The 1,095,683-nt window shown below is 41.8% G+C and overlaps 10 protein-coding genes, 1 long non-coding RNA gene, 2 other non-coding genes and 2 pseudogenes across 32 annotated transcripts; 8 read left to right on the top strand and 7 right to left on the bottom strand.

Annotated features, from left to right (window-relative positions):
• Nucleotides 1-61,164: 61,164 nt before the first annotated feature.
• LOC129647665 (tubulin-specific chaperone A-like) lies at nt 61,165-61,688 on the top strand. The gene has a single exon (XM_055574710.1). The coding sequence runs from the start codon at nt 61,165-61,167 to the stop codon at nt 61,489-61,491; it is 327 nt and encodes a 108-aa protein (XP_055430685.1). The 3' UTR covers nt 61,492-61,688.
• A 56,095-nt stretch (nt 61,689-117,783) lies between these two features.
• Nucleotides 117,784-117,896, top strand: LOC129648037 (uncharacterized; annotated as a pseudogene).
• Nucleotides 117,897-188,497: 70,601 nt separating this feature from the next.
• On the bottom strand, nt 188,498-188,604 carry LOC129648150 (U6 spliceosomal RNA). The gene has a single exon (XR_008712732.1). It is a non-coding gene; the product is annotated as a U6 spliceosomal RNA (small nuclear RNA).
• Nucleotides 188,605-190,982: 2,378 nt separating this feature from the next.
• Nucleotides 190,983-228,490, top strand: LOC129647664 (uncharacterized). Its single transcript, XR_008712420.1, has 4 exons — nt 190,983-191,128; nt 218,368-218,442; nt 227,582-227,665; nt 228,001-228,490. It is a non-coding gene; the product is annotated as an uncharacterized LOC129647664 (long non-coding RNA).
• An 80,024-nt stretch (nt 228,491-308,514) lies between these two features.
• Nucleotides 308,515-358,049, bottom strand: PLEKHB2 (pleckstrin homology domain containing B2). 5 transcript variants are annotated; one of them, XM_055571866.1, is made up of 9 exons: nt 357,935-358,049; nt 342,661-342,705; nt 340,848-341,000; nt 339,442-339,544; nt 330,972-331,011; nt 329,672-329,761; nt 316,819-316,924; nt 312,278-312,324; nt 311,176-311,315 (listed from the first exon to the last, which is right to left on the bottom strand). In XM_055571866.1, the coding sequence occupies exons 2-8, from the start codon at nt 342,695-342,697 to the stop codon at nt 312,311-312,313; spliced, it is 543 nt and encodes a 180-aa protein (XP_055427841.1). In that variant the 5' UTR covers nt 342,698-342,705; nt 357,935-358,049; the 3' UTR covers nt 311,176-311,315; nt 312,278-312,310. The 5 variants fall into 5 exon arrangements, with proteins under 5 accessions (XP_055427836.1, XP_055427837.1, XP_055427838.1 ...); XM_055571865.1 differs by having other exon boundaries at nt 316,819-316,927; nt 357,935-358,046; XM_055571861.1 differs by lacking the exon at nt 312,278-312,324 and having other exon boundaries at nt 308,515-311,315; nt 316,819-316,927; nt 357,935-358,045.
• Nucleotides 314,690-315,195, top strand: LOC129646122 (60S ribosomal protein L27a-like). Its single transcript, XM_055571867.1, has one exon. The coding sequence runs from the start codon at nt 314,707-314,709 to the stop codon at nt 315,151-315,153; it is 447 nt and encodes a 148-aa protein (XP_055427842.1). The 5' UTR covers nt 314,690-314,706; the 3' UTR covers nt 315,154-315,195.
• A 13,975-nt stretch (nt 358,050-372,024) lies between the features above and the next one.
• FAM168B (family with sequence similarity 168 member B) lies at nt 372,025-412,324 on the top strand. 5 transcript variants are annotated; one of them, XM_055571851.1, is made up of 8 exons: nt 372,028-372,292; nt 382,370-382,450; nt 390,391-390,474; nt 405,011-405,153; nt 405,282-405,459; nt 406,728-406,787; nt 407,195-407,320; nt 407,767-412,324. In XM_055571851.1, exons 2-7 carry the CDS (start codon nt 382,381-382,383, stop codon nt 407,305-407,307), a joined length of 648 nt encoding a protein of 215 aa, XP_055427826.1. In that variant the 5' UTR covers nt 372,028-372,292; nt 382,370-382,380; the 3' UTR covers nt 407,308-407,320; nt 407,767-412,324. The 5 variants fall into 5 exon arrangements, with proteins under 5 accessions (XP_055427829.1, XP_055427828.1, XP_055427826.1 ...); XM_055571854.1 differs by lacking the exon at nt 390,391-390,474 and having other exon boundaries at nt 372,025-372,292; XM_055571853.1 differs by lacking the exon at nt 382,370-382,450 and having other exon boundaries at nt 372,027-372,292.
• Nucleotides 412,325-413,877: 1,553 nt separating this feature from the next.
• Nucleotides 413,878-757,803, bottom strand: ARHGEF4 (Rho guanine nucleotide exchange factor 4). The gene is made up of 14 exons (XM_055571840.1): nt 757,764-757,803; nt 598,701-602,372; nt 564,052-564,348; nt 544,239-544,365; nt 432,982-433,121; nt 421,476-421,655; nt 420,337-420,516; nt 420,083-420,262; nt 418,525-418,757; nt 418,037-418,166; nt 416,282-416,413; nt 415,241-415,484; nt 414,490-414,567; nt 413,878-414,032 (listed from the first exon to the last, which is right to left on the bottom strand). The coding sequence occupies exons 1-14, from the start codon at nt 757,800-757,802 to the stop codon at nt 413,881-413,883; spliced, it is 5,784 nt and encodes a 1,927-aa protein (XP_055427815.1). The 5' UTR covers nt 757,803; the 3' UTR covers nt 413,878-413,880.
• On the top strand, nt 750,084-1,044,257 carry TUBGCP5 (tubulin gamma complex component 5). Of its 3 annotated transcripts, XM_055571843.1 has the most exons (24): nt 750,084-750,087; nt 994,016-994,188; nt 996,379-996,432; nt 996,556-996,664; nt 1,007,781-1,007,877; nt 1,008,255-1,008,334; nt 1,008,723-1,008,858; nt 1,013,103-1,013,217; nt 1,021,794-1,021,883; nt 1,022,338-1,022,431; nt 1,022,915-1,023,161; nt 1,024,868-1,025,070; nt 1,026,241-1,026,356; nt 1,028,172-1,028,440; nt 1,029,438-1,029,636; nt 1,030,757-1,030,945; nt 1,031,746-1,031,928; nt 1,036,530-1,036,614; nt 1,036,729-1,036,849; nt 1,037,339-1,037,517; nt 1,038,753-1,038,878; nt 1,039,674-1,039,762; nt 1,042,347-1,042,447; nt 1,043,878-1,044,257. In XM_055571843.1, exons 2-24 carry the CDS (start codon nt 994,043-994,045, stop codon nt 1,043,922-1,043,924), a joined length of 3,075 nt encoding a protein of 1,024 aa, XP_055427818.1. In that variant the 5' UTR covers nt 750,084-750,087; nt 994,016-994,042; the 3' UTR covers nt 1,043,925-1,044,257. The 3 variants fall into 3 exon arrangements, with proteins under 3 accessions (XP_055427818.1, XP_055427816.1, XP_055427819.1); XM_055571841.1 differs by lacking the exon at nt 750,084-750,087 and having other exon boundaries at nt 993,745-994,188; XM_055571844.1 differs by lacking the exons at nt 750,084-750,087; nt 994,016-994,188; nt 996,379-996,432; nt 1,007,781-1,007,877.
• AMER3 (APC membrane recruitment protein 3) lies at nt 811,511-813,934 on the bottom strand. Its single transcript, XM_055574428.1, has one exon. The coding sequence runs from the start codon at nt 813,932-813,934 to the stop codon at nt 811,511-811,513; it is 2,424 nt and encodes an 807-aa protein (XP_055430403.1).
• On the bottom strand, nt 913,928-914,162 carry LOC129646120 (COMM domain-containing protein 6-like; annotated as a pseudogene).
• On the bottom strand, nt 938,394-957,470 carry PTPN18 (protein tyrosine phosphatase non-receptor type 18). 6 transcript variants are annotated; one of them, XM_055571845.1, is made up of 16 exons: nt 957,334-957,470; nt 955,168-955,276; nt 954,826-954,902; nt 954,651-954,746; nt 954,500-954,538; nt 942,987-943,055; nt 942,224-942,286; nt 941,865-942,007; nt 941,396-941,462; nt 941,240-941,317; nt 941,008-941,145; nt 940,709-940,797; nt 939,827-940,035; nt 939,334-939,408; nt 939,063-939,126; nt 938,394-938,672 (listed from the first exon to the last, which is right to left on the bottom strand). In XM_055571845.1, exons 1-16 carry the CDS (start codon nt 957,424-957,426, stop codon nt 938,651-938,653), a joined length of 1,431 nt encoding a protein of 476 aa, XP_055427820.1. In that variant the 5' UTR covers nt 957,427-957,470; the 3' UTR covers nt 938,394-938,650. The 6 variants fall into 6 exon arrangements, 4 of the variants coding, with proteins under 4 accessions (XP_055427820.1, XP_055427821.1, XP_055427822.1 ...); XM_055571846.1 differs by having other exon boundaries at nt 941,056-941,145; XM_055571847.1 differs by having other exon boundaries at nt 938,394-939,126; nt 941,056-941,145.
• Nucleotides 968,039-973,086, bottom strand: IMP4 (IMP U3 small nucleolar ribonucleoprotein 4). Its single transcript, XM_055571849.1, has 10 exons — nt 972,957-973,086; nt 972,425-972,559; nt 972,171-972,279; nt 970,281-970,364; nt 969,466-969,575; nt 969,258-969,390; nt 969,018-969,172; nt 968,840-968,934; nt 968,647-968,720; nt 968,039-968,566 (listed from the first exon to the last, which is right to left on the bottom strand). Exons 2-10 carry the CDS (start codon nt 972,425-972,427, stop codon nt 968,454-968,456), a joined length of 876 nt encoding a protein of 291 aa, XP_055427824.1. The 5' UTR covers nt 972,428-972,559; nt 972,957-973,086; the 3' UTR covers nt 968,039-968,453.
• On the top strand, nt 972,634-977,284 carry CCDC115 (coiled-coil domain containing 115). 5 transcript variants are annotated; one of them, XM_055571857.1, is made up of 6 exons: nt 972,680-972,759; nt 973,026-973,314; nt 973,390-973,493; nt 973,590-973,672; nt 974,272-974,418; nt 975,931-977,284. In XM_055571857.1, the coding sequence occupies exons 2-6, from the start codon at nt 973,204-973,206 to the stop codon at nt 976,041-976,043; spliced, it is 558 nt and encodes a 185-aa protein (XP_055427832.1). In that variant the 5' UTR covers nt 972,680-972,759; nt 973,026-973,203; the 3' UTR covers nt 976,044-977,284. The 5 variants fall into 5 exon arrangements, with proteins under 5 accessions (XP_055427835.1, XP_055427832.1, XP_055427834.1 ...); XM_055571860.1 differs by lacking the exon at nt 973,026-973,314 and having other exon boundaries at nt 972,634-972,759; XM_055571859.1 differs by lacking the exon at nt 972,680-972,759 and having other exon boundaries at nt 972,767-973,230.
• On the top strand, nt 978,053-978,124 carry TRNAE-UUC (transfer RNA glutamic acid (anticodon UUC)). The gene has a single exon. It is a non-coding gene; the product is annotated as a tRNA-Glu (tRNA).
• Nucleotides 1,044,258-1,095,683: the final 51,426 nt, after the last annotated feature.

The raw sequence follows: 1,095,683 nt of genomic DNA, 5'->3' as shown, positions 1-1,095,683 counted from the left end.
TAGCTTGAAAGATTTTGAGCATTACCTAGCTAGCATGTGAAATGAGTGTAATTTTGTGGTAGTTTGAACATTCCTTGGCATTTCCCTTCTTTGGGATTGGAATGAAAACCAACTTTTCCAGTCCTGTGGCCACTGTTGAGTTTTCCAAATTTGCTGGCATATAGAGTACAGCACTTTCAGAGCATCATCTTTTAGGATTTGAAATAGCTCAGCAGGAATTCCAACACCACCAGTAGCTTTGTTCATAGTAATTGTTCAAGTAAAGTTTGTAGCTTCGTTCAAGTAAGACCCACTTGAATTTACACTCCAGGATGTTTGGTTCTAAGTGAGTGATCACACCATCATGGTTATCTGGGTCATTAAGACTTTGATTGTATACTTCTGTGTATTCTTGCAACCTCTTAATATCTTCTGCTTCTGTTAGGCCCATAACTATTGCTGTCCTCTATTGTGCTCATCTTTCCATGAAATATTCCCTTGGTATCTCTAATTTTCTTGAAGAGATCTCTAGTCTTCCTCATTCTATTGTTTTCCTCTATTGCTTTGCACTGTTTACTTTGGAAGGCTTTCTTATCTCTCCTTGCTATTCTTTGGAACTCTGCATTCAGATGGGGTTATCTTTCCTTTTCTTTTTTGCCTTTCTCTTCACTTCTTTTCTCTGCCATTTGTAAGGCCTCCTCAGGCAACCATTTTGCCTTCTTGCATGATTTTCTTGGGGATGGTCTTGATCACTTCCTCCTGTATGATGTTATAAGCCTCCTTCTATAGTTTTCTGGCACTTTATCAGATCTAATCCCTTGAATATATTTGTCACTTTCATTATATAATCATAATTCAGTTCAGTTTAGTCACTCAGTCATGTCCGACTCTCTGACCCCATGGACTGCAAGCACACCAGGCCTCCCTGTCCATCACCAACTCCCAGACCTTGCTCAAACTCATGTCCATCGAGTCAATGATGCCATCTAACCATCTCATCCTCTGTCATCTCCTTCTCCTCCCGCCTTCAATCTTTCCCAGCATCAGGGTCTTTTCCAATGAGTCAGTTCTTTGCATCAGGTGGCCAAAGTATTGGAGTTTCAGCTTCAGCATCAGTCCTTCTAATGAATATTCAGGACTGATTTCTTTTAGGATGGACTGGTTGGATCTCTTTGCTGTCCAAGGGACTCTCAAGAGTCTTCTCCAACATCACAGTTCAAAAGCATTAATTCTTCGGCTCTCAGCTTTCTTTATAGTCCAACTCTCTCATCCACACATGACTACTGGAAAAACTATAGCTTTGACTAGATGGATTTTTGTTGACAAAGGAATGTCTTTGCTTTTTAATATGCTGTCTAGGTTCGTCATAGCTTTTCTTCCAAGGAGCAAGTGTCTTTTAATTTCATGGTTGCAGTCATCATCTGCAGTGATTTTGGAGCCCGAGAAAATAAAGTCTCTGTTTCCGTTGTTTCTCCATCTATTTGCCATGAAATGAGGGGACTGGATGTCATGATGTTAATTTTCTGAATGCTGAGTTTTAAACCAACTTTTTCACTTTCCTGTTTCACTTTCATCAAGAGTCTCTTTAGTTCTTCTTCACTTTCTGCCATAAGGATGATGTCCTTAAAAAACTGGAACTAGAACTGCCTTATGACCCAGCAACCCCACTGCTGGGCATACACATCGAGGAAACCAGAATTGAAAGAGATATGTGTACCCCAATTTTCATCGCAGCACTGTTTATAATAGCCAAGACATGGAAGCAACCTAGATGTCCATCAGCAGATGAATGGATAAGAAAGCTCTGGTACATATACACAATGGAGTATTACTCAGCCATTAAAAAGAATACATTTGAATCAATTCTAATGAGGTGAATGAAACTGGAGCCTATTATACAGAGTGAAGTAAGCCAGAAAGAAAAACACCAATACAGTATACCAATGCATATATATGGAATTTAGAAAGATGGTAACAATAACCCTGTATGCGAGACAGCAAAAGAGACACAGATGTATAGAACAGTCCTTTGGACTCTGTGGGAGAGGGGGAGGTGGGGATGATTTGGGAGAATGGCATTGAAACATGTATAATATCATATAAAAAAATGAATCGCCAGTCCAGGTTCAATGCAGGATACAGGATGCTTGGGGCTGGTGCACTGGGATGACCCAGAGGGATTGTACGGGGAATGAGGTGGGAAAGGGGTTCACGATGGGGAGCACGTGTACACCCGTAGTGGATTCATGTTGATGTATGGCAAAACCAATACAATATTGTAAAGTAATTAGCCTCCGATTAAAATAAATAAATTTAAATTTAAAAAAAAAGGATGGTGTCATCTGCATATCTGAGGTTACTGATATTTCTCTGGCAATCTTGACTCCAGCTTGTGCTTCATCCAGCTCAGCATTTCACATGATATACTCTGCATATAAGCTAAATAAGCACGGTGACAGTATACAGCCTTGACGTACTTCTTTCCCAATTTTGAACCAGTCTGTTATTCCATGTACAGTTCTAACTGTTGTTTCTTGACCCGCATAGGTATTTGATTTAGGTCACACCTGAATGATCTAGTGGTTTTCCCTACTTTCTTCAATTTAAGTCTGAATTCTACAATAAGGAATTCATGATTGAGCCACAGTCAGCTCCTGATCTTGTTTTTGCTGACTGTTTAGGGCTTCTCCATGTTCAGCTGCAAAGAATATAATCAATCTGATTTCAGTATTGACCAATGTTGATGGTCAACACTATCGGTAATGACCTTCACAAGGTGATGTCCATGTGTAGAATCATCTCTTGTGTTGTTGGCAGAGGGTGTTTGCTATGACCAGTGTGTTCTCTTTGCAAAGCTCTGTTAGCCTTTGCCCTGCTTCATTTTGGGCTTCCCTTGTGGCTCAAGTGGTAAATAATCCAGCTGCAATGCAGGAGACCTGCTTTCAATCCCTGGGTTGAGAAGATCCCCTGAAGAAGAGAAAGGCTACCCACTCCAGTATTCTGGCCTGGAGAATTCCAAGGACTGCAAAGTCCATGAGGTCACAGGAGTTGGACACAAGTGACTTACTGTCACTTTCTTTCTGCTTCATTTTGTACTCCAAGTCCAAACTTGCCTGTTAGTTATTCCAGGTATCTCTTGACTTTCTACTTTTGCATTTCAGTCCCATGTGATGTAAAGATATCTTTTCTTGTGTTAGTTCTAGAAAGTCTTGTAGGTCTTTATAAGACCATTCAATTTCAACTTCTTTGGCAGTAGTGGTTGGGGCACAGACTTGGATTGCTGTGATATTGAATGGTTTGCCTTGGAAACGAATGAAGAGTCTGTCATTTTTGAGAATCAACCCAAGTACTGCATTTCAGACTCTTTTGTTAACTATGAGGGCTACTCCATTTCTTCTAAAGGGTTCTCACCCACAGTAGTAAATATAATTGTCATCTGAATTAGATTCACCCACTCCCATCCATTTTAGTTCACTGATTCCTAATATGTTCACTCTTGCCATCTTCTGTTTGACCATTTCCAATTTCCCTTGATTCATGGACTTAATGGGCTTCTGTGATAGCTCAGTTGGTAAAGAATTCACTGCAATGCAGCACACCATGGTTTGATTCCTGGGCTGGGAAAATCTGCTGCAGAAGGGACAGACTACCCATCCCACTATTCTGGGGCTTCCCTTGTGGCTCAACTGGTTAAAAAAAAAATCTGCCTGCAATGCAGGAGAATTGGGTTTGATCCCTAGGTTGGGAAGAGCCCCTGGAGAAGGGAAAGGCTACCCACTCCAGTATTCTGGCCTGGAGAATTCCATGAACCGTAACCATGGGGTTACAAAGAATCAAACACGACTGAGCAACTTTCACTTTCAAGGACTTAATATTCTAGGTTCTTATGCAATATTGTTCTTACAGCATCAGACTTTACTTTCACCACCAGACACATCCACAACTGGGTATCATTTCTGCTTTGGCTCAGCTTCTTCATTCCTTCTAGAGTTATTTCTCTGCTTTTCTCCAGTAACACATTGGACACCTACAGACCTGGGGAGTTCATCTTTCAGTGTCATATCTTTTTGCCTTTTCATACTGTTCATGGGGTTCTCAAGGCATGAATGCTGAAGTGTTTTGCCATTCCCTTCACCAGTGGGCCATGTTTTATGAGAACTCTCCACCATGACCTGTCCATCTTGGGTGACCCTACATGCCATGGCTCATAGTTTCATTAAGTTACACAAAGCTGTGATCCATGTGATCATTTTGGTTAGTTTTCTTTGATTTTGGTTTTCATTCTGTCTGCCCTCTGATGAATGAGGGTGAGAGGCATATGCAAGCTTCCTGATGGGAGGGACTTGTTGTGGGAATACTGGGTCTTGCTCTGGTGGTAAAGGCCATACTCAGTAAATTGTTAATCCAATTTTCAGCTGATGGGTTGGGCTGTGATCCCTCTCTGTAGTTTGGTCTGAGGCCAAACTATGGTAGGGGTAATGTTGGCCTCCTCCAGAAGGACTTATGCCAGCACACTGTGCCTCCCCAGATTGCTGAAGTCAGTGTCCCTTGACCCTGCAGCAGGCTACTGTGAACCCACACCTCCACTGGAGACTCCCAAACACTTCAGGCAAGTCTGCTTCTTGTAAGGTCACTGCTCCTTTCTCCTGGGTCCTGGTACACACAAAGTATTGTTTGTGCCCTCCAAGAGTTTCTGCTTCCCCAGTTCTATGGAAATTCTGAAATTAAATCCTGCTGACCTTCAAAGTCAGATTCCTTGGGGATTCTTGCACCCCTTTGCAGGATCCCCAGGTTGGGAAGTCTGTTGTGGGAGGTAGAACTTTCACAACAGTGCAAGAACTTCTTTGGTATATTTGTTCTCCAGTTTGAGTATCATCCACCCAGTGGCTTTATAGTGGGGCTCATGGCAATCTCCTCTACAAGGATTTATGCCACACACTGAGCCCCCCAGGACTGCTGCTGCCAGATCCCCTGTCCCTGAAGCAGGCCAGTGCTGCTCAATGCCTCTGAAGGAGACCCTCAAACAGCTACAGGCATGTCTGAGGCAATCTCTTGTTGGGGGGGGGGGGGTGGTCACTACTCCCTTCCCTGGGTCCTGGTGCACACAAGGTTTTGTTTGTGCCTTCCAAGCATCTCCTGAGAGTATGAGGTTTGATTTAAACATGACTGCACTCCTTCTACCATCTTGCCACAGTTTCTCCTTTGCCCTTGGATTCGGGGTACCTTTTTTTGGTGTGTTCCAACATTCTCCTATTGATGTTTGTTCAGCAGCTAGTTGTGATTTTGGTGTTCTTGCAGGATGAGATGATTGCACATCCTTCTACTCTGCCATCTTGGACTGTAGCCTCCCAGTCTCTTCTGCACATGGAATTCTCCAGGCAAGAATACTGGAGTGTGTAGTCATTCTCTTCTCCAGGGGATCTTTCAACCTAGGGACCAAACCTGGGTCTCCGGCATCGCAGGCATATTGTTTTACCATCTGAGCCACCAGGGAAGTTCTTCCAATGAGATGGTTGAATATTAATATTTTATTTGGTTCAACATAAAAAATTAATCAATGTAATATATTAGATTAATAAAATGAGGAGGGAAACACATGATCATCTCAATGAAAAAAGAAAAAAAAACTTTTGACAAAATTATGCCTCCATGATAAATGTGTCAGAAAACTAGGACTAGAAAAAACTTTGCTAAAGTAATAAAGAGCATATGTAAAAACTCATAGCTATTCAATGGTTAAAGACTGAAAACTTTCTCCCTAAAATCAGGAACAAGTCAAGAATGACCACTTTCATCATTGCTATTCAACATTGTGCTGGCTGCTGCTGCTAAGTTGCTTCAGTCATGTCCGACTCTTCATGACCCCATAGACTGCAGCCCACCAGGCTCCTCCATCCATGGGATTTCCCAAGCAAGAGTACTGGAGTGGGGTGCCATCGCCTTCTCCAACATTGTGCTGATGTACCAGCAAAAGAAATTAAGCAAGAAAAATAAAAAGAAATGAAATACTGACACATACAAGAACATGTGGTGGTTTAGTCACTCTCATGTCTGACTCCTGCGACCCCATTGATTTTAGCCCACCAGGCTCCTCTGTCCCTAGGATTTTTCCAGGCAAGAATACTGGAGTGGGTTGCCATTCCCTTCTCCAGGGGATCTTCCTGACTCAGCGATCAAACTCAGGTCTCCTGCACCTCAGGAAGATTCTTTATCTGCTGAGCCAGATAAAAGGAAACCCAAGAATAGTGGAGTGGGCAGCCTATCCCTTCTCCAGAGAATCTTCCCAACCTAGGAATCAAACCAGGGTCTCCTGCATTGCAGATGGATTCTTTACCAACTGAGTGATCAGGGAAGCCCTACAGAAAGGTCCCTCCGAGACTTGAACTTGGATCACTGGATTCAGAGTCCAGAGTGCTAACCATTATTCCAGAAACTAACCACAAACGGGCTTCAGCACACTTTCTGGGATGCTATAAATGCTCCATCCCTGGAGAAGGGCATGGCAACCCACTCCAGTATTCTTGTCTGGAGAATCCCATGGACAGAGATGCCTGATGGGCTATGGTCCATAGGGTCACAAAGACCCGGATATGACTGAAGTGACTTAGCTTGCATTAATGCATAAATGCTCCATACTACAATATAGATGTAGGTTACATGAACGTGTACATTTGTCAAACTCTATACTTATGTGCATTTCACTTATGTAAATTATATCTCAATATAATTATTTCTAAATTATATCTCAATATAAATATATTGGAGAAGGCAATGGCACCCCACTCCAGTACTCTTGCCTGGAAAATCCCATGGGCAGAGGAGCCTGGTAGGCTGCAGTCCATGGGGTCGCGAAGAGTTGGACACGACTGAGCGACTTCACTTTCACTTTTCACTTTCATGCATTGGAGAAGGAAATGGCAACCCACTCCAGTGTTCTTGCCTGGAGAATCCCAGGGACGGGGGAGCCTGGTGGGTTGCCGTCTATGGGGTCGCACAGAGTTGGACATGACTGAAGCGACGCAGAAGCAGCAGCAGCAGCAGCATAATTATTTCATGCATATAAAACAATTGGCACTTTCTAAAGGGGTGTTTGACATTGTGCTTAATGGTTTTAATTTTCTTAAGTCAGGGAATTCTATTTTCAACTAATACAGCCTGTATTTAACAGAGTATCTAGAATATAGAGGCTATCAATAATTAATTGTTGTTGAATGAGTGACTGGGTGGGTATGCTCTAAGGTATCCTTTAAATTATCTTCAGTTCTCTGGATTCCATTCCACTTGCTAAATGAATTTAATGATTTATTTACTAAATAAAATAATAATTTATTCTCTACATAGGTATTCTGAAGAGTAAATGAGATTCTGTTACACAAACTGCTCTATGAATGTTGGTAGTAGTTGTTGTGATGGTCACAGCTGTGGTTATATTGCATTATATATTGTTGATGCTGTTGAAAGTACACTCTCACAGGAAATGTTGCCTTCATTTTCCTGGGGGAAGGTAAATGGGTCTATATATAAAACTTTCAGAGGCTAAAGGAAATGATAAGACTATTCTGAAAGTTCTATTGGGTGATAAACAGTCATCCTTGGTCCCCATCCCCTTAAAGCCTCACTCTACAGTGAAATTAAAAGACACTTACACCGTGGAAGGAAAGTTACAACCAACCTAGACAGCATATTAAGAAGCAGAGACATCACTTTGTCAACAAAGATCTGTCTAGTCAAGGCTATGATTTTTCCAGTAGTCGTGTATGGATGTGAGAGTTGGACTATAAAGAAAGCTGAGTACCAAAGAATTGATGCTTTTGAACTGTGGTGTTGGAGAAGACTCTTGAGGGTCCCTTGGACTGCAAGGAGATCCAGCCAGTCCATCCTAAAGGAGATCGGTCCCGGGTGTTCATTGGAAGAACTGATGTTAAAGCTGAAAGTCCAATACTTTGGCCACCTGATGCGAAGAGCTGACTCATTTGAAAAGACCCTGAAGCTGGGAAAGATTGAGGGCAGGAGGAGAAGGGGACCACAGAGGATGAGATGGTGTTATGGTATCACCGACTCAATGGACATGAGTTTGGGTGAACTTGAGGAGTTGGTGATGGACAGGGAGGCCTGGCATACTGTGGTTCATGGGGTTGCAAAGAGTAGGACACAACTGAGTGACTGAACTGAACAGTGAAGGAAGAGGACCCCTCAAATATTTATATTGTCTCTTCAGGGCTCCTGCATGACCAAGATGATTAACAATGTACCTCAATTTATACAATATATAAATTAATGTGATACAGTCCTTAAAAATCTGTATCACATTAATAAGGAGCTGGATATTTATGAATAATCTTCCTTGTTTCTTTTAGGAAAGTTCTTTTTCTTTTTTAATTTTATTTTATTTTTAAACTTTACATAATTGTATTGGTTTTGCCAAATATCAAAATGAATCCACCACAGGTATACATGTGTTCCCCATCCTGAACCCTCCTCCCTCCTCCCTCCCCATTCCATCCCTCTGGGTCGTCCCAGTGCACCAGCCCCAAGCATCCAGTATCGTGCATCGAACCTGGACTGGCAAGTCGTTTCATACATGATATTTTACATGTTTCAATTTTCCCCTAATGGGTTTGCTTAAAGGCAAGGGCAACCTATCTTCAGGAATCATTTCTACAAACTGCACAGCCCTGGAATGAGCTCCAGAGAGTAGCAGCCAAGTGAGAAGCACAGCCAGCTCCTAACCCTCTGGAGTCCCAGGAACCATCCTCAGTAGTTCTAGAGTTTTCATTGATGTTTTTGTCCTTTCCAAGGAATTCCTCTTTTGCTATCAGTGAAAGTTCATAGGGGGTTGGTCCTGATGAAAAAGGCCAGTAACCCAGATATTCCTGAACCCAAAATGAGAGTCTCATCTGTTTTTACTTACACGGGCCTACTTGGGACTCACAAAAAGTCCTTAGGGTACACAGGTCGGGGACTGTTGGGATGATGATGAAATGATGACCACCATTCTATAAGAGCAAAGAGTTGAAGACCTGATCCCAGAACCCAAGGCTGGTGGGCTTTCACCCACCCCACCCCAAGTTGCTTTCCGAGCCATATTCACCATCTCTGGAGGTAACAAATGATACCACCACTGTTACCCTAAAGCATCAGAGATGTGATCTCACCCAAAGAGCCTGAATAAGAGAGGAGAAATGTTTCTTTTTCTCCAGTGTTTAAGAGAAGCATTAGACAAAATAAACTCCAAACTTAAAGAATACTGAGTTCAGTTCAATTGAGCAACATTTAGAGAGCAACCTGTACTAAGCACTGAAGTTACAGCAATGTCTCAAAGAGTCCAGAGTCCAGAAGACAGAGAAGAGCAGGCCAGCTGCCCCTCACGCTATGAGCAGTTTTGGGGTCAGCACCCCACCTCCAAAGCCCATCCTGGTGGGGAGAGGTCTGTGCCATCTATGGCCTGGAGGCAGGGATGTAGCATTTGTGTAGGGAGTTAGGGGCAAACAGGGCTTAGCCAGAGACACAGCAGGTAATGAGCCATCCACAAACCTGAGCAGCCCCTGGGAGATGACTTCCCTAAGAAGATTTGCTATTCTGACAATGACTTGACCTGGCTCAGCTTACAGTGGACAGCTCATGATTCCTCTCCCTCGCATCAGCCCTACCTCAGCAACCCCTGAAAATCCTTGACTCTTTGGCCCTGGGAGTCAACCCCTGCCCTCCTAGAGGACAGTACTCACTGAGAGGAGGGAGTAAAGCAGGTGCCCATGCATGCTCCAGTCCCAGGACACAGGGCTTCAGCCCTGGACACAGGCCAGTAGCAGGGTCTCAGCACATCAGAGTCCTGGAGGAGAGCCACCCTCCATGCTGAGAGCCCAAGGTGCCACCCCTGTCCCTGAGCACATCTATGCCTGCATTCCCATCTCAGTCACTGCCCAGGCTCCACCCTTACAGCCTAGGCCTTTCCTGGGCAGCATGGGAAGCTCCAGGCTCTCTGGCGACTGTCTGGTACAGCCTTTGTAAGACAGACTCTCCCACAAGTCTGCAGGGCCAGCTCTACACCACCTCCCCAGAAAGCCTCAGAACAGATCTTCAGCTCAAACTCTGTCAGAGCCACTCCATGGGCCCAAAACCTCCACTGACACCCTCCCAGCTAAGATGTCTGAGTCTTGCCACTTGTCCTTCAAGACACTCACTTACATTCACTTTTCCCTGTGAGCTACAAGCCAGGGTGTGTCCTGGGATGTTGATGTGGGCAGAAGACCTGATTCAGTCGCTCCTGAGAACAGAACTTCTCAGCCTTTTGTGATCATCACCATCAACAGATTACACTCCGCCCCCACCTCGAACCCCCACCCACCACCAAGGAGAAACATTGCACTTAATTTTATGAGAGAAATAAATGAGGGAAAAAAAAAAAAAAAAACAGAAAAAAGTGGGGTAGGAAGAGCAGGTCACAGGGAAGAGAAATGATATTTAATGATTATTCTATGTCAAATGTACACTAATTTATTAAGAGAGAAATTAGATATTAAGGAATATGAGTTTGTCATATAGACTTGAGCTATGGAGAACAATTAACCAATGTAATAGTTAAGATTTTTGTCTCCCCCAAAAACCAATGTTTTGTTCCTTTGGGGATGATATCACCCTACTGAGAATCATGCCATAAAAGAAAAATCCTCAAGTGAACAATTACATTAAAATGCAGCCTGAGGCCAGCCCTTTCCTCCAGCTCCATGTTCCCCATGGGTCCACAGAAGTAGGCCAGGCACCCCCTCCACAGTACATCTCCAAGTTCTGCAGGCCCCACCTCCTCCTGGCTTTGGCTGGGCATTCTTTCCAATGTTTCTACATTAAAGTCAATTCTCTCCAAATTGTGAAAGAGCTCTACGTGGGCAGACAAGAGATGCTTCCAGAAGCCCACAGGTTTGCTCCCTTTGTCAAGGAAGAATTCTGCCATCCCCAGGACTCTGGCCTCCCCAAGAAAGAGCCATGGTCACTTGGTAGCTTTGCTACAACCCTATCCTACACAGACATAGGCCAGCCCAGTTCCTATGGAACAGAGGAGGTTAATTGAATTGTGAAAGTAGGTACAGCTCACTGTTTCACAGTCTTTCTAATTATTTACTTATTAAAAAGAACCATAACTGTTTATCAAGGGACTGAGTATGTATTAATGGTAGACAGGGCTATTTGTGTGATGCCTTTGATGGAGAAACTAAATATTACTTGATACCTTACCACAGAGCTTTCTGACAGGGCTTTAAACATCAATCAATTATTTAAAGTCCCACATACATTGACTTTTTTTAATTACAGGCTTTCCAGAGCAAAGGGAGTGTAAAGGAAGAAAGAATGAGGTTGCCGCGAAGAACATTCCATTTGTCTTAGGGTTTGACCCATTTCCCTTATGCTTTATTAAGACCTCACTTTGTTTTATAGATCCTATGACCAGTTGCCAATTTGTTTTCAAGACACAGAGTTTGCTTATTTTTTCTCAGGGCAGGAGCCTTTCCACTTAATTGGGCCTGTCTGGAATGGATGGAGCCTTCAGGAGAGGACATGGATTCTGAGCGAACTGAAGTTGCATCTGGGAGCTTGAGGCCTATGGGTAACCCTTCCCCACTCAAACACCCACTCTGGTTGTTTTGGGAAAGAAGTAAGGAGATTGTGCAAAATCTTTCCCCAAGGAGGAAAATGAAACCACACATTAGAAAATAGACCTACCTTTATGGAAGCCCTCATACATGATATGTTATTTTTTTAAACAATAAGGGTTAGTGTTTCTTCATTCCAGAACACTCCACAGTCCAGAAGTCAGGCAAATTTATGCTTTATGAGCATCAAGTCTAGCCTTGTGCTGGGCACTGGAAACAGTATAAATATGGCAGAATAGCTGCCTTCAGAGATTTTGCTGCAGTCTTCCAGTAAAGACAGCCAGTAAAATACTTAAGTAAACAAGGTAACTTCAGGTATGGAGAAGTGTGATGGAAAAAATAAAAGATGCATCATAAAGAGCTGTTTATGATGACCCAGGACAGCTCACTGAGATGGTAGCATTTGACATGAGACCTGAGGAATGAGAAATAGGCAGTTATGTGTGGGTGTGAGGGAGAGGCATCCTGAGAGGAAGGAGCAGCAGATGCAAAGGCTCTGGAGCAGGGCAGAAATGAGACTAAGAAGACATATGGATTGGTTCCCCTGGTGGCTCAGATGGTAAAGAATCTGCCTGCAATGCGGGAGACCTGGGTTCAGTCCCTGGGTTGGGAAGATCCCCTGGAGGAGGTCATGGCAACCCGCTCCAGTGTTCTTGCCTGGAGAATCCCCAAGGACAGAGGAGCCTGGCAGGCTATAGTCCATGGGGTCACAAAGAGTTGGACATGACTGAGCGACTAAGCATAGCACATGGATGGGAATGAGGCCAGAGTGTGGGGAGGTCATGGTGAGGAGGTCCCAGAAGGTTTCCAGGTCTCCAAGAAAGGGCTAGCATTGCAGGGTGACCCCAAAGCCACACTGGCTCATCTCTGTGCCACATGGTAGGTTTCCTCAGGGACACCCCAGTGCCATCTTCTGGGAAGATGACCTCTATGTAGGTATAAGAGTTCATTGCAAGCCATATCATCTTTATAACCAAGATCAGAGATAGGTTCTCCCCAGGATGCTCATCTTCTGGTTGGCCAGACACGGCGACGTGTTTAGTCTAAAGACCATGGGGGTTCTCCTCAACCCTTTTTCACACTCCTTAAAGACACCCCCACCTCTACTAGTCGCCCATCCCTCATTCACCTATTTGTCCCTTCCAATAGCACTTGGGCCAGACAGCCAGACCACCCCAGGCTCTTGGGAGACCCCAGTCTCAACAGAGAAGGACATAAGTAGTGCCATGCCACAGGGCAGTGTAGGACTGGATGCGGGGACAAAGCACACAAGTGTACCCCACGAAGACCACTGGACACTGCCTGAGGCAGCCAGGGGGCTTCCTGCTGTGGGTGATTCTGCTGAGGTTCAGTCACTAGGATTTCTTCCTTTTTTTTTTAACTGGATGAATGTTTTATTTTGACTCAATCTTTAGAAACACAAGGCATCAGATAGAAATGCAGAAACTGACAAGCTCATCATAAGATATAGGGAAACGTAGTAGACTAGAAGGACCATAACAATCTTAAAGACTTCCAAGAATGTCAGAAAAGTAATAATACCACATTTACCAATCTTAAGGTTATAATGTTCAAGATTGTGTCACAGTGGCATATGGTTAGACAAATGGAACAATGGAACAGAATTGTGTGCTATTTATACATTAAGTCCAATGCTAAGGACATCAGCTATTCCTCAGGATACATAAAATTCAAGTTGTAGAACAAAATTGTAAATCTAAGTACTATACATAGTAGATTGGCAAAATATATCAACTGACTTATTTCTTATGAATTTTCCTCCTGAAGGATGAAACTGCTTACATACTTGTGGAGGTACATCAAATGGAATATTAAACTGTTGTTAGAATTTGAAGGGGCCTCAAAACCACAGTGGACATTGCAGTCATCATTGGGCATCCACTAAACAAAGTTTCCCCTTCCTTCTTTCCAACAGACTTCAGTCTGTTCAGCTTTCCATCCTCCACTATGTATCTGTGTGCTCCAGAGGAAAGGGCCAATCCCTGAACAGGGAGTGGGATGGGGCCCAAAGCGTTTCTCATGCCATCAATTAATCTAGGCATGGACCTGTGACATATTAATAATCTTTGCAATGGAGACACAAAGAGTCTTCTCAGGATCATTTTGGGAAAGTTTTCCACATTGATAAAAGAGACCTAGGAGAAGAAACACCCCTCTTCTTCCACTGGAGGGGGAGTCAGCACATGACACCTGGCACTCTGGCAGCTATATTGGGAACATGAGGATGCCATCTCTGGCAGACTGAGAATAATGGAGTGGGAATGTGGACAAGGACATGAGCCACTGTTGAAAGGCTGGATTCACTAAAGCCAGAGCCATCCAACCTCAGCTGACATGCCTGGAAAATTGCCTTCTGAGGCTCCAGCATCTCTGACAGGCCAAGGGATGATCAAGTGTAACTGCAGACCCACTCAAGACCCTCCACTTATACTTGAGTGTAGACTGTTAGCAGTTTAACATCCTAGGGTACATTTTGCTTGTGCTTTTACATCTGACTTATGAGTAAAGTTTTAGATTAAAGAGGTGAAGCTCTAAGTGTCTAGTCTCAGACTGCCGGGAGTCTAGGGATCCCCTGGGAGGGAACAGAACACAGATTCATGGAATATCTCAGCTAGTAGCAGCGAAGTTTGGGAAATGACCTAGTGCCTTGATCTAGTCCTCAGTTTATCACAAGGACATACATCCCACTGAGTGTGAGACAGCCCAGCACAGAGCCCGAGTGCCCAGCTTCAGCCAGCAAAACTTCATTCACGCTGATTCTAAGAAAAAGCAGGGACTTTAGACCAGAGACTTGCATTAGGTCAAGGCCTTGCTCCTCACCTCACCCAGTGGGGAACCTCAGCCTCCCTGACCTCCCAGGGTCTTCCCTGCCTCCCTGTGAATAGCAGCTGTCCTCACTGCCATCATGAGGACTAGAGGAGATGACGTGGCAAAAGTGGCCAGTGCTCCCCAAACCCCTCTCCCCTTCTAGACACAGGAAGGCCACATTCCCCAGCCTCTCCAGAGTTTGGTGAGGCCAGTGGCAAGTGGCACACAGCACCTGCAGGCTAGACCCACCCATGCTGAACAGCAAGCCCTCTTTCTCTCCTGAATGTTGGCTGCTGGATCCAGAGCAACCAGTGGAGGATGCTGAGGAAGCCCTAGCAGATAGCAACACTTACACACTGAAGAGCCTGGATTCACGAATTGCCAAGCCGAAAGCTGCCTGCTGAATGCCTACTCAGGATTTAATGTCAACAAAACTAAACCTCTATTATGTTGGGTTGTTCGTTACATCAGCTAGCATTAATAGACTAACACAAATGTCATGTAAGGCATAATAGTAACACAGATGCTTTTAAAAATCATGATTTCCTTTTCTACATCTTGCTTTCTTCTCTCTTCCTAGAATTTGCTCTGCCCTTTAAAATTCAAGGAGCAGGCGTTCATACTGAGACGATGAGCAGGAGGCTCCTTTAAAACCCTTCCAGTGGACTCTACCCGCTCAGCTCCTGTTGGTCAACTCTGAAACTCATAGAAGTTTAGGATCTGTGCCATCTGCAAGAGGCTTGTACCTCCAGGCACTTCCTCTGATCCCCACTGCTGGCCCAAAATGTGTGCCAATGTGCCTGGGACCTGGAAAGCAAGGCTCTCTCCTGTCTATTTTGACCTCATTAAATTTCCCTGTTTTCAGGAGGCTGGAGGAAACAGGGTAAAGCAGGTGAGGACAGTCTCCAAAACTAGCCTTGAGGCTTCTGCTTCCTGCAGGGCAGTGGGACTGAGCATGCCCAGGGACATCTCTGAAAGGCGGTTTCCACCCTTGAACAACCTCAGAAAAGAGACAGTGTGTGGCCTCACATGAGATAGGATGATGATTCTGAATCTCTGTTCTTAACAGTCTTTGTTCTGGGGACATAAAATGGTTTGGTTTGTTTGCAGTTTATCTATGCGTCCAGTTCTATGACCCTTATGTTCCACACATAGTCTCTGTTTTCTTTCAAAACACAGCATCTCTTCAAGGTTCCAGGAAAAATCATCTCTCATAAAAAAGCCAGGAAGCATCCATCCTTTTGCTGCTGAACTCAAGATAGATAGACAGGGAGGGAATTAAATCACACACAACTTTGCCAAATCTTTTGAATTCTTGTTAGACTTTTAGTCTTCCAAAAAACAATCCCCACCCAGGACACATCACCACTGTTTCCTCTTTCCTCAGTGTTGCAAGGGACTCAGGTCTTTCACAGTGACTGCCCCCAAGTCTACATAATAAGCCCCCAGTGTCCACCAGAACAAAGGCCTCCTTAGAAGGTAACTGAGCTGCATCTGTTCTTTGTCAAGTTCTTCCCTCAGGAGCCAGAACTCTCCCCAAAGAAGGACCCCATCCCCCATCAGCCACGCTTTGTCATCCTCCTGCAGCTACAGAGCCAAGCCTGCCTGGCCAGTGAGGTCGGGGAGAGCAGCGCTCTCCTGAAGTAACACTGGGTCAAACTGAGAGGAAGTACAGACAGGTGAGAGTTCAGGTGACTGAGCTGACTGATGCGCTGGTTATCAGGGTGGAAGAGAGAGGGCTAGAAGTGGCCTTGTTATATCAAGGAGAAGCTGAGACTCAGAGGAGGCAGCCCCTTTCCCTGGGTCACAGTCAAGTTCCTGACCTTTAAGAAGAAGACCCAAGTCCCCCCCTGGCTCTAGTGCGTCTCCTAGCGTGTTCCCTCTGAAACTCAGAGCCACACAGTCCAGGAGATTTCCAGACAGAGGGTTGCAGTGGGGCTGCGGAGGGATTGGGGAGGGTAGGTTGGTCCTTAGTGCCCCCTGGCAGATGCCAAATGGAGCAGCCCAATCCTACAGTCACAGGCTCTAGGCCAGGGGAACACGGGCTTGCCTGGGGTGCTTCAGATGGGAGCAGCCCATAAGAGCCCTGGGTGCAAGGAACACACTCAGCCAAAAACCAGGAAGGACTGTGTGGCTGCCCTTGGGGAAGGGAAGGAGGGAGTGACACCCAGTGTGTCTGAGGAAGAGGGGGTAACCTCGATGTGGGCTCTAGTGTGCCACAACCATGACTTTTGTTTTAACTGAAGGAGGGTTTTAAGCCAAGCAGTGACTTGGTTTGTAAAGACCAAATAGGCAGAAAACTTGCATTCATCCAAATGAAAGAGGTGAAGGGTGTTTGGTGATGGCCATGAAGAGTTGTCTGCATTCAATTATAATCCGAAGGTGGACTCAGGAAGAGAGCCCAAGGGAGCAGAAGGTGACATCCAGAATGACCCTGAATTCACTGCCTGCGAGGCCATGAGGGGACCATTGAGATAGGTGGTCGAGGGAAACAACCCACTGGGTGGGGAAGATCAGGACCCAGGACAGGAAGGTCCACTGAGGTAGCTGGATATGTCCAGAGCCACAGAGGAAGTGACCTGGAGTGACAGCCTTGAGTGACAGTGGTGATAGTAACAGGAGTGTGGCACAGGCAGGATGACAAGCATGTGTGCCTGGAAAAGAGAGCTACAGGCTGCAGAGGCTAAGTGTGGCACCTGCCGGGCAAGGCTGAGTGAAGGGCAGCAGCAGTGTAACTATGGGGAGGCCAGGCCCCTGGGGCCCAGCTCAGAGCCTGCTCCATGCTCTCCAGGGGATCATCACCCTATCAGTCTGGCTCAGAGCCGCTGTCAGGTGGGGAGACAGGCACAGACCCGCCCCCGATGGATTAGTCAACAGGGGTCAAGAAAATGCAGGATGCGGCTCTTGGCAGCTCCCACACCCACAGCATCCCCACCAGTCACAGACTGTGCTCCTCTGTGCCTCTCAGGCTTGTATCTGTGAATGAGGAGCTGTACTAGTTCCACCTCTGTGCACAATCAGGAGAAGCGACTTCAGGACACAGTCATTAGAATGACACAAAACAAAACGTGTGGACACTAAGAGGAGAAAGGGGGGGATGAATTGGGAGACTGGGACTGACATGTGTATATACTATTGATACTATGTATAAAATAGATAACTAATGAAAACCTGCTGTACAGCACAAGGAACTCTACTCAGTACTCTGTGGTGACCTAAATGGGAAGGAAATCCGAAAAAGAGGGGATATATGTATACATATGACTGAATCACTTTGCTATGCAGTAGAAACTAACTCAACATTGTAAAGCAACTATACTCAGATAAAACATTCGTTAAATAGGAAAAAAGAACACAGTTATGCATGTCGATTGTTGTTGTTTAGTTGCTCAGTCATGTCCAACTCTTTCACGACCCCTTGGACTGTAGCCCACCAGGCTCCTCTGTCCATGCAATTTTCCAGGTGGGAATACTTGAGTGTGTTCCCATGCCCTCCTCCAGGGGATCTAATCCACCCAGGAATCAAACCTGCATCTCCTGCATCGCAGGTGGATTCTTTACCCACTGAGCCACCTGGGAAGCCACCTGATGAGTAAATGGAATCAATCATCAAAAGCAATTAGCAGATTCTTGGTCAATGAAATTGATTACGGAAAATGAATGAATTAGGACCACCCAAAAAAATACTGAATTTAAAACAATTTTCAGCCCAACAATGTTTGGCAGATCAGCCAGCATAATCTCTGTGTGCAGTGTATTCCATAAGCAACTAAACCTTGTAAGTTTCTCAGGAAAATGCACTGATTTTGATAATGATGTCAAGATGCAACTATTCCACTGGAAAGACACCCAGTGTGATACAGCAGTTACCCCTGCTCCCCACTTCAAAGTTCTCCTCTAGAAGTTTCTTGCCAATACTTTTTACATAGGTCTTCATTACGTCCCGACATGGACCCACTAACCATTTTTTCTACATTCAGGAGAGAACTGATTTAATTGATGGAACAGTAAGAATTTATTGGACTATTTTTCATAGCTCAAATCTGCTGAAAAAATACAAAATGTTAATTTAGGAAAGTATTAATATGTTCTCTATAGATAATACACTTCCCGTTGCCTGATACATTTTAAAGCGATTTGAGACAAACACTAGACATATGCAATTATGGGTCTCATGAGATATATCAACAGCATCTTTTTCTTAAAAACAACCTGGGCAGCCTAAGAGTATTAGCAAGTGATATAAAAGAAGTTAATTATCACAGCAGACTGGGACAGCAATCTTTAGCACATAGATAATACAGCCTTCCTTCAAACAAACAGGTGAGAAAGGATTTTTTTTGCCAAGAACCATCTGTACAGAAGAAACAGATATAAATAAGATCATTGTTTATATGTGCAGAGGATGACACCAAAGGCCTTTCTTGGCACGTTGGTGACCATAGTCCAGCTTCACCATCTTAAACCCATCCCCGACCTTGCAGCCCTTCCTAAAGAGCAGCTTGTCCACATCACAGCTTCAAACATCTCCGTGCTTTGATGGCCCCGAGGTGCAGTCCAGATGCTCACAAGGTTTGCACAACCTGGGCCAAGTTACCCGTCAGTCTCTGGGGCCCCTATTCTGGCTCTAGCAGACTCTGTGCTCCAGTCTCTGCCACACTCCCCTACCCACTTTTAGACTTTCAAGGACCAGCTCAGGTGCACTCTCCAGAACTCACCTGCCAAGGACTCCACAGCATCTCGTTAGCTGTGTCTCACCTACAGTAGGCTCTCAGAAATATTCTGTTGAATAAATGAATAATGAGCAAATGGGGGAGCGGTTGACAGACCATCCCAAATCCCTGACCAGTTCCCACCAAGATGAGGTAAGCCTGTGAGCACGATGACTAAACAGTGTCCCCTTAGAGAAAAAGGGGGCTGCCTGGGGCTTGGGTCTTCTGACAGGCCCAGGGCTCTGTCACGCTACCTCTCCAGATTGGGACGAAGGCACAGCCTGAACCAGCAAAGTGAGTGACCCTATGTTAAGCCCAGGAAGGCTGATGGCAGCTTTTCTGTTCTAAGCAGTGTGTTTCCTTGTGCTCCAGCAAGCAAATAAACTCTCCTGTGTGGCAGTGCAGCTCAGTGGAGAGATGGCAAGAAGGACTGTCCCAGAACAGCAGCTGGGTGTGTTCCTGAGCTAGAAGGTAGCTGTCTGCAGAGGGAGGGAGCCAAAGCACCCTGCTCCAACCTACCACAACCACCCTCCCTTCCCTGCCCTGCACAGGAGCAGGTTTCCTGAAAGGAGAACAGAATCCTGGAGGTTCCAATGCTGCACAGGATTCAGTGGTCAACTTTGATTGGATGATAGATAGATAATATGTGAGGGCGCCAGTGGGTGGGGTCTCCCCAGGTAAAGCTGTCTGGAAACAAGGTTCACTCTGCAGAGCTGCCAACTACAAACCATACAAAGTGACCTGGTGTTCATCCCCAGGAAATCACGGCTTAGAAGGACAACTTGTCTGTAGGTAAAAGTTGGTGTCCCCCAAAGCATACTCTAGGACCCTCTACATACATTTCCAGAGCTAAAATCACCACTCATATGCCAACAGCTCCCAAAGCTGGGACCCCAGCACAGACTCTCAACCTAACATCTCACAGCCTGTCACATAGATGTCCCACAAGAACTTGAACTCAGAACTGAGCTCGGCATTGTTCTCTGTGCCCAGATCCAATGAATTAGACTAACAGTTAACCAGTTTTCAAAATCTAATGCGGGAAATTCATCCTTGATTTCTCCTTCTCCCTCTTCCTCCACTACTCTAGCTATTCCCCAAATAGCAAGGACTCTAATTTCCAAATAACTCTCTAGCTGACCTTGTATCTGCAGGCCAGTTCTCATAGCTTTTCTCCAAAACTATTGCTATACCTTCTTTAAAGTTCCCTGAAACTCCATCCTTTTCATTCCATCCTCCACATGGGCCACCAAGGTGGCTGTATCACCTTTGCTGCTTAAAATCCTGTCTTTCAGCCCCAACCCTGTCTTTCCCTACTCTATTCTGTGATAGCAAGCCTGAAAACCTGCACACAGCCATTCCCAGACTTCAGAACCATCTGGTTCTGGTTAAGATGCACCACTGGAAGGCACTGGTGGCAGGAAGGGAGAATGGGCTCCTGTTGGCACCAACATCACTAGCTTTCCTGTAGAGGAGTAAAACATGTTAGCTCCAGCGTTCTGTGGCACTCCCAGCCCTGGCCCAGCAGCACACCCCTCAGGATTATGACAACTGCTCTTGAAGTACCCCAGCAGCCCAGCAAAGATGCTGCGCCCTCAGAAGTCCAGCCACAAGCCAGCTCCCTGAAGATCTCAGTGGCTCCATCTCTGAATTTCTAAGACCTGGGGAAATCCATTTGTTTCTACAGCCTTAAGCATAATAGCTTTTCCATGCTGTTCCTCATACCAGAGTTACTACAGGGCTCCCTTCACTCTGCCCCCTTCACTCTGCTCCAACACCAGTGTGCTAAGTCACTTCGTCATGCCCAACTCTTGGCAACCCTGTGGACCATAGCCTGCCAAGTTCCTCTGTCCATGGGATTCTCGAGGCAAGAATACTGGAGTGGGTTGTCATGTCCTCTTCCATGGGAATCTTCCTGACCCAGGAAATCAAACCCACATCTCATGCATTGGCAGGTGGGTTCTTTACCACTAGCGCCACCTGGGAAGCCCCCAACACCAATACCTTGTGCTAAATCTTCTCTAATTGAAATGTCTTACTTGGTTTCTGTCATCCTCACCATACCTCATTTGATACAGATAAACTGAAAACACAAGTCTGTGTCTATTCCTTCATAAAATACCACTAAAGTAACAGTTTCAAAAAATTGAAAGGTATAAATCTTCAAGTATAATGAAAAAACATGAAAAGATAACAGCAGATGAGAGATATCAGCCACATTTTGCAGAAGGGAGAGCAGCTAAGAAAGTGGCAACTAATTTGGCAGACCAGAGAAAGCAGAAACCTGGGTACCTACAGTTGCTTGGAGAAATTAGGAAGAAAGGCAACTTAAATAGAAGAATTCTAGAAAAGCCCAGAGCTGGGGACTACAGACACTCCTGGTGAGCTTAAAGGGTGAGGCTAAAAAGGGAAAAGAGTTGTTGTTGTTCAGTTGCTAAGTCGTATCCAATTCTCTGAGACCCCATGAACTGCAACACTCAAGACTTTCCTGTCCTTCACAAATTCCCAGCATTTGCTCAAACTCATATCCATTGAGTCAGTGATGCCATCCAACAAACTCATCCTCTGTCACCCTCTTCTTCCCTTACCCTCAATCTTTCCTAGCATCAGGGTCTTTTCCCATGACTCAGCTCTTCCCTACACAAACCTATAATCTACTTACCAAGACAAATCCTTTCCTTCAGCCATAACAGCAGAAGCTGTTCCTCCCCATGAGTGAAGGATCACTGAGTAAAGGATCACTACTGAAGAGGGAGGAGTTGTTAGGAACACAGGGAGTGGGGTGGGGGAATCAGCAACAATCTGCAGCACAAATCAGTTAGCTTCTTGTTTCCCCTCTCTCTGCTTCCTGGGAGCTACCAGAGCACATGCACCAGCAAAAGGAAGACATGAATAGGCTTTTAGACACCACGCCAAAAACACAGGCGACAAAATGTAAAAAATAGACGGATATCATTCAGAAAGTAAAAAGATAACTTTTTTTTTTACCTTTTATAGAATAGAATGTGGAGAAAAGGGAACATTATTGTACTGTTGGTGGGGATATAAATTGGTGCAACCACTGTGGAAAACAGTATGGAGGTTTCTTTTTAAAAAATTGAAAATAGAACTACTGTATGACCCAGCAATTCCTGAATATACATCTGGAAAAGATGAAGACTCTAATTTTATTTTATGTTTTTTGTAATAATATATTTATTTTATTGTATTTTTTAACTTTACAATATTGTATTGGTTAACCCTCCTCCCTCCTCCCTCCCCATATCATCCCTCTGGGTCATCCCAATGCACCAGCCCCAAGCATCAAGTATCGTGCATTGAACCTGGACTGGCTCAAATCTTAAAAGTTCATGTACTCAAATGTTGATAGTAGCACTATTTACAATAGCCAAGACATGGAAGCAACCTAAATGTCCATCAATAGATGAAGGAATAAAGATGATGTGGTGTATATATATATATATATAAATACTAGTCATCCATAAGAAAGAATGAAATTTTGCCATTTGCAACAACATGCATGGACATGGAGGGGATTATGCTAAGTAAAATAAGCCAAGCAGAGGAAGACAAATACATATTTGGAATCTAACAAATAGAGCAAACTAGTGAATATAACAAAAAAGAAGCAGACTCACAGATATAGAGAATAAACTAGTGGTTACCAATGGAAAGAGGGAAGGTGGTGGTAATATAGGGGTGGAGAATTAAGAGGTACAAACTAATTAGGTATAAAATAAGTTACAAAGGTATGTTATAAAACACAGAGAACATAGACAAAATATTACATATTTCACTCTAAGTGAAATATAATCTTAAAAATAGGATGGAGAGAATATTTGTGCATCATGTATTCCATGAAGGACTTGTATCTAAATATATAAATAATTCATAAAAATCAATGAGAAAAATTTAAATAACCTAATTAACAAATGGACAAAGGATCAAAAAATGGACAAAGGATCAAAATGGATATTTCTCCAAAGAAGATACACAAATGGCCAATAATCACATTAAAAAATGCTCAACATTATTAGGAAATACAAATCAAAACCACAATAAGATTCCATTTCACACCCCTTAGGATTACTATAATCAGAAAGGCAAAATAAAAAGAGTTACTGAACATGTAGAGAAATTAGACCCCTCATACATTAGTGGTGGGAAAGTAAAACTGTTCAGCCTCTGTGGAAAACTGTCTGGTGGCTCTTCAAAAAGTTAAATACAGTTTCACCATATAACCCAGCAATTCCACTCTTAGATATACACGCAAGAGAAGTGAAAACAGGTCCTCAAACAAATGCATGCACACCCCTGTTCATAGCAGCACTGTTCATGATTTTCAAAAGGTGGAAACAGCCCAAGTGTCAGTATATCAATTGATTATTTTAAATGTGGTATATACACAGAATGGAATACTGTCCATTCATAAAAGAATGAAGTGCTGATAAACACTGTGTGGATGAACCTCAAAAACATTATACTAAGTGAAATGCCAGAAGCAAAAGGCCACATATTATATGATTCTATTCATACAAAATATTCAGAATAGGCAAATCTATAGAGACAGAAAGTAGATTAGTAATTGCCAGAGGCTTGGAGAAAGGGTATTGGGGAATAACTGCTAGTGAGTATTAGACGTCTTTGGGGTGTGATGAAATACTCTAAAATTACAGTAATTGCATAACTCTTATTACACACACACACATACAAAAACAAAATATTGAATTGCCCACTTTTAATGGCTGAAATGTATGGAATGTAAATTTTATTTCACCTGACTAAACAAAATTGTCTGTGTGAGGTGTTTCAGATAATTAACATATTCCATACTAGCCTTGCCTGGGCAGGACATAACCATAGCCACAGGGCAGGAATCATGCCTTCATTGCAGAAAATCTATGCAGCAATTTATGAAGGATTATGGCTCCAAATGATGATCTAACTAACTGGAACACTCCTGAGATAACAGAAATAACTTTTGTACAATATTTTCCATTTTGAAATGTGCTTTATAATTGATCTGAAGGCTCTCAGCCTAAGTCATTTCTTCATGAGTGTCCAGCAATCAGTTCAGTTCAGTCGCTCAGTTGTGTCCAACTCTTTGTGACCACATGAACCACAGAACACCAGGCCTCCCTGTCCATCACCAACTCCCGGAGTCCACCCAAACCCACGTCCATTGAGTTGGTGATGTCATCCAACCATCTCATCCTCTGTCTCCCCTTCTCCTCCTGCCCTCAATCTTTCCCAGCATCAGGGTCTTTTCCAATGAGTCAGCTGTTCGAATCAGGTGGCCAAAGTATTGAAGTTTCAGCTTCAACATCAGTCCTACCAATGAATATTCAGGACTGATCTCCTTTAGGATGGACTGGTTGGATCTCCTTGCAGTCCAAGGGACTCTCAAGAGTCTTCTCCAACACCACAGTTCAAAAGCATCAATTCTTCGGCGCTCAGCCTTCTTCACAGTCCAACTCTCACATCCATACATGACCACTGGAAAAACCATAGCTTTGACTAGATGGACCTTTGTTGACAAAGTAATGTCTCTGCTTTTGAATATGCTATTTAGGTTGATCATAACTTTTCTTCCAAGGAGTAAATGTCTTTTAATTTCATGGCTGCAGTCACCATCTGCAGTGATTTTGGAGCCCAGCAAAATAAAGTCAGCCACTGTTTCCACTGTTTCCCCATCTATTTCCCATGAAGTGATGGGACCGGATGCCATGATCTTAGTTTTCTGAATGTTGAGCTTTAAGCCAACTTTTTCACTCTTCTCTTTCACTTTTATCAAGAGGTCCTTTAGTTCTTCTTCACTTTCTACCATAAGAGTGGTGTCATCTGCATATCTGAGGTTATTGATATTTCTCCCAGCAATCTAGAGCCCAGCTTGTGCTTCCTCCAGCCCAGCATTTCTCATGATGTACTCTGCATATAAGTTAAATAAGCAGGGTGACAATATACAGCCTTGACGTACTCCTTTTCCTATTTGGAACCAGTCTGTTGTTCCATGTCCAGTTCTAACTGTTGCTTCCTGACCTGCATACACGTTTCTCAAGAGGCAGGTCACGTGGTCTGGGATTCCCATCTCTTTCAGAATTTTCCACAGTTAATTGTGATCCACACAGTCAAAGGGTTTGGCATAATCAATAAAGCAGAAATAGATGTTTCTCCAGCAATCAGACACACACACAAACATGAACCCTCATACACACATACCTTACAAACATGTGACAGAGTTATGTTTAGGGCAGATTAAGATGTCAATCTCTTTGCAGTGTCTGATTTCCTTTTAGAAACATGTTAGCAAAAAGAAGGTTTCCCAGGTGGTGCTAGTGGTAAAGAACTCACCTGCCAATGTAGGAGATGCAAGAGACGCAGGTTTGATCCCAGAGTTGGGAACATCCCCTGGAGGAAGGCACTGGCAACCCACTCCAGTATTCTTGCCTGGAGAATCCCATGTACAGAGGAGCCTGGCGGGCTATGGTTGATAGGGTCACAAATAGCTGGACATGACTGAAGCAACTTAGCACACAGCACACACACACACACACACACACACACACAGCAAAAAGGACAGCTTTGAGTTGATGAATTCGATATGAGGATGATCTGGTTGTGACGACAGTGTCACATCAGTTTGGTCAGTCTCAGAAGACTGGGAAGGTCCAGGCAAGCACTGTCCTTAGCAGGTATAGAGGAGGGAGAAGAGCAAAGGGAGTCAAGCAGATGTGGCATCATTTGACTATTCTCAAGGAAAGCTGTCACCAAGAGTTTGTGCAAACTATTGCCACAAAGAAAGGCAAAAAAGACACCATGGCAAGGAAGACAGAACTTCCAATCAGGGAGCCAGGCTCAGATTTGCAGGACCCAGGTAGGAGGATGGCGGGGGTATGAGGCACCTGTGCAAGGGGAGGCCGGGTGGTCAGAGGAGCAGGCCTGTGAGCACCTGCTGTTTATCTGCACGTCTTCTTTCCCCTCCCATCCTTTCCCTCAGCACCTCAGCCACTGCCCTCCTGAGACCAACCAGTGAGGAAGACCACCCCCATGCCTGTAGATGGTTTGTGAGTTGCTCCATCAACATGCAAGCCTACTGTGAAACTAGCTTCAGCCCCTCTGCCACTAGATTCGACAGGAAAAGGTCATTTTTCAACTCAAACACAGAACAGTCCACCAGCATGTGTTCAAGATTGTAAAGCACCCTCTCCTGCAAACTCTTTTCCCACAAATCTTCTTTACCAGCCCCCACACACCACAAGCCAGTGGCTCTCACACTTCAGCCAGCATCAGAAACACCCAGAGGGTTGTTAAGGCATGGGGTACTGGGACCCTAAATGGAGACACCACACGCTGAAACCCATCTTCCAAAAATTCTGCCCAAGCCTTCAGGTGTGCTTGATAGCCATGTGACCTCAGAGAAGTTCTTGAACTTGCCAAGCCTCAGTTTCCTTATCTGTACAATGGGGGTGAGAGTACCTCCCAGCTCACAGGATTGTTGTGAGGATGAGTAAGCTAATGGGTATGTGGTTTGGGACAGTGCCTGATACTCATTAGGTGCTGCACCCGTTTCCAAGCTTGTGACCATCCCTCGGTGACTCACCACTGCAAGGATCAGGTGTTTGATGCATTCAGTCTCTGGTGAAGAACCCTGTTCATTTTCTCATGAGAAGCGGATCTGGTGCAATTGTTTCTGCCTATATCATAGTTGACATTTCAATTTAGATGCCAGCTGTATGCATCTCTTCACAGGTGTGTCAATTAGTCTGGTAGCTTTGATTGAGAACTTTCTTTCCAGATGTGATGTGCTGGCATCCACCCCGACTTCTCAGCTCATTGCAACCCTCCCTGCCCAGGCCAGGTTGGGGAGAATGCAGAGGTTGGCCTGCCCAGCTCAGTTCAATTTAGGGGTAACAACTACTTGACTTGTGTTCTAGTTTTGTACCTTTAATTAAACTACAAGTTAGATATAGACAGATGGATACATAGATAGATATGTAACTGAATCACTATGCTATACATCTGAAACTAGCACAACATTGTAAATCAACTCTGCTGCTGCTGCTTAGTCACTTCAGTAGTGTTCGACTCTGTGCGACCCCATAGACGGCATCCCACCAGGCCCCGCCGTCCCTGGGATTCTCCAGGCAAGAACACTGGAGTGGGTTGCCATTTCCTCCTCCAATGCATGAAAGTGAAAAGTGAAAGTGAAGTCACTCAGTCGTGTCTGACTCTTAGCGAACCCATGGACTACAGCCTACCAGGCTCCTCCATCCATGGGATTTTCTACCTCGATTTAAAAAATAAGCCACAAGTTCTTTGTAGGCAGTGAGTCCTTCTTTTATGCTGACAAGACATGGGGGTGCCCTGGGGAGAAACAAAGGTGCCCGTGCCTGAGTGAGGCCATTTGTGAAATAAGGGGTCAGGTGAGCAAAGCCAACACAGGGTCCCATGGAGAGACAGCTACTTGGAAAACCAGAAGGGACTGAGGCTTGGACAACCTTCTGGGACTCAGCTCACAGCAGGCACTCACTAGAAGTTGTGATCCATCATCCACCACATGGGCAGTCTTTACTGGCCTCTCCGTAGGCACAGTGGAAAGACCAGGCTGCCCCATGTGGGATCCCAGCACCCAGCACAGCCTGGCTCATTGAGGGTCTCAGCTGGCATGGACAGAATGCGTGGCTGGGCTTGTGGCTGAACTCTGTGCCGCCAGGGGGCTGGGCCCCCACTTGTGACAGCAAGTCAGGCATTCACCCCTACTCACTATCTACTGTAGCCTATCAATTGCTACATGCTTGTTTCTGCTCTCCCAAGCAGTTGCAAATTGATCATTTGATGATCTATTCCAGCAGCTTCTCACCCTTCCTTTCAAGCTGATAGATGCCTAATTGTAGGCCCAGCCTTCCTGAGAGTATATTGTGACCAGAGCTCCTTAGGGGCAGCAGAGAGGCCAGGCTGTGAGCTGAGAAGTTCTTTCTACAAGTCTTTGATCCGCATCTCTGCAGAGATTGTTCTCAAAGTGTGGTCCCAGGCCAGCACCATTAGCATTACCTGGAATCTGTTAGAACTCCACATTCACAGGATCCAGCTGAGATCAGCTGGCTCTGACTCCGGGGGGGTTGCAGCCCATCACTTTGCGCTTTATGAGCCTTCCAGGTGATTTCAGTAGTACAGTAAAATTTGAAAGCCACCATTCTGAGGACCCCAGGAGAAGGTTAGGATTGAGGCAGTAACCCCATATTAAAGGTGAAGAAATGCAAAGCCAAATGCACATGATTTGTTCAGAGCAACTCATTTGTGTGTTCTTCTATTCTCTCGTTAATTTGTCAAACACTTACCAGTTGCCTGCTCTTTGCACAGCACTGAAATAGACACATTGGCTACAAGCCCCATATTCAAGAGTTCACAGTTTGGTGACAGGACTCAGCTCTGTGGAAGACGGGATTAACATCTGCCAACGCAGTCAGCAAGCACTCTTGTGGCCTAGAAGTGCTGGGCAGCTGCCTCTGGACGTGATGGTGAACCACGTGTCCAGGAACGTGGAGGCTGTGCTGAGGAGGGTGCCAGATTCCCAGAGAAACACTCAATGCTACAGAGGTTCCCAGGGCAATGTGGGCAATGACGCAGCAGATGAGTAGACTGGTCTGCAGGGTCCAAACAGCCTATGGGCATGAAAGCTGCACTGACAGGGGAGAATGGACAGGGATGGGAGGAAGGGAGAGGCATCCGCATGTGCCAGGCTGCAATTCGGCACATCCAAGGGTCCAAGCATTGTCGGTCCAAGTGAGATGTCAAGAGATCAAGAGAATATTTGGATCTGGGACTCTGGTGAGAGACCAGGCTGAAGATGAGCAGGTGACAGTCTGCATGTTTGGGATGTGTGAATCCTGACACTGCATGGGGAGGGAGTGCAGGCAACCCACCTGATGGATAGGGGTGGAGGGGTAAGGGACAGGGTGAGACTGGCAAAGATGAGAAGTTCCACTGTGAGGACATGACTTCCTAGCTGGTTCTCTTGTGTGCTCAGTTGGTTTTTTCTCCATACCATAGGAGACATGAGAGTTGGAGGGGAGGTCTCATGGACAAAGAAAGATCCCAAAGCAGAAAGGAAGGGCAGAATCCAGAGCATGGGAGGCTGTTGTCCTCAGAAAGAGAAGCTCACAGCTCCTCTGCTATGACAGGAGGGGGAGGAAAAGAATGGCTATAGATGCAAGATGACAGATGGCCTTGGAAATGGAAGCTACAGGTATCCCTGGATGGCTTCCACCTTCCTGGAAAAATATGTAGGTGTCCCCTGCTAAATGAGAGGGAGGAGCTAGAGGTGGGAGGACAGTCTAGATATATTGTTGCAGGCAGTGAAAGTGCAAGCTAGCCAGGCAGATATACTGATGCTATTGTTGTTCAGTCGCCCAGTCATGTCCTACTCTTTGCAACCCCATGGAACAGCAGCATGCCAGGCTTCCCTGTCCCTCACCATCTCCCGAGGTTTGCCCAAGTTCATGTTCATTGCATCGGTGATGCCATCCAGCCATCTCATCCTCTGACACTTTCTTCTCTTTCTACCCTCAATCTTTCTTAGCATCTTTTACAGAAAGATCTACCAACACTGCCAGGCTAATGGAGGGCTGGGCAGGATGGGCAACACAGATGTACATCCTCCACAACAGCCAGCCCTCTGATTCCTCTGCCTGACAGACCCAGAGAGATGCCTGTCTCCAAGCTAAGGGGAAAGACGGGAGGGCAGGCAAAAATTTTATGAAAATGGCCATGCCTTATATGGGCCTGGGGCATGTTTCAAGCCTTGGTTCTGATCAGGATTTAGTGGTGGCCTCTGGAGCAGCCTAGGTGGCTTCACAGAGCCTCACCTTCTTCCTTAGCAAAGAGGGATAATCACACAGTCTGCATGGCACTGTGCTGGTCCACAACAGTGGTGCAGTCACTGGCAAGAGGTAGAGCCATCTCACAGGCTTCCCCAAGTCAGACCTTCATGTAGCCACACAGCTCTTCATAAAAGTGTTCAGCGAAGGTCCCCGGGGAGAGCACCTCAGCTTAATCATTTTTTCTCACCCTAATCCAAAATAACTTAGCCATGAACAGCCACAATGTTTGTCACCCTAGGCCTTAAGTGGTCATTCCTTCAAAAGTAAATCTCTGGATTTTCTAAAGCTCTGAAATCAGCTAAGCTGGTCTTCACTAAAGAGGCTTAAATGCACTTTACCTGTGTAATGCTCAGTGAGGCCCAGTGTGAACGGAGCAGCTGCTTCCTGAGGCACTTGCCTGGGGCTACACAAGTGCTGCAGGGACCCCTTTCCCTCCCCACTGTGGTTGTCCCTGGGTTTGCAAGAAGAAAGAGGGGCATAATCTTGCTTGCAAACAACAGAAGGAAGAAAGATTCCAGTAAAGGATAAATTATATAGGAAGTGGCATTCAAAATGTGAGGCTGCTCCTTTAGGAAGTGTATCTGCTTAGGGAGCTTCAAAGACTGGCCTCCACAGCTTACTTCAAGGCTGAACGCTAATGAAACCTGCACATCTAAAACTATACAAATTAACTCTCTCATTAGGGCCCCAGCTACAGACACTATGCAAAACAGGCCCATTTAAATGTAAATCTTGACATTCAACCCAGGACTAGAAAAGAAATAGTTTCCACACCTAAGCACTGGTTAAAAGGATGAGGATTAAATATTAATTCTTTATGAAGGAAGATTTTTTAATCATGTTTACTTTTAGGCTATCATGATTCTGAGTCTCCTTTCCTTCTTGGAGAATATTGGATTTTTAATTACCTGAAACTCAGAGACAGCATCCACACACTTCTTGGGTCTCCCTCTAGGCCACAGATAGTATGATCAAGTGTAATTTTGTTAAAAGTGGAGCTCCCAGCACTGTTAATTGGCAGGGGTCCAGGGGACACTGAAAATTTTCAATCAGAAATGAAAACGTGATTCTGGCCAAAAATGAAAAGAGAAGCCTGCTCTGTATAATAAAGCACGCTACTGATAAAGTTTCTTTTCTTCATAAGACAGCAGAAAAGCTAACATCCCCTATGTGTTATGCTCTGCTAAAACAATCTTGGCAGAAATGTAGTCATTTCAGCTATCTAAGAGCAGTGTGATTTCCCTGTCTGCTTTTGCATCAGACAGCCTGGGCTCAAATCCCTACACTCCCCTAACGAGCTGGGTGAAAGGAGTCTTGTAACTCATCTGAGCCTGTTTGATCAGTAGGGTGAAAACACCCTCCTGGCAGGATGTTATAAAGGTCAGTGTGATGGCCCAAGCCAGCACCTCCCCAACCACCCACTGGGGTGGCCACACAGAGATCACAGCAGAACAGTGGGGACCAGGTTCTAGCTTTTCTTAATTGTGGCCATGCAATCCTGAGAATACAGCCCAGAGTCCTCATTGGCAAGACAGGGAGCACCTCACTTTCCTGGACAGCTGTGAGAACACACCCAGCATCAAGTCAGTGTTGTTTCACTATCACCTCCATTTGCCCACAAGAACAACATGTGCCTGGATCATCCTGGAAAATGTGAAATAGCAGAGTATGAATTTCCCCTCTTGAACCTACTTAGAACACATATCTCTATACACAGGAAAGGCAACCGGGTGGTACCAACCCAGGACATCCACTGAGGCTCCATGGTGGCAATGAACAAATCCTCAGGGCATCTGCTACATCTCAGAGCTCCAGAATTGACCTGGCTGGGTGCCCATGAGCCCTGGGCATTGCATGCACAGCTACAACTGCTGATCCCGCTGCCCCTCCCTCAGGACCCCTGCTTGTCCTTGAAGTTCTGCCCTCACACTCCAACCACATGAGAATGAGTGTATCCTCCACTGTATGCATATTTTGATTTCTTGCCCGTGGACCTTGCTGCCCCACCAGCCATTCAGATGTGCACTGTGGAGTCTATGTCCTTCTCAGTACCAGGCACTGGCAGAAAACAGTAGTGGTCCTAAGTGGAGCCTTGAAGACATTTAGAACCTCAGATCTCCATAGGCTTTAAACCACTCTAAATTATCATTTGGTCTAAGCAAAAGCAGTTTTCCTATTCAAATGCAGTATTCCAAGAGTCACCTAGCACCCTCACCCATTCTGAGTCCCTCCACTACAGAAATTCTGGAGTTTCCACTGGGCTACAATCTTAATAAAACTAACTCTTGCTTTTAAGAGCCTCAAAGTCCAGTTAGAAGCAGGGTGGTCACGAGTCAAAAGAACACCCCAGCACCAGCAAGCCCAGAGTGACACAAGCCCCTGTGCTCCTGAAGGCCAGCACCCAGAGCCTGTGTGGCTTAAGGAAAGATGGGCTGGAGAAATGGGCAGGAATGAAAATGGAATGGGCCCCATGCCCCAGGACAAGGAGCATAACCATCATCAGGGCAGCTTGAATCTGGGGAGTGACTGGTCTCCTTGAGAACCACTCAGTACAGATGTTGGATGCAGGAGACCCAAGAGACAGGTAGACCTCTTAGTGGAGAGACTGCTTCTTGGGTCTAGGAAGACAGAGGGTGGCAATGGAGAGGATGCATGTGAGGCAGAGATAGCTTAGAGACCAGGATTGGGGCTTTGTTCATTCATAGGAGGCTATTGCAAGATGGATTAAGGGGAAGCAGATGCCGTGATGTCTGGGTGTGAGATGTCTGCACTGGATACAAGAAAGGCATCAAGAGCCTGTGAAAAGAAGTAGAGATGGTAGGACCAGGCAACACAGTGCAGGTTGGAGAGGGCTTGGCCAGGCAGGAAGCCCTTTGGGGCATGTGTTGCCATCAGGATGATCCTTCACCAGGTTGAGGTGGCAGAGCCTTTGCATACCCATCTCACAAAGACCACAAAAGAGAACCTGAAGGAGCTGACAGTTTGATGCTGTCCACTGCCCTTGAAGGGGGTCAGTGGTTGACTCCATGCTCACCACTGGCACCTGCAAGAGAAGGGTGGTTGGAGGTGACACCTCTGGCTTCTGTCACTGTTTGAGGAAGCAGATATGGGGATGATGGAGGCAGGAATGGGGCTGAGTACAGTGTGGGGGGAGAGAGGACTTAGGGGCCTGCTAAAGCTGCTGGGATTTCTGTGTCCTCTTCGCAGAGTCCGAAGATGTGCTCTGTTCATTTGAGAAAGCACAAGAAAGTTCCCATCAGGCACTGCAAAGAAAATAAAACACTCTAGAACAAGAATTCAAAGAAAGCAAGTTCTGCTTTGCATATTTGTAGTAAAGGTAACTGCTCCCCATGAAATTATATAGACTCCTCCTTTGATAGTCCAATGTGAGAGCAAGTTGTGAAATACAGGAAATTTCAAGATTTAATTAAAACCCAGTTCACCATACTGAGTTCACTTACAAAATATAGCAAAGATTAATGAGAGATATCAAACCAAACTATTTGTGCATGACATGTTGGGTCATAATTTATGGGCATGAGAGGGAAAGAACAAGATCATAGCCTTAAAATAAATTTACTGCTTTTCTAGCTTAAGTAAAATGGAAGTAATAAAAACCCTAGGGTCAGTTAAACTGCACCAGAATGAAATAGTAGGTGGGCCAAGTAGGAGACAATCAATCAGCAGGTATCTCTCAGTCTGTTAAATGCACCACTACATTCGCTGGGAAGGGCACAGGGAGAGAGAAGGGGACCCCACCTTACTCCATTTACTCCTCACATGACTACAGTGGTGATTAGCCCTGCTTTCCAGAGGAGGAAACTGAGGCTGAGGGAGACCAAGTCACTTGCCCACAGCTGAAGTGCCAGAGGGCCTCCAGGTAGCTCAGTGGTAAAGAATCTCTCTGCCAATGCAGAGATACAGAGACTTAAGTTCAGTTCCTGGGTGGGAAGATCCCCTAAAGTAAGAAATGACAACCCACTCCTGTCTTTTTGCCTGGGAAAGCCCACGGACAGAGGAGCCTGGTGGGCTACAGTCCATGGGTTGCAAAGAGCCAGACTCAACAGAGCACGCACACATGCAGTGCCTGAAGGTGGTGGAGCTGGGACTGGACCAGCCATCTGGCTCAGTCCATGCTCTCCCACCGTAACCTGCAGCCACCCTTACACTCCATCATTCCAGGGCCCTGACCATCTAAGTGAGCAGATGTGGGTGGAACATGCCAAGTACCAGACCCAGACAGAGACACCCAACTTAGGACAGGAGTAGCTGGACAATGAATGCTCCAAAAATGCCCATGTCCTGATCCCTGGTACCGTGTTCCCCTATGTGAAGGTTAATTTCAATGTGTCAACTTGGCTGGGCCACAGAACCAGCTATTTGGTCAAATATTATTGTAGATGTTTCTGTGAGGGTGTTTTTAGAAGAGATTAACACTCAAATCAGTAGACTTTTAGTAAAACAGTTGACCCTCCATAAGGTGAGTGGATTTCAGCCAATCAGTTGAAGGCCTTGAAAGCAGAGACTGAGGTTATCCAGGGAAGAGGGAATTCTGCCAGCTTTTGGACTTGAGCTGCAACACTTCTTCCTGGGCCCTCACTGCTGGCCCTCCCTGCTGGCCCATCCTGTAGAGTTCAGTCTCACGGGGTCAGTTCCTTAAAATGAATCTAAGTGGCTAGACAGACAAATAGACAAAAGAGATAATATTGCAGAAGGTGGGAGAGTGATGGATATCAGCATGTATGTATATATATTCTAACTCTCTGGAAAACCTGTTGTTCAGTCACTCAGCCATGTCTGACTCTTTGCAACCCCATGGACTGCAACATGCCAGGCTTCCCTGTCCTTCACAATCTCCCAGAGCTTGCTCAAACTTATGTCCATTAAGTCGGTGATGCCATCCAACCATCTCATCCTCTGTCACCGCCTTCTCCTCCCTTCAATCTTTCCCAGCATCAGGGTCTTTTCTAATGAGTCACCTCTTCACACAGGTGGCCAAAGTACTCCAGTACATTGACAATACATACTACGTGATGAAAGAAGGATTTTGCAGATGTGAATGTTAATGATGTTAAGATGGAGGGGATCATTCTGGGTTTTTCCAGGCAGGCCCAGTGCAATCACAAATACCTTTATAAAAGGGAGGCAGAGGAATTTCCCTTGTGATCCAGTGGTTAGGAATCAATACAGAGGACACAGATTTGATCTCTGGTTAGAGAACTAAGATCCTGTATGACATGGGGCAAAACTCACATGCCACAACTACAGAGCTCACATGCTCTGGAGCCCATGCACCAGAACTAGAGAGAAGCTCACATACCACAGTGAAGATCCCATGTGCTACAACTAAGATCAAATGCAGCTGTTAAAAATAAATAAATAAATATTATAAGAAAGAAGAGGAGGGAGGCAGAGAGTGGAAGGATGCAGTCAGAGGCCAAGGAAGGCCAGCAGCCCCAGAAGCTGGAAGCAGCAAGACACAGATTCTCCCCAGAGGCTCTGGAGGCTGGAGCAGGGCTAACACCCTCATTTCAGACTTCTGACACCCAGAGCTCTAAGAGAATAAATTTCTATTGTCTTAAGCCATCCAGTTTGTGGCAGTTCATTATACTATCCCCAGGAAACTAACAGGGGGCAACTTTCAGAAGAAAGCAGGGGGACTTCCTGGTGGGTGGAGTGCCTATCATTGAACAAAGCCTCAAGGGGCACTGCTTAATGTGCTCCCTCTCACCCACCCCAGTCCCCAAAATATCCTCTCTGGCAAATCTCCTCAACTGCACCTTTTTTCCTTTCCTGGAAGGGGCTGGCATTGCAAACAGTTTGACCACACTGCAGACCATTGAGTGTCTTTGGGGCTGCCACACTCCTTCCCCCCAAGCCACAAGCACAGCCCAACTAGGCTGAGGAATCAAGATATTTGCAGGGGTATTAGGAAGATCATGGAGCTCAGGAGCTGAGTGGGAGTTCTTTGTAACACAGGCTGGGAGGGGAAAGGGAACCTTCTTCACATATTCCGCTTAACAACTGTGCACCAGGTCCCAGCCTGCTGTTAATTGCTCTGCCTTCAACCACTTTTCCAGTCTTAACAAAGCTAAGCTCCTTCTCACCACACTTAAGGACTCAAGAGGAGCGAGACTCTGAGTCAAGAGCAGGACCACAGGGCATCCCACCCATTCTGCCCTCAGTTCATATGTCAGGGAAGTCCAGCCACAGCTGAGTCCAGGGCCCAACCCTAGGGTCTGCTCAGGACTCCCAACTCAGACTCAAGTGCAAGCTCTCAGAGCAGAGGGTGGGGAAAATGAGGGCACTGAGGGGAAAGTACTGTGGGCTGATGCACAGCAGTTTCCAGGATGATAAGTACAATGTCCACCACCACAGTCCATGAACACCCCCTCCTACACTCAAGAGCAGCTCAGTCCTTCCCTCCCTCTGGGGTCACTTGCCCAGCATCAGTGATAACACATGTAACAATCATCCCTTGTTCTGCATGGTGTTCTGAGGTGGCAGCCCATGCTCAGCTCTTGCCTTTGGACTGTACCAAGTATTGCAATCAACCTGGGAGCCACCCACATGAGGTTGTAGAGACAAGGAGAGGAGCAGGGCAGTGCCGGACACAAGCCACATCCACCTGACCTCAGAGGAATCATCTCAACAGCCTTACTGCCTGTCCCAACACACGTCTGAACTCATGTGATCTTCAGAGAATCCCATGACTTTAGGCAACAGCAAGACATGAGGGTGAAAGCAAGACAGAGGCCAGCCAAGTAGGAATTGTATACCAACTACATCCAAACAGGACACCAAACAGAAATGAGATGCCATAAAAAAGCATTCAACTCAGTAGGGTCATGGTGCAGCAGGCTGTGTACTGATCTGTGGTCACAGTGATGCCCATCAGTGGAGGGCAGCTGCAAGTTGTGCCCACAAGGAGAGGCTCCCAGGGCCAGCACTTCTCTTACTTGGAACTGTCACCCCATCCAAACTGATGTCCTTAGAGATGTGCACAGAATGTTCATCAAAGTTTCACTTGTAAGAACTAAGAAGTACAAACAACCCAAAGTCTACCAATAATGGAATGGATACATAGATGATAGCAGACCATGGAATAATACAGAGTAACAAAAATGAGTAAATTACAGCTACACAAAACCACATACAAATCTCAAAGTAATCCTTCATTAACTAAATAAAATCTTTGATGTGCTTTTATTTAAAAAAAAAAAAGAAAAAAGAAAGCAGACACAAAAAAGAACATACTATCTATACAATAGGGATCATGGTTACTGTTGAGGAAAAGAGTGCATAATGATGGGAAGAGGCTTGAGAACACAGAATGATTTTGGAAATTAAAAGCATGATAGGTGAGAAGCAATCTACAGATGTATTGCAATCCCTGTCAAAATACTCAGGACATTTTCCACAGAACTAGAACAAATAACCCTAAAATTTGTATGAAACCACAAAAGATCCAGAATCATCAAAGAAATCCAAGAAAAAAAAAGAGCAAAGCTTGAGGCATAATCTTCCAGACTTCAGTTGCAAAGCTACAGTAATCAAAGCAGCATGGTATTGGCACAAAAACAGACATATAGATCAATTAATCTTTGACAAAGGAGGCAAGAATATCCAATGGATAAAAAATAGTCTCTTCAGTAAAAGGTGTCGGAAAAACTTAACAGATACATACAAATGAATGAAGTTAGAACATACCTTTACACCATACATGAAAATAAACTCAAAATGACTTAAAGGCCTAAATATAATACATGATATCATAAAATTCTTAGAATAAAATGTAGGCAGAACATCCTCTGACCCAAATCTTAGTAATATTTGCTTAAGTCAATCTTCCAAGGCAAAAGAAATAAAAGCAAAAAATAGACAAATGAGAGCTAATTAAACTTTAAAAAGCTTTTGTACAGCAAAGAATAGCATCATCAACCACACACACACACACACACACACAAAAATGACTACAGAATGGGAGAAGATATTTACAAATAATGTGGCCAACAAGGAGTTAGTTAACATTCAAAATGTACAAAAATCTCATATAACTCAATTCAAGGGAAAAAAAAATTCCATTAAAAAAAATAGGCAGAAGACCTAAATAGACATTTCTACAAAGAAGACATACAGATGGCTAAGAGACACATGAAAAGATGCTCAAATGTTGTATGGCAGAAACCAATACAACATTGTAAAGCAATTGTCCTCCAATTAAAAATAAAATAAAAAGATGCTCAACATTGCTAATGCAAATCAAAACTGCAACCAAGAATCACCTCACACCCATCAGAATGGTCATTATCAAAAAGTCTACAAACAACAAATGGGGAGGATACGGAGAAAAGGGAACCCTCCTACATCATTTGTAAGAACATAAATTGGTACAGTCACTGTGGAAAAAAGTATGGATATTATTTTTTAAACTAAAAAGAAAAATATAATCTGATCCAGCAATTCCACCCTTGGTTATACACTTGAAAAGACAAAAACTCTAATTTGTACCCAATGTCCAGAGCATCTCTATTTATAATCGTCAAGACATGGGTGCAAACCAAGTGCCCATAGACAAACAACTGGATTAAAAAGACGTGGAATGTGTATACAATGGAATAGTATGAATCCATAAAATGAATGAAATACTCCATTTGCTGCAACATGGATGGACCTAGAGAATGTTATGTTTAGTTAATTAAGTCAGACAGAGAAAGACAAATACTATTTATCACTTATATGTGGAAGCTAAAAAATACAAACACAAATGAGTCTATGTACAAAAAAGAAACACTCACAGAGAGAAAACAAACTTATGGCTAACAAAGGAGAAGGGAAGGGAGGGATAAATTATGATTATGTGATTAGGAAGCACAAACTATTATACATAAAATAGATAAACAACAAGGATTTGTCATATAGCACAGAGAATTATAACCTATTATCTTGTAATAATCTATAATGAAGTATTATGTGCAAAAATACTGGGTCATTACTGTTCTGTACACAACTAACACAATGTTGTAAATTAACTATACTTCAATTTAAAAAAAGATAGGTGAAATTTTAAAAGTCCTAGAAAAGTTAGAAAATAAAGTTAAAATCTCCAAGAATTCAAGATAAGTATAAGAAACCATAAGAAAACTGAAGGTCCAATGTAGAAGATTTAATAATAGGAGTTGCAGAAAGAGTGAAGACAGGTGATGCCAGGCCAGGGGTGCAGTTTCTTTTTTTTTTTTTTAATTAAAATTTATTTATTTTAATTAGATGCTAATTACTTTACAATATTGTATTGGTTTTGCCATACATCAACACGAATCCGCCACGGGTGTACGCGTATTCCCAATCCTGAACCCCTCTCCCACCTCCCTCAGCAGATGAATGGATAAGAAAGCTTATATATATGTATATTATTATATATACAATGTTCCATTGCGTATATGTGGTACATATACGCAATGGAATATTACTCAGCCATTAAAAAGAATACATTTGAATCAGTTTTAATGAGGTGGATGAAACTGGAGCCAATTATACAGAGTGAAGTAAGCCAGAAAGAAAAACACCAATACAGTATACTAACGCATATATATGGAATTTAGAAAGATGGTAACGATAACCCTGTATGCGAGAAGCAAAAGAGACACAGATGTATAGAACACTTTTTGGACTCTGTGGGAGGCGGGGGCAGATAATTTGGGAGAATGGCATTGAAACATGTATAATATCATATAAGAAACGAATCACCAGTCCAAGTTCAATGCAGGATACAGGAAGCTTGTGGCTGGTGCACTAGGATGACCCAGAGAGGTGCAGTTTTAACACAGCCCAGTTTTCTCCTTGCAGAGAGAAACAAGTAAGGCCACCTCCCAAGCTCTACATCACAGTCATCACGTCCCCCAGAGAGACTAGCTCCCTCCACAAGCCCTATGCTCAGAAATCTGAGAAAAGGAGACAAGTGGACTAGCTTGAATAAACAGGCCATTGTGAGTGCTGGTCAACTACAGCCAGGGCTAGAGAAGCCTGCCAGTACAGAGCCAAATGTTGATCCTTGGGGAAAAGGTCCACTGACCAACAGGCCAGCCTCACACATCCATTCATTCACTCACCCATTCATCAGGCTCTTGTTGCAAGGGCCAGCCCTGGGCTGGGAACTCAGTAGTGCTCCTGACCTGTGAAGATGATGGTTTAGCAATGTTCTGTGGCCACAACTGCCAGTGTGTGGACAGCATTGCTGTAGGAAAGGTCTATTGAGCAGCCTACAGGATGTAACTAGGAATTTAACAATGCAGTGAAATCTTGAGCTCTGGAATGTCTTGCTTCACTATCACTTTTGCACAGCTGATTCTCTTTGGTCAATGTCTTTGGGGGAAAAGGAAACTTAATGCTTCTTTAGCTTCTACTGGGTTTTACATGTAATTAACCACACATCTCAGAGCACTTGCACTGGAGGCGGCTAAAATGGCAGCAGGGATGTGCACAAATGGGATACTGAGGGGAAGAAGAAGAAAGAAAAAAAAAAAAACACGTGAAAAAATCTGTCATTTTTATGAGGCTGGAACCTCTCAATTGCCTTATGTTGCAGGGAAAACTACTCTCCAGTCTTTGTGGAGGGAGCCATGCCAAGCACTTGCCCCAAGGGAGAGAGAGGCTTATCCTATGGAGTGGTTAGGAGAAGGGGCCTCTTGGCCCCCTCTCCCCCCTCTCACCTGGGGTTCTCCTCTTATGGGGCTCACCCACAGAGGGTGGGATGGGTCTAACCCAACAAGGAGCCTCTCATACACTGCAAGTCTGTCAAAAGTTGGAGACTGGTATTAGAAAACCCAGTTTCTATCAGGAAAATAGTTCACTGCTTGCCTTTCCCTTAACTGATTCAGACAGAAATTAGAAGAAAAAAAAATGTATCGAGTTCCTTCAAACCCCCCAAAGTTGACCAGCAGAGAAATCACCCTGAATTTCTCTAGGTTTCATGGGTCTGTGGAATGTTTAGCTCTACCCCAGTATCTGCAATGATTCTCACATCATCCATACCTCAGGCCTCATCAGCCCCTCTACTCTCTGTCCTGCAGCAAGTCCCGAGCAGGCCTGGCTGCCTCACACACAACCCAACTTACCTCTTCCTCAAGAGGGGCTCACATGTTCCTGGTCTCCCTGGAACCCACCACCCCCACCCTCACAGCCTGAGGCTCAGTAACACACACTCAACAAACAAGTGAGCCAGACCTCACTCACTTCCCACAGCAAGTCTGGGCTTCTCTAACTCTCTGTGGAGAAGGGCCTATTTAATTAAACTCCCATATGTTGCAGACTGATTATTTAGCACAATGCAATAAAAATAAAATACTATAAAAATGAAATGAAAAAACAATGACACACAGAATACAAGCCCCCCACACCCTTGTGATTAGACCTAACAGACATGAATTACTCAGAATAACTACAGTTTCTACAACAGTTTCTAGCTACATGCCTCTATTCTGCCTTTATCTTCTTGTGTATAGGTGGTTCATGATGTGAGCACACTTGCACAGGGTCCCCTCCTTGCCACCTCTCTGCCTGTGCATAGCTCTGGAAGCTCAGCACAAGCCAGGAGGTTTGACCAAGCAGCCTATGTTCCTGAAACAAATTGCTTTTCTGGAGCCATAAAATTAACTTCTGGAGTAAAATATTAAACTTCACTCTGAAAACAGAATGATTTATGCTCTTTACTGAAGAAAAATATCAGTGCAGCTTTTAGCTTCCCAAAGTAATTTAAATCTCAACTTAGTTTCAACTTAGAGAAAAAAATAAATAAAAACAACAAAAAGCACCACTAAAGAAAGTCTTCCTTACTCAGGGAAATGTATGGCATGGGGATTTCAGCCCTTCTCAGTGCAAAGCCAGGCCCCTGTGGGACACTTCAGGGAACTTGCTGGAGGCCTATCTGCTGCCCATCTATCTATTGCCCTCACCATGCTGGTCCACCACTTCTGCCTCTGACAGCCACAGCTCCCTGCAAACAGGATTAACCTGCAAGGCAGCAGCTAGTTAAAAGAGCAATTAGAGGCACTGCCTTAGGGCTCTGTTCCTCTTTTCTACCAGGAAGGCACAGTCTGAGAGAGACTACAGGACAAATGCAGAACTGCCACCATACTGGCCAGCGTCTGGATTCCTGCAGTCCCTGTCTGTCCTAGCAATATACTGTGTACACTTTCTCCATCTCCCTCTGTCCTCAAGGACTGAGGGCACCTTCGCACTTCCAAGTCAAACAAGCAGGCAACTTCTAAGGGCTGAGAGGCAAACAAAGCTTTGGGCAGCCTTTCAGGACTGTGCAGTGGGAGTTAAGTCTTGCCCAATGAGGAAGAGGTGATCTGGTGAGCACAGTCATGTCTCCCAGAAGGCTCACCTCACAAACACTAAGACCCAGCTTCAACTAGAGCAGGTTAAGGAGATTTCTTCATGTTAAAAGCCTGCCAGAAACACATAAATCCTCTCTGGAGAAGCAGAACCCTCATCTAGAGCTTTGAATTGTATCCATGATTTTATTACAAACAATTCTGGTCTTCAGCTTTAGAAAAAAAAAAAAAAAGCTGTGCAAAAAGTCAAGAACTGACCAAAACAAAAAGGAACAAGAGACATGAGAAACAGACCACTGGAAATCTGAGTTATCAGAAATTTGTATTAAATAGCTGTGATTACTATGTTCCATAAGTTAAATGATACAAGGTTTTAGCAAAAAAATCAAATGAAATTTCTAAATTAAAAACAGAAGTGAGAATTCAATAAACAGCAGTTTAAATATAATAAAGAGATAATTAATGAAATAAAAAAAATGATTCACAAGAACATATGTAGACTGAGGCACAGAAGTTGAGAAATAAAGAAACAAGCAAGAAACACAGGGACATGGTGGAAATATCTTTAATATGGTAACTGTGGTCCCAGAAGAGGAGAAGAAGGATGGAGCAACAACCAAAACATGATGCAGGGAATATTCTCCCAAAGGATGAAAGATATCAAACCACAGATTCAAAGAGGTTGTAACCTGGTAGAAAACAACACTGAGTGTATCAAAAAGCCAAAAGAGGGAGAGATTTTTTAATGCAGCCAGAAGAAAAAATTACCTGTAACAGAGTAATAAGACTGAAATAAAATCCCTCTCAGAAGTAATGGAAGCCAGAAGAAAATGGAACAGCATCTTTAAAGTGCAGAAGAAACAAAGTAATTGTCAATCTGGGTACTCTATACCCAGAAAAATATATCCTTGAAACAAAGGCAAAATAAAACATTTCAAACAAACAAAACACAGAATTCATCATCAGGAAATTCACTTTAAAAAATACCACACACACACACACACACACACAAAAATACCACAGTAATTTTTTTGAGCAAAAAATATGGAAGTATAGGAAGAAATTAAAAATGCAAAAGATAAAAATATGGAAAAATCTAAATGAATGCTAACTATACAAACAAAAATAATAATAATGCCATGTGTGGTTTAAAAATATATGTAGAATTTGTATACATGACAAAAATATCACAAAAGTTGGAAAGGAATAAATAAAGTTATTTATTAAATAAATAAATAAAATAAATAAAGGTCCAAGCATTCCTGGAAAATAGTAAAAATGCTACTTTAAATTAGACTGTTTTGTCTAATTAGTCTAATTAGTGTAACCTTAAGTGTAAGCCCTTAAAAAATAAACAAATGTATACCTAAAATGGTATTGTTGTTGTTCAGTTGCTCAATCATGTCCAACTTTTTGCAACCCCCTGAACACAGCACACCAGGCCTCCCTGTCCTTCACTGTCTCCCTGAGTTTGCTCAAACTCACATCCATTGATTCCATGATACCATCCAACCATCTCATCCTCTATCATCCCCTTCTCCTTCTGCCTTCAGTCTTTCCCTGAATCAGGGTCTTTTCCAATGAGTTAGCCCTTTGCATCAGGTTGCCAAAGTATTAGAGCTTCAGCTTCATCATCAGTCCTTCCAATTAATATTCAGGGTTGATTTCCTTTAGGATTGACTGGTTTGATCTCTTTGCTGTCCAAAGGACTCTCAAGAGTCTTTTAATTAAGAGGTTAAAAAAAATGAATAATAAAAATACACCTGACTACTCCAAAAAAAGATAAGAAAGGAAACATAGTTTAGATGAGAAAGAGAAACTGAAAAAGAAAATGATCAATTTAAGCCCAAAACATTGCAGCTATTGAATTAAATGTAAATGGATTTAATACTCCAAAAATTGAGACTTCAGAAAAACTTTCATGTTGCTTGTAAGTTGTTGTTGTTTAATTACTAGGTCATGTCTGACTCTTTGCAATCCTATGGACTATAACCCACCAGGCTTCTCTGTCCATAGGATGTCCTAGGCAATAATAACACATCCCTGGTGGCTCAGACAGTAAAGCGTCTGCCTGCAATTTCAGGAGACCTGGATTCAATCCCTGAGGCAGGAAGATCCCCTGGAGAAGAAAATGGCAATCCACTCCAGTACTCTTGCCTAGAAAATTCCATGGACGGAGGAGCATGGTGGGCTACAGTCCATGGGGTTGCAAAGAGTCAGACACGACTGAATGACTTCACTTTCACTTTTAATAATACTGGAGTGGAGTACCATTTCCTTCTCTAGGAGAGTTTTCCAGCCCAGAGATCGAACCTGAGTCTCCTGTATTGGCAGGTGGATTATTTACTGCTGAGCCACCAGGGAAACCATTGCATATAAGAGCTACATCTTAAACATAAGAACAAAAAGATTGAGAGAATGAAAAAGATATACATGAAAAAACTGATGAGAAGAAAGCTGATATGAAGCAACTTAAATATAAGAACAAAAAGATTGAGAGAGAATGAAAAAGATATATATGAAAAAACTAATCAGAAGAAAGCTGATATATCAGCCAAAGTAGATTAAGTCAAAAATTTTGAAAACACATTACTAGATAGAAACAGGAATATCTTCATGTGATAAAAGTATCAATCCATGAGGAAGAATTAGCATTTCTAAACATGGATGCACCTGATAAAATAAATTTAATATATATAAACCAAAAACAGATGAAACTAAAAGGAAAATCAGACAAATACACAATCATAGTGACTGACCTGAACAATTAATAAGGCAAGTAGACAAAAAAGTATTGAGAATACAGGTGCTTTGAACAGCACCATCAACAAATCCACCTAGCAGACACGTACAGAAGACAGTCTCCCTCTGCAGAATGCATGCTCCTTCCAAGCCCACATGAAATAATTATCAAACAGTCCATAATATTGAGCCTTAAAGTAAGTCTCAAGTCTTAGAATCACTCAGAGTATGTTCCTTGAGCATTCTAGATCAGTAGTCAATAACAAAAGGTAAATATAAAATCCTCACATTTGGAAATTTAAGCAAAATACTTGAAAAAAAAAATTCATGTGTGTTCAGTTGCAAAGTCGTGTCCAACTGTACAAGGCCATGGACTGCAGCCCACCAGGCTCCTCTGTCCATAGGATTTTCCAGGCAAGTATACTGGAGTGGGTGGTCATTTCCTCCTCCAGGGGATTTCCCCAACCCAGGATCAAATCTGGGTCTCCTGCATCTCTTGCATTGCTAGGCAGACTCTTAACCACCTGAGCCACCAGGGAAGCCCAATAAATTCAAAAGTCAAACAAAAAAGTCACAGTGGAAATTTTAAAATACTTTTAACTGATGATGAAAATATGACACATAAAAGTTTGTGGGATATAGCTAGATTCAAAATTAGTGAGAATTGTATAGCCATAAATGTAGATATTAGAAGAAGGGAGGCTAAAAAATAATCTCAGAAAAAGCAAAGAAAATAAAAACAAAGAAAATAAAGACTTCCCTTGTGACCTAGTGGCTAAGGCTTCATGTTCCCAATGCAGGGGGCCCAGGTTCAATCCCTGGTCAAGGAACTAGATCCCACGTGCCACAACTAAGACCTAGCACAGCCAAATAAATAAGTAAATATTTTTAGAGAAACAAAAAAGTATTAGGAACAATAATATTAAGAATAGAAATTAAAGAAACAGGAAACATATAATACAAAAAATCAGCATCACCAATTCTTTTTTTAATTCTAAGATATCCAGCCAAGAAATAAGGAGAAAAGTCACAGTCAACTAATATCAGAAACAAAAAGGGGCTCACCAGTATAGATTATACAGAGATTTAAAAGATAGAAAAAGAATTTTACAAAAAGTTTATGGTAATACATATGAAAATTTAAATAAAATGGATAAATTCCTTGAAAAACACAACCTACCAAGACTGACCAAAAAGAAAATCTAAATAAGTAGATATATTTTAAAAATTGAATTATTAACTAAAATTCTTCCCACATAGACATCTTCAGGTCCAACTAGCTTTAATAATAAATTCTATTAAATATTAAAAAGAAATAACACAAATTCTTCCAGATAGTGAGGAAAAAAGGAACATTTTCCAGCTCATTTTAATCTTGCTACCTAGATAGCATATTCAAAAGCAGAGACATTACTTTGCCAACAAAGGTTCGTCTAGTCAAGGCTATGGTTTTTCCTGTGGTCATGTATGGATGTGAGAGTTGGACTGTGAAGAAGGCTGAGCTCTGAAGATTTGATGCTTTTGAACTGTGCTGTTGGAGAAGACTCTTGAGAGTCCCTTGGACTGCAAGGAGATCCAACCAGTCCATTCTGAAGGAGATCAGCCCTGGGATTTCTTTGGAAGGACTGATGCTAAAGCTGAAACTCCAGTACTTTGGCCACCTCATGCGAAGAGTTGACTCATTGGAAAGGACTCTGATGCTGGGAGGGATTGGGGGCAGGAGGAGAAGGGTACGACAGAGGATGAGATGGCTGGATGGCATCACTGACTCGATGGACGTGAGTCTGAGTGAACTCCGGGAGTTGGTGATGGACAGGGAGGCCTGGCGTGCTGCGATTCATGGGGTCGCAAAGAGTCGGACATGACTGAGCGATTGAACTGACTGAACTGAATCAAAAGTTGACAAGGGCATTACAAGAAAGAAAAACCACATACCAATATCTCTCATGAACATGGTTGCAAAAGTCATAAACAAAATACTATCAAATTAAATCCAGTGACATATACAAAGAAACAAGCTATATTTATTTTAGGAAAGCAAAATTAGTTTACAAATAAATTCAACTAATGTAATTCAACAGAGTATCCAATAAGGGAGTAAAATCAACTGAGCATCTAAATAGATACAGAAAAAGCATTTGATAAAATTCAACATCCATTTACGAAAAAAAAAAAAAGATTTTAGCAAACTAGGAACAGAGGCAACTTCCTTAATCTAATAAATAGTATCTACTACGGAGAAGGCAATGGTACCCTACTCCAGTACTTTTGCCTGGAAAATCCCATGGATGACGGAGGAGCCTGGTAGGCTGCAGTCCATGGGGTCGCTAGAGTCGGACACGACTGAGCGACTTCACTTTCACTTTTCACTTTCCTGCATTGGAGAAGGAAATGGCAACCCACTCCAGGGTTCTTGCCTGGAGAATCCCAGGGATGGCAGAGCCTGGCTGGCTGCCGTCTATGGGGTCGCACAGAGTCCGACACGACTGAAGCGACTTAGCAGCAGCATAAACAATCCCTGCAGAAAATATTTCCCCTAAGCAGTAAAATATTGAAGACCTACTCTCTGAATTCAGGGCCAAGAAGGGATGACCCATGATTATCACTTCTATTTAACACTTTATTGGAGATACTGGCCAATGCCTAAGGCACGCAAAATCTAATAAAAGAATTGGAAAGGAAGAGATAAAACTATAATTTATATTTCTATATTCCAGCACCAAAAAGAAAGAAAGAAAGAAAGAAATTTGAGAAAGGATATCCACTTATAACAACCAGGAAACATGAAATACCTAGGATTAAATCTGACAAAGGAGGGGGGCACATCCTCTACACAGAAACACAATATTATAGAGGGAAATCTTAAGACACATAAACGCATACATTGTAAGTTTCTGTGATGCAAACATGTCAGTTCTCCCCAGGTTCAGCGACAAACTCAAAGCCATCCAATACAGCTCCTGCCTCATCTTGGTCAGTCCCGGTCCTGAGCCGAGCACAGGCCCCGCCCCCAGGGCTACCTACTCCAAGCCTGGGAGCTTCACTTGCTTCCCCAAACAGCCACAGCCTGACTGGAGGCTTTGGAACCCCCCTATGTCCCCAGTCAAGGCCAGTCTATGAGTCCTCAAGTGTCACCTGCCATTAGCAGACCTGCCTGCCAGCGTCCTGCACTCTGGAATGGCTCCTCACATCATCCGCTTCCCTGTCCTGCTCTGAAGATGCTCTGCTGACTGCATACATCTGCCTCACCCCACTGGGCATGCTCACTTTCCTCTGAAATAGGCAACCTGGAGTCAGGCCAATGTGAGTTTTCATCCCAGCGTGGTCAACCTGCTGAAGCTTGTGTGTTCCCCCCCGAGCTTGCATGTCCACACACACAATCCTGACGTTGTAGTGCTGATGTGAGAAGTACAATATAATGCAGATAGTACCTGGTCAGGTGAGGGCCTGACATACAATAAATGTTTCAAAATGAAAACAGATAGGAGATGTCAGGAAAACACGCTTTTCTGTGAGAGTGTTCACATCTTCCTAAACAGTGGTGGGTCTAAAGCCAAACTTAATGGGTTTTTCCTGTCCTTCTTGAAATAAACTCAGCCCTTCTGTGCTTGTCTTTGCAAGTTTCCTCATAGCACAGGTATTCTAAATATCCTGCTCTATCTACTCCAGCCACCATAAAGTAAAATGGAGCCTTCACAGTACAAATTAATAGTAGGTCTTACTTAATTAAGACTGATTTTATGTGAGATCTTGGGAGCCTAATCACTTCATATGATCCATCCTTATTCTTGATCCCAAAACCTCCTTTGGAAACATGCTTAGTTAGGTATAATTTAAGTTTTCTAGTTTAATTATTTATTGAGCTTCCACTATGTGATACTCACTTTGTATGCCTTATCTCTAAACCTCATAACAACCTTACAAAATTAGGTATTAATACCCCCATTTTACAGATGAAGAAAATGATGCTTGCAGAAGGAAGATGACCCTGCCTGGGGTCACAAGTGAAACACTCCTGGAGTGGAGTTTACCATGAGTCTCTAACCCTAAATCATGCAGCCTCCCAGGGCCAACAGCTGGGAATGAGTTTCCAGGCTCTCCTTCTGATCCCTGGGGATTTCTCTTATCCCAGTAAGTATCACTGGTCCATAGAAGTATTAACAGGAGAGAAGGAGATGCATCGTTTCGACAAAAGTGTCATGACACTATGAATTCAGAAGTTACTTCTCTACTTGGTCTTATGAATACCAACAGGCCAGTACTCACCTTGATTTGGTGTCAAGATTGATTTTCACTACTGATGATTATGTGTTGAGAGTAGGATCCAGAGAAGCTGCAGAAAGTGACACTTCAGACATCTCACTCTCAAGGTTCTGGGCACTCAGTGAGAGGAAGCAGAGTCCCCTCAAGCACACTTCACCCAGATGTCACTCAGAGTTGTGCACCATCCTGGCTATGAGACCCTCTCTTGTGAATTAAGCACTTAGCTAAAAAGCAGGAAGGAATTGACAAAAAGTGAACAATGCCTCTGAGTCAGCCTGGCTGCTGTACATACAAATCTCATCATTGCATCATTTTTCTAAGAAAATTTAAAGAAAAAAAACTGAAATTTAAAGATTTTATGTAGTTAGTTCAAGATCACATAGCATGGTATACTGGAAAAAGCATGGGGCTTGAATCTTGGTTCCAACATCTATTAGCTTGGACAAACTACTTAAAATCTTTGAGTCTCAACTCTCTAACCTGTAAAATGAGATAACAAGAGGTTCTTGCCTCTGGCCAAGATGGAGTGACAAGACCAGATTCTCCCTCCTATTTGAAACAGTTGAAAAATTAGACAAAATACATGAAAAAACAGTTTTTAAGATACTCTACATCAAGCAACAAAGGACAGGGGCCACTGAGAGATGGTCAACAAGTGAGAACAGCCTTATGATGGTTCCAGCTTACTGCTCAGAAAAAAGTTCCAGGCCACAGCCAAAGGAGAGAGTTCTCTAGGACCCACAGTCTCTCTGAATTGAGGTTCTAGGGAGACTGGCTAGTTTCCAGAACAGAGTATCTGAGAAAGAGAAAAAAGAGAGAGAAAACTGCAGACTAGCAGAGGACCCTTCTTGAGTATTCATAGAGTCCTGATATATGCATAATCATGCAAGGTAACATAATCATGCAAGGAAACTATGGTCAATCAGGGAAAAGCTACCTTAAAAAAATGGAAGGTAGCAGTTCCGAGAACTCACATGGGGATGGAAATATTGCCTATCTCCAACACTCAGACTGGAAAATCTCAAGGTTAAAGGACACTGGGTGGAGTATACCGAAGGGTCTTGCCTCAGGAGTGTGGAAAAATTAACCTTAGGGTGAGTAAAACAGTAAAACATCCAGTTATATCGAAAAGAATTTTAAATCCAAAAAGGATCAAAGTTGACCTAAATAATTTAACTGAATCTCACAACAAAATTCAAGGAAACTAATGGCACTACAAGGTAAATATACAAAGGCTGTTGTTGTTGTTGTTCAGTCACTAAGTCATGTCTGACTCTTTCCAAACCCATGGAATGCAGCACACCAGCCTTCCCTGTCCATCACCAACTCCTGGAGCTTGTTCAAACTCACGTCCATTGAGTCAGTGATGCCAACCAACCATTTCATCCTCTGCCATCCCCTTCTCCTTCTGTCTTCAATCTTTCCCAGCATCAGGGTCTTTTCCAGTAAGTCAGTTCTTCGCATTGGGTGGCCAAAGTATTAGAGCTTCAGCTTCAGCATCAGTCCTTCCAATGAATATACAGGGTTGATTACCATTAGGGTTGACTGGTTTGATCTCCTTGCAGTCCAAGGGACTCTCAAGAGTCTTCTCCAATATGACAATTTGAAAGCATCCATTCTTCAGTGCTCAGGCTCCTTTATGGCCCAACTCTCACATCCATACATGACTACTAGAAAAACCATAGCTTTGAATAGATGGATCTTTGTCAGCGAAGTGATGTCTCAGCTTTTTAATATGCTGTCTGAGTTTGCCATAGCTTTTCTTCCAAGAAGCAACTGTCTCTTAATTTAATGGCTGAAGTCACCATCCACAGTGATTTTTGGAGTCCAAGAAAATAAATTTGCCACCATTTCCACATTTTCACTATTTACCAGGAAGTGATGGAACCAGATGCCATGATCTTAGTTTTTTCAATGTTGTTTTAAGTCAGTTTTTTCATTCTCCTCTTTCACCCTCATCATGAGGCTCTTTAGTCCCTCTTTCTGCCATTACAGTGGTATTATCTGCATATTCAAGGTTGTTGATATGTCTCCTGGCAATCTTGATTCCAGCTTGTGATTCATCCAGTTTGGCATTTCACATGATGTATTCTGCATAGAAGTTAAATAAGCAGGATGACAATATGCAGCACTGAGGTACTCCTTTCCCAATTTGGAACCAGTCCATTGTTTCACGTCTAGTTCTAGCTCTTGCTTCTTGACCTGCATACAGATTTGTCAGGAGGCAGGTATGGTGGCCTGGTATTCCCATCTCTTTCAGAATTTTCTAGTTTGTTGTGATCCACATAGTCAAAGGCTTTCATGTAGCCAATGAAGCAGAGACTGATGTTTTGCTGGAATTGGCTTGCTTTTCCTATGATCCAGCAGATGTTGGTATTTGATCTCTGGTTCTTCTGCCTTTTCTAAATCCAGCTTGTACATCTGGAATTTCTCAGTTCATATACTGTTGAAGCCTAGCTTGAATGATTTTGAGCATTACCTTGGTAGCATGTGAAATGAATGCAATAGTATGGTAGTTTGAACATTCTTTGGCCTTGCCTTTCTTTGGGATTGGAATGAAAACTTACCTTTTCCAGTCCTGGGGCCATTGCTGAGTTTTCTAGATTTGCTGGCATATTGAGCACAACATTTTAACAGCATCATCTTTTAGAATTTGAAATAGCTCATCCAATCAAAAATTACCAGACAGGTAAAGACACAGAGAAATGCAACTCATATTTCTGACTGCAGGCTCTTAAGAAAAAGAAATTGGCAAGACAGGAAATGATGTTTCATTTAACTTTGGGTTATTTGTCTTGCCCCAAATCTTCATTAAAAAAAAAAATGTTAATCTTCTTAGAGAATAATAGAAAAGAGATCATCTGAAATTTATAAAGTCTCTCGGCTAATAGGCTCATTCTAATAATAGCTGATCCGAGGGGAGGTTATTCTGCCAGCTCAGCAAGTCTCCTCGAGGACCTTCCAGGGTGATATTTACTGCTAAAACATAATAAAAATACAGAGAGTGGTTGCCATTCTTGGAGAACAGTAACACCCTGTTCTAAAATCTTACAAGTCATTTGATTCATTTTATTAACTAATTTTTATAAATGTCCAGCCAATGCTGAGCCAGAATTAGTGAACACAGTTCCCAGTCCACACAGGAAGGACTTTACCAAGGTAAAGAATAAATTGGTGAATAAATTGTCAGCCCCTACAGACGTAGGACCTGGCCCAGACCTGGCCAAGAAGTCTTGCTTCTGCCAAGATGGACCCTTCAAACTGCTCCCAGACCCCATAGCTGGGCCTCTTGTGTGGCCAGCCAGAACCTGTAGCCTCTGCCTGCCTTGCCCACTGTCATGAGCCCCTGTAGCCTGTCTGCCTGGATGACAGCATGTGTCCAGCAGTTTTGGCTCACTGATCCTTGAAATGCTCCAGGCTGAAATCCCTCTAAGATTATTTCTTGCCAGGCTTCCCACCCTCAGCCCCCAAAGCCTACATTCTGGACCCTGGGCTGGCTTGTTTCTGACTCTGTTGTTCCCATCAGTATTCACATGGCACTTTATCCCTGGAGTTCAGTCGCCACCTTCAGCTGCCCTGACTTGGGCCCTAGGGATGCAGAGGTGAATGGAAAAACACCCTCCCGCCACCACTGAGCAGTACCCAGGCCAGCAGACCAGAGCTACTTCCATTACTCCTAAGGTTGGGAAGGGCTTGTGAGCAACTGAATGCCAGATTCTCTTTGGGGGAAATGTCCTCAAGAAAACAGTTGTTTTTGTTCTCAGAAGATCAAAATGCAACACAAAAAGTTCTTAGAAAATATAAAACACTAAACAAGTGTGTTCATTATTGGCCACAACTTTGCTTTCCACAAAACCACCCAGATGTCCATGCCCCTAGCAGATGTTCAATAACCACAGACCACCAGGTCACACCCAGAATCTCACACCAGACCCTGCATGAAAGGTTTTATTGCTCCTTTAATTCTCACAACAATCCTACAAAAAAGGCCTATAGTTGCCCCAGTTTATAGAAGAGAAACTGACATGCAGAGTCAAAGTGACCTGCCCAGGAAGGTCATGCAACTGAGAAGTGCAGAGCAAGAATGGAGCCGAGCACATAGCTCCAGTGTCTGAGTACCTAACCACTCTACAACACTGCCCTCTACAAATGCAGCCTGCAAGATACTGCAGAGGACTGCTCCTGCAAGAAAACATATATTGGGCAAACACTAAGTAGTCCTGCTACATGCCAGGTCCAGAAATGAGAATATCCAGCCCAGGCATCAAGGAGTCCTCATCACAAAGACCAGTCAGATTTGCAACAAGCCAGGATGACTTGGATTGTTAGTGGACTGGCAGTGCTTATCTGCACAAGGTCCAGGTGCTTCCTCGCAGTTCACATGTGGAGCTTGGCTCATTAATCTACACACATCAAACCTGATCATTTTAATAGAGTTATCTCCCTTCTCCATGGTCACACCAGCAGCCTCCAATTTCCTGTGGCCACTGGGAAGCTGCCCCTGCCCACCTCAGGCCCTGCAGACAGACACAGAAACATAGCGTGCGGGGAGCGAGCTCCGCCCCTGGCAAAGGTCATGAGGAAGGAGGCTTGGCATACGCAAAGGCAGGATCAAGCCTCAGGAGTCTCCCTGGAAATTCTCGAGCATCTACCCCCAAAACCAGAATCTGCCTACTTTCTGCTTTGTGCTTTCACCTACACCTCTGATTTTACGGGGGGCTGTCCCCCACTGCCTCTCTCTGAAAAAAGAGTTAGTTTACAGCTCCAGTTAATAATTCCTGGGTGTGACAGTGTTTCAACCTACAAAATCCTTTGGAAGTCCTCTAGCCTGCCTGAATAGGTTTTTCCGGCCACATGTGATTGCTCAGAGCCTCCCAACTGTGAGAGGCATGAGATGTTCTAAACTGTCTAAACACAGATTCCTTTGAGTAGTTAAAAGATTGATTAGAAATTGTATTAGTGAAGGGTTTTTCACTTGTTGGGCCAATGTTTGCTGCTAAGTCTCCGTATCCCTTACCTGCTGTGTCCCTGGCAGTGTATTGATTAATATAATTGGTGTAAATAGTAGCTTTAATGTTTGTAACCTGGGACCCTTGAGTTAATTCTTTTTCTTGTTATAGCCCACCACACCTTTGCTCTGTAGGAATGCAACTTTATCTAATGCTTTTGGAGGGTGGCGCTTGACGTATCACCTTTAGAGAAAAATAAGTTTTCTGAAGAACGGGTCTTAAAATGTTAACAGGCCTCCAGGCCAGAAGATGATGCAAATCACCTAAACTTTTGCATATGATAAGTTTGCAGGAAGAAAGCCTGGCTTACTGCATGACTCTACCCCTTCCCTCATTATCCTCTATGCATAACTTAAGGTATAAAAACCACTTTGGAAAATAAAGTGCGGGCCTTGTTCATCGAAACTTGGTCTCCCCATGTCGTTCTTTCTCTCACCTTCTGGCTGAATTATTCAGCCTCTTTTCTCCACTGAATTTCCTCACTGAGCTATCCTTATTCTATTACTCTTTATATCCTTAATTAAAGTTTAATTAAGCAGTTGTTTTCTGATCTCACCAATGCCGTCCCCACTTCAAATTCCCTGGATCCACCAGGACTGGACCCCTGCAATAGAGTATTAGGATGTCTCCCCCTATTCCTGGTCTGAAAATCTATGCTTTTTACAATTTATTGTTTTTAATATTACCCCAAAAGTGGCAAAATCGCTTCTTTACTCAGTCTGCAAACAGGAGTTAAATACTCATGAAGTTGTAAGAAAGAATAAATATGTTATAAAATTGATTCTAATAAGCTTCTTTCCTCAAAAAACCAATTTAATGAATACAGTTTGACTTCTATTTCATTAATAATATGCCAAATCACTCTGCTTTGTAAGAAGTGACTATATGCAGAGGATATTACTGTAGGACTACATTTTTTTCTGTACAATTAGCTGCACACATTTTCTGACAGACTAATTTATGCACTAATGCTTTTTAAAAGCAAAGGCATTTTGCATAGAACTGTACTTCTTGGAATCCATCTGTTGACAAATGTGTGTGTTTCTCACTTTATTTGTTAATGTTGTCCCCTGCTCTGGGATGATCTGGCAGAGGAGTCAGCCTGTTTCCTGGATGAAATAAATACTAAAGGGTAATTAAACACCAGCTGTTAGAAGGTAGGAAAGTGCCCAAAAGGTGTGGTGAGTTCTTCGATTGAACTTTTTGCTGCTATTAAGTGGGAATTGAAATAAAACGTGATTAAAATTTCTACTTTGGATTTCCTTGTTTGCCTATCACCTTCTCTACCAGGTGGAGGTCATTGCAAGTTTGTTAAACTAGCTCAAGAAAGCATCAAACCACAGTCCATCAATTTGGAATATGCTGGACTTCATCAGGCTGGTTTGATATACAGGCAGAACTTGCCATCATCCACAGGGCACAGCTGAAGCGGTCCTCAGGGATTCAATCCTTTGTCCCAGGAGAGGAATAAGCCTGCCTCCTCACTTGCGGAGGGCTTTGAAAATTATAAAACACTTTGATTTCCAATATTTTATTTTGTCCCAATCTTAACTGTTGATGCTCACCAGCCAAAGACCACCAGGAAGAGAAATAGAATTGGGTGCTTTACTTGATGGAACAAGGGAGGCGGCATACACAGGTGACATGAGGTGCTTTGATGCAAGGGAATCCAGAGAGCCTGACTATAGGATTGGGGCTTATGTCCGTGGCTTTGGAAAACGTTCAAGGCAGCAGCAGTGTATTGTAGGTTGAGTGCTGCAGGACAGGGAAACAATTCAAAAAGCAGATGTCTTGGTAAATTTTATCTGGGAGACAAGGAGAACAGATCAAGGCTGGAGTTGTTGTGGGAGGAGAGTCAGGAGCCAATGGAGTTACCAGGTCATTGTGTGGCTGCCTAGTGTTGTTTGTCTGTCTGTTCTGGCAGGACTGGGAGGTAAGATCTTGTTCTAGCATGTTCACAGAGTGTTCAATTGTGTGTGCAGCTGGGAGCTGTGGGCTGCTGCCTATGGTCTCATAGCAATCCCCTGGGCAAGGTACAGTTCCTGGGATGGAGCAGCCAACAAATGTCAGTCAGATGACAGTAGGGCAGGTAGGGGGGAATAAATGAATGGGTACCTACGATCAACATCATCAGCATTTTACCAATGAGGAAATTCAGGCTCTGAAGGGGGTTGGAGGTCACTTTCCCTATTAGGCTTGGGAGGCAGAGAGAAGACCCACTCAGTGCCGACCTCTGGAACCTTACCTTAGTAAGCTCTTCACAGCACTATTAGCACCAACCTACCTTACAGGCCTGGAAACTATGGACGAAGTGATCGACTCACAATCATCAAATGATTAGATACATAATTAACAAAAAGTGGCCTGTGGCTAACTCAAATACTCTGGTCTTTCTACCACTCCAGCTTGCTCAGGTCAGCTCCTATCTAGAGAGAGCTGGAAATTGAACCTCAGGTCACAAAGTTGGTGGGTTTCCAGCATCAGTGGAGGTGAGGTTGGGTGTGCCTCCTGTCTGACTCTGCTCCTGTCACACTTTGGAAGCCCAGCCAACCCTGGCCCTGTTGTCTGCAGAGGCAGAGACACAGAGAAGGAAACAGGATCCCTTGATCCTGTGGAACGCCAGGGCCAGATGGCTATGGAAGGAGCCTGAGCTCAACCAGGCAGCTCCCTAGAGGAGGTGTCCGTGAGCCAAAGGACAGGAAGAGAGCAGCTGCCCCAAGAGGGCACAGAGCAGCATGATGTTCATGATGTTTATGAAACAGCTGCAGTGGGGTGGTCATTCCTGTCCCTGTCACAATGTGAAAAACCTGAACTCTACAGAGGCACGAGTTAGCAAGTTAGTGCAGCCAATGCTCAAAGTCAGGCCCACCGTGCTCCACAGTGCCATCTGGCACATGACAGATGGACAATGACTAACCTTTACAATGGGAGTTAGAGAATACAAAAGGACCCATCCCTAGCTCTGCCATCTGCCTCCAACTCTCTCTGAGTTCTGAGGCATCTCTATGTCTGAAATGGAGCCCTGCCCAAATGAGCACTCCCCAGGCCAGGTTCATGGAGCCCAGGGACACACAGAAACTCGGAGACTAGTGAAGCTTCTTCACCAGCTTCTCCTCCTCTCCAGAACTGCTGCCCTCCAGGCTGGTTTCCAGGTGGGAGTGAACTTTGGGTTGCATTTAGACAAAGGTTCTGTTCAGATGCCATCACTCTAGGATGTTCCTATTCAGATGAGATGCCTCTGGACTCGCTTCCCCACCCCCCAGTCAGGCTCCCCAAGTCTGCAAGGCTTGCCAGTGGGGCTTGTGGAGCCACCCACAGGTTCACCCAGGCTCCTTGGCAGCACTGTGGGCACTAAGGAAACACAATCTCCCCTGGCAGCTTTCCTGCCCACCCCACTGCTGCTCTCCACCCCAATCTGGGGAGGGATTTGAAGGAGCAGCTCTTCCAAGCAAGTTCAAATACCCAATTTCTTTGCCTGCTCACCTAATACTTGCCCTGCAACCCAGATGGGGAAAATGCACCTTCAGCCAATGACATGAGCATCCTCCCACCCTGCACTGATAAGCAGTCACTGCTTTCTGAATCGCTGTCATCTTGACATCCTGGGACATAGGCACACCCTGTCAGTTTTCCTCTGCTTGCTTTGAGACTGAACTTAATCTTATAATTACATGAGGTAAACTGATAAACTATTACTGATTTTGGGTAAAAGACCACAGTTAACTTAGAATCCTGTTCCCTCTCACTGAAAGATAGTGCATTTTGATTTGTTTGTGGTTGTTTAGTTTTTTTGTTTGTTTGTTTTAAGCAATTGAATTACAACTTCACAGAGCAGCTGGCAACTGTGAAGCAGAAGGGAAAGTGTGCATGTATGAGAAATCACCCTTCCTTTTCCTTCCAAATGATTGAAAGTATAAATTTGCTTGAGATAGCATCTTGCAAATAACAGGACAGCAAAAGGGAAGGAAGTGAATCTTAGCAGCAAAATCCTGGTGATTCCAAGACATGAATTTACCAAATGGTTCTGGTGAACTCGTCCAAACACAGGTTCCTCCATCTTCTTGAAGATCCACCAGCAGAGGCCAACTCAGAGGAGGAGGAGCAAAGCAATGCTTCCAGGGAGAGAAAAGCTAGCCTGTGTCCAGCAGCTCCTGCACCAATCACACATCCCACCAGTACAGGCTCTGGAGGATTAATCCCCAGATTGTCTACCAGTTTGCTTGCTCCTCCCACAATACGACCACTCCCAACAAAAGTTATTGGATGAGAACAGATCAAACCAAGTGATCCATTGGCTAATCATCCATCAATCACCTCTACCTCAAAGGTTGGAAATGAGAGACAGAGAAAGCATGTGCAATTGGTGAGAGAATTTTAGTTAATGGGGTTGCATTGAATTCAGGTTTCATGATCATATTAGACAGAGGCACAGATAAAAGGTGGCAGAAACAGAGAAGGAAAGAGACAGTGCAAACAAGCTCATACATGGAGGGGGAAATAAAAGCCATGGAAGGGAAGTTGTCACTAAAGGACAAATAGGAGTGTTCCAGCTCCCAGCCCTGTACCTATGGTTCTAATGTGTCTCCTCCTGCAGCCTGTTCAATCTTCCTAACAGGCCTGCAGTGCAGTAATGAGGAAGCTGAGGTGTCAAAATTTTAAGTTATTTACCAAAGTTATGCAAAGAATTGTTATTGTTGCTGTTGTTCAATCACTAAGTCATGTACAGTTGTTTGTGACCCCCATGGACTGTAGCACACCAGGCTCCTCTGTCCTCCACTATGTCCCAGAGTTTTCTCAAATTAATGTCCATTGTGTTGGTAATGTTATCTAACCATCTCATCCTCTGCCTCCCCCTCTCTTTTTGCCTTCAATCTTTCCCAGCATCAGGGTCTTTTCCAATGAATTGGCTGTTCATGTCAGGTGGCCAAAGTAGAATACCTGATCCCAAGGACATTCTCGATTTTTGAAGCCCCAGTCATCCAACCTCAAAAATGAAATTTGTAGGAAGACCCTCTTGGCCTCGATCATATGAGTCTTTTTTTTTTTTTTTTTTTACTCACTCATGCATCCACTCATCAATCTTTGAAAGCACCACCAAGCTCCAGGTCCTTCCAAAGCACTGGGATACTCAGACCCTGACTCTGCCCACTATGTTTCATGAGGAGCTTGTGTCCTGACTGCTAAGTCCCACCAGAGCACTCTGCAGGCATTCATCCTTCAGCCCAGCTTGTGTCCTAGTGTGGCCTGTCTGGGTCCTGGTCATATATAACTTGGTACTCTTTGTTCTGGCTCATTTTTTAAAAAATTTGAGATTGTACCCATGTACCATCTTGTGCACTTTACACACTCTCTGTCTTTGGCATGCTCATTCACACACTCACACCTGACTGGAGAGAGACTGGGTAGGTAACACATGAACCTCTGTCTTTGAACGGAGATGTCCTGTTTCCCAGTTCTGCACTCATTAGGACCACAGCTCTTGTGTGGTTGGCGTGGTTTCCACCTGGACTGATCTCATCTGAAAACAAGCCCCTGGGGGCCTGCTCAGTCCCTGAGGGCCATGCTTCCTCCCCACCTCCTCTGTAATGAGGGATGCAGAATTCATCTGTGAGGTTACCTACACAGATTAAATGGCTCCCCAGTTTCAATTACAAGATTTGGGACAAGTTAAACCACTCCATCTAGGGCTTCCCAGGTGGCTCCATAATAAAGAATCTGCCAACCAATGCAGGAAGCATGGGCTCAATCCCTGAGTCAGGAAGACCACTTGGAGAAGGAAATAGCAACCCACTTCAGTATTCTTGCCTGGAAAATTCCATGAACACAGGAGCCTGGCAGTCTACAGTCCGTGGGTTGGCCAAAGAGCTGGACATGACTTAACAATTAAACAACAACAAACCAACCAACCTTTAAACTTTAATTTTCTCACTTTCAAAACAAGGTAATAAGAAGGACCATCTCCTAAAACTAATGAAATAAAAGGGACTAAGCTCGCACCCTCACTCTCCTCAGTCTGGCCTCATCGACATCACCCTGGGCTCTCTCCCCACAGCCTTCTGCTGAAGCTTGATACTGGGAAGGCACTTAACCCCTTTGTGAGGGGAGATACCTCCTCCCTCTCCCTTCACCAGCAAACAGTCCAGCAGAGTCCAGACATTGTGTCCATCCTAAACCTGCATGCAGGTGTTGGGTGTGTGCATGTGAAGTCCTGGAGGAGCTCCTCAACCTTTGGCTCGTGAAGATGAGAAAAGTGCTTATAGCAAGGAAGACCCCACTTGGAGAACTGAGCTCAATGTATGTCACATACTTAAAATAGAAAAGCTACAGTGTGGGCTCTGATCTGTTTTTACTTTCATCCATCAGTGAACAAAAACAATATAGGTCTTAATATAGGGAATTCACTGTAGTTTGTCACAAAAGAAAAATCACACCAAAGGGTCACAGCTGCATTGTTTTCAGCCTACATATATATCACACACACATACATACATACATATATACACACATTCACACTCAAAGTCCAGGTGAAAAATCAGGCAGAAAACTCTCAATTCACTTAAAGAATTTTTGACAGTTAACCAAAGGTGTTATGAAATTAAAATTAGCATAAGCACACAGTTTTCTCTTAATTTAAAAATAAAATATTGAAAGACTTTGGGCAGAGAGTAGTCAAGATGGCACAGTAAGAAGGTCCTGAGCTCACCTTCTCCTACAGGCACAAGAACATTACAACTATTTGAGCCCCTCCTTTCTGCAGCACTCGAGGGACCATGGCCAATCCTCACGTGAGGCAGATCAAGATTAAAACCAGCGTGGTGAAGAGATTGGTCAAAGAAAAAATGATGTATGAAAAAGAAGCAAAACAACAAGAAGAAAAGACTGAAAAAATGAAAGCCAAAGATGGTGAAAATTATGCTATTAAAAAACAGGCTGAGATCCTACAGGAGTCCTGGACGGTGATTCCAGACTGCCAGCGCAGGTTGGAAGCTGCACACACTGATCTTCTGCAATTATTAGAGAGCAAAAAAGACTTGGAAGAAGCTGAGAAATATAAGGAGGCACGTTTAGTACTGGATTCAGTGAATTTAGAAGCCTGAATTTTTCTGTACAGGGTATTTTTTGCATTAAATCCTGGGATCCATTCCACAATTCATTATTTTTGACCACTGCTATGTGTTCAAGTAGTATGAAAATGTGATTCTTTTTATGAAGTGCATATATTTTTCTTTGCCTAATTTAATGTGTCAAATAAATGAGTTCATCTAATAAAATTGCTTCTTTCATACAAAAAAAATTACAACTATTTACAGAGTAACTATCTATGAGAACAACCTGAAGGCTAGCAGAAAAGATCTCCTACAAATAAAGATATAAAGAGGGAACCACAAAGAGGCATGTAGGAGGGGTGGATTCATGGTACAGTCAAAGCCCAAACTCCAGGTGGGCGACTTCCATAAAGAAAGATAATCACAACTGCAGAGGTTTTCTCCAAGGAGTGAGGGGTAGAAACACCCCAGCCAAAGATCCTGCATTGAGAAGATAAGCCCCCAGAAGATCTGGTCTTGAAGGCCAGGGGTTTGCTTTAGGAGAGTCAGAAGCTGTAGGAAATAGAGACTCCACTCTTGAAGGGCAAAATCTCACACTCCAAGACCCAGTGCAGAGGCAGTAATTTTTAAAAAAGCCTGGATCAGATCCACCTGCTGATCTTGGAGAGTCTCCAGGAGGCAGCTAACACTCTCCCTAGAGACATAGACAGTGGTGAAGCCATTTTGGGGATTTTGCTCCCCCACAAAAACACTGGTGCTGACAAATATCAGATCGGAATCTTCCCTCTAGCCTCTTGTCTGGGGCTCACTGCCCACCAGCCAGCTGGAGTCAGTCCTGAAACCAAGTCTCAAGCAGCCAGCTATGAGAAGAACCACATAGAGCCACAAATGGCACCAGCCCCAGGACTCCCTGGAACCCCCAACTAGCCACTCCTCTGGGACTAGCCCTTCATACAGTGACTGGCAACCTTCACATGAAGAAAGACCTGACAGCCAGTAGGGCCAGGAGCCAGCTCTGTGATTGTCCGATCACATCACCCAGACCCATGCAGCACAAACAAGACGCACCCCTAGAACACGGAGCTCCAGGAACAGAGGGGAGTGCTCTGCTGGGACACACACATCTCCCACATAAGGTGATTCTCCAGGACTGGAAAATGTAACTGATATACCAATGATGTTGTTGTTTAGTTGCTAGTTTGTGTCTGACTCTTTTGTAACCCCATGGACTGTAGCCTGCCAGGCTCCTTTGTTCATGGGATTTCTCAGGCAAGAATACTGAAGTGAGTTACCATTTCCTTCTCCAGAGGATCTCCCCAACCCAGGGAGTGAATCAATATCTCCTGAGTCTCCTGCATTGGCAGGCAGATGCTTTACCACCTGGGAAACCTGATATACCCAATATGTAGAACTAAAAAGAGAGTCAGGCAAAATGAAAATACAGAGGAATGTAGTCCAAACAAAAGAATAAGACGAAAACTCAGAAGAAGAACTGAGCAAAGTGAAAATAAGTGATATGCCTAATAAAGAGTTCAAGGTAGGGGGCTAGGAGCTAAGATGGCAGAGGAGTAGGACGGGGAGAACACTTTCTCCCCCACAAATTCAAAAGAACATTTAAACGCCGAGTAAATTCCACAAAACAACTTCTGAATGCTGACAGAGGACATCAGGCACCCAGAAAAGCAACCCAAGTCTTCGAAAGGAGGTAGGAAAAAATATAAAAGACAAAAAAAGAGACAAAAGAGGGAGGGACGGAGTTCTGCCCCGGGAAAGGAGTCTTAAAAAGAGAGAAGTTTCCAAACACCAGGAAACATTCTCACTGCCAAATCTGTGCCGAGCCTTGGAAGCACAGAGGGCAACATAACAGGGAGGAAAAATAAATAAACAATTAAAACCCGGTAACTCCCCCAGTGGAGAAGCAGCGCAGACGCCTGCACACGCCATTAGCAAGCGGGGGCTGGGCAGGGAGGCGCGGCACGGGCTGCATCGCTTAGAGTAAGAATCTGGCCTAAATACCCTGAGCGCTATCTGAGCAAAATAATCTGGGCTAGCAAACCAGACTGTGGGATATCTACCATGCGAAAAGCCAGCCCTAACCTAAGACACTGCTAGGCCCGTGCATGGAACAAAGGACTGAACAGAGATAGCAGGCTGCAGACCATCCCCCTCTGGTGACAGGCAGCCAGAGCCAGAAGGGGGCAATTGCAGCCCCAGAGAGACATTATCTATAAACTGTAAGCAGGCTTCTTCGCTAACTAAAACTTCTTGGGGGTCTGGACGGTCAACATCTGCCTGAGAAGGTGCACTGGTTGTACACCTAGATAACTGAGCAGCGGGGAGGCGATAAGTCGCAGCAATCACGATCGCCAAACACCTCATCACCTGAGCTGCTCGGACCTGGGAAGGGCACAAAACGCAGGCCCAACTGAGTCTGCGCCTCTGAGGACTACCTGAGTGCCTGAACCTGAGCGGCTTGGACCTGGGAGGTGCAAGCAGCCCAGGGCCAGCCACCGATGGTTCCCGGAGGAGCAGCCTAGAGCCTGAGCAGTGTGGGCAGGGAGGCTACACGCACCGTGAGCAGAGGCAGACCAAGTGTGGCTGAGGCACTGTGAGCACACTCCAGTGTTATTTGTTTGCAGCGTTCCTCCCTCCCCACAGCATGACTGAACAAGTGAGCCTAAAAAAAAAAAAAAAAAGTGTCCTCCACTGTCCCCTTTGTGTCAGGGCGGAAACCAGACACTGAAGAGACCAGCAAACAGAAAAAGCTATAACAGAGGGAACCGCCTTAGAAGCTACAGGCAATAGATTAAAACCCTGTGATGTTTTATCAATGGTGCTGTATAGAAGGAGAAGTTTTGAAACTACTGTAAAAATAAGACGATAACTGGAAGCAGGAGGCTTAAGTCCAAACCCTGACTCCAGGGAACTCCTGACTCCAGGGAACATTAATTGACAGGAGCTCATCAAACGCCTCCATACCTACACTGAAACCAAGCACCACCCAAGGGCCAACAAGTTCTGACATGCCAAACAAATTCTCCAGCAACAAAGGAACACAGCCCTGAGTTCCAAGATACAGCCTGCCCAAAGTCACCCCAAAACCATAGACATCTCATAACTCATTACTGGACACTTCATTGCACTCCAGAGAGAAGAAATACAGCTCCACCCACCAGAACACCGACACAAGCTTCCCTAACCAAGAAACCTTGACAAGCCACCTGTACAAACCCACACACAGTGAGGAAATGCCACAATAAAGAGAACTCCACAAACTGCCAGAATACAGAAAGGACACCCCAAACTCAGCAATTTAAACAAGATGAAGAGACAGAGGAATAGCCAGCAGATAAAGGAACAGGATAAATGCCCACCAAACCAAACCAAACCAAAGAGGAAGAGATAGGGAATCTACTTGATAAAGAATTCCGAATAATGATAGTGAAAGTGATCCAAAATCTTGAAATTAAAATGGAATCACAAATAAATAGCCTGGAGGCAAGGATTGAGAAGATGCAAGAAAGGTTTAACAAGGACTTAGAAGAAATAAAAAAGAGTCAATATATAATGAATAATGCAATAAGTGAAATTAAAAACACTCTGGAGGCAACAAATAGTAGAATAACATAGGCAGAAGATAGGATTAGCGAATTAGAAGATAGAATGGTAGAAATAAATGAATCAGAGAGGAAAAAAGAAAAACGAATTAAAAGAAATGAGGACAATCTCAGAGACCTCCAGGACAATATTAAACACTACAACATTCGAATCATAGGGGTCCCAGAAGAAGAAGACAAAAAGAAAGACCATGAGAAAATACTTGAGGAGATAATAGTTGAAAACTTCCCTAAAATGGGGAAGGAAATAATCACTCAAGTCCAAGAAACCCAGAGAGTCCCAGACAGGATAAACCCAAGGCAAAACACCCCAAGACGCATATTAATCAAATTAACAAAGATCAAACCCAAAGAACAAATATTAAAACCAGCAAGGGAAAAACAACAAATAACACAAGGGAATTCCCATAAGGATAACAGCTGATCTTTCAATAGAAACTCTTCAAGCCAGGAGGGAATGGCAAGACATACTTAAAGTGAGGAAGGAAAATAACCTAAAACCCAGATTATTGTACCCAGCAAGGATCTCATTCAAATATGAAGGAGAAATCAAAAGCTTTTCAGACAAGCAAAAGCTGAGAGAATTCAGCACCACCAAACCAGCTCTCCAACAAATACTAAACGATATTCTCTAGACAGAAAACACAAAAATGAACCCCAAACAATAAAGTAAATGGCAACAGGATCATACTTATCAGTAATTACCTTAAATGTAAATGGGTTGAATGCCCCAACCAAAAGACAAAGACTGGCTGAACGGATACAAAAACAAGGCCCCTACATATGTTGTCTACAAGAGACCCACCTCAAAACAGGGGACACATACAGACTGAAAGTGAAGGGCTGGACAAAGATTTTCCATGCAAATAGGGACCAAAAGAAAGCAGGAGTAGCAATACTCATATCAGATAAAATAGACTTTAAAACAAAGGCTGTGAAAAGAGACAAAGATGGTCACTACATAATGATCAAAGGATCAATCCAAGAAGAAGATATAACAATTGTAAATATATATGCACCCAACATGGGAGCACCGCAATATGTAAGACAAATGCTAACAAGTATGAAAGGAGAAATTAACAATAACACAATAATAGTGGGAGACTTTAATACCCCACTCACACCTATGGATAGATCAACTAAACAGAAATTAACAAGGAAACACAAACTTTAATGATACAATAGACCAGTTAGACCTAATTGATATCTATAGGACATTTCATCCCAAAACAATGAATTTCACCTTTTTCTCAAGAGCACACGGAACCTTCTCCAGGATAGATCATATCCTGGGCCATAAATCTAGCCTTGGTAAATTCAAAAAAATAGAAATCATTCCAAGTATCTTTTCTGACCACAATGCAGTAAGATTAGATATCAATTACAGAAGAAAAACTATTAAAAATTCCAACATATGGATGCTGAACAACACGCTGCTGAAAAACCAACAAATCACAGAAGAAATCAAGAAAGAAATCAAAATTTGCATAGAAATGAATGAAAATGAAAACACAACAACCCAAAACCTGTGGGACACTGTAAAAGCAGTCCTAAGGGGAAAGTTCATAGCAATACAGGCATACCTCAAGAAACAAGAAAAAAGTCAAATAAATAACCTAACTCTACACCTAAAGCAACTAAAAAAGGAAGAAATGAAGAACCCCAGGGTTAGTAGAAGGAAAGAAATCTTAAAAATTAGGGCAGAAATAAATGCAAAAGAAACAAAAGAGACCATAGCAAAAATCAACAAAGCCAAAAGCTGGTTCTTTGAAAGGATAAATAAAATTGACAAACCATTAGCCAGATTCATCAAGAAACAAAGGGAGAAAAATCAAATCAATAAAATTAGAAATGAAAATGAAGAGATCACAACAGACAACACAGAAATACAAAGGATCATAAGAGACTACTATCAACAATTATATGCCAATAAAATGGACAACGTGGAAGAAATGGACAAATTCTTAGAAAAGTACAACTTTCCAAAACTGGACCAGGAAGAAATAGAAAATCTTAACAGACGCATCACAAGCACGGAAATTGAAACTGTAATCAAAAATCTTCCAGCAAACAAAAGCCCAGGTCCAGACGGCTTCACAGCTGAATTCTACCGAAAATTTAGAGAAGAGCTAACACCTATCCTGCTCAAACTCTTCCAGAAAATTGCAGAGGAAGGTAAACTTCCAAATGCATTCTATAAGGCCACCATCACCCTAATACCAAAACCTGACAAAGATCCCACAAAAAAAGAAAACTACAGGCCAATATCACTGATGAACATAGATGCAAAAATCCTTAACAAAATTCTAGCAATCAGAATCCAACAACATATTAAAAAGATCATACACCATGACCAAGTGGGCTTTATCCCAGGGATGCAAGGATTCTTCAATATCTGCAAATCAATCAATGTAATACACCACATTAACAAATTGAAAAATAAAAACCATATGATTATCTCAATAGATGCAGAGAAAGCCTTTGACAAAATTCAACATCCATTTATGATTAAAAAAAAAAAAAAAAACTCTCCAGAAAACAGGAATAGAAGGAGCATACCTCAACATAATAAAAACCCACAAACCCACAGCAAACAGTATCCTCAATGGTGAAAAACTGAAAGCATTTCCTCTAAAGTCAGGAACAAGACAAGGGTGCCCACTTTCACCAGTACTATTCAACATAGTTTTGGAAGTTTTGGCTACAGCAATCAGAGCAGAAAAAGAAATCAAAGGAATCCAAATTGGAAAAGAAGAATTAAAACTCCCATGATTTGCAGATGACATGATCCTCTACATAGAAAACCCTAAAGACTCCACCAGAAAATTACTAGAACTAATCAATGATTATAGTAAAGTTGCAGGATATAAAATCAACACACAGAAATCCCTTGCATTCCTATACACTAATAATGAGAAAACAGAAAGAGAAATTAAGGAAACAATTCCATTCACCATTGCAATGGAAAGAATAAAATACTTAGGAATATATCTACCTAAAGAAACTAAAGACCTATATATAGAAAACTATAAAACACTGGTGAAAGAAATCAAAGAGGACACTAATAGATGGAGAAATATACCATGTTCATGGATTGGAAGAATCAATATAGTGAAAATGAGTATACTACCCAAAGCAATTTACAGATTCAATGCAATCCCTATCAAGCTACCAACGGTATTCTTCACAGAGCTAGAACAAATTATTTCACAATTTGTATGGAAATGCAAAAAACCTCAAATATCCAAAGCTATCTTTAGAAAGAAGAATGGAACTGGAGGAATCAACCTACCTGACTTCAGGCTCTACTACAAAGCCACAGTCATCAAGACAGTATGGTACTGGCACAAAAACAGAAATGTAGATCAATGGAACAAAATAGAAAGCCCAGAGATAAATCCACGCACATATGGACACCTTATCTTTGACAAAGGAGGCAAGAATATACAATGGATTAAAGACAATATCTTTAACAAGTGGTGCTGGGAAAACTGGTCAACCACTTGTAAAAGAATGAAACTAGAACACTTTCTAACACCATACACAAAAATAAACTCAAAATGGATTAAAGATCTAAACGTAAGACCAGAAACTATAAAACTCCTAGAGGAGAACATAGGCAAAACACTCTCCGACATACATCACAACAGGATCCTCTATGACCCACTTCCCAGAATATTGGAAATAAAAGCAAAAATAAACAAACGGAACCTAATTAAACTTGAAAGCTTCTGCACAACAAAGAAAACTATTAGCAAGGTGAAAAGACAGCCTTCAGAATGGGAGAAAACAATAGCAAATGAAGCAACTGACAAACAACTAATCTTGAGAATATACAAGCAACTCCTACAGCTCAACTCCAGAAAAATAAATGACCCAATCAAAAAATGGGCCAAAGAACTAAATAGACATTTCTCCAAAGAAGACATACAGATGGCTAACAAACACATGAAAAGATGCTCAACATCACTCATTATCAGAGAAATGCAAATCAAAACCACTATGAGGTACCATTTCATGCCAGTCAGAATGGCTGCAATCCAAAAGTCGACAAGCAATAAATGCTGGAGAGGGTGTGGAGAAAAGGGAGCCCTCTTACACTGTTGGTGGGAATGCAAACTAGTACAGCCACTATGGAGAATAGTGTGGAGATTCCTTTAAAAACTGGAAATAGAACTGCCTTATGATCTAGCAATCCCACTGCTGGGCATACACACTGAGGAAACCAGAAGGGAAAGAGACATGTGTACCCCCAATGTTCATTGCAGCACTGTTTATAATAGCCAGGACATGGAAGCAACCTAGATGCCCATCAGCAGATGAATGGATGAGAAAGCAGTGGTACATATACACAATGAAGTATTACTCGGCCATTAAAAAGAATACATTTGAATCAGTTCTAATGAGGTGGATGAAACTGGAGCCTATTATACAGAGTGAAGTAAGCCAGAAAGAAAAACACCAATACAGTATACTAACACATATATATGGAATTTAGAAAGATGGTAACAATAACCCTGTATACGAGACAGCAAAAGAGACACTGATGTATAGAACAGTCTTATGGACTCTGTGGGAGAGGGAGAGGGTGGGAAGATTTGGGAGAATGGCATTGAAACATGTATATTATCATGTATGAAACGAGTTGCCAGTCCAGGTTCGATGCACAATACTGGATGCTTGGGGCTGGTGCACTGGGACGACCCAAAGGGATGGTATGGGGAGGGAGGAGGGAGGAGGGTTCAGGATGGGGAACATGTATACCTGTGGTGGATTCATTTCAATATTTGGCAAACCAATACAATATTGTAAAGTTTAAAAATAAAATAAAATTTAAAAAATAAAAAGCAAAAAAAATAAAATAAAATTTATATGAAAAGGCAAAAAAAAAAAAAAAAAGAGTTCAAGGTAATGATCATAAGGATGCCCAATGAACTCAGAAGAACTGTGAAAAGTTTAACAAGTTAGAAAATGTAAAGAAGAACCAAATATAACTGAAGAGACTAAAATAAAATATATATTAGTAAGAATCAACAATAGATTAGATGATACAGAAGAATGGATGAGAAGGCAGAATAGTGGAAACTACCCAAGCTGAAAATTTAAAAAAAATCCAAAGAAGGAATTTTAAGAGAACTCTGGAACAACATCAAGTATACTAACATTTGCATTATTAGGGGTCCAAAAAGAAGAGAAAGGGAGTGGTTGTGGTGGTTTAGTTGCTAAGTCCTGTCTGAATCCTACAACCTCATGGACTGTAGCCCACCAGGCTCCTCTATCCATGGAATTCTCCAGGCAAGAATACTGGGGTGGGTTGCCATTTCCTTCTCCAGAGGATCTTCCCAACCCAGGAATTAAACCCAGGTTTCCTGTATTACAGTCAGATTCTTTACCAACGGGACTATGAGGGAAACTCCAGAGAGAGGGGGAGGGGCAGGGAAATATTTGAAGAAATAATAACTGAAAACTTCCCTAACCTGGGAAAAGAAACAGATATCCAGGTCCAGGCAGCACAGAGAGTCCCACACAAGATGATCCCAAAGAGATCCTCATCAAGACGCACTGTAATTAAAAGGGCAAATATTAAAGATGGTGAGAGAATATTAAAAGTAGAAAGGGAAAAACAATTAGTTACATATGCAAGTGAAAGTCACTCAGTTGTGTCTGACTCTTGGCAACCCCATGGACTGTACAGTCCATGGACTTCTCCAGAATACTGAAGTGGGTAGCTGTTCCCTTCTCCCAGGGACCAAACCCAGGTCTCCCACATGGCAGGTGGATTCTTTACCATCTGAGCCACCAGGGAAGTTACATATGAGGGAACTCCGTATGATGAACAACTGATTTTTCAGCAGAAATTTTGCAGATGAGAAGGGAATGGGTGCAAGATATACAAAGTGATTAAATGAAAAATCTACAACCAAGAATATACTACTCATTGAAGCTATTATTCAGATTTGAAGAAGACAAAAAGTTTTAAAGGCAAGCAAAAGCTCAAAGAGTTCAGCTCCTCTAAGCCAGCTTTAAAAGAATGTTAAAGGGACTCTTCTAAGCCTGGGGAAAAAAGAGACCACAAATATAAATATAAAAATTATGAAAGGAAAAATCTCACTGCTGAAGGTAACGTACACTAAAGGTAGTAGAACAATCACTTATAAGGCTAGAGGAAGGTTAAAAGACAAAAGTAGTAAAAACCATTTATATCTACAATCAAATAGTTAAGACATACACAAAACAAAAACATACACAAAACAAATAGTTAAGACATACACATACAAAAAACATGTAAAATATGATGTTAAAAACTTTAACTGTAAGGGTGGGGGGTAGAAATGCTGGATTATCAGAATGAGTTCAAAATTAAGATATTAGCAACTTGAAATAGCTATTCAATCCCTGGTTCAGAAAGATCCCCTGGAGAAGGAAACGACAACCCACTCCTTGCCATTCTTGCCTGGATAATTCCATTGGTAGAGGAGCCTAGTGAAGTAAGTCAGAAAGAGAAAAACAAGTGAAAAGATATCATTTATCAAAATGGCTAAAATAAAATATAGTAATAAAACCTGGTGAGTATGCTAAGAAACTGGACCACTCGTACATTGCTAATAGTGATGTGAAACAGAACAACCATTCTAGAAAATAGTTTAGCAGTTTCTTTTAAAATTAAACATGTGCTTACCAATTGCACTTTTGGATATCTATCCCAGAGAAATGAAAACTTACATTCAAGGACTATTCTTAGCAACTCTAATCATTATAGACAAAAAATGAGACAATGCAAATTTCCTTCAATAAATGAGTGGCAAGAATGGTCCATCCGTGGTGCAGAGTAAGACTCAGCAATAAAAATTGAATGAACTAGTGATACATGCAGTAACTTGGATCAATATTAGGAAAATATGCTGAGTGAAAAAGATAATCTCAAAATTCTCCATCCTGTATGATTCCATTTATATAACAGTCTTGAAATAACAAAATTACAGAAATGTTGAACAGATTGTTACAAAAAGTGGGGTTCAGCTGCTTGCCACTCAAAAGCCAAAAAGAGGCCTGACTGGTGAAAAGAAGTTTGCTTTATTTTGGATGCCAGCAACTTGAGGGTAAGGGTGTTGTCTGTCCAAAGGCTGACTCCCACTACTAACAATCAATGGGTGAGAGCTATTGTAGACAGAAGGAGAAGGCTCCATGCAAAAACAACACAGTCAGCTCTGACAGTCATCTTCAAATTGGTTATCAGTGGACTGATCAGTGTCATGTTGGTTGTTCTAGGTACAGTTAATCTTCTGTTACAGGATCAATTTGTTTCCATTTCTTTGAGGCCAGTTCTCAAGGAATTGTGGCAGCTTATGTCATGCGGGCTGCTTAGGTGGCTCAGTGCTAAAGAATCTACCTGCCAGTGCAGGAGACAAGGGTTAGATCCCTTTGTCAGGGAGATCCCTAGAGAATGAAATGGCAACCCACTCCAGTATTCTTGCCTTGGAAATACCATGGACAGAGGAGCCTGGTGGGCTACAGTCCATGGGGTCGCAAAAAATCAGACATGACTGAGAGACTTCACTTTCACTTTTCACTTTCAGACTTGACTAATTCAACTCTGATTAAATCTAGATGGAAACCCTCACAGCTCCAAAGATAGAATAAAAAGTAAACTCTGCCAGCTTAACAACTCTGCCCAAATATGTCTGTTCCAGTTTGAACCAAATGTTCTCAGCAGACACTTTCTCATACCTGGATGGGGAGACAAATGCCATTAGTCCAGGTAACATCAAGGTCATTTTGCTCTAAGCTGACTTTGAATCTTTAGGTAAACAGGAATTTGAGTCCTATTTTCCATCGCTAGAAATAATGATAGCCAAAGTCTATGGAGTGTCTTATGTGTGGCACCATCACCATTATTATCCCTGTTTCACCTGTGAAGATACCTAGATTCACAGCGATTAAGCAATCTTCCTAAGGTCACAAGCCAAGAGGTGCCAGAGCTAGGTCTAACCCCAGGATAACCTATGTCCAAAGTACATACTCTTTCTACCCCACCCACACCACTGCCCTGTGCCCAGCATCCTAAACATTGTGCAAATGAAAACAAAATTAAGTCCTTGCTCTTAAAATCCCCTGGTGGCTCAGATGATAATGAACCCACCTGCCAATGCAGGAGATGCAGGTTCTATCCCTGCATCAGGAAGATACCCTGGAGAAGGAAATAGCTACCCACTCCAGTGTTCTTACCATGGGATTCCCCGTGGACAGAAGAGCCTGGCAGGCTACAGTCCATGGAATGGCAAAGAGTCAAACATGACCGAGTGACTACCACTTCACTTTCTTTCTTTCTTAGGGAGTGCAGCTCTGCATATGCATACAACACAAGAGGAGTTGTTGCATTTAGTTACAGTGTGTTCATCAGATCATGAGAGCAGGAGAGCGTCTAAGAAGGGAGTGGTCCATAGCCTAGAGGGCCAGAGGGGAGAGACGTTGGGGGGAACAGCCCCTGTGAGGACAGGCAGCATTTGGGCAGGAATAGGTAAGTTATTGTTATTGTGCTTTGTAACAAAATATATGCATTTTTTCATTTTATTTCCTAACCATCTTATTTTGACTTCCCAAAGCTAGTGTCTCAGTGTATGGGGACATAGGTCATTATATCAGAAAAAAGTGGTTTTCATTGTATTGTTTAATGTATTTGTATATTTATTTTTGAGGAAAAGTGAAACTGATTTCCCACCCTGGACCCAAAGCAGCTGATCCTCCAGGCAAGAGAGCCAGGCAGCATCTCAATAAGAACAAGCACTATTTGTTGAAAGAGTATGTGATCTTCATTCTCATTTATTTGCATCCTTTTTTTCCAGAAAGTACATCAGGGGCTGGGTACCTACCTGATGTTTTTATAAGTCTTGTTTCTCAACACCATGCCCTCAACATTCCTCGGAACTGTTCTAGTTATCAACATGGAGAGGACCAAAACATTATGGTGCCCCCAAACCCTGACACCATAGGATCAAGGACTCCTCCTGGAGATCAGCTGTATAATACACAGTTAGACCAACACAAAGAAAGCAAACACCACCCTACAGATGCAGATGATTCCCTGAACAAGATAAGATTATCTTACTAAAGACAGTAAATTACCTAAAGGTTACAGTTTATGTTCCTATAGTACTTTCAGCAGTGTTGTATCTAGCCCAGGAACTACTTTCTTTATTAAATTACCTATAATACCTAACTCCTCAAGTGTTCTTCAGGCTGGCTTTGATGTTTTATTTGTTCCCTCATTAACTGGTGAGTTGAATAAGCTCTTTGATGTATGTTTGTTTTATATTTGCATCAGTCATGATTTGTAACCTTAGGAAAATTATACTTTAACAGTTTAAACACACACACAAAATAAGATATCTCCCTGAAAGAAACAAGAGCTTTGTAGCCAAGCAAATGTAGGATCAAACTGAAGCCTTTCTACTCATGTCTTGGGACAGAGGTTACTTCACTCTTAAATCTCCAGCTTTCACGCTTGTAAAATAAGGATAATATCTACCTTGCTAACGTTATGAAAATTAAATGAGATAATACATGCAGGCATTTAACACATTACATAATCCCATAAATGGCATCTACTACTACTGTAAATATTGATAATATTATGAATAATCCTTGGGGTATCTGCTCATAGTGTCACCTTGTCCTTGCCTATAACTGACTAGAACAAAGATGAACACACCAGGGCCCATAAAAATTCCATCTCTCTCTCTCTCTATCAGGAATTTAGAATAGGGATTCAAAGATATTAGTTTTCCTTTGTTCATTATTTAAACTAAAGATATGTCAGCTTGGACCTGAGGCTACTTCTGTGGGGTAACCACGTTCAGCCACATGCCTGAAGTTGGTTTTTAAAGAGATTAAATGCAAACAATGAAAGCAATAAACACTGAGGCTAAAGAAAAAGAGCAGGAAAAAAAGAAAAAAAGGAAGGAAGGAAGAGAGAAAGAGAAAAGGGGGCCCAGCTCAGAGAGGGTTTCAACTCAGGCAGCCCTAGGCTCTGCCTTCAGTAGCACAAATTGCCCCTGGGTACTTAACAAATAAGTATCTCTTTATGATTGAAGCTGAAGCTATGATGAAATTGTATCACACACAGTCAGGTGAACTTTGACTAACACTAATGTTATTGTAACTACTATTATTACTACTATTACTATCATTATTGTTGTTTAGTCACTAAGTCGTGTCCACATCTTTTTTTTTCTTTTTCCTTTATTTATTTATTTAAAGTGGAGGCTAATCACTTTACAATATTGTGCTGGTTTTTGCCATACATTCACATGAATCAGCCATGGGTGTACGAGTGTCCCCCATCCTGAAATTCCCTCCCATTTCGCTCCCCATCCCATTCCTCAGGGTCATCCCCATGCCCCAGCCATGAGCACGTGACTCATGCATCGAACCTGGGCTGGTGATCTATTTCACATATGACAATAAACATGTTTCAATGCTCTTCTCGCAAATCATTGCACCCTCGCCTTCTGCGACAGAGTCCAAAAGTCTGTTCTTTATATCTGTGTCTTTTTTTCTGGCTCATGTACAGGGTCATTGTTACCATCTTTCTAAATTCCATATATATGTGTTAATATACTAAATTGGTGTTTTTCTTTCTGACTTACTTCACTCTATAAGCTCCAGTTTCGTCCACTTCAATAGAACTGATTCAAATGAATTCATTTTAATAGCTAAGGCAGAAAGTGAAGAGGAACTAAAAAGCCTCTTGATAAAAGTAAAAGTGGAGAGTGAAAATGTTGGCTTAAAGCTCAACATTCAGAAAACGAAAATCATGGCATCCCATCCCATCAGTTCATTGGAAATAGATGGGGAAACAGTGGAAATAGATGGGGAAACAGTGGAAACAGTGTCAGACTTTATTTTGGGGGGCTCCAAAATCACTACAGATGGTGACTGCAGCCATGAAATTAAAAGACGCTTACTCATTGGTACAAAAGTTATGACCAACCTAGACAGCATATTGAAAAGCAGAGGCATTACTTTGCCAAAAAAGGTCCGTCTAGTCAAGGCTATGGTTTTTACTGTGGTCACATATGGATGTGAGAGTTGAACTGTGAAGAAGGCTGAGCGCCAAAGAATTCATGCTTTTGAACTGTGGTGTTGGAGAAGACTCTTGGGAGTCCCTCGGACTGCAAGGAGATCCAACCAGTCCATTCTGAAGGAGATCAGCCCTGGGATTTCTTTGGAAGGACTGATGCTAAAGCTGAAACTCCAGTACTTTGGCCACTTCATGAGAAGTGTTGACCCATTGGAAAAGACTCTGATGCTGGGAGGGATTGGGGACAGGAGGAGAAGGGGACAACAGAGGATGAGATGGCTGGATGGCATCACTGACTCGATGGACGTGAGTCTGAGTGAACTCTGGGAGTTGGTGATGGACAGGGAGGCCTGGCGTGCTGTGATTCATGGGGTCGGAAAGAGTTCGACGCGACTGAGCGGCTGAACTGAACTGACTGAACTGACACACACTATTAAAGTAAAGCTTAAAATTCTCCATGTCAGGCTTCAGCAATACGTGAACTGTGAACTACCAGATGTTCAACCTGGTTTTAGAAAAGGCAGAGGAACTAGAGATCAAATTGCCAACATCCGCTGGATCATAGAAAAAGCAAGAGAGTTCCAGAAAAAGATCTATTTCTGCTTTATTGACTATGCCAAAGCCTTTGACTGTGTGAATCACAATCAACTGTGGAAAATTATGAAAGAGATGGGAATACCAAACCACCTGACCTGCCTCTTGAGAAATCTGTATACAGGTCAGGAAGCAGCAGTTAGAACTGGACATGGCATAACAGACTGGTTCCAAATTTGAAAAGGAGTACATCAAGGCTGTATATTGTCACCCTGCTTATATAACTTATATGCAGAGTACATCATGAGAAATGCTGGGCTGGAAGAAGCACAAGCTGGAAGCAAGATTGCCAGGAGAAATCTCAATAACCTCAGATATGCAGATGACACCACCCTTATGGTAGAAAGTGAAGATCTAAAGACCTCTTGATGAAAGTGAAAGAGGAGAGTGAAAAGTTGGCTTAAAGCTCAATATTCAGAAAACTAAGATCATGGCATCCGGTCCCAACACATCATGGCAAATAGATGGGGAAACAGAGGAAACAGTGGCTGACTTTATTTTTCTGGGCTCCAAAATCACTGTAGGTGGTGATCACAGCCATGAAATTAAAAGACACTTACTCCTTGGAAGAAAAGTTATGACCAACCTAGACAGCATATTAAAAAGCAGAGACATTACTTTGTCAACAAAGGTCCATCTAGTCAAGGCTATGGTTTTCCAGTGGTCATGTATAGATGTGAGAGTTGCACTATAAAGAAAGCTGAGCCCTGAAGAATTGAAGCCTTTGAACTGTGGTGTTGGAGAAGACTCCTGAAAGTCACTTGAATTGCAAGGAGATCCAACCAGTCCATCCTAAAGAAGATCAGTCCTGGGTGTTCTTTGGAAGGACTGATGCTAAAGCTGAAACTCCAGTATTTTGGCCACCTGATGTGAAGAGCTGACTCATTGGAAAAGGCCCTGATGCTGGGAAAGATTGAGGGCAGGAGGAGAAGGGTACAACAGAAGATGAGATGGTTGGATGGCATCACCGACTCAATGGACATGGGTTTGGGTGGACTCTGGGAGTTGGTGATGGACAGGGAGACCTGGAGTGCTGTGATTCATGGGGTCGCAGAGTCGGACACAACTGAGTGACTGAACTGAAACTGAATTTTCCATTGTGTATATGTACCACAGCTTTCTTATCCATTCATCTGCCGATGGACATTTAGGTTGCTTCCATGTCCTGGCTATTTTACACAGTGCTGCGATGAACATTGGGGTACACGTGTCTCTTTCAATTCTGGTTTCCTCCGTGTGTATGCCCAGTAGTGGGATTGCTGGGTCTTACGGCAGTTCTATTTCCAGTTTTTTAAGGATTCGCCACACTGTTCTCCGTAGTGGCTGTACTAATTTGCATTCCCACCAACAGTGTAAGACGGTGTCTTTTTCTCCACACCCTCTCCAGCAATTTTTGTTTGTAGACTTTTTGATAGCCATTCTGATTGTTGTGAGATGATACCTCATTGGGGTTTTCATTTGCATTTCTCTGATAATAAGTGATATTGAGCATCTTTTCATGTGTTTGTTAGCCATCTGTATGTCTTCTTTGAGAAATGTCTGTTTAGTTCTTTGACCTATTTTTTTTATTGGGTCACTTATTTTTCTGGAATTGAGATGCAGGAGTTCGTTGTGTATATTTGTGATTAATTCTTTGTCAGTTGTTAATTTTCTATTATTTTCTCCCATTCTGAAGCCTGTCTTTTCACCTTGGATATAGTTCACTTCGTTGTGCAAAGGCCTTTAAGTTTAATTATGTCCCATTTGTTTATTTTTGCTTTTACTTCCATTACTCTGGGCAGTGTGTCATAGACGATCCTGCTATGATTAGGTCAAAGAGTGTTTTGCCTATGTTTTCCTCTAGGAGTTTTGTAGCTCTAGTGCTGTGTTTAGATCTTTAGTCCATTTTGAATTTATTTTTGTGTTTGGTGTTGGAAAGTGTTCTAGTTTAATTCTTTCACAAGTGATTGACCAGTTTTCCCAGCACCACTTGTTAAAGAGATTGCTTTTTCTCCCTTGTATATTCTTTTTTTTTTATTTTTTTTATTTATTTATTTTTTTAATTTTATTTTATTTTTAAACTTTACATAATTGTATTAGTTTTGCCATATATCAAAATGAATCCCTTGTATATTCTTGCCCCATTTGTCAAAAATGCAGTGTCCATAGGTGTGTGGATTTATCTCTGGGCTTTCTATTTTGTTCCATTGATCTATATTTCTGTCCTTGTGCTGGTACCATACTGTCTTGATGACTGTAGTTTTGTAGTATAGTCTGAAGTCAGGCAGGTTGATTTCTCCAGTTCCATTCTTCTTTCTCACGATTGCTTTGGCTCTTCAAGATTTTTTTTATATTTCCATACAAATTGTGAAATTATTTTTCCTAGTTCTCTGAAAAATACCATAGGTAGCTTGATAGGGATTGCATTGAATCTATAGATTGCTTTGGTTAGTATACTCATTTTCACTATATTAATTCTTCAGATCCATGAACATGGTATATTTTTCCATCTAACTGTGTCCTCTGTGATTTCTTTCATCAGTGTTTTATAGTTTTCTATATATAGGTCTTTTGTTTCTTTAGCTAGATTTATTCCTAAGTATTTTATTTTTTTCATTGCAATGGTGAATAGATTGTTTCCTTAATTTCTCTTTCTGTTTTCTCATTATTAGTGTATAGGAATGCAAGGGATTTCCGTGTGTTCATTTTGTATCCTGAAACTTTCCTATATTCATTGATTCAGTTCAGTTCAGTTCAGTCACTCAGTCATGTCCGACTCTTTGTGGCCCCATGAATTGCAGCATGCCAGGCCTCCCTGTCCATCACCAACTCCCGGAGTTCACCCAGACTCACGTCCATCAAGTCAGTGATGCCATCCAGCCATCTCATCCTCCATCATCCACTTCTCCTCTTGCCCCCAATCCCTCCCAGCATCAGAGTCTTTTCCAATGAGTCAACTCTTCACATGAGGTGGCCAAAGTACTGGAGTTTCAGCTTTAGCATCAGTCCTTACAAAGAAATCCCAGGGCTGATCTCCTTCAGAATGGACTGGTTGGATCTCCTTGCAGTCCAAGGGACTCTCAAGAGTCTTCTCAAACACCACAGTTCAAAAGCATCAATTCTTCGGTGCTCAGAACACTTAGGGAACCGATTACTGGCTAGATTAGTCTTTCCCCTTTTGAACCCCTCTTCTCCTCCTGGTCATCTCTATCTCTCTCCTCCCTCTTCTCTTCTCTTCTCTATGTAACTTCATGAACCTCTCTGGGTGCTCCAAACTCTGGTGAACACATAGGGAATTGATTACTGGCTGGATTGCTCTCTCCCCTTTTGACTCCCCCTCTTCTCCTGGTGGCTCAGATGGCAAAGCATCTGCCTACAATGCAGGACACCCGGGTACAATCCTTGGGTCAGGAAGATCTCTAGCAGAAGGAAATGGCAACCCACTCCAGTATTCTTACCTGGAAAATCCCATGGACGAAGGAACCAGGTAGGCTAGAGTCCATGGAGTAGCAAAGAGTTGGACATGACTGAACGAATTCACTCACTTACTCTTCTTCTCCTGATCACCTCTATCTCCCTCCTCCCTCTTCTTTTCTCCATGTAATTCTGTGAACCTCTCTGGGTGTCCCTCACTGTGGAGAATCTTTTCATCATTAATCTAGATGTTTTATCATCAGTGCTGTATGGATGGAGAAGTCTTGAGGCTACTGTAAGAATAAGATGGAAAACCAGAAGCAGGAGGCTTAAATCCAAAACTTGAGAACTCCAGAAAACTCCTGACTCCAGGGAACATTAATCAACAAGAGCTCATCCAAAAACCTCCATACCTACATGGAAACCAAGCTCCACCCAAGAGCCAACAAGTTTCAGAGCAAGACATATGAAACTAATTCCCCAACAAAGCAGGAACATAACCCTGAGCATTAAAATACAAGTGGCCAAAAGTCACACCAAACCCATAGACACCTCAAAACCCACTACTGGACACTTCATTGCACTCCAGAGAGAAGAGATCTAGCTCCACCCACCAGAACACAGACACAAGCTTCCCTAACCAGGAAATCTTGACAAGCCACTTGTCCAACCCCACCCACAGTGAGAAACCTCCACAGTAAAGAGGAACCACAGACTTCCAGCCTACAGAATGGCCACCCCAAACCCAGCAACTTAAACAAGATGAAAAGGCAGAGAAATATTCAGCAGGTAAACGAACACGATAAATGCCCACCAAAACAAATAAACAGGAGGAGATAGGGAGTTTACCTGAAAAAGAATTCAGATTAATCATAGTAAAGATGATCCAAAATCTTGAAAACAAAATGGAATTACAAATAGACTAGAGACAAGGATTGAGAAGATGCAAGAAATGTTTAACAAGGACTCAGAAGAAATAAAAAAGAGTCAATCAGTGATGAATAATGCAAAAACTGAGACCAAAAGCAATCTGGAAGGAATGAACAGTAGAATAACGGAGGCAGAAGATAGGATAAGTGAGTTGGAAGATAGAATGGCTGAAATAAATGAAGCAGAGAGGAAAAAAAGAATTAAAAGAAATGAAGACAACCTCAGATACCTCTGGGACAATGTTAAACACCCCAACATTCAAATCACAGGAGTCCCAGAAGAAGAAGATGAAAATAAAGGCCATGAGAAAATACTTGAGGAGATAATAGTTGAAAACTTCCCTAAAATGGGGAAGGAAATAGCCATCCAAGTCCAAGAAACCCAGAGAGTCCCTACAGGATGAACCCAACGTGAAGCACCCCAAGATACATATTAATCAAATAAATGAAGATCAAATACAAAGAGCAAATATTAAAAGCAGCAAGGGAAAGCAACAAATAATACACAAGGGGATTCACATTAGGATAACAGCTAGTCTTTCAATAGAAACTCTCAGGCCAGAAGGGAATGGCAGGACATACTTAAAGTGATGAAAGAGAAAAACCTACAACCCAGATTACTATACCAGCAAGGATCTCATTCAAATATGAAGGAGAAATCAAAAGCTTTACAGACAAGCAAAACCTGAGAGAATTAAGCACCACCAAACCAGCTCTTCAACAAATGCTAAAGGATCTACTCTAGACAGGAAACACAGAAAAGGTGTATAAACTCAAACCCACAACAACAAAGTAAATAGCAACAGGATCATACTTATCAATAATTACCTTAAATGTAAATGGGTTGAATGCCCCAACTAAAAGACAAAGACTGGCTGAATGGATACAAACACAAGATCCCTATATATGCTGTCTACAAGAGACCCACCTCAAAACAGGGGACACATACAGACTGAAAGTGAAGGGCTGGAAAAAGACATTTCACACAAATGGAGACCAAAAGAAAGCAGGAGTAGCAATACTCATATCAGATAAAATAGACTTTAAAATAAAGCCTGTAAAAAGAGACAAAGAAGGACACTACATAATGATCAAAGGATCAATCCAAGAATATATAACAATTATAAATATATATGCACCTAACAAGGAGGTACTGCAATATGTATGGCAAATGCTAACAAGTACAAAAGGGGAAATTAACAGTAACATAATAATAGTGGGAGACTTTAATACCCCACTCACACCTATGGATAGATCAACTAAACAGAAAATTAACAAAAAAAGGCAAACTTTAAATGATACAAGGCCCAGTTAGACCTAATTGATATCTATAGGACATTTCAACCCATAACAATAAATTTCACCTTTTTCTTGAGTGCACATGCAACCTTCTTCATTATAGATCACATCCTGGGCCATAAATCTAGCCTTGGTAAATTAAAAAAAAAAAAAATTGAAATCGTTTCAAGCATCTTTCTGATAACAATGTAATAGGATTAGATGGCAACTACAGGAAAAAAAAAAAAAAACAATTAAAACTATAAACATATACAGCCTAAACAACACACTTCTGAATAACCAAGAAATCACATAAAAAATCAAAATATGTATGGAAACAAATGAAAACACAACAACCCAAAACCTATGAATTCAGTAAAAGTGGTGCTAAGGGGAAAGTTCATAGCAATATAAGCTTACCTCAAGAAATAAGAGAAAAATCAGTAAATAACCTAACTTTACACTAAAAGCAACTAGAAAAAGAAGAAATGAAGAACCCCAGGGTTAGTAGAAGGAAAGAAATCATATAAATTAGGGCAAAAATAAATGAAAAAGAAACAAAGGATACTATTGCAAAAATCAACAAAACTAAAAGCTGGTTTTTTGAGAAGATAAATAAAATAGACAAACCATTAGCCAGACTCATCAAGAGAAAAGGGAGAAGAACCAAATCAACAAAATTAGAAATGCAAATGGAGAAATCACAACAGATAACACAGAAATACAAAGGATCATGAGTCTACTATCAGCAACTATATGCCAATAAAATGAACAATTTGGAAGAAATGGACGAATTCCTGGAAAAGTATAACCTTCCAAAACTGAAGCAGGAAGAAATAGAAAATATTAACGGACCGATCAAAAGCCCAAAAATCAAAACTATAATCAAAAATCTTCCAACAAACAAAAGCCCAGGAACAGATGGCTTCACGGGTGAATTCTACCAAAAATTTAGAGAAGAGCTAATACTTATCTTACTCAAACTCTTCCAGAAAATTGCAGAGGAAAGTAACTGGCAAACTCATTCTATGAGGCCACCATCACCCTAATACTAAAACCAAACAAAGATTACACAGACACACACACACACACAAACTACAGGTCAATATCACTGATGAACATAGATGCAAAAATCCTTAACAAAATTATAACAAACAGAATCAAACAACATATTAAAAAGATCATATATCATGACCAACCGGGCTTTATCCCAGGGATGCAAAAATTCTTCAATATTCACAAATTAATTCACATGATACACCACATTAACAAATTGAAAGATAAAAACCATATGATTATCTCAATAGATGCAGAAAAAGCCTTTGACAAAATTCAACATCCATTTATGATTAAAAAAAAAAAAACCTCCAGAAAGCAGGCATAGAAGGAACATCAGATCAGATCAGTCGCTCAGTCATGTCCGACTCTTTGTGACCCCATGAATCGCAGCACGCCAGGCCTCCCTGTCCATCACCAACTCCCGGAGTTCACCCAGACTCACTTACATAGAGTCAGTGATGCCATCCAGCCATCTCATCCTCTGTTGTCCCCTTCTCCTCCTGCCCCCAATCCCTCCCAGCATCAAAGTCTTTTCCAATGAGTCAACTCATCGCATGAGGTGGCCAAAGTACTGGAGTATACCTCAACATAATAAAAACCATATATGATAAACCCACAGCAAACATTATCCTCAATGGTGAAAAATTGAAAACATTTCCCCTAAAGTCAGGAACAAGACAAGGGTGTCCACTCTCATCACTACTATTCAACATAGTTTTGGAAGTTTTAGCCACAACAATCAGAGAAGAGAAAGAAATAAAAGGAATCCAGTTTGGAAAAGAAGAAGTAAAAGTCTCTCACTGCTTGCAGATTACATGATCCTCTACATAGAAAACCCTAAAGACACCACCAGAAAATTACTAGAGCTAGTCAATGAATATAGTAAAGTTGCAAGATACAAAATTAATACACAGAAACCCTTTGCATTCCTATGCACTAATAATGAGAAAACAGAAAGAGAAATTAAGGAAATAATTCCATTAATCATTGCAACAAAAAGAATAAAATACTTAGGGATAAATCTATCCTAAGAAAAAAAGACCTATATATAGAAAACTATAAAACTGATGAAAGAAATCAAAGAAGACACAATTAGATGGAGAAATATACCATGTTCATGGATCCGAAGAATCAATATAGTGAAAATGAGTATACTACCCAAAGCAATCTATAGATTCAATGCAATCCCTATCAAGCTACCAACAGTATTTTTCAGAGAACTAGAAGAAATAATTTCACAATTTGTATGGAAATACAAAAAAAAAAAAAAAAAAAAAAACACCTCGAATAGCCAAAGTAATTGAGAAAGAATAATGGGACTAGAGCAATCAACCTGCCTGACTTCAGACTATACTACAAAACTACAGTCATCAAGACAGTATGGTACCAGCACAAAGACAGAAATATAGATCAATGGAACAAAATAGAAAGCCCAGAGATAAATCCACACACTATATAGACACCTTATCTTTGACAAAGGAGACAAGAATATACAAGGGAGAAAAGATAATCTCTTTAACAAGTGGGGCTGGGAGAACTGGTCAACCACTTGTAAAAGAATGAAACTAGAACACTTTCTAACATTATGAACAGAAATAAACTCAAAATGGATTAAAGATCTAAATGTAAGACCAGATACTATAAAACTCCTAGAGAAAAACATAGGCAAAACACTCTATGACATAAATCACAGCAGGATCCTCTATGACCCACATCCCAGAGTAATGGAAATAAAAGCAAAAATAAACAAACAGGACCTAATTAAACTTAAAAGCTTTGCACAACGAAGAAAACTATAAGTAAGGTGAAAAGACAGCCTTCAGAACGGGAGAAAATAAGAGCAAATGAAGCAACTGACAAAGAATTAATCTCAAAAATATACAAGCAGCTCATGCACCTCAATTCGAGAAAAATAAACAATCCAATCAAAAAATAGGTCAAAAAACTAAATAGACATTTCTCCAAAGAAGACATACAGATGGCTAACAAACACATGAAAAGATGCTCAACATCACTCATTATCAGAGAAGTGCAAATCAAAATGACAATTAAGTACCATCCCACACCAGTCAGAATGGCTGCTATCAAAAAGCCTACAGACAATAAATGCTGGAGAGGGTGTGAAGAAAAGGGAACCCTCTTACACTGTTGGTGGGGATGCAAATTAGTACAGCCACTATGGAGAACAGTGTGGAGATTCCTTAAAAAACTGGAAATAGGACTGCCATACGACCCAGCAATCCCTCTGCTGGGCATACACACCAAGAAAACCGGAATTGAAAAAGACACATGTATCCCATTATTCATCGCAGGACTGTTTACAACAGCTAGGACATTGAAGCAATCTAGATGTCCATCGACAGACGAGTGGATAAGAAAGCTGTGGTACATATACATAATAGAATATTACTCAGCTATTAGAAAGAATGCATTTGAATCGGTTCTAATGAGGTGGATGAAACTGGAGCCTATTATACAGAGTGAAGTAAGTCAGAAAGAAAAACACCAATACAGTATATTAACACATAATGCTAAATTTAGAAAGATGGTAATGATGATCCTATATGCGAGACAGCAAAAGAGACACAGATATAAAGAACAGACTTTTGGACTCTGTGGGAGAAGGCAAGGGCGGGATGATCTGAAAGAATAGCTTTGAAATATGCATATTACCATATACGAAATAGGTCGCCAGTCCAGGTTCAATGCATGAGACAGGGCACTCAGGACCGGTGAACTAGGACAACCCTGAAGGATGGGATGGAGAGGGAGGTGGGAGGGGTGTTCAGGGTGGTGAACACATGTACACCCATGGCTGATTCATGTGAATGCATGGCAAAAACCACCACAATACAGTAAAGTAGTTAGCCTCCAATTAAAATAAATAAATTAATTTTTTAATGTAACTAATACAAAAAGAATATTGGAATTGGTGGCCATACCCTCTTACAGGGGATCTTCCCAACCCAGTGATCGAACCCATGTCTCTTAGATTGCCTACATTGGCAAGCAGGTTTTTCACCACTAGTGCCACCTGGGAAACCCATCTAAGTCCTTGTGTGGACGTATGTATATTTGCATTTATCTTGGGTAAGTACTCTATTAGAGAAACATCCCAAAGTGCACCCATTGCTCATGAAGGGCCACCTGAACCCACAGAGCTTAGGTTCATCTGGCTTCCCGGGCATGCTTTGCTCTTGTCCTCATATCCTGCTTTCTGGCTGGCAATTATAATCCCTTCCCCAGGGACCAGTATCTTGCTCAAGGCCTTGTCCCTTCTGTATTTGCTGGAAGCTTACTCAAGGAGGACTAATGAAAATTATAGCTATTTATCCACCAGCTATAAAATCATAAATTATGGCTCCCAAAGCCCCAGATCATTGTACTGTGATAAATAAGATTGTTTCCTTGATTGCCCAGAGTGAGAACGACACAGAAGGAAAGGCATTGCACATCTTTCTCTCTGCTATCTGATTATCAAGAGAATAAGCTAGGATATTTTATCAGGAGAATTCAGCATAGAATATTTTAAAAGTATTAATCAGGTGCTTGTTAGGCATTTCAGTGAAAAGAGGCCTCTGCATCAACATACAGCCTGCCAAATTTAACACAGAATTCAAAAGTAAACAATACTTTACAGAGAGGCCACCATGGAGAGGTAGAAACACTTTCTCCCAAACCAGGAGACCCTGGGTTGTCATTTCAAGCTCCTAGAGCTCTCCCTATTGACAGGTTTAGGGGCTGTCGCGAGAAAAATGCAGTCACCAACCATGCAGGGGATGAAGAGCCCAGAAGGTGGGGTACAACTGGGCACTCATGGATGAGGGAATCAGGTGATGGAGGAAACTCACAGAGCATGGGAGGGGTCTGTCATCCCAACTTCTCCGAAGGAGGCTTCTCAGAGAAGCCAGCTTTTGAGCAGAGCTTTAACATGTGAGAAAACAATTTTATATGTCAACCATATCTCAAAAAAGCTGGGGGGAAAAAGACATGAGAACCCCATGAGAAAGAGAGATTCGGGTGAAAAAGAGTAGAAAGATCTTTCTGGTAGGAGAAGTGTCTTATGCAAAACCACAGAATCCTGAGAGACCTATTATTCAGAAACTTCCCAAATAATGGTGATTGGAGGACAGATGTTGGAGCGGGGATGGTGCACAGGAGCCAAGCCAGGTGGGGATGTATGATCCATGATGACACAGAGAGCCTAGAATATAGGCCAGGTGACACCCAGGCAAGAGGGTGTGCTGTGTGTGTGAGGGAGTATGTGAGAGCATATGTGTGTTTCACCATGTGTCAGTTTGTACAAGTCCATGAGTCTGTGTGAATGTATGTGTGAGAGTGTCTGTGTGTTGTGTGTGTCTGTATGTGTGTGCATGCATTTGTAGGGTCTCACCCCTGCTTCTGGCTAATTTTTCTGCTGCTTGCTCAGTTTTTAAGATGGAACTGGAGCCAGTTTGTACTCGTGGGGTCCCTGGAGAGCCAGAGCTCATGGGTTACATTCCACCCAGCAGCATTGCTAACACTTCTTACACAATGTACACATTTCTCATTAACCCTCAGAGACAACTATACATTTTCACTCTCAGTTCAGTTCAGTCGCTCAGTCATGTCCGACTCTGCGACCCCACTAATCGCAGCACTCCAGGCCTCCCTGTCCATCATCAACTCCCGGAGTTCACTCAGACTCACGTCCATCCAGTCAGTGATGCCATCCAGCCATCTCATCCTCTGTCATCCCCTTCTCCTCCTACCCCCAATCCCTCCCAGCATCAGTCTTTTCCAGTGAGTCAACTCTTCACATGAGGTGGCCAAAATACTGGAGTTTCAGCTTTAGCATCATTCCTTCCAAAGAAATCCCAGGGCTGATCTCCTTCAGAATGGACTGGTTGGATCTCCTTGCAGTCCAAGGGACTCTCAAGAGTCTTCTCCAACACCACAGTTCAAAAGCACGAATTCTTCAGTGCTCAGCCTTCTTCACAGTCCAACTCTCACATCCATACATGACCACAGGAAAAACCATAGCCTTGACTAGACGGACCTTTGTTGGCAAAGTAATGTCTCTGCTTTTCAATATGCTATCTATGTTAGAGGAGCAAACTGAGGCCCAGGGGTGGTGCCAGTCAGGGAAAGAGCTCCATGCTCATTTCTGTCCCATTTCTGACCATTGGCTTCTTAACACAGCCACTGCATGAAACAAGGACCTTAGCCATCTCTAAAAGCCCTGCTGAAAGAGGAGGGTCAGCTAGGTGCTGGCCAGCAAGTATTGTGCTGAAATGGAAAGAAGCAGAAAGTGGAGGGGAGGCCAGAGTAGAGGAGAGGCTCTACAGCTCCCTTTCTAGCTTCTCACCCTCTAACAGACAATGGGTCAGGAGCCTACATTCTGAGTCAGCCAGGACAGCTGACACTAAGTTTATGATCCTGAGATGGCTCAGCACAAGTGGCATGAGGTGTGAGGTTGCTGTGTATCCTCAGCCTCTTTGGAGCCACATTCAGTACATCATCCAAGAACAGACATCTTCTATTTGTGGGGGCCAGGGAGGCTCTGGATTTCTGATCTAGGAGTGGTTGCCCATGCTTGGAGGAAGCCTCATGCTACCCAGATACAGAGAAAACCAGGGCTCTTGCCCAAAATTTCAACCTCAGTCACTGTTTTCTTCTGCCTCTGCCTTTTTTTGTGCTTTGGAGATTTCCATTTAAAAACAATTTTCACTGTTTTCAGCCCTGGCTTAATGAATTATTTATTGGAAGTCTTCCAGGTAACCAGGAGGCATGCATGTAGATAGAGGAGGCTTGTCACCTCATGGAGTTTTCTCTGGTCTCTGAGGTTCACTGTCAGTTTCCATGGAATGATTTCAAATTCTTTGCTTCTGTGATGAAAACTCTCTGTGGAAGGAGGGCAAACAGTGTCAGTGGGGCCCAGGAGCCACTAAGAGCCATGAGATAGTATAAACCCACAAGTCACAGCTATATCAATTCCTCCACAGGGAATAAGGTAGAAGTTAATTGACTTGAGATTGGCTGAGAAAAAAGTAATGTAATGAGTCACACACTCTCCTGAAAAAAATTTTTTTTAATTTTTAAAAACACAGCAATCATTAACCTGCCCCAGGAAAAACCTGTCAGCTCCATCCTAAGGAACCAAAGCTTAGAAGTCAGGTCTCAGCCTCCTTACAGGACAGGATACTAAGCAGGCACCCTGTCATTCAGTCTTTCAGATTTGGCTCAGCTCATCAATTACTGGAGCCATCTGGGCTGCCAGCACAGAGAGGTACCAAACATGCAACCGAGCCTTCACATCTAGTCTTGGGAAGTGACCTGAGACAGAGAGCTTCCTTCATGCCATTCATCAGTGAATTTAATCTATTCAACTGATATTTATTGAGCACTTTCTGTATACTTGAGACTATTCAATCAACAGACTATTCTGCCCCCATAGAACTTATGTTGAGTGAGAGGAGGCAAAGAATAAACAATAAAGAAGATAAACCAGTGGTACAACAAAGGGTGGTGAGTACTAATTGGAAAAGTTAAAACAGGGAAGCAGTAAGGAGTGCCAAGGAGGGGTGGGTGTCACACATTTAAACATTTTATTTTTTATTTTATCTTCTTTTTATTTTTGCTGGATTATGGTTGATTCACAATGTTGTGTTTGTTTCAGGTAATCAGCAAAGTGAATCAGTTATATACATACATATATCCACTCTTGATTAGATTCTTCTCCCATATGGGTCATTACAGAGTATTGAGTAGAGTTCCCTGTGCTATATAGTAGGTTCTTGTTAGTTGTCTATTTTATATATAGCAGTGTTTAGACATTTTATTTAGAAGGATGGCAAAGTTTCAGTTGATAAACAATATCTGCCAAGCCATGCAAACTGTTTGACCCAAGCCCTTACCAAGATTTGCTCACTATTGGGAAATATCCCATCGCCACAGCAGACACCTCCATTTCTGCTGCCAGTGCTGAGACCCGACATTGGTAAGCAAGGCCATGTGATGCTCTGGCAGCCCCCAAACTCTTCTGTCATCTAGTAAAGACATACTGGCCATTGTACTGACATGCCCCTTATTCTATTAAAATTGCCTTCATGCCATTTCTCTTTTATGGCACCCAGAGCATAATACTGTGCTTTGAAACTGTGAGTGTAGGGGGGTGGGTTTCATTTTTGGACAAAGAGGAGGATTACCGAGCACTGGCAGGGCGAGATCCACTGCCTTAGAGCCTCTGGGCAGAGCAGTAATGCTCGGGTTTGAGCAAAGTTACTACAGGCTGTTCCATGGGTTGGGCACATGGCCAGGAATAGTGAGAGGTTGGTGCTGAACGTACTGACAGGAGGTGGTGGCCTGGGTGTGAGCAGTGACTGAAAAGGTGGACAGCAGTGGTCACATTTTGGTCATATCTTAGAGGTAAAACTTATGGATTTGCTGATGGATCAAATATAAGTGTATGAGGGGAAAAAAGGAGTCAAAGATAACTCCAAAGATTTTTTCCTGAGCAATATGAAAGAATTGTCCTGAACTGAGATGGGGAGAATTAAAGAAACATAGGGTGGGACTGAGGATGGGGTCAGATTAGATTTGGATTATGAAGTTGGGGTTGCCTTTCATGGAAATGGCAAATGGGCAAATGGAACTATTGCAGAGGAGGCTGTAAGAGCAGAGAAGGGAGGCACATAACTCAGCCTGGAAGACAAGTGACCTCCTAGAGAAGGAGACACTTGGACTGGGCCTTTAAAGAGTCAATAAGAGTTTGCTACAGTAAAACATCCCAAGCAGGGGAAATAAGCAACAAGACCAAAGGAGGTAACAAAGCAGGTATGCAGAACCTTCACACCATTCAGGTAGGCAAAGGTCTGTGGGTTCAGGATGCAAGGGCGGGAGTGGGAGCTGGAACTGGAGGGCCACAGGGCTCAGGTGTTCGTCCCACAGTCAAGGGGAGCCACTAGAAGTCTGGGCAGCTTGTGCAGCTGCAGAGCTGGGCCACAAGCATGGGGTGGAGCAGCTTCTGCAGGGGAACGACAAGGCCTGCAGGATCCCATCTGAGGGGGAGGGGGAGGAGGGCTGTGTCCACTCAGAGCATTCCTGCTCCCTCATTCAGCCTTCCTGTTGGAGATGCTGAGGCAGTGCCTGGCTGCAATGAAGGTTGACTGGGTGCAGGGGCACCTGGGCCTGGTTGCTGCCCTGGGAGCTGACTCTGCAGCTGGTGCCTGTGCCCTTCCAGAAAAGAGGAAGCAAGGTGGAGTCAGCCTGACTTGGGTGCCCTGGGAGTGAACCTTGAAGGCTGAGCAGTAATGATTCGGCTCAACAGTAGGAGTATGGTGGTTGCATATGAAGGTCAAGGAGTGAAGGCAGAGATGCCACCCCCATCCCTGCCTGCCAAGCATCCCTCCCTCGTGCATTCCCTGGGCATGAGCTGAGGGCTGAGCGCCCCATGGACCAGGCTCTGAGCCGACTCCAGGGACCCTGGTGATGAGCAGTCCTGCCCACACAATATCCCAGCCATCAGAGCTACTTACCTGGAACAATCTCCCTGGGAGGAGCCTTTCTAGACCTGGTTATCCCAATCACCCCCATTACATTTTAACATGACAGACATACTTCATTCTGTCTACAAACCATGGGTGTCTGTGCTTCATACCTGAAAGGGTACAAGTCTCTCCCACTCAGTGTCCAGCGTTCACATGGGGAATGCATCCTGGAGCCCAAGGAACTCAGGGATGAAGAGAGAGGCACCTGGCTTCTGGGTATCATGGGAGCCTTAAGTGCTGTACAAAGGGGTTAAAGTTAGCCCTTTGACCTGGAGAACTGGGGGCAAAGGGTGGGGAGGGTGGGCAAAGGGAGGCTGGGAAGAAAGGACATTGGAGCTTCAGTGACTGGGAGAATGGAAATGGAATGAAAGGAAGAAGCCAACTTCGATCACAAGCTGATGCCATGACAGACATTCCTCCCTGAATTCTGTCAATGGGCCTAGAAGTCAGACTGTCACTGTCCTCCTTCTGCCGAGAAGGTAACTGGGTTCAAAAGGCCTGAGCAACTGGTCCCTGTAGAAGATAGCCTAAGGCTGAGCCCTCGAGTCCCAGCCCTTGACTGTGAAGTTGCAGAACAGAGTCAAACTCTAGCCCCAGAGCACACTGCCTCAAGGGCAAATAGGCAGTAAACAGATAAATCAGGGACCACTGAGCCCAGGACACAAGGAGAGGGCAGGCTGAAGGCAGCTCTGTGAGGACACAAAGACATGTCCAAACTCCTCTGGAAGGAAAAGACTATGTGGGTGCTGGGGGAGCAGAGCGAGCAGCAGATTTCCAAGCCAGAGGTCACAGTGGTTATGAGCTGTGGTCTGGGGATATCCAGGGCTCAGCCAGCATACCAAGAAGAGGACTGAAAAGGCAGACTTTGCAGGGCCACTGTGGCCAGGCCCAGAGGACCAACACAGGAAGGACATCCTGCTTCCAGGATGCAGGCATCATAGAAGACACTTGGGGTACAGGAGGGAACTCCTGGAGCCTCCCAGTAGCTCTGGGATTCTGCAGTGATTCAGGAAACCAAACTCATACAGAGATGCTGAATAGTATCTGGGGCTGAGTTCCCTTTGGCTCAAAAAACAGACTCATGCATTACGGATTACAAATGTGATGCAAACTTTAGCAGCCCAGGCAACAGAACTTATACAGGTGGGCTCACAAAGTAATAATCCACTGAAAAAAAAATTTCTGCCTCTTACCTCTTTGTCATTGCAATGGATGCCCATGCTATGTGATGCCAGGAGCCAGCATGGGAGTTCCCACCCATGACAAAGGTCATGCGGAAAGGCCTGATATGCAAAGGCGAGTCAGGGCTCGAGGGGCCCCCTGGATCTGCCTGAGCATCTACCCCAGAACCAGAATCTGTCTGTTTTACTATTTTATGACTTTCACCAACTCCTCTGACATTAACGGAGGGCTATCCCCGATCATCTTTCTCTGAAGGAAATCAACTTAGAGCTCTAGTTAATTAGTCTCCTGGGCATATTAGGAGTGTGTCAATCCAAACCCCTCAGATGGCTCTCTAACTTGCCTGACAGGTTTATCTGAACTCCTACAGCTACGCATACGATGGTTTACAGCCTCCCAACCTCAAGAGGCACGGGAATCTTCAGATCAGATCAGTCGCTCAGTCGTGTCCATCTCTTTCGACCCCATGAATAACAGCACGCCAGGCCTCCCTGTCCATCACCAACTCCCGGAGTTCACTGAGACTCATGTCCATCGAGTCAGTAATGCCATCCAGCCATCTCATCCTCTGTCGTCCCCTTCTCCTCCTGTTCCCCAATCCCTCCCAGCATCAGAGTCCTTTCCAATGAGTCAACCCTTCACATGAGGTGGCCAAAGTACTGGAGTTTCAGCTTTAGCATCATTCCTTCCAAAGAAATTCCAGGGCTGATCTCCTTTAGAATGGACTGGTTGGATCTCCTTGCAGTCCAAGGGACTCTCAAGAGTCTTCTCCAACACCACAGTTCAAAAGCATCAATTCTTCGGCGCTCAGCCTTCTTCACAGTCCAACTCTCACATCCATACATGACCACAGGAAAAACGTTAGCCTTGACTAGACGAACCTTTGTTGGCAAAGTAATGTCTCTGCTTTTGAATATGCTATCTAGGTTGATCATAACTTTCCTTCCAAGGAGTAAGTGTCTTTTAATTTCATGGCTGCAGTCACTATCTGCAGTGATTTTGGAGCCCAGAAAAATAAAGTCTGACACTGTTTCCACTGTTTCCCCATCTATTTCTCATGATGTGATGGGACCGGATGCCATGATCTTCGTTTTCTGAATGTTGAGCTTTAAGCCAACTTTTTCACTCTCCACTTTCACTTTCATCAAGAGGCTTTTTAGTTCCTCTTCACTTTCTGCCATAAGGATGGTGTCATCTGCATATCTGAGGTTATTGATATTTCTCCCAGCAATCTTGATTCCAGCTTGTGTTTCTTCCAGTCCAGCATTTCTCATGATGTACTCTTCATATAAGTTAAATAAACAGGGTGACAATATACAGCCTTGACGAACTCCTTTTCCTATTTGGAACCAGTCTGTTGTTCCATGTCTAGTTCTAACTGTTGCTTCCTGACCTGCATACAAATTTCTCAAGAGGCAGGTCAGGTGGTCTGGTATTCTCATCTCTTGAAGAATTTCCCATAGTTTATTGTGATCCACACAGTCAAAGGCTTTGGCATAGTCAATAAAGCAGAAATAGATGCTTTTCTGGAACTCTCTTGTTTTTTCCATGATCCAGTGGATGTTGGCAATTTGATCTCTGGCTCCTCTGCCTTTTCTAAAACCATCTTGAACATCAGGAAGTTCATGGTTCACATATTGCTGAAGCCTGGCTTGGAGAATTTTGAGCATTACTTTACTAGCGTGTGAGATGAGTGCATTTGTGCTGTAGTTTGAGCATTCTGAGCATCCAAGTCTATGCCCCAACCAATAATGCTGAAGAAGCTGAAGTTGAACGGTTCTATGAAGACCTACAAGACCTTTTAGAACTAACACCCAAAAAAGATGTCCTTTTCATTATAGGGGACTGGAATGCAAAAGTAGGAAGTCAAGAAACACCTGGAGTAACAGGCAAATTTGGCCTTGGAATACAGAATGAAGCAGGGCAAAGACTAATAGAGTTTTGCGAAGAAAATTAATGGGAAGCTTAAGATATTCAAATAGTATAGAGCCTCTCGGGGAGTTAGAAACTATTAGAATAGAACTAGTAGAGGATTTTATTGTTGAGCCAATCCTTGCTGCCAAGTTTCCACATCCCCTGTATTGTGTCCTTGGGAGTGTATTAATATAGTTGGTATATAGAAAAAATAAGTAGTGGCCTTGGTGTTAACAACTTTAGACCCTTAAGGTAATAAATTCTTCCCTTGTTATAAGCCCACTTCACTTTTGCCCTATAGGAATGCAACTTTAACACTTTCAGAGGATGGCGCCAAACTTTAAAATAATTACTCTTAGAAAAAACAAGTTTTCTGGTTAACTAACCTTTATTGGAACAAAGAGTCATAAAATGTTAATGGGCCTTCTGGCCAGAAGATGATGTAAATCGCCTAAAGCATTTGTATATGATAAGTTTGCAGAAAAGAAAGCCTGGTCTCGATAAGGATCAAAGACTGCTGACTTTGCATGATTTTACATCCCCTATTATCCTCTATGCACAACTTAAGGTATATAAGCTCCCTTTGAAAATAAAGCTACGGGCCTTACTCATCAGGCTTGGTCTCCCCGTGTCATTCTTGCTTCCTTTTCTCTCCTTTTCTTCTCTGTTCTTCCTTCAGGATGACTGATTTGGAGCGTGGGGGCTCTCTGAGACCACTTACCTGCCTGGGCTTCTAAGACCCACTCGAGAAGGTGCCTAAGGTGGGGCACCTTCAGCTATTCGAGAAGGTGCCTGCAGCCTGCATGGTCAGAGCAAGTTCGGGTGTCACAAACTTTATTGGTTTCCCACGTAAACCAGTCAGGTCAAGCCTCTGTCTCTCCCCGTTGCTGTCTTTTCGCCAACGTCGTCCTCCTGAGGATATCCCTGGATCCAACCGAGGCTGGACCCCAGTAAGTGGCACCTGGAACAGGCTATCCAAAGGTAGGTCTCCCCCATTGTGCAGTTTTCGGACGGCTAGGACCCCACTCAGGGTGTCATGGACCACCTGCATAAGAAAGGTAGGGTGAGTAGGAGTGGGAAGTGTTGAAGTGTTGAATCTTGCAACATAAGACAAGATTTCAGTGTTGAAGTGTTGAATCTTGCAATATAAGACAAGATAAAAATTTTCTGACATGGGTAACAGTGAGTCAAAAGAATGACAACTTTTTATAGGAGTAATTTTGCAATTGTTAAGCAAAAAAAGAATTAAATTCAAGGAAGCTAATGTTCAACCCTTTTTCACATTCGTACAAGAGCAGTGTCCTTGGTTTCCAGAAGAGGGCATTGTTAACTTAAATACTTGGGAAAAGGTAGGAAAACAGATAAAAACTTGTTATAGTCAACACGGTCCGGAAAAGGTGCCCACTGATGTCTTTTCCTTATGGAATATAATTAGAGATGCTCTAGACCCTGCTCCTGATTCTGAAAAGGTTCATGTTAAAGAGGAAAGTGAGGAAAAAGAGGTGCATGTCCGAGAGGAAAGTGAAGAAAAGAAAGCTATACCTAGCTATCAGCAGCTAAATGAATGGCTAGCCACTATGACTGCCAATGAGCATGTAAAAGATACGGATGAGAAGAAAGATCAACTCTCCCCTCAGGATGAGGAAGATTTAGAGGAAATGGCAGCTGGATACCATTCTGGTGAGGATTGGTCTTTTTTAGCTAAAGACGCTCCTAAAAGTCTAAGAGAAACATCTCCAATCAGACCATCCACTCCTAGGAGCTTGACGGAAATATCTCCAATCACACCATCTGCTCCTATGAGCCTAAGGGAAACATCCCCAATCAGACCATCCATAAGATTTAAATATGAAACAGGCAGAGGATCCCCAGAGCAGGAGAGGAAAAACAGGGAATGCTTCGGTCCCCACTTGCCCCTTCCACCCTATAGGGGTGAGGGGCCTCCACTAGAACTTCCCTGGAGAAGGGTCCTCTCTAGCCCAGAGGATGAATTTGATCCCCACCTTGAGGCTTGTTTTCCAGTAGTGTTTCAGAAAAGGGGTGGGGAAGAGGTCCCTTTCTGGGAATGTCTTCCAATGAAATTATTTAAAGAACTCAAACAGGCTTGTGCCTTATATGGAGCTACAGCCCCGTACACTTTAACATTGTTAGAAGCCTTGGCAGTTAGATGTCTGACACCTCATGACTGGAAAACAATTGATAACCTCAAACAGGGCAGAAACAACATTGTAAAAGAAAAGTTGGTAGGAATTGGTGATTATGCAACACTCAGGGATCAGATGGATCTAGACAAAGAAACTTTAGAACAGGTATCAGCCTGCGCCCTTGGGGCCTGGCGATTATTGTCTCAAGAAAAGGAATCAACCTCTTCCTTTTCAAACATTAAACAAAGGCCAGAAGAGCCATATGAGGACTTTGTATCATGACTTATAGAGGGAATCAACAGAGTAATTTCTAGTACTGAGGCATCTGAAATACTGATAAAACAACTGGCATTTGAAAATGCTAATTCTACCTGCCAGGCTATTCTACGTTCTATAAAAAAAAATCTGGGGGAGTAGGAGATTACATCAGGCAATGTGCAGATGTAGGACCTGCAATGATGCAGGGCGTTGCTATAGCTATGGTCATAAAAGGAAATTCTTATCAACAGACCGTTCAACCCTTTTTTACAAACAAGAATAACCCGCCAAAGAGTCGTTTCGGTAATCAAGACCGGAATGCTGGCTTGTCCAAAGCCTGCGTTTCTTGTGGCCAGGAGGGGCACTTGACGCACGCCTGCCCCCAAAGAACAGCTTACTCTTATCTGCCAAATCCTGCCTCCACGGCTATGACTCTTAATCTCCCTAAGACTCCTGTCCTCATTGTCAGAAGGGATATCACTGGGTAAAAGACTAGATCAAAATTCCATAAAAATGGAACCTTGCTAGTTCCTGACCAGCAGTCAGGAAACTGGTTGAGGGGCCAGGATCAGACCCCGACAGCAATTGGGGCTACATCTTTGAACCCATTCGTACCCTTCGTCCCATCACAGAGCTCATCAGAGCAACCCCAGGCAGCGCAGGACTGGACCTCAGTTCCACCACCTCAACAATATTAACACCAGATAGTCCTACTATAAAAATCCCTACAGGAGTTAAAGGCCCATTACCGACAGGTTTGGTAGGATTTATACTGGGCAGAAGCTCCTTAGCCATGCAAGGACTCACAATTGTTCCTGGAGTGATTGATTCAGATTACACAGGAGAAATTCAGATTATGATCTCACCCCCAATTAAAACTATACAAATTCATAAAGGACAGCGAATAGCTCAACTTTTACTTTTGCCTTATCACACTGCCTGACAAGAGAGAGGGTTCGGATCCAGTGATATGGTCTTTTGGGTGACAGAGATTACTCAGAAGCACCTCATGAAAACTATCTTGGTTAGTGGCAAGTCTATTGTGGGGCTGTTAGATACAGGAGCAGATGTTTCCTGCATTTCTGGGAAAGACTGGCCCAGTTTCTGGCCAACACATATGACTGAAAACGACTTGGTGGGAATAGGGAGAGCCACCACAGTAGTTAAGAGTGCAAAAATGTTAGATTGGCGGTTTGAGGACACCTGTGGAACTTTCCAACCCTATGTAGTTCCTTCAATCCCCTTTACTCTATGTGGGAGGGGCATGCTGTCTCAAATGGGATTGCTACTTTTTAGTCCTGATGAAAAAGTGACCTCCCAAATGCTCCATATGGGCTATGATCCATCAAAAGGATTAGGTAATCAACAGGAAGGAATAATTGAGCCGATCTGCCCAACCCCTCAACAGCAACATACAGGATTGGGGTATCCAAATTTATAATGGAGGCCATTGTTTTTGCTGCTGACCCCATTACATGGAAATACAAGACCCAGTGTGGGTAGAACAATGGCCTCTGCCTAAAGAAAATTAACTGGCAGCTAGCAGTAGCTGCACGGGCACAGGAGGGCCTAAAGGAGCTATCCTACATTGAAGGTCAGGAAGGGAGGTGGTGAGGAGACACCTTTCGTCCAAGGTAAATAGCACCGGCTGCGCTTTGCTGGAGCAGCAGTGAAGAGATACCCCATGCCCAAGGTAAGAGAAACCCAAGTAAGACGGTGTTGCAAGAGGGCATCAGAGGGAAGACACACTGAAACCATATTCACAGAAAACTAGTCAATCTAATCACACTAGGACCACAGCCTTGTCTAACTCAATGAAACTAAGCCATGCCCTTGGGGCAACACAAGACAGGCGGGTCATGGTGGAGAGATCTGACAGAATGTGGTCCACTGGAGAAGGAAATGGCAAACCACTTCAGTATTCTTGCCTTGAGAACCCCATGAACAGTATGAAAAGGCAAAATGATAGGATACTGAAAGAGGAACTCCCCATGTCAGTAGGTGCCAAATATGCTACTGGAGATCAGTGGAGAAATAACTCCAGAAAGAATGAAGGGATGGAACCAAAGCAAAAACAATACCCAGTTGTGGATGTGACTGGTGATAGAAGCAAGGTCTTATGCCATAAAGAGCAATATTGCATAGGAACCTGGAATGTCAGGTCCATGAATCAAGGCAAATTGGAAGTGGTCAAACAGGAGAAGGCAAGAGTGAACATCGACATTTTAGTAATCAGCAAACTAAAATGGACTGGAATGGGTGAATTTAAATCAGATGACCACTATATCTACTACTGCAGGCAGGAATCCCTCAGAAGAAATGGAGTACCCATCATGGTCAACAAAAGAGTCCGAATGCAGTACTTGCATACAACCTCAAAAACGACAGAATGATCTCTATTCGTTTCCAAGGCAAACCATTCAATATCACAGTAATCCAAGTCTATACCCCAACCAGTAATGCTGAAGAAACTGAAGTTGAATGGTTCTATGAAGACCTACAAGACATTTTAGAACTAACACCCCAAAAAAATGTCCTTTTCATTATAGGGGACTGGAAAGCAAAAGTAGGAAGTCAAGAAACACCTGGAGTAACAGGCAAATTTGGCCTTAGAATACGTAATGATGGACGGCAAAGACTAATAGAGTTTTGCCAAAAAAATGCACTGGTCATAACAAACACCCTCTTCCAACAACATAAGAGAAGACTATACACATGGACATCACCAGATGGTCAACACCGAAATCAGATTGATTATATTTTTGCAGCCAGAGATGGAGAAGATCTATACAGTCAACAAAAACAAGACCAGGAGCTGACTGTGGCTCAGATCATGAACTCCTTATTACCAAATTCAGACTTATATTGAAGAAAGTAGGGAAAACCACTAGACCATTCAGGTATGACCTAAATCAAATCCCTTATGATTATACAGTGGAAGTGAGAAATAGATTTAAGGGCCTAGATCTGCTGGATAGAGTGCCTGAGGAACTATGGATGGAGGTTCATGACACTGTACAGAAGACAGGGAACAAGACCATTCCCATGGAAAAGAAATGGAAAAAAGCAAAATGGCTGTCTGGGGAGGCCTTACAAATAGCTGAGAAAAGAAGAGAAGCAAAAAACAAAGGAGAAAAGGAAAGATATAAGCATCTGAATGCAAAGTTCCAAAGAATAGCAAGAAGAGATAAGAAAGCCTTCTTCAGCAATCAATGCAAAGAAATAGAGGAAAACAACAGAATGGAAAAGACTAGAGATCTCTTCAAGAAAATTAGAGATACCAAGGGAACATTTCATACAAAGATGGGCTCAATAAAGGACAGAAATGGTATGGACCTAACAGAAGCAGAAGGTATTAAGAAGAGGTGGCAAGAATACACAGAAGAACTGTACAAAAAAAGATCTTCACAACCCAGATAATCACGATGGTGTGATCACTAACCTAGAGCCAGATATCCTGGAATGTGAAGTCAAGTGGGCCTTAGAAAGCATCACTATGAACAAAGCTAGTGGAGGTGATGGCATTCCAGTTGAGCTATTTCAAATCCTGAAAGATGATGCTGTGAAAGTGCTGCACTCAATATGCCAGAAAATTTGTAAAACTCAGCAGTGGCCACAGGACTGGAAAAGGTCAGTTTTCATTCCAACACCAAAGAAAGGCAATGCCAAAGAATGCTCACACTACTACACAATTGCACTCATCTCACATGCTAGTAAGGTAATGCTCAAAATTCTCAAAACCAGGCTTCAGCAATACGTGAACCGTGAACTTCCTGATGTTCAAGCTGGCTTTTGAAAAGGCAGAGGAACCAGAGATCAAATTGCCAACATTTGCTGGATCATGGAAAAAGCAAGAGAGTTCCAGAAAAACATCTATTTCTGCTTTATTGACTATGCCAAAGCCTTTGACTGTGTGGATCACAATAAACTTTGGAAAATTCTGAAAGAGATGGGAATACCAGACCACCTGACCTGCCTCTTGAGAAATCTGTATGCAGGTCGGAAAGCAACAGTTAGAACTAGACATGGAACAACAGACTGGTTTCAAATAGGAAAAGGAGTTCGTCAAGGCTGTATATTGTCACCCTGTTTATTTAACTTATATGAAGAGTACATCATGAGAAATGCTGGACTGGAAGAAACACAAGCTGGAATCAAGATTGCTGGGAGAAATATCAATAACCTCAGATATGCAGATGACACCATCCTTATGGCAGAAAGTGAAGAGGAACTAAAAAGTCTCTTGATGAAAGTGAAAGCGGAGAGTGAAAAATTTGCCTTAAAGCTCAACATTCAGAAAATGAAGATCATGGCATCCGGTCCCATCACTTAATGGGAAATAGATGGGGAAACAGTGGAAACAGTGTCAGACTTTATTTTTCTGGGCTCCAAAATCACTGCAGATGGTGACTGCAGCCATGAAATTAAACACGCTTACTCCTTGGAAGGCAAGTTATTACCAACCTAGATAGCATATTTAAAAGTAGAGACATTACTTTGCCAACAAAGGTCCATCTAGTCAAGGCTATGGTTTTTCCTGTGGTCATGTATGGATGTGAGAGTTGGACTGTGAAGAAGGCTGAGCACCGAAGAATTGATGCTTTTGAACTGTGGTGTTGGAGAAGACTCTTGAGAGTCCCTTGGACTGCAAGGAGATCCAACCAGTCCATTCTGAAAGAGATCAGCCCTGGGATTTCTTTGGAAGGAATGATGCTAAAGCTGAAACTCCAGTACTTTGGCCACTTCATGCGAAGTGTTGACTCATTGGAAAAGACTCTGATGCTGGGAGGGATTGGGGGCAGGAGGAGAAGGGGACGACAGAGGATGAGATGGCTGGATGGCATCACTGACTCGATGAACGTGAGTCTGGGTGAACTCCGGGAGTTGGTGATGGATAGGGAGGCCTGGCATGCTGCGATTCATGGGTTCTCAAAGAGTCGGACAGGACTGAGCAACTGAACTGACTGAACTGAACTGAAGATATTAATCTCTGAACAGCTGCAACTGGGACATATTTAACCCTCTAATAGCCCCTGGAACACTCCTATTTTTGTCATTAAAATCTGGCAAGTGGTGACTTTCAGAAGATCTAAGAGCTATTAATGCCACTATGGAAGACATGGGGGCCTTAGAACCTGGGCTCTCTTCCCCGGTAGCCATTCCAGAGGGATATAATATTATTATAAGTGATTTACAAGACTGTTTTTTCATATTCCCTTAAGTGCTGAAGATAAAAAGCGATTTGCTTTTAGTCTGCCTTCAGAAAATTTTAAACAGCCTTATTTAAGGTTTCAATGGAACGTGTTACCCCAGGAAATGAAAAATAGCCCTACCTTATGTCAAAAATTTGTCAATGCTACTATAGAAGATATTAGGGCTAAATATGAACAAGTATATATGATTCATCACATGGATGATATTTTAATAGCTCATCCAGATAGAGCTCATTTGCAAACTGCTCTCCAAGATTTGACTCAGGCACTGTCAGCTAGAGGCTTAAAAATTGCCCCAGAGAAAACTCAAACCAATCCACCTATAACTTATTTAGGAAGGGTTATAAATTCTGAAACAGTGACTCATGCCCCTTTACAATTGAGAAAAGACCATCTTGTTATTTTAAATGATTATCAGAAACTTTTAGGTGATATTAATTGGATAAGGCCCTATTTAAAATTAACCACTGCTGAGCTAAAACCTCTTTTTAACATTCTGTGCAGTGATCCTGATCCAACTTCAAAAAGGCAATTAACTGTTGAGGCTCAGAAAGCCCTAGACAAAGTAGAAAAGGCTTTATCTGATAGTTATGTAAAAAGAATTGAATTAGCAACCTCCTGGCAATTCTTTTGCCTGGCTACCCCAACTGCACCTATGGGAAATTTATGTCAAAACGCCTCCCTAGAGTGGGTCCATCTTCCCGCTCAAGCTAAAAAGGTAGTGGCTTCCTATCTAGGTTTAGTCGCTACTTTAATATTAAAGGGGAGAAAGCGGAGCATTGAGTTATTTGGTAAAGAGCCATCAGAAATTGTAATTCCATATAATAAAGAACAGCTTGATGCTCTTCTAATGTTTGATGAAACTGGCAGATTGCTATAGGAAATTATTTTGGTCAAATTCTGCATCATTTACCTTCACATGTTTTGCTAAACTTTATATCTAAACATCTAGTTATTTTCCCTGTTAGGTGCAAACACCCCCATTCCAGGCCCTCAAATGGCCTTTACTGACGGGTCAGCTAATGGCAGAGCTTCTATAGTTACAAGAGATAAGCATAAGGTTTTACAAAAACAGGAAACTTCAGCTCAAAGAGCTGAACTCACAGCTGTTATAGAGGCTTTTGTTATGTTTGCAGAGGAGAAATTTAACCTTTACTCTGACTCTCAGTATGTGGTCAGGCTGTTTCTATACATTGAGACTGCAGTTCTGCTCGAGAACAAAACTGCTATATTTCAGTTGTTAACTAAACTACAGCAGCATTTGAGAACGAAACCGAGAGCATATTTTATTGGCCACATTCGAGCTCATTCTGGATTGCCTGGACCTTTAAGTGCCTTAAATGACTTGGCAGATTCACTAACTAAAGTTACAGTGGCTCCTGCCTTTGAAGAGGCTCAAGCCTCTCACTCACTCCATCATCAAAATGCTAATGTCTTAAGATATCAATTTCAGATTCCCCGTGAATCTATGCGAGAGATTGTTCACTCCTGTTCACGTTGTCCCACTACTGTAAATAATTTACCTATGGGAGTTTACCCTCGCGGTCTCAGACCTAATGTACCCTGGCAGATGAATGAAACTCATGTCTCTTCATTTGGAAAATTGTCTTTTGTTCACATAACTGTAGATACTTTTTTTCATGTCATTATTGCAACTGCTCGTACTGGAGAGGCCTATAAGGATGTAGTCCAACATCTCTTTACTTGTTTTTCATATTTAGGCCTGCCAAAGTGTTTAAAAACTGATAATGCCCCTACTTATACTTCTAAGCCTTTCCAAGATTTTTGTATAAAGTTTCATATAAAACACAATACAGGCATCCCTATAATCCACAAGGACAAGCTATAGTAGAAAGGGCACATCAAACTTTAAAAATTCAAATTCAAAAATTACAGGAAGGGGAATTTAAATATAGTTCCCCCCATCAGATCCTGCAGCATGCTCTCTTTGTAATAAACAACCTGAATGTTGATTCATCCGGAGCCACTGCAATGCTTCGTCACTGGTGTCTGGAGCAACAAAATAAAAAGCCATTGGTGAAGTGGAAGGACCTCCTCTCTGGACAATGGAAGGGTCCCGACCCATTATTAACTAGCGGCCAAGGATATGCTTGTGTTTTTCCACAGGACACAGATTCTCCAATTTGGATCCCAGACAGACTGATTCGTCATGTCACAGCCCCCCAGGCATCTGGTCCTTCCACTGCTGCGACCACAAAAAAGGAAGGGACCTCCTCTACCTCCACTCCCTCTGCCAACATGGGAAGCCCAGCTGATCTTGAGACGAATGACACAAGACGTCCCGGATGAACAGGAAGAGGAACCACCCACCAGACAGATGTCACAACTCCGTATAAGAGATACTATTCCCCCTAATTCTTTACCCCACAGGAAATCACTGGGATGTCCTACACAGGCCACTCAACAAGCCTCTATACCTAACTGGGGACAGATTAAGACGCTCTGTCACCAGGAACAAGGGATAGCTTCCCCGCAGGTCTCTCCAGCCTCTCTGGAGAGAGTGTTTATTACTATGCTTGCCTTGCTATCTTGCCAGGTAACCGCCTCCTCCCCCACTCCAGAAAAGTATTGTGCATACTTACCAGATCCTCCGATCTTTCAAGTAGTTACTTGGAACAGTGACCCTATACGGGTCCACACAAACGAGCCTCGTTTATTGGGAGGATCATATGCTTCCTATACAAAGAATGAATACCCTATTAATTTGAATTATACCTTTAGGGGATTAACAGATGATCTTCCTATTTGTTTTAACTTCCCTTCTCATACAGGAAACTTTATTACTCCTACCAAAGCAGGATGTATTGGAGCCTCTAAAAAAGCAATTATAACAGATTCTCCATTCTTAACATTTCGGTCAGTTTGGGTATTACTGGCTCGTATGCCCGGGGTCCTTGACCCTTATGAATCCCTGCATATTCATGCTCCACCAGAATATCCAAATTGTCGTCGTGTTGCCCCTTTAGATGCCATATGGAACACTATAGATCGTCATTCAGGGTATCCGATTTGGAAATATTGTATTTATAATTCTAGAATTGACTACAGAATACCAGGAGGAGGAAATTCCATTCAGGACTGGAGCAACCCGGATCCAGGTCAGGATCCAAGGATTCATCATGAATTTACAAGGAGATTTGAAAATTGGAAAGTACATTTAATTCCTTGGCCATTATACGCCACTAGATGGCATCGTAATCAATTCGTTCCTCCTATGCTGTCTTATACAGCTAAGGGCAGAACTTATTGGCAACCAGAAATTTGGAGGGCCGTTACCGCTACTGCCCCTATTACCTTAACCCGGCCAGAAAATATTTCTACTTATTCTATTTTAGCTTGTCTACCCTCGCCTTATGTTTTTCTCTTCGCTAATGACTCCAAGAGACTTAATATACATATGAATTATACGGGTGGACCTAATATAGTAACTTGTGAACAATGTATGCTCTCATCTTGTTTGACCCCTCAATATAATGTTCGCTCTTTTGTGGTGTTGCAACGCCACACATTAGTATGATAATTATGGTCTTGCTGTATTACAACAACTACAAGATTTAATGCGATCACAACAGTTTGTGAGCTTACTTATCATGGGAATAACAGCTTTAATAACCACAATTACTTCTGTTACTGTGGCAGCAATATCATTGACTCAACAAGTACATACTGCTCAATATGTTGATACTATGTCCAAAAATGTCTCTTTAACATTGGCAACACAGGAAGCTAGAGATGAGGATAGATGCCCTAGAGGAAGCAATAATGCATATTCGAACTGAATTGCAGGCTTTAAAAGTGAGATTGGCACTGTCCTGTCATGCCGACTACCTGTGGATTTGTGTAACACCCCTGAAAGTAAAAGAGACAGATTATAACTGGGAAAAAATTAAAAATCATATTTCAGGTGTCTGGAACAGCTCTGACATTAGTTTAGATTTAGGAAAACTTCACAATCAAATAACAACCATGGAACACTCCCAATTAGATTTTACTGCCACAGAAGTAGCAAGTGACTTCTTCCACACATTCTCTAACTTCATTTCAGGAAAGAACATTCTATCTACTATTTTTAGCTATGCTGCTGTGGTTGTTTTAATTCTGCTTCTCATAATTATTCTTCCTTGTATTGTCAGAACTCTTTGACAGAGCACTCAGAAGCTCGCAAATTGCATCTGGCTGTCTTAAGGAATAAAAAGGGGGGAGATGCCGGGAGCCAGCATGGGAGTTCCCACCCATGACAAAGGTCATGCGGAAAGGCCTGATATGCAAAGGCGAGTCAGGGCTCGAGGGGCCCCCTGGATCTGCCTGAGCGTCTACCACAAAACCAGAGTCTGCCTATTTTACTATTTTATGACTTTCACCAACTCCTCTGACATTAATGGGGGGCTATCCCCTATCACCTTTCTCTGAAGGAAATCAACTTAGAGCTCTAGTTAATTAACCTCCTGGGCATATTAGGAGTGTTTCAATCTAAACCCCTCAGATGGCTCTCTAACTTGCCTGACAGGTTTATCTGGACTCTTACAGCTACGCATACAATTGTTTACAGCCTCCCAACCACTATAGGCACAGGAAGCTTAAGATATTCAAATAGTATAGAGCCTCTCGGGGAGTTAGAAACTATTAGAATAGAACTAGTAGAGGATTTTATTGTTGAGCCAATCCTTGCTGCCAAGTTTCCACATCCCCTGTATTGTGTCCTTGGGAGTATATTAATTAATACAGTTGGTATATAGAAAAAATAAGTAGTGGCCTTGGTGTTGACAACTTTAGACCCTTAAGGTAATAAATTCTTCCCTTGTTGTAAGCCCACTTCACCTTTGCCCTATAGGAATGCAACTTTATCTAACACTTTCAGGGGATGGCGCCAAACTTTAAAATAATTACTCTTAGAAAAAACAAGTTTTCTGGTTAACTAACCTTTATTGGAACAAAGAGTCATAAAATGTTAATAGGCCTTCTGGCCAGAAGATGATGTAAATCGCCTAAAGCATTTGTATACGATAAGTTTGCAGAAAAGAAAGCCTGGTCTCGATAAGGATCAAAGACTGCTGACTTTGCATGATTTTACATCCCCTATTATCCTCTATGCACAACTTAAGGTATATAAGCTCCCTTTGAAAATAAAGCTATGGGCCTTGCTCATCAGGCTTGGTCTCCCTGTGTCGTTCTTGCTTCCTTTTCTCTCCTTTTCTTCTCTGTTCTTCCTTCAGGATGACTGATTTGGAGCGTGGGGGCTCTCTGAGACCACTTACCTGCCTGGGCTTCTAAGACCCACTCGAGAAGGTGCCTAAGGTGGGGCACCTTCAGCTATTTGAGAAGGTGCCTGCAGCCTCCACGGTCAGAGCAAGTTCAGGTGTCACGAACTTTATTGGTTTCCCACGTAAACCAGTCAGGTCAAGCCTCTGTCTCTCCCCTTTGCTGTCCTTTCGCCAACACTGTCCTCCTGAGGATATCCTTGGATCCAACAGGGGCTGGACCCCGGGAATGTGAGGTCACACCATTTGTTATTCTGTCACTCAGTTGTGTCCTAATGTTTGCAACATGGACTGCGTCATGCCAGGCTTCTCTGTCCTTCACCATCCCAGAGTTTGCTCAAACTCATGTCCATTGAGTCAGTAATGCCATCCAACAGTCTCATCCTCTGTCATCCCCTTCTTTTCCTGCCTTCAATCTTTCCCAGCATCAGGATCTTTTCCAATAAGTCAGCTCCTTGCATTAGGTAGCCAAAGTACTGGAGCTTCAGCTTCAGCATCAGCCCTTTCAATGAGTATTCAGGGTTGATTTCCTTTAGGATTGACTGTTTTGATCTCTTTGCTGTCCAAGGGACTCTAAAGGGTCTTCTCCAGCACCACAGAACCTGGAGGTTTGCATATTTCACAGTCCTTAGAGATAAAAGATTGGTGTGATTCCAGTGCCGGAAATAAATACCAAAGGAACTGGGTAGGGGGTCAGACATTTCTCCAGCAAAGTCAGCAGATCCCAGCCCTAAACCCCCCCACCCCCCAACCCTGAGTCCCAGGTATAACCTGTACTTCTACCATTTCATTTTGCATTTTAAAATACTGCTTTCAAAATGACAGTTGTAAGTCACAAGTCATTTTGTCTAATTCTATGGTCTTTCTTTAACTAAACCTCAAATCTCACTGTGGCTGGAGAGACCTTCCACACAGATGGCATGATTCATACACACCCAGTGTGTTTCCTCTTGGACTGGAAATGATGGGGCTGATTTCTTGAGAGAGAACATGTGGATTTTGAATGCTGGTGAGTATATGAGTATGTGTACATGTGTATGAGCAGGTGTGAATGCCTAAGATAGAGTGTGAGTGTGTTTTTGTAAGCAGCGTTTGGCAGAAAATGAGGTAGGAGGTAGAAGGGCCCCTGGGCAGAGCAGTTGGAGTTTTTCAAACAGAGTAAATTGGAGTTCTATTCTCCCTGACACTCTAAGGACAGAGTTAATGGCAGGGACTGAGAGATAGGACCACATATATCAATCCTGAGGTCAAGGAAGCCTCCCTATCTGCACATGTGCAGTAAAGCTCCTTGTAGCTCAAAAAGGGAGGGGTGCCACCCCATAATAAGTGTGGACATGTTCCCACAGGCCTCCGCACTGGAATCCATCTTGGCATAAAGTTTCACACGCATGTTGGGGAGGGCCCTAGGTCAGGTCAGGTGTGGAAAAAGAAACCAGATAATTGTCCAAAGGTAAACAAAGACCCAGAAGGACTGCCCTATATAAATTATTTAACCACCTCTTCATTGCACTCTTCCTCTTCAAGGAAGACGCCCAAACCCTTTCTTTCCTGGTCTGTATCTCTGACTTGCTTCTGTCTTAAACAAACTGTGTCTCTGTGTGCCCTCAGGTTGTGCAGTGTCTCTGATAATAAATTTTGTACCTGTTTTTGCAGGTTTTGCCTCTTTGAGAAATTTATTTTTCAAGCAGAGCAAGAGCCCAGGCTACTTTGCTTCCACACTCTAGACCCCGGTATTCCTGACTTTCCTCCATGCCTTGTGCATGCGTGTATGTGTGTGATAAGTTGCTTCAGTTGTGTCCAGCTCTTTGCAACCCCATGGGCTGTGGCCCACCAGGCTTTTCTGTCCATGGGATTCTCCAGGCTAGAATACTGGATTGGGTTTCTGTGCCCTCCTCCAGGGGATCTTCCCAACCCAGGGTTTGAACCTGAGTCAAGACCACCCTCTGCCATCTCTCTAAGAGCAGAAGGTGGTCTTTGCAGGAAAGAGCTATCTGCAGGAGATACCTTTGGTCTGGTCACTAACCTTTAACCAGGCACCCTCTCTCCATGCTCTACTCATATCCTGCTCTACCACACTTTTCAAATCTTTTGATCATACAATATCTTGCCTATATTCTTGGTTCTTTTCTTAGATCAATGAAGTAGAAATGAAGAATAAGTAACTAACAGATGACCAGATCTGTTCCTTTGCCTCCCCTTCAGTAATATCTAGAACAAACTGTGTGAACAAGATAACTTTGAAAGGAAGATCACAAGAAGTCCACATGCCTGAACACAATGGGGAATGGTGACCACTCTGACCCCCATCTCAATGATTAACTTACTTCCTTTTTGCCTTTAAAAACTTTCATGGCCTAAGAGAATAATTTGGGGGGGGGGGCGGAATACTGAGTCCACCATCTCCCCAGATAGCTGGCATCATGATTAAAAGCATTCTTCCTTTCTATCAACATTTGTCTCTCTCTTGGGTATTGATTTTCCAGCAGTAAGGAGTCAGACCTGAGTTGGGTAACATTTTCTCTTCCATGCTTAGGAATTCAGGCAGGCCTTCCATCTCCCCCTCTACCCATAGACACTAATAACTCCACAGCTGGAGAAGTCACTCCTCAGCTGAGCACTGTGAATAACTCATTGATGGAAAGAAGAACAAATGGGCAGTGGAGTTCCTTCCTTGGGTGCTGGGGCAGAGCCAGATGGTCAGGCCCTGCAGGGGCTGGGGAAGGATCATCATGGGCTCAAAGCCAAAGGCCTGAATCCAGATGTTCCCTCACAGGCCTGTGCAATCCTTACAATTCCTCTAAAAGTGAGAGTCACCACATTCTGAAAAGCAGAAAATGTGCCAGTGATCCATCTCCTTAACTTCACAGTAACCCAGGTAGCAGGAAGAGGAACCTCAGGGAAGTCACTGATTTAATTATTGCTTTGTTTGTTCTGGGAAGGCTTTCTGCATTCATTGCAAAGAAAGAAACTAAATATAGGTGGGGGAAGAGGCAATAGGAAAATGACTGACGGTAAAAAAGTGAAATGGAGATAGGAGCGTATGAAGAAACATTACTGTCTTGTTGAAAGATAACCATGGCCAGCAGGCTCAACAGAGAGATGACCCGCTAGTGCTGCCTGAAGTGAAGGTAAAGCTTATGGCCCATGCTGACAGAGGCTCTTGGTGGCAGTCCAGAGGCAAGATGATGGATTTTCTCTACTTGAGCTTCAGGAAACACCTTCTGCCCCATGGCTCCTCTCTGCACACAGACCCTGCAAGATGCCCCAGTGAGCCTACACTGCAGAAGACATGAAATGGGTCAGTAGACTTTTGGGTGGGACAGCAGTTTGAGCACTACCTTAGTCCGGGCTTGGTCTCCTGGCCGGTGGCCTCACAATGTGCAAGGGCTGGGGAATATCACATGAACTTCAAGATGAAGCCCAAGCTAAACTTCTTCAGTCATGTCTGACTTATTGCAACCCCATGGACTGTAGGCCGCCTGGTTACTCTGTCCATAGGATTCTCCATGCAAGAATACTGGTGTGGGTTGCCATTCCTTTCTCCAGGGGATCTTCTGAACCCAAGAATTGAACCCACAACTCCTGTGAGTTCTGCATTGCAGGCAGATTCTTTACCACTGAGCCACCACAGACCTGGGCTGAACCCCAGCTCCAGTGCTGTTGATGGAAAAGGATTCAACCTAGAACCTCTGCTCCACATCTCTAGGATACAACAGTAGTTTTGCCTGTGATGTCTTCCAGTAGCTCAAAAAATAGTCCTTTCCATCTGCATTTTCCATTATAAAGAGGCAAGTTTCCACGAGGGAATGGCATGTGGGGCTAGGGGAGCCCCATGCCTGTTAGGAAATCTGTCTGGCTGGTAAAAACACTGAGAGAAAATGGGGCATGTTGTTGGGGCATATTCAGGCCCCCTAGGCATATCTTGTTCATCTCTTCCACCTCCCTGAAGCCGATGATTCAGACGACTCCCCCACTCCTTCATTTATTCAACAAGGATTTTTGAGCTTCTACCCCATGCCAGGTGCTAGGAACACAGCAGTGAAGAAGGCCCTGAAGTCCTGTCCTGTGAGCTCTATAGCATGGTCTTATCCCCACTTCCCAGCCCACCTCCCCATTTGTGTTAGCCCATCTCCTGAACTGCCTTCTCCCATCACTACAAATCAAAAACCCACCTTTCCCTCAAGACCAACTTCAAATGGACCAGCTTCTGTGCAAAGTCCTTTCTGACTGTCCCATTGGAAGGGATCTCTCACCCTGCCATCTCAAAAAGACATTTTTTTCTGCCCCTTTTTCATGGCTTTTAGCATTGGGGCATTTTCTTTTTTTTAATTTAAAATGAGTCACCTTCTCCCATGATAGCACCTTATAAAATTATTTGTCCATCTCATCCCTTGCTCACATCTCAGTCTCCCTCTATCTAGTAAACTACTGCTTCCAGAGGACTCCAGGGATTGATCAACAAGTTTGATGTGAAGAAAAGATAAGTGGAAGTCCCTGTCCCAATACACAGCCCACAGTGGGCCACCTTGTATTGGGGGCTGGAGAACAGATATATTAACATAGAAATATGTTTCCCCAAAAGAACCCATTAAGATGGGAATATTAATTTACAGCCTTCTGATCCCTCATCACAACTTTAGTTAAATAATTCTTGGTGATGACTTTGCTAAGTTTTCAAAGATTCTATTTTGGTGGTGGGTGCACATCAGGGGCAGAGCTGAGCTAGCATTCCATAATCCACAGAACATATCTATATCTTTATTAGTATTTATTTATATTTATATTTCTAGGTGTTACATATAACATGTACATAGTTGTATACAACATGTCTATAGACATGTATATAACATGTCTATATCTATATTCACATTTATTTATATTTCTAGGTGTTCCTTAAAAATATAGGAAATATAGATAGCTCCCACTTATCTCTTACTCCCATTCTCATTCCTCAAATGCACTCAATGAATTTTGATATATGTCCTTAAATATGCACAAATCTTTATAAAAGATATAGTACTGTTTTATATCTGTATATACATATATCTATGTAAATTACATGAGTTATATTAGCCTTTAAACTTCATTCTGTTTCTTCTTATATTTTCACTTGACCGTAAGTTTTGAATTTACATCATTTCACTCTATGCAGGCAATGGCACCCCACTCCAGTACTCTTGCTTGGAAAATCCCATGGACGGAGGAGCCTGGAAAGCTGCAGTCCATGGGGCACTGAGGGTCAGACACGACTGAGCGACTTCACTTTCACTTTTCACTTTCATGCATTGGAGAAGGAAATGGCAACCCACTCCAGTGTTCTTGCCTGGAGAATCCCAGGGACAGCGGAGCCTGGTGGGCTGCCGTCTATGGGGTCGCACAGAGTCGGACACAACTGGAGTGACTTAGCAGCAGCATTCTATGCACATCTAGATTACAGCTTCTCAATGCTGTTGTTGACTGTTATTTCACAGCTATCTTCCTATTTATTTTATTTCCAGCACCATATAGTGGACACCAAGTTGCCCCTATTTCATTCCATCATAAATGAAAAGACACATGATCTCCCAACAGGCCATCAAAGATTCTCTGAGGCACTTATCAAGAGTTGGGTTGCTATTCTTAGGGCACATGCTCTAAATTTCGCCAAGTCCTGTGGGATGCTCACACACTCCACACTCCAGAGTTCCTGTCTACCCACATCCTTATCAACACTTGATCTTGCCTCTTATCTAATTGTAGCTATTCTGTTAGATGTGAAGTAGTTTCTTGTATTGATTCTAACTTGCACTATGAACATCTCTTCATGGGTTTGTTAGTCTTTGGTGCTTCCATGTGTATGAATTGCCTGCTCACTTCTTTCACCTATTTTTCTACTGGAATGTCCCTTCTTTTCCTTGTACTTTGAAGGAATTCCTATTGTCTTTTCCCACACCTATTGGCTTTCACTGCTATTACTCTCATTGAACAGAAACCCCTAATTTAGAGGTAATGAAAAGTTCATTTGCTTTATGGTTATTATTTGACAACTTCATTCAAGAAGTTATTTGCTTCACCCTGCTGGCCTCCAAGCATTAGAGCCATGGCAGCTTTGTGTTCCCAGTATGTATAACAGTGCTTGTTACACCAGTTCATGAATAAATGTTTGGGAATGAATGAGGCCAGCACCTGGCTCAGTGTAAGTATTTGATAAATAGAAGATATTATTTTTAACAAATGAGGTGTTTCCCAAGCAAAGATTCTAAAGAAATATAATGAAGCAATCTTCTTCAGAGAGAAAATCAAAACAAGACAAACAAAAGCTAAATTACCAGTGAAGCTCAGCAAATAGGAAGGGTTTCCTCTTTTACTTAAGAGCTTTGAATGATTTTCTTTAGTGTAGGAAGGCTCTGTGAGGAGTAGATGAAGATTTCTGATTTGGAAACAGCATTGTCACAAAAGAGTTTTGATTTTAGTTGGTTTTGCTTTCATTTTAGTTGGTTTTGCTTGTTTGTTTTGACTTGGTTTGATTTGAAACAGAAGTGTTACAGTTATGCTTGAGTAATGTGGAAATTCAGGATAATGTTTTATGTCCCAGTGATTTCATCACTATGGATTCTTGTTGGAATCCACTTAGAATATATGATTAGCCCCCCTAATTTGATAATGGCATCCCATGGATATAGCATTGCCTTCTCTAGATTCTTTGGGAGTCACCTGTGAGGTCTCATGCATTACAGCTGAATTGCCACATGTCTAAAGTTTTATAGCAGGAAAAAGAATTGCATCTATAACAGCTTCAAGGAGTACAGCCCTGTACACAAGTTCTCCTAACCGGGTGGGACACCCACAGCTTTTCTCCCTATTATCTGGAAACTGTCTGAAGTCAAAAATGGACATAAATGTGGGACACTGGTCAAGTCAGTGAAGATAATGATTCTCAAGGTCAGTTCCAGTACAACAATGTGAGGCACTCCACTGAACTGCTCCCTAGTAAAAATAATGCAGATTATTTTTTAAATATATTCATGTAAAGCCTCTAAAAATGGTCTTAAGGACAAAAAGCAAATGAAGAATTATATATTCAAGAAAATCTACACAAGTTTGGTTAGGAGGTCTGTGGTGTTTCAACCTAGACAGTTCCTTTCCTCCCTTTTCCAAGTTCAGCAAAACAAAGACTCCACTCCAGACTACTTGCAGCCAAGAACCCAGGGCTCCCTCTCCCCAGCTCTCTGCTAGAGGCCTTTCTTCCTTGGAGGAGCTGAACATCAATATTTCTTATCTTGCCCCCAACTACCTGTTGCTGAATGACTGCAGTTACGGGGCGGACCTCCATTTTTCCAACCAGTTCCCACTCATGGAATCGAGGCTTTATTGTGGGGGCAGTGAACTGAGATTACCAGGCCTGTGACGGCTCTTCCTCCAGCTCATAAGATGGTGTTTCCACGTCAGGAGAGGAAACCAAAAGGAACTCAGTTCACCACCTCAGCTCCACCAAGAATTCAGATCCTAGAGCATATGTGTCACTTAGAAGCTTGACATTGTCCCCACCTCCAGCCCAAAGCTTTAATTGAGAGATTTTCCCTGGTGGGAAATTAACAGGCATTAAACATACAACTCTTAATTTCTTCCCAAAGGAACTATTTGCAACAGAGTATGGAGAAGTTCAAGCTTAAAAGTGCTCACAAGAATGATGGAAGTTATGGTGACAGGCAATTTTGGAAAAAATGCATGAATTTAATGAAGATACAGCTGAGACTATAGGCTGGCTAGTTTGCAGGAGTAAACTAAGCACTAAGTTAGCTGAGAGAAACCCTCTTGGTACAGAACAGACATCAACAGAAACTAGGTCTTAAAAGAAGCCACAAATTCATCCACCTCATTAGAACTGATTCAAATGGATTCTTTTTAATGGCTGAGTAGTACTCCATTGTGTATATGTACCACAGCTTTCTTATCCATTCATCTGCCCATGGACATCTAGATTGCTTCCATGTTCTGGCTATTATAAACAGTGCTGCGATGAACATTGGGGTACACATGTTTCTTTCAATTCTGGTTTCTTCGGTGTGTATGCCCAGCAGTGGGATTGCTGGGTTGTATGGCAGTTCTATTTCCAGTTTTTTAAGGAATCTCCACACTGTTCTCCATAGAGGCTGTACTAGTTTGCATTCCCACCAACAGTGTAAAAGGGTTCCCTTTTCTCCACATCCTCTCCAGCATTTATTGCTTGTAGACTTTTGAATTGCAGCCATTCTGACTGGTGTGAAATGGTACCTCATAGTGGTTTTGATTTGCATTTCTCTGATAATGAGTGATGTTGAGCATCTTTTCATGTGTTTGTTAGCCATCTGTATGGAGCCTATTATACAGAGTTAAGTAAGCCAGAAAGAAAAACACCAATACAGTATACTAACGCATATATATGGAATTTAGAAAGATGGTAACGACAACCCTGTATGCAAGACAGCAAAAGAGACACAGATGTATAGAACAGTATTTTGGACTCTGTGTGGGGGGTGGGGATGATTTGGGAGAATGGCATTAAAACATGTGTAATATCATATAAGAAACGAATCACCAGTCCAGGTTCGATGCAGGATACAGGAAGCTTGGGGCTGGTGCACTGGGATGACCCAGAGGGATGCTATGGGGAGGGAGGTGGGAGGGGGGTTTGGGATGAGGAACACGTGTACAGCCATGGCAGATGTATGTTGATGTATGGCAAAACCAATACAATATTGTAAAGTAAAATAATAATAATAATAAAATAATAAATTAAAAATAAATTAATTTAAAAAAATCAATGCAAGACTAAAAAAAAAAAAAAAAAGAAACCACAGAGAATAGACTTATGGACATGGAGAGAGGGGAGGAGAGGGTGAGATATATGGAAAGAGTAACATGGAAACTTACATTACCATATGTAAAATAGATAGCCAAAGGGAATTTGCTGTATGCCTCACGAAACTCAAACAGGGGCTCTGTATCAACCTAGGGTGGTAGGATGGGAAGGGAGATGAGATGGAGGTTCAAAAGGGAAGGGATATATGTATATCTATGGCTGATTCGTGTTGAGGTTTGCCAGAAAACAGCAAAATTCTGTAAAGCAATTATCTTTCAATTAATTTTTTTTTTAATTTTTAAAAAAAGGAGCCACAGTTTGATTGGTTTAGTTTCAAGGTTAATTTATGCCCTAGGGAATTGTTGAAATGAAGACATACAAATGACCAATAAGCACATGAAAAGATGCTTAGCATCATTAGTCATCAGGAAAATGTAAGTGAAGACAATAATAAATATCACTTCACACCCACTAGGTGGCTAGAATATAACAGTCAGATAATAACAAGTGTTGGTGAAGGTGTGAAGAAATTTAATATTCATACACTGGTGGTGGGAATGTAAGATAATCCAGCTGTCTTAGAAAACAGTGTGAAAGTTCCTCAAACAATTAAACCTGGAGCTACCCAATGACTGAGAAATTCCACTATTTCAAAATTCACTAATTTTGAGTAGGTGTATACTCAAAAAAGGAGAAAATGAATGTTCACATAAAAACTTGTACCCAAATGTTTACAGCAGCGTTATCTATAATAACCAAAATGTATAAACAACTCAAATATATATTACCTGATGACGGATAACAAAATATGGTCTAATCTGAAACCATAAAGCTTTTAGAAGAAAACATGAAAAATACACTCTTTGGTATCAGTCTTAGTAATATTTTTTCTGGATATGTCTCCTCAGGCAAGGGTGGTGGTGGTTTAGTCACTAAGTCCTATCCAACTCTTGCAAACACGTGTGACTCTAGCCTGCCAGGCTCCTCTGTCCATAGGATTCTCCAAGCAAGAATACTGGAATAGGTTGCTTTTAACAAATGAAAAAATAAACAAATGAGCACTCACTTCGGCAGCACATATACCAATAAATTGGAACGATACAGAAAAGATTAGCATGGCCCCTGTGCAAAGAGGACATGCAAATTCATGAAGCATTCTATATATTTCATTACTATTCACAATAGTCAGGACGTGGGGGCAACCTAGATGCCCATCAACAGATGAATGCATAAAGAAGTTGTAGTGCATATACACAGTGGAATAATACTCAGCTGTAAAAAAGGAGTAAGTGTGAATCAGTTGAACTGAGGTGGATGAACCTACAGCCTGTCATACAGAGTAAGAAAGAGAAACACAAGTATCATATAATAAGGCATATGTATGGAATATAGAAAAATGGTACTGATGAACCTATTTGCAAGGAAGAAATGGAGATACAGGTGTAGAGAACAGACTTATGGGCACAGTAGGGGAAGGGGAGAGTTGGACAAATTGAGAAAGTATCATTAACATATATGTGTATAATAGATAGCTAGCTAGTGGGAAGCTGCTATATCACACAGGGAGCCTGGCCTGGTGCTCTGTGATGACCTAGAGGGATGGGATAGGGGGTGGACAAGAGGCTCAGAAGGGAGTGCATATATATATATATATATATATATATATATATTTACAACTGATTCATGTTATTGTATGGCAGAAACCAACCCAACATTATAAAGCAATTATCCTCCAATTAAAAAATAAATTGAAAAGGAAGTAAATAAGACTACATCAACTAGAGAGCTTTTGCACAGCGAAGAAAACTATCACCAAAATGAAAAGGGAGCCTAGTCAATGGGAGAAGATATTTGCAAATGATATATCTGATAAGGGATAAATATCCAAAATATATTTTTAAAAGCTAGTACAACTCAACATCAAAACACACACACACACATCTTGATTTTAAGAATGAGCAAAGAATGTGAATAGACCTTTTCCAAAGAAAAGACATAAAGATGGCCAACAAGCACATGAAATGTTCAACAGCACTACTTATTAAGGGAAATGCAAATCAAAACCACAATGAGATATCACCTCATACCTGTCAGAATGGCTATTTTTGGAAAAACCAGCATATAATAAATGTTGGTAAGGATGGTGAGAGAAGGGAGCCCTCATACACTATCCATGGGAATATAAATTGGAGCAGTCACTATAGTAAACAGTATAATTTTTCCTTGAAAAATTAAAAATAGAACTACCATAGGAACCAGCCATTCCACTGACTCCTTTGCCCAAAGAAAGTGAAAACAATTTGAAAAGAATATGCATCCTTATGTCCATTACAACATTTTTTACAAGAGCCAAAATATGGAAGTAGTTTAAGTGCCCATCAATAGATGAATGGATAAAGAATATTACTCAGCCACAAAGAATGAAATCTTGGCATTTGTGACAACATGGATAGACCTAGAGGATGTGCAAAGTGAAATGAGTCAAGCAAAGAAAAAGTACCATATGATTTCATTTCTATGTGGAATCTAAAAAAAATTAGCAAATATAACAAATCAGAAACAGACTTATAGATACAGAGAACAAACAGGTGGTTGCCAGAGCAGGGGGTGGGGGGAGGGAAGTGAATGGATGACAGAAATATGTGAGTGGGATTAGGAGGTACAGACTTCAAGTTACAAAATAAATGAGTCACACGGATGAAATATGCAGCATGGGCAATAGTCATTAATGATGCAATATCTTTGTATGGTAGCAGATGGTAACTAGACTTACCATGGTGAACATTTTGTAATATTTAAAAATACTGAATCACCATGTGTTCTAGGAACTAACATTGTATTGTAGGCCAATTATACTTCAAAAATAAGCAAACTCATAGAAAAAGAGATCCGATTTGTGGTTTCAGAAACAGAGGCAGGACAATTGGATAGTGAAGTGAAAGTCGCTCAGTCATGTCCAACTCTTTGTGACCCCACGGACTATACAGTACATGGAATTCTCCGGGCCAGAATACTGACATGGGTAACCTTTCCCTTCTCCAGGGGATCTTCCCAACCCAGGGATTGAACCCAGGTCTCCCGCATTGCAGACAGATTCTTTACCAGCTAAGCCACAAGGGAAGCCCAAGAATACTGGAGTGGGTAGCCTATCCCTTCTCCAGGGGATCTTCCCAACCCAGCAATTAAACCGGGGTCTCCTGCATTGCAGGAGAATTGGATGAAGGTGGTCAAAAGGTAAGAATAGTTATAAGATGAATAAGTACTGGGGGTATAATATACAACATGATTAAAATAATTAACACAGTGTAGTTTTCATGTTATATATGAAAGTTATGATAGCAAATCCTGAGAGCTCTTTTCACAAGGAAAAAAGCAGTTTTTTCTTTTTCTTTTCTTTTATATGTATATGAGATGATGGATGTTCACTAAGCTTATTGTGATACTCATTTCATGATGTATGTAAGTCAAATCATTATGCTATTCACCTTAAACTTATAAAGTGTTATATATCAATTATATCTCAATAAAACTGGAATAAAAAATAAAAATACATTTTTAAAATACTTTAATGTGGTCTATCCATAAAATGGTATATTTTTTGGCCATAAATAGAAATGTAGTACCAATAGATGCTATATCATAGATAAACCTTGAAAGCATGCTAAGTTAAACAGTCACAAAAGACTACATATTATGTGATTTCATTCATATGAATAGCCCAGAATACAGAAATCTGAAGAGATCAAAAGTAAAATAGTAGTTGTTTAGGGCTGGGAGATGGGAATGGGAAGATAGGAGTATGGTAGCTAACAGGTAGAGGGTTTCTTTCTAAGGTGATGGAAATACTCTAAAGTTAACCAGGGTAATGGTTTGCACATCTATGAATGTACCAAAAACCAATGAATTGTACTTAAATGGGTGAATTTTAAGGCATGTGAATTATATCTCAATAAAACTCTCAAAAAGAAAGCCTTGAGGTGTTTCTACAAGTACACACACAGAGCAGAACCTGGTAAGGTTGAGTTCAGAAGATTTCTACCATCACTTTCAAGTAATAAACTGAGGTATGGCTGAGTCTACAGCATGTTACCACTGTGTTCAAATATGAGGATGTGCTTGCATTTGTTTGTTTAGAGTATCTCCACATGGATGTATAACAAAGACACTGGCAACACACATGTCTCTGAACGGGGAGTTTCATGTTTGCAGACCAGAATGAGAAGAGGTACTCATTTTTCAGTCTACCCTTTGCATATTTGTATATGAAAGTGCATATTCAAAAGAGTGGTAGCTCAGATGGTAAAAACCTGCCTGTAATGCAGGAGACTCTGATTTGATTCCTGGGTCAGGAAGATCCCCTGGAGAAATGATAGGCTACCCACTCCAGTAGTCTTGGGCTTCCCTGGTGGCTCAGATGGTAAAGAATCGCTTACAATGCAGGAGACCTGAGTTCAATCTCTGGGTGGGAAGATCCCCCTGGAGGAGAGCATGGCAACCCACTCCAGTATTCTTGCCTGGAGAATCTTATGGACAGAGGAGACTGGTGGGCTACAGTCCATGGGGTCACAAAGAGTGGGACACGACTAAGCAACTGAGCACAGCACAGCACAACACATTCAAAAGAGTAATGAAATTATAATAAATAAAATTCAGTGGCTCCTTGTGGTATTCACAGTGAAACCACATTTGTAAACTGGCATAAAAGTCCTTTCATGATCTTGATTCTACCCTGTCTTCAACTTCTCCCCAGCACATCTTCTCTTCCGTTCCCAGCCTTGGACACCTCTGAGCTTTGTCTTCGGAATATGCCCACTCCTTCAATCTCATCTCCCCTTGGCCTTAAAGGAACTACACAAGCACTCTGAGAAGACTCCCCTGACCTGCCAGACTGTCTATCTCTGAGCTCTAACATCTCTCTGTGCCCTAACATTCATCAAAACTGGCTGGGGGCAACCAGGTTTAGAGCTCCTGGCACAGGGCCTGGAGCACAGGAAACAATTCATTACTGTGTGTCAATGAACGAGTGAGTGAGAGAATGATTAAGTGAGTGAGTGAATAAGTGAGTGAAGGGAGAGGAGTGGAAACCTCTTAGGACCCACTCCCACAGAAATAACCAGCAGACACAGCAGATACATTGAACTGAACAGTCCCCATGTGTCTAGCAATGTATTAATACCAGCTTCTGAATGAGCATACCTTAATCGGTGTCCATGTTGAGGGTTAGCAAATTCACAGAAACAACCCAAACGACACAGCATCAGCATTTCATCATGAACACGTGTTCTTACACACTTTGCTAGCAGGCCCATGAAGGTATCATTCAACTCTACTAACATACCCACGAAGGTACCATTCAACAGGTGAGGATCACACAGAGAGGTGAAATGACCTACCCAAAGAGGTGTATCTGGGACTCAGAGCTGACTCCAAAGCTCAGACTCTTTCTACTCTACCACGCTGCCTTCCAAAAGCTCCTCAACCCCCTAAAGAAGGAAATTAGCAGCTTTTAAGGGATTTTCCTTTGTTTTCTTGGGTCCTCTTCACCAAATTTTTGAATCCTCTTTCAAAACATCTGTGTACATCTTTTATCATTTGGACTGACAGAGGTTTAGAATTTTATTTCCTTGATTATTTCAGTCCTTTAAAATTCTAGATGGAGAATTTTCTGATAAAAATATCAAAAAATGAAAAAACTCTACTAACCAAGTTGTCAGGTAGTCAGTTCAGTCACTCAGTCATGTCCAACTCATTGCGACTCCATGGACTGCAGCATGCCAGGCTATCCTGTCCATCATCAACTCCCGGAGGCTGCTTAAACTCATTTTCACTGAGTTGGTGATGCCATCCAACCATCTTGTCCTCTGTCATCCCCTTCTCCTCCTGCCTTCAATCTTCCCCAGCATCAGGATCTTTTCTGGTGAGTCAGTTCTTCCCATCAGGTGGCCAAAGTATTGGCGCTTCAGCTTCAGCATCAGTCCTTCCAATGAATATTCAGGACTGATTTCCTTTAGAATGAACTGGTTTGATTTCCTTGCAGTCCAAGGGATTCTCAAGAGTCTTCTCCAGCATCACAGTTCAAAAGCATCAGCTATTTGGTGCTCAGCCTTCTTTATGATTCAAATTTCACATCCAAACATGACTACTGAAAAAACTGTAGCTTTAACTAGACAGATCTTTGTTGGCAAAGTAATGTTTCTGCTTTTTAATATGATGTCTAGGTATGTCATAACTTTTCTTCCAAGGAGCAAGCGTCTTTTAATTTCATGGCTGCAGTCACCATCTGCAGTGATTTTGGAACCCAAGGAAATAAAGTCTGTCACAGTTTCCATTGTTTCCTCATCTATTTGCCATGAAGTGATGGGACCAGATGCCATGATCTTTGTTTTCTGAATGTTGAGTTTTAAAACAGCCTTTTCACTCTCCTTTTTCACTTTCATCAAGAGACTCTTTAGTTCTTCTTTGCTTTTTGCCATAAGGGTGATGTCATCTGCTTATCTGAGGTTACAGATGTTTCTCCCTGCAATCTTGATTACAGCTTGTGCTTCATCCAGCCCAGCATTTCGCATGATGTACTCTGCATATAAGTTAAATAAGCAGGGTGACAATATACAGCTTCGACGTACTCCTTTCCCACTTTGGAACCAATCCATTGTTCCATGTGCAGTTCGAACTGTTGCTTCTTGATCTGCATCAGCTTTCTCAGGAGGCACATAAGGCGGCCTGGTATTCCCACCTCTTGAAGAATTTTCCACACTTTGTTGTGGTCCACACAGTCAAAAGCTTTGGCATAGTCAATGAAGAAGATGTTTTTCTGGAACTGTCTTGCTTTTTCTTTGATCCAACAGATGTTGGCAATTTGCTCTCTGGTTCCTCTGCCTTTTCTAAATCCAGCTTGAACATCGGGAAGTTCTTGGTTCACATACTGTTGAAGCCTGGCTTGAAGAATTTTGAGCATTACTTTGCTAGTGTGTGAGATGAGTGCAATTGTGTGGTAGTTTGAACATTCTTTGGCATTGCCTTTCTTTGGGATTGGAACGAAAAGTGAGCTTTTCCAGCCCTGAGGCCACTGTTGAGTTTTTTAAATCTGCTGACATGTCAGTGCAGCACAACCAAGTTGTATAATATGATATTTATTCCAAAAATAGTGCTGATATATTTTGGTTGTTATCATTTACTGTGGCTTTCTTATGGGGTGTTCCACCTCCTGATAGTTCCTAGGAAAAAAGATGCTCACCTGGTCACTTCTAAGTCATGGTCCCAGCCGTATGAAAGCACCCTGTGATCTGGCACAGAACAAGAAACAGTGGATGAATATGTTAGAATGCAGTAAGTGATATCAGTGATACTCAGAGAATGTGAAGGCCAAGCATCTCAGTCTAATTGGGATGCCTCTGAATGCCACTCAAACCCCAGCACTGCCTGAGCCAGCAGAGGCTGTCAGCAGCCTGCACAGCACTGGATTTGTTCCCTTCCCACTCTTCAGTTCAGTTCAGTCTCTCAGTCATGTCCAACTCTACAACTCCGTAGACTGCAGCACGCTAGGCTTCCCTTTCCATCACCAGCTCTGAAACTTGCTCAAACTCATGTCCATTGAGTCGCTGGTGCCATTCAACCATTTCATCCTCTGTCATCCCCTTCTCTTCCTGCCTTCAATCTTTTTCAGTATCAGAGTCTTTTCCAGCAAGTCAGCTCTTCAATTCAGGTGGCTAAAGTTGGAGCTTCAGTTTCAGCATCAGTCTTTCCAATGAATATTCAGGATTAATTACCTATAGGATTGACTGATTTGATCTCCTTGCTGTCCAAGGGACTATAGAGAGTCTTCTCAAGTACCATAATTTGAAAGCATCAATTCTTTGGCACTCAGCCTTCTTTATGGTCCAACTCTCACATCCATACATGACTACTGGAAAAACCATAGCTTTGACTAGACAGACCTTTGTCAGCAAAGTAATGTCTCTGCTTTCAAATACACTGTCTAGGTCTGTCAAAGCTTTTCTTCCAAGGAGCAAGCATCTTTTAATTTCATGGATGCAGTCACCATCTGCAGTGATTCTGTAGCCCAAGAAAATAAAATCTGCCACTGTTTCCATTTTTCCCCCATCTATTTATTTGCCATAAAGTGATGGAACCAGATGCCATGATCTTAGTTTTTTGAATGTTGAGTTTTAAAGCAGCTTTTTCACTCTCCTCTTTCATCTTCATCTAAAGGCTCTTTCATTACATGAAAGTGAAAGTGAAGTCGCTCAGTCATGTCCGACTCTTTGTAATCCCATGGACTGTAGCCCACCAGGCTCCTCTGTCCATAGGATTTTCCAGGCAAGAGTACTGGAGTGGGTTGCCATTTCCTTCTCCAGGAGATCTTCCCAACCCAGGGATTGAACCCAGGTCTACCGCACTGCAGGCAGATGCTTTACTGTTTGAGCCACCAGGGAGTATTTTCATTACATGAATATGTCTCAAAAAGAATATCCAGTTGTTGCAGGAACTTTCTCTCTATATTGTCTCTGTGTTTTTGTCAAAATAATCTTGGTCTATTTCTTAATTTTTAATGGATCCAATTCCATTAACCTATTCTTCTGTGTTTATTGTTTATTACTGTAGTTGTATAATAAGTCTTAAAACCACGGAGTGTTAGCTTTTCTATTCTCTAAGTTGTTTAGGCTATTCTAGATAATTTGAATTTTAATATAAACTTTAGGATTACTTTGTCATTTTCTATCAAAGAAATTCTGATACTGTTTTCTTTGGGATATCTTAGAATCCTAAGAATCTATTTGGGGAGAATTGGCTTTTAAGAACATTGAACCTTTCAACCTCTAAACATGGTATATCGCTACACTTATTTGCTAATGCTATGCTATGCTAAGTCACGTCAGTCGTGTCTGACTCTGTGCGACCCCATAGACGGCAGCCCCCCAGGCTCCTCCATCCCTGGGATTCTCCAGGCAAGAACACTGGAGTGGGTTGCCATTTCCTTCTCCAATGCACGTAAGTGGAAAGTGAAAGGGAAGTCGCTCAGTCGTGTCCAACTCCTAGCGACCCCATGGACTGCAGCCTACTAGGCTCCTACTTCCATGGGATTTTCCAGGCAAGAGTACTGGAGTGGGGTGCCATTGATTTAGGTCATTTTTATTTCTTTCAGCAATATCTGGTAGCTGTGAATGTACACAGGCCTTGCATATCTTTTATTTTGTTTATGTCTGAGCATTTCATAAGTTTTATATTATGTCAATAATATTTTTCAATTTCAACATCTGATTAGTTATTACTAGTATATAAAAGTACCATTGATTTTTCTATGTAGATCTTTTATCTTGCAACCTTGCTAAACTCATTTATTAGTTCTGCTAGCTTTTTTTGTTGATTCCATTGGATTTTCTTCCTATTCAGGTACATGCCTTCTGTAAAAATAACTTCACTTATTTATTTCCAAACTGGAAGCCATTTATTTATTTCTCACAACATAGTAGATGGGCTAGAAATTTTAGTACAACTTGAAATGAAGATACAAAATCAGATGTCCTTGGTTTTTAGCTCATCTTTGAGAGAAAGCATTCAGAATTTCAAAATTAATTATGCTGTCACATTTTATTAAATGCCCTTTATCAGATGAGGGAGTTGCATTTTTATTTTTATCAAAAATGGATATTAAAGATATCAAATGTTTAGTGATATATATTTACATATGTAACACACACTTCATATATATAATGCATATATTATCCATACATTCATCGGTGGATACTTAGTTTGTTTCCATATCTTGGTGACTGTAAACAATGCTGCAATGAACACAGGGGTACATATGTCTTCTTGATTTAGTACATATGTCTTCTTTTCATTTCCTTTGGATAAATATCCAGAAGTGGAGGAGCTGGAACCTATAGTGGTTCTATTTTTTACTTTTTGAGGACTCTACACATTGTTTACGATAGTGCCTGCACCAATGTACATTCCCACCAACAGTATACAAGTACAACTTCACTAGCTCTTGCTATACTTTTTCTAAATTTATTTATTTTTTAATCAAAGGATAATTGCTTTACAAAATATTGTTGTTTTCTGTCAAACATAAGCGTGAATCAGTCATAGGTATGCATATGACTTCCCTCCCTCTTGAACCTTCCTTGCATCACCCTCCCCATCCCACCCCTCTAGGTCTGTACAGAGCTCCTATTTGAGTTCCCTGTGCCATACAGCAAGTTCCCATTTTGCTGTACTTAGTCATTCATTCGTGTCTGACTCTTTCTGACCCCATGGACTGGGGCGCACCAGGCTCCTCTGTCCATGGGGATTCTCCAGGCAAAAAAACTGGAGTGTGTTGTCATGACCTCCTCCAGGGGACCTTCCCAACACAGGGATGGAACCCACATCTCCCACATTGCAGGAGGATTCTTTACTCTCTGAGCCAACAGGGAAGCCCGGTTCCCATTGGCTATCTATTTTATATATGGTAATGTAAGTTTCCATGCTACTCTCTCCATACATCTCACCCTCTCCATCTCTCTCTCCCATGTCCATAAGTCTGTTTTCTGTGTCTGTTTCTCCATTGCTGACTGCAAATAAATTCATCAGTACTATATTTCTAGATTCCATACATATATGCTGCTGTTGTTCATTTTCTCAGTCGAGTCTGACTATTTGCAACCCCATGGACAAGCCAAGCTCCTCTGTCCTTCACCATCTCCCAGAGCTTGCACAAATTCATGTCTATTGAGTCAGTGATGCCATCCAACCATATCATCCTCTGTCATCCCTTTCTCCTCCTGCCTTCAATCTTTCCCAGAATCAGGGATTTTTCAAATGAGTCAGCTCTTCACATCAGGTGGCCAAGTAGTGGAGCTTCAACATCAGTCTTTCCGATGAATATTCAGGACTGATTTCCTTTAGGATTGACTGGTTTGATCTCCTTGCAGTCCAAGGGACTCTCAAGAGTCTTCTCCAACACACAGTTCAAAAGCATCAATTCTTTGGCTCTCAGCTTACTTTATGGTCCAAATCTCACATCCAGACATGACTACTGGAAAAACCATAGCTTTGACTAGACAGACGTTTGTCGGCAAAGTAATGTCTCTGCTTTTTAGTATGCTGTCATGGTGTGTCACAACTTTTCTTCCAAGGAGCAAGTGTCTTTTAATTTCATGGCTGCAATCACCATCTGCAGTGATTTTGGAACCCAATAAAATAAAGTCTGTCACTGTGTCCATTGTTTCCTCATCTATTTGCCATGAAGTGATGGGACCAGATGCCATGATCTTCGTTTTCTGAATGTTGAGTTTTAAAAGAGCTTTTTCACTCTCCTCTTTAACTTTCATCAAGAGACTCTTAGTTCTTAGCTTTCTGCCATAAGGGTGGTACAATCTGCAAATCTGAGGTTACTGATGTTTCTCCCAGCAATCTTGATTCCAGCTGTGCTTCATCCAGCCCAGCACTTGGCATGATGTACTCTGCATATAAGTTAAATAAGCAAGATGACAATATACAGCTTTGATGTACTCCTTTCCCAATTTGGAGCCAGTCTATCGTCCCATGTGCAGTTATAACTGCTGCTTCTTGACAGGCATACAGGCTTCTCAGGGGGCACGAAAGGTGCCCCCTATCTCTTGAAGAATTTTTCACACTTTGTTGAGATACACACACTCAAAGCTTTCACACAGTCAATGAAGCAGTATTAAATTTTTTTTCTGGAATTCTCTTGCTTTTTCTATGATCCAATGGATGCTGACAATTTGATCACTGGTTCTTCTGTCTTTTCTAAATCTAGATTGAACATTTGGAGCTTCTTGGTTCATGTACTGTTGAAGCCTAGCTTGCAGAATTTTGAACACTACTTTGCCAGCATGTGAAATAAGTACAATTGTGCAGTAGTTTGAGCATTCTTTGGCATTGCCTTTCTTTGGGATTGGACTGAAAACTGACCTTTTCCAATCCTCTGGCCACTGTTGAGTTTTCCAAATTTGCTGACGTTAACAGCATCATCTTTTAGGATTTGAACTGGCGCAGCTAGAATTCCATCACCTCCACTAGCTTTGCTTCTAGTGATGCTTCCAAAGGCCCACTTGACTTCACACTCCAGGATGTCTGTCTAGGTGAGTGATCACACTATTATGGTTATATGGCTTATTAAGTTCTACAGTGTAAGACTTTATTTTGGGGGGCTCCAAAATCACAGTCCAAGGAGATCCAACCAGTCCATTCTGAAGGAGATCAGCCCTGGGATTTCTTTGGAAGGAATGATGCTAAAGCTGAAACTCCAGTACTTTGGCCACCTCATACGAAGAGTTGACTCATTGGAAAAGACTCTGATGCTGGGAGGGATTGGGGGCAGGAGGAGAAGGGGATGACAGAGGATGAGATGGCTGGATGGCATCACTGACTCGATGGACGTGAGTCTGAGTGAACTCTGGGACTTGGTGATGGACAGGGAGGCCTGGCGTGCTGCGATTCATGGGGTCACAAAGAGTCGGACACGACTGAGCGACTGATCTGATCTGAAAATCACTGCAGATGGTTATTGCAACCATGAAATTAAAAGACGCTTACTCCTTGGAAGGAAAGTTATGACCAACCCAGATAGCATATTCAAAATCAGAGACATTACTTTGCCAACAAAGGTCCGTCTAGTCAAGGCTATGGTTTTTCCAGTAGTCATGTATGGATGTGAGAGTTGGACTATGAAGAAGGCTGAGCGCCGAAGAATTGATACTTTTGAACTGTGGTGTTGCAGAAGACTCTTGAGAGTCCTTGGACTGCAAGGAGATCCAACCAGTCCATTCTAAAGGAGATCAGTCCTGGGTGTTCATTGGAAGGACTGATGCTGAAGCTGAAACTCCAATACTTTGGCCATCTCATGCGAAGAGTTGACTCACTGGAAAAGACTCTGATGCTGGGAGGGATTGGGGGCAGGAGGAGAAGGGGACGACAGAGGATGAGATGGCTGGATGGCATCACCGACTCGATGGACATGAGTTAGGGTTAACTCCAGGAGTTGGTGATGGACAGGGAGGCCTGGCGTGCTGTGATTCATGGGGTCACAAAGAGTAGGACACGACTGAGTGACTGGATTGAAATGAACTGAACTGAACTGAAATGAACTGAAGATCTTTTTTGTATAGTTCTTCTGTGTATTCTTGTCACCTCTTCTTAATATCTTCTGCTTCTCTTAGGTCCATACCATTTCTGTTTTTATTATGCTCATCTATGCAGCTCATCTATGGAGAAGGAAATGGCAACCTACTCCAGTGTTCTTGCCTAGAGAATTCTAGGGACGGGGAAGCCTGGTGGGCTGCCTTCTATGGGGTTGCACAGAGTCGGACATGACTGAAGTGACTTAGCAGCTTAGCAGCATGCATGAAATATTCCCCTGATGCTCTAATTTTTGAGGTGATCTCTTGTCTTTCCCATTCTATGGTTTTCCTCTATTTCTTTGCATTGTTCAGTTAGAAAGGCTTTCTTATCTCTCCTTGTTATTCTTTGGAATTCTGCATTCATATGGGAATATCTTTCCTTTCCTCCTTTGCCTTTTGCTTCTCTTCTTTTCTCAGCTATTTGTCAGGCCTCCTCAGACAATCATTTTGATTTTTTACATTTCTTCTTCTTCTTGGAGATGGTTTTGATCACCATCTCCTGTACAATATTCATGAACAATGTTCATTTGATCATGAAACTCTGTCCATAGTTCTTCAGGAACTCTGTCAGATATAATCCTTTAATTCTCTTTTTCACTTCCCTGTATAATCACAAGGTATTTGATTTAGGTCATACATGAATGGCCTAGTGGTTTTCCCTACTGTTTTAATTTTAAGTCTGAATTTGGCAATAAGAATTTTGTGATCTGAGCCACAGTCATCTCCTGGTCTCGTGTTATATATAATATTTATCTTTCTTTTTCTCACTTACTTCACTCTGAATAATAGGTTCTAGGTTCATCCACCTTGTTAGAACTGACTCAAATGTTTCCCTTTTCATGGCTGTGTAATAGTCCATTTGTACGTGTACAACAGCTTCTTTACTCTTTCATTTGTCAGTGGACATCTAGGTTGCTTCCATGTTCTAGATATTATAAATATTTCTGCAATAAACACTAGGGTATATGTGTCTTTTTCAATTTTGGTTTCCTCAGGGTATATGCCTAGGGGTGAGATTGCTGGGTCATATGGTGGCTTTTTCCCTGTTTTTTTAAGGACTCTCTGTACCGTCTTCCATAGTGGCTATATCAATTTACATTGCAACCAACAGTGCAAGAGGGTTCCCTTTTCTCCACACCCTCTCCAGCATTTATTGTTTGTAGACTTTTTGATGATGGCCATTCTGACTGATGTGAGGTGATACCTCATTGTAGTTTTGATTTGCATATCTCTGCTGCTGCTGCTAAGTCACTTCAGTCGTGTCTGACTCTGTGTGACCCCATGGACGGCAGCCTACCAGGCTCCCCCATCCCTGGGATTCTCCAGGCAAGAACACTGGAGTGTGTTGCCATTTCCTTCTCCAATGCATGAAAGTGAAAAGTGAAAGTGAAGTCACTCAGTCATGTCTGACTCTCAGCGACCCCATAGACTGCAGCCCACCAGGCTCCTCCATCCATGGGATTTTCCAAGGAAAAGTACTGGAGTGGGGTGCCATTGCCTTCAGAGCTTTTGAACTGTGACGTTGGAGAAGACTCTTGAGAGTCCCTTAGACTGCAAGGAGATCCAACCAGTCCATCCTAAAGGAGATCAGTCCTGGGTGTTCATTGGAAGGACAGATGCTGAAGCTGAAACTCCAATACTCTGGCCACCTCATGTGAAGAGTTGATTCATCGGAAAAGACTTTGATGCTGGGAGGGATTGGGGACAGGAGGAAAAGGGGACGACAGAGGATGAGATGACTGGATGGCATCAGCGACTTGATGGACATGAGATTGAGTGAACTTCGGGAGTTGGTGACAGACAGGGAGGCCTGGCGTGCTGTGATTCATGGGGTCGCAAAGAGTCAGACACGACTGAGCAACTGAACTGAACTCAATAATGAGCAATATTGAGCATCTTTTCTTGTGTTTGTTAGCCATCTTCTTATATGTCTTCTTTGGAGAAATGTCTGTTTCAGTCTTTTTCCCACTTTTTGATTAGGTTGTTTGTTTTTCTGGTGTCAATTTGTATGAGTTGCTTGTATATTTTGATAAAAAATCCTTTGTCGGTTTTTTCATTTGTTACTATTTTCTCCCATTCTGAGGATTGTCTTTTCACTTTCCTTATAGTTTCCTGTGCTGTGCAAAAGCTTTTAAGTTTAATGAGGTCCCACTTGTTTATTTTTGTTTTTATTTCTATTACTCTAAGAGGAGGGTCATAGAGAATCTTATTTTGATTTATGTCACCAAGTGTTCTGCCTATGTTTTCCTCTAAGAGTTTTATAGTTTCTGGTCTTATATATAGGTCTTTAATCCATTTTGAGTGTATATTTGTGTATGGTGTTAGGAAGTTTTCTAATTTCATTCTTTAACATGTAGCTGTCCAGTTTTCCCAGCACCACTTATTGAAGAGGCCTTTTCCCATTATATATTTTTGCTTCCTTTGTCAAAAATAAGGTACCCATAGGTGTGTGGGTTTATTTCTGGGCTTTCTATCTTGTTCCATTGGTTTATATTTCTCTTTTTGTGCCAGTACCTTACTGTATGATGACTGAAGCTTTATAGTATAATCTGAGGTCAGGAAGGTTGATCCCTCCAGCTCCATTCTTCTTTCTCAAGACTGCTTTGCTATTTGGGGTCTTTTGTGTTTCCATATGAACTGTGAAATTTTTTGCTCTAGTTCTGTGAAAAATGTCATTGGTAATTTGATAGGGATCACATTAAATCTGTATATTGCATTTGGTAGTATAGTAATCTTCACAGTGTTGATTCTTCCTACCCGGGAACACAGAATAGCTTTCCATCTGTTTATGTCATCTTTAATTTCTTACATCAGTGTCTTGTAATTTTCTATATACAATTCTTTTGTCTCCTAAGGTAGGATTATTCCTAGATATTTTATTCCTTTTCCTGCAAAGGTGAATGGGATTGATTCCTTAATTTCACTTTCTGATTTTTCATTGTTAGAATATAGGAGTGTAGGTGGTTTCTGGGTATTGATTTTGTATCCTGTGACTTTGCTAAATTCATTGATTAGTTCTAGTAATTTTCTGATGGTGTCTTTAGGGTTTTCTATCTATACTATCAGTAGTGTAGGAGCTACCCCACTTCCGAGGTCAGGGGCGGCAGACGAGAGTGACAGGCTGCAATGGCACAGGAGCGGCCAAGAAAAGTTACCCAACATTCCAAGTCAGGGGCGGTGGCTGGGAGGAGCTATCCCACGTCTGAGGTCAGGGGCAGTGGCCGAGAGTGCCAGGCTGCAATGGCACAGGAGCAGCCAAGAGGAGCTACCCCACATCTGAGGCCAGGGGCAGCGGCCGGGAGGAGCTACCCCACGCACAAGGCCAGGGACAGCGGCTGAGAGGAGAAACCCCAGTCAAAGGAGCGGTGGCTGTGCAGGCACAGGAGGGCCGAGAGGAGCTATTCCACGTTCAAGGTCAGGAGGGGCCACAGTGAGCAGATACCCCTCGTCCACGGTAAGGAGCAGCAGCTGCACCTTGCTAGACCAGCCAAAAAGAGATACCCCACGTCCAAGGTAAGAGAAATCCAAGTAAGACAGTAGGTGTTGCAAGAGGGCATCAGAGGGCAGACACACTGAAACCATAATCACAGAAAAGTAGTCCATTTAATCACACTAGGACAACAGCCTTTTCTAACTCAATGAAACTAAGCCATGTCGTGTGGGGCCACCCAAGATGGCCAGGTCATTGTGAGGAGGTCTGACAGAATGTGGCCCACTGGAGAAGGCAATGGCAAACCACTTCAGTATTCTTGCCTTGAGAACCCCATGAACAGTATGAAAAGGCAAAATGATAGGATACTGAAAGAGTAATTCCCCAGGTCTGTAGTTGCCCAATATGCTACTAGAGTTCAGTGGGGAAATAACTCCAGAAAGAATGAAAGGATGGAGGCAAAGCAAAATCAATGCACAGTTGTGAATGTGACTGGTGATAGAGGCAAGGTCTGATGCTGTAAAGAGCAATACTGCATAGGAACCTGGAATGTTAGGTCCATAAATCAAGGCAAATTGGAAGTGGCCAAACAGGAGATGGCAAGAGCAAACATTGACATTCTAAGAATCAGCAAACTAAAATGGACTGGAATGGGTGAATTTATCTACTACTGTGGGCAGGAATCCCTTAGAAGAAATGGAGTAGCCATCATGGTTAACAAAAGAGTCCAAAATGCAGTACTTGAATGCAATCTCAAAAACAACAGAATGATCTCTGATCGTGTCCAAGGCAAACCATTTAATATCACAGTAATCCAAGTCTATGCCCCAACCAGTAATGCTGAAGAAGCTGAAGTTGAAAGGCTCTATGAAGACCTACAAGACTTTTTAGAACTAACACACCAAAAAGATGTCCTTTTCATTGTAGGGGACTGGACTGAAAAAGTAAGAAGTCAAGAAACACCTGGAGTAACAGGCAAATTTGGCCTTGGAATACGGAATGAAGCACGACAAAGACTAATAGAGTTTTGCCAAGAAAATGCACTGGTCATAACAAACACCCTCTTCCAACAACACAAGAGAAGGCTCTACACATGGACATCACCAGATGGTCAACACCGAAATCAGATTGTTTATATTATTTTCAGCCAAAGATGAAGAAAGTTCTATACAGTCAGCAAAAACAAGATCAGGAGCTGACCGTGGCTCAGAACATGAACTACTTATTGCCAAATTCAGACTGAAATTGAAGAAAGTAGGGAAAACCACTAGACCATTCAGGTATGACCTAAGTCAATTCCCTTATGATTATACAGTGGAAATGAGAAATAGATTTAAGGGCCTAGATCTGATAGATAGAGTGCCTGATGAACTATAGAATGAGGTTCGTGACATTGTACAGGAGACAGGGATCAAGACCATCCCCATGGAAAAGAAATGCAAAAAAGCAAAATGGCTGTCTGGGGAGGCCTTACAAATAGCTGTGAAAAGAAGAGAAGCGAAAAGCAAAGGAGAAAAGGAAAGATATAAGCATCTGAATGCAGAGTTCCAAAGAACAGCAAGAAGAGATAAGAAAGCCTTCTTCAGCGATCAACGCAAAGAAATAGAGGAAAACAACAGAATAGGAAAGACTAGAGATCTCTTCAAGAAAATTAGAGATACCAAGGGAACATTTCATGCAAAGATGGGCTCAATAAAGGACAGAAATGGTATGGGCCTAACAGAAGCAGAAGATATTAAGAAGAGATGGCAAGAATACATAGAAGATCTGTACAAAAAAGATCTTCACGACCTAGATAATCACGATGGTGTGATCACTGACCTAGAGCCAGACATCCTAGAATGTGAAGTCAAGTGGGCCTTAGAAAGCATCACTACGAACAAAGCTAGTGGAGGTGATAGAATTCCAGTTGAGCTATTTCAAATCCTGAAAGATGATGCTGTGAAAGTGCTGCACTCAATATGCCAGAAAATTTGGAAAACTCAGCAGTGGCCACAGGACTGGAAAAGGGCAGTTTTCATTCCAATCCCAAAGAAAGGCAATGCCAGAGAAGGCCCAAACTACCGCACAATTGCACTCATCTCGCATGCTAGTAAAGTAATGCTCAAAATTCTTCAAGCAAGGCTTCAGCAATACGTGAACTGTGAACTTCCTGATGTTCAAGCTGGTTTTAGAAAAGGCAGAGGAACCAGAGATCAAGTTGCCAACATCTGCTGGATCATGGAAAAAGCAAGAGAGTTCCAGAAAAATATCTATTTCTGCTTTATTGACTATGCCAAAGCCTTTGACTGTGTGGATCACAATAAACTGTGGAAAATTCTGAAAGAGATGGGAATCCCAGACCACCTGATCTGTCTCTTGAGAAATTTGTATGCAGGTCAGGAAGCAACAGTTAGAACTGGACATGGAACAACAGACTGGTTCCAAATAGGAAAAGGAGTACGTCAAGGCTGTATATTGTCACCCTGCTTATTTAACTTATATGCAGAGTACATCATGAGAAACGCTGGACTGGAAGAAACACAAGCTGGAATCAAGATTGCCAGGAGAAATATCAATAACCTCAGATATGCAGATGACACCACCCTTATGGCAGAAAGTGAAGAGGAAGTAAAAAGCCTCTTGATGAAAGTAAAGTGGAGAGTGAAAAAGTTGGCTTAAAGCTCAACATTCAGAAAAGGAAGATCATGGCATCTGGTCCCATCACTTCATGGGAAATAGATGGGGAAACAGTGGAAACAGTGTCAGACTTTATTTTGGGGGGCTCCAAAATCACTGCAGATGGTGATAGCAGCCATGAAATTAAAAGACGCTTACTCCTTGGAAGGAAAGTTATGACCAACCTAAATAGCATATTCAAAAGCAGAGACATTACTTTGCCAACAAAGGTCCATCTAGTCAAGGATATTGTTTTTCCTGTGGTTATGTATGGATGTGAGAGTTGGACTGTGAAGAAGGCTAAGCGCCGAAGAATTGATGCTTTTGAACTGTGGTGTTTGAGAAGACTCTTGAGAGTCCCTTGGACTGCAAGGAGATCCAACCAGTCCATTCTAAAGAAGATCAGCTCTGGGTGTTCTTTGGAGGGACTGATGCTAAAGCTGAAACTCCAGTACTTTGACCACCTCATGCGAAGAGTTTACTCATTGGAAAAGACTCTGATGCTGGGAGGGATTGGGGGCAAAAGGAGAAGGGGACGACAGAGGATGAGATGGCTGGATGGCATCACTGACTCGATGGACGTGAGTCTGAGTGAACTCTGGGACTTGGTGATGGACAGGGAGGCCTGGCGTGCTGCGATTCATGGGGTCACAAAGAGTCGGACACGACTGAGCGACTGAACTGAACTGAACTTAGTTTACTTGTAAACAATTTAATCTTTTGAATATTTCATTAGTGCTTTGTTAAGTGGGACCAAAAAAAAAAAAAAACATTTAGTCTGAAGCTAATTTTGCCTCCACTAAACAAAACTCCTAAATATTATGTCCAATGCCATGTGATTTATTCTTCTTCACTCTGTTGGTGAGAACAGGCACAATCCTAGCCTGGTTTGATCTATGGAGAATGGGTCCTCTAATTCATCTATGTCCCAACCAGTTTCTTCACACACATGCACTAATCAGTACTCAGCTGAATACTTGGTGGTAACCCCCTGCAGATTTCTTTAGGTCTTTTGCATCCAGTCTCTCCTTTGGTACTCTTCCTTGTACATCGTAGCTGCCTTGGACACTGTAAACTTTAGCTCTGCTTTGTTCATCTCAGTGAGTCTGCTGAGCTTTGCCTGGTTTCCCTTTTCCTGCTCAATGGCCTAGGAACGTTTTGCAAGTAATGTTCTGAAGTGCTTCAGGAGAAATATCAATATTTCCCTGTTTACTTCATTTATTTCCCTGTTCTCGTGGATCACTCTGCCACATTGCCTTGTGCCCAAAGTCTTGAAAACTATTTTTTCAATCATTTGTCCTATTTTTTTAATTGGGCAAGAAGATAAACCCACTCTATTTTTGCCTGATATGCTTTTGAATTGTGGTGCTGGAGAAGACTCTTGAGAGTACCTTGGACTGCAAGGAGATCAAACCAGTCAATTCTAAAGGAAATCAACCCTGAATAGTCATTGGAAGGACTGATACTGAGCTGAAGCTCCAATACTTTGGCCACCTGATACGAAGAGCTGACTCATTGGAAAAGACCCTGATGCTGAGAAAGCTTGAGGGTGGGAGGAGTAGGTGGCAAAGAATGAGATGGTTAGATAGCATCACTGACTCATCAGACATGAGTTTGAGCAAACTCCAGGAGATAGTGGAGGACAGAGGAACCTGGCAGGCTGCAGTCCATGGGTTCACAAAGAATCAGATATGATTTAGCAACTGAACAGTAACAACATCTTTGCCTGTAGTGGAAGCTATAGATATTTTCATGCCAGTCACAAAATGAATTTTGGCTGTGTTCATTCACACACAGTCTCTAGAAGGTGATACTCTGTCAGAGGACAATTGCATCTGGTTTGACAGATAACCTCAGCCCTGATATGCAGATAAAAGCCTTATGCTGTCTGAGCTTAATGCTCTTTGGAAACTTGCCTTAACAGCAAGGAGAGAATGTGCAAACCAGATGAATGTGAGCATCTGGTACTTGCATTCCTCGTAGGCATTAGTAAATTGGCACCTTTGTGATTCCAGTTTCTCCTAGGAGCTCTATTATCCCAAGTCAACCTCAGGACATCAGGATGTGAGGATGGTCATGCATTATAATTGCAAGGGGTCTGGGACAGTGTAAGCAATTGACAAGGTCAGTTTCTTCCACTTCTGAGAGCACTAAATGGTTGTGTGACTGAGGCTGAGTCTGTGGCTCTTCTGGTTCTGCTTCTTCACCTGAAATGGTGACAACAGTAGCTTCTCTGCCTGTGGCTCAAATTCTGTGGTAGCTTTCAGTCTTTTGAGAAGCATAAACTGTAATTCAAATATGTGATGACTCCAAAAGCTCTTGTCTTTGTTAAATGTCACATTCATCATGCCACAGTCAGCAAAATCAGTCAAGTCATAAGATTCTACCATATCAAATAAAACACTTCCCAGTGGAGACCTTTGCCCCTACTAATAGTGTGTTTTCTTAATGGAAATATCCTGTTAAATGGTAAAGCATATGGCTTAGAAAAGCAGCCCCTCAATGCTGTTGTTTATTTTTCCATACAGGTTATCCCCAAAGGAATAATCTGGGATTTTATGAAATGTGACTAACCAAATAAGTATTAGGTATTTACAAAGAGAATTGGGCAAAGGCCTCAGCAACATCCCTACTTGAGTGGAAGACAAGTTGCCTTGAAGTAACTTGGGGAACTCATTGCATCAAAATGAAAAATTGAGTTTGTGTTTATCCCTCAGAAAACTAAAATCTATCAGCTCCCCATCCAACCCCAACCATCATCTCCTCCTCCTGTAGCCCACCTCTTCCAAAGAATGGCCCCACTTGTTCCAGTGGAAGACTGAGAGCCATCCTGAATATAGCGCCACAGGAAGTGAGTCTGATCCACATCATCTCCCTGCACTATAAATCCCCCCTCACATCCAGACACCACAGTCTACCATCATCCTTCACCACCACTCTGCCACCTCCTTCTGTCCTACTTGTTTACCAGTCTATCTCCCTCATCACCTGAGCTTCTCCCTATTACCATCACACTACCGATAACCTCATAGTGTTTGAAGAACACTCACCATCCAAGACAAGTTCAATAAAACCTATCTGACTCCCCTTCTGCCCCTCAAATTCATACTCCTGTGGTTCTAAGAGTGACAATCTGACAACATCCCTCCTGCTTACCCCCTTCTATGAATCACTCAGGCCTTTGGGTGATACTAAAATCTGCTATGCCTGGTCTCTGCCTTTCACCCCAATTGCATCTCTTCCTATGGCCTCCTTGAGGTTCCTTCACTTCCAATCACATGCAGCTTTTCAAAAATGGCAGAGCCATGGTGAAGGGAGAGATAGCCCACACTGAATAGATGAAAGTGGGTAGAGAAAAGGCTTAAAGGTAGAAAGGAGCACACGTCTTTCTATTTGCAATCAGATCCCATTTACTGAGCACCTACTGTGTGCCAGGACAGGTGCTAGGAGGTAAGTGATAAGCTGTGACTTCCAATCTAAGGGATCAATTTGGGATAGACATTAAGTTGAAAGCAATAACACAGTAATGTGACTCATGTTGGGGACTTAGATGAGGGGAAATTAAGTCTGCCTTGGAGTTGGAGAGGTGCTCAAGGAGGTCTTCCCTTAAGAACTGTGTTTGAGAGGATGAGGAGGCAGAGGATGGTGGAAGCCCTATGGAGCTTGAAAACAAAGGATGTTGTTTGTGGCACATTCAGGAAACAGTGAGCATAGGACAAGAAGAAAACTCCTCCTTGTCAAACACTTTCTTTGGCTCAGTTTCCTCTGCTTGCTTCAAGAAGCTTCCATGAAAAAGACATATGAAATTTTGTGGGAAAAGAAGTCCTACATATGAGATTCCAAATAACAGCACTTACAGACATGAAAATATCCACCATACAAGGGAGCAAGGTCCAGTTTTTTAAATGAAAATACAGCAGGCTTCAAATCCTGCCAAGGTGTCTTCTTTGTCCTCTGCTTAGTCACTCAGTCATGTCCAACTCTTCGCGACTCTGTCCATGGGGATTCTCCAGGCAAGATTACTGGATTGGGTTGCTATGCCATCCTCCAGGGGAACTTCACAACCCAGGGATTGAATCCAGGTCTCCTGCATTGCAGGCGGATTCTTTACTGTCTGAGCCACCAGGGAATCCCAATGTCTTCTTTAATGGTCCCCAAGCTTTGCAATGTGAGCCACTTCCAATATGGCCCACAAACTCCTCTCTATCCCCCACCGCTCCCTCCACATGGTCAGCTGATGTCAATCCCCAGTTGACCTTGGAAGCCTCATTTTGATAACAAGTTCCTGAATAACTCCATGGAGGAGGCCTCCCCTTTATTGCCCTGTCATTAATTAGACCTTCTATAAGGCAGAACGGAGAAGGCAATGGCACCCCACTCCAGTACTGTTGCCTGGAAAATCCCATGGATGGAGGAGCCTGCTAGGCTGCAGTCCATGGGGTCGTTAAGAGTCAGACACGACTGAGCGACTTCACTTTCACTTTCCACTTTCATGCACTGGAGAAGGAAATGGCAACCCACTCCAGTGTTCTTGCCTGGAGAATCCCAGGGACGGCGGAGCTTGGTGGGCTGCCGTCTATGGGGTCGCACAGAGTCGGACACGACTGAAGCGACTTAACAGTAACAGTAACATGAGGCAGAAATAAATGTTGATTTTGTTAAGCCATTAGGGCTTCCCAGGTGGCACTATTGGTAAAGAACTTGCTTGCCAATGCAGAAGATTTAAGTGACTGGGATTCGATCCCTGGGTGGGTAAGATCCCCTGGAGAAGGGCATGGCAACCCACTCAAGTGTTCTTGCCTGGAGAATCTCATGCACAGAGGAGCTGAGAGGGCTGCAGTCCAGAGTTTCAAAAAGTTGGACACAACTGAAGCAACTTAGTGCACACACATGTGCTAAGCCACTGAGAGTACAGGGCTTTATCTGTATCTACTATCATTATTTTTAAAAGACAGACAAAAAAAGTCCAGAAGAGCATAGGGAAAAGGTAAAATCCATGCAGAGACTATGGGGGAATATTCATACAACTTTCAACAGCATACATAACTGCTGCTGTTCAAACATGTGTTTTTCTAAAAAGAGAGTCTATGACATTTACTAGATTTTCCAATGGGGTCAGCGATTCACTGTCTTAAATTATCTCACTTAACCATGTGAGTTAAGCATTGTTGAGGCTCGGTGGTCTACGTTTACTGAGCCAGTTCATTCTTCAATTCACTCAGCACACATCTACTTAGCTCCCTTTCTGCCCCCATCACCCTCTGTGCTCTTGGAATGCACTGGAAAGCAAGAGAATCTAGTCCTCGTGGAAGTATGCAGGAGAGATGGTAGTGCTGGAGGGCCCATGGCCTGGGGGTGTGCCCACTCTCAGGGTGATGGAGGGAACTCTAGAAAGGAAGATGTAGCTCTGACCCATTCATGCCTGGGCTAGAAGGATGTTGCCTCCTGTGGGAGGGGCCCATGTGGAGGCTTAGCAACAGGAAGGCAGTCAGGGCCATCATGAAGCCAGAAGGCTCTGTGCAGGAGCCTGGAGCTCTAGGGAAGGGGAGGAGCCAAGGAAGTGGCAGGGCTGTGTCAGGGAGGGCCCTGTGGGCCACATAACAGCCCAAGATCACTCAGAAGGAGAGACCGTGAAAGAGAGTCCTCTGACCCAAAGTCAGTGCCATCACTTCTATAACTCATTCAACAAACCAGCTGTGAGCTCCTCAAACCCCAATGAGTATTCAGTGGAGGCATTCTCCATGTGATTCTGTCACCTGACCTGAGTCCACATGGACACACTGTCATCTCCCACCCTAGGGCCAGCCTGTCTCAGGGGAAAGCTCCAAAGTGACTTAGCACATCTTAGGTGCACCAGGTGTGGGTGAAACAGCCAGAACTTAATTCATAATTGGCACCTTTTATCTACATTTTCCTGATCATCAAGAATGAGCAATAGCAGCCTTTTGGACTGTATCTATCTCAGCTGCTTTGATGTCTCAGTGCCTAACAGTTTGAAATGGAAAACTGTCACATTAATAAGATTATGCAGAATTCATTTGTCACCAGCATTTTCCCATGGCAGAGATGTCTACTTACCACCTGCTGTTAAAGTCATACTGTAAAAGACAAAAGTAAGGGAAACAAGTTAAGGTGCCAGGAGCATTGTATGGTTATAGGAAATTTAAAGAAGGGATCAAAGTCCAGTTGTTTTTTTTTTTTTTTTTTTTAATGTAAATACAGCAGGCTTCAAATCCTGCTGTGACGTCTCCCCAACAACAAAGGCTCTGGAGAGAGGGCCACTTCATTTGAACTCCAACCCCCTCACCGGTTACTGTTTGGCCAACCCAGCTTGCCTGCTATACAGTGAACTGACAAAAAGGCACTGTGATAGCAGAGATTATCAGCCAACCCGAATCTGAATTAATGCAATGAAGCTGTCATGTGAAACTATCTAGTGATACTGATAAAAAGCAAATTTGAAAGCTCTCCTCAAAGAGCCAATAAATAAGCAGTTCAGGTCATAGTTGGTGAGGCAAGAACCTGGACCCAGTCGTGTGGTCATATCATGCTTTCCCAGAGAGCTAAGCCCAACACTAACATGTGGTTGTCCCAGAGCCAGGACAACTGGTTATCCATATGAAAAAATTAGCTTGGGTTGCTATTGAACAGTCTACTGAAGTTTCTATGCCAGGTGGATTAAAGATGTAAACATGAGCAGAGACTACACAGCACTTAAACGATAACATAGAAGAATGTCTTAAGACTTTGGGATAGGAAAGGATTTCTTTGTTTTTATTTTTTTTTTAATTGAAGTATAGTTGAGTTATAATGCTGTTATTACAATTTCTGCTATACAGAAAAGTGATTCAGATATAGATATAGATATATATAGATATATACACACACACATACATACCAGGAGCTGACCGTGGCTCAGACCATGAACTCCTTATTGCCAAATTCAGATGTAAATTGAAGAAAGTAGGGAAAACCACTAGACCATTCAGGTATGACCTAAGTCAATTCCCTTATGATTATACAGTGGAAGTGAGAAATAGATTTAAGGGACTAGATCTGATAGATAGAGTGCCTGATGAACTATGGAATGAGGTTCTGACACTGTACAGGAGACAGGGATCAAGACCATCCCCATGGAAAAGAAATGCAAAAAAGCAAAATGGCTGTCTGGGGAGGCCTTACAAATAGCTGTGAAAAGAAGAGAAGCGAAAAGCAAAAGAGAAAAGGAAAGATATAAACATTTGAATGCAGAATTCCAAAGAATAGCAAGAAGAGATAAGAAAGCCTTCTTCAGTGATCAATGCAAAGAAATAGAGGAAAACAACAGAATGGGAAAGACTAGAGATCTCTTCAAGAAAATCAGAGATACCAAAGGAACATTTCATGCAAAGATGGGCTCGATAAAGGACAGAAATGGTATGGGCCTAACAGAAGCAGAAGATATTAAGAAGAGATGGCAAGAATACACAGCAGAACTGTACAAAAAAGAGCTTCACGACCCAGATGATCACAATGATGTGATCACTGACCTAGAGCCAGACACCCTGGAATGTGAAGTCAAGTGGATCTTAGAAAGCATCACTACGAACAAAGCTAGTGGAGGTGATAGAATTCCAGTTGAGCTATTCCAAATCCTGAAAGATGATGCTGTGAAAGTGCTGCACTCAATATGCCAGAAAATTTGGAAAACTCAGCAGTGGCCACAGGACTGGAAAAGGGCAGTTTTCATTCCAATCCCAAAGAAAGGCAATGCCAAAGAATGCTCAAACTACCACACAATTGCACTCATTTCACACGCTAGTAAAGTAATGATCAAAATTCTCCAAGCCAGGCTTCAGCAATACGTGAACCGTGAACTTCCTGATGTTCAAGCTGGTTTTAGAAAAGGCAGAGGAACCAGAGATCAAATTGCCAACATCTGCTGGATCATGGAAAAAGCAAGAGAGTTCCAGAAAAACATCTATTTCTGCTTTATTGACTATGCCAAAGCCTTTGACTGTGTGGATCACAATAAACTGTGGAAAATTCTGAAAGAGATGGGAATCCCAGACCACCTGATCTGCCTCTTGAGAAATCTGTATGCAGGTCAGGAAGCAACAGTTAGAACTGGACATGGAACAACAGACTGGTTCCAAATAGGAAAAGGAGTACGTCAAGGCTGTATATTGTCACCCTGCTTATTTAACTTATATGCAGAGTACATCATGAGAAACGCTGGACTGGAAGAAACACAAGCTGGAATCAAGATTGCCAGGAGAAATATCAATAACCTCAGATATGCAGAAGACACTACCCTTATGGCAGAAAGTGAAGAGGAAGTAAAAAGCCTCTTGATGAAAGTAAAGTGGAGAGTGAAAAAGTTGGCTTAAAGCTCAACATTCAGAAAAGGAAGATCATGGCATCTGGTCCCATCACTTCATGGGAAATAGATGGGGAAACAGTGTCAGACTTTATTTTTGGGGGCTCCAAAATCACTGCAGATGGTGACTGCAGCCATGAAATTGAAAGACACTTACTCCTTGGAAGGAAAGTTATAACCAACCTAGATAGCATATTCAAAAGCAGAGACATTACTTTGCCAACAAAGGTTCATCTAGTCAAGGCTATGGTTTTTCCTGTGGTCATGTATGGATGTGAGAGTTGGACTGTGAAGAAGGCTAAGCACCGAAGAATTGATGCTTTTGAACTGTGGTGTTTGAGAAGACTCTTGAGAGTCCCGTGGACTGCAAGGAGATCCAACCAGTCCATTCTGAAGGAGATCAGCCCTGGGATTTCTTTGGAAGGAATGATGCTAAAGCTGAAACTCCAGTACTTTGGCCACCTCATGCGAAGAGTTGACTCATTGGAAAAGACTCTGATGCTGGGAGGGATTGGGGGCAAGAGGAGAAGTGGACGACAGAGGATGAGATGGCTGGATGGCATCACTGACTCGATGGACGTGAGTCTGAGTGAACTCCGGGAGTTGGTGATGGACAGGGAGGCCTGGAGTGCTGCAATTCATAGGGTGGCAAAGAGTCGGACACAATTGAGTGACTGATCTGATCTGATATATATATATTCTTATGTTCTTTTTCATTATGGTTTATCACAGCATATTGAATATCATTCCCTATGCTATACAGTAGGACCTTTTTGTTTATCCATTCTATACATAAAAGCTTACATCTGCTAACAATAACATCCCACCCATTTTCCCCCAACCCCATGCCAACCAACGGTCTGTTCTCTATGTCCATGATTTGTTTCCATTTCCTATATAGGTTCGTTTGTGTCATATTTTATATTCCACATATAAGTGATATCACATGGTATTTGTCTTTCTCTTTAGGAGAGCACTCTTTAAACAAGATATTAAAAGCACAAATCATAAAAGAAAGATGAATAATTTTAACTATGTTGAAGCTAAGAACATCTGCACATCAAATGACATCACAGAGAGAAAAAGCAAATCATAAACTAAGAAATATGTTCACAATATGTATAACTGAATTATCATGGAGTACATACAAAGAATTCTTCTGACTTAATAAAGAAAGGCTAAGAAGTCTTCCCAAAAAATGGGCAAAAATACATGAACAGGCGTTTGCCAGGAAAAAGACAACCAGGACTCCAAAACACATGAAAATTTGCTTAGTCTCATTTGTAAATGAATATTGGTATAATGGAGCCATAAGAAAAGACCATTTCACATTCACAACTTTGGACAAATTAAGGAGCTAAAACTTTCAAGGATGTGGGTTTGCAGGAAGTCTTTACATTGCTTCTGGGTATCATTGGTCCAGTCAAGGAAGAAGTAAGTTAAAGATACAAAAGTCTCTTTTTCAAAATATACCAAGAGCAGCAGTGCTCACACACTTTGTACTCTTACACCATTTACATGTTTGGAAATGATTGAGGAAACTAAAGAAATTTATGTGGATTCTACCTATAGGTAATATACCTACCTATACTTACACCACATCAAAAATTGAAACTAAGATAGTTTTAAATATGTATTAGTTTGTTTTAAAATAGCAATAATAGAACCGTTTTATGTGAGATAACATTTTATCTGTTTTCCAAAAATATTTGACTTCATAGAAACCTGACATAGCTGGATTCTCATGTCACATTCTGTTGTGATATATTGTTTTTGTTGGACTATAAGAAGAAAATCCAGCCTTGTACAGCTAAGGATTCAGTAAAGGAAGGAGTTATTATATCTTTCAGATAACTATGGATATTTTTCTTATTTTTATATCAAAACTTGATCAATGACTGTTCCTCAAAGATTAGCAGTAATGTGGAATCAGAAACTGCACCAGTGAAATTTTCGTACTCAGTTACTTTTAAATCCACTGGCCTAGCTTGACTTCCAATGGCTCTCTTAGCCACATATCAGTTTTGTAACAACGTGCAGCAGTCATTTGGAAAGTACTGAGTCTCTGAGTTGTGCAGACCGTCCAAATGAATACTTATGAGAGAATGGCAGTGAAAAGGGCAAACGATTTTTTAGCCTTATTATGAAAATGGTTTTGACCTCAGGAAACCCTCTGAAACTGTCTTGGGAACCGCAGGTGTCCCCAGACCAACTCTGAGAACCATGCTATCCAGAAACTGTTGCAGGTCTGCAAGCAGGCAATATCAGGTATTAGAATGTTCACAGAAGCAGTGTTATGATAGGAAAATATGGCAATGAACCAAATGCTCACCAAGATAGCAACATAAAAATGAATTGTGGTAAGTGCACCCAAAAGAACACTGCACAAAGGCAAAGTGAACAGCTACAGCTGTATCCATCCGTGGGTCTCCAAAGTGTAAAAATGAGCAGAAGAAGGGAATCACAAGAGAATACATAGTGAGAGGACTATCCCAGGCCCTCGGAGTTCAAAAACAGACAAAAATTAAGCAATGTAGAGTGGGGATGCACACATGAGTATACAAAGTACTGGATCACAGGCATCTTTTCTGGGGAGGAAGGGGACAGCAAGTTTTAGTAATCTCCTATCTCTTAACCTCTAAGGGTAGGTACATAAGCATCTGTTTTAGCATTAGTCTTTAGATTGTGAATCCATTTTTTCACTCTTCTGTATAAATGGTACGTTTCATAATAAAAAATAAACTGTTAAGGATAAGAGAAGAAAAGAATAAAAAATGAGAGAAGACAAATGAAGGTAGTTTGCTGAGAATTGCTCTCTCTGAGCCTGTTTCACTATGTGAACTTTGTCTTCACGGACAGTTCTCCCCTTTATCTGGGTCATCTTCCTAAGTAAGCCATTAGCAAACCTGTAAACCTTGCTGTTTCCAAGGTAATAGAATTTTTGACAAATGGACCCTTTCTCAGAAATCCTGCTGTGACCTGGCTCTGGTCCTCTCATCACAGCCCACCCACTGGTGCAGGGCATCTGAGTCTTCCCTGCCTTCCTGTGAGCTCCCCAGTGCAGGACTCATGCCTCACCCAGTGTTCCTGAAGAACAGAACTGCTATTGCTGTGCCTGGATGCCAGTGTCAAATGCCAGCCAATGAATGGTGATGAGATTTCAGAGGAGAGGTGATGCTGCTGCAGGGCAGTATGTACACACCCTCACCCCACAGCACCTCTACACTCAGCTTCACTCTGTCCTGCTCCCTGAGGCAGGGCCTAAGAGACCCCCTCCCTTCCCCAGCATCTCTCCGCTATCTCCCTCCACAAAGGACATTGGAAGTTTCCCAGCCTTGTCTTCACCTGAGCAGGCCATCAACCTGGGCCTGGAAGCCCTCTCTTTCCTCCCATCTCCTCTAGATCTGGCCATCTTCAGTTCTCAGTCATTTGTCATCTCTTCCAGGCAGCCCTCCTTGTGCTCCACCTCCCCGCACTTCTCCCCACACTAAGTTACAGACCATGAGAAAATATCCTCATCTGTTCCCTCGGTGCCCTGAGTTCCCCATACCTCCAGTGCTAAGCATAGGATCTGGCAGGAGTAGATATGAAATCATTTTTGAATGCCACAAGGAAGGGAAGGGACCCTTATCTCTTCTGGTCTTGTTGCAGAGAAGTCAATTCTGACTCCATGTTGGAAACTGTTTCTTTGACTTGCTTTTTGTTGCTTTTGTTATTATAATCATACATAATAACCTGCCTCAGAGGATCCTGTCCCTCTGCCTGACTGTAAACTAAAGTGTCTGTGTTCAGTTTATAGAGAGATAATCTGACCCTGCCCATCTGTGAATAGCTACAACAAAAAAGAAGTGATCAACACACCCCTTCCAGAGGCTGGCCATTCCTGGAGATGTTTCAAAAGACTGAAGACCCTTTCACTTTACTTCCCCACTGCCTCTCCCTCTCTATTCTGCCTTTTGACTTTAGCTCCTCATTGCCCCTCCCTCTGGCTCTGTGAAAGAACTTGGAATCAAGGCCCTGAGAAGATGGTTACTCTGAGACATTAGTCTGCCATCTGCTCTATCAACCGGCTTTCTGAATACAGTGGTATTCCTTGCCTCAACACCTCATCTCTCTGATTTATTGGCCTGTTGTGCAGTGTGCAGAGTGAGCCTGGACTCAATAAGTCTTCCCTGGCCCAACCTTGGCAGAAGGACCTGTGACCTGCTCATCCCCCAGAGGATTGGAAGCCCAGCCAGCAGCTCTGTGGGAAGGTGCTGAGAAGACCAAAAGCCACCCATGCTGTCTGTGCCTAAGTTATGTGGCCCTAAACTACAGAACCCCCAGGCCTATAATCTGAGATCAAATCCCACAAACACACACACAACTGCCCAGAGCAGCCAGAATCCTAGCTCATCTACCCCAAGCACACCAAGCATGCATCAGGAAGACAGCCACATCCTTGCCTTCCCCACACTCTTGTGCCACTCCGGGGACACAGACACAGGATCAGCCCTTGGGGCAGGGCAAAGACACCCCAGGGGACCTCACCACCATTCTCCTCCTCTCGTGTGGTTTAAAATGCAGGCAGCAGGGTCTCAGATGCAGATACTGGGATGGTTAATTCTATGTGTCACCTTGGCTGGACCAAACAGTATTCTGGATGTTTCTGTGAGAGTATTTTTGGATAAGATTATCATTTAAATCAGTGGGCTTAAGTAAAGCAGATTGCCCCCCACCATATGAGTGGGCCCCATCCAACTGTCAACTACAAATTGGCACTTATCAAGAGCATTGCCAAAGACTGAACAACAAAAGAATTTGCCATCTGCCTCTACGGAGATTGAGCCCCATGCTGCAATAGCTTTGACCTTCAACAAACCCTGAGGGAGTTCAGGGTGGAGTGAGGCACTCTGTGCTCCAGGGAATCTGATGAGACAGGTCTTTAGATAGTTGGATGTTTTCAGGGACAGATTTTATGATCTCAATCCTTGCATCTCCTCATATCTAGAGAAGCACTAAACCCCCTCATGGTGACATCAGATCCTCACGACTAACAAAAAAAACTTTTGTAAAATGAATGCTTAATTATTGAACTCCCCCTTCACCAAAACCTTATATATTGACCTTTTCCCCCCACCCACCTCTGCTGCTTTGGAGCAGTCTCTCAGAGCTATCTGAGATGCTGCCTCCCAGGCTGCAGTCCTCATGTTGCCCCCAAATAAAGCTTAACTTGAAGCTCTCAAGTTGTGCATTTTTTTAGTTGACAGTGACCTGCAAGCCCAAATAGAACAAAAGATTGCCCTCCCCCAGAAGAGAGAGGATTTCTAAGCGGGCAGTCTTCAGACTTGAACTGCAGCACTCACTCTCCCTGATCTCCAGCATGCTGGCCTGCTCTGCATGCTTTGGACTTACGGGCCTCAGTAAGCACGGGAGCCAATTCCTCAAAATAAGTCTCTATTATATGCATACATAAACACCTTGTTTGCTCTATTGATCTGGAGAACCCTGATCAGTTTGCTAGGATCTCAGGGCCAGGAGCAGCCTCTTTAGGCCTGAATTGCTTACCTGAAGTGAGAATCACCTCATGGGGGTTCCTAAAAATTAAATGAGCAAGCAGGGATAGCCAGCATTGATAAGAGGGGCATACAGTGAATGCTGGGGCACTGGTGAAGAGTGGAAGAAAAGTGTGAGAAAGAGGAGTTCAGTTCAGTTTAGTTCAGTCGCTTATTTGTATTTGACTCTTTGCGACCCCAAGAACTGCAGCACGCCAGGCCTCCCTGTCCATCACCAACTCCCGGAGCCCACCCAAACTCATGTCCATCAAATCGGTGATGCCATCCAACCATCTCATCCTCTGTCATCCCCTCCTCCTCCTGCCCCCAATCGCTCCCAGCATCAGGGTCTTTTCAAATGAGTCAGTTCTTCACATCAGGTGGCCAAAGTATTGGAATGTCAACTTCAACATCAGTCCTTTCAATGAATATTCAGGACTGATTTCCTTTAAGATGAACTGGTTTGATTTCCTTGTAGTCCAAGGGACTCTCAAAAGTCTTCTCCAACACCACAGTTCAAAAGCATCAATTCTTCGGCGCTCAGCTTTCTTTATAGTCCAACTCTCACATCCATACATGACTACTGAAAAAACTATAGCCTTGACTAGATGGACCTTTGTTGGCAAAGTAATGTCTCTGCTTTTGAACATGCTATCTAGGTTGGTCATAACTTTCCTTTCAAGGAGTAAGTGTCTCTTAATTTCATGGCTGCAATCACCATCTGCAGTGATTTTGGAGCCCAAAAAAATAAAGTCCGACACTGTTTCCACTGTTTCCCCATCTATTTCCCATGAAGTGATGGGACTGGATGCCATGATCTTCGTTTTCTGAATGTTGAGCTTTAAGCCAGCTTCTTCACTCTCCTCTTTCACTTTCATCAAGAGGCTTTTTAGTTCCTCTTCACTTTCTGCCATAAGGGTGCTATCATCTGCATATCTGAGTTTATTGATATTTCTCCTGGCGATCTTGATTCCAGCTTGTGCTTCTTCCAGCCCAACGTTTCTCATGATGTACTCTGCATATAAGTTAAATAAGCAGGGTGACAATATACAGCCTTGATGTACTCCTTTTCCTATTTAGAACCAGTCTGTTGTTCCATGTCCAGTTCTAACTGTTGCTTCCTGACCTGCATATAGATTTCTCAAGAAGGCAAGTCAGGTGGTCTGGTATTCCCACCAGTTTCAGAATTTTCCACAGTTTATTGTGATCCACACAGTCAAAGGCTTTGTCATATTCAGTAAAGCAGAAATAGATGTTTTTTTCTGGAACTCTCTTGCTTTTTTGATAACCCACTGGATATTGGCAATTTGATCTCTAATTCCTCTGCCTTTTCTAAAACCAGCTTGAACATCTGGAAGTTCATGGTTCACGTATTGCTGAAGCCTGGCTTGGAGAATTTTAAGCATTACCTTACTAACGTGTGAGATGAGTGCAATTGTGCAGGAGTTTGAGCATTCTTTGGCATTGCCTTTCTTTGGGATTAGAATGAAAACTGACCTTTCTCAGTCCTGTGGCCACTGCTGAGTTTTCCAAATTTGCTGGCATATTGAGTGAAGCACTTTCACAGCATCATCTTTCAGGATTTGAAATAGCTCCACTGGAATTCCATTGCCTTCACTAGCTTTGTTTGTAGTGATGCTTTCTAAGGCCCACTTGACTTCACATTCCAAGATGTCTGGCTGTAGGTGAGTGATCACACCATCATGATTATCTGGGTTGTGAAGATCTTTTTTGTACAGATCTTCTGTGTATTCTTGCCACCTCTTCTTAATATCTTCTGCTTCTGTTAGGTCCATACCATTTCTGCCCTTTATCGAGCCCATCTTTGCATGAAATATTGCCTTGGTATCTCTAATTTTCTTGAAGAGATCTCTAGTCTTTCCCATTCTGTTGTTTTCCTCTATTTCTTTGCACTGATCACTGAGGAAGGCTTTCTTATCTCTCCTTGCTATTCTTTGGAACTCTGCATTCAGATGCTTATATCTCTCCTTTTCTCCGTTGCTTTTTACTTCTCTTCTTTTCACAGCTATTTGTAAGGTCTCCTCAGACAACCGTTTTGCTTTTTTGCATTTCTTTTTCTTGGGAGTGAGGAGGGGAAGGTAGAAAGGAAGGAGATGAGAAACCCTTCCCAGAACTTACCCTTTGCGTATAGTAACCCTCTCCCCTTCCCTCTGCCCAGTGGCTTTCCAGGTAGATCAATGGTAAACAATCTGTCAATTCAGGAGAAACAGAAGATGCAGGTTCGATCCCTGGGTTGGAAAGATACCCTGGAAAAGGAACCCATTCCAATATTCTTGCCTGGGAGATCCCATGCACAGAGGAACCTAGAGTCCATGGGGTCACTAAAGAGTTGGATATGTCTTAAGCTACTACACAACAACAACTCTGCCACCTGGACAATGACCCTTCTTCTCAAGAACAAAGCTATCTGGCTTTGCTGGGAGAGCAAAGGAGAAATTCTCATACTGCAACAGTAAGTGGAAGACTCAGGCCCCTATTAATGTCCAATTAGCTCGCTGTCTTACACCCAAAGTGAAAGGTGAAGTGTCCCTCATTCAACCCCTAAGTGGTGCCTTTAGAGGGCACTGGAAATGATTTCAATGTGAAGTGATGTTCCTAGAAAACAAGGTGGGTTGAGAGGCCAGTGGGAGGCTAGGATTGAGGACACAGCGTAGCAGCCTGCATAGGCGATGTCATATGTGGACATGGCCACCTCAGCACAGGTATTATCAACTGCCTGTGTAAGCCCCCTGATCTGAGCATTCACTGTCATACAATTCTATATTTTCCAATTAACTTATTAGCATGGTCACTTTCTATGTCATTAAATATTCCTGAAAAACTTGATTATAATGGCTGCAAAATTCATCACCATCTAAATGTCAGTTTAGTTCAGTACAGTTGCTCAGTAATGTCTAACTCTTTGTAACCCCATGGACTCCAGCACGACAGGATTCCCTGTCCATCACCAACTCCTGGAGTTTACTCAAACTCATGTCCATCAAGTCGGTAATGCCAACCAACCATCTCTGTCATACACTTCTACTCCCGCCCTCAATCTTTTCCAGCATCAGGGTCTTTTCAGATGAGTCAGTTCTTCACATCAGGTGGCCAAAGTATTGGAGTTTCAACTTCGACATCAGTCCTTTCAATGAATATTCAGGACTGATCTCCTTTAGGATGGACTGGTTAGATTTCCTTGCAGTCCAAGGAACTCTCAAGAGTCTTATTCAATACCACAGTTCAAAAGCATCAATTCTTCAGCGCTCAGCTTTCCTTGTAGTCCAACTCTCACATTCACACATGACTACTGGAAAAACCATAGCCCTGACTAGACGAAACTTTGTCGGCAAAGTAATGTCTCTGCTTTTCAATATGCTGTCTAGGTTGGTGATACTTCTCTTCCAAGGAGCAGCTGTTTTTTTAATTTCATGGCTTCAGTCACCATCTGCAGTGATTTTAGAGCCCCAAAATAATTAAATCTGCCACTATTTCCACTGTTTCCCCATCTGTTTCCCAGGAAGGATGGGACTGGATGCCATGATTTTAGTTTTCTGAATGTTCACCTTTAAGCCAACATTTTCACTCTCCTCTTTCACTTTCATCAAGAGGTTCTTTAGTTCTTCTTCATTTTCTGTCATAAGGGTGGTGTCATCTGCATATCTGAGGTTATTGATATTTCTCCTGGCAATCTTGATTCCAGCTTGTGCTTCACCCAGCCCAGCATTCCTCGTGATGTACTCTGCATAGAAGTTAAATAAGCAGGGTGACAATATACAGCCTTGACGTACTCCTTTTCCTATTTAGAACCAATCCGTTGTTCTAAGTCCAGTTCTAACTGTTGCTTCCTGACCTGTATACAGGTTTCTCAAGACATAGGTTAGGTGGTCTGGTATTCTTATCTCTTTCAGAATTTTCCACAGTTTATTGTGATCCACACAGCAAAGGCTTTGGCATAGTCAATAAAGCAGAAATACATGTTTTTCTGGAACTCTTGCTTTTTTGGTGATCCATTGGATACTGGCAATTTGGTCTGGTTCCTCTGCCTTTTCTAAAACCAGCTTGAACATCTGGAAGTTCACGGTTCATGTATTGCTGAAGCCTGGCTTGGAGAATTTTGAGCATTACTTTACTAGCATGTGAGATGAGTGCAATTGTGCAGGAGTTTGAGCATTCTTTGACATTGCCTTTCTTTGGGATTGGAATAAAAATTGACCTTTTCCAGTCCTATGGCCACTGCTGAGTTTTCTAAATTTTCTGGCATACTGAGTGCAGCACTTTCACAACATCATCCTTAAAGATTTGAAATAGCTCAATTGGAATTCCATCACCTCTACTAGCTTTGTTCGTAGTAATGCTTCCTAAGGCCCACTTGACTTCACATTCCAGGATGTCTGGCTCTAAGTGAGTGATCACAATATCATGATTATCTGGGTCATGAAGATCTTTTTTGTATAGTTCTTCTGTGTATTCTTGCCACTTCTTCCTAATATCTTCTGCTTCTGTTAGGTCCATACCATTTCTGTCCTTTATCGAGCCCATCTTTGCATGAAATGTTCCCTTGGTATCTCTAATTTTCTTGAAGGGATCTCTAGTCTTTCCCATTCTATTGTTTTCATCTATTTCTTTGCATTGATCACTGAAGAGGGCTTTCTTATCTCTCCTTGCTATTCTTTAAAACTCTGCATTCAAATGGATATATCTTTCCTTATCTCCTTTGCTTTCACTTCTCTTTTCACAGTTATTTGTAAGGCCTTCTCAGACAACCATTTTGCTTTTTTGCATTTCTTTTTCTTGGAAAAAGAAAATAAGGTCTTGATCCTTATTTCCTGTACAATGTCAGGAACCTACATCCATAGTTCTTCAGGCGCTCGTCTATCAGATCTAGTCCCTTAAATCTATTTCTCATTTCCACTGTATAATCATAAGGGATTTGATTTAGGCAATATCTTAATGGTCTAGTGGTTTTCCATACTTTCTTCAATTTAAATCTGAATTTGGCAATAAGGGGTTCATAATCTGAGCCACAGTCAACTCCCAGGCTTTTTTTTTTTTTGCTCACTGTATAGAGCTTCTCCACCTTTGGCTGCAAAGAATATAATCAATCTGATTTTGGTGTTGACCATCTGGTGATGTCCATGTGTAGATTATTCTCTTGTGTTGTTGGAAGAGGGTGTTTGTTATGACCATCTTGGCAAAACTCTGTTAGCCTTTGCCCTGCTTCATTCTGTTCTCCAATGCCAAATTTGCCTGTTACTCCAGGTATTTCTTGACTTCCTACTTTTGCATTCCAGTCCCCTATAATGAAAAGGACATCTTTTATGGGTATTAGTTCTAGAAGATCTTGTAGGTCTTCATAGAACCATTCACCTTCGGCTACTTCAGCATTACCTGTTGGGGCATAGACTTGGATTACTGTGATATTGAATGGTTTGCCTTGGATACGAACAGAAATCATTCTGTCATTTTTGAGATTGCATCCAAATACTGCATTTCTGGCTCTTTTGTTGACTATGATGGCTACTCCATTTTTTCTAAGGGATTCTTGCCCACAGTAGTAGATATAATGGTCATCTGAGTTAAATTCACCCATTTCAGTCCATTATAGTTCACTGGTTCCTAAAATATCAACACTCATGCCATCTCCTAGTTGACCACTTCCAATTTGCCTTGATCATGGACCTAACATTCCAGGTTCCTATGCAAATTTGCTCTTTATGGCATCAGATATAGTAGAATTAATATACCCATTTCTCTATTGTGGGACTGTTTCACCATTTCCAATTATTTTTTCTATTATAAATGATGCTGCATCGAAAATCAACATACATAAATATTTGATTATATCTTCGAGTATTTCTTTAAGATAGAGTCTGAATCAAGGATTATTGAGTCCAAAAATAATCATATGAATTTTTTGTTATATAATTCCAAGCAGCTTAAAAGAAAAGATTATTATCAATTTACGCTCTCACAGTTGTGTTTGAAAATAAACTTTCTATTCATCATAATGGTTTCTCTGTTGCAGTAACAGCATTTTGGTTTTTGTAGTTTTGTCCTCATAAAATAGTTTCTCAACCTTGTCATAACTGTTTTCAATTTCAATTTTCTTTACAAATTTAAAAAATCTCAATATGTTTTAAATTGTGTTAAAAGTGTGTATTAAATTCCATTCTCCACAATATTCATACTGTTCATTGAGAAATATTACTCTTAAGGAACATGAATTTTCTCAAATCTTGTTTGTGTTCATTGGTCAAGTTTATAGTTTTCTTCAATTAGTTTCCTCTAACTTGTTTAAGCCACTATTTGGGGGATTTTCTGTTATTATCAGCCATATTTAACTGTACCTAACAATACTACAATACCTAACAATAACAAACACTTCATTGAAGGTCATTTTTATTTCTATAAGTTGTTCTATTGTAGCTCTTGGACTCTCTCAGTAGACAAACATGTTGCCTGCAAATGATTAACAGCTCACAGAGCTGTCTGTGCTCTGGTTGATAGAGATGTACCTGGTATCCATCAGGTTGCTCACAGTTATTAGTGACTTTGATTCCATTGGAATTTAAGATCCAACACAGAGAAGGCAGGTCAGGCCCTTCTAGTGACTATCCTTTGAAGGCAGAAGCCAGCCACCTCATTATTCTGATTGACTATTTTCTTGTCTACATTTTATACTAGATTATAACTATTTTGAGAACAAAAACCATTTCCTATGTCACTGACATATATTAGGTACTTAATAAATATTTGGTAAAGGCAGGAAGGGATGAGGGAAAGAAGAAAAGGAGGGAAGGGGACAGGAGAGCTCTGCATAGAATTCATGCTCAGAATCCCTCATCTTCACTTGTAAAAATCATAGAGAATACATTTTCCTTAGGGGTGCTAGCCAAGGCTATGGTTTTTCCAGTGGTCATGTATGGATGTGAGAGTTGGACTGTGAAGAAAGCTGAGCACTGAAGAATTGATGCTTTTGAACTATGGTGTTGGAGAAGACTCTTGAGAATCCCTTGGACTGCAAGGAGATCCAACCAGTCCATTCTGAAGGAGATCAGCCCTGGGATTTCTTTGGAAGGAACGATGCTAAAGCTGAAACTCCAGTACTTTGGCCACCTCATGCGAAGAGTTGACTCATTGGAAATGAGTCAAATCCTTCCCTCATGCTGGGAGGGATTGGGGGCAAGAGGAGAAGGGGACGACAGAGGATGAGATGGCTGGATGACATCACTGACTCGATGGACGTGAGTCTGAGTGAACTCCGGGAGTTGGTGGACAGGGCGGCCTGGCATGCTGTGATTCATGGGGTCACAAAGAGTCGGACAAGACTGGGTGACTGAACTGAACTGAACTGAACTAGGAGTGCTATTCACTTAGTAAAATAGATACTATTTTCCTGATATAAACTTGCTCATAAATGAATGTTTTAACCAGTGCCTACTTTTAGTATCTTCAAAGACCCTTGCTTTTAAAGAACTCTATTGGGCACACGCTGGGTCCAAAATGGGTCAAAAGACAATTCTGGGTCTTCACAGGACATGTTTTCAACAGGGACTTCTGCCCAGAATGATGAGATTGGAGGAGAAAGCAAGAATGATATAGAAAATTGTGGTTGGAGGTAATGAGCAATGTTTCTGTTGGTGTCTTCTTTCCTGGATTTGACTTGTTGGTGGAGAGGGCTCTAGAATGTGGTATGAGAGACCCCAACTCTGGCCCATGAAATGAAATATGTAAAAGACCTAGGATAGGGCCTAACATCTAAACAGTACCTAGTGATTAGGGGTCCTGATCACTAGTGGAAAACTTTGATTCCATGGGAATTTAAGATCCAACATGGAGAAGGCAGGTCAGGCCCTTCTAGAGACTATCCTTTGAAGACAGAAGTCAGCCACCCACTATTCTGACTGTTTATTTTCTTATCTATATGAAATACTAGATTATAACTTTTTGGTTGCACATGGGCAATCAGTATGCTCTCTGTTGATGTTATTTCAAAATTCTTTGGACTATTTCAAAATATTTCTGTATGAGAAGAAAATACCCTTCCATACTCATAGTGAATTAAGCAAATTCTTTCTTTCTGTCTGTCTGTCACGTGTTGGCAAGTCAGTGGTTGCTCTATGACCACTCCAGCTGCTCAGCACCTCTCCTCCAGGGAGTAGGCCTCCATGGAATCATGCTCACTGGGCACTGTCCTGCTGGTAATCCTGTTTTCTTTAAATGTCTCACTGATAATCAAGCTAGTCTTTAAAGCTTAATATTAAGCAAATTAGGCTTACAAAGATGATTTCATTCAAAAATATATTTATATGGCAATCAGATATCCTTGAATTCCTTGATATAATAAGTTTCTACCTTACCTGTCACAGGAGCGGGGTTGAGTTGCATGTTTAAAGCTCATCTTACTGACTCCCTGCAGGCTCTGACTTTCCCATGCCCATCACATAGGCAGTTCTGGGCCTGACTATTCAACAACTAGGTGTAAGTCTGTGGTCTGAGCCAGGGGCTGAGCTTCACACTGAAGGTGGAGAAGCATGTGCAGATGGTACCCAGCCACAGGGAGCATCCACTCTGCTAAGGGAAATGAGTGGCCACAGACCATGGTGGGAGCATAGTGGGAAACAAACACTGGAGTTTGACTGAGTGGGTGATCAGGAGACCACCTGGGAAGATGACTGAAGAACAAAAAGAGATTCCCTCGCAAACAGCCAAGGGAAAGTGTCCAGTAAAGGCAACCACAGAGTTCCCAGGGAAGAATGAGATCACATTCAGGCACAGGTCAGGTGGAGATGTGGCAGGAAGGGCTGCCAGGCAGACATGAACAGGGTCTGAGTTATATCTGTCACAAAAGTTGGAGCATTGATGAACATTTTTAAGCCTATAAGTTGCACAATTTGATTTATATTTTCCAAAGATGACTTAGACAGCTGTGTGGAGGTGGATTGAAGTAGAGCATGAGGACAGGGAGTGAGAATAACAGGTTTATTGGCTTAGAACAGCGAGAAATGACAATGTTTTCAAACCATAAGTTTACAAGAACAAGATTTTACACTTACAGTAATGTAGCAGATGAGATATACCTCCCTCCCACCACAAACAAAAAGAAATAGTAGGTGATATACAGAAAAGTGGGGCTTTCCCAGTGAATCAGTGGTAAAGAATCCACCTACAATGCAGGAGCTGCAGGAGACACGAGTTTGATCCCTGGTTTGGGAAGATTCCCCTGGAGAAGGGCATGGCAACCCACTCCAATATTCTTGCCTGGAGAATTCCAAGGAAAGAGGAGCCTGGGAGCTACAGTCCATGAGGTCGCAAAAAGCTGGACACAACTGAAGCAACTTGACATACACACATACATACAGTAAAACGTATTTTTAAAGCAGTGTTGAATATAAACCAAAAAGTATAGAAAATCTTCAGGAAAAAAAGCAAATGGTAACTGAAAATTAAATTGACAAGTAGGTAGTGAGCTAATTCTATGGCTACCAGGGCCAGGTGGATGGAGATGATTGCTCATGTTGGTAACCTAGGAGACTGGGTTTTAACAATCATTAAGAAATAAGAGGCAAAACTTTGGGCATTAACTAGATGAAGAGTTGGGACTTAGAACCTCTATATAGAGTTAGAAACTTAGAATGGCTGTAACCTCGGAGAAGGGGGTTGGGGGAGAGGGGGGAGGGAAATGAGAAAATACATCTTCAAAGCATAAAAAGACAAGAAATTTTGTTATCTTAGACTAAACACTCCCCTGAGAACTTCTAATAATTTCCCTGTCTTTATGCATGTTTAAGCTTCAAATTATTATACTTATGTAGTCTGAGGACCTCTAAGACAAGAAATGAACATAAAAGTGGTCTTCAGAATATCATATCCCTGGTAACCACCAGAACAACCAGTGAAAAGTTTATCTGGGAGAATACACCATCAAACCAGGCTTCACAGAGCCCCTGCAGAAGACAGAATTCTGAGATGCCCCAAGACTGCTATCTGTAGTGTATACACACAGCTTCTCCCAGCTATTCATTCATATGTAAACCTATGTGCTGCTGGGAAGAGATGCAACTGTAACCAAGACCTAACTTAATGACTTAGTTGACATTAAGAAAGGGCTATTATCCTAGGTGGACCCTTAGTCAGGGGAGCCCTTACTTATCAAGGGATAAGGCTCTTACTGGCCAAAAGGACTTAAAGGCAAGGAAATTCAATGCACAAGAAATGCTCCATTGCTGATTTTGAAGGTGAAGGGGGCCACATGGCAAGGAAAGTGGGCAGCCTCTAAATGCTGATAGCCAGCAAGGAAACAGGGACTCAGATCTTCAAAGAAGTGTGTTGCACCAACAAGCTGGAGGAACTTGTAAGTATGTTCTTTCCCAGAGCCTCAGATGAAAACTTGGCCCAGACAACACTTTGATTTCAAGCTGGTGAGACTGAGCAGAAAAACCAAACATGCTTTTCCAGGCTTCTAACCTTCAGAACGATGCTCCAATTTAATGATTTACAGATTTAACTAAGTAAAAGATAATAAATAGTATTGTTTTGAGCCTCTAAGTTGGTGGTAATGTGTTATGCATAAATAGAGAACTAATACTGGTTTTGTTACCTGGAAGTGGCATGCTGTTGTAATTAATACCTAAAAAGGTGATAGTGGCTTCAGAATTGGACAGCAAGAAGATGGAAGAATGTTGAGAAGCATAACCCAAAAAAGCCTCAGTTGCAGTGACCAGTGGTAGAAATCTGTATTTGGAGTGTAATATAGGTGAGGTTGAGAAGGAAGTGACAAACATGTTATTGAAACTAATGGATGGGGGATCCTTATTATTTATTGGCAGAACTTTAGCAAAATTGAGTTCAGCAGTTAGGTGGAAAGCAAAACTCATAAGCAATAATCTTGGATGTACAGTTAAGCAGATTTTTAAGCAATGTTTAAGATGCAGCCAGGTTTTTTATTGCTGCTTGTGAGAAAAGAGATGTATTGAGAGAACTGTCAACCAAAAAGGAAACAGGAGTGGATGATTTGGGAGATTCTCAGCCTATCCAGGTGGCAAAAGCTGATAAAATTAAGAGATTGCTTTCAAAAGCATGGCATAGAGAAAAAGTCAAAGGTGCAACTGTATATCTTTTGCTAAAAAAGATCAAAAGGGCACACTGAGGAAACCAGGATTGAAAGAAACATGTGTACCCCAGTGTTCATCACAGCACTGTTTACAATAGCTAGGACGTGGAAGCAACCTAAATGTCCTTTTGCAGATGAATGGATAAGAAAGCTGTGGCACATATACACAATGGAATATTACTCAGCTGTTAGACATAACGCACTTGAATCAGTTCTAATGAGGTGGACGAAACTGGAACCTATTATACAGACTGAAGTAAGTCAGAAAAAAAAAAAAAAACCAATACAGTATATTAATGTATATATATGGAATTTAGAAAGATGGTAATGATGACCCTATATCAGTTCAGTTTAGTTCAGTCACTCAGTCATGTCCGACTCTTTGCAACCCCATGAACCGCAACACACTAGGCCTCCCTGTTCATCACCAACTCCCAGAGTCCACCCAGACCCATGTCCATCGAGTCAGTGATGCCATCCAACCATCTCATCCTCTGTCATCCCCTTTTCCTCCTGCCCTCAATCTTTCCCAGCATCAGGGTCTTTTTCAATGAGTCAGATCTTCGCATGAGGTGGCCAAAGTATTGGAGTTTCAGCTTTAGCATCAGTCCTTCCAATGAACACCCAGGACTGATCTCCTTTAGGATGGGCTGGTTGGATCTCCTTGCAGTACAAGGCAGTACAAGGGACTCTGAAGAGTCTTCTCCAGCACCACAGTTCAAAAGCACCAATTCTTCAGTGCTCAGCTTTCTTTACACTCCAAGTCTCACATCCACACATGACTATTGGAAAAACCTTAGCTTTGACAAGATGGACCTTTGTAGGCAAAGTACTGTCTTTGCTTTTTAATATGCTGTCTAGGTTGGTCATAACTTTTCTTCCAATGAGCAAACATCGTTTAATTTCATGGCTGCAGTCACCATCTGCAGTGATTTTGGAGCCCAAAATATAAAGTCTGTCACTGTTTCCACTGTTTCCCCATCTATTTGCCATGAACTGATGGGACCAGATGCCATAAAATTAGTTTTATGAATGTTGAGCTTTAGAAAGCCAACTTTTGGGGGGCGGTCCTAAGACGGCAGAGGAATAGGACGGGGAGACTACTTTCTCCCCCAAAAATTCATCAAAAGAACATTTGAGTGCCAAGCAAATTCCACAAAACAACTTCTGAATGCTGGCAGAGGACATCAGGCTCCCAGAAAGGCAGCCCATCGTCTTTGAAAGGAGGTAGGATTAAAGATAAAAAGAGAGACAAAAGAGGTAGAGATGGGGATCCATCCTGGGAAGGGAGTCTTAAACAAGAGAGAAGTTTCCAAACACCAGGAAACACTCTCTCCGGTGGGTCTTTGTTGAGCCTTGGAATCTCAGAGGGCAAAATAACCAGGAGGAAAAATAAATAAATAATTAAAACCCACATATTACGTGCCTAACAGCAACTCCCAGTGGAGCAGCAGCCCAGACGCTCGCATCCCCCACTAGCAAGTGGGGGCTGGACAGGGAGGTGCGGGCTGCATTGCTTAGGGTAAGGACCTGGCCTGAATGCCCTGAGGGCAATCTGGGGGAACTAGCTTGAGCTAGCAACCCAGACTGTGGGATAGCTATCCCGTGAAAAGCCCTAACCTAAGACACTGCCAGGCCCACTCACAGAACAAAGGACTGAGCAGAGCTAGCCGGCTGTGGACCAGCCCATCCCCCACTGAAGACAGGCAGGGGAGGGCAGCCAGAAGAGGGCAATCGCGGCCCCCAGAGAAGCATCCTATACCAAACTGAAGCAGATTTCGTTGCTAACCAAGACTTCTTGGAATTCTGGACCATCGACATCTGCCCGGAGGGTCGCAGCCAGAGATCAGCTCCCCAGAAGAGACACATGGCACACCTGAGAAAGTGCGCCTGTTGTACACCCAGAAAACCAGGCAGCTGGGATGGGGGAAGCGATAAGTTGCAGCCTTCAACTGGGGGCGACTGTGCTCACCAAGCACCTGGTCACCTGAGCTGGACCTGGGACGGGCACAAAACGCAGGCCCAACCAATTCTGCACCTTTGTGGAGTACCCAAGAACCTGAACCTGAGCGGCTTAGACCTAGGGTGTACACAAAACCCAGGGCCAGCATCAGACAGTTCCCAGCAGAGCAACCTACAGTCTGAGCAGTGTAGACTGGGAAAGCACACACGCCATGAGCAGGGGCAAATCCAGTGTGGCTGAATCACTGTGAGCACATGCCAGTGATATTTGTTTGCAGTGTTCCTCCCTCCTCACAGCACGACTGAACAAGTGAGCTTAAAAAAAGTGACCACCACCGCCCCCATTGTGTCAGGGCAGAAATTAGACACTAAAGAGACCAGTAAACAGAAGAAGCTAAAATAAACAGAGGGAACAGCTTTGGAAGTGACAGATGCAATAGATTAAAACCCTGTAGTTAGCACCGACTACATAGGAAGGGGCCTATAGACCTTGAGAAGTACAAGCTGGACCAAGAAACTATCTGAAAATGAACTGACCCCACACTGTCTGCAACAGCTCCAGAGAAAGCCCTAGATATATTTCTACTATTCTCATTTTTTAAATTAAAATTTTTTTTTATTTTTAAGTCCCCTATTACTCCTTTAAGTTTCATTTTTATAACCTATTATTACCTTGGGGGGGGACTCTATTTTTAATGCAAACTTTATATATATATATGTGTGTGTGTGTGTGTGTGTGTGTGTGACTTTTTTTTAATATTGTATTTTTGAGAATCTCACCTCTACTCTAGATTTTTAATCTTTGCTTTTTGGTATTTGTTATCAACTTTGTACCTTTAAGAACCCAATCTTCAATACCTATTTTTACTTGGGAGCAAGATCACTGGGCTGATTGCTCTCTTCCCCTTTTGACTCTCCTTTTTCTCCACCCAGTCACCTCTATCTCCCTCCTCCCCCTTTTCTTCTCTACCCAACTTGGTGAGTTTCTTTGTGTGTTCTGGGCTGTGGGGAACACTTAGGGAACTGATTACTGGCTGGATCTGTCTCTCTCCTTTTGAGTCTCCCTTTTATCCTCCTGGCTACTCTCTCTCTCTTTCCTCCCTCTTCTCTTCTCTGTGTAACTCTGTGAACATTTCTGAGTGACCCAGACTGTGGAGAACACATAGGGAAGTGATTACTGCCTAGCTTGCTCTGTCCCCTTTTGATTCCCCCTCTTCTCCTCCCAGTCACCTCTATCTCCTCTCTCCATCTTCTCTTCTCTATGCAACTCCATGAACCTCTCTAAGGGTTCCAGACTGTGGAGAAGACATAGGGAATTGATTACTGGCTAGCTTGCTCTCATCTCTTTTGATTCCCCCTCTTCTCCTCCTGGTCACCCCTATCTCCCTCCTCCCTCTTCACTTCTCCATGTAACTCTGTGAACCTCTCTGGGTGTCCCTCACTGTGGAGAAACTTTTCATCTTTAACCTAGATGTTTTATCATTGGTGCTGTATAGATGGAGAAGTCTTGAGGCTACTGTGAGTAAGACTGAAAATCAGAGGCAGGAGGCTTAAGTCCAAATCCTGAGAACACCTGAGAATTCCTGAATCCAGGAAACATTAATCAATAGGAGCTCATCAAATGCCTCCATATCTACGCTGAAACCAAGCACCACCCAAGGGCCAACAAGTTCCAGAGCAAACCATACCATGCAAATTCTCCAGCAACACAGGAACGTACCCCTGAACTTCAATATACAGGCTGCCCAAAGTCACACCAAACCCACTGACATCTCAAAACTCATTACTGGACACTTCATTGCACTCCAGAGAGAAGAAATCCAACTCCACCCACCAGAACACCGACACAAGCTTCCCTAACCAGGACACCTTAACAAGCCACCTGTCCAACCCCACCCACAGCGAGGAACCTCCACAATAAAGAGGGACCACAAACTGCCAGAACAGAAAGGCCACCCCAAACACAACAATATAAACAAGATGAAAAGGCAGAGAAATACCCAGCAAGTAAAGGAACAAGATAAATGCCCATCAAGCCAAATAAAAAAGGAAGAGACAGGGAATCTACCTAATAAAGAATTCCAAATAATAATAGTGAAAATGATCCAAAACCTTGAAAGCAAATTGGAGTTACAGATAAATAGCCTGGAGACAAAAATCGAGAAGATGCAAGAAAGGCTTAACAAGGACATAGAAGAAATAAAAAAAGAGTTACTATATAATGAATAATGCAATAAATGAGATCAAAAACACTCTGGAGGGAACAAATAGTAGAATAACAGAGGCAGAAGATAGGATAAGTGAGGTGGAAGACAGAATGGTGGAAATAAATGAAGCAGAGAGGAAAAAAGAAAAAAGAATTAGAAGAAATGAGGACAACCTCAGAGACCTCTGGGACAATGTTAAATTCCCCAACATTCAAATCGTAGGAGTTCCACAAAAAGAAGACCATGAGAAAATACTTGAGGAGATAATAGTTGAAAACTTCCCTAAAGTGGAGAAGGAAATAATCATCCATGTCCAAGAAACCCAGAGGGTCCCAAACAGGATAAATCCAAGGTGAAACACCCCAAGACACATATTAATCAAATTAACAAAGATAAATACAAAGAACAAATATTAAAAGCAGCAAAGGAAAAACAACAAATAACACACAGGGGGATCCCCATAAGGATAACAGCTGATCTTTCCATAGAAATTCTTCAGGCCAGGAGGGAATGGCAGAACATACTTAAAGTGATGAAAGAAAATAACCTACAGCCCAGATTACTGCACCCAGTAATGATCTCATTCAAATATGAAGAAGAAATCAAAAGCTTTACAGACAAGCAAAAGCTGAGAGAATTCAGCACCATCAAATCAGCTCTCCAACAAATGCTAAAGGATCTTCTCTAGATAGGTAACAGAGAGAGGGTGTATAAACTTGAACCCAAAACAAAAAAATAAATGGCAATGGGATCATACTTATCAATAATTACCTTAAATGTAAATGGGTTGAATGCCCCCAACCAAAAGACAAAGACTGGCTGAATGGATACAAAAACAAGACCCCTATATATGTTGTTTACAAGAGACCCACCTTGAAACAAGGGACACATACAGACTGAAAGTGAAGGGCTGGAAAAAGATATTCCACGCAAATAGAGATCAAAAGAAAGCAGGAGTAGCAATACTCATATCAGACAAAATAGACTTTCAAATAAAGGCTGTGAAAAGAGACAAAGATGGACAATACATAATGATGAAAGGATCAATACGAGAAGAAGATATAACAATTATAAATATATATGCACCCAACATAGGAGCACTGCAATATGTAAGACAAATGCTAACAAGTATGAAAGGGGAAATTAAAATTAACACAATAATAGTGAGAGACTTTAAATACCACACTCACACCTATGGATAGATCAACTAAACAGAAATTAACAAGGAAACACAAACTTTAAATGATGTAATAGACCAGTTAGATCTAATTGATATCTATAGGACATTTCACCCCAAAACAATGAATTTCACCTTTTTCTCAAGTGCTCATGGAACCTTCTCCATGATAGTTCACATCCTGGGCCATAAATCTAGCCTTGGTAAATTCAAAAAAATTTAAATCATTCCAAGTATCTTTTCTGACCACAATGCAGTAAGATTAGATCACATTGTGGTCAGAAAAGATACTTGGAATGATTTAAATTTTTTTGAATTTACCAAGGCTAGATTTATGGCCCAGGATGTGAACTATCATGGAGAAGGTTCCATGAGCACTTGAGAAAATATGGAGGCTGAACAACAAGCTGCTGAATAATCAACAAATCACAGAAGAAATCAAAAAAGAAATTAAAATATGCATAGAAATGAATGCAAATGAAAACACAACAACCCAAAACCTATAAAGTGAAAGTGAAGTCACTCAGTCATGTCCGACTCTTAGCGACCCCATGAACTGCAGCCCACCAGGCTCCTGTAAAAGAAGTGCTAAGGGGAAGGTTCATAGCAATACAGGCTTACCTCAAGAAACAAGAAAAAGTCAAATAAATAACCTAATTCTACACCTAAAGCAACTAGAACAGAAAGAAATAAAGAACCCCAGGGTTAGTAGAAGGAAAGAAAACTTAAAAATTAGGGCAGAAATAAATGCAAAAGAAACAAAAGAGACCATGGCCAAAATCAACAAAGCCAAAAGCTGGTTCTTTTGAGAAGATAAATAAAATTGGCAAACCATTAGCCAGATTCATCAAGAAACAAAGGGAGAAAAATCAAATCAATAAAATTTGAAATGAAAATGAGGAGATCACAACAGAAAACACAGAAATACAAAGGATCATAAGAGACTACTATCAGCAACTATATGCCAATAAAATGGACAACTTGGAAGAAATGGACAAATTCTTAGAAAAGTACAACTTTCCAAAACTGGACCAGGAAGAAACAGAAAATCTTAACAGACCCATCACAAGCACAGAAATTGAAACTGTAATCAGAAATCTTCTGACAAACAAAAGCCCAGGACCAGACGGCTTCACAGCTGAATTCTACCAAAAATTTAGAGAACTGCTAACACCTATCCTCATTGGCAACCCACTCCAGTACTCTTGCCTGGAAAACCCCATGGGTGGAGGAGCCTGGTAGGCTGCAGTCCATGGGGTCGTGAAGAGTTGGACACTGCTGAGCGACTTCACTTTTGCTTTTCATGTTCATGCATTGGAGAAGGAAATGGCAACCCACTCCAGTGTTCTTGCCTGGAGAATCCCAGAGACAGGGAAGCCTGGTGGGCTGCCGTCTATGGGGTCGCACAGAGTCAGACACGACTGAAGTGACTTAGCAGCAGCAACAGCAGCAACACCTATCCTACTCAAACTCTTCCAGAAAATTGCAGAGGAAGGTAAACTTCCAAACTCATTCTATGAGGCCACCATGACCCTAATACCAAAACCTGACAGAGATGCCACAAAAAAAAAAAAAAAAAACTACAGGCCAATATCACTGATGAACATAGATGCAAAAATCCTTAACAAAATTCTAACAAACAGAATCCAACAACATATTAAAAAGATCATACATCATGACCAAATAGGCTTTATCCCAGTGATGCAAGGATTCTTCAGTATCCGCAAATCTATCAATGTAATACTCTACATTAACAAATTGAAAGATAAAAACCATATGATTATCTCAATAGATGCAGAGAAAGCCTTTGACAAAATTCAACATCCATTTATGATAAAAAAAAAAAGTCTCCAGAAAGCAGGAATAGAAGGAACGTACCTCAACATAATAAAAGCTATATATGACAAACTCACAGCAAACATTATCCTCAATGGTGAAAAATTGAAAGCATTTCCCATAAAGTCAGGAACAAGACAAGGTGGCCCACTCTCACCACTACTATTCAACATAGTTTTGGAAGCTTTGGCCACAGCAATCAGAGCAGAAAAAGAAGTACAAGGAATCCAGACTGGAAAAGAAGTAAAACGCTCACTGCAGATGACATGATCCTCTACGTAGAAAGCCCTAACGACTCCACCAGAAAATTACTAGAGCTAATCAATGAATTAGTAAAGTTGCAGGATATAAAATCAACACACAGAAATCCCTTGCATTCCTATACACTAACAATGAGAAAATAGAGAAATTAAGGAAACAATTCCATTCACCATTACAACAAAAAGAATAGAATACTTAGGCATATAACTACCTAAAGAAACTAAAGACCTATATATAGAAAACTATAAAACACTGGTGAAAGAAATCAAAGATGATACAAACAGATGGAGAAATATACCATGTTCATGAATCAGAAGAATCAATATGGTGAAAATGAATATACTACCCAAAGCAATTTATAGATTCAATGCAATCCTATCGAGCTAGCAACAGTATTTTTCACAGAACTAGAACAAATAATTTCAAAATTTGTATGGAAATACAAAAAACCTCAAATAGCCAAAGCAATCTTGTGAAAGAAGAAAGGAACTGGAGGAATCAACCTGCCTGACTTCAGACTATACCACAAAACTATAGTCATCAAGACAGTGTGGTACTGGCACAAAGACAGAAATATAGATCAATGAAAAAATTAGAAAGCCCAGAGATAAATCTATGCACCTATGGACACCTTATCTTTGACAAAGGAGGCAAGAATATATGATGGAGAAAAGACAATCTCTTTAACAAGTGGTGCTGGGAAAACTGGACAAACACTTGTAAAAGAATGAAACTAGATCACTTTCTAACACCATACACAAAAATAAACTCAAAATGGATTAAAGATCTAAACGTAAGACCAGAAACTATAAAACTCCTAGAGGAAAACATAGGCAAAAAAGCCACTATGGAGAACAGTGTGGAGATTCCTTAGAAAACTGGAAATAGAACAGCCATGCTGCTGCTGCTCCTGCTAAGTCACTTCAGTCGTGTCCGACTCTGTGCAACCCCATAGACGGCAGCCCACCAGGCTCCCCCATCCCTGGGATTCTCCAGGCAAGAACACTGGAGTGGGTTGCCATTTCCTTCTCCAATGCATGAAAGCGAAAAGTGAAAGTGAAGTCGCTCAGTCGTGTCCGACTCTTAGTGACCTCATGGACTGCAGCCTACCAGGCTCCTCTGCCCATGGGATTTTCCAGGCAAGAGTACTGGAGTGGGGTGCCATTTCCTTCTCTGAGAACTGCCATATGACCCAGCAATCCCACTGCCTGGCATACACACTGAGGAAGCCAGAATTGAAAGAGACACATGTACCCCAGTGTTCATCACAGCACTGTTTATAATAGCCAGGACATGGAAGCAACCTAGATGTCCATCAGCAGATGAACGGATAAGAAAGCTGTGGTACATATACACAATGGAATATTACTCAGCCATTAAAAAGAATACATTTGAATCAGTTCTAATGAGATGGGTGAAACTGGAGCCTATTATACAGAGTGAAGTAAGCCAGAAAGAAAAACACCAATACAGTATACTAAGGCATATATATGGAATTTAGAAAGTTGGTAACAATAACCCTGTATGCGAGACAGGAAAAGAGACAGATGTATAGAACAGTCTTTTGGACTCAGTGGGAGAGGGCGAGGGTGGGATGATATGGGGAAATGGCATTGAAACATGTAAATTATCACATGTGAAATGAATTGGCAGTCCAGGTTCGATGCAGGATACAGGAAGCTTGGGGCTGGTGCACTGGGATGATCCAGAATGATGGGATGGGGAGGGAGGTGGGAAGTAGGTTCAGGATGTGGAACACATGTACACCCATGGTGGATTCATGTCAATGTATGGTAAAAACAATACAATATTGTGAAGTAAAAATAAATAAATAAATAAATAAAACTGAGGTGTTTTTTTTTTTTAAGCCAACTTTTCACTCTCCTCTTTCACTTTCATCAAGAGGCTCTTTAGTTCTTCTTTGCTTTCTGTCGAAAGGGTGATGTCATCTGCATGTCTGAAGTTATTGATATTTCTCCTGGCAGTCTTGATTCCAGCTTGTGCTTCATCCAGCCCAGCTTTTCTCATGATGTACTCTGCATATAAGTTAAATAAGCAGGGTGACAACATACAGCCTTGACATACTCTTTTACCTATTTGGAACCAGTCTGTTGTTCCATCCCCAGTTCTAACTGTTGCTTCCTGACCTGCATACAGATTACTCAAGAGGCAGGTCAGGTGGTCTAGTATTCCCTCTTTTAGCAGAATTCTTAAGCTTACATGTCCTCTCTCCATCCTTCAGAGCCAGATTGGGTGTGTTGTCTTCCCTAAGACAGTACTGAATGCTCAATTTTGTTATTTTCCCCAAGCTGAAAGACAGGTTGGCTTTCTGCGTGTGCTCACTAAAAGTGAAGTCGCTCAGTCGTGTCTGACTCTTTGCGACCCTATGGACTGTAGCCCACAAGGTTCTCTGTCCATAGGATTTCCCAGGCAAGAATACTGGACTGGGTTGCCATTTCCTTATCCAGGGGATTTTCCTGACCCAGGGATCAAACCCGGGTCTCCAGCACTGTGGGCAGACGTTTTACTGTCTGAGCCACCAGGAAATACTAGCCATCTGCAAAGGTTTCCTCCTGCACTGTTGAGAGCATACACAGGAGCTTGACACAAATTGGGAATGGAGTAGGGTTTGGACGAAATGCTCACAGCAGTGGACCAGTTGGGAGGATTTGCAGACAAGGCACCCTTACTGGCTCATAGGTGGAACTCCTGATGGTGTTTGTGATACAGCTAGTACTACTAGTAGTTTTTTTGATACTTTCTTTTCTGAGCCCTGCCTGCTATTCTTCAAGCCACTCACTGGGTCCCCAGCTATACAGTTTATGACTCAGTCCTCTAATTGGGGCAAGAGAGAAATGGGACTCTTTGGCAGCACCCCATAAAGCTGAGGAAGCCAGCCATTCAGTCCTATTGTTACTGAGTCCAAGCTTGCTCTGATCACCACACAACAGGCCAATGAATTAGAGACAAGGTGTTGAGACAAAGAATACAACTTTATTTAAAAACCCAGCAGGTCAAGAAGATAGCAGACTAATGTCTCAAAATAAACAGCTCATCAAGGTCTAGATACCAGGTTCTTTTATAAAACATAGAGGGGAAGGAGGTGACAAAGTAAATTTAAAATGCCATTAATCTTACAAATATCTTTTGGAAAGGCCAGCCTCACAGAGGGGGTGTGTTAATTTCTTCTATTCTGCAACTATGCGCGCAGGGTCAGATTTTCTCTGTGTGAGCTGAAAAAAAAAAGACACTTTATTAAAACAATCAGACATAAAACCAGGGTTCTCTGAGGCAGACCATTATGTAACCTCACAATAACAAAAGCAAAGGTTAAAGTCAGGGAAGCAGATCCAACACAGAGTTAATATTGGCTCTTCCCTGTAAAATTCCCCACTATCAGTATCCATTCCACAATCTTGTGGAAAGAGGTGAAAACAATTCTAACTACTTGTCACATGGATCCTTCTGGAAATGTCTGCCATCAGTGCCAGTGTTCCAAATACTGAGATATGCCTTTTTTTTTTTTTTTTTTTGTCTTTGGAAAGTGTCCACTTTATACTGTAGACTTAAAAATATTCACAACCTAACAGTTGAGACTTGTGTTTTATTTCACAGGAATTTTTTTGGACTCATGAGGCAGCATCTCAAGTTTATAAATATTGAGGTTTTCTGTGTGTGAGAAGATGCAAGAGACTGGGCTCACTGAAATCATTCCTTTGCTATGTGTCTCAGCTATCTGCAGACTGTAATACTAATTCTCATATCCTAAGTTCAGAGCTCACCATAAGGAGTGGCCACAGTCTGATGGCTATATGGCAAGTATTTGCCTTCCTGCATTTCCTCAGGGTTCACCAGCTTATGTTGGAGGACTACAATCACTGATGACTGAGATGTCAGCATTTCTCAGATCTTCTACTCTTTGTCAGGAATTTGACCAATATTTGGGATATGTTTCATGATCCCACAGCACTCTGAGGCTCACCTCAGATCAGGTGAAAATTCTTGATATGCAATTCTCGGTGCTAAATTTTCAATTCTTATTTTTTTTTTTTTAGATGCTAAGTCATGTCAGACTCTGCAGCCACTTGGATTATAGCCCACCAAGCTTCTCTTTTTCGCTGGGATTTCCCAGGCAAGAAAACTGGAGTGAGTTGTCATTTCCTTCTCCAGGGTATCTTCCTAACACAGGAATTGAACCTGCATCTCCTGCAAGTCTCCTGAATGGCAGGTGGATTTTTTATCACTGAGCCATTAGAGAAGACCTTAAATTTTAGATTAGATCACCATTAATAATAAAAGATTATATGGATTTTTCATATTATGATCCAGGAGACATTTTCCCTTGCTGCCTCTTCCCATAGGTAGAATCACCCTAGATAAGTGTATCATGTTATAAATGTGATCTGTTCCCTCAAAATGTTTACCCATAGAAATTTCGTTTGAGACCTGGTTACACATTGGGTACTGTAAGAGACTGAAGAGGGCAATGGCAAACCACTTCAGTATCCTTGCCTTGAGAACCCCATGAAGAGTATGAAAAGGCAAAGAGATAGGACACTAAAAGGTGAACTCCCCAGGTCAGTAGGTGCCCAATATGCTACTGGAGATCAGGGGAGAAATAAGTCCAGAAAGCTTGAAGAGAGGAGCCAAAGCAAAAACAACCACTAGTCGTAGGTATGACTTTTGTGTAATAAAGTTTTGTTAAAGTATAAAAGACATAAAGAAAGCTTCTGACATAGACATCAGAAGGGGGCAGATTGAGTGCCCGCCCCTGCTAGTCTTTAGCAGGAAGTTATATACTTATTAGCAGGCTGCTAATTAGAGAAAGGAAATGTCTCAAAACTCAGAGAGTGGCACCAGGCCCCTCACCTACAACATCCATTTTGAGATAATATTGGCATAAGGTGAGTCATCCCGGGCCATAAAACGATTGATATGAATTTCCAAGCAAATACATAGTCTCATTAACATAGCTTAAGAGAACATTTGCATGAGTAAAACCTACTGGTTTGTTGAGTAAAACCTACTAGTTTGTCAAGTTGTTTCTGAGTCTTAGGTGGAACCGATTTGAAGAAGGGCAGAGTCTAGAGTAAATACATAGTTTATTAACATAGCTTAAGAAAAACATTTCCCTGTAGAAAAAATGCATCAGTTAGCTCAAGGTTAAGTTCACATGGAACCAGGTGTAGTCAAACCTCCTTTTAATTTTGTATAGAGAAGGGGGAAAAAAATCTGACACTTACAATTTGCTTCCTCCTGCCGCTTAAGAGAGAGATAAAAAACATCTTATACTCTTTCATCCCCTTCTCTTCCTGCCCTCAATATTTCCCAGCATCAGGGTCTTTTCCAATGAGTCAGTTCTTTGCATCAGGTGGCCAAAGTATTGGAGTTTTAACTTCAGCATCAGTCCTTCCAATATTCAGGTTGATGCTGTCCATGGGGCTCTCAAGAGTCTTCTCTAGCACAAAAATTCAAAAGCATCAAACCTTTGGTGCTCAGCCTTCTCTATGGTCCAACTCTCAGGTCCATACATGACTACTGGAAAAACCATAGCTTTGACTAGATGGACGTTTGTTGACAGAGTCATGTCTCTGTTTTTTGATATGCTGTCCAGGTTTGTCATAACTTTTCCTCCAAGCGGCAAGTGTCTTCTAATTTCATGGCTGCAGTCATCATCCACAGTGATTTTGGAGCCCATGAAAATAAATTTACCACTGTTTCCACTTTTTCCCCATCTATTTACCATGAAGTGATGATACTGGCTTCCATAATCTTAATTTTTTGAATGCTGAGTTTTAAAACCAGCTTTTTCACTCTGCTCTTTCACTTTCATCAAGAAGCTCTTTAGTTCCTCTTCACTTTCTGCCATTAAGGTGGTATCATCTGCATATCTGATGTTGTTGATATTTTTCTCTGCAATCTTGATTCCAGCTTGTGCTTCATCCAGCCCAGCATTTTGCATGATGTAATCTGCATATGTTAAATAAGCAGGGTGACAATATATAGCTTTGATGTACTTCTTTCCCAGTTTTGAATTAGTCCATTGTTCCATGTCTGGTTCTAACTGTTGCTTCTTGACAGCATACGGGTTTCTCAGGAAACAGATAAGGTGGTCTTGAATTCCCATCTCTTCAAGAATTTTCCACAGTTTGTTCCAATCCACATAAAGGCTTTGGTGTAGTCAATGAAGCAGAAATAGGTGTTTTTCTGGGATTTCCATGCATCCTCTGATTCAACAGATGTTGGAAATTTGATCTCTAGTACCTCTGACTTTTTTAATCCATCATGTACATCTGGAAGTTCTCAGTTCATACACTGTTGAGACATAGCTTGAAGGATTTTGACCATTACCTTGCTAGCATGTGAAATGAGTGCAATTGTATGATAGTTTGAACATTCTTTGGCATTGCCCTTCTTTGGGTTTGGGATGAAGTCTGACCTTTCCCAGTCTTGTGGCCACTGCTGAGTATTCCAAATTTGCTGATATATTGAGTGTAGCACTTTAACAGTATCATCCTTTAGGATTTTAAATAGCTAGGTTGGAATTCCTTCACTTCCACTAGATTTGTTTGTAGTGATGCTTCCTAAGGCCCACTTGACTTCACACTCCAGGATGTCTGACTCTTGGTGAGTGACCATACCATCATAGCTATTCAAGTCATTAAGATCTTTTTTATACAGTTATTCTGTATATATTTACCTTATGGGATATGGTCTTTTTCAAAATTCCTATTAAACTCTTGAGCATTTAATTTACAAAGGAAAGTGATGTCTGCTAGAGAATCAATCAACTTGTTCCCACTGTCAAAGTTTCCCAGGGCTCCTGTGGGAAAATTAGAATCAGATGCCTCAAGTCTAAGGGAATACACTTTTTCTTCCTGATATAATGGCATAAATGCTTCTACATATGGAATTTCATCTCTTTTCCCTGCTCTTTTGCAAAACATTTTTAAGTGAAGTGAAGTCACTCAGTCGTGTCCTACTTTTTGTGACCCCATGGACTGTAGCCTACCAGGCTCCTCTGTCCATGGGATTTTCCAGGCAAGAGTACTGGAGTGGTTTGCCATTTCCTTCTCCAAAGGATCTTCCCAACCCAGGGATCGAACCTGGGTCTCCCGCATTGTAGGCAGACGCTTTATCATCTGAGCCACCAGGGAAGTCAAAACATTTTTAACTGCAAGATATATAATAATTGAGTGAGACATTTAGAGACCATCACACTTTTGATCTTAACATATATAATATATGCCCCAAAGAGCTTTGCTTCAGGATAAATGAAATATTTCTCATATTTATAAGTCCAATAACTTATAACCAAAACACAGAAGATGTAGACAAATTCCAACACAAACAGCACAAACACATTCTAGCATCAGTGCACACAAAACCAATGAACAGGTTCCCAAATAGGGTAAACTTGCCCTATGAAAACAATGAACCAATTCCCAAAAAAAATGGTTCCAACTCAGGTAAATCCAACAATAATTTCCCTCACCAACAGGGTACCGCCAACCAAAGTGATCTGTCCCATAAAGAAAAAGCCTAGACTGAGGGGGGAATATATTTTTGGTGTGCATACTGTGGTTGCTTACCCTACAAAATCCAGTTGATCAGCTCACAACATAAAAGAATACACAAAACCAAGACAAATGAACTGGCTACTGAATTAGGTAGATTTACCCTACAAAATTCACTTTTTCACATTTCTTTTTCTTGGGCATGGTCTTGATCCCTGTCTCCTGTGCAGTGTCATGAACCTCTGTCTATAGTTCTTCAGGCACTCAGTCTATAAGATCTAATTCCTTGAATCTATTTCTCACGTCCACTGTACAATCATATGGATTTGATTTAGGTCATATCTGAATCGTCTAGTGGTTGTCCTACTTTCTTCAATTTAAGTCTGAATTTGGCAATAAGGAGTTCATGATCTGAGCCACAGTCAGCTCCCAGGCATGTTTTTGCTCAGTGTATAGAGCTTCCCCATCTTTGGCTGAAAAGAATATAATCAATCTGATTTCGGTATTTACCATCTGGTGATGTCCATGTGTAGAGTTTTCTCTTGTGTTGTTGGAAGAGGCTGTTTGCTATGACCAGTGCATTCTCTTAGCAAAACTCTATTAGCCTATGCCCCACTTCATTCTGTACTCCAAGGCCAAATTTGCCTGTTACTCCAGGTGTTTCTTGACTTTCTACTTTTGCATTCCAGGCTCCTATAATGAGAAGGACATCTTTTATGGGTGTTAGTTCTAGAAGTTCTTGTAGGTCTTCATATAACCATTCAACTTCAGCTTCTTCAGCATTACTAGACTTGGATTACTCTGATATTGCATGGTTTGCCTTGGAAATGAACAGAGATCATTCTTTCATTTTTGAGACTGCATCCAAGTACTGCATTTCAGACTATTTTGTTGATCATGATGGCTACTCCATTTCTTCTAAGAGATTCTTGCCTACAGTAGTAGATATAATGGTCTTCTGAGTTAAATTCACCCAATTCAGTCCATTTTAGTTTGCTTATTCCTAAAATGTTGATGCTCACTCTTGCCATATCCTGTTGGACCACTTCCAGTTTGACTTGATTCATGGACCTAACATTCCAGGTTCCTATGTAGTATTGCTCTTTACAGCATCAGACTTTGCTTCAATTACCAGTGATATCCATGACTGGCTGTTGTTTTTGCCTTGGCTACATCTCTTCATTCTTTCTGGAATTATTTCTCCACTAATCTCCAGTAACATATTGGGCACCTACAGACCTGGAGAGTTCATCTTTCAGTGTCCTATCTTTTTGCCTTTTCATACTGTTCATAGGGATTTCAAGGCAAGAGTAATGAAGAGGCTTGACATTCCCTTCTCCAGTGGACCACATTATGTCATAAAATGGCTATCTCAGGAGGCCTTACAAATAGCTGTTAAAAGAAGAGAAGTGAAAAGCAAGGGAGAAAAGGAAAGATACCCATTTGAATGCAGAGTTCCTAAGAATAGCAAGGAGAGATAAGAAAGCCTTCCTCAGTGATCAGAGCAAAGAAATAGAAGAAAACAATAGAATGGGAAATACTAGAGATCTCTTCAAGAAAATTAGAGATACCAAGGGAACATTTCATGCAAAAATGGTCACAATGAAGTACAAAAATTGTATGGGTCTAAGAGAAGCAGAAGATATTAAGAAAAGGTGGCAAGAACACACAGAAGAACTATACAAAAAAGATCTTCATGACCCATGATGGTATGATCATTCACCTAGAGCCAGACATTCTGGAAGGTAAAGTCAAGTGGGCCATAGGAAGCATCACTATGAACAAAGCTAGTGAAGGTGATGGAATTCCAGTTGAGCTATTTCCAAGATGATGCTGTGGAAGTGCTGCACTCAATATGCTAGCAAATTTGGAAAACTCAGCAGTGGCCACAGGACTGGAAAAGGTCAGTTTTCATTTCAATCCTAAAGAAAAGAAATGTCAAAGAATGCCCAAACTACCACACAATTTCACTCATCTCACATGCTAGTAAAATAGCGCTCAAAATTCTCTAACCCAGGCTTCACTAATACATGAACTGTGAACTTCCAGATGTTCAAGCTGGATTTAGAAAATCAGAGGAACCAGAAATCAAATTGCCAACTTCTGCTGGATCATAGAAAAATCAAGGGAATTCCAGAAAAACACTTTCTTCTGCTTTACTGACTATGCCAAAGGCTTTGACTGTGTGGATCACCACAAACTGTGGAAAGTTCTTTAAAAGATGGGAATACCAGACCACCTGACCTGCCCTTTGAGTAATCTGTATGCAGGTCAGGAAGCAACAGTTAGAACTGGACATGGAACAACAGGCTGGTTCCAAATAGGGAAAGGATTACGTCAAGGCTGTATATTGTCACCTTGCTTATTTAACTTATATGCAGAGTACATCATGAGAAAAACTGGGCTGGACAAACACAAGCTGGAATCAAGATTGCCAGAGAAATATCAGTAACCTCAGATATGCAGATGACACCACCCTTATGGCAAAAAGTGAAGAAGAACTAAAGAGCCTCTTCATGAAAGTGAAAGAGGAGAGTGAAAAGGTTGGCTTAAAACTCAACATTCTGAAAACTAAGATCATGGCATTACGTGCCATCACTTCATGGCAAATATATGGAGAAACAGTGGAAACAGTGGCATACTATTTTGGGGGCCTCCAAAATCACTGCAGATGGTGACTGCATTCGTGAAATTAAAAGATGCTTACTCCTTGTAAGAAAAGTTTTGACCAACCTAGACAGCATATTAAAAAGGAGAGACAGTACTTTGCCTATAAAGGTCCATCTAGTCAAAGCTATGGTTTTTCCAGTAGTTTTGAATGGATGTGAGTGTTGGACTATAAAGAAAGCTGAGCACCAAAGAATTAATGCTTTTGAACTATGGTGTTGGAGAAGACTCTTGAGAGTCTATTGGACTCCAGCAATCCTCAAGGAAACCAGTCCTGAATATTCATTGGAAGGACTGCCACCTGATGCGAAGAACTGACTCATTTGAAAAGACCCTGATGCTGGGAAAGGCTTAAGGCGGGAGGAGAAGAGGAAGACAGAAGATGGGAAGGTTGGATAGCATCACTGACTCAATGGGCCTGAGTTAGAGTAAACTCTGGCAGTTGCTTATGGACAGGGAAGCCTGGCGTGCTGCAGTCCATGGCGTCACAAAGAGTTGCACACGACTGAGTGACTGAACTGTACTGAACCTTACAAAAGTGAGCCCATCAACCTGCAGAACTTTGTCAGTTCCTTGCTTCATCTGCCAAGTGCTGGGGCAGTCAATGCCACTTCAGGGAATTTTGAAGGGAAGATCCTCAGGACAAACAGTCCCAGTAGCTGCTAGGGCATTGCCCCAATATTCCCTGACCAGGGCCATGTAGCCATGAGCAGCATGGCTCCTGGCTGGCTCACCAAATTTTTTACTGAGTCCAAACTCACTCTGCTCGCCACATGACAGGCCAATGAATTGGAGATGAGGTGGAGAGACAAGGAATACAACTTTATTCAAAAAGCCAGCAGTCTGAGAAGATGGCAGACTAATGTCTCAAAATAACTGTCTTGTCAGTGTCTGGATGTTGGTTCTTTTGTAGAACAGAGAGGGAGAGGAGGTGAGGAAGTAAAGTAAAAAGGACATTAATCTTGTAAGTATCCCCTGGGATGGCCAGACTTGAGAACAGGGTGCATTAATTTTTTCTTTTCTGCAGTCATTCACAGGTGGACAGGGTCAGACTGTCTCTTTGTGAACTGAACAAAGGCACTTCAGATTAAGTTAGGCAGAGGGGCAGGGTTCTCTGAGGCAGGCCATTATGTATGATTACAATAACAAAAGCAACAAAATGCAAAGGTTAAAGTCAAAGAAACAGATGCAACATCGATTCAGCATTGACTCTTCCCTATAACAATATGCTCTCTTTCTCACACAGAGGAAATCACAGGGTTTTCCTGGCACTGAGCTGTGCCATTCCTGAATGGCACAGTAAGATACAAATGTTACACTTACCCTTATCAGTGTATCAATGTTGCACTAGTTAGAATGTTCAGAGCAATACTGAGTAGAAGTAGTGATAGTAGGCATTCCTTTCTGGTTGCCAATTTCAGGTAGAAAGCTTTCAATATTTCATTATTAAATATGATTTTGCTTTAGTCATTTAAGATATTTTTCATCATAGTAAGGAATTACCCATATACTCCTGGTTAGTTAAGAACTCTTGATATGATCTTATTTATATGTGGAATCTGAAGAAAATTTATAGAAATAAATAACAGATTTATGGTGGGAGTGAGGTGTGGCTGGAGAGGTAGGGGTGAGAGAAAGGGTGAAGGTGGACAAAAAGTTTAAACTTCTAGTTTAAAAAATAGAACTTTTGTCATGAAACCCCATGAAATGATTTTTCCAACTGTTTACATAATCATATGATTATTCTCTTTATTCTGATAATATAATTAATTGCATTGTTTAGTGTTATTCCAATCTTACAACTCTTATGCAAACCTAAATTAATGTGGTATATTTTCCTTTGTTGAAAATACTTTTTTGGATACTTTGCAACTATGTTTCTCACTAAAATTACCTTGTAATTTTCCTTTCTTTAAATGTCTTTATTTGTCTTTTATTTGTATGATGTTTATTCCAAGCTCATGATACTAATTGAGAATATTTTTAATTTTTCTGTTCTCTGGAGGAGTTTGTATAATACCTGTATTATTTCTTTTTAAAATATTTTCAAGAAGTCACAAAAAAAGCTATCTGAACTTGTGTATTTATTTATGATAAAGGTTTTAAGGAAAGGCTAAAATTTTTAAGAACTATGAGAAAATATATAATTTTGATTTTTCCATGTCATTTTCCGTAAGCTGTGATTTTTTTTTTTCTCTTGGAAATTTATTTCATTTAATTTCCCATGTTTATTGACATTAAATTTTTACAATCTTTCTTATGATCTTTTCAATGACTTTAGATTCTATAGTGATATTCTATTTCTCATTCCTGTTATTGGTAATTTTCATTCCTGATGTTGGCCAAATCAATCACGTGACTATGCCCAGCTTCAAGGAACCTGAGAAGTACCATTGTCCCATGTGCCCAGAAGTAGACAGAGTCAGGTATCAGTGAACATAAATATGTTTATCACTACTTCCAAGAATATGGAGGCTATTAGAAGGAGAAACCAGGATTCAATCTCCTGAGCCATGCTTGCACACAGAGCACTCACTCTTCTGGGAAAAAAAAAGCAGTGTCCCCAGCCAGACATGATCCCTGCCCTTCCATCCTCTAGAAACAAGTCCCATGGGTTGCTTTCCAGTGATCTTTTGGGCCTTGACCTGGAACCACAGACACAATTGCTTTTGGGGTAGACAACTCTTAGAATATGCTATATCTTTATTTTGTTTCAAAGGTAGCAATCTTCCCTGGCAAAGTTTTACAGTGAGTGAGCTAGTGTTAAGCGTACTATAAGAAAATTACTCTTGTTAATGATCAGAACTTTCAAAAATCCATTTTCTATTACTGAAATGAGATATCTCAGTCTCTTTCCACATATTATTTATTTCATAGCACAAATTGGGAATAGTATAAATTTTCTACCAGCATATTAAAATGTGTTTTAGTTAACTAATAATTGAAATGAGACTTGGAAATCAGCAACAAAATGCTTTTGGAGAATTGAATATGTATCCTTCTAATTTCATTAATAAAAATTATAACTCTATAGTTAGTTACTGTAGTTTTTTATGTTCATCCTTCCTGGTACAGCAGTGCATGGCAGGAATTTTCTCAACCTTTTCCCAACACATTAATATTGAGAAGCTCAAGGTTATAGAAAAGTCTAAAGATCATAAATTAGCCTTACTGTAAGTACACTAACTTTTGCATAATTTCATAAATATAGCTGATGGCATGGAATGACATTGATTTATTGAAACATAATCCAAACATCTCAACCTGGGAGACACAGTGGAAAAGTAGAAAGGGCTAGATGTGAAAGTATGACACACCAAACCCAAATACCAGAGAAACTTAGGTGTTACCTAAGAAAAGTTCAATCTCACTGAGCATTTGTTTCCTTATCTGTATAGACAGAAGACTGAGCTGAGCTTGCAATTTGCCATGAAAATCATCTGTGACATATGTAAGTCAAATTAGCATAACGGTTTCTAGACCACAGTACACAACATAATGAAAGTGATAATGACTATTATCATTTCCCTTACAGGACCTTCTCCAGGACTGGTTGATGTCTTTGATAGGACAGCCTAAATACTTGGTGTTAGGTACTAGAGACAGGAGAGGTTTATCAGTGTTAGCTGATAAATAAGTGTCTGATAAATAAAGTGTCCACACTCCAACTTCAGATTTGAGCCCAATCAAGAAGTGATGTTGACTGCTAAATGGATTTCCCAGGGAAACAGAGGGTGAGGCAGTTCTAGGCATGTCCAGTGGAGGAGAGGACATTAACCAGATGAAGTCATAAATGCCGATTTCTTCTGAAGAATCTATGGGAAAGAAACCAAACATCTTTAATGAAAGTAAAGCTCATTTATGGTGAGCTTAGGAAAGATGTACAAGCAAAGACATCTGAAGATTTTTCTGAGAGTACTAATAAGGCCTTGGATAAAAGGTGGGATATGTCAGCAGAGGGCACTTACAAGGGATCTGAGGAGAAGATACTGGCTGACCATTACAGAACTGGGATTCTCTCTGCTGAAGGCTTTCCCCAAGTCCAGTAAAGAGGAGGAACTAAAGCTTCCTTTATAGCTTACTGAAGAGGTGTTGGATTTTCACTCTGCTGGGTTATTCACAAATGCTTTTTGGTTCTTAATACAACTTACAGGTGTATGAGTCACTCCAAGTATGGACTCAAATAAGTGTCTGGGGTGGTCTAATGCCATATGGCTGCTGTGAATACAAGTGTCAAAATTGCTAGAGGCAAGGGCTTCATCCAGAAACAGCACATGTCCCAGAACCAGACAGCTGTGTTGGAACCTGGCTCTGCTCACCACCAGCAATGGAACTGCAGGCAACATCATTAGATGCCAAATCTACATGGAAATTTCTAAGAAGTGGGATATTTGCATGGTCTTAGGTTGGTCTCTATAGATTGCTTAAAAGAGGAAAAATTGTTAGTGAAGAATGGAAAAACTGGACAACACCATGACCAAATGATTAAAATCAATATCAGAACTGAGGAATAGATGGATTCTGTATGCTTTTAGATGTAATGTCTTAAGAAGCACATAATATTGCTTTTCTAGTATCCTGACCTAAAATATGCAACCCAAATTCAGCCATGAGAAAATATTTATGCAACCCAAAATAATTATTGTATTTTAAAAGCTGAAAGAGACAGAGAAAGAGAAAAGAGACAGAGGGAAAAGATTTATTATGAAAATTTGGCATATGTGATTATGCAATCTACCATCTGAAAACTGTTCTAGGTTAAAGGACACTAAAGGGATGCTGAAACTAAATTAAATACATGATCCTAAACAGGAGAAGACTTTTGAGAGTCCCTTGGACTGAAAGGAGATCCAACCAGTCCATCCTAAAGGAGATCAGTCCTGGGTGTTCATTAGAGGGACTGATGTTGAAGCTGAAACTCCAGTACTTTGGCCACCTGATGCAGAGAGCTGACTCATTTGAAAAGACCCTGATGTTGGGAAAGATTGAGGGCGGGAGGAGAAGGAGACGACAGAGGATGAGATGGTTGGATGGCATCACCGACACAATGGACATGGGTTTGGGTGGACTCTGGGAGTTGGTGATAGACAGGGAGGCCTGGCGAACTGCGGTTCATGGGGTCGCAAAGAGTCGGACACGACTGAGCGACTAAACTGAACTGAAACTGTAATGCTGCAAGAAAAATGCTATACAGAACATTATTTGGTCAATTGACAAAACTGAAATATGATCAATACATTAGAAAAAAAAGTTTAATTAAGTGAATAATTGTACTGAAGATTATATGAGAACACCATCTCTTAGGAAACACATACTTAAGTATTTAGAGATAACTAAATGGCTTAGAAATTTTGTATAGAGAAATAGAGAAAGCAAATGGGTGAAAATGTTAACAGATGAATCCAGATATATGAATGGTCTATGTTATATTCCAATCTTGCAACTTTCCGTAAGTGTGAAAAACAAAGCACAGAGTCGGACACGACTGAAGTGACTTAGCAGCAGCAGACTTAGCAGCAGCAGCAAGTGACTTTTATTATCACCAGACTCACTTTAAAATCATTTTTTCTGACCTATTTGGTTATATCTAAATAGAGAGTTTCAAAGACAAATTTGACCAAGCAAAAGAAAAAAAAAAAAAGAAAAGTGATTTAAAATTATCTAGTTAGGGGACCAAAGAATAGCTGAGGAAGTTAAGCACCACTAGACCCACCATATAAGGAATTCCAAAGTGTGTCATTCAAGAAGAAATAAATATGCTATTTAACATCATGCTGCTGCTAAGTCGCATCAGTCGTGTCCGACTCTGTGTGACCCCATAGATGACAGCCCACCAGGCTCCCCCATACCTGGGATTCTCCAGGCAAGAACACTGGAATGGGTTGCCATTTCCTTCTCCAATGCATGAAAGTGAGAAGTGAAAGTGAAGTCGCTCAGTCCTGTCAGACTCTTAGTGACCTCATGGACTGCAGCCTACCAGGCTCCTCCATCCATGGGATTTTCCAGGCAAGAGTACTGGAGTGGGGTGCCATTGCCTTCTCCTATTTAACATCATAGAAACATACAAATATGTAAAACTCATCAGTAAGTGTAAATATATAATCAAAGTCAGGTTATCTAATATTGCATTGGTACATAAATTCCTTACGACTCTACTTCAAAAATTTGAAAAGAAATATATAAAAAATAACTAACTATAGTAATTTATTGTTGTACACACAAAATAAAAAATATGCAAATTGTAATATCAAACCCCTAAAATCTGAGGGGATGTGAGAAATATAAAGTTTATGTTAATTATTCAAGTTAAATTGCTATCAGCTTAAAAGAGGATGTAATAACTATAAAATAATTTATGTATAAGAGTAGCCAGAAAAGTAAAATCTCCACTATGTATGAAAAAACTTATAATAAAGTCAAAACATATTGCTAAAAAAAATTCATCAAATTACAAGCATGAGAAGAAGCAAGGAACAAAGGATCTACAAAATAGTGAGAAAGCAATAAAATGGCAATAGCAAATCCTTATCAATAGTTACTTTAAAGTAAATGAATTAAATTCTCTGATCAGAAGACATAATAGCCAAATGGATTTTTTAAAATAGATTGAAAAAGAAAAATCAGGAGAACAAGATGGCAGGGGAGTAGGTGGCCGTGGAGCATGTCTATCTCCATGGATACATCAGGAATATAACTTCAGACACAGAAGTGCATGCAGAACACCAGCTGAGAGTGGACAGGAGTACCTGACTAGTGGAAAGAAATATAAAAACCACACAAAACTCAGTAAGACAAAGGAACTAGGGAGAAAAATAGGAGTGTTAGTGGGATTGAATCTGGATGTCTTGATCCAACATCAAGGTCATAAGCCCTATTGTCGATATGGACTCTTGAATAGTATTGCGTTGTTATCCCTAGGATAACTTGTTCCATTGATCAGATTTTTGGATCAATAAGTGATAGTGTGATTTGACTTGTGGGTCTAGTCTTTAAAATCGCTCGGAGGATTTTTTTGTTCTCTGAGGTCACCCCAGCCAAAACTGTTAGTGCATAAAGAGTGTTATTACCCACTGGTGGTTGAGTTTTTTTTGTTGTTTTTTTGTTTTTTGTTTTTTGTTTTTTGTTTTGGACTAGTTAGTTAAAGCTCCATAGGGTCTTCTCGTCTTAGTCTATTCCCGCCTCTTCACGGGGAGGTCAATTTCACTGATTGGAAATAAGAGACAGTAAAACCCTCATGTGGCCATTCATACAAGTCCTTATTTAGAGAACAAATGATCATGCTACCTTTGCACGGTCAGGATACCGCGGCCGTTTAATGATTGTCACTGGGCAGGCAGTGCCTCCAATACTGGGAATGCTGGTGGTGATGTTTTTGGTAAACATGCGGGGTTTATGTTTCCGAGTTCCTTCTACTTCTTTTAATCTTTCCTTAAGTGCATTCCTGTGTTGGATTAACAGTATAGTTAATAAATTGCTTATTATTGGGTTATCTTTATTCACTGTTAATAGAATATTATCAGATACTGACTTAAACTTATGCAAGGAGAAGGTGTTTCTTGTTACTCATATTAACATTATTACTTCTATTTTCCAATAGATTAGTCCAGTATTAGGGCTAGGAGTTGGTTATTTATTGTTGGGATTAGTGCCATTTTTATTGTTGAGCTTTAACGCTTTCTTAATAGGTGGCTGCTTTTAGGCTTTCTATGGTGTTGTTGGATCTTACTTTCTAGTTAAGGTTGTATCCATTTCTAAAAGGCTGTACTTTTTTAGACTAACTTTTTAAAATACAGTGGGATCTATTTGGATTTTTTGGTATTTTTAAAGCTGATCTAAGATTCATTTTCTGGACACCAGCTATCACCAGGTTCGTTAGGCGTGTCACCTCTACTTACAAATCTTCTCACTATTTTGCCACATAGATGAGTTGGTTCTTGATAAACTGTTCATAAGTATCTCGTCTGGTTTCAGGTCACTTAGCTAAAATTTGTTTTATTAAGTCTTATGCTAGTTAATTCATTATGCAAAAGGTACAAGGGATAATCTTTGCTTTTTTGTACTTTAATGTTTTTCTTTCATAGTTTCCTTGCAGTAGGTACTTTATAGCACCATGTTTAAAATTTATATCTCCTATACTTTAAATCAGAGGGTAAATGTTTTATTTTATCTTATTTTGATCATTTAATTAGGAATAGCATTATAGGTTAGGTTTAGTTCAAGATATTCATAATACGTGAAATCTTCTAGGTGTAAACTAGGTGCTTTGTTTAAGCTATATCTTGGTTTGTCCAAGCACACTTTCCAGTATGCTTACCTTGTTACGATTTGTCTCCTCTCATATAGTTGATACATGTGAATAGGCTTAAGTGCATCATTTTTATTTGAGGAGGGTGGTGAGCAGTGTGTGCATGCTTCATGGCCTAATTCAACTAAGCACTCTATTCTTAGTTTACTACTAAATCCTCCTTTGGTTATTAGTTTCATAATTTTCATATTGGGTTTTCTTTTTTTTTTTTTTTAAACTTTACAAAATTGTATTAGTTTGGCCAAATATCGAAATGAATCCACCACAGGTATACATGTGTTCCCCATCCTGAATCCTCCTCCCTCCTCCCTCCCCATACCATCCCTCTGGGTCGTCCCAGTGCACCAGCCCCAAGCATCCAGTATTGTGCATCGAACCTGGACTGGCGACTCATTTCATACATGATATTATACATGTTTCAATGCCATTCTCCCAAATCTTCCCACCCTCTCCCTCTCCAACAGAGTCCATAAGACTGATCTATACATCAGTGTCTCTTTTGCTGTCTCATACACAGGGTTATTGTTACCATCTTTCTAAATTCCATATATATGCGTTAGTGTACTGTATTGGTGTTTTTCTTTCTGGCTTACTTCACTCTGTATAATAGGCTCCAGTTTCATCCACCTCATTAGAACTGATTCAAATGTATTCTTTTTAATGGCTGAGTAATACTCCATTGTGTATATGTACCACAGCTTTCTTATCCATTCATCTGCTGATGGACATCTAGCCAGGACATGTCCTGGCTATTATAAACAGTGCTGCGATGAACATTGGGGTACTCGTGTCTCTTTCCCTTCTGGTTTCCTCAGTGTGTATGCCCAGCAGTGGGATTGCTGGATCATAAGGCAGTTCTATTTTCAGTTTTTTAAGGAATCTCCACACTGTTCTCCATAGTGGCTGTACTAGTTTGCATTCCCACCAACAGTGTAAGAGGGTTCCCTTTTCTCCACACCCTCTCCAGCATTTATTACTTGTAGACTTTTGGATCACAGCCATTCTGACTGGCGTGAAATGGTACCTCATAGTGGTTTTGATTTGCATTTCTCTGATAATGAGTGATGTTGAGCATCTTTTCATGTGTTTGTTAGCCACCTGTATGTCTTCTTTGGAAAAATGTCTATTTAGTTCTTTGGCCCATTTTTTGATTGGGTCATTTATTTTTCTGGAGTTGAGCTGTAGGTGTTGCTTGTATATTTTTGAGATTAGTTGTTTGTCAGTTGCTTCATTTGCTATTATTTTCTCCCATTCTGAAGGCTGCCTTTTCACCTTGCTAATAGTTTCCTTTGATGTGCAGAAGCTTTTAAGTTTAATTAGGTCCCATTTGTTTATTTTTGCTTTTATTTCCAGTATTCTGGGAGGTGGGTCATAGAGGATCCTGCTGTGATGTATGTCAGAGAGTGTTTTGCCTATGTTCTCCTCTAGGAGTTTTATAGTTTCTGGTCTTACGTTTAGATCTTTAATCCATTTTGAGTTTATTTTTGTGTATGGTGTTAGAAAGTGTTCTAGTTTCATTCTTTTACAAGTGGTTGACCAGATTTCCCAGCACCACTTGTTAAAGAGATTGTCTTTAATCCATTGTATATTCTTGCCTCCTTTGTCAAAGATAAAAAATATGGAACGCTTCATGAATTTGCGTGTCATCCTTGCGCAGGGGCCATGCTAATCTTCTCTGTATCATTCCAATTTTAGTATATGTGCTGCCAAAGCAAGCACTCAGGTTTTCTTAAAATAGAAAATGTAGCCCATTTCTTCCTATTCCATAGGTTACACCTTGACCTAACATTTTCATGTACTGTGATTGTGCTTACTTTTATTCCTTTTTAGGGTTTGCTGAAGATGGTGGTATATAGACTGTATTAGCAAGGATTGGTGATGTTTATCAGGGTTTATCAATTATAGAACAGGCTCCTCTAGAAGGGTATAAAGCACCACCAAGTCCTTTGAGTTTTAAGCTGTTGCTGGTAGTACTCTGGCGAATAATTTTGTTTGTACAGTTATTTGTGTTTAGGGTTAAGCATAGTGGAGTATCTAATCCCAGTTTGGGCCTTAGCTATAGTGTATCAGCTATTGTAGAGTTACTTTCATCATTTATTTTTGTTATAATTATGGCTTTTTACAGCTTAATTAGAATTTAACTCTATTTGGTGTAATGCTTTAGCATGCTTTATGCTGTATTCTTGTTAACTTGGGTTAATCATATGACCGTGGTGGCTGGCACGAGATTTACCAACCCTAATCAATATAACTTAGTCAAACTTTCATTTATGGCTTCATTTTTATTACTGCTGTCTCCCGTGGGGGTGTGGTTAAGCAAGGTGTCGTGAGCTACAGGTGTGCGCTTAATACCAGCTCCTCTTAGCATTATTGACCCAGAGGGCATTCTCACCGGGATGTGGATACTTGCATGTGTAAGTTTATTAAAAGTCAACAGGAAGGCTGGGACCAAACCTATGTGTTTATGAAGTTGATACACTCATCTAGGCATTTTCAGTGCCTTGCTTTAGCATTTAAGCTACATTAACTACGCATCATGGCACAGACCCAGGCACTTATGTACTTACTTTATTTGGAGTGCCAATTTTGAGTTTTGAAAGTGCAATGAATTTAAATAAGTATCTAGGGGGGAGAGTGTTAAAAATGGTGGTAGATATTTAAGTGGGGAGGAGAATGGATGGAGGGAAATGGTTGATGTGTGTAATGTAATGTTTATGTCCTGTGACCATTGACTGTGATGTTCGTGCCTACCATTACAGTGATGCTCAAGATGCAGTTAAGTCCAGCTACAGTACATGCTCTGGGTCAGGGCCTCAGATGGCCATAGCTGAGTCCAAGCATCCCCAAAAATTAAAAAAAAAAAAAAAAAGGCATGACATCACAGTTATGTGTGAGCATGGGCTGATTAGCCATTAGTCCATCAAGATGTCTTATTTAAGGGGAAAGAATGGACGATTCCAGATGAGATGGCCCTGAAGAAAGAACCAGATGTCTGACAAAGTTCATTAAATAGCGACCCCCACAATCATCGGCCCGGAGCGAGAAGAGGGATCCCTGCCAAGCGGGTGCTGGTTTCACGTGGCATGGTGATCAAGCTCGTGATCTAAGGAGCAGGATATGCATGTTGACGAGGATGGATTTGACTTAATGCGCTATGCACTATCAATGACTACATGTACTATGTACTATTAATAATATAATGTACTTGCTTATACACATGGGGCATATAACATTATGTACTATATACATAATTATGTACTATTACATTAATATTATGTATGTACCCATGTGCAAAGTAGTGTTTCATGCACTAACATGCATGAAAATATGTACGTACTATTAATGGTAGCAGGACTATAACATATGTGGTTGTGAAGTGCAAACTTTGTGTTAGGTTGTTGAAGGTTTTGGAAAATTTAATACTAATGAGATTCTTGGTGTTTGTGGGGCTATATTAATAGTATTTCTGGGACTAGTTTAAATAGAACTTCAGCTTTGGGTGTTGATAGTGGGGCTATAGCTTCTTCCTTGAGTCTTAGGGAGGTTGGTTGTTCTCCTTTTCTGGTTTACAAGACCAATGTATTTAGTATACTACAAAGACTTGACTTCATTTTAAGAGATTGTTTTCAATTATGCTAGCTACTGGTATTAGTACTAGGATAAGAAGGGAATATATAATAGAAGCTAGTTGTCCAATGATGATGTATGGGTGTTCGACTAGCTGTCCTCACAATTCCAGTTGTGAGTGTTAGTAGGTCTGCTACTAAAATTCAGAATAGACATTGACTGAATGGTCAGAATATCATACTTCATTGCTTAGATGCGTGGATTAGGGTTATAAGGATTAGGATTAGGATGGAAAGAACTAAGGCTAAGTCTCCTCTAGTTTGTTAGGGATTGATTGTAGAATTGCATATGCCAATAGGAAGTACCACTTGGGTTTGATGTGAGGAGGGTGTGTTGAGTGAATTTTCTGGGGTGTAATTGTCTGGGTCTCCAAGTAAGTAGGGCGTGAATAATACTAATAGTATTAAGGCCAAGACTAGTAGTAAGGCGCCTAGGATGTCTTTAATGGAATAGTAGGGTGGAATGGGATTTTGTCTGCATCTGACGATGGGCCTAGAGGAGCTATTCCACGTTCAAGGTCAGGAGGGGCAGCAGTGAGGAGATACCACTCATCAAAGGTAAGGGGCAGTGGCTGCGCTTTGCTGGAGCAGCCGTGGAGAGATACCTCATGTCCAAGGTAAGAGAAACCCAAGAAAGATGGTAGGTGTTGCAAGAGGGCATCAGAGGGCAGACACGCTGCAACCATAATCACAGAAAATTAGTCAATCTGATCACACTAGGACCACAACCTTGTCAAACTCAATGAAACTAAGCCATGCCCGTGGGGCCACCCAAGACAGGCAGGTCATGGTGGAGAGGTCTGACAGAATGTGGTCCACTGGAGAGAGGAATGGCAAGACACTTCATTATTCTTTCCTTAAGAACCCCATGAACAGTATGAAAGGCACAATGATAGGATACTGAAAGGGGAACTCCCCAGGTCAGTAGGTTCCCAATATGCTACTGGAGATCAGTGGAGAAATAACTCCAGAAAGAATGAGGGATGGAGCCAAAGCAAAAACAATACCCAGCTGTGGATGTGACTGCTGATAGAAGCGAGGTCCAATGCTGTAAAGAGAAATATTACACAGGAACCTGGAATGTCAGGTCCATGAATCAACGCAAATTGGAAGTGGTCAAACAGGAGATAGCAAGAGTGAACGTCGACATTCTAGGAATCAGCAAACTAAAATCGATTGGAATGGGTGAATTTAACTCAGATGACCATTATATCTATTACTGCGGGCAGGAATCCCTCAGAAGAAATGGAGTAGCCATCATGGTTAACAAAAGAGTCAGAAATGCAGTACTTGGATACAATCTCAAAAACGACAGAATGATCTCTGTTCGTTTCCAAGGCAAACCATTCAATATCACAGTAATCCAAGCCTATGCCACAACCAGTAATGCTGAAGAAGCTGAAGCTGAATGGTTCTATGAAGATCTACAAGACCTTTTAGAGCTAACACCCAAAAAAGATGTCCTTTTCATTATAGGGGACTGGAATGCAAAAGTAGGAAGTCAAGAAACACCTGGAGTAACAGGCAAATTTGGCCTTGGAATACGGAATGAAGCAGGGCAAAGACCCGTACAGTTTTACCAAGAAAATGCACTGGTCATAGCAAACACCCTCTTCCAACAAAACAAGAGAAGACTCTACATATGGACATCACCAGATGATCAACACTGAAATCAGATTGATTATATTCTTTGCAGCCAAAGATGGAGAAGCTCTATACAGTCAACAAAAACAAGACCAGGAGCTGACTGTGGCTCATACCATGAAATCCTTATTGCCAAATTCAGACTGAAATTGAAGAAAGTAGGGAAAACCACTAGACCATTCAGGTATGACCTAAATCAAAACCGTTATGATTTTACAGTGGAAGTGAGAAATAGATTTAAGGGACTAGATCTGATAGATAGAGTGCCTGATGAACTATGGAATGAGTTTCATGACACTGTACAGGGGACATGGATCAAGACCATCCCCATGGAAAAGAAATGAAAAAAACAAAATGGCTGTCTGAGGAGGCCTTACAAATAGCTGTGAAAAGAAGAGAAGCAAAAAGCAAAGGAGAAAAGGAAAGATATAAGCATCTGAATGCAGAGTTCCAAAGAATAGCAAGAAGAGATAAGAAAGCCTTCTTCAGTGATGAATGCAAAGAAATAGAGGAAAACAACAGAATGGGAAAGACTAGAGATCTCTTCAAGAAAATCAGAGATACCAAGGGAACATTTCATGCAAAGATGGGCTCGATAAAGGACAGGAATGCTATGGACCTAACAGAAGCAGAAGATATTAAGAAGAGGTGGCAAGAATACACAGAAGAACTGTAGAAAAAAGATCTTCACGACCAAGATAATCATGATGGTGTGATCACTCACCTAGAGCCAGACATCCTGGAATGTGAAGTCAAGTGGGCCTTAGAAAGCATCACTACAAACAAAGCTAGTAGAGGTGATGGAATTCCAGTGGAGCTATTTCAAATCCTGAAAGATTATGCTGTGAAAGTGCTGCACTCAATATGCCAGCAAATTTGGAAAACCCAGCAGTGGCCACAGGACTGGAAAAGGTCCGTTTTCATTCCAATCCCAAAGAAAGGCAATGCCAAAGAATGCTCAAACTACCACACAATTGCACTCATCTCGCATGCTAGTAAAGTAATGCTCAAAATTCTCCAAAGCAGACTTCAGCAATACATGAACCGTGAGCTTCCTGTTGTTCAAGCTGGTTTTAGAAAAGGCAGAGGAACCAGAGATCAAATTGCCAACATCCACTGCACCATAGAAAAAGCAATAGAGTTTCAGAAAAACATCTATTTCTGCTTTATTGACTGTGTGGATCACAATAAACTGTGGAAAATTCTTCAAGAGATGGGAATACCAGACCACCTGACCTGCCTCTTGAGAAACCTATATGCAGGTCAGGAAGCAGCAGTTAGAACTGGACATGGAACAACGGACTGGTTCCAAATAGGAAAAGGAGTACCTCGAGGCTGTATATTGTCACCTTGCTTATTTAACTTATATGCAGAGGACATCATGAGAAACGCTGGGCTGGAAGAAGCACAAGCTGGAATCAAGATTGCTGGGAGAAATATCAATAACCTCAGATATGCATATGACACCCCCCCTTATGGCAGAAAGTGAAGAGGAACTAAAAAGCCCCTTGATGAAAGTGAAAGTGGAGAGTGAAAAAGTTGGTTTAAAGCTCAACATTCAGAAAATGAAGATCATGGCCTCTGGTCCCAACACTTCATGGGAAATAGATGGGGAAACAGTGGAAACAGTGTCAGACTTTATTTTTTGGGGCTCCAAAATCACTGCTGATGGTGACTGCAGCCATGAAATTAAAAGACACTTACTCCTTGGAAGAAAAGTTATGACCAACCTTAATATCATATTGAAAAGCAGAGACATTACTTTGCCAACAAAAGTCTGTCTAGTCAAGGCTATGGTTTTTCCAGTGGTCATGTATGGATGTGAGAGTTGGACTGTGAAGAAAGCTGAGAGCTGAGGAATTGATATTTTTGAACTGTGGTGTTGGAGAAGACTCTTGAGAGTCCCTTGGACTGCAAGGAGATCCAACCAGCCCATTCTGAAGGAGATCAGCCCTGGGATTTCTTTGGAAGGAATGATGCTAAAGCTGAAACTCCAATACTTTGGCCACCTCATGTGAAGAGTTGACTCATTGGAAAAGACTCTGATGCTGGGAGGGATTGGGGGCAGGAGGAGAAGGGGACGACAGAGGATGAGATGGCTAGATGGCATCACTGACTCGATGGACATGAGCCTGAGTAAACTCTGGGAGTTGGTGATGGACAGGGTGGCCTGGCGTGCTGCGATTCATGGGGTCGCAACAAGTCGGACACGACTGAGCAATTGAACTGAACTGAACTGGTGAAATTCCTGTTGGGTTGTTAGATCCTATTTCGTAGAGAAAGAGTAGGTGGACTATGGCGAGTGCTGCGAGATGAATGGGAGGATGAAGTGGAAGGCAAAGAATCAGGTAAGGGTTGCTTTGTGTACTGAAAATACCCCTCAGATCCATTCGACTAAGCTTGTATGGATATATGGAATTGCTGAGTTATGGTAATGACTGTTGCTCCTCAAAATGATTATTTTCCTCACGGTAGGATGTATCCTATAAATGCTGTGGCTATCCCTGAGAATAGAATTACTCCGATGTCTCATGTTTCTAGGAAGGTGTATGATCCGTAGTATAGGCTTCGTCCTACATGTATAAATAGGCAGGTGAAAAACATTGATGCTCCATTTGCATGTATATATCGGATAATTCAGCTGTAGTTGACCTCTTGGCAAATGTGGGTGACAGAAGAGAATGCTGTTATTCTGTTGGATGTGTAGTGCATTGCTAGGAATAAGCCTGTTAGGATTTGTAGAACTAGGCAGATACCTAGTAGGGAGCCAGAATTTCATCATGATGAGATGTTTGATGGTGCTAGGAGATCAACAAATGCATTGTTTACAATTTTTATTAATGGGTGGGATTTTCAAATGTTGGTCATTAGTGTTCTTGCAGTCGAATAACAACGATGGTTTTTCATATCATTAGTCATGGTTAGATTCCATGCAAAATAATGATAACATACATTGTATTTATTTTAAGTATTATTTTTGTGATTGGCTTTGTAGGGTTTTCTTCAAAACCTTCACCTATTTATGGGGGGCAGGGTTGATTGTGAGTGGTGGAGTTGGTTGTGGCATTGTATTAAATTTTGGTGGGTCTTTCTTGGGCTTAATGGTTTTCTTAATTTATTTGGGGGGTATAATAGTGGTTTTTGGTTATACAACGGCTATGGCTACAGAACAGTATCCTGAGATTTGGGTCTCTAATAAGACTGTTTTAGGGACATTTATTACTGGTTTGTTAATGGAATTTTTGATAGTTTATTATGTGTTGAAAGATGAAGAGGTGGAAATTGTATTCAAATTTAACGGTTTAGGGGATTGAGTAATTTATGATACACGAGACTCTGGGTTTTTTAGTAAGGAAGCCATGGGAATTGCAGCCTTGTATAGTTATGGTACTTGGCTAGTTATTGTAACTGGTTGATCTTTGTTAATTGGTGTTGTGGTTATTATGGAGATTACTCGTGGAAATTAAATAGGATTATGCTGATGAGGACTGTAACTAGGAAGGAGAGGAAATACAGTTTGATTAGGCCCTTTTGGCTTGTAAACATGGTGGATGTTTTTATTTGAATTAGCGAGGTAGTTTTTGGTAAGATTTTTTTAATCAGATTAGGTCTAGAAGAGAAGACTCCAATTTTTGGCTTATCGTTAGGTTTATGTAAGGGATCAGGCAGTGTATGATTGTGGGAAAATATCCCAATAGGTTGGAGAATTTGAAGGCACTTGATGGATACTTAAATTTTAGGTTTTGGGTTGTGTTGCTAATTTATATTGCTAGAATAAAGCCTAGGGTTGTTACTGCTAGAGCTATTATTTTTAGATAGTAAGGTATGGTTATCTGGGGGACTGTTGTTGGAGGAATATTGTTAGAGATAATAAATCCTGTGAAAAGGCTTCCAATTAGTAGGCATTTGATGGAGTTACTTAGAAGGGGATTGTTTTCATTGATAATGACTAAGGTTGGGAATTGGTGTTGTCCTAGAAGTGCAAAGAAGATAATACAAGTACTGTAGATGGCTGTGAAAGAGGTGGCAACTAGGGTTATTAAAAGGGCTCAGGCATTGGTATATGATGTGTTGGCAGCTTTGATGATCAAATCTTTGGAGTAAACTCCAGTAAGGGAAGGTATTCCTGTTAGTGTGAGACTGCCAATGATGAGGGCTGTTGTGGTGAATGGTATAGCTTTGAATAGGCCTCCTATTTTTCGGATATCCTGTTTGTCATTTAGAATGTGAATAATAGAACCAGAGCATATGAATAACATGGCTTTGAAGAAGGCGTAGGTGCAAATATAGAGGAATGCTAGGTAGGTTAATGCCACCTGTTACTATTATAAGGCCTAGTTGGCTGGATGTAGAGAAAGCAACAATTTTCTTGATGTCATTTTGGGTGAGGGCACATATTGCTGTGAATAGCGTGGTGATAGCCCCTAGGCATAGTATAATGGACTGGGCCAATTTATTGTTCTCTGTTAGTGGGTAAAAGCGGAATAGGAAGAAAATGCCTGCTACTACTATTGTGCTTGAGTGGAGTAGTGCTGAGATGGGGGTGCCGCCTTCTATTGGGGAGGGTAATCATGGATGTAAGCCAAATTGGGTGGATTTTCTGGTCGCAGCCAATACGAGGCCTATTAGAGACAGGTTGGAGTTGTCTGGGTTTAATATGAAAATTTGTTGGAGGTCCCAGGTGTTAAGGTTAGTTAGAAAGTATGCTATTGCTAGAATAAAACCGATGTCACGGATGCGATTATACAGGGTTGCTTGTAGGGCTGCTGTGTTTGCATCTGCTCATCCGTATCATCATCTGATGAGCAAGAATGATATAATTCCGATGCCTTCTCAGCCAATGAATAATTGAAATAAGGTTGTTTGTGGTAACAAGGATAAGTATGGTGATAAGAAATAAGAGTAGGTATTTAAAGAATTGGTTGATGTTGAGGTCTGAGTGTATGTATCATATTGAGAACTCTATAATAGATCATGTAATGAATAATGCTACTGGACAAATATTATTGAAAAATAATCTATTTTGAAGCTAAGTGATAGTTTAAGGGTTTGAATAGTTAGTCAGTGTCAGTTTGAAATGATTATCTCTTGGCCTGTGTGGATAAATATTATTGTGGGAATTATACTAATAATGAAGGCGTATGAGATGGTTGTTTTTACCTAAAGTGGATAATTGGAGGTTTTGTAGATGTTGGAGCCTGTTATTATAATGGGTATGGTTAGTAAGAATAGGGTGGTCAATGTGAAGGAAGAGAGTAGGTTTATTACTTTTATTTGGAGTTGCACCGATTTTTTGGTTCCTAAGACCAACGGATAACTACCATCCTTTAAAAGTTCTAAAAAGCCATGTTGTTAGACATGAGGGCATAGAATTAGCAGTTCTTGCATACTTTTTCTGTACATAAGAAGGTAGTAAACTTCTATTACTAGATTCACAATCTAATGTTTTTTTTTAAACTATAGTACAAGGGTCCTAGAATAATTTTGGGGTTTAGGGATAGTAGTAATAAGGGTAAAATGTGTAATGACATAAGAGCTTTTTCTTGCATGAAGGAGGGCGTAATATTGTTGATATGGTGGGTGTGTTTGCCTCGTTGTGTTGTGATTAGCATGTATAGGGAGTATAAGGCAGTAATTACCATATTTGCTCCTATTAGAATAATTTTGATGTTGGATCATGAAAAAGTTGATATTACTACAAATAGCTCCCTGATCAGGTTAATTGTTGGGGGTAGAGCCAGATTAGTTAAGCTTGCTAAGAGTCATCAGGTGGCCACTGGTGGGAGGAATGTCTGTAGGCCTTGGGCTAGGATTATTGTTCGGCTGTGAATTCGTTCGTAGCTAGAATTTGCTAGGCAGAAAAGTATGGAGGATGTAAGACCATGGCCAATTATTAGGGCTGTAGCTCCTATGTAGCTTCAAGGTGTTTGGATAAGAATGGCTACAATAATAAGTGCTATGTGGCTGACAGAGGAGCATGCGATGAATGACTTTAGGTCCGTTTGGTGAAGACAAATTGAGCTAGTCATGATTATACCCCATAAGGATAGTATGATAAATGGATACGCTATAAAGTCGGTTATTGGGTTTAGGAGTAATGTAATTCATAGCATGCCATATCCCCTTAGTTTCAGTAGGACTGCTGCAAGAACTATAGAGCCTGCAATGGGGGCTTCTACATGGGCTTTGGGTAGTCAAAGGTGGAGGCCATATACATCAGTGAGCTGGAAGATAAAATTGTGGAAACAACTTCTGAAGAGTATAATAAAGTAAAAATAATGAAAAGAATTGATGATAGTCTCAGAGACCTCTGGGACAATATCAAATGTACCAAACATTCTAATTATTGGCATCACAGGAAAAGAGAAAAAGAAAGGGTATGAGAACATTTTTGAAGAAATTATATTTGAAAATTTCCCCAACATGGAAAAGGAAATAGTCAACCAAGTCCAAGAGGCACAAACAGTCTCATACAGGATAAACTTAAGGAGAAATATGCCAAGACACATATTAATCTAACTAAAAAAAAAGACTAAATACAAAGAAAGAATATTAAAAGCAGCAAGAGAGAATCAATAAGTAACTTACAAGAGAAACCCCATAGGTTTAACAGCTGATCTTTTAGCAGAAACTCTGCAGGCCAGAAGGGACTGGCAGGATATATTTAAAGCATTGAAAGGGGAAAATCTACAACCAAGGATCTCATTCAAAATTAATGGAGAAATAAAAAGCTTTTCAGACAACAGAAGTTCAGAGAATTCAATACCACCAAAACAGCTTTACAACAAATGTTAAATGGACTTATATGGTCAGGAAATACAAGAGAAGAAAAAAGATCCACAAAATAAACCCCCCAAAATTAAGAAAATGGCAATAGGAACATATATATCAATCGGTTCAGTTCAGTTCAGTTCAGTCGCTCAGTCGTGTCCGACTCTTTGCAACCCCATGAATCACAGAACGCCAGGCCTCCCTGTTATATATATGAGTATATATCAATAATTACTTTAAATGTAAATGGATTAAATGCCCCAACCAAAACACACAGACTGGATGAATGGATACAAAAAGAAGAAACATATATATGCTGTCTAAAAGAAACCCACTTCACACCTAAAGACACATATAGACTGAAAGTGAGAGGACGGGAAAATATATTCCATGCAAACAGGAAGCAAAAGAAAGCTGGAGTAGCAATCCTCATATCAGACAAAATAGACCTTAAAATAAAAAAGATTACAAGAGATAAGGAAGGACACTACATAATGATCAAGGGATCAGTCCAGAAGGAAGACATAACAATTGTATAAATCTATGCACCCAACATAGAAGCACCCCAATACATAAGACAAACACTCACAGACATAAAAGGAGAAATTGACAGTAATACAATAATAGTAGGAAATTTTAGCACCCTACTCACACCAATGGACAGATCATCAAAACATAAAATTAATAAGGAAATACGAGTCTTAAATAATACATTACATGAGATGGGTCTCATTGATATCTTCAGGACATTGCATCCAAATGCAGAAGAATATACCTTCTTCTCAAATGCACGTGGAACATTCTCCAGGGTAGACCACACCTGGGTCATAAATCAAATCTCAGTAAATTTTAGAAAATTGAAATTGTATCAGGTATCTTTTCTGACCACTAGGCTATGAGACTAGATATCAATTACAAGAGGAAAAAAAAACTATAAGAAACACAAACACATGGAGACTAAACAAAACATTTCTAAATAACCAACAGGTTGCTGCAGAAATCAAAAGGGAAATCAAAACTTTCTAGAAACAAATGACAATGAAAACATGACAACTCAAAACCTATGGGATGCAGCAAAAGCAGTTCTAAGAGGGAGGTTGATAGCAATTCGATCCTACCTCAAGAAACAAGAAAAACATCGAATAGACAACCTAACTTTATATCTAGAACAACTGGAAAAAGAAGAAGAACAACAAAAAAAATAGTAGAAGGAAAGAAATCATAAAGATCCAAGCAGAAATGAGCGAAAAAGAAATAAAAGACACAATGGTAAAGATTAATAAAACTAAAAGCTGGTTCTTTGAGAAGATAAACAAAATTGACAAGCCTTTAGCCAGACTCATCAAGAAAAAAAGAGAGAAGAATCAAAAATCAACAAAATTTTAAAAAATCAACAAAATCAGAAATGAAAAAGAAGAGGTTACAATAGACAATGCAGAAATACAAAGGATTGTAAAAGATATTATGAACAATAAATATGACAATAAAATGAAATGGACAGATTGTTGCTGCTGCTGCTGCTAAGTCGCTTCAGTTGTGTCCAACTCTGTGAGACCCCATAGATGGCGGCCCACCAGGCTCCCCTGTCCCTGGGATTCTCCAGGCAAGAACACTGGAGTGGGTTGCCATTTCCTTCTCCAATGCATGAAAGGGAAAAATGAAAGTGAAGTCGTTCAGTCGTGTCTGACTCTTCGCGACCCCATGGTCTGCAGCCTACCAGGCTCCTCTGTCCATAGGATTTTCCAGGCAAGAGTACTGGAGTGGGGTGCCATTGCCTTCTCCAGGACAGATTGTTATAAAAGTTCAATCTTCCAGGACTGAACCAGGAAGAAATAGAAACTATGAACAACCTGACTAAAAGCACTGAAGTTGAAGCTATGATCAAAAATCTCAAAAAAAAAAAAAAAAAAAAAACCAGGAACAGATGGCTTCACAGGAGAATTCTATCAAACATTTAGAGAAGATCTAAGGCCTATCCTCCTAAAAGCTCTTTCAAAAAATTGCAGAGGAAGGAACCCTTCCAAAACTCGTTCTATAAAGCCATCATCACCCTGATACCAAACCAGACAAAGACAACACAAAAAAAGAAGACTACAGGCCAATATCACTGATGAACATAGATGCAAAAATCCTCAACAAAATTTTAGCAAACAGAATTCAGCAACACATCGAAAAGCTCATACACCATGATCAAGTTAGGGTATTCTAGGTATACAAGGATTCTTCAATATACAGAAATCAATCAGTGTGATACACCATATTAACAAATTGAAAGATAAAAATCATATGATCATCTCAATAATGCAGAAAGCACTTTTGACAAAATTCAACACCCATATATGATTTAAAAACTCTTCAAAAATGAGCATAGAAGGAACCTACCTCAACATAGTAAAAGCCATATATGATAAGCCTACAACAAACATTATCCTCATCAGTGGAAAACTTAAAGCATTCCTCCTAAGATCAGGAACAAGAAAAGGGTATCCACTTTCACCACTATTATTCAACATAGTTCTGAAAGTCCTAGCTACAGTGATCAGAGAAGAAAAAGAAATAAAAGGAATCAAGATCAGAAAAGAAGAAGTAAAGCTCTCACTGTGTACATAGAAAACACTAAAGATACTATCAGAAAATTACTAAAGCTAATCAGTGAATTTAGCATAGTTGCAGGATACAAAATCAATACACAGAAATCACTCACATTTCTATATACTAACAATGAAAAATCAGAAAGAGAAATTAAGGAATCAATCCCACTCACCATTGAAACAAAAAGAATTAAATACCTAGGAATAAACTTACCTAAGGAGACAAAATAACTGTACACAGAAAATTATAAGACACTAGTGAAAGAAATCAAAGATGATATAAACAGATGGAGAGAAAATTCCACGTTCCTAGGAAGGAAGAATCAATACTGTGAAAGTGACTGTACTACCAAATGCAATCTACAGATTCCTATCAAATTACCAATGGCATTTTTCACAGAACCAGAGCAAAAAATTTCACAATGCATTTCACAATGCTTTTGGAAACACAAAAGACCCCAAATAACCAAAGCACTCTTGAGAAAGAAGATGGAGCTGGAGGACTCAACCTTCCTGACTTCAGATTATGCTACAAAGCTACAATTTCAAGACAGTATGGTACTGGCACAAAAATATAAATATAGACCCATGGAACAAAATAGAAAGCTCAGAGATAAACCCATGAACCTATGGGTACCTTAATTTTGACAAAGGAGGCAAAAAGCAGAATGGAGCAAAGACAGCCTGGTGCTGGGAAAACTGGACAGCTACATGTAAAAGAATGAAATTAGAACACTTCCTAACACATACACAAAGATAAACTCAAAATGGATTAAAGACCTTAATATAAGACCAGAAACTATAAAACTCTTAGAGAAGAACATTGGCAGAACACTCAGTGGCATAAATCAAAGCAAGATCCTCTATGACCAACCTCCTAGAGTAATAGAAATAAAAACAAAAATAAACAATTGGGAACTGATTAAACTTAAAAGCTTTTGCACAGCAAAGAAAACTATAAGCATGGTGAAAAGACACCCCTAAGAATGGGAGAAAATAATAGCAAATGAAACAACTGACAAAGGATTAATTTCCAAAATATACAAGCAGCTCATACAACTCATTACCAGAAAAACAAACAACCCAATCAAATAGTGGGGAAAAGACATTAACAGACATCTCCAAATAAGACATACAGATAGCTAACAAACACATGAAAAGATGCAACACTCCTTAAAGAACTGCAAATCAAAACTACAATTAGATATCACCTCACACCGGTCAGAATGACCATCACCAAAAAGTCTACAAATAATAAATGCTGGAGAGGGTGTGGAGAAAATGGAATGCTTTTGCACTGTTGGTGGGAATGTAAATTGATACAGCCATTATGGAAGACAGTATGGAGATTTCTTGAAAAAATAGGAATGAAATGACCATATGACCCAGCAATCCCACTCCTAGGCATATACCCTGAGGAAAGCAAAATTGAAAAAGACACATGTATCCCAGTGTTCATTGCAGCACTATTTACAATAGCTAGAACATGAAAGCAACCTAGATGTCCATCAACAGATGACTGGATAAAGTTGTAATACATATACACAATGGAGTATTCAGTTCAGTTCAGTCCTTCAGTCATGTCCAACTCTTTGCGACCCCATGAATCACAGAACTCCAGGCCTCCCTGTCCATCACCAACTCCCGGAGTTTATCCAAACTCATGTCCATCGAGTCGGTGATACCATCCAGCCATCTCATCCTCTGTCGTCCCCTTCTCCTCCTGCCCCCAATCCCTCCCAGCATCAGAGTCTTTTCCAATGAGTCAACTCTTCACATGAGGTGGCCAAAGTACTGGAGTTTCAGCTTTAGCATCAGTCCTTCCAATGAACAACCAGGACTGATCTCCTTTAGCATAGACTGGTTGGATCTCCTTGCAGTCCAAGGGACTCTCAAGAGTCTTCTCCAACACCACAGTTCAAATGCATCAATTCTTCAGCATTCAGCTTTCTTCACAGTCCAACTCTCACATCCATACATGACTGCTAGAACAACCATAGCCTTGACTAGATGGACCTTTGTTGGCAAAGTAATGTCTCTGCTTTTGAATATGCTATCTAGGTTGGTCATAACTTTCCTTCCAAGGAGTAAGCATCTTTGAATTTTATGGCTGCAATCACCATCTGCAGTGATTTTCAAGTCCCCAAAACATAAAGTCTGACACTGTTTCTACTGTTTCCCCATCTATTTGTCATTAAATGATGGGACCAGATACCATAATCTTCATTTTCTGAATATTTCTCAGCCATAAAAAAGGAACATATTTGAGTCAGTTCTAATGAGGTGGATGAACCTAAAACCTATTATACAGAGTGAAATAAGTCAGAAAGAGAGAGATAAGTATCATATTCTAATGCATATATATGGAATCTAGAAAAATGGTACTGAAAAATTTATTTACAGGGAAGAAATGGAGAAACAGACATAGAGAATAGACTTATGGACATTGGGAGAGGGGAAGAGAGGGTGAGATCTATGAAACGAGTAACATGGAAACTTATATTACCATATGTAAAATAGATAGCCAACGGGAATGGGCTGTATGGCTCAGGAAACTCAAACAGGGGCTCTGTATCAACCTAGAAGGGTGGGAGGGGGAGGGAGATGGGAGGGAGGCTCAAAAGGGAGAGGATATATGTAGATAGCATATTGAAAAGCAGAGATATTACTTTGCCAACAAAGGTCCGTCTAGTCAAGGCTATGGTTTTTCCAGTGGTCATGTGTGGATGTGAGAGTTGGACTGTGAAGAAAGCTGAGCACCAAAGAATTGATGCTTTTGAACTGTGGTGTTGGAGAAGACTCTTGAGAGTCCCTTGGACTGCAAGGAGATGCAACCTGTCCATCCTAAAGGAGATCAGTCCTGGGTGTTCTTTGGAAGAAATGATGCTAAAGCTGAAACTCCAGTACTTTGGCCACCTCATGCGAAGAGTTGACTCATTGGAAAAGACTCTGATGCTGGGAGGGATTGGGGGCAGGAGGAGAAGGGGATGACAGAGGATGAAATGGCTGGATGGCATCACTGACTCGATGGACATGAGTTTGAGTGAACTCCAGGAGTTGGTGATGGACAGGGAGGCCTGGCGTTTGTGATTCATGGGGTCGCAAAGAGTCGGACATGACTGAGCGACTGAACTGAACTGATATGTATACCTGTGGCTGATTCACGTTGAGGTTTGTTAGAAAACTACAAAATTCTGTAATGTAATTTCCTTCAAAAAAAAATAAATTTTAAAAAAAGTCAAATGACATGCTGCCCATAAAAGACTTGTATTAACTTTAAGGACTCACATAGACTAAAAATGAAGGGGTGGGAAAAGATATTTCAGGGAATTTGAAGCTAAAATAAAGCAGGAGAAGTATATACATAAATCATGCAAAATAGACATAGATAAAAAATGGTCAAAAAATAAAAATGGTCACAAGACACAAAGAAAGTCATTATATAATAATAAAGAGTAAATTCATCAAGTGTATAAAACAATCATAAGCATTTATGTACTCAACATCAGACCACCTAATTTAGAAATAAAATACAACAAAACTGAAAGAAAAAATAAACAGCAACATAGTAACAATTGAGGACTTTAAAATTTTATGCTCAACAATGAATAAATTATCCATACAGAGAAAAAAGGAAACAATAGATCTAAACAATGCCATAGAACAAATGAACTTAATAGACATATACTGCTGTTTCAACAGCAGTAGAAAAAACATTCTTCTCAAATGTATGTGAAATGTTTCCTAGAATATATTGTATCTTAGGCCACAAAATAAGTGTCATCTGCCGGGAGATCCCACCCATGACAAGGTCATGCAGAAGAGATCTGACAGGCAAGGCAGATCAGGACTCGAGGGATCCCCTGGACCTGCTCGAGCATCTACCCCATAACTGGAATCTCTCAGTCTTACGATTTTATGACTTTCACCAACTCCTCTGACATTAACGAGGGGCTATGCCCGACCACCTTTCCCTGAACTAACTTAGAGGTCTAGTTAATAAGTCTCCTGGGCATAATAGGAGTGTTTCCATTCAAACCCCTCAGATGGCTTTCTAACTTGCCTGACAGATTTATCCAGACTCTTACGACTACGCATGTGATTGTTTACAGCCTCCCAACCATGAGAGGCATGGGAAGCTTAAAACATTCTAAAAATATACAGCCTTTCAAGGAGTTAAAAATTATTAGAATAGAACTGGTGACGGATTTCATTGTTGAACCAATGCTTGCTGCCAAGTTTTCCAGAACTAGATATTTCTCCAAGGAAGACATACAGATGGCTAACAAAAACATGAAAAGATGCTCAACATCACATCAATATCCCCTACCCATTGTGTCCTTGAAGTATATTAGTTGATATAGTTGGTTTATAGAAAAAATAAGTAGTAGCCTTGGTGTTAACAACTTTAGACCCTTGAGTTAATAAATTCTTTCCTTGTTATACCCCACTGCACCTTTGCCCTATAGGAATGCAACTTTATCTAGTGCTTTCAAAGAGTGGCACCAAACTTTAGAAAAAGCACTTTTAGAGAAAATAAGTTTTCTGGTTAACTAACTTTTATCAGAAGAAAGAGTCATAAAATGTTAACAGGCCTCCTGGCCAGAAGATGATGTAAATCATCTAAAGCCTTTGTATATGATAGGTTTGCAGAAAGAAAGCCTGGTCTCGATAAAGGTCAGAACTGCTGACCCTGCATGACTCTGCATCCTCCATTATCCTCTATGTACAACTGAGGGTATAAAAGCTCCTTTTAAAAATAAAGTTACGGGCCTCACTCACTGAAGCTTGGTCTCCCTGTGTCATTTTCTTTCTTTCTTTCTTTCTTTCTTTCTTTCTTTCTTTCTTTCTTTCTTTCTTTCTTTCTTTCTTTCTTTCTTTCTTTCTTTCTTTCTTTCTTTCTTTCTTTCTTTCTTTCTTTCTTTCTCTTTCTCTCTTTCTTTCAGGCTGACTCCTTGGAGCACAGAGGCTCTCTGAGTTCACTTTTTTGCCCGGGCTTCTAAGACCCAATCGGGAAGGTGCCCCTCATCTTCACTCAGGGGAGAAAGCGCCCTACATCTTCACCCCAACAAGAGGGCGCCTGTGGCCTCCGTGAACAGAGCAAGTCCCATGTCAGGGACTTTATTGGCTTTCTGTGTAAACCAAGGAATATCAGCCTCTTTCTCTCCCCTTTACTCTCTCTTTTGCTGATGCCGTTCATACTGAGGGTATCCCTGGATCCTCCTAGGGCTGGACCCTGGTAGTCATCAAATCCAAGTAGATAGAAATTATATCAGATATCTTTTCTGAACACAAAGTTATGAAACTACATATCAAAAAGAGTAAGAAAGAGGAAAATTTCACAAATACCTTGAAATTTAAGAATACACTCCTAAACAATTGTACAGAGAAGGCAATGGTACCCCACTCCAGTACTCTTGCCTGGAAAATACCATGGATGGAGGAGCCTGGTAGGTTGCATTCCATGGGGTCGCTAAGAGTCAGGTTCGACTGAATGACTTCACTTTCACTTTCATGCATTGGAGAAAGAAATGGCAACCCACTCCAGTGTTCTTGCCTGGAAAATCCCAGGGATGGGAGAGCCTGATGGGCTGCCATCTATAGGGTCGCACAGAGTCAGACATGACTAAAGTGACTTAGCAGCAGCAAACAATTGTAAAATTAACTAAATAAGAAGGTCATACTACAAAACCACAGTCATCAAGACAGTATGGTACTGTCACAAAGACAGAAATATAGATCAGTGGAACAAAATAGAAAGCCCAGAGATAAATTCACACACCTATGGACAGCTTATCTTTGACAAAGGGGGCAAGAATATACAATGGAGAAAAGACAATCTCTTTAACAAGTAGTGCTAGGGGAAATGATCAACCACTTGTACAAGAATGAAACTAGAACACTTTCTAGCACCATACACAAAAATAAACTCAAACTGGATTAAAGATCTAAACGTAAGACTAGAAACTATAAAACTCCTAGAGGAGAACATAGGCAAAACACTCTCTGACATAAATCACAACAGGATATTCTATGACCCAACTCCCAGAATATTGGAAATAAAAGCAAAAATAAACAAATGGAACCTAATTAAAATTAAAAGCTTCTGCACAACAACAGAAATTATAAGCAAGGTGAAAAGAAAGACTTCAGAATGGGAGAAAAAAATAACAAATGAAGCAACTGACAAAGAATTAATCTCAAAAATATACAAGCAACTCCTGCAGCTCAATTCCAGAAAAATAAACAACCCAATCAAAAAATGGGCCAAAGAACTAGACATTTCTCCAAGGAAGACATACAGATGGCTAACAAACACATGAAAGGATGCTCAACATCACTCATTATCAGAGAAATGCAAATCAAAACCACAATGAGGTACCATTTCACGCCAGTCAGAATGGCTGCTATCCAAAAGTCTACAAGCAATAAATGCTGGAGAGGGTGTGGAGAAAAGGGAACCCTCTTACATTGTCAGTGGGAATGCAAACTAGTACAGCCACTATGGAGAACAGTATGGAGATTCCTTTAAAAAAAACTGGAAATAGAACTGCCTTATGACCCAGCAATCCCACTGCTGGGCATACACACCGAGGAAACCAGAATTGAAAGAGACACATGTACCCCAATGTTCATTGCAACACTGTTTATAATAGCCAGGACATGAAAACAACCTAGATGTCCATCGACAGACGAATGGATAAGAAAGCTGTAGTACATATACACAATGGAGTATTACTCAGCCATTAAAAAGAATACATTTGAATCAGTTCTAATGAGATGGATGAAACTGGAGCCTATTATACAGAGTGAAGTAAGCCAGAAAGAAAAACACCAATACAGTATACTAAGGCATATATATGGAATTTAGAAAGATGGTAACAATAACCCTGTATGCGAGACAGCAAAAGAGACATAGATGTATAGAACAGTCTTTTGGACTCTGTGGGAGAGGACGAGGGTGGTATGATTTGGGAGAATGGCATTGAAACATGTGTAATATCATATGAGAAATGAATCACCAGACCAGGTTCGATACATGATACAGGATACTAGGGGCTGATACTCTGGGATGACCCAGAGGGATGGTATGGGGAGGGACGTGGAAGAGGAGTTCAGGATGAGGAACACGTGTACACCCGTGGCAGATTCATGTTGATGTATGGCAAAACCAATACATAAATGTAAAGTAATTAGCCTCCAGTTAAAATAAATAAATTTATATTTAAAAATAAATAAATAAATGTGACTGAGGGGGGAAAAAAAAGCTTAAAAGCTTAATTGGATTTCATAGTGCCAGTAAAATCGACAACTACAACAGAGGGGGAATAATGGGGGGTGGGGAATGCAAAAGAATATACAGAACAAGCCAAAACTTAAGAATATTAAAGGTTTTTTTTTTAGTCCAAAAAAAATAAATAAATAAGAAGGTCATTAGACTGAGATGGTCAGAAGTAAACCTATGATTCTATAGTAATCCATGACAAAGGAGGCAAGAGTCTACAATAGGGAAAAGACAACCTCTTTAATAAATAACATTGGGAAAATTGGACAGCTACAGGAAAAAGAATCAAACTGGACTACTTTCTCACATGGTATGCAAAGGTAAACTCAAAAGGATATAAGGACTTAAGTGTAAGACCGGAAACCTTAAAACTCGACAAGAAAACACAAGCAGTACATTCTTTGCCATTAGTCTTACTGATATTTTACTGTATCTGTCACCTCAGGCAAGAGAAACAGATGCAAAAATAAACAAATTTGATTATATCAAACTAAAATCTCTTGCACAGTGAAGGAAACTACAAAATGCAAAAGCCACCTATCAAATAGAAGAAGATATTTGCAAATTATATGTCTGATAAAAGGTTCACATCCAAAATATATAAAGAATTCATACAACAGCATCAAGATAAGCCAAACCTAATTAAAAAGTAGGCAGGATATTTGAATAGGCAGTTTTCCAAAGAAGACTTGCTGCTACTGCTGCTGCTAAGCCGCTTCAGTCGTGTCCAACTCTGTGCAGCCCCATAGACGGCAGCTCAGCAGGCTCTCCTGTCCCTGGGATTCTCCAGGCAAGAACACTGGAGTGGGTTTCCATTTCCTTCTCCAATGCATGAAAGTGAAAAGTGAAAGTGAAGTTGCTCAGTCGTGTCCGACTCTTAGCGACCCCATGGACTGCAGCCTACCAGGCTCCTCCATCCATGGGATTTTCCAGGCAAGAGTACTAGAGTGGGGTGCCATTGCCTTCTCCAAAAGAAGACTTAGAGGTGACCAAAAAGCATATGAAAAAAGTCACAATATCAATCGTTAGCAGTTCAGTTCAGTTGAGTCATTCAGTCGTGTCTGACACTTTGCAAACCCATGAACCGCAGTACGCCAGGCCTCCCTGTCCATCACCAACTCCTACAGCTTGCTCACACTCATGTCCATCGAGTCAGTGATCCCTTCCAACCATCTCATCCTCTGTCATCCCCTTCTCCTCCTGCCTTCACACTTTCCCAGCATCAGGGTCTTTTCCAATGAGTCAGTTCTTCGCATCAGGTGGCCAAAGTACTGCAGTTTAACGTCATCATCAGTCCATCCAATGAATATTCAGGACTGATATCCTTTAGGATTTACTAGTTTGATCTCCTTGTAGTCCAAGGGACTCTCAAAAGCCTTCTCCAACACCACAGTTCAAAAGCATCAATTCTTCAGTGTTCAGCTTTGTTTATAGTCCAACTCTCACATCTATACATGACTACTGGAAAAACCATAGCTTTGAATAGATGGACCTTTGTAGGCAAAGTAATGTCTCTGCTTTTTACTATGCTTTCTAGGTTTGTTATAGATTTTCTTTTTCCCAAGGAGCAAGTGTCTTTTAATTTCATGGCTGCAGCCATCATCTGCAATGATTTTGGACCCCAAGAAAATAAAGTCTGTCATTGTTTCCATTGTTTCCCCATCTATTTGCCATGAAGTGAATGAAAATTTGCCTTAAAGCTCAACATTCAGAAAACTAAGATCATGGCATCTGGTCCCATCATTTCATGGCAAATCGATGGAGAAACAGTGGAAACACTGTCAGACTATTTTTTGGGGTTCCAAAATCACTGCAGATGGTGGCTGCAGCCATGAAATTAAAAGACACTTACTCCTTGGAAGGAAAGTCATGACCATCCTAGATAGCATATTCAAAAGCAGAGACATTACTTTGACAACAAAGGTCCGTTTAGTCAAGGCTATGGTTTTTCCAGTGGTCATGTATGGATGTGAGAGTTGGACTGTAAAGAAAGCTGAGTGCCAAAGAATTGATGCTTTTGAACTGTGGTGTTGGAGAAGACTCTTGAGAGTCCCTTGGACTGCAAGGAGATCCAACCAGTCCATTCTGCAGGACATCAGTCCTGGGTGTTCTTTGGAAGGAATGATGCTAAAGCTGAAACTCCAGTACTTTGGCCACCTCATGCAAAGAGTTGACTCATTGGAAAAGACTCTGATGCTGGGAGGGATTGGGGGCAGGAGGAAAAGGAGATGACAGAGGATGAGATGGCTGGATGGCATCACTGACTCGATGGACATGAGTTTGAGTTAACTCCAGGAGTTAGTGATGGACAGGGAGGCCTGGCGTGCTGCAATTCATGGGGTCACAAAGAGTTGGACACGACTGAGTGACTGAACTGAACTGAACTGAATGGGACCAGATGCCATGATCTTAGTTTTCTGAATGTTGAATTTTAACCCAGCTTTTTCACTCTCCTCTTTCACTTTCATTAAGAGGCTCTTCAGTTCCTCTTTGCTTTCTGCCATAAGGGTGATGTCATCTGCGTATCTGACGTTATTGATATTTCTCCCAACAACCTTGACTCCAGGTTGTGCTTCATCCATCCCAGTGTTTCTCATGATGTACTCTGCATAGAAGTTAAATAAGCAAGGTGATGAAGCACAGCTTTGAAATACTCCTTTCCCAATTTGAAACTAGTCTGTTGTTTTATGTCTGGTTCTAACTGTTGCTTCTTGACCTGCATACAGATTTCTCAAGAGGCAGGTCAGGTGGTCTGGTATTTCCATCTCTTTCAGAATTTTCCACAGTTTTTTTTTTTGATCCACACAGTCAAAGGCTTTGGCATAGTCATTAAGCAGAAGTGGATGTTTTTCTGGAACTTTCTTGCTTTTTCAATGATCCAGTGGATGTTGGCAATTTGATCTCTGGCTCCTCTGCCTTTTCTAAATCCAGCTTAAACATCTGGAAGTTCATGGTTCATGTCCTGTTGTAGCCTGGCTTGGAGAATTTTGAGCATTACTTTACTAGTGTGTGAGATGACAGCAATTGTGTGGTAGTTTGAACATTCTTTTGCATTGCCCTTCTTTGGGATTGGAATGAAAACTGACCTTTTCCAGTCGTGTGGCCAGTGATGAGTTTTCCAAATTTGCTAGCATAATGAGTGCAGCACTTTCACAGCATCATCTTTCAGGATTTGAAATAGCTCAACTGGAATTCCATCACCTCCAATAGCTTTTTTCATAGTGATTCTTCCTAAGGCCAATTTGACTTTGTATTCCAGGTTTTCTGGTTCTAGTTGAGTGATCATACCATCGTGGTTATCTGGGTCATGAAGACCTTTTTTGTATAGTTCTTCTGTGTATTCTTGCTATCTCTTAGTATCTTCTGCTTCTGTTATGTCTTGACCATTTCTGCCCTTTATTGTGCCCATTTTTGCATGAAATGTTCCCTTGGTATCTCTAATTTTCTTGAAGAGATCTCTAGTCTTTCCCATTATATTGTTTTCCTCTATTTCTTTGCACTGATCACTGAGGAGGGCTTTCTTATCTCTCCTTGCTATTCTTTGGAACTCTACATTCAGATGTATATATCTTTACTTTTCTCCTTTGCCTTTCACTTCCTTTCTCTTCTCAGCTATTTGAAAGGCCTCCTCAGATAACCATTTTGCCTTTTTGCATTTCTTTTTCTTGGGGATGGCCTTGATCACTGCCTCCTGTATAATGTCATGAATGTCCATCCATAGTTCTTCAGGCACTCTGTCTATCAGATCTAAGCCTTGAATCTATTTGTCATTTCCACTGTATAATCATAAGGGATTTGATTTAGGTCATACCTGAATGGCCTAGTGGTTTTCCCTACTTTCTTCATTTTAAGTCTGAATTTTCCAATAAGGAATTTATGATCTGAGCCGCAGTTAGCTCCTAGTCTTGTTTTTGCTGACTGTATGGAGCTTCTCCATCTTCAACTGCAAAGAACATAATGTAATCATTCTGATTTCTGTATTGACTATCTGGTGATGTCCATGTGTAGAACTCTCTCTTGTGTTGTTAGAAGAGGGTGCTTGCTACGACCAGTGTGTTCTTTTGGCAAAACTATGTTAGCCTTTGCTCTGGTTCATTTTAAACTCCAAGGCCAAACTTGCCTGTTAAACCAGATATCTCTTGACTTCCTACCTTTGCATTTCAGTCCCCTATGATAAAAAGGACATCTGTTTTTTGTTTTGTGTGTGTGTGTGTGTGTGTGTGTGTGTGTGTGTGTGTGTGTGTGTTAGTTCTAAAAGGTCTTGTAGGTCTTCATAGAACCATTCAACTTCAGCTTCTTCAGCATAACTGGCTGGGGCACAGACTTGGATTACTGTTATATCAAATGGTTTGCCTTAGAAATTAACAGAGATCATTTTGTCGCTTTTGAGACTGCACCCAAGTACTGCATTTTGGACTCTTCTGTTGACTATGAGGGCTAGCCTATTTCTTCTAAGAGATTTTTGCCCACAGTATAGATATAATGGTCATCTAAATTAAATTCACCCATTCTGGTCCATGTTAGTTCACTGATTCTTAAACTGTCGATGTTCACTCTTGCCATCTCCTGTTTGACCACTTTCAATTTACCTTGATTCATGGACCTAACTTTCCAGGTTCCTATGCAATATTGTTCTTTACAGCATCAGATACTTCCATCACCAATCACCTCCACAACTGGGCATTGTTTATGGTTTGGCTCATTCTTTCAGGAGTTATTTCTCCACTCTTCTCCAGTAGCATATCGGACACCTACCAACCTGGGGAGTTCTTCTTTCAGTGTCATATCTTTTTGCCTTTTCATACTGTTCATGGGGTTCTCAAGGCAAGAATGCTGAAGTGGTTTGCCATTCCCTTCTCCAGTGGGCCACGTTTTGTCAGAACTCTCCGCAATGACCCATCCATCTTGGGTGGCCCTATACAGCATGGCTTACAGTTTCATTGAGTTAGACAAGGCTGGTGGCTCAGTGGTAAGGGACCCGCCTGCCAATGCAGGAGATATGGGTTTGATCCCTGGGTCAGGAAGATCCCCTGAAGAAGGAAATGGCAACCTGCTACAGTATTCTTGCCTGGGAAATCCCATGGACTAAGGAGCATGTTGGGCCACAATCCATGGGATCACAAAAGAATTGGACACCCTACTGGAGAAGACAATGGCACCCTACTCCAGTAGTCTTGCCTGGAAGATCTCATAGACGGAGGAGCCTGGTAGGCTGCAGTCCATGGGGTCGCAAAGAGTCAGACACGATTGAGCGACTTCACTTTCAGTTTTCACTTTCATGCACTGGAGAAGGAAATGGCAACCCACTCCAGTGTTCTTGCATGGAGAATCCCAGGAATGGGGGAGCCTGGTGGGCTGCCGTCTATGGGGTTGCACAGAGTCAGACACAACTGAAGCGACTTAGCAGTAGCAACTAAACAACAACAATAATTAGCAATGTTGAGCATCTTTTCATGTACCTGTTGGCCATTGAATCTCTTCTTTGATGAAATGTTTATTTAGGTCTTTGCCCATTTTTTGAATAGGTTTTTTTTTTTATATTGAGCTGTATGAGTTGTTTGCATACTTTAGAAATTAATTCCTGTTTGTCACATGATTTGCAAAGTTTGTCTCTCACTCCATAGATTGTCTTTTTGTTTTGTTTATGGTTTCCTGTGTTGTGCAAAACTTATAAGTTTGATTAAGTCCTATTTGTTTATTTTTGCTTTTATTTCTTTTGCCTTGAGTGATTGACCTAAGAAAGCATTGGTACAATTTATGTCAGAAAATGTTTTGCCTATATTCACCTTTTAAAATAGTATGATGTTATGTCTTATGTTTAAGTCTCTAAGCCAGTTCCAGTTTATTTTTGTGCATGGTGTGAGGGAGTGTTCTAATTCACTGATTTACATGCAGCTGTCCAGCTTTCCCAACACCACTTGTTAAAAAGACTGTGTTTTCTCCATTGTATATTCTTGCCTCCTTTGTTGAAGATTAATTGATCATAGGTGTGCTTGAGGACACTCTGTTTGTTTTGCTGCATTGGGTCTTAGTTGCAGTACATGAGATCTTTGTTGTGTCATGTGGTATCTTTCATTGCAGCATACAGACTCTCTAGTTGTGGCACCTGGGCTCCAGAGCATGTGGGCTCAGTAGTGGCAGTGTGATCTTAGTTGCTATGTGAGATCTTAGTTCCCTGACCACTATGTGCTTAGTTGCTATGTAAGATTTTAGTTCCCTGAACAGGGATCAAACCCACATTCCCTGCATTGCTAGACAGATTCTTAACCACTAGACTACCAGGGAAGTCCTAAGGAAACTCTTATAAACTGAAGCAAGTGTCTAAAAATCTGATCTTCATCAAAAATACTGAGTCAGCATCTCCTTGTACTAAAAAAAAGAAAGAAAGAAAAAAAAAAAAAAAAACCTGGGCATGGAGTTTTGTCAGTGCCCTTCAGCTCAGCTCACAGCCCTGACCTGAGAGTAAGATTTAAACGGATGTAGAGAATACCTTGCTGATGTCTCTAGACATCACGTTATTCACCACTGGAGAGAAAGATCTCATTTCATGCAAGCTGGAAATTTGGGCTCTGCCCTGAGAAAGACTATCCCTTTGATTCAGTTGGTAGAGAAAAGACAGATGTTCTGTCTAGGTAGGAGCATGAGCTGAAGGAAAATCTACTTCACTGCAGTCAGGACACCTTACATTGTGAAAACCAAGTGCCATCATGCATTTGATCCCTCATTTCTCATAGCAACACTATGGTGGATGCCAGTGAGCTGTTTACCAAACCCTTTCCCTTCCCTCCTGAGCACAAATAAGAAATACATTTCCCAGAAGCCTTTGTAGTTTATGTTGTGTGACATGGAATGTAAAAGAAGGCAACATGTGCTCTTCTCCACTGTCTGCAGCCAGATGTCAATGCCAAGGTCATCCCAGGAGCTGAGTCCAGCCTGGGTCAGCGGAAAATGACAGACAGTACCATCCACCCCAACCCTCCATGAATTGACTGAACTTTATGTTAGCAAAGAACACAGTGCCAAAGTGTTTAGCAAAGCCACCCAGAAGCTGAGGTTTACCTATTGTAACAGCAGACTTTATCTTAACTGATAAAAACTGAGTGACACCCAGGATCACATTCAGCCATAAGCCAAAGAAAACTCAAATCACAGTAGCTTAAACATAAAGGGGTACTTATCTCTAACAATAAATCCCAAAGGAGGAAGTCCAAAGAAGGCACATGCCCCCACTTCTGGCCACAAATAGCTATTCCTCTGGCCACATCTTTGTCTGCTAACAAGAGGGAAGCAGAGAAAGAATATCCCCAGGTCATAAAAGCAAAAGCTTTACTGGAAACCATCAGCTTGTAACTCATTAGCAAGACTGCATTGCTTGGCAGTAGGAGTTGCACAAGAGGCAGAGAAGTGAGGGTTTTATTCAGGCATGTTAACAAAACCAAGATTCTGTTACAAAGAAAGAAGGGCAACAGATACTAGAAAGACAAATAGCTACACGTGCCACCTTAGACAACATAAAGAAAAATTGCTCTTGAAGAGCAGCCCAGGCCTGGTGTTGACACCCTGTGTCATGGTTGCCATTTGTAAAGACTGAGCATGTGCCAGATCTGTGGGGGCCTGGCCTGAAAGGGCATGCATGTGGGTTTTTTGAATGCATGAAACATCACAATTTCATTCCATCCTCAAGTTTCCATCTACAGGTGCTGCATGCCCACCACAGAGCATGGAAACAAAGTTTGTGGTCACCTCTACACGTTCAAAATACCCCAATAATTACCAGGGTACCAAGCACTTGGCCATACCTCTTGGGGGCCCTCTTTCCCTGTGAGTTTTCTAAGAGGCCCCACAGGCCATGAACAACTCAGCTGGTACCACAAATTCTAAAGCTTTCTGGACCACATTTATGTTCAGATTACCTAACTGGTTTCCAAGTATTAATCATGCAAGCCAACACCAAGAGTAAGGCTGAGAGCAAGGTAGCCATCAAGGAGTCCCTGTGGGAAGAATTGTGGGCATGCAGGGGCACTACCCCAGTGGACACAAGAGCCATGCCACCTCTTCACTAGATACCAGGTAGAGAGGTTATGAAGAAAACCACTCAGAGGTCACGCCAAGACCTCCAGGAGTGTGCAAGATGCAGGAACATCTCTGACTCAGCCAAGTCTAAAGGCAAAGGGTAAGTTCAGGACATCTAAAACACAGAACAGAAAGATGAGTGCAGCATCAGGAGAGGGCCAAACTTCTTCTAAAAGTGGGGAAAAGTCACAGGCCTCCCCAACATCACAGAAAGGAACAAATCTGTAACACTCTCAAAAGGAAACACACCTAAGAAGTCATGAGGTAGAGGGAAGATGGAAAATCCTCTAATGAGGAGTGGTCCAAGGACCCCATTGAGAGATGGAAAGAAGATCTCATGAAGCCTCCAAGGTACCCATGAGACAAAGTCAGAAACTGTGCATGACTGATGTCCAGTGCTAGGTGACAACCACACCAGCCAGGTGAGACATCCCTGCCTCTTCTGTCTCACACCAGCCCTGCAGGACCAGAAATAAAAGCTAGCAGGCAAGGTGAAGTAAAGCAGGATAATAGTGAAGATGGCCTCCTAGGCTCTGTCCCCATTTCAGGCTTCCAAACCTGGTTGAAGTTCCAGGGTATGGGGAAACAAGGGAGGAAAGAAGATTCAAATTGGATGTATTAGGAGTTTACTATTACAGAGGAATTAAGAGGTATTTTGAAGGCTATCCAAAATATTCAGAGAGGGTATTGAAGGGGGCAGTGGGAAAATGAATAAATGTGATGTTTGCTTTGATTTTATGAAGTACGCTAAGACAATGAAGATTGCAGCCATGAAATTAAAAGACGCTTACTCCTTGGAAGGAAAGTCATGACCAACTTAGATATTCAAAAGCAGAGACATTACTTTGTCAACAAAGGTCTGTCTAGTCAAGGCTATGGTTTTCCCAGTGATCATGTATGGATGTGAGAGTTGGACTGTGAAGAAAGCCGAAGAATTGATGCTTTTGAACTGTGGTGTTGGAGAAGACTCCTGAGAGTCCCTTGGACTGCAAGGAGATCCAAACAGTCCATTCTACAGGAGATCAGTCCTGGGTGTTCTTTGGAAGGAATGATGCTAAAGCTGCAACTCCAGTACTTTGGCCACCTCATGCAAAGAGTTGATTCATTGGAAAAGACTCTGATGCTGGGAGGGATTGGGGGCAGGAGGAGAAGGGGACAACAAAGGATGAGATGGCTGGATGGTATCACTGACTCGATGGACATGAGTTTGGGTGAACTCCAGGAGTTGGTGATGGACAGGGAGGCCTGACATGCTGTGATTCATGGGGTCTCAAAGAGTCGGACACGACTGAATGACTGAACTGAATTGAACTGAAGACAATGAAATAGCTAAACTGAATTTACTTATAAATATCTTTCTAGAATCAAAGTAAGGTTATTAGGTTAAAAAAAAATTCTCAAACCAAAAAATATAACCAATAGAATTATATGACTCCTTCTTCATTTATATTCTGAAATCCATCCTTTAATTTTAAATGTTTCACTTCCACAGAGTTCAAAAGCTAGAAGAAACTCCACTAAAAGGAGAGTTTTTCCAAAATATCTCTACTGGGAAAATTCCAATGAGGTGCGATGCCCATATCTCATCCTTTACAACAGAACAGAGGAATTCCCAAGAAAGATGTCTCTTAAGATTTCAGTTCATTCTTTTATTTTTTAATTTAAATTTATTTATTTTAATTGGAGGCTAATTACTTTACAATATTGTATTGGTTCTGCCACACATCAGCATGAATCTGCCACGGGATTGATTACACGTGTTCCCCATCCTAAACTCCCCTCCCACTCCCTCCCCGTACCATCCCTCCAGGTCATCCCAGTGCACCCCAAACATCTTTTATCGAACCTGGACTGGTGATTTGTTTCTTATATGATATTATACATGTTTCAATGCCATTCCCCCAAATCATCCCACCCTCTCCCTCTCCCACAGAGTCCAAAAGACTGTTCTATACATCTGTGTCTCTTTTGCTGTCTCGCATACAAGGTTGTCATTACCATCTTTCTAAATTCCATATATATGCATTAGTATACTGTATTGGTGTTTTTCTTTCTGGCTTACTTCACTCTGTATAATAGGCTCCAGTTTCTTCCACCTCATTAGAACTGATTCAAATATATTCTTTTTAATGGCTGAGTAATACTCCATTGTGTATATGTACTACAGCTTTCTTATCCATTCGTCTGTCGATGGACATCTAGGTTGTTTTCATGTCCTGGCTATTATAAACAGTGTTGCAATGAACATTGGGGTACATGTGTCTCTTTCAATTCTGGTTTCCTCGGTGTGTATGCCCAGCAGTGGGATTGCTGGATCATAAGGCAGTTCTATTTCCAGTTTTTTAAGGAATCTCCACACTATTCTCCATAGTGGCTGTACTAGTTTGCATTCCCACCAACAGTGTAAGAGGGTTCCCTTTTCTCCACATCCTCTCCAATATTTATTGCTTGTAGACTTTTGGATAGCAGCCATTCTGACTGGCATAAAATGGTACCTCACTGTGGTTTTGATTTGCATTTCTCTGATAATGAGTGATGTTGAGCATCTTTTCATGTGTTTGTTAGCAATCTGTATGTCTTCCTTGGAGAAATGTCTGTTTAGTTCTTTGGCCCATTTTTTGATTGGGTCGTTTATTTTTCTGGAATTGAGCTGCAGGAGTTGCTTGTATATTTTTGAGATTAGTTTTTTGTCAGTTGCTTCATTTGCTATTATTTTCTCCCATTCTGAAGGCTGTCTTTTCACCTTGCTTATAGTTTCCTTTGTTGTGCAGAAGCTTTTAATTTTAATTAGGTCCCATTTGTTTATTTTTTTTTCTTTTTTTATTCGAATTTATTACTTTTTTTTAATTTTATTTTATTTTTAAACTTTACAAAATTGTATTAGTTTTGCCAAATATCAAAATGAATCCACCACAGGTATACATGTGTTCCCCACCCTGAACCCTCCTCCCTCCTCCCTCCCCATACCATCCTTCTGGGTTGTCCCAGTGCACTAGCCCCAAGCATCCAGTATCATGCATCAAACCTGGACTAGCAACTCGTTTCATACGTGATATTATACATGTTTCAATGCCATTCTCCCAAATCTTCCCACCCTCTCCCTCTTCCACAGAGTCCATAAGACTGTTCTACCATTTGTTTATTTTTGCTTTTATTTCCAATATTCTGGGAGTTGGGTCATAGAGGATCCTGCTGTGATTCATGTTGGAGAGTGTTTTGCCCATGTACTCCTCTAAGAGTTTTATAGTTTCTGGTCTTGCATTTACCTCTTTAATCCAAGATATGTGCAACCTCCAAGTATGTGAAGTGAGCATTCAGGCTTCTTTTGTACTAAAAGGGGAGGGGATGTGGTTGGTTGTTTCAACTTCTTGGTGTCAGAATCCTTTGTCCTTGCTGCTGTCCATGTGGGTCAGGTCATGAATGCTCCTGTGAACCTCCAACAAGACAAGTGCTATTCTCTGTTCTGTAACTTTTTATCCCCATATGAATGAAAAAGTCTAACACCTTTAAAGGCCAGAGCCTTAAGAATGAGCTATCCTGTATATTTCAGGCTATAGACAACATTCTTAATTTGTAGCAAAAACAATAGCATACAAAGGTTAGAGTAAAAGAAACATGCTGTACGGAATTGGATTTGTTTTTCCCTATTACATGGGCTACCCAAGTGGCACTAGAGATAAAGAATCCACTTGCCAATGGAGGAGAAAAGAGACACAAGTTCGATCCCTGGGTCAGGATGGTCCCCTGGAGTAGGAAATGGCACCCCACTCCAGTTTTCCTTGATAGCTCAGCTGGTAAAGAATCTGCCTGCAATGCAGGAGACCTGGGTTCAATCCCTGGGTTGGGAAGATCCCCAGGAGAAGGGAAAGTCTACCCATTCCAGTACTCTGGCCTGGAGAGTTCCATGGACTATGTAGTCCATGGGGTCGCAAAGAGTCAAACATGACTGAGCAACTTTCACTTTCCAGTATTCTTACCTAAAAAATTTCATGGGCAGAGGAGCCTGGCGGGCTACAGTCCTTGGGGCTGCAAAGAATCAAACACAACTGAGCACATTACATGTATACATGAGCGCACACACACATGTGTGCATATGTGCTCACACACACACACACACACACACATCTCTCAGTTAATTCAAATATTACACTAAAATTACCAGAGTATTAAGCACTGTCTATTTACCTAGCTGTTATGGTAAGCAGTCCCCCTCATTTCACCACATATTAAGTATTATCAGTTATCTCCAAGCTGTCTCTTTTACCAAGTAAGTTTAATACCAACTGGAAAAGGGAAAGCTACACACATACACAGAATTTCTTTAAGAATGTTGTTACAATTATCTCACTTTGGGAAAAGAGAATGAGACTCAAGAGAAAGCTGAAAATATTAAGATTGGATTTATTGTTTTGTGGAAAGGGAGTAGCTAAAACACCAAAGTGATGAGCAGAATCTTCTTTTTCTGGTTTGTGTTATTAAACTATATTTCACTGCATAAGATAAAGCCAATAAAATGAAAATCCGACTTCTTCTGTTGTCATTCTGGGAGCACTGGAGCTTAACCTTGTGCCTGACCATAGCGATGCACACAGGGCAGAAGGAAAGCCATGGCCTCAGACAGGCCCCCTTGGCCAGACTGCTGAGGCCCAGTCTGGCCACCTCACCAGGGGTGAAGGCACCAGCAGCTGGAGATTAGGGGATAAGTGATTGGTGCCTCCTTTGTTCCCTGTGTGCCTAACAACTAGGTCTCTACTTTGAAGACCCAGATCTTAGAGGCTTAATAAACTCAGCCCACATGCAGGAGTTTAGAAAGGGCTGTGTCCAGACATGAACATGCAGATAACACCTGCACAGCACAGACACACCTAAAGCAACAATAAGAGTTCTCCTCCTGCTCTCCCCAAGGCCATGACTTGTAGTACACCACCCTTTGGGACAGAGGGCCCCAGAGCATCAAAAAGGAAAGTCATCCACTGTCTTCTGCCCCCACAAAGATGATCCTCACCCTCCTCCTAAAAAGAGATGTATCTCTGGAGCATCCATCCCATAGGATTCTACCCTTTGCATTCTTCTATGCTCAAGTCCCTGACATTTGCATATCTGTTTCCAAATTGCTTAAATACAAGACCTCTCTTATTTTCCCTTTCTTATTATCTTCCACACCCAGAGAAACTACAGTGAATGACTGATGCGTTAAAGGCTTTTTGCCTCCAAACCTCACTTTGTTCCCTAGAAATCTTATTTCTCCTCTCACAAGGTTTATGTGTTACAACCAGCACCGCACCCCTAGACCTTGCTAATTTCTGTAGTTTACTGCCATGTGTCACACTGCGATTTATACAGACTTCCCTAGAATTTGAAAAAGAATTCATTTTTACACTGATGAACCCAAGAAAAAAAAAATTATCCATTCTGGAAAAAAGTGCCAAACCCACTGAAGGCAGCCACCAACTGGCCAGTTCCTTCTCAGCAAATTGGCATCTGCCACCCAGGGAGGGTAACACTGTAATAGGGAAGAACAAATCTGAATCCATATTAGATCTTTTCCTTTTACTTTAAACTTCATGCTCTGTTGCCTGTGCTTAGTCATGGCTCTGCACTGTTTGTAAAACAATGTTACCTCTAGCCTGAAATATACAGAGTAGCCTAATCTCAAGAATCTGAACTTTAACAGAGTCCATTCATATGAGATTTTGAAAAGTTACAGAACAGAGAATAACATTTGTCTTATTGGAGGTTTATAGGAACATTGTGACTGACCTACTGTAGACAGCTGAAAGAACAAAGGATTCCTATGCCAAGAAGTTTGCAATAACTTAACCACACCCCTCACTCATGTTGCCTTTAAAATGCTTTACCCTTCAAGAAGTTCAGGCTTGTTGGGCACAAGCCAGATTTCTTCTTGCATGGCCTTGCAATAAACCTTTCTCTTCTCCAAACTGTGATGTTTCAGCTTGCTTGGCCTCACTGTGTGTCAGGCATGTGAATTTGCATTCAGCAACAAAATCAGTGACTGTTATTCTGCACAGTTCACCTTGGCCAAGAGGTGCCAGTCTTCTGGCAGACAACAAACATAGCTTACTTGCTGCACCCAAGTGGTTGCATCTTTCAATATAAACAGTTTCCTCGGGGAACAGGATCCCCACGAATGCTAAGGGATACCCAACTTCACAACTGAGTTTATAATTTACGTGTTTTTTTTGTTTTTTTTTTTCTTTTTTTCTTAATTTTATTTTATTTTTAAACTTTACAAAATTGTATTAGTTTTACCAAATATCAAAATGAATCCGCCACAGGTGAAAATAACTTAAATAGAAAAGAAGATAAAACACACATTTCAGTTAAGTTCAGTTCAGTCGCTCAGTTGTGTCTGACTCTTTGAAACCCCATGAATTGCAGCACACCAGGCCTCCCTGTCAATCACCAACTCCCGGAGTTTACTCAAACTCATGTCCATCAAGTTGGTGATGCCATCCAGCCATCTCATCCTCTGTCGTCCCCTTCTCCTCCTGCCCCCAATCCCTCCCAGCATCAGAGTCTTTTCCAATGAGTCAACTCTTCGCATGAGGTGGCCAAAGTATTGGCGTTTCAGCTTCAGCATCAGTCCTTTCAATGAACACCCAGGACTGATCTCCTTTAGAATGGGCTGCAAAGATCTCCTTGCAGTCCAAGGGACTATCAAGAGTCTTCTCCAACACCACAGTTCAAAAGCATCAATTCTTCGGCGTTCAGCTTTCTTCACAGTCCAACTCTCACATCCATACATGACCACTGGAAAAACCATAGCCTTGACTAGATGGACCTTTGTTGGCAAAGTAATGTCCCCGCTTTTCAATATGCTGTCTACGTTGGTCATAATTTTCTTTCCAAGGAGTAAGTGTCTTTCAATTTCATGGCTGCAATCACCAGCTGCAGTGATTTTGGAGCCCAGAAAAATAAAGTCTGACACTGTTTCTACTGTTTCCCCATCTATCTGCCATGAACTGATGGGACTAGATACCATGATCTTCGTTTTCTGAATGTTGAGCTTTAAGCCAAATTTTTCACTCTCCACTTTCACTTTCATCAAGAGGCTTTTTAGTTCCTCTTCACTTTCTGCCATAAGCGTGCTGTCATCTGCATATCTGAGGTTATTGATATTTCTCCCAGCAATCTTGATTCCAGCTTGTGCTTCTTCCAGCCCAGCGTTTCTCATGATGTACTCTGCATAGAAGTTAAATAAGCAGGATGACAACATACAGACTTGACGTACTCCTTTTCCTATTTGGAACCAGTCTGTTGTTCCATGTCCAGTTCTAACTGTTGCTTCCTGACCTGCATATAGGTTTCTCAAGAAACAGGTCAGGTGGTCTGGTATTCCCATCTCTTGAAGAATTTTCCACAGTTTATTGTGATCCACACAATCAAAGACTATGCCAAAGATTTGGCAAATATTTGGCATAGTCAATAAAGCAGAAATAGATGTTTTTCTGGAACTCTCTTGCTTTTTCCATGATCCAGAAGATGTTGGCAATTTGATCTCTGGTTCCTCTGCCTTTTCTAAAACCAGCTTGAGCATCTAGAAGTTCACGGTTCACATATTGCTGAAGCCTGTCTTGGAGAATTTTGAGCATTACTTTACTAGTGTGTGAGATGAGTACAATTGTGTGGTAGTTTGAGCATTCTTTGGCATTGCCTTTCTTTGGGATTGGAATGAAAACTGACCTTTTCCAGTCCTGTGGCCACTGCTGAGTTTTCCAAATTTGCTGGCATATTGAGTGCAGCACTTTCACAGCATCATTTTCCAGGATTTGAAATAGCTCAACTGGAATTCCATCACCTCCACTAGCTTTGTTAGTAGTGATGCTTTCTAAGGCCCACTTCACTTCACATTCCAGGATGTCTGGCTCTAGGTGAGTGATCACACCATCATGATTATCTTGGTCGTGATGATCTTTTTTGTACAGTTCTTCTGTGTATTCTTGCCACCTCTTCTTAATATCTTCTGCTTCTGTTAGGTCCATACCTTTTCTGTCCTTTATCAAGCCCATGTTTACATGAAATGTTCCCTTGGTATCTCTAGTTTTCTTGAAGAGATCTCTAGTCTTTCCGATTCTGTTATTTTCCTCTATTTCTTTGCATTGATCACTGAGGAAGGCTTTCTTATCTCTTCTTGCTCTTCTTTGGAACTCTGCATTCAGATGCTTATATATTTCCTTTTACATTACTTACCAGAGTGATCCAAAGAAAATAATTTGCTTTTGTTTGAGTATGGAGGTAAGTTACAACTGTCCCACAATTTAAATCCATGAAGAGGTTTAATTACCTCAAATAGACACTTAAGAGAAGTTGAATTGGGCCCTGGTGGATGATCAATTTAAGAACAGCACTAATAACTGAGAAAGGAAAATAACATTTGCCCATATGCTTGTCTTTCAAAGATCTATCAAAAGATCATGTTTTCCATAAGACTGTTCTATACATCAGTGTCTCTTTTGCTGTCTCGTACACAGGGTTATTGTTACCATCTTTCTAAATTCCATATATATGCGGATTCATTTTGATATTTGGCAAAACTAATACAGTTATGTAAAGTCTAAAAATAAAATAAAATTTTTAAAAAATAAATAAATAAATAAAAAGATCATGTTTTATGACCTTTAAAGTAACTTTGCAATGGGAGCAAGAGTGTCTAACACAGAAATCAATTGGTCTCCATCCCTTTTTAATGTATAAATTAACAGGGAGTCAGCAAGCACTGACCAAACAAAGTGAATTATCCACAAAAGAACTGTAGCAATGGCCAAGGAGAAGTTTCTACAAAAGGTCCCCACTAGTGGATGGAGCCCAGAGTAGAGTACACCCAAATGCTTTCTGGCCAACTGTGATTCCTTGATGCTTCACAGTGTGAGGATAAACAGAAACACAAGGCAGCAATTTTAAATACAATTGTGTCTCAATTACCACCCTTGACTTGAGGGGTCTGCCACTCTGAAGCCTCTTAGGAATCATTTTTGCTTTCTGCCACGATGGAGTTCAGAACAGCAAGAGAATCAGACAGAAAAAAATGCTATCGCTGCACAACCTGTCAGGATGATTGTGAGGACACTCTAGACAGGAGGCATCCCAAGATGTGGTTGCAATGATAGTGTGGCCAAGTTACCTTGCTGATTCTGGAAGAGACTCAAGGGTGCCACCATAACCAGTGTTCCATTTCAGCTGATCAGGCCCTACGTTCAGCCCTGCTCAAGAAGGAAATATTGGACTGCTTGTTGCCTGGGGGTAGTTGTTTTGTGTACCTGAATGCACATTCCCACAAAGGCAGCCCATCAATAAGTTATCAGCTACTCCCCAGCTGGACTGCTCGTAAAGATCTGACACACAAAGAATGAGTTTACTTACGAAAGTGATCACAACAGTTCCTTCTGGAATTTGGTCTGAGAGGTCAGTTCAAAAGCAAGAGAACAGGAAGAAGTTACTGTGAGAAGGCAAGAGAGGCTTTTCCTAAATGATACTCCAGCTCCAGTTCATAAACATCCCTGCCATAATTCCTCCTGAAATTAGGTTCTTTGCCCACATATAAGCTCAATTTTCACCAAGGCCACTGGAGCCATGTTTCTAGGAGTGAGAAATGAACTCTTGGCTTGGACTTTAGACAAGATGGACATTTCCTTGCCTCAAATCCCACTCCCATGGCACAGAGGGAGAGATAAAGAGCTTACCATTCCTAGTTACTCTAAATCCTAATAGATAGACCCAGCATCCAGTGCACAAAGAATGGTAGGAAAGCAAACCCACCGTGGCAATCAGGTGATTAGGTCTGAGCCCTAAGTGGCCAGGCCAGAGGCATGTGCAGAAGAAAACCAAGATCTAGCTCTGATGTCCCAGAAGGAAGATGTTGGCATCCAGCACCTCCAAACCATGTAGGGCATATATGGAATATGAGAAAACCTCAGGAGAATTCCAACATGCCACAAGTATTCCTTATGTTCTATATGCCCTGACTTGCCAGGGATGGTCCAACTTTATGTCTGTCATTCCAGCATAATTTTATTCTCAGAATTGTTCCAAATAAGGTGGTTAATTACATGGTCCCCCTACTTAAAGCAGATTTACAGGTTATTGGTAGGAGTAGGAAACAATAATTGCTTATTGCTGCCTAACAAATTATCCCAAAACTTATCTACTTAAAACAACAAGCAAGGAATCCTGTGGCTTCCCAGTGGTTAGAACTCTGAATTCCATCCCTGATCAGGGAACTAATCCTGCATGCAGTATGGTACAGACAAAAACAAACAAACAAAAAGGCGAATATGAACTCACAGTTTTTGCAGGTCAAGAATTCAGGTATGGCTTATCTGGGCATCTCAGACTCAAGGTCTCTCTTAAGGACACCGTTAAGCTATTGGTTTCATCTTGTAGTCTCATCTGAATGCTCAGCTGTGGTAATGGGGTAGGGATAGTGGAGCAACCCAGTTCCAAGGTAATTCACAAGGTTGTTAGTGAGCTTCACGTCCTTTCAGACTACTGGACTGAAGCCTCAGTTCCTTCCTGTGGTCTCTCCACAGGGCTGCTTACAAGGAAGCTGGCTTCCCCACTGCAAGTGAGCTAAGACTAAGAAAGAGAAGGGCAGAGAGAGAGAAAAGAGAGCCTATGACAGCCACAGTTTTCTTATAACCTTATCTTGGGAGTGACTTCCTAACATTCTGCCATATTCTATTCTTTAGGAGTGGATTGCTAGGTCCAGCTGACACACAAGGGGAGGAGATTCCATGAGGGCCCAGCACCAGGAAGCAAGTTATGGAGGCCAGGTAAGAAGCTGCAGGCTTCCCAGGTGGCGCAGTGGTACAGAATCTGCCTGCTAATGCCAGAGAGGCTGGAAATGTGGATCCAATCGCTGGGCTGGGAAGATCCCCTGGAGGAGGAAATGGCAACCCACTCCAGAATTCATGCTTGGAGAATTCTATGGACAGAAGACCTTGGTGGGATGAAATCCACGGGGTCACAAAGAGTCAGACACAACTTAATGACTAAATGACAACAAGAAGCTGCCAACCACGGTGGGTATAAGTCCTCTGTGGTCTTGCATTGTCCCCAGCAATTGTTCTCACATATTTCTGTTCCACCTCATTGCTATCACTTCCAGAACTGTGGATTGAACTCTCTGGAGACCACTACTGATGTAAGGCACAACTGGTGGACACCATCTGGCTATTGGAGAGACAGAGGTACTGTGGCATCACCCTAGAGTGGAAACCGAAATTGGACTACTAGGTTCAAACCCCAGCTCCTCACCATTACCTGTGTGACTTGACCTTGAGCACAGTATCTTTTCTCTGCCCGTCTGCCCATCTTGGTGGTTGCTGCTGCTGCTGCTAAGTCGCTGCAGTTGTGTCCGACTCTGTGCGACCCCATCCCACCAGGCTGCCCCATCCCTGGGATTCTCCAGGCAAGAACACTGGAGTGGGTTGCCATTTCCTTCTCCAATGCATGAAAGTGAAAAGTGAAAGTGAAGTCGCTCAGTCATGTCTGACTCTTAGCGACACCATGGACTGCAGCCTACCAGGCTCCTCCGTCCATGGGATTTTCCAGGCGAAAGTACTGGAGTGAGGTGCCATTGCTTTCTCCTCTTGGTGGTTAATAGTGCCTATTTTTCAGAACCATTTGGAAAATTAATGGACCTACCGCACATAAGATGTTTAGTGGACTTTCTTGGTGGTCCAGTGGTTAAGAATCTGCCTGCCAGTGAAGGCGATATGGGTTCCATCCCTGATATGGAACAATTCCACATTCTGCAGAGTAACTAAGCCCACACACCACAACTACTGAAACCTGCACACCTAGAGACTGTACTTTGCAACAAGAGAAGCCACTTCAAAGAGAGCCCCGCTCACCACAACTAGAGAAAGCCCATGCGCAGCAATGAAGATCCAGTGTAGCCAAAAATAAATACATAAAATTTTTTTTAATGCATAGGATTATCAGCTCATAGGAAATGCTCAGAGGATGGTTGTCATCCCATCCTCATCTTTATGGAGAACTGTGCCCCTCGAGTTAGAAAAGCAGTGATCTGCACCCCTAACACATGAGTCTCAGCAAGGCCAATTTCCAAGTGAATATCCGCACTGCTCACAGTGGCTCCATATTTCCTCCCCAACCAGATGACCCATTCTCTGAGCCTTCATCTCCAGGGACATGGTCCTGGAAGCTAGCCCTCTGTCCAGGCCGCAATCCCTCTGCCGAGTTTCCTGAGATAAGCTTCCAGCTTCCTCCCACCCAGCCTCTTTCTCCCCTTTCCTCCTCCCCTGCTCTCTCTAAACCCATAGTTCCCAGACCTGCAGTTTTTCTCAGCTCTCTCACTATGTCTCTCCCAACCACAAAGATGTACACTCCTGACACCCAGCTCTGAGCTGACATCCCTTTCCAGTGTAGCATGCAAACATCACAAACGATCATCCAATCCTGAGAAGGCCCTTTCTCTGGCAACAGTGACTCACTTCAAGTCATTTGCCTGCATTTTATCAGTAGAGGGGTAGTTGCCACATGAGTTCAAACTGACAGATAAGAAAACTGAGTCAATATGTGAGGGGAATTTGTAAAGCAAAGAAACACATGTTCCTAACCCAGAAAACCACTCAAATCCTCGCCCTTCCTTTTATAGCCATGCAAGCTGGAGCCCCGACCTCCCCTACCTTTGCCCCGCGGGAGACACTCTTCACAGCTCTGTGGGAGGATTAACTAAGGCCATGTCACCAACACACACATAAGCTCAGGAAGGTCCTAAGTGCTTCAACAGAGCCCCAGAGCAAGGGAAGACACACAAACCTGGACAATGGATACCTTGAGTTCCCTTGCAGGGAACATGGGATTTCCAGCATTAGCTATCTTGCTAGCATTAGAGCAGAGGCCAGAGGACCAAGAGCTGCCCAGCCCCAAGGCTGTGACCCTTGCCTGCTGGTAGTCTCTGATGAGCCCCCAGGGGAACGGCAGCTACCTGCCCTTGTGACCTCTGCAAGCCTCTCCTAGGCACAGGGCCAGTGTGCTTCCTGTTGTTTTTTGCTTTTAGTTTCATTTGGCATTTTATTATAATAATAACCTGTTTGGATATACAAAATCTAATTTTCCTCTCATTCTGGTCACTCTCCAGTAGTGCAGTGGGCCTGGTTGAGCAATAAAATCCATTAGAGGGACCAAGACTGACCCCTGTGTGCTGGTGGCCAGGGAAGCTCCCTCAGTTTCAGGAAACAGGACTTCTGGGCTTTCACTCCTCAGGAACCAGTATGGGTGGGCTGCTTGGCCACCTGTGACACCTCTTATGGACAGGGGCAGCCCCCACCAGCAAACACATGGACAGGGGCAGCCTGTGCCATTAGATTCTTGGACAAGGCAGGCCCTCACCACCAGGCAGCCAACAAGTTAGAAAAATAGGAGTTGGAGTAAGGGAAGGTAAAGCCCACCAGTTCCAGGTTGATTGCACAACACCACCTTTTCATCCGGCAGACTGTTTTGAGCTGTGTGGATTGTCCCTCTTTGTTTCAAGGAGGCTGGGGAGCTGGGGGCCATGACATGTCCAGAGCTATACAGCTGGTATGTGGCAGATCTCACTTAGTCTGGTCTGAACTCCAAGCCCATGCTATGATGACCAGGCTTTCTTCAGCTGGGTCCAGAGTGGCATTTTCTAAATCCATCCAGAAGTCCTCATTCTGGATGTGGGGGAAAGCATTAAACTGAATCCAGTGGTTTGTAGCCCACACACAACACCAGCCTCCTGAAGGTTCAAAATGCACAGCCGTACACTAGCCCCTTGGCCCTCCAGGACTGAAGTCTGCGCAGACAGCAGTGCTTGACAACCAGGGCTGCAGGGACAAACCCCAGCTCTGCCTTGTCACCTATGGGATCCTGGACATTTCATTTTCCCTTCTTATGCTTTAGTTTCATCCTCTATAAAGTGAGGTAAGAACTGCACCTCTTCCAAGGAGAAAGTGAGCAAATTAGGTGAACAAAATCTACACAACCCTGGCAGCTGTGTCCATGCTGTACAGCATTTGGAGGCTGGAGAATGGAAATTTATAAGAGTAAGCTCGAAGCTTTGAATACATGCTTGAAAATATCCACAGTGTTAAAAGAGAGCCTTCAAAATGGTAATACCATACTTCTCATACAAATATAAAATAAACACTTCCCAAAGATTTCATTTAACTTATTAATTAATGAGAGACTCAGATGTTCAAATGGTACAAACAAAACTGACATAGAGATTTATATGCACTCAGGTCAGTTCAGTTCAGTCGCTCAGCAGTGTCTGACTCTTTGTGACCCCATGGACTGCAGCACGCCAGTCTTCCCTGTCCATCACCAACTCCTGGAGCCTACTCAGACTCAAGTCCATCAAGTCGGTGATGTCATCCAACCATCTCATCCTCTGTCATCCCCTTTCCTTCCACCTTCAATCTTCTCCAGCATCAGGGTGCTTTCCAATGAGTCAGTTCTTAGCATCAGGTGGCCAAAGTACTGGAGTTTCAGCTTCAGCATCTGTCTTTCCAATGAATATTCAGGACTGATTTTCTTGAGGACTGGCTAGTTTGATCTCCTTGCAGTCCAGGGGACTCTCAAGAGTCTTCTCCAAAACCACAGATCAAAAGCATCAGTTATTTGGTGCTCAGCTTTCTTTATAGTCCAACTCACACATCCATACATGACTACTGGAAAAACCATAGCCTTGACTAGATGGACCTTTATTGGCAAAGTAATGTCTCTGCTTTTGAATATGCTGTCTAGGTTGGCCATAGCTTTTCTTCCAAGGAGCAAGTGTCTTTTAATTTCATGGCTGCAGTCACCATCTGCAGTGATTTTGGAGCCCCAAAAAATAAAGTCTGACACTGTTTCCACTGTTTCCCCATCTATTTCCCATGAAGCAATGGGACCAGATGCCATGATCTTAGTTTTCTGAACATTGAGCTTTAAACCAGCTTTTTCAGTCTTCTCTTTCACCTTCATCAGCAGGCTTTTTAATTCCTCTTCACTTTCTGCCAAAAGGATGGTGTCATCTGCACATCTGAGGTTATCGATATTTCTCCCTGCAGTCTTGATTCTGGCTTGGGTTTCATCCAGCTTGGCATTGTCTATCTGGGCCTAATATTTTTCTCTTTTCCCCAGACAAGAATTCCTGACAGGGCAGCAAGGAGACACAGCAAGTGTGAGATATAACATTTCCTGGCCTCTGTCAGCTGTAGAATCATCATTGCCATAGGCCAAGACCCCAGCTGTCAGCCAGGGCAGGGGTCTGCCTAAAGAAGCAGCAAGGAGAAAGGAAAAAGCAAGGGCTTCATGTTCAAATAAATCCAGGTACAAATCCCCTCCTCAGCACAAACGAACTGAAAGATTGTGCCACTGTCATGGAATCATATTCCAAGACTCTAAATGAGGCTTTATTCCTCAGATTTCTCTGTACCCCTGGGCCACTCTCAGCCTGACAACTGAGGGAAGCATCCCACAGGTAACAGGAGTTTAATTCTTGAGTTGGGCATTTCAAATACTCAGGCTCAGGGGAGGAACAAGAGGTTCAGAAGAATATGAGAAAAGTCAGAGCAAATCCTCCCCCCACAATAGATATTGTTTCCTAAATTGAGGGAAGAGAGGAAACCAGAGGGAAAGGAGAGAGTTTGTTGTGGCATCTGTGAGAAGGGCCACCTGACTGCTCACCAAGTCTGAGGGCTGAGCCCTGCATAGAGGGAGATGGATAGGCCTTCTAGTCCCATACCAACTTCCAGAGAGCAGAGAGGGGCACTCAATTCATTCTATGAGTCAGTGAGAACCTGGATGTCCAAACCAGGCAAGAACAGTACAGAGAAAAAAGGAAACTTACAGAATGATTTCACCTATGAACATAGATTATCTTAAAATGATCATTCATTTTGACCAAATGGGTCTATGCCAGAAACACAAGGTTAGCATAACAGCAGAAAATCAAAACAAAATCTACATAATAGATTAAAGGAGAAAAACTATTATCTTGTTAAAGTCAGGGGAGAAGTATTTTATAGAATCCCTAAACCTATTTAGTATAAAAGTCTTATAATAATTGGAACAGAAGGGAACTTCTTTGGCCCAAAGAGCTCATCCACCAAAAACCCCACAGCAAACATTATTCATCAGTGTGATACAGTCATAGCATCCCCTTTAAAGTTAGGAATAAGACCAGGTTGCCATTATCCCCATTTCATATTTGATTTTATACTCTAGTCAAGGCAGAAAGGCAAGAAAATGAAATTTAAAACTATCCAAAATGAAAAAGAAATGGGAAAAATCTCTTTGACGGCTGACATAACTGCCTTTATTTTTAAAAAGACACCTTCAGATAAAATTTTAGAAATATTGAGACTTTTTCAAAGTAGTGGTGAAAATAAAATCAGTTATACTTCATATCAGCAACAACCTGTTCAAAAATGTAATTTTTTAAAATACATGCCATTTCCAACAGATATAAAACATATGAGGTACATAAAGATAAATATAACAAAAGGTATTTCAAACTTATATAAAGAAAATCATACAGCTATTAAAAGAAAGTAAAGAAGAGATGTCTAAATGGAGAGATATACCGTGCTCCTGATCAGGAAGACTCAGTATTAAAAAGAGGCTGGTTTTCTCTAAACTGAGCTGTAGATTCAATAAATTCCAATCAAAATCCCAATAGGGTTTTGAAGGAACTTGACAAGTTGATTCTAAAGTTTTCAGAAGAAGGTCAGCAAAGACCAGGGAATTCATGAAGAATTGGGAAGGGGAGTTTGCCCATCAGTTATCAGTTCAGGGACATAGAAAATGACCAGTGGAACACAATAGAGAGTTCAGAGAGAGGCAAACTGTCACACAGCCTTCATAACTGATGTTAGTGAAATCGTAGATCGTCAGGGACCATTCAAAACATGGAATAAACAATTCTAGGTTGATCTGTATGGGGGAAAAAACTGACATCTCTTCACTCCAAGTGACTTAATTATTTAGATTTTAAAACTTTTCATTAAAAAATCATAGAAGACTCTTTTCATGATTCTGGAGTAGGAAAGACTTTCTTAAACCAGGACAACAAAACACAATATATAAAGGGAATGACTGGTAAATATTGTTGCATTAATACTAAAATCATCTGACATCAAAAGATACCATAACAAAGGTGAAAAGACAAGACACAAGTTTGGAAAAGATATTTGTGACACATACACCTGACTGATGATGAGTATGCAAAATATGCATAAAAAGAATTTCATTAAATCAAAAAGAAAAACAACCCATAAAAAATAAACAAAAGACATAATAAGCATTTCATAACATAAGAAACACAAATGGCAAATAAACATATAACCTTTATATATGTTCATACAGATATAAACGTATATATATATATATATATAGCCTCTTTAATCATAAGGTAAATAAAAATTAAGATCACACTGAGATATTACTCTACTCCCACTAGATTGGTAAAGAGTTAGAAATCTGATAATTCTATGCGCTAAGATGTGGAGCAAGCAACAGTTCCATATGCCACCAGAGGGCGAGTACATTAGTTCAACCACTTGGCAAACAATTTAGCACCATCTGATAATGCTAAGAGCACCTTTAAAAAGCAAAATAAAATGACATTGTTTAGTGATAATATATATTTAATAAAACTGTTTTAAATAAGGAAATAATAAACAGATTTCAGAATGATGTTACCTCTGGGGAGGCTGAGGGTTAAGAAGAAAGACATGTGACCCTGGGAACATTTTAGGACTAGCTACAAAGGGCTTCAAGGAAAGTGATATATTGTCATTGTACTCCACAAATTACAGGTATGTTGCATGTTTTGTTTTGTGTACTAAATAGTACACAGTAAATACCCTTTTCTTTTAAGAAAGAAAAACACATCAGCCAGGACTACTGGCTAACCCTCACTTTCTAGCTCTGAGGGACACCATCCCCATCACCCCACTGCAGAGTCTGCACCAGACCCCCAGACATGATGCCTGCTATCCTTCTGCCTCTCCTCCCCTGGTCTCGCTTGCTAGTTCCTCCCAGTGTCTCACTTCCAGAAGACAAACTTGGCCCCCCTCCTCTCTGGCCGCTCTCAGACCTTTCTGGGGCTCATCCAATCTCCTCGCAACCACACTCACTGAAAACCCCCAAGGCATGAGTCTAGCAGGTGGCTCTCCCTTAATCCATCCCCCTGTCCCCTGAGTCCTGCTGTCTACTCTCCACCCATGGGCATCGCAGCCCCACACCCGGAATGGCCTTCCCTGTCCATCCTGGCCATCACCACTCCAGGCAGCCAGCTGCTCAGCCACAAACCACGGTGTTTCAGCTTCAGTCCCACTGGACCCTATACAACCCGACAAGGCATCAGCGGTCTCTGTGTTCAAATAGACTCGGGTTTCAAATGCTTCTCACCACCCCTCTGCTAACCCCTGGCCCGAGGCGCCCACTATCCTGCTGTGTTCCTGCTCACCACCCTGTTCCTCCCCCTACCCTTGCCCTTTAGTTTCCTCTTTAAATGAAAGTCAGCTCATATCCATCCTTCCTGCTCTCTGGTGACTTCCCATTGCACTGACAGAGAGAGATGAAGCCTCTGAACTGGCCCAGCAAGCCTGGTTAATTCAAGCCTTGCCCTCCCACACACTCACCATAGGGCCTTTGCATGTCTCTTTGCCTGGAACACTCCTCCCAGACTTCACACGGCTTCCTTCCTCATCTTCTTCAGGCTTCTACTCAAACAACTTGTAGTCAGGTCACCTACTTGTAGTCACAAACCTCCTACTTGACACTCCACTCCCTCCACCTTTCCTTCTCTTCTTAGCATTGCTGCTAAGTCGCTGTTAAATCACTTCAGTCATGTCTGACTCTGTGCAACCCCATAGAGGGCAGCCCACAAGGCTTCCCCGTCCCTGGGATTTTCCAGGCAAGAAAACTGGAGTGGGTTGCCATTTCCTTCTCCAATGCATGAAAGTGAAAAGTGAAAGTGAAGTCGCTCAGTTGTGCCTGACTCTAGCCACTCCATGGACTGCAGACTACCAGCCTCCTCCGTCCATGGGATTTTCTAGGCAAAAGTACTGGAGTGGGGTGCCATTGCCTTCTCCATCTCTTCTTAGCATTGGGTTGGCCCAAAAGTGTGTTCAGGTTTTTCCATAAGATGTTACAGAAAACACGAGTCAACTTTTGGGCCAACATAATATTATTTTCCATGTCACCTGTTCTACCTTTTATTGACTTGTTTGTTTCTGCACAATATGTAGGCTTCTGGAGGGCAAAGGTGTCTGTTTTGATCACTGCTGAATCTCTAGCCCTTAAAGTGGAGACCTACACCTGGGAGGCCCTTAGTGTGTATTTGCTGGACATGGAACAGCAGCTAAATTGAGCTTTGGGAATGTGATGCAACATCAGTGCAAGCCCCACCCTGGAATCCAGGGAGAACAGGCACCCAGGGTGGCCATTCCCTTCCATACTCCCCTCAGAAGACACAGAACTATGAGAGGGCCAAGTGAAACAATGGAGGGGAGGGGAAGGACAGGTATCTCAACAGCCCTGCTGAGAAGCAGAGGTCATAGTCAGAACTTTGCAAAGTGAGAAAACCAAGGCTTTGGAAAGGCAGGACTACTCAGACAGCCCACGGACAGGTCAGCTTTGCCCCAAACTCTGTCAACAGCAGAGTCCATCAAAATGCATTCATCACACTCTGCGCATTGATGTTTGGGAAGCTGGTCATCTGTAAGGGAATATTGAGTCTTTTTATACAATCTTAAGCAGACAGCTGACCTTGGTTCAGAACCAGAAAGTCTATTGGAGGGAGCATACTGATGGAGAGAAAGCCACAGATTGGGAGACACGTGGCCTCCTTGGACCTGAAAGTCCCTGTAAGACAGGGTGTATGTGTACACCTCACAGGACTTCCCTGAGGACTCAGTGGGGCTGTGTATGGGAAGGGAGGCCAGTCAGCCTCTTGGGTTCCACAGGCCCGGCCTCATCTCTTCAGCTGAGGTATCCCCTGGGAGTCAGGAGTCCAAACTCCTGACAGTCTTCATTCAGCCCATAATATTCCACTGGTGCCTCAGTTCATGTCCATCTTGCAGACAAAGTTCATTCATACTATTTCAACAGCCCCAGAATGGAACTCCAGCATCAATGCTAAAGGCCAGAGTCTCAACTAAACATCACCTAAATCAGACATGAGTGAGAGAGCTTGATAAAAATGGTTGGATTTTCCACATCTCAGAGGCAGGGGAACCTGATTTCATAAGAGAAGAAAGCTGAAGCAAAACTCCTCTCCAGCTTGATATGCTTCCAAAATACAATGGTAGGACAGGCAGAGGATAGACAATCCCATTCCAAAAAGGTGAGGGGGGTAATGGGAGAGAAGGAAGGGGTGGTGGGTCCCAAAGAAGTACAAAACCTAGCAAGGAATTTCCACCAGATCTCAAGGCTGGAGAACAGCCTCCTTGGTTTGATACTCTGCCCTCCAGGCTCACTGGGTGGCAGTCCCTTCCACAGTGCTGCCCTGCAGGTCTTGTGGTCCCAAGGCTGGGACCACCTCTCCCCTAGGGTTCCACACAATGGTCCCACAGCTTCAGCCAGACACCCTCTGACCTGTTGAAATGAAGCCATGGCCCTGATGATCTCTGAAAACCTACAGTTTCTTTGCTGCCCTTGAATTGCTCACATCTGCATCCTAATAGGGCTTCCCTGGTAGCTCAGCTGCTAAAGAATCCTCCTGCAATTCAGGAGACCTCAGTTCGATTCCTGGGTCAGGAAGTTGCCCTAGAGAAGCGATAGATTACCAACTCCAGTGTTCTTTGGCTTTCTTGGTGGCTCAGACGGTAAAGAATCTGCCTGCAATGCAGGAGACCTGGGTTCAATCCCTGGGTTGGGAAGATCCCCTGGAGAAGGGCATGGCAACCCACTCCAGTATTCTTGCCAGGAGAATCCCCATAGCAGGCTACAGTCCATTGGGTCGCAAAGAGTCAGACAAGACTGAGCGACTAAGCAGAGCACAGAAGCCTAATAGCTCTAGGTCAGTTCCCCTGAGATACGACTCGTAGTTACATGGCTTACGAAGAAGAAAGAAAGCTTGATAAAAAGACTGGATTTTCTGCCACTCTGGAGGAGGGAAAACTGACTTCATAAGAGAAGAGTCATCAACTTTCTGTATTCCAATGCTTTTAAAGTGTGTTTCATAAAAACAGAGGCAATTTAAATAAATTCATGTTAAGAAAGAAGGATTTGGGAGAAACTTAGCCACATCTCCATGGGAAGGCTCAATCCAATAACAGGCTCCACTCGCAGAAGAGATGTTTATGGCATTCGTGAAACATTTCATTTCAGGGAACTCAATCCCAGAAATATCTAACATTATAACTATAGGAAATTGGAAAGGTCTATTTTAAAAGATCAATAGTGAGACAGGACATGAAATTAGCAGAGAGAAGAAGTATCCCAGAAGCCACAATATGATCACCTAAGAAAATGGTTATCAGGGAAGTTAAGTTAAAATGAGCTCATCCTCTGGGTCTGGTGGTTGTTATCACCTGGATTCTCCACAATCTCATCAGTGTCATTTCTCTGCAGTTCACTGAAGGACAGCCCAGGCAGGACGGGCTTCAGTGGAGCATGTGGGTGGGACATGGCAGGTTAAACTCTCCCACCGTCGATTTCACTGCATGTGTATCTCATTTTAGTTTTGAAAATGCAGCTAGGCTTTTAGAATCTGCAGACATGTACACAATATTCATAAAGACTAAAAACTGTATGCCCTGAGTAACATTCTCTGGCAAACGTAGGCCTGGTTGTGAGAGCATATACAGAGATAGAGACTTGACTATTCTCACACCAGACCCCAGACTCACGCCTCACAGAGGCAAGACGTCTCTGGGACATCGAGTCCCTTGCACAGTGACTGGGGAATCTTAAAGCAGGACTGAATGAAGACCACACAGGGATTTGTTGAAATGGCTGAGCCCAAGTTCTGGAATGAAAACTATATCATGCTGAGTCTCACAAACTTAAGCCAGTTAAGCTCTAAGATGCCCAGTGCACACCTGGGGCAGTCTCAGTTAAAGTGACTTCATCAGGAAGACGCAGCAAACCCAAGGCATTGCTAACAGTAAGTGTGGGTAATCTCCCATTCCCAGGCATCCAGCCCCCTCCTGCAACTGACCTCACCCCCTACCCTTGCATCCTTGGCAGTACCCTATGCCAAGTGTGGCATCACCAGCAGGCTGAGAACAGGCCACATCCAGATGTGGAAACACCTTGAAGCAGAGAGGGGCTTCCTTGCTTCCCTTGCAAGGAAGGGGCCCTGACTCAGAGCTAAGACACTTTCCCAGAGTCCCAGCATCTGCCTCTCCTGCCCAACCCCACTGAGCCTAAACAGCAAGCAGCGGGACGGCAGCCCCCACATGGGTGCTGCCATAAGTGACAGTGACAGCAAGGTTTCTGCTCACACAGGAAGCAGGTCAGGGGGATGGGAGCTGAGTGAGCAGAGTCTAGTGCTGGAGAGCCAGGAGTCGGCTGGGGGCTGGCACCGCCTGTGCCGCTGACTAGTTTTGGGATCTCACATAGGCTAGTTGTCTGAAGGTTTGTGAGATAATGTAGAAGAAGTGCTGGTTTATTGTAAACACTCAAGAATGCATGGCTTAATATTGTTATTTTTGTCACAAAAAGATCTCATTAAAAAAAATATTTATTATTGTTCAGATCCTCCAATTATTCTCCTACCTGCTGGCTGACTCCTCAGAGTTTTCCATAATCTAATCAGGCATGAGACTGTAAATAGAAATCCTGCAGTGAGCACACGATGGCCAACACACGCTCAGAGGGAGGAGTAAACCAAAGTGATGGCAGTAACCTGTAACTGGTCAAAGCAAACCCCACATGAGCCCAGCCCTGCTCCACAAACAAGCCCAGCTGGCTCCCAGACAGGATGTTGTCAAACCCTTGCCTGAACAGATTTCTACCTGGGGTTGGGAATGAGACCATCAGAGAAAGGAGGACTCCTGAAAGGGAAGGACAGTGACAGGGACAGTGGTTCTGGTACAAACCTGACGTGCCCCTATTTCTGCTGTTTGTGCATTGGGTGGACCGTGGGCTTGCCTCTACCCCAGGTTCTCCATCTCTGAGGCTGGACTTAGCCTGTCCTCTTCCTCCTGCCCTAGTGACTATAAGTTGATAGGTTAGAGGGTCCCTGGAGAAAGAAAACCAAGCATGGCTTTCTTGACATAAGAGAAGCCATTTTGGCCTAAGTCATTTGGGAATGGAATCTAAGCCTGGCCGTAATATTTGCCCTTAAATAGGTCTCAGTAGTAAAGAATCTTTAAGGCAATGCAGGAACAAAGGGAAAGCAGACAAGAAACAATTGTTCAGTCATAAAACAGAGTCCTAGTTCCTCCTTAAGTTCTATGTGCTATTCAGGTAGCCACTGCCTTTTTCAGGTGCTAAGTTGCTTCAGTCATGTCTGTCTCTTTGCAAACCCATAGACTGTAGCCTGCCAGGCGCTTCTGTCCAAGGGATTCTCCAGGCAAGAATACTGGAGTGGGTTGCCATTTCCTTTTCTAGGGGATCTTCCCAACCCAGGGATCAAACCCTCATCTCGTATGTCTTCAGCATTGGCAGGTGGGTTCTTTACCACTAGCACCTCCTCTTTGTGGTAGAACCAAGGCCCTGACCCAGTGGAGGAGGCAATGATGATGTTGACCCTCCTGATGTCAATCAACTAAAGCTTGGACTCCAGAATTTTGCCGCAATTTTACGCTGAATTCTCTGCTCAAGCCCCATTCATGAATATGCATGCACCCTTAGCTTAAAACTTCCCCAGTTTTGGTGTTCAGTAGATGCTGCTTTAGGAAAGATCCCCAGTATTTTCCTTACTTGCTGCAAGTCATAATAAATCTTTACTTCTCACAATTTTTGGCTTGATTTTATCTTTTGGCTTGACACTCACCAAAAAGAAAACCCAGTTTGTGGGGTAACATAACTTGACTGCTGTTTTCTGTCTACCTGAGCAGTGGGGTCCACTGGCTTCAGTCCAGGGAGGTCCTGCTTTCCTCTGGTTACCCATGGAGCAGCTCTGAGTCAGGAGCCCAGCCCTGAACTCCTGCTGCCACCTCCAGGGTCCTTATCTCTAGAAACTTCCCTGCTGTTCCTGGAGAAGGGTGTGTACCTTGCCAGGGCCCACAGAGTGAGAGCAGGGAACTGCAGTCTGATGCTCTGGGCCAGACACCCAGCCAGCCCTGTGTCCTGGGCCCCACACCTGCCCCTAAATCCTTAACCCTTCTGCTTGTGTAAGACAGAAAGAGGCAGTCTCTTTCTGGTGGATCTGGTATGAGATTTACCCTCTGGCTGTGAGCTGCTTCTGACTCACTGGAAATGCCCCAGCTCACCTTCCATCCACCGTTGCCTGATTCTGGGCTCTACCTGGAGGGCTCACACATCTAGGCAAGTGTAGGGAGAGAGCAAATTAGCCAAAATGGTGTGTTCAGTCTCTCTCACCCCACGTTTTGTAAATAATGACTATGTAACAGCTGAGATCATTTGCGGCACTGTGCGTGTACCTCACGAGGAAGTCGTTTGGTCATGAGATACTTTGTGCTATACAGATATGTGAGCTCCACCTTAAAAAGTAGCAGCAATTACTGCTGCATCATGGCCATGGCCATTGTGTCAGCCAGGAGAGAGGTTGTGTGGTGGTGTTATGGCTGCTGCTATGGCCGCTGAGTCAGCCAGGAGAGAATAACTGTGTCTGCAGTTCCTATGGCTCTTTGCATCTTCTTCTAGCCTCTGAGCTTGCACCTTGCCTACCCTGGGTTCAGTGAACAGAGTGCACAGTGTGAACAGTGAGACAACTGGCCTCACAAACAGGATGAGAAACAACACAACTGGAGTAGTTGGCAGGATATCCAGTGGATGGAGGGACCTGAGGCTCCACAGAAGAAGAGCCAGCAGGATGCCCAACATAGGGGAGCCTGAGGCTCCACTGGATGTAGGAAGCCAGTGACCACCATGTAGCAAGTGGTACCATTTGGCCACGATCCTCAGTGTGGGCTCCAGTTGAAGACTGGGAGGAGGTGGGTGGGTCACTGGATAGTACTGGAAAGGCCTTACAGGCAGTGAGTTCCCATTTGCTGAACAAGGCAGCATGGACTGCCACTGGCACCGTGGGTTGGATTTTCCTGACTGTCCTGCATGCGAATATGGATGGTGCCCTACGCAATGCCACGCCAGTGCTCCATGTGCAGTGACACTTGGAAGAACGAGAGCAACATATACTGGTGTTAGAGCACGAACCCCGCGGCCCTGAGGAACCCAGTACGTCTGACAGTGACTGTGATGATGAACGTTATGAGACTGCGGGTCCCCATTTGTCAGTGAGACCCATTGTACATCAAAAAGTGAGGCATGAGCAGCCTATGGCCCAGGGACAGGCATCCTCAAGGGGCCCCCAGTGTGACTGAGTTCATAACGTATCGACCATATATACAAGCAGAGCTGGTCGACTTGGGTAAGCAGTTTTGGCAAAAGCAAGGGAAAACTTGGCAGCTTGGCTTCTGCGATTCTGGGACACAGGGGTGGACCCAGAAACTGTGGCAGGGTTTGCAGGTTCTTATTGAGAGAAGCAGAGGAACGGCATGAGAGACACCATTTTGAAAGTATGAAGACCCTGAAGGGGACCCAAGTTGGCAGGGGTCCCATCCAGGTTGCTGCTGCTGCTACTGCTAAGTCGCTTCAGTCATGTCCGACTCTGTGCGACCCCAGAGACAGCAGCCACCAGGCTCCCCTGTCCCTGGGATTCTTCAGGCAAGAACACTGGAGTAGGTTGCCATTTCCTTCTCCAGTGCATGAAAGTGAAAAGTGAAAGTGAAGTCGCTCAGTCGTGTCCGATTCCTAGCAACCCCATGGACTGCAGCCTACCAGGCTCCTCCGTCCATGGGATTTTCCAGGCAAGAGTACCCATCCAGGTTATGCAGATACAAATGTGGGCTGATTTGTGAGGGGGTATACTATAAAGGCTGTGTCCTATATAGAACATTGTACTGTAAATGCCGTGTCCTCTCTTGCAGATTTAGAACAGAGTACTGTAAAGTCTGTGTCCTGTGATGTAGATTTAGTAAAACAGTGTATAAAGGCTGCGTCCTATGGTATGCTACTACCCTCTGATTCTCTTGCAGATTTAGAACAGTGTGAAAACATTTTTAATCACTTCCTTGAAGGGGTGGGCCAGCACCTGTGGGGGTGTTTTCAGGTCCTTAATAAAAACCCTAACCCTAACCCCTACAGGGTTGGAGTTGCCCCTGTGGGGCTTTCCTGCAATTTCACAAGGACAGATGGTGAAATGGACTTGGCCATGGAAGATAAAGGCACTCCACATGTAGTGATTGGCTCTTCTAGTCCCACGAGGGCGAGGATTGCAGCATGAGTTCAGGTGATACCTGGAACTAGGTTTTGTTATATATTGGGGATGTGTTTGTTGTTGTATCACTGCTGTAGCAAGATGTAAATCCAAGGGTCAGTTGTCACTTGCCAAGGAAATATCACAGAAGATGAACTGTGCATAGAATGTGAGGTGAGAGACCCTGAAGGGGTGGAGTGTGGAGAGAGCAAATTAGCCAAAATGGTGTGTTCAGGCTCTCTCAACCCATGTTTTGTAAATAATGACTATGAAATAACTGAAATCATTTATAGCATTGCACATGTGTGTCATAAGGTACTTGCTTGGTCATGGGTTGTGTGCAGTACGCTTGTACAAGCTCCACCTAAAAAGTGGCAGCAATTACTGCTGAGTCACAGCCAGGTCCATTGGGTCAGCCAAGAGAGAGGTTGTTGTGTTAGGTTATGTTATGGCTGCTGCTACAGCTACTTCATCAGCCAGAAGAGAATAAACGTGTCTGCAGTTCTTATGGCTCTTCGAGTCTTCTTAGCCCGTGCCTCTTAGCTTCTGAGCCTCTTAGCTCGTGCCATGCCTACCCAGGGTTCAATGAACCATGTGTACAGTGTGAACAGTGAGACAGTTGGTGTCACAAGCAGGATGAGAAGCAGTACAGCAAGTCTACCAGACCCCTGGGTGTTAATCCTTCTACCTCCAGGCTACACTACTGGACCTGCTTCCAACAGAGAAGTGCCTCCAAACCCACTTGACACAAGTCAGGATTTCCACCCTGACAGCTCAGGCCACAGGAGACAGAATTGTCTTCTTCAAGCTCATTCCTCAGGAAAACAAAAGCTCATGAGTTTCTACCAACTCAGTAAGAGCAAAGCAGACATTCCCCAGGGCTATGCAAGCAGGCACCTCTTTGCATCCATTCTCAACCAGTCATGGCTGCATGCTTTCCCCTCTGCCACTGCCTTCTCATTTGTTGGATGAGCAAACACAATTTCAGAGCTTGTCTCTGGGGTAAGTAGGTCATGCAGTCAAAGTGTGGGGAGCATGCTCTCTCCACAACCCTCCCAGCGCAGCAAGAGCACCCTGATGCCAAGGCAGGGTCTGTGTGGGTCAGAGTCCCTTGGCACCTGCCCCTCATCTTTCTCCAAAAGCCTGGGGTTGCAGTTCCAGCCCACGCTCTGCTTTGTGAGAATCAGAGGAGAAAAAAAGTAGATCCTCCATAGAAAAGAAAGTCAAGGAGAGTGATGGAGGAGGCCCATGTCTCCTGCTGGCTTTGCCAGGCCAGCGGCTGATTTAGTTCCATCAGATTGCAGCAGGCCTCCCAAGTCAGCCAAAATCAGTCAACACAGACCATGTCAGAAGAGGGGAGGAGGGCCTCCTTGTAAATTACAGCATGTAATTTTGTAACATTTTTTTCTGATTGTAAATCTGTGTTCATTGCCGAAAATTAGAAAATGAGGGGGAAGAGGGAAGGTGAAGAAGAAATAAAAGCTATTCATAATTCTTCTGCCCAGAGAAAACTGCTGTTAATAATTCAGTATTTTTCCTACTGGTCTATATGTTTCAAAGGTGAGCTATTGAATATTCAGCTGAGTACCCTGCTTTTTTCAGTTAATACTTTATACTATCATTTTCTTACTTCCTTAAATATTCCCTAAAACAAGACCTTTAATAGCAGTGCTACATTATACTAAGTAGATATTTTTGCTAATATCTCACTGCTAAACACCAGTTCTTCACCATTGTAAATAGCAGTACAATGCCAGTTCATGTTCACAGACAGTTTCTGCCATCTCTAAAGCATCCTTTGTAATTGTAGCAGTGGCTAGCTGGTCATCCCTATCCGCCAGTTGCTAGCTAGTCATCCTCTTTACTACACAGTCAGGCTACACTCAGCCTCTATGCCTGTGCCTGCACCCTGGCCACCCTCAAAACCCCCACACTCCTCCCCTTGGAAGTCACATGTTCAAATGGCAGAACCACTCTCAGTTCTGCCCCTGAGTAACTACATGAAAAAGAATGACCCTAGAGATCTGCTGAGCAGCCCAGGAGAGCCATATGAACAACAATTCAATTTCTGTTGTATTGACCCGTTTGGGTCTTGTGAACCATTTAGCTAAGCTACTGCATGGTGCTGCTGCCTTGATAGCCACTTTGCTTGACCAAGGGGGGTGATGGGGCCTTAAATTGGCTTCAGTTCAGTTCAGTTGAGTTGCTCAGTTGTGTCCGACCCTTTGTGACCCCATGGACCACAGCACGCCAGGCCTCTCTATCCATCACCAACTCCCGGAGTTTATCCAAACTCATGTCCATTGAGTCAGTGATGCCATCAAACCATCTCATCCTCTGTCATCCCTTTCTCCCCTGCCCTCAATCTTTCCCAGCATCAGGGTCTTTTCAAATGAGTCAGCTCTTAAAATCAGGTGGCCAAAGTACTGGAGTTTTACCTTCAACATCAGTCCTTCCAATGAACACCCAGGACTGATCTTTAGGATGGACTGGTTGGATCTCCTTGCAGTCCAAGGGACTATCAAGAGTCTTCTCCAACACCACAGTTCAAAAGCATCAATTCTTCAGTGCTCAGCTTTCTTTATAGTCCAAATCTCACATCCACACTTAACTACTGGAAAAACCATAGCCTTGACTAGACAGACTTTTGTTGGCAAAGTAATGTCTCTGCTTTTGAATATGCTGTCTAGGTTGGTCAAAACTTTGCTTTCAAGGAGTAGGTGTCTTTTCATTTCATGGCTGCAGTCACCATCTCCAATGATTTTGGAGCCAAAAAAAATAAAGTCAGCCACTGTTTCAACTGTTTCCCCATCTATGGAGAAGTGATGGGAACCAGTATGTGAACCGTGAACTTCCTGATGTTCAAGCTGGTTTTAGAAAAGGCAGAGGAACCAGAGATCAAATTGCCAACATCCACTGGATCATAGAAAAAGCAAGAGAGTTCCAGAAAAACATCTATTTCTGCTTTATTGACTATGCCAAAGACTTTGACTGTGTGGATCACAATAAACTGTGGAAAATTCTGAAAGAGATGGGAATACCAGACCACCTGCTTTGCCTCTTGAGAAACTTGTATGCAGGTCAGGAAGCAACAGTTAGAACTGGACATGGAACAATAGACTGGTTCCAAATAGGAAAAGGAGTAGGTCAAGGCTGTATATTGTCACCCTGTTTATTTAACTTATATGAAGAGTACATCATGAGAAATCCTGGACTGGAAGAAACACAAGCTGGAATCAAGATTGCTGGGAGAAATATCAATAACCTCAGATATGCAGATGACACCACCCTTATGGCAGAAAGTGAAGAGGAACTAAAAAGCCTCTTGATGAAAGTGAAAGTGGAGAGTGAAAAAGTTGGCTTTTCACTCAACATTCAGAAAACGAAGATCACGGCATCCAGTCCCACCACTTCATGGGAAATAGATGGGGAAACAGTGGAAACAGTGTCAGACTTTATTTTTCTGGGCTCCAAAATCACTGCAGATGGTGACTGCAGCCATGAAATTAAGATGCTTACTCCTTGGAAGGAAAGTTATGACCAACCTAGATAGCATGTTCAAAAGCAGAGACATTACTTTGACAACAAAGGTTCATCTAGTCAAGGCTATGGTTTTTCCTGTGGTCATGTATGGATGTGAGAATTGGACTGTGAAGAAGGCTGAGTGCCGAAGAATTGATGCTTTTGAACTGTGGTGTTGGAGAAGACTCTTGAGAGTCCCTTGGACTGCAAGGAGATCCAACCAGTCCATTCTGCAGGACATCAGTCCTGGGTGTTCTTTGGAAGGAATGATGCTAAAGCTGAAACTCCAGTACTTTGGCCACCTTATGCAAAGAGTTGACTCATTGGAAAAGACTCTGATGCTGGGAGGGATTGGGGGCAGGAGGAGAAGAGGACGACAGAGGATGAGATGGCTGGATGGCATCACTGACTCAATGGATGTGAGTCTCAGTGAACTCCGGGAGTTGGTGATGGACAGGGAGGCCTGGCGTGCTGCAATTTATGGGGTCGCAAAGAGTCGGACACGACTGAGTGACTGATCTGATCTGATCTGATCTGAATGCCATGATCTTCATTTTTTAAATGCTGATCTTTAAACCAACATTTTCACTCTCCTCTTTCACTTTCATATAGAGGCTCTTTAGTTCTTCGCTTTCTTCCATAAGGGTGGTGTCATCTGCATTCCTGACGTTATTGATATTTCTCCCGGAAATTTTGATTCCAGCTTGTGCTTCCTCCAGCCCAGCATTTCTCATGATGTACTCTGCATATAAGTTAAATAAGCAGGGTGACAATATACAGCATTGATGTAATCTTTTTCCTATTTGGAACGAGTCTTTTGTTCCATGTCCAGTTCTAACTGTTGCTTCTTGACCTGCATACAGATTTCTCAAGAGGTAGGTCTGCTGCTGCTGCTGCTAAGTCGCTTCAGTCGTGTCCGACTCTGTGCGACCCCATAGACGGTAGCCCACCAGGTTTCCCCGTCCCTGGGATTCTCCAAGCAAGAACACTGGAGTGGGTTGCCAGTTCCTTCTCCAATGGGTGAAAGTGAAGTCGCTCAGTCATGTCCGACTCTAGCGACCCCACAGACTGCAGCCCACCAGTCTCCTCCATCCATGGGATTTTCCAGGCAAAAGTACTGGAGTGGGGTGCCTTTGACTTCTCCACAAGAGGCAGGTCAGGTGGTCTGGTATTCTCATCTCTTTCAGAATTTTCCACAGTTTATTGTGATCCACACAGTCAAAGGCTTTTGCATAGTCAATAAAGCAGAAATAGATGTTTTTCTGGAACTCTCTGGCTTTTTCTATGATCCAGAGGATGTTGGCAGTTTCTAAAAGCAGCTTGAACATATGCCAGTTCACTGTTCACATACTGTTGAAGCCTGGCTTGGAGAATTTTGAGAATTACTTTACTAGCGTGTGAGATGAGTGCAACTGTGTGGTAGTTTGAGCATTCTTTGGCATTGCCTTTCTTTGGAATTGGAACGAAAACTGACCTTTTCCAGTCCTGTGGCCACTGCTGAGTTTTCCAAATTTGCTGGCATGTTGAGGGCTGCACCTTCACAGTACCATCTTTTAGGATTTTAAATAGCTCAACTGGAATTCCATCACCTCCACTAGCTTTGTTTGTAGTGATGCTTCCTAAGGCCCGCTTGACTTCACATTCCAGGATGTCTGGCTCTAGGTGAGTGATCACACATCGTGATTATCTGGATCATGAAGATCTTTTTTGTATAGTTCTTCTGTGTATTCTTGCCACCTCTTCTTAATATCTTCTGCTTCTGTTAGGCCCATACAATTGTTCTCCTTTATTGAGCCCATCTTTGCATGAAATATTCCCTTGGTATCTCTCATTTTCTTGAAGAGATCTCTAGTCTTTCCCATTCTATTGTTTTCCTCAATTTCTTTGCACTGATCACTGAGGAAGGCTTTCTTATCTATCCTTGCTATTGCTTGGAACTCTGCATTCAAATGGGTATATCTTTCCTTTTGTCCTTTGCTTTTTGCTTCTCTTCTTTTCACAGCTATTTGTAAGGCCTCCTCAGACAGCCATTTTGCTTTTTTGCTTTTCTTTTTCTTGGGGATGGTCTTGATCCCTGTCTCCTATACAATACCACACACCTCCATCCATAGTTCATCAGGCATTCTGTCTATCAGATCTAGTCCCTTCCACTGTATAATTGTAAGAGATTTGATTTAGATCACACCTAAATTGGCTTGGCCTCTCACATAAGCTCTTATCTCAGACAGCAGCCCACAGGGTCACAAGTAAATATAAGTTACTTGCAGGACTGCCCCTAGGGCAGGAGACTGAGCAGGTGGAGTCTGTCCCCTGTGGACAGATACTCCAAGATGGAGATAATGGCAAGAATGAGAAGGAGCTGAGTCCTGCCCAGGTCAGATATAAAGAGAACACATATTTCTCATTCTCAAGTTCAAGGAGACCTTCCTGATTACACTAGTACAGAAAGTTTCCTCTGGGATCAAAAATGGAGGATGCACCACCGCCTAGTAGGTGGTGTCAGTCCACTCACAGGCCTCTTACCTAGGATCCGTCTTGGCTAACAGATACGTGCACACATCGGAGGACCCTGAGATAAACCAAATATGGGCTCAGAACAAGGCAAAGAAAGCAAGACGACTGGCCAGAGGAAACTTGGAAGAAACGCCCCATATAAGTGATTTAAACTACTGCAAGGGTGCCACTCTCTCTCTGGGCCTGCCCATTTATGCCTATTCACATGTACTCTTTTCTTCCTAATAACCATTTTTACTTGTTTCACTACTTTCTGTTTCTTTGTTGAAATTCATTTCTGTGAACAGACAAGCCAGGGCCTTGTCACTGGCCACTGGCCCTCGTGGTCTAGTGGCTAGGATTCAGTGCTCTTGCTGTAGAAGCCTGATTTCAATCTCTGGCTGGAGTACTGAGATCCTGCTTCAAGTCACTGCAGACCAAGGTCACCCAAGATCATATCAATGACCCTTGGATCAACAGTCTCCCCCCACCTCCCAGGGCTTCCCTTTGTCAGCCCCTTGGCATAAGACCCAGTAGAGCTTTACCAAAACTCCACTCTGGTTCAGACTAAGCAATCAGATTTAGCCCAGAAACAACAAAACACACTGCCACAGACTCGAACAAAGGCATGTGCCCGAGGCCCAATCTCACTCTCTGTCTGCACTCTGTCTGGACCTCCCTGTGTACCCACTCCCAACGCAGGCCTGCTATGAACATCCTCCAGGACTGGAAGTAACAACTTTCTATTGCACTTCCTCTGCTGCTCTATTGATGAATCTCAGCTTGTCCTCCAGCAGCCTGTGCTCCACTTAAGGAAATGTAATCTAACATTGTCATCACAAACAGGAGGATGCCTCATGAAGACCTCCCATATTATTATTCAGGAGGCCATGGAGGGTCTAACACAATGGCCTCCTGAGAAGGAACCATTCATCCAGACTCCCAGGTTTTACAGCTTCAAAGCAGCTCACAACCCCAAGGACAGTCCTCAGGGGGCAGGCCACACAACCCACCTCACAGAGCAGACTCTTAGCTCCTGGTCCTAGAGCCCTCATGTCAACATGGTTAGGAGAAAGCACCTGGGGTGATTCTAAACAGTGGAGGGCCTTATGCTGGCACCTCTGCCAATCGGGATCCCCAACACTCTTATATCTGGGCAGTCCTGGTGCAAGCTCCTCTCCTTAAAATAAGCCATTGCTTCACCCCAGACTCCAGTCTCAAAGGCCCAGACAGACATCTCAAAAGGCATGTATTAGAGGCCTTCAGAGAGTCATGCAGGCCCCTCTGCTGCAAGCACTTCCCAATCTGCAGCCCCCCCATAGCATTCCCCTGGGAATGCCAGGGATGGTCACTCATTTATTATTTTTTAATTAAATTTATTTATTTTAATTAGAGGCCAATTACTTTACAATATTGTATTGGTTTTGCCATACATCAACATGAATCTGCCACGGGTGTACACATGTTCCCAATCCTGAACACCCCTCCCACCTCCCTCCCCATACTATCCCTCTGGGTCATCCCAGTGCACGAGCCCCAAGCTTCCTGTATCCTGCATCGAACCTGGACTGGCGATTCATTTCTTATATGATATTATACACGTTTCAATGTCATTTTCCCAAATCGTTCCCCTCCCCTCTCCCACAGAGTCCAAAAGACTGTTCTATACATCTGTGTCTCTTTTGCTGTCTCCCATACAGGGTTATCGTTACCATCTTTCTAAATGGTCACTCATTTAGAACTCTGGTGGTCCACTGGGAATGCCGGGAATGGTCACTCATTTAGAACTCTGATGGTCCACTGGGACAAAGGCCATCATCACCAGACTATTCTGGCTCAGTCACAATGATTTCATAGTGACTCTAAATCCCCCAAGAGAGCCTCATACAGCCTAGAAGGCATAGCAGGTAAAACTGGAAAGGAAGTGCCAATGAAGCTGGGTGTTTCTATTGGCACCATATTTCTAAAATAGTTTCAAGTGATGGTAGCCACCTCTGGCTCTCTTTTCCTATTAACTCAGCCAGAGACATACTCAGAATAAACCTAAATCCCTGGACTTCTTCATAGGAGCTGCCAAACGGGAGCCTTTCCAACAGCCTCCTCCAGTACAAACGGTAAATGCATCACAATATAGGCTAAAATAAGGTGCAGACAACCTTGGCCTATCATTAGAGATAAGTTTGATATTAGGTCAAAAGGCCATCATCTCACCCTGTAAAGGCCTATCTTGCCAGAGTCAAAACTGACCATCAGTGAAGGAGATTAATAATTGATTAATGATACTTAAATGCACAAGTTCCCACCATTAAGGTCCTCATGCCCAGCATCTTAGAGATAGTAGATGTTGTCCAGAAGATTCTAGGCTCCAACTTTCCTGCCCTAGATCTAGCCAACATGATCTACTTGGTCTTGATAACTGAAGGCTCACAGCCTCAAATTGCGTTCAATTTCAAGGGTGTCCACCATACCTTACTTGGGTGCCCATGGTTTTCTTGGTCTGAATTCACTTATAATAACCCACTCCTCCTTTTGGCATTATATAGACAGCATTCTACCATAGGGGCCCCTTTAGGATGCCATCTGAGAAGGCTTGTACATAATTACACAACATTTACAGCAGAGAAGATGAACCATTACTGCCATAAGATCCAAAGACCACCACTTTATTTGTCAAGCTTCTGGGCATAGAGTCATCAGCAGGCTGTAAAATTCCTCTTGTTAAAAAATGCCAGCCCTTCACAATCAAGGCTCCAGCACACTATAACAGATATGGCATGTATTAGAGGAAACACCTCTCCACACCTACCCATTCAACTTAGGTTGTTTGTGCCATGACACAAAAATTAGCTTCTTTCCACCAGAACTCGGCTAACTGCTTTATGATGGGCCAGCCAGCCACACAGCAGACCCTGGATAGTCCCTCTGGCCCAGACGGCTGAGCTGAATCACTGGTGACATCGGACTACTCCTCTTAGAGTCTAGCTAAGCACAGTTTCACGGAGCTGTGCATGGGGCTCTGGATGAAATGTCCAGCCAGAGAGCAGCCACTTCGGTGACAAATCTCAGAGCCTCCTGAGCTTCACGCACAACTCCCGACTCAAACAAGACTCTGGAAGGCTCCCACGTGGGGATGCGTGTCTCAGGGTGACAAACCGAATCATGATGGCAGATTGACTTTGTTGGGCCGCTGCTGCCCTCTGCTGGAACTAGAAGGTGTGCACCCGCTATCAGAGACACCTTGCCTGGACTTCTGCTGGCTACACCAAGTCACCTTCTTAATCAGGTATGTGCTCACCCTCTTTGGCCCACCAGACATGATAGATTCACATCAATGTACCCATTTCACCAAGTTGTTCAGCCAGAGGCTCTAGATTGTGGAATCTTGTGAAATTTCCACCTGGCTGACCAGCCCCAAGCAGCTGAACTTACAGAAAGGCACAGTGTCCTCCTCAAACGTGTGCTCCTCACGCTTTCAGACAATAGATCATCCCTCATATGGACAGAAATTTTACCCTAGACTCTAATCTGGCTCAGTGTGTGGGCCTCAGGTCTCCAAACTTCCAACCAACCACCAGTCTCCTACAAAGACTCTTCTACTATTATTTACAGGGACCTCCACCTCTTTGACATCAGAGAGGATGTCATTTATATTTGCTCACCAGATGAATACTCCCCTCATATCATGATTTTTCTATTGTCTTACCATCTTCTATGAGCTGGCAACCCAACTGAACTTGGATTATGTGATACGATCCCCTTGTAATAGAAAGCCAAGGGGACAAACCCTACCAACTTGCTTAGAGACCGTGATTATACAGATTTCCTTGGCCCACACAGTTGGCCTAGCGCCAGCCGCAAAGCAGGCTAAGGCCACCAGCTTTGCCTCACCATTTGGGTTATAAGTGAAAGTGAAAGTCATTCAGTTGTGTCTGACTCTTTGCGAATTCTCCAGGCCAGAATACTGGATTGGGTAGCCTATCCCTTCTTCCCAGTACAGGAATTGAACTGGGGTCTCCTGCATTGCAGGCAGATTCTTTACCAACTACGCTATCAGGGAAGCCCTGGATTATAAAGCCTGGCTAATTAAACCAAATTCATCACAAATTTTGCAGGATGGTGATATTATGGCTTAACGACAAACAGCAGAATTGTGTGGGTCTCAGAACATGGGAAAAAGTTTCTCCATCCAGTGGATGGCAATCACACTAGAAAATGAAACCCAAACCCAAACCCTGGAATCGAGCAACTTCTGCCCTGCCCTAGATGAAGAGGGAAGAAACCTCTTGCCCCAGAGCAACAGCACTTGGCCTTTGCTGTTCACTCCCAAAAGGAGGTCTCCTGGACACTAACCCAATTCAGATGTTCTCCTTGGGTGGCTCCTACCATTACCATGTACAACCTGGATAACAGGGATGCCAGTAGACTCCTCTGGCCTAACCCTGTCTCAGGTAATGTGCTGGAACAAAATAGGGTGACTACTGGGCATGGACGCTGACCCAGAAAACACCACCCTCTACATTTAGAGGTGCCAATGGAAGTGATGCTTGAAAGAGTTGCTCCCTCCTTATCAGATCAGATCAGATCAGTCGCTCAGTCGTGTCTGACTCTTTGCGACCCCATGAATCGCAGCACGCCAGGCCTCCCTGTCCATCACCAACCCCCGGAGTTCACTCAGACTCACGTCCATGGAGTCAGGGATGCCATCCAGCCATCTCATCCTCTGTCATCCCCTTCTCCTCCTGCCCCCAATCCCTCCCAGCATCAGAGTCCTTTCAGATGAGTCAACTCTTCGCATGAGGTGGCCAAAGTACTGGAGTTTCAGCTTTAGCATCATTCCTTCCAAAGAAATCCCAGGGCTGATCTCCTTCAGAATGGACTGGTTGGATCTCCTTGCAGTCCAAAGGACTCTCAAGAGTCTTCTCCAACACCACAGTTCAAAAGCATCAATTCTTCGGCGCTCAGCTTCCTTCATGGTCCAACTCTCACATCCATACATGACCACAGGGAAAACCATAGCCTTGACTAGATGAACCTTTGTTGGCAAAGTAATGTCTCTGCTTTTGAATATGCTATCTATCCCTCCTTATACCAAGCCTCAAATTATATCTCAGACAGGATGGCCCTCCCAGGGTAACTGAGTCGGATCCATCTGGATGACAGGTTTGTGCTTTAATGGTTTTATGGTTTGAACAGGGTTAACTGAATTGTGAATCTGTCATCCACAAAATGTCACTACAGTTAGCCCGGAATCTATATGCATTGTGGGTGGAGTCCCCACAAAGCTTGGTCATGGACATCACGTGCTGTTTTGTAAGGGGCACCCCTGAAGACCTGCTGAAGGAGCAAGAGAGCCTGCACTTGTGGGGCTTCCTGACCCAGGCCTCCAGCACTCACATGCAGTCACCCTGACCTTTCATGACTCTCCACCTGGGAAGACTCCTCCCCAGTCAGCTCTGATTACCCCCAAGCAGACCAGTGCCCCAGATGACTTGACCTGGCCCTGGCCCAAGAGCTCGCTGTGTAAGGTAGCTGTACCAAGGCTTTCCAGAAGGGACCCTCCATTCTCCTCAACATCCCTGTGTGCTGGCCTCTTCCCTGGATGACTGGGCCTTCCTCAATTTTACAGATAGCCTTTTTTGTGGACATGATGTTGGTCTGGTTGTGTTCATCATCTTTAGCCAGCGCCCTTCCCTGGCCTCTTCCTAGGCAGAGGTAAACTCACACCAATCAGCACCACACACCTAGAATGTGCCACTCGGACTTGCACAGACACTGCTTATAAGGGCCAGCCAGGCACTAGCGCTCTAGTCACCACCAGAAGCTGTGGGAAGAAAGTGTGGCCCCCAGCAAACTATGGAGTCGCCCAGGAGGTTCCTGTACCACCAGTGAACTTGGTAAGCTGCTGTGGGAGACACCGCATCACTCCAGGGCCCTCACCAGGTTCTGAGAGTTCTGGGGTCCTCAGATGTCCGCCTCCATGTGCAGTTCAGATCCGCCCACCCCTGCTCCTCCACTGCTGTCTGAGGCATTTAGTCAGATTTCCATAGAAACAGTGGCCAGATTCTAGCCTTGGACTTCTGTCTGCATCTGAATCAAACTTCCAGTCACTGGATTAATCTTTTCATGTGCTGAACCATTTTTGCCTTTTCATTCTGGTTGTTTCCACTCCTGCTCCTTGTTTTCTGTCAAGTGGAGGAGGGTGTCTTATTAGTGACTCATCCAACTTTGACTAAGAAATTTGGGGGAAGATAAGAAGGGCAAAGAAAGACTCACCCTTAAATCTACTGTGTGCCCTGCAGATTCTTGGGAGGGAACATGAATTACATGTAGAAGCGAGCATGCTACAGATGCTACAGGCCTCTGGGCTCCATCCCTCAGACCTACATTCAGTGCATCATGCTCCTCCGCCTCGTGACTGGGCCATTGCTTTGACAGATGCGGTTCCAGAAGATGCATCACCCATGTTGACATGGTCAGGCACCCAAATACACTTCTGCCAGGACTTTGCATCTCTGCTGCCTACCAGCCTTGGAGCTTAGCCATCCTACCAACCCACAGACCTGAGAGTAAGAAATACATGCTGGTGGCTGTAAAAACACAGAGGTATTGTCAAAGCATGTTACAGAGCAAAACCTGACTGGGGCAGAGAGCAGTTTCTCCAGGACATGAGTTCATCATCATGTCCCAGGGTGGTGACCACAAGTCCCCATATGGCCTGAGGCTAGCAGTGACCTCAGAAATTCCCACCTCTCCTCATGGACAGAGGGGGTGATACAAGATTCCCTGGAGGAAACCTACTACCATCAACCAGACCACTTTCTCTCCAGAAATTTTTAAAAATGCTTTTTAATAGGTAAGTTTAATGTTTGGTGGTGGTTTAGTCACTAAGTCATGTCCAACTCTTGTGACACAGTAGACTGTAGCCTGCCGGGCTCCTCTGTCCATGGGATTCTCTAGGCAAGAATATTTCAGTGGGTTGCCATTTCCTTCTCCGGGGTATCTTCCTGACCCGGAATCCCAAGATTTAATGTTTAAGAAGTTATATATTTTTAATGTCAATATGGAGAAGTTTAAAAGATACAAAAGGCCTTACATAGAAAATGCCCCCCCCATCCTGAATTGAATGTCCTGGGCCCCCCTCCAAACACAGGCTGCACTCCACACTGACACGCAGCACTCTCTCCTCATCTCACACTTCCTACTTTGGAAACCAGTGCTCATCAGCAGTTAGGGAGCTTCCTCACTCTTAGTTAGCTGCATCATACCCCATGCCTGAATATATCATAGTCAGTGCCTTGTTGATGGACAGTGAGGTGTTCAAATATACTGCATCTGCTGACTCATTGCAGTGCATGTCCTTAGACAAAGTCACTTCCCATGAGCAACTATAAGGCTGCAGGACAATTTCCCTGCGACCTGTCAGGGTTTAAGCTGCACTCAGGACTTCACTGGGCAGGAGGATGACTCATCAGAGAAAAACCTGTGGGTGTTGCTGACGGCACCACCTGACAAACACCCCAGAGCCAAGTGTCTGGAGGTCAACGTGTTCTGCCCCAGGAAACGGAGAGCTCTCGGCTGATGTCAGCCACAGAAACCAGGCCGGCAACCATGCTCAGGGTAGGACTGGACAGTCCAACTCCATGGCCTCCTTCTCCAAGGCTCTGTCTCGGCAGCACACCAGCAGCCCAGGCAGCTCTCTTACTTCAGAGAACACACACCTCCCTTTCCCAAGCACTACTCTGGATTTCCCCCACCAGCGGCCCCTCTGCCTCTCTGGGCAGTTCCTGCCCAAGCTGGAGCCACTCTACAAAGCGTTCCTGGCCCTTCAAACTACCCAGATGCCTGCCCTCGTGCCCCTGCAGCCCAGGCACTTCTCTCTACCCCAGTTACCATGCCCTAGCTTCACCGGCTGACTATGTGGGCCTCCTCACCCCCACACCTGTGCTCCATGGACACCCAATGCAGGAGTGCACACACAGTGAGGTAAACAAGCGGGCTCCCAGCCAGGAACATTGCACCCTGGGTGCATCTCAAATGGAGAGTACATGAATGAACCCATATGAGGGGGTCATAGAGCCTTGTCAACTGGTCATAGGAAGAACAGAAACCATTCTTGTTTCCAAGAAACAGCCCCCAAGATGGCTGTCCTCCCCACTGCACACTGGCCTTGCTACTCTGAGGCTATGACAGTCCTGTGGGCCTTTCAAGACATCAACACTAAAAGGAACACGAGTTTCTGAAGAACTATAAAAGCTAATCACCTCTTCTAATAGCTTAAAGCATGAAGAGCACAAAATAGATGTGGACGTTACATGTCTGCAGCCTCAGCTGAGTGCAGCTCAGAACCACAGCTGGCATCTGGGACAGTAGAATACAGGCGGCTGGAACCCCACGAGCTCTCCATGTGAATACTTCTACCCACCCCTCCCATTTCCAGCCTCACCCCTTCTCCCACAGTGAGCAGCAAAATACCCCTGCCTTCTTCAGCTTGAGTGCTGAAGGCAGCAAGGCTACTGGGTTCTGGGGACACGGTGTCTCCACAAAGCCAGGCTTACCAAGGGGCCCTGGTGGCAGAACGAGCAGGTGACAGGCAGGTGACAGAGGGCTGTGGGTAGAGGCCAAGACCAAGTTTAAAACTGAGGGAGACGTTTGTGTTAATACAGTTAGAAATCAAGTCTTGCACGATGAAAGACATGAGATGCAAGGTAAAAAATAGAAGGTCAAATAAAAAACCTGTCATGTGAAATTGGAATTTAAAATATTAATAAGAATTCATGATTTACCTCTATCCACTGAAAGGGCCTAGAAACTGACACACCAGTAGGAATGAGAACACCTGAAGTGTAATTCTTGGTTTCCAAAATCCCCTCACCAGAAAAGACCAGGGCTCCTTGAAGAAATGAGCAGTTCTAAGGCCAAGCCAGGAAAAAGACAAGATGATCCCAGGACATTTTGTGAGGCCAAAACCAAGGAAATCCATGGATCAAAAGGACTCAGAAGGCACCTTGAAGGGGCTTCTGTTAGACAGATATGGTGTAATGTGAGCATCAGACAAAATAATGATTATAATTTATATATAAATTATATAATATAAATTAATAGGTATATAATTTAATGTATTATGAAACAGAAAATAAATTAAAATCTGAATCTATAATGGTGTGAGAAAAAGGGAAAGATAAGAGGGAAATTTCAGGGGGGGATTAGAAATAAACTTTCAAAGGCTCTGGCAAAAATAATAATTAGTATCATTGGCAGATGTGACAACATGTTAATAATTGTTGAAGCCAGGTAGTAGGTAGGTGACATTCATTGTAATCTTCCTTTTATATTTCTGTACACTGGAGAATACTCGTTCTAGAAAGTTTGGGGGGAAATAAAAGACAATAAGAGGCTGTGACTTAACACATGAGGAGACTCAGAGTTAGGCAGACACTTGTTCTTGGGGAGAATGGGAGAGTGTGTGTGTGCGTGTATGTGTCCATATGTGCATGTGTGAAAGACAGAGAGTGTATGTATTGTGAGATTTGTGAGTATGAGCAATATTGTTCATGAGTGTGACAGTATGTGTGAATGTGCTCTTAGTCTGTGAAAGAGAGAGACACCATGTATAAGGGTTTTCCAGAATATGAATGTGTGTGTGTGTGTATACATACATACACATGTATATATACAGAAAGAGATTTATTTTTAGAAATTGGTTCATAAAATAGTAGGAGTTAGCAAGTCCAAAATCTGCAGGAGAGAGTTGCCATTGCAATCTTGAGTCCAGTGACAGTCTGGAGGCAGAATTCCTTCCTTCTCAGGCAACCTTATAGTATTTTCTCTTAAGGCCTTCAACTGATTAGATGAGGCCTACCCATAATAGATAGCATATTCAAAAACAGAGACATTACTTTGCCAACAAAGGTCCATCTAGTCAAGGCTATGGTTTTTCCTGTGGTCATGTATGGATGTGAGAGTTGGACCGTGAAGAAAGCTAAGCACTGAAGAATTGATGCTTTTGAACTGTGGTGTTGGAGAAAACTCTTGAGAGTCCCTTGGACTGCAAGGAGAGCCAACCAGTCCATCCTAAAGGAGATCAGTCCTGGGTGTTCTTTGGAAGGACTGATGCTAAAGCTGAAAGTCCAGTACTTTGGCCACCTCATGAGAAGTGTTAACTCATTGGAAAAGACACTGATGCTGGGAGGGATTGGGGGCAGGAGGAGAAGGGGATGACAGAGGATGAGATGGCTGGATGGCATCACCAACTCGATAGACATGAGTTTGGGTGAACTCCAGGAGTTGGTGATGGACAAGGATACCTGGCGTGCTGTGATTCATGGGGTCGCAAAGAGTCGGACACGACTGAGCAACTGAACCAAACCCACATTATGGAGGATTCTGCTGATGTCTACCGATTTAAATGCCAGTCACATCTAAAAAATATCTGCAGGGACTTCCCTGGTGGTCCAGTAGTTAAGAATTTCCCTTGCAATGCAGAGTACTTGGGTTCTATCCTTAGTCACAGAACTAAGATTCCAAATGCTGCAGAGCAACTAAGTCTACATACCCTGCAACTACTGAAACTGTACACTCTGGAGCCCTTGTGCCAGGCCACAAGTACTGAGCCTCTATACCACAACTAGAGTCCGTGCACTGCGGTGAAAGATCCTCGTGTCAGAACTAAGACCTGACACTGCCAAATAAATAAATATATGATTTTTAATAAATAAAAAATACCTGCAAAGACATATCTAGACTTGAGTTTAATCAAATACTGGAACTCTTGCAAAGGTGACACATACAATTAATGACCATACACCATCTGACTGCAAACACATGAGGGACTCTGAGAGTGAGACCCACTGAGCTGAGTCCATTCAACTCCCAGAACCATCACTGATAACAATCAGCTGATTGTTGTTAAGTTACATTTTGGGGATATTTGTTATGCAGCCATAGCTAACTAGAACACTTACTAAGCTTCATCCCAACAACCTGCTTCCCAGAACATTTTCTGCAATAAGATGTGCCCTGAATCTGCCTTCATGCAATGGTCTGCCTTCATGCCATGTCTTGGGGCAAGGACGAGCTCACTCACATGCAAGGCATATGTTTTCACAAAAACTTTGGCTTAGAGTTGGGGCCCAGTGTCAAACAGTGGGGAGGGAACAGCTCCCTTCCTGACTTTGTTCTCCTCCTTCTCATTGTCCTACCAATTCCTGTTCACCCTTCCTGACAACAGTGGATCTGCTCCATATGTGTGTGCCCAGCTGCTGGCCCTCGGCATTTACTGAGTAAATAAATGAGATGCCAGGAGGCCCCAGCCTGCAGGAGGTAAGGCTGGGAGTGCAGGGTGCTGCCTCACCTGTGCTGCACACCCCTCCACCGGGGCCCAACCAAGGGGAGCAGGGGGTGGTGAGGAGGTGCCCAAGAGGACCTGTAGCTCTCAGACCCCTTGGGAAGATGGTGGAAGTCCACGGCCTGTGAAGGACCAACCTGGAGTGGGCTCCAGGGAAACAGCAGGGCTACCTCAAGCTGATGAGCTGTCCCACTTCCTGTGTGTTCATCTCTCCATCTGGTGCAGGGCACAGAACCAAAGACTTAGCCCTCATGAGAGATGTGCTCTTTCAGGGTCTCCTTGGTTAACTGTCTCTTCTCCTGGGTTCCTTGTCTGTGTTCCTCCAACAGCAGCATCCCCAGCACAAGCCAGGTCCCCAACTGCCCAGGTAGGAGGAACTTCAGAGGGGGAAGAGCAGTCAGGCTTACTGGAGAGACAGATGGTAAACAAGCAAGTGAATCATCTTCCGCCTGGTGGTAATAAACAATGCAGGGATGTGCAGTGACAGCTTTAACAAGGGAACGTTGAGTGGAGGACTGAGCAGGAGTGTGAGCAGGTGGGTGGGGTGGGGAGCAGTGACCCCAAGACAGGAGGTGTGTGCATGCATGTGAAGGACACGGGAGAAGGGCCAGGGTGACAGCAGGAGGCAGGGGAAAACCACCAGGAGTAGATCCAGAGGTGCCTTAGGAAGCCCCTGGAGGGCAAGGAGTGTCAGAGATTCCAAGGGTCTCCCCACAGACAGGCGGGAGGCAATAGCAGGACCCAAGGAGAACCCAGTGCCCTGGGCCAGGCCAGTGGTAGGGAAGCGGGTGCAGCTAGGTCTAGAATCCATCTTGAAGACAGAGGCAAATGCCTTTGCTGCAAGGCAAAGAGGGTTGGACAGGAAAGAGAGGGATGAAAGGTGCCAAGGTCTGAAGAGGGGTGTGAAAGAGAGCCAAGCCGCCTTCCACCAGAGGACCCAAGCCTTCCCTTGGAGAAGACAGTGGGATTCAGTGTTCCCTCACTGGGCAGTGACTGAGAGAGCACCCCGCAAACCACTGCCACCCTCAGGTGCTTGCCGACACTGCCCGGGCTAATGCAGATGCACGTGTGTCCCCAGGCCCGAGAATGTTAATCTACTCCATCTTCCTGGAAAGCTGCTGGATTCTGCTTACACAGAAAGAAGGACAGCCCAGGAGGATGTGGCCCAAGTCACTTTCTTTTCTCATAATCATCAGGGCTCATTCCCTCCAGGCAAATACGAGCCAGAAACACCAGTACATGCCCCTGGGAGATCCTGAAAATCAGTCTCTATCACCCAAAACACCGTAGTGTGTTTATTGTGTGCCCCTAACTTTGTCTTTCATTCCACATCCAACATTCCAGAAGCTTGTATATTATCTGGACAGGTACATAAAAATGGGACCTCAGGTCACATCAATTCAAAAAGGTCCTAACTCATGTTGTGCACAGAGAAGGCCATACAGTGCAGCATGATACAGCACAAGAAAATGCTGTAAATACAGGGCCTTTGAAGAAAACTAGGACACACACTCAAATTCTGTGGCTTTGACAAGCTACTTAATCTCTCTGTTCCTCAGGTTATTCATGTGGGAAAAACATAAGAAAACCCATTTCACAGGTACTGGTGAAATTTGATGAACTCGTATGTGAAACTCCAGCCCATCCCATTCACCACCAGTCCCCACCATATAAAAGCCTTCACAGAGTTGTCAGGACATATGATGACAGTCAGAGAGGAAAGGATGGGGCCAGAGGATGGCGTGAATGAGCCAGATGCTCCAGGACATCTGCAAGGCCCAAAGGACATCACAATAACATAGTAGGGTCTCTTCACTAACCACAGACAGCAGAAAAGCTGGTGACCACAGCAAGTTGCTCCTATTCACAATTACTTTCTAAGTATGCATCAATCACATCCTTTATTCCTCCAGCAACTTCAGGAGGAAAGTGCAGGTGATCACAGCTGCAAAACTCATGGCTGTGGCTCAGCCTCATGGCCTCACATTCAGGCAACAGAGGGCCCATGGTGCAGCTCGGTGTCCCCATACTCTACAGCCAAGCTCCCCACTTCCTGGGCAAACTCTCAGACAGCACCAAGACCCAAGGCACTGATTGGACCCCTAGCTAACTCTCACCTGGGTCATCAGTGACTGACACTTGACCTCTTCTAGACCTGGGTCCTCTGTAAGAGGAAGAGAATCATAGCCTGGCACTGCCAAAGTGTCCTAGAGGAAGGGTCAATGCATGGAGAAGGTGCCAAAAGCCTCCAGATAATCCTGGGCCCCTCTGTTCAGAATGTACCATGGGCCTTCCAGCTGCTGTGATTTAGCACTGGCACAGCCTGGCCCCTCCATCTCCACCTGGCTCCCACCTCCACCCCCAGGGAGCATTCCTCCCCACCAGCCACAGTGGGCCCCTCCTCAGGAGTGAGTGCCTGAGGCCCACTCTCCCTCTGCTGTCTCATGCTTGTCAGGGAAGGCCTATTTACCATGGTGGGAAGAATTCTTTAGTCAAGCTGCCATCCTTAAACAATATTTATGAGGTTGTCACAAGGTGAAACAGAATATTCACAAATATAAGAGGGCCTGCCTCCTGATACCTATATATTATAGTAAGCTATGGATGCAGACAGTTTTGGCTACACAGAAAAAAAAAAAAATGACTCTGGCATGATTATTAAACTCATGAAGCAAATCTTTCCACCTTTATCCACAGATGGAGCCTCAAAGTTACTCCAACAAAAGGTTGTCTACAGTGTCTGAATCCACCCCATGGTATCTACCCTACGTGTCATACAAGGTCCTCCCATGTTCCCAGCAGCCAGCTCCACTGGGACCAGCAGGGCAGGAAGGGGGAGGAGAAGAGGATGAACACAGGGAATGCCAATGTGGGCCAGCCAAGGGCACTGACTTTCCACCCCAAATCAATGCTGTCTGTTCTGATGCTCAATAAAAGGTTGCTGCTGTGAGCCATGTGTTACACCACGATTCATGACCTCCAGAGGAGAGGATTTTGATCCAGGGTCAGAGGTGAGGCTTGAACACTTGGAGCTTTTTGCGTAGCAAAGTTTTATTAAAGTATAATAGAGATAGGGAAAGCTTCTGACATAGACATTAAAAGAAGACAGAAAGAGTGCCCCCTTGCTAGTTTTTAGCAAGGCATTTTATGTCTGTTAGCAAGCTGCTAATCAGATAAGAGAGACTCCTCAAGGCTGAGGGAGTTTCACCAGGCCCCTCTCCCGAGGTGTGTCATCCCCGGCCATAAGATGATTGACATGAATACTGGTTTGTTGAGCCACTCTCAGTCCAAGGTTTGAGAAAAGGAAAAAAAAGGTTAGTCTTAGGCAGAACTAGTTTCATCAACAGAGAACAGGGCGGGGGGAAAAATGTCTGCCACTTACGGTTTATTTCCTCCTGCCAGTTGGGGACCTCTGGCCTTCCTACCTGTTACCCTCTCATTTCCCCCTTTTCTTCTAGGAGAATTATGTTGTCTAGGGGAAGGGGCAGCATTCTCATTCCATAACTGCTCTGAGCTGATAAGGGGCATCATCCCTAAATGGGTGAGGCAACATATTCCCCTCACCCTCATATTGAGAGTCTCTGGTCCAAAGGCCCCAGGTAGTAGTTGGAGGAAGCTCTGGCACTCAGGCGGAGTTTAGACAGCCATTTGTAACTTAAAAGCCTTCATGCAGCTATAAGCAAAGCAAGCTACGCAGTTACAGATGCAGGGAGCAAACAGCAAGAACAGAACAATCAGAATTATTACAATTATGATACTTTTCCACCATGGGGAATAGTTAACATCTCCCAAAGTGAAGGGACTGAGACTTCAGGAGTATCCATAGCCTGAATCGTCATGTCCATGTGTTTAGTAAAGTGAGTAACATTAGTGCTCATATCTGGTATATATGTACCACATTGGGTATGAATAATGGCACAAGTTTCTTCTTGTGCAGCTGTTAGAATATCTAAGGCCAATCTGTTTTGTAAAACCACCTTTCTAATTTGTATTTGTTCAGCATTAAGGGCTGAAATAGCTTTTTGAGAATCGTGTAAGGTTTGTTGAGTAAAGGTAGTCAGCGGATCAACTCGTAGCATAACGTTTGTAGTTCCCAGAGAGGGAATGAATATTGCAGCCAAACAATCACACCAGTGAAATACAGACCTTATCCAATGAGTTCCAAGGTGAGGCAAATTAGCAGGCTTCTCTGGAAGCTCTGAAAATATGAAGACATGAGTAAAAGCTGGACTTGGGGTGCATCTCCCTATCCAGATAGGGTGAAGCCACACCCATAGGCAAGAGTCACATATCCAGTAGGCCCAGTTTGAAGCAAGCCAGCATGACTAAGGGATCCAGTCCCAATCAGTGCCTGGCCAGGCAAAAGTAGGACCTGTACTAGAGTTAGAAAACACAGGAATTATTATATTGCATATTTCATATGAAGCAAAAACCCCAATTGTTTCCAATCATTATAATTAAGTTGTCAGCTAACTTCTGGAAATGACTCTTTGTTCCCAGCATATAGGGTCACTAGACATTAGGCACCCCTTTTCAGGAGTTAACCATATGACCTCATCCCATATTTGATAAACATTAGGTAAAAAACCATCAAACCCATTTATCTTCTTATGTGCAGCAAAATAGTCATTAAACCAAGACAAAGTATAATCAAAATTATAAGTTATAATATGTCCAGTTAAGGTACAAAGTGTTACATCAGTCCATTTTAGGATTATTAAATGTGATCAGATTAAGAAGAAGCACCACATATGATGATTGTTGGCAAAGGTAGTTACAGACTTGAAGAAAGTCCTTTCCCTGCAGTGGAGATGCCCACCATGGGAAGCCTTCCACTGAGGATGGGGAAGTGCTCTGCAGACCCAGCAAGCAGACTGATTGTGGAATGCAGCATAGGAGTGAGCCCCGGACAGGAAGGCATTGCCTTGAGGGTCAAATGACAGGCTCAGGATTTTTGGAGTTAGCAGAAGCAGGCCCACACAGATTACCAGGAACATCTAAAAGGTGAAGAGTAAAACCAAAGAGAATAAAGACATTAAAATGACATGGCTTAGCCTGAGGGGTCAGGATGACACTTTTTAATTCGAGTGTGGTGCACCCACGAATTAATTCCTGGCACCTTGACAGTTGTGGGAGAAGAAAGAATTACATCATAAGGGCCTTCCCAGAGGGGCTCTAGAGATTCCCGCCCCCCAGGTCCCGATGTCTTTATTAGGACCTCTGTTCCTGGTTCAAACAACAGATTGTTTGATTCAAAGGCTGAATCAGGAGTCACCTCCCAGAGTTCCCATAAAGTCTATTGAAAAGCTGAAATTTGAGTTATATAACAACAACTGATATTTAAGAAGCCAACTGTCTGTCATCCAAATATTAACTCTAGAGTTTAAGATTCCACTCACATCATGAGAAGTCAGTACAGGAAGATTTCACCCATTAGTAAACTAAAGAGCTTTAGGCACTATTAAAGCAATAAAAGCAATTACTCTTAGACAATGTGGCATCTAATTTTCACTCAGGTATCCTATACTTTCTGGTGAGGCCCTAGGGGTTGTGTCATAACTCCTAAAGCCATACTTTTTCTTTCAGTGACAAACAAATTAGGCTCTGACCCTGTGGGCAAGCTCAAAGCAGGAGCTTGCAAGAGAACAGTTTGAAGAGCCTAAGTGCCTTTTGAGTATCTCAAGACCAAACCAGATTGTCGGTTTGGGCTTGTTGAGTTTCCGTTATAAGTTTATATAAAGGCCAGGCAAGTTCCACATAACCCGGAATCCAAATGCAGCCGTAGCCTGTGATGCCCAAAAATCTTCTCAATTGTCTTAAAGTAATAGGTAAGGGATGAATTAGCATAGGCTTACTTCTCTGGGGACTATGGCCCTCATCCCTTTGGCTATGATTAGACCTTCAAATCAATGACTGAAAAATATTTGGCGCATTCAGAATTTCAGACAATAGAGTATAAGGGTTAGACATCATGGGGTGTAAAGGAATCACGGCCTCATTTATTATCCATAAATCTTAAACTAGTCTCCATTTATCATTTGAGTTTTTCACACTCATAATAGGAGTGCTGCATGGATGGTTACAGGGAATTAATAGCCCCCACTCCTTTAAAGCCAAAGGGCTTCCCTGGTGGCTCAGAGGTTAAAGCGTCTGCCTGAAATGCGGGAGACCTGGGTTTGATCCCTGGGTCGGGAAGATCCCCTGGAGAAGGAAATGGCAACCCACTCCAGTATTCTTGCCTGGAGAATCCCATGGATGGAGGAGCCTGGTGGGCTATATAGTCCACGGGGTTGCAAAGAGTCGGACACGACTGAGCCACTTCACTTCACTTTACTCCACTCCTTCAAATTCTCAATGGGTTTTAACCCTTCCTTAAACTTGGGTTTTAACCCTTCCTTAACCTTGGGTTTTAGAGGATACTACTTTTGATATGGAAATATGTGCAGGTCTTTGAACTTGACAACAACAGGAATAGCATTTTGTGCTCGACCCGCAGTTTTTTCATCAACCCACACTCTAGGATTTACATTGTTCAATTAATGGGAGAGAAATAGAGGTCTCCATATCATGAAAACAGAGGCATGGACTTTGTTCAGTGTGCTGCTAAGTCACTTCAGTCGTGTCGGACTCTGTGCGACCCCATAGACGGCAGCCCACCAGGATCCCCCGTAGCTTCTGAAGGTTTCACACCCAAATCTATACCCTTAGGACAGAAGTCTGACATGTCTCACAGAGAATGAAAAAAGGTAACACATATGCTATTTCTACCCATTTCCCTTATTTTCTACAGAACTGGTCTAATTGTAATTAATTATATTTATTATATTTATATATATAAATTAGACTATATATATAGTCTAATTATAATTAATAGACCCTCCAACTGGCCATTGTTTGCCATCCTCCAATGGATACTGTGGCCATGCAGTATCACATAGGAAGTTCAGGTGTGTCTTCTTTAAGCTCTGGGGGTCAAATCTATCCCAGTTTCTCAGGATACAGTTCAAAGGAGTGAGGCTTGAATTGTTAGCTCCCATCAGTAAGAGAGAAAAAGCAGCATGCAGCAGCCCTTTCTACCGGAGGCATCCCTCCCTGCTCTAGATGGGGGTGGAGACAGATCTTCCACCTAAGCTTCCTTCCCTGACCAGAGTTAACCTATCTCTTACCAAAGCAGATGTCCACTACTGTCCCTTCCCGTTCTATCACCTAGGTGGGGTGGAGATGCACCAGGGGTTAGACCTGGTGGCCTCCCAGATTGATGTCTTGTTCCTCACCATTACAACTTAGCCTGATTTCTGCTCCTCCTCTGATGCCACCCCGGGTGCAACAGAGTAGCCTTCCAGAATGCCTCCCAAGCTAAGACCACCAGGGGAAACATCTGTATCCTGCATGGCTGTGCACAGTCCTGAGTATATTCCTGACCACAATAGAACTATATAGTGAAGTCGCTCAGTCGTGTCCGACTCTTTGCAACCCCATGGACTGTAGCCTACCAGGCTCCTCTGTCCATGGGATTTTCCAGGCAATAGTCCTGGAGTGGATTGCCATTTCCTTCTCCAGGGGATATTCCCAACCCAGGGATCGAACTCAGGTCTCCCGCATTGTAGACAGACGCTTTACCGTCTGAGCCACCAGGGAAGTCCGATAGAACTGGCAAATCATAAAAGGATGAACATAAAACCCAAGATGTTCCTTTTGAGTGTCACCACACCAGTATATGTGATAGCAAAAGAGGTAGTGAAGGGATGGCCAGCAAGGAAAAAGTGATTTTTGTCCTCGAGCTATTAGGGCCAATTCTTCCAAAGCCACCAGAGAGCTTCCTCTGGTCCACTAAGAGCTAGTTTTGCCAAAGGAAGCATTACCATTGCGCCTCCAATCTGACCAGATCCTGGGATTCCCGATCTGTGTCCTCAAAACCTCTGTGTCCTCAAAAGCACTAGTCACCAGCAGTGCTTCTATCCGCATAGATCAGAGGCACAGCCATAATAAAGACTCACTTTCAGGTCGCTACTCCCTGAGGCAGGCAGCTAAGAGAGCACCTTCTAGCCTGAGAGATGTTCTTGGAACTAGAGCTCCACCTAGCTACCAAACGTGCTCTTGTCTGTTGCTGCTGCTGCTAAGTCGCTTCTTCAGTCATGTCTGACTCTGTGCGACCTCATAGATGGCAGCCCACCAGGCTCCCCTGTCCCTGGGATTCTCCAGGCAAGAACACTGGAGTGGGTTGCCATTTCCTTCTCCAATGCATGAAAGTGAAAAGTGAAAGTGAAGTCGCTCAGTCGTGTCCGACTCTTCATGACCCCATGGACCGCAGCCTTCCAGGCTCCTCTGTCCATGGGATTTTCCAGGCAAGAGCACTGGAGTGGGGTAGTGCACAATAAAGCAACCAACAGCATAGAATTGCAGGTCCCTTGAAAGTCTGTGATCCAACAGGTTTGGTTAGTAGTTCTAATTCCTCAGGCAGTTACAAAATGGCCAAAGAGACCAGAAAAAGGTGACCGAGAAAGTAATGTTTGGTCCACATAACTCACTCATGTCTGAGCACTCCCCTCTCAGGGACGTTGGGTGCCTCTTGGTATTGGCAGGTTGGTATAACCCCCCAACAAGTCTCTCCTCGAGGGCTGCCTTCAGTCGCTAAGAGGCATCGCAAAACCGCAGAGCAGGGTTCAACACTCACTTCGTGGCCAATTACATGTGTCTTTCATGCTGTTTTCACACACACAGGCACACTGTAGGGTTAGTAAAGTACAGCAGAAACATGCTTACTAGGAGAGCAAAGAGCTAGAGCTCCAAGCATCCTTACATTGTCTTGAAGATCCTGGATGAGCCCCCAAGATGAAAGGTTGCTGCTGTGAGCCATGTGTTACATGGCAATTCGTGACCTCCAGAGGAGAGGATTTCGATCCTGGGTCAGAGATGAGGCTTAACTACTTGGAGCTTTTTGTGTAGCAAAGTTTTATTAAAGTATAATAGAGATAGGGAAAGCTTCTGACACAGACATCAGAAGGGGACAGAAAGAGTGCCCCCTTGCTAGTTTTTAGCAAGGCATTTTATGTCTTTTAGCGAGCTGCTAATCAGATAGGAGGGACTCCTCAAGGCTAAGGGAGTTTCACCAGGCCCCTCTCCCACAATATGCATTTTTGAGATAGGATGGCACAAGGTGTGTCATCCCCGGCCATAAGACGATTGACATGAATCCTGGTTTGTTGAGCCATTATCAGCCCAAAATTTGAGAAAAGAAAAAAAAAAGTTTAGTCTCACGCAGAACTGGTTTCCTCAACAGAGAAGGGCGGGGGCCGGGGGGAACGTCTGCCACTTGCAGTTTATCTCCTCTGGCCACTTGGGGACCTCTGGCCTTCTTACCTGTTAGCCTCTCACTAAACAGTGCCCAGAGGCCCAGACAGAAGTGATGCAGGGGACTGGCTGGCAGCCTGCTTGTGAAGCCCACAGTGCTCCAGGCACTTTGAGTGGTGGACTTCTTTTCCAAACCAAGATTTAAAAGGAAGTACCACATATGAAACAGGAATGAGTGACACAGATCTGGATACAGTAGGTGAGGGGACTCAAGAGTCCAGCCCCCTCTGCTTTCCCTGCCCTCCTCCAGCCAGCACAGGGACCCCAAGGCAGAAATCCGCAGAGAAAACACTGCTCCTGTCCCTTGCCTCAAGCCCACTGTCAGTTGCAGTGCAAGTCTGGGGCTCTGTGAACTGCACAGCCTAAGGCTGGTCCCAGGAAACCAGCTGCATCTCTTGTGGAAGGCGGTAGCCTGAGCCCTGTCCACACAGCACACAGGGTGCCTGCTCAGCCTTTATTACTGAGACCCTGTGACCCGTGCCCAGGGCCCCCCAGGGAGGTAGACATCAGTCCAGCCCATCTCTACCTGAAGCCTTCTGGCCCCATAGCGACAGACCAGGTTTCCCATCTCTCAAAGAGGTCTATTTTTACTAAAGACATAAAAGCAGAAATGTAATCTCCCATCACAATATTTTTATAATCTCTGATTTGAGTTCAACTCCTTTGTCTCTCCCACCTGACCCATAAAGAAAAGCGGTGGTCAAGGCCACACTGCCAGTACAGCGTGGAGGTCCCAAGACAGCACTCCTGCACTGGGCGAGCAGCAACCCCATGCCAGGCTCCCACCTGACCTCAGGACCGCCCCCAGCCTTGGCCTCAGTTATAACAAATGAACGCCTGCAAACAAGCCTTGTGCAAGGATGAAAGGGAACCATATGGAGGCTGAAGGAGCCTTGGTCTTGCAGAGATTCTGATTCTCAGCAGACAAGGAAATATGAAGGCCACTATCTCAGACTAAGCCCTGCATAGATGTCAGCTCAAGACACTGCACACCAGGCCCCACTGCAGATACAAATTCCAGACATTTTTCCTTTTTTCTTTGACCAGAAGGAAGCCCCTGGACAGGCCTCATTGTGTGTGTTCTGTGTGTGGAGGCCCTCATCCTGGCCCATCTTATTTCCTGCACCAACAGGTCTTATTAGCTTGTTTGTTGTTACCATTGGGCTCTCAGTAAGGAGCCCTGGATCTTCCCAGCATGTGAAGACGGGCAAAGCCCAGTGGCAGAGTGACATGTGAGGCTGGGTACTGGGAGAATGGGCTACAGCCTTCATGTGGCCCAGGAATGTGTGCAGGCTGCCCCTGTCAAAGCAGGAGCAGCCACGGGAAGACCACATAGACAAGGGGTCAGCTCCCAGGTCTCCCATGCAGGACTGGACTCCCTTGGGTGAGGCGGCCCAGCAGGGGCATGGCTTCTCCACGTCTCACCACATGCTGCCTGGTGACCCAGTGGCCCAGTGTGGGATCTGGGCCCAGGTAAGAGCTGGGACATCACTCATTTCTCATGCCACCACCACTTCATGCAAGAGAAGTACAATAATACCAATTCCCAGGGTTGGCTCCTCCCCTCTGGCCCCCTGCTGCAGCCCTCTACACCTCAGACCACCCCATCCCAGCCCCAGTTGCCTCCAGGGCTCCTGCTTTCCCCATTCCAACAGGAACACAGTCCTTCCCATCTGTGGGCCTGAGGACACGACACGACCCTGGAGGCCACCACACCAGCTGCAGGACCAGGTACCCAATCTCAGTGGGAGGGGATTAGCCCTGCTCAGCTTCCTGTCAGGCTGCCGTTTCCAGGTCCTGGGCAGCTCCTGTCAACAGCTGGCACCCCAGCCCAGACCACCCAGTGCTGAGCATGTCTGCTGCTCACACGCACAGAGAAGGCTGCTCTCACTCTCACCCTAAAGGATGGCCATCAGTAGGGCAGGGCTCCCTCCACTGGAATACAACACCCCCTACCCCAGTGGAGAAATGAGAAAATCAGAGGACTCAGGCTTCCTCTTTTCTGGCTTCTCTTTTCTTCTCTTCTCTCCAGGGTCTATGTGAATGCTCCCTGCCAGGCATATTCCTTGATCCCTATGTAGTGACATCACAAACTGGCCAAGACAGGCAAGCAGCCTCTGCAGTGAGAGTAGAACAGGCCAAGCCCAGGCATCAGTGGACAGGGCAGTCCTCACAGCAGGGGCTCTGCCCTGCCAGTCAGTCAGGAAATACTCAGGCTGCTTCTGTGACGAGCCAGGCCTACCTAGGGCAGGTGGAGGGCAGGGCAGTAAACAGAAAAACCCTTGGCCTTCAGGGAGCTTACCTTCTAGTGAGACTGAACAGGCAGTAAAAAAAGATTAAGTGTGTTAGATGGTCTTCCTTTAGGAGAAAAAATACAGCAGGGAACACTGGGACAGGGAGGGGTGCAGATGCAGACACTCTTTTATCATTGAGGCTTTCTGTGGACTCATCTCAATGAAATAATATTTGGGGGAGTCCTCTATTTGCCACTGGTATACATGTCCAACCAGCTGGCCAGAGCATAGCCTCCCATAGTCTCAGATCAAGAGAACTGGGAAAAACAGGAACTCAGTTTATTCTATACTCAGACAAATGCCAAAGAATGACTCTTGTCATAGGAATCTTCTAACTCCTTTTCCATTTGTAAATCAGCATCCTAAACAGCACTGCTTTAGTGAGCTGGTGACAGATGCACTAGAAATGCATTCTCCCACATGCCCATAAATTGATTTACTGTTTCAATTAATCTTGACTCTTCCTCTTCCACAATTCATGTGGCTGCTTTTTAAGTAAGTCATCTTTGGAGCTTAAATGAGCACAAGCATAAACACCAGCTAATTTATGTTTTCACTGTAGATGATTCCACATCCCTGAAGTATCTCTCAGTCCCCTCGATGGGCCAGCAGAGGGGTTCCCCCAACCAGCCATGGAGTGACTGTAGTCCCTTAACCACTTGGCCAGTGAGAGTACCCAACATATTGTGTCTTGTCTACTTGGAGAGACCATAATTTCAGATGCCCATATGAAATAAAAACACTCATTTCCCCCACAGAAAAGAGTGCCAAGCCTGGGCAGCCCAGAAATGGAGATAGGAGGAGGTCAAGGGAGACTTGTGGAAGGAGCAGGGAGCAAGTGGCCAGCAGCCTTGCCAGCATAGAAGGTGTGTCAGCCAGCATTGCTGACATAAGTCAGCTCAAAGACTTGTTCTGTTCTCCACAGAGAAAACACTGGAAAGCCCCACTGTAACCCCTCTCTAGATCCTGGCAAGGAGATTTCATGTAGGTTAAAGAAGAAACTCACATGGCCTGTTCCCAGCCTGGCAGGAGAGCTGGGAGAACACTGCAGAATGGATGGGAAACCAGACTACATGTGACCAGACTACAGTGTGGAGATGCTGAGTGAAAGAGCAGGGCATCCCAGGAGCTGAGTTGGAGAGATCACTCAGGCACAAACCCGCAGTCTCTGGGCTTTGTCCCTCCCTTGCCAACCCTTCCCTGCCTCCTCTGGCACTATTGCCCACCCCCAGAGGACCCAGCCTCCTGGACCTTCTTCAGTCAGCCTCTCCCTTCCCTTCACACCCTTCAGTGACTCGCAGGGCCTCAGGATAAAGTCCCAAGTCCTCTGATGGCATTCCATGGCCTTCATGATATTCCTCTTGAATCTCACTCCCTATCCCCACCTGGATATTCATCCTCATTCAGGGCCTGCAGTCCCCAGGACAGTCCAAGCCTCCAGGTACCTGCAGGCCAAGGCTCAGGTGAGAAAACTCTTCCCATCGCTCCTGTGCCTGACAACTCAGACTTGGGTCTGACCTCAATCATGACCAGGTTTTCCACCCATCTCCTGATCCTGATGATCCCCTGGTGCTCAGCTCTCCCTTGGGCTTTACCCATCAGAACCTTTCTCATCCAGTCCTGGACTTTGCTTATTTCTCTCCACTACCAGACTGTGAACTCCCTGAGTAGAGGAATGGTGCCTCCTTACTGACTCAGTCAGACATGCAGCCACAGACGCCTGTGTAAGGCAAGACTGGATGGATGGAGGGATGGATGGAAAGTATATTATAAACCATAAACACTTAAAGAGAGGGAACTAACCACTTTCAGGAAACTAAGTCTTTGAGTCTCAAAGAGCCATAAAGTGAAATACCACTTTGTGTGTGGTATATTAGGAGACAGCGTGTTCTTTTTTAAATACCTATTTATTTAGCTTTGGCTGTGTTGGGTCTCAGTTGTGGCCATGGGCTCTTCATTGCAGCCTGTGGGCTTTGTGGTTGCAACATGCTGGCTTAGTTGCCCCCACAGCATGTAGGATCTTAGTTCTCATAAAAAGTGTGTTAGTCATTCAGTCATGTCCAACTCTTTGTGACCCCATAGACTGTAGCCCACCAGGCTCCTCTGTCTATGGAATTCTCCAGGCAAGAATACTGGAATGGTAACCATTCCCTTCTCCAGAGGATCTTCTTGACCCTGGCATTGAAACAGTGTCTTCTGCATTGCAAGGAAATTCTTTACTGTCTGAGCCACCAGGGAAGCCCAGACCAGGGATCAGACCTATGTCTATTGGAAGGCAGATTCTTAACCACTGAACCACTAGGGAAGTCCCAGGAGATAATGAATTCTTTTTCAAACTCTGCCATGGACTTGCTGGCTGATTTTGGCCAAAACACTTCCCCACTGTGGACTCAGTCTCCCCATATAAACAAAATATTCTGATTTCCAGGTCCTATAAGATGGTGGACTAAAATAACCTCAAAACCCTTCTAATACAAAAATCAAGAAATACTCAACTGAGTACTCAACCAAGAAATACTGAGTATAATAATTTTTAAATGCATAACTGGGCTCATAAGATATAAATGAAGGGACTTCCCTGGTGGTTCAGTGGCTGAGACTCTGTGCTCCCAATGCAGGGGGCCCAGGTTCAACACTTGCTCAGGGAACTAGATCCCGCATGCTGCAACTAAACATGTAAACCTGTGGCGGATTCATTTTGATATTTGGCAAATCTAATACAGTTATGTAAAGTTTAAAAATAAAATAAAATTAAAAAAAAAAAAAAAAAAATTATGCCACAGCTAATGATTCCACATGCTACAACAAAGATCAAAAATCCTAAGTGTTGTAACTAGGGCCAGATACAGCCAAATAAATAAAGACATAGAAATAAATGCACATCTTTACATGTCAAAAACAAAAGGAACACTAAAATCTGCACCCTGAAATATATAAGCTGATGCTGTGACTGTCCAATTAGTTGCTTGAGAGAGTTTTGGATCCAGTTGATTATAGCCTAAAGTATTTATACCTACCCAAGACTCATGAAGATGACATAATTCTTCTAAAGCACAGAATTTTGAAAGTTACACAAATAAAACCTCCTGAAATGAAAAATATATTAATTCAAATTAAAAATCCAAAGGGATGGATTCAGTAGCAAATTTGAAGAGAAAAATAGTAAACTAGAAGAAAGAACTGAAAAAGTTAGAATAAAGATCAAAAGATGGCAAGTATGACAATAAGGTTAAGAAACATGGGGTAGAGAAGGTGAAGGTACAACATCCACTGAACAGATGCTCCAGAGGAGAGAATAGATAGAATGGAAGAGATGTAATTTTTAAAACGAAAATGGCTGAGAATTTTCTCAAAATTTTATTAAAATATGAATCTTCAGGACTTGACTGGTGGCCCAGTGGTTAAGAATCTGCCTGCCAATGCAGGGGACATGGGTTCGCTCCCTGGTTGAAGAGGATCTCACATGCCACAAGGCAAATAAGTCCTTGCGCCGCCATTACTGACGTCAGTACAGCTAGAGACTGTGCTCCGTGACGAGAGAAGCCACTGCAATGAGAAGCCCTTACACCTCTGCACCACAATTAGAGAAAGCCCACAGGCAGCAATGAAGACCCAGCACAGCCATAAATAAAAAATAAATAAAATAAAATTAATAATAATATATGTGAGATATATACTGTATTATAATTATTTTTAAAAATGAATCTTCAAAAAGGAACCCTCCTTACACTAATGGTGGGAATGTAATTTGGTGCAGCCACTATGGAGAACAGTATGGAGAGTCCTTGAAAACCTAAAAATAGAGTTTCCATGAGATCCTATATAGTCACCCCTGGATATATCTGAGGAAAACTCTAATTTGTAAAGATGTGTGCACCCCAGTGTTCATTGCAGCAGTATTTATAACAGTCAAGACATGGAAGCAACTGAAATATCCATCAACAGATAAATGGATAAAGAAGCTCTGGTGTATATATTTGCAATGGAATGCTGTTGTTGTTTTTCAGTCACTAAGTCATGTCTGACTCTTTGTGACCCCATGGACTATAGCACACAAGACTCCTCTCTCCTCCACTATCTACCGGAGTTTGCTCAAATTCATGTCCATTGAGTCTGTGATGTTATCTAACCATCTCATCCTCTGCTGCCCCCTTCTCCTTTTGTCTTCAATCTTTCCCAGCATCAGGGTCTTATCCAATGAGTTGACCCTTGCATCATGTGGCCAGAGTATTAGAGCTTCAGCTTCAACAACAGTCCTTCCAATGCATATTCAGGGTTGCTTTCCTTTAGAATTGACTAGTTTGATCTCCTTGCAGTCCAAGGAACTCTCAAGAGTCTTCTTCATCACCACAATTTTAAAGTATCAATTCTTCAGGACTCAGCCTTCTTTATGGTTCAGCTCTCATATCTCCACATGACTACTGGAAAAACCAGTTTTGACTATATGGGCCTTTGTTGGCAAAATGATGTCTCAGCTGTCTAGGTTTGTCATAGCTTTCCTTCCAAGGAGCAAGCGTCTTCTAATATCGTTTAACAGTAGTCAATGTCCACAGTGATTTTGGAGCCCAAGAAAAGAAAATCTAAACTGCCTCCACACTGCCACCCTTCTACTTGCCATGAAGAAATGGGACTGGATGCCATGATCTTAGTTTTTTTAATGTTGAATTTTAATTCATCTTTTTCACTCTCCTCTTTGACCCCCATCAAGAGGCTCTTTAGTTCCCCTTCACTTTCTGCAATTAGAATGGTATTATCTGCATATCTAAGGTTGTTGATACTTCTCCCAGCAATCTTGATTCTAGCTTGTAATTCACCCAGCCCAGAATTTCACATGATGTACTCTGCATAGAAATTGAACAAGCAGGGTGACAATATTCAGCCTTGTCATATTCCTTTCCCGATTTTGAACCAGTCAGATGTCTTATGTCTGGTTCTAAGTGTTGCTTCTTGACCCTCATACAGGTCTCTAAGGAGACAGGTGAGGTGGTCTGTTATTCCTATCTCTTTAAGAATTTTCCCTTAGAAGAAATGGGGTAGCTCTCATAGTCAACAAAAGTGTCTGAAATGGGTGCTGGCTCTGCAGCAGGGAACAGACGCTTACACTGAAAATGTATGATCAACTTTTATTATTTTATTAAACATTCAGTAAGCACACTTGTTTACAACATACCAGATACTAGAGATTGTATAAATTTTTTGAAAGTGTCTGAAATGCAGTACTTGGGTATAATCTCAAAATGAAGTATTACTCAGCCATAAAAAAGAATGAAATAATGCCATCTGTCACAACATGGACAGACCTAGAAGTTATCACACTAAGTGAAGTAAGCCAGACCAAAAAAATATCACTTATATATGACATCTTAAAAAAAAGTGATACAGATGAACTTATGTATAAAACATAATCAGACTCACAGACATAGGAAAAAAACTTATGTTTACCAAAGGGGAAAGGAGAGGAGAGACAAATTGAGAGTTTAGGGTTAACATACACATACTAATATATATAAAATATGTAACAAACAAGGACTTACTGTATAGCACAGGGAACTATACTCAATATTTTGTAATAACCTAACAGAAAAGAATCTGAAAAAAAATAAATATATATGTATGTATAACAATCATTTTGCTGTACACCTGAAACCAACACCAACACATTGTAAATTAACTATATTTCAATTAAAATAAATAAATATAAATAAATATGGCAAAACCAATACAATATTGTAAAGTAATTAGCCTCCAATTAAAATAAATAAATTTAAATTTTAAATAAATAAACAAAGGAAATCTTCAGATGCTTAAATCATGACTTTTAAAATAAATTAAAATATGTTTAAACTATACATGGTTGTAATGAAACTGATAAAAAGCAAAGACAAAGAAAAAACAAAGAAGTAACTAGAGAGAAAAGATACGTTACTAACAAAATGAAGAGAAATTATATTGAAAGCAAGCCCCAAAAACACTAACTTTCACAAAAGATTGTGAAATACCTTAAATGTTGATCCAAAAGAAAAAGAATAACTGTCAACATAGTCTTCTAAGTTGCAAACATTCATTCAAGAGTGATAGGCAAATAAAGATATTTGCAGACAAAAACAGGGAAAGTTTATCATTTGCATACCCAACAAAATGACTACTAAAGGAAAGAGACTGCACATAGAAGAAAGGAGAAGGGGATACAAGAAGTCAGGATGAGCAAAGAAATAGCAAATGTAGAAAATATAAATATCTGTTCACCATAAAAATAATAATGAAAAAAAAGATGGAACTAAAATACTAGACAATAACAGAGAAGAATGGCTGGAGATGATAGGAGTTAAAACATTCTAAGGATCCAGCATCATTGAGGAGGAAAATTTAACTTTATCAAGTCTGTTGCGCATATTGAAGAATAAGCACTAGAATGTACAACCTCCAAGTCATGGAGGGGAGAAAGTTAAAAAAAATTTTTTTTGATGGAGAATTCCCTGGTGCCCCAGTGATTAGGACCCTGCGCTGTCACTGCCAAAGACACAGGTTCAATCCCTGGTTGGGAAACTAAGATCTCACAACCTGCACAGTGTGGTCAAAAAAAAATTTTTTTTTCTTTATCACTCAAATAGAAAGAGCAAAAGAGAAAAGTGTACTTTTAAATGAAAAAAAAAAAAAAAAAGCCAGAGAGAACTACCAGTCTGCACAGGATGGCACAGACCCAATTCTCCCTGCTTCTCTCCACCAAGTGTAATTATAAACCCTGGAAATAACACAAAAAAGCAGCAAAGGAGAATTCTGAAATGTAGTAAGAAGGAGGAAAACTATCTTAGGACCCCAATTAGGACTGGAAGAGCATACTTATATCTTACATCCCTCCACCCAAGAGAAGGTGCCCCAGACCTGATGTTTCCCAACCAAATCAGAACAGGTGACACAGGAAGGGTCAGGCCTCTTCTAGATGTAACAGGAGTCCCTCTAATCAAGTCAGCACCCCAGGTAAGGTGGCTGATCAAGAAACAGCCCAACTGACAATTAGCGGCAAGGTAGGCCCACTTCTTCCTGGCCAGGCCTGAGACTCTTCAACCCTAGTGGCCAGGTACAACAAGCAGCCCAGGCCAGGGCGCCTCTTCACTGCTGGGGCCTGAGACTGCCCTGGCCACTAATAACCCAGGGGCAGCAGGGAGGCGTTGGGAAGCACAGGGGAGAGGGCTTCCACTACAATGAGTGAGCTGAGCAAAGATAGGCAAAGAGGCTTTTTTATGCCCTTGAACCAGAGAGGCCCTTTCATGACTGGGAGACACTGAGACAGCAGAAGGGAAACACTGCACTAAGCCGGGGACCCAAAACTCATCTTTGTGCTGGTGGGCCTGAGATGCCAAGATGAGCTGAGAAATTACAAGAAGATCCAGTGTTTAGGACTCATCACTTTTACTGGGTTCCATCCCTGGTCAAGGAACTAAAATTCCACAAGCTTCACAGTGTGGCCAAATAAACAAATAACAATAAATTACAAATTATCTTGAAACAAGTAAAAAATAGAAAATTATAGTAAAAGCTATTTTGAAAAGCAAGTAGAAATTATAAAGTTGAAAATTTAAATAACAGAGATAAGAAACTCACTGAATTGGCTCAGTAATATAAAGATGACAGAAGATAGAATCTGTGAAGCTGAAGACAGATCAATAGAACTTACAAAAGAGAGAATACAGAAAATAAATCAAACTAATAGAGCCTCAGAGTCCTGTGGGAAAAGATCAAAAGAGCTAACAACATTCATATCTTCAAAGTCACTGAGAGGAGAAAGAAAGTGGGTTTGAAAGAATATTCAAATCAATAATGGCTAAAAACTTGCCAAATTTGATAAACAACACATACTCACAGATTAAGAAGCTGAGAAAATCCCAAACAAGATAAACCCAAATAAGTCCATTCCAAGATATGTCATAATTAAACTTCTGAAAACTACAGACAGAAAAGAATCTTGAAAGCACTAAAGAAAAACAACATGATAGCTATAGAGGAACAACAATTAGAATGACAGGGGACATGTCAACTGAAACCATAATGGACAAAGGAAGTGGCACAATATCTAACAAGTGCTGAAACAAAAAACTGTCAAGCGTGACTTTTTTCTGAAAGGACAATTTATTTTTTATTGAGGCCACATTGATTTATAACAGTATATAAATTTTATGTGTACAATATTATATTTCTATTTCTGGATCGCCTACAACATGCATGCATACATGCTCAGTCACTTAGTCATGTCCAACTCTTTGTGACCCTCTGGACTATAGTCCACCAGGCTCTTTTGTCCATGGGATTTTCCAGACAAGAATACTGGTGTGGGTTGCCATGCCCTCCTCAGTCCACAACACGCTAACCACCAAAAATTTACTTTCTATCTATCACCAAATAGTCAATCCCATTTAACCATTTTACCCTGTTTGCCCTACCCCTTCACCTCTGGTAACCACTACTCTGTTCTCTATATCTACATGCCTGTTTTTGTTTGGTTTGGTACGTTCATTTATTAATAGTTCAGTTTTTCATTTGTATTTATACTCCACATTTGAATGAAACCATACATCATCTATCTTTCTCATTTCATTTAGCATAACACCCCCAAGATTCATTTATGTTGTATCAAAGTATAATATTTAATCTTTTATGGATGAGTAATATTCCATTGTACTTAAATACCACATTTTCTTTATCCATTCATCCATTGATTGATACCTAAGTTGCTTCCATATCTTGGCTATTGTAAATAATGTTTTCAATTTAATGTTTTCGTATTCTTCACATGAACTCCCAGAAGTGGGATAGCTAGATCATCTAGTAGCTGTGTTTTTAATTTTTTGAGGAACCTCCATACTGTTTTTCTTTTTTTTTTTTCCAGAAACATATCCATTTCTGCCCTACTGACCATGCCAAAGCCCTTGACTGTGTGGATCACAACAAACCGTGGAAACTCTTTCTTGACCTGGGAGACTATTAAAAAAAAAGATAGAAAAGGAAATGAATAAAACAACCATTTTAGGATGAAGAAAGGAAACATTCCACTCAATGGAAGTGTATTTTAAATAACCACTCACCTGAATGAGGAACATCCTTTGTTAACCAGAAGGCTTTCTAAGAAGCTGATTATTTCCTCTCTATAGTCTTCATATCCCTATGGATACTGAATAAAGGAGAGGAATTTGAACAAAAGCAAAGGGCAAAAACATCCCTTCAGGTTGTGAGAAGCTATGAAGACTGTCTCAGAGGGGGCGTGGGACATGACCTTCCATCAGTTCCCATGGAGCCCACTAGGCGGCGCTGGTGCACATATAAATGCTACTGTATGAAACTTGAATGGACACAGATCTTCTGTTCTCTTCTTTTTCAAGTAAAATCCCATTAATATCCGTATAAAACCCTCAGGTAGAACTACTAAGCCCTCATTAGTAACAGATGGGACAGTCTCAGGCTATAAAATGAAGATAGGTGCTATCCAAAAGCCTGGAATGTGGGAAACCTGGGTTTGATCCCTGGGTTGGGAAGATCCCCTGGAGAAGGGAACGGCCACCCACTCCAGCACTCCTGCCTGGAGAATTCCATGGACTGTATAGTTCATGGGGTCACAAAGAGTCAGACAAGACCAAGCGGCTTTCGCTTTCACTATCCAAAAAAGGTCATCTCCAGATGCAATTTTGGGTCTTTCTAGACCCAGTTTCTTTTGGTTACAGAAAAAAAAAAGTGAGATTTTCCTTCCATATTTATTCCAGAGATCATCTTGGATGCAGAGTCAGACTTTGATGAATATTGTAGTTTACATTGTAATTTTTGTGCCTTAAAAATATGCATTGCTCATCTACCACTGGCACTAAGATTTCATGATCATTATTTTTAATATATTAGCATAGCTTTATATTACATGTGATAAGTTCAGTGTACTTTTTTGTGTGAACTTATCACTTTAGTTTGAATGATGAATCAGTCTCCTCCCATCATTGTGAGACTCTTTCTGGCACCGTTAATGAGGGAAGCAAGCTTCTTAAATGATTAATGCCTTCTTACATGCACAGCTGTGGTGACCTCTGAGAGGATGTGTGTGTGCTCAGTCGCTAAGTCCTGTCCGACTCCTTGTGACCCCATGGATTTGTAGCCTGTCAGGCTCCTCTGCCCATGGGATTTTCCAGGCAAGAAAACTGGATCAGGTTGCCATTCCCTCCTCCAGGACATCTCCCTTTTTAAGATTCCCTCAGATCAGTCGCTCAGTCGTGTCCGACTCTTTGAGACCCCATGAATCACAGCACGCCAGGCCTCCCTGTCCATCACCAACTCCCGGAGTTCACTCAGACTCACGTCCATCGAGTCGGTGATGCCATCCAGCCATCTCATCCTCTTTTGTCCCCTTCTCCTCTTGCCCCCAGTCCCTCCCAGCATCAGAGTCCTTTCCAATGAGTCAACTCTTCGCATGAGGTGGCCAAAGTACTGGAGTTTCAGCTTTAGCATCATTCCTTCCAAAGAAATCCCAGGGCTGATCTCCTTCAGAATGGACTGGTTGGATCTCCTTGCAGTCCAAGGGACTCTCAAGAGTCTTCTCCAACACTACAGTTCAAAAGCATCAATTCTTCGGTGCTCAGCCTTCTTCACAGTCCAACTCTCACATCCATACATGACCACGGGAAAAACCATAGCCTTGACTAGATGAACCTTTGTTGGCAAAGTAATGTCTCTGCTGTTGAATATGCTATGTAGATTGGTCATAACTTTCCTTCCACGGAGTAAGCATCTTTTAATTTCATGGCTGCAGTCACCATCTGCAGTGATTTTGGAGCCCAGAAAAATAAAGTCTGACACTGTTTCCACTGTTTCCCCATCTATTTCCCATGAAGTGATAGGACCAGATGCCATGATCTTTGTGTTCTGAATGTTGATCTTTAAGCCAACTTTTTCACTCTCCACTTTCACTTTTATCAAGAGGCTCTTGAGTTCCTCTTTACTTTCTGCCATAAGGGTGGTGTCATCTGCATATCTGAGGTTATTGATATTTCTCCCGGCAATCTTGATTCCAGCTTGTGTTTCTTCCAGTCCAGCATTTCTCATGATGTACTCTGCATATAAGTTAAATAAACAGGGTGACAATATACAGCCTTGACGAACTCCTTTTCCTATTTGGAACCAGTCTGTTGTTCCATGTCCAGTTCTAACTGTTGCTTCCTGACCTGCGTACATATTACTCAAGAGGCAGATCAGGTGGTCTGGTATTCCCATCTCTTTCAGAATTTTCCACAGTTTATTGTGATCCACACAGTCAAAGGCTTTGGCATAGTCAATAAAGCAGAAATAGATGCTTTTCTGGAACTCTCTTGCTTTTTCCATGATCCAGAAGATGTCGGCAATTTGATCTCTGGTTCCTCTGCCTTTTCTAAAACCAGCTTGAACATCAGGAAGTTCACGGTTCACATATTGCTGAAGCCTGGCTTGGAGAATTTTGAGCATTACTTTACTAGCATGTGAGATGAGTGCAATTTTGTGGTAGTTTGAGCATTCTTTGGCATTGCCTTTCTTTGGGATTGGAATGAAAACTGACCTTTTCCAGTCCTGTGGCCACTGCTGAGTTTTCCAAATTTGCTGGCATATTGAGTGCAGCACTTTCATAGCATCATCTTTCAGGATTTGGAATAGCTCAACTGGAATTCCATCACCTCCACTAGCTTTGTTCGTAGTGATGCTTTCTAACGCCCACTTGACTTCACATTCCAGGATGTCTAGCTCTAGGTCAGTGATCACACCAATAGCCGCATGTATTTACATTCCCACCAATAGTGTACAAATGTTCCCTTTTCTCCACATCCTGACAGACCCTTTTTATTTATCTTTTTGATAATAGCCATTCAAACAGAAGTAAGAAGATATTGCATTGTGGTTTGATTTCCATCTCCCCAAAATCACTGTAGATGGTGACTGCAGCCATGAAATTAAAAGATGCTTACTCCTTGGAAGGAAAGTTATGACCAACCTACATAGCATATTCAAAAGCAGAGACATTACTTTGCCAACAAAGGTCCATCTAGTCAAGGCTATGGTTTTTCCAGTAGTCATGTATGGATGTGAGAGTTGGACTTGGAAGAAAGCTGAGCACCGAAGAATCAATGCTTTTGAACTGCGGTGTTGGAGAAGACTCTCGAGAGTCCTTTGGACTGCAAGGAGATCCAACCAGTCCATTCTGAAGGAGATCAGTCCTGGGTGTTTTTTGGAAGGAATGATGCTAAAGCTGAAACTCCAGTACTTTGGCCACCTCATGCGAAGGGTTGACTCATTGGATAAGACTCTGATGCTGGGAGGGATTGGGGGCAGGAGAAGAACGTAACGACAGAGGATGAGATGGCTGGATGGCATCACCAACTCGATGGACGTGAGTTTGAGTGAACTCTGGGAGTTGGTGATGGATAAGGAGGCCTGGCGTGCTGCGATTCATGGGGTCGCAAAGAGTCGGACACAACTGAGCAACTGAACTGAACTGAACTGAACTGAACTGAATAATTAGTGATGTTGAACATCTTTTCCTGTGCCTGTTGGCCATCTGTATGTCTTCTTTGGAAAAACATCTATTCAGCTCCTCTGCCTATTGCTTAATCAAATTATTTGGGGGTTTTGTTGTTGTTGAGTTGCATGAATTCTTTGTACTATTGCTTAATCAAATTGTTTTGGTTTTCTGTTGCTGCTGAGTAGTAAGAACTATTTATATATATATATCACATATATGGTTTGCAAATAGTGTCTCCCATGCAATAGCCAGCCTTTTATTTTGTTTATGGTTTCCTTTGCAGTGCAGAAGCTTTTAGTTTGATTTAGTTTAATTTGTTTATTTCTGTTTTTGTTTCCTGTGTCTAAGGAGATATACCTAGAAATATTTTGCTATCACCTATGTCAAAGAGCATACTGCCTATATTTTCTTCTAGGAATTTTATAGTTTCAGGTCTTACATTATTTAAACCATTTTGAGTTGATTTTTGTGTATAGTGTATAATAGTTGTCTAGCTTCATTTTTTTTACATCTGGTTGTTCAGTTTTCCCAACACTATTTATTGAAAAGACTGTCCTTTCTCCACTGTAGGTTCCTTACTCATAAGTTAGCCGTTCCTACATGTATGGGTTTATTTCTGGGCTCTCAGTTCTGTTCCATTGATCTATGTATCTCTTTTTTCTGCCAACACCATGTTGTTGCTGTTGTTCAGTCGTTCAGTCGTGTCCAACTCTTTGTAGACTCCTGTGGACTGTAGCATGCCAGGCCTCCCTGTACCTCACTACCTCCCAGACTTTGCTCAAGTTCATGTCTATTGAGTCGGTGATGCCATCCAATCATCTCATCCTCTTTCATCCCCTTCTCCTCCTGCCTTCAATCTTTCTCAACATAAGGGTCTTTTTCAATGGGTCAGTTCTTTGCATCAGGTGACCAAAGTATTAGAGTTCAACTTCAGCATCAATCCTTCCAATGAATATTCAGTGCTGATTTCCTTTAGGATTGAAACGTTATAAGTTAGTTGTTCCTATATGTATGGGTTTGTTTCTGGGCTCTCAATTCTGTTCCATTGATCTATGTACCTCTTTTTTCTACCAATAAACACCATACTGCTTTGATTATAGTAGCTTTGTAATATTGCTTAATATTAGGACATGGGATACTTTCAGCTTTGTTCTTTTTTCTCAGAACTGCTTTGGCTATTCAGGGTCTGCTGTGGTTCTGTATAAATTTTAGAATTTTTCTTTTATGTGAAAAAATGTCCTTGGGATTTTGATAGGGATTACATTTAATCTGTAGATTACTTTTGGAATAAAGGACACTTTTAACAATGTTAATTCTTCTAATCCATGAACATGGGATATCTTTTCATTTATTTGTGTCTTCCTCAATTTCCTTCAACAATGTATAACAATTTTAAGTGTATGAGTCTTTCACCCCCTTGGTTAAATTTACTCCTAAGTATTTTATTTGTCTGTTATAATTATGTGAAATTGTTTTCTTTTTTTAATATAAATTTATTTATTTTAATTGGAGGTTAATTACTTTACAATATTATATTGGTTTTGCCATGAATCTGCCACAGGTATACACATGTTCCCCATCCTGAACCCCCCTCCCTCCTCCGTCCCCATACAATCCCTCTGGGTCATCCCAGTGCACCAGCCCCAAGCATCTAGTTTCTGCTGGCTCATTGTTAGCATATAAAAATGCAACAGATTTTTTTATGCTTATTTTATAGCCTGAAACTTTACTGTATTCATATATTTCTAATAGTTTTCTGGTTGAAATCTTTAGGGTTTTCTATATATAAAACCATGTCAAGGTGCTGGTGAGGGACCTCTGACAACCAGACAGACAGGAGGAACCCCCAAGTGACTGGGGAGGATGTGGGAGGAAGCAAGGAAGGGAGAAGAAATAGGCCAGACAAGACCAGTGCACATGATGGGTAGCTGGGGGAGGGAAGAGGAGAGGTTTACAAGCCAGAAGAGGCATGCTTGCCAAAGGGGGACCCTTGGGACTTGGAGGACTGGGGAAGGTGCTTGGCATTCCCTGCCCCACCCACTTGATCCCAGGGGGTCTGCTGAGACCCCAGGACTAGTCCTCCACGCCCTAAGGCCAGAGGCACTCCAGAGGCCCCGCCAGGAGGGGCTGAGCCTGGTCCTTGCCCTCCAACTCACCCAAGGCCTTTCCAGTGGAACGGGTCCTGACCCTAGACCTTGCCCCCACCTAAACCCCACCTTCACCTAAGCCCTTCCCTGGCTAAGGCCTCTCCCCTGGCTTTTTTCTTTTTTTCTTATTGTTGTTCTTTGCTATTGGAATTCAGTTTTACCCTCAGGTGATTGTTTCACATATAGTCTAATTTTTTTCTATTATACCTGTTAGTTTCATAAATATATTTTATTTTTATTCTTGGTCATTGTTCTCTTCCTTTTTCTTTTTTTTTTTTCTGCTGCAACCTGTGGCTTGCAGGATCTCACTCCATGGGCCAAAGATTGAGTCTGAGTTCCTGTGATGGGAGTGCCAAATCCAAACCACTGGACTAACAGAGAATCTCAGGCTCCAGAGAATATGAATTGCAGTGAGGTATTCCAGAGGTCCATATCTCAACACCAAGACCCAGCTCTACCAAACTGCCTAAAAACTCCACTGCTGGAAACCTCAGGCCAAACAACTAGTAAAACAGGAACACAGTCCCAAAAATCACAAAGAGAGAGAGACAACAGAAAAATATGTTACAGATGAAGGAGTAAGGTAAAAACCTGCCAGACCAAATAAATGTAGAGTAAATAGGCAACCTATCTGAAAAAGAATTCAGAGTAATGATAGTAAAGATGTTCCAAAATCTCAAAAATAGGATGAAGAAAATACAACAAATATTTAATAAGGAACTAAAAGAACTAAAAAATAAACAAACAGTAATGAACAACACAATAACTGAAATTAAAAATACTTTAGAAGGAATCATTAGCAGAATAATTGAGGCAGAAGAATGAATAAGTGAGCTGGAAAATAGACTAATAGAAATAACTGCAGAGGAGTAAAATAAAGAAAAAAGAATGAAAAAAATTGAGGATAGACTCAGAGACGTATGGGAAATATTAATGCAACATTTGAATCATAAGGGTTTCAGAAGAAGAGAAAAAGAAAAGAATCTGAGAAAATATTTGAAGAGATTATAGTTAAAAACTTCTCTAACGTGGGAAAGGAAATAGCCACTCAAGTACAGGAAGCACAGAGCCTCATACAGGATAAGCCCTAGGAGAAACACATCAAGACACATATAAATCAAATGTTTAAAAAAATTAAGACAAGAAAAATGTTTAAAAAAGCAGAAAGGGGAAAGGAAAACGTAACATACAAGGGAATCTCCATAAGGCTATCAGCTGATTTTTCACCAGAAACTCTGCAGGCCAGAGGGAGTGGATATCTTTAAAGTAATAAAAGGGGAAAACCCACAACCAATATTACTCTACTCAGCAAAGATCTCATTTAGATTTAATAGGGAAATCAAAAGCTTTCAGTTCAGTCGCTCAGTCATGTCCAACTCTTTGTGACCCCATGAATCACAGCACGCCACGCCTCCCTGTCCATCACCAACTCCCAGAGTTCACTCAAACTCATGTCCATCAAGTCAGTGATGCCATCCAGCCACCTCATCCTCTGTTGTCCCCTTCTCCTCCTGCCCCCAATCCCTCCCAGCATCAAAAGCTTTACAGACAAGCAAAAGCTAAAAGAGTTCAGCATCACCAAATCAGTTTTACAACAAATGCTAAAGAAACTTCTCCAGGCAGGACACACAGGAAAAGAAAAACACCCACAAAAACAAACACAAAACAATTGATAAGCAAACATGTTGATAATTACATTAAATGTAAATGGATTAAATGACCCAACAAAAAAGACACAGACTGGCTGAATGGATACAAAAACAAGGCCTGTATATATGCTCCCTGCAAGAGACCCACTTCATACCTAGGGATATATACAGACTGAAAGTGAGAGAATGGAAAAGATATTCCATGCAAATGGAGATCAAAAGAAAGCTGAAGTAGCAATACTCCTATCAGACAAAATAGACTTTAAAAACTGTTACAAGAGATATGGAAGGACAATACATGATGATCAAGAAGCTATAATAATTATAAATATTTATGCACCCAACATATGAATGCCTCAATACATAAGGCAAATGCTACCAACCAACCTTAAAAGGAGAAATCAACAGTAACACAATGATTGTGGGGAATTTTAACATCCTACTTACACCAATGGACAGATCATCTGGACAGAAAATAAATAAGGAAACACAAACTTTAGCTGACACAACAGACCAGATAGATTTAATTGATATTTACAGGACATTTCACCTGAAAGCAGCAGAATAAACTTTCTTCTCAAGTGCACATGGAACATTCTCCAGGACAGACCACATCTTGGGTCAGAAATCAAGCCTAGAAAAATTTAAGAAAGTGGAAATTGTATCAAGCATCTTTTCTGACCACAACACTATGATATTAGAAATCAATTATAGGGAAAAAAACTTCAAAAAACACAAACACATGGAGGCTAAATGATATGCCACTAAATAACCAAGTGATATTTGCAGAAATCAAAGGGAAATTAAAACAATACATGGAAACAAAAGACAATGAAAACACGATGACCCAAAACCCATCATGTCTTTTTTTTTTTTTTCTTTTTTTGCTTAGTCACTAAATTGTATCCAACTTTTTGTGACCCCCATGGACTATAGCCTACCAGGTTCCTCTGTTCATGGGATTTTGCAGGCAAGAATACTGTAATGGGTATCCATTCCCTTCTCATGACTGCAGTCACCGTCTGCAGTGATTTGGAGCCCAAGAAAAAAAACTCTATCACTGTTTCCATCGTTTCCTCATCTACTTACCATGAAGTGATGGGACCAGATGCCATGATCTTCATTTTTTGAACGCTGAGTTTTAAGACAGCTTTTTCACTCTCTTCTTTGACCTTCAATGAGAGGCTCTTTAGTTCCTCTTTGCTTTCTGCGATTAGGGTGATGTCATACTGCATGTCTGTTGTTGCTCAGTCACTCAATTGTGTCCGACTGTTTGCAACCCATGGACTGCAGCATGCCAGGCTTCCCTGTGCTTCACCATCTCCTGGAGTTTGCTCAAACTCATATCCATCAAGTTGGTGATGCCATCCAACCATTTCATCCTCTGTCATCCCCTTCTCTTCCTGCCTTCAATCTTTCCCAACATCAAGGTCTTTTCCAATGAGTCAGTTCTTTGCATCATGTGACCAAAGTATTGGACCTTCAGCTTCAGCTTCAGCATCAGTCTTTCCAATGAATATTGACGGTTGATTTCCTTTAGGATTGACTGGTTTGATCTCCTTGCAGTCCAATGGACTCTCAAGAGTCTTCTCCAACACCACAGTTCAAAGCATCAGTTCTTTGGTGCTCAGCCTTCATTATGGTCCAACTCTCACATCCACACTTAACTACTGGAAAAATCATCATTTTGACAAGATGGACCTTTGTTGGCAAAGTAATGTCTCTGCTTTTTAATATACTGCCTAGGTTTGTCATAGCTTATCTTCCAAGGAGCAAGCATCTTTTAATTTCAAGTCTGCAGTCACCATCTGCAGTGATTTTGGAGCCCAAGAAAATAAAGTCTGTCACTGTTTCCATTCCTTCTCCATCTATTTGCCATGAAGTGATGGAACCAGATGTCATGATCTTCGTGGTTTGAATGTTTAACTTTAGGCCAGCTTTTTCACTCTCCTCTTTCACCTTCGTCAATAGTCTCTTTGGTTCCTCTTCACTTTCTTTCTCCCAGCAATCTTTTTTTTTTTTTTTTTTTTAAACCTGAAACACTGTATTAGTTTTGCCAAACATCAAAACGAATCCGCCACAGGTATACATGTGCTCCCCATCCTGAACCCTCCTCCCTCCTCCCTCCCCACACCATCCCTCTGGGTTGTCCCAGTGCACCAGCCCCAAGCATCCAGTATCGTGCATTGAACCTGGACTGGCAACTCGTTTCATACATGATATTACACATGTTTCAATGCCATTCTCCCAAATCTTCCCACCCTCTCCCTCTCCCACAGAGTCCATAAGACTGTTCTATACATCAGTGTCTCTTTTGCTGTCTCGTACACAGGATTATTGTTACCATCTTTCTAAATTCCATATATATGTGCTAGTATACTGTATTGGTGTTTTTCTTTCTGGCTTACTTCACTCTGTATAATAGGCTCCAGTTTCATCCACCTCATTAGAACTGATTCAAATGTGTTCTTTTTAATGGCTGAGTAGTACTCCATTGTGTATATGTACCACAGCTTTCTTATCCATTCATCTGCTGATGGACATCTAGGTTGTTTCCATGTCCTGGCTATTATAAACAGTGCTGCGATGAACATTGGGGTACACGTGTCTCTTTCCCTTCTGGTTTCCTCAGTGTGTATGCCCAGCAGTGGGATTGCTGGATCATAAGGCAGTTCTATTTTCAGTTTTTTAAGGAATCTCCACACTGTTCTCCATAGTGGCTGTACTAGTTTGCATTCCCACCAACAGTGTAAGAGGTTCCTATCTTGATTCCAGCTTGAGCTTCATCCAGCCTGGCATTTCACATGATGTACTCTGCATAGAAGTTAAATAAGCAAAATGACAATATACAGCCTTAACTTACCCCTTTCCCAATTTTGAACCAGTCCCCTTTTCTATGTGTTCTAACTGTTGCTTTTTTCTCAGAAGGCAGGTCAGGTGATCTGGTATTCCCATCTCTTGAAGAATTTTCCACAGTTTGCTGTGATCCACACAGTCGAAGGCTTTAGCATAGTCAGTGAAAGAAAAGTAGATGTTTTTCTAGAATTCCCTTGCTTTTTCAATGATCCAACGGATGTTGGCAATTTGATCTCTTGTTCCTCTGCCTTTTGTAAATCCAGGTTGTACTTCTGGAAGGCTTTGGTTCACATATTGTTGCAGCCGAGTTTGAAGGATTTTGAGCATTACCTTGCTAGCATGTGAAATGAAGAGAATAATATGAAGGTTCTTTAAAAAGCTAAACATAGAACTACCATATAACCAAGCAAGCAATTCCAGTGTTGGGCATATACCCTGAGAAAATCATAACTCAAAAAGACACATGTACCCCAATGTTCATTCCAGTACTATTTACAATAGCCAAGACATGGAAGCAACCTAGATGTCCATTGAAAGATGAATGGATAAAAAGATGTGATACATATATACAATAGAATATTTACCATAAAAAGGATTGAAAATGAGTCAATTGTAGTGATGTGGATGAATCCAGAGCCTGTTATACAGAATGAATTAAGTCAGAAAGAGAATAACAAATATTGTATGTCAACACATACATATGGAATCTAGAAAAAATGGCACTGAGGAACCTATTTTCAGGGCAGAAATAGAAATGCAGACATAGACAATGGACTTGTGGATACAGAGGGAAGGAGTGGGTGGGATGAATCGAGAGACTAGCATTGACACACATACACTACCATGTGTAAAACAGATTGCCAGCAGGAAGCTGCTGTATAGCAGAGGGAGCTCAGCTTGTTGCTCTGTGATGACCTAGAGGGATGGAAAGGAGGAGGGGGTGGGAGGGAGAATCAAGAGGGAAGGAATATATGTATACTTATGCCTGATTCATGTTGTTCTACAGCAGAAACTAATACAACATTATAAAGCAATTATATTCCAAAAAATAAAAATAAATAAAATAAATATTTTAAAGCATGTCATCTGATTTCTCCAGACATATGGATGGATAATAAACACGTGAAGAAATGCTCAACATCACTCATTATTAGAGAAACACAAATCAAAACTACAATGAGATGTCATCTCACATTGGTCAGAATGGCCATAATCAAAAAATGCACAAACAACATGTACTGGAGAGGGTGTGGAGAAAAGGGAACCATCTTGTACTGCTGGTGGGAATGTAAATTGATACAGCCACTATGGAAGACTATATGGAGATTCCTTTTAAAATTAGGAATAAAGCCACCATATGACCCAGCAATACCACTTCTAGGCTTATATCCTGAAAAAACTGAAAACGACACCTGTATCCCACTGTTCATTGCAGCACTACTTACAACAGCTAGGACATGGAAGAAACCTAAATGTCCATTGACAGATGAGTGGATAAAGAGGCTGTCGTACATATACACAATGCAATACTACTCAGCCATAAAAAGGAATGCATTTGAGTCAATTCTAATGAGGTAGATGAACTTAGAGCCTATGATACAGAGTGAAGTAAGTCAGAAAGAGAAAAACAAATATCATATATTAACACATATGCATGGAATCCAGGAGGATGGTACTGATGAAGTTGTTTGCAGATCAGCAATGGAGATGCAGACATAGAGATAGACTTATGGACAAGGGTCGGGGAGAAGAGAGAGAGAGTGAGATAAATTGAGACAGTAGCATGGAAACATATATACCAACATATGTAAATAGATAGCCAATGAGAATTTGCTGTATGACTCAGGGAATTCAAACTGGGTTCTCTGTAATAACCTAAAGAGGTGGGAACCTAGGGAGGTGGGAGAGAGATTCAAGGGGGAAGAGACATATGTACACCTATGTTAATTCATGAAGCAACTGACAAAGAATTAATCTCAAAAATATACAAGCAACTCCTGCAGCTCAATTCCAGAAAAATAAACAACCCAATCAAAAATGGACCAAAGAACTAAACAGACATTTCTCCAAAGAAGACATACAGATGGCTAACAAACACATGAAAAGATGTTCAATATCACTCATTATCAGAGAAATGCAAATCAAAACCACAATGAGGTACCATCTCATGCCAGTCAGAATGACTGCTATCCAAAAGTCTACAAGCAATAAATGCTGGAGACAGTGTGGAGAAAAGGGAACCCTCTTACACTGTTGGTGGGAATGCAAACTAGTACAGCCACTATGGAGAACAGTGTGGAGATTCCTTAAAAAACTGGAAATAAAACTGCCATACGACCCAGCAATCCCACTGCTGGGCATACACACTGAGGAAACCAGAATTGAAAGAGACACATATACCCCCAATGTTCATCACAGCACTGTTTATAATAGCTAGGACATGGAAGCAACCTAGATGTCCATCAGCAGATGAATGGATAAGAAAGCTGTGGTACATATACACAATGGAGTATTATTCAGCCATTAAAAAGAATACATTTGAATCAGTTCTAATGAGGTGGATGAAACTGGAGCCTATTATACAGAGTGAAGTAAGCCAGAAAGAAAAACACCAAATACAGTATATTAACACATATATATGGAATTTAGAAAGATAGTAACAATAACCCTGTATGCGAGACAGTAAAAGAGACACAGATGTATAGAACAGTCTTTTGGACTCTGTGGGAGAGGGCGAGGGTGGGATGATTTGGGAGAATGCATTGAAACATGTATAATATCATATGCAAAATGAATCGCCAGTCCAGGTTTGATGCATGATACAGGGTGCTTGGGGCTGGTGCACTGGGATGACCCAGAGGGATGGTATGGAGAGGGAGGTGGGAGGGGGGTTCAGGATGGGGAACACATGTATACCTGTGGCTGGTTCATGTTGATGTATGGCAAAACCAATACAATATTGTATAGTAATTAGCCTCCAATTAAAATATGTAAATTTATATTAAAAATAATAATTCATGTTGATGTATGACAGAAATCAAATCAATATTGTAAAGCAATCATAAATCAATTTAAAATAAATATTTTTTAAAAACATGTCATCTGCAAACAGTGACAGTTTTACTTCTTTCTTTCCAGATTTGATAACTTTTATTTCTTTTTCTTGCCTTTTCACTCTGGCTGAGACTTCCAATACAATTGTGAATACAAGTGGTGAAAGTCAGCATCCTGGCCTTCCTCCTGACTTTAGAGGGATTGCTTTCAATTTTTCAACATTAAGTATAATGTTAGCTATGGATTTGTCACACATGACCTTAATTATGTAGAGGTACATTCCTCTATGGGTTTCCCAGGTGACACAGTGGTAAAGAATCCACCTGCCAATAAAGGAGATGCAAGAGATGTGGGTTCACTTCTTGGGTTGGTAAGATAAGATCCCCTGGAGTAGGAAATGGCAACCTGATCCAGCATTCTTGCCTGGAAAATTCCATAGACAGCAGAGCCTGCTGGGCTACAGTACACGGGGTCACAAAAAGTCAGGCCTGACTAAGCAACTGAGTGCACACACAGACACACATTCTTCTATGCCATTTCATTGAGAACTTTTTTTAATGATAAATGGGTTTCAAATTTTGTCAGATGCTTTTTTCTGTATGTATTGAGATGATCATATAATTTTTATCCTTCATTTTGTTAGTGTGATGTAGCATGTAGATTCATTTGTGGATGTTGAACCATCCTTGCATCCCTGGAATAAATCCTACTTGATTTTGGGATCCTTTTAGTGTATTGTCGAATTTACTTTGCTAATATTTTGTTGAGGATTTTTACATCTATGTTCATTAGAGATACTGATCTGTAATTTTATTTTTTGTCTGATTTTGGTATTAGGCTTAATAAGATGAATTAGGAAGCATTCACTCTAATTTTTTTTGTTATTTTGAGACATATAGATCTTAAATCTTCTTTGACTGGTAGAATTCAACTGTAAAGCCGTCTTGTTTGGGGGAAGTTTTTTGATTACCATTTCAATCTCTTTACTAGTGATTGGTCTATTCAGATTTTATATTTATGATTAATCTATAAGGTTGTATGATTCTAAGAATTTTTCCATTTCTTCTAGGGTGTTCAATTTGTTGGCATATAGTTGTTCATAATATTCTCTTATAATCATTTATATTTCTATGAATGTTATTTCTCCTCTTTCATTTCTGATGTTATTTTTCAGTCTTCTCTCTTTTTTAGTCAAAGGTTTGTCAATTCTCTTTTTCTTTTCAAAGAACCAATTCTTAGTTACACTGATCTTTTTTATTTTATCTTTAGTCTGAATTTCATTTATTACTGCAATGATCTGTATTTTTCCTACCTTCTACTGACTTTGGGTTTTGTCTGGCCTTCTTTTTCTAGTTTCTTTAGGTGTAAGGTTGTATCTGTGTGTGTGTTTGTGTCCAGCCATATGTGAGTCCTTGCAACCCCATGGACTGTAGCCCACCAGGCTCCTTTGTCCATGGAATTTTCCAGGCAAGAAGACTGGAATTGCCATTTCCTACTCTAGGGATCTTCCTAACTTCAGGGATCAAATCTCTTGCATCTCCTGAATTGCAGGTGGATTCTTTGCCACTGAGCCACCTGAGAAGTTCTGAGGTGAGTGTAGGGATGTTGTTGTTGTTGCTAAGTCGCTTCAGTCGTGTCCGACTCTGTGTGACCCCACAGATGGCAGCCCACCAGGCTCCCCCGTCCCTGGGATTCTCCAGGCAAGAACACTGGAGTGAGCTGCCATTTCCTTCTCCAATGCATGAAAGTGAAAATGAAAGGGATGTCGCTCAGTAGTGTCCGACTCTTCGTAACCCCATGGACTGCAGCCTACCAGGCTCCTCCGTCTGTGGGATTTTCGAGGCAAGAGTACTGCAGTGGAGTGGCATTTCCTTCTCCAGTGCATGAAAATGAAAAGCGAAAGGGAAGTCACTCAGTCCTGTCCGACTCTTCGCAACCTCATGGACTGCAGCCTACCAGGCTCCTCCGTCCGTGGGATTTTCCAGGCAAGAGTACTGATTGTTTATTTAAAATTTTGCTTATTTCTTATTGTAGGCCTAGACTGTTATAAACTTGCCTCCTAGTACCATTTTTTGCTGCATCCCATAGATTTTTTTCCTATGTTGTATTTTCATTTTCACTTGTCTTCAGGAAATGTAGATTTAGCCTTTGATTTTTTACTCAATAGCTGTTCAGTAGCATGGTGTTCAGTCTCCATATATTTGTGATTTTTCCAGCTTGTAGTTGATTATTTTTCCCCTTATAGTCTATTTCTAGTTTCATAACACTGTGAACAGAAAAGATTGATATGATTTCAATCTTCTTAAATTTAATTAGACTAGTTTTGTGTTGCAAGATAGGAATTGTTCTTGAGCATGTTCCATAGGCACTTGAGAAGAATGTGTATTAGGGTGCATTTAGATGGAATGTTCTGTATAAACCTATTAAACTCATCTCATCTAATGTTTCATTTAAGGCTGTTGTTTCCCTGTTGACTTTCTGTCCGAATGAGCAATCCATTGATGTAACTAGAGTGTTAAAGTCTCCTAGTGTTATTGTGCTGCTGTAAATTTCTCTTTAAATGTGTTAAAAATTTTTGTATATATTTTGGTGCTTTTATGTTAGGTGCATATATATTAATCACTGTTATGTCTTCTTATTGAATTTTCTCCTTTATTTTTATATACTGTTCATTTTCATCTCTTCTTACCTTTTTTGGTGTGAAGTCTGTTTTGCCTGATACAAGAATGACTAAACCTGGTATTTTTAGCCTGCCATTTGCTTGGAGTATCATCTTTCATCCCTCCACTTTGAGCCTACATTTGTCTTTAGAACTGAGGTGAGTTTCCTGGAGGCAGCATTAATTAGGTCTAATGCTGTGTCTTCTGATTTGTTAATTCATTTCATTTACATAGAGTAATTATTGCTATGTGAGGGATCAGTACTGCCATTTTATGTTTTTTGGTTGCTCTGTATCTCCATTGCTTCTTTTCTTTTTCTGTCTGCTATTTCGGTTTGGTCTTTTTCTGTGATTCTCTTTTTAGTTTCCTCTTTTTCTGTATTTCATGTCTCTGCTCTAAGTTATGCTCTGTCGTTACCATAAAGTGAAAAAGTGAAGTCACTAAGTCGTGTCTGACTCTTTGCTATCCCATGGACTGTAGTCCACCAGGCTCCTCTGTCCATGGGATTTTCCAGGCAAGAATACTGGGGTGGGTTGCCATTTCCTTCTCCAGGGATCTTCCCAACCCAGGGATTGAACCCAGGTCTCCCGCATTGCAGGCATAAGGTTTGTATAAAACGTCTCACAGATGAAACAGTTCTTTTGCTGCTGACAGCAATTTGTCTTCATTTGCCTATTTGGGTTTCATCATTTTCCTTTTCCCCTTTGGCTTTTTTGTTGTCTCAAATTACTCCTTTTTATGTTGTGAGTTTGTTACCAAATTTAAGTAGCTATAGTTATTTTTTCTGCCTTTCTTCCTTTAGCTTTTTTTTTTCCTGTTGATATTTTATTTTTTTTTATTTATTTATTTTTTTAAATTTTATTTTTAGACTTTACATAACTGTATTAGTTTTGCCAAATATCAAAATGAATCCACCACAGGTATACATGTGTTCCCCATCCCAAACCCCCCTCCCTCCTCCCTCCCCATTCCATCCCTCTGGGTCGTCCCAGTGCACCAGCCCCAAGCATCCAGTATCGTGCATCGAACCTGGACTGGCAACTCGTTTCATTTATGCTCTGATAAAGTGTTTAAAAAACCTATTCTGAGGAAGAGTTGAAATTTTCTGATTCTATCTATCACCTTACTCAAGGTTTGGGTACTTTTGCCTTTTCATCACTCATAGGAAAGTTCCTTTCAATTTTTCTTACAAATCTAGTTTTGATGAACTCTCAGTTTCTATTCATCTCTGAATGCCCTAATTTCTCTTTCACATCTAAAGGAAAATTTTCTGAAGTAGGATATTTTTGGATGACAGTTTTAGTCTTTCAATATTTTGAGAATGTCATTTCACTCCCTCCTGGCCTGTAGAGTTCCTGCTGAGTAATCTGCTGATGGTCTAATGGAGGTTCCTCTGTAGGCTACCATCCTTTGGTCCCTGGCTGCCTTCAAAATTTCTTTGTAATTTATATTGATAATTGTAATATAATGTGTCTTGGAAAAAGTCTTTTTGCACTGAGGTAATTAGGTATTATCTTAGCTTCATGGACTATTCAATTCCTTCCCCAAGTTTGGGAGTCAGTCAGTTCAGTCACTCAGTCATGTCCGACTCTTTGAGACCCCATGAATCGCAGAACGCCAGGCCTCCCTGTCCATCACCAATTCCCGGAGATCACCCAAACTCATGTCCATCGAGTCGGTGATGACATCCAGCCATCTCATCCTCTGTCGTCCCCTTCTCCTCCTGCCTCCAATCCCTCCCAGCATCAGGGTCTTTTCCAATGAGTCAACTCTTCGCATGAGGTGGCCAAAGTACTGGAGTTTCAGCTTCAGCCATCAGTCCTTCCAAAGAACACCCAGGACTGATCTCCTTCAGAATGGACTGGTTGGATCTCCTTGCAGTCCAAGGGACTCTCAAGAGTCTTCTCCAACACCACAGTTCAAAAGCATCAATTCTTCGGCACTCAGCTTTCTTCACAGTCCAACTCTCACATCCATACATGACCACAGGAAAAACCATAGCCTTGACTAGACGGACCTTTGTTGGCAAAGTAATGTCTCTGCTTTTCAATATGCTATGTAGGTTGGTTATAACTTTCCTTCCAAGGAGTAAACATCTTTTAATTTCATGGCTGCAATCACCATCTGCAGTGATTTTGGAGTCCAAAAAATAAAGTCTGATACTGTTTCCCCATCTATTTCCCATGAAGTGATAGGACCAGATGCCATGATCTTCATTTTCTGAATGTTGAGCTTTAAGCCAACTTTTTCACTCTCCTCTTTCACTTTCATCAAGAGGCTTTTTAGTTCTTCTTCACTTTCTGCCATAAGGGTGGTGTCATCTGCATATCTGAGGTTATTGATATTTCTCCCGGCAATCTTGATTCCAGTTTGTGTTTCTTCCAGTCCAGCATTTCTGATGATGTACTCTGCATAGAAGTTAAATAAGCAGGGTGACAACATACAGCCTTGACGTACTCCTTTTCCTATTTGGAACCAGTCTGTTGTTCCATGTTCAGTTCTAACTATTGCTTCCTGAACTGCATACAGGATTCTCAAGAGGCAGGTCAAGAGTTCTGCTTTCCCATCTCTTTCAGAATTTTCCACAGTTTATTGTGATTCACACAGTCAAAGGCTTTCGCATAGTCAATAAAGCAGAAATAGATGTTTTTCTGGAACTCTCTTGCTTTTTCCATGATCCAGCAGATGTTGGCAATTTGAACTCTGGTTCCTCTGCCTTTTCTAAAACCAGCTTGAACATCTGGAAGTTCACGGTTCATGTATTGCTGAAGCATGGCTTGCAGAATTTTGAGCATTACTTTACTAGCATGAGAGATGAGTGCAATTGTGCAGTAGTTTGAGCATTCTTTGGCATTGCCTTTCTTTGGGATTGGAATGAAAACTGACCTTTTCCAGTCCTGTGGCCACTGCTGAGTTTTCCAAATTTGCTGGCATATTGAGTGCAGCACTTTCACAGCATCATTTTCCAGGATTTGAAATAGCTCAACTGGAATTCCATCACCTCCACTAGCTTTGTTTGTAGTGATGCTTTCTAAGGCCCACTTGACTTCACATTCCACAATGTCTGGCTCTAGGTGAGTGATCACACCATAGTGATTATCTTGGACATGAAGATCTTTTTTATACAGTTCTTCTGTGTATTCTTGCCACCTCTTCTTAATATCTTCTGCTTCTGTTAGGTCCATACCATTTCTGTCCTTTATCGAGCCCATCTTTGCATGAAACATTCCCTTGGTAGCTCTAATTTTCTTGAAGAGATCTCTAGTCTTTCCCATTCTGTTGTTTTCCTCTATTTCTTTGCATTGATCACTGAGGAAGGCTTTCTTATCTCTCCTTGCTATTCTTTGGAACTCTGCATTCAGATGCTTATAGTTTTTGTTTTCCCTTTGCTTTTTGCTTCTCTTCTTTTCACAGCTATTTGTAAGGCCTCCTCAGACAGCCATTTTGCTTTTTTGCATTTCTTTTCAAAGGGGATGGTCTTGACCCCTGTCTCTTGTACAATGTCATGAACCTCCATCCATAGTTCATCAGGCATACTATCAGATCTAGTCCCTTAAATCTATTTCTCACTTCCACTGTATAATCATAAGGAATTTGATTTAGGTCATACCTGAATGGTCTAGTGGTTTTCCCTACTTTCTTCAATTTCAGTCTGAATTTGGCAATAAGGAGTTCATGATCTGAGCCACAGTCAGCTCCTAGTCTTGTTTTTGCTGACTGTATAGAGCTTCTCCATCTTTGGCTGCAAAGAATATAATCAGTCTGATTTTGGTGTTGACCATCTGGTGATGTCCATGTGTAGAGTCTTCTCTTGTGTTGTTGGAAGAGGGTGTTTGCTATGACCAGTGTGTTCTCTTGGCAAAACTCTATTAGCCTTTGCCCTGCTTCATTCCATATTCCAAGGCCAAATTTGCCTGTTACTCCAGGTGTTTCTTGACTTCCTACTTTTGCATTCCAGTCCCCTATAATGAAACGGGCATCTTTTTTCAGTGTAGTTCTAAAAGGTCTTGTAGGTCTTCATAGAACCATTCAACTTCAGCTTCTTCAGTGTTACTGGTTGGGGCATAGACTTGGATTACTGTGATATTGAATGGTTTGCCTTGGAAATGAACAGAGTTCATTCTGTCGTTTTTGAGATTGCATCCAAGTACTGCATTTCAGACTCTTTTGTTGACCATGATGGCTACTCCATTTCTTCTAAGGGATTACTGCCCACAGTAGTAGATATAATGGTCATCTGAGTTAAATTCACCTATTCCAGTCCATTTCAGTTCTCTGATTCCTAGCATGTTGATATTCACTCTTGCCATCTCCTGTTTGACCACTTCCAGTTTGCCTTGATTCATGGACCTGACATTCCAGGTTCCTATGCAATATTGCCCTTTACAGCATTGGACCTTGCTTTTATCACCAGTTACATCCACAAATGGGTATTGTTTTTGCTTTGGCACCATCCCTTCATTCTTTCTGGAGTTATTTCTCCACTTATCTCCAGTAGCATATTGGGCACCTCCCAACCTGGGGAGTTTCTCTTTCAGTATCCTATCATTTTGCCTTTTCATACTGTTCATGGGGTTATCAAAGCAAGAATACTGAAGTGGTTTGCCATTCACTTCTCCAGTGGACCACATTCTGTCAGACCTCTCCCCCATGACCCGCCTTGTCTTGGGTGGCCCCACATGGCATGGCTTAGTTTCACTGAGTTAGACAAGGCTGTGGTCCGTGTGATTAGACTGACTTAGTTTTCTGTGATTATGGTTTGTGTGTCTGCCCTCTGATGCCTCTCACAACACCTACTGTCTTACCTGGGTTTCTCTTACCTTGGACGTGGGGTATCTCTTCCCGGCTGCTCCAGCAAAGCACAACCACTGCTCCTTTACCTTGGACGAGGGGTATCTCCTCACAGCCGCCCCTCCTGACCTTTAACGTGGAGTTGCTCCTCTCGGCCCTCCTGCAAGTTTGGGAAGGTCTCAGCTATTATTTCTTGGAACTCTTTCCTCTCTCTCTTTTCTCTTTCTGGGATGCCCGTTACCATGATATTTTCTTTCCTAAAAGAGTTTTCTAGCTCTTGTAGAATTTCCTATCTTTTTAGGCCTTAAATCTCTTTCCTATTGTGCTTGCATCATTTGTAGATTTCTATCTTCAAGCTCAGCTAATTCTCTCTTCCATTAGGTTTGCTCTGTTTTAATGATTTTAAGGCATTCTTCATCTCATTTATTGAGTTCTTCAGCTCTAGAATTTGTTTTTGTTTTTTTTTAAAGTTTCAGTCTCTTTGGTAAAGCAAAGAGAATTTGTTCCTCACCAGCATATCCAAAGTACTGAATATCTTTCTACTTTAGATAAAACTTTTTTAAAAAACATGATTCTAAGTATTCAACAGGTTAGAAATTATGGGCCTTTCTTTTCCTTTCCAGTAGCTGAACATATGTTCTTGGTTTTCTTACCTGAGAAGCCTCTGCTTAACTGCGAGTCACACTTTCCAACTCTCCACCGTCTCAGTCAGAGGCATCACCCAGAGTCATTATCACTGTTCGCTGCTTTGGGGTGATTGGTGCTTGGCTGCTGCCAGCTTGCTGACATGCTGCCTGGGGCGCCAAGATGGTGGGCTCTACCACCATGTCCATGATCTCCTGGGTCACAGGCTTCACCTCCACAAGGGGAGAGGGAGGGTGGGAGGGTCTCAGGAGCCTCTGCTGTGTCAGGTATTGTCAGGTTTGCAGATTCTACCACTGTGAGGGATGGGAGTCCCAGGCCCAACTGCTGCTATTACCTAATTACCAAGGCTACAGGCAGCCAGGAGGCCAGAGTCCTGTGCACCACCTCCCCTACTCCTACCAGGTTCCCTGGGGCTGGGGCTCAGTAGCCTCAGCCAGGGTACCAGGACTGCAGGCAAACTCCACTGTTCCACACACCCACCTCCTCTATGTATCCAGTCCATCTACCTATTCTCTGGCATCATGGTGTGTTGGTCAGAGGTACCTTTGCTGAGTTATGTATGTTTTGCTGGCTATAGATTGAAAGAGAGAGACAAAGAGAGCATCTTCCTCTGCCATAATGCTGATATAATTCCAAATATAATTTTCTATATTTAGTGAAATTATCTTTCAGGAACAAAGAGGATATAAAGGTATTTGGAAATTAAAGAAAGTTAAAATAATTTGTCATAAACAGACTTAAAGATAGACTAAGGCTGCTGCTGCTGCTGCTGCTACTAAGTCGCTTCAGTCATGTCCGACTCTGTGCGACCCCATAGACGGCAGCCCGCCAGGCTCCCCATCCCTGTGATTCTCCAGGCAAGAACACTGGAGTGGGTTGCCATTTCCTTCTCCAATGCATGAAAGTGAAAAGTGAAAGTGAAGTCGCTCAGTCATGTCTGACTCTTTGCGACCCCATGGACTGCAGCCTACCAGGCTCCTCCATCCATGGGATTTCCCAGGCAAGAGTACTGGAGTGGGGTGCCATAGTACTTGCAATACTTCAAACATTAAGGAAATGATCAAAGAAGAAATAAAAAAGAAAAACAGTAAGAGAAGACATATAAATATATACAATAGATTATACTTCTCTCTAAAGAACTTATAAATTATACTTGGTGACTAAAACAGAAATCATCTTATATCAAAAACAGTAACATTTTAAAATAGGAGAGGTAAATAGAACTAAAAGGAAGGATGTACAATTATGATTTATAGTTATCAACATTTTCTTCTGCCTACTCAAATTTGCTGTTGAATGACTCTAGTGATTTTCATTTCAGCTATTGTGCTTTTCACTTCCAGAACATTGGTTTTATTCTTTTATAATTTTATGTTAACTGCTATTCTCATTTTGGGAGAAATATATTTCCTTACTTACATTTAGTGTCATCTATCTTCATATATATGTGTATATATACACATGTTTGTGTGTATTTAGAAAAGTCACTAAATGATGATCAGCCCTCAAGAACTAAACTCAGCAGTCTTTAAAGAGGGAAGAAACAAATTTCCAGAGTAAACACATTATAATATTCAGAATGCCCAGCTCTCACAAATGCCAACAACAAAATTACAAATCATACAAAGGAAAAGTTAATTCACAGGAAAGTAAGTATTTGACAGAAACCATTCCTGAGGAAGCCCAGACAATGGAAGGAAATATTAGTCAAAAACATTAAATAAACTATATTAAATATGCTCAATGACTTAAAGGAAACCATGGGAAAGAACCAAAGGAAATCAAATACTATTATATGAGCAAATTCAGAATATCAACAGATACAATTATTAAAAAGGAGTCAAAACAAAATTCTGGAATTGAAAAGCACAACGGCTGAAACAAAAATCACTAGAGGTCTTCAACAGAAGATGTGAGCAGGCAGAAGAAAGAACTAATGAACCTGGAGATATGGCAACTGAATTGAACCCATCTAAGGAACAGAAGAAATATACAAAAAAAGATCTACAAGACCCAGATAATCACAATGGTGTGATCACTGACCTAGAGCCAGACATCCTGGAATGTGAAGTCAAATGGACTTTAGGAAGCATCACTACAAACAAAGCTAGTGGAGATGATGGAATTCCAGTTGAGCTATTTCAAACCCTAAAAGATGATGCTGTGAAAGTGCTGTACTCAATATGCCAGCAAATTTGGAAAACTCAGCAGTGGCCACAGAACTGGAAAAAGTCAGTTTTCACTCCAATCCCAAAGAAAAGCAATGCCAAAGAATGTTCAAACTACCGTACAACTGCACTCATCTCACACGCTAGCAAAGTAATGCTCAAAGTTCTCCAAGCCAGGCTTCACTAGTACATGAACCATGAACTTCCAGATGTTCAAGCTGGATTTAAAAAAGGCAGAGAACCAAAAATCAAATTGCCAACATCTGTTGGATCATCAAAAAAGCAAGAGTTCCAGAAAAACATCTACTTCTGTTTTATTGACTAAGCCAAAGCATTTGACTGTGTGGATTGCAACAAAACGTGGAAAATTCTTCAAGAGATGGGAATACCAGACCACCTGACCTGCCTCCTGAGAAACCTGTATGCAGGTCAAGAAGCAAGAGTTAGAACTGGACATGGAACAAAAGACTGATTCCAAACTGGGAAAGGAGTACATCAAGGCTGTATTTTGTTATCCTGCTTATTTAACTTATATGCAGAGTAAATCATGAGAAAACCTGGGCTGGATGAAGCACAAGCTGGAATAAAGACTGCTGGGAGAAATATCAATAACCTCAGATATGCAGATGACACCACCCTTATGGCAGAAAGCAAAGAAGAACTATCTAGGTTGGTCATAACTTTCCTTCTTATTAACCAGTAAATGCTGTACAAATGAGGGTTAATAGAAATCTGACTTCCACTGAGTGCTAAGGATAGTTGACCATCAGTAATTACCATTTACTCTGGCTCATCAGCAGCTGCAGCCAGGGCAACTTCTTCCTGAGCTCAGATTTACACCTCCCCAAGGCAATGGCACCCCACTCCAGTACTCTTGCCTGGAAAATCCCATAGATGGAGGAGCCTGGTAGGCTGCAGTCCATGGGGTCGCTAAGAGCCGGATACAACTGAGCGACTTCACTTTCACTTTTCATTTTCATGCATTGGAGAAGGAAATGGCAACCCACTCCAGTGTTCTTGCCTGGAGAATCCCAGGGACGGGGGAGCCTAGTGGGCTGCCATGTATGGGGTTGCGCAGAGTCAGACACGACTAAAGTGACTTAGCATTAGCATTAGCATTAGCCCCCTTGCAGAAGGCAATGGCAACCCACTCCAGTGCTCTTGCCTGGAAAATCCCATGGACGGAGGAGCTTGGTAGGCTGCAGTCCAGGGGGTCGCAAAGAGTTGGACATGACTGACTTCACTCTCACTCTTCACTTTCCTGCAATGGAGAAGGAAATGGCAACCCACTCCAGTGTTCTTGCCTGGAGAATCCCAGGGACAGGGGAGCCTGGTGGGCTACTGTCTATGGGGTCACACAGAGTCAGACACGACTGAAGCTACTTAGCAGCAGCAGCAGTAAACCCCTTGCATGGCATTAGGGCCATGTGACTAGCTCTCACCACTGCAGTGAGAGAAGATTGAGCACCACTGCCAAGCTGAGAAGGGCTCCTCCCCATTGTCTTCCAGCAGGATGCAGAAGCTCCCTGAGGACTCCAAGGTACCAGACGGAAGCAGCCCTTATCTCCACATGACTACCAGGAGCAAAAGTCTTGCTCCCACACAGGCCTCACGGATGCAGACTTGAGCAACAGAGATTTTGGCCTTCAGCCCCTGAGGTGGCTTATCACAGCAGGCAGCCTCTGTGCACACCATTCTCCAACTCCCAGTCTCAGGTGTTGGTATGATCCTGGAGGCACCAACCAATGGAGAAGTTCCAGATATGCTCCAAATAACCTTGTCATCCACTAGTTCCACAAGGTCAAGAAAAACACAATACCTCCACGAGCCCCACACTGAGATAAGTCACTTTTGAACAATATACTTCATTCCTTGTTAGTGAAAGTACTGGGCTGGTCAAAACCTTTGTTCAGGTTTTTCGTAGCATTTTAGGGAAAAACCCAAACGAACTTTTTGGCCAACCCAATAAATGGGTATGAATGGGCAAATTCCTTATGTGCTGATATGGAAATACCTCAGATATGTTAAGTGAAAAAAACGGATAAAACAGCATATATCAGCAGTTTTCAAGGTATGATACAAGGATCCCTGAGGGTGCAGAAGACCCTTTCAGAGGGTCTGCAAGGTTCTCCAACTCTGTGTCTACATGAGGCCTTATTTCCTTCTATCCTTCAATCAAAAACAAAAAACCAGGGAGAATGGCATTGAAACATGTAAAATATCATGTATGAAACGAGTGGCCAGTCCAGGTTCGATGCACGATACTGGATGCTTGGGGCTGGTGCACTGGGACGACCCAGAGGGATGGAATGGGGAGGGAGGAGGGAGGAGGGTTCAGGATGGGGAACACATGTATACCTGTGGCGGATTCATTTTGATATTTGGCAAAACTAATACAATTATGTAAAGTTTAAAAATAAAATTAAAAACAAAAAAAACAGACTGAATGCATAAGCAGATAAACAAATCCAGCTATTAAGCCAGATGCTAAAATCTTTCAAATATAAAAAACTTGGCCTCACTGATTTTGTATTGGGAAATATTTTTTATAAAGTCTATTTCTCAAATACAGTGGGTTTACCATTTTGTAAAGTTTTTAAATTTTTCAACTTTATTATTTAATATAGTAAATAATGATAGATATAACTCACCTTAAAGAGTTCTCGGGAGGCCTCAAAACTTTAATCCTATAGAAGGATCCTGAGACTAAAAAGTCTGACTACCACTGGTGTATATACTATCTGTTTTCATTAAAAAAAAAAAAAAGCATGAAAATAAGAATTTATCTTTGTACTAGTTTATATATGCATGAAGAAAAACTCACAAAGGATAAATAAACCAGTATGAGTAGTTAAGCAGAGAAGGTAGGAAATGGGCAGACAGAAGACCCTTTAGTGAATCTTTTTCATTCTGAATCTATGTATGTATGTATGTGCGTGTATATATACACACACATATATATGTGTGTGTGTATATATATATCACCTATTCAAAAACAACTAAAATATTTAAAAAAAAAAAAAGCCAGAGACAGCATGACAGAAGATGAGAATGAAGTCCAGCTGAAAAGTAAAACAGCTTACAAAGTCTGTGTGGAGTGTCACCCCTCCCCCATACCCAGAAATAACTGTCCCCAGGCAAAATACTAGAGAATTATTCTCTGAAGAAATGAAACCAAGAGACTCAGAGCTTTCAGATGAAGACTCCTCATCTTAAACTATGACAGGCAACCACACATCACAACTTAATGGAGGTTGTGCAACAGAGGAGATAGACCTAAAAGCCCAGAGGAGAGTAATTCAGAAATGAAAGAAAATTTTAAATAATTTTTTAAAACAAAACAACAAAAACACAGTCGTACCCAAAGATACCTGAAAAGTTACTGAACCCACACTGCCAAGTTGAGGAAGGTAACTGTGCTCTCAAGAAAAGAATTTTAACTTCTGAGCCTCAGTTTTACTCAGTGTAACCAGGATAAATACCTCCTTTACAGAGTTAAGACAGGAATTTAACGAGTTATTGTTTTCTGATGTGACAATACATTCCCTAACACTTAGGGAAAGCTCAATAAATGGCATTCCTATTGCCTGCGATGCAGCAGAAAAAGCTGTGTTACTACAAAATAATTTTTTTAAAAAACAGATCGGTGTTTGCCAGAGGAGATAGTGGGGAATGGGAGAAATGCATGAACTGTTTTTATCTTTATAGTTTAAATAAACTGAATTTAAAAAAACAATAGAAGTCAGCGAAATATGCTTTAAGGTTAACAATCATTTAATGTATTAACATTTCACTTATAAACATACAATTTGCATATACAGGGAAAAACTGGTTCAGAGGACACAACAGAATACTGGAGACAGGCAAGCAATCAGAAGAGAAAAGAAAAGATCAACCCGAGGGGGAAAAAAATGGAACTGCATTCCATGCCGGTGTCTATAAACTTGGGAAGGAGAAAAAGATCGCACAGAATCACAATTAATGTAGAAAACAAACGTGGGTCATTCTGTATCAATGGCAGGAACTTCTCCCATGATCCAGATCTTGCATCCCGGTCCGGCCCATTTCATGAATGTTGATCTGAAACACAGTCACTCATCTCTCCCTTCTCTTTAAATCTAACCTTGAAGTTAACTCAAGAAATTAAATGCACAGAGCTAAGAAACAAGCAGACTGGCATGTGTGCAACATCAACGGCCAACTATTTAAAAGTGCACATGGAAATAAAATGCTGACTAAACATTTTACTTCAGTTAAAGTGAACAAGTTCCTTCCAACTCACCTAACTTCTTGATTTAGGACTACCTAAGCAAGGTGACCAAAAGATTGGCATCTATGAGAACTGGAGCCAGGGAAATGAAGCATCTCAGCCCGTCTTTATGCTGAGCACGCATTTCCTCTCAGGATGAAGTCACTAGGGACAGTGAACTTCCAGACTCAACTACAGTTGCCCAGCATGGCTTGCCCAGCTAGGGACAGGGACTGGAGATGGGGGAGCACATGTATGTCAGGACTTCAGTCCACAGCTCCCCCGACTCTGTCAGGGGGCAGAACATAGGGACACCATCTCCTTCAAGGGCATTTCAGTGACATAACTCAGTATCTGTGGTTCCAGTAATTCCTATTTCAAAATTAACACTCCAGTGCAACATTAAAAACTGAGTTTAGTATTTTGCTTGTAAAGGATACAGCTTGAATAATGATTACCATCTGAACAAAGCTATTCTTATTACATATGATGTAAAATAAGTAACATTTTTAACCATCAAAACCAGTATTGTCGTACATCACATGTGGCAACTTTCCACCACATAACACATCCAAAGACACGACAGCCAGGTATACTTCTTTTCAGCTGGAAACAGACTCTCCAGTGTCAACAAGTACAGTAGAACTGGCTAGGGAGACAGACCTGTGGTCACCACAACGCTCATTTGGCATCTAGTTTCCATACGGAGATAGATCTACTTAAGTCTGCCTTAGAGGTGGAGTGGACTGGTAAGTGAAACGAAAGACTGTGTCTGTAACTGGCCACATAAAATAAAAACAGAATTTGTGCTACCAGGAGTGTATTTTATGGAAACATGGCCACATGGAGTATAGGTGCAGAGACCTTCAATGTGCCTTTGTAAATGTACATTTTTTTTAAACATGTGGGACAGAAAACTGGAACAACTGAAGTTTTAAAATTTACATAGCTAAAAAAATAAGAAAATTACAGAAATGCAGGACCCTTGGTTTTTCAGAGCTTCACATATAAATTGGGGCCCAAAATTAAATGGTTCAAGCTTCTCTGTGACACTAAAGTCAGAAATAAAAGCAAGGCCAGTGTCCTGGTCAGGTGGAAAGGTATCTTGAGCAGGTCATTCATGTCTCTGGGCCGAAATTCCCATCTATAACCTGAGTTTCCCCCACCATGCAGCACAGAGCTCAGGGGCAGCAACAGTGCCCAGTCCTACACAAGACAGGAGATGGGCTCATCAACAGCCTTCAGAAGGACATGAAACACATCCTCCGTGCAGCCCAATCCCCTGGAACAGGAACACTGCAACTATGGCTCTCATTTCACTTTCCTCACCATTCTCTTAATAATACTTTCTCAACAAGTAGAAAAATAAACTATAAGTAGGCTGAAGTGGCAATAAAAAATGCCCAAAACAAACACTAAAACCATGATGCCTCTGAAAAAGATAAATCTACCTCCACACACCTTTTTGTAGTTGTTGTGCCTTCTTCAAGTTTTAAATGATAAAGCCCTAAAATGTTGACACTCAAGTCTACTCCTAATTTGGGATGCTTTCCAAGTATCACTACCAAAAACAAACAAATAAGAATAAAATGAAAAAGCATCATTTTCAAGGGGAGAAATGGCCATCCCATCCATCGTCCTGAGCAGTTAGCTTTGCTGGAGCCCCAGAGGCTGTGGGATATCACACCGCTGCCTAAGGAAGGTTCCAGCCTATAACTCCTGAAGTAACATGCAGCCAGTTCTGGTCTGAGGTTTGAAAGTCTGACATTAAACCAAAAAAACTGCAGTTTTTCTTGCCACGGCCATTCACTCATTCATACATCACCATGTTACCAGCAAAACACTAAAATTATCCCTTAAGAAGTAAGGCCTAACTCTAAAAACAAAATGGCCTTTCAAAACAGGTGTGTTTAAATAAAGTATTGTGAGAGTTTTATAAGGAAACCCCTAGAATGAGCCAGTGCCGCCATGAAGTCCACATTTTAGCTAAACAGCAGTCCAAAGCTTTCTCTGCAGTACTTCTATGTACTTATAAGCATTTTGTCACTACTTTCAAAAGAACTATTAAACCTATTACTAAAAACATTTATAACAAACAGAAATGCCCTGCAAATCATATTATTGCACACGGGGTATCAGAAGCTATGCACGCCGAGGTTCCACAGACTCTAGAAGACCCAGAACAGAGACCCCAGGGCCATGCCTGTGGCTGCTCCAGCCAGCATGCCCAGCGCCAGGTCGCTGTCGTTGTCTCGGTACCGCTCACGAATGATGACTTGGTTGGCAGGCTGCTGTCCATAAAGCCCTGGAAAAGAAGGAAAGAACAGAGGAGCAGTTTGTGAAGCTCAACATTCACTCAAAAAGACAGCTCACTTGCCTGGGACCCTTCCTGAGGTTTCTCCATGCACAGCACTCCTCCTACAGACTCGTCTCCCTCAGAGAGCTGGGCGTGGGGGGTGACTTTGGTGAGTGCTCCCCAGCTCTCCTTCACCACAGGTGAAGGGGACTCAGCTTGGCCGAGTGAGGGGGATACCCCATATTTAAGATGGAACTAAGAGAAAATCAAGATGCTCAGTTTCCCAAGGTCCACAGTCCCGGACACTACAGACAGCAGAATCCTAATGAAGTTGCAAACCCCAGCCCACAGTGTCCGCTTCAGGCCCCACAGTGTTCATCAGGATGGCAGGCAGACCAGGAACAGAGGAGACACACAAAGCCTAGAGACTGGGAGAGCCAAGGATCCCCATCCAGAAGTTAATGAATTTAAATTAAGCCTTAAATCTGCTAACATAATCTGCTCTCCATTTTTAATGTTATGCCTTTATGGAGAAAAATATTTGTCAGAGGGAAAACATCTCAAAAACTAACTTTAAACAAATTTAAAGTTATTTGCACAATTAAAGTTCTCAATTGGAAATGTTTGTTTTCGTCTATATTTCACAATATGTTGTCCAAAAGCTAGTTAGCTTTAAAATTGTTCCCACAGGACTTCCCTGGTGGTGCAGTGGATAAGAATCCACCTGCCAATGCAGTGGACACAGGTTCGATCCCCAGACCAGGAGGACTCCACATACTGCAAAGCAACTAAGCCTGTGCGCCACCACTGCTGAGCCCACACTCCAGAGCCCACGAGCTACAACCGCTGAGCCCGCAGGCCCTAGAGCCTGTGCTCCAAACAAGAGAAGAGCCCCCAGTCTCTGCAACCAGAAAAAGCCCACATGCAACCACGAAGACCCAGCACAACTGTAAATAAATTTCCTCACATACAGTGTTAGCTTTCCTCCTTGACCCATTATTCTCTTAACAGTTCAACCCTAGGAAAGTGAGAAATTGATCCAATAGTGTTATGTCCATGAAGAATGAAGATACTAAATGATAAGTGCTTACCAGCCTAAGCACTTACAGTGTTACAAGCATTTATATGTATAGACTCACTTAGTCCTCACAACAATCCTAGGAGTTGAGCTCACTGTTATCCCTATTCTATAAACAAAGAGGGAGGTACGTGGGGCCTGAGCGCAGTGAGTGCACGCCAACTCAGGCACTCTGGCTACAGTGTGCACTCAGACCCCAATGCCCCTGATATGATGAAGGAAAGAGAAGCATCAAAGCCACAGAGTAGGAAAATGAGACCATTATAAACCTAAAGGCTTATCAAGGTCAGGCAATAACACTAGAAGCAAAGATTTTCTTTTTTTAATGTAATATTTAAACTACATAACTGGTGAACTGTAGCATTCATAATCACAGCCTTGAAATTTTAAAAATTTCAATTAGGCAACTCCAACTAGTAACATGTAATACAGCAGGACCCTATAGCTGACCTAATTTAAAGACCCCTGGAAAATCTAAATCTGCATTCCAGCTTTAGCTCCACAGAAGGACCCCCTCACTCCATGACCAGGAGCCAACTTCTCCTGCAGCTCATCTCTGTTCCTACCAAAAGCTAAGTCTTTACCAAAGTCAGCTGGGGAACATTTCCAAACTGTACTTATTTTAATTATCTAATTTAATCTTTACATAAATGATCCAAACATGAATGTAGAAAAGGAAGACACTGTTAGATATTTTAAGAACAACTAAGTCAGATACTTTTTGGCCTCCCTGGTGGCTCATATAGTAAAGAATCCACCTGCAATGCAGGAGACCTTGGTTCGATTCCTGGGTTGGGAAGATCCTGGAAAGACTAAATAAAGGCAGATAACTTTTACAAATTACTATCAAACCAAGAAATTGAGAATTACAAAAATCTAGAGGTGTGTTCTCTCAGACTTGGCCCCGGAAACCTCAGAGCAATTACGTGTCATGAGTACCATCTCGACAAGACAGAAACAGAGGACTCCAACCAAAGGAGCCAATTCAAACCAAAGACCTCAAGCCCACATCAAAATACAACTGAACAAATGTCTACTAGTGTGGGAAAATTAAAACAGAATACTTACAGTGTGTACACAGCACTTTTTAAATTGGTTGACTGACCACCAGTTCCAGTAATATTAAAGAGAGGCCTTTAACCTTCTCTGCACAACGGCCTCTATGGACACTGCAAGGCAGTGCGTCATGAAGCTGACAAAGCACCAGAGTCCTAGAAAGGCCGACTGAAGAGCTCCTGTCTGGTTACCAGCGTGATGCTGCTGTGGGACGACCGCAACTGAGCAGCCCTTTCATAGCAAGCACACTTACAGTGTGTACACGGCACTTTTTAAATTGGTTGGTAGGCATTTGGCTGTCATGAAGCAAATGCCAAATGCCTACCAAATGCACTCAGCCCTCAGCAGCAAGTTATCTGAGGTTGCACCGAGAATGCTGTCTCGTTCTTCATGATGAAAGTCAAAGGCAGGGATGGAATCCTGTGTGTAAAAATTCCCTTCACAAGCACAAAACTTCTGCTCTTCTACAGAGTAAGAAACAGCTAGGATTATCCCAATCTATGGCCTAGGGGTTGAATAAAAGTCTGGCTCTCATCGGACAAATAGGCTAGGACTTAAAAACTGAACACAAATCGCAAAATAAATGGGAAAAAATAATTTATACGAGAAGATTTAATTTGTAAACAATTATACAATATTTATCTTTGCCAGTAATCAGAAATGCAAACTAAGGCAACCTGGTTCCATGTTAAGACCTAATGAGGTTATCAAAACTTTCAGAGCATGACAAAAACAGCAGGCAGTCTTGATGCAACTGCAGAGAAACCAGCACATCAGTAACTCCTGGGGCACTATAAACTGGTGGCCTACTCTGGGAAATAACTTAGTAAATGCATAGCATCAAGAGTTACTGTAATACTGTCAGATGAAATGAAATAAATATAAACTTCCCTCAAAACAATCCAGAGCTGGGGGAAAAAAGTACAGATGAAACAAGATGCTGTAACTGTTAAAGCTGGTAACAGGCAAATTTAACAGCTCATTTACTGTCCTTACTGTAAACTTTTATAATTTTAAAATGTATCAAAACAAAATGTTTATGCCCTCTGACATATTAATATAGAGAAATCAAAAATGTATTCTAAGACATACTTAACAGGAATAAAAAACAAACTGATTAGAAACAGTCAAAGCTATATCTGTGACAGAAAAATTGAAAAGAAAAAGTAAACAGCCAGTACGTACTAGAAGACTTCCTATTACCCCATATGATAGGATGCAATCATTAAAAAATACTCATGAAGCTCTTTCCCTTAAGCCGCCGACATGCCATCCAGACTAAGGAAGACCCGGAAACTTAGGGGCCACGTGAGCCATGGCCACGGCCGCATCGGCAAACACCGGAAACACCCGGGAGGCCGAGGTAATGCTGGTGGCATGCATCATCACAGGATCAACTTCGACAAATATCACCCAGGATACTTTGGGAAAGTTGGTATGAGGCATTACCACTTAAAGAGGAACCAGAGTTTCTGCCCGACTGTCAACCTTGATAAATTGTGGACCTTGGTTAGTGAGCAGACACGAGTAAATGTTGCCAAGAACAAGACAGGAGCTGCTCCTATCATTGATGTGGTGCGATCAGGTTACTACAAAGTTCTGGGGAAAGGAAAGCTCCCAAAGCAGCCTGTCATCGTGAAGGCCAAATTCTTCAGCAGAAGAGCTGAGGAGAAGATTAAGGGTGTAGGTGGGGCTTGTGTCCTGGTGGCTTGAAGCCACATGCTGGGAAATTCATTAAATGTTAAGTGCTTTTCTCTTCTGAAAAAAAAAAAAAAAATACTCATGAAGATTATGTAGCACTCTGGACAAAATATATAAAATTTTTAAATGAGAAGGGAATGTAAAAAGTAATGTAATGCCATTAACAAAACAAAACATAATAAAGCAAACACACTCCAAAAAAGTAATGTAAGATAACAAAGATGAAACTATTATTTTACAAGAAGAAAATAATTAAACAAAAATAGCTGTGCTAGGATCAGAGGATAGACAAATAGCTCATTTTTTAGTATCATTATTTCACTGGTTTTCAACTTGAAAAAAAAAAAAAAACATCAAGCAAGGCAAAACTCTTCAGAGTCTACACTACCTTAATGATCAGCATCAGATTCCCAAAACAGGTAACTGGAGAAACTCTCCTCTATTAGGTGCTAACGCATCACTAACTGTGAGTCTGGGGAAATCCAGACTCTGTGGCAACCCCACTGGCTTCTTTGTGGCATTAATATCAGTGACCACTCACTATTCTGGTAACACTGTCCTTCCACTGCTTCTGCGATAAGGCACCGTGCTAGACTCCTGATCTCTCAGCAACCTCTGGGCTCCCATTCCAATCCATTCATCAGTTCACTCTCATGTGTGTCGCTCTGACATGCCGTACTGAGAACTGCACCTGCCTGACTTCACCTGCTCCCTGGGGTCTGGGTATGGCCTCACTCTTCAGGCCATCAGCCACATAGCTCAGGTCACCCTTGCCCTGGCTGTAGGCTCTAGCACCATTGCCAGCATATTCCTGACCTCCACCCTACAGACGTCCCCCTGCCCAGGCTGCACCTAGGACTTGACGCTATCTCAGTTCAGTTCAGATGCTCAGTCATGTCTGACTCTGAGACCCCATGGACTGCAGCAGCCAGGCTTCCCTGTCCATCACCAACTCCCACAGCTTGCTCAAACTCATGTCCATCAAATCGGTGATGCCATCCAACCACCTCATCCTCTATCGTCCCCTTCTCCTCCTTCCTTCAATCTTTCCCAGCATCAGGGTCTTTTCCAATGAGTCAGTTCTTCGCATCAGGTGGCTAAAGTATTGGAGTTTCAGCTTCAGTATCAGTCCTTCCAATGAATATTCAGGACAGATTTTCTTTGTTGCTATCTACACAGGTCAATCGCTCACACCTAACACTTAGTTTCAGGTGAGATGAAAATGAAAGGAGTAAATATAAGCCTTCCCCAGGGTAAATATAAGCCTTTCCATGCCCCTACTTCATCTGCAAAATGAAACATCACCTCCATAATGAAAATTTTTGAAAGCTACAACCAGAAGGAAAAAAACAGGAGAAAGATTACCTCTTATTACTTAAAATCTCTTAGGTTATTTGTTAATGTAAGTGTATTTCAGTAAGTACAAATTCTCATCTTGGGAATGAATCTGAATACAACAGTGAAGTTTTAAAAATCAAGCCTAATCTAACTTTGTAAAGTAGTGTGAAAATATATAATGCTTGCTTTTTTTTTTTTAATAGCACAGTGACCTGTCATCTATAACCAGAAAAATTACAGTTCACTTACCCCTAAACTGAGAAATAAAAATTCCTCAGGCTTCACTGATCTACAAACTAAATGACAAGAAACTAGGAATGAAAAGCTGGCATGAGTTACCTGCATACGGGTACTGATAGGGTACAGCATATGCCTGTCCGTTTGCAGCATAGACAACTTGAGTTCCTGGTGGGTATGCACCACTGTATGGACCATAGCCATATGCCTGCTGGAAAAGATATAAGCCCATTAGAAATGCAATTTTAAAATTCAATATCCATTTACAATAAAACTCTCAACCAAATGGTTATAAAGAGAACATACCTCAACATAAGAAAAACTACATATGACAAGCCCATAGCTAGCATCAACACTCAATGGATGATGAAAAGCTAAATGATTTCTCTATGATCAGGAACAAGACAATGATGCCTACGGTACCCACTTTTATTCAACATACTATCAGAAGGCCAAGTCAGAGCCATTTAGACAAGAAAAGGAAATAAAAGGCATCCAAACTAGAAAGGAAAAAGTACTGAGTTAGCCAAGAAGTTTGCTGGGGCTTTTCTGTAAGATGGTATGGAAAAAAACCAAATGAACTTTTTGGCCAACCCAATAAAACTGTCACTATTTGCAGATGACAGAATAGTATATAAAGAAAACCCTAAAGACTCTACAAAAAATCTAAGAATAAATGAATTCAGTAAAGTTCCAGGATACAAAATTAATACACAGAAATCTGTTGAATTTCAATACACTAGGAACAAACTTTCAGAAAGAGCAATTAAGAAAATCATACTATGTACAATTGCATCAAAACAATAAATTATGATCTTCCCAACCCAGGGAGCAAATCAGGGTCTCCTGCACTGCAGGCAGATTCTTTACCATCTAATATACCACGGAAGCCCATGATAAACATACTACTATATATAAAATAGATAATCAACAAGGACCTGCTGTATAGCACTGGGAACTCTACCCCAAACTCTGTAATAACCTATAAGGGAAAAGAACCTGAAAAATAATAGACATACATATATGTACAGATGAATCAGTTTGCTGTACACTTCAAACTAATACAATATTGTAAACCAAGTATGTTGTTGTTCAGTCGCTCAATCATGTCCAACTCTTTGTCATCGCATGGACTGCAGCACGCCAGGCTTCCCTGTCCTATCTCTGGGAGTTTGCTCAGATTCGTGTCCACTGAGTCGGTGATGCAGCCCAATCAGCTCATCCTCTGTTGCCTCCTTCCGCTACCCTCAATCTTTCCCAGCATCAGTGTTTTCCAATGAGTCAGCTCTTCTCATCAGGTGGCCGAAGTATTGGAACTTCAGCTTCTGTCCTTCCAATGAATATTCAGGGTTAATTTCCTTTAGGACTGACTAGTTTGATCTCCTTGCTGTGCAAGACACTCTCAAGAGTCTTCTCCAACATCACAGTGCAAAAGCATCAATTATTCAGCACTCAGCCTTCTTTGTGGTCCAACTCTCACACCCTACATAACTACTTGAAAAACCATAGCTTTGACTATACAGACCTTTGTCTACAAAGTGATGTCTCTGCTTTTTAATACACTGTCTAGGTTTGTCATAGCTTTTCTTCCAAGGAGCAACCGTCTTTTGTGGCTGCTGCCACCATCCACAGTGATTTTGGAGCCCAAGAATATAAAATCTATAACTGTTTCCACTTTTTCCCCTTCTGTTTCCCATAAAGTGATGGGACCAAATGCCATGACCATATTCTTAGTTTTTTGAATGTCAAGTTTTAAGCCGGGTTTTCACTCTCCTCTTTCACAAAGAGGCTCTTTAGTTCCTCTTTGCTTTCTGCCATTAGAGTGGTATTATCTGCATATCTGAGGCTGTTGATACTTCTCACAGCAATCTTAACTCCAGCTTGGGATTCATCCAGCCTACATTTTGCATGATACACTGTGCACATAAGTTAAATAAGCAGGGTGACAATATACAGCCTTGACATACTCCTTTTACCAATTCTGAACCAATCCACTGTTCCATGTCTGGTTCTAACTTCCTTCTTAAGCTACTTACACGTTTCTCAGGAAGACAGGTAAAGTGGTCTGGTATTCCCATCTCTTTAAGAATTTTCAACAGTTTGTTGTGATCCACACAGTCAAAGGATTTAGCATAGTCAGTGAAGCAAAAGTATATGTTTTTCTCGAATTCCCTTCCTTTTTCTATGATCCAACAGATGTTGGCAATTTGATCTCTGGTACCTGCCTCTTCAAAACCCAACTTGTTTATCTGCAAATTCTTGGTTCATGTACTCCTAAAGCCTAGATTGAAGGATTTTGAGCATAACCTTGCTAGCATGTGAAATGAGCGCAACTGTATAGTCTGAACAGTCTTTAGTGTTGCCTTTCTTTGGAATTGGAATGAAAACACCTTCTCCAGTCCTATGGCCAAGGCTGAGTTTTCTCAATTTGCTGACATAATGTGTGCAGCACTTTTAACAGCATCATCTTTTAGGATTTGAAATAGCTCAGCTGGAATTCCATCACCTCCATTAGCTTTGTGTGTAGTAATTAATTCTTCCTAAGACCCACTTGACTTCACACTCCAGGATGTCTGGCTCTAGGTGAATGACCACACCATCGTGGTTATCCGGGTCATTAAAATCTTATTTGTATAGTTCTGTATATTCTTACCACTTTCTTAATTTCTTCTGCTTCTGTGAGGTCCCTGCTGTTTCTGTCCTTTATTGTGCCCATCTCTGCATGAAATTGGTATCTTCCAATTTTCTTGAAGAAATCTCTAGTCTTCCCCATTCTGTTGTTTTCCTCTATTTCTTTGCACTGTTTACTTAAAAAGGCCTTTTTATCTCTCTTGCTGCTCTTTGGAACTCTACATTCAGTTGGGAATATCTTTCCCTTTGTCATTTGCCTTTGGCTTGTCTTTGTTCTCAGCTGTTTTATAAGGCGTCCTCAGACCACCACTTTGCCTTCTTGCATTTCTTCTTCTTTGGGATGGTTTTGGTCACCAACTCCTATTCAATGTTACAAACCTCCATCCACAGTTCTTCAGGCACCTTATTTACCAGATCTAATCCCTTGAATCTATTCGTCACCTCCACTGTATAATCACAAGGGCTTTGATTCAGATCATACTTGAATGGTCTAGTGGTTTTCCCTACTTTCCAATTTAAGTCTGAATTCTTCAGTAAGGAACTCAATCTGAGCCACAGTCAGCTCCAGGTCTTGTTTTTGCTGACTAAAAACTTCTCCATCTTTGGCTGCAAAGAACGTTATCAATCTAATTTCAGTATTGACCATCTGGTGATGTCCACATGTAGAGTTGTCTCTTGTGTTGTTGGAAGAGGGTGTTTGCTATGACTAGTGCATTCTCTTGGCAAAACTCAACCTTTGTCCTGCTTCTTTTTGTACTCCAAGCTAAACTTGCCTGTAACAGCTTATCTCTTGACTTCCTACTTTTGCATCCCAATCCTCTATGATGAAAAGAACACTTTTCTAGTGTTAGTTCTAGAAGGTCTTGTAGGTCTTCATAAAACCGGTCAACTTCAGCTTCTTTGGCTTTAGTGGCTGGGGCACAGATTGGATTACTGTGGTGTTGAATGGTTTGCCTTGGAAACAGATGGAGATCATTCTATCATTTTTGAGATTGCAACCAAGTATTTCACTCTGAACTCTTTTGTTGACTATAAGGGCTAGTCCATTTCTTCTAAGGGATTCTTGACCACAGTAGTAGATACAATGGTCATCTGAATTAAATTCGCCCATTCCCATCCATTTTAGTTCACTGATTCCTAAAATATTGATGTTCACTCTTGGCATCTCCTTCTTGACCATGTCCAATTTACCTTGATTCATGGACCTAACATTCCAGGTTCCTATTCAATACTGCTCTTTACAGCACTGGACTTTATTTTTGCCACCAGATACATCCACAGCTGAGCCTCATTTCCTCTTTGGCCAAGCTACTTCATTCTTTCAGACCTATTTCTCCACTCTTCCCCAGTATCATATTGGATACCTACTGACTTGGGAGGCTCATCTTCCAGTGTCATATCTTTTTGCCTTTTCATTCTGTTCATGGGGTTCTCAAGACAAGAATACTTCAGGGGTTTGCCATTCTCTTCTCCAGTACCTCATGTTTTATCAGAACTCACCACCATGACCCATCTATCCATCACAGCATGGCTCACAATTTCACCAAGTTACACAAGGCTGTGATCCCTGTGATCATTTTGGTTAGCTTTCTGTGACTGCGGTTTTCATTCTAGAGGTGGTGGGATTATAGTCAAGTATACGCTAATATAAGTACACTTGATATCTAAGTATATCAAGTATACTCTAATATAAAATGAAAATTATAAAACAAAACAAAAAAGCAATAAAATGGCTAGGATAAATTTAACCAAAGACGTGAAGGGCCTATACACTGAAAACTATACGACAGTGATGAAAGATATTGAAAATACAAATAAATTAAAATATATTCCAAGCTAATGGATTGGAAGAATCCATACTATCCAAAATAATCTATAGATTCAATGTAATTCCTATCAAATTTCCAATGGCATTTTTTGTAGAAATATGGAACTACAAAAGACCCAACATAGCCAAAGAAAGAAGAATAAAGCTGAAGGTATCATGCTCCCAGATTTCAAACTAAACTACAAAGTAATCACAACAGTATGGTATTGGCATAAAAACAGACACAGAATCAATGGAACAGGAGAGCCCAGATACAAACCTACATATACATGGTAAATTAACTTACCACAAAGGAGCCAAAAATATACAAAACAATGGGGAAAGGAGAGTCTCTTCAATAAATGGTGCTGAGAAAGTTAAGATAGTCATATGCAAAAGAATGAAATTTGACCATACATGGTATCTTATACCATACACAAAAATTGACTCAAAGTGGACTAAAGATGTAAAATCTGAAACCCTAAAACTCCTAGAAAAAAATCATAGGTGATAAGCTCAACAGTGGTTACAGTGATGATTTTTTTGGATCTGATTCCTAAATCAAAGGCAACAAAAGCAAAAATAAATGTGAGACTACATCAAACTAAAAAGCTCCTGAACAACAAAGGAAATCGTCAACAAAATGAAAAGGCAAGCTATCAAATGGGAGAAAATATTCACAAATCATGTTATCTGATAAGAAGTTAATATCTAAAGTATCAACATATAAGGAATTCATGCAACTCAAAGGCAAAAAACAATCTGATTAAAAAACAGACCAAAGAACTAAATAGACATCTTCCCAAAGAAGAAATACAGATGGCCAACAGGCACATGAAACGATATTCAATGTCATTAATCATTAGGGAAATGCAAATCAAAACCACAAGGAGTATCACCTCGCACTTGTTAGAATGACTATTATTAAAAAGACAAAAAATAACAACTGCTGACAAGGATGTGAAGAAAAGGGAACCCTCATACACAATTATTAAAATGATACTAAAATAATAAAATTAAAATGCTTAAAATGGTAAGATTTTATCTTATCTGGTGCCTCCTGTATCTAAAACAATAATAGAAGGGAGTTTCTCTAAAAATTAAGAATAGAATTACCAGTTGATTCGGCAATTCCACTTCTGAGTATTTATTCAAAGGAAACAAAAACACTAACACAAAAAGGTATCTGTATCCCCAAGTTCAATGCAGCATTATTTACAATAGCTAAGATACGGAAACAATGTAAAGTGTCCATCAATTAACAAACATATAAAGAAAATGTGGTCCAAATATGCAATGGAATATTATTCTACCATTAAAAAAGGACATCTTGCCTTTTTTTGTCTGCATGGATAGACCCTGAGTTTTTGAAAGAAGTCAAAGACAAATACCATACGATCTCATCTGTATGTGGAATCTATCTTTAAAACAAAAACAAAAAAAAAGTTCACAGATACAGAGAACAGACTGGTAGTTGCCAAAGAGGAGGGGGAACCAGAGAGGTGGGGTGGCGGGGTGGGCAGGGGATGAACAAATTGGGTAAGGGAATCAAAACGTACAAACTTCCAGTCATAAAATAAATAAGCCATGGGGATATAATGCACACCACGGTGGCTATAGTTTATACTACTATATTGCATATTTGAAAGTTGCTAAGACAGTGTATCTTAAAAGTTCTCAGCATTTAAGAAAACAATTCTTTACATATGGTGACATGTTAAACAGACCTACTGCAGTGATTATTTTGCAATATATACCAATACAGATTATGCTGTACACTGGAAACTAACATAGTGTTGCATGTCAAATATACCTCAGTTTTTTTAAACACAATTTGAAACCACTGGCAATGTATTAAAATTGGTTCTCCAAGTTCCAGTCTATAAAGTATGACTGCTGCTGCTGCTGCTGCTGCTGCTAAGTCACTTCGGTCATGTCCAACTCTGTGCGACCCCATAGACGGCAGCCCACCAGGCTCTGCCGTCCCTGGGATTCTCCAGGCAAGAACACTGGAGTGGGTTGCCATTTCCTTCTCCAATGCATGAAAGTGAAAAGTGAAAGTGAAGTCGCTCAGTCGTGTCCGACCCTCAGCGACCCCATGGACTGCAGCCCACCAGGCTCCTCTGTCCATGGGGTTTTCTAGGCAAGAGTACTGGAGTAGGGTGCCATCGCCTTCTCCGTAAAGTATGACAGTCTATTAAAAAAGTAAAGAATATGAGACAGTGTGCTTATATACTTTAAGGTTCTAAAAATACAAACCCATAACTGAAATCTACTTTCAGGCTGTAAAATAAAGAAGGCAGAAAAACACAACAAAAAAGAGAACTGGACTTGCCAGTGATTCTAATTTCAATTCAGCTCTGCCATTAACCTGACCTTCAGTAAGTCATCTATCTATAGGCCTTATTTTGTTCATCTTGAAAATGATCAGTTTGGACTAAGTGATAAAGGAGATTCATCCAACGTCAGTTTTCTCTTGGTAAAACCAACCTAGTAGCAAAACCCTTCCCACAAAACCCTCCCCAGTCCAATTTCCAGAAGTTCCTGCGTGGAGAATATAAAAGACTATGGCTATTGAGGAGTCTGAAGACAGAGGCCTGGACAGGTGACCGGCAGTTTTCCAACAGAACATGCCTATGAAAGAACACAGCCAGAAATGAGCAGTGGACTGCTTCCATTGACCAAGTAAAGGACTGGAAAGCATGGAGATAAAAGGCCTGGCCTCCCTTAGGAGCTCACAGCTGGTGGGAAGGTAGATGTGTTTACAGACAATTACAATTATTGTTACTATGTGACAAAGGCTACCACACAGGGAGCAGCTGCAGCCTGGCAAATACACAGGTAGATCTGAATCTGTTATCTTACAAAAGCAGGAGATAGGATTTATGCTTTTGGAGGATAAAATAGATGCAGATTTTTCCCTATTCTTCCTGATACATACAACTGAAAACCCTGGACATTACACATACAACAAATGTAAGGAGACTATGAAAGGTGGAGAGAAGGCGGTCAACTGTCTGCAGACTTCATGACCCTAAGAAGGACATGCAGTGAGTCCCCTGGGTTTTCTTTTTGCCTCCTACATCCTAGACTGGATAAAGTAGAAGTGGCAACACAGAAATGCCAGTATGTGCAGACCTTTCTTTGTCTTCCTCGAAGAAAGCCTGCTGTCTCTACCCAAAGAACCTGGGAAGGTAATCTAGCAAGAGAGACCATTTTTAGGCAATACCTGCTCCACTCCAACCAAACAACACAAAAACAGCTGTGGCTATTACTTCCACCAGCAAAGTTAAGTCTGGAGAAAGGCTCTCGCCCACCCCATCCTGAACAGTGTCAGAGAAGGTCAAGTGGGAAGCTGGAAATATCATCCCTGTCGGATAGAAACATGGCAGCCCCAGTCCCATGCCAGTGTCAGTGGAGACCATGCAGGGAGCCAGAACTTTCATCTCTGCCCAGCGGAAACAAGGTGCCCCTTCCCATCCTGCTGGGGTAGGATCAACAGGGACCGAGTGGAGAACAAGTACGTTTACAACCTCTTACCAGTAACCATAGTTATATAGTTACAGAGAGGCTTATGGGAAACAGCTGAAAATGTCCCTCCATCTCCCAGGCAGGCTGGTGTGAGCAGAGACCTAGAGAAGGGCCTGAATTCCCAGCCCTCGAGAAGTGACAATGAACCACAGTCAATTGGGATCCAGTGGAAGACCTGGACTTCCACCCTTTACATGGAAGAAACAAAGCAAGCATCACCCACCTGAGAAGCATTAGAAGGAACTCTGCTAAAATGCAGGACTTGAATAGATTCAGTCTTATAATATTTAAAATTTCCAGGTTTTGATAAAAAATAATGTCATACCCAAGAACCAGGAAGATCTCAAACTGAAATGAGAAAAGACAAAAGAGACGAACACCAAGATAACAAAGATGTTGGAATTACCTAGGAACGACTTTACAGCAGCTACCATTAAGAGAAATTACAGACAGGTAGTAATGACCTTGGCTTTCCAGGTGACACAGTGGTAAAGAATCTGCCCATCATTGCAGGAGATGCGTGAGGGTTCAATCTCTGAGTCAGGAAGACCCCTGGAATAGAAAATAGCAACCCACTCCAATATCCTTGCCTGGAAAACTCCATGGACAGAGAAGCCTGGCAGGCTATCATCCATGGGGTCACAAAGAGTCAGACATGACTAAGAGACTGAGTAAGCATGCGCCATTAAAGTATTTCAATAAGTAAGAACACATTTGAGATACATTTAAAACAAAAACAGGGTCTTCACAAAACCAGAAAAATCTCTGTAAAAACTATATAAAGATATAGATCAAGAATAACCAAACAAAAATTTTGGAAATAAAAAAATAATAAATTGTTCAATGAAGAGACTCAACAACAGAGATGACGAATAAGCAATGAACATGAATATAAGGAGTAGAAATTACCCATTTAGAACAGAGAAAAAACAGATTAAAGAAAAAAAAAAAGATCAAAAACTTTTAAACATGTGGGACATCCAATATCTGCGTCATTAGTTTTAGAAGAGAAAGAGGGTGGGGCTAAAAAAAAATTCCAGAAATAATAGCTTAAAATTTCCCAAATTTAACAAGAAACATAAACCTGTGTGAAAATGAATGAACACCAATAAGACTAACCCCAAATGTACACTTCACAGGCAAACCTCTGAAAACCAAAGACAAAGAGAGCAGCCAGAAACTATGCACTGCCTTTAAGGGGGAAGAAAATTCAAATGATAGCAAATGTCTCATCAGAAATCAGGAGGACCAAAGGAAAAAGCACTCATTTCCCCAGTGCTGAAAGAAATGTCAACTCAGAATTCTGTACTAGTGAAAACATTCTTCAGAGAAAAAGATGAAATTGAGACATTCTCAAATGAAGGAAAATGGAAAATGTGTTGCTAGCAGATCTGTCCTAAGAAAATGACAAGAGAAAGTTCACTAAACAGTAAATAATAAAAAAAGAAATCTGGAAACATCAGGAGGTAATAAAGTATGGTTACACCAGAATACATGTAAATATAATAAAAATCACATACTGATTTTTCTAAGTTTGACAGCCATATTTTTTTATACACCATCTGATTCTCAATACATGTAAAAGAAATACGTAAAACAATGATACCATAAAACAAGAGAGAAAAACGGAATTTAGAGGTAATGGTTTGGGCTTCCTTGGTGGCTCAGTGGTAAAGAATCCGTCTGCCAGTGCAGAAAAGACAGGTTCAATACCTGATGTGGGAAGGTCCCATGCGCCACAGAGCTGCACCACAACTCCTGAGCCTGTGCTCTAGAGCCCAGGAGCCTCAATTACTGAGCCCACGTGCTGCAGCTCAAGATGCCCCCACACCCTAGAGCTACTGCTCCACAACAACAGAAGCCACTGCAATGAGAAGCCTGCGCATCGCAACTACAGAGCAGCCCCCACTTGCCACAACTAGAGAAAAGCCTGTGCAGCAACGAAGACCCAGCACAGCCAACAATAAATAAATACATACAATCATAGAGGCAATGGTTTGACACTTCACTGCACTTGATAAAATGCGATCATTTGACTGAAAAACATGTATATATGCATAATAACTAGAACAACCACTAAAATATTAATAGCAATACAAAGAGATACTCAAAACATTACAGATAAATCAAAATGTAATTCTAAAACATGTTCTATGGGAATTCCCTGGTGATCCAGTGGTTAGGACTCCATGCTTTAACTGCTAAGGGCCCAGGTTACATCCCTGGTCCAGGAAATAAGGTCCCACAAGCCGTGTGGTACAGCCCAAAAAAATAAAAATAAGTAAAATAAAATAAGACATGTTCCAATAATCCACAAAAGGCTTAAGACAAAGAACAGAGACATGAAAAATAGAGCCAAAAACACAAACACTAAAACAGCACGCTTAATGTATCAAAATCACATTATATGTAAATGATCTACAGGAAAGGATGACTGATGTGTTTTAATACAAACTTGAAACAAGTATTATATAAGCTTTGAGATCCAATTCACCATATAATGACTAGAGACAATAATATTATATTGTAATTATGTAAAGTAATAAATATTGCCACAATGGCACTCATTTACACTATAGAAAGGTCTCAAAGTAACATGGTACACCTTAAACTTACACAATAAAAACGTAAATGTCTTAAATATACCAACTACAAGTTAGAAATTTGTCAGATGAGGGGGTGAGGGCCTGACCCAACTACATGTTGCCTACAAGAAACTACATGCTGTCTATAAGAAACACGCTTCCATGTAATATGTACATTGAAAGAAAAAAGACTAAGCCCATGCACCACAACTACTGAGCTGTAAAGAATCCACCTGCAATGCAGGAGACACAGGAAACACAGGTTCGATCCCTGGGTCAGGAAGATCCCCTGGAGAAGGAATTGGCCATCCACTCCAGTATTCTTGCCTGGGAATTCCCATGGACAGAGGAGCCTGGAGGGCTACAGTCCATGAGTTGCAGAAGAGTTGGACACGACTGAGCACGTAAGCGCAAGCTTTACTTGCGTGCCTGCTATGTGTGTGTGCATGCCAGAGCCTGGGAGCTGCCACTACTGAGCCCACGTGCTCGACTACTGAAGCCAGCGTGCCCTAGAGCCCAGGCTCCACAAGAGAAGCCACCACAATGAGAAGCCCACGCACTGCAACTGGAGAGTAGCCTTCGCCTGCCACAGAGAAAAGCGCAAGCACAGCCATGAAGGCCCAGCACAGCCAAAAATAAATATAAATAAGTAAACAAACACATAAACTTAAAAAATTAACTGCTAATGGAAATGACGTGTACGTAAACGCCAGGACTATGAACTACCAGAAGGTAACATAGGAGAAAACCTTGGGAAACGTCTAGGTGAAGTGTTAAACGTGACAACAAACACGATCCATACAAGGAAAGACCAATAAATTAGACTGTATAAAAAACTGTGAAAGGCACTGTCAAGAGAATAAAAAGATACGTTACAGATCACATATCTGACAAAGGATTATTCCTATCTCAAACATATACATAAGAACTCTCAAAACTCAACAATAAAAAAATAATTAAAACAATTAGAAAATGAGCAAAAGACAAGAAAACACAGCTTACTTGAACAGCATACACAGATGGCAAATAAGCACATAAAGATGTTCAGCATCACAGGCTACTAGGGAAATGCAATTAAGATCACAATGAAATATCACTACACACTTATTGAACAGTTAAAATAAAAAAGTGACAATACCAAAAGCTGGTAGGATACAGAGAAAATGAATCCTTCACACACTAATGATGGAAAAGTAAAATGGTAGAAAAATTCTGGAAAGTAGTTTGCCAGTTTTTTAAAAAACTAATCATGTACTTTAATATATTCACCTTAGCAACTGCATTTTTGGGCATTTATTCCAGAGAAATAAAACTTTATGTCTGCACAACAACCTGTACGTGAGGGTTCACAGTAGGTTTACTGTTAACAGCCAAAATCTAGAACCACCAAAATGTCCCCCAACAGGTAAATGTCTCTCAATACAAAATGTGGTACACTCCTATCATGGCATACCATTCAGCAATAAAAAGGAACAGACCACCGACACACGCAATTTGGATGTTGCGATTTAACAATGCAACAAGGGCACTGTGCTGAGTAAAAACATCAAACTCAAAAGATCACAAGCTGTATGATTGTTTACACACACTGTGGAAATGACACAAGTATACAGATGGCCAACAAATCAGTGATTGACAGCAGTTAAGGAAGGGGAAGAAGGGTGTGACTATAAGAGGGTGTAGTAGGAAGAGGATATTATAAACAGTTTTACATCTTGATTGAGGTAGTAGATACACATATCTACATGCATGATAAAATGACAGAACCAGATATAAACACTATACCAATTTCAAACTTCTGGTTTTGATTTCATTTACCATGTAACAGCTAGGGAACAGGGTAAAGAGTACATGAGATTTTTCCATATTATCTTTGCAATTTCTTGTAAGTCTACAATTATTTAAAAGTGAAAAAAAGAAAAAAAAAAAAAAAAAAGCAGAAGTGCCTCCCGCAACAGAGGCTTTCCATATGCAGCACTGAACCCCTGGCCCTCTAATTAGGGCGCACCCAGAGGGGTTTGGCGTGTGACTTTCAGGTTCTGGTTTTGTTTCTTCAAATTAAAAAAGCATTTTTTTCTGATTATAAAGAGTATTCAAGTAAAAAAATTAAGTATAAACTTAAACCATCAGAATCATATTATTAATACCATGATTCATTTTTGGGTCTATCTTGAAAATATGAACATGAAAATTATATAAAGCAGGTGCTTTATGAAAGCAAAAGACAATAGATAATCTGTTTAAGAGAGAAAAAATTTTAAAGAAGGAAAGGGTTTCAAGTACATTTCTAATTTCTCTAATACTGTTTGGCTCAAAGTTTTCTTTTAGTTAAAAGGATGGTAGCACAGAGACCCCAAGTTTCCCTCAGATGGATTCTGTAGTGTGAAGATCTGCGCCCTACCTCAGGGGTCGGTGCAGCATACGCTGTGTAAGGAGGTGGGGAGGAAGCCACAGCTGTCTCATCATACATGACTTCTGAGCCAACATAAGCCTTGACAGGAGAGATATTGTGAAAAAAAAAAAAAAAAATTAAAGGCCAAAAAGTTTAATCTTTGAAAGGCAAATATAACAACTTTCTGAGAAGCAATGACTAGCAAGATGACCTTCTCCTTGCCCCCCACCCTGCATTTAGTGTCCTTTGAATTAAAGAGGAGTTGGTCCTCCTCAGTCACCAGTAGAGGGTAAAAGAGTTCTCACTGCCCAAGAAAGCCACAGAGCCTCCAGTGTTACCCAGGACCTTTAAAAGATGTTATACCACTCTCAACAAGACTTTTGTTCCCAAATAAAAATCCTACAGTCTAAAATGTAGCAGGCAGGGATATGTCCTGCACTCACAATCTGGTTTCTACATTAAAAACTTTTTAAATCTTTCTTTAAATTACCCCTCAGTGGAAAACAAAAATACATGTGCTCCTTTAAAAAAAATACACATAGAGAATCACCTTGGCTCTTGTCCTTAACTATATGAATCATCAATACTAAATAACTTCATTCAGTAGAGGATTTTCATCAAAGAAAAGGTAATTGGAGTTTTAGAGTAAGCTTAGGAGGAAGAATAGATCTGAGCTAAAAAAACTAGTAAAAAATAGCATTTGAATATTAAGTCTTTTTACTTTCTTTTCCCACCTGTACAATTCATTTTAAAAGCTCCATCTATCTGTTTCTTTTCCTCCTAGAGAAATAAAGGAAAAAATAAAATCCTATCTGAAGAATGAAAGAAAATGTTGACAATAGGGAACTGCCTTTTACTCCCTGACAGACACAAAGATGGTACCACTAGCCTCTACAAATGGGGTTTACTGTCTCAGTTACCTCCTAAAGTCAAAAGAAACTAGAGACAAGTACAAGATTCAAAAATGTCTATTTCACAGGCTGAGACGCTATACATGGAAAGGGCCCTTAATCCCCTTTGTGCCTTCTCTGCAAACCACAGCACAATTCAAAGTGCTGTAAATCTTTGTGAGATACAGACATTTCTAAAAAATAACACTGGAATTAATGTGCCTGTGTTAGACTGGCTCCTGCCAAAATGTCTTCCAAAATCCAGCTGTCAGTGAAACTCAGCCTGTCTATCTCTGCTTGCTCATCCAGGACCGAGTGGCAAAAAACATTGCCATTTTCCTTCTTACCCTCCTACTCTCCCATTTTTTTACAGCAAGACCATGAGAAAACATTGTAAGTGACTGCCATTAGCAACTTACTGTGTTTGTCCTGGAATCCTGGAGTGTAAACTTCCAGGCCCTGAAGAAAAGAAAAAGAAAGAGGTACTTTATTTGAGGCAATCCAACATCCATCTCAATGGTTCTCAAAACCTGCAGTGGCATCAGAACTTTTTAAAAACCTTGTTTTAATAACAGACTTTTAGCTCTTTTCATACTGTTCGTGGGGTTCTCAGCCACCTTACCTGCCTCCTGAGAAATCTGTATGCAGGTCAAGAAGCAATAGTTAGAACTGGACATGGAACAACAGACTGGTTCCAAATCGGGAAAGGAATACATCAAGGCTGTATACTGTCACCCTGCTTATTTAACTTATATGCAGAGTACATCATGCGAAAGGCTGGGCTAGATGAGGCACAAGCTGGAATCAAGACTGCCAGGATAAATATCAATAACCTCAGATACGCAGATAATACCACCCTTATGGAAGAAAGTGAAGAAGAACTAGAGCCTCTTGATGAAAGTGAAAGAGGAGAGTGAAAAAGTTGGCTTAAAGCTTAACATTCAGAAAACTAAAATCATGACATCTGGTCCCATCTCTTCATGGCAAATAGATAGGGAAACAATGGAAACCGTGACAGACTTTATTTTGGGGGGTCCAAAACCACCACAGATGCTGACTGCAGCCATGAAATTAAAAGACACTTGCTCCTTAGAAGAAAAGCTATAACAAACCTAGACAGCATATTAAAAAGCAGAGACATTACTTTGCCAACAAAGGTCCATCCGGTCAAAGCTATGGTTTTTCCAGTAGTCATGTATGGATGTGAGAGTTGGACTATAAAGAAAGCTAAGCACCAAAGAGTTGATGCTTTTCAGAGTGGTGTTGGAGAAGACTCTTGAGAGTCCCGTGGACTCCAAGGAGATCCAACCAGTCCATCCCAAAGGAAATCAGTCCTGCATATTCATTGGAGGGACCGATGCTGAAACTGAAACTCCAGTACTTTGGCCACCTGATGCGAAGAACTGACTAATATGAAAAGACCCTGATGCTGGGAAAGATTGAGGGCAGGAGGAGAAGGGGACAACAGAGGATGAGATGGTTGGATGGCATCACTGACTCAATGGACATAAGTTTGAATAGGCTCTGAGAATTGGTGACAGACAGGGAAGCCTAGTGTGCTGCAGTCCATGGGGTCGCAAGAGTCAGACACGACTGAGCAAATGAACTTAGCCCTTACCTCAAGACTTACTCAGTCAACTCACTTGAGACATGCACTAGGAATATATAATATGTAAAGAAAAAAAATCTACAGTATTGATACATACATAATATTTAAACCATAATCTATATTATAGTTTTTCCTTTTTTAATTTTTGGCTGAGCTGCAGGTATATGGGGGATCTTAGTTCCCTGACCAGGGATTAACCCATGCTCCATGTAGTGGAGGCACTGAGTCTTAACCACTGGACCACCAGGGAAGTCCTTCACTTTTTAATAAATATAAAATGCACCATGCTTAATTAACTGCACTAAACCTATACTTTATCAGGTCATGTTATACACACAGATCTATTAATATTTGATTTTTTAAATGGCTACATAAAGTTCCACATATGAGATACAAAAGGTCAGCAGTATTTTGCACTTAAAAATAATGCTGGTATTTGAGAAGCTGATATATAATAAATTAGGTTTAAGGTGTACAATATGATGATCTGAATCACATATAATATAAATTGATTGCTGCAATAAGGGACCTCAACCCCTACACACCTGATTAATTTTTTACTTCTTTGGTGATAACATTTAAGATCTACTCTCTTAATTTTCAAGTATATGAAACAGAACTATTAATTATAATCACTGTGTACAAGAGATGCCGAGAACTTACTTATCTTACAGCTGGAAGCTTATACCCTTTGTCCAACATCTCACCATTTCCCTCAACCACTGGTAAACACTATTCTACTCTCCACTTCTATGAAAATGAAAGTGTTAGCTGTTCAGTCATGTCCAGCTTTTTTAGATTCTTCACATAAGTGAGAAATACAGTCATTTTTCTTTCTCTGTCTGACTTACTTCACTTAGCATAAGGCCCTCAGGATCCATTTATATTGTTGTGAAAGCAGGGTTTCTTTTTCTATAGTTGATTAACAGTCCATTGCCCACACATGTGCAAGTGTGTGTGTGTGTGTGTGTGTATGTGTGTGTGTGTGTGTGTGTGTATCATTTTATTTATCAATTCATTCATTCTTCAGACACTTAAGTTGCTTCCATGTGTTGGCTACTATAAATAATGCAAGAAACACAAGGTTGCAGCTATCTCATCAACACAACCATTTAATCCCCTTCAAATATATGTTGAAAAGTGGCATTTCAGAATCATATCTTACTTCTATTTTTGTTTTTTTGAGGAACCTCCATACTGTTTTCCATAGTAGCTTCATAAATTTACATTCCCACCAAAAGTGCACAGGATTCCCTTTTCTCCACATCCTCACCCAACAACTTATGTTTTGTCTTTTTGGTAACAGCCATTCTAAGGTAGCCATACAATTGCACTCATTTCACATGCTAGCAAGATAATGCTCTAAACCTTTCAGGCTAGGCTTCAACAGTATATGAACTGAGAACTTCCAGATGTACAAGCTGGATTTAGAAAAGGCAGAGGAATCAGTGATCAAACTGCCAATATCCACTGGATCATAAAAAGCAAATGAATCGCAGAAAACATCTACTTTTGCTTCATTGACTACACTAAAACCTTTGTGTCAATCACAGTAAACTGTGGAAAATTCTTAAAGAGAGGGGACTACTAGACCACCTTATCTGTCTCCTGAGAAACCTACAGCCAGACCAAGAAGCAACAGTTAGAACTGGACATGGAACAATGGACTGGTTTAAAATTGGGAACGGAGTACGTCAAGGCTGTATGTTGTCACCCGTGCTTGTTTGACTCATACACAGAGTACATCATGCAAAATGCTGGTGTGGATGAATCCAAAGATTGCTGGGAGAGGGTGTCCCTGGTGGTCCGGTGGTTGACAATCTGTCTGCCAATACAGGGGATATGGGTTCAATCCCTGCTCCAGGAAGATCCCACATGCCACGGATGGAGTGACTAAGTCCGTGTGCCACGCGACTGAGCCAGCACTCTAGAACACATGCTTCACAACAGGAGAAGCCACTGCGGTGAGAAGCCTGTGCACCACAGCCAGACAGTAACCTGCACTCTCCACAACTAGAGAAAGCCCCAGAGCGGCAACAAAGACCCCGTACAGCCACAAATAAATAAATCTTTAAAAAAAAAAAAAGATTGCTGGGAGAAATATCAACAACTTCAGATATGCAGCTGATACCAACCTAATGCCAGAAAGTGAACAGAAACTAAAGAGCTTCTTGGTGAAGGTCAAACAGAAGAGTGAAAAAACTGTTTTAAAAACAGGGTTCTGTAACAACCTAGAGGGGTGGAATGGGGAGGGAGGTGGCGGGGGGGTTCAACAGGCAGGGGACATAAGTATACCTATGGTTGATTCATGTTGATAATTGGCAGAAAACAACACAATATTGTAAAACAAGTATCCTTCAATTAAAATAAATTTAATTTTTTAAAAATTCAGCATTCAAAAAACTAATAAGCTCATGGTTTCCAGTCCCATCACTTCATGGCAAATAGATGGGGGAAAAATGAAAACAGTGACAGACTTTATTTTCTTGGGCTTCAAAATCACTATGGATGGTGACTGCAGCCATGAAATTAAAAAACACTTGCTCCTTGGAAGAAAAGCTATGACAAACCTAGACAGCATACTAAAAAGCAGATAAGACATCATTTAGCTGACAAAGGGTCCATCTAGTCAAAGCTATGGTTCTTCCAGTAGTCATGTATGGATGTGAATTACCATAAAGAAGGTTGAGTGCTGAAGAACTGATGCTTAAAATCAACACATAAATAAACCTCTATTTTCCCATACAGGTTTAAGAAACAGCATCCTCTGACTCACCTAGCTCTTCAAAGCTAAACAAGGCAAGTCTTTTAGTGTATTTTGAACTCTTCTCCCTCCTCTATGACAACTCTTCTCCCTCCTCTATGTTTCATTATTAAACTATTCTAAAATTTTAGTTCTAGATGTTTTTTTCCACCATTACTTAAAGGAACAGTCCACATATGACATCTCAGCATACAGTAGAGTAGAGCAGTTAAGAACAAAGGGCTATAAAGACAACACCTTCTTCCAACAACACAAGAGATGACTCTACACATGGATATCACCAGATGGTCAATACCGAAATGAGACTGATTGAAATCTTTAGAGTCAAAGAATGAGAAGCTCTATACAGTCAGCAAAAACAAGACCGGGAGCTGACTGTGGCTCAGATCATGAGCTCCTTATTGCAAAATTCAGGCTTAAATTGAAGAAAGTGGGGAAAACTATTTTCTTCCACTCAGGTATGACCTAAATCAAACCACTTATGATTATACAGTAGAGGTGATGAATAGATTTCAAGGGATTAGATCTGGTAGACAGGGTGCGTGAAGAACTATGGATGGAGGTTCACAGTACTGCACAGGAGACAGTGACCAAAACTATTCCATAGGAAAAGAAATGCAAGAAGAAAAAGTGGTTGTTCCAAGAAGCCTTGCAAATAGCTGAGAAAAGAAGACAAGGAAAAGGAAAAAGCGAAAGATATATACCCAACTTAATGCAGAGTTCCAGAAAATAACAAGGAGAGATAAGAAAGCCTTCTTAAGTGACCAATGCAAAGAAATAGAGGAAAATCAATAGAATGGGAAAGACTAGAGATCTCTTCAAGAAAATTAGAGATACCAAGGGAACATTTCATGCAAAGATAGGCACAATAAAGTACAGAAACAGTATGGACCTAACAGAAGCAGAAGATATTAAGAAAAGGTGGCAAGAATCCACAGAAGAACTGTACAAGAAAGGTCTTAATGACCCAGATAATCACAATAGTGTGGTTACTCACCTAGAGCCAGACATCCTGGAGTGTGAAGTCAAGTGGGCCTTAGGAAGCATTACTATGAACAAAAGCTAGAAGAGGTATGGAATTCCAGTTGAGCTATTTAAAATCCTAAAAGATGATGCTGTTAAAGGGCTGCACTCAATATGTCAGCAAATCGCAATAACTCAGCAGTGGCCACAGGACTCGAAAAATGTCAATTTTCATTTCAATCCCAAAGAAAGGCAATGACAAAGAATGTTCAAACTACCAAACAATTGTGCTCATTTCACATGCTAGCAAGGTAATGCTCAAAAATCCTTCAAAGTATGCTTCAACAGTATGTAAACCCAGAATTTCCAGATGTACAACCTAGATTTAGAAAAGGCAGAGGAACCAGAGATCAAATTGCCAATATCTGTTGGTTCACAGAAAAAGCAAGGGAATTCCAGAAAAACATCTACTTCTGCTTCATTGACTACACTAAAGTTTTTGACTGTGTGGATCACAACAAACCCTGGGAAATTCTAAAAGTGATGGGACTACCAGGCCACCTTTTCCGTCTACTGAGAAACCTGTATGCAAGTCAAGAAGCAACAATTAGAATCAGACATGGAACAACAGACTGGTTCAAAATTGGGAAAGAAGTATGGCAAGGCTGTATTTTGTTACCCTGCTTATTTAACTTGTATACAGAGTACATCATGCAAAATGCCAGTCTGGATGAACCCCAAGCTGGAATTAAGGTTGCTGGGAGAAATATCAACAACCTCAGATATGCAAATGATACCACTATAATGGCAGAAAGTGAAGAGGAACTAAAGAGCCTCTTGAATTTTTTTAAATTAATTTTTTATTGAAGGATAATTGCTTTACAGAATTTGGTTGTTTTCAGTCAAACCTCAAAATGAATCAGCCATTGGTAAACCTATGTGCCCTCCCTTTTGAAACTCCCTCCCATCTCTCTCCCCATCCCACCCCTCTAGGTTGACACACAGCCCCTGTCTGAGTCTCTTGTTAAGTGTGAAAGAGGACAGCGAAAAAGCTGGCTTAAAACTCAATATTCAAAAAACTAAGATCATGGCATCCAGTCCCATTCTGTTCAGTTCACTTCAGTCGCTCAGTCGAGTCCGACTCTTTGCCACCCCATGAATCGCAGCACGTCAGGCCTCCCTGTCCATCACCAACTCCCAGAGTTCACTCAAACTCATGGTCCATCAAGTCGGTCATGCCATCCAGCCATCTCATCCTCTGTCGTCCCCTTCTCCTCCTGCCCCCAATCCCTCCCAGCATCAGGGTCTTTTTCAATGAGTCAACTCTTCACATGAGGTGGCCAAAGTATTGGAGTTTCAGCTTTAGCATCAGTCCTTCCAATGAACACCCAGGACTGATCTCCTTTAGGATGGACTGGTTGGATCTCCTTGCAGTCCAGGGGACTCTCAAGAGTCTTCTCCAACACCACAGTTCAAAAGCATCAATTCTTCGGCGCTCAGCCTTCTTCCCAGTCCAACTCTCACATCCATACATAACCACTGGAAAAACCATAGCCTTGACTAGAAGGTGGAGAAGGAAATGGCAACCCACTCCAGTACTCTTGCCTGGAGAATACCATGGACTGAGGAGCATGGTAGGCTACAGTCCATGGAGTCACAAAGAGTCAGACATGACAGAGCGACTTCCCTTTCACTTTGATTAGAAGGACCTTTGTTGGCAAAGTAATGTCTCTGCTTTTGAAAACGCTCTCTAGGTTGGTCATAACTTTGCTTCCAAGAAGTAAGTCCCATTACTTCATGGCAAATAAATGGGAAAAAGTAAAATGGTATCAGATTTCATTTTCTTGGGCTCCAAAATCACTGCAGACAGTGACTGCAGCCATGAAATTAAAAGATGCTTGGTCTTTGGACGGAAAGCTATGACAAATCTAGACAGCGTACTAAAAAGCACAGACCTCACTTTGTCAACAAAGGTCCATCTAGTCAAAGGTATGGTTTTTTCAGTACTCATGTACAGACATGAGAGTTGGACCATAAAGAAGGCTGAGCACAGAAGAATTGTTGCTTCAAACTGCGGTGCTGGAGAAGAATCTTGAGTGTCTTGGACACCAGGGAGATCAAACCAGTTAATCCTAAAGGAAATCAATATCATGGAATATTCATTGGAAGGACCAATGCCGAAGCTCCAATACTTTGTCCACCTGATGCAAAGAGGTGACTCCTTGGAACAGACTCTGATGCTGGGAAAGACATGGCAGGAGTAAAAGGGGATGACAGATGAGATGGTTGGATGGCATCATCGACTCAACGGACATGAGTTTGAGCAAACTCTGGGTGACAGTGAAGGCCTGGTGTGCTGCCGTCCATGGGGTCACAGAGTCAGACACAACTGAGCAACTGAACAACAACAACCCACGTTATAAAGTGAGGATTAAACAATATATATGAAGCAGTCAGCACAGAGCCCAGTTCAAAGGAAGTGTTCAATGTACACAAGCTTAAATTACTGACTAGTAAAAACACACAGAGATCCAATTTATAAAACAGTAGCTAACTGGCTTGATGAGTTCATGTCTCCATTCATCTGTATGAAAGCTACACTTCTTCCAGAAAGTGACATTTATGATTCACTAATATAAATAAGAATGTAAAAAAGAAATTATATCTGGCATTTAAAATAAACCCTAAACTTTAGCATGCCTATATTGAGGATAAGCATATATGTAAAATGCAGGGTCAGGTACTCTAACAAACTGGCCACCTGGATTTTATAAAAATGTCATATACATATGAATATTTTAATATACAGGAATATTATTATAATCTCTGTTAATGAATTCTCAAAATGTCCAGAGTTAACCTATGGTAGTGGTAGAGTGTGGACAGGAAAAAAAAACAATTCAGAGTTTTCAAGATTCTCGTCCTACATTAATCCTATGTATGGGATGTTATGGGATGAGAATTAATAAAGTTGGGCTTTCCTTCTTGTATTTCTATACTCTTTCTTCAGAGATAGCAAATGGGAGTGAGAACCATCAAAAGAGGGAAAAGGCTATATAATACAGATGTCACTGCTATTTAAAAAGATATTTACATTAAAATAACAAGATTTAATGGTAATTCCTTGCTAGTCCACAGGTTAGGATTCTGCATTCTCACTGCTGTGGGCCCAGGTCTGATAACTGGTTAGGGAACTGATATCCCACAAGCCAGGCAGCACAGCCTAAAAAATCAAAAGGTTTCAGAACCCACTTAGCCATGCCCATCGTCCAGTGCACATCTAGTAATGAGGAAAGAACGCAAAGCGACTGTATCTCATACTTCCTGCCACAGTCACTGTATCAGGACACTGCACGAGCAGCTCTGCAGAGGCAGAAACCAGCATCAGGGCATCAGACATGGACTAAGACACTGTTAACATTCCTTTCACACACCTCTAAGTCACTTACTCTGCTGTCTAAAGGAAAACTTAACTCCCATGCTTTTTCCTTCCTGCAACTGGAAATTAAAACAGAAAGTACTTGTTAAGTTAAACACATCAGAAAAAACTTACAAACAATCATCTGTGCTTTCTGCACAAAGACTGATGGTTTTTCCATCTCGGCAAACAATCTGCAGCATACAGTCTTTTGGCTTCCCATCTGGTGGTTGAATATCTATAAAAAATATACAGAAATATTAATACCCCTTTTTTTTCCCCAAGGATTTCTTCTTAATAGCTCAGATAAGCAAAGGACCAGTACTTCAGAACACTGTAATTATAAAACACCTTTATTCTGCCCTACAGAACCAAACACATGAATCATTACTCCGTACTAATTAGACTTCCTGCAGGATAAATGAGTAAGCCTCTTCAAGAGGGCATCCTCATATGGTGACACACAGAACAGCCCAGACATCAGAACACTAAGCACAATGAAAAGCGTGGCAAAGCATCAGTCACTAGAATACTTACTTCTGTTAATTCACAGGAAGCATCAAACTACATCGCTGCTTTAGAAGTGAAAATCAGATGTTCAAAGTATCTCTGGGACTTCTCTGGTGGTCCATGGTTAAGAATCTGTCTTCCAATGCAGGGAATGGGGGTTTGATTCCTGGTTAGGGAACTAAGATCCCACATGCCACAGGGCAACTAAGCCCGAGCAAAAGCCCATGTGGCACAACCAGAGATTGTATGCCACAACTGCTAAGCCCACACACTCTATAGCTCATACACCACAACTAGAGAGAAGTTTGCATGCTGCAACAAAATACCCGGCAACAAAGATCCCACGTGCGGCAGCTAAGACTCGACACAGCCAAAATAAATATTTTTTTAAAACAAACAAAAAAACTCATAAGAAGAAATAAAGTATATCTGTGTACCAAGAGGTATAAGACCTATAATATCTGAGCCTGGTTCAAGTAAGAATTTCAACAACTAGTCCATAGAAACTTGTGTTTCAAGAACTTATATGGGCAGGATGTTATTAACACCAATGGTTACTACAGCGGACTCTGTACTCCAGAGTTAATAAAACAGAGAAGTCCACATATGCCATTAATTAGAAACAGAAAAGTCTGTGCTTATTAAAAAACTACTCCTTCAAAATTTATATAAGAGGTAACTCCAGGAAAGACATCAGATTTTAAGAAACTGACTGGAGCTGCTATCAATAAGCCAGTTTCTGAGTCACAAAATCTAAACTACCCAGAGAAGCTCCATCCTTCTTGGGGTTCCCAGCACTCTGATTCCTTAGTTCTCAACCACTTTCTTCATGACAGAGAACAGAAATGTGGAGTGATGGGAGAAAATTAACCTGCTGACCCATATGGATCTGGTTTCATCTGGCTACCTCTTCCTACATGAAACCCTTCTTGATCTGTAAATGAAAGCAAAGTGGCTAAGAAAGAGGAATCACTCCCACCAAGAATGGTGAACAGTAGGTGACAGAAGCTGGACACGGCAAACCCACTTACCCCGACACTCATGCCCCATGCGGATGTTGATGCAGTCCACTGGCATGTGGACCTTATCTTCTACATTCTGCCGAGTCTGGTCATCATAATAGATCAGGTGACCATCTGACCACAGGTCAAACCAATTCTTCTTCCAGCGCTTCAAAATAGTACCTGAAAAAAAGTGGAAATGTTGGCTTTGAGTGGAAAAGCAACGACTTTGTCCTCTGACTCACAGGTAACAGAAACAAAAGAAACTTTCCTCTTGCCCCAAAAGGATCCCTGCATATGCCTGCCCAGGGCAGTCTATCAAAACGGAAGTGAAAGCAGACCCAGACTGCACGAACACTCGTGCTGCACCAGGGATGCAGGCAGCATACATTAAGATGAGAATGTCATTCCTACTGAGAACGCTGCCAACTTAAGTTTCAAAACATAAAAGGAAAAAAAAAAAGCTGAATAAATTTTGAGCTAATGAAACATGCCTAGCATGTAACTCTGCCATGTGGTATATCTAAATCTTCCAAGTAGTATCTAACTGCTAGATTGATCAGAAAATGTTGGACTATAAACTCTCTATTTAAAAATAACAGTAATACCTTCCTCTTCTGGAAAATATCTTTCTCTTTTTCTTGAAAGGCCTTCATGTGTACTTTTCTCTAACATTCACCTTCCCTTACAGCCCACAGTGTGGGAGAGTCTCCCCGCCTGAGGCTATGCAGAGGCAGGCTCAGATACTGGACACATCCACTCCCAGGGCCTGGCTCCCATCCAGCATGCATCCATCACAGTCTATCAGTTTGAGAGAATGCATCCTTTCATTTGTAATCTTGGACTAGGCATTTAACTTCACAAAACTCTAATTTCCTTGTCAACCAAAAAGGAAAACTAAAAGTCATCCCTGCACCGTATCTATACCTAACAGCTACATCTTTTGTTCCTACAGATCCCAATTCTAGGCCAATGTGCACAAAGTCCATTGCATGTGCCTCTCCGTATCTCCCATGTCCACTGCAGGTACCAAAAGAATACTCATCACAGCAGCCTTCCGAATTTCTCTTACCACTATCAAGCACCCACCTTGCTGAGAGGGGCAACCACAGCATTTGCCCAAACTGATAAACAATTGGCATCCAGTATCTATTTGATTGGCAGCGCCTGAGCTGTGCAAAAACTACTGAAGAGAGCCACCCAAATACAGACAGGTGTGATCACGAGGCTGGGGAGTGCCAGCCAAGCACCACACCTGCCGTCAAAAGCCCCAAATGCAGAATCCTAAACCAGACTGTCAGGCCCACAGACAAGAGTCCAAGAAAATGAACTCAATCTCGCAGGGAAAGAACTGAGTCTCTTCTCCAGAGTCCTTTATGAGATGAAAAAGATTTGGTTTTACGTAAACGCACTCCCTCAGAGCAAATCTTAATCTATAATTGAAGACCAGTATTTCAGAATCTCATCACTGTTCAATTCCTAGGATGAGATAGCTATTTCCTACAAAGTAAGCAGTACCTTCATAGTAATATACCAGCTCAGTTTGGGTAGACTTAAGAACCTCAGGTCAGCCATTAATAATAGAGAATGCTAGTAAGAAAAACCAGCAGGGACTACTATCCCCTGGTTTCTGTCAAGGCAGCAAGCAAGAAGAAGCTTCATGTGTGCAGAAAAACAGTTCACAGAAATCTAAAAATCTGCAAGAGGAAATCCAGAGCAACAGCATTAATAAGACTTTGTTATTTGTTTATATATGTCAGCAGTATCAGCCACAGAAATAAAAGATGAGTCCTAAGGCAACTCTAAACCCAGACCAAGGGGCTCACTCGCGAACTATACTCACTCTGTCGCAGCAACCATCCACTCTTCACAAATGCCATTTTCTCACCTACAGAAAAAAAAACAGGCAGGTTCGAAATCATATTCAGAAAACAGAATGATCCGTATGAGCTGTTTTTACTCACTTCTGACACCAAATATGTGTGGTTTTTCCATACCAGTAACCAATTCTCCAATTCTCAGGACACCAACTGGATGTCTACTGATTCAGGTGGATTCCAACACTAACCATGTGGAGTTAGCATCAGACCTCACAGCTTAAAGGTTCAGTTCCACAAGAGTGCTCCCACTTTAGAGAAAAGTCCTAGGCCTATTGTATTTCTGATGTATAAATTGGGAGACTGATACATATAAATTGATTTACTTATACATACAAATTCATATAAATATATACTGACTCCCTCCTGAGATTCAATAATCTGCTATGGTTCACAGAACTCAGGAAAACACTTTACAATTTTCTCTTTATTATAAAAGGATTCAACTCAGGAACAGCCAAATGGATGAGATGAAGAGCGCAAAGTGTGCAAGCAGAGCTTCCATTGCCTCTCCTGGCACCACTTCCCAGCATCTCCATGTGACCATTCAAACTCCGTCATTTATGGGTTCCTAAGGAGATTCCTGGCACCCGACTCCAGCATACTCTTGCCTGGAAAATCCCATGGACAGAGGAGCCTGGTAGGCTGCAGTCCATGGAGTCACTAAGAGTCGGACACGACTAAGCGACTTCACTTTCACTTTTCACTTTCATGCATCGGAGAAGGGGGTGGCAACCCACTCCAGTGTTCTTGCCTGAAGAATCCTAGGGACGGGGGAGCCTGCTGGGCTGCCGTCTGTGGGGTCGCAGAGAGTCAGACACGACTAAAGCGATTTAGCAGCAGTAGCAGCAGCAGCAGCAGTAAGGAGATTCCATTAGGTAGCCATGATTACATCACTGGACACTGGTGATTAAGCGGCAGTCTCTCTGCCATCTCTGGAGGTCCAGGAATGGGGCTGAAAGTTCTAAACTTCTCATCACAAGCTTGGTACCTCTGGCAACCAGCCCCATCCTGAAGTCACTTAGGTGCACCCCACACCAAGAGTCATCTCATTAGTATAAACTCAGGTATGGTTGGAAGGGATTTATTATGAATTAAAAAAAAAACAAACTCCTAATACCTCTAATCTCTCAGAAAATGCCAACGTTTTAGAAGTTCATGTTTCTTATCATATCACAAAATCACAGTCCTTTGGTCTCTCTGTCTTTACTCCTTTCAGCTGGGTAAAGGACCAAAGTCATTTTATCTCACTGGCCATCTGGAATTTACCTAATACCTTGTTAATGGAGCCAATACAAACCCCCACACATACATTCTAGTTTTTAGCCTCAGCACTCTGTCCATCTTTTTAAAAGTAAGACTGATGCTGAAATTCCAATACTTTGGCCACCTGATGCAAACAGCCAACTCACTGGAAAAGACCCTGAAGCTGGGAAAGACTGAAGACAGAAGAAGAGGGCAACAGAGCCTGAGGTGGTGGGATGGCATCACCGATTCAATGGACAGGAACTTGGGCAAATTCCAGAAGATGGTGAGAGACAGAGAGGCCTGGAATGCTGCAGTCCATGGGGTCGCAAAGAGTCAGACAGAACCTGGCGACTGAAAAACACAATCCTGCCCACCTTACTAAGTCTAACTCCACTTAGGTTTAACAGACATAAAGCAGCCCCAGAACACAAAGATTCAGCTTTGTCAAGGACTTGTGACTTCTCCTACATGCCTGGAATCGTGGGGCTCTGGGGTCCAGCTGCCTAAGCCCTACCCTGGGTGTGCCCTGCTGCCGCTGCTGCTAAGTCGCTTCAGTCGTGTCCAACTCTGTGCGACCCCATAGACGGAGGCCCACTAGGCTCTTCTGTCCCTGGGATTCTCCAGGCAAGAACACTGGAGTGGGTTGATTCTCCAGGCAAGAACACTAGAGTGGGTTGCCACCCCCTTCTCTGATGCATGAAAGTGAAAAGTGAAAGTGAAGTCGCTCAGTCGTCCCCTACTCTTAGCCACCCCATGGACTGCAGCCCACCAGGCTCTTCTGTCCATGGGATTTTCCAGGCAAGAGTACTGGAGTGGGTTGCCATTGCCTTCTCTAGGTGTGCCCTAATGACTTTACATAGCCCAGTTACAGTTGGGCGTGCATGGGTGTCAGCAGGTGGAGTGGCCAGGTCAGAGCAGAACAAAAAACTCAAAGAGCAGAACTCACACACACAAAAAAAGTCTAATAACTTTAACTCCATAAAAAAAAAACGTGAGTGGCAAAAGAAGACCAATAAAAAACTAAGAAAAATACATTTTACAACCATATACATGGCAGCAGTGAGTTACTTTCCTTCACTTACAAAGCCGACTTACAACAGAAATAGCAATTATTTGGCAGTTCAGAGAAAAAGAAACATGAATGGGCAAAAAACTCATAAGCTACTCCATTTCTCTCTCAATTCAAATAACAAAATTCAAATCACAAGTTAACAACATTACCTATTATAGGGCCCCAGAAAGGAGAAAGCATAATGGCAGGAATGAAAACTGCTGTAATCTTTTGGGAGGAGAATTTGACAATATCCATCCAAATTTTAAAGATTCATACACTCTGACCTAGCAACCTCACCATTACTAGGAATATGCCTCCTTGATACACACACACAGTTTCACCCACATATGCCCAACACTATCCCCAACCAGAGGCCCCTCCACACACGGCAGATAATCATACAGATGTGAAAAGGACTGAAGCAGAACAGTGTGTGCTAATGAACACATAGAGCTGATATCAACCAGCACAACTGTCTTCTGGAAGGTATCATAAAACTGCTAATAATGTGCACCTCTGAGCAGAGGAATGAGGCAATGCTGAGTGTCAGAAAAGAGGGTGAATGCTCAGGCCTATTACAACTTTCTGTAATATTTAAGTTTTTAAAAACAACTTGCAAATGTATCATTTTATTTATTTATCTGTTTAATTCTTGGCTGCACTGGGTTCACTGCTGTCTGAGTGTGTCTCTGCGTGTGGTGAGCAGGGGCTACCGTCCTCTCGAGGAGCACGGGTTCTGGGGCGTGCACGCTGCAGCGCTCCTGGCACACAGGCCCCGTAGTTGCAGCCTGCAGGCTCAGAGCATGGCCTCAGTAGTCGTGGCACACAGGCTTGAGCTCCCCGCGGCACGTGGGATCTTTCCAGACCAGGGACTGAACACATCAACAGATACTATTTGGAGGCTGAAATTATGAGCTACTTTTGTTTTCTACTTTAGCATTTTTAGGTATTCTCTTAAGACACAGAAGTTTTGGAAGGTTGGCAAAACGGAGCACAAGCCCAAGTAGCCACCTCAAAAGGACAACTGAGTTCTCCCTCGTTTAATGTTTCCCATGCCCAAGTACGGCTCACGAGTCATCCTACATTTCAGCATCTTCAAAATGAATGTTCTTAGCCTCCCTGAAGTTTTTGCCAATTCATGCTGTTTGTCCTCACCAAGAAAGAAAAGATGTTTTTTCATCTTTCTCTCCCACATTTAGGTACTCAAAACATACAGTCCCAGATGAACTAGATACACAAAGTCAGTCTCTTCTTTCTCCCAGAGGATGTGCGTGCTGCTTTCTGCTGCTGATAGTGAGGGTACACGCCTGAGACAGCTGACTGTTGAGAAGGCAGTGCTAACTGCTGAGCCACTGACTCACCCGACCAGGAAAATTCCCACTAATGCAAGGCTTTCCATTAAGCAAAATGATGGGTTTCGTCATTACTTAAACCGAGTTGAACTAGTTTTCTGCAACTTGCAGCCTATAATAAGGGTCCCCAACCCCCAAGAAGCAGACTGGTGTGGTCTGTGACACAGCAGGAGGTGGGTGGCAGACAAGCAGAGCCTGCTACCCATAGCCCACTGGCCCCTACTCCACGAAAACAGTCCCTGGTGCCAAAAGAATGTTACGGGTGGCCTGTAATGTCCCTAAAACTATCATTTACTTCCAAAAGGATTTGAGGCAGAGAAATAATACTATTATATTTTCATTCAACAAATATTCTTTGAACATCTGATGTGTGCTCAGCCTTACAGCAGACACTAAGGATAAAACAGTGACCAAGCCAAAAGCCCAGCTTTCATGTTAGTTGACACTCTAATGGAAGAAAAAGATTAAACTTGTTAAAAGTTAAAAAGACAGGGGATGGATGTTATAGATGCCATCACATCTCTGCAGTGGTATTATTACCCCAAAACATAAAACTGAAGGGTATTCACTCATGGCAAATCCTGGATATTTATCCTAAAACTTCCTACAATCATTAACAGAAACTCGTTTATTTTCCTTTTCATGTGAAAAGGAAAATGGTTGGGATTAGGCCAAAAATTACCTGTAGGTACTGGGAGCCACCTAGTTTACAACACATACATAAAGCCTGACCGAAATGCTGCCACACAACTTTGCTGGTGGATGTGGAACCAAGTGAACAGTGGAAAAATGTGGAGCAATAGGAAGGAGTTTCCCAAACTTCTGTGGCAAATTTTTTACAATCTCTAATGATTGATATTCCTTTGGCTATATTTGTTGACATTCATACTGGCCAAAATGGCAGCTCAGTCTAACACTGAAATTAACAGCAGCTTCATTTATTCACGGGTCTTCAAGAATCCGAGACCAACAACTTTATATACCTGTAAGATTAACACCCCAAGTTTGAGCAAGCTCCAGGGGTTGGTGGTGGACAGGGAAGCCTGGCATGCTGCAGTCCACAGGGTTGCAAAGAGTCGGACACAACTGAGTGACTGAACTGAACTGAAAATTAATATCCAGATTAATCCAGAACTGACCATTCACATCCTGGATCCACTAGCATCCAGGAAGATAAAGACTTAAAAAGAGAGTTCCTTAAGGATCGAGAACTTTCCAGTTATTTACTAACTGTATGCATCAACATTTGAGTTGCCAGATATCGTGCCTACGTTTTCTTTGGCATTTGCGTGGGCGTGAGGCTGGGGTTCTTTCACTTTTCAGGTAGATGTGACTCAAGGGGATGTCAACAAGAGAAAACTGAAAACCCAACTTGGAAATCAATTTCAGGCCACTTGAGGCAAGATTTAAAACAGGAATAAAATGGAAAAAAAAAAAAAAAAATTCTACATAGGTAGGACAGCATTATAAATGTACCTCTGGCATGGCTAAATAGTTCAAAACTAATGAAGAAAGGGAAAGGTAGATTATTACAAGGTAGAGAGAAACTTAAACAGAAATTAGCAACAGAAACTCATGACTTTTTGAAAAAGGGTAATTGTTCTGCAGACTCAGGTAGCTTCTTATCTGGTATCATCCTGTCTACCCTTAGTCCTTATATGGAACAATCTTACATGCCCAGATATTTATCTCTAATACTGGTCTCCTCTAAAAGGAGCCTGTATTCCTTGAAAATGAGCTGGTTACAATTCAGGGACAAGATATCTCAAGATGTGCCTAAGATGTCTTACTGTCAAAAAACAAAGGTGCTCTCGAGGAAAGAAGTCAACCAGCTAAAGAAAGGGTATTTAATGGCCAAACTGTGACAACACAACTGCCAATGTGAGAACAGTAATTACAGTTCATTAGAACCAACTGAGGCTAAAAGGCATCCTAAGTATAAAAATGATTAAAACCATACAGCCACATCACTGTAGAATATGCTTGAGAAAACATACACTGTGACTTCAATTTCACAATGAAAGGGGTGGTGGTTAAAAAAAAAAAAACAGGTCAAACAAGTTGATTTGTGTAACTCCTTCCCCTTACTAAATAACTCAAAGTTACAGCATTAACAGTAAGAGATATTTGTTATTTACAGTCTAAGATGTTAGAATTTCTTTTTTAAGACAAAAAGTCTAGAGTTCTGAATTAAGGACTCAAATGTACTGAAACACAGGCAGCAGAGAAGATTGTAGGAACAGGCTACAAACCATCCAAAAACTTAAAAAACAAGCTCTTTATCTCCATTAAAGAGGCGTGCTTCCTCTGTGTCTGCTAGCCTCTTCTGTCAGGTACCATGTTGGATATCACATGTTGGATATCACACCACTACCTGGAGCTATTGCCTCATCAGCAGGAGAATCCTCAGCCTCTGGCTCCCAACCCATAAGTGAGACATAACACAACACAGACCCCAACAATGGGCCACATAAATAAGAGACAACAAGGGTAACAAGTACATAAACAAGAGCAGCTGCCTCATCTGCTCCTAAATGACCCACCTTACCAATGCTGGACCACAGCTACATCTTTTTATCTATAGTCTGTCCCCTGCCAAGCTCCTCCAGTATATCCTGAGCCCTGATCACACAGCGGAGGAGGAGGGATACTGCCTATCACTCAGCCTACTTGCCCTCAGCCTTGCAGAGCCCAAAACAGGTTTATCATCAGCCTAGACCAATTTCTGGTCCTGGATCCTGCTAGCCTGCCCTGCCTTGAGGTTACCTAGGATAGGATAACTCAGTGCTCAGAAGGGAAAAAGAAAAAAAGGCAGACTTTAAATATCCATCTTCCCATTTTTCCATCTACAGTATTTAGAAATATTACATATTTCTAGAAATCCACATTTCTTGGCACTAAACAATTCACATGAAAATTACTTTCAAAGACAGAAAACGCAACAGTGACATTAAAATGAGAATCCAAGACAAACGATCTATTAATAATGTAAAGAACACCCCTCCTGGTGACTGCTTTGCTATTTTCAACATTAATGACAAATTAAACACCTAATCTGCTTTCTCATGAAGTGAATTTTAGTTGCATAAATCCACAAAGGCAACAGAATGGCAACAGAAACAAAAGCAGATGAGTTGCTAAGAACATTGTGAAGGGTCTAAAGTAAATGAACAAGTAGCAACTAATAAACATAAAATTTAGCTTTCTCTGTTTTTCATGTGCTAACAATCAAAACATAGCAAGCGAACCCTAGTCACAGAACACTGTGAAGATTCAGGGTTTAGAAGTATGAGACAATTCTAAAGGTGGGGGAGATTATCAGAATTTACTGAAAGTCTTTAAGAAGAGTCACTAAGCCCTCTGACACATCCAGGCTACTATCCTCCCCAATCCTGAGGATTTCCCTTCTGGAAAGGCTGAAACACAGAGGATTTATCTACTCTTGGTGACATCAGGGATAGCTCAGAGTGGAAGTGAGATGCCACACTTAGAGGAGTAACAGAGTAAGTGAACATCCTGAACTTCCTCTTCTCTTCCTTTACTTAACTCCCAGACTCTTCAGGTGTGGGCAAAGGCCACAGCCCAAGGCTCATTAATACTGATAAATTTTTTTTTTTCTATAAAACAACTGACCTCTGCCTTAAAACCCTTGAAGAAAGCTCACCAAGTAGTAAACTTTAAACAAACATACAAACCTCCAGTCAGTATTTTTAACATCTTAAGTAGAAACAGCATGTATGTTCAGGCTTCTCAGGTAATGCCAGTGGTAAAGAATCCGCCTGCCAATGCAGGAGATATAAGAGACACGGGTTTGATCCCTGGGTTGGAAAGACACTCTGGAGTAGGAATATCCTCTGGAGTGGCACCCTACTTCAGTATTCTTGTCAGGAGAATCTTTTGAACAGAGGTGCCTGGTGGGCTACCATCAATACGGCTACAGAGAGTAGGATCTGACTGAGAGTCTGAGCACAGCACATATGTTCAGGCCATCTGAGGAAGCCTCGAGATAAGAGACTAAAAAATGTAAGATTAAAAAAAAAAAAAAAAACCTGAAACTTCACAAGAATTAGAAACAACTGCAGGGCGCAAAGGAAAACTTTTAAGAAAGTTTTTAGGTTTTTGAAAAAGTAACTGCAGTTTTTCACTGTTGAACTTTGCCATTTGATATTGAAATACATTCTTAAATAAAAATGGTTATGTTATACATCATCTTAATGTGCATTTCTCAATTTATGTTTTTTGGCTAATGACTTATTCAGTTCAGTTCAGTCGCTCAGTCGTGTCCGACTCTTTGAGACCCCATGAATCGCAGCACGCCAGGCCTCCCTGTCCATCACCAACTCCTGGAGTTCACTCAAACTCACATCCATCGAGTCAGTGATACCATCCAGGCATCTCATCCTCTGTCGTCCCCTTTTCCTCCTACCCCCAATCCCTCCCAGCATCAGAGTCTTTTCCAATGAGTCAACTCTTTGCATGAGGTGGCCAAAGTACTGGAGTTTCAGCTTTAGCATCATTCCTTCCAAAGAACACCCAGGACTGATCTCCTTTAGGATGGACTGGTTGGATCTCCTTTCAGTCCAAGGGACTTGCAAGAGTCTTCTCCAGCACCACAGTTCAAAAGCATCAATTCTTCGGCACTCAGCTCTCTTCACAGTCCAACTCTCACATCCATACATGACTACTGGAAAAACTATAGCCTTGACTAGACGGACCTTTGTTGGCAAAGTAATGTCTCTGCTTCTGAATATGCTACCTAGGTTGGTCATAATTTTCCTTCCAAGGAGTAAGTATCTTTTAATTTCATGGCTGCAATCACCATTACTTGCTGTTTATTTTATATTTATTTTAGACCATGCAAATTATGTTAGACAAAAAGCAAATTTGAGCTATTTTCTTTCTCGAGTTCAAAATAGGTCATAAAAACTGTGGAGACAACTCAAAACATCAACAACCCATTTGGCCCAGGAACTGCTAATGAATATACAGTGCAATGCTGGTTCAAGAAATTTTGCAAAAGAGATGAGAGTCTTGAAGATGAGGAATGCAGTGGCTAGCCATGAGAAGTTGATAATGACCAACTGCGAGCCATTACTGAAGCTGATCCTCTTAAAACTACAGAATAAGTAGCCAAAGAACTCAACATCAACCACTCGATGGTCATTAGGCATTTGAAGCAAAATGGAAAGGTAAAAAAGCTCGATAAGTGGGTGCCTCATAAGCTGACCGCAAATCAAAAAAACAGTTGATTTGAAGTGTTTGCCTTCTCTTACTGTACACAGCAACAACAATTTCACAACCTGATTGTGACATGTGACAAAAAGTGGATTTTATACAACTGGTGAAGACCTGCTCAGTTGGTGGACCGAGAAGCAGTTTCAAAGCACACCCAAAGCCAAACTTACACCAAAAAAACGTCATGGTCACTGTTTGGCAATCTGCTGCCAGTATGATCCACTACAGCTATCTGAATTCTGGCGAAACCATTACATCTGAGAAGTATACTCAGCAAATCAGTGAGGTGCACTGAACTGTCCCACAGTGGTCAACAGAAAGGGCCCAACTCTTCATGACAACACCCAACTGCATGTCACACAACCAATGCTTCAAAAGTTGAATGAATTGGGCTACAAAGTTTTGCCCCTTACGCCATATTCACCCGACCTCTTGCCAACCAACTACCATTCTTCATGCATCTCAACAGTTTTTTGCAGGGAAAACGCTTCCACAACCAGGAGGAGGCAGAAAATGCTTTCCAAGAGTTCATCGAATCCTGAAGCATGGATTTTTATGCCACAGGAATGAACAAACTTATTTTTCATTGACAAAAATGTGCTGATTGCAATGGTTTCTATTTTGATTAATAAAGATGTATTTGAGCCTAGTTATAATGATTTAAAATTCATCGTCTGAAACCACAACTACATTTGCACCAACCTAATACTGTTATAAGAGAAATGACACACAATATTGTAGCAAAAAAACAAAATGTTCTAAAATAGAAACACTCAGAGCTCTCAGTTTAAAATGATTAATCAAATCTAATATACAAGAGCATAAAAGCTCATGATGGAAGAACTCTCTCTGAAAGGGGGACGGGGGAGAAGGCCAAGAAATGAAAAAAAATAAATAAAGGATAACCCTGGATATAAAGCATTCTGCTTACAGGACAGTTTCATAAATGAACCACCAGAAAAAAGTAGAAAAAACACTATACAACATTTTCCAGAAGATGACAATGCATTTCTAGACACAAAAGCTTCACTGAGTGTCCAGCAAGATGAATTTTAAAAGATCCTCAGTAAGGTTTAATTGAAATTGCAGACTCTACAGACAAAAAATAGAACTTAAAACTTCCCAGGGGGTGGGGGGGGGAGGGCAGAGTCACATAAAGGATAAACAAAGCATAAGGGCATTTTTATCAACAATACTGGAAGCTGGAAGGCAATGAATTAGTATCTTCAAAATGCTGAGAGAAAATTATTTTCAAGCCAGAATTCCATACCAAATTATTAATCAAATAGGTAAAATAAGGACATTTACACACATGCTCAAAGACTTAAGATTTACCTTCCACGCACCCGACTCTGTTTCCAGAACCTAGTGAAGAATGTATTCCACCATAATGAGAAAGGAACTAGGGAGCCAATAATGAACAAAGGGAAAGCTCAGGATGAAGGTGAAGGAAGGTCACAGGAAGATAACTGTGCCACAGGCCTAGAAAAGAAACCAGTCCAGATTGGAGGACAGTGGAAAGGGACAGAAACTGACATTATCTAAGAGACTCTGGTAAACTCAATAAGTGTGTTTACAGGAGGCAAAAGTCTTCCATGGCAGGAAGTCAAAGATTACATCTAAATCAATAGCAATGTTATTGTATCTCAAATATAAAAAAAGGCAGCTAAAAAAACTAGTTGTCTCTAGTTGATGGAAAGGGAGTGGGTTTTTGACTCCCTTTTTAGGTTTAAAGTGCTCTTTGGATTTTCAATTTATGTATATACATTATTTTGATAAATGTGAACATGTAGGCAATAATTTTAATTATTCTTAAATATATTTTTTAAAAATCCCTAAAAGAACACCATTTACCTGAACCTTCCTTCTAATAGTTCTTTGTTTTCAAAATGGAGGGAGAAACTTGTTATATTTTTAGGAATCAAAAATCATAAAGTATTCTGATAAAATGCTTTTAAAAATTCATAGAATCTAATGCTTCAGAGTACAGGCTTTGAAGTCATAAGAACTGCTTTTAAATCCTGGCTCAATCACTTATAAATCACCTTGGGCAAGTTACTTAGCTTTTCCAAGCCTTAGTTTCTTCACCTATAAAGTGAGAATACTAGTACCTACTTGCATAAGATATTTGGAAAACTGGGTAAAATAGCTTGTGCTTGCATAGTGCGTGAGTTACTAAAACCAACAAATGGTAGCTGCTCCCACAGCAATTATTTCTACTATTTTTGCTATTATTTCCCCACCATCCACCTAAAATTTGCCGAAAACATTCTGGAAGACAGAAGCACATAAGGCTGTTTCTCAAATGGCTTAGAAGACTTATTAAGATGCCCCTGGCTGTCAAAATTTGAACACATAGTAAAAGGAAAGGGAAAAAAAAACATAAACCAAAAAACCCTTCCCAGAATACCTAATTAAATTAGTCTCTGAAGAAACAGTAATAGCTTTCTGACATACCTTGCTGAATTTCACTTTCCGTGTGTGTTTGTGTGTGTGTGCACACGCACACAAGCACTTAATCACTCAATCGTGTAGCCTGCCAGGCTCCTCTGTCCATGGGATTCTCCAGGAAAGAATACTGGAGGGGGTTGCCATTCTCTTCTCCAGGGGATCTTCCCCACCCAGGACTCAAATCCAGGTCTCCTGCACAGCAAGCCGATTCTTTACCTTCTGAGCCACCAGGGAAGCTATTATTTATACCCTGGAGTAGGATCTAATGCATCAACTAAAACTCGTTGGTTCTGCTGCTGCTGCTGCTGCTGCTGCGTCACTTCAGTCCTGTCTGACTCTGTGCGACCCCATAGACAGCAGCCCACCAGGCTCCGCCGTCCCTGGGATTCTCCAGGCAAGAACACTGGAGTGGGTTGCCATTTCCTTCTCCAATGCATGAAAATGAAAAGTGACTGTCAAGTCGCTCAGTCATGTCCGACTCTTCATGACCCCATGGACTGCAGCCTACCAGGCTCCTCCGTCCATGGGACTTTCCAGGCAAGAGTACTGGAGTCGGGTGTCGTTGGTTCTACAGGACAGAATACCAGCAAACTAGCTGCATAATAGCCACATTACTCACATACCAATAAAACCTACAGGAAGTTTTAAAAATACAAATCATATTCAACATTTCATTTTTCGGGGGTGCACCTCTTAGCTTATGGGATCTTAGTTCCCCACCTAGAGATCAAACCCAGAACACACATCCTGCCCTCCCCACAACCTTGGGGCAGTGAGAGCACCCAGCCCTAACTGGTCCCTGGACTGCCAGGGAATTCCTCAAGTCAAGTTACTTTGAATATGAACTCAAATCACTTTAAAAATAATTGAATCCTAAAGAGGACCAATTTAAAAGATGGAAAGAATACTGCCTTTGGAATCTGACAGTTCTGAACTAAAAGCCCACTTTACCTGGCTCATTTAGTTAGCACAGTCTACCTGTCTACCTTTCCAAGGAATATGACTACCTCAAGAGTGGTATCTGGAGACTTCTCTCACAGTCCAGTGGTTAAGACTTCAAGCTCTCACTGCCAAGAGCAGTTCAATCCCTGGCTGGGGAACTAATACCCCATAGTCGCACAGCTGGGCAAAATTTTTTAAAAAGTGTTATCTGTTCTTTCTGTACCTACACATTTCACAAATTCACTCCCTGAGATTATCAGGTAATTTACTTACTAGGGGCTTCCCTCAGAGAAGGCAATGGCAACCCACTCCAGTACTCTTGCCTGGAAAATCCAATGGACAGAGGAGACAATCCATGGGATCCCATAAGAGTTGGACACGACTGAGTGATTAACACTTTCACTTTCAGAGGAACTAGTATTTTAGCTATAAAATTACTGCCTTATCAAAGGAAGGAAAACTGTTCTTCAAGGACTCCAAAACAACACAGGCGACAAGGACTGGGTAATCTATTATCATTCAGAGGTCAGTTCATATTTGGTGTTGGCCATTTCACATACCAATCAATTTTTAATAACAAACCCAATACAAGCACTCACCAAAGGACAGACAGACTAAAACAAAGAGGCAAGAAAGTTCAATACTCTGTACTCAGGATCAAATTCAGAAGCAAATATACAGCCAATAAAATACAACTGATTCAACTAGCCCACTTTTTGTAACTTTTTAAAGAATATTTATTTGGCTGCGCCAGTCTTAGCTGTGACATGCAGGATCTTCCATCTTCATTTTTATTGCAGCATGCAGGATCTTTAGTTGCAGCATGTGGATCTAGTTCTTTGACCAGGGACTGAACCCCAACCCCGTGCATTGGGAGTGCAGAGTCTTAGCCACTGGACCACTAGGGAAGTCCTTTTGTAACATTTTTAATAGTTTATTTTACTCAGCAGTTTTTGGTAGTTACTGACATTAATACAGTAATTCTTTAATTTCTTTAGACATCCGGTAAGAAACAAAAAAGAGGACAGGAGAAAGAAACCAAATATTAATGTAGGATAGCAACCTTGTAAGTACAGCAAACCTTCTAGAGTGAATCAAGAACAACCTCTGTTTTCCCAAGAAGTAATATGACTACCTCAAGAAGGTATCTGTTCTTTCTACACCACTTACGTACACATTTCACAAATTCAGTGCCTGAGATTATCAGGTTATTTACTTACAGAATATGTTAACACCATTAAAAACATGCTAGTAAAGAAACGGCGTTAGGTTCTGAGTTCTTTTCTGCAATCTCCTTCAGTAAGCATTTACTGACCACCTATATTGTGCCAGACACTCTCACCCGCCAGGATAATCCTGCAACATATGTTTGATTCCTGCTCTCAAGAGATTTGAGGGGGAGTGGGGGGAAGGGCCGGGGCTTTAGTTGAGTCATCACTAGCACACAAGAGTAAACACGAATCACAGGGAGACCAGACAAGCCCAGCTCTCTCCCCAACAACCACCTTCTATCAATAACCATCAGACCAGTCCAACCCAGCCCAGGGTTAAGAACTTCCTGGGCCCAGGGGACATGCTGAGCACAAGAGAACCAGCTGCAGGAGCAGTCTTGCTGCACATGCACATAAACACATCTATTGTACTTTGGTCATTATTTGTCAAACATTAAGGGTCGTAAACAAACAAGTAGTTAACACGTAATTAGCTCGGGGCCCTAATTCCCCCTCCCCTCGTGACTGAGACAAGTCACTTCCTGCACTTTTGAGGAACTGGTCTCCTCAAAGTCCATCAAGACCCGGGAACTTCCTTTCCTTTAGACAAAAGCGCTGCTCCCTCTTGGCAGTGGCTCTACCCGGTTCTATTCAGAAAAGACATTTAAAAAAACGAAAGCTTCTCAAGAGTCAATTCCAACATGGTTTAAAATTAACCATGTCCCCCTAGATTTTTTTGATACTGTGACCGTCTCACCTCATTCCTTTCCCCCGCTCACCCTGGAAACCTGGAATTTTACTATTCGGTCATTTATAAACACGTTCCTGTGTAAGTCACTCTACTTTTGAGTTAAAAGAACAAAAAACACTACTCGGACGCGAAATGAAAACCCCTGAGCTCTGAGATTCCTAATGTAATTAGCAGGTGAGACAATCAACTGTCAAAAAAAGACATAATACAATTAGGAGCACGTAAAACTTAAGACACTGCAAAACCGAGAGTAGATGAAACCAAGCGGAGAAGGGCCCCACACGGGAGCGCAAAGCTTCAATGCCATTCCAGATTCCTTCTTAAGGAGGGTCATGAGACCTCCCGGTGGGAGGAGAACCAAAGAGTCCAAATCCCCTAGGCCGGCGGGACAGCAGGGCCGGAGTTCTGCGCCCACACTGCAGATGGGCACCGGGCCGGCGGGGGGCACCTGCAGGAAGCGGGGCAGCAGCAGGAGCTCTCCAGCTGGCCGGGCGGCTCCAGGGGAGGCTCTAGAGAGGGAGGGAAGGAGTCGCTGGGGGGTCAGCTCGGATGGGGCGCGGCCGCGCAGCTCCAAGGGAGGCTCCAGGAGAGAAAAAAGGGACGAAGGGAGGGGGGTTTCCTCTGGAGAAGATCCAGGCGGACGGCTACAGGAGAAGATCGAAGGGGCGGAGCGCGGCGGTCTGGAAGGGGGGTCCGCTTGGAAGAGGCGAAGGCGGCGGCTCTCGGACAGGCTTGGGAGGGCCCGGGGGAAGGAGGGAAGCAGAGAAGGAGGGTGACACGGAGGGGAAAGGAAGGGGACACGGAGGAGAAAGGAATGGGAGGGGAAGGGCTCGGGCGGGGCTGGGGCGGATGGGCCTCTCCAAAGGAGGCTCCGGGGGGACCGCCGCCGGGGTGGGGAACGGAGGTCGCGGGCCTGGGGCCTCCTCGGATGGGTGCAGGGTGGATGGGCCCGGCCTGAGGAGGTCTGGGTCACCGAAATCGGACAAGAATATTCACCTGGAAAGCCTCCGGCCACCACCGCGCACGGAAACAGGTCCGAAGCGAAAGGACACTGCCGGGTTACTCGGCGCCGGCGGCCTCACGCTGGCGTCCCGGCCGCCGTCAGACGTCACGCCTCCCCGGCGCGCATGCGCAGGGCACGCAAGGCAGGGGGGCGTGCGGCGGGGTCCAAAGAAGCCTGATTAATGGGGGTGGCGTGGGCAGGGTCAGGCTTAAGTTTCAACTGAAAAGGAACAGTAGACTCCCCTGACATTGCTTGTAAATACCACTTTCTCGCAAAAGGAGCTGGGCAGGGCTCTTGAGAGATACCGGTGACTCTAGAACTGGGGCAGGGAAAGTACGACTGAGCCTGCAGCATCCCACAGCGCCGTAAGTCAGGAATGCTCAAAAATACGTGTAGGTGTGTCAAGGGACAAAGGACTCAACCTGCAAGAGCTCCCAGTGCCCAAACCTGGCACAGTTATAATTTAGAATATAAAGTAAGTATACCAGAGTCTATTCTGCTGTAAATAAATAAATAAATAAATATATTATTTGGGAAGGGAGCTAATTCTTCCTTATAGAAGAATTCTATTGACTCACACTCCATCCAGAGGATTTAGTAATCGCCACCCACCCACCCCTGAGCATGAGCTGTGCATAGTCATTTCCTCCCAGGGTAAGTGTTGGCAAAAGGAAAAATTACTTCACGCTGAAGAAATCTGTCAAACACTACTCAATCACATGATCAAGGTTAACATAAACAGCAATGTCTTTTTGGTAGTATTTACCCTTGATATGACATAATGACAAGGTCACTTTTCCTACAGTCTTACTCCCCCGAAAAAGCATAGCCCTAGTCTAACTATGAGAAGAACATCAGACAAATCTCACTTGAGGGATAATCCACAAAACGCTTCACCAGTATTCCTCAAAACTCATGTAGTGAAAAACAAAGAAAAACTGAGAAACTCACATGCAATGTAGTGCGCTGGATGGGATCCTGTAACAGAATAAAAAAAAGATGTTAGTGAAAGAATTCATAAATTCCAAATTCTTATTTTAGTTAACAGTAATTATTAGCCATTTTTAGTTCTGACAATTGTACCATGGTTATGTAAGATAATACCTTACCTTAGGGGAAACTGAGTGACAGAAATACTCTTTCAGTATCCTGGGCATGCTGACCGTCTCAGTAGAGCTACAGGTCTAACTCTGACTACCTTCAGTGTTAGATATCTTTCAGAGCTTGGATTTGGAGGGTCCAAAAATACACTAGCATATTGTCTTTGAGTGACAGGACTCCGGATGACTTATTTCTTCTCCCTGCTTTTCTGTACTTTCGAAATTTTCTTTAATGAATCAGTGAAACAACTTAAAAACCACTTTTAACAAATTAACAAGAAAAAGTAGTAGTTGAGTCCAGATATAGGTAGATAGATGTTCTGGGAACTGGAGCAGGTACACCTGTTAGTAAGTTTTCTGCTTTAGTAAAATTGGCTTTTTGTCCAAGCTTGCTGACAAGAAAAGTACAGTAGGGAGAAAGCTAACCTCGGGTGAAAGTGAAGTCACTCAGTCATGTCCAACTCTTTGTGAACCCATGGACTGTAGCCTACCAGGCTCCTCTGTCCATGAGATTTTCCAGGCAAGGGTACTGGAGTGGGTTGCCATTTCAAGTCACACATTTCCCAATACTGAATATGTAGCCAATACTGAAAGCTGTGCTTCAGGGAACCACACTGGAACTGTTTCCATCAGTTGCTTGGCTCCTTGGCTCCAATAATTGTGTGGCACTCAACTCAAGCAAACCAAACTATGACCTGATTAGCCCCACTTCCCAATTACTAGTACTGCTTTATATTGAAACTGAAAGTGATAAGTTCTTGTGGTTAAAAAAGAATGTCTAGATAACACATGGAACTTGCCTGGTGGTCCAGTGGTTAAGAATCCACCTGCCAGTGCAAGGGACACGGGTTTGATCACTCATCTGAGAAGATTCTACATGCTGCAGGGCAACGAAGCCCATTCTCCACAACCACAGAGCCCACGCTCTAGAGCCAGAGAGCTGCAAGTACTGAGACCCGAGCCCAGAGAGCCAGTCCTCCTCAGCGTGAGAAGCCACTACAATGAGAGACCCGCACACCACAAAGAAGAGTAGCCCCTAATCGCTGAAACTAGAGACCAGCAAGGAAAACCCAGCACAGCCAAAAATAAATTTTAAAAAATTTAAAAATAGGACATGAAGTAAAATGTCATCTCCCTGCCACACCCCACATAATCTGGAATGAGAATCTTCCAAGCAACAGGAGGTAATAGACATATAGACGTTCTTTTATTTCCCACTTCCTTTACCTGTTCTAAATGAATCACAACTGCTCCTGTTCTATTTATGGATTACTGTCCCCCCTGCCCGCCCCGCGCAGTATCTGTCTATCTAAAGCAGAGGTACCACTTGGGGTAGAGCAGTGGAACTTCACCAGCTTCACAGTTTTCATCAGTACCCCAAATCCCTCCCAATTGACATACAATTCTAGTGAGAACTGACTGTGGGGCAAGTCAAAGCGAAGTCCAACCCAGAACAGAAAGCTCTTCCACCAAACTTGATACACTTTTGCTCCTACTATGAGGAAGTGCTGGAACTGCCTCTATTGATAGGAAACAAGTTTTTGTACACTTAGATTTGACTTTATTTCGCCCTCAGCATCTACTGAGAAGCCTCGGCTTTCTTCAGTTGAGTTCATTTCTTCTGAGGAGATCAGTTGGGTTTTCGCTCACTATCAACATGAAACTAACATCATACAAGAATGGGGAAGACAGATGAGGTCCAGCTGTGGCACTGGCAGCCTTGCAGTTACTATTCCTGTTTCCAGGTTCATTTCTCACCACCTTTCCCCTCTGCCCTCATCACACCTGCTCTGGGTTGCAGCTTTTTCTGCGTATTTGAATTATCCACTTGAAAGTGAGTCCCTTCCCTCCCCAACTGCATGCACTACTGCATGCCTCTACTGATGCTTCAGTTTTCTCTGATGTCTATTATTTTTTAAACATTTATCATCTATTTCATAAAAGTCTAAGGAGAAATGGAGAAGTATGTTCTTGATCTGCCATCTTGAATCAGAAGCCTCCAACCCCAATTGCTTTCTTTCGTGATCAGTTATCTCAAATTTTCAGCGAACTGATAGTGTCCTTTAACTTGTTTTCTGAAACTATTAGGGACTTCTAAAAATACCTTCTTGGGGGACTTCCCTGGTGGTCCAGTGGTTAAGAAGCCACCTGCTAATGCAGGGACACCGGTCTGGTCCCTGGTCAGGGGAGCTTCCACATGCCGCGAGGCAACTAAGCCCGTCAGTGCGCCAGTGGCAGCACACCTCGGGCCTCAGCAGTGGCCGCAGTGCATGGAGGAGCTTGTGCACCACGCACTGCCGCTAGAGAGCAGCCCCCGCTTGCCCCCACTAGAAAAAATCCACACGCAGGACCAAAGACCCAGTGCAGCCAAAAAAAAGTTGGGGGACTTCCCTGGTGATCCAGTGGCTAAGACTCTGAGCTCCCAAAGCAGGGGGCCTGAGTTTGATTCTAGTCAGAGAACTAGACCCCACATGCCACAGCTAAGACCCAGTGCAGTCAAATAAATAAATAAATATTGAAAAATAATTTTTAAAATACCTTTTCTTTTACCTTAACAGGGCCTTGGAAGGGAAGTGACATAGATCTCTGTGTTCATCCCAACGTGCAAAACCAGAACAGAGTTATACGTTGCCTCCAAAAATGTTGCCTCCAGCTACTGAACAGAAAGCAATATTTTCCTACTAAACCCTCAATTATTTTCTTGTCAATATCAGATCAGATCAGTCGCTCAGTCATGTCCGACTCTTTGCGACCCCATGAATCGCAGCACGCCAGGCCTCCCTGTCCATCACCAACTCCTGGAGTTCACTGAGACTCAAGTCCATCAAGTCAGCGATGCCACCCAGCCATCTCATCCTCTGTCGTCCCCTTCTCCTTCTGCCCCCAATCCCTCCCATCATCAGAGTCCTTTCAGATGAGTCAACTCTTCGCATGAGGTGGCCAAAGTACTGGAGTTTCAGCTTTAGCATCATTCCTTCCAAAGAAATCCCAGGGCTGATCTCCTTCAGAATGGACTCGTTGGATCTCCTTGCAGTCCAAGGGACTCTCAAGAGTCTTCTCCAACACCACAGTTCAAAAGCATCAATTCTTCGGCGCTCAGCCTTCTTCACAGTCCAACTCTCACATCCATACATGACCACAGGAAAAACCATAGCCTTGACTAGACAGACCTTTGTTGGCAAAGTAATGTCTCTGCTTTTGAATATGCTATCTAGGTTGGTCATAACTTTCCTTCCAAGGAGTAAGTGTCTTTTAATTTCATGGCTGCAGTCACCATATAGTTGACAAGAAAAAACACTGACTCCAATAAAAAAACAGGCAAAGGTATATGAATAAATCATTCCTATAAGAAAACATGCAAATATAACAAATATTTTTAAATGACTCCTGGCTGGAATCTAACAAATGCAAATTAAAACAAATGAAATATCGATTTTCAGTGGTAATTTTAAAAAGATTTTTAGTGAAATACTCAATAGAAGTGATAGGGACAGAGTAAAGGGACAAAGCAGGTGATTAAGTAGTTAATCCCACTTGGAGATTAAAGTATAAAAAAGTATGAGACACCCCTGTAAGTTAATGATTATTCAAGAAAACAAGTATACTTAAGTACAAAACCAAGCAGGCTTGCTTAGCAATAAAACCATGCATCAGAAGCATGAGACATGACCCAAAACAGTAAAACAATGGTGGTAAGATCCATAGCCTGCTCACAGAGCTCAGTGTTAATGACCCCTAGCACATGCTCTCTGTGTATATAAAAAATAATTTATGGGAAGCTGACATTTTAAAGTGAAAGACCCTCATTGTACTGAGACCTGAAATTATTTTTTCATAGTGCCATGACAGTCCTGGCTTGACAATGTAGGGAAAATAAAACTCTCCTGCCCAACCTGGAAGAGGAACTGATGATGGAAACCTGATGTCCTTCTACTCATGGTTGAGGAAGAAGGTGGTTTTTCTCCCTCCCTACTTTTCCTTTGATTATAAAATTGTAGCCCACTAAATTCTCCCTCCCACACCACTGCTTGTAAGCCTCACAAGCATCCCACTCTAATAAATCACTTCTTTCCTAGTTGGAGCTTCAAGTAACTTATTTGTTGAATCAGATAGTAATAGTTTTTGAATATTAGAAGAATAGTTTTGTGCTATACAAGATATGACACCTACATATACTATCCCTTTAAATTCTTCATCTTTATTAACAATAAATAGTATTAACAATACTATTTCAATCATGTTCATAAATCCATAAAATTAACAAAGCAAGAAATCAAGCCCTGATCACTACTATCCCATGAGTTGCATTCCTGGGTGTGTTTCAGGCTCTAGAGGCAGTACTGTGAAAGGGACAGAGGAAGGGAGCCCACAGCCAAATATTAATATAATAGCTCAGAGTTTCCACCTGGCAAAGCCCAGAGCTCCCCAAAACCTTAGGGAACAGGCAACAAAAAAGTAATTAGAAAAGTTTGAATTGTATTTATTCCTTTTGTTTTTACATCAAGTTCCTATAATTCAATGTTTAACAAAGTCTGGCTTGCCAAATTCCTGAAAACATACTCTTGGATTCCCAGAGATGGTGCAAGCACTGAAAGCAACCTGCACACCACTGAGCCTGAATAGCCATCATTCTTCTAAGGAGTGCCATGTTGTCTTATCCCAAGTTTTGGTTGTTATCGATAAAGCTGCTATGAACATTTCTGTACAACTCTTTTCATGGAAGAATGCTTTCATTTTTCTTTGGTGGATACCTTCAATTTCCTGGCTGATAGGATAGGTGTATAGGTGTGTGTTTTTCTAATGAAATGACCAGAGCTTTTTCCAAAATGATTATACCATTTTATATTCTTCAAAATATGAAAATTTTATTTCTTTTAAATTGTATAACATGTGATACATTCTGTTGTTGTTGTTCAGTCGCTAAGTTGCATATGACTATGACCCCACAGACGCCAGGTTCTACAGTCCTCCACTATCTCCCAGAGTTTACTCAAATTCATGTCCATCAAGTCGGTGATGCTACTTTACTATCTCATCCTCTGCCACCCTGTTCTCCTTTTGCCTTCAATCTTTCCCAGCATCAGGGTCTTTACTGATGAGTTGGCTCTTCACATCAGATGACCAAAATACTGGAGCTTCAGCTTCAGCATCAGTCCTTCCAAAGAATATTCAGGGTTGATTTTCTTTAGGATTGACTGGTTTGATCTCCTTGCAGTCCAGGGGAGTCTCAGGAGTCTTCTCCAGCACCACAATTCAAAAGCATTTATTCTTCAGCACTCAGCCTTCTTTATGGTCCAACACTCACATTTGTACATGACTACAAGGAAAACCATAGTTTTGACTAGACAGAACTTTGTTGGCAAAGTGATGTCACTGCTTTTTAATATGCTGTCTAGGTTTGTCATAGCTTTCCTTCCAAGGAACACGCGTCTTTTAATTTCATGGCTGCAGTCACCATCTACAGTAATTATGGAGCCCAGGAAAATAAAATATGTCATTGCTTCCATTCTTTCCCCTTCTATTTGCTGTGAAGTGATGGGGCTGGATACCATAATATTAGTTATTTTTGATGTCGAGTTTCAAGCCAGTTTTTGGACTCTCTTTCACCCTCATCATGAGGCTCGTTAGTTCCTCTTCACTTTTTGCCATTAGAATGGTATCATCCACATATCTGAGGTTCTTGATATTTCTCCTGGTAATCTTGATTCCAGCTTGTGATTCATCGCTGAATCACAAGCTGGGTTGCTGGCATTTCACATGATGTACTCTGCATATAAGTTAAATAAGCAGGGTGACAATATGTAGTTTTGTCATACTCCTTCCTCAATTTTGAACCAGTCAACTATTCCATATCTGGTTCTAACTCTTGCTTCTTAATGCACATACCAATTTCTCAGAAGACAGGTAAGGTGGTCTTGTACTCCCATCTGTTTAAGAATTTTCCACAGGTTGTTATGATTCACATAGTCAAAGGCATTAGCCTAGATAATGAAGCAGCAGCAGATGTTTTTCTGGAACTCCTTTGCTTTCTGCATGATCCAATGAATGTTGACAATTCAATCTCTGGTTCCTCTGCCTCTTCAAAACCCAGCTTGTACATCTGAGAGTTCTTGGTTCACATACTGCTGAATCCTAGCCTGAAGGATTTTAAGCATAACCTTGCTAGCATGTGAAGTAAGTGCAATTGTATGGTAGGTTGAACATTCTTTGGCATTGCCCTTCGGGATTGGAATGAAAACTGACCTTTTCCAGTCCTGTGGCCACTGCTGAGTTTTCCAAATTTGCTGGCGTATTGAGTGCAGCACTTTAACAGCACCATCTCTTAGGATTTGAAATAGCTCAGCTGGAATTCCATCACCTCCACTAGATTTGCTCACAGAAATGCTTCTTAAGGCCTACTTGACTTCAGACTCCACAATATATGGCTCTAGGTGAGTGACCACACCATCGTGGTTATGTGGGTCATTAAGACCTTTCTTGGTATAGTTCTGTATATTCTTGCCACCTCTTCTTAATCTCTACTGTTTCTAGTAGGTCTTACCTTTTCTGTCCTTTTTCATTCCCATCCTTGCATGAAATGTTCCCTGATATCTCCAATTTTCTTGAAAGGATCTCTAGTCTTTCCCATTCTATTATTTTCTTCTATCTCTTTGCATTGTTCATTTGAGAAGGCCTTTTTGTCTCCCTTGCTCTTCTCTGGAAGTCTGAATTCATTTGAGTATATCTTTCCCTTTCTCCCTGCCTTTTTTTTCTCTTCTTTCCTTAGCTATTTGTAAAACCTCCTCAAACAGTTTGCCTTTTTGCATTTCTTTTTCTGTGGGATGGTTTTGGTCACTACCAATGTGGGAGACCTGGATTCGATCCCTGAGTTGGGAAGATCCCCTGCAGAAAGGAATGGCTACCCACTCCAGTATTCTGGCCTGGAGAATTCCATGGACTGTATAGTCCATGGGGTCGCAAAAAGTCAGACACGACTGAGTGACTTTCACTTTCAGTTTTCTTGTACAATGTTACAAACTTCCATCCGTATTTCTTCAGACACTCTGTCTACCAGATCGAATCCCTTGAATCTATTAGTCACCTCCAGTGTATAATCATAGGGAATTGACCTAATAATAGGTCATACTTGAATGGCCTAGTGGTTTTCCATGTGCTCACTCAGTCATGTATGACTATTTGTGACCTTGTGGACTGAAGACTACCAGGCTCCTCTGTCCATGGGATTATCCAGGCAAGAATATTGGAGTGAGTTGCCATTTCCTCATCCAAGGGATTTTCCCAACCCAGGGATCAAACCCATGTCTGCTGTGTCTCCTACATTGGTAGGCAGATTCTTTACCGCTGAGCCACCTGGGAAGCCCAGTGATTCTCCCTGCTTTCTTCAGTTTCAGCCTGAATTTTGCAATAAGGAGTTCATGATATGAGCCTCAGTCATCTCCCAGTCTTGTTTTTACTGACTGTAGAGAGCTTCTCAGGCTTCCAGTGCAAAGAACATGATCAACCTGATTTCATTATTGACCACGTTGTAATGTAGATATGCAGAGTCATCTCTTGGGTTGTGGGAAATGAGTGTTTGCTATGACCAGTGTGTTATTTGACAAAACTTTGTTAGCCTTTGCCCTGCTTCAATTTGTACTCCAAGGCCAAACTTGCCTGTTATTCCAGGTGTCTCTTGACTTCCTACTTTTGCATTCCAATTCCCTATGACAAAAATTACATCTTTTGGAGGAGGGGGGCGGTTGTTAACTCTAGAAGGTGTTGTATGTCTTCATAGAACTGGTCAACTTTAGCCTCTTTGGCATCAGTGGTTGCGGCATAGACTTGGATTACTGTGATGTTGAGTGGTTTGCCTTGGAAAAAAAAATAGATCATTCTGTCATTTTTGGGGTTGTACCCAAGTACTGCATTTCAGACTCTCTCATTGACTGTGAGAACTTCTCCATCTCTTCTAAGGGATTCTTGCACACAGTAGTAGATATAATGGGCATCTGAATTAAATTCACCCATTCCTGTCCCTTTTAGTTCACTTGTTCTTAAAATGTCAAACCAAAGCTTTTCTTACCCAAGGTGTCTAGATTTTGATAGACAGCTTTGTCCATTTAACAGTTTACCTTGAAGATATTTCCATTTTAGTATATAGATAATCTGCTCATTTCTACCTTGAGTTATGGAGTCAATTATTCAGTCAGTCCCATTGTGACAAACACTGGGGTTGTTTCAGATACTTTGCTACTCCTAGGAAAGCTGCAGTGAATAAGCTTGAACCTATTTCATTTTACACTTCAGAGAGTATCTCTGTAGACAAACTCCCAGAAGTGGAATTGTAGAATGAAAATTTTTCTTCTGTATACTTTTCTTGATTTGTTGTTGTTGTATAGCTGCTAAATTGTGCCTGACTCTTTTTCAACCCATGGACTGTAGCCTACCAGGCCCATCTTCCTGGGTTCTTGTCTCATTGCAACAAAAATTTGGAGCAATGGGCTAAACGGTGTAAAACAACTGACAAGTTACAGCTTAGTTCAGCTCAAGCAGACAGATCTTTTATTAGACACTCGAATGACATGAGAGCAGGCCCACCCCAAAGGAATCCTCCTCATTCTTCCTGTTGATCCCTCTTGGCTTCCTCCTTTCATACTTCCAGTCTTCTCCTTTTCGTTATAGTCTGTATAAAGTAACGCTTGTACTCACCTCCAATCAATGAAAGGGATGCAAATGGACATATGCTATATAACAGTAGACTATGCTGTTTATCGGAGAAGGCAATGGCAACCCACTCCAGTGCTCTTGCCTGGAGAATCCCATGGATGGAGGAGCCTGGTGGGCTGCAGTCCATGGGGTTGCTAAGAGTTGAATACGACTGAGCGTCTTCACTTTCACTTTTCATTTTCATGCATTGGAGAAGGAAATGGCAACCCACTCCAGTGTTCTTGCCTGGAGAATCCCAGGGACGGCGGAGCCTGGTGGGCTGCCGTCTCTGGGGTGGCACAGAGTTAGACACGACTGAAGCAACTTAGCAGCAGCAGCCGCATGCCGTTTATGTCGTCCCATAATTCAGTCTGTTTTAATTAGATGTAGAATATTCATGCTCCCTTACTGGGCTCCTAACTGCCTAAGGTTACTTGGAGAAGCCCTTGTGGTCATTTTGTGGTGCCTAGGACTCTTGAGAGTCCCTTGGACTGCAAGGAGATCCAACCAGTCCTTTCTAAAGGAGATCAGCCCTGGGTGTTCTTTGGAAGGAATGATGCTAAAGCTGAAACTCCAGTACTTTGGCCACCTCATGTGAAGAGTTGACTCATTGGAAAAGACTCTGATGCTGGGAGGGATCGGGGGCGGGAGGAGAAAGGGAGGACAGAGGATGAGATGGCTGGATGGCATCACTGACTCGATGGACATGAGTTTGAGTGAACTCTGGAGTTGGTGATGGACAGGGAGGCCTGGTGTGCTGCAATTCATGGGGTTGCAAAGAGTCGGACATGACTGAGCGACTGAACTGAACTGAACTGAGGACACATATGCAGAAGTTGAAAAGTCTCTGTGTTTATCTTGCAGCCTATGCGTGAGCTCTCCTGGGTGTGTCTAAGATGGAGTTCAGAGATCAGCTTGCATCCCTTTCAGCCAGGCCTCCCCTTGTTGCTTTTGTCTAACTTCCTACCTAATAGATACATGTATACTTGAGGCTAAGTCCCTTGGCTGTTCACCTGAAACTACCACAACATTTTTAATCGGCTGTACCCAAATAGAAAATAAAAAGTTTAAAGTTTGATTTTTTAAAAAAGGCTTTTCTACTCCAAGATTAAAAAAATTATTTTTTGTTTATTTCTTGTTCTTTTATAATTCCATTGCTGTACATTTGTATCTTTTTTGATTTGGATTTTATTCTAGTATGGTAAGCTATAGATTCAATTTTATATTTTTTCGGATGGCTGTTTCTGTCCCAGTACCATTTATTAAATAGTCCATCTTTTTTCGCAGTGACTTGAGATGCTACCTTTATCAGATATCACTTCTGAAAATAATCTGAGTGTATTTCTGAATGTTCTGTTTCATTGATCTGTCTATTCATGCATCCGTGACACACTGCTTTGTTGATTGAGGCTTTTAAATATGTTTTCTTATTTCGATAGGTCTAGTAGCACCCTTACTATTACTCTTTGCCCTCAATGTTTTCTTGGCAAATATTCTTTTGTTTTTTGGCTTGAAGGATCTTAGTTCCCCAGTCAGGAACTGAGCGTGGGTCCTGGGCAATGAAAGCTGATTCCTAACTGCCAGGGAATTCTCCAGATACTCTTGCTTTTGATTTTTCTGGTTGATCTTTTCATGTGTAAATCAGAATCACTTTACCTGATTAAAAGTAATTATTGGTGTTTGATAGGAATTGTATTAAATTCATAAATTTAGAAAAATTATCTAAGAATAATATGTTTTTCTCCATGTATTTAAGAGGTTTTTTGGTGTGATTTGGTGGGTATTTTAAATTTTATTCATATAGACCTTTCACAACTATTATGCAAGTCTTATTTCTGGGTATTATTGTTATTTTTAGATATTGTTTTATTTTGTCTATAAGTAATCAACCTTGTATAAAATGGATCTTCTCTTCCATCATATTTTCTAATTCATTGTTAATTTAGATACCTTATATTTTTTCTCATTTTGATAATCACTGGTTGCTCTTATTGTTAGTATAGTTTTTTAGATGATTCCACTTGCTTCAGATCTGATGTTTAAGTGAGAAATAAACTTCTCTACTGTGTAAAAACACTGAGATCTGGGGCTTGTTACTGCAGCATTTCCTAGCTATCCTGACAGATACAAGTGATTTAAAAAAATAAAGAGACTCAATACACAAATATATTAATGCTACTGCTGCTAAGTCACTTCAGTCATGTCCAACTCTGTGTAATCCCACAGACGGCAGCCACCAGGCTCCCCCGTCCCTGGGATTCTCCAGGCAAGAACACTGGAGTGGGTTGCCATTTCCTTCTCCAATGCAGGAAAGTGAAAAGTGAAAGGGAAGTCGCTCAGTCGTGTCTGACTTTTAGCGACCCCATGGACTACAGCCTACCAGGCTCCTCCATCCATGGCATTTTCCAGGCAAAGTACTGGAGTAGGGTGCCATTGCCTTCTCCGCAAATATATTAATATTAGGGTTAAATTCTGTGCAGTGGTATGCAAGCAGGAGTTTAAGAAGAAAAAGCACAATGGAATTCTGTACTGTTACAGAACTTATTTATGTATTTCTAAATTTTTATCGTTGGCTTATTGGGTCTTCCTTAAACTGCAAGGACTTTTTCTAGTTTCCCTGAGCAACGGCTACTCTTCCTTAGGGTACATGGGCTTCTCATTGCAGTGGCTTCTCTTAAGGTGGAGCACAGGATCTAGGGCCGGCAGGCTCAGTAGTTGTGTTGCTCTGGCTTAGTTGCTCTTCTGCATGTGGGATTTTCCCAGATCAGGGATCTAACTGCATCCCTTGCATCAGCAGGTCAATTCTTAACCATTAAACCACCAGGAAAGCCCTTTATTCATGTACTTTTAAAATGGTAACTAAGGAAATGGCAACCCATTCCAGTGTTCTTGCCTGGAAAATTCCGTGGATGGAGGAGCCTGGTGGGCTACAGTCCATGGGGTTGGTTGCAAAGAGTAGGACACGACTGAGCGACTTCACTTTAGCTTTTCAGTGGGACTCAAATCACCAGTGTCTATATTACAACGGTTAAGAGTAACATCTAGTTGTATTTAAAACCACCCACCGTCTTCTATAGTGACAAAAATCAAGTCCTTTGCAACTATTTTAGTGAATGTGGCTCAGTCATGTCCAGCTGTTTGCGACCCTATGGACTATGCAGTTCATGGATTCTCTGGGCCAGAATACTGGAGTAGCCTTTCCCTTCTCCAAGGCAGTTTTCCAACCCAGGGATTGAACCCAGGTCTCCCACATTGCACGCTGATTCTTTACCAACTGTGGCACAAGGGAAGCACAAGATACTGGAGTGGGTAGCATTTTAACGTGCATTTATATCTTAGAAATGCGAACCAGTCTTTAGGAACTGTAGTAGATGTTCGCGGCTTGGTCAGGGAAAGATAGACTGCCTGGACCCTCCCAGCTGAGCAGAGACCACAGGATTCCTCCACCTTTCTCCAAGGCAGAACCATTGACTGTCACATCACGCAGGGAACCTGTGGGCCCTCGTAATGTTACAGAAATAGTTGAGAGCAGCTCTGGGAAAGTGCAAACCCCAAAGTCCCCCTTTAAGAGCAAGTGCCCTTAAGTCAGACATTCGGGTTTCAACCTGGTCGGCTTCCAAGAAATTGTCTGCTCTCGAAGGAACTTATCAGCCTCTTCGTGCCTTAACTGCTTCATTTGTAAAACGACTTTATTGTATTAAGTGACTTAATGAATGCAAAGCACTCAGAACGGCGAACGCGAAGAGCGCCGAGCGCGCGAGCTCGGAAGGTCCCAGCGCCTGGGCCCTGGCCGTTAAGCCGACAGCCGACCACACAGGCCTGGGGACCGGAGCCTGGCATTGGGGAAGAGCGCGCCCCCGCCGCCGCGCCTGCATTTACACAAGGGTTCCTGTAGTGCGGGGCTATTTAAAAACACGAAATTGAATACATTTGTTTTCCCTTAAGAAGTTAATAATTATGTTCCACTATAATTATGTTCCATTGTGCCCTTTCCATACCATGAGAGTAGGAGCCCAAAGATGGCGTAAGGAAAAATATTCCACATGAGCGTTTATTCGAATGAGTCAACAGATATCCTCCGGGCGCCATTTGACTTCTGTTTGAACCCCCCAACCCCACCCTCCCCGCCCTGTACGCTCCAGACGCAGAGACCACAGAAATTCGGCCCGACGGTCTCTTTACGCAACAGCTCCGGAAGGCCTCCCGGTCCCGTCCCCTCTCGGACGTCGGCGGGAGCGCGCACGCCGACCGGTAGCCCGGAAGGCGCCGGCGGGTCACGTGTCTGCGCGCCCCCGCCAAGGCGGGCTTCAGGCGGAAGTGAGGTTTGGGTTAGGCGGCCGCGCAGCGTCGGCGAGGAGCGCGGGCTGCGCAGAGGCGGGCCGGGCAGAGCGGGGCGAGCGGGAGCGCGGGCCGGGTAAGCGGCGGTGGCGGCGACCCGGGCCTCGCGGCTCAGCCCCGCAACGGAGCAGGCCTGCGCAGCGCGCGCCTCTCACCGAGCCCGACCGCTGAGCCCGCCCTGGACCGGCGAGCTCTGATCACTGAGGCCCAGTCTGCCCTCGCGGCGCGGTGAGTGCGGGCGGGGCGGGCGGCCGACTTGGCGGCGGCGTGCGCGGCCGGAAGTGCGGCGCTTTGTGCGGCCGATTTGGGCGGCGCCAAGGTCGGGCCCGCGGCGGCGCTTTGTCCCGCGGGGCCAGGCAGGCGGGTGCTGCCCGAGGGAGGCGGGGCTGGGCTGCGGGGCGCGCGGGCAGGTGCGGCGTGGGCGGCGGGGAAGCTGCCCCTGGGCCGGCGAGAGCGGCGTTTGTTGCACAACGGTGTTCTCTGGGTCTTTTTTTTAAGGTTCAGGTGATCAGATCAGGGAAATGCAAAAAATGGGGAAGCAATGGGGTGGTGTTTCTGTTCGTAGGATTTTCATCGTTTCCAGTGTGTAAACTATCCACTTCTCTCGCAAAGTAAACATTATTCCATTTTCCTGGCAGAAGCCTTAGCTTGAAAGGCTTTCAGTGTTGTAACCAGAAAGGACGTATCATGGCCCAGCCTTGGTCAACTTTGAAAGAGAGGTGCGCCTTTACAGCGTCCACGAATAGGGTCTTCCTCATTTATAGTGTATATAAGCGTGCGTCTAATGGATTGTATGAGTTAATGCTTCATTAAAGTCATACATAAAAGTATTTTGAAGTGTTTTACCAAGCAAGACTTCCTTGAAGTGAAAAGGTTTGTCTCCTTCCCCCTCCTTAAATTCTCAAGTCACCCTTGTGTAATTTTTAAGATTATTTTCTCGAATAGTATATGAAAAACTTAGCAATAATAGTAGGGACACATTTTAGAACTTGGGTTAAGTAAACAAGGATTGGGTTATTTTTGCTTTGACAGGAAATAATTAGACTAATTGTTCTGTTGTTGAAGGTACTATGGTGCACTTTGTGAAGTTTTTTTGTTTCTTTTGAGGTTTATAGGGTGGGCTTGCTTTTTAGAATGCGTTTGCATAATTACTTCCGTTTAGTCGTATTTGTGACTAAATGGACAAGCTGAGGTGTGCCAACAAAGGTGCCTCTAGTCAAAGCTGTTTTTCCAATAATCATGTATGGATGTGAAAGCTGAGCACCGAAGAATTGATGCTTTTGAACTGTGGTGTTGGAGAAGACTCTTGAGAGTCCCTTGGACTGCAAGGAGATCCAACCAGTCCATCCTAAAGGAGATCAGTCCTGGGTGTTCATTGGAAGGACTGATGTTGAAGCTGAAACTCCAATACTTTGGCCACCTGATGTGAAGAACATTGGAAAAGACCCTGATCCTAGGCAAGACTGAAGGCGGGAGGAGAAGGGGACTACAGAGGATGAGACGGTTGGATGGCATCACCGACAAGGATGGACATGAGTTTGAGCAAGCTCTGGGGATTGACCATGGACAGGGAAGCCTGGCTTACTGCAGCCCATGGGGTCGCAAAGAATTGGACACGACTGAGCAACTGAACTGAACTGAAGGTATGGTAGAGGTCCCTGCAGGCTTTAAGAGTTGGAAACTGCAGCCTTCCTCTAGGTTCTGTGTAGCAGTCACTATAGACACGCGGAGCAGGTAGCATCCCCTCTTCCTGCCTTCTGCTCTTCGGAATAGTGGAAGGATCCTACAAGCCAGATGGGCGGAGGAAGCTGCTGTTGGTATTACTGCCCCTGCCCTCTTATCCAGGCCTGATAGATTTGTTAGATTTTTACTTAGTATTCTACTCTACAGCTGCCATTCAGCTCATTTCTGTTTTAAGGCTAGACAGAATTGTGATGTCAAAATTATTTGAATTTTCAAATGAGAAAATGAGGAGTGTAATGCCACAGAGGTAGAGGATTAGAATTGGGAAAAACAAGCTTAAGGGCATATAAAGAATATTATTTTAAGTTTTTTTTTTATAGGTTCTGTAGCTTAAAGGCAAATTTTTGCCTCCCAAACTTGTCTTATTTAAACAGCTTCTTTTCACTGATCAATTGAGAGCAATTTTAAAACAACAGCACACCAGCCTAATAGAGGTATGGTTACTTTTCTTATGCCTGTGTTCCACTTTATGTCTATATCTTTCAAGTTCTGTGCAGAAATATGTGAATGTCTCCCAATAGATTGGAAACCTTGATAGTGAAGCTCGAGTTTGGATGCGTTCAGAGTCTATCTTATGTGCTGTTCTTGATGTTATCAGGTGTTACCCAGACTTAACAGTGTTGATTGTGTTGTTCGGGTTTTATCTTGTGTATTGCTGTCTGAGAGAGAGACTTTAAGCCCCTTGACCTTAGTTTTCTTGGTATGAAGAAAAATAATATACAAGGCCTCTACAGTCCACAGGGTAGCAAAGAGTCGGACACAACTGATTGACTTCACTTTCTTTTTTTCTTTTTTAAAGTTTTAGAATTACTGTTTAGTGTGGGAACTTTGTTTAGGTCATGGTATATTTTGAGACTAGAGAAACTAGTACAGTGATGGATGTTAAATATACTTTCCCTCTGAGGATTATTAGATTTCAAGTTGAGAAATTTTTGCTGTTATCTTTTTTAAACCCTAATCTACTGCTACCAAGTCACTTCAGTTCTGTCTGATTCTGTGCGACCCCATAGATGGCAGCCCATCAGGCCCCCCTGTCCCTGTGATTCTCCAGGCAAGAACACTGGAGTGGGTTGCCATTTCCTTCTCCAATGCAGGAAAATGAAAAGTGAAAGTGAAGTCGCTCAGTCGTGTCCGGCTCCTAGCAATCCCATGGACTGCAGCCTACCAGGCTCCTCTGTCCATGGGATTTTCCAGGCAAGAGTACTGGAGTGGGTTGCCATTGCCTTCTCTGAAACCCTAATCTGAGACTTACCTGTTTTGCTGCAGGTGTCAAACCACCCATAAGAATTCTGACATTTTCATCATTACAAATGAGAAACTTAAAAAAAAAAAAAAAGTGATACTAGCTTCCCTGGTGGCTCAGAGGGTAACGCATCTGCCTGCAATGTGGGAGACCAGCATTTGATCCCTGGGTCAGGAAAATCCCCTGGAGAAGGAAATGGCAATCCACTCCAGTATTCTTGCCTGGAGAATCCCATGGACGGAGGAGCCTGGTAGGCTATAGTTCATGGGGTTGCAAAGAGTTGGACAGGACTGAGCGACTTTTCTTTCTTTCTTTCTCTCTCTCTCTCTCTCTCTCTCTCTGTCTCTCTTGCCTTGAAATTGGGATTCTTGGCCAATACCAAATCAGACTGGCAAATCTGTGGTTTCTGGGTGACCGTAGGCACTAGAATCCCAGGCAGAGTGGTGATGGTGGTTTTTTACCTTTAATTTTTCATTACTTAAAAAGTATGCAAATACAATATACAGCCATATACCCAACATATCAATCCCATTATATAGCGTGCTCAGGGCTGGTGCATTGGGATGACCTTGAGAGATGGGATGGAGGGGGGAGGTGGGAGGGAGGGTCAGGATGGAGAACACATGTGCACCCATGGCTGATTGATGTGAATGTATGGCAGAACCACCACAATATTGTAATTCAGTTCAGTTCAGTTCAGTCGCTGAGTCGTGTCCGACTCTTTGCAACCCCATGAATCGCAGCACACCAGGCCTCCCTGTCCATCACTAACTACCTGTCCATCACTCACACTCACGTCCATCGAGTCAGTGATGCCATCCAGCCATCTCATTCTCTGTCGTCCCCTTCTCCTCCTGCCCCCAATCCCTCCCAGCATCAGAGTCTTTTCCAATGAGTATGTTGTAATTAGCCTCCAATTAAAATTAAAAAAAAAATGTTTTAGATTACAGACATCGTGTCATTTTTACCCTTGAATAGTTTAATACTAAAAACCAACGCATCTTTACATAACAAAATGCTATTCTCACATATAACAAAATTAATGATTGTTTAATGCCATTTGATATCTAGCCCATGTTTGTTTGTACCTCTCAATCCTTAAAATACCTTTTTATAATTTTTTCCATCTTAAAATCAGGATTCAAACAAAAACCTCCTGTGGCCTTTATTAAATCTATGTTAATCTAGAACCATCCTTCTCCCTACTCTCGGCCTTTTCCCAGACCATTGACTAACTGCAGAAATGACCCCTTGCCCTCTAGATTCCCTCCTTTTGACTTTGTCTGATTGCTTTATGGTGTTCAGTATTTTTCTCTAACTCCTGCCTTTTTCTGTCACCTGGGAGGTAGATGTGTAGGGTACATTGGATTCAGATTTTAGTATTTTTGTAGCAGTACACCTCAGATGATGCAGAGTGATTCCATTGTATGAGGATGCATGTAATAAGTAGCTCGGGGGGCTTCCCTGGTGGCTTAGTGGTAAAGAATTCACCAGCCAATGCAGGAGACATGGATTCAATCTGTGATCTAAGAAGATCCCACTTGCCTGTGTGCCGCAACTATTGAGCCTGTGCTCTAGAGCCCAGGAGTGGCAGCTATGAAGCCCACACGCTCTGGATCCTATGCTCTGTAATAAGAGGCTGCCAAATGAGAAGCCGGAGCAGCAACTGGAGAGTAGCCACCTCCCAGCACAACTAAAGGAAAGCTCGAGCAGCAGTGAAGACCGAGCACAGCCAAAATAAATAAAAATTTTAAAAAATAAGTAGTTTGCTCTTAGTGATGTTAAGATTGGTCAGTGGGTTCAGCATTCATGTCCACTAATCAATAAACTGAGCACAATTGTATGGTAGTTTGAACATTCTTTGACGTTGGAGTGAAAATTGTCCATTTCCAGTCCTGTGGCCACTGCTGAGTTTTCCAAATTTGCTGGCATATTGTGTGCAGCATTTTAACAGCATCATCTTTTAGGATTTGAAATAACTCCGCTGGAATTCCATCACCTCCACTAATTATTTGTAGTAATGCTTCCTAAGGCCCACTTGACTTCACACTCCACGATGTTTGGCTCTTGGCGAGTGCCATCGTGGTTATGTGTGTCATTAAGGCCTTTTTTTGGTACAGTTCTTCTATGTACTCTTGCCACCTCTTTTTAATCTCTTTGTCCTTTGTTAGGTCCTTAACATTTCTGTCCTTTATAGTGTCCATCCTTGCATGAAATGTTCGCTTAGTATCTACCATTTTCTTGACGTGATCTCTAGTCTTTCCCATTCTATCTTTTTCCTCTATTTCTTTGCACTGTTCACTTAAGAAGGTCCGAGTTTAGAAAAGGCAGAGGAACCAGAGATCAAATTGCCAGCATTCACTGGATCATAGAGAAAGCAAGGGAATTCCAGGAAAACATCTACTTTTGCTTCATTGACAGTGCTAAAGACCCACTTCGACGGTGTGAGTCACAACAAATTGTGGAAAATTCTTAAAGAGATGGGAATATCAGAACACCTTACCAGTCTCCTAAGAAATCTATGTGGATCAAGAAGCAACATTTAGAACCAGACACGGAACAACAGACTGGTTCAAAATTGGGAAAGGAGTATGTCAAGGCTGTGATATTGTCATCCTGCTTATTTGATTTCTGTGCAGAGTACATTATTTGAAGTGCTGGCTTGGATGAAGCACAAGCTGGAATCAAGATTGCTGGGAGAAATGTCAATAACTGCAGATATGCAGATGATATCGCCCTAATGGCAGGAAGTGAAGAGAAACTAAAGAGCTTCTTGATGAGGGTGAAAGAAGAGAGTGAAAAGGCTGGCTTAAAACTCAACATTAAAAAAAACGAAGATTGTGGCATCTGGTCCCATCATGTCATGTCAAATAGAAGGGGAAAGGGTAAGCAGTGACAGATTTTACTTTCTTGGGCTCCAGAATCACTGCAGACAGTGACTGCAGCCATGAAAGTAAAAGATGCTTCCTTTTTGGAAGGAAGCTAAGACAAACCTAGACAGTGTATTAAAAAGCAGAGATAGCAGTTTGCAACAAAGGTCTGTATAGTCAAAGCTATGGTTTTTCCAGTAGTCATGTACGGATGTGAGAGTTGGACCATAAAGAAGACTGAGTGCCAGAGAATTGATGCTTTCAAATTGTGGTGCTGGAGAAGACTCTTGAGAGTCCCTTGGACTGCAAGGCTATCAGACCAGTCAATCCTAAAGAAACTCCACCCTGAATATTCATTGGAAGAATTTTAGCTGAAGCTCCAGTACGTCGTTGGTCATCTGATGCGAAGAGCTGACTCATTGAAAAAGACCCTGATGCTGGGGCAGATTGAAGGCAAAAGTAACTTGAGAAGCTGTTACGTTGTTCATAGACCTTGTGCAAACCTTTTTGTTGAAGTGGGAACTGCAGCTTTTTCTTTCATTAATCCTGTTATTTTTTTTTTACCTGTAAGTTTTAATTATAACTTCTTAATCACTTTAGGAAATAGTTATTAGTCTCTTGGGAAGCATAAATGCTTTTAGGAACTTCTGGGTAGTTTGGATGTATGGTATTTAGTATTCAAGTGTAATTCTGTACATTTTTTTAGTGGTAAATGTAGAGTAAGATTTTATTAGTGGTTTAGACTGTAAGATTGTATAAGGAAAGCCTTTGTGGTATTCAGTGCTTTGAGTTGTCTACACTTCTTGGCTGTAATGAATAATTTTGTTACAAACATTCAGGTACAAATTTTTGTGTGGATATGTGTTTTCGCTTCTCTTGGGTATATACCTAGGGTGGAGTTGCCAGGTCAAATGGTAACTCCTGTCTTTAACTGCTATGCTGTTCATCAGCTTCACTGCCTACCAGATGACATCTCCTGTGCAGCCCCACAGTTAAGAGTCTCCATGTGATAGCTCCAACCTAACCTATGTCTCGGAGAAGGCAATGGCACCCCACTCCAGTACTCTTGCCTGGAAAATCCCATGGATGGAGGAGCCTGGTAGGCTGCAGTCCATGGGGTCGCTAAGAGTTGGACACGACTGAGCGACTTCACTTTCACTTTTCACTTTCCTGCATTGGAGAAGGAAATGGCAACCTACTCCAGTGTTCTTGCCTGGAGAATCCCAGGGACGGGGGAGCCTGGTGGGCTGCCGTCTATGGGGTTGCACAGAGTCGGACACGACTGAATCGACTTAGCAGTAGCAGCCTATGTCTTTGTAATCATCTTCATTGATTCACATGTAGCCCAAGCTCCAAACAAGCCCAGTTGCAAAGTGTCCCTAAAGTGCATCTTGCATTTTCTAATTTCTGTGGCTTTTCAAGATCCTGCCTGTTGAGAGCTTCTACCACCTGTGTAATCCAAGTTATTCCTGACCATTCCTCTCCTCCTGCATTAAATTTTTGCTCTTCCCACTCAACCCTCACAACACTTTATTCCTTTATGGCCCTTAACACTCTGACCCCGAGTCATCCATTGTTTATGTCTTCTGACTTGCAGACCTGCCTGTTGAGTACAGTACCCACCACCTACATGTTCCTATTCAGAGTTCAGCTAACGTGTAGGTCCTTGGTCTAGCCACATTTCAAGTGTTCAGGTAGTGACTACTGTATGTGGACAGAGCAGATGTACATTTTCATCTTCACAGAAAGTTCTCTGGGGCAGCACTTTTCTAGATGGTAAACTCAGAACAGGGACTGTGACTTGTCTTTTTCCCCCCTCTGTGGCCTTTGTGTAGTGCTTTACTTATTCAATTAAGAAAATGAAATTAGATCCTGGCACAGAATAGAGAAATAGAGTATTGAAAAGTATTCACTTCTCCAGAAATGATAGTTGAACCAGAGAAGTAGATGAAATATATGAAAAAATCTCTACATTTTATGTTGTAGATCCGCCAAGAATGGGTTAAAAGTGCAAGCTAATGCGGATTGACAAGTTACCAATTTGTTTCTTCTTAAACTGTGATGTAAAATACAGTTGGTTTTCCTCTCTACTTCTTATGCTTTGCTCTCCTTGTTTCTTTCTAATCTGTTCTGTAGATTTGCATCGTCCAGTATGGTAGCTTACAGCCAAACACGACTATTTAAATTCAGACTGAAGTTAAATAAAAAATCGGATCCTATCCTAGCCACATTTTTCAGGTGCTCATTGTTTACTTGTATTAATAGCTAATGGATGCTCTCTCAGACAGCACAGATAGGGAGCATCTTCATCCTTGTTCTTTTGGATAGCACCGATCTAGATTTCTGTCTTAGTTGTGGTTGTGGATGTCATGTCAGATTTTGTTCTGCCTTTTGGTTTGGAAGTTAAAGAAATAAGAGTTATTTAGGTAATGAATGTCCCAATCACTGATATCTCCAATTAATTTCTACTTTAGAATTTACTGCACAGGCTAAGGACTTGACCAGGTATACTTTTGTGTGTACTGAACTGCTTGGTTGGAAATACTCTAAGTCAGTAAGCTGAGGTAGAAATTTGAAGTGGTGTGTTTTTGTATTTTGTCTTTGTAATGGAATTTGATGCCAAGAGTGTTTTGAAGTACATGTGTCTTTTAGAAAGTCAGCAGGTAGTGGCCCCTTTGTGTGTGTGTCATTGTCTTTGGTGCTAACAGTGGAAACAGTGTCAGACTTTATTTTTGGGGGCTCCAAAATCACTGCAGATGGTGACTGCAGCCATGAAATTAAAAGACGCTTACTCCTTGGAAGAAAAGTTATGACCAACCTAGATAGCATATTGAAAAGTAGAGACATTACTTTGCCAACAAAGGTCCGTCTAGTCAAGGCTATGGTTTTTCTGTGGTCATGTGTGGATGTGAGAGTTGGACTGTGAAGAAAGCTGAGCAACGAAGAATTGATGCTTTTGAACTGTGGTGCTGGAGAAGACTCCTGAGAGTCCCTTGGACTCCAAGGAGATCGAACCAGTCCATTCTGAAGGAGATCAGCCCTGGGTGTTCTTTGGAGGAAATGATGCTGAAGCTGAAGCTCCAGTACTTTGGCCACCTCATGCGAAGAGTTGACTCATTGGAAATGACTCTGATGCTGGGAGGGATTAGGGGCAGGAGGAGAAGGGGACGATAGAGGGTGAGATGGCTGGATGGCATCACTGACTCAATGGATGTGAGTTTGAGTGAACTCTGGGAGTTGGTGATGGACAGGGAGGCCTGGCGTGCTGCTATTCATGGGATCGCAAAGAGTCGGACACGACTGAGCAACTGAACTGAACATAGCTAGTGGAATATCAGTTCCTCAGCCGGGGATTGAACCTGGGTCATGGCAGTGAAAGCCCAGAATTCTAATGGCGAGGTCACCAGAGAACTGCCTGTTTTTCTTTTTAAATAGACTTAACTTTTTTAGAGCAGTTTTCGGTTCAGAGCAAAACTGAGCAGAAAGTGCAGAGTTTCCATATGCCTGTTGCCCCCTCCCCTATTGCTGTTTTTATTTTTAAATTTAAGATCCCTTTAATCCTTACTACCAAGTAAGTCAGTGATTGACTTACTGGATAAGGAATACTGAATAGTCTTAAATAAGCTCACACTTTAAGAATGCATTGGGTGATAAAATTCAGAGGAAGGTATAAAACCATGGTTGTAGCTGTGCAAATTCTTGACCTTGTCAGACAAAGAAGATTGTGAATTATAGAACATTGACTCAGTTAGTACAGTTGCTGTAGCTAATTTGTCTCTTTTAGGAAATACACATGTATTTTATTTATTTTTAGGAAATATATAATTTAATGTGTTTCAGAAATAGAGAAAGGTGCAAAAAGAACATTAAACCGCTCCATCTAGAGGCAGTCACGGTTCATGCTTTATTCTCCTCCCAGATAGTGTTCTGTCTGAGCTGGAGGTGCGCATGCCCAGTGTGTAGGTGCACATTTGGGATCACACTGCGTTACAGTATTGTACTGCCTCCCCTTTTACCCCAGTTATCATTATAGCATCCTGTGTTTTTAAACACTTACAAGAAAAAAGCAGCTGCACGGTATTTCATGCTCTGGATAGATCTGGTTAAGACTGTTCTCTGTAATAAGGACATTTAGATTATTTATAGTTTGTTTTTTTTTTTTTTAACTGTTTTGAAAAACAGGGGCACAGAGAACACTTTTTTCCCTTAGCGTCTGATGGACTCAGGAGAGTTATAAAGCAAAGCATACAGTGTCCTGGTGGGCATCCGTTAGGGCTTTGGCATTCCTTTTCTGTTCTCTGTTGGTTAGCAGCAGCATGGAGTGCCTTGTTTCTGCATTTCAGAATAGATTAGAGAAAGGCCTCTTGCTACCTGCTTTTTTGAGACTGATGATGGAGAAAAACCTGAGAACAAAAATGCTTGGCTAAATCACTTTTTTTCCCTTTTTAGTTCTTGAAATCATGAATCCTGTTTATAGCCCGGGTTCTTCTGGGGTACCCTATGCAAATGCCAAAGGAATTGGTTATCCAGGTAAGCATGTAAAATTTTGTTTCCATTATTAAACTTTGAATACATGGTCCATTTCTATGTCATTAAGAATGCTTTTGATGGACAGACCCAGCTCAAGTGGCTTAGATAAGGAAGAAAATGTGTCAGCTCATGGAATTGAAAAATCAGGAGCTTGGGCTGGCTTCAGTCAGAGCCTGATCTAGTGGTTCCAAGGGTAGGGACTACGTCTGGTTTCTTTACTTCCTGTGCTCAGCTTCACTTCCTCAGTATTGCTGCAATGTGGGTCACAGGTCACACTTCTCCCCGTTGTGGTTGTGTGGTGCTCAGCCCCTCCCTTGGCTGTGAGTCTCTTCATCTGGCTTTATAGGAAAGCCCCGGGGGACTTCTTGTTCTCTTCATGCCTGCACCCTGGATCAGGAAGGGGAGTCCACTGATGAATTTATGGTTGAGCCACATTCTCCACCTTAATGAAGCCTGCTAGTCAAACATGGGCTGAAATAAGGTGAAGTGAAATTTGTGAGAATAGGAGTTGATGGTCAAAAATAGCAAATGGTTGCCCTAATTGAAAGGAATAGTTGTCTGTAACATTACAATTTTGGGTTTAGATAATATGGTGGGACAGATACTCTTAAAACCCTGTTGCTCAAAACCCCTGAAAAATTGAAGAAACATTTCAAAAATGTTTAACTGAACTTTTGCAAGAAAGCCATTTCTACAGCTAAGTATGAAGGTGACATAAAAACCAGAGTATTTGGCCATTGAGTTGATGTGCCTGCCCTAGGGGCATTTGTTCTTTGTGGGTTTTAGCAACCCTTTTGGGGACGAAGTGAAGTGTCTGCTCTTGTAAGGCTGGGATTTGGAGTGGGACCCCTCATCACTCTGATTCCTCCTGAGGGTGGTACTCCTATAAGAGAGGTAAGTAAATCAGTCCATACTGGTTCCATGGAGAAATTCATTTCAGCTTTGGCTCTGGGAAGGAAGAAGTCTTTTCTAAGACTTGGTAACCATTCAAGGATGTTTTGGGTTCTGCTTTGAATTACTTGTCCTTCCAAGGGGTCCATAAATTGAGAAACTAACAAAAAACGTAGTCTCTGGGCTGCATTACCCCTGAAGCACCTGACAGCAACGAACGCAGAACTGTGTGAAGGCAAGCGTTCCCAGTCTAGGTCGTGTGGGTGGCCCAAAGTCAGAGTCATTATAAAACACGGTGCTGTTGCTCATCATGTCTGAGTCACCAGTCGTGATAGATAGCAGGAATAAAACATCAGGTAGAAACCACATCAGACAAGCATGCTGATAATAATTGAAGATGCAAAAGAAAGAATCATAGCAAAAAGAATCAACTGGAACTTAAATGGAAAAAAAAAAAAAGCATTTGAACAGAATTCCAGTTAAACCGCAGGCAAAACACTGCTTAAGGAGGGACCAGCGTGCAGCAGAAGGAAGGGGGAAGTAGATTGGTTACGAAATAGAGGTGTTAGGATGAGAAGTTCTGAAGAGAATTAAAAGCTCCAGAAGGACTAAGTAGAGAGACTAGAGAAAAACAGTGACAGGATTTTCTAGAATTGGTAAAAAATAATTTAGTGGTGAGACCTCCTATCTTTAATGTATTTGCACTAGTTTAAACAGAGTTCCAGGTAATCTACTGAAGAGAATCCTGTGTAGCTCTGAAATCAGGAAATAGGTTAAACTTGATGGTGTTAGCATTACCTGATAGACTATATAATGAAATATTGGTTGCTTGTCATATACCAGGTCTGTGTACTTTTTAGGGTTTTTTTTTTGGTCTTTAAAAGGAAATTTCTAAAACTTTAAGTCTTTAAAATTTTTAAATGATCCTTATTTTATTCATTTCTTTATACCTTGGAGAAGGCAATGGCATCCCACTCCAGTACTCTTGCCTGGAGAATCCCATGGATGGAGGAACCTGGTGGGCTGCAGTCCATGGGGTCGCGAAGAGTCAGACACGACTGAGCGACTTCCCTTTCACTTTGCACTTTCACGCATTGAAGAAGGAAATGGCAACCCACTCCATTGTTCTTGCCTGGAGAATTCCAGGGACGGGGGAGCCTGATAGGCTGCCGTCTATAGGGTCGCACAGAGTCGGACACGACTGCGGTGACTTAGCAGTTACACCTATCCCTTGCCTTGCTTTTAGTATTTTGGTCTCCTTGACTTTGATAAAACTCTCTGATCAGCAAAAGTTCAGTATAGAAACTTGTAGCCACTCTAGGTATTTTGAATGGAAATTGGGGTTAAACATAGCGAAATAATGTGCCTACAGGATTTTAAGGCTAGGATAACTTTAGTACCAAAACAAGACATCACAAAGAAAGAAAATGCCTTTATACCATTTTATGCTTACCATTCTATACTTTAATACAAGCAGATGGAGAAGCTTGTCCATAATTTTCTAAAATTTACACTTAATGGGAAAAAAGGAACATCTTCTAATTGTAGTTACATGAGAGCTGACATACAGTCATTCATACCTGTGGATTTGGGGTATCATGTCCTGGAACCTGGGATACTGAGGGATGACAATAATTGGGTTCGTATGTACCATCTTACTATTGTTTTCTAATTCATAGCTCCTATATCTGTTTTGTTCACTTTCTTTTTCTTCTTTTGGATTAACCAAATATTTTACATTAAATTTTTCTTTTAATTTTTGAAAAAATTACTGTCTAGTGATGACTCTGACGATTACAACACATTTTGCCCCCTCTCTTCTTTTGTGTATCAGAGTCGGACACGACTGAGCGACTGGACTGACTGAACTGACCATGCCTTAAGCCATTACTGTTTTTGTTTTGTGCAGTCAAACATTATTTTCATTGCTTTCTGTATCTATGTGTTTTTTGTTTAGGATCATTTTCCTTTTACTAGGATAAATCCCTTTAGTTACCCTTCCTTCCCCACTCTTTACTGCATGTCTGCTAGCAGTGAATTTTCTTTGTGAAAATGCTTTTATTTTTGAGCCTATTTTTGATGAGTGTACTGGTTTTCTGTGACCGCTGTGACAAATTGCTACAAGGATGGTGTCTTAAAAACCATAGGAATTGATTCTCTCATAGTTGTGGGGCCAAATTGATTCTCTCATAGTTGTGGGGCCAGAAGCCAAAATCCAGGCGTGGCAGGGCCTCACACCCTGTGGAAGGTGGAGGGGAGAATCCTTGCTTGCTTCTTGAAATTTCTGGAGCTTTCAGCGTTCCTTGACGTAGATTGCTTTGTGGACACATCATCCCGGCTTCTGTTTTCATGGTTACATCATTTCCTTCTCATCTGTGTTTCACAGTGTGGACACTTGGATTTAGGCCCCCACCACCTGTAATCTATGATGAGTATCTTGAGATCCTTAACTTACGTCGACAAAGAACCTTTTCCCAAATAAGGTAACATTTATAGGTTCCAGGGATTTGATGATATTTCTTCTGAGGAGTTCCTTTTTTTTTTGCCTGCCACACTGAGTGTACAGTTTTAGGTTGGCAGTTATTTTCTCTCAGCACTTTAAAGGTAGTTGTGTTGTCCTCTGGTTTTTGTCTTTTTTGTTTCTTTGAAATTAGTATTTCCCTGCTCCCTCCTTGCTGCTTTTAACCTATCTATGTTTCTCCTGTGGAATGACAAGACGTGACTATGTTTTGTGTTTATTCTGCTTAGTGCTCACAGAGCTGTTTGACTGGCTTGATTTTTTAAAAATTTATTTAGGTTATGTCAGGTCTTAGTTGCAGCATGTGGGATCTAGTTCCCTCACCAGGGATAGAACCTGGGCCCCCTGAATGGGGAGCGCAGAGTCTTAGCCGTTGGACCATCAGGGAAGGGAGGAATGGGAAGAAAAGAATATCTCCTCTGAAGTGAAGGTAGTTTTTCCAAAAGAGTAGGGTTTAGTCTCAATTTAAGGAGAACACTTTTAAATAGCTTGGACAGCTCAAAACTGCTATTTAGGGAACTGAAAACCAAGTAAGCCAAGAACGACATTAAAAAAAAAATTCTGGCAAAGCAGCAAGAGGATGAAAAGTTGGGTTTGTATACTTTTCAACACAGAAGTAAGGGAAGAGGCATCTCTTCTCAAAAGGCTCTGAAAAACCTATGGCATCAATGGATAGTTGCAGGGGATTGGGGTTTCTTTCTCAAAGGCTCCTAGGGCACTCACCCCTGTCTACCCTACCCCGTTACTACATTCACCCTTTTCCCCTCCACTTCCGCACTGAAGGGGCAGCACTTTTTAGACTTGAACCTCCAGGTACCATCTCTGCAGCCTAGATGGAGCCTGGGGAGTTTTGCAACTGGAAGCGAGACTTGCAAGGCTGCCAGAGGTGCGTTGGACCTGGAAAGAGCTGGGTGTGGGTGACTGGAGCCTTAAAGCTCACGCACCAAGGGGAAGAAGGAGCACATCTTTTTAGGGAGCAGGATCAGCCTGCTCCCTACCCCTTTGGTGATCAATATTCACTTGATGAGACAGAGACCACCTCCTGACTGTCCCCCTGGACTCTGCCCTAAGAGGCCTCTGGCATCTGTGACAGTGTGGGTCCCGACCTCCTTAGTCAGCTGAGGCCAGCACTTCAGGGGTCCCTCCAGTCCCATCTCAGACTCCTCCTCCCTGGTACTTGATCTAAGAGAGGAAGGAGCACAGAGGGACTTGGCTGAATCAAGGGTTCCACAAGCCTATGGACCAGTTTTAATCCCTAGAGCCTGAGATTCAGTTAAATATTACTGGAACCTACTGTAAGGTAGGTAGTCTTCCCTGTAGCCCAGATGGTAAAGAATCTGCTTGCAGTGCAGGAGACCAGCTGGGTTGGATTCCTGGGTTGGAAAGATCCTTTGGAGAAGGGAATGGCAGTCCACTCCAGTATTCTTGCCTGGAGAATCCCATGGGCAGAGAAGCCTGGCAGGCTACAGTCTGTGCCACAAAGAGTTGGACATGACTGAGCGAGTAATACTACTGCTACTACTGTAAGGTTAGGAGACTGAGTCTCAGCACCGTGGGTGCAGCCCTGGGACCTTGCACAGGGCACCCCTCTCAACCTCAGGAGGAGGGTCGCTGCAACTCCAGGTCCTCTGCAGCTCCTGCTCCCAGATTCCCCCTGGACTTGTAGGTACTGGTGGAGCAAGCCTGGCTGGTGGAGGGCAGGGGCAAGATGAGGGACCAAAGACTTAGACACTGTGCACAGGTCTCCTAAACAGCTGCAGCAGCTTAGAGCGAACCTGAGGTCTACTTTTCAGAGTAAGAAATACAGAGTTATTTTAAAGACCACGTTGCAGTCTCTGGATCTGTGGTCTGTTATCAGTTTATCTTTTTTTTTTCTTTTTCACTCATATATGGTCCTATGCCTTAACATTCCTAGTATTTTTTTCATGGAATGTAATACGTGGTGTATTAAAAAGTATAGGTGGTCCAGTTGATGTCTTCCCTCCCCATTTGAGGTATGATTGATAAGAACAAAAATTGTATGTATTTAGTTTGTACAGCACTTTTTTAAAAGTGTATGTGATGATTTAATGTATGTATATGTTGTAAAATGACTACCACAATTGAGTTTCCCCAAATACCACCACACTGCGGATTAGAGTTTCAAAAAATAAATTTTGGAGGGCACTTTGACATTCAGTCATATCATGCCCCCAGGCCAACTGTGTCCATATATTCTAATTTGTCCTTTGTTACATAAAGGGTGTTGTACACTGAGATGGAATTAGGAATGCGGACGTCACTGTGGTGGATGACACTTGTGAAGGACCTGGTGGGTGGAAGCAGCACTGGGGAGGGGCCTCAGGGCTGTGGTGCCTGTGTGCAGCGTCAGCTGGCTCGGTGAGGAGCCCTGCGGTAGCTTCGGCAGGGGAGGTCTCAGCAGGCAGAAGTGGCCGAGAGTGTGCTGCTGCTGAACGCTGTCAGCCTCCTTCCTCCTTGAGGCTGAGTAGGCTCCTGGAATAGAGGTGCAGGTGCTGGTGTTCGCTTTGCTTTGTCAACTTAATCATTGTTCCCTGTCAGCTCACAAAGGTTTGCCTTGTTCTTTGTGTTTTACGTAATACTGCTGCAGAAGCCTGCAAGTTGTGGGGTTTTCATAATTTAATTCAACCAGTTCTTTGGATGGATATGTTGTTTGAAGGATTTTGCTATTCCAGTAATACTGTAGTAGATTGTGTTGGAGGAAATTATCTTCAGGGTGGATTCCTTGAGGTGAAATGGTCAGGGGAGCGAGTGCATGCAGATGTAATTTTTTTCCTGTTATTCTTAAAAAAATTTTTTTTTAATTTTATATTGGAGTATAGTTGATTAGCATTGTTGTGTTAGTTTCAGGTCTACAGTAGAGTGATTCAGTTATACATGTACGTGTATCCTTTTTCCAATTCTTTTCCCATTTAGGTTATGACAGAATATTGAGCTGAGTTCCCTGTGCTGTATATAGTAGGTTCTTCTTGGTTATCTGTTTTAAATATAACACCAACTTTACTCTTGTTTACCATAAGTTCTTTTCTAAGTCTGTGAGTCTGTTTCTGTTCTGTAAATAAGTTCATTTATATCATTTTTTTTTTAAGATTCCACATATACTTGTCCATGATACTTGTCTTTGTCTTGCTTCACTTAGTATGATGACTTCTGGGTCCGTCCATGTTGCTGCAAATGGCATTATTTCATTCTTTTAGTGGCTAAGTAATATTTCATAGTATATATACTACATCTTCTAATGTAAATGTAATTTTAAAGGTACTAGGAAAAAATCCTACTGCTTTGTATTCCTACCAGAAGTGTGTGAGTCTGTTGTTCCCCATAGCCTTGCCAGCAGAGTGTGTTGTCTCCTTTTGGATTTTCTCCAGTCTGAAGTTAGAAATGTGGTTGGCAGTTCTCTCTGTTCATGTCTTCTGTTGGTTGTTTTTTTCTATTTTTTTTTAACTTTAAAAATTATTTACATTTTAAGTGTATTTGCCCATTGTCTAAATAATTTGCAAGTGTGTTTCTTGTGAAAAGCTGTCTTTTTTACTCAGCTAATGGTATTTTTTGCTATTCTGAAGGTTTGTTTTCCTGAAGTAATTAGGATTTGAGATCACTTCCAATTTCTTGCAAGAGAGGACTGCAGTATTTAGCTTTCCAGCCCCTGTGTGCCAGAAGGGAGGTAGAGTAAGATGTTGGAGACAGTTTATGGTGCTTGCCAAGGGGCATTTTCAGGAGGACAGTTCTGTGGCCAGCACCGTGGGCAGGAACAGGAAGGGACAGTGGTTCTCAACCTTGTTGATTGGAGCCCTGCAAATCAGAATCTCCTGGGGGGATTATAGCTCCTCACAGCTAGTTGTGTCGTTAGTGAAGTCTAGCAGACCTTGGCTCTGTGCCCTGTAGTGCCCCAGTGACTCGTAACTGGGTCCAGCTGAACTGTGAGGGCCCTAGAGCAGATAACTGAGGCCCCTCTGGTTTTGACTGAAATTTCTTTTGTGTTCACATGATTGATAAGTGGTTGTAATTTAGTCATATTAAGGATCCCTCATTTGTGTTAATAAAAGTCAGGTTGCTTGCAAATGGATTGTGAGGTTGGATTTTTCCCAGTTCCATGTGTATATACACTTGTATATGGTTAGAGCCTCTTTAGTGCAAGAAGCTCTTAGCACTCTTACTAATCTTGCTAAGTAATGAATTATGTGAATAAACTTTAGAGTAAAGCTGCCAGAAATATTGAGTTTTCTGACTTCATTTTGGGTTTTTGTTTTTCCTTCTTCATTTAATTCCATTTCTGTCAAATGTTTTCAGTTATAGAAAGTTGTAAGCATTTACTCATAGGTTTAAATGACATGTTTATGATCGTGACCCATCACAACTCTGAGGAAAGGAGACGACTAGAGGCAGCCTGCTGGGTACCCACGTGCTGTTGGGCTCCCGAGCTCAGTCTGGGAGTTGTGGTGAAGAAGGTGAGGACAGTCAGGTCTTTGGGAGCCCTGGTTTTAAAATCACACTGTTCTTTATTTTTCTCCAGCTGGTTTCCCAATGGGCTATGCAGCAGCAGCTCCTGCCTACTCCCCCAACATGTACCCTGGAGCGAATCCTACCTTCCAAGCAGGTATGCAAGGCCACATGTGCTGGGTGGCAAAAAGTGTTTTGTTAATGTGACTGTGGGAGAATGCAATGGGAATGAATTTCAAGAAGAGTGGTTATAGAATTGGAATTTGGGGTTTGTATTGATTTCCTGGTTCATAGGATTAGGCTTCTTGATAAGTAGAATAAAAACTTAATTCTTTATGCATTTAAAGCTTTGTATATTACATTTCGGATATCCTTCCACAACACAGAACTTCATTCCAGTCATAGCTTGGTACAAGTAACTGTTTATGCCAGACTTTGTATGAATTTATGAAATAGTGTTGATTACTAGAAACTAAAGATCATCTTGCCATGTTAATGGGTAGAATTTCCATGTTGCTAATGTTTCTAGAGATAACTGATCTCTCTCTAGTACTTTAGCACTTTGATTATGGTTTTAAAAGAAAGTCTTATTTTCTGTGTAAGGTCCATAAGAATATTTTCAGATTTTAGAAATCAGTGGTACAGCTGAAAGTGGAATTTGTTTGAGTTTAGACCTCGTAAAGATAGTTTTTCTGAAATGGGACTTGCCTCCGTGAGCCTTCATTTTGGTGTTGGCTCATCCCAGGCTTTATTCACCCGGAATGGACTTCGTGATTCTGCTGCAGCTGTGGTGGCCTGCACTCCGGCCCCAGGCTCAGCCTCCTGAGCCTGCTGGGGTGCGCCTTTGTCCCTCAGAACTGTAGCCTCACGTAGTTAACTTGACAGAAGAGGAGACAGCAGCAGTGTCCTTGTCCTGAGTTCTTGTGTTGATAATCATAAAATTCTTCCTTCCTTCTGCCCATGTGTCCCATTCCAGTCCCACCCTTACTGCCTTTGTTCGCCTTGTAGCTCACACCCAAAGAAAGACCTTCTTGGCTTGGTCTTCTTGCTTCCAAGGTTTCTCTCCTTGACTTTGTGTTCCTTGGCTTTATACCAGAGTAATGTTTGCAGGTCGATTTCCCATGACTCTTAAGACACAGTGAAGCCTAGTCTCCAACTTAAAATTCCTAGGTCTTTGCCACATTGACCTGTTCTTTCCAAAACAATATTTTTCTTTTGTTTTTGCATGGCTTTTATTCGCACTCTTTCTCTTACACCTGGACTAGAATACCTGCTACTTCATGCCATCTTTTGGGATCTGTAAGGGAACATCCCTTCCCTGGGATTAAGCAGTGTTTTTCCCTGTTACTACTCACTGGATTCTTTAACCACTGAACGGTACTACCATCTCCTTTTGTACGCCATCTTATCTGGTTTACCTTTCTAAGCACAGCTGTCTGCAGGTGTGACTGCCTCTCAGTAACTACATGCATTTGCAGGGCGTTCCATGCGGCACGTGGCATCCTTTCAGTTTCGTGTGTTCACTCACTGCTCATCCCCAGAAGTTTCCTCCTGCCCCTTCGTGACCTTGCCTAGGCTCCGGGAAATAGCTCTTCTGTTTTCCCTCACTGCAGATCACTTGTAGTTAATCTAAAATTTTGTATAAGTGAATCATATAAAATGTATTTTGGAGGGTGCTGGCTTTCATTCAGCACAATTTTTGACATCCACGTTGTAGTTTATATCAGTAGTTCATTTCATACTATTGTTCCATTGTACAGAAATACCACTAAGTGCTTATTTGTTCACCAGTTGATGAACATTTGGCTTGTTTGCAGTTTGGGGCTGTCACAAATGAAACTGCTATGAATATTTGTGTACATTCTTTATATGAACATAAACTTTCATTTCTCTTAATAAATAAACTTCAGGCAGGTAGGTATACGTTTAACTTTATAAGAAACTGCCGAACTGTCTTCCAAAGGGCTTGTGGCATTGTATGCTGCCACCAGCAGGAGGAGCGTGCAAATGCCTTTATGTCTTTGCCAATACTTGGTAGTCATTCTTTTTAATTTTAGACATGCTAGTGAATATTTAGTGATATGTTAATGTAGTTTTAACTTGCACTTATCTAATGACTAATAATATCAAACCTTGTTTCATGTGCCTGTTTGCCATTTGACTTTGGTTAACTGTGTACATCTTTTTCTGCCTGTCTGTTTTTGTTTGTTTTCTTATTGGGTTTGAGAGTTCTTTATCAGATACATGATTTGCGAATATTTTTTCATAGTCTGTGGCTCTTTTCAGTCTCAACATCATCTTTAAAAGAGCAGGAGGTTTAAAATTTAATGAAGTTCAGTTTATCATTTTGTTCTTTTATGGATCATGATTTTGGTATCATTTCTAAGACATCTTTGCCTAACCCAACATCACAACAGTTTTCTTCCAGAAGTTTTACAGTTTTAGATTTTACTTTTAGATATATGATCCATTTTAGGCTAATTTTTCTATATGGTGGTAGGAATGAATTGAAGTTATGTTTTGCATAAGTACTAGTTTTTCTACTATATGTGATCATGCTGGAGACCTTCAGAAAATGTCATTGTTCTAGAATTCTCCATTGTAGCTCACTTGTACTCATTTTCTCTGTGGTACAAGTTAATGTAAAAATGTACTAAAAGCTTCCAATTTTTTCTTACTCTTTTACAAAAAGAGCCTCAGGTTTATTTGCAGCTGGTCAGGCTGCTTTGCTTGGCCTGCAGGTATGAAGTGCTCCGCTGAGGAGAAGGTTTGGTGTGTAGAGGGCGGGTACTGCTGTCTGATAGCTTTCTCCTCTTGCCAACCTGTAGAACAGCTGCCATTCCTCTTCCTTCTTGTAGAGAACTGGGTCCTTTCTTTCCAAGACTGCTCTCAAGCTGTTCCTCTAACCCAGAAGCTGGGGCCTGCAGGGGGGAGTAGTGGGCGTGATGGGCATGGTGGCTGCCAAGAGGACCTGCCTTGTTTGAATGGGTGTCCCCTGTTGAGTGCTAGATGGTTGTCATCTGCCACACTGCTGGCCCAGCATTGCCAGATCTTCAGATTGTTAGATGCTGGGAATAAAGATGTGTGTAAAATTTGCAAAAAAAATAAATGGTACTTTGAAAGTCCCACCAGTGTCCTGTTGAGTGCTTTTAGCCACCTGACTAGAGTCTGGACTACACCTGTATCCCTTCTTTTTCTGAGATCCTCTCAGTATTTTAATAACTTGAATTTTTAAATTTCCTTTTTTAGTGAGCCTTTTTTCTTATCTGTTGATTAAGTAAAAATTTGTCACTGTAAAAAAATTAAAAATTTTCTCCATTTCTGCTACTTTCTCAGTCTTCTGGTTCTCTCTCCACCAGATTTTCAGACAAAGCTGATGTGTAGTATATGGAGTGTGTATGTGTATGTGGCCTTTAAAGCACTTTTGCAGCCCTAACACTGTTTATGTCTTAGTTCTTAGAAGTGTGACATAGGGAGGGTTTAGAGAACCTTAACGATGAGATGATGTGTCTTTTGCTGAAAGATTCCATTACTCAGAATCTGGAGATGAGGGTGATATTAATTGCATTCTCATGAATAAGCATAGTAAGCTGACTACATGTGCATCTGGAGGAGAATGTCCGGTTTTGGAATCAGAACAATATTGGAAAGCATTCAGGCTGTTGTGTTAGCAAGATGTGGCGCAAATCCTGACTGTGTCACTCCTGGGAAAGACGTTTCATTTTTGGCATTTATTTAATGACTCATTATATCTCCTCAGCTATGTTATTTGAGGATTCTAGCAGTAAGCATGCAGTCATACTCCCAAGGCACATTCAGGCACACGTTCAGGATTCTTTTCTACTCCCATTTACAGCCAGCAGTATCTGTAACTAACATCATATTTGCATTGATCATCAAGAAAACATTCAGTTTTTTGTAGTACGCTCTGTGTAAGAGGTGATTTAGATATTACATTGGCAATGTCTTTTTACAAGATGAAAATATTGCTAAGAGTGATGCAAAGGCTTCTGTGATTGCTTCCATGCATGGCTTGGTGGTGGATAAATTAGGGAAACATGTTTGGAGGACAGTTTGGCAGTATAATAGAAAGAAGCTTAAAATTGAGATCAGTATGCAAATAGTTATGTGTAAGTGCAGATCTACCTAGTAAAGTAATGGTTTGATTAAACTGTTGGTTTATTTCAGTGTTTAACTGGTCTTACTATTTGTTTGAGAGGGATATTAAATAAGTGAAAATGCTTTATGATATGCTGCTTTTTTTCTTTTTAAACTCAGAATTATGTCCATGAAGTAAGATCCCAGATTTGTTTAAAAATTAAGCTTCACTTTGAACTTATGGTTGATGTGGGGAAGGGATAGTTAAGGAGTTTGGGACGGACATGTACACATTACTGTATTTTAAATGGATAGGGCTTCCCTGGTGAGGAATCCACCTACCAGTGTAGGAGAATATGGGTTTGGTCCCTGATCTGGGAACACCCTACATGCTGTGAAGCAACTAAGCCTGTGCGCCGCAACTGTTGAGCCTGTGCTCTAAGCCTGGGAGCAGTAACTGCTGAGCCCACGTGTTGTAACTGCTGAAGCCCAAGCGCCCTAGAGCCTGTGCCCTGTGACAGGAGAAGCCCCTGCAATGAGAAGCCTGTGCACTGCAACTGGAGAGTAGCTCCCACCCTCTCTCTGTTGCTGTGACCATGTCAGCATTGCACACTGCTGCAAACGTCTGGCTGTTTTCTTCTGCAGTTACTTTTTTCTTCCCTAGATTTCTATAACTACATAGTTAATTAAACCCTTAGCTTCAGCCCAGGTGTGGAATCTCTTCTCAGCTTTTTAGGCCATATAAGGTGTTTGTGTTTTCCCCTCTTGGTGATGTCTTTTTGAAACCTTCTCTCATCTTCTGGCCTTGGCCGCTTGTCCTTGGGGGCTTACCCTGGGTCTTTCTCCTCCATCATCTCAGGGAGTTCGCGCCTCTTTCCTTCCACTTGATTCTTTGTTTACTTTTTTAGTTTATTCCTTGGTGTTAGTGGAGGATCTTTGTTCAGTAATCTCTCAAGAGAATATCAGAAAATCATAGTTTTGAGATTTTTCATGTCTGAAAACGATTTATTCTGCACTCACAGTTCATGGTTAGTATGTCTGGATATAGAATTCTAGGCTAACAGTTATTTCCCCTTAGAATTTTGGGAATGTTGCTGAATTATTTGCCAGTTTTGTTGTTGCCATTGAGAATGTCATTATCTTTTTAAGAACATGCGGTGTCTTTATTGGCTGTGCTAGGTCTTGGTTGGTGCGCACGGGCATCTCTGGTTGCAGCGAGCGGGGCTGCTCTTCACGGTGGTGCCTGGGGCCCTCATCTCGGTGGCTGCTCCTGTGGAGCACAGGCTGTAGGGCGCGGCTTCAGCAGTTGCAGCCTAGGCGCTATAGGTGCTCTGCATGTGGGATCTTCCTGGACCAGGGATTGAACCCCTGACCCCTGCATCGGCAGGTGGATTCTTAACCACTGGACCCCCAGGAAGACCCAGTGTCTTTCTGATGCTTGGTTGACTGAGCTGGGCTTATCTTTGGTGCTCTGTCTCTGGGTTCTGAAATTTCATGATGCTGTGTTTGGTGCAGGTTTTTCCTCTTCACATGTTCTGTATATTTCTGAATTTCCATATTTCCTAAGTAAATGTCTTATACTTGGAAAGTTATTATATGAAATCTGTGTGGTATGCAGTACTTTGGGGGGGGGGGAATGATCTGTTTCCAAGTAAAAAGCTTCTGCCCCTCAGAGTTCACAGTTGGAGAGCTGTGGCCCTGTCTGTGCATGAGTTCTGCCCAGAGACGTCAGCCCGTGGCAGTGTGTGTCTCCTGAGAGTGAGGAGGGGCAAGGCTCTGATTAGTGTGTGGTCTGTGTGGCATCCTTATGAATGATCTCTAGGAAAGGAGCATGTGGAAAGCTGTTAACTGTTTTTGAAAGACCAAGCAATAAATGTATTTGGTTTTGTATTATGAATCATTGGCACATCTAAAAATTATTTCACAAAGGCTTTGTCTGTTTTTGATATTATGAGATGTATATGTGTTTATTTGTATTTTTTAATTTTAAGTTTGTAAGACTCCTATTGAGGTTGTTTGTTGTGACACAATGAATCTAGTGCTATATGAAAGAAAAAGGAATGTGTCTACAGACATTTGGTTTTTGACTGAGAGACTTGTTTGCATCCCTTGAAATTGATTTGTCTTCAGTGTTGGATAGAAAGTGATGTAATATTTGTGCCCATACGAAAAGCCAAAATCAATTTCTAAGTTTAGGACATAGTTCACAGTTATAAGAATAAGCAGTAGGATAATATATATATTAGAAATTGTTGTTATAATTAGCAGAAAGAGTGGGTAACTGTTTTTCCAGTATACAGAGAAGCTGGAAAAAACTCAGTGAACATCGATAAATGGACTGTCAGGGTTCTACAGTTAAACTTTAAAATCAACTTTTAAAATTAGACATTTTACTCCATCCATCCTGAAGTGTGCCTTGTTTTTTCATGTGTTTTGAACTAAGCTGTGGATGTTGATACACTTTCCCCATGTATTTCAGTGTGCATATTGTTTGTATTTGTTTACAGTTCTTTTAGGTTTTGATTTTAGGTGAAATATACACATATGAGATGTGCACATTTTAAGTACATCATTAGTCATCTTTTTATCTTCAGAAAAATGTACATATGAGGCAGGTGTAAAAAGGACATTTCAGGTGATTAAGAGACCTCAGGCCAGCTGATGGACCTCTGCCACAGTAGGCCTCTAGCGTCTCTTAAAAAACACTTGACATCTTATGTTGGCCTGTTGTTGATTCAGTGGGTGTGGTGGGGCGAAAGAGTGCTGCTGAGTCAGAGGGCTCAGGCTCTGGAGGGGTGTGTACTTAGATCTTCCTAGCTTTGCTTTATACTGTGTCCTTGAGGCTTATTTAGGTGGACAGCTTCTTTTTTCTATTTAGTTCAAGCTTCAGGCTCTTGCTGAAGTTAGAATAGTGACAAAATGGTCATGGACTTTCTTATTAGGAATCTTGAACTTTGAATATTCAGTATTGAATAGTTTCTTAGAGGCTCTTTTCTCCTAATCTTTCTTTCAGGTCATGGACGTGTTGCTTGTGTTTTCACTTCCTCAGACGGTTTCTCCATTTTCTATTCTGTTTATGAAATAGTTTGTCCTGTAGAGCTATGCCTTTCTATAGGACGTTGGCTGTGTGTATTGACCTTTATTTGCTTGTGTAGCTAATCAGATCAGGTTATTTTTCAGATCAGATTGCTAAAGACCATGCTGTCCTAAATCATGCCTTAGTAAAGGCTCAGCAGCCTTTTGTGTTCATTTCTTAGTAGTGGTGGACCTCTGCTTGCTTCCTTCCTTGTCCCTTTAGCTCCTGCATGACTGTTGTTTCCTGGGCATTTTCTTAGATCCTCTCTCAGCTGTGCGCCACAATCTGAAGGCATTATTTTTTTCACTTTATTTTCCTACAGAACATTTTCAAATATACAGAATAATGGAGTGAACGATACAGTGAATCCGTAATACCCAGCACTGAGACTCAGCAGTCACCACTGCGCCACGCGAGCTTTATCTACCGTATGAGAGAGTGTGTGTGTTCCAAACCAGCTCAGAGTTACAGTCTTTTAGGCTTTTGTCCTTCGGTACGGCCCTTAACATAATGAAGACATTCCACTGCATGACCACGATAGTTACCATGCTTAGAAGCTGTAATTCTTTCAGTTATTTGATAGCTCATTTAAATTTGCCCAGTTGTCCCAAAAATTAAAAAAAAATTGGAAACAAGATCTATTCAAAACTTACACGTTGGATTTGTTTAAAAAGTTGAATTCATTATGTTTCGTCTGTTTTAATCCATAAGTTTACTTCACCTTTGTAAAACACTTTGAAAAACCTTTTATTGTGAAAATTTTCTAATACAAAAATACATAAGTACACAGCAGTATGATGTCCACTTACCCACACCCTAACCTCAGCAGTTACAATATAGCTAAGTACACAACAGTATGGGGTCCACCTGCCCATGCCCTGGCCTTAGCAGTTAATAGCTTCTAGGTGCTTTTTTTTTTCCCCATCTGTATTCCCATCAGTTTCCCTATGTTATTTGAAGCCAGTCTCAAGACAGCATATTCATCAGTTTTACAATATTATCTTTAAATGATGAGTTTAAAATACGTATCACCACACCTAAAAAATAACAGTAATTCTTGAATAGTATCAAATACTACAGTCCGTATTTATATTTCCAGTTGTTACATCTATGTCATAGATATTTTTTAATTGTACAATGAAGAAGAGGGGGCCTTGTTGGTTCTTTTCAACCTATGAAAACTGGCTAGCCCCAGAGGTTCTGAATGTGATTTTCAAGTTTGAAGTCTTAGCACTTGTTCTCAAAATATGCAATTCTGTGACTGTTTTGATTGTCTGACATTTTTATAAAAAACTGGTATCCTTTTGGTCAGATATAAGTTCAGTGACTCCTGTGAGAATCTCTTAATTCAGGCCATTGGGACCACGTTTAGCAGTGTTCTGTGAGTTAATAACTCAAGGATGCCACTGCTGCATGGTTTTGAGAAATGGGAAGGAGAGGTTAGTTCTGGGAAGAGGAAGCTGTCCAGACATACTTTGCCTTCATTCGCAGCCTTCCATTGTGACCGCCTGCTCCTGCTTTTGTCTGCCAGGACTGTGTCAGTGCTGCTCTGGCAGTGTTCTCTTTCCCTGTGCTTTTCCCCTGAAGACGGCACCTTGTCAAGAGGGCTGGACCTTCTCTGATGGGCTCTGTTGGCCCTGAGCATGGCAGCTGGTGTTGGCGATGCATAGCCCCTCTGCCCTGATACAGCGCTTCCGTCATGTGACTGATCATGAATGTGTCCACCAGCCACCACCGTCTCATTTCCTTCTCTGATTAGGAGCTGTTATTGAGCCGTCTTCTGGGAGTGTCAGTGCATGGTTAGAAGTTGGTGGCTTTTGTAGTCACCTTTTTGTCTTTATATTTAAAGAAAATGTTTTGCTACGTTATTGTGGTATAATTGGTGTACAGTTAAGTACACATATTTAAAGGTTCAATGTGATGGATTTTTACATGTCTATACTGGCAATCCACTCCAGTATTCTTGCCGGGAAAATCCCATGGACAGGGGAGCCCTACAGGCTACAATCCACGGGGTTGCAAGAGCCGGACACGACTTAGCAACTAAACCATCACCATACCTGTGAAACCATCACTTTCCTTTTCTGTCTCTCTTAAATACTGGTAGATGAGCAGCTAGAGAGAGGGACTTAACTGCTCTTGTCTTTAAAGTTGCATTTCCAAATCCTGAAAGTCTGTTTATTCTACTCTCTTTTAGCCCAGAATTGTTATTAAATTTTGGTGTCTTCAAATTTTGGCATTGTTTTTACTTACATATTTAGTGAATTTCAAAATACTGGGTTAGCCAAAAAGCTCCCCCCCCCACCCCTGCCCATAAGGCAAGTTCTAGGAGCACTTAGTTGTTTTTAACTTCATTCAGAACTGTTTTGTTAGATTGTATTGTGACAGCTATCATATGAGCATACATTTTTTTAAGAATCTAATCAAAATCGGTGAATTTTTCTGTAGCCATTTTATTATTGAAGATGGTAGAAAAAAAGCAACATTTTTGGCATATCATGCTTGATTATTTCAAGAAAGGTAAAAACGCAACTGAAGTGCAAGAAAAGACTTGTGCAGTATGTGCCGTGACTGATCGAATGTGTCAGAAGTGGTTTGTGAGATTTCAGGGTGATTTCTTGCTGGACAGTGCTCCACGGCCGGGTTTAACACTTGAAGTTGATAGCAGTCAAATTGAGACATTGAGAACAATGAACACTGTACTACTCAGGAGACAGCCAACATGTTTGAAGCAAGCATTGACAATCATTGCACCAGCTTGGTTATGTTCATCTCTATGGCGTTTGGGTCCCACATAACTTAGGATAAAAAACCTCTTGACTGTATTTCCACATGTGATTCTCTACTTACACATAATGAAAACATTCTGTCTTTTGTTTTAAAAACAACTGTGATGGGCGATAAAAAGTAGATACTGTACAATAATGTGGAACGGAAGAGACTGTGGGGCAAGTGAAATGAACCATCACCAACCCTATACCAAAGGCCGGTCTTCATCCAAAGAAGGTGATGTTGGGTGTATGGTGGGATTGGAAGGGAGTCCTCTGTTATGGACTCCTTTTGGAAAACCAAACAATTCCAGCAAGTACTGCTGCTCCCAGTTAGACTAACTGAAAGCGGCACTTGACAAAAAGTGTCCAGAATTAGGCAGGGAAAATGCATAATCCTCCATCAGGATAATGCAAGACCATGTTTCTCTGATGACCAGGCACAAATTGTTACAGCTTGACTGGGAAGTGCTGGATCATCTGCCGTATTCACCAGACATTACACCTTTGGATTTCCATTTATTTTGGTCTTTACAAAATTCTCTTACTTGAAAAACTTTCAGTTCCCTGAAAGACTGTAAAAGGTACCTGGGACAGTTCTTTGCTGAGAAAGATAAAAGGCTTTGGGAAAATGGAATTATGACGTTGCCTGAAAAACAGCAGAAGGTAGTGGAACAAAACAGTGGCTATATTTTAGTGAAGGAGAAATGGTTTCTCAGACTTTTTTGAAAGCACTTTTATTGAGATATAATTTGCAGATGAGCCATCCTTAAAAGTGCACAGTTTGGTGTGTTTAGACACGTATACAGATTGTATACAGATGTGTAACACCACCGCAGTTGAGTGACTTTGTTCCCATGAAAGATGCCCTCATGCCCTCTGATCCCTGGGTACCTCTAATTGGTTTTCTGTGTAGATTATGTTGGTCTTTCTTGGAGTATCATGTCATGTGTTACTGTGTCTGACTGCTTTTGTGTATTTTCTTTTTTTGAGATCTATCCCATGTAATTAATATGTGTACCAGCACTTATACCTTTTTTATTGTCGAGTAGTATTTTGTTGTTTGGTTGTACCACAGTTTGCTGATGGGCTTCAGTTCAGTTCAGTCGCTCAGTCGTGTCCGACTCTTTGTGACCCATGGACTGCAGCACGCCAGGCTTCCCTATCCATCACCAACCCCCGGAGCTTGCTCAGGTTCATGTCCATTGAGTCGGTGATGCCATCCAACCATCTAATTCTCTGTCATCCCCTTCTCCTCCTGCCTTCAATCTTTCCCAGCATCAGGGTCTTTTCCAGTGAGTCAGTTCTTCACATCAGGTGGCCAAAGTATTGGAGCTTCAGCATCAGCATCAGTCCTTCCAGTGAATATTCAGGGCTGATTTCCTTTAGGATGGACTGGTTGGATTTCCTTGCAGTCCAAGGGACTCTCAAGAGGCTTCTCCAGCACCACACTTCAAAAGCATCAGTTCTTCAGCACTCAGCTTTCTTTATAGTCCATCTCTCACATCCATACACGACCACAGGAAAAACCATAGCTTTGCCTAGACGGACCTTTGATGGCAAAGTAATGTCTCTGCTTTTTAATATGCAGTCTAGGTTGGTCATAAATTTTCTTCCAAAGGAGCAAGTGTCTTTTAATTTCATGGCTACAGTCACCATCTGCAGTGATTTTGGAGCCCCCAAAAATAAAGTCTGACACTTTTCTGTTTCCATTTTTTCCCCATCGATTTGTCATGAAGTGATGGGACCAGATGCCTTGATCTTAGTTTTCTGAATGTTGAGTTTTAAGCCAACTTTTTCACTCTCCTCTTTCACTTTCATCAGGAGGCTCTTTAGTTCTTCTTTGCTTTCTGCCATAAGGGTGGTGTCATCTGCATGTCTGAGGTATTTCTCCTGGTAATCTTGATTCCAGCTTGCGTTTCATCCAGTCCAGCATTTCTCATGATGTACTCTGCATATAAGTTAAATAAGCAGGGTACAATATATAGCCTTGACATACTCCTTTTCTGATTTAGAACCATTCTGTTGTTCCATGTCCAGTTATAACTGTTGCTTCTTGACCTGCACACAGATTTCTTAGGAGGCAGGTTTGGTGGTCTGGTATTCCCTTTTCTAAAAATTTTCCACAGTTTGTGGTGATCCACACAGTCAAAGGCTTTGGCGTAGTCAATAAAGCAGAAGTAGATGTTTTCCTGGAACTCTCTTGCTTTTTTGATGATCCAGCGGATATTGGCAATTTGATCTGTGGTTCCTCTGCCTTTTCTAAATCCAGCTTGAACATCTGGAAGTTCACGGTTCACGTGCTGTTGAAGCCTGGCTTGGATAATTTTGAGCATTACTTTGCCAGCGTGTGAGATGAGTGCAATTGTGCAGTAGTTTGGGCAGTCTTTGGCATTGCCTTTCTTTGGGATTGGAATGAAAACTGACCTTTTCCAGTCCTGTGGCCACTGCTGAGTTTCCCAAATTTGCTGGCATATTGAGTGCAGCACTTTCATAGCATCATCTTTTAGGATTGGAATTAGCTCAACTGGAATTCCATCACCTCTACTAGCTTTGTTGGGCTTAGTCTGTAGGAATAAATTTGCTGTGAATGTAAAAGCTCAGAGACCCTTCCTGGAGAAAAACTGTTCTCTTGGGATGGGGAGTTAGGAAGGGGAGCCAGGCAGCTTTCAGCTTACTAGATAGATTCTCAACCACTCTTCCAGATTGTGGTCCTTCATCACTTCCTGGAAACAGGTACTGACAGTTTTTAGGTCTTGTGTGTGTGTGTGTGTGTACGCTTAGTCGGTCAGTTGTGTCTGATTCTTTGCAACCCCATGGACTGTAGCCCACCTGGCTCCTCAACCCATGGGGATTCTCCAGGCAAGAATACTGGAGTGGGTTGCCATGCCCTCCTCCAGGGGATCTAGGTATTGGGGAAGGGGCTTTTCTGTTGTCAGGCTGCTGTTTGACCCTCTTCACTGCTGGCTTAAAAGTGTAGCTTTTTTGAGTTTGCTAAGTCATTTTCCATTTCTGCTTCTTAAAGGTTCTAAGATTTTTAGGTTCCAAAATGTCTTTTCTTCCCTTCTTATCTTCGTGGCTTTATGTCTTTTTATTTATTAATCTGCTTTATTGTAATTTTGGGTGCGGACAAAGGCAAGTGTGTGTGTTCAACTGCTACCTTAGACCCAGGAGTCTTTACCATAACCCTACTGTTTGACAACTTTTTCCTTTTATTTTTGCTGCAATTAACAACACTGGGGATGAGCACGCTTACCATTGAGACTTTGTTTAAATCTATGCTTATTTCCTTTTTAATTGAAAATTAATTCACCATTTTTAAAGGTTATATTCCATTTCTAATTACTGTGAAATATTGGCTATATTCTCTGTGTGTTTCCTTGTAGATTATTTTATACAAAATAGTTTTTACCTCTGAAATCCCCTTCTGCTAGGTTGTTCCCTCCTTCCTTTCCTCTCCAGTGAACCACTGGTTCTGTATCTGTGAGTCTGGTTTTATCAGTTATATTCGCTAGTTTGTATTTTTTAAGATTCCACATATAAATGATATCATGCAGTTTTTCTTTCTGTCTTATTTCATTAAACATTATACCCTCCACGTCCATCTGTGCTGTTGCAAATGACAACATTTTGTCCTTTTTTTAATGGCTGAGTAATACTTCCTTGTGTGCCTGTGTGTGTGTGTGTGTGCGCATTTAATACATCTTCATCTGTTGATGGACACTTAGGTTGCTTTCATATCTTGACAGTTGTAAATAATTCTGCTATGAAAATTGGGATCCATGTATCTTTTCAAATTAGTGTTTCATTTTCTTTGTCACAATACCCAGCAGTGAAATTGTTGGTTTATTTGGTAGTTCTGTTTTTAGTTTTTTAAGACACTTCCATACTGTTTTCCTAGTGGCTGCACCAGTTTTCATTCTTACCAACTGTGTACCAGGATTCCCTTTCCTCCACATCTTCACCAACATTTGTTATTTATGTTTTTAATTTATTAATAGCCATTCTCACAGGTGTGAGGCAGTACCTCATTGCGGTTTTGATTTGCATTTCCCTGGACAGAGGAGCCTCGCGGGCTACAGTCCGTGGGGTCTCAGAGTCTGACACAACTTGGCGATTGAACAGCAATGACAGTTGCGGTTATAGGGCTTCTCAGGTGGCTCAGTGGTAAACATTCTGCCTGCCAAGCAGGAGACGTGGGTTCCCGCCCTGAGTTGGGAAGATCCCCTGGAGAAGGGAATGGCAACCCACTCCAGTATACTTGCCTAGGAAATTCCATGGGCAGAGAAGCCTGGCAGGCTACAGTCTATGGGGTCATAAAGAGTCGGACATGACTTAGCGACTAAACATCAACAGTAACAACAAAGACTAGCTATGTTGAGCATCTTTTCATGTGCTTATTTCTTTAAACAAATTTCTAGAAATAGATGGTGGGCCTAAAAGAAATACATACTTTTAATGCCAAATTGCGCTCCAGGAATGGCATGCTAATACATATTCTGACAAGATGGGTGTTTCTTTCCTGTTCTATATGAAGATATACTCAGAATGTTCTCCCTTGCCGCCACCCCACCCCCCACATACATACTTGCACCTCAAGTTTAAGAAATGAAGCCAGATTGTGGTGGCGGTGTCCAGTATGACTGTGGTCGGGACTGGAATACCACCTTGTTCCTTGCGGCACACTTGCTCCCTCCCTCGGTCTGGTCATGTGTGGGTTTGAACTTAGGCTTTGGACTTCTTTGTTTCAGGTTACACTCCTGGCACTCCTTACAAAGTGTCCTGTTCCCCCACCAGCGGGGCAGTGCCACCGTATTCCTCCTCCCCCAACCCTTACCAGACTGCTGTGTACCCCGTGCGAAGTGCCTACCCCCAGCAGAGCCCGTATGCACAGGTAGGCCTGGGGTGCGCTGTGGGTGTCATGAGGGTCTCCTGGGCACTGTGTGTGGGGATGGGTCGGCCCCTTGGGGCTCTGACCCAGCGTGTGTGCCCCTGTGGCATCTGTCTCTCTTCTTTCCCCAGCAAGGCACGTACTACACCCAGCCCCTGTATGCAGCACCCCCTCATGTCATCCACCACACCACGGTGGTGCAGCCCAACGGCATGCCGGCGACGGTGTACCCTGCTCCCATCCCTCCGCCGAGAGGCAACGGGGTCACCATGGGTATGGTGGCGGGCACCACTATGGCCATGTCAGCGGGTGAGTCCTTGGCCCCGGGGTGCCTCCTCTGCGATGGCCTGAGGGCTGGGGGAAGGGAGAGTTCACCAGAACTCTGACCCTTGGCTTTGACTTTTCATTGCTAGAGTTGTGTGAAAGGACATCTGATCCTTTGGGAGGAATGGCATGTTATCTTTTTCTTTACTTCCTCTCCTTTCTTTTCCCTTCTCCTTCAATTGAGTTTGAGTGTGGGGTTTAGAACCATGAGCCAGGTACCTTTTCCGTAGACATGACTGGCTAGCCCTCTCCAAATTTGATGAACTGAGTTACCTGGCTGTAGGGACAAGGAGTGACTAGATCCCTGTGGTGAGCACGTTAAAGCTGGAGCAGAAGGGGGGGTATTCTGTGATCTGGGGGGCTGACCCTCTGGTCCTTCCCTTTAGTGTGGGCTACCAGCACAGGCCAGCTTATCTTAATGGGGATGTTCTCATGAATTGCAGAAAGCAAGTCTTGGGTTCACAGAGCTAAGAGCTGCTTATAGAAATCCTTTGGCATGCACGTAGACTATTTCCCAAGGCTGCTTAGTCTAGGTCAGGAAAAGAAACCAGAGAGAGAAGAGATCCGTGGCTTGGACCAGCCTGTCTCCATGGAACCTTGGAGCATTTGAGGGCTTGGTTAAATGTCTAGGAGTGAGGTCACCTCCTGTGGGAATGTAACTTATCTGTGCAGGGGGGCCAGGTACACATAGTGACTGGATTGCCCATGGCTTTGACTTTTAAAGAAATACATTATTTCCTCTTGGTTTTGTAGACTTTACTTCAGCATAAGAGAAATGTCAGAGAGGAAGGTGGTTCAGGATACCGTGTGTTTTTCTGCTCAGTCTCTGATTTTATTTGGTTTTCCCACACTTACCCCAGAGGCAAAGGAGAGTCTGGCACAGATAGAAACTCAGTGTTTGAGGCACATGGAGGGAGGGCTTGGCAGGCCCTGGTGTGGGTGCACTCAGGGCGCAGGGGTCCAGGTGAGGCTGTGAGGTTTGAGGTGGTTCTTGGCTATAAGTGGACACAAATGGCTGCTGAGTTTCCTGTATTTATAGGGAAAATAAGCTTAGCTTAAGGTACTCAGAAGCTTGCACAGTCGGGAACCTCCCTGCTTCCCTCCCTTCTTCCCAGTTAGTTATTACCATCTTAGCCATTTCCAAGTGTAGAGGTCGCTGGTGGTATCACACTGTTGTGTCACATCTCTGGAGCGTTTCGTCTTGCAGAACTGAAGCTCTGTGTAACAAACACCTCCCCCTCCCTCTGTTCCAGACCCTGGCAACCACCACGCTCCTTTCCATACCATCCATTTGCCTCCACTAGGGACCTCATGTACGTGGACTCAGGCAGTGTTTGTCTTTTGTGACTGGTTTATTTCACTGAGCATAATGTCCTCAAGGTTCATCCATATTGTAGGATGTGACAAATTTCCTTCCTTTTTAAGACTAAATAACATTTTTGTTTTGTTTTTGTCATCTCACCTGCAGAAGTAATTCAGTACGTTTGTGTGAAGGGGAAGCACACAGGCTTCTACACACATGCCGTCACTGTGAGCCTGCTGTGTTTATACAGCCTTGGCTTGCATATAATCGGGTTCTGAGAGCACTGTGGGTCACGGCCACCCCTCTTCCTCTCTGCCTCTCTCCTTGCCACAAGGGTCGGGCAGGAGCTCTCTTTGTTGGAGGTACTGGGGCAAGGGGAGTGCTGCCCTCCACTGAGATGCTTGCTCTTCCCTCTAGGTACCCTGCTGACTGCCCACTCCCCAACTCCTGTTGCTCCCCACCCTGTCACTGTGCCCACGTATCGGGCCCCAGGAACGCCCACCTACAGCTATGTGCCCCCTCAGTGGTGATCACCCTGCAAACGTAAGTGACCAATGAAGCCCAGGCCTAGCTTTGTGACGAAAGTGTATTTTTTTAAAGTGGAGAATGGGAGATCTATGACAATTTAAACAGTGACAAGGAAAATGATACCTGATGATTTGAAGGCGATGCCACATTTAACTTCTTGTCTTTCCTGGGACCCTACAAAGGAAGGAAGGAAGAGGAAGCTGTTTGAGTTCTTGCTGTGCACCCCTGCACAGTGCTCCTTACCTGGGCTCTGCTCTGGTCTCCTGCCCGCCTCCTGGAGGAAGGAGGATTCCAGTTGTAATTGGAAGTTCTCAGAAACCAGGCACAGTCGCCTCTTTTGCTGTTGCCCGTTCTTGTCTTAGTGGATTTCCTCCTCCTCCAGTTGAAATGGCTCCTTTTCAGAGCAGTGGTGCCAGAGGAGCTGTGTGTGACTGTGTGCCCCGCTTTCTCCCCACCCTCAGGTTTGTGGATGGAGCTGTGCAGTCACATCATGGAGGTTCCACAGCTGGTGCTGCAGGCCTTCTGCCTCCAACCAGGACTTTCTTCGTAATGCTCTCGACACTTAGCTAAACACTACTGCAGCCAGCCTAGCAGGTCCCAGCGCCCTCAGTCTCCAGTGGACTCTTTGGGTTCGTCTTACAGCAGATCCTGTTTGGTGGGCTGCCAGGCAACTTTTTAGCTAACTGTAATGATAAAAGGGAGTATTAATCTATTCTGAATCATATCTAGTTGAATGCATGTTAAAAAAAACACACACACACACACAAAAAGCTTGCTCAATCTACCTGCAGTGACTGATGCAGAACCATCATATGCAAAATCCAAAGGAATGGAAAAGTATTTTACAACTTGTATCACTAATGCACTGTTGTAATGTATGCAGAGTCTTAAAGTTATAAGTGTTAAAGTGAATTTCTTCATAGAGCATCTGAGATCTCTTCGATGATTCTTCAGCCTTTTGGGGTTGAGGTGGGTTGCCAGTTGGATACGTGGACTTTGACTTTCCAGCCATCTGTTCCTTTCACGCTGACCACAGTGAGAGAGAGTTGCAGGCACGGGGAGAGTGTGGGGAGGCCCAGCACTGCTTGGGGTGCAGCCAGGTTAATGGCTTTCTTTCCATTTAGGCTTGTGGGGTCTGTGTGCTGTGGATGTTCTTAGGGATTACCATGAAAGATTAGAGTAGGGTGCCAGTACAGTGAGGTGATATAACAGCAAAACAGTTTTCTCTAAACGCTGTCTAAATTTTTGTTACAAATCACTTACAGATGGATACAATGTTTTCTATATCTTTATTGGAAAAGTCCTTTGTAAAGCTTAAATTTTTTTCCTGGGATGGAAGAGAAACAGCCACACTTGGAGGAGGTATTGGCCTCTCCTTTATTTAGCTTAGGAAAAGTCATCCCTATTTTTTTTCCCCTGAGAAATGTTTTAGTCTCCTGAAAACGTGTAGGAATTGCTGTTCTCCCTCCCACAAGGAAGGGCAACGATACCAGCTGTGTTACGAAGAAAGCTGTACATTGAAGAACTGTTAAACGGGAACAAAGCTTTGACACTGATGGTTTCTTGCAGAGAGGCAGGGCTGTGGCTGTCCTTAGGCCCCCCGCTTGATGGGGACTTGTCCTGCGGACACTTGGAGGGGCTTGTGGAGATGGGAGTGGGAGGGTGAGGCAGTGGCTGGCCTGTTGTCTGTGTCCCCTTCGACCATCTCTCCTGTGGCTGAGGAGACTTGGCACAAAGCGGTGGACAGCACAGGGCCAGGCAGCATCGAAACAGGGATGCCAGTCAGAGCGTGTTTGCCTGTCATTACAGAAAGGAGTTTGTGTCTAAAATCTGAGTATTGTACATAAGAAGCCAAGAGGATTTTTTTTTTTTTTTTTTTTTTTTTTGCTTAAATGTCCCCAGCCTGTATCAATGGTTGTATGTGTCTGCCTGTCCTCAGATGGAGTCAGAGGGGCTGGGGGTGGTGAGGGTTTGTGGCCCTTCAGCCTGTTGGGGGTGGGGGTGCCCCACTCCACCCTGTCATCGTTTCGAGTGCTGTGGGCCTTGGCTGGGGAGGGGACCCTAACTCTTCTTACAGCTCTGGCAGCTGATCAGGGCTCTGGCACTGGGATGGCATTCAGCCCTGGTTGGTGAGTGGGACAACTGACCGCTGAGCCTTTGGTAACCGTATTTTCTATAGTAAGTATTCGTCATAGTTTTCTTTTTCACATTTTATTTTATAAAAAGTTTAGGGATATTTTTGCATGGATCATTGTAAACAGAAGATTTATTTCTACTGTCTGTAACATAGTATGTTTACTTATAAGTACTTTAAATTGGAGAGCACTTAACCCACCTGTGTATGTATGTGTTTGTGTGTGTCTGTGTGTGTAGCAGTTATTTACCCCAGGCACACCATGTCCACTTCAACTCATTGTTGGTTATTCTATCTGTTTAGTGGGTGGTTGGTAATGTTCTGATGGTTCCGGGGCAGAACTGATCGGTAGCAGAGAAGTAGGTTTCCCCAGTTTAGTGTAGTAAGTGAGTTTTGTATAACTCTTTAAAAGTCCCAGTCTCTCTCTGTCACACACACACACACACACACACACACACACACACACACACACACACACACCCCTGTAAGGGTTACAAGTCATTGAGTTTTGTATAACTCTTTAAAAAGTCCCAGTCTTTCTCTGTCACACACACACACACACACACACACACACACACACACACACACACACACACACACCTGTAAGGGTTACAGTCATTTGAATTCAGGAGGAAGTTATGAGGCTGTTTCTTCAGTATTGTCTGAGACACAACACACAGGGTGAGTGTTTTCACGAGCACTGAATTAAATGGTGTTTTTAAGAGAAAAAAAAGAGTGGGTTGTGTTTTCTCCCCATTTACATCAACTTATAAATACTTAGCCCCCTTTAATTTCTAAAAAATCTTACTTCCCTTTTGTGAGGTTGAGCTGGGAAGCTTCATCAAATACTGCTGCATTATGGAATACCTATGTGTGGAAGTCTTTTTCAACTTTGAAACTATCAGGGCATCAGTTATCAAGTATGAAAGGTAGAGCGTGTCTAGCAGGTGAGAATCTGGACATAATGAATAGTATAACAAAACTATCATATGTTGTAATTTTAGCAGCATTTAGTTCCAGTAAAATTAAGGAATAGAGCTTCTGTAATAAAATGCATAATTTGATATCCTAAGCACAATAGTAGAATATTCAGAGAAATTTTGCATTTTTCGTATGTGACATTCTTAATTTGAGAGTCTTTTAGCTAAATTACAGTTATTTTAGAAATTGAGACAGGCGAGTAAAGGAATTAATTCTGTAACAGATACCATCATGGGTATTTTTTAAAAATTCTGTTCTATAGCCCTCCTCTAAGGTTTAGGAGATATGTTTCTCTTGTTTGGATCTGGGCCAGGTGACTGAACATTTTCCGATGAGTGATGGTCCCATCAGCTTGCTATCTTTGAGGGGTGCAGCCAGCATCAGGACCAGGGCCACTCATGGTAACAAGCACAGAGGCACTTCAGGATCTTTTATGTCTCTTGTGTTCAGTCTTCTCTGAACATTTTCGTTGGTTTGGTTACTAGGCCTCCCAGTTACATTACGTGACTCTGTTTCTTGAGTGCTATGCAAATGCGGTGTTTATAGGAGCCAGGGGCGGTCCTGAGCCTCGGGCTGGGAACCTGGTCAGTGTGTGCCCCCTCCCAGACCGGGCTCGTAGTGCCTCTCCCTCTGCTGGCGTTGGCACTGCACACACAGGAAGAGGATCTGGGGGCTCGGGGTGTGCCCGTCTCGCAGTGCTGTCCTGTCACAGAGGGGCGAGAGCATAGCTGACACTGGATGCATCCATGTTGGGCCTGCTGTTTAAGAAGGAGACCCAGACTTCTTCACCTGAACTTGGTAGACATATGGAAACAGTATTACTCTGACCAGTTGGGCCGCCTTCTCCCTATCTGGCAGCTAACGGCTGGACGCCCCAGTTCTTGCCAGCCTGGGCATCTCCCAGACAGGATAGGACACCTGTCTGACATCCTCTGGCCATGCAAGGGCAGGCTTGAGGATGTGGGGCTTGAGGTGGGGGACAGCTTCTGGCTCTTCTCTTGGTGCTTTCTAAGGAGGGGGTGTGTCTTTAGAGCGGAGTGGTTGGCATAGGGGAAGGGCGGCCTGCGTGACTCCCTCTCTACATTTCAAATGTTGGCATGTTTTTTTCTCCTGAGCTGTTTAACACTCAGCCTGAGCTTTCTGAAAGGAGCCTGCAGATGACATGCTACAGAGAAGGGTCTGATCTTTTCAGGTAGAAAGTTGCAGAGTTGATGTTTCAGAGGATTTGTCTTTCCCTACCCTATTGACTTGAAGAATAGAAAACCTCTGGTGTAATCTTATTTGAATCCCCAGGACCAACCTCCAGTCACTTGGGACAGAGACGGGAGAGCCTGGCACCTCTGCGCAGGGAACGTGCAGTGAGCACTGGGAGGCTGTGCTTCCAGGACGCGGGTGTTGAGAGATGATGAGTGTCTTACTTGGCCTCCTGAGCCCTGCTGGTCTCCTGTAGGTCCTTGTGCAGACCAGTGGTTAGCAGAAGGCCAGCTCTCCTGTGTTCCTGGGGGATTGCTGTGATGATGGCCACTCAAGAGAGACCTAAGGGAGCCCCTGTTACTGACTAGGAAACGGTTGTTTTTTTTTTTGTTTTGTTTTGTTTTTTTAATGGTTTTTGAAGACTGTTTTTTTAGACCATTCTCTTAGTACTCTTTAAAAACTTAAGTCAACATTGTCTTCCAGTGTTAAAGGCACTCCCCGCCTTTGCATTGAACTAAGGTGTCAGTCGATACAAAGGAATGGAACATCCATCCTGAGCCAATTCCATAATGTGTAAATTCTTACTATTTTAATTTTTTATGCAATCTGATGAGTAGATGAGCTCAGATTTAAAATTCTTAAAAGCACGTTTATTGTAAATTGTTATGTATTAATACTGCAGTTTTCAATAAAGATTGACTTGTGTTGCATATTGTGATTTTCATGCTTTTTCCCTATAGGTTTTGCCTCCAGGTGACTTGGCCTGGATGGGAGGTGGTGTAGCATCTCTCACCTTAGAAAATCCAGGGGGTTCCAGCTCAGCCCCTGTGACCTTGGCAGTGTGTACAAGTGTGAAGGCAGCGGGTTGTGGGGAAGGGGAGGGAAGCCACCCTCTCCTGGGCCTGTGGCCTCAGTCCTCCTGGAAAGAAGACACACCCTTCCCCATTTCACCGAAGGGGAAGCTCAGACCCCAAAAGATTACGGACTGCCTGTCCCCCAAACTCACATTGCTGATAAGTTCAGCTCGACAGAGACTCTAGAAGCAGCTGGGGACAGAGGTGCTGAGACAGCTCCTAGTTTTCCCTGAGCCTCTGAACCCTGAGCTGCTCTCCACCAAAGCCTTGGCGGCCTGGCTTATTCCTTTAGTCTAAAGAAAGGCTTGAGGTGGAAAGGTAAGGGGAGGGGAGGAGAAAATGGATAGACACCAACAGAAAACAAGGGCTGGCAGCCAGGTTATTTTTCACAGGTTTCTTTATGAAATTAAATGTGGTTTCTGCTTGGAGAAGGTATAGTGCAAGAGTGACTGTACATGCTGCTGAATTCCCATGGGCCACAGGGGCGGCTCTGTGCTCTGCCCCATGCCAGGCCCTGGCCACCCTCTTCGGTGCCCCTCCTCCATGGGATGTGGGCTTCCTTCCAACCTACGTGCCCACCAGCTTCTGGGTGGGTCAGTCCTGGGTGCTGGGCCACAGAATTCAGTCCTTATGGCTTCTCACACTCACTTAGGGTAAGGCAATCTTTCTGTGTCACTAACAATTCTCTATTGTTGGAATTGAACAACAAAATCCAAACTGGAACCAGGTAATGGAATCATCCCACAGCTGCAGGTGGATTGGTTACAAATCCTGACAGAAGTTTTCAGTTGACTATGGTTCTGTTTTCTTTCTACTATAAACAAACACATCACAAGTAAAGAGAGGGTGTCCAGCAGCCAGGAGTGTCTACAGAGGGACTGGGAGGAAGTAACAGGTGGGCTCCGGATGTTCTTGTGCCCAGAATTCCTGGTTCCTGCCCACCAGGGATGCAGGTTGCCTGGCCCACCAGCTGGGGGCCTGTGAAGAGGGCAGGAGGGCAGAGAGGTACACAGCCTGGCTCTGCAGGTGACTGAAGGCAGAGGCTGTCTCCTGCCCAGAGGAAACAGGAGCAGGAGGGATGATTAGATGTGCAAAGAAGAGGGTCCAAAGCGGCCATCCTCACACGCGCTGGCCTGTTGGGTGGTTCTGAGCTGTGGCTCCCAGGGAGCCATGCACAGGCCTGGAGGGTGTGGGAGGTTCACGTGCCGGGGGCCTGCCTCTCCAGCCAACTTCTTCAGCACCCCAGTACTGGGGAGGAAACTGAGAATGCAGGCACTGAGTGGACCCCACACTCAGCCCTGCTAACTTGCAGTTTGCAGAACAGAGGGCCGGATGCGGTGAGCCTCGGGTAGGAAGAGCTGGAGGCCCACCGGCAAGGCAGGTCCAGATGGTGCCACTGGTGGGGCACGGGCTCACTTGCGGAAGGGTGCCAGCCGGCTGATGCTGTGCCAGAAGGTGGATGGCTTTCGCTTGGGCTCGGCCAGCACCAGGACCTGTTGCTGAGGCAGGCTGGTGGGGAGGGCCGGATGCTTCTGGCGTGCCAGGTAGTAGGGTCGGCCGAGGGCTGGCAGGGGAAGAGTCGGGGTCAGAGATGCCTCAGGAGTTAGGCAGTACAGGGCAGAGCCTGTAGGGGTGGACTGGGCCATCCCCAGGCTGCTTCACACATCCCCCTTTGCTTCCCCTGGGGTTGTCCACATCCAAGGGCCTGCGCTGCCCTCCATGGCCTGCAAGGGGTGTAACCAGGGGGGGACTGGAAGGTGTGGGGTGTGGAGTTGCTCTCATGGTGATGTCTGTAGGAATGGGCTGTCAGCTCCTTGGCTAGGCTGGCTGCCAAGCAGCAGTCCTGCCTGGGAAAGAGCACTGGCACTGACGCTGCTGCTCAGGGGGTCTGAGGGCTGGAAAGTGGGGGCGCCCACCAGGTGCCTGCAGTGCAGGCTTCCTCCTCAGGGGGCCCTCACAACCCACCTGTGAAGGGCAGTGGGCACCTCCGAAGACCCGGGTGCTGGCCATCACCCGCTTACCTTTGGGCTTCCCGATGGCCTGCTGCTTGCTGGCGTTCAGCATGGCCTGCTTCCTCTGCAGCTGGGTAATGGAGAAGCCTGGGAGGGGGCCACAAATGAGACACCCGCTTCCCGGTGAGAATGCAAGCCTTCCCATCTCCCCTGCCCACGGTCCTCTGGTTCTGGCACCAGCACAATTTGTGTGTGCCTGAGGGCCCAGCAGACCGCAGAGTCTCACCCACCTGCCCCACCAGCCAGCTCTGTCCACCCAGGCAGAGGAGATGCTCTGAGGAGCTTCTCTGGGGCCTCCCTGGCCCTCCCCCATGACTCAGCCTGACCCGTTGGTGGCTACTGTCCTTTCTTGGCACTCTAGGGGAGGCTCTTGACCAAATCAAGGACTGACCTGGTCACTGCCTACTGTGATGGCCGGGGGACCACGGACAGGAGGGAAATGCAGTGGGGGGATGCCGTGCTCATGTGGGATGGGGGTGGCTTCTGGAGGCCAGTGTCCATCTCCCTCTCCAACTGAGCAGAGGCCCCGCCCTCTAGAGTGTGTGCATGTGAGCGAGTCGGGGGAGCAACCCTCAGGCATGCAGACCCACAGCGAGGGTCGAAACCAAGACATGCCCCAGAGCCTCACCAAACCCCGAGATTTTCCTGATGTGAGACCTGCCTCTCACAGTTGCAAGGTCATGTAGACTTCCTTGCACCCAGGATGCAAAAAGCGCCGGGCGGGCCCTCACGTGGAGCAAGGCCAAGTGGGGTCTCGCACCTGTCTCCTGGTCCAGCCGCACCTGCTCCCGCTCCCTGGCAAAGGCCTTGAGCCAGCGCTGCTTCTGCTCGGGCTTCTTGGCACACAGCAGGTGGCTCTCGCCTGAGGGGCCACAACGCAGCCGGAAGGCGTTTCTGACGCTCACGTGGAGCTCTCTGTCCTTCCCATCCTCCAAGTCCACCACCTGCAGGCTGTCCATGTCCACTCGGCCCTTATAGTAGAGCACATCCCGGCGGAGAAGGTCCTGCCAGAGACAGCATGAGCCCCTGGCCCGCCTACTTGCCCAGCGCCTCGGCCTAAACCACTCTCCTGACCACATCTAAGGCCCTGCCTCATTTTCTGCCCTGAGACTGGAAGGGCCGGTGGGCTATCACCCACCTCCTTGTCGTCTCTCTCAGGAGATGACAAGCCTGACTCAGCCTACAACTGCATGCTGAAACCATGGCTAGGAGCTGTTTCAGTTAACAGTTACTCAGCGGCGTGGTGGGGGTCTCTGAACACTCATAGTCTCGCGGGGGAGGCAGCCATGGAAACAGATCGCAAGCAGGACCCGTGCTGTGCAGCAGAGAAAAGCAGCAGTCTGCCAGGGCCGGGCAGAGCCCGCACTCAGGAGGGCTGCCCGGCCACATGGGCCCGTTTTCAAGAGGGAGTAGAGGCCAGCAGCAAAGGGAGGCCTGAAGGCGGCTGGAACAGAAGATCCCAGAGTTGGGGAGGGGAAGCTGAGCTTCGCAGGGAGAGAAGAGTTGGCTTGAGGCCCAAACGGATTTATCAGCACGGAGGATGTTCTTACCAACACTGGGCCCTGGTCAGACTGTGAGGGTCACCCTCTGGTCCCTGGGGCAGTAGGCTCCCTCTTAGATGCCTCCCTCCCCCGACTTTGGCCCAAAGCGCCTGACCAGGGAAGGGCCTCCTGTACACACGGCCCCAGGGAGAGGAATCGCATGTGTGCGGCTCGTTTTCTCAGGGCAGCTGCTTCCAGCCCTCAGCCTCACTCCCGCCACAGCTGCTCTTAACAGGCCCATCCAGCAGTGACTCTGGTACCTTCTTACAGTAGATGAGCTGGTGGTCAAAGAGAAAAAACATTCTCTGCTGGCTCTTGGCTTGTGGCTGTGTGACACGGGTCAGCTCCCCCGAGTGGATGAGTTCCGAGCTCCTGACCAGGAGATCTTCCCCCTGCGGAACCCAAGGGAAGCCGTGAGCTGAGTGCCCCCACCCTGGGGCTTAGAGCAAGGCTCTGCTGGGCTCTGTGTCCTGCCTCCTGCTGAGTTGGTGTGGTCATTGTCAGCCTTGTCTGCCGTGGCCCCTACTGGGCCAGGGCCTGGAGCAGACCACAGAAATTGGAGGGAAAAAAAATAGCGGTGGTTTGGCCTGTAAGTGTTGTCTGTGCTAAGTGAGGCCCTACAGCAGCCAGTGGCATATTTGCATTGTAGCTGATCCCTATCGAGATATCATCAAACTAAAAGATACTCTGATTTCGAAGACTTAGTATGAAATAAAGACCGTGGCTATTTCACCAATGACATTTTATATGTTGATTACATGTTGAATTGATACTTTAGATATGTTGATTTAAAACACTGTTAAAGTTTGTTTCACCTGTTTTTTTTGTTTTTGTTTTTCACTTTTAAGATGGCTGTATGTGCACACATGCTCTCAGTCATGTCTGACTCTTTGCGACCCCATAGACTGTAGCCCACCAGGCTCCTCTTTGTCCATGGAATTTTCCAGGCGAGAATACTGGAGTGGGTTGCCACTTCCTCCTCCAGGGGATCTTCCCAACCCAGGGATCGAACCCACATCTCTTGTGTCTCCTGCACTGGCAAGCAGATTCTTTACCAACTACGCCACTTGCACATATAAAATTCCCTGTTGTGATTCACATGGTACTTTGATTGGACAGCGCTCCTCTTAGAGAATAATTAAACTTGGCTGAAAGTTACTTCCAAGGCCAGTCTTTTAAAAGAGGTTAAGGAGGTCGTCTTCCAGCTCATTGTACCTGAAGTCCCATCATCAGACATTATAATTTCAGATGAAGCTGTACCATGTCTGGTTCCTCCAGGAAAATGCAAATCATAGCCAGGTGTTTGTTTGGGATAAGTGAGCTTGTGGGGACCCTTAGCCAGGGCTGGGCCTCAGAACCCATCATCAGGAAAGCAAAACCCAAACACTGAAAACAAAACATAAACCATAGCACTCAGCCCCACTCCCAGGGATTCTAATTGCGTATTTCTAGGGTGGGGCCCATGAATCTGTTTTTTCATTGATGTTTTGGTTGGTGAGTGAGAGTGGAGAGAACAGGCCACGAACCTCATCATTAGTTCAGGCCTCCATGCTGCCCTAAAAGGTGAGACTGGCCTACATGAGGGGATTGTGTGTGCCCAGAAAACAGAACCGAGAGGCTCTGACTGGTGGCAATCTGTTTCTGGTCATGCTGTGGCAAACCTGACCACTTCTGTTGAGAACCCCAGTAGTTAACTCAAACTTGGGGGCCCAGCGTGTCCCTGGAGGCTGGTTGGTTGCACCCTGGGAGGAGCATGTGGCGTATTATACGTGTCCTGAGCCCTTCACCAGGAAGGAGGCCAGCAAGCCTTCTCTGGGAGCAGCGCCTGAGGCTTGGTGCTTGGAGAAGGGCCGGGCTGGCCCAGCAGAAGCCCAGCTCTCCCTCCTGACACTGTTTGCTGGTTCCCAGGAGTGTGGCGCCCTGCTTCAGCTCACTCTTACGATTTCTCAGGGGCAAGCATGGTTTTAATGCCAGGGCCAAGCCCTTTGGTATTTTCTGAGGTATTGGATCCTCACCTCCCAATCCTCTATAGAGCTTTGCCACTGAGCAATCTTGTCGATGTTTTCAAGTCTCCGTTTCCGTTCATTGATGAGCTGGGCCACATTCTTCATGGCATGTAAGGCAGCTTCCACGTCCTTGAAATCCCTGGGGCCAAACAGAGACAGCAGAGGGCTTACTGGATCAAGAGCACAGAAGGGCTGGGAACATCCTGGAGCCCCCTGTGGAGCTGCTTCCCTCGAAGGCTCTGCCCCGGGCCATTTCTCCACTTGTCAAGTGCACACTCCCATCTTCTCCATAAAGGAGGCACAGAGCAGAACTTTATATCCTACTCATGCCCTCTTCCTTCACATCAAGGATAGCTTATGAAGGCAGGGACTGTTAGATATTTTAAGCCTGTGCTGTTGCCCCAATCCCTGCAGCATTGCCCAGCACACTATGGGCCTCAACAAAGGGGCAGACCCAAGGCCTGGAGAGCCACCCCTCTCCCCCAGCACCCTCCTACCTGTGCTGGGGGTGTGTGTACTTGAGCAGCTCTGCCAGTTGCAGAGGGTACTTGCAGATCTTCTGCACGGGCGTCAGCAAGAAGCCATCCAGGGAGATGTCAATCATCTTCTGTAGCAGCCGGCAGGCCTCGAAGAAGTACACATACTTGCTGAGCTTGGCGAGGCGTGAGAGCTCCACGCAGGCATTAGGGTGGTTGTTGCAGTACTCTGAGTAGATCTGGAAGTCTGCTTGCTGCAGGCAGAGCTCAGGGTGAGAAGACAGTCTCCTGCTCCCCCAGGCCATGGGCAGTGTTGGGAAAGGGGTGGGAGAGAGTGCAGGGGATTCAGGCTCTGTCTACCTGCCTCTTTGGGCACAAGCTATGCAGAATCATGCCCAAGGACATGAAAGACCCCAGAAAACTCAGGTACAGAGTGCCTGTTGCTAGTTGGCTTTATCTCCTGGGCTCTCAGCAGATATTCTGACAGTATGCCAGGTACTGGGGTGAAATCAATGATACTAATACGAAAGGTCAAAAAGGAGAGAGAGGGAGATTGAGATGAAATGGGTGCCGGGCCAATGGCTGTGCCTCCTAGGCTGTCTTTCTTCTCAGCCCAGTATTTTGTTTCTTCCTTACAAAGCTCTGGCTTCACATCTGAAGACAGCCACTGTCAACTTCTTTTTTCAACACCACGTGACACAGACATATCCATGTTGCACATGTGTCCTACGGGAGACTCATTGTGTCTGTTTTTGTGTGTATCTTTCATCTACCTGGAGTCAGAAGGAGACCAGGGCTGGCATTTAGCAGCCTAGGACTTCATGAACTCAGGTGGGAAAGGAAGGTGGCAGCAGCTGGCTGCCTGACAGGCCGCTGTGACGGTCACACTGGGTAATGCTGATAGCGTGCCTTGTTAGACCTGCCCTAGTTCCCACTTCCCATCACAACTCTGCCTGTTGATAAATGGACCCAGATCCACAGCCGCTCAGGTGCCCAGATGCACCACCTGCTCCTGAGGTCTCCCTCCTCAGCTGTCCACCTGCCACTGGCAAGAGGTGGCAGGGCCTCCCCACCCCACACTGCTAGTAGCCAGAAAGGAACACAGGTTGTCCTTGATGGGCTGGCCAAGGCATCTTCTGCTCAACCTTGTGTGACTGCCACAGGAGAGGGATAAAAATGAGTCCATCTACCCCGGACCAGTCCAATGAACCTTGGCTAAATGTCAACCAGCGTTTAGAGTGGAAATAAGAATTACTTCAACCCAAATTTCAGTGCACTTACTGTGTGAGGAACCCCAGAATTTGCTAGGAATGTCCTTAGGGTGCCCAGCCCGCCTCTGCCCCAGGCAGTTCCTTTCAGGGCTGAAGCCTAGGCCCTCCTGCTCCAAGGAGCGTTCTCTTCCTTGGGCCTCACCCCACGCTGACCCCCAGAAGTGGTGACACTTGTGAAACAGTAGAAGGGAGAGGAAAGTTGGGGCCAGGGCTGGTGGGGTAGGGCGAGCCCCCGGCAGAGAGGGGCAGAGCAGGGGCTGCTGCCCGGGGAGGGCTTGCGGCCCGGGGCCTGGGGCCAGTGTGCTCACGTGCTCCAGGAAGCAGGCACCCAGCTCGCTCAGGTGCGGCCGCTCCCGGTTGAACTTCTGCTCCAGCGCCTTCACAAAGGCCTTCTGGCACCTGTATATGTCCTCGATGTTCCCGAAGATGGTGCGCAGCTGCTCCTCGCTGAACATGTCTGCCCGCTTGCGGCACTGCCTGAGGTACCCCTGGGGGTGCGGGTGGTCAGGCTCCCCCTGTGGGCCCCCACCCCACCAGCCCGCCCACCTGCCAGCAGCCTCACCTCGCAGATGTCCCGCAGGTGCTTGATGTAGTCTCGCTCCGTGCTGAGGATCTCATTGATGACATTGGTCCGCATCTGGTCCCTGCTGCCCTGCGCCTCGGTGCCCCCGCCATCCCCAGTCCCTTGGTGCCCAGGCCCCAGCGCCTCATCGTCTGCAGGCTCGTCCTGGTTCACCCGCAGCTGCAGGCAACACAGCCAGTCAGAGTCCCCCCAGCATCCCACACGCTGATGGCAGGGAACTGACACTCAGAGGACTCACAGCATCACAGGGGCAGGAAGCTCCCGCATCACCTGAGTAGTGCCCAGAGGGACAGGGGAGGGCAGGTCCGAAGGCGGGTACCCAGTCCCCATTTTCTCCCTTACGTTCGGCTCTGCCAGCACAGAGGCTAGAACGGTGCAGATGCTCACTACAGGGGTTCTGCCAGCACCTGCTCACACTGGGCCTACTGGGGGCTGTGAAGCAAGTGGACAGGTGATGTGGCCTTGCTGGCTCTGAGACTGTAACTAGGAAAGGCTCAGGGGGCAGAGAGGGCTGTTAACCCAGGAAGTCTGGGGCAAGAGAAGCAATGAACCTAAGGGCCTGGGGCCTCCCCTCCCCACTGCCCTCTGCCTGACCTTTCGGACGCTGCACCAGGATTCCTTCCCTGGAGACCAAACGCTGCCTTAGGTCTGGGTTTGCTCCCTGTGATCTCCCGGGTTAAAGACTGAGCTTGTTCTTGCCTCAGTTCCCTAGGTGTAGTGACAGTTCCCAGAGTCCAGGCTGAGGGTCTGCGCAGATGGTCTGCACAGCTTCTGGAAATCGGGGAGGCCCAGCTGCCTGTGGCAGTGGTATTCTAACATGCAGACCCTCTGCCCCCAGAGGGACCCATCATTTCTGACCCATTCTTCTCTGGCCACTGAGGACTCCTGGAGAGAGGGCAGGGGTTAGGTGCAGTTGGTGGTGGCGCAGGAGGAAGGCTGTGTCTCAATTCCCAGGCTGGGCTTCCTGGGAAGCTCACCCAGCCCTGAGCTTGCAGTCCCACCCATGGGTGAGACATCCACATCCAGCACCTAAGACCCCAGAGCAGATGCAGGCTTGTGTTTCAGAGCCCGCTGCTGGCTCTTCTCAGGTCTAGGAAAAGCCAGGGCCAGTGCCATACCCGCACAAAGTTCGCTGGAAACCAGCCCTCGCCGTCAGCGACACGGCCCCACCACCACTCTCTGTTGGTGGCGTCCATCACTTCGATGACATCTCCAGCTTTGAAGCCCAGTTCCTGGTCATCCATGGTGACATGGTCCCAGAGCGCTTCGGCACAGACCACACTGCCATCGCTGATGAGCTGTGGAGAGAGACAGGGAGGGCATGTCAGGGGGTAGAGGTGCTCCTTTACCCTCTGCCCTCTGTCCACCAACTCTGGAAAGAGGGAATCCTGGCTTGTTCACAGAGGAGTGGACTGATGGAGGCTCCCCTGAGCTCCTCAGGGGGACAGGGCTGTGCCTAGGGCATATGCCCAGACATGTACTATGTCTAGACTGGCACTGAGCTTATCACTGGAATCTGGTGAGCCATCAAATCTGAGTGCAAGCATGCTGCTGCCCCTGCACAGGGCACACATTCCTCCAGTCCCCACTGGGCCGGGATGCAACTACTGGCTCCCAGCTCCCGCTGTGTCTCTGCTGCGCTCTGGTGCTGGGCCAGGGCACTGCCAACTGCATCTCTGCTGTACCCCCTGGCCCCCATCAGGGGCTCCTACTGTGGCCTTGGAGGGGACCTCAGAGCTGGAGAGAGGGGCCTCACTCCTTCCTAGTGGCTTCTTGTGGACACGCAGTACCCGTGAAGCCACCTGACAAGCAGCAACGCCTCTTTCCTCGGGTCTGGCAGTGCCCAGCCATTGCAGTAGCTGGATCTGGTCCGCAGTGTTTTTTAAACGCTTGCAGAACCAGTCTCATGGCACCCCTGGCACCAGGTGAGCAGTAACTCTCCTCAGAGTTCTAGATCTCCAGCCCACAGGATTCTCACTCTTACTGATTCCAGCAGTTTCCCTTTATTCCCCAGCTCTAAAGAAGGTCCATCTTAAAACTGCCATCTCTGTAACAGAAACCTCAGGGCTGTTCTTGAGCACATGGTGACTGAGTCAGCTACTTTATACCTGCTGAACAATTCTCAACATTAATTTCTCTCTGTGGAAATGACTGGTGTGGTTCCTCTTTCCCATACGATCAGAAATCACATCAGGAGGGATGCTCCCCTCCCAGGCAGTCCTTGTGCTCAGAGCTCTGTTTCACACTGGGCTTGAGGCAGGAGGTAGACCCCCCACCACCCCCACCCAGAGTGAGCAATTAAGAGTTTATTCCCTGTGGACAGGAACTCCGAAATATCAATAAGCAGGATAAAGAGAGAAGGCTGAGCCCTGCCCATGTAAAGATAAGATACTACACATTTCTCATTCTTGAAGTTAAGGAGACCTTCCTGACTAGAAAGCTCCTTGGAGGTCAAAAGGGGAGTGATGCTAAGTCTACCCATAGGCCTCTGCAGTGGAATCCATCTTGACTGAGATGCACAGGCACATGGGAGAGTCCCGAGATATACCAAATACATATTCAGAACCAGGCAAATCAAAATGACTGGCCAAAGGAAACTTCGAGCAAATGCCCCATAAAAGTGATTCCAGCTCCCATGAGGGTGTGCCTCTGAGTGTGCCCATGAGTCTATCCACACGTACCGTACGCTTCTTCCTACTAGTACACCTTTGACTTATTTCATTACTCTCATTACTCTCTTTGTGGGAAATCTTTTCTGCAAAGCTGAAGGGCCAGGGCCTTGTCACCAACCACTGCTCTAGTGGTCAGGATTTGGGTCTCTAACTGTTGTGACCCAACTCAGTCTCTGGCAGGGAACTGAAGTCCTGCTTCAAGCCGCTGCAGGCCGAGGCCACCTGAGATCAGGCTGAGTCCTGCTTTCATGTCATGGGGGCTCAGTATCTGCTCTGTGAATGACAAGCGGCTCTTTGGGCTTTGGGCAGGAGGAGGAGCGGACTGGGGCTGCCCAGGAGGTGAGGGCCGTGCCCCTCTACTAGGGCCAAGTGTTGGCTCTCATTGTCACAGACCTGGGCCGGCTCTTTGGCCAAGTGGTCAAGGCCTTGGGGCATCACCAGACAGGCCCTCTGTGCTGTTTCCTCTTCTGAGCTGCTGCTCAGCGGGGGCCTTCTCTGGGCATTCCTAGGGTGGTATGCATGGTAATCCTCCCACCAAAACAGGAATTAGCAAGACTGGCTGGTCTCCACCTCAGTTCCACTTGCTGTCTCCACAGTGTCCCAAAGGGACAGGGTAGGAGGTGGGAGGGGGTGCTTAGGTACTGGCGCCCATTCCAGCTGGGGCTTGCCTCCAGGTAGGGCCTGAGAAAGCATGTTCAGAGACTACCATGAGGTGCTTTATGTTTTGGTGGGTGGGGTTTAAGCCTGTTCCAAACCCCAGTGAAACCACTTTTCAGAATAATCTACAGCTTATATGTACACCCACTCTCATGGCAGCAGCTCTTCATGGGCTGCACATTTCTGTGGTCCACCCAGGGACCCTGGGCTCAGAGCACTGGGCGAATCCTGACAGACCTCCTCAAGACACCACTGTACTCATCCAGCTAAGAAGACCTACTATGGATTTGTCCTTTCCTGCTGGGAGAAACCTCCTGGCTGCAGTGAGGCCAGGATGAGACAAGTGGACTTGGTGAGGCCAAACAAGAGGAACTGGCCAGCTGCAGCCTGGGAGCAGGCATCAGCCTGGGCAGTTAGCATAAGCAGGCTGCCATCCAGGTCTTGGTGGGTCTGGCCCCAGACCAGGAGGAAGCAGAGTGGCTCAAAGGTGGTATGGGTGAGCCAGTGTGGACATAGCTTCAGGTGAACATCCCTGTGCAGGGACAGTGACCAAGGGTGAGTGTGCCCATCAGGATGGAGACTATTTGGGAAGATTTGTATGTTTTGAGTGATGAGTTACAGAGACTGGGGAGGATTCACTCCTGGAGCTGCTTAGGTAACCTGAAGTTAGGATCTGGCAGGGAACAAAGCTTCTTGTTTATTAAGCTTTGTAGATTTGATCCTGGAGAAGTGAGTGTTCTGAGACTCCCTGTTCCTGCAAGTCCCCCAGCGCAAATCTGCCAGTGCACTTTCACAGGCTGGCTAATGGGATGCTACACTCTGATCTGAGAACAATCTGCTAGATGGCAGGCGGATGCTGTCCATCCGCAGGTCGCACGCTGCACACAGTGGTCCCCACACAGGAAAGGAGTACTGCAGACACACCAGGTTATTCCCCCAGAGGAGCCAGGTCAGGCGTCTCCCTTCGTCTCATATTCCCTCAAATGAGCCCCAAGCAACAGCCCCTCCTGAATGGCCAGTGCTTCCTGCTCTTGCCAGTCTTTGCAGAGAGGTGCGGATCCTCCACAGGTGGTTTTCTGCTCAGCTGGAAGGGCTCCAGCTGTGGGGCAAAGAGGCACAGCTTCCTGGAGAGACCAAGATTCCTGACACCTTTATGGACAACCCCATACTCATCCTGATCAGTCACCTAGAGGCCCATGGTGGTCAGTTTCGAGTCCCAGCACCTCGCTGGGAACAGGGGAGCCATGAGCAACTTCCACAGTTTCCCTGTGCCTTGGTCCCTCCCCATCAGCTCAGAGTTACAGGGAGCTGGATCACCAAGCTCCCCTGTATATCTACAAATGGGAGGTGCTTAGATGAGTTACAGCTATGACATTAACCATTTGTGTGATATCACCAACACAGAATGTAGCTCCAAGGGGTCAGAGATGCAGTCTACCTCCAGGACAGCCCAGCGGCCACCAGAGCCAACACTGGTGTGCTTCTGGACAGGGGCCCTTCCTGGCACTCTGAAGTGCAGCTGCACTGAAGCCAAAATTCAACCTAGGCAGGCCCAGTGGCGAGGGTTCTGGGCTCACCCTTGGCCTGGTAATGGAGAGCACAAGCTGCCTCTGAGGTGTGCGGTTTTTATGTGGGGGCAGGTGGGGGACTGCACCAGTGAAGGGGGAGTCAACTTCAAGACTAGGACAAGCCAGGGACAGGGGGCAGGATACCTTTTCGTGCTTCTGAGATTTTGACAGGCCTGGGAAAGCCAGGCTGTGCCTCAAAGTGCCCCCTGATAATCACCCATCACCCTCCCCACCCTGCCCCACCTCCTCTCTGTCTCACACATGCGGGTTGTTGGAGGATTCCACTCCGACAGTCTTGGGAACAGGGCTTGGCTCCCACGGCCCCCTGCGCAAGCATCCTGGGCGTAGGTATGTTCAGAATGCCCACCGGCAAGAGGCAGGGTGGTGGGTGGCCGTGCCTTTGGTGGAGGGCATGCTGACTGAGACCACTTAAGACCTAAAATGGTAAAAGCAACTGCAGATAACATGAACAGAGGAAACCACTCATCCTCAGACATCTCAACACATACAGAAAAGCATGTCCAGATCTGCTCACACAGCGGTCACGTGTGCAAGGTTCCCTGACAACCAGATAGCTGCGGCCACAGCTGCATCTGCATCCTCAGTTACACACACAGACGCGCCATTTTACACACACACGCGCGCGACAGGAGTGGCACATGTGTTACCTAGTCCCTGAGTCACCCACCTGGCCGCACCCCAGGGGATACACACACAGACGGGCCCTACCACCCGGGGCTTGCGGCGGAGGCCTCTCCTCGGCGGCCGGCAGTGCGGGGCTACCCCGGCCGCACCTCGGGCTGTTGGCGACTGCGGGCTGGGGGTGGCAGGAAAGATGCGCACCGGCGCCACTCACCCCGGCGGTCAGCGGAAGGCCAGCAGAAATATCAGCACGACGTTGATGAGCACAAGCAATGCCAGCACGGCGAAGACCACCACGCGTTGGGCGCCGGGGGGCAGATTGCAGCGCAGGAGGGCGCGCAGGACGCTCCCGGGCGGCGCGGGGCGGCGCCGGGACTGCGGGGCCCTAGCCATGGCGCCCGGCCTCTTGGCCCCGCGCGCCCCGAGATCCCGCCGCGATAGGGCGGCTGTGGGGCTGCCGGGGCGCCCGGAGTGGGGCGGAGCCGCCGCACTCTCCAGGCCCCGGCTTGTCTCTAGCCGCGCGCGCCGAGTTCCCCCCCGGTCCCAGCCCAACTACCGGGCCACAGACGTGGGCGGGGCAGGGGGTGGGGCCGGGCGATCCGGCGTGCTCCCAGCTCCGCCCGGAGCGCCTCCTCGCTGGTGGTCTCAGTGGTCCGGGTTCCTTAGGGGCCGGACGCACAGAAGACCAGGGTTGCGCTCGGGGCGCCGGAGGCCAAGGGTTCTGAGTCCTAACACCAAGGACTCTCCTTGACCCTGACTTCACAGACTAGTGAGTGCGGCTCTGAAAAGTCAATTTGCTGTCAGAAGCTCGCCCAGGAATTTGAATTCTGGATAGACAGCGTTCCATGCAGAGGTGCCCCAGGAAGGCCCTGACTCAGCTTACCGACCTTGCCTATCAGCTCAGCATTTTGTTCCTATGAGAAAGGATCTGGCTTCTTCAGCTGCCGACCCTCCTCCCCAGTTTCATTGAGGTATAACTGATAAAGATTGTGCATATTTAAGGCGCACGACTGGATATTAGACATACACTATAATATTACCCCCACAACCAAATTAACTACCATTTCCATCACCTCAAAGAGGTACCATTTTGTCTGTGTGGTGAGAACACTTAAGAGCTAATTACTTAGCAAATTTTAAGTACAATATTGTTAATTATACTCATCATGCTGTACATTAGATCCCCAGAACTTATTCATCTTGTATAATTAAAACTTTGTACTCATTGACCAACGTTTTCCCATTTCTTCCCCCGCCCCTCAGCCCTTAGCAACCATTCTACTCTGATTGTATGAGTTTGACTTTTAGATTACAGATATAAGTGAAATTATGCAGTATTTGTCTTTCCGTGTCACTTAGCATAGGGGTCATTCACATTGTTGCAAAGGGCAGGATTTCCTTCTTTTTTAAGGTTGAATAATATATATACCACATTTTCCTTCATCCATTCATCTGGATATTAAGTATAATACCTAATACTTAGGTATTAGATTTCCATGTCTTGACTATTGTGAATAATGCTGCAATGAACATGGGAGTGTAAATATCTCTTGAGAGATCCTGATTTCATTTCCTTTGGATATACATCCAGAAATGGGATTGTTGGATCATATAATAGTTCTGTTTTAAATTTTTTGAGGAATCTCCATACTGTTTTCCAAAGTAGCTGTACCAGTTTACATTCCCATCATTAGTGTGTAAGGGTTTTCTATTCTCCACCCTCACTAATACTATCTTTTGTCTTTAATAACAGCCATTCTAATTGTGAGGTGATGCTTCATTATGGTTTTGATTTGCCTTTCCAATGTTGAGTGACATTGAGTATTTTCTTTCAAGAAATGTCTATTCAGGTCCCTTTGCCCATTTTTAAATTGGGTTATTTGTTTTTGTTTGTTTTGTTATTAAGTTGTGAGTCCCTTAAGAGATTTTGCCTATTAACCCTTTATCAGCTACATGGTTTACAAATATATTCTCCTACTCCATAGGCTGCCTTTTCAGTCTGTTGAGGGTTTCCTTTTATTGTGCAAAAGCTTTCTAGTTTGATGCAATCCAATCACACCTATTTTTGCTTTTGCTGCCTGTGTTTTTCAAATGTGTCATACCCAAAAATCATCGCCCAGACCAATGCCAAGATTTCCCTTTGTTTTCTTCTAGGAGGTTAATGGTCTCAGGTCTTACATTTAAGTCTTTAATCCATTTTGAGTTGACTTTTGAGGGAACAATTTTATTCAGCAGCTTAAAAAAAAAAAAGCCCTATGTCCAGTACCTAGGGATTTCTATTGCCTCCCAGTCAGAGCCTGCAGTCTTAACCTTGTAGGGCTCAGAGCTCACATGCAAGCCTCTTGTTCCTTCCACGTGAGGAGCTCTGTCACAGTCACTGTGCCCCTCCAATGGGTCAGAAGGCTGCAGCTGAGGGGGCCAAGGAAACTGAAGAGCATCTCAGATGTGGGCAGAGGTTTCCAGGCTCCATGCTCAGCTCTGTGGCTCCTGGAGTAGGAGGAACCCATGGTGGGATTATGTGCAGAGGCGGGGTGTTCCCTTGTGGGTGACTGTATGTTCAGGTTCCGTGTGTGTGCCAGCTCTATATGCATGTGAGAGATGAGGTTACCTGAAGACATTACCATCCTGCTGAATAGTGCAGGTGAAATACCTGTAGGTGTGGCAGAGAAGGGTCGGGATATGTCCAGATGGCCTGTCTGCTCCCTGCAGATCTGAAGGTTTAGCCTGGCTCTACCTATCTGTCTAGTAGGGGAAAACAGTCTTCTGCTCCTGCCCAGTTCTTCAAAAAACTGGTTCAAGATTTTCTCTCTCAACCTCTTAAAAGGATTGTAGGGGCTCCCTGCGCCCCAAATCCGCCTCTGGTGGGGTATGGCTCAGACCTCTGACCTGGGTCATTTTACCCCTAGTGCCATCAGACACCCAGGAAAGAGGGCACAGATGGCTGTGTGTCTTCAGGCCACTGGTCAGGGCAGTGCTGACTGCTGTGGGTCTACAAGACCTATACCTGGCATCAGGGGGCGTGCTTTAGGACTTCAGTCATGGCCCAGTTCTGGGATGAGGTTTCTCTCCTCTCTACAGCTGAGCAGCCCAACAGAGTTTCAGTGGGAGAGGAACCTCTGAACTTGGGCCAGGACAGAGAGCTGAGAGGTGGCCTCTGTCCAACCTTGGGCACCCAGGCTTCAGATTCTGGTGTCTGGGTACATGGAAGGAAAGACAATAGCAATAGGCTTTCAGTATTTCATGACCAAAAGCAAAGCCAAAAAAAGCTTGAAGGCAAAGGCCTAGGCCCCCGAGGGGTTCAGGCTCGAAGGATCCAAGCCAGGGAGAGGAAGGTAGGTGGAGGAGGCAGCAGGGCCTGGCCCACCAGGGTGGTGGCGTGGATTGGTGTGCAGGTCTGTAAGCGGGCAGGACTGCTGTGGAGATGGGGGCAAGGCTTTGGGAGTTGAAGGAAGAGGAAGGCTGCCCTGGGCTGCTAGCCATGGACACTGACCAGCACTGGGCTCCTCCCTGGGGCTGGGGAGTGGGTGCAAGAACCATGTAAGGTCTGGGGACAGATATCCAGAGTCCCAGGCACTGGGAAAGACAGAAACTCCTGGAGAGAGGGGGGCAGACCCCCTCCTTGGAGGGGTGGTCACAAGTCGGCCTTGCGTCCTGTGGTGTTCTCTAAATGTTCCACCAATAAGTGCTAGGAGCAACAGGAAGGCCACACTACCTTCTACCCTTGGTGACTCTGTGGCCCTGTGGGCCAGGCCAGTCCTGCTTCCTACCTGCTGTGCTGCTTGTGTGTGTGAGTCAGTCACTCAGTTATGCCTGACTCTTTTCAACCTCAGGGACGGAGCCCATCAGGCTCCTCTGTCCATGGGATTTTCCAGGCAAGAATACTGGAGTGGGTTGCGAGTTCCTTCTCCAGGAGATCTTCCCAATCCAGGGATCAAACCTGGGTCTCCCACATTGCAGGCAGATTCTTTACTGTCTGAGTCATCTCAGGGAAGCTGTGCTGGCTTACTTATTGGCAAAACTCCTTAAAAACGTTTTAAGCCCCAGGTTGGAGTACAAGCTTTATGTCTGTCTGCCCTCTAGTCTGGGTGTCATCTTCTCTTGGCAGGATGATCCACGAGCTGCCCCCAGTCTACCTTGCCCTCCTGGAGCAGGGCCATCAGAGCAGCTTGATACACAAGTGCTTAGAGGGGAGCCAGACACACGAAGGCCCTTAGCTCCATGCAGGCAGTGGGCAGAGCTGGAGGCAAGCCCGACTCCCCACGCGTGCCGTCCTGCAGTGCAGCTTGGCCTGGCCCAGAAGGGAGACACTGTTGTCTGCAAGGAAGTGAGTGGCCACCAGGAGATCCCAGGCCTCCTGGCTGGGAGCTGTGCCTACCATCCTCTGGTTCTATCTCACAACTTGGTGTGGGGGTTAAAATGAAAACGGAACCATGTCTTCCAAAGACATTGCCTACTTTCAGCCTTCAACTCTTGAGGAAAAAAAAAAAAAATCCCTGGGGTAAGAATGTCCTCAAGCCTGACCTCAGGGATGTCGCTGGCTCAGCAGGGCATGGCAGAAGCCATAGAGGCAGGGAGAGAATTGGAAGGAGGGTAGAAATTGGGCAGACAAGCAGGCCCAGGCCTGGGCCTGGTCACAGGCATCTGGAGGGGACAATGATGAGAGGGGACACTTCTGGGCCCTGACACTAACTCATCCTGCAGGAACTGGACCATCACGAGCTGTGAGGCACAAGTTAGGTGCAGGAAATACAGGGAAAAGACACCGCTGTGCCCCCTTCTCTTTCCATTAGGGCACATGCAGTAAAAGCCAGGGACCCTATACAGACGGGCACTGTCTGCCCCCACCCCTGCCGTCAGCTCCCTGAAAGCAGGACTAGATCCTGTGCACAGCTCTGTCCCAAGGCTGGGACACTGCCTGACATACACACAGTAAATGAGTGTCTCATGCATACCACACACAGGCGTACACTCCACATCCAGACCCTCACATGGTCACACACACGCGCTCCTAACACACTCAGAACACAAAAGGGCTTCAATGTGCCCCTGTGATGTGCCTGCTCTTCAGCCCAGGTGGTTTCCATTTCCTCCTGCTTAGGAGACTGAGGAGTGATCGCTCCTTCTTAGGTTACCAGGAATAAGAAAGTGTCCCAATTTAGAGCATGACACTCATATGTTCTTAGAAAATACAAGTGATGTTATTTAGTATGGACTTTTCTCTGACACCTGTGGCTTCTGTTATTTCCAAGCCTGAAACCCACACTGAGCCCCAGCAAGCCTTCTTGCCACACATGTGAGAGCCATGAGCATGAGAGGGGCCGGGGACACAGAGGAGGACGCGCTGCCCTCACAAGTCTGGGTGAACCAGCCTGTCACTGGAGACTCAACTCTTACGTCTCTTTGGAGTTCCCGATAAGGTGAATCTCGTGAATGCTGCCAACAAATCATAACAAATACTGCCTTTCCTGAGTATCCAGTACACCTGGGCACAGTGATTCTGACATGCCACTGGGCACAGGTGCAACATCTACCCCACATCGGGGAAACAGGCTGAGACGGAATAACCTGCAGCAGCTCCTCCACTAGCCAGTGTCAGGAAGGGGGTCAGACCCATGCCCTGCTCTGCGCTGTGCTGCCTGCTTCAGGACATTGTACATTGGGGTCTGGAAGTGCCGGTGGGTCTCATGGGGAGAGCAGCCCAGTCTCTGCCCCGAGTCAGCTCACTGCGTCACCGGAGGGGCTCTGCAGCCGGCCCTGGCCCTCCTCTGCGGTGCGCTTTGCCTTCCCCCTCCATCCCGGGGGCTCTCACAGGGTCCGGGGAAGGCCAGAACCTTGGAAGCACTGAGGGTTCTAAACATAAATACAACATCACCACCCTGTCCACTCAGTAACCTCAAACACCAGGCAGGACCTTTGACCCAAACAGGAAACAAATTCTCTAAGCAGTCAAAATAGGTCCTATACAATTCATAGTCCTAATTGCCTTCATTTCCATCAAAATGTGGCCCCTCCTGCCCCACATCAGAGATTATTTGTTCTTCTAGAGCACTCCTGGCTCTTAGCTTTCCTCATCCAAAGCATCTGAGAGTGGACAATTTGTCAAGGGTCGAAAAGGCACATCCCCAACTAGCAGCACAACGTGACCGGCCAGATTCCACCATCAGGTAGAAGGCTATAAAAAGCAGACACGAAAGCTGTAACAAGGCTGCACTGATGGCCAATCAGATAACCCCACACCTTTTCCGAGTCCTGGAAAGCTTTACGTTACTGTTTCTTCCTCATTATCATCCTCATCATTGGAGACCAAGAACCTACCGCATGCCACGTTACTCACGTTTGTTATTTCAGTCTGTCCTCCTGCAACCACATGGTCATCCTATTTTACAGTTCAGTAAACCAGTGCTCACAGGGCTACCTGCTCAGATCTGTGTGTCTAGCCACTGCAGGGAGGAGTTCTGATCCAGGGGTGGGAGGCTCTCCCCCGCCTTACACGGCCTCCCACCAGGGTTGGGCCCCAAGACTGGGAAGGGCAGCTGAGTCATCAAGGAAAAGCAAGATATTTTCTGTGAATTATGCTTAAAGACGACATCATTTTGGAGCCCCTTCTACTCAAAACAGCTTATTAGAAGCACTTAAAGAAAGGCTTCAAATATTGGAAAAATCAACTTATTTGGATGCTTAATCCTTATGAATAATGGATTTTGAAGAAATCATTACTTCATGGCTATTTTAAATCATTTAAGGGGCTAACCCCTGTCCTCCTTCCTCCCAAGCAGATCTTCCATTGAGGATGATATTACAGGGGTTATATCATAGGTGCTGGGGACAACACCTACTATTCTGGATTCCCTGAAGGCCCCATGAAGGCAGAGAGGAGGGACCTTGGATTTGACAATCTCTGCTTGTGGACACCACATTCCAAAGTGAGAGCCACAGGCTGAAACCGTGCCAAGTGCACACCGTGCCACTGTCATCTGCTTGGAACGCAGTCTGTGGCTGTCCGGGCCTGCATGAATGTGCTGAAGTTGCTCCCCTGGCCGGGCCATGCGTCCCAGCCCTGTCCACCCACGCAGCCCCGACTGTACCTCGTTGATGGCCAGCTGCTCGCCGCCCCCTCCAGTGTGGCTGTAGTGGTGGCTGGAGCTGTGCACATCCTCATACAGGTCCTCCTCACTGCCCGCCTCATCTCCACGGAGGGCCGTGTCCAGAGCTCCATCGGGGAGGGCTGGAAGGAGAGAGAGAAGCTGCCAAAGAGGACTGAGGGAGGGGACACATGGAAAAGGAGACAGGTCTTTCAGGGATAAACAGTCCTTCTTTGAGAGGAGAGAGGGGATCAGGGAACCAGATTCTCAAACCATTCTTGCTGCAAAAACATAATCTGGTTGAAAGAGTGCTCTGGTTGACTTCACACCATCACTATACATCACCTACCATTCAGTCCCCACCAGTTCCATAAACAAGGACACACAATTATGTCCAGTGGCAAGACACCCAAGACCCCTCCAGTTGAATTAGATTCAAAATCACTTACCAATGTATCAGATATAGATGGTATACCTTACCATACTTTACACATGGTATAAAGCCCTTAAAAATGCTAATGACTGATTATTAAATATATGTATCTCCAAAGAAATATAAAGTATATAGATGCAAATATTGTTTGAAAGTTAATAAAATAAACACATTTTTATCATCCTGATATTTATCATCCTGTTTAAGAAAATACAGACTCTTAGAATTCAAACTCCTGCATATCCCACTTCAATCCCACTCCCTACTCTCTCCTTTAGAGTTATCTAGTATTTCAAGCTTTTTATAAATTATACCCAGGCTGTCTTTGCTTTAGCATGTATTTCTGTTGAGTTTTGCATGGTTTGACCTCATATAAAAGGAACCATCCAGTAGCTTTTCTTCTCTGATTGGCTTTTTTACCCAACAGCTCATGTAGCTGGGATTGATTCAGTCTCCCTGATGCACAGTCTTGATTTTGTGAGTATCTTCAGTTTTGCAGGCAGGCTGCACTGCTGCAGAACAGCCAGTGTTTCCCAGTCTGTCGCTGGTACAAAGGATGGTGATGCAGACCCACATGCCTCCAGGGCACACATCCCAGACTTTCTCCCAGTGTTTCCCAACTCTTTTTCAAGGGACTGTCCCCATCCAAAAAGCCTCTTATACATTGTTTTCCTATTCACCCCAATGAAAACTTAATACCACAAATATACTGTATATTTTAAACTTCTGTGGCTCTTTGGAGGATCACAAACTATTTTAATAGCTAAGATTTTCACCCCCTTTGGATGAAATCATTACCTGTGGTGTGAATTCATGCTCCTAGGTATAGACAGCTAGGGGTGACATCCCTAGGTCCTGGGTATACCACACTCTTCCCTAAACTATCCTACCAATTCAGACTTCAGACAGTGTGTATGAATGTTCTCACCACTCTACATCCTCCCAACTCTTGGGATGGGCATTGTCGGACATTTTCATTTTTGACAGGCTGATGGGTATGAGATGGGATCTTAATTTTTATTTAAAATTTTAATTAAAAAATTTTAAATTTAAAATTCTTAAATTTTAAGAATTTTAAGATCTTAAATTTTAATTTAAAATTCTCTGCTTACTCATGAGTTGAATATCTATGTTTATGGATTATTTGTATTTCCTTTAATGTAAAGTGTCTGTTGTTTTATCTTTAATATAATCATTAATGTAAAAAATATATTTCTATGTGAGTGTACTTTTATATACATATACTTTCCTCCCTCTATTCTGGATTCTAAATCTTTGTCACTCATCTGTGCTACAACTATCATTTCCCTGTTTGTAATGTCTCGTCTCTTTAAGGTATTTTTGATGAACAGAAGTTCTTAACTTAATTTATTTATTTACTTATTTTTTAGCCATGCCATATGGCTTGTGGGATCTTAGTTCCCCAATCAGGGATCCAACCTAGGCCCTCTGCAGTGAAAGCTCAGAGTCCTCACCACTGGACTTCCAGGGAATTCACAAGGAGTTCTCAATTTTAATATAGACAAATTTGCCAACGTTATCATGTATAGTTTATATTTTTTCAGAATGTTTTTATCCCTAGTACATGGAAACACTATTGCTTATCTGTCTCCGGGGGCTCTGGGTCTTCGTTGCCACGTGAGGGCTTCTCTCCAGTTGCGGTGCACGTGCTCCTCACTGCGGTGGCTTCTCCTGTTGCAGAGCACAGGCTCTAGGGCGCACAAGCTTCAGTAGCTACATGACATGGGCTTAGCAGTTATGGCGCTCAGGCTCCAGAGCACAGGGCCCATGGGCTTAGTTGCCCCACAGCATGTGGAATCTTCCTGGACCAGGGATCGAACTTGTGTCACCTGCATTGGTAGGTGGGTTCTTATCTACTGGACCATCAGGGAAACCCTGGTTTATTTTTTGTGTTTAGGAAATTCTTTTCTACCTCAAGGTTATAAAGATATTCTCCTTTCATGTTTTATATTTTTCTTTAGACATTTAGGCTTCCCAGGTGGCTCAGATGGTAAAGTGTCTGTCTGCCTGCAATGCAGGAGACTTGGGTTCGATCCCTGGGTCGGGACAATCCCCTGGAGAAGGAAATGGCAACCTACTCCAGTACTCTTGCCTGGAAAATTCCATGGACAGAGGAGCCTGGCAGGCTCCAGTCCATGGGGTCGCAAAGAGTCACACACGACTGAGTGACTTCACTTTCACTTAAGACATTTAAGTTTTTAACACACTTGGAAATGATTTTTGTGTTATTGTATGTGGCTGGAATCTGTAATACTGTGATTTATAAAAAGAAATAGATTCTTGATGTTCAACCTGTTCCTGGCACAGAGCTCCTACAACCCTTGAAACGTCCTATATGTGACAAAGGTGTCTTATGTTATGTTAATGATGGGGTCCTGAACTGACCTGAGCAAACCCAGGTCTGTGCCTGGAGACCAAATGTTCTGAGCCCATCTTGGGAACAGGAGCCTTTTACTGACATACACAGTCAGGAATCCCAAGGAACTCTCATAACTTGTATTTATTTACATTTGAAAACTGTTTTATTATGGAAACTTTCAAATGTGTACAAAGGGAGACATGATAGTATAAGGAACCTTGTACACCCATCACCCAGCTTCGATAATTCTCAACATGTGGGCAGTTTTGTTTCATCACCTGCATAGCTTCCTCACTAGATCCAAGACAAGACATAGTTTCATCTGTAAACACTATAATATATATTTCTAAACAAGATGAAGACTATTTTTTTTTAACTACAATACATATCTAAAACAGACTATAGTCTATCCAAGGTTGTCTGTCATACCTTCTCTACAGCATGAAAAAATCTTTTTATTTTGAAATAAATGTAAAGTATAGGCTGTTGAGACCCTAGTGCAGAGTGATCCTGTGTCCTCTTTACCCAGATTCCCCCAGTGATTATATTTCATATGACTCCAGGAAACTGCCCTTGGTAGAAGGCCTGTAAATTGTTCTGTCATTTTATAGCTGTGTAGATTTGTGTAACAACCACAACAACCATTATATAAGCTTGGGAGGTTGACTTTTTTCACTCAGGCAAATGTCCTTGGGATTTATCCAAGTGGTTGCTTCTATTTTTACTTCATTCCTTTTTATTGCTTACTAGTACTCCATGCAATAGATGTAAAATTTGTTTAAACATTCACCCATTGAAAGACATCCAGGTAGTTTTCAATTTTCAGGTTCAGTTCAGTTCAGTTGCTCAGTCGTGTCCAACTCTTTGGGACCCCATGGACTACAGCACTCCAGACCTCCCTGTCCATCACCAATTTCCGAAGTTTACTCAAACTCATGTCCACTGAGTCAGTGATGCCATCCAGCCATCTCATCCTCTGTTATCCCCTTCTCCTCCTGCCTTCAATCTTTCCCAGCATCTGAGTCTTTTCAAATGAGTCAGTTCTTCACATCAGGTGGCCAAAGTATTGGAGCTTCACCTTCAGCATCATCCCCTCCAATGAACACCCAGGACTGATCTCCTTTAGGATGGACTGGTTGGATCTCCTTGCAGTCCAAGGGACTCTCAAGAGTCTTCTCCAACACCACAGTTCAAAAGCATCAATTCTTCAGCACTCAGCTTTCTGTATAGTCCAACTTTCACATCCATACATTTCAATTTTAGGCTCTTACAAAAAAGCTACTGGGAACTCTCATGTACAGGTTTTGGGGTGGACATAAGTTTTCCTTTTTCTGAGATAAATGTGATTGCCCAGGAGTACAACTGCTGAGTCATACTAATGTAGGAAATAGATGAGCTCCAGGTTAGATGTTACAACTGGTCTCCTGTTCACATTTTATGAGGGATAAAAGTGGGCTTCAAGCTGGATACTAACTGTTAGCATTTCTTGAGATAAGAGATAGGTGAGCTCCAATTAAGGCATTTACAATCAGCTTCCTATTTGCCCTCCGAAATGGAAGTAACAACAGAAACAGGGTAAATAGCCAGTGTTGGTCTCTTGTAAACACTTTAGTGTAATAGTCATAGCAAGGACAAAGAGGGGAAAAACCCTATTTGAGTAAAGGATTAAGGGATCGCCACGCCCCCTTCTCTTGGGACAAGGGAGAGACTACATGTGCACAGAAAGGCTCCTAGTAGGTCAAAAGTGAAAATTGCTCGGTTGTGTCTGACTTTTTGCGACCCCATGGACTATACAGTCCGTGGAATTCTCCAGGCCAGAATACTGGAGTGGGTAGCCTTTCTTTTCTCCAGGGGATCTTCCCAACGCAGGGATTGAACCCAGGTCTCCTGCATTGCAGGTGGATTCTTTACCAACTGAGCTATCAGATTATGTGGGTCAAAAGTTAAGAGAAAATGCCAGGCCATAATGAATCTTGCTCCTCCCAGAAGCCTTCAAGACCTATCTTGGCTGAGGGGTGTGTGCATACCCCAGGGGAGGGTGCCAGGGTAGGTCAGGTGTGGAAAAAGAATCCAGATAATTGGCCTGAAGGAAGACAACAACCCGGAAGAACTGGCCTATATAAATAACCACCTCTTTACTGCTCTCCTCATAAGCGGAGATGTCCACACCCTTTCTCTCTGGATGTGCATCTCTACATTGCTTCTGTCTTAACTAAAAAGACAGAAGCCCCTGTGCTCTCCCACTTGTTGTGCTATGACTCTAATAATAAGCTTTGTACCTGCATTTACAGTTTCTGCCTCCGTGATAAATGCATTTTTCACTGGGGGCAAAGATCCAGGGAAAAATAGCTTCTACCTTCTAGCCTCTAGCCCTTGTTGGTCTGATGGCTAGGATTCCTGGTTCTCATCCAGGCTACCCAGGTTCAACTCCTGGGCAGGGAATTAATATCTTGCTGCACACCACCACTTGCTGCTGCATTGCTGAGATCAATAGAACAGTTGATTTTTTTTTTTTAAAGAAACTGTTGAACTATTTTCCAGATTGTACCATTTTACATTCCCACTACAATGGATGAAAGATCCAGTTTCTCAGCATCCTTACCAGCATTTGGTATTGTCTGTATTTTATACTTTAGAAATTCAGATAGGTGTATAATAATATTGCTTGTTGTTCTGTCACTAAGTTGCATCATACTCTGCAACCACATGGACTGTGGCAAGCCAGGCTCCTCTGTCTTCCACTATCTCTCCGAGTTTGCTCACATTCATATCCATTGAGTTGAATATCTTTTCATGTGCCTATTTGCCATTCACACATCTTTTCCAATGAAGTATTTCTTCATGTTTCTGCACATTTTCTATTTGTATTGTTTATTGTTTTATGTTGAGATTTGAAAGTTCTGTATATGTTCTAGGGATGAATCCTTTGTCAGACATATGGTTTGCAGGTATTTTCTCTCACTGTCTGTTGCTTATCTTTTCACCCTCTTAACAAGGATTTTTACAGAGCAAAAGTTTTAAATTTTGACAAAGTTCAATTTATCAATATTTCCTTTTATGGGTGATACTCTTGGAGTCACATCTAAGAACTTCACCAAATCTTAGTACCAAAAGATGTTCACTTATGTTTTCTTCTAAAACGTTTATAGTTTTACCTTTTACACTTGAACCTATGATTCATTTTAGCTTTTTTTTTGTATAAAATGTGAGATTTAGGTGAAATTTCATTTTTATTGCCTATGGATGTCCAACTGTTCCAGCACTATTTCTGAAAAAAAAAAAAAAAAATCTTTCCTCTACTGAATTGCTTCTGCACTTTTGTCAAAATTCTGTTAGCCAAGTGGGGATAATACTATCAATTAAAAAAAAATAAAAAGAACCATAAGATAATACTATCAACCGACAAATTAGATAAACTAGGCTATATGAGTAAATTCTTAGAAAAACACATTACTAAAATTGACTTAAGAAGAAATAGAAAATCTGAATAGACCTATAATTAGCAGGGAAATTGTCACAAACTTCCCAACAGAGAAAAGCTCAAGATTTGACAGTTTCACTAGTGAATTCTACCAAACATTTAAACAACAATTAGTATTAATCTTTCTCAAACTCTTCTGAAAAAAGATTATATATTAAAAGAGTTACATATCTTGACCAATTGGGATTTATTTCTGGAAATTCAAGAATGGCTTAACATATTAAAATACTTCAATATAATATAAGACAGTAATAGAATGAAGGGAAAAAACCCCCACATGGTCATCTCAATTGATGAGAGAGCACTGACAAAGTTCAACACTATTTCATGATCCTATTCAAAGCAGGATGGGAAGAGAAGGTCCCCAACATGATAAAGGCCGTATGTGAAAAATCCATAGCTAACATCATGCTTAACAGTGAGAAACTGAAGGCTTTTCCTTAAGATCAGGAGCAAGACAAGGCTGCCTGCTTTCACTGCTTATATTCAACACAGTGTTGGAAGCTGTGCCCAACTAGGCATGAAAAAGAAATAAAAATCATCCAAATTGGAAATGACAAAGTAAAATTATTTATGTTCATAGATGATACAATCTTAAATATAGAAAACTCTAAAGATCCACATCAGATTTTAGAGCTAATACATAAATTCAACAAACTTACAGGATATAAATCAACACACAAAAATAAGTTTTATTTTTATTTACTTGCAGTGAACAATTTGAAAAGAAAAAAAATTTTCAAATTTCACTATAGTAGCATTGAAAATAATAAAATACTTAGGAATAATTTTAACCAAGAAGGTAACCAAGAAGGTAAAAGACTTGTACAATGAAAATTGTAACATTGCTGAAAACCATGAAAAGAAAACCTAAATAAATGGAAAGACAGCCCATATTTATGGATTAAGAGATTTAATACTGTTAAGATGACAGTACTACTCAAAGCAAGCTACAGATTCAAGGCAATCTCTATAAAATCCTAATGGCATTTTTACAGAAGTAGAAAAACTCATTCCAAAATTCATATGGAATGTCAAGGGACCCTAAATAACCAAAAATATCTTGAAAAAATTAAGCTGGAGGGCTTACAATACTTGATTTCAAAACTTACTACAAAGACACAGTGATCCAACAGCGTGGTACTGGTATAAGGACAGACATATATTCTATTGGTCTAACGGAATAGAATAAAGATCTCAGAAATAAACCATCACCTAAATGGTCAATTGATTTTCGACAAAGGTGCCAAGATAAGTCAGTGAGGAAAAAGACAGTCTTTTCAATAAATTGTTTTGGGAAACTGGATAAACACATGCAAAATAATGAAGTTAGATCTTTATCTAACACCATATACAAAAATTAACTCAAAATGAATCAAAGACCTAAACATAAGAGCTAAAACTGTAAGACTCTGAAGAAAACAGAGGAAAGGTCTTATGATATTGGATGTGGAAATTATTTCTTGTATATGACACCAAAAGCACAGGGAACAACAACAAAACATAGATAAACTGGATGTCAAAAATTTGAAGTTCTGTACAAGATAGGATACTTTTAAGAAAGTGAAAAGGTGGCCTATTGAATGGGAGAAAATATTTGCAAATTATCCATCTGATAAGAAAATAATATCCAGAAATACACAGAAGAACTCCTACAATTCAAGAACCACAACAGAAACAACAACAAATTGATTTAAAAATGGGCATTAAAAACAGCCATACCACCCTGAATGTGCCTGATTTTATCTGATCTTGGAAAAATGGGCAAATATCTTGAGTAGACATTTCTTCAAAAAAGATACAGGGCAGTTGCTGTAGAAATGAGTTCAGCAGGTCCTCAAAAAAAGCAAAACATAAAATTATCATATGATCTAGCAATCCCACCTCTAGGTATGTACCCAAAAGAATGAAAACCAGTTACTCAGATTCTAGTATAGCAATGTTCATGGCAGCATTATTCATAATAGTCAAAAGGTGAAAACAACCCAAATGTCCATCAACAAATAAATGGATAAATAAAATGTGGTATTTACATATAACGAAATATTATTCAGCCATAAAAAGAAATGATGTTCTGATAATACTACAACATGGATGAACCTGGAAAATACTCTGTTAAGTGAAATCAGCCAGACACAAAAGGACACATATATGATCCCGTTTATATAAGGTACCTAGAACAGGCAAATTCTTAGCCACAGAAAATAGGTTAGTGGTTACCAGGGGCCAAAGGTAGACGGGAACAGGGAGTTGCTTACAGTTGCTTTCGGAGTGATGAAAAAATTTTGCAATACATAGTGATCATGGTTACACATATTGTGAAAATAATGCCACATGGCAAATTTTAAAATATATATGTATCACAATTTTAAAAAATTAATAACTTATAGCAAAAAAACACTGAATTTTATACTTTACATAGGTGAGTGGTATGGTATATGGCTTATATCTCAATAAAGCTGTTTTAAGAATTGGTCAGTTATTCTTGTTTGGCACTATTTCTGGATTCTCGATTCTGATCCATTAATTTACTTGTTTGTTCTCCAATATCACACAGTCTTGTTTTCTGTAGTTGTATGTATAATAATTCTTGAAATCTGGTAGAGTGGCTCCTCTTACTTTATTTCTCTTTTTAGAACTATTTTAACTATTTCTGTTCCTTTGCCTTTCAATATAAATATTAGAATAATCTTGTCTATATTTATAAAAAAATCTTGCTGGGATTTTGATAGGAACAGTTTTCAAACCCCCGTATCAGTTTGGAGATGACTGGTCAGGAAGATCTCCTGGAGAAGCAAATGGCTGCCCTGTCTAGTATTTTTGCCTGGAGAGTTCCATGGACAGAGGAACCAGGTTGGCCATACAGTCCATGGGGACACGCCTGAGCGACTAACAATTTCATTTTCACTTTATTCTCTTGAATTCTCCAATCTGTGGAATCTCTCTCCATACTTAGATCTTTGATTTCTTTCAGTGCTGCATTATTTTAAAGCAAATCCTAGACACCATATAATTTAATCTGTAAATACTATAGTATACATCTTAAAAGATACAAAGTTTGTTTCTCTCACTGCCACACCTTCTTCTAAGAGAATTTAAAAATCAATCATCCCTTTGAGGGAACAGAACAGATTCCTTGTAAGAGTTACTACTTTTCTTGGCTCTTTCCTAGCCAGTCCTAGCTGGAGTCTCAGCAGCTCACAAAATGATTGCTTATTTAGCAAGTTTGCAGCCTGAGAGAAAAAGAAAGCAGTTTCAACATGAGTCTCCCCATGTTTTTATCATCATCTAATGTCCAGCTTTCAGGATAGGGTCTGGGGCAAAGTGGGTGTTTGCGTGAAGAAAGAAAGTAGGCAGCTCACAGGGGTACGAGTGGAGGCGGCAGTGGGAGACCACCCCAGGACGGCAGTCAGGACACCCAGGCCCTGTGCTGGTCTGCAAGCAGCCAGGGGACACAGACAGTCATCTGTCCTCTGAGATGCATTCAAACTCCTTTTGTACAAGCAAGGCTTCATGGAAGGTTCATGTGCAGTTAATGTACATGAAGGCATTAAAACGTGTCGCCTTGTGCTCTGCAAGCATCTTCGGGTGAACAAATTAATGGCCAAAACACAAGTTGACTGTGGCATGGTCAACACAAAATCAGTCTTGATTTTGGATTTTTAATTTTTATGTAGGAAGACAGGCCAGCTGTCTGATCCATTATGGGATTCTAATACTTTAAAACATTTAGACAGCAACACAGCTAAGAACCCTGGTATGCATGTGTGTGCTCAGTTGCTCAGTCGTGCCCGACTCTTTGTGACCCTGTAGGTTGTAGCACCCAAACAATCCTCTGTCTCCACTTATAAGGAAAAGCTGTGGTTCTTCCAAAGAGGGAAGTCTACTGTGTGCTGCCCTAGAGAAGAGTAGTTCTCAAAGTTCTCCCAGAGCATCAGCATCCATTGGGAACTTATCAGAGATACATTTTCTTGCCCCTCCCCAGAAAGTTTGGATTGGGTCCCTGCAGGCTCAACTGGTGCAGACTCAAACAGAGGTGCAGACCACTGTTCTCACATAGTTCTTAACAAAGTGATTTACTAACTCTCAGGAAATTCTGCTCCAGCAGAGTCAGGGCAGACAGTCTTTGGGGTGGCTGCAAGGGCCCTTTAGGAAACCCTAAAGGCCCTGGCACACACTCTTAGAGTAGAAACAGGAATGCCAGAATGCTGGGGGTGTCTGAAGGGGTGTGGCAGCCTTCATGGCTCCCCCAGAACCCGCTGGTTAGGGGCTTCCACTTATCACATCTTGGCCCTTGCTTGTTTCTGAATTCACCGAAAAGTGTTCGGTGCCAATGGTGTTTGTGTCACCAGACACACAAGGGGTTCTGAGGACTTCGTGTGAAGAAGACAGACACACACCCTGCTTTCCTAGAGATCAGAGTCCAGCAGAAACAGGGGAGAAAGGGTGATGAAGTAATGAAGCAGCAAGCTCAGGAGCCCCTGCCCAAGTGTGGGAGGTCCTGGCCACCCCGTGTTGGGGGTGACCTGGGGGTGTGAGGGGCTGGGAAAGTGTGAAGAGTGTTCTAGGTGACAGTGACAACCTCAGGCCCCAGAAGCAAGTGGGGGGTTGTTCAAGGACATGGAAGAGTTCCAGAATCCCAGGAACAGGGAAGGGAAGGGAAGGGACAGCAGCAGGAGGACTGTTGGTGCAAGCAGTGTTGCTCTAGGCAGTCCCATGCTGAGCAACAAGAATAAATACTCATACTTCAGCGGCTTGGGCTTCTCACCACATCCCAGTGACACAAAGAAGGTTACACCGTGCACCCAGTTCTGTACATGAGGAAGCTGGGGCCCAGGGAGGTAATGTTCCTTTCTCCAAATCACCCAGATCTCTGGGCTGTTTTCACCAGACTGAGTCTGTTTAAATCCTATATGAAGGGTTCTTGCAGATGGTGATTCAGACGAGGGCACAAAGGTCTGTGTTTGCTGCTTGGGGAGCAAGCAGACTGGGATTTGTCCATTCACTCATTCCTAAAAGGAGTACGTCAAGGCAGTATATTGTCACCCTGCTTATTTAACTTATATGCAGAGTACATGATGAGAAATGCTGGGTTGGAAGAAGCACAAGCTGGAATCAAGATTGCCAGGAGAAATATCAATAACCTCAGATATGCAGATGACACCACCCTTATGGCAGAAAGTGAAGAGGAACTAAAAAGCCTCTTGATGAAGGTGAAAGAGGAGGGTGAAAAACTTGGCTTAAAGCTCAACATTCAGAAAACAAAGATCATGGCATCTGGTCCTATCACTTCATGGGAAATAGATGGGGAAACAATGGAAACACTGTCAGACTTTATTTTGGGGGGCTCCAAAATCACTGCAGATGGTGACTGCAGCGTGAAATTAAAAGATGCTTACTCCTTGGTGTTGGGGTCCTTTAATGGACCGGAACCTGGTGGTCCAGAGTCAACGATAGGAAAGTGAAAGAGAGAGCCGGAGGGAGGGAGGGGGAGAGAGAGAGAGAGGGAGAGAGAAAGCAAGAGAGAAAGAAAGAAAGAAGGACATGGGGACCCAAGCTCTGATGGAGCAAAGGTATTTTATTAGCAGAAATGCAGGCTTATATATCTTTAGTAAGATGATTACTCAGCCATTACACAGGATGAAATTTTATCAGTAGCCACAATATGGATAGTCTAATACATACAAGGTTGCTGACACTGAAAAGCATCACTAAAGGGAGTTACTGTAAGGAATACAAGGAGATACCATTTCTCATGATCTCAGTCCTGAGAGCTGCGTGCAGCTCTACTTGTTCTCAGAATAGGAACTGATAAGGAACAGAGAATTTGTAAGAAACAGCACGTAGGAATCCTCCTATTAAACATTCCCTGACAAGGAAAGTTATGACTCACCTAGATAGCATATTTAAAAGCAGAGACATTACTTTGCCAACAAAGGTCCGTCTAGTCAAGGCTATGGTTTTTCCAGTGGTCATGTATGGATGTGAGAGTTGGACTGTGAAGAAAGCTGAGAGCTGAAGAATTGATGCTTTTGAACTGTGGTGTTGGAGAAGACTCTTGAGAGTCCCTTGGACTGCAGGGAGATCTAATCAGTCCATCCTAAAGGAGATCAGTCCTGGGTGTTCATCGGAAAGACTGATGCTGAAGCTGAAACTCCAGTACTTTGGGCCACCTCATGCGAAGAGTTGACTCATTGGAAAAGACCCTAATGCTGGGAGGGATTGGGGGCAGGAGGAGAAGGGGACGACAGAGGATGAGATGGCTGGATGGCATCACCGACTCAATGGACATGAGTTTGGGTGAACTCCGGGAGTTGGTGATGGACAGGGAGGTCTGGTGTGCTGTGATTCATGGGGTTGCAAAGAGTTGGATACAACTGAGTGACTTTCACTTCATTTCATACTTTCCTCGGTTTTTCCCTTAATACACTTTCTGTTCCAGGATCCCATATCATATTCAGAGATCCCCTTAACTCAAGATTTGGGATTTAGGTTGCACAAAGTCTGCTTTATTAAGCTCCTCAGTACTTTTTCGTTCAGCAAAGAAAACTTTCCAACATCTATGGCATCAAATCTGAACCCTCTCAGCACTTCAAGGCTTATTTCTCAGGGTTTTCTCACAGGAAAGACTGTGACCTTCTTTTGTCCTCCCCAGCCTCCCCGTTCTCTACAAGTGAGAGTAAAATAACTTTTACTGAGAATTTATAATGTATTGCCTACTAACCTATCAGCTTCAAGTCTACCTGTGAAACAGGTATTATTAGACACGTTACATGGATCATTCTTGAGGCTCACAGAGGTTGACATTTGCTGAGGTCTCACAGGCAGTCAACAGCAGAAGCAGGATTAAAATCCGGCCAAGTGCCCACACTCTTGCCTGCACCTCTCCAGGGCCTCTGAGCTTCTGGCTTCCGTGAGCACACAGCCCCTTGCTTCCCTGTGGCCTTTTCTCCCATGAACCATCCTGCTACATGTGGCTGTTTGCTGCCCCAATCCCCTATTATTCAAAGAATTAAGTTCCAGGGAAATCAGTCAACTACAGGTCTTCATGTATAAAAGATGCCGTTTGGTTACAATTACTTCAAAAGCAATTACATTTAAAATGTGTTATGTCATGCTTTAGCTGTAAGTGAAACATGATTTTTGATACCTGGCTATTTTATGCTCAACAAATGTGAAGTGGAAAATTTAGGTAATGACTTTGATTTTTTAATTTAACATAATGAGCCTACAATATAATATTTTAGATCACAGACTTTTGGAATACAAATCCAAAGAAGGCAAATTACAAATTTTGGTAAATCAATATAATAATCTATAATATAATGAAATTATGTCACATAACACTTTAATGAAAAATTTCATTTTAGTTTAATATTCTGCAATGCAATAAAATCACATTATGCATTACTTTAATAATAATTTTCAGTGCAAAAAATTAAACATCATGATTGTTCATGGTATATTTAGCTGAGCAGTTATTTTATTTTTTTTCAAGTGTGCCAGTACATTTTATAAGTGGGATATTGTTGATTTCTAATATTAATTTAGTTTCAGGTATATCATATGTAGATTCAAACTTTTACAGATTATACTCCATTTAAAGTTATTATAAAATATTGGCTATATTCCCTGTGCTGTACAATATATCCCTGCAGCTTATTTATTTTATACATAATAGTTTGTACCTCATAAGTCTCTGCCCCTGTCTTGCTTCCCCATCCTCTCTCACCCTGGTAACCACTAGTTTGTTCTCTATATCTGTGTGTCTGCTTCTATTTTATTATATTCATTTGTTTGTTTTATTTTTTAGACTCCACATACAAGTGGTAACATATAGTTTTGTCTTTGACTTTATTTCACTAAGCATAATACCTACCAGGTCTATCTGTCTTACTGCAAATGGCATTCTAACATTCTTTTTTATGAGTAATATTCCATATGTGTGTATATATATATATATATATATATATATATATATACATACACACACACACACACACACACGCATGCATATATACCACATCTTCTTTATCTATTCATGGACACTTAGGTTGGTTCTGCTGCTGCTGCTGCTAAGTCGCTTCAGTCGTGTCTGACTTTGTGCGACCCCATAGATGGCAGCCCACCAGGCTCCCCCATCCCTGGGATTCTCCAGGCAAGAACACTGGAGTGGGTTGCTATTTCCTTCTCCAATGCATGAAAGTGAAAAGTGAAAGTGAAGTCGGTCAGCCATGTCTGACTCTTAGTGACCCCATGGACTGTAGCCCACCAGGCTCCTCCATCCATGGGATTTTCCAGGCAAGAGTACTGGAGTGGGGTGCCATTGTCTTCTCAGAGATTGGTTCTACATCTTGCCTATTACAAATAATGCCGCTATGAACACTGAAGTGCATATATCTTTTTGAATTAGTGTTTTCATTTTCTTCAGATATATACCTAGCAGTGGAATTGATCATATGGTAAGTCTAATTTTAGTTTTTTGAGGAACCGCCATAATGCTTTCCACAGTGGCTACACGAATTTGCATTCCATCAATAGTATAAGAGGTTTCTTTTCCACATTCTCACCAACATTTGTTATCTGTGGTCTTTTTCATGCTAGCCATTCTGACAGGTAGGAGGTGATATCTCATTGTGGTTTTGATTTGCATTTCCCTGATGATTAATGACGTTGAGCATTCTTCCATGTGCCTGCTGGCCATCTGTGTGTTTTCTTTAGGAAAAAATGTCTATTCAGGTCTTCTGCCCATGTTTAAAAAATAGTTTCCTTTCAGGCTCTCCAGTTTCTTTTATCTCTTCCTTCCTTCCTTTCTTTACTTTTGGCAGCACTGGGTCTTTGCTGCTGTTCGTAGACTTTCTCTAGTTGCAGCAAGTGGGGCTACTCTCTAGTCACAGTGCGCAGGCTTCTCGTTGTGGTGGCTTTTCTTGTTGCAGAGCACAGGCTCTAGGGCATGTGGGCTTAGTTGTGGTGCATGGGCTTAGTTGCCCCACAGCATGCAAAATCTTCCCAGACCAGGGATAAAATCCATGTCCCCTGCATTAGAAGGTGGATTCTTTTTTTTTTTTTTAATTTTTTCCTCTTTCTTTTTTAATTTTTAAATGATTAAAGTATGATAACACATTTACAGGAGACTTGTAAAATACAGAACGGAGGTACATGTAGTTCCACAATATCTTACATTATTTTTTAAGCAGATAAATTAAGATTTTTAGTTGGAGTTTCAGTGTCAAGTTCTCAAAAATTAATAAAATGAATACACAGGAAAGTAGAAGGATATAGTAGACCTGAAAAGCACTATGAACCAATTCAACATAATTACAAGTTTCACACAACAGTAGGATACAAATCCTATTCAAGTTCCATAGACTATAAACTTGGAGACACTGGACAGGGACATAAAACAAGGTGCAAAAATTTCACGGTCTAAAGGTACGGAACTCATACAGAGTCTGTTCTCTGATCACTGTGGAATTATGTTAGACATCAATATCAAAAGATATTTGAAAATAACCCACATATTTTCAAGTGCAATGTGACATAAGTTAGAAAAATGAAAAAACACAACGGGTGATTGCAGAGAAGAAAGCATTTAAGTGAGATATTAATATCAAAATAGGAAATTAGTATCAAAGATACTTAAAATAACCCAGATATTTGGAAATTAAATGTCGACTTTTAAATGATGAGTGTATCTAAGAAGCAATGGCAAGGAAAATTAGAAAATACTTGAAACAGAATAAAACTGAAAAGAAAATTTACCAGAATTTGTTGCATGCAGCTCAATGCAACTAAATATAGTGTGGAATCTTGAATAAGGTATGAAAACAAATAATGGACACTAGCATGAAATTCTGTGAAATTTGAACAAAATCTGTAGTTAATAATACTATATCACATGTTAATTTCCTTTTTTTTTTTTACAATAGTACCTCTTTATATTTGCAGAATTTGATTAGAAGTTTCAAGCCTAAAATTTATTTTTAAAAACAAATCACTAAGATGATAAGCTTTCTAGACTTTTAGTAGTAATATTAGATGCCAAAATACATGGAAAGAAACCAAACATTTGAGAGGGTATAAATTAGAAATCTAGCATTCTATTCATATTAATTCAAATAAGTGGAATCAAAATGTCATAAATTTTTTAGATAGGTAAAAATTCATACATGTTCTAAAATATGTATATTATACATACTATTTATATGCATATAAAATGTATACAAAAGCTCTTCTACTACACTTGATAAAGGCTTGAGAAAGAACAACAACAAAAAGAAGAGATGGAGGTACTGGAAAACATAGACTAAATAAAATGGGAGAACATGAAATAGAAAACTTGAAATAAACTGGATAAAAGTAAAAGATCATCATGTAGTCCAGTTGTGTTTAAAAATGGCTGCTCACTAGAAACACATCTGGAGATTCAGAGACTGAAAAAGCAAGACCTGGGCATCTGACTTTTCAGAAAATTTCAAGATAATTCTGGTATGCATCTCGATTTTGGAAAATGATTACAGTTTTTTCTATTAATGGTAGTTTCAGTGATATAGAATTCTATTATTTTTCAATTGACCAATCATGATACAATGGTATTAAGAGAATAATAGTTACATGATCACAATACTAAGAGATATTTATCAGTTTTCACAATCAAGAGCCAGACAAAAAATAAAAGATAATTACAACTGCAAGTCATAATGGAAACATGATTAACTTAACAATATAAAATAATTACATACAATTTTGGGGGTTAAGCAGAGTGATGTGGTAAGTTGAAGTGCATACATGCATATGTTTTCATCCACCAGCCAATCTATGTCTTTTGGTTGGTGCATTTAATCTATTTACATTTAAAGTAATTATCCATATGTATGATCCTATTACCGTTTTCTTGATTGTTTGGGGTTTATTTTGTGTAGGTCTTTTCCTTCTCTTATGTTTTCCTGCCTAGAGAAATTCCTTTAGCATTTGTTTTAAAGCTGGTTTGGTGGTGCTGAATTCTCTTAACTTTTGCTTGTCTGGGAAAGCTTTTGATTTCTCCATCAAATTTAAAGAGAGTCTTGTTGGGTAGAGTATTCTTGGTTGTAGGTTCTTTCCTTTCATCACTTTAAATATATCATGCCATTCCTTCTGGTTTGTAGTTTCTCAAAGAATCAGCTGATAACCTTATGGGAGTTCCCTTGTATGTTATTTGTCATTTTCCCCTTGTTGCTTTTAGTATTTTATCTTTGTCTTTAATTTTTGTCAGTTTGATTACTATGTGTCTCGGTTGTATTCCTCCTTGGGTTTATCTTGCCTGGGACACTCTGTGCTTCTTGGTTGACTTAGTTGACTATTTCTTTTTCCATGTTAGGGAAGTTTTCAGCTATTATCTTGTCAAATCTTTTTTTGGGTCCTTTCTCTCTCTCTTCTCCTTCTAGGGCCCTGGTAATGAAAATATTAGTGCATATAAAGTTGTCCCAGAGGCCTCTTAGGCTGTCTTCATTTTTGTTTCATTCTTTTTTCTACATTCTGTTTTGTGGCAATGATTTTCACCATTCTGTCTTCCAAGTCACTTATCCATTCTTCTACCTCAGTTATTCTGCTACTGATTCCTGATATGTTATTCATCTCTGTTTATTTGTTCTTTAGTTCTACTAGGTCTTTGGTAAACATTTTTGCATCTTCTCCATTGTTTTTCTGAGATCCTGGATCATCTTCACTATCATTATTTCGAATTCTTTTTCTGGAAAGTTGCCTATCTCCACTTCATTTAGTTGTTTCTCTGGGATTTTATCCTATCGCTTCATCTGGGACATAACCTTCTGCTTTTTCATTCTGATTAACTTTCTGTGATGCAGTTTTCATTTTAGCTGCTGTGGGACTGTGGCTTTTCTTGCTTCTTCTGTCTGCTCTCTGATGGATAAGGCTAAGAGGCTTGTGTAAGCTTCCTGATGGGAGGGCCTGGCAGTAGGAAAACTGGGTCTTGCTCTGTTTTGCTGTGGGCAGGGCTGTGCTCAGTAAAATTTTAATTCAATTATCCTCTGATGGGTGGGGTTGCGCTCCCTCCCCTGTTGTTTGGTCTGAGGTGCCTAGCTCGGGGCTCTATGGTAGGGTTAACGGTGACCTCCAAGGGGCACCTTCCAGGATTGTTGCTGCCTTTGTCCGTGTCCCTGCTGCAAGCCACAGCCAACTCACACCTCTACAAGAGACCCTCTAACACTAACAGGTAGGTCTAGTTCAGACTCCTGTGGGGTCATTCTGAGCAATTATTTTAAACAAATTAAACTTCTAAAAGCTTTCTTAAAATGATACAATTTCCTTTTAGCATGTAAACTGCTAAAGTTAAATGCAATAGGACAATCTTATGTATATAAAAGGTGCCTTTGCCCCCAAGAGAACTGATGCTAATCCTTCTCAAAATATCCCAAAAAATGAAAGAAAGAACACTTCCAAACTCACTTTATGAGGCCATAACTACCCTGATTCCAAAACCAGGCAAAGACATATTTTTCTGACAAGAAAACTACAGACTAATATCCCTGATGAATATCGATGCAAAAATCTTCAACAAAATACAACACATTAAAAGAATCATGGATCATAATAAACTGTGGAAGACTCTTACAGAGATGGGAATATCAGACCATTTTACCTGTCTCCTGAGAAACCTGTATGCAGGTCAAGAAACAACAGTTAGAACCTTATATGGAACAACTGACTGGTTCAAATTTGAGAAAGGAGTATGACAAGGCTGTTAATTGTTACCCTGTTTATTTAACTTGGACATCAAGTGAAATTCCAGGGTGGATGGGTTACAAGCTGGAGTCAAGACTGTCAGGAGAAATATCAACAACCTCAGATATTCAGATGATACCCACTTTAATGGCAGAAAGAGAAGAGGAACTGAAGAGCCTCTTGATGAGGGTGAAAGAAGAGAGTGAAAACGCCAGCTTAAAACTCAATATTAAAAAAACATGTGGTCCCATCACGTCATAGCAAATAGAAGGGGAAAAGGTGGAAGCAGTGACAGATTTCCTCTTCTTGGGCTCTAAAATCATTGTGGATGGTGATTGCAGCCATGAAATTAGAAGATAATTACTTCTTTGCAGGAAAGCTATGACAAACCTAGACAGTGTATTAAAAGATAGAGACATTACTTTGTCAACAAAGGTCCATATAGTCAAGGTTATGGTCTTTCCAGTAGTCATGCATGGATGTAAGAGCTGGACCATAAGGAAGGCAGAGCACTGAAGAATTGATGCTTTTGAACTATGGTGCTGGAGAAGACTCTTCAGAGTCCCTTGGCCAGCAAGGAGATTAAACCAGTCAATTCTAAAGGAACTCAAACCTGAATATTCATTGGAAGGACTGATGCTAAAGCTGAAGCTCTAGTACTTTGGCCACATCATGCGAACTGCCGACTCATTGGAAAAAACCCCAGTGATGGAAAAGACTGAGGGCAGAAGGAGAAGAGGGTATAGAGGATGAGATGGTTGCATGGCATCACTGATTCAAAGGACATGAACTTGGGCAAACTCCAGGAGATGGTGAGGGTTAGGGAAGCCTGGCATGCTGCAGTCCGTGGGGTTGCAAAGAGCTGGACACGACTTGGCAACTGAACAATAACAATACCATGACCAAGTAGGATTTATCCCTGGGATGCAAAGATGATTCAACATTTGATAATCAATTAATGTGAAAACACATAAACATAATAAAGGATAAAAATCACATGATCGAGGGAGATGGAAGAAGATGGCAGAGGAGTTCCGATGGGGAGATTGCCAGCCTCCCCCTAAATACATCAAAAACTCATCAAGATATGGAACAACTCCTACAAAGCAACCTCTACAAGACAGCAGAAGACCCCAGGCCTCCAGGTAGCGCGCATATAAACCCAGCTGAGTTTGACACAGCAGACAAACCCAACCAGTGCACACAACCTTTGCAGCACAGAGGGCAAGCCCAGGTAGCTGCGTGTGACAGGGCAGACAAACAGCTGGCACAAAGGGAGGGACTGGGGTGCCGACAGAGGGGAGGCATACAAACTTGGGCAGTACACACAACCCTCCTGGGACAGCTGAAAGAACAAATAACCCCCGCGACAAAGAGTGCAGGCAGTGAGATGAAACAAGTGCACATAAAGCCCATGACGCGGAGGGTAGGCACAGGGAGCCGAAACAATTCCACACTAGCCCCGTGACACTGGGGCCAGCTCGGAGAGCTGAAACAAGTGCACACAAGCCCGGCGATGCAGAATGTGTGCCCTGGAAGCCAAGACAAGTGCACACAAGGCTGCGACACAGAGGGTGGACCTCGGGAACTGGGTCAAATGCACACAAGTCCCGCAACACGGAGGGTGAGCTTAGGGGGCTGAGGGAAGCCCACATAAGTTGTTGCAATGCAAAAGGATCCACACAAGCACCTACCTAGCAAGCTTCCGCCAGCAGCGCAGGGTGGGACAGGGGAACAGAAGCACCGGCAATGGTCCTAGGGACAAGTAGGGAGCTGGCGACCCTGCATTTATGCTGAGAGGGCCACTTTGAAGGAGCTGCGGAAATAGACGCGCCTAACACCACAAAAGCTAGAATGACTGCCCAAAGGCATACTCAACCCGTAGATACTCCAAAACTTACTATTGGACACTGCACTGCCCCTCAGTGAGAAGAGATCCAGCTCCATCAACCAGAACACAGGAACAAGCTCCACCAGCCAGGACACTAACCCAACCCCATCCACAGGGGCAAACTCCACAACCAAGAACTATGACCTTGAGAAACTTTTAAAATTTTTTTTCTTTTTTCTTTCTCTTATAAATCACAGTTTATTCCCCCAACATATCTCCACCTTCACACCAGCCTTTAGTGGTGCTGTGGAGTTTTCCTTGTTAAAAGAAATTCATTTTAAGATTTCTTTTTCTTTTTTTTCTTATAAATCACATGGTTTATTCCCCTTACATATTTCCACCTCCATATTAGCCTTTTGTAGTGATGTGGCATTTTTCCTCTTTGTGTTTCTTGTCAAAAAAAAAAGAGAGAAAAAAATTCATTTTAAGTTTTTTTCTTTTTTTTCTTGTTTTATTTTTTCTTGATGAATTTTTTTTGATTTTGTTTTTGATATATTCAACAGCTTTTCCTACTGTTTTTTACTGGCTGTAGCTATTCCTGAATATATACAAATCTTTTCCACACACGTCTATTCACCTTTGCTTTTCTATTTCTACTTTTCCCTCTCTTTTTAAAATTTTAAAAAATCTCTTCTCGACCCCTTCCTTTTCTCTCTTCCCTCCCTTCTCCTCTTTATTTTCTCTCTCTCTTTTTTAATTCTCCCTTTTTCCTTCACTCTTTCTTCTTTCCCCAAGTAAGTTAAATTGCTGAGCTCTCTATGCTAGTTGGTAAAGAATCTGCCTTCAATGCAGGAGACCTGGGCTCAATCCCTGGGTTGGGAAGATCCCCGAAGAAAGGAAAGGCTACCCACTTCAGTATTCTGGACTGGAGAATTCCATAGACTGTGTAGCCCATGAAGTTGCAAACACTCAGACATGACTGAGCAACTTTCACTTCACTTCACATGCTATATTCCCCACTTGGCCCTCTGCTCATGCTCAGATTTCCAGATTGAACATTAGCTAACTCTGCTTTCAACTGGTTGATATCACCTCTGGTTTCCCTTGCTCACCAAGTCAATCTCTTGTACTGTTTTCTTTAGAACACTTTGGTTATAACTGTATGTGTGGAAGTGTGTGTGTGTGTGAAAGTGAAGTCACTCAGTTGTGTCCGACTCTTTGCGACCCCGTGGACTGTAGCCCACCAGGCTCCTCCATCCATGAGATTCTTCAGGCAAGAATACTGGAGTGGGTTGCCATTTCCTTCTCCAGAGGATCTTCCCGACCCAGGGATCAAACCCAGGTCTCCCGCATTGCAGGCAGACGCTTTAACCTCTGAGCCACCAGGGAAGCCCGTGTGTGTGTGTATGTCCCAGTATTTCTGTAATTACCGACTTGATCTCCTCCCACTAGAACACAGGCACATGTCACCCCTAACAAGAAATCAACACAAACCACCAAGCAAAATTTCCCTCCAAGGGGAAAAATCAAAAAGAAGTAATATAACCCTAAAGCTTGGGAAAAGGAGACCTCAAGTGGAGCAAGCTAGGAAAAAAAAAAAAAAAAGATGAAAAGACAGAGAAATACAGCACAAATGAAAGAGCAAGGTACAAACTCACAAGACCAAATAAACAAAGAGGAATAAGTAATCTCTCTGAAAGAGAATTCAGAATAATGATAGTAAAGATGCTCTGAAGACTTAAAAATAGAATGGAGAAAATGCAAGAAGCATTTAACATAGTTAATACAATCACAAAGGACATAGAAGAAATAAAGAATAAGCAAACAGAGATGAATAACACAATTACTGAAATTAAAAATACTCTAGAAGGAACCAAAAGCAGAATAACTGAGGCAGAGGAATGGATAAGTAAGCTGGAGGATAGAATGGTGGAAATAACTGCTGAAGAGCAGAACAAAGAGAAAGGAATGAAAAGAATTGAGGAAAGCCTCAGAGACCTTTGGGACAATATTAAATGCACCAACATTTGAGTTATAACGGTCCCAGAGGAAGAAGAATTTAAAAAAAAAAGCATTGAGAAAATTTTTGAAGAAATTATAGTTGAAAACTTCCCCAACATGGGAAAGGAAATAGTCAATTAAGTCCAAGAAGGGCAGAGAGTCCCCTACAGGTTAAACACAAGGAGAAACACATTGAGACACATATTAATCAAGCTAACAGAGATTAAGAACAAAGAAAGAATATTAAAAGCAGTAAGGGAAAAGCAACAAGTAACACACAAGGGAAAATCCATACGATTAACAGCGGATCTTTCAGCAGAAACTCGGCAGGCCAGAAGGGAATGGCAGGATATGTTTAAAGTACTGAAAGAGAAAAACCTACAACCATGATTACTGTACCTGGAAAAGATCTCATTCATAATTGATGGAGAAATCAAAAGCTTTATGGACAAGCAGAAGTTAAGAGAATTCAGCACCACCAAACCAACCTTGCAAAAAATACTAAAGGGACTTACATAGCCAGTAAACACAAGAGAAAGGAAAGACTTACAAAAACAAACCCAAAACAATCAAGAAAATGCCAGTAGGAACATATGTATCAATAATTACCTTAAATGTAAATTGATTAAATGCACCAACCAAAAGATACAGACTGACTGAATGGATACAAAAACAAGACCCATACATATGTTGCTTACAGGAGACCCAGTTCAGACCTAGAGACACATAACGACTAAAAGTAAAAGGATGGAAAAAGATATTCTATGAGAATGGAAACCAAAAGAAAGCTGGAGTGGCAATCCTTATTTCAGACAAAAAAGACTTTAAAATAAAAATATCATAAGAGACAAAGAAGGGCACTACATAATGATCACGGAATCAATCCAAGAAGACATAACAATTGTAAATGTCTATGCACCCAACATAGGAGCACCTCAATACATAAGACAAACACTAACAGGCATAAGAGGAGAAATCGACAGCAACGCAATAGTAGGGGACTTTAACACCCCACTTTCAACAATGGATAGATCATCAAAACAGAATCAATAAGGAAACACAAACCTTAAATGAAACTTTAGACCAAATGGACCTAATTGATATCTTCAGAACTTTCCCTCCAAATGCAGAAGAATACACATTCTTCTCAAGTGCACATGGAACATGCTCCAGGATAGACCACATCTTGGGCCACAAACCAAGCCTCAGTAAATTTAAGAAAACTGAAATTGTATCAAGTATCTTCTCTGATCACAACACTATGATACTAGATATCAACTACAGGAAAATAATTGCAAAAAACACAAACTTTGAGATTAAACAATACATTACTAAATAACAAAGAGGTTACTGAAGAAATAAGAAAAGAAATAAAAAGATTCCTAGAAACAAATGACAATGAAAACACGAGGAACCAAAACCCGTGGGACTCAGCCAAAGCAGTTCTATATGCTAATAAAACAGACAACCTAGAGGAAATGGACAGATACTTAGAAAAGATCAGCCTCCCAAGACTGAACCAGGAAGAAACAGAAATTATGAACAACCCAATTACAAACACTGCAATTGAAACAGTGATCAAAAATCTCCCCCAAAATAAAAGCCCAGGGCCACATGGCTTCACAGGTGAATTCTAGCAAACATTTAGAGAAGCGCTAAGGCCTATTTTTCTGAAACTCTTCCAAAAAATTGCAGAGGAAGGAACATTTCCAAACTCATTCTATGAGGCCACAATCACCCTGATTGCAAAACCAGGAAAAGACAACACACAGAAAAGAAAACTACAGGCCAGTATCACTGATGAACATAGATGCAAAAATCCTCAACAAAATTCTAGCAAACAGGACCCAACAACACACTAAAAAGTTCATGCACCATGATCAGGTCAGGTTTATTCCAGGGATGCAAGAATTCTTCAATATATGCAAATGAATCAATGTGATACAATATATCAACAAATTGAAAGATAAAAACCATATGATCATCTCAATAGATGCAGAAAAAGCCCTTGACAAAATCCAGCTTCAATTTATGGTAAAAATGCTTCCAAAAACAGGCACAGAAGGAACCTACCTCAACATTGTAAAGGTCATATATGAAAAGCCCACAGCAAACATTATTCTCAATGGTGTAAAACTAAGCTTTCCCTCTAAGATCAGGAACAAGACAAGGGTGTCCACTCTCACCACTGTTATTCAACATAGTTTTGGAAGTCCTAGCTATGGCAATTAGAGAAAATAAATAAATAAAAGGAATCCAAATTGGAAAAGAAGAGCAACTCTCACTGTTTGCAGATGGCATGATACTATACATAGAAAACCCAAAAGAAACTATCAGAAAAGTACTAGAGCTAATCAGTGAATTCAGCAAAGTCATGGGGTACAAGGTCAATACAGATATCACTTGCACTCCTATACACTAACAATGAAAAATCAGAAAGAGAAATTAAGGAATCAATACCATTCACCACTGCAACAAAAAGAACTAAATATCTAGGAATAAACCTACCTAAGGAAACAAAAGACCTGTATACAGAAAACTATAAGACACTGATGAAAGAAATCAAAGATGGCATAAACAGATGGAGAGATATTCCATGTTCCTGGGTAAGAAGACTCAATATTGTGAAAATAACTATACTACCAAAAGCAATCTACAGATTCAATGTGATCCCTATCAAATTACCAATGGATTTTTTCACAGAACTAGGACAAAAAATTTCACAGTTCATACAGAAACACAAAAGATCCTGAATAGCCAAAGCAGTCTTGAGAAAGAATGGAGCTGGAGGAATCAACCTTCCTGGCTTCAGACTATACTACAAAGCTACAGTCATCAAGACAGTATGGTACTGGCACAAAAACAGAAATATAGACCAATGGAACAAGACAGAGAACCCAGAGGTAAACCCACACCACCTATAAGTACCTTATTTTTAACAAAGGAGGCAAGAATATACAATGGGGCAAAGATAGCCTCTTCAGTAAGTGGTGCTTGGAAAACTGGACAGCTATGTGCAAAAGAATGAAATTAGATCACTACCTAATGCCATACACAAAGATAAAGTCAAAATGGATTAAAGACCTAAATGTAAGACTGGAAACTATTAAACTCTTAGACGAGAACATAGGCAGAACACTCGATGACATAAATCAAAACAAGATCTTCTATGATCCACCTCCCACAGTAACAGAAATAAAAACAAAAATAAACAAGTGGGACCTAATTAAACTTAAAAGCTTTTTGCACAGCATTACAAACAAGGTGAAAAGACAACCCTCAGAATGGGAGAAAATAATACTAAGGGAAACAACTGATAGAGAATTAATTTCCAAAATATACAAGCAGCTTATACAATTCAATACTAGAAAAGCAAACAACCCAATCAAAAAGTGGGAAAGGGACCTGAAGAGACATTTCTCCAAAGAAGACATAAGATGGCTAATAAGCACATGAAAAGATGCTCAACATCACTCATTATCAGAGAAATGCAAATCAAAAGTACAATGAGATACCACATCACACCAGTCAGAATGGCCATCATCAAAATGTCTACAAACAATAAATGCTGGAGAGGGTGGGGAGAAAAGGGAACACTCTTGCATTGCTGGTGGGAATGTAAACTAATACAGCCACTATGGAAGATGGTATGGAGACTCCTTAAAAAGCTAGGAATAAAACCACCATATGACCCAGAAATCCCACTCCTAGGCATATACCCTGAGGAAATCAAAACTTAAAAAGACACATGTACCCCAATGTTCACTGCAGGACTATTTACAGTAGCTAGAACATGGAAGCAACCTAGATGTCCATCGACAGATGAATGGATAAAGAAGCTGTGGTACATATATACAATGGAACACTACTCAGCCATAAAAAGAATGCATTTGATTCTGTTCTCTTGAGGTGGATGAAACTATAGCCCATTATACAGAGTGAAGTAAGTCAGAAAGAGAAATATAAATATTGTATGCTGCTGCTGCTGCTAAGTTGCTTCAGTCGTGTCCGACTCTGTGCGACCCCATAGACGGCAGCCCACTAGGCTCCCCCGTCCCTGGGATTCTCCAGGCAAGAACACTGGAGTGGGTTGCCATTTTCTCCTCCAATGCACGAAAGTGAAAAGTGAAAGTGAAGTTGCTCAGTCATGTCCGACTCTTCGCGACCCCATGGACTGCAGCCTACCAGGCTCCTCCGTCCATGGGATTTTCCAGGCAAGAGTACTGGAGTGGGGTGCCATTGCCTTCTCCCATTAAATAAGCAGGATGACATTATACAGCTTTGTTGTACTCTTTTCCCAATTTTGAGCCAGTCAGTTATTCCATGTACAGTTCTAACTGCTGCTTCTTTTTTAAAAAATTAATTAACTCATTTTAATTGGAGGATAACTGCTCTACAATATTGATGGTTTTAACCATACATTAACATGAATCGGCCACAGGTGTACATGCGTCCCAGCCATCGTGAACCCCCTCGCACCTCCCTCCCCACCCTCTAACTGTTGCTTCTTGACCTGCACAAAAGTTTCTCAGGAAGCAGGTAAGGTAGTCTGGTATTCCCATCTCTTTAAGAATTTTCCACAGTTTATTGTGATCCACATAGTCAAAGGCTTTAGCGTAGTCAATGAAGCAGAAGTAGATGTTTTTCTGGAACTCCTTTGCTTTCTCTATGATCCAATGAATGTTGGCAATTTTATCTTTGGCTCCACTGCCTTTTCTAAACCCAGCTTGTATATCTAGAAATTCTCAGTTCATGTACTGCTGAAGTCTAGCTTGAAGGATTTTGAGCATAACCTTGCTAGCATGTGAAATGAGTGCAACTGTATGGTAGTTCGAGCATTCTTTGGCATTGCTCTTCTTCAGGATTGGAATGAAAGCTGACCTTTTCCAGTCCTGTGGCCACTGCTGAGTTTTCCAAATATGCTGGCATACTGAGTGCAGCTCTTTAACAGAATTGTATTTTATGATTTAAAATAAGCTCATCTGGAATTCCATCACCTACACTAGCTTTGTCGTAGCAATACTTCCTAAGGCCCATTTGACTTCACACTCCAGGATGTCTGGCTCTAGGTGAGTGACCACACTATCATTTTTATCCAGGTCATTAAGACCTTTTTTTGTATAGTTCATCTGTGTATTCTTGCCACTTCTTCATTTCTTCTGCTTCTGTTAGGTCCTTACCATTTCTGTTCTTTATTGTGCCCATCCATGTATGAAATGTTCCCTTGATATTCCTAATTTTCTTGGAGATTTCTAGTCTTTCCCATTCTATTGTTTTCCTCTATATCTTTGCATTTTTCATTTAAGAAGGCCTTTTTATCTCTCCTTGCTATTCTCTGGAATTCTGCATTCAGTTGGATATATTGTCCCCTTTCTTCCTTGCCTTTTGCTTCTCTTCTTTTCTCAGCTATTTGTAATGCCTTCTTCCATTTCTTTTTCTTAGGGATGGTTTTGGTCACTGCCTTCTGTACAATGTTGTGAACTTCCATCCATAGTTCTTAGGCACTCTGTTTACCAGACCTAATCCTTTGAATTTATTCATCACCTCCACCATATAATCATAAGGAATTTGATTTAGGTCAAACCTGAATGGCTTAGTGGTTTTCCCTACTTTCTTCAATTTAAGCCTGAATTTTGCATTAAGGAGCTCATGATCTGATTTCATGTTAAATGTTCTTAACCATGATAAAATAAAAATTAAAAATAAAACTGGCTCTGTTTCATTGTGAGTTGTCCTTAAACAATGTAAGCATGTGAAGCTTTAATGCTTAACTCACGGAGGTTGAGCTTGCCAGCATCATTTCAAGTAGAGGTAACTTTTCAAAAGTTGCTACATCTTCCCATGCACAGTGGACCCCTAAATGTTTGCTGGTCTTCACATCTAACCTCATTCTATTGGACCTTTTTCTTTAGAAGATCTAAACTTCTCTTTAGCATAGACTGAACATTCATCTGGCTTTTCTTTAGCCTGTTATTAAAAAATCCTGCCTAATGTATATTCACACTGTTTAAATAGCAAATATAAATACATATATTGCTAGATTGGAGAGACCTGAGGAAATTTGTGGTTTACACTAATTGGATGATGATTTCTCTATAATTGCTGTTGTGGGTGTCTTTAGGCTCCTTCCTTCAGAGGTTAATTCTTCAGTTTCAACTCAGTTCAGTTACTCAGTTGTGTCCAACTCTTTGTGACCCCATGAACCGCAGCACGCCAGGCCTCCCTGTCCATCACCAACTCCCAGAGTTTACCCAAACTCATGTCCATTGAGTCGGTGATGCCATCTAACCATCTCATCCTCTGTTGTCCCCTTCTCCTCCTGCCCTCAATCTTGCCCAGCATCAGGGTCTTTTCAAATGAGTCAGCTCTTCGTATCAGGTGGCCAAAGTATTGGAGCTTCAGCTTCAACATCAGTCCTTCCAATGAACACCAAGGACGGATCTCCTTTAGGATGGACTGGTTGGATCTCCTTGCAGTCCAAGGGACTCTCAAGAGTCTTCTCCAACACCACAGTTCAAAAGCATCAATTCATCTGTGCTCAGCTTTCTTCACAGTCCAACTTTCACATCCATACATGACCACTGGAAAAACCATAGCCTTGACGAGATGGACCTTTGTTGGCAAAGTAAGTCTCTGCTTTTTAATATGCTGTCTAGGTTGGTCATAACTTTCCTTCCAAGGAGTAAGCGTCTTTTAATTTCATAGCTGCAATCACCATGTGCAGTGATTTTGGAGCCCCCCCCCCAAAATAAAGTCAGTTTGGCATGTAATATTTGAAACATTATATTTAGTCATAAGTCCCAAGTAATTGCTGAGGTAATTCTTTTCACAGTGATTACAGTTTCTTGAATCAGAATAGTTTTTCCTGGATTTTGAGAATGTAGTAGGTTTATAAATAAGCCTCTCATATTCTACATGTAAACGAAACATTGGTAGGTTTCATTTCCATTGTTCTGTCTATAGAATCAACTAAAGTGTGTTCTTGCAATAAGTCTTGATTTATGCTGTATGAATATGTGACTTCGCAGTGTAAGGTGTTTCCACCTCTGTGCTCTGAAGCCTATGAGTGTGTAAGTGTCAGTGTGAGCCAGCTGCTGTTGGCCACAGTCACTCTGGGTTCACATTTGCACATTTGCATATTTGGACATTCCGGTGCTGCAGTCATTGTAACAGCTTCCCTTAGGTGGTTGAAGATGTGCTCTGGAGCCAGTGACCCACTCTGCCAGGTGATATGAAGCAGTGCCTGCCCTGCCCCAGTCTTTAGTCCTGGTGCTGAAGACTCACTCGAGTTCTCCAACCTGGAGCTTTCTCTGCAACTCCTGCCTCACAGTTCCAACCAGCTGCTTGCTCTTCTGCTTGAAGGCCTGAAAGGTATCTCAAAGTTAATATTCCCAGAGCTGCCCACCCACCAACACCTGCCCGGCTCACAGGCATCCATATCTCAACAGCCCACAACCACATTATTTCAGTTGCTCAGAAAAAATACCTTGGAAGAGAACTCAAACAATACAAAAGGAAACTACCAAACCACAAAAGGAAAAAGTAAGGAACAAAGAAGAAACACAAAATCAACTGGAAAACAAGGTTTAAAATGGCAATAAAAATATACCTATCAATAATTACCTTAAATATCAATGGCCCAAATGCTCTGTCTGATCAAAATACATAGAGTGGCAAATGGTATAGTAAATAAGAACCTACAATATGCTGCCTACAGGAAACCCACTTTATGGTGAAGGACACATACAGAGTGAAGGTGAGGGAATGGAAAAAGATATGTTATGCAAATGGAAATGATAAAAAAGGAGGGGTAGCAAAACTCACATCAGACAAGATAGACTTTAAAACAAAGGCCATAAAGAAAGATAAAAAAGGACACTCTATAGTGACAAAAAGATCAACATATGAGGAGGATATTATACTCATTAACAAATATACACCCAATATAAATGATACAAATGAACTTATTTACAAAACAGAAACAGACTCACAGACATAGAAAACAAACTTATAGTTACCAAAGGGGAAATGAGAGAGGGACAAATTAGGAGTTTGAGATTAGCAGATACAAACTACTCTACATAAAACAGATTTTTTAAAAAGGTCCTCTTGACTAGCACAGGGAATTATATTCACTGTCTTGTAATAAACTGCAATGGAAAAGAAAATTAAATATATATTATATATATATATATAAAACTGAATCACTTTGCTGTATGCTAGAAACTAATACAATACTGTAAATAAACTACACTTCAATAAAAATAAATATATGCACCCAATATAAGAGGACTTAAATACATAAGACAAATACTAACAAACATAAAAGGAGAACTTGATGAAAATACAATAATAATAGAAGATTGTAACACCCAACTGACATCAATGGACAGTTCTTCCAGATAGAAAATCAATAAGGAAAGAGACACCCTGAACAACACAATAGAACAATTCGATTTAATTAATATCTTCAGGAGTCACCCCTCCCTCCCCCCAAAAAAACAGAATACACATTTTTCTAGCACACATGGAACATTCTCTAGGATAGATGACATACAAGAACATAAACAAGGCTAAACATATACAATGGCATGAAACTAGTAATTGACCTCAGAAAGAAAAATGAGAAAAAAATGATTACATGGAGACTAAACAACATGCTATTAAAAGCCAATAGATCAATGATGAAATCAAAGAGGAAATTAAAAAATAACTTGAGACAAATGACAATGAAAACACAACCATATAAAGTCTATGGGATGCAACAAAAGCAGTTCTAAAAGGGAAGTTCATAGTGATACAGGCCCTTCTTAAAAAACAAGAAAAACATCAAGTAAACAACTAAGGTACCACATAAAAGAGTTAGAAAAAGAAGAACAAACAAAACTCAAAGTCAGCAGAAGGACTAAAAAAGATCAGAGAGAAAATAAAATAAACAAAATAGATATTTAAAGATAATAGAAGAAAATCAATAAAACCAAGAACTGTGCTTTTGAAAGTATAAACAAAATCAACAAACTTTTGGCTAGGCTCACCAAGAAGAAAAGAGAGGGGACCCAAATAAAATAATAGATAAAAGAGGAGAAATAACAACAGAGACCGCAAAGATACAAAAAACATAAGAGAATAAATAATCATAAGCCAACAGACTGGACAATCTAGAGGAATGAGACAAGTTTCTAGAAACATCAGTCAGTTCAGTTCAGTCGCTCAGCTGTGTCTGACTCTTTGTGACCCCATGAATTGCAGCACGCCAGGCCTCCCTGTCCATCACCAACTCCCGGAGTTCACCCAAACTCATGTCCATCGAGTAAGTGATGCCATCCAGCCATCTCATCCTCTGTTGTCCTCTTCTCCTTCTGCCCCTAATCCCTCCCAGCATCAGGGTCTTTCCCAATGAGTCAACTCTTCACATCATGTAGCCAAAGTATTGGAGTTTCAGCTTCAGCATCAGTCCTTCCAATGAACACCCAGGACTGATCTCCTTTAGGATGGACTGGTTGCATCTTCTTGCAGTCCAAGGGACTCTCAAGAGTCTTCTCCAACACCACAGTTCAAAAGCATCAATTCTTCGGTGCTCAGCTTTCTTCACAGTCCAACTCTCACATCCATACATGACCACTGGAAAAACCATAGCCTTGACTAGATGGACTCTTGTTGGCAAAGTAATGTCTCTGCTTTTGAATATGCTATCTAGGTTGGTCATAACTTTCCTTCCAAGGAGTAAGCATCTTTTAATTTCATGGCTGTAGTCACCATCTGGGGTGATTTTGGAGCCCAGAAAAGTAAACTCTGACACTGTTTCCCCCTCTATTTCCCATGAAGTGATAGGACCAGATGCCATGATCTTCATTTTCTGAATGTTGAGCTTTAAGCCAACTTTTTCACTTTCCTCTTTCACTTTCATCAAGAGGCTTTTTAGTTCCTCTTCACTTTCTGCCATAAGGGTGGTGTCGTCTGCATATCTGAGGTTATTGATATATCTCCCAGCAATCTTGATTTCAGCTTGTGCTTCTTCCAGCCCAGTGTTTCTCATGATGTACTCTGCATAGAAGTTAAATAAGCAGGGTGACAATATACAGCCTTGATGTATTCCTTTTTCTATTTGGAACCAGTCTGTTGTTCCATGTCCAGTTCTAACTGTTGCTTCCTGACCTGCATATAAGTTTCTCAAGAAGCAGGTCAGGTGGTCTGGTATTCCCATCTCTTTCAGATTTTTCCATAGTTGATACTATATATGTGTGTTTTAATCAGTCAGTCATGTCTGCTCTTTGTAACCCCATGGACTGTAGCCCACCAGGCTCCTCTGTCCATGGAATTCTCCTAGCAAGAATCCTGGAGTGAGTTGTCATTTCCTTTTCAGGGGCTCTTCCTGACCCAGGGATTGAGCCCATATCTCCCACAGTTCAGGCAGAGTCTTTACTGACTAAGCCACCTAAAGACCACACAGAAACTACTAGAACTGATAAATTAATTCAGAAAAGTAGCAGGATATAAGATTAACATATGGAAATCTGTTGTAATTTCTTGACACTAACATGAGAAACGCTGGACTGGAAGAAGCACAAGCTGGAATCAAGATTGCCGGGAGAAATATCAATAACCTCAGATATGCAGATAACACCACCCTTATGGCAGAAAGTGAAGAGGAACTAAAAAGCCTCTTGATGAAAGTGAAAGTGGAGAGTGAAGAAGTTGGCCTAAAGCTCAACATTCAGAAAAGGAAGATCATGGCATCCGGTCCCACCACGTTATGGGAAATAGATGGGGAAACAGTGGCAACAGTGTCAGACTTTACTTTTTTGGACTCCAAAATCACTGCAGATGGTGACTGCAGCCATGAAATTAAAAGATGCTTACTCCTTGGAAGGAAAGTTTTGACCAACCTAGATAGCATATTCAAAAGCAGAGACATTATTTTGCCAACAAAGGTCCATCTAGTCAAGACTATGGTTTTTTCAGTGGTCATGTATGGATGTGAGAGTTGGACTGTGAAGAAAGCTGAGCACCGAAGAATTGATGCTTTTGAACTGTGGTGTTGGAGAAGACTCTTGAGAGTCCCTTGGACTGCAAGGAGATCCAACGAGTCCATTCTGAAGGAGATCAGCCCTGGAATTTCTTTGGAAGGAATGATGCTAAAGCTGAAACTCCAGTACTTTGGCCACCTCATGTGAAGAGTTGACTCATTGGAAAAGACACTGATGCTGGGAGGGATTGGGGGCAGGAGGAGAAGGGGACGACAGAGGATGAGATGGCTGGATGGCACCACTGACTCGATGGATGTGAGTCTGAGTGAACTCCAGGAGTTGGTGATGGACAGTGTGGCCTGGCGTGCTGCGATTCATGGGGTCGCAAGGAGTCGGACACGACTGAGCGACTGAACTGAACTGAACTGAACAATGAAATACAAGAAAGGGAAATTTTTTTAATTGTATAAAATTCCTTTTACAACTGTATAAAAAGTACTTTAGGATATATCTGACTAAGGAGGTGAAAAGTATAAAACATGCTGAGAAGTATAAAACATTGATAAAGCAAACTGAGGATGATTCAAAGAAATGGAAAGATATCTCATGCTCCTGGATTAGAAGTATTAATACTGTTAAAATGTCCATACTACCTAAAGTAATCTACATATTTAATGTGATCCCTATCAGATTACCCAGGACATTTTTAAAAGAACTAGAGCAAATAATCCTAAAGTTTACCTGAAATTTACAGAAGACCTAGAATTGTCAAAGCAATCCTAAGGAAAAATAACAAGCTAGAGGCATAACCCTCTCAGACTTCAGACAATATTACAAAGTTATAGTAATCAAAACAGCATTGTATTAAGAGAAAAACAGAAACATGGATCAATGGAACTGAATAGAAAACCCAGAAATAAACCCACATGCCTACGATCAATTAATCTTTGACAAACGAAGAAGGAATATACAATGGAGAGAATTCTCTCTGGCCAATGGTGTTGGAAAAGCTGGAAAGCCACATATAAATCAATGAAATCAGGACACTCCCTTATACCATATGCAAAAATAAACTCAGAATGTCTTAAAGACTTAAATAAAAGACATGACACCATAAACTTCCTAAAAGAGCACATAGGCAAAACATTCTCTGACATAAATCACAGTGATTTTTTTTAGGTCAGTCTCCCAAGGCAAAAGAAATAAAAACAAAAATAAACAAATAGGACCTAATAAAATTTATAAGCTTCTGCACAGCAAAGGATACCATAAGCAAAACAAAAAGACAGCCCTCGGAATGGGAAAATATTTGCAAATGATGCGACTGACAAGTGTTTAATTTCCAAAGTATACAAATAGCTCATACAACCCAATAACAAAAAACCCAAACAACACAATCAAAAAATGGGTAGAAGACCTAAATGGACATTTCTCTAAAGAAGACATCTAGATGGCCAGGCACATGAAAAGATGCTCAACATCTCTAATTATTGTGTGTGCTCAGTCTCTCAGTCATGTCCAACTGTTTGCAACCCCTTGGACCTTTGCCCGCTAGGCTCCTCTGTCCATGGGATTCTCCAGACAAGAATACTGGCATGGGTTGCCATGCCATCTTCCAGGAGATCTTGACCCAGGGATTAAACCCATGTCTCTTCCATCTCCTGCATTGGCAGGCGGATTCTTTACCACTAGCGCCACTTGGGAAGCCCAATATATATGTATACATACACACAATTGAATAATTTTGCTGTACTCCTGAAAACACAATATTGTAAATCAACTATACTTTAATAAAAAAACTCTTGGAGTTCGCCTGGACTCTTCTCTTTTTCTCACAACTCACATCCTAATCTATCAGCTCTGCGTTCACGTTGTTATTCAGAACTCAACCATTTTTCTTACTTCTGTCCCTGGTGCAGGTCACATCAACTGCCCCCTCCTCCATGGATGACCCAACAGCCTCCCGGCCGGCCTCACTATTTGAGTCCATCATTCTCTACACAATAACCAAAGTGACCCTTGGTAAAATACAATCAGATCACATCACTCCTCTGCCTAAAACCTTCAAAGGCTGCCATTCAGTTCAGAGGAAGAGTCAGAATCCCCACCATGGCACCCAAAGCATATGCCTTATCTGGCCTCACTTTTTCTCTCCACTCCCACCCACTCCAGCTTCCATGGGCTCCTGACCCATCTGAGACATCAGTTTGGGCACTGAAGTTACTAAGAACTGCGTGGACATTAATAGCATGCAATGCTAGTCAGAGTTGTTAATATAGAGGCACATGTCTAAAGTCTTGACCTTCAGGGCTCAAGTCCTGAAATATTGCTAAAAACATCTAGACTTTCCAGAAATTGCATTTTGTTTCTTATCTGCTATCATCCCTCCTATCAACACTGACACTGTCTATTCAAATGAACATATCCTTTCAGATAGATGAAATGAATTTGCCAAAGGCTTCTTTCCTACCCTTGTCAAAATATTTCCCATACAAGTCCTGTCTGTATGGGTTTTCACACTGCTGAAACGTAGAATAAAATGGGAGAGGGGAAGTGGAGTTCAAGTTGGGATAAACAGGGCTGAAAAGACCAGGTGGGCTAAAATGCCTGGCCTATTTTGTTTTTACTATCAAGGGAATATAATCGAAAACCTTCAGGTTCACCTTCAAAAAATATTTTTATTTACTCCTCTGTCATGTGAACTATGTTATTTGTCTTCATTTTACATGAGAGAAATGCTGTGTTCTGGAGAGCTTCACCAGGTTACAGAGAAAATGGCAACAGAATTGAGACACAGGCTGAGTCCTATGGCTTCAAGTTTCTAACACACACACATGCACACACACACACACACACACACACACACGCACATGTCTGATCTACTGATTTGTCCATGTCCCTTTTCTTTTCCTTCTGGAAGATCCGTCTTCAATTAACTTTTTAAAAAAGAACTGTTCATTTTGGATCTGCTTTTAACACACAAACATGAATTTGATTTTGAAGGTGAAAAGATGTAGGGCTCTGTAAAGATGATAACTTCCTTTCACTATATTCTAAACATACAAATCAATTAATCTTTTACAACAGTAACACTCAACTCTGACTTAACCATCCTCGATTATTCTTAGATAGAGGTGTTTAAGGCCAATTAAAACTTAATTTCCCATGACAGGGACTGTCAAAATATCTCCCTCAACCACTCCATAAATTAAATACTTATTTTGTGTCAAGAACTTTGTAATGGTGAACAACTGCTACCAGACAAATTCTTCCATAGATAACTGTAGCCACTAAAAAATATAAACACTGCTATCAGATGACACTGGGGAACGGCCTAAAACAGCCTCTCCCACTACTCTTGCCGGAGGTTTATCAATTACAGACTTAAAAAATAACTAGACTTTGCACAGGAACAATTTTTATTTTTTTATCCTATCATGTATTTGCTTTTCATTTAATTAATTTCTTCTCTCACATTTAATATTCCCTCCTTTCTACCTAATTTTGAATTTAACTTGCTGCCCTTTCCCTAACTTCTTTAGATGGATACTCAGATCTTTGATTTAATACTTGGTGATGAGAGAGTCAGTTCCTAGGCAGGTTGATAAGGAGTCTAGGGGTCCCCAAGGAGAGAGGGGTCTGGAATTCTCAAGGAGGAAGAAAGGACAAACTTTTTTTCTTTCTCCACATTCCTTAGGATTATATAACAATAATGTATCCTGCCTAAGGACAGTCTCTGGATCAAACCTTCTGGATAATTCTGTTATCTTAAAATGTAAATTATGGGAGTAGGTCTGATGAGGTCTTTACAACCTCCAGACATTCTTTGGATTATATAACTTCTTTGTTAACACTAGCAAGCGGGTACTCTTTCTGCCCCCTTCTGATGCCTATGTCAGAAGCTTTCTCTATCTCCTTTATACTTCTTTAATAAAACTTTATTACACAAAAGCTCTGAGCGATCAAGCCTCGTCTCTGGCCCCGGATTGAATTCTTCTCCTCCGGGGACCAAGAATCCCAGTGTCTTCACGTGATTCAACAACAACCTTTCAGTGATCCACTGAGGTGTTGGTTCCACTGTGCTCGACAGAACACATTTGGAATACTGTTGGCTACAAACTTCCAAGAGGAACTCTGACAAATATGACCACGCCTAGTTGAGGGAAGCTAGAATAATGACACGTCTCTGAACATCAGGAAATACTGATGGTTACCCTGGCAAAGGGAAGAGTTGGAAGCAGTGGAGGTGAGAACAGTGGATGTGTGAGACTGGCACATTTAAGAAGAATAAAATTTTACTTGAATTACTTCAAAGAATGAATAACAGAAAAAAGCTATAGGAAGGTTGATTTTGCATCAGGAAAAAGCCTTTCTCAAAGTTGTAAAGTTTTCCAAAATTTAGACTAAGAGGACTTCCCTGGTGGTTTAGTGGTTGAGACTTCGCCTTCCAATGCAGGTGGTGCAGGTTTGATCCCTGATCAGGGAGCTAAGATCCCACGTGCCTTGTGGCCAAAATACCAAAACATAAAACAGAAGCAATATTGTAGCAAATAAAGACTTTAAAAATGGCCCACATAAAAATATATTAAAAGAAAAACTTAAGTGTTCAATTAGGGATGAGGGGAGTGGCATCTGATGGGAGTAATAATGAAGGGGTTCTTGACTGCCGTTAATGTTAAATGAGAATAGCTTTAACTTTCTTGGCGATACTCTTCTCCTAAGTCAGAGACCAGCCTTAGTTCTTGAACAGAACTACCATAGCCTACTTATCTCAGGAGTATAAACATAAACAGTGTCACGGAGGAGGGGACCCCTGGACTGGATGACACAGCCAGGGCCTTCCTAGCAGAGCCCAATACATGCTATGCTCTTAGAAGAAAGTGGGGAGGTCAAGGTGGGGTCAGCCAAGGGGAGCCCTGAGGACAGATTTTTAAAATCAGTTTCTGTTCTCCCATCCTGCCTAGTCCGATTACCAATCAGAATCTAGGGCACTTTACTAAAAAAATTCTACATATAAAGTCTTGATTACAGATGATTAGAAGAAGGAAAGGATTTAGAAAAAGATTCATTGCAAGATTTCTTTCAATAGCAGGCAACCCCTTCCCATCTCTAGTACATTTAAAAGACAGTTCAGCTTTTCTTTCTTTTCTCTTATATGAAACAAATCAGTTTTTCACTGTGAAAATTTTTAAACAGTGAGTACATAAAATGAATAGTGGAAGACTGCCCACCACAGTCCCTGTATAAAACACTATCAATAATTTGGCATGTATCTTTCTAATCCATATTCTGAATATATACATAGACATACATGTCAAGATTCAACTTTTCAAAATTTAACTTATATACATATCTGTATATATATGATTCATGACATTAATCTAAGAAGAAATGAAACAACTGAGTATTGTTTATTAAATGGCAGGCATTAAGCTATGTATTTTACTTCATTTATCTCCTAACAACTCAGTAAACAAGTTTCATTCAATCTCATTTGAAAGTTGAGAAGTGGAGGCAACGAAAAGTGCTTTTCCTAGTAAGTGCTTGAGGTCAGATTTTGAACACAGGACTGTCTGGATTAAATTCTCTTGCACTCTCTTCTGTTCCAATTCTCTCTCTTGAGGCTTGCAGGTGGCACTGCTCCTTCATTGTGCCTTCACAGTCAATCTGCTGATGAAGAAATTTGACCCCCATAATAAAAAGAGGTTGGAGTTGTATAAACCAGACAAAACAGTCTCAACAAAATGATATTTGCTTAACTTTTTTTAAAGAAATGTATTTATTTATTTTTGGCTGTGCTAGTCTTCGTTGCTGCACGTGGGCTTTCTCTAGTTGTGGTGAGTAGGGGCTGCTCTTTGTGGTGGTGCCCGGGCTTCTCACTGTGGCAGCTGTTTTGTTATGGAGCATGGGCTCTCAGTGTGTGGGCTTCAGCAGCTGCAGCCCTCAGGTTCAGTAGTTGGGGTTCTTGGGCTCTAGATCGTGGATTCAGCTTAGTTACTCTGCAGCATGTGGAATCTTCCCAGACCAGGGATCAGACCCAGACCACTGGCAGGCAGATTCTTACCCACTGCACCACCAGGGAAGTCCAATATTTGCTTAATGTTTTATTAGACAGATCCTAGAACTCCTTCCTAATGCATGTGACCATGACTCATGAAATACAACTTTTCAATCCTTCAAATGCTAAACTGCTAACCTATGGATATGTAGTTTTCCTTCCTCCTCAGTATCACAAGCTCCCCAGCCCAGCACAACCCACAGCCTCTGGGACACAAATCTTCCTAATTGCTAACAAGGCAGTTAGTTCTAAGAAGGGATCTGGCGTCTTAGGTTATAGCTGTATAAAAAGAGATCTTGCCACATTTGCTTTGTCTCCCTAGCTGTTGTTTTTTTTTTTTTTTTAACTGAGATATAATTGACACATAATATTGTGAAAGTTTAAGGTTATAACATGTTGATTTGCTATTAATACATTTATATATTGCAATATGATGACCACACTGTAGAGTTACCTAACACCTACATGCAATTACATAACTATAATTTTTTGTGGTAAGAATAATTAAGATTATTATAATTATTAAATAATCTTGGCAATAAAGCAACTGTTAAGTTTATAACAGTATTGTTATCATAATTACTAATTCTGTGCATTAGATCTCCAGGACTTATTTATCTCCTTGTGGCAAGTCTGTACCTTAAATGATACCCTTCTAGTTCTCTCTCCAACACATTCTCTCCCCACACATATGTGACATCTGTCACACACTTTGTTTTTTGCTGAACCATTTAAAGGTAAGATGTGGTCATGATAACAGTCACCCCAGTACTCAGCATGCATCTACAGGTATGACATTCTGCTAGATGAGCACAGTACCATGATCAAATGTAAGAAAATGAACATCAGTTCAATAATACCTAGACTAGGGCTCACATTAAAGTTCCCAGTTATTTCTCAAAGAAGTGTTTATAACTGGTTTGTTGCAAAAACTCCTATATATCCTACCCCTGACCCCTTGCCTCTCAGGAACACTCTTTCAGAGCCATCTGAAATGCTGTGCTCTGGGCTTAAGTCCTCAGTTTTGTCCACCAAATACAACATAACTCACCCCTTGCCTCTTAGGAACACTCTTTCAGAGCCATCTGAAATGCTGTGTTCTGGGCTTAAGTCCTCAGTTTTGTCCACCAAATACAACATAACTCACCCCTTGCCTCTTAGGAACACTCTTTCAGAGCCATCTGAAATGCTGTGTTCTGGGCTTAAGTCCTCAGTTTTGTCCACCAAATGCAACATAACTCTTAATTTTAAGCTTGTGCATGTTTTGTTCAATTGACAACATCTACACCAGGTTTGGGGGCAGGTTGCGAGGGGGTTGATCTTGCCCTTTCTAGAAGGTCTTAACTGAAATGTCCCTGGATACAGACCATTCTTCATTCTCGATTTAGCACAGAGATCTGGACCTGGGCTCTGAAAGGACATGGGTGAGACAGAGACCACCCGTGTGCACTGGGGTGGGAGGGAGGGCTGGCAAGTGCATATAGCCCCAAACACACAGCAGGGAGCAGGACCTGGGATGTGGCCCTGGAAGGACTATGGATACCAGCTCTCAGGGTGTGATGAGGAGGGATCAGCTTTGACACTGGGTGAGCTTCCTCACCCCCTTCCCTTCCTGGGCCTTCATTTTTACTCTGAGGGGAAGGCAATCATAAAATGGAAATAGTTTAGAATGTGGTTTTAAAATGAACAGATATACAATAATTCCAAAGATGTACCAGAAGCTGGCCGCACGCTTGCCCAGCCTCCTCGATTTTTTATTCTCTGCCCCTTGTCCATCCCAGGCAGGTCTGGCCCCCTGGGGGCTTTGGGAGCCCCTATGTGAAGCTCCCTTCCATTGATGGCCCTATTTGTCCACTGAACAAAAAAATCACAACCTAAAAGTTGAGAATTATATTTTATTCATTGGATATACTGAGAACTTAAGCCTGGGAGACAGCCTTTCTGATCACTCTGAGGGACTGCTCCTAAGAGGTATGGGAAAAGCCAGGATACACAGGAATTATGGCAATAAAAAAGCAGACAGGAACATCAAAAGATTACTGTTAGTGAAAGAAAACTAGATATCTCAAGTTAAGGAATTTAGCACTTTTCTATGTATGGGAATATGCAAGAGTCTGGGATTACGGAGATGCACTCCTTTGATATGCACCTCAGCTATCAGGGGCCAGCACCCTGCTTCCCTCCAGCATGAACCCCCTCAAGGTGCACAGTTGGGGTGTCTGTGGGGGCTGCTGGCTTCAAGGCTGAAACATCCTCTCTTCACTGATATGGCAGGCAACTTCCACGGCCCCTGCCAAAAGTGTTCCTTTGTTGAAAGCTTTCAGATGTAAAAAGTCCTATTTCGACAAAAAACTCCTTATAATGGATCCCTACATGAACATTTCTAAATCATTATTGTCCGGTTACTTTAGTTCTTTCTAATGAAGCCCATCGATTTCACAGCAGTCAATTTCCCAGAAGATGGATCTGAAAACTCTCAGCTAATGCATATATAACTATGCTTAGGTTTGAATTTCAGGCTAGGTTGTCAGATATTATTTTCTCTTCAATGTTTCTGCATTTCAGTAGCATTCTAGCAACTGCTGTCACATCCTATCCAAAGCAAGGCAATGCTGGCTGAATCCGAGCTCAGAAGCGATTATTCCAATTTTACCATCAGTGTCACCAGAGGCTCTGGGACACGGCAGACCCTGGCAGGCTGCTGTCTCTTTCACTGACGCAGCAATCTGGACAGAGTGCTTTTTAGACATTTTTTTCACCCACCTGCCCACAGGCAACTCATCCTAGTGCTTCTGGGGACTCAATGAACCATGCAATCTCATCAATCAGTGTCTATGAGTGTCTCACCAATGACCAGAACTCTGCTTAGAGCAGTTGCAGAGCATACTAGAGAAATTTCAAGAGATGGTTCTCATGCTCAAGAAGGAAGACACTAAACTAACATTCACTGAGAAGTTACAATGCTGCGGGAATTTTAACATATATTATTTTACCTCACACACAGTATAAGACAGGAATCACCACTGTTTTATAAATAAAGAACTGAGTGAAAGTTGGAGAGGTTGTGTCTTAGAATAAGTGGGAGGAGGGTGTGAAGTCTAGCCACAACCAGAGCAAGCTATTTCCACTGAGAAACCAAGATGAATATGTAAGACAGTAGAACCAAATGACAAGGGATTACAGATATGCCCTTGTACTAGAAACCAAGGCAGAGATGTTGTGGGCGGGAGGGTGTTTCCAAGAATGAGAGACACTGGAGCTGTACCTTAAATTCAGCTGGGATTTTGGATGGTCAAAGGGAGAGGAAAGGCTTTTGGGCAGGATCAGGAGTGGGAGGAGCTCTGAACTCTCAGGAAGATCCAGAGGGCCCCACCCCACTAGAGAAGAAAGATTTATTTGGAGAATTTTGGAAAGACAAAGAGAAGGTGGCTACAAATACAAAAGACTCCAAAGCCTTGTGGAATTAACCTGTTTGATGAGAAATATTTTTGGCTCCTGATTTCAACACAGGTTTTGGATTCACACAACCTCATTTCCAGATAAAAGAGTCAGTGGAACGAAGCATTCTTGAACTAATTGTGTACTTCATATTCCTATTATGATCTATGGAGGTGGAGCAGTCTGCCTAGTGAAACAACCAATGCATGAGAAACAGTGAAGCAACAACTCAAACAACACTAACCAAGCTGGAAATGAGGAAAAACAGGTCCTGGCCTTTTCATCACTACCCAAGACCCACGGCACTGACTGACTCACCTCTGTCCCAGAAGCTGTCTAGGCCTTGTGGGAGTGTTATGATTGATCTGTGAGAAACCCAGAGAAAGAGATGAGGGCTGGTACTGCCAGGGGACAGTTCTTGGAGGAAGGGGAGGGCCTCACTGAGCAGGGAAGTGTAGGTACAATTTGGAGACACAGAAAAGAATGGGGAAGGAACTCAAAATGAGGTTACCAAGTACATGAGTGGAGACACGCAAGTAGGGACAAGCATGCTGATTCTTTAGAGTCTATTTTGGACAGAGCATAGCTATATGTCAGGGATTAGAGAAATTGACCTGATATGGAAAGGTCAACTCAGACTTCCCTCAGGAACACATGGTAGGCCCTTGGCCACAGATGGTAGCCAAAGTGCCTCTTAATCTTGCTCACCTCATGGTATGCAGAGAACTGGTTATGTCTGTATCTGTCTACTTCCTAGGGAAAGAGACAGCACTCCTATATACGCACAGGGAACAGATCTCAAAGGTGGCATGGATCTGGCTGAGTGAGCACAGTCACTCTTCTGAACACACTTCATCCAGGCTGTTCTGCCTTTCAGACACTGTATCAATAGTATACACATCAGCAATGTCCTAGCTATGGCCTGACCAATCGCTCAATTATCAGACTTCAAATAGCTCAGTCCAACATGGGGAAGAGTATCCTCATTTGCTCAGCCCCTCCATCCTATTGCTGAGCCCTTCAGATGTCAACTAAAGTCTTTTAGCAGCTTTTCTCCTATGCTACTGTTATGAGCTATATCTCCTATATCTCATCCTGTGCAGTGAGGGTTTTGAAGTTTTAGTTCTTATATTAGGTCTATGATGCATTTGAGCTAATTTTTGAATATGGTGTGAGGTAGGGCCTAATTACATTCTTTTGCATGTCCATATCCAATTGTCTCAATCCCATTTGTGGAAAGACTATTTCTTCATCCAGCGAAGGACCTCAACACCCTTGCTGAAAATTAATTGAGAATAGATATATGGAGCTACATCTGGACTCTCTATTGGATTCCTTTAACCTGTATGTCTATCTATGCCAGTGCTATGCTGTCTTCATTCTTGTAGCTTTGTAGTATGTTTCGAAATTGGAAAGTATGAGTCCTCCAACTTTGTTCTTATTCGAGGTTATTTGCCTATTCTGGTTCCCTCGAAATTCTATATGAATTAATTTCAGGATCAGCTTGTAAATTTCTGCAGCTGAGATTTTTGACAGGGGTGATATTAAATCTGTTGATCACGGGGTGTCTTTCCATTTAGTTAGGTCTTATTTCAGTTATGTTTTATAGTTTTCAGTGTACAAGTACTGCATGATTTTTGTTAAATTTATTCCTAAAATTTTAATTTTTTGATGTAGTTTTCAGTGTACAAGTCTTACACTATTTTTATTAAATTCATTTCTAAAATTTTAATTTTTCATGCTATTATAAATGGAATTCTCAATATGCCAGCAAATTTGGAAAACTCAGCAGTGGCCACAGGACTGGAAAAGGTCAGTTTTCATTCCAATCCCAAAGAAAGGCAATGCCAAAAAATGCTCAAACTACTGCATAATTGCACTCATCTCACATGCTAGTAAAGTAATGCTCAAAATTCTCCAAGCCAGGCTTCAGCAATACATGAACCGTGAGCTTCCTGATGTTCAAGCTGGTTTTAGAAAAGGCAGAGGAACCACAGATCAAATTGCCAATATCCAATGGGTCATCAAAAAAGCAAGAGTTCCAGAAAAACATCTATTTCTGCTTTATTGACTATGCCAAAGCCTTGGACTGTGTGGATCACAATAAACTGTGGAAAATTCTGAAAGAGATGGGAATACCAGACCACCTGACCTGCCTCTTGAGAAATCTATATGCAGGTCAGGAAGCAACAGTTAGAATTGGACATGGAACAACAGACTGGTTCCAAATAGGAAAAGGAGTATGTCAAGGCTGTATATTGTCACCCTACTTATTTAACTTATATGCAGAGTACATCATGAGAAACACTGGGCTGGAAGAAGCACAAGCTGGAATCAAGATTGCCAGGAGAAATATCAATAACCTCAGATATGCAGATGACACCACCCTTATGGCAGAAAGTGAAGAGGAACTAAAAAGCCTCTTGATGAAAGTGAAAGAGGAGGGTGAAAAAGCTGGCTTAAAGCTCAACATTCAGAAAATGAAGATCATGGCATCTGGTCCCATCACTTTATGGGAAATAGATGGGGAAACAGTGGAAACAGTGTCAGACTTTATTTTTGGGGGGCTTGAAAATCACTGCAGATGGTGAGTGCAGCTATGAAATTAAAAGATGCTTACTCCTTGGAAGAAAAGTTATGACCAACCTAGATAGCATATTGAAAAGCAGAGACATTACTTTGCCAACAAAGGTCCGTCTAGTCAAGGCTATGGTTTTTCCAGTGGTCATGTTTGGAAGTGAGAGTTGGACTGTGAAGAAAGCTGAGCACTGAAGAATTGATGCTTTTGGACTGTGGTGTTGGAGAAGACTCTTGAGAGTCCCTTGGACTGCAAGGAGATCCAACCAGTCCATTCTAAAAGAGATCAGCCCTGGGATTTCTTTGGAAGGAATGATGCTAAAGCTGAAACTCCAGTACTTTGGCCACCTGATGTGAAGAGTTGACTCATTGGAAAAGAGCCTGATGCTGGGAGGAATTGGGGGCAGGAGGAGAAGGGGACGACAGAGGATGAGATGGCTGGATGGCATTACTGACTCGATGGACATGAGTTTGAGTGAACTCCAGGAGATGGTGATGGACAGGGAGGCCTGGCGTGCTGCAATTCATGGGGTTGCAAAGAGTCAGACACAACTGAGAGACTGAACTGGACTGATAAATGGAATTGTCTTAATTTCATTTTCAGACTATACAGTGCTAGTGTGCAGAAATACTCATTTCTATGTGTTGATCTTATATCCTGGAATTCATTTATTAGCTTTAAGTGTGTGTGTATTGTATGTATATTCTTTAAAATTTCACAGATGTCAACTGTGAATATCGTTTTACTTCTTCCTTTTCAATCTATATGCCTTTTGTATCTTTTTCTTGCCTAACTGCTCTGGCTAGAACCTCTAGGAGTGTTGAACAGAAATGGTGAGTGTAAATGTCCTTGCCTTGTTCCTGATTTTAAGGGGAAAGTTTCAGGCTCTCACCATTAAGTATGATGTTTGCTGTGGCTTTTCATATATTCTCTGGGACATTTTCTGGGACACCCAGACTGGTTAGATTTCTCCTTCCCTGATGTACACAGCATCCCATACTTCTCTCTACAGAAATACTAACAATATCACCCTCTGCAATTACTCTTGGTAATGTGTTTTTACACTCCCTCTTGCTGGTCTTTCCCCAACTAGGGCAAACTTTCTGTGAAGGAACAACTTCTTGTTTCCAACTGTATTCCAACAGCTCACACAAAGCCTGACACATGCTGGGCATGCACGTGCATTTGGCAAGTGTCTGACACTAGATTCCAGCTCTCAGCTGTGGATCCTGCCCCCCTTGGCAGGGGTCCTTCAGGCCTGTGGCTTCCCATGAATGAAGGCCCATCTCCAGCCCTTTCTTCTTGTCACACACAGTTGCCATTAGTGGTCTCTCTGTTTGCTCTGGGCCATCCTCAGACACTGTGTACAAGAGAAGAAGACAGACTAACCAGGTCCTGAGGAATAAGCCTTCCACCCAAGGAAGGTCCAGGATGCAGGATGCGATCAAGGATGACAATACCTGAGAGCTTGAGGAAGGGTGCAGTGAGGACATCTGGATGGAACCTGGCCGGGGTCAAATCCCACGGAACCATTAGCACCATGACCTGACGTGTCCATGTGTTTGATGTGTCAGTATCTGTGCTGAGATGTCTGCACACGTGGTGTCTGCCAAGTCGAAGGGTGAGAGGGGGTCCTCCTGTTGACTCTCTTGTCATCAGTGAGGCTGGGCATGTGTACTGACTACTTAGGTGCTCTGTTAAGCACTGTGTATTCATACCATATGCCCACTATCATGGTGACTCCCGGCTTCCTCTTATCCACTCTCAGAAGTTCTTCATACATTCTTTACACCAATCTTTTGCCATCTACAAGATACTGTAAGTAGCTTTACTAGTCTGTGACTTGCTGTACTTCCTAGTCTGTGAAAAGTCCACTGTCTAGAAAGTCTTTTGAGGTAGTGTTATATTTTAATGTTATCAAAGTTATCTGTCTTTCGCTATATACAAGGGTTTCTTTTTTGGCTTTGACTTTCCTGACCATTTAAAGGCATATATCTTTTCCCTCTAGTTACGGTTGTATTTAGTTTTGGTTTCTCATTCAATTCTAAATCTGAACACCTAAGTAAAATGGATAAATTCCTAAAAATGTAAATAAAATGGTAAAATGTACACAAAACGGCATGGGAAAATGTGAACAAGCCATTTGAGAAGCAAGATTTAAGAAATTAAAATGGTTAAAAAAAAAACCAACAAAACTTTTCTGTCCCAAATCTCTTGGCCTGGATGGTTTTATACAGGAGGCTATCAATCTTTTAAAGAACAGTTAATTCAGGGAATTCCTTGGTGGTCCAGAGGTTAAGACTCTGCTTCAACTGCCCAGGGTCCAGGTTCAAGCCCTATTGGGGGAACTAAGATCCCACAAACCACAAGGCACAGCCAAAAATAAGTTAATTCATATCTTATACGAGTTGTCCTAGGAAATAGAAGAAGAACAAAAACTTCTCAATTGAGGCTAGTATACTATGATTCAAAACCAAATAAAGGAATACATGATAATAAAAAAAATCAGGTTCAGATCTCCTTTATAAAAGTAGATGTAAAAATCCTAAACAAAATATTAACTTACCAATATAATGGTGCATTAAAAATAATGCATAATGCTTAAATAATGGTTTATCCAGAAGGGTAAGGATGTTTCCACATTAGATAATTGATCAGTGAAGTTCAGCACAATAGTAGACAAAAAGAGGAACAAACCAAAAGATATTTCAATCAATTCTGTAAAAGTATATTAAAGGCATTAAGTTTAATGCCTACTTATAAAAAAATCTTTTTGAAAAACTGGAATAATAGAGAATTTCTTTCTTTTTACATATTAATTTAAAAAGTAAAAAGAACCCATTTTATTATGAAAATGTCCAAATACAGGTAGTTCTACTATAATGCAACATACATAAAATCACCATGCTATGTAAAAATCGTGCAATAAAAGCTACAGGATTTGGGGAAAAGTGAGGCTAGGGGAATAACTCTCAAAAGACTGGTTGGTAACACACTAATAAAAGACAGAAGTCCATTAAAAATGAAAATCAAATGAAAAGAAATCAAAAAAGAAGGAAAGAGCAGAATGTCAATAGCTAGTGTTGGGAAAACTGGATACTACATGGAGAAAAATCAAACTGGATTCCCAGCAGCATATTATACAAAAGTGGACTCCAGGTGATTTAAAGACAAATGAATGTATGGCAAAACCAACACAATATTGTAAAGTAATTAGCCTCTAATTAAAATAAATAGATTAAAAAAAATTTAAAAAATAAAGACAAACGGATGGTAAAAATATGAAATTAAATGCTTATAATATAAGAAAAATAAGGCACTTCTTAATAGGACAAAGCACAAGCCATAGTTCAGTTCAGTCGCTCAGTCATGTGGACTCTTTGCAACCCCAAGAACCGCAGCACACCAGGCCTCCCTGTCCATCACCAACTCCCAGAGTTTACCCAAACTCATGTCCATTGAGTTGGTGATGCCATCCAACCATCTCATCCTCTGTCGTCCCCTTCTCCTCCTGCCCTCAATCTTTCCCAGCATCAGGGTCTTTCAAATGAGTCAGCTCTTCGCATCAGGTGGCCAAAGTATTGGAGTTTCAGCTTCAACATCAGTCCTTCCAATGAACACCCGGGACTGATCTCCTTTAGGATGGAATGGTTGGATCTCCTTGCAGTCCAAGGGACTCTCAAGTCTTCTACAACACCACAGTTCAAAACTATCAATTCTTTGGCGAGCCAACAATATTGATCAATTAAGACATTATGAATAAGATTGCAGTAAGATGACAGATTGAGACTATATTTGCAATATTTGTATCCAACAAAGGGTGGTATTTAAATACAAAAGTAACTCTTGCAATCAATAAGAAAAATGTAGAAACTCAAATTGAAAAATTAGAATCAGATAAATACAAATTAAAGTCATGAGATCACTTTATTTCCATTAGACCTGAGGTGAATTAGAAAGCTGGTATTTTCCAGATTTTGGTGGTGGTGTGGGGATATGGTACTCTCATACTCCTGGTGGAGGGATGCAATAATCCTGGCAGCACTTAATTAATACAGATTAAGATAAATACAGATACTCCATGGTCCAACAATTTCACCCTGGATATATGTTCTCCCAAATGCCACAGTTTATAAAGAAACATTTCAATGTTATATTTTTTGTCCAACCAATTGTGGCAGTAGCCAGTTGAAGGCAATCTGGGTATTCATCAATGGAATACTTGGTAAAATGTGACAAAAAAATCGTAGACAAAATCATAGACAATGGTGAGAACAAAACAGCAGCACAGGTAGACCTCAAAAATATAATGATATGGTGTTTCTGCTCTGGAGGTGGTGACTGTAATCCACACAAGCCACTTATGGAGAACAGTTAGAAAAATTAGACAAAATATAAAATACAGGCTTTAAGACACGTGAGAGCTATCCAACGAGGTCAGGATCCAGAGAATAGGCTCAAGCAAATAAACCAAGTATTTATGGGTGTCCTTCCCTTGGAAAGGGGGTGCTGAATCACACATGACAAAGCAGAGGGATGGCTAGAGGGTGGGACAATACTTTTGATGACCCCAGGAGGTTAGAGGGAGAAAAAATGGGTGCAATAGGTCTCCAAAGAGGGTGAGGGTGGGGACTTTCTCTGCTGGGATTTCAAAAGATTACATGCCTAGAGTGGGGATAAATTAGGTAGGCAGGCCCTTGTAGGACTTGGCTCAGCTTTGAATAATTTGAAACTGGACTAAGGTAAGGCAAAGTACTACTGCCCAGAGTTACTTGGCAGAAGAAAATATGAATCCCCTTTGGGGTAAGATATATCATCCTAAGCCCAAAATTATTTCTATAAACAATTCTGCAAATAGTCTGTTCATCATAAACATAGCCAGGCACATGTAAAGGAAAGGCAATATAAATAAAAGAATAACTTCAATAGAAACAAATCCACAGGCAATCCAGAAACTGGTTATTTTCTGGTTATAACCAGAAACTGGTTATAAGACACAGATCTCAAAATTAATATATAGGTTCAAGGAGATAAAAGGCAAGATTGACTATGTCAGCAGGGAGTGAAGATCATAAAAAAAAAAAAAGAAACAAATGGTACCTTTAATTCAATAACTGAAATCAAGGGCTCAATAAATGAGTTTAACAGAAAGTTAGATACAACTGAATAGTGAAACTAGGTCAGACAAAAATATTGTGAATAAAATAGGGATAAAATGATGGAAAGCAGAGAGAGAGTAACAGACACAGTAAATTCACTTCTCACTAAGGTCCACATGTAATTGAAGTTCCAGAATATGAGAGAGAGAACATGCTAGAAGCAATCAATGTTTGAAAAGAATGGCTGAGAATGTTCCAAAATAAGTGACAAACTACAAATCACAAGTTCAAGACGTCCTATGAACTCTAAGCTGAATAAATGAAAAAAATAAAACAACAACAAACTATATGCAGGCATATCAGTAACACTGTTGAAAACCAAAGGCAAAGAGAAAATCTTATAAGGAGCCAGGGAGGAGATAGATTGGCTTTTAAATGTGCAGAAATTAGGGAATTCCCTAGAAGTTCAGTGGTTTAGGACTTGGTACTGCTGCTGTGGGCCCAGGTTCGATACCTGGTTGGGGAACTAAAATCCCACAAGCCTCACAGTGCAGCAAAAAATTAAGAAACAAAATAAAACAAAACTGTAAATGTGCAGAAATTAGACCAACAGTTGATGTTCAACAAAAACAATGAGAACTAGAACACAATGTGATGATATCTTCGAAGTATCAATTTCTACATGCAGAAAAAAGGAATGAAAGTAAAAGGAAGGCATTTTCCAATAAAGAAGAACAGTCTTATGGACTCGGTGAGAGAGGGAGAGGGTGGGAAGATTTGGGAGAATGGCATTGAAACATGTAAAATATCATGTATGAAACGAGTTGCCAGTCCAGGTTCGATGCACGATACTGGATGCTTGGGGCTGGTGCACTGGGACGACCCAGAGGGATGGAATGGGGAGGGAGGAGGGAGAGGGGTTCGGGATGGGGAACACATGTATACCTGTGGCGGATTCATTTTGATATTTGGCAAAACTAATACAGTTATGTAAAGTCTAAAAATAAAATAAAATTTAAAAAATTAAAAAAAAAAACAAAACTGAAAGAGTCTCAAGCAGATATACTTTAAAGAAAATACTCGGCATGTTTATTCTGGCAGAAGGAAAAGGATCCTAAGTAGGAAACTGGAGGTTCAGGAAGAAATGAAGAGCAACGAAAAATGTAAATATATGGGAAAATAAAAACAAACACTAACTCTACAAAACAGTGATGTTTTGTTGAGTTAAAAATACATAGATTAAAAATATACAATTAAAGTAAAATTAAAATACGTGACAATGATGGCCTACAAGTTAGGAGAGGATTATTCCAGTGTCCTTGTATTGTCTATGAGGATGTTAAGAGTATTAATTTTACTTATTAGACTTTTATAAGAGAGTGGTAATCATAATCTCTAGGGTAACCACTAAAAAATAATAATGTTTATAACTATCAAGCTAACGGAAGATTAAAAAAGGGAAAAATAAAAAATAGTTATTCCAAAAAAGAAATGAAAAGCAAACCAAAATAGACAGAATAAATGAAGCATACTAATTAAGATGGAAGATCCAAATCCAGATATATCACTAATCACATTGAATTAAATATTCCAGTTAAAAAAGAGAAATTTTCATATTGGATTTTTTTTTCATTTTTTTTTTCATATTGGATTTAAAAAAAAATCCAATTACTTGCTATTTATAAGAGACACATCTAAAGTCATATAAAGGTTAACAGAATGATGTGTCATGCAAACACTAGCCAAAAGAAAGCTAATGCACCTGTATGTATATCAAAGTAGACATTAAGTCAGTATACATTATTAGAGATGAAGAACGTTTAATAATGCCAAAAAGGTATTATTTGAGGAAGAGAAAATCAAACCTAAATTTGTATGCTTTAAAAAACACAGCCTCTAAGTATACAAAGCAAATAGAAAAATTAAAAATTCTAGTGGAAGATTTTGGCACACTTTTCTCTGCAACTAAAAAAAGCAAGCAAATAAATACAGCAAGAAGACTTAAATGACACATCTTGAATTCAATAAAGACAGACTATACATTCTTTTCAAGTACATATGAAACACTGAAAATGCTGTGAAAATCAACAAAATTTCAGTAAATTTCAAATGGTTGAAATTATGCAGATCTTTTCTCTGCCAATGCAAGTCAGAAGTTAAGAATAAAAACCTAATTAGAAAAGCCATATATATATATTTAGAAATTAATAATATACTTCTCAATAACACACAGGCCAATGAAGAAATTTCAACAGAAATTAGAATATATTTTGAACTGAAAATTAAAATATGAAAATCTCTAGAATGCAACTTAATCTGCTTAGAGGAAAGTATACTGCCTTAATCTTGTATTAGAAAAGAGGATGGGCCTTAAAGTCTTTATTTTAATCTCACTCTTGAATGATGCTTCATTGAGGTAAGAATTTTTGGCACTTTGAAGTGCTCTGAAGTTATTATTGAGGTTATTATGTTCCTGGCTTCCACTGTTACTAAGTGAAAGTGAAAGTCACTCAGGTGTGTTCAACTCTTTGCAACCCCATGGACTATACAGTCCGTGGAATTCTCCAGGCCAGAATACTGGAGTGGGTAGCCTTTCCCTTCTCCAGGGGATCTTCCCAACCCAGGGATCAAACCCAGGTATCCCGCATTGCAGGTGGGTTGTTTACTGGTTGAGCCACAAGGGAAGTTCAAGAATACTGGCGTGGGTAGCCTATACCCTCTCCAGCGGATTTTCCCAACCCAGGAATCAACCAGAGAGTCTCCTGCATTGCAGGCAGATTCTTTACCAACTGAACTATCAGGGAAGCCATTACTAACTAGGCTTTCAGTCTAATATGGTTCCTTGGTGGATAATCTGGCTTCTCTCTCTCTCTTTCTAGTTGCTTTTAGTATCCTACTGTCTTTAGAGTTGAGTGAAAAAGCTGGCTTAAAACTCAACATTCAAAAAACTAAGATCATGGAATCTAGTCCCATCACTTCATAGCATATAGATGGGGAAACAATGGAAACAGTGAAAGACCTTATTTTCTTGGGCTCCAAAATCACTGCAGATGATGACGGCAGCCATACAGACTGAAAGTGAAGGGCTGGAAAAAGATATTCCACACAAATAGAGACCAAAAGAAAGCAGGAGTAGCAATACTCATATCAGATAAAATAGACTTTAAAATAAAGGCTGTGAAAAGAGACAAAGAAGGACACTACACAATGATCAAAGGATCAATACAAGAAGAAGATATAAAAATTATAAGTATATATGCACCCAACATAGGAGCACTGCAATATGTAAGATAAAGGTTAACAAGTATGAAAGGGGAAATTAGCATTAACACAATAATAGTGGGAGACTCTAATACCCCACTCACACCTATGGATAGATCAATTAAACAGAAAATAAACATGAAAACACAAACTTTAAATGATACAACAGACCAGTTAGACCTAATTGATACCTATAAGACATTTCACCCCAAAACAATGAATTTCACCTTTTTCTCAAGTGCACATGGAACCTTCTCCAGGATAGATCACATCCTGGGCCATAAATCTACCCTTGGTAAATTCAAAAAAAACTGAAATCATTCCAAGCATCTTTTCTGACCATAATTCGGTAAGATTAGATGTCAATTATAGGAGACAAACTATTAAAAATTCCAACATATGAAGACTGAACAACATGCTTCTGAATAACCAACAAATCACAGAAGAAATCAAAATATGCATAGAAAAGAATGAAAATGAAAACACAACAACCCAAAACCTATGGGACACTGTAAAAGCAGTCCTAATAGGAAAGTTCAAAGCAATACAGGCATACCTCAAGAAACAAGAAAAAAGTCAAATAAATAACCTAACTCTATACCTAAAGCAACTAGAAAAGAAAGAAATGAAGAATCCCAGGGTTAGTAGAAGGAAAGAAATCTTAAAAATTAGGGCATAAATAAATGCAAAAGAAACAAAAGAGACCATAGCAAAAATCAACAATGCTAAAAGCTGGTTCTTTGAGAAAATAAATAAAATTGACAAACCATTAGCCAGACTCATCAAGAAACAAAGGGAGAAGAATCAAATCAACAAAATTAGAAATGAAAATGGAGAAATCACAACAGACAATACAGAAATACAAAGGATATAAGAGACTACTATCAGCAACTATATGCCAATAAATTGGACAATTTGGAAGAAATGGACAAATTCTTAGAAAAGTATAACTTTCCAAAACCGAACCAGGAAGAAATAGAAAATCTTAACAGACCCATCACAAGCATGCAAGTCAAAACTGTAATACGAAATCTTCCAGCAAACAAAAGCACTGGATGCTTGGGGCTGGTGCACTGGGACGACCCAGAGGGATGGAATGGGGAGGGAGGAGGGAGGAGGGTTCAGGATGGGGAACACATGTATACCTGTGGCGGATTCATTTTGATATTTGGCAAAACTAATACAGTTATGTAAAGTTTAAAAATAAAATAAAATTTAAAAAATCAAATCAAAAAAAAAAAAAAAGCCCAGGACCAAATGGCTTCACAGCTGAATTCTACCAAAAATTTAGAAAAGAGCTAACATCTATCCTACTCAAACTCTTCCAGAAAATTGCAGAGGAAAGTAAAGTTCCAAACTCATTTTATGAGGCCACTGTCACCCTAATACCAAAACCAGACAAAGATTAAAAAAAAAAAAAACAACTATAGGCCAATATAACTGATGAACATAGATGCAAAAATACTTAACAAAATTCTAGCAAACAGAATCCAACAACATATTTAAAATGTCATACATCATGACCAAGTGGGCTTTATCCCAGGGATGCAAGGATTCTTCAACATCTGCAAATCAATGTAATACTCTACATTAACAAATTGAAAGATAAAAATCATATGATTATCTCAATAGATGCAGAGAAAGCCTTTGACAAAATTCAACACCCATTTATGATAAAAATCCTCCAGAAAGCAGAAATAGAAGGAACATACCTCAACATAATAAAAGCTATATATGACAAACCCACAGCAAACATTATCCTCAATGGTGAAAAATTGAAAGCATTTCCCCTAAAGTCAGGAACAAGACAAGGGTGCCCACTCTCACCACTACTATTCAACATAGTTTTGGAAGTTTTGGCCACAGCAATTAGAGCAGAAAAAGAAGTAAAAGGAATCCAGACTGGGAAAGAAGAAGTAAAACACTCACTGCTTGCAGATGATATGATCCTCTACATAGAAAACCCTAAAGATCGCCAGGAGAAATATTAATAACCTCAGACATGCAGATGACACCACTGTTATGGCAGAAAGTGGAGAGGAACTAAAAAGTCTCTTGATGAAAGTGAAAGAAGAGAGTGAAAAAATTGGCTTAAAGCTCAACATTCAGAAAACTAAAATCATGGCATCTGGTCCCATCACTTCATGGGAAATAGATGGGGAAACAGTGGAAACAGTGTCAGACTTTATTTTGGGGGGCTCCAAAATCACTGTAGATGGTGATTGCAGCCATGAAATTAAAAGACGCTTACTCCTTGGAAGGAAAGTTATGACCAACCTAGATAGCATATTGAAAAGCAGAGACATTACTTTGCCAACGAAGGTCTGTGTAGTCAAGGCTGTGGTTTTTCCAGTGGTCATATATGCATGTGAGAATTGGACTGTGAAGAAAGCCGAGCACCAAAGAATTGATGCTTTTGAGCTGTGGTGTTGGAGAAGACTCTTGAAAGTCCCCTGGACTGCAAGGAGATCCAACTAGTCCATTCTAAAGGAGATCAGCCCTGGGTGTTCTTTGGAAGGAGTGATGCTAAAGCTGAAACTCCAGTACTTTGGCCACCTCATGCGAAGAGTTGACTCATTGGAAAAGACTCTGATGCTGGGAGGGATTGGGGACAGGAGGAGAAGGGGATGACAGAGGATGAGATGGCTGGATGGCATCACCAACTTGATGGACATGAGTTTGGGTGGACTCCGGGAGTTGGTGATGGACAGGGAGGCCTGGCGTGCTGAAATTCATGGGGTTGCAAAGAGTCAGACACGACTGAGCAACTGAACTGAACTGAATCAATGACTATAGTAAAGTTGCAGGATGTAAAATCAACACATAGAAATCCCTTGCATTCCTATATACTAACAATGAGAAAACAGAAAGAGAAATTAAGGAAACAATTCCATTCACCATTACAATGAAATGAATAAAATACTTAGGAATATATCTACCTAAAGAAACAAAAGACCTATATATAGAAAACTATAAAACACTGATGAAAGAAATCAAAGAGGACACAAATAGATGGAGAAATATACCATGTTCATAGATTGGAAGAATCAATATAGTGAAAATGAGCATACTACCCAAAGCAATCTATAGATTCAATGAATTCCCTATCAAGCTACCAACGGTATTTTTCAGAGAACTAGAACAAATAATTTCACAATTTGTATGGAAATACAAAAAACCTCGAATAGCCAAAGCGATCTTGAGAAAGAAGAATGGAACTGGAGGAATCAACCTGCCTGACTTCAGGCTACACTGCAAAGCCACAGTCATCAAGACAGTATGGTACTGCCACAAAGACAGAAATATAGATCAATAGAACAAAATAGAATGCCCAGAGATAAATCAACCCACCTATGAACACCTTATCTTTGACAAAGGAGACAAGAATATACAATGGAGAAAAGACAATTTCTTTAACAAGTGGTGCTGGGAAAACTGGTCAACCACTTGTAAAAGAAGGAAACTAGAACACGTTCTAACACCATACACAAAAATAAACTCAAAATGGATTAAACATCTAAACGTAAGACCAGAAACTATAAAACTCCTAGAGGCAAACATAGGCAAAACACTCTCCAACATAAACCACAGCAGGATCCTTTATGACCCACCTCCCAGAGTAATGGAAATATAAGCAAAAATAAGCAAATGGGACCTAATTAAAATTAAGGGCTTCTGCACACAAAGGAAACTATAAGCAAGGTGAAAAGACAGCCTTCAGAATGGGAGAAAATAACGGCAAACGAAGCAACTGACAAAGAATTATCTCAAAAATATACAAGCAACTCCTGCAGTTCAATTGCAGAAAAATAAACGATGCAATAAAAAAATGGGCCAAAGAACTAAACATATTTCTTCAAAGATATACAGATGGCTAACAAACACATGAAAAGATGCTCAACATCACTCATTATCAGAGAAATGCAAATCAAAACCACAATGAGGTACCATCTCATGCCAGTCAGAACGGCTGCTATCCAAAAGTCTACAAACAATAAATGCTGGAGAGGGTACGGAAAAAAGGGAACCCTCTTACACTGTTGGTGGGAACGCAAACTAGTACAGCCACTATGGAGAACAGTGTGGAGATTCCTTAAAAAACTGGAAATAGAACTACCCTATGACCCAGCAATCCCACTGCTGGGCATACACACCGAGGAAACCAGAATTGAAAGAGACACATGTACCCCAATGTTCATTGCAGCACTGTTATAATAGCCAGGACATGGAAGCAACCTAGATGTCCATCAGCAGACGAATGGATAAGAAGGCTGTGGTACATATACACAATGGAATATTACTCAGCTATTAAAAAGAATACATTTGAATCAGTTCTAATGAGGTGGATGAAACTGGAGCCTATTATACAGAGTGAAGCCATAAAGAAAAACACCAATACAGTATACGAATGCATATATATGGAATTTAGAAAGATGGTAACGATGACCCTATATGCGAGACAGCAAAAGAGACACAGATGTATAGAACAGTCTTTTGGACTCTGTGGGAGATGGCAAGGGTGGGATGATTTTTGAGAATAGCTTTGAAACATGTATATTACCATATGTGAAACAGATTGCCAGTCCAGGTTCGATGCATGAGACAGGGAGTTTAGGGCTGGTGCACTGGGATGATCCAGAGGGATGGGATGGGGAGGGAGGTAGGAGGGGGATTCAGGATGGGGAACACATGTACACCCATGGCTGATTCATGTCAGTGTATGACAAAACTACTACAATACTGTAAATAAATTAGCCTCCAATTAAAATAAATACCTTAAAAAAAATAAAAGACACTTGCTCCTTGGAAGAAAACCTATGAGAAACCTAGACAGCATATTAAAAAGCAGAGACATTATGCTGTGACAAAGGTCTGCATGGTCAAAGTTATGATTTTTCCAGTAGTCATGTATGGATGTGAGAGTTGGACCATAAAGAAGGCTGAGCGCCGAAGAATTGATGCTTTTGGACTGTGGTGTTGGAGAAGACTCTTGAAAGTCCCTTGGACTTTAAGGAGATCAAACCAGTCAATCCTAAAGGAAATAAACCTTGAATATTCACTGGAAGGACTGATGCTGAAGCAGAAGCTCCAATAATTTGGCCACCTGATGCAAAGAGCTGACTCTTTGGAAAAGACCCTGATGATGGGAAAGATTGAAGGCAGGAGGAGAATGGGAAGACAGAGGATGAGATGGTTGGATGGCATCACTGACTTAATGGACATGAGTCTGAGCAAGCTCTGGGAGATAGTGAAGGACAGGGAAGCCTGGTGTGCTGCAGTCCATCAGGTCATAAAGAGTTGGACACGACTGAGTGAGTGAACAACAATTGTTTTTAGGGGTTTCCCTGGTGGCTCAGCAGTGAAGAATCTGCCTGCCAATGCAGGAAACTTGGGTTCAATCTCTGGGTTGGGAAGATCCTCTGGAGAAGGAAATGGCAAACCACTCCAGTATTCTTGCCTGGGAAATCCCATGGACAGAGAACTCTGGCAGGCTACAGTCCATGGGGTCTCAAAAGAGTCAGAGGGATGGTACGGGGAGGGAGGAGGGAGGAGGGTTCAGGATGGGGAACACATGTATACCTGTGGTGGATTCATGTTGATATATGGCAAAAGCAATACAATATTGTAAAGTTAAAAAAAAAAGAGTCAGAACTAAACTCAGTCACTAGACTAGACTAAGAGACTAAATAGCAACAACAATGTCTTTAGAGTTCTGCAGTTTCACTATGAGTAGTGTGTTGTCATTATTGAATTAAAGATTTATAACTTTAATGAATTTTGGAAAATTTATAGCTATGCATCTTTGAAATATTTCTCTTATTCTATTTTCTCCTATTTGGACATTCATTAAATATATGAATGTTTCTCAAATGCCCTGAGTTATCACTAAACAGAGACTAACTTTTAGGTGATTTCCCAACGTGTAGGGTCTCAGCAATGAACTGAGGGAAATTTGGAGTCATGTATGCTACAGGCCCAAGATTTCACATTCTCAAAAATAGGTTTTTTTCCCCCTCACTCAGAACCTAAACAGAGATAGCAAGAGCTGAGTATAATAAAAAATCCACTCTTCCACCCTGATGTACACCTCTTAGTGGGTCTCAGTTTTGGATAAGGTTTTTAGTTCCATCTCCCAGCCTCACATCAGTCTAAGACTGATCTGTACCCAAGTAAATGACACCAACTCTAGCTGCTACATTTTCCCATTAAATGCACTGCTCTTCCCCATTAGCTGCAGTGTCAGGGAAAAAACAGAAGAAGGCTACGCTCAGTTGTGTCTAACTCTTTGTGGCCCCATGACTGGGGCCTGCCATTTCCTACTCCAGGGTATCTTCCCCACCCTGGGATCAGAACCCACATCTCCTGCATTGGCAGGTGGATTCTTTACCACCAGCACCACCTGGGAAGCCCCAGTGTCAGAAAATATGACTATTAACTCTTGTCTTTAGAGCCTCCTAGTGCTGGCACCTGAGACTTCTCTTTCATTCCTATGTGTTGAGCTGTGCCGTTAATTTTTGTTGCATTTTATCCAGTATATCGAAAGGTTTATAGAAGGAGTTTTTCAAGTTATCTCAGCTCATCATCTTGCAAAACTGGAAGCTGTAATTTAAATTTTACCAGCATAAAAAATGCTAGCTGAACTGTGACCTCAAAGCTGTAAACTCATCAGGAAACTAGTAAGAAATTAAGTATTTATTTTAACAAAGAATCATGGAATCTTGCTCTGTAAAATGTCAGACTGGTGATTTTTTTTTTTTAATTAAAACAATACCCAAAATACTACCCATAAATCTTTTACATACCTCTTTAAATTGTTTACAAATCATACTCTCCCTCCCAGCCACAGAGATTGAAGAAAAAAGAAGCAGAATTGAGCTAAGCAGAAAGAAGTCTAAATTTCAAATATAGTCAATTTTTATTAGGGAAAAAAAAACAAAACTAACTGCTATTAAGAATTTGTTCAAGAACTTAACCAGTTAATACCTGAAGATCATTATTTATGTGGATTAGCTGCCTATGTTTTTCCCACCCACAGCTCTTGGTCACAGTTGGTGTTTCCAGGATGATGGCCTCAGTCTTAGATCATAACCACTGACAATGGTCCTTAGGGAAAGCAGAAGGAAAGTTAAATGCTGATTAAGCATTTAATATGTTCCAAATACTGCTGGGAACTTTACATTCAATATTTCAGTTAATTAAGTGTCATTAATCTTGTTCTAGAGATAAGAAAATTCAGGCTCCAGATTAGACAATGCACCTGAGCCAAAGAGTTCACAAAGGCTGGAGACAGGACTTGACCTCAAACAGGTATGACTTTGAAGCCTGTGCTAGGTCTACTCCATTAGAAAACCTTCTTTATTATCTGCTGATAAGCAAAGAAGTTTAATCAGCATCTCTAGATTCAACTAAATAAGAAGAAATGGATTCAAAGAGTTTAGGCTGAAAATACAAAAATGTTAAAGCAAAACAGGCTTGCTGTTTAATCCTTGGCTAGTCAGTATATTTTTCTCAATAGAGGAAAATCTAGAGACGCTGATTTAATTTTTATTTGCTTATTAAGTATCAGCAGATACTGAAGATGGCTGAACTAGGTCTGTATGATATCAATTCATTTTATATATAATTTTTTTCTTCTGAATCTGTCAAACTCTAAAAGCTCACTTCAAAATTTAATATCTCTAGACTTCAAAGCTGCAAATCTGACTGGATCCCAACACATTGCAGAGGTTAGGAAGTCCCAGGTAAAGGTGAACATCTGCAGGGGAAATGATTCACTGTGCATGCTATTTATTTGCATGAGGATCTGCCTGGTGCTCATGACAATGCTGCGTGGTATCAGGAACAAGGAGTTTAGAACATGTGTCCTGGGAGCAGAAAGCTGATGGAGACAAGTCTAGCATATTTCACTGCACACAAGTCACACCAACACAAGTACCAAATGGGGCTATAGGATGATCTCAGCCTGTGTAAGTGCACAGAAAAAAATCTAGAAGAAAAAATACTAAAATGTTAAGAATGGATCTAATTGGGAAGAGAGGTTATGGGAAATTTTGTTCTATTCCTTTACATTTATTCTTCTCAGATTTTTAAAAATCACACTGATGCTCACTGCTATTTTACAAAAAATATTATTTATAATACAGCATATTTCCCTAACACAAACATACCAGGTCTAATATATTACTGCGGAGAAGGCAATGGCACCCCACTCCAGTACTTTTGCCTAGAAAATCCCATCGACGGAGGAGCCTGGTAGGCTGCAGTCCATGGGGTCGCTAGGGTCGGACATGACTGAGCGACTTCACTTTCACTTTTCACTTTCATGCATTGGAGAAGGAAATGGCAACCCACTCCAGTGTTCTTGTCTAGAGAATCCCAGGGACGGGGAAGCCTGGTGGGCTGCCATCTATGGGGTTGCACAGAGTCGGACATGACTGAAGTGACTTAGCAATATATTACTGAAATTATAGAAGATAATCCTGTTCTAGGGATTCACACAAAATGGCAAATAACATCACAATCAAGGGACTTCCCTGCGGTCCAGCAGTTGAGAATCTGCTTGCCGGTGCAGGGGACACAGGTTTGATCCCTGGTCTGGAAATATTCCACATATCTTGGAGCAAATAAGCCCGTGCACCACGAAGTACTGAGGCCCACACGCCTAGAGCCTGTGCTCTGCAACAGGAGAGGCCACTGCAATGAGAAGCCCACACACCATAACCAGAGATTAGCCCCCACTCACTGCAAATAGAGAAAGCCCATGCACAGCAACGAAGACCAAGCACAGCCATAAAAATTTTGTTTTCCAAGATCCACAAAATTTGATTCAAGCATATCAGAAACCTTCAAATTTTACATGTTTTGCTCAGAAAATACAAGTTTATCTAGAAGTTTATCTTAAGAAAATAATGATGAAAGGCTACAAAGATACCCAGTAAAGAGTTTAAAATACTAAAAAGTTGTAAACAACCTAAATGCTCAACAACAATGTATTAACTAAAAATACCATGACATGTCTATAAAATGGACTAACATGTAGCCATGAAAATAATATTGTTGAGAAATATTTAATAATCTAGAGAAGCCCACGGCACGTTATAGTGTGTGTGTGTGTGTGTGTGCGCGTGTGTGTGTGTGGCAGGGGCGGGGGCAGGGGACAGATCATGAAACAATACTGAGTTTCATCTTGTTAATGAAAGGTTTATACACAAAATACAGATTGGCCAGTATATATCATAATGTTAATAGAAATGTTATCTGGGTTGGGAGATTTCAAGTGATTTCTTTCTAAAATTTCTATAATGATTATATATTAATTTTTTAATACTAAAAATCAATAAAAATTAATTCTTTAAATCTGAGCTCCAGATCCAATTTCATTTCTTTGAGTCCACGTATCACAACTTCATGTGTGATACTAATTTCCAGCCCAAGATGCTTCCAGATATGAAACACAGTCTACTCAGATTTAGCCTGAACTGGGAGTTCTGACCTCCAAGGCCAACAGGAAGCCTCCAACCTAAGGAAGTCTCTTCCGGTGCCCCTGGGGTGGACTTCAGGGGTATGGAGTTAGAGGAGCCTCGCTTGCCTCTGGTCTCTCTTGGCTGAGTCTGTTGCCAGTGGCCAGCCAGCCTCCCTGGGTACTCACTGGGGCATAGACTGACCTACTCATCCACAGAAGATGTACTCAGCTTGTTTTTCTACCAAGAATTAAATCATTTATTCCATGAATTTATTGAGCATCTACTCCCTCTGTGCTAGGCAATAAATTAAGAACTTTTGCACACAATACTTCCTTTAATTCTCATGAAAATCCTCAGAATCATGTTATGGTTCTGATTTTACAGATGAGAAGCCTGAGGGCAGAGAATCAGGTTGCTTGCTTGCTCTTCACAGTAAGAGACACAGTTGGGATCCAAGCTCCCAAGCCCAGTGCTTCCTACAGGTTCTTTCTTTTTTTTTTTTTTTAATTTTATTTTATTTTTAAACTTTACATAATTGTATTAGTTTTGCCAAATATCAAAATGAATCCACCACAGGTATACATGTGTTCCCCACCCTGAACCCTCCTCCCTCCTCCCTCCCCATACCATCCCTCTGGGTCGTCCCAGTGCACCAGCCCCAAGCATCCAGTATCGTGCATCGAATCTGGACTGGCAACTCGTTTCATACATGATATTTTACATGTTTCAATGCCATTCTCCCAAATCTTCCCACCCTCTCCCTCTCCCACAGAGTCCATAAGACTGTTCTATACATCAGTGTCTCTTTTGCTGTCTTGTACACAGGGTTATTGTTACCATCTTTCTAAATTCCATATATATGCGTTAGTATACTGTATTGGTGTTTTTCTTTCTGGCTTACTTCACTCTGTATAATAGGCTCCAGTTTCATCCACCTCATTAGAACTGATTCAAATGTATTCTTTTTAATGGCCGAGTAATACTCCATTGTGTATATGTACCACTGCTTTCTTATCCATTCATCTGCTGATGGACATCTAGGTTGCTTCCATGTCCTGGCTATTATAAACAGTGCTGCGATGAACATTGGGGTACACGTGTCTCTTTCCCTTCTGGTTTCCTCAGTGTGTATGCCCAGCAGTGGGATTGCTGGATCATAAGGCGGTTCTATTTCCAGTTTTTTAAGGAATCTCCACACTGTTCTCCATAGTGGCTGTACTAGTTTGCATTCCCACCAACAGTGTAAGAGGGTTCCCTTTTCTCCACACCCTCTCCAGCATTTATTACTTGTAGACTTTTGGATCGCAGCCATTCTGACTGGTGTGAAATGGTACCTCATAGTGGTTTTGATTTGCATTTCTCTTTAACAAGTGGTGCTGGGAAATCTGGTCAACCACTTGTAAAAGAAGGAAACTAGAAAACTTTCTAGCACAAAAATAAACTCAAAATGGATTAAATATCTAAACGTAAGACCAGAAACTATAAAACTCCTAGAGGAGAACATAGGCAAAACACTCTCTGACATACATCACAGCAGGATCCTCTATAACCCACCTCCCAGAATATTGGAAATAAAAGCAAAAATAAATAAATGGGACCTAATTAACCTTAAAAGCTTCTGCACATCAAAGGAAACTATTAGCAAGGTGAAAAGACAGCCTTCAGAATGGGAGAAAATAATAGCAAATGAAGCAACTGACAAACAACTAATCTCAAAAATATACAAGCAACTCCTACAGCTCAACTCCAGAAAAATAAATGACCCAATCAAAAAATGGGCCAAAGACCTAAATAGACATTTCTCCAAAGAAGACAAACAGATGGCTAACAAACACATGAAAAGATGCTCAACATTACAGGTTATTTCTTTAAAAATAAACTAAAAGATCAATTTTGATGCTTTGAACATTAATCCACATCTATTAGTACATTCATAAGCTGCTTTTCCATTAAAACCCAAGTCAATGTGGCCTTGACATAGCTAATGCCCACTGCTGAGGGTGTGCAGGCTCTGCCAGGAACCCAGTGAGGAGCAGCATCAAAATGTGGAGGTCTGCAAATAAAAACTACAGTGAGGTTATCACCTCACACTGGTAAGAATGGCCATCATAAAAAAATCCACAAACAAGTGCTGGAGAGGGTGTAGAGAAAAGGGAACCCTCTGGCACTGTTGGTAGGAATGTAAATTGATACAACCACTATGGAAGACAGTACGGAGATTCCTTAAAAAAACTAGGAATGAAACCACCATATGACCCAGAAATCCCACTACTAGGCACACACCCTGAGGAAACTAAAATTGAAAAAGACACATGTACCGCAGTGTTCACTGCAGCACTATTTACAATAGCTAGGATATGGAAGCAACCTAGATATCCATCAACAGATGAATGGATACAGAAGCTGTGGTACATGGAATATACAATGGAATGTTGTGCTGTGCTGTGCTTAGTCATTCAGTTGTGTCTAACTCTTTTCGACCCCATAGGCTGTGGCCCTCCCCCTCCAGGCTTCTTTGTCCGTGGGGATTCTTCAGGCAAGAATACTCAGGTGGGTTGCCCTGCTCTCCTCCAGGGGATCTTCCCAACCCAGGAATCAAACCCACGTTTCCCACATTGCAGGCAGATTCTTCACCATCTGAGCCACCAGGAAAGCCCCAATGGAATATTACTCATCCACAAAAAGGAACGCTTATTAGAACATCATTTCTAATAAGGTGGATGAATCTAGACACTGTTATACAGAGTGAAATAAGTCAGAAAAAGAAAAACAAGTATCATATATTAACACATATACATGGAATCTAGAAAGATGGTTCTGGTGAACCTATTTTCAGGGCAGCAATGCAGATGCAGACATAGAGAACAAACTTATGGACAAATGAGCCAGGGAGGAAGGAGAGGGTGAGACGAATGGAGAGAGTAGCATGGAAACATATATACTACCATATGTAAAAGAGATAGCCAATGGGAGTTTGCTGTATGACTCAGGGAACTTAAAACAGGGCTCTGTAACAACCTAGAGGGGTGGGAAGGGGTGGAAGGTGGGAGGAAAGTTCAAGAGGGAGGGGAAATATCTGTACCTATGACTGATTCATGTTGATGTATGGCAGAAGCCAAAGCAATATTGTAAAGCAATTATCCTTCAATTAAAAATAAATTAAAAAAACGTGGAGGTCATTCCAGTGGAAGGAGCTTCACCATCAACTGGGTTCTTTGAGGAGCCTCTTCCGGAAGCCAGAGATGCTGGGCTACCTTCTAACTTCCCAGAGCTGCCTCCCTGTGCTCCCACCCAGGTGAATCTGGGTCCAGGACAGTGAAGCACGGCTCACAGACCCCCTGCTGGCCTGGGACGGCCTGGGCACGGGCCTGTAGCAGCACAAGGCATACTCAGTGCTCAGGCTGGCCCAGCCCTTTACTGCCCGGCCACATGCGGGCAGCTGTGCCCTTGTCACAGGTCATGGGACTGCTGGAACTGTGGCAGATACATCAGAAGGAAGACATGCAGAAAGTACAGAAAAGTCTGCTTGCTGTGTGAGATGGGTGACACGAGGCTAAAAGAAGCTCCTTCTCCCTGGTGCTTGTGCAGGGAAGTGCTCTTCCCACTGAACTGCCCAAAGCAGGAGAGGCTCTGGGAGAGACAGCAGGTGCGGACACTTATTAAACACCTCTTGCCAATTATTTTCCCCCAATTTCACCTGGGTCTCCCTTTACAATCCTGTTTTCTTAGGGACATGGCTGCAGCCTGAACCTGAAGCAGAGGCACTGCTGAAAGGGACTGTGTGGCTAAGATCATCTCACAGTTGGTTGTGCTGGGCCCCAAATTAGTCTGGCTCTATTGCAGGGGGTGGTCCCGAGATTTGTCCTATAGTCCAGGCCAGCCCTTCTGATGTCTGAGCACAGAATAGCTGCATCTCCACACTGCTGCAGCCAGACCCCACTGAGCCCATCTCACCAGCTTTCAAGGAGCCTCTACACTTCAACTGGCTTAGCAGTCCTGTCTGAGCTGTGCTTTCTAGCAATCAGTATCTTCACGGCTTCCTGTGTATAAATAGCATCTTTTTAATGAGACTACAAAGTCCCTTGCAGTAGATCCCTCTTTGAACATCTGTCTGCCCAGCACATAGAGGCAATTATGATTGTGCTGGCTTCCTGGGAAGACACCGCTTTCCACAGCAGACAGAGAAGGAAGCTGGCATGGAGGAGAGCGGCAGCAAGTGCCCTCACAGACCCCCACTACTGCCTGATCCCCAGGCTCTTGCTGGGCCAGGTTGCATCTCGGCTTTCTTATACCATATCTCTTCTTTTGCTTAAGCTTACATCACTCATTTTATATTACTTGCCTCTAGTCTATGGGTCCCAACTTTTTTTTTTCACTGTATCTTACACAATTCAGGTTCTTAGTTAAGACTAATGAATTCAGAGAGTTGTCCAGATTACTTTCTGAAACTTGCTGAAATGTTTCCACATCTGCCTTCATCTGCCTTCTCCCCTCAAAATGAATTATTTGCTGGCACTACTATCGGCTAATATCAGTGAGTGTAATTCAGAAGGCTCTTTTATAACCTCTCACCTGACTATCTAACCATCCTGGCAATAAACCTGGAGCCCAGGGGAGGCTTGCAGCATCCTAAGGTACAGGTGGAGCAGAAAAATGTGAGCACGAGGTCAGCATCTCCCAAATGTGTCCGTCAGATGTACATGTGTGGTGTGTGTATACACACACACACACACAAATTCTGGAGTCAAATGAACTTTGAAAGCGCTACAATGCAGATAAAAAAATCATAGGCTCTGAGATGGTTGACCTGCCTTCCCCAAAGTTATCTGATTGTGGATCCCCTTTTTCACTTAATATTGCTCACAACTAGGGCTGTAGTCTAGGCCACACTCTGGGATGTGTGTTTCTAGTTTCGCTTTCACAGTAATTGCCTTAAACAACCTCGTCACACAGCAATTTCCTCACTGCTCAAGAGATCAAATAAGCATTTCAGATGAGACGCAGATGGAATGGAAGAAACATGGTAAACTGATAGACCAGAGGTCAATTTCAAGCTACCTAATCAATCATCTGTGTGATATGATCACCACTGAGTACACTCTGTGGACTCTCATTTTTCTCCTTTATAAAATAGAACTGTTATGAGGATTAAATAGAACAATTCTTATTTAAAATGGCATTTCTTCTTTCCCTTCCTCATTTGTATTCTTTCAGCAGTGTTCTTTGAGCTACTGACAAACCGAGGGTGGGTAGAGAGATGCTTAGATGACAGATCTGGAAGCCTAGATCACTCAGATTCAGGATTTAAAATGCACCCAGAATTTGTTTTAATCAAGTACAGTAACACATGCAGACACAGAAATGACTGCTATGAAGGAAGAAGTTTATACTCAGTCCCTAGAAATATGAAGCATGGCACACCTTGGCAGGGACAATGGGGAACCATTAGGGTCAGTCAGGAGGCACAGGGAGGGGGAAGTGTGGGCCAGTCTTTGCTGTGGCTTCAGGAAGGCAAGGTAAGGCAGGGTACACAGGCTGGACTGCCCCATCTGAATCACTTCAGTGGGTTCTGGGGTGTAGAGGCTGGCCTAGTGGTCTGGCCCCTGACCCTAGAGAGGTTAAGACAGGGCAGAGAGGCACTGAGTGTGACAGTGTGATAAAGGAGGTGGGGCACTAGACTGGGGATGTGGGCACTAGATTGCTAGATTGCATTTGAAGAACATGGACTCTAGATATTAGCTAGACCTTCGAGGGGTAGTCTCTCTAGTGTTAGCAAGGCCCCAAGACATCAAAGCATTCAGTTCAGTTCAGTCGCTCAGTCGTGTCCGACTCTTTGCGACCCCATGAATTGCAGCACCCCAGGCCTCCCTGTCCATCACTAACTCCCGGAGTTCACTGAGACTCACATCCATCGAGTCAGTGATGCCATCCAGCCATCTCATCCTCTGTCGTCCCCTTCTCCTCCTGCCCCCAATCCCTCCCAGCATCAGAGTCTTTTCTAATGAGTCAACTCTTCACATGAGGTGGCCAAAGTACTGGAGTTTCAGCTTCAGCATCATTCCTTCCAAAGAAATCCCAGGGCTGATCTCCTTCAGAATGGACTGGTTGGATCTCCTTGCAGTCCAAGGGACTCTCAAGAGTCTTCTCCAACACCACAGTTCAAAAGCATCAATTCTTCAGCACTCAGCTTTCTTCACAGTCCAACTCTCACATCCATACATGACCACTGGAAAAAGCATAGCCTTAACTAGACGGACCTTTGTTGGCAAAGTAATGTCTCTGCTTTTCAATATGCTATCTAGGTTGGTCATAACTTTTCTTCCAAGGAGTAAGCATCTTTTAATTTCATGGCTGCAGTCACCATCTGCAGTGATTTTGGAGCCCCCCAAAATAAAGTCTGGCACTGTTTCCACTGTTTCCCCATCTATTTCCCATGAAGTGATGGGACCAGATGCCATGATTTTAGTTTTCTGAATGTTGAGCTTTAAGCCAACTTTTTCACTCTCCTCTTTTACTTTCATCAAAAGGCTTTTTAGTTCCTCTTCATTTTCTGCCATAAGGGTGGTGTCATCTGCATATCTGAGGTTATTGATATTTCTCCTGGCAATCTTGATTCCAGCTTGTGCTTCTTCCAGCCCAGCATTTCTCATCAAAGCATTAGGTAATACATAAAGTGAAAACATGATAACCCAACTGATTCTTTGTACAACTTGGGGAAAGGGTACCTGATCCTGTTTATTGATACCCAAGTTGTCAACATGTCCAGAACGTAACCCAGCATCTTCCTACAACCTATTGGTCCTGGACTACTTACCTCAGCAAGAACATCTCCACCCCTCTGGGCACCCAAGTCAAATGCCTGGGAGGTGCAGGTGCCTCTCTCTTGCTCTCTGTGGGCAGTTGCCCCAGTGCTGGAAATGGATGACAAGTAGCCTTCAGTGACAGTGCCCTCAGAGACTGCTGCAGCTTCAGAGAGCCATCATAGCCAAGGCTCTGCCCCTTCCTGGAGTGGTCCACAATAAATTTATATGGAAAGATAAAGTCCTCACCATCTCAGCCCAAGCTAAGACAACTGTGAAGGACCATTCTAGCTCCTGTGTAACAGGGAAGTTGGCCATGGCAGTTGATGGATCTGCATCATAGCTGATTCCTTCCTTTGCCAAATACCCTCTCTTTTCTCTCCTTTCATGCATGTTGATCCCCAGAGACACTTGATAAACATCATGTGTTCTAAATTCTGTCTGAGGTTGCTTCCCAGGAAATCCAACCTATGACACCAATCTACTACCAAGTCTGGGCAATACCTCCTACTAAACCTTTTGAAGTTTACTTTCAAGTCTTTCCCTACTGTTAGTGTTTCAGTTCAGGGCCACCATTACACCTAGCTTAGACAACCACAGGAAATCTCAGTGGCTCAGTGGGTGAAGAACTGCCTGCAATGCAGGAGACACAGAAGATGTGGGTTCTATCCCTGGGTCAGGAGAAGGAAACTCTAGTATTCTTGCCTGGAAATCCCAGGACAGAGGAGCCTGGTGGGCTACAGTCCATGGGGTCACAAAGAGTTGGACACGACTGAACACAAATGCAATATCAATGTAGACAACCACAAAAGACTTTAAGGAGTCTAACTCCTGGTCAAAAACCTACAGTGATCTTTCAGGTCTGACCAAAGGGAGTTACACAGACTTTTACCTGGGAAAGGTACCCTATTCACAGCAGAATTGGTGCACAGCAGTCTCTGAGGGGGGTTACAGTCAGGACTCAGGCCTCTTGGCTGGCCATGCTCCACACATAGCTGCATCCTTAGCCTGGGAGCTTCTATATTCAGATTTGGGGAAACCTTGAAGACACTTTTCTCCAGTCTCATCCAGTACTCCTATCCTTTCCCTGCTGCCTATCCTGGTGCCCTGTCTATAAAATGAGTCCTCTGTTCTGGGGTCTCTCCGCAGTGAGACATTCTTTCCATCTGTGCAGATATGCAGGAAAAGGGAACATTATGGGATCCAGTGCTTTCTCCTCTTGCTTACACTATCGTAGTGAGTGGTTAAAGGCTAGACTGTTACTCTCATTTTGGTGTCTCAATCAATTTTGTCAAAGCCTGGCCACCCAGCACTCTCTAGCTCAGTACAATTCTTGATGGACTCTACTTGTTCTCTGTACCAAAATGACCTTTCAAAGTGAAATTTGCGCCTAACATTAACCATGATAGACCATATTTTGAGCCATAAAATAAAGCTTAAAATTTTTTAAAGAAATTAATCAAACAAAATATATTTTCTAACCAAATCAAACTTGAAATCAATAAAAGATATTTGGGAAAATCTAAAGTTTGGAAGTTAAAAACACATTCTAAGTAATCTATAGACAAAAGAGGCACTCACAAGGGAATCTAGAAAATATTTTTAATTGAATAAAAATTAAAATCTGACATCAAAATTTGTGAGATATAGCTAAAGCAGTGCTTAGAGGAGGATTCATAGGTTTAAATGATTCTATTAGAAAAGAAGAAAGGTCTTGAATCAACTGTCTATACTTACACCTTAGGGAACTAGAAAGAGAACAACAGAATAAACCCAAAGAAAGAAAAGACAGGAAATAAAGACAAAAGAGGAAGTCAATTAAATTAAAAACTGAAAAACAACAGAGAAAAATAAGTGAAACAAAATCGGTTCTTTGTAAAGTCAACACAATTGATAAACCTCTTGTCAGACTGACTTAAAAATAAAAGAAAGTACAAATTACCAATTACAGAAATAAAAGAAAACAGACTGTAAATGCATTAAAAACACAATAGGGAATATTAGGAATACCCTATGCCCAACATTCAACAACTTAGTTAAAATGAACCAATTCCTTGAAATATCTTAAACCATCAAAGGTTTGTGCCCTGAATAAGCCTGTATCTATGAAGAGAACTGAGTTCATAGTAAAACAAACAAAACAAACAAAAACCTTCTAACAACAACAGCAAAGTCCTCCAGGCTCAGACAGCCTCACTTTGAATTCTACTACACATTAACAAAACAAAAAATAATCCCAAGTCTACACAATCTCTTTCTGAAAACAGACAAGGAGGCAACAGTTCTGACAATGTTCAAGCTGATCCCTCTGCCCACAGAAAACGGAGAAACTGCCTCCTTTGGTGAGCTTTCCATGTTCTTTGAAAGGGCGAGTCACCAAGGACCACCCTACTCTCCCACATCCTGAGATAAGACCCCGAATGCCCTTCTTTAGTGACTCCCTTGTTCTATAAAACCCCAAATTGTCCCCTTTTTTCTTTGAGACTTTCCTCACTAAAGTGCATTATCCCTATTACAACAGATTGAGTAAAACCGTTGCCCAGTGCATCCTGTTGCTGGCGCTTTTGGGGCTGTGACTTGTATAGGGCCAGACCCTGCCTTGATCCCTGCTTACTCCACACAGGTGATGAGCCTCTCCTTCCTGGTCAGTGATGGGGGAAAATGATGTGTTTCACTCCTGATCTCCAGACTTGCATCCATCAGTAGCATGATAAGGATTTGATTCTGATACCTTTTCAGTAATCCCTTGACTTCTGGTGCTGAATTCTTTGGGTTTCATAGTCTGACCATTTGGTGATCTCTGTCAATAGATGAAGATGAAGTTCTCTATAGTTTTATAGAGAACTTGTTTCTGTTCAGTGGAAGATAGCAGGCAATCTGGTTAGTTTTCCACCTTAAGTTCAAATCAAGAATTCCATGCCCAGCCAGAAGTGGGTATCTGGACAGGTGAGTTTTATATTTCTGGATCACGAGTGACTCATAGTTGACATTGTATAATTGAAGTTTTTGTCTCTGTATATCTGCATATTTACATGTTTATAATTCAGAAAAGCCTTTCCCTCTCACTGCGTGAATATTTTCCTAACTCCAGATAGTATAACCAAATTAGATTATAAGATCTCTTAAAAATTGTTTTATTTTTGGCTGTGCTCAGTCTTTGTTGCTGCTTGCGAGCTTACTCTAGGTGCAGGGAGTAGGGACTAACCTCTAGTTGCAGTGCCCGGGCTGCTCATTAAGGTGACTTCTCTCATTGTGGAATACAGGCTCTGTGTGTGTAGGCTCAGTAGCTGCAATGGGCTTAGTTGTCCCATGGCATGTGGAATCTTCCTGGACCAGGGACTGAGTTCATGTTCCCTGCATTGGCAGATGGATTTTTAACCACTGGCTGCGGCTAAGTCGCTTCAGTCGTGTCTGACTCTCTGTGACCCCATAGACAGCAGCCCACCAGGCTCCCCCATCCCCAGGTTTCTCTAGGCAAGAATACTGGAGTGGGTTGTCATTTCCTTCTCCAATACACGAAAGTGAAAAGTCAAACTGAAGTCGCTCAGTCGTGTCTGACTCTTCGCAACCCCATGGACTGCAGCCTACTGGACAACCAGGGAAATTGAGATTATAAGATCTCTTAAAGAAGCTTTATTCTGATTGGCCTAGAAATAAATATCTATATAAGTTGAATATTCCAAATATTACCAGAAGTTAAGGAAATTGAATCTCAAATATTTTCAATGTGAAAAACAGAGGTATTCTCATAGAAACTAAGAAACACTTCAAGTAAATTTAGGTAAATCTTTTGACAAATAAGACTAGCTTAATATTTGGTTTAATAAACAGAGCTATGTCTTCTTTGTGTTAAATAACTATCCATGTTAAATAATATATTTGTAAATTTTAATTTTGCTTGGGTATGTTCTTCCTAAACTTATATGAGCTTACTGATTGTATAAGCTAGCATCATATATACTAAATGTTTAAGATTATAAAAAATGTACATTTGTACCTAACCAAATTGAGTCATTATTCTGACAAACTTTCAACAGGAAGTATGTCAGCTTGAAGATAATTTCTAAGAGCTTTAAGTAACTCAACCTTGGAGTTAACTGTTGAATGGGAAAGGTATCTAGGTAATTTCAGTAAAATAGAATACTGCATCATTGATATTAAATAGAAGTTAAGTTTATGTACTCTTGCTTTTTATTTTTATATGCTACAGAGAGACTGTATATAGTTAGGTCTGTTAATCAATGTGTTCACTTTTTCCACTTTGAGAAGCTCTGCTATAAGAGACGGAGAAGGCACTGGTGACCCACTCCAGTGCTCTTGCCTGGAAAATCCCATGGACGGAGGAGCCTGGTGGGCTGCAGTCCATGGGGCCGCGAAGAGTCAGACACGACTGAGCGACTTCACTTTCACTTTTCATTTTCATACATTGAAGGAAATGGCAACCCACTTCAGTGTTCTTGCCTGGAGAATCCCAGGGACGGGGAAGCCTGGTGGGCTGCTGTCTCTGGGGTCACACAGAGTCGGACACGACTGAAGCAACTTAGCAGCAGCAGCTATAAGAAATATAGCAGAATGCAAACTAGTACAGCCACTATGGAGAACAGTGTGGAGATTCCTTAAAAAACTGGAAATAGAACCGCCTTATGATCCAGCAATCCCACTGCTGGGCATACACACTGAGGAAACCAGAAGGGAAAGAGACACTTGTACCCCAATGTTCATCGCAGCACTGTTTATAATAGCCAGGACATGGAAGCAACCTAGATGTCCATCAGCAGATGAATGGATAAGAAAGCAGTGGTACATATACACAATGGAGTATTACTCAGCCATTAAAAAGAATACATTTGAATCAGTTCTAATGAGGTGGATGAAACTGGAGCCTATTATACAGAGTGAAGTAAGCCAGAAAGAAAAACACCAATACAGTATACTAATGCATATATATGGAATTTAGAAAGATGGTAACAATAACCCTGTGTACGAGACAGCAAAAGAGACACTGATGTATAGAACAGTCTTATGGACTCTGTGGGAGAGAGGGTGGGAAGATTTGGGAGAATGGCATTGAAACATGTAAAATATCATGTATGAAACGAGTTGCCAGTCCAGGTTCGATGCACGATACTGGATGCTTGGGGCTGGTGCACTGGGACGACCCAGAGGGATGGTATGGGGAGGGAGGAGGGAGGAGGGGGAACACATGTATACCTGTGGTGGATTCATTTTGATATTTGGCAAAACTAATACAATTATGTAAAGTTTAAAAATAAAATCAAAAACAGGTAAAAAAAAAAAAAAGAAAAGAAAAGAAATAAAAAGAAAAAAAAAAAGAAATATAGCAGAGCTACATCTGTATCTATAGATACACAAAGTCTATGTCATGGTCAAAGCTGACTAGGAGTTGATGGGTTTTTAAGTAAGATTTTCAAAAGGAAATTTAGTATATAATATTATACTGATAGAAAAAGATTTTGATGCTCTATTAAAAGGAAAACATTTTCTTAGATTATTGGTCAGCTATTTTTTTTCGGGCCACACCACATGGCCTGCAGAATCTTGGTTCCCTGATCAGAGATCTAACCCAGGTCCCTAGCAATGGAAGCATGGAGTCCTAACCATTGGACTACGTGAATTCCCTACTGGTCTGCTCTTAGTAAGAGGTTGTAGAAGGTTATTAATTGTTTTCTGTGTAATCTGCCTACATAGTAGAGATTCTATGTATTATCAAAATCATTCCTTTGTGCTTGATGCTGACTTTGTTATGACTTTGATTATTTAAGAAAACAAAAGTTTCTTAGTTACGAAATAGATAAGGCTCTTTACAATAATGTTTATTTTAGAAATATTTCATAAGTTAGCCAAGTACTGTTCTCAGTAACCCAGATCCAACTTAATCAGTGTTCAAATCTTGTGACAATTTTTGATATTTTACGTTTCCAAAATTAAATCCTAAATGATGACTTTTCCACCTAAAACTGTCTTTGTGATTTCCCAGAGGGCTCCTGGAAAATCATAATGCATTTGTTCTCTCACCTTATAAAAAAGTCAAGTGCTAGATATATTTAGGCATATTTGATACTGATGAGTCAAATGGGAAGAGCTGTCAAGCCAGAAGAGTTGCATGGCTTTCCCTTTGTTGTTGTTCAGTCGCTAAGTCATATCCAACTCTTAGCAACTCCATGGATTGTAGCATACCAGGCTTTCCTGTCCTTCACTATCTCCTGGAGTTTGCTCAGATTCATGTCCATTGAGTCGGTGATGTTATCTAACCATCTCATTCTATGCCGATCCCTTCTCATTTTGCTTTCAATCTTTCCCAGCATCAGGATCTTTTCCAATCAGGTGGCCAAAGTATTGAAGCTTCAGCATCAGTCCTTCCAACGACTATTCAGGTTGTTTTCCTTTAGGATTGCCTGGTTTGATTTCTTGAGGTCCAAGGGACTCTCAAGAGTCTTCTCCAGCACCACAAATCAAAAGCATCAATTCTTCAGTGCTCAATCTTCTTTATGGTAACTCTCACACCCACACATAACTACTGGAAAAACCACAGCTTTGACTATATGGACCTTTGTCAGTAAAGTGATGTCTCTGCTTTTTAATATGCTATCCAGATTTGTCATCCATTTCCTTTCAAGGAGCAAGCATCTTAAGTTGTGGCTTCAGTCACTGTCCACAGTGATTTTGGAGCACAATAAAATAGTCTGTCACTGCTTTCACTTTTTCTCCTTCTGTTTGCCATGAAGTGATGAGACCAGATGCTGTGATCTCAGTTTTTTGAACGTTGAGTTTTAAGCCAGTTTTTTTCACTTTCCTCTTTCACCCTCATCAAGAGGCTCTTTAGTTCTTTGCTTTATTGATGTTTATTAATATACAGATGCTAGTATACAGAGCTGATTCAGACTTATTAAATCTATATATAGATATTTTTGTCATATTCTAACTGTATACTTGCCATATTCATAACATAATTTGGTTAGGATTTTTACATCCTGAAGATTTGTCCTCTGCAAAGATCATCCTCTGTACAGATTCCCTGCAAATGTTCATCCATTTTAATAAATTAGATGTGATGTTAATGGCCTTCTTTAAGAACAGAGTTAGTCATTATGTTTATAGTTATGAAGTCTCAGGTTTTTTTAACTGAATTTATTATCTTGCTTTGTACACTGCAGAAACAACTAAATTTCCTTGTCCATTACATTATTATTATGAATTCTCATCAGATCTTTCATTTTAATGTTCTATGTCTTAGATGTACAAGAACCCTCTTTTGTTCTTCTCACATTATCTTTAACTCATAAATTGCTACTTAGTAGACTATACTTTGTAAAGTTAAGTGAAACATTTGTAAATGATATCTTTTTATCCCTGTCTGGCCCCTCCAGAATTTAAAAATTCTTACTGAGTATTCTTATTTTCAAAGCAATGTAATTATTTGTGTAGGTTCAATAAAAATCTATCCTCCTTGTCAATGGAAGGAATACCTGGAACACTGGCTATGCAATCAAACCCTTGCCTAGAATGACGTATTTGGGAATGATTTGATCTAGTTAAATGTAACCAGTCACTGTAAGTAGTTAAGGCTGACTTCATGGAGTCAATGTTTACAAAGCTCTCTTGGAAAAGTGGCCCTGATGTCAGGTTAATAGGGCTCCCAGAACAGAATTAGGTGATTTACATACCTGATTTTAACAGATACTAGAAAGCTACAACAATCAAGAATCATGTGGTATGGGCAAAAGAACAAACCCTTAGATCAGTGGGAAAAAATAGGGAGTTCAGACACAAACAGATTTTGCTGAAAACACAGGTTTTCAGCAAAGGTATAAAGGCAATTCAGTGGAGAAAGAAGTTTTTGAACTAAATGGTGCTACAACGTTTGCACATGCACACACAAAAAAAAGAACTTTCACCTTCATGTCAAACCTTAAAAAGCTAACTCAAAATGGATCAAAGATCTAAGTATAAAATGTAAAACTATAAAACGTTCCTGAAGAAAACACAGGAAAAACTCTTTGCATCCTCAGGTTCAGTCAAGATTTCTTGACTATAACACTAAATGTATGATACATAAAAGAAAAACTATAAATTAAATTCCATTAAAATTAAAATTTTTTTTCTCTGCAAAAGAAACTATCAGAGAATTAAAATACAAGCCACAACTGGAAACAATATTTGCAAATCATATATCTGACAAAGTACTTGTACTCAGGACATAGTATACAGAACTCTCAAAACCCAATAATAAGAAAAACTGGCAAAAGATTCAGGTACTTCCACCAAAGAAGATATAAATATAGAAAATAAGCATATGAAAAATGTTCAACATCAATAGTCTTTAGGAAACGACAAATTAAAACCAAATGAAACATTACATACCTAACAGAATGAGTTAAAAAACTGGCAATACCAAGCATGGACAAGATTCTGAGCAATGGTAACTGTCATACTTCAATGGTAGCTACTTTGAAAAAAAGTTTGGGGTTTCTTATAAATGACAAAATGATCTCTGTTCAAAAATGAAAAATGATCTCTGTTTGTTTCCATTTAATATCACAGTAATCCAAGTCTATGCCCCAACCAGTAATGCTGAAGAAGCTGAATGATTCTGTGATGACCTACAAGATCTTCTAGCTACTGCTACTGCTAAGTCACTTCAGTCGTGTCCAACTCTGTGCGACCCCATAGACAGCAGCCCACCAGGCGCCCCCGTCCCTGGGATTCTCCAGGCAAGAACACTGGAGTGGGTTGCCATTTCTTTCTCCAATGCATGAAAGTGAAAAGTGAAAGTGAAAGTGAAGTCATTCAGTTGTATCCGACTATTTGCGACCCCATGGACTGCAGCCTACCAGGCTCCTCCATCCATGGGATTTTCCAGGCAAGACTACTGGAGTGGGGTGCCATTGCCTTCTCCACAAGATCTTCTAGAACTAACACCAAAAAAAGATGTCCTTTTCATAATAGGGGACTGGAATGCAAAAGTAGGAAGTCAAGGGATACCTGGAGTAACAGCCAAGTTTGACCTTGGAGTAGAAAATGAAGCAGGGCAAAGGCTAACAAGAGTTTTGCCAAGAGAACACACTAATCATAACAAACACCCTCTTCCAACAACACAAGAGATGAGTCTACACGTACACATCACCAGATGGTCAATATCAAAATCAGACTGACTATATTCTTTGCAACCAAAGATGGAGAAGCTCTATATAGTTAGCCAAAACAAGACCGGGAGCTGACTGTGGCTCAGATCATCAACTCCTTATTGCAAAATTCAGACTTAAATTGAAGAAAGTAGGGAAAAACACTAGACCATTCAGGTATGACCTAAATCAAATCCCTTACAATTATACAGTGGAAGCGACAAACAGATTCAAGGGATTAGACCTGACAGAGTGCCTGAAGAACTATGGACGGAGGTTCGTGACATTGTACAGGAGGTAGTGATGAAAACCATCCCCAAGAAAAGAAATGCAAAAAGGCAAAATGGCTGTCTGAGGAGACCTTACAAACAGCTGAGAAGAAAAAGAGAAGCCAAAGGCAAAAGAGAAAAGGAAAGATATATCCATCTGAATGCAAGGAGAGAGAAGAAAGCCTTCTTAAGTGAACAATGCAAACAAACACAGGAAAACAATAGAATGGGAAAGACTAGAGATTCTTCAAGAAAAATAGAGATAGCAAGGGAACATTTCATGCAAAAATGGGCACAATAAAGAACAGAAATGATATGGACCTAATAGAAACAGAGATATTAAGAAGTGATGGCAAGAATACACAGGAGAACTATACAAAAAAGATCTTAATGACTCAGATAACCACAATGGTGTGATGACTCACCTAGAGCCAGGCATCCTGGAATTCGAAGTCAAGTGGGCCTTAGGAAGCATCCAGCAACTATGAACAAAGCCAGTGGAGGTGATAGAATTTCAGCTGAGCTACTTCAAATCCTGAAAGATGATGCTGTGAAAGTGTTGCACTCAATATGCCTGCAAATTTGGAAAATTCAGCAGTGGCCACAGGACTGGAAAAGGTCAGTTTTCATTCCAATCCCAAAGAAAGGCAATGTCCAAAAATGTTCAAACTACCACACAATTGCACTCATCTCACATGCTAGCAAAGTAATGCTCAAAATTCTCCAAGCGAGACTTCAACAGTACATGAACCGAGAACTTCCAGATGTTCCAGCTGGATTCAGAAAAGGCAGAAGAATCAGAGATCAAATTGCCATCATCATCAAATTGCTGGATCACAGAAAAAGCAAGAGAGTTTCAGAAAAACATCTACTTCTTCTTTATTGACTATGCCAAAGCCTTTGACTGTGTGGATCACAATAAACTGGAAAATTCTTAAAGACATGGGAATATCAGACCACCTTAACTGCCTCCTGTGAAATCTGTATGCAGGTCAAGAAGCAACAATTAGAACTGGACATGGAACAACAGACTGGTTCCAAATTAGGAAAGGATTACATCAAGGCTTTATATTGTCACCCTGCTTATTTATCTTATATGCAGAATTCATCATGTGAAATACTGGGCTGGATGAGGCACAAGCTGGAATCAAGATTGCTGGGAGAAATATCAATAACCTCAGATATGCAGATGACACCACCATTATGGCAGAAAGTGAAGAAGAACTAAAGAGTCTCTTGATGAAAGTGAAAGAGGAGAGTAAAAAAGCTGGGTTAAAACTCGACATTCAAACACTAAGATCAGGGCATCCAGTCCCATCACTTCATGGCAAACAGATCAGGAAACAATGGAAACAGTGACAGACTTTATTTTGGGGGGTTCCAAAATCTACTGTGGATGGTGACTGCAGCCATGAAATTAAAATATGACCGCTTCTTGGAAGAAAAGCTCTAACCAATCTAGATAGCATATTAAAAAGCAGAGACATTATCTGGCTGACAAAAGTCTGCCTAGTCAAAGCTATGGTTTTTCCAGTAGTTAGGTACGGATGTGAGAGTTGGACTGTAAAGAAAGCTGAGTGCTGAAGAATTAATGCTTTTGAACTGTGGTGTTGGAGAAGACTCTTGAGAGTGCCTTGGACAGCAAGGAGATCAAACCAGTCAATCCTAAAGGAAATCAGTCCTGAATATTCATTGGAAGGACTGATGCTAAAGCTGAAGCTCCAATACTTTAGCCACCTGATGCAAAGAACTAACTCCTTAGAAAAGACCCTGATTCTCAGAAAGACTGAAGGCAGGGGGAGAAGGGGATGACAGAGGATGAGATGGTTGAATGGCATCACTGACTCAATGGACACGAGTTGAGCAAGCTCTGGGAGTTGGTGATGGACAGGGAAGCCGGGCCTGCTGCAGTCCATGCAGTTGCAAAGAGTTGGACACAACTGTGCAACTGAACTGAACTGAGTTTCTTATAAAGTTAAATATTCATTTACCAAATGATCTAACAATTCACTCCAATGTATGTATCCAAGAGAAACATAACTTACATCCATAGAGAGACTCATACACTAATGTTCACAGAAGTTTTATTTGTTATAGACAAAAACTGGAAATAACCCAAATGTCAATCAGTTAGTGAACTAATAAGCAAATTGTGGTACATCCTTTCAGTGGAATATTATTTGGCAATTAAAAGGAGAAAATCAATTATTGATGCAGGCAAAAACATATGCATTATGCATTATGTCAGGGAGAATAGCCAAACTAAAAAGAAAATATGATATAACTCCATTTATATGACATTCTGGAATAGGCAAAGCCATCTGTATAGAGAGTAGCCTAGTCAGCAACTAGAGGTGGGTGAAGGGGTTGACTGCAAAGAGGCAGCTTTAGTTTTTTAGAGAGATGAAAGTTCTATATTTTGATTATGGTGGTGGTTATACAGGTGCTTAAATGTATCAAAACTCACAGCATTATACACCAAAGAGAGTAACTTTTACTGTGTATAACTTTAAGAAAAATACAGAAAGATGGAAAAAAGTATGCAAGCAATTTGGTCACATCAACCTTCTGCTTGAAACCTTTCCATGGCTCCAACTGTCAGTCCACATTTTCTAGCACACGGCCACAGTCTGGTCTTCTTGTTTCCAGCCTCATCTCTTGCTATGCTCCTCATTCAATACTATTTGCAGTTCCTGCATATTGAGGCACAGTACCCAGCACAGGTGCTCAGTTAGCATAGGTTCCATTCCTTCATACACCGTTCTGCATTTGCTTATGTTAGCCCTTTCCCCTCAAAGCTCTTTCTACTCCTCACCACACTTAACTTGCAGGCAGTAAGTCTCAGGCAACACCTCCTCCTGACATGTCTCTCTAAACCACTTCCTCCCTGTCTCTGCCCCCCCATAATAAGTTGGGTCTGACACACTGCTTCTGCGCTTCCTTATCTATAAAGACAAAGATGTTCAAGCCTTGCATATTCTGAAGAAAGGACTGATTTTCAGTTGGCTCCTGGAAGACTGACCCTTAAGTCCTTAAAATATTCCTGTCCACTAACAGAGTCTTTCATACCTGGGACCTTGGAACATGCCAGATAGTTTATACTAATTATATGATTTGTGCTAGGGCCCTTGAGCTACACTGTATTAGTGTCCTCTGGACAGACTGAAGATTAAATAAGTAAGGTTGGTCTTATGTATGCTGCATGCCTAAGTAACTGACTGCGAATGAAAACCCTAGACTTCAAGGCTTGGGTGAACTTCCCTGGTCGTCAATACTTCCTACATGTTGTCACTATGTTGCTGGGAGAATGGAGCATTGTCCATGGGATTCTACGAAAGGGCATATTTGGAAGCCTGTGCCTGATTTCTCCTGAACTTTGTCCTATGTACCTTTTGCCTAGGTTTTAATTTGAATCCTGTCACTGTAATATATTGGAACTATGAGTATGACCACTTTTAGAGAATTATCTACTGAGAGTGGTTCTGGCACATCAAACCATTGTGTTGACTTCAATCAGAGCACTTATCATAATGAGCTGACACTGCCTGTCTCTCTCTGTGCTGTGATTCCTTCAAGGGCAATGACCTTGGATGATTTGTCTGCCATCTCTGGTGCCTAGTGCTGTGCCCGGAAAATGATGTGTTAAATAAATGTCTGATTGCAAGAGAGGCACAGTCTCTTCATGAGTCTGATTCCCTCCTGAGCCAGGAAACCACCTCCAGGGCTTGAAGAGGAATGCAGATGTAGCATGGGTTCTCTCCCAAGAAATCATGCATAAGGACAGGTAGTAAGAACTGTCAACCCCAGAAGCCTGAATTAAGAATTAAGCCTGTGAGACAACACATCCAGAATAGGAATTTTAAAAACCTCAGCCAAGTAACAGCAGTGTGATAGCATAGCAGAGGGCTCAGGGGCTATTGGCACTTAAAGGGAGATGAGAACAGGGAGCACAAAGAAGAGCCATGGAAATTTTACTCTGTCAACTACGTTTTATTTTCAAAATTTGCCTTCTCCAAATCAGGATAAGTAACATTACAGTGTAAAATGTCAAAATTGGATATTTAAAATTCAAGAAGTCTTTGGAAACAAGGAACGTCTATACAGTTCTCTGCTGGATTCCCTGCTAATGTTCTGCCCTGCAGGTTAGCTGCAATTCCAGTCTCAAGTATTAGCCTTTCTGGCTCTTGCTGACAGCTTTTAAAGTGTTTAGCAATATTTTCTATCACAAAAATCACAACACCAATACTTAGGTTTTGCTAAGGCTCTTTTACTGGTAATTCTTAACCTTAAGCAATAAACACAGCTCAATTCAACACACCTGTACTTTGTCTTAGAGTCACCATTCAAAAAGAAATACAATATGCAATAAATGTGAACTCACTAGCAGGAAAGTGAAAGTCGCTCAATTGTGTCTGACTCTTTGTGACCCCGTGGACTATATAGTCCATGGAATTCTCCAGGCCAGAAGACTGGCGTGGGTAGCCTTTCCCTTCTCCAGGGGATCTTCCCAACCCAGGGATCGAACCCAAGTCTCCCATATTGCAGGCAGATTCTTTACCAGCTGAGCCACAAGGGAAGCCACTAGCAGGAACCCACCTTAAATCAACATCTCTGACTAGAGTCATGGAGTTGATTAGAAAAAAGGTCAGACGTTAGATTTCCATCTCCTCATTTTGAAAATGGGAGTACCTGGGACCCAGAAAAATAGCCCTGGCTGTTGAATTAAGACAACAGTGACCAGGCAAGTAGCCAAGACATTATTCCAATATGTGAATTGCCCCAGGATTCTGCTTTTCTCTGATGGGGCTGGCATAGGCTTCACTCCAAACCTAGCAGAGTCCCCTGATAAGACACACTAATCCAGGCCTGAAAGTGAAAGTCGCTCAGTTATGTCCAATTCTTTGCGACTCCATGGACTATACAGTCCGTGAGATTCTCTAGGCCAGAATGCTGGAGTGGGTAGCCTTTCCCTTCTCCAGGGGACCTTCCCAACCCAGGGACTGAATCCAGGTCTCCCGCATTGCAGGCGGATTCTTTACCAGCTGAGCCACAAGGGAAGCCCAACAGTACTGGAGTGAGTAGCCTTTTCCTTCAACAGGGGATCTTCCTGACCCAGGAACTGAACCAGGGTCTCCTGCATTGCAGGTGGATTCTTTACCAACCGAGCTATTCTAGTCAAACATGACCTAGCTGGGAAACTTTGAGTATGTTATTGCATCTCTCTGACCCTATTTTCGTATCTGGATTGTAGGACAGCAATGGATTTTTATGTGGTTAATGAAATAACATGGAGCCTTATGCCTGGCGTATGTAGAAGTTACTCAAGAAATGTACCTTCCCTTTCTTTTTTCCATCAAGTTCTCCTCTATGGCAGCCTTTCCAATGAGATTTCCTCAACTGAACTACAGACACCCCCAAAATTATTTGAATGCTACCAAGGATGTTATATCCATTTCAAAAGAATATAATTTATTCATTGCATACAATCGGTGCCTCTGGACATCAGGACTTAATTTTCTTCAGGAGTTCAGTTAAAAGATGATTCCACGGACTCCCACAGCTATACAGGGTTCATGTACCCTTTCATACTTCTAGTACAGAACATGTACTACAAGTATGTCAACTCTCATGTCAACTCTTCCAGTATCATGTTGCTTTAAACCCTCCCCTGCCACTGCAGGGGCAACTCTGAGCCCCTTGAGGAGACGCTTTCTGGGCCTTAGCTTTTACCTCGTCTCCCCTCACCCCACCTTTCTCCAACATCCACCCACCCTACATCTTCATGCACATACAGCTGTTATCTCTCAACTCATCTGTGCTGCGTCAGTTCTCCCAGCCTAGTCCAGACAGTACATGGATCTCAGGAAGTGTCTAATAAACCTAGGCTTCTGCCATATTCATCTGCCTTCTGCCTGCCCTGGGGGCCACCAGGGCTACACTCCACACAAACCTCCCCCCTCCCCAGGGGTTCTTTGTGACGGTCTGCCATTGCTGAGGAGGAGCAGTAATTCACTTGACTGTAGAAGTGGAAGGAAAGTTATCTGGGCAAAGAGAAGAAAGGGTTCATTTGCCAATTTGCTTAAAGTTCCCCTTTGGTATTTGTCTAGTTTGGTTTTCTTAAACTGAGGGCCATTTAAGCACTCCGGAGAGGAGGGAAAGGAAAGTTTCAAGGGAACTGGGATGGGAGGGAGGAAGAGCTGCAGAATTCTGAAATTGGAGGGTACACCAACAGCTGAGTCATTTAACTTTTCTGAGTTTCCCCTGTTTGTTCTGAGACAAGACAGATTAGAGTCATGGAGTGCTCAGTGCAGGTGAGTGGGCATCCTTCTTCAAGTCTACTGAGTTCAAACCCTTTATCTGTCATTCTTGGTCGTCTTACACTCAAGCCAACCTGAACTCCTCCTCAACCTGGCCTGTGCTCCATCCAGGAATGGTGGGGACACTAACGGCACAACGAAGGGGGAGGGGATGCCACAAGACAACCCTGTGTATTTGGAGCCCTGCAGCTTTCACAGGCTGCACCCCAACCCCCATCCAGAAGCATAATGGGTGCACTACCTCTGTTTCCCCGGCAGCACCTGTCTTCCTTTATAGCTCTCACTGCAAAGGCTCAAAACTAACTTGAATGTTTCTAAGAAGTAAAATATAAAGATTATAGTTTAACAGCTAATCAAGGGTCACCACTCTGGGCTTCCTTGCTTAATTAATATTTAGGGTCAATGTCTTCCTATCAATTTGTACCCAGAACTCGGTCTCTAGGATATGAAAGGGAGCCCTAAGAGGAGCCCACTAGTCCCAGAGGACACCACAGCAATCCCATCTCCGGCAAACGCAGTTGCAGCGGGTCCAGGAGGAGAGCCCTTCCTCTGGCAGAGTGACTCAGTCCTGGAGCCAGGACCACACACACTGAATCCAGTCCATCCTTAGCCAGAGAGCCTTCTCCTCTCTCCTATTTTACAGAACCCAGGAGCTGCAGTTCGGAAAGCCAGACCTGTACCATCGGTCAAGAACGTTTAGAGATGGGAAACAGCCCATCAAGGGATCACATTCTATTCTCACCGTAAACACTCAATTTCCGAGTTGAGGACGCGCCTGGCTAAGAAGGGGGAGAGGGCCGACTAGGCTCAGCTCTAACAGAAGTGGTTAAAAGAAGGGACGAGCGTGGTGGGCGGTGGTGGTGGTAAATCAGAAGAAAACCCGATAAAACAAAGATTCGGAAGAGCGAAGCAATAGGAACCAAGGAAGCGGAAGATGGAAACGAGCAACAGAAAAAGTGCAGGAGGAAAGGGCGGGCGGAGACACCATCTCGAGGGGGATGGACAGAAGGCGCTCTAGACGGACTGACGCGGGGAACCGAAGGGGTGCGGCGGCGCGAGGGGCGGCGGCGGCGGCACCCTTACCGGCGGTGGCCGAGCGCAGGCTCTCCAGGCTCCAGGAGCGGGACAGGGCGCCGCGCATGCCCCCGCTGCCGCCGCGGCCCCCGCACACCACGCCGCTGCTGTCCGAGTCGGAGCCCGGGGACAGCCCGGCGCTACTGCCGCCGCCGCTGCTGCTGCTGGTGCCGAGGTCCCCGCTCGTCTGCCCGCTCGACTCGCTCGGGCATTGCTGCGCTGTCGTGCAGGCGGGTCCGAACTCCAGCCACAGGTTCGCGGGCGGCTGGGCCGCGGCGGCTCCGGGGCTGCCGGGCGACGGGGCCAGCGAGCCGGGGCCCGGGCCGGGCGAGGGGCGTGCAGACGGCCGCGCGGCGTCCTCGGCCCCATCCCCGCCGCCGCACGGCCGCCGCTCCGGGCCAGCTGACATCATGGGGCTCCGCTAAGGAGGCTCCCGGCCGCCGCCAACCGCGGGGGCTCTGCGGCCGCGGCGGCGGGGACCCTCAGCGGGCGCGGGGCGCGCGCGGCTCGGGCGAGGCCGGGTGTCCACTGGGCAGGATGCGCGCATGTGCTTGTCGCCCGTTCCCGGCCGCCCGGCGGGCGCTGAGCCGCGGCGCCGACCCCGGTGCGGGTCGCGGGCTCGGTCAGCACGCGCTCACGCAGGCGCGCACGCAGACTTGGGGCGGCCGCGGCGGCGGCGGCGGGCGCGTCGCGCTGGGCCCCGGGCAGTTCTCGGTCCCCGCAGGGACGTGCCCTGCCGCCGGCATTCGCGTGCGTGGGTTAGGACTGGGACATCCTTGGAAGGAGACGTCCCAGACACCCCGCATCCATGGCAGTGAGGAGAGCTGGCGGGCGCTGGCTTTCCCCCTACAGGATGCAACGCGTCCTTGCCCGTCTGGGGCAGGAGCGTAGGCAGGAGGCCACGCTCAGCCCTGCAAGCCGGGTCGGGGAGCGCGCTTGGTGGCGTCGCGTCCCTCCTCTCCGGGTCTGCCACGCAGCGGTGCGCGGGGAACTTTCGGCACTGACGCCCCTCGGGCCAGCGGGCCAGCAGGAGTATGGCGGTGGTGCTCTGCCATCAACAGTAGAGGCACGGTCCACGCCAAATAATTTTAGAAAGTGTCTGGGAAAGTCCAGTGACAGGTACAATCGAAAATAGGAGTCACAAAGCACATGACATAGAGCCAAGAGCCAAGGATTCTAGGGTTTTTCAAATTTTGTTGTTGCGGAGGCAGGGATTAGAGAACGGAGCGTTTCCTCCAACTCTCCCACACACCCGTGAGCATTCTGTAGGTTCTTGGAGTGTGCCTAGAGGGAGGGTGAGGTACCTCTACTGCTCCAAACACGCGCGACGATCAGTGAGAAGTGTGAGAGGACGTCCCAGTATCTACTGACAAGGGCTAAGCAGGGCTGCCGACAGCCCCATTCCCAGGCTCAGCACTCCTGCAAGCTCTAGGGAGCTGGTTGTAAAGCAGAATAAGTATTAACGACGGTGAGGATGAAATGAGAGGTCCTTGCCATGCCCTAGCATACTAGCTGGTGTAGGGTGAATGCTGGAAAAGTGGTCATTCTCTCCGCTTTCCTCCACTTGGGATCGATTTCCTGTAGCCCATCTCCTTCCCTAAGCAATATGTGTGCCTAGCTCTGTATCATAAGGGATCCTGCCTCTTCATAGATGTCATCTCCTCTTCTTACAGGCCCTGGGTTATCTCTTCATATGATACCCGCCCTAACAACTCAGGGGGCTGGGACAATGGCATGGCAGCGTTTATGTACAAAGTACAGAACTCTGCACAAACAGAAGGCAATACTAGTGTTTTGGAAGTTCAATCGATGGGCATTGCAGGGCAACTCAGCTAAATCTGCACCTTGAAGGCCCCCTCCCCCACCCCTTAACTTCTCTGGGAATCCTTCTTGATCATTCCATACCTTATATGCACACTTCCCACCCATGCCTCCATTCTTTGCTGTCCTTGGGAAGGGCAGCCCTCCTCTGACTCCCCCTTGCTCTTTAGTGCAGGCTTTCTGCAAGGAGGGTCACCATCTGTGTTCTTGTCTGGTTGTCCTGTTGAGGCCTGTGAACCTAGCCCTTGTAGGTAGGAAGAACTGCTGTGGGAGGGATGAGTCACAGATCAGGAGACACCCTCCCAGTCTGTCTGTGGGTTCTCCCTCGAAAATAAGTGTCCAAGTCCAGCAAGACCCCACTTTCTGTCATCACTTTCTTTCCCTTGCTCTTTGCACTCCAGCTACGGTGGCTTCCTTGCTGTCTCTCACTCCTGCCTGAGGGCCTTTGCACTTACTGTTCAGGAAAGAGTAGAGTGTCTTCATTGAGTTCTGGTATGCAAAAGGGATCCACATTTCTTAAGACCACAGTGGTGATGGCAGCTGAAATTAAGGCTTACTACCTGAGGTTCAGGGCATATCAGGGGACAAAAGTTGTGCAGTGAGATGTAGCTGCCCTGCCCCCACCATGGGAAATATTCCACTGTGTATATACCACATACATACTACTGAATCAAGACAAAGAATGAAATAATGCCACTTGCAGCAACATGGATGAATCTAGAGAATATCATACTAAATGAAGTAGGTCAGAAAGAGGAAGACAAATACTTATATGTGGACTCTAAAATACAACACAAATGAACTTATTTACAAAACAGAAACAAACTTACGGTTACCAAAGGGGAAAGGGATAAATTAGGAGTTTGGGATTAATGGATACAAACTGCTGCTGCTGCTGTTGCTAAGTCGCTTCAGTCATGTCCGACACTGTGCGACCCCATAGACGGAAGCCCACCAGGCTCCCCTGTCCCTGGGATTCTCCAGGCAAGAACACTGGAGTGGGTTGCCATTTCTTTCTCCAATGCATGAAAGTGAAAAGTCAAAGCGAAGTTGCTCAGTCGTGTCTGACTCTCAGCAACCTCATGGACTGCAGCCTACCAGGCTCCTCCGTCCATGGGATTTTCCAGGCAAGAGTACTGGGGTGGGGTGCCATTGCCTTCTCCAAATGGATACAAACTACTATATATAAAATAGATAAACAACAAGCTTTTACCATATAACACAGAATAGTCAATATCCTGTAATAAAATAATGGAAAACTTAAAAAAATTTAAAAATATATAACTTTATTTTCATGGAATAATAAATATAGTTGCAAAAGAAGGAGTGAGAAAGTCACAAGGAATATTAGTTCCATCCCATAGAAATTCTGTGAGAGTCAACTAAAAACTGGTAGAACAAGTGCATCTTTAAAATCCATACAAAAATAATCAAGTATAGGATAGATATTATAACAGATTTTTTATATCAATTATGTAATTTAACTCGGGTCTTTTATTTGTCTTTTACTTCATTTTTTTCAACTTAAGCAATTATACTACATGATTTCCATATGATGGTTATTCTAACACTTTATATACTTCCCTTTTAGCCATGGATTCTAGCTGTTAATATCTCTCACACCTGTTTAAAAAATCATAAAATATAATCCTAACGGCCTGTAAAAAAAAGTAAAGAGTTCCTATATCAAGCAGAATGGGATAACCTATTTTAATTGGTTTGCAGAAACCTCCAAAAGCTTCAAAATTAAAAAGTAGCTTCATTAAATATCTATTGCAAAATGCAAATGAAAAATTAAAGACACAAGAGGTACAAGATCGAATCTGGGCTCTTGGCAGTGAGAGCATGGAGTCCTAGCCACTGGACCGCTAGGGGTTCCCAAGACTGACGTGATTTCTACCGCTCCCCTCTATCCTCTTTTATTTGAGTGCTCATCCTGGTAATCCTTGTCTGTAGTGCCCAGTTGAGAAAGGAAAGTAAAATTTCATGTGCCCTCCTGTCCAAGTCCAGACATACTGGTTATTGATTCTCTCCCAGGGACAACTGTTATCTTCTTGTTCGTCATTATCTAAAGTCTTCCTTTTGGCTATCTTTGGAAGTGGCTCTAAGATCTTGTAAGGATAATATCTTCTGCATTGTCTTTGAGAACACCTTTAAATCTAGTTCAAACTACCAGAAATACTTAGTTTGTCTCAGCTGAAATCTGACAAGACGTTTGAAAGGATTTAATAACTCTATGATCAGAAATTTGGCCAAAATGGAAGCCAAGGTTCACAGCCTTTCAAGACTTTTCTAAGGCCTTTTCCCCTAAGTTAATTGTACAGCGAGAGAAAAAGAAATTCCAAAATAGGTGGATGGGTTATTAAATCCTTTCAAATGTCTTCTCAGGTTTCATTTGGACAAACAATAATTATAAACCACAAACTTCAGAGAGGTAATTCTAATCTGGAGAATAAAAGAGGGGAAAGGTCATTTGAATTTAGAGAAATGAAAAATAATGTGTCTTCTCCACAAATATTAGCCAAGAAAGTTTTAGCTATCTGAAACAGATGAACTTATTCCAATTGTTCTTTTATAAATAGTGATTTTTACATCATTCTATATGTCTGGTAACTAAAATTTTAAAACGAAGCTATGAGGTCTCTGTTTGCATTTGTATGTTTCTCTGTCTGTATTAGGTTGGTGAAAAGTAATTTCAGTTTTGCATTGTTGAGCTTTGCCATTTGATATTGGAATACATTCCTAAATAAATTGTGGTTATGGTATATATCATTTTAATGTACATTTCTTGATTTATTTATTTTTTGCTAATAATTTATTATTTGCTATTTATTTTATATTTATTTTAGACAATGGAACTGATGTTAGACAAAAAGCAAATATGAATCATTTTCTTATTTGAGTTCAAAATGGTTCATAAAGCAGCAGAGACAGCTTGCAACCTCAACAACACATTTGGCTCAGGAACTACTAATGAACACACAGTGCAATGGTGGTTTAAGAAGTTTTGCAAACGAGTAGAGAGCCTTGACATTTGGAAATTGATAATGCCAACTGCAAGTCATCATTGACACTGATCCTCATAACTACACACGAAGTTGCTGAAGAACTCAATATCGACCATTCTATGGTCATTTGGCATTTGAAGCAAATTAGAAAGGTGAAAAAGCTTGATAAGTGGATGCCTCATGTGTGCTAAGTTGCTACCGTCATGTCCAACTTTTTGCAACCCTATGGACTGTAGCCTGCCAGGCTCCTCCTCTGTGCATGGGATTTCCCAGGCAAGAATACTGAAGTGGGTTGCCATTTCCTCCTTCAGGGATCTTCCCTGATCCAGGGATTGAACTGTCATCTATTATGTCTCCTGCATTGTCAGGTGGGTTCTTTACCACTACCACCACCTGGGAAGCCTCACAAGCTGACTGCAAATTAAAAAAAACTATCATTTGAAATGTCATCTTCTCTTATTATTTGCAACAACAACGAACCATTTCTTAATCGGATTGTGACATGTTATGAAGAGTGGATTTTATACAACAACTGGGAATGACCAGCTCAGTGGTTGGACCGAGAAGAAGCTCCAAAGCACTTCCAAAAGCCAAACTTGCACCAAAAAGAGGTCATGGTCACTGTTTTGTTGTCCGCTGCTGGTCTGATCCACTATACCTTTTTGAATCTCGGCGAAACCATTACATCTGAGAAGAATGCTCAGCAAATCAATGAGATACACCTAAAACTGCAACATCTGCAGCCGGTGTTGGTCAACAGAAAGGGGTCAACTCTTCTCCACGATAATGCCTGACCACATATCACACAACCAACACTTCAAAAACTGAACAAATGGGGCACCGAAGCTTTGCCTTAGATGCCAGATTCACCTAATCTTACACACTGACTACCACTTCTTCAAGCATCTCAAAAACTTTTTGCAGTGAAAACACTTCCACAACCAGGAAGAGGCAGAAAATGCTTTCCAAGAGTTCATCAAAATTCGTAAAAAGTTCGTAAAAATCCAAAGCATAGATTTTTATGCCTCAGGAATAAACAAATTTATTTCTCATTGGCAAAAATATGTTGATTTTAATGGTTCCTATTTTGATTAATAAACATGTGGTTAAACCTAGTTATAATGACTTGAAATTTACAGTCCAAAACTGCAATTATGTTTTCACCAACCTAATATATATGTGGTTGATGTGTGGTATTTCCTACCTCTGGATGATATTACTAAAATTAATTTGTAAAAAGAGCTCCATTTAATTGCCTTAAAAACAAACAAGCACTTACAAACAAGCACAAATTAAGGGTTTGAGAATTATAAGCTCTGAGAATTATAAACTAACTCAAACGCTTTTGAGGTTCATGAGATCTGAGAAAATATTCAGTATTAAAACTAGTTTAAGTTCATTGGCTTTGAGTCTGAGCAAACTCAAGTTCAGTTCAGTTGCACGGTAATGTCCGACTCTTTGTGACCCCATAGACTCAGCATGCCAGGCTTCCTTGTCCATCACCAACTCCCAGAGCTTATTCAAACTCATGTCCATCGAGTCAGTGATGCCATCCAACCATCTCATCCTCTGTTGTCCCCTTCTCCTCCTGTCTTCAAATCATCAGGGTCTTTTCCAGTGAGTCAGTTCCTCACATCAGGTGGCCAAAGTATTGGAGCTTTAGCTTCAGCATCAGTCCTTCCAATGAATATTCAAACTGATTTCCTGGTTGGATCTCCTTGCAGTCCAAGGGACTCTCAAGAGTCTTCTCCAACACCACAGTTCAAAGGCATCAATTCAGGGTTCAGCTTTCGTTACAGTCCAACTCTCACATCCATCCATGACTACTGGAAAAACCATAGCTTTGACTAGACAGACCTTTGTTGGCAAAGTAATGTCTCTGCTTTTTAATATGCTGTCTAATTTCATGGCTGCAGTCACCATCTGCAATGATTTTGGAGCCTCCCAAAATAAAGTCTGTCACTGTTTCCACTGTTTCCTGATTTATTTGCCATGAAGTGATGGGACCAGAAGCCATGATCTTAGTTTTCTGAATGTCGAGTTTTAACCCAACTTTTTTACTCTCCTCTTTCACTTTCATCAAGAGACTCTTTATTTCTTCACTTTCTGCCATAAGGGTGGTGTCATCTGAATATCTGATGTTACTGATATTTCTCCTGGCAGTCTTGATTCTAGCTTGTGCTTTGTCCAGCCCAGCATTTTGCATGACGTATTCTGCATATAAGTTAAATAAGCAGAGTGACAGTATAAAGCCTTGATGTACTCCTTTCCTGATTTGGAACCATTCCATTGTTCCATGTCTGGTTCTAACTGTTGCTTCTTGATGTGCATACAGATTTCTCAGGATGCAGTTAAGGTGGTCTGATATTCCCATGTCTTTAAGAATTTTCTAGTTTGTTGTGATCCACATAGTCAAAGGCTTTGGCACAGTCAATATAGAAGTAGATGTTTTTATGAAACTCTCTTGCTTTTTTGATGATCCAGGACATGTTGGCAATTTGATCTCTGATTCCTCTGCCTTTTCTAAATTCAGCTTGAACATCTGGAAGTTCATAGTTCACATACTGTTGATGCCATGCTTGGAGAATTTTGAGCATTACTTTGCTATTGTGTGAGATGAGTACAACTGTGTGGTAGTTTGAGCATTCTTTGGCATCGCTTTTCTTTGGGGTTGAAATGAAAACTGACCTTTTCCAGTCCTGTGGCCACTGCTGAGTTTTCCAAATTTTCTGGCATACTGAGTGCAGCACTTTCACAGCATCATCTTTTAGGATTTGAAATAGCTTAACTGGAATTCCATCACCTCCACTAGCTTTGTTCGTAGTGATGCTTCCTAAGGCCCACTTAACTTCAAATTCCAGGATGTGTGGCTCTAGGTGAGTGATCACACCATCGTGGTTATCTGGGTCATTAAGATCTTTTTTGTATAGTCCTTCTGTGTATTCTTGCTTCCTCTTCTTAGTATCTTCTGCTTCTCTTAGGTCTTGATCGTTTCTGTTCTTTATTGTGCCCATCTTTCCATGAAATATTCCCTTGGTATCTCTAATTTCCATGAAGAGATCTCTAGTCTTTCCTATTCTATTGTTCTCCTCTATTTCTTTGCATTGATCACTGAGGAAGTCTTTCTTATCTCTCCTTGCTATTCTTTGGAACTCTGCATTTAAATGGGTATATCTTCCCTTTTCTACTTTGCCTTTTGCTTCCAGGTTTGCAAGATGGCAGAGTAGAAGGACGTGTGTTAATCTTCTCCTGGGAGAACTCCAGAATTACAACTTGCTACTGAACAACTGTTGACAGGAAAGACACTCCCACCAAAAAGATATCCACATCCAAGGGCAAAGGAGAAGCCCCAGCAAGATGGTAGAAGTGGTGAAATTGAGTTTAAAATCAAATCCCATACCTGGCAGAGACACTCGGATAGCTCAAACAAAACTTTGTGCACACCAGAGGACCCCACAGAGACTGAACCAGTCCTGCCTTTGAATGTTTGAGTGTCTCCTGTGGTGGTATAGGTCAGCTGTGGCCTGCCACAGGGGCAAGGGCTCTGGGTGCAGCAGACCTGGGTATGGCATAAGCCGTCTTGGAGGAGGTCGCCATTAACCACACCACAGAGCCACCAGAACTTACACAGGACTGGGGAAACAGACTCTTGGAGGGCACAGACAACACCTCGTGTGCACCAGGACCCAGGAGAAAGGAGCAGTGACCCCACAAGAGACTGACCCAGACTGCCTCTGAGTGTCCAGGAATCTCTGGTGGAGGTTAGGGTCATCAGTGGCCTGCTGCAGGGTTGGGGACACTGAGTGCAGCAGTGTGCATGGGACCTTTTGAAGGAGGTCACCATTATTTTCCTTACCTCCACCATTAGTTTGGCCTCAGGTCAAACAACAGGGATGGAACACAGCCCCACCCATCAATGGAAAATTGGATTAAAGATTTACTGAGCATGGACCTGCCCATCAGAACAAGACCCAGTTTCCCCCTGAGTCAGTCTCTGCCATCAGGAAGCTTCCATAAGCCTCTTATCCTTATCAATCAGAAGGCAGATAGAATGAAAACCACAATCACAGAAAAACTAATCAAAGTGATCACATGGACCACAGCCTTGTCTAACTCGATGAAACTATGACCCATGCCATGTAGGGCCACCCAACATGGATGGGTCATTGTGGAGAGTTCTTACAAAACATGGTCTACTGGGGAAGTGAATGGCAAACCACTTCAGTATTCTTGCCTTGAGAACCCCATGAACAGTATGAGAAGGCAAAAAGATAGGACACTGAAAGATGAACTCCCCAGGTCGATGGGTGCCCAATATGCTATTGGAGAAGAGTGGAGAAATAATTCCAGAAGGAATGAAGAGACAGAGCCAAAGCAAAAACAACACTCAGTTGTGGATGTGACTGGTGATGGAAGTAGTACGATGCTGTAAAGAACAGTATTGCATAGGAACCTGGAACGTTAGGTCCATGAATCAAGGTAAACTGGAAATGGCCAAACAGGAGATGGCGAGAGTGAACATCAAATTTTAGGAGTCAGTGAACTAAAATGGACTGGAATGGGTGAATTTAACTCGGATGACCATTATATCTACTACTGTGGGCAAGAATCCCTTAGAAGAAATGGACTAGACCTCATCGTCAACAAAAGAATCTGAAATGCAGTACTTGGATGCAATCTCACAAATGACAGAATGATCAATGTTCATTTCCAAGGCAAACCATTCAATATGACAGTGATCCAAGTCTATGCCCCAACCAGTAATGCTGAAAAAGCTGAAGTTGAATGGTTCTATGAAGACCTACAAGATGTTCTAGAACTAACACCCAAAAAAGATGTCCTTTTCATTATAGGCGACTGGAAGGCAAAAGTAGAAAGTCAAGAAACACCTGGAGTAACAGGCAAATTTGGCCTTGGAGTACAAAATGAAGTAAGGAAAAGGCTAATAGTTTTGCCAAGAGAACACACTGGTCATAGCAAACACCCTCTTCCAGCAATACAAGAGAAGACTCTACACATGGACATCACCAGACGGTCAACACAAAAATCAGACTGAATATATTCTTTGCAGCTGAAGATGGAGAAGCTCTATACAGTCAGCAAAAACAAGCCTGGGAGCTGACTGTGGCTCAGATCATGAATTCCTTATTGCCAATCAGACTTATATTGAAGAAAGTAGGAAAAACCACTAGACCATTGAGGTATGACCTAAATCAAATCCCTTAAGATTATCCAGTGGAAGTGACAAATAGATTCAAGGAATTAGATCTGATAGACAGAGTGCCTGAAACGATCTATTCTTTTAACTTCTTTGTCTTACCCTCTTTCTACCTATAAAAACTTTCCAACTTGTGAAATTCCTCAGAAACTCCTTTCTACTTGTTTGGTGGGATGCTATTCTGATTCATGAATTATTGTTGCTGTTCAGTTGCTAAGTTTTGTCCAGCTCTTTCCAACCCCATGGACTGCAGCACGCCAGGCTTCCACATCCTTCACTATCCTCCTAGAGTTTGCTTAAACTCATGTCCATTGAGTTGGTGATGCCATCCAACCATCTCAAACCTCCATCACCCGCTTCTCCTTCTGACCTCAATCTTTCCCAAAATCTGGGTCTTTTACAATGAGTCGGCTCTTTGCATCAGGTGGCCAAAGTACTGGAACTTCAGCTTCAGTATTGATTTCTTTTAGGATTGACTGGTTTGAGCACCTTGCTGTCTGACAGACTCTCAAGAGTCTTCTCCAGCACCACAATTTGAAAGCATCAGTTCTTTGGCACTCAGCCTTCTTTATGGTTCAGTTCTCACATCTATACATTACTAGTGGAAAATCCATAGTTTTGGCTATAGAGGCCTTTGTTATCAAAGTGATGTCTCTGCTTTTTGATATGCTGTCTAGGTTTGTCATAGCTTTCCTTCCAAGGAGCGAGCATCTTTTAGTTTCATGACTTCAGTAGCATCCACAGTGATTTTGGAGCCCAAGAAAATAAAATCTGCACTGTTTCCACTTTTTCCCCTTCTACCAATAATTGAATAAAGGCAAATAGATCTTCAAATTTACTCAGTTGAAATACGTTTCTTAAACACAAGTTTCAGCAAATAGAGAATATCAATAGATAAATAGCAATTATTTTTTGAAAATGGATATTCTAGGGTTGAAGAGTACAATAACAAAAATTAAAAATTCACCAGAGGGTCTCAATAGTAGGTTTGAATCACAGAAAAAAGAAGTAGCATACTTGAAGAGATAAATAGGGATTATGCAAACTGAAGAACACAGAGAAAAAAGAGTGAAAAAAGAATACAGTCTCAGAGAAATAAGGAACAATCCCCTAGCACTGTCACTGTTAGGTGGAAGGATTTCTTAAAGGTGGGTACCAGGCAGGGCCCTCCTTTCCCAGCCACGAGTAGATGGAGGAACCCCATTAACCACACCAACATAATAGGAGTCCTAGAAAGAGAAGAGAGAGAAAGCAGAAAAAACTCAAAGAAATAATAGTTGAAAACTTCCAAAATTTACTGAGAAACAAAAAACAAACATGTCTAGGAAGCACAACAAATTTTAAGTAGGATAAATGGAAAGGCAGCCCAAAACAGACACATCATCCTAAATATGCTGAAAGCAAAAGACAAGGAGAAAAATCTTGAAAACAGAAAGAGAAAAATGATATATAACTTACAAGGGAACCCCAGAAAGATTAACAGCTGACTTCCCAGCAGAAACTGTGGAGGCCAGAGGCAGTGGTATAATAACAAAATTACTAAGAGGAAAAAAAAAAAAAGCCTCTCAATCAAAAGTTCTATATTCAGCAAAGATTTCTTTCAAAAACAAAGGCAAATAGACTTTCTCAGATAAACTCTGAGAAAATTTGTTTGAGGAGATCCAACTTACAAGAAATACCCAAGTTCTTCAGACTGAAAACAAGTTACCCTAGATGGCAGTTCAAATGCACATGAACAAAAACAGAGCACTAGTAAAGGTAATTATGTATTTATAAAATATACTATAAATTCTTTTTCCCCCTTTTTGCTTTAACTGATTTAAAAAGTAATTGTATAAAGTAATATGTATCTAAAGTATTGTGAAGTAAAGTGGGCATTACAAAGCATCACTACGAACAAAGCTAGTGGAGGTGATGGAATTCCAGTTGAGCTATTTCAAATCCTGAAAGATGATGCTGTGAAAGTGCTGCACTCAATATGCCAGCAAATTTGGAAAACTCAACAGTGGCCACAGGACTGGAAAAGGTCAGTTTTCATTCCAATCCCAAAGAAAGGCAATGCCAAAGATTGCTCAAACTACCGCACAATTGCACTCATCTCACACGCTAGTAAAGTAATGCTCAAAATTCTCCAAGCCAGGCTTCAGCAATACATGAACCATGAACTTCCTGATGTTCAAGCTGGTTTTAAAAAAGGCAGAGGAACCAGAGACCAAATTGCCAACATCTGCTAGATCATCGAAAAAGCAAGAGAGTTCCAGAAAAGCATCTATTTCTGCTTTATTGACTATGCCAAAGCCTTTGACTGTGTGGATCACAATCAACTGTGGAAAATTCTGAAAGAGATGGGAATACCAGACCATTTGACCTACCTCTTGAGAAATTTGTATGCAGTTCAAGAAGCAACAGTTAGAACTGGACATGGAACAACAGTCTGGTTCCAAATAGGAAAAGGAGTACGTCAAGGCTGTATATTGTCACCCTGCTTATTTAACTTCTATGCAGAGTACATCATGAAAAACGCTGGACTGGAAGAAGCACAAGCTGGAATCAAGATTGCCAGGAGAAATATCAATAACGTCACATATGCAGATGACACCACCCTTATGGCAGAAAGTGAAGAGGAAGTAAAAAGCCTCTTGATGAAGGTGAAAGAAGAGAGTGAAAAAGTTGGCTTAAAGCTCAACATTCAGAAAACGAAGATCATGGCATCTGGTCCCATCACTTTATGGGAAATAGATGGGGAAACAGTGGAAACAGTGTCAGACTTTATTTTTTTGGGCTCCAAAATCACTGCAGATGGTGACTGCAGCCATGAAATTAAAAGACGCTTACTCCTTGGAAGAAAAGTTATGACCAACCTAGATAGCATATTGAAAAGCAGAGACATTACTTTGCCAACAAAGGTCCATCTAGTCAAGGCTATGGTTTTTCCAGTGGTCACGTATGGATGTGAGAGTTGGACTGTGAAGAAAGCTGAGCGCCAAAGAACTGATGCTTTTGAACTGTGGTGTTGGAGAAGACTCTTGAGAGTCCCTTGGACTGCAAGGAGATCAGTCCTGGGTGTTCTTTGGAAGGAATGATGCTAAAGCTGAAACTCCAGTACTTGGCCACCTCATGCGAAGAGTTGACTCATTGGAAAAGACTCTGATGCTGGGAGGGATTGGGGGCAGGAGAAGAAGGGGACGACAGAGGATGAGATGGCTGGATGGCATCACTGACTCGATGGACATGAGTTTGAGTGAACTCCGGGAGATGGTGATGGACAAGAGGCCTGGTGTGCTGCGATTCATGGGGTTGCAAAGAATCGGACATGACTGAGCAACTAAACTGAACTGAACTGAAAGTATTGTTCATCCTACAACAAATAGAAATGTAAGAAATGTAGATTATATCTGCTAATACTAGCACAAAGGAGGTATGTGGGAACAAAGCTGTAATAGCTAGGAAAATAATGACAGATGGTAGAGTAATAATTTTAACAATGCATTGTTGGGTTTATAACGTTAACAGATATAATATGTGTAACAATAATTCCACAAAGAGAAGAAAAGGAGTAGAGCTATATAGGACAAATATTTAATTATCTTAATAGATTAAGCTAATATACATCTGAAATTTATTCTAATAAGGTGTATATGATAAACAACAATGTCTTCCTACATAGAGAACTATATTCAATATCTTGTGATGTATGCATATGTATCCATATGTATAACTGAACCACTTTGCAGTAGAAATTAACACAGCATTGTAAATCAGCTACGCATCAATAAAATAAATTTTAAAAGATATATATGTTAAACCCTAGACCAGCCATTAAAATACTCAAAAATATAGAAAACAAAAAGTAAAAAGGCAGATGTACCTCCAATTATAGCAATAACAACACTAAATGTAAATGAACTAAACAGTGCAATCAAAAGATAGAGTGTTCAGTGGATAAAAAAATCTGATCCACATATTTGTTGTCTATAGGAGACACATTTTAGATTCAAAGACACAAATAAATTGAAAGTAAAAAGATGGAAAAAGATATATCATGTAAATAGCAACTGCAAGAAAGCTGGAGTGGCTCTGTTGACATCAGATAAAATAGACTTTAAAACAAAAGATGCTGGAGACAAAGAAGGGCATTTTATTACAATAAGAGAGTTAATCCCTCAAGAAGATATAAGTATAAACATATATACACCTACCTAAGATCAGAGCACTAAAATACATAAGGCAAAACTGACAGAAATGAAGGGAGAAATAGATAATTCAATAATAATAGTTGGAGATATACACCCAACTTTCAATGATGGATAGAGCAACTATACAGGAGATCAAGGAAAGAGAAGACTTGAACTACACCATAAACCATTTAAGCATAATAATCATACTTAGAACACATCACCCAACAATAATAGAGTACACTTTCTTCTTAAGTGCCCTTGAAACATTAGATCACACGTTAGCCCACAAAACAAACTTCCCCAAATTTAAAAAAAATGGAAATAATACAAAATGTGTTCTCTGACCACATGGAATGAAATTAGAAATAAAAAATAAGGGAAATTTGAGAAACTCACAAATATGTAGAAATTAAATAACAAACTCCTAAATAATTAATGGGTCCAAGACAAAATCAAAATAAAGTAAGAAAATACCTTGAGATAAGTGAAAATGAAGATAAAATAGGCCAAAGTTATGAAGACAGCTAAAGCAGTGCTCAGAGGGAAATTTATAGCTGCAAATACCTATATTAAGAAAAATCATAAATCAACAACTGGATCTGCATCTAATGACACTGGAAAAAGAAGTGCAAAACTAAATCTAAAACAAACTAAACCTAAAACAAGCAGAAGAAAGAAGGCAATATGGATTAGAACAGGAGTTAATAGAGACACAATGGAGAACAGAAATATTGAGAAACAGAAATAAAGACAAGAGAAAAAACATAGAAAAATAAAAGAAACCCAATGCAGGTTTTCAGGGAAGAGGAAAAAAGTCGACAGACCTTTAGCTGGTTTGACCAAGAGAAAGAAGACAACTCACTACTATAATCAGAAATGAAAGAAGGAACGTTACTTCTGACCTTGCAGAAATAAAATAATTATAAAAGAAGACTATGAACAATGGTACACCAACCAGTTAGATGACTTAGATGAAATATACAAATTCCTAAAATGACACAAGATGCCAAAGCTTATTCAAGAAAAATAGACAATCTGATTAGCTCTATAACAAATGAAGGGATTGAGTCAGTAATAAGACTGCCTACAAAGAAAAGCCCACACCCCCAAGTGGCTTCACCCTTGAATTCTACCAAATATTGAAAAAAGAATTAATATCAATTCTTCACTATTGAAGAAGATTGAGGGAAGATTCCTCAACTTATTTTATGAGGTCCAAACCAGACAAAGACATTGAAAGAAAAGAAAATTACAGACCAGTATCTTTTATGAATATAGACACAAAAATCTTCAACAAAATACTAGCAAACCAAATTCAGCAAACTATAATGAGAATGACATATCTTGACCAAGTGAGATTAATCTCAGAAATGCAGGGGTGGTTTAACATCTGAAAATTAATGTAATATACCATATCAACAGAATTAAGAACAAAAGGTGCACGATTATCTCAACAGAAGGGTAAATGTTTAAAAAAACCCAACACTGTCTCATGATAAAAAACTTGACATACTAGGAATACGAAAACTTTATTTACTCAATAAAGGGCATCTGTGAAAAACCTATAGCCAACATCTTATTCAAGGGTGAAGATGGGATGCTTTCCCCTAAAATCAGGAAAAAAACAAGGATATGTATTCTTGCCACTTTTATTCAACTGTGCTACAGGCTCTAATCAAGGCAATTAGGCAAGAAAAAAGCCTTCAGATGTGAAAGGAAGAAATAAAACTGTCTCTGCTTATAGATAACATGATCTTGTATGTAGAAAATCCTAAGGAATCCATTAAAAATCTAGAACTAATAAAGAGGTTCAGCAAGGTTGCAGGATATAAGATCAGTATAACAGGATGAAACTAAGCCATGCCCGTGGGGCAACCCAAGATGGGCAGATCATGGTGGAGAGATCTGACAGAATGTGGTCCACTGGAGAAGGGAATGGCAAACCACTCCAGTATTCTTGCCTTGAGAACCCCATGAACAGTATGAAAAGGCAAAATGATAGGATACTGAAAGAGGAACTCCCCAGGTCAGTAGGTGCCCAATATGCTACTGGAGATCAGTGGAGAAATAACTCCAGAAAGAATGAAGGGATGGAGCCAAAGCAAAAACAATACCCAGTTGTGGATGTCACTGGGGATAGAAGCAAGGTCCAATGCTGTAAAAAGCAGTATTGCACAGGAACCTGGAATGTCAGGTCCATGAATCAAGGCAAATTGGAAGTGGTCAAACAAAAGATGGCAAGCATGAATGTCGACATTCTAGGAATCAGCGAACTCAAATGGACTGGAATGGGTGAATTTAACTCAGATGACCATTATATCTACTACTGCGGGCAGGAATCCCTCAGAAGAAATGGAGTAGCCATCATGGTCAACAAAAGAGTCCGAAATGCAGACTTGGACTCAATCTCAAAAACGACAGAATGATCTCTGTTCATTTCCAAGGCAAACCATTCAATATCACAGTAATCCAAGTCTATGCCCCAACCAGTAATGCTGAAGAAGCTGAAGTTGAACGGTTCTATGAAGACCTACAAGATCTTTTAGAACTAACATCCAAAAAAGAGGTCCTTTTCGTTATAGGGGATTGGAATGCAAAAATAGGAAGTTAAGAAACAACTGGAGTAACAGGCAAATTTGGCCTTGGAATACAGAAGGAAGCAGGGCAAAGGCTAATAGAGTTATGCCAAGAGAACACACTGGTCATAGCAAGCACCCTCTTCCAACAACACAAGAGGAGACTCTACACATGGACATCACCAGATGGTCAACACTGAAATCAGATTGATTATATTCTTTGCAGCCAAAGATGGAGAAGCTCTATACAGTCAACAAAAACAAGACCAGGAGCTGACTGTGGCTCAGATCATGAACTCCTTATTGCCAAATTCAGACTGAAATTGAAGAAAGTAGGGAAAACCACTAGACCATCCAGGTATGACCTAAATCAAATCCCTTATGATTATACAGTGGAAGTGAGAAATAGATTTAAGGGCCTAGATCTGATAGATAGAATGCCTGATGAACTATGAACAGAGGTTCGTGACATTGTACAGGAGACAGGGTCAAGACCATCCCCATGGAAAAGAAATGCAAAAAAGCAAAATGGCTATCTGGGGAGGCCTTACAAATAGCTGTGAAAAGAAGAGAAGCAAAAAGCAAAGGAGAAAAGGAAAGATATAAGCATCTGAATGCAGAGTTCCAAAGAATAGCAAGAAGAGATAAGAAAGCCTTCCTCAGAGATCAATGCAAAGAAATAGAGGAAAACAACAGAATGGGAAAGACTAGAGATCTCTTCAAGAAAATTAGAGATAACAAGGGAACATTTCATGCAAAGATGGGCTCGATAAAGGACAGAAATGGTATGGACCTAACAGAAGCAGAAGATATTAAGAAGAGATGGCAAGAATACACAGAAGAATTGTACAAAAAAGATCTTTACGACCCAGATAATCACGATGGTGTGATCGCTCATCTAGAGCCAGACATCCTGGAATGTGAAGTCAAGTGGGCCTTAGAAAGCATCACTATGAACAAAGCTAGTGGAGGTGATAGAATTCCAGTTGAGCTATTTCAAATCTTGAAAGATGATGCTGTGAAAGTGCTGCATTCAATATGCCAGCAAATTTGGAAGACTCAGCAGTGGCCACAGAAAAGGTCTGTTTTCACTCCAATGCCAAAGAATGCTCAAACTACCGCACAATTGCACTCATCTCACATGCTAGTAAAGTAATGCTCAAAATTCTCCAAGCCGGTCTTCAGCAATACATGAACCGTGAACTTCCTGATGTTCAAGCTGGTTTTAGAAACGGCAGAGGAACCACAGATCAAATTGCCAACATCTGCTGGATCATGGAAAAAGCAAGAGAGTTCCAGAAAAACATCTATTTCTGCTTTATTGACTATGCCAAAGCCTTTGACTGTGTGGATCACAATCAACTGTGGAAAATTCTGAAAGAGATGGGAATACCAGACCACCTGACCTGCCTCTTGAGAAACCTGTATGCAGGTCAGGAAGCAACAGTTAGAACTGGACATGGAACAACAGACTGGTTCCAAATAGGAAAAGGAGTACATCAAGGCTGTATATTGTCACCCTGCTTATTTAACTTCTATGCAGAGTACATCATGAGAAACACTGGACTGGAAGAAGCACAAGCTGGAATCAAGATTGCCGGGAGAAATATCAATAACGTCACATATGCAGATGACACCACCCTTATGGCAGAAAGTGAAGAGGAACTAAAAAGCCTCTTGATGAAAGTGAAAGAGGAGAGTGAAAAAGTTGGCTTAAAGCTCAACATTCAGAAAACGAAGATCATGGCATCTGGTCCCATCACTTTATGGGAAATAGATGGGGAAACAGTGGAAACAGTGTCAGACTTTATTTTTTTGGGCTCCAAAATCACTGCAGATGGTGACTGCAGCCATGAAATTAAAAGACGCTTACTCCTTGGAAGGAAAGATATGACCAACCTAGATAGCATATTCAAAAGCAGAGACATTACTCTGCCAACAAAGGTCCGTCTAGTCAAGGCTATGGTTTTCCCTGTGGTCATGTATGGATGTGAGAGTTGGACTGTGAAGAAGGCTGAGCACTGAAGAATTGATGCTTTTGAACTGTGGTGTTGGAGAAGACTCTTGAGAGTCTGCTGGACTGCAAGGAGTTCCAACCAGTCCATTCTGAAAGAGATCAGCCCTGGGATTTCTTTGGAAGGAATGATGCTAAAGCTGAAACTCCAGTACTTTGGCCACCTCATGCGAAGAGTTGACTCATTGGAAAAGACTGATGCTGGGAGGGATTGGGGGCAGGAGGAGAAGGGGACAACAGAGGATGAGATGGCTGGATGGCATCATTGACTCGATGGACGTGAGTCTGAGTGAACTCCGGGAGTTGGTGATGGACAGGGAGGCCTGGCGTGCTGTGATTCATGGGGTCACAAAGAGTCGGACACAAATGAGTGGCTGAACTGAACTGACTGATACAAAAGTCAATTGTATTTTTATGCACTTTTAGTGACTGTTCTGAAAATGAAATTAAGAAGATAGTTTCATTTAAAAGCATCAAATATTATATAAAATACTTAGGAATTAATTTTCAAAGGAAGTACAAACTTGTATTCTGAAAATGACACCCTGTCACTGAAAGAAACAAAAGATCTAAATAAATGGGAAAAAATCCTATGTTCATGGATCAGAAAACTCAACACCGTTAAGATGACAATGCTCCCCAAAGTCATTTACAGATTCAGTGCAATCCTCATCAGAATCCCAAATAATATCTTTGCAGAAATTGACAACCTGATTCTAAACATTGAGGACTTCCAGATGTTCAAGCTGGATTTAGAAAAGGCAGAGGAACAGAGATCAAAATGCCAAAATCCGTTGGATCATAGAAAAAGCAAGAGAGTTATAGAAAAGCACCTATTTCTGCTTTATTGATTACACCAAAGCCTTTGTCTGTGTGGATCACAACAAACTGTGGAAAATTCTTAAAGAGATGGGAATACTAGATCACCTGACCTGCCTCCTGAGAAGTCTGTATGCACATCAAGAAACAACAGTTAGAACTGGACATGGTAAAATGGATTGGTTCCAAATTGGGAAAGGAGTACGTCAAGGCTGTATACTGTCACAGTGCTTATTTAACTTATATGCAGAGCACATCATGCAAAATGCTGGGCTGAATGTAGCATAAGCTGGAATCAAGATCCAGGAGAACTATCAATAACCTCAGATACACAGATGACACCACCCTGATGGCAGAAAGTGAAGAGGAACTGAAGAGCCTCTTGATGAAAGTGAAAGAGGAGAGTGAAAAAGCTGGCTTAAAATTCAACATTCAAAAAACTAAGATCATGGCATCCGGTCCCACCACTTCATGGCAGATAGATGGGAAAACAATGGAAACAGTGGGCTCCAAAATCACTGCAGATGGTGACTGCAGCAATGAAAGAAAAGATGCTTGCTCCTTGGAGGAAAAGCTATGACCAACCTAGACAGCATATTAAAAGGCAGAGACATTACTTTGCTGACAAAGGTCCATCTAGTCAAAGCTATGGTTTTTGCAGTAGTCATGTAAAGACGTGAGTGTTGAACCATAAAGACAGCTGAGCCCCAAAGAATTGATGCTTTTGAACTGTGGTGTTGGAGAAGACTTTTGAGAGTCCCTTGGACTGCAAGGAGATCAAACCAGTCAGTCCTAAAGGAAATCAGCCCTGAATATTCATTGGAAGGACTGATGTTGAAGCTGAAACTCCAATACTTTGGCTACCTGATGTGAAGAACTGACTCACTGGAAAAGACTCTGATGCTCGGAATAATTGAAGGCGGGAGGAGAAGGGGACAACAGAGGATGAGATGGTTGGATGGCATCACCAACTCGATGGACATGAGTTTGAGCAAGCTCTGAAAGTTGGTGATGAATAGGGAAGCCTGGCATGCTGTAGTCCATAGGATCACAAAGAGTTGGACACGACTGAACGACTGAACTGATTCTAAAAGTCATATGGAACTGGAAGGGATTCAAAGAGCCACGACATTCTTGAAAAAGAAGGGGAAAGTAGGGAGATTCCACTTCCTGATTTCAAACCTTACTACAGAGTAATGTAAAGAAGACAGTGTGGTTACTAGTACAAGAATGGACATAGATCATGGAATACGATTGATAGTCCTGGAATAAATCCATACATCTATGATCAACTACAGGGGCCATGACCATTCAAAGTGGAAAAATAGTCTTTTCAACAAATGTTCTGCAGGTGCAGAGGGCTTTATGTGATGCTGTGTGCGGTCATCATGTTGGGGCTCACAGAGTCATATCTGGACCTGCTGATTCCACTCAGAGAGGAGTGGGTGTAGTAGACGTTATCTTGGGCACCAGTCTGTGGGGCAGAAGGTGGCATGCTCGCACATCATGCTAATTCTTGACTACTCTATGAAACATAGCTAAGTTCTGAAAAGAGGCAAAGATCTCACTGGGACTGCTTAAAGCTCCCTCACCCCAGGTGATGGAACCTGTGATACACATTATAGGGAAGCTTAACTTCCTGCTTCAGCTGTGCTTGAATTTTAAGAGGAACCTATAACAATCTCTGAAAGGATGTCTCCAGTGCTACTTGTCAACCAGCCATTGTTGGGGAAGAGCCGATGTCTATAAAGATAAGCAAATAGAGAAATTTCACCTATAAAAAAGTTACCAGTTAAAAGAAAAGCATAGAACTTGGAAATGGATTTATAAAACATCAACAGAAAATTTTACAAAATTCCCAACTTTCTGTTTTTTAAGAAGCTTCAAGAGGACATTGGAAAGATTGCATGGAGATTAAAAACATCACTGAATCACAAATATTAATGGAGGCAATGAACAGTAGATGAGGTAAACCAGAAAAATAAGGTTGAAGATAAAACTGAGATATCGCCCAGAACCGAGAGGAAAAGGATAAAACAATAAAAATAATGAGAGATTCTAGGGATAGAATCTGGGGTAGAAAGAAATCCCAGAAGTTTGGAATAGAAAAGTTGGAGAAGAAATAATTAAAGAAATGAAAGCTTTCCTAAGCTAAATATTTACAGAGACCCAAGCTACTCCTCATATTAATCTGGTGAATACAGGATTTATACTTTTTTATGTAAAAAGAAGTATGAGATAGAGAAATGGAGGGGTGTGCCCAATTTCTCACCCCTATATGATAGACAGCTAAAGCCAGAGCCGTGACTTCTGACTTTCAGAGCAGTGTCCTTGGCATGGGTATGCTGTGCAACTTGTCACGGAGGCTTTTAAAAATCTCTTATTCTCCAATAAATTCATCTGCTAATTAATTCAAATGAGACCCCAAAATAATAGGAATATGATTATTAAGAATGAATTTGTAATAATGTTCTCATTTCAAGAGCCAAAATGAGGATTATCCCAGGAAAAATGCTATGCTTACCTGTTACTGTCCCTTCCATGAGCCTCTAAACTCTTCTGAGACTTAATGAAGAGTTTATGTTAGAACTAGCTTTTTCTTTGACAGCAGCTGTCAAATCCGTTTTCATGACTTTGCTTATGGTGAATTTGAGATTATAATCTTATCTGGGGAGGAATAAAAGCCCACTGCACAATGTAGCATAAGCACAGACATTTGGTAATGGAAAACAATCATGGTAGCTAAACATCTGAGTAGCCTGCTCCTGTAGGACCAGCACCCAGTATGCACTTAGTCAGATTCAGAGATCAGGTCTCATGTCTGCATCAGAGCTGACTCATCAGCACAGCATAGTCCATGCTTTAATGATCAGGACTCACTCACTACTCTGCCATATCATCTTTTGCTAACCCCACTGGCTTTCTACAGGGTCTTTAGCTCCAATAGGATCAAACTACAGACATCCTTGAATACCCGCCCTGTCCCCATCCCCAAGTCTAGAAAAGTACATGTTTGATATGTATAGCCATTTTGTTTTTCCAAACCTGTCTAAGGCTTTTATTCTTATTTATCCTTTTTAAGCACCATATTTGGGCTTCCCAGGTGGCACTAGTGGTAAAGAACCTGCCTGCCAATGCAGCAGACATAAGAGAACCAAGTTTGATCCCTGCATCAGAAAAATACCCTGGAGAAGAGCACGGCAACCCTCTCCAGTATTCTTGCCTGGAGAACCCCATGAACACAGGAGCCTGGCAGGCTATATCCATAGGGTCACATAGAGTCGGACATGACTGAAGCGACTTAGCATGCATGCACCATATTTGGCCTCTTCCTTCAGTAAGCTGGATGCCTCTAAACCATAAGGTTTCCATCTAATGTAATCTGTACCTGAGATCTAATATCTGTCCTTGTACTCAGAGCTTTGAGCATTTTCATCATGTCCAGCTGTTCCTGGATTAAGTTCAGGAAGGGTGGTGGCTGTACATGAAGAGGCTGCATCCTGGCTCTCAGTTCAGTTCAGTTCAGTTGCTCAGTTGTGTCTGACTCTTTGCAACCCTGTGGACTGCAGCACATGAAGCCTTCCTGTCCATCACCAACTTCTGGCTCTCACTGGGGCCCAGTTTCCTTCTGGCACAAAAATCAGCCCTTTTATGGACAAATATGTGATATGATGATATGATGCCTTTGCCATAGTTTTTGGGAAAGGGCAGTTGGTAAAGAATTCGCCAACAATGCAGGAGACCTGGGTTCCATTCCTGGGTTGGGAAGATCCCCTGGAGAAGAGCATGGCAACCCACTCCAGTATTCTTGCCTGGAGAATTCCAAGGACAGAGGAGCCTGGAAGGCTACAGTCCATGGGTTGCAAAGAGTTGGACATGACTGAGCGACTTTCACTTCACTTGGGAAAGGGATTCAGAAAGACTGCCACAAAATTCAAGAGCCTTGTCCCCGAGAAGGGGAAACACCCAAGCCTCGTCACTGGATTAGACAACTCTCTCTGTAATTATTTCTTCTGTAAGTTATACCCTATTATAAGTCTCAAGGAATGGTCAGTAGTTCTGCTCAAAATAAATGAATGGAGCCAGGTCTAGGAATTCAATAACGAAATCTTCCTCAAGCCAAGAATTCCTTTATGTGGGTACTAGGGACCTCTTCCTAATTGAAAGTATTAAAGACAGTGATCTATTTCTCACACTCAAGTTACTTCTGCCAGACAAGCAAACACAGCTGTCAACAACATGCTCTCACGTCTTGTTCTTTTTGTCAGGACACTGGAGTGTGAAAAAGAAAAGAGAGAGTCATATAACTCACCAATGTCAGGTGTGGGCTCTGGCCAGCCCATGTGGTTCAATTCTGTCGGGGCACTCTGTGAGAATGGATGGCTTCTTCCAGGGAGGTTCAAAGACTTTGGCGAGGTAATGATCATCTTCCTCCAACACTGGGAGAAAAGGAAAAGAGGCAGAGAGTAAATGAAAAAAAGAGAGAGCATGCTATCATTGCCACATTCTGATTTTCCTAATTGCCCAGGACTTTGCTGTGAGCAGAGCAAGCAGCCAAAATGCACACAGCTCGGGGAGGGGCCATTCACTTCAAAATCCATGAAAAAAGAAAAGTTTCTCTTGGAATCAGTAGTCTGCAATCTGTACAGCCATATGTGGCAACCATGGCAGAATAGGTTGTCATTCAACAATGTGAAATGAGGACTGTCAGCAGGTCTCCAAACCCCAAATTATACCAGCTGGTCAGCCCACACAGCCTGACATTTCTCCAAAGCAAGACTTTGTTTTAGCTATATTCTTGCAGGGGTGCTTAATTAAAATGCAACCCATGAAGTCTCCGACACCTCATAGCTCTACCCTTCAGACAGTAAGGACCAGTGTTGCATGGGGGCTTGATAGGGCAAAAATATTGTCCCTTTCTTTATCACCCCATTATCCAGAAATACACTTGGTCCCTCCAGATTTTGTCTACTTTATAAAGTTATCAAATTTACTTAAAATTTGGGTATTAATCATATAAATGTTCCATTTTCTTTTGTATTCCACACAAAGTAAGCAAACAGTGCTTAGAAAATTCTCTTAGTGATTTATGGAAACATAAATATAGAAACAAGGATTAGGGAGTACAATACTTCATTCCATCTCCTCATTTTGACTGCAACTAATAACATTGGGAGGATGTATAAGTCAGTTTCCCAAGGGCTATAAATAAATAATAGCATGTGGGTTGGAGTAGAAAGCCAGTATTTGAAACTAAGCTAATCCTGTGCTGAGTTACCTTTTTTTGTTTGTGGTTCTTGACCTCAATAGCAGCTTAAGACTGAGTATGGACCAAACGTACTCCAAAAAGTCTTCTCTAGTCTGAAGAAAGGGGAAAGGGACCCTGAGGATATGAATAAATGGGGAAATCTTCTATGTTATCATTTACTTCCACCCTAGACTCCCAGGAAATCTTATTATATCAGTATGTATGGCAGTGATGGCCAGGAAGGCCCCTAAAATTCTGAGGAAGGGGATTCTTTATGACCAGGAGAAATGTAGCCCCAAGAGCATGTGGGAAGAAGCCCTATTCCTTTTTTCCCGCTCTGCCCTCCTGCCACTTGGCTCCAGAGGCAGACACAGTTACAGGAAGCATAAGGCAGAGTGGGAAAATGAAAGCCACTAAGTGCAGGCAAAAAGTGCAGGCAAAGGGAGGCTACTGGAAGCCAAGAAGTGTCTGGAAGAATACAGAAAGAAAAAGATCAAGAAATGATACCACAAAGTTGTTTATGAACTCCTGGACTTACGCCCAAACTGTGCTTGTGTGGATACTAAAATCACTGAGAACCAAAATTTGAGAACCAAATTATGGAGTAGACCATTTTATAAATCTCAGACTAGCCACAGAGTGATCCACATTATCGAAATAACACTGAAAACACCTTGAAAATTTTAACTGACATAAGAAATAGAGCTCTGAAGGGCAGTAAGAACTTTTACCCTAAACTGGATCAGTTACTTGAAAAACTTTATTATTCTTCATAGAAACTAAGGCTAATAATGTAATATCCAAAATGTCCAAGATACAACCCAGAGTTATTTGATATACAGAGAACTATGAAAATTTCAATAGCTTATAAGGGGAAGACAATCAACAGATCCCAGCACCAAGATGACACAGTGTTGGAATTATAAAAGATTTTAAAGAAGCTCATATAACTGTGTGCTAAGAAGTGCATGTGAACACTCTTGAAATGAATTGAAAATAATGGTAGGAAAATAGATACAAAATAGAATACAATGGAAACATTAGACCTGAAAGAGAAAATAGCTAAAATTAAAATTTTACATGGATGGACCTTGAGTGCATTATGCTAAGTGAAATAAATCAGACAAGAAAGAAAAAGACTGTATGATCTTACTTGTATTGAATATGTGAAATCTTAGAAAAGAAAAGTCAAGCTAATAGAGGCAAAATAGCCAAAGGCAGGGAGTAGGTGGTAGGCAAACTGGATGAGGGAGCCAAAAGATACAAGCGTCCAGTTATAAAATAAGTCCTGTAAGGTGCGGCATGGCAACTACAGTTAACAACACTGCACTGTATAACAGACACAAAGGAAACAAATTGACAGCAATACAATAATAGTGGGAGACTCTAACACCTCACATCAACGGACACATCATCAAGCAGAAAATCAACAAGGAAACAGTGACATTAAATAACACATTAGACCAACTGGACTTCATTCAAAAACAGAAGAACACATGCTTTTCACACACACATGTAATGTTCTCATGCTGGTCCACAAAACAAGTCTCAACACATTAGAGGACAGAAATTATACCAAGTATCTTTTCAGATCACAATGCTATGAAACTAGAAACCTATTACAGGAAGAAAAGTGGGAAAAATGCAAATATGTAGAGGCTAAGCAACATGGTACTAAAACTCCAATAAGTCAACCAAAAAAAATTAAAAAGGAAATCAGAAAACACCCTGAGACGAATGAAAAATAAAAACACAACTTTCCAAAGGCTATGGGAAGCAGCAAAAGCTGTTCCCAAGAGGGAAGTTTATATCAATACAGCCTTACCTCAAGAAACAAGAGAAATCTCAAATAGATAACCAAACCTACCATGTAAAGGAATTAGAAATATAAGATTAAACAAAATCCAAAGTCAGCAGAAGAATGGAAATAATAAAGATCAGAGTAGAGATTAAAAAAATAAACAAACCCATAATAGAAAAGACTAATGAAAACAAGAGCTGGTTTTTTAAAAAGATAAACAAAATTGATAAGCCTTTAGCCAGGCTCATTAAGAGAAAGAGAGGGGCCCTCGCTAGTGGTCCAGTGGCTAAGACTCTGTGTTCCCCATGCAGGGAGTTTGGGTTTAATCCCTGATCAGGGAACTAGGTCCCACATGCCACAACTAAAGATTCCATATGCCACAACTAAGCCCTGGCACAATAAAAATAAATAGATAGATAGATATTTAAAAAAAGAAAAAAGAGAGAGGATCCAAATGCACTAACTTAGAAATTAAACATGACAAGTTGCAACCAGTATCAGAGAAGTATGAACAATCATAAAAGAATACTATGAAGTTACATACCAACAAACTGGACAACCTAGAAGGAATGGAAAAATTCCTAGAAACATATAACCTTCATAGATTGAATCAGGAAGAAATAGATAATCTCAACAGACTGATTATTTGTATTGAAACTGAACTGGTAATCAAAAACTCCCAACAAACAAAAGTCCAAAGCTAGAAGGCTTCACAGGGGAATTCTGTGTGTGTGTGCTTAGTCACTCAGTCATGTCCAACTCTTTGCGACCCTTTGGACTGTAGCCCCCCAGGCTTCTCTGTACATGGGAATTTTCAGGCAAGAATATTGGAGTGGGTTGCCATTCCTTCCTCCAAGGGATCTTCCCGACCCAGGGATTGAACTCGCACCCCTGGTGTCTCCTGCATTGCAGGCAGAATCTTTATTTGCTGAGCCATTGGGGAATTCTACCAAACATTTCAGTTCAGTTCAGTTCAGTTGCTCAGTCATGTCCGACTCTGTGACCCTATGGATTGCAGCACGCCAGGCCTCCCTGTCCATCACCAACTCCCAGAGTTCACTCAAACTCTTGTCCATTGAGTTGGTGATGCCATCCAACCATCTCATCCTCTGACATCCCCTTCTCCACCTGCCTTCAATCTTTCCCAGCATCAGGGTCTTTTCAAATGAGTCAGCTCTTTGCATCAGGTGGCCAAAGTATTGGAGTTTCAGCTTCAACATCTAAAGAAGACTTAATATCTATCCTCAAACTATGCTTTGTTTTAAATTTTTTAATATAAATTTATTTTAATTGGAGGCTAATTACTTTACAATATTGTATTGGTTTTGCCATACATCAACAAGAATCTGCCACGGGTGTACATGTGTTCCCCATCCTGAACCCCCCTCTCACCTCCATCCCCATACCATCCCTCTGGGTCATCCCAGTGCACCAGCCCCGAGCATCCTGTATCATGCATCGAACCTGGACTGGCAACTCGTTTCATACATGATATTATACATGTTTCAGTGCCATTCTCCCAAATCATCCCACCCTCTCCCTCTCCCACAGAGTCCATAAGACTGTTCTATACATCTGTGTCTCTTTTGCTGTCTTGCATACACAGTTATAGTTACCATCTTTCTAAATTCCATATATATGCGTTAGTATACTCTATTGGTGTTTTTCTTTCTGGCTTACTTCACTCTGTATAATAGGCTCCAGTTTCATCCACCTCATTAGAACTGATTCAAATGTATTCTTTTTAATGGCTGAGTAATACTCCATTGTGTATGTGTACCACTGCTTTCTTATCCATTCATCTGCTGATGGACATCTAGGTTGCTTCCATGTCCTGGCTATTATAAACAGTGTTGCAATGAACATTGGGGTACACGTGTCTCTTTCAATTCTGGTTTCCTCAGTGTGTATGCCCAGCAGTGGGATTGCTGGGTCATAAGGCAGTTCTATTTCCAGTTTTTTAAGGAATCTCCACAGTGTTCTCCATAGTGGCTGTACTAGTTTGCATTCCCACCAACAGTGGAAGAGGATTCCCTTTTCTCCACACCCTCTCCAGCATTTATTGCTTGTAGACTTTTGAATAGCAGTCATTCTGACTGGCGTGAAATGGTACCTCATAGTGGTTTTGATTTGCATTTCTCTGATAATGAGTGATGTTGAGCATCTTTTCATGTGTTTGTTAGCCATCTGTATGTCTTCTTTGGAGAAATGTCTGTTTAGTTCTTTGGCCCATTTTTTGATTGGGTCATTTATTTTTCTGCAGTTGAGCTGCAGGAGTTGCATGTATATTTTTGAGATTAGTTGTTTGTCAGTTGCTTCATTTGCTATTATTTTCTCCCATTTTGAAGGCTGTCTTTTCACCTTGCTTAGAGTTTCCTTTGTTGTGCAGAAGCTTTTAATTTTAATTAGGTCCCATTTGTTTATTTTTGCTTTTATTTCCAATATTCTGGGAGGTGAGTCATAGAGGATTCTGCTGTGATTTATGTTGGAGAGTGTTTTGCCTATGTTCTCCTCTAGGAATTTTATAGTTTCTGGTCTTAGGTTTAGATCTTTAATCCATTTTGAGTTTATTTTTGTGTATGGTGTTAGAAAGTGTTCTAGTTTCATTCTTTTACAAGTGGTTGACCAGTTTTCCAAGCACCACTTGTTAAAGAGATTGTCTTTTCTCCATTGATATTCTTGCCTCCTTTGTCAAAGATAAGGTGTCCATAGGTGCATTGATTTATCTCTGGGCTTTCTATTTTGTTCCATTGATCTATATTTCTGTCTTTAAGCCAGTACCATACTGTCTTGATAACTGTGGCTTTGTAGTAGAGCCTGAAGTCAGGCAGGTTGATTCCTCCAGTTCCATTCTTCTTTCTCAAGACTGCTTTCTCCTCAAACTATTCTAAAATATTGAAGAGGATAAAACATTCCCAAACTTATTCCATGAGACCAGCATTACACTGATACCAAAACCAGACAAAGACACTACAAAAATTGGAAATTACAGACCAGCATCTCTGATGAACACAGATGGAAAAATCCTCAACAGAATATTAGCAAATTAAATTCAAAAGTACATAACAAAAGATCATATTGATACACCATGATCAAGTGGGATTTATCCTAGGGATGCAAGGATGATTCAATATCTACAAATCAACCAATGTTATACACCATGTTAATAAAATGAAGGATAAGGGAATTGATCAAGATGGCAGAGTAGGAGGAAATAGAACTCATCTACCCCCACAAACACATCAAAAATACCTCTACATGTGCAACAATTGCCACTGAAAACTAACTGTAAATTGGCAGAAAGCCTCCTGTACAAACAAGGCTATAAGAAAAGACAAAGTATAAAAGTCACATGATATCCCAATAGATGGAGAAAAAGCATTAACAAAAATTCAGTATCCATTCATGATAAAAATTTATCAAAGTTGGTATAGAGGTAAATTTCTTGAGATAATAAAGGCCATTTATGAGAAACACACCTAACATCATACTGAATGGGGAAAACCTGAAATCTTTTCCTTCAGGATCAAGAACAAGACAAGAACGCCCACTCTCACCATTTTTACTTAACACAGTATAGGAAGTCCTAGCTATAGCAAACAGATAAGAAAAAAAAAAAAAACCACCAAAATTAGAAGGAAAGAAGTAGAACTGTCATATTTGCAGATGACATGATATTATATATAGAAAACTTTAAAATCTCCACCAAAAAACTTATAGAATAGATGAATTCAATAAAGATGCAGTATATAAGATTAATATACAGAAACTCACTCCTTTTCTATTATATGCTAATAATTAATTATGAAAAAGAGAAGCAAGAAAACACTACCATTTACAATTGCATCAAAAGAATCAAATGTCTAAGAATAAATTTACTAAGGAGGATAAAGATATATATTTTGGAAACTATAAGACAATGATGAAAGAAACTGGAGATGATACAAATATATGGAAAGGCATTGTGTGTATATACATATATATAATTACTGGAAGAAGTAATATTGTTAAAATATCTATACTACCCAAAGGAGTCTGAAGATTTAATGAAATGCCTATCAAAATACCCATAACATTTTTCACAGAAGAAAAATGAATAAATAATCCTAAATTTGTATGGAACCACAAAAGTCCCCAAATAGACTTGATAGAAAAGAACACAGTTGGAAGTATTATGCTGTCTGACTTCATACTAATCTTCAAAGCTACAGTAAAAAAAAAAAAAAAAAACAAAAAACAAAAAAACAGCAGCATGGTATTGACAAAAACAGACACGTGGATCAATGAAATATCACAGAGAGCGCACAAATAAACCCATGTACATATGGTCAATCAGTCTACGACAAAGGAGGTAAGAATATGCAATGGAGAAAAAGTCTCTTCAACAAGCACTTCTGGGAAAACTGGACAGCTACATATAAAAGAATGAGATTGGCACATTTCCTCACATCATATAAAGAATAAGCTAAAAATGGATAAAGACCTATATATAAGATCAGAAAGTATAAAACTCCTAGAAAAAAATGTAGACTGTATACTCTTTGACATAGGCCTTAGCAAGAATGGGAAAGACTAGAGATCTCTCAAGAAAATTAGAGATATCAAGGGAACATTTCATGCAAAGATGGGCACAAAAAAGGACGAACGGTATGAACCTAACAGAAGCTGAAGATATTAAGAAGCTATAGCAAGAATACACAGAACTATCCAAAAAAGATCTTAATGACCCAGATAACCACAATGGCATGATCACTCACCTAGAGCCAGACATCCTGGAGTTCGAAGTCAAGTGGGCCTTAGGAAGCATCACTACCAACAAAGCTAGTGGAGGTGATGGAATTCCAGTTGAGCTATTTCAAATCCTAAAAGATGAGGCTATGAAAGTGCTGCACTCAGTATGCCAGAAAATTTGGAAAACTTAGCAGTGGCCATAGGACTGGAAAAGGTCAGTTTTCATTCCAATCCCAAAGAAAGGCAATGCCAAAAAAATGTTCAAACTACTGCACAATTGCACTCATCTCACCAACAGCAAAGTAATGCTCAAAATTCTCCAAGTGAGGCTTCAACAGTACATGAACCAAGAACTTCCAGATGGATTCCAAGCTGGATTTAGAAAAGGCAGAGGAACCAGAGAGCAAATTGCCAACATGTTTGATCATAGAAAAAGCAAGGGAGTTCCAGAAAAAATCTACTCCTGCTTTATTGACTATGCCAAAGCCTTTGACTGTGTGGATCACAACAAACTGGAAAATTCTTCAAGAGATAGGAATACCAGACCATCTTATCTGTCTCCTGAGAAATATGTATGCAGGTCAAGAAACAACAGTTAGAACTGGACATGGAACAATGGACTGGTTCCAAATCAGGACAGGAGTACGTTAAAGCTGTATATTGTCACCCTGCTTATTTAACTTCTATGCAGAGTACATCATGTGAAATGATGGGCTGGATGAAGCACAAGCTGGAATCAAGATTTCTGGGAGAAATATCAATAACTTCAGATATGCAGATGACACCGCCCTTATGGTAGAAAGTGAAGAAGGACTGAAGATCCTCTTGATGAAAGTGAAACAGGAGAGTGAAAAACCTGGCTTAAAACTCAGCATTCAAAAAGCTAAGATCACGACATCTGGTCCCATCACTTCATGGCAAATAGATCAGGAAATAATGGAAACAGTGACAGACTTTATTTTCTTGGGCTCCAAAATCACTGCAGATGGTGACTGTAGCCATGAAATTAAAATACACCTGCTTCTTGGAAGAAGAGCTATGACCAATCTAGACAGCATATTAAAAAGTAGAGATATTACTTTTCTGACAAAGGTTCATCTAGTCAAAGCTTTTTCCAGTTTTTCCAGTAGTCATGTATGGATGTGAGAGTTGGACTGTAAAAAAAGTACCGAAAATTTGATACTTTTGAACTGTGGTGTTGGATAAGACTCTTGGGAGTCCCTTGGAGTGCTAGGAGATCAAACCAGTCAATCCTAAAGTAAATAAGTCCTGAGTATTCATTGGAAGGACTGTTGCTGAAGCGCCAATGCTTTGGCCACCTGATGCAAAGAACTGGCTCATTGGAAAAGACCCTGTTGCTGGAAAAGATTGAAGGCTGCAGGAGAAGGGGACGACAGAGGTTGAGATGGTTGGATGGCATCACCACCTTGATGGACATGAGTTTGAGTGAGCTCTAGGAGGTGGTGATGGGCAAGAAGCCTGGCATGCTACAGTCCATGGGGTTGCAAAGAGTCAGACATGACTGAATGACTGAGTGACTGAACTGAAAATTTATATATATATATATATACACACATACATATATATGTATGTGTATATATATATATATATATATATATATATATATATATATATATATATGATTTGCCTCCTCAGGCAAGAATTTGTAGGTGTGTGAATCATCAGTCATGTCTGATTCTTTGCAACCTCATGGATGTAGCCCACCGGGCTCCTCTGTCCATGAAGCTTTCCAGGCAAAAATACTGGAGTATGTTGCCATTTCCTACTTGAGGGGATCTTCCTGACCTAGGGATTGAATCTGCATCTCCTCTGTCTCCTGCATTGCAGGTGGATACTTTACCCACAAACCATCAGGGAAGGCAAAATAAGCAAATGGAACTTCATCAAACTTAGAAGTTTTGCACAGTGAAGGAAACCAATAAAACAATGAATGGGAGAAAATGTTTCCAGATGATATGTCTGATAAGCAGTTTATATAAGAAATATAAACATCTCATATAACTCTGTATCAAAAAACTCCAAAACACCCAATTAAAAAAAGGGCAGAGGACCTGAATAACCATTTTCCCAGAGATGACATATAGATGACCAAAAGGAGCCTGAAAATATGCTCAACATGGCTAACCACTAGTGAAATGTAACTCAAAACCACAGTGACCTCCTACACTGTTGGTGGGACATAAATTAGTACAGCCACTATGAACAACAGTATGGCGATACCATAAAAAAAAAAAAAAAAACCTAAAAATCAGTTCAGTTCAGTCATTCAGTCATGTCCAACTCTTTGCGTCCCCACGGACTGCAGCACGCCAGGCTTTCCTGTCCATCACCAACACCCAGAATTTACTCAAACACATGCCCATTGAGTCGGTGATGCCATCAAACCATCTCATCCTCTGTCGTCCCCTTCTCCTCTTACCTTCAAACTTTCCCCAAATCAGGGTCTTTTCTAATGAGTCAGTTTGCACATCAGGTGGCCAAAGTATTGGAGTTTCAGCTTCAACATTGGTCCTTCCAATGAATCTTCAGGACTGATCTCCTTTAGGATGGATTGGTTGGATTTCCTTGCAGACCAAGGAACTCTCAAGAGTCTTCCCCATCACCACAGTTCAAAAGCATCAATTATTTGGTGCTCAGCTTTCTTTATAGTCCAACTCTCACATCCATACATACTACTGGAAAAACCATAGCCTTAACTAGATGGACCTTAGTTGACAAAGTAATGTCTCTGCTTTTTAATATGCTATCTAGGTTGGTCATAACTTTCTTTCCAAGGAGTAAGCGTCTTTTAATTTCATGGGTACAGTCACCAGCTGCAGTGATTTTGGAACCCCAAAAAACAAAGTCTGCTACTGTTTCCCCTGTGTCTCCATCTATTTGCCATGAAGAGATGGGACCAGATGCCGTGATCTTAGTTTTCTGAATGCTGAGCTTTAAGCCAACTTCTTCACTCTCATCTTTCACTTTCACCAAGAGACTCTTTAGTTCTTCTTCACTTTCTGTCATAAGGGGATTTCTGCGTATCTGAGGTTTTTGATATTTCTCCTGGCAATCTTGATTCCAGCTTGTGCTTCATCCAGCCCAGCATTTCTCATGACGTACTCTGCATATAGGTTAAATAAGCAGGGTGACAATATACAGCCTTGACGTACTCCTTTTCCTATTTGGAACCAGTTCTAATTGTTGCTTCCTGATCTGCATACAGATTTCTCAAGAGGCAGGTCGGGTGGTCTGGTATTCCCATCTCTTTCAGAATTTTCCACAGTTGATTGTGATCCACACAGTCAAAGGCTTTGGCATAGTCAATAAAGAAGAAACAGATATTTTCCTGAAACTCTCTTGCTGTTTCTATGATCTAACTTGTTGGCAATTTGCTCTCTGGTTCTTCTGCCTTTTCTAAATCCAGCTTGAACATCTGGAAGTTCATAGTTCATGTATTGTTGAAGCCTGGCTTGGAGAATTTTGAGCATTACTTCACTAGTGTGCGAGATGAGTGCAATTGTGCGGTAGTTTGAGCAATCTTTGGCATTGCCTTTCTTTGGGATTGGAATGAAAACTGACCTTTTCCAGTCCTGTGGCCACTGCTGAGTTTTCCAAATTTGCTGGCATATTGAGTGCAGCATTTTCACAGCATCATCTTTTAGGATTTGAAATAGCTCAGCTGGAATTCCATCACCTCCACTAGCTTTGTTGGTAGTGATGCTTCCTAAAGCCCACTTGACTTCGCATTTCAGGATGTCTGGCTCTTGGTGAGTGATCACACCATCACGATTATCTGAGTCGTGAAGATCTTTTTTGAATAGTTCAACTGAGTATTCTTGCCACCTCTTCTTAATATCCTCTGCTTCTGTTAGGTACATACCATTTCTTTACTTTATCGAGCCCATCTTTGCATGAAATGTTCCCTTGGTATCTCTAAATTTCTTAAAGAGATCTCTAGTCTTTCCCATTCTATTGTTTTCCTTTAATTCTCTGCACTGATTACTGAAGAAGGCTTTCTTATCTCTCCTTGCTATTCTTTGGAACTCTGCATTCAGATGCTTATATCTTTCCTTTTCTCCTTTGCTTTTTGCTTCTCTTCTTTTCACAGCTATTTGTAAGGCCTCCCCAGACATACATTTTGCTTTTTTGCATTTCTTTTTCTTGGGATGGTCTTGCTCCCTGTCTCCTGTACAATGTCAGAAACCTCCATCCATAGTTCATCAAGCACTCTTTCTATCAGATCTAGTCCCTTAAATCTATTTCTCACTTCCACTGTATGGTCATACCTGAATGGTCTAGTGGTTTTCCCTACTTTTTCAATATAAGTCTGAATTTGGCAATAAGGAGTTCATGATCTGAGCCACAGTCAGCTCCCGGGCTTGTTTTTGCTGACTGTATTGAGTTTCTCCATCTTTGGCTGCAAAGAATATAATCAATCTGATTTCAGTGTTGACTATCTGGTGATGTCCATGTGTAGAGTCTTCTCTTGTCTTGTTGGAAGAGAATGTTTGCTATGACCAGTGTGTTCTCTTGGCAAAACTCTATTAGCCTTTGCCCTGCTACATTCTGTACTCCAAGGCCAAATTTGCCTGTTACTCCAGGTGTTTCTTGACTTCCTACTTTTGCATTCCAGTGCCCTATAATGAAAAGACATCTTTTTTGGATCTTAGTTCTAGAAGATCTTGTAGGTCTTCATAGAACCATTCAACTTCAGCTTCTTCAGCATTATTGGTCAGGACATAGACTTGGATTACCGTGATAGTGAATGGTTTGCCTTGGAAATAAACAGAGATCATTCTGTTCTTTTTGTGATTGCATCCAAGTAATGCATCTCAGACTCTCTTATTGACTATGATGGCTAGTCTATTTCTTCTAAGGGATTCTTGCCAACAGTAGTGGATATAATGGTCATCTGAGTTAAATTCATCCATTCCAGTCCATTTTGGTTCACTGATTCCTAAAATGTTGATGTTCACTCTTGCCATCTCCTGGTTGACCACTTCCAATTTGCCTTGATTCATGGACCTAACTTTCCAGGTTCCTATGCAATATTGCTCTTTATAGCATCAGACCTTGCTTCCATCACCAGTCACATGCACACTGAGTGTTGTTTTTGCTTTGGCTCCGTCTCCTCATTTTTTTGGATTATTTCTCCACTGATCTCCAGTAGCACACTGGGCACCTACCTACCTGGGGAGTTCATCTTTATGTGTCCTATATTTTTGCCTTTTCATACTGTTTATGGGGTTCTCAAGGAAAGAATACTGAAGTGGTTTGCCATTCCCTTCTTCAGTGGACCACATTTTGCCACATTTTGTCAGTATCTGATCCAGCAATCCCACTCCTGGGCATATATCTGGAGAAAATCATAATTCAAAATGATACATGCACCCCAATGTTTACTGAAGCACCATTTACAATAGCCAGGACATGGAAGCAACCTAAATGTCCATTGGCTGAGAAATGGATAAAGAAGATGTGGTACATATATACAATGGAATATTATTCAGCCATAAAAGAACTAAAAAATGCCACTTGCTTCAACATGGATGGACCCAGAGCTTGTCATACTGTGTGAAGTAAGTCAGACAAAGACAAGTACCATATGATATTGCTTATACATAGAATCTAAATAAATGGTATGAATGAGCCTATTTACAAAACAGAAGTTGAGTCAGAGATGTAGAAAACAATCTTGTGGTTATCAGGGGGAAGAAGAGAGAGGGATAAATGGGGAGACTGGGGCTGACATATACACACTACTAATATAGAATGGGCAAGAGAAATGGATTCGATCCCTAGGTCAGGAAAATCCCCTGCAATATGAAATGGAAATCCGCTCCAGTATTCTTGCCTGGAAAACTCTATGAGCACAGGAGCCTGGTTGGCTACAGTCCATGGGGTCACAAAGAGTCAGACATGACTGAGCATAAGCAAACACATATATAGAATAGAGAGCTAATAAGAACCTACTGAATAGCACAGGGAACGTTACTGAATACACTGCAATGACCTACTTGGGAACAGAATCTAAAAAAGAGTGGATACATGTGTATGTATAACTGACTCACTTGTCTGCACAGCATAAACACAACATTGTAAATCAACTATACACCAATAAAAATTAATTAAAAAACCACAGTGAGATATCCCCTCACATCTGTCAGAATGGCTGTTGTCAAAAAGACAGCAAATAACAAATGTCAGTGAGGATGCGGAGAAAAGGCCACTGTAATACAGGTTTGGTGGCAATGTAAACTGGTACCATCATTATGGAAAACCACACAGAAGTGAGAGAGTCAATTCCGAGGTAGGCTGATAAGACGTCCAGGGGTCCCCAAGGAGAGAGGGGTCTGGAATTCTCAAGGAGGAGGAAAGGACAAATGTTTGTTTTTCCTCTACATTCCTTAGGATTATATAACAATAATGTATCCTGCTTGAGCACAGTCTCTGGAAAAAACCTTCTGGCTAATCCTGTCATCTTAAAATGTAAATTATGGGAGTGTGTCTAAGTAAGGTCTTTACAACCTCCAGACATACTTTTTATTCACTGCAATAACTAATTAAAATTATATAATTTAATTATTTAAACTAATTAAAAGTATATAACTCCATTGCTAACACTAGTGAGGGGGTACTCTTTCTGCCCCCTTATGATGTCTGTGTCAGATGCTTTCTCTATCCCTTTTACACTTTAATAAAACTGTATTGCACAAAAGCTCTGAGTGATCAAGCCTCGTCTCTGGCCCCAGATTGAGTTCTCTCTTCCGGAAGCCAAGAATCCTGGCGTCTTTTCATGGGTCAGCAACAACCTTTCAGAAGTTCCTTAAAAAATTAAAAATAAAACTACCCTATGATCCAGCAACTCCACTACTGGGTGTATATCTAAAGAAAACAAACAAACAAAAATCAAAAAAATATATGCACCCCAATGTTCATATCAGTACTGTTTAAAATTGGCAAGGTATGAAAGCAAACTGAGTGTTCATCAACAGATGAATAAAGAAGATGTGGTAAATATATATATTAGAATAATAGCCATAAAAAGAATGAAATTTTTCCATTTGCAACAATGGGGATGGGCCTGGAGGGTATTATGCTTAGTGAAATAAGTCAGAAACAGAAAGATAGATACTGTATATTTTCACTTAGATATGGAATCTAAAACAAAAAACTCAAAGATACAGAAAACACATCAGTAGTTAACAGTGGGGAGGGGATGAATGGAGGGGAAAGAGGGAAAAAAGGGTTAAGAGGTACCAAAATACTATGTATAAAATAATAAGCAACAAAGATATATTATACAGTACAGAGAAATATAGTCATTACTTTATAATAACTAAATATGGAGTGTAATCTATAAAACCATTGAATCACTGTGTTGTGTACTTGATGCTAACATAATATTGGACGTAAATCAATCGTACTTCAAAAAAAATGTATGTAGAGAAAACACAAGAGAATTATATTTTAATAGTGGGTAGCTCAGCAATGGCACCCCACTCCAGTACTCTTTCCTGGAAAATCCCATGGATGAAGGAGCCTGGTGGGCTACAGTCCATGGGGTCGCTGAGAGTCAGACACGACTGAGCGACTTCACTTTCACTTTTCACTTTCATGCATTGGAGAAGTAAGTGGCAACCCACTCCAGTGTTCTTGCCTGGAGAATCCTAGGGACAGGGGAGCCTGGTGGGCTGCCCTCTATGGGGTCGCACAGAGTCGGACATGACTGAAGCGACTTAGCAGCAGCAGCAGCTCAGCTGGTAAATCCCCTTGCAATGCAGGAGACCCTGGTTTGATTTCTGGGTTAAAAAGATTCTCTGGAGAAAGGATAGGCTACCCACTCTAGTATTCATGGGCTACCCTCATGGTTAGGTATTAAAGAATCCACCTGCAATGCAGGAGACCTGGGTTCGATCCCGGGGTTGGGAAGATCTCCTGGAGAAGATTTTGGAGGAGGGCATGGCAACCCACTCCAGTACTCTTGCCTGGAGAATCCCTATGGACAGAGGAACGTGGTGGGCTACAGTCCATGGGGTCGCAAAGAGTTGGACATGACTGAGCGACTAAGCACAGCACAGTGGGGATAGTAAATGAACCTCAGTGGAACTAAGATTACTAAAGGTCAATGGAAGTGGTAAAATGTTGATAACAGTAGACTGTGATAGGCTCTGTATGTATATAATGTTTTTAATGTAGTAGTGTTAGTTGCTCAGTTTTGTCCGATTCTTTGCGACCCCATGGACTGGAGCCCGGCAGGCTCCTCTGTTCATGGAATTCTCCAGGCAAGGATACTGGAGGGGTGGTCATTTTCTTCTAGCAACCAGTATGAAAACCATACAGAACAAGATATCCAAAAATACTACAAATAAATTATGATGGAATCCTAAAAACTGTTCATGTAACTGACAGAAAAGAATATTGAGAAACAGAAGAAACAGAAAACAAGTAATAAATTGGCAGACTTAGGCCCTTATATAATAATTATTTCACATGTTAACTGTCAAAATATACCGATTAAAAAACAAACATAAGCAGAATGGGTAAAATAAAAAGATCCAACAATGCTGCCTACAAGAAATTCAAATCAATGACAGGTTGGAAGTAAAAAGATGAAAAAAGACATGTGTAAACACTAACCAAAAAAGAAGTGGTCATATTAATATCAGTGTAGAATTCAGAGCAAAGAAAACCAATTTTACACAATCTATTTAAGAATACAGGGAAAGAGAATTACTTTCCAACTCATTTTGTGAGGTTCATATTATCCTGATACCCAAACTATAGGAAAATAGTACAAAAGTGAAAACTCCAGCTCAATATCTTTTATGAGCTTAGATACAGAAGATCTGGATGAAATATCAACAAATTAATATATGACTTTATAAAAATTATACATTCTATATATACTACATGACCAAGTGGGATTTATTCCAAGAAGAGATGGCTGATTCAACATACAAAAAAATTAATATAATCTACCACATCAAGAGGTTAAAGGTAAAAGCATAAAATGATCATATCAGTAGACACAGAAAAAGCTTTTAAAAAAGTTAACACATTCATGATTTTAAAAAAAAGTCTCAGCAAACTAGGAATAGAGAGGAAATTTCTCAACAAAATTCTATAAAAGTTCTATAGCTAACATCACACTTAAGAGTGAAAAAATGGAAATTTATCCTATTACAACAGGGAATAAGGCAAGGATATCCTCTTTTCCCACTTCTTCAACACAATATTGGAATTCCTAAGCACTGCAATAAGTCAATGGAAAAAAATCATACAAATTAGGAAATGAAAGATAAAATTGTCCCCACCCATAGACGATATTACTCTTTACATAGAAAATCCCAAGGAGTCTTTAAAAAATTTTTTTCTAGAACCAATCAATGAATTCTTCAAGGTCACAGGCTATAGTACAAACACACAAAAGTCAGTAATGTTTTAATATACTAAGAATCAATTTGTGAAAAATAAAATTAAGAACACAATGCTGCTTACAACTCCCTAAGAAAATTAAATGCAAAGATATAAATTCTAAAAAATGTATAGGATCTGTATCTTAAACTTATATATAGAAATTTCTAAATAATACACAAAGATACTCAGAGTTAATAAACAAAGTCAGCAAATCTGCATGTACAAGATCAATACACAAATATCCATTGTATTTCTATACACTAGCAATGAACAAATCCCAAAGTGAAATTAAGAAAGCAATTCTATTTGCAGTATCATAAAAAGAATAAAATACATAGGAAATATTTCAACCAAGGATGTGCAAGACTTGTACAGTGAAAATTATAAAACATTGTGAAAAGCAACTAAATAATACGTAAAAAATAAAACAACACCCTGTGTTCATAGATTTGAAAATTTGATATATATATATAAGAAGGTGATACTCTCCAGAGTAGTCTACAGATTCAATTTAAACTTACCAAAATCTCAATGGCCTTCATTTTTTTTATCCCCAAGAAATGAAACAGCTGATCCTAAGATTCGTTTGGAATTGCAAGGGACAGCAAACAGGCAACATAATCTTAAAAAATAACAAAGAGGATTCACACACCCCAACTTCAAAACTTAATAGAAAGTTATGGTAAATAGTGTGATACTGGCAAAAAGACAGATACAAGGACCAATAGAATAGAATTGAGAGTCTGGGAATAAACCTATATATCTAAGGTCATTTGATTTTTTACAAGAGCGTCAAGATCATTTTGGAGAAAGCAATGGCAACCCACTCCAGTACTCTTGCCTGGAAAATCCCATGGACAGAGGAGCCTGGTAGGCTGCAGTCCATGGGGTCGCTATGAGTCAGACACGACTGAGCTACTTCACTTTCACTTTTCACTTTCATGCATTGGAGAAGGAAATGGCAACCCACTCCAGTGTTCTTGCCTGGAGAATTCCAGGGATGGGGGAGCCTGGTGAGCTGCCGTCTACGGGGTCACACAGAGTCGGACACAACTGAAGCGACTTAGCAGCAGTAGCAGTAAGATCATTTAATGAGGAAAAGAATAGTCTGTTCAACAAATGGTGCTAAGACAACAAGATATCCACATGGAAAAGTTTGAAGTTGGAACCTTACCTCACATAAACCACAAAAATTAATTCAAAATTAATAGAAAACCTAAATGTAAGAGCAAAAGGTATAAAAGCTCTTAAAAGAAAGCATAAAAATAAGCTTTCATGATCTTGGATTTGGCAATGGATTCTTAGGCATTACACTAAATTCACAAGCAACAAAAGACAAGCTAGACAAACTGGATTACATCAGAATTAAATACTTTCATGCAACAGTAGACACTATCAAGAAAATGAAAGGCAATCTACAGATGGGAGAAAATATTTGCAAATCATTTATTTCATGGGGTCTAGTATCTGTATACATAAAGAGCTCTGACAGTTGAACAACAAAGAAAAATAACCCAGTTAAAAAATGATCAAAGGACTTGAATAGACATTTCTCCAAAAAAAGACATACAAATGGCCAATAAATACATGAAAATATACTCAACATTAGTCACTAGGAAAATGCAAATCAAACCACAATTAGGTACCATTCAGACCCATTAGGATGGTATAATTTAAACAAAATAACACAACACGAAGCAACAAGTGTTGGGAAGAATGTAGAGAACTTGCAACCCTCTACACTGTTTATAGAAATATAAAATTGTGTGGAAAAGTCTAGCAGTTCCTCAGAAAGTTAATCATGGGATTACCACATGTCCCAATAATTCCACTCCTATGTATATATCCAAAAGAATAGAAAACATGTATACAAGCAAAAGCTTATACACAGATGTTCCTGACAGCACTATTTAAAACAGTCAAAAAGTGCAGACAACCTAATGCCAATCAATGGATGAATGAATAACAAAAACAAGCATATCCACATGATGCTGTATGCTACAACAGAGAAGAACTTCAGAAAGATTATGCTAAGTGAAAGAAGTCAGGTACAAAAGATGACATATTATAATTCCATTTACATGAAATATCTGTAGGTAATACATAAATCCATAGGAATGAAAATCAGATTAGTGCTTTCCAGGGTCTAGGGAGGGGAAATTGGTTGTGACTGTTTAATAGTTAGGAAGTTTCTTTCTGAGATGATGAGAATGTCTTGGAACCAGATAAAGGTAAGTCCTGCAAAATCTTGTGAATCTACTAAATGCCACTGAATTGTACATTTTAATATGGTTCATTTTATGTTATGTAAATTTCACCTCAATTTTTAAAAAAGTGGATATCAGGGATGATGTGAGACTCAGGGATGTGTACTTCACAAATACTTGATAATAAAAAAGACTGCTATTTTATAAAGGGAAAGAATAAGAAACAGAGTCAGGGATTGTGTAAAAGGTATGCTTTATAAACTATTAAGTCATTTTTAAATAGCTGACAATTTCATGTAAAAATCATGGTGTCACTCTAGAGAAAAAATCTAATTCTCTTTATATGATTTTCTTTAACTGAGACTGTTGTATCAGAATGTCATGCACCTTTGCGGGTATTAGAATTAATGCTGTCCAGCATCTAACACAATGTTTGACACAGAGTGGGTCCTCACTGAATGGTCATTACTATGGGAGGGGCTTCAGGGCAGGCCTCCCCCTCTCCAGTTCTGCTCCATCACCTGCACAGGGGTGGACACTGCAGAGCGGGAAGGGGGAGCCACAGCCTCTATGGCTCTCAGACACATCACTGCACAGTGTTTCTCCTGCAGACTGTATAGGGCAGAGGTGCAAAGGGGGCAAGAAAGGCAAGCTGCTGCATTGGAAGAGGAGGTACCAGGTCAGGTCCAATGACTATGGCATGTGAGCAGCTTACCTGGACTCCATCTTTGTGTGCATGAAACTTCCTTTCAAACTGGGCCTGCTTCTTCAACTTCCTCCTCTGCGTCTTCTCCAGCCACAGGTCATCTAAACTGATGTGTGAGTGCTGAGGGATTCTCCTGGGTTGTGAAGGAGTCTCCCGGGGGACGTCTTCTGCAGAAATGAAGGGAAGAATCCATGTCCCCACCTCAGCGGTAGAGAATGGCCCCGGAGCTGGCTCAGTGTGAAAAGCTTTCAGACCCTGGAAGCAACTGGGCTTCTTGCCTGGTTGTTCTTCCCACAGCATGTGGCTCTAGAGAACAGAGAGCAGAACATATCAAGTGAGCACAGTGTTCTTTCTCTGTTCACTTTCTTTCTATGTTTTGGTTAATCCCCAAAATACAGATTCCAGTGAAGGACTTTGTTCACAGTAATTTTGGAAAATGTGAAGACTGGAAACAAAAGAAACCTTGTTTCTGTTGAAATGTTCTATTTTCAAGACTATTTCAAAGAATCAAGTCTTCCACCTTGATCAAAGAATTAGGTCTTGAAAGTTGTCTTGAAAGTAATTCATTAGAAATATTTTTTAAGGGTCAGTGGTTGCGGCAGAAAGCTCTTGCCTAAACAATGCCCCCTGAGAACAGAATTTGAGTGGAGACACACAGGCATTTGCTACTCCTTACTTAGCACAGACATTAACTAGACGTGTGCACACTTCACCTTCCTCAGGCACCTATGCTGCCATCACTTTGTCTGGGTTGCCGTCATCCACTCAGGAACCCTAACTGAATTGCAGAGTAACATCTGTCCACACTAACAGAATACTTTGGCTTCATATTGCACAACCATCTCTCTGTGCTTTCAAATCAAAGGAGCAGAAACTTTTCTCCGACCATCCCCAGTCCCACTCTAGTGGACACCTCCTTCACATCCCCTCTTTGGAATGTCACCACCAAGTACTTTGTGTATTCTATTTGGTGGAAACAAAGGTGAAATTACTCTTAACTATTTCAAGAGGCTTTGTATATTCACACATACACACAGACACAGACACACACATGGAGAAAGAAGGGGAAGGGGAGGCATAATTACTACAGAATGGCTTTGGTGTACAGCCTGGGAATTGGGACTTTTCAAAGCTTGGCAAGTGATTCTAATATGCATCCAAGGTAAAGAATCACTGTGTATTTTTGGTACCAATTTAAAAAGTGCTTTACTTAGTTCCCTCTCCTCAACTTCACTCTAGCTAGAAGCCACAGGCATATTATCCATATCCTGTAAATAAGGTAATAGAAACTCAGCAAACTTAAGTGATAACCCAAGTGCACACAATTCTGTGTGTCATTAGACAGTTGATTCTTGGACAACATGAGTTTGAACTGCATGGATCTACTCGTGGATTATTTTCAATAGTAAATACTACAGCACTATAGGATCCATGGACGGCTGAATCCCTGGACGTGGAACTGTGAGTATGGAGGGCTGACTGTTAAGTTATACTTGGATGTTCCACTATGCAGAGGGTAGGTGCTATTAACCCTGGCATTGTTAAGTGTCAGCTGTATTCTTCTGATTCTAAATCCCATATCCTTTTCACAATTCTACATGGTAAAAATTCCTGTTGTTTTACAGGTGGAAATAACATCTCCTTAACTAAGCAATGGCAACCCACTCCAGTACTCTTGCTTGGAAAATCCCATGGATGGAGGAACCTGTTAGGCTGCAGTCCATGGGGTCGCGAAGAGTCAGACACAACTGAGCGACTTCACTTTCACTTTTCACTTTCATGCATTGGAGAAGGAAATGGCAACCCACTCCAGTGTTCTTGCCTGGAGAATCCCAGGGACGGGGGAGCCTGGTGGGCTGCCATCTATGGGGTCACACAGAGTTGGACACGACTGAAGCTACTTAGCAGCAGCAGCAGCAGTAACTAAGCAAGGACCACACCTTATGCTCTTTTATAATTCTCAAAGTTCTTGCAAAGAGAATGGAAGTTAATGAGCACATCTTTATGCAAGACTCTCTGTTGTGCATTTTATGTACAGTACATGAAGAAGCTGTTCTCCTAAGGCTTTCAGCGAGCAAATGACACAAAGCTGCCTGAAAGGAAGCCAAGCTACCCTCATGCTGAGGCTTCCACAGGAACGCGGTTACTGACACTAGATATGAGCTCACTTATTTTCAAACAAAAGAAACTCGGATTTTTCCAATGCACCATCCCCTAAGCTTCTACCAGCTTGTACAAGAGTTATTGGCTGGGACCTCCTGATGCTGTCAATGATAGATTGATCCTCAACTTTTGCTTTATCAGAATTTTAGAACATTACCATTTTCATAGCTTGGCTATAGGCCTTTAGAGGGAGTCCTGGCTGGAGAATGGTGCTCTAAGTTCAAAATTTCACCTTTATTTTTTGCATTAGCTTAATGGAAAACAGCCTCCCTCCCTCCCCATTTCCCCACCTTGAGGGTGCTACGAGGTCCATATATCCATTCACTTACCAAGGAATTTTTATTTTCTCAGTAAAAAAGGTCTTTGTTTTGAGGTTATTAATTAGAGCAGTATTTGTAAAACCACCAGCATCACCCAGTATGGTGGGCAGCTTCTAAGATGGCCCCAAAGACCTCATCACCTTGATGAAGGCCCTTGTATGAGCCCTTCCCCTTGAATATAGGCTGGACTTAGTGACTTACTTCTAATGAATGACTTTGGCAGAATGGAATGTCATTTCCAAGATTAGGTGATAAAAAGGTTGTCACTTCCATTTGAGGGTGCCTCTCATGGACCCCTTGCTCTGGAAGAAGTCAGATGATATACTGTGAATAGGGCCATGGAGAAGTTCATGTGGCAAGAAACTGACGTCTCCAAGTCAACAGCCAGCATGGATCTGAGGCCTATCAACAGCTGCCTTAGTGAGTGTGGAAGCAAGACATCTTGCAGTCTGGCCTTGAGCTGAACACAGCCCCTTGCAAGAGACCATGAACTCAAGCTTAATCAGCTGATTTTACAGCAATAGGTAGAAACTTGCTAGACCTGCAGACTTTTAAGCCCCATATTATCCAGCAATTCCACTACTGGGCATATATCCTGAGGAAACAATTCAAAAAGACACATGTATCCTAATGTTCATTGCAGAGCTATTTACAATAGCCAGGACATGGAAGCAATGTAGATGTTCACTGACTGATGAATGGATAAAAAAGTTGTGAGATATATATATATATATATATATATATATATATATATATACACACACACACACACACACACACACACACACTGCTGCTGCTGCTGCTAAGTTGCTTCAGTCATGTCCGACTCTGTGCGACCCCATAGATGGCAGCCCACCAGGCTCCCCCATCCCTGGGATTCTCCAGGCAAGAACACTGGAGTGGGTTGCCATTTCCTTCTCCAATGCATGAAAATGAAAAGTGAAAGTGAAGTTGCTCAGTCGTGTCCGACTCTTTGCGACCCCATGGACTGCAGCCTACCAGGCTCCTCTGTGGGATTTTCCAGGCAAGAGTACTGGAGTGGGGTGCCACTGCCTTCTCCAATACACACACACACACACACACACATATATGCAATGGAATATTATGCAGCCATTAAGAGGAACAAATCTGACTCAGTTCTAGTGAGGTGGATGAACCCAAAGCGTGTTATACAGATTGAAGTAAGTCAGAAAAAGAAAAACAAATATTGTATATTAATGTGTATATATGGAATCTAGAAAAATTGTACTGATGAACTTACTTTCAAGGAAGGAATAGAGACCCAGATGTAGAGAATGGATTTGTGGACACAGTCAGGGAAGGAGAGGGTGGAACAAATTTAGAGAATAGCATTGACATATATACACTACCATATGCAAAATAGATAGGTAGTGGGAAGCTGCTGTATAACACAGGGAGATCAGCCTAGTGCTCTATGATGACCTAGAGGGGTAAGATGGATGGGGTGTGAGGAAGGGAGATAAATGTATACTTATTTCTGATTCACATTGCTGTACAGCAGAAACCAATACAAGCAATTATCCTCCAATTAAAAATACATTATAATATAACTAAGGAGATAAAATACTTGTTCACTGAAAACTATAAGACTTTGATGAACAAAATCAAAGAAGATAAATGTCACAAGTAAATGTTAAGATGCTTTATGATCATGGATTAGAAGAACTAGTATTGTTAAAATGGCCATACCATTTACAGCAATCTAGTTTCAATGCAATACCTATCAAAATTCCAATAACATTTTCCACAGAAATAGCACAAACAATCCTAAACTTTGTATGGAGTCCCAAAAGATCCCAAATAGGCAAAGCAATTCTTTGTGAATGAAGAACAAAGCTGGAGGTATTGTGCTTCCTAATTTCAAACTATATAATGAAGTACTCTAATCAAAACAGTAGTGACATAAACATAGACATATAGATCAGTGTAACAGAAAAAAAACCCAGAAATAAACTCACTCATATATAATCAACTAATTTATGACAGAGAGGCCAAGAATATATGATGAAGAGGACAGTTTTCAACAAAGGGCTGGGAACTAGACATCCACATGCAAAAGATTATCTTTTACCATACACAAAAATCAACCCTAAATGGATTAAAGGCTTGAATGTGCAACCTGAAACCATAAAATTCCTAGAAGAAAACACAGGCAGTAAACTCCTTACATTGGGTATAGTGAAGAATTTTTTGGATTTGACACCAAAAACAAAGGAACAAAAGCAAAAATTTACAAAAGAGATTACATCAAACAGTAAAGTTTCTGCACAACAAAGGAAACCTTCAATAATATGAAAAGGCAACAGTACTCAATGTGAGAAAGTATTTGCAAATAATATAGCCAATAAGGGGTTAATATCTAAAGTATATTAATATATAGAGCTTACACAGCTCAAAAACAAACAAACAAACAAAAAATCAGAATTCAATTAAAAAGTGGACAGGGGTGGGTGTGTGTGAATACACACTTTTCCAAAGAAGCCATAGAAATGGCCAATAGGTACATGAAAAGACACTCAACAGGCCTAATCATCAGGGAAATGCACATCCACACCACAATGAGATATCATCTCACACCTGCTAGAATCATCAAAAAGACAAGAAATACCAAGTGTTGGTGAGTATGAGGAGAAAAGAGAACCCATGTGCAATGTTGCTAGAAACGTAAACTTGTACAGCCACTATAGAAAACAGTATAGAAGTTCCTCAAAATATTAAAAGTAGAACTACCATCTGATCCAGAAATTCCACCTTTGGGTCTTCAAAGAAAGTGGAATCAGTAACTTGAAAAGATACATGCACCTCTGTGTTCAACTGCAGAGTTATTTGCAATAGCTAAGATACAGAAACAATCAAGTGTTATTGATAGATGAATGGATAAAGGAAATGTGGTATGTATACAATGGAGTGTTATTCAGCCTTAAGATAGAATGAAATCTTGCCACTTGTGACCACATAGATGGTCCTTGAGTACATTAGGCTGTTTTCAAAGTAAGTCAGACGTAGAAAGATTTATGATTTATTTTATGATCTCACTTATATGTGGAATCTAAAAATAAAAGCTCATAGATACAGAGAAAAGACTGGTGGTAGCCAGAAGTAGGGGATGAGAAGGTGTATGAAAGGAGTGAAGGGAGTTAGAAGGTACAAACTTCAAGTTATAAAATAGTTAAGTCTTGTGGATGTAATATGGTGTCCTTGTTGTTCAGTCAGTAAGTCGTGTCTGACTCTATACCACTTGATGGACTGTAGCACACAAGGCTCCTCTTTACTTCACTATCTTCCAGAGTTTGCTCAAATTTATGTCCATTGAGTTGGTGATGCTATCTAAGCATTTCATCCTCTGCCACATCCTTCTCCTTTTGTCGTCAATCCTTCCCAGCAACAAGGTCTTTTCCAATGAGTTGACTCTTTGCATCAGGTGTTCTAAGTATTGGAGCTTCAAGTTCAGCAACAGACCTTCCAATGAATATTCAGGATTGATTTCCTTTAGGATTACTGGTTTGATATCCTTGCAGTCTGAGGGACTCTCAGTAGTCTTCCCCAGTATCACAATTTGAGAACATCCCTTCTTTGGCACTCAGCCTTCTTTATTGTCCAACTCTCACATCTGCACATGACTACTGAAAAAAAAATCATACCTTTGACTATGTGCACATTTGTTAGCAAAGCGATGTCTCTGCTTTTTAATATGCTGTCTTAGGTTTGTCATAGCTTCCCTTCCAAGGAGCAAGCATCTTTTAATTTCATGGCTGCAGTCACAATCTGCAGTGATTTCAGAACCCAGGAAAAGAAAATCTGTCACTGTTTCCACTATCCCCCCTTCTATTTGTCATGAAATGATGGGACCAGATGACATGATCTTAGTATTTTTAGTAATGAATTTCAAGCTAGCTTTTTAACTTTCCTCTGTCATTCTCATCAAGATGCTCCTTAGTTTCTCTTCACTTTTTGCCCTTAGAGTGGTATCATATACATATTTGATGCTGTTTATATTTCTCCTGGCAATCTTGATTCCATCTTGTGATTCATCCAACCCAGCATTTTGCATGATGCACTCTGCATAGAAGTTAAACTAGCAGGTTGACAATATACTCATTGTAGTCCTTTCCAAATTTTGAACCAGTTATTTGTACCATGTCTGGTTCTAACTGTTGCTACTTGATCCACATACAGGTTTTTCAGAAGGTAGGTAAGGTGGACTGGTATTCCCATTTCTTTATGAACTTTCCAGTTTTTGTGATCCACACAGCTGCAGTAGACATTTTCCTTGAACTGTCTTCCTTTCTCCAGATCCAACCAATGTCAGCAATTTAATCTCTGGTTCCTCTGCCTCTTTCGAACAGAGCTTATAAATCTTGAAGTTCTCAAATATGTACTGCTGAAGTCTAGCTTGAAGGATTTTGAGCATGGCCTTCCTATAATAGCATGTGAAATGAGTACAAATGTATGGTAGTTTGAACATTCTTTGACATTGACCTTCTTTGGTATTGCAATGAAAACTGACATTGCCCAATCCTGTGGCCATCACTGAATTTCCAAATTTGCTGACCTATTGAGTGCAGCACTTTAACAGCATCATCTTTTAGGATTTTAAATAAGTCAGCTGGAATTCTGTCACTTCCACTAGCTTAGTTTGAAGTAATGCTTCCAATGGCCCACTTGACTTCCTGAGGCCACTTGACTTCATACTCTAGGATGTCCAGCTCTAGGAGTGACTATAAGTGACTACACCATTTTTGTTATCTGAGTCATTAAGACCTTTCTTGCATAGTTCTTCTGTGTATTATTACCACTGCTTCTTAATCTCTTTTGCTTTTGTTAGGTCCTTACCATTTCTGTCCTTTATAATATCAATCTTTGCATGAAATGTTCCCTTGATAGCTCCAATTTTCTTGAAGAGCTCTCTAGTCTTTCCCATTCTACGTTTTCATCTATCTCTTTGCATCGTTCATTTAAGAAGGCCTTATTATCTCTCCTTGCTATTCTCTGGAACTCTGCATTCAGTTGGGTATATCTTTCCCTTTCTTCCTTGCCTTTCACTTCTCTTCTTTTCTCAGGTATTTGTAAAGCCTCCTGAGACAATCGTTTTGCCTTGTTGCATTTCATTTTCTTTGGGAAGGTTTTGGTCACTGCCTCCGGTACAAGTTACAAACCTTTGTCCATAGTTCTTCAGGCACTCTGTCTACAAGATCTAATCCCTTGAATCTATTCATCATCTCCACTGTATCAAATAAGAGATTTGATTTAGGTCATACCTGAATGGCACAGTGGTTTTCCCTACGTTCTTCAGTTTAAGTCTGAATTTTACAATAAGGAGCTCATGTACTGAGCTACAGTCAGTTACAGGTCTTGTTTTTACTGACTGTATAGAGCTGCTCCATCTTTGGCTGTAAAGAATATAATCAATCTGATTTTGGTATTGTCCATCTGGTGATGACCATGTGTAGAGTCGTTTCTTAGGTTGTTGGAAAAGGGTGTTTGCTATGACCAGCGTGTTCTTTTGACAAAACTCTGTTAGCCTTTGCCCTGCTTCATTTTGTACTCTAATGCCAAACTTGCCTGTTTTTCTGGATATCTCTTGACTTCCTGCTTTTGCATTCCAATCCCCTATGATGGAAAGGACATCTTTTTTTTGTTTGTTTTAGTTCTAGAAGATGTTGTACTTCATAGAACCTGTCAATTTCAGCTTTTTCAGCATCAGTGATTGGGGCATAGACTTAGATTACTGTGATGTTTAATGGTTTGCCTTAGAAATGAACTGAGATCATTCTGTCATTTTTGAGATTGCACCTAAGTACTGCACTTTGAATTCTTTTGTTGATTATGAGGTCTATTCAATTTATTCTAAATGATTCTTGCTCACAGTAATAGATATAATGATCATCTGATTTAAATTCACCCATTCCTGTCCATTTTAGTTTACTGATTCCTAAGATGTTGATGTTCAATCTTGCTATCTCCTGATTGACCAGGTTTAATTTACCTTGTTTCATGGAATATTTGTTTCTTATGCAATATTGTTCTTAACAGCACTGGACTTTTACCACCAGACATATCCACAGCTGAGCATCATTTTCCCTTTGGCCCAGCCACTTCATTCTTACTGGAGCTTTTGGTAATTTCCCTCTGCTCTTCCCCAGTAGCATACTGGACACCTTCCAACTTGGGGGACTCATCTTTCTGTGTCATTTTTTTCTTTTGCATTTTCATACTGTTCAAAAGGTTTTCCGGGAAAGAATATTTGAGTGGGTAGCCATTTCCTTCTCCAGTGGACCCTGTTTTGTCAGAACTATTCACTATGACCCATTCATCTTGGGTGGCTCTGCATGGCATAGCTTATCGCTTCATTGAGTTATGCAAGCCCCTTCACCATGAGAAGGCTGTGATCCATGGGAGGGAGGCATGTACTATACACCATGGCAATTACAGTTAACACTGTATTGCATATTTGAAAGTTGCTAAGAGAGTAAATTTTAAAAGTTCTAATGACAAGAAAAAGAATTCTGCTGGGACTTCCCTGGTGGTCCAGTAGTTAAGAATCTTCCTTGCCATGCAGGAGACATGGATTGATTTCTTGTTGAGGAACTAAGATCCCACATGCTGCAGAGCAATTAAATTTGTGTACTGCAACTACTGACCCACGCACCACAAATAGAGTCTGTGTGCCTCAATGAAAAAGATCCTGCATGATGCAACAAAGATACTATATGCTGCAACTAAGTCCAGATGCAGCCAAATAAATAAATAATATTAAAAAATAAAATATGTAATGGCTTAGAATTTCCCAGACGTGAGGAGAGATTTTGATACCCTAATTCATGAAACTTACAGGTTACCAAACAAAATCTAGTTAAACAGAACCTCTCCAAGACACATTATAATACAACTGTCAAAAATCAAACACAAAGAGAGAATCTTAAAATAATCAAAAGAAAATAAGGTTGTAACTTACAAGGGAATCTCATAGGGCTACTAGTGGCTTTCTCAGCAGAATCTTTGAAGGCCAGAAAAGAGTGGGATGATATATTCAAAGTGTTGAGAGTAAAAATCTGCCAACCAAGAATACTCTATCCAGTAAAGTTATCCTTCAGAAATAAAGGAGAGATAAAGACTTCAGAAAAACAAAAGCTGAGGGAATTGATCACTACTAGACCTACTTTACAAGAAATGTAGAAAGGAATTTCACAAGCTTAAATGAAAGTATACTAATTACTAACATGAAAACATGAAAATGTACAACACACTAGTACATTTTAACTGCTAAAGTTATAGTCAAATTAAGAATACTCTAATACTGGAATACGGTGGTGTATTAATCATTTAAATCAAATATAAAAGTTAAAGGACAAGAGTATTAAAAAAACTAGTTACAATAATTTGTTAATAAAAGTACAGTATAGAAAGAAGTAAATTATGGCATCAAAAACATAAAGAGGCAGGGAATGAAAGGGTAGAGGTTTTGTATATGATTTAAGCTGTTATTAGCACAGAGGAAAATCTAAGCCTCTTGTTAACCTCAGAGCAAAAATTTACAGTAGATGTAAAAAAGGTAAAGAGAAGGGAATCAAAGCATACCATTATGGAAAATCATCCATTCACAAAGAAAGGCAGAAAGTAACAAAGGAACTACCAAGCATCCAGGAAGCAATTAAAAAAATAGGATTAATAAGTATCAGTAAATACTCTAAATATAAATAGATTAAAATCTCTAATCAAGAGTCAGAAAGTGGTTGAACAGATCAAAAAAGAAAGAAATTTTTGCTGCTTATAAGAGACCCAATCAGATTTAGGGTCACATAGGCTCAGAGAAAAGGGATGAAAAAATATGTTCCATGTATATAGAAATCAGAAGACAGCAGAGTAGCTATACTTATATCAGACAAAATAAAGTTAAAAATTGTAATAAGGTAAAGATAATTTTATAATGATAAAGAGCTCAGTTCATGAAGAAGATATAATACTCATAAATATAAATACACCAACACTGGAGTATCTAAGTATATTAAAGCAATATCAGAAAAACATATCAGAGGGCAAAGCAGACAATAATACAATAATTGTAGAAGATTCCAATATCCCACTTAAAACAATGGATAGGACATCCAGAAAATCAATAAGAAAATTTTGGATCTGAACTATACTTTTAGACCAAATGGACCAAACAAACATGTTCATAACATTTCATATAACAGCGGCAGAATACACATTGCTCTCAAGTACACACAGAACATTCTCCAGGATAGATCATATGATAAATCAAAGAAAAAAAAATCTTAGCAAATTTAAGAAAATTGAAATAGTACCAGATATATTTCTAGACAGTAGTATGACTAGAAATCAATAACAGAAGAAAAACTGGAAAGTTCACAAATATGTGGAAATTGAATGACACAGTCCTGAACAATCAGTGAATCAAAGAAGAAATAAAAAATGAAATAAAGATATATTGAATGAAATGAAAATGGAAACATAATACTCCAAAACCTAGGGGGTGCAGCAAGAGCAGTTCTTAGAGGGAAATTTACAATTATAAATGCCTACAATAAGAAAAAAAATCTCAAATAAGCAACTTAATTTCATATTTTAAGGAACCAGAAAAAGAAGAACAACGAATTGAGCCTGAATTATCAGAAGGAAAGAAACAACAAAAATCAGAGCAGAAACAAATGAAATGGAGACCAGAAAAACAATAGAAAAGACAAGGAAACTAAGTGTTGATTTTTAGAAAACATAAACAAAATTGACAATCCTTTAGCTAGACTAACTAGGATAAAAAGAGCAAAGGCTTAAGTAAAATCAGAAATGAAAGAGTTGACACTACAGGTGATACCATAGAAATAAAAAGGATCATCAGAGACTACTATTAACAGCTATATGCAACTGAATTGAATATACCTAGAGAAAATGGATAAATTCCTAGAATCAGACAACCCACCAACACTGAATCATAAAGAAATAAGAAAATCTGAGCAGACCAAATCATGTATTTCACAACATAAAAGAGCTCAGAACCAGATGGTCTCAGCAGTGAATTCTCAGTTCAGTTCAGTGGCTCAGTTGTGTCTGACTCTTTGTGACCCCCCTGGACTGCAGCAAGCCAAACTTCCTTGTCCACTATTAACTCCTGGAGTTTGCTCAAACTCACATTCATTGAGTTGGTGAATTCGACCAAACATTTAAAGAAGAACTAATGCAAATTCTTCTTAAACTTTTCAAAAAATTGAAGAGAGAACACTTACAAATTCACTTTACAAGACCAGCATTACCCTGATACACTTCAACAAAGAAATTTATCTAAATAACTGCATGCAGAAAAATGAAATTGAACCCCATCTTACACTACTCACAAAATTAACTTGAAATGAATTAAGCACATAAACATGAGACTGAATACAGTAAAGCCTCTAGAAAAAAGGGAAGAAGCTCCTTGACATTGGTCTTGGCAATGATTTTTGGACATAACACCAAAAGGATAAGCAACAAAAGTAAAAGTCAGCAAGTGGGCTACATCAAATGAAAAAGCTTTTCACAGTAAAAACAAATAAAAAACCCAATCAACTAAATGATAAGGCAATCCACAAAATAGTAGAAAATATTTGCAAACCATATATTGGAAAAGACATTAATATCCAAAATATTAAAGAACTCATACAACTCAGTAACAAAAGAACCAAACAATTTAATTGAAAAATGGGCAAAGAAACTGAATTCATATTTTTTTCCAAAGAAGACATACAAGTGGACAACAGGTACATGAAAAGATGCTCAACATTACTAATCATCAGGGAACTATAAATCAAAACCACAATGAGATATAACCTCACACCTATTAGAATAGCTCTCATCAGGAAGATAAGTATTGGTGAGGATGTGAAGAAAAGGGAATCCTTGTGCACTACTGATGGGAACGTAAATTTGTTCAGCTACTATGAAATATAATACAAAGGTTGCTTACAGAATTAAAAATAAAACTACTCCAAGATTCATCAATCCCATTTCTGGTTATAGGCAATGGTAATAGGATACCAATGAGTTGTCTGCACTCCCATATTCAAGACAGCATTATTCATAATAGCCTATTTAGGCATCCCTCACTCCAGTACTCTTGCCTAGAAAATCCCATGGATGGAGGAGCCTGGAAGGCTGCAGTCCATGGGGTCGCGAAGAGTCGGACACGACTGAGCGACTTCACTTTCACTTTTCACTTTCATGCATTGGAGAAGGCAATGGCAACACACTCCAGTGTTCTTGCCTGGAGAATCCCAGGGACGGGGGAGCCTGGTGGGCTGCCGTCTATGGGGTCGCACAGAGTCGGACACGACTGAAGTGAAACTACTTAGCAGCAGTAGCAGCAGCAATGAATGAATGAATGAAGAAGATGTGGTATATATTTCAGTTATGATAAAGGACATCCTGCCATTTCCAACAACACAGGTGGACCTTGAATGCAATATGTTGAAATAAATGGGACAGAGAAAGACAAACACTGTACGATATCATTCATATGTGAAATCTAAAAAGCTGAATTTGTAGAATCAGAGAGTAGAATAGTGGTTATCAGGGGCTGAGGGGCAGGGTAATTTTGGAGATTTTGTGTAAGGATATAAACTTGCAACTAGAAGATGAACAAGTCCTGGAGATCTAATACACAGCATAGTGATTGTAGTCAGCAATACTGTATTATAAATTGCAAAGTTGCTAAGGGATTAGATCTTAAATGTTATCACAACAAAAAGAAATGAAAATTAGGTGACATGATAGAGATGCTAGTTAACAGTGGTAATCATATTACAATATAAAATGCAATCTATAGTATATAATTCTATCAAACCAACATGTTGTACACATTAAACTTATACATGTTATAAGTCCAATATATTTCATAAAAAGAACTCTCAAAACTCCACTGTAAAAATCAACAATTCAGTTAGAGAATGAGCAAAAATATGGAGAGACATTTCACCTAAGAAGATACATAGGTATGGCAAATTCTGTAGACTGAATATTTGTGTCCCCCCAAAATAATATGTTGAAATCCTAACCTCCTAAGGTGACGGTATAAGCCATATGGGGCCTTTGGAGGTAATTCGGCCATGAGGGCAGAGCCCTCTTGAGTGGGATTAGTGCTCATTGAAGTCCCAGAGAGCTCCCCTCCTCCTGCCCTGTGCTGTTACAGTGAAAAGGGCCACCTAGGAAGACAGCTCTCAGCAGACACTGAATCTGCTAACACCTCGATCTTGGATTTCCTGGCCTCCAGGACTGTGAGAAATAAATTTCTGTCACTTTTTAAGCTGGAGCCTATGGTGTTTTGTTATAGCAGCCTGAGCTATATGAAAAAAGCATATGAAAAAAGCTCAACAGCACTGGCCCTAGTGGAATGTTGTGTCAGAGTCACGAGCTCACTACATGATTATCAGTACAGGTAAAGTGAAAAACATTTAAAATGTTAGCAAGAATGCAGAAAACCAGGCCTCTCACGAATATGGTAAAATGGTACAGCCACGCTGGAAAAAAAATTGACACCTAAAAAAAAAAAACAAAACAAAACACTAAACATATGCATATCATGCAACTCAGCAGTCACACTGATGGGGCATTTATCCCAGAGGAATGAAAACCTTTGCTCACCAAAAAACCTCTTCAAAAATCTTCATGGGAGCTTCATTTGTGACAGCCTCAAGCTGGAAGTGACCCAAATGTCCTTCAACAGGTAATTGATTAAGGAAAATATGGTAAAGTCATTCAATGGAATAATAATCAGCAGTAAAAAGGAATGGATACACACAACTCAACAGAAATCACTGGATTTATGCTGAGTGAAAAAAGCAAATCTCAGATGGTAATATTTTTGAAATGACAAAATCAGAGAATGGAGATCAGATTAGTGGTTGAAAGTGGTTATGGAAAGGGAGGGAAGTTTTGACTGCAAAGGAGTGCAGTCTGAGGCTGGTGGAATAGTATATGGCTGGTGGTAGTTGTCACTTAAATCTACACATGTGATAAAATGGTACAGAGGTACATACACACATGTTCTTTCAGTGTCAGTTCCTGGCTTTGATGTTGTTCTATAGTGATATAGCATATTACTTTTGGGGAACTGGGTAAAGGGAACACTGAGCCTCTCTGTATTAAATTTCAGTTTCCTGTGATCTATAAATATTTAAAAATGAAAGTTTAAAAAAGAACAAGAGGGAGTAAGAAAAAGCAATTGTAGTTAAATGTATTAACAAAACTGAATCAAAATAAGAATATAAAACATCAGCAACAATATCAAACCAAAACCAAGAATTATAAGATTATAATGCTCATTATTTATGGAGATTAGGAGAAATATAAAAAGCCACCAAAAATATTGTAGTCTTTTTGGAAGGCAACCTGGAATCTATTAAAATTCTTATAATCATCAGCAATCCCACTACTAAGCTTCTGTTTACTAAAATGTATCAATCTGTATGGTTATACATAAAATGGGGTTTTCTAAATCAGTATTTGTAATTGCCAGTAATTGGAAACAAAGTGTGTCATTATCCACAGGTGAAATGAGCAAATTTTGATATACATATCATGGAATAGTAAAGTCACTCAGTCTTGTCTGATTCTTTGCGACCCCATGGACTGTAGCCTACCAGGCTCCTCTATCCATAGGATTTTCCAGGCAAGAATACTGGAGTGGGTTGCCATTTCCTTCTCCAGGGGATCTTCCTGACCCAGGGATCGAACCCAGGTCTCCAGCATTGCAGATAGACACCTTACCGTCTGAGCCACCAGGGAAAGTGAGATTACACCATGGAATATTATGCAGCTATTACTTAGAATTACAAGTACTGTGGAGATACTTCCATGAATGTGAATGTTATTAGGTGGTAAACGTAAGACACAGGAAAGGCACCTAAGGTGTTTGTATAGGTGTGTATGTATGTACACACATGTATGCATCTGTTTGTGATTATAATACCTTGGAGAAAATATAGAGTGCCATTCACTAGCTTGTAAGCTCATGTTAATGGAGGCCACTGTGCAGTGATGCTGAGGTGGGAGGACAGCAGGGAGGTCATCTGTGATAACACAACACAAATGAGATACTGTTTATATCAAATTGTATTTGTGGCCTTGTTAGAGCATGTTTGTATGAAAGGAAGAACAAAATGATGGCCACCAAAATGTTAGGATGACTACCAGAAAAGTGTACGATTACAGGGCTTTAAAAAAATTATTATTGAGGAGTGAGCAAAGGGTAGGGACTGCATGGGGTGGACAAGAATGGGAACTGGACCTCTGGCGTGTTTACAATACAGCTGTGCATTCTTGATGGCTCGGCCACTGCCACCAATGCAGCTGTCTGTTTCGGGAAGTGAGGGCAACAAGAGCAAGGAGAATCTTTAAGAGCTGCCTCGCATTGTGATATGTCTGATCCCTGCAGTCCCTACAGCATGAACAAGAGGTCAAACACTGAGCCTTTGGAGTGGGAGCACTGACTCCAAGACCCTAGACTAACAGAGAACTAACCCTAGGGCGTATCAAATACTGAGAACTCACACAAAGGAAACCACTTGAATACAAGACCAGGCATCACCCAACCACCAATGGCACCCTGTGCAGGACACCTCATCTAAACAACAAACTAAATAAAAATACAAACCCAATCATCAGCAGACAGGTGTGCCACCTCACTCAGCCTTGTGCATTAGAGGAAAAACAAACAAACAAAAACTCAGCACAAATCTCACTGTATGCAAAGCTCACCCAAACTACTGGACCAACCTTAGGAAGGCAGAAACCAAAAGGAAGAAAGAATTCAACCTTCTTCAAGGAAAGAATTCAACTTTCCTTGAAGCCTGGGAAAAGGAGACCTCAAACACTTAACTTAAAAAAAAAAAAAGAAAAGGCCGAGAAATACTGCACAAATGAAGGAACAAACTAGAAACACAGAAGTCCAAATAAATGAAAAGCAAAAAGGAAAATTACCTGAAAAAGAATTCTGAATAATGACAGTAAAGATGATCAAAAACCTTGAAAACAAAATGGAGAAAATGCAAGAATGAATTAACAAAGACATAAAAGAATTAAAGAACAAGCATACAGAGACAAACAACACAATTACTGAAATAAAAAATACTCTAGAAGGAATCAAGAGCAGCATATCTGAAGCAGAAGAATGAATCAGTAAGCTGGAAGATAAAATGGTGGAAATAACTTTTGAAGAGCAGCATAAACTAAAAAGAATGAAAAAAGCTAAGGACAATCTCAGAGACCTGTGGGACCATATCAAAGGCATCAACATTTGAATTATAGGGGTCTCAGAAGAAGAAGAGAAAAAGAAATGGATGAGAAATTTTTTGAAGAGATTATAGTTGAAAATTTCCTCAACATGGAAAAGGAAATAGTCGGTCAAGTCCAAGAGGCACAAAGAGTCCCATACAGGATAAAGCCAAGGAGAAACACACCAAGACACATACTAATCAAACTAACAAAGATCAAACACAAATAAAGAATATTAAAAGCAGCAAGGGAGAAGCAACAAGTACCATATAAGGGAAACCCCATACACTTAACATCAGATCTTTCAGCAGAAACTCTGCAGGCCAGAAGGGAATGGCAGGATATATTTAAAGTACTGAAAGGGAAAAATCTACAACCAAGATTACTGTACCCAGCATGGATCTCATTCAAAATTGATGGAGAGATAAAAAGCTTTTCGAACAAGCAAAAGTTAAGATAATTCAGTACCACCAAACCAGCTTTACAACAAATGTTGAAGGGAAACATTTAGTCAAGAAATACAACAGAAGAAAAATGATCTAGAAAATCAACCCCAAGCAATTAGAAAATAGCAATAGGAACATATCTATCAATAATTAATTTAAATGTAAATGGACTAAATGCTCCAACCAAAAGACACAGACCGTATATATGCTGTCTATAAGAAACCCACTTCAGACCTAAAGACAAACATAGACTGAAAGTGAGAGGATGGAAAAATATATTCCATGCAAATGGGAAGCAAAAGAAAGCTGGAGTAGCAATCCTCATATTAGACAAAATTTTGATATTTGGCAAAACTAATACAATTATGTAAAGTTTAAAAATAAAATAAAATTTAAAAAAAATAAAATAAAATAAAGAAGACTACAAAAAATAAAGAAGGACACTACATAATGATCAAGGGATCAATCCAAGAGGAAAACATAACAATTGCAAATACCTATGCACCCAACATAGGAGCACCCCAACACATAAGACAAACACAGACATAAAAGGAGATATTGACAGTAACACAATAAGAGTAGGAGACTTTAACACCCCACTCACACCAATGGACAGATCATCAAAACAGAAAATTAATAAGGAAACACAAGTCTTAAATGATACATTAGACAAGATGAAGCTCATTGATATCTTCATGACATTCCATCCAAATGCAGAAGAATACACCTTCCTCTCAAGTGTACATGGAACATTCTCCAGGATAGACCACATCTTGGGTCACAAATCAAACCTCAGTACATTTAAGAAAATTGAAATTGTATCAAGCATTTTCTCTGACCACAATGCTAAGAGACTAGATATCAATTATAAGAAAAAAACTATAACAAACAGAAACACATGGAGATTAAACAGTACATTTCTAAATAACCAACAGATTACTGAAGAAAAAGGGAAATAAAAAAATTCTAGAAACAAATGACAATGAAAACACGACAACTCAAAAGCTATGGGATACAGCAAAAGCAGGTCTAAGAGGGAAGTCTATAGCAATACAATCCTAGAGTTGCCAGTCCAGGTTCGATGCATGATACTGGATGCTTGGGGCTGGTGCTCTGGGACGACCCAGAGGGATGGTATGGGGAGGGAGGAGGGAGGAGGGTTCAGGATGGGGAACACATGTATACCTGTGGCGGATTCATTTTGATATCTGGCAAAACTAATACAATTATGTAAAGTTTAAAAATAAAATAAAATTAAAAAAAAAAAGAAACAAGAAAAGCATCAAATAGACAACCTAACCTTACACCTAAAGCAACTGGAAAACGAAGAAGAAAAAAAAAAAAACAAAATTAGAAGAAGGAAAGAAATCATAAAGATCTGAGCAGAAAAAAATGAAAAAGAAATGAAAGAAACAATAGTAAAGATTAATAAAACTAAAAGCTGGTTCTTTGAGAAGATAAACAAAATTAAAAAACTCTTAGCCAGACTCATCAAGAAAAAAAGAGAGAAGAATCAAATAAACAAAATTAGAAATGGAAAAGGAGAGGTTACAAAAGGCAATGCAGAAATACAAAGGAATATGAGACTATTATGAACAACTATACAGCAATAAAATAGATAACCTGGAAGAAATGGACAGATTCTTAGAAAAGTTCCCAGAGGGATGGTACGGGGAGGGAGGAGGGAGGAGGGTTCAGGATGGGGAACACATGTATACCTGTGGCGGATTCATTTTGATATTTGGCAAAACTAATACAATTTTGTAAAGTTTAAAAATAAAATAAAATTGTAGTTGAAAAAAAAAAAAAAGAAAAGTTCAATCTTCCAAGAATGAACCAGGAAGAAATAGAAATTATGAAAAACCCAATTAGAAGCACTGAAATTGAAGCTGTGATCAAAAATCTCCCAAAAAAACAAAAGCCCAGAACCAGATGGCTTCACAGGAGAATTCTATCAATTTAGAGAAGTGCTAATGCCTATCCTTCTAAAACTCTTTCAAAAAATTGCAGAGGAAGGAACACTTCCAAATTCATTCTATGAGGCCACCATCACCCTGATACCAAAACCAGACAAACACAACACAAAAAAGAGAACTACAGGCCAGTATTACTGATGAATATATGCAAAAATCCTCAACAAAATTTTAGCAAACAGAATTCAGCAACACACCAAACACCATGATCAAGTTGGGTTTATTCCAGGGATGCAAGGATTCTTCAATATACATAAATCAAACAATGTGATACACCATATTAACAAATTGAAAGATAAAAACCATATGATCATCTCAATAGATGCAGAAAAAGGTTTTGACAAAATCAGCCCTTATTTATTATTAAAACTCTTCAAAAAATGGGCATATAAGTAACCTACCTCAACATAGTAAAGGCCATATATGATAAGCCTACAGCAAACATTAGTCTCAATGGTGAAAAACTGAAAGCATTCCCCCTAAGATCAGGAACAAGGCAAGGGTGTCCACTTTCGCCACTATGATTCAACATAGTTCTGGAAGTCCTAGCCACAGCAATCAGAGAAGGAAAAGAAATAAAAGAATCCAGATCAGAAAAGAAGTAAAGCTCTCACTGTTTGCAGATGACATGATAGTGTACATGAAGTGAAGTGAAGTGAAGTTGCTCAGTCATGTCTGACTCTTTGCAACCCCATGGACTGTAGCCTACCAGGCTCCTTAGTTCACAGAATTTTCCAGGCAAGAGTACTGGAGTGGGTTGCCATTTCCTTCTCCAGGGAATCTTCCCAACCCAAGGATTGAACCCAGGTCTCCCGCACTGCAGGCAGACGCTTTACCATCTGAGCCACCAGGGAAGCCATAAAAAGCAAAAATATAAAGTCTGTCACTGTTTCCACTGTTTCTCCATCTATTTGCCATGAAGATCTTTGCAACCCCGTGGACAGTATAGTCCATGGAGTTCTCCAGGTCAGAATACCAGAGTGGGTAGCCTTTCCCTTCTCCAGGGGATCTTCCCAACCCAGGGATCAAACCCAGGTCTCCTGCATTGCAGGTGGATTCTTTTTCAGCTGAGTCACAAGGGTAGCCCATAGTGTACACAGAAAACCCTAAAAATAGTATCAGAAAATTACTAGAGCTAATCAGTGAATTTAGCAAAGTTGCAGGACACAAAATCAATATACAGAAATCACTTGCATTTCTATATACTAACAATGAAAAGCCAGAAAGAACAACTAATGAATCAATCCTATTCAGCATTGCAAGAAAAAGAATTAAACATCTAGGAATAATCTTACCTAAGGAGATGAGAGAAATGTACAAAGAAAATTAAAATACATTAATGAAAGAAATCAAAGATGACATAAATAGATGGAGAGATATTCCATGTTCCTGAGTAGGAAGAATCAATATTGTGAAAATGACTATACAATCAAATGCAGTCTATAGATTCAATGCAATCCCTATCAAATTATCAATGGCATTTTTCACAGAACTAGAACAAAAAATTTTACAATTCATATGGAAACACAAAAGATCCTGACTAGCCAAAGCAGTCTTGAGAAAGAAGAATGGAGCTGGAGGAATCAACATTCCTGGCTTCAGGTTATTCTACAAAGCTACAGTCAACAAGACAGTATGGTACTGGTACAAAAACAGAAATACAGACCAATAGGACAAGATAGAGAGCCCAGAGAGAAACCCATGAACCTATGGGTACCTTATTTTTGACAAAGGAGGCAAGAATATACAATGGGGGCAAAGATAACCTCTTCAATAAGTGGTGCTGGGAAAACCGGACAGCGACATGCAAAAGAATGAAATTAGGACACTTCCTAACACCATACACAAAGATAAACTCAAAATGGATTAAAGACCTAAAGGTAAGACCAGAAACTATAAAACTCTTAGAGAAAAACATAGGCAGAACACCTGATGACATAAATCAAAGCAAGATGCTCTATGACCCACCTCCCACAGTAATGGAAATAAAAACAAAAGTAAACAAGTGGGACCTGATTAAACGTAAAAGTGTTTGCACAGCAAAGGAAACTATAAGTAAGGTGAAAAGACACCCTCAGAATGGGAGAAAATAATAGCAACAATTGAGAAAGGATTAATTTCCAAAATATACAAGCAGCTCATACAACTCAATACCAGAAAAACAAACAACCCAATCAAAAAGTGGGAAAAAGACCTAAATAGACATTTCTCCAAAGAAGACATATAGATGGATAACAAACACATTAAAAGATCAACATCGCTCATTATTAGAGAAATGCAAATCAAAACTACAATGAGATATCACCTCACACTGGTCAGAATGGCCCTCATCAAAAAGTCTACAAACAATAAACGCTGGACAGGGTGTGGACAAAGACACACTTGCACTGTTGCTGGAAATGTAAATTGATAGAGCCAGTACGGAAGACGGTATAGAGATTCCTTAAAAAACTAGGAATAATGTGACCATATGACCCAGCAATTCCACTCCTAGGCATACACCTTGAGAAAACCAAAATTGAAAGAGACACATGCATCCCAATGTTCATTGCAGCACTATTTACAATAGCTAGAACATGGAAGCAACCTAGATGTCCACTGACAGATGAATGGATAAAGAAGTTGTGGTATATATATACAATGGAATATTACTGAGCCATAAAAAGGAACACATTTGAGTCAGTTCTGTTGAGGTGGATGAACCTAGAACCTATTATACAGAGTGAAGGGAGTTAGAAACAGAAAGATAAATACCATATTCACCACAGGACTGGAAAAGGTCAGTTTTCATTCCAATCCCAAAGAAAGGCAATGCCAAAGAATGCTCAAACTACCGCACAATTGCACTCATCTCACTTGCTAGTAAAGTAATGCTCAAAATTCTTCAAGCCAGGCTTCAGCAATACGTGAGCCGTGAACTTCCTGATGTTCAAGCTGGTTTTAGAAAAGGCAGAGGAACCACAGATCAAATTGCCAACATCTGCTGGATCATCGAAAAAGCAAGAGAGTTCCAGAAAAACATCTATTTCTGCTTTATTGACTATGCCAAAGCCTTTGACTGTGTGGATCACAATCAACTGTGGAAAATTTTGAAAGAGATGGGAATACCAGACCACCTGACCTGGCTCCTGAGAAAACTATATGTAAGTCAGGAAGCAACAGTTAGAACTGGACATGGAACAACAGACTAGTTCCAAATAGGAAAAGGAGTATGTCAAGGCTGTATATTGTCACCCTGCTTATTTAACTTCTATGCAGAGTATATCATGAGAAACGCTGGGCTGGAAGAAGCACAAGCTGGAATCAAGACTGCTGGGAGAAATATCAATAACCTCAGATATGCAGATGACACCACCCTTATGGCGGAAAGTGAAGAGGAACTAAAAAGCCTCTTGATGAAAGTGAAAGTGAAGAGTGAAAAAGTTGGCTTAAACCTCAACATTCAGAAAACGAAGATCATGGCATCCGGTCCCATCACTTCATGGGAAATAGATGGGGAAACAGTGGCAACAGTGTCAGACTTTACTTTTTTGGACTCCGAAATCACTGCAGATGGTGACTGCAGCCATGAAATTAAAAGACGCTTACTCCTTGGAAGGAAAGTTATGACTAACCTAGATAGCATATTCAAAAGCAGAGACATTACTTTGCCAACAAAGGTCCATCTAGTCAAGGCTATGGTTTTACCTGTGGTCATGTATGGATGTGAGAGTTGGACTGTGAAGAAAGCTGAGCGCCAAAGAACTGATGTTTTTGAACTGTGGTGTTGGAGAAGACTCTTGAGAGTCCCTTACTGCAAGGAGATCCAACCAGTCCATTATAAAGGAGATAAGTCCTGGGTGTTCTTTGGAAGGACTGATGCTAAAGCTGAAACTCCAATACTTTGGCCACCTCATGTGAAGAGTTGACTCATTGAAAAAGACTCTGATGATGGGTCAGATTGGGGGCAGGAGGAGATGGGGACAACAGATGGCTAGATGGCATCACCGACTCGATGGACAAGAGTTTGGGTGAATTCTTGGAGTTGGTGATGGACAGGGAGGCCTGGCATGCTGCGATTCATGGGGTTGCAAAGAGTCGGACACAACTGAGTGAATGAACTGAACTGAACTGAACTGATCACATATATACAGAATCTAGAAAAATGGTACTGAATTTATTTACAGGGCAGCAATGGAGAAACAGACATAGAGAATAGACTTATGGACATGGGGAGAGAGGAGGAGAGGGTGAGATGTATGGAAAGAGTAACATGGAATCTTACATTACCATACATAAAATAGATAGCCAACAGGAATTTGCTGTATGGCTCAGGAAACCCAAACAAGGGCTCTGTATCAACCTAGAGGGGTGGGATGGGTAGAGAGATGGGAGAAAGATGGGTAAGAGTTTCAAAAGGGAGGGGATATATGTATACCTATGGCTGATTCATGTTGGGGTTTGACAGAAAACAGCAAAACTCTGTAAAGAATTATCCTTCGATAAAAAATTAATAAATTAAAAAAATTATTACTGAAGTATAGTTGGTTTACAATATTGTGTTAATTTCAGCAAAGTGATTCAGTTATATATATATATATATATATACTCAGATTATTTGTATTATGGGTTATTACAAGATAGTGAATATAGTTCCCTGTGCTACAGAGTAAATCCTTGTTGTTTATTTTATGCACTGTAGTTTGTATCTGTTAATCTCAAGCTCCTAGTTTATCCTTCCCCAAATCCCTTTCCACTTTGGTAATCATAAATCTGTTTTCCATGTCTGTTTTATGCATAATCATTTGTATCATTTTGAGATTATACATGTAAGTGACCATATAGTACTTTCCTTTCTCTGACTTACTTCAGTTAGTATGATATTCTCAAGGTCCATTCATGTCCATCCATCAAATGGCAATATTTCATTTCTTATGGCTGAGTAATATTCCATTGTATATCTGTACCACATCTTTTTAAAACAATCATCTGTTGATGGGCCCTTGGGCTGTTTTCATGTTTTGGCTGTTATAAATAGTGCTGCTATGAACACAGGAGTTCATGTATCTTTTCAAATTAGAGTTTTCTCCAGATACGTGCCCAAGAATAGGGTTGCTATATTGTATGACAGCTCTGTTTTTGTTTTTTTTTAAGGAATCTCCTTACTGTTCTTCACAGTGGCTATACCAATTTACATTACCACCAATAGTATACAGAGGTTCCCCTTTTCCCACACCCCTCCAGCCTTTATTATTGATGATGACCATTCTGACTGGTGTGAAGTGATACCTCATTGTGGTTTTGATCTGCATTTCTCAATAATTAGTGATGTTGAGCATTTTTCATGTGTCTGTTGGCCATCTGTATGTCTTCTTGCGAGGAATATCTGTTTAGGTCTTCTGCCCATTTTTGGATTGGATTGTTTGTTTCTTTGATTTTAAGTTGTATGAGCTGTTTGTATATTCTAACTATTAACCTACAGGGAATTTTTTATGTTCTCTATATTTTTATGTATTGCTGCAATTCTTTATAAGGAGCATGTGTAATTAATATGATCAAAAAAGCTTTTTTTAACCACAAAATAAAATTAGAGAACAATGGAAAAATTCAATAGGAGTGCTGGCAATAAACGAGTAAAATCTCTCCAAAAAATTAATAAAACAAAGATGAAGAGAGAATGTAGAAATATGAAGACTATTAGAGCCCTATCAAGAAGTTACAATGTCTAACAGGAGTTCCAGGGGAAAAGGAGAGAAGGAAATTATCAATTGAATAATACATATCTTTTTTCCCAACAGTAAAGGTTGAGCTCAAGCTCAGTGGATAAAAAGAAACTCACATCCAGGATTATCACTAAGATATTTCTGAACAACAGGGATAAAAGAAGAACTCTTAAAAACTTCTAAGTTAAAAATAAAAACCCAAGCCATACACAAATGCCATGGTCCTTCTCACCAGCAACATTCGATGGTAGTGAAGAAATGTCTTCAAGGTTTTTTTACTTTTTAAAAAAATTTAGTTCTTACTCCCTTTTTATTTTATCTTTTGGCTTGCCACATGGCATGTGGGATCTTAGTTCCTCAACCAAGAACTGAGCCCACAGCCTCTGCATTGGAAGCTCTTAACCAATGGACTTCCAGAGAAGTTTTTGAAGGGTAATTTCAACCCAGAATTCTATATAAAGCCTCAGCATCCATCAAGTATGAAAGTTAAAAAAGGAGTTTTTCTTCAGACGTTCAAAAAACTCTATGTCTATACCTCTTATGTACTTTTTCTTAAGGAAGATATTTTTGAGCATAATAAAGAAGTAAAGGTAGATGTAGGATTCAAGAAACAGGAAATCAGAGAGGAAAATTATGCAGGATTCCTGGAGAACAATTCGTCTGAATTATAGCAGGAGGTCAGCGGAAGGCCCCTAGGAGAAAGGAGAGACTTGATAGAATACTGACATGTTTGAACATTTAGAAAATGGTTTGTAGATGACCTGATGGAGAGTTAAATTGAAGGACAGACATAGAAAATCACACATACAAAAAATGCAATCATTATTAACTCCAGGAAAAGAAATGTGACTATGATCCACTACTTGGCTCTACATTGAATAATATTTTCATGTCCATGGTAATATAAGCACTTGTTACTGATTTAGCTGTATACTGGGAAATGATATTAGTTGAATAGGAATGGAGAGGAGACAAAAATTTGAGATGCTGATTCTTCATGATGACCACAACTGCAGGTTAATAGATAACATTTTAAATAATAAATCAAAATAGCAGTTTAACATTATTATTAAAATCTAACTTGATTGTCTCTGGGTGAGGGAGGGACAAGCAGATGGCTGTCTTGTTTTCAGAGGCAGTCTTCTAACTCCTCACTATTCTCGAGTCAGGCTGTGGTGAGGGGATCGGCAGCGTCCTGTCACACGCGAGCTGGTGAGCACTGCATCCTCAGGTCCCACCTGCACATCGAGTCAGAACCTGTATCCCAGCAGAGCTCAGGCAATCTAAATGAACCTTTAACTTTGAGAAACACAATGTTAGTACCATTTTACTTTATAACTATGTGCATGCAGAATTTTGATAACTTTTCTTAAAGTAAAAGGAAAAAAAACCCACCCTAAAAAATAGGGAGAATAAAGCATTTTCTAAAGCTTATGCTGAAGCTGAAACCCCAATACTTTGGCCACCTGATATGAAGAAGTGACTCATTTGAAAAGATCCTGATGCTGGCAACGATTGAAGGAGGGAGGAGAAGGGGATGACAGAGGATAAGATACTTGGATGGCATCACTGACTCAATGCACATGAGTTTGAGTAAGCTCTGTGAGTTGGTGATGGACAGGGAAGCCTGGCATACTGCAGTCCATGGGGTCACAAAGAATCAGACACGACTGAGCTACTTAACTGAACTGAAAGCTTATTTACAAGGATGTTCACTGTGGCATTATTTAAAAAGTTGTGAACAACCTAACTGTTCAAAACAGTAGAAAACTGATTAAGAATTGGATGCATACATACAAATGAATACCATGTAGTCATTAAACAAATGATATAAATGTTTTCCTCTAATTAAACTTTTAATTTTGATATAATAATTGTAGATACTCATGCAGATGTAAGGAATACTACTGAGAGGTCCAGGGTCCTCTGTACGCAGACTCTCACAATGGTACAGCACAGTATCACCACCAGGAAGAGAAACTGAGACAACCAAGACCTCACTGAGACTCTGTTTCCCTCCAGTCATTTGTATGTGCGCTTGTGTGCACATACGTGTGCGTGGTATTATATAGTTAGTTCTATGTGGTTTTATCACATATGTAGATTCGACTACGCACCACCACATCCAGATACAGAACAGCGTCATCACTTCAGGATCTTTGGGCTGCCCTTTTATAACCTCACCCAACTCCTCCCCTCCAACCTCTGGTAATGACTAGTATATTCTTCATTGCTATATTTTTTCATTTTAAGAATGTTTTGTGGATGGATTCTTATAGTATATAACTTTTTGCTATTGGTTTTTTTCCCACTCACAATAATTCTCTGGAGAACCATTGAAGTTGTATTTCACTATTATTCATACTGTGGAATATTACTACTGTGCTATAATACTACTATGACTGTATAATATTATAATACTATTCCATGGTATGGATGTACCACACTTGGTTAACCATCTACCTATAGAAAGATATCTGGCTTGTTTCCAGCTTAGGGCTACTATGAATACTTATGTATTAAGTTTATGTGTAAACTAAGTTTCATTTTCCTGAGATAAAGACACAAGTGCAATTGCTGGGTCATACAATTAACCCACGTTCAGTTTCATAAGAAACTGCCAGCCCTTTTCCAAAGTAACTGTACTGTTTCACATTTCCTACCAGAAATGTGCAAGATACTCAGTTTCTTCACATCCTTACCAGTATTGGGGGTTCTCATATATTTTTATTTTATTCATTCTGATTGTGTTTTTAATTTGCATTTCCTTTTTGGTTAATGGTCTTTTCATGTGCACATTTGCCATCTGTATATACTCTCTGGTTAAATGTCTTTTGTTCATTTTCTAGTTGGATTGTTTGTATTTTTACTGTTGAATTTTGAGATTTTATATTCTAGAACTACTTTTTTGTTGGATATGTGGTTTGCAAATAAAGTCTCCCCAACATGTGGTTTAGCTGTTCATCTTCCTACCAGAGTGTTTCTTTGTACAGCAAAAGGTTTTGATTTTGATGAAGTTCAATTTATTATTTTTTTACATTATGGATGTACCTTTGGTATTGTGACTAAGAACTCTTTATTATCTTTTAGATCTCAAAGATTTCTTCCTAAAAATCTTATAGTGTTATGTTTTACATTTAAATGTGTGATTAATTAATTTTAAATTGTTTTTGAATAAAGTGTGAGGTTTAGGTTTACTTTTTTCCCCTATGGATGTCCAAATACCTTAGCCCTGTTTGTTGAAAAGACTACTGTTCTTCCACTAAATTGCTTTTGCATCAGAAACCAGTTGAGTGTATGTGTATGCATCTGTTTGGGGGTTCTCTACTCTTTTCTTGTATATGTCTAGTCCTACCCCAATACCACAATTGGTTAAGTAGCCCTAACTAATATTGGGTAGCTGGATTCCTCTCACTTTATTACTTTTACAAAACCGTTTTAGCTATTTTAGGGCCTGTGCCTCTCCTTATAAATTTTAGAATACAAAAGATTTTTCAAGATTAGAAAATGTTCACATTGTACTCCCCCACCCTCACTTAAAATCTCTAAGTAGAAACAGCACTGTGGACCCTTGCTGTCCAAGTCAGGGAAGAGGATGGAAGAAGGTCAGGTAAACCACTCAGCATTCACTAAGCTAATGCTCCCACAGCCATTTCTTTTCTTGCTCCCTCTTGATCTTGGTCTCCTTCCAAGCCCCCTTAGCCAGGAGCACAAACCCATCTATGTACAAATAAGATTATAAATAAGATGCTAAAATTTGCTTTCCCTGGAATCCTAAGTCCTCTGTCCCTCTACCTGAAATTAAAAATCTCTACATGCAAACAGCACCTTTTTACTCCCAAGGATTGCCTCCTCCTGTTCTCCATCATACACACGAATACGCTAGAATATCCCAGGTGTAAGGTGACACTGTGGAGGGCCAAATTACATGGCTGTCTATAGTTAAGGAAATTCTTCATCACTGAGAAGTTGGACTGGACCTGAGAGGGCCACCTGAAAGGCTCTTTTAGACTTCAAACTTCCAAGCCAAGGGAGCCCCATCCCATTAACCTTTTTGATTTCTTAATTACATTTCAATGTTAATAGTCTTTTCAATATCTGAAATAATCCTATTTTCTCAATTATTTACTCACTCTCACCTCCTGCCCCTCCCTTGAGGACAGAGATCTTTTTATACGCTCTTCAATACTATATTCATAGTGCCTAGGATATTGTCTTGTCCACAGCTGGTGTTCAGTAAATATTTATTAAATTGAAGAAGAACATGGTGAGAGGATGTGGTCACCTGGACAGCAACAGTACATACATCTACAGCAATAAAGACTCTGAACTGGAACAAGGGTGGACAGAGGCCAATGGAACACAAAAGTCAGCTGTAGACATCTCAGAGACCTACATGTAAACAGTAAGTCCATGAAAGTTTTAAAAAGGTAATTTAGGGAATTCTAGTCATGACCTGGGGGTAAAGAATAGATGGATACTCTTGAAAACAATGAAATATAGAATTTCTGTTCATTAAAAGATATCACCAAAGAAGAAAAGAGACAAACCATGGAGTGGGAAATCATGTTGATGGCACATTTAACCAACAACGCGATTGTAGCCAGAATGTGTACAATCAGTAAGTAAATGACAACTTCATTGACAAATGGACAAGGTATTAGGTCAGACACATCCCCAAAGAGAATATCCAAATTGTCAAAAAGCATTAAAAGGGTGTATAGAAGCTCTATACAGTCAGCAAAAACAAGACGGGGAGCTGACTGTAACCCAGATCATGAACTTCTCATCACAAAATTCAGACTTAAACTGAAGAAAGTAGGGAAAAACACTAGACCATTCAGGTATGACCTAAATAAAATTCCTTACGATTATACAGTGGAAGTGACAAATAGATTCACGTGATTAACTCTGGTAAACAGAGTATCTGAAGAACTATGGAAGGAGATTTGTGACACTGTACAGGAGGTGGTGATAAAACCTATCCCCAAGAAAGAGAATTGCAAAAAAGCAAAATGGTTGTCTGAGGAGGCCTTACAAAGAGTTAAGAAAAGAAGAGAAGTGAAAGGCAAAGGAGAAAAGGGAAGACATATCCATCTGAATTCAGAGTTCTGAAGAATAGCAAGGAGAGATAAGAAGGCCTTCTAAAGTGAACAATGCAAAGAAAAAGAAAAACAATAAAACAGGAAAGACTAGACATCTCCTTATGAAAATTAGAGATACTGAGGGAACATTTCATGCAAAGATGGGCACAATAAAGGACAGAAACAGTATGGACCTAACAGAAACAGAAGATATTAAAAAGAGGTGGCAAGAATACACAGAAGAACTATCCAAAAAAGATCTTAATGACCCAGACAACCACGATAGTGTGATCACTCACCTAGAGCCAGACATCCTGGAGTGTGAAGTCAAGTGAGCCTTAGGAAGCATCACTATGAACAAAGCTAGTGGAGGTGATGAATTCCAGCTGAGCTATATCAAATCCTAAAAGATGATGCTGTTAACTCAATATGCCAGCAAATCTGGAAAACTCAGCAGTGTCCACAGGACTGGAAAAGATCAGTTTTCATTCCAATCCCAAAGAAAGACAATGCCAAGGAATGTTCAAACTACCACACAATTGCACTCATCTTACATGATAGCAAAGTAATGCTCAAAATTCTCCAAGTGTGGCTTCAACAGTATGTGAACCAAGAACTTCCAGATGTTCAAGCCAGATTTAGAAAAGGCAGAAGAACCAGAGATCAAATTGCCAACACCCACTGGATCATCAAAAAAGCAAGAGTCAAAAGCTTTAGCCTTTGACTGTGTGGATCACAACAAACTGGAAAATTCTTAAAGACATGGAACTACCAGACCACCTTACTTGCCTCCTGAGAAATCTGTATGCAGGTCAAAAAGGAACAGTTAGAACTGGACATGAACAATGAACTGATTCCAAATTGGGAAAGGAGTACATCAAGGCTGTATATTGTTACCCTGCTTGTTTAACTTATATGCACAGTACACCATGCAAAATGCTGGGCTGGATTAAATCAAGCCAAAATCAAGATTGCTGGGAGATAACCTCAGATATGCAGATGACTCCACCCTTATTCAGAGAGCGAGGAGGACCTAAAGAACCTCTTGATGAAGGTGAAAGAGGAGAGTGAAAAACTTGGCTTAAAACTCAACATTCAAAAAACTAAGATCATGGCATCCAGTCCCATCATTTCATGGCTTATAGTTTGGGAAATAATAGAAACAGTGACAGACTTTATTTTGGGGGGCTCCAAATTCACTGCAGATGGTGATTGCAGCCATGAAATTAAAAGATGCTTGCTCCTTGGAAGAAAAGCTATTACAAACCTAGACAGCATATTACAAAGCAGAGACATTACTTTTCTGACCAAGGTTTGTGTAGTTAAAGCTATGCTTTTTCCCGTAGTCATGTATGGATGTGAGAGTTGAATCATAAAGAAAGCTGAGCATCAAAGAATTGATGCTTTTGAACTGTGGTGTTGGAGAAGACTCTTGAGAGTCCCTTGGACTGCAAGGAGATCCAACCAGTCCATCGTAAAGGAGATCAGTCCTGGGTGTTCATTGGAAGGACTGATGTTGAAGCTGAAACTCCAATACTTTGACCACCTGATGCGAAGAGCTGACTCACCCTGATTCTGGGAAAGATTGAAGGCAGGAAGAGAAGGGGACAACAGAGGATGAGATAGTTGGATGGCATCACTGACTCGATGGACACAATTTGAGCAAGCCCCAGAAGTTGGTGATGGACAGGGAAGCCTGGCATGCTGCAGTCCATGGGAATGCAGCGTTGGACACGACTGAGCGACTGAACTGCACTGAGCCTCTTTAGACATTAGCCAGTGCAGCGCTCAGTTGTGTCTGACTCTTTGCAACCCCATGGACTGTAGCCCGCCAGGCTCTTCTGTCCATGAGATTTCCCAGGAAGAATACTGAGTGGTTTTCCACTTCCTTCTCCAGGGGATCTTACTGACCCAGGAATGGAACCTGCATCTCTTGTGTCTCTTGCATTGGCAGATGGGTTCTTTATCATTTGTGTCACCTGGGAAGCCCTCGTCAGACATTGAGGAAATGCAGATTACCTCTACCTGCCTAGCAGAATGGTTAAAATTGGTTAACAATATCAAGCAAAGGCTAATGAGATTATGGGGAAAAGGAAAGTCTTATGGAGTGAGTGTAAATTGGCACAATCACTTTGGAATGATATCTGGCAGTATCTAGTAAAGCTGGTAAAGCTGAAGATAAGCAACCCCAATGACCCAGCCATTTCACTCTAGGAGGCACATCCAACAGAAAGGCATATGCTCATGCAGTAGGCACCTGGGCACAAAGTTTCCTGGCAGCAACAGCCGACTGATACATATGCCGTGGGATGCTGATTCAAAGTCATTGTACATAATGATGAAAATGAAAGAACTTTCGATGCACAGCACAAGGATGAGTCTTAACAAAATCAGAGTAAACCAAATGGATAAGGAATAAAAGAACACATAAGGTTCTATGCACATAAAGTTCAAAAACAGGCAAAAATAAACTACATTGTTTGGAGACACAAAGGTAAGCAGTAAAACTATAGAAGACAAGGAAGTGAATACCATAGAAGTTGGCACAGAGCCTATGGCCAGCTAGGAGGAAGGACTCTTGGACAAGGAAGGGCTGTAGTGTTCTGACTCAAGTACAGGTTACTCAGTGTTTGTTTCACAGCAATATATCATCTACACATTTATGCACTAGGCTTTTCTGTATCATGCTGCGTATCTCAAATTAAAAGAGCTCTAAAGGAACAAACTGCAGGATGTGAAATCACAGGAAGTTAAAGCCTCTATAGATTACATGGAAGAAAAGTTATGACAAATCTAGACAGTGCATTAAGAAGCAGAGGCATTACTTTACCAACAAATGTCCATCTAGTCAAAGCTATGGTTTTTCCAGTAGTCATGTATGGATGTGAGAGTTGGACCATAAAGAAGGCTGAGCACTGAAGAAGTGATGCTTTCAAACTGTGGTGTAGGAGAAGACTCTAGAGAGTCCCTTGGACTGCAAAGAGATCCAACCAGTCCATCCTAAAGGAGATCAGTCCTGAACATTCATTGACAGGATTGATATTGAAGCTGAAGCTCCAATACTTTGGCCACCTGATGCGAAGAGCCGACTCATTGGAAAAGACCCTGATTCTGGGAAACATTGAGGGCAGAAGGAGAAGGGGGTGATAGAGGTTTGAGATGGTTGGATGGCATCATCGACTTGATGGACATGAGTTTGAACAAGCTCCAGGAGATGGTGAAGGGGAGGGAAGCCTGGCGTGCTGCAGTCAATGGGGTTGCAGAGTCAGGCATGACTGAGCAACATAACATAGATGACATGATCATGACCATGTTAAATATATGGTTCCAGAATAAAATCTGGAAGAAAATTTAACAGTGGTAGTTTTGGAATAAAAGAACGCTTGCTACTTAAGAGCACTGTGGAATGAAGAAATGGGAACACCCCTGGATTCCTTGCAAATTTCTCCTGCAATTACAGCCTGCTCTCCCAGGAGCAACCACTAGATGGAGCCTCACCTCTAGCTCTAAGTTCAGTAGAGAGAGCAAACTTTTCAGAGCTTTTCTCTCCTCTCCTTCCCATGTACATGTATTTGCCACTCTCTTGTATTGGTATTAACACATGTTCTGATGCACAAGGGTGTGAGTACTCATTCCTCCTGTGAGGTTTGAAATAAAAAGAAGAATATGAACTAACATTTATCCAGCATCCACTTAATGCCTGACTCATTCTTGCATCCTTTACCATCACAGCGTGCAGGCTGTCGGTGTTTGCTGAGGCTCCCTGCACTTGGGGGCTTCCCAGGTGGCACAGTGGTAAAGAATCCACCTGTCAGTGGAGGAGATGCAAGAGACTTGGGTTCAATCCCTGGGTTGGAGAATCCCTTGGAGGAGGAAATGGCAACCCACGCCAATATTATTGCCTGGAGAATTTCATGGGCAGTGGAGCTTTGTGGGCTACAGTCCATGGGGTCGCACAGAGTCAGACACGACTGAGCACACAGCACGCACACACGCCCCCGTGCCTGCTCCTCCCATAAACACAGGGACAGTCTGAAGGGAATGCTATTTCCCATTGTGTACAGATATACACATTAATATGTATGCTGCTGCTAAGTCGCTTCAGTTGTGTCCAACTCTGTGTGACCCCACAGACGGCAGCCCACCAGGCTCCCCCGTCCCTGGGATTCTCCAGGCAAGAACAATGGAGTGGGTTGCCATTTCCTTCTCCAATGCATGAAAGTGAAAAGTGAAAGTGAAGTCACTGTCATGTCTGACTCTTAGTGACCGCATGGACTGCAGCCTACCAGGCTCCTCTGTCCATGGGATTTTCCAGGCAAGAGTACTGGAGTGGGGTGCCATTGCCTTCTCCCTACATCAACCACTGGATACAAAATAACCAGACTATGAACAGGCCACTGATACAAAGGGGAATTCAGATAGCTTGAATTACATAGGGAAAATAGAGACCACACAGAATTAGACAAAATGCAGTTCCCACTTGTTAGTTTGGCAAATTTCAAGAGATCAGTCTGGCTGTGTTGATTCTGGTGGGACCCTCATGTGTGTGAAGTGGGGCAATCTCCATGGAAGGCAGACTGGCCTTCCTACTCCTCCCCTCCACACACTTATGAAAATATCCTGTGTGGTCCCCTAATTAAGAGGTAAAAAAATGTGAGTTGATTGATGTGAGTCACAGATAACTCACCTCACTTCCAAGAAGGTCCTTAAGTGAGGGTGCTGCGCTTACGCCACAGGGACGCTCGCCTCTTTTCCTGCTCTCTTCCTTCTGCTCACCCTGGTCTAATGCCTGCAGAGACAGTAGGAGGCTTATCCAGGCCTGGGACATCTTGGGGTTTCCAGGAGGCTCTGAGCTGTTGTCCACATGGCTGTAGCTTCCAAGAGAAACCACTGAGATGGCCCTACCCTTTTCAGGGTAGTGGAAATCTGCCCCCTGGGCACCAGGCCTGAGACTCTGGGGCTTGGGGCTCAGGGGCTTAGAGGGCACGTTTTGGCTTCCCTGTGCCAGGCAACAGGTGGAGCTTGAGGGAAGGGTGTGGCTAATCCCAGCCTGCTGCCTCCCAGGACTGGTGGGGGACAAAGGCCAAGACTTTTCTGGAAAGGTACTCGGAGGTATGTATTCACCACTTTCCTGGGTACTTGTACATTTGATAGTTGGTTCACTTTTTCTCCTGTTATCTGAAGAAGACAAATTGCTGGATGACAAAGGTATGGGGGAATGTGTGGGTGTCCAATGATCTCTAAAAACATAGCTCTCCTTGTGTTCCGCCTGCTTCTCACAGTGGCTATTGGTCTCTGGTGGGAAACGGCTGGGGGTATTCAAGATTTCTGGTCCTGGAATCAGACTTACTAAGGAGGGCCTTTTGGAGCCTTGGGCATCTTTGCTTTTCAGGAATGTGCGCCAGGAACTCTGGCGCAACCTGCTCTTTTCCTTCTGGTCCTTCAAAGAATATGAAGAACATTCGCCAGCGTTCTCTTTTTCTAAAACTCTTGACTCAAAAAAATTTGCAAAGGTCTTATGAGCTGAGGCCAACCTCGCCCTGAGTCTTTTCTCTGGAGTTTTGAGTCTCTTGGCGTCGCAGCTTTCTGAGGACTGTCTTCTGCTACCGAGGTCCCCAGGCGTGTCCACCCGGCCCCCTTCCATCTGCCCCGGGGCTCCTTGGCTGGATCCCTGGAGGGCGATCATCGGAAGGGTGCTGGCGTGCGCGTTGCAAGGAGTTCCGGCCTGGCCGGAGGCGCTCTGCGCGCTGCCCGTTGGGGGTTGCCTGTCGGAGCACAGTTCCTTGAGGCCAGAGGAATCCCCAGGGTGGCCCCCTCTCGGGCCCTCAGCGGCCAAGGGCTTGCTTTTTCGGAAGGAGATTACCTTGGGAAACACCAGGCGCTTTCCAGGCTCCCGCGATGCTTGGCGGAGCTGGTGAGGCGGTCTGGGCTGTTGGAGTGCACCCTTTCGGGCACGGGCCTGGGCGCCGGGCCGCTTGTCCGTGTCTGCATCGCCCTCTGCTGTGCACACCCCTCGCGTGTCCTCTGGGCTCGGTGGCCCTCGGCTGCCCGAGGGGTGAGGGCCACAGGCCTCGGGCTTCCCAGTAGCTTCCTCCCTGGCTGCTGGAATCCTGGAGCTCTGGCTGGCCTCAGGTTGGTTTTCTTCCATAGGCACCCCTGTGCTCAGCATGTCCCCCGCGTGCTCCTGGGAAGGAGTTTTTCTCCTCCCGGGGGGCCAATCTTCCGAAGCAGCCTGGGGGATCAGAACTATCCCAGACTCTGAGGCTTGGGCCACCTGCCGAAGAGCCCCATCGTTACCTCGAAGGCTGCAGGCTTCTGGCAGCTCACACTCATTGCCGCAAGTTTTTGGTTTCCCAGCCAGAGGAGACTCGCAGGGGGTCGCTCCAGCACTGTGGGGAGACCCTGGTCTTTCCTCTAGAAACTCACAGGACTGTGTTCTTAGCAGAGGACCCATTTTCTTCCTCGTGGCCTGCAGCCCTTTCTGCTCAACAGCTATAATGATGAGCGTGCCCCTAGAAGATGTGTCTGCTTTGGGCTCTGTCTGGAGGCCCTCTGCAAAGGATATGGTATCATCCTTGTGCCCCTGCTCACACTCCTCATCCCCACAGCTGCAGTGAGACATGGTGGCTCCTGCGACTCCTGAAAAGCCCTGCAAGGCATTTTTTGTGAAGCTGGGATCTGGAACCATCACGTCTTCTGCTTTCTTTAAAGTGTCTACTGTGCTTGATTTCAGGGTCGTCTCTGGAGCATATGAATTATTGCTCACTCTGGAGCAAACTCCCGAGTCTCTTTTCCACACCAGTGACCCGCTCTTGCTGGGATGATGTGGGAACTTGGCCCTAGCGGATGGCTTTCTTTTTTCACTGAGGATATACTTTGATGTGTAATTGCTGGTTTGGTTTCCTGGCTCAGCAGAAATGTCCTGAAGGTGCTTCTGTGCATCACTCACGTCCTCAGCATCTGGTGCCTGGCCAGGGCCTTGGGGCTCCTCTGGTCTGCTTTCTGGGCCGTGTCCGGACTTGCACTCTGCTGGCACTGGCACTTCCTCTGTGGTGAGGCTCACCAGCTCTGCAGTAAGACATGAAGAGACTGGGCAGGACCTAGAATCCTGTCCTAACTGGTTTTCCAGCCAGAGACCTTCAGAGGGCGTGTCCTGAGAGGCCCTTTTCCAGTTTAGAGCCCTGAGTTTGTACTGATCCTTCAAAGGAAGAGTCTTCCTTTGGGAAGTAGGAGGTAAGTGAGACAGCTGGGTGGGAACAGGGTGAAGAGGGGTTTGTGTTATTGGAGCCCGTTCTGCTTCTGTCCCTTCCTTCAGATGGGTCCCAAACTTCACAAAGTTCTGCCCTAAAGGATCCTCAGAGTTTCTTAAGGGAAATTCTGCTATGGAGTGGGCCCTGTTCAGAGTCCTTGTGAGCCAACGGCAGTGCCTTGGGAGTGCCCTGCCTTCATCATAAGTATTTTCTGGGACACTATGGTAAAACTTGGCATGTAGGAGGCAGGATGTCCCTAAAGGAAGCCAGCAGGTAGTATCAAAGCTGTACTGGGAGCAGAGCAAGCCTGTTTTCGATGTGGAGTCTGGAGGACATTTTTTCCCTGCCCTGGCTCCCAGAGGGGCTGTGCTATTCAGCGGGCTCCTGAGGGACAGCTGGCATCCCCTCTGCCTGTTGTGGATATTCGGCCAGCTCTGGCTCTGTTCAGTGCACCAGAGAAGAAGGGGCCAGACCAGTGGGGTGCCCAGATGACTCTCAGACCTGGATTTCTGAGGAGAAAAAACAGAGAATCCTGTGATGTCTTGGACAGTCACCACCTTTGCTGGTGGGGGGCCGTAACTGCCTGTAAGCCCCCGTGCACAGTCCTGTGTGAGGAGAGCAGCCCTTCCTGGTGGCAGCTCTAGCTCTGTGCCAGCCACATCCTCCTGAAGGATGGCACTCACTTCTCCAGCAACTGTAGCAAGGGTTTGTAACCCCGTTTCGTGAGACTCTTCCTTGAAGTCAAGGCACAGATCTAGTTCCTCCTTTGGGTCAAGCCCAGGGACATCTGTCAAATATTGCTCCTGAGGGTTCCCAGATGCTGGGGTGTCAGAGCATCCCTTGTGTGCTTCCCTGTCCTCAAAGGTACCATGTGGAGGGAGGCAGATTCCCTCTAGGAGGTCACCAGGCAGGGACTCAGTGTCAGAAGCACTTTCAAAGAGATCAGTTTTGGTGTCTGATGGACTTTCACTCTGGCAGGACAGTGTCTCACAATCACTGTGGTCTGTGTTCTGGCTCCACGCCTGTTCCTCTGGTTCTGCAGGAGAAGAGGGGAGCTGCTGACCTTCAGTGTCGCCGTGGCCTGGCAGGTGTGCACTGGGCTCTGGAGTCTGGAAGGGCAAGAAGACAAGACTCAGAGACAAGGTCTGAGGACATCTGTACACACGCACACTGTCCCTGCCTTCGTCAGAAGGAAGAAGGCTCAAAGGTGTCTCATTAGTTCCCCATGTACCCTTGAAAGAGAGGTAAATATAAAAGCTACTTTTTATTAACACAGAAAAGAAGGGATGGAGTCAAACCCACACAATAGGGAGAAAGTGTAGCACATGGTTAAAGCAACCCTAATTAAAATAAGTGGAATGAGCATGGGCAGTTTACTTAATAAAATGTGTGAGTCATGGTGAGGAGCATATCTCTGCCTCATGATTTCAGCAAGAAAGAGCAAACAAATATATGTTTGTTTTGTGTTCTGTTCCTTCTTATGCAACCAGCTGGATTAAAGTCAAAGTTCATTCACTTAGAAGTGTTTTCTGAGTTAGGTTTGCTGCTGCCAAAGGAAAAAGAGAACACACACACACAAGAATTATTGAAATTGCAATCATGTATCAAGATGTTATAAATGCCCAAGATAGCTTTGAGAGCAGGAGGAAAAGTAGGTGCTAGTATTTTCATACTTTCCTTCTCTCATTACACATGTTTCAATCAACTTGTTATAACATCATTTATATGCATCTCCTTAAAAGTATACAGACCTGAGCTTTTTGACAAATGTATATGCCCATGTACTGGATTGGCCAAAAACTTCATTTTTCCATAACCTGAAAACCTGAACAAACTTTTTTGGAAAACCCAGTGACTACCAATATGATAAAAATCCTGAGTATTTCCTTTTCCCAGAAATGTCCCTGCTCTTCTCCAATCACTCTTCATCTCCCCTCTTCCTCTCTGTGACCTGTTTCTGCCACACAATCTAGATTTGCTTTTTCTAAAAGTTTCAGATGATCAGAATATGCAGAATGTATTCTTTGGGGCCTGGCTTCTTTCTCTCTGCTGCTGCTGCTGCTGCTAAGTCGCTTCAGTCGTGTCCGACTCTGTGCGACCCCATAGATGGCAGCCCACCAGGCTCCCCCGTCCCTGGGATTCCCCAGGCAAGAACACTGGAGCGGGTTGCCATTGCCTTCTCCAATGCATGAAAGTGAAAAGTGAAAGTGAAGTCGCTCAGTTGTGTCAAACTCTTTGCGACCCCATGGACTGCAGCCTACCAGGCTCCTCCACCCATGGGATTTTCCAGGCAAGAGTACTGGAGTGGGGTGCCATTGCCTTCTTTCTCTCAGCACAGTATTTTAGAGGTTCACCCACATATCCCGGCTGTAGCATGTATTATACATGCAACACTTTGAAATTTGTGATAATGCTACCTAGCATTCAGTTATCTAACGCTCAAAGATTCCCCAGGCCAGGAATAGGACAAACACTTCCAGCTAAGGCTCCTCACACAAATTTTGCACAGAAGTCATTCACTCAACCAGCCTTTCCCAAGTACATATTCTGAGGACCTGTCATTAGAGGTTTCTCAAAATAAATGTGTTTTTAATCTTCTTCAATTGAGAGGAGAAAAGCAGACAAACACCAAAGAATGTGATGATGTGGTGTGGTGATGTGTAAGGTATATAAGCTATAAGGTAGATTCAGAAAATAAAAAATAAAATGATACTGTATTAGCATCAAATAATTTAGTATCATATAGTTTCAAATATGTTGTAAAGCAGGAAGGAGTTGGGAATAGGAAAAGAAACATTAAAAATCAAACCATCTGGGAAGGAGGGCTTTGTGGTGGCCTTGGGGTAGCCAAGACAAGAGAGGAAGTCCCCCTAGTCTGCTGTGGACACTTGCTTCAGCAGCCCAGCTTCCAGGTGGCAAGCCCCTCGCTGTACATCAGGAACACAGCCTCTGGCCTATGGACATCCCACAGCCTGGCAAGGCCAAGAAGGTCAGATGTGAATATACCTTGGCAAGCAGGGAAGGCTGTATAATGGCAAGTCTGTGCTTCATGAACAGAGAATTGAACAGGGAGCAGGGGGCCAGCTACAGGCTCCTTCTCAGTAACTCCTGCCTTCAAAAGCACCTCTGTTCCCTCACTTTGATGACCTATTATTAAACTGGGAAGGGACCCTCTGACTTTAGAGCATTTCAGTAGTTCTTTCAACATTGTCATAGTTTGATGTCACCTCATAGACTCATATTGGTATCAATATTCACATGCTTCAGGCCTTTTGGAAGAATTCCAAAATCCCAAATTCCAAATGACCAATGATCTGGACATTGACTATGCCCAGATGCTGGGAGTCTCATTCCTGTCCCTGCTTCCTGCTCAGCATCCCTTTACTGGACATTGCCTGGGTCTTGATGAGGGTCAAGCCTTTCTTTGACTTCCAGGTATTCAGGTAAGAGGTCTCACTCTGTCTCAGTAAAAATAAAAAATATTCTAAACTCTTCCAAGTTACAAAATTGGTATTGGGGCTTGGTTTCTCCAGTGGCTCCATGGGTAAGGTATCCACCAACAGTGCAGGAAATACAGGAGACATGAGTTCTATCCCTGGGTCAGGAAGATCCCCTGGAGAAGGAAATGGCAACCTACTCCATTATTCTTGCCTAAAAAATCCCATAGACAAATGAACCTGGTGGGCTACAGTCCATAGGGGTAGCAAAGAGTTGGACATGACAGAGCACATAAACTCAAACTCTCCCAGATTACAAAATTGGTATAGTCTACGCAAGAGCACTGGACATCCAGCTTTAATAGTCCTTAAAGTGTGTACATCCCCTTCATGGATCACTGCTTTGTCATAGCAAAGGGGCTTGCATAACTTAATGAAGCTGTGAGCCATGCCATGCAAGGCCACCCAAGATGGATGGGTCATAGTGGAAAGTTCTGACAAAACATGGTCTACTGGAGAAGGGAATGACAAACCACCCCAGTGTACTTGCTGTGAGAACCCAATGAACTGTATAGAAAGGGAAAAAGATATGACACCAAAACATGAGACCCCCAGGTCAGAAGGTGTCCAATATGCTACTGGGGAAGAGTGGAGGACAACTACTGATAGTCCCAGAAAGAATGAAGCAGCTGAGCCAACGCAGAAATGATGCTCTATCATGGATGTGTCGGGTGATGAAAGTAAAATCCGATGCTGTAAGAAGAGTATTGCACAGGAACCTAGAATGTTAAGTCCGTGAATCAAGGTAAATTGGATGTGATCAAGCAGGAGATGGCAAGAGTGAAAATCGACATCTTAGGAATCAGTTAACTAAAATGGACAGGAATGAGTGAATTTAATTCAGATGACCACTATATCTACTACTGTGAGCAAGAATCCTGCAGAAGAAATGGAGTACCTTCATAACCAACAAAAGAGTCAGAAATGCAGTACTTGGGTGCAAACTCAAAAATGACAGTATGACCTCAGTTCGTTTCCAAGGCAAACCATTCAACATCATTGGAATTCAAGTTTATGCCCCCATCACTGATGCCGAAGAAGCTGAAGCTGACCAGTTCTATGAAGACCTAGAAGACCTCCTAGAACTAACACCAAAAAAAGATGTCCTACTCATAGTGGATTGGAATGCAAAAGTAGGAAGTCAAGAGATACTTGGAGTAACAGGGAAGTTTGGCCTTGGAGTACAAAATGAAGCAGGGCAAATACTAACAGAATTATGCCAAGAGAACACACTGGTCATAGTAAACACCCTTTTTCAACAACAAAAGAGACGACCTTATACATGGACATCACCAAATGGTCAATACCAAAATCAGATTGATTACATTCTTTGTAGTCAAAGATAGAGAATCTGTATACAGTCAGCAAAAATAAGACCTGTAGCTGACTGTGGCTCAGATTATCAGCTTTTCATAGCAAAATTCAGGTATAAGCTAAAGAAATGGGGAAACCCACTAGAGCCATGTATGACTTAAATCAAATCCCCTATGAATATACAGTGGAAGTGATTACTCAAGTATAATCCCTTGAATATAGAAATTCAAGGGATTAAATCTAGTAAACAGCACCTGAAGAACTATGGACAGAGGTTTGTAATATTGTACAGGAGGCAGTGAACAAAACCATCCCAAAGAAAAAAGCCAGAAGGCAAAGTGGTTGTCACAGGAGGCTTTACAAATAGCTGAAGAAAGAAGAGAAGTGAAAAGCAGGGGAGAAAGGGAAATGTATACCCAACTAAATGCAGAGTTCCAGAGAATAGCAAGGAGAGACAAGAAGGTCTTCTTCAATGAACAATGCAAAGAAATGGAGGAAAACAACAGAAGGGTAAAGACTAGAGATCTCTTCAAGAATATTGGAAATATCAAAGGAATATTTCATTCAAAAATGGGCACAATAAAGGACAGAAATGGCCAAGACCTAATAGATGCAGAAGAGATCAAGAAGAGATGGAAAGAATACACAGAAGAACTGTATTAAAAAAATCTTAATGACCTGGATAACCACCATGGTGTTGTCACTCACCCAGAACCAGATACTCTGGTATGGGAAGTCAAGTGGGCCTTAGGAAGCACCGCTGTCAATAAAACTAGTGGAGGTGATGGAATTCCAGCAGAGCTTTTTCAAATCCTAAATGATGTTCCTATCAAAGTGCTGCATTAAATATGTCAGCAAATCTGGAAAACCCAGCAGTAGTCACAGGACTGGAAAAGGTCAGTCCTTATCCCAGTTCCCAAGAAGGGCCGTGCCAAAGGGAGTTCAAACCACTGGACAGCTGCAGTCATATCCCATGCTAGTAAGGTTGTGCTCGAAACCCTGCATGCTAGACTTCAGCATTACACAAACCAAGAACTTCCAGATGTTCAAGCTGGGTTTAAAAAAGGCAGAGGAACCAGAGATCAAATTGCCAACATTTCCTGAATCATAGAGAAAGCAAGGGAATTCCAGAAAATTATCTACCTCTGTTTCATTGACTATGCTAAAACCATAACAAACTGTGTAAAACTCTTAAAGAGATGGGAATACCAGACCATCTTACCTGTCTCCTTAGAAACCTGTTCCATGCAAGTTTCTAACTGTTGCTTCTTGTATGGAACAACTGACTGGTTCAAGATTGGGAAAGGAGTATGACAAGGCTGTTTATTTAACTTATACACAGAGCACATCATGTGAAATTCCAGGCTGAATGAGTCCCAAGCTGGAATCAAGATTGCCGGGAGAAAGAGCAACAACCTTAGATATGCAGAGGATACCGCTCTAATCGCAGAAAGTGAAGAGGAACTGAAAAATCTCTTGAAGAGGGTGAAGGAGGAGAGTGAAAAAGCCAGCTTAAAACTCAGTATTTAAAAAAACTAAGATCATGGCATCTGGTCTCATCACTTCATGGCAGATAGAAGGGGGAAAGGTGGATGCAGTGACAGATTTCCTCTTCTTGGGCTCTAAATCACTGAGGATGCTGACGTCAGCTATGACATTAGATGATTGCTTCTTGGCAGGAAAGCTCTGACAAACCTAGACAGTGTGTCAAAAAGCAGAAACATCACTTTGCTGACAAAGGTTCATATAGTCAGAGCTATGGTCTTTCCAGTAGTCACATCCAGATGTGAGAACTGGAGCATAAAGAAGGCAGAGCACCAAAAAACTGATGCTTTTGAACTATGGTGTTGGAGAAGACTCTTGAGAGTCTCTTGGACAGCAAGGAGATCAAACCAGTCAGTCTTAAAGGAAATCAACCCTGAATACTTATTGGAAGCTGAAAGCTGAAGCTGCAGCTGCAGTACTTTGGCCACCTGATGTGAAGAGCCGACTTACTGGAAAAGACCCTGATTCTGGGAAAGATGAAGGCAGAAGGAGAAAAGGGCAACAGAGGATGAGACGGTTGGATGGCATCACCGATTCAATGGTCATGAACTTGGGCAAACTCCGGGAGATGGTGAGGGACAGGGAAGTTTTGCTGCAGTTCATGGGGTCACAGAATCAGACACAACTTGGCGACTGAAGAACAGCAACAACTACAAAGTGTATAAATGCTGAATATGAAGAATATGTTTTTTAAAAAAAGCATTTGATTTGATTGAATATTAGATTCTAAATCTTATGAAGAAAGTTTATTCCTCCTTAGTTGATTCAGGGGTAATTCTCATATACATAATTTCTCAATTTCAAGGTTGTGCCTAAGGGATGGTGTGAAATGAAATATTTCTTACCATATCCCATATGTCACAGCTATCAGGGATTCTAGCCTTCCAAATGTAAACTTCTGAGACCAGGAAAAATAATACTAGCCCTCCAGCAGCCAGCAGCCACTTCCTCCCTGGTAAGCACTGAGGAGCTAAGGGGGATGCAAGAAAGTGCAAGAGGCAGCCATCTGCTGTACCTGCCACCACTTACAGTAAATGAGGAATTAAGGATGTGAATAATCAGAAAGCAGGATTTGGCCCACAGACAGCTGAGATGTATATGAAAGAATTGATCAGGAGTGTCCACTCAGTGACCTTTTGAACTTGAAGAGATGGGCAGCTTAGTTACCAATGTACAGAATGGCGGCACTATCACAACTTTTCCTTTAAAAAAATTTTTTTTTCTTTTCTTTTTTTTAAATTTTATTTTATTTTTAAACTTTACATAATTGTATTAGTTTTGCCAAATATCAAAATGAATCCTTTTCCAATCACCTTTCCCTAAGCTTTATTCTTTAGCACCTAAATATCCAGAGGCCCTGGCTGCCCAGATTTGGTCTCCTGTCTTCACACTTGGCTGCTTTGAAAATAAAGGAATAAATTCTCCCCTGCTGCAAACCTCCTGTCTCAGTGTTCTGGCTTGAGACAAAAATGAGACAAAAAATAGACCTGGTTCTGTAACTCCGTTTCATAAATGCTCCATAGGTATTTGGAAAGATCAAGTATTCTCTAATGGTTCATTCAGTTTAATAAGTGCTCACGAGGCTTGTTATGTGTTAAATCCTTGTCAAAGCCTCAGCAATTTGACTAGTTTTTCATCTGCTATTAAGAGCAGTGGGTTGACTCACCCACTATAGTGCTGATGCAGGAGACAGATGGGCCCCAGTCTGAAGAGTTTCTCCCCTGTGGAAAAAAACCCTATAAAAGCAGGATGATGGAGAAGGCCAGGCTCTGCCAGATAAGAGATAAAAGACCACATATTCCTTATTCTTGAACTCAAGGAGACCTCCCTGGCTACACGTGTGCAGAAATGCTCCTTGGAAGTCAAAAAGTTAGGGGTCATCAGCTCATAGTAAGTGATGTCAGCCTACCCATCGACCTCTACACTGGAATCCATCTTGGCTAAGAGATGAACACACACACTTGAGAAGTTCCTAAGATATACCAAATATGGACTCAGAACCAGGCAAATCGAAATGACTGGCCAGAGGAAGACCAGAAGAAATGCCCTAAAAGAGTAATTCAAACTACCATGAGGGCGTGATTCTGTGACTCTCTCTTTGAGCCTGCCCACGTGTCTATCCACATGTACCCTTTTTTCCTCCTAATAATACTTCATGGGAATTCTTTTCTGCAAAGCCAAGGGGCCAGGACCTGGCCACTGACCACTGATCTATTTGTTAGGATTCAGTGCTCTCACTGCCCCCACCTGAATTCAGTCTCTGGCTGGGAACCAAAGACCCATCTCAAGCTGCTGCAGGCCAAGTCCACTCAAGGTCAGTACTGCATTTGTCAATTTCCTCCTCTAATTCCGTCATCTTTCAGTTTACATGTTTCAGTGTTATGTTAGTAGATGCATACACAAGTCCTGGCTCTTTTTACTATTAAATAGGACTGGAAAATGTCAGTTTTCATTCCAATCCCAAAGAAGGGGAATTCCAAAGAACGTGAAAGTGACTCAGGCTTGTCCGACTCTTTGTGACCCTGTGGAGTGTAGCCCACCAAGGCTCCTCTGCCCATGGAATTCACGAGAGAAGAATACTGGAGTGGGTAGCCATTCCCTTCTCCAGAGGATCTTCCTGACCCAGGGATTGAACCAGGGCCTCCCATGTTGCAGGCAGATTCTTTACTATCTGAGCTACCAGGAAAGCCTCAAGAATGTTCAGACTACTTTATAATTATGCTCATTTCAAATACTAGTAAGGTTATGCACAAAATCCTTCAAGCTACACTTCAGCAGTGCATGAACCAAGAACTTCCAGATGTACAAGCTGGATTTAGAAATGGTAGAGGAACCAAAGATCAAATTGCCAACATCTGTTGAATCATAGGGAAAGCAAGAGAATTTAAAAAAAAAAAAAAACTACTTCTGCTTCATTGACTATGAAAAGCTTTGACTATGTGGATCACAACAAACTGTGGGAAATTCTTAAAGAGATGGGAGTACCAGACCAGTTTACCTGTCTCCTGAGAAACCTGTATGTGGGTCAAGAAGCAACAGTTAAAACTACACATGGAACAATGGACTGGTTCAAATTGGGAAAAGAATATGACAAGGCTGTATATTGTCACCCTGCTTATTTAACTTCTATGCAGAGTACATCATGCAAAATGCTGGGCTGGATGAATCACAAACTGGAATCAAGACTGCTGGAAAAAATAGCAACATGAAAGAAATATCAACAACCTCAGATATGCAGATAATACCACTTTAATAGTAGAAAGTGAAGAGGAACTAAAGAGACTCTTGATGAGCATGAAAGAGGAGAGTGAAAAAGCTGGCTTGAAACTCAACATTCAAAAAACTAAGATCATGGCATCCAGCCTCATCATTTCATGGCAAATAGTAAGGGGAAAAAGTGGAAGCAGGGACAGACTATTTCTGTGGGCTCCAAAATCACTGTGGATGGTGACTGCAGCCATGGAATAAAAAGATGCTTGTTCCTTGAAAGGAAAGCTATGATAAACCTAGACAATATATTAAAAAGCAGAGACATCACTTTGCCAACAAAAGTCTGTGTAATCAAAGCTATGGTTTTTCCAGTAGTCATATATGGATATGAAAGTTGGACCGTAAAGATAGGTGAATTCTGAAGAATTGATGCTTTTGAATTGTGGTGCTGGAGAAGACTCTTAAGAGTCCCTTGGAGAAGGAGTTCAAATGGGTTAATCCTAAAGGAAATTTACCCTTAATATTCTTTGAAATGATTGATGCTGAAGTTCTAATACTTTGGTTGCCTGATGCAAAAGCTGACTCATTGGATAAGACCCTGATGCTGGGAAAGACTGAAGGCAAAAGGAGAACAGGGTGGGAAAGGATGACATGATTAGCATTGCCAAGTCAATGGACATGAATCTGAGACACTCCAGGAAATAGTGAAGGATAGGGAAGCCTGGTGCACTACAGTTCATCTGGTGGCAAAGAGTCAGACGTCACTTAGCGACTGAACAGCAACTCTCTTCATCCCTAATAAAGGTTTATATTTTAAAGGCTATTTTAAATAGCCTATATTTTAAACTAATATATCTTTTTTAAATTTTATTTTATTTTTAAACTTTACAATATTGTATTAGTTTTGCCAAACATCAATATATTTTATTTTAACCTATATATTTAGCCTAATATTTTAAACCTATATTTTAAAGGTTTAAAATATTTTATATTTTAACCAACTTTCTTTGGGTTAGTATTTGCATAGTATATATTTTTCCATTCTTTTATTTTTAGTCTTTTTATGTTCCTTAAGTGTGTTTTCCATAACTGATGTGTAGCTGGATTCTTAAGATCCAACATTTCAACCACTTAATCAGAGAGTTTAACAGGTGAGCATTTATTTGGGTTTCTATCTATCACCATATTTCATTCTTTTCAGCTCCCTTTCTCTTTTTTTCTCCTTGGGATTTGTTTATTTTTTAACGTGAACTCAGCAATGGTTTGTTCAACACCATATGTTTAAAGGAATGTATGCTTTATTTCTGTGTGTTTGTTGCAGTAAGTATTTTGAGAAATACATAGACTGCAGTGCGGTAGAATCAGAAATTTCCTGCTTGCTGCTCACTGCAGTCCAGCTGTCTCTCCATTCACTCACTGAAATCAGTCTGGCAGAGGTCCCTAATGACCTCTGCATTGCCAGATCCAAGACTCTGGCCTGTCTGCCTTCCTTTCTTCTTTGCCTTCTTCTTCTCTCCCTTCCTTCCTTCCCTACTTTCACTACTTTTCTGCAACTTTATTGAGGTAGAATTGACATAAGTAACTGCATATATTTCAAGTGTAAATAATTAATGTGTTTACATACATATGTGAAACTATGACTACAAGCAAGATAACGAGCATTTCTCTTGCTTCTAAAAGTTCCCTCGTGATTCTTGTAATTCCTCCATCATAGCCTCCCTCACTGCATCCCCAGGGAATCTTTATCTGCTTTCTGCTACTATAGATTAGTTTGCATTTTCTAGAGTTCCATATTAATAGAATCACATAGTATGTATTTTTTTGTCTGTTTTTTATTTTCACTCAGCATAATTATTTTGAGACTCATATATGTTTTGTTTGCCAACAACTTGTTTTATTGCTGGGTAGTGTTCTGTTGTATAGATATATCACGATGTGTTTATCCACTCACCTGCTGAGGGACATTTGTGTTGTTCCCAGTTTTTGGCTTTTCAAATAAAGCTGTAACAATTGTGTACAGATGTGTGCTTTCATTTGTCCTGAGTCAGTACTGAGGATGGGAGTGACCAGACCATATGGTAGGGGAATATTTTTAACTTCTTAAGAAACTGCAAACTGTTCTCCGTTCTCTTTTACACCACCCTCAGCAGTATATGACAGTCCAGATGCTCCACACTTTCACCCACATCTGCTATGGTCAGTTTTGAAAATCTTAACAATGCTAGTGGGTGTGAAGTGGCATCTCATTAGGGTCTCAATTTGCATTTTCCTATTAGGCTTCCCTGGTGGCTCAGAGGTTAAAGTGTCTGCCTGCTATGCAGGAGACCTGGGTTTGATCCCTGGGTCAGGAAGATCCCCTGGAGAAGGAAATGGCAACCCATTCCAGTATTCTTGCCTGGAGAATCCCATGGATGGAGGAGCCTGGTGGGCTACAGTCCATGGGGTTGCAAGGAGTCGTACATGACTGAATGACTTCACTTTCACTTTCACATTGAAATACGATGTTGAGCATCTTTGCATATACTTTTTTCTATCTGTACATCTTCTTTGTGAAATGTCAGTTTAGATTTTTTGCCAGTTAAAAAAAAAAAACTGGGCTGTGTTCTCATGAAGTTTAAAGACTTCTTTATATATCCTAGATATAAATCTCCAGGATAAATCACATCGTGAGTTACAAATCAAGCCTCAGAAAATTTAAGAAAATTAAAATTGTATCAAGCATTTTTCCAACCACAATGCTGTAGATTTGAAATAAGTTACAGAAAAAAACTAAAGAACACAAACACATGAAGGTGAAACAGTGTACTGCTAAATAACCAAGAAATCACTGCAGAAATTAGAGAGGAAATAAAAATACATAGAAACAAATGACAATGAAAACAGGACACCCAAAACCTGTGGGTCACAGCAAAAGCAGTTCTAAGAGAGAAGTTTATAGTAACTAAATATTACCTTAAGAAACAAGAAATATCTCAAATAAACAATGTAACCTTACACCTAAAGCAACTAGAGGAAGAACAAAGAAAACCCGATGTCAGTAGAAGGAAAAAAATTATAAAGATCAAAGTAAATAATGAAATAAATGAAATAGAAATGAAGAAAACAATAACAAAGATCAGTAAAAGTTGGTTCTTTGAGAAAAATGAACTTGGCAAGTGTTTAGTCAGATTGTTCAAGAAAAAAAGGGCGAAGACTCAAATTAATAAAATTAGAAATGAAAAAGGAGAAATCACAATTTTCACCACAGAAATACAAAAAATAATAAGTGACTACGACAAGCATTTTATACTATAAAACGGACAACCCAGAAATGGACAAATTCTTGGAAATGTACAACCTTCTTAGACTAAACCAGGAAGAATTAGAAAATATAAACAGACCAATCACAAGTAGTGAAATTTAAACTATAAGTAAAAATCTTTCAACAAACAAAAGCCCAGGACCAGATGGCTTCAGAGGTGAATTCTATCAAATTTAGAGAAGAGCTAACACTTTTTCTGCTCAAACTCTTCCAAAAAATTGCAGGGGGAGGAACACTCCCAAACTCATTCTATGAGACCATTGCTCTGATATCAAAACCAGACAAACATATAACTAAAAAAGAAAATAATAGACCAATATCACCAATGAACATAGCCAAAAAAATCCTTAACAAATACTAGCAAACAAAATACAACAACACATTAAAAGGTCATACACCATGATCAAGTGGGATTTATCCCAGGAACGTAAAGATTCTTCAATAATGCAAATCAATCAATGTGAAACATCATATTAACAATTAAACAATAAAAACCATATGATCATCTAAATAGATGCATAAAAGCTCTTTGACAAAATTCAACATCTATCCATGATAATAACTCTCCAGAAAACAGGCACAGAGGGAAACTATTTCAGTATAATAAAGGCCATACATGACAAATACACAGCATATATCATTCTCAATGATGAAAAACTGAAAGTATTTTCCCTAAGATTAGGAATAACACAAGGATATCCACTCTCACAGCTCTTATTCAACAAAGTTTTGGAAGTCCTCGCCACAGCAACTAGAGAAGAAAAAGAAACAAAAGGAATACAAATTGGAAAAGAAGTAAAACTACCACTTCTTCCACATAACATGTTACCCTACATCGAAAATCCTAAAGATGCCATTAGAAAACTATTGGACCCAATCACTGAATTCAGTAAAGTTGCAAGATACAAAATTAATGCACAGACATCTCTTGTATTCCTATACACCAACAATAAAGGAGCAGAAAGAGAAATTAAAGAAATAATCCCATTTACCATGCCAACAAAAAGAATAACATACCTAGGAATAAGCCTCCCTAACGGGCTACCCAGGTGGCTCAGTGGCAAAGAATCTGAATGCTAATATAGGAGACACAGGAAACATGGGTTCAACCCCTGGGTTCAGAACATCCCCTGAAAGAGGAAATGGCAACTCACTCAAGTATTCTTTCTTGAAAAATTCCATGGACAGAGGATCCTGGCAGGTTACAGTCCATGGAGTCCCAAAGAGTTGGACACGACTGAGGATGCATGCATCAAGGAAGCAAAAGAACTGTACTCAGAAAACTATAAAATGTTGATTAAAAAAAAGAAGAAGAAGAAGACACATATAGATGAAGAAATATACCATGTTCTTGGACTGGAAGAATCAATATACTGAGAATGAATATACTACCCAAAGAAATCTGCAGATTCAACAGAATTCCTCTCAAATGACCAATGGCATTCTTCATAGATATAGAGCAAAAAATTTTACAATTTGCATGAAAATACAAAAGACTCCAAATAGCCAAAGTAAGCTTGAGAAAGAAAAATAGAGTTGGAGCAATGAGGCACCCCAACTTCAAACTATACTACAAAGGTACAGTAATAAAGATAGTACAGAACTGACACAAAATAGAAATACAGACCAGAGAGAGAGGATAGAAAGCCCAGAGAAAAACCCACACATATATGGCCACCTAATATATGACAAAGGAGGCAAGAATATACAATGGAGAAAACACAGCCTCTTCAATAAGTGGTGCTTGGAAATCTACTCTTTGCCAACAAAGGTCCGTCTAGTCAAGGCTATGGTTTTTCCTGTGGTCATGTATGGCTGTGAGAGTTGGACTGTGAAGAAGGCTGAGTGCCGAAGAATTGATGCTTTTGAACTATGGTATTGGAGAAGACTCTTGAGAGTCCCTTGGACTGCAAGGAGATCCAAGTCCAAGAATCCAGTCCATTCTGAAGGAGATCAGCCCTGGGATTTCTTTGGAAGGAATGATGCTAAAGCTGAAACTCCAGTACTTTGGCCACCTCATGCGAAGAGTTGACTCATTGGAAAAGACTCTGATGCTGGGAGGGATTGGGGTCAGGAGGAGAAGGGGACGACAGAGGATGAGATGGCTGGATGGCATCACTGACTCGATGGACGTAAGTCTGAGTGAACTCTGGGAGTTGGTGATGGACAGGGAGGCCTGGCGTGCTGCGATTCATGGGGTCGCAAAGAGTCGGACAGGACTGAGCGACGGAAGTGAACATGTGAAAAATGAAATTAGAACACTACAAATCTTGTATGCAGAGTACATCATAGAAAATTCCAGGCTGGATGTATTACAAGTTAGAGTCAAGATTGCTGAGAGAAACAACCTCAGATATGCAGATGATACCACTCTAATGGCAGAAAGTAAAGAGGAGCTAAAGAGCCTCTTGATGAAGGTGAAAGAGGAGACTGAAGAAGCTGGCTCAAAACTCAACATTCAACAACCTAAGATCATGGCATCCAGCCCCATCAGTTCATAGCATATAGAAGAGTAAAAAGTGGAAGCAATGACAGGTTTTATTTTCTTGGGCTCCAAAATCACTGAAGATGGTCTGCAGCCAAGTAATTTTAAAAACTCTTGTTTCTTGGAAGAAAAGCTATGACAAACCTAGACAGCATATTAAAAAGCAGGGACATCACTTTGCTGAGAAATGTCCATATAGTCAAAACTATGGTTTTTTCCAATAGTCATGTACAATTGTGAAAGTTGGACCATAAAGAAGGCTGAGTGCTGAAGAATTGATGCTTTTGAATTGTGGTGCTGGAGAAAACTCTTGAGAGACTCTTGGACTGCAAAGAGATCAAATTAGTCAATCCTAAAAAAAAAATCAACCCTGAATATTCATTGGAAGGACTGATGCTGAAGCTCCAATACTTCAGCTATCTGTTGTGAAGAGCCAACTGATTGGAAAAGAACCTGATGCTGGGAAAGATTGAAGACAAAAGGAGAAGGGGATGACAGAGGACAAGATGGTTGGATAGCATCACTGAGTCATTGGACATGAGTTTGAGCAAACTCCAGGAGACAGTGAAGGCCAGGAAAGCCTGGCATGCTGCAGTCCATGGAGCATGGAGTCTGACAAAGAGTCAGACTCAACCTCGCACAAACAGCACAAACAATAAAAATAACACCATATACAAAAACAAACTCAAAATTGATTAAAGACCTAAATGTAAGATCAAACACTATAAAACTGTTAGAGGTAAACATATGAAAAATAATCTTTGGCATAAACCACAACAAGATCTTTTTCAACCCATGTCCTAGAGTAATCAAAATAAAAACAAAATAAACAAATGGAATCTAATTAAATTTAAAAGCTTTTGCACAGGAAAGGAAAACACAAACAAGATGAAATGACAACACTCAGAATGGGAGAAAATATTTGCAAATGAAGCAGTAAACATTTGGATTAATCTCCAAAATATACAACCAGCTCACACAGCTCAATAAAAAAACAAAGCAAACATACAATTTAATAAAAAAAAAAAATGGGTGGAAACCTAAATAAACATCTCTTTAAGTGTGACATATAGATAGCCAAGAGGTACATGAAAAGATGCTCAACATCATTAATTACTAGAGAAATGCAAATCAAAACTACATGAGGTATCATCTCACACCAGCCAGAGTGGCCACCATAAAAAAAAAAAAAAAACCTACAAACAATAAATGTTGCAGAGGGTATGGAGAAAAGACAACCCTCTTTCATTGTTGGTGGGAACATAAATTGATACTATCACTGTGGAGAACTAAAAAACTAGGCATAGAAGTGCAGTATGACGCAGTAATCCCACTACTGGACATACGCCCTGAGAAAACACTACCATGTGTAAAATAGCTAGTAGGAAGCTGCCACACAGGATGCTCAGCTTGGTGTTCTGTGATGACTGAGAGGAGTAGGATGGGGTGGGAGAGAGAAGCTCAAGAGGGAGGGAATATATGTATAATAGGGCTGATTCATGTGGTTATACAGCAGAAACTAACACAATACTGTAAAGTAATTGTATTCCAATAAAAAGAAAACTGGATTACATTCTTTCTGAGTTGTAAGAGTTCTTTATATATTGTACAGGAAATCTCTTGTTAGATATACATTTTTCAAATATTAATAGTTTATTCCATCCTGAAACTTGCCTTTTTATTAACATTTCCTTAGAGCAAAATGTTTTAACTTGATGAAGCCAAATTCATGGATTTATTTTTTTTCACATCATGTTTTTTGTGTGTGTGTGTTTCAAGTTTTAAAATTTTTGCAACCTAAAGTCACATTTTCCTATCATTTCTTCTAGAAAGAATAATGCCCCCTTTTGCCAAAAATTGCCCATGTTCTAATCCCTGCTGCTGCTACTGCTGCTAAGTCACTTCAGTCGTGTCTGACTCTGTGCGACCCCATAGACGGAAGCCCACCAGGCTCCCCCGTCCCTGGGATTCTCCAGGCAAGAACACTGGAGTGGGTTGCCATTTCCTTCTCCAATGCATGAAAGTGAAAAGTGGAAGTGAAGTCACTCAGTCGTGTCCGACTCTTAGCGACCCCATGGACTACAGCCTACCAGGCTCCTCCATCCATGGGATTTTCCAGGCAAGAGTACTGGAGTGGGGTGCCATTGCCTTCTCCATTCTAATCCCTAGGGTTTGTGAATGTTACTATCTAGGGAAAGAGGGACTTTACTAATGTGATTACATTAAAAATCTTGAGGAGAAAATCCTGAATCAACTATGTGGGCCCAATGTAATCACAAGAGTCCTTATAAGAGGTCAGTGATGATGCCATCTGACCATCTTATCCCCTGATATCCCCTTCTCCTCCTGTCTTCAAAGTTTCCCAGCATCAAGGCCTTTTCTAATGAGTTGGATCTTCGCATCAGAGAGCCAAAGTATTGGGCATCAGTACTTCTAATGAATATTCTGGGTTGATTTCTTTTAGGATTGACTGGCTTGATCTGCTTGCTCTCCTAGGAACTTTGAAGAGCCTTCTCCAGCACCACAGTTCAACTCTTCAGCACTCAGCCTTCTTTATGGTCCAACTTTCACATCCATACCTGACTACGGGAAAATCATAGCTTTGACTGTACAGACCTTTGTCAGCAAAGTGATGTCTCTGCTTCTGTCTAGGTTTGTCATAACTTTTCTTCCAAGGAGCAAAAGTCTTTTAATTTTGTGACTGCAGTCACCGTCTGCCTTGATTTTGGAATCCAAGAAAATAAAATCTGTCATTGCTTCCACTTTTTCCCCATCTATTTGCCATGAAATAATGGGACCAGATGCCAAGATCTTCATTTTTTTAATGTTGAGTTTTGAGCCAGCTTTTCATTCTCCTCTTTGAATTTCATTAAGAGGCTCTTTAGCTCCCCTTCATTTTCTGCCATTAGAGTGGTACCATCTGCATATCTGAAGCTGTTGATATTTCTCCTGGCAGTCTTGATTCCAGCTTGTGATTCATCTAGCCAGGCATTTCACATGATGTACTCTGCATAGAAGTTAAATTAGTAGGGTGACAATATACAGCCTTGACATACTCTTTTCCCAATTTCAAACTAGTCCTTTGTTCCATGTCCAGTCCTGACTGTTGCTTCTTGACCTGCATATAGATTTCTCAGGAGTCAGGTAAGGTGGTCTGGTATTTCCATCTCTTTAAGAATTTTCCAGTTTGTTGTGATCCACAGAGTCAAAGGTTTTAGTGTAATCAATGAAGCAGAATTTTTTCTGGAATTCCCTTGCTTTTTCTATGATCCAATGGATGTTGGCAATTTGATCTCTGGTTCCTTTGCCTTTCCTAAATCCCACTTGTACATCTAGAAGTTCTCAGCTCATGTACTGTTGAAGCCTAGCTTGAAGGATACTAAACATTAACTTGCTAGCATGTGAAATGAATGCAATTGTGTTGCAAAATGTACTTACAAAATGCGGTCCACTAGAGAAGGGAATGACAAACCTCTTCAGTATTCTTGCCTGAGAACCACAAGAACAATACGAAAAGGCAAAAAATATAGAACTGGAAGAGGAGCTCTCCCAGGTTGGTTGGTGTCTAGTATTCTACTGGGGAAAAGAGGAGAAAAAAAAAATGGCTCCAGAAAGAATGAAAAGGCTGAACCAAGGCAGAAACGACCCCCATTAGTGGATGTGTCTGGTGGTGAAAGTAAAGTCTTATGCTGTACAGAACAATATTGCATAGGTCCATGTTAGGTCCATGAATCAAGGTAAATTGGATGTGGTCAAACAGAAGATGGCAACAGTGAACATCGACATTTTAGGAATTAGTGAACTAAAGTGGACTGCAATGGGTGAATTTAACTCAGATGACCATTATATCTACTACTGTGGGCAAGAAAACCTTAAGAGAAACGGAGTAGCCCTCATAGTCAACAAAAGAGTCCAAAATGCAGTACTTGAGTGCAGTCTCAAACAGGACAGAATGATCTCCATTCATTTCCATTTCCAAGGAAAACCATTCAATATCACAGTAATTCAAGTCTACACTCCTACCACTGATGCCAAAGAAGCTGAAATTGAATGACTCTATGAAACTTCCCTGATGGCTTAGTCAGTAAAGAGTCTGCCTGCCATGCAGGAGACTTGGGTTCAATCCCTGGGTCAGGAAGATCCCCTGGAGAAGAAAATGGCAACCAACCCTAGTATTCTTGCCTGGAGAATTCCATGGACAGAGGGGCCTGGCAGGCTACAGTCCATGAGGTCACAAAGAGTTGGACAGGATTAAGAGACTAACACTTTCACTTTCATGAAAGTGACCTTCTAGAACTAATACCAAAAAAGATGTCCTTTTCATCATGGGAGATTGGAATACAAAAGTAGGAAGTCAAGAGATACTCAGGATAAAAGACAAGTTTGGCCTTGGAGTACAAAATGAAGCAGGGCAAAAGCTAAGGATTTTGTCAAAAGAGCACGCTGATCATAGCAAACACCTTCTTCGAACAACCTAAGAGATGACTCTACACATGGACATCACCAGATGGTCAAAATCAAAATCAGATTGATTATATTCTCTGCAGGTGAATATGGAGAAACTCTATACAGTCAGCAAAAACAAGACTGGGAGCTGACTGTGGCTCAGATCATGAGGTCTTTATTGCAAAATTCAGACTTAAATTGAAGAAAGTAGGGAAAACTGCTAGGCCACTCAGGTATGATCTAAGTCGGATCTCCTATGATTATATAGTGGAAATGACAAAAAGATTCAAAAGATATCTGGTAAACAGAGTGCCTGAAAAACTATGGCTGAAAGTTCATAGCACTGCACAGGAGGTGGTGACAAAAACCATCCCCCCAAAAAAGAAATGCAAAAAGGAAAGTAGTTGTCTAAGGAGGCTTTGTGGGAAATAGATGGGAAAACAGTGGTAACAGTGTCAGGCTTTATTTTGGGGGGCTCCAAAATCACTGCAGATGGTGATTGCAGCCATGAAATTAAAAGATGCTTATTCCTTGGAAGGAAAGTTATGACCAACCTAGATAGCATATTCAAAAGCAGAGACATTACTTTGCCAGCAAAGGTCCATCTAGTCAAGGCTATGGTTTTTCCAGTAGTCGTGTATGGATGTGAGAGTTGGACAGTGAAGAAAGCTGAGTGCTGAAGAATTGATACTTTTGAAATGTGGTGTTGGAGAAGACTCTTGAGAGTCCCTTGGATTGCAAGGAGATCCAACCAGTCCATCCTAAGGGAGATCAGTCCTGGATGTTCATTGGAAGGACTAATGTTGAAGCTGAAACTCCAATATTTTGGCCACCTCATGCGAAGAGCCGACTCATTGGAAAAGACCCTAATGCTGGGAAGGATTGGAGGCAGGAGGAGAAGGGGACAACAGAGGATGAGATGGCTGGATGGCATCACCGACTCGATGGACATGGGTTTGGGTAGACTCCGGGAGTTGGTGATGGACAGGGAGGCCTGGGATGCTGCGATTCATGGGGTCGTAAAGAGTCGGACACGACTGAGTGACTGAACTGAACTGAACTGAACTGAACTGTAGGAGGCTTTACAAATAGCTGAGGAAAGAAGAGATGGGAGAAGTAAGGGAGAAAGGTAAAAATATACCCAGCTGAATGAAGAGTTCTTGAGGATAGCAAGGAGAGATTAAACAACCTTTTTAAGTGAACAATGCAGAGAAATAAAGGAAAACAATAGAATGGAAAAGACTAGAGATCTCTTCAACAAAATTAGAGATATCAAGGGAACATTTCATGCAAAGATGGGCACAATAAAGGGCATAGATGGTATGGAGCTAAAAGAAGCAGAAGACATTAAGGAGGTGGGAAGAAGACACAGAAATATCCAAAAGTGTCTTAATGACCCAGATAACCACAATGGTGTGGTCACTAATCTAGAGCCAGACATCCTGAAGTGTGAATTCAAGTGGTCCTTAGGAAGCATTACTACAAACAAAGCTAGTGGAGGTGATGGCATTCCAGCTTAGCTGTTTTAAATCCTAAAAGATGATGCTGTTAAAGTGCTGTACTCAATATGCCAGCAGGTTTGGAAAACTTAGCTGTCACCATAGGACTCAAAAAGGTCAGTTTTCATTCCAATCCTAAAGAAAGGCAATGCCAACGAATGTTCAAACTACGTTGATTTAAGCCCAAGTGACTGTCCAACCATGGGCGTGTGTTGCAACATGGCAAGAAGCTGGAGGACTGTGTAACATGTGATTATAAGACCCAGACCAAATTTCCATATTGCCACAGTCACATTTGCTCACTTAGTAAACCTCACTCCCTACAAATACAGATATCTGACATTTGAAACTGAGCTGATCAGGTTTATCTTCTTTCTCTCTGAAAGGCACTGGTTTCCATGTCAATAATTCACAGTGACAAGGTTCCAAGGGGGATGTATTATTCCTTACACTGTTCAAGGACTCGAGCATTTTCTATCTCATTGGACCTAAAGTATGTACCTCTCACCCATTTGTTAGACAAGGTGACAGGACTTCTACCTGAAAATCCTTTCAGGCAGTCAATGTGAGTTACAGTATGACTCTGGGAATTATACTATTATGTACTATTAGGTTTATTTAAGAGTATTTCCAGAATTCATTTGGTCTTTCCTTTCTAGCCCAAATTTTGCACTCTCGGGCTGAATTTCCATATACACCAGAAATTATTTTTCAAAGGCACTGTAGTTATCTGGTGTTTCATTTGATTTTTCTTGCAAAGCACAGATGCATTTGCCAAAATTCTGGATTCAGAGTCATTTAGGAAGTTGTCATTTACTAGAAACTATTGTGTGCCAGAAACTATATTAATAAGAGACACACAAGATAAAGTCCCTCCTAATGTAACAGGAGGGAAAGGGGCAGGGCACAACTTTTGAAAGAATGACATAACTCAAGGACACAACATAAAATGCTTAGAATCAAATGTGTCCAAGATGGCAAACAAGTCAACTTTGATTAGACCTTGATTTCAATCAACAATCTAAATGACACACCCAGAGGCCCTATTAGAAAAGACTCATTAGGAAACTGACTCATTAGAAAAGATGCTGGGAAAGATTGAAGGCAGGAGGAGAAGGGGATGACAGAGGATGAGATGGTTGGATGCCATCACCGACTCAACAGACATAAATTTGAGCAACCTCTGGGAGATGGTGAAGGATAGGGAAGCCTGGCATGCTGCAGTCCATGGGGCCACAATGTTAAGTAGTTAGAATAGGAAAAAGGAGTCCAAAATGGTGGTGGCCAAAAGATGAAGAAAGAGAAAAGCCCATGAAAACAGAACCAAAGAAAACCCATGGACCAAAGTGAGACCCTCAGGTGAAACAAACACACCTCCTTCCTGGCTAACCCAATTTGCATAGGGCAGGCTCAGTGAGGAGGAGACAAATCATTTAAAAAGAGGAAGCCAGGGCGGATTGAGGTTCCTCCTTTGGGGTCGACCTGCCTTCATGCCTCGAAGGTGTACTATCCCTTGTTTGCCAAATAAAACTCTGAGCTGTAACCGAGCTGTAACACCAGTCTACCATTTCAAATCTTTGTTGTGGCGAGACATAACTGAGGAAATTACACACTCTCCTGACATATCTGGTGCCATGACTCGGATGTAACCTGACGGAAGCAACCCCAGCTCAGCACCAGAGAGGAGGAGACCAAGCACAGAAGAAGCCCAACTTGGTAAAAGCTCATGCTGTGGAAGTTGAACATGAAGGAAACCCAGCACAGTGGAATTGACGAGAAGCCCAGAATGGTGGAAACTGGGACAGCAAAAACAAACTTGTCATAAACCTCACGTGGCTCAGTCTCAGATTCCAGAAGACCTCTGGTTAAGGTAGAAGGTCCTCGCCCCTATGGCTGGAAGGACACACGGCTAACAAAATCTTAATTCCTTTACAGTCTCTCATTTATTGTTTCCTTGAACTCCCTGTGAATGAGCAGCACTGGGTGCAACTGAGGGACTCTGGCAAGGGCTGCTCCCCAGTGTGTCCTGAAGGCTCCAGTATCCTTTTCACCCTAGTAATAACTGTTGCCCAAGTGGGTGGTGAGGGTTCTTCTGCCCTTAATCTCCTTTATGCCAAGGATCAGGCCAATGAAACTGTGGGCACAGGTCAGGCAGTTAGCAGTTTTCCCAGCAGGTTATGAAGGGGGTTCCTCTGCACAATCTTCCCACTGCTTTTTCTTCCCATCCTTCAGCTCCTTTCTCTATGCCACTGTTTACAAAATATTGGGTAGGTCATCATCTTCCCATTTCTGAAAGTTGTGCTTTCACAACTAAGATTGGGACTCAAACCCACATGACAGGGACTCTGTGCTGTGCTGCGCTTAGTCACTCAGTTGTGTCTGACTGGGACTTGAGCCCAACCAAAACCCATGGTGCCTGGTTTTAGGACCTATTGAAGCTCAGGTTCTTGATGTCTAATTGTAGAAAGAGTTCAATGACAGACACAGCGATAGATAAGAGGTAGATTTCTTTAGATTCAGACAGAAGCACACTTCTGTTTTGGTTGACCTGTATGTAGGCAATGCCACTCCATCCAGCCTATTAACAAAATACTTTTAATGCCACTAACAGGGCCAGATAACCCACTCCTTTGTTAATACTTCTGTTATTAGCTAGAGTGCGTCTGTGAAAATGAAATGTTTCTCTTATGGACTAGGGGAAGGGGGGACTAGGGGAGAAAATCAGTGACTTACATTCCCTCAGAGTGATAAGAGGATTAGGCTTGTGGCTACTTTGCCAGGTTTCCAGTCTCAGGGCACAGGCTTGGATTGCTTTACGTCAGGGTATCTATTTCCCTCTGGTGTAGACAAGCTGGCAATTAGCTAAGATTACAACCCCTTAATATGACCAAGCATTAATCATGCTGGAGACCTTGGAGATGCCCAACTCAGACTGGGAATCCAAGGAGGTCTACCTGCCTCGACCTGCCTAGGGATCTGGTCCCTGGGAGGTTGTCACACCTCAACCTGCTCAGGCATCCACTAGCCTGGGGATCCCAGGATGTCAACCTGCCTCTATCTGCCCAGGGATCTGGTCCCTGGGAGGTTGTCACACCTCGACATGCTTGTGGGTCCACCAGTCCAGGGGTCCCAGGAGGTCAACATTCCTCAACCTGTCTAGGGATCTGGTTCCTGGAAGGTTGCCATGCTTCAATCTGCTCAGGGATCCACCACTCCAGGGATCCCAGGAGGTTGACCTGCCTCGACCTGCCTTGCATCTGGTTCCTGGGAGGTTGCCATGCCTCAACTTGCTGGGTTCCACCAGTTCAGGGGTCGCACGAGGTCGACATGCCCAGGCCTCGACCTGCCAGGGACCTAATTCTTGGGAGGCTGATATGCCTCAACTTGCCCGGGGATTTGACCTCCAGGAGGTTGTCATGCCTCAACCTGCCTGAGGATCTCCACCTTGACCTGGGGACACCTGGCTCTCAGGTTGCAACAGTACTGGGTAGGATAAGCTTCAGAAAGACTCACCCCTAAGGAAGTCCACCCTTAGAAATGGAAGGAAGCCTATTGTGGGGCTGTGCCTGGTCTCAGCAATAATTCAGGAGCATAACAAGAATCCCATTCCTCTTCTGGAAAGGCTAAAAGAGGCCCTCCAGAAGCTTACCAATCTGGACTTAGACTCTTACAAGGGATAGGTGATTTTAAAGGACAAATTCCTATCCCAATGTGCATCAGATATAAAGTTACAACAGCTACAGCAGCAGGTCTCTCCTGCCTCTTTAGAAGAGATGGCCCAGACAGCCACCAATACCTTTTATAACACAGAACAAGAGAGGGAGGCCAAAGCCCAGAAAAGGGAGAGAAGGAAAGAGACAAGTCACACCCAGATGCTGGCTGCCCTCCTGGGAAGCCTTATGGCAAACCCCAAGTCCTTGAAGGATGAGGCACAGATGAATGCCTAATCTGTATCCAGGTGGGACATTGGACCAAAGAGTGTCCAAATTATGGTAAGCCTCCTAAAACAGCTTGCTACAAATGCCATCAATTGGGACACTGGGAGGCACTCTGCCCTGGGGACCCAAGAGTCTCGTGTCAAGTGCCAAGCCTTCCCTCACAATGGGAATCTGCTCCAGCCAACCCACCTGCTACAGATAACCATCACAGGGCTGGAGCCAAGGATGTAACTGAATCTGGCAGGTAGATCCGAGAATAACTTTGTTGACACAGGGACAACATACTCTGTCTTGACCTCCTGCTCCAGAGCCTTCTCCCCCCAACCTGTAACCTTTTGGGTGCTACAGGAAAAGCAATTACAGAAAGATTCACCCAAGAACTTCTTTGTTTCTGCGATGGACAAATTTTTCCACCAGTTTTTGGTGGTCCTTGAGTGTCCTACTCCCTTATTGGGAAGAGATGTACTCACTAAGCTGGGGGCCACCCATGACGGGAAGCTTTGCAGCTGCTAGAGCCCCACAGCTCCTGGTACTACTGCCAATAAGGAGGGACCAAAAACTACAGGAGGCTCCAGGAGAAAAATCAACAAAGGACTTGGGAAATATTACCTCAGGGGTTCAGAGATAGCCCCCACCTGTTTGGACAGGCTCTTAGCTGGGATCTCCTAGATCTGGACCTGGGATCAAATGGCAAAATGTTGCAATATATAGATGACCTACTAATCTGCTCTCCAGATGAGGAAAATGCCCAACAAAATGTGATTCAGGTTCTAAACTTTTTGGCAAAGAAGGGATAGTCTCCTGTGCTAAGGCACAGATGGTCCAGACAAAAGTCCCTACCCAAAGTTCAGATTATGCACAGGTCCAGGAATCTGTCCTCTGACTCAGTACAAGGAATCCTCCAGTTGCCTTCCCCCATGACTCAAAAACAGTTGTGAGCTTTCCTGGGGCTAACCAGGTTTTGTAGAATTTGGATGCCCAAATATGGTCTAATTTCCCAGCCCTTACATGAAGCTTGAAGGGACAGGATGATTCAATCCCATTGACGTGAGGAACTCCTCAAAAGGAGGCAGAGGCTACACTAAAACAAGTCTTAACTCAAGCACCCACCTTGAGGTTGTCAGGCCCAGAAAAAGCATTCCAACTATATGTCCACAAAAAGGAAGGAATAGCCTTGGGAGTATTAACTCAAAGGTTGGGACCTGAGCCCCAGCCAGTAGCTTACTTAACCAAGAGGCTTGACACAACCACCCAAGGTTGGCCTCCCTGCCTTCAAAGTCTTGCAGCTATAGAAGCTGATAGAAGAGACTTTAAAACTCTCTCTAGGGGCAAACTAACATTTTTTACCAGTCACCAAGTGAAACAACTTGTGAATGGGAGAGGCCATTTATGGATGTCTGATCAAAGGATCCTCAGATATCGAGTAGTGCTGATGGAAAGCCCAGGCCTGACTACATCCCCTTGTGAGGTTTTTAACCCGGGTACCCTCCTGCCTACCACCGAGGGCTTTCTCTCCCTTTCACTATACCCTAGAAACTTTGGACCATTGGACAAAACTCCTAGAGGGATTTTCAGAAGATCCTCTAACCAATCCTGAGGAAATCTGGCACACTGATGGAAGCAACTTTGTCTTATATGGAAAAAGAAGACCCAGATATATGCAGTAGTCTCCAATTTCAAGACAATAGAGGCTAAATCTTTGCCACCAGGTACTTCAGCCCAAGTGGCTGAGCTCATAGCCCTGACTCGAGCTTTCAGTCAGTGCAGTTCAGTCACTCAGTCATACAGTCCATGGGGTCACTAAGAGTCAGACATGACTTTTCATTTTCATGCATTGGAGAAGGAAATGGCAACCCACTCCAGTATTCTTGCCTGAAGAGTCCCAGGGACAGAGAAGCCTGTCTATGGGGTTGCACAGGGTCGGACAAGACTGAAGTGCCTTAGCAGCAGCACAGCTACTTTACAATGTTGAGTTAGTTTCTACTGTACAGCTAAGTGAATCAGTTGTATGTATACATACAGCAAGTCCCCAATATATGAACAAGTTTTGTTCTGGAAGCACATTCCTAAGTCCACTGTGTTCATAAGTCCAGCAAAGTTAGCCTACATACCCAACTTTCCTGGTGGCTCAGATGGTAAGAGTCAGTCTGCAATGTGGGAGACCTGGGTTTGATCCCTCGGTTGGGAAGATTCCCTGGAGGAGGGAACGGCTACCCACTCCAGTATTCTGGTCTGGAGAATTCCATGGACTGTGTGATCCATGGCTTGCAAAGAGTCAGACACGACTGAGCGACTGCCACAGTGCCCTGAAAAGTACACTAGTACAGTACAGCAACTAGCATACACATGTTTGCATCTTTGAAAGTTCACAGCTTGAAGGTGTGTATGTAGGGAAATTACTATGCATCCCTTTTTTAAGATTTCCATCCCATTTAGGTCACCACAGAGCATTGGGTAGAGTTCATACAGAGTGAAGTAAATTAGAAAGAGCAAAACAAATATGATATAATATTGCTTATATTTGGAATCTCCATTTCTTCTAAGTCAAGTCTTTGCTACCCTGTACTCATCTCTGATACCAAAACTCTGTGTTATCACTTAAATATTGTGTCATAGTTATCAGTGTCCTTTAATAACATTGAAGCATGGAGGTGTCCCAGCAAACCAAGTAGATCTCATCACTGCCCCCAAAGACACACATGAACATCAAGCAAGGAACATGCACAAATGTAACTACAAATGAAGAGGAGGGTTACGAAGGCCAAAAGCCCAGGGTGATGAGAGGCTAAGTACAAGTAACACTGGGGAGATGTGCTCCAGATCAGTAGAATATTTCCTGTTGTAATATTGTACTATAGATTGATAAACTATTGTTATTGTGGGAAGCTGGGTAAAGTTTCTGTGGGAAATGCTCTATTATTTCTTAAAATTGCATGTGAATCTACAAAATTAAATTCTATAAAGTTACACTTAAAAAATAATTACCAGTCAAAACTAAACAGAAGAAGTATTAAGAAATGCACAAGCTCACTATCAACTAAACATGTAAAAGTAGAGATGGCTCTATCTACTACCCTGAAGCAAGACTTTTTCAGACCTGAGCCCAGGCTGTGAGGATCTGATGACACTACAAGTTGTCTTTGTCTCTTATAAAGTCTCTCTTCAATGCGTGAAAGGAATGACTACATTTTTTGGACATCTTGATTTTGATTCAAATGCCTGGTCCATCACTTTCTGGATGAGGGACCCTGAGAAATGGCATACACTTTTCACCTCACTTTCTTCAATCTCCAGTGATAGGGATGATTGCTTACAGGGTTGATGTGCATATTTAACAAGCTCATGTATAAGAATCTAGTACAGTTCCTGAGAACAAGAAGGCATTCAGTGACATGTTAAATTCCTTTCATAAAAAGAAAAAGCATCCCATAAAGTACCACACCCTGATGGTTTTAAAGGAACATTCAACAAAAAAATCAAGAAATACATAATTCCAGTCTCACCAAAGAACTGAAAAAGCAGGATTATTCCTCAGCTCTTTAAATAAAGATGGTATAATGCTGACAGAAACACTCAACAGGGGTAGCATAAAATATATTAATCTCACCACTCACAAATATAAATGCAAAAATTCTAAACAAAATATTAGCAAAATAAGTCTAATGTTGTAAAAAAAAAAAATAGCACTTCAAGACCAATTGTTGGAATTATTTCCACAAAAAAAATAGATTAAATTTACCACAGAAATAAAGGGGGAAGAAAACATACTGCTATCTCAATAGATGCAGAAAAAGAATATGAAATATTCAACATCTACTCCTTGTATAAAAATGGGAAGAAACTTCAAGATCTAATGGAGGGTATTCTAAAAAGGCTACAGAAGATACCATACTCAATTAACCTCTGAAAACATCTTTTCAAATTAGAAATAAGACGATGGTTGGTATGACACTTTCAGCATTGTTCTAAAGATCCTATCCTATACAAAAGGCAGAAAGATTCAATGCAATATATAAGAATTGCAAAGGAAGAAACGAGCTTATTATCATTCACATGAATTCTGATAGAAATTCCAAAGGAATCTTTAGGCAAACCTGTAAGTATTATATGTATTAATAGCCTATATATAATATATGTTAATAAGATCCATATTACCTGCTATGTTTATATCATAGATTAGTTAGAAAGTACAATTTTAAAAAGATACTTTTTAATAAAAGCAATAAAAAAATACTTCAATACCTAAGAAAATATGTAAAAATATACCCAAGATCTTGAAAAACATTTTTAAACTTTAAATGTAAAATTTCAATTTGAGCTTCCACCCCTCCCTGCAGCAACAAAGTGGTATGAGTCAGCCCTCTGCTTCCATTCACTTCTAAGCAAGGAGGCAATGTCAGTCAGTGCTCCATTTTCATTTGGGTGCTGTTTTCAAGGCCCAGCAGGAAGCTGACAGACACATCCATCCTACCCTAACAGAACAGCTCAGAGACTGCCAAAAAGAGAAGGTTAAATTGGATCCAGAGTCATATAATACCTAAAATGTCCTGGATACAACAGAATATTACCAGTCAGATCAAGAACTAGAAAATCACTATGAGAATGAGAAAAGACAACCAATAGATACTAATACCAAGATGAATCAGATGTCAGAAGTATTTGACAAAGATTTTTAGAGCCATTATAAAAATGCTTCCATGAAAGCAATTATAAATTTTCTTGAAACAAATGAAAAATTAAAAAAAAAACCCTAATGATATAAAAAAAGGAAAAAAAAATTTTTTTAAATAAAAAGGAACTGAGACTTCCCTGATAATCCAGTGGTAAGAGTCCATGCTTCCAATGCAGGGCACAAAGGTTTGATCCCTGGTCAGGGAACTAAGATTCTTCATGACACAAGGGATGGCCATAGTATAATAATAATAGTAATAATAAAGGATCCAGAGTGGAAATTATTGAACTGAAGAATATAATGAAAGAAAGGAAAAATCTGCTGGATAGGCTCAGTATAGAGTGGAGATGACACAGGATAGAATCATTAAACTTGAGGACAGATCAACCAAATTTTTCCAATCTGAGCAATAGAGACAAAGTTATAAGAATATTAACAGTATTGGGAACCTATGGGATCATATGAAAAGAGCATCATCATAGTCTCACATGGAGAGGAGAGAAAACATGGGACTGAAGAATTATTCACAGATATAATGGCTTATTAGCTTCTCAAATTTGGCAAAAGACATAAACATACAGAATTAGGAAGATGAGAAAACTCCAAGTAGGATAAACAGAAAGAATTCCATGCCAAATCACAGCCTAATTGAGCTTATAAAAGCTAAAGATAAAATCCTGAAAAATAACTTGAGAGAAATGACAATTTTTATAGCAACCACACAAACTAAGTGACAGTGGATTTCTCATCTAAACCTATGAAGGCAAGAAGGAAGTGGATATTTTTCAATTGCTGAAAGAAAAAAAACGGTCAACCAAGAATTCTATAAATAGTGAGACTGTCTTTCAAGAATGAAGAAGAAAGAAGTACACTAGAGAAGACACAAAAATGGAGAGACATTCTATTCTTATGAATTTTAAACACTTTGGCCTGATTCATAGTTTTTAATGTGATGAGTTTGTAATGCTGTGAGCCATTCCCTGTTCTGTGAATGGTAGGATTCCAGAATATCACTAAAGATGTGGAAAAGCAATCAATCTGAGTCAAAATGAGTGACCAGAAGGATCCTCAATGTCTGATCCTTCTACCAGGAGACTATTTTTGGTTTTGGTATCTATAAAATTCACCATGTTTTTATGAAGTTTCTTTAAAAATTCTATGTTTTCTACAGAGCACAGACTATTTAATATAAATACCAGGAGACTCACTTGATATGTTTGTCTTTTGAACATATAAAAATTATTTTGAACAAATAAAACTATTTGTTTCAAACAAATAAAAATTACACCACATTATATCCTAAATTGTATATCATTGTAGGACATCTATTTTGGTTATATTATGAATGGTATTTAACAGTTATTTCATTTATTATATATGTATATTCTATCCCAATAAACTCTTTGTTAAAAGGGTCTATTTCTAGTTTAGTTCATTGTTTTAATCCTGAAGGCACTGTGACTGGCAAATAGAAGGTACTAAAAACAAATCTTCATGAATGAACTGATTTTTATATTTTTTAAAATTTTAAATAAAATATATATTATTGCTTACAATTATCAATGCCTAGGAAATGTTTGTTTGGTTTTAATAAATAAATGTACCTACCAGATACTTAAGGACCCAAGGATAGCCAATTTTATTTCACATCATATTTCAGCTCTCATTGACTGATGACAGCTACCAGAAATGAAATGAGAAGGATTCTAAGGCCTCTAAAAGAAAAGAGTGCCATGCTCACTTTGGCAAGGTCTCCTGGGGTGAGGGAGGAAGGAATTGGTCGTTCCTTGCCCCAGCTCTTACTCTAATTAAAATATGCAGCAAGGAAGGAATATATTGCTTATGTGGATTACATTGAAACTTCCTTGAAAATCTCTTTTTTTTGCACTAAAAAGACTTTTCATGTAGTGGGAAGAATAGAAATGCTGAGCCCCACAGGCTTGGGCACTCACAGCCGCTCTGTGATCCTCTTCTATTTCCCCAACAAGCACTCTCCCCCGTTCTCCACAGGCTTCTCAGAGCCTCTCTCTGCCCAGTTCCTGTGCTCCACTGTGTGCAATGTTGCTTTAGTCGTGTCTGAATCTATGTGACCTTATTGACTGTGGCCTGCCAGGTTCCTCTGTCCATGGGATTCTCCAGGCAAGAATTATCTCTCCCACATTACAACTCACCTCTTCCTTTCTCACCTCCTCCTTCTCAGAGACTACAAACTTGTCACTCAGGAATACCTTCAAATTTTTGTCTCCCAATCCTTTACATTTTCCTGAAGTTTTATTCACTGCCTTCTCCTTCCTAGTGCAACTTTAGTTCTATTCCCTTCTGCCTGTCTGTGGTCCAGATCACACCATCTCCTGCTCACCTAGGCCCTCCAAACTCCATTGATTATCTTGTCTTCTCTGTTTGTTCACCTTTCCACTGGCTTCCTCCCAATAGCACTTAAGCATAACCTTTGTTCTTTCATTTAAAATAAAACCCTAGAAAAATAATACAGTATCATCTGCAAAGAAAATAATAAAATAAAATTAACCTCCTCCCAGCTTCCTTGACCTTGACTCTCTCCAGCTATAACACTTACCTCACATGTTAGTCTTTAACGCACTGTCACCTGATCCCACCCACCTCCCACTGGAATTACTCTTAGCTGGTGCTAAACCTAGGGGACATTTTTGGTCTTCATCTCAAAGTAGAACCTCCCAAAAGTATTTGACTTCAACTTCTCTCTTGACACTCTTTTCTTTTCCACCACCTGAATTTCTTTCTTCCATACCTTCTGTTTCTTCCCCCTTTGCTGGGTGCTCTTTCTCCCTCCTACCACCTAAAAGTTGTTTTTCAGGTCCTCTACTCTTCCCACACTCGTAGTTCTGGGAGGCGATTTCAGTCATTCACTGATGACTCCCAAACTTCGATCACCATCCTAGATCTGCATACAGGAATCACCACTCAGTAGCTCACAGTCATCTCAAATTATTAAACATCTCTAAAATAGAACCCATGTTTCCCATTGCCCTATTCCTCCTCCAGTCTCCATGAATAGTACCATAATACATTTAGTCATCCAGTCAGAAATCTGGGACTCACTTGTAACTTGTTACCCTTTCACACTCAAGCTCAAATCATTTCACATTCACTTCTCTTCCTTCCACTGGCATTTTCACTCTTCAAGCTATCATCAGCTTACCTGGTTACTAAAACAACCTCCTGGTTGGTGTGCCACCCTCCTCCCTAGATAAATTTTCTCCACTTCCATAGTGCCAGCAGACAAGCTTTCTAAAATGAAGATCTCAGCATTCCAGCCCCATGCTAAGAAACTTTGGGGGCTCTCACCTTTCTTTTCACCATCCCTTGTCTCTCTGGCTCCCTGAAGTGAGTTCCACAGGTCAGCAGTAATGAACTCCAAACACACACGCTGTTCTTTCTGCCTGGGACCTTCTCCTCTTGTTAAATTCAGCCCATCATACTAGGTTCGATTTAGATAGTTTTCCTCCAGGAAGCTGCCCCTGCTTCACTTAGAGAGACCTTCCCCATCCTGCACAGCACTGTGCTACTCTCCTCGTAGCATTCACTAGAGTGTCTTATAACTGCTTGTTATCAATTCTGATTCCCCCATTAGGGTGGTAGCAGGATTCTGACCCCAGGCTTTTGCCTTTGGGATTATATCCATGAATATGTTATGTTATAGGATAGAAAGGATTTTCAAGATATAATTAAGATTACTAATCATCTGACAACAAGATAAAGAGATTACTTGGGCAGGCCCAAAGTAATCATATGCTTAAAAGCAGGAGAGGAAGGCAGAGTCTTGGGGCAGAAGTCAGATTCTGAATGTGACAAAGCTCTGACACGCCCTTGCTGCTCTGAGCTGCAGGAGCTACAATACAAACAACAAAGCTGTGCAAAGAATTCTATGATTCCAGAGACACTGCGCTATTTGAGGAGTATGAGGTACATGCATGTGTTGAGAGCTGGGGGAGATTTCCCCGGGGCACTCCCACACCACTGTGCCCACAGCATGCTGCAGGCAAATACAACATCCTTCAGTCCCATTGCCTAAACCCAGCTCTACCTAGAGTGGATTGTGTGAGCTGCAGAATCCTGCCCTACTCTTGACTCTGGTTTAGTCCAGAGAAAGGAGCAGATTTCTTCTCATCTGTCCACCTGTCTTTCTCCTGTCTCTCGCACCTACCACCTTCCTCTCAGATATGTGTCCTGGTCTTAAAGTGTCTGTCCTCTCCACCCTCTCCCTCTTCTCAGATCAACTCATCAACCTAGTCAGTACTGCCACTTCATGAAGCTCTCCCAGACTCAAATCCATAATTACTCTTCCTTCCTTCATTTACCAATTTATTCATACCCCTTCTAGAATTGAGTCTCTATTCCTTGCCAGACTCTGAGTTTGGCACTAGGATATGCAGACAACTACAGAATTCATGTGTGCTTCCCCCTTAGACTCCATGATCTGGGCAAGTATTTGACTTCCTTCATCCTGGCCCATGCCTGTGGAAGGCCCATCCCCAGGCCTCCAGGAAGGACTGACATAGTGTGTGTAAACATGCAGCACAGGGCGCTGCACCTGAACGTGCTCTGGCCCCATCAGCCCACTTGCTGAGGGCTCGGCTGTGTCTACTTCTTACCTTCAACCCGGGACAGTATTCAGAAGAGCTATCCATGTTCCTGGCCCAACTAGGGCTCTAACCTGGGGGCATAATAATAACAGTTTATGTCCATAGCACAGGGGAAAAATGTGGATAGAATGAAACAACTACCCTACAAATAAAAGAAAATGTATTTTTTTCCTATTTGGGTATTTAAATATTAATCTCAGCATACACACACAAAATCCTCTATTCTGTTTGGACTTGTATATTTCTTCTGGCACATTCACCATACAGTTAATAGAGTGGTTCGTTCAGTTTCTTAAATCTAAAAAAACAAACACAGCTAAAACAGGTCTGTTGTGCCTGACAGTTTGCCATCTGTGTATTCATTATCTCACTTGATCTTTACAATCACTCTGTGTTTCATTACCATCCCCTATTTTGAATTAGCAGCAGCATGGTGTTTCAGACAGGGAACACATGTATACCTGTGGTGGATTCATGATGATACATGGCAAAACCAATACAATATTGTAAAGTTAAAAAATAAAATAAATAAATAATTTTTTAATTAAAAAAAAGAAAAATTAAAAGACTGTTTTGAGAAGGAGCTAACACCTAACTGTAGGTCTGTGGGAAATGCATTTGACTTGCTTGAACCTCAGTTTTCTTTTCTGTAAGACAGAGGGAAAACAAGCTAGACTATGTAAGTATGTTTGAGCATCACATGAAATAGTAGGTGTAAAACGCCCAGCAAACAGTATGTATTCAATAATATTAGACCTTTTCCCCTTTTTCTTAAACTAACACAAGTGATTCTGGGGAAAAGTTAGCAAGTGTGCAGGGTGGCCAAATCTCCAACCCCCTGCTTCCAAGGTCACTGTTCTTCAATGCTGCTCCATGCGGACTGTCTCCTCCTGTCCCCACATGACCACACAGGAAAGCAAGCCTTTGGGTTTCAGGAGGCCCCGTGCTCCCAGACTACAGCCAGCCCACCTAAGCTGCTGCAATTCACTTATCCAAACACTGCTTGTCCTTTGTTTCACAAGAGGCAAAGGGCACACAGGTTTTACTGAGTGTGCTGTTGGTTAAAAAAAACAAGGCCATGCTCAAGGGCACACAGGAAGTACACTGTTGCAGGAATGTTTGTCTCCTGGTGGCATTAGGGTAGGTAGCTGTCATTTATGGGGTTCACTCTGGGTGCCTCAAACCTTATATTCTTCCTTACACTGACATCCTACAGGAACTACAGCTGACCCTTGAACAACACGAGTTTGAATTGCAGAAGTCCACTTCTACGTGGATTCTTTTCCAGTAAATATGCGCTAAGGTTGGTTGAATCCATGGATCTGGAACCTTGGATGAGTGGCCAACTGTGAAGCTACATTCAATTTTCAACTGCTTGGAGGGTAGGTGCCCCTACTGCCTCCGTTGTTCAGGGTCAACATATATTCCTCTTTCCTTCTATATCCTGGAGATCAGGACCATCAGACTGACAACAATTTAGCACCTGTTACATGCCAGACATTTTACCCACCACCCTGGAAGATGGTTGCCATTTTTCCATACAGACTTAAATTCCACTGAGCCAGCATACAGGCCCTGGCATGAGCAGCTGCCAGTGCAGACCCACAAGGAGCTGAGGACTCTGTTGACCATGGACAATCCTCGATGTGGATGCTTTTCATGGTCTCCAAGGCCCACCCTTAAGCCATCTTCCCCAAGGCCTGGGTTCTCTTTGCAAATGCATCCCCATTTGGTAAGTGATGTTTGGTTCTAAAATATCATTAGTATGATGGTTCATTTTATGTATCAACTTGAGAAGACTAAGGGATGCCCAGACAGCTGGTGAAACATTATTTCTGGATCAATCTGTGAGGGTGTTTCTGGAAGAGATTAGCATTTGAATGGGCAGACTGAGTAAAGAAGGTTGGCCTCACCAGTGTGGATAGGTGGTATCTAACCTGTTGAGGGCCTGAATAGAACAAAATGGGAGAGGATGGGCAATTGACTCTCTCTGCTTGAGCTGAGACATCTGCCTTTTCCTGCCCTCAGATCTTGGCACTCTGGTTCTCAGATATTTGGACTCAGACTGGGATTTACACTGTCAGCTCCCTGATTCTTGGGCCATTGAACTTGGACTGAATTAAACCACTGGCTTTACTGGTTTTCCAATTGCAGGCAGCAAATTGTGGGGCTTCTCAGCCTCCATAACCACATGAAGCCATACCTATAATAAATCTCCTCTCATATATATCTCCATATATGCCATTGGTTCTGTTTCTTTGGAGAACCCTGGTAAACACAATTCAGCCAGTCAGTTCAGTTGCTCAGTTGTGTCTGACTCTTTGTGACCCCATGGACTTCAGCACATACAATTAGTATGGTAAAAAAAAAAAAGTTAAAATTGCCAGTAAAATAGAGGCAGCATTACAGAAAGAAAAAGGCTTTATATCCAAGTTCAGATGTGTATTTGCTATGGGTCAGTTAATTATTCTCTCTAAGCCTCCTATTCAGGCAACTGCAAAATGAGATTCTCATCTCAGGCTGTTATGAAGATTAAATTAGGTACCTGGAAGATAGTATGTACTCATTGAAGAGTAGTTTCCTTTTGATATATACACACAGTCCATATGTTGTAGGTGTTGCACAATCAAATATTGTAATGGTTATGGGCCATCACTGCCAGGAGAATAGTTTCTGCTTGGACACCAACAAATAGGGTCTACTCTACACAAAAACTCTCCCATTCACCAGCTTGGATGGCTCCATGCAACACAAGTGATGGTAAGTTCAGGCTATTGCAAGTATTTCAGTAAAGGAGAAAGAACAAAAGATCATCTACTAACATTTATATGAAGTACCACATTTTATAGCACTTTAGATTAAAAATAACTGAAAAGAAGAGACTATAGAAAATCAAAATCCTGTAATTCAATGTAAAAAGAGAATAGCAGTCTTTTAAATAAATGGTACTAGAACCATAACAATATGCCAAAATGCAAAATATACACAACTCCCCACCTAATATCATACACAAAGTTTACTCAAAATAGACCATACATCTAAGTGTCAGAGCTAAATCATAAAACTCCTTGAAATAAATATAACAAAATATTTATGGTTTTGAATGAAGCAAATAGGATGCAAAAATTTGAAACCCTAATCCAAATTTTAAACTTCCACTGTTTAAAAGTCACTATTAAATAAATGAAAAAATAAGCCATAGACTGGAAGACAATACTTGAAAAGTATACATTTGACAAGGAATTGTATCCAGACTATACAAAGATCTCTTACAACTCAATGATAAGACAAACAACCCAATAAAAACATGGGAAAAAAAGCTTGAAGAGATACTTCATTAAGAAGATTATACAGATGGCAAATGAGCACACAGAATGATGCAGCATCATTAATAATCAGGGAAATATAAATGAAAAACATAATGAGATACCACTTTACACCCGTGGGAATGACTGAAAAAATAAATTGATAATACCAAGTGAGGCGAGGGTCTGGAGCAAGCGGCGTTCTCACACACTGCTGGTGGCAATGTAAAATGGCATTTGGCAGTTTCTTATAAAGTTTAAGAATACTTACTCTGTGACCTAGCAATTCTCTTAGGTTTTTTTTTTTAAAAAAAGGTGGTGGTAGGGACAATGTCTACATAAAGATTTGTAAGCAAATGTTCATAACAGAAATTCATAGAAGAATTATTCAAAGCCAAACTAGCAAGAGTTCAAATATTCACAGACCAGTGTGGCAAACAACAGTGACACCCCATGGAACACAACTCAGCCACAACAAAGGAACAGATTCTCATGCTTACACGCGTGGCTGATTCCCAGAAGCAGTGTATTAAGTGGAAGAAGTCAGGGCACCAAAGGCTCTACACTCTATTTCATTTATGTGAAAGTCCAGAATGAAAGGAGCCCAAGAGTGACAGGAGGCGAGATGGATATTTACTAGGCAGGAGCAGAGGGGAGCCCGGCTGCAAGGAGAAAGGCTCTATGTGATGACTGTAGCAACAACTATGCGAAGTGCACACATTTGTCAAAACTCATCAAACTGTACACTTACAGGTGGTGAATTCTATCGTATATAAATTATACCCCCCAAAGCTAATTTTTTTAAAAAGTTACAATCTGTAGGGAAAATCTCCAGGAAAAGAGTAACAGAAGAAGCTAATGGAGGGGGAAAGGACTTTGAACAACTGCACGTGTAGGGACTGAATTTGGTTGGCCTATAAGCCTGGGAACCTGCCCAACCTTTCCTGGGAGGAAAGCCATGCAGGGAGCTGCTGTGGAAGATGGCACTGGGGACAGGGCAAAACCCAGACTAGGTGAAATTGTTAAGGATTCACACCAACTCTTCCCCTCCAGAAAAAAGTTGCTTTTTCTAAAAATTAGAAAGGCAAACAGATGCTTCATTATGCAAACAAAGCCAAGAATGCAGAAGGAAATGAAATGATAGGAAAATTGCCTGCCTCTCCATCCCTGCTCTTTCCCAAGCCCCCTCCCAGGGGTGACCTCTATGGGCAGAGACCTGCCCCTCACCTGCATTGTCCTCCTGTTTTCTTTCCAGTTGTCTCAGTGGTTCGTCACTGAAAAAGGACTGGAAGTGACTAATGGATTGAGTTTGCAGCCCAGGGGTTCAGAGCTCATTCAATAGTCCTTTGTCTTCTTCATAAACTCTAAAAATCAAACATTCTGCAGGGCGTGTTTAGAGTGAGGAAGGCCTTCCTGACTGCTATGATTGTAGAACTAAGCAAAAATTCTGGGTGGGCAACTGGTGAGACAAAGAACCTGAATAAATATGTGGGTAAACATCATTAATATCATTTCTTTTTAAGTTAAAGCTTAGTTTAGCTCAATAAACAGCTTTTATAGGAAGTAATCATATCCACGGGCTTCCCAGGTGGGGCAGTGGTCAAGAATCTGCTTGCCTATGCAGGAGACGCAAGAGACTCGGGTTCTATCCTTGGGTCAGGAAGATCACCTGGAATAGGAAATGGCAAACTGCTTCAATATTCTTGACTGGAAAATTCCATGAACAGAGGAGCCAGGCAAGCCCCAGTCCATGGGGTCACAAAGAGTTGGACGTGATTGAGCAGGCACACATGTACACACAATCACATCCATAGCAAACTGACATGTTATATCCACAGTTTGTAACACACAGACCCAGGTTCAAACTTCTGACACTATATGCACAGGTCAGATGTACCCTTAGAGGGTCTGTCTTGGCCCTGCCATGGCCCCAGGGGACTGTGCTTGGCACATATCCCTGATACCCAGGCAGGACAGGACCATCCACAGGGTCCTGAGAGCACTAACAGGACTTTGTAAACTTTCTAAACCTACTCTGCCATCCAGACTTCATCAGAAAGTCCCTTCCCAGGCACAAGAGTAGCTGCCTCTTAGAAGTGCTTGTGGCCCTTCTCACCTGCTAGGTCCAGCTGTCCAGGAGCACAAGTAAAATGAAGTGTGGCCTCCTCCAGAAGAGCAGTTTCTCCAGAGAACTGGGGAACATGCCCAGACTGGGGAGGGAGGAAGGGACTCTGAGAAGACTAGAAGGAGCCTCTGGGTATTTGTTGCACCCGCATGTGCTTCTGTAGGGCTGTTCTGGTTGGGCTGATTCACCAGGTGTGGCCACAATCCCTGTAGCACAGGCCTCCCTCCCTCAGCTCCACCCTCCTGCTCTGCGGGACTGAACAAAGCTGTGTCTCCTCACCCTGCCCAGGCCACACTGGCTCATTGGCGGACTGAGCAGCTCAGCCCAATTCAACCTTATAGTTCCTGAGGTGACACATGTTCCCTGTGCTGCACCAGCTCTGGGAGAAGCCAGAACAAAGCCAGAAAGAGTCAAAACTGGCACGGCATGAATTATTAGAAAACACTGCCTAACAGTTTACAGACAAGTGGAATTTATTCTTTCTCCAGAATTCAATAATTTATTCAAACCTGGCAACATAACCAGGGAGTAAAAAAACCCCACAGGATATGCACCAACCGCAATCGCCAGTAGATGCTTGCCTCCCCCAGCAGCGTGTGGGGGCTGGGCAGGGAGGTGCGGGCTGCATCGTTGGTCCTTAGGGTAAGGACCAGGCTTGACTGCCCTGAGGACGCTCTGAGGGAACTAACATGGCATAGCAACCCAAACAGTGGGATCATCAAAATAAAAAAAAAAGACATTTCTTGCAAAAGACTCTAATATCACATGGTCCCCCCTGGCATGCTCACAGAATGAAAGATTGTACCTCTAGCAAAAAATAAAGGAGAGAAAGTTGGCTGCCATTTAGCCCCTCCATCCCTGGAGGCAGAGAGGCAGGTGTGCAGCAGCCAGAGCAGGAAGGCAAGGAGCTACTTCTGCCTCAGTCCCAGAGACTGCATCTTCCAGCAAACTGTGAGCAGGCTGCCAGCTGCTAAACAAATCTTCCTGGGACCCTGGGCAGTAAACACCTGCCAGGAGTGTCACAGTCTGAGATCAGCTCCCCAGAGGAGACACATGGAACACCTAGGACTGTGCCCTCTTGGCACCCCTGGGCAGCTGAGTGGCTGGGACCAGAGAGGTACATAAGATTCAGGGCCCACCTGAGACAGTGCACTCAGGTCGCCTGAACAGCTTGGACCTGGGAAGGGCACAAAACACACAGCCCATCTAGGTCTGTGCCTTTGCAGAGCACCTAAGAACCCGAGCAGCTTAGACCTGGGGAGTGCATGAAATGCAGGGCCCACTTGGGACAGTGCCCTTGCAGAGCACCCTGGAGCATGAGCAATGCGGACACGGGAAGTACACACCACCTTGGCCTGTGGCAAACCCAGTGTGGTCCATCCACTGTGAGCATACCCCACACATGCCAGTGGTATTTGTTTGCAGTGTCCCTCCCTCTCCGTAGCACAGTGGAACAAGTGAGCCTAAATAAGTGGCCACTGTTGCCCCCTCGTGTCAGGGCAGAAATTAGACACTGAAGAGTCTTGCAACAGGGGAAGCCAAAATAAACAAAGAAGGGGGAACTGCCCCAGAAGTGACAGGTGCAACAGATTAAAACCCTGCAGTTAATGCTGAGACTGTGCATCTGAGGGGCAACTATAGACCTTGAGAACAAGTACAAGCTGGAACAAGGGACTATCTGACACTGAACTGACCCCACACTGCCCACAACAGCTCCAGAGAAATTCCTAGATATATTTTTACCATTATCACTTTTTAATTTTTTAAAAGATTTTACTTATTTATTACTCCTTTAACTTTCATTTTTATAGCCTACTATAACCTTTCAAGGAAAAAACCACCTTTTAAAAAACAAATTCCATATATATATAAAATATATTTTTTCTTTTTAATTTTTGTGATTGATTTTGTTTTGTATTTTTTATATTGTGTTTTTGAGAGTCTAAACTTTATTCTAGGTTTTTAATCTTTGCTTTTTGATATTTGTTATCAATTTTGTACCTTTAAGAATCTAATCTCCAATATCCATTTTCACTTAGGGACTTGTTTACTGGCTTGATAGCTCTCTCCCCTTTTCACTCTCCCTTTTCTCCTCTGGATCACCTCTATCTCCTTCCTCCCTCTTCTCTTTTCTATATAAGTCTGTGAATCTCTCTGGGTGCTCCTGGCTGTGGAGAGCACTGAGGGATTTCATTGCTGGCTTGAGTGTTCTCTCCCCTTTTGACTCTCCTTTTTCTCCTCTTGGTTGCCTCTATCTTCCTCCTCCCTGCTCTCTTCTCTATATAACTGTGAATCTCTCCGAGTGTTCCTGGCTGTAGAAAGTTGTTTCACCATTAACCTAAGGGTTTTATTTTCTGTGCTGTATGGATGGAGAAGTCTTGAGGCTACTGTAAGAGAAGGAATGAAACCCAGAGGAAGAAGGCTTAACTCCAGAAGTTTAGACTATCAGAGAACTCCTGACTCCAGGGAACAGCAATAGACAAAAGCTCACCCAAAACTCTCCAAACCTACACTGAAACCAACCTCCATAGAAGAGTCAAGTTTCAGTGCAAGACACACCATGCTAATTCTCCAGCAAAACAGGAGCACAACGTAGAACATTAAAAGACAGGCTGCCCAAAGCCATGCCAAACCCATAGACACCCCAAACTGACTATTAGACACTTCATTGCACTCCAGAAAGAAGAGATTTAGCCCCACCCACCAGAATACAGACAAAATTTTGCCCAACCGGGAAAACTTGACAGGCCACTGATCCAATCCCACCCACAGGGAATAGACTTCACAAATAAAAGGAAACACAAACTTCCAGCCTGCAGAAAGGCTGGAAGCACAGCAGTCTAAACATAATTAAAAGGCAGGGAAATAGTCGACAGGTGAAGGAACATGATAAAACCCCAACAAACCAAACAAAAGAGGAGGAAATAGGGAGCCTACCTGAAAAAGAATTCAGAATAATGATAGTACCGATGATCAAAAATCTTGGAAACAAAATGGCATTACAGATAAATAGACTAGAGACAGGGATTGAGAAGATGCAAGAAATGTTTAACAAGGACCCAGAAGAAATAAAAAGAGTCAATAAATGATTAACAATGCAATAACTGAAATTGAAACCACTCTGGAGGTAACTAACAGTAAAATAAATGAGGCAGAAGAGAGGATAAGTGAGGTAGAAGATAGAATGGTAGAAATAAATGAAGCAGAGAGGAAAAAGAAAACAGACTTAAAAGAAATGAGGACAACCTCAGAGACTTCTGGGACAATGTTAAACACCCCAACATTCAAATCATAAGTAACCCAGAAGAGGAAGACAAAAAAAAAAAAAAAAAAAGGCACGAACAGTCAAAAACTTCCTTCAAATGGAGAATGAAACAGCTACCCAAGTCCAAGAAACCCGGAGAGTCCCAATCAGGATAAACCCAAAACAAGACACCCCAAGACACATATTAATCAAACTAACAAAAATTAAACATAAAGAGCAAATATTAAAAGCAGCAAGGGAAAAGCAAGAAAACACACAAGGGGATCCCCATAAAGATAACAGCTGATTTTTCAATAGAAACTTTTCAGGCCAGAAGGGAATGGCAGGACACACTTAAAGTGACGAAAGAGAAAAACCCACAACCAAGATTACTCTAACCATCAAGGATCTCATTCAGACATGAAGGAGAAACCAAAAGCTTTACAGACAAGCAAAAGCTGAGAGAATTCAGCACCACCAACCAGCTCTTCAACAAATGCTAAAGGATCTTCTCTAGACAGGAAACAGAGAAAAGTTTTATAAAAATGAACCCCAAAAACAAAGTAAATGGTAATGGGATCTTCCTTATCAATAATTACCTTAAATGTAAATAGGTTGAATGTTCCAACCAAAAGACAAAGACTGGCCAAATGGATACAAAAATAAGACCCCTAGATATGTTGTCTACAAGAGACCCATGTCAAACCTAGGGACCCATAGAGACTTAAAGTGAGGGGCTGGAAAAAGATATTTCATGCAAATGGAGACCAAAAGAAAGCAGGAGTAGCATTATTCATATCAGATAAAATAGACTTTGAAATAAAGACCATGATAAGAGACAGAGAAGGACACTACATAATGATCAATGGATCAATCCAAGAAGACATAACAATTGTAAATATCTATGCACCCAACATAGAAGCACCTCAGTATGGAAGGCAAATGCTAACAAGTATGAAAGGGGAAATTAGCAGGAACACTTCTGGATTGATCAACCAAACAGAAAATTAGCAAGGAAACACAAACTTTAAATGACACAATGGACCAGTTAGACCTAATGGATATCTACAGGGCATTTCACCCCATAATAATGGATTTCACCTTTTTCTTCAAGTACACGCAAAACAATCCTCAGGCTGTATCACATCCTGGGCCATATATCTGGCCTTGGTAAATTGTAAAAACTGAAATCACTTCAAGCATCTTTTTTGATCACAATGAGGTAAGATTAGATGTCAACCACAGGAAAACAACTATAAAAAACACAAACATATGGAGGCTAAACAACATGCTCCTGAAGAACCAACAGATCACGTAAAAAATAAAAAAGGAAATAAAAATATGCATGAAAACAAATGAAAATGAAAACACAGCAACCCAAAACATATGGGATTCAGTAAAAGCAATGCTAAGACGGAGGTTCATAGCAATACAAGTGTACCTCAAGAAACAAGAGAAACATCAAGTAAACAACCTAACTTACAGAAGCACCCCAAAGTTAGTAGAAGGAAAGAGATAAAATCAGAGCAGAAATAAATGAAAAGGAAACGAAAGAGACTATAGCAAAGATTAACAAAACTAAAAGTTGGTTCTTTGAAAAGATAAATGAAATAGACAAGTCATTAGCCAGACTCATCAAGAAAAAAGGGAGAAGAATCGATTGATAAAATTAAAAATGAAAATTGACAAATCACAACAGACAACTCAGAAATATAAAAGATCATAAGAGACTGCTGCTGCTGCTGCTGCTAAATTGCTTCAGTTGTGTCCGACTCTGTGCGACCCCATAGACAGCCTCCCACCAGGCTCCCCCATCCCTGGGATTCTCTAGGCAAGAATACTGGAGTGGGTTGCCATTTCCTTCTCCAATGCAGGAAAGTGAAAGGTGAAATGAAATCTCTCAGTTACCTCCAACTCTTTGCGATCCCATGAACTGCAGCCTACCAGGCTCCTCTGTCCATGGGATTTTCCAGGCAAGAGTACTATGAGCAATTATATGCCAATAAAATGGACAACTTGGAAGAAATGGAAAAATTCTTAGAAAAGTATAAACTTCCAAAACTGAACCAAGAAGAAATAGACAATCTTAATAGACCCATAACAAGCACAGAAATTGAAACTGTAATAAAAAAATCTTCCAACAAACAAAAGCCCAGGACCAGATGTCTTCACAGGTGACATTCTACCAAAAATTTAGAGAAGAGTTAAGAATTCCAGAAAATTGCAGAGGGAAGTAAACTCCCAAACTCATTCTATGTGGCCACCATCACCCTAATACCAAAACCCGACAAAGAGGCCACAAAAAAAGCAAACTACAGGCCAATATCACTGATGAACATAGATGCAAAAATCCTCAACAAAATTTTAGCAAACAGAGTCCAACAACATATTTAAAAGATCATACATCATCATCAGTCCAGTTCAGTTCAGTTCAGTCACTCAGTCGTTTCCGACTCTTTGCGACCCCATGAATCATAGCACGCCAGGCCTCCCTGTCCATCACCAACTCCCGGAGTTCACCCAGACTCATGTCCATCAAGTCAGTGATGCTATCCAGCCATCTCATCCTCTGTCATTCCTTCTCCTCTTGCCCCCAATCCCTCCCAGCATCAGAGTCTTTTCCAATGAGTCAACTCTTCACATGAGGTGGCCAAAGTACTGGAGTTTCAGCTTTAGCATCATTCCTTCCAAAGAAATCCCAGGGCTGATCTCCTTCAGAATGGACTGGTTGGATCTCCTTGCAGTCCAAGGGACTCTCAAGAGTCTTCTCCTACACCACAGTTCAAAAGCATCAATTCTTCGGTGCTCAGCCTTCTTCACAGTCCAACTCTCACATCCATACATGACCACAGGAAAAACCATAGCCTTGACTAGATAAACCTTTGTTGGCAAAGTAATGTTTCTGCTTTTGAATATGCTATGTAGGTTGGTCATAACTTTCCTTCCAAGGAGTAAGCGTCTTTTAATTTCATGGCTGCAGTCACCATCTGCAGTGATTTTGGAGCCCCCAAAAATAAAGTCTGGCACTGTTTCCACTGTCTCCTCATCATCAAGTATGTTTTATTCCAGGGATGCTAGGATTCTTCAGTGTTCACAAATCAATCAATGTGATACACCATGTTAACAAATTGAAAGATAAATACCATATGATTATCTCAATAGATGCAGAGAAAGCCTTTGAGAAAATTCAATACCCATTTATGATAAAAACTCTCCAGAAAGCAGGCATAGAAGGAACATATCTCAATATATAAAAGCCACATATAACAAACCCACAGCAAACATTATCCTCAATAGAGAAATATTGAAAGCATATCCTCCAAAATCAGGAAAAAGACAAGGGTGTCCACTCTCACCACTACTATTCAACATAGTTTTGGAAGTCTTAGCCATAGCAATCAAAGAAGAAAAAGAAATAAAGGAATCCAGATTAGAAAAGAAGAAGCCAAACTCTCAGTATTTGCAAATGACATGATGCTCTACATAGAAAAGTAGCACTTAAAGATACCACCAGAAAATTACAAGAGCTAATCAACAAACATAGTGAAGTTTCAGGATATAAAATTAATACACAGAAATCCCCTGCATTCCTCTACACTAACAATGAAAAACCAGAAAGAGAAATTAAGGAATAAATCCTATTCACCTTTGCAACAAAAACAATAAAATAGTTTGGAATAAATTTATCTAAAGAAACAGAAGACCTATATAAAGAAAACACTGATGAAAGAAGTCATAGATGACAAAAATAGATGGAGAAATATATCATGTTCATGGACTGGAAGAATCCATATAGTGAAAATGAGTATACTATCCAAAGCAATCTATAGATTCAATACAACTCCTATCAAGCTACCAATGGTATTTTTCACAGAACTAGAACAAATAATTTCACAATTTGTATGGAAACACAAAAAATTTCTAATAGCCAAAGCAATTTTGAGAAAGAAGAATGAAACTGGAGGAATCAACATTCCTGACTTCAGACTATACTGCAAAACTACAATCATCAAGACAGTATGGTACTGGCACAAAGAAGAAATATAGATCAATCAAACAAAATAGAAAGCCCAGAGATGAATCCATGCACCTATGGATACCTTATCTTTGACAAAGGAGGCAAAAATATACAATAGAGAAAAGACAATCTCTTTAACATGTGGTGCTGGGAAAACTGGTCAACCACGTGTAAAAAAATGAAACTAGAACACTTTTTAACATCATACACAAAAATAAAGTGGATTAAAGATCTAAATGTAAGACCAGAAACTATAAAACTCTTAGAAGAAAACATAGGCAGAACACTCTCTGACATAACTCACAGCAAGATCCTCTATGACCCATCCCCTGGAGTAATGGAAATAAAAACAAAAATAAACAAATGGGACCTAATTAAAGTTAAAAGCTTTTGCACAATGAGGGAATCTATAAGCAAGGCTAAAAGGCAGCATTCAGAGTGGGAAAAAATAATAGGAAATGAAGCAACTGACAAAGAATTCATCTCCAAAATATACAAGCAGCTCATGCAGCTCAATACCAGAATAATGAAGAACCCAATCAAAGAAATGGGCCAAAGAACTAAACAGACGTTTCTCCAAAGAATACACGCAGATGGCTAACAAACACATGTAAAGATGCTCAACATCACTCATTATTAGAGAAATGCAAATCAAAACCACAATGAGGTATCATCTCACGCAGGTCAGAATGGCTGCCATCAAAAATCAAACAAACAATAAATGCTGGAGAGGGTGTGGAGAAAAGGGAACACTCTTACACTGATGGTGGAAAGGCAAACTGGTACAGCCACTACGGAGAACAGTGTGTAGTTCCTTAAGAAACTGGAAATAGAACTGCCATACGATCCAGCAATCCCACTGCTGTGCCTATGCACCGAGGAAACCAGAATTGAAAGAGACACATTTACCCCAATGTTCACTGCAGCACTGTTTACAATAGACAGGGCAATACAATAGGGGCAATTCGTCTGTTTACAATAGACGAAACCAACCTAGATGTCCATTGGCAGATGAGTGGATAAAGAAGTTGTGGTACATATACAGAATGGAATATTATTCAGCTATGAAAAAGAACACATTTGAGTTAGTTCTAATGAGGTGGACAAAACTGAGCCTATTATGCAGAGTGAAGTAAGTCAGAAAGAGAAACATCAATACAGTATATTAACACACATATATATTAAATTTAGAAAGATGGTAACGATGAGCCTATAAGTAAGGTAGCAAAAGAGACACAGATGTAAAGAACAGACTTTTGGACTTTGAGAGAAGTCAAGGGTGGGATGATTTGAGAGCATAACATTGAAACATGTATATTACCAAATGTAAAATAGATGACCAGTGCAAGTTCGATGGATGAAGCAGGGCACTCAAGACTGGTGTTCTGGGACAGCCCAGAAGGATGGTGTGGGGAGGGTGGTGGGAGGGGCATTCAAGATGGAGAAACACATGTGCTCCCACGGGTGATTCATGTCTCTGTATAGCAAAAACCACCACAATATTGTAAAGAAATTATCCTCTAATTAGAATAAATTAATTAATTTAAAAAAATTTTAAAGGAACTTTTAAAAAAGTGTATTTGCATGTCAATCCCAAACTCCCAATCTATCCCTCACTTCCTACCCTTCCCCCTAGTAACCATAAATTCATTCGTGAAATCTGTGAGCCTGTTTCTGTTTTGTAGATAAGTTCATTTGTATCATTTAAACTAACACAAGATTGTTAATCAACTATGCTCCAGTATAAAATAAAATATTTTTAAATGTACTTGTAAAACATAGTGTGAAGTTATGAGTAATTTAGCACAGTTGGAACATTCACTGGGAATGACTAAAAAATATGATAAAAAGGCTCACCAGTAGTCAGGAATCAGGCTGCAAATGGCTGAGCATGCCCTGCTCAGGGCTCTGGCCTTCACTGTCAAGCCAGTGTCTTTAAATAGCAAAGTAAGCCAATATATTTGGGACTGAGGTGATCTACTCTGGCAGCAGGGTAGGGAATGAACACTAGAAGGTGAGAAAGAAGGCTGAGATGGGGTGCTTGTGCATGGACCTCAAAGGCTGGGGCCAGTGGCTGCAGAGGACTTCCTGAAGGAGTTAGGTCTAGAGTGGACTTTGAATGCAGCAGAATCTACACAGGCCATACATTTTGGGAAGGGGCTAGAAGTCTAGGAGATGGGGAAGGAGAACTTGTGCATAAATGGGCATGGCAGGGTATATGTCTGTGTACTGCTCCTGAGGGGATGATGGAGAGGCAACCTGGTACTGGAATGCAACAGGGTCATCGCTTGTGGTGGGAAGAAGCACTGAAGCTGATTTTGCCACCTTTCCTTCATCTATCCAAGTAGCTTTTTCTTCCAAATGAGGAACAGTTCTTCCAAGCCCTAACTCTGCAAAGATCTTACTGACTTCTTAGACCTTAGATATTCATACCTATTGCCTAGAATACGGAAGACACCAGGAAAATTGATTCACTAAGGTGAGGGGATTGAAAGCAGGCAATTTTCAGATTCTATACATAAGAAAAAATGGGTAAAAGTTTGCAAAAGAGGCACAACCAAGATTAGTAGTCCTTAATAGTTAATAGTCCTAAAGGATAAGATTAATAGTCCTAAATGGTGGTATAATTTTGGTAATGTACACCAGGTGAAGTTAAGGTTTTTGTCTACCTTATTCATACCTGCCTGCCTAGCACTTAGAACTCTGTCTTATACACAGAAGCTGACCAATACACATTTGAATGAATGAATGAATCATTGAATGGCATGACACAGGTTGGCTCATATACATCCATTGTACCAACTGCATTTAAACTGAGGCTTTGTGTCTCATTCTATAGGAAATAAAAGATAGAACAATGAAATAAAATTTGTTAAGGGCCTACTTACTATCACTTAGAGCATTAGGTGCTTTTGATAAGTTCAGCTCTCAGCAGCCTTCAGGGAAGGTTAGGAAGGTCAGAAAACACAGCTGGCTCATGGGGCATGCTGACCCCGGCTTGTGAACCCTCGACCTAGCTGTTTACACACAGATATTGATAAACACTTAACAGGCAAATACAACTTGAATGAGTCTGTTTTCATTAATATTGCTCTTGCAGTAATTTATTAATTTATTCATGCAAGTATCTTTGCATCTCAGCTATATACCTAGAACACTGAATCATGCAATCACCAAATATTTGCTGAGTCTTGTTTTAAGCACTGTAGTAACAGGGATGTATTTAACACAGTGAGTCTTGGAGACAAAAGTCTTAGCTCCACAAAACCTTATTCCATATAAAATAGCCCTGTATATTTTTTATATGTGAAGGAAGGCCTGTCAGGCAGATGAAACTCCTTTATATATCTTCAGGAGGGGTCAAACTCTAGACTTTTCTCTGGTTCAAAGCAATTTCTCTGAGCTTCAGTTTCTAGCTGACAGTAGATGGTAGAAAAGGAAACAATAGGCCTTGAAACAAGCATCTCAGTGTTCTTATCTCTGTGGCAGGTATAATATTTCACAGAATGATACTGAGGACTAAAGGAGACAACAAATGCAATGCATCAGAAAGTACAAGTACATTTATTATGTTTAAAGAACCAAAGTGAAAGAAAGTGAAAGTGTTAGTCACTCAGTCATGTCTGACTCTTTGCAACCCCATGGACTGGAGCCCACCAGGTTTCTCTCCCATGGAATTCTCCAGGCAAGATTACTGGAGTCAGTTGCCATACCTGTCTCCAGGGGATCTTCCCAACCCAGGGATCAAACCTGTGTCTCCTGCCTTACAGGCAGATTCTTTACCACCTGTGCAACCAGGGAAAGGCAAGCTTAAGTACATACAGAGGACAAGAAACTAGAAATTAACTCCTAGAAATTAAAACTCCTTGAAACTAAAAAATAATTGATAAAAGAACCAAAACTTCAAAAGCTGAACTTCACTGGTGGTCTAGTGGTTAAGCATCCATCTGCCAATGCAAAGACACAGGTTCAGTCCCTGGTCCAGGAAGATTTCACACACTGAAGAGCAACTGAGCCTGTGCATCACAACTACAGAGCCCGAGCTCTAGAGCCTGTGTGCTGCAACTGCTGGGTCTGAATGTTGCAACTGCTGAGCCTGAGTGCCTAAAACCCGTGCTCTGCAATGAGAGATGCCACCACAATGAGAAACCCATGCACTGCAAGGAAGAGCAGCCCCCACTCACTGCAATTGGAGAAAGCCTGCATGCAGCAACAAAGACCCGGCACAACCATAATAAATAAATAAAAATTTAAAAACTCAACAGCTTTAACAAGAAATTAGATATAGCTAAAGAGAAAATTGATGAATCAGGGAATCAATCAAAAGAACCTTAGAAAAACACAGCAAAGAGATAAAATGATGGAAATTATGGCAGAGAGGTTAAGAGACATGAAGGATAATGTGAGAAAGTATAACATACATATAAGCCAAATTTCTAAAAGGGGAGGGAGAGATGATGGCAAGGACACAGGAATTGAAGAACTGTTGTTATTCAGTGATGCCATCCAGTTATTTTATCTTCTGTTGCCCCCTTCTCCTCTTGCCCTCAATTTTTCCCAGCATCAGGGTCTTTTCCAATGATTCAGCTCTTCACATCAGGTGGCCAAAGTATTGGAGCTTCAGCTTCAGATCTTCCAATGAATATTCAGGGTTAATTTCCTTTAGGTTGATTGGTTTGATATCCTTGCTGTCCAAGGGACTTTCAAAGTCTTCTCCAGCACCACAGTTCTAAATCATCAATTCCTTGGCACTCAGCCTTCTTTATGGTCCAGCTCTCACCTTGTACGTGACTACTGGAAAAACTATAGGAACCTTTGTTGGCAAAGTGATGTCTCTGCACTCTCTAGGTTTGCCAAAGCTATCTTTCCAAAGAACAAGTGTCTTTTAATTTCATGGCTGCAGTCACCTTCCGCATTGATTTTGGAGCCTAAAATGAAATCTGAAACTGTTTCCACACCACATGAAGTGATGTGACTAGATGCCATGATCTTTGTTTTTATGACTGAGTTTTAAGCCAGTTTTTTCCACTCTCCTCTTTCACTTTCAACAAGAGATTTTTTAGTTTCTCTTCACTTTCTGCCATTAAAGTGGTATCATCTGCATATCTGAGATTGTTGATATTTCTCCCAGCAACCTTGATTCTAGCTTGGAATTCATCCAACCCAGCATTTTGCATGATGTACTCTGCATATAAGTTAAATAAGCAGAGTGACAATATATAGCCTTGAGTACTCCTTTTCCAATTTTGAACTAGCCTGTTGTTCCATGTCTGGTTCTAACTGTTGCTTCTTGACCTGCATACAGGTTTTTCAGGAGGCAGGTAAGGTGGTCTGGTATTCCTATCTCTTTAAGAATATTCCACAGTTTGTTGTGGTTCACACAGTCAAAGGCTCTACCATAGTCGAGCCTTTGAAGAATTAATGGCTGGCAATTTTGTAGAACTGATAAAGACACCCATCCACACACTTAAGAAATCCAACAAATCTCAAGTTCAATAAATAAAAAAAGAAATATACTCCTAGAAAAATCAGAGTGAAACTGAAAAACTCCAAATAAGGGGAGTGGAGACATCTTAAATGCACTCAGAGAAAGAGAAATGACTAACTATAGAGTTAGACCGATAAGAGAAATAACAGAATCCAAAATGCAACCCACAAACTGGAGAATAATTATATTGTAGAGTTTCTCCCACAGGAATAAGAGTTCTGGGCTCTACATATAGTTTTACAGTCTGGGGTCTGACACCAGTGACGTGAGCACCCAGAGCATTTGGCTTTGAATAGCAGTGGGGCTTAGTTGCAGGAGCCCCACAAGACTGGAGAAAAAAGAGATTTCACTCTAATATGGCACACATAAAATCTCACGCATACTGGGAAAGGGTAAAAATCATAGATAAGAGTTTTTTGGTCTTGGAAAATCTCCTGGGAAGGCTAGGGGAAGCTGCCACTCATGCTGGGGCACAGACACTTATGGCAGACATTTTGGGGAACATTCAGCCATGTGAACACCGATGTTGCTGGCAGATGATCTCTTGGCTCATTAATGCCAAGAGCCTGCCAACAGCCTGCAAGCACTAGTGCTGGGGTGCCTCAGGCCAAACATCTAGCCAGTCAGGGACACAGACCCACCCATCATCAGACAGGCTGCCCAAAGAGTAAAAAGCTGGCACCCTTCTATGGACACACCTGCCCTCCCCGCCCCCGCCTCAGACATGGCCCAGCCACCAGAGGGCCAAGACCCAGCTCTACACACCAATGGATATGCACTGGTCCCTCCTGCTAGGAAGACTGTACAAGTCTCTAGACCAGCCTCATTCACTCAGACATGGACACCAGAAGTAAGAAAACTATGATCCTGCAACACAGGCAAGACCCTAACCTGAGACCAGCTGGGCCCTGGTCCTTTCCACTAGGAGACCAATACAACCTTTGGGACACCCAAGACCCCATATTCAACTGTGTTGCAAAATAGCATACCACCACCACCCCCACCCCCTGCTCTGAAATGAGCTTTGGGATCCCTGGATCCTTCGGGAATCAGCTCTGCCTCCCAGTAGCCTAGTACTAACTCCAGGATCTGACTCAACCTGTCAATGGGTTGGCAATAGCTCCAGAGTCTTCAGGGCCCTGATTCCACCCACCAGTGAGCCGGCACTATCCCTCTGGCCCCCTAGGCTTCTGCAGCCAGCCACCTCATAATCAGGCACTGCTAAACAACACCCAGCATCATACTCATGAGGCAGGACCTGGCAAGCAAACAGACTAGGGGCCAACCAAGCCTATCAGCCCACCCACATCATCAGTTCACCATAATGGAAGGACCCACTAACCCTTCCTAGGGGGACTGTCTAGAACATATAGCTTGGGTGACAAGAGGGGAGAGCATTGCTGGGCTGTACAGGATGCCTTCTACAGAGGGCCACTTCTCCAAGGTTGAAAAACATAAACAGCCTGCCAAATATATAAAAATGCAAATAGTGAAAAAAAAAGCTTAAAAAATGCAAATAGTAACTTAGACAAAATGAGGTGACAGAGGAACATGCTCCAGATACAGGAACAGGATAAAAACCTGGAAGAAGAATGAAGTGAAATGCAGATAGGCAACCTGCCCAAGAAATAGTTTGAAGTAATGATTGTAAAGATGATCAAAGATCTTGGGAGGAGAATGTATGCACAGAATGAGAAGTTAGAAATTTTTAACAATGAGTTAGAGAATATGCAGAACAACAAAATAGAGATGAATACAATAACTGAAATGAAAAATACACTGGAAGAAATCAATAGTGGATTAAATGATTCAGAAGAACAGACTGATGGGTTGGAAGACAATGTAGTGCAAATCACTACCACTGAACAGAAAGAAGAATGAAAAGAAATGAAGACAATTTAGAAGACCTCTGAAACAACCACATGCACACTAACATTCACATTACAAGAGTCCCAGAAGGAGAAGAGAGAGAGAAGGGGACCAAGAAAATGCTTGAAGAGATAATAGCTGAAAACCTCCCTAAACTGGGAAAGAAAACTCACTCAACCCATGAAGTGCGGAGAATCCCATACAGGATTAACCCAAAGAGGAACACACCAAGACACACTGTAATTAAAATGGCAAAAATCAAAGATAAAGACAGAATACTAAAAGCAGCAAGGGAAAAGAAACAAATAACATAGAGGGGAACTCCCATAAGGCTATTAGCTGATTTTGCATCAGAAACTCTGGAAGGGAGTGGCACAATATATCTAAAGTGATGAAACACAAAAAACCTACAACCAAGAATACCTAGCAAGGTTCTCATTCAATTTGATAGAGAAATCAAAAGTTTTATAGACAAGCAAAAGCTAAAAGAATTCAGCACCACCAAACCATTTTGAGCTTCCCAAGCAGTGCTAGTGGTAAGAATTGACCTACCAATGTAGGAGACACAAGTGATGTGGGTTCAATCTCTGGGTTTGGAGGATCCCCTGGTGTAGGAAATAGCAACTCGCTTCAGTATTCTTGCCTGGAATATTCCATGGACAGAGGAGCTTGGCGGGCTACAGTCCATGGGGCCACAAAGACTCATACATGGCTGAGCGACTAAACACACAAACAAACCAGCATTACAACCAATGTTAAATGAACTTCTTAGATGAAAATTAAAAGGCCACAATAAGAACCAAGCCCATTACAAAATGGAAAAGCTCACTAGTAAAGGAAAACATAAAGGTAAGAATTTATCCACAAAAATGTTGGTAGGAAGGTTAAAAGACAAAAGTAGTAAAATCATCTGTATCCACAATAAGTAGCTAAGGAATACATTAAATAATTAGATACAAAATATGACATCAAAACAGTTATCCTGAGGAAAATATTAAAAACGCATGGTATTTAAAATGTAATTGAAATTAAGAGATCAGCAACTTAGGTGTATATATATTAAAGGTTTCTGGTTTGTGGTTACTTTGAAGTTTTTGTACACCTATATATATATATAAAATGATATATTATATATTATTATTGTATAATTTAATATATCATAATATATAATATTAATATCATATATACAGTATTATATATTATATATATTATATAATATATATGATGTATTATACATATAATATATTATATAATAATATATATTATTAATATTATATAACACATATAATAATATATAATATATTATATATAATTTATATATATTATAAATATATAATTTATATATATATTATATATAATATATTTTATAATTATATTAATATTATATATATAATATTATAATATGATATTTGTTATTATATAATTATATTATATAATTACATAATAATTGTATAATTATACATAATTATAATATATAATTATATATAAAAATATATAACTATATAATATAATTATATGATAATTGATTATTATTATATTATTAATGAAATTATATTATATAATTATATAATATATATTACATATTATATTATATTATATTATTATATAATTGTATAATATATATAATTATATATGATTATATATTAAACAATACATATAATATAATATATTATATATATAGTTATATTATGTATGTAATATATATGTTATATAATATATATAATATATAGTATTATAATTATACATTATACATATGTAATATATATTATATATGAACATAATATATATATTATGTGTGTATATATTATGTATATATGTATATTATATTATATACAATATATATGTATATTATGTATATATGTATATTATATGTAATTATACATATATAATATATAAAATATAAATTATATACATTTATATAATATATTTATTAGAAACATAAAGATACATTATATATATTATTTTATATAATAAATATAAAATATTATATAATAATATACATATAAAATATTTAAATATTTATATTATTATATTAAATTATATAATATTTATAATAATATAAATAATTTATATAATTATTATTTTATATTTTTAAATAATAATAATATAAATATAAAATATTTTAAAATAAATATAAAATTTTATATAATAAATGTAAGTTTATAAATATATATTTTATATTATTTTATATAATAAATGTTAAAAAATATGATACATATAATATATTATATATTACATTATATTATATATAATATGTATATATAATATAATACATATTATGTATAATATATATATTATAAAATATAATATATATAGCATATAATATTAAATATATTATATATAATATATATTATTATATATTATAAAATATATAATATATTATATTATTATTACATTATGTATATAATATATATTATATATAATATATATATATTGCTGTACAAAACTTCAAATTAACCACAAACCAGAAACTTTTAATATATATACACACAGGAAAGAAAGAGAAATCCAAATATAACACTAGCAATAGTCATCAAATCATGAGAAGAAGGCTTTCCTGGTGGTCCATTGGTTAAGAATGCACCTTGCAAAGCAAAGGACACTGCCACAGAGCAACTAAGCCTTTCCACCAAAACTATTGAGCCCAAGCTCTGGAACCTGTAAACCACAACTATTGAGCCCACGTGCTGCAAATACTGAAGCCCACATGCCCTAGAGCTTGTGCTCTCCAACAAGAGAAGCCACCACAATGAGCAGCTTGCACCACAACTAGAGAGTAGTCCCCATTTGTCGCAACTTGAGAAAGCCTAAGCACAGCAACAATGACCCAAAATAAATGTGCATCCAAAACAAATAAATATTAAAAAAGTAACTACCTTACAAGACAATCATTTTTTTTAATCATGAGAAGAAAACAAAAGAAAAAGGGGAGAAAGACCTACATAACAAATCCTAAACAATAACAAAATGGCAATAAAAACATACATATCAATAATTACCTTAAATGTAAGCAGACTAAATGCTGCAACCAAAAGACACAGACTGGCTGAATGGATCCAAAAATAAATTCTGTCTGTGAGTTTTCTACAAGAGACTAACTTTGGATCTAGAGACACATACAGACTGAACATAAGGAGATGGAAAAAGGAATTCCACACAAATGGAAATCAAAAGAAAGCTAGAGTAGTAGTAATATTTGTACCAGACAAAGTATACCTTAAAATAAAGACTGTTGCAAGAGACAAAGGACCCTACATAATGATCAAGAGATCAATCTAAGAATAAGAGTAACAATTGTAGATATATATTCTCCCAACATAGGAACACCCAATGTTTAAGGAGATAGTAATAGACATAAAAGAAATAATTGATGCTTACACAATAATAGTGGGGGAACTTTAACATCACAGTTACACCAATGGACAGATATACAGACAGAAAAGCAATAAGGAAACACAAGTCTTAAATGGCACATTAGATCAAGTGAACTTAATTGATGTTTATCGAGCACATCCCACAGTCTTTGCTCTGCTTCATTTTGTCCTCCAGGGCCAAATTTGCCTGTTACTCCACATATCTCTTGACTTCCTACTTTTGCATTCCAGTATCCTATAATGAAAAGGACATCTTTTTGGGGTGCTAGTTCTAGAAGGTCTTGTAGGTCTTCATAGAACCATTCAACTTCAGCTTCTTTAGCATTACTGGTCTGGGCTTAGACTTGGATTACTGTGATATTGAATGGTTTACCTTGGAAATAAACAGAGATCATTCTGTCATTTTTAAGACTGCACCCAAGTACTGCATTTCAGACTCTTTTGTTGACTGTGATGGCTACTCCATTTCTTCTAAGGGATTCTTGCCCATGGTAGTATATATAATGGTCATCTGAGTTAAATTCACCCATTCCAGTCCACTTTAGTTCACTGATTCCTAAAATGTCGGTGTTCACTTTTGCCATCTCCTGTTTGAGCACTTCCAATTTTCATTGATTCATGGGCCTAACATTCCAGGTTCCTATGTAATATTGCTCTTTACAGCATCAGACTTTACTTTCATCACCAGTCACATCCATAAATGTGTGTTGATTTTGCTTTGGCTCTGTCTCTTCATTCTTTCTGAAGTTATTTCTCCACTGATCTCCAGTACCATATTGGGCATCTACTGGCCTGGGGAGTTCATCTTTCAGTGTTCTATCTTTTTGCCTTTTCATACTGTTCATGGGGTTCTCAAGGCAAGAATACTGAAGTGGTTTGCCATTCCTTTCTCCAGTGGACCACGTGTTTTCAAAATTCTCTACCATGGTCCATCCATCTTGGGTGGCCTTACACAGCATGGTTCATAGTTTCATTGAGTTAAACATGGCTGTGGTCAATGTGATTGGTTTGGTTAGTTTTCTGTGACTGTGGTTTCCATTCTGTCTGCCCTCTGATAGTTAAGTATAAGAGTCTTATGAAAGCTTCTGGATGGAAGAGACTGACTGAGGGGGAAACAGGGTCTTGTTCTGATGGGAACAAGAGAAGACTCTTCCAACAACACAAGAGTAGACTCTACACATGGACATCACCAGATGGTCAATACCGAAATCAGATTTATTATATTCTTTGCACCCAAAGATGGAGAAGCTCTATACAGTCAGCAACAGACCAGGAGCTGACTGTAGCTCAGATCATGAACTCCTTATTGCCAAATTCAGATTTAAATTGAAGAAAGTAGGGAAGACCACCACACCATTCAGGTATGACGTAAATCAAATCTCTTACGATTATACAGTGGAAGTGACAAACAGATTCAATGGATTAGATCTGATAGACTCAGTGACTGAAGAACTATGGACGGAGGTTCATGACATTGTACAAGAGGCAGTGATCAAGACCATCCCAAAGAAAAAGAAATACAAAAAGGCAGAATGGTTGTCTGAGGAGGCCTTACAAATAGCTGAGGAAAGAAGAGAAGCTAAAGGCAAAAAGAAAAGGAAATATATACACATTTGAATGCAGAGTTCCAAAGAATAGCAAGGAGAGATAAGAAAGTCTTCCTCAGTTATCAGTGAAAAGAAATAGAGGGAAACAATAGAATGGGAAAGACTAGAGATCTTTTCAAGAAAATTAGAGATACCAAGGGAGCATTTCATGCACAGATGGGCACAATAAAGGACAGAAATAGTATGAACCTAACAGAAGCAGAAGATATTAAGAAGAGGTGGCAAGAATACACAGAACAAGTATACAAAAAGATCTTCATGACCCAGATAACCACGATGGTGTGATCACTCACCTAGAACCAGACTTCCTGGAATGCGAAGTCAAGTGGGCCTTAGGAAACATCATTATGAACAAAGCTAGTGGAGGTGATGGAATTCCAGTTGAGCTCTTTCAAATCCTAAAAGATGATGCTGTGAAAGTGCTGCACTCAGTATGCCAGCGAATTTGGAAAACTCAGCAGTGTCCACAAGACTGGAAAAGGTCAGTTTTCATTTCCAGTCCCCCAAAAAGGCAATGCCACATCTCACATGCTAGTAAAGTAATGCTCAAAATTCTCCATGCCAGTCTTCAACAGTATGTGAACCATGAACTTACAGAGGTTCAAGCTGGATTTAGAAAAGTCAGAGGAACCAGAAATCAAATTGCCAACATTCGTTGGATCATTCAAAAAGTGAGTGAGTTCCAGAAAAACATCTACTTCTACTTTATTAACTACGGCAAAGCCTTTGACTGTGTGGATAACAACAAACTGTGGAAAGTTCTTAAAGAGATGGGAATTCCAGACCACCTGACCTGCCTTATGAGAAATTTGTATGCAGGTCAGGAAGGAGCAGTTAGAACTGGACATGAAACAATGGACTGGTTCCAAATCAGGAAAGGAGTACGTCAAGGCTGCATATTGTCCACCCTGCTTATTTAACTTTTGTGCAGAGTACCTCATGCAAAATGCCAGGCTGGATGAAACACAAGCTGGAATCAAGATTGCCAGGAGAAATATCAATAATCTCAGATATGCAGATGACACCACCCTTATAGCAGAAAGCAAAGAAGAACTAAAGAGCCTCTTGATGAAAGTGAAAGAGGAGAGGAAAAACTTAAAACTCAACATTCAGAAAACCAGGATCATGGCATCTGGTCCAATCACCTCATGGCAAATAGATGGGGAAAAATGGAAATAGTGCCAGACTTTATTTTTTGGGACTCCAAAATCACTGCAGATGGTTACTGCAGTCATGAAATTAAAAGATGCTTGCTCCTTGGGAGAAAAGCTATGGCAAAACTAGACAGCATATTAAAAAGCAGAGAAACATTTCTTTACAAAAAAAAGGTCCATCTAGTCAAAGCTATGGTTTTTCCAGTAGTCATGTATGGCTGTGAGAGTTGGACTATAAAGAAAGCTGAGTGCTGAAGAATTGATGCTTTTGAACTGTTGTGTTGGAGAAGACTCTTAAGAGTCCCTTGGATTCCAAAGAGATCCAAGCAGTCTATCCTAAAGGAAATCAGTCCTGAATATTCATTGGACAGACTGACGCTTAAGTTGAAACTCCAATACTTTGGCCACCTGATATGAAGAACTGACTCATTAGAAAAGACACTGATGCTGGGAAAGATTGAAGGTGGGAGGAGAAGGGAATGACAGAGGATGAGATAGTTAGATGGCATCACCAAATCAATGGACATGAGTTTGAGTAAACTCTGGGAGTTGGTGATGCCAACTTTCCTCCCTTGAAATCTTTGATGTTAGTACTTGGATCTGAAGTTCTGTGTCTCTAAAGGAGGTTTTCTGAGAGACTGTATTCTTATATTTAAGGGCTTCCCTGGTGGCGCAAAGGTTAAAGCATCTGCCTGCAATGTGGGAGACCTGGGTTCGATCCCTGGGTCAGGAAGATCCCCCGGAGAAGGAAATGGCAACCCACTCCAGTATTCTTGCCTGGAGAATCCCATGGACAGAAGAGTTTGGTGGGCTACAGTTCACGGGTCCCAAAGAGTCAGACACGACTGAGCAACTTCACTTTCACTTTCACTTTGGGAGTTGGTGATGGACAGGGAAGCCTGGCATGCTGCAGTCCATGGGGTCACAAAGAGTCAGACACAGCTGAGCTACTGAACTGATCTCAAAGCATCACAATACACACTCTTCAAGTGTACATGGAATAGTCTCCAGGATAGATTGTATCCTGGGCCACAAAACAAGGCTTGGTAAATTAAAAAAAAAAAAAAAAAATCATTTCAAGCATGTTTTCCAACTGCAATGCTATGAGACTGGAAACCAACTACAAGAAAAAAAACTTCAAAAAAACACAGCTAAAATCACACTCAATATTGAAAAGATAAAGCCTTCCCCCTAAGATCAGGAACAAGACAAAGATGCCCACTCTCATCATTTTTATTCAACATAGTTTTAGGAAGTCCTAGCCACAGCAATCAGAAGAAAAATCATTAAATAAAATCAAAATTGTAAAGAAAGAAGTGAAGCTGCCACTGTTTGCAGGTGACATGACACTAAATGTAGAAAATTGTAAAGATGCCACTAGAAAGGTACTAGAGCTCATTAACAAATTTGGCAAAGTTGCAGGAAAAAATTAATATACAAAAATATTTTGTATTTTTATACACTAACAATGAAATGTTAGAAAGATAAATAAACTATCCCATTTACCATTGCATCAAAAAGAATAAAATACCTAGAAATAAACCAACCTAAGGAGGCACAAATCATGTACTATGAAACCTATAAGATGCTGATGAAAGAAACTGAAGACCACACAAACAGATGGAATGATATATGTTTTTGTATTGGAAGAATCAATATTGTTAAAATCACCATACTACCCAAGGCAATGCAATCACAGATTCAATGCAGTCACCATGAAATTACCAATGGCATTTTTCACAGAACTGGGAAAAAAAAGTTTAAAATTTATATGGAAACACAAAAGACCCCTAGTAGCCAAAACAATATTGAAAAGGACAGCTACCTGTAAAAGAATGAAATTAGAATATTCTCTCACTATATACAAAAATCAACTCAAAATGGATTAAAGAACTAAGTGTAAGACTGGATACTATAACACAAAACTACTAGAAGAAACCATTGGTGGAACACTGTTTGACATAAATCACATCTGTATATTTTTGGATCTGTCTCCTAGAGTAACAGGAAACAAAAGCAAAAATAAACAAATGGGACCTAGTTAAACATCAAGAGAAGCTATCAACAAAATGAAAGGAAAACCTGTAGAGTAGGAGAAAATATTTGAAAATGATGCAACTGACAAGGGCTTAATTTCCAAAATAAACAGACAGCTCATACAACTCAACCCAATTTAAAAAAAATAGGCAGAAGATGTAAATAGATGTTTCTCCAAGCTTCCCAACCCAGGGGTTGAACCTGGGTCTCCCACATTGCAGGCAGGTGCTTTACCGTCTGAGCCACCAGGGAAGTCCTCCAAGAAAGACATACTGATAGCCAAAGAGTACATGCAAAAATGCTCATCATTGTTAATTATTAGAGAAATGCAAATCAAAACTACAGTGAGGTATCATCTCACACCAATAGGAATGGCCATCTTCAAAAGTCTACAAATAAATGCTGGAGCAGGTATGGAGAAAAAACTGTTGGCTCCCACACTGTTGGCGGGACTGCAAATTGGTATAGCTGGTATGGAGGACAGTATGGATGTTCCTTAAAAACCTAAAAATAGAGCTAGCATGTGATCCAGAAATTGCACTCCTGGGCATACATCTGAAGAAAATTCTAATTTCGAATTTAGAAAGATGGTAATGACAACCCTGTATGTGAGACAGCAAAAGAGACACAGATGTATAGAACAGTCTTTTGGACTCTGTGGGAGAGGGAGGGGGGGATGATTTGAGAGAATGGCATTAAAACATGTATAATATCATATAAGAAACGAATCGCCAGTCCAGGTTCAATGCAGGATACAGGAAGCTTGGGGCTGGTGCACTGGGATGACCCAGAGGGATGGTATGGGGAGGGAGGTGGGAGGGGGGTTCAGGATGGGGAACACGTGTACACCCGTGGTGGATGCATGTTGATGTATGGCAAAACCAATACAATATTGTAAAGTAAATAAAGAAAGAAAGAAAAGAAAAGAAAAAAAGAAAATACACAGTTCCAGTGCTCATAGCAGCATTACTTACAATAGCCAGGACATGGAAGTGAAAGTCACTCAGTCGTGTCCGACTCTTTGTAACCCCATGGACTATACAGTCCATTCTCCAAGCAGAATACTGGAGAGGTTAGTCTTTCCCTTCAGGGCATCTTACCAACCCAGGGATCGAACCCAGGTCACCCGCATTGCAGGCAGATTCTTTATCAGCTGAGCCACAGGGGAAGCCCAAGAATACTGGAGTGGGTAACCTATCCCTTCTTTAGTGGATCTTCCTGACCCAGGAATTGAACCAGCATCTCCTGCATTGCAGGCAGATTCTTTACCAACTGAGTTATCAGGACATGGAAGCAACCTAAATATCCATCGGCAGACAAATGGATAAGGACAATGTAAATATATACAATGGAATACTACTCAGCCATAAAAGAATGAAATAATGCCATTTGTAATAATGGATGAACCTAGAATATATCATACCAAGGGAATTAAGTCAGACAGAGAAAGATAAATATCATGTGATATCACTTATATGTTGAATTTAAAGAAATAACCTTACTTATAAAAACATAAGCAAACTCACAGACATAGAAAACAAATTTATGGTAACCAAAGGGGAAAAGAGGGGGAGGGATAGATTAGGAATTTGGGATTAACAGAGTCACACTACTATACATGACATGAATAACCAACAAGGATCTACTGTATAGAACAGGGACTTATAGTTCATGTCTTGTAATATCTATGATGGAAAAGAGTCTGTGAAAAAATATATATATAATATAATTGAATCACTTTGGCTGAACATTGTAAATCAACTGAACTTCAACTAACAAAACAAAAATATGTACAAGTTAAGAAAACAAAAACCTGAGAAAATTCACGCCTAGTATATTCTCATTAAGGAAAATCTAAAGGATAATTTACAGACAGGTGAGTGTCTCCAGTTGAAAGAAAGAATGAAGAACAAAAAATGCAGCAAATAAATGGGTAAATAAAACTGCACATGGACTATATGAAATAACAATAACATCTAGTAGCATTAAAATGAAAACATAGTAGGAAAATACAGGATAACATAAGAAGTAAGTAAAGTTAAAAAATTAATGATCATTGTACCATATTACCACTTAGGAAGACAAAGAAATTGAATCACTTAGTTTGGTAACTTAACTATGGATATTATAAATCTTGGACAAATATTAAAAGAATGGAAATGGAGTGTGTATCTTCCAAAAAGAGTAGAGAAAAATATTATAATAATTATAAAATTCAGAAGGTTGAAATAATTCAGTGTACATTCTCTCTTCCAATGCACTTAAACTAGAAATCAATAATAAAGACTTATCTCCATATATTTAGAAAGCAAGCAACAATTTAAAATAACTTGAGGATTGGAGACGGAATACCAATGGAAATTAGATAATGTTTTGAACTGGATGAATTAGAAAATACCACGGATGAAAACTGAAAATACCACAGATGAAAACATGCGATGTGGCTAAAGCATTACTTCAGGAGAAAATTTGAAGCCTTAAATACTATAAAAGAAAGCTTGAAAACTAATACATTAAATATATTTTTCAAGAAATTGAAAGATGAATAAAAAATAAAGAAAAATATAAGAAAGAATGTAACAAAGCTGAGAGCAATAGCTATTAATAATAAGATAGAAAACCAGTATATAACAGCAAGGTCCAGCAACGGAATGTTTTTTTAAAATACTGATGAAAATCACTGTAGAATACATAAGATAGCTGTACAAACCTATTCATATTCTTTCCCAGGCTCACAACTTGGTAGTGTTTCCCAGCACTGCCTGAATATTATAGCCTTGCAGCTGAGTTCTGGTTAATGGAATGTGAGAGAAAGTGACACGCAATGTTCTCAACCCTGGCCCATTAACTCTCTTTGGGTATCCATCTTTTTTTTTTTTTCATATTATACAGGCAAACAAAGCAATCCTGGAAACCATGTTATGAAAACAGCAGAAATATAGAAAAGCCCTGGGTTCCTGAATCATCACCTAGAAGAAAACAACTGCTGACTAGATATGCCTATTTAGAGAAATAAATTGTAATATCACATTTTTTGCTTGTTGTTTCAGAAACCAGGAATACCTTAGCTAATACATTCACAAACCCTCTGAAAAAATTGGAAATTTCCTTTTCTTCAAGGAAAAGTGAAAGCACATATAACAAATATGTGAAATGAAAAGGAGGGGGTCATAATACATGTTTCAGACATTAACAATATTCCTAAGAAGCTTGATGAAAATTAATTTGAGCAGTTATATGAAATGGAAAAATCCTCAGAAAAATATAATTTAACAAAACTAGACTCAATATTGCTAACATCTGTAGTCAGTGTAATCCCATTCAAAATTCTAGCAGGCTTTTTGTAGAAATCATAATGTGAATCTAAAATTTATACAGAAATACAAATTTCCTAGAATAGCTAAAAAGTCTTTAAAAAGAATAAAACTTGGGTACTATGCAACTGGATTTCAAGACTTGCAAGACTAAAGCTATAGTAACCAAGAGAGTGTGATACTGATATAAGGATACTAGATTGAGGGAACCAAATAGAGACAAAGAATTGAATCATGTGGACCCACAAATAGACCATTTTTGTTAGTGCCAAGCTAACTCTCTGGACACACTTAATATCCACATAGAGATAAATAATCTGCCAAAAATAACTCAAACAGAAAGAGAAATTGTGAATACTTCAATGACCATTAAAGGAATTGAATCAGTACTAAGTATTTTTTCCCCCCAAAGGAAATTTCTTCAGCAATTTTTACCAGATATTTAAGAGATAAGTAATCAAAATTTTATACAATCACTTTCAGATTTTTTTTAAAAAGTAACACTAGTCAATTCCTTTTATAAGATTAACACATTATTGACCTCAAAATCCTGCAAAAACATTGATGCAAAATTACTGACCAACTTCATACATGAACAAAGATCAGAAATGTAAAACAAAGTATCACCATACCAAATCCAGCAATATAGTAAGAAAAAAAAATCCATAATGTCCAATCTGGGTTAATACCAAGAAGGTGAGGTTGACTAAATATCAGAAAAACAATTCAGGTATTGTATGTATGTGTTCCTTTGCTCAGTTGTGTCCAACTCTGCAACGCTATGGACTGTAGCCCATCAGGCTCCTTTGCCCATGGGATTCTCCTGGCAAGGATACTGGAGTGAGTCACTGTTTTCTTCTGCATCAGGTACTGTAATATAACATTAAAAGAGAAAAAATCATATGATCACGTGAATAGTTGTAGATAGAAAACCTCCTGATGAAATTAAACATCCAATTACAATAGACTGGTGAGGAGCTTACAGGAGCTTCATGTTGGCAAGTCCTACTTATTGGCTCATGCGGTGATTACATGGGTGTCTGCTTCATAACTACACTTTAAAAACTGTTCACATGTCTTATGCAGCTTGGGATATCTTAAATTATACAATAAAACAAAAAAAGTGTATGTGTGTGTGTTTGTGTGCAGTAGGAACATACCAGGCTAAAAAAATAAAGTTCCTTTGTTTTTTGCTTCCTGTTCAGCTTCTTATCACTCTAGGTGATGTAATTCTTTCTAAATTTCCCATGAACCTTGGATAAGCCTGCCCTTCAGAGCAGATCATATAATGTGATAGCACATCCTCAAAGGCTCAGTCTAGGAAACACCCAAAGCTCAGAGCTGCTCCAGGGAAGTGGGAGGATGCGCCTGTAATGGGATACAAAAAGGAACAAGTCCATTAAGTGAAAGTGATGTCAATGCTCAGGACAGAGGTAGGAGTGTTAAGTGGAGTGAAAGTGAAAGTCGCTCAGACATGTCCAATTCTTTGTGACTCCACGTCCTATACAGTTCATGGAATTATCCAGGCCAGAATACTGGAGTGGGTAGCCTTTCCCTTCTCCAGGGGATCTTCTCAACCCAGGGATTGAACCCAGGTCTCCCACATTGCAGGCGGATTCTTTACGAGCTGAGCTCCAAGGGAAGCTAAGTGGAGTAGTAACAGTATCAAAAACATGTAAATCACTTCCATTAATTTTTAAAGCTATGTATTTTCAAATACCACATTGAATTCTCTACTAAAGGGCTATTAGATAGTGGATTTTTTCCTCATGTTACTGGTGAGGAAACTGAAGGGAGCCTGGAGAGGCCAAGCCTTTTCCTGGTTAGGACAGATTCTGGGGACAGTCCTCAGCCTGCAATCAGATGCTGTTCATGGGATGTAGCAGGGTTCAAAGCCCCACCTGCCTCAGCCACATCCTGTTGGTTCTGGAAAAAGAGCACCACATCAACAATATTTCTCAAATTCCTCTGCCACTAGGGGCACTTTCAGACACTGCTTTGTGTTATGGTACACCTGTTATGTCTCTCTAAATATTTTACTTTTTTTCAGTAGACAATGGAAAGCCCAGAACAGATATTGTGACCTGACTTCTGCCCCCCACTCCGCCACAGGTATCAAAAATCATGCCAGACACCACATAACATGTGCACTATTAATGATCTCAGTTAACACTATTGAATGCTTTTAATCATAATCACAGCTTCTGACACAGATATTATAATTATGGCCATTTTACAAAGGAATACACTGAGGCATAGTGAATTTGAGTAACTCACATGATATGTAGCTAGTATATGGAAAAATCAATAATTTTTCAATTGCAATCTGCTTGAAGAATCTGTACCCTTTAGCCATTAAACTAAATTAAATTGATTTTCTGAATGCTCTTCAGTCTAATTGAGTTTTCTGAAAACTTATATTTCTTCATGTTCAACTCATTTCTTGCCACCTTCAGGAAATCTTTCTAAATTACTGGGTGAAATCATTACACTCTTTTCAGAATTTCCATACCACTTTTTGCCTTCACAACGTAAAATAAAATTGTTTTTTATTATAAATTTATTTATTTTAATTGGAGGCTAATTACTTTACAATATTGTATAGTACAAAGAGAAATGACGATGATGGTGATAACGATAATTAACATTTTTTGAGCATTTAAAGTGAGCTCTCCACTATTCTACAGACTTTACATGAATTAACACATTTAAATCTCGGAAGTACCCCAGAAACATACACCATTATTCTATATTTATAGATGAGAAGACTGAGGCTCAAAAAGCAAGACAATTCACCCAAGGCCACCCAGTTCATGACAGAATCAAGTCTCTGTCTGCAGATGACTAGAAGACTGATTTTCTAAGACCTCTTGGAAAACCACCCTCCTGTGGTCATTAGACCCATGGGAGAGGAAGCACCAAGTACCTGCAGTCATTCCACGCAGCCTCTGCCTGCCCTGCTCCACGCCCCCTACAGATACAGGTGGGCCCTGCCACCAGTTCTTTGACTGGGTCAGGCCAGGAGGATCTGCACTCAAATCTGGTTTCCCCAGGTCTGAAACACTGAGTCAAAAACCAAGCATGAAATTTAGAAAAGTGCTGTAAATAAGAGAATACAGTATTTTCAGCAGGGAGAGGAGGAAAAGAGGCACTAGAGAAATCCATATATCCTTGAGTTAGACATTTTTTTCCTGAAAAAAAATTTGTTTGCTCACACAGTGAGTGTGTGAGTTTGCTCTCACACCAGTTCAGCATTTCAGAGAAACAGAGATGGAGCTCTGGTGTTCCTGAAAACATCAGGCACCTTCATCATTCAGGGAGTGCTCGCCACCCTGAATGTGCTCAATATCACCAGGAAAGGAGAAGACTCCTTAGAAAACAAGGGGGTCCCCCCAGACCACACATGCTTCTTCCTTGAGGCCAGTATGAGAAGATGACATGGTTTCTGCCTCATTGCACTTCAACAAATACTTACAGGCTACTTTTGTGCTCTGATGATACAAAGATGAATAAGATTTCTGAAATCAATTCAATTCTGAAATCCAACTCAAATGTTATAGGGAAGACAGATAGGCAATACTAATTGAGGGGTAAGCACAAAGGTTCTAGCAGTTTGTTCCTGAAAGATTTCGATTTCTTAGTGGTATCCAGGAACACAGCTCTTAGGGTGATAGCTGGTAGAGGAATGAAAGGAGCTTCACCAGCAGCTCAAGGTGAGGGGCTAATGAAACCTTGGGCTGAAAGGGGAAGACAAAGTCCTTCAAAGTCCTTCACAGTCCCAAAGAAACTGAAATAAAAACAAAGCAAAATGCAGAAAAGCAAAAATCCTAGACAGAATGTCAGGCCCCATGGGACACCACCACCCCAGGGGACCTGGCCATTAACGTGGATTGAGGAGGAGCTGCTCCACACATGTGGCTGAGAAACCAGGGTGATTGCTCCCCTTGTGCTCCCCGAGAGCACCTTTGGGAAGTCATCATGGCCTTGACTGAATTTTGATTTAGAGCCAGGAGCCTCAAGGAGCAGGGCCAGTGTTTTGGACTTTAGGCCTGAGGGCAAAAAGGACAGAAGATTAAGGGAGGACCCTCTCCTACCAAGACCTGGCCTAGCCACCTACCACCTCTGCTTCTTTCATCTTGAATGATCCCCTGTATGTCCTGGGCAGTGAATTCTCCTTTCCGTTTGCCATTCTCTATATCCAACTCACACTGGCATTTTTGACTTCTGCACATCAGTTGCTCTTGACTCCTGTGAATTCTGCCTATATACTAGCCACCAGACAGACCACATAAGTGTGGACTTTCTTTTCCCAGCCCTCTCTGCCCTGGACTTAAACAACCCCCTTGGGACCCACGTGCTGGCTCTCCTCCAGCACACCTGCCCCAACCGGACTTCCCCCACTGAGTACACTGAGCCTGCGGAGCCCTCACCACCTGCACCCTGCATCACAGTCTGACCTTATCTTCAACTCACCTACACTTAAGGGCCACCTCCAAGTCAAGAGACTGACCACACTTTCCTCTCCCTCCTCAGAATCTCACACAATATTAAAAGCCTTGTATAAGGAGATCACAGGGCATCTTCATCTTGTGAAAGTGCAAGTTCCTCAGCCGTGTCTGACTCTTTGGAACCCCATCGACTATACAGTTCATGGAATTCTCTAGGCCAGACTACTGGAGTGGGTAGCTTTTTATTCTCCAGGGGATCTTTCCAACCCAGGGATCGAACTTAGGTCTCTTGTGTTGTAGGCTTGTGAAGATGCCTCCAAAGATAGTTTGTATACAATTGTACTCTGTTTGATGAGCTCCCACCAGCAAAGGAAGAAGCCCAATGTCTTAAGTCATTGAACCTTGAATATCATATATTCTGACTGTGCTACCCATGATCACACTTATTGTAGCCATACAGTGACCTATGATTACCACCTACCCTCTCCCCATCCCTTTAAGATTTTGGTTTCTATCTCACTGCCAACTCTTCCCAATGCTAATCCTGACCTAATTATTAACAATTTTAATGTCCTTCTACATACTCCTTTGTGTCAAGCTCTCTGTTTAGTGTTTTACAAATATTTAATCTTCACAACTCATTTCTCAAAGGAGGAAAATTAGAATTGGAGAAAGTAAGTTCTGTTCAGTCACTCGATCATGTCCGACTCTGCAACCTCATGGACTGCAGCACACCAGGCTTCCCTGTCCATCACCAACTCCCAGAGTTTACTCAAACTCATGTCCATTAAGTCGGTGATGCCATCCAACCATATCATCCTCTGTCATTTTGTCTTGTGGAAATAAGCAATTTGCCAAATTCTGCACTGCTATTTAGTGAAGATGGGATTCAAACCAACAGTTTGTATTATAAAACCTGTGTTCTTGACTGCAATGTTGTGTTGCCTCCTCATTATTAGAAAAATATCCATTTTTTTCTTGGAAGGAGCTGAAAACAGCTAACAGCTAAATGAGAGAGAGGATTGGGGAATTATTTTTACATGTCTATCGCTGTTCCTGGTCATCTTTCATATTTACAGTTCTAGGTATTGCCTTCTATTGTGAGTCAGCTCCTTCAATTGTGTTGAAATTTGTCACTGTAAAGGACTCCTTAAATCTGGGAAAGCAGAATGGTTTTACAGGAGGTGAACACAGGTGCAAATCCTAGTTTCATAATGTTTCACTATTGTTTGATGACCTGGGAAAATTACTTGCAAATTTTCTGAGGGAAAAGAAGCTTGTATCAAAGAATGCAGGCTGTGCGATCAAGAAATCCAGATTCAAATTCCAGATGTGCAACCAGCTGTGACTTTGAGCAAGTTCATTAAGTCTCAGATTTCTCACCTCTCAAAAGATTGCACAGGGAGTTAAAAGGGATAAATGAGCTAGTGTATTTAAAGTTCCAAATCTCAGCACACAGTGTGTGCTCAATAACTTACCTGACAGGCTATGAAGATTAGATGAGTTAATGTATCTAAGTGACAGACTCGTGGGAAATACTAGTTTCCTCTCTTGTTCCTTCTCTTCCTACCTCACTCATCAACCTCTCCCATTTATACCATACTTTAGTTACACCCATCTCATCAGCATTGCTCAACATATTTCCACGCTTTTGTCTGAAGTGGTTGCTCTACCTGAAAAACTCCTGCACTGGCATCTTCTAATGATAAATTCAAAAGCTACTTCCTCTCTCCTGTTTCCCCCAATGCCCCAAAAGTTACCATGCACCTATTTGTACTTCCAGAGCAATCTTAATGGTTCAACTGTGAACACTTTGTATATTACAGTCATTAACAGTTTGTGAGTTTTCTGAAGATGGTGACTATGTTTTATTTCTTTTTTGTATTATTAGACCCATGCATGTTTCCTGACATGTACTAAATCCTATTCAACCCAATTGAACATACAAAGGGATGAAAATATTATTGAGAGAAGCAATCCACCATGGGCCCCGGGTATCCCAGCACATACTTATTGGGTAAGCCAAAAATGCAACTCCATCTCTACTCATTTCTCAAGGTTGTCTTTGCAGTGAGCAACCTTGAAAGATGAAGTAATGTCTCCTTCCGGGATAAAAAATGGGCTTGCTATAAAGGAAGTGATTGTTCAAGCTCAGTGTCCCTAAGCGGTGACACAAATCCACTGTTTGCCTAGTGTCCACTTAGGCCCTCTGCACTGACCTCATAGGACTTGCGGGGGGTGGCGTGGGGTGGGCAAAAACAACTGGAACTGACTTGATGCTGTTGCTGCTTGCTGAGCCATGAGTAATAAAGACCCTTGTCTCTGACCCAGGAGTCTCATGTCTTCTTCCAGCCTCCACGAAACAGTAAAAGGCTAATTTACTATCTCAGGGGTCAGAAAACTATGGCTCTAGGCCAAATCCAGCATATGATCTGCTTTTGTTCATTCTAAATGCAAGAATGTCTTTAAAAAATATTTTAAAGCACATTTTTAAAAAAAAAGATGTTGAATATGTGAATATGCTTTAAAAAAAAAAAAAAGCACTATTGTTGCCTACAGTGCTTAAAATATATTTACGATCTCACTCTTAAGAGGAAACGTTTGGAAAAAAAAAAAAAAAGAGGAAATGCTTGCCAGCCCCTATATCATCTTATAAAGATGGTAAAATTAAATCTAAGTTTCCAACTAATTGAACTAAATCTTCAGTTAGTTTTCTTAGAGTAAGAATGTCGTATATTCCCTTCAAGGTCTTCATAGCACCAAGCAATGGTTAACACTCAGACAAGGCTCAAACAAAACCAAAGTCTCCCTTTCACAAAGACTTTGTGCCTGTCAATGCTTCAGGACCCGGGAGTATGGAGGTAAACAAAATAATGAAAATCCCAACCCCATAGAATTGATATCCTAATGGGAAGGGTGAGCAATACACAAATACATCTCAGATTGTGGTAAAGGCTATCGAGAAAACAAAAAGGGGTATAGAAGATGAGGAATTCCAAGGTTTAGTTGGGTGGGTGGGGTGGGGTAAAGAGAACTGGCTACTATTTTATGCAAGGTATTCAGGAAAAACCCCTCTGAGAAGATGGTATGATTAAGTAGGTCAATGCCTATCTGAGATCTACAAACATACAGAAACCTGAGACCCTGAGGAAATGAAATTGAAAGCACATTCCACATCCACTTTCCGGCTCATGGTTTTCTGAACTAGGTACCTATTCAGGCTGGACCCCATGCAAGCATGTGCATTGTGCTGTGTTAAGTCACTTCAGTCTCGTCTGACTTTTCTGTAGCCCACCAGGCTCCTCTGTCCATGGGATTCTCCAGGCAAGAATACCAGAGTGTGTTGCCATGGCCTCTTCCAGGGTATATTTCTGACCTGTGCTGTCCCCACCCCCTAATCTTCCCCTGGAAGTGCCACTCTACACAGGTCCCTAGAGGCCTGAGGTCACTAATTTTGTGCAAGTTAGAACTTGCACAATTTTTGCATTATATCCTCACTAAAGAGTGCATGCTCGTAATCCTACTTTGGCACTAAAGTGAAAGAAAGTGAAGTTGCTCAGTTGTGTCCGATTCTTTGCGATCCCATGGACTGTAGTCTACCAGGCTTCTGGTCTGTATCTACTGCATCTACATGATGCAGTACATGGGGTCTCAAAGAGTCGGACATGACTGAGCAACTTTCACACATATGGTAGAAACAAACACAACATTGTAATTATCCTTCAATTAAAAATAAATCAATTAAAAATTGTTGAGGGTAGATTTCATGTTAAGTATTCTTGCCAAAATAAAATAAAATTTAAAATATTAGATGCAAAGCAGTCAGCCACACAGAAACTGCTCTATAATGGTATTCTAATTCACAGGTAGTACATGTATCCTTCATCCATTCAATCAGTTCAGTTCAGTTGCTCAGTCCTGTCTGACTCTTTGTGACCCCATGTACTGCAGCACACCAGGCTTCCCTGTCCATCTCCCAGAGCTTACTCAAACTCATCAAGTTGGTGATGCCATCCAACCATCTCATCCTTGGTCATCGCCTTCTCTTCCCACCTTCAATTTTTCCCAGAATCAGAGTCTTTTCCAATGTGTCAGTTCTTCACATCAGGTGGCCAAAGTATTGCAGGTTCAGCTTCAGCATCAGTCCTTCCAATGAATATTCAGGACCAATTAACTGGTTGGAACTCCTTGCAGTCCAAGGCACTCCCAAGAGTCTTTCTTCTCCAATGACAGTTCAAAAGCATCAATTCTTTGGCACTCAGCTTTCTTTATAGTCCAACTCTCATATCCATACATGACTGCTGGAAAAACCATAGCTTTGACTAGACAGACCTTATTCAGCAAAGTAATGTCTCTGCTTTTTAACATGCTATCTAGGTTGGTCATAGCTTTTCTTCCAAGGACCAAACATCTTTTAATTTGATGGCTGCAGTCACTATCAGCAGTGATTTTGGAGCCCCCCAAAATAAAGTCTCTCACTGTTTCCATTGTTTCCCAATCTATTTGCCATGAAATGATGAGACCAGATGCCATGAACTTATTTTTCTGAATGTTGAGTTTTAAGCCAACTTTTTTACTCTCCTCTTTCACTTTCAACAAGAGACTCTTTAGTTCTTCTTTGCTTTCTGCCATAAGTGTGGTGTCATCTGCATATCTGAGGTTATTGATATTTCTCCCAGCAATCTTGATTCCAGCTTGTGCTTCATCCATCCTGACATTTAGCATGATGTATGCTGCATATAAGTTAAATAAGCAGGGTGACAATATTCAGCCTTGAAGTACTTCTTTCCTGATTTGGAAATAGTCTGTTGTTCCATGTCCAGTTCTAACTGTTGCTTCCTGACCTGCATACAGGTTTCTCAAGAGGCAGATCAGGTAGTCTGGTATTCCCATCTCTTGAAGAATTTTCCACAGTTTATTGTGATCCACACAGTCAAAGGCTTTGGCATAGTCAATAAAGCAGAAGTAGATGTTTTTCTGAAACTTTCTCACTTTTTCAATGATTCAGTGGATATTTGCAACTTGATCTCTGGTTCCTCTGCCTTTTCTAAATACAGTTCAAACATCTGGAATTTCACAGTTCGTGTACTGTTGAAGCCTGGCTTGGAGAATTTTGAGCATTACTTTGCTAGTGTGTGAGGTTAGTGCAATTGTGCAGTAGTTTGAACATTTTTTGGCATTGCCTTTCTTTGGGATTGGAATGAAAACTGCCCTTTTCCAGTCCTGTGGCCACTGCTGAGTTTTCCAAATTTGCTGGCATATTGAGTGCAGCACTTTCACAGCATCATCTATCAGGATTTGAAATAGCTCAACTCAAATTCCATCACCTCCACTACCTTTGTTCATAGTGATGCTTCCTAAAGCCCACTTGACTTCGCATTCCAGGATATCTGGCTCAAGGTGAGTGATCACACCATCGTGGCTATCTAGGTCATGAAGATCTTTTTGTATACTTCTTCTGTGTATTCTTGCCACCTCTTCTTAATATCTTCTGCTTCTGTTAGGTCCATACCATTTCTGTCCTTTATTGTGACCATCTGTGCATGAAATGTTCCCTTGGTATCTCTAATTTTCTTGAAGAAATCTCTAGTCTTTCCCATTTGATTGTTTTCCTCTATTTCTTTCCATTGACCACTGAGGAAGGCTTTTTTATCTCTCCTTGCTATTCTTTGGAACTCTGCATTCAAATGTGTATATCTTTCCTTTTCTCCTTTGCCTTTAACTTCTTTTCTCAGCTACTTGTAAGGCCTCCTCAGAGAACCATTTTGCCTTTTTGCATCTTTTTCCTGGGTATAGTCTTGATCACTGCCTCCTGTACAATGTCGCGAACCCCCATCCATAGTTCATCAGGCACTCTATCTATCAGATCTAGTCCCTTGAATCTGTTTGTCACTTCCACTGTATAATTTAGGTCTTACCTCAATGGTCTAGTGGTTTTCCCTACTGTCTTCAATTTAAGTCTGAATTTTGCAATAAGGAGTTCATGATCTGAGCCACAGTCATCTCCTGGTCTTGTTTTTGCTAACTCTACAGAGCTTCTCCATCTTTGGCTGCAAAGAATAGAATCAATCTGATTTTGGTGTTGACCATCTGGTGATGTCCATGTGTAGAGTCTTCTCTTGTGTTGTTGGAAGAGGGTGTTTTCTATGACCAGTGCATTCTCTTGGCAGAACTCTATTAGCCTTTGCTCTGCTTCATTCTGTACTCAAAAGCCAAATTTGCCTGTTACTCCAGGTGTTTCTTGACTTCCTACTTTTGCAATCCAGTCCTCTATAATTAAAAGGACATCTTTTAGGGGGTGTTAGTTCTAGAAGATCTTGTAGGTCTTCATAGAATCGTTCAACTTTAGCTTCTTCAGCATTACTGTTTGGGGCATAGACTTGGATTACTGTGATATTGAATGGTTTGCCTTGGAAATAAACAGGGATCATTCTGCTGTTTTTGAGATTGCACCCAAGTACTGCATTTCAGACTTTTGTTGACTGTAAGGGCTACTCCATTTCTTCTAAGGGATTCTTGCTCACAGTAGTAGATATAATGGTCATCTGAGTTAAATTCCACTCAACAGGCATTCACTTATTGCTCCTATTTTTTGCCAGGCAGTGTCAAATGAAAGGTCTCTTCCAATCAAAAACACTGTGCCCTCAAGGAGACTACAGAGTGATAGGTAAGACACCAACATAAACAAGCAATGATGATACACAAGTGGGATAAGAGCACATCAGTAAATGTTTCCCAATATGAACAGTTGAACTCTCAGCCAGAGAGGAAGTAGACATTTCAGACAGAGGCAATACATTATGAAAAAAGTTAGAAGAATATGTAGTTTGATAAGCTAAATAATGGGTGATACACAGAAGGAGAAGAATGCTAAGAGAAGATTAAGTCAGATCAAAAGGGCCTTGATTGTCATGCTAGGGCATCTGGATCCTAAAGACAAGGAAAGAATCTCTGGGTCCCACCTGAGGATGTGATTAGAGTGGGGCAACCTTGAGACAAGATGAGTTACAAAGCTGTCCAGAAGTAGATTTCAGAGTTCGGAGGGATATAAATGAGACTGAGATTGACCTGCCTGTGGAATATCTTAGTAAAGGTATCCAGAAAACTGACAGACTTGAAAGAGTGAAATTTGAGCTGGAAACTGATTTCGGAGCCATCAGTATGTAGATAAAACTATGTGAATGAGATAATCTAAGCTTTCAGTGCAGAGTAAGAATAGAAGAGGGGTGATGGAGGATCCCCAAAAGACATTTATAAGATGTAGAGGCAAAACAGCCCAAGAGGGAAACAGTATAAACACAGAATTAGTAACAATGAAGATCATAGCATTTTATGATTTTCAAGTCATATTTCAGATGAGTGATATTAGCAAAATAGCAGACTAGAAAGCTCTGAACTCTTTTTCCCTGACAAAGATTTACATTGAAAAAAAAGCAACCAGAAGTTATCTGAACTGACTTTGTTGATGCTCTGAAAAACAATCAAGAGTTTGCAGCAATCAAGCAAATTCCTAATCAAGAAAAATCCCTATTCAAAATTGTACAAAAATTTTGTGGTGTTTTCACTAACTCCTTCCCCACCCCAAATCTAGTGTACTGGTCTTGGTCTTGAGCAGCTGTACTTAATTTACATTTTCTCCACTTGAATTGGAGTAAAACAGACATTATTTGCAAATTATTGTCTGTTCTAACCTGTCTGGAGGATACCTGAAAGGTCAACTTGTTCATCTCTGTCTTGCATAACTCAGAAGGCAAGTGGGAAAAGTGGCAGGCGCTGTTATTAAATACAAGTGGACTAAAAACTCAAAGATGCCCAGGGCAAGACATTTGGGTGGAGATATGTATAGACTATCTAAGATTTGGAGAGAAACTGGGGTGAGGTGCTTTGGAAAAAGAGGAAATTCAAAAGCAGCTGCACATGGAGGGGAATTTAGAAAGCCATGCATGCCCAGGCAAGATGCATGCCCAAAAAAGACCCAAAAGACCTTAAACTTTTACCTGGAGCTAGTCCCTAGGCTCTGAACAAGTCTAGCTATTTGGTAAAGGACTGCACCAGCAAAGAGCCAGTCTGTAAAGACTATGAGAGGTGGTTGTTCTCTCTTTTTTTGTTTTTGATAGTTTTGTTTGTTTGTCTATCTCAGCTCTTGTCATTCAAGGAATTCTCTTTCAAAACATTAAATGAACATGAGCTAAAAAGAACAGAAACTTCAGTGAGCACAGACAAGTACACATGGCTTTTAAAAGTAGTTTGACGGACCTTCAAGATGGCAGAGGAATAGGACAGAGAGAACAGCTTTTCCCCTACAAATATATTTTAAAAATCACCTGCATATAGAACAACTCCCAAACATCTTCTTAACACTCGCAGAGGTCCCCAGACTTCCAGAAAAGCAAACCAATCTCATTGCAGAGAGGTAGGGTAAGAGACTAAATAGGAGATAGGATTTCCAGACAGGAACCTGTGCCTCAGGGAAAGGAGACCTGAAGGAGGGGAGGTTCCTGTATACTAGGAAACCCCCTCACAGATGGGATGAAGGGGAAGCTTTGGAACCTCATAGGGGAGTTCAATGCAGTGAGACAGGTGCTCCAAACGCAAATGGGAGAAAATTTACCACAGAGATAGTGTGGAAGAGCACTTCCCAATTGAGAAGAAGCTCAAGCGCTCATGTCTGCCAGCAGCAAGTGGGGGCTTGTTGTAGAGCTGGGGTGGAGCTCAGACAGAGGGCCTGAGCTGACTGCCTTGAAGATACTCCAAGGGGGCTGGTGCAGCACAGGCAGAGGTGGGCCAGTAAAACTCTGGGTCCACCAGAGAAACAAAAGATTGTTCCCACAGGAAGGCTCTAATGCTGCGCTCTGATTCCATGCAAAGAGAACAAGAGACCGTGCCCAAGTGGATGTCAAAGAAGGACGAGTCAGCTGTGGTCTGTAGCCCCAGAGGCAGGCATGATGCAAGAGGCAGAAGGCAGAGGGCCACTATGATCTTGGCCCCAGAGATCGCGACTACACAGATCCAAGCTGTGAGTGGCTGCGGGTCCCTGCCCACATCTTCCTGGGAGCCTGAGGAGTTTGGCTCTGTCAAGGGTCCCACAACCTGGGACCAACTTCCCTGGTGAAGCACATGCCCCATTCCCTCAAACTATGGTGACCAAAGCACTGCCCCCACACTCCAGTGGCCTCTGTTGAACCCCTCCCTCTCTTGAGCCCAACTGAGCAAGTGAGCCCGAATAGGCGGCTTCATTCACCCCTCAAGTCTGGGCAGTGACCCAACACGGGAGACTTAAAAGCAAAGGCAGGCCCAAAATCAAAGCAGAACACCAGCAGCTACATGAGCAAAGGAAGCAAGGGTTAACTGTCTCAGAAGTTAACAGTTGTAGCAGTTTAAATTCCAGCATTTAGTCTAAGACTGCACTTTAGGGGCAACTGTAGACTTTGAGAGAAAATACGAACTGGAACAAGACAAGACCTGAGCCTGAGCAGACCCCACACTGGTCCCAGAGACCCTTCTAGATATACTGGGGGGTTTTCTGAGTAAGCAAATCATCAGAAGCAGGAAAATGGAGACATTACTTGGACATTCCTCTCACTAACACTCTCTATGTATTGCCCCCGACATTTTTTCTTAATTTTTTCTCATACTATCTTAATGTGGTTCTTTATTACTCCTTTAATTTTTACTTCAAATTTTAGAGGCTCTAATTTTTCCCAATTTTTTTTTGTCTTCTGCTTTTGATTTTGTGTCTTTGACAGTCTATTAATAATTTTTAGTATCCATTTTCATTTAGAGGTTTGAATATTGGCTTGATTTCTCTCTTCTCTTTTGAGGCTTTTTTTTTATCTTTTTTTTCCCTCATTTTTCCTTCTTTCGTTCTCTATATAAGTGTGTGAATCTCCTAGGGTGATCTTGGCTATTAAGAGTTATTTCACCATTAGTCCAGGGGTTTTGTCTTTTATGTTGTGTGGCCTGTGAAATCTTGATGCTACAGTAAGGAATCAGGCCTGAACACCAGAGGCAGGAGACTTGATTCTAGGACCTTGGACCACTAGTGAACTCCCAACTCCACAGAACATTAATAGGCAAGAGTTCTCCCAAAGGCCTCCACTAAGACCAAGCTCCACCCAAAAGCCAGCAAAATCCAGTGCGAAATGCTTCATACCAATCCTTCAGCAAAATAGGAGCAGAACACTGCATGTTAGCAGACAGGCTTCCCAAAATCATACCAAACCATAAGACACTCCACTACTGGAACCAGCACTGCCCTTCAGAGAGACAAGATCTAGCTCCATCCACCAGAACACAGGTAAAAATTCCCCCAACCAGGAAACATTCATAATCCTTTGAAGAAGCAGACTCTAAAATTAAGAGGAACTATAACCTTCCAATTTTCAGAAAAGAGACCCCAAACACAGCAAATTACACAAAATGAAAAGACAGGGAAACACCCAGCAGATGAAGGAACATGGTAAAAACCCTCAAGACCAAACAAATGAAGAAGAAATAGACAATCTACCAGAATAAGAATTCAGAGTAATGATAATAAAGATGATTCAAAATCTTGAAAATAAAATGAAGGAACAAATAAAAAGATGAGCTATAGTTCAAGGAGATGCAAGAGATGTTAAAGAAGGACCTGGAGGAATTAAAGAATAAACAAGCAACAATGAAAAATGCAATAACTGAGATTAAAAATACAATGGAGGGAACCAAAAGTAGAGTAACTGAGGCAGAAGAATGGTGGAAGTAACTGAAACAAAACACAATAAAGATAATAGAATAAAAATAAGGAGGACAGTCTCAGAGATGTATAGGAAACATTAAGTGTAGCAGAATATGAATTATATATAGGGATCTCAGAAGAAGAAGACGAAAGGAAAGGCTATCAGAAAATATTTGAGGAGATCATAGTTGAAAACTTCCATAAAATGGGAAGGGGAAATAGCCATCCAAGTCCAGGGAGCTGAAAGAGTCCAATACAGGATAAACCCAAAGACAAACATGCCAAGACACATATTGATCATGCTAACAAAAATTAAACACAAAGAACAAATATAAAAAGCACCAAGGGAAAAGCAACAAATAACATAAGGGGATCTCCATAAACCTAAAAGTTGATCTTTCAACAGAAATGCTACAGGCTAGAAGGGAATGGCAAGACATACTTATAGTGATGAAAGGGAAAAACCTACAATCAAGATTACACTATCCAGCAAGGATCTCATTCAGATTTGAAGAAGAAATAATAAATTTTAAAGATAAGCAAAAGTTAAGAGAATTTAGCACCACCAAACAAGCTCTTCAATAAATACTAAAGGAATTTCTCTAGACAAGAAACACAAAAAGAAGATGCCTACAAAAACAAACCCCAAACAATGAATTAAGTGATAACAGGCTCATACATACCAGTAATTACCTTAAACATAAATGGGCTAAATGCTCCAAGCAAAGACACAGATTGGCTGAATGGATAGAAAAACAAGACCCTTATATATGCTATCTACAAAAAACCCACCTCAGACCTAGGGACACATACAGACTGAAAGTGAGGGGCTGGAAAAAGATATTTCATGAAAATGGAAATAAAAAGAAATCAGGAGTAGCAATACTCATATCAGATAAAACTGATGTTAAAGTAAAGGCCACTACAAGAGATAAACAAAGACATTATATAATGATCAAGGGATCAATTCAAGAACAAGATATAACAATTATAATTATATATTCACCCAACACAGGAGACCTCAATACATAAGACAAACACTAACATCTATAAAAGGGGAAATTGACAGTAACACAATAATAGTGAGACTCCAATACCCCACTCACACCAATGGACAGATCATCTAGACAGAAAATTAATAAGGAAACTTAAACTTTAAATGATACATTGGACCAGCTGGACCTAACTGATATCTACAGGGCATTTCATTCCAAAACAATAGATTTTGCTTTTTCTTTCTCAAGTGCACAAGGAATATTCTCCAGGATAGATCACATCTTGGGCCACAAATCAAGTCTTGGTAAATTAAAAAAAGAAAGAAAGAAAGAATTTTAAGCATCTTACCTGACCACTATGTTGTAAGATTAGACATTAACTACAGAAAAGAGACAATATAAACACAAATACATGGCGGCTAAACAACACACTTCTGAATAACCAACAGATCACTGAAGAAATCAAAAAGGAAATAAAAATATGCCTAGAAACAAATGACAATGAAAACACAACAACTCAAAATCTATGGGATACAGTAAAAGCAAAAGTAAGAGGGAATTTTATAGCAATAGAAGCCTACCTCAAGAGATACATCAAATAAACAACCTAACCTTCCACATAAAGTAACTAGAAAAAGAAGAACAAAAACCCCAAAGTTAGCAGGAGGAAATGTATCATAAAGATCAGAGCAAAAAATAAATGAAAAGGAAATAAAGGAGAAAATAGCAAAGATCAATAAAACTAAAATTGGTTTCTTTGAGAAGCTAAAAAAAATTGACAAATAGCTAGACTTATCAAGAAAAAAAGGAGAATATTTAAATCAATAAAATTAGAAATGAAAAAAGGGAGGTTAGAACAGAAAACACAGAAAAACAAGGGATGATGAGAGAATACTGTGAGCAGCTATATGTCAATAAAATGGACAACCTAGAAAACATGGATGAATTCTTAGAAAAGTCTAACCTTCAGAAACTGAACCAGGAAGAAATAGAAAATGTGAACAAACCAATCACAAAATGGAAATTTGAATTGTAATAAAGAAATCTTCCAATAAATAAAAGCCCAGAGTCAGATGGCTTCACAGGCAAATTATACCAAAAGTTTACAGAAGAGCTAACACCCATTGTGCTCAAATTCTTCTAGAAAATTGTTGAGGAAGAAAAACTCCCAAACTCATTCTACAAGGCCACCATTACCCTGATACAAACACCAGACAAAGATGCAACAACAACAAAAAAAAGAAAATTATAGCCTAATATCACTGACAGGGGCTTCCTTTGTGGCTCAGAGGGTAAAGAATCTGCCTGAAATGCAGGAGACCCAGCTTCTATCCTTGGGTCAGGAAGATCCCCTGGAGAAGGGAATGGCAACCCACTCCAGTATTCTTGCCTGGTGAGTTCCATGGGTAGAGGAGCCTGATGGGCTAAGTCCATAAGGTCACAAAGCGTCAGACAAGACTAAGTGACTAACACAAACACACATCACTGATGGAGATAGATGTAAAAATCCTCAACAAAATTCTAGGAAACAGAATCCAAAAACACATTAAGAAGAGAATGCACCCAAGATGGTGGTGTAGAAGGACATGCGCTCATCTTCTCCTGTGAGAACTCCAAAATTACAACTCACTGCTGAACAACCATCCACAGGAGAATGTTAGATCCCACCAAAAAAATATACCCCACGAGCAAGGGCAAAGGAGAAGCCCCATAAAAACAATAGGAGGAGCAAAATCACATTGAGAATCAAGCCCCATACCTCCCAGAGATGCTGGGAGGGCTCAAACAAACCTTGTGTGCACCAGAAACTAGAGACCCCAAGAGACTGACCCAGAACTGTGTTTGAGTGTCTCCTATGGAGACATGGGTTAGCAGTGGACTGCTTCAGGGGCAGGGGCTCTGAGTGCAATAGACCTGGGTACAGCATAAACCCTCTTGGAGGAGGTTGCCATTAATCCCACCATAGAGTCACCAGAACTTATGCAGGACTGGGAAACAGACTCTTGGAGGGCACAAACAAAACCTTGTGTGCACCAGGACCCAGGAAAAAGAAGCAGTGGCCCCACAAGAGACTTATCCAGACTTGCCCACGAATGTCCAGGAGTCTCTAGTGGAGGCATGGGACAGTGGTGGCCTGCTGCTGGGTTGAGGTGCATTGAGAGCAGCAGTGAGTGCATGGGACTTTTTGAAGGAGGTCACCATTATCTTCATTACCTCCACCAGAGTTTGGCCTCAGGTCAAACAACAGGGAGGGAACACAGCCCTGCCCAACAACAGAAAATTGGATTACAGATTTACTGAGAATGGCCCAGCCCATCAGAACAAGACCCAGTTTCTCTCTCGATCAGTCTCACCCCTCAGGAAGCTTCCATAGGCCTCTTATCCTTCTCCATCAGAGGGCAGAGAGAATGAAAACTACAACCACAGAAAACTAACCAACTGATCACATGGACCACAGTCTTGTTTAACTCAATGAAACTATGAACCATGCTGTGTAGGGCCACCCAAAATGGATAGGTTATGGTGGAGAGTTCTGAAAAAACGTAGTCCACTGGAGAAGGGAATGGCAAACCACTTCAGTATTCTTGCCTTAAGAACCCCATGAACAGGATGAAAAGGCAAAAAGATAGGACACTGAAAGATGTACTCCCCAGGCCACTAGGTGCCCAATATGCTACTTGAGATCAGTGGAGAAATAACTCCAGAAAGAATGAAGAGACAGAGCCAAAGCAAAAACAACACCCAGTTGTGGGTGTGACTGGTGATGAAAGTAAAGTCCTATGCTGTAAAGAGCAATATTGCATCGGAACCTGGAATGTTAGGCCCATGAATCAAGGTAAATTGGAAGTGATCACACAGGAGACAGCAAGAGGGAACATTGACATTTTAGGAATCAGTGAACTAAAGTGGACTGGAATGGGTGAATTTAATTCAGATGGCCATTGTATCTACTACTGTGGGTAAGAATCCCTTAGAAGAAATAGAGTAGCCACCATAGTCAACAAAAGAGTCTGAAATACAGTACTTGGATGCAGTCTTAAAAATGACAGAATGATCTCTGTTCATTTCCAAGGCAAACCATTCAATATCACAGTAATCCAAGTCTATGCCCCAACCAGTAATGCTTAAGAAGCTGAAGTTTAAGGGTTCTTTGAAGACCTACAAGACCTTCTAAAACTAACACCCAAAAAAGATGTCCTTTTCATTATAGGGGACTAGAATGCAAAAGTAGGAAGTCAAGAAACACTTGGAGTAAACAGGCAAATTTGGCCTTGGAGTACAGAATGAAGCCAGGCAAAGACTAATAGAGTTTTGCAAAAGAATGCACTGATCATAAGAAACACCCTCTTCCAAACAACAATAAGAGAAGACTCTACACATGGACATCACTAGGTGGTCAATACTGAAATCATATTGATTATATTCTTTGAAGCCAAAGATGGAGCAGCTCTAGTCAGTCAGCGAAAACAAGACTGTGAGCTGACTGTGGCTCAGATCATGAACTCAGATCATATTGGCAAATTCAGATTTGAAGAAAGTAGGGAAAGTGGGGGAAACCTACAGACCATTCAGGTATGACCTAAATCAAATCCCTTATGACTATATAGTGGATGTGACAAATAGATTCAAGGGATTAGATCTGATAGACAGAGTCCCTGAAGAACTATGGGCCGAGGTTCATGGCATTGTACAGGAGGCAATGATCAAGGCCATCCCATGAAAAAGAAATGCAAAATGGCAAAATGGTTGTCTGAGGAGGCCTTACAAATGGCTGAGAAATGAAGAGCAGTGAAAGGCAAAGGAGATAAGGAAAGATGTACACATTTGAATGCAGAGTTCCAAAGAATAGCAAGGAGAGATAAGAAAATGTTCCTCAGTGGTCAATGAAAAGAAATAGAGGAAAACATTCAAATGGGAAAGACTAGAGATCTCTTCAAGAAAATTAGAGATACCAAGTGAACATTTCATGCACAGATGGTCACAATAAAGAACGGAAATGGTATGGACCTAACAGAAGCAGAAGATATTAAGATGAGGCTGCAATAATACATAGAACTATACAAAAAAAGATCTTCATGACCCAGATAATCATGATGGTGTGATCCCTCAACTAGAGCCAGATATCCTGGAATGTGAAGTCAAGTGGGCCTAGGAAGCATCACTATGAACAAAGCTAGTGGAGGTGATAGAATTCCAGTTGCACTATTTCAAATTCTAAAGGATGATGCTGTGAAAGTGCTGGACTCAGTATGCCAGCAAATTTGGAATACTCAGCAGTGTCCACAGGACTGGAAAAGGTGAGTTTTCATTCCAATCCCAAAGAAAGGCAATGGCAAGGAATGTTCAAACTACTGCACAATTGCACTCATCTCACGCACTAGCAAAATAATGCTCAAAACTCTCCAAGCCAGGTTTCAACAGTATGTGAACCATGAATTTCCAGATATTCAAGCTGGGTTTAGAAAAGGCAGAAGAACCAGACATCAAATTGCCAACATCTGGATCATCAAAAAAGGAAGAGAGTAGCAGAAAAACATCTACTTCTGCTTTATTGACTATGCCAAAGCCTTTGACTGTGTGGATAACAACAAACTTTGGAAAATTCTTAAAAAGATGGGAATACCAAACCACCTGACCTGCCTTCTTAGAAACTTGTATGCAGGTCAAGAAGCAGCAGTTAGAACTGGACATGCAACAACAGACTGGTTCCAGATAGGAAAAGGAGTACTTCAAGGCTGTATATTGTCACCCTGCTTATTTAACTCATATGAAGACTACATCATGTGAAATGCCAGGATGAATGAAGCACAAGCTGGAATCAAGATTGTTGGGAGAAATATCAATAACCTCAGATATGCAGATGACACCACCCTTATGGCAGAAAGCAAAGAAGAACTAAAGAGCCTCTTGAGCGTGAAAGAGGCCAGTGAAAATGTTGGTTTCAAACTCAACATTCAGAAAAATAAGTTCATGGCATCTGGTCCCATCACTTTATGGCACATTGATTGGGAAACAATGGAAACAGTGAGAGACTTTATTTTGGGGGGCTCCAAAATCACTGCAGATGGTGACTGCAGCCATGAAATTAAAAGATTCTTGCTCCTTGGAAGAAAAGCTATGACCAACCTAGACAGCAGATTAAGAAACAGAGAGACATTACTTTGCCAACACAGGTCCGTCTAGTCAAAGCTATGGTTTTTCTAGTAGTCATGTATGGATGTGAGAGTTGGACTATAAAGAAATCTGAATGCTGAATAATTGATCCCTTTGAACTGTGGTGTTGGAGAACACTTTTTAGAGCCCCTTGGACTGCAATAAGATCAAACCATCAATCCAAAAGGAAATCAGTCCTGAATATTCAATCGAAGACCTGATGCTGAAGCTGAAGCTCCAATATTTGGCCACCTGATGCAAAGAACTGCCTCATTGGAAAAGACCCTGATACTAGGAAAGATTGAAGGTGGGAGAAGAAGGGGACGATAGAGGATGAAATGGTTGGATGACATCACTGACTTAATGGACATGAATTTGAGTAAATTCTGGGAGTTGGCTATGGACAGGGAAGCCTGGCGTGCTGCAGTCCATAGGGCTGCAAAGAGTTGGACATGACTGAGGGACTGAACTAACTGATCAAATGGGCTTTATATTCCAGATATGCAAGGATTCTTCAATATAAGCAAATCAGTAATCGTGATATATCATGCTGTGCTGCACTTAGTTGCTCAGTTGTGTCTGACTCTTTGGACCCCATGGACTGTAGCCTCCATACTCCTCTGTCCATGGAATTCTTCAGGCAAGAATACTGGAATGGGTTGCCATTTCCTTCTCCAGAGGATCTTCCCCAACCAGGGATTGAATTTGGGTCTCCAGTATTGTAGGCATATTCTTTACCAACTGAGCCAGCAGGGAAGCCCAGAACGAACATACCTCAACATTATAAAGGTCATATAGGACAAACCCATAGCAAACATTTTTCTCAGAGGTGAAAAACTGAAAGCATTTCCTCTACACAAGAACAAGACAAATGTGCCCACTCTCACCATTATTATTCAATTTCGTTTTGGAAGTCCTAGCCACAAAAATCAGGTAAGAAAAAGGAAAAAAAGGAACACAGATTGGAGAAGAATAAGTAAAACTCTCTCTGTTTGCAGATGACATGACTCTTTACATAGAAAACCCTAAAGATTCCAATGAAAAATTACTAGCATTAATCAATGAATATAGTAAAATCACAGGATATAATACACAGAAACCCTTTGCATTCTTATGCACTAACAATGAAAAATCAGAAAGAGAAATTAAGGAAACAATCCCATTCGCCACTGCAACTGAAAGAATGAAATACCTAAAAATAAATTTACCTAAAGTGACAAAACATCTATAAGATACTGATGAAGGACATTAAAGACAACACAAATAGATAGAGAGATATATACCATGTTCTTGGATTGGAAGAATCAATATTGTGAAAATTACTACACTACCCAAAGCCATCTATAGATTCAATGCAATCTCCATCAAACTACCAATAACATTTTTCACAGAACTAGAAAAAATAATTTCACAATATGTATGGAAACACAAAACCCTGAGTAGCCAAAGTAATCTTGGGAAAGAAGAACGGAGCTGGAGGAATCAACCTTTCTGACTTCAGAATATACTACAAAGTATAGTCATCAAGACACTATGGTAGTGGCACAAATATATATATATATAGACCTATGTGACAAAATAGAAAAGTCTAAACATAATCCATGTACCTAAGGGCACCTAATCCTTGACAAAGGAGGCAAGAATATAAAATGGAGAAAAGACAATCTCTTCAATAAGTGTTCCTGGGAAAATTGGGTAGCTATATGCAAAAGAATGAAATTAGAATATTTCTTAACACATACACAAAAATAAACTCAAATAGGATTAAGCCTAAATGTGAGACCAGAAACTATAAAACTCTTAGAGGAAAATAGGCAGAACACTCTTTTACATAAACCACAGGGAAATCCTCTATGACCCACCTCCCAGAGTAATGGAAATACAAAAATAAACAAATTGACCTAATTAAACTTAACAACTTTTGTACAACATAGGAAACTATAAGCAAGGTGAAAAGACAATCCTCAGAATGGGAGAAAACTGCAAACGAAGCATCTGACAAAGGATTAATCTCCAAAATATTCAAGTAGCTCATGAAGCTCAATACCAGAAACCAACAACCCAATCAAGACTTAAACAGACATTTCTCCAAAGAAGACATTGTTGTTGTTGTTCAGTCCCCCAGTCATGTCTGACTTGTTGCAACCCCACGGACTGCAACACACCAGGCCTCCCTATCCTTCACCATTTCCTGAAGTTTGCCCAAGTTCATGTCCATTGCATCTGTGATGCCATCCAGCCATTTCATCCTCTGATGCTCTCTTCTCCTTCTGCCCTCAATCTTTCCCAGCATCAGGGACTTTTTCAATGAGTCAGCTGCTTGCATCAGATGACCAAAATACTGGAGCTTCAGCTTCAGCATCAGTCCTTCCAATGAATATTCAGGGTTGATTTTCCTTAATATTGACTGGTTTTGTCTCCTTCCTGTCCAAAGGACTCTCAGGAGTCTTCTCCAGCACCGCAGTTTGAAGGCATCAATTCTTTGGTGCTCTGCCTTCTCTATGGTCCAGCTCTCACAACCGTACATGATACTGGGAAGATCATAGCCTTGACAGTATGGATTTTTGTCAGCAGAGTAATGTCTCTGCCTTTCAACACACTCTCTAGGTTTGTCATAGCATTCCTGCCAATCTTCTTCTGATTCCATGGCTGCAGTCATCATCTGCAATGATTTTAGAGCCCAAGAAGAGGAAATCTGTCACTATTTCCACATAAAGAAGACATATAGATGGCTAATAAAAGCATGAAAAGATGCTCAATAGCACTCATTATTAGAAATATACAAATCAAAACACAATTATGTATAATCTCACACCAGTCAGAATGGCTATTATCAAAAAATCCACAAACTATAAATACTGGAGAAGGTGTGGATCAAAGGGAACCTTCTTTCACTATTGATGGGAATGCAAATTGACACAGTCACTATGGAGAATAGTATGGAGATTTCTTTAAAAACTAGTTATAAAACAACCACATGACCCAGCAATCATATTACTGGGCATATACCCTGAGGAAACCAGGATTGAAAAATACACATATACCCCAATGTTCATAGCAGCACTATTTACAATAGCTAGGACATGGAAGCAACCTAGATGTCCATCGACAAATAAATGGATAAAGAATTTGTGGTACCAAAAAAAGAAAACTACAGGCCAATGTCACTGATGAACATAGATGCAAAAATCCTTAACAAAATTCTAGCAATCAGAATCCAACAACACATTAAAAAGATCATACATCATGACCAAGTGGGCTTTATCCCAGGGATGCAAGGTATCTTCAATATCCCCAAATCAATCAATGTAATACACCACATTAACAAATTGAAAAATAAAAGCCATATGATTCTCTCAATAGATGCAGAGAAAGCCTTTGACAAAATTCAACATCCATTTATGATAAAAAAAAAAAACCTCTTCAGAAAGCAGGAATAGAAGGAATATACCTCAACATAATAAAAGCTATATATGACAAACCCACAGCAAACATTATCCTCAATGGTGAAAAATTGAAAGCATTTCCCCTAAAGTCAGGAACAAGAAAAGGGTGCCCATTTTCACCACTACTATTCAACATAGTTTCTAAAGTTTTGGCCACAGCAATCAGAGCAGAAAAAGAAATAAAAGGAATGCAAACTGGAAAAGAAGAAGTAAAACTCACTGTTTGCAGATGACATGATCCTCTACATAGAAAACCCTAAAGACTCCACCAGAAAATTACTAGAGCTAATCAATGAATATAGTAAAGTTGCAGGATATAAAATCAACACACAGAAATCCCTTGCATTCCTATACACTAATAATGAGAAAATAGAAAGAGAAATTAAGGAAACAATTCCATTCACCATTGCAATGAAAAGAATAAAATACTTAGGAATATATCTACCAAAAGAAACTAAAGACCTATACATCAGATCAGATCAGTCGCTCAGTCGTGTCCGACTCTTTGCGACCCCATGAATCGCAGCACGCCCGGCCTCCCTGTCCATCACCATCTCCCGGAGTTCACTCAGACTCACGTCCATCGAGTCAGTGATGCCATCCAGCCATCTCATCCTCTGTCGTCCCCTTCTCCTCCTGCCCCCAATCCCTCCCAGCATCAGAGTGTTTTCCAATGAGTCAACTCTTTGCATGAGGTGGCAAAAGTACTGGAGTTTCAGCTTTAGCATCATTCCTTCCAAAGAACACCCAGGGCTGATCTCCTTCAGAATGGACTGGTTGGATCTCCTTGCAGTCCAAGGGACTCTCAAGAGTCTTCTCCAACACCACAGTTCAAAAGCATCAATTCTTTGGCACTCAGCCTTCTTCACAGTCCAACTCTCACATCCATACATGACCACAGGAAAAACCATAGCCTTGACTACCTATATATAGAAAACTATAAAACACTGGTGAAAGAAATCAAAAAGGACTCTAATAGATGGAGAAATATACCATGTTCATGGATTGGAAGAAACAATATAGTGAAAATGAGTATACTACCCAAAACAATCTATAGATTCAATGCAATCCCTATCAAGCTACCAATGGTATTTTTCACAGAGCTAGAACAAATAATTTAACAATTTGTATGGAAATACAAAAAACCTCGAATAGCCAAAGCAATCTTGAGAAAGAAGAATGGAACTGGAGGAATCAACCTACCTGACTTCAGGCTCTATTACAAAGCCACAGTCATCAAGACAGTATGGTACTGGCACAAAGACAGAAATATAGATCAGTGGAACAAAATAGAAATCCCAGAGATAAATCCATGCACCCATGGACACCTTATCTTTGACAAAGGAGGCAAGAATATACAATGGATTAAAGACAATCTCTTTAACAAGTGGTGCTGGGCAAACTGGTCAACCACTTGTAAAAGAAGGAAACTAGAACACTTTCTAACACCATACACAAAAATAAACTCAAAATGGATTAAAGATCTAAACGTAAGACCAGAAACTATAAAACTCCTAGAGGAGAACATAGGCAAAACACTCTCAGACATACATCACAGCAAGATCTTCTATGACCCACCTCCCAGAATACTGGAAATAAAAGCAAAAATAAACAACTGGGACCTAATTAAACTTAAAAGCTTCTGCAAAACAAAGGAAACTATAAGCAAGGTGAAAAGACAGCCTTCAGAATGGGAGAAAATAATAGCAAATGAAGCAACTGACAAAGAATTAATCTCAAAAATATACAAGTAACTCCTACAGCTCAATTCCAGAAAAATAAACGACCCAATCATAAAATGGGCCAAAGAACTAAACAGACATTTCTCCAAAGAAGACATACAGATGGCTAACAAACACATGAAAAGATGCTCAACATCACTCATTAGCAGAGAAATGCAAATGAAAACCACAATGAGGTACCATTTCACGCCAGTCAGAATGGCTGAGATCCAAAAGTCTACAAGCAATAAATGCTGGAGAGGGTGTGGAGAAAAGGGAACCCTCTTACACTGTGGGTGGAAATGCAAACTAGTACAGCCACTATGGAGAACAGTGTCGAGATTCCTTAAAAAAAAACTGGAAATAGAACTGCCATATGACCCAGCAATCCCACTGCTGGGCATACACACCGAGAAAACCAGAATTGAAAGAGACACGTGTACCCCAATGTTCATTGCAGCACTGTTTATAATAGCCAGGACACGGAAGCAACCTAGATGTCCATCAGCAGATGAATGGATAAGAAAGCTGTGGTACATATACACAATGGAGTACTACTCAGCCATTAAAAAGAACACATTTGAATCAGTTCTAATGAGGTGGATGAAACTGAAGCCTATTATACAGAGTGAAGTAAACCAGAAAGAAAAACACCAATACAGTATACTAACACATATATATGGAATTTAAAGAGATGGTAACGATAACCCTGTATGTGAGACAGCAAAAGAGACACAGATATATAGAACAGTCTTTTGGACTCTGTGGGAGAGGGAGAGGGTGGGATGATTTAGGAGAATGGCATTGAAACCTGTATAATATCATACATGAAACGAATCGCCAGACCAGGCTTGATGCAAGAAATAGGATGCTCGGGGCTGGTGCACTGGGATGATCCAGAGGGATGGTATGGGGAGGGAGGTGGGAAGGGGGTTCAGGATAGGGAACACTTGTACACCCGTGGCGGATTCATGTTGATGCATGGCAAAACCAATACAATATTGTAAAGTTATTAGCCTCCAATTAAAATAAATAAATTTATATAAAAAAGAAGTTGTGGTACATATACACAATGGAGTATTACTCAGCTATAAAAACACATACATTTGAGTTGATTCTAATGAGGTGGAAGAACCTAGAGCCTATTATACAAAGTGAAGTAAGTCCAAACGAGAAAGATAAATATTACACACATTTATGGAATCTAGAAAGATGGTACTGATGAACCTCTTTACAGGAGAGCAATGGAGATGCAGACATAGAGAACAGACTTTTGGATACAGTGGGGGAGAAAAAAGGTGGGATGATTTAAGAGTGTAGAAATGAAAACATATACATTGCCATAAGTAAAGTAGATAGCCAGTGAGAATTTGCTGTATGACACAGGGAACCCAAAACCAGCACTCTTGGTGGGATGGGAGGGACATTTGTATACCTATGGCTAATTCATGTTGATGTATGACAGAAAATATCACAATATTATAAATTAAAATAAAAAACTAAACATAAATAAAAGTAGTTTTGAAAAATGTCCAAAAAAATGGACTACTAACTTTTAATAACAACAGCTGCAATACAGCAAGCATGGGGAAAGTCTGATTTTCATAGTTACTACATAATAATAATAACAAAATGATCAAATTTGACAAAATTAGAAGATATATATATAGGAACTGGAAAACACCACTCATTCAATGGAACCAAACAAATTGAAAGAAATAATCCCTGAGAAATCCTTGACATCAATCCCAGACAAAGTAAATATCTATAGAAGATACCTTAAATATCAGTCTTAAATATCAATAAGAGATAAGGAAAAACAGAGAACTAAAGAAAACAAGGAAAACAATATATAAGCAAAATGAGAATATTTTAAAAAGAGAAATTGCAAAAGAACCAAACAAAATTCTAGACTGGACAAGTACAATTGAAATGCAAATTCACTAGAAAAGTTCAACAACAGAATTGAGCAGGCAGAAGAAAGAATCAGTGAGCATGATGATAGGATATTTGAAATTCTTGAGTCTTAAGAACACAGAGGAAAAAGTATGGAGAAAAGTGAGCAAAGCATAAGGAATCTGTGAGACACCATCAAGTGATCAACACATACATTTTCAGAGTCCCAGAAAAAGAATACAGTGAGAAAGGAGCAGAAAACTTATTTGAAGAAATAATGGTAAAACTTCCCAAGTTTGGAGAAATACTTGAATCTATAAATCTTAAAAGCTCACTGATCTCCAAGTAAAATAAACTCAAAGAGACCCACACCAAGACACATTGTAATCAAACTGTTGAAAGTCAATGAGAGAATACTGAAAGCAGCAATGGTATAGTGATTTATCATGTACAGAGATTCCTTGTAAGATTATTAGTCATTTGTAGTCAGAGACCTTGGACCAGAGGTAGTAAAATTATATGTTTAATGTGCTGAAAGATAAATATTATAAACTCTATATTTTATATATATATATATGTATTTATTTATTTATTATAAACTCTGCTGCTGCTGCTGCTGCTAAGTTGCCTCAGTCGTGTCCGACTCTGTGCGACCCCATAGACGGCAGCCCACGAGGCTCCCCCATCCCTGGGATTCTCCAGGCAAGAACACTGGAGTGGGTTGCCATTTCCTTCTCCAATGTGTGAAAGTGAAAAGTGAAAGTGAAGTCGCTGAGTCTTGTCCGACTCTTAGCGACCCCTTGGACTGCAGCCCATCAGGCTCCTCCATCCATGGGATTTTCCAGGCAAGAGTGATGGAGTGGGGTGCCATTGCCTTCTCCAATTATAAACTCTACATATATATAAATTCTATATATGGCAAAACTGTCCTTCAAAAGTAAGGGAGAATTTAAGGCTCTTGGACACGATTTGGTGACCGAACAACACCAATATAAACAACAGTTGAGGGACTTCAGTACTGCTAGACCTATCCTACAGAAATGATAAAGGGAGTGCTTCAGGAGAAGATGCTTGATACTAGCTCAAAGTCATATATACACAATTACACAGCAAATGTTACATGGACAAATGCAATGGCCAGTGTTACCATAATCATGCTTTTAGCTTGAACTTTAATTTTATATAGGATTTAAGATAAAAGGGTCAGCGGAAGAAGATGGCAGAGGAGTAAGAAGGAGAGATCCTCAGCCTCCCCACAAATAGACCAAAAACTCATCAAGATATGAAACAACTCCTACAAAGCAACCTCTAGGTGACAGCATAAGACCCCAGGTCTCCAGGGAGACAGGCTAATCACCCTGAAATGAGGTAGGGGAGGATGGAGACATAAAAAGGGAAAAGACAGAGAACTTCTGGGCAGGAGTTTGTGCCACGAGGGAGTGTGGGAGTCATGAAACAGGAGGAATTCCCATGCACAGTGAAATTCCCTCACAGTCAGGCCCAAGGGGGAGCTGCAGTCTCTGAAAACTGGGCAAAGTATGGACTTAGAGGGGAGAAAACAGAGAAAGCTGCACTTCTCAGCCCATGAACAGCTCACGGACTATGGCCCCAACCAGACGGCGGCTCAGAGAACTGAGAGTGGTTCAGTTCAGTTCAGTTGCTCAGTTGTGTCTGACTCTTTGTGACCGCATGGGCTGCAGCACACCAGGCTTCCCTGTCTGTCACCAACTCCTAGAGCTTGCTCAAACTCATGTCCATTGAGTCGGTGATGCCATCCAACCATCTCATCCTCTTTCGTCCCCTTCTTCTCCCACCTTCAATCTTTCCCAGCACCAGGGTCTTTTCCAGTGAGTCAGTTCTTCGCATCAGGTGGCCAAAGTATTGGAGTTTCAGCTTCAGCATTAGTCCTTCCAAAGAATATTCAGGACTGATTTCCTTTAGGACAGAATGCCTCCTGAGAGTGGGGAGGCATACAAACTGAGAGTGGGGAGGCATACAAACCCAGTCAGTGCACATAACCCTTGCAGCATAGAGGGTGGGCCCAGGCAGCCTAGTGTGGCACAGACACAAATCCCAGTAGTGCACACAACCTTGGCCATGCAAAAGGTGGGACCAGGGTGCAAATAGAAGGGAGGCATACAAACTTGGGCAGTGCACACAACCCTCATGGCACAGCTGAAATAAGAGCACATTAGCCCCATGACAAAGAGGGAAGGTGATGAGACGAAACAAGTGCACACAAACCCCACAATGCAGAGGCCAGCCCAGGGAGCTGGAACAAGTCCACACTATCCCCATGACACAGAGGCGAGCCTGGGGAGCTGAAACAAATGCACACAAGACCCGTGACAGAGAGGGAGGGCTCTGGAAGCTGAGACAAATGCAAACAAGCCCTGGAAAGCAAAGGGTGGCCTGGTGTAAGTGGGGTGTTAAAGTCCCCTACTATTATTGTGTTGCTGTCAATTTCCCCTCTTGTGCCTGTTAGTGTATTCCTTATGTATTAAGGTGCTCCTATGTTGGGTGCATAAATATTTACAATTGTTATGTCTTCTTTTTGGATTGATCCTTTGATCATTATGTAGTGTCCTTCTTTGTCTCTTATAATATTCTTTATTTTAAAGTCTACTTTTGCTTTTAAGATTTTTTTCTTTTTTTCTTATAAATCACACAGTTTATTCCCCCTAAATATTTCCACCTTCATATTAGCCTATTGCAGTGCTGTGGAGATTTCCTGTTTGTATTTATTGTCAAAAAAAAAAATTATTTTAACTTTTTTTTTTCATTTTTTCTTTTTCACATCCTTTTTCTTCCCTTGATGAGTTTTTAAATTTGTTTTTGATATATTCAAAAATTTTTCCTATAGTTCTTTATTGGCCATAGTTATTCCTGAACATATATAAATCTTTTCCACATACATCTATTCATCTTTGCTTTTCTATTTTTTCTTTTCTCTCTCTTTTTAATCCTCTTTTCTACCCTTTCCTTTTCTCTTTCCCCTCCCTGCTTCTATTCTTTTCCCTCTCTTTTTTCTTCTCACTTTTTTTCTTTCACTCTTTCTTTTTTCACCAGTTCAGTTCAGTTCAGTCACTCAGTCATGTCCGACTCTTTGTGACCCCATGAATTGCAGCACGCCAGGCCTCCCTGTCCATCACCATCTCCCGGAGTTCACTCAGACTCATGTCCATCGAGTCAGTGATGCCATCCAGCCATCTCATCCTCTGTCGTCCCCTTTTCCTCCTGCTCCCAATCCCTCCCAGCATCAGAGTCTTTTAGAATGAGTCAACTCTTCGCATGAGGTGGCCAAAGGACTGGCGTTTCAGCTTTAGCATCATTCCTTCCAAAGAACACCCAGGGCTGATCTCCTTCAGAATGGACTGGTTGGATCTCCTTGCAGTCCAAGGGACTCCCAAGAGTTTTCTCCAACACCACAGTTCAAAAGCATCAATTCTTCGGCGCTCAGCCTTCTTCACAGTCCAACTCTCACATCCATTCATGACTACTGGAAAAACCATAGCCTTGACTAGATGAACCTTTGTTGGCAAAGTAATGTCTCTGCTTTTGAATATGCTATTTAGGTTGGTCATAACTTTCCTTCCAAGGAGTAAGCGTCTTTTAATTTCATGGCTGCAATCACCATCTGCAGTGATTTTGGAGCCCCCCAAAATAAAGTCTGACACGGTTTCCACTGTTTCCCCATAAGAAGCAGAAGATATTAAGAAGAGGTGGCAAGAATACACAGAAGAACTATACAAAAAGATCTTCATGACCCAGATAATCACGATGGTGTGATCACTCACCTAGAGCCAGACATCCTGGAATGTGAAGACAAGTGGACCTTAGGAAGCATCACTAAGAACGAAGCTAGTGGAGGTGATGGAATTCCAGTGGAGCTATTTCAAATCCTGAAAGATGATGCTATGAAAGTGCTGCACTCAATATGCCAGCAAATTTGGAAAACTCAGCAGTGGCCACAGGACTGGAAAAGGGCAGTTTTCATTCCAATCCCAAAGAAAGGCAATGCCAAAGAATGCTCAAACTACCACACAATTGCACTCATCTCACATGCTAGTAAAGTAATGCTCAAAATTCTCCAAGCCAGGCTTCAGCAATATGTGAACTGTGAACTTCCAGATTTTCAAGCTGGTTTTAGAAAAGGCAGAGGAACCAGAGATCAAATTGCCAACATCTCCTGGATCATGGAAAAAGCAAGAGAGTTCTTTTTTCACCAAGTAAGTAAAACTGTCCAGCTCTCTTTGCTATATTCCCAGTTGGCCCTCTACTCACAATCAGATTTCCAGATTGAGCATTAACTAGCCCTGCTTTTAATTGGTTGATATCACTTCTGGTTTCCTTTGCTCACCAAGTCAGTCTCCTGTACTGTTTTCTTTAGAACACTTTGGTTATAACTGTATGTGTGAAAGTGTGTATATATGTCCCATTATTTCTGTAATTGCCTGTTTGATCTTCTTCCACTAGAACACAAGCACAAGTCACCCCTAATAAGAAATCAACACAAACCACCCAACCAACGTTTCCCTCCAAGGGAAAAAAGCAAAAAGAAGAAGTAATACAACCGTAAAACCTGGGGAAAGGAGACCTCAAGTGGAACAAGTTAGAAAAAAGAAATATGAAAAGACAGAGAAATGCAGCACAAATGAAAAAGAAAGCAGATGTAAAGCGAAGTTTTATAGACAAGCAGAAGTTAAGAGAATTCTGCACCATCAAGACCAAATAAATGAAGAGGAAATGAACAATCTTCCTGAAAAAGAATTCAGAATAATGATTGTAAAGATTCTCTGAAGACTTGAAAATAGAATGGAGAAAATGCAAGAAACATTTAACACAGTTAATACAATCTCCAAGGATATAGAAGAAATAAGGAATAAGCAAACAGAGATGAATAACACAATTACTGAAATTAAAAATATTCTGGAAAGAACCAATAGCAGAATAACTGTCAGAGAAACAGATAAGTGAGCTGGAGGATAGAATGGTGGAAATAACTGCTGAAGAAAAGAATAAAGGGAAAGGAATGAAAATAATTGAGGATAGTTTCAGAGACCTTTGGGACAATATTAAATGCACCAACATTTGAGTTATGGGGCCTCAGAGGAAGAAGAAAAATAGAAAGCACAGAGAAAATTTTTGAAGAAATTATAGTTGAAATCATCCCCAACCTGAGAAAGGAGTCAATCAACTCCAAAAAGTGTAGAGAGTCCCTTACAGGGTAAACCCAAGTAGAAACAAATCAAGACACATATTAATTAAGCAACAGAAATTAAGCACAAAGAAAGAATATTAAAAACAGCAAGGGAAAAGCAACAAGTAACATACAAGGGAAAACCCATACCATTAACAGTGGATCTTTCAGCAGAAACTCTGCAGGCAAGAAGGGAATGGCAAGATATATTTGAAGTACTGAAAGAGAAAAATCTACAACCAAGATTGCTATACTCAGCAAAGATCTCATTCAAAATTGATGAAGAAATCAAAAGCTTTACAGACAAGCAGAAGAGAATTCAGCACCACCAAATCAACCTTGCAACAAATTCTAAAGGGACTTATATAGCCAGTAAACACAAAAGAAAGGAAAGACCTACAAAAACAAACCCAATACAATCAAGAAAAAGCCAATAGGAACATATGTATCAATAATTACCTTAAATGTAAATGGATTAAATGCATCAACCAAAGATACAGACTGACTGAATGGATACAAAAACAAGACCCATATATATGCTGCCTACAGGAGACCCAGTTCAGACTTAGAGACACAGACAGACTTAAAGTAAAAGGATGGAAAAAGGTATTCCATGCAAATGGAAACCAAAAACAAACAAACAAACCACGCTGGAGTGACAATCCTTATTTCAGACAAAATAGACTTCAAAATAAAGAATATTATAAGAGACAAAGAAGGACACTACATAGTGATCAAGGGATCGATTCAAGAAGAAGACATAACAATTGTAAATATCTATGTATCCAACATAGGAGCACCTCAATATATAAAGCAAACACTAACAGGCATAAGAGGGGAAATCAACAGCAACCCAGTAATAGTAGGGAACTTTAACACCCCAACAACAATGGACAGGTCATCAAAACAGCAAATCACTAAGGAAACACAAAACTTAAATGAAACTTTAGATTAAATGCACCTAATTGATATCTTCAGAACTTTCCATCCAAATGCAGAAGAATACACTTTCTTCTCAAATGCACATGGAACATTCTCCAGGATAGACCACATCTTGGACCACAAATAAAGCCTCAGTAAATTTAAGAAAATTGAAGTATCTTCTCTGACCACAGTGGTATGAGGCTAGATAGTAATTACAGGGGAAAAAAACTACAAAAAACCCCACAAACTTGGAGATTAAACAATACATTACTAAATAACAAAGAGGTTACTGAAGAAATAAGAAAAATCAAAAGATTTCTAGAAACAAATGACAATGAAAACACGACAACCCAAAACCTATAGGAGTCAGAAAAAGCAATTCTTTTTTTTTTAATTTATTTATTTTAATTGGAGGCTAATTACAATATTGTATTGGTTCTGCCACACAAAGCAGTTCTTAAGAGGGAAGTTTATAGAGATACAATCCTATCTCAAGAAACAAGAAAGTGTAGAACAGACAACCTAACTCTATATCTAAAGCAGCTGGAAAAAGAACAACAACAAAGACCCAAAGTCAGCAGAAGGAAAGAAATAATAAATATCAGGGCAGAAATAAATGAAAAAGAAATGAAGGAAACAATAGTAAAGATTGATAAAACTAAAAGCTGGTACTTTGAGAAGATAATCAAAATTGACAAACCACTAGCCAGACTCATCAAGAAATAAAGGGAGAAAAATCAAATCAACAAAGTTAGAAATGAAAAAGGAGGGGTTACAACAGACAACACAGAAATACAAAGGCTCATAAGAGAATAGTATGAGCAACAATATGCTAATAAAATGGACAATCTAGAAGAAATGGACAGATTCTTAGAAAAGGTCAACCTCCCAGCCAGGAAGAAATAGAAATTATGAACAACCCAATTACAAACACTGAAATCGAAATAGTGATTTTTTAAAAATCTCCCAAAAAACAAAAACCCAGGGACAGATGGCTTCACAGGGAATTCTATCAAACATTTAGAGAAAAGCTAATGATTATTTTTCTGAAACTCTTCCCAAAAACACTGAGGAAGGAACACTTCCAAATTCATTCTACGAGGCCACAATCACCTGGATACCAAAACAAGGCAAAGACAACATGAAAAAAGAAACTTACAGGCCAATATCACTGATGAACATAAATGCAAAAATCATCAACAAAATTCTGGCAAACGTAATTCAACACATTAAAAACTCATACACCATGATCAAGTCGGGTTTTTCTAGGGATGCAAGGATTCTTCAATATTCGCAAATCAATCAATGTGATACACCATATTAACAAATCGAAAGATAAAAACCATAAGACCATCTCAATAGATGCAGAAAAAACCCTCGACAAAATTCAGCATCCTTTTATGACAAAAAAACATACCTCAACATAGTAAAGGCCATATATGAAAAGCCCATAGCAAACATTATTCTCAGTGTTGAAAAACTAAAAGCATTCCCTCTAAGATCAGGAACAAGATAAGTGTATCCACTCTCACCACTATTATTCAACATAATTTTGGAAGTCCTAGCTATGGCAATTAGAGAAGAAAAAGAAATAAAAGGAATCTAGATCAGAAAAGAAGAATAATCTAGGTCAGAAAAGAAAATTCTCACTGTTTGCAAATGGCATGATACTATACATAGAAAACCCAACAGAAACTATCAGAAAATTGCTAGAGATAATCAGTGAATTCAGTAATGTCGCAAGATACAAGGTCAATACACAGAAATTACTTGCATTCCTATATACTAACAATGAAAAATCAGAAAGAGAAATTAAGGAATCAATCCCATTCACCACTGTAACAAAAAGAATTAAATATCTAGGAATAAACCCACCTAAGGAGACAAAAGACGTGTACACAGAAAACTTTAAGACACTGATGAAGGAAATCAAAGATGACATAAACAGCTGGAGAGATATTCCATGTTCCAGGATAGGAAGAATCATTATTGTGAAAATGACCATACTACCAAATGCAATCCACAGATTAAGTGCAATCCCTGTTAAATTACCAATGGCATTTTTCACAGAACCAGAAAAAAAAAAATTCACTTTTCATATGGAAACACAAAAGACCGCAAATAGCCAAAGAAATCTTGAGAAAGAAGAATGGAGCTGGAGGAATCAAACTTCCTGGCTTCAGAGTGTACTACAAAGCTACAGTCATCAAAACTGTATGGTACTGGCACAAAAAAGAAATATAGACCAATGAAACAAGATAGAGAACTCAGAGATAAACCAACGCACCTATGGGAACTTATTTTTGACAAACCAAGCAAGAATATACAATGGGGCAAAGACAGCCTCTTCAGTAAGTGGTGCTAGGAAAACTGGAGAGCTACATGCAAAAAAATGAAATTAGAACACTACATAATGCCATACACAAAGATAAACTCAAAATGTATTAAAGACCTAAAGGTAAGACCAGAAACTATTAAATTCTTAGAGGAAAACATAGGCAGAACACTCGATGACACAAATCAAAGCAAGATCTTCTATGACCCACCTCCTAGAGTAATGGAAATAAAAACAAAAATAAACAAGTGTGACCTGATTAAGCTTAAAAGCTTTTTCATAGCAAAGGAAACTACAAGCAAGGTGAAAAGACAACACTAAGAATGGAAGAAAATAATAGTAAAGGAAACAACTGACAAAGAATTAATTTCCAAAATATACAAACAGCTCATACGACTCAGAGAAGGCAATGGCACCCCACTCAAGTACTCTTGCCTGGAAAATCCCATGGATGGAGGAGCCTGGTAGGCTGCAGTCCATGGGGTCGCCAAGAGTCGGACACAACTGAGTGACTTCACTTTCACTTTTTCACTTTCATGCATTGGAGAAGGAAATGACAACCCACTCCAGTGTTCTTGCCTGGAGAATCCCAAGGGCAGGAGAGCCTGGTGGGCTGACGTCTATAGGGTCACACAGAGTCGGACACGACTTAGTGTCCTTAGTGTCCTGAAGTGACTTAGCAGTAGCAGCAGTAGCATACAACTCAGAAAACCAAACAACCCAATCAAAAAGTGGGAAAGGGACCTGAAGAGACATTTCTCCAAAGACATACAGATGACTAAGAAGAACATGAAAATATGCTCAACATTATTCATTCAGTTCAGTTCAGTTCAGTCGCTAAGTCGTGTCCGACTCTTTGCGACCCCATGAATAGCAGCATGCTGGGCCTCCCTGTCCATCACCATCTCCCAGAGTTCATTCAAACTCATATCCATCGAGTGATGGCATCACATCCATTGGTGATGCCATCCTGCCATCTCCTCCTCTGTCGTCCCCTTCTCCTCCTGCCACCAATCCCTCCCAGCATCAGAGTGTTTTCCAATGAGTCAACTCTTTGCATGAGGTGGCCAAAGGACTGGAGTTTCAGCTTTAGCATCATTCCTTCCAAAGAACACCCAGGGCTGATCTCCTTCAGAATGGACTGGTTGGATCTCCTTGCAGTCCAAGGGACTCTCAAGAGTCTTCTCCAACACCACAGTTCAAAAGCATCAATTCTTTGGCACTCAGCCATCTTCACAGTCCAAATCTCACATCCATACATGACCACAGGAAAAACCATAGCCTTGACTAGACGAACCTTTGTTGGCAAAGTAATGTCTCTGCTTTTGAATATGCTCCCTAGGTTGGTAATAACTTTCCTTCCAAGGAGTAAACGTCTTTTAATTCATGGCTGTAGTCACCATCTGCAGTGATTTTGGAGGCCAGAAAAAGAAAGTCTGACACTGTTTCCACTGTTTCCCCATCTGTTTCCCATAAAGTGATGGGACCGGATGCCATGATCTTCGTCTTCTGAATGTTGAGCTTTAAGCCAACTTTTTCACTCTCCACTTTCACCTTCATCAAGAGGCTTTTTAGTTCGTCTTCACTTTCTGCAATAAGGGTGGTGTCATCTGCATATCTGAGGTTATTATAGGAAAGGGAAAACCACAGTAGGAATGGTAACTATATAAATGAATTGAAGATCATGAAAATAAGCCAGTATATATATATTAAAAAAAATTTTTAAGTGTAAAAGCAATTATGAGAACAATGAATAGTAAAAGGTTAAGTATGAAGATGACAGGACATCAAAATCACAAAATGTAGGTGAGGGAAGCATAAAAATGTAGGTCTTTTGGAATGTATTTGAACTTGAATGGCTATCAGTTTAAAGCAAACAAATATAGGTCAACATACTTGAACTCCATGGTAACCACAAATCAAAAACATATAACTGATTTACAAAAATGAAGAAGAAAGGAGCAAAAGCACACTACTGTGGTTTGGAGAACTATCAAACCACAAATGGAAACACAAAAAGAAGTGAGCAAACAAGAACTAAAAAATCAATTGGAAAACAAGGTTTAAAAAGGCAATAAACACATACTGATCAATAATTACTTTAAATGTTAATGTACTGAAAGCTCCAATCAAAAAACAGAGTGGGAGATTGGAGGAAAAAAAAAAACCTACAATATGCTACCTACAACATACTTCTGGGCAAAAGACATGCAAACTGAAAGCGAGGGGATGGGAAAATATGTTTCATGCAAATGAAAATGACAAGAAATGAAGGGTAGCAATACTCATGTCAAACAGAATAAACTTTAAAACAAAGTCCATAAAGAAATACAAAGAAGGAAACTATATAATGACAAATGGATCAATACAAGAAGAGATTATTACACACATTAACATGTATACACTCAATATAGGAGAAGTGAAATATGTAAAACAAATGCTAACAGAAATAAAGGAAGAAGTTAAGAGGAATAAAAAAATTGTAGGAGACTTTTACACTCCCTTGACATCAATGGACAGATCTTTCAGATAGAAAGTCAATAGGGAAACAGAGATCGTAAGTGACAAAATAGACTAGTTGGACTTGATACCTTCAGGGCATTATGTCCAAACAACCCAGAATACACATTTTTTTTCACGTGCACATGAACATACTCTAGATAGACCACATACTAGGACACAAAGATACCTCAACAAATTGAAGAGGCTAGAATTTATTCCAAGCATCTTTTCTGACCACAATGGTATTAAACTAGAATAAACCACAGAAAGAAAAATGGGAAAAAAATGATCACATGGAGACTAAACAACATGCTATAACAAAACCAATGGGTCTATGAGGAAATCAAAGAGAAAATCTGAAAATACAAATGATAAAAAAGACAAATGATAATGAAAACACAACTTTATAATATCTACACAATGGGGCAAAACCAGTCCTTAGAGGGAAGTTCATAGCAATACAGGCCTTCCTCAAGAAACAAGAAAAGCCCAAATAAATAATTTAACCAATTACATGAATAAATTAGAAAAAGTAGAACAAACAAAATCTAAAGTCAGAAGAAGGAAGGAAATAATAAATACCAGAGAGAAAATAAAATAGAGACAAAGAACTAGAAAAATCAATAAAACTAAGTGTTGGTTCTTTAAAAGGATAAAGAAAATCAACAATCATCTGGCCAAGCTCACAAAAGAGAAAATAAACAGCACATAAGTTTAAAAAAAAATTAATAAAAGAGGAGAAATAACAATTATATGCCAATGAACTGGACAACCAAGAAGAAATGAACAAGTTTTTAAAAACATATAGCCTGCCATAATTGAGCCAATAAGAAACAGAAAATTTGAATAGACTGAGCACTAAAAGTGAAATAGAATCTGTAATAATAATAAAAACTCCCCACAAACAAAAATTCAGGACCAAATGGCTTCACTGAGGAACTCTACAAAACACACAAAGAACTTATACCAAAGCTTCTCAAACTCTTCCAAAAGATTGAAGAGAAGGAAACACTCCCAAAGTAATTTTATGAAGCCACCATCACCTTGAACCAAAGGCAGACAAAGACATCACTAGAAAAGAAAACTATAAGTCGAGATTTTTGATGAATATAGATGCAAAAATTCCCAGAAAATAGTGCAACAATACATAAAAAAAGATCATATACCACAATCAAGCTGGATTCGTTCCAGGGTCACAAGGATGGTTCAACATATGCAAACCATATTAACCGAAGAAAAGTCAAAAACCATATAATTATCTCAATAGAGAGAGAAAAAGCACTTGATAAAATTCAACATCCATTCATGATAAAAAGACCAAAAAAAAAAAAAAACTCTAACCAAAATGTGTAAAGAGGGAACATATCTCAACATGAAAAAGCTATTTATGACAGAGCCACAGACGAAATAATACTCAACTGTGAAAAGGAGAAAGCTATTATATTATGTTCAGGAATAAAACAAGGATGCCTACTCTCACCATTTCTATTCAACATAATGTTAGAAGTCCTAGCCACAGTAATTGGAGAAGAAAAGAAAGAAAATACATCTAAATTTTAAGGGAAGAGGTAAAATTGTCACTATTTGCAAATAACAAGACACTATGTTGAGAACTCTAAAGACTCCACACAAAAAACAATTAGAATTAATAAGTTCAGCCAAATAACACAAAGGTAAAAGATCTACATGGTAAAAACTATAAAACATTGATAAAGGAAGTTGAAAATGATTCAAAAAATGGAAAGATATCCCATGCTCTTGGATTATGAGAATTAATATTGTTAAAATGACTATACTACTCAAAGCAATCTACAGATTTAATTTGATCCCTATCAAAATACCCATGACATTTTTTCACAGAACTAGAACAAAGAAGCCTAAAATTGATACGGAACTACAAAAGACCCAGAATTGCCAAAGCCATTTTGTAGAATAAAAACAAAGATGGAGGCATAAGCCTCCCAAACTTCAGGCAATACTACAAAACTACAATAATCAAAACAGTGTGGTATTGGCACAAAACAGACATCTAAATCATTAGTATAGGATAGGGAGCCCAGAAGTAAACCCACATGTCTGTGGTCAAAGAATCTATGATAAAAGAGGCAAGAACATATAATGAAGAAAAGACAGTTGCTTTAACAAGTGGTGTTGGGAAAGGTGGACTGCTACATGTAAATCAAAGAAATTAGAACTATTCCTCACAGTATGTACTAAAATAAACTCAAAATGGTTTAAATACCTAAATATGAAACATAACACCATAAAACTCCTAGAAGAGAACATAGGCAAAAGATTCTCAGACATAAATTAGAGCAATGTTTCCTAGACCAGTCTCCCAAGGCAGAAGAAACAAAAGCAAAAATAAACAAATGAGACTTAGCCAAAACAAAATGCTCTTGCTTAGCAAGAGAAACTATCAATAAAATGAAAAGACAACTTTTGGATTGGGAGAAAAATATTTTCAAATGTTGAGATGAACAAGGGGTTAATTTCTAAAATATACAAACGGCTCATACAACTCAATATGAAAAAAACACAAATAACCAAATTAAAAAATGTACACAAGATCTAAATAGACATTTCTCCAAAGAAGACATAGAAATGGCCAATAGATACATGAAAATATGCTCAAGATTTCTATCAGTACTAACATCAGTACTAAAACCAGACAGAAAAGACATTACAAAAAAAAAATTACAAATACTTCTCATAATGTAAATGTAAAAATCCTCAACAAAATATTAGCAACTCAAATCTTAAAAAAGAATCACATACTATGATCAAATGTGACCAATGTATGCAGTTGTTTCAATTCTAAATGTAACCCAGTAATGCAATCAGTTACATTAAGAGGATAAAGAAGATAAAGAAAAATAATATGACCACATTAATATATTCAGAAAAAGCATTTGATAAAATCCAACACAGTTTGTGAAAAAATTACTCTTAGCAAACTAGAATTAGAGGGGAACTTCCTAAACTTGATAAAGAACATCTACAGAAATATCTATAATTCACGTCATGCTTAATAGTCAGAAACAGATAAAGGAACTGGAAAAAGCCAAGGATGTTTCCTCTCATCACTGCTATTCAATATTGTACTTATGCCAGCATGCCATGGCTCCAGGACTGTTGTAGCCATTGCCCCTGACCAGCAGCCAGCCACTGTCGACCCACACCTCCACCTGAGGCTCCCTGACACTCGCAGGCAAGTCTGGTTCAGTCTCTTGTGGGGTCACTGCTCCTTTCTCCTGGGTCCTGGTGCACACAAGGTTTTGTTGTGCCTGCCAAGTGTGTGTTTCCCTGGGGGTAAGTGTAAGTGTGTTAGTCGCCCAGTCGTGGCAGACTCTGTGACCCCACGGACTGCAGCCCACCAGGCTCTTCTGTCCAGGCTCTTCTTCCCTGGGGGTCCTCAGTCCTTTTGCTGGATCCCAAGGTTGGGAAGTCTTTTGTGGGCCCTAGAAATTTTGCAACAGTGTGAGAACTTATTTGGTGTAATTGTTCTCCAGTTTGTGGGTCATCTGCTCAGTGGCTCTGTGGTGGGGCTAACGGCGACCTCCTCCAAGAGGACTTATGCTACACACCGTGCCTCCCAGGGCTGCTGCAGCCAGAGCCCCTGTCCCTGTGACAGGCCATCGCTAACCTGTGCCTCCACAGGAGATGCTCAAACAGTCTAAGGCAGGTCTGGCTCAGTCTCTTGTGGGGATCACTACTCCTTTCCCTTGGTCCTGGGGTGCACAAGGTTTTTTTTGCACCATTGGAGCATCTCTGGTGGGTCTGAGATTTTATTTTAAACACAATTATACTCCTCCTACCTTTTTTGGGGGGGCTTCTCCTTTGCACTTGGATTGGAGTATCTTTTATGGTGGGATCCAACATTCTCCTGTCAATGGTTGTTCAGCAGCTAGTTGTGATTTTGGTGTTATCACAGGGGAAGATGAGCACACGTCATTCTACTCTGCCATCTTAGAATAACAGGTAAGTTTGGCCTTGGTACAACGTGAAGCAGGACAAAGGCCAACAGAGTTTTGACAAGAGAACACACTGGTCATAGCAAACACCCTCTTCCAACAACAAAAGAGATGACTATACACATGGATATCAACAGATGGTCAAAACTGAAATCAAATTGATTATATTATTTGCAATCAAAGATGAAGAAGCTCTATATAATAAGCAAAAATAAGGCCAGGAGCTGACTGTGGCTCGGATCATGAACTCCTTATTGCCAAAATCAAACTTAAGTTGAAGAAAGTAGGGAAAACCACTAGACCATTCAGGTATGACCTAAATCAAATCCCTTACTATTATACAGTGGAAGTGACAAATAGATTCAAGGGATTAGATTTGATAGACAGAGTCCCTGAAGAATAATGGATGGAAGTTCATGATATTGTACAGGAGGTGTTGATCAAAACTGTCCCCAAGAGAAAGAAATACAAAAAGGTAAAATGGCTGTCTGAGGAGGCCTTATGAATAGCTGAGAAAAGAAGAGAAGTGAAAGGCAAAGGAGAAAAAGAAAGATATACTCATCTGAATGCAGAGTTCCAAGGAATAGCAAGGAGAGGTGAGAAAGCCTTCCTCAGTGATCAGAGCAAAAAAGTAGAAGAAAACCTTAGAATGCGAAAGACTAGAGATCCCTTCAAGAAAATTAGAGATAGGAAGGGAATATTTTATGCAAAAATCAGCACAATAAAGGACAGAAATTGTATGAACCTAACAGAAGCAAAAGATATTAAGAAGAGATGGCAAGCATACACAGAACTCTACAAAAACAATCTTAATGACCCAGGTAACTACAATGGTGTGATCACTCGCCTAGAGCCAGACATCTTGGAGCATGAATTCAAGTGGGCCTTATGAAGCATCACTACAAACAAAGATAGTGAAAGTGATGGAATTCCAATTGAGCTATTTCAAATACTAAGATATGATGCTGTTAAAATGGTGCAACCAATATGTCAGCAAATATGGAAAAGTCAGCAGTGGCCACAGGACTGAAAAGTATCAGTTTTCATTCCAATCCCAAAGAAGGGCAATGCCAAAGAATGTTCAAACTACCACACAATTGTACTCATTTCACATGCTACCAAAGTAATGGTAAAATTCTCCAAGTAGTCTTCTACAGTACAAGAACCAAGAACTTCCAGATGTTTAAGCTGGATTTAGAAAAGGCAGAGACAGTGACCAAATTGACCAGTGATCAAATTGCCAACATCTGTGGAACCATAGAAAAGGCAAAAGAATTCCAGAAAAACATCTACTTTTGCTTAAAGTCTTTGTGTGGATCACAACAAACTATGGGGAAAAAAATTTTTTTAGTTAATTAATTCATTTTAATTGGAGGATAATTACTAGACAATATTATGGTGGCTTTTGCCATACCTGGCATAAATCAGCCATGGGTGCACATGTGTTCCCTCATCCTGTATCCCCCTACCACTTCCCTCCTCACCCCATCCCTCTGGGCTTTCCCAGAGCAATGATTTTGAGTGCCCTGCCTCATGCATTAAATTTGCATTGGTCATCTATTTTACATATGGTAATATACATGTTTCAATGCTATTCTCTCAAATCACCCCACTCTCATCTCCTCTGAAAGAGTACAAAAGTCTGTTCTTTACATCTGTGTCTCTTTTGCTGCCTTGCATATAGGATCATTGTTACCATCTTTCTAAATTCCATATATATGTGTTAGCATACTGTACTGTGTTTTTCTTTCTGACTTACTTCACTCTGGATAATAGGCGCCAGTTTTATCCACCTCATTATAACTGACTCAGATGCATTCTTTTTTATAGCTGAGTAATATTCTATTGTGTATATATATCACAACTTCTTTATCCATTCCTCTACTGACGGACATCTAGCTTGCTTCCATGTCCTAGCTATTGTAAACAGTGCTGCAATGAACATTGGGGTACATGTGTCTCTTTCAATTCTGGTTTCCTCAGTGTGTATGCCCAGCAATGGGATTGCTGGGTCATATGGCAGTTCTATTTCCAGTTTTTTTAAGAAATCTCCACACTGTTCACCATAGTGGCTGTACCAGTTTGCATTCCCACCAACAGTGCAAGAGGGTTCCCTTTTCTCCACACCCTCTCCAGCATTTATTGCTTGTAGACTTTTTGATGGTGGCCATTCTGACCAGTGTGAAATGATACCTCATTATCGGTTTTTGTTTTTTGTGTTTTTTTTTTTTTGGAGGGGGGGAGTGGTTTGCATTTTTCTAACAACGAATGATGTTGAACATCTTTTATGTGTTTATTAGCCATCTGTATGCATTCTTTGGAGAAATGTCTGTTTAGATCCTTTGCCCATTTTTTTTATTGGGCTGCTTGTTTTTCTGGTATTGAGCTGCATGAGCTGATATTATATTTTGGAGATTAATTTTTTGTCAGTTGTTTTGTTTGCTATTATTTTCTCCCATTCTGAAGGCTGCCTTTTAACCTTGCTTATGGTTTCTTTCATTGTGCAAAAGCTTTTAAGTTTAATTAGGTCCCATTTGTTTATTTTTGTTTTTATTTCCATTACTGTGGGAGATGGGTCATAGAGGATCTTTCTGTAATTTATGTCAGAGAGTGTTCTGCTTATGTTTTCCTCTAAGAGTTTTATAGCTTCCAGTCTTACATTTAGAGCTATAATCCATTTTGAGTTTATTTTTGTGTATGGTGTTAGAGAGTGTTCTAGTTTCATTCTTTTACACATGGTTGACCAGTTTTCCCAGGACCACTTGCTAAAGAGATTGCCTTTTCTCCATTGTATATTTTTGCCTCCTTTGTCAGAGATAAGGTGTCCATGGATGCGTGGATTTATCTCTGGGCTTTCTATCTTGTTCCATTGATCTATATTTTGTCTTTGTGCTAGTGCCATACTGTCTTGATGTCTGTAGCCTTGTAGTATAGTCTGATGTCAGGAAGGTTGATTCTTCTAGTTCAATTCTTTCTCAAGATTTCTTTGGCTCCTCGAGGTTTTTTTGTGTATCCATACAAATTGTGAAATTTTTTGGTCTAGTTCTGTGAAAAATACCATTGGTAGCTTAATAGGTATTGCATCGAACCTATAGATTGCTTTGGATAGCATACTCATTTTCACTATATTTATTCTCAAACTGTGGAAAATTCTTAAAAAGATGGGAATAGCAGACCACCTGACCTGCCTCTTGAGAAACCTGTGTGCAGGTCAAGAAGCATCAGTTAGAACTGGACATGGAAAAACAGACTGGTTCCAAATTGGGAAAGGAGTATGTCAAGGCTGTATATTGTCACCCTGCTTATTTAACTTATATTCATAGTACATCATGAGAAATGTCAGGCTGGATGAAGCACAAGCTGGAATCAAGATTGCCCGGAGAAATATCAATAACCTCAGATATGCAGATGACACCACCTTTAGGGAAGAAAGCAAAGAGGAACTAAAGAGCCTCTTGATGAAAGTGAAAGAGGAAAGTGAAAAGACTGACTTAAAACTCAACATTAAAAAAACTAAGATCCTGGCATCTGGTCCCATCACTTCATGGCAAATAGATGGGGAAACAATGGAAACAGTGACAAACTTTATTTCTTTGGATCCAAAAATCACTGCAGATGGTGACTGCAGCCATGAAATTCCACTTGCTCTGTGGAAGAAAAGCTATAACAAACCTAGGAGCATATTAAAAAGCAGAGACATTACTATGCCAACAAATGTCCATATATTCAAAGCTAATAGCTGTGAAAAGAAGAGAAGCTAAAAGCAAAGGAGAAAAGGAAAGATATTCCCATTTGAATGCAGAGTTCCAAAGAATAGCAAAGAGAGATAAGAAAGCCTTCCTCAGCAATCAATGCAAAGAAATAGAGGAAAACAACAGAATGGGAAAGACTAGGGATCTCTTCAAGAAAATCAGAGATACCAAAGGAACATTTCATACAAAGATGAGCTCAAAAAAGGACAGAAATGGTATGGACCTAAGAGAAGCAGAAGATATTAAGAAGAGATGGCAAGAATACACAGAAGAACTGTACAAAAAAGATCTTCACGACCCACATAATCACGATGGTGTGATCACTCACCTAGATCCAGACATCCTGGAATGTGAAGTCAAGTGGGCCTTAGAAAGCATCACTACGAACAAAGCTAGTGGAGGTGATGGAATTCCGGTGGAACTATTTCAAATCCTGAAAGATGATGCTGTGAAAGTGCTGCACTCAATATGCCAGCAAATTTGGAAAACTCAGCAATGGCCACAGGACTGGAAAAGGTCAGTTTTCATTCCAATCCCAAAGAAAGGCAATGCCAAAGAATGCTCAAACTACCACACAATTGCACTCATCTCACATGCTAGTAAAGTAATGCTCAAAATTCTCCAAGCCAGGCTTCAGTAATTAGTGAACCGTGAACTTCCCAATGTTCAAGCTCGTTTTAGAAAAGGCAGAGGTACCAGAGATCAAATTGCCAACATCCACTGGATCATTGAAAAAGCAAGAGAGTTCCAGAAAAACATCTACTTCTGCTTTATTGACTATGCCAAAGCCTTAGAAGAAAGCTGAGCGCCAAAGAATTGATGCTTTTGAACTGTGGTGTTGGAGAAGACTCTTGAGAGTCCCTCGGACTGCAAAGAGACCCAACCAGTCCATTCTAAAGGAGATCAGCCCTGGGTGTTCTTTGGTAGGAATGATGCTAAAGCTGAGACTCCAGTACTTTGGCCACCTCATGTGAAGAGTTGACTCATTGGAAAAGACCCTGATGCTGGGAGGGATTGGGGGCAGGAGGAGAAGGGAATGACAGAGGATGAGATGGTTGGATGGCATCACTGACTAATGGACATGAATTTGAGCAAGCTCTGGGAGTTTGTGGAGACAGGCAAGCCTGGCGAGCTGTAGTCCATAGGGTCGCAAAGAGTCAGACAAGACTGAGCAACTGAACAGCAGAAACAAAATCCTACTGGTATGGGCAAATATGTAGTGAAGGCTAATACCAAAATCAGGCAAATACAGTATGAAAAATAAAATGACAGACCAATATGTCTGATGCATGTGTAGAAGTAAAAATCCTCAACAAAATATTAGGAAACCAAATTCACCAATACATAGAAAGGATCATACATTGCAATCAAGTGGAATTTATTCCAGAGGTGCAAGTATGGTTCAGTAACTGCATACAAACCAGTGTGATACACCACATTAACAAAGTTAAAGACAAGAGTCATATGATCACTTCAATAGAGGCATAAAAAGCATTTGACAAAATCCAACATCCATTCATGATATAAAAAAAAACTCTTACCAAAGTGGGTATACAGGGAATGCGCATGTGTGCTCAGTTGCTCAGTTGCTCAGTTGTGCCCAACTCTTTGCAACCCCATGGACTCTAAACTCTCAGGCTCCTTTGACCATGGGATTTTCCCAGCAAGAATAGTAGAACAGGTTGCCATTTCTTACTCCAGAGGATTTTCCCTGACCCAGAGATTGAACTGACATATCCTGAGTCTCCTGTGTTGGCAAGCATATTCATTATGATGGAGCTACCTGGGAATCTCTTTCCATCAAGGGAACATATCTTAACATAATAAAAGCTCTTTATGATAAACCTACAGCCAACATAATATCATTCGTGAAAAGCTGAAAGTGTTTCATTTAAAATCAGGAAGAAGACACATGGCCCACTCTTACCACTTCTATTTAACATAGTATTAAAAGTCATAGCCATAGAAATCATATAAGAAAAAAGAAATAAAAGCAGCCAAATTGGAAAGGAAGAAGTAAAATTGTCACTATTTTCAGATGTCATGACACTACATAGAGAAAATTCTAAAGTCTATGAAAATACTGTAAGCAAAACAGTATGATACTGGCATAAAAACAGACACATAGCTCAACGGAACAGAAAAGAGAGTCCAGAAATAAACCCACACACATGTCAATTAATTGATGACTATGGAGGCAAAAATATCTGAAGAAGAAAATGTCTGTTTAATAAGTGGTGCTGGGAAAAAAATGGACAGCTACATGTAAAATAATGAAACTAGAACATTTTCTCACACCACATACTCAAAATGGATTAAACACCTAAATATGAGACCAGAAACCATAAAGCTCCTAGAAGAACATGGGTAGAACATTGTTTCATATCAGTTGCAGCAATGTTTTTTTGGATCTATTTCCTAATATAAAAGAAACAAAGCAAAAATAAACAAATTTGGCTTCATTAACAGCTAAGAAAAGCATCAAAACAAAAAGACAACCTACTAAATGGGAGAAAACATTTGCAACTGATGTGACAGGTGAGAAGTTAATATCCAAAATATATGACTCAACATCAATAAATGGGGCTGGTGCACTGGGATGACCCAGAGGGATGGTATGGGGAGGGAGGTGGGAGAGGGGTTCAGGATGAGGAACACATGTACACCTGTGGTGGATACATGTTGATGTATGGCAAAACCAATACAATATTGTAAAGTAAAAATAAATAAATAAAATCAAAATAAATAAATAAACAATCCAATCAAAAATGGACAGAAAGGGGTAGTCCTAAGATGGCAGAGGAATAGGACGGGGACACCACTTTCTCCCCCACAAATTCATTGAAAGATCATTTGAACACTGAGCAAATACCACAAAAAAACTTCTGAACACTGGTGGAGGACACCAGGCACCCACAAAGGCAGCCCATTGTATTCGAAAGGAGGTAGGACAAAATATAAAAGATAAAAAGAGAGACAAAAGAGTTAGGGATGGAGACCTGTCCCAAGGAGGGAGTCGTAAAAGAGGAGACACTTCCAAACACCAAGAAACCCTCTCACTGGCAGGTCTGTGGAGAGTTTGGGAATCTCAGTGGGCACCATAACCGGGAGGAAAAAAATAAATAAATAAAACCCACAGATTACACACCTAACTGCAACTCCCAGCAGAGAAGTAACCCAGATGCTCGTGTCCACCACCAGCAAGCAGGGACTGAACAGGGAGCCACAGCGTGCATTGCTTAGGGTAAGGATTGGACCTGAATGCCCTGAGGGCAATCTGAGGGAGCTAACTTGAGCTAGCAACCCAAATCATGGGATAGCCAGAGAGGGAGAGAAAAAAAAGAGAGAGAGAGAGAACTTTCCCACAAAAAGTTCTAACCTAAGACACGGCCAGTCCTGCTCACAGAACAAAGGACTAAGCAAATACCAGAGGAGAGCTAGCCAGCAGCAGACTGGCCCATCCCCCACCGGACACAGGGAGGCAGGTGGGTGACAGCCAGAGCGGGAAGGCAAGGCGCAAACTCGGCCCCAGAGATGGCATCCTCTACCAAACTGCGAGCAGGCTCCCAGTTGCTAACCAAGTCTTCCTAGGGCCCTGGACAGTTGACATCTGCTAGGAGGATCACAGCCAGAGATCAGTTCCCCAGAGGAGACACACAGCACACCTGAGACGGCACACCCACTGCACACCCAGGAAACCGAGAGACTGAGACAGGGGAGATGATAAGATGCACAGCCCCACCTGGGGTGTGTGCACTCACCAAGCACCTGGTCTCCTGGGATGCTCAGACATGGGAAGGGCACAAAACGCAGGCCCAACCAACTCTGTGCCTTTGTGGAGCACCCAAGAACCTGAACCTGAGTGGCTTAGACCTGGGAAGTACACGCAACCCAGGGCCCACCTTAAACAGTTCCCCTGCAGAGCAACCTGGAGCCTGAGCAGTGCAGACCAGGAAAGAACACTCACCGTGAGCGGGGGCAAACTCAGTGTGGCCCAGACACTGTGAGTACTCCCCACACACACCAGTGACATTTGTTTGCAGTGTTCCTCCCTCCCTGCAGCATAATTGAACAAGTGAGCTTAAATAAAGGACCATCTTCACTCCCTTGTGTCAGGGCAGAAGTTAGATACAGAAGAGACATGCAAACAGAGGAAGCCAAAATAAACAAATGAGGGAACCACTTTGGAAGTGACAGGTGCAACAGAATAAAACCCTGTAGTTAGCATTGGCTACATTGGAAGGGATCTATAGGCCTTGAGAAGAAGTATAAGCTTGAAAAAAGATCTATCTGAAACTGAACTGACTCCACACTGCCCTCAACAGCTCCAGAGAAATTCCTAGATAGATTTAATTATTATCATTTTTAATTTCAAAAAATTTTTATTTTTAAGCTCTTTATTACTCCTTTGATTTTCATTTTTAAAACCCACTACTACCTTGCAAAAAAAGACCCTATTTTTAAAGCAAATTTCATATTTTTTTTATAACTTTTGCGATTTTGTTTTGTTTTTTTAATATTGTATTTTTGAGAGTCTAACCTCTACTCGAGATTTTTAATCTTTGCTTTTTGGTATTTGTTATCAATTCTGCACCTTTAAGAATCCAATCTTCAGTTCCTAATTTTACTTAGGAGTGTGATTACTGGCTTGATTGCTCTCTCCCCTTTTGACTCTTTTTTCTCCCCCAGATCACCTCTAACTTCTCCCTCTTCCTTCTCCTCTCTACTTAACCCGGTGAATCTTTTTGGGTGTTCCAGACTGTGGAGAACACTTAGGAAACTGATCACAGGCTAGATTGGTCTCTCTCCTTTGACTCCCCCTCCTCTCCTCCTGGTCACCTCTATCTCTTTCCTCCCTCTTCTCTATGGAACTCCATGAACCTCTCTGAGTGTTTTGGACTGTAGAGAACAAACAGGGAATTGATTACTGGCTAGATTGCTCTCTCCCCTTTTGATTCCCCCTCTTCTCCTCCTGGTCACCTCTGTCTCCCTCCTCCCTCTTCTCTTCCCCATGTAAGTCTGTGAACATCTTTGGGTGTCCTCCACTGTGGAGAATCTTTATACCATTAACCTAGATGTTTTATCATTGGTGCTGTATGGATGGAGAAGTCTTGTGGCTACTGTAAGAGTAAGACTGAAAGCCAGAGGCAAGAGGCTGAAATCCAAAACTTGAGAACACCAGAAAACTCCTGACTCCAGGGAACATTAATCAATAGAAGCTCATCAAATGCCTCCATAGCTACACTGAAACCAAGCACCCCCCAAGAGCCAACAAGTTCCAGAGAAAGACATACCATGCAAATTCTCCAACAACACAGAAACATAACCCTAAGCACAAAAATACAGGCGGACAAAAGTCACACCAAATCCACAGACACCTCAAAACTCACTACTGGACACTTCATTGCACTCCAGAGAGGAGATCCAGCACCACCCACCAGAACACCAACACAAGCTTCCCTAACCAGGAAACCTTGACAAGCCACTCATCCAATCCCACCCACAGGGAGGAACCTCCACAATAAAGAGGAACCACAAACTTCCAGCCTACAGAAAGGCCACCCCAACAAATCAACCTAAACAAGATGAGAAGGCAGAGAAATATTCAGCAGGTAAAGAAACATGATAAAAGCCCACCAAACCAACAAAAGAGGAGGAGATAGGGAGTCTACCTGAAAAACAATTCAAAATAATGATAGTAAAAATGATCCAAAATCTTGAAAACAAAATGGAGTTACAGATAAATAGTCTGGAGACAAGGATTGAGAAGATGCAAGAAAAGTTTAACAAGAACACAGAAGACATTAAAAGGAGTCAATCAATAATGAATATTGCAATAATTGAGACCAAAAGCACTCTGGAGGGAACCAACAGTAGAATAACTGAGACAGAAGATAGGATAAGTGAGGTGGAAGATAGAATAGTGGAAATAAATGAAACATAGAGGAAAAAAGAATCAAAGGAAATGAGGACAACCTCAGAGACCTCTGGGACAATGTTAAACACCCCAACATTTAAATCACAGGAGTCCCAGAAGAAGAAGACAAAAAGAAAGGCTATGAGAAAATACTTGAGGAAATAATAGTTGAAAACTTCCCTAAAATGGGGAAGGAAATAGCCACCCAAGTCCAAGAAACCCAGAGAGTCCCAAAGAGTATAAACCCAAGGCAAAACACCCCAAGACACATATTAACGAAGATCAAACATGAAGAACAAATATTAAAAGCAGCAAGGGATAAAAAACAAATAACTCACAAGGGGATCCCAATAAGGATAACAGCTGGTCTTTCAATAGAAACTCTTCAAGCCAGAAGGGAATGGCAGGACATACTTAAAGTGATGAAAGAGAAAAATCCACAATGCAGATTACTGTACCCAGCAAGGATCTCATTCAAATATGAAGGAGAAATCAAAAGCTTTACAGACAAGCAAAAGCTGAGAGAATTCAGAACCACCAAACCAGCTCTTCAACAAATGCTAAAGGATCTTCTCTAGATAGGAAACACATAAAAGGTGTATAAACTCAAACCCAAAACAACAAAGTAAATGGCAACGGGATCATACTTATCAAGAATTACCTTAAATGTAAATGGGTTGAATGCCCCAACCAGAAGACACAGACTGGATGAATGTATACAAAAACAAGACCCCTATATATGTTGTCTACAAGAGACCCACCTCAAACCTACATACACATACAGACTGAAAGTTAAGGGCTGGAAAAATATATTTCATGCAAATGGAGACCAATAGAAAGCAGGAGTGGCAATACTCATATCAGATAAAACAGACTTTGAAATAAAGGCCATGAAAAGAGACAAAGAAGGACACTACATAATGATCAAAGGATTGATTCAAGAAGAAGATATAACAGTTTTAAATATATATGCACCCAACATAGGAGCACTGCAATATGTAAGGCAAATGCTAACAAGTATGAAAGGGGAAATTAACAATAACACAATAATAGTGGGAAACTTTAGTACCCCACTCACACCTATGGATAGATCAACTAAACAGAAAGTTAGCAAGGAAACACAAACTTTAAGTGATACAATGGACCAGTTAGAGCTAATTGATATCTATAAGACATTTCACCCTAAAACAATGAATTTCATCTATTTCTCAAGTGTACATGGAACCTTCTTCAGGATAGATCACATCCTGGGCCATAAATCTGGCCTTGGTAAATTCAAAAAAATTTAAATCATCTCAAGCATCTTTTCTGATCACAATGCGGTAAGATTAGATGTCAACTACAAGAAAAAAAAAACTATTAAAAATACAAACATATGGAGGCTAAACAACACACTTCTAAATAACCAACAAATCACAGAAGAAATCAAAACATGCATAGAAATGAATGAAAATGAAAACACAACAACCCAAAACCTATGGGATTCAGTAAAAGCAGTGCTAAGGGAAAGGTTCACAGCAATACAAGCCTACCTCAAGAAACAGGAGAGAAATCAAATAAATAACATAACTCTACACCTAAAGCAACTAGAAAAAGAAGAAATGAAGTATCCCATGGTTAGTAGAAGGAAAGAAATCATAAAAATTAGGGCAGAAATAAATGCAAAAGAAACAAAGGAGATCACAGGCAAAATAAACAAAGCTAAAAGCTGGTTCTTTGAGAAGATAAATAAAACAGACAAACCATTAGCCAGACTCATCAAGAAACAAAGGGAAAAGAATCAAATCAACAAAATTAGAAATGAAAACAGAGAAATCACAACAGGCAACACAGAAATACAAAGGATCATAAGAGACTACTATCAGCAACTATACGCCAATAAAATGGACAACTTGGAAGAAATGGACAAATTCTTAGAAAAGTATAACTTTTCAAAACTGAACCAGGAAGAAATAGAAAATCTTAACAGACCCATCACAAGCACAGAAATCAAAACTGTAATCAGAAATCTTCCAACCAACAAAAGCCCAGGACCAGATGGCTTCACACCTGAATTCTACCAAAATTTTAAAGAAGAGCTAATACCTATCCTACTCAAACTCTTCCAGAAAATTGCAAAGGAAAGTAAACTTCCAAACTCATTCTATGAGGCCACCATCACCCTAATACCAAAGCCAGAAAAAGATGACACAAAAAAAGAAAACTAGAGGCCAATATCACTGATGAACATAGATGCAAAAATCCTTTAAAAAATTCTAGCAAATAGAATCCAATAATATATTTAAAAGATCACACATCATAGCCAAATGGACTTTATCCCAGGGATGCAAGGATTCTTCAATATTCGCAAATCAATCAACATGATACATCACATTAAAAAATTCAAAGATAAAAATCATATGATTATCTCAATAGATGCAGAGAAAGCCTTTGACAAAATTCAACATCCATTTATGATTAAAAAAAAATCCTTCAGAAAGCAGGCATAGAAGGAACATACCTCAACATAATAAAAGCCATATATGATAATCCCACAGCAAACATTATCCTCAATGGTGAAAAATTGAAAGCAATTCCCCTAAAGCCAGGAACAAGACAAATATTCCCACTCTCACCACTAATATTCAACATAGTTTTGGAAGTTTTAGCCACAGCAATCAAAGCAGAAAAAGAAATAAAAGGAATCCAGATTGGAAAAGAAGTAAAACTCTCACTGTCTGCAGATTACATGATACTCTACATGGAAAACATTAAAGACTTAACCAGAAAATTACCAGAGCTAATCATTGAATATAGTAAAGTTGAAGGATATAAAATTAACACATAGAAACCCCTTGCATTCCTATACACTAACAATGAGAAAACAGAAAGAGAAATTAAGGAAACAATTCTGTTCACCATTGCAACGAAAAGAATAAAATACTTACAAATAAATCTACCTAAAGAAACAAAAGACCTATATATAGAAAACTATAAAACACTGATGAAAGAAATAAAAAATGACACAAATAGATGGAGAAATATACCATGTTCATGGATCAGAAGAATCAATATAGTGAAAATGAGTATACTACCCAAAGCAATCTATAGATTCAATGCAATCCCTATCAAGCTACCAGTGGTATTTTTCACAGAGCTAGAACAAATAATTTCACAATTTGTATGGAAATACAAAACATCTCGAATAGCCAAAGCAATCTTGAGAAAGAAGAATGGAACTGGAGGAATCAACCTGCCTGACTTCAGGCTCTACTACAAAGCCACAGTCATCAAGACAGTATGGTACTGGCACAAAGACAGAAATATAGATCAATGGAACAAAATAGAAAGCCCAGAGATAAATCCTCACACCTATGGACACCTTATCTTTGACAAAGGAGGCAAGAATATACAATGGAGAAAAGACAATCTCTTTAACAAGTGGTGCTGGGAAAACTGGTCAACCACTTGTAAAAGAAGGAAACTAGAACACTTTCTAACACCATACACAAAAATAAACTCAAAATGGATTAAAGATTTAAATGTAAGACCAGAAACTATAAACTCCTAGAGGAAAACATAGGCAAAACACTCTCTGATGTAAATTACAGCAAGATCCTCTATAACCCACGTCCCAGAGTAATGGAAATGAAAGCAAAAATAAACAAATGGGACATAATTAAAATTAAAAGCTTTTGCTCAAAGAAGGAAACTATAAGCAAGGTGAAAAGACAGCCTTCAGAATAGGAGAAAATAATAGCAAACAAAGCAACTGACAAAGAATTAATCTCAAAAATATACAACAGCTCCTGTAGCTCAATTCCAGAAAAATAAACGACCCAATCAAAAACATGAGCCAAAGAACTAAACAGACATTTCTCCAAAGAAGACATTCAGATGGCTAACAAACACATGAAAAGATGCTCAACATCACTCATTATCAGAGAAATACAAATCAAAACCACAATGAGGTACCATCTCACACCAGTCAGAATGGCTGCTATCAAAAAGTCTACAAACAATAAATGCTGGAGAAAAGGGAACCCTCTTACACTGTTGATGAGAATGCAAACTAGTACAGCCACTATGGAGAACAGTGTGGAGATTCCTTAAAAAACTGGAAATAGAACTGCCATACCACCCAGCAATCCCACTGCTGGGCATACACACCGAAGAAACCAGAATTGAAAGACACGTGTACCTCAATGTTCATCGCAGCACTGTTTACAATAGCCAGGACATGGAAGCAACCTAGATGTCCATCGACAGACGAATGGATAAGAAAGCTGTGGTACATATACACAATAGAATATTACTCACCTATTAAAAATAATGCATTTGAATCAGTTCTAATGGTGGATGAAACTGGAGCCTATTATACAGAGTGAAGTAAGTCAGAAAGAAAAACAGCAATATAGTATATTAACACATATATATGGGATTTAGAAAGATGGTGATGATGACCCTATATGCGAGACAGCAAAAGAAACACAGATGTAAAGAACAGACTTTTGGACTCTGTGGGAAAAGGTGAGGGTGGGATGATTTGAGAGAATAGCATTGAAGCATGTATGTTATCATATGTGAAGTAGATGACCAGTCCAGGTTCAATGCATGAGACAAGGTCCTCAGGGCTGGTGCACTGGGATGACCCAGAGGGATGGGATGGGGAGGGAGGTGGAGAGGGGTTCAGGATGGGGAACACATGTACACCCATGGCTGATTCATGTGAGTGTACGGCAAAAACCACACCAATATTGTAAAGTAATTAGCCTCCAATTAAAATAAATTTTAAAAAATTTAAAATGAATGAATTATTTAATTTTTACTTAGTATTAGAGACATTTTAGAATATTAGGAACAGATAGGTGATGAGACTTTTACAGTTGTCAAATATGCATTTATTCCATCTCCCTTGATTCTCCAGTCCTTTTAGATTTATTCATGTGATAAATTCTGTGTTGTGGACATTGATAATAAGTGTATTATTCCCAGATGAAGGCATTTTAGACCTAGTACATGACCCTCCAGCATTCTTTTCCTCTGCTTTGAAGAACTTTGAAATTATATATTGACATAAAAGACTTATGGGTAGAGCCTGGAAATGAGCAAAAACAGAACTTTATAGTGTTATGCCTTGAAGATTTCAGAGTTAATATTTTACTGCAGTGTAACTTAGCTTGTTGACTAATAAAGATTTGTTGTTGTTGTTGTTGCTGAAAAAAAAAACAAAAATGGACAGAAAATCTTAAACATTTTTCCAAAGAATACATACAGATGGTGGCCAACAGACATGAAAAGATGCTCAACGTCTGTAATCAGAGAAATGCAAATCCAAATATGACGAGATATTACCTCACACATGTTAGAATGGCTATCCTTAAAAAGACCACAAATAAATGTGGGCAAGTATATGGAGGAAAGGGAACCCTAGTACACTATTTTGGGAATGTAAATTGGTGCAGCTACTGTGGAAAACAGTATATAGATTCCTCAAAGAACTAAAAATAGAATTCTGTGATCCAGCATTTCCATTCCTAGAGTATATATCCTAAGAAAATGAAAACTCTTGTAAAACATATATGCACCTCCATTTACAATAGCCAAGACATGGAAGCAACCTAAGTGCTTATCAACACTAATGGATAAAGATGTGGGATCAACATGGATGGACCCTGACAGTATTATGCTTAGTGCTTCCTGAAATATGTCAAACACAGCAAGATAAACACTATACATTATCATGTATATGTGGAATCTAAAAAATAAAGCAAGTGAACAAATACAACAAAACAGACTCACAGACACACAAAATAAACTACTGGTTGCCAATGGAGAGAGGAAAAGGGGCAGGAGCAGGTTAGGCTTAAGAGATTAAGAGGTACAAACTACTATGTATAAAATGGACTACAAAAATATATTTACAACACAGGGTAATATAGTCAATTAAATGGAATATAATCTACAAAAATATAGAATCACTACATAGTACACTTGAAGCTAATATAACATTATAAATCAACTATACTTCAAGAAAAAGAGAAGAGCTAACTTTTCTACCCAGCATATTGAATGTATATAATGAAAAATCCGAGGAAGGTGTCACCTAACTTATAGTTCAGAATGAGGCCCAGAGGAGGATAGCAGAGACTATGATACCGTGAGAACCAAATTTGCTGTCATAGATGAAATCAAGTTTAAGATACCAAGCTTAAGACATTCAATCCCTTGGAAGCAGAGACCAGGGTCACAGGGGGATGAAAAAGTCAGGGAAAGAGGTGATCAAAAGCAGTAAAACTGAGTTCTGGAAAGCTCTCTGAAATTCTTCCTTACTCTAGGATGATAAAAATGTGACTCAACAAGCATGTGAATTCCATCAGAGCTAAAGAACAGAAAAGAAATGGGTACAAGTGAATGCAGTGTTCTGCATTTCTCATTTCTGAACACTCATTTCTGAAAACCCACTTCTTAATATAAAATATGATGTACAATGTCTATAATTTGATCAGGAAATCTGTGAATAATAATGTTAAGAAATACTTTAAACTCCACTGGACACTACTGATACATAAATAAAGCAAAAACTCAACTTTATAAAGCACCTACTGTGTGAGGGGAAGGACCAGTCTAAGATATTCATTTCAGTATTTCCTCAATATACTCACCAAGCTTAAGACATGACTTGATGTTATGCATCAATAGAACAGAACAATAATTTTGGATCAAATTCTTTTAATTTGACAAGTCAAATTAAAGGTGAGAAAATTATAATAATTAACTTAAAAACTTCCATAGTTTTAAAATAAGTAAGGAAAAGCTGTTTTGGGACCCTTACTGGTCCCCAACATTAAAAGCCGAACAAGTCCGTTTTATTTATCCTAGTTTTAAAAATATATTTAAAGGGCTAAAAAAATTTATGCTTAGATACCTGACAAATAATTCTTTGGGACAGTTAGGCTAAAGAGCCTGACCACCTCAGCTCAACTCCACTCTGGAGATTCCAGAGCTTTTTATATATAAGTAGGTAAAATGGACAAGGAAAAAAAGAAAAATAAAGAGCCTTCTAAAACTCACTCTCTAAGACCAAAGCTTGTTGATTTGATCCTGATGAAAACTATAGTTAAAGGTATGAAAGTTAATGGAATCTATATAAAAGCAAATAAAACTGATATATTTAAATGGACTGTATATACAATGGTTATAGCTATTGTTTAATTATATTGTGGGATAGACAAGGCATATAGATTGCCACTAAAGAAATATTAACTGAACATACTAGCCAGTAGAGTTACCTGAGCCATACAAAATAGGTAAAAACTGGGAACTAATATGCAAGGACTAATAAAAATAGTGATTTTGCTTTGGTTTAATTTGTAAACTCAGAAAGGTCTTTGCTAAATGCCTTATACAAACCTTTGAAGGCATGATAAACTAAACTCTAAAACTCTAGAACATACAATTTGTAAAACAAATTTCAGTTTATAGTATCTTTAGGTGACAGAACTGTTCTTTGGGAAACTAAAAGCAATTGTCTTTGTCTTGGAAATGTCTAAAAACTAGAAACGTAACTACAGGCCACAAGGACTTGACTTAGCTCAAGCAGGCAAAACCTAAAACCAAGGTGGGAAAAGTGGCAGTTTTAAAATTCAAACAGCTGGAAATGCTCCCTTAGCCAAACTTACAGATAGTAAGCCTTAGTCATCTGAGCAAGCAACCTTAATGTATTCTGTTTGTAAATAAGTAAGTTTTTATTGTAATACCTGGTTCACATGTAAATTTTTTTCAGTAAAGCCATGAGATCTCTTGTTTGCCTGTTTATGTCTGCTTACACATTTTACACAGGCTTCCAAGATGGCACTAATGGTTTAAAAAAAAACCTGTCTGCCAATGCAGGAGATGTAAGAGATGTGGGTTCTATTCCTGGGTTGGGAAGATCCCCTGGTAGAGGGAAAGGCTACCCACTCCAGTATTCTTGCTTGGAAAATTCCATGGACAGAAGAGCCTGGCAGACTACAGTCCATGGGGCTGCAAAGATTTGGACATGACTGAGTGACTTTCACTTTCAGTTCACACATTATACATATGTATAATGATATAAAGAGATACCTCTACTTTTAAACATTATAAAGTTAATTTTTTATAATACTTATAAAAATTGTTTATAAACAGCTCTATTTAATTTTAACAAAAAGTACTTAACATTTAAAAGAAATTGCCCAAGATTACTTTCAGGTTCATGTGAACTGGGAAATATTCAATATTAAGTTGATACCTGATATAAGTCTGTTGATCTTTAAGACATGTTGTTAAGATTACTGTATGTTGGTTTAATAAATAAGAACTTAACTAGATCTGATGAAATTTTAAGGTAAATGTAAATGAGATAAGAACTTTGGGATAAACTCCTTAAAATAATTATATTTAAGAAATGTCTACTTAAAATAATCTTTCTGGGTATTTGGCAAAGTTCTAAAATTGTTTTAATTTAAGTGATGAAAGTTTGTTAAATAGCTAAAAAGATACTGACATCAGTTACTAAATTGAGAAATTAAAGGTATTTAGGTATTAATGAAAATGTTTGGAATCACTTAAGATGTTCTCTATAAGAAAACAAATGTTTTTAGAAATTATCACTGGTGTTTATGCTCACCAATTTATAGAATGTCAATGTAAAGAGAGTTCATAACTGCTTACTTCTTGTTGTTCCGTCACTCAGTAGTGTCCAACTCTGTGACCCCAAGGACTGCAGCATGCCAGCCTTCCCTGTCCTTCATCTCCCAAAGTTTGCTCAAACTCAGGTCCATTGAATTGGTAATGCCATCCAACCATCTCATCCTCTGCCGTCCCCTTCTCCTTCTGCCTTCAATCTTTCCCACCTTACTTTTTAAGCTTTACTAAAATTAAGGTCTTAAGAGTTGAGGGTTCTAATTTAAACATGTAGTTAAAGTTATTAATACAGTAACATTTCAGTATGCAATAATAAGTAAAACTTGTGTTTTCAATAAAGAAGGTATGAGGGATGGAATTATATTTTTATTTAGGAAAAAGAAAGAACCAGAGGGAAAAGAAAAAGAATGGTTAATCTTTTTTAATTTATTTTAATTGGAGGCTAATTACAATATTGTATTGGTTTTGCCATACACTGACATGAATCCGCCATGGGTGTACATGTGTTCCCCATCCTGAACCCTCCTCCCACCTCCCTCCCCATCCCATCCCTTGATTTGGGAGAATGACATCGAAACATGTATATTATCATATGTGAAATGAATCACCAGTCCAGGTTCGATGCATGAGACAGGGTGCTCGGGGCTGGTGCACCGGGAAGAACGGTTAATCTTATCTCGATGGAAAATGAGAGACAGGTAGGATACAGAAAGTGATGAGAGATTGTGTAAAAGGAACCCTGAGGAGAAAAAAGTTTTGTATATAGTCAAGATTAACTAAATTTAAAGTTAACTAAATAGATATTGTTGACTGAACTAGTGCATGACTGGAATTCAGTTAAATAAGTATTGGTTTAGTGACCTATGTTGTTGTTTTGTTTTAAATTTTTGATATTTCTAATAAACTTTCCAAATGTCAAGCTCTAACTAAGCTCTTTAGCTTCCAGCTAACTCTGGGATGCTTCAAAGAAATATCTGTGAGATATCTCTGGAGTGTTAAACTAAGTTTCTGTGACATTTAATTCACAAACATTGTCAAATGATTAGAGGTAAACTTTTTAGGTTTTAATATATGGATAAATGTCATTAATATAGATATCCCCAAATTTTATATAGAATCCCTAACATTTGTGCATGTGTGCTAAGTTGCTTCAGTTGTGTCCAATTCTTTGCAACCACATGGACTATAGCCCACCAGGCTCTTCTGTCAATGGAATTCTGCAGGCAAGAATACTGAATTAGGTTGTCATGCCCTTCTCCAGGGGATCTTCCAACCCAAAGATCAAATCTGTGTCTCTTCCATCTCCTACACTGGCAGGTGGGTTCTTTACCACTAGCACCACCTGGGAAGCTATGTCCTGATATAGTATTATCAGTCATAATTCTAGTGATTATAATAAAATATATATGTTGCAGAAATAGCCACCTTTCCTAATTGCATTGTACTCAAATCGTTATCCATGGTATAATGATTTTAAGTTTTGTCCTTTATAAACTATCATAATATTATACTGCTTTTACAAAATGAAGATTTCCAAGAAGATTCAGACAACAAAAAAGGAACTTTTAGACAAATGTGTTTCTGATAGCTTTTAGGTAATGAAAGTGAAAAGTGAAAGTGAAGTCACTCAGTTGTGTCTGACTCTTTGCAACCCAGTGGACTGTAGCCTACGAGGCTCCTCCGACCATGGGATTCTCCAGGCAAGAATACTGGAGTGGGTTGCCATTTCCTTCTCCAGAGGATCTTCCCAACCCAGGGATTGAACCCAGGGAACAAACCCGGGTCTCCCGCATTGGAGGCAGATGCTTTAACCTCTGAGCCACCAGGGAAGCCCTTAGGTAATGAACTGAGTAGCAAATGACAATGTATAACGGAAAACCTTATTACTTTATGCAGATCAATAGGAATCAATTACATGGGACTGAATGAATTGATAAATGTGATTTATTATCTTAACTTTGAAAAAATTTTAATATACTAGCTTAAATCTGCTTCCCAGTTAACCTTTTTTTCTTTTATGGTGTGACCTAAAACAAGTTGATAAAATACGCCTTTGTAAACAAAGATACAACATTCATTTTTTCCTCTCCGCCTGACACTGCCAGAATTTGGCTTCTACAGCAGGCTCTCCTATGGACTTGATGGTTTACTGCAACTGAATTACAACTGGTTATACTAATCATTGTTTTAAATTGTTCTTTCTGTCCAAAATTGTTTGTGCTTGTGTGTCTGCTACACTATGATTCTATCAATGTTACTAGATACATTACTTATATCTTGTTTATTTTTAAGATTGCTGTCTCTTACAGTGTAACCAGGCCTCCAACAAATATAATGATGACTAGGTGACTTGAAACAACTGATCAAAAATATAGTTCTGTATGCCATCAATAATTGTAATAGTGTGATTCTAGGTATGGGAAGAAGCAACAGGGGGAAAATCTCTTGGATCCTAATAGGTTAGAAGATAGAGGATCCAGATAATCTTTTATTATCTATCAATGGCAATGTAGAAATTAACACCTGGAGTGACATACCAACAAGAACTTCTGCCTGATCTGGGATGTGCCTCCCAGTGTTGTGGGACAAAATATGGTCATGAAAAGTCTTCTAAATACTGGTTGAATTTCTGACCGGGGGAGGGACTGTGAAATGAAGTATTTCCGGCCTTAACAATAAACAAGGATGTCACAGACATCCACAATTCCAGTCCTTCAAATGTGAATTTCTGAGCCCAGGGCAAACAATGTCTGCTGACAGCCACTGAGCTGCCACCACAAGCTGCCATCACTCCCTACAGTGAACAAGGAACTAAGGAAGTGAATAATCACATCACAGAATGCTGGCGCCAGATAGCTGAGATGTGTGTGAAAGGAATGATTACAGTAAGCCCAGGCTCTTGCATCTTCCCATATATAAAAAAAGTGCTAAATTCCTTAAGATATCTGGTTTTCCTTAATTAACAATAATCTTCTGATGTTCAGACTACCTGCCCCTTGCTGCAAACTTCTATATAACCTGACTCCTCCCCCTGGCTCTTTGAAATAGTTCTCTCAAAGTCACTTAAGATGCTGTCTCCTGGGCTTCAGGCCCTGAAAATTTCCACCAAATCAAACACAACTCTCAACTTCTAGGTTGTGACTTTTTTTTTTTTTTTTAATGTCAACAATACCCGCTCCTGACTCCTCGGCTCTCCCAAAAGTCCTCCCTTCTTTCCAGGGACCAAGTCTAGTCTCAACTCTCTCATCGGGCCTTGTCCTTGCAGCTTCTGCCAACATCCACCTGCCCCATTCTCTTCTCTCCTCCTACTTCTCTAGGGCTGAGGAAGAAGCCACAAGAGAAGGAAAATAGCAACACACATGGATGAAACAGTCTCCAGGCCTTTGATCTCTCCAGCAGCTGTATCTCTCTACAAGGTCCTTATCTGGGAATGACAACAGAGGCAAGGGGACCCTTCCTTTCACCAAAACTCTGAGCCTCTGTGGTGAGTATGTCCAGAAAGGCAGATAATAGAGTCTTGCAGCTGCTGCCAGGGAAAGCCTGAGAGCAAAATGGATTCCAGGGAACGGGCCTCACTTAGACCCTTCAATGTGTGCATGCAGCTAATATACAGGAATCAGCTCAGTTCTCGGCTGAGCCTCTGGTCCTCAAGGTTAACAAGCTAAAACATAAAACCAACCTTCACCCTTTTCCACCAGGGTTTGACTTGATAAGAAGTGGCTGTTCCCCAGGAAAGGAAGGACTCTGTTTGAAACAAAAATGTCAATCTTTGCTCTGCTGTGGCTGTTTGACGCAGAACACACCTTCCTGGCGCTCCTCACGCGTCTCTGGCTTCTTTCCACACGTCTCCTTCCCCCTAACTGTAAAGGTCATTGTTCCCCAAGGCAGCTTCTGTGCCCTTTCTGATTGTGAACACAGTCCCTGAGCCATCTCTGTCTCCTTGGCTTTAAGTACTTCCTGTGAAATAGCCACCATCTTCTTTGCTCTGACTCATGGGCGGGGTGCTGCACGACTCTCATCCATGCTTCAAAGTCAGGTTCTGGACAAACTAGGGATCTCTCCCTGCCCTCTCATACTCCCTGTTCACAAGTGACACCACCATCGCCCAGCTTATGAAGGCAAAAATGCTGAGTTTTTCTGGACTTCCTCTCTCACCCATCCATATATTAGTTGGCTCTAAATCCTTAGGAAGACTCAGAGTGACAGAAAATCAGCTGATGCTGGAAGCAGAGAATGAAGTCATGCCTTTGAAGATGGACAGGCTATATATAAGCCAAGGATTACAAGCAGCCGCTAGAAGCTGAAAAAGGCAATGTAAATAGATTCACCCCTCAGAGCCCCCCAGAAGGAAGCAGTCTGGAGGACAGCTTGACTTTAGCCCACTGAATCTGACTTAGGACTTTTGTCCTCCAGACTAGTGAGAGAATAAATTAAGCTACTACATTTGTGGTAATTTATTACAGCAGCCATGGTAACTAATACACTCTCAATAAAATTTTCAACAGAATCCAAGTGCTCTAGCATGATCCAAAGTTCTGCTGTCCCATCTGACCTCTGTCTCTCTTGCCATTTCCTTCACTGTACTGCTGCACACAGTGCTCCAATTGCATAAAATCCTTTGCTTTTGTTTCCTGGAGATACCACACTCTTTCACATATTTGTGCCACTGCTGGTCCTTTTATTCAGAATACCTTTCTCTACCTTACACCTAGCTTAGAGACAGCTTACTTCCACTGAGAAAACTTCCCTGCTCTCCCTTATCTGCCACCAAGGCCAATCCCACAAATCTGGGCGGGGTGACCCTCTGCTATGTTTCCACATTACCCTGGCTTATTTCTGCTGTGGCCTTGTAAGAAATTCCCTAGTTCAGAAAAAGACTTCAGGGAGCTTCCGTTTCTAAGTAAGATGAAGTGGTTCCATTTCTAAGTAAGTAAGCACACTCCACCCTGCCTCTCCACAGCTGTGATGGAATGCATGGAATAGCTATTTGAGGACTCTTTAAACAGTAGCAATTTGATAGGCAAAAAAAGTCCGACTCTGAAATACCACTGAGCTGAGTTTCTCATTTTACGAAAGTTTCTCATTTTCTGTAAACTGGCATCCTACACCCAACCTGGAAGTAAGCACCAGGACACAAACAGAGAAATCTCTAGGATAAGAATTTTAGAACAGGCTTGAGGATGAGGATAGGAACTTGCAAAATTCAGAAGGAGTGGGTGAAAGTCTCCTGTTAATTTACTGTTCTTTTTTCCATTCTCTTATGCTCCAAGGGAAGTTACCACTGAAATTAGACAATATTTTGAACTGAATGAAAATTAAAATACAACACATAGTTATGAAAGTGGCCATCACTACTAGTTCTGTGGACATTAAAAGGGTAATAAAGGAATATTATGAACTCCATACTCATACATTTGAAACCTCAGGTGAAATAAAAATGCAATTTTAACTGTCTCTTGTCTAAATAAATTACCTTTACTGACATCCCCTGTTTATTTATGTAGATTTGAATTACTCTCTGGTGTCATCTGGTTCTTAGCCTGAAGAACTTATTTTATTATAGCATTTCTTGTAAGGAAGATGTGTGTGTGTGTGTGTGTGCTCAGTCCCTTGATGGTGTCCGACTCTTTGTGACCGCATGGACTGTAGCCCACCAGGATCCTCTGTCCATGAGATTTTGCAGACAACAATTCTGGATTGGGTCACTATTTCTTCCTTCAGGGGATCTTCCTGACCCAGAGATTGAACCCAAGTCTCCTGCATCTCCTAGATCATCCATTGGCAGGCTCATTACCACTGAGCCACCCAGAAAGGTAGATTGGCTAGCAATAAATTCTTTCCATTTTTGTGTATCTGAGAATGACTTTATTTTGTCTTTTTCACCTCTTCTGGTACTCCCATGCACAGGCTGTGCACTTAATTGTGGCCAACATTTCTCTAAGGCTCTGTTCATTTTACTTCATTTTTTTTCCTCCCTTCTTCAGATTGCATTATCTCAGTCTGTCTTCAAGTTCATTCATTCTTCTGCTAGCTCAAATCTGTTGAGCCCCTCTGGTAGGTATTTTAGAAATTAATTTTTTTCTTTTTTTAATTTTTAAGTTAATTAATTTAGTTTTGATTGTGCTGGGCCTTCCTTGCTGTGGACAAGCTTTCTGTAGTTGCAGTGAGCGGGGACTACTCTTTGTTGCGGACCACAGGCTTCTCATTACAGAGGTTTATCTTGTTGCAGAGCATGGGCTCTAGAGTGTACAGGCTCAGTAGTTGTGGTAGAATCTTCCTGGATCAGGCATTGAACTCATGTGCCCTGCATTGGCAAGAGGATTCTTATACACTGTATCATCAGAGAAATCCCTCTTTGTTATTTTTTTGCTTGGGTTTTAATCTGTTGTTATTTCTCCAATTTTTTTTTTTTTTTTTTTTTTTTTTGCTTTCACTGTACCACTTACAGGATCATAGTTCCCTGACCAGGGATTGAGTCCTAGGTTCACGGCAGTGAAAGTGCAGAGTCCTAACCACTGGATTGCCAGGGAATTTCCCCTCTAGTAAATTTTTCATTTTGTAAAATGTTATTGTAATTTTCATCTCCAGAATTCCCATTGGTTAGTATTTATATTCTATACTTCCATTGACATTTTCTACTTGATGATACACTATTATCACACCTTCCTTAAATTCTTTATGCACGATTTCCTTTAGTGCTTTGAACATCTTTAGGACAGCTGCTTTGAAGTCTTCACTGGCTGCAGCCACCATCTACACCCCTTCAAGGTGATGCTATTGCTTGCTTTTTTCCCTCGTATATGGGTCACACTTTCCTATTTTCTTTGCATGTGCTGTTTTTTGTTTTTTGCTACTGATCTTGCTGAAAATTTGACTTCTCAAATAATATATTGTAGCAACTCTGGATATTAATACTCCTTCTCTGGACTATTAATGTTGTTGTTTGGTCAATTTTTTTTCTCTTGTTTAGTAACTTGACTTAACAAACCTGCAAAATCCACTCCAGCATGGTGTGCAGTCTCTGATATCCCTCTTCAGGATTTTTTTTCCTCTCTCTTTTTTTCCTTTAACCAGGTTACCTAGGGGTTATCCTTTAAGCAGCCTCAGCCACTTATTGGCCAAAGGTTGTGCTTAAGTTTTCATAATTTGCTAGATTTTTACCTGTAAAAAATTAATAAACAGAAACTTCAATTAAATAGGATCTGGAGGCCAGAAGAGAGTGGTCTCACACCCTGTGATGACTGCAGAGCTCCAGAAGAAGGCTCCTCTTCTATCCTGATGATAACTCAACCAATGAAAAGCCATGAGCTCTTCATTTACCATCACCCTCCCAACTTCCTTTCCCCCTCTGTAACAGTGTCTGCTTCGCTTACTATGCAGGGACTTGCACGTGGCTCACCATGTTTGCAGACCCCAAACTGCAATTCTCTGCTGACCCCAAATAAAATCATCTTTGTTGGAGAAATGTCTGGCTGTCTATTTGCTTAAGGTCAACAACAATTTACCATTAGATGCACGTGGCTTAGAAGCTACCATCACAGTTCAGGGAGTTTACAGTTTTGTCTTACTTTTTCCTCTCTGATCACTCTTGAGAGGGCACAGCCTTGTGAATGTACACAGTCTTCCAGAATTCCAGAGATGTGTGCAGTTTTATTTTAAAGCATGGCTTCCTGGGAGTTGTCCCTGGTCAAGAATAGGTCTCTGTTCAGTGTTTGGTCACAGGTTCTGCTAGGTCCCTCGTGCCACTGAGGCTTCTGCCCTGTGTTGACAGGTCTGTGTATGACTTGGAGAATGTCCCCACATCTGCCCACATCCCTCTATGGTTCCTTCTGTGTGTCTGCTGTCAGCACATGCACACCACTTTGCCAACTCGCAGGACTTACTGTGATCCCAGGAAGATGCTTCTTAGCTGTCTCTTTATTAAATTTTCCTCCTTCTTCCATTTGCTTATTTATTGAAGTCACCAATAAAGAGTTGACTTAGCAGATTGCAGCACTCAAACCAAAGAAAGGACACTCCAAAAAAGGACAGTTTCCTGAGAGATAACCTCTGAGTTCTTCCATTATCCTGCTGGGTAAGAGTGTTTTTGCATGCCTGACCTGTGGCCATACTGTATCCATTTGACCTGTGGGAGACTAGAGCCTGAGTAGCTAAGGTTAGTCATACGGCCACTCCGTGTTTCAAGGACACCAATAAAAACCCTGGCCATAAGGCTTGGATGAACTACCCTGGTTGACAACCTTTATACATGTTTTCATACATCTTTACTGGGAGAATTAAGCACTGCATGTGTGATTCCACTGGAGAGGATACCTGGATTATTCCCTATGCACCCTTTCCCTTTTCTTCAGTCAAGAATACTGGAGTGGGTAGCCATTCCCTTCTCCAGGGGATCTTCCTGACCCAGGGATTGAACCCAGGTCTCCTGCATTGCAGGCAGATCTTTTACTGTCTGAGCCACCAGGGAAGCCCCAACTAACATTTTCTCTGTAATATAAAAATGAGTACAATAGCTTTTCTGAGTGCCATGAATTCTTCTAGTGAATTATCAAGCCTGAAGGTGATCTTGGGGATTCCAAACTCATGAAGCTACCAGGACAGAGTTCCTGCAACACGGGGTTAGGGGCAGAGAATATCAGCAGTTTGCCCCCGCTGGGGTAAAACCATAGCACCATGCTGGGAGCTGGGGGTGAGAGGAGTTGGAGCCCTGTCTTCTCAGCTATACTTGCCTGGGATAGAGCTTCCCCAGGGTGCACCCCATACCATTTCCTAGGAAGAGGCAGGGTGTTATGCCCTGGGTTTATGGAACCTCCCTCTGTGGAATGAATGTACATTTCTTGCCCACCACCCCCCAGCATAGGATCCCAGGGCAGGGGTTTCAGCCTGTTCCACTAGATTCCCAAGCACCTGAAACAGGGCTTGGCCTGTAGTTTTAGCACTTTAATGTATAGTTGCACATGCACAGATCTTTGTTTCAAACATGAAATTGCCTAACAGTATATTGTGAACATTTTTTCATGTCATCACATATTAATCTTTAAAAAAAAGAAGTAGAGACTTTTTATTCCAAACTGAATGGACTGTAAATTTTAGGCCAGTATAAAATTAGTGCCATCTAGAGGCACAGAGGATAGGGGCACAGATGATGCACCATCTTTTCACCAAAAAAAAAAAAAAACATGCTTTTCATTATTTTGTTGTTGCTATTTAGTTACTAAGTCATGTTCGCATGACCTTGGTGACCCCATGGACTTGTAGTCCACCACGTTCCTCCGTCCAGGAGATTTTCCAGGCAAGAATACTGCAGTGGGTTCAGGGGATCTTCCCAACCCAGGGATCAAACCTGTGTCTCCTGCATTGGTGGGCAGATTCTTTACCCCTGAGCCACCAGGGAAGCCTCCTTTTCATTAATTATCCCTCATTAAACCATTTTCTTAAAAAGATTATCTGTCAAACTGCATTTACTAGGTAATAACACTTTAAAAAAAAAACACATATAACTGACACCAGGGTCATATTGACTTGATAAAATTCCAATTGATATTTATTTTTCTCTACAGCATTTTTTCCCACATCCACAGGAGATAAGAAATAGAGAAACTCCCAAAAGTTAGGGAGACGATTCAAGTTATTGATTCAAGTTCCTAAATCATGAGTAAACAAGAATTCCTCCCATGGTCAAAGGTAACTGAAAAGGCCATAGCAAGAATGTTTGGAAATAAAGAAATAAAATATAAGTAATTCTTTATAAAAATTGATTCACTCACTGTGACAAATATACCAGACATATAAAATGTCACCAACAGGGCAGACTGGGTGTAGGGTACACATGAACTCTGCATTGTTGCAATTTTTATATAATCCTAATTGTTGTTTAGTCACTAAGTCACATCTGGCTCTTTGCGACTCCATGGACTGTAGCCCTCCAAGGCTCCTCTTTTCCCAGGCAAGAATACTTGAGTGGGTTTCCATTTCCTTCTCCAGGAGATCTTCCCTACCCAGGGATTGAACCCGAGTCTCCTGCTTGGCAGACAGATTCTTTACCACTGATCCACCTGGGAAGCTCATAATCCTGCTGCTAAGTCGTTTCAGTCGTGTCCGACTCTGCGCGACCCCATAGACGGCAGCCCACCAGGCTCCTCCATTCATGGGATTCTCCAGGCAAGAACACTGGAGTGTGTTGCCATTTCCTCCTCCAATGCATGAAAGTGAAAAGTGAAAGTGAAGTCGCTCAGTCATGTCCGACTCTTAGCGATCCCATGAACTGCAGCCTACCAGGCTCCTCTGTCCATGGGATTTTCCAGGCAAGAGTACTGGAGTGTGTTTCCATTTCCTTCTCCAGGAGATCTTCCCTACCCAGGGATTGAACCCGAGTCTCCTGCTTGGCAGACAGATTCTTTACCACTGACCTACCTGGGAAGTTCATAATCCTAGATCTATTCCAAAATTAGAGCTTTATTACAAAATCACATATAGGAGCCATACACTCCTCTGGCTGAGGAAAGCATGTTAAAGGACAGGCAAGCCCAAAGAGCAGATTTTCACACTGTCACTGGGGAGGAACACAGGTGGTTACAGACATATGCTGAGTCCAGAACCAAACCTTGGAGCACTATTACCTGCAATGAACTTCAGAGAGCACTCAACCACGCGTCTCCCTGCAGGAGGCATCCTACACCCACACTGCTTCACTAGGAGAAAGGTTTTGCCTTTTTCCTGAGAAAAGAGGTCATCAGATAAGACCCCTTACTTCCAGCCTCCCCATAAATGCACTTGCCTTAGCAGCCACACTGCAGCCCTTCAGTTAAAAAAACAAAAACAAAGGCACCCTCTCGCATCAGGCTCTGGGTTCCTTCAGTGACACCCTGGTCTTCACACTTCTCACTCAGGAAACGCCCGCACCTCTCCTGTACCTTTAACCACTCTTCTGGCCCTTTCTCCTCAGTAAACATGGCCAGTTCTTCTCTTTACACAACAGTCCACAACTACAGGTAAGCAGCCGGCGGCCCTGCAGGTGCAGGTGCGGGCAGGTGTGCGGCTCGCCCAGGGTGCGGAAGCCTCCGCCTGCATGACGGGAGGGGAGGCGCCCTCCCTGCTGTCATGATCAGAGGAATCCTGAGGGGGCGGCCCCAAGTATTATTTTATGACATAATTTTATTACCATTTTGTTTGGATACCCCATAATTTCTAACATAATTTCTCTTGTATTGAATATATTTCTTTTTTTCCAAAGCGATTCCCACTTGCATCATCAGCTGAATCATCACAAAAACCCATGAGGAGAGTAGGAGAGAGGATGTTCTCATTTGACAGGTGAGAGAACTGAGACCCCTTGTCCCACAGGTTTAGTGACTTGCCCAGAATCACACAAAAAGGTAACAGCAAAGCTGGGACTAGGATTCAGATGTTCTGGCACCAGCCTTTCCATTTTTCAAGGCTGACTTCATTGTATTTTATTATGGCTGTGCCCTCAATTCACCTGACCCACACTGGATGCCCACAGCGGCTGGGATGTTGCTAGGGCTCATGTAGCCTCACACAACAGTGGACCCAATGAAGGTGCTCGTGACAGGCCCTCTCCCCACGTTCTGCCCCATTCACATTGTAGAGAGGTAGAATGTGCCGTGGAGAAGGCAATGGCACCCCACTCCAGTACTCTTGCCTGGAAAATCCCATGGATGGAGGAGCCTGGTAGGCTGCAGTCCATGGGGTCGCTAAGAGTCGGACACGACTGAGCGACTTCACTTTCACTTTTCACTTTCATGCATTGGAGGAGGAAATGGCAACCCACTCCAGTGTTCTTGCCTGGAGAATCCCGGGGACAGGGGAGCCTGGTGGGCTACCATTTATGGGGTCACACAGAGTCAGACACGACTGAAGTGACTTAGCATAGCATAGAATGTGCCGTGGAGACACAAGACACCTCAAGGAGAAGCGATAAATGGCCTGTCCTGAAAGCTGATGCTCACAGACACCTGGTCCAGCCCACACATGTCTCAGCAGCCCCACCCTGGACCGTGATTGCCTCACAGTGTCCAGCGAAAGACTTGAGTCAAAGCTGACCTCTGTGCTTTGTAGTCTGCCATGTGATGAAGATTGGAAAGGAAAAGCGTCAGCATTACATGCCTCCTTCAAATCTCACCTTGTAGCTAAGTCCAAACAACAAGCTTGTGAAGTAGGCAGTGTTTTACAGATGAAAAGATGGAATTAGGTCAGGTGCTATCTCTGAAGCCACCCAATTGCATCATGAGTAATGGGGTGGCTCAACCCTCTTCCCTCTTCCATCTGTTCTGAATTTTCTGCCATCACAGGCTCATTATCAGCTATATGCCTGTTAGCATCAGAGTGTGGGCTACTGTTTGGGATTCCCTCCAGAAGACCCCAGCCTGGGCCTTAGGATGGTTGTGGGGGAGTCAGGGAGTCCCTTGTGATTCCTTACAGAGGTGTCTACTGGAAAATGCCAAGCCAGGAAATCCAAGGAACCAGACATGTGGGCTCTTTCCAGGTGAACCATGATGGAAGTTTCCTGACCTGAGTGTGTCAAGCTTCCAGAAAGAGACAGCTTCTTCTCTGAAACCTGAGAAACTTCTTGGCCTGTATAGGTGGCAGGCGCAGGATCCCTAGGGGAGAGGAGCTTGCTCTGGGCTCAGGAGAGCAACGGATCTTCTAATATTGTCCTGTTGGCTGTGGTGGCTCTGCCCGTTTCCCACTAAGCCCTCTTCTGTCCTGCTCCTGGGCTCTGAGCAGGACAAGGACATCCTGCCCTGAGAAGGGGTGGGCTCCTGTGCCCCCCCAGCCCTTGCCTCAGGTCTCGGCACATCCACAACTGGTGTCACCCCCTGGGCTCTCCACTGCCCACACGAACGCTCAGCCCACCCTGGCCCTGCTCTGCATCCTCACTTCTCCTAGCCCCTCCTTACTTCTAAGATGTCCCAGCACTGATTCTTTGCCTTCAGGCATGCTGTCCCGCCTCCTTCACAGGCTCCCCTGCTCACTCTTCAGTTTTCCCTGGGTATCAGGAATCCATACAGGTGCATGGGGCCTCACACTAGTGCTTCCTACCCACCTGGCTCCTCAGGAGTCTCCCTCATCCCCAGGCAGGGCTGAGTGTTTCCTCTCCTGGGCTCTCCAGTACCACCACTCCCTGTCAAATCCCTAGCTGTGGAGGTGAAGCTGTTGTTGCCCTTGTTGCTGTCATGGGCCTACCTGTCTCTCCTACCAGACTCCAGGCTCCCCCAGGGGGAGCACGTCAGCCCCTCTAGGACTCCAGGCCCTAGCACTGAGCCTGCCAGGGGGCAGCAGCACAGTACACCCCAAACGAAAACTGTCTCTCCTGTTATGTTTGTCTTTCCTGTTATAAAAACAGGGCTTCCCAGGTGGCTTAGTGGTAAAGAACCCACCTACCAACACAGGAGACACATATTCAACCCCTGGGTCAGGAAGATCCCCTGGAGAAGGAAATGGCAACCCACTCCAGTATTCTTGCCTGGGAAATCCCATGGCAGAGAAGCCTGGCAGGGCTACAGTCCATGGGGTCACAGAAAGAGTCAGAGACAATTGAGCGACTAAACAACAACAACATTATAAAAGTAACATGTGATGGCAGATACGCATAATATGCTCTCCATGTACCTTATATACACTATTTCATCCTAAAATGTGGCTGGTGTTCCTATTTTTTTCTGCAGATTTCCTTACTGAAGCTCAAAATAGCTACTTGTCCAGGCTGCTAAGTGGTGGTGTTTGAGTTTGGGAAGGTCTTTCTGACTCCGTCTCTGGTACCTAGTGGTGTCTCACGTGAGCCTTACTGGGTCCCCAGAGATGGGCAGAACAAGTCTGAATGTCCCCATTATTTTGCGGGCCACGTCCATAGGTCCTGAGAGGGATGGTGTGTTCTCTGGGTCACAGAGGATCCAGTAATGGCGGTAGTCGAGAGGCTACAGTGGCTGTGTGTTCATGTGTGTTCATGGTGGTGATGCGACTGTGTCTCTTCATGTGAGCACCCTGAGCCAGTCTCTGACCTGCTGCCCAACGGCTTCCCTGCAGGCCCTCGCCTGCCCTGCCCCATTCTTTTGACCAGAGGCAGTGAGGCCACCCACCCAAGCCCTGGAAGCAGTTCCTTCCTAGCAGGGGTGTGGGACTGGCCTTCCTCACCCGCTGCAGAGCAAGTCTCCCCAAGACAAAGAACTGCGGCTCCTAGGTCCCGGCTGATGTACATTCCCACCCATGGTTCCTAGCTGTGTCTCTTCTAGGGAAGAGCGTAGCCTTCCTTTCCCTGAGAAGAATAACTGCCCGAGAAACAACACCACACGATTTACTAATGCCACCCAGGGCTGGCCCAGGGGTCTTCACAGGCTCTCCTCCAACACTGAAGTGAAGAGACAGAGACCAGCTCAGCCTGCCCACCAGGGACGGCCTGGTGATGCCTGTCACCATCTATAGACGTGTCCTAACTCATGTCCTTTTTGATCTGCATTTCTCTTGTGATGCCTCCCCCTCCCCTGCCTCACCCAAGGCCACCAGACAGAAGAAAAGCAGGGAGACGGTTCCATCCCAGCTTCAGTCAGTACCCAGCCTTCTCCGTGTGCAAACACACCTGCATGTTCAGAGTGGATACAAACTGCACAAAGCTGGAGACCCTCACTTCCTCCTGCCCTCTCTGCAGCCCTGCACCGGGCCTTCAGCAGGTTGTTGCTCCAGTTTCAGAGACAGACCTACTCAGAGGGACTACTCAGAGAACCTCTCACGGTGGGATGTGGGTGTGGCAGCCCCCAGAAGGCCTGCACCTGGGGGTCCTAGGTTGCTCCAAGACTCATGCTGGGCCTGGGGTACACTATGCCTGTGCAAGGAGCGGGTTTCTCCATTGGACACAGAAGCACATGTATGGCAGAGGCCTGGTCGCCCAGAACATCATCACAAAGGGTCTCACTGGAAAGCCTAGATTGCTGGAGGCTGCCCAGTGTGGCAGAAAAACGGGGGCGTCAATGTAGGGTTTTCTTCTACCTTCACTCCTCTGCTTATCACCCTCGAGAGCCCGAGTTGACTCATCTACAAATGAGGCCTCTGTTAGGAGGGACACTTGCCTGCCTGCTCCACCCCTCCAGAGGCTTTGCCACCCCTACAGTCTGTTCCCTGCCCGCTGACCATGTTCTGTACTGTATGTTCTACTGTGTTAGGTAGACATACATGCAGCTGAACCAGAGGGAGAGAAGAATGTGGCCAATTTGGAGGATCTGGAGTTAGGAATCCAATCAGGAGCCAGTTAGTGCTGATTGGGGGCCACAGACAAGCTGGGGGTGGGTCTCGGAACCAGCCTCATTGGAGGAGGGTAGAACCAGCTCCCAGAGAAACAGCCCTTGAATGTGATGACTGGCTGTATCAGCAGCTCTCTGGCAGACACACATGGTCACCAGAAATGCCTACTCCCTTGAGGTATCTTGAGAGGTGACTGCCTGCACAAAGAGGGACACAGCGGACGCTCAGCCAGAAGGTGGCCGCTGCTCTGTCCATCGGGCACGAAATCACAGTGATCACACTCACTGCTAGGAAGATGTGGTGCAGGCCCTGGGGCTGGTGGGAGCCTCTCTGGGAAAGTTGGGGGACCCCTCCCTCCTCCCTGGGAAAGGTCCCTCCATCCTGGCATGTCACTTTGAGGATGCCCTGGGAGTGGAGGTTTCTTCAGGAAGTCATCTGCCTCCCGGTTGGGGCTGGGACTGGGACCTCAGGAGATGCATGCATTGGGTGTCCCGATCACGAGGGGGAGTTACAACTGTTCTGTTGCCTCCCTGCACAGATGCCGCAAAGTTCATGACAGCTTTTGAGAGGAAGAGGAAATCATTCTTAAATGTACATTCTTAAATGCATTATAAATGCATCTTGATTTTAGAAGAATCAAGCTGCTTTCTGAGATGTGTGTCTTAAGTTCCAGGAAAGGTGGCTTGCTGCAGTACATTTCAAGAGAGAGGTTGAGGTGAGCCTCCCTCAGGGTCCTTGGCAAGAAGCCGGCCCGGCCAGTCTCTTGGAGTGACCCCATGAGCAGTGTGGCTGCTGTACCCCCACCTTATTGCTTGGACATGGGGCCCTGGTCAGAGGCACCTCTGTGAACCCCAAAGAGGAAGACTCTGAAAACAGGGCACAGAAAGCTTGCACACACCCATCTCCCTGCCCATCCCTGTTCCTCTGTGGCACAGGGGGAATACAGAGCGTCTTCCCCAAGGCCCCTGCGACAAGCCAGAGCTTCCCCAGATCCCAGCACCCTCTTCAGGGGCCCCTCCACCGGGTCTGCACTGGACCTGTTTCAGAAAGAAACAAACACGAGAGCTATGGACTAGGAGGCAGAGGTGCAGGCAGCAGGCGAGGCCTCGCAGCAGCCCTCTTCTCCCCCGCCTTGGGGGCGGGCTGGCGCCTGGCCTGCGGCGCACACAGGCAGGCAGTACCCGCTCACTGGGCAGGCCTGCCTTTCCCTTCTCACCCTTGTGCCTTGGCAAAAACTTTCCGACCTGGCATTGGCCGGGGTGAAGGACCAGAGGTGTCCAGGGCCTGCTCAGCCTCTTTGAGGCAAGGCCCACTGTCCTCCGGGCAGCGTCCCTGGCCAGGCCCTGTGGGCACTGCACCTCCCCTTCAGGGCTCAGTGCACTCCCTCCCGGTGCCCAATCCCCCAAGCACCCCGACCCCTCCGGGCCCTCCTGCAGCCTCACTGCAGCAGGTCCCCCAAGGGCACTGTCTGACTCTAACCCACCCATCGCCTCATACCCAGGTTTCAGTTACTGACCTGGTGCTCAGGAGAATTTAGAACCACCTACTGGGGGTGCTTGAACGGCCGGACTCTGTCTCACTCATGGCTTAGTCTCCCCAGCAGAGGGCCTGGGGTGAAAAAGGACTCGGCAAATGCTGTGGCTGGAATGAACGAAGTGCACTTCTGGGATCAAATCAGAACAGTGGGCCAGAGCCTGGGGCCCTTCAGATTGGATCTAAGCCTGCCTTTCCAACAGCTGCTTCAGAGGGTGGTCCTGAGACAGGGTGGGGGTAAGGGCAGCGCATTTGTCCTGGAGAGAGCTCCTGTCTCACGCAAACTCCATCAAACTGCAAATTCAGCCCTTCTCCTGCCCGGACACTGAGCCCTCAGTGCTCCACCCAGCTGACCCTCCATGTCCACGTCCAGCCTCCTTCCCCACTGCACTGAAGAGTCCCTGTTCCACATGGCCTTTCCCACAACTGTGGTCTCTACTTGGCCAGTCAGCTTCAGCCAGAAGTGACCAGCCACACGTGGCCCTATCCAGAGGCTCAGGTCCTGCCCCGTTCCTAAGACTGAGGCCAGGGGAGGGCCTGTGGGGAGGGGGAGGGCTGCATGGTCCCTGGGACGATCAGGAGGGGAGGGGGAGCTGGGCAGCAGGCTGTGGGCACAGGGGTGGAGCCACACGGGCTGTCCTTTCCGAGCTGCCCTCCACCTGTCCCGCCATCCTCCGTGTCTTACTCATCACCCTTAGGGTGGAGGCTGTGTCTTTTCTAAGCCAATGTTTTCCCTGATGAATCTTCTCCTGACATTTTATAAACTCCAGAACTCACAGAGAGAGGAGAGACTGAGGCAGCCTCAGAAGGGCACCGAATACCAAACATGCTCCCACCTTGGGGTCTAGTCCTCTGAGGGGCCTGAGTCTTTTAGACTCAAGGTACACAGGCCACGCATTTTACAAATGTGAGCTTACTGACTCGTGATCTGACAGATTGTTACCGTCATTTTATAGGGAAATGGAATTTGGGTGACTGAGCCACACCCTGCTCACAGTTAGGATGGGGTGCCCCCAAGTCTACCGTAATGTTGGAAACCTCCTGTCTTACAAGGTCTCTCATGTCTCCTTCTGGCTTTTCCCAGTTGAGGAATTCAGACACCAAGTGAGGAGCAGATGCTTTGGGACAGAGGCAGTTTCGCTAGCTGCCCCTGGTCAGCACGGAGCAGCACGCAGACAGCAGCCGTGCTGGGAAGGCCCGATTCCTGGGTGGGAGGGGCGGACTTGCTTCTGGAGGCTGGAGCTGGTTGGGTGGGGGTGAGGGGCTCAGAGCACCCGTTCTGCTGGGCTCAGCAAGTCAAGAAGACAAGCCGGGCTCCATGCCATGGTCCACAGCAGAAGCACAGAATCACACCAAGGCTTTTCCCAAATGCCTTCTGGGCACCCTCAGGAGAGTTGGGTCACTGGCGCCAGGAAGGGCCTTGGCAAGCATCTGCGATAAAGCTCTCGGGGGTTGGATACCCACCCAGCTCACTTCCAGTAAGCAAGAAGGACAACAGTGCCCACGACATGCAGGAGTGCTCCTGGAGTCACGGTGGAGCCCAGTGTCCTTCTGTGGAATATGAACAACGTCATGAAGTTTTAGCATCAGGCAAGGCACTCCAGGGTTGTGACAAAGCCCCCCCGTGTTCACACCTGGGCACAGACGGAACACACACTCCAGGTCACAGAGAGCAAACAGCTGGCTATTCTGGGCAATGGCTGCTGCTTCATCAATCCCAGGTTTAGCCTCAGACCAGTCATACTTCCTCCTGGGTGAGATTTACTGAATTACTCAATCGCAGAATTCTTTCTGCTTCCTTACAGCATCCCTGCTGCCTTAAACCTCTCCAAACCCATCTACAAGCCAACTCCAGCAGCAAGTCCTTACCAACATCACCTCACACAGCTGCAGGGAGGTACTCCACACTCCCAGGAGCCCAATGCCTGACTCTCGGGGTGGAGGCACTAGATGACCAAGCACCCCAGGCCCTACAGCTTTTACAGGGCCAGCCAGAAATGACACACCCAGACAATGCACCCTTGATCTAAGGACACCTCCACTGACAAAACTGGAATCCCCCAACGCTATCCCAGATGAGGCCTCCATCTCCCTGGCCATCACTTCCCCCAAACCACTGTAGTCTCTGTGCCCATGGCACCTCAGGAAGGGAGTGAAGAGAGAAGGGGGATCATTTTTAAGCAGGGAGGAGTGCTTTGAGATTCTAGCTAAGAGATTTCAGTCCTGTTTCTCCAGGGAGAGACCCTGACTCTATCGAGGTAAACTGCCCACATCAGAGGTAGGACTTGAGGGTTTCTGACATGGTATACACCATGAAACTATCACCAGAGAAGACAACGGATGTCTCATGTCCCCAGCAGCTGAGGTCCCTCTGCCATCCCACTCTTCGGCCCCCAGCTGTCCCACACTCTGCTTTCTGTCACTAGAGACTCATAAGTATTGTCTGGAATTTTAGATAAATGCAACCATGCAGCACTCTGGTCACTCTCAGAACTCTCTGGAAATCCATCTGGTTGGGGCATGTCCCAGCAGCTCCCTCCTCTCTCACTAAGTGTATTCTGAGGCAGGGATGGACCTCCATTCAGTTGCTTCCCACTTTTCTCACAAGGCTCAATATTCACACCCCTTTCCAGGACTTGGGCTTCTCCAAGGACTGGCTTCACCAACTATTCTGGGCATAGGGTCCGAGCTCTTCTGTGAAAATGCAACTTGTACTTGTGTCAGGAGGTGCAGGCTGGTGTAGCATCAGCCTGAGCAGCACCCCCCATGTGGCTGTGTATTAGGAGATGGACTTCCATTCAGCTCCACTGGTTACAAGGAAAAATATTTGTTTTGAGGAGGAGAGAAACAGAGAGGGGCAAAGAGAAGCACAGGAGGTGAGTAAGAATTGTTGAGAGCTTAATCTATGCTGGGTGATTGCGGGTTTTTCCATGCTTTTATTATCATTTAACTTTCACAACGTCCCTAGAAGTGGAGGAGTTTCAAATGAAGGTGCCTGAGCCCCATGGGAGAGCTGGTCTGTGCTGCCCCCACCCCCAGGCCCACCACCAATGCCAGGGGCCCGGGAGGAGGGGCAACACCACACCGTACATCTTCCCAGCCCAGGCCCTGCTCCAAGGTCACTTCTTAGGCTCAGGAAATCTTCACCTCATGGCAAAAAGCTGCCAGGAGAGACACATTGCCCATTTGGTACACACGGTACACGGTGAACACCCACAGCATTGGGGCTGCCTGGGGGGGAAGTGATCCACAGCAGAAAACCGCTGGGATTCAGCCATGGCCACATCCAGTCAACAGGGGAGCATATGCCCCTCTCAGGGACATCAGGGCGGTGTGAAGTTCGCAGGGAAACCTGCGGTCTGGGCTCAGCTTCTCTTCAGTCCAGAGAATCCCTGAGAACGGCCCTGTCCTAGTGGAGAGTGCAGGCAGCGCCAGGGTCTGTAGAGCAGTGCTTCTGAGCTTAGCCATGCCCTGGCGTCATCTGCAAGCTCGGGAATTGGGGCCCGAGTCTGGATTCTGATCCACTCAGTTTGTGTGGCTGGTGATTCTGATGTGCAGCTTTGCTGAAAGCTGCAGCCTCGGATGTCAGGCATGCAGGGCCCTGGCTGCATCGGCCATGAAGGAAGCAGTCCGTTCACCTGTCACTTGTGCTTCAAATAATTTTCTTGTCATTTACTTAATCAGATGCCACTGAGCACGGCTCCATCCAGCCCTGGATGTCGCCCTCCTACCTGCAGTGCTCAGGTGTCTAGACAGGCAGGAGATCCAGGGCCCAGCTGCAGCCCATGGGTGATAACTGAGGAAGGGGTCCTTCTCTCATTCTCCTCCCCAACCCCATGCTGGATCCCTCATAGACAGCAGTGCATTGAGAACAAGAAGAGGATTTCTCTGTTTTTTTCCTATTTCCTGTTTGTGCTGATTGGCTTACTAAATGGTCGATTTTTAAATTATGCGATATGTGATACAGGCTTCCCAGGCAGCAGAGTGATAAAGAATCCTCCTGCCAATGCAGGAGACTCAAGAGACACGGGTTCAATCCCTGGGTCAGGGAAGATCCTCTGGGGTAGGAAATGGCAACCCACTCCAGTTTTCTTGCCTGGAAAATTGCACGGACAGAGGAGCCTGGCAGGCTACAGTCTATGGGGTCACAAAGAGTTGGACATGACTGAGCAGCTGGGCATGCACACAGGCAATATATGATACACAAAAGCAGAAATATATTTATATATGCTATGAAATAATAATAAAATGAACACTCATGAATCTACCTCCCAATATCAAGTGTGGTGAGTTTGAATTAGTATATCCATTAATTACTAAGTACTTGGAAGAACTGTTGTACATGGGGCATGAAATGGCTTGTTTTTGTATCATTGTCTGTGGCATGTCATATATGAGAATAAACAGAAAAGCAGGGAACTTAGAGAAAACAAGGAAATAATGTGTAGTCATGGAATCTTCTAAGGACAGTACAAAATAGAAATATACAGTAAGTTGATCCTTAGTAAAATTATATTTAAATGAACATGTGCATGGAGAAGTGAGAGACAATTATAATTCAGTATGCTCCTATGACTGAAGGAAGCTGAGCTGCAAAGACAACACAGAGAAGGGTCCAAAGGGGAGAGAAGGAAGCATCAGGGTAGACTTCCTGGAGGAGGTGATAAGGTGTGGCAGCTGGTGTGGTGTGGCAGCACCCTTGGCAGGGCCCTAGTCCTTGAATGTGGCACGTGGATCAACAGATAAGCGGCAGTAAGGCCTCACAGGCAGTGCCAGCCCCACTCCTAAGACGGCTCACATTGGTTACCGAGGAGGACCTCGGAGGAGCCAATGAACCTCACAGTATTACAACTGGCAAGGAGGAGATTGCCTATTTCAGAGGCGAGGAAACCATGAAAGGACTCCTGAAAGACAGAGCGCTTCTCGGGACACTGGGACACTGCCCGGTTCTATCTGGTAGGAGAAGCCAACATAACATTTGGGGCCAGGAAGCCCTGACAGTACCAAAAGTACCTCCCTGATGTTAGAGAGAGTGGCTGGAGTCTCAGGCTGGCCCTGAAGGGGAGGATAGGCACCCAGACATGTGGAGACTAAGCCTCCAGAGTCCAGAGAGCTGATCTGAGCTTGGCCCAAGCTTGCAGTGAAGGTTGTGGGAATATATGTCTCTAGAATCGACAACCCTGGTCAGCCAACTAAGGTCCCCTGGACAAGGGGATCCCTTAAGACACTGACCTGGCCAAGGTTTTGCTTCTGCAGATGAACTCATTCTCAGGTTTGGCTAGCATTTCCCAGGACACTATGCTCCAAACCCCAGCCCTGCCTTCTCAGAGCCTTCATCTCAGAGTGAGACAGCAGGACTCAGAATTTGGAGGTGTTTGGGAAGTATATTTTGAACAGCTGGATGGAGAGGAGCTGGTGAGGTCAGGGATGTTCCCTGAGTTGGCAGAGGGAGCAGAAGGAGGCTCCGGAACAAAAGCACAAGTGGCCTCTGGCCTCCGGCCACATCTGAGACTTGTGAAGGGCCGTATGGGAGAGACGGCTCCAGGGCAGAGAAGAAGCACCAGGTCCCTGAGCAGCACCATGGCCGAGGATGGCAGAGTCCTGGGTGGTGGGAGAGCAGCAGCCCTGGGTTGGTACTGAGGGTCTCTTGGCAGGCAGCTGATTCCCAGAGATGCCCACGTCTCTCTCTGTCATCCCAAGGGACTGGCCTCTTTATGACTCAGGGGACAGCCTCCTCATGACCTCTCGTGGGGCAGAGTGTCTGTGGCTTCAAGTGCCTAGTGTAACCTTTACCCAGAAGAGCTGAAACATGTGGGTGACTCCCTAGCAAATGCCCATAGGAACTGGGGTACACACCCCTCACCACCAAGGTTGGTAGGCTGAGACCTGGTGGGGCTTTTCCTTAACTTCATGGGGGCATTTACTGCTTCCCTGCCCAGCATCTGAACAGCAGTCCTGACTGGGGTCAGAGGGGCTCTTAGGACAGTTGAGAAACTGGGACCCACCCGTCCTGGAAACAGAAAGGGCAGACCCCCTCTGTTCCCACCCTCCAGAGGGCAGCCTGGGCTCAGCTCCAGTGGCTCTTGAGAACAGACCTAACTGCCTGCAAGAGGGAGGTGGAGACACTCTCAGAGAGGAGAAGCAGAGCCGAGTGTCTGGACACAGCCCCGCCAGAGGCGTCCTCAGCAGTTGGCCTGTTGAGCAGGACTGACTGTGTGCCACACCTCTCCTGATTCCTGCCCAAGCTGGATCCTGGAAGTTACCCACACCTTGACAGGATAGTTCCTTTTTTTTTTTCCACTTAACTGAAGTTCATTTTTGTCTTGCAACCAAGAGCCTTCACTAATAAAGAAACTGTTACTAGGGCGATTATATATAACAGACTCTTAAAGAAAGGAGCAGGGGGAGAAGTGCTAGGATTGGTTAATCCATCAATTTTAGGCCAATGGCAGTGAAAATATATTGGGCATTAAGTTACGAAACTCCAGCACCTCACTGCATGCATGGCGAACCCCTAATTCAATCAGCAGTGTCTAAGTCTACTAGGGGCTTTGGGGGGGAAAGTGACAGGGAAAGGCATGAAGATCTCAAGCACTGTGGGGTGACTGTGTCATTTCTAACTGCTCCAGCCAGATTAAAGATGGAAGACAACAAACTCAAACCCCTGAGCTCCCAGGACTCTGTGACTGAACATTAAGTATTTCCTCTCTTTTGCAGCCCCAGGCCTGAGATATCCCTGAACCAAGATCAGTCTGATTCTCTCAGTGTGTGGATTGGTAAGCTGAATGACTGCTTCCTTGTTCCTTGAATGAAAGTCAGAACATCGTCCAGAAAAGCCTGAGACCCCTGGCCTTAGCAATGGCCATCTATTAGGAGAGTCACAGACCTACTCAGCCCCTGATCCTCTCTCTGACTGCTGCAAGAACCTGTGATCACTTTGCCCTGTGAAGTGAGAACTGTTTCCCTCATGTCCACCCCTGCCCCCTTCCCTGCCTCTGGAACAAAAAAGAGAGTCTTATCTCAGCATGGCCATGGGAACCAGTCACCAACTCAAACTATGGAGGAAAAGGTTCATGTTTCAGAAAATTATCACTTTGCCAACAGGCACTGGCAAAAATCTGGGGAAACAGATGGGAATGGATTGTAAGAGCATCTGGCCAGGGAGGGAAGAACAGCACTGTGGGTCAGGAATAATGTTAACTTGGGTGCAGGCACTTGTTCTGGAGGGAACAAGCTAGCTGCAGTGCCCAAGGCGTGCTCCAGCAGGTGACCTGCTGCTTGAATAAAACTTCAGTTTGATATTGGCTCATGAATTGAAATGGACAAGGCAGAAATTCCTTGAAGGAGTCAAAATACCTTAAGGGACAGAGTGTTGGGGTGGATTTTCCAAGAGCAATCTGCTCACAACCCCCTAACTGTGTCCCCTATAAAGCCAAAAGACACAGAGGCACAGAGACCTACTTTGGCAAGGAGAATGTCAGCATCTTGGAAGATTGCCACGGATGCTATTCTTTATCAGCTGGTGATGCTGATGAGAAACGCGGTCTTTGGTGGTGGCAGACGGGGCAGTGGCAGATTGGATGACAGAGGATGAGAAGCAGTGTTACAGTGCCAGAAGCCAAAATGAATGTTCTGATGTCACAGCTCTTTGGGGGTACCAGGACTGAAGTGGATGGGCAACACCAGCGGGGTGGTAAGGTGGTAAAGAATCCACCTGCCAATGCAGGAGATGCAGGAAATGCGGATTTGATCCCTGCATTGGGAAGATCCCCTGGAGTAGGAAAAGGCAACTCACTCCAGTATTTTTGCCTGGAAAACCCCAAAGTCAGAGGAGCCTGGTGGGACACAGTCCATGGGGTTGTAAAGAGTCAAACGTGACTGAACGACTGAGCACATTCACAATATTTTGGAAAAAAATGCAAAAAAAAAAAGTTCTTACTGTGCCTAAAACAGTGTCTGGAAGATAGTAGATGTTCAATAAATATTTACTGATTAAACTTCACTGTCCCTTGCCTAACTCCCGGGTTTGAGACAACAGACAGAATTCCTTCAATGAGGAGGAGGCCGGTTACCTGCAATAACATCCTAAACAAACAGTGCCATGAATCTTCTAAAGGCTCCATACAGAGAAACACCTGGGCATGTCAGCAGTTAGTGAGCACTGGCTCCGTTCTAACATGAAGTCGTGGCCTATGAGAAGTGGAAGGCATGCCAGGTCATAAATGGAGCCTCCCCATGCGTCCACCTCATGGTAGCCCATTGGAATCCTGAGTCTGTCCTCCAGAGATTTTCCCAGCTCCACAGTGTTAAGTTGGCAAAGACACGCTCAGGCCCTGGTGGAAACTCCACCTCCATTCCTTCACTCATGATGTGAAGACACTGTGGGAAGAAAGGCTAACCGAGGCTTCTGAACACCCCCACCCCTCCAAAACAGGGGATCAAAAGCAACACTTCAGCTCTGGCCACTGAGAAGTCGCAGTGGAGGACAGGAAACCCCTACTGCGACCCTGTTCAACATCCCAGCTCGGCTTGCTCAGAAGACATAGGGCCTTGGAAACGCCGATGGGCCATTTTACATTTGACTGTTTGGATTCTCCTGTTCTGACCCACAAGCAATCTCCCTAAATGGAACAAATGCATTACAATCCTTGTCCATGGATTTGGCAAAAAGTGTACCTGTGTGTATATATGTTTCTTGTCTCAACTGCTGATGTGGGGATCAGCACAAATCAGTCGCTTTCCCTGTGAGAGGCACAGCATAGCTTCATCGCCCTGCTTCAGGGCTCTGCTGATTCTGTGCCATAATTTAGTGAGCAGAGACTTTGACCTTCCTACTTCTAAAGACCTCATGCTGATCTGTGGTACCACCATACTGACAGGGCTTGGAGAACAGCAATTAGCAAGGTACCCTGATGAGGACTGGAGAGTGGGGCAGAGATTCCGTGAGACGGCCATACAGACTGAAGTCAGAAAGAGAGAGACAAATATCATACATTAATGCACTTATGCGGAATCAAGAAAAATGGTACAGACAATCTTATTTGCAAAACAGAAAGAGAGACACAGACATAGAAAACAAGCATATGGACACAAAGAGTGAAAGAGGGGTGGGAGGAATTGGGAGATTGGAACTGATACATACATACGTACATATATATATGTATATTTATATATTTAGTATTGATACTATGTATAAAATAGATAAGTAATGAGAACATACTGTATAACTCAAGGAACTTTATTCAGTTCTCTGTGGTGACCTAAATGTAAAGGAAACCCCAAAAAGAGAGGATATATGTATACATATAGCTGATTCATTTTGCTGTACAACAGAAACTAATGCAACACTGTAAAGTATTCTCCAATAAAAATTAATTTAAAAATGATAACAGAGAGGCTTCCCAGGTGGCACAGTGATAAAAGAAAAAAATCTGCCTGCCAATGCAGGAGACTGAAGAGACAGGGGTTCAGTCCCTGGGTCGGGAAAATCCTCTGGAGAAGGAAATGGCAACCCACTCCAGTATCAATCATTGCCTTGAAAATTTCATAAACAGAGGAACCTGGTGGGCTATTTTCCATAGGGTTGCAAAGGGTCGGATATGACTGAGCAACATGCATAGTATGAAAACAGAGAGAACTTCTACTTCAGTGAAACATCCAGGCAGGCAGCAGAGGTATTCAGTTGTCTGGAACATTTTGGAAAGCCTTTTGAAAGTGAAAGACATGCTGCTGGACTTTGGCACCCGACCCTCAAGAAAGATGCACAGTGCTGGGCAGGGGTCTGGATTTTTGAAGCAACCTATTTTTCCTTAGGTGTGCTGCTCCAACTCATCTGCTGGGTGATCCCAAAGGCCATGAGCAGGTTCTCTGCTCTTCTTGCACTGTGACAGACTCTGTCACAAGACTGCAACACCCTGTTGGTTCCCACAGTTCCTGGAGCAGAACAAATCCCAACAGAAGTCTCAGCTGGGGACTGGGGTTGTTGGATTGTTCTTGCTCCTGGACCTTGGTAGAGACTGTGCCTCCATTATCAGAGTCTGACTGTGGGACTCCAGTGATCTGAGTTCCCTAGGATGGAGCAGCATTCTTGATCAGGCAAGAAACCAAGTCAGTTACTTATCACCAAGTGGTCAGTACAGGCCCAGGCTCAGGAGAGGTCAGAAGGTGGTTCCCCCTACTTCCGACTCCTGTGGCCCAACAGGGCATTCCTTATGACCAGTGTCTAAAGGAAAAGCATGTGCGAATGGTCTTTATATGGTGGCTTTGCAAGATATACCTGCACAGCCAGAAGTGGACTACCTACCGTGGCATTCAAGGCTCCTCCCAAGGGTGGCTCTGCAGGGCAGCAGAAAGGGACATCCTTTGAGAGGCATATCTACTCATTCCCATGGTATGCACAGAGAGGTCTGAGATGTGTTAAGGCTCTGGGGACCCTAGGGTAGGCAGCGGGCGCTGGGGACAGGCTAGGAATGTGAGGAGAGTGTGTCCCATGAGAATATTTAGTCAAAGGACCCCCTTCCTAGGAGGCTCCCACTCAGCAGGCAGGCAAGGCCCTGGGAGGTCCAGTGACCTCCTCCCCAGTCACCCTTGCCTCTTTCCTGTGCTCCTGATTCTGCCCAGCAAACTTCCCCTCACCTGGGTGGCCTGTGGCCACTGCCATGGGTGGAAAAGGACCAAGGTCCTTGGCTCAGTGCTCTAAAACACATGTATGGTTTGTAATAAGATCCTCATACCCACCTAGAAAGGTGTGGAATTATTGTCCACACTTTTCAAACAGGAAAACAAAGACCAGCATGGTTAAGTGATTGCACCAAGTCTATACAGCTTGTCAGTAACAGAATCAGAATGCAAAGGAGGATGGGGGGGGGGGGGGGTGGTTGTGTGTTCAGAGCTACAGCCCTGACAGCTGCCACATTCCCCTGTTCTTCAAAGAACACCAAAGAACATCACTCACTAATACAAGTTGATGAAAGCCTCCATCCCTCTCCCCTCCTGAGTTGTATGCATTAATTATTCCTGTGGTCTGAACTGATTCTCAGCCTGCTCTTCCAGACTGGCTGAGGGCAGGGTTCCTGCAGGTGCAGCTCTAGATCATCCGGCTTCCCACCACTTTCCCCAGGGCTCTCAGAGCCAGAGAACTCTACCTGGACCCTTCAGTCTGCACTCTAGGAGAAAGTGGTCTCAGAGCCAAGTAGAGCAACTCCTCCCCACCACGGCCAGTTCCATGCTCTGGCAGGCCCCAGTGTTTGGCTGCCTACTGAGGGGCTAATTCTTTGCCTCTTCTTTTTTATGCAGTTGGTTTCAGGCAGAGCCAACCCCATCCTGCCTCCCACCATGGTCCCAGGTTTCTCACCTGTGGAGGTGGAGCTAGGCAATCTGCAGCCAACTACTCACCATAGGGTCCCCATCAGGGCATGGAAGGTAAGGGTGCCCCAGAGAAACTTGACTAATGAGTGGTCTGGAGATTCCAGCCTGGACAGAGGGGCACTTCACGCAGAAATCTAAAACTCCCCGGGTTCCTGTTCTCCTACCCGCGCTTAGACATCCCCTTCTCAAAACGATGTCCCAACCCAGCTGGTATGCTCCCTGGGTACCTCGGGTCCCCTCAGCCTGGGTAATAAAAATATCAACGACTTCCTGGGCACGACTGGATCAGGCACAAGCCGTCCTTCCCGGAACCGGTGGTCCTGCTCGGAGGAGCCTAGGCTTACTTGTGCCCTGCGTGCTGAGGGTGAGCAGGTGCCATGGAGGCCGGGCACTGGGCGTGTACCTCACCAATGCTGACCCTGGCCTGCCGTCCAACCTACCTTTGATGGGCACCTCTCCTTTCCCGCATCGGGGCGGACACGCTCTCTCGACCGGCACTTTAGAAAGTTGGGGGCGGCAGGGAGCGCCCTGGGTGCCCCTAACCACCCGGTGCCCAGCGGTAAGCTCGGGGCGCAGCGGCGTGCACCAGCTCTGCTCCCAGCGCGCAGCCATACGCCGCCCAGCGCCCGCAGTGACCAGGGGGATGCCGCGTCTCACCTTAAATAAGCTCCGGAGGAAGTGCACGACGCTGAGCATGGTGGCCCGCTCGCAGCACCGAGAGCCAGCGGCGGAGCCAGACTCCCCTAACGCCGCCGCGCGCCCCGCCCCGTCCAGCCCACGTCCCGCCCGGTCGCCCAGACGCCCCGCCTTCCCGCGTCCGGCCGCCCTAGCACCCCAGGGTCACTGCCGCGGCCGAGACCCACAGACACACGCCGGAGCTGTCCGCCGACAAGGCTCGGCGCCCCAGGGAGCACCCACCCCCCGCGCCCGGTGCCCGCTGAGTTCCTGGGCAGACCCGGAGCCTGGGAGTGTTTAATAAGAAAGAACGCGCTCCGCACTTCTGCACAAACACCACACAGAGGCGTGCATTCGCATTCTACGCGGCGCGCGCCAGCGACCTGCGACTCACCTGTGGAGTCCCTGCCCTTCCGTGGGGAGGGCGGCCTTTTCCGTCGAAGACCTCGAGAAATTTCAGGGCGTTTGCCCAGCATTCTCAGTTGCCAGTTGAAGAAACTGAATCCCAGAGACGGTCAGCAATACGTAGGCGATCAGGCCCCCAGTGAGAGGCAAGTGTGGACTGGAGTCCCTAGACCCAAATTCTGGGTCCAGGACCTACTCTGGCTCCCCTCCTTTCTAGATATATGCTCCGGCAGGTTGGAGGCAAATGGAGAATCGTCTCGCGGGTAGAGGAGAGCTGTCTTCTGCTAAGCAGCAAGGGGAAGTCCTGAATGTTTTCTTTGTGGGTTTTAAGGAGATGAGGCCTGCCCAGGAGACATGCTCCCATTAGCCACGATGGCCACAAGATTTCTATGCACAAACACAAATGTGTTTATTTTAATTTCTTTTCAAATCAAAAGACCTGAGAATCACCATCCAGCCTGGATTTACAGTTGTAAAAAATAATTTTTTTAAAGATAGTTTTATGCTGCTGCTGCTAAGTCACTTCAGTCGTGTCGGACTCTGTGCGACCCCATAGACAGCAGCCCACCAGGCTCCTCCTTCCCTGGGATTCTCTAGGCAAGAACACTGGAGTGGGTTGCCATTTCCTTCTCCAATGCATGAAAGTGAAAAGTGAAAGTGAAGTCACTCAGTCGTGTCTGCCTTAGCGACCCCATGGACTGCAGCCCACCAGGCTCCTCCATCCATGAGATTTTCCAGGCAAGAGTATTGGAATGGGGTGCCATTGCCTTCTCCGAGGTTTATGCTGGAAGAGCCCAAAGAAAGACAAGTGCCAAAGGCTCATGGGTGTCATACTGCAGTCCCACTCCAAGCCCACCACCTCTGGGATGTGTCTCATGGAGGCTTAGCACCTGCTCAGACTGGCTTTGCATGCCCCTGCCCATGCCTGCCCCGTCACCCAATTTCTTGTCCCCTTGAATACTGTTCCTGGTCAGCAGTACCTGTCCAGTGTTGCCTGTCAGACTGTGCTTTCCCCCACACCCATCTCTCTCTGCTTCTCGCAGATCCTCAGAGCAGTCAGAGCAGGGCAGAAAGTCTACAGGTAAATGGCTAGAATTTGTGGGGTGTGGGAGCAGAGAGGGCAGCCTTGAGATCATCTGAAAGTTTTGGTTGCTTCTTTCCTGGAATCCATGGACCTTGTGAGAAGATGTCCCTGAGGCCCCTGGTGGTGGGAGCAAAGGAATTGCATAATCTTGGTCTCCCCTTCTAAGCCCTTTTCTTAGGGAAGAGGAAGACCTGCCTTATGGGGTTGCTGTGGAGTTTAAAGGAGAAGTTAAACCTCAGAAAGAAAGTGTTAGTTGCTCAGTTGTGTCTGACTCTTTGCGACCCCACGGACTATAGCCCTCCAGGCTCCTCTGTCCATGGCATTCTCCAGGCAAGAATATTGCAGTGGGTTGCCGTTTTCTTTTCCAGGGGATCTTCCCAACCCAGGGATTGAAGCCAGGCAGGTCTCATGCATTGCAGGCAGATTTTTTACCATCTGAGCTTACCAGTGAAGCCCTCAGAGGTGCTCAGCAAATGTTAATTCCCTTTTCTTTGTTGCCTTAAGGTGCTAAAGCCCCCAGAGGTCTAGTGAAAATACACATCTCCCTGGCCACAGAGTCTACAGTTATTGGACCTTTGTCCTTGGAGGGCAGGTTCTCAGACTTAAGCATCAGAACCTCCTGGTGGATGTGTTACAACATAGGCTGCCAGGCCCCCCTTAGAGTCTCTGGATGGCAGATCTGGGGTGGGGCCTGGATATTTATTTTAACAAGGTCCCAAGTGACACTGCTGTTGCTTGTCCTGGGACATGCAGAGGCCCAGGAAGTGGGGCCTGCGCCAGCTTCATAGCTTATCAGAGGGGCAGACCCCAGGCTAGCAAATTACCACCGTGGTGGTTCCATTTACCAAACTTTTACCATGTCTCAGTCTTGGAATAGGTCCCTGCCATAGTTTGTGCCATTTAATCCTGCAGCAGTCCAAGGGGAAATAAGTCAGATATAGTCATTTGTTGCTGTTCAGTTGCTCGGTCTTGTCCAACTCTTTGTGACCTCATGAGCTGCAGCATGCTAGGCCTCCCTGTCCACTGTCTCCTGGAGTTTGCTCAGACTCACGTTCATATCTGAGTTTTTCACTGGAGAACAAGTTTTAGGAGTACTTGACTGCATTATGGAGTTAAAGGATATGCTCGCTCCTTTGTTATTAAAAGACAAAAAGTTTAAGGATCAGTGGTTGCCAGGGTTTAGAACAAAGGAGGGATGAATAGGTGGAGCACAGAGGATTTTTAGGATGGTGAAAATAATCTGTGTGATGCTCTAGTGGCTGGTATATGTCGTTATACATTAGTCAAAACCCATAGACTGTAAAACACCAAGAGTGAACCCTAATTAATGTGAACTCTGAACTTCAGATGACAATGATGTGTCAGTGTAAATACATCAGTCGTGATAATTGTGCCACTGTAGTGGTGGATGTTGCTAAAGGGGAAGGCTACACATGTAAACTCCGAGAGCTGGTGATGGATAGGGAAGCCTGGTGTGCTGCCGTCCCTGGGGTTGCAAAGAGTCAGAGACGGCTGAGCGACTGAACTGAACCCGTGTAGGGGTGGGGTGTGTGGGAGGTCTCTGTATCTTGCTCTCAGTTTTGCTGTGAACCTAAAACAGCTCTGAAAATAGTGCTGTTTGTTTTGTTTTTTAAAGGTAGGACAATTAGGTTTGCAGAGGGATGTGCACAGCAGGTTTCTAATTAGCCAAGCTCACCATGTTTAAATTCTCTGATTCCAATTTCAAGACTACCACACACTGCAGGTTCAGCAATTTGGGGAGTGAACTGAGTGGTCAAAGAGAAAACATTGCACTAGATGCCGAGGCACTGTGGTAAGGGACAAGGACGGGCTTGGGCAGACAGTTGGGGATCAGCCTGTGCATCCCTTGGTGTGCCCTGCCTCACTCTATTTATTCCTCTGTCCCCAGGTGCACGTAGAGATGGACCTGTGCCCCAGCCAGGGTCTGGATCACAAAGGACACAAACTGCTCCCTCCAGTTAGTCTGGCAGGACAGGGGTGTTAGGAGGAATATGGAGTAGGTCACAGATTCACAGGCAGGTGGAGGGGTGCTGACCCAGGGAATAGGCGGATGCCAGAAGAGGCAGCCTCATCAGGTGTGGTTAAGATTCAAGAGAAACTATGCATTTGGAGAGGCTGATCCTGGTGCCTGAATGACCTCCCTGAATGTGCTGCAGCCCCACTTGCAATTTTCACCTAGCCTCTGGCCTGCCCTTGCCTCTGCCTTTAGGCCCCTTGGCCTCCATCAGCTCCCAAAATGTAAAGTCCAGAATTGCCTGAGTCTCCCATAATGTGCCTGCTCTAGGGAACTGAGGATGGGGAGAGAGTGAACCTTCAGGAAGCTCCAATGAGCCTTGGTAGGAAGCTGGCCTGCCTGCACCGTTGCCACCAAATGTGGGGCAAATTATGAGTATATTGGAAACAGGATTTAAGAGAGCTCCAGAAGGCTGGAGAGTGGGTGACAACAAATGACTCCATTCTTTGGCCTGAATCGAAGCCAAATGGTCCTTAACATGAGTACACATCTGCAAAGGGCCAGCTCAGATAGCCAGGGAGGCACAACTGTTAGGGGTGAGCCACAGGCAGATGTGGCAGCCTTAGTGTTCTCTCTTGGCTAGCCTGCAAGGCAGTGCTGGGGAGAGAGGCTCTCCTGCCCCCACCACCTTGGCCCTCTCACACCCAACTCTGCGAATCATTTTCCTGGGGTCATGGGACCATGGAGCAGGGGCCTCCAGACTGAATTAAGATCCTAAAGTTGGTGCTTGGGAGGCCAATGTGGTGGGGACAGTAAAGCCTCTCTTCCCCTTGGAGAAGGCCCAGGGGAGCCCGCTCCAGCTTCCCTCAAGGGCCATCAGGAGAAGGAAGCAGGTGCACCCTGCTGAGTGCTTAAGACCAGGGTGGACCTTGATGCCAGAACTTCCCAATGAGCGCAGATGGAGAACACCTGGCCAAGCATGCAGAGCCGGGCAGAGGCTGACACACCCGTGAGGGACTCAGCGAAGCCCCTGGGAGGGTCCCTGCGCTTCCACGGTTCCAGGAGAACTGTTTTGCATAAAGGAGGGTTTGGGAGCCTGGAGGCTGAGCAAAGGATTTGTCCTGTCCTCACCATTCCCATTCCTTCCTGCCTTTCCCCAAGCACAGGGACCACAACTGCAGAACAAGGGGCTCCTCCATTCCAGGCAGCTCACACACCTGATCTCACCACCTCTGCTTGAAGTGAACAAGCATCATCCCGGAGACAGGATGCATCTTGTCTGTTACCTGGGGCACCACGGCATCCTAATCCACATCACTCCACTCCCATCAGAGAGCTTCTTGCCTCAACTTGCTGTCCCTCTGTCTCTCTAAGACCCCTGTGACTCCCCTCATCCCTTTCTTCACATCTATCACCCATGAAAGGCAGAGGTGTGCCCAGGCACACTCACTTCCTGGGTGCCTTTGCACTGAGGAGGTACCTGGGAGACAATGGAAAGCAACCTTCAGGGGAAGGTGGGCGCAACTCCTTGGCAATGCACAGAAGATGTTCACACAGAGTAGATGGAAGGGCATGCAGATGAGGAGATTCATCTGCACTTCTGTATTATCAGGTGAGGAAATCCAGCTTCTCAGAGATAAAGCTCCTGGATGATGGTACAAGGGGAGGCAAGTGGAGTGTGGTCCCCAGTAGCATTGAGAATAGCTGGAATCTGATGGTCAGGGACAGATGCTCCCAGAGTGGAGCCTGGGGTACAGCCAGGGTCTGTGTGGCCAAGCAAAGCAGGAGTGAACCATGGAGCTGAGGTTTCTGGGAAACTTCCCAGAAGGAACTTTGAAAGGGGCTAGAGATTCAGGCAGGAGGTGCTTCTGGGCAGGGGAGCTGGGCTAGGGTGTCCACAGAGCTCCCTGCTGGACATTGGCCTGGCATGGCCCTGAGGGCAGCAGAGCTGTGAAGAACATTCCGTAAGGATTCCCATGAGGGTTTGGTCTCAGAGAAAGTGGCCTTTTTAAGCCTGCTTCCAAGGCTGAGAGCTGTTCTGGGACAACTGCTTGGAAGGGGCACAGAGACAGAGAGAGTAAGAGCCAGGCAGGACAGCCTCACTGAGATTCAGGTGTCCCTGTCTCTTCCCCGGTTCACACACCTAGTGAAAATGGAGGCAAGATTCAAGCCCAGAGCCGAGAACTCAGGGCTCCCCATCGTGGACCACTTTCCTGAAGCAATGGCTGAGAGTGGACCCCACCCCAGATCAGCACCAGCTAACTTCCTTCTTTCCTGTTTGAGAAGGCAGGGAAAGGGAAAGTGGAAGCCCTGGGATCCAAGAGCCTGGCTCTGCAGCCAGTGTGTGCTTGAGCAGCTCACCCAAGCCCGTGTGCCTCAGTGTTCTCATCCCTGAAATGGGGGTGATGGTAGCCCCAGCTTGCAAGGCTGTTGTCCTCACTGCCTTGACTTCTAGTCATGATGGCTCAACCCCCTTAGCCCTGAAGTCAGTGGATTTTTTATTGACCCATGTGGAAGAATGACTCACCCCTTCCAAGGTGGCTGTGAGGGGGTGAATGTGGCTGGATGGAAGCAGTAGGGATTCTGCCCCAGTTCCCATGCAGCACCTTTGTGTGGCCACTGAAAGCCCCAGCCAGGCTGCAGACATCTCACAGGGGGAACTAGGTCTCCCTGTACTCGTGTCTACAGTTCATAGTCACTTCAGATCAACCCAGTAAAATGAGTGCATTCCAGAAATATTTATTGAGTACCTGGCGTGTGCATGCATGATTCAGGCATTGGAAATAGTCTGCTGTGCCACAATGAAAGGATCCTTGCAAACAAATCAACACATAGAAAATTACATATTGGATTAAGGACCGTTGAGGTAAAAGATGCAGGGGTTGGGGAGGAAAGGAAGCTCAGAAAGACCTCTCTGGATGCTGGAGCAGAAGCTGGTCACAGAAAGGTCCAGGAAAAGAGGGCCTTAAAGAGGGGATGCATGCAAAGGAGCCCAAGCATCTGTACCTCAAGGAACAGGTAGGAGAGGGGTGGGAGGTGACGGGAGAGCCTTGGTGTGAGGACAGTGGCTAAGGACTCCTCCAGAAAGCCGGTGCTGTGGACTGCTCTGCCCATCCAGTAGTCAGGTGGTGACTGGTGCCCTGGGCACTGGATCCAAGTAGGGGCTGGCCGAGCATCGAGTGCAGCTGCTCTAGCCTCTGTGCTCCCAACTGTCCTGGGATTGAGGGGCCCATGCAGCTACTGGATGTGAAAGCCTCATGGAAGAACAGGCTTCGGGTGCTTCTCTATCGTGGCACCTTCCTCCTCCTGAACACCAGCCTTCCCTTTGCCACGGAGGACCTGCTCTGTCTAAATAAGGCTTCTGAGCCCCTTCAAGCACTGAGCACCCCTCAGGTGGCAGATTGGGGCCACACGAAAGAAAAGACTGCCAATTCTAGGAGCAACGAATCCTCCCCACACTCCCTTACTGAGATCAGCATTTTCCAGGGGGCCTTGGGAGTGGGGACCTGTGCCAGGGGCCTGGGGCTTCAATCCCTCTGCACCCAGGAGGCCCTATCCTGCTGGGGGAAGTGCAGTTATCTCTGGGGAGGGACACACAGGCTCTGGTGGACCATAGCAGAAGGGCCTGTTCCCTGCTGAGAGGTGAGCCTTCATGTGGAGAAGGGGCTTGCTGTGACCCAGGGCAGCTGGGAGTACGTAAGGCCAGGACACTCTGGAAGCAGCGAGCACACAGCCAGATATGAGGTACCCCAACAGGAGTAAGCACTGTGAGAAGGTGTGGATGGGGCACACACCTGCAGCCGGGTTGTGCAAGGGCTTGGGTTGGCAAGGACAGGACCTCAAGCGCCCTGAGATTGGGAGGGTGTCTGTGTCATCCTGCTGTTCCCTGGGTTAGGGCGTGGACACAGGTGAGCACTCGCAGGGCCCCGCAACTCAGGTCTCCCACCAGACCTGCTCTGATCAGACCCTACACACACCATCCCTACTCTGTGATCCCATATCTCCCCCAGGTGTGAGCTTCAAGAGGGCAGGTATCCTGCTGTCTGACCCTCTGAGTCCCTTGGGACTGGACCCCAAACTTCACACATTCAAAACTGAATCCTTGTTCCCCATACCGCCCAAATGGCACCTTCCCTAGGGCTCCTCCTGTGTCACTGAGTAACACTCTTACTCCTCTACTTAATCAGGCAAAAACTCAGTTTCCTCCCTTTCCCAAACCCCAGCAACTCACTTTACCAGCACTTCTGTGGGCTGCACTCCCGAATGCACCTCAGTCCTACCCTTTCCAGCTACCCCCATTACTTCAGCCCTGCTCCAACCATTTTCCCTGCCAAGGCCCCCAAAGTGGCCTCAGAAGCTGAGTCCTTCTGTGCCCCACTCAGTGGCTTCTCTTTGCCCTACAAACAGTCCACGCCTGCCCCGGGGCCTCGGGGCGCTCATGTGTATCCCTTCCTGGGGAGGAGGCTGCTCTTCAGAGAGAAGGGACAGGGCTTGGTCCTTGGCTCAGGGGCCTTCCTTCAGGAGAGCCCTTCAGGGAGGGGACCAGCTGTGTCATATCTCATGCAGAATGTCACTGGTGTCCCAGGAAGAGCCGGCCCAGGCCCTACAGCAGGACTGCTCCATGCTTTCTGCAGAGCTGGGAGGTAAATCTCTGGGGAAATGACTCAGGTGCAGACCAGGGCTCAGGGCACCTCTGGCAGGATGCTGTCTGCCTCCAACTCCCCACTACCAGGAGCCAGGACAGGGCTGAATGCAGTGCAGGTGAAGTTGGGGCATTCTGAACCCGGACAGCTAGAGAATTTGGCAAGAGTATGACCAACTTGCTGCCCTCCCCCATCTCTCCCCCAAGCCTTCAACACCCTCAGCGAGCCTCTGTGCAGCTCCCTGAAGTCATGACTTGTGAACAGCAAAGAAATATGTCCATGCAGTCTTTGGCTGACACTGTGGATGGTTTATTACAAAGTGAAGGAGAAGAAAAAGAAACAAAGGGGAAAAGTGGGAAGGAGGAGCCCACAGAGTCTTTATTTGGGAACAACAGCAGCCTTCTCTTTCTGTCTTTGCTGGTGGAGCCCTGAAGCCGGGGGCAGGGTGGATGTGTCTCAGGGACCACCCTCTCAATATCCCCCAAATCCTCAGGGAAATTACTAAGGGTCACAAGACAACTTGACCCTGGGTGGAGAGGGGCTCATGGGGCTGGTCAAGGCTGAGGAAAGCCTTCGAGCAGTTGAGCTGGGATGAAAGGCAGATAGGGATGTGTTGGACCTGGACATGCAGGAGCCTCAGAAGCAGGATGGATGCCCTAACCCACAACCCCTCCTCCCGTCCCCCTGCCCCTTCTCTTCTTTGTGTCTGGCACTTCGATCATCGCTCACGTGCTAGGATGGACTGTCTTGTCATTGTCTGGGACCACCTCCCCTCATCCAACCCCTGAATTTCTGGAGCAGGGCTGGTGTGCACCACTGCCGTGGGATACCTGTGCCACCTCTGGGCATTACTTTTCTCAATTCACGGTCACAGCTGATTTTAGCAGGGAGAGGACTACCACTGACAGTGGACAGAGTGAGAGTGGGCGTGTGAGAAGGATCATCAGAAGGTATGCCTGGCAGCCAAGGTCTGCCTGTGACACAGAGCCATGACTCCAGGATTCTGAGGCAAATCCTGATTGGTGATGCTCTGTGGTGGCCTTCCTCAGGTATCGGGCCCCCCAAGTGCACCGGCTACCCTGAGTTCTGTGTCAGAGGCAGCCTGGAGACTTGCTGGGGGTGTGGTTCTGGGTTCAGCCAAGACTGGCTGTGAGGCTGGAGGCAGGTTGTTGCTATTGGTGATGTTGAGGTGCTAAGTCATGTCTGACTCTTTTGTGACCCCATAGACTGTAACCCACCAGGCTTCTCTGTCCATTTTCCAGGTAAGAATACTGAAGTGGGTTCAGTTCAGTTCAGTTCAGGCGCTCAGTTATGTCTCTTTGCAACCCCATGGACTGCAGCATGCCAGGCCTCCCTGTCCATCACCAACACTCAGAGCTTTCTCAAACTCATGTCCATTAAGTTGATGATACCATCCAAATATCTCATCCTATGTCGTCCCCTTCTCTTCCTATTGTCAATCTTTCCCAGCACCAGGGTCTTTTCCAATGAGTCAGCTCTTCACATCAGGTGGACAAAGTATTGGAGCTTCAAGTTCAGCATCAGTCCTTCCAATGAATATTCAGGACTTATTTCCTTTAGGATTGACTGGTTGGATCTCCTTGCAGTCCAAGGGACTCTCAAGTGTCTTCTCCAACACCACAGTTCAAAAGCATCAATTCTTAGGCTCTCAGCTTTCTTTATGGTGCAGCTCTCACATCCATACATGACTACTCGAAAAACCATAAATTTGACTATATGGACCTTTGTTGGCAAAGTAATGTCTCTGCTTTTTAATATGCTATCTAGGCTTGTCATAGCTTTTCTTCCAAAAAGCAAGCATTTCACAGCTGCAGTCACCATCCACAGTGATTTTGGAGCCCAAGAAAATAAAGTCTGTCACTGTTTCCCCATCTATTTGCCATGAAGTGACAGGACTGGATGCCATGGCCTTAGTTTTTTGAATGTTGAGTTTTAATCCAGCTTTTTTTCCTCTTTCACTTTCAGGAGGCTCTTTAGTTCCTTTTCACTTTCTGCCATAAGGGTGGTATCATCTGCACATCTGAGGTTATTGATATTTCTCCCAACAATCTTGATTCCAGCTTGTGCTTCATCCAGCCTGGCATTTCTCATGATATACTCTGCATAAAAGTTAAATAAGTAGAGTGACAATATACAGCCTTGATGTACTCCTTTCTCAATTTGGAACAAGTCCTTTGTTCCATGTCCAGTTCTAACTGTTGCTTCTTGACCTACATACAGATTTCTCAGGAGGCAGGTAAGGTGGTCTAGTATTCCCATCTCTTGAAGAATTTCCAGTTTGTTGTGATCCACACAGTCAAAGGCTTTAGCATAGTCAATGAAGCAGAAGTAGATGTTTTTCTGAAACTCTCTTGCTTTTTCTATGACCCAACAGATGGCAATTTGATCTCTGGTTCCTCTGCCTTTTCTGAATCCAACTTGAACATCTGGAAGTTCTTGGTTCATGTACTGTTGAAGCCTAGCTTGGAGAATTCTGAGCATTACTTTGCTCATGGGTGAGATGAGTGCAATGTGAAGTCAAGTGGGCCTTAGAAAGCATCACTACGAACGAAGCTGGTGGAGGTGATGGAATTCCAGTTGAGCTATTCCAAATCCTGAAAGATGATGCTGTGAAAGTGCTGCACTCAATATGCCAGCAAATTTGGAAAACTCAGCAGTGGCCACAGGACTGGAAAAGGTCAGTTTTCATTCCAATCCCAAAGAAAGGCAATGCCAAAGAATGCTCAAACTACCGTACAATTGCACTCATCTCACATGCTAGTAAAGTAATGCTCAAAATTCTCCAAGCCAGGCTTCAGCAATACGTGAACCGTGAACTTCCTGATGTTCAAGCTGGTTTTAGAAAAGGCAGAGGAACCAGAGATCAAATTGCCAACATCTGCTGGATCATCGAAAAAGCAAAAGAGTTCCAGAAAAACATCTGTTTCTGCTTTATTGACTATGCCAAAGCCTTTAACTGTGTGGATCACAGTAAACTGTGGAAAATTCTGAAAGAGATGGGAATAACAGACCACCTGACCTGCTTCTTGAGAAATCTGTATGCAGGTCAGGAAGCAACAGTTAGAACTGGACATGGAACGACAGAATGGTTTCAAATAGGAAAAGGAGTACGTCAAGGCTGTATATTGTCACCCTGCTTATTTAACTTCTATGCAGAGTATATCATGAGAAACGCTGGGCTGGATGAAGCACAAGCTGGAATCAAGATTGCCGGGAGAAATATCAATAACCTCAGATATGCAGATGATACCACCCTTATAGCAGAAAGTGAAGAGGAACTCAAAAGCCTCTTGATGAAAATGAAAGTGGAGAGTGAAAAAGTTGGCTTAAAGCTCAACATTCAGAAAACGAAGATCATGGCATCCGGCCCATCACTTCATGGGAAATAGATGGAGAAACAGTGGAAACAGTATCAGACTTTATTTTGGGGGGCTCCAAAATCACTGCAGATGGTGACTGCAGCCATGTAATTAAAAGACGCTTACTTCTTGGAAGGAAAGTTATGACCAACCTAGATAGCATATTCAAAAGCAGAGACATTACTTTGCCAACAAAGATCCGTCTAATCAAGGCTATGGTTTTTCCAGTGGTCATGTATGGATGTGAGAGTTGGACTGTGAAGAAGGCTGAGCACCGAAGAATTGAAGCTTTTGAACTGTGGTGTTGGAGAAGACTCCTGAGAGTCCCTTGGACTGGAAGAAGATCCAACCAGTCCATTCTGAAGGAGATCATCCCTGGGATTTCTTTGGAAGGAATGATGCTAAAGCTGAAACTCCAGTACTTTGGTCACCTCATGCGAAGAGTTGACTCATTGGAAAAGACTCTGATGCTGGGAGGGATTGGGGGCAGGAGGAGAAGGGGACAACAGAGGATGAGATGGCTGGATGCCATCACTGACTCAATGGACGTGAGTCTGAGTGAACTCCGGGAGTTGGTGATGGACAGGGAGGCCTGGCATGCTGCGATTCATGAGGTCACAGAGTCGGACACGACTGAGCGACTGAACTGAACTGAACTGTGCAATAGTTCGAACATTCTTTGGCATTGCCTTTCTTTGGGATTGATATGAAAACTGACCTTTTATAGTCCTGTGGCCACTGCTGAGTATTCCAAATTTGCTGAAATGGGTTGCCATTTCCTTTTCCAGGGGATCTTCCCAACCAAAGGATCAAACTCACGTCTCCTGCATTTGCAGGCAGATTCTTTACCACTGCACCACCAGGGAAGCTGTTGAGGCAAGTTACTTGACTGTTCTGTGCCTCTGTTTCCTCATCTGTAAAATGGGACCATCATTACACCTGCTTCCAAGGGCTGCTGTGGATGTTCCACTCAGCTGGGAGTCTCCTCCCAGGACCTGGCAAAAAGAGTGGGTATTGATAAAAGAAGGGATGACAGACAAAGTCAGCTTTGATACCCACCTGTTAGAAGTGGTTACCTCTGGGGCCAGGCTCTTCCGTTTAAATACACCTGTATGTTTTGATTCATCTTATTTTTGCTTTGGTAATAACTGACACCAGTGAGAAGTGGGATCTTTAGTGTGCAAGGCAGGCCCTCCCCTGAGCAGCTCAGTTCACTGGGCCTGGCCTCCTGTTGGGGGCCGGGGTGAGGCACTCCGCCCATGGCAAAGGTCATGAGGAAGGAGGCTCGACATACACAAAGGCGGGATCGAGCCTCAGGAGTCCCCCTGGAAATCCTCGAGCATCTACCCCCATAACCAGAGCCTGCCTACTTTACTACTTTGTGCTCTCACCTACACCTCTGGCTTTACGGGGGGCTGTCCCCCACCACCTCTTTCAGAGAAGGAGTTAACTTAGAGCTCCAGTTAATAATAATTCCTGGGCATGATAGGAGTGTTTTAACCTACAAACTCCTCTGAAGGTTCTCTAGCCTGCCTGACAGGCTTGTCCGGCCACATGTGATTGCTCACAGCCTCCCAACCGTGAGAGGCACGAGATGCTTTAAACCTTCTAAAAACAGGTTCCTTAGAAAAGTTAGAAAATTATTAGTATAAGTATAATGGGCTGATTAGAAATCATATTGGTGAAGGGTTTTTCATTTGTTGAGCTGATGTTTACTGCTAAGTCTCCATATCCCCTGCCCTTACACACATTAATGAATATATAGAAGAAATAAGTATTAACGTTTGATATAAATCACGTTAGACCTTAGGCTAAGTAAATTCTTTCCTTAACTAAAACCCACTACACCCTCACCCTATAGGAATGTAACTTTATTTGGGTGGCGTCTGTTTTAAGAATAATCACCCCTGGAGAAATAAGTGTCCTGGTTGACTGACCGCTGTCACAAGGAGAGGGTCGTAAATTGTCAGCAGGCCCCCTGGCCAGAAGATGATGTAACACCCCTAAGACCTCTGTATACATTTGTATGAAGCACCTGACTTTGATAAAAGTCAGGACTGCTGACCCCGCGTGACTTTTGCATAACATCTCAGTGTATAAAAGTAGACCATGGAAAATAAAGAATTGGGATCAGTTTCTCGGAATACTGGTCTCCCCATGTCTCTCTCTCTCTCTCTCTCACTCTGGTTGAGTCTCCATCTGGAGCGCGGAACCCACCATGCTTACTAATTATGCCTGGGCTTCTAAGATCCGACCGGGGAGGCCTCTGTGTCTCCTCTCCTCCGGGAGAACGGAAGGACGCCTGCGGCCTACGTAAGTGGTGCAAGCTTCTTGTCTTGAAGTTTTATTGGTCCCCCGTGTAAACCAAGCTACTCAGCCTCTTTTCTCCACTGAATTTTCCTACTGAGCTATCCTTATTCTATTCCTTAATTAACGTTTAATTAAGCAGTTGTTTCCTGACCCTCGCCTATGCCGTCTCTCCTTCGAATACCCTGGATCAGCTGGGGCTGGACCCCGGCAGCCTCCCCACTCCTTCTTCCTCACCAAGAACCTCTAGCTGGTTCCTGTCAGCCCCCAGAACTGGGAAAGGTAATAATAAAAGATTGCATTATACCCCTACATTTTGGGGTGCTTACTGCCTCCTATTGTTGAGGCCTGAGTCACTATGCAAAGCCGGGTGCACCAGCCACTCCAGCATGTCCAGCTCCTGTGTTACTGTGTCTGCATGTATTACAGAATTATGTTACTACCAATATGTGTCATGATCCTCAAAGAGGTGGTGCCACATGCATCTGTGGCCATGTACCCTGGCATGTAGTGCAGGCTGTGGCTTGAGAAGAGGGAGTAAGTTTTTGGAGCAGCTCCTGGGTGACATTGTGGGGAGGGGGCTGAGCTAGAGGCCTGGAAGGACTGGAGAGGGAACCAAGCACAGGGCTGAAGGCAAGTGCAGAGCAACGTCAGCAAAGGAAATGACCCTGAATCTGGGGCCAGCAGGGCCCCTGGAGGGACCAGGAGACACATCAGATTCCAAGCTTCACAGGAGAGGACCCATAGCAGCTGGACTGAGAACCACAGGCAGGGCTCCTGTGGCCTGGGAGCTTACTTGGGACTGAGTTGGGCCAGCAGTCAGACTGGACTGGGCAGAGGAGGGCATGGAGGAGTTGGGCCAGAAGGCGCCGGTCTCCAGGGAGATGCCACTGCTGCCTGGTCTCAAAGAGAGAGTCCAGAATGGGCTTTTGTGTGCAGCAGATGCGGGGGGTTGGGGCGGGGGTTGTTCCCAGGCCTGATGGGGAGAGAGGGCTGGGGGGAGGAGATGACTGCATGAGAGAAAGAGGCCATGAGACATGATGAAGTTGCCCACCTCATACCCACTAGGAAACAAGTGGCTTTTATTTCAGGCTCAGAAGACCAGGGGCTGCGTGCTCTGAATACGGTCCTGGCTAGGGTTCTGGGGTCTGAGAGAAGCACCCAATTCAGGGTGGAGAAGGCTCAGCCTGTGTTGATTTTGGGGTGCAGCAGGGCTGTGGCCACATTTGCAGGCTGATTGGCCTTGTCCCCATGACAGGGCTTTCTGCCTCCTCCAGGGGGACCAAGAGGGCTCCCAGGTTCAACTGGAGGAAGAATAAGTCAGGATGAGAAGCCCAGGTCCTCTGAGCTGCAGCCTTACCTCCCACAGTGGGTCTGCCCAGGTTATAAACTCTGTCTCCTCTCCTGGGAGCAGTCCTGGCCCTGAGGGAAGCATCAGTTGCATAGGAGTGACTCCTGGCACAATAGGTGGACAGAGTGAGACTGGGTCCTCCTTTGAGGAAGACCATGCTGCTGGGGAGCAAAGGGCCTGCGTTCTACTACTCTCTGTGGCAGAACCCAGTCCTTATGGGCCAGGCCAGGAAGCTAATCTTGAGCTGAGCAGCCCACCAGCCCTGGAGGCCAGCCTGGGGTCCATGGGCAGGGGATGGGTGGGGCAGGTAGCCGAGCCAGGGTTAGTCCACAGCAGTACTCTCTCCTCACACCCTTACCACATGGTGGGCCCCTCAACACCCTCCCCCTCCCCATCCCCATGGCCCAGGGCCAGCAGTAGGTCAGACTTGGGTCCCTACACCTGGGATCCAGGCCAAGGCTGCGCTTAGCAACAGGGCACACAGGGAAAATCTGCTCATAATTCAGGCTGTGCCTGGCTGCCAGCCACCATGGTTATGCACTTGTGTGAGATAGCTTTACAGAGGGGCAGTGTGTGCGTGTGTGTGTGCGTGTATGTGTGTGTGTGTGCGTGTGACTCATTCCTGCCTGTACATAAGACGGGAGCTCAAGCAGAACAAAAAGACTGAGTGAGGGCCCACCCACCCCATTCACCACAGAGGTGTGCACTTGAAAGTCCTGGTGACTCATCCTCCTGTACAAAGCAGGAAACTGAGATGGAATCTAGAAGGTTCTGCCCAGTGTGCTTTTGGGACTTTGTGAATCAATTCTCTCACTCAGAAAACATAATTTTCAAAAATGCCAGCAATTTAGCAACAGTTGATGCTGTGTTCACAAGAACCTTTAGATTCAGGTGAAGAAATAACATGGAGGGTCATGCTATAGGCTGTTCAGTATGTCCTGTCTATGTGGGTGTGTGATGGTCCCTGGCTCATGGCCCTGGGGACCTGTCCATGTCCACACAGACAGGATTAGGGCCACCCCTATTGGCCTTCTACCAGCCACTCTCCCCAGCGCCCAGACCCATACCAAGCTGCTCTTGACCTGCGTCAGTAGGCCATTTCACAGATGAGGAAACAGAGGCTCAGAAGTAAAAATCATCCCCTCTGTTGTAGGAGTAATAGGCTTAATATTTCATCCCAGGTAAAACTGACTTTCTACTGCATGAAGAGAGGATGAGGGTTGTATTGTGAACCTACTTGGCTCAGCTCATGAAGAGGGGGCTTCCCTGGGGATGCAGTCAAGTCAAGGGGCATGGCAGGGCCTCAGCATGCATGCACTGCCAGAAGAAAGGCACAGGGCAGGTCCTCTCCCCTCACCACTGGAAAGGCTGCCAGATAGAACAGAAGGGATGTCAGGGCTGGGGTCAGTGTGTGCCTCAACCCCAAGTCTCCTGTGGCCTCAGGAAGGTTCCAGCCTCTATGGGATCAGGTTTCTCACCAGGGACCTGTAGGTGGAGGGGGGCCTGAATGAGTGTATTAGGGAACAGACATGAAATAGGGCCCCTGGGTGCTTGACCAGTCACTGCCCTGACACTGTGCCCTGGCAGTCATCCCTGGAGACTGGCTGATCAGCACAGTCCACACAGCTTTGCCTGGTGAGGCAGGCACACCCCACACAGCATGGAGGCCCTGGGCTGACCCACAGGCGGCCACTGCCTGGCCACCAGGTGACAGCAGGGACTCCGTCCTCAGGACTACTGTAAGTCCTGCGCAGGAACAGCCCAGGGAGGGGCCAGTGAGGATGTTTCCTGTTCCCTCAACAGCCAGACCCCAGACTTCTTTGGGGGCAGGGTGACCCAGGAGCCTGCCCATTAGAAGCTCCAGGGGCTTTCATCAGTGGGCACAGCCTCCTACCCTGGTTACATTCTTCCCCCACACTCCTCCCACCCCAACCTCACCACAGCATCTGCTCCCAGGTGGGGAGAGTATTCCTGGAACCAGATGTGAACAAATACTTACTGTAGTTGTTGAGTTTCTTGGGTTTCTTATCAGGTGGCCAAGGGCACATTCCAGAGTGTGGTCTAGGAAAACTGCTCCGGTGTTAATTTTACTCACACAGTCAAAATACTTTTGAACCATGCATGTAAGTGTTCACATACCAAGCAAGTCTCTGCAAAACCAGGTGGTGTCCCACAGTTTAATTCAGTCCAGACACTCAGTTCAGTTCAGTCACTCAGTCATGTCCGACTCTGCAATCCCATGGACTGCAGCACACCAGGCCTCCCTGTCCATCACCAACTCCCAGAGTTTACTCAAACTCATGTCCATTGAGTCAGTGATGCCATCCAACCATCTCATCCTGTCGTCCCCTTCTCCTCCCACCTTCAATCTTTCCAAGCATCAGGGTCTTTTCAAATGAGTCAGTTCTTCATATCAGGCGGCCAATGTATTGGAGTTTCAGCTTCAACATCAGTCCTTCCAATGAATATTCAGGACTGATTTCCCTTAGGATGGACTGGTTGGATCTCCTTGCTGTCCAAGGGACTCTCATCTTCTCCAACACCACAATTCAAAAGCATCAATTCTTCAGCCCTCAGCTGTCTTCATAGTCCAACTCTCACATCCATACATGACTATTGGAAAAACCATAGCCTTGAAGAGATGGACTTTTGTTGGCAAAGTAATGTCTTTGTTTTTCAATATGCTGTCTAAGTTGGTCATAACTTTTCTTCCAAGGAGTAAGTATCTTTTAATTTCAAGGCTGCAGTCATCATCTGCAGTGATTTTGGAGCCCCCAAAATAAAGTTCTGACACTATCTACCCATCATTCCATTCCACTAGGCAGGGGCTCAGTCTCACTGAACTGCCCCTCCCTCTTCAGAGGACAGTTGCAAGACCAGACTGTCCCCACGGTGCTGACACACTGCCTACAAACTGACGTGTCCACAACTCCTTTCTTGGGTTGGACGATTTGCCAGAAGGCTGGCAGAACTCAAGAAATTCAAGCTGAATCCCATACTTCTGGGATTTTTATGGAGGTGTGACTGAATATTAATTCCATTTCCAGTCCCTCTCTCCTCGGGAGAATAGAGGATGGGGCCAAAACTTCCAAGCTTTTAATCATGGTTTGGTTTTTCTGGTATAAGCAGCACAGTCTTGGAGCCCACTCAGATTCACTTCATTAGAAGACAAATCTCTCCTATCACTCAGGAAATTGCAAGGGATTTAGGAGCTCCATCTCAGGAACGAGGAGCAGGGTCCAATCCATATATTACTCAGCTGTGTCCTCCACAGCTCCCCATCCTCACCTCAGGAGTGGGCATCCCATGTGAACCAAGCTGGCTGCTCTTGCTCACCTTTGTCTGCCCCCACCCACAGCCTCTGAGGCTGGTACATGGGTCCTTTTTGCCACACCAGTCAAGGTGGGGAAGAGGCTGAGGTGGACGTGGCCCGATCAGCTGCATCTGCGCCACACAGATGATCTTGACCCCATGCCACTGCAGCCTCCTGCGTGGGCCTCCAGCCTGCATGTGGGCTCCCACGCCCCAGCCAGTGTGTCCTTTAGAAGCACAGGGCTTGCTTTTCCTCCTGAACTTAGCTCTCATCTCAGGAGCTGCTGCTGGGGCAGACTCAGCCACCCTGGAACATCCTCCCAGGTGCCAAGACTGGCCCTGCAGGTGAAGAGGGGCAACCACTTGGGGCAGAGGCTGGCTTCTTCTGTCTAGGATTTCCAGGAGTTGAGATGCATAGAGCCTTTGGATTGTGGCTAAAGGTGGTAGTGCCTGGGGAGAGAGATCAGTGAGAAAAGATGGGAAGGGGTTTCAGCTCTCTGGGGAGCAAGGCTTAAGTTCTGGCTTTGGCCAAGGGAGATGGGGTGACCCAGATGGGCTTGGGGAGACCCAAGTTTAGGAGGCCCAGGCTAGGGTAAAGAGACACAGACATGGGGGTAAAACCATGCCCGCTGGCCACTGGTCCCATGCAGCAAGGCCTTCAGGGTGAATGGACCACAGGACCCACCTGCGTTTTGACAGTCACCAGAGACTGTGCAATTTGGGATGTGGAAGCAAAGCAATGCCATGCCCTTTTCACACTCACAGAAGGGTGCAAGGTCTCACAAATGCTGGTGTCCCCTCTGGCTCACCAGGGTGTGGGCAGCAGCTCCTGCCAGACCCTCACTAACTTTGGGCCAGAGGGTTCTCCCCCGGAGAAGGGCACCAGTTTTGCCCACAGGATGCCAATCATACACATTGGAGCTTTGGGTTCCAGCTGGTCCCAGAAATTCCAGTGGGTTCCTGTTCCCCTTGCTTTCCCCCTGCACACCCATTTCCTCCCTACCCACTGACTGTAGGCTTCCACTTGAGGGGCACAGACACGAGCCTTACAAATGCTGATCACCCAGCTTCAACCAGGCAGGATCACACACCTAAAATCAGCCCTGATCCCCTCAAGTGCTTCTGGTCACTGCCTGCCCCTCCCTCCATCTGCCACAAAGCCCCAGCAGACTCCAGTGTGCCTGGAAGTCCTAAGCCCTGAAATGAGAGGCTGCCTGATAAGTGCAGCTCAGACACATAATTACTGTGCAACCTGGAGCAAGTTGCTAACCCTCTCTGTATTTCAGTTCCCTGTGAAACAGGGATAATAGTAATACTCCCCTTACAGGGCAATTGTGAGGATTAAGATAGACAACGGATCTAAAGAAAATGTTCCATATATGTTAGCTACATAATTACTTGGGCTTCCCAGGTGGCACTAGTGGTAAAGAACTGGCCTACCAAAGCAGGAGACAGAAGAGACACGGGTTCAATCCCTGGGTTGGGAAGATCCCCTAGAGAAGGGCATGGCAAGCCTCTCCAGTATTCTTGCCTGTAAAATCCCAAGGACAGAGGAGCCTGGTGGACTACAGTCCATAGGGTTGCAGAGTTGGACACGATTGAAGCAACTTAGCATACATGCAAACTATTCCTTACCTTTACCTGATGTAACAGTCTTCTCCCAAGACCCCAGTAGGGTCTGAAGTTGGTAACTGACCCAGGTTGAAAAGCCTGTGTGGAGGGGCCTCTGTTTCCGGTGCCCGCTGTCTCTTGGAGAGCTCCTTTTCTGACTCACAGAGGCAAATGCCTCCTGAGCGTCTGGGAAATTCAAGCTGAAGCTCCAGGCTGAAGGTGCTATCTCTTATGGCTCTGGGAGAAAATGTGTCCTTACGAGCAGCGGCCCCGGGCCAGCTTCCTCTCCTTCTAAGGAGAGTTGGCAGCCAGCTGAGGGGTGTTTTCTTTTGCCCACAGTACGGTCTGTGTGTTCATTCTGCAGCTCCCAGCAAGAACATTGCTTTTTCCGAGTTGGGCATCCTTTTCAGTGAGTGCACAGGCCTGCCAGCTGTTGAGCAGAGGAGGAAAAGAGCCATAATGACTTTACTTCCCTAGTCTAACTGTGATTAGAAACTTTTCTAAACATGTTAAGAAACTGAAGGCGCTTTTGGCAAAAAAAAAAAAAAAAAAAAATAGTCAGCAGCAGCCTGAAGTGTTGGGCAAAGTCACCCAGCGGCACAGCAGAGGCAATCAGATGGCCTGGGGGTTGGGGGCCCATTTTCAGCCTGCTCTGCCCAGACCCCACAGGTGGACCACAGGAGCTCCGGTCAAGCAGTTCCGGCAGGGGTAGGTGTCAGGAAGTACCAAAGTCACCTGACTATACTCCTGGGCCCTGAGACATTCACGCTAGCACTTGTCTGCATCTGCCACATGTGCAGGGACTGGTGAGGAACAGGGTGGCAGCTGGAAGGGATGCCTCCTTTCTCTGGACCCTGCTTAAGTCTGAGATCTTGCTAATAAATACAGCTCAGGGGGCTTTCTACTTGGAATGGATGCCTGTTTCGTGGGCTTTCCCAGCACATATGGCTCCACCCTGGGCTGGGCTGGGCTGGGTGTCTCCAGGACTGGCAGAGAATAGCTGGGGCTATCCTTGGGCCCTGGCCACCAGACATCTCAACCCCTGGCCCCGACCTCAAAGTCCCTCCGAAGAACCTGGTAGAGCTACACAACCCAGTAGAGTCCCAGCCCCCTACTTTGCAGTTGCTGCGTTTTCAAACTGGGGCAGCACATCAGTCACAAACAGTTGGGAGGTGCATGGAGAAAGGTGGTGTTGAGTGTGTGCATTGATTTGTTCAACACCTGTGTGACCTCCGGGGAGGAGAAAGGGGCTGGAAGTTGAATTAATCATCAGTGGCCAGAGACGTTATCAATTATGCCTATGTAATGAAGTTTCCAAAAAACGAATCACTGAAGGATGAGGTTCGGAGTTTCTGGTTTGGTGAACCATCTGGGGCTCTGCGCCCAAAGAGGCCAAGGGACCACCCTCCTCCTTCCCATCTGCATCCTGTGCACCCCCCACCTGGCTGCTCCTGAGCTGTCTCCTTTTGTAATAAACTGGTTTCTAGTAAGTATTGTTTTCCTGAGTTCTTGAAAACACTCTAGCAAATGGTTGAACTTGAGGACAAGGTCTTAGAAACCTTAGATTTACAAATGTTTGGTCAGAGTCACAGGTGACAGCCAGACTTACAATTGAGTTCTGAAGCAGGAGAAAGTCTTATGGGACTGAGCCCTTGACCTGCATAGAGTCCTCACTAACTGTAGGTAGATGATATCAGAATTGAATTAAATTGTAGACACTCAGCTGGAGCTACAGAGAATTGGTGGTTGGTTAGAAAATCCCACACGTTGGATTACTGGCGTGGAGTGTTGTGTGTCAGAAGAAGGCAAAGGAGGAACAGAGCTCTTTCCTTTCATTGCCCAAAGTTGGTCTGCTACTGCTGCCCCAGAGGGATTCATTCATTCCTTTTACAAAACCAACCCCAGTGTTCTCCACATAGGAAGCCTAAGACAGCTTCTAATAAGGCTCTTTGCATTCAATATTCTGCATGTCTGTGACGAGGACTTCTGCCCAGGACAGTATAGGAGATGAGGGGCTTGCATGGAAAAGGGAGTCACCAAAAATGTTTACAGAATAACGAAGACATTCACATCAATGAATTCTGATTCTGACTATGTGAGGCTGTGTTTATTTCCCTGAGCCCTAGATCAAATACTGTGGAATTTTCCAGCTTTCCTGCAGGGAATGAAGGGCAAGGCCTAGAAGCAACCTTGTTCTGGCACTGACTTAGCATTCAGGTCACTGAAAAGGCAGCAGCAACCCTGGAGGCCCAAGGAGGAGCAGCAGAGCCCGGCCAGGGGCAGATCAGACATGGAACCAGGGCCATGACCATCGACTCCCACTAGAAAGTTCTGATGCTGATCTGGGAGGCTCCTGGTCCTGCTTCGTCATGAAAGTGACCTCCCGTCCAGTCTTAACAAAGTGCCTCTGACTTCTGCACGCCACACAAGACAAGGTTTGGAACAGGAATACAAGGTGTGTGTACCCTCTGCCATCTTACTTTCAACTTTTTAAACCCCTGGGTTAGGTTTTAGGTGTATCTCTTATAAGCAGCATTCACTGGTTTTCTCTTTTTAAAAATCTAGTGTCTTTTAACTGGAACATTTAATCCATTTGCATTTAATGTAATAAATTACATTCTTTCTTCTGTTATATATATTCTTATTTTTAGTTGTTACCCTGAAAATTATAACATAGCTTTTAAAATCATCAAAACATAATGTTAACTAATAACATTACTCTCCTCCTAGATAATGAAGGATCTTAGAACTTAAACTCCATTTACTCTTCTGCCAACAGTATCTTTCGTTGTCACGGATGTGAATTCTTCAGTGTTTTAAATGCCTCAGACCATACTACTCTTGTTTTACGTAGTTCATATTCTTGTAGACGCACTCGTGCCATTCCCACTGCCTTTCCTTCCTTTCTGCATCTCTACCTAGGGTGATTTCTTTCCTGTAAAATAGTAATTTTCTAATTTCCTATAGTGTATGCTTGCTAGAGGAGAATTTTTATTTTTATGTATCTGATGATGTCTTTATTTCACTACCATTCTTAAAAGAATGCTTTTAACTGGCATAGAATTCCAAGTTGACACTTACATTCTTTCAGTACGCTGTACTGGCTTCCCGTGTTCACTACTGCTGTTGAGAAATCTGTCGCTTTAATTCCTGAAGGTCATCGATGTATTTTTTTCTGCTTTCTTTTAATGTCTGTTCTTTGCTTGGTTTTCTTAAGTTTCACTATGATGTGTATATGATTTTGTTTATCCTGCTTCATACTGATTAAACTTCCTGAATAGGATTCACATTATTAATGAATTTTGGTAAATTCTGCCTTTATTTCTTCAAATATTGCTTCGGTCCCATTTTCCCCCCTTTTTTTCTGCTAGTCCAGTAAAATGTTCATCCTACCTTCTTATTGTATCGTCTTCTGTAATTTCCATTTTCTTGCCTCTCTGTTGTATTAGTTTGGAAAGTCTTTTTGTTGTTGTTCTCTTTTTCCTCTGTATTTTAAGTCTTTTCTCTCACAGCAATTTAATTTTCAGCTGTTTTTTCTGTCCCTGGTTCATCTTGTTTCTCTTGGTCAGTTTAGATACAGGGAACTGAGTCATTCATACTTCTCAACTTGTGACACACAGAGTGCCACCAGTATGGTAAGAACCTTCTCTTATTTATTTTAAGTAATTAGAAATTATTTTAAGTTATTTTATTTGTCCCTTTCCCCTGAATTTACTCCTCAGTTTGTAGGCAAGTGATAGCATATATTTAAAATATGTTCTCTTTCAGTTCAGCTCAGTTGCTCAGTCGTGTCCGACTCTTTGCGACCCCATGAATCGCAGCACACCAGGCCTCCCTGTCCATCCCCGACTCCTGGAGTTCACTCAAACTCATGTGCATCGAGTCGGTGATGCCATCCAGCCATCTCATCCTCTCTTGTCCCCTTCTCCTCCTGCCCCCAATCCCTCCCAGCATCAGGGTCTTTTCCAATGAGTCAGCTCTTTGCATGAGGTGGCCAAAGTACTGGAGTTTCAGCCTCAGCATCAGTCCTTCCAATGAACACCCAGGACTGGTCTCCTTTAGGATGGACTGGTTGGATGTCCTTGCAGTCCAAGGGACTCACAAGAGTCTTCTCCAGCAGCACAGTTCAAAAGCATCAATTCTTCAGCGCTCAGCTTTCTTCACAGTCCAACTCTCACATCCATACATGACCGCTGGAAAAACCATAGCCTTGATTAGACAGACCTTTGTTGGCAAAGTAATGTCTCTGCTTTTCAATATGCTATCTAGGTTGGTCATAACTTTTCTTCCAAGGAGTAAGCGTCTTTTAATTTCATGGCTGCAATCACCATCTGCAGTGATTTTGGAGCCCAAAAAAATAAAGTCTGACACTGTTTCCACTGTTTCCCCATCTATTTCCCATGAAGTGATGGGACCAGATGCCTTGATCTTCGTTTTCTGAATGTTGAACTTTAAGCCAACTTTATCACTCTCCTCTTTCACTTTCATCAAGAGGCTTTTTAGTTCCTCTTCACTTTCTGCCATAAGGGTGGTGTCATCTGCATATCTGAGGTTATTGATATTTCTCCCGGCAATATTGATTCCAGCTTGTGCTTCTTCCATCCAGTAAAAGTTTGTTGATTTACAAAAACAGATTCGGTGAGTGTCAAAGAGATTCAATGCACTAGTAGAGTAATTTCATTTAGTTATATTCCTCAGTTACTGACATTACAAATTTGTGCTTTGAAGATATTGTCTATTCCACATAGTATTTATTTACTCCATATATTTATTTTCCATATATTTTTCCAAAAAGTGAAATAAATATTTCATTTATTGGAGAAATATATTATTAACTAAAATTAAATATATGGAGTAAATAAAGTAAATCTATGTAGGGAGAAGACCAAAGGCCTTGTAATATCTATGATCCCAACAGAGACAGACATGTGTATATGTATTTATATGTATTCCTCTGTGTGTGCATATGTAGCACTGGGTTTACTGAGTTTCACTGAGATACAATCCACATCCATATAGCGTGCCTTCTTAAAGTGCACAAGTCAGTATTTCTGGTATATTCACAAAGTTGTGCCATTGTCATCACACTCTAATTTTCAACTTTCCCAAATGAACCACTTCTCTCTTCTCTCCTCAGTTCCTGGCATTGATTTGTCTATCTATCTCTCTGGATTTCAGCGGCCAGTTCTGCTGCTGCTGCTACTAAGTCACTTCAGTCGTGTCCAACTCTGTGCGACCCCATAGACGGCAGCCCACCAGGCTCCCCCATCCCTAGGATTCTCTAGGCAAGAACACTGGAGTGGGTTGCCATTTCCTTCCCCAATGCATGCAAGTTCTGAGTACTTCACATAAATGGAATCCTGCAGTGTATTGTCTTGTGTGACTAACCGGCTTCTTCCACTTAGATAATGTTTTCAGGATGTGTCTATTTTGTAGCTTGCCTCAGCGCCATCCCTTTCTATTTCTGAGTGGTTCTCCAGTGTTTGGACACACCGTGTTTCCTGATGTGCTCATCAGCTCATGGATGTTGGCTCGTTTCCATCCTTTGGCAATGTTGACTAATGCTGCTGTGAACATTTGGGTACAAGTTTCTGTGAGGATATGTTTTCATTTTCCTTGGGTATAGCTCCAGGAGTAAAACTCCTGGCCAGATGATAGGTCTGTGTTTACTATTTTCAGGAACTGCCCAGCATCTTCTCTGGGCATGATCCACAGGGAGCAGGTTTGCTCTGAATGGAGCTCTGCTACGGTTACCAACTTCAGGAGGGCCCCCAGCAGGAATAAGAGTAGTGGGGACTAGGAGCAAGTTAAGGTCTTGGAAAAAGGGCTATCAGAGTAAACCCTTGAGGCAAAACAAACCTGAGAGCTGAGAGACACCAGGGAGAAACATGTTCCAAATCTTTAAGAAAATGGCTAGGAATTTGGGGTTATGATTCTAATCCATTGCTCTCGATCTTTCTTTGAACCCATGCACTCCCACTGGAAATGGAGTCTCAGTGTGGCTTGCAGTACGTGATCTGAAAGCAAAAAAGTGGGTATGTCCATGTGGGTGTGTGTGAGGGGGCAGCAGTTGAGAAAGTTCTACTGGAGGACTGTCCCCACTTGCTTGAGTGGTGTTCTCCTATCTAGTGGAGAATTACAGTGGGACTTGAGGTTCTTCACAGAAACACCCAGACCTCCTCTCTCTTGGGGACGACATGGAGAAGTCTGCTTGGTGCTGCCCTCTACCTCAGCCTTCTGCTTCTCTCTCTGCCCTCCTCCTCCTTCTCCGGTCCCAGCCTAACCCAAGCATGTTACAGTGGCATTGCCCTCACAAGCAGGGACTTCTGCCAACGAGGCATTGTCTGTCAGGTGCCATCATGTTCAAGCTCCATCAGACTTTTACTTTTCTTCCAATGGTCTGAGTTGATGTTTGTTATTTGCAATTATGAATCCATGCCTAAAACAGTAGCCATCTCTGTGTGTGAGTCCCCAGGTGGGCAGATGAGTGCAAGTTTGTTACATGCATAAACATGGATGTGACAGAATGTTCTTTCACAATGGCTCATGTGTATGTGGGTGGAAGGGGTAGGGTTTCTCAAGGTGTGGGAGTGAGCCTGGGGGCTTTGAAGGGAGGGGGAAAAGGAGACTTCCTGTGCATCAACCAAGGGAGTCCAAATCCCAGGTTTCAGGGCCAAGGAGGTGCCATGAGGCACTCTCCCTCATTACTGGCCCTGTCTGGGTGTGGTCAGCTTCCACCACCATTGTCAGTCACATCCTCTCCTTGGCAGTGAGCTTATGCTGGTGGAGGTTGGGTGTGTCAGGATATAGCTAAGACCTGACCTCATGCTCTGCCTCTCAGGTCCTTCCCCCAGAGCCTGACTAGACCTGTCCTCTTCAAACATCAGATCTTTTCTTCTACCCATTTTTCAGATTCAAAGAATGCTCTTAGTACTTCTGCTGGTCTTCACTGTAAAACTCATGATGGGATGTGGTTCATGTTGGAGAAAGACTGCCACGAAGAGTCTCCCTGCACTACCATCACCCAGCAGGGTCTAGAATTCTGCAGTTAAAGACTTTAATATGTTGAACCTTGGAGGATGTGAGGTTTTCATTAAATTAAAGGGGTGGGGAAAGCTCTGGAGCAGAGAGATCCAGGTTCATGTCTGGATATCCCACTTACTCACGTGTGACCTTGGGGAAGCCACTTACACTAAATTGAGATCCTAATAGTTTTCATTTGGTGTAGTTTATTGTTGTATTAAATGAGAGAAATAGGTGACACACCTAGCAAGGTGTTTAGCACAGGTAGGTGCTTGATGAAGAGGTATTTCCTTCCCAGTAGAATGCTGGGCTCCTGAGAAAGGTAACATCTGTCCTTTGTTGGAAATCAGCAGAAGATCATTTGGGGAAAACAGGCAAGGAAAGTACCTTGGCAGAGGGGAGGCTACAAATTCTCTGCTCTAATCTTGCTAGAGGAAGCCTGCTGTCTTCCAAGCAGACTCTGAACAACATAGAGAATTTAAGAGACTTCATTTTTTCACTCATTCACTTATTCATTCTTCAGATTAACTAATAGTATTGAGTACCTACAACAAGCCAAATGCTGTACTAAGTCGGGGGGAGGTACAAGGATCACTGGGTCTCCTTGGGGTCACAGTCAGCAGTTGTTACATCCAAAACACACGTGCAGATGCAATTCCTAAAGCATATGCAAATAATGTAGATTTCACTGATGTTTTTATAAGTGAACATTAGATTATACCACACATGAAAAGCAAAATTTGTGAACATCGCTTTTAATATATTCCACTCTCTCTGGCACTTATCACATTATGCCTAGCTCCTCTCTCTCTTCCCAGCTGTCCTCTTCCCATCTACTCCTCATTCAATGGCACCCATTTCCTGACCTCACTATTACACCCTACCCCTTTTAAACAGCTTTATTGAGATATAATGGACAAACCACGTAATTCATCTTAGAATTGTGCGACTGTCACCGTCGTCTAATTCTACATCTTCTTTCCCTCCCACTCTCCAGAACACCATAGTCTTCAGTGTTTCTCCAAATGCCCACCCCACTCCTCAGTCCTAGGAACAACCAACCTACTTTCTGTCTCTTTGGATTTCCCTATTCTGGACATTTCATGTATGGATCATACAATACGTGGTCTTTAAAAAAAAACGCAAGTTGTGATTAACAAAAATCCCCATTAAAATTATCATCTCAATCATTTTTAAGCATACAGTTAGTGTTATCTATATCATATTGTGCAACGAATTTCTAGTTTTTCAACTTGCAAAACTAAAACTCTATACCCATTGAACAGCAACTCCTCATTTCCCCCTCCTCCCAGCTCCTGGCCACCATTATTCTACTTTCTATGAGTTTAACTACTCTAGGGGCCTCATACATTCACACAGTATTTATCTTTTAGCGACTGGATTATTTCACTTAGCAAAATGTCCTCAAAGGTCATCCATGTTGTTGTGTGTGACAAAATTTCCTTCCTTTTTTAAAAAATTAATTTATTTAATATAATTGTAGGATAGTTACTTTCCAATATTGTGGTGGTTTTTGCCATTCATTGACATGACTCAGCCATGGGTGACAAAGGTTGACAAATTTTTCTTTTTTAAAATAAAATTTTTCTTTAGTTCATAAAACTTTTTTAAATTTTATAGTGAAGTATAACTAATTAACAATGTGTTAGTTTTAGGTGTGCAACAAAGTGATTCAGTTATACACACACATGTGTTTATTCTTTTTCCAATTTTTTCCCACTTACATTATTATAGAATACTAAGAGTTCACTGTGCTATAAAGTAGGTCCTTGTTGGATTTCTATTTTAAATATAATACTGTGTACATGTAAATCCCAAACTCCCAATCTACCTCTCCCCCTGCTATAAAGTAGGTCCTTGTTGGATTTCTATTTTAAATATAATACTGTGTACATGTAAATCCCAAACTCCCAATCTATCTCTCCCCCAAACCTTCTCCCTGGTAACCATAAGTTTGTTCTCTAAGTCTATTTCTATTTTGTAAGTTAGTTCATTTGTACTGACACATTTTTTGTGTGTGGTTTTGTTGTTGTTTTTGTTTTCTTTTGCTGTTGCTTAGTCATGTCTAACTCTTTCCGACCCCATGGACTACAGCATGCTAGGCTGCCCTGTCCTTCACCATCTCCTGGAGTTTGCTCAAACTCATGTCCATTGACTTGGTTATGCCATCTAATCAACTTGTCCTCTATCCTCCCCTTCTCCATCTGCCTTCAATTTTTCCAAGTATCGGGGTCTTTTCCAATGAGTCAGCTCTTTGCATCAGGTGGCCAAAGTATTGGAGCTTCGGTTCCAGCATCAGTCCTTCCAATGAATTTTCAGGTTGATTTCCTTTAGGATTGACTGGTTTGATCTTGCAGTCCAAGGGATTCTCAAGAATCTTCTCCAACACCACAGTGCAAAAGCATCAGTTCTTCAGTGCTCAGCTTTCTTTATGGTCCAACTCTCACCTCCATACGCAACTACTGGAAAAACCATACCTTTGACTGTATGGACCTTTGTCAGCGATGTAACATCTCTGCTTTTTAATACACTGCCTAGGTTTATCATAGCTTTTCTTCCAATAAGCAAGAGTCTTTTAATTTCAGGGCTGCAGTGATTTTGGAGCCCAAGAAAATCAAGTCTTTCACTGTTTCCATTGTTTCCCCATCTATTTGCCATGAAGTGATGGGACAAGATGCCATGATCTTAAAGTTTTCTGAATGTTGAGTTCTAAGCCAGCTTTTTCACTCTCCTTTTTCACCTTCATCAAGAGGCCCTTTAGTTCCTTTTCACTTTCTGCCATAAGGGTGGTGTCATCTGCATATCTGAGGCTACTGATATAGTTCCCGGCAATCTTGATTCCAGCTTGTGCTTCATCCAGCCCAGCATTTCTTATGATGTACTCTGAATATAAGTTTAATAAGCAGAGTGACAGTGTACAGCCTTGATGTACTCCTTTCCCAATTTTGAACCAATCCATTGTTCCATTTCTTATATTATATGATATTTGTTTCTTTGCCTGACTTACTTCATTTAGTATGACAGCCTCTAGATCCATTCATGTTACTGAAAATGGAATTATTTCATTCTTTTTAATGGCTGAGTAACGTTCCACTGTGTATATACGCTCATCTTATCCATCCATCTGTCAATGGACATTTAGGTTGCTTCTGTGTCTTGTCTATTGTAAACAGCACTGCTATGAACATTTGAGTGAATTTATCCTTTTGAATCTAGGTTTTCCTCTGACATATGCCCAGGAGCAGGATTACTGGATCATAAGGTAGTTTTGTTTTTACTTTTTTAGAGAACTTTCATACTATTCTCTACAGTGCCTGCAGCAATTTACATTCCCACCAACAGTGCAGGAGTATTCCTTTCTCTCCACACTCTCCTGAGTATTTATGTTTGTAGACTTTTGATGATGGTCATTCTGACCAGTGTGAGGTGATATCTCATTGTAGTTTTGATTTGCATTTCTGTAATAATAAGCAATGTTGAGAATTTTTCATGTGTTTGTTAGCCATCTGTATGTCTTCTTTGCAGAAATGTCTGTTTAGGTCTTTTTCCCACCCTTTAATTGGGTTGCTTTTTTTTATGGTATTGACTTGTATGAGCTGCTTGTATATTTGAGTCAGTTCTAATGAGGTAGATGAACCTAGAGCCTATTATACAGAATGAAGTAAGTCAGAAAGAGAAAACAAATATTATACTAATGCATATGTATGGAATCTAGAAAGATGATTCTAATGAAATTATTTGTAGAACAGCAGTGGAGACACAGACATAGAGAACAGACTTATGGCCGTGGTAGGGGGGAGGAAGGACAGGGTGGGATGTATGGAGAGAATAACATGGAAACACACATTACCATATGTAAAATAGATAGCTAGTGGGAATTTGCTGTATGACTCAGGAAACTCAAACTGGGGCTCTGTAACAACCTAAAGGGATGGGATGGGGAGGGAGGTGGGAGGGAGGTTCAAGATGGAGGGGACATTTGTACACCTATGGCTGATTCATGTTGATGTTTGGCAGAAACCAACACAATACTGTAAAGCAATTATCCTTCAATTAAAAATAATAAAGTAAAAAAAATTTCAGTCTTAAATTGAAGAAAGAAAGGATAACCACTAGACCATTCGGGTGTGACCTAAATCAAGTGGATGTGATGAATAGATTCAAGAAATTAGATCTGGTAGACAGAGTGCTCAAAGAGCTATGGATACAAGTTCACAACATAGTACAGGAGGCAGGGACCAAAAGCATCCTAAAGAAAAGAAATGCAAGAAGGCAAACTGGTTGTCTGAGGAAGCTTTACAAATGGCTGAGGAAAGAAGGGAAGCAAAAGGCAAGGGGGAAAGGGAAGGATATACTCAACTGAATGCAGAGTTCCCGAGAATAGCAAGGAGGGATAAGAAGGCTTCTTCAATGAACAATGCAAAGAAATAGAGAAAAACAATAGAATGGGAAGACTAGAGATCTCTTCAAGAGAACTGGAGATATCAAGGGCACATTTCATGCAAGGATGAGCACAATAAAATACAGAAACCATAAGGACCTAACAGAAAGGATGAGATTAAGAAGAGGTGGCAAGAATACACAGAAGAGCTATACAAAAATTTTTAATGACCTGGTTAACCATGATGGTGTGGTCACTCTCCTACAGCTGGATATCCTGGAGTGTGAAATCAAGTGGGCCTTAGGAAACATTACTATGCACAAAGTCAGTGGAGATAATAGAATTCCATTTGAGCTATTTAAAATCCTAATAGTTGATGCTGTTAAAGTGCTATGTTCAATATGTCAGCAAATTTGGAAAATTCATCAGTGGCTACAGCACTGGAAAAGGTCAGCTTTCATTCCAATCCTGAAGAAGGGCAATGCCAAAGAATGTTCAACTACTATGCAGTTGCACTCATTTCACATGCTAGCAAGGTTATACTCACAATTCTTCAAGCTAGGCTTCAGATGTACATGAATCAAGAATTTCCAAAAGTACAAACTGGGTTTCAAAAAGGCAGAGGAACAAGAAATCAAATTGCCAACATTCACATTCATTGAATCATGAAGGAATCAAAGGAGTTCCATAAAAGTATCTATTTCTGCTTCATTGACTATGCTAAAGCCTTTGACTATGTGGATCACAACAAACTGTGGAAAATTATTAAAGAGATGGGAATACAGACTATCTTACCTTTCTGAGAAACCTGTATGCAGGTCAAGAAGCAATAGTTAGAACCAGATGTGGAACAACTGACTGGCTCAAAATTGGAAGAGAAATATGACAAGGCTATATGTTGTCACCTTGCTTATTTAACTTCTATGCAGAGAATATCATGTGAAATGCTGGGCTGGATGAATGACAAGCTGGAATCAAGATTGCCTGGAAAAATATCAACAACTTCAGATATGCAGATGATATCACTCTAATGCAGACAGTGAAGAGGAACTAAAGAGACTCTTGTTGAGGGTGAAAGAGAATGAAAAAGCTAATTTGAAACTTAACACTAAAAAACTAAGATCATGGCATCTAGTCCCATAACTTCATGATGAATACTAGGGGGAAAAGTGACAGATTTTATTTTCTTGGGATCCAAAATCACTATGGATGGTGACTGCAGTCACAAAATTAAAAGACACTTGCTCCTTGGAAGGAAAGCTAGGACAAAACTAGACAGCATATTAAAAAGCACAGACATCAGTTTGTCAATGAATGTCCATGTAGTCAAAGCTATGATTTTTCCAGTAGTCATGTATGGATGTGAGAAATGGACCATAAAGGAGGCTCAGCACCAAAGAATTGATGATTTTGAATTGTGGTGCTGGAGAAGACTCTTGAGAATCCCTTGGACTGCAAGGAGATCAAACCAGTCAATCCTAAAGGAATCAATCCTGAATATTTATTGAAAGGACTGATGCTAAAGCTGAAGCTCCAATACTTTGGCCACCTGATGCAAAGAGCCTACACATTGGAAAAGCCCCTGATGTAGGCAAGATTGAAGGCAATAGGAGAAGGGGATGGCAGGGGATAAGTTGTTTAGAAAGCATCATTGACTCAGTGGACAGGAATTTGAGTAAACTCAAGGAGATAGTGGAGGACAGAGGAGCCTGGTGTGCTTTTGTTCATGGGGTTGTAGAGCTGGACACGACTTACTGACTGAACAGCAACAGCAAACCTTATGGGAATTCCCTTATATATTTTGTTTTTATTTTTGCTATTGCTTTTAATATTTTTCCTTATCTTTATTTTTTGTTAATTTTATTACTATTCTCTTGGTATGTTCCTTTCTGTGTTTATCCTACCTGAGACTCTCTGTGCTTCCTGGAGTTGGGTTACTGCTTCCTTTCCTAGGTTAGGGAAGCTTTCAACAATTATCTCCTAAATATTTTCTCAGGTCCTATCTCTTTCTGTTCTTCTGGGACCCCTGTAATATGAATGTCGCTGTGTTTATTTGTTGTCCCTGAGGTCTCTTAGACTGTCTTCATTACCTTTTGTTCTTTTTTCTTTATTATGTTGTGCAGTAGTGATTTTCACCATTTTATCTTCCAGGCCAGGTATCTGTTTTTCTGCCTCAGTTATTCTGCTATTGATTCCTTCTAACGTTTTTTTAATTTCGGTTTTTGTATTCTTTTGTATTCCATCTCTGTTTGCTTGTTCTTTCATTCTTCTAGATCTTTGTTAAGCTATTTTTTATGTTCTGGATCTATGCCCGTATTCATTTTCTGAGATCTTGGATCATCTTCACTATTATTACTCTCAATTCTTTTTCTAGTGGGTTGCCTATTTCCCTTTCAGTTAGTTTTTCTTCTGGGATTATATCTTGATCCTTCATCTGGAATATATTTCTCTGCTGTCATATTTTGTTTACCTTTCTGTGATTGCAGTCTCTATTCTGCAGGCTGCTGAGTTGTATAGCTTTTCTTGCTTCAAAGTCTGCCCTCTGGTGGATGAGGCTGTTTAAGAGGCTTGTGCAGGCTTCCTGGTGGGAATGACTGGAGCCTGCCCACTGGTGGATGGAGGTGGATCTTGTCCTTCTGATGAGCAGAGTCATGTTAAGACATGTGTTTAGCAGACAGATGTATGCTCAGGGAGACAAAGCAACCCACTTGTTGGTGGGTGGGGCAGCGTTCATGCCCCGTGAGCTGCTTGGCTTGAGTTGTCCTAGCACTCTAGGACAACTAGAGTTGTTTCCTTCCTTCCCGGCAAGGAAATGGCAGCCTCCAGGAGGCTCACAGCGGTGAGTACTACCCAGAGCTAGCACCACCACTGTCTTTGTCCCACCAGCGAGCCAGAGCCACACACCGCCTCTGCAGGATCCCCAAGTACTAGCAGGTAGGTCTGGCCCTCTCTTTTATGAGGTCACTGCTCTTTACTGTGTGTCATAGTGCACAGACTGCGCGTGACCTCCAAGAATGGAGTTTCTGATGTTCCAGTCTTGTGGAATTCCTACAGTCAAGCCCTGCTGGCCTTCTTAGCCATGATTCCTGGGAGCGCCACCTCTTTTTCCAGACCCCACGCTGGGGATTCTCATGTGGGGCAGCTCAGAACTCTCAGTCCTATGGGAGAAAATCTGTGGTGTAATTTTTTCCCAGTTTGTGTGTTGTCTACTCAGTGAGTATGGGATTTGATTTTGTCATGACTGTACCCCTCCTACCATCTTGCTGAGGTTTCTTCTTTATCTCTGGATGTACAGTATCTTTCCTGGTAGGTTTCAGTGTTTTCTTTCAGTGATCGTTCAGTAGTTACAGTAAGTCCCCTACGTACAAATGAGCTCTGTTTTGAGAATGTGTTCATAAGTCCAATTTGTTCATAAGTTTAACAAAGTTAGCATAAGCCCCCAACTAACACAGCCATATAGTACATAAATACTGTAATAGGTTTATAATACTTTTCACACAAATAATACATAAAAAACAAACACAAAAATTAAAGAAAACACTTTTAATCTTACAGTACAATACCTTAAAAAGTATAATAGTACATTACAACAGCTGGCATTCAGGGACTGGCATCAAGTGAACAGGCAACAAGAGTTACTGACTGGAGGAGGAAAAGGGGGTGGGAGATGGTAGACATGAAGATCATCAGCAATAGGAAACAGAGGGCAAACTACAGTTTCCCTCATGCTTGACATTGATGGCTCAAGTTCTGGTTTCTTGATGGATTAAGTTCTATCTACACTCTTTAAAAAATGATCCAGTGATGCCTGGGTAGAAGCTTTCTTTTTCGTCATTGATGACACAGTAGCACTGTATTGCATTCTCAATGGCTACTGCAAGCTTCCTGTCCTGTTCTCGGTTCAGGTCCTATGTCTCATAAGCTAACAGTGCCTCCTCACATAATCTCCTTGCTATTTCCTACATCATGAATCTCTTCAGTTTTTCAGTTACTTCTCCCTCTTGTCTCTTTTCATCCTTTCTCTGAACATGTTCACATCTTTGAAACGTCACAACTTGTTGTATATAGAGGACTTAACTGTAGTTTTATTTTTGATGTTTTCAGAAGAAGAGGTGAGCTTATGTTCTTCTATACTGTAATCTTGTACACTTCTCCCTTAATCCAAAATTTCCTTCTTTTTAAAGGTTGAATTAGTATATATTAATATATAATGGAATGTGTGTGTGTGTGTGTGTGTGTGTGTGTGTGTGTTAGTAGCTCAGTTGTGTCCAACTCTTTGCAACTCTATGGCCAGGCTCCTCTGTCCATTGGAATTCTCCAGGCAAGAATACTGGAGTGGGTAGCCATTCCCTTCTCTGGGGAATCTTCCTGACCCAGGGATCAAACTCAGATATCCTGCATTGCAGGCAGATTCTTCACCATCTGAGCCACCAGGGATGCCCATAATGTAATATACACATTGTGGGGAGAGAGGAAATTAGCCAAGATGGCTGTTCAGGCTCTCTTGCCCCATGTTTCATAAATAATGACTGTAACATTGATATCACTTATAGCACTGGGCATGCATGTCACGAGGTGGTCGCTTGTCACAGGTTACTTTACTTTGTGTGGTTCGCCTGTAGGAGCTCCACCATGAAGCCCCTGATTACTGCTGCATCACGGCTGTGTCTGTCGGGTCAGCCACAAGAGGAGAGAATATAGCATGTCTACTGCTGTAGCTGCTGCTTCAGCCAGGAGAAAGTACTGTTATGGCCACTGTGCCAGCCAGGAGAGAGTTTGCATGGTGCTGGGATATGCTATGGCTGCTGCAACAGCTGCTGCATCAGCCAAGACAGAATAAATGTGTCTGCAGTTCCTGTGGCTCCTCAAGTCTTCTTCCAGCCTCTTAGCTCGCGCCTTGCCTACCCTAAATTCAACAAACAGAGCAAACAGTGTGAACAGCAAGACAATTGGCGCTGTGAACAGGATCAGCGATACAATTGATGTAGTTGGCAGGATACCCATGAGGTAAAGGAGGCTCTACTGAATGGAGGAAGCCGGTGACCACCAGATAGCATGTGGTACCATGTGGCTGTGATCCTCAGCATGGGCTCTGCTGGAAGACTGGGAGGCAGTGGATGGTTAGCCAGGGAGCATTGAAAATGTGTTACAGGTGCTTTGCTGAACAAGGTGGCACTGACTGCTGCTGGCACCACGGATTTTCCTGACTGCCTTGAAGGCAAATATGTATAGTGCTCTACATAAGGGCACACTGGTACACAGTATGCAGAGACACTTGGAAGAACTAGAGCAAAGTACATTAGCATTAGATCAAGAGCCCCATGGCCATGAAGAACCCAGCATCTCTGACAGTGAGGTGGTAAGTGACGATAAGGGAAACCTTGGCAACTTGGTTTTGTGACTCTGGGACACAGGGGTGGGCCTGGCACCTGTGGGGGTTTTGTGGGTCCTTACTGAGAGAAGTAGAGGGATGCATGTGAGATGTCATTTTGAAAGCGTGAAGACCCTGGAGGGGGGCCTGAGCTGGCAGGGGTGTCCAAATAATCCAAATAGGTCTTGGTCCCATCTGGATTAGGCAGATGCAACCGTGGGCTGATTTGTACGAAGACAGGCTGTGTCCTGTGATGTGCTACTACCCTCGGACTCTTGCAGATTTAGAACAGTGTGAAAGCATTTGGAATTTTGTGGGTTGGCTGTGAATGCCACAAATATCCCCTCCTTGAAGGGATGGGCCCAGTGCATGTAGGGGGTTTTGTGGATCCTTAATAAAAAAGCCTCATGGGTGGGGCTGCCTCTGTGGAGGCTTTCCTGTGATTTCTAAGGACAAACAGTGGACTGGACTTGTCCATGGAAGATAAAGGCACTCTGCATGCGGTGGCTCTTCTAGCCCCATGAGGGCAAGGACTGCGACATGAGTTCCGGGTGATACCTGGCGTTGGGTTTGTTTTGTATTGGGGATGTAACTATTTGTTGCTGTAGCTACTGCTGTTGCAAGATGTAAATCCAAGGGTCAGTGTTACTCACCAGGGGAATATCACAGAAGATGGACTGCACATAGGATGTGAGGCAAGAGACCCTGAAGAGGGGTGGAGTGTGGGGAGAGAGCAAATTGGCCAAGATGTCATGTTCAGGCTCTCTCTCTCCCCACATTTTTTAAATAATGACTGTAACAGCTGAGATCGTTTATAGCACTGCGCATGTGTATCACGGGGTGCTCACTTGGTCATGGGTTACTTCCTACAGTATGTCTGTAAGAGCTTCACCATGAAGGCCCTGATTATGCTGCATCAAGGCTGTGTCTGTTGGGTCAGCCACAAGAGGAGAGAATATAGCATGTCTACTGCTACAGCTGCTGCATCAGCCTGGAGAAAGTACTGTTATGGCCACTGTGCCAGCCAGGAAAGAGTTTCTATTGTGCTAGGTCATGCTATGGCTGCTGCCATGGCTGCTGCATCAGCTAGGAGAGAATAAATGTGTCTGCAGTTCCTGCAGCTCCTCAAGTCTCCTTCCAGCCTCTTAGCTCGTGCCTTGCCTACCCTGGTTTCAGCGATCAGTGCGAATAGTGTGAACAGTGAGACAATTGGCGCTGTGAACAGAATCAGTGATAGATAGATAGATAGATAGATCTGAATACACTTTCTTCATTCATTTATCTGTAAAATGACATTGAGTTGCTTCTACCTCTTGGCTATGGTGAACAATGCTGTGCAGTGAATATGTGTGCTTGAGAGCTAAGTTGCTTCAGTTGTGTCCAACTCTTTGCAACCCCATGGACTGTAGACCACCAGGCTTCTTTTCCCATGGGATTCTCCAGGCAAGAATACTGGAGTGGGTTGCCATGCCCTCCTCCAGGGGATCTTCCCAACCCAAGGATCAAGCCTGCATTTCCTGTGGCTCCAGCATTGCAGGCAGATTCTTTACACTGAGCCACTGAGGAAGGCTGTGCAATGAATATGGTTGTGCAAATATCTGTTAGAGATCCTGCTTTCAATTCTTTTAGATATATGCCCATAAGGAAGTTTATTGGATCATTTGATAATTCTATTTTTAGTTTTTTGTGTAACTTCCATACTGCTTTCCAAATTGGCTGCACCATTAAAATTCTCATCAACAGTGTACAAGAATTCCAATTTCTCCATATCTTCACCAATGTTCTCATTATCTTCTTTTTAAAAAATGGCCATGGATGTAAGGTAATATCATATTGGGGTTTTGATTTGCATTCTCCCGATTATTATATTTCAACCACTTTCTCATATACCTGTTTGTCATCTGTATATTTCTTTTGGAAAAATGTTTATTCCATACCTCTATCCATTTTAAAATCAGATTGTTTGTTTTTGCTATCGAGTTGTACAGTTCTTTATATATAAATATAAGATACATAAGTTTCAAATATTTTATCCCATTTGCAGGTTGCACGTTCACTCTGTTGACCATTTCCTTTCATGCAAATAAGTTTTTTAAATATATATATATTTTATTGAAGTATAGTTGACTTACAATATTTCAGGCACACAGCAAGGTGATTCGGTTATACAAGTGCACATATATTATTTTTTAAATTATTTTCCATCATAGGTTACTATAAGATATTGACTATAGTTCCCTATGCTATACAGTAAACCTTTGTTGCTTGTTGCATATCTATTTTTTAATTAGAAATCTAGCATTCTATTAATACTAAGTCAAACAAATGAAATAAAAATATCATAATTTTTTAGTACTGACAGCTGAGGAAAATACTCTTACTATCACTCTTTCTATGTATATTTTTGTCATTTTTCTTTTTTGTTTCATTCTATTGTTTCTCTTTTATACTTGTTCCTTTAATATTTATTATTTTACTTACTTTTTTATGCTTTTAATTCTAAATAAATTTACTTATTTTATTTTTTCCTATTTATTAAGTACTTTTTCATTACATTGCATCTTGCACATGTTTTAGATTTTGTATTTTTGCTATTCCACTTTCTAGTGTTTGTTTTCATTTATGGGTTTGTTCATTGGTTTGATTGCTCTTCTCTTCTTTGGTTCTTCTTTTTATTCTTTTTTTTTTTCTCTTTTCTTTTTGTGAGTGTATGTTTGTGGGTTTCTCTGTGTGTTTTTGTTTGTTTAGCTTTGCTTTTACCATTTGTCTTGAGGTTTTATCTGTCCTTTTTGGTTTGTATGTTTGTTCAATTTTTTTTCTTCTTCTTTCTTCCTCTTTCTCTTCCATACTGTGTGGCTTGTGGAGTCTTCGTGCTCCAGCCAAGTGTTGTACCTGAACCTCTGAAGTGGAAGACCTGAGTCCAGGATTTGATCATTAGATCACTCCCAACTTCATGGAATATTCATTGGCAAGAGCTCTCTCAGAGGCCTCCATCTCAACACCAAGACCTGGCTCCACTCAAAGTCCAGCAAGCTACAGTGCTAGATGCCTCACACGAAAAAACTAGCAAAACAGGAGCACAAACTCACCCATTAGACAAGCTTCCCAAAGCAATACTAAACTCACAAACACCCCAAAACACACCGCTGCACATAGCACTGCCCTAAGAGAGACAAGATCCAGCTCTACCCACCAGAACACAGACACCAGTCCCTCCTCAGCAGGAAGCCCTCACAAAGCACACGGCCAACCCCACACACTTAGGGTAGACTCCACAAGTAAAGGGAACTGTGGCCTTGCAGTCTGCAGAAAAGAGACCACAAACACAATAAATTAAACAAAATGAGAAAGAGAAACATGCAGCAGATGAAGGAAAATGGTGAAAACTCACAAGACCAAACAAATAAAGAGGACAGAGATAGTATACCTGAAAAAGAATCCAGAGTAATGATAGTAAAGATGATGTAAAATCTCAGAAATGAAATGGAGGCACAGATAAATAGAATGAAGGCACGAATTCAGAGGATATTTAACAAGGACAAAGAAGAAGTAAAGAATATACAATCAGCAATAAACTACACAATAACTGAAGTTAAAAATACTCTAGAGGGAACCAATAGCAGAGTAACTGAGGCAGATGAATAGATAAGTCAGTTGGAAGATAAAATGGTGGAAATAACAGAAGCAGAGCAGAATAAAGAAAAAAGAATGAAAAGTAATGAGTGTCAGAGACACCTGGGACAACATTAAGTGCACCAATATTCAAATCATAGGGGTCCCAGAAGAAGAGAAAAAGAAAGAATATGAGAAAATACTTAAGATTTTAGTGAAAAACTCCCATAACATGGTAAAGCCACTAGTGTTGAGGAAGCCCAGAGAGGTTTACAGGATAAACCCAAAGAGACACACGTGAAGACACATATTAAGCAAACTAACAAAAATTAAACACAAAGAACAAATGTTAAAAGTAGCAAGGAAAAAGCAACAAATAACATAAAAGGGAATCCTCATAAGGTTGACAGCTGAGCTTTTAGCAGAAATTCTACAGGCCAGAAAGAAGTGATAGGATATACTGAAAGTGATGAAAGGAAAAAAAAAACTACACCCATGATTACTCTACCCAACAAGGATCTCATTCAGATTGGAAGGAGCAATCAAACCTTTACATACAAGCAAAAGTTAAGAGAATTCAATGCCACCAAACAAGGTTTACAACAAAGGCTAAAGGAACTTTTCTAGACAGGAAACAGCAGAAACACAAGATAAAGAAAAGACTTTTTTAAAAAACCCAAACAATAAAGTAAATGTTAATATGATCATACATGACTGAGCAACTAAAAACATCATACATATCAATAATTACTTTAAATGTAAATGGATAAAGTGTTCCAACCAAAAGACACAGACTGGCTGAATGGATACTAAAATAAGACTCATATATGTGCTGTTTACAAGGGACCCACTTCAGACCTAGGGACACATACAGACTCTAAATGAGTGACTGGAAAAAAGATATTCCATGCAAATGGAAATCCAAAGAAAGCGTGAGTAGCAATACTCATATCAGATAAAATAGACTTTACAATAAATACCATTGAGAAACACAGGGAAGGATACTACATAATGATCAAAAACCAATCCAAGATGTAGCTATAACAATTATAAATATACATGCACCCGACAAAAGAGTACATCAAAATATAAGGCAAATACTAACAACTGTAAAAGGGGAAACTGAAAGTAACATAATAATAGTGGGAACTTTAATACCTCACTCATGCCAAAGGACAGATCATTCAGAGAGAAAATAAGGAAATGCAAGCCTTAAATGACACATTGGACCAGATGAACCTAATCGATATCTACAAGGCACTCCACCCAAAAGAAGTAGGATGCACTTTATCTCAAGCGTACATGGAACATCTCTAAGATAGATCACATTTGATGTCACAAATCAAGGCTTGGTAAATTTAAGAAAATTGAAATGGTATCAGGCAGTTTTTTGTACCACAAATGCTATGCGACTGTATATCAGTTCTAGGAGAAAATTTGTTAAAAACACAAACAAATGAAGGCTAAACAATACACTTCTAAAATACGAAGAGGTCACTGAAGAAATTAAAGAGGAAATAAAAAATATCTTGAAACAAATTACAATGAAAAAACAAATACCCAAAACCTACGGGACACAGCAAAAGCATTGTTAGAGGGAAGTTCCTAGCAATAGAAATCTACCTTAAGAAATGAGAAAAATATCAAATAAACAATCTAACCTTACACCTAGAGCAACTAGAAAAAGAAAAACAAAATTCCCAAAGGTAGTAAAAGGAAAGAAATATAAAGATCAAAGCAGAAAAAAATTAAAAAGAAAACAATAGGAAAGATTAATAAAACCAAAAACTAATTCTTTGAGAAGATAAACAAATTTGAAAAACTATTAACCAGACTCATCAAAAAAAAAGGATAAAACTCAAATCATTAAAATTATAAATGAAAAATAAGAAGTTATAGTAGACGATGCAGAAATACAAAAGATCATAAGAGTATTATGTGCAACTAAATGCCAATAAAATGGACAACATTGAAGCAATGGACAAATTTTTAGAAAAGTATAAACTTCCAAGACTGAACAAGAAAGAAATAGAAAAACTGAACCAATCAATCACAAGCACTGAAATAAAAACTGTGATCAAAAGTCTTCCAAAAGCCCAGGGCCAGATGGCTTCACAGGTGGTTTCTATCATATTTTTAGAGAAGAGCTCACATCTATCCTGCTCAAACTCTTCCAAAAAGTTTTAGACGGAGGAAAACTCTCAAACTCATTTTATGTTATCACCCTGATAACAGAACCAGACAAAGATATCACACACACATGCACACAAAGAAAATTACAGGCCAACATCACTGAAGAGCATAGATGCAAAAATGCTCAACAAAATCCTAGCAAGCAGAACACATATAATATGATCAAGTGAGGTTCATCCTAGGGATGCAAGGATTTTTCAATATACACAAATCAATCAATGTGATGACCCATATTAACAAATTGAAACTTAAAAACAATATGACCATCTCAATAAGTTCAGAGAAACCTTTTGACAAAATTCAACACCATTTTATGATAAAATACTCTCCAGAAAATGGGCATAGAAGGAAACTACCTCAACATAATATAGGCCATATATGGAAAACCCACAGCAAACCTTATTCTCAATGATGAAAAACTGAAAGAATTTCCTTTTAAATCAGGAACAAGATAAGGATGCTCACTCTCACCACTGTTACTCAGTATAGTTTTGGAACTCATAACCATAGCAATCAGTGAAGAAAGAGAAATAAAAGGAACACAGATTATAATAGAAGAATTAAAACTCTTGTTTGCAGATGACAGGATACTATACATAGAAAACCCTAAAGATGCCATGAGAAAATCACTAGAGCTAATCAATGAATAAAGTCACAGGATACAAAATTAATACGCAGAAATCACTTGCATTCCTATACACTAACAATGAAAAATCAGAAAAAAGAAATTAAGGAAATATTCCCATTCACCATTTCAACAAAAAGAATAAAATACCTAGGAATATATCTACCTAAAGAGACAAAAGACCTGTATGCAGAAAACTATAATATATTGGTGAAGAAATCAAAGACAACACAAACAGATGGAGACATACATGATGTTCTTGGATTGGAACAATCAATATTGTGAAAATAATAGTACCCAATGCAATCCTTAGATTCAATGCAATATATATTAAATCAACAGCATTTTTCATAAAACCAGAACAAAAAATTTTACAATTTCTATGGAAAAACAAAGACCCTGAATAACCAAAGCAATCTTGAGAAATAAAAATGGTCCTAGAGGAATTAACCTACCTGACTTCAGACTATATACAAGCTACAGTCATAAAAACAATATGGTAGTGGTACAAGAACAGAAATATAGACCAATAGGCAGAACACTTGATATAAATCAAGCAAAATGCTCTATGACCCACCTCCTAGAGTAATAGAAATTAAAACAAGAGTAAACAAGTGGGACCTGATTAAACTTAAAAGCTTTTGCACAGCAAAGGAAAGTATAAGCAAGGTGAAAAGACAACCCTCAGAATGGGAGAAAATAATAGCAAATGAAACAACTGACAAAGGATTAATTTCTAAAATATACAAGCAGCTCATACAACTCAATACCAGAAAAACAAACAACCCAATCAGAAAGTGGGAAGAAGACCTAAACTGACATTTCTCCAAAGAAGACATACAGATGGATAACAAATGTATGAAAAGATGCTCAACATCACTCATTAGTAGAGAAATGCAAATCAAAACTACAATGACTTCACACTGGTCAGAATGGCCATCATCAAAAAGTCTACAAACAATAAATGCTGGAGAGGGTGTTGAGAAAAAGGAATGCTCTTGCACTCTTGATGGGAATGTAAATTGATACAGCCACTATGGAAGATGGTATGGAGATTCCTTGAAAAACTAGGAATAAAATGACCATATGACCCAGCAATCCCACTCCTAGGCATATATCCAGAGGAAACCAAAATTGAAAGAGACACATGTATCCCATTGTTCATTGCAGCACTATTTACAATAAGCAACCTAGATGTCCACTGACAGATGAATGGATAAAGAAGTTGTGGTACATATACACAATGGAATATTACTCAGTCATAAAAAGGAACACATTTGAGTCAGTTTTGATGAGGTGGATGAACCCAGAGCCTATTTTATGCAGAGTGAAGTGAGTCAGAAAGAAAAAGATAAACATCATATTCTAATGTATATATATGGAATCTAGAAAAATGGTACTGAAGATTTTATTTACAGGGCAAAATGGAAAAAACAGACATAGGGAATAGACTTATGGATGTGGGGAGAGGGTGAGCTATATGGAAAGAGAAACATGGAAACTTACATTACCATATGTAAAATAGATAGCCAATGGGAATTTGCTGTATGTCTCAGGAAACTCAAACAGGGGCTCTGTATCAACCTAGAGGGGTGGGATAGGGAGGGAGATGGGAGGGAGTTTCAAAAGGGAGGGGATATATGTATACCTATGGCTGATTCATGTTGAGGTTTGACAGAAAACAGCAAAATTCTGTAAAGCAATTATCCTTAATAAAAAATAAATAATTTTTTTAAAAAAAGAATATAGACTAATGGAATAAGAGAGAAAGTTGAGAGAGAAGCTTTTGCACTTATGGGGATCTTACCCCTGACATAAGAGGCAAGAATATACAAAGGAAAAAAGACAGCCTCTTCAATAATTGGTGCCTGGAAAACTGGACAGCTACATGTAAAAGAATGAAAGTAGAACACTTCCTAACACCATACACAAAAGTAAACTCAAAATGGATTAAAGACTTAAATGTATGGCCAGAAACTATAAAACCCTTAGAGAAAAATATAGGCAGACCACTGCAGAAGATACATAGCAAGAACCTCTTTGAACCCACCTCCCAGAGTAATGGAAATAAAAACAAAATAAACAAATGGGGCCTAATTAAACTTAAAGGCTTTTGCACAGAAAATGAAACTATAACCAAGATAAAGCAACAGCCCTCAGAATGGGAGAAAATAATTGCAAATGAAGCAACTGACAAAGGATTCATCTCCAAAATATAACCAGCTCATGTAGCTCAAATCAAATAAATGAACAACCCAATCAAAAAGTAGGAAAAAGACCTAAACAGATATTACTCCAAAGAAGATATACAGATGGCTAACAAATTCATGAAAAGATGTTCAACGTTGCTCATTATTAGAGAAATGCAAATCAAAACTACAATGAGGTTTCACCTCACACCAATCAGAGTGGCCATCATCAAAAAAATCTACAAACAATAAATGCTGGAGAAGATGTGAAGGAAAAGGAACCCTCTTACACTGTTGGTGGGAATGTAAATTGATATAGCCCTATAGAGAATAGTATGGAGATTCTTTAGAAAACTAGGAATAAATCTATTATATGACCCAGCAATCCCACTTTCTGGGCATATACCCTGAGAAAACCACAATTCAAAAAGACACATGGACCTCAGTGTTCATTGCAGCACTATTTCCATTAGCCAGGTCATGGAAGCAACCTAGATGTCCACTGACAAGTGAATGGATAAAGAAGTTGTGGTACATATGGAATATTGTTTTTGTTGTTTGGTTGCAAAGTTGCATCTGACTCTTTTGCAGCCCCATGGACTATAGCCTGCCAGGATCCTCGGTCCGGGGGATTTCCCAGGCAAAAATACAAGAGTAGGTTGCCATCTGTTTCTCCAGAGGATCTCCTTGACCCAGGGATTGAACCTGCGTTTCCTCCATTGGCAGTCAGAATCTCTACCACTGAACCACCAAGGAAGCCCCAAATGGAATATTACTCAAGCCATAAAATGAACAAATTTCAGTCTGTTATACAGAGTGAAGTAAGTTAGAAAAGCAAATATCATATATTAATGCATATGTATGGAATCTAGAAAAATGATACTGGTGAGCCTATTTATAGGGAATAAATGGAGACACAGATGTAGAGAAGGAACTTGTGGACACAGCAGGAGCAAGAGAATGAATGGAGAAAGTAGCATTGACTTATATATACTACCATGCGTAAAATAAATAACTAGTGGGAAGCTTCTATATAACACAGATAGCCCAGCACAGGGAACTCTGCTCTATATTCCATATTAACCTATATGGGAAAAGAATCTAAAACAAAGTGAATTTATGCATATGCATAATTTATTCACTTTGCTCTATGCCTGAAACTAATACAGCATTGTACATCAACTATACTCCAATAAAAATTTTTAAATCACAGAAAATATTTCAGAATTAATCAAGAAAGTGAAAGGCTTCTACTATGAAAACTATAAAACATAAAGAGAACCTAAATAAGTGGAAAACAGATTGTGTTTAAATATTTGAACACTTTATATTGTTCAAATAGCAATACTTTTCATAATAAAGACAGATTCAATTCCTAAAAATAAATTAATAAATCTTCCAGTCCTTGAACATATCTTTCTACTTATTTGTGTCTTAAAATTTTTTCAACAATATTTTATTGCTGAAATATTATTGAAATATTATTTCAATGTATGATTGTTTTGCCTCCTTGGTTGTATTTATTCCAAAGTATTTTACTTTTATGCTAAAAATTGTTTCATTAATTTCCTTTTTGGATTGTTCATTTTTAGCATATTTTCAAAATTTCCAAAATTTCAACTTATATTTGTTGATTTTTTAATCCTTCAACTTTGCTGAATTAATTTATTAGCTCTAGCAGTTTTTTTGTGGGTCTTCAGAATTTTTATTTTTAAAATCATTTTGTCTGCAAACAGAAATAATTCTACTTTTCCAATTTGGATGTACTTTGTTTCTTTTTCTTTCACAGTTGCTCTGGCTTCCAATATGTGTCCAATAGAAGGGTGAAAGTGGGCATCCTTGTTTTATTTCCGATCTTAGGAAAAAGTTTCAGTCTTTTACCATTGAGAGTAATGTTAACTGTGAGCTTTTAATAAATTCTCTTTATTGTATTGAGGATATTTCTTTCTATTCCTAGTGTTCTGAGTATTTTTATCATGAAAGGCTGCTGAATGTTATCAAATGTTTTTTCTGCTTGAGTTGAGATGATCACGTGCTTTTTTCCTTCATCTTATTAATGGCATAGTATTACATATTTTGTTTTTCATATATTGAACCATCCTTGCACTTTAGGAACAAAACTCACTTGGTCTTGGCGTGTGTAATCATTTTACTGTGCTGTTGAATTCAGTTTGCCACTATTCTGTTGAGAATTTTTGTATCATATATTCATAAGAAATATTAATATGTAGTTTTCTTGTAGTGTCTTTGTCTGGCTTTGGTATCAGGGCAGTGTTGGCCTCATGGAATGAGTTACAAACTGTTCCCATCTCTTCAAAGGTTTGGGAGAGTTTCAGGGTGATTGATGTTAAATCTTCCTTGAGCATTTGATGGAATTCGCCAGTTAAGTCATCTTGTCCTGAGCCTTTTGTTATTGAAAGGTTTTTTTAAAATTACTGACTCAGTCTCTTTGCTAGTTATAGATCTATTATCCTCAGATTTTTAATTTCTTCATGATTCATTTCTGATAGATGTATATTTCTAGTAATTTGTCCATTTCATCTAGATTATGCAATTTGTTGATATAAATGTTCATAGCATTCTCTTATTATCATTTTAATTTTTATAAAATTGGTAATATCTCCACTTATGTATTTCTGATTTTAATACTTTTAAGTCTTCTCTCTCTTGCTCACAGTCTAAACTAAAGTTTTGTCTATTTAGTTGATCTTTTCAAAGAACCAACTTTAATTTTGATGACATTTTCCCGTTTTTTTCTCTTCTGCATTGTATTTATCTCCATTCTAAGGCTTATTATGTCTTTCTTTCTGCTGGGTCTGGGTTAGTATTTCTTCTTTTTCTAGTTCCTTAAATTATGAATATAAAGTTAGATTATTAATTTGAGATCTTTATTCTTTTTTAGCATATGCATTGCAGCAATAAATTTTCTTCTTAGTACTGCTTTCTCTGTATCCCTCAAGTTTGGGTATATTGTGTCTCATTTTTGTTTGTCTCAGGTATTTTCTAATAAAACTCACAGATTCTTATTATTTTTTTATTTTTAAATTTTAAAATTTATTTATTTTGATTTATTTTTGGCTGCACCGCATCTTCATTGCTGTGCTCAGGCTTTCTCTGGTTGTGATGAGTGGGAGATACTCGTCCTTGGATGCATGGGCTTCTCACTGTGAGGGCTTCTCTTGTGCACGGAGGGTAGGCATATAGCTGCACGTGGACTCAGTAGCTGTGGTGCATGTGCTCACTTGCTCCATGGCATGTGGAATCTTCCTGGACCAGGGATTGAACCCATGTGCCCTGCATCAGCAGGGGGATTCTTGACCACTGGACGCCCAGGAAAGATCAAAAACTCAAGATTCTTTACTAAACTATGGTGAGTCTACTGATAAGCTCATTTATGGGATTCTTCATTTAATGTACAGTGTTTTTGATGTCTAACAGTTTCTTTTGATTTCTTCCTTGGAATTTTTCCTGTCAGCTGTATTTCCTCCTGTTCTTGCATTTTGCCTACTTTTTTCATTAGAACTCTCAGCATATTAATCACTCATTTTATAATTTTAATGTGATAATTCCAACACCTGTGACTAGTTCTGGCAATATATTTGTTCCTCAGACATTGTTTCCTTTTGCCTTTAGCAAATAGTTTTCAGCTGAAAGTCAGAGATTGTATAGGGTAACAGGTAGTGAAGTAAATAGGTTTTTAGTGTGCGGGTTTATGTTAATCTGGCTAAGAGGTGGACTATTTCCTTACTTCTTATATAAGCACCAGAGGCTTTGTATTACTGTAATGGGCTTATTTTCCCTCCCTCCGTTTCTCTGTGGCTCCCCTTTCTTCTGATCTTTAGTGAGTCTTTGTCTCATAGCTCTTTTAGTTTTAATCCACAGTTCTTATTACTGAGGCTTTTTAGTGTGGAGATAGGTTTATTTGGAAGCAGGAGAATGTGCCCTTATCTTCTGAGCTTCTAATCAGTCTCAATCTTTTGTAGACCTGTGATGCCGGGGTAGGGTAAAGCCTTCTGAAACCCTAGTTCCTTCTGGCTCACCATTTCTGGTTTTTATTTTGGAATCCTCTTCTGGTTAACTATCCCTTTCTTTCTGTCTTTCTATCTGTCTATGTTTTTCTTAAGTGAGACAGTAAGGCTAGAAATGTATGGGATTGGGTAGAATTCCCTTCTTTCAGCTTGGAAAAGGCTTCAAAATATCCCCCCTAGGAAGTCTCTCCCCTTTACACAGGCCTGTTAGGGAGAAGAATATGGAGGGTTTCACAATGGCTATTCTCTCTTTGCCAGGCCCATGAGGGGACGTTCGTCCCCACCCTGAAAATATAGAATGGTTTCTGGAAGAAAGCCATGAATGTATGGGCACCCCATTTACTGCCAAACCCTTTATACCTGCCTGCTCAGTCATAGCAGTTTATCAAAATTACTCCCTAAATGCTCCTACCAGTTCTTCATAATCTTGACGCTTCTGCTCCAGGTCTCAATTGCCTCATTCTCTGGATGTACTTGTGTCTCCAGGCTTCAGAGAAATTATTTGCTCTGTGATCTCATTCTCTGACAGGTCAAGAAAATCATGGATTTTCAGTTTGTCCACCTTTTTCTTGTAAGGAGGAAAATGACAAATTCCAAGGCCTTACACATAATAACAAAAGAACGAACCTCTCCCCTTCCAAAGATGAAGGTATGTAGTATGTTGGTATGAGCATGAAGCTCAGGCCATTAACAACACCAGGACCTTAAGATAGTTTGGCACTGGGGTAGGGATATGGAAGCAGGATTCACTGGTCATTTTAAAAAAATGCATCTTTTCCTTGTTAAGTTTCATTTTCATAGTTTTGAAGAGGACTTTCAGAGAGAACATTTAGGCAAAAAAGAAGTGCAATATTGTTTGTAACAGCTAAAATGGAAAATTAACTTGAGTATCCATCAGCAGCAGAGTGTCTAAATTACTTGCCGCCTGTAGGAGACTGCTGTGCAAGCTGTTCAAGAGAGTGGAGAACCTGCATGCTGCTGATGCCTGCTAAGCCCAAGGAAGATGTCTATGATACAGTGTGCAGTGAAAAAAAAAAAAAAGGTGCAAGTCATGTGTATTTATGTCATGGGCACAGAAAGGGTCTGAGGACACATCCAATTTCAAGAAGGACAGGGAAGCTAAGGCTCTGCACTTGGCATTGTTTGCATTGCTTGTAGTGAATGGAAATTGATTTTGAATCAAAACAACAGGGGTAAGAGAGGAATTAGAAGAAACTTAGTTTTCATTGTTCTGTATTCGGTGTATCAGTCCTCACTTCATATAAATAAGCAAGTAAACAAATAAATAAAATGAAGAGCCAGGAAATCTAAGACGTACCCTCAATGTAGTTTGCAGGGTCTTCCCCAACCTGTGCTGGCCTTCACCCCCTTTTCCATTCTAGCACCTTCTGCTCACTTCCCCGCCCTCCTGGTCCACCCAGCCACCCCACTGTCAGGCTCAGCTGCGAGGCTGCCTGGATCCCTTCCAGAGCTCCCATTTTCAAACTCAACCTCAGAAGGTTGGAAGGGCAGAAGCGCAGTGCACAGGCGCCAGGGTGAATATCAGTTCCCCACCACTGTGTGACGCCGGGACAGCTGTGAGCTGGGGACAACTGGACTTTCTTCCCAGGATGTTACTTTACATGGGAAAAACTTTCTATAACTTCCACAGCCATGTGTGAATAGAAGGACTGGAAATTGACCAGAGTTCTGAAAGTGCCCCACACAGAACTCTTCTACACTCATCACTGGGTTAGACACCTGTCCCAGGAGCTGACTCCCAAAATTCCCCTCTTCCTACCAGTGGGTCACCTCAAGGACACACTTGAGGCCTGTGGAGCCCAGTCAGACTGGTACTGCCTGGATCCCTCTTGGTGGGAAAGGCAGCCTGAAGAGTGGGGTACATAAAGGGAGATGGGCTGAGGGAATCTTGGCTCACAGAACACGAGAGGAAGACCACATGGCCTCCTTCACTCTGCCAGCAAGATGTCTCACAGACCACTGCTGAGTCTGCTACTCAGATTGCTGAAGGATAATCTCTGCGGTGCCAGCATTGCTTAAGATCCGCCACAGATTGAGAGCCACTGGGCAGGTAGGCGTGGCCCAGGTCTTTATATCTGCTTCCCTGCTGTTGGGTCACTGTACATCCTCTTTGCCATGGCCTCTGAGTCCTGGGACCACCTTGGTTCATACCCTTCCCAGTACTTCTGGGCTGGGCTGGTTCTTCCACATCTCCATGTGTCACTGTGTCATATCAAGGAAGTCTTCATCAGAAGTTCAGCCAAGTTAAACCCAACTCTGTTGCTCTCTAGACCCCAGGCCCACAGGCAGCAAGAAATCAGAAAACCATGCACAACTTTTTGGTATTTCATTCTTGCAGCAGTATTTACTGGGTACTCGCTCTGCTCAGGTGCAGTACAAAGTAACAGGGAGGTGTACTCCTGGCACCCAGAGGCCCCAGACATCTGTATCCTGAAGGAAGGAGTGGAGGCCTTGAGAGGGGTGTTTGCAGTGGGGGCTGCTAAGAACTGGACCCCACTTGCTGGCTGAGGATGATGTGGGCAAGTCACATCCACACCATGGCCTTGGTTTGCATGTAAGAAACCGGGAAAGCAGCTGACATGCAGCACCTGCTCATGTCAGGGCCCCTAAGGCTGTCCTTGTGACAGTCCTAGGACGAAGGGCCGAGTGTGGCCCCCAGGAGCTGGCCCTGGCCTCCCGTGAGTCCTGTCCCAATGCGCCTGCTCAGCAGCTTTGTCATGCCCCTTTGAGCCTCCCATTTGCTGCCCTCATCCTCCCATAGCAGGCCCCAGGGAACAGTTATTAATGAGAGCTGCAGAGCATGTTCCAGCCTGAAAACAAGGCCTCGGACAATCAGGAGTGGCCCCAGCCTGTGGTCAGACTACATCTCTCTGTCTGGAATCCCTCCCTCATCACTCTTCAAGAAACAGGCAGTGGGCTCTGCGGGAAGCCTCAGGCCAGGGGCCCTGACATTCTGCAACAGGAACAGCTCCACTGCCTGTAGCATACTCCCCCCTCTCACCTCTACGAAACAGGGCACCTGAGGCAGGATCTAATCATAGAAGACCCCGTCAAGGAGCTTGCTGTTGGTCTGCTGCCCTGAGGCTGGCCAGACAGACACCTGCCCTTCCTGCCCCATCTTTCCCTTTGTGATTCTGAATGTTTGGTGCTGTGCAAATGTTGTGATTTTTTTGAGGGGTTGGGGGATACAGCTTCATTCAAAAGTGAGCCTTCCTGAAAGAGGAAGCTAGGATGCTGGCAGCACGGAGGGTGGAAATGGCAGTGTGGAGGATCAGACAGCTTCTTCCCCAAGAGCGTCTTGCCACCCACAGATCAGTTAGAGTGCACAAATGGGGGGAAACCATTGTTTGTATGGGGTGTTTTGTGACAGGGAACACCCACTGTTCAGGGTCTCCAGGGTCTGGCCAGCCCTGGCAAGGTTGCACAGGAATGCGTGGCATCTGCTGGTTCAAGGCTCTTGCTAAGATGGCTGGTCCTGATTCTGATTCCCTTAGCCCTTCAGGGCCCTTCAGCCCTTCAGCCATAAGTTATGGCTGCTCATTCTGGAGGTGGGGTGAGTAGACACTATTGAGCTAACCCCTAGTCTCAAGCTTCTACCCAAGTCTCGGATTCCTCACTCACATTTATTACTCTCAATTCTTGTGCAGACTTATCAGCACAATATGTGCCCTTTACAATATGTACTGTTTCCATCCCCAAAACATTCCCAGGTCTGTTTAGACACCTGGGTTTAGACTGTTCATTTGTGTGTGTGTGTGAGGAAATCGGTGAGGAACATTTTGAGAGCGCTGGCAGCTTTGCAGTTGTCCTTGGCCCTGGGCTTCCCAGGACCTCTTCTGGCAGAGCTGTTGGGTTTAGGCACGGATGCCTCCATGTTAAAATGCCCCACTCTTCCTGTCTGAATACTGACACTCCCTTCCCCCCAATACAGTCCTCCAGTCCTCACATCAGGAACAAAGGATGGAGATTTGGGTCTTAGACTCTCCTGAATGTGATCCCAAGGATGCAAAACTGTTCCAAAGCTGGGGCTCGGTCGTGCTGTCCTGGTAGCCCCTACTTCCTGCTGGTTGCAGAGGATCCCTTGTGATCCGAAAAGCTGCAGTGGTTTTCTGGGCACTTGCAGAGGGGGGGACCCTCTCACTAGCTGTTGGAAGTGAGGGCCAGAATTCCTGGCAAGTGATCCCAGGCAGAGGCACACTACAAGTCCAGCTGGCCCCTCTGTGCAGCCTGCTCTATAGCCCTTGAGTTGAGCTGCAGGGGCTGGTCCTCCACAGAGACATGGGCCTGGACATTCAGCGTGGTGGGCTCCTCCCTGAGCTGACTCAGATCCAGAATGCTGCCTGGGCATCTCTGGTCCTGTGGGATGTGGAGTGGGTTGGCCAGGGAGGGCAGGCCACAGATGGCAGCCAGGTTAGGGAAGCCATTAGGCTGTTCCTGTTGCAGAATGTCAGGGCCCCTGGCCTGAGGCTTCCCACAGAGCCCACTACCTGTGTTTTGTCTTGGGGGCTGAGCAGCAGGGGACTGGCAGTCTGGGTTGATCTGTAGGGCTTCCACCTGGGCCACACAGCCTGTCAGGGTGAGTTTTGAATCCATGGTGCTTCCCCCAGGACCTGGCCTCCAGGGACCTTGGAAACACCCAAGGTTCCTAGGCAGCCTGGGCTCCTGGGAACCAGGCCAGACAGATGGGTGTGGGACCTTGTTCTTCCTGGATGTGTTGGATCCCATGGCGGCTGCAGACCCTACAGGGGAGAATGAGCCTTCAGGGTGGCCTTGTATCCCTCGTTCCCCAGAGACCAGTACACACTCCAGAGAGGGGTCACAGGATGAAGACTTGGTCTCCTGCTTGGCCCCAGCTAGGACCTTGCTCACTCCAGCAAGCAGGCCCTTGGGACCTGAACATGCCCACAGCTCCTTCCTGCTGGGTATAGAGCTCATAGAGATTCTACCTGCATCTAAAGACTGGGGCCCCCTGCCATCCAGTTTCACTGGACCTAGGCCCATCTTCTCAGAGCCAGCTCCTGGTTTCTCCACCAGTCCTCCTGAGGGAGTTGCCGGCTCTCTGAGAGCTGAGGCAGGCAAGGCACGGAGCTCCGGGCCCCGGCGGAGCCAGTTGATAATGCCCATGGTGATGGCAAGCTCAGTGTCACATAGCTTCAGCAGGCACTCTTTGCCCCTCCAAGAGCTCTGCAAGAAGCCCTGGCTGAGTAGGTCTGGGCCTGGAACAGGAGCCAGGTTCTCCTCTGCACCGACATGGAAGCTGCACATGGACAACGGGGCTCCCAGTGCCGGCCCCGATGGACTCTCGGACACGCACAAGTCGTCATCCAGGCTCGGACTCCCAGGGCCCTCAGCGGGGTCATAGAAGAGCTCATAGAGGGCGTCTCCACTGTAGCTGTCCCGGGGGAAGGCGGCTGTGGGTGTGCCTGGGCTCGGGGCCTCCTTCTTGTCCTCCTCTAGGCCTGGTGAGAAGGAGTCATAGTAGCCCTCGTCACTCGTGGACACAGACTCCGGCCGCTCACTCTTGGGGGTCCCTGTGTCTGTGGAGCTGGCTTTGGAGCTGCTGTGGGGATCCCTGCATGGGCACAGAGGGAGCTCAGCCAGCCTAGCTGCATCTGGCCTGGGCTGGTCTGTGTCTGATGCCTGGGGCCCTCCCAGCCACAGGCCTAGCAGGGCATGCTGCTGCTGCCTCACTGAGTGATTCACATGGTCCCAGAACTTGGCAAAGTCAGACATTTCATGCTGGGCAGGCGATGCCAGCTGCTCTATGCTACCTTGGAAGGGGCCCCTGGAAGTCTTGCTGTCAGAAGCCTGTGATCTCTGGGCAGGGCTCGCCAGGCCCTCGTTCAGCTCCAGGGATGGCACTGAGCTCTCATCTGCAAAGATCTCCCCACAGCCTGTGAGTGAGTCAAAGCTCTTCAGTGAGGCCACGTCCTCACATAGGGCCCTGCAGAGGTCAAAGGAAGAGTCGGGCAGGAACTCACTGTCGGACAGGTCCTGGCACTGGCCATCCAGGCCCAGTTCCTCGCCCAAGGGGAGGAAGGCTATGCCTCGCTGCCCTCCAGTCTCTGATGGGCCCTCGGGAGAAGACAAGCCCTCCCCCTTGGTTGAGGGCAAATTCTCAGTCTTGTTTCTACGGATGTGGAATAGGTTACGAAAGCACTTCTTGGGTCGTTTCAGGGAAATCCTCTTCCTTGGGATGCTCTTGGCCACAGCTGGTACAAAGGGCATCTGGGGCACAAAGTGGCGGTAGTCAATCATGCGCTGGCTGCTGGGGGTCCCTGGGAAACTTGCACTGCCCACCAGCTGCCCTGTAGCTGTGGCTGCCCTGTCAGCCCTGGGCACACTGTCGTGATTCTTGCTCTTCCGAACCAGTTTGAAGGTGGCCCCACAGAGAGCTGCAGGCCCTCCACTGGTGTCTGGCTGGGCTTCCCGATCAGAGCATCTGTTGTATCCTTGGGTGCTGGGACTGACCTGGGGGCCCCTCTCACTGTGGGGCAGCTGCTGCCCTCCCAGTGAGAGTGCATCCTCTGTGGTCAGGGCAGTCGCTGCTGGGTCTGGAGGTTTCTCATGGTCAATCTGCAGGCTAGATTTGATGAAGGTCTTTCCTCTCTTCAGCTCCATGCTGCAGTGTCACTGCTGCTATGGAAGAAAGCAGGAGACACTCAATATCTAGGATGGAGGCTTGTGATTCTACAAAACCTGACCCCATACCCCGCCCCTGCCCCACTCACACAGGCATGGGAGCTGAGCTCTGACATCTGAGCTTGGATCCTCTGTGGAGGCAAGGGGAGGGGGAGATAGGAACAGTCCCACCCCCACACTTACTGCTCCAGCCTTTGTAGATAACCGATACTCAGAGAAGTTAAGTCACATGCTTAAAGGCACAGAGTTGGAGCCAAAATGAGGGCAGACAGGGTCTGATGTTCCTGTACTGTGATCTTGTGACTCACTAAAGAATCCTTTCAAAGCTTGTCTGGGCAAGTTAGCCTCCCATATCCAGGCCTTATTGGATATACCAATAGCACCATATCCTTAGGGGGAGTATCACGGCCCTTCTGAGTGGATGAAGCAGAGAAGTCAATAAGTAAGTTGCTTCCTTCATGTAAGCAACAAAGCTAAAAGGAAATCTGCTTCCAGGGCTGGGTGCCATGGGTCATCAGTGGAAGGGGAAGACCCATGGCCCTTCAGGACTGCTTTACCCAGCAGGCAAGTAAGGCACAACTAAGCATTTCATGATGCACACAGAGCTTGAGCAGAAGAAGAGAGACAGCAATGTGGCAGAAAGCAAAAGAGAGGAGACAAGCATGAGACCAGGAATAGACAGACTGTCCATACACAGCTCGTCATGTGCTGGAGGATCAGGCAGGTGTTGTCTTTTGTGCATATCCTAACTGACAGACATTGCTACCTGGAGTGCCATCCAGAGAAATTTTCTGATGCCCAGTCTGAGTTCAATAGGAAAGAATGCTGGAATCACTTATTGATGTCTTCCCTGGACTTGAGAGTGGGGAAGTGGTAAGAGTATTAACAAGTTGATCATTGTTGGCACAGCTGGGGAGTCTGGCCTTACCCTGAGTCAATAAAGAGCTATAGAAGTCTTCTGAGGGAGCAGGTGGAAGCAATGGCATAATGAATTTGGTGGTCTGAGACCATTTATCTGATGTCTGAGTGGAGGATGGACTAAACCATGAGAGAGGTTCTGAACAGAGGGGACTCACAAGAGGCAGTAAAATGGGCCAGGTGTAAGGAGATAAGGTCTAGATGGAGGCTGTAACTATAAGCAAAATAAAGAGAGTAAAGCCTTACGAGCTTTCAAAGGAAGAAACATCAGGATTCAGCAACTGACGAAAGAAAAACAAACAGTCTAGAAACCTGAGGCCTGAATACATGCCATTAGGGGGATAAACACTGAGGCCTGGATACAAGCCATTAGGGGGATAAACACTGAGGCCTGGATACAAGCCGTTAGGGGGATCATAAAAGAGGGAAAGCTGAAGTGGAGAGGATGAGAGGTGAATGAAGGCAAGGAAGTGACCTGTGAAAAGAGCTGGTTTGGGGGAGAGAAGCAGTGGTCTAGTTTAAATGTATTACCTTTGGGTGAGTTTGGAAACCCATGAGAACACATGAAAAGAAGGCAGTACTGTGTCCGTAATCAAAGGATGTCACAGTCATCAGTGATTGCAGCACTCCAAGAGGAGCCAGTGAGCCCTGAGGAAAGCCAGGATGTGAAAACACAGGATACTGGCCCCAGATAGCTGAGGTGCATATCAAAGGAATGATTTCAGTGAGCCCAGACTCTTGCATCTTCCGATACCTAGAAAAGCACTAAATTCCTTAACTTGGGATATCTGGTTTTCTTTCATTAGCAATAATCATTTGACACTAATACTACCTGCCCCTTGTTGCAAATCCTCTATATAACCTGGTTCCCACTCTCGATTCCTTGGAGCAGTTCTCTAATGGTTACTTGAGACGCTGCCTCCTGGGCTTGAAGTCCTAAAAATTTCCACTGAATAAAAGGTAACTCTCTAAAAAAAAAAAAAAAAATTAAAAGAAGGCAGGGGTGAAGAGCACCCCCTTAAGCCAATCCCTCCATCCTGGTTTACTGGACCTCACAGGTATCCAGCTCTCAGGCTCCATCTGTCTCACTGTCTCCACATGTCCTTGGCAGTGAGGGACTGCCAGTTGGTCTTCTGGCAGTTTGACCAGGGAGAGAGTATAGAGCTTGGGCTGATTTCTTTGGTTCTCCATAGGGAGCACCTAGATTCACTCTCCCTTAGTCCACAATCTGTGAGGAAGGAATAGAGCAGGTGTGCAAGCAAGTGACTCTGTCAGTATGCATGCCTTTCACACCCACTGCCAAAGAGGCTTACCAGCCCCCTCCAGAGAGTCTCAGAAATGCTTTAACATGAGGTCTGGGAGGTGAGTGGAGAGGGTTCCTCCCAGCCCAACTGGCAACATTAAAACCAAAGAGGATGAGAAGAGGTGGCAAAGGTGGCACTGCACAGGCTCACAGGGGCAAATGTCACCACCTCCATCCCACTCCCACCCCTTAACAGTGCTTCCTCCCCAGTAGAGGAACACCTGGGACTTTTGACCAGAGGAGAGCAGAAGGAGCAGGCACCATGCAAGGGAAAGTTGCAGAACCAAGGCTTGGCTCTGGCTGTAGCCCAGTTCTTTGTGGCAGGACCCTAGACAGTGGGTCAGCTGCCTTTCTGCCTCCTATTGGGTAGCATGTAGCATGTGCCCAAGCCTTTCCCAACCCGAACCTGCAGACCCCATTCTTACTTCTCCCAATCCTTTGTAGCCCAGCCCTGATGGGTTTTGGGGCACACAGCATAGTGGTAACCAGGCAGAATGCTTAGCCCATAAGCTTATAAGGGACATACTGCTGTAACCCCATTTAACAAAGGAGAATTTAACATCCAGAAAAATCAATGGATTGGCCCTCACACAGGTGGCAACAGAGCTAGGATTTGAACCCAAGACTGTCTGATACTAAACCTGTGTTCTTAACTGTGATAGACATTCTATGAACCAACTCAATTTCCCCTTTATGGGAAATCTAAAAATTGAATCATAAATATGTTTTGTAAGAAATTTTGGAAAGCAAAATGAAAATGAAGATTAAAAGCAAAAGTATATCTCATGCAAACTTAGAAAAATTGTAACTGAAGGTAGTATAATTTCTATGGCAAGAAATTTTAGAGATATTTATTATGATTATGCAGTTACTTTTCTTATGTTTTAGAAAAATCTTTTTCTTACTGTACTCTCAAAAATAACTTCAACCAGGCATGATAAAGATTATTTCACTGAAATTCAGTGTGTGTTCAGTCCATTCAGTTTCCATGTTAAAATATTTTACCAGATCCTGACTCTTTGGAAATCTGCAGTCCATATGTGACATGGGTGGGAACTCCCTAAGTGGTCAAAGGATCCACTACCCAACTGGAGTCAGGCTGAGCGGTCATCTTTCTTGATAATTTTCAGGGGCACAGTAGGATTTATCTAGACACCCAGGTGCTGGCACTCTCATTTCCTGAGGGCAGAGGCCATATGTGTCCAGGTTCTCAGTTTTAAAAATGCACATTCTGCTTTGTTGTCTTGTGGCTAAACACCCTCTTAGAGGGGGACCTGATAGATACACTCCCATTATTTGCCAGCCATGAAGACCAATTTTTAGTTTTAACAGATCACTCTAGTTGTGAATAAGAATGTAAATTGAAGCAAAAGGGCAGAGAGGTCAGTTAGGAGCCAGAGGAGGGTCCAGTGGAAAGAAAGTGGTGGCAGAGACTTCCCACATGTGAAAGCTTCCCCTTGAAGCATCTTACACAGAGCATGTACATGCATGTGAACTTGTTGCAAATTGAGAAAATGAAGTAATTTCATTTGCTGCTTTTCTACATTATGACTAACTAGCTCAACTGCCTGGAATTTTCTTTTCTTTTTGGTAAGGTAATTCTATGCTTTTCTTTCATTTTTGAACATGAAAATGATTGCATATTTCATGGAGCAAAATAAAAACATTGGAGTTACACATATGCAACAGAACAGTTTGGAAATACAAAAATTTTGGCTAATAGTTTTGTTATTTACCCTGATTTCCCCCGCCCCACCCCCCAATATCCAGGAGATCACAAACATGAAACACAAAGGGGTGAATGGTGATAAGAGTAGGGGCTTCTGAGGCGAGCCCCACCCAGGGACATCTTGGACATTGGGGTGGAGAGGGTATGTGTGGAGCAGTAGTTTTTCTCTGTAATAGGCTATCTTGTCGAAGCCAAAACCTTCCATATGGATGGAGTGAAGGCCATTGTGGGGAGGGACAGTCTCTGTGTTCTGGGGTGGGTGTGAGATTGGAGATAAAGCAGAAACAGAAACTGCACTGTTTTGAACATTACCAATTCACTCAACCCTCATGTTGGGGAGACAAAGGGACCTTTGGGGACCGAAGGTCCTGGTCCACTTTCTATAAGGGAGTGTCTGGATATTCCTGGCCTGCCCAGTGGAGAGAAGATGGGCCTCTGGTCTTACTCGTCCGTTCCCAAGACCCCATCCTCGAGGTTTCCCCTTCCCTAGCTCAGACTGATCATCTCTCCCGGACACCACATCATCTTCGCTGGGCACCAGGGAGTGGACAGAGTGCAGACACTGGTTCCTCCACTCAACCCGCCCATTGCACGAAAATCGCACAAAAATTCCCCAGTCACTCCCTTCCCCCACTCCACGCACGCCTACATCCTCGGGGCTTTGGCGACTTACCGCTGAGGCCGGGAGTGTCGCGGTATGCGGTCTTGGCAGGTCTGGGAGCCGCGCCCGATACAGAGCTGCGCGATCAGCACCACGGTCAGTTCCCGGCGCCTGGCGCCCACTCAGGACCCGGGGGAGGCGGAGGGCCCGAGTCCTTCCTTCGGCGCTGGAGGCGCTGGGCAGCCGTTCCAGGAAACGCGCCCGCAAGGGTTAACCGCGAGAGAGCAACTAGGCCGGGGCGGGGCAGAGGTGGGCCGGGAGCCTGTCCGCCGCCACCCAGTAGTCGGAGAGGTGACCCGCGCGGGGCTGAATGGGGGCTGCTCTGGCAATACCTCCGTCTCGCTTTGTTCGTGTTTATTCTGATATCAGCCTCGGTGCTTCTCTAACTCCCCGCAGGGCTGTGATTTTGCATCCCTGAGGCCCAGCCTCTTGTGCACCCCAGACTGACAGTCATCCAATCATGACTGTCGCCCTCGACCGTATACTGCATTCCACAGCCACGGTCAGAACTCCTTAGAGTGCGCAGGTGTGGGTACCCCTAACCCCCACATCCCGCAGCGCCTGGCAAGTTTAACCCCAACCATCTCGGAAGGGCCTAGCCACAAGTCCTACCCAGTGTTCAGAGAGGATTTGGAAGAAGGGGAAGGCCAGTCTCGAGATGCGGGCACTCTTCCCGGAATCTTCCTTATGGAGTACCTTTCTTGGGCCCCGATTAGATTATTAATGAGAAGTAAGGAGGTGCTTCCCTTTCAGGTAGTCACAGCGTGGGGTTGCGGGTACTGTGGGCCATCGAAGTCTTGCGGGGGGGGGGGGGCGGAAGTGTTTTGAGGACTCTCTCCCCACTGAGCGGAGGGCAGAGGGTTTGCACACCAGGTGTAGGAATAAAACATGGATTAAGCAATTCTGGGATGGCTCAGAGAGAAGTGCCAGGATCATGTGAGAGGGGCGCAGCACAGGGCTGGTGGGGCAGGGTGCGGGATGTGATGAGGGGACTGATCCCAAGCAGCACAGAAGAGTGCAGGAGGGGAGCTCTGGGAGGAAGAATGGAGTCTTCAGCCAAGGCTTGGGCTGAGTCCCCAGAGAGGTCAGGGATTCGTGGATGATGAAGGCCTTTCCTTTCTTTGAGCATGGTGGACTCCCTCTCTGTTCCTATTTCAAAAAAAAAACCTGAATACTACCTTTGGTCTGCACTGAATTTGTCATAGGGCAGCAGCCTTCTTTAATTTAACTTCAGTCACCTTGAGATTGTCCCACCGCAGTCACCCCATTCAAGAGCTCCACCACACGCCCCTCCTTCAGTGAGGGTCACCAACCACCTTTGGGTAAGCCCCCTTCTTACATTTCTTGGAGTTGAACCATTTTTCTACCCAGTAACTGACTCACTGTTATCCCAGAAGTCCCCCTCCACTCATGTTGATAGTATAGTCCTGAACTTCCCAACAGTTTCTGGCCTTCAGAGGTCCCTGAATCAGTTTACCCCCTATTAGGTAAAAACAAAGGTGGATCTGTGCCTTATCACCAAAGAACCTTGAATCATGTGTCGGATCCCCTAGACTCTACAGTCCTCACCAGTTAAAGTTAATAAACATTTGTTATTGTTGAGTTGCTAAGCTGTGTCCCACTCTGCAACCCCATGAACTGCAGCACACCAGGTTCCTCTGTCCTCCACTCTCTCCAGAAGTTTGCTCAAGTTCATGGCCATTGAGTCAGTGATTATATCTAACCATTTCATCTTATGCTGCCTCCTTTTCCTCCTGCCCTCAATCTTTTCCAGGTATTTTCCAATGAGTCAGCTCTTCACATAGTGTGGCCAAATTGCTGGAGTTTCAGCTTCAACATCAATCCTTCCAATGAATATTCAGGGTTGACTTTCTTTAAGATTGACTGGTTTGACCTCCTTGCAGTCCAAGGAACTCTCAAGAGTCTTCTCCAGCACCTCAGTTTGAAAGCATCAATTCTTCAGTGCTCCGCCTTCTTTATGCTTCAAGTCTCACATTTGTACATGACTACTGGTAATAAAATAAAGATCTGTACAGTCAAAGCTATGGTTTTTCCAGTAGTCATGTATGGAGAGTTGAGAGTTGAACCATAAAGAAACCTGAGCACTGAAAAATTGATACTTTTGAACTGTGGTGTTGGAGAAGACTCTTGAAAGTCCCTCGGACTGCAAGGAGATCAGACCAGTCAATCCTAAAGGAAATTAGTTCTGAATATTCATTGGAAGGACTGATGCTGAAGCTGAAGCTCTACTTTGGCCACCTGATAGGAAGAGTTGACTCATTGGAAAAGACCCTGATGATAGGAAGAGAAAGGGATGACAGAGGATGAGATGATTGGATGGCATCACCAACTCAATGGACATGAGTTTCAGCAAGCTCCAGGAGACAGTGAAGGATGGGAAGCCTGGCGTGCTGCAGACCATGGGGTCAAAAAGAGTCAGACATGACTAAGCAACTGAAAAACAACAACTGGTAATAAACATTTAGCCTCTCCAACTATGGGCTCCCTTCTTCCAAATTACAGCATTACAAAGACTTTTTATATTCCTTAAACTTGTCACTTTTTGATTAACTTCTTCCAATGAGTGATAATTGATCTAGTCAATGCTCTGCTTGCCACCCTTTTGTCAGTGAGAGCTATTCTAAACCATTTACTTCCTTCTTTTAGAGAGTTTAAAAACATCTTTTCTTTTGGGTATTAAAAACCCCAAACCCAAACAAACTGTATATATATATAGATATATACACACCCACACAGATATATGTGTGTATGTATACATAAACATATAAATAACATAAATATGTATTTATATGTAATAAAAAACTATATAATTATACATGATATAAAATATATTTATATATAAACAACCTATATGTATATATAGTTCACAAGAAATTGTGGAAAATTCCTAAAGAGATAGGAATGCCAGACCACCTTACATGCCTCCTGAAAAACCTGTATGCAGGTCAAGAAGCAACAGTTAGAACTGACCACAGAACAACAGACTATTTCAAAACTGGGAAAGAAGTATGTCAAGGCTGCATATTGTCAGCCTGCTTATTTAAATTATAAGAAGAGTGCATCGTGCAAAATGTTGGGCTGGATGAAGCATAAGTTGGAATCCAGATTGTTGGGGGAAATATCAATAACCTCAGATATGCAGATGACACCACCCTTATGACAGAAAGTGAAGAGGAATTAAAGAACCTCTTGATGAAGGTGAAAGAGGGAAATGAAAAAGCTTTCTTAAAACTCAACATTCAGAAAACTAAGATCATGGCATCTGGTCCCATCACTTCATGGCAAATACATGGGGAAACAATGGAAACAGTGACAGACTTTATATTCTTGGTCTCCAAAATCACAGCAGATGGTGATTGCAGCCATGAAATTAAAAGATGCTTGCTCCTCAGAAGAAAAGGTATGACAAACCTAGACAGTGATTAAAAAGCAGAGACATTACTTTGCCAACAAAGGTCCATATTGTCAAAGCTATGGTTTTTTCCAGCAGTCATGTATGGATGTGAAAGCTGGACCATAAAAAAGACTGAGCACTGAAGAATTGATGCCTTAGAACTGTGATGCAGGAGAAGTCTCTTGAGAGCCCTTTGAACTGCAAGGAGGTCAAAGGCTCTTTGTCCAAAGGGTTTTGTCCAAAAGGCTGATCCTAAAGGAAATCAGTCCTGAATATTCATTGGAAGGACTGATGCTGCAGCTGAAGCTCCAATACTTTGGCCACCTGATGTGAAAAGGTGACTCACTGGAAAAGACCCTGATGCTGGGAAAGATTGAAGGCAGAAAGAGAAGGGGATGAGAGAGGATGAGATGGTTGGATGGCATCACCGACTCAATGGACATGAGTTTGAGCAAACTCTGGGAAATACTGAAGGGCAGGGAAGCCTCTCATACTGCAGTCCATTGGAAGGCAAAGAGTCAGACTCTACTGAGCGACTGAACAACAACATAGTAAAGAATTTTCAAAAGATCAAAAATAGAATGAGAAAATGCAAGAAATTTTTAACTCATTTAACAAGGACCTAGAAGAAATAAAACATAAGCAAACAGCAATGAACAACACAATTACTGAAATTAAAAATACTCTAGAAGGAGTTGTTAATTTAAAAAATATGCACAATATAAGAGTTATGAGTTTTATTTGGGGGAAAGTGATGGCCAGAGCCCAGGGGATAGTACAGATAACTGAGAAACTGGCCCAAAGAGGTAGTTGGGGAATGTCAATATATGTGATTTTGGTGAAGAAGGAGTTCATGCACTCAGGCACTTATTTTACAAAAGGTTTTCTGCTAATCGTGAGAAGCTGATGTCACCATGCAGGGATTTAGTGCTTTTCTAGATATGAGATTATGAAGTCAGTTCCTGGAAATATCTAGCTATCTAAAGACCTGCCCCACTAGTTTACCAGGAGCACACATGTGCTGGCTCTCCACCCTGAACTTCCTTCAGGACACGTTGCAGGCCAATAGCTGCAGCAGCACAGGAGTCAGTCTCCAGAGAGACAAGCGGCAAATGCCCTTGGCAAGCACCGATTTGTAGTTGATAGGGCCCCCCTCATAGTCATAAATTTGACCATAATTTGGGAGGCATTCAATGACCATTTCATCCCACGTTGTTAGGATGGCTCATTCCTAGCTCTGGAGAAGGTTTTGCTGATAGGCCACTCAATGTGCTATTACTGGACTGGGTCTTTAATAGTTAAAGATCTCTGGACAAGTGTCTTCTGTCCAGGAAAATATTCTCTCTTATTACATCTTCCCATATCTAGAGTTATACTATTACAATCATTGATTGTATACAGGACTATATGTTTCATCAACCACTGCAAGTCTCCTAGTCATCATTATTTTCATTGAAGACTCAGTTACATATTTGGTAATTGCAAGAAACAACAATCTTGTAAAACTGGCAAATACAAATAATATCATTGGCAGTATTATTAAAGACTTAAGTGAGAATTAAGCCGGGAACTTACACGAGGTGTACCACAGTACATTCTTATGTCATTTTACTTAGTCTATTCTGTACCAATATTTTTTATTTTTAGGAAAATTATATAAGACTCTTAGCCCAATTTTCTAGTGTTACTAGGTTGATTATTCCAGTATAATTTACTTGTCCCCAAGATAAAGGGGGGGCCTTAAACCTTAAATGACCACAGACTGATGCTAACCCTATAGGTCCATCCCATTATTATGGGAGTTTTCCTTTAAACAGATGAGAGGTTACAGTTTTTGATTGAGACTTAGGTCATCATTCTGACTGAGTTTGAGTGACCCGAAAAGAAAATTTGAATCTATAGTCAGGGTCAGAGCAGGTATTGTCAATAGGCCATCTGAGAGGGTCCCATCTAGTAATATGAGTAGATAGAACAGGACTATACTCTCATTCTTCTAAAATAAATTTCCTAAGGGTCATCCAATTACAGCCTTGGAGTGGAGAAATCCACCAAGGTAATTTAGAAGTATTAGATGCAAGTAATTAACCACAAACCCAACAATTGGACTGAGTTTGAAAACTAGCATAGGATGATGTCCATGATAGAAAACATTTGATTTGTGTGTAAAGCCCCAAGAAGTCAAGAAAACATTATAAATTATCGTGAGTCGGGTCCAGCATCTTGGGCAACTGTCTACTTCTGATATGTTCCTCTTGTCCTGGTGTAATGTCGTTTCCTCTGATAAAAAAGTCCTTCCATTTGGGTTGGAGACAGTCCCTTAAATTATTTTCCAGTCCTGGTTGAAGGTTGTGAGGCATCCGAGCTTTGTCCAATGACACATTACTGAGATAAGCTTCAAAAACAAACTTAGAGTGTCCTTTAATAGCTCAACTAAAGTTTATGTTAATATAGTAAAGAACTATCCAGGAAATGAGTCTTAGTAGATACAGACCTCCATTAACAAAGGACTTAACATTTACTGAAACATCTTTTTCTCCCTAAGATTACCCTCATTTTTACCAAATATAACCAAATTAAGATGACATTTTTTGAAAAATGTCTGGTCTCAATAAACTTGACCTGATGATTTATATAGCCATAATTGATTATAGACTTTTTTTTTTTTTGCTTTGCTGAGTCTCAGGCTGAACTTTAAAAAAAAACTCAAAGCTAGGAAAGTTATGCCAAGGGCTTATTACAGATTTTGCTTGATAAATTTAGGTGAATTTCTCCCTTCTCAAGAGCTCCAAGATTCTCTGAGATTTCTGTACTTGTTAGTGAGATAGCCTTCCTAACTTATCTGATAAAGCTACTGGAAATCTAAGAGTTCCCAGTCTGTAGAGGGATCAGAGAGAGAGAAAAGATAAATGTTTTACTTTTGCTTACAAAAGAATAATTTTACCAAATTACTGTAAGTCATAATTAGTTTGAGGGGAAGGTTTTCCTTACACCTAGAAAACATATATTCAAACCAGTAACTTTTTCAGATAGAAACCATAAAAGTTATAAGCATATTCACCAGTTCATTAAGTCCTTTTGTTAATTCTTATGAAGCCATCAGGTTTCCCATTAGAATCCTTTAATTTCTTACCCAGTTCAGCATTATAGTCTGAAAGTAAGGAACACATGTTTATCCAAAAGTTCTTTCTATAAATCTTCTTGAAGAGGAAGCATTTTGCAAAACCAATATTATTTATTTATTAAAATAAATAATAAATAACCATAATTGCCTATAATGACAAAAGACTTAAGAAGGCACATTTACAATGAGGCACCATTTCACGCCAGTCAGAATGGCTGCTATCCAAAAGTCTACAAACAATAAATGCTGGAGAGAGTGTGGAGAAAAGGGAACCTTCTTACACTGTTGGTGGGAATGCAAAGTAGTACAGCCACTATGGAGAACAGTGTGGAGATTCCTTAAAAAACTGGAAATAGAACTGCCATATGACCCAGCAATCACACTGCTGGGCATACACACCGAGGAAACCAGAATTGAAAGAGGCATGTGTACCCCAATGTTCATCGCAGCACTGTTTATAATAGCCAGGACATGAAGCAAGCTAGATGTCCATCAGCAGATGAATGGATAAGGAAGCTGTGGTACATATACACAATGGAGTATTATTCAGCCATTAAAAAGAATACATTTGAATCAGTTCCAATGAGGTGGATGAAACTGGAGCCTATTGTACAGAGTGAAGTAAGCCAGAAAGAAAAACACCAATACAGTATGCTGCTGCTGCTAAGTCACTTCAGTCGTGTCTGACTCTGTGCGACCCCATAGACGGCAGCCCACTAGGCTTCCCCATCCCTGGGATTCTCCAGGCAAGAACACTGGAGTGGGTTGCCATTTCCTTCTCCAATGCATGAAAGTGAAAAGTGAAAGTGAAGTCTCTCAGTCGTGTCCAACTCTAGCGACCCCATGGACTGCAGCCTTCCAGGCTCCTCCATCCATGGGATTTTCCAGGCAAGAGTACTGGAGTGGGGTGCCATTGCCTTCTCCCGAATACAGTATACTAATGCATACATATGGAATTTAGAAAGATGATAATGATAATCCTGTATGTGAGACAGCAAAAGAGACAAAGATGTATAGAACAGTCTTTTGGACTCTGTGGGAGAGGGCGAGGGTGGGATGATTAGGGAGAATGGCATTGAAACATGTATAATATCATATGTGAAATGAATCGCCAGTCCAGGTTCAATGCATGATACAGGATGCTCGGGGCTGGTGCACTGGGATGACCCAGAGGGATGGTATGGGGAGGGAGGTGGGAGAGGAGTTCAGGATGGGGAACAAGTATACACCTGTGGCGGATTCATGTTGATGTATGGCAAAACCAATGGCACCCCACTCCAGTACTCTTGCCTGGAAAATCCCATGGATGGAGGAGCCTGGTAGGCTGCAGTCCACGGGGTCGCGAAGAGTCAGATAGGACTTAGCGACTTCACTTTCACTTTTCACTTTCATGAATTGGAGAAGGAAATGGCAACCCACTCCAGTGTTCTTGCCTGGAGAATCCCAGGGACGGGGGAGCCTGGTGGGCTGCCTTCTACGAGGTCGCACAGAGTCGGACACGACTGAAGCGACTTAGCAGCAGCAGTAGCAGCATGGCAAAACCAATACAATATTGTAAAGTAATTAGCCTCCAATTAAAATAAATAAATTTATATTTAAAAAATAAAATAAATAAGAGATACAAAAAATCTAAAAAAAAAAAAAAAAACAAGAAAAAAAATCTGACTACAATATAATTGACAAAGAAACCTGGTTACTGCTGTAACAACACTTTAAGATAATAACTGGAATCATGACTAATAATATTTTGTCAGGATGTATCTGAATTTTAGAAACTCCATAGAATTTCTAGGATATCTATATTAGTAACATTTACCATACTATATAACCTAAGGATATTTATTACTCATTTGACAATACTTCCTTGCAATTCAATGTACCAGATGAACCCAATTAGTTTAATATCTCTCTTTGGGATGCTTCAGGGGCCCTTTGAAGCATCCCAAAGTTAGCTATAGGTCAAAAAATGTTTCATTAGAATTTGATTGACTTAGCCAAAGAAACAATAAAAGATTTCAAAGGCAAGTATGGAACAGAACATTTAAGAGGTAAAGAAACATTTAAGAGGTAAAAAAACTATTATCAAAGGTGGTTCAACATCTGAAGAAAGCTTGTCCTCTTAATACAGAGAAAAGTCAAATTCACATTTTGCACCTACTTACTTTTAATTTACTCAATTACATTCATTTTAAACTTAGTCATTTCTGAGCATGCACAAAACTCTTTTCTCAGGGTCAACTTTTCACAAACTTTTTTTTTATTATTTTCTGTACCCATTAATTTGTTCTATACTGAAAAGGCCACCTGTAAGTCAAACCTACTTCCTTTTCCCTTAACAAAATGAAATTCCATTCATCATACCTTGTTTACTAAAAACACACATCCTACTTTCCTTAAGCAACCATGAACTATCCTCTATATTAGCATTCAATAGATTGGTGAACATAAACACCAGTGATAATTTGTAAAGACATTTGCTTCCTTATAGAGAACATCTCAGGATGACATCAAACATATTCATTAATTGTCCAAAACCTCTTTAGTTTCTCTGTAAGAGGAAGATACTGTTCAGATATTGCTCTTATAACAAGATTTTATTTAACTTTTATTAAACCAAGGCACAATGAAAATACTATGCTTAATGTTAATGACCCTTATATTAATTAGATCAACAAACACATTAATACCAGGTATTTAATGCTAAATATTTTCCAGTTCATGTGAACATAAAATTCATTTAGGTTAATTTTTCTTGTATTTAGAGTTGTTTGAGTTGTAAGTGCTTACTTTTCTTAAAGCCAATTAAACAGAGTTCATTTACAAATATCAGCAACAATATCCAAAGACAAACACACATACTGAGACATACATATATCCAAATGGAAACAAGAGATCTCAGCTTTATTTTCCAAACTTAGTTATGAATCAGATAGCACAATATAAAACTCACTAGATTATATATAACAGTTGGAATAAAAAAAGTTTTTAAAGGCTTCTTTTTCTATTTTTTCCCTCTCAGTTTCAGGAATTAGAGATGGTCTAGATAGGTGTCCCTGAAAGCCATAGTCTCAAGGTGCAAGAAGAGGAAAACATCTTCTCCTAGTAGGACAATTTCCAAAAGTTTTAATCAGTTTTCTCTAGAGGCTAAAGAATATCGTGGCCACACTGTCAAAAATCTTTATTTTTCTCTGATCATAGTTTTATAACCAAAATTTAGACCAGATAGTTCTCAAACTGGCCCTGATAACAAAGGCAGACTGACAAATAAAATGTTCTATCAGTAATTGTCCCTCTGGGAGGTAAGGATCTTATTTTGATCAGCCCCATGCTGTTGATTATAGGAGAAAAGTCCTGAACATAAGGGAACGTCTGTCCATTTTCCCATCCTGTGGCAATAAAGATCTAATATTTTTAGGCCATTTTTCTTTGTCATTGGATCATAAGCTATAGGTTGACCAGCCATTTAAAATTTTCCCCAAGGGGTTCTTAGGTGTGGGGTGGTGGTGGAAGCTTAGAGGAAGCACTTCCTATATAAACTGCTCAGGCAGTTTGTACAGATGTCTGCACAATCAAGCCAATTTGTGTGCTCAAACCAAAATAACCAAACCGTACCAAAATATCACCAGCCAAAATTTACACTCCAAATAAAACAAATGGCAAAGAGATGCCCAGAAATCAAAAGCCAAACGGAACAAATGGAAAGACAATGCCCAGAAATAAAGAGCCATATGGCATAAATGCCCTAAATCTGACTTTCCAGTCCCACTAGACCTGAGTCACTGCTAGTGGCCTTTTTGAGTTCTTATATAGTTTCATGTAATTTCTTGTTAGTTTCCTGCAAAGAAGTTACTCTATTGTTTCCTCTTTTAGAATGTTCTGCATACCAAAATAAGCATTTCATTCAGGCTATCTGATCTTACAGCTGACTTTTTCTAACTATGTGCACAAAAATATCAATTTTGGAATATCAAAATTCCCTCAATTTGGACATTTTAGGTTGAGATCTTCTTTAGCTTCCTCAATTAAGTAGGTACTTGTAAGTATAAGTTTTGTATGTACATAACCCTGGCTAGAGATAGAGGCTGCTTTCTGATGTCCCTCATTTCTGCGTTTGAGAGGCTCTACTTATTTTAAGTTGAACTTGTTGTGGATAAAATTCACTCGTGAAACTGTGGTGAGCCAGTACACTGTTTGTGAACTTAAGTCCCTTCAGGAGTCACTCCAGAGTCACTTGAGCCCTCTTACATGTCTTAGTTACTCACTTTGGCAGTCTAAGACCACCACAGTGCTCAGATCTCTGAATGATAGATTCTTATCTGTGACCCCTGGATAAGCAAATGTTTTAATTAATGAGTGAGTTTCCCTATGGGATCATCCCATGGTAAGAGGCCTCAGCTTCCACCCCTCCTATAAATTTCTCAGTCACCTGAGTAAGGTGTAACCCGCTGAGAGGAGTTCTGTCCCTTTTCTATGATGTAAAGCTCTCGTGTAATATCTTCACTTTTATCCCCCAAAATTCTATTAAGTCAACCAATTTGAGGAAAAGGATCAGATTAGCCTCTTAACCACTCACTACAGACCACTCAGTCTCCTACAACTGAGCAACCTCAGGATCTTTCAGTTGAGCCCTGCATATTCCTCAGTATCTTTCAACCAAGCCCTGTCCCCAGACCTTTCCATTTAGTGGGTATTGCCTGGTATCTTTCAACCAGCCCACCCCAGTATCTTTCTACTCAGTTTCTATACATTGAGTGGGTATGCTCTGGTATATTTCAACCACCCCCACTCCCTGCCCAGTACCTTTCAGCTGGGAGGGAATAAGTAATCTGCTCCACTGCCAAATAAAATTCACGACCATCAACCAATATGGGATATCTGAGACCCAGGAAAGGCTTGGCCAAATTCGTCTGCACTACCTGAGAAGGTAGATGGTGCAAGGGGCTGCTGCCAGTACCACAGCTCCAGTTCCTGGCAGAGTTCAGGTGAAGAAGGGATGTTCACTCTGGGTCCCTTCATGATTGCCATAACTGTAAACTAAAAAAAGATGTACAACTGTGAGTTAAGTTTTATTTGGGGGCAAAATGAGGACTACAGCCCAGGAGATGGTACCTCAGATACCTTTGATAAACTGGTCCAAGGAGGTAGTGGGTGAAGGTCAGTATATGTGATTTTGGTGAAGGGGGAGTTCATGCAATCAAGCAATTATTTTATAAAAGATTTCCTGTTAGTCAAGAGGACCTAATATAACCAAGAAGAAATGTAAGGATTGTGATCATGAAATCAGTTCCTAAAATATCAAACTATCTAAAGACCTGTTCCACCGGTCTCCCTGGAGCACAAAGTGCCTCATTCTCCACCCTGAACTCCCTTCAGGCTATGTCAAAGGTAAACAGCTGCAGCAGCATAGGATTAACTCTCTGCAGAGGCATGTCACAAATGCCCTTGGCAAACATCAATCTGTAGTTGGCAGAATAACTGAGGCAGAAGAATGGATAAGTGTGGGCTGAGAGACAGAAAATTAGAAATAACTGCAAAGGAGCAGAATAAAGAAAAAAGAATGAGAAGAATTGAGGACAATCTTAAAGACCTCTGGGGCAATATTAAATGCACCAATATTTGAATTATAGCGTTCCCAGATGAAGAAGAAAAAAAGAAAGAATACGAGAAAAACTTGAGGAGATTATAATCAAAAAATTTTCTAATATGGAAAATGAAATAGAGACCCAAGTCCAGGAAGCTCAGAGTCCCATACAAGATAAACCTAAAGAGAAATATGCCACAAAACATCTTAACCAAACTAACAAAAATTAAACACAAAGGAAAACTATTTAAAGCATCAAGAGAAAAGCAACAGATAATATATAAGGGAATACCCATGAGATTAACAGCTGAACTTTCAGCAGAAACTCTGCAGGCCAGAATGGAGTGGCAAGATATATTTAAAGTGACAAAAGGTAAAAACCTACAACCAAGATTATTCTATCCAGCAAGGATCTCATTCAGATTTAATGATGAAATCAAAACTTTATGGACAATCAATAGCTAAGAGAATTCAGCAGCATCAAACCAGCCTTACAACAAAAGCTAAAGGAACTCTCCAGAAAAAAAAAAAAAAAAAAAAAACACACAATAGAAGAAAAAGACCCACAAAAACAAACCCCAGGTTCTTCCCTGGTGGTCCAGTTGCTGAGACTCCAAACTCCCAATTCAGGGGCCCCAGAATTGATCTCTGATAGGGAACTAAATCTACCACGCCACAACTAAGAGTCTACATGCCGCAACTAAAAGATCTTGCATGCTGCAACTAAGACCCAGTACAGCCAAAGAAATAGATATTTAAAAACCCAAATAATTAAGAAGATGGCAGTAGGAACTTATATATTGATAACTATCATAAATGTAAATGGATTAAACAACCCAACCAAAAGACACAGACTTGGCTGAATGGATACAGAAAAAAAAGATCCATATATATGCTGCCTACAAGAGACCCACTTCAGACCTAAGGACACACACACACTGAAAAAGGATGGAAAAACATAGTCCATGTAAATAGGAAACAACAAAAAAAAAGAGGAGTAGCAATACTCATATGAAACAAAATAGATTTTAAAATAGAAACTGTTACAAGAGATAAGGAAGGGCACTACATAATGATCAAGGAGTCAATAAAAGAAGATATAACAATTATCAATATTTATGCACCCAACACAGAAACACCTCAACACATCAGTCAAATGCTAACAATACAAAAGGGAAAAGTCACAATAACACCGTAATAGTAGGGGACTTTAATACTCCACTTATACCACTGGGCAGATCATCCACACAGGAAGTTAATATGTAAACACAAATCTTAAGTCAATTAGACTAGATGGAGTAAATTGATATCTTTAGCATATTCTATCCAAAAACATCAGAAGTGCACACAAAACATTCTCAAGGATATATCACATCTTCGGTTCACAAATCAAGCATTGGTAAATTTAAGAAAATTGAAATCATATCAAATATCTTTTCTGACCACAATGCTATGAGATTAGATATTAATTACAAGAAGAAAAAAGTGGAGGTGGTGGCTTCCCTGGTGGCTCAGACAGTATAGAATCTGCCTGTGATGCAGGAGACCTGAGTTCGATCCCTGGGTTGGGAAGATCCCTGGAAAAGGGAAAGGCAAGCCATTCCAGTATTCTTGCCTAGAGAATTTCATGGACAGAGGAGCCTGGTGGGCTACAGTCCATGCAGTCACAAAGAGTCAGATGTGACTGGGCAACTCACACAACAGCAACAGGGAAAAAAAAACCCTGAAAAACACAAACATAAGAAAGCTAAACAACATACTTCTAAATAAGCAAGAAGTCCCTGAAGAAATCAGACGAAATAAAGCAATACCTAGAAAATATTACAGTGAAAACACATGACCCAAAACCTATGGGATGCAGCAAAAGCAATACAAGCCTACCTCAAGGAATGAGAAAAACTTCAATAAACAACATGACCTTACATCTAAAGCAATTGGAGAAAGAAGAACAAAAAACACCCAAAGTTAGTTTAAGTAAATAAATCATAAAATATCAGAACAGAAATAAATGATAAAGATATGAAGGCAACTATCAGTTCAGTTCAGATCAGTCGCTCAGTTGTGTCCGACTCTTTGCGATCCCATGAATCACAGCTCCCCAGGCCTCCCTGTCCATCACCAACTCCCGGAGTTCACTCAGACTCACGTCCATCGAGTCAGTGATGCCATCTAGCCATCTCATCCTCTGTCGTCCCCTTCTCCTCCTGCCCCCAATCCCTCCCAGCATCAGAGTCTTTTCCAATGAGTCAACTCTTCGCATGAGGTGGCCAAAGTACTGGAGTTTCAGCTTTAGCATCATTCCTTCCAAAGAAATCCCAGGGCTGATCTCCTTCAGAATGGACCGGGTTGGATCTCCTTGCAGTCCAAGGGACTCTCAAGAGTCTTCTCCAACACCACAGTTCAAAAGCACCAATTCTTCGGCACTCAGCCTTCTTCACAGTCCAACTCTCACATCCATACATGACCACAGGAAAAACCATAGCCTTGACTAGAGGAACCTTTGTTGGCAAAGTAATGTCTCTGCTTTTGAATATGCTATCTAGGTTGGTCATAACTTTTCTTCCAAGGAGTAAGCATCTTTTAATTTCATGGCTGCAGTCACCATCTGCAGTGATTTTGGAGCCCCAAAAAATAAAGTCTGACACCATTTTCCCATCTATTTCCCATGAAGTGATGGGACCAGATGCCATGATCTTAGTTTTATGAATGTTGAGCTTTAAGCCAACTTTTTCACTCTCCTCTTTCACTTTCATCAAGAGGCTTTTGAGTTCCTCTTCACTTTCCGCCATAAGGGTGGTGTCATCTGCATATCTGAGGTTATTGATATTTCTCCCGGCAATCTTGATTCCAGCTTGTGTTTCTTCCAGTCCAGCGTTTCTCATGATGTACTCTGCATATAAGTTAAATAAACAGGGTGACAATATACAGCCTTGACCTACTCCTTTTCCTATTTGGAACCAGTCTGTTGTTCCATGTCCAGTTCTAACTGTTGCTTCCTGACCTGTATACAAATTTCTCAAGAGGCAGGTCAGGTGGTCTGGTATTCCCATCTCTTTCAGAATTTTCCACAGTTTATTGTGATCCACACAGTCGAAGGCTTTGGCATAGTCAATAAAGCAGAAATAGATGCTTTTCTGGAACTCTCTTGCTTTTTCCATGATCCAGCAGATGTTGGCAATTTGATCTCTGGTTCCTCTGCCTTTTCTAAAACCAGCTTGAACATCAGGAAGTTCACGGTTCATGTACTGCTGAAGCCTGGCTTGGAGAATTTTGAGCATTACTTTACTAGTGTGTGAGATGAGTGCAATTGTGCAGTAGTTTGAGCATTCTTTGGCATTGCCCTTCTTTGGGATTGGAATGAAAACTGACCTTTTCCAGTCCTGTGGCCACTGCTGAGTTTTCCAAATTTGCTGGCATATTGAGTGCAGCACTTTCACAGCATCATCTTTCAGGATTTGAAATAGTGCAACTGGAATTCCATCACCTCCACTAGCTTTGTTTGCAGTGATGCTTTTTCTAAGACCCACTTGACTTCACATTCCAGGATGTCTGGCTCTAGGTCAGTGATCATACCATCGTGATTAACTGGGTCGTGAGGATCTTTTTTGTACAGTTCTTCTGTGTATTCTTCCCACCTCTTCTTAATATCTTCTGCTTCTGTTAGGTCCATACCATTTCTGTCCTTTATTGACCCCATCTTTGCATGAAATGTTCCCTTGGTATCTCTCATTTTCTTGAAGAGATCTCTAGTCATTCCCATTCTGTTGTTTTCCTCTATTTCTTTGCATTGATTGCTAAGGAAGGCTTTCTTATCTCTTCTTGCTATTCTTTGGAACTCTGCATTCAGATGCTTATATCTTTCCTTTTCTCCTTTGCTTTTCACTTCTCTTCTTTTTACAGCTATTTGTAAGGCCTCCCCAGAGAGCCATTTTGCTTTTTTGCATTTCTTTTCCATGGGGATGGTCTTGAAGGCAACTATAGCAAAGATTAATAAAATCAAAAGCTCATTCTTTGAGAAGATAAACAAATTTGACAATTAGCCAGACTCATCAAGGAAAAAAGGGGGGAAGACTAAAATCAATAAAACTAGAAATGAAAAAGGAGAAGTTAAACAGACAATGCAGAAATACCAAAGATCATAAGAGACTTCTATGAGCAACTATATGCCAATAAAATGAACCACATGGAAGAAATAACAAATTCTTAGAAAAGTACAACCTTCCAAGACTGAACCAGGAAGAAATAGAACTCATGAAACAATCATAAGCACTGAAATTGAAAATGTAAGAAAAATCTTCCAACAGACAAAAGCCCAAGACCAGGTGGCTTCCCAGGTGAATTCTTTCAAACGTTCAGAGAAGAGCAAATACCTGCCTTCTCAAACTCTTCCAAAAAATTGCTGATGGAGGAGCACTCTCAAACTCACTTTATACAAAAAATCAGAAAAAGATGCCACAAAAAAAGAAAATTACAGGCCAATATCACAGATGAACATAGATACAAAATTCCTCAGCAAAATACTAGCAAACAGAATCCAATAACACATTAAAAGAATCATACACCATGATCGAGTGGGGTTTATCACAGGAATACAAAGATTCTTCAGTATATGCAAATCAGTCAATGTGCTACACCGTTGAAATTGAAAGGTAAAAACCATATGATCATCTGCATAGATGCAGAAAAAACTTTTGACAAAATTAAACAGCCATTTATGATAAAAAAATCTCCAGGAAATAGGCATAGAAGGAACCTATCTCAACATGATAAAGGCCATATATGACAAACCCACAGAAAGCCCTATTCTCAATGGGGGAAAATTAATACATTTTTTCTAAGATCAGAAACAAGACAAAGGTGCCTATTCACACCACTATTATTCAATATAGTTTTAAAAGTCCTAGCCAGGGCAATCAGAGAAGAAAAAGGATAAAAAGGAATCCAGACTGGAAAGAAGGAGTAAAACTATAACTGCTTACAGATGACATAACACTATACATAGAAAACCCTAAAGTAGCACCAGAAAATTACTAGAGCTAATCAGCAAATTTAGTAAAGTTGCAAAGTACAAAATTAAATACAGAAATCCTTTGCATTCTTATACATTAAAACAAAAAAAAATCAGAAACAGAAATTAAAAAATCAATCCCATTCCCCAGTGAAGCAAAAAGAATAAAATACCTATGAGTAAACCTACCTAAGGAGACAAAAGACCTGTATACAGAAAACTATAATCACTGATCAGTTCAGTTCAGTCACTCAGCCATGTCCAACTCTTTGAGACCCCATGAATTGCAGCACGGCAGGCCTCCCTGTCCATCACCAACTCCTGGAGTTCGCTCAGACTCACATCCATCGAGTCAGTGATGCCATCCAACCATCTCATCCTCTGTCGTTCCCTTCTCCTCCTGCCCCCAATCCCTCCCAGCATCAGAGTCTTTTCCAATGAGTCAACTCTTCGCATGTCAAAGGCAACACAAGTAGATGGAGAGATATACCATGTTCTTGGATTGAAAGAATAAATATTGTGAAAATGACCATACTACCCAAAGAAATCTACAGATTCAATGCAATCCCTAACAAATGACAAATGTCCTTTTTTCCTAGAACTAGAACAAAAAAATTTTAAATTTGTATGGAAGCTCAAAATTTTAAATTTGTATATTGCATCCTGACTAGCCAAAGTAATCTTGAGAAAGAAGATAGGAGCTGAAAGAATCAGAGTCCTTGACTTCAAATTACAGTGCAAGCTACAGTAAACAAGAATGAAGAAAAGATTTTAAAAGATGGAATGTTACTGGCACAAACACAGTAATATAGATCAATAGAACAGGATAGAAACCCAGAGATAACCCATGCCTATGGTCATCTTGTCTTTGACAAAGGAGGCAAAGTATACAATGGAGAAAACATAGTCTCTTTGATAAGTGGTCCAGATGCATGTAAAAGAATGAAAATTAAAACTCCTAGAGAACATAGGCAAAACACTCTCTGACATACATCACAGCAGGATCCTCCATGACCCACCTCTCAAAATATTGGAAATAAAAGCAAAAATAAACAAATGGGACCTAATTAAACTTAAAAGCTTCTGCACAACAAAGGAAACTATAAGCAAGGTGAAAAGACAGCCTTCAGAATGGGAGAAAATAATAGCAAATGAAGCAACTGACAAACAACTAATCTCGAGAATATACAAGCAACTCCTACAGCTCAACTCCAGAAAAATAAATGACCCAATCAAAAAATGGGCCAAAGAACTAAATAGACATTTCCCCAAAGAAGACATACAGATGGCTAACAAACACATGAAAAGATGCTCAACATCACTCATTATCAGAGAAATGCAAATCAAAACCACTATGAGGTACCATTTCACACCAGTCAGAATGGCTGTGATCCAAAAGTCTACAAGCAATATATGCTGGAGAAGGTGTGGAGAAAAGGGAACCCTCTCACACTGTTGGTGGGGATGCAAACTAATACAGCCACTATGGAGAACAGTGTGGAGATTCCTTAAAAAACTGGAAATAGAACTGCCTTATGGCCCAGCAATCCCACTGCTGGGCATCACACCAAGGAAACCAGAATTGAAAGAGACATGTGTACCCCAATGTTCATCACAGCACTGTTTATAATAGCCAGGTCATGGAAGCAAGCTAGATGTCCATCAGCAGATGAATGGATAAGGAAGCTGTGGTACATATACACAATGGAGTATTACTCAGTCATTAAAAAGAATACATTTGAATCAGTTCTAATGAGGCGGATGAAACTGGAGCCAATTATACAGAGTGAAGTAAGCCAGAAAGAAAAACACCAATACAGTATACTAACGTGTATATATAGAATTTAGAAAGATGGTAACAATAACCCTGTATATGAGACAGCAAAAGAGACACTGATGTATAGAACAGTCTTTTGGACTCTGTGGGAGAGGGAGAGGGTGGGATCATTTGAGAGAATGACATTAAAACATGTATAATATCATATATGAAACGATTCACCAGTCCAGGTTCAATGCACGATACTGGATGCTTGGGGCTGGTGCACTGGGACGACACAGAGGGATGGTACGGGGAGGAAGGAGGGAGGAAGGTTCAGGATGGGGAACATGTGTATACCTGTGGCAGATTCATGTTGATATATGGCAAAACCAATACAATATTGTAAAGTTAAAAAATAAAGTTAAATTAAAAAATAAAAAAAAACAACTTCCTTACATTATACACAAAAAATAAACTCAAAATGAATTAAAGACCTAAATGTAAAGCCAGAACCTACAAAACTGTTAGAGGAAAACAGGTAGAGCACTCTTTGACATAAATGACAGCAAGATTCTTGTTGACCCACCTCCTAGAGTAATGAAAATAAAATCATTTCAATATTGTAAAGTAATTAGCCTCCAATTAAAATAAATTAATTAATTTACAAAAAAAGAAAAGAAAAGCAAAAATAAACAAGTGGGACCTAATTGAACATAAAAGCTTTTTCACAACAAACGAAACTGCAAACAATATAAAAAGACAACCCTCAATATGGGAGGAAATCATTGCAAATGAAACAACTGACAAAGGATTAATCTTAAAAATACAGAAGCAGCTCATTCAGTCAATATCAGAAAACTAAACAATCATACCAAAAAGTGGGTGGAAGACCTAAACAGACATTTCACCAAGGACATTCAGATGGCCAACAAACACAGGAAAAAGTGGTCAACATCCCCCATTATTAGAGAAATACAAGTCAAAACTACAATGATGTACCAATTGAATTGATACAGCCATTGTTTATTCCATGTCCTGGCTATCGTAAATAGTGCTGCAATGTCTATTGGGGTACATGTGTCTTTTTCAATTATGGCTTTTTCAGAGTATGTGCCCAGTAGTGAGATTGCTGGGTCATATGATAGATTGTTCCTAGTTTTAAAAGGAATCTCCATACTGTTTGCCATAGTGGTGGGGTCAATTTACATTCTCACCAAGAGTGAAAGAGGGTTCCCTTTTCTCCACATCCTTTCCAGCATTGTTTGTAGATTTTTGATGATAGACATTGTGACCCCATCATGATACCTTTTGTAATTTGACATGATACCTCACTGTAATTTTAATTTGCATTTCTCTATTAATGAGGGAAATTTAACACCTTTACATGTGTTTTTTGGTCATGTGTATGTCTTTTTTGGAGAAATTTCTGTTTTGATCTTCTGCCCATTTTTTGATTGGGTTTTTTACACTGAGCTTCTTACATATTTTGGAGATTAGTCCTTTGTTAATTCCTTAATTTGCAAATATTTTCTTCTATTCTGAGAGTTGTTTTTTCATCATTTATGATTTCTTTTGTGGTTCATAAGTTTTCAAGTTTAATTAGGTCCCATTTGTTTAACTTTGTTTTTATTTTCATTACTCTAGTAGGTGAGTCAAAAAGATCTTGCTGTGGTTTATTTCCAAGAGTGCTCTGCCTATGTTTTAATCTGAGTTTTACAGTGTCCAGACTTACATTTATGTCTTTAATCTAGCTTGAGTTTATTTTGTGTGCTTCTAGAGAATGTTCTAATTCTACTCTTTTACATGCAGCTGTCCAGTTTTCCTGGCCCCACTTATGAAGAGACTGTCTTTTCTCCATTCTATACTCTTGCCTCCCTTGTCATAGACAAGGTCACCTAGGGCACGGGTTTATCTTTGGGCTGTCTGTCCTGTACCACTGGGCTATGTGTCTGTTTTGCGCCAGTACTATACTGTCTTGACTACTGTAGCTTTTTATTATAGTTTGAAGTTGGGGGGCCTGATTCCTTTTATTTGTTTTCTCAAGAACTTTGGCTATTCAGTGTCCTTAGGGTTTCCACAGAAATTGCAAAAAAAAAAAGTTCTAATTCTGTAAATAATGCCATTGGAGATTTAAGAGGAACTGCATTGAATCTGTAGATTGCTTTGGGTAGTATATTCATTTTCACAATATTGACTCACCCAAATCTACCAACATGCTAATCTCTCCATCTGTGTCATCCATGGTTTCTTTCATCAGTGTTTTATAGTTTTCTGAGTAGAGGTCTTATGCCTCCTAAGGTAGATTTATTCCTAGGTATTTTATTCTTTTTGTTGTGACAGTAAGTGGTATTGCTTCCCTGATTTCTCTTTATGATATTTCATTATTAATGTATAAGTATGCAAGAGATTTGTGTGCATTATGTGCACACAAATTTGTGTGCATTGTGTGCATTAACTTTATATCTTGCAACTTTACCAAATTCTTTGAGTAGCTCTAGTACTTTTCTTGTGTTTACTTCAGTATTTTCTATGTGTTAGCAACATGTCATCCATAAACAATGATGGTTTTGCCTCATTTTCAAATTGTATTCTGTTTATTTCTTTTTCTTCTCTGATTTCCATGAGTAGGACTTCCAAAACTATGTTGAATAAGAGTGGCAAGAATGGACATACTTGCCTTGTTCCTGATTTTAGGGGAAATGCCTTTAATTTTTCACCACTGAGAATGATGGTTGCTGTGTGTTTGTTGTATAAGGCCTTTATTATGCTGGTTAGATTACCTTGATGCCCATATCCTGAAGAGCTTTTTTCATAAATGGGTGTTAAATTTTATCAAAAGTTTTTTCTACATGTATTGAGACGATCATATGGTTTTTATTCTTCAAGTTGTTAATATATTGTATCACATTGCTTGATTTGTATGTATTGAAATATCTTTACATTCCTGATATAAATTCCACTTGACTATGATGTATGATCCACTTAATGTGTTGTTGAATTTTGTTTACTAGTATTTTGTTGAGGATTTTTGTGTCTATGTCCATCAGCAATATTTGTCTGTAATTTTCTTCTTTTGTTACATCTTTGGTTTTGATATCTGGTGATCGTTACCCAGTAGAATCAATTTGGTAGTGTTCCTTTCTCTGCAAGTTTTGGGAAGAACAGGAGCTTAGAAGAAGAACAAGCATTAGATCCTTCCTAGTTGTTTGATAGAATTCACCTGTGAAGCCCTCTAGTCCTAGACTTCAGATTGTTGGAAGATTTTTAATTATAGTATCAATTGCATTACTTGTGATTTGTTTGCTTATATTTTCTGATTCCTTCTAATTCAGTCTAGGAAAGTTGTACATTTTCAAGAATTTGTCCATTTCTTCCAGGTTGTCCGTTTTATTAATATAGAGTTGCTTTTAGTAGCCTTTGAGCAAGATGGTAGGTGAAAAGAAGAGAAGCGAAAGGCAAAGGAGAAAAGGAAAGGTATACCCATTTGAATGCAGAGTTCCAAAGAATAACAAGGAGAGATAAGAATGCCTTCCTCAGTGATCAATGCAAAGAAATAGATGAAAACAATAGAATGGGAAAGACTAGAGATAGCTTCAAAAAACTTAGAGATACCAAGGAACTTTTCACGCAAAGATGAGCATAATAAAGAACAGAAATGGTATGGACCTAACAGAAACAGAAGATATTAAGAAGAGGTGGCAAGAATACACAGAAGAACTATACAAAAAAGATATTCAGAACTCAGATAATCACAATGGTTCGATCACTCACCTAGAACCAGACATCCTAGAATGTGATGTTGTCAAGTGGGCCTTAGAAAGCATCACTATGAACAAAGCTAGTAGAGGTGATAGAATTCCAGTTGACCTATTTCAAATCCTGAAAGATGATGCTGTGAAAGTGCTGCACTCAGTATGCCAGTAAATTTGGAAAACTCAGCAGTGGCTACAGGACTGGAAAAAGTCAGTTTTCATTCCAATCCCAAAGAAAAGCAATGCCAAAGAATGCTCAAACTACTACACAATTGCACTCATCTCACACGGTAGCAAAGTAATGCTTAAAATTCTCCAAGTCAGGCTTCAATAGTACATGAACCATGAACTTCCAGATGTTCAAGCTGGATTTAGATAAGGCAGAGGAACCAGAGAGCAAATTTCCAACATCTGTTGGATCATCGAAAAAATAACAGAGTTCCAAAAAAAATCTACTTCTGTTTTATTAACTACTCCAAAGCCTTTGACTGTGTGGATTACAATAAACTGTGGAAAATTCTGGAAGAGATGGGAATACCAGACCACCTGACCTGCCTCCTGAGAAATCTGTATGCAGGTCAAGAATCAACAGTTAGAACTGGACATGGAACAACAGACTGGTTCCAAATAGGAAAAGGAGTAGGTCAAGGCTGTATATTGTCACCCTGATTATTTAACTTATATGCAGAGAATATCATGAAAAACGCTGGACTGGATGAAGCACAAGCTGGAATCAAGATTGCTGGGAGAAATATCAACAACCTCAGATATGCAGATGACACCACCCTTATGGCAGAAAGTGAAGAAGAACTAAAGAGCCTCTTGACAAAAGTGAAAGAGGAAAGTGAAAAAGTTGGCTTAAAACTCCACATTCAAAAAACTAAGATCATGACATCCGGTCCCATCACTTCATGGCAAATAGATGGGGAAACAGTGGAAACAGTGGCATACTATTTCTTTGGGCTCCAAAATCACTGAAGATGGTGACTGCAGCCATGAAATTAAAAGACATTTGCTCCTCAGAAGACAAGTTATGACCAACCTAGACAGCATATTAAAAAGCAGAGACATCACTTTACCAACAAAGGTCCATCTAATCAAGGCTATAGTTTTTCCAGTAGTCATCTATGGATGTGAGAGTTGGACTACAAAGAAAACTGAAAGCCGAAGAATTGATGCTTTTGAACTGTGGTGTTAGAAAAGACTCTTGAGAGTCCCTTGAACAGCAAGGAGATTCAACCAGTCCACCCTTAAGGAAATCAGTCCTGAAGGTGAAGGACTGATGGTGAAGCTGAAACTCCAATACTTTGGCCACTTGATGGCAAGAACTGACTCATTTGAAAAGGCCCTGATGCTGTGGAAGATTGAAGGTGGGAGGAGAAGGGAACATGGCATCACCAACTTAACAGATATGAGTTTGAGTAAACTCCGGGAGTTAGCCATGGACAGGGAGGCCTGGCGTGCTGCAGTCCATGTGGTCGCAAAGAGTCGGACACGACTGAGCGACTGAACTGACTAACTGAGTAGCCTTTAATGATCCTTTGTATTTCTGTCTTGTCAGTTTTAATTTATCGTTTTTCATTTTTAAATTTACTAATTTGAGTCTTCTCCCTTTTTTTCCCAAGGATTCTGTCTAAAGGTTTATATTTTTATCTTCTCAAACAACCGAGTTTTATGAATCTTTGCTATTGCTTTCTTCATTCCTATTTCATTTATTTCTGTTCTGATTGGTATGATTTCTTTCCTTCTACTGAGGTTGGGGATTTTTTATTCTTCTTTCTTTCTCTAGTTGCTTAATATGTAATATTAGATTGCTTATTTGTGATTTTTTTGTTTGTTTCTTGAGGTGAGATTGAATTGCTATAAATTTCCATCTTCAGTTCAGCCGCTCAGTCGTGTCTGACCCTTTGCGATCCCATGAATTGCAGCACACCAGGCCTCCCTGTCCATCTTAAAAGTGCTTTAAAGTGCTCTGGCTGCACCCCTACAGGTTTTGGTTCTTCATGTTTTCATTATCATTTGTTTCTATGTATTTTTTTAATTCCTCTTTAATTTCATCAGTGTTCTCTTGGTCATTTAGCAGCACACTATTTATCCTCCTTATGTCTGTTTTTACAGCTTTCTTTTGTAATTAATAACCTCTTAGCATTGTGGTTGGAAAAGATGCTTTGGACAATTTTAATTTTCTTAAGTTTTCTGAGGCTTTTGCCCTGCCCTGAGTGTGTACTCTGTTTCAACTAATAAATTAGTCACAACCTGAAAGTAGGCAGTGTTTTATTTGGTGGGAATGTTTAGACTCGAAGCCTGTGAGACAATATTTCACGTAGCCCTGAAAAAGTGCTCCAAGGAGGCTGGAGAGGGAGTCGGGCTATATACAAGTTTGCAGCATTGTGGCAGACATCAAAGATTATTTTAAGTAAGGAAAACAAGATTTTAAGGAATTTAGCATTCTTTTATGTATGGGAAGATGCAAGAATATGGAATTGTTGGTCTTTGCTATCACATGTATCTAAACTATCTGGGCATCTAAACTATCAGCATCTATTTTATTTACAGAGATATTTTTCTCTTTCTTAAATTCCCTTAGAACCTCCTGCCCACCACAGAGGGATGTAATCGCTATTGATTTTATCATCCTTAACTTTCTCATGTAGAGAATGGTGCTGCTTATCTGCATGATTCAGAAATTCATATTGGATGGCTGAACTTGTGGATAGCTATTGTTGCCGCCAAAATCTTGGCTTTCTCTGCCCAATGGAGCTGAATAAGAAACTATGGAGACAGTGTTTGGAGGAACTCAGAAGATGGCTTTAATCCTCAAGCTGGCAGAGTAGAGAACAAAATAGGCTGCTGTCTCAAGAATTGTGCCTCTCTCTAGGGATTCTAGGGAATCCTAGAATCTGATTCCCTAGGGAATCTAGGAGATCATATAGTTGGGGCTTGCGGTCAGGGTTGGAGATAAAGAACAAAGGTATGGGGATTCTATATTCTTTCTTTTTGCATTGTTTCCAAACAGTCATTAGGCCAGCATCAGGTAGCCTGGGTGTGGCAGTTAGTCCTGGTAATTGGGTCCATTGTCCTTTGTGGATGGCACTGTGACTTTCTTTCTGCTATGAAAAAGAGAAAAAGAAGAAAAAGAAACTACAAGGGATGGTTTCCAAGAGTACCATAAAGTTAAGCATCAAGGTATGGTTAGCTTAAAGGAAAAAGAGGGAAAAACAAACTACAAGGAGTCGTTTACAAAGAGAGAGAGTACCATAAAGTTAAGCATCACTATGTGGCTAGCATAAAATTAAATGATGCAGAGTGTGCCCATTGAGAGTTAAAGGATGATAGATGTGGGATGTAGTTTACATAACAGGTTAGTCTTCCGAAAAGAAGAAACTTAGTTATCAATGCAGACTGTAGATCAGGAACAGGTGAAATAGAGAAGGACTCAAAGTGTCAAAGAGAAAAAGGAAACTTTTCTTAAATCACTGAAACAGTATGATATTCTTGTTTATTGATATGGCAGGAGACATTCCATTTCATATCTGCATGTCATAGAGATGGGCTGAAGGTTAGGGCTCTCTCTGCTCTGAGCCCAGCAGAAAGCCCCTCCCAGACTCTGGCTGTCAGTGTTCTCTTTCACAGGTCCCTGTCTTATAGTGCAAAATCCCGGAAAGAGGGAAACCCATTATATGACAATCCTTCAGTAAAAATATGGCTGGGAGCTCAACCCTTCCAATAGCCAGCAATAGGCAACAGCTGGAGGGAAGCAGAAAGGGACTAATTTCCATGATGTGTGAACTGCTATGTGTTAAAGAATTTGCCTTACTGTTAGACCAACTCAAAATGCCCTGGCCGCCATGGGGATGACCTAGTCAAGGGGATGAACTACCACTACCTGTTCCTGGCTAGTGACCCCAGAGCCTTGAAATGCTCTGTCCCTTCCATTTTCTGCATTCATTACGGGTCAGAACGGCCTGGCCTGTTGGCCTTGTGGGGGCCACTCACCACGTGCTGACACAGAGCAGATGTGCAGCGCAGGTTAGTCATCTACATGTCACTTTGGAAACAAGTCTTCACATTTGTGTCATTTCAAAGGCCTTGGGATTCTGGGACTCTCCATGTTCTGGGACTGCTTCCAAGAAGCTGGAGCTAAACAGAAACTGTGGAAGGCTCAATGCAAACAGATTCAAACTGACAGTAGATGGACCCCTCGATCCTGCCCCCAAGGGAGAGGTAAGCTAAGAGTGACTGCACACCACCTCGTTGTGGAGCACCCACTGTATGCACAATCTCGCAGGAAGCAACCTTAAGCTGCCAAACTGTTTTCAGATGAGAAATGGACCCAGCGAGGTTGTGTCTTGCCAAGTCTCACATTTTGAGAAGACTTAGGATTTTTCCCTAGACATGCAGAGTCCCCATTGCTGTGTCTCCCTGAGTTGCCAGAGGGATAGGAGTTACTCACTGTGCTAAAAGGGTGAGATCAGCAGGCAGTGGATAAAGTACTGAGATACTCCCAGCAGAGCTCCCACCTCACAACTGTTCCCACAGACAACAGGACAGCCAATTTGGAGGAGATTATCTAAACAGGAGCTTTTAGTTTATGACGTCCCTCAGTCTCTGAGCGTGTCACCTGACCAGGCTGCAGAACTGAAGCAGTGGAGGGACTCTCCACCCGTAGGCTCTCATTGTCACAGGCCTGGCTGCATGTGTGTGTGTCACGGAGACACTAGGGAGCTAACTTTGCAACTACTGGGTGCCACGCACTCTTATACAAATCACTTCATCTTCAGGAACCCTTCTGAGGATAAATAAATTGAAGCACACATGAGGTCAAAGGATTTTCTCATTCCAACCAGCAAATAAGTGGCAGAGTACCAGGTGTGTCTCCCTTCAAATGATGTGTTGTTTCCATCCTTATTCCTGCCTTCTTAAGCAGGTAGTGGTACTGGACCCTTCATTATCTGCACTATCCCATCAGCATCTCAGTTAACAGCATCATCATTATCACCATGTCATTATCACTCTTGCTGTCGTAGTCGCTCTCATCCTTATGTAAGCACCCTCATTACTATCATTATCCTCACCATCACCATAGTTATCTACCATCATCACTATCACCATCACCTTCCTTCTCTTCTTCACCATCTTCACGATCACCCGGACCACCGTCACGCCATCAGCATGCTGCTTCCATTAAATAAAACTCTCCACTGGTTCCTCATTGCTCTTAACATAAAGACTAAGATCTTTAACCTAACACCTGAGACCAAGAACAGCCCATCCTTGTCCCTCCCTCCCTCTTCAGTCTCTGAACTCCACCTCACTTGCCTCCTGTTGACTCCTTAAATGACACAAGAACCATGCCACCTGGGAACATTATTGCCCACTTTGCAGATCAATCAATGTCAGTTTGAAAGACTCTTCAGGTAAATATTCTTAGTACCTAGAATGGAACATAGCTCTCTGTTTTATACTCATATATTGCTCTTTATTTTTTTTTTTTTCATATGATTTACCATGATATGTCTCAGTTTCCTTGCAGGACTCATGTCTAACTTTGCTATCAGAATCAGCTCCATGGAAGTAAGAATTCAGTCTTTCCTGCTCTCCAGCATATTCTTACGGCCAGTCATGCAGAGGGCTCATGTAAATGCAAAGCTGGGGGTTAAATGGCTTGTTCTTAAGGCCAGTGGACTCAAAGGAAGAAAAAAATGAGAAAGCAAGTTTCCACTTGATAGGGGAAGGCAACTAGGGGGTCTGGGACAGTGCAGATGGTAGGAACGTTGAGGGGCCACAGCTAACTATAGTAAAATAGTAGGTACAAGGAAACCTGTGTACCCAAGAGTATGAACACCATGATTTTAGGTTCTAGGTCTGAACATACAAGCTTGCTAAGACAATGACAAACAGTTTAATACTGCCACCTCGTGGCAAGGCTCAGAGCAACATATTCTTGGAGGAAAGAGAAGGGAAAACCCCATGAAAATGCTAAAAGGGAAGAGAGAGAGATCAAGAGGCAGAGTAAGGGACTCTGCGCTCATCTCCCATCAAAAACACATCAAAACTACAACTACATGTAGAGTGACTCTTGCTGCAATTGGTCTATGGACTAAAAGAGCAGCTCTTCTACAACCAAAGAAATGACAGATCCACATGGAGTCTGGTAGGAAGGGAGGAAAAGGGACACTGGGGGACACAGAAGATAAAGGGATATCGGGAGCTTGGGAATCCTCCTTGGGAAGTGAGGTGTTCAAGTCACTTCAGCCCTGGGGTCCAACACTTTGAAAACCACTGGGCTAAGCTGAGGGCTGTTAGAAACTAAGATTCCACTTTTCAAGAGGGCACACACAGAGTTGCTTTTTCCCCATCATAGTGCTAAGGCAACATATTGAAAATTGCCTGGTGGTCTCCCAGGGCCACCCCAGTGAAGCTTCCAGCTAGTGTCAGGGTCCTCCATCTCCTCTTTTTCTGGCATTTCCCTGCACTAAATCAGAGGCTACTGTTGCTAAGGAGAATGCATATACACGCAAGGAACATATCTGGTTCTAACCCTTGCCTTGCCTCTGAACAGGCCAGAGGCAGCCAGTGACATCTTGGGATTTGTGAAGTGGGAGTGGGGATCCCTGCATACATTCCAGAGGGGGTGAAACTAGCTCCAGGGCAGAGAACACCAACACCAAGTCCAATATTTCTGATGAATATAGATGCAAAAATTCTCCACAAAATATTAGCAAACAAAATTAAATAATGTATAAAAGTCATGCACCATGATCAAGTGACATTTATTCAGGGATATAAGGATGGTTCAATACCCACACTAATCAATGTGACACAGCATATTAATGAAAGGAATGACCAAAAGTCACATGATGTAGATGGAACATAACTCAACATAATAATGGCCAATTATGACAAACCCAGAGCTAACATTATACTCAAAAGGTAAAAACTGGAAGTGTTCCCTCTAAAATTAGGAACAAGGACAAGAACGTCCACTGTCACCATTTCTATTTTACCTAGTACTGGAAGTCCTAGCCACAGGACTCAGATGAGGAAAAGAAATTTAAAAGGTATTCAGATTGGAAGGGAAGAAATAAAACTATTTGCAGATGACACTATGTATGTGTATGTGCTAAGTCACTTCAGTCATGTCCAGCTCTGTTTGACCCTATGGACTGTAGCCTGTCAGGCTCCTCTGTCCATGGGGATTCTCCAGGCAAGAATACAGGAGTGGGTTGCCATTTCCTCCTCCAGGGGATCTTCCCAGGCATTGAATCCCTGTCTCTTATGTCTCTTGCATTGGCAGGTAGGCTATTTACCACTAGTGCCACCTGGGAAGCCCAGTTCTATGTATAGAAAACCTTAAAGTCTCTACCAAAAACCTATTAGAACTAATGAATGAATTCAGTAAAGCTACAGGATATTAGATATATATACAAAAATCAGTTGTTTTTTATATAGTACTAATGAACTATCAGAAAGAGAAATCAAGGAAACAATCCCACCTACAGTCACATCAAAAAGAATAAAATACCTAGGAATAAACAACCAAGGAGATAAAAGACCTATAGTTTGAAAACTATAAGACACTGATAAAGAAAATTGAAGGTGATACAAATAAATGCATATCTTGTGTTCATGACTGGAAGACTTAATATTGCCAAAACATGCATATTACCCAAAGCAACCTACAGATTTAGTGCAATACCTATCCAATTACCCAAAGTATTTTCCACAGAACTATAGCAAATAATCCTAATTTATGGATGAATTTTACTCTGAATAGTCAAAGCAATCTTGAGAAAAAGCAAACAAAGTTAGAAGTACAACTCTCCTTGACTTCGGAGTACAATTCAAAGCTACGGTAATCAAAATAGTATGGTACTGTCACAAAAAAACAAATACATAGATCAGTGGAATGGAATAAACAGCCCAAATATAAACCCACTCATCTATGGTCAATTAATCTACAACAAAGGAGTCAAGAATATACAATGGAGAAGAGATACATTTTCAATACATGGTGCTGTGAAAACTGGACAACTACATGTAAAAGGATGAAATTTAAACATTGTACTACACCACATATACAAATAAAATGATTTAAAAACCTAAGTGCAAAATGACATCATAAAACTAGGCAAAAACACACACTCTTTGAGATAAGTCTTAATAATATATTTTTGGTTCTGTCTCCGCAGGCAAGGGGAACAAAAGCCAAAATAAATAAGTGGGACCTAATTAAAACTAAAAGCTTTTGCACAACCAAGGAAACCCTCAAAAAGAGCCAAAAGGAAACCTACACCATGGGATACAATATTTGCGAACGATATGTCTTATAAGAGATTAATATCCAAAATATATAAACAGCTCATACAACTGAAAACCAAATCATCCAAACCAAACAATCCAATTAAGAAATGGTCAGAAGACCTGAATAGACAGTTTCCCAAAAAAGACATGCAAATAGCTAACAGGCATATGAAGAGATGCTCATCACTAATTACCAGGGAAATGCAAATCAAAACCACCATGAGATATCACTTTACACCTGTCAGCATGGCTACCATGAAAAAGTGTACAAGTAGCAAATATTGGCAAGAATGAAGAGAATAGATGGAATCTTAGTTCATGGTTGGTAGGAATGTAAACAGGAGAAGGTAATGGCACCCCACTCCAGTACTCTTGCCTGGAAAATCCCATGGACAGAGGAGCCTGGTGGGCTACAGTCCATGGGGTCGCTAAGAGTGGGACACGACTGAGCGACTTCACTTTCACTTTTCACTTTCATGCATTGGAGAAGGAAATGGCAACCCACTCCAGTGTTCTTGCCTGGAGAATCTCAGGAATGGGGGAGCCTGGTGGGCTGCCGTCTATGGGGTCACACAGAGTAAGACATGACTGAAGGGACTTAGCAGCAGGAATGTAAACTGGTACAACTGCTATGGAAAACAGTATGAAGTTTCCTAAAAAAAAAAATTAAAAGTAAAATTATCATATGGATTAAGCAATTCCACTCATGGGTAGATATCTGAAGAAAATGAAAATGCTAATTTGAAAAAATACATGCAGTTCCCCAATATTCGTAACAGCATTACTTACACTAGACAAAATATGGAAGCAACCTAAGTGTAAATTGACAAATCAATAAAGATGTGGCATATACACATACAATGGAATATTACTAAGACATGGGAAAATGTGGTTGACCTCAGGGTATTACATGCTTTTGAAGTAACTTAGACAAAGATGCATATTGCATGTTTTCAGTTATATGTGGAATCTAAAAAGAGAAACTAATGAATATAACAAAACAGAAACAGGGTCATAGGAACAGGTAACAAATTAGTGGTTACCTGTGAGGAGAGGATTGGAAGGAAAGGCAAGGTAGGGGACTCCATCTATTGTCAGTTTGAATCTGCTTGCATTGAGCCTTCCACAGTTACAGTTTAGCTCCAACTTCCTGGAGGCTACCTTTTGGCCAGTCCCAGGACAGGGACAGTCCCAGAATCCTAAGGCCCTTGAAACAACACAAATGTGAAGACTTTATTTCCAAAGCGACATGTAGATCACTAACCTGTGCTGCACATCTGCCCTGTGTATGGTGAGTGGCCCCCACAAGGCTGACAGGCCAGGCTATTCTGACCCTTAATGAATGCAGAAAATGGAAGGGGACAGAGCATTTTAAAGGTCTGGAGTCACTAGCCAGGAAAAGGTAGTGTTAGGTTACCCCATGGCAGCCAGTGAATTTTGAGTTGGTCCAACAGTAAGGCAGATTCTTTTAACACCTAGCAGTTGACGCCACTTAGCAGCAGCAGCAGCAGCAGTTCACTCATCATGGAAATTACTTCCTTTCTGTTTGCCTGGAACTTTGCCTATCGCTATCTATCAAAATTATTGAGTTCCGAGTCAGATTTTTACTGAAGGGTTGTCATATAACAGGTTTCCCTCTCCCAAGGAATTTGCATTATAAGACAGGGACCAGAGACAAAACTGAAAGCCAGGGTCTAGAAGGAGATTTCTGCTGGGCTCACAGCAGAGAGCACCCTAACCTTTAGCCCAGCTCTATGACATGCAGAGTACACATGCAGGGCAGGGCTCTGCTCCCTCTCCAGGCCTGGGGTCCGTGGAAGTGTAAGAGGACACTCCAGTGAGGGGCACAGGCCCTGGCAGAGGGGACAGGGAGTTGGCATCGGCCTTCTGGCACTACAATTTCTCCAAAGGAGGGAGATGTGCTTTCTTAGAATAAGCTGCCATAAGAACTCAGGCACTGTTCCTCTTCCTGAGAATCTGTAACAGATCCTCAGGGAAGGCATGGCCCCTGGGCTGGGAACTCTAGGAAAACAGAGCCTTCCTGAGGGTGATAGCCCCAGGGCCACCCTGCTTCTCTGCTCATCTCCCCTGTACCCCCACAGAGTTAAGTGGAACCCATATAACCCACATCCCTCCTCCATCCCAACACAGTGAAGGCTTTTTCTGATTTGTGTTTTCATTTTTTTGCTACTGTGGTTCTGTTTTACCTTCTGGTAGTTTTTTCATTTATCAGTTTATATGTTAGTTCTCTAAATTCTTTTATTCTTTGTTATTGCTCTCCTATACTTTTTTTTTTAATATAAGGATTCTGTTTTACCTTCCAATGCTTAATTCTATTTTAAAAATAGATTTATTTCTATGTTTTTAAAATATATTAGTTAATTTTTCTAAATTTCATTAATTTCTTTACCTGGGTCGGGAAAATCCCCTGGAGTAGGAAATGGCAGCCTACTCCAGTTTTCTTTCCTGAAAAATTCCATGGACAGAGGAGCCTGTTGGGACACTCAGTTGAGTCACAGATAGTGAGACATGACTGAACACACACACACACACACACACACACGATATAAGGAATGACACTACCTAATGATCAAGGGATCAACCCAAGGAGAAGATAAAATAATTATAAATATTTATGCATCCAGTATAAGAGCCCTTCAATATATAAGCAAATGCTAATAGCCATAAAAGGGGAAATGAACAGTAACACAATTATAGTGGTGGACTTTAACACCCCACTCACACCAATGGACTGATCATCAAAACAGAAAATTAGTAAGGAAACACAAGCCTTAAATGATACATTAGACAAGATGGATCTCATTGATATCTTCGGGACATTCCATTGAAATGCAGAAGAATACACCTTCTTCTCAAGAGCACATGGAACATTTCCAGGATAGATCACATCTTGGGTCACTAATCAAATCTCAGTAAATTTAAGAAAATTTAAATATCAAGCAACTTCTCTGACCTCAATGCTATGAGACTAGATCTAAATTACATATAAAAAACTGGAAGAAACACAAACACATGGAGATTAAACAAAATATTTCTAAATAACCAACAGGTTACTGAAGAAATAAAAAGGGAAATAAAAAAATTTCTAGAAACAAATGACACTGAAAACATGACAACTCAAAACCTATGGGATGCAGCAAAAGCAGTTCTCAGAGGGAAGTTTATAGCAAGACAATCCTATTATTGTGTTCCTGTCAATTTCTCCTTTTATGTTTGTTAGTGTTTGTCTTATGTAGAGGTGCTCCTGTGTTGGGTGCATAGATATTTACAATTGTTATGTCTTCCTCTTGGATTGATCTCTTGATCATTATGTAGTGTCCTTCCTTATCTCTTGTAATATTCTTTATTTTAAGGTCTATTTTTTCTGATATGAGGATTGCTACTCCAGTGTTCTTTTGCTTCCCATTTGCAAGGAATGTATTTTTCCATCCTCTCACTTTCCATCTATATGTGTCTTAATGTCTGAAGTGGGTTTCTTGTAGATGGCATATATATGAGTCTTGTTTTTGTATCCATTCAGCCAATCTGTGTGTTTTAGCTGGAGCATTTAATTCATTTACATTTAAAGTAATTATTGATATATATGTTCCTATTGCCATTTTCTAATTGCTTGCGGTCAATTTTATACATCTTTTTTCTTCTGTTGTATTTCCTGACTATATATGTCCGTTTAACATTTGTTGTAAAGCTGGTTTGGTGGTACTGAATTATCTTAATTTTTGCTTGTCTGAAAAGCTTTTTATTTCTCCATCAATTTTGAAAGAGATCCTTGCCAGATACAGTAATCTTGGTTGTAGATTTTTCCCTTTCAGTACTTTAAATATATCCTGCCATTCCCTCTGGCCTGCAGAGTTTCTGCTGAAAGATCAGCTATTAAGTGTATGGGGTTTCCCTTGTACGGTACTTGTTGCTTCTCCCTTGCTGCTTTTTTTTTTTATTTTATTTTATTTTTAAACTTTACATAATTGTATTAGTTTTGCCAAATATCAAAATGAATCCGCCACAGGTATACATGTGTTCCCCACCCTGAACCCTCATCCCTCCTCCCTCCCCATACCATCCCTCTGGGTCGTCCCAGTGCACTAGCCCCAAGCATCCAGTATCGTGCATCAAACCTGGACTGGCAACTCGTTTCATACATGATATTTTACATGTTTCAATGCCATTCTCCCAAATCTTCCCACCCTCTCCCTCTCCCACAGAGTCCATAAGACTGTTCTATACATAAGTGTCTTTTTTGCTGTCTCGTACACAGGGTTATTGTTACCGTCTTTCTAAATTCATATATATGCGTTAGTATAGCGTATTGGTGTTTTTCTTTCTGGCTTACTTCACTCTGTATAATAGGCTCCAGTTTCATCCACCTCATTAGAACTGATTCAAATGTATTCTTTTTAATGGCTGAGTAATACTCCATTGTGTATATGTACCATAGCTTTCTTATCCATTCATCTGCTGATGGACATCTAGGTTGCTTTCTCCCTTGCTGCTTTTAATGTTCTTCCTTTGTGTTTAGTCTTTGTTAGTTTGATTAGTATGTGTCTTGGTGTGTTTCTCCTTGGGTTTATCCTGATTGGGACTCTTTGTGCCTCTGGGATTTGATTGGCTATTTCCTTTTCCATGTTAGGGAAATTTTCAACTTTAATCCCTTCGAAATTTTTCTCATACACTTTCTTTTTCTCTTTTTATCCTGGGAGCCCTATAATTTGAATGTTTGTGCGTTTGATATTGTCCCTGAGGTCTCTGAGACTATCCTCAGTTCTTTTCATTCTATTTACTTTATTCTGATCTTTAGAAGTTATTTCTACCATTTTATCTTCCAGATCACAGACTCATTCTTCTACTTCAGATATTCTGCTATTGATTCCTTCTAGATTAGTTTTAATTTCAGTAATTATGTTGTTTGTCTCTGTATGCTTATTCTTTAATTCTTCTAGGTCTTTGTTAATTCATTCTTGCATTTTCTCCATTTTGTTTTCAACGTTTTTGATCACCTGTACTACCATTATTCTGAATTCTTTTTCAGGTAATTTTCCTATTTCTTCTTAATTTATTCAGACTTCTGTGTTTCTAGTTTGTTCCTTCATTTGTGCAGTATTTCCTTGACTTTTCATTTTTTTTAAGTTATTGTGTTTGAGATCTGCTTTTCCTAGGCTTCAAGGAAAGTTGAATTTCTTTTTTGAAGAAGGTTGAATTCTTTTTTCCTTTTGGTTTTTACCTTCCTAAGGGTGGTCCAGTGATTTATGTGAGCTTTGTATAGGGTGAGATTTGTGCTGAGTTTTTGTTTGTCTGGTTTTTTTGTGTTTTGTTTTGTTTTGTTTTTGTTTGATAAGCAATGCTGAGTGAGGTCATACTCCTGTATGCTGATGATTGGGCTTGTTTTTTTGTTTTGTTTGTTGTTTAAATGAGGCATACTGCACAGGGTGCTACTGGTGGTTGGATGATGCTGGGTTTTGTATTCAAGTGGTTTCCTTTGTGTGAGTTCTATTTGCTATTCCCTAGGCTTAGTTCTCTGGTAGTCTAGGGTCTTGGAGTCAGTGCTCCCACTCAAAGGCTCAGGGTTTGATCTCTGGTCAGGAACGAAGATTCCACAAGTGGTTTGTATGGCATTAAGGGAGAGTAAAATAAATGTTCAAAAATGATAAACTAAAGATGAACCTGAGACCAATAACAGTTACAAAATCAGGCAAATGAGCAAAATGAAAACAGTCCAACAAATATAAAGTATAGAAAATTGATCCAGTGAACAAAGGAAATCAAAAATTATATTTACAGTTAAGAACAAAACTAACTTAACCACAAACTGGAAAACAAAACTAAAGTAAGGTGCCAAGTGGGGAATAAAGCAATGAAAACAAGACTAACAAATATGTTGAGAGGAAAGGAAAGAAAGAAAGAATAGATATGCAAAGTTGAGTAGAGGTAGATGAAGAAGATTTATATACATTAAAGATTAACTGCAAGGAGAAAAGAACAGTAGAAAAGGCAAACAAAGGAATAAGTATAGAAAAATATAATAGGTCCAAAAAAATTAAAATTATAAAAAAAGAGAAAAGAGTAAAAACGGAAGAAGAAAGAAAAAGGGGGGAGGGGGGAGGAGAATTCCACAGAACTGCAAAAGCTCAAAAAAAAAAAAAAAAAGAATTGCAAAAGCTCAATGTAGAGGCAGAAGTTTACAAAAACAATATTGCCTGGAGAATCGCAGGGCCAGGGGATCCTGGTGGGCTGCCATCTCTGGGGTTGCACAGAGTCGGACACGACTGAAGTGACTTAGCAGCAGCAGCGGCAGCAGCAGAAAGTGTGACTGAATATACACATATACATATACACCCATAAGCAAAATCAAAATGGTCCAACAAAAATTAAATACAGTCCAAAAAAAAAAAATTAAATAGATTGACGCGGTGAACAAAGGAAACCAAAAATTGTATCTACCAGAACAAAACTAATTAAAGCACAAACTGGAAAACAAAACTAAAGCAAGGTGCCAATTGGGGAATAAAGCAATGAAAATTAACAAATATGTTTAAAGGAAAGGAGAGAAAGAAAAGAAAGAAAGAATAAATACACAATATTAAATAGAGGTAGATAAAGGAAGATTTATATACATTAAAGATTAACTGCAAGGGGAAAAGAACAGTAGGAAAAGCAAACAAAGGAATAAATGTAGAAAAAATAATAATGTTTAAAAAGTTAAAATTAAGATTTAAAAAAAAAAAAAGAGGAAAACTCCACAGAACTGCAAAAGCCCAACATAGAAGCAGAGGTTTATGACAACAATAAAAAATGTGACTGAGGAAAAAGAAGAAAAACTTTCAAAAGCTTAATTGCATTACTTACTGCCAATAAAATCGACAACTACAACTGAAGGGTGGGGAGGAAGGGGGGGAGAGAAAAAATCCAAAAGAATCTACAGAACAAGTTAAAAAATAAGAATAATAAAAGTTTTTCTTGAGTCACTGCTGTCAGAGTCCTTTCTTGCGCTGGGAATCGCAGTCCACCTTACCTCCCTAGGATGCCCTCCAACACTGTGCTGATCTCTGGACCTGCTGTAGGGGCAGCTCAGATTCTAATCTGTTCCTATTCCTGTGTGTTCTTGCCTCCAGTGTCCACAGCTGTCAGAGCTAGTGCATTTTCTTTTGTGGGAGCTCTCAATGGCCTTTTATACAGTCCATAGACAGAGTCTGCTTCATTGATCACGTGGATTTAATCTGCAGCTTGTACAGCTGGTGGAAAGGTTTTGGATCTTCTTCCTTAGCCACACTGCTCTTGGGTTCCAATTGTGGTTTTATTTCCACCTCTGCATGTGGGTCTTCCCTGTATGTGTGGTCGTGCATGGGGTTTAGCTTCTGAGGCTCCCCTGAAGGGCTTGGGTTTGCCCTGGAGGTGATGCAGCTGCTTGGGTTGCAGGGGTTCTGGCAGCACCAGGTACTCAGGGGGGTTGGCGGCTAGGATAGTAGAAAATATAGTGCTCTAGAAGGATATGGCAACCAGTATTGGTCAATACTCTCCAGTATTCTTGCCTGGAGAACATCCCTGACAGAGAAGCCTGGCTGGCCACAGTTCACAGGGTCCCAAAGAGTCGGACAGGACCGAAGCAACCCTGCACACATAAACACAAGACTTTTTTTTCTTTATTTTTTTGCCTGTGGCAACTCTGCCCCTGTGAGAGCTGAGCGTGAACGTGGTGCAGCTGGTTGGCTTGCGGGGAACCTTGGCTGTGCCGAGCGTGCAGGGACACAGACTGCCTTGCCACAGGAGTGATGGCCCTATCAGAGTTTTTTTTCAAGCCTCTTGTAGCTGGCACTCAGAAGGCCTCTTTGGCCGGTCTTTCTCCATAGCTCCACCCGTTCAGGCACTTAGAGGGCTCCCTTGCCTGGGGCTCTTCTCTGTTTTTCCCCGCGTGAGGCACACAGACGGGCCTCTGCTGACTGAGGTTCTACTTTGTAGTTCAGCACATCACGCACTTAAAGGAGCACTCTGGGTGGGGTCCTACCCTGTACTTCAGTGCCTCAAGCTTTGATGGGCCAGCCTCTCTATTGTTCAGCTGCGGATGCTGGCGTGTGTGGAGAGCCTATGGTGATGGCTCCACCCCCTACACGTGACTCAGCAGTATCGCTTTGTTTCCATGGCTGCCGGGCTTTCCTCCACAGGCATTTCCCACCACAATCTCCTCCCTCACATCCCCTCAATCCGTCTCTCTGAAGGCAACAGCAGCCCTCGCCGTGGGATTGCTCCACAATCCCGAAACTCCAGTTCCCAGCCACTGCCACTTCCAGGAGACCAGTGTTCCTGCCCAGAGTGTGTATGGCTGTGCAAGGACTGTCTGATTCTCCTTCCATTTAGGCTGCCACAGATCAGCTGTTTCACTCTCAGCCTTAAACGTTTCTCCTCTGACTCAGACAATTGCCGCGCTGTGGGGATCAGACCCCCGCTTCAGTTCCCCCACCTTTCAAGGGCAGGTCCAGTCCTACTAACACTCCTGTTTTTTTCCCGTAGTTCCTTCATCCTACCGAGTTTTGCGTGGCTGTATATATTCTTTTCCACTGGTTAGGCAGTCCTATCCACTCTCAGCAGGCGTTTTGCATGCACTTCTGTGTCTGAAGGTGTATTCCTGATGTATATGTGGAGAGAGATGTACTCCACGTTCACCTTCTCCTCCGTCATCCTGTTCGTCAAAAGCTTTTAAGTTTAATTAAAAGCTTGTTTAATAACTTGTTTATTTTTGTTTTTCTTTTCATTACTCTTGGAGATGGGTCAATGAGGATTTTGCTGTGATTTATGTCAGAGAGTGCTCTGCTTATATTTTGCTCTAAGAGTTTTGTGGTTTCTGCCTTCATATTTAGATCTTTAATTCATTTTAAGTTTATTCTTTGTATAGTGTTAGGAAGTGTGTTTTCATTTTTTTCACATGTAGCTGTCCAGTTTTCCCAGGACCACTTCTTGAAGAGGCTGTCTTTTGTCCATTGTATGTTCTTGCCTTCATTTTCATACAAGTTGCCCATAGATATGTGGGTTATCACTGGGCTTTCTATCCTCCTCCACTGATGCATATTTTTGCATTTTGCCAACACTATACTGTCTTGATTACAGTTCCATTGTACTATAGTCTGAAATCAGGGATCCTGATGCTTCCAGCTCCTTTCTTCTATCTCAGCATTGCTTTTATTCAGGGTCTTTCATGTTTCTGTGAAAATTTAAAAAAAAATTTTTTTTTCCTAGTTCTGTGAAAAATGCCATTGATAACTAGATAGGAATTGCATCGAATGTGTAGATTGCTTTGTATAGTATCATATGGTCATTTTCACAATATTGAATCTTCCAATGCAAGAACATGGTATTATCACTTCATCTGTTTGTGGTGTCTTTGATATCTTTTATCAATGTCTTATAGTTTTCTGTATACAGGTTTTTGTCTCCTTAGGAAGGTTTATTCCTAAGTTTTTCATTCTTTTTGTTTGAATAGTTAATGGGATTGTCTCCTTCGTTTCTCTTCCTGAATTTTTGTTGTTAATGTATAAGCATGAAAAGGATTTCTGTGTATTAATCTTGTATCCTGCAACTTTATTAAATTCATTGATTAGTTATAATAATTATCCGGCAGCTCCTTAAGGGTTTTCTATGTATAGTATCATGTCATCATCAGTGAGAATTTTAATCCGTCTTTCCAATCTGGATTCCTTTTTTCTTTTTCTTCTCTGATTGATGTGACTAGGATTAGCAAAATTATACTGAATAATAGTGGGGTGAGTAGGCACCCTTGTCTTGTACCTAATCTTAAAAAAAAGATAACACTTTTGTACCATTGAGAATTATGCTTCTTGTGGCTTGTCATATATGGCCTATATTTTGCTGAGGTAGGTTCATTCTGGGGCCTCCCTGGTGCCTCAGACAGTAAAGAATTTTCCTGCCAATTCAGGAGACCCAGGTTCAATCCCTGGGTTGGGAAGATCGCCTGGAGGAGGGAATGGCAACCTATTTCAACATTCTTGTCTGGAGAATTCCATGGACAAAGCTACAGTCTGTAGCTGGCAGGCTACAGTCCATGGGGTTGCAAAGAGTCAGACATGACTGAGCAACTAACACAAAGATTCTTTCTATGCCCATTCCCTGGAGAGATATTTTTTTATCATAAAGAGTGTTGAATTTTGTCAAAGTCTTTTTCTGCATCTATTGAGATGATCTTATGGTTTTTACCTTTCAGTTTCTTTACATGGTGTATCACATTGATTTTCATATGCTGGAGAATCTTTGCATTTCTGGAATAAACTTCACATGATCATGGTATGATCCTTTTAAAGTGTTGTTAGATTCTGTTTGCTAGTATTATGTTGAGGAATTTTGCATCTTTGTTAATCAGTGATATTGGCCTGTAATTTTCTTTTTTGTGTGATATCTTTGCCTAGTTTTAGTATCAGGGTGATGGTGACCTCATAAAATAACTTTGGGCATGTTCATCCCTCTGCAATTTTGGGGGAGAGTTTGAGAAACTAGGTGTTAGAATTAGCCAGAATTTACTTTGGACAGAATTTACTTGTGAAGCCATCTGGTCCTTGGATTTTGTTTGTTGGAAGATTTATTTTATCACAGTTTCAGTGCTTATGATTGGTCTGTTCATGATTTCTATTTCTTCCTGGTTCAGTCTTATAAGGTTATACTTTTCTAAGAATTTGTCTGTTTCTTCCATGTGGTTCACTTTATTGGCATATGGTTTCTCATAGTAGTCTCTTATGATCCTTTAGATTTCTGTATTTTCTGTTGTAACTTCTCCTTTTCCATTTCAAATTTTATAGATTTGAGTCCTTTCCATTTTTTTAGTGAGTCTGTCTAATGGTTTGTCAATTTCATTTATCTTCTCAAAGAACCAGCTTTTAGTTTTACTGGTCTTTGAAACTGTTTCCTTCATTTTTCATTTATCTCTACCAGAGTAATCTTTATAATTTCTTTCCTTCTACTAACCTTGGGGGGGTTTTTGTTCTTTTTCCAGTTGATTTATGTGTGAGGTTAAGTTATTTGATGTCTTTCTCATTTCTTGAGGTAGGGTTGTATTGCTGTAAATGTCCCTCTTAGCACTGTTTTTGCTGCGTCCCATAGGCTTAGGTCATAGTATTTTCATTGTCATCTGTGTCTAGGTATTGTTTCATTTCCTCTTGATTTCTTCAGTGACCTCTTAGTTATTTAGAATCATGTTACTTAGCCTCCCTGTGTTTGTGTTTTTTACAGTTCTTTCCCTGTAACTGAAATCTAATTTCATAAGATTGTGGTCAGAAAAGATGCCTGTTATTTCAATTTTCTTAAATTTACCAAGGCTAGGTTTGTGACCCAAGATGTGATCTATCCTGGAGAATGTTCTGTGTGCACTAGAGAAAAAAGTGTATTCTGATGTTTTTCTATGGAATGTCCTGAAGATAACAGTTCGCACCATCTAGTCTAATGTGTGATTTAAGGCTTGTATTTCCATATTAAATTTCTGTGTGGATGATCTGTCTCTTGTTGTAAGTAGGGTTTAACATCTTTTATTATTATCATGTTACTTTGATTTCCCCTTTTATACTTGTTCAGTTCAGTCACTCTGTCATGTCCAACTCTTTGCAACTGCATGGACTGCATGCCAGGCCTCCCTGTCCTTCACCAACTCCCAGAACTTGCTCAAACTCATGTCCATCAAGTTGATGATGCCATCCAACCATCTCTTCCTCTGTCATCCCCTTCTCCTCCTGCCGTCAATCTTTCCCAGCATCAGAATCTCTTCCAATGAGTCAGTTCTTCACATCAGGTGGCCAAAGTATTGGAGCTTTAGCTTCAGCATCAGTCCTTCCAATGAATATTCAGGACTGATTTCCTTTAGGATTGACTGATTTGATCTCCTTGTAGTCCAAAGGACTCACAAGAGTCTTCTCCAACACCAGAGTTCAAAAGCATCAATTCTTTGGCACTCAGCTTTCTTTATGGTCCAAGTCTCACATCCATACATGACTACTGGAAAAACCATAGCTTTGACTAGACAATCCTTTGTTGGCAAAGAAATGTCTCTATTTTTTAATATGCTGTCTAAGTTGGTCATAGTTTTTCTTCCAAGGAGCAAGCATCTTTTAATTTCATGGCTGCAGTCACCATCTGCAGTGATTTTGGAGCCCAAAAATTAAAAAAAAAAAAAAAGGTCTCTCACTGTTTCCACTGTTTCCCCATCTATTTCCCATGAAGTGATGGGACCAGATGCCATGATCTTATTTTTCTGAATGTTGAGTTTTAACCCAACTTTTTCACTCTCCTCTCACTTTCATTGAGAGACTCTGTAGTTCTTCACTTTCTGACATAAGAGTGGTGTCATCTGCGTATCTGAGATTATTAATATTTCTCCTGGCAATCTTGATTCCAGCTTGTGTTTCATCCAGCCCTGCGTTTCTCATGATGTACTCTGCATATAATTTAAATAAGCAGGGTGACAATACACAGCCTTGACGTACTCCTTTCCCTATTTGGAACCAGTCTATTGTTCCATGTCCAGTTCTAACCGTTGCTTCCTTACCTGCATAGATTTCTCAAGAGGCAGGTCAAGCAGTCTGGTATTCCCATCTCTTTAAGAATATTCCAGAGTTTGTTGTGGTCCACACAGTCAAAGGTTTTGGCATAGTCAATAAAGCAGAAGTAGATGTTTTTCTGGAACTATCTTGCTTTTTCAATGATCCAATGAATGTTGGCAATTTGCTCTCTGGTTCCTCTGCCTTTTCTAAATCAAGCTTGAACATCTGGAAGTTCACAATTCACATACTGTTGAAGCCTGGCTTGGAGAATTGTGAGCATTACTTTCCTAGCATGTGAGATGAGTGCAATTGTGTGGTAGTTTGAGCATTCTTTGGCATTGCCTTTCTTTGGGATTGGAATGAAAACTGACCTTTTCCAGTCCTGTAACCACTGCTGAGTTTTCCAAATTTGCTGGCATATTGAGTGCAGCACTTTCACAGCATCATCTTTTAGGATTTGAAATAGCTTAACTGGAATTCCATAACCTCCACTAGCTTTGTAGTGTTGCTTCCTAAGGCCCACTTGGCTTCACATTCCCGGAGGTCTGGCTCTAGGTTGATGTTCACATCATCGTGATTACCTGGGTTGTGAAAATCTTTTTGTATTGCTCTTCTATGACCAGCACACAAAGCTGAAATTCTCCTTAAATTACTCCTTGAAAAATTACACATGAACAGTGAGACATTATTACCATGTCCTGTGCTAGTATTAGGAACATATTCTAGACAAAGAACTTTATACCTTTCACATAAATTAACTCAAAATGAATCACAGATCTGTAGAATGCAAAACTATAAGACAGAAGAATATGTATGACAATATACATAACTTTGAGTTTGGTGATAACTTTTTCGATATAGCACCAAAGGCACAAATAATGAAAGAAATAATGTATAAGCTGTACTTCATTAAGACAATGTGAACAGAATTAAAGGCCAGCTACACTCTGGGAGAAAATATATGCAAAAGACAAATATTTGGACAACAGACCAAAAAAAAGGACAGTTATCCAAAACATACAAAAAACTCTCCTAGAAGAAAACCAACAACTTGACTTTTAAAAAAGGGGCTAAAAACTTCAACAGACATCTCGTTAAAGAAGAGAGACAGATGGCAAGTAAGCATATTAAAAGATGCTCCACATCATTTGTCTTAAGAGAGTGATTCCCAGCCTTTTAGGTACCAGGGACCAGTTTCGTGGAAGACAATTATCCCACCACACATTACATTTATTGTGCACTTTATTTCTATTATTATTACATTCTGATATATGATGAAATATGCAACACATCAAAATGCAAAATCATAGTGAACCTGAGCTTGCTTTCCTTCAACTAGACACTGCCATCTAGGGGTGATGGGAGACAATGACACCCGAAGTGTGTTGCTTATGTCCAGTCATAGTTTTGGTTGCTGTCACTGCAGCAAAATCTACCTCACAAAAATAGGATGCTGGAAATGGAAGCAGGCTTTTTAGTGCTTTTGTGGCAATCTCAGGATATTCCACCTTGACTTTAATCCAGAGTATATGGATATTTGAAGTTGTCTTAAACATACTTTCAAGGCCACCATCATTTGTGATCTCAAGCAGTTGACCTTCTGGCATGAACAAAGTTGATTCACCTTACTTATTCACAAATGGATCATAGATCCATTTCCCCCCAGTTTGGGGGCCTCTTGTGGTTGGGAAATAATGCTCAAACTCTTTTGAAACCTGAGATAGGTTCATGCAACAGCTGGGAGAAAGAAGGCCCTAGCTCAGTAGTCTCCTTCAAAATTTCTAATGTTTCAGTCAGTTCAGTCGCTCAGTCCTGTCCCACTCTTTGCGACCCCATGGACTGCAGCAAACCAGGCTTCCCTGTCCATCACCAACTCCTGAAGCTTGCTCAAACTCATGTCTATCGAGTCAATGATGCCATCCAACCATCTCATCTTCTATCGTCCCCTTCTCCTGCCTTCAATCTTTTCCAGCATCAGGGTCAAAATTTTCCAGTAAATCAGTTCTTCACATCAGGTGGCCAAAGTATTGGAGTTTCAGCTTCAGCATCAGTCCTTCCAGTGAATATTCAGGACTGATTTCCTTTAGGATCGACTGGTTGGATCTCCTTGCAGTCCAAGGGATTCTCAAGAGTCTTCTCCAACACCATTGTTCAAAAGCATCAATTCTTTGGTGCTCAGCTTTCTTTATAGTCCAACTCTCACATCCATACGTGACCACTGGAAAAACCATAGCCTTGACTAGACAGACCTTTGTTGGCAAAGAAATGTCTCTGCTTTTTAATATTCTGTCTAAGTTGGTCATAACTTTCCTTCCAAGGAACAAGTGTCTTTTAATTTCATGGTAGCAGTCACCATCTGCAGTGATTTTGGAGCCCAGAAAAAATAACGTGTCTCACTATTTTCATTGTTTCCCCATCTATTTGCCATGAAGTGAAGGCACCAGATGCCATGATCTTCGTTTTTTAACGTTGAGTTTTAAGACAGCGTTTTCATTCTCCACTTTCACTTTCATTGAGGCTCTTTAGTTCACTTTCTGCCATAAGGGTAGTGTCATCTGTGTATCTGAGGTTATTGATATTTCTCCTGGAACTCTTGATTCCAGCTTGTGCTTCATCCAGAACAGCATTTCACATGATGTACTCTTTACTTAGGTTAAATAAACAGGGTGACAATATATACAGCCTTGATGTACTCCTTTCCCAATTTGGAACAAGTCTGTTGTTCTAAGTCTGGTTCTAACTGTTGCTTCTTGACCTGCATACTGATTTCTCAGGAGGCAGTTAAGGTGGTCTGATATTCCCATCTCTTGAAGAATTTTCCACAGTTTGTTGTGATGTACACAGGCAAAGGCTTTTGACGTAATCAATAAAGCAGAAGTAGATGTTTTTCTCTTCTGTTTTGATTTTAATTTCTCTAATAATAAGTGTTATTAAGCATCTTTTCATATTTATTACCCATCTGTGCATCTTCTTGGGAGAAATGTCTTCTGCCCGCTTTTTGGCTGGGTTGTCTGTTTTTCTAATATTGAGCTGTATGTGTTGAAGATGAATTGTTTGTCAGTTATTTCATTTGCAATTATTTTCTCCCATTCCAAGGGTTGTCTTTTCATCTTGCTTATGGTCTTCTTTTCTGTGCAAAAGCTTTTAAGTTTATTTACATCTCATTTATTTTTGTTTTTATTTTTATTTATCTGGGAGTCAGAATCTTATTGTGATTTATATGAAAGAGTGTACTGCCTATGTGTTCCTCTAAGAGCTTTATAGTTTCTGGCTTTACATTTAGATCTTTAATTCATTTTGATTTTTTGTTTGTTTGTTTTTGAGTGTGTGGTGTTAGAGAGTGCTCTAATCTCATTATTTTATACCTAGCCATCCAGTTTTGCCAGCACCACTTATTGAAGAGGCTATCTTTTCTCCATTGTATATTCTTGCCTCCTTTGTCAAAAATACGGTGTGCATAGGTATGTGAATTTATCTCTGGGTTTTCTATCTTGTTCCATTGGCCTTTATTTCTGTTTTTTTTGTGCCAGTACCATACTGTCTTGATGACTGTAGCTTTGTAATATAGCCTGACATCAGGGAGGTTGATTCCTCTAGTTCTGTTTTCTCTCTCAAGATTGTTTTGGCTATTTGGAGTCTTTCCATGTTTCCAAACAAATTGTGAAATTTTTTGTTTTAGTTCTGTGAAAAATGTCAGTGAAAATTTAATAAGAGTTTCATTGAATCTGTAGATTGCTTTGGGTAGTATAATCATTTTCACAGTATCGATCTTCCAATCCAAGAACATGGTATATCTCTCCATTTGTTTGTGTCATCTTTTATTTCTTTCATAGGGAGCTTTATTCCTAGGTATTTTATTCTTATTGATGCAATGGTGAATGGGATTGTTTCCTTAATTTCATTTTCTAATTTTTCATTATTAGTGTATATAAGTGCAAGTGATTTCTGTGTATTAATTTTATATCCTGAAACTTTACTAAATTCATGGATTAGCTCTAGAAGCTTTTTGGCGACATGTTTATGATTTTCTATGTACAGTATCATATCATCTACAAACAGTGAGTTCTTTACTTCTCCTTTTCTGATATGAATTCTCTTAATTTCTTTTTCTTCTCTGATTGCTGTGACTAGGACTTCCAAAATTATATTGAATAATAGTGATGAGAGTGGGTACCCTTGTCTTATTCTTGATCTTGGAGGAAATGGCATTTATAATATTAATGGCATGGCCTGCAGTTGACATCTGGTTAACAGCTGTGATATCCTGACCATTCAAAGGTAGCATGATAAGGACTTGTTTGAATGGCATCCTGAGGTTTTACTGTCTCTTACTTTGAATCAATGAAATTGACAAGTCTGTGACAGGCAGGAATGACCAAATATGATGAGAAGACTCTGTGGAGTTTTAATTAGTCCAAAAACAACAAACAACAAACAAAATAACTGATAACAAAACTTTACATAGGGTAATAATTTTGGTTGGGGAGAGCAAAAAATAAAATGATCTTTAGATGATTAAAATCCACACCAGTTAGCCACATATTGATCTAAAATAATGATCAGTGGAAGAAGCTGCCACCTAGAGTTTATATCAGTAAAAGAGTTCAATCCCACCTAGAGTTTATATCGGTAAAAGAGTTTATGACCTTGAAGTTGGATTAGGACATCTCAGTGGTACAGCCACTGTTAATGGTTTATTTGTACAGCAATTAGAGTTTGGCATGATTCGAGTTCAGGCTAAAGCAATGCAGGTCAATTTCTATCAATTCTACATTTCTTCTAGTAGGAAAAGGCAAGAGAAATATGACCTCCTTTACAAAAGTGCCTTCAATGTAACAATGTTATAATGTATAATATTAATCTAACTAATTTTTATATTGTCCTGCCAAAGAACAGGGTTTGTTGGAGTGGCAGAGACCAGTAACTGCATGAAACTTAAACCTTTATTACCAGAAGGTCAATTCGTCTCCCTAACAGAATGTTCATAGCACTTTTCTTCCATTTTGTCCACATTGTCACAGCATTCCTTAGACTAATTGACCCAAAGCGTTAGGTTATATCCAGTTCTTTAAGTGGAGAAGGCAATGGCACCCCACTCCAGTACTCTTGCCTGGAAAATCCCATGGACGGAGGAGCCTGGTGGGCTGCAGTCCATGGGGTCGCTAGAGTCGGACACGACTGAGCGACTTCACTTTCACTTTTCACTTTCATGCATTGGAGAAGGAAATGGCAACCCACTCTAGTGTTCTTGCCTGGAGAATCCCAGGGATGGGGAAGCCTGGTGGGCTGCCGTCTCTGGGGTCGCACAGAGGCGGACACGACTGAAGTGACTTAGCAGCAGCAGCAGCAGTGCTTTAAGGGACCCGATGTTACAACATATCCCTTATGAGATCAAACTATTCAGTAAAAACCTCTACAACCATTATCATCTATGTCTGTATTCATCGTGCCAACCCTAACCTTCACTCTAGCCCTAACGATATGTCTCAATACTGTATCCCATACCATATGCATTTATTAACATAAACCTAGGCATAGTATTTACATTTGATATATTGAGTTGGCTGGGATTCAAATTTAAGATATATAAAAAAATGTTTCAAATTTTTTCAGTTAATTTAAAGTTGGGAATATCAAGTATTTTGCAATAAAAAATGATATGTAACAAAAATAATTCTTGTGTTCCAGAGATAAATCCCACCCAATACTGGTATATGGTCCTTTTTAAGTGATGGTTAATTCAGTTTGCTTGCATTTTGTTGGAGATTCTTGAATTGCTATTCATCAGTGATATATGCATGTAGTTTTCTTCTAGTTCCTTTGTATGGCTCTAGCATTAGTATAATGACAGTCTCATATAATGATTTTAGAAGTGTTTCTGCCATTTCAATTTTTTGGAAGAGTTTGAGAATGAAATTATCGCGTGGATCACAGCTTTGTGTAAGTTAATGAAACTATGAGCCATGACATGTAGGGCCACCCAAGATGGACGGGTCAAGGTGGAGAGATCTGACAAAACATGGTCCGTTGAAGAAGGGAATGGCAAACCACTTCAACATTCTTGTCTTGAAACCCCATGAACAGTATGAAAAGGCAAAAAGACATGACACTGAAAAATGAACCCCCCAGGTCAATAGGTGCTCAATATGCTACTGGAGAAGAGCAGAGACATAGCTCCAGAAGGAATGAAGAGGCTGAGCCAAAGCGAAAATGCTGCCCAGTTGAGGATAAGTCTTGTAGTGAAAGTAAAACTCAAAGCTGTAAAGAACAATATTGCTTAGGAACCTGGAATGTTAGATCCATGAATCAAGGTAAATTGGAAGTGGTCAAACAGGAGATGATGACCAGAATGAACATCGACATTTTAGGAATCAGTGAACTAAAATGGATGGGAATGGGCGAATTTAATTCAGATGATCATTGCTGTAAAGCCAAGTGGGCCTTCAGAAGCATCACTATGAACAAAGCTAGTGGAGGTGATGGAATTCCACCTCAGCTATTTGAAAACCTTAAAGACAGTGCTGTTAAAGTGCTGTACTCAATATGTGAGAAAATAAATTTAATCTTATAGTACTATGTGGATCACAACAAACTGGAAAATCCCTAAAGTAATGGGAATACCAGACCACCTTACCTGCCTCCTGTAAAACCTGTATATAGGTCAAGAAGTAATAATTTGAGCAAGCTCTAGGAGATAGTGAAAGATAGTGAAAGACTGCAGCCTGGCGTGCTGCAGTCCATGGAGACAAAAAGAGTCAGACACATCTGAGCGACTGAACAAGTACATACCACGGAGATTCCTTAAAAATCTAACAGTAAAGTTAACGTATTTTCCTGCAATACAATCCTGGACAGAGAGTCAGAGAATACATGAAAAGATACATGCATCCCAACGTCCTTTGCAACAAGCAACCTAAAGCTGAACGGATAAAGAAGATGTGATATATAATGGAATATTACCAGCCATAAGAAAGAAAGAAAGAATGCCATTTGCAGCGATATGAATGGGCGTGGGTTATCACACAGAGTGAAATAAGTCAGATATAGAAAGACAAATACTATACATCACGTATATGTGGAATCTAAAATAGTGATACACATAAACTTATTTACAAAACTGAAATAGACTCAGACATGGAAACCAAATTGTGGTTAACAAAGGGGATAAAGGGCATGGGGAGACACATAAATTAGGAGCTGGGATTAACATGTACACAGCACCATATATAAAATAGATAACCAACAGGGACCTACTGTATAGCACAGGAAATTATTCAATATTCTTGTAGGAAACTTTATTGTTTTAAATGAAGACTAAGTATTTTTTTATTGATGTGCTGTTGATTTACAATGGTATGTTAGTTTCTGGAGTACAGCAAAGTGATTAAGTTATACATATATATATTCTTTTTCGTTATGTTTTATTACAAAATATTGAATATTGTTCCCTGAGGTACACCAATAGGACCTTGTTCTTTATACATTCGATATATATACTTTGCATCTGCTACTCCCAAACTCCCAGTCCACTCTCTGTCAACACCCCATCCTGCTTGGCAACCACAAGTTTGTTGTCTTTGTGAATCTGTTTCATACATAAGTCCGTCTGTTCCATATTTCAGGTTCCACATTTAAGTGACATCATATGGTATTTCATTTCTCTTTCTGACTTACCTTGCTTATTGTGATAGTCTCTAGGTTCATCCATGTTGCTGCAAATGCCATTACTTTGTTCTTTTTTATGGTTGTACATCTCTACCACATTGTCTTTGTCCATTCATTTGTTGATGGACATTTAGGTTGCTTCCATGTCTTGGCTATTATAAACACTGCTGCTATGAACATAGGACATATATCTTTTTGAATTATACTCTTGTCTGCATACATGTACTGCAGTAGGACTGCTGATCATATGGCAATGCTATTTTTGTTTTTTAAAACTCACTTTTATTCATATACTTTGGCTGAGCTGAGCAGCAAGCAGGATCTTTTCCCCAACCGGAGATTGAACCCATGCCCCTTGCAATGGAGGCATTGCAATAACTTTTAATGGAAATGTCAGAAAAAGAATGTGTATAAGCTCTAGATTGAGATTCTGAGAATTGAGGATCTTTTTACTGTGATATGACTGTTCCAAAGTGGGATTGTGATGGAGATATAGTTCTGTGCATTAACTGACACAAAAATCTAAGAATTGTGTATTTAATGAGTGACTATATGGCATGTAAATTATACCTCAAGAAATCACCTGCAAAATAAAAGATATATTTCTTTAGCACATATCTACTAAATAGTGCTACTCCCAACTATTCTTTACCCAGGGGAAGTAAAAACAAATATTTAGAAAAAAGATACGTGCATAAATATGCAAAAAACTATTCACAATACCCCACATTTCAACTAGCCCAAACATCTATTATTAAGATAATAGATGAGGATTTTGTGATATACCTTCACAAGGAAAAGTTATTCAGCCCTAAAAACAGAAACAACTGCTTTCTCAAATAAAACGATGTTACTCTTGGAAAAAAATACAACCTTACCTGAAGCAAAAGACACAAACATCAAAGTGCACATTGTGATTTATTTCGTGTTTGTTAAGTTCAACTACTGCCAAACTGATCGATGTTTGGAAAAACTGAAACTGAGACAGCATGGCCTTAAAGTGGGTGTATTTCAACTGAAATGTGACAAAGAGGTCTTTTCTGTTCCAGTGGATATGATTGATATTTATGCTGATACATTGAACTTTTAGATACTGTAGAATTTATGAATTTTAAAGATTTGTGAAGCTATAAAGACTGACACATTTCACTATATTGTAATTATGTATTTATATAAGCATTGTAAGAAAGAGGTAAAGAAAATTACCATTAGAAAATAACAGAATCACATTTTATTTACAAATCTCCCTGTGACCCCTACTTCCCCTAAATACTGTCCATTCCAGGATGCTGGTTGCTGGTTGGGTTCCAGGTGGAATGTTGGGTTTGCTGTGGCTGGTGGTGCCATGGTAACTGGGCACCCGTGGTGAGTGAGTGCCATGGAGGGGCTGCCATCCTCTGTGGAGCTTGGCTTTGGGCGGATCCTTGGGAAGCTGAGTGAGGTGGTGATGTTGCTGCTGCCCAGTGGCCAGAGTTCACAGTTCACTTTCCAGAGCCTCCAATGGGAGACAGCTGTGTATCTGCCTGTCGTCAGCTTATTGGTGGGTCTCTTATTTACATTCAGACTTGTTCAGTCTGTTAGAAGTCGACTGTATGTAAGACACAAAAAGCAGCTCGCAGAGACACTGGCTGCCCAGATTGATGAGAAATGCCAACTCATTGACAAGTACTGTGCTGCCAAAAATGAGTATGCAGAGATGGAGACATCTTTAGAGAATGCCAGGCTAGAGACTGAGTCAATAAATGAAAATTGAGGAAGGTCAACTTGATTTTGAGGCAGGAACTCAACTCTCTGGTTCAAGAACTGATCAAAGATTCATGCAGTCTAAACAAGAAGAGGAGATGGAGATGCTAAAAGTGCTCAAGTCCCTGGAAGAGGTGATGAGAACCACCAGATCCCAAGGCCTTTTCCAAACCAGCCGGGACACCAAGCACCAAGCCTTAATGGTCTCTTCCCTAGGAGTGGGCCTGAGTATCAACTGTGCTGTTCCCTACCCTTCTCTCAGGCCTCCCAACGTGCTGGGCTGCATTCACCCACCTCCATCACACTCCACAGGAGCTACACTCAGAGCAGTGGATGCATGAGAGCCTCCTCCTTGGGCTGCAGTTCCTCAAACTTTATATGCTGAGCACAGTGGCAAGCTACTTCATGGTTAACTTCTTTCATCTAAATATATTGGAATTCCTAGCACATGCCAAACCATGTGGGACTTTCTCCATTTACAGAATGCTTGGATTATCTCTTATTATAGTGAAATAAAAGTACTTTATAGACTAATCTTTTACTCAGTTTGAATCTTCATTAAGTCACAATTCTTGATAGTTTTGGTTATCTATATCAATCTTATAGGGTATATATATAATATATATAATATTTTCTGTGTAAATATTGCACTATAATGTGAAAATACATATAGTTCATCAATATTGACTTTTAGCTGGCAATATCAATACTTATATAGCTAAATTCCCAACAGTTATAAGTTTAATTCAAAGGAGCTTGTCTGCCTTTTTGTTATTAAAAAATGATAATCCCTCTTTGAGAGGCTCTTATATAGATCACATAGAAAGAAATTTCTATCACTTAATATTTATATTTGAATTTAATAATGGCTACATTTGAAAAATTAGATGGAGATTGTTTCCTTTCATTGCAAGAGTGTTAGTATGAGTTTTTGGAACAAGAAGAAATCCAGCTGGACAATCTGTGGGAATTGCCAGTTGCTACTCCTCATCCTTCCCTCCCCATCATGCACTCACTTGTCATTAGAAAGCTAGGGAATCCTCAAGGGTTTTTTCCTCACATAATTAAGTCCAGGCTCCATAATTAGCATCTTTATTCACAAATGATGTCCTCTCATTAGACAATGAGCACAAACTGGTTTTTATCATGGTGTAAGGAAAGCAGCACATAACATTTTTATAATTAGAGGGAGTCACATAAGTAAATGACAGAGCATCAAGATATGGTAATGGTAATTCCTCACAACTGATGGGAAAAAGTGTGCTTGGATTGGAGAAGATTAATAAAAACCATAAAGAAAGTCCATGTCTTTTTATTGGGGGTAAGGTGGGAAGAGGAAGATTTTGGACATGAAAATTAAACTGAAGATATGGTTTGTGTTGGGATGTGATAGATTTTCTGAAGAAATATGAAGAGGGAAAGTGGAAGCAGTGGAATGGAGGGGTGGTCTTGGTAGAAGTGGTCCTGGAAGGCTGCTCCAAGGAAGGGCCACTTGAAATTTGAGGACACCTGGGTAGAAGCTTAGTAATCTGAAGGGACAGTTACAAGTGATACCTCTGAAAGAGGCAGGATCACGGTGGGTATGAGGACCAGCCAAAATGCAAGGTGGCCAGAATGCAGTGAGGGGTGCAGAATGCAGTGAGGGGTGGCAGAAATGGGGGTTAAAGGCCACCAGGAGTCAGAAAATAGAGGGAGCTGACACCACAATAAAGAGTTTGATTTCCTTTTAAAGAACATTGGCTGCCATTTGGAAAAAGGCTTAACCCAATGGGATTCTGTGACAATGATCTGCAGCTGAGAACAGTGATGGCTGGACCAAGAGGAGAAATGAAGGGGGGGATGGAGAGATAGAATCAGATCCAGGATAGATCCTACAGGCAGAGAACATGAGCTATGATGATGCCTGTGGTTCCTAGGGAAGAGAAGAATTGGGATGAAGTCAGTGGTTCCTGCCTGAGCATCTGCATCACAGATGGTGTTTTATAGTGAAATGGAGCTGAAGGCAGAGGAGTGTAGTTGGATGGGAAATTGAGAGAAGATTGTTTAGAGGAGACTACACCAGGTCCCATGGCACCGGAGCAGAAATACCAGTGTAAAGAGTGATACAGGGCCTTGGGGGTTAGGAAGTGATTACAGATGTAGCTATCAGTAGGAAGGGTCAACAGGGAGTAAAGTTACTTTAACAGAGAATTAGTCCAAGGGCAAGGTTAATTTCATGGGGTGAACTATGTGGGCCTGTTTGTGCTCAGAGGCCAATTTGGGTTTCCAGGTATCAACACCCAAACAAGTTTCTGCTATAGTGGTTTCCTTGATTCTGTCCCCACACGTTTGGGCTTCAGTTGTGCAGAATCCCCATCCTAGTCCCTTTTCACAGCATGGGAAGGGACATATCAGGTAGTCAGAGAACCCTGAGAGAAATGAGGAATATGGTCTGAACCATCATACAGAGTTATGGTACAGGAAGTGCTGCTCTTGTCTTTGCCCCTTGTCAAGTGAATCCAACCAGTGTTTGACCTTGAGACTCAGCCTGCAATTGGGTTTTGAACTCTGGTCTGCGTCTGTGTATCCTAACCCTCACGATCAGGTGATCTTTGGATGATAAGAGTTCTCACCTTCCCTTATGCTTCTGAGGGAAATTTCCAGCCCTATAAGCCTATGAACCATTAAATCCATTCCCTTCCACTTCCCAAGGCTGGAATTCAGTATTCTTTAGGCAGGAAGTCAGAACCCATGCGAGCCACATGAGTCTTCTAATTCTGCCAAGCAACTAGCCAGAAACATTCAGATGAGAAAAGAAATTAAAAGCATACGTTATTTGGATCTCAGTTAGTCCTCATGAGGACAAAATAAGGTAGTTTCTGCTATAACCTCGTATCATAGAGATGTAAACTGAGATGTAGGAAAATTCAGTCATCATTCCTAGTTGACCACTCATGCAAGTCAAGGCCAGCTTTCAGGGCTCTAACATGAAGACCCTGCATTTTAATGTTAGTCACATGGGTCCCCTGGGAGCCAACAGACAAGGGAGCAAAGGGGGGTTTTCTAAACTGCCCTGAATATATAGTTGACAATAAAACCATTTGTGCTGATGTGTGATGGGGGTAAGCATGATGACGTATGTACTGAGAGTGCATTTTCAGTGTATTCTGTAAATCCAAGTGGTCCTGTTCAAATTCTCCGAAGTGAGTCAGGAGCTTTCTATTCCATGTAGGTACGTAGAGCTGAAAATGAGGGTAGTAAGCCTCTTGGTGGAACTTTATGGGTTGTTGTGAAACCACATGCATATGCATATTATGTATCCACACATACCTAAATGTACATATGTACTCATACATACATATGTATAGTTGTAGCATATGTACATGAGAGTGCTCAATGGATGGAAATATTCCCTACTTTCTAAAATACATTAATAGATAATTTATCGTGTTTTCCTAAGAGTTTTTCTTTTTTTTTTTTTTTTTCTGTTCTTTAGGGGACCGCTCTGCAATTTTTTTTTATCATCTTTCATACTAGAAGATGCCCTCCCCTGCTTATTCACATTTGTGTGCAGGGTAGGAATCAGCTGACTATGAACTCTATGTGCCTGGATGATACCTGGATCTCTCAGTGCTCCTCACTGCGTTAACTGATGGGAAGCATACAGAGCTGGAGGTCTTTGACCTGGTTGTCTCCAAATGTCCATACAAGTGTTCTTTAGTCTCCTGCCTGTCAGGATTAAGCATGGGTGTCAGGATTCTGGAAGCTGATCAAGGAAAGAAGAGGTGGGATCCCATTTGAAATATGTGATTAAGGCTCTTGTTTTCAACAGGACAGCTTCTCCCCCTACCTCACTTTTGCTCTTCATGATTTTCATGAGATTTAACCAATTGTTGTATTATAAAACTGACACATTTTAAAGCTGAGTTTCCCAATTTAAACCTTTATATAGCTATACTGTATTATACCTTTTCCTGTTGCTGGATATGTAATGTGTCTCCACTTTTGGAAGGAATTTTAAAAGCTACTGTAAACATTCAGTCACACAATTTTGTGGACCTATTTTTTCCCTTGGATAAAAACTGGAAGGCAAAATGGCTGGTTCATGAAAAAGCTGTGTGTTTAAATTAATTTTTTTATCACCAGTGTAAGAGCTTAAGTTATTTCATATCATTCTCAGTATTTGCTATTTTTTTCTTAGCTATTACAATGGATCTGATTGTTACTGTTATTTAGCATAAAAGTTGATATGTTTTGGTGGGGTTTACCTGTATTTTCTAAAGGAAGATGTTACCCATTAATTCACCTACCTGGTCAGGTAAATCTCAGTGATGGATTTGTGCACCACATGCACACTGAAGCCCATAGTTGATATTTCATGGTTCTAGTGGGTGAGCCCAAAGCACCAGTAAAAATTGGTTGCCTCTTTTTTGTTGTTGTTGTTGTCAGTCATTCAGTTGTGTCCGACTCTTCAATCCATGGACTACAGCATGCCAGGCTTCCCTGTCCTTCACTATCTGCCAGAATTTGCTCAGACTCAGGCCCACTGAGTTGATGATGCCATCCAACCATCTCATCCTCTTTTCCCCCGACCTCAGTCTTTCCCAGCATCAGAGTCTTTTTCAACAAGTCGGCTCTTCACATCAGGTAGCCAAAGTATTGGAGCTTCAGCCTCAGCATCAGTCCTTTCAATGAATATTCAGGGTTGATTTCCTTTATGATTGACTAGCTTGATTTTCTTGCTTTCCAAGGGACTTTCAAGAGTCTTCTCCAGCACCACAGTTTGAAAGCATTATTTCTTTGGCACTGAGCCTTCTTTACAGTCCAACTTCACATTTGTACATGACTGCTGGAAAAACCTTGGCTTTGACTACATGGACCTTTGTTGCCAAAGTGATGTCTCTGCTTTTTAATACACTATCTAGGTTTGTCATAGCTTTCCTATGGAGCAAGTTTCATGGCTGCAGTCATGACCCACAGTGATTTTGGAGTCCAAGAAAATAAAGTCTGTCACTGTTTTCGTTTTTTCCCCATCTATTTGCCATGAAGTGATGGGAACAGATGTCATGATATTCGTATTTTGAATGTTGAGTTTTAAGCCAGCTTTTTCAATGTCCTCTTTCACCCTTATCGATTCTTTCATTCTTCTTTGCTTTCTGCCATTAGAGTGGTGTCATCTGCATATCTTAGGTTATTGATATTTCTCCAGGCATTCTTGATTCCAGCTTTAATTCATCCAGTCTGGCATTTCTCGTGATGTGCTCTGCATAGAATAATAAGCAGGGTAACAACATTCAGCCTTGACGTACTCCTTTCCAAATTTTGAACTGGTCCATTGTTCTAACTGTTGCTTCTTCACAGGTTTCTTAGGTAAGGTGGCCTGACATTCCCATCTGTTTAAGAATTTTCCACAGTTTGTTGTGATCCACACAAAGGCTTTAGCGTAGTCAATAAAGCAGAAGTAGATGTTTTTTCTGGAATTCTTTTGCTTTTTCTATGATCCAACGGATTTGGCAAATTGATCTCTAGCAATTTGAGTCCTCCTCAGAGCTGATTTCAACTCTTAAGCAAACAGAGATGGGACATTCATCCTATTTCTAGCTTCAATCCTAGCTTGCTGGCAAGACATTCCCCTCCTTTTTCTATAGTTATTGCTTGTAAGACACATATTTTGCAAACCTTGTTCGACATAGGAAATATCATGATGTCTGTTATTTGCCTATAAAATTTCAAGAGAAAAAGCTCTGGGGATAATCAATGAAGTAAGATTGTCAATGCCTGTTAAACCCAATTGACTAAATTATGCAATTAACAAGTACTAACCACTACATTTAAAAGTATATTTGTCTTGACTCCCATTACAGATGTTTCATGAAGTCATGAGAGAACCTCCTCTGTATGTTTTGTCCGCTCAGATCCATGGGTCCTGGTCCTGGAAGCTCATGGACCCAACTTTTGGAAGGCCTCATGACAGCCAGGCTCATCAATTCTCTACTAATTTATTTCACAGCCTCTTTAATTAACCACCCATCTAAAGGTTTAAAACATTTAATCAATACCAAAGACTATTTCATCTCTGAAGGAAGCATATCATTTTTAGAAAGCAGTTTTTATACTAAAACCATAGAATTATTTGTATCAGAGTTGTAAGGCATCCTCTTTACTGTGATACAAGAGCCCCAGTCCCTATTTTGGTAATTAGAAAAATTGAAAGCAAGTCCCAGAAAAGTTAGTTAAGTCACTCAGTCGTGTCCAACTCTTTGCGACCCCGTGGACTGTAGCCCACCAGGCTCCTCCATCCATGGGATTCTGCAGGCAAGAATACTGGAGTGGGTTGCCATTTCCTTCTCCAGGGGATCTTCCCAACCCAGGGATCAAACCCAGGCCTCCCACATTGCAGGCAGACGCTTTAACCTCTGAGCCAGCAAGGAAGCCCAGAAGAAGCCCCCAAACCACTCCCTTCTTGGTTCAGAGCAGACTCCTCATCAGACACTAGTGAAACATGAGGGAGAGGGCAGGGCACAATCTTTGAAAAAATGAGAATCCAGTGGCTCCAGGATAGCAGACAGGTCAACTTGGATGAGACCTTGATTCTCAGTATAGGCTCAGTTTAATACATCAGCAAGCTAAATGACACACTCAGAGACACCATGACAGTTCTAAGGCCAACCCTCAAAGATCAAAAAGTGGTGCATGCCGTCACTTCAGTCATGTCTGACTCTTTGTGACCCTATGGACTATACAGCCTGCCAGGCTCCTTTGTCCATAGGATTCTTCAGCCAAAAATACTGGAGTGGGTTTCCCTCCTCTAGAAGAGCTTCCTGACCCAGAGATCAAACCCATGTCTCTTTTGTCTCCTGCATTGGCAGCGGGTTCTTTAGCACCCACTAGCACCACCTGGGAAGCCCCTAATGGCCCTAAAAAGTGGGTGGTGGACCAATTCCTAAAATTCTCCAACCCTTCCCCAAAACAGTTGGAATAATCTCCGCACTCATTAGTCAATGAAACTACCCAGTCTCTCTCCTTGTGCGATCACCCACACTCTGTTTGTGGAGTGTGTTTTCCTCTCTAAACATACCCACTTCTCACTCTGTCTCTAACGCAATTCTGTCTGCAGTGAAACATCAAAAACCTGAGCTTCATTAGGTCCTGAAACCAGGTCTGTGACCTCAGTTGGAAGACTGTGGGTTTTGACTGGGTTCAAGTCCTACCCATGAAGGCTTGTTATGTAGATAGAATAGGGAAACAAGGTCCAAGATAGCTGTCAGAATAAGCACCATCTCAAAAAAAAAAAAAAAAAAGTTGGGGGCGGGGGGAGCACAGACGAGAGTAAGAAACTCTGGCAGGAACACACATCCCCTTCCCCGACTGGTCCTGAGTGTAACCGATCAGGAAAATGCTGGTGCAATCTCCTATTTTGCATAGGAAATAACCAATCAGACCCCAGGAACTCACTCAGAAAAGGAAACCAGGGGTGTAAAAGAGGGAAGGTTAACTGGGACAGGGCCACTCCTGTGGGGATTGGTCCACTCTCTCATCTCGAGAAAGTGTGCTTTCTGCTTGCCCAATATATCTTGCCTGCTTGAGGTGAACAATAGTTTGTCATTTCAATTCTTTGCTACCATGAGACAAGAACTAAGGAAGAAGAACTAGCTTGACATCTTGGTGCCATGACTCAGATTCCTTACCTCACATCAGCAAAGGAAATGATCCTTGACCCTATGGCTAAAAGGACCTTAACCTCCTTTCATCCTTATGACCCCCACCCCGCCATCTATGCTACCCTATGCAATGCATTGGGAAGGCCACTACCTCTAAGTTCTCACACAGTTGTTCATCTCTTATCTCCTCAAACCCTCTGCAAACAGGTGAGAGGCAGTGGAAGTAATTGAAGAACCTTGTCCACTACCCCTGGCATGCTCCAAAGGCCCCATTGCCCATTGCTCCCAAGTGACTGCTGCCAAAACGAGCAAGAGTTCTCATTTCCTCTTTTCTCTTTCTCCTTTAAACTGGATTAGGCCGATTGAAAGTCAGGCATTTAAACTCCATTAAGACACCTGCCACTGGAAGCCTCTCGTGACAGGACAAGGGAGTTATAGAATGGACCAGATATCCCCACCATGGCTGGACTGGGTCCTGACACAAACAAGGGCACATCCCCACCAGGGATTGCAGATACACTCTGCTTTAGTAAGGGGCCCTCAAGGTGCCCAGGTTGCCTTGAGACCTGCATTCTGACCCAGGATGCTGGCTCACAGCCTGCAACCAAAATGGTCACACTCACTGATCTGGGGACACCCAGCTCTCAGTGTACAAGGTTGGGGAGGCCTTCCATTCAAACTTACCTGACATTGACCAAGCTAGAGACCTTGGGGATGTCTGGCTTTAGTTGGGGATCCCAGGAGTCTTATGAGCTGCCTCGGGATCTGCACCTAGACCCAGGGATGCCCAGCTCTCAGGCTGAAAACCTTTCTGTCAGGGAAGGACACCCTGGGATCCACCCTAAGGCTAAGAGGCTGATTAGTTTTTCTCCATCCTTGCCATTGTTCCAGATGGGAAACAACCAATCAACTCATCAACAAATGCCCTTAAGATGTATCCTTAATAAATGGGAGCTATTTGGCCCTCAGACTCTGAGGTGAAGACACTTAAGATTCTTTTGAAACTCAGCATGGTCACAATATCCTCTGGAGGGTAGGGAACACTAGCACAAAAATGGGAGCTTAAGTTACAATATTATCCTACAATTAGATTTGTCCTGTAAGACACAGGGGAAATGGGTGGATTTTCTATGTTAACATTTCCTGCCATTAAGAGACATGAAGGAACTCTGTCTCAAGTGCAGGATTAAGTGCTAACCTGCTGAACAGAGGGTGTTTGACACAGGCGACCAAGAAAAAGAAGCCCCCTTGAAGGTTCACCTTCCACCACTTCAAAATCACCTAGTGCTATCCCCTCAATATAGTCAGAATCACCCCCATACCCCAAGCACCCTCTCCACTGGCTTGAGTATGCCCTTTAGTCAAAACTGGAAGGGAATTCAGACCAACCTGGATCCATAAGCTCTTCTCACTCCTAGAGCTAAGGGAAATCAAACTGGATTTGGGAAGCTACATAGATGATCCATGTAAATACATGGATGCATTTTAATATATCTCCTTGGCTTTCAACCTAACATGAAAAGATGTCATGGTCATATTTAATCAGACCTTATCTGACCTGAGAATGCTAGAGTTATAAGGGAGGCTGAAAAATATGCTACAGAATATCTAATGTCAAGCAGTAAATACCCACTGGGGGAAATAGCAGATCCCTCTATGACTACCTGACTTGTCCCTTCCCATGGTGTGAAAAAGGACTAAGATGAGGATTCTGCACAACTGAAGCCCGAACATGTGGGGACAGAGTCAAGGGATCCACCATTGCAGAAACTTGTTTTATTGTTGATACTGGGAAAGCCAAATAGGTCTTTGAGCACAAACAGGCCCACAGAGTTCACCCCGTGAAATTAACCCACCCTTGGACTACTTCTCTGCTAATTAACTTTATTCCCAATGACACTTCATATTTATAGCTACATCTGTAATCACTTCCTAACCCCCAATACACTTGTATCACTCTGTGCACTTAGTATTTCTGCTCTGGTGCAGTAGGACCTTGTCTAATGTCTCCTCTAAATAATTTCCCCCCAATTTCCCATCCAACTACACTCCTCTGCCTCCTTCCTCATTTCACGAGAACACACCATCTCTGATGCAGATGCTCAAGTAGGAATTCTTGACTTCATCCTGATTCTTCTCCTCCCTGGGACCCACAGGAATTATTATGTCTCACAGTATCTGCCTTTAGGACTCAACCTGGATCTGATTCCATAACTCTGTGTCCACTTTCATTTCTCCCTTTGGTCTAGACATCACTGTTCTCAGCCTCTAAACACTGTCATAGTCTCCTACTTGGGTTAAGCTTTTGGCAAAATGGCAGCCAATGTTCTTTTAAAAGGAAATCAAACTCTTTACTGTGGTGTCATCTCCCTCCATTCTCTGACACCTGGTGGCCTTTACCCCCATTTCTGCCATTCTTTCAGTACATTCTGGCCACCTTGCACTTTGGCTGGTCCTCACACTCACCATGATCCTGCCCCTTCAGAAACATCACTTGTAACTGTCCCTTCAGATTACAAAGTTTCTACACATGTGGCCTCTCCATGGAGCAGCCTTCCAGGACCACTCCTACCAAGACCAACACGCCATTCCACTGCTTCCACATTCCCTGTTCATTTTTCTGCATAAAACCTATCAGATCCCAACACATACTATGTCTTCAGTTTAATTTTCATGTCTGGAATCTTCCTCTCCCCACTCCCTTCCTCACTCCTGACAAAAAAATGTGGACTTTCTTTTTGGTTTTCATTAATCTTCTCCAATCCAAGCACAACTTTATCCAAAAATTGTGAGGAAATGCCATTTATTGTATCTTAATGTTCTCTGTCATTTACTCATATGATTCCTGCCAGTCATACAAATGTTTTGCTCTGCTTCCCTTACACCATGATAAAAACCAGTTTGTGATCATTGTTTAGTGAGAGGTCGTAACTTGTGAATAAAGATGCTAACTGTGGAGTTTGGACTTAATCATGTCAGGAAAAAACTCTTGAGAATTTCCTAGCTTTCTACTGAGGAGCGCAAGATGGGGAGTGAAAGATGAAGAGCAGCGACTGGCAATTCCCCCAATTGTCCAGCTGGATATCTTGTTCAGAAAACTCATACTGCGGCAATCTTGCAATGAAAGGAAACAATCTCCATGTCATTTTTCAAATGTAGCCACTGTTAAATTGGAATATGAATATTTTGTGATAACAATTTCATTCTGAGTGTTCTATTTAAGAGCCTCTCAAAGAGGAATTACCATTATTTAAAGACAAAAAGACAGAAAACTGCTTTGAATTAAACTTATAACTGTTGGGAATTTAACTGTATAAGTATTGCTATTGCCAGCTAAAGTCTATATTGATGAGTTGCATGTATTTTCACATTATTTTAATTTTTACACAATATTATGCAATATTTACACAGAGAATATTATATATATTATACATATATATATATATATATTCTATAGGATTGATATATAATAGATATGAAAACTACCTTGAGAATTGTGGCTTAATGAAGTTTCAAACTAAGTAAAAGATTAGTCTCTAAAGTACATTTACTTCACTGTAGTAAGAGATAATCCAAGCACTCGGTAAATGGAGAAATTCCCACAGTTAGATGAAAGAAGTTAAACATGAAAGCCTATTGCCGTGCTCAGCATGTGAAGTTGGAGCAATGCAGTCCAAGGAGGAGGCTCTCATGCATCCACTGGTCTGAGTGTAGCTCTGGTGGAGAGTCATGGGGGTGGGTGAATGCAGTCCAGCAGCTTGGGAGGCCTGAGAAGAGGGTAGGGAACAGCACAGTTGATACTCAGGCCCACTCCTAGGGAAGAGACCATCAGGGCTTGGTGCTTGGCCTCCTGGCTGGTTTGGAAAAGGCCTTGGGATATGGAGATTCTCATGACCTCTTCCAGGGACTTGAACACTTTTAGCACCTCCTCCATCTGCATGAATCTCTCTTTGATCAGTTTTTGAACCACAGAATTGATTTCCTGCCTCAAAATCAGGTTGACTCTCCTCAATTTTCTATAAGTGTCAGTGAGGCTGGGTATATTTATTGACTCACTCTCTAGCCTGGCATTCTCTAAAGATGTCTCCATCTCTGCATACTCATTTTTGGCAGCACAGTACTTTTCAGTGAGTTGGCATTTCTTGTCAATCTGGGCAGCCAGTGTTTCTGCGAGCTGCTTTTCGTGTCTTACATACAGTCGACTTCCAACAGACTGAACAAGTCTGAATGTAAATAAGAGACCCACCAATAAGCTGATGACAGGCAGATACACCACTGTCTCCCACAGGAGGCTCTGGAAAGTGAACTGTGAACTCTGGCCACTGGGCAGCAGCCATACCACCACCTCACTCAGCTTCCCAAGGATCCGCCCAAAGCCAAGCTCCACAGAGGATGGCAGCCCCTCCATGGCACTCACTCACCACGGGTGCCCAGTTACCATGGCACCACCAGCCACAGCAAACCCAACATTCCACCTGGAACCCAACCAGCAACCAGCATCCTGGAATGGACAGTATTTAGGGGAAGTAGGGGTCACAGGGAGATTTGTAAATAAAATGTGATTCTGTTGTTGTCTAATCAGAATTTTCCTTTACCTCTTTCTTAGAGTGCCTACATCAATATACAATTGAAATATAGTGAAATGTGTCAATCTTCACTTTATGTCTTCACAAATCTTTAAAATCCGTAACCTCTAGAGAATCCAAAACTTCAGTGTATTGACAAACATATCAATCATATCCACTGAAACAGGAAAGACCTCTCCGTCACATTTCAGTTGAAACACACCACTATGACCCCAGGCTGCCTCACTTTCAGTTTTTCTAAACATCTGTCAGTTTGGCAGGAGTTGAACTTAACAAACACTAAGTAAATCACAACATACACTTTGATGTTTCTTTCTTCTGCTCTAAATAAGGTTTTTTTCTCTTTTAGTCACATATTTTTATTTGAGAAAGCAGTTCTTTCTGTTTTTAGGGCTGAATAATTTTTCCCTGTAAGAGTATATCACAAAATCTTCATCTATTCTTTTATAATGGACATTTGGGAGAGTTGAAGTGTGTGGTGTTGTAAATATATTTTGCATACTTATACACATCTCTGTTTTCTGAATATCTGTTTTTACTTTCCCTGGGTTAAGAAAACCTGGGAAGTACACTATTCAGTAGATATGTCCTAATAAATATAAACACTCTTTTATTATATAGTAGATTTCTTGAAATATACTTTACATGCCATATAGCCACTCACTTAAATACACAATTCTTTGCCTTTGTGTGAGTTAATGCACAGAGCTGTGTCTGCATCACAATCACAATCACACTTTGGAATAATTGTATCATGGTAAATAGATTCTTAGTCCTCAGCATTTTCTACTGACTTCACGTGACAGTCAGTGTCTCTCTCTTTGAAATATTTCCTTCATTTAGATTCCACTTCTGGTGACAGACAGTAAAGAACCTGCCGACAAAATGTGAGACCTGGGTTCAAATCCTGGGTCGGGAAGATCCCCTGGAGAAGGGAATGGCTACCCACTCCAGTATTCTTGCCTGCAGAATTCTATGGACAGAGGAGTCTAGAGGGCTACACTCCATGGGATCACAAAGATTTGGACACTACTGAACCACTAACACTCTATACATTCTATAGTTTTTATCATTGTCTTTGTTATTTGGTGCATTTTTCTAAACTCATGTACCTTTCTTTTTCCGGTTCCATGGATGGTCTCTATTTCTCTCCCCAACCCTTTAGCATTAGTTTTGATCTGAGATGTAGCTCTTGGACCAGTTTTCTTTCTCAGTAACACATCCCCTTGCTGACTTCATCAGTCTTGTGGCATTAGTGATAGCTAATACTGTCATGACTTCTACATATATTTATCCTTTCCACACCTTTCCATACAGTCCAGATTCACACCACCCCACTGCCTCCACATCTCTGTGTGGGCACTGAACATGCCAAAGCCAAACTAGATTCCTCCCTTGAACCTTCTCTCCTTCAGTCTCCATGTCTCATGACAGTATGTCCTTTCTGACAGATGTTTCAAGCCCCAGACTTGTGGATTCTATTGACTTCTCCCCTCTCTTCACCTCATCTCCTTCCAGCCACCAAAGTCTCAAGCCACAGCTCCAGAAATGACCCTTACTTGACTCTCCCTATTCTACCTGGTCGAGGCTGCCTTCACTTCTTTGCAGGATGGCTGTGGCTGCAGCAGCTAATCACCCTCCTTCTCCTGCCCTCACCCTGTAAGCTGTTCTCCATCCAGCAAAAGAGATCCAGTTGGGCCACTCCTCAGTCCATCCTCCCCATGGATTTCTACTCATCGGATTTCAAGCCAAAATGCACACATCACCCCTGAGTCCTAGGGATCTGACACCTGGTTACCCATCAACAAGGTGGCCAGGCCTAACTCTGCTCCAGCCTCACAGGCCTCCTTACTGCTCCTTGAGTGTGACTGAATGCTCATGCCCCAGGGCCTGGCATTAACTCTTCCCTCTGCCTAGAAGTCACCCCTCAACAATCACATGAGGTTCTCCCTCCTTCCGTTATAGTCTCTGGTCAAATGATGGTGAGGAGTTCTCCCTAGAAGATCCCATGTAGTAAAGACCCAGGAGCTGTTCCACCATGACGTTACCTAACAGGCTCGACTGCTCATTACTCAAGAAGCCAATGCTGAGAGACAAGTATTGGGTAAAGGAAAAGTAGCTTTATTTTAAGGAAACCAACAACCTGGGGAGAAGGTCCTGGTCTAAATAAACCAACTCCCCAAGTTTTAGCCAGGATTTATTTAAGAGATGAAGCAGAAATGTCTGCAAGCTTTGTTCTGGAGGTAGGCTGCTCTTCTATTTTTAAAAACTTGTATATTAGTCATAAGGTGCCTTACTAGCATCAGAACCTAACCGTGGACATTACGTGGTTTGCATTAGCACATCTGTTCCATGGGTCAGTGGAACAAAGGAAGACAAAGACAAAAAACAGAGCAAAACAAGACAAACAGGAACCAGTACATCAAACCCTGGACTGTTTTTAGGTATCAACAAGCCCTTGGATATAAAGCAAGAGTGGTTGCGGTGATACCCACATACGTCACCTCCCCTCCAGTCTGTCTGTCTCATTTCCCTTCCCACCCTCATTACAATTTCACATGCATACAAGTACTGTCTTTTATGTATTTTCTAGTTTTTCATTGAACTGAAAGTTTCATAAGTACAGAAATTTCTTCACTAATTTATTACTTTCTTTCCAATGCTCATTAGAGAATTGCTGCACTGTAGTACAAATGAAACACTGACAGAATTGCATGAGAATAAAAAATGTATTTCATTTTCTTTAATGGATCTATGACTTCTTCCAAAGCTGCCTATGGAGGTACATGCCAGCATATTTCAATATTCAGTACATGCCAGCAAATTTCAATTAACTTCTTCAATATCTTCTTGGGAAGTAACTCTAAGCTTATGAAGTTTTAATAGCAAATAGTAGAGGAAAAGGAAAATGGCTTCCCTGGTAGCTCAGCTCGTAAAGAATCTGCCTGCAATGCAGGAGACCCTCGTTCAATTCCTGGGTGGGGAAGATCCCCTGGAGAAGGGCATGGCAACCCACCCCAGTATTCTTGCCTGGAGAATCCACATGGACAAAGGAGCCTGGTGGGCTACAGTCCATGGGGTTGCAAAGAGTCAGATATGACTGAGCAGGTAAGCACAGTAGAAGAAAAAGTGTAAATTAATAACTTAGTAAACACTTGAATGTGGCTACCAGTGTGCAGCTCACCTAATGGAAGCTCGCAGAAGGGTAGCTCCTGGAAAAGGACATAATCCACCCTCCATCTCCCCTCTGAGTATGAGGAATGTTGCACGCCCATGGATGCATGTGACCAGTGAGGGGAACCACAGTACTGAAAGTCTCATTAGGACCTACTGCTGCTGCTTCCAGGCCTGTCCTTGAGCAGATCCACAGTCAGGTTCGGTCCCTCAGAATTTTCTGGGACTCTTTTTTTCCCTGGCACAAGTAGGAGAACAAAGCCACATGGCTCATCTCATGCAAAAGGAAAACTAGAGATGCTGGGCCACTCAATGCCATGCTTTGCATGCAAAACCTCAGATTATGATAGAAGAACCATAGCAACAGAGGCGGCTCCTCTGTGCAAGATAGTACAGGTCATATTTCTGGCATTTGGGCAGGGTCCAAGGTTTGCTCTGGTCTCGAGTCCTTTGCTTCTTCCCTTGAAATGGCCAGACTCTCAGCTATGCACCTGGATAGAGACTGTGGATTCACTCATTAATGTTGACCCTTTCTAGGTGTGTCTGTGGTAGGATCCTCAGTTAGGGTTTTCTCATTCCTTTGTAAACAAAGGCAAAACCCAAGACATTACAATTTATGTATTATGTTAATTCCTCCTCTCTGCATAATCTTTTGTTTCTTAGTTGAAGAGGAGTTCATTTAGAGTGTTGTGTTACTTTCGAGCACACAGCAAAGTGACTCAGTAATATGCATGTGTATATGTATATATATTCTTTTTCAGACATTTCCATTAAAGGTTATTACAATGCTTTCATTACAGGGGGCATGAGTTCAATCTCTGGTTGGGGAAAAGATCCTGCATTCTGCATGGCTCAGCCAAAATACATAAATTAAAAAATGAGTTAAAAAAAAAACAAAAGTAGAGTTGCCATATGACCCTACTCCTGCACATGTATCCAACAAGACTATAATTCAAAAAGATATGTGTACCACTCTGTTCATACCAACACTATTTATAACAGCCAAGACATGGAAGCAAACTAAATGTCCACTGAAAAATTAATACATAAAGACAATGCAGTACATATATACAACCATAAAAAAGAATAAAGTAATGGCAATTATAGCAACAGAGATGAACCTAGAGAGTATCACACTAAGCAAAGTAGGTCAGAAAGAGAAAGCAAACACCATATGATATCACTTATATGCGGAACCTAAAATATGACACAAATGAAGTTATTTATAAAACAGATTCACAGACAAAGACAACAGACTTGTGGTTGCCAAGAAGGTGGACTGGTGGCAGAGTGGATTGGGAGTTTGGGAGTAGCAGCTGCAAAGTGTTATATATTGAATGGATAAACAAGGTCCTATTGTGTTATATAGGGAACAATATTCAATATCTTGCAATAAAACATAATTGAAAAGTATATATATATATATATATATATATCTATCTCCTGGAGAAGGAAATGGCAAACCACTCCAGTATTCTTGCCTGGAGAATCCCATGAACAGAAGAGCCTGGTGGTTTATAGTTCATGGGGTCGCGAAGAGTTGGACATGACTGAAGTGACTTGGTATATATATATATATATATATATATAACTTAATCACTTTGCTATACTCCAGAAACTAATATAACATTGTAAATCAACAACACATCAATTAAAAAATACTTAGTGGTCAATTAAAAAAATAAAAGTTACTACAAGAATATTGAATACAGTTTCCTGTGCTATACAGTAGGTCACTGTTGGTCACCTATTTTATATATGGTGGTGTGTATATGTTAAGCCCAAGCTCCTAATTTAACCTCTCTCCCCATATCCACTATCCCCTTTGGTAACCATAATTTGGTTTCCATATCTGAGAGTCTATTTCAGTTTTGTAAATAAGTTCATGTGTATCACTATTTTCGATTACAAATGTAAGTGATATATGGTATTTGTCTTTCTACATCTGACTTATTTCATTCAATATGATAATCTATGTCCATTCATACAGCTGCAAATGGCATTATTTCATTCTTTTTATGGGTGGTAATATTCCATTACATATTATGTCTTCTTTATCCACTCAGCTGTTAATGGACATTCAGGTTGCTTCCATGTCTTAGCTATTGTAAATAGTCTTGCAAGGAACACTGAGGTGCATGTATCTTTTCTAATTCAAGTGTTCTCTGAATCTGTGTCCAGGATTGGATTACAGGATCATATGTTAACTCTACTGATGATTTTTAAGGAACCTCAGTAGTACATACTTGCTGCAGTGGTTGTTCTTGAGTCACTCAGACATGTCCGACTGTTCGCAACTCAGACTCTTTGCAGTCTAACTTCTACAAAGAACTGCAGTGGCCAGACTTTCCTGTCCTTCACTGTGTCCTGGAGTTTCCTCTAACTCATGTGCGTTGCGTGATGCCATCAAACTGTCTCATCCTCTGTAGTCCTCTTCTCCTCCTGCCCTCAATCTTTCCCAATATCTGGTTCTTTTCCAATGAGTCAGCTTTTCGCATCAGGTGACAAAAGTATTGGAGCTTCAGCACCAGTTCTTCCAATGAATATTCAGAGTTGATTTCCATTAGCATTGACTGGTTTGATCCTCCTTGCTGTCCAAGAGACTCTGAGAGTCTTCACCAGCATCACAGTTCGAAAACATCAATTCTTCAGCGCTGAGCCTTCTTTTTTTTTTTTTTAATTTAAATTTATTCATTTTAATTGGAGGCTAATTACTTTACAATATTGTATTGGTTCTGCCACACATCAACTTGAATCCACCATGGGTGTACACATGTTCCCCATCCTGAACACTCCTCCCACCTCCCTCCCCGTACCATCCCTCCAGGTCATCCCAGTGCACCAGGCCCAAGCATCCTATATCGAACCTGGACTGGCGATTCATTTCTTATATGATATTATACATGTTTCAATGCCATTCCCCCAAATCATCCCACACTCTCCCTCTCCCACAGAGTCCAAGACTGTTCTATACATCTGTGTCTCTTTTGCTGTCTCGCATACAGGGTTATCGTTGCCATCTTTCTAAATTCCATATATATGCGTTAGTATACTGTACTGGTGTTTTTCTTTCTGGCTTAATTCACTCTGTATAATAGGCTTCTTTATGGTCCAAATGTCATATCCATATATGACTCCTGGAAAAAACATAGCTTTAACATTAAGAACCTTTTTAAGAAAAGTGATGATACTGCTTTTTAATACACTGTCTAGGTTTGTCATAGCTTACCTCCAAGGAGAAAGCGTCTTTTAATTTCATGGCTGAGCCACCATCAGCAGTGATTTTGAGCCCAAGAAAATAAAGTCTGTCACTGTTTACAGATGTTCAAGCTGGCTTCAGAAAAGGTGGAGGAACCAGAGATCAAATTGCCAACATCCACTGGATCATCAAAAAAGTAAGAGAGTTCCAGAAAAACATCTATTTCTGCTTTATTGACTATGCCAAAGCCTTTGACTGTGTAGATCACAATAAACTGTGGAAAATTCTGAAGGAGATGGGAATACTAGACCACCTGACCTGCCTCTTGAGAAATCTGTATGCAGGTCAGGAAGCAACAGTTAGAACTGGACACAGAACAACAGACTGGTTCCAAATAGGAAAAGGAGTACGTCAAGGCTGTATATTGTCACCCTGCTTATTTAACTTATATGCAGACTACATCATGAGAAACACTGGGCTGGAAGAAGTTCAAGCTGGAATCAAGATTGCCGGGAGAAATATCAATAACCTCAGATATACAGATGACACCACCCTTATGGCAGAAAGTGAAGAAGAACTAAAGAGCCTCTTGATGAAAGTGAAAGAGGAGAGTGAAAAAGTTGGCTTAAAGCTCAACATTCAGAAAACAAAGATCATGGCATCTGGTCCCATCACTTCATGGCAAATAGATGGGGAAACAGTGGCTGACTTTATTTTGGGGGGCTCCAAAATCACTGCAGATGGTGATTGCAGATGTGAAATTAAAAGATGCTTACTCCTTGGAAGGAAAGTTATGACCAACCTAGACAACACATTAAAAAGCAGAGACATTACTTTGCCAAAAAAGGTCTATCTAGTCAAGGCTTTGGTTTTTCCAGTGGTCATGTATGGATGTGAGAGTTGGACTATAAGGAAAGCTGAGCACTGAAGAATTGATGCTTTTGAACTGTGGTGTTGGAGAACACTCTTGAGGGTCCCTTGAACTGCAAGGAGATCCAACCAGTCCATCCTAAAGGAAATCAATCCTGAATATTCATTGGAAGGACTGATGTTGAAGCTGAAACTCCAATACTTTGGCCACCTGATGCAAAGAGCTGACTTGTTTTAAAAGACCCTGATGCTGGGAAAGATTGAGGGCAGGAGAAGGGAACGACAGAGGATAGGATGGTTGGATGGCATCACCGACTCAATGGACATGGGTAGGGTGGACTCTGGGAGCTGGTGATAGACAGGGAGGCCTGGCATGCTGCAGTTCTTGGGGTCACAAGGAGTCGGACATGACTGAGTGACTGAACTGAACTGAATTTATTTGCCATGAAGAGATGGGACCAGATGCCATGATATTCATTTTTTTAATGTTGAGTTTTAACCCAGGTTTTTCACTCTTCTCTTTCACCTTCATCAAGAGGCTCTTTCGTTCCTCTTCACTATCTGCCATTATGGTGGTTTCAACTGCATATCTGAGGTTATGGATAAATCTTCCGGCAATCTTGATTCCACTTTCAGCTTCATCCAGCCTGGTCTTTCTCATGATGTACTCTGCATGTAAGTTTATAAGCAGGGAGACCACTTGCAGCCTTGAGGTATACCTATCCTGATTTTGAACCAGTCAGTTGTTCCATGTCTGGTTCTAACTATTGCTTCTTGACCTACATATAGGTTTATCAGGAGACAGGTAAGGTGGTCTGGTTTCCATCTCTTTAAGAATTTTCCAGTTTGTTATGATCCACACAGTCAAAGGTTTTAACACAGTCAATGAAGCAGAAGTAGGTATTTATCTGGAATTCTTTTGCTTTTTCTATGATCCAATGGATGATGACAATTTGACCACCAGTCCTCTCCTTTTCTAAATCCAGTTTGAATGTCCAGAAGTTCTTAGTTCACAGACTTTTAAAGTTCTGTTTGAATGATTTTGAGCATTATCTTGCTAGCATGTGAAATGAGTACAATTATGTGGTAGTATTAACATTTTTTGACAATACCCTTCTTTGGGATTGGAATGAAAACTGATCTTTTCCAGTCCTGTGGCCACTACTGAGTTTTCCAAATTTTTTGGCTTATTTTGCAGCACTTTAATAGCATCATCTTTTAGGATTTTAAATAGCTCATCTTGAATTCCATCATCTCCACTAGGTTTGTTCATGGTAATGCTTCCTAAGGCCCACTTGATTTCACACTCCAGAATGTCTGACTCTAGGGGGGTGATCACACCATCATGGTTATCCTGATCATTAAGCCCTTTTCTGTATAGTTCTTCTGGGTATTCTTGCCACCTTTTCTTAACATCTTCTGCTTCTGTTAGGTCCATAATATTTCTCTCCTTTCTTGTGCCCATCTTTGCATGAAATGTTCCCTTGGTGTCTTTAATTTTCTTTAAGAGATCTCTAGTCTTTCTCATTCTATTGTTTTCCTCTATTTCTTTGCATTGTTCATTTAAGAATGGTTTCTTATCTCTCCTTGCTATTCTTTGGAATTCTGCATTCAGATGGGTATATCTTTCCTTTTCTTCTTTGCCTATCAATTCTCTTCATTACTCAGCTATTTTTAAGGCCTCCTCAGGCAACCATTTTGCATTTTTGCTTTTTCTTGGAGATTGTTTTGATCACTGCCTCTTATACAATGTTATGAACCTCCATCCATAGTTCTCCAGGCACTCTATCCAATGTAATCCCTTGAATTTATTTGTCATTTCCACTGTATAATCATAAAAGATTTGATTCAGGTCATACCTGAATGGCCTACTGGTATTGCTGCAGTTCAGCTCAATCACTCAGTCACATCCAACTCTTTGTGATCCCATGGACTGCAGCACGCCAGGCCTCCCTATCCATCACCAACTCCCCAAGCTTACTCAAACTCATATCCATTGACTTGGTGATGCCATCCAACCGTCTGATCCCCTATCATCCCCTTCTCCTCTTGCCTTCAATCTTTCCCAGCATCAGGGTCTTATCCAATGAGTCAGCTCTTTACATCAGGTGGCCAAAGTATTGGAGTTTCAGCTTCAACATCAGTCCTTCCAATGAATATTCAGGACTGATTTCCTTTAGGATGGACTGGTTGGATCTCCTTGCAGTTCAAGGGACCCTCAAGAGTGTTCTCCAACACCACAGTTCAAAAGCATCAATTCTTCAGTGCTCAGTTTTCTTAGAAGAAATGGAATAGTCCTCACAGTCAATAAAGGAGTCTGAAATGCAGTACTTGGGTACAATCTCAAAAACGACAGAATGATCTTAGTTCATTTCCAAGGCAAACCATTCAACATCAGAGAATTCAAGTCTATGCCTCAACCACTAATCCTGAAAAAGCTGAGGTTGATTGGTTCTATGAAGCCCTACAAGACCTTCTAGAACTAACACCAAAAACAAAGATATCCTTTAATCATAGTGGACTGGAGTGCAAAAGTAGGAAGTTAAGAAATACCTAGAATAACAGGCAAATTTGGCCCTGGAACACAAAATGCAGCAGGGCTCAGGCTAACAGTTTTGCCAAGAGAACACACTGGTCAGAGGAAACACCCTCTTCCAACAACAACACAAGAGATGACTATACACATGGACATCACCACATGGTCAACACCGAAATCAGATTGATTATATTCTTTGCAGCCAAAGATGGAGAAGCTCTATACAGTCAGCAAAACAAGACCTGGAGCTGACTGTGGTTCAGATTGTGAACTCCTTATGGCAAAACTCAGATTTAAATTAAAGAAAGAAGGGAAAACCACTAGCCCTTTCAGGGATGACCTAAATCAAATCCTTTATGATTATACAGTGGAAGTGACAAACAGATTCAAGGGATTAAATCTGAAAGACAAAGCGCCTGGAGAACTATGGGGGGAGGCTCATAACATTGCACAGGAGGCTGTGATCAAACCATCCTCAAGAAAAAGCAATGCAAAAAGGTAAAATGTCTGAGGAGGCCAAATAGCAGAGAAATGAAGAGAAGTGAAAGACAAAGGAGAAAAGGAAAGACATACCCATCTGAATGCAGAATTCCAAAGAATAGCAAGAGATAAGAAACCATTCTTATATGAACAATGCAAAGAAATAGAGGAAAACAGTGGAATAAGAAAGACTAGAGATCTCTTAAAGAAAATTAGAGACACCAAGGGAACATCTCATACATGGGCACAATAAACGGCAGAACAGTATGGACCTAACATAAGCAGAAGAGATTAAGAAGAGGTGGCAATACACAGAACTATACAGAAAAGGTCTTAATGGCCAGGATAACCATGATGATGTGATCACTCACCCAGAGCCAGCCATCTTGGATTGTGAAGTCAAGTGGGCCTTAGGAAGCATTACCATGAACAAACCTAGAAGAGGTGAAGGAATTCTAGCTGAGCTATTTAAAAAACTAAAATATGATGCTGTTAAAGTGCTGCACAATATGTCAGCAAATTTGGAAATCTCAGCAGTGGCCACAGGACTGGAAAAGGTCAGATTTCATTACAATCCCAAAGAAGGCCAATGCCAAAAATTGTTCAAAATACCACACATAATTGCATTCATTTCACATGCTAGCAAGGTAATGCTCAAAATGCTTCAAGCTAGGCTGCAACAGTACAAGAACTGAGAATTTCCAGATGTACAAGCAGGATTTAGAAAAGGCAGAGGAATCAGTGGTTAAATTGTCAACATCCACTGAATCAAAGAAAAGGCAAGAAAATTCCTGAAAAACACCTACTTCTGCTTCATTGACTGTGTTAAAGCCTTTGACTATGTGGATCACAACAAACTGTGGAAAATTCTTAAAGAGATGGAAACCAGACCACCTTACCTGTCTCCTGAGAAACCTATATGTAGGTCAAGAAGCAATAGTTAGAACCGGACATGGAACAACTGACTGGTTCAAATTGGCAAAGTAGTACTCCAAGGCTGTATATTGCCACCCCACTTATCTAACTTATATGCAGAGTATATAATGCAAAATGCCAGGCTGGATGAAGCTGAAGCTGAAGCTGGAATCAAGATTGCCAGGAGATATATCTGTAACCTCAGATATGCAGATGACACCACCCTTAAGGCAGAAAATGAGAGGAACTAAAAAACCTCTTGATGATGGAGAAAGAGGAGAGTCAAAAAGCTGGCTTAAAACTCAACATTCAAAAAATGAAAATCATGACATCCAGTCCCATCACTTCATGACAAATAGATGGAGAAACAATAGAAACAGTGACAGAATTTATTTTCTTGGACTCCAAAATCACTGCGGATGGTGGCTGCCACCATGAAATCAAAAGATGCTTACTCCTTGGAAGAAAAGCCATGACAAACCTAGACAGCGTATTAAAAAGCAGAGATATCACTTTGCTGACACAGATCCATAGAGTATTCACATATGGATACGAGAGTTGGACCATAAAGAAGGCTCAGTGCCAAAGAATTGATGCTTTCGAACTGTGATGCTGCAGAAAACTCTTGAAACTCCCTTGGACAGCAAGGAGGATGAAACCTGACAATCCTAAAGAAAATCAATCCCAAACATTCATTGGAAGGACCGATACCGAAGCTGAAGCTCCAGTATTCTGGATACATGATGCGAAGGGTTAACTCACTAGGAAAAACCCTGATGCTGGGAAAGATTAAAGCAGGAGGAGAAGGGGATGACAGAGGATGAGATGGTTGGATGGCATCACCGACTCAATGGACATGAGTTTGAGCAAACTCCAGGGGATAGTGAAAGATGGGGAAGCCTGGCATGCTGCATGCCATTGGGTCAAAAAGAGTCAGACATCTGAGCGACTGAACAACAATAGGAACAAGTATGTACTATGGATGTTCCTTAAAAATCTATCAGTACAGTTAACATGCAATCTAATTGTGAACATAGATTCAAAGAATACTTGAATTAGAAAAGATGTTCTCTGCAGCACTATTTACTATAGCCAAGACATGGAAGCAACCTAAATGTTCATTGACAGGTAAACGGATAAAGAAGATGTGGTATGTAATGGAATATTTCCAGCCAATAAAAAGAATGAAATAATGCCATCTGCATAATATGAATGGACATAGATTATCATACTGAGTGAAATAAGTTAGATGTAGAAAGACAAATACCACATATCAGTTTTATGTAGGATCTAAAATAGGGATACACATGAACTTATTTACAAAACTAAATAGACTCTCAGACATGGAAACCAAATTATGGTTACCAAAGGGGATAGTGAGCATGGGGAGAGACATAAATTAGGAGCTTGGGCTTAACATATCACACCACCATATATAAAATAGGTGACCAACAGTGACCTACTGTATAGCACAGGAAATCGTATTCAATATTCTTATAGTAACCTTTTTTTAATTGAACACTAAGTATTTTTATTGATGTGTTGTTGATTTACAGTGTTATGTTAGTTTCTCAAGTACAGAAAAGTGATTAAGATATACATATATATATTCTTTTTTATATTCTTTTCATTATGTTCTATTGCAAGATATTGAATATTGTTCCCTATACAACACAATAGGAGCTTGTTGTTTATCCATTCAATATATAACACTTTGCATCTGCTATTCCTAAACTCCTAATCCACTCTCTGCCACTAGCCCACCTCCTGGGCAACCACAAGTCTGTTGTCTTTGTGAATCTGTTTCATAAATGATTTCATTTGTGTCATATTTTAGGTTCCTTATATAAGTGGTATCATATGGTATTTGCTTTCTCTTTCTAACTTACTTTGCTTAGTATGATAATCTCTAGGTTCATCGATGTTGCTGTAAATGCCATCTCTTTATTCTTTTTTATGGTTTTATATATGTACCATATCATGTTTATGAATTAATTTTTCAATGGACATTTAGGTTGCTTCCATGTCTTGGCTATTATAAATAGTGCTGCTATGAACAAAGGGGTGCATTTATCTTTTTGAATTATAGTTTTGTCTAGAAACATGTGCAGAAGTAGGACTGCTGGATCATGTGGTAATTCTATTTTTGTTTTATTAACTCATTTTTATTTACATATTTTGACTAAGCTGTGCAGCATGCAGGATCTTTTCTCAACCAGAGATTGAACCCATGCTCCCTGCAATGAAAGATTATAATAACCTTTAATGGAAATGTCTGAAAAAGAATGTATATACATATAGGTATTACTGAATCACTGCTGTGAGCTTGAAAGTAACAGAATGTTGCAAATGAACCGTCTATCAACTAAGAAACAAAAGGTTATGCAGAGAGGAGGAATTAACATAATCCATAAATTGCAATGCCTGGGTTTTACCTTTTTCTGCAAAGGAAGAAGAAAACCCTGACTGAAGATTCTACCAGGGACACACCTAGGAAGGGCCAGCACCAATGAGGGGCCACAGACTCTGTCCACCACACAGCACAGAGAATAGTGATGTCAAGTGAAGAAGCAAAGGCCTTGAGACCAGAGCCAGCCTTGGACCCTGTCCCAGACTCTATTACTATGACTTGTACTGTCTTGCACAACAAGGAGCTGACTCCATTTCTATGGTTCTTCTTTTATAATCTGAGTTTTGTGTATGCAGAGTATATTTTTGTGTGGGCCCAACATCTCTAGTTCTTCCTTTTTCATGAGATGAGCCATGTGGTTCGTTCACCAACTGTTGTGCCAGGGGGAAAGGGCTGCATGTGAAATGAGTGCAAATGTGTGGTAGTTTGAGCATTTTTTGGCATTGCCCATCTTTGAAAGTGAAAGTGTTAGCCGCTCAGTCATGTCCAACTCTTTGCAACCCCATGGACGAGGCTCCTCTGTCCATGGAATTCTCCAGGCAAGAATACTGGAGTGGTTGCCATTTCCTTCTCCGGGGGATCTTCCCCACCCAGAGATGGAACCTGGGTCTTCTGCATTGAAGGTGGACCATTTACCATCTGAGCCACCAAGGAAGCCCTTCTTTGGGATTGGAATAAAAACTGACCTTTTTCAGTCCTGTGGCCACCTCTGAGTTTTCCAAATTTGCTGATATATGGAATGCAGCACTTTAACAGCATCAGCTTCTAGACTTTGAAATAGCTCAGCTGGAATTCCATCACCTCCACTAGATTTGCTCACAGAAATGCTTCCTAAGGCCCACTTGGCTTCACACTCCAGAATGTCTGGCTGTTAGTGAGTGACCACACCATCATGTTTATCTAGGTCATTAAGGTTGTTCTTGTATAGTTCTGTGTATTCTTGCCACCTCTTCTTAGTATCTTCTGCTTCTATTACGTCCTTATCATTTCTGTCCTTGTGCCATCTTTGCATGAAATGTTCCCTTGATATCTCCAATTTTCTTGAAGAGGTCTCTAGTCTTTCCCGTTCTATTGTTTTTCTTTATCTTTTTGCAATGTCCACTGAAGAAGGCCTTGTTATCTCTCCTTGCTATTCTCTGGAACTCTGCATTCAGTTGGGTATATATTTCCTTTTCTCCTATGTCTTTCATTTCTCTTCTTTCCTCAGCTATTTGTAAAACCTCCTCAGACAACCACTTTGCCTTCTTGCGTTTCTTTTTCTTTGGGATGTTTTTGGTCACTATCTCTTATACAATGGTATAAACCTCCATCCCTAGTTCTGCAGGCATTCTGTCTACTAGATCTAATCCTTTGAATCTGTCACCTCCATTGTATAATCATAAGGGATTTGATTTAAGTCGTACCAGAATGACTTAGTGGTTTTCCCTACTTTCTTCAATTTAAGCCTGAATTTTGCAATAAGGAGTTCATGATCTGAGCCACAGTCAGCTCCAGGTCTTGTTTTTATTAACTATATAGAGCTTCTCCATCTTTGGCTGCAAAGAAAATAATCAATCTGATTTTGGTATTGACTATTTAGTGATGTCTATGTGTAGAGATATCTCTTATGTTTTGGGGAAAGGATGTTTGCTATGACCAGTGTGTTCTCTTGACAAAACTCTGCTAACCTTTGCCTTGTTTCATTTTGTACTCCAAGGCCAAACTTGCCTGTTACTTCAGGTATCTTTTGATTTCCTAATCTTGTATTCCAGTCCCCTATGATGAAAAGGACATCTTTTTTGGTGACAGAAGAACTGTTTTAACTGATTGTTGGGTTTGTCATCAGATTCCTTGGTCAATACAAGGCCAATATAAGTCCTTCATAATTCTTATCACTGACTGTTCAGATATTCCTATGATCTATAAAATGTTTCCACATCAGCATATACATTCATGTTTGTTTCCTACATTCAATTCACCTACTTAATTAATTCTGAAGTTTCTGTGATGACAAAATGTTGCAAAACCTAACAGTTCTTGATTTTCAAAACTACTTTGCAGGGGAAAACATACTATAATCCAGACAATGTTGTGCTTCTCTAATACAACCATCTAATGACTCATATACAAAATAAAATTTCCGTATTGAAGGATCCCCTTTCTAATCTAAATGAAATCTTGGGCAGATGGTTCAGTTCTGGGGATTCATGGATTCAGTCTCTGCTTCTGACTTTGTTATTGTTGTTAGTTATATTGACTGTGTCCTATATCATCTATAGAATAACAGCCTCTCATGCCTCCCAATGTATATTCAAAACTCCAACTAAAACAATGATGTCTAAATGACTTGATCCTATCTCTGTTGTTGTTGGTTAGTCACTAAGTCATGTCTGACTCTTTTGCAATCCCCATGGACTGTATCCTGCCAGGTTCCTCTGTCCATAGGATTTCACAGGCAAGAATACTGGAGCAGGTTGCCATTTCCTTCTCTAAGGGATCTTCCTGACCCAGAGCTCAAACATGCATCTCCTGCTTGATGGGTGGATTCTTTACCACTGAGCCACCTGGGAGGCCTGATATAAAATAATGGGCATGCACAATGCACATAGAGGATAAAATTAGTGTACATCCTATTGGACAACCTAGAATTAACTATCAGTCCTTGCCAAGCATTCCACTAGATTAACCCCTAAAAGGAGAGAGAGAACTGAGCTATAAAGACCGGGCATTGAGGGACATGATGGATCCATGGCAGGTAAATAACTATTCTGGTATCAGGGGACCAAATATTTGATCACTAATGCTTTCTATTGAAAAATTAATGACCAAAAGATGTTGAAATAAAGTGTATATTTTAAAGCAGGACAAGAAAAGATTAAGCATGAAATTCTGTCTGTGTGTTTGTCTGGATCCCCTCCCTTCCTCCCTAACATGCAACGTGTATCTGCATTACACATTAACTAGAGCTCCTCAAAGGTGGGAGCACCTACTCACCTGGAAAGATCAATTGCTTTTATTTTTCTTCTGACACTAGCACTGTAACGTCTTAAATCACTATTCTGTTTTCTGTCCGTGGATACTACCAAGTAAGTATCATTAAAATTTTCACCCTTTACTGCTGTCAGAGTCTCCTAAAGAGCCCAAGCAATTTGGCAAGTTCTTCATCAGAGGTTTGAGCTTTGAAACAACTGATGGAAGTCTAAGGAACCATTTTGAGCAGTGGGGAACCCTCATGGCCTATCAGTGGTGATATGGGATCCAAACACCAAGTGCTCTAGAGGCTTCAGGCTTCTCACATATGCCACCGTGCAGGAGGTGGGTGCAGAGAGGAGCGCAAGGCCACACAAGGTGGATGGAAGAGTTGTGGAACCAAAGACGGCTGTCTCAAGAGAAGACTCTCAAAGACCTGGTGCCCACTTAACTATGAAAAAGATTTTTGTTAGTGGTATTAAAGAAGACACTGAAGAATATCACCTAAGAGTTTATTTTGAACAGTGTGGGAAATTTGAAGTGATTGAAATCATGAATGATTGAGGCAGTGGTAAAAGAGGTTTTGCTTTGATGACCATGACTCTATAGCCAAGACATGACTCTATAGACAATGCCTCCTATAGTCATTCAGAAATATACCGCACTGTGAATGGAATTCCCAGGTGGTGCTAGTGATAAAGAATCCGCTTGCCAATACAGGAAAACCTGGAGATGCAGGTTCGATCCCTGGGTCAGGAAGATCCCCTGGAGAAAGAAACGGCAACCCACTCCAGTTTTCTTGCCTGGAGAATCTCATGGACAGAGGAGCCTGGTAGGCTACAGTCCATGGGGTCACAAAGGGTCAGACACGACTAAAGAGACTTAACATACACACTGTGAAAGGCTGTAACTATGAAGTATGGAAAGCCCTATCTAAGCAAGAAATGGCTAGTGCTTCATCTTGTCAAGGAAGTCACATTGTTCTGGAAACTTTGGTGGTGCTCACAGGTGGTTTTGGTGGAAATGACAACTTTGGTTTTGAAGGAACTTCAGTGGTTGAGGTGGCTTTGCTGGCAGCCCTGGTAGTGGCGGATATGGCGGTCGTGAGATGGCTATAATGGATTTGATAATCATGGTAGTTATGGAGCAGGCAGTCCTGGTTATGCTGGAGAAGGCAGAGGCTGTGGAAGTGATGGACAGCGTTATGGAAACCAGGGCAGTGGCTATGGTGGGAGAGGCAGCCATGACATCTATAACAATAGAGGATGTGGAAGTGGTTCTGGCAGTGGTAATGGAAGCAATTTTGGATATGGTGGAAGTTACAGGGACTTTGGCACTTACAACAATCAGTCTTCAAATTTTGGAACCATGAAAGGAGGAAACTTGGGAGGCAGAAGTCCTGGCCAAGGTTCCAGCAGTATCTGTATTTATGGCGGTGGCAGACGGTTCTAATTACAGCCAGGAAACAAAGCTTAGCAGGAGAGTCAGAGAAGTGACAGGGAAGCTACAGGTTACAACAGATTTATCAACTCAGTGAAACACAGTGGTGGCAGGGCCTAACTGCTGCAAAGTAGACTTGTTTTAGACAAGACTCGCTGTGTATGGGCAAAAAAAACTCGAGGACTCTACGTGTGACAAACTGTATGACAGGTTAGTTCAGTTTCTGTTCTGTGTTAAGTGTAAAGCAGTCCAAAAAAGGATTTTAATGTAGCTTTTTTGTGTACCCATATTGTTAACTGCTGAATGCAATAGTTTGATTATGATGCTGAATAACTGTGTCTTTTTTAAAAATGTGCTGTGTAAAGTTAGTCTACTCTGAAGACATTTTGGTAAACTATATCAACAGTGTGAAGTTAGAATTCCTTCAGGGTGATGCCAGGTTCTATTCAAAATTTATTTACAACCTGCTTGAGGGTAGAAACCATTGTCTTCAGAAACCTTGATGTAGTTGAACTGACAGTTAGTTAACATGTTGTGACCTGGAGTTTACCGTTAAAAGGGTCACCCAAGCAGAGTCATGGAGTTTTTGGTTATTAATATGATTGTTGGCACATCCTATGCAATATATCTAGTTGACTTATGTTACCAGATAAAGTTATAGATGGGAATGAAGTTTGTGTATAATCCATTATCATGTGTAATCAATAAATTATTTAATACCTTCTTGAAAAAAAGGATAGAGTTCTTTCCTAGCTCTGTAAGAGTCATGCTGACTTGTTGCTCTCTTTGCATGTGTTTGCATGCAGCATGTATGTATCCTTCAGTTCAGTTCAGTTCAGTTCAGTCACTCAGTCGTGTCTGACTCTTTGCGACCCCATGAACTGCAGCACGCCAGGCCTCGCTGTCCATCACCAACTCCCAGAGTTCACTCAGACTCACGTCCATCAAGTCAGTGATGCCATCCAGCCATCTCATCCTCTGTCGTCCCCTTCACCTCCTGCCCCCAACCCCTCCCAGCATCAGAGTCTTTTCCAATGAGTCAACTCTTCACATGAAGTGGCCAAAGTACTGGAGTTTCAGCTTTAGCATCATTCCCTCCAAAGAAATCCCAGGGCTGATCTCCTTCAGAATGGACTGGCTGGGTCTCCTTGCAGTCCAAGGGACTCTCAAGAGTCTTCTCCAACACCACAGTTCAAAAGCATCAATTCTTCGGCACTCAGCCTTCTTCACAGTCCAACTCTCACATCCATACATGACCAGTGGAAAAACCATAGCCTTGACTAGATGGACCTTTGTTGGCAAAATAATGTCTCTGCTTTTGAATATGCTATCTAGGTTGGTCATAACTTTCCTTCCAAGAAGTAAGTGTCTTTTAATTTCATGGCTGCAGTCACCATCTGCAGTGATTTTGGAGCCCCAAAAAATAAAGTCTGACACTGTTTCCACCGTTTCCCCATCTATTTCCCATGAAGTGATGGGACCGGATGCCATGATCTTCGTTTTCTGAATGTTGAGCTTTAAGCCAACTTTTTCACTCTCCACTTTCACTTTCATCAAGAGGCTCTTTAGTTTCTCTTCACTTTCTGCCATAAGGGTGGTGTCATCTGCATATCTGAGGTTATTGATATTTCTCCTGGCAATCTTGATTCCAGCTTGTGCTTCTTCCAGCCCAGCTTGGCTCAAATAAAATTCTCTTTTTTCTTCTTAACTTGATAGCTAATTGAATAAGAAATTTGAAGATGGAACACAGTCTATATGTCCAAAATGGGTATTTATTAAACCTAAGCATTTAGCAAAATTTCTAGAGGAGTCTGAAGTAATGTTATGGTCTTTATTAAAGACCCAAGGCCTTGGGCCAGTTCCCAGGGGGGCCCCTAAGAGTGGAGGGAAAGTCTGCCCCTGGGGTCAGGTAGTCAGTTCCTTCCCACTCATGCAATCTGGACTGGTCCTTGAGTGGCTCGTGTTTCATCTTATCTACGCATGGGTGATGATAGTTACCTCAGAATTTCTAGGACGATTAAACAAGAGGAGAAAAATCCTAGACCTAAGACACCCTTAGCACATTAGTCACAACCAGTTCCCAACCTCCCCGTCCTCTCTCACCAGTCACCAAAGGATAAAAAAGTTAGTTTCTGGTCCATATGTTCTAGATTGAGAGCTTGTGTGATCAGGCTGTAGTTTTCCTCAACATCTAAGAAATCCTATATAGTGAACATAAATACAAGGAAAATTACTTCAGCATATGATCTCTGAATATTTTTTGTTATAGAGCTTTTCTATGTTATAGAGCTTTTTCTATGGGCTAGATGCATCACACACATTATCTTATTTAATACTGTTAGGATACATTTTTAAACAAATTATTTCTGTTTTCTCCCTTTCCTAGACCATTTCTATGAGAAACTTAGTGACTATGAATCTTTTGACATCTGTATAAATTTTCATCAAGATAAGCCATTTGCTAGTTTTATAACCCAGAACTATTTCACAATCGTCTGGGGTTCATCCCTTTTGAAATGTAAACACCTGAGGTGACACCTCACTCTCCCTGTCACTGGACAGTGTAACCTAAGTACCTTTCTTGGAGCTGTAACCATCTGCTAGCAGGGAAGACTGTAATAGAAATTTATGATTCCATTGGATAGAGGCATTTAACTGGTGCAAGTGGTTTTCTGATTTCCAAGTGAGTTTAGATGCTGTCACGTCCTCTAATGAGAAGGTGAGGTGCATTAACTGTGAGAGTTTATGTAAGTCATGGTTAAAAATAGGGTGTCATAGAATGGCTGTGGCAGCTCAGCTGTATAAGTGGGTAGAATATCCTTTGCTATCTCTTTTCACAGATAACCTGAAATGCACTGTACACTGATATGCATATTCACTAGTAAAACTGCTTGCTATCTTCTCTGTTTTGTGGAGAGGACTCTATTTTGGAAGGAACTTACTTCCTCTACAATACTCACTGTTGTTGTTGTTGTTGTTGTTGTTGTTTAGTCGCTCAGTCGTGTCCAACCCTTTAGCAACCCCATGGACTGGAGCCCTCCAGGCTTCTCTGGGATTTCCCAGACATGAATACTGGAGTAGGTTGCCATTTCCTTCTTCAGGAGTTCTTCTTGACCTAGGGATTGAACCTGTATTTCTTGCATTGGCAGGTGGATTCTTTACCACTGAGCCACCAGAGAAGCCCACAATAATCAGTACAGCCCTCATTTTACAGATAAGAAAAGTGAGGCGAGGAGGTGAACAGGCCGGGGGGCATCAGAGCTCAATAAGGTTTCTGAATAGCAGTTCACCCACGGCTTTCATATGGCCTTGCTGATTACGCCGACAGCACCTTTCACGTTCCTGTGACTGGACTTAATAAGATCTGCATTTGGAGAAAACCAGTGGAAAAATTGCTTTGTAAATGCTGAAGTGCTACCAAAGACATCAGGCCTTCTTATGATGCAGGGCTTCAGACACCATGGACTCAAGAATCCCTTCATCCTATATAATAAGAAACTTCCAGAAGGATGCTTGGCATTACAAATAAAATCAATGAGGTGGTTTTATTAATTATTTGTATATTTATATTTTAATGATTTGTAATAAAATCAAACTAATGTAAAATTAAGTTTTCTTCTATGTAAGCTACTAAATTTGGCTAGACTTCAGTTTTTTAACCCAAAAACAGTAGACAAATTGCAACACAGCTAAACAAAACTCTATTAGAGGATTCTAGGTACTTTCACCCAAAGGATTTTGCTGCAAACATTTTTGCCTCACAACTGACAGGCCATAAGGCATTTTTTCCATGAAAGGTAAAATAACTGTTTGGCAGTTTAGTTTCAACTGGTTGAAATCCATTAGGATCTCTTCCAGTTAATGACATTATTAGTGGTTTATCAAGCTGACAAATGACAATGATCTGCCCCAGAAGTTGGTTTACTTTGAAACACACTACCTTGCATGAGAAAGAGGCCAAGGGTCTTGAAGGCACAGAGTTGAAATCACATTCCCCACAGAACTTTAGAATGTCTGCCAATGAACATAAGACAATCTGCCAGGAACAAGCACTATGGAAGAGTTCACAGTGCAACACAGAGAATGAACAAACACACATCCTAGTGTTTGGGAACTGACACCTCTCTTACGGAAGGACATTTCAGTGAAAATGTGCAATGACAAATCAACAAGTAAAAAAATATGTTTATAAAACACAGTGAACAAAAGACCTGGAAGATAAGTGCTTAGGTACAATCCACAGAATAAAATAGTTATTTGTGCAGTATTGCCATGGATACGTACACTATTTACTTATTGTTACTTTAACTTTTAAGGTAAAATTGCCTTATCAGTTATTTGACAAGAATGTTTGTGGCAAAGATGTTTACAACAGCAACAAAAAAAGATGTTTACAGCAAAGTACTTACCCAGACAGGACATTAGAGATCCCAAACCTCTCAATTTTCACCTGGTGTTCTGGTAGTAGGCCACATTGTCAGAACTTTGGAAGTCATGAAAACACAGATGAGGAAACAAAGTCTCCTGATTAGTCACCATCTAGTATTTCTAAGTCAGAGAAGGCCATGGCACCCCACTCCGGTACTCTTGCCTGGAAAACCCCATGGACGGAGGAGCCTGGTAGGCTGCAGTCCACGGGGTCGCCAAGAGTTGGACACAACTGAGTGACTTCACTTTCACTTTTCACTTTCATGCATTGGAGAAGGAAATGGCAACCCACTCCAGTGTTCTTGCCTGGAGAATCCCAGGGACGAGGGAGCCTGGTGGGCTGCCGTCTCTGGGGTCACACAGAGTCAGACACGACTGAAGCGACCTAGCAGCAGCAGCAGTATTTCTAAGTAAGACTATATTCCATGCCTTTCTGAGAATGACTGAAAACTCGAGCTTTTCACCTTGGTTCTCACTGGCATCCTCTGTGTGGGACTGGCCCAACTTCCAGAGGTCCTGATTAGTTGGTCTGAAGTGCTCCCTTCAGTTCAGTTCAGTTCATTTCAGTCGCTCAGTCGTATCCAATTCTTTGTGACCCCATGGACTGCAGCATGCCAGGCCTCCCTGTCCATCACCAACTCCCGGAGTTTACTCAAACTCATGCCCACTGAGTCAGTGATGCCACCCAACCATCTCAGCCACTGTCATCCCCTTCTCCTCCTGCCCTCAATCTTTCCCAGCATCAGGGTCTTTTCCAATGAGTCAGTTCTTCGCATCAGGTGGCCAAAGTATTAGAGTTTCAGCTTCAGCTTCGGTCCTTCCAATGAATATTCAGGACTGATTTCCTTTAGGATGGACTGGTTGGATCTCCTTGCAGTCCAAGGGACTCTCAAGAGTCTTCTCCAACACCACAGTTCAAAAGCATCAGTTCTTCAGTGCTCAGCTTTCTTCACAGCCCAACTCTCACATCCATACATGACTACTGGAAAAACCATAGCTTTAACTAGAAGGACCTTTGTTGGCAAATGTGGGCGTTTTTTTAAACGATGATCTCTCTAGATAATTGTAAGCCTTGCTAAGCCTTGTCTGCCCCCTTCCCAGTGGCTCCCTTCCATCTGAAGGAACTCCTCGGTAAGGCAGTGCAGAATAACTTCATTTTTAATCTGGCAAATCCATGATTCTGAGTTAGGACATGTTCATGGGCTGACTTAACTGACAATGTAAGAGGTGCAATCTGGGCCAGGGAGGAGACCAGGAGAGGAAGGAGAGAAGAGCAGCTGCTCACTGCTCGAAGGTCATAGGCTGCAGATGAGGAGTCAAGCTTGAGGAAGTGATCAACCTAAAATCAGGTTTGAGTGGTGGTTGAACCTAAGCGGATCTGACTCCGAAATCTTCCTGAATCCAACAGTTATGCAAATAGCCTTAAAAATTGTGAGGCTATGATGAGCCATTTGTGGGAATGCTGCTAAGTCGCTTCAGTCGTGTCCGAATCTGTGTGACCCCAAAGACAGCAGCCCACCAGGCTCCCCCGTCCCTGGGATTCTCCAGGCAAGAACACTGGAGTGGGTTGCCATTTCCTTCTCCAATGCATGAAAGTGGAAAGTGAAAAGTGAAAGTGAAGTCGCTCAGTCATGTCTGCCAGGCTCCTCCGTCCATGGGATTTTCTAGGCAAGAGTACTGGAGTGGGGTGCCATTGCCTTCTCCTTGTGGGAAAGGGTTCTCCCATTTTATCTTCTCCACAACCTTATAAAATTGCTACTTTGCCTCCATTTTCTACACAAAAAAAATTGAGACATTGAGATGTTAATAATGTGCCTGACACAATCAGGAGCAAGCCCAGAAACTGTGGCTCTGGAGCCATGGCATCCAAGGTGGCAGCCAGCACCCACCTGAGGCATTGAGATGTGCTGTAAGTGAAAATTCTCACCAAATTTTTAAGATAAGTAAAATGTATTAATATAATAAGTGCTTGTGTCAATTACATGTTTAAATGATAATATTTCTGATACATTTGTTTACATAAAATACATTATTAAAAGTAATTCCAGGTCTTTCTTTTTGCTTTTCTAATGTGGATACTAGAGGATATAAAAATGTGGGTTCAGGATCCTGTCCTCCTAATCCCATATGGCACTCAGTGCAGAGGATGCTGGTATTTCTGGGCTTCATCACCAAGTAACTTCATGATCCTGAGGCACTTTATACAGATGCAGGCGATGCAGATTACAATTATGTAGAGATCATTGTTTTAAAAAATACCCACATTTGCCAACAAAGGTCCATCCTAAGGCACTTTATACACCCAAGAGTGAATTTCTTAGTCTGAAAAATGGGGGAGGAAATACCCTCACCACAAGATCTGCAAGAACCAAGCATGATAACATACACACCCAGGCAGTGACAGATCCTGGCACTGGCGGAAGGCTGGCAGTGGTAGCGCAGGACACACTCCCTTCTGAACAGTGCTCCCTGCAAACGGCTCCAGTAGTGTAACCCAGGGCTTATGTGCTTTCCAAACTGCTGGACACCCCGCGGTGTACTGTGAAATCAAGTCTGGGGGATATTACCAGCGTTAAAAAAAGAAAAAAAAAAAAAACAGAAAACATTAAAACACTTCTCCAGTTAAGGGAAAGAATAGTTGTCAGGAAGTTTTTATTTTGTATGGAGGGTAAGGCGGGGGTTGCTGTAAATGAACTAAGAAAACCCTTTCTTCCTGTGGAGAATGGAGAACAACCTTTGGAAGCCCCTGGAATTGATAAGAGTCTTCCTTGGTGGCTCAGATGGTAAAGAATCTGCCTATAATTCAGGAGACGTGGGTTCGATCCCTGGGTCCGCAAGTTCCCCTGGAGAAAGGAATACCCACTCCGATATTCTGGCCTGGGGAATTCCAATGACAGAGGAGCCTGGCGGGAAACAGTCCCTGGGGTAGCAAAGAGTCGGACACGACTGTGCAACTAACACACACACACACACACACACACACACTCTTTAAGGGACTGGCAGAGGAACTAGTAGAGAAGAAACTCATGAAGGGCTAGGAGGAAAGTCGGCGGAGAGCCGGGAGAGAGGTTCCTGTGGGTGCAGGAAGGCAAGGGCTTTAGGGCGGCCACCAGATGGGCCTGAACCATGTCCCCTAAGGTGGCAAGGTGCAGGGGCGATCAGGGGCAGTGGCCAGTGACCAGGCCACCGACCGAGCCCCACCCTGAGAGCGCAGACTGCACTCCCCTGGCTCTGTCCCTGCAAACCCCACCCCCACCAGGTCCTAGCCCTTATTGTGCCTGCTGGTCTTACCACCAGGCCCCCATTACCGGAAGTCTCTTTCAGGGAGTAGGCATGGCAAGATGGCAATCTTACGCATTTAGTGGATCAACAGCCGCTGTTCAGAAAGTACCACTGCCTTCACAGGAGCGGGCTTCACTTAGCAGCTCTGTGGATGCACGTGGACTCTCGAGTCTGCTTGAGGTGACGGGGAGGGCACCGGAAAATTGAGATGAGGAGAGCTTCTAACAGGGCATTGCACAGGCTGTAGGTCTGCACCAGAAGTGGCTGCAGCCTGGGCTGCCAGAAGCACAGAGCCGGTGGGCTGGGGCCCTCCCTGGGGACCTGCTGGAGTAGGTGGGAACAGCTGTCCCAGGGCTGTCTCACCGGCCTCCTAGCCAGGAAGCCCTAGCCTGTGGTTTGCAGGCAGCTTCCTGGCTTTCAGGCAGGTGTGAAGGGTAGGTGTTGATCTGACACAAGACCCCATCACTTTGGAGAACTCTTTTGAAAAGATGCAGTGTACCTCAGGGTATCAAAGACTCTTGTGTTTATTTGAAAATAAACTTTTCAACAGAAAACTTCATTCCTCTTTTTCATGTAATAGGAATTGACATCTGTAGTAGGCAAATTAATGGCCCTCCTAACATGTCCCTATCTAAACCCTGGAAGTTGTGAATATGCTAGGTTATACAGCAAAGGGGAAATTATCCTGGATTATCTAAGATATGAAATCACAAGGCTCCTCAAATGTGGAAGAAAGAGGCAGAGAAGGAGCTATGAGGATGGAAGCAAGGTCAGAAAGAGAGATCTGAAGATGCAATGCTTCTGGTTTTGAAGATTGGAGAAATGGAGGAAGGGGCCGAGAGTCAAGGAATTCGGGAAGCTTCAAAGCTGGAAAAGGCAAGGAAATGGCCCTCTAGAGTCTCCAGAATATAACACAGCCCTGTTAGCACCTTGATTTAGCCTGTGAGAGCAATGTCAGACTCCTGAAGCACAGAACTGTAAGATAAATTGTGCTGCTTTTAGCTACTAAGTCTGTGGTGATATGTCACAGCAGCATAAGAAACTGAAGCAACATCCTACATGAGGAAACACTGATCTACAGCATACTCCAGAGCTACCTAATACCCCAATTAAAAAGGAAAACAGACACCAGGCCCGTGTGACCCTGGGTCCTGGTAGCCATCGCTGCTCTCTGCGCATTCACAAGCCACCATTCATAACCCGTGTCTGGGATCCTGCCTTCATGTCCCTTGGGTGCACAAAGAAAGCCTGACTCATCTTGGTTAGTGCCAAGGTCACACTGTACATAAAAAAGGATGAGCATAGAATGCCCCAGTTGTTTAAACAAGAGGGTTATACATACAACTTGTACACACTTGAATACTTCTGAAAGGACAAATGAGAAGCTTGCTATAGAGAGGGCCTCGGTTTGGGGTCTGAACTAGGAGGGAGATTCTTTGTACTGAACACACTTTTGTGCATGTGTGTTTTTCAGTATTTCTATAGTTTTATCTGGTACCACTTCTTTACATGATCACGTGCTCTTTCCCTACAAAACACAAAAAACTAAGGAAAGAGAAAACAGGCAGAACACAGGTGGAGGCATGTGGGTCAGGAGCAGCATACATGAAAAAGCTTGGGGGAGTGGGTCCGCATTCAACTGTGGGTGCTACATGGGCCAGTGTGGCAATCGATCTGTTATATCTCCACTGGGAGTTTCCCTTACTAAGCCATGATGTCCTTTGTTGGAAGACAGGATATTTAGGGTTCTGCAAAGGCACCGTGACTCACATAAGCATGGTGGTAATTGATGAAACTGCTCCACTCGGCAGCCCCCCTGTGAAAGAGAGCAGGTATGAGAATCCAGATGTCATACTCCTCCAAGGATGCTCCCTTACAGACAGAAAGTGTGTTGTCTAGGCCTCCAACTTCTTACCTCAACTTGAGAAATGCTGGATATTCAACATCAGGTTAAAATGGAAAATAAGACCAGATACAAAGACCAATGTGAAAAGTTTCTGGGAGTCAGAATTTTTCAGCATTGACCAAAGTCACAAAAGGAAGTGGTAAATATTCATTTCCAAGGGACTCAGTAGCAATAAGGTAGAGCTTTGCCTGCTGCGACTCTCAGACCAATGTGTGGGGTGGGTCATCCCCACAGACACCCTCTACTGTGTAGTGGAAACATCTGCAACAGCTGTTGTGGACAAACAGTCATGAGCTTGTGCTTGCCATTTCCACAATGTGAACTAACTTCATCACATTCACTTCTTCTTCATCTCAATTTTAAGATCACTGGGGGAAAAAAAGTTGTCAATGAAACTGTGTGCTAATGCAAACAAATGGGGGGGGGGGGTAAAAGTAATAAGTAAAATCTACTGAATGACATTTGATTGGAGAAGAGCCCTTTTGTAATTATTTATTCTCCAGGCTAACATATCCCTGGCTTTCCGTATATCCACTAATTTTCTAGAGGAAAAGAGTGGAGCCAGATAATGTAGAAACAGAAGACAGGACAAGTATCCTCACCTTTAGTATTAAACAGTAATTATGAGATGGCTGGATGGCATCACCGACTCGATGGACATGAGTGTGAGCAGCTCCAGGCGTTGGTGATGCACAGGGAAGCCAGGCGTGCCGCCCTCAATAGGGCTGCAAGTGCTCTGGATACTGGGGCACCTACAGCCAAATTTGGATCCTGCATCTAAGTGCTCTTTGTTTCTAAGTGTTCTTCCAGAGCTGCTGTTTTGATCCAGAATTCCAAAGAATTATTACCCAAAAACTCTTACCCAAAAATTTATTACCCAAAAAAATCTTACCCAATACTTAATTTGGGCTAACAGTCTTTATAAGGAAAGAAACAACCTCTCCCATCCCTGTGAATAAATTCTTGCTAGCCTAACTGTCATCTCTAACTTTCAGGAGAAGCACACTGGCTGAAACCACCCACTCTGGCCGGAAAACACCATAACCATTTGCATGAGGTATTTTATGACAGGAGGTTCTGGTAAGGAACACGGAACTAACAAGCCACCACCAACTGGAAGAATTCCAGAGAGGTCAAAAGGAGATGCCAAGTGTCCTACCACCTCCCAGAATCTTTCTTGCTGGCATCCATCTTGGCTGAGCCATGTGTGTGCCCCCAGGAAGCACCCTGAGTCAGAACAATTGGCCAAAGACAACCCAGAAATTAATCCCATCACCATAAAAGCCAAGACTGTGAGCCACATGTCAGAGCAGTCCTCCTGGGTTCCCTTACCCTACTGTTCTCCACCCGGGTGCCCCTTCCCAATAAAGTCTTTTGCTTTGTCAGCACATGTGTCTCCTTGGACAGTTCATTTCTGAGTGTTAGACAAGAGCCAATTTTTGGTCCCTGGAAAGGGTCCCCCTTCCTGTAACATAACCCCTGGTTTTTCTGGCTGATGTCTGTTGCTGAGAACCGTGCTGGAGCTAGAGGGCCAGCACTTGTTCAGTGCAGCTTTTAGCCATTTGCAGACTTGCTAACCCAGCACAGGGCTCAGAAGCAAAGCCACAAAGAGGTTGTGTCCCAGAAATATCTCTGCTGATTAGAATCTTGTCTAAACTTAGTTTATTAACAGAATCAATGTTTCAAGCAAAAATGCAGTTCCTTTAGTCTCCTGTGTTCCCTGGTCTGTGATGTGTTCCTGGAGGTGATGGGTTGATTACGGAGACTCTGACGAAAAACTTTTTATATTAATAGTTTGCTATTAATTTTTATATGTGTTTAAGAAACTATTACTAGCAAAATATTGCTGTTAAGCAACCAAGTAGAAGGAATGTTTATATTCAAAAAGTCAAATCAGAAAACAATATTAAGAAAGATAGATTTAAAACATAGATAGCCATGAAAAAGACCATGAGTCATAGGTCAGTGACTGATGCTGGGAAGTGCAAGGTGTGTGTGAGGGTGGTCCTTTGCAGGTCTTGCACAGGCCAGTACATCAGACAGCACATAGCAAGCTCCTTCACTCTATAGACCTTGCTCCCAACCTCTCCAGCTCCCTAGACTTTATCTCTTGATTTGTTCACTGTTTTTCACTGGAAGAGTCTCCTGCAATTTTACCTCTCTTACACACCATTGTTTTCACTTTTCCATATTCTCTTCCAGGAAGAGGCCACTTGCCTGAAACTATTTGCATGCATATTTTTCCATGGTTGTTTTTATCATGCAGATAGTTTACATTTTGACTCTATTTCATTCAGTATTATATCAGAATCATTTTCCATTTGCAAATAGTTTTCATTTTTAAGGCTTAGTTGTTTCCATTTTTTAGAAATGAGTACTATTGGACACATAGCTCTTGCTTTCTACTGAACTTTTAGTCTTTTTTAAAGAATAAATCCATGTAAGTGGCATGAATGAGTCAGAGCATATAAGTTTTCATTGGTCCTTGTTTTCCTATTTATCTGATTTCTTTTATTATTTAAGGAAAATGGAAAATCAAAGGTGCAATTTTCATTCAATAAATATCATTTGATCCTTAGGCAGTTTTGTTGCAGAAAGTGAAGTCCATGATTTTAGAATGATGGTAGCAATTCATCAACCAAGTAATCAGTTTTCACACAGTTTCAAAAATTGCAGCAATTTCCTTGAACTGTCTGTAGAAATCCTGACACTGTGGAATTGTCATTTCAAAGGACTTGTTCCACCTTGAGCATCACTGTAACATAAGGATACTTAAGTGATCTGCAGCTGTCCAAGCTCACAGCCATACCCAGCTTCCACTGAAAATCTATGAGTTGGTTGGTGACCTTGGACTTAGCATCCATCTGTGGCTCACTAGACCCCTCCATTGTAGGGTCCAGGGCTCTCACCACTCACTCAGGTGGAAGCTCCTGGGGCCATCTCATCATCAGTTCTGAATTGTCCACACCGTTAAGCTTGAGTCTTCTTAGACCCTAAAATTAATGATTGCTTTTGTTCTCATAGGCAAAGAACATTTTCAAAGAAAGGGGTAAAATGTTCAGTGGAAAAATGACAAAGGATGTGAATGTTTTCTCAGAGAAGAAGGAATACACTTGGCTATAAGCATATGATAAATTCTCAACCTAATCAATTATTAAAAATTTGCAAATTCAAGCAAAAAAGATACCTAGCAAGGTCTGAAAAGTTTGAGGACACATCCTGAATATAAGGTTGGGGAAACAGCCACTTTCATTAAATTTCTGCAGATATGTTAACTGACAAGATTTGGGGGGAGGATAATTTGATAATCACCACCAAAACTTAAAATGTAAATGCTTTCTGATCCAACAATTCTAAGACTAGATCTTGGAGACCCACAAAAGTTCACAAAGGTAAATAAACAACTGTATTTATGTCAATATGATGTTTAATAGTGAAAACTGGAAGGATTTTAAACCTCCATCCACAGAAGACCTGGTTGAATAAATCATGATACATGTACCTCAAAACACTGCCACTGACAGAGGAGAGGTCTGAAATATAGTACAGACAACTACCAGGGTCAGTCCCAACAGACACAGTTGATGTGAACTCTTAGTTGCATGATGTAGGATCTAATTGCCTAGCCACGGATTGAACCTAGGTCCCCTGCATTGGGAGTGTGGAGTCTTAGCCACTGGATGACCAGAGAAGTCCTCACAGTATTTCCTTTCTCAATAGAACTTGCCAATGAGTTCATTCTTTTTCCCTTAGTGAGTCTTCCAGTAACCAAAATACTAGCCTAGGTATCAGAAAACTAGCATTCTGCTACTTTCACTGAATGAGTCACTGGATTCCACACTGTGCCAGAAGCTGGCCGAGAAATAAAATTTTGTCATTTATGGATGAGAAAAATTGCAGCACAAAGAGTACAGATGACTGCCAGAGGGTGTTGAGAATGCAGTCTGAGAAAACTGGCCAGCACTGGGTCCAGGACTTCTCTAGCCTTGCTCTCTGCTGCACGGAAACGGAACTTGTGCCACAAGCCCAGCTTTCCATGCAAGACAGCCTCCACACTCTGACCACTGTCCACAGAGGTTAGATGCAAGCCCACATGCAAACATTGTCGTGCCTTTGACCTGAGACCTACTGCTACACCTCTGACTGACTCTACCCATATCCGAACCTGCCGAAGGCCAGCCTCCAGAGCAGGGCTTCTGGCCATGATGGAATATTCTGGACAGGCACTCAACATGCCACCACAAACCACAGATGCTTACTGACCACTTGAAATGTGACTACTACAACTGATGGACTAGGTTTTTTATTTTATTTAGTTTAATAAACATACATTTAAATAGTCATGCATGGTTACTTGCTACTGTGTTGGGTAAATGACACTCTAAAGGTACAGTCTTTACTTTAAGAACTCTGACAAATCTGACTACAACATGTTGGATTGTGGTTAGCTGGACCATGTAAATTACTTATGGGGAATTTTGTGTGCAATACAAGAAGGAAGAATAGAAAACAAAGAAAGCAGGAGAAACAGAAGAGAGGAATGAGAGTGCCTGTTTTTGAAGTGTGGCAAAATGATAGGGCTGCCAGGGTCTGTGGTTGCATCTGAATGGCCATGGTCAGTGCCCCGGGCATGTGTTAAGTCTGGCTTTGCAGCCACTAAGAAGGGGCTTTGCTGCTTCCAGCCTCTCGGTACAACCTGCCACAAGTGGAAGCTCATTCCCGTGCCTTGCTATGGGACCAGCCTAACCAACACTCCCTGTACCTACATGTACACCCAAAATGTTATTGGATATGATGGCTTACAAATCTTGTTGTACATAGAATGGATTGGCACAAAAAGAAGCATAGCTTAATTTCTCCATGATCCAGTCTAGTGTAGAGTAGGGTTGAGGTTTGCAGTAACAAAAATAGGCTGACCCGTTCTGCTGGTCAACTCTCATTTCTCTCTTGGGTTCCTCTACCATCTGTGGTATGCATCAAAATATCCCAAAATGAGCAACAAAACGGACCATTTTCAAGGCTGCTGCTGCTGCTGCTAAGTCGCTTCAGTCGTGTCCGACTCTGTGCGACCCCATAGACGGAAGCCCACCAGGCTCCTCCGTCCCTGGGATTCTCCAGGCAAGAGTACTGGAGTGGGATGCCATCACCTTCTCCGATTTTCAAGGCAAGTACTCTCAAAAACACCTGCAAATTCATATGGGGACCCCATTTGGAATTAGACTTCTCCAATTTCTTAGAGTGTACAATTGTAAGTCAATTTCAGTTTACATATTTTTTTCATCTTTAAAAAATACATCCATTCTTTTTCATTTGTTTTAGTCACATATGTAACTTACAAATATAGTCATAAAATAGATGATAGGTATATAGACAGCCATTTTCTACCCCAAAGGTATATAATATTCCCCTATATTTTCTAATATACCTTTATAATTTTTTGAATGTTTAATTTTTTAATATTTGTGAAATTTAAATTTGCTAATAATGAGAAAGAGAGCTGCCAAATTTTTTAATCAGTTCTTTAAACATTAATATATTTCTTTTTTTCCACCCATGTAAAACACTTTCTTCAATATTTACCATATTCCTAGATGTACATCAGCTTTTTCTAGATCTGAGATTTTTGTTTCTTGTTCCATCTATCAATTTAATTAATACAGTTTTCAAAATTCCTAAAATTCTTCTTAGCTGTTGCTGTACATTTTCCCTTCTAGATGAATATTAGTATCCGTTTGTCAAGTTTAATTCTAAAATCCTTCAGGTAATTTGATTGCTTATTTCCTAAGCCTAAACAGTATGTGCTGTGCTTAGTCACTCAGTCATGTCTGACTCTTTGTGACTCCATGGATTGTAGCCCACCAGGCTCCTCTGTCCATGGCAAGAATACTGGAGTGGATTACTAAAGATCCTCCTCCAGGGAATCTTCCCAACCCAGGGATCGAACCCAGGTCCCACATTGCAGGCAGATTCTTTACCAACTGAGCCACCAGGAAGCCCATATATACTGGAGTAGGTAGCCTAATCGTTCTCCAAGGGATCTTCTCAACCCAGGAATCTAACCAGAGTTTCTCATATTGCAGGCGGATTCTTTTCCAGCTCAGCTACCAGGGAAGCCCAAGCCTAAAGAATATAGTGAGAAGTTAAATGTTACCCACTATGAATCTTGCCTCCTCCCTGCCCTTACCAACCACATTTCCATACCACACATTACCGACAGAAAACTGCACTCCTCACTCAAAACATATCCTATTTCCACTCAACCTGTGTTCTGCCATGATGCCGGGCCAACCCCTACACGTTATGGCTGCTGTGGACTTTCTAGTTGCCTTTTAACCCAAGGAGTCCACTTTGGAGGATCAGTCCAAAGCAAATAGATATGCCTTCAAGTGAAAATGTATGTATACCTCAGCATTATTATTAATAGAGAAACTATCCCTAAATATAGGCATAGAAAAGATCTGTGAAGCAAATACACGCCACTAGCCATGCCAGGTGGACCAAGTTTGGACTAGCTGGTAGAGTGCTCAGCCACAAGTGGCCACTGTCAGTGGGGCTTGGTGCTGCCCTCATAGTGACGTCTACAGAGACTTCAGGTGGCCTGGAGACACTTCAAGAAAAATGCTAAATAGAAAAGTGGGAACTTCCCTAGTGGTCTACTGGCTAAGACTCTGTGCTCCCAATGCAGGAGCCCCGGGTTCAATCCCTGGTCAGGGAACTAGAACCTGCATGCCACAACTAAAGATCCCACATGCTGCAACTGAGAGCTGATGCAGCCAAATAAATTAAAAAAAGAAAAGAAAAGTGAAGCATATAGCTATAGGTATAAATATATATAATCTTTACAGCCATGTAAAAGGAACTTATATATTCATTCAATGAATATTTCTTGAGTATTGACCCTCTAGGAGAGATATCCACTCTTACTCCATCTTTTTCTCCATGACTTATGGTGATGTTAAAGGGGGATGGCACAGAATATCCTGAAGGAGAGGCTAGCCAAGCCCCTGGACAAGGCTTCGAAAGGTGTTACCACACCTGTTTAGGTCCAGAGACTGGATTTTTCCCCCAGATACCCAACATTGATGAGGCTTATGAGGATCAAATAATGATGATAATTTATGAGTCAACTGCCAAGATGCCAGTGTACCACTTTCTTCAGTGCCAATAAGGATAGAATTCCCCAGTAAGTGGAGAATTCAGTGATCCCTCAGGAGCTTTCTGATCCCAGAAGAACCTAACTCAGCCTTGAAAGAGCACTGGCTGACCCAGAATTGGAGCCAGATGTGTGTCTTGGAGAAAAGCCAGCCAGACCCCAGTGAGAGAGCCATGGCAAGCCTAAGGGTCCACTTTGATGGGGTTCCAAACAGGCCATATCCTATCAGCTAACATTTTGTGTTTTACCTCTACTGTGCAAAGCATACCCAAACTTAAAAGCTTAAACAATAACTTCTTATCTCTGTTTCCCCGAGTCAGGAACCTGGGTGTTGCTGGGCCAGGACAGAGTGTCTCCAGTGGCTCAGGCCATACATGGGTCTGTGTGCAGACATCCCCTACAATGTGCATTTTATACTTTGCATACTTACTTCCAGCAAAGCCTTTCTATGACTAGGTATCTAAGCACAGGAATTTTCAATGTTAGCTTTTAAAGTCTGAGTATTCAAATAACTCCTGACCTGACCCCTGGATTTGATGAGATTAGGCCACACAGGAGGCAGGTGAGCAGTGAGGCCACAGTCTGTCCAGTGGGATCTGTGTGGGTGTGCTGAAGTGGGCTTCCCCAGCCCTCTGCACAGCACTATCTTCCTCCCAAGCTTCTCTGAGACAGTAGAACTTGCTCCTGGAGTGTGCCTCTTGCTTGAGGCATTCTTTCTTTCAATGCCAACAACCCTCCCACACCACAGCGCCCCCCACCCCCCAAAACCCCCAGCCCCGTCTTACAGATCAGAGGCCGGACTGGCACAGGGGCTGCGCACAGTGCCCTGCCCCACAGCTTCACTGCCCGTGAGAACCCCCCCCCAGCCCTCCGGGCGCCACCTCCTAGTGCCCGGCGCTCTTCCTTTCACAGGACTGAGGCACTGGTCCTGTGCGTGTGAATGTGGGGACAAGACTCAGCATGGTCAAAGCCCCTGAAGCAACCGGATACAAAGCTGGTGACTCTGATACTGCAAGACCCCTGTGGCGGCTCTGCCGTCCGTCCACTGGGACTCAGGCGCAGCCTTACTGGGTATACTACAAGAGGCCACCAGGAGGTGGGCTTCTCGCCTGTGCTGGGAACGTCTTCCCTGGTCATCCTCAAAACACACACGAATGGCCGTTCTATAAATAAGACTGTATTGATCAGTCAGACCTGCTAGTCCTAGATCCACAGGACCATACTGCCTGCTCTTTCCACCAGAGGGACAAAGGTGGTCTCTTGATAAACACACCCTGCCTCTATCAATGTCAGTTGTCAGGAACTCGACTGGAACCTGTTTGCCTACAAGTGACCTGGTAGAGCAACCAGGAACCAGGTTCCTTTCCAGACTGCATCTGTACTCCCACGGCTGTACCTTCATCTTTGTTCACATTGATTGATGCCTGTCTCCCAAATGATGTGTTTGTCACCTCTACCGGCCTCCTTCTCTTCTTTTCCTTCTTCTAGAAAATATGGTGCTTGCTATTGATACATCTAACATACCATGATTCTTTATCTTTCCCTTCCCCAAACACCATGCCTTCAATTCCACATTAGAGCTAAAATTATCTCTTTGTCTTAGAATCACAGAACTCAGTTGCTTAAAAGAAAACATAACATGGGTCTCTGAAAAAAACTGAACATATGAAGAAATTTAGAATATGGGGGAAATGAAGAAATAGCTAATATTGGGAAAAGTGTGTGTATGTGTGTGTGTGTACGTGGAGGAAGTAGGGGAAAGAACCAAAAATTGGTAGGGAAAAGCCATGAGACATATTTTATCTTCTTCCAGCAAAGGCATTCTACGAATGTACTCATTGTTCTCCAAGAGGACACTCAGTCCTGGGGAATCTAAACTTCTTTTAATGCGCCCTCAAATGAAGCATTTTGTAGACATGAAATTGTCTAGACATCTAAACTTATCTTTTCAAAAACAGGAACAATTATATAATTGAATGCTAATCTTGTATAGAAAGACAGGTGCTAATGATGAGAGCTGGGTGTTAATTTTAAATTTCATAAGATCTGGTTATATTAGTGCTATCAAAATTTTCCTCAACTCAAACATCTATTATTCAGGTCCCCACCAATCATTAAACTCTCTGAAAAGCAGGGAAGTTCAGAGCCACTTAAAGAACGTTTCTTAGATATTTTATTCTGTGGCTGACGTGTACTGTGTGTGTAAGGCACATAGTTTGATCAAATAAGTGTGCTTACGTGGTTAAGATCATGTATGTGAAACAAACAAATAAATAAAGGACTAGAAGAAATAGTTGCCAGAGGCCTACTCTTCCTACCCAACTTCTCCCGCTGCCCACCCAGCACCATGGACTGTGCTCCTGTACAGCAAGGTTGGAGTGGGTTCTGCCCAGTCTCAGTGAGAAGGCCAAACAGCTGTCCCAAGTTCAAGGAGGAGAGCATGAGACGCCCCCATTTTCCAAATATACATGCTGGGTATGGTGCATGTGCAGTAGGCACATCTGGGGGGAAGTCAGGTATCCCAGGAAGAAGCCTTGAAGTTTCTGGACGGAAAAGCACTCAGTGTAAATAAATGAGGGAACATAACCGTGTTTCAAATGCCACTTCCTGGTCATTCATTCTTACCAGTCCCTGTGGTGTCCTTTCCATGCTCACAACTTTGCCCATAAAAGTAGAGCATAGCCACAGAAGGACACCTGTGCAGGAGCCCCTTAGGTTTTAGCTCCTCATCTGAAATAGGAGAGAAAAGTGGGAAACAAGTGATGGCTGATTCAATGCACAGTGAGTCTCCCCAGCGGGCCGCCAGCTCAGACAGACAAGCATGTCTTTCATGATCCTCCCAGGAGAGTTTTATTTGATTGCTTTTAATAATCACACAGCACTATCCCAGAGGGTGATAGCCCTCTTCACAGACAGACTGCCCCCCTCAACTCCAGAGAAAACCATGTTTAGTGAAATTTTGAGAATATATCCAGAGAGTAGACTTCTAATGAACTGGTTTGCTAAAGGGCAGCCAGTATCAAATAATTAATGAAAACTGTTACTTCAATATATTTTCCCATTGGCAATACATGAAAGGACCAATTTGCACATTATGGGGTCTCTGTGGTTCTGTTTCAATGACCCCAGGAGAACACAAAGGTCAACTCTCACTGGTAATTAACCTAGCCACAAGAAACTGAACTCAGTGAGTACAGCTCAGTCAAGGTGTCATTTCCTCGAGAGGCCCCTCCTGACCCCTCGTTCCTCATTTGTTACTGGACCAAGACACACCCACCCTTGCTCCCCTCTGCATTGTTTATCATACATTTCACCTAGATAGGAAAGCGCTTCCTGCTCTTTCTGCTCCCCTCCTTCCTCTGTCCTGTGCATACTATAGTGGTTTCCCCAGTATACCACCCATGTTAGTGTCCTTTTGCTCATATCTAAATACATCTGCCAAATCTGAGAGAAACAGAAATATGGCTGAGTCTTCTCTCCTAAGCTCAGATGTCTTGATCATGAACTTTTCTCCCACTGCCCAAACAAACCCAAATTAAGGAATACAAAGCCGACTAGAGTATTCAAAGCAACTGTTTCCAATGTGTTTTTTCCAACCCCACCAAATAATTCTGCAATTCTCAGTAGATAGTGATTGCATGCGAGCTAAGTCACTTCAGTCATAGCAGACTCTTTGCAACCCCATGGATTGTAGCCTGCCAGGCTCCTCTGTCCATGGGATACTCCTGGCAAGAATACTGGAGTGGGGTTGCCATGCCCTCCTCCAGAGGATCTTCCCGACCCCAGGAATAGAACCTGAGTCTGTCTCCTGCATTGACAGGTGGGTTCTTTACCACTAGCACCACCTGGGAAACCCCAGACACTGATTAGGTGTTCCACAAATTAAGCTCAGTTTTGACATCTACCTGCAGAAGGCGTCAGATCCCACAGGTTAAGTCCTACTTTGTGTTCTGGGGTCATAAGTTGGCTCAGTCCTACCAAGAGTACCCCACTTTAAATGCCAGGGCAAGGCCGGGTTGTTACCTGTGCTTCTGACCAACTGGCTATCCGTTGAAGGTTCCCCAAACACCTATGATTAATTTGCTACAGTGCCTTACAGAACTCAGGAAAATAGTTTACTTAATTAGGTTACTGATTTATTACAAAGGACAGGAATGAACAGTCAAACAAAGAGATACACAGGGTGAGATCTGAAAAGGTCCTAACACAGGAGCTTCTGTGCCTGCAGAGTTTAAGGTGTGTCACACTCTCAACGTGATGATGCATTCTGGTTAACCAATCCGGAAGCTCTACAAAGTCAGAAGTTCAGGGATATTTATGGAGGCTTCATTACATGGGCATGACCAATTGAATCTTTGGCCATTGATGACTGAACTCAATTTCCATCCATTACCCATGACCCCACATGACCTTCCCAAGTGGGAGGTTGGTGCTGAGTGTTCCAACCCTCTAATCATCTTAGTGGTTTCCCAGACAACCAGCGTCCAACCTCAGTTGCAGGCAAAGTTGCTTCAGTCGTGTCCAACTCTTTGCAATCCCATGGACTATAGCCCACCAGGCTCCTCTGTCCAAGGTATTCTCCAGACAAGAATACTGGAGTGGTTGCCACTTCCTACTCCAAGGGAATCTTTATGACCCAGAGACTGAACCCACATCTCTTGTGTCTCCTACATTGGTAGGCAGGTTCTTTACCACTAAAGCCACCTGGAAAGACCTCAGGGGTTTTCCAAAAGTCACCTTATTAATGTAAATTCAGGTATGGTAGAAATGGGTCTGTTACAAATAACATGACACTTATTTCACCTTTATGGCTCTGAAGCACTTTCAAGAACTGAGGACAAAAGATAATATAACAAAAGTGCTCCCCTTGCTCTTACTACTTAGGAAAATCCAAGAGTTTTGGGAGCTGGGAGCCAGGAACAATAGATGAAGTCAAAAATAAATATTTGTTACAAATCACAATATCCCATTGTTGATATTTTTGATGTTGCTTGATTTTAAAGCATCCACTGTATACATAATGCAAATTTGAACCAGTTCCTGGTAGCTGTAGAGCTGCTGATCCCACACTCTCGTGGGGGCTTTGACCTATTTAAAGGTCAGGGTGGAAAAAGTTCAACTTTAGGCTTTTAGGCATGATCACACTATAGTGCTCTTTCTCACCAACAGTTTCCTTTCTTATTAAATTCAATAAATATTTATTTACTAACCCCAAACTCTGCTGAACCTGTGGAAGAAAACAGAGATTTTTGAAACTGGTGTCTTGCTTACCACGATAAGTTTAACAAGATAAGGCAAAAATTCCTACTCCTTGGTATTTCCCTGGTGGTCCAGTGGCTAAGACTCCATGCTGCCAATGCAGAGGGCCTGGGTTCAATCCCAAATCAGGGAACTAGATCCCACATGCCACAGCTAAGACTTTTCACGCTGCAACTAAGAGTCCACATGCCACAACTATGGCAAGACTCAATGCAGCCAAATAAATATTTTTAAAAATTTCCTACTCTTGGCACTTGAAAAAAAGTCATGGTAGTCACCCTGTTGACCTTATCAGTCATCAATCCCCAAATAGCCAATCAGATACATAGACTTCTTAGGGAAGTCATCCTCAAAGAGAAAGCTGTAGGCCATATACTTACTTGAGACCTGTGGAATCCATTGAAATCACTTCTCAAGCGAATTTTGTATTTATGGTTCGACCATCTTCTTAGCTGTTAAAGCCTCTGAAATTGATTAGAATGTTGATGTGGCTTTTACAAACCCTCGTGTTTCTCATATTTTCTTAAGGATTCATATCCTCTGGAGCAATTTGTATATTCTACAAGAAATGTGCCGTAAAATAAGTGAATAAAACAATTCCCATTTACTAGATAATTTATTCATATGTTGACCTTATATTTGGACTAAATTTAGCTGTTATCAAACTTTGACCAATGAACAATAGCTGCTTAGTGATTTCTTTCATGCCTTTCACTGAGGCCGCAATTGGCATTCTGCAGGCTTTCCAACAAGACCATATTGCAGGAGTCTCCAAAATTTACAAACAGCTTATGACAGGTAATAGCATCAACACAAACAACCCACTTAAAAACTGGGCAGAAGACCTGAAAAGACCTGAATAGACATTTCTCTAAAGAGGACATACAAATGGCCAATAGGCACATGAAAAGATGCTCAGCATCGCTAGTTATTAGAGAAATGCAAATTAAAATTACAATAAGATATCACCTCACACCGATCAGAATGGCTATTATCAAAAAATCCGCAAACAACAAATGCTGGAGAGGGCATGAAGTGAAGGGAACCCTCCTGCACACTTGGTGGGAATGTAAATTGGTACAGCCACTATGGAGAACAGTATGGAGGTTCCTTAAAAAACTAAAAGTAGTTTTGACCCTACAATCCCACTTCTGGCATATATCCAGAGAAAAACATGGCTGAAAAAGATACATGCACCTCCATGTTCATCACAGCACTGTTTACAATTGCCAAGACATGGAAACAACCTGAATATCCATCAACAGTAAGTGAAAGTGAAAATCACTCAGTCACGTCCGACTCATTGTGACCTCATGGACTATACGGTCCATGGAATTCACCAGGCCAGAATACTGGAGTGGGTAGCCTTTTCCTTCTCCAGGGGATCTTTCCAACCCAGGGATTAAACCCAGGTCTCCTGCATTGCAGGCAGATTCTTTACCAGCTGAGAAAGATGTGGTACATATATACAGTGGAATATTACTCAGTCATTATAAAAGAATGAAATAAGGCCATTTGCAGTGACATGGATGGACCTAGAGAGTGTCATACTTAGTGAAGTAAGTCAGAGAAAGAGAAATAGCATATGACATGCCTTATATGTGGAATCTAAAAAGAAATGATACAAATGAACTTACAAAACAGAAGGAGACTCACAGACTTAGAAAATGAACTCATGGTTGCTGGTGGGGGAAGGGATAGTTAAGACTTTGGGAAGGTCGTATATACACTGCTATATTCAAAATGGATAACCAAAAAAATCTATTGTATAGCACATGGAACTCTGCTCAATGTCATGTGGCAGACTGGATGGAAGGGGCATTTAGGGGAGAATGGATACATGTATATATATGGCTGAGTCCCTTCACTATTCACTTGAAACTATATCACAACATTGTTAATTGCCTACACACCAAAGCAAAATGTTTTTGGTGTTAAAAAATTAAATTAAAATTTTAAGAAAAGACCATTTTGCAGGACATGACTGAGCAATTCCATTTGCTGAACTGAAATCCACATGTACTGAGCACTGCTGTGTACAGGTATGCTCCAAACATATAGGCAGCAAAGAAGAGCAAGACGCACCCCTGACCCACAGAACTACCCTGCAGTCCCAGAATCATGCCAGCCAGGGAGGGATATGACAAGAGCTGACACCAGGTGTTCTGGGAAATAGAGGCCAAAGGGTAGGGCAGGTGAGAGAATGTTCCATCCTTTCCCTAAGCAGGTGAGATAGGAGCTGGGTCCTCTGGGATGAGGGAAGCTGTAACTGAAGGACAGTAGGGAGCTTTGGGGAAGGCAGTGCATTTTGCTGGGAGCACTGGCTCTGTGTGTGAGGGAGAGTAGAAGGAGGGAAAAAGAAGTGGGATGGGGCCAGGCAGCCCAGTTGCCAAAGGCCATTAGATTCTTAGCAGCCCTAGACCTCAGAGACTCCCTTCTATGTAAGATTTGATATTCACTGAGGACCTGAGACCTAAATGGAAATTCTTCACCTCTTCTGGCTGCATGAGATCAGCTACCCATTGCCCAATGTCCAGCAGCATCTTTCAGTACCACGTTTTGGTGGCAGGTGGTGCGGAGGGAGGTGAGCAATAAGAGCATTGAATTAAGAGTTAAGAAACTGGGACTTCTCGGACAGTCCAGTGGTTAAGACTGTGCTTGGCAAGGCAGGGGACATGGGTTCGATTCCTGGTCAGGGAACTGAAATCCCACATGCTGTGTGATGTGGCCAAAAGGTAGAGTTAGGAAACGAAAACAAAGTTTTCATCACTGTGTAAAACACCTCTACACCACTGGGGTTAAAAATAACACATGAGACAAATGGATAAGAAAGCTGTGGTACATATACACAATGAAATATTACTCAGCTATTGAAAAGAATGCATTTGAATCAGTTCTAAAGAGGTGGATGAAACTATTATACAGAGTAGTATAGGATGTAGTACAGTATAGTATGTAGTATAGTAATAGGATGGAGCCTATTATACAGAGTGAAGTAAGTCAGAAAGAAAAACACCAATACAGTATATTAATGCATATATATGGAGAAGGCAATGGCAACCCACTCCAGTACTCTTGCCTAGAAAATCCCATGGATAGAGGAGCCTGGTAGGCTGCAGTCCATGGGGTCGCTAAGAGTCGGACACAACTGAGTGACTTCACTTTCACTTTTCACTTTCATGCATTGGAGAAGGAAATGGCAACCCACTCCAGTGGTCTTGCTTGGAGAATCCCAGAGACAGGGGAGCTTGGTGGGCTGCCGTCTATGGGGTCGCACAGAGTCGGACACGACTGAAGCAACTTAGCAGTAGCAGCAATGCATATATACGGAATTTAGAAAGATGAGAACAATGACCCTATATGTAAGACAGCAAAAGAGACACAAATGTAAAGAACAGACTTTTGGACTCTGTGGGAGAAGGCGAGGGTGGGATGATTTGAGAGAATAACACTGAAACATGTGTATTACCATATGTGAAATAGATCACCAGCCCGGGTTCAATGCATGAAACAGGGTGCTCAGGGCTGGTGTACTGGGATGACCCTGAGGGATGGGATGGGGAGGGAGGTGGGAGGGGGGTTCAGGATGGGGAAACGCATGTACACTCATGGCTGATTCATGTCAATGTATGGCAAAAACCACCACAATATTGTAATTAGCCTTGAATTAAATAATTAAAAAAAAATTTTTTTAAATAACACATGTGGCCACAGAGAGGGCCTTATATTTTCTCAGAGACATCACAATCTAAACCAATAACAAATACTATACATAGAGGAGTAGTAAAGTCAGAAGATGAACTCAGAAAGGAGAGAGGAATCACTGAGGGGAGAGTGGAGGAGGTTCACCTGATACACCCTACTTAAACACGGACCACAGCTTGTCCCTGTTTCACTGGTGCTGGCAGAAGGCATGAGATTACTGAGTCAGCGACCATGGGACACCCATCATTCTTGCATCTCCTGCCATGACCTCCCACTGGAGAGGGATGTGTGAGAGACGGGTGCCATTCACACAAAGGGCTGAATCACAGCTGAGGAACACTGAGTGCAGGGAACATTCCAGAGGGAGCCATTGCCTCTCTGAAAATTTCCTGCTGCAAACACAACTCTGAGGTTGGCCTGGGGAAAGAATGGTTGAGTCTCACATTCTTGGCACACCCAGTATTTGAGTTTCTGGTGGCTGCCATAACAAATGATCATAAACTGGTGCTTTAAATCAACAGGTCTGGGATCCAAAGGTTTTAAATGGAGGTGTTAGCAAGGCTGGTTTCTTCTGGAGGCTCCATGGGAAAATCCACTCCAGGTCTCTCTGCCAGCTCCTAGTGGTTTTCTTTGGTGTTGCTCAGCTTGTAGATGCATCAGTTCAATCTCTGCCTCCATCTTCAGTAACCTTATCTCTGTCTCTCTGTCTCACTGTCTCAAATCTCCTTTCTTTTATAAGAACATCAGCCAATCCTAAATCCAGGATGATCTCAGGGTGCTTAACTTAATTATACTAGCAAAGATCCTTTTTCCAAACATGTCAACTTCACAGGTTCCCAGAGCTAGGAATTAGACATTTTGGGAAGGAGGAGCAATACTCCACTCACACCCAGCAAAGATATTCAGGAAAGGAAAAGGCCCACAGAGGATAGCTCTCTCAATGCTGAGTATCTTCTCAATAAGAGGAGGGCTGTGTGTCAACCTGAGGCAACCACTAACATGGAAAGTCTTAAGGCACATTTGAGACAAAGCATCATATTTTACTAAAAATTGGGAAGCTATTAGGTTGGTGCAAAAGTAATTTTGGTTTTTCAGTTGTTGAAATTTGCGCTTTGACATTGGAAAACATTCTTATAATTCTTCTATAAATGTGGCTATGTTATACATGATTTTAAGGCCTATTTCTCACTATATTTTCTTGCTAATGACTTACTATTTGCTGTTTCTTTTACATACGTTTTGGACTATGGAAATGATATTAGACAAAAAGCAAATTCAAGTGATTTTCTTATTCAAGTTCAACATGGGTCACAAAGCAGCAGAGATAACTCTCAACATCAACAACATACTTGGCCGAGGAGCTGCTAACGAATGTACAGTGCAGTGGTGGTTCAAGAAGTTCTGCAAAGCAAGTGAGACCTTTGAAGGTGAGGAGCATAGTGGCCAGCTATTGGAAGTTGACAACGACCAATTGAGAGTAATCATCAAAGTTGATCCCCTTACAATTATACAAGAAGTTGCCAAAGAACTCAGTGTCCACCATTCTATGCTTGTTCAGCATTTGAAGCAAGTTGGAAAGGTGAAAAAACTCAATAAGTGGTGGAAAAAATCATCGTTTTGAACAATGAACCATGTCTTGATTGGATTGCGACACTCTAAGAAAACTGGATTGTATACAACGGGTGACCACCAGCTCAGTGAGTGGTTGAACTGAGAAGAAGCTCCATCAGATCAGATCAGATCAGTCACTCAGTCGTGTCCGACTCTTTACGACCCCATGAATCGCAGCATGCCAGGCCTCCCTGTCCATCACCAACTCTCAGAGTTCACTCAGACTCACGTCCATAGAGTCAGTGATGCCATCCAGCCATCTCATCCTCTGTCGTCCTCTTCTCCTCCTGCCCCCAATCCTTCCCAGCATTAGAGTCTTTTCCAATGAGTCAGCTCTTCGCATGAGGTGGCCAAAGTACTGGAGTTTCAGCTTTAGCATCATTCCCTCCAAAGAACACCCAGGGCTGATCTCCTTCAGAATGGACTGGTTGGATCTCCTTGCAGTCCAAGGGACTCTCAAGAGTCTTCTCCAACACCACAGTTCAAAAGCATCAAGTCTTCAGCGCTCAGCCTTCTTCATAGTCCAACTCTCACATCCATACATGACCACTGGAAAAACCATAGCCTTGACTAGACAGACTTTTGTTGGCAAAGTAATGTCTCTGCTTTTCAATATGCTATCTAGGTTGGTCATAACTTTCCTTCCGAGGAGTAAGCGTCTTTTAATTTCATGGCTGCAGTCACCATCTGTAGTGATTTTGGAGCCCCCAAAAATAAAGTCTGACACTGTTTCCCCATCTATTTCCCAGAAGCTCCATAGCACTTCCTAAAGCCAAACTTGCACCAAAAAAAGATCATGGTTACTGTTTGGTGGTCTGCTACTGGGCTGATCCACTGCAGCTTTCTTAATCTTGCCTGACGAAACCATTACATCCAAGAGGTAAGCTCAGCAAATGGATGAGATGCACCGAAAACTGCAGCACCTGCATCCACCATTGGTCAACAGAATGGGTCCAATTCTTCTCCATGACAATGTCCAACAGCACATCTCACAACCAATGCTTCAAAAGTTGAATGAATTAGACCATAAAGTTTTGCCTTATCCACATATTCACCGGACCTCTCATCAACTGACTACCACTTCTTCAAGCATCTTTTTGCAGGGGACACATTTCAACAACCAGCAGGAGGCAGAAAATGCTTTCCAAGAGTTCACTGAATCTTGAAACATGGATTTTTACATTATAGGAATAAACTTATTTCTCATGGGCAAAAGTATGTTGATTGTAATGGTTCCTATTTTGACTAATAAAGATGTGTTTGAGCCTAGTTATAATGATTTAAAAATCACAGTCCGAAAACACAATTATGTTTGCACCAACCTTAATAGGAATAGGCAATGGTTTAAAATTGGGAAATGAGTATGTCAAGGTTGTATATTGTCACCCTGCTTATTTAACTTAAATGCAGAATACATCATGCAAAATGCTGTGCTGGATCATTCTGGAATGAGATTGCCAGGGGAAATACCAACAACCTCAGATATGCAGATGATACCACCTTAATGGCAAAAAGCAAAGAGGAACTAAAGAGCATCTTGATGAAGGCGAAAGAGGAGAATGAAAAACCTGCCTTGAAATGCAACATACAAACCACTAACATCATAGCATCTGGTCCCATCACTTCAAGGCAAATCAGATCAAATCAGATCAGTCGCTCAGTCGTGTCCAACTCTTTGTGACCCCATGAATCCCAGCACGCCAGGCCTCCCTGTCCATCACCAACTCCTGGAGTTCACTCAGACTCACGTCCATCAAGTCAGTGATGCCATCCAGCCATCTCATCCTCTGTCATCCCCTTCTCCTCCTGCCCCCAATCCCTCCCAGCATCAGAGTCTTTTCCAATGAGTCAACTCTTCGCATGAGGTGGCCAAAGTACTGGAGTTTCAGCTTTAGCATCATTCCTTCCAAAGAAATCCCAGGGCTGATCTTTAGAAAGGACTGGTTGGATCTCCTTACAGTCCAAGGGACTCAAGACAAATAGATGGGGGAAGAAAATGAAAACAATGACAGACTTTATTTTCTTGGGCAGATAGTAACTGTAGCCATAAAAACATATCTATATATGTTCATATAAAAATACTTTTCCTTTTTTTAATATAAATTAACTCACATACTCTTTTTTTTTTTTTCCATTTTACAATGTGATTTGGAGATTCCAACACACCAGGGCATAGGGGTGCTTTCACTCCCTTTTTTAAATAGCTGCATAAAATTCCATCACAGTGTTTATTTAACCATGATCCCAGGGAAAACAAATGTTTCCAGTCTTCTATTCTACTACTACAGTGAATAACATGGTGTAACAGTCATTGTGGAATTCTGTGACTACCTACATAAGATAAACGCCTAGAAATGAAATTTCTGGTTCAAATTGCACGTGCATTTTAAATTTTAATAGCTATTGTTACAGTGCTCTTCATAGAGGCTGTGTGAATTTATATACTTTCTGGCCTTGTATGAGAACATCTGTTTTCTCATCTTAGTCAACATACTTCATTAAACTTTTTGATCTTTGCTAACGTAAGTGAAGACAGTGATCTCAGTATAATTCTAATTTTCATGGTTTTTATTACACATGAAATAGGGCATCTCTGCACACTTTTGAGTTTGGGAGCTTTATTTATTGATTCATGGAAACATTTTACATCTCAGAAGTTCAGCCTTTTGTTTGATCTCATTTATAATTTTTTTCAAGTTTTTCATTAATTTTCTGACTATGCTTATGGTAATTTTTGTGAGGTTGAAATCTGCATTAAAATTTATCAGTATTTCTGGGCTTCTGATTTACAATTCCATAGCTAGCAAGGAGTGCTGCAGTCCAAAATTATAAAGAAATCTTCCGATAATTTATTCTAAGATTTTTATGGGTTAATATTTTACATTTAAACCTTTGATGCATTTGGAATTTATCTTGCCATGAAGCATATGGCTCAATCTTGTTTTTCCTAAATGACTCACTGCACCCTGCTCACTGCTCCAATTGTCTTGCTGTATCTAACTGTTCGCTAAACCCAGGGTAGGCAAGCACAAGGGGGGAAGCTGGAAGAAAACTCAAAGAGCTGTAGAACTGCAGACCAGTTTATTCTCTCTGGGCTGGACAACAGCCCTAGTGAAGTAGAAATTGCTATGCAGTCAGTATAGAACATTGAGACCTCCGTCTTGTTTTCAGTAAACATCTCGCTCCATTAGCATAAAACTATATCCTTTGTCTGTGGAAAATTCTGAAAGAGATGGGAATACCAGACCACCTGACCTGCCTCTTGAGAAACCTATATGCAGGTCAGGAAGCAACAGCATGTCCAGTTCTAACAACAGTAGAACTGGACATGGAACAACAGACTGATTCCAAATAGGAAAAGGAGTACATCAAGGCTGTATATTGTGACCCTGCTTATTTAACTTCTATGCAGAGTACATCCTGAGAAACGCTGGGCTGGAAGAAGCACAAGCTGGAATCAAGATTGCCGGGAGAAATATCAATAACCTCAGATATGCAGGTGACACCACCCTTAAGGCAGAAAGTGAAGAGGAACTAAAAAGTCTCTTGATGAAAGTGAAAGTGGAGAGTGAAAAAGTTGGCTTAAAGCTCAACACTCACAAAACGAACATCATGGCATCTGGTCCATCACCTCATGGGAAATAGATGGGGAAACAGTGGAAACAGTGTCAGACTTTATTTTTGGGGGCTCCAAAATCACTGCAGATGGTGACTGCAGCCATGAAATTAAAAGACGCTTACTCCTTGGAAGGAAAGTTATGACCAACCTAGATAGCATATTCAAAAGCAGAGAGATTACTTTGCCAACAAAGGTCCATCTAGTCGAGGCTATGGTTTTTCCAGTGGTCATGTATGGATGTGAGAGTTGGACTGTGAAGAAAGCTGAGCACTGAAGACTTGATGCTTTTGAACTGTGGTGTTGGAGAAGACTCTTGAGAGTCCCTTGGACTGCAAGGAGATCCAACCAGTCCATTCTGAAGGAGATCAGCCCTGGGATTTCTTTGGAAGGAATGATGCTAAAGCTGAAACTCCAGTACTTTGGCCACCTCATGCGAAGAGTTGACTCATTGGAAAAGACTCTGATGCTGGGAAGGATTGGGGGCAGGAGGAGAAGGGGACGAAAGAGGATGAGATGGCTGGATGGCATCACTGACTCTATGGACGTGAGTCTGAGTGAACTCTGGTAGTTGGTGATGGACAGGGAGGCCTGGCGTGCTGCGATTCATGCTGAGTGACTGAACTGAACTGAACTGATATCCTTTGTCTAGAATTCCTGGAATGTGTCTTTGGTCTGATAAATTATCAGCACTCAGATCCAGGGAAGGACAGTAATTAGCTTCTATTCCATATGCCTGAGAGAAAAACAACTGGTGATCATTAATCTTAAACCCATATATCTGATCCATTGTAAAATGGCCAGGAGGCATGAAAAAGGGTGAGGAGAGAAGTCATAAAGATGTTAAGTTAAGCATCTTGACCTTTGGTTAGAAATAACATGATTTAAGAACAGGAGCCAACCAAAAAAGGAAGAGATTAATACTGGTAAAGATACAAAACTGCTGTAATCCCCACCTTCTGGGGGACTCTTTACCCCCCTCAGAAGTCTTCGCTGATAGCTTTATACTTTCCTCCTCTCTAATAAAATCATTCGCTTGCAACCATGAGTGTTTATGTGTTCCTCCAGTCCATACTTCCGCTCATGAACAAGAGCTCAGATTCCCATTTCAGTAGCAGCAGACACAACACAACACACAACTCCAGGGCTTTCCAGGTAGAACTTATATATGCTTACAGAACAAAAGTAGCCCTTGGCCAAGTACCTCCTCATGCACATGCACAGTGCTCTAAGTGGTCTCGGCTGTTACATAATCATTATTAACAGGAGAGGGAGGGCAGAGAGCCTGCCCCTGCCATCTTGGCTAATTTGCTCTATCCCCACAGCTACTTAATTATATCAATAACCTATATTGAATAAATGATTTTTCTGCCCACTGATTTAAAATGCAACATTTATTGAAGACTAGAGCCACTAAATTTTAAGCAGGAGAATATATAATTAAATTTACTTTCATTTATTTTTGTCTTCAGTTCAGTTCAGTTCAGTCGCTCAGTCGTGTCGGACTCTTTGCGACCCCATGAATCACAGCACACCAGGCCTCCCTGTCCATCACCAACTCCCGGAGTTCACTCAAACTCATGTCCATCGAGTTGGTGATGCCATCCAGCCATCTCATACTCTGCCGTCCCCTTCTCCTCCTGCCCCCAATCCCTCCCAGCATCAGAGTCTTTTCCAATGAGTCAACTCTTCGCGTGAGGTGGCCAGAGTACTGGAGTTTCAGCTTTAGCATCAGTCCTTCCAATGAACACCCAGGACTGACCTCCTTTAGAATGGACTGGTTGGATCTCCTTACAGTCCAAGGGACTCTCAAGAGTCTTCTCCAACACCACAGTTCAAAAGCATCAATTCTTCAGTGCTCAGCTTTCTTCACAGTCCAACTCTCACATCCATACATGACCACTGGAAAAACCATAGCCTCGACTAGATGGACCTTTGTTGGCAAAGTAATCTCTCTGCTTTTGAATATGCTATCCAGGTTGGATAGCATAACTTTCCTTCCAAGGAGTAAGCATCTTTTAATTTCATGGCTGCAGTCACCATCTGCAGTGATTTTGGAGCCCAAAAAAATAAAGTCTGACACTGTTTCCACTGTTTCCCCATCTATTTCCCATGAGGTGATGGACCAGATGCCATGATCTTCGTTTTCTGAGTGTTGAGCTTTAAGCCAACTTTTTCACTCTCCACTTTCACTTTCATCAAGAGTCTTTTTAGTTCTTCACTTTCCGCCATAAGGGTGGTGTCATCTGCATATCTGAGGTTATTTTTGTCTTAGGTACATGTTTTTGGTTTTGTTTTTGTTTTTGAGGATCATTGTTCCCTGACCAGCGATCAAATCAGTGGCCCGTGAAGTGGAATTCTAACCACTGGACCACCAGGGAATTCCCATGACTCAAGTAGAGCTTTTGATATTCTCATCTCAACTATATGGAATTCTGTTTGATTCTAGGGATAATCAAAAAAAATTAAGAAATATTCCTATGTCTATTGTAAAAATCCAGATTCACAGTGTAGGAGCAAAGTAGCCCAAGATGGCATGGCCAGGCTCTCTCACCCCATTATTTTGTAAATAATGATTACAGAACAGCTGAGATCACTAACAGCACTGTGTGTGCCATCACTGTGAGGAACATGTGGGGTACTCTCTTGGCCATGGGCTACTTTGTTCTGTAAGCATATGTAAGCTCCACCTGAAAAAGCCCTTCTGGCTGCATTATGGTGGTGAAGATGTATTGTGGCTGTGTCCACTGGGTCAACCACGAGAGGAGAGAATACAGCATGTCTGCTGCTACAGGTGCTGTGCCAGTCAGGGAGAATAAACGTATTTGCAATTCCTAGAACTCCTTGAGTTTTCTTCCAGCCTCTTAGTCTGTGCCTTGCCTACCATGGGTTCAATCAACAGTGCACACAGTGAGAAAGAGTGAGACATAAAGTTATATATGTAGCAGCAATATGATAAATATAATTTTACAGTCGCCATTTTATAGACTGGAAAACTGAAGCATCGAGAAATTAAGAAACTTGCTCAAGATCAAACTAGTAAGTGACTGACTCCAAGCTATTCATCATTATGATATAGCCCAGCTTAAAGAAACAATCAAATGTTGGAAAGATGCCTCTTCCTTCTGCCATTGGCCCCCTGTTCCCTGAGACACTACTTTTTTCCCCTTCTGGTCTCCAGAGCGCAATGACAATGTTTCTGGCTTTGAGGTTGGTTTACACTCTAAACACCACCTTCAGTCTTCTTTGCTATTAGCAGTTCCAGAGCCTCCTTTCTGCCTATTTAAATCAAGATTAGCTGCAGTTTTCACCTGTTGCCCATTAAGTTAGGGACTCCCTAGTTTCTCTGCAGTTCGTAGTTTCTGATGGTTGAACTGCCTCTTGTGCATAAACTATACACACTTGAAAAGCTGAGTCACTCTCAACAAGCACTGCTGTGGTCAAGGAAGGCAAATTTCATGCTCCTTCCCCCAACACTCAAAGGGCAAATGACTTGTCTCAGTGCCTATAGTGAATGCAGGGGCCTGGAGCTAATTATGGTTGAACATTTCTTGAGCAGAGGCTAGGCTCTTTATATTATCTTTCACTGAATTCTCATAGTTACTGTATGAGGGATATGGCCTGGTTAGGCAGGTGGAAGGTGGTGGTCTGTGCTCATCACAGACACAGGGTAGCTTTCCAACAGCTTGGGGGATGTACTGCGTTAGGGAGGAATAGCTAGCCATCCACCTAGATAAACCTAACATTGTTGGACAGACACTGCCAGAAGGAAGATCATGTCAGGAGGGAGGTTCACAGAGCAGGATCAGGGTTTTGGAGCATCAAGTATAAATTTACTCATCTTTTTGTCTACCTTGTGTTCTGTCTGGTTTGACGGTTTTATATAACTGGCTGGATAATCCATCTGTCTGTCCAGCTAGAGCTTTGTGTGGCTCACTGAGTGTCTGCTGTCTTTCTGGCTGGAGGTCTGCATGTCTGTGCTATGGGTTTGTCCAAGGATCTTTTCAAGCTGGCAGTCGGTCTGTCTGGGGTTTATTTTTCCAGCTGAGTCTACTTGGAGGTTCACCAGTCTATCAGTCTGAGGTCAGTACATCTGACTGTGAGGCTAGTGGGCTGTCTTGCTGACTGCAGATTTGTCTGCCAAGCTGGTGATCTGTGTGCATCTGCTGTCCAGCTCAAGGGCTGGGGCTTGTGTGGCTAGCAGCCTGTGGGAACAGCTAGGGGTCTGATTTGTTGGCATCCTTTCATCTGCCCAGATGGGAGTCTATCTGTTCATCTGGTTTTGGGGCCTCTTCATCTAACTTAGGATATAGCTGGCCAGTTGCTTTGGGATCCATCTATTTCTTTGGTTGAGGATGGTGTCTCACTGTGACTGAGAATCTTATCTGTCCAACTAGGGGTCCATGCAACCAATGGGATCCTATGTATCTGAGGGCTAGGAGCCCATCTGGCTAGCAGGGAGTCCGTGTACCTGAAGGATTTGCAGTGTATGTCCCACTGGCAGATGGTCTGTGTAGTGGGGAGGGGTCCATCTGACTCCTGTTGCTTTTTCTATCTGCTTATCTGACCAGCTGACCACCTGGGAGTCCACCTGGCTGTCTTCCCAGCAGGAGATATATCGATTTGTCTGCCAAAATATGGATTGGTGAGTTGGTAAAGTCTGTCTACTTGTTGTACTTATTGGTAAAGTACTCTTGCCTGGAAAATCCCATGGACGGAGGAGCCTGGTAGGCTGCAGTCCATGGGGTTGCTAAGGGTCGGACACGACTGAGCAACTTCACTTTCACTTTTCACTTTCATGCATTGGAGAAGGAAATGGCAACCCACTCCAATGTTCTTGCCTGGAGAATCCCAGGGACGGGGGAGCCTGGTGGGCTGCCGTCTATGGGGTCGCACAGAATCAAACACAACTGAAGTGACGCAGCAGCAGCAGCAGCAGCAGCAGGAGTCCACTTGTCTGCCTAGTTGGAAGTCTACCTGGCTAGGTGAAGTGTCTGTGCAGTCAAAGGTCTATGTGGCTGTTCTCTGCCTGACTGGAGTACATTTGGCTACCTGGGAGTCTGTGTGATTAGGCCTGTCAGTCTGTCTGACAGGTAGCTCTGTGTAGCTGAAGGTCTGTCTAACTCAGAGGGCATCTGTGTCTATTCAGCTGGGGATCTGTTTATGGCTGTCTGGGAGTCTGTCCAGCCAAGGGTCTGTCTGTCTGGTGTCTGTCTAGCAACCTAGCTGGAGGAGAGGGTCTGTCTGTCTGGTGATGTCTTTTGCATGGGGTGGTCTGTTAGGCTGTTGGTGTGTCACTCTTCCTGACTGGAGGTCTACCCAGGGAATGGACTGTTCCTCTGAACTCTGGCTGTCAAGGGGAATGGCTATCTGCCTGTCCAGGTTGGAATTCTGTCTGCTTACCCATCTGGGGATCTCCTTACCTGTCTGTCTGAAATCAGTCTGCTTGGCTGTTGTTACGCCTGCCTTCCATTTGTCTGAATGGTAGTGAGGGGTGAGGGTCCATCCATCGCTTTGTGTTGTAAGCTGAATGTCTGAGTGAGGGAGTCTCAGATACTGAAATGAACCAATCTTTCAGGTGGTCTCCAGAAGTCTATCTATCCATCATCCCCTTCACAACGGGGGGGCCCTACCAGACCCTTAGGGTTGAGTTTATTTTTGAGTATGCTCAGTGTAACCTCACCAGCCATCATCACCCAACTACCTCCCCAAGTCTCATGGTGTTGCTGAAACTCGGCCTTTGTTTACTGGTGCCAAACAGAAATGCAGAGACAGTTTTGGGTGAAGTAGAAAAGAGCAGCTTTTATTGTTTTGCCAGGCAAAGGGGGCCACAGTGGGCTAATGCCATGAATACCGTGTGACCCACCCTAGAGGGGGTAGTGAGGAGTTTTATAGTGTTCAAGGAGCAGGGGATGATCATGGACCAAGCTTATGGACAGTCCTTGGATTGGTTGGCATCAAGGTGAAGTTTCAGCATCTTCAGCTTCTGCTTTTAACCAGTATAGGGTCTATGTTCTTGTTGTCAGCAGTTTTTATCTTGTGGGGGTCTGCTTCCTGTAAAAACAACTTAAGAGTGTGTGTCAGGTCTTTAATCTATCCCTTTCAGGAAACTGGGAGTTCAGTGATTCTACTATGTGGTAGAATTACAGTCCCAGTTCCCTAGCTCAACAACTATTCTTTGTTTCTACATCTTCACATTTCCAAATCATTAACTCTTGAGTCAGCATTTTACTTCAAAAGATAAGGACACAGGGACTTGGACATGGTTTCAGTGCCTTGAATGCTATAATCACTAAGGCACAGCCCCACATCTTCCACGCTAAGAAACGTTTATTTTTATTCAGCCCAGCACCCCCAGTCCCAACACTTCATAAAGCAGAGCATGACCCTCAGCAGTCCAGGCACCCATGTGGAGCAACAGACAGGCAGGGGCGCAGCGCTCACACCCGGGTCCATTCAGCAGGCGGATCTCGGGGTCCTTTAGGCCTCCCAATGCGCAGGTTAAAGCCTGGAAGAGGAAGGGCACCATAAGGCTCATAAGAGAAGCTGAGGTGTGGATAGGAAGGCAACAGGTGGAAAATCAGGCCTCCAGGCCCTCCTGGTTTGCTGCAGCCACGTCCACAGGGCTCTGAGGATGTGAGTCCCCTGCCACCATCCTCGCCTCACCCCCGTCGCAATTGCAAACGGCCCCAGCAACCGAGGTTATCTGACTTACCTAGCCCCCCAGTCTGAGCTCCATCCGCCACGTCCTCATAGGCGCCAGGCCCAGCCAGGCTTTCGTCAACAGGAACTGCGGGCAGAAAACCACCCCAAACAGGTCAACTCAGACGGCCCTTCAAATTCCGGCGTCCTCCCTGCCCAAGACGGCGGGCTGGGGGCTGCGGGTCCGGGCCCAGCGGCCAGGGGCGTAACCAAGACGGAGCCCTCTGCCCAGACCAGGTGACGGGGTCAGAGACTGCGGCGGGGCCAGAGACCACTGCGTGGCCCGAGACGCTTCCGGGCGTGACCTGAGGACAGGCAACAGTCCTAGAGGCATGGCCGGGAAGCCCGAACCTCAGCCCACCAGGGCGTGCCCCGGCCAGACTCGAGCTGGGGGGAGGGGAGGTCATCGCGGCCTCCAGGCTCTCCAGAAGCTAGCCAGGGAGGATCTGGAGGAACAGGTGGGGGACGATCCAACCCAGCCCCGCCCTCCGGCCTCCTAGACTTACCGCGGCCCGGCTGCGCGCCGCGCGCGTCCTCTGATTGTGCCTGGTGCCGCCAGGCGCGCGGCGTCACCTGGCTGTAGAGTGGCTTGTCCTCCGTGCCGCGTGCCCGCGCGCCCGCGCCTGCCCCGGTGCCCGCGGGGGCCGCACGCTTCTGTACAACCGCGTAAGTGTCGGCCATGGAGAGGGCCGGAGGCCCGGGCACCGAGATGCTTCTGCGGGTGGGGAGGGCGGGGAGGAAGTGAAACTGCAGCGCCTAGGCGGGGGAAGGAGGGAGCAGCTCGCTGGGCGAGCAAACCACGGGCTTCCTTCCCGCCCGAGGCGGCTTGCAGTGAAAGAGCACTGAGATGGAGGCGGTTGGTCTCCGGAGAAGGGGGTCTCGTTTCTGTGTCCCTAGGGCCCAGCAGGTTCGGTGGATGAAGGAAGGAAGGGCCCAGCTGGCAGGTGAATGGGGGGAGGTGTTATAGAGGAGTGGTCTTTTCTGTGTAGTTGTTTATTGAATAAATGAATGAGGAAGTGACATCTAAAGGGAAGGAAGGGAAGGTCTCAAAATGGGAGAGCTGGTCTCAGACCAAGGGCTGAAGTTGCCGCACCAGATATGGGGCCTGACAGTTGGGCAGCATCAAGAAATATCTGCTGAATTAATGACTTGGGGGGAATGAGGAAAGTACTGACACCAGAATGTAGGGGTAGGGGCAGAGGCAGTGTCACCTCTGGTATTAAAGAATCATCTTCGGAAAGGTTCCCAGAGCTCAGTTCAACAAAAGGGCTGGTGGATATTTGGTGAACTGAACGACAAGGATGGCACCAGTTTCAAAGGTGAGGAAAGGGCTAGCCTCCAAGAAGCTGAAACTGGGACGGGAAGACTCAGGGGGTGGGGCTAGGTACCTAAGGACTCCGCTGGATGGGCGGGCGATGGCATTCGGGTTCTGGGAAGTCCAGAGGGAGAGGGCGTCATCGTAGAGTGGGACACAATTCTGGGGGAAAGACAGGAGGGGAAGAGCATGAGGCTTCAGAGGACACTGTCCAGACTCCTAGTGGAGATCACTGTGGTCTCTGTGGGGGCAGCTTCAGAGGAGACACTCTGATAAGGAAGCAAGGAGGATGACAAAGGTAGATATCAGAGTCAGTCCGTGCTACTGGAAGGAGTCCAAGGGCTAGATGCTGCCATAGTGGTGGCCACAGACCTCTGCTCTGGGTCCTGGTCTCTGAGGGTTGGAAGGGGGCCTTGGTACCTCCTTGAGGTTCTGGTAACGAGGGCTGGCATTCTGTATCGCTGAGAGAAACATCTGAGCCACTGTGTGGTACAGGAACCTGTACTGCTCCTGGGGTAGTGGATAGGGGGGAAGACAGGTCATTGAGAAGGGAAGACAAGAGCAGAAGGGATGTGTCCTTGGAATGGGGAGACCCTGCTCACACCTCTGTCTGTATGGCCAGAGGCCGCTGCTTCCGAATCTCAAGGACCACACTGAAGAGGCTGAAGTTAGGTGGGATCATCTAGGGCAGAGAGACGGGCACATGAGAAAGACCTCGTGGGCACAGGAAGCACACTTCACACGCATGCCCTCTTCATACCTGGGTCAGAAGCAACTGTCTCACATAATCCACAGTGCACAGGACACCTGTTCGCCCGCAGCCAGCACTGACAAGTAAGAATCAGAATGAGCTCAACCAGGGCCTTCCTGCAACCCGTTTTAAAGGGGACATTTGGGGTGGGGGGGGTGAAGGGCTTAATTAATGGAGGGGCCCCTGCAGCACTTTTTGGTTCCCAGTATCCCAGGTTATAATTTGAAAGGAAAAACTTTTTAACTGCTGATATTTGTTTAGCATCAGCTGTGTACTTATTCCCCAGCAGACAGTCTGTGCTCAATAAATACTGACAATTTCAGTTGCAACTTTAGCGAGTGTGGCCTCAGGTTTCTTAAAGTAGGCATTCGAGAAACTGCAAGACTGGCTCCAAGTCCTGCACTATTCTTCCCTGCCTCCCTCCCCAACTACCATCCCCTCTGTCTCACCAGATCCCCATAAAGCCCATTTATTAAACCTGCAGTGGACACAGAGGGGGTTGGGACCAGATCCCTGGAGGTGCCGAGCTTCCTCAACCATGGTGAGCACATTGTCAGGATTCCTGGGGACCCCTCTGTCTGGCCAGGACATATACTGCAGATGGGACACTGACCGAGATTTCTGAAACATGGAAAATGAGAGGCAAAGAATAAAAAAAGAAAGAACACCATATATTGAGCAATATTTCATGTCAGCCCTATTCTCCACATCTTCCATTTAAATGAAATAGATAATAACTAAACAGAAGGGTACTATTGTTAATGCCCATTTTACAGATAAGAAAGCAGAGACAGGAAGCTCTCACCATGTGGAAGTCTCCTCCTCCCCTTTCAGTACCTTCTGGAAGGTGACCTGCAGGATCCTGAGTTTGATGTCTGGATTCAGCCACATCTCCCTTGTCTGTGGATATGGGGCATGTGGGAAGAGGGCAGAGAAAAAAGATCACAGGTGCCAAAAGACACATTTTCAGGAAACAGCATTTCTGATTAAAAATTTTTAAAAAGTAGTTCCCTGGTTAGGATTCTGGGCTTTTACTGCCATGGCCTGATTCAGTGCCTGGTCAGGGAACTGAGATCCTGCAAGTCATGCAACACAGTCCTCCCCCCACCAAAAAAAAACCACCTATTTCTAAAAATTCATTTAGTCCAAATATCCCCCATGACTTCTGTGAAGGAAACATTTTACATAAGGGAGAAAGAGAAACTATGAGCTAGTTCCAACAAGCTCATTTACAGTGAAAGAAAGAAATGTATTTTGTTAGTTTGCTTGTATTTATCAGTACCAATTATTTTTATAACCTATGAGAGATTTTTCTGAGTTCTTTTGAAATGGTAAGGGAAATAAGAATTTTAAGAACCTAACCAGGTACATATATGTTTACAGAGATAACCATGATAGTAGTTAAAATGCAAAATCAGTGTATAATGAGTTCTGACTATTTGCATGCTAATACCAGAGAGCTCCCTGCAGTGTGAGGGGGACTGTGGGGAAATTGTTCATTCTTTCAAGCCCAGCCCAAAAGCTTTCCACTCAGAATCTTCTGTGAAAGACAAAATCCAAGACTTCATAAAGTGCTGTTCCCACCTCTGCCCCAACTCACCAGCGTGATGCAGAAAGGCCCAACCTGCAGTGGTTCCTGTTGTAGGGCCCAATAACGCTCACACTTTTTCTGCAAAAGACAAGGGCAAACAGGCAGGGACTGAAGAGGGGGAGTCTGCCTCAGAGTTCATATTAACATGTGTACCACCCCTTGGAACAGCCCAGCTTGCTGGTGGAAGCACAGAGAACAGCAGCATCTCATCAGATTAAACACAGACTCAGTGGAAATGTGAGCTTCTGACTGTGCAGGAGGAAGACAGTCCAGAATATTCTCTTACTGTAAGCAACTAAAAACCTGGAAAAAAAATGTATGAGCCACTATTTTCAGACACTGGTCCACATGCATTTGCAAGACTGTGATCACTGAACAAAGGGAAACACATGAGTGAAACCCTATGAGTTCCCGAGGTTACTGCCTAGAGGCAGTAGCCAGGCTGCAGACCATGAAGGGTCTGATGATCCCACTGGTTGAGAAACCAGAAATCTTGGCTCAGGGAGGCCAAGACAGAGTTCTTGAAAGAACAGAACTATGCAAACAAAAGCAAAGAACACCAGAAGTCTGCATGGGGTCCCCTTGAGTCTTTAGCTGATAATTATCTGGGCACATATGATATGAAACCCCATGAAGCTAGGAAAGAATAACTTCCCATGAAAGCGTAATAGCTACAGAACTATAAGATGAACATTTCCTGGAGCTCACAATGGAACAGAAATAATTTACATTTCCTCCAGCCAGAGTGGAGACCTGATTGATTAAAAAGGGCATTCAGTAAGGAACAAGACACCACACATAAGTAAGTAGAATGAACTTAGTTCTAGAATAAAGGCTTCTTTAGATGTACCCTTAAAAAGCTTAAAAATAAACCTTAATATGATCAAATATCCAAAAATAACTGCCTTCCAAAAAAAGTTCCAACACTTCTTTTAAAAAGTTCCTTTTTAAAGGAAAATAACAAGATCTAAAATTTATCAATACTTGTGTAAAATTTGGGCTTCCCATGTGGCACTAATGGTAAATAACCCACCTGGCAATGCAGGATACATAAGCGATGCGGGTTTGATCCCTGGGAAGATCCCCTGGAGGACGAAATGGCAACCCACTCCAGTATTGCCTGGAGAATCCCCATGGACAGAGGAACCTGGCAGGCTACAGTCCATAGGGTCATAAAGAGTCAGACATGACCCAAGCAACTTAGCAAGTGTAAAGTTTAAAATATTAAGCATCCAATAAAAATTTACTAGACATATGAAGAAGCAAAAAATATGACCTACACCCAGGAGATAAGTCAGTCAATAGAAAAAGACCCAATACAGATGAGGAAAAAAGCAGTCAAAGACTTTAAGATAGATTTTATAAATATGTTCAAAGATGAAAAGGAAAAACATGAATGTGATGGGAAAAAAAGATAAAAAAAGACCTAAATGGAACTTCTAGAAAGGAAAAATAAAATATATGAAATAAAAAATTCACTATCTAAGGTACATGAAATGATGTTCAACATTGGTAATTATTAGAGAAATGCAAATTAAAATTACAATGAGGTACCACCTCACACTAGTCAGAACGGCCATCAGTAAAAAGTCTACAAATAACAAATGCTGATGAGGGTGTGGAGAAAAGAGAACCCCCATACATTGCTGGTGGGAATGTAAATTGGTGCAGCCACTATGGAAAACAGTATGGAGGTTCTTTAAAAACTAAAAAGAGTTGCTGTATGATCCAGAAATCCTACTCCCGGGCATATATTTGGACTAAACTATTATCTGAAAAGATACATGCACACTGTGTTCATAGCAGTAGTACTCACAATAGCCGAGACATGGAAACAACCTAAATGTCAATTGACAGATGAATGGGTAAAGGAGATGTATGTATATATACACACACACGCAATATATTCATCCATAAGAAAAGAATGAAATAATGCCATTTTCAGTATGATAGAGATTATCATAGTAAGTAAATCAGAAAGAAAAGACAAATACCATATGATATCACTTATATGTGAAATCTAAAATCTGACACAAATGAACTTATCTAGAAAAGAGAAACAGACTCACGAACACAGATAACAGACTTGTAGTTACTGGGGGAAAAGGGTGTGGAGGGAACCATTGGGAGTGTGGGATTAGCACATGTAAACTATTATATATAGACTGGATAAACAAGGTCCTATTATATAGCACAGGGAACTATATTCAGTATCCTGTGATAAACCATAATGGAAAAGAATATGAAAAAAAACTCACTGTCTAATCACAGATTAGGGGCTTCCCTGGTGGTCCAGTGACTAAAACTCTATCTCCCAACACAGGGGGCCTGGATCAGGGAACTAGACCCACCTGAAGATCCTGAGTACCCCAGGTAAGATCTGGCATAGCCAAATAAACAATTTTTTTTAAATAGCAGATTAGATACCAGAAGATCAGTGAACACAAAGGCATAGCAATAGAAACTATTAAAAGTGAAAAAGGAGAGAAAAAGTGGAGGAAAAAAACTAACAGAATCAGATATCTGTGGAAATATATCAAGTGGCCTAATGTATGTGTACCTGGAGTTCAGAAGGAGAGGAGAGGGAAAAATGGAAACTATTTTTGAAGAAATAATAGCTGGAAATTTTTCCAAATTTCATGAAACTGTGAACCCACAAGCCCAGAAAGGTCAATGAACCATAAAGAGAATAATCCAAGGATTATTAACACCAAGTTAATCATGATCAAATTGCTAAAAAATCATAATAAAAAAATCTTAAAACCATCATACACAAAAAGACATTAAATTTGAGAAATAAGAATGACAGCAGAATTTTGTCAGAAGCTTGCAAGCCAGAGGTCAATGGTGTTATGCCCTAAAAATGCTAAAATTAAAAATTCAGACAAAAGCTGAAAGACTTTATCATAAGCAAAACTGCACTATGAGAAATATTAAAGTAACCTTTTCAGGAACTTCCCTAGTGGTCCAGTGGTTAAGACTCTGCACTTCCACTGAAGGGAGTATGGGTTTGATCCCTGGTTGGGAACTAATATCCCACATGCTGCATGGTGAGGCCAAAATAAATAAAATTCTGATTTCTTCTTTAACAAAAAAAAAAGTAAGCTTTCTATACAAAAGAAACATGATATCAGGTGGGATAATGACCTACACAAAGGGATGAAGAATAAAGAAAAAGGTAAATATGTATTCTCATTTTTAACATCTTTAAAAGATAATCTAGTGAATTGTACCCAAAAAGAAGGAATAGCAATCCTTCACAAATTTTTCCAAAAATGTGAAGAAGGAATGTTTTATGAGATCAGTATTACTCTGGTATCAAAACCAGACAGATATCACAAGAAAACTATTCAACATCTCAAGAATAAAGACAGAAGAATCGTTAACAAAAGATTATACACAGCATACAAGATTGGTTCAAGATATGAAAGTCAATCAATGTCATATACCATAATAACAGAAAGTAAAACAGAAACACATGATCATCTCAATAGATGCAGAAAAATGAACAAAATCCAGTACCTTTTCATATATAATAAAAACATGAAAGGCACTAGACATAGAAAAGAAATTCCTCATTTAAAATTAAAAAGCAAAACCTACAATAAGTATCTAAAAAAACCCTACAGGTAACTTAACACTTAATGTTGAAAGACTGAATAGTTTGTGCTTAAGATCAAGAACAAGACAAAGATGTTTGCACTTTCTGCTTTTTTTTTTTTTTTTGCTGAAATTTGATTGATTGATTTTTTTTTTACTTCTGAACAATTTTGTATTGGAAGTTGTAACCAGTGCAGTTAGGAAAAAAGAAATGAAGCAAAGAAAGGAGAGGAGGTGGGAGGGAGGAAGAAAGAAAAGGACAGGAAAGAAAAAAAATGGGAAGGTAGAAGAAAGAAAGGGAAGTTACCCAGATTGGAAGAGACAAAACTATCTCAAATTGCAGACAGCATGATATTATATATAACAGTGATATTAGATAAAGTGTTAATCGCTCAGCCATGTCCGACTCTTTGTGACCCCATCGAACGTAGCCTGCCAGACTCCTCTGTCCACAGATTTTTCCAGACAAGAATACTGGAGCAGATAGCCATTCCCTTCTCCAGGGGATCTTTCTGACCCAGGAATCGAACCTGGGTCTCCTACATTGCAGGCAGATTCTAGGGAAAGCTCTATAGAAATCATATATAAAAAAAAAACCTGAAGAATACACACACACACACTATATTAGAGCTCAAAAGTGAATTCAGCAAGGTTCAGAATACAAAATCAATACAGAAAAATCAATTGTATTTTCATGTAAAGAAAACTGTTGTTTGCAATATCTACCCTGAATTGATAGATTCAGTGCAATCCTTATCAAAATTCTAGGCTTTTTGACGATATTGGCAAGCTGATCTTAAAATTAATATGTTAACATTAATAAATGTGTTGTGGATACCCAAGGCTGCCCTCAGGTTTGATGATTCAATAGGAGGACTCACAGGACTCTGTACAGAGTTGTATTCACGGCTACAATTTATCACAATGAAAGGATACAGAATAAATTGGCAAAGGGAAAAGGCGCACAGGGTGAAGTCTGCAGAAAACAAGGTGCCAGCTTCCAAGGGTCTTCACCCAGTAGAGTCACTTAGGATGTGCTTAACTCCTCCAGCTGTGAGTTGTGGCCACACGTGTGAAATGTCCACAGGGAAGCTCCTTAGGAATTCAGTGCCCAGGGTTTTTACTGGGGGACTCTGTGGTATGTAGGCACCTCTGACTAGCGTGGGCCAAAACTTCAGACTCCAGAAGGAAAGCAGGTGTCACATAAACCTACTGTCACTTAGACACATGGCTTATATAAATACTTTAGGCAAAGTGGGCCACTCTTATTGGAAATCGGATTTCCAGTTAAGAGCCAACCTTGCAGGAAGGCCTTTCTAAGCAAAAGCACTTAGGCTTGCTATGTTAACTCTTTTCTGCACAGCAAGTGACCAAGAATAGACAAAACAATCTTGAAAATAAAACAAATTTGGAAGACTCACACTTCTTGATTTCAACACTTAACTACAGATCTACAATATGTTGTAGTACTGGCATAGTACTACAATCAATGGGATAGAATTGACAGTCCAGAAATAAACCTTTACATGTACGGTTGGTCAACTGATTTTCAACAAAGGACCAAGACAATCCAGTGGCAAGAGCAGTCTTTTTAACAAGTAGTACTGGAACAACTGGATATCTATAAACAATGAATTTGGATCCCCTATCTTACACCATATACAAAAAATAACTGAAAATGAATCAGAGACCTAAGCATAAAACACTTAGAAGAAAACATAGGAGTAAATCTTTTTGACCTCTGGTTAGACAATGACTTGTTAGAAACAGCACCAAAAGTACATCAAAACAATAGATTGGAAGTCTTCAAACTTATCAAAGGTTTGTGCTTCAAAGGACACTGTAAAGAAAATGAAAAGACACCCACACAATGAGACAAATATTTGTAAATCATATACTGATAAGGGACTTGTATTCAGAAGAATTCTCCAATAATAAAAAGACAAATAATCCAATTAAAAAATGGTAAAGAACCTAAACAAATACTTGTCCAAAGAAGACATACAAATGGAAAAATAAGCACATGAAAAGATATTTGGTAAATCCACATCATTAGGCAAATGCAAACCACAACCATGAGACACCACTTCCCACCCATTAGGATGGCTAAAAACAAAAACAAAAAGTAACATATATCTTTGTGAGTGTTAATGAAACCCTGTGCATTGTTGGTGAGAATATAAAGTGGTGCAGCCACTGTGGAAAACAAAACAAAAACATTAAACACAGCATTGCCACATGATCCAGTAATTAATTCTACTACCCCAAAAAATGGAAAACAAGGACTCAAAACAGATACTTATATATTAATATTTATAGCAGCATTATCACAATAACCAAAAGGTAGAAACATCCCAAATGTCCATCAACAAATGAATGGATAAACAAAATGTGATATAAATATAAAACAGAATGTTATTCAGCCTTAAAGAGAATGAAATTTTGATACGCTCTGCAACATGGATGAACCTTGAAAACATGATAAATGAAATAAGTCAGACACAAAAGGACAGGTATTATATGATTCCACTGATATGAGGTACCTAGAATAAGCAAATTAATAAAGCCAGAAAGTAAAATAAAGGCTACCAAGAGCTACAGGAAGAGTAAAGGGGAAGTAGTTATTAAATGGATAGAGTTTCTGTTTTAGATGATGAACAAGTTCTGGAATTGGATATTGATAATGGTTTGAAACATTGTGAATGTACTTAATGTTTCTAAATTGTACATTTGAAATCATTAAAATGGCAAATTTTATGTTATGTATATTTTACCACAACCGAAAAAAGACACAATGAATACCACTTCATATCCAACAGGATGGCTATAATAAAAAAGACAAAAATAACAAATTATGGTAAGAAGGTAGAGAAATTGGAAGACTCATACATTGCTCGTTGAAATGTAAACTGGAAAACAGTTTGGCAGGTCCTCAAAATGTTAAAAAACAAAGCTTACCGTATGATCCAACAATTCCACTTCTAGGTATATACTGAAGAGAAATGAAAACATACACAAACAAACACAGAAACTTGCACAGGAATGTTTATAGCAGCAATATTCATAATCACCAAAAAGTGGAAATAGCTCAAATTTTATAAAGCGATTGTGCTGTGTGTACTTAGTCACTCAGTCATGTCCAGCTCTTTGCAGCCCTATGGACTGCAGCCTGGCAGACTCTTCTGTCCATGCAGATTCTCCAGGCAAGAATACTGGAGTGGGTTGCCATGCCCTCCTCTAGGGGATCTTCCCAACCCAGAGATCAAAGTCAGGTCTCCCACTTTGCAGGTGGATCCTTTACCGACTGAGTCATGCAAATATAAAACAGAATGTTATCCAGCAACAAGAAGGACTGAAGTATTGACATGGGCTTCCCTGGTGGCTCAGTCAACACATGTTACACTATGCATGAATCTTAAAAACACTACCTAGTGTTTGAAGCCACTCACCAAAGACAACGTGTCATATGATTGCAGTTATATGAAAAGTCCAGAATCAGCAAATCTAATAGAGTAGATAGATTAGTAGTTGCTTAGGATGGAGTTTGGTAGGAAATGGAGTATGACTGCTAATGGATATAGGGTTTCTTTATGGGGTGATGAAAATATTCTAAAATTTATTGTGGTGATGGTTGTATAACTCAGGAATATACTAAAAACAACTGAATTGCACACTTTAGATGGATGAATTATATCTCAATAAAGTTTTTTTTGATCCATATGAAAATAATAGCAGTATGTTTTGTAGTATATTTTAAATTTAGAACTAAACCTGTGGCAACAATAGGCTGAAGCATAGAAAGAGAAAATTGAAATATGCTGTTGTAAAGTTCTCAAATTTTACCTGAAATGTAATAATAATAATATTTGAACACAGACTGTGATAAGTACATATTTCACTAAACACACAAGCACATAATACAGAGGTAAAACTAATAAGGTAATAATGACTATGAAATGGAGTCATAAAAATTCTCAGTAAAAAAGACAGAAAAGAAAAAAGGAACAAGAACAGATGGAACAAATAGAAAACAAATAGCAAAATCATAGATTTATACTCATCACTGACACATTAAAGGTGGTGGTGGTTTAGTCACTAAGTCTTGTCCGACTCTTGAGGCCCCATAGACTGTAACCTGTCAGGCTCCTCTGTCCATGAGATTTTCCAGGCAAGAATACTGGAGAGGGTTACCATTTCCTTCTCCAGGGATCTACCCAACCCAGGGATCAAACTCCTGCATTGCAGGTGTATTCTTTACTGCTGAGCCACCAGGGAATCCCCCAACACATTGTTAGCCGCTCAGTCATGTCCGACTCTTTGCAACCCCATGGACTGAAGCCCGCCAGGCTCCTCTGTCCATGGAATTCTCCAGGCAAGAATACTAGAGTGGGTAGCCATTCCCTTTTTCCAGGGAATCTTCCCCATCCAGGGATCAAACCCAGGTCTCCTGCATTACAGACAGATTCTTAACCGTCTGAGCCACCAGGGAAGCCCAACACATTAAATACTACGCCAATTAAAGGCAGAGATTGTCAGATTGGATTTAAAAAGTAAGTATCCACAATATGACCTCTATAAGAAACAATTTAAAAATAAAAATGAGGAATTCCCTGATGGTCCAAGGGTTAGGACTCCATGCTTCCATTGCAGGGGGCAGAGGTTCAATCCCTGGTTAGAGAACTAAGATCCCTCAAGCCTCGCGGTATGGACAAGAAATAAAATGAAATTGAACACAGATTTTAAAAAGTAAAAGAATAAGAAAGATAATCATGCACACTCTAATCTAAGGAAGTTTAAATGGCTATATTAATACCAAAGTACACTTCAGAGAAAGGGTCATAAAAGAGACATTACATATTGAAAACAGGCTTGATTCATCAGGAGACACAATCCTGACTGTATAAGCACTCAATTATAGTTTTAAAGTAACTTAAGCCAAAACTGACAGAACTGAAAGAAAAAATAGATAAATGAAAAATTACAGTTAGAAATCTCAACACTCCTCTTTCAGCAAATAATGGGACAAGTAGACAAAAAAACATCTATTTCTGCTTTATTGACTATGCCAAGTCTTTGACTGTGTTCCACAATAAACTGTGAAAATTCTGAAAGAGATGGGAATACCAGACTACCTGACCTGCCTCTTGAGAAATCTGTATGCAGGTCAGGGAGCAACAGTTAGAACTGGACATGGAACAACAGACTGGTTCCAAATAGGAAGAGGAGTACATCAAGGCTGTAGATTGTCACCCTGCTTATTTAACTTATATGCAGAGTACATCATGAGAAACGCTGGGCTGGAAGAAGCACAAGCTGGAATCAAGATTGCCAGGAGAAATATCAATAACCTCAGATATGCAGATGACACCACTCTTATGGCAGAAAGTGAAGAAGAACTAAAGAGCCTCTTGATGAAAGTGAAAGAGGAGAGTGGAAAAGTTGGCTTAAAGCTCAACATTCAGAAAATGAAGATCATGGCATCTGGTCCCATCACTTCATGGCAAATAGATGGGGAAAAACAGTGGAAACAGTGCTGACTTTATTTTGGGGGGCTCCAAAATCACTGCAGATGGTGATTGTAGCCATGAAATTAAAAGACACTTACTCCTTGGAAGGAAAGTTTTGACCAACCTAGACAGCATATTAAAAAGCAGAGACATTACTTTGTCAACAAAGGTCTGTCTAGTCAAGGCTATGGTTTTTCCAGTACTCATGTATGGATGTGAGAGTTGGACTATAAGGAAAGCTGAGCCCCGAAGAATTGATGCTTTTGAACTGTGGTGTTGGAGAAGACTCTTAAGAGTCCCTTGGACTGCAAGAAGATCCAACCAGTCCATCCTAAAGGAAATCAGTCCTGAATGTCCATTGGAAGGACTGATGTTGAAGCTGAAACTCCAATATTTTGGCCACCTGATGCGAAGAGCTGACTCATTAGAAAAGACCCTGATGTTGGGAAAGATTGAAGGTAGGAGGAGAAGGGGACGACAGAGGATGAGATGGTTAGATGGCATCACCGACTCAATGGACATGAGTTTGGGTAAACTCCCGGAGTTGGTGATGGACAGGGAGTCCTGGCAGGGACAGGGAGTGCTGTAGTTCATGGGGTCACAAAGAGTCAGACACGACTGAGTGACTGTACTGAAGTGAGACAAAAAAATACGAATAATACAATCTGAGTAATACTATTGACAAGCTTGTACTAATGGACAGTTATAAAACAGTTGAAGGTTTCAACACCCCTGTTGGGAACTGACAGAACATTTAGAGAAAATAAATCAGTAAAGATATATAAGATACAATAAAGATATAAAAGATTAAAGTATCTTTCAAAAAGACACAATCAATTTGACCTGATATTTATAGAATACTCAACCAAGCAGAATACACAGTCTTTTCAAGTGCACATAAAACATTTACCAAGATAAATCGTATTCATGGCCACAAAACAAGTTTCAACACATCTGGAATAATATAAAATTGTTCTTTGACCACAATGGAACTGAAATTTAATAACAGGAAGATATATAGAAAAGTCCCCAATATTTGGAAATTAAGCACAGCCATGGTCAAATACCATGTCAAAGAAGAAATCACAAGGGCAACTAGAACACATGTTGAATTAACTGGAAAAAAAAGACAACGTAGTTTATGAAATGTAGCTAGAGCAGTGTGTGGAGAAAAATGAATGACATTACTTACACATGATAAAAATCACAAATCTATTATCTAAGCTTAAAGAACTAGAAAAAAGCAAGTTAAACCTAAACCAGAAGAAAGGAAATGATAAAGATAAAAGAAATTAATGAAGTAAAAAGTTAAAAATAGAGAAAATGAATAAAATTCAAAGCATCTTCTTTGAAAAAATAAAACTAATAATCCTCTACCCCAGAGATTGGCTAACTTTCTATAAATGGCCAGATAATAAATCTTTTAGACTTTGTGAGCCATACAGTCTACTTAATTTGCAACTACTGAACTTAACAATTGTGGCATGTATACACTATGTAAACCAAAGAGCATGACTATGTTCTAATACATTTTTATTTACAAAAACAGGCAGCAGGACAGATTTAGTACAACAGTTAAAAGTTTGATTCTTTATTCTAGCCAGACCCAATAGCCAGGAGAGAAGATATCACAACTATCAAAATTAGGGATTAAAAATGTACATCACTGCAGATTGCCTAGACTCCATGATCAGCCAGCTATCCCAGCCGGCCAGGATGTAGAAACCATGTGCCTTCAGTGCTGATATACATTTACTGAGTAACTAATTTATGCTTATGGGAAAAACAAAGATCCCTGCTCCCCTGGAACTTTGCTTCTACTCAGGGAGACAGAATAAATAATATACATAATGCATTTGTAGATTATCTTATATTTCATTCAGAAGTTGGTAAGAACTGTGAAGAAAAATGAAAGTAGGACCAGGGAAGGAGAGTGGGAGTTTCAAGTGGGGTGAGGTCCAGGAAGATCTCATTGAGGAAGGAGCGTTTGACCCAAGACCTGAAGGTGGTGATGCAGCAGCCCAAGGGGGAAAATATCCCAGGCAGAGGGAACAGACAAAGCATAGGACCTGAGGCAGAACAAAGGCCCCAGTGGTTGGAGCATAGTGAATAAGTGGGAGAAACATGGGGAAAGACATCAGAGTTGTACTGGGGAAGCCACAGTTATAGGGCCTTATGGTCTATGGGGCAGGAAGACCAGTAGGAGAGGGTTGCCAACATTGGAAGGATGAGCCCCACGATTAAAAGGAAAAAGATCATAAAAAAAATTAAAGCCAGTAATAGTGGGCTTGGCAGAGCTACAGTGGGGGTCACTCCAAGAACTGGTCCCTTGAGTCATGGGATCAGGGGAGAGCTAGTGAGAGTTCTCCTGTCTCCTGCATAAGGACATGCACTCGAGAGGCTGAGCACACCTACCCGTCCATTCTCCATCTCCTGACAGGCCATCAAGATGACCTAGACATCGGGGTAAGGGAGGAGAATCAGTTTAGGGGGTGCAGTTATCAGCACCAAGGGAGGACCCAGAATCCTGCCCACACTTCCCCCTGACCTTGACCCCAAAGCTGACCTTGACCCCAAATTCCCAGATGAGGCGCCAGAAGTCTAGCAAGGTGTGAGGCAGGGGTCCTTGCGTGGCGATGTAGGCCTGGCTTCCGTCTGTACCCTGGTAAAGGCTAAGTTCACTATCAAGGTTCTGCTATCACCCCCACCACCTCTGCCCCTTTCATGACTCCCAGCCTGACCCTGATGAAGTTGCCATTGATGTAGTCGCCATGTCCCTCTTCCTGGAGCAGGGAAAGGATCACTCGTGTCTGATCGTCTGCCAGCAGGAGAAGTGAGAAACATAGAGTTTGTGGGTGACAGCCCTGATGGCCTCCCAGATGAAAGCCAGCAGGGGATGGCACACCTGGGGGGATCCCATCGAGGTGCACTGGTGTGATGCTGGGGAGAAATGCAGCCACAGCAAGGCTCTGGGAGGGAGAGTTCTGGGATCCCAGTAGGACACGGGACCCTGGCTAGCACCTGGATCCCACAGGGTGGGGGCACCGACTCCTCAGGAGGCCCCACCCCCACCACCGACTTACAAGGCAGCACATCTTTGTAACGGTTCTTCCTCACGTTCTCGGGGCGACTGCCAGCCTCCGTTGAGCACACACTTTCCGTCTTCCAGGCGGCTGAGCGGGCCCGGATGTCCTGGTGGGAGGACCGCAAGAAGACCGGGGGGGGGGGGGGGGGGGGGGGGTGGGGGGTGGGGGGGGGGTGTGTGGGAAGAGAGAGTAAGAGAGGAGCCAGATCAGACGCCTGGGACACTAAGGCTCTCACAGGGATATGCGGCACGTGGCCTATGAAAGGTGAGTGTTGCGTCCAGATAGTGTAAAGCCTACTAATTATATTGATTCAATAACAGTAGCCATTCAGAGTGCCCTCTCTACGCTAAGCCCTGTATAAGGGCATTGAACTTTCTGCAAGGTGCCACCGAAGTGGGTATTATTGACTCCCCATTGTGCAGGTAAGAAAGCTGAGGTACCACATGTGTCAGTGACTTTCTGAAAGTGCCACCCAGGAAGTGGGTGAATGAGTGTTGAACTCAGACCTCTGAGCATCTGTCCTCGCACCCTCAGTATGTATGTACATCTTATCGTGAACAATAATTGTAATATATTATGTACTTAATATAACAAACATGATACACAAGAGGATAATATACAATGTATATGAATTAAATGTACTATTAGGTGCTTTAATACTGTTAGATTATTATGATCAGTGAATAGAATTGCCATCATCACCAGGTATTCATAATCATGACAATAATAAATAACACCTACCAAGCCACCATGAGTGCAAGCCACCATTCTAAGTGTTCTTACACCCATCAGGTAGGTCATTTAAGTCTTCATGGACACATTTCTGCAGTGGGTACCACTATGGATATTTCTACTATGTAGATGAGGAAACCAACGCCCAGAGAGGCCTTGGAAGACCCTTTGAGTGCAGGAGATTGCAGGAGGCTGGCCTCCAGCAACTGGCACTGCTCACTACCCAGCTTCTGCATAGGGATCCTCAGCACTGCTCACTGTCCCAGACTGGACCCAGACCTGGATGGACATGATGTCATGTACTACCTGGGAATTATATGTTTACATTTATTATGCACATTTTCATATTGAATAAATTATATATTCTGCATTTATTACACATTTCTTATATAAATATTTTATATTTGTATAAACAGATTTATACTTTTATCTATTACATTGTTTCTTAGAAACTTGAATAACTGCTCATTTTATAATTGAGTATTTATGTTTATTCTACTGTTCTATGAAATCAATGTGTAAATTATAGTTTATGACCATATTTCATATACACTATATATTTTATATTTATTAATACAATTATTTCATAAATCTGTTCTATTTCTATTGTACTTAATGATTATATAGTCATTTATTACTTACATATATTTATCAGACATTTCTAAATTTAAGATGTCACTATATATGATTCTAACACGTTTCTATGCTATTATATTTAAAATATCTCAGTACTTGTACAGTGCGATGCCTACGACGCTGCTGCATTAGCACTCCTTACATATGGCTTGCACTACCCCCACTGTAAAGTTTAGGATTATTTATAACTAGTGACAAAAGCACCTATAAAGTAAGCGCTCACGATGTGCTAAGCGCGCTTTACCCACACTGGCTATTTTAATCCTCAGGTCAGTTTCGTCACATTTCACCCTAGGAGAAACAGAAGCCAGAGAGACCGGATAAAGTGCCTCAGGCCACATCGTCTGTAAGAACTGGCGACCATATCCTCACCGCAGCGGGGCCTCTTGGTTCCTCTTTTCCCAGCCCCTTCCTCCCCAGGACCACAGTAGGGACAGTGACCACCGGGTCGCCTGGAGCGGCCGGGCATCGCGCAAGCGCCCGCCTTCTCCGCTCAGCAACCCGACGATACAGGGAGCGCAGCTAGGGCTCAGGGACCCGAGGGCGTGTGCGGCCCCGCCCGGGCCGGCAGTGGACTTCGCCCTCTGGGGCTCTGCAGGCAGAGGGTGAAGACAGGCAGAGAGAGAGTGCGACAGAGAGGTGCTGGGGAGAGAAAAACAGAGAGATCTCGAAGTGAGAAGACGACCCTGGACGCCGAGAGAGAAGCAAAGTGCAGCAGGGTGCACAGAACAGACGGAGGTCCGGACTGTCCAGGGCGAGGAGCAGGAGCTCGGCAGTCCACACTCGCCCACTCACGCTGAACTCGCCGGCGAAGACCACCCCATCCCTGCCGCCCAGTGCCTCCAGCTGCTCCAAGAAGCTCCGCGCCGCATCCAAACTGCGGCTCATTGCGCCGACTAGGAGTGAGGTGCAGTCCACCTGTGGCGCTCCGCGCTCTCAGCTGGGGTAGACTCCGCTGAAGGCAGCCGAGGCCCCACCTCAGATCTCGCTGGCCAATGGGGGTGCGCAGCGGCAGACAGGGCGCGCCCCTCGGCCAATGACACTCAGAGCCCGCCCCAGCCCCGCCTACAGGCTCCCGGACTGAGGGCGCTAGGTCCCCCTGGCTGCGCCTGGGGCTAGAAAACTGCTCCGGCGCTTCAATTTTTTTGTCTCCGCGCGGGCTGGCTGAGTCCTTATGGTCCTGTGGACACAGCCTCTAGCTTGGGCCCGGGGTCCACGCCCTGGCATGGCGGATGGCTGCACGCCCTCGCCCGGCTTCCAGGGCCCGGTCTTCTGGGCTGTGTCCGGATCCCAACCAGGGTGGCGTGTCAGCTGTGAGTAAAGACGGCTGCCTAGATAGAGCTGAAATTCCTGACCGGGAAACCCTGTGTGGAGACCTTACCCCGCTCTGCTCTCGGGCGGAGTCCAAGGGAGGTTAGGAGAGGTTGCCGCGGGGGGAAATGACACCCGGGCACCTGAGCTGTGAGAAAGACAAAATTTCTTGAGGTTCCTTCTTTTTCTCGGTGGGTCGGGCCAGGAGGAGCTGAGGGAGCCAGGATCATCCTAATTTGAGAATCTCAAGCTGTATAAACTCCCCAGGAAACTGAGAATTGAGGTTTTGGGAGTGGGTTCCAGGGGTCTAGATGTTCTCAAGGCTTTTAAGGATTTTTTTTTTTTTCATTCTCATATTGTCGTCTTCAGAAAATGAGGAGAAGGTCAGAGGACAGCTGCTGCTCTAGGGCCACCAAGAGGAAGGCTGGAGAGAGTAGGGAGGAGCCAGGGGCCCCTGCCAAGGGCCGGTCAGTGTAGATGGGCTAGCCCATCCTTCACTTTGGAGGTAAGGAGTGTGAACCTAATTCATTAGGGAGTTATCAGAATGTTGTCACAAACAGGCAAACTGTTTCTTAAAGGACTCGGGTCTCTGGTTCTTGTCCCAGCCACTCAACGTAGACAGGCAGGGTGAAAGCAACCATAGGCCATATGTAAAGGGATGAGCATGGCTGTATTCCAAACTTTATTTGTGGACTTTAAATTTTAATTTTATGTGTCAGTTTTTTTTCTTTGGTGGGCTGCAGGCTATAGGTTGCCAATCCCAGTTTAAGTGACTGAGAAGGCAAAAAGCAGGTCAGTAGGGATGTTTCACTTATTGAGGGATCGAGTCACTGTTAACTCACCGTCATCTTTCAAAGTTCAGAGGAGGTCAGTAGTGACCACCGAGGATTGACATTGTCAGTGAGTTCACTGCAGGCCAGTGCGAGTTCCTTGGATGTTCACAGAGACTGTCAGTAGATCTCAGTGGCAGTTACTGGGAGGTCAGTGACAGACTGAAAGTAACCAGGGAGCCATTGGGACTTGGAGTGTTTACTAAGTAATTGAGGGGTCAAAACAGTCAGGCAAGTTCACTGAGGACCCCTAACCAGGGCTCGATAGTGAATGTCAGTGTAATCACTGAGATTTCTTGGATGGTCTCAGGACTCAGTTGTTGGACTCAGGGTGGTGGGATAAAGAAGCATCACTGAACTTTGAGAAAATATGGAGGTCCACTGGAGGAGTCACAGAGACGCTTGAACCCCTGAGTAATCATGGACACTAATAGCAATCATTTGGGGATAGTGGACACCAGAGTAAAGGGGGAATATCCACTGCAGATCACAAAAGGGCTTTCTGAACCCTGCTAGCAGTGAATGTCATTGGTTGTCAGTAGTCACTGGAGACTGGCGACCTGGAGCGCAGAGACAACACTGAGGCTCAGTGAGCCCTGCATATCTGTGGTGGTGACTGGGAGGCAGGGCAGCTAATGCAGCAAATGGGTTCTGGCTAGTTGGGGGATCTCTGTTCCACTAGAGGCTGGGGGTGTGTTTGTCCAACAGGATGGGGTGTCTATCTGTCCCCCTGGTTTAGGGGACATTTGTCTATCCTAAGCACCTTTCTGACAGGCTCGGGTCTTTCTTACTGGCAGAGTTAAGTCTGTCAAGCCGAAGGTCTGGCTGGATAGCTGACTGGGTAGTAGGCTGTCTTTCCACAGACTGTCTCTGTGTCCAGTTGTGGTGCTTCATCTGTTCTTGAGGGATTGTGTCTTTTGGTGGCTGGAAGCAGGATGGGAGGGGTGTCGTGTCTGGACACAGGTCTCTCTGGATGCCTGGCTGGTCATCTTCCCACCTGTCTAAGAATCTGTCCATTTGTTTGGCTGTCCTGCTATGTAGTCTGTCTTTGCCTGGGATTTTATCTAGAAGCCTGTCTTACCAGAGGTTTGTGTGTCTGTCTGCCTCTGTAGGGATCTATCTGCCTATCTGGCCTGTGAACAGAGTGGCTGAGACTTCAGTCCACCTGACATGCTTCCACCATGGTTCACTGTTTCTGGCTGCACATTCAACCACAACTCCATACCCTCCTCCCCGTCCCACTCTATGTCCTCCTCTAGTTAAGCAGACTGCCATCCTGACACTGGCCACCCCTCCATGTCTCTTCAACATCCAGATTCTTCTGGCTTGCCCTCCACTCAGCTCAGGCACTGGGTGTGGGAGGTGGGAAGACCACCAAGACCTCCTCCAGCAGCCGCGGATCACCCCTCTCCATTCTCCCAGAGAACTGCAAGCTGTGTTCTTGCAATGGGACTCACTGCTGCTGCTGGCCCTCTTGCACACACTCCTGGAGGCAAGCAGTGGGAGCAGCTGGCACTGTCCTGCAGGTCCCGGGCACTCCAACACCCACATGCCAGTCTGCCACCTGCTTGCCACCTCAGAGGCCAGCAACAGAGCCAAGTGGACAGGGTGCTGGAAGGTGATCAGGGAAGCTTTCACAGTACTATGCAGAGCCCAGCCTAGGCTGTTGTTACAAAGGGGAAATCATAAACAGGAGACACTACCTTCACCTAGAAAGCTTTTGAGGAGACAGTCTGAGACTACTGAAATCCCTACTGAAAAGTTCTTCTCCAACTTCCTTTTTTAACTAGCCACAAGAGGGAAGAAGAAATTTGAAAAAACTCTCCCACTGCTCTACTCTGTTAAGAACCTTTGGTTGGGTGGGCTTACCTATTGGCCCATCTACAACTCTGCCATTTGGCAAACAGAAAAATGCCACTCACTCCAGTTATAAATGCCAGTTTGCATTCACCAGTGACTGGGGGTAACTGCCTTTGTGACGGCTTTTATTCCAGACTCTGGAAACTCTACAAAGACAAGCCAATTTCCTAACTGAATAAATTACAAAGAAAAAAGTTAAAGAGAACACAAATGCTCATAGCAGCATTATTCAAAACAGCCCCAAAGTGAGCAACCAAATTTCGTAAACTGATGGATGAAGAAAATATGGTGTACACTGTTAGGGTCCACAAGGGGCTCATGGCGTATTGTTAAAAAAAATGGCCCATTGTAGGTGACCTGACAAACGAGATGAAGTCACAGTGACCACAATGCCCTGATGGCGAGCTGTTTTTTCCTTAAAGCAATATCCTGTTTTTCCCTGCTGGTACCAGTGTCTCAAGACTACATGGCCACCAATCTCTAGGGTCTCTGGTCCTGGCGCACACGAGGTTGATTTGAGCCCTCTGAGCATTTCTGGCAGGTTTGGGGTTTGATTCTAAGCGTGAACTCGCCTCTTCTACCGTCTTGCTGGCACTTCTCAGCCCTTGGACTTGGGGTATCTCCTCACAGCTGCTCCAGCGCCACGCAGCTGCTGCTCGAGCCTACTGTCTTGCTGTGGCTTCTCCGACCTTGAACATGGGGTGAGTATCTGTGTTTGAGTATCTCCAGTGGAGGTATGGGTCAGCAGTGGACTGCCGCAGGGGCAGGGGCTCTGGGTGCAGCAGACCTGGGTATGGCATAAGCCCTCTTGGAGGAGGTCGCCATTAACCCCACCATAGAGCTGCCAGGACTTACAAAGGCCTTCGAAACAGACTCTTGGAGGGCACAAACAGAACCTCGTGCATACCAGGACCCAGGAAAAAGGAGCAATGACCCCACAAGAGACTGACCCAGACTTGCCCGTGAGTGTCCAAGAGTCTCCAGAGGAGGAGTGGGCCAGTAGTGGCTTGCTGCAGGGTTGGGGGCATTGAATGTAGCAGAACACGCCGGGGGCCTTTTGAAGGAGGTCACCATTATCTTCATTGGATTCCCTGATGGCTCAGACGGTAAAGAGTCTGCCTGCAATGCGGGAGAGCTGGGTTCGATTCCTGAGTTGGGAAGATCCCTGGAGAAGGAAATGGCAACCCACTCCAGTACTCTTGCCTAGAAAATTCCATGGATGGAGGGGCCTGGTGGGCCTCCACCATAGTTTGGCCCCAGGTAAATAACAGGGAGGGAACACAGCTCCACCCATCAACAGAAAATTGGATTAAAGATTTACTGAGCATGGCCCCGCCCATCAGAACAAGACCCAGTTTCCCTCTCATCAATCTCTCCCATTAGAAAGCTTGCATAAGCCTCTTATCCTTTTCTATTTGAGAGCAGACAGACTGAAAACCATAATCACAAAAAACTAACCAATCTGATCACATGGACCACAGCCTTGTCTACTTCAAAGAAACTATGAGCCATGCTGTGTAGGGCCACCCAAGACCGATAGATCATGGTGGACAGTTCTGACAAAACGTGGTCCACTGGAGAAGGGAATGGCAAAACACTTCAGCATTCTTGCCTTGAGAACCCCATGAACAGTATGAAAAGGCAAAACGATAGGACAAGGAAAGATGAACTCCCCAGGTCGGTAGGTACCCAATATGCTACTGGAGATCAGTGGAGAAATAACTCCAAAAAGAATGATGGATGGAGCCAAAGCAAAAACAATACCCAGTTGTGGATGTGATTGGTGATGGAAGCAAGGTCTGATGCTGTAAAGAGCAATACTGCATAGGAACCTGGAATGTGAGGTCCATGAATCAAGGCAAATTGGAAGTGGTCAAACAGGAGATGGCAAGAGTTAATGTTGACATTTTAGGAATCAGTGAAATAAAATGGACTGGAATGGGTAAACTGAACTCAGATGACCACTAATATCTACTACTGTGGGCAACAATCCCTTAGAAGAAATGGAGTAGCCCTCACAGTCAACAAAAGAGTCCGAAACGCAGTACTTGGATGCAATCTCAAAAATGACAGCATGATCTCTGTTCATTTCCAGGACAAACCATTCAATATCACAGTAATCCAAATTTATGCCCCGACCAGTAATGCTGAAGAAGCTGACGCTGAACAGTTCTATGAAGACCTACAAGACTTTCTAGAACTAACACCCCCAAAAGATTGCCTTTTCATTATAGGGGACTGGAATGCAAAAGTAGGAAGTCAAGAGACACTCAGAATTAAGACAAGTTTGGCCTTGGAGCATAGAATGAAGCAGGGCAAAGGCTATAGAGTTTTGCCAACTGAGTGCACTGGTCATAGCAAACACCCTCTTCCAACAACACAAGGGAAGACTCTACCCATGGACATCAACAGATGGTCAATACTGAAATCAGATTGATTATATTCTTTGCAGCCAAAAATGGAGAAGCTCTAAACAGTCAGCAAAAGGAAGACTGGGAGCTGACTGTAGCTCAGATCATGAACTCCTTATTGCCAAATTCAGACTTAAATTGAAGAAAGTAGGGAAAACCACTAGATCATTCAGGTATGACCTAAATCAAATCCCTTACGATTATACAGTGGAAGTGAGAAACAGATTCAAGGGATTAGATCTGACAGAGTGAAGAACTATGGAAGTCTGGGACATCGTACAGGAGTCAGGGATCAAGACCATCCCCAAAAAAAAGAAATGCAAAAAAGAAAAATGGCTGTCCTAGGAGGCCTTACAAACAGCTATGAAAAGAAGAGAAGCAAAAGGCAAAGGAGAAAAGGCGAGATATACCCATTTGAATGCACAGTTTCAAAGAACAGTAAGGAGAGAAAAAAGTGTTCCTCAGTGATCAGTGCAAAGAAATAGAGGAAAACAACAGAATGGGAAAGACTAGAGATCTCTTCAAGAAAATCAGAGATACCAAGGGAACATTTCACGCAAAGATGGGCTCAATAAAGGACAGAAATGGTATGAACCTAACAGAAGCAAAGATATTAAGAGATGGCAAGAAAAGATTGTCGCAACCTAGATAATCATGATGGTATGATCACTCACCTAGAGCCAGACGTCCTGGAATGCAAAGTCAAGCGGGCCTTAGGAAGCATCACTACTAACAAAGCTAGTGGAGGTGATGGGATTCCAGTTGAGCTATTCCAAATCTGAAAAGATGATGCTGTGAAAGTGCTGCACTCAATATGCCCACAAATTTGGAAAACTCAGTAGTGGCCACAGGACTAGAAAAGGTCAGCTTTCATTCCAATCCCAAAGAAAGGCAATGCTGAAGAATGCTCAAACGACCGCATAACTGCACTCATCTCACATGGCAAGGAAAGTAATGCTCAAAATTCTCCAACCCAGTATGTGAACCATGAACTTCCAGACGTTGAAGCTAGTTTTAGAAAAGGAAGAAGAACCAGAGATCAAATTGCCAACATCCGCTGGATCATCAAATAAGCAAGAGAGTTCCAGAAAAACATCTATTTCTGCTTTACTGACTATGCCAAAGCCTTTGACTATGTGGATCACAAGAAATTGTGAAAAATCCTTAAAGAGATGGGAATACCAGACACCTGGCCTGCCTCTCAAGAAATCTGTATGCAGGTCAGGAAGCAACAGTTAGAACCGGACATGGAACAAGAATGGTTCCAAATAGGGAAAGGAATATGTCAAGGCTGTATATTGTCACCCTAATTAACTTATATGCAGAGTACCTCATGAGAAACACTGGGCTGGAGGAAGTACAAACTGGAATCAAGATTGCTAGGATAAATATCAATAACCTCAGATATGCAGATGACACCACCCTTATGGCAGAAAGTGAAAAAGAACTAAAGAGCCTCTTGATGAAAGTGAAAGAAGAGAGTGAAAAAGTTGGCTTTAAGTTCAACATTCAGAAAACGAAGATCATGGCATCTGGTCCCATCACTTCATACCAAACAGATTGGGAAACACTGGAAACAGTGACAGACTTTATTTTTGGGGGCTCCAAAATCACTGCAGATGGTGACTGCAGCCATTAAAGTAAAAGACACTTGCTCCTTGGAAGAAAAGTTATGACCAACCTAGACAGCATATTAAAAAGCAGAGACATTACTTTGCCAACAAAGGTCAGTCTAGTCAAAACTATGGTGTTTCCAGTAGTCAGGTATGGATCTGAGAGTTGGACTATAAAGGAAGCTGAGCGCAGAATTGACGCTTTTGAACTGTGGTGTCAGAGAACTCTTGAGAGTCCCTTGGACTGCAAGGAGATCCAACTAGTCCAACCTAAAGGAAATCAACCCTGAATATTCACTGGAAGGACTGATGCTGAAGCTGAAACTCCAATACTTTGCCCACCTGATGCAAAGAAGTGACTCTTTGAAAAGTCCCTGATGCTGGAAAAGATTGAAAAGATTGAGGAGGAGATGACAGAGGATGAGATGGTTGGATGGCATCACAGACTCAGCGGACATGAGTCTGATTAAACTCTGGGAGTTGGGGATGGACAGGGAGGCCTGGCGTGCTGCAGTCCATGGGGTCGCAGAGTCAGACATGACTGAGTGACTGAACTGAAAACTGAAACATGACCACCCAACCGTGAGAACCCTCCGAATACAAGATCACAAGACCCCAGCTGTGAGTTTAACTAAGGACCCCTCCCTTTGAGGCACAATTTCCCATCGATGGGTATAAGAAAAGTTGGCTATAAAGGGAGAGCACTGGTTTCTAAGGTAGATCCCTTCCTCTCTTCCTATAATGTGTCTTTCTCTGCCTGACTGCCATGGTCACCTTACATACACATATAATAGAATACTATTTAGCAACAAAGAGGAATGAACTAGTGATACATACTACAACATAAATTTTGAAAACAACACTGAGAAGTGTGAAATATTTCCTGCCATATCAGTAGGCAAGAATGTCACCGCCATCAGTGATTTCAGGCTTCTAAACGTGAATGAGAGCTCCCAAAAGGGAAAACAATGCCTGTGATCCAGTAGATCCTGCTACTCCGCCCCCACAGAGATTGCTAAGGAGCTTGGGGTGGGGTGGGGGGGTTGCTGGATGTGAGCAAAAGTAGCAGTCTTCTGTCACCCCTTACGGTGAAAGAGGAATTAAAGATGTGAACACTCAAAAAGCAAGAGTGCGGGATTTGGTCCCAGATAGCACAAATGCATATGAAAGGAAAGAGTTCAGTGAGCCCAGAAACTTGCATCTTCCCATATAAAGAAGAGCACTAAATTCCTTGAGACATCCGGTTTTCCTTAATTAACAATAATCTTTGATGTTCAGACTGCCTGCCCTCTTTGTTGCAAACTTCTATATATAGCCTGCCTCCCTCTCCAGCCTCTTCAGAACAGTTCCTCAGGGATACCTGAGATGCTGTTTCCCAGGCTTGAAGTCCTAAACATTCCCACCAAATAAAATAACTTATTATGCTCAGGTTGTGACTATTCTTTAGTCGACAGAAGCCAGTCACAAAACACTAAATTGTATGATTCCATTCCGTTACCGAGTGTAAGCTCATACTAAGCTCGCTGCACAACAGGCAGGTTCAAGAGATGAGTCAATGAGACAAGGAATAGAGACTTTATTCAGAAAGCCAGCAAACGAAGATAATGGGTTTGAACCATCTTGCCTGATGGAGTCTGAATTCAGGCTCCTTTACACCAAAAGGGGAGGGAGAAAAATCAAACACTTCCTGGTTCCCATTCGCCTCCAGAGGGGATGGGTTAATTTCTTCCTCCCTGCAGTCACTCACAGCTGGGCCTGGTCAGGATGTTTCCTGGAGCTAAACAAAGGTATTTCAGCCTAACACTCATTACCTGGAAGCAAGGTTCCCAGAGATGGGCCATTATGTATAATTTAAGCTTGGAGGCAACATCCCTTTAGTGAATAACTTGGAATACAAGATTCTTCTCTATCACAGTTCCTATGGAATGTCCAGAGTAGGCAAGTCTATAGAGACCAAAAGTAGATTAGTGGTTACAAGGTGCTGAGAGTTGGGAGAAGATTGGAAAGGAAGGGGAAGTGACAGCTAAAGGGTATGGAGTTTCTTTCAGAAGGGACAAAAATGGCCTAAAATTAGACTGTGGTGATGACTGTACAACCCTGTGAATATAATTAAAAAATATTTAACTGTATATTTTAAACAGATGAATGGTGCTGACATGCATTATATCTCAACAAAGCTGTTTTAAAAAGGACAAGAGAACTGTCAACCATTTGCAATGAAATGCACCTAAGTTGTATGCTGGTTCAAATGAACATACCATATCAGGGGAAACTGAACATTAACTGGATATGTAGAATAGAATCTGGAATAACTATTGATTTTTTTAAGTGTGACAGTGCTATATTATTTTTGTTGAGTCTTATTTTTTATGGAAATATTTTTGGATGAAATGATATGTATCTGGGATTTGCTTCAAAATAAGTGGAGTAGATATAGGGAGAGGGTGCAGCTACAAAGTGGGTTGTTGTTTAGTTGCTAAATCCTTTGCGACCCCATGGACTATAGCCGGCCAGGCTCCTTGGTCCAAGACATTTCTCAGGCAAGAATATTAGAGTGGGTTGCCATTTTCTTCTGTAGGGGATGTTCCTGACTCAGGGATCAAACCTGTGGCTCCTGCGTCTCCCCTGTGTCCTGCATTGGCAGGTGGATTCTTTACTGCTGAGCCACCAGGATACTGGTCAATGAGATGGGCTTCATGGACTCACTGTACAGTCCTCTCTGCTCTTATTTTGGAATTCTTCACAATTAAAAGACTTAAACAATCTATCAACGTAGAGGTAAACAACTTTCTATAAAGAGCTAACGGATCTCAGAGAACACACATATAGCCAATGAATATTTGAATATGTATGACATCTATTACGAGCTTCCCTCGTGGATTAGATGGTAAAGAAGCTGCCTGCAATGCAGCACACCCGGGTTCAATTCCTTGGCTCAGGAAGATCCCCTGGAGGAGGGCATGGCTATCCTCTCCAGTATTCTTGCCTGGAGAATCCCATGGACAGAGGAGCCAGGTGGGCTACGGTCCATGGGGTTACAAAGAGTCTGACATGACTGAGCATCTGTTATAATTTTAAAAATACATTCAATTGAGGAACAATTTTGCACCTAGAGCTTGACCAAGTCTGACAGTCCCCAGTTATGACAAGGACACAGGAAACACTCAGATCTACTGACAGTGGCTGGAAGAGACAGCCTCTTGGAGGATCATCCAGCAGCATCTATAATCATTTTCAAGACACAGTTCCACTTGCAGCAGTTTACTCATCAGATATACTTGAATAAATACGCACAGACGTTATGTTCAGTGTTCCTGAAGCAATGTTTGTGGTTGTTAAAACAGGAAACAAGTTGAGTCTGTGCCCATCAAAGTGGTGAATTCACATACCAGACATTCTTGATAACATCCAAGTGCACTGGGTTCTCTGAGAAACTTGAATTACACTCAAAGGCGGCCACAATGAAATGAATAAATGGTGTGCATCTTGTTTATTTTCTGCCTGCCCTGGCTGAAAGCTGGTCCCCAGGGCCACCCTCCGCTGTGAGACGTCTGTGCTCACACTTTGATTCCCATTCCCAGATGATGAATGTACATGGCCACTAACAGCAGCACCAGATCTCCCACGGTAGCAGCAAACCCTCCCAACAGCCCAGGAGCTCGTCACTGCATCAGGTCTGCCTTGTCCTACACACAGTGTCACTACCGGACCTGAGGACATCCCAGAGCTGCCAGGTCCGCAATTGAGGAGACCCCCACCACCTTTCACACTCAACCCGACAGACCTGCCCTGACCACTTAAGAGGTAAACAAGAGTGCTACAGCAACTACATTTTATCTGACCTCTCCCCACCTCCCAGGTCCAGGTCCACATCCTCATTAGTGAGTGGGCTACTCGGCACTCAGGAAGACTCTCTTGTGTGCGGTGTTGGTGTAGGGGTGCCAGCGCCACTCTACGTCTGCAGTGGCCTCCTGTTCCAGCGTGCCCAGGCGGATCATGTACACTGGGGGAAGGGGATGAGATATAGTCACCTACATATCCAGCACTGCCCACCACCAGATGTAGGAAAAGCCCCAAACTCACACTTCAGCTCAAAGCGCGGCCCAACCTCGGTCAGCTCCACATTGCGGTGGTTGGTCTTCTTGTATACATGGTGGCTGGGGCAAAGGGGGCAGGGCAGGGTTGAGCAGAGGCAGGGAGCAGCTGCAGGATAAACAACAAACAGTACAGGGACATAAAGGTGGGGACATCACTTGAGCCCAGCCAACAGACCTACCGGAAGGAGATGTAGTCGTCCTGGTTGGCGAAGGTGATGACCCGGTGGCTGTCATCTTTGGGCACAGGGAATAGGTAGCGGAGTATGTCAGAGACCTAGGGCAGCAGGAAGAAAAGCCTAAAATGCCTGGCCTAGGACCCCCCAGCCCCCAGCCCCCAGCCCATGGCCGCAGACTCACCCGCTTACCCAGGCGGGAGGAGAAACCATGCATGATGAGGTGAGGTTTGGCCTCTGATGCAGTTCCCAGGTCAGGGATGTCATGCCTCATGACTACGTTGCACAGTGTGAAGTACGCAGTTGGGCCAAAGGGCAGGTGGCTGACAATGAGCCCCACTGGCAAGGCCACACAAGCTGTTAGAGACCCTCTGCTCCTACCCAGCCACCCTCGCAGCACCGAGCTCCCTCCCACCAGCCTTACCGGGTGTGCCTCGATGCTCGTGGACAACCAGCAGGTCAGTGACCCCATTGGCTTTGCAGGCTCGCACCAGAGCTCCTACCTCATGCCGGCCACGGTTCATGCGCTGGGCACCAGGGAACACCAACTTCAGCTCCTGCATGTGAACTCCCTCTGGTTAGGATGGGCCTCTGAGTGTCTGAACACCTCCCACTCACGCCTGTTGTCATACCTTTGCAAACATCTTAAGGCGGGAACTGGGATCTCGGGAGGTAGTAATCATGACCTTGGGATCCTCAACCCCTGCCCAACGATACTCATCATCTACGTGGTTGGTCACACCTGTTAGGAGCATGAGGCACGAGAACACGATATTGTCGAGGGAAGTGAAATGCTAACGTGCGGTGGCCAAATCCACCCAGAACAACACTATCTGACAATACCTTCAAGAATGGAAATGCTCTGTACCTGCTCTGGACAACAGGGTGGCCCCTGGCCAAACTGGCTACAAGCACAAGTGTGATCGAGGAACTGAATCTTTCTACTTGATTTTAGTTCATTTAAGCTCTGGTAATCACATGGAACAAGTAGCTGCCATGTTAGCACAAGTCCAGATTCTGTTAAGGCCCAGAGTAACAGACTCCTTTACTTCACAACAAATTTTTATGCTGTGATTCCTTTCATATTTGTTGAATAATGGAATGAATCAAACATCTGGATACCAATGAAGTCCTGGTAGCTGAGGACACAAATGAACAAAATGACACTGTTCTGTCCCATCAGAACCTACATTCCTAGTGAGAGGGCCAATTAACGGACAAAACAAAGTACAAAGTGGGGTAATACTGTGCCATGTAAACAGAACTGGGAGCACGCAGTGAGAGGGCCCCTGAGGTGTCATCTGTGCACAGCCATGAGGGTGCCTGGAAGACCGTTTCAGGATCAGGAGCTTCACAGCCTTTCTTCAGGGTGTGTCAGGAATGACACGGAAGTTAATGGGCTCAAGTGCAGGAAGAGAAGCTGGACCATAGAGTCCGGGAAGGTCACCTTCACCGCCGGCATCGTCAAACTCCAGGGACCCCTGTAAGGCCAGAGCTTCCCTGCGTAACTCGGTGGGAATCAGGCGGTTCTCTGCAAGGGGAAGACAGAGAGGTTGAGAGAGAAATGCATAGAACCTTCAGTTTTTACAACACTGTACAAACTTGATAGGAAAACACCCCTTTACTCCTTTCTGAGCAGAGAGCTGATATGTAATTAGAGGTGGAGGTGGTAATGAAACAATTATTTTTTGGCTATATGCCACCTTGTTAAGAGTGTTTATGGGTGATTTCATTTACTGTGGGTGCTGAGTGTCAAGACTTGAGAGGTTTCTAAAATATCTAACCACAAGTATGCATTCCCTTTGTAGTCAGAAAAAAATTAACAATGTTAAAAAAAGATAAATGGAAACTACTCATTCTATATGAAGGTGGATCAGAAACCCTCAAACCCTCTGACATTAAAATCATTCATCGTGATGCTCTGGGTCAGAGGTTCCCTCTGTGAACTAAAGCTAGATTTGGCAGAGGGGCTGGCCTGTGTGGCCGTGCCCACTTTGGAGCATGTCCTTGAATCCAGCACTTCTCTCTAACATACCCTGGACAAACTCTTGCACACTGAAGACAGCGTTCACAGCAGCAGGGCTGACCCAAACTAAAAATAAGCTGTCCACCCCCCACAGTGAATTGGATGAAGACCCTGTGGAATATTTACCTGCAGGAGCCCCACCTACACTCAATGGATCTTAGTAACGATGCCAAACAAAAACATAACGTGGCAAAAGAATACGCAAAACCTAATACTACCTAAAATCAACCAATATGATTTAATATTACAAATAAGCATGATACAGGCAAAAAAGAAGAGGAAGGAAATGGCTTATTTTTAATCAATATTCAATACTGTGGTTCTCTAGGTCGGGGGAAATATTTCTGAACTTCAATATATTTATCATTTTCATTTCTTAATGTGAGCAGATAGGTCATTACATCAGGAGCTCAGTCCCAACAGACTCTCTACAGGATCCATGGGCAGCAGTCTGCCAGGTTCCTCTGTCCCTGGAATTTTCCAGGCAAGGATGCTGGAGTGGGTTGCCATTTCCTACTCCGGGTTAGAACCCACACCTCTTGCATCAACAGGGTAGATTCTTTTACCACTAGCGCTGAGAAGCTCTGTATTACATTATGCTTGACATAAATATACACACACATACTTTACATGTCTAAAACCTAAGACAATCAAAGTGAATTTAAAACAGGTACTGAGTTGATGTACAATCAGGAAACAGAGCTCCACCAACACAAGAACCAACGAGATACATCTAAATAAAGCATTTCCAATCAGGCACGTGTGACAGACTCTTTTAACAGTAGGGCAAATGGAAAGTGGGCAAAATATTGCAAAGTTAAATTCCTAATTTACAACGCAAATAAAATTAAGTTCTACACGAATTAACAGTTTTCAAATACAAGGGACTTGTAACAGCAGTAAAAGACAATCAGATATTACCCTGTAGTGACAACAAGTAGCAAGAACAGAAACGATGCAGGGGAAATATGTATAGGACCACGTGAAATGTTTAAATCTGGAAAGGCCTAGACACTGCAACTTAGCGACTGAACAACGGACACTGTAAATAAAATTAATAAGCAAGCTGTAAAATCTGGATACTGTAACATAAATGACAAGTAATTCATACGATCTTGAAAGGAATATTTGCAAACCATGAAGAAGATCGAACAGTTAAGGGAAATGACCAGTAAACACGTGAAAAAATACTCACCACTCTAACACAAGTAAATGCTAATTAAAAGCCTTTTACAGCACTGGGGCCTGTTTCCCGTTGGGTTTTAAAACTAAGGTCTCTAGAAAAGATCGGACAGCGGGGGACACACGTACCCTCAAGCGCGCGCCGAACCTTGTCCTTCCTCTCCTGGGCCGTTCGTTCAGCCTCCTCTCGTGCCTTGCGGTACAGGTACTCGCGGCGAAGGCGGGCCTCGCGGCGCAGCTGGGGAAGAGCGGGCCCATTCAGACAACCCGTTTTCTCCAAGCAAAGCAGGCTCCAGAAACATACGCCCCGACCCCACCGGCCACAACCCCAGCCTCCACTAGCCCCCGACCTCCAAAACAGGAGTTTAAAACATCCCTCCTACCATCCTGAGGGCAACTTCCACGTGGGTCCAGGAGAATCTTTGGATACCGCTTGCGCAACGCAGTCCTCGCCTCCGCCGTCCTCCTTCCGCCCTTAACCAAAAGTCGGTACAGACTTCACTGGATCCCGCTGATTCCTACAATGCCCGAAGTTAAAATGGCGAACAGAAGGTGGGAGTGGCAAAGCGATTGGCCAGACTGAAGCGCGTGCTCACTGAAGCAACCAATAGGCAGGATAGGGCGGCAAGGTGCTGTCACGTGACTTAGACCGGCAGTTAATAAAGGCGACAGCCTGGCTTCACTACCTAGCGCGAGGAGGCGAATGTTCGATTTGAAGGTGAGGAATCCCTAAAATAATCATAACTGTAGCTTCAGCAGGTGTAAAAGCTGTACAGCGATTAACCAGATGATCGCCTACCCGCCTATTCTGAAATTAAAGCCGCCCCTCTAAAATGGACGCCTCGTTTCATCGCCACTCAGACAACTCTACGTTTAAATCGCGGCCGCTTCCAGAAGTGATTCGGAGATACCCACAGCTCTTGCCGATTGTCCGGGTGGCTGGTGCCCTTCGGATGCTTGCCTGACGAAGGTTATCACTTCCAGGGTCGCAGCTCTGAGGCCGCGCTGATCCTGAAAAGCGCAAAACAGGCAGCCACAATCCACCCACGACTGGGAACGCCCCCGAGAGGGCGGGCCTCGCACGCCTATTGGCTGTCCTGCTAGGACGGCAGGCACTGATTGGGCGACCTGTCAGGAGCCGGCTCTCGACTCTGCGGAACAGATGGCTTCTCGGGATCTGCGGGCCGAGGTCGACTTTGTTCTCCTGCAGCTCCTCGGTGACCTGGAGCAACTGGAGGCGAAGCGGCAGGCGCTAAACGCCCGGGTGGAGGAGGTGGGAGCTTCGGGCGGGAGGGCAGGCTGGCCGGCGCACGGAAGTTACTTTGTTTCACCTCTTCTCTCTTCCCAGGGCTGGCTCTCGCTCTCCAAAGCGCGCTATGCCATGGGTGCCAAGTCAGTAGGGCCCCTGCAGTATGCCTCCCACATGGAGCCCCAGGTCCGCGTCGGCACCAGGTGAGGAGCCTTGCATGCTGCAGCGGGTGGGCGGGCAGAGGGCCGGGCCGGGGCCGCCAAAGGTCCAATCTCCCAATCTCCCTTGTCGTTCTGTAGCGAGGCTCAGGACGGACTCCAGAAGTTCTGGATGGTGAGAGCCGGCACCCAGACTCCAGAAGAGGTGGGATCCCGCGAGGCAGGTGAGCTCCCCCTCTTCTTCCCGTAGGGTCCCTTCCCATATAAAAGACAAAATGCATGGGACGTCTGAGTAGATGATTTTATTTAGGCTGTTACGATAGAGCGCGCCCCAATTTTGAAGATCAGAATATCTCAGCAGAGAGGTTTTTTTGCCTTAGATTTATAGGGGGAATAGAAAGTTATGGGCGAGGTCCCTTACCGTTAGAATTGTTTTGCAGTCAGAGGAAGTCTCAGCTGAACAGAAGATGTTTATTTCTGTGTCTAGCTAGTTTAAGGGGGACAAATTTCTAATCCCAGTTAATCATTCATGAGACAATGGGGAGTTGAAGGGTGTGTCTGGCTTTTCAGCAGGTTCAGGCAAAATGGCAAAAGTCTGTGTACCTTTTTCACAGGAAAACAAGGGGGGTCATTTGCTGGTTTTATGACAGTCAGTAAAAAAGAGTGGACAGACACAAGGGGAAGGGTAGTTCCTTGTAATAAGGTGTTTTCTGAAACATAAAACGAATTTTACAACAGTTGGTATTTTCTGGGATCTTGAACTTAGATCGAGTTTAACATTGTCGCCAAGAAGACGGCCAGGTATTAATAACAAGACCCCTAGCCTTTCTTTCTTCAGCTCTGCGCAGGCGCAAGGGTCTCCCAAGGACCCCAGAGCCAGACTCCTCCCCAGCTCCCCAGAACCCTTTGAAATGGTTTGGAATCCTGGTTCCTCACAGTCTGCGACAAGCTCAAGCCAGCTTCCGGGAGGGTGAGTGACCCTGAAAGGGACCTATCTACCGTGAGTGCTAACTAATGCCAGGCTTGGGATTAGTCTGCAAAGGGCTTTGCAGGTTTTCTCCATTTCAGGCTTGTTGCACACCTACTATTTTTTAAAAAAGCATTTATTGGCTGTTGGCAGAGTTCAGGTTCATAGGAGGTGCTGGGGATACAGCAGGAAACAAAAGGTATAACACCCTCATGGGATCTTTATTGAGTGCAGAAAAACATGCGTGAAAACAAATAAGTAGGCCCTAAATAAAATACCAGGCAATGAAAGTTGCTATGAAAAAATAAGGTAGAGAGAGTGCAATGGATGGCATAGCCTAGGGGAGCTGTTGTGTATTTGGTAGCCTGGAAAGGCCTCTGAAGAGATGAAGGAAAGACCTTTGTTGGTGATCTGGGGGAACAGTGTTCTAGGTGCCAGGGACCAACCAGGGCAGATCTCTGAGGTGATGTTGCATCTGGTATGGCAGAGAGGAGGCCAGTGGGCAAGAGTGGAGGTGGTGTGGACAGTGGAAGACAGGATAAGTAGGGGGAAAACTGCATGTTTTTTCGAGTGGAAACCACAGGATTTGCTGATAGATCAATTCGGGAGTAAGGGAAGGAGAACAGTGAAGGATGCGCCCAGTCTGTAGTCAGAATGCCTGAAAAGGTGAGGCGGGAGGGCAACAGAGCAGCAGCTGAGGTAAAGTCAGGAGTGGTGTGGGGTATGTTCCTGGTGTGGTGGAGATTTTGAATGGATGGTTGGGTACATGTATCTGGAGTTTGGAAGAGGCCTGGACTGGAGAGAGAGATTTGAGAGCTCACTGCATAACACTGGTTTTAAATTCCCAAGTTGCTGACACAGCCACAGCATTAAAGTTGAAATGGGATGAGGTCAGCAGAGGTCCCAGGAATGTAAACAGGAAATAAGGGGAAAAGAAGGGAAGAGACCAGTCAAGAAGACTAAGGAGTGGGGCAGAAGCAACATCAGAAGGGTAAAGTGTTATCTGGAGGGAGTGATCAGTGTGACCAGGCAGTATGGCAGAAGACAGGACTGGCCAGTGGACTGGGTGGTGTGGAGGGCCCAGAGGACTTCCCAGCAGCTATTCCAGGAGAGGTATCAAGTGGAAGCAACATAGGTGTGGATCCAGAATGTGGACCACTCTTGGGGGCAGAGAAAACAAGTAGAAGGAGAGAGGGCAAGAGTAGTGAGGGCCTGTGATAATGGAGAAAAGAAGGAATGATATAAGGACAGAGACTATGTTATAATCTGTGAATTTTTAGTTCCTGGTGGGTGCTATAAGAGGGTCAAGGAAATTTGAGGGGGAGGTGACATTTTAGCAATGACCTGAAGGATTTGAGAGTATGAGTCCAGTGAGGTTCTCAAGGAGTCAATGCCAGCTGTACCTGGAATGTTTTAGGACTAGTTTGAAGGCCAGAGTGGCCTGAGGGTATTCAGAGCCCCTTGAGACATGTGGCACCATAGATACCACAGTGACAATGTCTTCTCCTCCTCTAGGTCTGCAGCTGGCTGCAGACATGGCCAGCCTTCAGAGCCGCATCAACTGGGGTCGAAGCCAGCTCCAGGAACTCCAGGAGAAACTCAAGCAGCTAGAACCCAGGGCTCCCTGACCTGTCACCACAGAAGCAAGGAGTGGGAACAGCCATTCTTCGATGTGGCTCCCTTATCAGCCCTTCCTCCTTCACAGATTGCCCACCACCCCATCTAACTCCCGCTCCTTAATACTTCTCTGGTCTGCATGTTTCCAACTTTGTTAGGTGGGGAAGTCTGAAGAGGCAAACTGCATAATGTTCAAGGTTACTACTGTGAAACCACTTGTAAACTCACATTGTCCCAGGACACATCCATGTGGAGCAGTCACAAAGCTGTTGGGTTAGTTCATATTATTGAACAATAACAACTTCACGCATCAATTAGCTGTGGTTTTTCATTACTGGATGAAATACTACACAGCTACTGGCAGGGAAGGACAAGAAGTAGGTGCTTCAGTTTCTCCAGATCCTTAAAACTGACTTTGATGGGGGGCAAAAAACATACACAGCTACACAGGTCAGGACAGAAGAATCATTCTGCGTTGATAGAAAACCACACATATCTGAGTAGATGGGAAATGCTTAGCAGGTTTTAAGCCAGAAAGTAAAAAGGATCTGACCTAAATTTTCAAGGGAACTCTTTCAAGAGACCATTCAGGTTTTTAAAAGACTGCCTTTCAAGAATGAGTCTTTTAATTTGTTGAGGGGCCAGAAACTCTGTGTCCTGGCTTCATTTTTCTATGGGCTTGTTGATATTTTTAGCAGTTTCTAGGAGCTTATTGGGGATGTTAGTTTTTTGTTTATAATATGAGATGTATCTTTTTTCCCAGTTTTTGTGTTTTAACTTCACTTATGGTGGGTTTTTTTAACTTTTTATTATAAAACACATTGCATTAAACTGCACAGAACAGTTGAATAGTGTAATGAGTAAGGTGAAAGCTCTCTCAGCTCTTGTGTTTAAATCAAGTTTCTTAGAACAGTTGAAATTATCAGGTAGCTATTTTATGATTTCTGGCTTTGGGATTGCAGTTGATGGGATAATAGAATTCTCCAGTGTTTTCCTCAAGAACTTTTGTATTCAAGTGAAGTATAGGGTGAGTCCTGCATTCAACGTCTTCTTTTCTACCATAGTTCATACAGTGGACCATCATTAGCGCTGATTTGAAATGCCACCCTTTTCTTTCGATTAATCCCAGTGTTGTATACCCCTACCATATTTTGGCATTTCCATTTTTTTCATTGATCTGAATGTAAGTTAAGACACAGGTACCACAGTGTTTTAATTCTTGAGCCTTTAATAAAAATATACTTGAATCGCTGCTGCCTGCTGCTGCTGCTAAGTCGCTTCAGTCCTGTCCGACTCTGTGCGATCCCACCAGGCTCCCCCGTCCCTGGGATTCTCCAGGCAAGAACACTGGAGTGGCTTGCCATTTCCTTCTCCAATGCATGAAAGTGAAATCGCAATAGGGCAAATTTTCTGGTTGGATTGGAGGAATTTTGGAGAGGGGGCACCCTACCTTTGTTTGTGAAAAGCTTAATTGAAGCACTCAAAAGGAAACAATGTGACTGGAGGGGAAAAGGGTATTCCCTCCCCCAACACAACGGTTGCATTTCAGAGATTCTCAAGCCAAAATGAGCGAAGGTGAACACCCTGTTTTAGCCATTCTAGGAAAAGATTTTCTCTGGGAACCTGGTCCTGAGGCGGGTGCCAGGGGAGGGGGGTGGCCACGGGGAGAGAAGTCTTGTTTTAGACGTCAGTTGACAACGAAGGTCAAGCAATAGCCCTCCTTCATTTACTGTTTGAAACTACGCTTCGGGGGCGCTCAAGGTCCAAGGCGGTTACCAGCGCCTCGTCACACACCCTCGCTCGGGTTCTAGAGGGCGCTTTCCGGAGTAAGAGCCCCTCCAAGAGACACCGGGATCTGCTGACAAGCACCGCGTAAGCAGACCAGGGCTCGCGCAGCCGCAGTCAGGCTGAAATGCTACACGCGCGCGCAAAGCCTGAAGTGCGCAGGCGTGTGGATGTGCTGACGACAGGCTGACGCAGATGATATATATATGAATAAGGGAGAAATGCTTTCAGTGGTTCCCATATGGTCTAGCGGTTAGGATTCCTGGTTTTCACCCAGGCGGCCCGGGTTCGACTCCCGGTATGGGAACTAAAAATACCCTTTTTACTTGAAGTTATTTGCCAAAGTTTCAGTTTTTTGCCTTTAGTACATCTCAAGTCAAATGAACTGTTTCTTTCCATTTAATCCTAGCGATATCTATGCCCAGGAAACTCCGGGGCCCATTCTTAAATGTTTTAATCATTGTCAATTCTCATCACATTATTAGCTAGTTGTTCTCTAACACTGAGTTACATAAGATACCTTATATACTGCCTATATAATGCAGTACCTTAATACCACAGAATTAATAATATTATTATTTGCATATTAAATATTTAATTTTAAAATATTAAACCTCCGCTGCGCAGAGCGTCCCTGCTCTCCGGCTCATCCCTGAAGGGCTGTGCGGCAGGGAGAGGTGGAGCCCCACCCCTGCAGATTGGCCCAAGAGACTGCAGGCAAGCCCGAGGCTGAGCTGCTGCTGACCTGGGTCCGCGGAGGAGCGATGAGCTGGGTGCCGGGAGGAACTGGAGAGTTCCCTGAAATTTTTAACTTTTTAGCCCTGTGGCTGCTGTGTTCCTCCTGTGATCCAGTGGCTGGGGTTCCTGGTGAGAGGGTAACAGGCAGGAAGGCTCAGTGCAGTTCAGTTCAGTCTCTCAGTCGTGTCCGACTCTTTGCGACCCCAAGAATTGCAGCACGCCGGGCCTCCCTGTCCATCACCAACTCCCGGAGTTCACTCAAACTCACATCCATTGAGTCGGTGATGCCATCCAGCCATCTCATCCTCTGTCGTCCCCTTCTCCTACTGCCCCCCATCCCTCCCAGCATCAGAGTCTTTTCCAATGAGTCAGCTCTTCGCATGAGGTGGCCAAATATTGGAGTTCCAGCTTTAGCATCAGTCCTTCCAAAGAACACCCAGGACTGATCTCCTTTAGAATGGACTGGTTGGATCTCCTTGCAGTCCAGGGGACTCTCAAGAGTCTTCTCCAACACCACAGTTCAAAAGCATCAATTCTTCGGCGCTCAGCCTTCTTCACAGTCCAACTCTCATATCCATACTTGACTACTGGAAAAACCATAGCCTTGACTAGATGGACCTTTGTTGGCAAAGTAATGTCTCTGCTTTTCAATATGCTATCTAGGTTGGTCATAACTTTCCTTCCAAGGAGTAAGCATCTTTTAATTTCATGGCTGCAGTCACCATCTGCAGTGATTTTGGAGCCCAGAAAAATAAAGTCTGACACTGTTTCCACTGTTTCCCCATCTATTTCCCATGAAGTGATGGGACCAGATGCCATGATCTTAGTTTTCTGAATGTTGAGCTTTAAGCCAACTTTTTCACTCTCCTCTTTCACTTTCATCAAGAGGCTTTTTAAAGTTCCTCTTCACTTTCTGCCATAAGGGTGGTGTCATCTGCATATCTGAGGTTATTGATATTTCTCCAGCAATCTTGATTCCAGCTTGTGCTTCTTCCAGCCCAGCATTTCTCATGATGTACTCTGCATATAAGTTAAATAACCAGGGTGACAAAATACAGCCTTGACGTACTCCTTTTCCTATTTGGAACCAGTCTGTTGTTCCATGTCCAGTTCTAACTGTTGCTTCCTGATCTGCATACAGGTTTCTCAAGAGGCAGGTCAGGTGGTCTGCTATTCCCATCTCTTTCAGAAGGCTGCTGCTGCTGCTGCTAAGTCGCTTCAGTCGTGTCCGATTCTGTGCAACCCCAGAGACAGCAGCCCAACAGGCTCCTCCGTCCCTGGGATTCTCCAGGCAAGAATACTGGAGTGGGTTGCCATTTCCTTCTCCAATGCATGAAAGTGAAAAGTCAAAGTGAAGTCGCTCAGTTGTGTCCGACTCTTAGCAACCCCATGGACTGCAGCCTACCAGGCTCCTCCAATCATAGGATTTTCCAGGCAAGAGTACTGGAGTGGGGTGCCATTGGTCTCTCAGAAGGCTCCTGCTGCTACTGCTGCTAAGTCGCTTCAGTCGTGTCCGATTCTGCGACCCCATGGACTGCAGCATACCAGGCTTCTCCGTCCATGGGATTCTCCAGGCAAGAACACTGGAGTGGGTTGCCATTTCCTTCTCCATCTCAGAAGGCTGGGGGTCTCCAAACAGAGAAAATAGGCTGCAAGTGTCAGACGTTTTTTCTCTCTCTCTTAAGTTGCAGGAGGAAGCAAACTACAAGTGTCAGATTTTCTTTTTTCCCTACTCTATACAAATTCGGAGAAGGCAATGGCACCCCACTCCAGTACTCTTGCCTGGAAAATCCCATGGACGGAGGAGCCTGGCAGGCTGCAGTCCATGGGTTCGCAAAGAGTCAGAAATGACTGAGAGACTTCACTTTCACTTTTCACTTTCACTTTTCACTTTCATGCATTGGAGAAGGAAATGGCAACCCACTCCAGTATTCTTGCCTGGAGAATCCCAAGGACGGAGGAGCCTAGTGGGCTGCTGTCTATGGGGTCGCACAGAGTCGGACACTACTGAAGCGACTTACCAGCAGCAGCAGCAGCTATACAAATTTAAAAGCAGGTTTCTCTTAAAATTCGGTGTTGCCATGATGACACCTCGTTCCACCTGAACTTAACTTTTCTCAAACCTTGAGCTAACCAATGCGTTTTTCTTATGGAAATGTTTTTCTTAAGCTATGTTAATGAACTATGTATTAACTTACCCTAGACTCTGTCTTCAAGTAGTTATGCTTAAGAATCAGAACCCATGAGGGCTGAACAAACCAGTATGTTTTACTCATACATTGTTCAGTTCAGTTCAGTCCCTCAGTCGTGTCTGACTCTTTGCAACCCCGTGGATTGCAGCACTCGAGGCTTCCCTGTCCATCACCAACTCCCAGAACTTACTCAAATTCATGTCCGTTGAGTCCATGATGCCATCCAACCATCTCATCTTCTGTTGGCCCCTTCTCCTCCCGCCTTCAATCTTTCCCAGCATCAAGGTCTTTTCCAATGAGTCAGTTCTTCGAACCAGGTCACAAAACTATTTTTAATACTCTGTCTAGGGGTCATAATTGGTCATAACTTTTCTTCCAAGGAGCAAGTGTCTTTTAATTTCATGGCTGCAGTCACCATCTACAATGATTTTGGATCCCCCCAAAATAAAGTCTCTCACTGTTTCCGTTATTTCCCTATTTGCCATGAAGTGATGGGACCAGATGCCATGATCTTAGTTTTCTGAATGTTGAGTTTTAAGCCAACATTTTCACTCTCCATTTTCACCTTCATCAAGAGGCTCTTTTGTTCCTCTTCACTTTCTGTCATAAGGGTGGTGTCATCTGCATATGTGAGGTTATTGATATTTCTCCCAGCAATCTTGATTCCAGCTTGTGTTTCATCCAGCCCAGCATTTCACATGATGTACTCTGCATATAAGTTAAACAAGCAGGGTGACAATATACAGCCTTGATGTACTCCTTTACCAATTTGGAACCAGTCTGTTGTTCCATGTCCAGTTCTAACTGTTGCTTCTTGACCTGCATAGGGATTTCTCAGGAGGCACGTAAGGTGGTCTGGTATTCCCATCTCTTTAAGAATTTTCCATAGTTTGTTGTGATCCACACAGTCAAAGGCTTTGGCATAATCAATAAAGCAGAAGTAGATGTTTTTGTGGAATTCTCATGCTTTTTCGATGATCCATGTTGGCAATATGATCTCTGGTTCCTCTTCCTTTTCTAAATCCAGCTTGAACATCTGGAAGTTCTCAGTTCATATACGGTTGAAGCCTCACTTGGAGAATTTTCGGCATTACTTTGCTAACATGTGAGATGAGTGCACTTGTGTAGTAGTTTGCACATTCTTTGTCATTGCCTTTCTTTGCGATTGGAATGAAAACACCTTTTCCAGTCCTGTGGCCACTGCTGGTTTTTCCAAATTTGCTGGCATATTGAGTGCAGCACTTTCAAAGCATCATCCTTTAGTATTTGAAACAGATCAGCTAGAATTCCGTCACCTCCACTAGGTTTGTTAGGTAATGTTTCGTAAGGCCCACTTGACTTCACAATACAGGATGTCTGGCTATAGGTGAGTAATCACACCATCATGGTTATCTGGGTCATTAAGATCTTTGTTGTACAGTTCTGTGTATTCTTGCCACCTCTTCTTAGTATCTTCTGCTTCTGTTAGGTCCATACCATTTCTTTCCTTAATTGTGTCCATCTTTGCATGAAATGTTCCCTTGGTATCTCTAATTTTCTTGAAGTGATCTCTAGTCTTTCCCATTCTATTGTTTTCCTCTATTTGTTTGCATTGATTACTGAGGAAGGCTTTCATATCTCTCCATGCTATTCTTTGGAACTCTGCATTCAGATGCTTATATCTTTCCTTTTCTCCTTTGCCTTTTGCTTCTCTTCTTTTCTCAGCTATTTGTGAGGCCTCCTCAGACAACCATTTTGCTTTTTTGCATTTCTTTTTCTTGAGGATGGTCTCGATCACTGCCTCCTGTATATTGTCCCAAACCTCCATCCATAGTTCTCCAGGCACTCATCAGATTTAATCCTTTGAACTTATTTGTCACTTCCACTGTATAATCCTCCTAGTTATGGATGGCTCCGATGGTAAAGTGTCTGCCTGCAATGCGGGGGACCCAATTTCGATCCCTGGGTCAGGAAGATCCCCTGGAGAAGGAAATGGCAACCCACTCCAGTACTCTTGCCTGGAGAATCCCATGGAAGGAGGAGCCTGGTAGGCAGCAGTCCATGGGGTCACTAAGAGTCAGACACGACTGAGTTACTTCACTTTGACTTTTCATTTTCATGCATTGGAGAAGGAAATAGCAACCCACTCCAGTATTCTTGCCTGGAAAATCCCAGGGATGGGGGAACCTGGTGGGCTGCTGTCTATGGGGTCACACAGGGTTGAACACGACTGAAGCGACTTAGCAGCAGCAGCAGCAGATGGTTAAGTGTCTGCCTGCAATGCGGGGGACCCAGTTTCGATCTCTGGGTCAGGAAGATCCCCTGGAGAAGGAAATGGCAACCCACTCCAGTACTCTTGCCTGAAATATTCCATGGACAGAGGAGCCTGGTAGGTTACAGTCCATGGGGTCGCAAAAAGTCAGACATGACTGAGAGACATCACTTTCACTGTATAATCATAAGGGATTTGCTTTAGGTGGTACCTGAATGGTCTAGTGGTTTTCCCTACTTTCTTAAATTTAAGTCCGAATTTGGCAATAAATTGTTCATGATCTGAGCCACAGTCAGTTACTGGTCTTGTTTTTGCTGAGTATATAGAGCTTCTCCAACTTTGGCTGCAAAGAATATAATCAATCTGATTTTGGTATTGACCATCTGGTGATGTCCACATATAGAGTCTTCTCTTGTGTTATTGGAAGAGGTTGTTTGCTATGACCAGTGTGTTCACTTGGAAAAACTCTGTTAGCCTTTGCCTTGCTTCGTTTTGTACTCCAAGGCCAAATTTGCCTGTTACTCCAGGTATCTCTTGACTTCCTACTTTTGCATTCCAGGCCCCTATAATGAAAAGGATGTCTCTTTTGGGTGTTAGTTCTAGAAGGTCTTGTAGGTCTTCATAGAACCGTTCAACTTCAGCTTCTTCAGCATTACTGGTTGGGGCATAGACTTGGATTACTGTGATATTGAATGGTTTGCCTTGGAAATGAACAGAGATCATTCTGTTGTTTTTAAGATTGCATCCAAGGACTGCATTTCAGACTCTTTTGTTGACTGTGGTGGCTATTCCATTTCTTCTAAGGGATTCTTGCCCACAGTAGTAGATATAATGGTCATCTGAGTTAAATTCACCCATTCCAGTCCATTTTAGTTTGTTTGACACTCGGAGGGCCCAAACAAACCTTATGCGCACCAGGACCCAGAGACTTCACAGAGACTGAGCCAGAACAGTGCTTGGGCGTCTCCTGCAGAGGTTTGGGTCAGCAGTGGCCTGCCGTAGGGGCAGGGGCACTTATTTCAGCAGTGTATGCATGGGACGTTTTGAAGGAAGTCGCCATTATATTCATTACCTCCACCATAGTTCGGCCTCAGATCAAACAACAGGGAGGAAACACAGCCCCACCCATCAACAGAAATTTGGATTAAGGATTTACTGAGCATGGCCCTGCCCATCAAAACAAGACCCAGTTTCCCCCTCAGTCAGTCTCTCCCATCAGAAAGCTTCCATAAAATTCTTATCCATCCGAGGGCCAACAGAATGAAAACCACACTCACAGAAAACTAATCAAACTGATCACATGGACCACAGTCTACTCTAATTCAATGAAACTATGAGCCATGCCGTTGTAGGGCCACCCAAGACGGATGGGTCATAGTGGAGAGTTCTGACAAAATGTGGTTCATTGAAGAAGGGAATGGCAAACCACTTTAGTGTTCTTGCCTTGAGAGCCCCATGAACAGTATGAAAAGGTGAAAAGATAGGACACTGAAAGATGAACTCCCCAGGTCGGTAGGTGCCCAGTACGCTACTGGAGATCAGTGGAGAAATAATAGAGAAAAAAATAGAGAAATGGAGCCAAAGCAAAAACAACACCCAGTTGTGGATGTGACTGGTGATTGAAGTAAAGTCTGAAGCTGTAAAGAACAATATTGCATCAGATCAGATCAGTCACTCAGTCGTGTCCGACTCTTTGCGACCCCATGAATTGGAGCACGGCAGGCCTCCCTGTCCATCACCAACTCCCGGAGGTCACTCGGACTCACGTCCATTGAGTCAGTGATGCCGCCCAGCCATCTCATCCTCTGTCGTCCCCTTCTCCTCTTGCCCCCAATCCCTCCCAGCATCAGCGTCTTTTCCAATGAGTCAACTCTTCGCATGAGGTGGCCAAAGTACTGGAGTTTCAGCTTTAGCATCAGTCCTTCCAAAGAAATCCCAGGGCTGATATCTTTCAGAATGGACTGGTTGGATCTCCTTGCAGTCCAAGGGACTCTCAAGAGTTTTCTCCAACACCACAGTTCAAAAGCATCAATTCTTCGGCGCTCAGCCTTCTTCACAGTCCAACTCTTACATCCATACATGACCACAGGAAAAACCATAGCCTTGACTAGACGAACCTTTGTTGGCAAAGTAATGTCTCTGCTTTCCAATATGCTATCTAGGTTGGACATAGCTTTCCTTCCAAGGAGTAAGCATCTTTTAATTTCATGGCTGCAGTCACCATCTGCAGTGATTTTGGAGCCCAGAAAAATAAAGTCTGACACTGTTTCCACTGTTTCCCCATCTATTTCCCATGAAGTGATGGGACCAGATGCCATGACCTTCGTTTTCTGAATGTTGAGCTTTAAGCCAACTTTTTTACTCTCCACTTTCACTTTCATCAAGAGGCTTTTTAGTTCCTCTTCACTTTCTGCCATAAGGGTGGTGTCATCTGCATATCTGAGGTTATTGATATTTGTCCCAGCAATCTTGATTCCAGCTTGTGTTTCTTCCAGTCCAGCGTTTCTCATGATGTACTCTGCATATATGTTAAATAAGCAGGGTGACAATATACAGCCTTGACGAACTCCTTTTCCTATTTGGAACCAGTCTGTTGTTCCATGTCCAGTTCTAACTGTTGCTTCCTGACCTGCATACAAATTTCTCAAGAGGCAGATCAGGTGATCTGGTATTCCAATCTCTTTCAGAATTTTCCAGAGTTTATTATGATCCACACAATCAAAGGCTTTGGCATAGTCAATAAAGCACAGAAATAGATGTTTTTCTGGAACTCTCTTGCTTTTTCCATGATCCAGCGGATGTTGGCAATTTGATCTCTGGTTCCTCTGCCTTTTCTAAAACCAGCTTGAACATCAAGAAGTTCGCGGTTCACATATTGCTGAAGCCTGGCCTGGAGAATTTTGAGCATTACTTTACTAGCATGTGAGATGAGTGCAATTGTGCGGTAGTTTGAGCATTCTTTGGCATTGCCTTTCTTTGGGATTGGAATGAAAACTGCCCTTTTCCAGTCCTGTGGCCACTGCTGAGTTTTCCAAATTTGCTGGCATATTGAGTGCAGCACTTTCACAGCATCATCTTTCAGGATTTGGAAGAGCTCAACTGGAATTCCATCACCTCCACGAGCTTTGTTCATAGTGATGCTTTCTAAGGCCCACTTGACTTCAATTTCAGGATGTCTGGCTCTAGGTCAGTGATCACACCATTGTGATTATCTGGGTCGTGAAGATCTTTTTTGTACAGTTCTTCTGTGTATTCTTGCCACCTCTTCTTAATATCTTCTGCTTCTGTTAGGTCCACACCATTTCTGTCCTTTATCGAGCCCATCTTTGCATGAAATGTTCCCTTGGTATCTCTCATTTTCTTGAAGAGATCCCTAGTCTTTCCTATTCAGTTGTTTTCCTCTATTTCTTTGCATTCATCGCTGAGGAAGGCTTTCTTATCTCTTCTTGCTATTCTTTGGAACTATGCATTCAGATGTTTATATCTTTCCTTCTCACCTTGCTTTTCACTTCTCTTCTTTTCACAGCTATTTGTAAGGCCTCCCCAGACAGCCATTTTGCTTTTTTGCATTTCTTTTCCATGGGGATGGTCTTGATCCCTGTCTCCTGTACAATGTCACAAACCTCCATCCATAGTTCCTCAGGCACTCTATCTATCAGATCTAGGCCCTTAAATCTATTTCTCACTTCCACTGTATAATCATAAGGGATTTGATTTAGGTCATACCTGAATGGTCTAGTGGTTTTCCCTACTTTCTTCAATTTAAGTCTGAATTTGGCAATAAGGAATTCATGGTCTGAGCCACAGTCAGCTCCCGGTCTTGTTTTTGCTGACTGTATAGAGCTTCTCCATCTTTGGCTGCAAAGAATATAATCAATCTGATTTCGGTGTTCATCATCTGGTGATGTCCATGTGTAGAGTCTTCTCTTGTGTTGTTGGAAGAGGGTGTTTGTTATGACCAGTGCATTTTCTTGGCCAAACTCTATTAGTCTTTGCCCTGCTTCATTCCGTATTCCAAGGCCAAATTTGCCTGTTACTCCAGGTGTTTCTTGACTTCCTACTTTTGCATTCCAGTCCCCTATAACGAAAAGGACATCTTTTTGGGGTGTTAGTTCTAAAAGGTCTTGTAGGTCTTCATAGAACTGTTCAACTTCAGCTTCTTCAGCGTTACTGGTTGGGGCATAGACTTGGATTACTGTGATATTGAATGGTTTGCCTTGGAAATGAACAGGGATCATTCTGTCGTTTTTGAGATTGCATCCAAGGACTGCATTTTGGACTCTTTTGTTGACCATGATGGCCAGTCCATTTCTTCTGAGGGATTCCTGCCCCGCAGTAGTAGATATAATGGTCATCTGAGTTAAATTCACCCATTCCAGTCCATTTCAGTTTGCTGATTCCTAGAATGTCGACATTCACCCTTGCCATCTCTTGTTTGACCACTTCCAATTTGCCTTGATTCATGGACCTGACATTCCAGGTTCCTATGCAATTTTGCTCTTTACAGCATCAGACCTTGCCTCTATCACCAGTCACATCCACAGCTGGGTATTGATTTTGCTTTGGCTCCATCTCTTCATTCTTTCTGGAGTTATTTCTCCACTGATCTCCAGTAGCATATTGGGCACCTACTGACCTGGGGAGTTTCTCTTTCAGTATCCTATCATTTTGCCTTTTCATACTGTTCATGGGGTTCTCAAGGCAAATATACTGAAGTGGTTTGCCATTCCCTTCTCCAGTGGACCACATTCTGTCAGATCTCTCCACCATGACCCGCCCATCTTGGGTTGCCCCACGGGCATGGCTTAGTTTCATTGAGTTAGACAAGGCTGTGGTCCTAGTGTGATTAGATTGACCAGTTTTCTGTGAGTATGGTTTCAGTGTGTTTGCCCTCTGATGCCCTCTTGCAACACCTACCATCTTACTTGGGTTTCTCTTACCTTGGGCGTGGGGTATCTCTTCACGGCTGCTCCAGCAAAGCGCAGCCATTGCTCCTTACCTTGGACGAGGGGAACCTGGAATGTTAGGTCCATGAATTGGAAGTGGTCAAACAGGAGATGGCAAGAGTGAACATCGACATTTTAGGAATCAGTGAACTAAATCTATGTTAATGAAACTATATATTTACTTGGAAACCTGCCTTTCTTCAAGATTCATGTCAATTGTTTTACGGCCTGGGATGACTCACCTTTCGCCACTATTATCTCAGAATGCATGTTGTGTGTGAGGGGCCTGGTGCCATTCTCTGGCTTTTGAGACATTCCCTTTCTCTAATTAGCAGCCTGCTAACCCACTCCAATACTCTTGCCTGGAAAATCCCATGGATGGAGGAGACTGGCAGGCTGCAGTCCATGGGGTCGCTGAGGGTCGGACACAACTGAGCGACTTCACTTTTACTTTCCACTTTCATGCATTGGAGAAGGAAATGGCAACCCACTCCAGTGTTCTTCCCTGGAGAATCCCAGGGACGGGGGAGCCTGGTGGGCTGCCGTCTATGGGGTTGCACAGTCGGACACGACTGAAGTGACTTAGCAGTGTTAGCTATATAACATCTGGCTAAAGACTAGCAGGGGGGCCCTCTTTCTGCCTCCTTCTTATGTCTATGTCAGAAACTTTCCCTATCTCTTTTATACTTTAATAAAACTTTATTACACAAAACCTCTGAGCGATCAAGCCTCATCTCTGGCCCTGGATTGAATTTCTCTCCTCCAGAGGCAAGAATCTCGGTGTCTTTCATGGCTCAGCAACAGCCTTTCACTGGTTTTCCAGGGGAGAAATCCAGGCTTGTCAGCCATGCTCCCCCCCCCCCACTCCACCACCCCACTATCCACCCCCAACCTGTGCACACTTTCCATTGAGAGGAGAGTCAAACCCACAGACACAAGTCAGTAAGTCCCTTCTTCATTCCACCCCTTTACTTTGATTCAATCAGTTAATCTGGGAAAGCTTTGTGCAGCCTGAGGTCCTGAGACAGGAGTGTACTACCCCACTTGTTTATTCAGTCACACTTTTGGGTGGGTTGGGGAGAAATTATATCTATAATCATATTAATTTTTTCAGTGTAGAAGTTAAAATAGGATACAGTGGTCTCTGATGTGGCATGAAAAGAGCTTGGATGTCATTTCTGACCTCACAATAAGGAAAAAGCTGAATAAGCTATCGTTTAGCAGCTCTTCTCAGATCATGAGAAAACTGACATCACAGGGCAAACTGCTGCCTTGAAAACTGTAGGGAAGAGTGAATACAGAATCATACCTACCCAGGCCCAGAAGCTGCTGCTACAGTCAGCAACTGCTAGGAAAACTTAAAATCTTGTTCATCCTCACCCTCTTGTAGGTTTTACCTCCAGCAGCCCGACCAGCTGCTCAGGGTCAAGACTGGAGAAAAATCTCCAGGTGCTTCTGGCAAGGGGAGGAAGATAGAAACTACTTTGAAATGTACCACAGCACCCAGTTCTCCTTAACAAAATCCTATCCTCAGGAAAACTTTTACCAGAGCCTGCCAACCTGAAGGAAGGGAAATAACCAACTGCAGCCACTCTAGCCATCCTGTGTCACATGAAATGAGGAAAAAAGCTCAGAAGCACTTGTGAGGGTCACAGCCCAGGGGTAGAGGCTCAGTAAAAGACTGAGTCTAGGGATTCCCTGGCAGTCCAGTGGTTAAGACTCAGTCCTTCCACTGCAGGGGCAAGGGTCCCCCTCATGCCCTGTGATGTGGCCAAAAAAAAAATTTTTTTTTGAGAGGAAATAAAAATGGACTTACCTTTTTGGGAAGGTATAGTATAGTTGCTTTACAATGTCGTGTTAGTTTCTGCTGTACAACAAAGTGAATCACTATATGTATACATACCAGTGTATCCCCTCCCTCTTGGTCCTCCCTCCCATCATCCCCATCCCCTTCCCACCCCTCTAGGTCACCATAGACTACCAGACTGAGCTCCCTATGCTATGCAACAGGTTCCTACTAGGAACCCCATCTTACAATTTATCCCACCCTTCCCGCCATGTCCACATTTGTTCTCTACCTCTGCAAATCTATTTCTGCCCTGCCCATACATAGAAGAGCACAAAATCCCTTAATTTGAGATATCTGGTTTTCCTTAATTAACAGTAATCTCTTAAAATTCAGATTACCTGCCCCTTGCTGCAAACTTCTACACTACATTCTCCCCAACTCCTCAGAAACAGTTCTCTCTTGAAGTCCACATGATTCCCACCAAATAAGCCTAAATCTCAACTTTTAAGTCGCATGCATTTTTCAGATGACAGCCCATGTCTTCGATCAGCTGGCTGGCTCACCAGTAGTTGGTTCACACCCTCAGGAGTTTCTTGGGTAAAATCTAAAATGGGCCTCCATATACAAAAGCAGGGGAAAGACTAAAGAAAGAGCAGACACTCTAAATTGGTAGGTGGCAGGTTTAATAAGCAAGGGAACTTGCATACAAATCTTGTCTTGGATGGCCACAGGTAGACCTCCATATTCACCCACCAGAATCTTAAAAACTCACATAGAAGTCTTAACTGAGTTCCATCAGACATATGGCATCCAGATGGTCTCAACAACACTTTATTATTAGAAATTTGTGTCCTTGGGACAGCTTCTAGGATGGGGGAGGTAAGTGAATAGGAGCAGGTGAGGAGCCTCATTACTTGGGTCTAGCTCATAAGTCACCCACTGGTGAACGATATCGTCTCAATGAATTCCTCCAACACATTTTGTGGAGGGCTTTTGCATCAATAGTCATAAAGAACATTGGTCAGTAGTTCTCTTTTCTTACAGTTTTTTTGTCCAGTGATAGTATAAAAGAAATTGCTAGTATTACTGAATCCAGGATCCGTCTGCTCATACAACAGGCCAGTAGTTGGGAGATGAGGTGCTGAGGCAAGGAATGGCAACTTTATTTGGAAAGCCAGGCGTCTGAGAATTCAGTGGGTTAGGGCTTCCCTGATAGCTCAACTGGTAAAGAATCTGCCAGCAATGCAGGAGATCCTGGTTTGATTCCTGGGTCAGGAAAATCCCCTGGAGAAGGGATAGGCCACCCACTCCAATATTCTTGGGCTTCTCTTGTTGCTCAGCTGGTAAGGAATCTGCCTGCAATTCAGAAGATCTGGGTTCGATCCCTGGGTTGGAAGATCCCCTGAAGAAGGGAAATTCTACCCACTCCAATTATGGGGTCATAAAGAGTTGGATATAACTGTGACTCTCAGTGTCCTAGAGTACCATCTTCTCAGGGTCTGGATGCTAGTTTCTTTTACAGAACAGAAAGGGAGAGGTGAAGAAGTAAAGTAAGAAGGCCATTTGTTGCTATTCAGTCACTCAGTCGTGTCCGACTCTTTGCAACCCCTTGGATTGCAGCATGCCAGGCTTCCCTGTCCTTTACCACCTCCCAGAGCTTGCTCAAATTCATGTCCATTGAGTCAGTAATGCCATCCAGCCATCTCGTTCTCTGTCATCCCCTTCTCCTCCTGCCTTCAATTTTTCCCAGCATCAGGGTCTTTTCAAATGAGACAGTTCTTCGCATCAGATGGCCAAAGTATTGGAGTTTCAGCTTTAGCATCAGTCCTTCTGATGAATATTCAGGACTAATGTCCTTCAGGATTGACTGGTTTGATCTCCTTGCAGTCCAAGGGACTCTCAAGAGTATTCTCCAACACCACAGTTCAAAAGCATCAATTCTTTGGTGCTTTGCTTTCTTTATAGTCCAACTCTCACATCCATACATGACTACTGGTTAACCATAGCTTTGACTAGACAGATTTTTGTTGATAAAGTAATGTCTCTGCTTTTTAATATGCTATCTAGGTTTGTCATAGCTTTTCTTCCAAGGAGACTTTTAATTTCATGACTTCAGTCACCATCTGCAGTGATTTTAGAGCCCAAGAAAATAAAGTCTGTCACTGTTTCCATTGTTTCCCCATCTATTGGCCATGAAGTGATGGGACCAGATGCCATGATCTTTGTTTTTCTGAATGTTGAGTTTTAAGCCAGCTTTTTCACTCTCCTCTTTCACTTTCATTAAGAGGCTCTTTAGTTCTTCTTTGCTTTCTGCCATAACGATGGTGTCATCTGCATATCTGAGGTTACTGATATTTCTTCCAGCAATCTTTATTCCAGCTTGTGCTTCATCTAGCCTGGCATTTTGCATGATATACTCTGCATGTAAGTTAAATAAGCAGGGTCTTTGCGTACACTTTCAGAAAATTTATCTAGAGGCCACTCTGGAGGACTGCATTGGCCTAGACCAGCAAAAGACATGTGGTAGTGCACCCAGCCTGTTTGCTGTTCTTGCTTTGCATGTTCTTTCCAAAAGTATTTCCATGTCCCCAGCCTTAGAGGCCCACAGAGGACACCAGGGGCCCAGTGGTATTCTGAATGAGGCTCCAACTCCTTTTCTTGAAAGGGAACATTGGCCTGCGCCAGCCAGGGAGGTGTGTGAGAGTAGCTCAGTCCCTACTGGGTCTAAGTCATTGGGAGCACCCTATGGAAAGTTTTCTAGATCTCCCTGCAGAGATCAAGACCAACTGGCTGGATAGGGAGTCAGGGGAGACACATGCTAAGTGTGTATGTTCATTTCTGGAAATGTACAATAAGCAATTTTAGATTTGGAGTGCTAAGAAAAATGTGGGTTGCATACACAAATCTGAGAGTTATAAACACACAGATGATAAAGATGCACACAGATGCAAAGCAAGAACAGCAAACAGGCTGGGTGCACTACCACATGTCCTTTGAGACTGAAGTAGAAAAGATTGCCCCAGGGAGAAGGTATAAATTTCTTCACAGAATCATTTCTACTCCTATGATTTCCCCCTTCTTACAGGATTTATTCAGTTGTGTGCAACTATATTTTAGCTAGTTGCTATAGTCTGGGTGTTTGTGCACCCTCAAAATTAATAATTTGAAATCTTAATGCCCAACATGATGGTATTTGGGAGGTGATTAGAAAAGGATGGTGGAGGTTTTGAGAATGGAATGAGTGCCCTTATAAAAGAGACCCCAGAGAGTTCCCTTGCCCCTTTCATCATGTGAAAACACAACCAGAAGTCTGATTCCAGGAAGAGGGCCCTTACCCAATCATGCTGGCACGTGGATCTCAAATTGCTGCCTGCAGAACTATGAGAAACAAATTTCTGTTGTTTTCAAGCCATCCAGTCTATGGTATTTTGTTATGACAGCCCAAACAGCTAGAGTAATGCAATGTAACAAACCACATGAAAACCTAGTAGATCCCTAAAAGAAAAATAAAAGTTAAACGTTTTATGCAACAAGTCTTGTAATGGTTATGAGCAATCCTTTACATAAACAGTTTAAAAGTACAGTTTTAATTACGAACAACAACAAAAGCACTACTCCACTTTCAGCCCGTGTTGTTTACTAAGTCCTCCTTGGCCCATTGGGAGTCACTGGGGAGAGCAGGAGGCAAGGAGCTCAGCCTGTGTGCGGGACAACGCGCTTTCTTTACACCTGCTGTAGTGTGTGCCACGTAGTGTGGCCCATGTGGGCAGCTGTTGCTGCTGCTAAGTCGCTTCAGTCGTGCCCGACTCTGTGCGACCCCATAGACGGCAGCTCACCAGGCTCCCCCGGCCCTGGGATTCTCCAGGCAAGAAAACTGGAGTGGGTTGCCATTTCCTTCTCCAATGCATGAAAATAAAAGAGAAAGTGCAGAGCGGAACCCAAAGATCACTGGATATCACCTCTAGGAGAAACTGAATGATGGACAGCTGACAAATGGTGGTACCTAAAAATTGTGCAAACCGATACACTGAGAAGTGGCTGCTCTTGAAACATCAGACGTTAGACCACCAACCAGTCAGAGACTATTATCAATAAATTAATAATAACTGCTTCCCCTTTGACGACATTCTTAAATTTAATCAGAAGAGACTGGAGAACACACACAACCCTGCCACTGACAAGAACCAGACCCAAGGCTCAACGTGACTGCAGCACGAACTCCCGCGAAGGCGACGCGCAACGCGGCCGCAGCTCGAACTCACGCGAGAGCTGGCGCGACCTCGCGAAGGACGGCGGGAGCGCGGGAGGTATGGCGTCCGTGCCGCCGTCCTGGAGTTGGCTGGATAGACGACAAGAGCGCGACGTGCGCGAGCTCGTTCGCCTTGTGGCGGGCGTCCAAGACGAAGCGGACCCCAACTTCCAGCTCGCGTTGCACTTCGCCTGGTCCAACTTCAGGTGTGGACGCGGCGTGACAGCCGGGGAAGGGAAGGGAAGGGGTCTTGCGAGTTGTGTTGCACGACCGGCAGAGTCCCCGCGCGCTTTGCCGCTCCAGCAGCTTAGTGCCTTCGTGCCTTCTGGGTGCCCGAGGCGGTGATCAGTTCAATCGCTCAGTCGTGTTCGACTCTTTGCTACTCCGTGGACTGGGGGCACGCCAGGCTTAGCTCAAACAATGGGTTGTGGGTTGCTGGGGGTCGTCCTCCGATCTTTCTCCTAGTGAAGAGTTTTGACTATCCGGTTCCCTGCTCCGCCCACTGCGCTTAGCGCGGGCCCCTGCCCATCAAACAGTTTTTTGAGTGGTTGGTTGACCACTCCGTATTTCTTACCCTGCTCTTTTTTTCCAAAACGCGAAGCATAACACATTGGATAACTTATTTGTTGTTACTGTTAGTCTCCACCCCCACCGTCATGCAGAATACAAGCTCCACCAGAGTAGGGAGCTTCGTTTGTTTTGTTCATTTCTTATCCCAGCACCTAAAACTGTTCTTGGTATAGAGTATTCGAGGTCTAAAATACAAGCTCCACCAGAGCTTGTATGTTTTTTTCATTTCTTATCCCAGCACCTAAAACAGTTCTTGGCATTCGAGGTCTAATACAACTTTTAATACGGTTTTTTATTTAATTTTAAAAAATTTATTCAGATTAGGTACTTAGGTGAAATCAGAGCTATCATTTTTCCTTATGGTAAATGTAAATCAGTTATGATCATTACCTGTAACGAAATTATTATTAGAAGAATGGTAGTCATTGTTAATCTTCTGCCTGTTTAATGTCGATAGAAGTCTTCTTGAATAGTAAACAGTCTTTCAAAATCGGTAATCTTTTTATCAACCTTAATGATCATACATAAAGTGCCCACTTGGTTTATAATAAGAATAGATGAGTCTAAACGACCCCGTTTCTGAAATAAAATACTCAATTCTTAAGTGTAACATAAATATAACAATTCCTTAATAGGTGATATTCAGAGAATAGGTCATATTAAGAGAAACTTAAATGTCCTATCCCAAATAATTTTTCTGTTAGTATATCTAAATGACAGTAGGTAAGCAGACATCATTTTAGAGTTAGGAGAGACATTAGCATTTACTAACTCCTTTTACACGTTGAGAAACTAAATTTATAGGTAAAATAGTATTCCATTCAGCCATTTGCTAGGTTAGAATTAGATAATTTATTTAATAGTGTAATTTACTTCTTTTAAGTACAGGTTGTGTGGCTTCCACTAAAAGATGGAAAACAAGAGTTGAGTGAGCTATATTGTAATTTTGTGATGCTTTAATCCATCAGAAAAGTGAACAATTCATAATTATATTTTAAAAAATTGAGGCCACATTCTAGGCCTTAGAAATTCACAGACAGGTGCAATACAGCTTCTATTCTTAAATAAGACAGACAAAAATTATTACATATGATGTAGATTAGAACTTCTTAACCTGAGGGTCTGAATATATTAATAGTAGAATTCAGATATTACAAATTTGGACAAGAAGAAAATTATATTAACCTCTAGCTAAAAAGTAGCATTTCCTTCAATTATGAGTGAAAGCAACAAGAAGTAATAGCTTATGTATGACTGTGTCACCAGTAGAAATCACATATTAAACTGTCATATTGTAGTTACTGCAGGTATTTCTAATAACTTATTTACTGTTATGTAGTTATGAACCCACTTCTAGATCTTGTTATTTAATGTTTTAACAAAGAAATATGTCTCACTATATCACAGACTTCAAAAAATATTTCAAAAGTGTATTTCAGTATGCTTGGCTTCCCTTCTATTTCATTTTATCCTGAGACGGGATCCCTAGGATTCATGGGGCTTCACAATGGCATAAAAAGATTAGGAAACCCTGCTAACAGGGATGTGCTGTGCTGGACTTACACACAGGGCATTATGGAAAGAGAGAGGAGCCAGAGGACAGAGTTGGGAAACTCAAGACAATCTGTCATAAGGAAAGGATGCTTGAGCAGTCTTGGATTGACTGGTTGTTTGCGTGAATGACAGAGGTGATACAGGGAGAGAGTGCACTCACTGGAAACACATAACTGAGTATAGGGTGTTTGAGGGGCAATGTGTTGAACTGTGAGACTAGTCTACTTAGCTTTATGACACGATTGATATAAGAATCACATTTTCTCTTTTAGATTTCATCGTTTCTTAGATGTCAATAGCCACAAAGTAGAAAAGACAATAGAAGGGTAAGTCAGTTTATATGTATATATATGTGTGCATGTTCAGATATCTATGTATTTTCTTACAGACCTTTTTATTAATATAGATTTATAGTTATTAGTTGCTTTTTTTTTTTTTTAACATTCCAGGATTTACGAAAAATTCATCGTTCATTCCGATCTAAGCAAAGCTGCTAGTTGGAAGAGATTAACTGAAGAATTTCTAAATGCATCACTTCCAAATATAAAGGAATTCAAGGTATGCTATATTGTGAAATCTCTGCTGTATTTTACTGTTTCTAATCTGATTATTGTCAGCCTGTATCTATTAACATTTAGACATTCATTCTGTTTCACTATTGTCCACCGACTGGAATCACCATCTCCTGGAAATTAACATAAAATCCACTGTGTCTCAGGTTTGTGATTAAAGAAGTATATTCTTGTTTAATCATGTTGGCCCCAACCTACTGTGGAAATTGAGATCAGAGACTGGAAGAAATAATAGCACTTCTAGCTTTCTTACGGAGAAGGCAATGGCACCCCACTCCAGTACTTTTGCCTGGAAAATCCCATGGATGGAGGAGCCTGGTAGGCTGCAGTCCATGGGGTCGCTGGAGTCGGACATGACTGAGCGACTTCACTTTCACTTTTCACTGTCATGCATTGGAGAAGGAAATGGCAACCCACTCCAGTGTTCTTGCCTGGAGAATCCCAGGGACGGGGGAGCCTGGTGGACTGCCGTCTATGGGGTCGCACAGAGTCGGACACGACTGAAGCGACTTAGCAGCAGCAGCAGCAGCTTTCTTAAAACTTTTCAATGACTTCTCAACACTTGGCAATATAATTATTGGTATATTGCTCACTAGATGCCAGGTGCTGTTCTAAGCTCTTTTATATTCATTATGTGTCCCTAAAACCACCCCTTAGGCTCAATGATTCACTAGAATAATTCACAGAACTCCAAAAAGAAAACTGCTATCCTTATTGTATGGCTTATTATAGTGAAAGAATACAGATTTAAAATGAGCAAAGAGGAAAGGTATGAGGCAAAGTCCAGGAGAAACCAGGTACAAGCTTCCAGATGTCCCTTCCCAGTGAAGTTGCATAGGGATGCACTTAATTTTCTCAATGACAAAATGTTGCAAACCAGGGAAACTCCCCTGAGTCTTGGTGTTCAGGGTTTACTTGGGGGTCAGTCACATGAATATGCTTAGCTACTCAATCTCCAGCACCCCAGAGGTCAAACCAAGGACTTCAGGCCTGCAAAATTATTCACCATAAGTCACATTGTTAGCATAAACTGTCTGATCAGACTGATACAGTGTGGCCTAAAGACTGCCATACAGATACACTGTACTAGCAGGGTATTCCAAGGGCTAGGAGAACATCTCAGGAGCCAGTCAAGGGCCAGTCCTGAAGATCTTTGAGATGTGCAGGGTTTGGACAACCCAGTCCTCCCAAATTAACTCTTTGTGCCTACATATATTAAGTCAGTCTTCATAGTCCTTGTGGAATAGTCTGTTACTGATAGGCTTTCCCTTTCTTTACCCTGAGTTGGTGACCTAAGAAAGAGCTTAAGATAATTTTTAAAACTGTCCATCAATTTTAGGAAGGGCTATAAAGGTATTTCTGGAAGAGAGAGAACTGCAGTGCTGTGAATCCATGCCCTAAGGATTAGTAAAACACTTCCCTGTATTGTTCCTGCAAGGACCATTTTGAAAAAGGAGACAAATCTCTTTTCATGTCTCTTCTTGATTCACTTTGTGTAGCTTTCTGGGTGGACTGTAGAGCTTAATAATTGAGGCATTTCTTGTTGTTGTTCAGTCACTAAGTCATGTCTCACTCTTTGCAACCTCATGGACTGCAGCATGCCAGGCTTCCCTGTCCTTCATCTCCTGGAGCTTGCTCAAATTCATGTCCATTGAGTCAGTAATGCTATCCAGCCATCTTGTCCTCTGTCATCCCCTTCTCCTCGTGCCTTCAGTCTTTCCCAGCATCAGGGTCTTTCCCAATAAGTTGGCTGTTCACATCAGGTGGCCAAAGTATTGGAGCTTCAACTTCAGTGTAAGTCCTTCCAATGAATATTCAGAATTGATTTCCTTTAGGATTGACTGGTTTGATCTCCTTACAGTTCAAGGGACTCTCAAGAGTCTTCTCCAACACCACAGTTCAAAAGCATCAATTCTTTGGTGCTCAGCCTTCTTTATGGTCCAGTTCTTACATCAGTATGTGACTACTGGAAAAACCATATCTTTGTATGGATCTTTGTTGGCAAAGTAATGTCTCTGCTTTTTAATACGCTGTCTAGTTTGGTCATAGCTTTTCTTCAAAGGAGCAAGCATCTTTTAATTTCATGGCTGCAGTTACTGTCCACAGTGATTTTGGAGCCCAAGAAAAGAAAATCTGTCATTGTTTCCACTTTTTTCCCTTCTGTTTGCCATAAAGTGTTGGGACCAGATGCCATGATCTTAGTGTTTTTTGAATTTTGCATTTCAAGCTAGCTTTTTTTCACTCTGCTCTTTCACCCTCATTAAAAGGCTCTTTAGTTCCTCTTCACTTTCTGTCATTAGAATGGTATCATCTGTATATCCAAGGTGTTGATATTTCTCCTGACAGTCTTGATTCCAGCTTGTGATTCATCTAGCCCAGCATTTCCCATGATGTACTTTGCATTTAAATTAAATAAACTAAGTGAAGCATATAGCCTAGTCAGGAAATACATTACATATACATTGAAAGAAGCACTGAAGGCAGACTCTTTACTGTCTGAGCCACCAGGGAAGCCTGGAGTTTCAGCATATAAATTGAAGGGGATATTGAAGAAGTTTGAAGTGAAGTCGCTCAGTCACATCCGACTCTTTGAGACCCCATGAACTGTAGCCTGTCAGGCTCTTCTGTCCATGGGATTTTCCAGGCAAGAATACTGGAGTAAGTTGCCATTTCCTTCTCCAGGGGATCTTCCCAACCCAGGGATTGAACCTGGGTCTCCTGCATTGCAGGCAGACTCCTTACTGGCTGAGCCATGAGGGAAGTCATGGGGGATATATTCAGTCTTTAATATATAACATATTACATTAAATGAGTTTTGGATGTTAATCTGATTTATTTATGTGTGAATTGAGAAGTACATTGCTACTTACTCTCTCTTTCAAGACTGTCCTGGCTTATGCTTTGTGTGATCTCTCATCTTTGCCCATGAACTCAGGCTCCATTGGCCAAAAATGTGTGGTTGTCTTGGGCTCACTCTAGTCTCTGCTGTGCCTATCATAGCCTCTAGTCAGCCCAAGACATGTGGATAGATTAGCAAGCCCCCTTTTATTGTCTTGCTTTCAGGAGCTCCCTGATAACCCTCAGCTATTCTGCTGGCCCACTGCTTGCCCAACTGCAGGCCTGCAACCACTGGTTCCCCAACTCACTTGCCAGTGCTACCACTACTAAGATAATGACAACAAAGCTGCAGGTTTTCACTTGCTGTCCAGCCCTGGACCACCACTTGATAGAGCTGGTGGGAGAGAGGAGACAGCTTTAGGCATATATGTATCAAACTCATTCTGTTCTTGCCTGAGGTTGTTTTCACAAATAAACACTCTACATTTGTATGCCTATGCTTAACAAGAGCACTGAAATGGTTGTCTCTGGTAATTTGGTCCAGACTTAACATTACTCTTTTGGGGAGAGAATTGAAGGCAGCTTTCCTCCAGGCTTCCCTGGTGGCTCAGACAGTAAAGAGTCTGCCTTCAGTGCAGGAGACCCAGGTTCAATCCCTGCTTTGGGAAGATCTCCTGGAGAAGGAAATTTTTCGGCAACCCACTCCAGCATTCTTGCCTGGGAAATCCCATGGCTGGGGGAGCCTGGCAGGCCACAGTCCATGGTGTCGCAAAGAGTCGGACACGACTGAACGACTTCATTTTTCCTCCATCATGCCAGAAGTGAATCTCAAACCGCACTTTATTTAGATTTATAAATAGGTATACATATAGTTTCTTTCGGCATTACTCAGTAAATGACACTTTACCATCCTCTAAGCGACTTAGCAGCAGCAGCAGCAGGCTTGAAAAAATGTGTGGCAAAGGAGAACTTTAGATTGTTATTCTAGAGGAAACAAAGACTTTGGCACATCTGGGGGAAAAACCCACTGGAACTAAGAAATTTGGTTTTTTGTCGCTTCGCATTTCAAAGGATGTGAAAGTGGAAGTTATTTCTGATTTTGAGATTCAGGATCACTTCAGCTATAATAAATGTGCAGCACATGGGACTGCTTCTTTCAATGTATATGTAATGTATTTCCTGACTTCCCATAGAGTAGCAGGGATGGTGCAGGTTTTCATAAGACAGTCTGTGAAGGGACATGTGACTAATACAGAGATGGAGCTCCAACTCTGTACTTTCATCTCTTTGTGAAGAGGTAGCATTGTTGTTCAGAGAAGGCAACGGCACCCCACTCCAGTACTCTTGCCTGGAAAATCCCATGGGCGGAGAAGCCTGGTAGGCTGCAGTCCGTGGGGTCGCACCGAGTCGGACACGACTGAAGCGACTTAGCAGCAGCAGCATTGTTGTTGTTCAGTTGCTTAGTCGTATTTCACATCTGTACGTGACTACTGGAAAAACTAAGCTTAGAATATACAAACCTTTGTGAGCAAAGTGATGTCTCTGCTTTTTAATAACACTGTCTAGGTTTGTCATAGCTTTCCTTCCAAGGAGTAAACGTCTTTTAATTTCATGGCTGCAGTCCACATCCACAGTGATTGTGGAGCCCAAGAGTGTAAAAGCTGAAACTGCTTCTATTTTTCCCCCATCTGTTTGCCATGAAGTGATGATACCAGATGCCGTGATCTTAGTTTTCTGAATATTGAACTTTAAGCCAACTTTTTCACTCTCCACTTTCACTTTCATCAAGAGGCTTTTTAGTTCCTCTTCACTTTCTGCCAGAAGGGTGGTGTCATCTGCATATCTGAGGTTATTGATATTTCTCCCGGCAATCTTGATTCCAGCTTGTGTTTCTTCCAGTCCAGCGTTTCTCATGATGTACTCTGCATAGAAGTTAAATAAACAGGGTGACAATATACAGCCTTGACGAACTCCTTTTCCTATTTGGAACCAGTCTGTTGTTCCATGTCCAGTTCTAACTGTTGCTTCCTGACCTGCATACAGATTTCTCAAGAGGCAGGTCAGGTGGTCTGGTATTCCCATCTCCTTCAGAATTTTCCACAGTTTATTGTGATCCACACAGTCAAAAGCTTTGGCATAGTCAATAAAGCAGAAATAGATGTTTTTCTGGAATTTTCTTGTTTTTTCCATGATCCAGCAGATGTTGGCAATTTGATCTCTGGTTCCTCTGCCTTCTCTAAAACCAGCTTCAACATCAAGAAGTCCACAGTTCACATATTGCTGAAGCCTGGCCTGGAGAATTTTGAGCATTACTTTACTAGTGTGTGAGATGAGTGCAATTGTACGGTAGTTTGAGCATTCTTTGGCGTTGCCTTTTTTTGGGATTGGAATGAAAACTGCCCTTTTCCAGTCCTGTGGCCACTGCTGAGTTTTCCAAATTTGCTGGCATATTGAGTGCAGCACTTTCACAGCATCATCTTTCAGGATTTGAAATAGCTCAGGTGGAATTCCATCACCTCCACGAGCTTTGTTCATAGTGATGCTTTCTAAGGCCCACTTGACTTCACATTCCAGGATGTCTGGCTCTAGGTCAGTGATCACACCATCGTGATTATCTGGGTCGTGAAGATCTTTTTTGTACAGTTCTTCTGTGTATTCTTGCCACCTCTTCTTAATACCTTCTGCTTCTGTTAGCTCCATACCATTTCTGTCCTTTATCGAGCCCGTCTTTGCATGAAATGTTCCCTTGGTATCTCTCATTTTCTTGAAGAGATCTCTAGTCTTTCCCATTCTGTTGTTTTCCTCTATTTCTTTGCATTCATCGCTGAGGAAGGCTTTCTTATCTCTTCTTGCTATTCTTTGGAACTCTGCATTCAGATGCTTATATCTTTCCTTTTCTCCTTTGCTTTTCTCTTCTCTTCTTTTCACAGCTGTTTGTAAGGCCTCCCCAGACAGCCATTTTGCTTTTTTGCATTTCTTTTCCATGGGGATGGTCTTGATCCCTGTCTCCTGCACAATGTCACGAACCTCCATCCATAGTTCATCAGGCACTCTATCTATCAGATCTAGGCCTTAAATCTATTTCTCACTTCCACTGTATAATCTTAAGCGATTTGATTTAGGTCATACCTGAATGGTCTAGTGGTTTTCCCTACTTTCTTCACTTTAAGTCTGAATTTGGTGATAAGGAGTTCATGATCTGAGCCACAGTCAGCTCCTGGTCATTGGTTCTTTAGTAGCATATTATTTAGTCTCCCATGGTTTTGTTTTTGTTTTTTTGCAATTTTTTTTTTTTTTTTGTAGTTGATTTCTAGTCTCATGGCACTGTAGTTAGAAAAGATGCCTGAACTGATTTTTAGTCTTCTTAAATTTACTGAGTCTTATTTTGTGGCCTAGTATGTGATCTTTCTTAGAGAATGTGTATTCTGCTTTTTTTGAATGAAATGCTCTACATATATCTGTTAAGTCCATCTGACCTAATGTATCACTTAAGGCCAGTGTTTCCTAATTTATTTCTGTCTAGATGATCTGTCCATTATGTATGGAAAGACATCCCCTACTATTATTGTGTTATTGTCATTTTTTTCTATGTTTGTTATTTGATTTCTGTACTTAGGTCTTCCTAAGTTGGGTTCTTATGTATTTACAGATGTTGTATCTTCTTGGATTAATCCTTTGATGTAATGTCCTTTGTCTCCTTTTGCAATCTTTGTTTTAAGGTCTCTTTTGTCTTATTTAAGTTTTACTACCGCAACTTTAATTTCCATTTGTAAGGAAATCCTCTATTTCCTCACTTTCTATATACATGTTTCATCTTTAGATCTGAAGTGAGACTCTTATGAGCAACATCTGTATGGGTATTGTTTTTGTATCCATTCAGCCACCCTTTGTCATTAGATTGGAGCCTTTGTAGTCTATTTATATTTAAAGTAGTTATTGAGGGAATTCCTTGTTGGTCCAGTGGTTTTACTTTCACTGCCAGGAGCATGGGTTCAGTCCCTGGTCAGAGAACTAAGATCTGGCAAGCTGCACAACACAGCCACAAATAAATGAGTGATAGGTGTGTTCTCATTGCCCTTTTGGTAATTGTTCTGGGATTTTTTTTTTTTGGTTGTCATTCATTTCTTCTTTTGTTCTCTTTTCTTGTGATTTGATGACTATCTTTAGTGTTAATATTTGGATTTCTTTCTGTGTGTGTGTGTGTGTGTGTGTGTGTGTTTGTATTATAAGGTTTTGGTGTATGATAACCATGAGATTTTTATATAGCAGGCTTTATATATTCCTGATTATTTTAAGTTGCTGATCACTGAAAGTTGGAACACATTTCACAACCCTGTGTTATCCCCCAACATTTAATGTTTTTGACATTTTAATGTTTTGTATATCTTTTTGTTTTGTGTATCCCTTAATTACTTATTGTGGATATGGATCATTTATCAGAGGAGTCTGAAGAGCTACATTCCATGGGATCACAAAGATTTGGACACAACTAAACGATTAATACTAATTACTTATTGTAGATATAGACCATTTTATTATTTTTATCTTTTAGCCTTCCTACTAGCTATGTAAGTGGTTGATCTATTACCTTTAATGTATATTCATCTTTACCAGTGAGACTTTTCCTTTTGTAATTTTCTATCTCTGCTGCTAAGTCACTTCAGTCGTGTCCGACTCTGTGCAACCCCATAGACGGCAGCCCACCAGGCTCCCCCATCCCTGGGATTCTCCAGGCAAGAACACTGGAGTGGGTTGCCATTTCCTTTTCCAATGCATGCAAGTGAAAAGTAAAAGTGAAGTCGCTCAACCTTGTCCGACTCTTAGCAACCCCATGGACTGAAGCCTACCAGGCTCCTCCATCCATGGGATTTTCCAGGCAAGAGTACTGGAGTGGGGTGCCATTGCCTTCTCCGTTTCTATCTCTAGTGGTGACCTAGTGGTGACCTTTTCCATTTAAAGAAGTCCCTTTAACAATTCTTGAAAAGCTGGTTTGGTGTTGCTGAACACTTTAAGCTTTTGCTTATTTTTAAAACTTTTGATCTCTCCTTTAAATCTGAATGTAGCCTTGCTGGGTAGAGTATTCTTGGTTGTAGATTTTTTTTTTTATTCCGTCACTTTAAATGTATCATGCTACTCCATTCTGGGCTGGAAAGTTTCCACAAAAAAGCCAGTTGATAGCCTTAAGGGAATTTCTTCATAAGTAACATTGTTTTTCCTTTACTGACTTTAAGATTGTCTCTTTAGCTTTAATTTTTTGTATTTTAATTACAGTGTATCTTGGGGTGGATCTCTTTGGGTTGATCTTGTTTAGAACACTGTGTTTCTGAGCTCGATGTCTGTTTCCTTTCTCATGATAAAGAATTTTTCAGCTATTATCCCTTCAAATAAGTTTTCTGCCCATTTCTCCTCCTCCTTCAGGGACCTCCCCCTATAATATGAATGTTAGTATTCTTGACATTGTCCCAGAACACTCTTAAAACTATCCTTGTTTTAAATTTTTTTTTTGTTTGTTCAGCTTACATGATTTCCAGTACTCCATCTTAAACTTCATTGATCCATTCATTCCTCTATATCATCTCATCTACTGTGAATTACTTCTAGTGTATTTTTAATTTCAATTATTGTATTCGTCACCTGTGTTTGGTTTTTCTTTGTGTTTTCTAACTTTTTGTCATGCTTCTCATTCTGTTCATTCTTCTTCTCCCGAGTTTGGGAAACTCTACCAGGTAGATTGCTTATCTCCACTTTGCTTCTTTTTTTTTGGCATCTTATCTTGTTCCATCATTTGGAACATATTTTTATGTCATCTCATTATTCCTAATCCTCTGTTTTTATTTCTGTTCCTTAGGTAGAATGCTCATGTTTCCCAGTCTTGGAGAAGTGGCCTTATGTAAGAGATGTCTCTGGGCCCCTGGCAGAGCACTGCCCTCTGGTCACCAGAGCTGTTTGCTCTATGAGTATCCCCTCTGTGGGCTACATGGGCCTTGTGTTGTGGGCTAACTGTTGTAGGCACAATAGTACATAGGGCTGATCCTCAGCATGGTTGGCTGCACGAGCTGGCTTCATCTAGGTCTGCCAGCTGCTGGGGGGCAGTGCTGGCGCCTGGCACAGCTGGCTTCAGGACCCAGGAAGTCCCTGTGCTGGTCCACTAGCGGGTGAGGCTGGGTCCTGAACACACTGGTGGTAGGGCCTTGGTCTCCACATGGCTGGCAGCTTGCCTGGGGGTCCTAGGATTGTTGCTGATTGACTGTTGGGCAGGTAAGCCCCCTGTGCTAATAGGCTAGAGAAATACTCCAAGATGGCTGCCACCAGCATCTGTGTCCTCAGGGTGCTCTCCAAGATCAGCAGGTGGGTTTGACCGAGGCTCCTTTCAAATTGCTGCTTATGCCCTGGGTCCTAGAACATGTGAGATTTGTGTGTTCACCCTGTAAGAGTGAAGTCTGTTTCCCATAGCCTTCTGAGTCACTTGAATATAAGCTTTACTGGCCTTCAAAGCCAAAAGTTCTAGAGGCTCATCTTCCCAATGCAGAGCTCCAAGGCTGCAGAGCCAGATGTGTAGTTCAGACCCCTCACTCCTTGGGGAGAACTCCCATTTGTGGGAGGATAATTTTAACTGGGTGCATGGATCTTGACTATGCCATGTCCCCACCTCTCTTACCCATCTCATTGTGATTCCTTTTTTGTTTCTTTAGTTGTAGAAGATCTTTTCTGTTAGCCTGCAGGGGCATTCTCACCAGTTGTTGTTGTTTAGTTGCTAAGTCATGTCTGACTCTTCTGCAACCCCATGGACTGTAGCCCACCAGGCTCTTCTGTCCATGGAATCTCCCAGGCAAAAATACTGGAGTGGGTTGCCATTTTCTTCTCCAAGGGATCATCCTGACCCAGGGATTGAACCTGCATCTCCGGTGTTGGTAGACAGATTCTTTACCACTAAGCCATCATTCTCACTATTAGTTGCTCTGTAAATAGTTGCAATTTTGATATGCCTATAGGAGATGAGCTTCCCAATCCCCCATCTTAGACAGTCTCCTATATCATCTAAACATTAACTTCCAGAGTCCTAACTTAGCAGCAGTCTTTTTTCCTTAATACCATTGGTATGTTATTACTAATACATAAAACTGTAGTTTCAGGTGTACAGAGTTCTTTCAGAATAAGCAATCTGATGTAAATGATTACCACAAAATAATAGATTTATATATTGGGAGTTATTTTCTTCAAGTATTTACATTTTAGACCACTTTTCTCTATGGAATTAAAGTTTCATTTTTTGTTTTTCTTTTTTTGGTTAAAGGAAGTTAAGGTATTTCCAAGCAGAGGAATTATCTAAAAAGAGGCAGCTCTTGCAGTCTTACTAGCCATACATTGCCTTATACCTAGGGAGGTTTACCAAGTGTCTTCTGTGTCCCTGGCGTCACTGGGTTGTAGGAATACAGAATAAGCAATACATGATCATCACTACCCAAGTAGTTATTGAATAGCTATTTAGTTATAATTATGATAAACCCTATGAAGATGTACATGAAGTAACACACATTATATAATAGGGAGAGGTCACCTGAAACTTTCTTCCATTTCTTGAATGTAATTCATCTCCTCTCTCCGTTCCATGCATAGTTTAATAGTACATAGTTTCCATGCATAGTTCACTTACTTGGAGTGTTTTTAACTTTGACACCTTTTTAAATGTGACTTTTATAAATACAATTTAAATTTTGAAAAAGTATAGAAGTTGAAGAATAGTAAAAGGAACATCTGTGTACTTTTTTTGTTCAGGTTCACCAGTTGGTATCCTTTGATCCAGAACATTCCTCACCATTTTTTTCTGACCTTGACTTTATTGAAGAGAACAGGCTAATTATTTGGTAGCTTGTCCTTCAGTTGACGTTTGTCTTGACAGTTCCTCATTATGATTCAGGTAGTGCGTTATTGCACAGGTTCCTCTATCTGTGCATGTTTGAACTATAAAAGCAAGTTTAGAGATGTTAGGTGTGATTGTTTTCTTGAAGCGCACAAAAAAATTGAGGACATAACTGTCATGAGGTAATCTGTTCTTTTTTTGAGGGAGGGGCCTGCACCAAATTGGCATACAGGATCTTAGTTCCTCACCTAGGGATCAAACCCGTTCCCCCAGCAGTGGAAGTTCCAAGTCTTAACTACTGGATGTCCAGGGAAGTCCCAGGGTGAAGTTTTATTTACTCAAACTGGTTTAGAAAGCTCTTACCAACCTCAGTGATTCATATTTTTCATTTCTTGTTTTAAAGACAGATGTACATTATTCCATACTATCACTTCTTCTGTGTCTGTCTGATTCTCCTTCAAACAGCAATTATGTGGAAACACCAAGAGATAAAGAAATGGGTATGTTACCAAATAAGAGAGAAATTGTTTTATGATATAATTACTAGACATTGAGAGTTTATAAAAAGCTGTAAATAAATGTATGAAATAAATATTTCTATTGTCTTGAAATGCAATTGTAATTGTAAATTTTTATATAAAATATAAATCATGACTGTGAGTTAAACTACTTTCAATTATGTAAAGAGAAAAATCAGAACTGAAGATAAAATATTAAAATTTTAAATATATTAGAATGTCAATTTATTGTTTCACCACTTTTGAACTTTAATTTCTCAAGTATGTTTTATTTTGGGTTTTGCTAAACTTTTTACTATATTTTGGGTTTCTTTCCCATATATTTCTGATAAAACTGAAATTCTTTTGTTATATTTTAGAAAAGAAGGATGATTTTGACTGGGGAAAATACTTGATGGAAGGTGAAGAAATTGACCTTGGCCCAACTGTAAACACACCGGTGAGTGGCAGTACTTTTGCTATATAAATACATCCCAGGTTATTTAGATTATTTTTATGGATCTTTCTACCCTATAGTAACTTATCTAAAATAGGAACACTCTTCATTAAATTAGAGTAGTTTATTATGGAATTTTTATTAAGATCTTGCTCCAAAATATTGGTACTAGAAAGTTGATCAGAATGAATATATGTATTCCTTAAGGAGCTATAAATCTAGGGATTTTTGCCACCAGAAATAATCCCATCCTGTAATAATAACTTTCAACATGTATAAAAAGTTTCATTTGATACAGTTTTTGCTTCTGAAATTTTCATAATCTTTTCATCTAAATAGGTCCATTTGTTAAGTGCTCTAAGGTTAAGGTGTATTTCCTTCTTTTAATCAGAATTGGTCTGAAGAAAGTGAAGATGAAAATGATCAACAGTCCTTAAGCAGAGAGGACTCTGGGATTCAGGTGGACAGGACACCGTTAGAAGAACAAGATCAAAACAGAAAACTGGGGCCTCGAGTCATCTGGAAAGGTACTGTGTGTTCAGAATGCTGGCATCTCTAATAGAATTTTCTAAAAGGAAAGGCAAGCTTTGAGGATCAGTCCCATGTGATTTACAACATTGGTAAGCTCTGCCTTCCTAATAAACAAACCTTTTTAAACCATTGGCACATCTTCTGTAACGCATTTTAAGTATTATAGCTCTACAGAATTAATGTTGAAAAGGCATTTACAGTGCAATTTTGGTCTTTTTTTTTAATAGGTTTGAGAACTTTGTTAGTCTTAAATGGTTTGTCTATATTTATACTGAAGAAAGATTGGCTTTGATAAAGTTGTTATTCAGTTGCTCAGTCGTGTCCAACTCTTTGCGACTCCGTGGACTGCAGCGCACCAGGCTTCCCTGTCCTTCACTGTCTCCCAGAGTTTGCTCAAACTCATGTCCATTGAGTTAGTGATGCCATCCAACCATCTCATCCTCTATCATCCCCTTCTCCCCCTGCCTACACTCTTTCCCAACATCAGGGTCTTTTCCAATGAGTTTGCTCTTCACATCAGGTGGCCAGAGTATTGGAGCTTCAGCATCAGTCCTCCCAATGAATTTTCAGGATTGATTTCCTTTATGATTGACTGGTCTGATCACCTTGCAGTCCAAGGAGCTCTCAAGAGTCTTCTCCTGGACTACAGTTTGAAAGCATCAATTCTTCATCTCTCAGCCTTCCTTATGATCCAACTCTCACATCCATACTTGACCATTGGAAAAACCATAGCTTTAACTAGACAGATGATGTCTCTGCTTTTTAATACACTGTCTAGGTTGGTCATAGCTTTTCTTCCAAGGAGCAAGCGTCTTTTAATTTCATGGCTGCAGTCACCCTCCAGCAGTGATTTTGGAGCCCAAGAAAAAGTCTGTCACTGTTTCCATTGTTTTCCCACCTGTTTGCCATGAAGTGATGGGGCCAGATGCCATGATCCTAGTTTTTTGAACATTGAGTTTTAAGCCAGCTTTTTCACTGTCTTTCACCTTCATCAAAAAGTTCTAAAGTTAGTGACTAAATAAAAGAAAAATATCTTACACAATTTAAATTTTAATGCTTTTTCAGTGTTTAGTGAAAAAGTATGATTTGGTAGAATCTAGAAAGAGCTAGTGGAGAGGGCGGTGGCACCCCACTCCAGTGCTCTTGCCTGGAAAATCCCATGGACGGAGGAGCCTGGTAGGCTGCCATCCATGGGGTCGCAGGGAGTCGGACACGACTGAGCGACTTCCCTTTCACTTTTCACTTTCATGCATTGGAGAGGGCAATGGCAACCCGCTCCAGTGTTCTTGCCTGGAGAATCCCAGGGATGGGGGAGCCTGCTGGGCTGCCGTCTATGTGGTCGCATGGAGTCGGACATGACTGAAGTGACTTAGCAGCAGCAGCAGAAAGAGCTAGAAACAACCTTAGAGATTAGAACATCTACTTTTCATTTTATAGATAAAAAACAAAGATGTGGTTATAATGGTTTTCTCATGCACACAGCTGTGAAGCTAACTCCAGAAGCTAGGATCTCTGGCCTGGCCCTGTTTATTGTACCTGAATCTTGCCAAATGCACATAAAGTAGTTAAAACTGATTTAGCATGCTAATAATTTCCTGGTTTCTTTTCTCTTTTCATTGTTGAATTGGACCTTTAGGGCAGAATGTGGATTAATCAGCTCAATGTCATGAACAGCAGCCTGTGCAGGGCCTTTTGGTTTAGCTTATTTCTGCTCATCTGCTCTTTCTGATTCTCACTCTGCTTTCTCTGCCAGCCCAGTGACAAGCTCTTCTAATGTATTTGATATCTGTTCTCAAACACATTGAGATCTTGTAAAGTACACTGTGTCGATTGGTTGTATTTTATTTTTAAATTACATGCTGATAATATGCTGTGTGTAACCTCTATTCTTTTTGCTCTTTTCATTTAACTGTTTTAATGTGTCCGTGTTGCTCTATGAACACTTTTTCTGTTGCTCTAATGGCTACATAGGATACTGCAGTTTGCAACACCACACTTGTGTACTGCTTCTGTTGTTGATAGGCCTGAGCTACCTTCTCCCCTTCTCCCTGGTGCTATGCCTATTTTATGGACATGGCCCACAGTTTCATCCCTACTTGATTAGATCACCCACTTTGATTTGGTTTGCTGTTTTCATTTGTGTTTGTCTAACTACTCAGGATAAGTATTTCGGATCCCTTGGTTCCCTCAGGTTTGCCCCTTATATGATGTGTCCACTGATGTCCTTTCCTTGCTTTTCTTTGGAGTTTCATGTCCTTCCTGCCCATCCCCACCAATCAGAGTTCTTGGTATATGTAGATAGTAATTCCAAGGCTTTATACATTGCTATTTTCTTCCCTTAGTCACCTGTTAACATTTTCATGGTATCCTTTAAACAGAATTTGATTTTTTAAAGTATTTTGTTGTACTTAAATCTGTGAATTTTTCATGATATGGTTAGAAGTTGAACCTTGATATTTTTCTTTATGAAAACATTCCCCTGTATTTTCCTTCTCTTTGCTTTTTTATAGCTTTTGTGTAGCTCTTCAGTGACCACCAGATCTTCTCTTATGTATGAAATGAAGAACAGCTTATTTTTCTCCAATGTCAGGACCAAATTTCCCAGCAGTGTCTAGTGAACAGTCCATTCTTTCCACATTGCTTTGTGGTTCTAAAATTATTGTATATTGATACACTTATTTCTGAACATTCAGTTCTCTGTCCTGAGTGTGAGTTGTGGAAGCACAGACTGTTTATATGTCTTTGTAATGTGTTTCAACACACAGAAGGCAAGTTTTCCCTTCACCTCCTTTGCTCTTTTCCAAAATTGGCTTAGTTATTTGTAGACTTTTATTCTTCTGTAGACATTTTGGGAGCAGTTTGGTAAGTTCCTTTTTAAAAATCCAGCTGGAAAAAAAAATCCACCTGGAATTTTTATTGGGATTGAATTGAATTTATAGATTTAGCTTGAGGAGATTTGACATCTTTTCTGTGGAAATATCTATATTTATTCTAATTCTTTTATGTCTTACTAGATTTTAGAAATTTTCTTTGTCAAGATCTTAAGTATTTGTTGATTTCTATGTGTATTATTAGTTGTTATGGTTAATAGTGTCTTTTTTTCTTTTATTTATTGCTGATGTAGGGGGACACTTGGTTTTTGTAAATTGTTTTTTTCCCAGCATTCTTGCTGAACTCTTATATTAATTATATATTGTTAATTCCCAAAATATTGGGGTTTTTTAATAGATGACCAGTATTCTTTGCAAATATTGACAGTTTTATCCATTACCAGTTCTTAATATCTTATTAATGAAATGTTAACCATGTTTCTTTTCTGGCCAGCCCTCTAGTCTGCAGAGGAAGCAGTAGCAATGGGCATGGATTTCCTGGAGTGGTTTTTATCCCAAGAAGGTTGCCCATGAAATTCCGTAGTTAAGTGTGATGGTTTTGGCATAGGTTCTGGATATGTGGCCTTTGCAAAATTAAGACTATTATTCCTGTTTTTCTGGGAGTCTTTAAATCATAACTAAATATTAAACTTTATCAAATGCTGTTCTTTATCTGTGAGGTAATTCTATAATTCATCTATTTTGCTCTATACTTTACTGATAGATTTTTTTGATTGTGAATCATTATTGTATTCCTAAGCTAAACTTCTTTTAACTACATCGTGGGATTGGGTTATTAGCTTTTTTTAAAATGGAAATTTTTAATCTTTATTCTTTGATGAATTACTTTCTCATATTATGTCTTCATTTGGTTTTAGAAGCAAGGTTATATTAGCCTCATAATGTTAGTAGCTTTCTCTTTTTCTGTTTTCTGCACCAATCTGTGTAAGATGGCTAATCCTTCAAAGCTTAGTACTAGTCCTGAGGCTTTGGGGGTGCTTGGAAACATCTTTAGTTACCATTTCAATGTCTCTCATGATTATTAAACTATTCAAATATACTGTTTGTGTATTTTTATTCATGGGGTCATTTTAAGATTGAGTAACTTTTTTAATTTGTAGCAATGACATTAATTAAATTTTGTATATATATCTCTTTATAGTTTTAACTGATTTTATATATATATATATATATATATATATATATACACATATATATATATAAATGTTGTCAGATACCTGTTATTTTAAAGAGCTTTTTTCAGTTGAATATTCAAATGGAATCCTAAGTCTAGCTATCATAGCAAAGTTGATCAGGTATTCTTTTCTTAACTCTTATAACTTAAATGTAACTAAATTTCTTTCCACTAGATGAGCCAGATGCCCGAAGCTGGTTGGAACAGCATGTAGTGCATCAGTACTGGACAGTCAGGTCCTCAAGATTTCCTCATAGTTTACATTTGCATTCCAATCTAGCTACTGTCTGGTAAGCAGCTAGTTTTCATTTCATGTGTTGACAGAAGAAACTTTATGTTTTAAATTTGGTTTTGAGTTGTGATTTAAATCAAGTAGTTCCTTAAACTTTTTAAAAATTGAAGTATACTTAATTTACAGTGTTGTATTAATTTCAGGTATACAGTTACGCATACATACATTACATTTGTGTATGTATATATATTTTTCAGAGTCTTTCCCACTGAGTTATTACAAGATGTTGAATATAGTTCCCTGTCCTATATAATAGGTCCTTGTTTACCTATTTTAAATATAGTAGTATATATGTTAATCCTAAATTCCTGGTGTATCTCCCCCCTCACCCCTGCTCTCCCCTTTGGTTACTGTAAGTTGGTTTTCTATGCTTATAGGTATATTTTTCTGTTTTGTAAATAAGTTCATTTGCATCTTTTTTTTTTTAGATTCCACATATAAATGATATCATATGATATTTGCATTTGGCTTTCTTACTTACTTCACTTAGTATGTTAATCTCTGGGTCTATCCATGCTGCTGCAGATGATGTTTTTTTTTTTTTTATGGTTGAATAATATTCCAGTTAGTGTGTATGTGTGTACCACATCTCTATCCATTCATTTGTCAGTGGACATGTAGGTTGATTCCATGTCTTGTACTATTGTAAATCGTACTGCTATGCACATTGGAGTACAGGTATCTTTTCAAATTAGAGTTTTCTGTGGATATATGCCCAGGAGTGGAATACAGGATCATATGGTAATTCTGTTGTTAATTTATAAGGAACCTCTATACAGCTCTCTTTAGTGGCTGCAGCAGTTTGCATTCCCACCACCAGTAGAAGAGGTTTCCTTTTTTCTGCACCCTCTCCAACGTTTATTATTTGTAGACTTTTTAATGATGGTCATTCTAAGTGGTATGATCTGATGCCTCATTGTAGTTTTGTTTTGCATTTCTCTAATAATTAGTAGTATTGGGCATCTTTTGATATGTCTGTTGCCCAACTGTGTATCTTCTTTGGAGAAATATCTGTTTAGGTTTTCTGCCCATTTTTTGATGTTTTGTTTGTTTTTTTATACTGAGCTATAGGAGCTGATTATAGATTTTGGAAATCAATCCCTAATCCATTGCTTTATTTGCAAATGTTTCCTCCCATTTGCTCAGTTGTCTTTTTGTTTTGTTTATGGGTTCCTTTGCTGTGCAAAAGATTTTAAATTTAATTGTGTATGATTTGTTGGTTTCTGTTTTTATTTTCATTACTCTAGGAGACAGGTACAACAAAATATTGCTGGGATTTATGTCTGAGAATATTTCAATATGTTGTCTTCTGTGAGTTTATGATGTCATATCTTATACTCAGGTCTTTAATCCATTTTAAGTTTATTTGTGTATATTGTGTTACAGAATGTTCTAATTTCATTTTTTTACATCAGCTATCCAGTTTCCCAAGCACCACTTATTGAAGAGACTGATTTTCTGCATTGTTTATTCTTACCTCCTTTGTTGTAGATTAATTGACCATGAATGTGTGGTTATATTTCTTGGCTTTCTATCCTGTTCCATTGATCTGTATGTACGTTTTTATGTCAGTACCATACTGTTTTGATTACTGTAGTTTTGTAGTATAGTCTGAAGTCCTCCAGCTCCGTTTTTCTTTCTCAAGATTGTTTTGGCTATTTTGGGTCTTTTGTATTTCCATACAAATTTTAAGACTTTTGTTCTGTGAAAAATGCCGTGGGTGATTTGATAGGGATTGTATAGAACCTGTAGATTGCCTTGGGTAGTATGGTCATTTTAACAATATTGATTCTTCCAGTCCAAGAACACTGTATATCTTTCCAGCTGTTTGAGTTGTTTTAAATTTCTTTCATTAACATCTTTATAGTTTTCAGAGTACAGATCTTTTGCCTCCTTAATTGGGTTTATTCCTAAATATTTTAGTCTTTTTGATGCAATGGTAAATGGGATTGTTGCCTGCCTTTCTCTTTCTGACATTTTGTTGTTAGTGTATGGAAATGAAACATATTTCTGTATATTAATTTTGTATCTAGCAACTTTACTGAATTTATTGATAAGCTCTAGTAGTTTTCTGGGGGCATCTTTTGGAGTTTCTATGTATAGCATCCTGTCGTCTGCAAACAGTGACAGTTTTACTTCTTCTCCAATTTTGATTCCTTTTATTTTTTTCTTCTCTGAATGCCGTAGCTAGGACTTCCAAAACTATGTTGAATAAAAGTGTCAAGAGTGAACATCCTTGTCTTTTTCCTGATCCTAGAGGAATGCTTTCAATTTTTCGTCTTTAAGTATGATGTTATAATATGACTTTTATTATGTTAAGGTGTGTTCCTTTTATGCCCACTTTCTGAAGAGTTTTTATCATATTTTGATGTTTAATTTTATCAAAGATTTTTTTCTTCATCTATTGAGATGATCATATGGTTTTTATTTTTCAGTTTGTTAATGTGGTGTATCACATTGATTGATCTGCAGATACTGAGAAATCTCTTGTATCCCTGGAATAAATACTACTTAATCATGATATATGATCCTTTAAATGCATTGTTCAAGTCAGCTTGCTAGTATTTTGTTGAGGATTTTTGTATTAATAATCTGTGTTCATCAGGTGATGGCCTGTAATTTTCTTTTTTTGTGTGATATCTTTGTCATATCAGGGTGATGGTGGCTTCATAGAGTGAGGTCAAAAGTGTTGCTTCCTCTGCAATTTTGTTGGCATAGTTTCAGAAGGATAGATGTTAACTCTTCTCTAAATGTTTGGTAGAATGCACCTGTGAAGCCATCTGGTCCTGGTCTTTTGTTTGTTGGGACTTTTTCTGAGTACTGATTCAACTTAATAACTGGATGTTTGTTCGTTCATGCTTTCTATTTCTTTGTGATTCAGTCTTGGGAGATTGTACATTCCCAGGAACTTGTCCATTCCTGCTAGGTTGTTTGTTTTGTTGGCATATAGTTGCTCATAGTATTTTCTCATTACCCTTCATATTTCTGTGGTGTCAGTTTTAACTTCTCCTTTTTCATTTCTGACTTTATTGATTTGGGTCTTCTCTGTGTTTTGTTTTGGTTGTGTGTGTGTGTGTGTGTGTGTGTTTCCCCCACTGAGTCTGATTAAATAGAGGTTTGTCAAATTTGTTTATCTTTTCAAGGAACCAGCTCTTAGTTTCATTGGTCTTCTTTATTTCTTTGTCTCTATTTCATTTATTTAAAGTCTCCCATCATTATTGTGTTACTGTCAATATCTTCTTTTAGATCTGTTAACATTTATTTTATGGTTTCTTTCCTTCTACTAACTTTGTGTTTTATTTGCTCATCTTTTTAATCTAGTTCCTTTAGGTACAAGGTTCAAGATTTTTCTTTCTTCCTGAGTTAGGTTTGTATCACTGTAAGCATTTGTCTTAGAACCTCTGTGTCCAGTAAATAGACTTTGGATTAATGTTTTTGTGTTTTCATTTGTCTCCAGGTATTTTTTTTATTTTTTCATTGATTTCATCAGTGACCCATGACCCACTTTTTCTTTTTTTTTTTGCAGCTTTTTTTCCCTCATAGTTGATCACTAGTCTCATAGCATTGTAGTTGAAAAAGATGCTTGGTATGATTTCCATTTAATTTACCGAGTCTTCCTTTGTGGCCCAGCATGTGATCTGTCCTGGAGAATGTTCCATTTGAAGTTGAAAAGAATGTGTGTTCTACTGCTTTCAAATGGACTGTTCTATAAGTATCAGTAAGGTGATCTACTGTAATGTGTAACTGAAGGCCTATGTTTCCCTATTTATTTTCTGTCAGGATGCTCTGTCCATTTATGTAAGTGGGTATTAATATCTCCCATTATTTTTCGGTTACTATCAGTTCTCCTTTTAGATTTGTTAACATTTTAGTTGTACATTCAGGTACTTCTATGTTGGCTGCGTATATGTTTACGCAGCCATTATATCTTATTGGCTAGATCTTTTGGTCATTGTGTAATGTCCTTTTTTGTCTCTTGTAACTCTTTATTTTAAAGTCTGTTTTGTTTCATATAATTATTTCTACATCAACTTTGTGTTGATTTCCATTTTCGTGGAATACCTGTTTGCATCCCATCACTTTTAGTATGTCTCTGTAGATCGGAAGTGAGTCTCTTGTAGGCAGAATGTATACAGGTCCTGTTTTTGTACCTGTACATCCAGACTGTGTTTTTTGGTTGGAGCATTCAGTCTGCTTACGTTTAAGGTAATTATCAATATGTATGTTTCTATTGCCAGTTTGGAGAAGGAAATGGCAACCCATTCCAGTGCTCTTGCCTGGAAAATCCCATGGATGGAGGAGCCTGGTTGGTTGCAGTCTATGGGGTCGGTAAAAGTCAGACACGACTGAGTGACTTCACTCTCACTTTTCACTTTCCTGCATTGGAGAAGGAAATAGCAACCCACTCCAGTGTTCTTGCTTGGAGAATCCCATGGACGGAGAAGCCTGGTAGGCTGCAGTCCATGGGGTCGCACAGAGTCAGACACGACTGAAGCGACTTAGCAGCAGCAGCAGCATTGCCAGTTTATTAACTGTTTTGGATTTGTTTCTGTAGGTCTTTTTTTTCCCCTTTCTTTTGTTCTCTTATGATTTGATGACTATCTTTAATGTTATGTGTGAATATCTTTTTCCTTTTTTTGTGTATGCCTATTATAGATTTTTATTTTGCAGTGACCATGAGGTTTTTGTATAGCAGTCTGTATACATACATGCTTGTTTTAAATTACTGATCTGTTAATTTCAAATGCATTTTAGATACCCTGCCTTTGTATTCTCTTCCCTTCTGCCTTGCAGATTTTCTGCTGAAAAATCAGCTGATAGCATTATAGGAGTTCCCTGTATTGTTGTTTTTCCATTGTTCCTTTTCATACTCTATCTTTAAGTTTTTGTCATTTTGATTGTAATATATCTTGGTGTGTTCCTCTGTGAGTTAATCCCATAGGAAACTGTGGTTCTTGGACTGGGGTGACTGTTTCCTTTCCCAAGTAGGAAAGTTTTCAGCTATTGCCTCTTCAGATATTTTTTTCAAGCCCTTTACTCTCATTTCTTTTTTGGGGCTCTATCCTATAAATATTAGCACACTTGATGTTGTCCCAAAGGTCTCTTAAAAATGGATCTCCTTTCATTTTATTCTTTTTTCTGTTCAGCAGCAGTGATTTCCACTAGTCTGTCTTCCAGCTCACTGATCTGTTTTTCTGCCTCATTTAGTCTACTGTTGATTCCTTCTAGTGTAGTTTTCAGTTACTGTATTTCTCAATTCTGTTTGGTTGTTCCTTATATTTTCTCACTTTTTTCCTAAAAACTTCTAATTTCTTTCTCTGTACATCCATTCTCCTTTCACATCCTTTGATCATCTTTACAATCATTACTTTTAACTCTTTCTTGGATGAATTGTCTATCTCTATGTCACTTACTCTTATGGGGTTTTATCTTATTCCTTCATCTGAAACATATGCCCTCTGTCACCTCATTTTGTTTAAATTGCTATGTATATTTTTATGAATGTGGTAGGTTAGTTACATTTCTCAACCTTGTAGAAGTGGCCCTCTGTAGGAAATGTCCTGTGTGCCCCAATAGTGCACTCCCCTCTTAGCATAAAGGGCCAGGGGCCCGCTGGTCCCAGGGTGTTGTCTGGCTTGCATTTGTGGACTCGGTCTACAGGCTGCAGGACTGTGGTTTTCTTGCTTGTAATGTCTGTCCCGTGGTGGGTGATGCTGGTCTAGAGGTTTGTGCAAGCTTCCTGCACAAGGGCCTGGTGCCTGCCCCCTGGTGGGTAGATCTGGGTCTTGTCCCTCTTGTTGGCAGGGTCATATCTTAGGGCATGTAAAGAAGTGGCTATGGGCTCAGGAAGTGGAAGTCTTTGGGTAGCCTCTCTTCTGGTGGGTGAGACTGTATCCCTGCCCAGTTTGTTATTTTGCTTGAAGTATCCCTGCACTTCCTGGAGTCTATAGGCTGTTGGCTAGGGCCAGGTCCTGGTGCCAAAATGTCAGCCTCCACAAGAGCTTATGTAGGTGAATGCTCCCTGATATATCCACCACCAGTGTCTGTCCCCAATGTGAACCATCTCCCGCCTCCAAGACCAGCAAGTAGGTCTGGCCCAGGTTCCTATCATATTGCTGCTTTTGTCCCCGATCTTGGTCTGCTTGAGATTTTGTGTGTCTTTAAGAGTGAAGTCTGTTTCCCTCAAGGCTGCAGAGATCGTGCAATCATGCCCCACTAGCCTTTGAAGCTAAATGTTCTCCTCTTTCTGGTGCCAGGCATCCAGCAAAGGCTCACATGTGGGAGAACCTCTGTAATAATTCTCCAGTTTGTGGGTCACCTACCTAGGGGTTAAATGGATTTGATCACACTGCAAATCTACCTTTCCTACCTGTCTTGTGGTTCCTTCTTTAATATTTACTTAATATTAAGTAATATTGACTTAATATTTATTTAATACTGATATGTTCCAGTGTTTTTCATCAGGTTTTCTTTTTGCAGTAGGTGTCATTTTGTGCCGGGAGCCATCTCCCGGCATATTGCATATCGAGTGCAGCACTTTCACAGCATAATCTTTCAGAATCTGAAATAGCCCAACTGGAAGTCTATTACTGCCAGGAGCCAGCGTGAGGAACTCCGCCGTGGCAAAGGTCACGAGGAAGGAGGCTCGGCATACGCAAAGGCAGGATCGAGCCTCAGGAGTCCCCCTGGAAATTCTCGAGCATCTACCCCCCAAACCAGAGTCTGCCTACTTTCTGCTTTGTCCTCTCACCTACACCTCTGACTTTACGGGGGGCTGTCCCCCACTACCTCTCTCTGAAAACAGAGTTAACTTACAGCTCCAGTTAATAATTCCTGGGTGTGACAGTATTTCAACCTACAAACTCATTTGGAAGTCCTCTAGCCTGCCTGAATAGGTTTTTCCGGCCACATGTGATTGCTCAGAGCCTCCCAACTGTGAGAGGCATGAGATGTTCTAAACTGTCTAAATACAGATTCCTTTGAGCAGTTAAAAGATTGATTAGAAATTGTATTGGTGAAGGGATTTTCACTTGTTGAGCCAATGTTTGCTGCTAAGTCTCCATATCCCTTACCTGCTGTGTCCCTGGCAGTGTATTGATTAATATAATTGGTGTAAGTAGTAGCTTTAATGTTTGTAATCTTGGACCCTTGAGTTAATTCTTTTTGTTGTTATAGCCCACCACACCTTTGCCCTATAGGAATGCAACTTTATCTAATGCTTTTGGAGGGTGGTGCCTGACTTTAGAATAATCACCTTTAGAGAAAAATAAGTTTCTTAAAATGTTAACAGGCCTCCGGGCCAGAAGATGATGCAAATCACCTAAACTTTTGCATATGATAAGTTTGCAGGAAGAAAGCCTGGCTTACTGCGTGACTCTACCCCTTCCCCCATTATCCTCTATGCATAACTTAAGGTATAAAAACTACTTTGAAAAATAAAGTGCGGGCCTTGTTCACCGAAACTTGGTCTCCCCATGTCGTTCTTTCTATCACCTTCTGGCTGAATTTTTCCTCTGAGGCGGGGAAGCTCGTCAAGCCTACTAATGTTGCCTGGGCTTCTAAGATCTGACCAGGGAGGCCTTAGTGTCTCCTCTCCTTCGGGAGAACAGGAGGATGCCTGCGGCCTTCGTAGGTGACGTAAATTCCCTGCTTTGAAATTTTATTCAGCCTCTTTTCTTCACTGAATTTTCCTACTGAGCTATCCTTATTTCAGCCGCTTTTCTCCACTGAATTTCCTCACTGAGCTATCCTCATTCTATTACTCTTTATATCCTTAATTAACATTTAATTAAGCAATTGTTTCCTGATCCTCGCCTACACTGTCTCTCCTTCGAATACCCTGGATCAGCCAGGGCTGGACCCCGGCAATTTTGATGTGCTTATGAGAGGATATTATTAGCTTAAGGTCCTACTCTGCCATCTTGGCCATTCTCCTGAGTCACTTATTCTTTATAACACTTTACACTTGCCACTTACCCTGTGGTCATTTCCTCGACTTACTAGGTCTATTCACTTATTGAGCAGCAAGCCAAATTCTGAAACACCAAGGTTGCAGCAGAAGAGGGTTTATTCCCAAGGCAGCCAAGTGAGAAGGGAAAACAGATCTCAAATTTTCTTGAAATTTTTGTTAATTTTAATTGAATTGATAAATTTAGCTTTTAATTAATTACTTTAATTATTTAATTTAATTTCATAATGAAATTATTATTTAACAATAGTCTGATTTATTTTCAGAGTGGATGGATTGGTATATATTAGGCCATTTATTTGATTTCTGTTTTCATGCACTTCCTGTAAAAATAGTTTAACAGTTTTTCCCAAAACAACAATACATAATTTTAAATATTGCTTAAGTCAGCAATAAACATAACAAATACTCTGAAAGTGCTTCTCTGAGAGTATTTCAGTTGACTTGTGAAAATGAATATGGGAGGAAAATTAAAGCATGTGTTATGTTTATTAACTTATTGAATTCTTGTTAAATTGCTAGTCAATTACTTATACTCTTTGAGACTTCTAACTTTACTTAATGAGACATCTTTTCATTGGCATTTGATGTTTGTTATCTAATAGGGACCAACATTTGTACAGCAGTGACCCGTTATATGTTCCAGATGACAGAGTTTTTGTTACTGAAACACAGGTTATTCGGGAAACCTTATGGTAAGATCCATTAACCTAATTCATAGTCTAAAGACTTTATTAATGAGAAGCAGAATTTTGATTTTTTAACGAAAGGTGTCTGAGGGTATTTCACATGTATATTAAAAATAGGCCATTAGATTTGAACCCAAAACAGGTCCTTAGACACCTAATCTAGTGCTGTTACCTGCTGAGATTTCCAGATTCTGGTTCTCAAAAGTGGGAAGTTGTGTTTTGACCATCACCTACGTGAGGAAATGCTTTAACAGCACTGTGTTGGACTTTTTTAAAGATGAAATTGGAATATGTTGAGTCTTAAAATAATCAGATAAAAAGGCTGATGTCTTTTATTTTCTAATTATCTTACCTCTTTGCCCTCCCTCACCTTTCTCGTCAGAATCTTTATTTAAATTTCCTAGACATTACTGTAGTGAATATTTTTTAGACTTATATTCATCTTTTTATTTCATTTCAGGTTACTTTCAGGGGTAAAAAAGCTCTTTATATTTCAGTTGATTGATGGAAAAGTAACTGTGAGGAACAATATTATGGTAACTCATTTGACACATGTAAGTTGTTTGTGCTTTTTGTAATTAAGATTTATATAAACCATGGTAATGTAATTTTACAACATTTTGCAATATTGAAATTAACTACTAAACATATTTGAGTTTCAGAAGGCAAAATTAAGTTTGTGTCTTTAGAGTGCTTGGAGAATTCTTTAATATTGTTTGTGGTGTTCATGTTTAGTTTTGTATTTTCTCTCATTTCGTATTGGGAAAGCTATCTACTGTAATTTTTTGCCTGTAGTACATATACCTTTTGTTTGTGTGTTTTGAAACAGTATAAGCCACAGTTCTAGATCATATAAAATTTAATACTTATGCTGTTTCCTCTGAATATAAAACTAAATATTTACTGTATTACTTTGTCTTTTGATAAGCATACTGTTTCAAGCAGTCACAAAAGAAATAATTTATAGTGAGGAAAATACTCATTAGAATTCCTGTAGAAGTCTGACTATAAATCGTTGTGGTTTGCTTCTGTTGTAGAGCTGTTTACGATCAGTGCTAGAACAAATCGCAGCATATGGCCAGGTTGTGTTTCGACTCCAGGAATTCATTGATGAAGTCATGGGGCATAGTTCTGAAAGCATGTTACCTGGAAATGGTTCTGTTCCTAAGAAGTCAACGGAAGCACCTTTTAGAACATACCAGGCTTTCATGTGGGCCCTGTACAAATACTTCATTAATTTCAAAGAGGAACTTGCAGAAATTGAGAAGTGCATCATCAATAATGGTATTTAAACAGTCTTCCTTTAATAATTGATATAAGATTTGAAATTTACATGGCAAATAAGCAATTGTCCTGAATACACTCATTTTTTTAAATTATTTTAAATTTGTAATTTTAAGCCATTCATATCTCTAAAAATCCAAACAGTATAGAAAGATTTACAGCAAAAATTTTTCCTCCTCCACTGGTTCCCCAGTCCAGAGGCAACCAAGTGATCCATTTCTTGAGCATCCTTCCAGGTATAATTTAGACATACAACAGCAATACATATTCATGTCCACAGGCCTAGTAGTCTTTTCACTACTGTCTTCAAATTGTTTTCCATTTCAATTTTGAGAATTAAATCATACAAGTATTTAATTAAGAGCCTCCTCATTCTTTTTTTTTTACCAACTGAGCATTTTGTTGTATGGATGTATCGTAGACCAGTACCCTTTTCACAGACATCTGGGCTGTGTCTGATCTTTTCCTGTTGCCAGCTTCAGTGATAACCACTTACATATCAGTGATTGTGCACATGTACAGCAAGTTACCTAGCACAAATTCTTAGAGTGAATTGCCGAGTCAGAAGGTATGTGATGGCACATGTGACTTTAGTAGTTACTGTCCCATTGTTCTCCATGGAGGTGTAGATAAATAACTTTACACCCTTGCTGGCAATATATATGAGTATGCATTTGTTCAGTCCTGTCAGCAGTGTGTTATCAAACTTTTGGATCTTCACCAGTATGTTAGGTGAAAATGGTAGCCCAGTGCAGGTTTTTCTCCCTTAACTTTTATATGCAACTATTGTAAAAAATAGTACATTGAGGTCCCATGTTCACTTCACCCAGCATCCTTCGTGTTGACACTTAAAATACAGTAATCAAAACTAGGAAATTGACACTGACACAGTACCATGACTAGTCTGCAGGCCTGACATGGGTTTCACCAGTTTTGCAGGTACTTGTTTTTCAAGGAGGTAAGTAAATCTTTCTCTAGTTCTTTGGCATTTTACCACATGTGTAGATTTGTATTACCACCTCCATATTTAGGATTCAGAGCTGTTCCTGACCAGGGAACTCGCTCATGCTGCCCTTTCTTTATTAATCACCCTTTTCTGCCTCCCCTCAATGAAACAGGAGCCCACTATAGTCTGTTTTATTTGCCCAGTATAGTTTTATTTTGCAGTCTTTTTTTCGTGAGGTTGAACATCTTTCTGTATGTTTAAGAATCGCTTGAATTTCCTTTTCTGTGAATTGTCAGTTCCTTTAATTATTTTTCTGCTGAGTTGTCTTTTCCTTCTTTTAAGGAGTTCTTTCTTGGGGAAATTAGTTCCTTGTAACATGAGATTAATACCCACCATCCTGGACTCACCTCGTGGTCCAGTGGTTAAGAGTCTGCTTGCCAGTGCAGTGTACACAGGTTCAGTTCCTGGTCTGGGAAGATCCCACATGCTGTGGGGCAGCTAAGCTCATGCTCACAAGAGCCGTTGCTCTGCAACAAGAGAAGACACCCAATGAGAAGCCACGACTAGAGTAGCCCCTTGTTTAGCGCAACTAGACAAAGATTGCATTCAGCAATAAAGACCCAGTGCAGCCAAAAGTAAATTAAAAAAAAAAAAATCCTCCAGTGTTCCATACTTTTCCATAAGTGGCTTAACATTTCTATCACATTTCGAATGCAGATATTTTTCCTTGCTAAGGAGTTTGATTTCTTGATATTTGCAGATACTACAGTAACTCTTGCAATAGTGGTGGACAAGTTGTCACCTCGATTGGCTCAACTCAAAGTTCTGCACAAAGTGTTTAGTACTGGAGTAGCAGAAGTTCCACCTGACACTCGAAACGTTGTCCGAGCATCTCATCTACTCAACACCCTGTACAAAGCCATTCTTGAATACGACAATGTTGGAGAAGCCTCTGAGCAAACTGTAGGTGGGACCCTTGTCTAGTCCACTGTGTATGACTCATTCTGCTCAGCATAGGAGTGGTGGATAGCCTGTTGTAGATCTTTGTAAAAATGGTGTGTCAGACAGTTGTGAGTTTTTAAATTAGCTTCTAAATTTGAGGCTGCATAAAACTAGCTTTTCAGCTATAATTGCCAAGCTCGCCAGATGAATGTGGCAAAAATAGAGCAAAACATGAAATAAAACAAGATGGGAAAAATACCTAGCTGACTTTGATATAGATACTCACCATACCCTTTGTTAAATACAAATACAAATTTATTATGTGATGTATCTAGAGTAGCCAAACTCATAGACACAGAGAGGAGGATGAGAGTGTTGGTTACCAGGAGCTGGGGAAGAGGAGAAAAGGGGATAGTTAATGGGTACATAGTTTAAGTTTGGTGGCATGCAAGAGATTAGAAAGGCCTATTTCATAGCAATGTGAATATACTTAAAACTGCCAATCTATGCACTTTGGTTAAGATAGTATATTTTTTTTACTATAATTTAAAAATGCAAATCTAACTGGAGACTTTGATGTAGATAGCTGCAGGTTTGTTTAGGCACATAACTTAGGTGTTTCACCTAGTTTGTTGGTGTGATCCTTTTTTCCTCACCATTTTGGTACTGCATTTCAGTTAAAAGGAAGTTGATTTCTTTCATCTCTGTACTTTCTTTTTTATGAATAACTATATATATATATATAGTAGAATGAAATCACTTCCTTGTTGTTAATGGACATTTTGCTAATAGCACTGTTTGGATAGAGTTTGGATTGTCCAGTTTAGAACTGTTGTGCCTGTGTAACTTTTACTACTAAGAAAGTGCTGTTACGGACAGTATGGTTTCTCATATTTAGGTAGGTGAGGTTTTTCATAAGGATTTTATAGCATGTATTTTGGGGTTTTAATTAATTACTTTGTTTCAAAAAACATAGATGGATTTCCCTGGTGATCCAGTGGTTAAGACTCTGTGCTTCCACTGCATGGGACGTGGTTTGATCCCCGGTTGGGGAACTAAGATCCCACGTGGCCCGTGTGGCAAAAAAAAAAAAAAAACAGGAATCACTTTTTAAAAGGTGCTTCAGAAATGCTTGAGCCTCATCTTATCCAAGGACGAGGGAGTTCTGAGAATGGGTATGCCTCTCTTCAGGTCTCTTTGCTGTTCTCCCTCTGGGTGGAGACCGTGCGGCCCTACCTGCAGACTGTGGATGAGTGGATCGTGCATGGGCACCTGTGCGACTCTGCCAGGGAGTTCATCATCCAGAGGTGAGGGAGGTGCACCAGACATTGGCTCTTCTCCCCAGCATTTCCGTTAGCCTCAGATGATATCGGGAGGGGGGACAGTTCCAGTAATAGGGCTGTGTTGTCACCATAGGCAAGTTCTCTTGCATTTTTATATAAATAGAAGACATCAGGTACCACCCGCCAAAAAATTGTTTCCAATGTTTTGTCAATTCACAGCTTTCCATATTAGCAAATTGCATTTTTTGAATTATAGTATGTTTATGGATGGCTGGTATGGTGAAAGGCAAACTGAGTCCTTTGAAATGAATTGTTGTTCAGTCACTAAGTCGTGACTTTGCACCCCATAGACTGCAGAACGCCAGGCCTCCTTTTCCTTCATTATCTCCGAGACTTGGGTCAAATTCATGTCCACTGAGGCAGTAATGCTAGCTAACCATCTCATCCTCTGCCGTCCTCTTCTTTTGCCTTCAATATTTCCCAGCATCAGAGTCTTTTTCAATGAGTTGGCTGTTCGCATCAGGTAACCAGAGTATTGGAGCTTCAGCTTCAGTCCATCTGGAGAAAATTTAGGGTTGATTTCCTTTAGGATTATTCGTTTGATCTCCTAGCAGTCCAAGGGAATCTCAAGAGTCTTTTCCAGCACCACAGTTCGAAAGCATCGATTTTTCGGCACTCAGTGTGCTTTATGGTCCAACTCTCACATCTGTACATGACTACTGGAAAAACCATAGCTTTGACTAGACAGACCTTTGTCGGCAAAGTGATGTCTTTGCTTTTAAATACGCTATCTAGTTTTGCCCTAGCTTTTCTTCCAAGGAGCAAGCATCTTTTAATTTCATGACTGCAATCACCATCCACAGTGATATTGGAGCCCACGAGAGGAAAACCTGTCACTGCTTTCAATTTTTCCCCTTTTATTTGCCATGAAATGGTGAATTAGGTGATGTCAAATGGCTTCATTAATGGGAATCAAGGAGAATAAATTAATGATGAGATAAAAGATGTGAAAATATTACCAAATATACCTCTAGTATACTTATTTCTCCTAGTTAACTACTCTTTTTTTTTAACCTTTTTAGTATATTATTTAATAAAACAGTTAAGGAAAATCTTAATCATCACAAAATCCACTTGTGATGATTCCCCTTCACTTAATTGATTTTTCTGAACAGAATCATAGAAGCCGCAATGTAGAACTATTTGGACTCTCTTATCTCAGTCTTAAGTTCTGCAGTGTGTAGAGGTATGTGTTTTAATTGATGGCTGTCCACTTAACTCATCAGGGAGAATAGCTTTCTTAGAGTTACAGAAAGGTAGCCCTGTTTACACAGTGCCTATATAAAATGAACGGCCTTTCTTTTATCTGAATCTTCAGTCTCTCATAATGTTCTTCTATTGCACATGAGGATTACTGTAAAATCAGGATTCTTAATCTCCTTAGAGGAGAATGAGTAACCCTCGTTTCATTGTTAAAACAGTCCAGGTAGGAATCTATGTGGAAAAAAAGATGTCGAAGTCTGGAGTTTACTTTCATAGGAGATGGCAAAATAGGTAATTTATTCTACCTTTAAAGAAAACCAAATTAATCAAATTTTGTTTAATTCCAATTCAGGAAACTTTCTGCTTATTAGATTTTACCAATGCCATTCAGAATATTAATCCACTTTTCTGTGTTAAACTGAAGTCAGGTAAGTCCCATTTTACCTAAAGATTGCGTCATTTTACTAATAGTTGATATTACTATATTTTGGAATGTCTGGAAAACATAAGTTAGAGCAGGTATGTTGTTTTTAAGAAAGAAAGGTTAAAGTTTAAAATTCTTTTGAATCCCTGTAGAAACAAAAATGTTCCAGTAAATCACAGAGACTTCTGGTATGCAACCTACACACTATACAGTGTATCTGAAAAGACAGAAAATGAAGAAAAGATGAGTGACAATGCTAGTGCCAGCTCTGGCAGTGATCAAGGGCTCTCCAGCAGGCAGCACACCATGGTGTCCTTCCTGAAACCCGTCCTCAAGCAGATCATAATGGCTGGCAAGTCAATGCAGCTGCTGAAGAACCTGCAGTGCACGGAGAGCACCACGTGCCAGGCCACAGCTAGAGGTACCCCTTAGTGGTGGGGCAGCAGCTCCCTCTTCATATTTGCCATCCTGAGATACGTCATTATTTTGCACTTTGGAAATGATCAAAGCCTTTTATTTTCATGAAAATTATCACCATGATCAAATTAGTAGATCATGCTGCTCTTGGCTGAATACAGATTGTCCTCATTGGAGACTTTGAGCACGGTGTTTGAAGGCAGTGATGATATGTTCCACATGCATCTTCCTTATTCTTGTTGCTTTAGGACTGGTCCTTTATAGTGATTCTCTGGCATTTCTCAATGTAGTGCAGCATTTGGCGTCTGAGGACATGAACTCTGGCAGATAGGAATTTGTTGGTGAGCAGTTCAGACTTGACCATAGATTTTGAGGAAATCTTGATATACTTTTTTATATTATATAAAATTTATATTATATATGGTCTTTTTTGAGCAATGTAATTTAAGCAGTATACTGAAGGTTTTATCATCTGACTAAAAAGGTTCTGAGAGGTATAGGTGTGACCTTACTTGTTTTGTTTGTAAATCACCTTAATGCTATGTTAATTATTTTGAATTATTTTATGTCTACTTTAATATTTTTTCAGTTTGTGGACTATTTCCTTTCTTACTGAGTAATAAAACATAAAGAACTTTACAGGGCCACTGTTGGAAGTGTTTTTCCCAATGAATTATGACTCCTGTTAGTGTTATCATAGTGCTGTCTAGTATGGTGGCAACTTAACTTTCAGGCATCCTGTTTGGTCCCTTACTCTGTTCAGAAAAAAACAAGCTTGTATTTCGAATGTTTGACCATGAACTTGGCAGTTGTCTAACAGGGTATAAAAATGTTTAGTTGTACTAAAGGTACTATACTGTAAGAGTAACATAAGAAAACAGGGATAGACCTTCACAGGCTGAAGGAAAAATACCAGGCTATATTTATATAAAGTTTACTTAATAATTCTTAGAGTTCCTAATTTACTAAAACATAGTTCACCTTATACATTTTTGTTTCAGATGCAGAAAGAAAAAGTCTGTATACCCTCTTTTTGGAGTCTGTACAGTCTCGTCTTCGACATGGAGAAGACTTCACTGCACAGGCCCTCACTGAGCAGCAGGCCACCAGAGAGACCCTGATAAAGATGCAGTCCATCGCCGAGAGGCATCTTGCATTGGATGACGTTCACGATCCACTGCTGGCAATTAATTTTGCAAGGTGTGATACATTATACCTGCTGGATTTTTGATGTTTGAAATGGCAGAATCTGTTTATTTCTGCCAGGTAGGGCTTTCCAGCCTTTAAAATAGAAACCTTTATTCTTTCCTTTCTAATGAATGAAATACAAGAATATATTGTGTTTACTTGTTTCAAATACAAAATTTGGCATCCTTATTATTTGTGAAAGTCCATAGACTGTCCTGTGCCTTGAGCCCATGGGCAGCACCACCACTCATATAGAAGATGCTCATAGAAGTTGCAGTCCTGGGACATGCTGAGTCAGACCCTCCCTGTGTATTTTGGCACTTTAGAAAGTGTTTTTAGGTACTTAGCCTGAGGCAATAAGTTGTTAATACCCACAGGATAAACACCCTGTTTATTGTCTCGTGGCCAGCCTAATGGCTACAAAGGCCTCCTCTGTACTTGATCTTTTAGGGCAAAAGCAACATGTGAAGGACTATTTCACACAAAGAATATTTTGAGGAAAAAGATTTCTATTTCTATAATAATTGGCATTTTTAAGACTAAAGATAAAAATGGGACTCGAGTTTTGATTAAAGAGAATTCTGTTGAATGTATAGACAAGGTGTGGTGTATTAAAAAGAATGAAATTTTGCAGTTTGCAGCAGCATGGATAGAGTTAGAGGGTATTATACTTTAGTGAAGTAAGTCAGGGAAAGACAAATAATATATGGTATCACTTATATGGGAAATCTAAAAAATGCAACAAACTGATGAAATAACAAGAAACAGACTCATAGATATATAAAGAACAAAATATTGGTTACCAGTGGAGGGTGGGGTGGGGGAGGTGCTACATAGGAGCAGGGAATTAAGAGGCACAAACTACTATCTATAACATAAATAAACTACAAAGATATAGTGTACAGCACAGGCAATATGTCGATATTTTATAATAGCTATAAATGGAATAATATCACCTTTAAAAATTGTGAATCGCTATATTGTACACCTGAAACTTATATTAATAAAATATTCTAAATCAACTATACCTCCATTGAAAGGAAAAAAGGAACTGAGTGGGTTTTTTTTTTTTTTAAAGAGAATTCTGTTGACAGCAGCTCTTAAAAAGAAGACTCATGTTTTTATATTAAAGGTTGTATTTGGAACAGAGTGACTTTCACGAGAAGTTTGCTGGTGGAGACGTATGTGTGGATAGATCATCAGAATCTGTGACTTGCCAGACTTTTGAATTAACGCTGAGATCTTGCCTCTATCCCCATATTGACAAACAATATCTAGATTGCTGTGGAAACCTCATGCGAACTCTAAAAAAAGATTATAGGTATGAGGAATGGTTAATTTGGGAAGTAGTTGGTAGTTTCTTATACTTGAAAAATAGTTGAACTTATTTTTAAACCTAGATTTTGAACTAATTTTTGTTAGAGTAGGGAATGGATATGCATTGAACACCTTTCTTTTGAGAGAATCAATTAATCATCAGTGTTTTCTTAACTTTATGTGAAATTTGTTTCTGAGAATTTATCCCAAATGAACACAGAAAAAGCTTGTTACACAAAAAGGCTTGTCACAATGTTTGCTATCAGAGGGAAAAACATGAAATTGCTTAATAATGGATAACTTGTATTTTAAATTGTGGCATATCCATATTAAAATATGGCATATTCATCTCCATGTATGAACTTTGTAAAGTTCATGTAAATTATGTTTATATAGAGTTTTAAATAATGTAAAGTTTCTTAAATTGTAAAAAAATCCAGGATATATAAAATGGTAAGAACTCTTTTTTTTTTTTTTTAATGCATAGATTAAAAAGACTGGGGGAAAAATGCCCTGAATATTAACAGTGGAAATTCATCATGATTTGGATTAACCTTTTTTGTAACACTTTAGAAAGTTTGCCAGATTTTTTCAGTTACAGGAAAATAACATACCTCTCTGATTTAAGTAAGCTATATGTTGTTTTATTATTTTTGAAAGTATTTAAAATGTTTTAGTATTTCTGATTTTAGTAAATGTAGTATGTAAACCTGTTTCACTAAAAATGATGTACAAAACCTGGTACTCGTCTAGAATCCTATTTTATGAGCCTAAGGTCTTTCTGTGACTTTTCTCTTCTTTCAGGCTAGTTGAATACTTGCAGGCCATGAGGAATTTCTTCTTAATGGAAGGGGGAGATACCATGTATGACTTCTACACATCAATTTTTGATAAAATAAGGGAAAAGGAAACCTGGCAGAATGTGTCTTTTCTTAATGTCCAGCTCCAAGAAGCAGTAGGACAGCGTTATCCTGAAGACAGTTCACGGTAAAATATGGGAGGCACCTTTTCTTTTAAATGTTATAAAATAACCCATGTGCTCCAGACTCTTCTATGACTTCTTTATGTTATCTTATTTTATCCTCACACCGATCCCTGTGAGTTTTATTAATGTTATTTTGCACATTAGAAAACCGAGGCAGCAGCAACTTGCCAGCTGAATGAGAGGAGATGTGAGATGGGAGCGTATGGCCTCTCAGGATCTGATGGCCTTGCTCACATGGCCGGGGTCCATGCTGCCTGCCTTCCTGCCCCATGGTTCTTCCTCTCCAGCCAGCTGTACCAGCATTCATGGTGGTGTCACAGGCGGTTTTCTGAGAGAGTGAGAGCAGGGCCTTTGGCACCACCAGGGCCTGAACTCCAGGCCTCACAGACCCTCATTTCCACCACAGACCAAGTCAGACTCCAGCCCAGTTAGGAGGGGAAGAGAGATTTCACCACTCTTCATGGGCAGGGTTGCCTGTTTTCAGAGTGTTGTGCTGGCTTTTCCTTAGTCGGGGAGCTCACCTTCCCTCCTCCTTGTCCCTCCTCCTGCCTGCTGAGCAACTTGGCCAGGGTGGTGCCAGTAAATACTTAGATGGCAGAGGCTCATCTTCCATCCCATTTGGTAGTCCTTTTTCCCATTCTGTGTCCTTACTTGGCTACATTTCTTGGCACCCTCATTGGCCCTTGAAAAGTTATAATGATAATAACTAACATTTGTTTCATGCCACTTAGAACATTGTTTTCCCCACAGCCATGCCAGATTCTACTTCTTAGTAGTATATAAAATAATTCCTTTTATTTTTATGTGATTTTATGTGAAAAAACCTTTGATTTTTGCACAAAAGCAGAATTTTCATCAAACTGCTAGATTCTTTTCGTAGTAAAAAATTAATGCTCAGTAGTCCCCAGAGCGGGCCAGGGAAGGTTAAGGTTATATTTTCCACTACCAATAGAAACTCGTGAATTTTGTTATTTTTAGAATGCTTCAATCTATTATAGTTATTCCTTTTTCTTGCTTTGACTGTCCCATTTTTACCCAAAGGGAACTCCTTCACTTGACCCTAGTAATCTTGGAGAGCATCCTTGCTTTTAGGACTGGGTATCTGGGCTTGTCCTGTGCACTTCCCGCCCAGGCAGTACACCTCCCCGAGGAGCACTGGTCCCGTCTCCTGTGTGACTTTAAAAGCCCTTGCTCAGTGTCCCAGAGTGTTCGTCTGTTCTGGATTATCAATAATTCTGGACTTACTCAGTGGTTGGAGCTAGCAAATATATAGAAAAAGGAAAATGAATCATATGCTCATATTGATATTTCCAATATTTATTAAAGATTACAAGAGTTCACTTCTTTGATTTTCTTTTGTATCTTTCCCCTTGAGTGATTACCAACACATTAATATAAATACTTACTGGATTTATTCTATAATAAATCATAATAGTTCCAAAGTAACAATAGCAGCAACAAACCTGCTGAGACTTTAGAACATGCTTGTGACTTTATTCTCTTCTTTGTACTTTCAAGTCATCAGAATCCTGTCTTTCAAGGTCACTTGGACTAATTCTCCATGTGATTATAGCACTGATACAAGGTTGGGTTCATTTGTTTTATTTTTTACTTTTAGGAATTGCCTTGTTTTTGTTTTTCTTGATTTAATTGTATAAAACAGCTCTATTTTTCAAGTTAAGATCATTAATGCAAAGGCACTTTTAGTCTGGCGGCTAGTGCACCCAGTCTCAGCCACCGAACCACCAGGGAAGTCCCTAGAAAGGCTGTATTTTTTTCTGACTCCCACCAACATAGCTTTTGGCACAACCTCACTAACAGAGTATGTTGTCAGACTTTGAGATTTTTGCTAGTCTGATGATGAAAAATGATGTCTCAATATAGTTTTAATTTACATTTTTCTTAGTCATCTTTTCATATGTTTATTTTTTGCTTTGTTTTAAAGTGAACTATCCATATCTTTTGCCACTATTTCTGTCAGTATCACGTTATTTATTGGTCTTTATCCTCTTTGTTTTTAGAAGCTCTCTCTTTCTTTTTGTTTGGCTGTGCTGTCAGGCTTTTGGGATCTTAGTTCCCTGACCAGGGATTGAGCTCATGTCTCCTGCAGTGGAACGCACAGAGTCTAAACTACGAGACCACTAGGGAATTTCTTAGAAGCTCTTCCTATAGGTTTCCCAGTTTGACATTTGTCCTTTTGTTCTGCTTATGGTATAACAGTTTCTTGTTTTGTCCTGCAGTCATTTTTTAGTGTATGTATCATGTATCATAGTGTATTTACCATGTATCAGTCTTTTCTCTTACTACTTTTGGACTTTGAGTCATAATTAAGAAAGCTTTACTCCTTCCTAGTTACAAAGAAATTCCACCCAGGTTTTGTTTTAATGCTTTAATGGATTTTTCTTAACATTTAGATGTTGATCCATTTAGAGTTTACTCAGCTAAAAAACATGAGAAATAGATCCAGTTTTATCTTTTTCCAGATGACTGATTGGTTGCCATTGCTTATTTCTTTTTTAAAAAGATTCTTTTCCCTATTTATTTGATTACCCCTTTGTCATTAAATTTTCATATGCACTCATTATATGCCTTGTGTCTCTAGATTTTTCATCCTGTTTCACTGCTCTTTTATTCACATTGCTAGTAGCATTCTGTTTTAGCAATAAGGTTTTATTGGCTATTCTTGCTTATTTATTTTTCCAAATGTATTTTATAATTTTGTCTAGTTCTACCCAGAAAAATGAAAGCAAAAACCTTGGTGGTATTTTTATTGAGTTTCTCTTTCATAGATTTAACTCAAGACAGATGAGCCGTCACTTTGGGACCCCTTCTCCTGTGGCTCCCATGTGCTCTAGGTGCCTGTCTGTGCCCTCAAGCTTCCTAAGTCTGAGCCCATGAGTTCCCTCGCTTCCAGGCTCCCCTGCCCTGCTCACACCTCTCCCATGTCATTGGTGCTCCACCTGCAACTTCCCTGTGGGTCCTTTGGCCTCCACCCACCCTTGGTATAGCTTTTTGCTCTCCTGCCTTGGGCATCTTCATTCCATGTTTATGGCTTCAGCAACCCCTAATGACCTGCAAATCTGTATTTTCAGCCCAGGCGTCTGCACAGCCAGCATTTCATGACTTCACTCGAATGTCATGTTTACATCATTGAGCTCATCGTTTTCTGAGCCCTTTGTTTCTCCTTGATGAACATTGCTGTTCATCCCAGTGCCCATGAGGCTCACCTTAGATTCCTTCCTCTCTGCCAGCCTTCACACACCCCTAGTCCCTCAGTTCTGCCTCCTGGATAATATTCCCCATCTCAGTGCTCACTCCAGTACTCCCTGCCACCACCTCACCAGCTGTCTCAGAGTCTCTCCCTTCCATTTGGCCCTATAGGGCCACTCAGAACGTGAGTCACCCCACTGCCACTCATGCTCAGGCTCCTCTGTGCCTCAGAGCAGGTAGGCTGAGCTTTTCATGAGGGAGAAAACTTTTCACTGTTTGGCTCCCCACCTTGTTTCTTATACACACAAAGGTACAGACATATTGTGTACTTTCTGCACCATAGTCTCCAGAGATTTGGAAATTCAGAGATTTCCATTTCAGGAATATTTCTGGTTTCCTTGAGAGCTATACCCTCTCTCCCAGAAGCCTTCACGTTTTTCTGTACTCCCCAGTTACTTAAGTTACCTGCTCTCCCTTGGGCATGGCCAGCAGTGATCTGCCCATCTGGCTTGGTGCAGCACCCTGTGTCTGCTTGGTGACAAGAGGGTGACTGAGCATTTTCTCTGCGCTATGAGCCTCTGGAAGAGGGGGAGGGATTGATTTCTTTATCACCTGCTTGTACAGCACTTGACAAGGTATTCAGTAGGTGACTACTAAGTACTCAGTGGATGCACATGTGTACTAAAAAATTCTAACTAGCTTGTGACATGGAATGAATTGGCTAAACTCATAAATCACACACTGCCCTTTATATCTCTGGTTGTAAGGCCTTACAGTTAATCTTTTGTGGGCTGCATATAGGCATTGTCAGAGGTGCTTTGTAATCGTGGGAGAGTCATGACATTGCTCAGTCCACTGACAGAACTGTTCTAAGGACAAGTGCCTGGCTCAGGGACGTTTCCATGCCCTATGGTAGCTGCATTTTTTTGAGAGTTACACTCAGGCTTATTAGGAAAGAGTGGATAAAGCAGTCTGTGACACCTTTGCTTTAGAAGCAGACTCCATGCTTGCTCACACACAGCCTGTATGCTCTCCAGGGTAAGGAGAACAGTGCCCCTCCCCAAGACACACACACACTCAGACCACCCTCAGCAGAGGGTCTGTCTCCTGAGCCTGTTGCTGAACTCTACCAGGTTTAAGCACATGGCGGGTTAACCTTCCCTGACTTCATCTTTTTTCCTAAGTGGGTTTACTCTATCTCGTTTTTTATAGTTAAACCCATTTTTTTAAAATTTTGCCCCCTTTCCCTAATTCTAAAACCTGATTTCTATTCTGCAACATATGCTTAGAAAATATACTTTTATTGGAATATTTGTGTTCCTTTTATGAAATATCTTTTTGTAATATATAAATTAAAATGCTAAACAGCTAAAACTGATATCTCTTTATCTAGTCTATCTATATCTTTTGAGAATGTTGACACAGCTAAGAAGAAACTCCCTGTTCATATCTTAGATGGTCTGACCCTGAGCTATAAGGTATGTGCTGATATTCTTTGTAAGAACATTTTCTGTTAAAATTAAGTCATACAAGTAACAGGTTACTTTCTGTTCTGAGTCTAAACAGTGAAAATTCTGTTTTTGCTTTCATAGGTCCCATGGCCTGTGGACATTGTTATAAGTTTGGAATGTCAAAAAATTTATAATCAGGTGTTCCTTCTCTTACTGCAAATAAAATGGGCAAAATATAGCCTGGATGTTTTATTATTTGGTGGTAAGATTTGTTTTCAGCAGATAAATTATAATTTAATTTTAGCTGTCTTTCAGAGAGGTTGGTGGTCTTAGGTCATTTTTTATGTATACACAGGTACCAGAATGACATAAATTTATGGCATTATGTAATAGTTTTATAGACATCAGAATTAACTTCCTTGAATCAGTACAGTTAATCTGAAATACAATAACTAAATTAGGAATTCAACCAGAATTTAACCAGAAATAAAATTTTGGGGTCATATGAAAAAATTTTAATGACAAGTTAATGGGACTTTGTTTTTACCTTTTGATGACATTGATAATCAGAGTGATACGGCAGCTTTTATTGCTTCAGCTTCCAGGTAGGGAAGGTAGTGTCTCTGCTGTGCATCCAGACAAGCGCTCGTCACAGGGCCAGTGATGACACCAGCACAAGTCCTAGGGCAGTAGTGCACGTGAGGTCTGAGCAGACGCTCTTCCCACCCCTCTCCTCTTTGTTCCTTTACAGAACTAGCTAATCCTGCTGACAGATCACAGCGTAAAGAAGGACTTTTAGGTAACCCAGACACAGCTGCTCATTTTGGCCCACAGAAGGAGCCAGTAAGACTGCAGGTTCATCGTATGTTCCTCTTAAGAGTGAAGCTCATGCACTTTGTGAACAGCTTACACAACTACATCATGACCAGGGTTTGTGTCTTTCCATCCGTTCAGTTTTATCACCGTATGTACATATGTTCATGGAGAATTACTTGTAATATATATATAAATACAAAGAAGCGTGCAGAATACTTATAGGCTGTAAATGTGAAGATATCAGATACTAAAAACTTGATCATGAAATAACATGGCAGCAGGTTAAGTGTTTGCTTTTCTTTCTTTTTTTTTAAACATGCCAGAGCACATGTATCCAGAGACTGCTCTTTCTCTTGTCTAGTGACCCCTTGGAACGACACACCCAGAGCTCCTCTTTTGGAATTGCCATCAGAACTTGCCATGTATTCCTTTAAATTTCACCAGTGGTAACAGGGCTATCCCTGGAAAATGGCTTCAATTTTTAGTAATGGAAGCCTAAAAAAAAGTCTGTCAGGCTAGTATGGAGTGTAAGAGGGAAAATGCAGCCAGATTATATAATTTTTTCTTAAATATAAGAAGTAACTCAGTAAATAAAATTGCTTTTCTTACACATATTAAAACCAGTTCTAGAGGAAGTTCTGAAGAGAAAAATCAGATATTTGAACAGTGGCAGTGTTATTAAGAGGATAATATTCACTTGGGGTTTAAAATGATTGCTAAAAAAAATTTGTAGTCACTCTGGTAGATAGGTTCTAGAGCCCACTTGTTCTAGAGCCCACTTGAAGTGTGCCTTTGAAGCCTTTGTTTTAGACATGGTCCACATGGCAGAGGTGCCCTCTGTTTCCTGTACACTAGTGACCTTCAGAGGGCAACCTTAATCTCTTAGTTGTTCAGTCTTTTTTCTCAATTTGTTTTTGAAGTTTAGATGATTCAGAGTGTCGTGCCGATCTCTGCTGTATAGCAGAGTGACTCAGTTCTACATATATATGCATTCTTTTTTTTAAGCCCTTAATTGTTGAGGGTAAATGTTAAGAGATTGTTTTTGTTTTGTTTTGTTTTCTACTTAAAGTACAGTTATGCTCCTTTTAAAGAAGGACCATTATGTAAGTAGTGGAATTTGTTGAAACGTATAAATTCAGTTTACCTGATGACTTTTAAACAATCAGTGCGTTTTCTGTACAGTTTTCTGTACTTGTTCCTCTGTGCAGGAGCAATCTGTTAGTCCAGAGTGAGGCATTTCCTCCCTGTGCAAGTGAATGTAGAAGAAGTTGGTAAAAAGTTTTGTGTATTGTATACAAATTCTCACAAAAAAGATATGCTCATTAAATTTGTCATCTTTCTCTTTGAAGATTCTTCACAGTACAGGGCTGGAGTTTCAACATCAAGTTGAAGAAGCTAAGGATTTAGATCAGTTGATTAAAATTCACTATAGATACTTATCAACCATCCATGATCGATGTCTGCTGAGAGAAAAGGTACATGAACTTGGCCATTGAGGCAGGAATGAAGCCAGACAAGGGAAATTGTCTGTGTCCTTTGGAGTTTTATGCTTAGTAAGCTTCTGATATGCAGAATATTCTTTGAAGGAAGGACCAGATCCAGTGAGATTATAAATGTGTGCCATATTACCAGAAATTACATCTAAAAGAAACAGTTGACTTTTTATTGTGACAGTCTATACTCACTTAGCACTGTGTTTGAACTCCATTAGAAAATTTTATCTGCTGTTATGGAATAGTAGTACTTTGTTCAGGAGTGTGTCCAGTTTGATGTGAATATATGGGATTAGGTCATCATACAGCCATTGGAATGACTTGCCCTGTTCACTGGTGAATTTAAACACCTGTCTCAGGAAATGGTTGCTTACTGGCTCTGCTGGTCAGATTCCACTGCTGATGCACCTTTACATGGGCGCAGTGGACATGGGCCCAATTCCAACTCTGTTGTGCTCAGAGCCTAGCACCCTTCCTTATACTTTGCTGCTGTTGTTGTTCAGTCATTAAGCTGTGTCCAACTCTTTGCAACCCCACAGACTGTAGCACGTCAGGCTCCTCTGTTCTTTACTGTCTCCCAGAGTATGCTCAGATTTGTGTCTGTTCAGTCAGTGATGCTGTCTAACCATCTCGTCCTCTGCTATTCCCTTCTTAGACTTGGAAGGCAGTTATTGCATTAATGAACTTTTTCTGTGACATTTAAATTAGGTAAAAGTGTTGATGTCTGTGTTCAAACATGGTCACCAGGTTTGTGTTCTTCCATGGCTTTCTCTCCAGGTCAGCTTTGTGAAGGAAGCCATCATGAAGGTGTTGAACTTGGCTCTCATGTTTGCAGAGGGGTGGCAGGCTGGCCTGGGGGCATGGCAGTAAGTATGCAGCTTGTGGAGCTCTGTGCTGTGACCATTTCGGTTTTGCTTTTAGCTGGCTCCATTCTGACAGTCTTGTTTTTTCATCGTGACAACGTATCACATACACTTATAATTATGGAAAGAATTGAAAATTGTCTAATCTAAAGAATAGACAGCATCAAAAATCATGTAGTTAATTTCTGGCTGGTGAAACAGTAAGAAAAATCTGAAGTCTTGATTAGCAGAAGCAATTATCTTTAAATTACATTCCTGTTGTATAGCAGTGTTAGTTGCTCAGTTGTGTCTGACTCTTTGCGACCCCATGGGCTGGAGCCCGCCAGGCTCTTCTGTCCATGGGATTCTCCAGGCAAGAACACTGGAGTGGGTTGTCATTTCCTTCTCCATCCTGTTGTATAGGTTTGCTAAGTTTTTGTTACGGTTGCCTCCAGATATACACAGAAGTGGGGGGCGGGGTGGTGGAGGGGAAGCATAACAGACCCTGGAGTCCATTACTCCACTTCAGCAGATGACAGTGACACCCAGTTTTGTTTTGTGTTTACTGCTCACTCCCACGCACTCAGTTATTTTAAACCAAATTCGGGACATTATGCTAGATTGTCGTCCAAAATCATATTTTAGAGAGCTCTAGAAGAATGATTGTATATTTTACTGTTAGGGTGTTTCTTTTTTTTTTAGAATCTTTTTTTTTTTATTTTATTTTTAAACTTTACATAACTATATTAGTTTTGCCAAATATCAAAAAGGGTGTTTCTTATTCATGCCTATAACATAGAAAGTCAGAGGACACTTGAAAACCCAGGAGCTCTTTCTTCCTATCCAGAATACCATCTTCTACTGTTACCTTGAAAGTGTAGCTCAACAGCTTGTCCTTCTCTTGTTTATAAAATTAATGTTATGCTGCTGGTATTACTTGCCTGAAATAAAAGTGTTAAGTCTGGTTGACTAGACTGTTAAGAGTTAATAGTTTATAGTTAGTTGATATTAGTAAGGAACTGAAAGTTCATTATAGCACTAATCTAAAATCCTAGTTATGACCAACCTAGACAGCATATTAAAAAGCAGAGACATTCCTTTGCCAACAAAAGTCCATCTAGTCAAGGCAATGGTTTTCTGAGTAGTCATGTATGAATGTGAGAGTTGGACTATAAAGAAAGCTGAGCACCAAAGAATTGATGCTTTTGAACTGTGGTGTTGGAAAAGACTCTTGAGAGTCCCTTAGACTGCAAGGAGATCCAAGCAGTCCATCCTAAAGGAAATCAGTCCTGAATATTCATTGGAAGGACTCATGTTGAAGCTGAAATTCCAATACTTTGGCCACCTGATGCAAAGACCTGACTCATTTGAAAAGACCCTGATGCTGGGAAAGACTGAGGGTAGGAGGAAAAGGGGACAACAGAGGATGAGATGGTTGGATGGCATTACGTACTCAATCAACATGGGTTTGACTGGACCCTGGGAGTTGGTGATGGACAGGGAGGCCTGGTGTGCTGCAGTTCATGGGGTCACAAAGAGTCGGACACAATGGAGCGACTGAACTGAACCGAAAATCCTAACCTATAGGGCTTTATCAAAGTGCTCTCAATGAAGAAACTCCGATGGTAGGTTAAATCGCTAATTGCAGAGGTAAAAATAGGAGTCTTACTTGCTTTATTGTTGCTGCTTCCAGTGTGTGAAGGAGACTTCTCCCTCCATGTCACTGTCAGATGGAGGAGAAGGTAATAATACTGCTGTGCACACATGGCTAAAATAGAACTGTTTCTTCAACAAGTAAATTGTAAGAAAAAAACAGGACATAAGGAGGACTTAAGCATATTAACTATCACAGTTTGTGGACATTAATTGATCCTGAGTCACATTTAAAGCAAAAAAGTGAAAAAATGTTAAAGATAGGTATAATTTGAACAGTATTATTTCATGATATTTTTTAAATCATTAAGAATTTTTAAACATGTGGTATTGTGGCTATGGATTTAAAGGAGTCTTTGTGTTTAGTGTGATACTGAAATATTTATGCCTGAAATGCTGTGATGTCAACTTTGCTTCTGAAGATGTGGGGCTGGGGGGAGGTGTGACTGCTGAAGCTGGATGTGGGTGTTTGCTATTGCCCATATTAACAAGTTTTTAGTAATTTTTAAAAATAAACTTTTTATATCTTTAATGTGCTATTTATTTCAAAAGAAGGTATGCTTTTGAAAAGTAAAAATATAGAATTGTGCAGTAGAAAAGGGAGAGACTTCTGTGGGAGTCCAGTGGTTAAGACTCCACTACAGGGGGGCCAGGTTCAATCCCATGTCAGGGAACTAAGATCTCCTAAGCCGTGTGGCCAAAAAAGGGGACTGTCCCCAGTGACCCTCACTCTGGAACTCAGCAGCGTGCTGGAGCAGCAGTTTTGTGTCCTAATGACACTGCCCTTCAGACTCTTTGAAAGTTTGGCAGATTTTATATTTTATTTTAGAATCTTTAGACTTAGGAATCTAAATAAATTAAACTGAAGCACATTTGTAATTACTCCAAAGGTATTTTATAGCCTGCTTAGTAACTCCTTATATGCTTACTTAAATTGAAATTTACTCTTTCCTAGGATGGAATCTATAGAGAAAATGGAGTCTGATTTTAAAAACTGCCATATGTTTCTTGTAACCATTTTAAACAAAGCTGTCTGTAGAGGATCCTTTCCCCATTGTGAGTATTACATTAAAATATTATTGCTTTTATATTTTCCGGTAACTCAGTCTGTTACTGTTTTGTTACTGATCTCATGAAGATTTAGAATTTTTCACTACTTCAAACCTGGAAAGTCCCTCAGCAGTTGATTTCCAAGTAAGTGGGGTGAGTGAAGCAGATGTAAAATATTGAGACTGAAGATACTGCTTTCTAGTATATCATGTGTAACACCAATGGATTTCTAAAACCATAAGTAAACCAGATGGCAAAATAGGTTTCAGTCACATTTCACTATCATGCATAGCTTTTGTAACTATTCCTTTCAAAAAATAGGGTTTGGAGGTCGGTTTGCTTTGTGTTTTTTTGTTTGTTTTTTTAAGCAATTTTAAAACTCCCAAGGCTGACTCTTAAACAAAGAAATGCAAGCCTGACAGTTCAAAACAGCAGGAAGCAAACAGGTCTGTGTGGCGAGTCACAGGGAGAAAAGAGCTGTATGTTTATAGACACAAAGGACAAAGTAGTATTTCTTGCACAGCTTTTTTGGGAAAAGTATGCTGGGCTAGTTTTTTCCTTATTTCTGTATATTCAGATTGTGGTATGCTCATTAAGAGTAGGTGAACATTTTTAAAAACACTATTAGAGTAACCAGACCGAACACTGGGAATAAACAAAAACATATCATCAAAAAGTTGTTAATGCAAAGACATCTAAGTAAATTAAGTTCTGGTATGAGATGAACCTTTCAGTGCTAACCTGCTATACCACAGAGCAGGTAGGTGGGACAGTGACTGACCAGAGGCACATAGACTTTGCCAGAGTAGAGAAACCCATTGTTGGTGTAGCAGACTGGAATCCGAGATGCCCCCACAGAGAGCCAGTCTTCCCCACTCCCAGCTTACCCTGTACATAGTGATGTGGAAGCTGGGGGCCAGCAGGGCTGGAAGACAGTTCTAATCTCATGGATCCCTAATTTCCTGTGTTGAGTTGACTCTTCTACAATGAAGAGGCTTTCATCTGTTATGCAGGTATATAAAAACTAAAGTTGTAAACCCCTACTGCCACCTCCCAGCCTCCCCCATTTATACCCTTGGCCCAAAAAAAGTATTGAGTTAAAAATGTGTTGAAACAGATTCCATTCATAGCTTAGAACATGGTGTTTTGTTATGAAGTGAGTCCAGGTTTTGATATTTCAAAAAATTTGATTTGTTCAGTGTAAAACCCAGACTTTGTTTTGTTTTGTTTTCAAAACTATAATGTTATGAAATAGAAGTAAATCATAGCTTTTCAATTTGCATTTAATAAATGAAGATTATTGTCTTTAGTATATGTTATTTAGTATTTTCATTAAAAATAGAAAATGTCTAATACTTTTTGAGACATTGGTTAAAGCTTATTCAGCCATTGTCATTTAAATCTATCTTGTTAACCTATTTTTATTCTTCCCACAGTGGAATCTCTAGCACTATCACTCATGGCTGGCATGGAACAAAGTTAAATATCTTCAGTGTAGTAAATACCTCAGATTCAATCTTTATACATATACATTTCCACCATATGGAGCTAAGAAATGGGACTCTTATTTTGGTTTATTTTTAAACTGTTGTCTACTGTCCAAACAAGTGAGTTTTATGTGTGTTCTCTTGGGATTATTGGTTGGTATATAGATTTATGTGTATAAAACTTTATCAATGCAAAGTGAATACAGTCTGTTTACACTTATATTTCCTACTGTAAGCAATAGCTTTATGGTATTGGTACCTTTAAATGTAAAATATATCATTTTTGAAAATGTAATTAATATTAAAAATAAAGCACTTTATTCCCCTTTTTACTTAGTCACAGAAGTTTTTTATAGTTTTACATACTATCTTCCCTAAAGGTTGTCGTAGATTTGGCGGTCTGAAAAATGTATTTTTATATGCTTGGAAAGTTCCAAGATAGAAAACAACTTCAACCAATGTTAATAAATGTAAAAGCCAGTTGTGGTACAAGAATCCTATTATATGGCCTTTGTGAGCTAACCATAATTGATTAAAACTATATTTACTGTTCAGTGTTCCCACATTTTCTTTGCACAGTTGTATTTCTCTAGCAGTTATGACTCAGCACTATATTTACTACTTATTTTTTGAAAACAGCTATTTTTGGGGCTCCAAAATCACTGCAGATGGTGATTGCAGCCATGAAATTAAAAGATGCTTACTCCTTGGAAGGAAAGTTATGACCAACCTAGATAGCATATTCAAAAGCAGAGACATTACTTTGCCAACAGAGGTTCGTCTAGTCAAGGCTATGGTTTTTCCAGTGGTCATGTATGGATGTGAGAGTTGGACTGTGAAGAAAGCTGAGCACCAAAGAATTGATGCTTTTGAACTGTGGTATTGGAAAAGACTCTTGAGAGTCCTTGGACTGCAAGGAGATCCAACCAGTCCATTCTAAAGGAGATCAGTCCTGGGTGTTCTTTGGAAGGACTGATGCTGAAGCTGAAACTCCAATACTTTGGCCACCTCATGCGAAGATTTGACTCATTGGAAAAGACTCTGACGCTGGGGGGGATTGGGGGCAGGAGGAGAATAGGATGACAGAGGATGAGATGGCTGGATGGCATCACCGACTTTCAATGGACATGAGTTTGAGTGAACTCCAGGAGTTGGTGATGGACAGGGGGGCCTGGCGTGCTGCGATTCACGGGGTCGCAAAGAGTTGGACACGACTAAGCGACTGAACTGAACTGAAGTCCAAATAGCCTCAGAGCTGAGCATCAGGGGCCCCTACCCTGTACACAATTTCAGTCATTTTACAGCATGCAAAGTCAGCTAACCAGACCTCCTGGAAACCAGCCCAGGTCTCAGACTTTACTCTGAAGTCTTGGAAACAGTTTGCTGAGGAGGCCTTCAAATGCCAGCAATGAATAAGTTACTACTTTCAGGTCTCAAGAAAAGACTGCAGTGTAACCTAACAACTGTAAAATGTGAGAAGTATTTCTTAATCTGGTCCTACAAGTCAGAACTGTGGAAACTGATGGAAGCACATGCTCATATAAAGCAGTTACGATGGAGTCAAGGCCCAAACAATGATGGCCTGGCTGTTTTGGTAAAGTTCTTTATGCATAGCAAAAATCATCGTATCAAACATACCAAAACATAACTTCTTTCATAAACTGACTTACATTTATTGTCTGTGTCACTAAACCTGGAATAGAAGATGCATTTATTTATAGGATACTTATGAAATGTTTTCACTTTAAAAAATGAGTATTTAGAATTTGTTGTTGCCACAGACTGGTTTTATACTATATTTGTTCTTTTCTCATGACTTTAGAGTTTCCAAGGAAAGATTAGCAGAGTTTAAATTGAGGGAAGGATAGACTTTACAAACTGTCACCAATTTCTTTGGAAAGTAGCCTCCAAAGTACAGAGTACCCAGTGAAAAGGGAAAGGGAGATGGACTGGCCAGAGAGAAAAGCTGTCCCAGCTGGTTGCCCCGTGTTGGGCTGAGATAATTGGCTTCTGTTCCCCATCTCCATCAGTCAGTAGTTGTGTGACCCTAGGGCAAGCATGATCTCCGCAGCTGAGGCCACCCAAGGAGCAACACTGAAGCTGTCCACTGGAAGTGCATCAGTGCATCAGCTACACTCATCTGGTGATTCTTGAGTTGTGAAAGTTGAAAGTTAATGCTTTGTGTACATTAAACTACCTTCTCCTATATGTGGAGTTTGATGGTATCTCTTTTAATTTTTCTGCTGGTTCTGTTTGGACCTTTAATCTTAACGGTTTTCCAATTGAGCATGTTAGGAGCTTGGAACTCATTATTCATCTTTTGCAGGAACCAGAACCAGGCTAAGGGAACTTCAATTATAATTGATAAATCACTAGAGGCTCGATGTGGATGAAACTCTTAGTTAAAAGACTCCAGGAGACCTGGATATAAGGGATGAGGCACACTTTTGTGAGTTTTAAGACCACTGCCAGTTTCTCACAATGAAGATCAGAGAAAAGTCCTCTTGTGCTTCTGCCATGCAGAAGGGGACAGTGTCCATTTCATAATATGCCCAGAGAATTATAGTCAACTCCAGCCCCTTCTAGCCTTCATGTGTTAACGTGTGTGTGTGTGTGTGTGTGTGTGTGTGTAGGAGCAGAGGGAGGAGACAACCAAGAAGTACTTGTAAAGGTCATAGCACAGGGACACAGACTGACTGCAAGAATAACAGTCGTACTACAAAATGTTTTTCTTCCCCTACACCCAATACTTCATAGCACAGGGGCACAGACTCACTACAAGAATAAGAATCATACTACAGAATGCTTTCCCTCCCCTACACCCAATACCTCTGGCACACCAGTAGGGCTCCTGTGTAACTGAGGAACACAATAAATTACAACTGTGTGCTAAAACCTTAAATTTAGCAATAAATCGAAGGAAACCTGACTACAACGGGACACGAAAATCAGAGCACACGAGGAAGTTTTAGCCTCTGACACCTACAGCTCTAGTAAACAGCAAAAGTCTAGCCGCCACCCAGATAAACCTACACCAAAGGCCTGTTGGACTCATTTCCTTTTACCCAACACATGTCTAGCTTCTATCAAAAAAAAATTTTACACAGCATGCTGAAAAAAACAGTTTGAAGAGAGCAAGTATCTGAATTGGATTCAGAATTGGCAGAGATTAATAGGCTAAGGGCTATTAATCAACTATAATTAATAAGCTAAGGGCTCAGACTTACCTGGTGGTTCAATAGTTAAGAATCCACCTGCCAATGCAGGGAACACATGTTTCATCCCTGGTCTAGGAAGATCCCACAGGCCGCAGGGCAACAAAGTCTGTGCCACAACCCCTGACGCCTGAGCGCTGCAACTAGAGAGTAGACCCAGCTTGCCACAACTAGAGAAGGCCTGTGTACAGCAACAAAGACCCAAGGCAACCAAAACAAAATTTTCAAAATATGCTAAGGGCTCTAACGGGAAAGGTGGATACCACACATAGTTTATAAATAGACTCCTTCAAGGATCACAGCCTTGTCCTGCTGAAGGAACTTGCAAAACTCACTGAGGCTATGTCATGTTGGGCCACCCATCATGGACTGGACATTGGTGAGAGTTCGGACAAAACGTGGTCCCCTAGAGAGGGAATGGCAAACTGCTCCAGTATTCTTGCCTCAAGAACCTGATGAACAGTATGAAAAGGCAGAATGTTATGATGCCAGAAGATGAACTTCCCCAGGTCAGAAGGTGTCAGATATGCTACTAGGAAAAAGTGGAGGGCAATTACTAATAGCTCCAGAAAGAATGAAGAGGCTAGGCCAAAGTGGAAACAATGCTCAGTTGTCAATGTGTCTGTCAGTAAAAAAAAAAGTCCAATGCTGTAAAGAACAGTATTACATAGCAACCTGGAATGTTAGGTCCATGAATGAAAGTAAGTTGGATGTGGTCAAACAGGAGATGGCAAGAGTGAAATCCACATCTTAGGAATTAGTGAACTAAAAAGGACAGGAATGGGCAAACAATTCAGATGACTATTATATCTACTTCTGTGGGCAAGAATCTTAGGAGAAATGGAGTAGCCCTCAGTCAATAAAAGAGTTCAAAATGCAGTGCTTGAGTGCAAGCACTTCTCATAAAAGACAGATTGATCTCAGTTCATTTCCAAGGCAAACTCTTCACAGTAATCCAAGACTATGCCCCAACCACTAATGCTGAAGAAGCTGAAGTTGACCTCTATGAAGACCTACAAGACCTAGAACTAACATCCAAAAAAGGATGTCCTTTCTTGGTGATTGGAATGCAACAGTAGGAACTCAAGGTATACCTGCAGTAACAGGCAAGTTTGGCCTTGGAGTACAAAGTGAAGCAGGGCAAAGTTTAACAAAGTTTTGCCCAGAGGACACACTGGTCATAGCAAACACCTTCTTCCAACAACACTAGAGATGACTCTACACATGGACATCACCAGATGGTCAATACCAAATCAGATTGATTGTATTCTTTGCACCTGAAGATGGAGAAGCTCTATACAGTCAGCAAAAACAAGACCTGGAGCTGACTGTGGCTCAAACCATCAGCTTCTTATTGAAAAATTCAGGTTTAAATTGAAGAAAGTAGGAAAAACCACTAGCCCGTTCATGTATGACCTAAATAAAATTCCTTAGGATTATACAGTGGACTTGATGAATAGACTGAAGGAATGAGATCTGGTATACAGAGTGCCTGAAGTACTATAGGCGGAGGTTTGTAATGTATAGGAGGCAGTGACCAAAACCATTCCAAAGAAAACAAATGCAAAAAGTAAAAATGGCTGTCTGAGGAGGCTTTACAAATAGCTGAGGAAAGAAGTAAAAATCAAGAGAGAAACGGAAAGATATATCCAACTGAATGCAGTTTCAGAGAATAGCAAGGAGAGATAAGGAGGCCATCTTAAATGAAAAATGCAAAGAAATGGAAAACAATAGAATGGGAAAGACTAGAGATCACTTCAAGAAATTGGAGATATCAAGTGAACATGTCATGCAAGGATGGATATGGTAAAGGCAGAGATGGTAAGGAGCCGACAGAAGCAGAAGAGATTAATTAAGAAGAGGTGACAAGAATACACAGCAGAACTATCCAAAAGGTCTTAATGACCTAGGTAACCATGGTGATGTGGTCACTCACCTAGAGCCAGATATTCTGGAGTGTGAAGTCAAGTGGGCCTTAGGAAGCATCACTACAAACAAAGCTAGTTTCCAATCCCAAAGACTGGCAATGCCAAAAAATGTTCAAACTACTGTACAATTGTGCTCATTTAACATGCTAGCAGCATTATGCTAAAAATTCTTCAAGCTAGACTTCAGCAGCACTTCAGTCAAGAACGTCCAGGTGTACCAGCTGCGTTTAGAAAAGGCAGAGATCCAATTTCCAACATTGGCTGTATCATAGAAAAAGCAAGGGAATTCCAGGAAAATACCGACTTCTGCTTCACTGACTATGCTAAAGCCTTCGTGTGGATCACAACAAACTAAATTGTTAAAGAGATGGGAATAGCAGACCACTTTGCCTTCGTGTGTATCACAACAAACTGAAAAATTCTTATAAAGATGAGAATAGCAGACCGCCTCACTGGCTTCCTGAGAAACCTGTATGCATATCAGGTCAGTTTAGTTCAGTCACTCAGTTGTGTCCGACTCTTTGTAACCCCATGGACTGCAGCATGCCAGGCCTCCCTGTCCATCACCAACTCCTCAAACTCATGTCCATTGAATTGGTGATGCCATCCAACTATCTCATCCTCTGTCATCCCCTTCTCCCACCTTCAATCTTTCCCAGCATCAGGGTCATTTCAAATGAGTCAGCTCTTTGCATCAGATGGCCTAAGTATTGGAGTTTCAGCTTCAGCATCAATCCTTCCAATGAATATTCAGGACTGATTTCCTTTAGGATGGACTGGTTGGATCTCTTTGCTGTCCAAGGGACGCTCAAGAGTGTTCTCCAACACCACAGTTCAAAAGCATCAATTCTTCAGCACTCAGCTTTCTTTATAGTCCAGCTTTCACATCCATACATGAGTACTGGAAAAAGCGTAGCCTTGACTAGATGCACCTTGTTGGCAAAGTAATGTCTCTGCTTTTTAATAAGCTGTCTAGGTTGGTCATATCTTTTCTTCCAAGGAGCAAGCGTCTTTTACTTTCAAGGCTGCAGTCACCATCTGCAGTGATTTTGGAGCCCCCCAAAATAAAGTCTGCCACTGTTTCCCCATCCATTTGCCATGAAGTGATGGGACCAGATGCCATGATCTTCATTTTAAGGCAACTTTTTCATTCTCTATTTTCACTTTCATCAAGAGGCTCTTTAGTTCTTCACTTTCTGCCATAAGGGTGGTGTCATCTGTATATCTGAGGTTATTGATATTTCTCCCGGCAATCTTGATTTCAGCTCGTGCTTCATCCAGTCCAGCATTTCTCATGATGTACTCTGCTTATAGGTTAAATAAGCAGGGTGACAATATACAGCGTTGATGTATTCCTTTCCTGATTTGGAACCAGTCTGTTGTTCCATGTCCAGTTCTAACTGTTGCTTCTTGACCTGCATATAGATTTCTCAGGAGGCAGGTTAGGTGGTCTGATAGTCCCATCTCTTGAAGAATTTTCCAGTTTGTTGTGAGCCACACAGTCAAAGGCTTTGGCATAGTCAATAAAGCAGAAGTAGATGTTTTTCTGGAACTCTTTTGCTTTTTTGATGATCTAATAGATGTTGGCAATTTGATCTCTGGTTCCTCTGTCTTTTCTAAATCCAGCTTGAACATCTGGAAGCTCTCAGTTCACATACTGTTGAAGCCTCACTTGGAGAATTTTGAGCATTACTTTGCTAGCTTGTGAGATGACTAAACTTGTCCAGTAGTTTACATTCTTTGGCACTGCCCTTCTTTGGGATTGGAATGAAATCTGACCTTTCCCAGTCCTGTGGCCACTGCTGAGTTTTCCAAATTTGCTGGCATATTGAGTGCAGCACTTTAACTTATATGTTAATATTTGCAGTAGCTCAGCTGGAATTCCATCACCTCCACTAGTTTTGTTCATAGTGATGCTTCCTAAGCCTCACTTGACTTCTGTTCCAAGATGTCTGGCTCTAGGTGAGTGATCACACCATCATGATTATCTGGGTCATTAAGTCTTTTTTGGATAGTTCTGTGTATTCTTGCCACCTTTTCTTAACATCTTTTGCTTCTGTTAGGTCCATACCATTTCTGTCCTTTATTGTGCCCATCTTTGCATAATATGTTCCCTTGGTATCTCTAATTTTCTTGAAGAGATCTCTAGTCTTTCCCATTCTATTGTTTTCCTCTTTTTCTTTGCATTGATCACTGAGGAAGGCTCTCTTATCTCTCCTTGCTATTCTTTGGAACTCTGCATTCAGATGGGTATTTCTTTGCTTTTCTCCTTTGCCGTCTGCTTCTCTTTCCATAGCTGTTTTTAAGGCCTCCTCAGACAACCATTTTGCCTTTTTGCATTTCTTTTTCTTTGGGATGGTCTTGATCCCTGTTTCCTGTACAATGTCACGAACCTCCGTCCATAGTTCTTCAGGCACTCTGTCTATCAGATCTAATCCCTTGAATCTATTTGTCACTTCCACTGTATAATCTTAAGGGATTTGATTTATGTCATACCTGAATGGTCTAGTGATTTTCCTTACTTCAATTTAAGGTTGAATTTGTCAATGAGGAGTTCATGATCTGAGCCATAGTCAGCTCCCAGTCTTTTTTTTTTTTTTTTTTTTTTTTTTTTTTTGCTGACTGTATAGAACTTCTCCATCTTTGGCAAAGAATATAATCAATCTGATTTTGGTGTTGACCATCTGGTGATGTTCACGTGTAGAGTCTTCTCTTGTGTTGTTGGAAGAGGGTCAAGAAGCAACAATTAGAACCAGACATGGAACAATGGACTGTTTCAAAATTGGGAAATGAGTATGACAAGGCTCTATATTGTCACCCTGCTTATTTAACTTATATGCAGAGTACATCATGCAGAATGCCAGGTTGGATGAATCACAAGCTGGAATCAAGATTGCCAAGAGAAATAATTTCAGATATGCATATAATATCACTCTAATGGCAGAAAGCAAAGAGAAACTAGAACTTCTTGATGAGAATGAATGAAGAAAGTGAAAATCTGGCTTCAAACTCAACATTCAGAAAACTAAGATCATGGCATCTGGTTCCATCACTTCATGGCAAATAGAAAGGAAAAAAGTGGAAGCAGTGACAGATTTTCTTTTCTTGGGCTCCAAAATCACTGCAGAGAGTGACTGTAGCCGTGAAATTGAAAGGCACTTGCTCAAATTAAAAAACACTTGCTCCTTAGAAGAAAAGCTATAACAAACCTAGACAGCATATTAAAAAGCAGAGACATCACTTTGCCAAAGGTCTGTATAATCAAATCTATGGTTTTTCCTGTAGTATGTATGTGAGAGTTGGACCATAAAGAAGGCTGAGTGCCAAGGAATTGATGCTTTGAATTGCCATGCTGGAGAAGACTCTTAAGAGTCCCTTGGACAGCAAGGAGATCAAACCAGTCTATCCTAAAGGAAATCAACCTTGAATACTCATTGGAAGGACTGATGCTAAAGCTAAAGATCCAATACTTCGGCCACCTCATGCGAAGAGCCGACTTATTGTCAAAGATGCTGATGCTGGAAAATGTTGAGGTCAGGAGAAGGGAATGACAGAGGATGAGGTGGTTAATAGAGTATCACTGCCTTAATGGACATGAATTTTGCAAATGTCAGGAGATAGTGAAGGACAGGGACGCCTGGCTTGCTGCAGTCCATGGGGTTGCAAAGAGTCAGACACAACTTAGGGAATGAACAACAAAAACAACAAGTAGAGAGATGGAAACTCAGTAAAGACATGGTTATACTGAATATCAACTGGATGAAATGGTCACTTTTAAATTACTTCAGCAGAACACAACTCAAATGTATAGAACATTCACCATGATAGGCCACATTTTGGCCATAAACTATATTTTAACTTTTTAAAAATAGAAATCATCTAAAGTATGCTCTCAGACCACAATGTACATAGGATGAACAATCAGGAGTGACAAGAGGCAGACTTTGTAGTAACTGGACTTGGAGGAGACAGATGTGATTGGTTTGGATAATTCTGTGGACTGGCAGGGAAATGAAACCTGTTAGTTTGAGGACAGGTAGGGTGCTGTGACAGAGAAGGCAATGACACCCCACTCCAGTACTCTTGCCTGGAAAATCCATGGATGGAGGAGCCTGGTAGGCTGTAGTCCATGGGGTCGCTAAGGGTCAGACACGACTGAGCTACTTCACTTTCACTTTTCACTTTCATGCATTGGAGAAGGAAATGGCAATCCACTCCAGTGTTCTTGCCTGGAGAATCCCAGGGATGGGGGAGCCTGGTGGGCTGCTGTCTATGGGGTCGCACAGAGTCAGACACAACTGAAGCAACTTAGCAGCAGCAGGGTGCTGTGAGTTCAGCGGACAGGGGAGCAAGCTTGGTGGGGGTTTATCTAAGGAGCAAGGGAATTCAATTAGGCTTTTCTAAGGTCCATCCTGGAGTGTGAAGTCAGGTGGGCCTTAGGAATAATTATCAGCAGTATAAAAGATGATGGTGTTAATGTGCTGTACTCAATATGTCAGCAAATTTGGAAAACCCAGCAATGGCCACAGGACTACACTATCCATTTACAATAAAAAACTCTCATCAAAGAAGTTAGAGAGGGAATATATCTCAACATAATAAAGACTATAAAGACAAAAATCACAGCCAACATCATACTCAGTGGTGAAAAGTCCAAAGCCTTCAAGGGTGTTCATTCTGTAGCTTCTATTTAACATAGCATTGGAAGGCCTGGCCATAGCAATCAGACAAGAAAAAGAAACAGAAGATATCCAAATTGGAAGGGAGGAAGTAAAATTGTCTCTATTTGTAAATGTTATGATTCTCTATATATATAGAACCCTAAAGTCTCCACCCCAAACTACTGGAATTAATAAATGAATTCAGCAAGTTTTCAGGATACAAGATTAATACACAGAAATCTTACATTTCTGTACATTAATAATAAATATCAGAGTAAGTTTCTTAAATCCCCATTTAAAATCGCAACAACAAGAAAAAACCACCAAGGAATAAACTTAAACAAGGAGCAAAAGACCTGTATACTGAAAACTATAAAACATGGATGAAGGAAACCAAAGATGATTCTAAGAAATGGAAAGAAATCCCATGCTCTTGGGTTGGAAGAATTAATATCACTAAAATGTCCATACTACACAAAGCAATCTACAGATTTAATGCAATCCTTATCAAAATACTCATGAGTTTTCACAGAACTAGAATAATCCTGAAACTTATACAGAATCACACAAAGATCCCAAATTGGCAAAGCAATCCTAAAAAAAAAGAAAACCTGGAGGTATAACCTTCCCAGACTTCAGACTGTAGTACAAAGGGCTACAGTAATCAAAACAGCATGGTAGTGGCACAAAAACGGATCAACAAAACAGAATAGCGAGTCCAGAAATAAACCCATGCGCCTACGGTCAGTTAATCTATGACAAAGGAGGCAAGAATATACAATGGAGAAAAGACAGTCCTCAGCAAATGGTGCTGGAAAAACTGAACAACCACATGTTAAAAATCAGAGTAGAACACTCCTTAATACCATACACAAAAATAAAATGGTTTAAAGACCTAAATGTAAGACCTGAAACCATGAAACTCCTAGAGGAGAACATAGGCAAAATTCTTTGACATAAGTCATAGCAATATTTTCCTGAGCAGTCTAAGACAAGAATAAATAAAAGGAAAAAATAAATAGCACCTAATTAAACTTTAAAATTTTTGCACAGCAAAAGAATCCATTGACAAAGTGAAAAGACAACTGCTGGGTGGGAGAAAATATTTACAAATGCTATGACTCACAAAGGCTTAATATCCACAGTTCATACAACTCGATGTCCAAAAAATAAAAATAAAAAACAATTTAAAAATGGACAGAAGATCTGAATAGTCATTTCTCCAAAGAAGATATACAAATGGTTAACAGGCACATGCAAATATGCTCAATATCATTAATCATTAGAGAAATGCAAATCAAAACCACAACAAGATATCACATCACACCTATCAGAATGTCTATCACCAAGAAGTTTAAATAACAAATGTTGGGGAGGATGTAGAGTAAAGGGAACACTAGTATATTTCCACTACTGGTGAGAATTTTTAATTGGTGCAGCCACTATAGAAAAAAGTATGAAAGTTATTTTAAAAAGTAAAAATAAGGGATTCCTTAGTGATCTGCCCTGGTGGCTCAGAGGTTAAAGCGTCTGCCTGCAATTCGGGAGACCTGTATTCGAACCCTGGGTCCAGAAGATCCCCTGGAGAAGGAAATGGCAACCCACTCCAGTATTCTTGCCTGGAGAATCCCATGGACAGAGGAGCTTGGTGGGCTACAGTCCACAGGGTCACAGAGTTGGACACGATCGAGTGACTTCACTTTCTTTCTTGGTGGTCTAGTAGTTAGGACTCCATGCTTTCACTGCCAAGGAAGTCCTTGGTAAGTGAACAAAGATCCTGCAAGTCATGCAGCATGGCCAAAACAAGCAAAAAACAAAAACAAAAACACAGCAGTCTAAAAATACAACCAACCACCATATGATCCAGCAATTCAACTCCTGGGCATATACTTGGAAAAAACAAAAATGTTAGTACATTCACCCCATTGTTTATAGCAGAACTATATACAATAGCCAAAACATGGAAGAAACCCAAGCATCCATCCACATACACACACAAAACACACACCCCATGGAATATTACTCAGCCATAAAAATGAAACGATGCCATTTGCAGCAACGGAGATGGACTTAGAGAAGACTCTGCTTAGTGAAATAAGTCAGACAAAGACAAATACTGTATAATATTAATTACATGTGGAAACTAAAAATTAATACAAATGAATGCACATTTAAAGCAGAAACAAACTCATAGCTGTAGAGAACAAACTTGTATTTACCAAAGGGGATAGAGAAGAGGAGAGGAACAAGTTAGGGAGGGGTATGGGATTAACTGAAGTGGTTTGCCATTCCCTTCTCCAGTGGACCACATTCTGTCAGATCTCTCCACCATGACCTGCCCATCTTGGGTTGAATACACAGAAGAACTGTACAAAAAAGATCTTCACAATCCAGATAATCACGATGGTATGATCACTGACCTAGAGCCAGACATCCTGCAATGTGAAGTCAAGTGGGCCTTAGAAAGCATCACTACAAACAAAGCTAGTGGAGGTGATGGAATTCCAGTTGAGCTATTCCAAATCCTGAAAGATGATGCTGTGAAAGTGCTGCACTCAATATGCCAGCACATTTGGAAAACTCAGCAGTGGCCACAGGACTGGAAAAGGGCAGTTTTCATTCCAATCCCAAAGAAAGGCAATGCCAAAGAATGTTCAAACTACCGCACAATTGCACTCATCTCACATGCTAGTAAAGTAATGCTCAAAATTCTCCAAGCCAGGCTTCAGCAATATGTGAACCGTGAACTTCCTGATGTTCAAGCTGGTTTTAGAAAACACAGAGGAACCAGAGATCAAATTGCCAACATCCGCTGGATCATGGAAAAAGCAAGAGAGTTCCAGAAAAACATCTATTTCTGCTTTATTGACTATGCCAAAGCCTTTGACTGTGTGGATCACAATAAACTGTGGGAAATTCTGAAAGAGATGGGAATACCAGACCACCTGACCTGCCTCTTGAGAAATTTGTATGCAGGTCAGGAAGCAACAGTTAGAACTGGACATGGAACAACAGACTGGTTCCAAATAGGAAAAGGAGTTCGTCAAGGCTGTATATTGTCACCCTGTTTATTTAACTTATATGCAGAGTACATCATGAGAAATGCTGGACTGGAAGAAACACAAGCTGGAATCAAGATTGCTGGGAGAAATATCAATAACCTCAGATATGCAGATGACACCACCCTTATGGCAGAAAGTAAAGAGGAACTCAAAAGCCTCTTGATGAAAGTGAAAGTGGAAAGTGAAAAAAAAAAGTTGGCTTAAAGCTCAACATTCAAAAAATGAAGATCATGTCATCCGGTCCCATCACTTCATGGGAAATAGATGGGGAAACAGTGGGAACAGTGTCAGACTTTATTTTTGGGGGCTCCAAAATCACTGCAGATGGTGACTGCAGCCATGAAATTAAAAGACGCTTACTCCTTGGAAGGAAAGTTATGACCAACCTAGATAGCATATTCAAAAGCAGAGACATTACTTTGCCAACAAAGGTCCATCTAGTCAAGGCTATGGTTTTTCCTGTGGTCATGTATGGCTGTGAGAGTTGGACTGTGAAGAAGGCTGAGTGCTGAAGAATTGATGCTTTTGAACTGTGGTGTTGGAGAAGACTCTTGAGAGTCCCTTTGATGGCAAGGAGATCCAACCAGTCCATTCTGAAGGAGATCAGCCCTGGGATTTCTTTGGAAGGAATGATGCTAAAGCTGAAACTCCAGCACTTTGGCCACCTCATGCAAAGAGTTGACTCATTGGAAAAGACTCTGATGCTGGGAGGGATTGGGGGCAGGAGGAGAAGGGGATGACAGAGGATGAGATGGCTGTATGGCATCACTGACTCGATGGACATGAGTCTCAGTGAGCTCCGGGAGTTGGTGTTGGACAGGGAGGCCTGGCGTGCTGCGATTCATGGGGTCGCAAAGAGTCGGACACGACTGAGCGACTGATCTGATCTGATGGGATTAACAGATACAAATACTATATATAAAATAGATCAGAAACAAAGATAATATGTAGGGAATTATACCCATTATTTTGTCATAGCCTGTTGTTCAGCCACTCAGTTTGTGTCCCCACAAACTCGGACTCTTTGTGACCCCATGGACTGCAGCAGGCCAAGCTTCCTTCTCCTTCACCAACTCCTGAAGCTTGCTCAAACTCATGTGCATTGAGTCGGTAGTGCCATCTAACCAATTCATCCTCTCTAGTCACGTGCTCCTCCTACCTTCACTCTTTCCCAGCATTAGGGTCTTCTCTAATGAGTCAGCTCTTCATATCAGGTGGCCAAATTACTGGAGCTTCTGCTTCAGTTTCAGTCCTTCCAACAAATATTCAGGATTGATTTCCTTTAGGATTGACTGGTTTGATCTCCATGCTGACCAAGGGACTCTCAAGACTATTCTACAAAACCACAGTTCAAAAGCATCAATTCTCTGGTGCTCAGCTTTCTTTATGGTCCAACTCTCAGATTCATACATGACTTCTGGAAAAACCATAGCTTTGACTAGACAGACTTTTGTCAGCAAAGTAATGTCTCTGCTTTTTAATAAGCTGTCTAGGTTGATCATAGCTTTTCTTCCAAGGAGCAAGCGTCTTTTAATTTCAAGGCTGCAGTCACCATCTGCAGTGATTTTGAAACCCCCCAAAATAAAGTCTCTCACTGTTTGCATTGTTTCCCCATCTATTTGCCATGAAGTGATGGAACCAGATACCATTATCTTAGTTTTCTGAATGTTGAGTTTAAAGCCAAGCTTTTCTCTCTCCTCTTTCACTTTCAACAAGAGGCTCTTTAGTTCTTCTTCACTTTCTGCCATAAGGGTGGTGTCATTTAAATATCTGAAGTTATTGAGAGTACATTATTATATGCAGAGTACATCATGTGAAATACTGGGTTGGATGAAGCACAAACTGGAATCAAGATTGTCGGGAGAAATATCAATAACCTCTGATATGCAGATGACACCACCCTTATGGCAGAAAGCAAAGAGGAACTAAAGAGCCTCTTGATGAAAGTGAAAGAGGAGAGTGAAAAAAAAACAGCTTAAAACTCAACATTTAAAAAACTAAGTTCATGGCATCCTGTCCCATCACTTCATGGCAAATGAATGGGGAAACAGTGGAAACAATGACAAACCTTATTTTCTTGGACTCCAAAATCACTGCAGCCATGCAATTAAAAGACTCTTGCTCCTTGGAAGAAAAGCTATGACCAACCTAGACAGCTTATTGAAAAGCAGAGACATTACTTTGCTGACAAAAGTCCATCTAGTCAAAGCTATGGTTTTTCCAGTAGTCATGTATGGATGTGAGAGTTGGACTATAAAGAAAGCTGAGCACCGAAGAATTGATGCTTTTGAACTGTGGTGTTAGAGAAGACTCTTGAGAGTCCCTTTGATGGCAAGGAGATCCAACTGGTCAATCCTAAAGGAAATCAGTCCTGAATATTCATTGGAAGGAATAACTGACTCATTTGAAAAGACCCTGTAGCTGGGAAAGATTGAAGGTGGAAGGAGAAGGGGACGACAAAGGATGAGATGGTTGGATGGCATCACTGACTCAATGGACATGAGTTTGAGTAAGCTTTGGAAGTTGGTGATGGACAGGGAAGCCTGGCGTGCTGCAGTCCATGGGGTCGCAGAGTCGGACACAACTCAGCAACTGAACTGAACTGAATTGAACTCTGCATATAAGTTAAATAACCAGGGTGACAATATACAGCCTTGACGTACTCCTTTCTTGATTTAGAACTAGTCTTATTCCATGTCCAGTCCTAACTGTTGCTTTTGACCTGTATACAGATTTTGCACAAGGCACGTCAGGTGGTCTGGTATTCCTATCACTTTAAGGGTTTTCCAGTTTGTTGTGAGCCACACAGTCAAGGCTTTAGTGCAGTCAATGAAGCAGAAGTAGATGTTTTTCTAGAATTCTCTTGATTTTTCCATGATGCAATGGATGTTGGCAATTTGATCTCTGGTTCCTCTGCTTTTTCTAAATCCAGCTTGAACATCTGGAAGTTCTCAGTTCACATACTGTTGAAGCCTCACTTGGAGAATTTTGAGCATTACTTTGCTAGCTTGTGAGATGACTAAACTTGTCCAGTAGTTTACATTCTTTGGCACTGCCCTTCTTTGGGATTGGAATGAAATCTGACCTTTTCCAGTCCTGTGGCCACTGCTGAGTTTTCCAAATTTGCTGGCATATTGAGTGCAGCACTTTAACAACATTATATTTTAATATTTGCAATAGTTCAGCTGGAATTCCATCACCTCCACTAGTTTTGTTCATAGCTATGCCTCCTAAGGCCCACTTGACTTCTATTCCAAGATGTCTGGCTCTAGGTGAGTGATCACACCATCATGATTATCTGGGTCATTAAGTCTGTTTTGGATAGTTCGTCTGTGTATTCTTGCCACCTCTTCTTAATATCTTCAGCTTCTGTTAAATCCATACCATTCCTGTCCTTTATTGTGCCCATCTTTGCATGAAATGTTCCTTTGATATCTTCTAATTTTCTTGAAGAGATCTCTAATCTTTCCCATTCTAATGTTTTCCTCTGTTTCTTTGCACTGTTCTCATAAAAAGGCTTCCTTTCTCTTCTTGCTATTCTTTGGAACTCTGCATTCAAATGGGTATTTCTTTCCTTTTCTCCTTTGCCTTTTGCCTCTCTTCTTTTCTCAGCTATTTGTAAGGCCTCCTCAGACAACCATTATGCCTTTTTGTTTTTCTTTGTCTTGGGGATGCTTTTGATTACTACCTGCTGTACAATTTTATGAACCTCCATCCATAGTTCTTCAGGCACTCTATCAGATCTAATCCTTGGAATCTATTTGTCACTTCCACTGTATAATCATAAGGGATTTGATATTTCCCCAACTTTCTTCAAATTAAATCTGAATTTTGCACTAAGGAGTTCATGATCTGAGCCACAGCCAGCTCCTGTTCTTGTTTTTGCTGACTGTATAGAATGTCTCCATCGGCAACTGCAAAGAATGTAATCAATCTGATTTCAGTATTGACTATCTGGTGATGTCCATGTTTAGGGTCATCTCTTGTATTGCTGGAAGTGGGTGTTTGTTATGACCAGTGCGTTTTCTTGGCAAAACTCTGTTAGCCTTTCCCTGCTTCATTTGCACTCCAAGGCCAAACCTACCCATTACTGAAGGTATGTCTTGAGTTCCTAGTTTTGCTTCTCAGTCCCCTATGATGAAAAGGACTTTTTTTTTTTTTGGTGTTAGGTCTAGAAGGTCTTGTAGCTCATCATAGAACCATTTAACTTCAGCTTCTTTGGCATTAGTGGCTGGGGCATAGCCTTGGATTACTGTGATATTGAATGGTTTGCCTTAGAAACGAACAAAGATCATTCTGTCATTTTTGAGATTGCACCCAAGTACTGCATTTCAGACTCTTTTGTTGACTGTGATGGCTACTCCATTTCTTCTAAGGGATTCTTGCCCACAGGAGTAGATATAATGGTCATCTGCATTAAATTCTTGCAGCAATAGATATAATGGTCATCTGAATAAAAGCTACCCCTTGGAATTAAATTCACCCATTCTGGTTCATTTTATTTCACTGATTTCTAAAATGTCTATGTTCACTCTTGCCATTTCCTATTTGACCACTTCCAATTTACTTTGATTCATAGACCTAACATTCCAGGTTCCTATGCAATATTATTCTTTATAGCATCAGACTGTACTTCTACCACCAGACACGTCCACAGCTGGATGTTGTTTTCACTTTGGCCCTGCTTCTTCATTCCTTCTGAAGCTATTTCTCTGCTCTTCTCCAGTAGGAGAACCTGGGGAGTTCATCTTTCAGTGTCATCTCTCTTTGTTCTTTCATACTGTTCATGTGGTTCTCAAGGCAAGAACACTGAAGTGGTTTGCCATTCCCTTCTCCAGTGGACCACATTTTTGTCAGAACTATCCACCATGACCATCTGTTTTGCGTGGCCCTGTACGGCATGGCTCGTAGTTTCATTGACTTAGACAAGGCTGTGATCCATGTGATCAACTTGGTTAGTTTTCTGTAGTTGTGGTTTTTATTCTGTCTGCCCCATATAGATGAGGATAAAGAGACTAGAGGAAGCTTCCTGATGGAAAGGACTGGTTGTGGGGGAAACCCACATCTCTCTAGTGGGTGAGGCCATGCTCAGTAAATCTTTAATCCAATTTTCTGCTGTTTGTTGGGACTGTGTTCCCTCCCTGTGGTTTGGCCTGAGGCCAAACTATGACAGGGGTAAGGTGGTAATGGCGACCTCCGTGAAAAGATTTATGCCACCACACTGGCTCTCAGGACTGTTGCCGTCAGTTCCCCCTGGCCTGGCAGCAGACCACTGTCAACCCATGCTTCTGCTGGAGACTCCATGACACTCACAGGCAAGTCTGGCTTTGTCTCTTGTGGGGTCACTGCTCCTTTCTCCTAGGTCCTGGTGTGCACAAGGTCTTGTGCCCTGCAAGAGTCTGTTTTACCAGTCCTAAGGAAGTTCTGTAATCCCATTGGCCTTTGAAGTCAAATTCTCTGGGTGTTCTCAGTCCCTTTGCCAGATCCCCAGGTTGGGGAATCTGTTGTCAGCCCTAGAACTTTTGCAGCAGTGCAAGAAATTCTTTGATATAATTGTTTTCCAGTATGTGGGTCGTCTGCTCAGCATCTCTATGGTGGGACTAATGGCAACCTCCTCCTAGTGGACTGATGCCATGTGCTGGCCTCCCAGGTCTGCTGCAGCCAGAGCCCCTGTCCCCGTGGCAGGCCACTGGTGATCTGTTCCTCTGCATGAGACACTCAAACACTCAAAGGCAATTCTGGCTCAGTATCTTGTGGAAGTCACAGCACCTTTCCCTGGGTCCTGGTGCACACAAGATTTCATCGTTGCAAGCCCTTCCCATTCTGGCTGAAATGACTTTCATAGTACTTAAAAAGCTAGTGCCCTTCCCCCTTCATTTTTCACTTTTTCCTCTGCAGGAGCCAGACATTGAAAAGCAACTGCATATATGGAGGAAGATGACCTTGCATGCCCACGGTGTAGGTTCAGAAAAGACCTGAAAAGACTATAAGTTTACATGTCAAGCTGACATCTGGCACAGACACAGGCCAGAGAAATCAAAGGGGGAAGAAACATAATAACAAAAAGCAGCAAACCCGAGGAAACAGGAGGATCTGATTTTAGATTCAAATGTCCAGGGTTCAGTAAAAGTCACAAGCATATAAAGAAACTGGAAAATATGGCCCATTCAAACAAAGAATGGAGAAGGCAATGGCAACCCACTCCAGTACTCTTGCCTGGAAAATCCCATGGACGGAGGAGCCTGGTAGGCTGCAGTCCATGGGGTCGTGAAGAGTCAGACACGACTGAGCGACTTCACTTTCTATTTCCAGTTTTTTAAGGAATCTCCACACTGTTCTCCATAGTGGTCATACTAGTTTGCATTCCCACCAACAGTGTAAGAGGGTTCCCTTTTCTCCACACCCTCTCCAGAATTTATTGCTTGTAGACTTTTTGATAGCAGCCATTCTGACTGGCGTGAGATGGTACCTCATTGTGGTTCTGACTTGCATTTCTCTGATAATGAGTGATGTTGAGCATCTTTTCATGTGTTTGTTAGCCATCTGTATGTCTTCTTTGGAGAAATGTCTGTTTAGTTCTTTGGCCCATTTTTTGATTGGGTCGTTTATTTTTCTGGAATTGAGCTGCAGGAGTTGCTTGTATATTTTGGAGATTAATTCTTTGTCAGTTGCTGCATTTGCTATTATTTTCTCCCATTCTGAAGGCTGTCTTTTCACCTTGCTTATAGTTTCCTTCATTGTGCAAAAGCTTTTAAGTTTAATTAGGTCCCATTTGTTTATTTTTGCTTTTATTTCCATTCCTCTGGGAGGTGGGTCATAGAGGATTTATGTCAGAGAGTGTTTTGCCTATGTTTTCCTCTAGGAGTTTTATAGTTTCTGGTCTTACGTTTACATCTTTAATCCACTTTGAGTTTATTTTTATTATGGTGTTAGAAAGTGTTCTAGTTTCATTCTTTTACAGTGGTCAACCAGTTTTCCCAGCACCCCTTGTTAAAGAGATTGTCTTTTCTCCATTGTATATTCTTGCCTCCTTTTAGACAAATACTTTAAAACAACTGTTTTGAAGATACGTGAGTCTGAGTGAACTCCAGGAGATGGTGATGGACAGGGAGGCCTGGCGTGCTGCGATTCATGGGGTCGCAAAGAGTTGGACACGACTAAGCAACTGAACTGAACTGAACTGAAAGGCTTAAAGGAGGATATGGAGAAAGTCAAGAAAGTGATGTGTGAAAATAAATAAATAAATACATATGTGTGAACAAAATGGAAAAATCAATAAAGAGATCAAAATCTAAAAAGAAATTCTGGAACTAAAAAGTATATTAACCGAAATGAAAAATTCACTAGGGAGTTTCAGAGAAGGAATTGAGCAGGAAAAAAGGCTAATCAGTGAGCTTAAAGGTAAAACAATGGAAACTATTGGGTCTGAAGAAATTTTTTAAAAATTAAAGAAAAGTGAACAAAGCCTAGAAACATCCAGAGGACCAACATGCATATTATGCACTCCCAGGGGAGAAGCAAGAGAAAAGGCAGAGAGAATATTTGAAGAAATAATACCTGAAAACTTCCTAAATTTGATAACAGACATTAACATAAGCATCCAGGAAGCTCAATGAACACTGAGTAAGATGAACTCAAGAGACCCACACCAAGACACATTATAATTAACGTAAAATAGAAAGACAAACAGGGACTCTTGAAAGCAGTGAGAACAAGAAACGCTCAAAGTAATGTTTCAAGGTGAAATGAAGACACTAGATAGTAACTCAAGGCACCTTAAACAAATATAGATCTCAATAAAGAAAAATACATGCTAATGTTATAGCAATGGTTTCTAAATGCACTTTGTTTTCCACATGATTTAAGAAACTAATACAGTTAAAGGAAAAATGCAACTATTAGTGTAAAAGTTAGTATCACTGCAACTTTGGTTTGTAACTTCAAATCTTATTTTCTACATAATTTAAGAGACTAATGCATTTAAAAGAAGTGCTAGTTTATGTTTTAGGGCACACAGTGTATGAAGATATATTTTGTGCCATCAACAAATGAAAGAGACAGGGACAGGGCCATCAAAAAGAAGAGACTTTTTTTTAATTGACGTATAATTCATTTATAATGCGCCAATCTCAGCTATACAGCAGAGTGACTTGGTTATGCACATGTGTGTTTTTTATATTATTTTACATTATGACATTATAGAATATTGAATATAGTTTTCTGTGTTATACATTAGGACCTTGTTGTTTATCCATTCTAAATGTAATAGTTTGCATCTACCAACCCCAAACTATTGGTCCATCGCTTTCCCTCCTCCTCTTCTCCTTGGCAACCACAGGTCTGTTCTCTGTGACTATGAATCTGTTTCTGTTTTATATACAAGTTCATTTGCACCATATTTTAGCTTTTAAGTGATATCATATGGCATTTGTCTTTTTCTTCTGGATTATTTCACTTAGTATGATCATCTCTAGTTGCAGAAGAGTTTATGTTATTGAAGTTAAAATGGTACAAATAGTGCAAAATGGTACAAATAGTGCAAATAGTGCTAATAGCTTTAGCAGGTTAAATGTAATCCCCATGGTAACCACCAAGAAAATAGCTAGAGAATATACACAAAAGGAAATGAGAAGAGAATTAAAAATTCTGCCACAAAAATTCAACAGAAAAGAAGACAGAAATTCAGGAAATGATAGATGAACAAGCTATAAGACAAATACAAAACAGCAAATGACATAAGTATATGTGCATGCATGCTAAGTCACTTCAGTCGTGTCCAAATCTTTGTGAGCATCATCCTTATAAGTAATTACTTTAAATGTAAAAGGATTAAACTCTCCAATCCAAAGACATAAATTGGAAGGATGGATTAAAAACACATTATCTAACTACGTGCTGTCTGCAAAATGCTCACTTGAGATCCAAAGATAAAACAGGTTGAAAGTGAAAAGCTGGAAAACAATCTTCCATACAAGTAGTAACCAAAAGAGGGCAGAAGCAGCAATGCTATAATATCAGACAAAATAGAATTTAAATTTCGAAGGATAATAATAGGTTAATAAAAGTTTTGACATTTCAAGAAGATATAACGATTATAAATATTCATGTACGTAGTGTCAGACCATCAAAATATATTAAGCAAACGCTGACAGAATTGAAGGGTGAAATAGTTGTACAATAAGAACTGGAGACTTCAACACCCCACTTTCAATAATGGGTGAAACAGCCAGACAGAACATATGTAAGGAAGTAGAGAACTTAACACATCGATCTAACTAGATCTAACAGGCATATAATAGAGTGTTCACTCTAGCCCACGATAGTGTACATATTCTTCTCAAGTATACTTGGAACATTTTCCAGAACAGACCATCTGTTAAGCCCCAAATTAGTCTGAATACATTTCAAAAAGATAGATGTCCCACAAAGTATGTTCTCCACTCAGAATGAAGCTAGATATCAATAACAAGATAAAAAACAGGAAGACTTTTAAATAACCAATGGATCAAAGAAGAAATCCAATGGGAACTTCTAAAATACTTAGAGATGAATGAAAATAAAAACACACCATAGCAAAACTTGTAGATGCAGGGAAAATGATGTTAAGAGGAAAGGTTTTGCTAGGTATTTGCCACCTCCCAGAGTAATGGAAATAAAAGCAAAAATAAACAAATGAGACCTAATTAAACGTAAAAGCTTTTGCACAACAAAGGAAACTATAAGCAAGGTGAAGAGAAAGCCTTCAAAATGAGAGAAAATAATAGCAAACAAAACAACTGACAAAGAATCTCCAAAATATACAAGCAGCCCATGATGCTCAATACCAGAAAAACAAAGGACCCGGTCAAAAAATGAACCAAAGAACTAAACAGACATTTCTGCAAAGAAGACATACAGATGGCTAACAAACCCATGAAAAGATGCTCAACATCACTCATTATCAGAGAAATGCAAATCAAAACCACATGAGGTACCATCTCACCCCAGTCAGAATGGCTGCCATCAAAAAGTCTACAAACAATAAATCCTGGAGAGGGTGTGGAGAAAAGGGAACCCTTCTTATGCTGTTGGTGGGAATGCAAACTAGTACAGTCACTATGGAGAACAAGGTGGAGATTCCTTAATAAACGAAATAGAACTGCCATACGAGCCAGCAATCCCACTGCTGGGCATACACACTAAGGAAACCAGAAGGGAAAGAGACACATGTACCCCAGTGTTCACCACAGCACTGTTTATAATAGCCAGGACACGGAAGCAACCTAGATGTCCATCAGCAGATGAATGGATAAGAAAGCTGCGGTACATATACACAATGGAATATTACTCAGCTATTAAAAAGAATACATTTGAATCAGTTCCAATGAGGTGGATGAAACTGGAGCCTATTATACAGAGTGAAGTAAGTCAGAAAGAAAAACACCAATACAGTATACTAATGCATATATATGGAATTTAGAAAGATGGTAATGATAACCCTATGCGAGACAGCAAGAGACACAGATGTGTCTTTTGGACTCTGGGAGAAGGCGATGGTGGGATGATTTGAGAGAATAGCATTGAAACATGTATATTACCATATGTGAAATAGATGACCAGTCCAAGTTCGATGCATGAAATAGAGCACTCAAAGCTGGTGCACTGGGACAACCCAGAGGGAAGGAATGGGCAGGGAGGTGGGATGGGGAGGGAGGTGGGAGGGTGTTCGGGACAGGGGAACACATGGCTGATTCATGTTGATGTATGGCAAAAACCACCACAATATTGTAATTAGCCTCCAATTAAAATAAATAAATAATTTAAATATATTTTAAAAAATAAGAAAAATCTCAGATCGACATCTTACCTTTTTTTTTTTTTTTTTTTTTTAGCTGCACCGGGTCTTTGTCGCTGCACTTAGGCCTTTTCTAGTTGCAGTGGGCAGGGGCTACTCTCTAGTTGTACTGCATGGGCTTCTCACTGTGGTGGCTTCTCTTGTTACAGAGCATGGGTTCTAGGCATGCAGGCTTTGGTAGTTGCAGAATGTGGGCTCAGCAGTTGCAGCTCAGAGGTTCTAGAGCATGGACTTCAGTAGTTGTGGAGCATGGGCTTAAGTTGCCCCTCAGTATGTGGGATCTTCCTGGACTAGGGATCTAACCTATGTCCCTGCATTGGCAAATGGATTCATCACCCCTAAACCACCAGGAAAGTTCAACATTCTAACTTTAAACTCAAAAAGCTAGGAAAAGAAGAACAAACCAAATGCAAAGACAGAAGAAGAAAGGAAATGATAAAGAGTAGAGCAAAGAAAACAAATAGAAAAACAGTAGAGAAAATCAATGTATCCAAAAGTTGGTTCTTGGAAAACGTCAACAAAATGGATAACTTTGTTAGGTGAACTAAGGGAAAAAGATAGGAGACCCAAATTATTCAATTTAGAAATGAAAATGGTGGTCCAGTGGTTAAGATTCCATGCTTGCATTGCAGGAGGTGTGGGTTCCATCCCTGGGCAGGGAACTAAGATCCCACATGCCACAGGGCTCAGTAAAAAAAAATTGTATAAATTTTTTTATTTAAAAAAGAAATGAAAATGGATACATTACCACCAAATCTACAGAAATATAAAAGATTTTAAGAGTACTACAAAAAGGGCTTCCCTGGTGGTTCAGTGTTAAAGAGTCTGCCTGCCAGTGTAGGAGACAAGAGTTCCATCCCTGATCCAGGAAGATCCCACATGTCAGGGAGCAACTAAGACTGTGTGCCATGACTATTGAGCCTGTGCTCCAGAGCCCAGGAGCAGCAATTACTGAAGCCCTCTGCCCTGCAGCCCATGCTCCACAACAAGAGAAGATATCACAATGAGAAGCCAAAACACCACAACTAGAGAGTGGCCCCTGCAGCAACAAAGACCTGCACAACCAAAAAAAGTACTATTAGGTTGGTGCAAACATAATTACAGTTTCAGACCCTGAATTTTAAATCATTATAACTAGCATCAAACACATCTTTATTAATCAAAATAGGAACCATTATAATCAACATATTTTTGCAAATGAGATATAAGTTTGTTTATTTCTGTAGCATAAAAATTTGTGATTTGGGATTCAATGAACCCTTGGAAAGCATTTTCTTCCTCCATCTGTTGTGAAAGCATTTTCTCTGCAAAAAGTTGTCAAGATGCTTGAAGAAGTGGTAGTCCTTTGACAAGAGATCAGGTGAAAATGAGAGATGAGGCAAAACTTTGTGACTCAGTTCGCTCAACTTTTGAAGCATTAGTTTTATGACATGCAGTCAGGCATTGTCTCAGAGAAGAATTGGGCTCATTCTGTTGACTGATGCTGGTTGACCATTGCAGTTTTCGGTGCATCTCATCTATTTGCTGAGCATACTTCTCAGATGTAATGGATTCGCCAGGATTCAGAAAGCTGTAGTTGATCATACTAGCAGCAGACCAACAAACAGTGAGATTCTTTTTCTGGTGCAAGTTTGGCTTTGGGAAGTGCTTTGGAGCTTCTTCTCAGTCCAACCACTGAGCTGGTCATTGCTGGTTGTCATATAACATCCACTTTTAGTTGCACGTCACAATCCAATCAAGAAATGGTTCGTTATTGTTGCTCAGAATAAAAGAAGACGACCCTTCAAAATGATGATGATTTTGATTTGTGGTCAGCTCATGAGACACCCACTAAAGTTTTTTCAACTTCCCAATTTGCTTCAAATGCCAAACTGCCATAGAATGAGAGACGTTGAGTTCTTGGGCAACTTCTCCTGTAGTTGTAAGAGCATCAGCTTCAATGATCCTTTCAGTTGGTCATTGTCAACTTCTGATGGCCAGTCACAGTGCTCCTCACCTTCAAAGCTCTAGTCTCCTTTGCAGAAATCTTGAACCACCACCGCACTGCACATTCATTAGCAGTTCCTGGGCCAAATGTGTTGTTGATGCTGCAATTTGTCTCCACTGCTTTATGACCCATTTTGAACTCAAATAAGAAAGTCAATAGAATTTGCTTTTTGTTTAACATCATTTCCATAGTCTAAAATACATGTAAAATAAACAGCAAGTAATGGTTAATTTCATACTCCCTGGTGGCTCAGACAGTAAATAATCCACCTGCAATGCAGGAAACCCTAGTTCAATCCCTGGGTCAGGAAGATCCCCTGGAGAAGGGAATGGCTACCCACCCCAGTATTCTTACCTAGAGAATCCCATGGACAGAGGACCCTGGCAGGCTACGGTCCATGCAGTCACAAAGAGTCAGACATGACTGAGTGAGAGAGCACACAATTCATTAGTAAAAACCATAAAGCAAGAAATGCACATTAAAATGATGTATAACATAACCACACTTATTTAAGAAAGTATTCCAATATCAAATGACAATTTCCACAATGCAAAACCAAAATTACTTTTGCACCAACCTAATGTAAACAATTGTATGCCAACAAATTGGATAACCTAGATGAAATGCACTAATTCCTAGAAACACATAACCTTTCAAAGATTAAATTATGGGGAGATTAGAAAATCTGAATAGATTTGTAACTATTAAGGACATTGAAACAGCTATCAAAACTCTCCCAACAAAAACAGCCCTGGACCAGATGTTTTCAATTGTGAATTCTACCAACATCTAAAGAAGTAACACCAATCCTTCTCAAACCTTTCCCCAAAATTGAGGGAACACTTCCTAACTCATTCCATGAGGCTAGCATTACCCTGATACCAAAATCAGATAAAGATAACACAAGAAAACTACAAATAACTATCCCTTAGAAACATTGATTCAAAAATCCATAATGAAATACTAGAAACCAAATTCAGTAGCATATTAAAAGGATTACATACTATGACTATGACTATACATACTATGACTATTACATACTATGATTACATACATAAATAAGATTTAGTCTTGGAATGCAAGTTTGATTCAATATACAAAAACCTATCAGTAAAATATATGCCATGAACATGAACAGAATAAAGGGGAAAACATACAATCTTCTCCATGCAGAAAACAGATTTGACAAAATCCAACACACTTTCCTGATTAAAAAAAGAAGCACTCAACAAACTAGGAAAAGAAGGAAACTAAACTTAACAAAAGCTATATATGAAAAAAAAAAAAAAAAAACCCACAGCGAATATAGTGCTGAATGGTGAAAGACTGAAACTTTTCCCTACAAGATCAGGACGGTTTCTTGTTTAAATGCTTTCACATTGTCATGCAACCATCACCACCATCCATCTCCATAACACTTTTTGTCTTAATAAGACTGAAACTCGATACTCATTAAACAACAGCTCTCCATTGAACTCACCTCCCCTCAGTCCATGGTAACCTCCATTATAATTTCTGTCCTTTTGATTCTGACTAAAATTCATCCATGTTGTACACATACTGAAGAATTTCCTTCCTCTTAATGCTGAATAATATTCCATTATATGGATATTTCTCATTTTATTATCTACTCATCCCTTGGTAGACTCTTGGGCTCATTTAGCTGTTAGGATCAGCTGCTATGAACTGCAGCTGAACAAATATCTCTTCAAGACCATGCTATATACATAAAGCAGATATATAGATATAGATATAGATCTCTAGAAGTGGAACTGCTTGATCATACAGTAATTCTATTTCTAAATTATTAACTACCATACTGTTTTCCATAATAGCTTTATCATTCCATATTTTATATCTCCAACAACAGCCCACGAGTGTTCCAAGTTCTCCACAACCTCATCAGCATTTATTTTCTGTTTTTTTGTTAATAGTAGCCATTTTAATGGGTATGCTGCTTTTTATTTGCACTTCCCTAATGATTAGTGCAGTACTTTGGCCACATCATGTGAAGAGTTGACTCATTGGAAAAGACTCTGATGCTGGGAGGGATTGGGAGCAGGAGGAGAAGGGGACAACAGAGGATGAGATGGCTGGATGGCATCACTGACTCGATGGATGTGAGTCTGGGTGAACTCCGGGAGTTGGTGATGGACAGGAAGGCCTGGCGTGCCACGATTCATGGGGTCGCAGTCAGACACAACTGAGCGACTGAACTGAACTGAATGATTAGTGATGTTGAGCATCTTTTCATGTCTTTAATGGCCATTCCTGTATCTTCTTTGGAGGAGTGTTTATTCAAGTCCTTTGCCCATTTGTGAATTGGGCAAACCCATTTTGAATTGGATTGTTTTGTTGCTACTGCTGAATTTTTGGAGTTTTATGTATATTCTGGATATTAACCCCTTATCAGATCTATAATTGGCAAATATTTTCTCCCGTTCTATGTGTTACCATAACATTAAAAGTCCAATATCCCTTATGAATATAGATGCAGAAATCCTCAACAAAATATCAACAAACAAAATCCAACAGTATATTAAAAGTATTATATGCCAAAACAAAGTGGGATTTATCCTGGGAATGCAAGAGTGGTTTGACAGAAGAAAACCGATGGACGGAACTCCCTTGCAGTCCAGTGCTTAGGACTCAGCACTTTCACTGTTGGGACCCAGGTTCTATCCCTGGTCAAGTCCTGCAAGCCACGTGGCACAGCCAAAAAATGGAAAAAGGAAAAATAAGAAAATCAATGGAATATATCACTTTCATAGAATGAAGAATAAAAACAACAGTATCATCTTGTTGATATAGCAAAACTATGTGACAAAATCCAACACTCTTTCATGATTAATAAAGCACTAAATAAATTAAGAATAGAAAGAAACTTCCTCAACATAATAAGGTCATTTATAAAATCTGTACCTAACATCATACTCAGTAATTAAAGGCTGAAAGCTTTCCCTTCTACCATCAGGAACAAGACAAGAACATCCACTTTCACAATTTATATTCACATTGTACTGAAAGTTCTATCTGGAACATCTAGTAAAAAAATAAAACATCCAAATTGGAAAGAAAGAAAGAAAACTCCATTAACAGCTGAACTTGTATATAGAAAATCCCAAAGAATCCACCAAAAAATGAGTACAGCTAATAAATTGAGTAAAGTTACCAGCTCAACAAACAAATATGTTATATTTCTATACATCAGCAATGAGCAATCAAAGAAGGAAATTAAGAAAATGATTTCATTTGAAATACAACTAAAAGGATAATATACTAATACATAGGAATAAGTTTAACCAAAGAGTTAAAAACTCATACACTGAAAACCATAAAACACTGTTGAAAAAAATTAAAGAAGATCAAAATAAAGATAAAAAAAAAAACTTGTATTCATGAATTGGAAGACAATATTGACATGGCTGCTGCTGCTGCTGCTGCTAAGTTGCTTCAGTCGTGTCTGACTCTGTGCGACCCCATAGACGGCAGCCCACCAGACTTCCCCATCCCTGGGATTCTCTAGGCAAGAATACTGGAGTGGGTTGCCATTTCCTTCTCCAATGCATGAAAGTGAGAAGTGAAAGTGAAGTTGCTCAGTCGTGTCTGACTCTTAGCGACCCCATGGACTGCAGCCTACCAGACTACTCCGTCCAGTGGGATTTTCCAGGCAAGAGTACTGGAGTGGGGTGCCATTGCCTTCTCCAATTAACATGGCAATGTTCCTCAAAGCAATCTACACATTCAATGTTATCCCTATCAAAATTCCAATAGCCTTTTTGAAGAAATGGAAAAGTTAATCCTGAAATTTGTATGGAATTTCAAGGGGGCCTAAATAGCCAAAACAATCTTTGGAAAAGAAGAACAAAGCTACAGGACTCACTTTCTGATTTCAAAACTTATTACAGAGCTACAGCAACCAAAACAACATGTTACTGGAATAAGGATGGACACATAGATCAGTGTAACAGAATCGAGAATCCGTAAATAAACCTGTGAATCTATGGCCAACTGATTTTCAAGAGAGATGCTAAGAATATTCAATGGGAAAAGAAATGGTCAACAAGTGGTGCTGCAGCAGCTGGATTTCTACATGCAAAAGAATTCAGTTGGACCCTTGCCTCACATCATATACAAAAATTAACTCCAAATAGATCAATTACTATTAGAGAGCTAAAACCATAAGCCCTTAAAAGGAAACATAGGAGTACATTTTCATACATTCAGATTTGGCAATGGACACCATTGTCAAGCAATATGATACCAAAAGAACAAGCAAACAAGCAAAAATAGACAAACTGAACTTAATCAGAAATTTAAAGTTTTATGTGTGATAAAACATTATCAAGATAATGGATTTCCCTGGAGGTCCACTGGTTGAGAATCCACCTGCCAATGCAGGGTACACAGGTTCATCTCTTGTCTGGGAAGACTCCATATGTCAAGGGGCAGCTGGGCACATGCACCACAAATACCGAGCCCAAGCGCTGCAACTCCTGAAGCCCTCGTACCTCCATGAAGAGAAGCCCATGCGCTAAAATGAAGAGTAGCCCCCTCTCTAGGGAGAAAGTCTGCTTGCAGCAACAAAGATACAGCACAGTCAAAAAGAAATTTTTAGAAAAGTAACTAGTTAGAAAATCATCAAGAAAATGAAAAACAACCTACAGAATTGGAAAGAATTTACAAGTCATACATATCCTAAGTTTCTAGTATCTAGAATATATAAAGAATTCAACAGCAAAAAGGCAACTCAATTTAAAAACGGTCACAGGACTTGGAATGAGAAATAGACATTGTTCAAAAAAAGATATAGAAATGGTATCTGAAATGATAACATCAATAGCCATTATGGAAATGCAAATCAAAATCAATGAGAGGGACTTCCCTGGAAGTGCAGTGATTAGGATCCCAAACTTCCACTGCAGAGGGCCTTGGTTTGATTCCTGCTTGGGAAACTAAGATCCTACATGCTTCACAGTGTGGCCAGAAAAAAGAAACAAAATGGTTGGCCACTGTTAAAAACAGTAATTCCTCAAAAATTTCATAGAATAACGCATTATCCAGTAATTCCACTGCTAAGTATATATCCCTACATGGCATGGCTCTGTCCAAGGTCCATCCAAGACAGGTCAGGGTGGAGAGGTCTAACAAAATGTGGTCCACTGGAGAAGAGAATGGCAAACCACTTCAGTATTCCTGCCTTGAGAACCCCATGAACAGCATGAAAAGGCAAAAAAATAGGACACTGAAAGATGAACTCCCCAGGTCAGTAGGTGCCCAATAAGCTACTGGAAATCAGTGGAGAAATAACTCCAGAAAGAATGAAGAGACGGAGCTAAAGCAAAAACAACACCCAATTGTGGATGTGACTGGTGATGGAAGCAAGGTCCGATGCTGTAAAGAGCAATATTGCATGGAAACCTGGAATGTTGGGTCCATGAATCAAGGCAAATTGGAAGTGGTCAAACAGGAGATGGCAAGAGTGAATGTAAACATTTTAGGAATCAGCAAAGTAAAATGGACTGGAATGGGTGAATTGAACTCAGATGACCATTATATCTACTCCTGTAGGCAAGAATCCCTTAGAAGAAATGGACTAGCCCTCATAGTCAACAAAAGAGTCTGAAATGCAGTACTTGGATACAATCTGAAAAATGACAGAATGATCTCTGTACGTTTCCAAGGCAAACCATTCAATATCACAGTAATCCAAGTCTATGCCCTGACCAGTAATGCTGAAGTAGCTGAAACTGAATGGTTTTATGAAGACCTACAAGGAGAAGGCAATGGCACCCCACTCCAGTACTCTTGCCTAGCAAATCCCATGGACAGAGGAGCCTGGTGGGCTGCAGTCCATGGGGTCGCTGAGAGTCAGACATGACTCAGCGACTTCACTTTCACTTTTCACTTTCATGCATTGGAGAAGGAAATGGCAACCCACTCCAATATTCTTGCCTGGAGGATCCCAGGGACGGGGGAGCCTGGTGGGCTGCTATCTATGGGGTCGCACAGACTGAGACACGACTGAAGCGACTTAGCAGCTTAGCAGCATGAAGACCTACAAGACCTTCTAGAACTAACACCCAAAAAAGATGTCTTTTTCATTATAGGGGAGTGGAATGCAAAAGTAGGAAGTCAAGAAACACTTGGAGTAACAGGCAAATTTGACCTTGGAGTACAGAATGAAGCAGGGCAAAGGCTAATAGAATTTTGCCAAGAGAACGCACTAGTCATAGCAAACACCCTCTTCCAACAACACAAGAGAAGACTCTACACATGGACATCACCAGATGGTCAACCTGAAATTATATTGATTATATTCTTTGCAGCCAAAGGAGAAGCTCTAGAGAGTCAGCAAAAACAAGACTGGGAGCTGACTGTGGCTCAGATCATGAAATCCTTATTGCCAAAATCAGACTTAAATTGAAAAAAGCAGGGAAAACCACTAGACCATTCAGGTATGACCTAAATCAAATTCCTTACAACTATACAGTAGAAGTGAGAAATAGATTTAAGGGCCTAGATCTGATAGACAGAGTGCCTGATGAACTATGGATGGAGGTTCGTGACACTGTACAGAAGACAGGGATCAAGAATATCCCCAAGAAAAAGAAATTCAAAAAGGCAAAATGGTTGTCTGAGGAGGCCTTACAAACAGCTATGAAAAAAAGAGAAGTGGAAGGCAAAGGAGAAAAGAAAAGATATACCCATTTGCATGCAGAGTTCCAAAGAATAGCAAGGAGAGATAGGAAAGCCTTCCTCAGTGATCAGTGCAAATAGAGGAAAACAATATAATGGGAAAGACTAGAGAGATCTCTTCAGAAAAATTAGAGATACCAAGGGAACATTTCTTGCAAAGATGGGCACAATAAAAGACAGAAATGGACCTAACAGAAGCAGAAGATGTTAAGAAAAGGTGGCAAGAATACACAGAAGAACTATACAAAAAATAATGTTGTGACCCAGATAATCATGACGGTATCATCACTCACCTAGAGCCAGACATCCTTGAATGCGAAGTCAAGTGGGTCTTAGGAAGCATCACTACAAACAAAGCTAGTGGAGGTAATGGAATTCCAGTTGAGCTATTTCAAATCCTAAAAGATGATGCTGCACTCAATATGTCAGCAAATTTGGAAAACTCAGCAGTGGCCACAGGACTGGAAAAGGTCAGATTTCATTCAGATCCCAAAGAAAGGCAATGCCAAAGAATGCTCAAACTACTACACAGTTGCACTCATCTCAGATGCTAGTAAAGTAATGCTCAAAATTCTCCAAGCCAGGCTTCAACAATACGTGAACCGTGAACTTCCAGATGTTCAAGCTGGTTTTAGAAAAGGCAAAGGAACCAGAGATCAAATTGCCAACATCTGTTGGATCATCAAAAAAGCAAGAGAATTCCAGAAAAACATCTATTTCTGCTTTTTTGACTATGCCAACGCCTTTGACTGTGTGAATCACAATAAACTGTGGAAAATTCTGAAAGATATGGGAATACCAGACCACCTGACCTCCCTCTTGAGAAATCTGTATGCAGGTCAGGAAGCAACAGTTAGAACTGGACATGGAACGACAGACTGGTTCTAAATAGGAAAAGGACTATGTCAAGGCTGTATATTTTCACCCTGTTTATTTAACTTACATGCAGAGTACATCATGAGAAATGCTGGGCTGGATGAAGCACAAGCTGGAATCAAGATTTCTGGGAGAAATATCAATAACCTCAGATATGCAGATTACACCACCTTTATGGCAGAAAACAAAGAAGAACTAAAGAGCCTCTTGATGAAAGTGAAAGTGGAGAGTGATAAAGTTGGCTTAAAGCTCAATATTTAGAAAACGAAGATCATGGCATCTGGTCCCATCACTTCATGTCAAATAGATGGGGAAACAGTGGAAACAGTAGCAGACTTTATTTTTTTGGGCTCCAAAATCACTGCAGATGGGGACTGCAGCCATGAAATTAAAAGACGCTTGCTCCTTGGAAGGAAAGTTATGACCAACCTAGACAGTATATTAAAAAGCAGAGACATTACTTTGCCAACAAAGGTCCATCTAGTCAAGGCTATGGTTTTTCCAGTAGTCATATGTGGATGTGAGAGTTGGACTATAAAGAAAGCTGAGCACCGAAGAATTGATGCTTTTGAACTGTCGTGTTGGAGAAGACTCTTGAGAGTCCCTTGGACTGCAAGGAGATCCAACCAGTCCATCCTAAAGTCCTGAGTATTCATTGGAAGGACTGATGTTGAAGCTGAAACTCCAATACTTTGACCACCTGATGCGATGAGCTGACTCATTGGAAAAGACCCTGATGCTGGGAAAGATTGAAGGCAGGAGGAGAAGGGGATGACAGAGGATGAGATGGTTGGATGGCATCACTAATTCAATGGAAATGCGTTTGAGTGGACCCAGCATCAGGGTCTTTTCCAATGAGTCAGCTCAACACCACAGTGACCCAGAGGGATGGTATGGGGAGGCAGGTGGGAGCAGGGTTCAGGATGGGGAACACATGTACACTCATGGCAGATTCATGTTGATATATGGCAAAACCAATACAATATTGTAAAGTAATCAGCCTCCAATTAAAATAAATAAATTTAAATTTAAAAAAAGAGCTCAACATTCAGAAAACTAAATAAATAAATATAAAGTTTAAAGTTTGAAAAAAACAAAAATACGCAAATTTTAGAAAACTGACATATTAATTGATAATTCTTAATTTTGTCATATTAATATTTTATATGCATATTTGTATTTCAACTAGATTATTTGTAGTCTGTATATCTTAATGTTTGACCTATAACCACAGTCATAGAAATGCAGTTTTGTAGGAAGATTAATGCAGAATTAATGAAAGGAAGAGGTAGATGAGAAACAGGAGATTATTCCAGTTACATAGATTGGGATAAGGGACTCCCAGGTGGCGCTAGTGGTAAAGAACCCACTGGACACCACTGGACTCAAGTGATGCAGGTTTGATCTCTGGGTCGGGAAGATCCCCTGGAGGAGGAAATGGTAACCCACCTTAATAATTTTGCCTGAAGAATCCCATGGACAGAAGAGCCTGGCAGGCTATAGTCCATAGTTGAAAAGAGTCAGAAATGACTGAAATGATTCATGCGGACTGGAATAAAGTAATAAACACTTGGACAAAGGTAGTGTGATAAGTTTTTGATGTGTCAACTTGGTTGGCTAAATTATGAGAATGGAAGTACGAATAGCGGACATTTTGTAATATACACACACCTTCTCCCACTATTCAATCAAATACTAATTAGTGCTGCTATCAAAGTAATTTTGCAGATGTAATAAATTCCTTAATGGTTGATTTTAGTGATAAAGGAAATTATTCTGGTGGGTCTGACAATCAGTGGAAACCATATAAAAGAAGGTGTAGGCATTTCCTGAGCCGGATTCTTAACAGTCTACACTAATTCTCTGTTAACTGGATTTTTCCTTCTGATTACCCGTGGACAACAAATTCAGCTTGTGTCCATGGGGTTCCATCCTGCTGTAATCATCCTTTTCTGATAGCATGTGGACAGCATCATTGATGTCTCTGTGCCTGTGAATTCCAGCCCAATCCACTAACTTGCCTTCCTAATGGCCTGTCCTATACATTTTGGGCTTGCTTAGCTTCAGCCTTCACAATATGTGCAAATCTCTTGTAATCAATCTGTTAATACTGTATAAGTGTTACACACATATGTGTATCCAGTAGTGTTGGTATCTCTCTGACAGAATTCATTTTGGTACTAGAAATTGTTCCAGGGAAACATACTTAAAAGTAAATTCTCTGCATTGACTCTGGACAGTTCTCTGGCTGGATAGTAAGGCACTAGTGACCCTATTTCCAGTGGTAAGGAAAACACTGGAAGTCCTTAGGATAATGTGGCAGAAGAGTTACTCGAATTTCACTGTTGGATATCTATAATCAAATAACGATAGAAAGTGAGATTCTAGGTGGCCAAGCATTTTGCACCTTATAACATTTTAGTCAAAATAAGGAGTGTAGGGGACTTCTCTGGTTGTCTAGTGGTTAAGAATCCTTCTGCCAATGCAGGGGACACAGGTTTGATCCCTAACCCAGGAAGATCCCACTTGCTGCGGGGCAACAAAGCTCATGCACCACAGCTACTGAGCCTGCACCCGAGAGCCTTTGCTGTGCACCACGAGAAGCCACCACGGTGAGAGCGCTGGGTACCGCAGGATAGTAGGTCTTGCTCACCAGCTAGAGAAAGCCTTAATGCAGCAAGGAAGGCCAAAATAAATAAATAAATTTTAAAAAGGAGTGTAGGAAGTTCCCCGGTGACCTATTGGTTAGGATTCCAGGCTTTTACTGCCCTGGCCCAAATTTAATCCCCAGTTGGGGAACTGAGATCCTGCAAGCTGCACTTCGTGGCAAAAAAAAATTGTGTAATGAAGCTGAGTGGTCCTAACTATCTGGAGAGTGTGAAGTCAAGACTGAGCCAAAGGCCTCAAACCCCCAGTTTGAGCTCTGCATAAATGTCCTGAAAGCTTCTGTAGCTGCCTCTAAAGAAAGCTTCTCTCCTGTATCTGCAGGGTCAAGTTTTTTGAAATCCAAACCCCTGATCTTACCCTGTGAGTAGCTAAATTACAACACAAATTGAATTCCCACCTTACAGGGTCAATTTTCTTGAAGTCAGAGCACTGATTAGGAATAAATGAGATCCTGAAAGTTGGAATGGGAAATACACAAAGATTCTAAGGATGCTGCTGCTGCTGCTAAGATGCTTCAGTCGTGTCCGACTCTGCGACCCCATAGACGGCAGCCCACCAGGTTCCTCCGTCCTTGGGATTCTCCAGGCAAGAACACTGGAGTGGGTTGCCGTGTCCTTCTCCAATGCATGAAAGTGAAAAGTGAAAGTGAAGTTGCTCAGTCGTGTCTGACTCTTAGCGACCCCATGGACTGCAGCTTACCAGGCTCCTTCGTCCATGGGATTTTCCTGGGGACATCAAATCCCTAAATTTCACTGTTTTCTTTGCCAGAAAAAGCAGTCATTCCATCCCTGAGTCCTTTCTCACTTGAAAAACCTGAAATAGCCTCCTCTGAGCAGTTGCCATGAGAGGCACTAACTACCTTCCTCAGGATTTACCCTACCAGCCCTCTTTCTTTCTAGACCTATTCAGTTCAGTTCAGTTCAGTCGCTCAGTCATGTCCAACCCTTAGCGACCCCATGAATCGCAGCACGCCAAGCCTCCCTGTCCATCACCAACTCCCGGAGTTCACTCAGACTCACTTCCATAGAGTCAGTGATGCCATCCAGCCTTCTTATCCTCTGTTGTCCCCTTCTCCTTCTGCCCCCAATCCCTCCCAGCATCAGAGTCTTTTCTAGACCTATGCTGCTGCTGCTAAGTCACTTCAGTCGTGTCCGACTCTGTGCGACCCCATAGACGGCAGCCCACCAGGCTCCCCCGTCCCTGGGATTCTCCAGGCAGGAACACTGGAGTGGGTTGCCATTTCCTTCTCCAATGCATGAAAGTGAAAAGTGAAAGTGAAGATGCTCAGTCATGCCTGACCCTTAGCGACCCCATGGACTGCAGCCCACCAGGATCCTCCGTCCATGGGATTTTCCAGGCAAGAGTACTGGAGTGGGTTGCCATTGCCTTCTCCGTTTCTAGACCTATAGTTAGACTTAAATCCCAAAAGGTCCCAAAGCCGAGATCCCAAAGTAAAGTGTGACCAGCAAGAAATACTCTTTATTCACGTCATTTTAAATTCTGGTTTTTATTTTTATTATTATTTTTTTTTAATTTTATTTTATTTTTAAACTTTACATAACTGTATTAGATTTGCCAAATATCAAAATGAATCCGCCACAGGTATACATGTGTTCCCCATCCTGAACCCTCTTCCCTCCTCCCTCCCCATTCCATCCCTCTGGGTCGTCCCAGTGCACCAGCCCAAAGCATCCAGTATCGTGCATCGAACCTGGACTGGCAACTCATTTCATACATGATATTTTACATGTTTCAATGCCATTCTCCCAAATCTTCCCACCCTCTCCCTCTCCCACAGAGTCCATAAGACTGTTCTATACATCAGTGTCTCTTTTGCTGTCTCGTACACATGGTTATTGTTACCATCTTTCTAAATTCCATATATATGCGTTAGTATACTGTATTGGTGTTTTTCTTTCTGGCTTACTTCACTCTGTATAATAGGCTCCAGTTTCATCCACCTCATTAGAACTGATTCAAATGTATTCTTTTTAATGGCTGAATAATACTCCATTGTGTATATGTACCACAGCTTTCTTATCCATTCATCTGCTGATGGACATCTAGGTTGCTTCCATGTCCTGGCTATTATAAACAGTGCTGCGATGAACATTGGGGTACTAGTGTCTCTTTCCCTTCTGGTTTTCTCAGTGTGTATGCCCAGCAGTGGGATTGCTGGATCATAAGGCATGTCTATTTCCAGTTTTTTAAGGAATCTCCACACTGTTCTCCATAGTGGCTGTACTAGTTTGCATTCCCACCAACAGTGGAAGAGGGTTCCCTTTTCTCCACACCCTCTCCAGCATTTATTACTTGTAGACTTTTGGATTGCAGCCATTCTGACTGGTGTGAAATGGTACCTCATAGTGGTTTTGATTTGCATTTCTCTGATAATGAGTGATGTTGAGCATCTTTTCATGTGTTTGTTAGCCATCTGTATGTCTTCTTTGGAGAAATGTCTATTTAGTTCTTTGGCCCATTTTTTGATTGGGTCATTTATTTTTCTGGAGTTGAGCTGTAGGAGTTGCTTGTATATTCTAGAATTTCTTTTAATAGTCACCTGAGGTCCCTGGACCAATTTGAGTGGCCATCTAACTGCTGACTAGGTCAGGTAGGATATGTAAAATTCAGTTTTGAGGAAAAGGGCAGGGGTTTCAGAAGACCCTTAGAATTAGCTCTTGTCCTTCTAGCTCCTTTCCCTCTTGCCCTCCTTGGCCCAGCGCTCTACCTCTTCTTGAGAGGAATATTTTTGTATGCTGTCTTGCTGTAGCTCACTGTGTGAACTGTTCACTGAACCCATGGTAGGAAAGGTACGAGCTAAGTTGGAAGAAACCTCAAAGAGCCATAGGACTGCAGACGCGTCACTCTTCCTGGCTGGCACAGCAGACACACTGTATTCTCTCCTCTCCTGGTTGACCGAGCAGACACAGCCACAACACAGCCAACACACCGTAACACAGCCATACATAGCCACAAGGACTTTTTTCAGGTGGAGCTGATACAGGCGACTGCACAAAGCAGCCCATGACCAAGCCAGTACCTTGAGGCAAGTATGCACAGTACTGATCTCAGCTGTTACATAACCATGTATCCACGAAGCATGCGGCAAGAGCAAGAGGCCGTGGGGTGAGAGAGCTTGACCATGCCATCTTGGCTAATTTGCTCTCTCCCCACACTCCACCCCTTCAGGGTCTCTCACCTCACAATCTATGCACAGTTCGTCTTCTGTGATATTCCTTTGGTGAGTAACACTGACCCTTGAACTTACATCTTGCAACAACAGCAGATGTTATAACAACAAACAGTTACATCCCCAATACATGGCAAAACCCCATGCCAGGTATCACCTGGAACTCATGTTGCGGTCCTTGCCCTCATGGGGCTAGAAGAGCCACTGCATGCGGAGTGCCTTTATCTTCCACGGCCAAGTCCAGTCCACCATCTGTCTTTGTGAAATTGTAAGACAGCCTCCACAGGGGCATCTCTGCCCCTACAGGGTTTTTATTAAAGACCCGCAAAACCCCTCATGGGCTCCAGGCCCACCCCTTCAAGGAGGGGATTTTTGTGGCATTCACAGTTCACCCACATGATTCACAGTCAACCTACATGATTCCAAATGCAGTCCACCCACATGATTCCAAACACTGTTCTAAACCTGCAAGAGAATCAGAGGGTAGTAGCACATTACAGGACACAGACTTTATACACTGTTCTACATCATCGGATGCAGCCTTTACAGTATGCTGCTGCTGCTGCTGCTAAGTTGCTTCAGTCGTGTCAGACTCTGTGTGACCCCATAGACGGCAGCCCATGAGGCTCCCCTGTCCCTGGGATTCTCCAGGCAAGAACACTGGAGTGGGTTGCCATTTCCTTCTCCAATGCATGAAAGTGAAAAGTCAAAGTGAAGTCACTGAGTCTTGTCTGACTTTCAGCGACCCCATGGACTGCGGCCCACCAGGCTCCTCCGTCCATGGGATTTTCCAGGCAAGAGTGCTGGAGTGGGGTGCCATTGCCTTCTCCAGTATACCTTTGCACAAATCAGCCCACGTTTGCATCTGAGGAACCTAGATGAGACCCCTGGCAGCTCGGGCCCCCTTTGGGTTCTTCACATTTTCAAAATGGTGTCTGCATGTCGTCCCTCTACTTCTCTCAGTAGAACCTGCAACCCCCCTACAGGTTCTGGGCCCACCCCTGTGTCTCAGAGTCACAAAAGCCAAGCTGCCAAGGTTTCCCCTTGCTTTTGCCAAAATTTCTTACCCAAGTCAACCAAACTCTGCCTGCGTATATGGTCAATATGTCATGACTCAGTCACATTGGGGGCCCCTTGAGGATGGCCCCCCCTGGGCCATAGGCTGCTCATGCTTTGCTTCTGCCGCACAGCAGGTGTTGCTGACAAGAGGTGACCCACAGTCTCATAACATTCATCATCATTATCCTTAGTTTCATAGCGTTTGTCATCACCGTCACTTACCACCCTGCTATCAAATTCAAAGCCACACACACAAAAAAAATTCAAAGCCACAAGGTTCTTGCTCTAATGCCAGTATATGTTGCTCTGCTTCTTCCAAGTGTCTCTGCACATGGCACCCTGGCTTGCCACCACGTAGGGCACTATCTACATTCGCCTTAAGGGCAGTCAGGAAAGCCATCCCACGGTGCTAGCGGCAGTACATGCCACCTTGTTCAGCAAATGGGAACTCACCGCCTATAATGCCTTTTCAATGTTCTCTGGTCACCCATCCACCCAGCCACCACCTCCCAGTCTTCCAGCAGAGCCCACACTGATAGGATTGCAGCCACATGGCACTATATTCTATATGGTGGCCATTGGCTTCCTCCATCCAGTGGTGCCTCAGGCTCTTATCCTGCTGGGTACCCCTCCTCCTCTTCTGTGGAGCCTCAGGCTCCTCTACCTGCTGGGTATCCTGCTGACTACACCAATTATCTTGGTATAGCTCGCTGTGTGAACTGTTCACTGAACCCCTGGTAGCCAAGGTGAGAGCTAAGAAGCTGGAAGAAAACTCAAGAAGCCATCGGAAGTGCAGATGCATTTATTCTCTCCTGGATGGCCCAGTAGCCATAGCAGCAGACACACTGTATTCTCTCCTCTCGTGGTTGACCCACCAGACATAGCCATAACGCAGCCAACATGCCATAATGCAGCCATAATGTAGCCCCAAATGTTTTTTTCAGGTGGAGCTGATATAGGTGTACCACACAAAGTAGCCCAAGACCAAGCCAGTACCTCATGGTGCACATGCACAGGACTATAAGTGATCTCAGCTGCTACATAACATGTGTTTACTAAGTGTGGGGTGAGAGTGAGTAGCCATGGGGCGAGAGAGCCTGACCATGCTGTACATACCTGGTAAGTTGCTTCAGTTGTGTCCAACTCTGTGCGACCCTATGGACTGTAGCCTTCCAGGCTCCTCTGTTCATGGGATTCTCCAGGCAAGAGTACTGGAGTGGGTTGCCATGCCCTTCTCCAGGGGATCTTCCCAACCCAAGGATCGAACTCAGGTCTCCCACATTGTGGGCAGATTCTTTACCAAAATACTGAGATATACTTTATACTGAGATAAACTTTACTATTAACAACACATTTTATGTTAGATGATGAAAATTAGAGGGAAGAAAGAAATATTTGGTTTGTGTAGGGAAAAGGCAGACTAGTCAAGATGGCGTGGTCAAGGCTTCCCAGGTGGTGCTAGTGGTAAGGAATCTACCTGCCAATGCAGGGGATGCAAGAGACACAGCTTCAGGGACACTGGTTGCCTCCCCTTTCCATGAAACTTCACACATGTAGTCTAATACATTCATGATGTTATGCTGATTGAACACTGTGAGCAGGAAGTGGCAACTACTCCAGACATACAGCTTGGATGCATCAGAAGGTATGAAATAAATTCCACAAAAAATTCAGGGACCTACCACTTCAGTAAAATTTCTAGGGGTCATGATGTGGGGGCATGTAGAGATATTCATTCTAAGGTGAAGGAATGATGGGTTGTCACATCTGGCCCCTTCTCTGACCAAAACAAAGGCAAAACACCTCTTTGGATTTTGAAGACATATTCCTTCTCTGGGTGTGCTACTCTGGTCCATTTGCTGAATGACCCAAAAAACTGCTAATTTTGAGTGGACTCTGCACTTGCCATGCAAGCTGCTCTGCCACTTGGGCCAGTGGTGCTTGAAGTGCCAGTGTTGGTGAGGGATGCTGTGTGGAACTTTGGCAGGCACCGATAGATGAATCACAGCACAGGTCCTTAGGATTTTGGAGCAAAGTTCTGCTATCCTCAGAGAATAACTGATCTTGGTGAGGCAGCAGTGAGTGGTGGCGTGAAGTGAGATCTAATTCCCTGCTCAGGAATTGAACATGGGTTACCTGGATGAAAAGCAGGAATCCTAGCCACCAGACCAGCAAGGGCTAGAGGCTAGAAGCTAAGTTTCCCTGGATCTCTGCCCCCAGTGAAAAATACATTTATCATAGAGGCAGAAAATGTAAATGCAGGTACTAAGTTTATTATTAGATACATAGCATAACAATAAGTGGGAGAGAAACGGTTTATTAAGATAGAAGCAAGGCAGAGATGCACACTTGAAAAGAAAGGATGTGGCGTCCCCCAGTGAGGAGGAGCACAGTAAAGAGGCAGTTGTCATTTATATAGGTCATTTCTTCCTGGTTTTTTCCTTCCTTCAGGCCAATTATCTGGTTTCTTTTTCCACACCTGACCTACCCTGGGACCCTCCACTGGGGTGCACATGCACCCCTCAGCCAAGATGGATCTCAAAGTGAAGGCTTCTGGGAAGAGTAAGATTCATCATGGCCTGGCATTATCCCTTGACTTTTGACCCACAAGCAGCCTTTCCATGCATGTGTAGTGTTTCCCTTGTCCCAAAAGAGGAGGGGAGGGAGATTCCTTAATCCTTCACTCAAACAGGGTTTTGCCTCTCTTTGTCCTTGCGATGACTATTACCTTAAGGTGTTTACAAGAGACAAACACTGGCTATTTACCTGGTTTCTGTTTTTACTTCCATTTCAGAGAGAGAACAGGAGGCTGATTGTAGATGTCTTCACTGGAGCCCACCTATCTCTTGTCTCAGGAAATGCAAACAGGAGGCTAGTTGTAAGTGTCTAACCTGGAGCCCATCTATCTCCTGCATCATAACTACTGCCCTTTTGAGAACCAACTTTTGGTTTGCTGCTGGGACTAAGTAGGGACCGAACGCTTAACCGTGGGCCACCAAGTTATACCATGTGACCTGAGCTGCACATCATGAACTTCAGTCTGAAGCACAAAGACATCAAGCTGGAATACATGAGATAAGTGCAGGCAAGCCTGGAAGGCCCAGTTAAACTGCATGTGGAAGTGATCTGAGTGACTATGGCCCCACATTTGCCGAACTACTTCTCTCTCTGGGACCATTCCACTTTTGAGTGGGCTCCTCAGAGGAAGAGAACACAGGGCTTGGCTTACAAATGGTTTTACACAGTATGCAGGCCCACTCAAAAGTGGACAGTTGCAGGTGCAGCCCTTTCTGGGACATTCCAGAAGGATAGTGGTGAAGGCAAATCCTCCTAGCCCAAGTGGTTCCTTATTTTTCCTGGAAGGAGAAATAGTCACAGGTGCAATTATATATCAACTCATGACTGCAGCCAATGGTTTGCTAGATGGTCAGGGACAGGGAAGGAACATAACTGGAAACTTGGTGACAAGGAGGTTGGAGAAAAAAGGATGTGGTAGCCATTTCTTTATGGGCCAAGAATGAGAATGCTCACTAATGGTGTCCTCAGCAGAAAAGGATGGGTTAGTAATTGGATGGATAGTATGATCTGATCTGTGAATACCAATCAAGCTCTTTCCTCAATCACCTTGTCATTACCCAATGGGCTCTTAAATAAAGTGGCCATGGTGGAGGGACTGAGGTTGTGCACAGGCTCAGTAATATGCACTTACACTCAACAAGGCCAACCTGGCTAGTGCCCATTCGTTTGCAGAAAAAAAAACGACACTGAACACCCAATATGGCACTACTGCCCACGTTTACATTAAATCCCTGCCATCATGGAAGAGGCAGTGTTTTGTTCTTATTGAAATAGACACTTACTTACCCTGGATATGGATTTGCCTCTCCTGCACACAATGCCAAAACTACCATCTGTGGACTTATCCACAATTATGGTATTCCATAGAGCATTGAACCTAGACAGCATATTAAAAAAACAGAGACATTACTTTGCCAACAAAGGTCCACCTAGTCAAGGCTATGGTTTTTCCTGTGGTCATGTATGGATGTGAGAGTTGGACTATAAAGAAAGCTGAGTGCTGAAGAATTGATGCTTTTGAACTGTGGTGTTGGAGAAGACTCTAGAGAGTCCATTGGACTTCAAGGAGATCCAACCAGTCCATCCTAAAGGAAATCAGTCCTGGGTGTTCATTGGAACGACTGATATTGAAGCTGAAACTCCAATACTTTGACCACCCGATGTGAAAAACTGACTCATTGGAAAAGACTCTGATGCTGGGAAAGATTGAAGGCAGGAGGAGAAGGGGACGACAGACGATGAGATGGTTGGATGGCATCATTGACTCAATGGACATGAGTTTGGGTGAACTCCGGGGAACCCTCAATATTCTGTCTCTATGGATTTGACTGCTCTAGATGCTACAAAGAAGTGTATGGTGATGGACAGGAGGCCTGGTGTGCTGCAGTCCATGGAGTCGCCAAGAGTTGGACATGACTGGGCAACTGAACTGAACTGAACTAAACTGATACAGCATTGCTTTTGATCAAGGAATTCACTTCTGAACAAATACAGTGTAGAAACAGGTCCATGTTCATGGGCTGAACTTGTTTTATCATGTTGCCCATCATCCTGGAGCAGGTTCCTTGATAGAATTTATTGAAGAACATTTTTAATTTCTTTCATCAAAGTTTTATAGTTTTCAATGAACAGACATTTAACATTCTTGGTTACATGTATTCCTAAGTATTTTGTTGTTTTTGATGCTATTGTGAGTGGAATTGTTTCTTTCATTTCCTTTCCAGAATGTTTATTTTAAGTGTACACAAATGCAATTAATTTTTTATGTCAGTCTTGTGTCTTGTAACCTTGCTAAATCTATTTACTAGTTTTAATAGTTTTTCAATGGACACCTTACACTTTTCTATAGACAAGGTTACTGCTAAGTCGCTTCAGTCGTGTCCGACTCTGTGCGACCCCATAGACGGCAGCCCACCAGGCTCCACCGTCCCTGGGATTCTCCAGGCAAGAACACTGGAGTGGGTTGCCATTTCCTTCTCCAATGCATGAAAGTAAAAAGTGAAAGTGAAGCCGCTCAGTCGTGTCCAACTCTTAGCGACCCCATGGACTGCAGCCCACCAGGCTCCTCTGTCCATGGGAATGTCCAGGCAAGAGTACTGGAGTGGGGTGCCATTGCCTTCTCCGTAGACAAGGTTATGTCATTTGCAAATAAGATAGTTTTTACTTCTTCCTTTCCAACATGGATACCTTTCCCCCTAATTGCCCTGGATAGAGCTTCAGTCCAACACTGAATAGAAGTGACATTAGAGGGAAAGCATCCAGTCTTTCTGCATTAAGTGTGTGGATTTCTTATAAATGCCTTTTATTAAGTCAAAGAAGTTCACTACTATTCATAGTTTGTTAAATGTTTTTATCACGAAAGAGAGTTGTATTTGGTCAAATGCTTTTCTGTGTTATTGAAGTGATTGTTATTTTTGTTATTTATTCCATTGATATGATGACTTACGCTGTAATTGATTTTTGGATGTCTAAATAACTTTGCACTCCTGGAATAAACCCCACTTGGTCATGGTTTATAATTCTTTCTATATTTTGTTGGATTACACTGGTTAGTATTTTGTTGAGAATTTTGTATGATTTTTTAAAATTTTAGTGAAAGCATAAATTTTTAAATTTATTTTTAAGTCTACAATTCAGTAGATTTATAACAACATTATACTATTGCTATTGCTGTGCAATCATCACCATAGTCCATCTACAGAACTCTTTCCATTTGTAAAACTAAAGCTCTGTATCCATTAAAGAATAACTCCCCAATTCCCCCTCCTCACAGCCCCTGGCAACAACCCTCAATATTCTGTCTCTATGGATTTGACTGCTCTAGATGCTACAAAGAAGTGGAATTATATACTATTTGTCTTTTTGTGACTGGCTTATTTCACTTAGCATAGTGTTCTCAAGGTTCAGCCATGTTGTAGCACATGTCAGAATTTCATTCTTTTTTAAGGTTGAATAGTATTCCATTGTGTGGATATATCATACTTTGTTTATCCATCCACCTGTCAATGGACACTTGGGTTACTTTCATCATATGGCTATAGTGAACAATGCTATTATCAATACAGGTGTACAAATATTTCTCTGAGACCCTGTTTTCAATTCTTTTTGGTATGTACCCAGAAGTGGAATTGCTAGACCATATGTTGATTCTATTTATTCTACACTATTCTACAGTGTAGAATAGTCACTGTACTGTTTTCCACAGTATGTGCATCATTTACATTTCCACTTATAGTACACAAGGGTTTTAATTTCTGTACATTCTCAGCAAAACCTGCTATTTTCTGTTTTTAAAAATTAATTTTAATTAATAGCCATCCTAGTGGATGTGAGGTAGTATCTCATTGTAGTTTGATTTGCATTTCCCTAATGATTAGTGATGTTGAGAAAATATTTTCATATACTTATTATGCATTTGTTATTTTTTTTTGGAGAAATATCTAATCAAATCCTTTGACCATTCTTTAATTGGGTTGTTTGTTGAACTGTGCAAGTTCTCTATATATTTTGGATATTAAAACCTTATTCAGTTCAGTTCAGTTCAGTTCAGTCGCTCAGTCGTATCTGACTCTTTGCGACCCCATGAATCGCAGCACGCCAGGCCTCCTTGTCCATCACCAACTCCCGGAGTTCACTCAGACTCACGTCCATCAAGTCAGTGATGCCACCCAGCCATCTCATCCTCTGTCGTCCCCTTCTCCTCCTGCCCCCAATCCCTCCCAGCATCAGAGTCTTTTCCAATGAGTCAACTCTTCGCATGAGGTGGCCAAAGTACTGGAGTTTCAGCTTCAGCATCATTCCTTCCAAAGAAATCCCAGGGCTGATCTCCTTCAGAATGGACTGGTTGGATCTCCTTGCAGTCCAAGGGACTCTCAAGAGTCTTCTCCAACACCACAGTTCAAAAGCACCAATTCTTCGGCGCTCAGCCTTCTTCACAGTCCAACTCTCACATCCATACATGACCACTGGAAAAACCATAGCCTTGACTAGATGGACCTTTGTTGGCAAAGTAATCTCTCTGCTTTTGAATATGCTATCCAGGTTGGTCATAACTTTTCTTCCAAGGAGTAAGCGTCTTTTAATTTCATGGCTGCAGTCACCATCTACAGTGATTTTGGAGCCCAGAAAAATCAAGTCTGACACTGTTTCCACTGTTTCCCCATCTATTTCCCATGAAGTGATGGGACCAGATGCCATGATCTTCGTTTTCTGAATGTTGAGCTTTAAGCCAACTTTTTCACTCTCCACTTTCACTTTTATCAAGAGGCTTTTTAGTTCTTCTTCACTTTCTTCCATAAGGGTGGTGTCATCTGCATATCTGAGGTTATTGATATTTCTCCCAGCAATCTTGATTCCAGCTTCTGCTTCTTCCAGCTCAGCGTGTCTCATGATGTACTCTGCATATAAGTTAAATAAGCAGGGTGACAATATACAGCCTTGACGAACTCCTTTTCCTATTTGGAACCAGTCTGTTGTTCCATGTCCAGTTCTAACTGTTGCTTCCTGACCTGCGTATAGGTTTCTCAAGAGGCAGGTCAGGTGCTCTTGTATTCCCATCTCTTTCAGAATTTTCCACAGTTTATTGTGATCCACACAGTCAAAGGCTTTGGCATACTCAATAAAGCAGAAGTAGATGTTTTTCTGGAACTCTCTTGCTTTTTCCATGATCCAGCGGATGTTGACAATTTGATCTCTGCTTCCTCTGTCTTTTCTAAAACCAGCTTGAACATCTGGAAGTTCGCAGTTCACATATTGCTGAAGCCTGGCTTGGAGAATTTTGAGCATTACTTTACTAGCGTGTGAGATGAGTGCAATTGTGCAGTACTTTGAACATTCTTTGGCATTGCCTTTCTTTGGGATTGGAATGAAAACTGACCTTTTCCAGTCCTGTGGCCACTGCTGAGTTTTCCAAATTTGCTGGCATAAAACCTTATTAGATATATGATTTAGAAATATTTTCTCCCAGTCTGAGCGTTGCCTTTTTACTATGCTGATTATGTCTTATGAGGCAAAAAGTTTAAAAATTTGATTTTAGGTCAATTTGTCTATTTTTTATTGTCCTCGTTTTTGGTGTCATAGTTAAGAAATCACTGTCAAATCCAGTGTCATGAAGTCCTCTCATGTTTTCTTCCAGAGGTTTTATAGTATTACCTCCCTCTTACATTTAGGTCTCTGATCTATTTTGAGTAAATTTTTGTGTATAGATTATGATGATAGTACTACTTCGCCCTTTTGAATGTGGATATCCAGTTTTTCCAACATGGTTTGTTGAAAAGGCTGTTCTTTTCCCATTGAGTGGTCTTGAAATCTTGTTAAGAATCACTTGACCGTATATGTGAGGGTTTATTTATAGGCTCTATACTCTATTCCTTTGGTTTGTATGTCTGTCTATATGCAAGTATCACATTGATGTGATTACTATAAGCTTTGTAATAAGTTTTGAAACAGGAGGTTTGGATCATCCAGCTTTGTTCTGCTTTTTCAGGGTTGTTTTGGCTATTTGGGGTCTCTTTAAATTTTGTATTAACTTTAGGATGGAGTTTTGTATTTCTGCAAAAAACACTGTTGAGATTTTGATAGGAATTACATTGAATATGCAGATCACTTGGGGGTAGTATTGACATCTTAAAAATACTGTTTGGGACTTCCCTGACAGTCCCATGGTTAAGACCTTGTGCTTCCACTGGAGGGGGCACAGGCTTAATCTCTGGTTGGGGAACTAAGATTCTGCATGCCACTTGGCTTGGCCAAAAAAAGAATATTAAAGCTTCTGGGCCTTTTTCCAAAGGTGATATTTAAATGGCCAATGGGTACTTGAAAAGGTACTCAGCATCACTAATCATTAGGGTAATGCAAATCAAAACTACAATTAGATCTCACCTCATGCCTGTTAAAATGACTAGCATCAAAAAGAAAAGAGATAACAATTGTTGGGAAGGACTCAGAGAAAAGGAAACCCTGGTGCACTGTTGATGGAAATGTAAATTGGTATAGCCAGTATAGAAAACAGTATGGAGGTTCGTCAAAAAATTAAAAACACAACTACTACATGATTCAGCAATTCTACTTGTGGGTATATATTCAAAGAAATCAAATTACTATGTCAAAGAGGCATCTATAATAGCCAAGACATGGAAACGACCTAAGTGTACGTCAAAAGATCAATGGATAAAGGAAATTATATATATATGTACATTATATATATAATATATATATATAATAGAATACTGTTCAGCAACAAAAAAAGAAAGAAGTCCTGCTCTTTGCAGCAACATGGGTAAAACCTGAGGTCATTATACTAAGTGAAATAAATCAGAATGAAAAAGACAAATATTTTATGATCTCTATTATATGTGAAATCAAAAAGAAACAAAAAAATACAAGCATCAAACAGAAAAAGATCAGATTTGTGGTTACTAGAGGCAGGAACCTGGAGGTAGAGCAGTTGGATGGAAGTGATCAAAAGGTACTTAAGATACATAAGTACTGGGGATGTAATGTACAACAGTTAACACTGCTGTTTGGTATGTTTGAAAGTTGCTGGAGAGTAAATCCTAAAAATTCTATCAGAAGGACCTTTTTTTTCTTTTTTCTTTTTTGCAGCTGTGTGAGGAGATGGATACTAACTAAATCTATTGTGGTATCATTTTGCAGTACATTTGTGTTAAGCCGTTATGAATTACACTTTAAACACACACAAAGCTGAACGTCGGTTATGGGCTTCCCAGGTGGAGCAGTGGTAAAGAATCTGGATGCCAATGCAGGAGACACAGGAGACGCGGGCTTGATCCCTGGGTCAGGAAGAAGCCCTGGAGGAGGAAATGGCAACCATTCCAGGGCTCTTGCCTGAAATATCCCATGGACAGAGGAGCCATGGGGTTGCAAAGAGTCAGACACGACTGAACACACACACATGTCACTTATATCTCAGCAAAACTGAAAAAAATTGCCTGTCAGTCCATGAAAGTGAGAGATCTTTTCATATATTTCTGTCTTTAATTTCTTTTGGCAAAGTTTGGTAGTTCTAAATATACAAACTTTTTGTCTTTTTTTTGGTTAGGTTATTCCTAAGTATTTTATTCTTTTTTATGCTATTGTACTGGAATTGTTTTCTTAATTTCCTTACTGGATTGTTAGTGTATGTGAATACAAACTGACTTTTTAATGTGTTGATTTTATATCCTACAACTTTCCTGACTTGGTTTGTTACTTCTAACAGTTTTTGTTTTTTTTTTAATGCGATCTTAGATTTTCTACAAGTAAGATCATGTCATCTACAAACAGATGATTTTACCTCTTTTCCATTTTGGATACTTTTTTCCTGCCTAACTGCTCTGAATAGGCCTTCCTATGTTAAACACAAGTGATGAAAGTGGTTTGTCCTCAAGAAAGTTTCCTGTACACTTGAGAAAAATGTGTGTTCTGCTGTTGTTGACTGGAGTGTTCTGTATATTTCTTTCAGATACAGTTGACTTCAAAAACTTGTTGCAGAACTTCCCTGGTGGTACAGTGGATAAGAATCTGCCTACCAATGCATGGGACACGGGTTAAATACCTGGTCTGGGAAAATTCCACAATGCCTCAGAGCAACGAAGCCCATGTGCCACAACTCCGGAAGGTCTTGATTCTAGAGCTTGTGCTCCACAACGAGAGAAGCACTGCAATGAAGAGTAGCTCCTACTCACTGTAACTAGAGAAAGCGCATGCAAAGCAATGGAGACTCAGTGCAAAAATAATTAAATAAATAAAAGTTTAAAAAATTTTTGAATAAAAATGTTTTAAAAACTTGTTACAAAGCTGCAGTAATTATGACATACAGTAAATCACAAAACTGTGGTCCTGGCATAAAGAAAGACAAACAGAGCACTGGAATAGAATAAAAATCCCATTAATAAGCCCTCACATACATGGTCAAATGATATTTGACCAAATAAAGAAATAAATATTAATCATAGCTTTTAAAAAGCTCCGGATCGGATAATTCCAACATTCTTTCCATATCTGAGTCTTGTTCTGATGCTTGCTTGATCTTTTCAAACTATTTTGTCTTTTTGTTTGTTTTTTACGTTTTACTTGTGCGTGTGTGTGTGTGTGTGTGTGTGTGTGTGTATATGCACCTAAAAGATGAGAATTATGCCTTATTCAGCAGTCATACTGAGGACTTCAACTCTGACAGGCAGCATTTCAAGTAACCCCGAGAAAACTGCTCCAAGGAGAACAGAGGTGAGTTAGGATATACAGGAGTTTTGCAGCGAAGGGTAGGTAGTAAGATCAAAAGACTACTGTTAATAAAACAAAACTAGGTATCTCAAGTTAAGGAAATTAGTGCTTTTCTATACATGAGCAGATGCAAGAGTCTGAGCTCACTGGTCATTCCTTTGATACGCGCCTCAGCTGTCTAGGGCCAGGACCCTGTTTTCACATCTGCGGTTCCTCAGGGCTCAGCATCTGGAGTGACTGAGTGCGGTGGCTGTTAGCTGGCAGGCATGCTTTACTCCC

Source organism: Bubalus kerabau, chromosome 3, assembly GCF_029407905.1.
Source record: "Bubalus kerabau isolate K-KA32 ecotype Philippines breed swamp buffalo chromosome 3, PCC_UOA_SB_1v2, whole genome shotgun sequence".
In the NCBI taxonomy this organism is placed as follows: domain Eukaryota; kingdom Metazoa; phylum Chordata; class Mammalia; order Artiodactyla; family Bovidae; genus Bubalus; species Bubalus kerabau.
Note: the sequence above shows the minus strand (reverse complement) of the source record. Positions and strands in the feature narration are given on the sequence as shown.

What these genes read in the sequence shown, in the direction of transcription:
- LOC129647665 (XM_055574710.1), top strand. Translation starts at nt 61,165, where the DNA reads ATGGCCAATCCTCACGTGAGGCAGATCAAGATTAAAACCAGCGTGGTG.
- LOC129646122 (XM_055571867.1), top strand. Translation starts at nt 314,707, where the DNA reads ATGCCATCCAGACTAAGGAAGACCCGGAAACTTAGGGGCCACGTGAGC.
- PLEKHB2 (XM_055571861.1), bottom strand. Translation starts at nt 342,697, where the DNA reads ATGGCATTTGTGAAGAGTGGATGGTTGCTGCGACAGA. An exon ending in TGGATGGTTGCTGCGACAGA is followed by an intron (nt 341,001 to 342,660) that starts GTGAGTATAGTT and finishes ACTTTTTTTCAG; the next exon opens with GTACTATTTTGAAGCGCTGG. An exon ending in CTATCAGTACCCGTATGCAG is followed by an intron (nt 311,316 to 316,818) that starts GTAACTCATGCC and finishes CTTCTTTTCCAG; the next exon opens with GGCTTTATGGACAGCAGCCT.
- FAM168B (XM_055571851.1), top strand. Translation starts at nt 382,381, where the DNA reads ATGAATCCTGTTTATAGCCCGGGTTCTTCTGGGGTACCCTATGCAAAT. An exon ending in CACTATGGCCATGTCAGCGG is followed by an intron (nt 405,460 to 406,727) that starts GTGAGTCCTTGG and finishes CCTCTGTTCCAG; the next exon opens with ACCCTGGCAACCACCACGCT. An exon ending in GCCTCCACTAGGGACCTCAT is followed by an intron (nt 406,788 to 407,194) that starts GTACGTGGACTC and finishes TCTTCCCTCTAG; the next exon opens with GTACCCTGCTGACTGCCCAC.
- ARHGEF4 (XM_055571840.1), bottom strand. Translation starts at nt 757,802, where the DNA reads ATGCTCAGCGTCGTGCACTTCCTCCGGAGCTTATTTAAG. An exon ending in TCCTCCGGAGCTTATTTAAG is followed by an intron (nt 602,373 to 757,763) that starts GTGAGACGCGGC and finishes TTGCCCTTCCAG; the next exon opens with ACTCCAGAGCCCAGTGCACA. An exon ending in GCTCTATAGAGGATTGGGAG is followed by an intron (nt 416,414 to 418,036) that starts GTGAGGATCCAA and finishes TGGGTTCCGCAG; the next exon opens with GGGGAAGATCTCCTGGTCAG.
- AMER3 (XM_055574428.1), bottom strand. Translation starts at nt 813,934, where the DNA reads ATGGAGCTGAAGAGAGGAAAGACCTTCATCAAATCTAGCCTGCAGATT.
- PTPN18 (XM_055571845.1), bottom strand. Translation starts at nt 957,426, where the DNA reads ATGAGCCGCAGTTTGGATGCGGCGCGGAGCTTCTTGGAGCAGCTGGAG. An exon ending in GGCCTTTCTGCATCACGCTG is followed by an intron (nt 942,287 to 942,986) that starts GTGAGTTGGGGC and finishes CCATATCCACAG; the next exon opens with ACAAGGGAGATGTGGCTGAA. An exon ending in CGGCGCGCAGCCGGGCCGCG is followed by an intron (nt 939,409 to 939,826) that starts GTAAGTCTAGGA and finishes TTCTGCCCGCAG; the next exon opens with TTCCTGTTGACGAAAGCCTG.
- IMP4 (XM_055571849.1), bottom strand. An exon ending in CGAGCATCGAGGCACACCCG is followed by an intron (nt 969,173 to 969,257) that starts GTAAGGCTGGTG and finishes TGGCCTTGCCAG; the next exon opens with TGGGGCTCATTGTCAGCCAC. An exon ending in GACGACTACATCTCCTTCCG is followed by an intron (nt 968,721 to 968,839) that starts GTAGGTCTGTTG and finishes CCTTTGCCCCAG; the next exon opens with CCACCATGTATACAAGAAGA.
- CCDC115 (XM_055571857.1), top strand. Translation starts at nt 973,204, where the DNA reads ATGGCTTCTCGGGATCTGCGGGCCGAGGTCGACTTTGTTCTCCTGCAG. An exon ending in TAAACGCCCGGGTGGAGGAG is followed by an intron (nt 973,315 to 973,389) that starts GTGGGAGCTTCG and finishes CTCTCTTCCCAG; the next exon opens with GGCTGGCTCTCGCTCTCCAA. An exon ending in CAGGTCCGCGTCGGCACCAG is followed by an intron (nt 973,494 to 973,589) that starts GTGAGGAGCCTT and finishes GTCGTTCTGTAG; the next exon opens with CGAGGCTCAGGACGGACTCC.
- TUBGCP5 (XM_055571843.1), top strand. Translation starts at nt 994,043, where the DNA reads ATGGCGTCCGTGCCGCCGTCCTGGAGTTGGCTGGATAGACGACAAGAG. An exon ending in GAGAAGCCTCTGAGCAAACT is followed by an intron (nt 1,025,071 to 1,026,240) that starts GTAGGTGGGACC and finishes GCCTCTCTTCAG; the next exon opens with GTCTCTTTGCTGTTCTCCCT. An exon ending in GGATGTTTTATTATTTGGTG is followed by an intron (nt 1,036,850 to 1,037,338) that starts GTAAGATTTGTT and finishes GTTCCTTTACAG; the next exon opens with AACTAGCTAATCCTGCTGAC.